Genomic DNA, 1,035,366 nt, shown 5'->3' with positions numbered 1-1,035,366 from the left:
GTTTCCGCATTTTCCTTCACTTTATCGAAATAAATATGGGTGGGAATAAGGAAAAGGCGCGACCACTTGTTTGGCTGGTATTATAGTGACATACGGACAGGAAAATAATTTAAGGCTTTATCTCAAATTCTTAATTTTCTTATAATTAATATTTTGATTGATTCTCTTATAATTTTAAAAGAGCAAACAATATCAATGACCGTAAAATAATATGTGTAATTTTTTTTATCTTTATTGGTATATAGCCTTCCAAAGAATTTTTACCTGAATTCCAAAACTACAACATGCATCAAAAAATACTAAGGCGCTAGATTTATTTTCTTTTAAATAATACAAAACAATAGAGCAAAAAAGTGTAGGAAATTCTAGATTATGAAATAAAACATGTTCAGAATATACAGTTACCATAAACGAGTTACATTACGTGAATAAATGATATGACTTTATTCGGTTTAAGTTAATTAGTGTTTAATTTACAATTACAGTTACATCTTACAATAGTCGATTTTATTTCATAAACTTCAAGTAAACTTTTGAGTTTCATTAGTATGTTTGATTATTAATTGCAAACCTAACCAATATATTTGTCTAGTATAAATACAAAAGAATGAACGCTGTCACGCACACGTTATACCTATTATTGTTATTTACTAGAAAATTCTACCTCTAGTATGTAATAAATTAATTAAAATATATCACATATAAGAAGATACTTTATAAACAAGACATTTAAACGCTGATAATATAGCAGTGAAAATAAGCTAATAGAATAAAGTTGAATTTTTTTATAAAGCAGGTGGTATAGTAAATCACTTTTATGATATTTATAACTAAACAGGTCAATTGTGATATCTCGCTCTGGTTGAACTAAATAAACTTTATCAATAAAAAGAATTATTATTGAACCTGCGATGTACAATAAGGGTGAATAAATCGAAATCCTCCAAAAGGCTTTTCACAAAAAGGACATTCGTATCCTTTTCCATAAGTTAATCTTTTTCTTTATAATAATCAAATAACACAGAAGTAATGCCTGAGAAGTTGTCAAGCGCCATCTATTGAATTTGATTACTAAAGATAAACTCAGTGTTCCTTAGTGCAATAAATATTCAAAGTTAAAAAGCTTTATGAACGAAAAATTCTCGAAGTTTGAACTTTTATTGGTAACTTGTATATGCTTATGTTGTTTCATATAATTACAGTATGAGTATATTCAAACACATATTAAAGCCGTATATATTTATTTCAACAATAACAATAATACAGTTAGTTTGAAAAATTAACATATTTTTTACAATATTGTAATAACATTTTATCTTATTATTCTAAAATATTGCACATCGAGCCACTCCGCAACTTTAAATAATCCCTTTTTTAGGAAATCTATTTCACCGAATAAATATTTACTTTTTATTATCAAAATTCAAATAACAAGCACATTATAATTATTTAAATATTATTTTCTGTATATCAGTTTAAAAATTTACATTATCTTTAAATAACCCTTATTGCTTAGCTACTAACTTATTCTACTAACAATATAGCAATAATAATGTACCCTTCACATAAACAAGAGTATTTTTAACCTTATTACTTTGACTGTTTTTTGATGTTTCGTTCATTTTGTTTTTTATCTGTCTTATTGGTGTCTGAAGCTTCTTGACTTTTTTCCTGCTTTACCATCCTCTTTGGATGAGAATGGACATTTCTAGAATATGAAGGTTGATTTGATATTGACGAAACGTATCGACCACTGTTGCCATAATCACTCTGCGCTCTAACATCAGTGTAATGACCGACTTGCGTGTAATGCATAGGCAATGAATGAGAGTTGACGTAGGACACCTTCTCGTCATTTGGATTTTTTAGTATGGTTTGCGGTACCATTATCCTATATTTAGATTGATATTTTGCTGATGGTACTGGGGTAACATAACTCACAGTTTGGATACTGGATTGTGTGGGCTGCTTAGCTGTTTTATAAGCGTAGGGTAGAACCGTAGCTATGGTATGATCTTTGCTTGGATAATTTTCCGATAAAACTAGGGTTTTGCTTGATTCTTTATTATTTTGGGTCTTATATTCATAATTCTGAGGTATGCTGGTTTGTTCTAGCTCTTCATATTGTTCTGTATGAATAAGTCTTGATGGAAATACAGAAACGGAGTTTCTCGGACTTTGTGCTGATTGGTAATACCCTTGAGAGCTATATCCACTGTCTGATTGAGATCCTTGTTCCGAGGCGACACTTTTTTTGTAGTGTTCATCACTTTCCTGATTCGCATAAATTGAAGCTTCTTGGTTAACCGGAGCATACTGTTCAACAGCAGATTCTGCATTACCTTGTGGTGCGTTTTGAGCTTCGTATCCTCCTTCTAACACTGGTTTAGAATCTTCGTTACTTGTTTGCGTTTGATAAGAAACAACAGGATATGATTCTTGATCATTTGTTTCAGGTTGTCCGTTTTGGTATCCCGTATCATCTTCGACCCGGGTACTTTGTTGATATTGTGGTTGAATATAATAAGATTGCATATTAACTTCTGTTTGAGGAATGTACTGGTATTCGTATTGTTGTTGTTGGACAGGACGTTGGTACAAGGATTGAGGTTTAGGGACCGAATATTGTTGGTCTTGGTATGTATTTGGATATTTTGCCATAACTGGTTTGACTCCAGAGTATTGTATACCGGAAAAGTCATCCTGAGTGTACGATGGTCTGACATGAGGGTTAGAATAATGTTGCGGTTCTACTTCAGGAGTTGATACTTCGGGCTTCTGATAAGACATTATTTGTGGAGCGGACGAATAGCCATGGTTTTTGAAATATTGATTTACCAAACCTTGGAGATTCACATGGTTTAAATATTGGGACAGGGGATAATTTTTGGGTAAATCGGCATATAGTTCAGCTCTAGGATTATTTAAATATGAACTGGGTATCCTTAACACTAAAACGGGTACAATAGGTTTATTTTGATTTAAATATGAGCTCTGAGAACGTAAATGGTCTTCTGTTAAGCCCGCACTCTGATACTGAGGATTATTTAAAAGTTGACTCGGATTTACAAAATAGTCAGACATCACAGAAGGAAATTGTCCACTCAGGCCAGAAAATTCTTGGCCATTATAAGTGGTATATAAAGTTTTTGCAGGTTTTGCGGAATGTGAATTTACAGTGGGTGAACCGAAATTCTGAACATTCTGATACCCTGTTTCAAAAGGTATGGCAGGTTTATTATATTGATACGAAGGTTGTTCATCCTTCACTGGGACAAGTTCATAGGCTTGGGACGGGGTTATTTCAACATTATATGTTTTAGACGATGAATATTTTCCACTTGATTGAGATGAATGCTCGGTATTATGTTGTAAGTTTTGGACCGCAGGAAGGTCTTCTTGCGAATAAGGATATATCATAAATTTTCCTTGGTCTAAGTTAGATTTTCCAAAATAAGTATAAGAATAACCATCATTTGTCCTATAGCCGTAACCTAAATTTGCATCGATTGTACGTTTGCCTTTTGACTTTTCGGTATCATTTACTATTTCTATAGCAATTACTGCAGGAAATGCTGCCTTTTGTTTAACATTCTCCATATGTGTCTTATTTTCTTTGTCAATACTTTTCTCTTCAACTTTATCTGAAACATTGGACTTTATTGCAAATTTTTCTTCAACTTCTCGTAAAAATTTCTTTTCGTCATCTGTCAAGGACTCCGATTTCTTAATTTTATCATTTGGTTCCTTCTTATATTTCTTAGGATCAGGGTCTCCGATTGTTGTCGATATTATCAAGCAAAAAAGAATCTGAAATTTGAAAAAAAAACTGGTTAATCTCCGAACATTGATATAAAAATTATTACGTTTGGGTAATTATAAAATAAAGCCTAATTAACTATATTTTAATTGTTCATTTAAATAAATATATAACTATGTTGGTGTTATAAATAACAGAAAGTAAATAAAACTAATATTGTTCGGATTTACTACGCGTATATTATTATTTTAAAAAACTACATACTCCCGTCGTTTCGGTTACTTTTCAGCAACCGTGATAAAGGGCAGACGAGGTGTGAATGTCTGTTAGTTGGCCCTGTTATTTATCATCAATCATCATCATTATCATTATCATCATCAGATGATAAATAGCAGGCAGCTTTCAATGGTTTTTACACTCTCCACAGCCCTCCCACGAGATAATTTATAAAAAGTATGATTTAATTTTGAATAATAGTAATTTAATAAAAAAAATTCTTTATGGAATTAAATATTTTTTTAAACTTAAAAAAGTACCTAAGCGATGTTATTTAATTGAACTCTATTGGGTAAATATATGCTTGTTATATGATGAGATTACTTTATTTTCATTTAATAAGTTGTGATCTATTGTTTTATTTTAGAATTTTTCATTGGATATGATTTCTTAGAACTTTATATTAGGAATTTATGATGTTAGTCCCTGATAGGCATGTTTTAAATTCTAAGCATATAGAAAATCCTCGACATTGTGACGTGTCAACTCCTTTTAATAACTTTAATTTTATTAATTCATATTCAACAAAATTTTGAATATAACTAATATTTCATGTTTCTAAAGAAAAATAATAATGATAAGGTAACATTCAATTAACCACTCTGTTTCTGTAAAATATATTATTTGCTATAGTTTTGAGAGGGTAATAGGAATCACGTTTACAAATTGATTTTACTACATCATTCCCTAAACAAACGGTTTTAGAATAAATTTACATGTATATGTATTTTTTGCATTAATGCAAATCTAAAATATCTGAATTATTTTCATTTTAAATATGTAAATTCTACTATTGGAGCTTTCGTCCCTGTAAAGCTTAAGTTGTCAGGTATGGCATCAATATCACTGCCATACACGTAGTATTATTTATTTCATCCGTTTGGTACGAAATTGCTTATATTGTAGGAACTACATTAAACATAAGTAATTATGATTTTTTTAAATTGGTCTCATAAGTTAGGTGAATACTTAAAATATATCCAGTAACAAAGTGCTTACATACAGTATTTGCTAAATAAAATATTAATAGGTCATTTGGCATTCAGTCCTCATCTGAATATTACATAGAGCATGATTTGAAAAAGTTAATTTAAAAAATAATTCAAACACTATTAATATATCGGCTTTATCCGACTGTTAATTTGTTCGACGTAATGTGATTCTATTCAACAAAATGTAGCAAACTTCATTTTTTATTTTATTTCGTTGGTCTTTTTATTTTTAACTTTAGGGGCACAAACAATTTTTATATAGAAGAAGAATTCAAGATTTCCTTATCAGATGATTGTATTAATATCAATATAATATATGAATGGAATTCGAAAATATAGTTTAAATTTAAATATTTCAGTAGACATTATAAACTACCATAAAAGGAAATTATATTTATGGAGGCAAATGTTACGTTGGGTTACACTAGAGAAAATGTTACAAGCCAAACACTAATTATTAAAAATTCATGATGTAACCAACACGTATGTGAGTTATGAAAATTTAAATTTATGGAAATTCCGTTATCTCATGAGTTACACAACATTGTAATTGGTTTGTAAATTTATATTCCTAATTTTTTTGCTCGCATAATAGTGTTTCTTTCTTAGTTGATTATTATTCATAAATTCTTTGCGGAAACTGTAACTTTTATATACCGAATTTGACAATACACAAATATATTAAAAACTAGATGGCGCTGAATGCAAGAGTGCTCAAAATTAAATTGAATTGTAATTTTATAAGTCATTACTCCAAGTGCATGCAAAGATGAAGCGTCTTACGTGTAGAGTAGTGCCAGACGAAAGCGAGATGCAGTCGATGCTATCGACATAAAAGAGAAAGTTTGTTCGTCCAGTGATATCCACAAACATTTTCCGGTCAATAATCCTCAAATGACCTTACTTAAATAATTTCATTCGAATATTATATTATAGTCATGAGATAATAATTACTATTTCATATTAAAATATGAATTCTCATCGGTTTTTTTGTAAGCATTTAATAATATAAATTTTCTGAAATTAATAATGGGTTGAATGTATTAACAATCTGTTAGAGTTTAATATTAATAGTCTTCAATGTTAAGACGCAATCATTATGACTGGCAGAATTGATTTGGGATCTGGGTCAAATAATTACTTGCGACCATATATTTGAGATTCTTGCAAGATCCGTATTGTGCAATGAGCCTTTTTACGCTGCTGTATAGAAGATGTTTTCGTTTTATGGTGAAATAGATTAATTGACATTATACGTAACCGTCACTGTGAACTACATCTGTCTGTCTAATGATAAAAATTCTTTCTTATTTATAATGATTATGTCAGAGGACATGTGTTTTATCAGGTCATATATATCTAGTTGTGTGTTCATTAAGACATATGCATATATATATATATATTATTTATAATGAAAATATATAGTTTATCACTATCATTATAATATAGTAATAGTGATTATCACAGGCTAATGAAAAAATCCATCATATTGATCACAGTTTGTATTTATTATTTTAAAATGTCCGTTTTATTTCATTTTTTTAGTAACCGTTTACCTTTATTTATCATTTAAATCATTATTAGATTGAGCGCGTAAATAATATTGCAATATTCTGGCACCCCTTAGCGGAGCTTCGCTTACACTGAAAAATCTCAAAACTTCTTTATTCACGTCTTGGTTAAATCATCCCAAATGAAACTATGATTTTCCTATTCACACTGGCCATTTTATTTTTACAACGTACATTATTTTATTAAAATGTAAATGAACGCAAGTCTTAGATTGAACCATTTGTAATTACACCACATTTTAAACTTATTTTTATTACTGTGAATTCAATATATGAGAATTTTTCAAATATTAATGTCTACAAATAATGAATTTTTTGAATTCTTTTCTCGTGAATCACGCCTTAAACCAAACAACACAAGGTAACGAATAAAAGGCTGATCCTCGTTCTTTTCATTCACGTAATACATTTTTAATACGTTACACTCCACTGTATATTGTACGGTCAATTTCATTAATTATTCACGTTTTTTCTAATATACTGGTTTTTGAAAAAAAATTCCGTTTTACATAAGCTTCATAACATGCGGTTTATACGCAACGAAATAAAAGATAAAAATCTCTACAAACTGCATTATACTTATTTATTTATTATCTTATCAAAAAGACGATAAGTATTTTTCAGTTTAGAGAAATTTAAAACAAATATATTTCCTAACTTCTAAATATATTAAGGCAAAAAAAAAATTTTTAAAAGAAACAGTTACTCGTTACATGTCTGGTTATAACTTTTGTTTTTAACTTAATAGTTTTGCATTATGTAATATACCTATTCTTTTTAAATAATTAATAATTATAATGTATTAATTTTCAAAAAAAAAGGAGCTCATAACATTAAAAAAATATGAATAATAAGATAGACATCGCATAATCGAAGACGCTAGGGAATTAAAGATTCAAATTTTAAAAATATCATAAAATCGGTATTTTGATAGATTTGATAATTTCTGTATGCATGAAATAAGAATCTGTCGCTATAAATATGTCTTATACCGTTATGACTTTGCGGTCCATCGCTTATAAACGATTTGATCAATTATAAGAGAATTATTTTGATACAACAACTATTAATATAATTAATAGACCAATATTTCATCTTAAAATGGAAAATAATGATTAATTTCGTCATTATTGGCAAATTGAATGAATGCACGAGTACTATTAAGGTTGTATATTTGATTGGTTACGCTATCTCCTGCTAAATCCGTATGAAGTTACCACGCTTCATCTGTTGTGATGAAGCATAAGATAAATGAAATGATTGATTTTACTATACATGATTTGAGGTAAAGAAGTGTAAGTAATATTTTGAAGAGTTTAGGAATCTACAAGAGATCTACTATTGATCAAAACAAGGCTAAAGCATTACAGCGCATACTAAAATCTAGGTAACCCAAGTATTGTCCAGAAACCGTTAAAATACCGTTATACATTGTTATAAATAAAATATACATCTGCATAATAGAATACAAAAATACATTTTTTTATATAATATCTTTTCAGTCTTAATTTTTTATAGGTATATTCTTATTTCTTATTACGTAAAAATTAAAATTAAGTACTTCTGCGATAACTACAAAGAGTTTTTTTATATTTAAAATTTAAAAATTTATATAAATAGGGATAAAGAAATGCAAATGCTAAAGCTACTTTGACTCTGATTGATAGTTCACGGTGAACATCGGTAAGAAAGTGGCTCCATAGATCTTAGTCGTAACAGCTGATAGTCGACGGACATCTTGAATCTATTTACACATAACATCAAAGTTTTCCTTTTATTTACAAACAAATAATATACGTTAACTGCTAGACACAATGTTCTATACTATAGTTCAAGAACATAATATGATGAATACATATTAATAATATATGCAATTTAGAGCTTAGTATATACAACTTAAACTTTCCAGTAAAAAAGAATTAAATGTTACTTAAAAATTATGACATTTACAGAATCATTCCTTTATATTTACGTGCATTTACGTGTATGTAGAATTTTTATTAATAATGATTTTTTTTTATTATAAATCAATTTTGTATATCAAATAAATTAACTTTTTGTATGACTCAAAATGGCTTCATGGAGATAGTATGCATAATAGTCGATAAAGTTACTTATAATATTGTACTACAAAATTCAAATAACTTCGACAAAGTTAATCTAACTGATGGTCCACCCAAAGATTGCATCTAACGCATTATCAAATAGTCAGCTTCCGAGAGTGTATTAAAATCTATTAGCAATAGCAAGAAAAGAATTTAAGCTCTGATCATAAAGATTAATAAATTTTAATGTTTATAGTTATCTTATATATTCTCTCTTTATTGTATAACATAAATAGAAAGTAAATTTAACGACATATTGCTTATTTTTTATACAAATACACCGATTTGTGTCTGATGCGCTTTTACTCGATTATATTATTATTATTATATGTTATCTTTATGACTGTCATTATATTTGAAATTCATTAGTTCTATAATAGAGACATAATTGAACGGATACAAATGTAAGAATTAATAACTTACAAATTTATTTTCATTTAATATTCCCGTAATAAGGGATAAAATTAAATTTAAAAGTTAATATATCAATTTTGGTATAATGACGATTGTTTGACATGTAACATTAGTGTCTTTTTTATGTACACGTTTTGTACAGCCTTGCCTTCTCTAAGAACATATTCATCGCTGTTATTATAAGTTGTATGACTAAAAATATTTGCTAATATTTTCTCCATAAACCATATTAAACTATTTAGCTACTTTGTCTAAATTTCTTAAAAACGTTCTTTAACTGTGGTGGTATTTTGAATAAACGATACATTTTAATGTGACTTAAATTTTTTTTGTTCTCTTTTGCAAGTTAACAACTATGAAGAGGATAAAGTTGTTAAGTGTTTGGAGTGCGTTAATGTTTCCATCTTGTCATTAATAACGTTTTCATATAACTATAATTGAGTAACATTAAACTAATAAATATATATTATTTTTTTTCATTTTTAATATATACGATTACGGAGTTATAAAAGAAATTCTGAATTTAGTATAAAATTAAAATCGCTATCAAAACACCATGATTATATAGAGATTTTCATATTTACCATCGAAAACCACCGCATTTTGCACTGGATACTGTTGGCGGTCTGTCAACAGAAAACAAACTTATCAATCACAACACTTCACAACACAACACTGTTATAATATTATTAACATACGCAGATATACCCCATATAGCTATATCATAAACACCAAAATCGTGTGATATCTTTGATCGTATGGGTGACCGTACCTGTTTTTGTGCTCCTATGGTCGGGTACCAAAGCAATGGGTCTGTGAATCACTATGTTACGTTCTTATATACCTCGGAAGAGTACGAGAGATGCGCGACTGCCGAAAGCACAGACGTTAAGGTCAACATGCATCGCACTTTCACGAACGTCCTGTACGTATTCTTTCATAAACACATTCATATTATATATACATATGAATAAATTTAATTGACTTATAATTTACTAAGTAATTACTCACTTCAATTCAAACTTCATTACATTGCCTAACCTTAAATGATACTCACTTATGTAATTTTGAGTCTTATTTCAACAGATTGAAATAATTTTTAGGAAAAAAAATGATGAACGTCAGACATGTTTCTACTGATATAATAATTGTACATAAGACGTTATATAAATTCGACTTTATGAGTTTCGTTTTATTTGAAAAGAACATTTGTCTGCAACATCGAACACATTAAGTCACTTGCACTTTCAAATCATTTGCATTTATTACAGTTAGGTCAACTAGTTTAACTTCCTTGTGATAATTTTTGTAAAAATTATGAAAGACAGACGATAAGTACCTAATATTATGAATATTGATGTCATGATCGCGTACCTTTGATATTCCTTGAAACTGTTTATTTTATTTAAATTAAGTTCTATATTTCCATTCGACATATCATTCAGTCAGATTTTAAAATTATTAAATTCTTTTTTAAGAGTTTTTAGCACATATTTGGCCTTATAATTTATGATAAATCAAAAAATATCAGTTCTTGTCATATAATACAAATTCTTTTACTTGAATGTTATTTCAGAAAGGAAATAATATTTTTTAAGTGCCGCTATTAGGATTTTTAAATCATAAAAACGTATGACTACAGACAAACGTACACAAAATAATGCCGGTATAAATTCATTACGCATGAAAAAAATATACGCACGCATAAAAATATATACTTAACGTAACGTATATAAATGGTAAATTTATTATAATTTTTTTTATAATTGTACTACTCAAGCACTTAGCAAATCATCATAAAATTAGTTTTAATTTTCTGGTGATTACGACGAAGATTTTGATTATTATGCCAATTATTTACCCTACTTCAAAATTTAACCTCCTTGGAATACCATCAATCTGTCTCACGTAAACTGTACCGCTATTTAAGTACAGTAAGGCTCTGTGTTTACGTTCACAAAGCACTGTCTCCTACTTAATCGACACAAAGCAAATGTGACAAAGCCCTATTCTTGAAACGTGCCCAGATTACGCAATGAGAAAAACACGAACAATATAAATGTAATTGTGTTCCATTAAACTTGAGAATTATTGTAAAATCTTTGAAAATCAATTATATATCCGCCTACGAAGGTATTTCGATTGTTAGCAATTAAGTTATTAAGAGTTCTATCTGAAAGCATTCTTTTATTTATGTGTTATAATTTATTTCTAATAATTCATTCAGAACAGAAACTGTGAAGTTGTTTCTGGTATGAAGAAAAATTTAGTAACAAAGATGGGAAAACGTCCGTTGTTCTAAGTCAAAGTGATTACATTATTGTATCAGGTAAAAGAGACAGTTTAATGCCACTACATTAGTGTTACGTAATCGTTTTTTAAATTAATTCGTATAATAATTGTTTGGGAAACGTTCTTGTACTTTCTCCAGTAGAATTTTCTCAAGCTTTATACATATATATTGTAACTATTGAGCGGTATATGTGAAACCTCTTTATAAATGATATGAACCCCGCTTTATTGTTGACATGTTTAATGCAATTGATGTTTACACAGTTATTATAAATCAAACATTTTTTTTTTTGTATTCTTTAATATTTCCTAACAAACAAAAATTGATAATAGAAAGTACATAACAAAAGAAAAATATAAACTTATCTGATATCTAAAACTGATAAGAAAATATATTTTTATTATAATTAAGAGGGTAAGGGATAAGAAACACAAAGGAAATGTAACATTGTACAATTGTAACATTCTATTATTATCTTAGAATATTCTCCTTATACCTGTACAATGGGTCATTAATAAAAAAATTGAACCAGATTGTAGTTTTGCATGTAACAGCTTTCATGAATACATTAGTAGGTACACATCTCCGGAACATCGCAATGTATTTAAGACATGTAGGTCACTAATATATCATCAATAAAAAATTTGTTAAACTGACAGACCGTATTAAGTAACACCGTCATTTTATTCTTAACGTACTGGTTGGTATAATTATGTTTATGACATTTTTTTCGTTACTTTTAAAAAAAATATTGTTTAAATAGAATGTAATTTAAACTTCGAAAGTTAGAAAATGATTTTAACAGAATATATAGAGCCAATAAAAATAATGAATCATAAATGTTTTAAATTTTTTATCTTTATTTATTCTCTTTTATTTCTAAATAATTTGAATCATTTATAACGATATTATTCAAATTAAATATACATATTTCTTAAAGAAAGTTATTATTTTAAATCAAGAATAAGAAACTATGACATTCAGAATGTATTTTCTTAGCTCTTTAATGGTGACAATTATACTGTTAATTAAATATTTTGTAATAATATTTACAAGTTACATAATTTTTAAATGATACGGATTTCCCTTAATTTAGAAAATTAGGTAACTTGGGTGACAGACAAGTGCAATATCCGGGTTGAAAAAAAAAAAGATAATGTTGCGCAATAAAATCTAATAAATATAAAAACGTGTGTGAGTAAAAAGTTTCTAACTTAAGGAAATATAACCCGATTAGGATACGCATTTAAATGTCGAAAACATCCGATAGGCTTGAAAATTATTGCGTAATGTTCGTGACTTTTTTGTATTCATAAACATATACAGCCTATAAATCATCATACATCAAATTATAAATTCATCGAATAATAACTATTTTTTAAATGATTGTATGTTATATAAATTTGCAGTACAATTGTATAACATTTTTAAATTTAAGATAACTTAAATCGCATTCTGTTTGTTTCTTAATAACCTACACGTTTATCAAATAATCAAGTTGTTAAAGTAGCTTTCACGTTATATGAATGAGTCCCTCGATTTCCTTTTTCCTTCTTCCAACTATCAGAACCCGTTCTCAAACTTCCACAGTCATACACAAACACGGGAAACAATTTCAAGTTTTCTTTGCTCATCACATTGACACTAATTAGTAATTCTCTGCGGATTTTGAAAACACTTCCTAGATTCCGTGTCAAAATTATAATAAATTGCAAAAGGTAATAAAAATGCAACTCTCAAATTTTAATTTTTTTTACTTCCTAAAGTTACTTAAGCTAAAGACTTCCTTTCGCTCTAATTAATGTGTATTCAAAATTCTAATTGTTATCTCGCTATCGTTGTCTTTCTCGTTATTTTTTATTTTCTTCAAATTCTGTAACCATATTTTATAAACATTTATTATTGTTATGTAAATTAATTACAATTTCGACAGTTGATTTTTCTTTAATCTTTCGCATGTCGCATTACACCCAATCGTAGAGGAGGGCAAAGCTAAAGGCGCTACAGCTAAAGAGCTTGGCTCAGCTCTAGTTAGTTCGCATCTGGTAACTTTGTAGGATTTGTGTTATATTTTGGACAGCTCGTTGTATTTTGTGTGTTTGGATCAGTTATTAAATTAAAAATTGTGTTAAAATTTTAAAATATGTATATCATTACATTGAATTATTTATAAGTATTCCGTATTCTAATACGCTCTTGATAATAAATTTTAATATCTTGGTTTTTCTTCTATTTCGATTGTTATTCCAATAATTAAGATGATTTATTATTTATTTAATTTTTTTTAAATTTTTTAATATATTTTTTTTTATAATCGTATATTTTATAAAGGATTTCAAAGGAAAGAAAAGGGCCCTTTGCTTTATCATTACATAAAACTTTATCATACTTGCAGAAAAAAAATACATTTAATATATTTTTTTCTTTCCAAGTTTCAAAAACCAGTTAAAGAATATAAAATTCAATTTATAATAATATAAAGGCGATCTGTTATGAAAATTTCAGGCCCGTATTGATGGATATAATTGGCTTTTGCATCGTGATAACGCCGCTGCTATCACGTAATTTCAGTGCACAAGGTTTTGCCAAAAAAAGAACACACTAGTAATGCCGCAATCACCGTATTGTCCAGATACAGCCCCATAAATTTTTTTCTTGTTCTCAAAATGAAAGAACAATGATTGATAAGATAGAAAAATCTTATGTGGCAGAAGTGAACAAGATTCCATTATTTTTTTTAGTAAATTTTAATTTTTGTTATTATCTTAAGATTACAGAAGTATTCTATTACAATTGCCGAGTTGTTTATATAAATTATATTAGTTTAAAAACGAAAAGTTAACTCGAAAGAACGCATTTTGCAGCAAACTTATTAACTATCGCTTTGATACGTAATTGGTAATTGGTCCTAATTTTATTGTAAGCAGTCAAATAAAAAAAAAATAACTTGTCACTAGGTAGCAAGGTAAATAAATGATATTTAAAATTTTGCTATCAATTGTGTATATACATTGATTTTTTTTTTTCTTTGGTACTGCTTTCAGCGTAAACAGCTTGTCGTAATTTTATGTGCATTGTTTCAACAGATTCTCTAAAATCCTTATTTTAAATATTATTAAATCTCAGTCTAAACAAAATTACAATATTTCTAATATAAAAGCAAATAAATCACATTACATTTCACATGAACAATATAAATACGAAGTTGGTATTTCAATCTAAGATGGCAGATACTCGTATTGATGGAGTCAGGGTTTATGTTTTTTATTCAACATACGGAACTTTAGTTTTAGTTACATTTCAGTTCCCTGTTTGAAGAGAGTCGTTTCCTTTTATTAAATATTACTTAAGCAATAAAAAAATATTACATCTACTACAACATATCAGCACTTTCTCGCTGAAACCTATCTACAATTCATTAAGAATGATTCTTGATTTAAAATAAATCCGGTCAAAGATGTATCGATTAATATTTTAAAATATAAAACAGCCTAGCTAAATGATCGTGCAAAATATTTGCATCAAATCTCCATTAAGCCAATATATGTTTAGTAAAGTGATTAAAATACAGGTTCGCTAATAATTTTATTTAATGTCAATGTCAACTGTCAATGTCAATTTAAACCTTTTAATTTTTATAGATGCATTGCATGCATGCAAGTGGAATACTAAAATAAAATAAAATATTATATATATATATATATATATATGGGGTTTTCCAATAGGGACGCTTGAACTTTGACAGCTGATTGCGGCCATGTTGTTTGAGTGACAGCTGTCAAATGCAGTGTGTTATATTCATTCCGTCCTCCCAAACCACCATGGCAGGTTACAGTGTCGAGCAGCACGTGCAAATCATAAAATTGTTTTATGAAAATGGGTCTTCAGTTCGAGCAACGTTCCGCGCACTTCACCCGTTTTACGGTCGCGATGATCGTCCTGCCGAGTCGACTATCCGTCGATTGGTGGACAAATTCGAGTCAACCGGGTCAGTTAACAATCAGCCGGTTCCCGTGCGTCAACGTAACGCGAGATCTGCCGAGAATATCGCCGCTGTGCGCGACAGTGTCCTCGAAAACCCGCGGCAGTCAATTCCGCGTCGCGCACAGGAACTCGGCCTTGGCGACGACGACAACTTGGCGAATTTTGCGTTGTGACTTGAGCCTGCACCCGTACAAGATCCAGCTGACCCAAGAGCTCAAGGTTAATGACCATAGACAGCGCCGTGTGTTCGCTGACTGGGCATTAGAGCAGTTGGAAGTTGACGCCGATTTTGGCAAAAAAATCATCTTCAGCGACGAGGCGCATTTTTGGATGAATGGCTATGTCAACAAGCAAAATTGCCGTATTTGGGACGAGACCAATCCACACGAGGTTCACCAAGTGGCAATGCACCCGCAGAAAGTGACTGTTTGGTGCGGATTTTGGGCCGGAGGCGTGATTGGTCCGTATTTTTTCGAAAACGATAATGGTGTGGCCGTCACCGTCAATGGTGAGCGATACCGGTCGATGATAACCAACTTCTTTTGGCCTGAAATCGAGAATATGGATCTGGACAACATGTGGTTTCAACAGGACGGCGCTACGTGCCACACAGCACACGCTACGATGGAAGTTCTGCACGAGCAATTTCTGGACATGGTCATCTCGCGCGGAGGCGATGTGAACTGGCCACCGAGATCGTGCGATTTGACCCCGCTGGACTTTTTCTTGTGGGGTTTTCTTAAGTCGCAGGTCTATGCCAACAAGCCGCAAACCACCGATGCCCTCAAAGTCAACATACGCCACGCCATCGATCAAATACAGCCCGATTTGTGCGCCAGAGTCATCGAAAATTGGACCTTTCGTGTGCGCGCCACCAACCGAAGCCGTGGCGGTCATTTGAATGATGTCATATTCCATACATAATGGGGTCAATAGACCTTCCAAATAAAAAAAAAATTTCGCAAATATCTTTCCTACATGTATTTTTTTTTGCATTTCAAAGATCAAGCGCCCTTAATGGAAAACCCTATATATATTTACAAATAAAAACCCTTCTGCAAGTAAAAGTTAAACTTTAACATTAGATGCTTGAAATTTACTAACTGGAATCGATATTTTTACCAGAAGTGAAGTTTTTTGTGCATATAGATACATATTTATTTTACAGGAGCTGCTATCCGACATTCTCTATAATGGGCTCAACCGTTTCCTAAACTGTTTAATCAAACAGATAGAGCGGACGAAACCTTTAATTACTAAGGTAAGTGCTTTTTGTGCTTATGTTAACATTATCTGGATTTACGAGTACATATTTACGAGTATATTATTTACGAGTATTTACCATGCTATCATCTGATTTTCTATTTTTTACAGTCGCAAAATTTTATGTTCTGATCGTAAATAATGTAGCTCTTAAATTTTCTCAACCAAATGTAAGATTTTTCTTTCTCTTAACAATTCTTTTTAATTTTTAAAATAAGAAACTAATTACTGGATAAAAAGATGACATTACTTTTTTTCGCTAATGATAGTTTAAAGGCTCAAGTAGGATTTATTGTACCATAAATTTCTTCAAATCTACTTTTGAAATATAAGAAGCTATAAAATCTTTGCTATATCTTTTATAGACTTTCTAGAGTTTGTTCCATAACATATTTTTAATGTAACATAACATAGTTTTATGAATGAAAATAAAATTAGTAAATCTCACAAATAGACTTGTGTAACTTTAAAAACCATTTTAATAGAAATTTCGCTGAAAGAATACGAACACATTCATTGCATCAGAAGCTAATGATATGATATTGCACAATAGCGATCATATTTATATACACATAAAAAAATAACTTTTTGTTCTAATTACATCAATGACACATGATTGCCCGCACGCCTTATAGTTTTCACTTTTTCTTTAAAACGAACCATCTCAGTGAACGCATTCGGGTGTAATAACCGACGAAAGATTGCATTATTCATGACATCGTTCGTTCTAATCTCACTAAGAGCAAACACACACAGCTATTAAGACAAATATGACGTTTTGTGTCTAGACTCCAGAGCATTAAAAAAAATATCATAAATTGATCCGAATTTAACTATTAATATAAACTTTCTTAAGCTTCTATAAATATTAAATTATTTATATTATTTTATTTCATTTTACGTTGTCTTTCGTTTATTCATTGCTATATTAGTGGCACTTCGTGTTAATAGATGCAAAATTTGAATTGTGTAACGCTCATTTAATGACCGTTATAATATAATGAACTTTTTATTATTCCGAATTACAATTTGTTGTTATATCAAAATTACAATTTGTTGTTATGTCAAAAACCTTTCAAAATAAACTAAGACTGTTTTTTTCAAAATCCTTAATAAATGTTTTATAATGAGCCATTAAATACACATTTGAAATTATGTTATCTATAGTATTATTAAAGGAATTATGATATTTGTTCAGAAGAAACTATGCATTTTTATTTTTATTTTTTGACCCAATAAGTGCCACCTATTTTCACAATGATGAATTAAATTAATGTAGAGTGCTGTAACCATTCGCTAAGAATTTAAAGAATGTTAATATTAGTTTCACAACTCCATTACAGATGTCGCTTATGATAAAATAAGAACATTTGTAATAGTTGTTTGGCATATAATTTTGATATCACTAATTTCATTCATAAACATTGCTTGCTATTAGAAGTCATTTTCTCCATAAATATGTATGTTCTTTTTACAGCCGGTTTGCCAATAAACTTAAAAATACATACATAGATTCGTTATTTAGTACTACCTTAACGTTATAATATATCTGCTTCTTCTTCTATGGATTATATTTGAGTATTTCTAATAAAAAGGAATTACTGTAAATTTTAACTAGACTATACGGCTTTTTTGGATATAAGGTAATTTATAGTAATAATCTTATTTCGTCTGGATATTGCCTTTTCGTTTCAACTTATAAACACTTTGCGGGCAATTCTTCAATTTTGGTCATTTAATTCGTATTATCTCTAATACATACAATTATTTATTTGAAACACTCAAAATTGATTAAATTGTGTTAGTAATATTAATGAATATAAATTAAATATAATACTAAAATGGACACATAATCTTAATTATTTAATAAAGTAATATTTAAATCTCAGTTTGAAATAAAAATAACTGACACGTAATTTAAAAATAAAAAGATTTAAACTATTCAATTAAAAACATAAAATATAATAGAATAAATAATATTGCTTTTATTAAGTATAAAAATTCAACAAAATGTAATTCAACAAGCTTTTCAGATTAAAAACACGGAGAAAATAACTTCATGGTATTTTGTTTTTGGTTTTTAGAAGGTGAGAAATATATTTTCTCTGAATAATGTTGTTATAGGAAATTGAATTATATAGGGTGGTAACCGGAGGTTCCAGGACAACTACGAAACTTACTTATATGTATATTATAATAAGAATAATATATTAAAACTTATATCCTATACCTCAAAATACATGATTGCCCCGATGTGAAAGTGTGAATGTATTTGCATTGCCATCCTAATAGCAATGCAATTCTATTGCTGTGTGGTATCAGGAATATTCTGGTTCCCTCGGCTTGGTACTCGTTCCGCGGCTTCAGAAACTTCAATCGTAATATGATATTTTATCCATACGACGATGTTGCCCCGGCGATGTTCATTTATTTTTTAATACGTTTCGCGTACGTATGTTTGTTTACAAGGAAGTTTATTTCATAAACACGAAAACAGGGAAATAGTTATATTACTATATTATTAGTTAACGTGTCATCTGACAGTATTACTATTAATTATTATATCTCTATTATAGGTCTTATTACTGCAGGTACAGGTTATTTTATGAAATACATCCGCAACACAGGAAGAAAGTATACTTGTAAAATAAACATAATTATTCGTAACAATTGTTTGAAACCTTCCAATTTAGCTCTGAATCAAAAATACATCATAATACACGCCTAGGATTTAATTAAGCTATCTTAGAATCTTAAAAATCTAACATTTTAATGAGTGTACTACCATTAATCGAATGAAAGCCAAATATTTTAAATTAAAAAACAAATGTTTTTATTTTCTTTGTTTGAGTAAGTCTTAAAGTTAAGCATTTATACAGACAATTTTAAATGAAATAATTTGGATATATTTTGCTCTTTAATTTAACCCATACTTACCTCACCTCCCTGTAGTACCTAGTACCGAGAAAATATGCTTACTTTCATTTTAATTTTCAGTAACCCATGATAATATAAAGAAGTGCTAAAATTTACGAATGAGAAACTAAAGTTGTGTTTTGTATGGAGTAGAGTTACTCAGACGATAGATGTCGCTACGAGTTGGTTCGCATACCTATCTATTTTTTTAAGTACACATTCATTTCTCTTCAATCACATTCCGAAGTTCAGGCGGAGCAAGTCACGTTAAAAACCTAGTCATAGCATATAAACTAATAAATTGCGAAATAACACTTTACACGTTATACCTATTATTTGAATTCTTATCAAAATGTTTATTTCGGTGTCACTGCTATTGTTGAAATATTAAATTTCTAATCATGTATTTGCAATAGTTTTATACTATGCTACTTTTAAACCTAAGAGTATTCACGTAACTACCAAATACAACGATAGTTTTCCGTCCTTGATCAAGATCATGGACAATAATAATTTAGTAAAACTGTTTCAAATCACATATTTATATAAAAGTTCACATTCATACGAAAAACTCCATTTTTAAAATAGTTATCATTTTTTATTGTCAAATTACTAATACAAATATTAGCAGATTTTTTTTGTAAAGCTATAAAGCTGACAAGTCCTCGATGTATATAAAATTTACGTGGTAGCGATATACTTCAAATATAATTTTGTGTAGCTTAGTAAAGATATAAAAAGACTTTTATCAAGGAAATTGTTTATTGATAACATACTTACAATACTGACCACTACAAGTATAATAAGAACTAGTATGACTTATGATAAGACTTATTTACCTCAAATTCGTACTAAATCTTATAAAGTATATATTAAAAATAAGTTATATTATTTACATTAATCGTTAACATTATGTTTCTTAGCCAAAACTTATAACTTAAAATATATATATCAAATACTTCACCAGATTATTACTCGACAAATTTTCACATCAAATAACAGAAAACATAGAAGGTAGGTGTTGTTTTGAAACTAAATAAAGGAGTGACGATATAAAAAAATATTATTTGCCTTTCCTACTTTGGCGCTCTTTTGTGATGTCCAAATGCTATTCCACCAGCAGCAGTGTGATAAATTTGATTTGGGAGGAAACCTCTTTCGTAATGCCTTGGGATAAACTGTGATTGCGCCAAATGTCTGCCGCTTGATAATGCCTCATAAGCTGATAAGGGATCCGCAGCTAATCCCCTTTTTAGGTATTCTATTTGCAAACTTGATGGTATGTACGAATCCAATAACGAAGTAGGCCGTCTGTTCAAACCGTGGGAGAAAACTTCAGATGGCTTAGAGGAGAATGAATTAGGTATGAATCCACGTCCACTCGTATAGACAGGTTTTGTTAAAGGACGATTGACTGGGAGAGTCTTAGGAATATGAGCTAAATGAGATGGTGTTGCCTTTAATATAAGTGGACCTGGCTGTGGAAGTTGGACGTGGTTAGAACGATATTCTTCTCTAATGGGAACCCTAGAATTATAATAACGAGGGAAATCTTGTCCTGAAGGTTTAGAAATTTCTTGATGTTTAAGATAATGTCTGTGACCCTCAATTTCATTTTCCAGATCCTGATCTGCTATATTAGATTGTTTATATTGTTGAACTTCATCAAAACCCTTCTGCGGAGGAGAAGAAATAGCATTTTGATAATGAATAAGCGGTGCTTGATAAGCAAATACTGGAGAAACAGTTGGTTGAACAGGAGCAATGGTAGGTTGAGAATAGCTTATGTAAGTTACTGGAGATGGGTATGGTTGAACGTATGGAGCTGCTGTGGGAGTTACATACGCAGGTATTTCTATATAATTTGATTGGTGTTGAACCTGTTGTTGAGATGGTTGTTGAACCTGTTGTTGTGTTGTTTGCTGAACTTGTTGAGGCTTTGAATACACTTGAGCTACAGTTGGTACTGGCGTATGAAGTCCAGATTGCCCTTCCTGCTCATTATGTTGATTATAGTATTGTGGTACTAGAATGAACTGCACTGGAAGATTTGATAAATATTCTACCATAGATGGAGGGGAAGGAGGTGGTCCATACTCTGGTTTAGGTGAAACTGAGATGCGTTCAGGTTGCTCAGACACGGCGTATTGTTGAACATATCGTTGTTGTTGTGATGCTGGAGATAATCCTTGGTAGTACTGAAGAAAACTGTTCTTCAAAATTTCCAGGGGAACACCAGAGTCACTTGGGCCATCCTGTTGAGATCTTCCTCCGGTTTTATCGTGATCACTTTTCTTCTCACTCTTCAGATTATCTTCTTCGATATCCTGCAACTCGATCTTTTTATCAGCTATCACCGTAACGGCGAGGATCAATACGATTCCAATCTGGAATAAAATGTTAAACATATAAATAAATTTCCGGTAGAAATGTATGTCCGTTGGTGGTCACTGCACTGACGCTTGCAAACGACGTGCGGGAGGAGATAACTAGTTCCTGTCTTTAAACAGGTGAATGGCAAAAAACAGAATGGTCATTATGTAACCGGTTATTGTAGCAGTGCAGGCACATGGAAAGAGGAGTGTGCCAGCTTTTACTCTCAGTTTATATAGTTATCTAATTGCGTTCCACACTCTACTAGATGTTTTACTTGCGGTTTCTTTGATTGCTATTCCTCAATACCTTAACTACTGTAATTTAATGCGTAATAAAAATAGACGTTGCTACGTACGTGTGTAATTTGGTAAAAAAAAAAAAACTTATCTGTATTCTAACACATGGAAGTTGTTTTTAATATGTGGATCGTTATGTGTAATATATAAGAGTTTAGAAATCGCACTTTTTGTTGTGAGCGAAAGTATTTAAAAAAAAGAAAACAAACCGTCTAGTTTGCTTCTGATTTAGGCATCGAAAATGTTATAGTATTATTTCTGTGTTCTATTTACCTCTAACTTCAATATATGCCTAATTTTATTTGAGAAGTAATTTAGTGCAACTAATTGTATATTATATTACGTATTGGTTAATACTAATAAATTGGTGACTTGACTATTTGATTTCGTTATTATCATGTTTCTATAGTAGATACCTACTTTTAATACAGACACTACAAGTATTGTCATAACTAAAAAACGTACTTGGGAACAAGTTGTACTAATAACGCTAAAATGTGTAATTGGCTTTACTTAACTCCATTAATATCTCCGATACAACCAAGTAACACATCTTAAAGAAAAAAATTACCTGTCATAACGCGAAAAGAAGAATATAGATTACTTAAATAAACAACTAGAAACTAGTAAATTATTAGATACATTTAAAAAGCTTAGCTGTAAATAATTAAAAATATTCACATTACTTACTATAAGCCTTAGTGGCACTTGTAAAGTTTTATGTATAAAAGCGTGATTGCCACGAGTTTGAAACGTCACACTAGACGAGCGTTTCCAGTTCTTCATTCATAAATCTTCGCAGTTTATAATATCAATGTATTTTATTGAATAAGAGTCAAGATACCTTTCGTATATAAATTGACTATTCAAACTTGTGGTAAGCAACGGCTTGTAACCTATCACAGTAAAATGCGTCTCTTATACAAAGAATCCAATGACAAAAATTACCTTCAATGGATGACACTACAAGAGATGTTTGCCTCATATAAAATATAAAGGGCAATCTGAATAAATTGTAGTTAATAAATTGTAAAGCTCAATAAAATGTTCACCTAGGACTGTTTCGACACATACATATGATATAACCACCATATATTCATTCTATTGGACAATTACTTAAACTATATATCGAAATAAAACCATAAATAAAATAAATAAAAATCTAACGCAACCTAATATAAGAGGACATTATGAAAATTTAGATTCGACACAAATTTGCGAGACGTTAACATAAATATTCAGTATTGCGAATTTGAGAATTAAGAATAAGTTGCGTAATTAATGTTTTGCATTCGGAAAGAGTTGGTTTTATGTTATTATTATGCTTTTTGGGCAATCTATAATCATTATTGTGTAACATTATTTTAAATATGATTATCATATAGGTGAGAAGACTTCGTTGAGAAGACAATTAAATACATATAAATACCCATAATGCAAATAAATTCATTAATGAGCTTAGTAACGTAACTAAGTTACAAATTTGAAATCTTTAGGAATATCAAATGCTGATATAAAAAAAAAGAAAAAGTATGAAATAAAATTCAATAAAACTATAAGACTAATTTGTGATTTACACTTTACTTACCATTTGTCATTTTACGCACTGGATATGTCACAACACGGACTGTTTAACGAGTTTGTACTATCAAACTAAGAATATATATTTTCCAGCTAATACTATAATGTGCAGAGATAAATAAATGAAAAATTAGAAGGTAATTTATTTAATTTCACGATGTTAACTCGTAGTTAGGTTACACGTATAGAATACAAAATAGCTTATCGAAAGTAATTGTGAGGAAATATAGTAAAATAGTTATTAGTAAAGGAAAGTCGTTAATGTACAGTTCGTATATAGGGCAAAGTAACGACTACGAATAACATAACACTGCAATCTATGATTTTCTATAGATAATTTTATATTTATTGATTTTGTTATATAAACAATATTATTCATTATTAAAAATGTATGTAGAAAATTATAACAGTCACAGATAACAAAGGTTATACAAAATTTCAAAAACTGTTTTTTATTATAACCGACATCACTATACTTATTTTTTTTTTCTGCTATTATATTCTATTTCATTTATCAATTATATATATATGGAATTAGAGAACCTGTTGAGAGCTGACGTTAAGATATTTATGACAAGAACCCTATCCTGGCATCAAATACAAAAAGGCTATAATAAATTTTCATACTGACTTCAAAAAAATCCTTTCCAAATTATAGTTATTATCTTAAGCATCAAAATTTCTTACATCGAAGTCCTCACTGTTAATTTCGATTTTTGGTTTATATCAATCACTTATCTGGATTAACATTAATAAAATTATAATATTAACAGATAATCTATAGTAATTTCAATTTGAATAGTGAAACTAACCTTCATAGAGACCATGTTTGTTTTTTCAATACACTTCACGATGTTACAACACTCCTAGGCACTGGTCGAGGTCACTGCATCATGAACTGTCGTTATAGAATGCACATCAAATCCGCCCGTCCGTACGAAGTCGATGGAAACCCTATAATTTTAACACACCAATGATTCCAGACTAACACTGGCTTTGTGACCATCAACCAAGGACAGGATTCATTACAAAAAAAAAACTTTCTTTTTTATCTATGACAGCTTTAAAAAATGTGGCAACTCAATATAAACTTATTGAAATCAATTAATGCTTTACTTTTTTTGTTAATAAGTTCAAGACGTATAACCAGCCTGTCGTTTGGTACCTAAATGGACGCGCCTATCAGTAGGCGGTCTGTTAAATACATTCTACAAGCAAGAGAGGCGTAAACTAGATACAGATACATTTATTGGTATGCAATCATATGTTGAAAATGATATCGAAATATTTTAAAACTTCAGCATAGATCTTGAATAATTAATCTTACGGCCGTAAATCACTTACGCCAATACTTAAATAATTATTTGAAAGACTTTTTGCTGTTACTTGTTGTAACTGAAATATTATTAACTTGTTTTAAAATTAATTTATTAATATCACAAATATATACTGTGGTTTCATACATTAAATTTCCTATTTCATTGAGAAAAATATCAATAAAATCCTTCGTATCACAACGTAACAATAGTTACGACAGCTAATTTCTATTAACTTTCGTGTTATGATATTTGAAATAAATGTCAAATTATTACGGACACAAAACAATGGGATTAACGGGTAATGTTTTTGGTAATATTAAACAACTGCCGCGTGATAATAAAAGCTCATAATAATTTGATCATTCGCAAATTATAAGCTCAAGAATCGATTCGCAACGATTCGACGTAATGTTAATCTTTTCGGGCGTAATGTCAAAATTATACTTTTATTGTTAGGTACTGTATTTCACAATCTGTGTCTTGAAGCTAATCAAAGGAATGCAAACATACTTCCAAATGTTTTATTTTTTTTTTTATTTCACAAAACAGCATTATTATATTTTTGTTTTAGTATAAATATATTTTAAAATAAAAACAGTTCTTAAAGAGAGTAATAAAATATTTAGAGTAACCTTTCATTTTTTTTTTTTTTTATAAAATATATCTTTTGTGATTTAGGTAATCCGTATAAGAAGCCGATGAACTAAACCATCATTCATTTAACGTTGTTATTTCTAACAGATAACATATATATACGTCAAAAAAAGTAAAAAAAACTAAAGTGAGTGACGTATGCTATAAATCCCAGAATAAATTAATTACGTCCTAACAAGGATCACCAGCTCTTACTGCAAATTTGTAACGTTACAGTACAAACGGACTTTTTCCAGTTTTTCCTTTGTAAAACTACCCTGATACAATCATGTGTTAATTTTCATAAACTGATAACTGAAAACGCTACGTATGTAGTCAGACGCTGTTTAATGCAGTTGTTATTTGTAAGAGTACCTACAACAGTTTTACTTTCCGTGTGATATTTTTTTCTTTTGCCCAATAAAAGTAACAAATATTAGAAAAATGAAATTGTTTAAAATTATTCGAGAAGTGATTAGAATAGAATGTTATTTTAAATTCTTGGTTTTGCAATCATGAAATGAAAATTATGTCGATTTTTAATCATTAATATACATTTTTTTTTCATTAATTTTTGTTGTCCGTCTTATGTTTTGTCAGATATTTGGTATATAATTAAAACAATGCGAGAGACATTGTGTTCATTATAATATTTTTATTATAAAATAAAAATTACTACCCTAATATTCTCATAACTTCATAAATATCGCCCCACATTCATACGTAACGTTGTAGAAAATCAATAAAATAGTTTAAAAAATACATATTTAAATATTATGTAACAGAGTGTGCGAAAATTGATACAAATTCAGCAGTTTGAATTTCGGATATCGATTATTAAAAATACATAATTAAGGTTTGCTATGTAAGTAAACCAGGTTGATATTACGTGTTAGGCCATTTAATGTTATCTTAATTTTATGGTAAAAAAAATCTAAAGATCGCTATATATAAAGTATGTATCTATGCGTAATATATTATTGATATATATATTTACCTTACATTTAAATTCATAAAACGTCTCCTACTACTGTATTTAATTATTAAAGTTATCGTCATTAAGGTAAAATACGTATATGTTTTTAAAGATGTCTCATGATAAATTTCTAGTGAGAATATTCAGTCTTTGCCTTCTCATAATTTTCACAGAAGTGTAAGTCTATTTAAAAATATGATTCATATCAATACAACCCAAATTTTATTTACTTATGTTAAGTACTGTTCATTAGTTTTTCATGAATAAATACTTTTATATGTTTAAAAACTTTTACAAATTGTTAGAGACATTCTAGATGTGAATGTAATACTTTTAAGTAAATAAAGACATTGCCCTGAATATCAGTTTCACCCGACACTTTCTAACCCAACTAAGCGAAGCCGATATCCTATAGCCTAGCGATCTCTCTTTGTAAAACCCTTTGTATCTAATACCTTTAATGTTATGTACGTAGTTATAACCCTATTGTTTAAAGAGGAAAGTAATTATTCCTACCTAACCTTTATTCTATTAAAGCATATTGTAAAGAAATTGGAAATTAAATCCTATTTCTTATAAATGTTTCCTTCCATCCTCCGACTTAAATACATATAAGAATATATAACTATGTAAATGTAATAATAATAAAAGAAAGATAAAGAAAGTTATCGCTATCAATATTTCTTTTACAATTTAATTATGAAAAACTTAAGAATATTTAGAAAATAATTATTGTACGTAACACGCCTTTCCTTGAAAAAAGCTTGTGTTTAAAATTAAAAGTGGGTTTTCAAAATATACAATTATAACTAAACTTATCGTACAGATGTCTTTCTTTATAAGCAATAACTATAAAGTAACTTATATATTTTTTTATACAATATCAAATATAATAACGATAAAAACTGATCCATTAAACGGTTATGAGTCCCAATTTAAAACGTCTTGGCCTGGAGGCTTGGACTTTTAAACCTATTGGTGTAAATGCAACATTTGGCTATCACTTGGAACTTATATAATCATTAGTTTAGATAAACGTCGATGGCATATTTAATGTTATAACGAAATAACTCAGATTCCGCCGGATAATATACATAAATATACGGATGCTCGATTTCTGTCTCACATTTTATTACATAAAATGTTATTACACATTATATTTATGCAACTGGCGTGTCTTGAAAGTTATAGAATTTTCACTAAATTATACTAACATAAGATACTTTCTTTATAAAAATATATAAAGATATTTTTATTATTTCAAATTACACTACACAGCGAAGAATGATTCAAAGTTGGTATGCTGTGAACTCACATCGCTAATTGCTTTGTTCTGTGTTGTGTGGATTCTTTATTAAGTGTTAATAAAACTTTCGAAACGCTCTTAGTTAACTACATTCACTTATATAATAAACAGAAGAAGGGCTTCAACAAATTATTTCAAACATATCTGAACACCAGAACGAGAACAGCTATTGACAATCCATCATAATAAATGAACAGTGTTATGCAACAACGCTCCAAACTGGACAAATTTTGAAATAAATTAACAATTTTTAAAAACATGCCTATTAGTAATTACATTTTTCTCTGCCTTCGAGGCGTCTTCAATTATAATTTATATATAACATTTTATTTATTATTCATGAGTAATTATAATATTGATAAATTGCTTGCGTGTGTAGGAAATAAGTACCTATGACATATTTCAAATCTGCGTTGCAATCGAAACCCGTCTCTTTCACTAAGACTTTATTGGTACATCATTTTATATGTATTGTGATACGATTCTCGTTAAGATTAAAAATAAAAATAAATCATAGAATTATTTTTTTGCAGCAATCCTTAAACATTCGCATTTAAAATCAATCAGTATTTAAATAAGTAAATTTAAATAAATAATCTATTGCTATTGTTCAAACAAACTAGTGTTGTAAAATGTAAAGATTCAAGCACTTTACTATATTAAAATTAATACAGAATCAACCAATGCTAGATAATTGTGTTTAAAAATTTTATTTAAAAATATGTTGTGATAAAAAATACTGGAATTATATCAAAATATTTATGTAATTTTCTTTTATGATCTCTTCGGTTTGTGGTAAAATTATGTGATATAACATTTTTTAATATACGTTGAACAATAAAAGTCTCGAACAAGATAAATGAATTAAATTTAATATCGATATTCTTCAAACTGATGATTATTGATTAGTTGATTTGATGCAATCAACGACCTAACAACATTTTTGTAAAGCAAAATGTGGGTGTGTTCGCAAAAAAATATGGCGGCCCCGTTCACCTTAATTACGTCATGTGGAAAAAAATATTTATCAATATATAAAAAGTATTTTAAGAATACTTATAAAATGAATTTATTGTAAGAGATATCAAAAGAAAAAGATCAAATGTTTTACCAAATTATTTATAATTATCAACAAAACAAAAAATCAACATTAAAATATTTATAACCGAAGTAATTCATGCAATAAATAAGTGGTTTAATATAAATGGCGTGTAGTGTACAATAAACAAAACATTATTTCTTTGGGTATGTACTGCGACTTGTAAATGTATGTTTGTATGAATTGGAGTCTGGTGAAAGGTACTCGCTATTCTGTGATGTACCATTATCGTCTTTCACCAAACCTTTTGAAATAGATTGCGCTTCATTGGAAGTTGAAGGAGCAAAAGGGGAATAACCGTATTTTGGCTGGGAAAGGGAAGGATTATAATTATATAAGTATTGGGCAGGGTACACCATGTTGTTATATAGACTGGTATGTGGTTGAGGCAAAACTATCATTGACGGTTGACTAATGATATGCCCAGCGGGGAGAGTTTGGAAGGAAGGCCCGAAACTAAGATGCCCTTGACTTAACAGACCTTGTGTTAAATGGTTTGTAGGATTGGAGAAAAAAGAGTGAGGATATTGCAGGATAGAAGGTTGGAGTGTAGGCTGCTGCATTATAGCTAATTGCACGTTTCCAATTTGTCTCTGAGGCACGAATTGATACTTTGATTGATAGCCCGTAGTCGGTGATAAAGTTATCGGAACAAACTGCGAATGAGTTGGTTGGTTAAGTGTTTGGGTATTTGACGGATTTGAAGCAGGTGGTTCATTGTTCGCTGGTGTGAAGTATTGACTGGGTGCTTGATTAGGATAAAATGAAGAAGGCTGGTACGTTTGACTAGGACTACTTGGTCCCGAACTTTGGGAATATAAGTTGTAAGGGTAATCAGGTTTTTGTGATCCAGTTGGAATAGCGTTGAGACCGCTAGCTTTCGATGCACCCCTTTTCTTTTGTTCACTATCTTCGCCTTCACTGGCCAATACAATAGCACAAAGCGTCAGAAGAATCTGTAAAACAAACATTTAAAAAGTAAAAGTTATTATTACGAAATAATTGTTTTAAAAAGAAGGAACTGAATAGAATATTAACAAAGTTTTAATACGATAAATACTTACAAAGAATTCTTTTTTCATCGTAATGTTCAATTACATTTGCTGGGAAAAGCGTTCTATACACCGGCCCTTTGATAAGTGTTAGTGAATATAAAGACCGGGCATTTATATCGGCAATGGTCAACTTTCCAGATGAAATGTTAGGGAAGTGAGTTGTTTGTCCTGCGACGTAACAGATCGAGTTTCTGTGATATTAGATCGCTTCCTGTGTACGGAAATATACAGCATTTGACACACCACACTCGAGAACATTATGGGAGCTGAAAGTTCTTCCTATATACGTCGACTAAATCATAAGAACTTCCGCATTATGGATAATTAATACTCATGCAGAATTCTATATCTGAATAATTGGCATTTAAGAAAGTTATTATACGAGTATATTATGTAAAGTAAATATCATTGACAGGTTAATTCGTTAACGCTTCCGTCCATTTTTGAACAGTTTCGTTAAAGAACGAATATTTAATTCAAAAAAACCGAATTTTAAAATTATTTACTAAATAATATTAACTAATTATCAAAATAATTATAATATTATGTGTATAAAACACTATCGCTTTATGCAGAAAAGAAAATCATTAACATTATTCATATAAAAGATATCGACGCGATACACAAAATAAATTTGGCATTTTTAGTGGTAGCCATCTGTGCTGAATTAAAAAAAAAGACAGACATTTTCTATTATAAAATAAAGTATAATATGTTGCAATTAATATATAAACGTTTATTATTTACCCCATCTATGTTAAAAATACGACATTAAGTTACATTATTTTTCATATAAGATATTAAGTACGGCAGTTACGGCTTACTATAACAGATGGCGCTTGTTACAATTTTATTATTTTAATAATTGAATTATTAATTTATTCCATTTTTACTCTAATACCTACTACTTTGGATAAGTTTTAATAAAAAAAAATATTTTTAATGAGTCTCTTTTACATTTTACAATTCTACAATAAAATAGCACTCTTTATAAATGTTTGTAAATAACGATTCGTTTCTTTTTATTTCATTTATTCTTATATAATATAATATGCCATTTTCATTTTTTTATCTGTAAAATACTACTACTACTACTACTCTAAGAATTGTTTCGAATTGTACATTTATTTACATCATATACAATTGAAAGAGAAACAAAGGTTGGTTGGAATATAAATTTACAATTGAGTATTTATAACGATATAATTTTAAGAGCTTCGAATATCCAAATTCAATCCTGTTAAATGAGTACATATGATATTTCCTGTAAACAAATTTATTAGGCTTTGAACGATTGACAAAGGAATAAACACATACACAGACTTTTGCTTACATGTTCTATACCAGAACTGGACAATACGCACTATAATAGGGCAATGAAATAACCTTACTTTACCGAAATCAATATTAATTAGATATAAAACTAATTTAATTAAGAACTCTAGAACTGTTTTATGTTTTTAAGTTTCCATGAAGTTTTGTGATAAATATGTAATGTTACATAACATAGTTCCGAAGTGAACGCACCTCTTGAGATACATAACAAACCAACCGTGAATGGCCGATACAAATAACTTACACAATACACTATTAAGTCTGAACAAATTAAAATACGCACACACATATTGTTATTATTTTTTGTTATTTAATCAATAACAATTATTAAACGAGACACTTGAAACATTAAAAAAACCTCGTACAAAAGGAATTTTTTATTTTATATAAATATTATCCCTTCTCGTTGTTATTATATGTTTTTTTATGCTTTTAAAATATACTTAATTGTCGGTTACGTCTTGACAGTGTTTTTATTCAGAGCTCTAATTTACATTTAAAATGTTACGTTAAAAATGAAATTGTAGTTTATTTCGGGAGCTCTAAGCTAAAATAAATACTAGCACTGTATGCTACGAAAATTTCGGAAATTTAAGAATCTTTTTTGACAGCTAATGATTTTATCTTGGAACGTTAAAAGAATTGTTTACCATTGGAGTTATTTATCTCAAGTTATACTTAAAAATAATACAGTAACTTCCTTTTTATGAAATATTAAGAAACCAATTATAAGTATGACTCCTTCCAAAAAACTAAATACAATTTCTTTACTTGGTAGTCAATAATTAAATATCTCTCAATTTAAAGAGACAATTATGCTACATAACACTGCTTACTACGTAATATTATTACAGATATTGATTTAAAACCAATTAAAATATATCAACAGCAAATGACATAACATTTTATTATCTCAGAATCAAGCGAACCCGTATATAACACCTAGTGTTTAATACCGCTGTTACAACGGATGCCATAGATTTAATATAACTACTGGTTATTGTGTTCAAATTAATTTGTTTACAATTTCCCTCGCTTTCATCCGAGTGAAACTATTCATGCATATCAGATGTCGATAGCGTCAGCATCATTTTCCTCGTGTTATTTGCGATATAATACAAATAAATGTATATATAACAATAAATCAACAGTTGTAATTTAAATTGTGTAGATTTATCTTAAGATTAATTATAAATTTTCGCGCTCTCAACACCAAAACAGTTTACGCACTTCGAGGAGGTTATTTTCAGCGATGGATGAAATAAAACTTTTATATATATAAACAACAAAGTTTTATTAATAACAAAAATAGTATAACAGCATTTATCAACAATAAATAAGCAATCCTAATATTAATATTATTTACAGAAATTCACGTCGTATTCAAATTCAAATTGTGTACATTTTTCGTATCATATGCATATTAATATTTTCAGATCAGGTGTTATAGCGGGTATCGTAAATGGAGGTATTATATAAAACATCATTATGTTAAAAAGAAAGCTGCCTCTCAATCTAATATGCGGTTGTTTCGAGAACAGTTTGCTGTCAGAGTGAGTCATTTCGGTAATTTTTGGTAATTAATTAGCGAAAACTTTAAATAGTATCCAGAGAAACTGTATCACTTTCGCTATATAAAATCACATACATTACTCTTTATGAAGCAAAAACATTCACACATAAGGCTAATATTTACAGTACACAATAATTTCATTGGTGACCTATTTAACTTTCTTTCAGTTATGGCGGGGCTTGAGCTCTTCGCTGTATTTTATTGTGTTATAAGTGTTTTCGCTGTATGATCCTTGAGCATCATGGGATGGAACGTAACGGGAGTTGCTGTGACCTCCAAAACTATATTTAGGGGATGAGGAATGAGAGCTGAATGAGCTGTGGCTTGCTAATGGACCTCTAAATGAACTTCCTGACCCAAAACTGGGAGAAGAATGTTTGGCAGAACTAACATAATAGGCGGGGCTTGGAACAGCGGCTGCATGGACATTGCTTGCAGAGTGTGAAGCTGACGGAATACCGTACGTGGTACGAGGTGGTGAAGATAATTGACCACTAGCAGAAAATGCAGAAGCTATAGACTCTATTGAACCGAAACCTTCTGACTTAGGAGGCAAGTATGAGTGTGCCAGTTTAGATGAACCACCATTATACCCAGACAAAGATCCAAAACTAGCTCCATGGTTGCCTGAAATCAATGAAGGACCGTGTCCTGAAGATGGCTGGTAGTTGGAAATTGATGATGCTGAAAGACCGGAGAAACCATGGCCTGAATCACCCTGAACTGATGCACCTAGAAATGCGGATGGCTTAAAGCTAGATTTTCCTGGAGCAGCATAGTTGCCACTGTAACCTTTCAAAGAACCACCAAATGAGTGTCCAGCACCAGCACTACCTAAGGAGTAAGCAGAACCTCCTAAGGAATTACCAGATCCTCCAAGAGAATGACCAGATCCAGACAAAGAATGCAAAGATGGCACAGATCCACTTAAAGAATACCCTGAACCTCCGAGACCTTGTCCAGATCCTCCAAAGGAATGACCAGAACCTCCTAAGGAAAGACCTGCGAAAGAGATTCCAGATCCACCATGAGCTAAGCCGGCGCCTTCATAAGAATGACCTCCACTTGGGGCTGCAAAACTATGAGATCCATGATTAGCACCTTCAGCTTGTGAAAATAGTACGGGACCGGTAGCAGAACTTAAAGATCCCAGACCTTTGGAACCAAAAGCATACGCTGGAGCTCCTCCCTGGTTTTGTTCACTTAGCGAGTATTGTTGTAAGTTAGGACTGCCGTAGGAAAGTTGAGGTAAAGATGCCTCTTGTCCACCATGAGAACTCTGACCTACAAACTGATATAATCCTTCGTGACCACCTTGTGGTATGGCGATAGCTCCACTGTTAAGACCGTGAGATAACTGACTCATAAGTTGAGACAGATCGTTAGAAACGAGACCGTGTCCTTGCCCTTCTTGCAAAGTTATGGGAGCTAGTTGAATTGTCGCATGACCGCTGGCTGGTAGACCTTCTGATTGTAGTTGGTATGAAGCACCAGATCCTTGCCCCTGACCAACGTAGCTGTAACTGGGTTTCGCGCCACCCACGCTGTAGCCAGCTCCAATACTAATAGCACTCGCTTCATCCTGGCCACCAGACGCTAATGGATAATTGTGAGAGGATCCTCCAGGTGGTAGGTAAGTGCCGCCAGCTTCCCTTTTATCCTTAGGCTCTTCTGGATACGTCTTGATACCACTCGTTGCCGAAATGATACATAGTGTTATGAATACAACCTGTAAATAAAATAAAACGCTCACTATCCGAAATCAAGTTATTCGAGTAAGAAATCCTCGTTTTATACGATTAGATTAGAACCTATTCAACATTTCACTTTCATTATTTAAATGCAGCTGCGGGAATCATAAAACTTGTTTTCTACTTCACAAGAGTGTGTGTAAAGTGACCCGCATGGCATAATTCAAGATTATAACCAGCATTATAAATTTAATTTCGCTTTTACAACTTTTACTGAATAAAAAGTTAAACTTTGTACACTTTGTGTACTAAGCTTTAATACTGAAAATAACCATAACGTTAGAAAGTCGATACGCGATGTCCAGATAACAAATATATAGAAGTTAATAAAACTTTAAAAATTTATTTAATAAATTTCTTTATCGTAAATCGATATTAATATCGATAACTATTTATATCAACTTTATTCAACAAAACACCTAATTCACTTATATCAGAATGTGTTCTATATTTTACAATTAAACACTCACCGTGAATTTCATGTTGATATATTTATAAGAACGCTGGACACGTTACAAAATAAAAACTAAATCACTATCACTAAGTACACTTATATTTAAATAAAACTTATCAGACGGCTGACTCGAACAGCCGCCGAATTTGTAATGTGATGTCGCAGTAATTTCACCTAATTTATAAGCGAACGTCCGCTGGCACCCGTTGAGCGAGCTGTCGGGAGGGTAAAAGTGTATCATAGGACCCTTTCACTGGACCGGCTGAAAGAATGGGAGCGAACCATCGAGCTTCCGAGCCTGACAATGAGGTAATATTAGATTCCGGAAAAGTTACGTCACGAACACGCTCAGATGAACTTATTGAATGTCGTTTGTTCTTTGTGATACTTAGGAATCGCACTACAAGTAAGAATCGCGCGACAGTACGCTGTTCAAATAATTGTTTCAAATTATACATATCGGATTTTGTTACTTTCGTACAATTAATTTGATCTTACGGAAATAAATATCAAAAACAACATAAAATAAAGACTTTCATACAAAACTGTATATAAACAAAATAAACTTGAGATCGTCCAAGGAATGTGCTCAGAATTTTTAGAATAAATGCACTTTCATTCTCGCATGTTGACATCATAACACGTGGACTGAACCGCAATGGATTTATATACAAACAAACATGTCTTAGGATATTCTATATTAACAACCTGAATAAAAATATATTTTATATAAAAAATCGTATTTCAAACTAAGAATAGAACTGTTTAAAAAAAACTGATATTTTTGTGTACATTTTGTTTTTCAATGACTTGCGAGCAACAACTTTTTGTTGAAATAAAAAATACCATTTTATAAGCCAAGTTTTATCTAAATCTTTTGTAAATTATCCGAAATAAATGTTGTGTAATTGTGTCTTAAACTAAAAGAAGGAAATTATCCCTTGTATTGTGGTATAATTATGTCGTATGCTTATCCATCTGTAGGATTACTCCTACTTACTAAGTACTCATATATATAATTTAAAATTAACATTCCATAATATTTGTTTTTTATACGTATTATATCCTTGATAATGGTATACCTTCAAAAATATATATCATTAAAGAAAAACGGCAATACGATATAAGATTACACATTGTATAAATGTAATATAATAAAGTGAGAAACCTTAACTTTATAGTAAGGTTATTACAAAAATTACGCAATGAGTTAACGCTTGAACAGGCAATGATAACTATCAGATGTTCGTAACCATTGTAATAATAAGTCGTATAGATATTATCACATATTAACGTATCTATAAAGATAGATAGATATAAATCTATATACACAAATATTGAGGCTATTAAACTGTATTCAAATATTTAGATAATAAAAAATATATACATGAAAACAATTAGCAAAACTTTTGACCTCCTTCCATTGTTCAATAAACTATTACAGGAACAATACATCTTATATAACTCTATTGTTTTCTGTCGATCAAACATAGTTTTGAAAAATTTGGACAAAACAAAAGACGTTCGTGATGGATTTACGGCAATAAAACATATTCAGATAATTGCATGGCGATTGATAGTTCTCCCAAACAACCTCAGTAACCAGAATTAGATCAGGTTTTATATTATTTATATTCATCAAACTATTTATTCGTGGTTTTTATTTAAAAAAACGTACTTAATAAAAAACGATGCTTAGTATTCTGACAGTTAACGCTCTACTAAACAGACCATATCATTCGAGAAGTGTCAATCGTGCTGAATTTTATTACGACGATATATTTTTTTTTTTAAATATAAATCAAGACAAAAAAAATATAATTTTAATTTAATTTTACGAAGGCATTATTTTATTAATTTATTTATAAAATAAAACATCAAATATATTCAATGAATTAGAATATAGCTTAGAAAAACGAAATCAAACGTGAATTAAAAGCTGTATATTTTTAAGCAATACAATAGATCCTATCGGTAAAAAAACAAACTAAGCAAGATAGGTAGAACTCCATTCGTAATTTAAGTTTTTACATATTCACGTACGCCATTCCATATAATGAAGTAAATATAAGACCTTTTTCATTAACAAGTAATTATTTCCCAAATAACAAAATATGAAAGTCTCTGAATACTTTTTGCATCACTTTTCTTTATTAAAGAAAAATCATTTCTAAATAGACGATTTTCGTTAAAATTCGTCCTTCTTAAAAATTTTTGATTAAAACATTGTTAGGTTAATTTTGATAGATGAAGGCTTATGATGATTAATATTTTCTTTAAAATAATTAATATATTCTCTTTATACCAATCACGTATTCCTGGACCCCTATACTGACGTACCTAGAGCTATAACTACAGAAGGTCATTAATTAAACCATTTATAAAAAAAATATCAACACCTAGTTACGCTTCGTAAATCTTTGCCGTAAAGCGTTACAACAATAATAAAAGGTGGCGTTTATGGTAATTCTACGAGACACCATAGTATAATAAAGAACATTTCTTACCAACCCGTCAACCTCTAACGAGTAATAAGTTGTCACAAATTAATTGAGTCACATGAAGTGCTTATAGTACTTAATATTATTACGATACAATATAATACAATATATATTTTTCCACTTATAATATGAATATTTATATGGAAAACGCTGTCATATATAAACATAACTTTGTCTCAGTAAAATTATCTTTACTAAGAATCTTCAATTTCTAACCTTAAACGATAAACTTCAGGTAGGTATACTTAGTCAGAAGCAATTGGACATTGCAAATTTCTACTTCTACTTCCTTTATAGTTTATAGTTGTAACTAATATATTTGAAAGGGACTATAGACCGCAGATTTTAATGGTTATCTAATAGTTATTAAGATTCTTATACTTTCATTACTTTTGAATCCATTGTTACAACTGGCTGAGAAGTAAATCCAGATCTATCTAGTAATCTGAGTAACTAATACTTGTAACTTCTAGATCATAGAAACTTCGGCAAAGCAACCGACAATAGTACATAATGTTGATCTTTGTTAACAAGCAGAAAACCTGGTATAACCTGCTTCTTTCATAATTTTAAAACAAATCACATAATACTTATTTTATTAACAAAAACATTCAAAAGTATAAATACTATTACGACTCTGATTTATATCATCCATTCGAAGCAGCACATAATCGACAAAACAGTTATAACTTTTAGTTTAATGAGAAGAACATTATTTAACACACTTTCTATAAATCATTTTAATCTCTTTAAAACACTTCCGTAACAAATTTATAGTGAACATATAAAAAAATGTTTGATTGTTATAGATTAAAAAAATTTAATGTCTTTAAGAAATAAATTAGTTAGCTGTTGTAGGCACAAACAATGGCAAATGTTACCGCTTTTTTACAACATATAGGAACAACTTATGTAAAGCAATTTAAGATAAGATTTTCTACAACTTTATTCATTAATAATACATCAGACAAACGTAGAAACTGATTTCTAACAAGTCTACAAAAACGAGCATTTTTATTAGTTTTGGCAAAAATTATTAAAATGTTAATTTCAATATTAGTGAAAGAATTTTATCTCGAAACTAGAAAAAAACAATTTCACTTTTACTTATACTTCATTCATAATTCTTTTAATTAGTTAAACAATGGATAGCTAAAGTTTATTACTCATGTGTTAAATGTTATTGGAGATTAAGAAACTTATTAAAAATTTTATTGTTACTTTTTTGTACAAGTACCAACAATGCGCTGAAAATATTATAAAGTAAGTAAAAACATTTGTTTTAAATTTTATACTTAACAAAAAAAGATTTCGCTAAACTTCTTTTTAGGTTTCCGGACGAATTGAGTCATCTCGCTTTAGTTGTGCAGGTTATTTTTACATTATTACGTAACTTAAGTTTCTCTTCTATAACATCGTCAAATTTTGGCCAATTTATCAAACATTATTTGATATTACGCTAATAAAATTTTATACTATAATTTGAAAAAACACAGTGAATGTTGTTGTTTATCCAAAAATTCTATCTGTGTAATTTAAACAAATAACAAATGATAACTTGTTTTATATAATTTTTTTTATCAATAAATCTATATTTTGTTCCAATAATTCGTTATCAACAAACGTTTCTAGAAACTACAAAGCTCTGACACTTACTTTTTACGATATATTATGTGAATATTTTAATAACATCATTACTTTTGTCGTGTGAACAACGTTACATGATTGGCTTAACTATTGTTTTATAGATGCTATGATTATACTATTTAAAATACACTATTTTTATTATATCACTAATTATTATAAGAAATTTGTTCATCTTGCTTTGTATGGCCTAAATCGTTAAAGTTAAACCTACTGTCTCAACTGTCAACTCTTTATGTCCAATACATTAAAATCACTTATTATTTAATAAGAGATCGAAAATTTCAGTAACAATAATAAATAAAATTTTATAAAATCATAACTATAATTTGAATAATTCATAATATGTCCAAACGAAAAGAATAAAGATTTATTATCACAAGTAAAACAAAATAACTAATGTAAGATTAAAAGCTAAAAACTCAGGGTCTGTTTTCTCCATATTGACTTTTGACATTGAAAAATAAAAAAATTACAGAATCTAAAACAATCGCAGCTATCTATTGCCAACTATAAATACGCATATCTTAAACAAAGTTACGTCTCGAATATGAAATACAAATGAAATTTTAATTTTAAAACATGAACAATGTGCAGAAATGAATCTAGCCATATTCATCGAAATATAGCTGCGTGCAAAGCTTATTTCGAAATGTGTTTACAAATATACCAACATAATTCATATAAGTAATACGGAAAAGGGACCTCAGCTCTGAGCCTTAGAAACATAAATGAAATGAACAAGATGTTCTGTTATCTAATATTAAATAGGCCATTTTCTAGCGCTTCGATGTGAAAGGGATCCTAATGTATTATCTAAGCAATTCCGGTCGACGCTCGCCGCCGAGGCTGCGGTGGCTGTGATGATTCGTTTTTTTTTATAGAATAACGCGCTTACACTCCAAAAACCCTGCAAATATTTTATTATGTAATGTTTAAAATAATCTATTTTTAATTTATAATGCTTTTTATTTACAAGGTTCTGTTTGTTGTTTTAAAATTATATACGCAACGCACTTTATAATATAAAATGAAAGGAGTCAAAATTATACTTGTGGAAAAATTTACACAAATAAATTTAAAGGAAGAGTAAAACTTTTTTTTCATTATTCTATACAGAACCTCTGACTTAATGACACAGAGGTTATTTTGCTCGCATTTTCCAGCGCTAACCACTTTTACTATCTCTCGGAATGGCACATTCTGAGTCATTATCGCTATCAGTTTAATATTTTCTTTGAAAAATACGCAGATTTATGAAATTAAATTGTTTTAAATTTATAATGATTATGTATTTTAATACACCAAAATGACTTGCTATAATTCATGTAGAACCTTTTTGTTGCGCAACATATATGAAATTTTTGTTAACATTATATCATATATTTTATTTATGTAAATTTTTATGTCGGTGGCTTAGCGATGAGACAATTTCTACTATAAAATACTTTCACGTGACTTCGCCCACGTAATTATTACAGAAGTGCGTCCGTTATGTTTCTTCTTTTTTTTCTTGTTCATTAATTTGATGACGATGTGTTTTGATAGTGGACTAGAACTGTCCATCAAGAAAAGCGGTAAAAGAATGTTATGAATGTTATTATAGAAAATGGACTGAGGTTACGCCATTCTTATGACAAGAGAAATGTGAATCGAGACAAACTATTTGTTAATCATCATAAAATATTCTAATTTATTTTCTGTAGTGTCCCAAAAAAGTCTCAAATCTAAACGAAACTATAGATTTAACGGGGAGATATACGGTATACCTACTAATAGTTTTAAAATAATATTAAACTTTAAAGCAAAATTTTTTTCCCGCGGTTGACTTATTTATATAAAGGTACAAATTTTATCTTATGTATATATCTATATATATAAGAAAATAAATAAAGTAATTGAAAGCCTCAAATACTTCTACTTCAATAGTGAATATATCGAAAGTATGGAGGATGAAACATTATATTTAATAAAACTACTAAATATGAGCGTATTTTTATTATGATCATATCAATTTAGACGAGCCAATGGGTGTTCGAGTAATGGATGTAATGTCATTTATAGGACTCCGACAAAGCCAGGGTAAGTGAAGCGACCGTCAAAACCGTTCACAACAGTAGGTCCAGCCACGACGGTCTGAAATTGAAGAGAAATATATTTTACATATTATATATACGCGTGGTGACATACAGCTTGATATATATGTGTAAGATATAAAATAAAATAATGCACGTTTCTAAGCTTAATAGTATTCTTATGTATATAATTTAATATTATATTAATAATGTAATTGACTGAATATTTTTTCATACACTCAGTTCAGTAAGTAAGGACTCAGTACACTAAGTAAGGACTCAGTAAGGAGACACTTAATAGTAATCCAAGCGGTTATAAAATCTTTGGTCAAATCATATGCCCAACAGGTTATTGAACAGTTTACAGTACATTAATCACTATGTAAAAAAATTACTGAGTAATTTTTGTATTTAGTGCAAGAAACAAGAAAAATATTTGCATATGTACGGAACAAGCATGTCCATATTATTCGAGTCGAACATGTACTATCATAAATATTTATTTTCTAAAAATGTATATCAAATATCATGTTTACAGCCCGTTAAGGAGATTTGAATTGATTTCAAGGTATATATGTATTCATAATATTGCTGATCAATTTAGAGCGAAAACCAATTTCTATTGATACTTATTGGTTAAATGTATTAAGCAATTAACATATTGTAATAAATATTGTATTTCTTACCCTGGAGACGGGAGCGGCGTAAGGCCAAGTGGTGATGAATTGAGGAGCGGCGGCAGACAGAGCCACGAAGCAAAGGAAGAAGAACACCTAGTAAACATTTATCATAATATACAAGAGATCTTGATTGGTGGTTTTATATGAATTATCTTCAAACATTATTAGTAATTAAGATTATCCATACACTTCTTACAGCTTATTTTCCCTATGATGATGAGGATACATATAGTAAAAGTATAATTTCAATTACTTATCAATTTTGTTCTAGTATTCGAAATATAATACTAATAATGACTTATAATTTTTATATTATTCAATTGTTATTATAGATAATGGTATACGTACGAGGAATTTCATTTTGATGGAGTTGTTGTTGGGTAGATCTCACTAGAACTGCTTTGATGCCTTCTGAGTGCAAACTATGCTTATCTGGGGAAGACGGACGCATTATATACTGATACAGAAGGTCACCTAGTCCTATGATAGAAATCCCTAAGCACAAGTACTAAGGTCAAGACATATCTGAATATCTAAATAAAACTTGTCTTGAAGAAAAAACTTCTCGTTAAACATTATTCCGATACAGATATGGTAAAACTATATTAATTTATTGGGTCAGTTCTATGAGATCGACATCTGTTGGTATTTGATATTTTAAAGTACCGTAAAATTATATAATGTTATGCGATTGACTTATAAATAAGCGTGCACATAACAAACGTGAGGGAACTTCTTGAAATTCTGGTTAAATAGCATTTTATGTTGATATGATCCATCAAGCAAAACACTTGTTTGATAATCTTCGCCCTAAAATGTGGTCGCGTAATCAAAAACTAGTCAAGATTGATAAATATCTATCAAAATTGTATGTATTCTTTGTGAACACAAATTTCGGCAATGCATAACATATGACGGGCATGCAACATTTAACTATTGCTATTATATTTAAAGTGTCCAAATCAAAGAAACTGGTATAAAATTTCAGAATATTGTGTTATTCATTGGAATATATATGTATATATATTAAATGTAATATCTAATGCAATTTAAGGAAACAAATACAAAATAAATTTCACGCAAAATATAACACTGGGTTCACCTACTTCCATGACGTTGCAAAACTTTTAACTGTTACCGAAATTCAGATCAGATTTGGGCAATTAAGTGTTTCAATTAGATTTGCTCCAATGTAAGCATTATATATTTCTATTTAAAAAATATATAAAAAATATTATTTTAATGTATGCACAACCAACTTGTATTGATGTTGAAGTAACTTGATGAGTACTACTTATAAATAATGATGCATTTTTGTTTTCTATTTTGTATTTTCTCCATTTGTTTTATTTATAATATTAAAAAAATCTTATTAAACATGTTTCCTGACAAAGAAAGAATCCAGAGAAAAATATTACTTTATTTTATAAGTGTAAAAAAAATAGTATTATAATCTTTGTTTTCTATGTAATACAAAAGAAACACTTTAGTATAAATTTAAATTTACATTCAAATTCCTTTACTTGATAAAATGGAAAGAGTTTATTCCTTTAAAAGCCTTGTAGCGTCTTCATCAAAGTCTCAAGTATATCTGTCTATAATCTGCTGTTAGATCTGGAGATAGCTAGATATCTACAGATTATTTAGATAAAAATAATATAAGAACTTTTTAACAAGTTATATTTATTAACACAGGCATTAACATTGACATGGTTAAAGACTTTGTTTGCGTGGCAACATAAACTATAGCAACATAAATATTCATTCTGAGCAAGATTAAAACGTTGGCGTTCTTTACAAGCTATTACCATAAGTAACTTGCTTGTTATAGATAATTACTAAATGCATTTCCCTATATTACCTCGTGAATGTAACGTTGTTATGCATTGTCTAGTCTTCGTAGTCTTTGTCCGACTTTATGCACATTTTTTTTTTATTACAATTAAATGAATTTTAAGCATGACTTTACTAATTAAATATGTATAATCACGAAGCATAGTTCATATTGTTTTTATTAAAGTAAATTACATACGGATAATATTATGTACGATTACGGTTTGTTTTAATTGTTTTGTATATACCGGTACTCAAAATCTAAAGGCGATCAAATATAGCCATTGCTTATTAAAAGGCTAGAGCGTCGGAAATTAATTTTAAAAAGCCAAATGGGTGTTCAAAACTCATCTGAATGTTTGTTAAGACATTAAAGCAAAAAGTACCTTATGTCTTAATTAATAAAATGTTTTTTCGGTATCAAGTCTCATGTGTTCGTCGCCGCCAGACTCCTTCGGCTCGAGGGCGTCCGCGCGGTAAACGGCGTTTTCTATCCAAACGGCAATACGATCGGATATAGCGACCATAAAACGAGCAAGTCTACCAGGGTGGGTACGGGAGGGTTTGGGTTCACCTACGTATAAAAAAAATATGATTATGGCTGTAATTAATAAAGCATGGACATAGTGGATGGAATGGTTTTGTTGATGTTTGCTAAGTTGATGTTCACAATCGGAGATTAAAATACCGATATTTGTCCTCTTTAGCAACCTTTAATTAGCTATTAACCAATAAATTAAAATTGTTACAGAATCCTACATTTTACGATACTAGGTCTTTTATGACCTTAATTGTCTATTTATTCTAATTCTTTATGATTATCTGTCAGGATGTCTCGGAGTCCTGTTTTATATGATTTTTCGATTTTATAATCTTAGTATAAGTCTATCTAGCCTGGATCTATGTAGTGAAATATCGATTTACTTACTTCTTAAGTTTATAATTAAAATAATTTAAGGAAGTTAGCTACTATTTAAAAGCATAAATTAAACACAACATCCGAATATTAAAATGCAAGGAATCTAACAAAAAAATTGATCATAAACCTAATATTTCGGCCACTCTCTCCAACACAACATCTGCTATGCTCCTTAATCTATTCGATACCAACATTTCCTTTTGTCCTTTAGCAATATAATCACAGAGACGGTAAGCCACCTAGGAAGAAATTAACATATGTATTTGATCTGGTATGCAGTAATAAATTTATTATATATTGAATTAATTGACAAGATGGAGGCTTTAACAGCATGAACTGTTGTTTATAATACATTTTATTATACCTTAAACATATCAATAGCATATAATTCTCTGCAACAAAGCGTTACGTATACTTTATTTTGAATACTAACCACTTAAATGTTAATCTTTTCTATACCAAAGAAATTTATTTCTAAATATAAATGATGCATTATATTAGGGACACTTAATTCATGAAGTACCGATTTTGTTACGTAACATTTAGTATAGGTCTCAATTAATTGGTGCTACCTGGGCACTAAAATTAATCAGCCACTTCTGACGCTGACGTAACTCTTTCACTCTCTCATTTTGCTCCCGTCGACTAACCATTCCGCCAGGACCTGACCATCTCTTAGATGATTCACTTAGCGCTTGAAAATATTGCTCTGTCTGTCTAAAAAAAGCAAATTCCTTATAGAAATAATATTCTCATAGCAAATTGTGTGGATTTATAAAAATAAAGAATCATTCATACTCCGGACTTAAAAAATAGTCCTCTTCTAAAGCGCTCTTTATTTTATCCCTGCGTTCTGGAGGCAATATAGCACATTTCTCATCCCATAGAGAACGAAGCCGACGAGAGTTTGGGCGAGCCAACATTTCTACCCTCTCCAAGTTGCGGCGAAGTCTTGATCCTATTTTCTTCATTGGCGGTTCTTATGAAATAAAATAAAGTAAATACATTCCTATTTCTATTTCTGGTTGAAATCAGAAATATCAACTACGTCTACTTTATGCGGTAATGGGGCATAACTGATAATCAGAATTCTTTTCACTATTATAAGAATAAAAAAATGTCCATATTATGAGTTTAAAATATTTTTTTTAAATGCAAGCACTTTATTGCGCCACTTTAAAATATTTTTGATACACTTAATTTTTAAATTTAAATCAGCATAAACCAGAAAAGTGTGAACAGTAAATAATAAAATTAGATATAATGCACATACACAGTTCATACAAACATACTAAATATTTAAATTACCGTTCTAAGAAGTGGTAATTAAATTAGAAATAAAATGAAAAAAAATCAAATAAGTACTTAACAACAGCTAGCTTTGAAATGAAGAAATATGAAATTGGAAATCTTCTCATAAACAGTAATTTTATATTCATGTATTAATAATTTATTTATAAGTACCTGGGACATCTTTAAGAACTTTAACATTTTGTTCGGACTTGGCAGAAATATTTGACTTAGATTTTTCCAGCTTCGGTGTTCCTGGTCCTCCTTCTTCCTCTTTCGATGATTTCCTGTTCTTAGGCATTATGGAAAAAGGTTCTGTACAGTAATTTTATTTATTAAAATACAAATAAGTCCATAAAAATAGTTATTTAATGACAGATACTATTTATTTTTTATTTTCTTTTTTTATTGGAAACCTCATTTTGTAAAAATCAACAGTTCGCTCATGTAAGTACGTATCTATCTTGCAAAATCGTAGACCAAATATTCTGTAAATGTGCTGGTTACCAGAGTCTTAAAATTAAACACCGGGTAACAGCAACATAAAAAAATTTAATTCAATAATTCAGCAAAATTTCCTTATGTAAACAAATGTTTTAATTGCGCTTAAAACGGTTTTTTTGTGAACAAATATCTATTGTTTTTACAGAAAACTAAGTTTTTATTGAGATACGCGTCAAGAAAATCGATGGAGCCATTTTAAAGTTATCTGCTTTTTTGGTTGGAAATATAGTGGAAATTTTTAGTCTTAAATTTAATTAGAACCTTCACTATGTGGTACTTTTAACCTCATATTGCATCCAAGACATATTCGTGACTATGAAACCCTACGAGCAATAATAGCAGAAGTTGTATCGCGTGATACTTCCAGGATGTTTATCTCTAGATTATGGCATTTGATCAAACGTGAGATAAGTGCTTCAGCTTAATTAGATTCCTAAAGAAAAGTACAATACCATATACCATTCTCCATTTGCTGTCATCATTTTACTCTGTACCCACACATTAATTTGTCGGCTAGTTTGTCACAGTTAGCAACGAATTATTTTCTTTTTTTTTTCATTTTGTTCTACTGTCTTTTGGATTATTTCTCCATCTACTAAGCTAGGATTTTAATAAGGTTCTATGTATGTACTTAGTTTAAAATAGCACTGTCAAAAGCGACTCGCCATGTTAGTTATTAAACTTATCACCTGACCAAACTGATGAACGCTGCGGATCTTAAAAAAATTGTAAAAAGCTTCACATTTTTTATTCCTTACGTTTTTTTACTTTCTAATTGGTTTGTAAACTTTTACATATAACATTTTAAGTTAATTATAATTTTTGTAAGATCAATTAGAAAAACTACAAGATATGAAGGTATTCAGTACATTTATAAGTGAAAGACTAATCTCAACAGTCGCCGAAAAATTTCAGATATTTTTTTTTTAATGATTATATAAGCACAAGATAGTTATTAATATTGATCACATCGCTTTTCACCAAAACTTATCTTGACGCCAACATCATTTGTTGCTTTACTTGTGGGATGTCTAACTAGAATCTGCAAAGAAAAGTCAGTTACCCAAAAAAGACGACCTAATACCCTTTATTTGCATTTAAGAGAGGTTTATTTCGATATATTTCTTTAGCTACCTCATATAATCTGTACGACGAAAGCGGTTATCCTAAACCGAATTAGCAATTTAACCACTTAAATAAATGTTATTCCTTCAGCGGGTTTATTACAAAAAATTAAAAAAAAAAACAAACATCAAATTGTTTATTTCACATTAATATATTTCTATACATTAGTTTCATTCATAACAAGTAAAAAATAGTCTTGAATTTAATTTTTAGCTCTTAAACAAAGCCAATTTGAACAATCAGGGGTGCCATCATTAAGATGTCCTGTATTCAGCATGTTTTCCGGTTGATATGGCAGATGCCAACTATTATCATGATTTTGTGCACAAGGTGTAAATGTCAGCGGGGCCTAGAAACAAATATAAATATTTGTTATTATTTAAAAAAAAAAATATCCAAACTATATTTATATGCAATGCAATAAAAGCATTGTTTATCATTGTTTTCAATTCAATAGGAATTAAAATTATTTTGTATACACAATAAGCTTTAAAAAAATGAATTAGGATACTGTCACCCATATTTATCTGTGTACAGACACAAAAGAAATATAGGTAATTAAGCATAGATTTTAAATAAAACTTCAAAATTAACAAAATATTATTATTACCTGTATGATGGCTTTATGTCTTGGAACGAATACCATCCATTGGTGCTGCCACTGCCACATTTGAAACAAACGTTGCAGGTTTTCATGCTGCAGAAGGAACCTATGACCCCTTAAAAGATCTCGCGATACAATATCTGTTTCCGGTCCACTGAGTATCGCCGCTGTTATAAAGTACGGATCATCCTGAGAACTAGAATTTTTTTAAACATATTTAGTAACTTGAAATTAACCAATCACAAGTCACAAAGTTAATGATAATTTTTAATAATGTATATCTGTTATATTTATTTGACGCGCACTAACATAAATACTAATTTTATTTGTAACCAGACTTCGGACCATTTAATAAGTAATAACTCTATTCTTATTTTAAAATATCTCATTGAATAAAATTATTTAATGATATCTAAGGTTTTCATATACATTTAAATGACCCCTAGTTTTTGGGATACTATGTGTTCTCTATTATTTTATTTGTACATGATATAGTGTAGGAGTGTCAGACAGACAACCCTTTCATTTCGTCGGGATCGTGTACATAGATATTAATAAAAAATACGTAGTTTCCGAAAAAATTTCATTAATTTAAGTTAAATTGTTGTTTAAGTCGTACTTACATATCATCTGTAAAAAAGCTATAGACTTTCTTTACAGTATGCATTAATGTACCCCTCTTCCAGTTCAACATGTGCTGCCTGCCCAGAAACAATATTTTCTTATTTTGATCTAGGAAGTGATTTACTACTAAGTTAAGTATTTTTATTCTTTCATTCACATCACCTTTTCCTATGCTGTAAGCTATGTTTAATGCGTCTAAAACGATATCATAAGGTGCTGTCTTTTCAACAAAACTTGTAAATCTTTTAAGCTCTTCAGGAGATGTCTTCAAAAAGAGGTCGTTCCCAAGTATTAACTTTTCCTTAACAACCCTCTGGAGAGTCGCAAATTCATCTTCAGACAACTTTATGCAGTCTAATTTTAAATTACAACATTCACAATGTCCACTAAAAAAAAAAACAAACAATAAATATTGTACACAACTTTTAAAAAAACATTAAATGTTATAATTTTCATTACCTTTGCTTTTTTATTTGTGTAAATCTACCAATAAAATTCAGCTCCTCAAAAGCTTCCTTCAGTCTTTTAGCTGTTGTTAAAGTTACAACTTCACAATTGTTTGATATGTGAAGACATATTTCATTTAAATATTTTAGCATAGTATTTTTATCTTTATATCTCCTGAAAATATATCTAATCCATTCATCATAGGCGGCATCCTGAAGAGGTCTTTTATCGTTCAAACTTAATTGTATAAATTTCATAGCCTCAGCTTTATTATTATTTTTAAATAGTGTACCTATCAGTGTACTATATGCTGAATGAGTTGGCACAGAACTTAAGTGGATATCACTTAAAAGTCTTTTACACTTTTTCGTTTCATTAATAGCACATAAAGCATGAAGCAGTTTTTCACAAGTAGTGTAGTCTAGCACTTTATATTTTTTATACAACTGGTCATAGGTATTTAAAATGAATTCTTTTTCATTCTTTGACAGATCATTTTCCTTAGAATATTCATAATAAAAGTTTAGTAGTCCATTTATTGCACCTAAAGATAAATCATCACTAGATAATTTCAGATAGCTAGCATAGGATAATGCTGCATCAAATTTTTTTTCCCCAACCATAACTTTTAACATAACAGCATCTATATTTTTTGGGTTCAAAGAACCTCTTTTTAGAAGAACATTTTCTTTAATCCCTTTCCAATCCATCTCTTTATTATCAATACTACTTTTTAAGTAACTAATTTGATCAATAGCATCAGTAGAAGGCTTATTTATGAACCTTTGACATAAGATCAACACTGAAATTAGAAAACATATTTATGAAATCATATACTTAATAGTTGATATACAAATAATGTATTATTTCAGGAAAACTAACTATTATTATTAACAGGCATAAGGCGTTTTCGAAAAACGCAAACGTTTTTGTAAATAATATTCATGGTTATAAAAATATTTTTACTACTTTTTACTAAAACTTTTATAAAACTATTCTGTTAACACATCCTTTTATTATATTTAAATTTCATTATTTTTCAAAGTTTTAATAAATGAAATATTTGAGTTTGACAACAAAAATTAGGTTATTAACAGACGTCAACTGATGTACACCAGAAATCAAAATACTTTAATTCACACTTTTCAGTTTTCAATCGTATGACTCCCACTTAAGAATAAACATAAAATATTTTATAATTTTATATTAGTTGAGAAATACGAACAACGTATTTAAATAATATTTAATTTATTTCATATGTATATTATATGTTCTAAACTAAAGTATAGTAAAAGCTAATAACATTTTGTTTTACTCCCAGAAATATACATAGGGTGTTTATTGATTTAATTTTTTGATATATTTTTTAAAAGCCTAACGTTCTCTTCTTTTGGGAGAAGCGTGTTATTTGTACTTAAATAAAATGCAAATCTAAATAAATTATATTTATTCCAAATAGGATTAAAAAAGTTTATATATCATTGACAAAATTACTTAAAGGTTTTATAATATAAAATTTTAGAGACATATACAAAATTAATATTATTATTTATAATATAGTGAATAGTGAATACCGTATTCAGGGTACATAGAAATAATTGTCTTTCCTACAAATCTTAAATGTCAGTTGTCATATTTCATTAATAATAAATTGGTACGCGTCTGAAGTTTGAAATGTCTATGTTGTAAGCTTAACATTGTTGGTTACTTTTTGTACATACTAGTCTTAACACTGTAAATTGTGTGGTAGCTTTAAAAGTGTGTAAAATCATATATAAAACCAATCTGTTTTATGTTTGTTAAATAATTTGTGCCCATGGATCCAAAAACCACAAAAATGCCGAAGGTAGCAAAAGTAAAAAACAAAGCTCCTGCAGAAATACAGATCACTGCCGAACAGCTCCTGCGAGAAGCCAAAGAACGTGATTTAGAAATATTACCACCTCCACCAAAACAAAAGATATCTGATCCAGAGGAATTAAGAGAATATCAACATCGTAAAAGAAAAGCGTTTGAGGATAACATCAGAAAGAACAGACTTGTGAGTTAAAATAATTATAGTCTAAACTTATTAAAACTTTTATCAGAGTTAACAGTGGATTTAAATTTCTTACTCTCACTTTCATACCCAATTAATTAAGTATAATTTTTATAGGTTATTGGTAATTGGCTCAAATATGCACAATGGGAGGAGTCACAGAAACAAGTACAAAGAGCTCGGTCTATCTATGAAAGGGCACTGGATGTGGATCACCGAAATGTCACCCTTTGGTAAAATAATTATTTAGGCATATTTTCAAATGACTATAATACATAAAACACTCCTTAATATATAACAAATTTGTTTATTTGTATTCCTTAGTCAAATATTTTTTACATACAGCTGTACTCCCATATTTACATTGGTAAATTTAGTTGATCTAAAAATTATGTGTAAATACCAATTTACTGACTGACTAACTGACAGTCATATATGAGTTACTTTATTTAGCCATAGAATAAAATATAATAATAAGTTAGATATACATATAACAACTCATCATAATTTGAAATTTTTGTATATATAGGTTGAAGTACACTGAAATGGAAATGCGTAACAGACAAGTGAACCATGCTCGTAACCTGTGGGACAGAGCAGTCACCATATTGCCGAGGGTTTCACAGTTTTGGTATAAATATACCTATATGGAAGAAATGTTAGAAAATGTAGCTGGAGCAAGACAGGTAATTTATTATTGATGATTAAATTATATCCTTGTAAAAATGATCTTATCACTTATTCAGAGATTGGTCTTACCTCATACTGTTTAAACTTTACATTGAGTTCCGAGGTACTAAGGAATATTATTATGTGTGGTAATGAACTGTCAAGTATAAAAACATATAATGAGTTCATAAAGTAAATACTTTTTAATGCAAGACACACTATATTTGTTTTATAATTTATCAAAGCTTTAAGGTATTTTGTTGTATATTAAAATAATTTCTAGCCTGTACTCAAATTATTATATTCATCAAATTGTGTATATGATACAAACAAATAAAAATTTTATTGTTATGGAATTTTGTTTTTAGGTTTTTGAACGATGGATGGAATGGCAACCGGATGAGCAAGCCTGGCAAACTTATATTAATTTTGAATTAAGATACAAAGAACTGGATAGGGCCAGACAAATATATGAAAGATTTGTAATGGTCCATCCAGATGTTAAACATTGGATCAAATATGCAAAATTTGAGGAAAACCATGGTTTCATAAATAGTGCAAGGAAAATTTTTGAAAGAGCTGTTGAATTTTTTGGTGATGAAGAATTAGATGAAAGACTTTTTATAGCTTTTGCTAAATTTGAAGAGAATCAGAAGGAACATGACAGGGCAAGGGTAATTTATAAATATGCATTGGACCATATTCCTAAAGACAGAAACAAGGAGCTGTATAAAGCTTACACAATACATGAAAAAAAGTATGGTGATAGATCTGGTATTGAAGATGTAATTGTCAATAAGAGAAAGTACATGTATGAACAGGAAGTCATTGAAAATCCCACCAACTATGATGCTTGGTTTGATTACATTAGGCTTGTTGAAAATGATGGCAATGTTGATGACATCAGGGACACTTATGAAAGAGCCATAGCTAATGTACCCCCTTCTAAGGAAAAGCAATTCTGGCGTAGATATATTTACTTATGGATTAACTATGCCCTTTATGAAGAGCTTGAGGTAGAAGACATAGAACGCGCGAGACAGGTTTATAAAACATGTTTAGAGTTGATCCCTCACAAAATATTTACATTTTCGAAAATATGGCTGATGTATGCACAATTGGAAGTAAGATGTAAAAATTTGAAACAGGCAAGAAAAACTCTAGGTATGGCCCTAGGAATATGTCCCAGGGATAAGTTATACAGAGGATATATTGACTTGGAAATACAATTAAGAGAATTTGATAGGTGTAGAATTTTATATCAGAAATTTCTAGAATACGGACCAGAGAACTGCGTAACTTGGATAAAATTTGCAGAACTTGAAACTCTGTTAGGGGATATTGATAGAGCAAGGGCAATATATGAGATAGCAGTCGGACAGCCCAGATTAGATATGCCTGAGTTGTTATGGAAGAGCTACATAGATTTTGAAGTTGCCCAAAGTGAAACCGACAAAGCCAGGCAGCTGTACGAAAGATTATTAGAAAGAACGGTCCATGTTAAGGTTTGGTTATCATACGCAAAATTCGAGTTGAATGCTGAAAATCCCGATAACATCAACACAGAATTAGCGCGCAGAGTCTATGAACGCGCTAATGAAAGTCTGAAAAGTGCGGGGGAGAAAGAATCTAGAGTATTGCTTTTAGAAGCTTGGAAGGAGTTTGAAACCGAAATTGATGACAAGGAAAAACTCGAGAAGGTTCTAGCGAAGATGCCAAGGAGGGTTAAAAAGAGACAGAAGATTATAAGTGAAGCTGGCATCGAAGAGGGGTGGGAAGAAGTATTTGATTACATATTCCCAGAAGACGAAATGGTTAGACCCAATCTTAAATTGCTTGCTGCTGCCAAAAATTGGCGTAAAAAACAAGTTGTACCAGATAATTCAGAAACTGAAAGTAATGATGAGCAAGACAAGAATTCCGGAGACACACAAGAAGAGGATCCAAGCAAAGAAAGTGCTAATGAAGAATCATGATATGATGTTATTACTTTTCTAACAATTACAAGTTTGACTGATTTTAATGTTTCATTCAGATTTAACTCTTATAAATTTATAAAGCAAAAGGTTTATTGTTTGCAGAAAAAAAACAAAATTATAAATATTGCCTCCATATTACTTAACTGGACTGAATCAAAAATTTTATTGTAGTGAATAGCAATACAGGCTAATGTGGCAACTTTTTACTATAAACCTTTGGTTAGTCCCTAATATTGCTTTTAGTGCAGAAAATTTGATTTGTATGACAACACCAGTAACAAGTTTTAAATATACTTTGCTATTTTTTCAATACTATTCCTTCATATTTTACATATAACATTTATTACCTCTTATGTATATTTTGTATATGGTATAATAATAAGAAATATAAGTTTGTGCACCAAATTTAGAATATGAACCATTGCAACTTCCACAGATTAAATTCTAGAAGTACATAAACCTCCATTGGTTTTGATAAATAATAATCCTGTTTATTCTGTGAACAGTAACTTTCAGAAGAATATTTATAATTTAAATATTTAGAAAAAAAATAATAGATTCTCAGGGTTTCTTAAAACTTAAAAGACAACTGATATTTCCAGAATATTTTGGATTTTATTTTATACCAATTATTATTATTACAAAACAATTTCTGTGCACATTACATATAGTACATAATAAAATATATCCTTACAAAATTTATAAGGAAAGGCAAAATGAAAACCATACTTAGTTGAATATTTTAATCGACATCTTCAGGTCTAACTGGATGGGCAAGTGGTATCACTGATTTCTTACTTATATCCCTCGAGCATGCTTTTCTCATATCTGAAAGAAAAAAATATGTTAACACTGTTACATTAATAGATTGTAATTTGTATGTGAATTGTCTTATAAGAACGGCTACTTTGTATAATTGTTTTTATATGAACGATACAGGTAGCACTTCTTAGGTCCTGTTCTCATATTCATTGTTTTTATTTTTTATTTCTAGATTGTCATATCAATATAAGGACATCATTGCTTAAAATCCTACTGTTTGGCATTTTTACACTATTTGGAGCCACAACTATATGACATGTAAGAAATAATAGGCACATTTATCAGATGGACCTATTTCTCTATAGATCTTCAAACTATTTTATAGGTGGAGTTGTTTCACTTACTCATATAATATTATTTCAAAGATGAATTAATAATATGTTAAATTGTAATCATGACTGCAATTATGTATAAATTTAATATATGTTAATATACTAAGAATGTAACTTTTAATAAAGGAATTCAGATATTCTTTTTATCTTCTAAATATTGTATGTGTTAGCTGCTTATCAAGTTATTTTTATATCATCATCATCCATGTTTTATTAATTCAAAAGTGTAAACCAATATGTATAGAAAATATTTAAAAATAATCTTTTAAATACATATTGTAAGTTATAAATAATTAACTATTATATATGTTCATTAGAATAATAGAAATATTACAAATACATATAAAATTGTTATAGTTAATTTTTGCAATACCATAAGCATCTTCATCGGGATCTCCTGAGTAATATTCTAAAACAGTCCTATACACAATATATCCAAGATTTTTATACATATTAATTGCCACTTTATTGCTAACTCTCACAAATAAGTCAACAAAGTATGCCTTTTTTCTGAAAAAGAAAAAAAATAATATAAAGTCGCTTTTAGGTTTACATTTTTTAAGTGGAATAATTAAATTCACAATTGTAACACTTTGATACAAATAATAAAAACTGTAGGTAAAGTGATCATTTTCTATTAAACAAAATATCACACATGTATTGGATAAATTAATTCTTCCAAGGTTCGAAATATATTATTAAAAGTAACAGTATGAGAACTCACTTTTCGGACACTTCTTCCAAAATGTTCATTAAGGTTGCAGCCAGACCCAAACGCCTGTAGTCTGGGCTAACAGTTAATGCTGTAACATGGCCATGCCAATTTTCACCATGACCCTCTGCTTTTCCCATAACTATAAAATTTATGGTGTGTTTTAAAATGATGAAGTTTGCTTTGAAAGATATTAATTTAGGATTTTTTTTTGACTTACTGTATCCCATAATTTCTCCACTCGGAGATTCGGCAACCTGAAAGTACTCCGGCCAGTGCGCTAAATATTGTGTGTAAAAAGACAAACCATAGGTCTCTGTCAACGGATCCAAATTTCTGAAAAAATAAAAATATAAGAATAGTTATAACGACAATTCACATTCAAGATAAAAATTATATAGAAATTAATTTACCGACACGTTGTTAAAGTATAGCATGTCTTCACATGTAAAAGGACGTATTGTTGTCATAATTAATTCTTATTAATTACACTTCTTATTTAACCTAAATCACAAAGTGTATTTTGTAATTAATTTAAATTTCACGTTGCTACGATACCTATCCTAATATAAAATTAGTCTTTTGTCAAGGCTGTGACAAATGTCATTAAATAATTCAAGCTGCGAACTTTAAAACAACCTATTTGTCTATGATGAATAAAAATGTATAAAAGCAATTTAATCAAACTTAAAAACAAAATTAGATTAATAAAGATAGGCTCCAAACGTGTTTACGAAAGAGTGTTATGAATAAATACATGACTATAATAGGAGTCTTGGAAACAAAAAAAGTTACCCATGTATAAACATTTATATAGTGTTTATGACATAATCTAGTAGAAATTACAGTCCAACAAATAGTTAATCATGGGCACATTTTGACAAATCAATGTTTTCAGTACTAGTAATTTTTCACATTTTTATGATTTAATTTTAAACATATATTTATCTACTTTCTATAATGTACTGAAATTACTTGAACTTGACTGATGCGCGTAAGCCTTGCAATAAACATTTTTTTTATATCTCAACACTTGAACACTTGATTAACTACTTTATTTATAATCTGGCCTTTAGAGCATAGTATAAAAAGAGATATATGAATTATTGCTTTTCAATTTGTGTAATTCTTAAAATATTTTTATTAGTAATATAAAAAAATATTTTCTATTCTTCATATAAATAATACCAATTCATTCTAATAAATTCTTAACACTTTTACCATTAAATTGTTGCCATTTAAAACTACGTTGTCTACTCTAAAGGAATTATTATCCTACTCGTTTTACCACATGTCGAAAGGCATATTTATTACTCTTTTTCAAGCTAAAAGCTCAAGTGGAGCAATCTATGGGCTTCATGCAGTTTACCAACACGACAATGGCCGAATTGTCCGTGTAAAATATTTTTTATTGGCTCATACATCTAAACCTGCCATGTCTTTGGTTTTAAAAATGGCGTATACAAGCTTTTTGTTTGCCGGTTTACGCTTCTAAATAATTAGTTTTCAAGACCCTGCGCGTATTTGAACGACACGTTAACGTTGTGAATATGAGAATAAAGTACATGTGTAGGTACATTTATCTGCACCATGGATCCGTGAACATATTTTTTTAGCGTTATGGTGAATTAGAATGGTGCCTGTGGTTTGTCAAGCTCGCACGTCGACAGGTTACCCGTTTGTAACGTAAATATCACCTAGCGGGCGTTTTATATTTCAGATATGACAGCGTCGCAAAACAGTAGATAATGGAGAGTTCAGAAGACGATGCGGGTGCCGCGGCGTACGCTTCCCGCCGTGCATCGGCGCGGGAAAAGGACATTGGACAGATTGAGGACGTCAATGCAACTAGTAGTTTTCAACAGGATTCTTCGAATCCCAGAACATCTTGTGAAACCCCCGCAATGTCGGAGGAAAACTTTGACGGCGACAGCGTCCCATCTCCGTCAACACAAGATGTCAACACAAGCACGGAAGCGATCTTGGATATGATTGACGAGATCGTTGACGGCCCAGGAGCCCCAAAACGTCTACCCTTAGCCTCTGAAAAGGATACTGACCATCGATTTGCTGGTGGCGGTGAACCTAATATCGTTGTTGACGAAAGTAAAGAAGACGAAAAATCGCTTCAGTCATTCAACACACTCTCTACCACAAGTGCCAAAATAGAAGATGTGCAAAATTGCGAGTTAAGTGTAGCCAGTGAACAGATATCACAAAACGATGTTTTGGTAGATGTGAAAGCGGTGTGTAATAAAGTACCCGAAACATGTTCATCTGTACTTGAAATAAATGACTTGACAGTATCAAAAGATACTAAAAGCGATTTAGCATCAAGTTGTGAGGAACCAAATAGTAGTTCTGTTCAAAATATTCCTTTTAATAGTGTTACACACGCAGTTCAAAATCAAACTGATACAGACACACATAGTGCACCATGTGAAAGAACAGTGAAAAGTGTGACATCTAGTGATATCCGGGACAATGTTATTGTAGAAAGTGCAGAATCAACTTCTAGTGATAATAGTATTAGTGAAGGGAAGTCTCCCTTAGTGGAGTCAGCAACAAGATCACCTTTGCGGCGTCGACTTGTGCGCCCAATAACAATTCGGCCAGATTCAACTGTCTCATCGACAGTAGATTCCACTCTTTGTATTGATACTACAGAACAGGCAAGTGAATGTGTTGTAAAAGATGTTTCAAGTTCATCAGATGCTGTGTCATCAGCCTGTGGGAATGTTAAACAAGAAACAATTAGAAATGAAAGTGACAGTAATCTCTGTAAACCAGAAACATCATCATCACCTGCTAAGAAAATTAAACTTATAAGACCTAAAATAATCCCACAAACTGTTAAAATCCAAGAAGAAACTAGGGATGAGATTCTGTTTGTACAGAGGGATACAGAACAATGTCAACCAACATCTTCAGAAGTAACAGCTGTTTCTGCAGAGCTGCAATCAGAATCATTAGAATCTACAAATATATCTAAGACAGATTCTGAAATAAACTTCTCAGAAAATACTCCAACAGGAGTAAAAGATAAAGCAACAGCTTTATCTTCAAAAATTACTGAATCTGATGTGCAAACTCTACAGACATTACCAAAAAAAGAAGAATCACAGACCGCTACAACCAGTTCTGATATTATTTTACCCGAGGAAGAGAATGTGCAGAAGCTTCCACCTTTAGTTATTAATCTTAATGCTTCAAATATTAATGAATCTGTTCAAAAAACTCAGGAGAATGAAACTAACTGTGATGATAATTCAGAAAATTCTGAAAAACAAGTACCTAAATTGATGATCAAATTAGGTAAGCATTCTGAGGAGATTAAGCCACCAGTACCAAAATTGACAATTAAACCAATTAGACCACCATCAGAGATAGATTGTAGTACTTCTGAGAAATTAAATGATGATGCTTTACATATACCTAAATTAAATATAAAACCTGTTACAAAAAAACCAGAAAAAATATATGAAATTCATAGGAAATCAAGTAGTAGTGAAATTTCAGAATCAGAATATTCAGAAAATGATGAAAGCGCCAGTACTTCTGATCAAGCATCAACGTCAGATCAGGGATCAACAGATGTTATCCCAAAGGTAACAATTAAGCTTGGGAAACCCGGTACAGAATCTGAGGGGCAGTTTTACACAGAACGAAATATTCCTAAAATCAGTGTGAAAACAATGCAAAATAATGACTATGAACATGAGCAAATGTCTCCTACAAAAATGAAGATATTTCTTAGCCAAAATCAAGATAAACAAAGTGAAAAGATTCCTAAGTTAACAATAAAAACTGTTGTAAAATGTGAAAATCAACCTTTAAGCCCGAAACTCACTATAAAGCCTTTAAAACCTCCTGATGATGCTAGCAAAGAAAATCCTATCGAACAATGTCAAGGTCATGAAGTATCTAAACTTAAAAAATCATCAGAAACAAACATAACAAGTTCAGATAGTAAGGATTTAGCTCATGTACCGAAAATAACCATTAAGCCAGTCACAAAGTCTGAAATTGAAACTGTTGGTAAGAGTAAAAAGCCAAATGAAAATTTTGAGCTAATTCCCGTTGTGACAAAATTAAATATTAAGCCGGTAATTAAGCCTTCAGATAGCATTGAATCTTCAGAGACCTTGGACAAAGATAAAGTTCCTGTAGTTTCAAAATTAAATATTAAACCCATTGTAAAGCCTAAGGATAGTGATTTAGATTCTAGTAAAGAAGTACCTAAGATTATGAAATTGAATATTAAACTCTTAAAAAATGCTGATACAAATTCTTCAGAAGAAAAAGACTGTGATGATAAAGCTGATTTAGATGAAAATAGTATACCTGTTATAACTAAACTTAATATTAAGCCTATTGTTAAGCCTCTAGATGAAGATAAATTAAAAGATAATGACAATCAATCCTCTGAAACAGGAAACTCTAGTGATGAAAACACTGATCACATACCTATTGTTACTAAAATTAATATTAAACCAATTTGTAAACCGAATGATATGGAGGAATCTGGACCAAGTTTAAAGAAAGAAGATAATATCCCAGTTGTAACAAAATTAAATATTAAACCATTAATTAAACCAGATGATACATTATCTCCTTTATCTCCAAAGAAGGAACTTTTAAAAAGTGCCCCATGTTCTCCGAAAAGGTCACCAACTATAACTAAACTGAACATAAAACCTATTGTAAAACCAGACGAACCGAAACAATGTGTTGATACTGAAAATGATGAAACAATAAGCAAAAATCCACCAATACTTATGAAAATAAATAGGAAAACAGGGGATACATACATAAATGATGACCAATACAGTGTTGGTGAAGTTGAAGATCACAAAATAAGCAACAGTATTCATGACAATTGTTCTGTTATATCAAAAGTGAACATTAAACCTATAAATAAATCCTCTGATGATATTTACACAAAAGTAACGGATTGCAATGAAGGCAGGTCAAGTGGAAATGATAGAAATGCAATGGGTTCAAATGAAATCAAGTTGAATCAAACTTTACAAAGAGGCGATTTAAGTCAAAATTGTATTACGCAATTTTCGACAAATGAGCGAAAATTAGCACCTAAAGAGGATTCATCAGTATCAGCTATAAAAGAAATGATAGCAGATTCATTAAAGAAGCAAAATCTGCAAGAAATGAACATGAATTCGTCCTTTGCACATTCATCCTTAGAGCCCAAAGAGGCTCCAGTAAAGAAAACAGATAGAGATGTATACAACATAAGTATGACTGATTCAAAAGTCGATGCTTATTCTGAACTTTTAGTTAAAATACCTAGTGACATGACCAAAAATATGCCGAGACAAAATTGTACACTTTTGAAAAAATTATTAGAAACACGTAAGGATAAGTTATTGGATGACGATAGTACCAAGAAACAAATGAATAAAAATTCGCCTACTATATCACATGATATGCAAAAATCACCTTCAAAGCATGTAAATATTACAAACGATTTTCATAAAGAAAAAGTATATTCGGAAATTAAATGTAATATATCTGAGAGGATTTCAGATGAATTTAGTAAAGCTAATGATGTAGGTTGCAGTATACCTCCACTGAGAGTTCGATTAATGCAAGAATTGTGTATAGAAACTAATGAAAATTTATCAAAATCATTACAAATAGATATTTCCGATAAAGTAACAAGTCACAGTCCCGATCAAGATTCTCCTAGGATAATATTAAAAATAAATAAAACTGATCAAGGAACATCTGCTGAAATCATAACTGAAGATATAAAAAAATCGGAACAACAACAATGTTCACCTGATAATACTCAAATATTGACAAACGATCTGTATCAAAAGAAGAAACTAGCAAACTGTAGGAGAAAACCTCATATAGACACGCCCATGCCAATGGGTAAGAGATTGAGAAGTTCGAGAGTCCTCCAGACGTCAGAAAAGACTTCTACACCTAAAAAAAGTATGGGCAAAAGGCCTTCTGCAATTGAGATAAGCCCTCCCCAGATTAAAGAACAAGAAATTTCGGTATTAGATTCAAAGAGATTAAAACTTGGGCAGCTTCTATCTAATAAGTCATTAACAATTACACCAATAGTTTCAAAAGCGTGTTCAGTGTCACCAACTAAGACATCTGAAAGCAAACAAGTTGCAAAAAATCATTCCTTACTGAATAACGAAAACTGTGCTAAAAATGGTAGTTCTAAGCTGCACAACATTTTATCAAACTTGCAAGCAAAGCAATTACAAGGAATGCCTTTTAGTGATATAAATCATGCTGAGAACAATCAAAATTCCAGTCCAGATTTGAAATCCAGTACGTCCACAGGCAGCCTTGAGTTGATATCTGATAATTCAGCAATGGAAAAATCTAGACCCGAGGTTCATGAAATGCTTTTCCACGACAATTCAGAATCTCACGATTTCAGTGTTGGGCCAGAGGAAGTTGCGCGTGATCCATTAGAAATGGACTCTTTGAAAATAACTTCTGACATATTTTTACATGAAAACATTCCCAAAACAGTAGAAATGACGCCTCAGCCTAAAAAACGTGGCCGTCCCCGTAAAATTCCAGTGTCGGAAGGTACTCGGGTAGTAACTCTGCCAGCTACAGCCTTGGAGGAGCGACCTCAACGATCGCTCCGGTTATCCAGGTAGAAATAGCGATAAATTCACTATTATACTTATCATTAATTATTTCTAAATACAAAGTCTCTAATGATTTTCAAAGCAGTTTAGTAGCAGAAAATTATTATTTGAAGGGTTTTCATTCTATCAAAAGTAGCGACTATCTACTTTTAAGAATTTAATAATAAAACACATTATTATATTCTTTTGCAGGGATCGTCCAGTGATTATTGTTAAACCAAGGGGCAGGGGTCGCGGGCGTGGACGTAGACTCGACACCGACTCGGACCAAACAAGCACCGAACCCGCGGTGGAAGCAGCCAACAAATATTTCATCGAACAGAAAGCAGAAGATATAGATCCTACCAGTTCTCGTATTAAGCTGCCTCGGATGACGGAAGCCCTGGATAAGATGCCATGTTCTACACCGCTTTCAAGTCGAAGGCGGACTTCATCTTCTGAATCGTTCACGGGCTTGGATACGACGCTACCAAAAATGGAAGACCCGTTTTTGAAGTCGCCTGAGTTAGTGGAAATGAGAGGACGTGGTTCTAGAGGAGGGCGAGGCAGTAGAGGAGGCCGGGGAAGAGTGGCGCGGTCCCCGAGAGGCAGAGGTCGTGGTCGCGGAGGAGGCAGGGGAGCCATGTACATGAAGGTATGTTTGTATATAAATATATTTCAAGCAATTTTCTATTATTAATTAAACTTATTAAGTCAACGTAATCGAAACGATGCGCGTAATGTAGAATGATAGAATAAAATAAATAAAACATGAAAATGTATAAGACATAATTTTATTTAAACATTTTCTCAGGAAAGTATTAAACATAACTAATGAGGAACATTGTAAAAATATTATGGATTTAGTGCTGGTTCATTAGGTTGGCTCTGGAACCAAAAAATGTCTCGCACTTGTTTCTCGCACCGCACCTTATTGATCACAGAATAAAAAACAGTAATCATAAACACTGCAAACGTTCTTAGAAAAAAGAATAGACTTATTGATAGAGCGATTAGCAAAAGTGAAGGTCTTAATCACGAATTATAAACAGATTAAAAACCTTATCCTGATCAATTATTAACAATACAATGATTGAATTTCTTCTTGTTGACTTTAAATTACAAAATATCTTAATTTTTAATTTTTTTTTATGTTATTTTAGTTTTTATTTTATCTTATAGAAAAGTTTAATCATATTAAAACTGGGTAAAAAACTATATTATTTTGGACAATTTTCTGATTGTTTTAACATAAAATATAATAGGGTATAAAGTTTCAATACTATTCCAACCTTGTCGAAATTGTAGTATATTCAGATACATTTGAACTTGCTAGTTGTTTATGCTTTAAAATTTCTGATAAGAAAATCATCTCTTTAGCTTCCTTTATAAGATCGGAAAACTATGACAATACCTTGAATGTAACTTGATCAAAGTACTGGTTCACTTCACTACTTTGTATATGATTATATTGTTTTATATGATTTTTAGGAAACTATGGGAATATATGGCAGAGTGTGTGGCCCAGCCACAACAACAGTTCAGTTGTTTGAAGAGGAAACTTGCATGATGGATGACAATGCAACCCCAGCCAAGTAAATTCTGATTATATTATATTGAACAAATTAATATGTACTCTCTGTTCTTAAATTAAATTAAAAAAAAAATAAATAACTTTTTCAGGCCCTCGCATTTATTGGACGAAGATTCTCAGAGTTCAGTTAAGAGTTTGACAAATGACAGTAGCAGAATGAGAAAATCCAAATTTGCAGATCTGTTTGACAGGTATCAAAAATTCTTTTATTATATCTATTGAGATTATTGTTATTATTCTCTATTTATCTTTATTTATATAAAAATTATGATTTTATATTATTATGATAAAATATTTTTTAAATTTCAGTAACAAAGTGTGGACGGCTGCTGATGTAAAGGAATACATGTGGCCACCTCCTGAGACAACAGATGGCGAACATCAGGTACTATATGACTTTATTTAGAATGGTTTTACTATTACATGATTACTGAAATTAAAAAAAAAAGCAAACCAGTTCTGTCCTATTTTAAAATAAGAACAATAAAATTCTATTATTCAAATTTAAAAAGATTATGTGTGAAGTGTTGTCACAGGTTTTTATAGCAAATGGTTCTAATAAACTTTGATATCATATAAAACAAAATAACGTTTTCTTTATATTGTGATAAGTTTCTCTATAAATCATTTTAGGTGATGATGATCCAAGAACAAGTAGCAATGTTCTTGGGGGTAAAAAGCTTTAAAAGGAGATATCCTGAACTGAAAAGACGAACAATTGTTGGAGAGGAAAGAGATTATGTACTCAGCAAAGGCTTGGTCACAGAAGCCCTTTGTGACCTCGGTAAGATATAGGAAAAAGTATAATTTATATTACTAAGATAGCAGAGGTTCTTATAATAATATCCATTCAGGTATAACTGCGGTGGATGCCAGTGAAGTTCTCGACATAATGCTGTCTGACTATCCTCATAAGTATGAGGAGTTCCGGAGTCATCAGAGAGAGAAACAGTTGGCTGAACCACCGGATGATGTGGACGATAAGACTGAACTTAAGGAGAAGGTTGAGATCAGAGAAACCAAACTCGACAGCAAACCTGAACCGCCTAAGATTGACCCGGAGAAGACCAGACAGGTGAGCTTATTCGAAATTACTGTGTATTCAATGAAGGTGATCGTAATGGTAATCCCTCAATTTTTTTATTTATGTTTATAAGAATCTTATTAAAATGTGTGTAAGTCTTACTAAACTTTAATTGCTTCAAGATAAACAGTTCCTTAAAACAAAATTTAAAAAAATAACTAGAAGTCATGCAACATTTTATTTATAACTTATTAGATAACAATCTTCTGAGATTAATTAAACATTTCTTATTAATCGACAACATGATAAGCGAAAGCAATTTTATGGTTTTCTACAAAAAGTATCTAATGAATTATTTAGAAAAATTAAATACATTAAAAATATTGATTGTTTAGATTTTGTACGTATTAAAGTAAATCCTACCATAGGACATGGCGGCGGCGGCTATTGCTTCTGCTAGCGAATTCAACGCCCGTATGAACGCTCTGCGGCGGCCGGCGTGTGCGGACTTGCAGTCGCTTAGCGTGTGTCGCCGTCGACCCGCGCCCCCGCCGCCCGTACTGCGAGTCGCGCCGCCGGGTGGATTCTACCCCCACGCCTTACTCCCGGGACAATATCAGCATACTTACAGGGTCTACACGCCCGAGGAGCTGAGGTAAAGTGGATGGGATTGCGACCATGCAAGTTGTAATGTATCATTATTAATACAATTTAAAAATTAATAATTCTTCAAAACTAATAATCGACAAAATGTACATATTTTTTAAGTTCCTCGAGATGTTTAGCTTAATGATATCTAAAACAACCTCTTGTCTTTCGTTTATATAATTGCTAGAATTATTGTTATTATCTGACAAAATAAATCAAAGCAGTATCAATACCTTACAATTATCCCGTAACCTATATTCGTTTTTATTTGTCCAAAATATTTTTAATGAAACTAATATTTTCGGAATACTAAGCGTTATTCTATTATTTTTAAAACTACATACTACCGACGTTTCGGTTACTTAGCAGCAACCGTGATCACGGTTAGTTAGCAGCAACTGTGATCACGGCCAGACGAGGACATCTCGAAAATAACACGTAGTAATCCGAAAATATTAGTTTAATTTAAATGAATGCTCGCGAAAATTTTACATCTCATTATCTTCTCATTTTAATATAACCTAATAAAAAATGTTAATACACCATGTAAACCTACATAACGTATTATCTAACTACAGATATTTCCCCCTGAACACGGCCCTGGCCGCGCCGCCGGCCCCCTGTAGCGACTCCAGCTCGGACTCGGAGGCCGATTGGGCCGATCGTTGTTCATCCTCGGAACAATCGGACGTAGCGCCCGCCAGCGCTAAGGTAAACCTAACATATTCCTCACTAGTTTTTGTCCGCGATTTCGTCCGCTTTGCCTTCATTATTGCTTTCGGAGATAATTTAATGTAATAGATACATATGTCAATCGACATAATTAATACAACTATTGTGATATGTGTCAATGCAAACTAAGAGTAGTAGTATTCGGAGGAATAATAGAATAAATCTTAGCCTTTGTTATTCTGATGTCTATTCATAATATTCTAAGTCTAATAAGTTAAGAAATATATTTGTCAATGTTATACACTCATAAGAATTGAAAGTACTGAAAACGAGAATTATAACGCGACTAGTGCTTTATTTATTTAGAATAAAAAACTAAGTTAGAGCCGACAATAAGGTGGTTAACTTACTAGTGTTTGTAAGCTTTGATTTAGAAAAAAAAACGAAATGCTCCCAAACATTATCGATAAAAAATATTAACTGTTTTTTAAAGAGAAGTATGAAGTATTTAAAGAATTTGCAGCTTGGGAAAAATGTAGTTCATATCTACATTCTTATGTCATACATCCGTTTGAACACGCTGATTGGAAGAGTAAAATAATCACGTGACAATGCTTGTATGTAATAGTTATCATAGCAAAACTAGAAATCAATTTCTTTATAAACTTTACAAAGACAGGATTATATCACGACACTGCTCATGGTTAATTATATTTTACATAAATACATATATTATTTTCGATTGGTAATACTACATCTAAAATATAATGTACATTTATATAGCACAGACACGATATATTGTGATTTATTTTAATTATGAATATAAAACATATTTCCAGCGGAAAAAGCTTACAAAAACGAAACGCGTGAGTCAAACGGAGACAGTCGTCCCCAAAGAAGAGGAAGTGGACACGTGTCGAGCTTGTAAGATGAGAATCGAAGCCAACCGCAAGTACACCCACGAGCGATTCCTTGTCTGCTCCAACTGTAACGCCAAACGTGAGTATTAAAGAAATAATCAAGTTATTTATCTGTCCGTCAAGCTTCATTACAACGACTATTAATGGAATATGAAAAAGTTTTCGAATGTTTGTATAGAAAATATTTAATAGTTTAGTTCATATGAAAAAAATATATGTCTTCATGTTATTTGGAGGAAGGAGGTACATTATAAAAAGTGTAAGTAATATATATATATTTACGTGTACATTTCAAGTAGCAGAATGATATATCTAATAAAATGATATAATTATAAGATTTTCGATGTAACTGAAACATAAATATATAAGATCAATTTAACTAAATATTTCTTTTAACGTTAATTAATCTTACCACTCTGTATCGCCATCTTTTTCGAGATGGTTGTACAAATTACAATCAAGGCTCATGACATTTTGTTTATAGACAGTGACAGCGCTAAGCGAAGCAAAATTCATATCAAACAAATATTAATTTATTTACATACATATAACCTAATGTTAAATAATTTAATTAACCCGCCAGTTCACCCGTCGTGCGTGGAGCTGGGTCCGGACACCATCCGCAAGTGTCGCGAGTACTCGTGGCAGTGCGCCGAGTGTAAGACGTGCTGCGCGTGTTCGCGACCCGCCGACGACGACAAGATGCTGTTCTGTGACCTGTGCGACCGCGGCTTCCACATCTACTGTGTCGGCCTGCACACCGTGCCCAATGGTACGGACATTTCTTTAAAAATATCTATTTATTTTATATTTTAGTAAGCCGAGATGTAAGCGATTTATTATAATATATATACGAATTGTGTTAATTATAAATATTGAACGTTTACAAGAGTTACAGATGATATATATGAATAGTCAAATATTACTTGTTTATTATATAGTATATGGTTCAGGCCCGTTTGTTCCCTCTTATTAGGCCGTCTTTATCCCCCAGGTCGCTGGCACTGCGTGGAGTGTTCGGTGTGTAAGTCGTGCGGGTCGCGGTCGGCGGGCGGGCCGGGCGGCGGGCCGGGCGACTGGCACCACCAGACAAGGCGCGGGCCCGGCGGACACAAGCTCTACTCACACTCACTGTGCACGCCCTGCGCCAGGTACACACACACACGCACACACACACACCGACACGCTGCGACTAGCTCACTGCGGTCTATGGTATCGTGTCTATTATGATGTTCATCTTCTAGGGTTGGCAGGGTATCGTTTATTCCCAGAGCTGTAATGGAATTGCTTTATCAAGGACTTTTTTTATCGTGTCTAATATGGTGATAATAGGGTTGTCATGAATTATTTTGCAGTCATAGTGCCGCCAGGGAATTGTTTTATTAGGGACTTTTTTATCGTGTCTCAAATGGGATAATACGGTTGTCATGAATTTTTTTCCGTCGCAGGGCTGCTAGGGAATTGTTTCATTAAGGACTTTTTTATCGTTTCTTATATGGTGGTAATAGGGTTGTCATTAATTGTTTTCATTCGTAGGGTTGCCAGTTAATTGATTATTCCACAATAAGATTTTATCAGATACACTAAACACACACTTGTGCGTCGTTCTTTTACGCAATTAATGTAGAATTAATTGACATTAATATGACACTTTGACCTTTAGAATTTAGACTTTGTGTTTCCTACACTCAACAAGCTTGCGTATGACTTTACACACCTGATTAAGCTTTTGCCCATACAACGAAGGTCCAGCCGATTGATTTTGTGTGTGTACTGCACATAGTCCAGATGGGTACAGCTCCATACTATGAAGAGTTGGCGAGTCGTATAGTTTCTTTCTGTAGGTTACGGGAATTTGGAGATTTTAAATCTTTTTGCGGCCGATGAGGTAACAGAAAACCGGTGGCAACGAAAACCCAGAAAGTGATTCTATTGAATATATTTTTTCGTCGATCTTTATGAAAGTTGTGTGCATAATTTCTTTTTATAAGGTTAATCGTTGTCTGTATTATTATTTTAAACAAAAAGTTGTTTAATTCGTAGGGTTGTCAGAGGATTGTTTTAGTAAGCATATCTCTTCATGATTGTCTACTAGGACGTAATAGGGCTGTCACGGAGCTATTTTATTCATAGGTTTGTCATGGAATTGCTTTATACGTAGTGCTTTCACGCCATTTTTTTTAAATTATGGATACAGACTGCTTCCTGATATCCTGAGGTTAGTCAAAAATGATGTGGTGTCTATTCTCCTGTGAGGGTTGTCATATAGTTTTTATTCTAAGGATTGTAAAGAATTCTGTAATATTTATTCCTATTCTAGGATCGTCAACTAAAATATTGCTCAAGGGCAGGGCTTATAATTTTTCCTTCACATAAAACACGACCTCGTCGTCCATAACACAGCAATTTGTATAAATTTAACAGAGAATAAGCGCAATAACCTACCGGCTAACTACACAGGCGAGAGGAATAAATGGGCTTAACATTATGTTAATAGTGGAAATTACAAACATTTAAATTGTGTATCAAAATAGACACCATAACATACTACCTAGGTTTAACTAGTCGCGACTAAGTGTGGAGTTGAATATATTTTTTATATTATATGTAAACGTATCATTTAATGATCTCTGAGAGGGGCGTGCATCATACTGACAGCTACATAAAATATACATCGAAAGATACACGCCACTTTTTTATATGAAATGTTAGTTTGCTGAAATATATTATTTATATGAAAAATTATAGAGAAGTGAAATAGTGTGAATTTAATATTAAATTTGATAGTTTTGACTATAAAAATATATTTCAGTTACTCCCTATATCAATGTGAGGCATTAGGCAAACAGATGCGGATATTAGCTCACGACTGTCAATGACTCGAGTCTCAGCCAAGATCCTCCGCTATGTATAGTATGAGACGTGTTTAAACCTTACTACTGTACACACACTTAGAACTCAAGACCAGATTTATACAATTATATCAGAACTCTCTCATATTATTCGACTTTATTGTACTTAGCACAAATTCTTTATATACAAGTGTCGAAGTGACTAATTTGATTGTACGATCTTATTATCAACTAGTAGAACCGGAATGTACTGTAATTATTACGATAGAAATGTTCATTAAACAAATAGCTGTATATATTCCTGGTTCTACTAAAAAAAAAATGATATAATATTTGTGCCACTAACCGTTTATTTAGATAGACTCAAATCTGGCTATTGTTTTTCAAGTAAGACCAAGCGGCGCAGGAACAAAACGTGAATGTTTAATGATGGATGGATATTTAAAGCTCGGGACGGACGATTATAAAAGTATTGATATATTTTTTTTGCAAAAGTTTCGATGATTCTATGTGTAATTATCTAACTGGTCTTGGTAGAACATTTTTTGTACTCACGTCATTTCATGCGTGTTCAATGTTGACTAACACAGCTGTATCATCCCCTGTATCCACTGTCGGCGTTCGCTTTTGACTACATCGTAGCATTTTGACCCCGCATTTATATACAGTGATACTTTAACCTCCTCCCCCCCCCCCAATTAGCACATGTACCCAGCTTGCTGATTTCTACTTCATTATAATGATGATGCCTTCAACAATACGTTAGGAACTGTAATAACTAACGACATTGGCAATTAAAAGGCATTGGCGATTGTAATAGATTTATTTTAATGATTAAGTAAATTTTATTATTCCGTTTAAAGCCACAGTCATTTTGATCTGTTTTTTTTTTTCTTTCTAATTTATAATTCTTCCAAATGCCTTACAAAATTTCGACATTTTTTTTCATATGTAATTTGTATTGAGTTAAATAATCGAATAAATTCATCGTAAGATAAAGTGAACCAATTGTAATGGCATCATTATTCCTAGTAGAATTTGGTAACAATCTGCATGCTCCACTTCTCTTTAAGTGTAAGTTATTTCTATTAAAAAAAATATATTATGAAGGTTGTTTGTTAACACTACCTGTACTGGTAACAGATACCGGAAAATGTGAATCGGTTATGACACAAGCAACCTTCTCAAAAGTATAGTAAAGCAGCTAGGATCTGTGCTAGAAGTTAAACTGATGTACAGAAATACCGTTTGTCAAAATTATTATAAAAGAGATTACACTATCTTTGTGATGCGTTCATTGCAATAATATAACATTAGTAATAAGTTACCGGTTAAATATACGTGTCAATATCTACTTTACTGTACATTTTTCATATATATATATATATCTCTCTATATATATTTTTTTCTGATTATTGGTAATTTGATTCCGTCCCCATACGCGATTGATGCAACATTTCGATTATACGAAGTATTTTCGAATGCTGCCTCAATCAAACAGGATCACTTGGATGTCGACATCACATTCGCAGTACCAACTAACATCATTCCATACTTTGTCAACTAACTCGGGCGCAATAATAAAAATATGTTGAAGCATCAACTAACAAACAGATTATAATAAACTTTGTTACTTGTTTTCTGGCTCTGTACACGTTTTTGTTTATATCTCTTGTATATTTTTTTATTTCTATTTCAACACTTTCCTTACTCAAATATAATAATCAATTACTTTGTATATATTCGTATATATGTATATATTGTTATATATATTATCACATCCAAGCACCTAAACGTATACACATACATATCTATATGTATTTATGTAGACTGATATATATACAAGGAGCCAATGGATAAGTAACAAAGCGTCTAGAGCTAGCCGGCCTGGTCACCATCTATACTAATGGCGTGTTTCTGTGTTCCGGTGCTTGTGTGTGTCGTACACAGGGCGTATCGCATCGGTCGCTACTGCCCGCTCTGCGATCGCTCCTTCATCGGGCCAAAGGGGACAATGCAGCTCGTCATTTGTAAGCTCTGCGATAGGCAACTGCATCAAGGTACGTCACCGCAGTAGATGCCTACCACAACCCCCACTCCCCCGTCAACCCACCACCGCCCTCCGGAACTATCCCCCCTCCGCCCCTCACACCCCACGTCCAGCACCACCGCCCGCGCCGGGTACATGAACGTGTACTTTGATATTCGCCATCAAGGAACATGTTCAAAGCTGTTGTACTCTATAGTGCTTTTCTATTTGACGTAACGATACTATTTTCTCACGTGACACGAAATATAAATACTATCGTTCCGTCCGATGCTTGAGCTTTCATTTTTATGCATTGAAACGCATGGTTTACATACTCTCATTTTGTTTTTCAAATTCCTATATATATATTTGTAATGTTCTGTTGTTGTTTTTTTTGTCCATGATCGCTTTTTAAATCTCGATGTTACAAAATCATTATAAATGTCACCGAAACTATACAAGACGGGCTCCGTTAACGATATAACACTTAAATACACTCTAGGAAGCTTGAAGTGATGTGTTAGATGTGATTAGTACAAACGTTTAGGCAACAGCATGATGTTTAAACACAGCCGGCATTGTATAATCTGCCTTGTTTAGAGGATAGCTCTGAAGTGAAATGCAAATAGACATTGAGGGAGTAGCGCCTTCAATAACATATTATACCTATTACGATATATATAATACAATAGAAATGCTGATTTTGTGTGCCCTGCCTTATTTATGTTATGAACAATAGCTATTAAGAGGGACGTACGTGAATTTTCACGCGGAGAGGATTCCAAACTGAATACGATCAATGTATGGTACGGAATCCGTGTGTCTGCCGCGGATGATGTGATGTGTTTGTGTTGTATGCCGCAGAGTGCGTTAAGCAGACAACGTCTCGCCTCAAAGTATTGGATTACACGTGCGGTGAGTGTCGGCGGGGCGGCATCACGTCGCGGGCGGCCGCTGTTCGTCTGGCGCCGCGCACTATCGCCACGCTGTTCATGGCGAAGCGTCGCTTCAACAAGTACGCACACCGACAGTACCTCGAGAGTCGAGCGCGGAACCCCCACCACAACCCCCACGACCCCCAGGACGACAACCCCGACGACCCCCTCGACGTGTCCGACCCACTTGTATAGCTGTAATATAGTGTATTGTAATATTATCTCGCTTCGGTACTACGGTTGTAAGCGTAAAGCGTAAATCTGATTAATATTAACCGTTAGGCTACGCGCCGTCGTCTCTGGTAAGACGCCGGTATAGTTATAATTCTTCGGCAGATCGTTCGACGTAATTGAGTGGTTACATAGCTGTAGTGAGTTCGCTAACGTATAAACTGTACAGTAATTTAATACTAACTTCACTATATGGGTAGCTGGGCAATCATACTATTTTTAATATTAATATGTTTTTTATAAATTAGCGTTACATATGAAGTCTGCATCCCCGTGTTATTTATGTTGAAGGAGTATAGGGTACGCGAGATCGAATAATGTGCTGTTTTTTGTTATGATGATTGACTTAGATCGACGCTGACATTGTTTAAGTGTGGTTTATATAAAGGGAAGTGTCTTAATTAGTATGTTTTCTGTGCAAATAATTTCCTCGTAAAACTGATAAATAAACTGTATATTGTAAAAATCTGCCTTTTAATGTATTTTTCATGTAATTTTTATTAAGAGAAAATGGTATATTGATCGGCAACGTCATTTATAAAATGATCTATTAAATGAAGACAGTGCGCATTTTCTTCGATGTTAGGTTAAATATTTTTTTTAGAGTATTGTTAATTTCGCTTAATAAGGTATTTATTTTAGTTATACTTTTATATGGATACAACTGTATACAACATATACCCCATTCGATGCATATATATTTATATACATGTATATTATATTCGGAAGAAACAAAACATACATTATGGTGAATATTCAGTTGCGGGTGACTGTGGTGTCCGAATGAATTTACTTATAATATATAAAAAAAAACTCACGCGACTCATCAGATTCCCGAAACGGAGAGACGATTATTGATATATTGTTGAACGTGTCTATTGGAACTCTATACATGTTTAGTTTAATTGAATGAGTGAAATTATCAGCAGCTCCGATACTGACAATTTATTTTACACGTTTAAGACGGAACGCTAGTTACTAACTGTACATAAGGATAGAGCTCGTGTTAAATCGTTGTATCTAAGACCGCTATTATGATAATGTATCATCCCTTACTACGTTAACTTACGATTATTATCGATACGTTTCCAACTAGCGTTCTTGCTTAATTTCAAAGTACAAAATATAGGCTACCTTCTAATTTATTAACAATTCGCCCTGGAAATTTAATAAGCCCATTGAATGAAGATTATCAAATATATTATATATAAGAATTATGGTATGATTATTTTCATTATCAAGAAATTATTTATAGTAATCATGGAAATAGTATTAGTGTAGACGAATTAGGTGTTTATTAATTTCTCGGGCGACGCTCAAGATATATCGATCCTATGAAACTATGGTTTCATAGCGTCCCTTAGACGGTACTGTGGTTGTAACCACTATATATAATTTACTATAATTATTAATTAGCGGTATGGTTTTTATTTTTCTGTTCTATGTTTTTTTTTTTTATAATGTTCATAGAAATATATGCTATAGTGTCGTATCATACAATTATTCGTTTAATTATAAGTATCGATTCTGTAACTTGTCATTAAATATAGAGATATATTAAAGAAAAATATATGCTGTATTATGCACACTTATGAACCCTTAAGAAATATGAAATAAAATAGTAACGGTTTGATCGTTACGATTGGACTGTCTCTTGAATCTCTTAGAACTTCACGTTTGATGTGTCATCGAAACTGACCTTCACCTTAACTATAAAATATCAGTATCCTTATCACAAGTTTGTATCGTCGCACTTCAAACTCAGCGTTACCAGTTTTCTAGTCATGAATGTTCGCACACGATAGTATCGACGTGGTTTATTGAATCGAAAACTGCTAACTCCGTGTGTGTCGTTACAATACAGACTTGTGATAAGGTTTATTGTATACTAGCGTCCCAGCGATAATAGCGATATTATTGCTTCTAATTTGATACAACACTAGGAGCTTTCACTAAAAGATAATTGGAAAGGTCACCATACGCTGAATTATTAAATATAGTATCATTGCGATTGTTTCAAAGAGTATGCGTTCTCTCTACTTATCATTCTGCGCGCTATTATCATTTGACCACTGTTGTGTGCAATCGACCCTATATGTTGTGTATTATATCTTATACTAGGATATGATCAGTGACTTCGACTAGTGCTGACTAAGTGTAATGTATCGAGTTTAGTTTGTAATTATGCTTTCTTTATTATTAATCATAATTTACTTTGTGACGATTTTTATGATAAAATTATGTCATTTTGGATAATTTCATCGAATCATGTAACATTTTTTAATGATATACAACAACTGGTTAAGGTGTGTCTACACACCAGAAAATCGCATTGCTTTATCGACACAGGTGAATAAGACTTACTTGTAAGAGAAATAATTATAACTTTTATGTCTACTTAATGCAAGTGTAACGTTCTAGAAATCTCGCACTGTTCGGTCAATTTTGTAAAAAAAAAATAAAGTAAATTTAATTTGATCATTTGTTTTTTTTTTTTTTTTTTGTTAAATGAAACTCAAATATGCAATAAAAATAATTTATATAATTTGACTTAAAATATGGTAAACTCGGTAGCATAATTAACAAAATATTATAAACACTGAGAAATATTCAGCAAATATATTTTTAAAACGGCAATAAAGCATCTGCATTATTTTTTTTCTATGGGTACCTGGGGACAAGATACGATACAATAAATATATTTTATCTATAAGTTATGTCGAAGTTTCAATTACATTAAAAAAACCCGACGTCCTGCAGACGAGATGTAGAAATGAGTCAAAGCATAAAATTAAAACGCTATAATAATATTCAAATAAATTCTGAAGAACACTAACTTGTAAACACTATTATGAAATGTAAATATTTATCAAATATTTTTATTATTTTCTTTATACCTAAAAGAAATTTCAACAATACTTCAGATAATGAACTGTAATCAAAAACAAAATATTAAATTAAAAAAATATATATCATTTACATTAATAAATATAATTAACAATATCAAAAGCTATACCATCTTCGTTCAATGTCATTCCTGTAGACGAAGTCCGCTGATAGAGAGGAAGGCGAAGGCGTTGTGTAGAGCCGGCACCGGAACTAGAGTGAGCGACACGCGAGCACGCGACCTACGAGCGGCCGCCTCGCACGCCGACGACATACGACTGGGAGACGGGGAACCCCACACCTGGATACAATAGACAATATTTACTAACAGATCATTAACGTTTCAAAAATCGAAACTTACGTGACATTGGCTGAATATATACGAACATAATAAAAATGTGATATATGTATGTCGATTACAGATAATACACAACATTCATATTTATTAAGTCAAATGTTAATCGATAGCGTGATTACTAAAGTGGATACATTCGTCTAACAAATAATACCGTTGACATTGGGACAATATCCTACGATTCCAGTACGAATGAAGCCATAACAAAAAAAAAGTAGATACAATCTATAAAAATATTACTGTTATGTGAAGTAAAAAAGCACGTTCATATATTATATTAATTTCTCATACGATATTGAACCTTTAAATATCTATAAAATTCATGCTTTTTTTTTATGCCATTAAAATTGTCTCTTCCAGGTCCACTAACTCCAAGCATAGGGCAGTCGGAACGTAGCTAATAAAAACAAAAATATAGTTCGCTGATATTTAAACGATATTTGGAACCACGTTCCTTCAAAGATAAGACATGAAATTAAGGAAATAAAGTGACACGAAACAATGACGTACCTGTTTGTATAAATACATTAATTTATAACTTTTATTATGAAATTATAGAGATATATTTTTTACAAGAAACCATAATATGTCTTACCTGATAAAATATCCTGACATATAGAGCTGGTTCATCATTGGTATCATCTTTATGACAGTCGTTGAGGAGTTTTCTCAGGACGTATTCCATGACGCCCTCTAGATCCTGTATCGTCATGTGTGTGGCGCTGGCTCGGTGACGGTCGCACGACGCCGCGTCCGGGAAAGACACCTGGCACGTCGACGGACTCGAACCTGGGGGTTATTAAAGATAAATACATGGAACTAGAGCATACTTATATGGCAGAAATTATGCCCGTCGCTATATGTATATATAAATGTGTGTGTGCGTGTGTGTTGTGTGTGTGTATGAGTGCGTTTGTATTCTTTTTTTAAATATACATCACATTTAGATTGTACATAAAAAGATATTGAAATGTATTGCAGAATTGTTCTTATGAATTGAACATAGAATTTCCTATAATCAGAACAGACTGTTTAAAACAATCTATTAATATTAATTATTCTTTTTAATTATATATTTAAGGTAAAATATACAGCCACTTGCATTTCGATGCATTTATTTTTTTTAATGCCAATTGGTTATCGAGCTTAAATATAAAGCGATTTAAAATTTTACAAATGCCTGTCTTTAATATAAATTAAATGGCTTACTTAATATATATTACACATTTATGTTTGCCTGATACCTTGATTCCACCATTACAATATCATAAAACACTTATTAAATTTTATAGTATAAGAATTAGCAGCAAATCAGTTTAGGAGAATCTTAATATTCATATACACATAAAGAATACTATGATTTCACAAAAAAATATATATGAAATTGTAAACCAGTTTTATATGACTGAGTACTATGACGTCATACTGACACCATTTTTTTATATACAATAATAATATAATTGTGAAGAGGTTTGCAATTAATTAAAATCTTAGGTTTTATTAAAAAATTACAACTGATTCACATAAAGAATATTTAGCAGATTAAATTAAATGAACTATATATATTGGCAACCGATTATTAAAATGATAGATTTTGAGTTATTTCTTATTATCAATAGCAAAACGTTTATCCCTTGATAATGGGAAAGTTAATAAGAAAAATATGTGTTATGTAAAAAGTATTGTGTACACTACTTTATAGAATATTAAGTAAATTTATTATTATATAAAAAAAAAACATATATGTATATAATAATTATTTACCGGTGGAAACATAGCAGACGATAGCAGCAACAGTGTTCTCATAGTTCCATCTCCTGTTAATGGCCACCTTGTAGTCGCCCACATTACACCCGGTCTCCTCGTCTACAATATATAACACAAAACCATTAAGGTACAAGTTTATAATAATTTAACATTAAATTTATGTTAAAAAGATTTTAAAAATTGTACATTGGATAAATATATCTCTGTCTCTCCACTTGAGAACCTATAGACAAATCATTAAATAACTCCTTGGACACTCATGAAAATGACGAAATTAATTTATACATAAGATTTGAGAATTTTCTATACAACTCGCTGCTATAAGGGCGACCCTCTTTTTGCTACTTGAAAATTATATTCTTAATAACACATTATATAATGAAGATAAATCTACCATCTCGTATGTACATTCACAAAATTAAGGTATTTTATCAATTGTATATGTAAAATTCCTTATAACTACACTACTTAAAGTACTACATTTATTATAAGCTCCGATCACCGGTGTGACAAAATAAAGTAGGTATGTAAGTACATTTTATAGAAATCAAGAAGAACGACACATTTTAGAATCAGGGCATTCATAAATAAAAGGTTTTTTGGATTATAACATATAAGCCATCATACAATCAAATCTATTATTATCAGCGTGAGCCCAAGCGTGCCACTCGACGGCAGCTCCTCGTGGCAGTGCGTCGACGACTGCACACTGCACTATGGCGCCGGCCGTACGACGCTCCAACTGACGCCGGGCCTCGCGAGCGGCGCCGCGTGATGTCACATAGCACACACTCTGCGGGCGGGAAAAGGCATGCTATAATCATTCCCAATAGGTATCAAATATGTTGCCTATGATTATAATTTTTTAGAGCAGACAGTCCACAGATATTTGAGTAGTCTTCCATAACCAGCTTTAAGATCTAATTGACTAAAACTTAGCTTGAAAAAAAAAATATAATTTCAATGAATATTTATCATCATCATCGAATTTCAAAAACTTTAATTCGAATTTGAATTTCGAACGTTATTCTTTGTACCTGTACAACGCTCCGTATGTGAGCGCGGGGGTGAGCCGCACGCAGTACTCGAGTCAGATGACGCAGGGCGAGCGCACACTGCGGACGTGCCCCGCCACGACACAGACGCATACAGCCCGCCACCAGTGCTATCTGACCACACGTGCCCACTAACTCGCCCACCTTTATGATAATACCATATTTTATAATGTATTATTAGTATTTGTATTGGCATTATACATCTGAATATTCAATGTATATATTATAAGTTATAACCAGATGAAACATTGTATGAATAGCTTCAAATATTCTTTATGACATCTATTCCAAGTTTTTAATAATAATAACTTCAAAATATAATAATATATATCAATTATTTATTTATATATGTATTTTTAAAAGGATTTTTTTCAAACCACTTTTTATTTATGCCATTATGACTAGTTTATTTCAAATTACCTACGTTTATTGTTCGATATCTGAATGTACCCATTGTCGTATAGTATAGTCACTCTTTATAATCATAAAATCTCACGCAAACAATATAATGACTTCACCTGTCATAAATACAACGAACTATTAATAGTCTTGAATGATTACATTATAACTTTGTAAGATATTTGTATAAGACTGTGATTAATGTAAGCAAAATCATATATTTCACTTTGTGACTTTGTTTGTAGTTAGATAATTCTATAACGATTGAATAAAATACGATATTATTATTCAATAATAGTTTTTCTCGACATTTAGGTACAGTCTAAAATCGTATAATTTACTAATTGTAAGTATTTTATATTACCTGGATAGATTTGAGATTTTGATTTTAAATTAAAGCGATATATACCTTAACAGCTTGACTATAAGGTCCAATATTAGCTGGAGCCCAATGTGATATTCCCTGTACGTGCATCGTTGTTCGTTCCTTCAGAATTCCATCGGTTTCTTGGACATATTCGTCGTTTTTTTTGTAGGCAACCTGGAAATATATTTAGAAATAACGCATTAAATTAACAGCTGTTAGAAACATGTGAGTACAGAAAATCCATTCAATGGTACAAAGATTATGAAGTACCAAATAAAGCTATTAATTTCGGCTTCTAATTGCACAAGTCTGAACACAGCCGATATCTTAGTCAAATAATATTTTTTGTTAGCTTCTCCCCTTTTTTTCTTATTTCCGAGAGTAAACGTGGCGAGAAACGGTAGTAATCCAAATATATTAAACTTTAATCAACAAATCAGTTTAAGGAGTCTTCTAACAATGTGTCTCCATCACCTAATTTTGTCCAAAAAACAGCATCGGTCTTTCTAAAGCCGTGCACAAATAAATCTACCCCACTTTTGTATTTATTATAGTTTTTTTTCTTCAGATCAAATATACCGCAATATTTTTTCAACAAAGAGCGATTTGAAAAATATATACTTTGCTTTCCCTTAACAACCGTGGAAACTACATGCCATCACTATATTAAAAATCCAATCTGGGGATAATTTTTTTTCTATAGATAATTGTTTATAAGACACCTTTTTTTATTATTATTTCTTTTTGACGAGTGGACATTCATAGCGCCCAATGCTATATTCGTCTTTCAAACCCCTTAACTAGCTTAAATTTTGCTATAATTTTTTTAAAGGTTCAATGTGAAAATGCCATATAATGACACTTTCTTGTGGTTCTTAATGACATTGTACATAGTTTACTAAATTTGTGAATATGAAGCGGGGTTGATCTATAAATGTTTTTTAAAAATATATTAAAGAAATATACGTAAGGTTTAAAAACTGTTAAAATGAACAGGTTAGAAAAAAAAGAATAGTGTGGATACAAATTTTAAATTTGATTTTATGATTCATTTGAAAATTACCAAGACATTTAACATATTAACTAAAATAAGTTTCTTTATGCCTTTTTCATAATCACAAGCAAGATTATACATCTTCACTCTCATATAATAGTAGGATTATTTGTAAGAATTTAATATAATAATACAAAAGTTTTGTGTCTAGATTATAGAGTATTTAATTTATGTGAATTAAATTTAGGAATCACAAAATGCTATCAACTAGTTTTGTTTTTGGATAACAAAATATATTAATCTAAACATTCCATAGTAATATATTCAATTGAAAATCAAGCTAGCGTAGTATATTAGTTATAATTTCTTTATCAGATAGTAATAAAACAATGTACATGTGACCTACCCTCGTTAATTATTTTTTATGTTATTTTGTAACAACTATATACAACAACAGTTAATTGTTATGCGTTGTATGTTTTTATTAATGTTATATATAAAAAAAATAATGTCACAGAAATACATAGCACCGAAATAGAAAATGTAATGAAGGACATGTTAAAATATTTGCTCAATAAAATGTTTGCCGTTTATGAAACTTGATGGAAGATAATTAATTATTCACGAACGTTTTCATCGACTACACAATAAAATATGTGAAATACTAACAAAGTTTGTGTTGTTAGGCCTCATACACACTGGATACAGTACATTAAATAGAATTAATTAGATAGAAATAAAACGTGTAGAAAATAAAAACTAAAATCTTCCTGTGTCCGCAACCAGGTTTGATTTAATTTATTTATTTTAAACGAACAGTTTGGGTGGTGAACAACAAAGCAGAGATACGTTTAATGTAAGGAAAAATATATATAAGAAAAAAATTTGCTACCAGTTAAAGCGGTAAATTCAATGCAATTTTAATACTGAAAATTTTTTCTATTTGGTTCTTTTATTTGACAGAAACTTAAAAGCTTTTCACATATAATTATGACAAAATTTATTGTGTTGCCATAATACAAAAACTCACCCGTGAAAAATATATTGTGTTGCCATAATACAAAAATAAAACTCACCGCGTCCATTATAAGTCCGACGTCTGCCGGAAGGGGGCATTGTACACAAACTCGTGTTGGAGGATTTGGAAACGAGAAAGTCTTAACGTAGACTTCGTTCAATTCGTTGTATTCCTCCATAGACCTCATGTAAATGTTCACAGAACATATGTGTTGCAGTTCAAGATTCACTGATGTTAGTAAACCTGAAATATTACAAATATATATAAGATTCAATACTACATAGGTTACTTTACATAATTGTCCTGTTTTTGAGGTTTTTTGACGAGGATAAAATTGAATATTTTGAAATATATAATGAATTTTTTTTTTAATATTACCTTTAGAAACAAACATCTCTTAATTTAAGGCGATAATCATTAAATGACATTAAAAAAATTCTTCCTACTATCATTTTGCTTCTGGGTTACAAAAATCCGTCCTAAAATAAAATTACTAGTTTTTGGGATATCACGGACAAACAAACGGAACAAACGCGTGCAAGATTTAATATTTAACATATTAATAGAATAAAACCCGAGATTATAGAAATGTCTAAATATATGTTATGAAACCTTTTTTATAATTCTAAGATGTATTAGATGTTAAGAAAAAACTTTTCGGTTTTAAAAATAATAAAATGTGAGATGGAGAACTTATAAATTGTCGTTCACTAGATCAAAATGCACAACAAAATGTGTGTACATACATTAGCAAATAAATAGCAATAAATTATGTAAACTGAGACGCAGACATTGCAACGAGATATCACAATTGATTTGTTAGTCACAGTGGCATCTTCGTAGTTTATATAAGCCTTGTCGCGTCATACATTATTTAATGAACTCGAAATTATCCCGTCAAAGATAAAAACAAATATTTTTTTATCTCTGATCGATCGTGATAACATGCCAGTAACTATCGTAAAACTTTAAACAAGTTTACCTACTAATGAGTTTTTTCATAGCGTCCTCCGTTGCTAAGGTCGTGTCTACACCGTCGCCGACAACACCACCGATAAAGTACCAGCCTTGTTTACCGCCATATATAGACCTATGGTCTTTTACGGGATGCATCTCGCTGGCGTCGTGTACTTCGTCGTAGTAGTAACCACCTTCTAAACTATCAGTGTAGTTTTGACTGTCGGTAGTATCCAAATCCACTTCGTTGTCACCAGCGTACGTTAGTAGGGGATTCTGATCGTTCTGCTTGATCTTCTCCTCCTGCTCTAGCATCTCTATAGATTCTATTTCCGTCTCGCTCAGTTCCACATCACTTATATCACTAAATACTGTATCGCTCAAATCTTTTACAAAATCTAATGAGTTTTTAACAATTGGAGGTAGTTTGATTTTCTCGTCGTAGTTCTCCTTAGTTTCTAGATGCAATTTTAAATTTAAATAACCGACAGAGGCCACAGGGTCCTCGCTATGTATCACCATTTGCTTTTCATCTCTGATGACAAACGAAATATATAATGTTATTGATAGATATTTTAATTCTAATACTTAAAGGTGTAAAATTCAATCGCTATAGCTTGTTACTTTGATATTAATTTAAAATATAATAATTTCGAGTTGATATAACTAAAATAATAACCAAAAAATACATATAAATAATTTCTATCACATTATGGTCATGGCTTCAGTTTTGGTGCCTTTCATCTTAAAGTTATCTCACTGAAAATAGATTAAAATAAGTGTCTTATTTGTAAGCAGGCTGAACATTAATAGTTCTGCCTTTTAACGAAATTATGTTATAAATATCTTATGTCATAACTAAATCGTACTCTAGAATATTTATTTCGCTGTATGTTTGAGAACAGGTTTATTATTTTTATCTAATTTATCATTCTAATTAACCAAGCATCCATAATGGTACACATGTTATAACGGTTTCAATGTAATTCAAATTTCATTCAAGACAAAGACTTGGCCAAGAGCGAGTATTACATGAAAATCACTTACATAACTAGTTTCTTCTTAAACAGAGGACAGTCGAGTGTAAATGTTTCGTATTCACCGCCCTCCCCGCAAACGTTCAGACCGTACTTCTCTTTCATGACTAGCAGATGAGGCTGAATGTCCTTGATGGTCATACCTAGATGTATTCTTGGATCCAGACCTAGGGCTGCCACCTACATTATCGTATAAATTTAATTAAACAATAATTATCGTTTTTTTTTTTTTTAATTTACATTTATAATGAAGTAAAGACAACTAGGCTCGAACAGATAATTTTTTTTTTAATTAGTTTATTGACGCGATTTTGGTCTATGGTTTGATGTTGCACACAAACACTATGTCTGCTATAGTATATAATATAAAAAGTTTTATCTAAAATATAAATTTCTCATTCCTGGTTATCAAAGCAAGTATCATATAAGAAACTAAGTCACTAAATCTCAAAAATAATTATGTATGTATTATATAACACATGTTAACATTAAGATAATAGATTAACACAACTGCCATTAACATATAAACAACATTTGACATTGTATGAACTTTACAAATTTCTTATCTGAGATATGTTCACAAATCAAATAATATTTTAAAACAATCGTTTTCAGTCTATAGTATAAATCTGTTTGAATCGTGAGAACATTAGTAATTCCGATATAAGTTCAATCAGAACGCTTAACTATAATTAGACAAACATATCATGTGTTTTTGTTTGTTACCTTAATAATGATGGCTTCCACTCCACAATTTATCATCTCTTGTAATAGTTCTTTCTGATTCCTTCTCCATAAATATGCTAGAGATATTAATCCGAGTCTTTGACATCTAAAATTAAATGTCGTAATGAAGCTTTGAGTTCATAAAATAATTTAACAGATTTTATTACAGTAATCTTAATATTAATGTGTAATATAAAATATAATATAGTTTCCCGTTCTTTAAACATATAACTATGTTGGTATGATGATATTGAATTCATATTTTATATAAAGGAATATTACAAATACACTTTTACATATAACGCTACATTAGTAATTAAATTTTGATTACTTATTATTATTTGTATTAACTTTATGGCATGTCACTTTTATTATTCTTTACAATGGCAAAAATAGTTGAAAGATTTATTCTTTACATTAATGTTATCAGAAGAAACCTCTCAGCATTCCATGGATTCACCGTGCGGGTGCCGGGTCCATTGCTTTGCAGGGAGAGGAGCTTCAACAGTGCCTGGGACTTGCGACCCAGGTGTAGGTTTAAAGGGCCCCTATCTAACGCACGTTAAACGCTCACCTCCACTGTCCAAGCTCCTCTCTCTACCTAACCAAATATGAAACGAACTTGCTAGGGTTGCCTTCGACGTACATTCCAAGAATGAACTAATGTTAGTTCTTGACAGGCCTAAGTCTTGTATTATAAACATAAAACTGTATTTCGCTCCTTAATAAAATATACTCACACATTCTCAACTCTGATTCTTTGGTAATCTGACAATATGGCACCACAAGCAACTGCCTCTATATCAAGTTCATTCTGAAACATAAATAACTTAAATACTATTCACAATTCAGAAAAATAATATAGTTATTAATTTTACCTTAATTCTAGAAAGTAATCTAAACAAATCTTCAACTTCATCATTATCAGTTGGTTTATAGTATCGGCCCTGATCTATAGCTACCCCTGATATAGCTTCCCTGTACAGTGGTAAGCCCATAGCTTCAGCATACAACTCTATACCTTGATGACCAACCGTCTGATACATATAGCTATCCAGTTCATCTACAATAAATGTTTACTTTAATACAATCATGAATATCAACAAATCAATTAATAATAGAAATATTATTTTTATCTCTATATAACAAGCAATTAATATAAACAAATCAATACAACAATAATGAAAAAGAAAAACAAAACATGTACTATATTTATGTAATTGAAATCCGAGATATCTAAATCAGTGTATAAGACAATAGTAACCTTTATGGGTCGGTTGGAGGTTGGCCAGGGCTACGATCGTGTGCCCGGCGTCGACACACTGCATCATGTTGTAGCAGCTGTCCTTTCCACCACTAATCAAGGCAACCGTCCTCATTTTTGTATAAAACGCAGTTAAACAAATAAAAAATTATATTAATTACATAACAATCATAATAGCTATATTGTGCGAAAACAATAATTTCACAATGCGGTATTCTTCACAACAGCACCATTATTTATATATTGTATGATTTGTCTTCCACTTTGGCTTACTTCATTTTAAGCTTGCGAAGACACTAACAAGCAACATAGTTAATATCAATATTAAGATAACATTATTTAATTAGAAGAAAATAAGAAAAATCTCCTACTCGGGTTTATCAGAATGACATTTTTGTCACTCATCATCATGAGCTTGTGTCATCGGTCATTGTCATGATGACATTTAAACATGTTCAAAAATATGTCAGGGTGAAAGTTATTTCCATTTTTTTAAAGGGTAACCAAGAATATAGTAAAAATAAATATATATTGTTTCAAAGTAGTCATGTCTAAGAATATAAACTGAAAAATTTCTTTTGTTTATTTACTTTGGCTTTTTAAAAAGCTAGCAGTCTTTTGCTTTTTAATTAATATAATTAAATTTTATCTTAAAATTCATCTTTAAACTTTTAGAACATACAACTACAATATAATCTTACATTTGTTTTTGAATACATTTTTTAACTTTCTATGTATCTCAAAACTATTTATCTTCTTAAATTCATTTAAAATAATACGACGAATATAGGCAGACAAGTTTTTCATACAACAATTTTACCATAGATTTTGAAAAATTCCTTAAAATAAAATTTTGCTAACTTATAGTTAGTTGTTTTTAATTAGTAATATGTTTCTAAATTGTATTAACTAATCTGAGTTCTTTATTTACTTGTGTAATTAATTCATTCTTTGTATCCTTATCAAACTAAAAGGGTGCCGCAGTATATAATATTATACTGGAAAAATACGAAGTGCGCCTTTTTGTGCGATTATAAATAACTTGGAAAAAGATATAAAATATAATAAGTACTTGAATTTTGTTGGAAATTATAGAATATAAATTAATCAGCGTTTGCTTGAAACTAATAAAAAGCGCAAAAAAATAAGTTTTTTTCAAATTCATATAATATGTTTGTCAAATCATCTTGTTGAGCCTGTACATAGAATGTTGCCGTCTATAAAAAAAAGAATAAACATATTTTTATTGATATATAAGACGATTAATAAGTATATAATTAATAAATTTACCATTTATAATATAATACTAAAGTACATATCTGTTTTTAAATGTCCAAACATAATTTTTACGTGGTTTAATGTACATATAAAATTTGTCAAAAGTGAATGCCTTAAGTACAGGCGCCATGAAATGAACTATTAAACCCATAGGTAGGTTTGTCAATTATTGATGCGGTGGTTTGAATCACGTTTGAATTGAAGTGCGAAGCTTCGTATATAGTTTAAGTAATCATTTATTGACGGTGTTAAATATAATTCATCAATGAACTAGTTATTTGTGTAAAATTGAGTGAAACAAGTGTGATTAAGTGCAAAACGTATAATCATGGTCTTGGCTGAAAGAAATAATGATGTTCGAAACGGCAAGCGTTCGAGAGGACCAAGCCCGAATGGCCATGGTAGCCCTGATTCTAGCTCCGAGGATGAGAATGGTATGATATGGTTTTCGATGGATCCGTTTTTATTTTGAGAATACACTGTGTTAAATATAACTTGTTCTTGACTACATCTTAATGTTTGGTGCCGTCTTATCGAGTGTATCTAAACATATTCAGAGTATAAAAATTTTCCTTTTAAATTGTGATTAACAACTAACTCGTCGATTTTACTGCCTCATATGTACAATTAACAAATCACACCATGCTTTATATTTATGCTTCCATTCATTTGCTTTCATGCTGCCTTCATCTCATCAAATCGTCATGTTACAACAAAACCAAGCAGTAGTGCCATTTGCAGCTGAAAAAATAAGGGTTGGTCGAGATTATCAGGCTGTGTGTCCAGAGTTGGAACCTCTGGAGCAAAGAAGACCTGATCAGATTTCGGATAGAGCTCTTTTAGTTTGGTCACCTACATGTGACATATCTGATACCAAATGTGAGTGTTTGGTACATATTTTGCATTAGATAATTATTACTTTATTTTACATTTGAAATCTTTCTGTGGTTTAATGGTTTTAGTGGATGAGTACATAACAACAGCTAAGGAAAAATATGGATACAATGGTGAACAAGCTCTTGGAATGTTGTTCTGGCACAAACATGATCTCAATAGGGCTTCAATGGACCTTGCAAACTTTACACCTTTTCCAGATGAATGGACAGTGGAAGACAAGGTGTTATTTGAGCAGGCTTTCCAGTTTCATGGCAAGAGCTTTCATAGAATAAGGCAAATGGTACAATAATACTCTTAAAATGTTATCAGTGTTAGTATTAGACGGTTATTAAAATATTCCTCTGATAGTTGCCAGATAAATCAATTGCATCATTAGTGAAGTATTACTACTCATGGAAAAAGACAAGAGCTCGTACATCGTTGATGGATGTTGTGAGTGAGGGCCGTAATGCTGCAGGATCAGGAAGTGGCAAAAGGGATTCCGGTGCTGGTTCTGAACCTGGTGGTTCAGATAAAGATTCTGACAATGATGAAAAGGTATGTTCCATTTTCTTCAATATTTCATTTGTTATGCTTTTGTACATTGACTCCTTTTTTTATGTATGCTATCATTGAGTATCAAAATTCAAACATTTGCTACTTATAGTGTATCTGGATTGTCCAATGATCATTGCCCTTTATCCTGGGTTGCAAAATAGGAATGCAGAGTAGATTATAACATAGTATAGAAACATTCAAGCATTCAAACAAAAACATTGTTAAGTTATTTGTATATTGCTCTGGCGCATTAATGCTGGTTATATAGTGATGTGGTTGGTGTTTGGTATGACAGAAGTGGACGTTACACCGTGGTGTAGTACGTGGTGGGAACTGTGGGATCTCGCGCGCCGGTTTAGAGGTAGGTCGGCTATATATATTGGTGTCCATCTTGATGTTATACAGCATTTTTTGTTTGTGGTATATCCTCGTCCTGAATACCCCGCAATGTTTGGTAGACCAGCAATTTTAATGAAGTCGTAATCATTTTGACCATTGGTGTGCATCCGTTTCTATATGTCGTAACTATTGTTGCTATTATCAGAACTTACAAACATTCTCGTTCATACAATGGCATTAAAAATGCCACACATCAAATTCAGCCTTTAAATATATTATTTGTATGTCTATAGTTATTTGAACTGCTTCTTCTAGTGGTGTGATATGTGAACTGGTTTTAATTCTCTTTAAATGTTTCTGTGGAATAGATAACATGGTTAGTCAATTCAACTTATTAATGTTAATTATATTCAAATAGCTACTTTTTTATTTTATTTTTGTCGCCTTCTTTATAGTTTTGCTTCTTCATAAAGTACAACTGCTCTGCATTTTTATTAAAAAATACCATTGACTGCACTCACACAATGTGATGAATTTATTTCTTCTCATATGAATATAATTATAGCATTTAAAAAAATTGTGCTTCATTAAAAAATATTACCTTTGTAAATGAATGCTTTTTGAGCTTACATTTTATGTGTAATTGTGTATAAGTATGTAAAGGCTCTATTTACTAAGGATAAGGATTCTGTTTTACAACAGTTAGCACTTCCTTGCCTATTCCCATATTCACCTCAATATTCCATGCATGCTTCCTTTAACAGCCCCTTTAATTTTTGTTGTAAATGTGTGCAGAATATATTTTTTATTTTCTAATTCATAACGGGTTTTTAAAAGAAGTGTGTGAGAAGTTGAGTCCTATTCGTGCTAGGCAAGGATTTTTACTGTAAGATATAACGAGTGTGGCCGATTAGGTGTAAACTATAGTGTAGGATCGGTCAGTTTAGTGTTAAACGGTCGATATAGCGGCCGATTATGAAATCGGTGATATCCGTCATCTAAAGTGTCTATTGGGGTTTAGGGTGACGGAGGCGATGGGGGCAAGTGGTGCACCGTGTGCGGCATTCTGTGCTCCCAGACCACGCCGCACAACTCGCACAAGTTGTGTCAGGCATGCCTCGTGCACGCCAGGTCGGTAAACAATTTGCGATCTTATATAACACATGCATTTATACGGGAATGACATAAATATAACAAAACTTTCCAGTAAAATAATAGCTTAATACGCGGTATGGCGTGAGTAGCTTTGATTTTCCGATGTAGTTGTCAGTGAATATAAGACGAAGTAGTGTACGAGGATGGTTCAGACGTGAATCATATGGGGGGGTTGTATCTGAAATGGGTGATGCAGACGGACGGGCAGTATGCGACCTCTGTGCGGGCCTTCTGGGAGACGAGGTGCGGGCAAACAGCAGCGTTACAAGCATCGCCTGCCTCGTGGCATTTACATCAACCACGACGATCTGGTTGCCATGGCGACGGGGCCGCAACCCGGCGACCGCAACCACAACCAGAACCAGAACCAGGGCGAGGCTGTGCTCAGAGCAATGGACAGAGAGATTATATCGCTGAAGAGACAAGTAAGATGCATCACAACCAGCCATGACGTAGAGCATTCACCCTTACACAGACGCTTTTAACGTATACTAATGTGTGATGTGATGTGGATGAGAATAATTATGTGATGACTGTAGTATTGATCTACATTTACAGTACACATGTTATTAGGAGATTAACGAATTTATTCTGCACACATTACATAGTTATTTTATTATTTTTTGTATATTTTTTTAGCTATCGAGAACGTTAAACACAGAAAGAGTCCTGCGGTTCTTGATTAGATTTATTTTGGATAATCCAGATATGCACCCTCCCATCCAGCCTAGCATATAGCTGTATTAAGGCCTAGTTGAGGAAACAGATTTAGCAGATTCTAATATAAATATTACACAGGTTCAACAAAACAAGCAGCAATTAAGTGCATTGAAGCGTAAAGTTGGTGATACCGGAGTAGAGGAGCTTAGACCTGGCGAACCACCCGCCAAGATTAACTCCAGGTGGACCAACGACGAACTACTAATGGCAGTGACGGCTGTTAGGAAGTATGGTATGATATTAAATTATCACTCTATCATTAATGTTTAATATTCTGTCGGAATCTTAAATTATACTCAAGCAATTTTAAACTAGCGTTTAGTTTATCACCTCGACTTAGCTATTATATGTTTTTTTTAAATACTTCTGTAAGAATTAATATGTATTATAGGCAAGGATTTCCAAGCGATTGCAGAAACACTCGGAACAAAGACGGAATCCCACATTCGTACATTTTTCATTTCTTACCGCCGTCGATACAACTTGGATGCCGTGCTCAGAGAGCATGAGGCAGACAGACAAAATGAAAATCATATACAACCAGGTAACTTATTCATATACTCAATAGTTTTACTTCGTAATTTTATCAAATGTTATCATTAAAGCAACATATATTGGATAATTCTATTTGCTTTGTAACCTTATGTAATAAACATTTCATAATATTTGCCTTAACTAATATACACATACAAATCTATCTAAATCTAAGTATGTATGTTATTTTGATGAGAATAACTTTTCTGTTAATGGTGAAATTATGGTAAAAGTTTTTTTACATATTCTACACTATACATCCTTCCCTGTTTACAAATGCATATGTATAAAGGTCTGCTTCTAAATAAAATGACTGCTTCTAAAAATAACACAAACAAGCCTATTGTGTCTGTTATTTTTCGTACAAACTATATATATAAAATACACTTATAAACTAACTGTTTGTTAGGCACAACAAGCACAGAGTCGAATGAAAATGATGTTGACAATAGTAATGCCAACAATGGAACCGGATCACCACAGACTAACGCTAAGGATGAAAAGGTAACCGATACAGTTTATTAATAATAATTATATGAAAAAATTTCGCGGGTACCTACGCATTTAAAATTACACTATGTTTTTCGGACGTACTGCGCGGTTTTATCATTTTACAGATAAAAAGACTAACTCACTGACACTTTATTAAAAATCGTTTAGTATACACGAAAAGACTTTCACATTTTAATCCATAATTTAATTGTATTAGTTGTAAAACAATCTGTTATTAAGAATTTATAAATTTGTAACTAATAATTAAAATTAAGAAAAATATAATTATACAATAACATTTACCAGACAGAGGTAGATAGTGAGGGAGTAGCAATCGGAGCGTCAGCTGAACAAGGCGGGCCGCCCACCACGCCGCCAAAACACAAGCATGCTAAGTGATTATCGCCCACCACGCCGCCTAAATACGGGCACGGAAAATGATTTGTCCATATGTATATAAGCACATTATATTCTATGAAGGAATATGGTTAATGTTTAAAATACATGATACTTGTATATATGAGAAATGCATTATAACTTCAATCTCATTGCTCTATGTTCACAGATCACACAAATAAATCTAGTAAATATCATTTATGTACAAGCTAGGCAGGCTGCCATGACATTAAATTTTAAAGCATATTTTTAATTTAAATTTAGTGTCAATAATGTATAAGTTATAAAGTTATGAAATTATTGAAATTATAAGAAAAAACCTTTGGTATTATTTTAATTAATGTTTTTAGTATAACATCTATTCGTCATTACGATTTAAATAATCTTAGTATGTACATAAATCGGAATATTGTGTAAGAAAAAAATATAATTATACTTTATCTTATTTATATAAACATCACAGTTCTGCTTCTTGTTTCATTTTCAATTATTTGTCATAACTTGTTACACTCGGAAAATAGAGAATTTTTTTTCATATTTTTTTTAAATCACAAAAAAAAATTCCATGTTTTTTTTTCTTTTACTAAAAATATAATAGATGAAGTATAATTATAAATATACAATAACAGTTGAAATGACAACAATATATAAGTTGACTGAGTATTTTGGGTGTAATTGATTTCTCTAGTTACGTTTCGTTAGCCCTGTAAGTATTAATGTTTTGATGTATCTGACATACATTCTAAGAACATGTATAGTATATTAAAATTTTGATCATTAAAGAAATTTTAACTTGGAGTCCTCGAACTCGCTGTATAAATGATTAAATTCAAATTCATATGATCGGAATAAAAGTCCGCCAGCGCGCCCCCGCAGAGACGGTGTTTACACTGTACGGGGAAACATGCCATTTGTATGAGATTTTCGGTTTTCAATTGGATTTATTTACATGTTTATATGCTTGTAAATTGCGTAGGTTTTATCGATGTAGATTTAAATTTATAAATAAAATATAATTATCCATAAATAATATTGATTGATGGTTAGATGACACATGTTAAGAGAGCTGGTGCGTAAGCAAACATGGTATACGCTTTAGGAGTGAAAGATACATATGAGTGTAAATAAAGTAACATTATTATTAAGGCTTCTATATGATAGATGTTTGAAATTATATAAGGTTGGTTGAATTATGCAATATTTTCCTATACTTAGATAGATATCAACAGTACGTCGAGATAAATTGTGCCTGATTCAATAAAAAGCAATACGCCTAAATAACCATTTGTAATGTCCTTTGCGATGTAAATATTTGAATAGGATTTATAGTTTGTGATAAATATATTATGTGATTACCATACTGAATAGATTTAGTGTGTAATTTTTTTTTTTATTGACTGATATTTTTGTTATGGCGGGAATTATGCGCTGTTCTGTGGCATATTCAAATAAACAGAATCGGAATATGCTGAGTGTGCTTAAAATTCAGTATCCAAAGCACTATTAATTTATTTGAAAAATTAAATAAAAATTTACTCCGATATCATTTATATAACTCGACTGGTTTACAAATCGGATTTGAAATTTTAATTGTATATATTGTGTAAGCTTCTTTAAAAAGATATGTATATAATTATGATGTACGATTTGTACTTGGTAATATATTTTGCTGTTTGTAAATCCAGTGTTTTTAATAATATCAATACGGATTTGTTTCTGGTGTGGGCTTAATTTAAGGTCTACTTTATTTACGATATGAATAATTGATAATTTCTAATTCGCCTTACACATACGTCACATATACTCGCATGCTATTATATATAACTAAATGATTTTATAAAACTTTTGACATACGACGTTATTTCTAAGGTAGAAATTGTAATGATAATGTCCAGTTGCTTTTAGCGAGACTAGCAAATAAGGGTTACAGAGCGACCGACTCGGAATTAACTTTACAAGACTCGTTTAAGACGAAGAAAAAAAAATGCAAAAATTAAAACCTATCAAGATGCAATGAAATAAATAAATACCTGACATAAATAATATATTTCATATAAATCAAGTTTAAAACACTTTCCATTACTTGGAAATCTTTTATGTGTTATGAACTTAATTTCTTTGACAACCAAATGATCATTAAATACATCTTATGGGTTTTGAATTTTGCAATTCTATTTGAAATAAACATGTTAGAATATGTCACAATAATTTCAATCAATTCGAACGTGCACGTTTAGGGGGAGTGTATTATGTGTACTTTAGTGTACTATAATTTATGATATATTTTTTTTATCAACACAAATTATAGATTAGATTGATTATATAGACGACATATATTGACGGTATTTTTCTACACTTAAAAGACATCTCGATGAATAAAGAACTTCAATCACTAGCATAGAAAGTTATTGTTAGAATTAAAATATATATATAGGTCTTAAGTTCCTTATTCACTTGTAATGGATCCTAATATAATTATTGCTAGTTTTAATATGTACATCACTGATAAGATGATCATGGTTATACAAAGATGTGGTTACCGATATTATAATCGTTTAGGAACTACTGTAGAATCAATCATGGTATCACTATTAAATTCTAAAATGGCAACATTGATTTCTATATTAAAAAAAAAAAAACAATCCGCCTAAATTTGCGTTAGCAATCTTTTAAAAATTATATGTATATTTGTAAGTTTTAATCTGTACTGTAGCAGTGACTACACTGTCCTTACATCTATTCTATATTTTTTAACTACCTATTTAGTTTATTATTATATTTTATTAAGATTGATATTAATCGTAAAATTCATGCTTCTGATTACAATTACTTAATATTATAGAAGCGTGCTATCAATGGCGACAATCGTATTATGGGATTTTAATTATAGATAATTTGGTGTTTCTCTTAAAAGTTAAATATGTTAATGAAGTATAAAATTACACAAAAAAAATAAATATAATAATAATATTATTATTTTAAGTATCGGTTGATGGGTTTTATTTAATTTAGTGTTTTTGTAAATATTGAATATTAATTCGCACGTCCAAGGCTAGACGACCGGCTCTAACGGACAACGGCTAGTTTAAATTAGTTTATTTGATGTGGCACACTTAAACCTAAATGCTCCAAAGAAATCCACACAATGAAGTCATCTTATTTATTGATGCTAATTAGAGCTAGTAGAAAAATTTGTTACAGAATTAAATTATTTTTATTAGTGTATTGTGTTCTGTATATTAAGCGTATTGATAATTTTAGTTAATGAAGTGTTCGTTTATCAATAAGTTAAGCTCAACCTGCTGCTTGGACATCTGGCAGTGCTTTTATAAATTTATTGTTCTCTGTATTTCCAACATTCGTAATGTTTGAATTAAGGATATTCAATAAACATAAGTATATATTATTATGATATTTTATTTGTAGTTGTTGACCTTGATTCTTCCATTGAAATTTGTTCTAGATTTGTCGATTGATTGGCTAGGATAAGGAGAGAGCATCACTTACTTCAAGTTTTATATCCTCACGATGCCTGACCTCTGGGCATATAAGTGTATAAAATAGGTTTTAAAGAAATTAATGTGGTTAAAAATGTTATAATGAAAACAACGCCATCTATACTCCGAATCGTGACGTCATACAAATTACAAGTCTGCCGCGTTCCCGCAGGAACAGTACGTGGTTTAAGTTAAATTTAATGTAGTTTTCCTCAAGTATGTATTTTGCGCTAAATATGGTTTTCGTTTTGATAATATTAGAATGTTTCTTTAAAAGGCATGTTTCGAGTTTATTCTTTTTTTAAAAGATTCTATGTCACATTCTTGACATTGAACTTGGCATAATTCTCTAAAATATATTGAATATTTACATTTATATAATAAACAGAAATTAGAATCGAAACATGACTTCTAGAATCGTAAGGACTCCACTGGGTCGGTTGCGTTTAGCTGAGATTGAAGATGCTCAATTTATTATGTCGCTGGTAAACGAGTCTATATCGTTAAATTTTCGAGTGTTTGAAGTTTCGGATGTAATCTATCTCATGTATGAATTTTAATACGCAATAACAAATATAATTTATTTATAATGAGATTTAGATTAGAAAACCAGCGACTTATTACAAGTTAAATTCCATTGATTATTTCAGAGAGAACTGTATACTGTCTATTTGTCAATTAGATACAAATGATACAATTGTTGGATTTTTGTCTCTGAAAGATTATCCGCTTGTGCCTTCAGTTGCACCAGCCGCTTGGGAAGATTTTGTGTGGACGAAGTTTAAGTAAAAGTCATACGTATCCATATTATAAGACTACAAAGGTTTATTTCAATATTTTCAATAATGATAAATGATATATTGTTTTAGAGCTATAGAACTAAATGCTAGAAACTCTCTCTTCATCCACATGCTGTGCTGGAATCCAATTTATGCTCGTGACGTCGTGGACAGCCTTTTAAAATCAGTATTTATGCATGATCCTTACTTGCAGTACATCGGTGTCATGAAATCCTTAGTTAACTATCAATGTGAGTTCACTTTATGTTTATTTTGCTATATTTTCCCAAAGCTGGAGGTGTGGACAACTATTTGCAATTTTTTTGACTAGTATGTTTAGAGGAAGCACATCAGTTTAAGATGTGCTTCATCCTACCCGAATATATTTGGTATTCGGATTTTTGAAAATGTTAAAAGCAATTTTTTTTATTTCTTAAATTTTTGGCTGGCATGGCATGAAAATTAGGGATTAAAGTCGATTTTACATAATTAGTATGATATTTACTGCAGATAATGTACATCGTTAATTTTTTTTATCAATTTCGACAATATCAATATCAATTTCGACATTAACACATTACCTACAATTATTATTTCACAAAAAAAGCTCATAAATTCATTTCATATTGTTAGTTTATATATTTGTTAGTATATCATTCTTGTTTATAGAAATGAACCGATCTAGCCTCTTCTAAGTTTATTATGTACCTACAGGCACCAGTTTTATTGATCAGGATAGTTTTTTATCGTAAGTTGTTGTCATTATGATGTCTTATCGTTGTCCAGCGATATATTGATGGTAGTATACTATTTTTATCGAGCTATAAATATTTATTGCTGTTTTCATCACAGTGTTGGTACCTGGACAGTCACGTTCTGAATCTTCATTCAAGCACTACCAGGCTCTAGAGCGAGGTGTCCCCGGCGATCAGTTACCTTCTCTTTGGATCGCTGAACGCAAAGAAGTCTGTCCCAGACTAAGAATACGAAGAGCTGTGTATGTGAATATACCTATTTTAGTTTTAAGCAGAGACCTTTTTGGTGTATTATGGCGTGTAACTAAGGGAGATCGGGTACAAAAGTAACATTTTGTACTTTTGTTTTGATATCTGGTTACGTGTGTTTATTTTACAGAAATTAATATATCCATTTAAAAATCGGTAACTCAATTTCGCTTTTTATTGTTCATTTGATAAGTTATCACAGAGACTCGAAAAAAATTTGAAGTTGTTACTTCTGACCCCGTAGACAGGACGAGAGTATCACACTGTGCGTCAAAAGGAACTGGCTAAAAGGGTTCGTAAAGAAAATTATGTGACATATTAAATCAACATATTATTTATTTTAAGACTTTCTAATCAAGAAGTTGCATTTAAAATGCTCCAAAACTTTAAAAAATATATTGGAAGAAAACAAAACAAATGATTATTTCTTTTCCTAGTAATGAGAGCAGTATTTTTGAAAGTTTAAGTTATCACTTTTATAATCAGCCTTATTTTATTCAGACTCACAATTGTGACATTAAACAATAATTAGCATCATCATGGACACATTCGGCATGTGACCACATTTTGCACGAGAAGCATTGAACCCACTGTTCCCTTGGCCGGTTATTGCCAAAGGTTTCTAAACAAACGAGACAAAAGCAATCTTCGTCGTCTGATTTGTTTTCCTTCTCTTCAGCTGCCTTCTTTGTCTTTTCCCTTCCCTTTTGTACATATCACCTGTTTCTTGCAATTTCCAGTAAAAACTTTTTCTTGGCTTTATTTATTAATAGATATTCTTTCTTAAATGAGTTTCTTTCGGGCGTGTCTGTCTGTCAAGAATAACAATAATAAGCAAAAATAGTTAGCAAATCATTCCGGGGACTAAAGTAACATGTTGCTTGTGTCCCCGACCACATTCCTGCTAAAATATAAAAGATAACTTTAAAATTAAACGCGCTCGACAAAAAATAATTAAAATGCTGTGTAATCAATCTAATCAAGAATTAACATGAAAATATTCAGATTGGTATCGTCTTTTATAAAACTACGAAAACACTAAATAAGAAAACTACACTAAATAAATAACTTATGTTTGGTTTGCGAAATCGCAAATCATCTTCTCACACAACTTAAAATTACGAGGCGTGCGTAGCGACTGAACGCAAGCGAGGGTAGTACCGCCCCGCTGTGAACTTAGGACAGCGATGCAGTGTTTGACCGTTGGATATATCTACAGATCATTTGTTGCTATCGAACCTTCGTTACTTTTGTACCAGGTGTCCTCTATGTCTTCGGCCAAAATAATTGCATGGAAAAGTGATAAAGTAACAAACGCCAAAAATATATTAATACAAACTTGAACAGGGGAATAGGTCATAAAGGAAAGGAAGTGTAACGTATTAAATATTAATTTGGAATCAATATAACAACATCAGAAGTGTGAATTATATCTAAGATAGGTTTTTAAAAGTTCCTTAATATGAGAGTAAATAATTTTAAAGAGGTTTTAGTAAACAATTTTTATTTTGTCCTCTATTGTTAGGATAAATAAAATAGTAAATTTCTCGTTTTGCCATTTCAATGGATTTTATTTCCAACGCTTGTTAGTTTTATTGTAATAATGCAATTGTAAAGAAAGATCACATGCCTTGAAATAGCTAATAATAATAAATAAAGAATATAAAAGCATATTTTAAGAAACAATAATGTGGGGAAGCTTTTAATAAAGGTTCGTAATAACATAACGAAGTATGAAATATTCATAGTCTAAAATCTACTTCAAACTATAGAATAAAATTCTGTAACCAACAGTACAATGAAATATTTTTTCCATAAATTATTTTTTTTGTTACAATCTAGGGAAGAAGATAATGACGATATAGTTCCTATAATCGAACGGCACTCGCCAAGATTAAAGGAGCTTTACGGTGAATTTTATATTAGTGAGCTTATATCCAGACATCCCGAGTCGGAACGAGTGTTGCTAGTTTGTGAGGTACCTTAAACATGTTGTATTTACTTAATACGTAGAGGTTGGATGTTTAATTTGTGCAAAACTAAAAAAAGGTTTTAATACATTGCGCGTCACAGCTTGTTAATATAGTATAAATGTTTATATTTACTTTGGTCTTGGAATTCTTTGTTTTGTAGTTCTAAAATAATTTGATGTAAAGATAAAGTTAAAAGATGCTTTATTTTCTAGCACAAAGAACTGGCTGTGGGTGTGATGTGCCTTAACACTCAGATTAATTATGAGGCTTTGGAGGAAAGCTTTGAACTCTCCCCTTTCGCTGGTCTCCGACACCTTGACAGGCCACCGCAACCCCGGGAACATGACTCTGCTACCAGGTTTCCTTGATATTCTACATATTAAAATATAATTCTTGATAATTTAATATTTTGCTCCAGTTTATATGCTACAGGGACGGTAAATAACTTCCTCGACTTGCATGTATCTGAATCGAATCCCGATATTCCAACAATGAAGGACCAAAAATCAAGAGTAAGTATCTTTATTTACATATACCTATAATATTTTTGTAAAAAAATCACTTTTTAAGATTGTTATGACTTGAATATGTTGAGGAATAAATATTAAATTTTGAATTTCGAACACAACTTTAGAAAGGACTAAGGATATGTATGATTTACTTAATTATTTATTACTAGATCCGTTAACTGACTTCAATAAACGCAAGGGACTTAATTAAGACGGTTATTTGTATGTTTGTTACGTGATCTTTCCATGAAATGGGACTTGTTTTGAAGATAATTTAGTGTCACCTTTTCTATAAAGTTCATAAGAAGTTCCTTAAGTAGCACATAATTGTAGGTCACCTGGATATTCGAAGAAGACGCTTTTAAATACATTAACAAAGATATAGAAACCCGTCCGAAGTGTCCTTTCACGACCAGCTCTCAACTGGACATTCTCAACTTACTTGAAGATGATGAAGACGAGTTTGAATATGACATCGTCAATATCGACACTGATTTACTGCGTCTGCCGCGACTGTTTACGAATGAAGGATTGATGTACAGGCGAAAGTATGAATATTTTATTAGAATAACGAAAATAAATTAATACTGGGGCTCTTTTTCACATAACCACATAAAGATATCAATTTAAATGGATAGTTGTTTGAAATTTATTACAAATTACGCTCAGCATAACTGATTTGAATGTTAGTAGTTTTGTTTTTATTACATAGTATCATTGAACAATGTCACACAGGTTTTCTGACGACAGCAAATTGTATCGCGTCGAGTCGGCGTATGACAATAAATATATAGATCAGGAGAAACCAAAGAAACTTTGTGAGTTCATATCATTAAACCCTTTTTGATGCGTTTGAATAAGCAGCTTCTGGGCGGGTTTAAGAATACTTTTTATCCCCGAATGATATTGACTCCCTGGGGCATAGTTTTCAATCAGAACTGTAATAGACGAAGTCGTATTTATGGCTAGTACTATTCTATATCTTTGTTTTGATAGATCTATTCGGAGTGTTTAATTTAGATTTTATTAAATTTACCGAAACATAGTAATTTAATTAATTTATAATTGAAATATCAATTGTCAAGTAATGATTGTAGTATTGGATGTGCTTTTTGATTGTTATTTTGTATTCAGCTACTGTCAGCAGCATATTCACGCCAACAAAGCCTCCAGAACCCACGCGTTACTCTGGCAAACCGAATGCCTTTCTTCTTGAATTATTCGCTATGCATCCTGATTATGATGAAAGGTATTTGTAAATTTTAAGTTTCATATTTATGGATACTTTCATATAATATTTCCATCGTAATAATAATGAAAAATATTATTGCCTCTTGCGACTTTTAATGTTACAACAGATATGGTTTTGATATGCTGGAAGTTGCTTATGAGCTTTTCCCGGACAGAGCTTATTGCGTCATGTGTTTGCCCTCAAGCCACACTTGCTTTCCTCTCCTTGAGCATTTTACGGTAGGTATATTTTTATACGATTATATCAGACTAATACCTATAAAATACAATACGTTATATGTAAATATTAGATGTATGTGTGTGGCATAAGTTTAAACTAATTGTAAATTATATTTTCCCAGTTGGTAACACCATTTAGCTTTCGTATGCGATTTATGAACCAAACATTGTACGTGGCACATATAAATTGTGTCCGTGGGTGAGTATTTACATATACTTTGGTCTGTTCTATTTCAAAATACAAAGATTGAAATTTGTCTCGTCTGAAAGTTGTAGCCAATGATGTAACCGGAAATATTTTTTTTTTTTTACAAATCAATTGCAACTGCAATCTAAACTCGTTTTATTTTAGTGACGTCAGCGTACGTCCAGCAGAGGCGTATGACTTTCCCAGTTTGAATAGAATTCTAGAACACGCACCAAGGAAACAAGACCTTCTGGAGTTGTTTGAGAACAGTTTGACATCAGGCTCGCTGTCATCTCACGTGTTGTTGAGTCAAAATCAGCCCATCGGCTTGGCTGTGCTAGGGTTTGCCTTAAAAATCTAATTAACATTATTTTTCTTCGTAACCAATACAATAATTACACAATTTTTACCGCGATTGGTTTATAAAATCTCTTTAGACTAGTTTTATTGAAAATGTATTTTTTTAGGATATAATTAGGGTGTTTTTATTTTGCTTCTTATACTTATTTTAGAACAAACTCAATCTTGATCGCTGTAAAGTAACCGAAATTTTGAATATAATGTAAATAAATAAAACGCGATTCTTATTCGAAAATATTTCTTTAATTACGTGTACTTGTAAAAACTTAGATATTAATAACTGTATATATTTCTCAAGAAAAATAAACGTAGTCTTAATAATATGTTTGAAGGATGAGTACTTAAAGCCTAAGATATATTAATAACGTTTGTTTTAGATTGATTTTTTGTTTGATCGTTATACATTTTTTTATTTAGACCACTGGAAGATGCGACTTCTGTCAGAACTCAATACGATTTGGACCCAGAAGCGACTAGATGTGGCACAGATGCGTCTGTGAGTTAAATTTTGTGTGTGAGGGTCGAATTCTGTTTATGGATACATTTTGAGAACTACTTTTAGATTCTAGCTTGCGTTATGTCGCCAATAATGGAGCCTCACGGAAGATGGTATTTACGCGATCTACTGAGGCAGACGCAATACTCGACTTTGTTTTGGGTCTGTCGTCTCTTTGCTAAAGGAGATGCGGTAATTTTAATTTCGTATAGCTATTATATATGACTGTTGTTATGGTTACAGGCGATGATTATGATTGTCTTATTAACATATGTATTTTTTTTGTATATAACACAATCATTCATGGCTTCATGGATGTGAAATTGTAGAGTCCATGGCGTAATTTAATGTCGTTGGCGAGTTTCATGATTCCGGTTCGTCCAAGACGTTTCCTTCCTAACATTGGTGGCATTAAAGAATTGGATAAAGTTGTAAAATATATGTGAGTTTGTTTCTTGTTAGTGTTTGGATATGTTTGTGAATTAAAACCTGTTTTATTTTCTAATGTTATAGAATCCTATAAAGTTAAAAATGATATGAAATCATTTAATAAAAAATTAGATGTTCTCAAATTATTATAATATAATAGTAGGTAAAAACAGACATGCGAATATTTCTATGGGGCGTGTATTACAATATTAATTTAGTCAGTTGTATAGTGTAGTTAACGTGTATTCCACGGCAGCCATAAACAATCTATGGTGAATATGTTTCAGTGCCACTCCATTTGCTTTATGGTCAATTAAACGTTCACTCACCAGTATGTCGAAGGTTTACGTGAATAACAGTATTGTTATAGTTGGTGCAAGTCGTACTGGTCTGGCGTTCCTGGAAACACTGCTTCTTGGGTAAACCTATTGCAGTAATTGTTAATTTTGTCATGATATTTAAATTATTATTGTGGATGGTAAGCAAATAAAAAAAAAATAATTCCCACAGTTGTGTTGTTCGTAATTTTTGGTTTTTGTTTTATTTAAATGTCATTGGAAATTATACATTTACTTATTCATATATCATTCAGGTTAACACTCAAAGCGATATACCTTCTTTGATTTATACCTTAGTTTCATATAAAATTTACCAGGCATTTTGATTTGTTCTATGACATTATGTAATTTTAAAAAAATTTTTTTTTTCTATTCGGAAATTTTCTGAACAAAATTTTTCCCATGGCCGATGTTTCTGTTAAGGTTGAGATAAATAATCGAAATTTTAGTAAATATATTACGAATATATTTAATGTGATTTAAATACCTTCTGTTTGTGTATCTAGAATAACTCATAGTGATGAATAAGTCAGAAGAATATGCTCTCTTGAACTGGTTATCTGCGTGTAAAAACTCGGGGCATAGCTAGTATATCGTGTTACGAAGTCATAATAAACAGTAACATTTCAGCCCAACCTCCCCATATCTAACATTCACCCACATAACTTTGGTTTCTCACCACGGCCTGCCGACTGTAGCCGACAGTGCTCATGCTGCGGAAATATGTGTCCCAAGAGAAGGAAGATATACCGACAGATATCTTAAAAGTGTGCCGTTTTATTACTACGTTGATGTCATGTCAGCTGTCATGACACAGATCGATAGGTGATCAGATTTATGATCGATATCATTATTCCTTAGAGTGGAAATTTATAGCTAACTTTCCAGGAAGAAAAAATGTATACATTTTAAAGGCGGTGGCGTTAAATTTTACGATGAACTGGTATTGACTTGCGGTCAACAGTTCCAACATCCAGAATATTTGAAAGACTCGATTACATTGGCTCAGGAAGTTGAGTGAGTTGATAAGTTCCTAATGTTACATGAACAAGCACTTGGATTTTTTTAAATATTATTATATTTAGTATTTTTAAACGTTATTAATAATAGTATAGTGATAATTTACTTCATAATATCTTTGGTGTATAGACAAGGCAAGCCATGCAATAGGATTCTCATGGACAATCCAAAATACGAGCCAGATCACGTACCACCTTCACCTGATATTCCTAACAATGTAATGCTTATCAATTCATTGTTCGAGGCCAACACTTGTTTGAGAAACTTAAAAAGACTGATATCTGAAACTAGTAAGTAATTGATTTGTTAAAATACATTTAATGGAAATAAAAATCAATGTATTGTATTTTAATCTTAGAAAATACATGCCAGTGTTTGAGTACGGAGAATCAAGTGGTTGTTTACGGGGACTGTATAGAAGCATACAGTTGTATTTCAGCGTTAATTGAATTCGGCATTTCGCCAAAAATGATAACATTCGTTGAGCCGTTTCCCCCGCAGGACAGGACTTCCTTAAGGGTCAACTGTTTCAATGATGAAACTGTGAGAAATTATATAATATACAGTTTTTAAAGTAATGAAGTGCTAAAATACCAAATGTGAGAATTTAAATTGTAAGAAAGTTTTCATACTTTTTTTTTTAATTTCATTTTTATATGTAACCTCTGAGGTGGATGAGCGAGTACAGGCCAGTATAGAGAAGCTGGGTATCCGTACATACCGTCAATGTCACTATGACGGCTGGTCCCAGCGAGGCCCTCGGGTTGAGTTTCTACGTCTTATGTCTCCACTACACGCTATACATTTACCATGCTTCGCACTCTTTTATTACGGAATTAAAGCCATCGATTTAAACGCCTTCAAAGGTTTTAATCATTAATGATCTATTAACAAATCATCTATATTGAGCTGTAACTTTTGTTGAATAATTATATGTATTTATTTGTACTTTTAAAATATAATCTTACTCTAAGTATCTCCAAAATAATTTAAAAAATTGTTTGTTTGTTTCCGGTTTACATGTCTTCTGTGTAAATATCAATACATGTTTAAGTTTGATCAAACTCGGTAGACATTTAGGGCAATTGAGGAAAAATTCCTTCCGCTTTTAAACTGCTATTATAATTTTGATTAGATTATTTTACATACAAATGGATCCCATTATTGTATGCAGCTATAAATGAGAGCGGTTTGGTATATGACGGGGGTCTGGTGGTTGGTCCGAAGTTCGACACAAACGACCCGTGCGTTTGGGCCGCCGGGCCGTGTGTGAGGTACTCAAGGAGATTGTACGCGCCCAAGGAACTACATAAATATTACTACTCTGAAGATGTAGGAGAAGAGGTTGGTTAAAATCATTGTGTGGTAAATGATGGTGAACTAAATAGTTCAAGGTTGATAAATAATAGGAGGGATCTTTTATGTTGTAATAAATACTAACTGTGGACTTGAAATAGTTAATCTTCAAATAGTATGAGCTTCACTGTTTATCAATGTAATTCATTAGTAGGCAAAATGAGTCCGAGACTTAGATTATAATATTTTTCTTAATTATTTGAATTTTGACAAACTTATCAAGTTCTTTGAAGTGTGGATTCCAAAGTTATCTTCTAAATTGAACTCATTTTCATTTATCCATTTAGATTCCATTCACAGAAAATGCTCTTACAAAGGTCAATCGGGATGGAACAGTTATTGTAGACTAACTTCGATATATAAAAAGCTTCTAAAACCATTAATCCTTTTAATTTCATATTTGTAAGACTTAATCATTCTACAATTGAACTACTTTCAACTCATCTACATTCATGCCAACAAACTCTCTGCGTTGATAAATTTTTTTATCGGGTTAGATGACTTTGATCTGGACATTTTTTCAATATTTGTAAATCTCATTATAAACGTTTTACCTATTTTTATTATCTTTATTCTTCTTAGTTCTATTTAAAACACCAATCCAGTGCGATAGGCATTAAATTTTAATCTCATCAGTTAACATCAGTATGAGAGACAGTAAATAGTGATTTAGAAGATATTTATTTCACAGCTAGCAAGACAATTTTTGAAGAAACTAAACCCATTCGAAGTTGCCAAATCACATATGGAAAGTATGTCCTCTGACACATTACACGCGCCAAGCTCTAGCCTGTTCAGGTATATACAAATATTGACGTAACTATACAATTTTAATTCTTATTTTCTATAAAGTTCAATTATGCTTTGATAGTAACTTTACATTTAATAAATGTAAAGACGTATAAGGTTAGGAATATTGTTAATTTAATAGTAGTTATGATGTTTTTTTTTTGTCACAGATTTCAGAGTTCTCATGCAAGCATCTCTAGTAGAACATCGTTCTGCAGCGCTAAGACGTTAGTCAAAAAGCTACTATTTAATAAATAATTTAACTAAATTACTCATACAGACAAGGACAAAATGTTAGACATAGGAGAAAATGCGCTGTCCTTAGACCCAGATAAGATTTCTAGATTCTTCGGAATTTTACAAAGACAAATGAAATATCATTTAGTTTGATGGTTAACTGGTACTGAATACAGTGGAACTTAAATATATATTTATATATTTATATATATTTAAGTGTGTGTGTATATATCTAGAAAGTGGCAGCCAGTAATGAAATTCGACTCCCCGATAGTGGTGACAGCTACATTACCAGGTGAGCTGCACTACATGAAGCTGAGAAAACCAGGCGAAGATGTACCAATGGCCGTGCAACTCACACTGCCTTCTCAGGTCTATAATTTTTAGTCGAGGACATAATTTTGTATGGAACTTTACTCTACTCTACTTTGAATACTATTGAGTTATGCTTGTCCGAAGATTCGACTTCCACCTAGGAATACCAGTCCGAAGAACCGTTCCGAATAGTTTTCTATAACTATACCAAAACTTTTAAATTTAGAAGAAAAAAATTATTTTGTACTAGAAAAAGGATTGCGTTTTAATTTTAACACAAAAACTAGATGTTGAAATAAGGATTTAACACCAATTATTTGAGATTACATTTTCAATTCAATACTAAACCCTCACATAAACATACAGATCTATTGAATATTTTTTTTTCCTTCTCTCACTTCACACATCTATCTGCTATCGAATGTTCTTAAATTTCATGTCAGATTTTTTTCTACGTAATCATATATACATGTATACAAATGTTTGTATATCAAACAAAATTTTTTTTTATTATCTGATATCTACGTATGTGTGACTTAACAATAATTCTCAGGGGCACACGCTAATAACGGACAAGCGACAGAATTATTTCAGGCTGCAAATGAACTCGTTACACTGCATCGAGTCCATCACTTGTCTGTCGAAGAGGCAGTTCAGTTGCGAGACGCTCGCACAGCTTTATGGAAGACACGAGGCCTTCTTTAACAATCTGCTTACCAGATTTAAGGTGTTGTCATCGCAAAAAATATGGTTTAAAACTGTATAGTAAGTAGATTGTTAAAATTAATTGAGTTTATTTCGGATAATATTGTACGTTTCAGATGAATCTAATCGATGATCTGTACTCGTATTTCTCTAAGACATGGACCGCGGCTTTATATCAGGAACCGTTCGTTAACTTGTTGCAAGATATTTACGATCACGGCGGTAACACAGTAAGTAGTGTTTATACAATTTATCTTGTATTAAAATCTTTTAGAAATTATCTATGAACTAGGTTTGTTAGAAGTCCCTTAAACGTTATATGCTTGTATTTGTATAAGAGGTTTTTTTGGTCGTTATTCAGAGCAATTATTTTTATGTCTGATTGTGTATTAGAAAACGTTTAGTTTACAAACAGTTTTATCATAAGGTCTACGACGTGGTACAGACGAAGTACAATGAAATAAACGATAAAGATGTGACTGAACCAATAAAGGATATTACTTACGAAGACGTGATGATGGCGATGGACTGTAAAGTAAGCGTTGTTGGAATTCTCTTAATTATAGAAGACATACTTTAATTTGAAATATAAAGTTTTTTAATGATTTTTAGAGAATTCCATTGCATATTATTGTACTTGTAAGCGTCTAATTTATTATATTATGACAGTGATTTTAAAATTCCCTTCCATAGGAATGCGGTCACAATAGAACCTTACGTCAGGAAACCAGAATCTTTTGGAACTCGATCGGTGGTGAAGACATTGTAAACACTCACCTCGCTCGATATCTTCACAAGAACATAATCACCAACCCACATTACGCTATGCCTGACCCTGAGTATCTTAAATAAACAAAAGAATTACTTACATTTATTTACTAAACCATCTCATTTTAAAAGTTCGAGACGAAAAGTAAAGAGGTTATGTTAAAAAAAAAGCACATTATGTAATGTGAGATAAATCTTAAGTAATGTTCTATTTAGAGTAATAGTGGTATTTCATATATTTCAAGTTCATTGGAATAAAGGATATTTCATTAATTTATTAAATTAAAGAACACTTTCATTTTTGTAATATATTTATCCTTATCTACGTATGTATATTGTTTAGGAAATTCTGCCTTCTTTCAGCATATTTAATTAGTGTATAGAATGAAATACTACGTTACCTTTTGACAATTTATTTAATTTTACACATGTTCATTATAAGACCTTAAAATAATATTTACATCAAAACGCTCAAGATGGCCGGCGGCTGTTGACAACGAATAAACTATAGATCATAAACTGTACAAGTTGAAATAAATACAATGAATTATTTTAATTATGGAAACTACGTTATTATTATTATTATTATAAACTGACTAGATTTAACATTTGGCGCGGGTTTAACTCAACGCATTGGCAATTTAAAATTTCAAAACCATTATAACAGAAATAAGTCTATGTTATTTTTTAAAGCATTTTTATAGTATATAGTAATAGTGCTAAAATATCAAAGTGAATACAAATACTTGGCTGTCAAATATCTGCAGAATGCGTTTTAGCTTCTTTATGAAAAGTCATGTGACACTCGCATTTGATATTTGAATTTTACAAAAATTGTGTCACGAGAGTTCAGTCCATATAAGCACTGAAAGTTATTACTTATTTAAGTTAGTTTATGATGTTAAAATTTACCAGTAACTTTGCCACGTTAGAGTGAATTTTAAATTAACTTACTGCCAACATAGCATTGTTTGTTCTTCACTTCGTTTGTTATAAATATTTAAATTGCCAATGTAAATGATTTTTTTTTATTATAATACACATAAGTGGCATCTTAATATAAAATTTTACTAAATAATAATTAATAAATGTTACAATATCGTTGAGCTGGTAACACCTTAATATAATGCAAAACTTTTCATATGTACACGGGCATTTAAATTTATTGCTATCACTAATTTATTTATATGTATTATTTTTGACAGTTCCTTAAAAACATTTCACATACTGTATAAATTATTTTGAGAATTTTATATTTATTTCAATCCATAGATTATAAATATTAGTAGTATTAATGAAATATCCGTAATAAAAACGTCACATTAAGGAAACTGTCAAAATATTAACTTACGTTATTAATACAACAATCAAGAAAATATTATACCTTACACTATCAATTCGAAATGGCTGTACAAGACTAGCATACACAAGTATTGGAAAACATTCCTCATATAATTAAAATTCTATTTTGTACCTATACATAAATCTAAATACTTACATCGTCCAAGCCTACTGTTTGATGGGCTTATAGGATTCATTCATTAATTATTTTTGGCTACAATGTGAATCGTGATTTGAGTAGAAAAAAATATATTAAATTAATGAATATTTGACTATACGGCTTTGGACAATTATTCGGAGGTGACGCTTAAGGACGAAAAATTTTTCAACATCGGATAATAAGTGAAAGCCAGGTAATATTAATTGTAATTCAGGATACAAATCTGTTATTGACTTAAAAAATAATCACTCAAGAGTTTTTCGTTATTTTCCACAAACTATACACTTCGATGATATAAATGTGATGTTAAGCCGCTAATACACTTTACTTCCAGTTGTATGCTTGTAACATGCCGGTAAATAAATAATTTTATTACCATGCATTCTTAATTAAACACTCATTGTTCGAGTGTTTCACGGCGTATAGTCGTGCGCCGACGGATAGTCGGCGTGCAGCAGCGATTAGGTTTGGTATTGTAACATTGGCGCGGGAAGGTTCGCGTGGCTGTTCACGCTGTTCATCCGGAGAGCGGACAGCGATTTGTTGTACCACTCATCCTCAGCTGTCATGCCTGAGGTGCGAGGGAGATGTTATACAATATATTCTATTACACGAAAGAAATATAACGACATTAAAGATTATTTGAATTTAGAATAAAGGTTAACAACAGTTTTGACACAGATGACAAAATAATTTTTAATTTGGAATGTAGGTTCATAAGTAATCAGATAATTTACTGAAAACTATAATTTATATTTAAAATGTAATACCAAACTCATTTTTGGATATTGGATAAATTAAATTTAAAAAAATAGACATGAAATTAATTTAATAAAAAGTAAAGTACCTAACGTTATAGAATATGTATTTGGTTTAATTTTGTTTTACATAAGAGAATTCAACACGGTTAATATACATTTGGGAGGGAAGCGAATACGGCGAAACCGTACCCTCACCGCATAGTGATAGACATAAATGTAGCTAGAAGTGTCTGAGGGGTTGACTAGTGAGGCTCGAGCGACCCTTGAGTTTTCTCAAGATGCAATCTCGCCGCAGGAAATAAGATATTTGCGAAGACGCCGCGGCTACGCCCGCCAAAGTAAATGTAGTGGAAATTTTCTTATTAGAATCTACGGTACGATGCCTCGCTTCCATTACCCGCTTTTTTCCTACGCAGGAATCCCGCTTGCGGCGGTTGAGTTACACGCTTTAACGCATTGGATAAGAAATTGGTATATAGTGTTCGTTACATACATACTCGAAAGATTATCGTTAAAACGACTATATAGGTATTGACTTGCCCCTAACACCAATTCAATAAACCCTTACTAACTCATATTTTTACATATTTTATACATATATCTAGACATCTGTACATATTTTATTACTTTTATTATTAAATAATTTTCTCGTGTGCTATAACATTATGTTGGCAGTATTACAATAACTTTTATCATTCCCGATAACTTAAAAAAAGTGTTTTAGCCTCGATCTCACTTAAAAGTAAATAGATGTATAGTAAAAAGCAATGAATAACTATTTCGAATTACAAGAACTAGGAAACTTTGCGACACAAGCAGTTAACTCACAATATAGTTTAGATGGGGACTAAGTAAGAAACATATCTTAAATTTATTCAGTACAAGTTATCGTCTTGAGTTAAGCAGCAAATTTATAATCTCCGGCCGCAAACTCAAGGATCATTGAATTAGTGAAACGTAGTGACGTCTTCGCGAACACGAATAAGTACATTTATTAAAGGAAACGTCACATATAAATTGATATAGAAAAAAAATAACTTATCTTAATTTTTTTTTAAGTTTATATCTTCTGAAACGGAGGACTGTTTAAGAATTATTATAATCATGCTTGTGTAGTCTTATTCGAAATTGTTATGTCACGCTACATACGGAGCGGTAAAAAAAATTTCATTCATAAATCTTAGCACATCACAGTATAGTAACCTTTTTACATTCAATAGCCTTCCAACGTGGGCTATTGAAAGATAAACGACAAACGCTTCGTATGTAGTATGAACGTGCGAACTTGAACTAAGCATATTCTTCTCTTAATTATAGTCGAATATTCTATTGATATTATATCACTGAAATTGCTATATTCAAATATTTTTTAAATTTAAATATTGCAATATTGGCATTTTTTTTTCTTATATAGAGATAATAAATAAAGTGATTAAGTTTAAGACGTTCTTAAGGGAAAGAAGGAATCGGACTTAAACTATGAACTTTATTAAATTCAAAACACATACTTTAAATTGGCACAAAGTAACGTTTTACCGACTTTTAACAGCGTTTAGTCTGCTTTGACGTTGCCATGACAACCAAAAAAAAAACAACTTCCTAGAACAAAGAACGAGCACTCGCGACTTTAACAAATTCTAATTAAGTTTTATTCTTTTTTAAATATCATCTGGCGGAACTTAGCCTCGACCAGCAGAGAGCAAGTTTTCTCATTATTATAAGGGATATTTGTGTAAAAACGTAGCTGCGATCATCCGGGACCCGCAACTTTATAATTGCCTTGACGGTTCTAATAGAAAGTTGATGAAAGCTGCCTCCGACCGACGTCTAGCTACTTGTTTTACTTCCAACTTACATCCCAGTTCGTTCTCGATCTAATTTCGCATTATTCAGTGTAAGGTGCGGCCGGAGTCACGAACTAATTTGATATTGTTAGTGTATTGTTTACATAGTGGCGATGATTTACGGGCGACAATGAAGTCTTAGGATATACGAGTAAATTTATATGTTGAAAAAGATGTATTGATTAGGATTATATGATACATAATGAGAGCATAGAAGGATTGGGAATTATTTTGCGTTAGTTAAGACGAATTGTTTACGAATCTATTGTAAGTTTTTTCAAACGAATGTTGCATCTATTTCCTTTAAAACAAATTCTAAAACATTATACAAATATCAATGCTGTATATTCTTACCCATGGTATCCTGTCTCATGCCTACGGCGCTCATATTGGCACCGTGTCCCATAGAAAAGCCTTGGGGCATCGGATACGACCCTCCCCCCATCTGAGATAACGAGAATATGTCCTTCTGCAGCTCCTCGTAACTGCCGTGGTGCTATAGGAATACAATATTTATTAGTAAACCAGAAATTGAAAGCAGAATTTTATAAAACGTTTCTTTGAATTAAATAAATTGCGTCATAAACAAATGAGCTAAAAGTATGAACTGTTTTTGAATGCAATATAGAGTTACTATTATTTTTTAATGTTTTAATTGTGCTCGTTAAAATTTTAAGTTTTTATATTAAACGGATGAATATGTCAAGAGCAAACTTTTGCGTAGACTATTTATCTCGAATATCAAAAATAAAGTTAATATATTTTGCCGTCTATCATTAAATAAGATTAAACTTGAATTTATTTAGATATACATAAATATATAAATGAAATACACGTATATTATCAGATTATATATTGTTTAATAATTAATATCTATATAATATAAATAATATATACTGTAATATAGTAAAAGCAATGTAATATAGTAATAAAAGTTTCTCATACCCTAAGCAGAAGTCGAGTTGAAGATATTTTTTTCTGGAACTATCTCTTTTAACTTTTACCGATATGTTGTTTTTCGTACGTCCAATGTTAATATGTAAATTATCTCCAACGTTCGCGGCTGTATTTTATCACGATCAACACTTCGCTAATGGCTATTACGATGCCTTTCAAACTATTCAAACCACTCCGATTACCACCGCCAGATTTATATTCATATTTAAAATGGATTAAAACGATTATAATATTGCAATATCCGACGAATTATAAACAAAATTATATCGAAATTCATAATTTAATACGTGTACTTTACACGTATTAATGTGACATAAATGTTATTTATGTGATATTTGTATGTTAAAAAATAATGCTATACAAAATCTTCGTGTCAGACAAAGTGAGTCGGAATATGAGGACGCATAACGAATTGTATTGTTCTGTATGTAGAACGCACAGCTATTTGCATTATTTTCGGCGGTCGCATGCAATCTCATTACTTTGTAATCAGAGCGACTGATTAGCGACGCGTAACGACGTGTTTGAATACATATGTACACTGTACATATGCTCTTCTTCAGATTTTGCAACTATGTGTACGATGTACCTATATGAAAGTTACATAAATTAAATTATTCGCTTCATTAAATTATACTTACTATACTTAATTAAATTAATTTGTTCGCTAACAACTTATTAACTTGATATGAATAAAAGAAAAAGATTTAACTTATGTTTTTCAATTTTCATTCACAAAAGTTTAGCGGTATGTAGTGTAAAATTTAGACTTTTGTTTTTTTTTTCTTTTAAAAAACTGGTCAGTTATAATGTCAAATAAATAATCCGCGAATATCTATTTTAAGTGGTTGTGGACGAAAATAGAAATATAAATTTTCGTTTTGTATAACTGACTCCAATGATTTCAAACAATTTAGCTTTTGATTAGGAATTCCAAATTTAAATATATGTATTTCGAATTTCGGCTTTTGTTTTAACTTTAATTATAATATTAATTTGAATCACGCTTTTTATTTTACTTTGTATTCTACTGTTAATAAAATGCAAAGATTACTTTTCTACGATGATGAACTTCTTTGTGGCATCAGCGATATAAGTGGGAAGGTCTTATAATATAATAATGATTACTGTTGAAGATGCTCTGTATATTTTTGGTTTTGGCGTGCCGTTGTATTACTTTTGGATTTCAAAAACGAATCAGGTGACAGTCGGCCAAATGTATGTGTTCGCAATAAAGGAAAATATAGAGCTTATAACAAATTAGAAATGATTTTACGAAAAAGAAAATTAGAAGATCACATAGATTGCAACAAATTTGCTTCGTCAGTATGTTCAATGAAAATAAATAATAACGAAATAAAAAACCCGTTTTGAAGATGACTTTTTCTGTAGAAATTATCTAAGTTACATAATTATTGGTACATTTTTTTTGTCCACTGCGACAAACCAGAACAAAAAAGACTTTAAAATGAGAGCTTAATGTTTGGCGACCTCTGCTTTAAAAATCTTCATGAAAATCCTGGACCACCGACGGTCATTGAAATAGTCAAGTCCTTTATTTTAACCAACCTGATTGAAAAGACTCTGACACCCGACATTTTCTTTGCTTCACGTCTAATTTTGATTACATCTTTTTTGGAATTAAGGATTTCCATTCAGAAGAAAATCTTCAATTCTAGTGAGAAGGTATAAATCATTTTCAAAGATTTCATGTATATGGCTTCCAAAATTTATTCGTACAAATATGAAACGCGACGTTTCGACTACCTTGCAGTAACCGTGATTACAGGAACAGAAGATGAAAGCACCTGTCAGTTGGTCTCGTTTTTTTTTGCTTTTAAGAAATCGTTGACGGTATCAGTACCAAGGTGAATTTATACTAAAAAACTGAGAGAATAGATCTTGCTTGACCCTTTTATGTAAAATACGTCAAAAATCTTGAAGTGTGTTTGGTGTACAAAGTAGAGTGTAATCCTCGAGTGTCTTATTTAGCCAACAGTTAAATAAATATATGACCTTATTTAAAACTTATTTGACCCTCTAATGTAATTTTTTTTAATATATAGAGGAGAGAGAGTAGTGTTTTAGAGTGGTAGTAGTAAAAGTGTTAAGTCGACTATTTAGCCGGCAGCTAAATATAAGTCTTACATATTTTATGTAAAATGTGTGGAATATCTAGAAATATTTGAGATAAGTTACGTGAAAAGCATAGAGTGTGTATTAGGTATAAGATGTCAAGATTAGATTTACTATTTAGACGATTTTGAAATATATCCGAATCTTCTAAATAAGACTAATCCATAAATGTTTTCTATAACTTAGTGTCCAAATGAAACTAATATTTTTGTTATTCGAATGTACTAGGCGTTTTAATTATTTTAAACTACATACTCCCGAAGTTTCCGTGATTACGGGCAGACGAAATAGCAATGACAATTTTATCTAACCGAAACGTCAGGAATATGTTGTTTTTGATTAATAAAAGAACACGTAGTACATTCGAAAATATTAGTTTTATTTAAATGAAAACTCACAAAAGTCATGGATATCATTTTCTGAAGGTTTTATCATGTCTTACCTGTGGATATCTATTGATGGTGTTAGGATGAGGGTACGGCTGATACCCTCTGTATCCTTGGATGTTCCGCATCATTCCATTGCAGCCTGGTAACACAGCCGGTGCTAACGCCTTCTGCAGTTGCTTCTCCTGTTTGCGGTACTTTGCGCGACGGTTTTGGAACCACACCTGATGAAGAATATGTTACGGCTTAATGTGTTGAATTTGCTTTTCGCTTAATACTTTCTTAAATCACAATGCTAATTACTAGAAGTATATGATGTCTCTTTAAGTGAATTTTTTAAATTATTTTAAAGCAAACATTAAATTCAACGCTCAAGTTCATTTGTAGGAGAGTAATCAGAGATCAGTTGAAATATATTATCATATAAAGACTTTTATTCAAGCATTTTCAACATTATAGATTTGTACTCATATAAAAAACTGTAACAACAAATTTCATAATTTCAATATTACCTTATTCCGTCAGTTAATTATTAAACAAGTATTTATATTACAACCGTTTTTATTTTCATCTACATAGGTACGTATTTTGGTAGGGTTTGTATAAATCCTGATTCAGGGTCGTTAAGGGCTACATAATTCATCTAACATAAAACAAAGTAAAATATAAAACACCGTGCCGTAATCTGTGTTGTCAACGGGAATGAGGCGTACTTTGATATGGTGATTACAGCTGATTAGAGGGAGAGGGTCTAAGAGCCGCCCTCCGACACACTCCCCATATAAATAAAACGATACCAACCCACCATTTGGAACTTCACTAATATGAACTCTATACTTAACGTAATAAGGACCATATCATATAGTATATGGTATATAAGATGGGGGGAATAGAACATAAATGGGATATTAGTTTTTTAGCAAAGCAATTCGACATCCGTCCCTCGCCGAGCGCGTTGTGATGAAAAACGAACCAATTTCCGAACGTATTTAGACCGATATGTTACAATATTTTATTTGATACAATTTTCTGTGAATTCATTCTTTGTTCTCTTTTTATATTTCTTAATATATAAAAATATTATCTAATTTAGGAGACATGAAACAATGTATACTATCACACAATAATTCTAAAGTTTATGTCATGCTGATAAGTTCCCCCATATACATTAGACATAGAAGATATTTTATCGTATTATATGTAACATGAGCGATATAAATAAAGCTTACTTATAAACGTTTAATGTATTCAAAGTTAAACTCAATAAGACATCTCAAAGACATTTCACCCTATAACAAAAGCAAAGATAAGTACCTACGTATTTATTAGAACGGCATGTTATCCGGAGAAAATGGTCGCTTTTAAACTGAAAAAGCACGGATCCAACAAAACATTTTCTTATTTCCAATTGTAGAATTCATTTGAGGGCAGAGACAATGTCGAGAGGCGCGCGGGGAGGATGAGCGTCTAACTTCGTTACGGATCCATTTGATGGGATTGCAATGCCTGAGGGGCAATCCCCCCGGCCCCCACACCCCCGACACCCCCTCTCGCCCTCAACGTTGTATTTTTATATCGAAATTCCCTCTTGAAAGAGGGCGCCCGACGTCGCTGTCGTCTTTAACGTTTACATTCTTATGTAGCGTCGCCCGAACGTTAATAGCCTTCTACGAAGCGCGCGTGAACGGGTGTACATACTGTAGCTACTTATATGTACCAAATACATTGTGTGCGTACATTTTACGAGCTTTTAGCGACAGAATGTATGCAAAAGTCTTCGTTGTAATGACATTTTACGATCCTTTCATATTTTAAGTACGACTTTGTCTTCGTGAAACAGTAATTTGTTGATTATGTGTAGGTATCTATGTAAATGTTATGTCATATAAGTAAATATTAAAATAAAAACATTCATCTACATTTTTTTCATAACCTTTGTATCCAGGTAATAAAATCATTATTTTTTTTTTAATTAATATCTAAGTGTAGTTTCAATATCGGTAATTGTTTTTTTTTATTATATTTTCTACAATTTTACACTTATACGAAATATTAAGTTTTGTTATGACAAATCGAATTTTTAGGTGAAACGATTTAAAAAACTTGTAAGAAAACAAAGTTCGGAATAAAATATCTAAAGCTCTGAATTAACGGAGCACTCCTGGGACAAATAAATAGCTTTTGCCCCGAGGGATGTAACAATTTTAAAACTGAGATAAGGATCGTCCGCGTTCGCGACTAACTGTAAGCATTTCGTATTCATATAGCCGAGGACGACAGATGGCGCTTTAATTCAATCTGCCTCCGGCCTACGCTCCAAATTATATTACCCACGTATTCGCGCATCATTGATATTTCGACAATTCCATATAAGAAAAAGTGCGACGAACCAACACATAACGTACATAGCTAAAATAAAAACAATAGTATATTTTATATCGAAGTTCGAAATTGGTCTCTTTTTCGTTCGTACGTGTTATATTATATGTCGCATCCTATTTTTATTTAGTCTAGTTTTCATGTGACAAAAATCTGACCGACCTGTATCCTCGCTTCGTTAAGTTTCGTCGTCCGCGCCAGTTCCTCTCTGCAATATATGTCAGGATAGTGTGATTTTGCGAAGGCTGCCTCCAATTCAGCTAATTGTTCCTATGAAAAGTATTACACATTTTAATATTATTGATCATATCCGCTCATTGCTGAACTCTTTAAAATAAATATAAACTGTATTAAAATATGTTTTGGTGACAATAAAATCTTAAGGCTTTTAATTACAAAAATAATGGCCACAATTTAAAAAGGAAAGTCATCTACAAATACAATTCCAAATTGGTAATTATTTCAAGGTAAGAAGGAGATGAAATACCTGTGTAAAAGTGGTTCTATGGCGTCGTCTAGCCGGTGTGGGGCACGAGGCAGTGGTTGGTGTGTGACCAGCGTGCTGAGGCCCTAGCGACGGTGACAATGCTGAAGTACCACCCGTTACTGCTCCACCTGGTTCAGGCTTCAATTTCTTGAACGCTCCTTCAGCTGTTAAAAATGATACTAAATGAATTTACAAACTCGTGCATTGATATTTTAAATATTATTTGACAAAAAAGCTTTAATAACACTTAAACTTAATACACGTCTGTTACTATAAGTTGCTTCACAAGATTTTGAGTTCGGTGTAAATTTTTTTCGTAAGGTCCGATGATTCTACCCCATTTAGATCGGTTCCAAGTCAAAGAAACGCCTTATTTGCATAGCGGGCCGAATCGATCCTTGCCGTAGGTCAAGTTCAGCTCGGCCGTAATTGTAATTGCGTTGCTTTAATACTGTTACAGTTAATGATTCGGCACCGACTTCGTGCACTCTCTGAACAGATTGTTCATCAATAGTTCACCGATGCGCTTAGCTGAGAAAGGCGTTTGTCTAGACATATGTCTAGGTAACACTTATTGCACGGTTTTTTAATTTCATTATGGGCTATACGTTTAAATTTAAGAATCCACCAAAGACTGAAGTTCGCATTGAAAGCAATGAATAACGATTTGAATAAAATTCCAATCTATAAACTTTATAAGGGTTATGAGCTTTCGAATCGCAGGCGGAAAGCATACCATAATCAGATTATTACTTCACCTGGTTCATCCACATGCTTTCACATATTCAAGTCTTTAAGCTCGTTTCTGTAAAAAATCGTATATTGGCGACATAATCAGTTTACCTTTGGTTTCTCTGAGCTTCGAAATTAAGAGGGGGAAATTTTAAAAGCACCGTCGGAGGTCGGTTTGGCAAGTATTCATGCATTCCCTTTGATGGCGTTCCAGCTACTTATTAATTAACATGGAGTTAAGTGTTTGCGTCCGCGGTAAACGGAGCCTTTTAACGTTTAAAAGGTTCTTTTTTATTTGCATCTATGTTTTTAGAGGCTTTGGCGGTACATATCGGTTTGGCTTTTTGCTTGACATTTTATGGTAATAGAATTATTTTAACGTGATTTCTTTTAAACATTTCAAAGGTTTTTTGTAACATGTAAATTTTTGGAGAACATCGTAAATATTGCTGTTTCTATTCCAGCTTGAGGGGATAAAAGGTGACAAAGTCACGAGTGACTTGCGACAAGTCAACGCACAATATTTAGTTGTAGCACAATGCAGTGAACATTTGTTCGGGGGCGTAACAAAGATTCAATGTAACATGTCATTAGGGGGCCCTAATCCCCTAATTATGACGATTGACATAAAAGCGCCATCTGTGGCCGGCGAGAGGTGTCGGGTGACTGAACCGGGAGAGGTGTGGATGTAAGCATTTTTAATTCTTTCAAGAGGATTTATCTAATAAAACTATGAAGTTCCAAATATACAGCTTTTCCTATTATTTTTATTATTTTATTATAACGCTTTCAAATACAAGTAAGAAATTGTAGCTACAATGTACCCCTTATCAAAAGACAAGTTGTAACTTTAATTTACCCCAAAAAAACTGTCCAGAACAATTACCAAATACAAATTCGAGAATACTTCAAAAAAAAAAATCACAATTTTTATTTCAAAAACATAAATCTATTACGTTCTGGCACCCCCCGGCTATCAGCGGGATGTCAACCCCCCCGGAGTCCATATGTTGTCAGGTCCTTAATAGATTCATAATCGGCGCAAATGCCGCAAATCCCTGTGATTGCGATCTTCCTACAGATCGTATCTCGCGATGATACCCTCTTGTTTGCTGTTGTATTCGTCATTTGAGAATATTTCGTTGTTGGGTGTGTATCCTTGTAAAGGATATTGTAAATATTGTTTATATTGTCTCATCCGGTAAAACGTTACTGATCATGTTTTTAAATGTTATTTATATTATTATATCAGATGACATTCAACTATAAAAACAATTTTAAATAGTTTTAAAAATATAAAAATAAATAAATTTAAAAAAATTCATTACATAATTTTTTTAAATTAATTTTGTACATGTCTCCAATAATTCTATATATTTTATAAATAGAAATCCTAAGCTACAGATTAACACGATTTTTTAGTATGTGTTAAGATATAGTATCATTCAGAAAGTAAATTTCTCGGATAAAAAAAGTGGAGCACTTTTCGGAATACTAGGTGAAATTCCAAGTGTTTTTCACCATTCTAATTTGAGAAGAATTTAAAGTATTTGAGAAAGTATTAAAAAGTAAACAAGATTCCTGCATCAGTTGTTGATAATTTTAACTTTTGAGTTGGAGTTGGAAGTAATTTGATTTGAAAGAAGTAACTTAAATGTGTATTTGCTTCCACAGCAAAAAAAAAAAATGTCCTCTAATATTAAAATAAAAGAAAAAAATATTTCACTTAACCCGTTGGACATTTGTGACTTTTTGTAGTGGCAGCTGATCGGGGTTCGTAATTACAATGGATTTATCGGATTTGGAGGGTTTTACTCGGCAGGCAGCGGCGCGTGCGCACCACTCTATTATGTCGAGTAGCCTCTTCACGAGTGATTTATTTATGCGCATATTGCTTCTCTATTAAGATATTTTGTTAGTCATATTACTTACCTTGACTCGAGCTATATAGCTTTACATGGAAAAAATATTTTTTATAATGCCAACCGATAAAAATATTCTTTTTATACCACGAAATAGTTATATTTTTGAACCTATGAATGACGAATTTTGTTAATGTGCTACGGTTTAAAAAAAATAGCTGCCCTTGAATACATACAGCGATAAATATACAGTTCTGTGTAAAGGCAGGTGTAAAATCCGGGTAACGATGACAAATAATGCGCCCGACCGCCACGCGCCCGCTATTATAATAAACCGCATAGCTTCTGACACCTCATGTGCACATCCCCATTCATACATACCCATGGACCGACCATTACAACACTCTTTTATACCGCCATAATAACATTGTTGACAATATTAAACTCTTACAAATTTATTGCTGTCAACTTAACAGCTGTATTGTTTTGTATTTCATCTTTTAAGTTCCTATGCATATTATCGGTATATTATTTTACTATAATTAAGGTTATATCTAGTTAGTTTAATTATCATGAATGGAAGATTCGTGCAGATATGAGGTTGGCTCTTGATGATTTTGTATATTCTAATTAGTAAATTAATTTAGCTGTAATCGTTTCGATAAGGCACGGAATTGTTGTCGGTATTGTATCAGTCTTGTTAAATTGCTTCGACGGTGATCGGTGTCTTGAAATGATATTTTTATATAAACTATCCGCTGCGCAGTTTCTTGTTAGTAAGTCGAAATAATGTGTAATAAATTTTATAAGTTATGATTAAATTTTCTAGTATATTTAATGATTTTTTTTAAATATCAACAGTTATGCTTGCACGCCATGTTATTGGTCAAGACAATGGTATTTTTGGTGCAATAATAAGAGGTGTAGACGATGGAATAAATATGTTCAGGAATAGCTTGGACGTCGGTATAAGATCTTTTATTAATGATGAACCGACAGAAAATAGCGACCTAAGCGCCTTGAATGGAGACGAGTCACAATTCAATCAGAACCAGGATAGTTATGAATGGGAAGAACCATATAGCAGTACTTCCGGACATCGTTACGAAGAAGACTATAACTCACAAGAAAATCACAAACAACAAGATCGAGGTTTAACACACAAAAAGAACCCTATCAATCATACGCATTTACCCGTTCATAAGCGAAAGCCTCAAAATATTAGGGCTAATAAACAAGCCGTTCCTAATAAACATACACTTCAGGGTAATGGTTATATAAGTAATGCTACACTTGTAAAAAAAGACGATTTCCTATCTGTAGAGAAAGCAAATGGAAGTTTGACAAAAAATAAAGACTATACAAACGCTAATATAACAACCATGCTCAATGATATATTAAATAAAACGTCGAAGCCTTTAATAATCGTAATGAACGGTACCGTCATAGAAAATACTGTACCTAATGTGTCGGTTGTGAGTAATTCAACAATAAATCTTAATTCCACACAAACCGCACTCAATGTCACCGTTAAGAATGATAATGGCAAACATATTATGAAGTCAATAACTAAGACGAAGTTTTTCTTTCAAGTGCGTCCTTTAAGACCGATGAATGAAATTAAAAGTGAAAACGAAACAGTTTATTACATAGAAAAATGATATGAAACACATACAAATATGTATGTATTTTGTTAAATGTACAAAAGTCTACTTTGATATAATTATGGATACACATATGTATGTACATTTATTTTTCCCATTGAGTTGAAAATTAAATAACTTGTTGAAGTAATGTCTTATTAATATTGTTATAATGACAGAAATATATGACAATGTTTTAAAATAAGCCTGTTAATTTTTAATCGTATTTAAAATGGTATTCATTTAATTGTCATATAAATTATTATACATCATTGTAACAATATCTTTATTTTTAATTTATCTTTTGTACTTTGGATGTTATTGTGTGTTTTAAAACTACCCTCCTGGAATTGAAATGTTACTCTGCTATAAATTAGGACTTGCAGTAAATATTATCCGGTTTAAAACTTGCACTCAATGTCACTATTTGTTTTATTGGAATATAAATGTAATATTTTTTTTAAATGAACGTAGATGAGATTAATCACTGAATTATGAATTAACCATTAAACATAAGTTTTTATTTCTTAGGATCTTAACGGCAACGAGTGCCAAGTTATTTTTAGTAATTGATTTTGGTATAGCAATCAAATGAAAAACAAAATAAACAAATTGAGTGTCGATTATCTGTTAAAATATTAAAGTTAATTAAAGTGTAGAGAATATATTTTAAATAGTTTAAAAAAAGCGATATATATTATAATTTCTTTTTAAATTGTGAAAATTTTTCTTGTATTAAAATATTATTTGTCTGGTGTAGTAAGACATTACATTCACGTTTCAAGCGGCCATTGTTAACGGCGTTGACTACGTGACTGTGTAAATTTTGTAAATACGTACATCTATTGTTTATATAAACGTATTAAAACATATATATGTACAATATATATATATATATATATAACATATATTATATATGTTTAAGTACGTTTATATAAACAATAGATGTACGTATTTACATAATTTACAGTCACGTAGTCAACGCCGTATATATATATATATATACATGTGTATGTATGTGTGTAGCAAAATATCGTGAAAGTCCCCTTATTCTAAATCCATTAATTCTGATAAGATCTTTATACTTAAAAATACTTTTACTACGCATATTAAAAAAGTACGATTTTATGTCACAAGTGAGACTGCTTCGTCACATCAAAATAGATAAAGACAATGAGAATAATTATCCTATGTTATTTTTATTATGTTTTGGTTAAATGTTTTTTACTGTCTATATTTAATAAAAAGGAGCACCACTTTTAAAACAAATTTTATTCGTATAAAACGCGAAGGTAAGTATTTACTGAATATCACTTTGTCCACTGTGGACCAATAAACGCGACACGAATACGCATACATACCTAAAGCTTCGCAATTCCGCTTCAAAATTCAGGCTTCGCCTGGGAGGGTGCGGCTGAGGGGGGAGCGGTCGTTAGTGACATTTCGTATTCATGACGTCAGCCTCGGGCCGATTGTTTGCAATATTACTCTAATTGAAATTGTAATACGTACATATTCTGGATAGTGTCGCAATACGTGTCCGAAATTCAAGAATTTGTCTTACGATAGTTATGTCTGAGACGGTACAGTATGTGAAGTAGCGTCATGTCTTGAAATTGTTTTGAACTGTCTTTACCACCTATGGTATTGGCGACCTAAATACGTAGTTTCTCGTTTTTTATTGATAAGTCTATGCACATGATAGCATAAACGCTGTTAATGTCCTGTCTAAAAACGCTCCGTATTAATTTGTACAATCTAAATTTCAGCTAAAGCTCTACCATACCCAATTCAAATCTATTGTGGCTTCTACTGGAATATTTAGTTAAGTACGTTTAGTTCTTTCATGTTGTAGTTCAAAATATATCTTAGTATTTTTGTTTTCTATCTATGTGAATACTAACATTATGATAGGTACTTTTTTATTCGTCTTATTTAGTTAAGTACGTTTGCTTCTTTCATGTTGTGGTTGAAAAGATATCTTAGTATTTTTATTATCTATCTATGTGAATACTAACATTATGATAGGTACTTTTTTATTCGTCTTATTTAGTTAAGTACGTTTGCTTCTTTCATGTTGTGGTTGAAAAGATATCTTAGTATTTTTATTATCTATCTATGTGAATACTAACATTATGATAGGTACTTTTTATTCGTATTATTCTTTGTACTTCGCTACATATATTCTTAATTGAGATATTAACTTTTTTGTCATTGTGTTAACAAGCTACTCATATCCTTAATAAAAAGGTATGTATCTTAAACAGAAATGCGTTGTTTGTTTAAACAATTTATACATAATATGGAAAAAGGAAATATTTAATTTTTTGTATAGTTTTTTTTTACAAAAATTTGTACTTTTTAAGACATGTAGCACAAGTGTAAATAAAATTATAAAATATTTATATACAAATGAAAATAATGAAAAAAAAAATTAAATAAATATTATGGTATAAATATGTTTAATAAAGACGGTCAAGATGAATTAAAATTTTTGCTGGTGTTATTCTGTGACAAATAATTAGAATTGAAATACTAAGTACTTGGAGTTTTTCTATTGTGTATGTTTAATAAATTATGTTAAACTTTACACAAATATGGCTATTAATAGAACGACTGACGTTCTGATGTTAGTGTTCACAAAGATCAGACGAAATAGTAAGAAAGACAAAGGATGCAGTAAACCCTTCAACATTGACTATTTAATCTATTAAAGAAATGCAAAATTTAAAAATTTTCTAAAGTCAAAAATATGAATGAATCCTATAAATTAGATGTGACTAGGTCCTTTTTTAAGGTTGTTATTTTAATAGTAAGCAGAAATTTGATATTTTACACAAAAATTACTTATAGATGGTTAGTAAAGTAGTAATACATTTGAGTATTCGCGTATTAAAATGTTTTGACGTTAAGTGTAGATTTTTCTTTAGAATGAAAAATTTTATCACTAGCATTTTTTTGTCAATGTATCCCCTTGTTCAACGTTATATTAATGTGGTTAAAAATGAAAAGAGTAAAATTATATATACTGTTATGTGTAAATAATTTTATAACAGTGACAGAAACTTTCCAGGTTACTCGATATTCAAATAAAATCTTCGGATTTTAATTGCTTACGATTTTGCCTGAAATGTAATTCTTATTGTAAAACAGTAAAAAAATCTGTATATAACTTTTTAAAGATAGTTTTTTGTGGCCAAGAAAAGGAATATTTTTAAAGTTTTGTTGAATTGGGTCACAATTTTAGTGACGATATCATAAAATATTTAAATACGTAGTTATAATGGATTTGTGTGAAATAATGATGTTCTTAAGATTAATTTTAATTTTATAACTCGTAATGAGGTGAATATTATAAACTTAAAATACAAAGCCATGATCAAAGTAATATTTATTAAACGGTAGATTTTTCTATAAACAATTCAATTTATGTGAAATTCGAGATAAGATAATTTTATATTAAGTCATTTTCTTACAAGTCACCAAAGTAATGAGATCCAAGACTTTCAACAAGAAACAAGAAATAGAACTAATATGTTCGGAGTTGTTACGCGGTTTTTTTTATTGTTTTAAACTACACATACCGACGTTTCGGTTACTTTGCAGCAACCGTGATCACGGGCAGACTAGATGAAAATGTTAATTTTAAACAAAAATTTTATTTATTTCATACAAAACTAACATATACCTTTACTACGAGAACATTTTATTTAAATATTCTGTATTTATAGTTGTAGTTGTCAACGTTATGTTTTATATTTGAAAGTTATCACGTTTGATTTATCAAAAATATTTTCATATTATATATAACAGAGATTCAACAGTAGTGAAATTTTGAAGAAAATAAAATGGTAGTTCTATTAAGCTTTTAAATTTCCACTCATAATAGAAATTTATCGAAATTTGTAAAAACGTAGTCAGCTAGATAAAAGATAGGATGAAAAGAGTATTTGCGATTGGCGCTTTGAAATATTTAACAACACAACACACGAGTATAAATATTAAATATTTTTCTAATACTAAAGCTTGGTCAGCATTAACTTATAAGTCATCGTCTTATTTCTTCTTTAGTATCTTATTTAAAATTCAATTAGTTAAATAACGTATGCCTGTATGCCATATTTATGACGACTACAAATTCTAACATAGAACTGAAAAGCAGGTAAAAATTTAAATGTAAAAACGGGTTGTGAATACACAACACATAATAATAATAGCAAGTTTTAATAAGGTGTAAGAGAAAAACATATTTTTGATTTTATCGAAATCATTAAGCCTTAGATCATGGGCAACTTATGAAGTAGAACGATAGTCTTTTTCTAAATGAAACTCGTAACAGATTTGAAGTAAATCTGTTTATGTATCTGTTGTTTTGTCCAGATAATAATTTAATTATCAATTCGTACGAACTCTCTTAGGTATAACGTGAAAGAGTAATAAATAACTATTGGAAGTCAAAGCTTAGTTAAGCTCACGTCAGACAAGTGCATACCGAGTCTTAAAAGTTTTTCAATTATGCAGCTACGCACACTGTAGTATTGACTTAGGTTATTTAATGAGTAACACTACAGAACTTCAGATGCAAACTCGTACTAAGCATAAAGTATAAATAACTGTTGTTGTCTTTTTTACCTGCATCTCAATTGTATCGAATGTGATTGACATTGAAAATAAATTACTAATTATTCTGATACAATTTCATGTTATGGGAAAACTAATCTGATTAATTTCTTTTACGTAGTAAAGTCGAAGTCGTTGTTGCCTGGAGGTTTTTCTCCCGCCTCTCATACGCGAGGGCGCGGGTTCGAAATCTAGCAAGTACCAATGTGACCTTTTCATATGTACTTTCTAAGAATATTTAGACACCACTGACGGATGGTAAATGAAAAGATCGTGAGGAAACCTGGTGTTATAATCTTGAAATTCTAAGACTGAAATCGCCAACCCGTCTTGAGCAAGCGTAGTGATTAATGGTCTAACCTTCTCCATGTGAGAAGAAGCCTTTGCTCAGCTGTGGGCTCCGATAGGCTGATGATGATGATGATATAGTAAATTTCTTTATTTCTTTAATCGATTTTTTGGACCCCTTCGTAGCAGTCATAATAAGTTATGTTTGAATATAAGTTTTTAACGATTATTTTTGAATATATAACTTTATTTTTACACCCAAATTATTTCCCGCATACAGATTTTCTAAAATTTCAGTCTCTATCAGTGTCACATTGAATAAATTATTATTAAAGTGTTTCTGGATTATATTTGCATACAATTTTTATTTTCATCTGAACCTTGGTTGTTGCTCAATTATCTTTATCTCTTTAAAATTCTTTAAAAATCATTTGTTTCTAAACTGACAAAGATGTATTCCTTTTCATTAGAGTTTCTCTTAAAAAATTTACCAAAATGAATTTTAAATAAAAATTATTTTATTATATTGGGCTTCAAATTTCACAGAATGATTTACACGTGCAAATTTTCTTTAATTTTATAACTGCTATCAGATGCATTGAGACATTCAATTCTGTTTCAGCAATTACAGCTCATATTTCGGAACGTAAATCTTAATTTAACTCAAATTTTTTATTTGCCGCTAAAATAACTTAAATTTGGTCTGTTTTTTATTTACTGATGTTTTTTTCAGTGCTAATTTAAAAAAAGCATCTCATTAACTTAAAGTTTAACTGTCTGGGAATATCATATAATTCAATCATAACATGAATTCTCGGGAGAAATTAGTCGCTAATAAATAAAATACTATTTAATTTGTTCATACAGCCTTACAGTCATAACACATTCGAACAAGTCATAATACAAGAAGGATTAAGTTTTTAGTACGTCCAATGTGTAATTTAATCGGTCATATAATTAAACAAAAGGTAATATTCTGAAATATTTTTTTTAAAATAAACCTAAGGACCATATGTGACGGTGAAAAACTTAATGAGGTTTTATTTCATTACTTTGTATTATTTAAAATTGCATAATATTATTTAGTCGAATGTTATTGGGACTTTTTAGTAATCATCACATAACCTATATAATATTCTTGAAAATAAATAATACATATGTATTCTACTATTAATCCTGTAATATCCTATTACAGTATATGAAATTGTGTAATCAATTAATCAATTAATGAAACAGAGCTAGCTGTTTTAAATCAATTTGTATTTTAAAATATCTCACTTATTTTATTTAATTCGTGTATGAAGCGAAAACTATGAGGCGAACGAGAAAAAAATATTTCTTGAGCTGTTTATAATACAATGTTATTAATTTATAGAGCTTTTAATTTAAAGACATTTCAAGCGACTTCAAGCGAAAACATGACAAGGGATTAGCTATTTTCTATGAGACCCGCTGAGTGTTATATGTCAAGTAATGGTCGACATACAATTTTATATATATCGAATGTATACCTTCTTGTTGTTTCCAGTACTAATACCAACATATATTAATTCACTCATTTTGTGACATTTTCTTTCGTATAATTACTTTAATATTACGCTCTTAATCGTAGTATTGGTAATCGCTCTTAATATGTAACTTCCATCACAAGTTATTCCTTTCTCTCCCATTTAAATCGATAACTTTAGGAAGAGTGTCTAAATAGGCAAAGAAAAAATCTTGATTCGGATATAAATTAAGTTAATATCGTTGTCTAAGGTACGTAAGTCATATTAAAATCTAATAAGATGTGTTATTTTTATCGATAGGTGCATTAAAGCACCACACAAGAAGTTGGAGATACGATACATAATTTTAAAGGCCGATTTCACTAGTCGCTTCAGGTATGTCCCATAGGTATAGCTGTTTAGCTAAGAAAATATGTCATTTTTATTCTGATAAGTCAACATTATTAGGTGACAGTTAAATTATGTAACTGAGTGTCATTAAATCCTTTTGAGAAGGGTTAATTCTTGTAGTTAAAAAATATACCTCAGACATTTGCTTGAACTTCTAATATATCAATATAAAAATAATAATTTTAAATATTAAATATATATCTACATCTACCTGTGTGATCTTGTAGGGATCGACTAAGAGGTGGTGCTGGAGGTGTCGCCGCGTGGTCGCCGCCATAAAGGCCACCGAACTCCTCCGCAGACGATGAGGAAGCGTTACTGCACTTCCTTCCCTTATCTGGTGTGTACTTGCTTTCACCACCCGAGGGTAGAAACTTGGCATCCGACTGATGTTCGTCCAGCAGCCCTGGCACGCCAAGCAATCCTCCCACTAGATTCGGCCGCAGTTCTTCCATGATCTTAGAACCTTGACCGCCGCCGCCGCTGAAGTTGAGCTGGCGGCTAAAGAAGGCCGGGAAAATGTTGAACTGCTGCGGATCTGGCAAGGTGGACAGTGGCGGCGCGGGTGGCTCAATAGCCCCCGCGCACGCCGTGTTCTTGAACTCCACCGTGCTGTGGCCGGTTCGCTGGCTGAGCGAGCAGCGCGGCTCTCCCGCGCTTCGTACCTCGTGTTCCTCGCTGCCGTCGGCTCGACCCCGACGCTCACTGACTAACCACATTATAGTGACGTGGTGTGCCGCCGACACGCCGCCCCGCGCGCTAATTGTTCGCGACTGCGCGAGAGGAACTCACGTCGCCGCCCTCGGGCTAGAGCGAAACGGCTCGCTCCTATCCCCGTAATCGATGTAAAATCTTTATATGGATGCTGTGTCTCATTCATCCCCGCGCGAACTACGCCGTAGCTTCGAATCCGACGTTGGGCGGTCCCGTTAGAGTTTAGCTGGTTTGTGATTGGTGAACGGAAGTCTGATGCGGGGGTTCGTCGCACTGCTCCGGGCCAGATACGCTTCTCTTTGTTTTATTGTTTCCATGGCTTCTCGTCGATCTTGCGTTGAAAGATTATGCATTGTACCATGTTTTGTTCTGCAAAACTCGAAATCACGTATGAACTTCTTAAGGTAAAAGTGAAAATGGAGATATTTTTTTTTGTGTGAGATCTATAAGTGATAATAAAATTTTAAATAACGTTTTAAATATCCTAGTGTCTATATTTTATATTACGATATTATTCTGTTTCAGAGATTATGTAAATGAAAGAAGCAAGTCCAGTTGAAAGCAAACGATCATCCTCATTGATTACACTTGAGTGTATGCCATTATTGTTACGAAGAGAATGAATATATTGTCACAAATTACTCTAAACATAACAATTTTTTTTTATCAATATTATTTAAATCTTAACAGCATTCGATATATTTCCTTGCTGTATTTAAATAAAATTGAGCATAAAAATATGATAATGACAATTCTGTTTGAATACATTTAATAATCGAATTATAAATAGTAAAAAATCATCGAGTTTCAAACCAACTGAATTAAATTAAGCTAACAGTTGAATAAATGGTATGGCAAGTGTATTCTTCCTTATCGTAACATCAACCCTTTATGCGGATGTTATGAATATCATTAGCGGTATCATATTATCGGGACAAATGCCACATTTTAAATCTCTTATTGTTTTGAGATCAAAGATAATGTAATATTGAATTTCTCTCCTCTTTGAAACTTTTGTTTGAGCGTTTATATTCATTGTCTTTGAGATTATTTTTTATAGATTCAATATTTTCATAAAGATATAAAGTATTTTGAATGTAAATATGTTTGTATATTATCTGTAAATTCTAATAAATCTAACCGCAAACTACTAGTTAAAACTACCAATTGAATTTAAGTATCCATTATATATTTTGAACTTGCCAAAATATAAATTTTCATACGAAAAACCAAGCGTTTGAATTAAAAAAGGATCCACGGTTAAAAGGATCTTTTTTAAATTTTTGAAAAAGAAACTAAGGAATCAATTGTTTTTCTTTTAGGGGAATAAATTTAATGAAATACTTATTTATTTTTGATGTTTTTTATTTATATATTTTATGTCCCTACCCTATAAAGTAATTTCGATCGGATCTAAGCGTATGTTAATTCTACTATTTTACTTATTCCAATACATATACTATGTTAGTGATATAAAAAAAATAAACAGAATTTTATCGTGAGATAGCAAGAAACGTCCCTAACTCTTTTTCATAAACTTTCATATTTATAATATGACCGTGGTTATGTGGATATAGTTTTAACACAGAAAGTTTTATTCAGTATGGTCGAAGTTTCATTGTCACTATCAAAGTTTTCAAATAAAATTACTGACGTTTGTTGTAATCAATACAGCTTGCTGATCAGATTCCAGTAAGGATTTTTGATACTGTTTTTACAAGTGGTAAAAATATTTATAATAAATGTTAAATTTAAAATAAATTATTTTAATACTAGTAAACCAATTCTAAATTTAATCAGTCTAAAAATAAATACACTACGACCCTGCCAGGATTCGAACCTGGAATCTTCTGATCCGTAGTCAGACGCGTTATCCGTTGCGCCACAGGGCCACACGTAGAATGTATGAATATTACTTAAAATCATTATTGCCTATTTAAAATATGTTACGTTAAAATCTATTCTATTAGATTTTATTAATTTTAATAAATAAAAGCTAAGTTTTTTTTTATTTAATAAGTAAATTAAAACGAGTCCATATTTCTTAGTAAAATTGTCACAAATTTGGGACATTTGTTTGTACATGTCGCCAGTACCGCCTTCTCCGCCCCTCTCTTTACGATATTTTGTATTACTAAAGGGAAAATTATACGTCTTTCATCTGTTATTTGAGCCACGTGGCCGTCGGATGTTCACTAAACTAGTTAATAAACTCGTATTCACATGCTTTGATACATTTGATTGTGAATATTTATATTATTATGAGACATTACAGTATATAGGTGCATAGTACCTAATACATAATAGTTAATGCTACATTTCTTATACTGTTCGCCCCAAAAATACTATACACTATAATATGCACATGTCTGTAATATTTAAATAGTGTTATATCAAGGTTAGTGTTCTAAGTTGTTAGTAGATAAATATATAAAGAGGTTTCACATTTAATACAGAAAGACTAAATATTATTTATATGATATTAAGGCGTCTGATGTCGACTGCTGGTTCCTGTGGGCGCCCGCTTCCGACGAGACCGGCCGTTCTAAGATGATTAAACAGATTTGTGAAAATTTTTAAATTGATTATTTTTTTAAATTGATTTTTTAAATTTATTCTTTTAAATTGTAATAATTGGTCGTTACTTGTTAGGTATTCTTCAAAATGAGGTTATAATATATTTTTATTCGTTTTTAATAAAATGTACATACATATATATTTATATGTAACATTTTGGTATTAAAATAATATAAATACTTAAAAGTTAAATGGGGCTTATAGGAAGAAAATTGTGTTATGATATATTTTAGGATTAGAATAAAAAATACTATCAAACATTTTTGATATGTTTATTTCAATATTTTTTAAGCGATGTTACCAAAACTAACGTACCTAGTACAAACGTCAGTGTACAAATTAATATTAAAAAAGCTGGTATAGATTGAAGTTTTAAAATTTAATATCTTTGAATCCTTTTCATGTTTAAAGTATAAAAATAATTACTATGTCAATCGCAGTAGAATATACGAAAATATATAGTAGTCTTATCACATGTTCGCATCGAGAAGGTATATACGAAGCGTTACCCGTTTGTCATTCGATGACAGACGTTAATGGTATTATGTGCCGACACTTACATATGTATGAAAAAATGAAAAACCGGAAAAGATATGTATGTAATACTTTGCGAACTTGGGTTAAGCGAACAGATGTTTCTTTCAATTAAAATTGAATTTCTTTTGATAAAATGTATATATATATATAATATTACCAATATTCTATATTGCAGAAATGTTGATACCGATATATATAACTATATATACATATATTTATTGCAATAATTATTCAAACGTCAATAATATATTGTTTTTATTAAAGTACTTCATTAAATTCGGTAACGATAAATCTTTTGTTTGATACAATTTTTGGATGTAGGAACCGATTTACTGTTTTAAAAACAGTATACTATATATAAAGCATTCGAATACCTGTTTACGGTTTTACTAATTGCAATAAAAAGTAAGCAAACAATATTTTATGTATGTTCTTATATAATAAGTTACGTAAAGATATATATTTTTTGTTTATTTTATGCTAAGGCTTCATTTGCACTGGTATCGTGGAATATTCTGCCAATGTCAACGTTTTTATTTGTTGGACAAATTATAATTTTAGTACTGTGTGTAGAAAACACGAAGGTGTTTATTAAAATCATGATTTCTTAGAGTTAATGTATGTATGTATGTATGAGTTAATGTATGCATTGTACATATGACATAAATTGTACTTATACACATATAGTATCAAAAGAATACTGAAACCTATTTTATCACGTTTTAACAAACAGTTTGCAGTTTTTCATTCTTATATCTAGTTTGATATTTTATATATATCTAGTTTGACATTTATAATTAAATAACGAGGTTCACATAATAACATAGAATAATATTACAAGTCTTACGTACAAACAACTAATTAAAAAATAAATGAACATCGCCGGGGAAACATAGTTGTATGGTTAAAATATGATATTACGAGTGACCAATAACTAGAAGATTTCTGATACCACCCAAGAAATGGAATCGCATTGCTCTCCTAACATCGGGGCAATCATGTAGTCTTAGGTATAGGATATAAGTTTTAATATGTAATTCTTATTATAATATACATATAAGTAAGTTTCGTAGTTTTCTTGGAACCTATATAAATCAAGCTTAATTACTAACTGATTCCGTGATCAGTGATCAGGGTTATAAATATGTATTTCGTAATATGGCTGTTTGACTAAAATTAAAAGTTGTATGTATTTTATAATGTCTAGTAAAGAAAAAATTATCAAAAATATAAAAATCGATCGGATCGATCAACAGTATACATAAAATTTTATTAAAATCTGTGAAGCCCTTTCGAGTATAACAAATGACACTGTGAAATGAGAGTTGTATATGTATGATAGTATAATGCTATTTCACATTGTGTACCCTATGACTTATATATAATACTAACCAACACGAACGTTTAAATCCATTTAGTAGATACATAATATATTTTTTATTGTATCTCTTTAAAGTTGTTCAAAGTGATATAAGATTTCTACACATTCTCATTTAAATTATTATTTTCGGATTCGAATTTTCATCTCACATCGTGTGCTTGTGATCACAGTTAGTGCAAAAGAAGTCGAAACAACGGTTACAATGAAAAAAAGTATATAACAGCGAAGTAAAATCAGAAAATCAGACTTAGTATAATTATTTTTCTTGATTGGAAGCTATCTTTATTATTAGTAGGACTAATTAAATTGTATAGTATTAAACGTATAAACAACTTCATATTTACTTCATATTACTCATGATGTCGGAGAGTAAAATGAAAAAGAATTAATTTAGAAATAATAATTAACTGTCATTATAATATAAATGTTTGATATTTGTAATTTTTTAGTTTCGTAAAGCAACGGTCCAATGTTATCCAGCCAATGTATTAAAGGAGTTAGTGGGAGGGGTAATTGCCTGAGATGATGTTTAATAAGTTTTTAATAGCTGCTACGGGGCGCGCCGTTTATCCGCACCCGAATATAACAGCTTCTTTAGACACACTTTAATACATTTCTATAGGTATATAATAAAATCGATATATTATAAAGATTTATTTTTCAGACTTTATTTTTTTTATCTATAATGGACATTGAATTGATTGACTGTGGTTTTAATTTAACTGCCTAATATATATGTAAGTTATTTTCAAATTTTAATCGATTTTTAATCTTTTTTATATATTTTTTTAGTTATATTAGCTGATTTTTAAAAGAACTTCGACGGGCTGATAGAGTGTATAATAGGCTGTGTTAATATATTTTTTTCTGAATTATAAAAAGTTTTATTTCTAAAATCACCTAAAATTTCTCAATAAAATCACTGTCTAGATAGTTACTAGGCATGACGTTTAGTTGGGTCATACATTTCGAGCAAATATGTTCTTAACATTAAAGAAATGTTGAGCTAATTTTAAACTAAAAAATACAAACTAAAATTCATTACGCAGTTGATATTCCAGAGGTCGCAGGTTCGAATCCTGTTCGAGTCGATGAGTTTTTATTTTATACTTTCAGCTTGAGACTAAAAATGGACTTAGTAAACACCATCAATATTAGTAAAAACCCGACCAACAGCTAGTATATACATTAAAATACTTACATGGGCACTTCACCCTCGTAAAAGACAAAATCTATTTGTAAATACATATACACATATATTTTTTATTTAACAAAAAAGGGCAAGTAAAATTACTTACGACTGGCCCTCAAGCCCCTAAAAGGGGTCAAGCACCTATCCTCGAGATTTAGCAGCGTAAAGGGACACGAAATATCCTATGATTTCGCACAAACCTACCCTTTCCATCCTTCGAAACGTTTCAGGGGTAATTTTATAATTCTTCCCTCTCAAACCATTTTCATTGATTAAATATTTATGTAAGTCCCCGATTTGTTAGGCAGGTTAATTGCCAGACGAAATTATCTTCCATTTCATCAATACCTTAACATCGGACCGCGTATAAATGTTGTTTAATGGAAATATCCGATTTTTAGGAGTCATATTTCGGATCCCAGCCATATACAGTGAAATAAATGATGAAGCGGCATGCAGTCCATTGTATAAAAAAGCATAGGATGTTATTGTTACAATAAAATTAGTACTGTAAGTAACCATTATGCTAATTGTGGTTTTGTTTTGTTAGCGCTAACTGGGCGGCGTCTGCTCAGCCGTTGAATAAAAGTAGCGATTGTTTGTAAAAATATTGTGACAAGAAAATTGATACTTACAGCGCCGTCGAAATTGCCGCCTAATTAGGTGCACGCGCCTCCCTTTGTAGATTTAAAATTAGAACGGTTAACTTTTTTATTGTTGTCACGTAACAGATTCTGGGATATTTTTATGGTATCCTTTCTAGAGTTCGTTATGATTCGAACGTAATTTGAAATATTATTTTTTATCACCATAAATAAAAATTAATTGCAATTTATGTAAACATTTTTAAGAAACTAAAACATATTATGTATGGCAACTACAACTTTGTGTTAACATTTTGAATTAATTTAATACGTCAGGAAATAATTACAATCTACATATGCCAAGACATAAATTAATTGAGAAGTTTTTTTAATTGTTTAGTTGTGTTAAAAATATTAAGTCCTTTATAGCATAATACTTTTGGAAATATAACTCTAGTCAATAGGATATGAATGCCTATTTTAAAGTTTCAAGGGAGTGTGAGATAAAATAATAAATAGATTTACATAAGTTTTTCAGTATATCTAATAAAAATAATAATAATAAAATTATCTAAAATTAAAAAATATCCTTTCTAAGCGGTACAATTCAGTTAGTTAGTTAGAAATTTTGTTAAATTAAAAAAAAAAACTGGTATAAAATACAGTTTTTACTTGCAATATCAAACCGTTACTAGTTGCCTATTTTAAATAATAAAATACCCCAATGAATAATAAATTACTTATTTTAACATTTATATTTTCCTTGTTATTCCCAAAGCTTTGATTTCGATGTTCGATACATTAACAAAGTTTTATTTTATACAAGGAAACACATAACACTGAACAGGTAGTGCGTATAATAACCGTTCGGTTCAGAACTTTAATTAATTTATATTAAATGAAAATATTCCAATATTCGTTGTTCAGATGAGGATAAAGTTTGTAAAAAGTGAAACATAAAATTTAATTGAAATCCATCCTGCAGTGATTGTAGACCTATATGTATATATATAAAATATTTGTTAACTTAACAGACACTCAAAAAATTTCTGACCCCAGTACCTGAAGAAGGTTCTGTCGTTTAGGTTGTATATGTTTTAAAATTGTAAGTAACGGATAAATATTTAAACAAATAATTACTATTCATTCTTGTAAAAGATAGCATGAAATCTCTCTATCATAAGTAATTAAATAAAATAACATTTATAATGGAATATTAGTTTTTAATTTCATATATAATTTACGTTACAGATAAAAAAAAGCTCATAAATTGTCAGTGGCGTGTGGTACGTCAAAAGAAGCCGTTGTAGTCTTAAAAGCTCACCAATTAGGAGCTAAAAGCACCGTCGGGCCTCGCGGACGCGGTTTCTCATCAATTTTGTACGATACACTCCGTAGCTCGAAAGTTTAGTGCAAAGAAACTTGCCTCTAAGGATAGCGGGATTCTTTTTACTTATTGGTTTATCCATTGTAACTTATATATCACAAAGAGTACTTACTTACCACTATAATAGTATGATTTAGTAGTTTACGTTTTAGAAGTCAATGGAGAAGTTATTTATTTATGAATAGTCTCTCTTACAATCATTATCTTTAAATAATAAATCTCACTTTTACTGTTTATCAGTTATTAAGAGAAATTCTTAGATTTTTTTTTGTTAGTTTTATAAGTATTAATTCGCAAAAGGTTATATTCTCTGTAATATAACATAGGAGATGTTAAATTTTAAATTATATTACGAGAAATATTATTGGTAATAGGTTAAGTTCTAGACATTGTGCTGAATACTAAACTTTGTATTTTTACGTATGCATATGCATATATATACCTTTCTTAGAAAAAGCAAACATAAACTATATAGTAATTATTAAGTACTAAATATGTATTGCAATGTTACATGCACAAGACATTATCAGCAGCTTCACTCACCTTTTTTTTACTTTATTAGCTCTTAAATTATGCTTAGCAAGAAACAAACGTATGTACATACTTAACTTGAGACATATAGATATGTTTATTAGAAAATTTTAAAGTGAAAATATTACATTGTTTTCATATAGGATTCAGATTAATTGTATCTATAAATTTTTGACAATCTATGTATGCATGTATAAAATCATATTAGTCCTGTTTTATTTTGTTCCTCGTAGAGTCAGGTAAGTTTTAGTTTTGCTATTAAAATACAAATAAATTTTAAAAATAGCTAAATTTGTTAATTCTTCGATTTTATAAGGAGCTAGTACACATATACAGATGTGTTTATTATTAAAATCGGAATCGTTTATTAAAGAGCATTCTTTAATGGAAGACTGAAAAAATTGTGAAACGACTGTATACAGCATAATAAAATTAATGATATTATAGTTTTTTTTCAACTATAAGTAAAAGAATGATGATTAAGTAAAAAAAATATAACTTTATTCCTTTGCATGTGCAGCTGACAGTTAATGTTTCTTAGTAGTTTTTAATATACTATTTCCTATCTAATATTTCTGTACAATTTTTAATTTTTGTTACTTTTATATGTTTATTTTGTATTTATACATGATAACATACGGCGGGACAACTCGTGTCTGTCCCCTAGTATAAAACATCAAAGAGTTTTATTTAAGATATTCCACCCAGTATTAACTGTTAGGGAAAGACAGATGTTAAGTAAAATAATTGAGTAAAAATAACATACAGTTAATTAGAAGTTCTTACGCACTTTCATTCAAATAATCCTTAGATATGTTCGAAGGGAAGCATAAACACCATTAAAAATTTACTATACTTGACCGATACATAATAACTGCAATCTATAGGAATATCTTATATTTGTTATAAGAAATTTTTAAAAATAACCTCCACATGAGTAATGAAAATACGACAGTTATAAATAAATTTTAGTAAAAAAAAAATCTATTATGTAAAGAAAAAATTTAATATCTTTTCTTCTTCGTACCAATATATTTTTATTAACTAATATCACATAATATTTTGCATTTAAATAATTAAAAAATAGCACCAAATTAATACGATATTAATTTAGAATCCATTACGACATTCGACACAAATAATTTCAGAAACCAATTTGTTTCGAAACAAAAACAATATAGAGGATACTGCATTTACATCGCCTTTTCCATTATAAAGAGACTTGAGACAAAAAGGCGACTCCGAGCCACAAGCAAACCTTAAAAACTTCCCGGCATGAAAGTTTAAAAGTGATCCGGGGAGGCAGGCGTTGCTAGGCGACGCCTCCTAGTAGACTTACGCCACAAATCTGGGTTACAGTGAGTAACGAATATTTATTGTTTCTTGCTTACATTTATGTTATATAATAAAATGAAACGCCTTTAACGGATTCCCTTCAATTTTGATGATATTATTTAAATGTTTTTTAAGCAGTGGTAACAATATAGAAAGATTTACAAGAAATGACTGCATTTAAAAGGATTCTTCATTTCTTTCCTTAGAAATTTACTTTGGAAGTATGAATAATAAGATTTTTAAACGCGCTCCACGAATGGAATAGTGTGATTTTTAAATGAAGAAAATGGGAACACATTCAAGACTCGCTCCAAGTATGTTTCAAACATAATTTATATCGCAAAAGTTTAATGAAAAATAGAATTTATATATTTTAAGTATTATTCCACACAAAAATTTTAAATTTAATATATTGTTATTTGTTGAAATCAATACTTTAAATAACTAAAATATCGAATTAAAATAGGTTAAGTTAAATAGTTTTAATAAGCAAATTTGATTCCTGTAATAATAATAATAATAATAATGAAAAAAAAAACTGTTAATAAAATAATGCAACGAAGTAAATATGTATTTAACTAAGTATAAAAAAAAATATCAAATATTATAGTTTGCAGCATGAACCCCGAGTTGATTCAAATCGCATTGACTTAAAATATAGAGAACATTTTAATTCAAGAGACAGAAAGCTGAAATGGAGAATTACTGAACTAAAATTCACTATAAAATCCAACTCGACGTTAATTTTCTACAATTTACACCACACATAACAAAAGGAATTCTAAGCGGTGGAGTCAATTAGCATGCAAATGTAAGAAAACGACGATTAAGAAGCCTTCGCACACCACGCAGACCCCGATGTATTGATCATGCGATTCTCACACGCTTACATACTACCATCTCTTTTTAACCTACCCACAACAGATCGCTATAAACATAAATACCGTGATACCACAACGTCGCTACTGTTGGCACGGTACCAGCGAATTTATATCATGATTCAACATATATAAAGATAATATTCGTCTGAAGGTATTAAGCGCTTGGCCTGTTGTTCGTTTTGCGAGGAAAACCCTTGTTGTGCCAGTAAATTCTGTTCCTATCTTTAAAGGAATAAAGATCTATTTCAGCGACGAGTTAAAAGAAAATGAGACGTTTATCAAAATTTCAGAGATTGTTATCGATGTTAAAATAATGAGGATTTTTAGTTATTTTCAATGATAATAGTCTGTTGGTTATTAATTTATTTATTTCTGAATTGCATTTTAAATTTCCCTTTTACCGCTAGTGCTGTAAAAGTTTTTGTTTCAAATTGTTTTTATAGATAGAAATCGGATATTTTACTCAAACAGAGTTTACCGTTAAATATGTTGATTATAATTTTTTTTATTCTGTGGCAAGTAAAGGTAAATATAACAATTTGTAAGTACTGCTATTGGGTCATACCAATAAACGTACATGATAACAGTAAAGGACGGTATTTTACAACAACTTTTACTTAGGGATCCATATTTAAACAAAATAACTTAGCAGTTTCTTGGTTAATAGCATTTTATATACAGCCAAGAAATATGTTTTCTATATGCTTTTAATAGACGATTAAAAACTCAAAAGTTTTACATTCTTCGTTTTACATTCTTTATTCAATTTTTTTTATTATGATTTTCAATAAAGAGAATACGAATTGTTTTGTTCTATATTTAAAATAATATGCTCATAATTGTTACACAGAAATATCTCTCGTTAAAACATCACGATCAATTACTTATTGACTGTTGCCAGGTTTATAAAAAAAAAATCTACTTCATATAAAAAATGCTAGAATTAAACCTTGTATTTTTTTAAGCCTTTTCAATATTTTTTTGCAGTTATAATATGTGAGATACATTGATATTTGAAGATATGCCGCGCGTATTACTCACGAGATGAACATACAAGATCAAATTATCCATCGTCATGCGAATTCAATATTTCGTCATCTCAAGCTTCAGAACTGTAATAATTCAAAGAGATATTTAATCAGAAAAAGCTAAACAGAATGCGAGTTCCTAATAACAAGGAAATATGTATTATGAGGGAAGGTTTTAAGTAAATTTAAATGTACGTAGACTTCAATACAATATGTATGTCGATTATATATTTAAATAGATACAGTAAATTATTTGTTACATTAAATGTTTATTGGACAAATCACTTTTATGAGATTATATTCGCTAATGATAACGATTCTAAATAATTTTAGTTTCGAAATGTGATGTTAAGTCATTGAGTAAAATATAGGCATTTTTTAAATAAAAATAAATTTTAAAATCTTTGGGGTTGATTAGGAATTATAGGACTTTACTTTCGAATATGTCAATATTAGAAGGATTATTTTAATGGCAAAATTCTGGTCTATCTTGTGATTGTTAAAATTTTACATTTGGTACAAAATATTTTCCTAATTAGAATACCTACTTTTACGGATTAAAAAATACATGGTTATACATAAAATATGAGAACATAATAATAATAACCACATAAAATATACAATAACATAATAATAATAACCACATAAAATATACAATAAAATATACATTTTTATGCTTTTGTCCAGTTAAAAGGTTAGCCAATAAAAGATAAATAGAAGTTTTCTGGGTATAAAGACAACACAAACAGAAATGGAGTCATTACTAATTTTTATGATTTAAAATTATACCACCAATGTCTATTTCAAAAAGACATTACAACTTATACCTGTTTAATAGTATGACTATATGAATTTTTTAAAGCATTGTGTAAGTTATATTATTTTAAATTTACATTAACTTCTCATATTGTTATTCTTTTTTACGAAACAAGTTTAGGAACATTAAAGTCATTTCTATATAATTTTTTTATTAAATTATCATCATAAATCTTATATCCTTTCATCACTATTAAAACTACATGGTCTTAATTTTCAACCGCTGACGACATATAATCTAATTTTTACAAACGTAACTCCATCTAGTAGGACATAATGGCAACATCCTGAAAGATGCAAAATACAGTAGACATGCGCGTAAAGAGAATTACCTACAGTCAATTTTCTACTTTCTACTTATGAAAATAAAGATTATTTTTGTTCTAATTGTTTGCGCGTGCGCTCTAACATTGATTGATTTCCAGTGACATATGACAGAAGCTGTTTTAATGAGTGCCGATGTGAGCAAAATAAAGCTTGATTATAGCAATAATAAACACAATTGTATAGAACCGAGTTATATAAGAGAAATGAATATTGAAGGTATGTTAATTTTTTTTTATTATTTTGCTTAGTTTGTTTTTATTTTTTTTACTTCTGTTAGGGACTGGTAGTTTATTTTCGATACTATTTGTAGATGTGTAACCAAAATCTGTAGAAGAATAAAGGAATTACTAACACGTATATTGTATTCTGTTGTATTGTAATATAGGATTAGGGTGCTATCTCGTGTTAATATGGAAGGTTGATGCCCGACTGTAGGGTTTGTCCTGCATCTGGGACACAGTGCTGGAAATTTAGAAAAGTAAAAATGTGTATTTATTTAAATGTAGTATTTATAATATTTACTGTTTAACGCTAAGTTAATATATTAAATAATACACTTGTATAACCGTATATACCACATAATAAAAATTATTCTGTTAGTTGTGATACATATTAAAATACAGAGATTCACAGTTATAACTTTTGACTGAAAATATCCAAGTATTATTTTACTATAAAATAAACTTGCTATTTTATTCTCTCGTTTCTTTTTATCCAGTTTTTATTATAATCCTACTGTTTCTTCCCTTGAATTCGTAAATTACTATTAGTTCTTAGAGTGTTTTCAAACCACATTCTAAACCTATAATTTCCCTTTGCGAGCGTCTACTATTTTATGTTTTTCATTATGATATACACTTAATACAATTTTGTTCATCTCACTAGTCGACCGTGTGTGTTAGACGCTTGTGACGGACACTATGACATACGGCTCGCGCACTTGTCACTACGAACGCATAATTTGTCCTCAATTACAAGACCATTTTATACACTGTACTCTGTAATAAAGTGGGGTCCGATTAAAGACTTCTCGTCTTTCGACAACTGTTCATAGTTGATGGAGGGGACAAATAAATTATTCATTCGAACTATTGAAACTGCATTATAATAGATTTTTATAAGAGTATACATTTGAATGCACCTGTTTTTGTTTTTTGACATGAATTATGTAATATGTTTTTCTATTATTCACTTTATAACATTAAATATCGAGTGTTAGATTAGTTTAGACGGCGTATATATACGAAATTCTTTAAGCCTCTGCAAACTTGCAAAATATTAATTGGTTTGTAAATTTTTACCCGACTACGGCGAAACCAAAATGCGGGGTGATGTTTTGTAAACTGTATGTATGTGTGTGAATGAGCCTCTTTACAGTTTTACATCTTAAGCTAGAACTTTTGACATTTGACTTCAGTGCCATTCTGTGCATTAACTATTACAAAATTATTAATTTCGTGCTATTTCGGTATCAAAATATGAAAATTGTTAAAAAAGTCTATGGCCTATGCCGAAAAAGCCCCTTCTATAAGTTTATAATAAGACTGTTCCTAGTTTTTCATTCATAAATTTTAGCTTGTGGTAGTATATTTGTAGAGATATGGATGACAGCAGTGAATTCATTCGTGTTTAGTGTAAGTGATGCAAACTAGTCGTAACTCGTAAGAGAACTGACAAGTATTAAACAGTAAGAGTATACATGCATTTATTTATACGTTAAAAAACAAATGATGTCTTCTTATACTAAGTACTTTCAATATTTTTAATTGGCTTGCTAATAGGTCGGCTTTTGAATTTTTTTATTGTTTTATTTCTCATAACAATGCAACAGCAGAAAAACTTGTAAACAGTACTTAATTTTTCTAGCACACTGATTCCGTTTCATGCCTTTATTTTAGTAGAGATCTTTAAAAAAATAAAAAATATATTACTATTAACGTCAACGTACATTTTTTAACAACAAACCTAATAGCTGGGGTACTTGTGAAATGAGGTGTGAATATTGCATCTCTACGGGATTCCACCCCATACTGGCCCCATGGGGGTGGGCATCTGGCTATCCCCTACCCCATACAATGTACATTTACAGGTATTCAATGAGCTCTGTGTTTTATTTTTGATATTGGCGATTGAAGTTTAAATTTGTCAATAATTGCATTATATCTAAAAGTGTTGAATTTTTTTTTATTTGTGGCGGTTTTTGTTTTAGTTTAGTTCATTATATTTACAATGAGTTCTTTACTTTCATAAATATTTAATATGTATGGTATTTTTGTTCTACTCAGTTATAAACCCTGTCGGCTTCCACGGCACATGTCTAGTATAGTATATATCGGATTTTATTACAAATTAATTATTTTAAAGACAGGACGCCAGCCTCGCTGACGTCACTAATGTCACTTGTTTCAGTACGTTCCAGATATTTTAAAATGAAACTTCAATTCTTCTAAATGTTCTTGTATTTCTCGAAGGTTCTTCATAATCACATTCTTTATGATCCGCACTCGCTGAACTCTGCAGTTCGCTGTCTTGCGTCCAGACGTCATGTTTTTACCAGAATTCAAACATAGTTCTATTCTCTTTGATTTCGTTTTACTTTTAACAATAGTAACGACGACCAATAAGTTGTTATAATAATTGATGCCAGTTATTTACATGTTGCATCCGTCATTGAAGCTGCTTGCGCCGATATATACATTTGAATAGAGGTTTTTTTCCAGCGTTCCTCATATTCTTCTTGCCTTGCCTATCCTGTATGCGTCGAGGTCCACATCATCCTCACGGACAGATGCCCCTCGACAGTCATAGCCACTACAAGCCAAAACATTCAGACTCCTTAACAAAGGACACACAATTACTTCATGATGCCAAGTAAGATTTTCATGTCCAATATAATTTGTTAATATTTTGCTAAGGTGTCAAATAAGATGCTTTGTTTTTTAATTCATAATTCATTAAATGTAACTAAAAATAGCGACTGTGGCTATCATTGGATTCTTTTGTATAAGGCTAAAAAGTATGTATAAGTGCTGTTATACTTATCAATAGTCTAAACTAGTAAAAGTGCTAAAAAACAATTAAATTTTTAATTTATCATTATTTTAAGACATTTAGAGGAAGACGTGAAAGTATTAACTGCTGAAGCAATAGCTAAGATGACACCAGAGGAATTGGAATTCCATTATTTCTCAGCGCACGATTACGACAGGAATTCTTTATTGGATGGTTTAGAAATGCTTAAGGTGACTGTAGAAAATATTTATATAAATCTACAGTGATTTAAAAATTCCGATATTAATGGCTAATGTCTTTTCCAGGCTGTCTATCATACGATAGAACACGCTGCGCCCGATCCTGAAGAAGATGAAGACATAGAACCTGAATCTGATAATCTGGAATTATATATTGGTAAGTATAACTATACCTTACGCTTATATTTAGAATGGTTTCAACAGTACTATTGTCCAACAGAAGGTTAAGGTAAGGTTAAGTTCACGGTTTCACAGAGAGCTGATAATTTTTGATGCCTGAAGCCCTTTCGATATTTATTTCTTACCCTATTTAGTATTTTTTTTCATTTCTTAACATCTCGCAAAATATTGACCCGTAGGGTTACAACTGCGATAGCTACAACTTTAAAGACACTCAATGTCATATGAATCGAAAATTCTAATGTGGATTTCTAGTGTAAAAAACGTCTAATTAAAACTGTGGCAATTAAGTTTGATAGCATTCTTTATAGCAAAAGAAAGTTCTAGCAAATCTTGATACATTTAGAGAATATTTTTTTTTTTTTTTTTTTACAACAGAAACTGACTAATAATATTCAATAAAAACAACTTTATTTCAAATTACAGCACTAGTGGATAAAACTCTAAAATCTGATGACACAAACAACGATGGCTACGTCTCGTACGCGGAGTACAGGGCAGCGAGAGGAAACACCACGGAGGATCGCTCACCAAGAGTGTTAGCGGGAAATGCTGGTTAGATTAGGTACTATTATTTTTTATTTTCCAATACAAGTATAAAATGAATTATAAATTATTGACTTCACGTATTTATTTCATAGCAATGCATTTTAATTTAGTTCACATGTAAAGAATTCTCTAAAATAATTTACATATAATTTGTCTTATTGACTTTATACGGTAAAATGTTGCTTAAAATAAAGTCTTGACAGAAGGTTCAAGCAAAACCTTTCTTTTTGTTTCAAAAACTAATTAAATATTTTAAAACTAATTCTCTTTCCGTCCAACAGGTTTTATTGACAGTGATATCTCTTCTGGCACGGTAAACCCCGCTCTCCCCACGAAACTGCATCTCTGATGCCATTCGATATATTTTCGTAAGGCTCTAAACTCACATTGCTGTAAAAGATGTACATACATAATATTACAGTGTTATTCTTAATACGATGGACAATAAAAATTCTTCTAACTATACAGTATTGCTAATAAATACCCTTGAAACAATTTGGTTCCTTGCAGTATAAGCTCAGCGCTGGAGGAATATAAAGCTGCTTGGTGAGGTTTTTGGCAGGAGAGTCGGTACAAACAGCCGTAGTCATTGTTTCTTTGCCCAACGAGATAGCTTAGGTATAGAAGAATCTCGTCTTCGGTTATGTATGAAGCGTTCTTGTTGTCTGTGATCGATAAACATAACATAAATGAAAATACGTATTTGTATTAACTCATTCAGAGATAGAAAATTGTTTCTGTGTTCAAAAATACAGAAAGCTTGCATCTCGACCACGATAATCGTTAATATAAGCATAGTAACATTTTCATTCATAAATCTTCGCATATGATAGTAAGTATGATGGTATCTAGTCATATGATTTAAAGACTGGAAACTGTTTCTTTTGTTTGACGTTACAAACTCTTGTTAAAGTGACTGATTATATTCGACGTAATTCACTTATACGCAGTATAGACTAGACTTCATACAATTAGCAATGAGTATTCAAAATGTACATCGGGATTGTATTTATTATTTCTTTGTGCTTTTATTCTAAACACGTTGGTCGCGTTGGTCATTTCGATGGAGTAATACACAGATGGACAGATAATCCTCTTGAAATAGGATTAAAATTAGGACGAACACGACAAACGCATCACGTACCGTAGGATTAGCGAGGTGGGCAATGGTCACTGGAATCGGTTATTTAGAAGGGCGACTAAGCTGTTTTGAACTTTATCTAAAGCAGATAAGGGCTTAAATAGAATGCATTCTCTAATTTTAAGTTCAAAGGTGCTTTTGCAGATGTTTATCTCTTTACTGGTCTCCCGTAAGTAGCTACTTCCCGAGCTTTGTGCTGTAATTGACTTAATGAATCGCAATTTTAAATATATAATAACAATAATATCTATATTCTTGAATATAAAAATTTATGTTTTGCCAAATATTAATGTATATATTAATTTAAAAGATGTGACAAAAACTCCTTGGTTTTTAATTAAAATAGCCTTTCAAGGAGGTTTTACATGTTTTTGGTTAATGTCACTTTATCATCAACCTATTGGTGCCCACTGCTAAGCAAAGAACTCTTCGCACATGGAAAAGGTTAGAGTATTAACCACCACGCTTGCTCAAGCCAGATTGGCGATTTTAAACTGATAATTTGAAATCATAAGTCCAGGCATCCTCACGGTGTTTTCCTTCACCGCCTGTCATTGGTGGCTAAATTCTCTTAGAAAGTACATATAACTCGGAAAAAATTAACATTACTACTTGCCAGGTTTCGAATACCCGTTCCCCTAAGGCCTTAACCTCCACTCCACCAATACCTTATTTTACTTACATGTATTATATTTTTGTTGACTCTTTACAAATAAAATATTTTTCTGTGACCATATTTGAACATTTAATATTTTATATCTCGTCGCAAAGCTTAATAGGAAAATATTAAAAAATATTAATGTGTGACAAGGAACGCTACCAAGATAGGAGGATTTTTTGTTCTTCGACAATTTATTTTGGAAATGGAAGCATCTTCACTAGCTCGTCATATATATTTTTACAAATTTAGGAACGAATTGATTCAATTACTTATTTTAGAATAATCGTTATTTAAAAAAAAATCTTTATAATCTTAAAAAGAATTACAATAAAAATTAATAGAAATATCCGAATATGAATTTACAATTCATTATAGATTAAAAATTATTTGGATTTTTTTTTATATTTCCTTTCTAGAATATTATTGTTTACCGTCTAAACTTCTTCCATAGTGATGTCCCTTCCACGCGCCAGCTCCGAAAAAGCCCGCAGCCAATATGAGAGCCTTCAGCACGATTAGTATGACCAGATTCGTCAGATTAAGACTGAGCACCTAACAATTTTATATTAAAATTAATAAAAAAGTCACCAATAACAAAAAATAACCTCAAGTTTAGAAAGATATCACTATTTTTAAACTTATCAATAGAACTTATCTATGTGTATAGATACAATCGTAATGTTAGCCTTACAAATTTCATGAGTCACCAAATGCTTAGATTATTTAAAGCCCACAGGAATGCGTGCATTTTTATAGATTACAGTGCGATACCAACCTGTGCCATACAGTCAAAACCAACCTGGCTACTCCCTGAGGACCTGGCGATGAAGTCCTTAGCCAGACTAGATACAACTTGAGCTCCGGTCCCACTTAGAAAGCTACCCGCTGTATCGAGTATCGAGGACCTTGCGTAGGTGGTTGTATTTATCGCACTGTCAAACCTATCACTGGCCTCTTCTTTGAAATTTGGAAAGTTTTCTTTAGGTAAAAATGCGCTCGGATCATAGTTCTTTGGATACATCTTCTTTGCGTATTGCGGTGATGAATAAGCTCCCGAGTGCTCGGCGCTAATGAACGGTAATAATAATATTAAGTAGACGACAACCATTATTGTTCGCAGACTATAGACGACTGGTGGAAGCAGGTAGCGTCGTAAGGATTTGCGTCTACAAACTTAACTTCGCTATTTTATCTCTTCGAGCTCTCTTTTGTTTATTGCACGCACGATGACATCCCTTAATGAAGGTATTGTTGTTGTTTTGTAGTGGCACTATCTGTTTTTTTAGGTGCGTCTGAGTTTTACTTCTGTACTTTTATGTATTTGACTTACCTATTCATTTAGATAAAACACGATGATATCATTATATGACAGCTAAAGGAAAATATTTTTTTTAACTGCAGGTAAAATGATTAACATTAACTGTAAGGAATATTATTTCTAAATAAAAAATGAAAAGGATTTTTTTTAAAGAAAAAGCAGCGACGGTCACAATTACAGGAAGGCGACAAAGATAAACCTAGCGGAACCGAATTGCTCATAGTCGTGTCGATGTAAGTTCCGTAATACTTATGAGTGAAAAAAAATAAAATTTTGGCCGCAATTTCAGATGTGATATAATATGTAATTCTAAATTGCTTAACCTTTAAGTAATCAAAACAATACGATCTATCTTTATTAACTTACTTAAAAGATTTTATCAATGTTTAAGGACTTATTTCATATTTATAAAATTTTTGTATATTCAATATTATTAAGGGAAAGTAAAGGGTATATGCACGTTTCACTTTAAATAAGGGAATTTATTCATTGTTTGTTTAAATTGACATAAACAATGAATTTTATTGAAGTATCAGAACCGATTTTGTGATCAGAACCTAGTGTTTGAAAGCAAAACAATGAAATTGATGCAATTGAATTTATACTGAAAAGTTGTGTATGAGATAGATTTAAAATTAAATTGTTTATTAAGCTGTTTTTATGTTATGGTTAATATTCAGCAATGTTATTGTTTGTTAAAACGAAAAAGTGTTTAAAGACAATCACCGTTTAATCTCGCTCTAACTAACATCTAGAACGAGTTATGTCACACGCGTTGAATTATTAAACTAAAATAACTTTGAGATGTTATTAAAATTATTTAACAAAATCAGAGGCCCTTTTAAATGTTACATACCTTATAAATAAATTTTAAAATTATTAATAAGTAATAAGCGTATATATAGTTTTGTTAGCTGGCCAGTTGATAGAGGCAAAATTCTTTTCAACATAATTATATTGATGAAGTTGGAGCGTTAATTACCTTGTAACTTACCTTGTAACTGATATATATTAAAGCTGGAAGCATGAATGTTTTTAGTTTAAAATTTATATAGTTATATATACGATCCTATATTATAAGATAATTATAAAAACTGTTATCAAAAGCGCCATCTAGCGACACTGGCTAACAGTAAAATGCCGACGTAAGAGAAATTTATATAGTTCTTGCATACAGCGCATTGCTTTAGAAAAACACACCAGATGGCATTATCTCTCTGAAACAACTTTATATTTGTATGTAATAAGTGAAAATATTTTATACTATAAAAATAAATTATTACATGTACAAATACTTCTTAGTTGATAGATTACCGATTTCATGTATAATTATAAAATATATCAGAATTCAGGAATAGATAAGAATTGTGAAAAAAGGAAAGTTCAAGATCCATACTTTTTGTATCCTTTATCTTTTGGGACCAGAAATGTTATGCATGAAATGAATTTACTGAAAATATAATTATATTAGTAAACAATTATTTAAATCCATTTTCTATTAAAAGATTCACTAAAAGTGATTCATATGTATATATTGAATAGTTACAAAAGAAATGAGAATAGTCACTTTAAAAATGCGAAAGTTTCTGAGAATGTTGTTGTTGTGTTGTTATTGTGTTGTAGTTGTGTTTAAACTTCTATCTCAAACGGATGGACCGATTATAATAAAATTAGGCACGCAGGAAGATGATTGCTGGTTTAACTTGTGTTACTATTTATTTAAATGAAACTAATATTTTTCGGATAAACTTCGCGTGAGTTATTTTTGTAAAAACTACATACTCCCGACGTTACGTTTGTGTTACTATTGATCCCAAAAATATCTACGTTGGAAGAGAAAGGAATACATATTAATAATATATATGCTTTCAAACTACGTTGTAACTGATGTCAATTACTCTGAGAAGTTTAAAACAAAAATCACCAATTATTATATATATCTATTACGGTTTTGTTAAAGAAATATATCTTATGTAAACTCCCTTCTGGTATAAATATCACGTATGACAATTGAATTTGTACAAAACAAGAAACGTATTAGACAATTAAAGGCGTTAACAGAAAAGTTATTAAATGATTAACTGTCATTAAAATGTGTTAAAGCGTGATCAGTATAAAATTTTTGTCGAATACTGTTATTTTATAGATTATAATATATATAAACAACACATAAACAGCATTGATGATATTTTTTATGACAAGTTCACCAGTCAGTTTAAATCATTCCTTTGTTATATTATTTACGGTTCTGGTACATTAAAACGTAACTATTTTCGTGTTCCGTCACATTTACCTCAATGAATTGCGTCACGTCCATGCTTTATGGTAAACGTCGAAAGCGTAATTGCCGCCATATTTTATAATAGCAACAAAGAACTTTCTTCCTAAATGTTTTTATACGGAACGCAGTCTATGGAGTTGTTTTGTATAACATAATATTTTTTTATTAAAATCTGTCTTTATGAATATTAAAGTTTACAATTATTATAAATTTTATTGTATATAATATTATTAGGAATCTATCTGACAAGTATTTAATAAATATATATATGAAGGGTAATAAAAACTAGATTATATTCATGCATGTAAATCATTATATAGATATATTTAATAAATATTTTTATAACATCAACTCCACGCATTTTTCATGACGGTCAAGGCCTGGTTTCACTTTCTTAAACCAAGACATTTTCACCACTCTCGCGGCGTCCGCGGCGTCGCTCGTTCGGTGCACGAGATTATTTCTCTTGAGATACATTAAATTACAATCACTGAGATAAGATTACGAATTATGTTGTAGTGCATAATTATGATGTGTAGTATGTAGTAGTATAGTATAGAATATAATGTTTCTTGTATTCTATTTCAGTAACAGACTTTCAAATTGTATAAGTTTAGTACATATGAATTTTATTTCCTTTCATATACATACATATAAACAGCAGTTATGGATTTTTAACATTTATTTTTCTCTTTTCTTTTAATCGATTTAGGTCCAAAGTTTAAGTCCAAAGATATACTTACCCATTTGAATATATAAAAAATATTGAATATATATAAAAAAGTATAGCTGTTTTTGTTGGTGTTGCAGAATTTTCTATAAATATGATGCTACAAAAGAATACATTTTCATTTAAATGTAGCGATTAGTTTTATTTAAACTTTAAGATCGGTGAATGTATTGAATATTGTGTTAAAATAAGAAAAGTATAGTAGTGAAATTATACTTTAATGTCATTGATTCCAATTTAGTGAGTTTTAGAAAGCATAAAGGAATCGTCGGGCGTTAAATAAGAGAATATGAATGGAATGCGCTAGAACCGTGACAAACCGCTCAGGGACAATTCAAACACAATAGTACCTTTGGTTTGCGAATGCCGGAGTGTCTCCGACTGGCGAGGATTCAAAATGAGATGAAGTCAATTATTTTTTTCTTAAAAATATAAAATTTATTTTATTTTATTGTCAACAATGCATATTTTTATAAAGAGATGAAAATATTATAGCAACCTTCACAATTTCCCATTGTAACTAATAATAACATTGCTCGTAATTTTGTATTCATGAAGTTAATTTAATTTTAATTGAAAATACCTACTTTATTTAATTCTAGTTCTTAAGATCTAATTTTTAAGACATTTAACATTAACGTAATGACATTCTAACATGTTATTTTATCACAAGAAAGCGTATTAAATTTTTTGATATCGGCCTAGTCTACATGGCACGATTGTTACTGGCATACAAAAAGTTTATTTATTGTTACTAAATAAATCTCATATATATGTATATATATTGGAGGAATATATAGCGCACATTAACAACGATAAAGGCCATAAATTCAAGAACTGATTTCGTACAAAATGCTTAAGATATTTGAACGACTATGAATGTTTCTCTATTCAAGAGTGATAAAGAATAAAGCTTTTTTTTAACACTACCTATGGACTGGAAAGTCTTATCTTGTTCTTGCATACCTATAACGATGAATCCAGTCTTCTTTGTCTCGTCATATCAATAATATTTCAGGCAATTAGAGGTAAATATCCTCAGTTTTACATACAGTAGTAATATAAACGTATTTTTCTTACGTAATCTTCATATAGATGTATAAAATTAAAATAAAATTTCAGTCATAAAATTACTTAATAATATTTTTTATGACAGTTACACGTACCCATCGGATGATATCGTGAAAGTAATTTTCTATTATATAGTAAATGTCAGTTGCGTAACCCATCATGAACATTAAAAGCGTTCAGATAAAAAGTAAAGTTGAAAATAGATTTGCATGCGTTCACGTCATTGGAAAGTTAGACCACACGATTCGGCTATCATCGATCATTCAAATGTGTTAAAGTGAACGTGTTTCTAATTATACAAGTCCATATATCTTATATTTTGGTGGAAATACGAAGTTGTTTTTCGATAATTGCACGAAATAATTCCAATAAATTGAATAATTTACTCAAATAGTTGACGTTATACTGGCGATCTATAAATAGGAACAAGATAAGATCTCTCCTTACGAAACTGTCCTTCCTGAAAAAGATATTATTTTTTTTATAAAATGTTCAGATTATTAAGATCAACGAATGAGTATTTAATGTTTTGTTTGTGTGTTGAAATATTGGCTGAAAGCGCAGGTCAAAATCTATTGAGTAATTTAATAGTATTTTGATTATAAAATTCACATTGTCCATGTGGAGATAAAGGATTTACTGAAGCAGAATCTAAATCGTTAAACTTAGGATATTTTTTGTTTGTAATATTGAATGTAACTGTAGTAATATTATTATTAAGTTATGAATCATATCTGAAGAAATATAGTATTTTCATTCGCAAATCTAAATATAATTACATATATTCATGTGAGAAAGCCCGATGAGAAACGAAATATCACAGCAGACACTCGCCGGGCATTAAAATTGCATAACTGCACAGATTATTTTTGCATCAGACGTCTTTTTTGTTTTTGAACAAATTGCCAGAGGCGAGATCGTTGGTAAAAGCACACAATTAGAGCGAAGTTGATCGAGTGATAGCGATAATAAGTGGTTTATTGTGGAGAGAGCTGCGGAAAATGTCATGAGAATGAAGTTTTAAAAATATATGATTAGAAAACAATGTCGCATCAGTATAACGATGAATTGTTCATAAATCGTTTTTGTAATGTGGTTAGTAGTACAATATCTACAATTTTATCTCATTGTAGAATCTGAAATTAGTCCTCTAAAGTTAAAAGCTACCGTATTTTTTATTTATAATATGAAATTTAAAGGATAACAATTTTTCTGTTTTACTTTATATCAAAAGCACACGTATGTACAATATTATTTAGGAACCAACAAATAATACAAGATTTTTTTTTGAAAAAGTATTTGATTGTTGCATTATATTTGGGAGATAAAATATATAGCTGATCTAGGTAATAAAGAGTATTTAGGTAATTTGTTCATTTAATGGTTTTTTTTAAACGAAATACTTAAAGGACAGATTGTAAGTACTTTAAAGTTATGAAGTGATCTGGAAACCTCATAAAACTTAAATTGTTCTCTAAGAAAAACTAAATTCTCACAGTGAAAAACTTTTCACTGCGATGCAGGTCAGGGTTTCGAGAGAGATGCGATAGTAAATTGAGATAAATCACTGGTAAACGACTGTCGCAGTGCAATTATGCCGCTCATTCGTCGTGACCGAACTGAAACTATCATTGCATTAGAGAGCAGGGAGGGCGGTTATTGTGCATCAAAAATGAAAACTATATCAGTGTGGTGTTGCAGACGCCAGCGCTCAGTTCATACACGCCTCGCCACCGCGCAAGCACGCGGTCCAAAGAAAGTGAAAACGTTAAAATGAAAACGACAGTGCTTCTTGTCGGTTGTTTACTGCATATTACTGTTGCTAACACCAAACATGAACTAAAAGTCGTTGATAATCATGAAAAATATAAAACTTATCAACTGGATGTGCCAGGAAAGGAACCTATTACGATTATCGAAAACAAATCACTGAAGGAGGACCCGCAAAGTAAGTGGGATATTGTGGAGACGCAAGAAAATGATGACGAGATTAAGAATTTAATGACTCATATAATCCATGATATACATAGTGACAAACCGCGGTGTTACGGACCATCTTGTCAGGAGGGATTCGTTGAAGACGAGGGACCTCAAGAACATGGAGACGATTATGTTTTGGATAATAAAGATAAATTAAAGGATTTCAATGATTATTCTAACGAACGCATGCAGGCTATTGCAGCCTTAGCTGCAAAGCTCAAGAAATTGAAGAATAAGTCAGATCGCTATTCTTCTGCCTCCAGCCAAGACTATGAGAACGATGATAAGGTATATACATCGTGGAATCGTCTTAAAGTTAAACAACATAAACATCCATATGACGATAAAGATGGGTGGGTAACTTTAGAACCTGTGGCTTGGTCAACTAGTAAGGTATCAAAATGGAAACCAAATGTAAAGAAACAAAAACCGAGCTATTGGAATGATAATGAAGACACAAAATATTCAAACGACGATCGGTTTCAAGATTCCGAAGATAGCTACGTTTATCCTCAAAAACGGCCAACTATGACTCGCCCTGGCTATATTAACAATAAGCTATACATGCCTCAAGAGTTTGAATCAGAGCTGCCTTCAAAACCGTCTTGGACAAAGGACAAACCTCAACATAACATGCAAAGTTTTCACTCATCCTGGTCTTCAGACGACAGTCGCCGACCCTATAAACCAAATTGTGATCATAGCGAAGACTATCCTAGCGAGGACTCAATATATTATGGAATTTCAGATTCAGTAGTCACTGATAACCGCCCTCCAAATTTCCCATTTGAATATGAAGCACTCCATCAAGCATCATCACAAAAACGACCTTTGCGTCGACCGACTCAAGTTGTATATGCTGATACTCCAGACTATCATAGTGATCATCACTCTAGACCGCCTTACGGTGACGGCCAATGGGTATTATTATCAACAACCAAAGGATACCGTAATAAAAAACGCCAAAGATCGCTTAGCTCATCCGAAGAAAACACAGATGTTCCATCGATAACTTCGCATCAATCAGTTTCATTGACTGTATTACCAGTGGATGAGAATTCACAAACGAATATGACGACGTCACATGGGGGTATGTTGGAAGTTGAAAAAACTTTTCAAACTGTAGAGGAGTCTAAACGGGATATGGATTTAAAGAATGAATTAGAATCATCAGCTAGTCAACTGCGGCCGGTTAGGAAAATTGTTAAGAAAAAACTTGTAGGGAACAAAAATTCTCCCGATAGCTCAACAGTGTTAGCGGCTGTTGGTGCTGGTATGGTGCCAGCAACGATGGCCATGGTTGTACCCATGATGCTTGGCAGACGTAGAAGGAGAGACTTGGACTTTACGCCTCAGATATTACATATAGATGATATCTTGCGATCGTAATTTATTTATATATATATTTAAATAACTTATTTATTTAATAGGTGTTCTGTGATTGTAAATAGATTGTAATATTTGGTTTTATTTTATTTATAAGTAACTGATAATACGATAAATTTTAATAAACTTTTTACTTTTTCAATCAGAGTTATTTCTTATTTGGAACTATTGTAGAAGGAAGAATTGACAAAAAAAAAACTATTTATTCGTTGTCATTCATATATTCATTGAATAAATAATTGACTCATTTAATTACAAATTCACGAAACTTGATGTGAGAACAAAACATAAGAATTTCATCCCATTGAAAAAAAAGTTATTTGATTTTTTCCAATAATAATATGAGAAAATTGTATAGTTTTTATAAATATTAATATTATTCAACTAATTTCTGCTTGTTATGTTTACTCCGAGTTGGTTTAAATTAATACTTTAAATTAAAAAAGTCTGTATATATTTTCTGTCTGTAGTCGAGTTGAACTAAGGATGTTTGTTACTTGTGTATTAAAATCTTATTTAAGAAAAATATTTTAGAACTGATTATTACGAAAAATATAAATTGTTATTAGACGAACAGTTTATTAGAATGAAAATATAAGTTGAATGGTTTTAATCATTTTCAATTGATATAAATTTTATATAAATACTTTTTTTTTGTTGAATTAACAAAAAAATTCGTTAAACAATAAATAAATTAAAACTTCTTATGTAATATATTATAAGATTATCTTAGTTTTTATCTTAAACGTAATAATAACTTATGTATAGTAAATTTTTAGTCTTAAGGTCATTATAGCATAGGGATAGTACGAGAAGGTACAATATTGCTACATAATTTTAGAGCGATCAACACTTTCAAGTAAAATTACTGTAGCAATCAATCAGTATTGATAAAGCACCTCTCCGGGCATACAGTAAATGTTTCCAGTTCGGATAGCTTCCATTAGATATTTGACACTGAACAAGCAAACTATCAGGAGCACTGCAAGAAATAAACATATGTCAATCATTATAACAATCTGACTGAATAGCAGTTTTGAAAAAAAATTTAGAGTTTTCCTTAGTATTTGATCCAAAGAATGATTTTAAAAATACTATAAATTATCTTCAACGTTCTTTCGTTTGTATTTCTATCTATTCAATATATTTTGAGAGTAAATATATTTATACGTAAAACAATATTAGTCTCCAAAATTATTACTCAAAGTACAGAGAATGTATGAAACGTTCACCTGGTATGTTTATTATGAAGAGTAAATTTCAATAAACATAACTAATAAGAGCTAAAATCACAAACTAGACTATTAGAGATGTATAAACCTTTATAAATATTAAAGGTGAAAAAAAAAACTACTAAAGATATTTTTATACATTTTGAACATAAACAATAAAAAACAGTTTGAGAAAGCAAGTAGACATTCTTAAGTCAACGAAGAAAGATTAATGATAAAATTATAAATCAGGGTTCTAAACTATGTATTATATGATTAAATAAAATGCATGATTCTTAACTTACCATCCGACAACACAATGAGACCAAGTTGAATCCAGCCCGCAGTGAGCCCTTCCCAAACTATTAAAGCTATAGTTAGGAATATGTGGACGAAGCTGTAGCAAAAAAATGTCGAAATCGCTCGGTAACTAACCTATAGGAGAATAAAGAACGTATCTTTAAGACTTGTTTTGCTCTAGTCTATCACTTTATAAAATTAAGTTAATTAAATATTATTATACATAATCATTACATCAACGATATCTTCAAATAACCATATACTAATTATTTAATAATTAAAAAACTTAATAAATATTTTATATTCAAGATACTTTTTGATAAAGGAGAAACGTTACCTTATGGACACCACTTGTAAATACGACACCAAAAATGAACATCAAAAGTCCGACGAAAACATAACACAGGTAATATATTAGTATTATAGTTTTCACTAATTCTTTCTTTTGTTCGCCGAATATAGTTTCTAGTTTTTGGAAATTGCCGAATCTTTCTTCGTCACGTTCGATCATTCTTTCGAATATTGAAAGGACTAATTGTTCTAGGCTTAATCCTGCTACAATCAGACTGATAATCTGTAAGAAATATTCAATAAAAAAAATATAATTATATTTTATATAAAATGTAATGAATATTAACTCAAAAACATATAGACTGAATTTGTATAAATTTTTCATTATAATTGATTGAAGGTGATAAGATGCTGGCTCTTTTAGAATACATTCTTTGAAATTAGTTTAGTTGTAGCGCCTTATATAAAAAAAATAGCAATTCGTCGTAACTACGTAACATCAAAGAAGATATTATGTAAGGGGAAAGTAGATTAAGGGCGAAACAGGTACTTACTATTACTATGTAGCCGAATACGAGATTTCCCAACCTCAGAGGAAAACAAAATAAGAATTTTCTTGTCATTTTCCTTCATTCGTTTCTGTGGAATGAAAAATTAATGTATTAACACCAACAAATGGCTTCCTTACATATAGTAGCACAATTGTGTTTCGCAGCACAGAATTAATTTATTTTGTAGTTAAGCACATTGAATCACTTCGTTTCTTACATCTTGTAGAAGGCCAATATATATAAATGTTTAAAATAAACAATTCGTTTCTGTTATCACAAATATTAATAAATATACTTTATCTTAGTAATAATCGCAATGCTATATTACTTTAAAAGTAAAATGCATACGTTTTAAGTCATGTCAAGTCATAAAGTATAGAATACAACCGACTTGTTCTAAAGCACTGTACATTGTGTTATTTTAGGGTTTATTGGTCGGATAGATGTTCAATGTTCGTTGAGTGGAAATATCCATTGAACATTATGTAAGGGTAACTTTACACTATATCTCAATTCATCCTATTAATATCTTGACTGTTAAAATTACTAAAAGTTACGTATTGACGTGTGAGATACTTTTTATTAATTACAAAAATACAATAGGATTTTTTTATTATCTTTTCAGTTATTTAGTTTAGATAAGTTACCAGTATGCTGCCTTACTCTAAGTTGACATCGTCACACCTCATACGGAGCGTTAAATGTTATTGAACGAGACACGGAAAACGCTTTATACGTAGTATCACAATGCCAACTTATACTAAGAATACTGGACACAAATATAAATTAAATTCAATGGGAAGTTTATCGGAAAACTATGAAAATTATAGTTCATTTGTCGACCATTGTTTGAAACATGTATGAGAATGTATTATATTTTCCTTGGTATATTAACTGAAAGACCTTGCGTAACGAAGCCGTCACCCATCAATAGACAAGCTGTTTCATTGCATTTATATAATAATAGATATTGCTCACGACTTCGTACGTGTTATTATTCAATTTTGGTTTGAAGGGATATGCTTAAAGTGTGTAAACAATTATAAGCTCATCAATCTGGAGCGACTTTCATAGTCTGCGTCACTTGATTTCTAGATTTTAGCCACAAGAAATATCGGTATAAACTACAGCCCACGTCTTATTTCGATGGTTAAAATGAATAATTTAGACTTTGTGTAAAGGAGCAACAAACATGCATACATATCATTTTATTCATATAAACTTTAGCATATACAATACAAGTGGGATATAATGTGACCTGGATACAATGTTTAATGTTATTTGCACCGTCCTTGTAAGCATATTGAATGAATAAAATTTATAATCAGTGTTTAAAAAAAGACGAATGAGCTCTTTGAAGTAACGGTCAGATCATTTCGTACCTAACTGTGCAGAGGCATAAAATCTGTATCATTCGCGCTGTGAGAGCCTGGCGGAGGTCAATGAATGATGGTTCATCGTTACGGGTCGCTGAGCAGTTTCATAAAGGTGAAAAGGGTCCCCTTAATACCTCACCAGGGTCAGTTAGGGAATATAAAAGGAGGAATGAATAAGTGGGCTAATTTATAATATATTACTTTTTTACGCAACAAATATGAGAATATTTTGTTGGCTTAGGATAATATAAAGCGGTTTTGGAAAGTATATTGGGAACCGGTTTGACTTCGGCCATGAATGAACATTTCTGCCTCGACCTTGACAAAGAGTGACTTTATGATCCGATATCAGTACATATGTTATTACTGTTTTCGTGTATGGACGTAATTAATAAACATAACATCGATGCTTTTGGCAATGATTCACTTATATTCCAAGATGTAATCATTGAAATATTAAATATTTTACGATTTGTGTGATATTATTAGATATTATTTTCAGTACAAACAAAGCTATTGGCCGTTTGCTGTGTAGTACAGTTTGAGTATTAATAGTAATGTTATGAAGTAATTAGTTTCATAGTTGTTATGCAAGGTGTGGTTCTAACACCCGCATAGAATTAATTAGAATATTAAATTGATGAGTGACATACTATTGGGTTCATTAAAGACATATAGTAAGATAGTTTTTGAATTTTTTTTTAATGTTTATCGCGGTTAGAGTAACATTTTATGACGTCATTCGGAATAAAAGTGAAAAGGAGGATAGAACCTTGTAGAAAGAATTATTATCATCGTTTATTCAAAAAATATCTTTTTGAATTTTAATTTCGTCTGTGGATTAAAATAAACGCGGTTTTAATTTTTTTCAAAAGATTGCTTAACTCACAGTTATTTTATATTTTTTTAAGAACTTGGTTTAAGTTGCATTACGAACAATATCTATATGTCATGAATTTAATATTGTATGTACGTAACAATCGCATGATGTAATGAAAAAAATATTACGCTAATAAATTCAGTGACGACGTTCTTAGCATTGTTTTTTTTTAACAATAACGGTTGTATTGTTTGTTTATAAAGATTTTTTAAGACAGAGAATAATACAAATTAACATATTACGAATTAATGAAATAAATTAATACATATACAGAATGTATGTGCATAAATAAATCAGTAAAATGTGTTTGTAAGCTCATAGAAAATACATTGATTATTAAACTTAAAGATTCTTGTGTATGACCGTATAAAACAATACACTTGTAAACATTATAATAGATTATTTTAAATATCTTTTGAATTATGTATATTTTTAGTACTTTTCTGAGAAGTAAATTTTGTTGTTGTTTGATAGTGGGATCGAAACAGACGGTAATAATAATATAGCATTCACTATATTATTTTGTGTAAATGTAATGTAAATGTAAATTCAACAGCTGGCTGTATAAGGTGTGCAATGAACGCACCTGACATCGGTCGGATACTTGTAATAACAAAATTTCTAAATTAAATACTAAGTACTTGTTTCTATACGTTAAATGTTCTCGTTATAAATTCTGACCTTAATGGCGTTATATATTAATGGAATGCATAAAAATAATCAACTAATCTATGTTCTATAAACGGGAAATACCATAAAAACTGTTTCATTACGTAATATTATTTTTTGTTATAAAAATAAAATTTTATGTTTCAGTTAGTCACGGTTTACAAAAAAAATGTATATCTTTGTTAGCATTACTATGAATCATTACAAAAAAAAAAGGTTTTCGTAAACAGAGTTGTCGACGAGATGTTTAAGGCATTGGTGATAAGAAGTACACACATGATACGTGCAGCATCCCATAAACAGATACTTGTTCGTCTAGCACCCGTATGGAATCCAATATCACATTTTTTGAATTACCTACTTTCTTTTCCACTAGAGCCCTACGGTCTTATCCTAATATGGGCTCACTATAAAAAAGAATACTAAGTATATTTAAAAACTATACATTGGTCAGTTTTGGGTCTTATATATACATAATATTTAAACACATTTTCCTACGCATCGCGACAGGTAATTTAAAACAGCACAGGTAGGTACAAATTGTTTTAGTCAATTATAAAGGGTAACGTTCCCTTTAAGGGCTAATAATAGTTGGTCATGTTTACTTGTAAAGCCGGTCACCTCGTCCCTGTTAATTTTTTATGAACAGTATTTAAAAATTGTTAATATTTTTAACAATTTTAACTCTTATTGCTTATGATCGAGATGTCGAATGCGATTAATAGAATAATAAATGATTTCTTTCAGTCTTTCATTAATCGTCTTAAATTCCATAAGATCAAATAAAACGTGACATGTTAACATTTGTTTGATTTAAACTAAAAGTTTCGTATTATATTAAATAACTTACGTCATACAAAAAAATCTAATCCATAAGAACAACAACACTTCACTGAGAAATCTAGATAAGAAATACAATTATAAATTGTGTCACAATTTAATCACATTAAAAAGCTATATATATTATTTAATGTTATCCGTAGACGCCTGCGCTGGCGCACGGTAGACGCGTTTCGTCGTTATGAACCAAACTCGAAGGCAGTTGCTTATGTGACGCCTAGCAAGAGGCAACCTATTGACTTTACTTGAATAAAACGCCAGCCAAGGACGTCCGCGGCCAAAGACATTTGTTTTAATTCGGGATCGCATTCTCGAAACGTATTTTATAGTAATTATTATTGATGCCGTGGGAATAAATTTCGGCTATGACATTGTAATTGACTGCCTTTTCTTGACATTATTGATGTTTAATTAAGTCATATTAAAAATAGTAAATCACTTTTTAATGAATAAGAAAATTAAGGTTCCTTTTAAATTAGGTTATAGAGGAATTAATTATTATATTATTATAATAGAAAATTGAATTTGATGTTATATTTGAAATTTTTATTATAAGTACATAATAGATATAAATAAAATATCTTTGTAATTTCCAATGTATTAAAGAAATGTTATTTAAGGACGCCATTTTAGAATAATTTATGATGTCATGGTGATATTTATTTGGATAAGAGCTTGTGTTAGACGTTTTAATTTACCTAACATAAAATATACAAAAAAAAAAACAGTATTTTTTAAAGAATCAGAAAAAGTTTTGTAGTTAAAAATAATTGCTTTTGATTATTATACACAATAGGAACTATCATTGATTCTAGACAATTGTCTCATGACACACAAGTCTATACTTAGCTATAACTTCTTCCTACTAACTATATTAACAATACGATTTATTGGCAGTAAGACGTAACAGTGGTGACTCAATTTGTTTGCACTGCTCTACTTCCGAGTGACGTCTCTGTTTAAATATACATTTGAAATAATTTTTGGCATAACTATATATATATATATATATATATAAATTACTTTATTACTCATCTTATTTATTGTTGAATGAATCAATCTTGTTTCATTACAGAACAGTAGCGAATGCTCCAGCTAAGTTTATAACTTAACAGGTAACCTTGTTCATATATTTCTGGAATCATAAAAAATATGAGTCTGTATTTGATATCTTTATAAAACAGGAATTATAAAACTGTAAAGGATTTACTAGGCAAAAGGAATCCAATAGTGAATATGGTGAAAAATCTCTTATTAAGATGAAGCAGGTTTCATTTAACACAGCAGATTGAGAGATCCTCAGACCGTCTAGTTAACGTGTCCTCCATTTTCATTATAGATAATGGTACTAAGCTCTATAATCTACGTTGCCTTCGCCTCACGGACGCTATAAAGATCGGCTGATGACGTCATACGCCATACTGATTATACCACGCGAAATAAAGTATAGGTAGGGAAAGTTCGGTGCCACTTCGTATAGAAAAAATGCTTAAAGAATACAAGATACATTAAAGTAGATTATAATTCTTTAGTCGCTAAAAAGTAATACATTTAATGAAATTATTTAATTTATTTTAATTGTTATTGTAATAAATGATTGTTAATAGTTTATAGGAATACATACAGTGATTGAAGGTTTGGTTGGGAGCCCTGTATTCTATTTGTGCGGGAAGATCGTGACCTAACAGTGTCCTTACCACAAGATTGCATATTAACTAAACACAGACTGTTTACAATTCATACTACGATACCTACGTTGATACTATCACTAACGAGGTTTTGTGAGTTCCAATCTGGAAACTATCTGCATATAGTTTAATGATGCTTATCATATTAAGGGCACAGAAAGTAGTATTAATATAACATATAACATAACAAATAAATATGCAAAAAAATTAGTTTAATTTACTGTTATCGAGATTGATTGTAATATATTTTTGCATTTTATTTTTATTAAAATGTGTACAGAAACGTCTCTACACAAGTATTTAAATATCTTTAAAGAGTTATTTCGTCATTCATAAGAATATCTTTGAAGTTCTTTGAATTAATATATTAGAATATCAATTAATCTTTTTCCGTTGTATCTATATCGATTCCCTAAAATGTCTCCTTGAATTCATCTTTATTTTTTCGCTATTTGAATGTATAATATTCCTTTATACATAAAGTGTAATTTATTTGACTTGATTATAAAAGAACTGTAGGTATACTTATTTATTTAGATACAAATAATTTTATAGAAGCATCATAAGGTGAAATGTTGCGTGTTAGTTGGAGGTTAGTAAGCCTTTTAAAAATATTGTTAAAATCGCATCAACTGTTCCAGTCTTCGGAAAATTTTAAAAGCTTAATATTTATACTTTTTTGTGGCTTATTAATTGATATTTGATAATATGTGCAAAGATTTTTTATGTGTCATTAAGTCATGAATAAAGTTCTAACCTATAAAAAATATAAATGTTTTGTGCTTATTTATTAAGCTCAAAAATTAGTAGCACTCGATAACAGAACTGAGCATACTTTGAAATTCAATGTATAGTGAACGAGTAGAATAAATATTCACTACAAAAGCATAAAAATATTTTTATATTTAAGGAGTTTTTTTATAAATAATCAAAGTCAAAAATTTTTACCTTAGTCACACAAAGTACATAATTTAATTTAAATATTTTTTTATGTTAATTTGCAGCTACAAATTATGAAAAAATATATGTACTATTGAATAAAATGATTAAGCTCAAATAGTTCATAATCAAGAAATGTACCTAATTGAATACACACAAGACAATAGCTGGTGTAACCAAAATTGTGGGCTCAGGATTGTATCCGGACCCTGTAGCCAGGTATTAGATGAGGGTGTAAAAGATGGCCACTTACCTTTTACCTTGTTAACTAATGGCTGTAATAAATCCTACCAAGATACATCCTTGAAAGTTTTATAATTTTAGCCCATCGTATTTTTTGTTGTAAAATAGGGAGGTACTTACTTTATGTAATTTAACACATGAATATAACGTTGATAATTTATCCATCACAGAACTTTTTGTGTTCATAATCAACTGGTCACCAGTTATATTACTTAGAATTTGAAAGTAAAGCAAACGAATTAAGATAAGTAAGTGTATTTATTTTGTCAGAAAATCATGAAAGGAATGAAGAATGTAATAACATTATTGCCTTTCAAAAAATTAGATAAAGCATCTACTATAGAACCGGGAAATTGGAAGACGTCTGCCTTTTAAGAATGATTTACATTATGGTGCAAGAACAAAATTACCTTTATTTGGGGACAATCTGTTACTTACGCCTTATTAAATTTTATAGCAAAAACTTTAATAATGGTCTCAACAAAAAAATATAAATGCATATTAGTCAAAAACTTTACTGCTACATAAAATAAAACATACGTATAAGCTTTTTACACTAAAAACGTTTTGTTATAAGTGCTGGATAGATCTTAATATAATTATAATCGACTACATTTCGTGTAAAAACATGTTATACATACAAAGGCACGTCATTCAAGACTTGGTCCACAACTAAAGGGAAATGGAATGTTTACCCCGCAACAAGATATTGAATCCCGCGGGCAGAATATTTCAACGTGAACGATTTCATTTTACGTTCCATTAGTTCCTGCTCATTTCACTTCACTACGCCCTTTGGTGTTCCTATAAAAATGTACATTATTCATACCTGTCATGTCATGTCAAAGCCCACTGGCCTAATTAATGAACCGTTATTAAATGCGGGGAATATAAGGCAATGATATCTCATGCATCTTATAGTTGACAGTACGGTAATGTATTGTATTTGTGTTTTCGAAAATAATATCACTGGATTTGAAACAAAAAAGTTTTGTGATGTGAAAAAAAAATCTGTGCTATAATAGAGTAATAGGACATTATTTGAATATCATAAAGAATAACTACTCAAAAGGTCTTTCTTGAATGTACCACATATTTTTCATTTAGGACTATTTTGGACTATATAGTCTGAAATTGATATTTTACTATCTTTATTTAAACAATATAAAAGATTTGATTCAAATTGTAATGATCTAAAAAAAATTTTATTCAAATAATCAATTTCCTATGAACAAATAAAACATTAATCTTTTTTACTACTCGTTGTTCGAAGTATAATCAAGTTAGATGTAAAAGCAATTAACCAGGAAAGTTTTAACATAATTCTGAATGTGGGAATCGCTCCCGCACATAGCCAAAGCCAACCAAACTATAGCCACAACTCTGACCATTGCATGTACTCCTAGTAATCAATAAACGGGGACATGTCCTTCGTGTATTGTAACAAATATATGAAACACAGACTTACCAATAACATATATGAGAATCCACAGTACATACAGTCTACAGACCTTGCTTTTTATATTATTTTGTACTTATTAAATTAATACTAATGTGATGGAATAGATTTGTTTGTTTTATGCGAAAGTTAAACTGCTAAAATTTTAATAACGATATTATATTTATCCCTTATAATCCACGCTAGTATGCCGCATCGCGTGAACTTTCCCCCGACCTTGCGCTTGATATTTTTGGCAGTAACAAGCCACGGTTTGTGCAGATTCACCCTTGAAACATAATTTATTCCTGTACTATGTTAATGTATTATTAAAATGTATATATTTTTTGTTATTGCCATAATACTAAGTCCTTGTTAGTTTTAACTAAATTTTATGAGGTATGTTTGTGTCTTGTTTATTTCTTAGTCGTAATAAGCAAGTCTTAAGCAAATCTTAATTCGTCAATAATATTTCTAAATTCTCTAGCCAAAATATTCAGATGTATATATAAATCACGTTATTTTAGACATACGTACATTATATTCGTACTTTGTGCATAAAAAAATAAAAATGAACTCGGCCTTATAAAACGTTATTAAATTTTAATTCACATTTTTTAAGCTCTAAAATTTAAAAAATAATCGTTAATTGCTCATACAAATTTAAGTTTGTATTCACATTATTCCATTATTATTTCAACGCTGCCTTAACCTTAACATTATAGTTTTGAATTCACTTTATACAGACGCGTATAAAATTGTCCTTGAAATCTAGTCCAAGTACTGTGGTCGGATAGATTGAGAAAGCTCCAGGATTATTTTGAAGACGCCGGTCTGTCGCGGCGTCGCGGCGCCTTGTCGTCCATATTACGCAGACGTTCCAGTAAACAATATGTGATACTTTATTGTTCTCAAGCTCGATATTGCCTTTTTATATGACGCTAGACTGTTTAAGGATGAGTAGTTTAAACGTACATTTTACGTTTTAAGACGTATTAGTTTACAAAGGAAAAAGTGTCGCGTTTAAGCGTAAAAAAAATACGTGTATTTTAATTTGATATATAAAATATTTTCATTTCAAGACTTCAAAAGGGGGTTCAGCTCGTATGATTTTTTAAAATAGCAAAATACAATATGCACAGAATATTAAGTTTATGTAAAGCTAAAAAAGAGGTAGAATCTAGTTAATAGAAGAAGAAAAAACCGCTTTAATTTAATTGCATCTGCAGTTATTGTTAACAGCTTATTGTCTTTGCGGTCATTAATAGTAAATGGGTAACATTTATCTAGTGCTTGAAATGAATAAAGCCTACTTCAACTTAGCGTCTGCCCCCGGGGTGATGACAAGCAATCTCCATTTTTACGAAAATGAAGGCTACATAATGAGGAGAGACGCTGTGGTCTTTTGTTACATTTTGTTTTTCATATTTAATGTCAAGACTACAGGGACTAAATTGAGTTAAATCTTTATAGACGTATAAATTATAGCGCAGAATATGTTATCAGTCTATGAATAGATAGTGATATTAATAGTACTATTGATATATTTTTCATATAAATCTGTAGAAAGTTGTAAAGTAAAAATAATCGTTAAAATTCTGTAAGCATTTCATCAGATTATTTTCTTTATTTTGTTAAGTTAAAAATCTCTGATATTTAGGATCTTGAGAACGACAGAAAAAGTTAAGCAGGGCTTAGTTTTTAGTGAAAGTAATTTTTAATTTTATACCAGGATCATTGAAGTTTTTTTCAGAGTAAAAATTTTATTCAGAGTAAAAAAATATGCTTGAACGTTTGTCAAATACGTGGCGTCGCGAATGGAATCGCTCCTATGTTATGTGAACATATAACCTTTCCACGTAGTGAAGTGTACTATTTGTGATCAGTCTTTATACAATAAGAAATACATTGAATTGTGAAATTTAATAAATAAATACACTTTTTTATTCGTTTTTTTATATTTTTCAAAAGTTTCTTTATTAAATAGTGTTGAGCTCGTGTGTTATATTGTTCTTTTTTGTCTACCGGTCTTTAAAATTTTGTTCTTTTAAAATCATTATCACAAGAAGATATTATGATTATGCAATCTCATGAAAGACTTCTACTTACTATTTATTTTATCAAAAGTCGCACTATTACTGCAAGTTACTTCTTATGCTATTCACAAACAATTCAAGATGACCAAAGTAATTTTCAAAAACGCGTGAAATTAAGCTAAATATAATAAAAATTTAATATACTATTTTATATACATACATTATTTATGTAACAGATAGAAAAAATCTATCCAAAAATAACATTACTTTCGTTCCCTTATATCTGTTATTCGATTTTGATATTTCACAACAATAAAGTATCCCGTTGTGAAACACGAAGACGGCCTAGATTCAAGAGAAATCGTTTTCGGCAGTTCATCCATTTTAATATAAAACGCCCTGCGGCTGACGAGACCGCCCAATACACCGACAACATTTCTCACATCGCTCAAAAGAGGTTTTGTTTCTGAGAACTTATTTATGAATTTTTTTTTAACGAGGCACCGAAAGAGTTTCGATTTATTCTTACTGTTTACTTATTTTTAATATTCATTGAAAAGGAAAAACAAAAGTAACATTGTTGTTATATTAACCAAATTGTAAATACACAACAACATTACGATAGAAGTTGCAACAGCTCCAAACAACATGGTGTCTGTAAAATTAACATAGAAACTCTTTACTGATATTTGTCTAATATATTTCCGTATACATTTCGTAAAAACATCTCTTGAATGATTTAACTTTCGTTAAATTCAACGATGGAAATTTATTTCTTTATCAGATTTTACTTTTGAATACATCAAAAGGGCTCCAGTAACGGAATTATAAACAGTCGAATAAATCCTTCAAACCACAAAGGGTGAATCACTTCTATGGAAACTTTGGACAGCTTCAGAGCGACATCTGTGTCTAGAGCCAGTCGTCGTATGAAAATAGTTAAGACATTTCCTTCCACGAAAGACTTAATTTTGGATCACTAAGTATTATTATTTTTTAATAAAATTTAATTACAAGTTCCAATAATTGGCAATTTTTTTTTAACATTATATGATTATAAGGCAAAATAGTTTTTGGAAAAGTATTGAAATCTCACATGTATAAAGTATCTGAAATTTGAAGAAAGCTATTTAGGTAAAGCCTAAAAAGCCTAACCCTAAAATAAACGCCACGTTTCTCGTTTACATATTCTATTTGAATTTCAATACAAAAAGACATAAAAATAAATGTGAAAATATTTTGATAAGACCTTTGTGTCTTGTGAAAGCTAAGTGGTAGAGATTAGACGATACGGTTGTTTGAGCATTAATGTTAGCGGTTTCAGCCTCGCTGAAGATAATTTGTTATTACGACGACTTCTACTCCCTTTTGCTTTGTTTACTTAACACAATCAGAATAAAATTACGAATAGGAAAATTATTATTCACTTTTCCTTCTTACAATTATATTTTATAATTTACGAGTTAATTATATAAAAAAGTATTTAATAAGCTCTTTGTATATACACATATAAATGTCGAAAAGAATATAAAAATGTTGTAATTTTAATTTATTCGAAATTAAGACCAATATTTATACTAACATATAACACTCATCTGATTGTATACAACGTTTATTTCTTAAGTTTCCAACTTATAATTTATATTGCGAAATATTTTTAAATTAATATAATAATATAATAAATCTGTTATTTTATATCAGTAATATTATTAAGCTTACGTGTAATGTAGTTAAATGTATGCAAAGCTCTTCAACTTCATTATTATCACGGTGTAACTTTTGTTTGACGAATGAATATTGTACAGAGTGTTCCGTAATATCTACGTTAAACGCTAAAATGTGTCAGCTGATGTTGATTTCACAACATTTACATATATTTCACCTGTTTACACAGTACAGTTAATAATATTAACATATAATTAGAATTAAATTTGAGATTTAGTCCTCAAAGAGTTTTCTTTAAAAAGGTTTTTGCTCGTACTACAATAATAATATAGTAAAAAGGACTTCTTAATAGTAAAACCGATGTTATTCGTAAACTTCAAAGTACTAATATTAATGTTTCATTCTTGCATATAGCCATGTATTCAAACAATCTTAGAACAGATTCAAAATTATTAAGGGGATTAACTCAAACAATGAAAATTCCAGGGTTACCAACCTTTTTTGAAGCGTGGCGAGATTTCGATAATTTTAAAACTTTTGTGAGAGAAATCAAACTTATTTAGAATATAGAAAAACCTATTCTATATATTTTATATACAAATTGGTTAACCGTGAGCCTGAAAGGGTCGAGATAATTACTGTATATAATTTAAAGTTCCCATTAAAGGTCCGTCAAAGTTGTGGGCGTGTAGTTTACATGTGATAAGTCATGATTTTGTTACATGACGTCAAAAAACTTAATATTCAAAAGAATCTGTTATAAATATATTCACAAGAACATTAAATACTCGTTTACAAGTTCTTGTACAAGGAAATACAATGCCTTGGGGTAGCTTTTAGTACGCGTAGCTATGGTTACAGGACGCCGCAGCAATTTTTGCCCGCCCTCCGCAGTAAGCTGCCGCACGTCGCTCCGGACGGATGTGTTCAAACACACCCTAAAATTATATCGAAGTTCTTTGTAATAGTAATAGAAAAATACTTAATACCATTTAGAATATAGTCTAGGACACGTTACCATGTTTCTAAGGAGTGTTAATTTTAATAAGCCAGTTTGGATGCAGTTTGTGTGTTTGTCCGTGAGGCAAAGTGAGTGTTGGTGAATCATGAAGGGTTTTTCTGTTCACGTAGTATTTATTAAGAAACCATGACGTCACAAGGGCCTGCCAATATATTACCTGAAGATGACGAGGATTTGGTAAGTTGAAGCTTGTTTTTGCGGAATGATTATGTAAGGTAACAAAAAAAAAATTTGGGTCTCATCCAAGATGTTACATAAATTTATCTGCAGTACTGAGTAGTCTATATTCTAATGAATTGTTATGATACTGCAACCTAATTTACATATTATAAAACATGTTCATATGTATTGCAACGTACGATAATAATTTTAAAAAGTTATATGCGAATTATTTGAGCCTTATTTAAAGTAAGTGTACGACAACTGAAATAATGACATGAACCACAGTGAAATTATTTCAATTCGTTGTCAAGGATTAATTGTTACGCGAAAAAATTTAAATTTAAAATATTAGAAAGATCCTGTTTCATCCTTTTCAATTGTTTTATTTATTTGTGCTGCAGAGTTAGGAGTGTGGGACAAGAGCTTAAGATCTCATTCATTTAAAAGCTACACAGGCGGATATAATTGTCGGCTATTATTAATTCGTTATTCCTTTCTAATTATATAAGTAATTTAAATAATAAAATAAAATTTATATTTAAGTTAAACTGGATGAAACGAGATAGATTTACAAGGTTCTTTCATATCTATAAGAAATTATATTTGAAAAACCTACGTATCTTTATGTTTAAAAGAATTATGAATTAGGAATAAAATATTGTCCTTTAATAATACATTTTATATGTAAATCGTACTTATATTCAATTTTCTAACCACTTAATTATCTGCAAGGCACTTAATTTTCTTAAGCATATCCGTCTAAAATTGTGATTGTAATTTATAATAGTAATATTTTAATTTTTGTAATTTGTTAGTCTTATAAAAAAATACCTCATTAATACATCTAATTATCCTTATTTTACGGACAAATATAGAAAATAGAATTGACTATAATGATGGATACGTACGAGCAACAATATAAAATCCTAGAGGATATTTGTGTATCGGCGTCCAGACCAGACATATTTCCGAATTTTAAAACGCGTTGCGTTAAAAGAGCTTACAGTTTCTTGGGAAACCAACATTCCCGAAGAACAATTATTACGAGCTCACTAACGAACTGACTAAGAATGGGTTCGTCGTAAATTTGTATGCGGTAGAAATGGAAGCGAGAGGTATAACAGCAAAATCTCGTCTAAGTACTTGGGCCTGTTAAGAACTAATTTCAATTCATTCCCGGAACGTCAGTCGAAGGTAATCCTTAGAGGTATTTTTTTTAAATTTCGTTAGGTAGAGAGAGGAGCTTGTACGGTGGAGGCAAGTCCCAGGCACTGTTGAAGCTCCTCTCCCTGCAACGTAATGGACCCGGCGCCTTCGCGGTGAGTCCATGGAATGCTGAGAAGTTTCGTCTAACAATTTCTTCATTTTTCTTTACCCGAAATTTGAAAACGGCTAAACTGATTATGTATGAACCTAAGTAACAATTACGGGCTATAAAATTTTGTAAGATATATAAAAAAACTAATAAAATTCCCAATTCCATGAACAATGTCTGACGTATTAAAAGTGTACTTAAAATTGATCAAGAGTTGAACAGAAAACTGCCAATTTTGGAGGTAAACTTATGTCTGTCTAAGTAGGAAGGATTTTTGTTCATCATGACTAACTTGACTAACTTCTTAACTTGATCCTTAAAAATTACAAGGAACTGATACAACCACGCAAAATAGAAGCTTCAAAGTTGAGTGTCCTTATCTTTACAAATGATAAATACGAGTATATGCGCGATGTACAAAAAATAAATATATTGTCCAGTTTAGAACATTTTGTTTTCTGAAATCCCTGCAAATTAGATTTTTGTAAACAAAATTTTTTAGTATGTGAGACATACTTATTACTTATTATTACTATAACAAGGGAAACGAAAGTCCGTCATCAACAGTTTTATAAATAATTACGATTTTCTTGTATTTTGAATATTTAAATTTGTAATTATTAAAATGTGTCAGTAGGCTAATATCTTATAAAGCCTTAATTTTATGATATTTATATTGTTGGATAGACAACAACATATACTCTATTAAATTACTTTTCGTACCGAATTATTTTTTTATGTGTATATACATATAGAATCAAAGATCCAAAAAGGAATAAACGTCATAACTTTTAAGGGAGACTAAATATTTTTCCCCTTACGTAATTTCGTATGATGGCTGAAAATATTTTCGTTCTTCGAGGAATTCAAATACAAAAAAATATATTCCGTTTCTAAGAAGGAACGGGAACAGGCAATAAAGAAATATAATATAAATGGAAACATTTTCTATAACGCTTTGATTTTGCGACAGCGACTCCATGAAAATAAATAATTATAAGACAACAGATACATATAAAAATAGTGTCTTTGTTACTTTTTTCACGTTCTTTGATTCTGATGTTCTCATATTCGGATTTAGATATAATAATATCTATTATTTAAATTAAAAGAAATTTAATAGAATAATATTTAAACCTTTGAAAACCTGTTTGTATTTTTAAACTGTTGTTTCTGGAGACATTTCGGTTGAATTAAAAAAAAAATATCAACCTCAAATTGTATAGTTTATAAACTATATCAGTAACAAATGTAGGTATATTTTTAAGAAAAAATATGTTTTTTTTTTGCTTAAGCAATAGGATTTCCAACCTATATTTCGATAGCTCCTAATTTTATTTTTTTTGCTTTCGAATTCATGGATGAAATAATATAGAAAAAAGTATTATATAACCAACGAATGATATAAAAGAAGAGTCATTTTTATGTAATTTTTGGTTCATTTTAAAGATAATTTCCTTGGGTAGAGTTGATTAATATGGGTTCAGAAATCTAAGACCTCTTTTCCAAAGTGGTGTTAGCGACATTTTGTCTAAGATCACTCTATTAAGTGTCGATGAATTTTTGATGCCATATTCTCTATTTAAATAACGATTTAATACATACATACATACGAATAATTATATGGACATATAAACATTTTACTATGAAAATCTACGGGACTAAAAAAGTTCACATCCTTTAGAAACCCATATAACTAGATTGCGTGTCAAGGTGTGATCAAGGAAAATACGTTGTATATTTATATTTACTAGATATATTCAGCCGATAAGTCAATAAATAGCAGGACTTTATAAAACTTCAGTGTAATTTCAGTTATACAAAAACCTGTATTTTTATCTAAATTTTGTTTTTTAATAAACCATTCTGTTTAAAACAATTATATTTTATTTGAATTTGACGTTATTTAATACGTTAAAATGAAAAGCGGTTAGACAATAAGGCGAGTTCACTTGCCCCTCTTCATAATTGTCTATGTTTTAATGAATTCTAATTGAAGAGTAATCATGATATGAAAGAAAAACGAACGGTAATAATAGAAACAGTTTTTCATATACGTTTTATTTATTTTAATTTAGAGAACAATAAATCTAAAAAGGTTTTTTCTAAGTTTTTATCGTAAGGCGCTATCGTCAAACATATTAGTATAGGGTTTTCCATTAAGGGCGCTTGATCTTTGAAATACAAAAAAAAATACATGTAGGAAAGATATTTGCAAAATTTTTTTTTTATTTGGAAGGTCTATCGACCCCATTATGTATGGAATATGACATCATTCAAATGACCGCCACGGCTTCGGTTGGTGGCGCGCACACGAAAGGTCCAATTTTCGATGACTCTGGCGCACAAATCGGGCTGTATTTGATCGATGGCGTGGCGTATGTTGACTTTGAGGGCATCGGTGGTTTGCGGCTTGTTGGCATAGACCTGCGACTTAAGAAAACCCCACAAGAAAAAGTCCAGCGGGGTCAAATCGCACGATCTCGGTGGCCAGTTCACGTCGCCTCCGCGCGAGATGACCATGTCCAGAAATTGCTCGTGCAGAACTTCCATCGTAGCGTGTGCTGTGTGGCACGTAGCGCCGTCCTGTTGAAACCACATGTTGTCCAGATCCATATTCTCGATTTCAGGCCAAAAGAAGTTGGTTATCATCGACCGGTATCGCTCACCATTGACGGTGACGGCCACACCATTATCGTTTTCGAAAAAATACGGACCAATCACGCCTCCGGCCCAAAATCCGCACCAAACAGTCACTTTCTGCGGGTGCATTGCCACTTGGTGAACCTCGTGTGGATTGGTCTCGTCCCAAATACGGCAATTTTGCTTGTTGACATAGCCATTCATCCAAAAGTGCGCCTCGTCGCTGAAGATGATTTTTTTGCCAAAATCGGCGTCAACTTCCAACTGCTCTAATGCCCAGTCAGCGAACACACGGCGCTGTCTATGGTCATTAACCTTGAGCTCTTGGGTCAGCTGGATCTTGTACGGGTGCAGGCTCAAGTTACAACGCAAAATTCGCCAAGTTGTCGTCTGCGAAAGGCCGAGTTCCTGTGCGCGACGCGGAATTGACTGCCGCGGGTTTTCGAGGACACTGTCGCGCACAGCGGCGATATTCTCGGCAGATCTCGCGTTACGTTGGCGCACGGGAACCGGCTGATTGTTAACTGACCCGGTTGACTCGAATTTGTCCACCAATCGACGGATAGTCGACTCGGCAGGACGATCATCGCGACCGTAAAACGGGCGAAGTGCGCGGAACGTTGCTCGAACTGAAGACCCATTTTCATAAAACAATTTTATGATTTGCACGTGCTGCTCGACACTGTAACCTGCCATGGTGGTTTGGGAGGACGGAATGAATATAACACACTGCATTTGACAGCTGTCACTCAAACAACATGGCCGCAATCAGCTGTCAAAGTTCAAGCGTCCCTATTGGAAAACCCCATACTATAACCATACAAACGTCAATGAAGTGTATTTAAAATACATTGATTGGTATAGTATAGTAATTTTGTTGTTAGTATAAACATACTAATTCAAAGAGGAAATTCAATTTGAAATTTTAATGAAGAATAGGTAGTGAAAATGAAAACAAAAGTTTTGAGAGCTCTTCCATCCCTTGTGGAGTGTACTTGTTTTAAAGGGTCTTGACTTTGTGTGAATTCCTTCATTTGAGTTACAGTATAATAATAGATATAAAAAATAATATAGATTTTGTACATATTTTTTTCAAGTTCTCATGGATTCCATAAAGTGTAAAATAGGGCAAAGTACAAAGTATTGTATTAGAGATGTAATCATAATGAAGTGAATTAATATAAAAGTTTTTTAGTGTCTTGTATCTTCAGTTTAATGTCAACTTTACAAATGAAAATTCTACAGTGTATTGGCAGGAATATTGCTCCGATAAGATATCAATTTATATAACTAATAAAAAAATCATTTAGATTCAAGAAGCTCGTCGTAAAATCTTACATCCGTGGATATCTGTGAAGTGAAAATATAACTTGGCCTTTAGTGACAACGTCGTTTCGTTTGTCCTTCGAAATGTTGAAATACAAAGCCGATACAAAGGTCATGTAATAACAGAAATAGATTTGTAGCAAGAATGTTTTATTATTTATGAGAAATATTTAATTGTATTTTTTTTGTCCTATTTACAACTTTTATAGGTGTAGTATTAAAAAAAAAATTAATATATAGATTTAAAGTTCACATAGTGTTAAAAACAAGACATCGTTTATCCATTACCCTTTTGGTACAAATACTTTTTTTCTCAAAAAAAGATAACTAAGACCACAATGATGTATTTTTATATACCTAATGTAGCGAAAAATGTTAACATAACAAGCTTGCTTATTAAAAATATAGACGTTGTCAAAATTTAATATAGAAAGTTTATGTATTATTTAAAAAATAACCAACGAAATTCGTCAGCATTATTAAACATAGCATATTATTTTAATGAAAACTAAAATATTGCCATGTTTGTAATCTCATTGACAAGTAAAGACACTGTTTTACAAGGTTTTACAGTATATTTTTCCTGAATTTAAACTTAACTTATGTGGAAGGGTTGGAAAATGTAATAATCTTAATAATTATTTAGTTGTTATCGTTCAGTGTTCGATTGTTTCTTGGAAGCTCTCTCAAAAGCTGTAGAAGCTTGCCATTTTTTTAGACCCACGCTTGTTTAGTATGACCTAATCCATTTGTTTCACTAGCTGTACATTTATACTTTCTTTATCTTAATCTAGATTTTATTTATATAATTTGGACCTATACACTTATTGTGGAAATTTTGCCTAATAGTATAGCCACGAAACACTTAAAAAAAATTAAAAAGGTTTGATATGGGTTATTTCAAACATTCAAAGGGCAATGTATAATTTCCACATGTAAAAGAGGCTGCAAACATATTATATTGATGTTATATGTTTACTTTTGGTAATACATAAATTTATTTTATAGAATTAATATAAATTATGATATCATTATGCTACCTTTTAGGATTATATTAATAAATATAGAAAAGGCTTAAACAAACTTGGGGGATATTTATATCCTGTATTTATATGATGAGAAGAAAATTCGATGTTTTCAGGCACAGAAAGAAGTAAAGGATTTCAACAAATATAAGTTTTTAAGTCGAAGAAAGCAGAGATAGGTACATTTTTTGTATGTTTTTAAATAAAATATATATACAATTTAATAACTAACTTCAGTAGTTCAGACCAAATGTATTAGGTTGATTTTGTAAAAATTTTAAAATATATATTGATTTGTTATGATCAGACACACTATACCAAGCATTTTATTCATTTCATACCTATGCAAATACATGTTGCTATACACTTATAAAGAATAGTAATACAGTGGCACCTCTTTATTTTAAGCTCCGTGAAGAAACGTGCAAAAAGGCTTATTAGTTATCTAATTAAAAATAATCTTTTGAGCTATAAGCACAGGCGGAAAGTAGCCGACTTCTTAGTATTTTATTGGATACACTTTAATATAATTCCTCTATCCGATTTTAAATATTTCAGGACCAAAGCCACAGTGCGTATCCATTCTCCTCGAATCCGGACTAAAATCAGTACCTAAGTCGTATCTTGCGATCAAAAAAGTTATAAAACAATTCGCTCGTCTGTGTTTCTTTCTACTAACAACTTGGGTATATTTTAGACAAGCGTGAAGAGCCTATAACTGGAACAGTGCATTGATGATCTTTCTGATTCCATTTCCAGTTGCAACTAAGTGGAATTGTTGCAAAGCAGTTAGTATTAAAAAATGTATTAATCGAAATTTTTGAGACTTCATATTATATTCTAGACATTGAATATCTAAATAAGAAAATATTTGTATTGTAGAAGTAAATTATGTAATAGCGTCAACTCATTTCCAACCATTGATACTTGCATACTTGCTGGACGAAGACGTATTATAAAAATATACATTTTACTTCACCAAATAAATGCGAAATTGAGAAGGAAGAGTATATTACTTTAAACGTTCAAAATATCAGCTTAATATCTATTTAATATTGGAATCCAACTGGATTCCAATATTAAATTTTATTTCTCTTATATTATTATAGTTGCGTAAACGATAAGGTTGTGTTTTATTATTGTTCAAACCGAACCTGAATAATTAATTTTAAAATGTAAATTTGTTTTTTTTTTATGTTTTGTGCTCGAATCACACATGCCTATCTTTAATTGGGACCTAAAACAAACAAACAATATGTAAAACAAGAACATGAAACAGTTGTTACAATCCTATTAACTATTTGTTTCATATATAGAAACTATTTAAAGATTGACATTGAAGTATCCTTGTTTCTCTAAATTTTTGCATCAATTATATATCAAAGTACTTCTTTTTTAAATAAATGTATAGGTTGTGAAAGTCACACATACAGTGATGTCTACGAATTTCGCCAATATTCATTTTAATATAAATTGTACTATTCGCAAAAAAATCTGGAAGTGTGTTGTTTTAAATAATAAAAAACGCCATATTAAACCATCCGAAAATATTAGTTTTACCCAAATCACATACACAATTTTATTCAATTTATAGTATTTAATAGAAATAATTTGACCAAGTCCATTATAATCTTATTTTTAAACGAAGGAAGCTTTTTTCAATTATCATATAAATCAATTGTTTTTCCATATCAAAGAGCTTAATTTCCTATTAATATGACTTTTCAAAATTTTATTTTACGTTTAAAAACGTGGGCTTATTGAGACTTAATGGTTAATATTTTTTTAAAAGTTTTATGTCTATTTTACTGGAAATTACCATATGTTTATATTTATGTATGCTTGGCTAAAGCTATAGGATTGATTTAAAAATCTGGATTTGGTCAAATTAGGGTTGAGCGAGGGCCATTAAACTGGGTTTTTCAATGGGACTTGTCAGTTCGCAATGTCTGGATTTTTAAAGCACAAAGAAGTCGATTTATTGTTTGAGGAAAACGAATTTATTGTTCGAGTTTCTATCCCTGAAGACTTTTTTTTATGGAATAATTTTTTTGATTCGTCGCTTGAAATTTTTAGATAAGTGAATTTTGTTTCAATAAATCGTATGGTGTGAACGAATAATATTTGCTTTATTTTTTTTCACAAAATAATTTTATTTTAAGTTTTAAATTGGCTTCCATATTACTTTTTGTTAATGTAATGTAAAGGTCGACCTCAAAATGAATATGAGACACTGCGTCTCGAATCATGACTGAATTAATCGATTCTCATTTGTTTCTTGTTTAAATAAATTTTGATCTAATCAATTGAAAACCTTTTATACTAGTATTTAGTCAAACATCGAAAGATCTGTAATATTTCAATATCTTTTCATCAATTATATCTCACAATATAAATATTAAGTATTAACAAACCTAACTTCAAACGTTATTTCACTGAGCCAAGATGTTAATAATATGTTTCGTGGTTTTAGTTTTAAACAGATTTTGATATCAAAGAAACTGACTTAAAGTTCATTTATTTATGATTTAATATTGTATCTGACAGTAGTGACTTTCGATACTACGATTTACTTATGAGTTAGGTAATACAAAATATTATAACTTGGTATTATTGATTTTTATTCGCAATATCAATTAGTACAAACATTTATTTAATAAAAATAAAAATTATGAGAAAATATTCCAAGTGACGTTATTATAATATTGTTGTTAATATTTTGCAAAGAAATATTTCTTCTTTGAGCCACGATTATTTTTAAGGCAATAGAGTCACCATTTGCACAAGTATCACAAAGTATAAATACAGCTTAACTAATAATAATACGTAAATATGAAAGTTTACAGTATATGAGGTAATAAATATGTAAAATTTAGACGTGTTTAAAATACTTGCTGTTATTTTTATATGAAAATAATACTCTTGACGAGTTTATCAAAGCTGCAACGGAAACACCAATACTCCATAATGGTAAATATTTAACAAATTAATCGCGGATGCATTAGAAATAGCTTGTATGTCGAAAACCATATACTATAAGCATAGCTGCATTACCAGCAACTAGCAAATTAATTGCTAATATTCATTAAAACCAGCGCTGGAAGTAAAGCAACAATCGTTATTTACTAATATTCCAAATTTGTTTTCGGATCAAATAATATCTTTTTGAATCTAAAATTCAATCTATCTTCAAAACTTTCAACGTTTTTCATTCCCAAATCGTCGGATATCCGTATAGATTCATCATTGAAAAACGATAAAAGTGTCAGTATTATGTCAACACTGTCGTTTTGTTCTAGAAGCACTTGTATTTATAGCTATACAGATGTTCTAGGTATATAAAATGTGAATGCTAAAAATCGTAGTTTAATTTAAAAAAAAAATCTTTTTGAAATGAAGTTATTCTATTGAATGATTGAACATGTAGTGTACATCAAAACTTCTCGGTTGCCGTTGAGTTCCTCGACATCTTAAATTGAAACAATTTTCCCATAATATTTGAAGTGTTATGTAACTTAATTTTGACAAGAGCTTTGAAGGTTTCAAGTGAATTAAAACTGGTTTGTTGATAATATAGAGCTCTGTTTTAAAAGCTTTGGTGTGTACACAAATGAACAAGATTTCGAATAAATTATTAGTTTTAAGTTATTATAAATGTTACATATTTACATACATATTTTATTGGGAACTGCTAAATACTTTTTCTAAAGCCAAAAGGACAATCTTATACTTCTTCCATCCTTGGATAAATTGTCTAAGGAGAGTCTTTTAAAAAGAGTCGCAACCGTGTAATTAATATAGATGAATGAATTTTATTATACATTTAGCATGTTACAATATGAAGTAATCTGATTCTGGAACGAATAAGAATATCATCAAAAAGTTTTAATGAGGGAGTCGTCAAAGAATAAATTATTTAATTATAAGGTAAAATAATATTGTATTATCAAATATACGATTAGTCGTGATATTTGTATGATATGAATGTCTCAATGTCGTTGATTTTTCTTTGTTTCATTTATAATTTTATAATGAAACATAGTATTATATATGCCGGAGTAGGAGCTTACTATGGTTTTTAAAAAGAGTGACGTCAGCATAACTGACGTCCCCAATGCCTATATTCTGGAATGTCGTCAACTATCGCCTCTAGTTATACCAACCGACACTCATTGTTGTGACTACACTTGCACAAGTGGTAGCCAGTGGTTGTGGCTGACACCTGATAATTTCAACTACCTTCAATTATTAGTTATTCAAATAATACGAATTGCGCCGAAATATATTTAAATAACATAAATAAGGTGAGCGTTTAACGTGTGTTAGATAGGGGCCCCTTAAACCTACACCTGGGTCGCAAGTCCCGGGCACTGATGAAGCTCCTCTCTCTGCAACGTTATGGACCCGGCACCCGCACGGTGAATCCATGGAATGCTGAGTGGTTTCGTTTCTATATTTTTACTAAATACTTATGTAAAAGCTATTAGTGTACACAATTTATATTAAAAATTAAGGTTTTATAATATGTAAGAGGTGCTTTTCAGGATAAGATTCTGAGTCTACGACCGTGGGCAGATAACACATTTTTTCCCCACAAACAACTTTAGTTGATATTTGCGTTTGACCACATTTCGTTAAGATTTTGAACTATTTTAGTTAATATTTTTTACTTTGTTATTCTTTATATTAACAGCATTTGTTATTTTTACATCACCATGTTTTTTTTGTATTACGTTCATCGAAATGTTGGTTTATTTAAAATACGTCTTTTTTAATTCTTAAACCTTTTCGTATGTTTAAGAAATGGAGTGTGTTGTTATGTTTTTAAGACACTGTTAAAATTTTGTTGGAAATTGTTAACTGGTTATTAAGATTAAAAGAAATGTACGCAACAAAGGTAGCAACGTACTCCACACAAACTTCGACAAAGAAACTATGAAACGTATATGGAGTGTAGAAAATAGACAAAATTCATCAAAAACATTCACAAGGCTTATATTTTCAAGAAATGTATATCTACTTTATTATTTGTTCCTTGTTTCATAACCAATTTGTCTTTATCAAGGAAAAGGCCATAAAAAGGAAAATCCTCAAGAAACGTATAAAGATGGATCATTTGTTATCACACCTACAAGATATAAATTTTTCCATTTCCTTTTATGCAAGATCTGAATATCTTTATTCTTAATTGAATAGTTAAAATAAAGTTTTTAGAATACTATATAGTCAATACATTTCAAATACAATGTACATTGTTAATATTTTAATAACGTTTCAAGATTGTTACAATCATGTAGAAACAATACTTAAAGCAAAGTTAAAAATATATATCAAATAACAAAGTGATTGTTTGCAAACCAAAATCATGACTAATATGAAGACTAAGTGAAATATTTTTGATCACTTACTCTTATGTTACAGTAAATGGATTATTCTCATGCATGTATAATTCTCTCTCTAAATAAAACAAATTGACATAAAACGTCTACTTATAACGTCATGCTGGGATCGTTGCCGTGATGTAATTACACTATGCTATAACAGAATATAACATACATATAAATAGTTCACTGATTTTTTTAACAAATGAACTAATTCTTCCAAATATTGCGATAAATTCAGTTAAAAACAATCTATTATGATAGCTATCGCTCAACGACGGTAAGATTTTTTTCAAACAAAATGTTAAAAGTAAATAAATAACAAATCTTTATAATGTGTTATTTAAGCATACTGATACCCCGTGAAGCAGTTTGCATGTGAGTTGTCACTTTAAGAAGATTTCTTTGAAATTGATTCTTTCTCCAAGAGGTATCGCAGATAAGGATATAGAGTTACCGAGGGCGATAGTTTTGTATGCTTATATAATATTCATTATGGTTATATAATGTCTAATAATACGGTTACGTTTAATCTCATTAAGTATAATCAGGTACATTAATATGAAGTGGTCTTTCTTTAGAACGTTAGGTTTATGAAAAAGTAATAATGATATATAAACACTGAGTTTACCGAAACATTCCAGCTATCGTTTTATGTAACGTGATTACGTGACACACTGAATATTGGACGTGAATTTAAACTGTTTGTTAAAAGGCTTCATCCTGAAAGCTTAAACACGTACAAACATTCATTTGTCTGTCGCATACTAATAACGACTATAGCTCGTGACCTTATTGAGGGATTGGATTTCGTTTCTTCTTTGGATCTATCGTACAAAATCATTTAGAAATTTCAGTGATAAAAATGTTTAATCAGTGATATTTTTATAACTATTGTATAATAATTATTGTATTAATCTGATTACAACATTGAATGAAATTATTGGTTTGGATATTATTGATTATTTGAGTACCGAATGTGGATTGCCATATTTTTTAGTAATATTGTCAAGAGCCGTATAATATAAACAGAAAATTTAGTTTAAAAGCAGTCCTATTTGAATCACTAGGTTTGCCCTGTGATTCCCTGAGTCCACCTTATATTTTAATATTCCATTTTTTGGAATATGTAAAATGATACAGTAATCGAAAAATCATATACTTTGAATTTTATTTTTATTTCAATAGTAATTTCATGTGATACAGTTTCTAACATGCATTATAATAGATTTCGTTGTTCACCATTAATATAGAGACATAAAAATATTAGGAAATATTCATTTCTTACTGTTATTTAATAAATCGTATATTAGCCAACAACCTTTTGTTGTTACAATATATTTTTAATTTAGAATTCTTCCGACCCTTACTCCCCACGTTAGACCATAATTTTGTCTTCTGTAAACATCATGAAACGTGTAATTATGTTTGAGGACAAAACATTCTGCTGTCTCACGCTGCGACGCACATAAATTATTATACTTAGACATAATTCGCCCTTTCGTATAAAACAGTGAATAGTTACAATACTTGTCAAAGCTTCTTTGAGCTTGTTTGAATGTTTTGAACAATATTCACAAATAATGATAATAATAAGTAATATAAATATTAACTATCCAAATACACGGCAGTGTGTCGAACAGTTAATTATAGAACCAACAAGATGGTTTTAATATAGAATACCATCCTAATACGTAACGCATTGCGGTTAGCTGAGTTTACAATTAGACGTTAATTAGGCTTTTAATGTAGCACTAATGTTTGTTTAGGAAAGCAGTATTCACGTGTGCGGATTTGCTGAGAGCCTTAAGCTATTTCATCGTATGTTATCAAAAAACTACGCCCATTTATAATGTCTAAAAAATATATACATCTATAATTTCATTCTACATACAAGCCTTACTATAATAATAATAATATTTTTATACCGTCTTTTAGTTTCTTTAAATATTCAAAGCGTGTGAATAGATTTTTATTGTTTTACGAGATAACAAAATAGCGTCTGAATAAAAACTTATTATGTAACAATTGACACAAAGTTAATTTGCAGTGGAAAATATAGTAAATATATATTAAGATATTCACGTATATTGTAATAAAAAAAATCATTACCAGTATGTTTATGAGGATAAGAAGAATATTTGTAGCATTTGGAAATATTCGGTTTGATACAACTTTTATAAATGAAGTCTTTTATTATTAATCTGAATCTATTTTAATTAAAGTGGATAACTCTCGATAACAACATTTTGTGAACTCTCGTTCATTAATTCTGATTAAATATTTATTGGATAATCTCATCCTAAGAGTTTCATAATTTTCTTAAACCTTATAATTATTTTGTGATAATGATTTTATATTTCATTTTGAAAATAATAGACATTCACCATAAACTTATTTTGTAAAAAAAAAACGATTTGAGTAAAATTTCAGAATAAAAAAATATTAAGGCTTTTTTATAGCACATATGTCAAATCAAATACAATAAATTTTTAGTCTTTTTTTATAACTCTCTTCTAAACATATTCCTCATATTGTCATACACATATTCAATTTTTTCTTTCTTTAAGTGATGAAGCCATCTTTCAGCAAACCCGCTACTTATTAATTAAACATTCTGAATAAAAAAAAAACGATTGTATATGTATAATTCCGTTAAGGAATATTTTTTTTCGTTATAACATTGAATTTAGAAATGGATTCGAAACTTTTTGAGAGATCATTTAAGTAACCTTGGTTTATTTTTGTTATAAATATGCATATAAAATTATTTCATTTTAACTTACAAAATTCATCATGTGCTAAAAATTCTCCTCTCATTTTGATAGGAATATTTTGTGATAAATATCAATAAATAGTAATGTTTATACTTCGAGTATTTTATTTTATATTATGGCGTACCGTTGGATGCACGAACAAACGTGATCTACACATGCGGCGTGTTAGTTCCTTTGGGTTGTTACATAATTTTTGAAACTATTTTTAGTAGAAGACCCGTAACTTTGAAGTCAATAATGTTAGTGTCTAAAACTTAGCAAAAAATGTCTTTATGAAAACACTTCTGTCTTGTAATATTTGATATTTTCCATTATTTTTATGGTTCATAAATAGAGATAATTGTAGATTTTATTCGATTCCTCTAAATGTCTATCACATAATGCGTATAAACTAATTCGAATTTGTTTTGTGATAAACATTAGAAAGATGGTGAACTTAAATTGTTTATCAATTTAAATTAGACCTTTATGCCATGTCTCTCTATTTTATTTTTCTACAGCGTCCTCGACAGCAGAGTATTGGTGGTGTACTGCGTCGTGAAGGCAACTGGAAATGCTTCCTTCTTACGCTGATGATCGTAGGCTGCCTCGCTTCCGTAACCTGGTGCAGTACTGCGGAAATAGACCGCGAGCTCATCGACCTGAACACGTGAGACCACACTCATTTGACAATTAGTTGACATTCTGCAAACGTTTATGTATGTAACTTTATTTAAGGGCACAAGATGCCGTGCATCCGATGGTTAGGGAAAGCGGTTCTTGCAGTTCATCAACACCAGGAAGAAAATATTGTCGGTGCGTTCATATAATCAAACGTTTGATGACACAACAACGTCATGAGACTTATAAAACATATTAATCTTCAATGGTTAAACTTAATTAAATACCGCATAAAATATGCAATGAAATGCTCGTTTCAAATAATGCAATTTTAAAGCCAGTAACTAGATAACGTTAATAAACTTCAGTAGAAAACAGGAGTGACTAAAGTAGGTCATAATGTAGAAGATAATAGGAGAAAATCTAATCTGTTTTTATAAAATGTTTAGAAAATATACTGATATTACTTTATAAATATCATTTAATTCTTATTAAGGCACGACTTTTTATTTTTTTTCTTATAAACCATGCACAATTTTTGACTTTTACTATCTCTTTATGTCATTCTTAAATTATACCGAATATTAAGTATCACAATACAAATCTACAATAAGTTTTTCTTAAGATTAAGGAATCGTTCACTTCAGCAGTCAACGGCCAGTGCTTCCTATTCGGTATATTTCTTTAACATTCTATTATTTAATTATGCACATAATAGAGATATTTTTTATTTTGCCATAAGTGTTGTTTATTCAATGATATATATAAATACATATTACTACTTATTTAACACAGGAATGAAATACTCCATTACTACATTATAATCTCCACCTTTTTAAAGCAAATCTTTTATTTTTTTGTTCAGATACCCCATCAAGAGGACGGTAAGGGAGTCGCCGTGTGATATCGGCTACGCGTACATACCTATAGCCTTTGTGTTACTTCTCTACTTGGTGTACTTGGTCGAATGTTATCACAGTACTGCAAGAATACAACTTGCTCGGAGAGTGGATGTAGCTGCTGTAAGCGCCCGAGTGCATACCATGAGGACCGCTATTCCAAGAGTTTGGTGAGATTAAATTTATAATAATTATAATAACAACGTTTTCATCACACCATAACTTAAACAAATACTAAGTAATTTTATTTCTGCGTCAATTTTCTGTTAATTTTAAAAAAGTTAAAAGCGAACAAAATTATAAATAGTTTTACCATAAGTGCTATTTTTCTTTATTTCGCTTGTATATAGACTCAAACGGATTGAAAAGGAAGTTTGCTATTCTAACAGAAATTAAATCGATCATGAGTCATCGTTTTTAGTAAAGTATTTAATAAAGGTTCTATTCGCAGGTGGAAAGCTATTTGCTACCACTACGTGCGTCGGAAACGCCAAGTCACGCGATATCGCAACGGCGACGCCTACACCACTACACAGGTTATTTTTAGTGTAGACATATATCTGAAAATGATTTCTTGCCTTGAATAAAGAACAGAATATTCTTACCTTGAGAAAAGAACAGAACCTTCACGAATAAAGTTCAAGGAATTGTATATGGCAAATACTGTTTTATAGAACAATATATTGTACATATTACTTTTAAGCATTGTTAACGTGATACTCAAAGATACAAAATAAAGGAGGTATTTAAATTTTGAACTTGTTGACGATTAAAAAAAAAAACTTAAAAAAAATACACCGTTTTATATTTTTGCTATTTTACATTACTTGTTAATTTTAAAGACTAAAAGCTGTTTTTCTATGGTTCACAATCCGTAGCTTCACAAATGACAAATGTAATATATTGTTCATGTAAAATAATTTTGTGTACCATATAGTATTGTAAACATTTTTTCTGCAGGTATACTACGAACGCGTTAATACTCATAGTGCAAGTACAGCGTTCGCTCACGCGTGCTGCGGTCAACGTGATGCATCCAGAAATTTAATTTTAGACACAAATACTCCTATTACAAAAGTACGATTTAGTAAGGGCTTTGCGTTTGCTAATATTGAAGCTGCTAGCGGTAAGTGGGAAAACAGTAAATAGGAAATATAGTCTTTACGCCATATTATATCTTAAACTAATACTTCTCAGAATTTGAAGACCAACGATCGAGATTTTTTGCTGAACATGAAAGATTCGATGATTTCATGGAAATGCGAGAAGGCTTGGATTTAATAGGAGTTAGTTCCTTTAAGGAGTATATGGTAGCTTACAGGTAATTAACATGAAAGAAGAATTAGGCCAAGAACTTCCTTAAATTGCATATTTCAATTTTTTTTTGTAGGGAAGCCGATCGGTGTCCTTGGTACTCATCTCAGATACTCTTCTGGACGCTTTCTTGTCTTCTTCTTTCATGGCCCCTTAGAATCGTTATAGAGTGCAATACAGCTTATGTTCACTATACGGTGAGTTGGATGTTTAAATTAATTTCATTTTGTTGAATTGAAAGATTTTCTTAATCGTTTATTTGTTACAGATAACAAAAATATTTGGTACAAATTATGAATTAGATCCTAGTAGACAGCTAGATTTAGATACACATTTATCAGACATCATGCCGCCGGTTCCATCGTCGAACTATTCCTGGGCTTTAGCTGATGAACAAAGTGCTGTTCTTTGCTCTGCGTCGAGACCACCACGAACGCTTCCTCTCTCCCATGCGTCGACTGTTGATAGTTTAGAATTGTTTGCTGCTATACGTGGCAATTGTGCTATTGTACCATCTTATTCAGAAGCTATGAGAATAGATGCGGCTCTTAGAGAAGATCCTGCAGAGAATGCATCAAATTCAGCAGTTTTGATAGATATGGAAGGCGAAAGACCAAGTAGGCCCGCTGTTAAAGCAGCTTCCTTCGACGAACCTCCAAGGAGGCCAAGAGTAATGATAGCTGAAACTCATTCAAGCCATAACATAGCCGCTAGCTCACGTTTAGCGGAGGCTAAACAACAGAACCGGCGATCATGGGCTGGTGTTTTAACGAACACTAGAAGTGCCAGACAAATAATAGAAGACCTGACAAACAATGCTGTTAGCTATGAACCAATACCAGAAACTAGTAGAGGTACTGGTGAAAATACTCTATATTTTTCAAAAGATTTGTCACCTACATGTTCTAGGGATCCTTTTGGGGGTCGAGCTCAAACAACACCTACAGATGAACCACCATCTTATGAAGAAGCTTTAAAACTTCCTGCTTTAAGGAAGTTAACTAGATCCATTACTGGAACGGATTTGGCTGGTCCAAGGAGAGCTTTCTTAAAAGATGTGTTGTCCAATAGACGATCTTGCTTAGAAGGCGTTGGTGTTTTATCAGGGGCTAAAGTGGTTAGACTTCCTTATTGTGAACCTGGCGAAGAAACACCTCTTTAACACTGATTCAGTAAAAAGTTCCCTAATTGAATATGGTGCAATAAAGTATTTAAATAGGTAAGCATTAATAAAAACTGATATAACCTGTAAGCGAGAATTAACAAATGCTTTGGAATTGCTATAGGATAATAAAGGCTTGCTCTGATAAATTAAGAATATAGTTTTTACATAAATTTCAAAGTATATGACTTCCTTTTATACAACTAATGATTTTTTTTTTCATATCTTTGATAATATTTATTTAGATGCAACAAAGATATTTAAAAATTTGTTTTTAATTCCACTGAACCAAATTGTCTATATTATATGTACTTAATTTCTTTGACTCCGACTCTTATGTATTTTAGGAGTAATATTTTTAAACGAATGTAATTGCTTGCAAGATGCTTTCTCATATTTTATCAAAAACCGTTGTAGTTATTCAACACAAGACATTATTTAAGGCAGTGCCTTGTTATTTCCGTTAGAATAAGTGAAATAGTTGCTCTTATTATTCTTACATGGGTTGTACATATAAAGTATGATGGTATAATCGTTTCGAAGGCCATTGACGATGATAGACACTTAACATCAGTACCATAAGTCTGTAATATGTTAAGATTTGTGATTGAAAAACTGGAAGCTCTTCATACGTAGCGTTGATGACAAAATTATGGTATTTTAAAAGTGAGCCGTGTCTTTATTCGTCAACTTTTACTTTCATAAAAAACATATATAGAACCTAAATTACCTATAATATATGACATTTATTTAAACGATGTGTTATTATTATTTAAAATATTTATGTAAAAGTACTAATTTGAATTTAAATACGCACTCCATACAAATACACGACCGTGTATTTTATCGAATATGTAAATATAAAGTTAATAGAACGATATGTTTTCAAAGTAATAAGTTATTAAATGTTCTTAAAACTGTAATGTAATGTTTGTAAATAGACCAAATAGATATAAGATGGTAAGTGCCAATATATATAGATACATATAATAATATTATATAGGGCTTAACAGCATTATAAATGTCAATTAAAAATATTATTAAATTTTATTGAAAAAAAGCAAATGCTATCTTCTAATTTTTAATAACTTCTAAGCTTATTTCGTTTGACTGAACATTTTTATTTTGCTGTTGTGCATATGCAATCCCTATTATGTTACATAATAGTTTTGTAACATAAAAAAAAAGATTAAATATATTTTTTAAATTATGATTGTAAAGATGTAAAAAGGTTTATTTTTATATGTGTATATAATTTTATAAGATGCGTCCGGAACATAAATAATGTACAAACGGATGGCAGCCTCCGAAAAAATCCTTATCTGTCTCATATAAATGACCTCGGGTTCATATATTCCAACGTTACACATAAACTGTGTGTATTTGATAAATTGGAGCGATTTACATAAATTGTTTGCATTATGTGCCTTTACAAAAAGAATGTATTAATAATGAAAAGGATTCATTAATTATGGCGTCTGGAGGCATCGTTTATGACAGTCTGTTGCGTATATTGTAAGTAAAGCTTTCTACGCATTATAATACTCCTTTACTAAGTAAGTAGTGAGCTAAAATATTTTCAAATGTAAATTACCAGCGGAGATGAGATGTATATTATTTTCAATAAACCTTACAAGTGAATTTTGTTTCTTTCTTTTCGGTTACCATGGTATAAGCAGTGCGTAATGAGACTGTCACCTATCGGTGTTGAGAAGTTACCTTGATTGTAATTTCAGAATTATAGCTTAGTAGTTATAGTCTTGAAATAACAAATTTTATATAAACAAATTGCGTTTAGGTATATGCAGAATTTCGTTTTTTATCAATTGGACGCTTCGTACATAATTTAGAAAGGACTGCATACCCACAAAAACACGACTGTAATAACCGAATGACGTGATAACTGTTCCTATTTGTTTGCAAACCGTACTCATATATATTCAAAAAACATTTACTTACAAGACTTAAAAAATATATAATTTTTTCATATGATATACATACCAGAAACAATTTTAATTTATGAAATAGATATTCAACTATTTTAATGTTAATTTTATAAGATTTTTCATAATTTTTATTGCCTTTTAATAGCTTCATACATTTTTTAATTAAATTAACAATAATTTCATGATAATAATAGATGATTTTATATAAAAGTAGGATTTAATAAGACAGTCGTAAATAAAATCATTACTGTATTATAATCATAAAAAGTTTGAAATATGATAAAATGATAGGTCCAATATTTGTCTCCAATACGTATAGCCTTTATACTGGTTCATGTATTATTTTAATAAATAATAAGACTGATGTTACTTTCTTAAGGTAATGGCTTATTACCGGTAACATTAACAGAAGCAAATAAAATATTTCTATTAACTTTTAAATCTCAGTTGTGAAGTTAAAATTCCCAAAGGAATTAAGGTCGTTCTTAAACCAAAATATACTCATTCGTTAATTCGTTATTTACTACTTCTTTTATGAATTAAAAAATAACAAAAATATTTGAACTATAGTAGGTGTAAACATTACAGATTTTGTATATTTAAATAATACAAAGGAGATCTTTATAGAAATATATTATTAATTACAAAAGAAGTATGAATTCATGTAATTATCATCAAGAAATATGATAATCTCACTGTACTTTCCCTTTCTTTCCATGTCGTAATGTAAACACTACTCCTTTGACCAGACAAAATTTTTCAAGAAAAAAAAACTCATATTAAAAAAGGTCTACGTATATACTTCCATCTATTCTTTAAAACCGAGCAAAGACATGATAGTAATTTGTTACGTGTCTTGTAATTAAATCTTGTAATACTAAGTTTTACGTATTAAATAATGACTTGTATGTGTTGACGTACAAGTATACGTATGAATTAATTTAAGTTACTCGAATTTATAACATTATCATATAAATAGCTTTTATTGTTTCCTATTACCACGAGACGAAGTTATTACAGTTAGACTTGTAGTAGTCTCACAAAATTTATACTTAGTAAATAGTTGTGTATTTATCAGATATAACTTTAGTCATTAATGCTAAACTAAGTCTTGATACATTGACGAGACATTTATTTTAATTAATTTAAGAAATTTTTCAGCAATAAAACGACTATATATATTTCTAATACAGTGAAAATATCACAATGAATGTTATTTTAATAGTGTAATGCAAAATATAGACCATATTCTTTATTCCACGCAAAGGTATTTTATTTATCTTTATATAGTATAATGGAATTTAATTTCATCGTACGAATATTGATAATACTCTGTGAATCAAATCACGTGTTATCACAAAGCTTTATCATTATTATTCAAGTCACGAATACAAATTTCCTATTCTATAATTCAGATTCAAATTCAGGTCCAAAATCTTCTTTAGTCTACCAACTTATGTAGTTGGAAGACTTAAAATGATTTTGAACTATATTAAATATCCTGAACCTATGTATGGAACTTGAGCAAAACACAGGTCGAGACGTAATTATTAAGAATTCTCATCGAAATACCTTGAGGTGAAGCTGGCGTAAAGAAATAATTATGATATATATATATGTTTGTGTGGGTGTGTGTAAGTTTGTGTGCGTGTGTTGGTGTGTATGTACAATAGAACAAAATAGGGTAAGCTTAATCACCTTCCAAAAAAATATACTTATAAATAAACGTGAATATATTTAGCAAATCAGTAAGAAGATTACAGGATTTATCATGTCAAATATAGAGGACGGCCTTATAAATGCACATAGCACATAAATCGACTCAAAACTCACCACACTATTAGGACTTAGGTATAGAGTATGGCAACGCAATGTCAAAATATATTGTTATTTTTTCACTTTACGCATCAAAAACAATGATGCGTAACTGATTATTATAAGGAAAACCGCAAACACAATTAACCATACATAAAGCATTATTCGTATCTATATTTTTTATAATTAAAGATATATATGTATATATTTTTAAATAAAATTATACTTGACAAAAGATTGGAAGTACATCTTTTCTTTTAGATGCAAAATCTTAAGTAACATAGTGCGGAGTAACTATCAATATATTATTGTATTACCCATTAAAACTGGAAGTATTACATTTCAGCTGAAGATCTTCAAAAGAAATGGCAATTTACGGCTCTACCACTACAGCTATAGGGTTGCGTTTAACAAAATATTTCTGTAAACAGCATGGTCAGAGATTCTTTAACCTATAAATGTTTTCATTCCATTATTTAGTATCCTGCTTCATGTCTCACTCACGACACTTGGTAAAAACACCTTAAAATTTTATATTGAAATAAATTTTCCATCTCTTTATATTAATCTTTATTGGGTGATAGTATCGTATGTGTTATGTGTATGTTATAAACGAGCTAATTGAAATCAAGAGAGCAGATTATATACAATGGCGTAACTGAATCTTCACCGGTAATTAAATTCTTGTAGCAAACGACACAGTTCCGAAGCTTGAGATAATCATCTCACGGGAGAGATGTATCAACTCTAGATTTTATCTCCATTCTATAAATAATTCCTATTTTTTGAAATCATGCTTTCGAAAAACTAAATTTTGTTTTATTTCAGTATAAAATTCATTTTGAAAAAAAAAATCAGTAATAAGTTCAGTTCAGTAATTATTGTGTAAATGTGTTAAAAGTCTAAATCAAGTTACAAAGAATTATATACAACAGATTTATATAGTCAAAAAAATAATTAAATCTAGAGAATAGTTTAGATAGGATTATGTTTAATAACATTTGTGATCTCCAATAGTTGATATTTTTTATATTCAAAGTATATATGTACAACTAGTCTGTATCTCAATGACTGTGTGTATTATTTAAAATCAAATATCTCATTTATTATACTGTACATATCTCATTATATGAAACTAAACTCTTTGTTAAAATATATATATTTAAATAAACACTACGAGTTAGTCTTATACGAAGCCAGATTGTAGCAACCCAATAACATCGTTTATTGAAATAAGGCTTTGTAACGTGAACGGATGAATGTACAATCATAACTTAGTAAAGTTTAAGCAATCCAGGTCTTCGTGTTGGATGTACGATAAAACGAATATATTATCTCTGTAGTTATCTAAGCTATTTATCACTGTATGGGTTACGTATTCCTTTACGAATATAACTAGCCTGTCTTGTTGAAACGCTATATATCATTAAACTACAGTGAGAGCTATGAAATATGATCACATTTAGAAATGTAATTCTGAGTTATACGTTGTTTTAAATTATATGTTGTATATATGTATAATAATAAAATTGTATAAATAAGAATGGTGGCAATTACTAGTGGATTTTGTTCAACTGCTTGCTCTATTCAGATAAACTTTTGAAGTCACACATAAAAGTATTTTATCTAACAGAATCACAAGATTATTATATTCTTATTTTGTGATCGTTCACGTAACTCTAAAGTGCTCTGTTTATAGTGTGTTTTAAACTAAATTTACGTTTATTATAAGTAGAATTTAGTATCGCTTTAGAATATCTCACAATGTCCCATTGCGGTAAGCTTCCATTATCCCCAGGTTACAGATACTTTTAAATACTTATTTGACTTGTTTATAAAGCTAGATTAAGTTAGGCTTGAAATAGTTTTATTGTGAGAGGTTTAATTACTATCTATTTAAACTTGCCATTTGGATTATTGCTAGATGTAAATATAATAAGATTGTTAATTTTAGTTTTACTCGAAATTACTTATATCGCTTGAATAAAAGTGAATGGAAAAAATTACTTAATAAATAATAAGTACATTTTCATGATCGCTGTGTTTTAATTTAAATATTTATAAAATTTTAAATTGATATAACTTACTAATTTTATTTAAAATTATCCTGTGATTGGGTGATAATAGAACAAATATATTTTTATTCTATGTCGAATAGGTAGAGTGTGATCAAAAACAAATATATAATTATCTAATTTAAAATTTTATTTTATTTAAAATTTAAAATTTATTTTTAAATATTTTGTTATTTTCATTTGTTTGAGAGGAGTTTTTTAGTTCACTTAACTGGAAGGATTTCCATTTCTGTGCCACAATTTTTTATCTTTTAAGATAGTTCACTTCATAATTCATTTAAAAGTTTTGTAAGACATATGTTCAAAAATCGCTTACATCGAAAATGAAAGACAAATAAAATTAAATCTAAAGCATTACTACATGAAACGAAAGCGGTTCAAATAAGTGGGAATTCGTTTGTATAAAAAAGAAGCTACAAAAATATGTTACATAAAACATGTATACTCTCTGTTATGTACAGTTCCGTGCATGTGTTGATGGGACCAGTGTAGATAAAAATTAATTATGGCTTAATATAGACTATTTTTTGAAGTAAATTTTCATGATCAGTAGGTTTAAAACAAAGCTTTATAACAATTAACATTTAAGTTTGTTATGAAAGAGACACTTTAGAATTTCTGTTGTGGGTAAACGTATTAAAGATACGTATTTGTGAAGACGTATATATTCTATTTGATTGTCCGAAACTGCTTTTACATTTAAAGTGTTTTCCACTTATACATATGTGATAATTAATGTTGACTTTTATTTAAAATCAGTCTAAAATACTGATCTGGTTTGAGCATTTCATTGTTGACTAATTAATTCCTTGTTATGCTTTTTTGTGTTAATATAATAACTAATGATTCTCCAAGACTAAATCAATTAATTGAATAACGCCACCCTCTTGCCTGTTTTCTCCACTTAGATTATTCAAAATTATATTGTTTTTTTTAAATCGTGACGGAATAGTGCTTAATTTTTATTCCACCATTAGAGAAAGCGGAGATAAATTTGTACGTGGTGAATTCACTGTCTCCGTAACAGCCTATTCTGTCTAGCTTTGAAGACAGCCACAACGTAATCCGAAAGAAATACGAACTCAAGCTAACTGTTCCAACCCTTTGTTGTGCTCATGAGGAAGAAATGAGAGAAGCTAGCGAGCGATCTATAATAATTCAGTGAAGAATACGTTAACAAAATATTTTATAATTTTACTGTGAATGAAGCGATTAAAACATATCCGGTGAATTAAAAATTGAAATTTTTTACTTCAAAATGTTTTATTAGGATTTTCCTATTCGTGCAAAGCATTCCCAAACATTTAACCTCAAATATTTAGTGAAGAACCCTCAACACGTCTGTGACGGCAATTCAATTATTTGAACAGCTTTCATAGTTTGAACTAGAAAACGTGTATTGAATGTGTACGAAAAAAGATCCAAAAATACAAAACTCGTGTGCATAAATAAAGATACGGAAAAAAATCCGATCTCTTCTAGTACTTATTTTTATGAATTTTATTCCTAAATGTATTTATTATAGATATTATAATATGACGCATAAACGTTCGAACCGAACGTGTATACAAGTGATTGCGTCCAGTGGGAATTCACAGATAAAAATTCATTATCCCGAAACGAGACTTCTATGTTTCACTCGGGGACTACAGATAACAAAATTGAACGTATTAAAAAATATATCACATTTGATATTAATTGACATTGGTTAGTAATTTAAGTATAAATGGCTTATTGTAATGATTTTATTTAAACTGATTTGGTAAGAATGACAAATTATTAAGCAACATTATATTAGGCTCTGGAAGAAGTTTTTTGATATGGACAAATCGTATTTAAAAAATAATTTATATCTCCATATTTACTCCTTAATGGAAAATAATCATAAAGAATAATAATACTTTTTTATATTTTTGTAAACCTGGTCATATAATTTCAAGTTATAAGATTGAAATCGCCAACACGTCTTGAGCAAGCGTGGTGATTAATGCTCTTACCTTCTCCTTTGCTCAGGAGTAGGCTCCGATAGGCTGATGATGATGATGATATTTTTGTACGCTTAGTTTGATGTAGGGATTAGAAAATTATAAAAAAGATAATTTACTCATGGAAAAGGGCTTTGTGAGTAAAACAAGTCTGACAATATGTCACAAATCTACTTATTAAGATAGATAAATCAAGGACTCTAAGAGGTTATAGCAGAAATTTTGCTCTCGTATATTTAAATTAAAAAGGAAATTAGCTTTTCACGAAACAAATTTATGACTGAAAAAAACACTTATTAATTCAAGCAGTGCCTTTAAAAGCCTCCATCGTTGTATTCAAATATGTGTCATAATTAATGAAACCTGGAAGATAGCTTAATAAAGAGCTAATAAATAAGCTGCAACTTAATGTTATGCAATCAGAAAATCTTCAAAATATTATTAGTTGGAGATGATATGTTTAAGGTTTCCCTTATGGTATGTTGAAACTGTATGGGAAGATTCAGTTACATAAATTCATAGATTCAGACCTAAGCAAAACAATTCGTTCCTTAAGCATCTTTCTTTCATAATTTTATTAGATTAGTATCACGGCATTATTTAAGTGGCAGTTCTCACGGCGCTGCTATTAAATCGAACTTTTTTAGTGCAAACTGCTTTAACTATAAAATATCGTCAATAAAGAGAAGGTTAGGGGAATTGTAAGTTTTCTAATTTGAGACAACAGAGCTCGTTTCTTAAAGATCAAAATTAAGGTATAGTTTCCTGATACTGTATTGCATTTTATTTTTATGTGTACATATGCAAGGTTTTCATTATTCAGGATCACGTTTGCTGTTCAAACATTACCTTTGTTTGTAAAAGAAGCGTTCAGGCTGTATTTACAAACGGTTCCCTTGTATATAAAAGCGACTTAATAAAATTCATACTCATTGAGTAAATTGAATTTTTTATTACATATTCAAATATATTTTACAACTTTAAATATATTATTTTAACGATAAACATAAATTAAAAATCTCTTCAAAAGAAATTCTATACAATAATACTTACATCAATAAAATTTTATATATTTTTTTCATTCATAGTATAAAGTGTACTTATCCTTTCTTTACGAGGACCCTTTAATACTATTCACGGAGTATGTTGACGTAGAGGATTTAATCGTGTAAGCAAACAAACCTTATTTTCTGCTTTATAAGCATATGTTTACCGAAAATCTAAAAAGAAAATAGACATAGGATTGTATGAAAATTATATTTATAAGGAATATTGAACTTTATTTAACTGCGTATTGAATATTGTCAAATAATTAAATATTTAAATAACAATAAATTAAAGTTTTAAATGACAATTTAAACCTATTAAATTGAAAAGTTTTAAAAACTTTACAATAATTTTCTTCAACAAATCCTTGAATATGTTATGCAAGGTTTCAAAATATTTTTAATACAATACAAACAGACAGACACACAATCAACTATCTCCTAAATCTATTTAAATAAATTTATTGAATAGATCCTTCATGTATGTTTATGTTCAATGATATCTTTAACAGAAAAAAACATATTGATATCTCTAATGAGTGCTTACTCACAATTAATTCTACTTAAAAGGGTGTATGATTTAGGAAATATATACGGATAGTTAATGATAAAGGTTCTGGTGCTTACAAGGACATAAGAAACGAAAGTTTTTCAACTTAGACTGTTTTGTAAATGCTGTACATTGTGCAATAAAAAATGTGAGTAAGATAGTAATTAAAGTTACCGACACGTCGGGAGTATGTAGTTTTTTACAAAAATAAATCACGCGTAGTTTATACGAAAAACATTGGTTTCATTTAAAATATGTTTTTAGTATATTAATCACTATATAAGTAAAGCAATGTCGAAAATGATGAACCATTTTAGTAGCTAATAAGCAAATATTCACACACAAAGGAAAAATGTTAGTTAACGGTTTTCTAAATCTTGATAAAAAAAATCCTTCTCAGTTATTTAGGAAAGAATTCAGAAATAATTAGAACATTCTCAGTCTTTTCAGGTTACTTCGTTATTAATATATGTAGATATTATAATGAAAATAACTTTTTAATTAAATCGGCTTTGAAATTACTGATTATTTTTCGTCGTATACAGAATACCCATATTAAATCTAATGAGTATGAAGGATATAGGTGTTTTTATTTATACAAATATAATTTTCGTCTTGTCTTTTATGATTGAAATTAAAAAAATATGTTGAAATCTTCTATGCCTTACATCAAATAACGTAAGAAATTAACATCCACTTATATAAGTGATTACAAGACTTTTATAATGGAAAAAATCTTTCATATAAATGTAAGATACATTTATACTTAAATAACCTTGTTTATTATTTCAATATTTTGTCTATTGTAAAGCATAAATCCTTGTTAACCAACTTACAAAAAAAAAAAAGAAATCTGACATTACTTAAATTAATCATTAAGAGTTTTTGATTTGTATTTGGTCAATTCATTGTCAAATTCTCTCATACCAGTATATAAGTTTGCTTCAAAAATTCTTTACAACACTAATTACCGTCATCATTGCTTTTGAATTTCAGTTAGGAATAAAAATCTTCACTTTCAATAACTTTAATAGAATGTTACAAACTGCTGTGACATATTATATAACATTTTGTAATGTCCATAACAAATTAGTTCAGTTCGACTCTATATAAATTCAAATCCGCCACAAATTGAAGTAGGTCGAGATAACGACGATTTGACTGAATAACGATGTTAATCATGAAATGATTATATTTCAACTACGTATCAAACAACCTTCATGAATCTGATAGTTTTCGTTAGTATTTTTGGTAAATTGGCTCGCTGTTGTCGAGTGAACAACCCTCTGCATTGGTGACGATTAAGAAAGCAATTTTACAACCTATCTCTACGATATATTATATGACAATTAATACACTCAAATTTGTAATTGAATAATGCCATGAACAAGCTAATTTTGAAATAGCTTTGAAGTTTCCATATAATAATTTTTTTTATAAAAAATATGTAATAATTTTTTTAATCTTCAGTAGCCAAAGGCAACATTCAGATTTTCCTAAGTTTATTTAGCGAAATAAGAATACCTTAATTCATTCTACGCACAACAATTACTCCGTTTCATATAAAAAAAAGAAATTTATTTATGCTAATAAAACAGGTTTTTCATTACAAAAGAATTATATCTTTACTTAATTTGCGAAACGAATAATGAACTGTGCTTTTAACAACAGAATAAATACGATTTTCAACTTCCAATTAGTAGTATCAAAGTAATGTATTTATTTAAATTGCACTCTTTAAAGTCGAAATTTTCAATTTAAAATTAATAAAGATCCTTTTAGTTCGGTCATTTAACTCCAAACGTTTAAACTAATGTTTATTGAACTCTCCTTTTACTTTTATTTTAACTTGTTAGTTGTTAAACAAAATTATACCTAATAGTGTTGGTTTCAGCTATGGAGTGTCAAATAAGCTGACGATATTTCTCTTACTGAATGACAACTTGTGGCCATGCACTCCTTAATGTGTAGCAAAAATTATTTTATCGTAATAGTGAATTTGGGATAGAAATAGATAGTTCACGTCGCTAACGATTAAAGTAAGACAAGGGAACAAAATTTTTAATTTTTTTTAACATAAAACTAATAATTTTTAAGATCTACTTTATGATGAGCTGCTGACAGATGGATTCACAAGTACCAATAATCTAAGGAGAGTCTGTTTTAAAACAGAAAATATGAAACAAATTGATATTAGACACCATATAAAAGATAAATTGGTCGATTTTACAGCCCTTATTAGTATGAGTATTAACTATTGGGCTCATAAATATTCATATGAATTTTTAAATGTTAAAACTCGTTGCTTTTGTATGGACACGTAGACAAGACTTTATTTATAAAAAAAAAAAGTAATATTACAATGACAGGAATGGATAAGAATATGTTAACTGAATCGTTTAAAAATAATATTAGCTTGTATTCAATTCAAAAGTTAATCTTAAAATCTAAGAAAATATATTTCTATTTCATTGATTTATTAATCAGCAAAATAATTCTGAGTTGATTATTTGAGAAAACGTATCAATTCTATAAATATATTCTGATATTATAAGTAAAGACTTCAAAGACACGGTAATTTGATTTTCTTTTCTTCCCTGAATTTCCACTTCAGATAAATTGAGTTTTGTGTCTTCTTCAAGGCGTGGAACTCATTGATATTTCGGTTAAATTAAGAACCTTTCAAGGACTCTTCTCTTATTATTTCCAAAAAATATTAGACAAGACAAAAAACTTTCTACATTTGTATTATAATCATAATTTTATTTTTTTGTTCTTATTAAATTCGTATTTTCTTTCGTTTAAATAGTTCACATTGTTTAATTTAAACATAAGCAACTTAAATGTAATATGTTTTTTATAATAAAATATATCTTTAAATCAACTTGGGCAAGAAAAAAATTACGTCTTTGTAAATATAAGATCCAGCTCGTTGTAAAGAAATTTTGTCTCTGTTTTTTTTTTACATAGCCCTATAAAATGTAAACGAGACAAAGTTAAGTATCATTAATCGACATTGTTGTTCGGCCACCTCTAAATAAATATCGGTCTTAAAAAGGGTAAGTAAAACCTTTTAAAAGTATCAAAAGTATTTATAGTACGAGTATATATACGAGTATGTATATAGGATAGAGTATATTTTATATTGGCTGGAACTAAATAATTATGAACAAACATCAGAAGTACAGAGATCAAATCCTTTTGGGTAAGCTAAACGGGAAAATTAAGTCTTTATTTTGCTCATTTCCTGTTATATAAGCACACATTAAATTTGAATTCTAAGACTTATTGAAAACGAACATAATTTTTTATCACGATGATTCCTAAAAAGTGTTAGATCCGGAAATTTCAAAAATTAAGGCAAAGGTATAAAGATAATATTACAAAAATTCCAAAAAATTTTAACATACTTTGTAAAATTAGATACAAAACGATAAAGTCGACAGAAACCTTATGTGTGCTTACTCTTAGTTGGCATTTTCATACTACATACGGAGAGTTAAACGTTTTTCATTAATAAAACTAGACATATTACATTAAGTTATGTTATTAAATGAAACACGGGCAAACTTCGTAAGTTGTGAGACGTATATCTTGCACTACACATACAAGTCAGATAACTTCATATGCTTCGGCATATGTTTTATAATAAAAGTATATTCATGATTACTATAGTTTATCAGTATTGAGATAACTAATAAAACAAAAAATAATTAAATGGAAGATTTGAGTGTAAAACAAAAGTCAGTAAACTTATAAACCCACCTAACCTAATGGCGTTATCGTAAAAAATTATCTCTGTAACGTATTATAGCAAACGTTACTTAACACACACATACAAACATTATAAAAAGGCCTGAACGTGAACATATAATATGACACAAATTTATTATCACTGAAAACTTGTATTAATGAAGTAATTAATTATTATAAATATGATTAGAACTACAATATTTTTTGCATTTACAATAAAAATCAATTACAGATAATAGAGATTTCGAGTCGGTCTCCGGAAACACAAAATTGTTATGTAGACTGGATACACAAATAAACTTTATTTAATATATTTTGCATTTTGTTTCATAATTGCCAGACAAATAGTAACACAATTTAAATAGCAAAGAATAAACTTAAAAGTCATAAGAATTACCATTAATTTTTATAAATTAACTTATAAATTTTTGTATAAATTTTTTTGTTATATTTTCGAAAAAACCCAAAATTTTATAGAGGCATAAAAATATGCCATATCAGTAGTGTTTAACCGTCTACCAAAACCCGGCCTGTTAAAATCGTTTATACTCAAATCAATACAAATAACTTTCATATATTGTAAGTGGAAAATAACAATTAAATGTCAAAGTTGCTTAAATTGATTAACATTTAAATTGACAAAATTAAACATGGACTATGTAATTACTGAAAGATTGCAAGTGTTGCCAAATATTTAAAATATTTTTTATCATTAAACATAATAAAATTTATTATATATGAAACTTCTTAACTATTTTCCATAAAACCTTACAAAGTATCGAAACGAAAAAGGACTCGATTTTTAAAAATGAATATATATGTATAATTCATGTCGTAAGATTGAGTACAACATTTTTTTACTATACTTTCATAAAAATCTGAACATAAATGTCTGCCAAAAGACTAAATAAATATAAATCAATACAAAAAACTCATACAAACAACCAAAAAAACATTCACATGAATATTATTATTTATTGTTAAATTTATAACAGTTTGTGCTTATCTCTTTTCATTCCATTAATCCAATGATATATGACCTCCATTTACCGTAGATAATCTATGGTGCGAATAAAGTATTAGGGATCTATATTTGCTTACATCAAAATTAAATCTATTGAATAACATATTTTTTCGATAACATTGATACTCGTAATGTAAGTTACACATTCTTTCCTTTATGAAATTTCACAATAATATAAAAATATATAGGAGTTTAAATTGTTTCCTCGACCCGTTAACTACAATAGAAATTGGTTTCTGTGGATTTAGTGTTACCATTGTATTAGCAGAAACCGTAAGGCTGTTTGTGAAATTATCGGCTGAAATAATAATAAAGCAATGGAAATAAACATGTTTATATTATATTCTATGGTACGACGTTTGAATTAGAACTTATATAGAATTAAAAAAAATATTTAGTTCACAGATATCTTTAAACAGCCTCATGATATGGTTCCAAAGTGGTAAATTTAGATTAAGGGAGCTGCGAATAAAGCCAGGCTTATAAGATATAGTCTAAAAAATTTTGCCTATTAAATAAATTTAAGTAGACAAAACGATTTCATTTAAAATGTATACTGAGAAGAAAAAATATAAAATTAAAAATAAACCTTAAACTCTTCATCTACATTATATCATTTCTATTATAAATTAAATAAAATAACAATGAAATAAGTAAATAATTCCATTTTTATTGGGAACGTACAAGAAATGTTTGTATTGACCGCAGGGAATATTGACGAGGCAACTGAAAATTAAATTACATGGACACAGTTTCCTCCTAATATAATATAACGTTACGAAATTCGTTTGACATACTTATATATAACTTTTCGGGTGTGTGGTTATATATACTTTAAATATTTTCATACAAAACACAATAAAATACATTGATTTCAAGTAATGTTTATTGAAAATTTATATAGTTAACTTCCATAAGTATCGCTATTAATCAAAGTTAATCACGAGAGACACGCTGTTTTCCAAAAGAAAAAAATCATGTTAATTAAATTCAAATATTATTATATCCAAAATAATATTCAATGATATTTGAATCCTAAAATTAATAATTTTAATTTAAATTAAAAATAAAATAAAAATTTTATGACTACGGTAAAAAATATTTTAATCAATAGATCAATTCGTACATTATTTAGCATACATATACACATATACATCACCAAACAAAGTCATTTTACATGTATAAATCTTGGAAACATATTTCAAGAACACTCTTTGAAAAATAAATTACAATGCCATTTTAAGATCTCATAGAGATAAATAATTTTAAAAATTAAAAAAATACAATTTGCATGCAAATCACCTTAACTAGATCGTCATATTTTCACATAGAAGTGAATTGATGAAGCCCTAAATTTCTAATCTCTTTGCATATTCATATCAGCCTCTGTGGCATCTGCTTATTGTCGAGGGAAATTAAAATTCGGGAACTATAAAGGCTGTGATAACACACTCGTCAATGTTGGCTAAAATAAAATCTACGTGTGGTATGTATTAGTGGCTGGCAGAATCCTAAATAATTTAAGAAAAAAAAAATAACCATTTTATGTTTCATTCTAATCCACCCGGATCTCCTTTAAATAATCAATTTACCATATTTCGTCCTTCACCAAACTAGCTGAAATGTTTAATGCATCCTAATTTATGTCCTTTATGCAAAAAGTATAATTTGATTTATCAAAATTAAAGTCATTTTTCATCTCTCACAAATTCAACTTACTTATGCAAAATGCAAATTTTGCTTAGCAAAATTAAAAATATATGAAAAAAAAACAAATATCTTCCTACAAACATAACCTGATGAGGGCTTATATTTCTAAAATAAATAACAATCGTTACTTATTATTACTTGTATTTAAAAAAAAAATTATTAAAGGAAAACTTAAAATTAAGAAATCTTATTATGTGATAAATTCAACATCGCCTCTAAAAAAATCATCTCTAATTGAGTCACAGAGCATTAACATTTATTTTATTTTAAAAGGACAATGTGGACTCACAACTCGACTTGGATTGTACCAACAATGGAATTATTTACACTCTTAACAATATTGACGTAGGCAGCGAAAACACAATTCTATACTTTCTTATATCCTTAAAATTACAAACATGTTTTTGGATTTCAATTAAGTTACATACATATATATTTATTTATATATATATATTTACAATATGACTCGTATAATTTAATTATGTTGGGTAATTTTAAAGGTACGAATAAATGATTACATAATGTAATAACCACGAAAAAAAAATTAAACAAACTTTGTGGTTTAAAAATAATAGAATTTTTTAAGGTTCCTATAAAAATCATACACTGAAATTTACACTAACTTATGATCATTGAAAACTGACAGAACAAACAACCACAGTTTAAGCTACATTTGGGAGAAATCCTAAACATTACTCATTGAAAACTTTATACATATAAGTACTTTGTAAAGCCAGATTGTACTGTGATGCATTCCTTTTTATATAAAGGGGCAAATGTGCTCAATAAAACTACGGCTTAAATAAAAGGAAAAGTCTTTTATTGTTAAGAATGTAATTAAAGAAAATCAGAATGTATGAAAAACTACTGACAATAGTCCCCACGAAATACGTTAATCAAAACTATGACCGTTTTTGCACACTAATAAAATTCAACACAAACTTTTCATAAAGAAGACATTATGATACGAATGAATATAAGACTACGTTTTTAATGTTTGTACATAGAAATAAATAATTGTGAACACAGAATTATAATGATATATCAGGACTAACAACTAATATTCTTATTACTTTAATCAAGATACATAAATTATTCAAGACAATTTAATCCTCATATAAGTCACATTAATTTTAATGAAAACTATGTTCCAATTATTTTAACATTTAACATTCCCATTCCCATATTTGATTAAAAATATGATATAAAATATTGATATCATATTTGTAAATTATTTATCTACATACCTTTTATATTATATATTTTTTATATTACAAACCATAGCTTAAGCCTTAAGGTGTTGTTTCAGATTTTTTGTTCAAAATTGGTTAAATGTATCATTCGGAATAATATGTTGAGCATCAATTGTCTAACTCGGTAAAAAAAAATTTGTATTCAGATATGACAAGGCCAGCTACGGATGGTACAATAGTATGAAAACAAAGGATATTATGGGTTATTAATTACTACAAGAATAAAGTGTTTATTCATTTGTTGAAACCGTTGAAATACAAATATATTTCATAATGTAAAATCATAATAAAAACATTTTCTCGTACTTATAAAATATTCAGCGGACTTTAACTTCACACGCCGTTGTAACACCTTTGTTTATTATGTTATATAAATCTGGGGTTACATATAGAGTTCTGGATTTAACGTACAATAAAACTTAAACCGCAAACCTTAACCCTTTGTCATGTTTCCGAGCTCAAGCTGTCACATACAGCCGGCGATCAACATTCTAGGTAGAGGAATTTAATTTAGATAAAACTTTGACTATTAACTATTAATTAAGTACCTAATATTTATTTTTTTTTATTTACTAATAATAGATTTATACTCAAAGATAACGAATAATAACATAGAATATTTTATAAAAATCGTATTTGTTTTATATTCATATTATTATTATCTATTACATGTTTTCTACTTGAGGGAACAATTTTAAAACCCTTTTAATTTCAGGTTACGAAATTGTTATTTTCATTGGTATTTGTAAAACTCGCTGAAATTATGCACAAATTAAAAAAAAAGTAATTAAAGTTCTGTCATCGGTATGACTAATGTTAATAATTTTGACATAGCAGCATAAAAGATTTCAAGCCTCTTATTTACACCTTTCACACAATTGTGACTGTGATAGTTATACGTCATGTAGTTCATAATCAACGTATGTTCATTTCACCGTATTTAATATCATTATTCGATAAACCTGGATGATTTACTTTGATGGTAAAGACGTTTGTACGATATATAAAAAAAAATATTTATTACAGAAATTAGAGTTAGTTATAATCATTTTGCTTATAATAACAAATTAAAAAAAGGATAAGAGAGTTATTGTTTAAGTATTCATAATAGACTTTCTCTTTTATTGTCTTTGTTGCCTATAATGTTTTTGGCTTCGTACTTTTTATGCTTCGTATTGTAAGAGACGTATTTATTGGATTTATTGTAATAATGAAAAACAGTTACTAAAACCATATAAATTTTCATTCCCTTTATACGAGAAACAAAGTTTTTTTGAGGGTAGTTTAACAGTATTTTATATTTATAGAACATGTTGATGTAAGAGATCTAGTTGTCTTCACAAACAACCCTTTTATGCTTTCTTAATAAATAATGTCTCCCCAGAAACTATAAGGAAACCAAAAAGAATTCGGTTAACATTACATCTATGTTGAAAGAAAAAAAAACGCTAGAGACTGTAGTTAGACAATTTCTAAATACATTTTCTATTAAATACATAATTTATTGTCTTTTTTTAATAAAATAAGGTTGTCTGGAAATCTAGATAACAATATATTTTATAACAAAACACACATTTTTTGTTAGTTAATTTAACAGGATGTATAAATCATTTATGTAACTAGATCTGTTTTTGGAATTAACTAAAATTAAGTGTTGAGGTATACTTTCATTGTCGTAAATTGTCTTTGAATATTGACTGATAAGTAATAATAATAATAATAATAATAATAATCATTATTATACACCCTTAAACTAACAACTATTAGGTTTACAGGAGATAAAAATGTACAACTCTGGCGGCATTATCGCTAAAGAGCGATCTCTACCAGACAAACAACAACGAAGGATAAAATATACATATTAGGTATTTAGTGGGCGTAACCATAAAAGAAATCGTAAAAATAAAGTAACGACTTATATGAAAATAATCTAAATATTTCACACCACATCTTAAACTAAATAATATATCCGTATCACATATACAATACATAATTTTAATTTTACACATTACATATTAACATTGATTGAGGTAGTGAATCTTTACAGTATTGCATGTTTAAAACTGTTGTTACAATAAGTTTGTTTGTACGCTTTCATAACAGTAGTGTATTAATTATCTGTCATCTATTGTATTCTGTATTGACAGACTATGATATAGGACGTAGCAATACAAGAAATCACTAGCTTCATTGCCATGCTGCAAACTGTAAATAATGAACTCTTAATTATTAATTACATAAAATTTTTACTATAATATTAAATAGTATCAACTCCACTTTACATTAAAATTAATTAAAATATGTCAAAATTACGAAAATTAGTGTTCGTTATTATGTATTCTTATCATGACATTGTGTTCGTCAAGATTCTAGGACTGACCTTTGATTATTTAATGATATGATTTAATAATTAGCTTCGTTGGAACATACAGGTCAATAAAATTAGTAATCAAATTCATCGGAGTATTTACTATATCCAACGAATGCAGAAATTCTTGCCCTTCAGACTAAAATTATCATAGACTAGTACCTTTTGCTAGCTGGTTTTATCTGAGCAAATGCTTTCTCTTTCGATAACTTAGAGGAGATATTTAAAAAATAAATAATATGGCCTTTAAAACTTGTGCATCTGAATATCTTCAGGCTCTGCTAGTAATATTTATTTTTCAACTTATGCGGGTCCTAATTCGGCTTCGACGAAAAATGAACATTCTGACCACGCTGTATAATCATATCATATACGTCGAACTGCATTTAAAACTCTGCTTTCCTAACTCAACTAGTAATCAAATTAATCTCCTGTGAGTTAAAAAAATCCCATGAATGTTTTAAAATTATTTATTACCTCAGACAACAATAGTTAATAATATTATTTATTATTAATTTTTAAGAAAATTTTAGTTATCAAATTCACCCTTTAAAATATAATTTCAAATAAGTATTCAATTTTCTAATGATTAAAAGTCGAGGTAACATTATTGTGCTGCCTTTTAACTTTATAAGCACCCATCGTAATCCTTCATTATGGTCAGTCTGGATCTCATAGTATTGTATTGTTTTGTTCTTGTAGAGCTTTATTTCTCTAAAACCAGTTAATGAGTACATTAACTCTTATCCAAAGCAATTACAAATAAATATTAGTTTTCCTGCACCGGGCTAACAACCAAAACTGTCGATTAATAAAACGCGCTGAAAACCCATATCTGTTCCGACTACATGAAAGTGATCCATTTAAAATTTTAATCCAATGAAACCGAGTACAAAATGTATTTTAAAATGCTTTGGTATCGCAATTTAATAAAACCTTCATAAAAAAATCATACCACATTTTTCAATATTATATTTTCTTTGATTTACTTAACGAGATACAAACAAATACATTTTAAATAACATAACGCAATTGTTACGTTGCATTTTAAACATAAACAAGCATAAATAAATAATCGTTTCAAAAGGGATTTCCTATTAGTTAGATTGATAGTTATTATATGTAACCAATAATAAATGTTCTTGTTATATAATTCTAAGAATATAGTCCTCTGAGACAGTAAATGTACAGAAATATATTTAAGGTCCTTTTAACCGTGACAAAAAAGTTTTCAATTCGTATTAAAAGTTAGTTAAGAACCACTAGAGTTTTTTTTAAAGTCAATTCACTTAGTCCTCAAGTAAAGCAATGCATATTTTTTTTAATTTAATTTATGGATAGAAATATAAGGAAAGTGTTGATTAGCTTTGAGTGAAGATAGGTTAAAGTGGGTCGTTGGATGATTGCCGTTACCAATACAACAATAGGATGATGATTATTAGAAAAAAACATAGACAACACATTCAACAAGTACAGAAGATAAAATATCTTTTGATTTCAATCATTTGTATTTATTTACTATTTTATCTTGATTGGGACTTATTTATCTGCAATTCAATCTGCAATTGAATGCCATTAAACAAAATTATACGTCCCGGGAATCGATTAAATAATGTCTAGCCAATATTACGCTAATAGTCTTTTGTTTTTTCTCTGTATCGTTCACTTTATAGTATAATTTTTCAATGGCAGGTCAAATTCATAAGAATATGTTTTATGTATTATAAGTAAATAGGGTTCAACATAGAACTAATCTACCTTCACTTTATTCACCCACAATATTTTAACTGACAGGATTTCATATAAATTTTCAATCATCTCTTTACATGGCTTAAAAATATAATCCAATAGAAATTGCATCCATTCACAATAAGTCTATTAAGAGGATAATATCTTAGGTAACATACATAACATCTTGGATTTACATATATATTTACATATATATAACATATATGTCGGCGTCAATGATAAATATGTAATAATTAAAATAATATTAATTATTACTCAATTGATTTGTCGGTTTCGTTAAATAACTTTTGATTGTAAATAATAATTTTAGTTTTATTTAGAAGTAAAACGACTCGCACTTCATCCACCAATCAGTGAATCAGGTGAGTTGTGAAGGGAGGGGACGGTTACTATATAAGCAGGGCTAATAGTCGACGAGCCAGTGTCTCTCGTTAGGGAACTCGGTCATTCTGGCCGGGGACCTAAATAGTAAGCATCCTCGCTGGAACTCCTGACAATCAAATATTAGAGGACGGGACCTAGACAAGTTAGTAGACAAACTCAACATAGAGGTCACCGCTCCTCTACACCCGACGCGATACCCCTTCCATGACGGCTCACAAGACAGACCTGACGTGCTCGACATAGCCCTCTTGAAGAACGTAACACTCCAGTTGCATTCGATAGAGGCGCTATCCGAGCTTGATTCAGACCACAGACCAGTACTAATCCAGCTAGGACCCCCCCAAATCGCGGCAATCCAAACAAAAAATATCACCGATTGGAAGCTGTTGGAACAGCGACTAAAATCAGACTCTTCGCAGCTATCCCAAATCCCTGACACCATAGACTCAGCAGAAGCTGCGAAGAGCGCCATGTCCCTAGTCACTAAACATATAACTCAAGCGTTAGACAATTCGACGAGACAGATCACGGTGTCCCACAGGGATCGTCGTGAACTGCCTCCCGAGATTAGGGATTTAATTAGAAGAAAAAATGCCGCCACTAGAGCCCATGACGCAGCACCGACAGACGATAACCGTAGAACGTTACGTAATCTCCAAAGGCAAGTGAGAGAAGCACTCGCTTCCTTTCGAGGGGACGGCTGGGACAGGAAACTCTCGTCGCTCTCTCCAACGCACCAGGCATTCTGGTCGTTGCAGAGAGCAATGAAGAGCGACACTGTCTCGGCAATGCCTCCTTTGGTTAGCCCAAACCGACCACCCGCTTTCGACGACAGAGAGAAGGCCGAATGTCTAGCAGACAGTTTTGAGAGTCAATGCTCCCCTAGCGACCAACCGAGTGACCCGGGTCACATAGATAAAGTCGAAGAGTACGTAGCTCAAAGACTTACGCAACCACCGGTAGACGCCGCGCTAAAAGAAACGTCACTTCCGGAAGTGACCGACATCATCCGTGCATTCCACGCTAAAAAAGCATCGGGGCCTGATCGCATCACGAATAAGGCCCTGAAAATCCTTCCGCCGCGACTAATTTACCTATTGGTACTCATCTTCAACGCACTACTGAACGGATGCGCGTTCCCCGACCAATGGAAAGAGGCCATAGTAATAGGTATTCCGAAACCAGGGAAACCGAAAAACCTACCAAGCAGCTACCGGCCGATTAGTCTGCTCAACACTCTCGGAAAAGTCTACGAAAGGATCGTCTTGAATCGGCTCAAACAGGAAGTGGAGAAATTAAAAATCCTTCCCAACGAACAGTTCGGCTTCAGAGCCAAGCACTCCAGCGTCCACCCGGTGCACCGCCTCACGGAGCACATTACCAAGGGTATTATAAGCAGACGTCCCCATAAAACGGGTGCAATCTTCTTCGATGTGGCGAAAGCATTCGACAAAGTCTGGCACAACGGCTTGATTTACAAGCTGTTCAAACTAAAGCTGCCAGACAGGCTCGTTCACATTATCCGAGCCTACTTGTAGAACCGCTCTTTCCGCTATCGAGTGGAGGGCACCCTATCCTCCCCCCGCTCAATAAGAGCAGGAGTCCCTCAGGGCTCCATCCTCTCTCTAATTCTTTACTCGTTATACACGAGCGATATCCCGGTTCCAAAAGGACCAACACATCTCGCCCTCTTCGCGGATGACACCGCAGTTTATACCTCATCAAGGTCTCTAGATTACATCATCTCTCGACTCCAGAAAGCAGCCAAAACCTTAGGGAAATGGTTTTGCCAATGGAGAATCGAGATTAATCCAGACAAAAGCACTGCAATTATTTTTTCCAGAAATAATCGAGTAGGCATCCCCTCCCGAAAAATTTCCTTGTACGACAGCCCCATTCCTTGGCAGAAAAGGGCCAAATATCTAGGGGTCACTCTGGATAGTTATTTCACTTTCAGACCCCACATTCAGTCAGTTAGAAATAGGGCAGCCTACATCCTAGGTCGCCTATATCCCCTGATCTGCAGTAAAAGTAAACTGTCCCTTAGAAATAAGGTCACACTTTACAAGACCTGCATACTTCCAATCATGTCGTACGCGAGCGCGTGCTTCGCCCACGCCCGTCCCTCAGCCATCAACAAACTGCAAGTGCTGCAAAATAGATTCATGCGCAAAGCCACAGGCGCACCCTGGTACATCAGGAATTCCGACCTCCATAGGAACCTCCGACTTCCTACGGTAGCTGCACAATTCAAGACGATCTAAAAGAGATTTTTCGAGACCGCGACGGTTCATCCCAACCCACTAGTAGTCAAAGCGTGTGACTCCCCGTCACCCAACTCCCCGTTAGGCAAGAGGCGTCCCAAAGACGTTCTCCTAGACCCTGACGACATAACGACAACAGACAACACAGGCGCAACGAGCCCCACGACACAAAATCACATTCACACACACCGTCTTCGCCGGCGAAGACGAGGTCCCGTGTCATACACGTCGCTCCGGCGTTCTGCCGTCGGGGGACGTCACGCAATCCAAAATCCAACTCCATCCTCCACAACAACGACGTCCTAAGCCGAGGTCCGGCCTCTTAGAGGCACCCTTGGGACGGGCGCATCCATCATTCGGGCCCTTCGGGCCCGAAGTAAACGGGTAGGTCCCATCGGGCCGCCCACCCCTCCCGGTGACGCTGTAAAATCCAATAGGGCTAACAGCTTCTGTCAATTCGAAACTAGAGAGACGAGCCAGTGGTGGTTCGGCAGCCGTCCTGTTCACAACTCATAATTGTGGTCAAGGGATCCGCCTGAATCATCTACTTATTTTAATAAGTACTATAAAATGGAGGATAATTCTCTCAACCGTGAGATTTCAGAGCCACCTAGCTCGCCCATACTCCAATCGCGAGCCGACATATATATATATATATTGTAGGAATATGAGAGGGTAGGAGAGAATCAATGTAGGAATATGAGAGGGTAGGAGAGACTCAAACGACATATAAGCAGTTGTCAGAGGACATCAGGGCTCTTTTTCGTTCGTAACGCGCGTTGGTGTGATAGTTTAGTCGTTAGTAGATTTTAGAAGTGTGTTTAAATCTTTCGATTGTGTTATATTCGGATTTCATTTAACGATTAGTTTAAATCAAGATAGTTGAAAGTTATTCATTTAGAATTGTTTTTATTTTTGTGTAAATTTAATAAATTAGCGGTGAAATTGTATCGAATGTTATTTTTTAAAGAGTCAATTCTTACCTTGTTTCTAAGAATATATATATATATATGTGTGTGTGTGTATGTGCTTTTGAAGATATTATTGAAATGATAATCACTCTACTCATATCTGTCAATAAAATATTTATAACTATTGACACCATGCACCCCACGCTTTTTTTGAAATAAAATACATTTTTTTATTCACACTATTATTAATTTATATTTATTGAAATTTTTAACACTATTTTCTTAATTTAAATTTATTTTTCCACAATACTTCAACTTGAATAGAAACTGCAGTGTAGTTGTTGGGTCAATTTATCAACAGAAATTGTAGGTAATGAAAGCTCTTTGTCAAAGTATTGGCTTGAAGAGGCGTTATATTTTTCAAACTTGGAAATGTATTGCTAATAATTACAATTTTAGAACTGGTAAAAAAATTATAATTAAAATTATATAAATTCATATTAGACACAGATTAAAAAAAAGACAGACACTATTAAAAAAAAAGGTCGAATAAAGCTATAAAGAATGCAAATTAATTTCGGATTATATATCTTTTTGACATTTTTTATATAAAATAATAAAATATGACCATTTAATTAATTATAATGAAAAAAAATAAGTAAAACCTAGTGCAGCATTACACATACGTCTTACCTACATATATACAAATAAATATGTATTTAAATAAAAATCGCCAGTGATTGATATACATGGGATAATTAGAATTAATAAATTTTAGAATAAAACAGAAACAAACTTATATTAAATAAATAAACTCATACATATTTAAAAGATAATCCCTAAGTTATATTTTAATTTATACTCTAATACTACATTTACACTCTCGCCTCGTAACTCCTCTTGTGCTTCGTCTCGTATCACAGCTCGCACCTCGCTCGCTCGCACCTCCGGACGCGAGCGTTGCGAGGCGCAAGACAAGACACGAGGCGATCCTCAAGCGACTATTTGAACTCTCACATTGTGCTTCAGCTCGTGCCTCGTCTCGCGACTCGTACGCTACTATAAAGGACAAGAATAAATTTTGTTTAAAACCCTTAAAAGATAATTATTAATGTACAATCTGCACGGAATTAAATCACTGAATTATAATTGATATATTGTGATATTTAAGATACATCACTGAAAAGTTACATCAAAATCTGTTGAGCATATTTAACGTAAAAGAGTGATTGTCAGTAAAAGGAACACTGTCATTAAAATTTTTTTTTATTCCATGTCATAACTCATACCTTCATTCACACTGGAATTATGGAATAATTTGCTAACGTTGACGTATTTTTATTTTTAATATTAATAGGACAGGAATATGAAGTACATTAAAATTATTACATTATATTTGTTAATGAAATTTCGGCAAAGGAGATTATGTAAGGAGGAAAACTGCGTCCGCATAGTTTAATTTCCGAGGTCTCGTCAATATGTGGACAATACAAACATACCTTGTATCCTTTTGATATCAGTGGAATCATTACTCGCAATGAAACAGAGCTCTTATGTGCTTTTTGAATCGTTGTGGATATGAGTGATAGATTTTATCTCAACAAAGGCTAAAGAATGACATAATATTTTACTGGTGACAGTTTTATGAAGACATCGTACTCGTTTATATTGGAACTGACGGTTTATGACCGAGGGTTGTATTTAGTTTTTAGTCAAGTGACAAAGACCATAGATGTCTTTGACGGTTGACTACCATCTACTATACTAAACACTCACTATTAAACTCACTCTCAACAAATACCGAACACAACGAGGAGAAAACCAAGTATATATTTCAAAATTACTTATATTTTATTTAAAATAAAACTAATTTTTTTCGGATTTAATACGCGAATTTTATTATTTTAACTACATTATCCCGATGTTTTGGTTACTTTCCAGCAACCGTGGTCACGGGCAGACGAGATAACCGAAAAATACTAGTTTTATTTTAATGAATACTCACGAAAGTCTTAGATCTCATTAATATTTTATTTATTTAATGGTATTTGTATACATATGATGATGAACATTAATATAAGGTCTTTTAAAATAAAGTATTGTTTAATTAATGTCTCATAATATGCTTTAAAATATTAACATGGTAACAGTGATCTTCATATTTTGATAGCATATCAATAAATATTTGTATTATAATCTTTTTATTATATAGCTGCTACCCACGACCCGTCCGCGTAAAAAAGAGTTGAAAAACGTCCCGCCAAAATCGATTCAGTTATTTCAGAGATCAGACGGAACAAACAACAAACAGACACAGAAAAAATTGTAAATAATGTTATTTTGGTGTATGTACCGTATGCGAATTCATATGCATGCAGTAAAAAACGGTTATTTCAATATTACAAACAGACACGACAAATTTATTTATATGTATGCATAGATATTATTTTAACATTCAAAAATATCCTGTTACCTGCATTTAAAGTAAACATCGTTTAGTTTTTATTCATGAAAACAATTAAAAATCTTTGAGATTATTGTAACTTATAAATACTCTTTATTTAACTCAACTCGTAACTTAACGTAACGTAACTTGTAATGTACTAAAGTTATAACTTCATTCTGGTTGAAATGTTTTGATCTGATCGACAAACAGTTTTATTAATTCCCTTTGTCACGTCTACTCACATCTTATTTTGTGTAAAATACTTAAGATAATATCATAATTTTAATATTATTTGATATAATTTTAGAAAGATGTCCTTGTAATTTCTTTTCCAACTGCTTTGAAATATGTTTAAACAGATAATGCGTACATATTTTGTATCAACAATCTACTAATTAAATGCTATAAATGTATGTATAAATTTTTTTGGCATATGTATTTGTTTTTAAAAGAACATCGTTTAGGAATAGTTTTTATTAAATGCTATTAGGTATAATAATTTTAAGGTATTAAGAACATTCCGACTTATGTTACAGTCCGGATTAGTTCAATGAAAACATTATAAAAATGTGTTTGTTTTAATAGCAGCAAATACATTATTGGATTTAAATTTATCAGTATTGTATCTCGCTGTAATTATTAATCGTGTGTCTCATATATTCCCTTATAACAAAATAATTCATTTTAAGTACATACTTGCATTTCGAAAAGTTAATTTAACAACTAAATAAAATAAAAAATGTAAATATTTAACTGAATGAATATTATTATCTCTTTGCATATTCGTAACAGCCTCCGAGGCGTCTGTTTACTGTCGAGGGAAATTAACATTTAATAACTGAGAAGGATACAAAGACAAATAAAAATTCTTTATAACAACTGATTGATTCCTAACGTTTATTACACAGAAGAAAAATATGTTTTTTCTTAATTTGTATTAAAGTTACAAAAATAGCGTTATTAAAAAAATGGATTGTAATCAATGAGATCTAAGACTTTCGCGCGTATTCATTTAAATGAAACTAATATTTTTCGGATTACTACATGTATTTTATTATTTTAAAAACTACATACAACCGACGTTTCGGTTACTTTGCAACAAGCGTGATCACGGACAGACGAGATGTGAATGTCTGTCAGTTAGTCTTGTTATTTATTATCTACCGCCAACGATTTCTTAATTTAATGAAGGGGTCCAGGTGCTAAAAATATAAAATCCCATGTCCGTGACCACACCGCAGGACCTCGTGACACCATAAGCGCATTCTGCCGGCATCCAGAGCGGTACGCCAGAAAATTAAGAACTCGTTAGCGGTAGACGATATATAACAAGACCAACTGACAGACATTCACATCTCGTCTGATGTGATCGCGGTTTCTGCAAAGTAGCGGAAACGTCAGGAGTATGTAGTTTTTAAAATAAAAAATACACGCAGTAATCCGAAAAATCTACTTTCATTTAAATGTTTATAATTTTATTATTTATTGAATCTATCTTAAGCAAATACATCCCATTTCTTATGTGGCCTGTTACTATTCCTCTGTGAAATCCGAGAAGTAAGACAGAGAAAGAGATTGCATGAAACATAAAAGATTTTATATTCAAAATCTCCTATTTACTTCTAACAGAAAAAAATATGGTGTAGCGTTCATATTGTATATTTTATACGATGTTTTAAATAAAATAAATGTGTTAATTCTGTAAAGTAAAAAATTCCTCTACTTATAGCTAACATCTATCTCGATTGAAACTCACCAAAAAAATTCCATTTCACTAACAATCGTGTTAAGTTAACTGACTTTATATTCTAAAATCTATCTCATGAAATTAAATTATAAATATTTTTTTATGACTTGCACTCTTGAATAGAATAATTGAATAAAGCTTATAGTAATTGATTACAAACCCGATTGTGTCATTCTGAAAACAGTTCGTTATTCGCTTAGTAAAATTATAAATTTGTAATGCACAATAATTATTTAGTCACGGTGCTAATAGATCTTCATGTAAATATTTCTGCATGAAGTCTGATGGAATGATTGTGTAAGTTTCGATCCGATATCACAATTATTTCAAATTTACGTTATCATTTATAGTAACCACGCTAAAGATATAGCAATGTCTTGGTATATGTTGAATGTAATTCAGGAATAAAATTACGGGGATACTCTTAGATGGCTAAAAACCTCAAATACCTACTGTAAAATATTTATTATATATTATATGTAAATATTAATTATATCTAATATATTTATTCTACATTTATATCTGTTCGTAATACATTAGTCTTGTAGTAATTTAGTGGTATCCCAACATCAAGTTCAAAATTATATGCAAAAAAATGTACGAAACACGCTATCTCTCACTAAATTAAGCGCTTACCCAACGCTTCATTAACTTTATCGGCCTGAAACGGAGCGTTTTAATATAAAACATTACTTACTCCTGCCTAAAATAATAAGGCAATTGTATAAAGTTAAACAAAAGTATTGTGATAACGTATTAAAGTACGTACGTGTTATGTTAAATCCCTTAGTAATTATAACTGTTTCATATATGAAATTATGTCCGGTATACTAAATGAACATTTACTGTGATTTATGTTGTGTACCAACAATTTTGTTCCTAATTAGATACTGCTATTTTATATCGTATTATGGATATCAATTTTCTATTAACAGCATATAATTGTAAGTTATTTTATAAACTATGTGTAAAGCAGGAGATGTACTAAAAAAAAAAGTCGTGGTGGCCTGGCGATTAAAGGCCCGCCTCTCACACGTGAGGGCGTGGGTTCGAAACCTGGCAAGTACCAATGTGATCTTTTCCGAGTCATATGTAGTTTCTAAGAGTATTTAGACACCACTGACGGACGGTGAAGGAAAAGTCATTGCAGCCGGCATTTACTTCTTCTATACAGTCTTCGTTGTTTTTCCTAAATTTTTTACACACAAATAAAAAAACTGATTTTGTTAATGAAATGTTCAAACTTTTATATTAATTCATAGTAAACATGAAACAAATTCTGAAACTATAATATTCAAGTAAAACTTATTCAGAATACTCGTATGTTATTTGTTAATACATTTATATAAAGAATCAGATGTCATGGATTAATGAAGGGATTTGAAACTTGAGAAATCATTAAAAGGGTAAATATTAATTATAATGTGCTAGACACAAAGTACAACCAACATTCATGTGGATACAACAGACTGTTTTGATAACTACATAAGATTCAAAGACTTATGTCGCAGACCGTACGGAAATTTAAATCAAATTTTGTATTGTGTCAACTAATATATGATATAAATTTAAATGAATGGAAATTACTTCTGTGTCAAAGATCTAATTTAAACTAGGGATCGTTTGATCTCGGCTCACGTTTACTTGAAAACTCGCTGATAAAGGTCTCGAAGTAAACTTGTGTCGAAACTGGAATATTTTAACAACCTCTTTGAAGCTACCGAGACACTAAACATAAAAAAGTGTTACTTAAAGCATAAAAATAAAAAAAATTTAGAATGAAAATATTGGGAAATTTTTAAAGTGTATATAAGTAATATAGAAGGAAGCATTGAAAAAAAAAATCATTATTTTCTAGTTATTATCATTTATTTATATACCGTCGAGTATTTAATTTTTAATTGTTAAAACAAGACATTTTATATAATGTATTTTAACTTTATGTATGTATATAAAAAAAATTTGCACGCTTCGTATATAGTAATGTCTAAGTAAGGGCGATATTTCTTAATAATATTATACTTTACATCTATTAATGTTAAAAATTCAAATCACATTGATTATTTTATTAATACGTAATAGAATAATCTAAAAAAATGTGCCACAATACCATTCATACGTATTCCATCCAGATAGCCGTTTTAAATTTCCTTTGAAACAAACGGAACAGCGTATTTCATAGAGAGTGCTGAATTGCAACTTGGAAATTGTATAGATTCAGTATTTTAATTTTCTTTACCATTTTATTGAACAGGCTTTCATCGAGCTGATAATTTGTAAGCTTTTTATTATTAAAAGTTATTTATAACATGTTTAGTCTTATTTTGATCTTTGACTTGACTGAAGCTAAACTAAATAAAATATAGTTTAAAATAAAACTAAAAAAACATACTTTTATAATTAACCCAACTAAAAAGTAAAAAATAATCTTTAACATTAACAATAACAGTGGGCGGAAAATATTAGTATTGTTATGAGAAAAGATTATTTTTTAATGAGATCTAAGATTTTCGCGAGTATTCATTTAAATGAAACTAGTGTTATTCGGATTTACTACGCGGATTTTATTATTTAAAAACTACATAATCCCGACGTTTCGGTTACTTTGCAGCAACCGTGATCACGGGCAGACGAGGTGCCCGTGATCACGGTTGCTGCAAAGTAACCGAAACGTCGGGATTATGTAGTTTTTAAAAAATAAAATCCGCGTAGTAAATCCGAATAACACTAGTTTCATTTAGATTATTTTCTACGTTATATATATATATATATATAGTTCGATTCAGGAACACATCTCCCTGGTATATCCTGCCAGTAGTCATATTTGTGACACGGCAAATTTTTTGTAATTATCAGGATTAAGTTAGTATCAGCTCGGTGACTTAGAAATTAAAAATAAAACTCTCCTTATCAAAAGTTTTTGATTTTTTGCTGTTGATAATGTAGCTTACCAACAAACGCTTGAGCGAGCATGCTCTATCTCTTTCACTCCCATGTAAAGGATCTATAATACGATATGATACGATGATCCTGGCAATCCTAATGATGAAATTGATATAGTTTCTACGAGATATTCATTTACCACCGGCCCTTGATAAGCCTACAAAATTCGGGCGAAATCGGTCCGTTTAAAATGGGTTAAAATCGGGTTGGAAGAAGTCAGTTACAAACATACATACATATATACACGTGAAACTAAATAAAATCATGTAACAAAATACGTAATCTTTGTTTGTCAGAAATATAAATGCAAAAAGCTTTATACTGCAATCCTTTTTACTATTCTATGACGTGGGAATTTGTATCGGCTTAACATAATGTTATTTTTTGTCATGTTCCATTCAGTAGATACAGGTATTCTGCAAAATAATTAGAAGTTTTAGTAAGTGCACTATGTATTTATAAATATGTTAAGTTATTAACTGAGTTAAGTAACGAAACGGCTCCCAAGAGCTTAGAGCATGCTGGAAGTAGACTATTTATTAGCTAATCCCAAGTTTTTGTTGTCATAAATTCTTGTCGTACAAATTTATTTAATGAAATTTAGTATTCCAAGTAATGTCTGATAAGTAAAGACCATGTATCGTAAGTTTGGATAAACGATGAATCAAGTCTCTGAAGGTCGTTTCAAATTTACTCTATAGAGACTTTTTCTAAAGGATACTCAATAGACTTTATGATTGCTAAAAGTTTTTGTGCCACCCGTTATCATAGAAATGCTATTTGTGGCTATAACTTTTTTCGGGCATATACGGCGTCAACTTAGTATAGGGTAAACAACAATAGTGCCTTAAAACTAACATGAACAGCAGATCTTAATATCCAGAGATATTAAGACCTATGAGATTTCTATCTCTGAAATAGTATAAATAAAATGTTTTTTTACTCATAAACTGAAGAATGTATGAGTAACAAGGATTTACAAAATAGGTTGAGAATAAAGCAAATAAGTGTTCTCCGGAAAGTTTTAAATTAAAAAGATTATTTATATACATTGCTAAATATGTTACATGGATATTACTTTAAATATAAATTTATATTTAGCTAAATTGTAAGAAATTGATAGACATACATGAATTTTCACACCGAAATATATATGCATATAGGGCTAAATATTTTTTTAAGAATTGAAATACTATTAATATATATATTTAAAATTTTCTTCACGATAAATAGAGATTAAAAAAAAATTTGCATTTTTTTTTATAAATTTCATTCGTTACACATAATCACAATCAAGTTTAATATTTTTTTAAAACAACAGGTTAAATCCTAAATATACGGTATTATTTATTTTTTAATGTATACAGATAATGACGTGGGGTTGTACTTTTTAAAAGCTCTCATTATTTTAATTCAAAGTTAGTATTGTCAAATACGCAGCGTTAACAGTCCTCATTCATAAATATTAAATAAAAATGGGCAACGCGTCGCATGTTGTGTGACAATGCATATTTAGACTAAGCATATAGATGTCTCAAAGATCGGTTAGATTTATGAGGCTAAATTGTTCTAAAAATCAAAAACTCCGATTAATTAGCACGTCGAATGATTATTTTAAAAATTTACACAAACCAATTCCCGATTCATTTCTGAAATCTCTTTAAAGTTTTTAATCAAGCTAATCTGTGGTCCGTCGAATGTCCAACTCTGCAAAAACTGTTTGCATTCTGAGAGAATAAAGTCAGCTCCTACTGATACTATTGTGTGACGTCATTGAAAGTCGTCACTTGAGGTCTATTTATTACTATGACGAAATTATTGATATTATTGCAAAAAAAGTTTGTTTTATTTTTATAGTCATGTTTTTAGCAAACCGCTAAAGTACAAAGTAACATCACATTTCAATGAATCAAAAGAATAACTTGTTAAATAATAATGTTTTATAATAATAATAATAATAATATTGTTTTAAAGAAAAAAATTATTAAATTTATTTTTTAATATTATTATACAAGAATTGTTCTTAATTAAACAAAATAAAGTAATTTAATTTCACTGTTTTATGTGTTGTTGCAAATAAAGAAATTATGTATTAGAGTCATTGTAATATAAAAAGTATGACTAGTAAATAAATTATTTATATTTATTGACGAGGTTTAGTTACTGTCTCTTCGACGAAACGTTAACCCTATTCACTAGATATGTTTGCGGAGAGGATTTAATTCTGAAAGCAAACAAACCTTTTTTGTTCCCAAACAATTAAAAGGGAAAATGGAGAATGGGTTCTGTTAATGTTATGTTTGTAATGAAATAGAAAATAGTTTTCATAGTCAGTAAATTATATTGTTATTTATAAGATAGATAAATATTCTGAATGCGAATTACTATTCATATCTACGAACTTATATGAAAAAAACATTATGTTAGCCAACAAAATTTAACGCTATGTATGTCACAAATACCAATACCAAGCAAGTTTAAGATGTAAGTGTGAATATATTAATGTATATATTAATAAGATAATAAATTTCATCTTAATATTAATACCCTTGGCGATAGACAGTTCAATTATTCGTTAAAATAAACGCCTTGAGCACAAAGTTGTACTTCAAAGGTCAATTATCTAAAATATTCTTTTATTTTATTAAAGTACACGATTCCCTTTGATATTGTATGTAAAAAAAATCAAATTTAAGATTTTCGCGACGACCAATATAAATGGAAGTTTGGTTTACTGAGAAACAATTAAGTATTAATATATGTGAGGTAATCTGTCCGTGATCACGATTTCTATAAAGTAATCGAAATGTAAGATAAAATTAAAAATACGCATAGCATATCCGAATATCATAGTTTAATTTCACAATCACATTAGTTATTGGTTACAGATACATGAATTAAAAAAAATCTGTAGCTTTATGTAGATCTATCTACACTCACACAAGATATTAAAATTACATGTTTGATAACGAAGATTGTTCTGAATTTAAGTAAAAAAACATACCATACTTTCTTATTAGTTTCGCTAACGAGTTTAATTCAGGCTTTTATCTAAACATGTTATTAGAACAACCAACATACCTCGTTAGTTCGTATTTTTATTTTTATAAAAATATTTAAGTATTGACTGGTAACATTGTTAATTTACTTTATAAAGTCGTTTAAATTGTACCGCAGCAACTTTATACGAAAATCATTAAACGTGTTGGGATATTATTCCTGAATTAGTTGACTGTGAGCACGAAACATATGAACATCAATGAATAAATGAAGCTTAGTTAGAGTGTGATGTGAGAGCTTAATTAGAAACTAGTCTGATTAAGTTCGTACATATTATATAACATTTTGTAATGTCCATAACAAATTAGTTCAGTTCGACTCTATATAAATTCAAATCCGCGACAAATTGAAGTAGGTCGAGATAACGACGATTTGACTGAATAACGATGTTAATCAGGACATTATTGGTTCACAACTGCGGTACAAACAACTATTGTAAATGATTTTGTATTTATTTGAAGCTCATTTTTGTTGGCGTGGATCAAATTATTACTTTTAAATCATCTCTCCATTTCCAATCATTAATATTTTTCGCTTTATGGATAATATGTAAGACCATATTTGTTGCAAAATATGAATAACGTGTTGCTTGTAACATCTCACAAAGACCGTCGTAGCCTATCTCTACATTCCAATTCATGAGAAATAACAAAAAGTGAGATATTATGAAACCAATCCCAACTTCTGTTTGGAATTCCATCGAAGTTTCTGTTATTAATAATTTAATACGTGTTCCTTTTTCATTATTAGCCATAGACGAAAAAAAAAACACATAATTTTTAACAAAATACGAGGAAGTACGAACACGTTTTTCTCTTCCGAACCTAAATAAAGTATTCATTTCAAACAATAAAGGGATTTTAATGTAAAGTAATAAATTATGTCAAGAAAGTTTTCCTTTTATATGAGAATATTGATTTGGTTGTTTTATGAGTAATAAATGCATGTTACAGGTAGTTGAAGTAAGGTATTATAAATCACTATACTATTTTAAGAGCGATCTTTGTAACAGTTACGTCGAGATGCTACATAAATATATACCGAATCCTAAATGAACACAGAAATTTTACCACTTCACTTTACCCATTTATAAAAAAAAAAAAAAAAAACAAGCGGGTAAAGGTCAAAAAATAAGCTCTAATGGTACAAACCGTGACGGAGATTCCGATAGTTTGATACAGGTCAAATAAAGTAGCTTGGTTTTCTTAAACATAAAAAAAAAATATTGGTTAATTTCGATGTTCATATACTTAAAACCTTCTTGAATTACCACACACGCGTTTTAAATTCAGAAAAACATTTGTATGATCCTTAATCTCTATGTAAGACTATATATGATAATTTTCAAAAACACCTTTCAAATTTAAAATTGTAGTAATGTTATACAAAGGCTTAAGGAGAACAATGTTTATTTAAAAATACGGAGATCAAATTAGTAATTGAACGGGGTCAGTTCATACAAAATATTACGCATAATATTAGAGAATATAATAATACCAGTTTTATTTGTTTATGATTTTTAACAAATTCGTTTTTCCATTATTTATTTTTATTGATTTATGTCTTATATATACTATTCTTTAGATCATCTACCGATATTGTAGTTAACGATTACAAATACACATTAATTTCGTTTCATTTCGTCACTGAATTTCTACTTGAAAGAAATTTAATTTTCTACAGGGCGTTGGGCACGTTGACGTTTCTATAAAATTAAGAACCCTTAAGAGCTATCCTCTTATCATTACTGATATTTTGAGAAAAGATCTGTTAATTTTCTTTTCATTTATATTTGATAAAATTGAAAACATATACATTTATTGATTATAATGAGAGATTCTATTACAGTGGCTGACCTATAAGGCATACATACTTATAAAATTTTAATGAGATGATATAAATATTTATTGAAAAGTTTCCTGTGGACGATAGATAACGTCGAATAAATGAAAACGAAATTATTAGAGTCCATTCACTTCTTTAGACCCGCAACAAAATAATATTTAAATTCTTTTCCTGAAAAGGATTTCAATCATTTGATAATGTTTTCTTAATGAAGTATATTCTACTTATTCTTTATAAATACAGTCCAATTGTATACATTTTAAAAACAGTATAGAAATGTCAATGTTTTATCAAATAGGTAGATTTGAAAGGGGTAATGGCGTTCCTCTCAAACCGATTTACTGATTTTATATAAAACTATACTTGAAAATAAAAGAAAATTTAGATTTTTGTAATCAATGACAGATAGCCGTGAAATCGTCTGAGTTATTGCTGAATTAACAAGAGTTACAGAGACGTATTTATCACAAAAAAAGCAAAGTGCTTATAGATTAGTTTGCTTCTCTAAACTATATAAAAATTATATTAAATAAAGTCATTTTAATATTATTTTCAATAGGAGACAAGTAACTTATGTACGAAAAATAGAAATTGTAATTGAAACCTTGGAGATTTTCTTTTTAAATAAAAAAGTAGACTAATATTATAAAAATATTGTACCATAACGTTTAATTGTCACATCACTATCATATCATTGATATTATCTATGGTTAATTATATTGAGTGTCTTAAGATATACTAAAACATCCCGTCGGCTCAACCGGCTATGTAATAAGCTGTTCCTTCATTTCAGTGACAAAATAATATAAGATTATAATAATATACTTAAATGATATGTTTCAGTGTGGGTTTTTTAAAGTATAAAAATGTATAATACATTTATTTCAAAAAATATTGGCAGGACTATATTTACGAAACAGATAAGAGCAAGAAAATATACACAAATAGATATATTTGTAGGTATAATTATACCTACAAGTCAATTAAATAGTTATAGAAGATAATTTGAAAACTTTCATCATCAGAAATTGGGGTTTACAACTCGTTAGTTTGATATTAATGGAAGAAACCTTAAGCACTTTATAGATTAAAAATTGTTTTTGGACATTTTAAAGTTTAAAATTTATCAGAAATTTAACAGTATTATAACCTGACAAACAAAATTAATACGCCACACTATGAGAACTTGATATAATTATGCAAAGACACTAGAGATATTTGTGACGTCATTTTCTCTACCATGAAAACCTTTTCTAAGTTTAATGAGCTTAAAGACTTAACCTATTAATAGTATCTTGTGTTAAATTATAATTAAATTATTGTGAGATCGGAAAAAATAGTCTTTAGAACTAGTTTTAGTATGTTGTATTTCATTTTTATTTTATTGTTGAGTGTCATAAATTTAAGGATTAATATAAGCAATACTGTCAAAATGTGCCGGACAGATGGTCGCCAGATGTAGGCAACTTAGTTGTAAGTGGTGAAATTACAATTTACTGTAGCCATCTAGAATATAAGAAAAAGATTGTAAGTGTGCGAGCGGGGTAATAAACCCAGGTTTAGGCGTACGTTGAGGGTGTACTTAGTTTTTAGTCTTTGACGAGAGCTGACCAACGTCGGTACTCTCTTCCATGTAATTCTTTCTGTTTTCAATAAATGCAGCTCATATTATTATAACTTAGTTCCTGTCCTGTGATTTCATTTAATCAAAACTATCTATATAATAATAAAACCTTATTATTTTCATACCAACATTAATCCGATATTACATTATGATATTTGTTATGCTGATATGTATAACAATCCTGCTTGACAAAAAAAAAAGTTCCGTAAATGAAAGCAATTGTTAGCGTACAAGGATACAATTCGTATAAATATAGTTATAATTCATGATTTGTTCCAATTTATAAACATTGTTCCTGACCTCATATTAGGTCCTTATATGAAATTGCCGTTTTGTCGTGCTGGCCACTTTGATCGCAAATATCTCGTCTTTGGTTAGGAGTTCCAATTTCAAATTTATACAACTATTTACTCATGCATTTGTTTATCGGAAACCGTAATCCATATTTTTTTACATCTTTGTTTTTTTTATTCTTTTAGAATTTCACACACACACACATAGACACAAACTAGTATTTTGTTTCATATTATACACTTTGAATCATTATAGTTATTTAAGTCAATTTTCTAAATAATACCTGTTGAAAAAATATTAACAAATTATAACTCTTTTTTCTATTTTAATTCAGAGATGAATACTAACGAATTAGTAATACATTATGTTAGTAGTAACATTATTGAAGAATATGTATACGAAATAGACCAAAAGACTTTAAATTATTTCAAACACAATCTGATTTTATTTATTATTATAGTTTAAACATAAGTTTAGTTTAATTAAGTGTCAAAACCTTCAAAGCATTATCGTTCAGTATGAAGTTTAATTGACAATATGAATTACAATTGTTAAACTTTTTAACTTTGATGTATTTTGCAGTTCATTGCGAGTCAGAGTTGATTAAAGGAATATAGTAATGGCGTCTGGATGAAAGTAAAAAATATATTATTTTAAATATGAAAAGAAAAATTTTGGAAGTTTTTGCAAAAGTTTTTATAAATACTTAATTATTAATAAAATAATTTAATCTTATTACAGTTTTACACTGGTACCAGTTTACAACTCTTTAAGTATAGGGGAAATTTTTGGAATAAGAAATGTCAACTAAATTAAATGGGAAATTAATAAAATAACAAATGCGATATTTTATACACTAAAGATATATAATTAAATTGGAAATTTAAAAAAATCATGGTATAAATTTTGGGGACACCAGTTTTAATGAGTAGAACAGCTTGGGTGTGAATAATAAAATGAAAATTTTTCGTAAAATTAACAAAAATTCTGATAACAATACTATGACAGTCACTTCAAGACTGATTTTTTTATTTTAATTTGAACATTAGCAACTACAACGGTATTCTACACAAACAACGTTTGTTCCATTGCTAGTATCATCCACTTTTACTATAAACCCATGAGAGATGTTTGTTTTGTTCAAAGCATATTGACGAAGCCTTTGATAATTAAATTATGCGGGAGCAGTTTTCCTCCTAACATAATCTAGTGTGCTGAAATTTTATTAACAAATGTTGTATATTTGGATATATATATACTTCCTATTTCTGTCCTATTAATATTATAAATGAAATAAGGTTGACAATAGTAAAATATATTTATAAATGAAATAAAAATAATCTAAAACGATTTCAAAAACAAAAATTTATAACAAAAAAAAACTAATATGAAATAGAACAGGAAATTATTCTAAAAATCCGGGCCATATTTTTTCCAGGTACTTTTCTTTATATTAAAAAACACACTAATTTATATTAAAAAAAAAATTTAATATATCTGTCGGCGCAATTCTTATTATTTGAATAATCAGTAATTGAGGGTATTTGAAATTATCAGGTGTCACCCGCATAACCACTTGCATAGCCTCCTGTGCAAGTGCAGTCAAAACAATGAGTGTCGATTGGTATAGATAGGGGCAAGAGTACAGATTAAATATGGTCCAAACCGACCACCCGCCTTCGATGACAGAGAGAAGGCCGAATCTCTAGCAGTAAGTCTAGACTCTAGAGAGCCAATGCTCTTCAACCCTGCAACAATGTGGCCCGGGTCTCATGTAGATAAAGTCGATGAGTGCGTAACTCAAAGACTAATACGATCACCCGTAAACATCGCGATAAAAGAAATGTCACTTACGGAAATCGCAGACACAGTCTGCGCATTTAACGCCAAAAAAGCATGAGCCCCGATCAAATCACGAACAAAGCCCTGAAATTCCTTCCGACGCGTATAATATAACATTAGGTCATCATCTTTAACGCTCTAGTCTACTTGTCGAACCGCTCTTTCTGCTATCGAGTGGAGAGCACCCTCCTCTCCCCCGCTCAATAAGAACAGGAATCCTTCAGAGCTCCATCCTCTTCCCATTTCTTTACTCGTTATACACGAGCGATATCCCGGTTCCAAAGGGACCAACACTACTTTCCAGCTTCGCGGATGACACCGTAGTTTGTACCTTATCCAGGTTAGGCGAATAAAGGTCAATCCCGAAAAAAGCAGTGCAGTCATCTTTAGTAGAAGCAGCCGAGAAGCATCCACCCATAGAATTTATATGTACGACAGCCCTATTCCTTGGCAAAATAGAGCTAAATATCTAGGGGTCACCCTGGATAGGTATTTCTCATTTAACCCTCATATTCAGATAGTTAGGAATAGGGCGGCCTACTTCTTAGGTCGCCTGCTATGTTAAAGGTGGCAAACGAGCAGACGGCCTACTTGGTGGACAGTAGCTATCGTCGACTATGGCCATGTGTCTACTAGTAGACAAACCAGGCCACTACATTCGGTTTGATAAACCACAAATCCTCGCTCGCGAAAAAACATACCAACTTCAACAGAGAAGATGGCTGGAATCTATCAAACACCTGGGACCCCCTTCTTAAAAATATAAAATCCTTTGTCCGTAACCAGACCGCAGGACCTCAAGACACCGTAAGCGCATTTTGCTGGCATCCAAAGCGGTACGCCAGAAAATTAAAAATCGTTGGTGGTAGATGATAAATAACAGGACCAACTGACAGACACTCATATCTCGTCTGCCCGTGATCACGTTTGCTGAAAAGTAACCGAAACGTCGGGAGTATGTAGTTTTTACAAAAATAAATCACGCGTAGTTTATCCGAAAAATATTAGTTTCATTAAAAAAAAAACTGTTACATGTTTAGTTAGTAATATTAAAGAATTAGGGCTTTTGTTTGCTTTCAAATAATATTTTGTTTTAATCAACCTCACTATCACAGGCAGTTTTCACCGTGTTCAGTACTGTGATTTTTTTTTAACGAGACGAAATTCGCGAAAATATCGGGATCCCGCGAGATTGAAATTTCTAATCCCGTGGGATCTCGACTTTACGATCTCAAGTCGGGATTGCATTCCCTAACTGTAATACGAAGTAGTTTTATTCTTACTTTAGCTATATTTAAACGTATCATATCATTTTGTAATAATTTTAACATTACAAATATAATAGAGTGTAGTAAATATTTCAAATAAAATTAAATGATATCGCTTTTAAATTTTTATAAGAGCCTCTGCGTTGTCTATTTAATTTTAACATTTATTCTACGTAATAATTAATGAGTTTTTCTTAAAAAAAAACTTATTTATAAAGTACATACATTTAATTTCTTTGTTTAAAATTATATAGAAAAAATCTGTTATGGTTTTAAGAATTCAGATACCTGCTTTAGACGACTTCTAGTAGCTTCTACATGAACTGTTTCAATCTAATTCCACATTCTCAGAAGTTCAGAAGCGTGTGAGGATGAGAGACTCTAATAGGTACCTTAATTTACCTAGTACTAGATAACATTTTCCTTTAGACCGACTGAAACCTCTTCAATTACAAAGTTCTATAGAGAAACATTATCTTATCACTTTAGAAATAGAAATTATTAAATATATCACTCGCATCGAGGTACATCCAAAATATTAGTTTTATGTAAACTAATGTATGTTACGCGACTATTTACTTCAATCCCGGTTAAACTTAAAGTTAATTAAAATATTATAAATTGCCCTCAGCAATTTTCATATATGTCAAAAAAATTATTTATCGGTGATTGATTTTTCACTTTGCTTTAGAAATGTCACCTTATTAATATTTCATATAAAATGTGCATTATACGCATTACAAATAATTTAAAGTAATGAGTTTATGTAGTATTATTAGTAATGTAAATTCATGTATTTTCCGCTTCATCAAGATAAATTATAATTAACCAGGCTTTAATTTTATACCATTTATACAATAATATGTACAATTTATCACAAAATATTATCGATTTCATTAATTAGTTTTGTTCAACAAATTCTGTTATTAAACAGATGCGACTAACATTTTATATTATAAAAATTTATTTCATTTAAAAAAATATATGGAAGGAAATCGTACATTTTAATAAAAATACAAATAAAATTGCAATTTAAATGTCAGTACATTATTTATAACCTATAAGTTTGTTTATACCGGCAGGTCTTCGAGACTTTTGTATAAAATTACAAACAAATGCAAAATTTGTTTTCATTGAACGGTATATAAGGACAGCGTTTGACTTGGTTCTGTCAATGTCGTATTGTAAACGTAATCTGATATTAAAGAGAAGTATATTATAGAGGGAATATATTAAAGAATAATAAAATTAAGAAATGGCATACAGGTATTAAGCATCTTTATATAATAATTACAAATCTACTAAATAAGCAACTTTAAAAAAAACTGTCGGCGTGAAAAGCGAACTTAAAAACATATAAAGTGCTTTAAAGTGCTTTCAAATTATTTAGTATGTTTTTTACGTACATATCTTTGTTTTAACTTTTAACTAACTCAAAGCTATTTCATTTTAACCCACAGTTACCCGTAATGTAAAAAATTATAATGACTCAAAAAAAAAATCTTTCAAGAGGCCATTATCGATACTTAAATTAATTCGAATATTTAAACAAGCACGTAAATATAAGGCTAGATATAAAATCTTAGCTGAAGTACTTTTTCATAATTCATTAACATACACTTTTCAATGTGTATATCAAATATTATTTTAAAATTCACTATTTATAATATATATATATAATAGTTTATACCTTTTATAACTACAAACATAAAGAACATTAATATATGTAGTTACACGATTCAGTAAATGATAGACATCCAAATGAATCCATTAATAATAACAGCTGATAGTTTTAGAGATATCGGGGTACATTAAACGTGTACAAAACTATTAAATCCCCTGAGTCCCGAACTTCATAAATGGAAATCGATTTGAACAAGTTAACATCTTATTTTATGTAACATCTCTCATCTCTGTTAACATTTCAAATATATAAACGGTTTAAATAATAATAAAAGCTTAATTAAGTGACGGTTGCTATTGTGTAATAAGTTACTTTGTTTTGGACCTTCATTGACAAAACCTACACTTTTATTTTAGACGCATATTATATATAGATCATTACTAACAACTAATTATTATATTATGATCTAGATATACGACATAAAATTTCCAATATTAAATTTCAATGATATCAGACTTAAAATTCCTAAAGTTTCGTCGCAGTTTAATTTCGTCGCAATTGGTTAATCGACAAAATAGTTTAAGCAAGCAGTTCACTGGTATATGAAGGCTTACATGGGCAAGAGAATACCATGGTATCGCAGGAAAATGACAAACATTTGCCGTCGTAATATAAAAAAAATCTCTCATTTTACACAACTTATGTGTCTTAAGCCTTTCATTATAAAAAGTGAACAGAGCTATTTTACAAGTAATATATTATAATTTCAAATTATAACATTGAAATCGCCAACCCGTCTTGAGCAAGCGTGGTGATTAATGCTCTGACCTTCTCCATGTGAGAAGAAGCCTTTGCTTAGCAGTGGGCTTCTATAGGCTGATGATGATGATGATGATCTTATACATTAAAGTTCCTTACAAAACATATTTTTTATAAAATTACTGAATACATTTTATTCTCTATTATTTATGAAGTGTATGAAAAACTTGCTTTATAAACCCCTTTTTTTTACACTCATAACTCAACTGTCCTCGTCTCTCATTTCACTCGAGCTCAATTTCATTCTTTCTATGTGTACAAACGTGCGTACAGTTCAGACGCGTTTTTATCGAATTTTCTCCTTTGTTATCTACCGCCATTTACTTTTTATTAAGAATTCTTTAGTGTGGCTCGAGAGAACGGAAATCGCTGAAATAAAGATGTAAATGCTTAAATCTTTTGTCACATTCATTATAAACACTAAAATTTTATGAAATACTAAAATGTTACTTATAAGGTAAATTGTTCAGAATCAATCTCGCTCATTAAGTAAATCATTATATGGCATAGTGATAGTTACACGGGATATTATAGAATGGGTTGTTTTAAATATAACACGCTTGCTATTTCACATAAAAGAAAGATTTTATCAAATCTCATTTGAACGTTTGATTGGTATTTATGTGAAAACCTGTGTTTTTTCAGCAGGTATATAAAATATAAATCATCTTAAATTAATGGAAATGATCAGTGAATATAAAGGACTTAATCAAATACGGATGGGCTGTACATTTATTTAGAGATATACTAAATAAAATGTCTTTTTAAAAGTTCTGTTAAATTATTTGACTTTCTGGTGTTATTGTGGTAGAAATTTACGTAAAATCGAAATAAGATTTTGTAACTGATGTATTATTTAATGGGAAAATCATAAAAAAATTACTTCGATGAAACGCGGAAGACTCCGCAACCAAGGGACGCGTAAAATGTAACGTGTCACATAGATAATTTTATTTTATTATCACACATAAAATCCAGCACACAATAAGGTGGGAACAACCAAATTATTTTTTATATAATTTGATTTAATAAATTGATTTTTTCGCTTCCTTTATGTTACTTATATACATTTTATATTGAAAAATTTGATATTAAAAAATCTCATACGGCGCATATCACTTATAATACAGTGTAATACCTAAATAAATAAAGGTGAGAAGAAAAGTACCGTTGAGACACAAAATACCATGTTTCAAAAAGTAGATAAGTGGTTTTCAATAATCAAATATTAAATTTTGAACCTTGAATTAAGATTTATACAAATTATTCGTTGTCTGGCACTCGGCAGCTAGCTTTGTTCATCTTTTTAGTCGGCGTCATGTAATTCGTACCGACAAATACACTACACTAACTTTTCGTGCTAAATACTATGAAATCTTTTTTCTGTGAAAAGTCATGTAAATAAATACAAAAATTAATTATGAATGCATGACTTTAAGGCATTTTAATAAAACAATATTTCACAATATTCAATATAACATTGAAATAGAGTAATCACTCCAGTTTTAATCTTAATGACCATCGTTTCTTGAAAAAAACATTACTAGCATTATATTATATATTAAATAAAAAGATCAATCTCTTTATGATATTGCATTTATTAACCGTTACCAATACGTATTTAATAGACATTAAACAGTACATAAGAAAGATCGAGTCCTCTTCATACACAATACACAAGAAATAAATTCGTTTCCATGCTGAACTAAAACTCACAGTTTACGCTCCTATGATATGTAACAACAAACAAACAAAATTATTGTCATAATAATAATATTTATTGATAAATTTTCGATTATAGATGTAAATAATAACAGTAAAACAACATTTTATGGAGAGAATAACTGTAATAAAACATTTATGTAATCAACAAAGATATACAACTGTTTACAAGTGGAATAAAAGCGTTAAGGAAAGTAACGTAAATTAACGTTTCTATTTTCATTTCGTTATACCTCAGAGCTGTGGCGATAAAATGTCACCTCGAAAGATGCGATAATTTTATTGAAGCCGAAAAATTTATTACATTATTTTCTGCTTGACTACCTCTTAACGTTCAGTTTTTTTAACACCTTCATATTATTATTATATTTAATAAAATTATAATATATTTTTAAACTGTATTCTGTTTTACCTATAATCCTGTATTTACACTACGCGTACGAGTCGCGAGACGAGGCACGAGACGAAGCACAAGACGAGGTACGAGGCGAAAGTGTGAATGTAGTGTAAGAGTTAAACTAAGGAAAAATTCAAAGGAATCCACAAGTAATGGATAACAATAAATAACGCTACATTATAATATTAAATTGATTTATTTGAGTTGCAAAAAAATATGTTAATTATAACAAACAATAAATTAAATATCAATATATAACAATACACCTTCTAAATAAGAAAACGTAAAAACAGAAATCAAGTTTTGTCTGACATGAGATTTATATTAGCAATTCCACCGCGCGAAATGACTTTACATACATTGAGAACAGTAAACCTTTTGTAGTTTCTAGTACGATGAGTTTGTTTGTAGTTTTGAATACGTTCACAGTTTCATTTGAGGATTGTTCAAACAGAACTGATTTAAATAAGTCGTAATGTGATGTAAACTTACCTTGAAGATTATTTAGAGACAGCAATAATTATGAAAGTCTAAATCACAGTTTTGTATTAAATTAATATTGAATTTTTTTTTTATCAATGCTTATTGCTTAGAAGAACGGAAGTATATTTAAGTATTTTTTAACATACTGTAAAATAAGCAGAGGTTCCAAATTTAAATATGTGTATCTTTTTTGTATGTTTAGATTTTAATACCATTTTTCTTTAAAAAACATACGTACGTGGTGGTACTATTTCTATCAAAATTTAACAAGTTTTTGAAAAATAAAAACAAAACATTAATTCCTTAAAAATGTCTTTATCGCTAAGTTAGCTGCAACAATTTTTTTTATGAGAAAGTTAAAAACTTCCAACTAAAAATAAAAAGTGAGAGCTTTAAATAAATAAAATAGAAAAAACAAATTTTATAACACTTTTATCTTTTAACATTTAGAAACAGTATCTTTTGTATCTTTAGATTTAGATAATCATCAACGCTGTCTACCCTCCTGTGGCACTCGTCTGAACCTGTTTGAAAGTTCAAAAACATGTTTATATAGCTCAATTACATTGGTTACAATTAGATTTATTTATTTTTCATAATTTATGTCCTATTGATATAAAGTATATCTTAGGTTAAAAGAAATAAAAATTAATTGAAATAGTTTTGTCCGATAGAACTGTAAGTCCTTCCATATAAATTAATCGCCTCCACTTAACTAACCGAGCAATTCCATTATAGGTTTGATTACATTGAGTGTAATAAAGTTATAAGAGGATTGTCGATTAATCAAATTAATTAAAATCGAGTTTTAATAAAAAATATTAAATTAAGTTACAATAAAATGTATGATTTAAATATTCCATTAAGAAGAAATGCTCAAAAATACATTGGTTTTATTGGTATTATTCTATGAAAGCCGATGAGGCGCCTTCATGACGCCGCAGAAGGTCGCGGTTTGACGCCGACAAGTCTGGGCAAAGATTTAGCGCAAATATATAAAAAGACGGACAAACGAAACTAAATCTTATATTTGTTCTACTTGGGTCGCACTCAGCAAAACACTGAATGTCTAAGCTGATTGCACACTGCGGTATTACAAGAGGTCAAGGTAAAATGGAATAACAATGTTGTTTTTGCAAGCAGCGAACTGGAGTTTATATAAACACAAATAAAATTAAAATGTTTACTATCTTTTAGCTATAAAAATTTTGTAATGTTAACGAGATAAATCTGATTACTAAATGTGCTTAAAATAAATAAGAAAGGTCAGAAAGTTGACATATATTTAAAATTTTGAATTTTGCTGGTGTCTTAATTTCCATCAAAATTTTAATAAAATTATTTTTTACAATTATGTCTAATTCTGTCTATTGAAAACAAGGCCCTGTGGCGCAACGGATAACGCGTCTGACTACGGATCAGAAGATTCCAGGTTCGAATCCTGGCAGGGTCGATAGTCTGTTTTTGAAGGTGTCCCTTAAAACTTTAGTTAGTAAATGTAGTTTCTTTTGCTCTAGAAAATAATTTCATAAATTAAAAAAAATGTTTTTACAGAAGATATGAAAATGACTATAGGATATCCGTAGAATACAAGATAATGCCAGTTGTAAATTTTAACTTCATTACGGGTAGTACGGGTTAAAAATAATTTAGACGATACAAATTATAAAGGCAAGTCAAATAGACAACGCTATATTCCTTTTAACTTTATGTGGACATAATTGGCCTTGGCTGGACTGCAGAGTTTCTTTCTCTTTATCTATAGTCCGCGCCCAAGTGTAATACGACACGCGATAGATAATCATTTTATGTAAAATAATAGTAATTTTAATGACATTATTGAATTTAATTTATCTCTTTTATAATATAACATTTGATTACTATACATTCACAAATGAACAAAGTTGTTTCATAGTCATAAATGTACATATTTCTTTACGAATTCAGTTTAATGAAAAAAAAAACAGATGTACCTAGAATAAATCTATATTAACGATTTTTATGAAGAAGAAGATTTTTCCTTACAAACTTTTCATTCTCACAAAATTATATAAAATATTCCTAGATGTCACTACGACTATTATTAGTCACAATTTTGATTTGAGAATACTATGTAGAAATTTAACCAGTCTGAATCCATTACGTTGATGTTCCTACAACTAGGATCAGAAATGTTGCCGTATATTTAGTGTTGTGCACCGAAAATGGAACGGAGCAGCTAGGGTAGAATTGTTTCTATTCCCACGAGACTGAAAAATAGGAAATAGAACAAATACATGCTATTCCATTCCCTAGTACCTTATATTTTAAAAATGTATAAAATAACATATATATTTTTTTTTATCTTTTATATTTAATCATCTTTGTATGTATTTAGATTAATTGAATTAACATTTAAAATTTTGCCTGTGTTGATATTTTTGTATAGCTCCTAATAAATTCTAACAAAGCATCATCATTACACAACTGTGTTTATTTTAATAATTAAGCCTAAACAATTTTTCATGAAGTTTCAGTATTATACAGACGGTCTTAAAGAAATCATGATTTCATTTAAATAAATTAAAAATCATAAGTCATGATACACTCTTATTTAATTTTTTAGATACAATCTCTGAGATCCCCAAAATTCACCTCAGGGAGCACAACGCCGTCGTTCTTGATAACCATCAAGATTAAGATCAAACTCAACGTAAAATTGCTATGAAAATAATATATTGTTTTTTTATGATTTCAAAGGTTCTAATGGAATTTTTGAAGGATAACTTTTTTATATGACTGCATATTTTATATGTTACTTAGCTGCAAAAAGTCTCAATAACTAAAAAACAACTCACCATTTGTCAAAATGCTTTGATTTCTATTTCCACACTTGACAAATAAAGCGTTTTCCGATTCAGCTTCACCAAAATACTTCAATTCCTGTTAAGTTGAAATTCGTTCAACTTAATAGACTTATTGAACGCATTGCTCAAGCGATACTTGAACAATTTTATTATCAGACCTACAGAAAGAAGTATCTTCAATATTATTTAGAAAAAATATAAGAGCCTGAATTTTATTTAAAAACATGAAGACAAATCATTTAATTTCTTTTTTCACGAAAGTTCAGTTAGAATTATTTTTTATGGAACATTTAGTTATTTTCGGCTTTACAGGGATAATATCGACAGCTTCGGGACTGAAAGAGGCTAACCTTATAGCAATAAAGTAATGTCAAAAAATATATTAATTATCATATAGGTGAATAGAACCACCTTTTGTTTGTGAATAGTAATTCCGTTGAGAGATATGGATTGGTCAAGTTCACCTATTCCACCCACTCCTTTATAATATTTTTCGGAATATCAAGGAATACCTACATCGACTCTTTCGCGTTTTATAAGACACCACCTCTTTAGGACGCCTAGTGGTTCAATTTTGGCGTGATTTATTATCATCGTACCATCTCTATTATATTTCCATCTAACCAGCAATAATTCATTTGTTTTGTTGAATCTACAGTCATATATTGAGGGGAAATTTCTTTTACCTGTTTTCACGACCTATGCCAGTTGCACAATAGTCAAGCTTTCGCAAAACAGGTAAGAGATCTAACTAGAAAAAAATTGTCTTAAAACTTAAAAACCAAAATAAAAAAATTTCATATATGGATGTTGCCGCTCTACTTGATCGAGTACAGCAATGTTTATTTCAACAAATTTCCACTAATACTTATTTAATGTGAATAGTTTTATACAATAATGATTACAAAATAGAAATATTGAAGTTGGATTAACTAGATATTATTTTTAGATATCGTGAATAATAATAAAGTAGATTTACCTACAGTGGAGGAATGTCTTGTCAATATACAATGTTCACCTTCACACAATTTTAAATCTACCCTTATGAAATCTCAATATTTCAAATAAATAATAAAGAAGGCATTGAATTACCTGTAGAAAATTATTTATTGTTCCAATGTTTACATTGGTTTCAAGCTAGCTTTAATAGCTTTGAAGCCAGGATACAAACATTAACTGTACTCAAACCAGTACGGCGGCGCTAAATGGGTTATGCGAAATAAAAGAAAACAACCTCGCTGTGGATGTAATATCACAACAATATGGTAAAAATATGTAATCCAAAAATCGTCGTTGACATTCCTGTTTCTGAATCTGTTTAAATTTTCCGAAAAGTTTCACATTTAGTCCTCTCCTAAATTCATTTTTGAATACAACAAAATTCAAGCAACATTTTTGTAAAGTTGAATAAGGTTTGGTCCTAACATTTTCATAACATTACATTTGAAAATTGTTCAAAAACTTTTATAGGTCATGCATAAAAAAAAATATCAGGGAAATTTTGACTTTTAAAACACCATCAGGGTTCGAAACTCCAGCCTCCGGAATAACGCGTAACATTAGCTTCACCAATTAAGATGTCCAGTTGCTATTTTTCTCAGGTGGCAGGTTCGAAACCTCCGCTTGTCTATGAATTTATTATCCTATTTTTTCTTATCTATATTTTATATCAAATAGTACTTCAACATTGTGTTAATATTAAAAACTTAATTCCACATATATATTATCTTTAAAAAGAAATGTTAAAAATCAATATAGCATAAAATTAAAACATAATTTTACTACATACTAACTCATAAAACTTAAACTACCTATCTTATTTTTAGTAACCAATTCTATATAAAAATAATTAATAAATAATAAGATTAATAAAATTATTCTAAACTTCTTAACGCCTCCAATCTTTTTAAATCGTTTTATTTCACAACATATTACTAACTTTCACATAACCGTAAATAAATATCATCAATTACTAAAGGTTCTTATCTTCACGAATCATATCAGTTACGCGGTCACTGAAGAGCTTGCACATAGAGCTTCTAATTAAAGCCTCAGAACTCAAGAGCACCACAAACTTTATGTGTAGCAATATTTTCAAATTTCATATTACATATTCAAGATACAAGCTTTTCATTAAACTACAATTACGAAACTGACACTCTTGAAAATTTATCACACTGTTTTTTTCGTTATTAGTAGAACATTTAAAAATTCCTTTGAAGAATGCAATTATTTGTGAAGTGAAAATTGTTAATTTATTAGTTGGAACTTTGTTTCATGTCTAGTAAAAAACTGAGAATGTATGTCTTTTTGTTCATAATTATGAAAAAAAGTACAAAATAATAACAGTCTCATCTGTTAACATTGTATTTCAAAAACATCATATTTTTAGACTGTGACTGTTTAAAAAATTGATTGTTGAAAAGCGTTCACAAGATAAGAGACATTAAGAGACGTCGCAAAATTAAGTAATAATAATATTAAATGACAGATTTAAAACAGTCGCTTCTAATTACTTTTCTATGTAATAGAGCGTTTAAAATTTCAACCAATCGCAATTATAAAAAATAACAGGTATAAATAACTCACACTAAAAAGCAATGTTTTGTAAGGTCCTGTTATGAGAATCCAAGAATGCAACTAAATTTACATATAAAGAAATAAATGAGATTGCTTTACTTTAACTAACGCAATTCAGAGTATACTTTTTGATAACTTACCCATAATTTTTCCTTCTAACTTTTGCTTATAACAAAAAATCAAGATTCCAGTGATTTAAGTTCACCAATTTTGTACCATGAATTTAAGTTTCTAGTAGCTCTTAAAGTCTCTTATTACTTTAGAAAATCTATAATTATTAAAAAAAATAATAATAAACTGTCATTACTTTGAAAAACAAAGCAGTAAGGTCTCTAAAACCAAAATTTATCATTTAAAAAATATTTTTTGAAGACTGTAGAAGGTATAAAGCATACAAAATTTTAGTTGAATACAAATTAAAAATTTCATATTCATAAATACTGCATGTTGTTTTTTAATATCCACTGAATAGTGCTCGACTGAGATTTCACCAGTGAGAAGAAAATGAAGTCGTAGGTGATTAACCGACTGTCTTAAGCCCACTGTATAATGACATGAAAAGGGTGTGGATCTAGTACAGGAACTAACACGGCCTACAACCTTTCATTTCATAATTATTTGACATTCTACTACAATTGTTTAAATTAATTCTATTGTTTTTAACAAAAGGACTCGCAACAGTATCCTGTAATAAACCTTTACCTTATGAATTGCAAAACCGGAATTTACAAAACAATTAGAATTCTATTGTAAGCATTCAAATATGAGGTTATGTTTAATTATAATACACAAACAAACATACCTTAACGCACACTGTAATGATATTTTTTTTATAATAGAATCTATCTTTACATTAATTTTAATATTTTTATTAACTTCTAAGTAACCAAGAACAAATGTTCTTAAGATTGCAAAGAAGTATACATATGTATCTGGCTTTGTGATAATGTTATAAAAATGTCAATTTATGGAGGTGTCAACTTTGTTACTACTTTTGAATCACGATTATTAGGAAACATTTAAACAAAATAAAACCATTACTCGGGCCGTTCAGCGGACAAACGAAACAAACACAGCATCAACATTGTAAAGAAAGAGGAAAGGCTACTTTATTTCATCGAAAGAATCAGTCCGTTATTTATTATAAAAATAAGTTTCCATAAAGCATGGATGCGTTTCTATTTAAATGACAATTTATACTGTGGAAGGCAATTAATTGAAATAAATATATATATTGACGCAATTCCTATTATTTGAATAATCAATAATTGAGGGTCGTTGAAATTATGAGGTGTCACCCGCATAACTACTTGCGTAGCCATCTGTGCACGTGTAGTTACAACAATGAGTGTCGGTTGGTATAAATAGCGAGAGGACAGATTACAAAGACTCCCGGTGACGCTGTCAAAGCCATTAGGGCTAACAGCTATAGTCAAGTCGAAACTAAAGATTCCAAAGAGCCGAGCTTTCAGATTTCAAAGAGCTCGAGCCGTTGCATGGGTCGGATCTCTTCGAAGCAAGGGGTTCGTCAAACGAGGTTACATTCAAGAGTCTGAGATCCTGACAACATGGAAGAATATAGGCATTGATGGTGTCAGTTATGCTGACGTCACTCTTTTTAATAAACCACGATTTGGACTCTACTCCGACATATATTATACTAGCGTCTGATGTCACAACAAAAATTCAAATAAAGCTTTTGTTGAAGGGGAATCGCTGAAAGGCTGAATATGCTCAGCAAACCATTTCCGACCTTATAAATGATAGGTTTGATTTGGAAATTGAAGATGAGTTCTACACGAATTAAGTCGTAAGATTCAGCATGTTCAAAAAAAATCGATGCCATCTTAAATCGCCCTGTAACTGGGAACTAAGATAGATCACGAATCAAAAGATCGTTAAGAAAGGAGGATATTTGCAATCCAAAAAACTAGGATTCTTACCTTTAAATAGTTTTTAACTGTCCAGAAAAGAACTTTTTGTATGGTTCGGGAAAGTCAACTATCATTAGAAACTTAAATATAAGAAGGATTTGTATTCTTAGTAACTTGAGCATTTAAAGTTAGCAATTCAAAGACAGGTCAATGAATAAAACAAAAAAATAGAGTATTTCAAAGAAAATTTATTTTATAATTTTGTGACTTTTATATCCTTCAATAGCTTTAGTAATAATTTCGTGTAATATTATCAATAAGTTGATGAATGCAAAATACCTACCCTTCCCATATGAATCATCATCATCATCAGTCTATCGGAGCCCACTGCTGAGCAAAGGCCTCTTCTCACATGGAGAAGGTTAGAGCATTAAACACCCCGTTTGCTCAAGGTGGATTGACGATTTCAAACTTAAATTTTGAAATTAAGTCAAGGCATCCTCACGATGTTTTCCTTCACCGTCCGTCAGTGGGGTCTAAATACTCTTAGAAACTACATATGACTCGGAAAAGATCACATTGGTACTTGCCAGGTTTCGAAACCGGACCCTCACGCATGAGAGGCGGCCCTTTAACCTCTAGGCCGCCACAACCTTAACCATATGAATACTGTTACAATTATAAAAAATTACATTTTAAGTAGTACGAATGGGAGGTCAAGGAAAAAATGTTTACGGATGAGGGGATTCCTACAAATTATACAATAACAACCGTTACGCGCCCGCTTCACGTCACATAAAATGTAGATAAATATAGATATTCATTGTCAACACCCACCTCCGCAATTATTATAGAAATGATTTATTAGCTGGCATATCTTAAAATTCTTAAAATATTTTTACATCACCTACAAAAAAAAATTGTATAAAAATTGTACCTTGTATTTAGTAGTATAAGTTGACCAATTAAATTTGTTTCTTTTTAACACCCAACACCGGAATCGTTATTTGGTATGAGTTATCATAAAATTCATTCATAGATAATTTATACATCACATATAGGAGATTCCTACCAAAGTGTGAGTATGTTGGGAAATAGCAAAACAAATGTTCCTGTTAAGTTTGAGGTTTTATGGTTCCAGAGATATCCTAGTAGGTCAATATATCGGTAGAATTTCTTTTATAAATTCATATATAGGCGATTGCTCAATATCTCAACTAATCAAATGACCTTATTTTTGCTAAAAGTACTGAATAAACTTCCCCATTGGTCAACCGAATGCAACGCAGGCATTATCCGACTTCACTAATAGTTTGTTACCCACGAAGGAGGACTGAGACATATTTTTATGAAATTGACATTAAGACATCGACACAGGATTATGTAGATACTATGCTTGAAAAAGTAATTAAGCCTTATAAGATCAAAGACATTCCGCGAGCATTCATTTAAGTGAAAAAAGTTTAGTGTATTTAATATCAGCATTGCACCCGTGTGAAGCCGGGACGGGTCGCTAGTTATCTTATAATCGAAAGTTCATTTAGTACCGCAGTTGTTTGAATGACAAGTTCTTAAATACAGCTTATTTAAATTTACAAAACGTAAGTGGTATCATGTGAAACTAATAGACAGGTATAATTAAATATAAGAAATCTTTGATCAAAGTTTTATGAGAATGAAAGTCTTTGTACAGGAAATATTCACTTTCACAAAACATCTTGCGTATATATATCCATTCTAGCTACTGTATAAAATAGCTAGAATTTATTTTATTATCCGATAATTGAACAGAAAAAAAAATACTGATATATATTGTGGAAGCAACATGAGCAGAATATTTGACGTTAGTGAAAGTTTTCCTTATTGCAGTCTCACTTTAAGGCTGTGCTGATCATCTCTGACAGCATAACCATAAATCTTTTATAATAATAATTATACTTACTAAGATTTAAATACGTATTTTGGTGTTACCTTATTAGAATGTTTTACATTACTTATGTATAACTATGTACTTAGTACCAATGGATTGTATAGGATACTCTAAAGTGTCATGGTGCTTGAAGCAAGCCTTTCTTTTTTCAACATACCATAACTCATTATCCAGTGAATAAAAATCTCGAACGTTCGTTTTTAATAAGTTTAGGTGGACCGATCTTTACGGCCCAGTGAAGAGTCTTGGTAAAGAAAACATTTTTGGCTATTGTTAAGAGGCTTAATTACTTAAATGAAACTAATATTTTTCGCATAAACTACGCGTGATTTATTTTTGTAAAAAACTACACACTCCCGAAGTTTCTGTTACTTTTCAGCAACCTTGAAAATAAATCACGCGTAGTTTATCCGAAAAATATTAGTTTCATTTAAATGAATACAACTCGCGAAAATCTTAGATCTCATTATAGATCAATATTAAATCAACAATGTTGTTAAGGTATTTAATTGGATAAGGAATAATGCTGTATTGGTTAAAGTCTCTTCGAAAATTAGCCATTATTTGTCTTAAAATTAGCCATTATTTATCGTAAAAGATATCCATAAAAGATACTCCGACATTACATTACACATACTAATACTAATAATACCGAGTATGTTGTCCTTGAACAATTTAATAACAGCCAATTCTAGTGTAAATGAACAAAAAAATTTATATGAATTATAAAGTTGAAAATAATAAACATCCTAAATAAACCTCAGAAAATATTTAAGCACTCTTCATATAGTTTAAGTAAATATACCTTGGTGTGGACGTTACATTTTACTTTTATCTTTTATTTACAATGAAATTATTGAAAATGTTGCCCTGAAGAAATACTCTCTACATTTTAGTAAAAAATATAATATTATTAATAACTTGACAATAGCTTTAAGGCTTATTAATTAATTAATTTAGGGAAATGTTCTTATGATATTTAATGTCAAGAAGAAGACAAGTCCGAAAAGAATAAGTTGTTATATCATTTCTTGCTAAGCCTAAATACTAGTAAAGACTAAAAAGAGGAGCTTTTACGGTGGAGGTGGCCGTTTACGCGCGTTACATTGGGGCCCCTTAAACCTACACCTGGGTCGCTAGTCCCAGGCACTGTTGAAGCTCCTCTCCCTGCAACGCGATGAACCCGCACCAATAATCCAAGGAATGCCGAGAAGTTATCGTCTTTTTATGATTAAACCAAATTATTCACTTTATTAAGGTGTACTATAATAAGCTTATTGGAATTGTGTGATACACGTACGTTTTACAATCACCTGTTTTGTGTAAGCACCTATCCAGCTTGCTGATAGAAAACCAAGATTGTAAATATACATATATCATGAAAATTATTTTTTGTTCTTTATTTTTAATTAAATGGTATAAATCCCCAAAGTCATAATTTTTTATTGCCTTAAATAATTTTTTACGTCTAATATCATAAAACTCATTGCCTTCTACATAACTCAGAATAAATCGCCTTAATTAGTGAAGGTCCTAAGCTCTCGGAATCCAAATTAGTTAATAGCAGTTACAAACTGAAATGTTTCACAGGAAAACTTTTTACAATACATCTCTATTTATGGCTCCAAGAAAACTATGAATCTGAGTAAAGTTGTGTTTCTCTTATCTGATAACAATTTCTAAAAAAAAATCACTTAGCTTGATTGTCTTAAAAGTTAAAATTGGTTAATCTTAACATAATTGTACCAATATACTTTCACTTAAATAATATAATGATTTAAAAAATATAAATATAAAAAAAACCTATCAGATAAGACTTCTTAAACTTTTGATGTATTGAATAGTAACAAAGAGGATGGGTCTGAACAGTTGCCTTGTGATATGAGCCAACTACGAGATGCCATGAGATTTATTGTGTTGGGTGCTTGGTCAAAGAGGAAGCAAGATCATAAGACGGAAGCTCCACTGACCTCACGCAAACAATAGGGCGCCCAATGGATGACTAGCCACTGTTGAAAAGCTCCTCCGATAATATTGTATAATCCCATGGTAGCACCTTATAGTTTTTGTTAGAAAACGACGACTCAGTTATCGACTGGTATCACTTCAGCCCCATGACCATTAAGTTCAATTAGAATGGGAAAGAAAGGGTACAGTAGAGCTTTTTAATTTAACACTTCATGTCTTCTCCGGATGGTACGATGCCAAACTTATGAATCTAAACGCCACTTAAAAGCAAGCGTGCCTTTAAACCAACAAAAAGAGTCCATTTACTCCGACTCCAACTTTTCAGAATATAAACTTCGAATACTATGACCGCCTTCAGCTATTAGTTTGTATTTGTGACCACAACTTGCTTAAAACCAAATAGTCAGTTTTGAACACAGACGAAAGTAGCCAGAACAAAGTTATTCTAAGGGATACACTTTTGAGAGTAGATTCAGGAATTGCATGATTTAATTCGTGCATCCCCTTTTTATGCTCATGCTCACGGCAACAGATTAGAAGAGTTTGCCTGATTCTGTGTTTCCTTCGAATTACAGTTTAGGTGTCTCCGACACTAGTGTGAATAGGCTATTACTAAGATGTTACATCGACTATCAACTGCTTACTTTCAACCTTCCACCACCAACAGGTGGAGTGAAAGTCAAGCACTATCCAGTCGAAATTAAAAATAATTTGAACTAAACAACTATCATGAACAACTTTGTAATTAAGATGTATTTTTTTAATTTAGAAAATTAGCATTGATATTTTATGAAATTGAACAAAATATGATTTTTGAGAATAAAATTATATTTAAAAAAAATTAAGAACTGTTGAATAAATATTAAATATCTACAAGCAACATTTTTGTATGGACAAACCATAATATAAAGTGTGACGTTTTTATCATATAGTGATATCGTAGTGTCATGATTTAGAGAACCAGAAGGTCTAAAGTACCTTACATATAAAAATATACATTGACTTTCTTCTACTAAATATTTTTTTATAGTAAATTTACATCCGACTTGTACCTGGTTTTTATCCCTAATATTTTTGTCATACATCAGGGCCCTGTGGCGCAACGGATAACGCGTCTGACTACGGATCAGAAGATTCCAGGTTCGAATCCTGGCAGGGTCGTTCCTTCATTTTACTATTGGACTATCCCAGCTACATAGGTGAATTATTAATCCACAAAATAAAGTCTACCCAAATTATTTTTTTTTTAAATTTTGATACACAATATGTCTTTGTATTTTCGTTTAGTGCCATAAAGATTATTTAAAAAAAAAATTGGTTTTATAATTTCCTTATAACATTTGCTGTTTATAGAACTTCGGTATTCTTCGGGCTTTGGTGAAGCAATCTTGAATCTTGAAGAAAATATGTCTCTTAATGACCATTAGTACTTTAGACGTGTTGAATTATAATTTGGCACAATGAATAAAAATGTATATATATAAAAAAATATAATAATTTTAAGTATAAAACTGTAACATCACTGACAGCAAAGTCAACGTCTAAGTATTAACATTTAAGAAATAGAAAGTATTTCATAGAAGTCATTAGACACAAGATTTTTCATCAATAAAAAATGCAACATACATAGCAAATATTATACGTATAAATACTGAATATCAGTACAGAAACTAACAAGGCTTACAACCTTCCATTTCATAACTATTTCACATTCTGCTACAATTGTTTACTCTAATCCTAGCGGTTTCAACAATAGAACTAACTACATCATCCTCTAACAGACTTATGAATTGCGAAATCGGAATCATTTCCAAAACATATCCGAAGCAATTGTAAGGCTTAAAGTTATATGAAAAATTTAAATTCATACTACAAACTTCGATATAGGCAAATGTGGACATGTTTAAGGTAACCTAATTTTTTTTATAAAAACAACGTAATTATCAAATATAGTTTTTTATATTTTTTTGAGTTTAAGCCTCAAAAACTTCTAAGTTAACATTTATTATTCTAATAATTTACAAATATCTATTCTGTAATATATAACTTTCCCTGCAAAGGAAATTTAAAATAATATTTCTTTAGACAGTATGCTTATGAGAAATAAAAAAAATTGCAAACCATTGAAGCAGTCATGACCAAATACCCTATTAGAAGTTACGTTTAAAAAAAACACTTAGTCTGTCTTATACACTAAAAAAACACTGTTTTTACATGTTTGCAGTATGTTTATTTCAACTCGGAAACAGACGATTTTAGCTAATATATCAAGTGGATACTTTAAAATTTAGCAAATGGATAAATTGATAAAAATTAAATAGAACATACATACATATACATATACATATGTACACTGTAAATATCCAAGTAAATTTAAGGACCAAATGAACTATCTAAGGCAATTGATTGAAAAAAGTTTTTGAATTCTTAGAGAACTAATTCTGTAATAACAACATTTTAAGGAAAATCTGTTTACTTAAGTTTTTTTTTTTCCCAAAGAAGAAATGATACAGAAGTATGAAGTATATTTTTTGGTAGAGTAAAGAAACAATTCTAACAGTCAGGTAAGACTTCACTTTATTTGTAACATATAATTTCGGACTGTATGACGAACAGCTTTCTGATTGACGACGGATGTTAGCGCATGTTGAACGGAGATCGCTGGAAGGTTTAATTCAGCTCAGCAAACCATTTCCGACCTTATCGGATGATGAGATTGGTGTGCAAATTGAAGATGAGTTGCCCATGAATGAAGTCTGAATAATTTTGTCGATATAGTGATAATATGCTTGCCTCTGGGTGATTATAACGAAAACAAGCATATCTTTAACTCGTTTGTAGCTGGAGACAAAAAGATCACAAATTATTGGAAGGAAGAGATAATATTCGTAAAACTAGAAAAGTTGGCTCTTGGATTCGACCAAATTGAACTGCCAATAAAGACCGTTTAATATAAAGTGGACAATTCAAGAACCAAAATACTATGAGCTTAAACGAATTGCATAAGAAATATTTTTTTTGGTAATATAAATGTTTAATATTAATAACATAAAATGGTAAAAAATCTAACTTCGATATGGTACAAGGCTAACCCATCACTACGCGCGGTACTGGGATAGTCTTACTTTCTCTTTAGATATTATTAAAGGAAAACAATATATTAGTAAAATAATACATTTGTATGTTTATTTAACTTAACGCGATGATATTAGAAATATGATATACACAATAGTTACTATGCAAAGTTATAAAAATAATTTGATTCATACATTTTATATTGCGATGATTTAATACAGGAAATTATTTGATTTTGATAAATAAAACTAATGATTAAAAATAATAATAATTTATGTGTTTTTATAAACAGTTCCTTTCAGTTCAAATTTATAATATTTTTAAGTCTTTGCCGGTTTCGGTACGACATTATAAATATTTAACAACTCTTAAGAAACATTATTTCTTGTCAACTAATTAAGAAGACTTATCGTGGATCTTTTAGTCACTAATTAAATTCGATTCTCTGTATTCATGTATAGTATTTTCAGAAAAAAATCTACACTTGGTAATTAGATCTTCTTTCTTATTTTTGTTTTTTTTTTCTATATTTGTGTAAAGAATAAGTTATACAAACAAAAACTACAAACAAAAAATACAAACAAAAACAAAAAACAAAAACTTAAATCAATAAGAAAAAACTATACCCACTTATAGTGAATTATTATTTAAATCTTTGAATATACAGGGGCTATTGAAAGATTCACAAATAAAACGTTCTACTGAGCTCATAAGTTAAACAGCCTGGAGAAAATCAGCTCAGCCCTAAAGTGAAGGAGCCACAAGGAAAAGTCTCACGAATATCAAGTTATCTGCATAAGTTTCTTCCATAATTTATATATAAAGTAACAAAAATCCTAAATCATATATTTTAGAATACCTTACAACTTATTCATAATGAGTTTATGCACATTCTAGGAGAAAGACCTAGAAACTATAGTCTATAGTAAATATTCAATTATGGTAAAATAAAATATTCAAACAAAAAAAAAAACGAAAAAAAATATATTTACTAAAAAGTAGATAATATTTTTTAATTACAAAGCGTTTATATTACAGCAGTTGAAGGTCGAAATATCAACAATTAAAGCAGTTGAAAATTTAAGTTATTAACAGTATAATTGAACTTAATACAAGCACGTGATGCATTTTACTTAGTACATTTTCATAACTCTCCTGTCATAGACAGTTGCCGATAGAATGATAACATTCAATAAACCAAACAACCCACATGGTTTAATTTGAATTGTTCTGTTCATAACTTAATTTTTACTACAACTTTGTTTTATCTCCACATATTCATATGACTCAAAAAGCAACTTGGAAATTTAAATTTGTTCCATAAATAATTTGCATGTTTCCTGTCGAATGAATTTAGGTAAAGAAATAAGATACAACGTTGGTTACGGTACAAATAAGAAAATTCAAATATTTTTTTTTTTTCTGAAAATTATCAAGTAACCCCTACTACTATAAAATAAAAATATATGTATTAAAATATCTTCTCAAATACTTTTCTTTGTTTGTTTTATTTAATTACCATAGAAACACAAAAAAACTGTGTTTAACAAAGAAATTAACGACCCTGCCAGGATTCGAACCTGGAATCTTCTGATCCGTAGTCAGACGCGTTATCCGTTGCGCCACAGGGCCATGGGTTATATGTAGGTATTACCAAAATGTTAGCTGATGTAGAGTTCTATTATTTTAAATAATTATAAATAAAATAAAAAGATTTTTACAGTTTTGGAAAAAAACAAAAACGAAATTTTCTGAACTAATGAAGTTTTAAGTTTAAAAATCGCATTTTAATATTTTAACACTGACACAATTTAGATCAATAATAGTGTTAAATTAACAACCATAAAATTTTACAAATTTATTTTAAAGTCAATTAAATTCAAACTATAGTACTAAAAATAACAAAGGAATCTGTCGGCATGCTGAAGAAATCACTTGGCAAGGGACCAAAAATCTTGACGCTCACGCAAACGTCAAGCACGGTTATAAAGTCAACGTTGTGCCACCACCCCGTCAGGCGTCGCGTCGTCTCAGGCCCTGACGCCAACAAATCACAAAAAAATTATATTCTACCAAACTTTATGTATAAAATTAAAGGTTTTATGAAATGATAAGAAATTTTAAAACTGAATTTTGATTAAATCAGAAAAACATTTTGAATTATTGCAACACTGCTCGATGGCAATACTCAATCTTCCTTCAAGTGAGTTCAGAAATGCTTAAAAGCATAAAAGCCAAATATTAAAACTGGTAAATTAGTTGTATGAAAATTAATGTCATATAAAAATGACTTCATTTCTTATAAGTTGATAATTTTAAATTTGTTATAATAATTATTGTGTACAAGATGAATAATTAGTTACGAACTTGTTCAGGGGCCCCTACGTCGAAATTTTCTTAATTCTCGTAAAACTTTACCACGAGTCTTGTAACTCCCTACTGAGTTATAAATTACTCTATTAACTTTTAAACTCTCTGCCGCAAAACTTTGTTACTTTAAATAACTATAGATGAAATGAATCAAAATATAGTAAAATATTCATGTTCATAAGTTATGTTTATCGTGAGTTCTTTGTTACTTTAAATAACTATAGATGAAATGAATCAAAATATAGTAAAATATTCATGTTCATAAGTTATGTTTATCGTGAGTTCTTTGTTACTTTAAATAACTATAGATGAAATGAATCAAAATATAGTAAAATATTCATGTTCATAAGTTATGTTTATCGTGAGTTCTTTGTTACTTTAAATAACTATAGATGAAATGAATCAAAATATAGTAAAATATTCATGTTCATAAGTTATGTTTATCGTGAGTTCTTTGTTACTTTAAATAACTATAGATGAAATGAATCAAAATATAGTAAAATATTCATGTTCATAAGTTATGTTTATCGTGAGTTCTTTGTTACTTTAAATAACTATAGATGAAATGAATCAAAATATAGTAAAATATTCATGTTCATAAGTTATGTTTATCGTGAGTTCTTTGTTACTTTAAATAACTATAGATGAAATGAATCAAAATATAGTAAAATATTCATGTTCATAAGTTATGTTTATCGTGAGTTCTTTGTTACTTTAAATAACTATAGATGAAATGAATCAAAATATAGTAAAATATTCATGTTCATAAGTTATGTTTATCGTGAGTTCTACGCCTTAATTTCTTTTTTTGTTTATAAAAATATGTCGCATATTTCATTAGTTATTTATTCATACTACTACTGGAAAAAAAAATATGAATATAATATTTTTTTAATAAAAAATAAATATAAAGCGCGATTTAATATATAATACATTTTTTTAAAGAATAATTTTAAAGGTATTTAACAGTATAATATGAAAAGTTTAATCTATAAATTAATTAAAATAAATAAAATTAAGGTAAAATATGAACAAATAATGATCTTTATTCCTATTTTGTTGTAATATGAATATTTATAAAATTTACTATTTTTAAAACAATATTTTTCCGTGTAGTTATGACGCGAAACCTTTTCAACAGCACCGCATCCCTCATGAATAATTGAAAAATAAATAAATATTTTAAATTTCGACTTAATTCTGCAAAATACACACTGTGACTGATAAATTTATTTCTTTGACCTACTTCAAATAAGGAGGAAGATACTTAATACGGCCGTAATTTTTTGTGCTCGCGGATAACTCGGTCCTTTCTAAATCGATTTGATGATTATTTTTTGTTGGAAACTTGATAAAGAAACTAGGATCTAATGGTGGCATCGCACCATAATCGTACGTTAGTATTAGATACTCCGAATTACGTCTTTATCTAGCATATTCTGAGGTTTCAATGGTATAAGTTTTTTTTTCTAAATGTATCTTTCTACCATTTTCCGTCTCTGGATACGATCGAGTCCTCATTCACACACAATATTACAGTTATATCAAAACAATTACAGTATTTAAAACATATGGATAAACATTAAACTTAAGTATTAAGTTATAAAACTCACTTTTTATATTATGTACGTAAGTACTGTTACAAACTTAGTCATAGAAAACAAAAAAATTAACTAACATATAATACAACTTGCCGTACTGTAACTGACAACTGTAACGTAACAAACGTACTTGATATGAATTATTTATTAAAACAAAAGAAAAATAATAATATCAAATATTCCATATTGAATTGAAATATACTTCATAAGTAATAAAATATAATAAGATACGTTTATTATCTGTTAATAAACTATTACCGACTTGAACTTTATTCCAAATTATTATTTAATAACGTGTTATATAAATAGAACTCAAAACTATTAAAGCAAAGTCAATATCAGACCATAGAACATTATCTCGTAGGTAGTCCACTACCAGTATGAGATCCAATTGTAAAGCAGGTGATAACTATATATACATAGTCATGTGTAATTCCGCAGTGATTTCAAAAATATAAAATAATAAGTAAATAAATATTTTTTTATTAACTAAATCAAAATACCTATAAAGTTGTGAGTAAATTTAAATTCTACTGTTTAATTTTCTTTTCGATGTCCTCTCGGATAGATTTCAATTGGATATAAAGGTATATTTAACTAAAGTATACGCGAGAGATTAACATAATTTGTTACTGGTCATTTGTTTTTTTTTTTTTTTCGTTAATGTAAACACTTTGTTACAAATGTTCTAGTCTATTTATTTATTTTTACATAACCTTATAGTTTTCATTTTTTCATCGTCGCAAGAGTCTTTGCAGACTCGTCGTGTTCAGCGCGTATCAGTGATCCGTGGACATGATGACTTCCTTGGAAAGATAGTTGCAGTCATTTCTCCTTGCCTTCTGCACCAGCACTTTTTTGAAGCTATTTAGACCCCAAGGCTAGCTGTAGCCTGTTCCAGCCAGTGGTGTCTAAATACTCTTAGAACCATAAAGTAAGCATTGTTAAATCCGCGCAGATGGTTGATACTTTTTCCAAATCACCACTACAAAAATATTTAAAATTAAACATTATTCAAAATAAGTTACGAAATCAGTTTTTTAATTATCCAATTTCCACTGTCTAATTAATAAGTAAATATTAATATTTGTTACTTATCTTCTAGTAATATAATTCCCACTTCAGATTAAATATAGATATAACTTCGAAACAGATATTCTAAATCGAAGATGTGCTAATATGTATCTTTCAAGTTTCAAGTCAATCAGACAACATTGTTCGCCGAAATTTCCTTTGTGAACCAACAAACCTGATCTCGAAGAGGATTTAAAGATTTCAGACAAGGCATGAAGATATGGTCATGAAAAAAGTTTTTATTTAAAAAATAAACGAAAGAGAACAAAGATGTACAAAGATGAAAAACTAAAAGAACACTATTCTTAAGAGGTGGATATAACATAGAAAATGTTTTTATTTTTGTTATTTACATTCGATTTCTTCGGGCTACCAATAATTTAATATTTATGAACTTAGAAACTAAACAAGTTGTAACTTCAAACAAATACAACATCCACCTTAAAACCACTTTATATGTACCTAATGATATTTCTGAAAGCTCATAAAACTCTTCATATTTTTCTTTTCCCGTAGTACATAAGCGGCTTATTAAGAATACACTTAATGGACATTAAAATGAAGTGAATATATAAACAAATAGAATATTTAAAAAGATTTTAAAAAATCTCAGACCATATATTTACTCAAAAAATAAAAAACTCGGCAAGTGTTAATCGGACTTATGCACAAAGGTTCTATAACTTCGTCTATAAAAACTTATAAAGAAGTAATATTTGTTGTGTGGAAGCCCTTTAATATTTATTTTATAAAATTTGTAACATTTTTTATTATAGTAGCAAAAGAAATACATCTGCTAAAAGTTTCAATTATCTAACTATCACGGTTCATGAAATACAGCTCGGTGACAGACGAACAAACGAACATACGAACTGACAGATAACTCTTGCTTTTAGGATCCCGTTTTGACCATTTATCTTTGAGCTCTAAAAGGCAACAACGATCATAACCCCTAATTTGAATTTAGATTTATTACAATTGAACGCGTATTTTATCGTTCGTTTTATAGACCTTTAACAATATTATTTTTTACCAACCAATCCTAATTGTCAAAAGATACTTATCATTAAAAATAATTCTCCTTGTAACTGAATCCCATTGCTTTATATTAATAAATAAAGTTATTATTTCTGATCCAAAACTTAAAAATAATAATCAAAATAACTCACTATGAATTATTATTTATTTTTACTTATTAAATTTTACATCAGAGAATGGTAAATAAGGGCTTGTGTAACGATATGTAAGCTACAAAGTTGTATAAGTATTAAGATGTTTCGGAAAAATACCTGTTTTGAAATTCATGAGGGATTTTGTATTACTAAAAGAGCTTTTAAGTCAATAGAATTATTGGAAAATTATTATTAGAAACGGTCTGAATTACATTTACTTAGTTAAAATATTGACTTACTAATAAACGAAGATATTAACAGAAAAAAACAAATTTCAAATAAATTTCAAATTACTAAATAACTTAAGTAATAATTATGCGAAATAAGTGCAAATAATATGCAAAGTTTTCCGCTCGTATTACTCACAATTTAAGATCTTACTTAACAAAATCCGCTAAGACGTGAAACCATCGATCTCTGTCAAGAAAAAATCACTAAAAAAGAGATAACACTCCCAGTCATAAAAAATGTTCAACTTACTAAATTTTTTGCTGCTATGTTAACATTTTGGACACTTCTTATAAAAGTTTCAAATAATTTATTAATTAGGCAAAAAAGGTTTAAAATTTTAGAAAATTAAATGTTCTTCAAGACATATTTATAAAATGAAGTGTCACATTTCATATCACAACCGCAAACCCTTAAGGAATACAATATCCGTCTTAAACATCTTTACAGCTGATAAAACACGTTCCCTCAACAATTGTATAAAAATGTACAGATTTAAATGTATTTACCTTTCTGTCAAATGTTAATTAAATTAAAAGTTAAATAATACCGAACAGTCACTTTATGCCTTTTCTGACAAAAGAAAAAATTTAAACTAAGAGACTTCCAATTTAGTCATTTGAAATAAAATAAACTCCAAACTATTCTTACACATTTAAATTATAACTTCTAAGGGATTCGTAGATTCTAAATTTTTAAAACTAAAATTAATTTTAAACGATTTAGTATGTAGAAGTTATAACATTATTTTAATAAAGGCATCTTCCGATGAAAGATAATAAAAATGGTCTAATTGTATATTGTTTGAAAATACATTTAAAATTAATACTTTTCCACCCGATGTAGTCAATGTCCCTCATAACCTTTTATTTTCCTCGTTAATATATCTAATATTGTTATATATTTAACATTGTATCTAAAATTTTACTACTAAAAATGTATACACAATTTGCCATGTGTTAAAATAATTTATTTAAAAATTTCAATTGTAGAATACAGTTTCTACGCATTTACTTGTATGTATGTATATGTATTTTGAAATCCAAGATATGTGTCACTAAAAGGGTCACTAGAGGGCTCTACCTGAATCATTGTTGTATCGAATCTGTAATTCCTAACATTTTAATAAATATAATAATTCACATTTATATCCAAAACTTTAAAATATAATATTCAAATAGAATTAAATTAAATATGAATAAAAATATATATACTATATCTCTTCACAAGTATGTTTTAGTTATCTGTGCCGTGTTGTCTATAACTAAATCACATGACCACTTTATTTTGTCCCCGTGATCAAGTTTAGAAAATTCAAAAATAATTACACGCAATGGCCAAAGTAGTAGTACTTGACGTCGATGAAAATTCTCTTGATAACAGGTAAAGGTGATCAGTGTTTCCTATTGGTCCTCATGTAGTAAATTGTATTACATAATTATTTAATTCTTGAGTGCCAAGGAAGGTCAAGTCACATATCAAATTGGCAATTGTTCTTTATTTTGATAGCACTTGATATCAAATAATAATGATTTTATATTCCACAACATGTACCAATTTTCAGTGCGGACAACGAATTACTAGGAATGGTAGATGAAGGATCTCTCGGTGAGTAGTAATAATTTCTAAAACATGATCTAACTTGAGACGTTTGTTTACCAATAGAAAAATATCAGAGCAATTCTAATAAGTTATAATTTATTGCTAGCTTTATTGAATTAACAACGAAACAGGTTAAATTTAATTATAATTAATTTCAGGAAGTGCAGATTGTGAGAGATCACAATTAGTGTCGCAATCGTTTCTGGATAATAACGAAGAAAATAGTACGTCCTACAATTTTAAAGATCTGTGTAAGTTTAAATTGTTTAAAACCTGATATTTCTTAAATTTAATTGATAGAAACTATGGTTCCTAAACTCAGTGCATCTTAAATGATTGTATTAGCCTTGCAAATAATGTATTTAAAAAATTAACCACTTTATCATCCATTGTTTATTTATAACAAAAGAATTTTTTTAACTTTTATCAAACAATATTTTTCGTATTTATATTAAAAGTTATTCATAAAGTAATTTAAAAAATGTTTATTAGCTAAAATTCTGCATTAAACATTATTTTCCTCATTTTAATTTCTTTTTATATTATATTTACTTGATTGTCACTTAGCAAGTAATGAGGGTGTGAATATTTTGTGAACCAATGACATGCATATTTCAGCTGGCACAGTGGCGTACAAACTTATACCGATGACAGGGAATCAAACTCCCAACAACATGGCTACCGAGTCTATAACATCTGGTGGTAAATATTTTTATAAAGCTATTTTTCATCTTGTCTTTCCACAGTAACAGTTACTGAAAATTAATCAAAACATTTGTTTTATTTTTATTAACTTACTCTATATGTTTATAGACTTTATGCTATGATTGGCTTTGAATCTGGAATCTCATATTTTGATGGTTGTCTTTTCTAAACTGGCTCATGCTGATGATTTTTTCATTTCATATTTTTTACTATTTTTAAATAAAATTAAATCAAAGTATGGTCCACCGTGACCAGCTTTAGTAATTTAATAAATACATACTGGTTTTTCTCAGTTAGATATTTTGTTTCTTTCACTGAATACACTAACTGGGGTATCATATAGTTAATGATATAAAATAAAGGTTCTTATAATCCCAATAAATCTTAAATTATATTTTTGATCATTTTTAACTAAAAAAATATTAATCCTATACAATGAGGTTTAAAAAAATATATTAATAGTCACACAATCTTTTATTACATAAAATACAACTGTTGTAAAGCATTCAATATTAAATGCCAAATTCAAGTAACATTTATTTACAGTACTACCCAGTGGAGAATTTTATGTGATTGGTAATCCTGTACAAGTTTTTGGAACGGAGGCCGGACAAAAAAAAGTTGTTAGAAGGAAGAGTGCTCTGCAGAATAAAGTTATCACCGCTAAGAAGGTGACAAACATTATATAGAATTTAATTGAAAATTTAAATCTATATATTTTTTCTTTTAAGATCTAAAAATTCTATATAAAGTCAATAAAGAAATATCAAAACTAATTATTTTAATAATTATGTTACAATATTATAAGTATTACAAAAATGTATGAATTTATCAAAGCAGTTCTTTTTTACTTAATGTCACTTGACTGTATAAATGTCGGCTGAATGCAATAAAATATCTACAAGATACATGTACATTTGAGACCACAGATAATATTTATAATTGATAAATTGTTTAAATAAAAATATAATTATATTTAATTAGTTAATTGAGATTTAGACTTATTACCTACATTATGTAGGACCTTGATTAATTATAATACATACAGAAAACCCAAATATGTTTTCCAAATTACTTCTACATATTTAATTTTCATTCCAAATTTAAAATTCATCCAATTCATCAATTCCAGCGTGATGACAAACGACGTGCTACTCACAACGAAGTTGAAAGACGTCGACGTGATAAAATTAACAGTTGGATTACAAAGTTGGCAGCATTGGTGCCAAACTCAGGTCTACAGGATACAGCCAGTAAGGGGGGAATTTTGGCGAAGGCGTGTGACCACATCACTGAACTCACAGAAAGACAGAAAAAGTATTAAAGATATCACTTAAAATGTTTATATAAATACAATTAATTCAATTTCAATCCAAAAAATATAAAATATATGATATGTTACCTTTAAGCAGTGACTTATAACTATTTTGTTCAATATGGTTGTATTAATTTTGTATCAGTAATAAATTTCTGTATTAATTTATTTTAAATTATTTTCCAGATTAGAAAAACTAGAAGTGGACAATGACAAACTAGTGTTAGAAGTCTTAAGATTGAACCAAGAGCTTGCCGATTTGAGAAAGGAGAACGCTTCAATGAGAAGTCAGTTGGCCGACAACTGTATAGTTACAATGCAGAACAGACGAGCCCGAGGACAGAAATCTTAGTTGGAAATATTTTATTATTAATATATGAACTGTTGGACTTCGGTCCGCTAAAGGTGCTGAGTATGTAACAGAAGATAAGTGTTGTTGTTGTTACTCGTCAACATCCATTATAATGTACCGGTAAGTTTTATAGCAATTTTGAGTATTAATTCAACTGTTGGGGACATAAAATCAAGTTTATATGTGACTTCATATAAACAGCATATAGATTAAATTAAAATTGAGATCACACACATCAAATAGCCTTTAGTCATTATCTGTTTTGTTTGTAAATAATTTGTTAATATTACATACTTTTTTTTTGTTATTTATTTGTAAAAATAAATAACAGTAGGTTATTTGTGTTATAAATAGTTGAAGCACATTTGTTGAACGACCACTCTTCAAATTTATAATCTATGGTAATTTGTTGTATGTAAATTTGTTTTATGAATATTTATCATAGTGATTAAATTATTAGTATTACATATATAAAAATGTTTGATCATAAAAATTAAGTATTGTTTTTGAGATTATTACTTCATTATAAAAAATATAATATCTCAAATGAGAGATAGTAATAGTTGAAAAAAAATTGTATCGCAGAATTTAAAGGCAAGTCACTGGAACATTTTGTTGTAATGTAGTTTAAGTTATATTGAACGAATCGTTAAATTTGATATTAATTACTTGAAGCGAGATAGTTTGAAAATTTGTCATATTTTGTGTCACAAGGTATAAAAAAGATTTAAGACACGAGTAGTTCTGACGGAAGTGTGATTTTTTTTTGAATTTTTCAATAAACAATATTGGTTATTGTTAAAATTTCCGATAAAAACCTAATGTTTTTTTAGTTGTGCCGAAAATGTTATTGAAAAATATATAAATATTGTACGCAAAGGTAAGATCGTAATGCTTATATCCAAACAATGTTTTCTTTATTTCTTGTGATACGTTTTAGGTTTTCGTTATTGATTGAGTTTATTTCATTAAAACATTTTAGGTTATATTTAATTATTATGGTTAATACTTTTATATATGAGATGATTTATTTTTAAATATCTTCCATCATGGTGTCCAAAAATAAAGACGCTATTTATCCAATGTAAGAATTTTGTACAGAGCAATAAAATATGGAAATTTATTTTAATTTTTTTCTTTGATCTTGTAACATTCTTTTTTATTAGTAATACAAACACTGGTGCCGCTTAAGTTACACACTGTAGTGATTTAGTTTAATGAAATAAGTATCTTTAAATGCGGCAACTCCATATGATAAAAAAAATAAAAAATGACAATAAAGCGTTTGAGTCTACCACTTTTGTAAGCGCTTAAATCGCTTTTATATAAAAACAACGGCAGTAATGGGTTTTTGAACACAAAATTATTACCTATTACTATTTGTCCTTTTTGTCAATATCAATATCCACCATCTTCTATATTTCAAAGAAAAAAATGTCACTGAAGTTATCAACTTCACATTTTAAAATATAATTAAAATGTATTCAAACCCAAGTTTATAAATTAAACAAAAAAGGAAGAAAAGACAAATGTTGAGATGCACAGTAAAAACTAAGTAACCTTGAAGTACTACAGAAATATGTTACAATTAAAATATCACATTATTATTATTAAAAGTTTGAATTTAACCTTGTACTTTATAAAGAATATTTTTTCAAAGGTAAAATAAAACAAATTTGCATCAGGTAACATTTGTTGTTAATACCATATCACTGGCAACATTACTCTTCTTCGCTAACAACATTTGAATTTTCAAACAAGACTTCGCATTTTCTTTGTGGTGTCTAAGATCGTAAGCGTTAGTGAAAGTTGATTTACAAAAGTTACATGGATACGGCCTTTCGTCTGGAACAAATAAAATATTATTTTATATATATATATATATGTATGTACCAATAGGTACATAGGCCAATAGGCTATGTAGCCAATAGCCAATATTATATATAACGTTTGTTGGGAAAGTCAAAATGTTTATTTTTTAATCTATGGTTTTTCTGTATAATTTTAATAGCAAATTCAAAAACAATGAAATCATCATAACATAATGGTATCTGTCATATTATTCTCAGTTAATGTGTTTCCAAAATGAAACAATTTCTTTTATAGGCTTTGTCTTATTTCATTTCAGCAAAATATGTAAAATCTATGGTAAAATGGTTAAACATATTATAACGTACCCGTGTGTCGCTTAATGTGCCTGTTGAGTGCGTCGTGTCTAGCGAAACTTCTAGAACAATACGAACATTTGAACGGACGCTCGCCTGTGTGACGTCTGTGAAAAAAAAAATTTTTAATCTATAAAATAAAAAAACGTATTCTTAAAAAATATAAAAGATGTTTACAAAGAAGGTTAAGGTTACATTCGTTCTAAATTAAAATAATCTAAAGTGATTAAATAAAATAAAAATAAATGCTGTACAGATTCTACGAAATAAAGATAAAAATAGAAATTTATCATATGGTAGTTATGAACAAATCTTATTTACCAAACACTATTTATTGTGCCTCTTAACAAAACAAAGACATAAAAAAAAATCTAAATTCTCCATCTTAATAACTTAAGTAATAACTACTATTAATATTACCTAATATGAGCATTCATATCACATTTCCTGTAGAAACCCTGTCCGCACTCCTCGCAAGTATGCATGTATATATTGAAATGTCTCTTTATATGTATGTTGTAATTCGATGAACTTGTGCACGCCCAGCCGCATATTGAACACACATGCTTCTGAAATAAAGCAATATATATATATATATATATATATATATAGTTTCTGTAATATTATTAAAGTATTTATATTAATATCTGAATAGTATAAAAAAGTTCAAAGACAATATGAACTAGCATTTTTCTAATAAAATTAACATTGGCTGTTTATATTATTTAAAACATGAAAATTAATATCATTCCATTCATATTGATGGGTGATAATATATCAGAAAACAAAATTAATTTTATTCCTTTGCTAAAAAAATTTGGAATACCACACAGACTATGTAATATGAAGACATCTTTAGCAGAGGACTATAAAAGCTTAGGTATAAAATACAAAAAAAGGTATACCATTAATTGTTAAATAATAATACTTTTAACTGTAATATACTTATTAAAAGTACATATATTTTTTCTGGAACATTAGCACCTATATAACTTAACATAGAAGAATATTTAGAATAGAAGACTATTTTAATTTTTAAGGTCCAGTACAAAGAGAGGCGTTTAATAAGTATGATGTTGAGATTAATGTTTGGATGTCTGTCTGTCTATGACATCGTTCCTCTCAAACGAATCGTCCGATTTTTTAAAATTTAATTTAGAAGCCATTGTTATAGCAGTTGTTAACTACAATTAGCAAATAGCTATTCCAGTACTAAAAGAGGTCTTTTCCAATATAATGAAATGCATATTTGGCCTATGATTACTTTGTTAAGTACCACACTTATGATGTTATGACAATTGAATATCTTTCAGGTACTGAGATCTAAGATTTTCGCGTGTATTCATTTAAATGAAACTAGTATTATTCGGATTTACGGGCAGATGAGATGTGTCGTCTGCCACCTCGTCTGCCCGTGATCACGGTTGCTGAAAAGTAACCGAAACTTCGGGATTATGTAGTTTTTAAATAATAAAATCCGCGTAGTAAATCCGAATAATACTAGTTTCATCTTTCAGGTACAGTTAAAATGAAATTATCAATAAAAAAAAAATGCCATGTAATATAATGAATACCTTTATAACATTATTGTTGTTGGCATTATGCTCGTGAGTGCCTTGATGAAGTCTCAACTTCGACTTTGTATCAAATTTCAGCGAACATCTTTTACATTCATATGACACAGGATTCTGGAAAATAATAAAAATTTCTTATAATACTGATATATATTGACTTTAATTTTTCCATCGATCGATTAAAAAAACATATATAACCTTATGATTTTCAATATGCTTGATTATACATCTTGGCGAATTAAATATTTTCCCGCAATAGTCACAAATCATTTTTTTTCTTATCCTGGCAACATTATCTTTTGGAATCTTAAGTTTGTGATATTTAGCACAGTGCACTTTCAAAGCGACCAAATTCTTAAATTTCCTATCACACATTTTACAATAAAAATTTGTTATGCAATATTTATTTTTTGCTGATGGTATATCTTCTAAATTTTTCCTTTTTATTTCTGGTTTAGTCAAATATCTCTCTATTTCGTTAATATCATTATAACCGTCTTCTGTATTTACATCATTTAATACATTTTTGTATAAAAATTCATCTATAACTTCAATATTTTCTTTGATTTCTGTCGTTCTTGTTAGTGGTTCATCATTATAACGTGATGTTTCTTCCATATCCCCAAACAGAATATTCTTTATAAGTGGAGTAGCCGGTGATGTCACGTTCGGTAAAACTGTAATTAAATAATACCAACATGAATATATCAAAACTAATTTTATTAAATTATTTACTTGTTGAATAATAAAATAAAATGTCTATATTGAGGGTAGCCAACATTTGTATAAAATTAATGACAATTTAAATAACTTGTTAGGTTATTATTGATGTTAAAAAACAAATAAATTTAAAGCTATAACATTCTAACCTGGAGGTGTTGATAGTAGATCGTCTAACATAACCTTCTCTGCTGTGTTTTTCAAAGCGTTCTCTATGTTAATATCAATCACACATACATTACTCCCAGCCTCGCAGTTAATTCTTTTGTCCAGTGATTCCAGATCAATGTCCATGCTCCTAGTTATAATATTATCTAAGCTGCATTCATGTGTTTTATTTATTTTGATTTCTTCATTATTATTCAATGTCTTTGAAGTCGAAATGTCATCGTCTTTGTCATTCTGAAGTGTCCTTGGGGTTGAAAACGGGCTGAAACTAAAAGTGAACATTATAAATGTATAATGTTGAGTAAATATAAAACAATCTTTTGAAGTTAACTTGACATTAAGCTAATGTCACATTAATTAATAAAAAAAGATATTTAGGGTGTTAAAGGAGTTTGGTAAACTAAAATTTTAAATTTGAGTTAAAAGAACATATCCAATCTTATATATTATTAAGGCCTTATAGCTTAATATTTTTCTAAACTTAGTTTCATTTAATAAAATTCATTCATTTATCCAATACACTGAGGACAGAAACCCAAAAACCTTTCTCAACTCGTCATCATGCAGCCATATTTAAAATTCCTTCATTAATTCAATAGCAACTGAATCAAAAACAACAAACCTGAAATCCATTCCGAGCTCATTATCCGACAGGTCTTCTAGCCAGTGTGAGTCGAGTGAATCTTCGAGTATGTCAGCCTCTTCTTCAATAACCTGTTTGATGATGTTAGCTTCGGAATCTGGCAGCTCTTGAAGGATGTCCGTCATGAAGTTCTGGATGCTTGTACATGTTGATTCTTAAAAAAATATATGTAAAAACTATTTAAAGCTAGATAAGTATGTGCAAAAAAAGTGTTTATTTTGTTACATATTACTTATAAGAAAAAACATAGATATTAGTTAATATTCAATTAGTAACAAGTACAAACGAGTAGACTAAAAGACTTAAAAGAGAAATAGTAATAAAGTATTATTTACAAGTGATATTTTTATAATTACATGATATTAAACTTTTTCATTGTCATCACCACCAGTCAGAATTTCAGTCAGCCACTATCTCAATGACATTTAAAAAAAAACTAAATAAATGAGCAACTTACCATTGTCTTCATCTCTTCTGTATGGTGATGGACTGTTACCCAAATTTAATGGTAGCCTGGAAATATTAAAAAATATCGTACACATCTACACTTGATACAACATTAAAAAGGAATTAAATAAGACGTAACCATTACCGTAATTTTATTGGATCGTCATTGTCTTTAAGAAAATCATAAATATCTATATAATGTCCACTTTCTTTGATGGCTGAATACTTTTTAATTTTTTTATCGGAATTTCTACAAGTCTTCTTAAAATGGCAAGCCACCTTCATGTTGATATAACAATCCTTGCACATTTGAAAAGCAAAAGCATCATTTCTTTTCACCTGAGTTGGAAATATATATATAATGAATAAAATTTAAGAAATGACTTAGTTTTCGTCTTGTGCTAACTTAAGCATAATAATGCTTTGAAACGTTAATTATATAATAGGAAAATAATTGAAATAAATTAGTAAGGATACTTAAACCAACCTGCAATCCTGTGCAATATACAAACAATCGTCTATTTTTCTCAGAATATTGTAAAAGATCCGTTTGTTCATGTTTGGATAGACAAGCTCTGCAAATGATTTCCATCTTTAGCTGCCAATAACAATATTACGAAAAAAAGTATTTTCAAAACTTGAGAAAAATTGGTATTTTTGTTTTTAAATAATTCTGTTTTCAATTTTTAGTGGAGTTTGAATAGACTACACAGACTATAAAACAGAATGTCAGATTTCAAAAGTACAGAATAAATATTGAAAAAATTAAAAAAATTTATGCTATGTATTCATTCACACTGGAAATATGGAAAATTTGCTAATCTCAACCTTTTATATTTGTCGGATGAAATTTACACTCAATATTTGGTAGGTAACTTCATATTAAATATAGGTATGACCCCGATAACGCTGTCAAAGTTGAAGAATTAACAATAATATAAATAATTAAAAAAAATTAGGTATGTATTTTTAAACATATCTTGTTGTTTAAATGGCAACAAGATTTGTTAGTAGATCTTAAACAGCACAGATATTATTGAATAATCAGTTGATTTTTAGAAATGTTAACATCTTGACTGTCATAATATGTCATATGACAAAACAATGACTGCTTATGACTCATGTTTATATTTTAATTTTTGTAAATATACAATAAAGTAGTAGCAAAATGGAATCAAAAAAAGAGCTGCATAATTCTCAAGTTGAGGTGAATTTGAGTCGACCGATAAAAGTAATTCATTTTAGTGATGGGATCGAGGAAATAATGGAAGAAAACCAAGTTACAGAATTAGATAGTGCTCCTAAGGACAATGAAGTCGTAGATCCAGTGAGTTAACGTTATAACTAAGATACAATTTAATAAACTTATGTTTTTCGGCTTTTTATCCTGTTTTAGGCAGGAGATCTGTAATTCTGGTCATTCTGGTCAGAGTGTAGGATAATGTTTTTTTTATAATATACATATATGAAAAACATAGTTTTAGATATAAGTTTTTTTAGTTTCAAGTTATTAAGTTGCAATCGAGTTTTTATTCCTTATAGAAAACATTGTCCTGGGGTCCTTGGTTCACATACCAGACATGGAAATCTGGTTCCAAAGTACTCGGGGCATTGGATTACGCCGGAGAGACATTGGCAAATTTTTTTGGTATAACAACACCGAAATACATAATAGAAATTGAAGAATATGAGAGAATGCAAATGGAAAAGAAAAAAATTGATGAGGAATCGGCCGGCTGGGTTCCGAAGAGTGTGGATATACCTCTAGTATTAAATGAACCAATCAAAACAGACAAAGAGGAAAACGTTTAGTTTATGCTTTAAAATAATAATATATAATATATTGTATGATTCAAACATTGAAATCACAACTGACATGTTTTCATTAATTTAACACATTATATGCACTTGGAATGTATGTTTAAGTTAATTTTATACACATTTCTATAGTAATAGTATTCTGATAAAACAATGATTTCATTTAACATAGATGTAATTTTTTTCATGAGTTTTCTGTATATATATAGAATATAGAATAAATTGTATTATTGGATGGTCATTGTGACAAATATTTATCTGTCTGTGAATTGATATAAGTTTATAGATTATATAATACTTACTAATTAAAAAAAATATATTATTATATTTTATTTATTATTATAAAAATTATAAAAATTTATAATTTTTTTTTTATTTAATAAAAAAAATATTTTTTATTATTATATTTTTTATTTTAGTCTATATCTCGAATAAGTTTCTACATGATTTAATTAAAATATATCAAAGCATTTCGTTTTGAGGTAGTAAATGTAGTCATATTATTATACTTTCTTACAATATCGGTATTAATTTTTTCCTCCTTATAAATTACTTGCAATTAATTTATTTAATTCATTTTTATCTCACAAGGATCTGAAAATTAGTACACTTGTATGTCCAGAGGAGGATTTAAGGTCATAAGGGTTAAAACTCCTTCACACCCAAATTAAAAAAAAATGTATGTTTTGTACATGTCCGTGTATTTAATAAAAAAAAAAAGGATATATCATAGGTTTCTGATGTGTGAAATCATTCTGTAAAATGTTGAATTAAGATAGGACATTAAGTATATGATGAATTTTAATCATTATTAGTTGAAAATTAATTGGAACTGATGACATTCCTCCCATATATTTTAGGATTTTTTTTTTGTAAGATATATTATCTATTATACCCAAAATCTATGTATGGAAAATCAATCAAATATAAGAATTTTATTTAATATTGGTTTTAACTTAAATCAAATTTATTCACTTCTACGTTGAACTTAAGTTAAATTTCAACTGGTTAGCCACTTTTAAAGATTAAAAATAATATTCTTATAAAGCAATGCCATAAGCACTGCCATCTAGCTGCAGTTTGAAAAATTTGAAGCGCCACCTATCGGGAGAGGATTACCACTATGACCAGAAAAAAACCACGGAGTTACGCATCTTACTCATATTAAGTGTACCTTACCTTACCTGTGGTTGCTACGATAGCAGTAAACGTTTTCGTACAAAGTGTTGCTTTATAACAGTTTTTTAAAATAAAAATTAAGCCTGTTTATGTTTTCAAGGTTTGTCTTGATCAGAGTTACAAGTAAAAGAATAAAATATTAATAATAACGGGAAAAGGGTTCTAAATATTTTTTAAAGAATAATAAAGGTTTTTCTTATTTAAGAATTATAAATAATGTATTTATATTTCAATACTTTTTTTCCACAAAACATTGCTTCACTGTTATACAACACACGTCGCCTGTTTAGAGTTTAGTGCCACCTACTGACTAATAGGACAACTGTTCGGTATTTGATACATCTAAATAAAAAAATAATTAAAGTACTATATTATAACATTAGATGTCACTAGTAATCATCAATTTAATTTCTTACATATCCACTCCATGTTTAATATTTATCTTAATTAATAATCGTAACACTTGTATAGACTTTAAAAAAAAATTATTTATTTTAGGAAAAGTCACTATTTATTTTATTTTTATTTCTTTGACACCTATTTAGATTCAAAATTGGTTAAAATTCTATAAATAGAGTTATTTTTTAATAGTTCCTCTATCTTTAACTTAATTTATCTTAATTTTTACAATAATTAAATGTCGAGTTTGAAATCTCAATTTTATTTCTCTCACACTAAGGACCAGTTTGAAATAGTTCAACAGAATAATAAATTATACTTTCTTCCAAGACAGAAATGGCGTAAGTTTTAACCTAGTATTCCTACAATATTGTACTTTATTATTATAAAGTTAAAGTTGTAATTAGGTTGAAGCAGTATCACATGTTATTGTTTGTCGGTGTTTAGCGTGTGATATGTCGAAATGTAAACGGTGTGTCCGCAGATCAATATGCGTCGGGGTGTTAGAGTGTCGCTATTGGCCGCAGTGTGTGGGGCGTGGCGTGTGTGTGAGGCGCGGTCTGCTCTCGGGACGGACGGATTTTGGCGCCAAATCGCGCGTTCCATTTTCAAATCACGATGCCACGTTTAGTATTTTAATTTTCTTAATGTTGGTACTGGCCGGTTTCTTTTATTTCGCTTATAGCTGGCAGGCATTGTTGTTATTTTTTTAATCCACTTCCATTTTCCTAAAAAAATATCTAACATGAACTACCTAAAGAGTAGAAATATATAATTTATGTAACATTACTAGTTTTTTTTAGATTTATCAGTTTACTAGGTATCCAATACGTATGTTTTGCTACTTAAATTATTTTGTAATATGCACTGAGGTACTTTCTTGATTCTCCTGTAGGTATAACGTGCCTGCCTAATAGGTATCCACCCATACGTGATACGTCCGGTACCTAGATCCCACTGAGATAGCTAAATATTGCCTACTGGGTGTTCCTATCCTTTTAAACCTAAACTGTCTAAATATCTACGTTTAATTTATTTTGTACCTACATGGAAATTCTCTAGGAAAATATACTTACATATATGTTAAATAATTTTTATTACCTACGTATTTTTGTTATTTATTAATTCATAAATATCAATAATATCTTTTTGAATAACGATATTCGCACGTTAATACTGACAACTAATTTTTTTTCTGTGCTTATAAAATATCACAAGATATCTACTAGATATTTAATTACTTACAAGTTTATTATTTAGTGACGTCACTTTAAGTTTGAATTTTGATGAATTTAATTTTTTTTACATCCAATACATACCTGGTATATTACTAGGTACCTATCTACATATATCGGGTTACAGGTAGGTACAAGGTAGGTAGGTATTCCCTTTAAAGAAGTTTTTAACCGAGTGTAGGTATGGAGATATGATAAAAAAACATTTTTAATTATTAAAATTTTATTATATATACCTACATAGTTATAAGTAGTACCTATACATAACTTAATCAAGATTACTAATCACATTACTTAAACTTCAGTCATACCCATATAACTAACTACCTACGGATTACAGATATGAAAAATAAGACATTCAAGTAATATCCTTAAGTAGTATATAATGAAAAATAACTTTAATTCTGGTTAAGGTGCTAAATAATTTGGTTAATACGCTTATTAGTTAAGTAGTTGTTAAGTTAGCATGAAGGTACCTACTTAGTACCTACCTATGTATAAATAGAAAACAAAGATATCAAATCTCAATGTCATATATTTTTTACATATATATATATATATATATATATATATATAGGGTAAGCATATACCTACTTATCTGGTATGCAAAAAAATTTATATATAAGTACATATTGTGGTCACATTAAAATACCTACCTACTTATAGTTATTTGATGCTAGTTTAATATTAATTTATTATAGAAACATTCCTATAAGAATTTAGCTACTTCCTGAGACATGATTTTAAGGAATTGCCTTTAACTTGGAAACTAGCAGGTAGGTAATAAATTATGCTATTTTAATTGTCTAACAATTAAACAATAATCAATAAAATATTAATACATCGTGTTCAATGATGACCAAGGTTTTTACAGATTATTGTTATTAAATAGTTTAAATACGTTTTAAAAATAATATTAAAAACTATAGAATTTATAGCGAATTATAAATTAAAAACCTGTCTTAAAGCGTGACACACAACAAGCGACACGCAACACGCATCGCGAATTAAAAAATAGTGTTATTATTTATTAACAATATAGCATAGTGAGTTATTAACAATGGCAACAAATTCGCGATACGTTCAGGAATCAAACTGGTTGTGTATAAAACTTGTTGGAACACGCGCCTTTAATGTTGTTTTTGGGGGGAAAAAATTTTTTCGGACATTGTCCGCCATGTTAGCGGATCGCTGAATTAGCTAATAATTACTGGATATTTGCTGCTGGAATTGATTTATTGATAGTGGTTTGTATTTTATTTGATTTATTTACTTCAATGGGTATTTATTTTTTGTTAATTTGCCCAGTTAGATACCTATATTTTTAATTTCATTAACTAAAACTATTTACATATATTGATACGTTGATTATTTAGGGCTGGTACGTTTTTTACGATAAATTCATTACATACATCCTTGATTGAATGTTACCACATACCAATAAGTATTGTACGTTAATTAAATATTATTAAAAAAATCACATAGATTAGTGAGTACCTACCTACTGATAAAAAAGTTAAAAGTAATCCTAACAAACATTTATAGTAAAAACTAAAAAGTTTATGTCGTTTATCAAATAAAAATTTTATGTACCTAAATTAAATTCTATTGGAAATTTAATATTTTTAAAATACATCGAAAAAAAAACCATAGAAAGTCGTTTTTCTATTCTCAACTGATTTCGAACATAATTTTATATGAAGCCAAGAGGTCTATATTTTAAAACGGAAGCAACTAAGTTATTTTAAAAATCATATGTTTATTTCTTATAATAATATCCTTAAAAACTGTTTATAAAAATACTTATACAAACTAAATTAACATCTGCCCATGATTCAATCCTACAAAGGTATTGTATCCGCATTAAAATATAAACGCGTTCGAAATTTAAATAATGCTAATGACACCTTCACCGATACAGTGTATTGATTGTATATTATTATTACAATACGGTTGGCAACATTGATGCAATATTCAAATTTCGATATTCAAATTTCGCCAATGCCAAGGGTACCGGCAGATGTTCTACTTTCAAATGTTGTTTATTAAAAAAAATCTTTTGTGGCCATTTTAAAAAGTAAAACTTCCCAACAATGCGCCATGCAAATTAGAAAGGAGTTTGCATTAGAAGGGAGTTAAGAATTTATTTGATTTGCGAATTTGACTGTTATTGTAACATAGCTTCGTTTATTTTCGTCTGATACGTAGTGACATGCAAATATTATTTTTATTATATGTTTGTATTTAATTTTAAGCTTTATTTAGTTTAAAATAGAGGATGTAATTGAATGGATTGATAAAAATTTGCATAAACGTAGCACACCTTTCGCTTGATCCTTTCTATGGCAGTTTGACTGACAGGGTTTAGCTTGAATGAAATTCGAATCACGGATAAAGCGTCATTTACTTTACTTATATATCAAGCGTATGTACAGACAGATAACCGATATAAAACGGAATAAATTAAAATAGTTATAAGTAATTTTTTCTTTACTTTGAAACACAATTTTATTGTTAAAAAAGCCGAACGCTTTACTAAAGAAACGTCGTATGCAAACGCGTATATGATATAATACTATTATATCACGAGAATGTTTATTGATATAATATTAAATTCTAATCTAAACAATAACAAAGACGCGGAAATCAATGATAAATCATCCGCTACCGTTTGTATGTATTCGCGACCGGTTATCAACTTGAAACTTTTCTAATGCTCGGACAATGGGTGGCGGGTTTGACCGACAATGGCCGTACCAGCCGATTAATTCGCTCCACAATGACCGAGGTCCGAGGGGTCATATTTAGGTAAGGGGTCAGGTCGGGGTCGGTAAATAGTGTAGGGAGTGATCGCGGCTAGCAGTTACCAAACATGACATGTTGAAATTTATGTTTTATATTCAATGGGCGTATATATAATATAAAAATTATTTATTTCTATAGTAATAAATATGTAGGTATTTGTAACGTTATTGATTATTTTATTTGATTTTAATCGTTTAATCTGTTTTTTTTTTAATTTTATACAAATACATAGTTGTAATTGTTTTGTAACCCTTATCATACTCCCATCGTATATTTCGTTTTTTAACTTAAGAATGACAAAATTTTTAAATAAATACATTAAAAATATATTACAAAATTTCAACATATGAATAGTAGATGTTACACCTATGAGAAATAATAATTAAATTATATATATTAAAATCACACTCATACGCGCCAAATCTGACAATTGATAATATCGGTGGTACCTACTCTAAATCATTGAGAAGTCAAAATGTTTCGTGCGATATTGATCTAAACAGAGCGCTCTCGTAAAGCATGAAGTGTGAAATTTATAGATTTATATCTCACAACCCTTTTGTTATCAGATGGATTCTAATATATAGAATTATAACATTAGAAAATTACGTTCGGAAACTTGATGATATTTTAAAAATATTAATAAATTATAAAAAATATATTATAGATATAATATAGTTTTAGTTAGTGGATAGTTAATAATGTTATTTTAAAAATGGTTTTAAAACGTAAACACTTAAATATCAACAGTGTTTGATTCCTAAACGGATAAACACCACATCGTTTATCCCATACCTAATATGTCTGACATTCAAAACATAAATTCGTTCGCCTTCATACATTCGGACCGCGGTAGCTGTTCTTTGTTACTAAAAAAAAACTATTCAATAACTGTCTAAACCATTCACTGTGCATAAAAAGACCAATTTTATATTCCCTACCGGTGTCTCGTTTCTATAATATAAAAAAAAGATAAAACCTTTTTACCCACGATACTTTGGGGTCATATTTTTTATGGGGTTGAATCCTTAATTTGCAACAAGGTGCAACGCAAAGCAGGGGTTTATGGGAGATTTAAATGAGCTAAAGGGTTGTGTTGGTCCATATTCCCACCATTGTCATCTGACAGTCGGATGCTGTATTGATGCAGACTTTATCAACGATCGGTTCCTTGTGATAGTCTTCACCTAGCTTTGTAACACCCCAAGGTATTTAGTTCTCAGGTCGATGACCCCGACAAAGGGGCGACGTAAGACGCGATACATTCAAGGATATACGTTATAAACTACAACTGTATCTGTATTTTGCAGCTACTCGTAGCTAGTTTATTATTAACGTTAGGGAGTTTGTATACATTTAGGTTTTACTCTAAATAGCACCAGATATTTATGGTGCTAACTAATATTATTATCAATCGCTGAGTAGGTACATTTACTTACATTAATAATTAAATTATTAGTATTTAAATATTAGAACTTTAACAACTATGTACTAACTTCAAGTAGGTATGGGAACTGAATATTTTAATATGTTCTATTTTCAAAAAATAATATATTCCATTTTTGAAAGCTTGAATAAAATATATACCTACATATTTTTAAATAATTGACTGTGAAATGTAATTTCAGATTGTGACATTACGTGTTATAAATCGATAAAGAAAGCAAAACCTAGAATGAAGCTATCAACAAAATTTAAAAAAAGTACAAACTTAAGAATATATTAAAAAAAAAGAATCTTATGAATGCTGTATTTTTTAATCAATGATGTTTTTTTTAATGTGTCTTGTCATTAGAGCTAGTGTCAAAGTAGTAGAGGTTACTATAAACACAGGCGTGTTTGCAATCAGTCAGTAATCAGGGATCGTGCGGTTTGTGTTATACATTGAACAGTCAGCAAAATAATATCTATAAATATACTATTAGTTCGAAAAACTTTCCATATTAATTTTTGCTTTATTTAAAAATTTTAAAAAAGAACTTGTATTACCCTGTACAAATTTATATATCAGTGATAGTATTTTGATATAAATTGTAATAAATAATTACATTACTAAATTTCTAGCACCTTCAGCTAGAAGAGAGAACATAAATATGCGTTATATATTACTATATACACAGATAATAATATATTATTTACACATGTTGGCTGTATACTTGCTGCCGTTACCTGTACGTACAAGCGGGCAATTTTAGAAGCTCTGTCCTGTATAGGATTTCCCTTTGCGACGTGTGCCTTCAAACAGGAAAATGTTACCCCCTTACCAACCCGGCTTGCTTAGTTGACGAACTAAGAGTGTGGTGTAAGTTATACGATGTAGCGACATTATGAAAAACCTATTTATTATTTTACAATAATTGTAATGTAAGTAATTTTAAAATGTTTTAGGGTTTGCATTATTGATAAAATTTTATTTGTAATTAACATTTTATTATTTATATAATTTTATTCTTCTTTTAAAGATATATATTAGAAGTTATTTTATCAAATTTTAGTTAATTATCATCATTAATGGTTTTACTTTATATATATTGGAATTGAAATATAATATTTATGGTTAAATGAACGTTTCTGTATGTATTACGTAATCCCGCTAAAACTTATGGATTGCGATAGTCTAAACACAAGCCACCCTGCTTAGGCGACCAAACAGGGAGGCTTCAGAGCATGTACTATACCATGATATATAGTGCCCCTTAAATTTAAACGGATTACCTTTGATATATTATATACGAAATTCAATCTCGGATAGTTGATGTAGCTATTTGATTGGTTCGCTCTTGATATAGGTACAGGATGTTCGCTTGCATAACATTATAACAGGAGTATCGTAAAAAACAATTACTCCCTACATATGTTCAACGTTTCAAGTACACTACACGCGTCTGAAGCTAGATTATGACGCTTTCAAATTGATAATAGTTTGTGCGCATCTAAACGCAATGGCGAACAAAAACTCTTAAGCATCTAGAAATTTCCATCAAACAATACAATAGAAATGTAATAGTCGTGAGTTATCTTGTGTAACATTACGGGCCAGGTAATGGCGTCGTAGGGTTTACTCAGACCACAATGGAAAACCCGCTGTACGCATCACACGTCCTTTCATCACTCGCTAAGAACCGAACTACATTCAGCCATAATATAATGGATATGACTGTTTTAAACACACATCAATAACTAGTCATTAAATTATTCGCAAATATTATTACCTTATCCAAAATTATAATTCGTTAATTAATGTTTAATTTAATTTTAGTTGTTATGTAATGCCGTATCTAAATTTAGTGTTGAATGATGTATAGAGGGCGTGTAGGAGGGTACGGGAGGTAGCGCGTGGACAGGCATTCGAAATGAAGAGTGCTCCACTAGTCTGACGGTCCTCTATATTAGTTTGTACGGGAACGGACTTTACAATATACCAATAAACTAATAAAATACCTAATTTAACATATCTTACGTATGAGATTAAAACAATATTTTATATTACATACCTATTTATGTAACTATATTTACTTAATAAACGGAACTCATCAGAAGTAACTCAATTGAATGTAGGTTATAGTAAAATTACATAAGTAACTTAAACTAGCGAGATTAATATGACGATAACAAACAGGATTGGGTTATGTAATATTTAAACTTATAAGTTTTATTTTATATAATAAACATAGAAACTCTTTAAAAAAAAATACTGTATGATTTCGAAAAAAGAAAAAGAGAAATTGGAATATAGAATATAATATTATTTATATAAGCCTTATAACAAACTCCATCTCCATACATCTGGTTGGGGTAGCACGGTCCTCATATCTCAGGATCGTGTCTAATGGCGGACAACGTTTATATTGAAATACTCCGCCGAATGCAGCGACAACAAAACTTTACCAATTTCACATTCTAGTACGTTTTACGTTCAGTGTTGATGTTATGTTAACAGCATCCTTATGGTTTGAGATGAATTAATGTGACGCTGAAATGTTGTCTAGGTAATGTGAGCATGGCTGAAGGAATTCAAATTAAGAAGGTTATTTTTAAAACCTGGAAAATAATTACAACTTTCGTCTAAATATAGTTACAAAAACAAATATGTAAATTAGAAACATCACTTAGCTATTACTTATTAACGTAATTTTTATTTGATTTATAGTACAAATTGACAACATTCTCATTTTCTTGTACGTAAATTGTTAGGTAACAGTTTAAAAAGATCATTATTTGTTGATAAATGAAACAAGAAGTCTTCTAAACGGAATTTTTAAATATCGAACTTACAATCATCACTTTTTTTTGTGCTGCATAAATATTTCAGCCAGTGTAGATTATTGTTAGACTGATTTATTATATAATAATCCTCTTTCATATTAATCAAACGGTTCATACATGTCAATATATTTCTGATATCAGATTGGTTCTTGAGTGTAGAGATCAAGCACGGTTCTCTCGATACCCTTGTTTGTCATCCGTTTAGAGATGAAATGTATTCGATCTCATTACCTTTTGATATTTACTTCAGAAATGAAAAATATACGGCGTTTTTTATATTAGTTTAGGTTTATTATAAAAAAAAACACTTTGATTTATTAGTCTTATATACAATCAAAAATATGAAATAGTTGAATTAAGGGTGGTAAAGAAAGAAATATTTTTATCCGCTACTTATATTTTGAAATTCGAAAAGCTTACATATCATACAGTGTACAAATTTGAGAACTATTTAGGATAAGATTTTTGTTATTTAAAATTCAGCTTTTTGCTATATGTTAAACCAAGTGATAAGCTTTTTGTACGCAATTCTAAGGATCCAAATGAAATTTTTTAAAGTGTCAAACTAAACAAAATCAGAAGCAATCTATATTAAAAAATGAACACAAACGCGTAGCTTAAATAAGACGTTCCACGGATACCAAAATCTTAATTCATTCGAAACCTATTTCGGATACAAGCGACGGCCGTAAACAACAAACGTTCAGCTATTTACATTCAGGTACAGACAATTCGCGGTCGGTTGCCATGGCAACGGCAACATGGCCGATGTCTGCGGCACAAACTTCCACCGGAGTTCCAAATTGTTAGGATATTTTAGAGATGTGTATGTAGGATGCATAATTACATTATGTACGAGCTATATACGTTCGCACTAATTACGAGTAACGATAGCAGATAAATGTAACTTAAATTTAATTATTGTTATTATATTAAACGATTCTCACATGATAATATAAAAAATAAATCTCAAACCATATTAACTTTTATGTGATTATTTTCTTAATACTTTCGTATTGATGAAAGTAATTTAATTTATTATTACAAAAATCATTATATTCGTAATATATAACGAATGTCTGAAGTAGTGTATATTTACAATTTTTTTAATTTAAAATTTCTTGTGCTAACAGTACATACACTAAAGGATTAGTTAAGGAGGGTTTAATAAGAGTTCCTTAGATAAGTGTAGCGGAGGCTCTATCTAATACTCTTCAATTTAAACCTCTTGGGTACCCTGTGAGTTATCTTGCCATAACACACTTATATTGACGTACTCAATATTACATGGATAAAAAAGATATATTATAAACAAAGATAACATAATTTAAACTCTATATAGTTTATTTGTTAGATAAGAGTTAATTTATTACGTAATCGAGTAAATTCATTTCATCTATATTAAGATTTAAGGATTTGGTTAACACTAACAAAAAAATTTATTTAAAAAAATAATTAATTACGAATTTTTCAATTTATATGAATTTAAACTTTCATAAAATCTAGTATCTTAATAAATAGTAATACAACTTAATTTAATACCACATATAGATATAGTATAACACTCACATTTTATAGTCTCTATATAATCCGATCTCAGTACTAAAACCCATATAAGTTTTATGACGAAAATCAAGTACACACTAACATTGTTGTGAAAGGTTAAAGTGAATTACATCATAAATATTTTATTATATACTAAGAAGTTTCGGAGACTTAAAAGAATTTGGCATAATATTTTACACCTTCGACTCATTCTATGATATAAAACCTCTTTCGATTGATTATATATTAATAATATGTAGCAGAGATATTTATTGATGTTAAGGATCAATTAAATTTTATCGTATGGTATATATATATTATGATATGTAATGAGTTTTCTATACAACACATACCACAAACAAAAGGCCCGGATATTGGAGACGGTGAGTGTGACAAGCCACGGATATAAGACGCACAGGAAGGATATTAAAAGTACTCTGTTCAGGTTATAGGAAATTTATGATCCGCATTTTTTTTTCGGTTACCTATAAACTTCAGTAAGCTAGAGATAATGCGATTGTCATTAAAAAGTATCTAATCTTTGTAGGTCCTATATATTAAATATAAAGTATATGATTCAATATTTAAATATGAATGATGATTATAAATACTTTATTACTTAATAAATATTAATAATAAATCAATATCCAAACACTGTTAGCGTACTTTACGTAATACATCGTTATATAACTAAATTCAACAATTATTCGTAAGCGCGAACGCCACAAAGGTTCACCTAAACGCCGAATTTACCCACACACCCCCCGGGAGGCCCCCAACCCTGACTCACGTCTATCCATTTGCCAGCTAGTTCCGAGCTAAATTAATTTCAAAGCTCCTTATGTTACGTGCCTTGCGGCTTTACTTCGTATGTGTGCGTTATATTGACGTATGTGTGTGTGAAGGCTTAACTGAATATATGTAGCCTAGTAAGGACGGTTAAGGTTGATTTAGAATATAAATTACTGTGAATTTCGTGTTTATTGGCGCCTGTTTCGGATAGTTTGAAATTACTCTTTGTGAACACACCCACTGATGTAGTCAAGGCTTTATTTATATATATTAGGTATAAAATATATCTTTGTATAGACTCTACAAATAATATGGGATTTTAATTAAATAAAAATTATTAAGGAAGAATTTTTATTAAAAAGAATATAGCAATAATATGTTTTCGAGTAATATAACAATATAAAGCCGTCACCACACGTGAAGTACATTCATGTTGTCAAATTATGAATTTAATTTACATATCCTTGGCTGTCAGGCGAGGGCTTTATCCAAACATCGAGATCAAAGAAGCAAAACTGAGATTAATTTTCGCCCTCCTAAAACAATGACATGTATAGAAAGGGTTAAATACAATAGATTTAGTCTAAAACTCTGCATGTGACTCAAAGGTATTGTTGGGAGCGATTGTGTCCCTAAAACAATAGGATTTAATTCAATGCTATTATATTCCAATTTTAAATCGTTATTTGATCGTTTCAGAATGTCACGTGATGTCAAAATCAACTGGACGGCTCGGTTGGGAGGTTTTATGTGAAATAAAACATTTTACTATTAATACAATAAACAATTAAATATAAAGAATTAAATTAAACAATTAAATATAAAATTATCACATTTAAAAAAATTTTCAATATATCTGATTTAATATTTTTGTTTAAAAAAAGAAAATTAAATGTAAATAGATTAAAAATATTTTTATAATCTATGTATATATGATGATCACTCTATATATGTATATATAGTCTGTGTATGAGAACATGTCTTCTTAATCAGGCGATAGGTATTATCGATGTAATATGTATCGTGAAATATTACCTTTGAATAGACCGTATGCTCAAAAGCTCCACCGGAGCGATTTAACTTCAAATGTTAATCAGAAGGCTTGCACGGTTCAAATATCAAAAGTATTGGAATACAAGGATACTCGATGTAAGAAAAAATAAATTGAACATTTATAATATTTATATATATTATCTGTGACCATCATTTTGACATATTTAAATCAATTAAAATCAGTATTGAAAAATAACACCACGTCTAATATAATAACAACTAGGTACTACAAAAAGATCTTTATAATATAATAAATGTAAACATTTGTTCAGTTGTAAATATTAAATAGTATTAAAACCCAAACGTATAAGACAAAGACTGATTGAAACTCAGCCATGATGTATGAAGTAGGTACATGGCTTAGATGTATTATATTATCTGTGACTTCCCTTGATGTAAATATAGAGTTATAACCAAATTGCTTAACATAATACGTGTTAAATCAATCATACGAAAATAGCCTTTATATGTATTAAAAAAATTCATTATATTCAAATGATTCTGTTGTGTACACTAAGGCTTATATTGTTATATCTCGTGTTACTGTATTATTGTCTTCCTTGTTGCGGTTAAGATAAATGGTTGTTCAGCACTCACAGGAATGTTTTTATTTCTTAAATATGTAATAAAGAAAATATATACATCAATATATGAAATTGAATAAAATAACTAAGTTGATTAAAAAAATATTATGAGTGGTTTAGAATTATAAGAAAATATATTAAATATTCAATAATTCATGTGTGTTTGTTCGTTTGTATTACAGTGCATACAGCGAAACACAATTGTATTCGTAGATCTTAGTAACACGTTTACCCTTTTAGGGTGTTACAACCATGTATCTTGTGTTCCATATATTATCAGAAGCAAATGGACTGAGAAATAGTTGGCGAATGGCGAGGGTTTGGAGTTATTTGGGACACTAAATTTATCTTAATTCACAACTGTTTGTATATTTACTGTATAGTTATTGTAATACAAAATTAACTTCAATATAATTAATGGCATACGTTCAAGTATGTTTTACGAGAGGCGTGTGTTATTTAAAAACATCATCTAATTTAAAGGCTCTGGAGCGTATAACATTTCAAAGTTGATATCAAATATATAAGAGCGAACGCCCAAAGTCACGTATGTCTTATTAACCAACACTTACGCGTGTGCGTATATAAGTGTGTGTATCTCGGGCATCCGGCCCATATAACCCCGGCCAAGGGACAAAGCGAAACGGGTTTGTCCCAAGGGAAATTCAATATTCGGGACTAAACCTTAACCCCCTAAGACACCCCGTCTGCCACCCCCCGGAATGCTTATATGGCCAGGGCTTGTATCGATTTTGTTGCCAAATGGAAAATTGGTGTCGAACCTTCCCACTGAACCTGAATGATGTATCGCTCTGACGATTGAACACTGAATATTTAATGTTTACTGAACGTATTATTATCAGGTCTATATATTAAGGGGATATAAATAGATTTAATATTTGAAAGATTCTATTGCGATAAAAAAATCTAATGAAATTTAAAAAATCACATATGAAATATATTTATATATATAAAATTGTATTATAAATATAATATAATAGTTACCTGTAAAGCTTTACGTTTATGAGTTCTAAAAATAAGTTGAAGGTACACCGAGCACTGAACATATGACCTAGTAAGTTATTCAAAAGCAAGCCGCTAACGTGGAATCTGCGCTTTAGTATCTAACAGGCCATAAAGAGGAGCCGTAAAATATATCGTAAAATAAACTCACTGAATTATTATTAATATTAATCTTAATATAACAAAATAATAAGAATTATATTATTAAATATAAGATCACTGATATAATAACATATATATTATTGTATATAAATAGTATGTTACAATATATTTCATTGTATTAGTATAAGTAAATTTCAAGTAAATCCAGATATATATGTACATATAAGCATTAATATTAGTGGGTTTGAGAAGCCCCTTAGATCGGGTGGAGGCGTGGGCGGGTTTTCAAAGATGGCCGCCAACCGGCCATAAGGGTAAAATATATGTACAATGGACAATGATTATTGATTTTTCTTGATTTATATTACTCTAATAACACCGATAAATACGGTATATTTAATTTTCATTAATACTTTATCCCTATAAAATAGTTTAATATCGTCAAAAAGTTGTAAATAGTGAGTAACCTTCGAGCTAACAACAAAGTTGAGGAATTCTTTGAAGACTATTTTCAAGCGAACTTTTTTTAGCCTCATTTAGTTTTTATGGAGTGATAATTGTTCTTTTTGGCTCTGTATCGATCTAATGAATCTGTGTATTTGTTATTTACATAATATCGAATAACATATAATAAAATATTTCCAAAATCTCTGTAACACTCATATAAAAGGGGTTCGCGCGTCATAAATTACGCCTGTTTGTAAGAGGGGGTGGTTTTGCAGTTTAACGTCCCTCTATGAGCCCTCCGGACGAAGGGTAGTGAATTAAGGTACCCTTGGCCAGCCGTTGCTAGGATACCGAAAATGGCGGACATTTCGAGATAACAGATTACTGGATTTATTTCGTTACTATAAATGACATTTTGAATTTATAACCTAAATACACAATTCATATAAATTGCTACATTTATATATATGTAGTGGAAATGAAATATCTAGAATATTTAGTTTTCTATAATAATTAAATTCGTGAACAAATTAATCTTTTAGATTAAAATGAGTATCAAGTTCCAAATTACATTTTACTTTTCATATGCGCGGTCAAGCGAATTATCATTACAGAGCTATTTATTGTATAGAAAAGACATTTTAACATATAATAGGAATAACTTATGTTATATTAATAATTCGCACCCCGAATGTTAAAATAAATAAATGTGGCCTAATTATTTGATTTTTGAAATGGTTAAGTGACAAGAATCAGAAAGTTTATTCTTTGAAAATAAAATACAAATATAGTTTTATATTTACATTTATAATGAGACATCTCAGAACGTATAAATTATTACACTCTAAGACATTCAATTCGAAGCTGATCGTAACAAAGGATTCCGTACCTTGGACACTCAAGCCAACTTACTCTGTGGTAGTTGACAATGTAGGTGGGGGCGTGCGGTCTGTGGGCCGCGGGGGGCGAAGGCCCGGGCCGGGGGTGAGGCAGGGTAGTGACACAGGCTACCGGTCACCACCGCTCGTATTGATTTGTTGTATCGCTCGTCCTGCAAACCCCATCCCTCTCACACTCGCAGCATTCCAAATAACGTCTTTCCTCTCTCACGTGTCCTCCACATACGTTAGCATGTGTGTGTGTGTGTTATGTGCTCACGTATGTGTGTGTTGGGGTCCGAGTACGCATTTTCGTGACTCCCAACTACGGAGACAGGTGATATGTGGAAACTTGACTGTAGCCTCTCGTTCTGCGAACCCTTTGTTTGATGTTACACTGAACGTACATATATTATAACATTTATTTTATTCCATACACTCATATAATATTAGTTGTTAGCGTTTTAAGTAAAACATTTATGAATTTTCTATTAAATCTGTATTTAAGAAATTTAAAAGCGATGCATGACTAATAAAAATTAACCAAGTATCATTTCTTTGCTATGGGTAAACATAATTTCTAAAGACTTTTATTCTTAATTTTTACATTAGCTATTCTCTGTATATATTTAAGATACAATCTTATATGTTAAAGATTTCATATCATATCCAGAATGGATGTACCTAGATATACCTAAACATAATAGAATTTTCTAAAATTACGTTTTTTATATGTTAAGAAATTATTACTCTCATTACGTAGTAAACTTTTTTTTTAAATATTTATATCAAACTCAGAGATAAAAAATATATAAAACAGATTATAAATTACAAATGCCAAAATTAATAAAAAATTGTGTCGTGACATCATGAAGAGTTTGGATTTCATTTCACGTTGGTTTTAAACAAATGATATTTAGTTAAAATAATTCGAATTTATGGTAATTAAGTAATAAATTAAAAATATTAACATGTATTGAGCATTCGAATTTGTAAAGAAAGAACTTTGTTTTTTTTTTTTTTTTAAGAAAAAATATCACGAACAATTAACACCTTTGTTAGGATTTTCGTACATTAATATATATAATATTTAGTACCTGTAGAGTTAGTTTCAATAGCTTCTTTTAGACATTTAACATCTCAGTTTATCCTAATTATCTGTGTATAAACCTCGTTATTCTAAATACATTCTTTGTATACATATCTTATAACTATTAAAAGAAACGTAATGATTGGTATTTTATCAAATTAACTTCGTTAAAAAAAATAACCAAGTAATGCAATTATTGTATTAAAGCTATTGTATTAATTAATCATTGATTTTTTTAAATATATAACACAAATTCTAAATAATAAAAACTATTTATGTTTATACAAATCTACTTTATATCTATATATATGTATATTAAATGTCTGTCTGTCAATTACTACGTCTTAAAGTAATCATCTTCTTACTTAATACTTACAAGCTTCCAATCAATAGGTAATCTCAAAAATTTTCTTTACCTCTTGTTTTTTACCAACTAGATGAGTAAAACAATTTTTAATTCAACTTTCACAAAAAATCGAAATTTGTAACATAAAGATGAAAATCTTAAAAAATAATAATTTAATAACAAATATACCTAGTATGCAAAAAATACATTTTTATATATTATAGGTTATACGTATATGAAGTTTAATTAACAAACTGTTCTCGCGAGAAAAGACACCGGCTAAAACTAGTTGTGTTTACAATAAACTATAACTCTGTATTGAGGTTTTTAATAATTCATTTTTTGTATGAAATAAATAAATGGAGTTGGTTTTTCTCAAAGAACTTCATTTATATGAATAAGAACGTTATACGTGACTCAATGGGGATTGTAGCGACCCCACATTTTTTTTTATATAACTAGTGTTAAAGTAAACACGCGACGGAGAGGGAAACTTTACTCATTTTTCATTCAGAGGGCACCTCGGGAGGGCCGTACCTCAAATATCCGACAAAATAATAGCGTTCGAAACGCTTTTCTCACTTAAACTATGCCCTATATATATCAGACTCCGCTTCTAATGCCCATACGAATTAATTTGTTTGTATTTAATTTATAAATAAAGTCTAAATTATTTTTATTGTGGCTTAGGTATTTTATTAACTGACGTCACAGAAGCTAGTTATCAGCGTCTTGAACCCTTTAGTCTGTTTCTAATGTCTTCTTAATAGTGTCTTGAACTTTCGACCCCGGGTTGACCTTAACTAGACACGCGTCCACAAATTCACAAATAATACGTAAAATTTCCTAGCACATAACCGGTTGGGGGCCAGCTTTATATAATGTAGCCGAGCGAGGGGTCATTCTGACCCTCGGACATCAGCGTTTAATGGAATTCAAAAAACCCAGCCAATAAACAAACCGTACATCATCCTTTCATAGTAAATAGTTGACCCGTGCGCCCATAGCCAAATATACAGTGGGCACATATGATTTATAACGGGCGTACGTTATAGAATGTTATAAAACAATTATTTATATTTATTTGTTTATTCTTAACTAATAATACATGTTTGACTAATACTCTATGTGATAATAGTGTTGGATGATAGAAAAAAAACTATACAAACTACCCATTAACTTTTTTTAACCTTATCGGTTTTTTTAGTTTAAATTCCTAAATAATACTGAAAGACTAAAAATACATATATACATACATATATTATATGAATAATTATTTAAAAAATAAACATCTAATTGTAATAAACAACTAATTATAAACATAAGACGCCTTATAAAAAGAGAAGAGCATTTATCGTTCATTAAGTGTTACCGCCCTAATTGTAGCGATCTTCTTTATTAATAAAATGACTTGTAATTAGTTCGGGGGTAAAAACGCGGGAAAATTATATTACATTGGCTTTTAACACGATTTAAACGCAATGTTTTCATCCCTCGCCCTCATAATTGTATTAATTGTTGTTTAGTGAATTTTTATGATTTACATTTTTATTTCGATATAACAGTATAATATTTTTCGAATTGTTTTGTGATTATGATAATATTGATTTTCTTATTTACACTTATTTATAGTGTATTGTAACAATTAAACTAAAAAGCTACGTTTCAGAACCGACAAACTTGAAGGCATAATAAAATTTATGACGCATTGAAATTCAAACATGGAACATAAATTTTGTATATTACCTATATTGAAACGGCCGGGATAGTGAAATTAAATTTTGCATGCAGAATGTCGCTTAGGGGACTTTTCTTTATTTGGTAGGCGTATATAATTTTATTGCGGGGACCAATGCATTGCTATGTCAGGCATTTATTTATAAAAATATATTCTTTGTAATTTTCTTTCAAATAATAACAACAGTTATTTCACGTTTAATATAAACTCGTTTCTGTTCCGATATTTCTTGTTTTTGTCGCGTTCAAAATAAAAGACTGAAAAATTTGAACGCATCAAGAGTCACGCGTGCCTAAAAATAATAACATATTATGTCCCTCCTAAGTGCTCGGGTGAGGTCTCCCAACCACCCACGGAACCCTAACCGTACAATAACTCTCCCCTCACATGGTCATAACAGATAAGGGTCTCGAAGGGCCCCAGCCTCCTCGTCTTGGGGACGCCACCCTTATGTACCCTCTATGTATCTACTTGGACATACTATCTTCAGATTTATCCAGTTTTGTGTTTTGTGTAGGAGTTACTTTACTACTGCCATCTACAATCTAAATCATACATTTAGGCATAAATTTAGAAAACGTCCTCATACTAATTATGTTTTTATTTAGTTATTATATTACATTAATTTAAAATCATACAAATATTTAGTATCGGGCGAGTGGCGAGTGTACATATATATATATATATATCAATGTGTATACAATATAGATATAAGTGTTATAAGTCACTAACATTACAGGTCCATATGTAAGGTTGAATGGTTTTATCGCTAAAATAAAAATCACAGTTGACGTGCCCTCCGCAGAACCTCTGGTGATACCTTCCCTCTTTAAGACTAATGTTTTTTTTATTTTCCTGCTCACCTTATTTATAGCGAGCGTGTGTGCCCTTTCAAACGTATAATTATCAATAAGACGTATAAAGCAAAGTAACAATATTAGTACGTCCCATGGATGGGACACCTATTATAAAATGATATGAAAAATATTTAAAAAAAGATAAGTCTTTAAATATTTCATATTCGTAAATGGAAACTTAATTTATTCCGACTAAAGTGTAAATTTTGTTCCATATAATTATTTAATAACTCCACCTGCTTTCTCTCGTTTAGTCGAATAGGAAAGAGACCGTTTTCTTTTATTCCATCAAGACGCCCTAATCCTTCAGAAAGCGAGGGTGTGATCGATTTGCTATGCGAGGCCGCCATAAAACTATGGTTATTAGATTTTTTTGGCTACATCACCTCACAGGGGAGATAACAGGATTCTTCTTTAAAAAAGAGCATTAAGTTTAAGGGAAAATCAATATCCGTACACAGAGAAAATCAATTCCTTTCAATAGCTAATGTTCGTTTCAGATGCAAGTGTAATATATTATGTAAGAGCTTCTATAGAGTAGGGAAGATTTATGTTAACAGGAAGTGCCCCGGCGAAATGGCGTCCTAAGCCTCAGATACGGCTCGTGTACAGCAAATATAGGATGGAATCGATACTGTTATATCATATTACTATAGAGTATACAGGTCAAAGAATATATACAAACTCACATGTAAGACAAAACTTTCTTGATAGATTTTCGCCTTGTATAAAGATAAATTAATAAAGAAGCTTTGTAAGTTACAAGTTGCAATAGTGTTCTATTTTTAAAACACAAAGTCAAACGAGAGAATATTGTTATATTGTTAAAAAAAATAGGTGAGGCTTTTAACATATTTGCTAAAATTGTTTTGTATTGAGAAATTTGGTGTTATTTCAAACTTTTCACGAAGTTAAAGTCGCGGAGGATGTGCGGATACATTCAATTGATATTGTAATGTGAAGGAATTTGTATGATCTATGTACAAAACAACTTTTGATGGAGAAAATTAATAAAAATATAAAGAATTTTACCGACGTTAGTATGGAATATGATAAAATATGATTATTCATTAATAGTATAATTAAAACTAAAATTAATAAACTCTGACAATTTCATTCATTTCTAAATCTGTTAAGAATATTCGTTATTTGAATTTATTATTAATTTCTTTAATCTCTGGCAACATTTAATTTATGTCATTAAAGACATTGTTCTTGACATTTTGAATAGTATCAATGAATTCTATATACAAAACATAAGCTAAATATAAAAATACAAATGTATACAACAGTTTAAAATAAAAAAAAAATCTAATAAAATACCTCAAACATGACATCACCGTAAAATCTATACACAAGTCATTAACACAAATCAATAACCTTAATACGATTTTACTAACACTTAACAGAGCGATGTATTCGTATCGAAACTTTAAAACGCACTAAGTATACGTGACGTGTTATTATGCAACTATTGTTGCTATGAATAAAAAAAAAACTTAACCCTTTGCGTACGCGCATGGAAATGAGATCACTAGGTAAGGACAGGGCTTCCCAAAGTTAGATAACATTATGTTATTTATAGGTAATATTTACTACATAATATAGTTATTGTATGCTGTTGGTTTTGTTTTTAATTATTTATGGAATACCTACTCATATTTTCTTAATATTATCGATCTCAAAGTATTATTATTATATCGAGTATTTTTTTTTTGGATGAACAAAATAAAAAAAAATAATGTTATTTGCACAGCTTCTTTTAAGATCATAATTTTTTTGTTATACCAAGATAGATTATAATAATGATAATTTGCATATATTCCTTATCGTTCATTAATTTGCATAGACAACGCCACCCCATCATACACCCGACCATCGTTCTATAACTTCAAATGACGTCATCATATTTTGTTTCACCTGTTTTTTTGCGCGTAATATTTTTTCCATTGCTTTCATTATAATATTTTCCATACATTCCGCACAGCGTCATCTGACCCTTTGAACCCAACAATGGCCCTAACCGGGTATCGACATGACCAATGATCCGTGAATGAGAAACAGTCAAAAAATAACTAAAACTGACATCTGCATATCACTAGAATAAATCAAATCACGTCTGAATACATCCGTTAAATATTTTAGTTAAGTTTTGAATGTAAGCCGTTGTTACTGTGATATTTTTACACCCATATATTATTACGCATCCCGATACTGATGGGGTATTATGCATTATATATATGAAGAGTATTTTTTTTCGCTCGCATTATAAATCAAAATGTATTATTTATCTAGAGATTCGGAATCTGCATCCCATTGTCATTCGGGATGTGCGGTGTGTCAAGGGTGTAAGGTTTTTTTGTTTGTGTTTTTATTATTATTATTATTATCATCTGTGTTCGATTACACAGTCATAAATTAAGAACTAAAATAATATAAAATCTATTTATATTGAAGTTCGGAATATAACGGATGAGATATAAAATTGGTGTTTCTTAGCTGTGGTAAAATGAAATGTATTTATAAATAAAGTTTGCCGTATTAAATGGAATTCACCCACAGATTTGGCGTAAAGCAGATTCTATCTATTCAATTGTTATCGGCCATTTTGAATATTTGTCGGAGGGTAGGGCAGTGATTATTTGATTGAAGTCAAGAGGCCGCATGCCGGGTTACGTTAAGTGTTAGATTTTTGGAGTGTCCATTGAATTTACAACAATTTTATATCTTAACATATTTTAAATTACATCTATATTTAACACGTAACACCACGTCCGTTGGCACCAGCTTGCGTATTGTGCTCGAAAGGTGACAGGAAAAGTAAAGAGTTACAAGCTATGGGGACCTTTAATCCTTTTTATTATGCATATAATTATTTCCGATATCAAAGACTTTTGCATATTGACGGAAGTGATGAAAAAAAAAACGTCACCCTCGATGGGGTTCGTTTTTTTTAAAGGGACCAAGACTTCATTCTCAGGAAGATTTAGGAACGCCCGAGGCGTGCGTTGAGAGTTTTATAGTGCGTTGAGAGTTTTATAGTGTTAACGGTCATTTATTGATTTATTTAATATATGTAATATTAGATTTACAATAAACCGATGTATTAGGAACGATTTAATTATGAATATTTATATAAAATTTATACATATTTTTATTAAAATCACATTAAAAACGAATAAAACAATATAGTATATAAAATTCGATATTTATATTTAATTATATTTAACCAACAAACGTCATAAAAAAGCTACACGCAAACGAGTTAAAAAAAAAAACTTCACCCGTGGGGTTGCCATTGTTATTATTTGTTTGCTTTTTCTATGAGTCTTAGTAAAGGTAATCTCGTGTCCTCTCACCGACATCAATAGACATTGACACATAAAAGGATTACCATCTAATATATTATTAATGATGCTGCGAGCTACTGTACTCAATTCATATAATTATATTTTCAACATTAAAATAGTATAACACGATAGTTTATTTGCGTAAGCAATTAGATAGTTGAGGAAGTTGCATATTCGAGTCCTTCCCATATCAAAGGTTTTATCATTCTATATTCTTTATTTAAATTTAAATTCTTCTTTTACTAAATACGCTATTGTATGAATCCTTTTTGAATGGAATTTTCAACTATCAATGAAATTAAAGAGATATAAACGAGTTTTCGAACTTGTATTAATTTAACAAAAAAGTTTTTATATAAACAAAAACGTTCGTCGACCTACGTCAACGCGATCGTAACTTTCATTCTTAAAGTGAAGTTTGTAACCTACTTTTCATTAATAAGGCGAGCTAAAAAAAATGCAAGAAAGTATCAAAGATTGAACGAAGCGAGAAACTTCGCAAGTTACGTTAGAACATGGATACGCCATCTTGGATTAATATTAATATTATTTTAATTACTACTTACCTACATTAAAAATTAAAAATAAGATAGTAGTGTTCATAATAATATTCGCTATTAACATCAGCTGTGTTAACTCTTTGATAGTATCACAGTATTCAATCAAAATGCACAGATAATTTTATGATTATGACAGATGTCAAATTAATTAATTGTTAAAATATTGTATGAATAAACAATAAATGGTCACATCCCTTCAATTTCGTACACGATTTTTCCGGGATCCCGCCAGACGCCGAGACGCTAAAAAAATAATTAAAACAGCGCGCGGGCGAGAGTGAAAGCGCGCCGTCTGCCGCGTAATTAGTACAATGGACTTTCCTGACTTTGAACTTCGAATAGTATTTTTTTTTAATTCTCCTTGTCTTTGCTCTTCATTCAAGATTCTTGAAATTTGTAGTTTCCATTCATTTCATCGAAAACAGCTCACTTTTTTGGTTTTGTTTTATTTGTTTTAAAATATAAAGTAAACTATTTTATTCTGAATATTATTTCGTTTAATTTATGGAAATATTTTTTTTCATTTAAAGAAACCGCTGCGTTACTGCACTGGTATGATTTTTTTTTTTCAATTGGACAGAACGATTGTTATTGTTGTTTGAAGTATTTATTATAATAGATTTTTTTATATCATAACCTGAGGTCTCTTATAGTGTGCCGTAAATAAAAATTTTAATTTTTATGTCGAATTATAAGTGGTAACTGTTAATTTACTTTACTTTAAAACACCACATTTGTATAAGATTTTTTAACTATCTTTAAGTAATTTTAGTAAAGATATTAAATCAACCGTTAATGTTTCTTAAAGCAACCAGTGAAGATTTGCTTAATTTTAACGGAACTTATTTTTTTTTTTAGTTTATGTCATTTATTTTTAATTCCTTCCTTTTCATGTTCTTGAACCCTTTAGTAAGCCAAAAATAATTCTATCACTGGCTTACACATACAACATTCAAACTAAAAAAAATATTTCTACCCTTATAATTGTCAGATGAGAGTTCTGAAATTTTCACTATGAATCAATAAAATAAGGTAACCGAATCTTAGTACTCATAAGGGCTACAAGATTATTAGTATATATACATCTTATATAATGATTCTTATATATATATATATATATTATATATATATATATATATATATATATTGTTATAATATTTTATCGTTATATATCATAGGAGCATAACATTTTGCATATCAGTTGCAAAGAAATTGAGAATTCCTTGTTTCATTTGATGTTAGTCAAATCGCCGCGAGCGCTGACTTGATCTCACTTACATTGAATTGCAATGCATTTGTGTAGCAATCAGTACCAACTAGATAAATAGTACTAGCTTTAATATAGTAATATTAATATAAAGTCGTATACGAGTATTAGTACACAATTTAGGATATATAAACATGTATATAGATATAAAACGTGATTTTCTCTCAACAAAGTATAACATGAGATCGCTGGAAGCCTCAAAGCGATGGTTTTAAAATTCCCTTTTGTTTGAAATGTGATGTAATGAAACTAAAGTGTATGTCAAACGATATATTTACCAAGTTTTTAAACGTCGCTAGAAGCATCGCGATTAAATATATTATAACATGCCTATATGGAACATTAAAAGAAAATATTTAATAAAAAGAAATAAAATATAAATTCTATTATAAATTCTATATGTCATTAATATAAAGCAGAAAACAAAACAATTTAATCACCGATGCCCTACATGTGTCGGTTATAATTTGTCTTGAGAGAATTTTTGCTCTCATATAGAAAGACGAAATTAATTCCACCACCTAATTTCCTTGTAACATGAGAGAGTCCACGCACACATGCGTGTAGATACCGTTATGTCGACATAGGGCTGCCGAAACTACATCCCCCGCTGAACACCCCCCACGATATAATACAATATATGTCTAACATTCGGACCAGCCCTGGGGAATGGGACATGTCGTCCTTGTTCGGCTTAGAGTAACCTCCGTGTTATAGAAAGGGACGGTTACGTGGGGGCGTCGAGTGCGAGGGTGTGAGGTGCTATTGAAATTGAAGCGGGGTTTAGGCGCGGATGACGCCTGGATGTAGAATGGATGGAAATTTCCTCAATTTAGCGTTCACGCCAACAAAGGAGGTTGTTTAATTTTTTTTTGGTCTTCGTCAGCGTTCAGGTGTATTGGAACGTATGAGGAATGTTTCTTGATAACATTTCTATCATTACGTATTGTTATTTAATGTTTGTTCGAAAATGAAAATTTTTAATATTTTTTTGTCAAGGAATTTTCACATACAGCCCCATATTATGATGTATTAATATAACACTATATTAGGCGTAAAAGTAATTTTAAAATATTTTATAAGTATAAATATCTTATTCAACTTAATTTTTATCAGTTGTATATATTGATTGTCACTACATATTTTAAAATCATTCCAAAACTTTATCTCATTATTGTATTGCACACATAATTTTCACATTCTACAAAAACGTAATTTCTTTTAATTTTTTTTATAATATATAAAACCTCATTTATATTTTACCTAACTGTTAAAGTTTGGTACATCTCTAACTGAGACATTATTAAAAATCGACATTATAAATAAATTGTTATTTTTATTATCATTATAAAGTCATTGTTAACACGTCTTTATATATTTTTTTCATATGGGAATATCAAATATACTATATAGAATATTTTATAACAGTTCACAGCAAATCTAAATAAAATAAAAACAGCTAAAAAATTTCATTACTATAACGATTCCATTCAAATAAATACTTTTTTTTTTATATTATAATCTAAATGATCTTACTACTATTATCAAAAATAACTATTTCTTGTTTTTGTTTTGTTTTATTTGTTTAAAATATGGCCTTCATGCGTGCAAAGACTTGCACAGTATATTCTGCCAGTGTCATGTATAATAACTACTTCTTCTTCTTTTTGGTTAGTGCCGTTTCCTTATAGATTTCGCCAATGTCAAGTGATAATAACTATTTCTTATATTGCGTCTAGATCAACTGTCACAATCATAATCATATTTTGACACATAATAAATGTTGCCGCAATAAAAAAACATCTTCATTACAGTCTGCTGTCATTTATATTTAAAAAAAAACCTAATATAAACGTTGTCAGATTAGACAATAGTTTAAATATATTCCGCTTTAATTATACGCTTTAATATAAAACCTCTGTTCTTAACCGTCGAATTACAGACTCAGTATCCGTAACAATAACGTCCACACGAGCCTTATCTCAGCCGTCAGCCGTCTTAAGCCTTGGGGTAACTTGAAATAGACGCATTAGGCCCCAAAATTACAGGCGACTCAGGCTTAAACACCTTGGGGGGATAACCCGCTCCTCTTATATATAAACGCATTGCAAATTAGACTTTATATTAAAGTATTACGATCGATTTTCGTATGTAAAAGTTATTCGGTCGAAACGTCTAAGTTAGCGTTTGACCCCACTTCCTATTTCGTGGGGGTTGGTTTAGTCATCAATAATGTTAGGAGGTTAGAATTAGTGTAGATGTGCTTTGTTTTAACATTGTATAAATATAATGTAAAAACAATAAAATATTTGAATAATAATTAAATTAATTATGTTATAATTATATATATGTACGTATATAAAATTATATTGTTCGAAATTTAAATTCGCTAAATATTAAGTATTTCATATAGTGGTTTATTATACCGCTATATAAATGTAATGTATGTTGATAGTGTTATATTTTTTGTCTTATCCTTGGTATGTTGTCAGTTTGTGGGACGGCTTATCAATCAACGGTGATGGAGAGCCTGTAGGGACTCAGATACACTTCTGACTGCTGTATATTGGTTACGTAATGTTTATTTGTCGGCTCTCCGTATTTAATGTAATTGAGTGTATACGTAAAATATATATAATGTTACATTCATTCGTTCTTCTTGTAATACATATAATTTTATTATTCACTATAGCTGAAAATATTTACAATAGTGAATTACATATAAATATATTTTAATAATAATACAGGTTAATTATTTTTAGTAGTAATTTGCCTACCATTCTTGAAATTGCCGTTTCTTCGAAATAAGCCCGTACATGATTTTTAGTTTCATATATTTACTAAAGAAAATTTTTTTAATATTTTTTTTTTTGTAATGACATCACAGTATAACCAGTGATTTTGTATTTAATTCATGTAATGAGAATTTACCAGTATACGGTATAATCAGTAAGGCATTTGGGTTCGGACTACGATACTTTTTGTATAGTGAAACTCTACTGTATACTCTACATATATATGTTTATGTATATATGTATGTGTAGTTTTTTTAGTATGATCAACATTTCAAAACGTATAAGATTTTTTTGGCACTTCCTTTGTGCTAGATATCGCTGGACTCTATCTACATAAAAATGTCCATGTCCAAATATTCCAGGAACATTTTTATCTTCATAATTTCATTAAAATTTGTCGAGTAATGTGGGCTCGGAAAAGTAACAAAAAGACATACATTTATAGTATAAATAAAGTGATATATTTGAAATATTATATTATTTAGGTCGTTGTATTACACACAGATTTAAATAAAATGGAAATGTCTTAATGTCAATGTAAGTGCCATCTAGGGAGCACGTTGCGAGTATTCAATCGATTCCCATTATGTTTAGCGAAACTATTCACTAATAGATGGCGCTCATTACATACAAATTGACTAAATTATTATGCAAACCATCTCATTTGTAGGTTTCAAAAATAAATCATTTACAGATTTCATATATTCGTCTTAGTCTGGTTTCAATTGTTAATATGAAACAATTATACTAAATTGTTTCCGCTATCCAATTCCAATAAGCCTAAGTGCTTGTACATTATACGCTGCCATAAAATAATGAATGGTATTTATACAGGTATATATTAACGGGTTAATTAATTATTCTTGCTAATTATAATACATTTATGTTTTATTAACTGAACGCATATAAAATATTAATCCAAGTTTCAATACCGGGATAAGTTAGAGGTAATCCGGATGAACGGCGGCGGATTCGGTTACACGGTTATCCGGTTTTATGTGATGTTCGAAATTCAAATTGTTGAGTTCGAGCTGTGTATGAGAGAATTTATATGCGAGTAATAAATGCACAGCAAAGTTAATTTTTTTTTGTTAATTATTCATATCAAGATATTTGTCTTACACTCAGTGCATTTCCGATTCAACGTTTTAAATATGTTACGTACATTTAAATATACTTCTTTTTTCATTTTTCAAATGTAAACAGCATATAATTTATATTCTCTTAGCTACAAACTGGCTTAATAATAATCAATGTTTTTGTATGTAAAACGTATTAAGTACGTCAAAGGCTTTGTTTTTGTACATCCGTAATTAGAGGAAGTTCCTTCATCAAGATACGGCGTTAGTTTCGACTTAGTTTAATGTATTCACATTATCTAAGCAAGTTCTCGTGTAACCCCCCGAAGCCTCCCCGACTTTATGTACGTCGTACACCGAGTTCTGAATCGTTAATTAATGTTAGCGTATATGCTTGATTTAGGATTTTAATGAAAATATTCTGCAAATCTATTTGTATTTATTTATTTTTATTAACAACAATAATTATTCCAGATCATTTTTAATGTTAGAATAGAAATAATGGATTTTTTTATAATATTTTCTTGTCTTTGACACGGAACTTCTAATGATTTAATTATTTGACTAGTGTTGATGAAATTGCAATTAATTCCTTCTGTGTGTGCGTGTATGTGTGTCCGTTTACGGGTCCGCTTGATTGTGTGTGTGATTGATATTGTAATAGATAAAAAAATAAAATAAAAAATTCATAACAAATAACATAAAAATAGAGTTTTAACAACGTTTAATAGAACATTAAATAAATATTTGTTTGAATATCAACTGAAGGGAAAATATAACTTTGTGTATGTACGTATATAGTGTCTGTTATATAAATCATTTATGTAAATACCAGAACTTATCCACAGTATATTCTAAGTCCTGGAATACATAATGTAAGAGAAACAATGCGTCTACATAATGCCCACCAAATCTAACCTCGCCTGTGGTCCAAGCCATGAGCTGTGAGATTTAAAAGTAACATTCACATAAAAGAGGTTTTACTTAAATAAAGTGACACCTATAGAACGAACAACGTTGGTGTAGCTTTAAAGCCTATGATAATAATACGATATATTTTAAATGATACGATGCAATTTAAAATTATATCAATTCGTTATCAGTTGTTATATATCATAAGGAGATCATATGAGAATATTGTAAATGAAAGTTTAATATAAAAATAATAATAATCTAATTATGTTTTATGAAATCGGACCAAACCACAGGGTGGAGTTGAGCTACAAAGGAGAATTTTCACTAGATCCATCCACCCACAAACAAACAACGTCTACATACCAACAGAAGACGGCATTAAATTGAACCTTCTGATCTCTTACATGTGTTGAACACCCTTTATATATCTTCACTACCAGTACAGGAGTGCTCACGACGCACCCTGTATATATGATGACGTAGTAAATAATGTACATCAAACATTCTATCGGTCTTATTGAATGAAATTCACGAAACATCCTGTATCTATCAAATAATATGAACACGTGCATTCACCTATTTAATTCCGTCTCTACTTAATGCGTGTACAGACTTTAAACGTCACATTTACGTCACGACGTCGTGTGTTCACGCCTTAACATATACGGATATTAAAAATCTCATGTAAGTAATATTCTTAGAAGTAATTCTAATTTTAAAATCATTTTAATTATTCATTTTTTTTAGTATTGATAAAATATTACTTACTTATTTATACTTATTAAGGTAAATATTAAATCTATATACTTGTATACTGTGGGTTAATTCAGTATATAAGTGTATATATCGGCGTATTTACTCAGCTCCGGGCGAAGCTGGTCCCGGACAAACGTTTGCTGTACAAACTGGATATCAAATAGTGATGGGATTTTACATATAGATATAAAATATTAATATTATTATATTATGAATTGATATTATTCTTGTCATTAAATAAATGTTTATTGATTGAATTTTACAAATACTATTTACTTCAAAGAATATTTTTTTTTATACCAACAACCATTAACACACTTTAATGCATTAAAATAGTTTTAAAAAATGTACTTCCCCTATATTAACTGTCATAAAAGTAGTACCTTTTCTAACAATTATCTATAATATTAGTGAACTAGGCTACTTAAATGACTACTTTAATGTTTTTATTATAAAATCCATATCAGTATAAATATTGTACTAATATATTAAACATAAGAAATAAAGTGTGGTTTTTGAAACTACGATGCTATAACAATTTTTTTTGGTTCTTAAATATATAAATTGATATTTTTTGAAAATCATTCAACTTTGCGTATGAAAAGGGAGTTTTAATATTAAGTCAATAACGAGCTAATGGATATTATATTGTATATATAACTAGTGATAGGCAAAATATTTACTATATTTTATAATTCCAGATATCTAATACCTATCTTATAGAAGTACGAAGTACATGTTATTAAATACATGTTGAAAGATCACTATACATAAACCGAAGCAAGTATTTCTTATTTAATACCCACTTCATCAGCCTATGTAATACAACATGCGATAGATAGACGAAATAATTTGAGGTGATGCAATAAAAGTTTAATAAATTATATCGATAATTAGTTCCCATCCCTAGACCCAGTAGCGTTGCCACAGTAAACCGAATTTCCGAAATGTCTAATAAGTTGTATGTTAACTCTGTCAGCATCAGTATGTTGCTGACAGCGCCACTGTTACGTGACCTCCCCCTTCCCCCCGCTCGAGTCTCCCCCTCCCCTATTAACCCTCTAGAGACATATCACTAACCATACATTACGAGTAGTCCTTTATGTATATAAAAATGTTAGTTTCCATTACTTTATGTTATCAGATTTTTAGTTTCAAACCGTAGAGTTCACCTTTTATTGGAAATGAAAATCTATTTGTGTACCTACCGCAAAAATAAAGATTTTTTTTTTAATTTAATCGTGTATTTGTTTATTCTTAACGTTTTAAAAAGCGAGGTGTTATAAGTATGACGTCGATGTATGTTTGTCTGTCTAGCATTATAGCTCTCAAAGCGATTGACAGATTTTGATGCCGTTTTTTTTTATTTAAATGCCATTTTCCCTGAAGTGGTCGTTTAGTTAGTTCTTGTTAAAATAGTTTAAAAGTATCATTTCTATTCTAAAATGATGTGAGACAATTGGGCGTGTGATAACTCGATAATGAGATCGCGTATTAGAATATAGGACGTTAATGAAAATCTTTATTTATAACAATAAAATCAAACTATATGTATATATAAGTTTTGTTTCAATATTTATCATTCTTATTGGGAATGAGATTTATTGGAAAATTAATTACGTATCCAATACTGTATTTTTCTAATCTTATTTGTGTATATTTATATTATATACGAAATAAATTACCTAACGATGAATATATGCGTAGTATAAGTTGACTTTAACACAAACCTAACGTTTACAGATGACGAGAAAGCTAAATATATTTCATGTACACTCTCATACTAGCGGTATCTAAGTCAACACTACGAAACTCATACTAGATAAACGAGTAGGTTCTATACTTGGTAGAAAAATTAATAACTTTATAAGCGATAAATTAGTTATAGCTACACTATATAAATTATAATAATCTTATTTCAAATAAAATAAAATTAACTCGAATTAATAAGTAATTCTACATAGTTGAGTTAAAATTATTAGTCATATGGGAATATTATCTTGTACGAACGATCGTTCGTATAAGATAAGGTGATTATAAATTAAAAAAAAAACGACTTTTTTCTTTTTTTTATAAAAAGGTTATACTTTGTTATCATTGAAGTACTTAAGTATTATTTTTTTCAGCCAGTCCTAAACAGCTATAATATTTGTAGAAAGTGAAAAGCATAAGATTATCAAAACTTTTTATACAAAATTAGACAAGAAAGATGATTGCGTAAGTTTTACTTAGATACAAAAAGGTTATATAATTGTTATAATGTTGCCAACTTTTAAGCCGGCTATTAATAGGTTAATTAGGATGCTAAAAGAATTCCAACTTCTATTCAGTCTACAGTGAGGTAGGTCGGGATTTCATTTTTACATCAGTTTTCGGGACATCTTATTGGATTATCAATAACTGGCCACTTAGAATTAAAAAAAGTGTAATTTTTTTTAATTTAAATTACTAATTATTCAGCCAAGGGATTGAAAGTTAAGTGTTTATTTAATTAGAGGATTCGTTGATAAAAATAAAATATATATGTTATTGTGATTGTCTTTCTAATAACAATTTTATTTCATTGGAGTCGAAGCAGAAGCAGAAGCAGAACTTTATAATAATTTGTATAATACTAAACATGTCGGAAACCATGCAACGACCAAGACTGAACAGAGTCATAATCGCGTACTCGCGAACATTGGCGTTGGAGCAATCATAATGAATATTTTATTTTATCACTCCCCCCCCCGTCCCTGACTCCCGTTCCCCTCCCCCCGCCGCCCTCTCCCTCCCTGGAACCATGAACTTGACACCGAGCGAAAAATTAGTTCACAAGGCGAAAGTGAACTTTGTACAGAGTTTGCACTTTTTCAATGAACCTAGTCTGAGATAAAAGACTTAGCGACGTCTCGGTTAGCGTCTTCAGAAATAAACTTCTCATGCTATAATAATATAAGAGGAATAATATGTCCGAAATGCCGCTCCGAACGCGCGGCTGAATTCAGCTGGTAATATTGTAGTCGTATATTATTAGTAATTCGCTGCTAATTAACTCCTCTATGGCGGTGAGTTACGCAGGAAAATCCCCCACGAAACAGCTCAAAAACATGAGGGCCGCTACTTGTGAATTAACATACTTTACTCAAAGCAACCAAACTAACCGCGCACGAGAGAAAAAAATCTAACGTATTTCACGCATTCAGCCAGTGTATGAGGCTAATTAAAAAAGTACAGAGGTTGATTCCGCGAGTGGCGTAGTTCCGCTACTCACCACTAGGCAGCGCTTTTCACTTTGACAAGTTGTGTTTTGTAGGCTGAGGCATGTTTGTAGGGTTTCATTTTTTAATGAGGTCGTGTATTCGGGTTTATGCGATGGGAATTGCGGGCGGGCCGCCTTTGTGAAGGTAGCTGGAGCCGGTAAGGCGTGAGCACGCAAAGGGCACATGCACACATGCACGCATGCACACTCCTACATGCAGTTTTATGGATGTGTGGATGCGTGAGTCTAGTGCTTAGATCTGCTCATCGCTTATTAATAGCGAAGCTTATGACGGACTTAGCTCAATGAAAAACCGGAATAAATTGACCCTTTGGGAATATTTCAAGTCTTGGTGGAAGGTGAGTATACATCTTAAATTTGTTAATAAATTCGACAATATCGTAAGGGCCTTGTATGAGCACTGGTTGACACGATTTTTCGACTATGTTCATTGAAGAATAGAAAGAAAAAAACAAATGAAATGAAAATACGTGATTTTGTTGAAAAAAAAAACTACTATTTTCGCATGACTATTAGACGAGTGAATTAAACAACGTGGGCCTAATAATGATTATATAAATTTCTTTCTACTGAATTATATGAAAACTATTATTGCCAATTTTATCGCTTTAAATATAGTGTGTAAATCTCAATATACAGCAATAGACTGTATTAGAGGTTTGTGTTAATTCATAATTACATTCTTCATTGTAACTAAAGAACAATTATATGTGACTTACATAAAAAACCTATTTATTACCAAAACAGATACTGTGGTAATTGCTTTAAAAATAGACGATTCTTTATCTTTAAATATCTTCTTCTTTCGGAACTGATTAGAAGCGCCTATAAAGGCTTACGTGTAATATTTTAAACAAACTATTCCTAATACTAATCAGGACTTGTTATATACATCTAAATAAAATTCAGTAAAAACCAACAAGATGTCTCCGTTTGAAATTAATATGAGCTCTTCTTATAATGGTCATTACTTTAATTCCTATAGAGTGTAAGGGATGTAAAAAATAATATATTATCGGAAGTACGTTACGAGAGAAATGTGATTTAAAGAAATAATAATTAAGTTATATTTTTGTAATCTTTAATTTTGTAATCGCAACAGTAACTACATCTTCCGATTCTATTAGAAATACATTAGAATTAACAAGTAATTTACAAACATTTATTTATCCATTGAGATCAATTTATACCTTCACTGAGGAAGCTTTTGTTTCACGATTCAGTTGATTTCTGCAAGAGCAGGTATTAAGAGTATTTCTTAAATGTTTAAAGTAATGTGACGATAGCAATATATTATAAAAAAAAAACAAGAGAATGTGTAATAAATTAATTTCAATGAAAGTCCAATTAGAAATTAAAGATCTTTTATGAATTATGCCTGTTTGACAAAATAATAATAATAATAACAATCACCTCGTGATCCACACAAGTAATTATATTATGATAGATAATTGTTTTGAGATAAATAAAGTACTTTCAACTCCTTTCAACAGCTTCTTAGGAATATAATCAGTATAAATACGCTTAAGTGATGTAACATTTTTCTGTTAAGTACATTTTAGTTCAGTAAATGTATGTCTTCACAAATACTATTTATTTGAATAAGTGTAAAAACGTTGATCAAATTCTTACCAGCTTTTACAGAGCTCTGGACAAAAATTATGAAAAGCGAGGAAACTTTTTATAAGAAAGTTAATATGAAAGTACATCACGTATATTTTTATAATTAGGTGTCACTTAGAAAATTCTTTTCTTTTAAGTAAATTGTTACAAATATTTCCGTGAAATGACGTAACACTCGATATGTCTTTTTATTATATTAATAGTATGTAACGTTCAGTTAAAGGAATAAAAAATATACGGCTTTAATAATTTCTGTTATAGTAATTTAACTACAAAACAAAGAGTATTTAATGTACCTATAGCACATGTAATAAGCAAACTCATTACTAACAAATATAAATTTTTGTTTTTTTATTATAATGTGTAGATTTAGAGTTATTAAGGGGACAATAACAATTACCTTTGCTTTTGACAAGTAATAAGAAATAAAGGAATTTTGCTTTAATTTTCTATGCGTACTCTCAAATCGGATGGAATTGATTTTTCACTTCTAGCAGTGGACAGAAGAGTTTTAGCTTCTTTAGGTAATTATGTTAAAGTTTAAAAGAAATCATGAGTGAAAGTTATAAACCGTTAGTGTAATTTTAATTGGAAACCATTTTAAAATATTTAAATCTTGTAGGGTATTGAGCTTAAATTGTGTAAAGTGCCATCTGTCAGCGAGTAGCCATTTTTATAATTCGTCACAAGATGTCACTTGTGTCTACTGAATTTCGGAATATTAAACACATTACGTTTTATTGTAACTTTTGCGTTATGTTTATAATAATAATAAAAATATACATAGCGTAAAGAAATACTACTTATGTTTGATATTTTTAAGGATATTTCACTTATAAACAAAAAAAAAATGAAACCTAAATTACAGCGGGTCTCCGAAAAGTTTAAGTGTATTCCAATCCTTAGGAGACCCAACAAAGAGATCTTATAATGAATGCCAGAAGAAAAGAAACAAAATATTCTAAACATAAATGTAATGAAAAGTAACGTCAAAAAAATCTTATTGAAGTACTGAGTGTATTGAGAACAATGTTGGAATTAAAATGACAAATTTACCGTGAATAGGAGAAAAAAATTATTCTAGTTTGGGAAGAAATGGTTCGGTGGCGGTACTGTCTTGTGCTCGCCGTACTGTTACTGTTGCCGACGAGAACTGGTTCAAAATTAGAGGATGAAGATGACGAGGAGTAAGTTGTCTTGTACAGAACCGTAATCACACAACTGTCAGAAGAACACCTTGATGACTAAAAAATTAATTTTTCTATGATTGTAAGATTGAGATTATTAATCGAATTTCTAGGAGAAATGAAGAGGAAGAAGAAGAAGAGGATGATGATGACGATGAAGAAGAACCTCCGGGAGACAAACACGAACACAATGCAGGGAGACGAGCCCCGGCGATACTACCACAGACAACTAAGATCATTTCAGTGACAAGGACTTCTAAAAGACGTCCCCTAGAATGTTATGTGTGTGCATTTAAATCGGATGCACCTTTGAAAGCGTGTCTGGATCCCACCAAGTACAGGTTTGTTCCTGAAGTGTAATTACAGATGATTGCCATTTTGATGACAAAGCAATACACGTACTTCAGGAAACTTAGACCATAACGTTAATTTATGAGAAGATAATGATGCATGATGAATATTTGTATTGAGGCTGTGGCAGATGATTTTTTATAAGCACTTATTACATGTATGTTATAAAACAAGTAAATTGTCTTACAATCCACGCGCATGTTTTGATATATTTCAGGGTACACACAATAAACTGTCACAGTGTGGATGACAAATGTTTTACATCTGTGATATCTAAAGGCAGTTCCTATGAGGCTGTGATTCGTGGTTGTCGCTCGGGATGTATCGGCTCACCAGATACCACGTGCTGTGAGGTGAAAGCACATCTACGTTATAATATGACATATATTTACAAGCAGTATTATATTCTTTATTCTTTTCAATGATTAGAAATCGCCTCTAAACATTTGTTGTTTAATAAATTAGGAAAGATCTATCTCAATAATACGTAATTACCTATTTTTTTTCCCCAGTTGAACCGTTGCAATAACCAGGCGTTTGCGATGCCGACGGTGGTCGCTCCCCGTACTCTGGTCCAAGAGAACAAAACCTCAAAGTCTTTCCCATCGTCCGTGGTGTTTTTTGTAACCGTACTGTTGGTGCTTCAAACTGTGGTTAAAGTAGCTTTCGTGTAAACAACTTGTAAGTGATGATAGAGTTTACATAAATGTATTTGTGAGCGTTTGGAAAAGTTATATCTTTTAAATGTTTTAATAAAATTTCTATTTCAAAAAGATTATATCTTTATATCATAATCTTCTTTTATATATGTAATTGAAATTGTGGGTTCAAAGTTAAATACGAGTGAATATACGTAATACAGCAACGCCGTTTCGTATATCAAAAGGTGCCCTTAAGCTTTGAATAATTGAAGGGACAAGGGAAGGGTCACTCGACACGGTCAAGTCTTCCGCCCAATTGATCCCACTTCCGGTGTGTGAAAGATGAATTATTCAGTATTGAAGTGGAGAAATTTTCACAACTTTTATAGTATAAAGAGTAATACTTTGATGATTAAATGAATATTTAGTGAACTATTCAAGTGTCTTTAACAAATTTAATTTTGTCACAATTCTTCTGAGTATTTTTATAATTTGTTCAGCTGTTTGAGGTTCCATGGAAGCATGTTATTTACAAGTTATTAAATAATAACACTATAACATTAGCATAACACATTCCGCGAATTCACCGACCATGAAATTCTGATTTTTATAGGAAAATATGTCGGGTTAAAGTGTGAGCATATCGAGCAATCCATATCAGTTACCCTGTAAGACCCTCGAGTTTGATACCCGCAGGAATTTCCTTTAACCACCATTTCCCCTCGTATAGTCAATTTAGGGTGTCCAGTTAAGAAGCCGGTTCACTTGTTCTGACATATGGACCAAATCTGTCGAAAGGGAAAGCGTTGCCCATCTCTGATTCGGATAATCCACTACTTTATTCCAACCCCATAAGGTTTAATATCGTGCTGTGAGTGGGAATAAATTGGCCTGGAAAAATTTCGAAGGGTGGGAAAATTTCTGATATCCGGACCGGACTTGTCAGTGATTTTTATTAGGCAACATGGGTTTAGCGTGTTAGCGGGAATGTGAGTTTGGACAAACAATGGGGTGCAAATATTTGATGTTTGAGGTCAGGAAGTTGAACGTTTTATTACGTGGTGATAGATTGCTGAACACACATTATATAATATGGACATTTAGCAAAAGGTGTGAACTAAATGAGTCTAATAAATATAAAACTGTTTACATTAACGTGTCGTCTTCGTCTTGTTAAATTTGTTAAGCACGTGCTTTATAATATTGTACATACATATATAATTAATAATAACACATTTGGTCCACACCTGGTCGTGAACCAAAGGTATGATCGATCACATCATTTGGCACGCACCGACGGACGACGGATTTATACGAGTGATGTGATTAAAGTGTCGATATTATCCTCAACAATACAATCGATTCCTATGTCATTTTGCGATAATATTTGGTACGTAAAATTCTAGAGAGTTTTGATTACATAACACTTACTATTTTAAATGTAAGAAATTCTGTTTCTAAAGTGAAGGATCTATTTAGTTTTTTACATTTCACGTATTCACTTTCTTATATAAAAATCTTGACAACAATCTCATGGCTCCTATTCCAATGGAATTTATCGATAGAATGTTTTCATACACACTAGCTAACGTCTTGACAACTTTAATTCGTATTATTGAGCCAATGATCAATGATCCACGGTTATTTAGATTAATAAAATTGTGCAAAATCATCATTCCCATTGTACGGAACGCAGCATTGACCATTTACTTTATCTATAATATTTCGAATTGTCCGCATGGCATTGAATTTGTCATTTGCATCGTCATTGCGTAAGCGGTTATGTTATTTGAGTTTACTATCGTGAATATTTTGCTTAGAAAAGTTATGAGCGTTTATTATATCCACAGTACAGTACTATAAATGTTCCATGTTTACTAAATATGTTAGCAAACATTAGCTGTTTAAACGTATTTAAAGTAATCTACTTTTCTAAGTTCTGTAAAGATATTAGTTTAATTATTTATTTGGGAAATGAGCGAGACTTAGTTTGTGATCGTGTAATAAAAAAAAGGGTTGGTGTAAATGTTTTAATTGTAGGTTAAAAATATCAATCAAAATATATTCACAGCAAAACGAAGTATTGGGTGCTATTGATTTGATCGTTTAAATTTTACATTAACCAAAACTCGATATAGTATAAGTTGTTATTCAGAACATTTATTAAGAAAACAAAGCTTACATTACCACAACAAACATCACTAAGTCAATTTGCTTTGCGCGAAATATTTTCGCAGACATTTAACACTTTCTAAATAAACGGATGCGCCTGCGCAGCGGTCATCTGGCTGGGAGCCAAAAAAATATATTAATAAACACCGTCCCCACCGCGGTCATCGTCGTCGGCTTTAAACGCATCAGTATGTCGTTCTGATTACTCATCTGATTGTTATGTATTGGAACCGTATACATTTATGATTGGAATAAACTAGACAGTATCCGCGACTCCGCTCGCATTATTGTTTTTTCTTTTAAAAGTATCTGTGAGGCAAAAAGTTCAAATGTAATTTTTTAGACAAGTAAATTCAAAATCTTATACTTATCGTTGAGATAGTTTTTTCTTGGTTAGTTATTAAGTTCTAGATTTTTGTATTTACGGTCTAAGTTCCTATTATAATTTGAGATATTATAATTATATACTTAAGAAGTTTTTTTTACTAGAAGTTAACTTGTAATTTTAATCAAAATTATTTTTCTACATTCTTTATAAGAACAATTTGTATCAAATAAATGAATATGTTAAAAGCAGCTTGAAATATAAAGATTTGCTGTAACGGGACAACTATCCCTTCGTTATACAGACAAAAATGTGAAGGAGTGACTTTAAAGAGAAAATTGAATGAAAAGAAAAATATCTATCGTAGTAGCTTAATCAATTCAGAAGCTACATATATAAGAATAAAGAAAAAATATACATTCAAATATATTTTTTAGGTTTTTCGGGAGGAATAAATATGTATACATAATCAGTTTTATACATAATCTTGATTACAGAAATTTGACGTTTTTGTATATTAATTTGCGAATTTATAGAAAATATTGAAAACCTAATAATTTGTTTCACTTAACGAGATGTTTCGCTAAATAATGTGTCTATTGAATGGCGTTTATATAAACGAGGTCAATAATTTCACTCGATTTTAGCACCGAAATACGAAAATACGCGACAATACCCGGTTACAGTGCATTTAACTTTTGAAGATATTTTCGGAATTGTGACACGAATAGATGGAATTTACTCGGATGTACTTTTTATTTGCGATACGTATTTGTTTTCATCCTCAATTTAATATAGTTTATAATACAAGAGTATTTTTTATGTATCGAAAATTATATAACAAAAACATTTACATTATAAGTTGTTAGTGGGATTTACGCTATAGAAATAATAAGGTTACCTTCTTAAAAGGCTAGTAATTAAAATTTTCTGAATATTTCATTATAAGTCGAGTATTCTATTAGTTGCTGCGTAAAATACCGCCTCACTGTCACGTCGCTGCAAGATGAAAAAACTCGTCAAATTATTAATAAAGAACATGCAAGGAAGATATCGGAAAACATTTCATAGACGTACTTTAAACTATTAACTAGCAAGTTATTTGAAATAACATTATAAACTCAAATCTGAAGATGGTTGAGATAGTGAAGATAATAAATTAACTTATCCCCGGACCCGACATCGTGTAAGACTGGTAAGTTTTTCGACTTACTTCTCGGGTTGAGATAAGTTTAGTGACTTATCTTAGGTTTGAACAAATTGTAGAGGAGGCTTTTGTCATACTTATGAAATTCTTCATATACATCATCATACTTTATGAAATTATATGTATCGCCTGTTAAAATATCAACGTATAAATATGATGAGTTAATTTATTTTATGTGTAACACATGTAATATACAGTAATATATAATATGCATACTACAAATAGTTTATTTTAAAATTGTATTAATACATAAAATATTTTTTGCAGAAAATAACATTAAAAATGTCACCGTTGCAATTATATTTTATTTATTTAATTTAATTTATTGCACAAGGTATAAACAAATGTAGAGAAGAAAAAAAAATTAATATTTTTTTTTTAAATTTAAGTAATAAAATAAAAAGAATCTATTTCCTCAAGGCCAAACCCATTTTAAGGGGCATCGAGAGGCCTCCCTTTAATTCTCCGCACACGGCCATAGGGGCTTGATTGAAAAGTTTGCTTCAACTTTAGTTTTCATTCTCGGGGTTACAGTCGTAATTTGACGAGTTCAGAACTTTGAAATTCCGTTTGTAGTTTGAATTGGTGGTGATGCTTTGTCATGTAGTTTGAACAGAATATCTTCTTAAGTGTTCTGAACCACTTCATACTTTTATTACTTATTCATATTAATTTAATACACATCTGCGCATTTCTCCCCAATTCAAACTGATTTTTTTCATATTGAAATACAATTTTTTTTTGTAAAAGTATTGTGTAATAAGTGATATTTATACTTTTTGACCGTGTTCATCTTTGTGCGGGTTTAAGTAATAAATTTAAAGGAAAAATTAGTCACCATTAAAATATATCCTATTTCTTTAATTGATTTTGCAAAAAAAATTTATCAGATACAATTACCAATTCTCTTTATATTGTGTTACTTTAAAAAGATAAATTTTGCAGCGCTTGTATGGAAGTTCGTATTTTGTTGGAAATATTTAAAAAATACTGGACAAGACATTAATATTCATACACACGCCCAGCACTATTTTAGTTTTGCTTTTTTCTTCTTGTATATATATAGCGTATAGTAAAGTGATCATCATTTTGGACGTTTTAAACAAGTGTGATGGTCAACACTTCGAGTCTACTACTTTATTGCTAGTGGCCATTTCATGTCAGGGTTTAGTATAAACAATGCCGAGGCTTCAATTTAGTTGGATTTAATTATCATCGATTTAGCTATCACCCTCCACTGCTGGATATAAGCTTGGCCAATCAAATAAGGACTTCCAGGTTTTCCTTCATCTGTTTTAATTAGATTTCTTCAACTTTGACCAAGTTTTCGGCTTGCCTCGTGGATTGTATATCCATCCACTCTTCGTTTTTTGATATATGGCCACTAGTGACATTATGACGTCTACCAACTGTGTGACGCGTTCAATGCATTTTAAAGATTTCAATAACTGGTTTGTGAGTTTGAAAAAACATTCTAATTAAACTTTAACTTTGATAATTCTTATGAGGCTTTAAAGAGCAACTTCTAAGGTTCAGGTTGGTTATAGTACTGGTAACAAAAATAGTTTAGGGTAGAAATATATCGTTATTCCTGAACGCTGCCAATCCCAGTTGTATCCGTCGACTGCTCTCTTACGGGAAGTTTTATGCAAATAGAGGGTTATGCCAAAGTATTTTACGGTTTTAGTCACTTACTTAGTTATGGAAGTCTTCTTATTTCCACCGTGTACAAATCAAATTAATCTACAGAACTAGGAATTAATTTTCTTTTTTTAGTTAAAATGGATTGAACATAAATTATCTATATTCGGTCGATATTATCCCGAAGGTACATGTATTCAATACTTATGTTTGATGAAACTATGTTGTTATCAGAACTATAGATAGATAACTAAAGTTTTCGTGGATTAAGCTGTGATTTTATAAAAATTAGTTCATTTTTATCGTAAAAGATAACGAACATTCATAAATCCACCTACGCTTAACGACTTTCCTATATAAATGTCCGATAATTGACAAATGTAATTCCTATATTAATGTCTGCATGGTCCACGCGCAAGACGTCTATCAAGGGTCGATGGGATCAATAAGTTAAATAGAACAGAGCTCACGATCATTGTTATTGTTGTAAGCTTTTTATCTGAGAAAGATTTTTATTAAAGGTCATTAGGAAATAACGGTAAACGATGTAACGAACGGAACATAGTGAAATGTTCGATCGTTTGTTTATACGTTACTCTTTCAGTTCGTTGTTATTTATGAATATAGAGAATAAACTTATCTTGAAAAGAAAAGATATATCAACTCATATTTTGCATTGAAATTTTTAAAGCCTATTATATTCTTATTTTTATTTAATTTTTCCTGCATTCCCATTAACGTGTTAAAGTATGACATTGAAATAGCATAATTGCAGCAGAACAAACAACTTTTTCGCTACCAGATAAAAAAAAATCTTTTACGATGATGCCAAGATTCTAAGAAGACATATTTTTATATACACTCTGGGGAATAAATCCGGATACGTTCATAAATTAAACAATATAGCTAAATATTATTCGGGAACACTCAACAAAGGTTTCGTTTATTGAAAACAAAAGGTTACAACAAAATGAACGTTTCTATTGACTTTAACGTTGCATTGCGATATTAGCATAATAAATGTTAATAAAGTCCACACATGATCATTAGCGAGTTATAAATTACGTTCGGCGTGTATTGGTTTAGACTTTAGAACGTCCCTTGGCTGTCCGACGGTCAAGTGTGGCCATCCCGCACGACTGGAAGGATACTCTACTTCTACTATAACTGTTCGTTACGATTAGATAGTTTAAACTTATCTTAATAGATAAGAACAAAGATAGGATGGGTAGTAGTTATATGAGATTTTATAAGTGCAAGATGTTTGGTGGTGGTGGTTTTATTTTAAAAGCTTTGTTAGCCTCAATTAATGACAATCTCAACTACTTTTGTTTTCATAAACGAATTTTTATTTTTTAAAATAATAACACCAATGGTTATTGTTTGTATTTTTTATCTTGTTACGTTGGACTGTATCTATTTATAGATACTGTAATTATTTTATACAGAGGAGCATAATACAGGCAAAGGTTTAGAATAGCGGGTGTGCATAATGTTGAGATTGGAGACGCCACCCACGTGCGATTGTCCCGAAGGGTCCGTGCCTTTTCAGTACCATGTATATTATTAGGCTGTTATTCATAACGCGGCTTAAGGCTGTAGTAATGTGATCTAATTAAGAAAATAAGTAATATGTTAAAATGAGCTACATGATTATATATATGAAATATTAAAAAAAAATTACGCTGCTCCATTAACTAATATTATAATATTATAATTGCTGTCCTGACTAGGATTTCGAAGTTGTCTCATAATTTGATATAAATCTTAATAAGGACTAGACTTAAGCAATACAGAATAAAACAGAATAGGTAAAATTTACTCAAATTCTATAGGTAATACATATTTATATTCCGTTTAAAAAAATAAAGTTCACCTTTAAGGATACAGTTTTAAATATTAATTAAGAAGTTTTCACTGAATTGTTTATTACGGTCAAGGAAATTTAACTCTACTCTACTCTCACATATATAGCTACACTAAAAAATAATAATTTCAATTAACATGTACTCTATAAATAAGTTATAGATTATAGTTATATATATTTATGCTTTTCGAAAGTTACCGAAGTAATTGTAAGAAATATTACTATTTTTATTAAACACTTCTATCAGATTTCTCTTCTAGATACATTTACTTGATCAATACTAGTATTACAAAGTATATTGACGGTGACCAATATGTTGGAAGTCTCAGGATATTTTGTTTCCTAAATATTTTATTTAATGTTTATCTCTCTATGCATAGAAATTGCTTGAGACTTCTTTATTCGTCTGGTTTTTTATCTGACTAGTTCATTGTAACCGATGTTCAGCTTTCAATTGATGTAGTGACTAAAGGATACTGTCATAACATACTTTCAAACTTACTTATTATCATTCAAAACCTTATCTAGAAGGATAATTATATATAAAATTTTATATAAATATATTTTTTGTTCTGTTTAAAAGATTTTATGTTTAATATAGTCTCGTCTTTAAACAACTCATATGAGATTTCTATTCAGTTTTTAAACAACATCAACAATTATATAAAATGTGTTGAAATTAAAAATTAAATTACGACAATTATAACACAAGTACTACATTGGACAAGACAGCATCTAACGTCTGAATTTTAGTAATGAATTCCGTGTTTTTATTTTGATTTTCTTTGACAACTTATTGTTGTGATATTATAAAGGACGGTGGGAGTGGTAACTAAGGCAATGGCCTGTATATTCGGGCCACAGAAGGCCGACATCGTTATCGGTCATGCTGCGACCTTTGGGAAGATGGGCGCATTGCATACAAAAATGTTCATTGCGGGTTCGGTTTGAGCAAGGGCTTTATGATATGTACTCATATATTTAATACTTTTTTGTCTGTAAAAATATTGTCTACATATTTTAATGCAATCAAAACTTAAGTGCTATTGATTTAAGTTTCCTTATTGTTTGAAGTAAAAAATGTCTATCGATAATAATTATTCTTATATTTGAGTAAAATTTTTCTTTTATACCTAATTTCTTACAATTAATTTGACTGTAATATGAGTAAATAATATTGTAGAAAACAGATTTGTTATAAAAAAGGAAGAGGACATGAATAAATACCAAGTACATTTTTATAAATAACTACCCCTTTTTGTTGTAATTTTTATGGACAAATACGACCTTAGTTCCTTATATGTTCCAGAGGACTATTTATATTAATTGTTTATTTACATACGTATGTACATTCTAAGTCCGGGACGATGACATTTTGGTACGCGCCCGTTGACCTATGCCTTCTCCTCATCCTTTAGAATTGAGATCTTAACATGAGATAGTATTTACTCTATCAATAAATTAATAATTGAAAACAAACACATACATTGCTGTAAAATTATTGCTTTCTTATAAATTTATATTAATTTTAATCAACTATTCGGCAATTCAGAGTAAAAATTATATTGTTTTTCCTTTTAGTAGTTTCTAATTATATCAATAGCATGTACTTAAAATAAATATCATCTTGAATATGATTTGTTTCTGAACGGCCTTTATACAGCATTAGAACAATAGAACTATTTGTAATATTAAATAAGCAAGTATGAACATAATCTTTGAGATTGCAATTCTTTAGTGGCCGCTGACATTTCAACTGACCCGTGATCCACTATAGTAATCGTTTGCACTAATATTATACTCCTATATAAAATTTTATATATATGACATTTACAAAATACATTAGTAATGAACAGAGAATAATTTAACCCTACCATTTGTTTGTATATTAAATTAGGAATAAGATATGAATGAATAAAAAATAATTAAAATTTAAGGAACAATTAGGGAATATTAAAACAAACATTTTTTTTAAATAAAATGATTGTATATATAAAACTCGCATTAATAAAGTAGAAAAAAACATATTTTATATAAAAAAAAATAACTTGTTCTGCCTTATGTTGGTCTGATAGGAACAAATTAGCAACCAATGTATAGGTATGTTTACTTCGAGTTTGTAGTATCACACTACATACGTAGAGTTAACAGTTTTTCAAGCATAAAACTTCGAACGTCATAGTATTAACATAAGTTATAAAATGAGATACGATTATAATCATACATACTACGACGAATACTCAGGACTTGCGACTTTAATGAGAAGACTAAATAATGTCGTTAGATTATTAACATAATTAATTTTGTTAATATAATATTCTACTTGTTCCTGTGATTTTAAGAAATTGATCTGCTTAAAGTCCATTTAAATCTTAAAGTAAAACATCAATACTTCACATAACTTCATGAGGTAATACAGTCAATGTATTCTGATCTGTGTTCACATAAGGCTAACTGTGATGATCATACGTTCCCACATACATTGGTATCTGAACTAATGAATTTGCTTTAAATCTAGAATTGTAAATTCTTGGACAATGGTACAATAATGACCATTAAAATTCAATAAGGTTTATAAGCAATAAATCTTCATAGAAGGCTATCTTAGGAGGAATAATCTATCTGAACCAGAGCTCGGGCCGGGAATATTGTCGTTGGCTTGTATTCAAATGTGTGCCCGTAGTCGGTCTGCAATTTGTGTTGTTGAGTGTTTTGACACCTTCATACATAAACATTTTACTATTTAAAAACGGCCCCAGTGATGTTGAATACATTAAGCGTCCCTTACTATTAAAACTCGTACGTATTTAGTCTGATTGATAAACTACTAGGATAGTCTTATAGTCTTTATACTAATATTATATTTTAGTGAATATTAGAAGAGGCATCAAGTTTGTTTGACGAAACATTCTCGTACGTTATTATTACAGTGATGAGTTTTAAAATGCTTTTAAGTTTGCTCCATATATATTTTTTATTTAAAGTCTATAAGGTCATACAAAATTTATTAATAATTTGACTATATTTCGTAGTTTCTTTAAATGGAACAACAACAACTTGGGTACAAGAATGTTATTAAAATATTTCTTTAACATATAATTAGTTCATATTAAATTATTTCTTACTTTCAGTTATTAAGATATTTATTATATTTATATATATATATATATCAGGGCATAATTGTTAGTATTGAGCATCTAAGAAATTTGGAATTATATTTTAAGATGATTATCGGTTTGGAAAATATTATGAGATTGGCACTAAGTTTTCATGGAAGGTGATTTTTTTTATATGTATAATAAATTAGATATAAAAATGTTCAACATTTAAATATAGCAAGATATCCCGTATCCCGTAAATATTTTCATGTAGTAATAAACTCAAATATTTCTCCTTTATTACCTAATATTTATAAAATAAGGAAATGTCTTGATGAATTGCCGGTTAGATTTATAGACACGCGGTCGACTTGTGGTTTCATTCTACTTACTTATATTGGTTAACACTTTATATAGTTTACTAAATTGCTTCGATTTTTTCAAACGTGATTTGTGTATAGTAATTATTAAAAGAAAATACTTATATTATATATAATAACAACAACAAGTATCTCTATATTTATATACTTTACAATTACTTTCCTGTGAATTAAATTCAAATAGGTTTTACGTCATAAATTGTGCTCATAGTTTAATATATTTGTATATAGTGAGTCATAAAACCATATACCTTAGACTTTCGCGTCGCAAAACGACTGTCAATATTGGAATGGCCGATTTTAGACGTGATGGGATTCCATACATCGTTTAACTTTACGATTTATTCTCATAAGTTATAACATATTTTATTCATATTATTCGAAGTTAGGATAGAGTAAGATCCGTGGGGATATATATATGAATATATTTACAAAGATGTATGTTAAAAATAATTTTATGTAGTACATTTAACTAAATAGCTTCGGAGACAAACTGAAATAAGTTATTTATGTAAATACAAATAATTAAGTTCACTCTCTCGAACCGGAGCCCTGACCTTCCGCAAACAGTCGTACACATAACATACATTATAATTTAATTCTAATACCGTTACGAGTTATAAACCATATCCCGTATAATACGCCGCAATGGTAATGAACAACAAACAGTGCGATGGTAACGTACGGCATAATTGTTCTATAGACTGACGCAAAGCTGGGGGCAAGGGCCAAGTGAAATACATAACTCATCTAGGAACGCAAATAATAGGACCACAGATGAGGAAAACGATGCACAGATACATGAAAATTACGCGGTTTCTGAATTTCTATTTGGGTTATATTATTTACGTATGCGCCTGAGGTCACACGTTCCAAAGAGACACGATAGATAGGGTTAAAGGCCAGCAGGGCACTAAGGTCAATGTTATGCTGACATGTTTTGTGACGTATGTTGGTTTTTTGTCCCGGCATTGTCCTTGCTACAAGACTACTGTAAAGGATAATGTTACACGTTTATGTAAATTGATAGATGTTAGCTTACACGATTCGATGAGTTATTTTGCAATTGTGAAACAGTATTCGGTTTCGGAAAATATATCCTATTAAAATGTCTATTAGGTGTATTTTATTATAAATATTATGTATTAATTATGTAATCATTAAGAACACCAAATATTAAGAAGTTAGTTACATAACATCAATAATCGTTGGTACATTAAAGCTTTTACGCTTTTCTTTGAGTGCTAAATTTCTAGAGCGAATAGTAAAATGAAATCACTACTGAAATTAACAAATACAGCTAACTAGATTGAAAAAGTAAGCATGCATATGTATGTAAAATTTATGTTTAAAATAGCAATCTAACTAAGGTGACTAATCATATTATTAATTTAGAATCGAAAAGTCAGATTTCGGTATTGAAAAGGGACTAAAAATTTCCAAATGTGTCGTACATCCTGGAGGAAATATCAATAGTTATAACGAAAGCCACATAATAATATATCGTTATGTTGGTAATATCACAAATTAATGTTTTTATTACAACCGCTGTCTGTAGCGTCACGTCTGACAATGAGAAAGTCTCGACTTGACAATATAATGATGTCTAACTAGAGTTGCATTGTGATTTTTTTTTTGCAATTTATGTCATAATCGGGTCCCAAGTATCGTAACATTCTTAAAGATTTTCTAGTTCTAATTGTTAATTTCATAATTTTTGCTTAGATATAACTTCGGACGGTTAGATTTAGTTGCCAGTAGAAAATTCAGTTATTAACTATCCTACAGGTGTATGAATGACACAAACTTACCATTTTCTAGCCGTCAGTTAAAACTGTATTAAGTTTTTTCGTTGTTTTGAATGAAACCAGGTCCATCTAGCATCACAGCCAGCTATCAGTCGGAAGTGCACGTCCCGCCATGAGAAAAGATGCTATCCAGTCGCACGTTACTGATGTATAAGATTGTTAATGTTTACAGGGTACAATTCATTTTTCCTTATTCGTCTTGCACAGTACTAAATGTGTCTTATTTTTTATTTTGTATACAATATTTTCCTGCCTTTAACATTTATGGCGTTAATGTACGCGGAGTTACACAAATTTATATAATTCCATTTAATCGATGTATGTATATTTTGGGCCTTTTTTAAGTATTCTAGTTAAGAGCTTTTATAATGAAGATTAGTATTTCAAAATATTCCCCATAAATACATACACACATACAAAAGTTTTGCACGTATGTATATTGTTCAGAAATTTGGATGACTTGTTAATTCGCAGAAATGACATACGATTCTAGATTGTGCTAAATTACTTAGAGAGCATACAAATTAGTTTTATCTCTCGCTAAGTTCCCTCGAAACATCGCTAAAAAGCTACAACTACGTACTTTCAAGGAGGAATTTGTTTAAAAAGTAATGATTTTTATGAAATATTTAGTATTTGATAAGTACCTGATCAAATAAAAAAGTTACTATTATATTTATGCATGGATTTAATTTGCAAGTAAACAACCCAAGGGGTTATAATGAGGTAACAGCTTCATCGACTGCAAAGAACAAACTAAACATTGAAATATTATTTTTAATTTCTAGCTATTAAATTATTTCTGTAAATATAAATCTTAATTAATAATTGTTGAACATGATCTTATCCAGAAATCTCAACTCGTCTTACCAAATCTTCCAAAGCTTGTAATTAAATTCAAATATATATATTTATGAGCCAAAAAACTATAGACCGTACATTTAGCAACAATTTTCATAGCTCTTTAAAGATATATTAAATGAAAAGCTTTCGCTATGTTATACCTAATACAGATGTCTATATATAATATAAAATGTAAGCAGTTCTGTGTGCGACTGTACCTCGTCCGTGATGACCATCTCGGAGGCCGTCGCTGACCCCGCGACGGTCATTTATAAACACGGCATGGGAACAACGCGATAGAGTATCGCACGTTCCTACCTGATTACAATAAGAACGTCTCTCAGCAATTAACATTACATTTTAATCAATAACTTACATACATTTGCTTCTCGATGACAATCGTTCATAGCTTATTCAAATACATCAAATAAACGACTCTTCGTCCTAAATTGTTGCAAAACATTTGATCGGAGATGGCAACACTACATGACATTCATTTATTATAAAATATTTTAATCAATATTATTAATATTAAGTGTATGCGTATGTTCATGTCATTCAACCAGATGTTTTTTTTTACGGAATAAGTTGTAAACAATGATTGAAATTAAATATACGGAACCGATTGTCATTTGTATGAATAAATGGAAAGTTGACACAATGATGCCACGATTTTTATAAATTAGCGTAGGTAAGTGTAATGCCAATTAATTCTCTTAAATTTAATTGGCTTTTAACTTTCTAGATTCTGCAAAAAAAATTATCTTTATTTATATCTCACTCAGTACTGTACCTTGTTTTTATTTTAGCGGCAAATATAATTTAGTACATTTGACTACAATAGACGCGTGGGCGGTTTCTGGTAATATATGAAAAATGTCATAAGTTGTAATGGTCATAAATTAGCACTTTGTAGATATAAAGAGTATTATTATAAAGTAATTATCCTTTGTTTTAGAGTTAACTTTAGAAAAAACATTACGTATTACGTATATAAGTGTATTAATTCAATCCCAGTCAATTTGTTTCTAAAATTATTAAATCAAAATTATTATGGGGATTGTGTATTGACCGCTGAACTTTTTTGTACATTTTTTTTTTGTATTATAATGCCTAATATTACATGTTCGTCTATTCAGTACTTCATATATGTACAAACATGATGGGCGCGACGCAAAGCGCCCACGCAACTCAGCTGAATCTATTAGCTCGTGATTAACTTGTAAGTGTAGGATGTAACTTGTAATTGTCTTTGTTAGATGTATATGTTATGGAAGTCTTAAATAAGTGTTCAAGAAATCAATTTTATTTCATTGAAATGATTCGCTTGGAGCATTTGTATTTGATGCACATGCTGTATAAGATATTTCATTAATAAATCATTTCGCTGTCTCAAATCAAATCAAAGCATACGATCTTAGCTTTCAAGCTCCAAGCTAGAAAGCGATAATTATATATTTTCAATTGCACTTGATTAATTTAATTTTACTCATATCATATATATTATATATATTATCTTAAAATACTTTAGTAATATTGTCACGTAATTGCCCACAAGAAATGTGATATGAAATTAATTATCGGCGTCCTCATTAACATTTTCATATTGATGGAAATAGCATAGGATTTTCGTCCTTCTCTCTGTATAGTATAGTACATAGAAATCGTTAAAAATGAATATATATAGACGTTATAAGACTGAATTCATTTTTCTTATAATAATTATAATTCTCTTAATATTTTTTAATGTAGTTGTATTACTCATATGAGCATATCTCATTTTGTAACGGTCAGGGGAAAGCGCTATATCACGAGTAAAAAACGGGACCGCCGGACTCGCCAGTTGATATTACAGTGACTGAATTACTAAATTAAACCAGCATTTAATTATTAATTAAATACTATAATATCAATAATTCAATAACTTTTTTTCTATTATATTCGATTTCTATTTTATTATGAATTTAATACTTATATTGATATTAAGTTTTTTATATACTTTCTTTGCTACGGGAATCCCCTTTTCCTTAAACGTAAATTATGTGCCTTTTGAAAAAAGTTTCATTATATTTTCACAAAAAAAAAAAACAGATATTTAAAATGGTTGATCTCCTACATTCATCATAAAATATAGAATAGAAATCGTATCAATACTTTCTTTAAATCACATCACTTAAACAACAAACCAAAGACATTAAATGTATAATTATGTTAAAATAATAGCAATTTTGCTTGAAATATTTAACTGTTAATTATCTTAAAGCAGAGCGCCGTGTGAAAAGTATGTAGCATCTAGTACATTGATAATGACCTGGGTCTTGTAGCGAGTGCTGGAGTAATGAATTAATACCGCGCTATCTCCTTTGCGGGACGTTGCTATGCCATGCTATATCGGACATGAAATTAATGATATGGAAGTTAAAAATCATAATAAGAAAATAAAATCTTGATAGTTCTTACAAAGATCTTGCTATGTAATAATCAGTAAACTCAATCATATTTTACACTAAACCATATTGTTTCAAATGTAATTTTCTTTTACGAAAAATGTTAATCCCATATTAGCATAGGCTTCGTATAATTGTTATTATTGTTGAATATCCCAGCAGCTCTATATTTATAAGAGTCGGACTATCCATTAGCTCCTAGCTACAATCCGTGATAGCCGATGAAATGCGCAGAGCAATTTTCGAGTTATAAATAAAATACATTTAATTACAGCGCCAAAGTGGCCACTGATATCACAGTATATTTAAATGCGTACGCGCATTTGCGGCTCATTAAACCATAGAATTGTTTTAGTGATTCTGTGTTAGGTTTTGTTTTCAAAGTAAGCAGTGTTTTCAATATATCTTGTTGTAATATGCGAGTTATTTATTTTGTCAATTGGGTTCGAATAATTTTTTGGTCGGCTCATTATAATCGCTAAATGTATTGATTTTCAGCCATGATAAAAGTTTTTCAACCAAAACCACGCGACTCTTGTCTCAATAAGAAATTATTTAGAGCAGTTGTTTATTTAGTTAGTTGTGTGTATTTATCGTTTACTGTATGTTAGGAGGTGTTAGGGTGTAAATATTATTATTATTTATCGTAGCATTATACTGCCGGTGTACTAACCATTTGTTGGAATCATTAGGCAAGGTGATGTGATGATATTTTGTTTGCGTCAGAAGATGACACGACTGTCGGGCCGGTAATATCTTCGTTGGTTATTTTAAAGTTTAATTTAACATTATCCTAATAATACATGGCAACCGATAATTTAAAATTAATTATCTTTAACTGTATAGAAATCACTGTTTAAAATTTGTGGTGATTTGTTTCATTATTTATGCTATTTAAAGTTTTTAGAATAGATGTGTGTGTAACTGTCCGTTAATATAATGTTATAAGTCGCCTCACAAGGTCCTAGACGACGCGTTCGTGTAGTCGTGCCCGCCACGCTACTTAGATCAAACTATTGCAACTAGACGCTTGGCTCGCTGTTCATCCAAACACGATTTGACATTTCATTTTTATATTATTATTAAAGAAGTTCTTAGAAAAAATAAAATTAATTATTTTATTAATCTACAAGAAAAAATTAAATAGAATTGTTATTAATATGTCCGTAAAAGTAAACAAATATTTGTACATGATTACTTACACGATGTCAGTAGGAAACAGTCTTGTTAGTTTGTTCCGAAACGTTTCTCGGTCCTATAAGGTGACCGTTACTTTACAGTGTAACTACGGCAGTCTGGAATGAATAAATTGTACACCATTTGCGTGTAACACTTACAAATCAATAGCGTTTAAGTCCCGGTAGTCGTGCTGGTACTTCCAATTAGCAATATTTTTCAAAATCTATATTCCCACGCACCGTTTTCTGCTCAATGAACATTCAATTTGCTTACACGCAGTTTATATTGGCGTTATCGTCTGTTAATAGTAATAATTAAGGTTACTTAAGGTTTGGTTACTTTAATTAATTCTTTTTTTTTTTAATTTATAATCTTCGATTTAGTAACGTTGTTTTGATTAAAGAAATAATTTAATATATTTAGTCGTGTTTTTTTATATTGAGTTTTTTATTTCTCATTCAACTAACTGTAATTATTTTTCATGGAAATGTTTAATTAAACAATGCTCTTTTCTTTGCTTTCCTCTTAAGATTATATTCGTCGTCTTGTCAAAGATTTCAACGTGCGCGTCTTATCTTAGAATTTGAATACTTTTCTTATTTTATTCAAATGATAAATATAAGTTTTCAAAATTCATATTACTTTCTTCTCGTTCAACATCATCAAGGTTTCCGTCGGCAATTATTAGAAATAAAAATTATCAGGGAAAGTTCCATTACAATTATTTAGTTTTAAATATTGCACTAAGAAAATGTATTTCTGACCATACAAAGTAAACGGTTCTCGTAATCACTTAACTAAGGGAACGAGGAAGATATGATAATGGTGTGTGCACAATAACTGTCCAGTCTTGGCTATGGTTTTCACATCTTCTTGTGTGGGCATTGTGTGCGCTTTTCCTAGTGAAAAACTTATGAGGGCGCCCAGCTTTACCGTGTGATCTGCAACTTCTGTTTAAAGTTAATCGATGGTTAAATAATCACAGATTCAATATTAATATAATTATTCTCAGATTATTAATATCATAATTAAAAAATCATTTTACTTTTGCAATATAATATGTATTATTTTTCTTTGTTATTTTTTCTTGTAAAGAAAATCAACAGATTTCAAAATAACGCTCATATGTGGCTTGAAATTTTTTATTTTATATCTATTTGAATGTTTAATCCATTAACTTTCACTTTGTACGGTGGAACCGACTTCTTTCATATCCCATATGAGTTGCGCGAATAATTACCTTCGACGTGCGCTCTTCCAACCGAAAAAAAAACCAGCCATCTCTCCCATTGTTCCAGCCGATTTTCCCACATTTCGACTTTTACAGTTGCACATGGCTTCCTGATTTTGTCGCAAAAAGTATTAATTACATTCTCCATGCATCTAGCTTTATGTCCGTTTTTGTTCTGAGCAGGAAGAGATCTTTGGTTAGCGTTACATAATAATTAGTTTGTATGATATTTCCTACCATATTTGTCATCCAAGAATTATTTTAACGTCAGAACAGACAACAAACCAATGTTTTTCTTTCAATAATTTTCAGATTTAAAAGGTCTTAGTACGAAAATATAGTTTTTAAAGTCTCATTTTAAGTAACTACGACATTCAAATGAAGGAAAATATAATTTTCTGTTAACATTAGCGGAGCTTATAACAAATTGTAAAAAGAAAATTGTAAATGACCACTATAATATTACATAAATTCCTAATAAATAACTATAATTACAATTTGTTGGTCTATGATCAAAAATCTGTTACGATACAATATCAAACTTAGCCAACTATTTGTTATTAAAAGGCGGCACCATTATGCAAGATCATTAAGCACTGTTGTGAAATGTCGGCGTGTATGATTATCCGGCTATTCTAAACGCTGAATACGGTCATAGCAAAACTTTCCAACTAATTTCCACATCGCGAATCGTGCAAGGCAGATTCGCATGAGACCACTGCATACACGTGAAACTATCAGTCAAACTACTACTTAAACATCAGCATAAGTCACGTCTCACGATCCTAGAAGAGGAACAGTTTAATAATGTCCGCGCGGTGACCCCCACCGACCTTAGTGAAATACGGTTGTGCGGACTTAGAGCCATATTTTCCCCATGCATCGTACTCAAGTCGTGTCTTCCTTGCTGGAAATAAAACGCGAGGTCCATCTTTGGGGCCATCGGTGCCTTAGATGCGCTACTTTGGGGCGAGCTTCCAAACATCCCATGCTTTATATTTGGACGTTACAATATAAACTTTAAGTCCTAAGAAGAAGATACTTTTTCGTTTGTTATATACGCAATTGTAAGGCGAACTTATATCGAGTGGTAGGATAATGTCATGGGAAGAGCTCAATGAACGAGCGGACAGCAAGGTCTGCTGGCCAGTGAGCTTGAAAATGTATTTAGCACTTTTATTTAGCAATTTTAACTTTATTACAATCAAGATAAGGCATAAAATGTGCGCAGTAAAATTAGAAATGGTCTAACTTACATTGACAGCCGTTGAAAGCTTTCGAAGTGCAAATCTCGGTTTTATCTATAATGCAGTAAAACAAATTAGATTCTTACAAGAAGTTGGGATAATAATATGTTAACAAACTGCAAAGTGTCTACTTTAATCCGGTTACAAAGTAACTGAAGATATTGCATAAATGAAACATATATAATTTGTTAAGAAAATATAATAACGATGAATTTAAAATCTAATATTTATAATAGTTTAGAACATTTATATAAACAAAAATCATTTATAAACAAAATTGTACGTAACTGCTAATAGTAATTAACAAATGCATCATGGTTTTGTAATAAAGGTTAATAAATTATTTACGAGTTTCCGCTATGAAATGTGTTTAAGTGTCCTGAATCCTGGATAAATAAAAAGACGGAGCGCTTGCACGCGTGTAACCTTTCCCGTAGGAGGCAGCTGACTCAGTGACCCAGTGGACAGGCAGTCATTGACCCAACTAACAGGAATAAACGTCATATAACACTTTACTATTACGGGACCATTTTATTACCTATGGTTTTTAGTCTCGTGCTATATAATACCATATATACATATAATTAAAAGTTAATACATATATATTCTACATATATTTAAAGGTCGCAGCAGCTTATAAAAGCATGTGCTGACCTTTCCCGCGGGACCAAAGAGGTTCATCACAGTGACCCACTCTAGTGCTATAGGTGCGTTTGAGAGTCATCGGAGTTATGTGTATATTCATTTTTGGATAGTTTTCTTAAAAAATATACGTACGTATGTGACAGAAGTAAAGTATAATATAATAGTACTAAAATATTAATGTAATATTTTTTCCAGTTTATGTATTATTGTCCCTGTATCGACGAACAAATTGTGGAACAAACAGTCATATGAACATAACAAAATTAATACCTTCAGCTTTATTTTTTCAATCTAATGATACGATTGCCATTGTTCTCATCAACAATTGCCAATTACCATATCATCAGATTCCTGCATAAATCATGGCCGGGAATGCCGAAAGGCATACCTTTAACCTTATTTTGGCATTTGGATGTCGTAAGCCGATGCTATCACCGGTACAATCGGATGTCCTCTACAATGTTCAGATAAGTCAAGGTCACTAAAGTAATAAACCTGTAAGGGGATGCATTGATTAGGTCCGATTGGTTGTTATCACGTAACTTAAGCATTCCATCGATGAAGTATCGAAGGTCGTTTGTATCAGTTTAGATTGGCCACTCGTATTTTATTGTTACAGAATATTTCAGTGTTTATCCCCAAAGTATTATAAATGTTTGTCAATGATGTAAGTGGCTATAGATCAGCACAATAGTTTTTATCTAACAATGGAATCAAAATAGAGTCAATAGTTTTGCGACCTTTGCTCCGTTTTAAATTTATTCAATATTGCGCGATCTAACCAATATAGAAATAATGCCAGAATAATTGTTTACCACGTATTGTATTGTGGCTGACTGTCAATCAATTCACTTTCTAACAGCGATCTACATGGCTAGGGATTTATTTATGCAATACTGTGACAGCCGATAGTGAAAAACATATTTTACATTCATAAAAAAACATCTTTCCTTAATACCAAACTGTCATAAATTTGCTAACAATTTTAAATTTATGATATAGCTGGATGGTTGGTGTAGTTAAATTCAGCAGTGACCCTTCTTCTACAGGACAGAGGAGCTCTTGTTGTCTTACATAATCAGTTAGTGAGAACTCATTATTGCAGTACTATAAGTCGGTAAAATATAATTCTATAATAAAATTATATTATAATATAAAAGGTTTATAATGTCTCGTTATTTTGTATCCAATTAAATCTTTTCGCTTTCTGTATAAAGTTGACAGCAGTCCGATATTTCTTCACGGGCGTAATATCAAAATCATTTCTCGAATTCGACTACTGTTTAATATTCAGACATAATATGTTTAAATTACAGCTTAAATGTAATTGATTTGTTATTGTAATACCGTATTGCAGGTTCTGTGAGAATTGGGTATTGAATGACAAGACTGCATACTTAACAAGGGTATCTGATTTAAATATTATATATAATTCTAATATCTAAGCTTATAAGATCGTTTATGACGTCACTAATCTGACGCGGTTAACAAAATATATGTACCTATCAGTTAAATATTTAAAGTTTGCTGATTTTTCTTTGATTCTAGTCCTGTGTGTGAAATCTTTGTAGCTTTATTACGTTTAATATTTCAAAAGCCATAGAATGTGTTCGAGCTCCTTGGGAAATCTACTTATATGAAGAGATTTATATGCCAATGGTATATTCGCCTTTATCAGTTGTTAAACAAAATTTTGTGCCAAATAAATTTGATTTTAAATAAAGAACACAATGTTAATAACATTACCGCTGTTATTTTCAATAAAATTACATTTAACAATAAAATTCTATATATATTCTGTATTAGCAAATTAAATCTATTTTATTAGCACGATAAAATAATTTCTCACGCCTGTTAGTAAACAATACAATAATGTATGCAGCTAGATATGGTATTTATCTTTTCATATTAGTAAATTTGAGGTATTGAGGGAAAATCTGGTCGCTCGTGTGTAGCGATCGTGACGACCCGGCCAGCTCCCACGGCGGGATTATGAAAAGTTAATTTAGTATAAATTTGATATAGATGACGTTTAAATGAACGTAATTTCTAAGATAGATAATTAATCTATAAAATTAAATAAATATTCGTATATCATTTTGTAATAAAATAACTACAAATCTACGAAAAACTAAGCTATCCAAATAATATCTAGCTATTAGTGTCTCAATGTATTTCAATTTAATCATAACACAATTATACCAATAATTATGTGAATATTTTCAAATGATTCTCATGATAGCTGTAATTAATGACCTTGGCTATATTAAAAATGTTCAAAGTAAGCAGTCAATCTCAAACCTAGAACAACAGCATTCATAAAGACAAACGCGTGAGAGCGTCCGATCGTCCGGCACGATTCCTACACGGCTTCATATTGCATACGGTCTTTGTTGTCTCTGGATACTTACTACGAGTTACCTTCATTAGAACTTTCTAGAAAAGATTATTAAGCTAACTTTATCCTGTACCTTTTTGCTAAAAAACAATATCCAGCTATGGCACTCGAACATCATTTATTCTGATTTAAAAAGCCATTTCAATTCAATCAATATATTGAACAAGATTGAACATAAATCCGACTACATTTGTTTTGCCAGCTCATAATATTAACAAGTTTTTTATCATAACTTTATGTTATAAGTAAGTACATACTTAAATTTGGTTCAGAGAATTTGAATTTGATAAAACTAGTTCTGGTGTTAACCATACAAATTTCAAGTTCTTCTCCGTTTTAATAAACGCAGATAAGTTCCCTGCTATAACCAAATCTAAATAACTAACCGCGAACTGTGTTAAGGGTATTTCACACACGAAGTAATTGCGTAGCCAAACAACTCGCTATAACCATTTGAACGGAGCGTTTTATGAGCGTTTTCGATTTCGTGCTATTAGCAATAAATCAACAACGCCATCTAGTGGGCGATGGTCTTTCGCTTGAGCGATTACGGACAGTAAATTTGAAGTTGGTATAAATTTTGGTATAAGTTATTTGTTAAACTATTATTATGAAAGTTTATCTAAAAGTAAACTTTTTCATTATCATGACGAGCTATAAAATCGCGGCGTTTGAACCGCACCATCGCCATGTAACGGTATTTCCTAAGCCAGCATCACTCTAGGCACTACTTCGTTTCCTATTTCGTTGTCAATACATGTAAACGTCTCAATTTAGTAGTGGATATAAATTTATCTGAAGCTGCTTTTATATAGAAAGCGCGAGAAAGCTTTTGTGGCGTAGAAGTTTTTGTAATATATATTCCAAGAAATGTAACAATTCAAACAAGAATATCCATGGTTCGAAATCTTATTGGAAAAAAGTACACTTGCAATTTCAACAATTAATTAGGTGCTATTAAAGTCATTTGTTATCGCATTAATGTTAAGCAATTTTGAATAACGAATTAGATAAAATAATTAGCCTCGAATACCATAGATATTTCATAATCAAAATATACCTAAATCGCAAGAACAAAACTGACAATGGTTGTAAATAAGAGGTTTCCAAGCCAATTTGCGTAGGGTCGCACCATAACAGGTTATCAAAGGGATTCAAAACGTCGTACATTTTCATTAAACTCAGTTAGAACGCATGTCCACGTTTAAGGTAAACTTCGTGGTAGCGAATTAAGTTAATGTTACAGATGAGTTCAGCTTGATCTAATTATATCTAGATACTAGATGATTCTAGATTAGAATGACGTTAGAGTAACGAGTTATTTAAATAAGTTTAGATTTATGTATACTCTTAATATAAATTAGACAAAAAAGTCCTAACATTTAATATAAAAGGATATTTCAATGCTTTATTACTTGAATGGTAAGGTAGTGATACCTTATTATTAGTTAAGTTTAATTTTATTTAATTTATTTTAAACGTTTATTATTTAGTACAGTTTTTGTTATATTCGCGTAATAATATGTAATCGTTATATAATTGAGATCGATTACCGGACAGCGATCGCGGAGATTACCCAGGGTTTAACGCGTCACTGGTTTTTGTTAATTGAATTATGGTATCATGTTGACCTAAGTCACTTCTATCCGATGATAATATAATTCTGTGAAGTACCCGGTTATTAGATCAGTTCGAAATTTTTTTGTTTATCACTGATTTTTTTTTTATTATTGTTCACATGATAAGAAATATATTTAAATTTCGAATGTTCCAGACACTCGAGACGAATACAGACCTAATTGGACAAAAAAGTATATGTATATAAATTAAGTCTACGTGACTTATGATCTATAAAGCTTAGGGTAGATACACAAATGTCTACAGGGTTGTAAGCTATTCGGACGCTCAGTGCTCACGTTTCCTAATACACTCTCAGAATTACTTGTAATATATTATGTTCCGTAATTATGTGGAGGAAATAATATCGCACCAGCGCAATATTCCTCTCTGTTTAATAAAAAAAATGTTTCGGTTTTAGGTAACTGTTCCAGAAAAACAGTTGTTCCATTTCTGTAATTTAATTTTCTCATATAATATAAATATTGTACTATTTTGATTATTAATTTTTTCCATAAAACAGTTATTACATTATTAAAATTCATTTGTTATATCTATCATTAAACGCTTTATATTCCAATTTTCTTGGAGATAGTTTTTACTTTTTTGTAAACAGCGTGTCCTACCAAAGAATTAATGTTTTAGTTTAAAATTATTCTAAATAACAGTTGAACAGAAATACATTAGTTTGTTTCATGAAATGGCTATTTAGATATGAAAAGGATGAGTGAAATTGATAAGCGGTCGGTGGACAAACGTCGCACAACAATTGCCTCCAATAGGGTAATTGGTGACCGTGCGCCAATGGTCGCACAGTTACACTATGCACTCAAGGAACAAATAATTATACGCAATACTGTTTTTTTTTATACATTGAAAACATAAAAAATATTGTTTTTTTGATATCCAAACCAAATGGAATTACTTTCCAATAGGATTTAATTGGCATTCGTTAGAATATAATACACATACAATAAAATTAACTCCAGTTATCTTACTAAATGTTCGCAGATACAGAAAATTGATTAGCCTAATATGACACACAGATTAAAACATTTTATATTATTTTGCTACATGTCCGTTACATACATTTTAAGTGTACAATACTTTTATACTTTACTTTTTTATATGTATTGATGTTGTGAATATTGTAATGTTTAATTGTGATATGTACTTATATTGAGCTTGCGGTGTATGGCCGCGGACACGCCGTGTTATCAGGATGTCCCGTCGGAACGACAACCTGCAATCGTGTCATCTCTTACAATCATTCACAACATTATACGTTATTAGATATTTATTTTAATACGATCAATATCGTGAAACTAAATAGTTTTCATTTAAAACATCAACATGAAATATCGAACTGACAATAAGAATACCCCTAACGAAAGGTTTAAATTAAAATTATAATTATGAACAAACAATGCATTTAATATATATGTAATATGAAAACAATTTATTACATAGTAATATTAGTAGTTAGTATTTTCTTTCGTACATGTCATAATGGTATATAAAATATGAGCAATAACTCTGTCTATGAGATAGTATTAATGTAATGCAAATGCAATAAGTTAGTAACGTGTCATTCCCATAACCTTTCTCAGCCAGTCAATATGAAAATCGGTCAAGGTGTTAGTCCAGGCGATGTTAACTATAATGAGTTAATCCTGCCCACGCCTATTATTGTTCTAACTGCCCATCCATGTCTAGAGTGCATTTGCATAATAATATGAATATTATTACCAATGCTCACTTTCTTTTATTACCATTCGTTGTCAAACAAATTGTTATTCTATGCTGTGGGAATAAGAGTTACGTGTTTTTATTGTTATGGTTATTTTAATTTTGTTTTATGGTTTAAATGGGCTCATTGTCAGTCGGACGAATTTGCATGAAATACGAGAGTAAAGGCGTTACAAGATGCGATTAATGACGTATTTTTTTATGATTATTTGTTCTTTGTCGTCGATTGAGATTCATTTTGCGACATTTGAGGATCAAATGTCATATAAATCTTTTGCCTCTTGAAGTCAACTCATATAACACAGGACCATAAGTAAAGAAAAATAATTCATAATACCATTCATGATACCAATGATTTTGACATTACAGTAACATTATCAAATTTTAATCACTTTATAGTCGTATAAATTAATTATAATAAAAATATTAATATTCAATAACTAAATATCTCTCGTTAAACAAAAGCTCATTCTCAGTAACACCTATTTGTATATGATTAATTATAATGCAAACCGTTCCTCCCACACGTTGTGCAATCTATTAAGATTTGATAGACCCGTGAGTCATTCGTAGGGTCAATGTTGTGATGCTGTTAGGAGCTTAATATTGTTTTATATAACTATCGTGGGATAGCATTAGGCGTAACACGACCAAAGGCTGGCAATGAAACATTGCAGACGAGTTTATTTTAATTTTATATTATAAGGCTACAGTTATTTTTTATTTGTTTTTCTATGTTTTGCAGTTTCATATGAAAAATCAATATTATTCATGGTATGTTTCAGAAACTCAAAAAATGTATAAACATTTATGTATATGTATTATATCCTTATGAATGCAGAATATTAAGTCAAAGTTGTTACTAATCTGGGTAATTTAAATACTATTGGAGTAAATAGTATCGGGGACTGGTTCAAGAAATGAACCTTAATAAATCTGAATCATGTATTAATTGCCACATTTGACCTCGTTTGCTTTTTGTTTTCTTAGGTTCAAAAATATAACATATCTTAAATAATAACCAAACATTTCCACTTGAAAGCTTATGACATCCAATTAAGAACATCCTGTTTATAGAGAGCCAGGCTGAGGAGAAAAATTTAGATTTTTCCGTCACTTATAGGTACTTCAGATTTTTATCTGTTATATTCAGATACTTCAATTTTATTTATATATAGATAATACACACCAATTACTAAATATATCCATAATGGGCCATCAATAACAGAATTATTCACATCGCATCTGTCATCAATTGATATATCGGCTGGATGTTTGGTAAAATAACGGAATTCCATTGAATGGAGCATAAAAAGTGGACAAAACATCTGCGTACGCGTTTATATGAAAATCTTTTATTTCTTAATGAATAGTAATGCGACTATAAGAGATCGTATGTCCCATTCAAGTGCTATGTAAAATATTAGTCATCCAACAAACTGTTTTGTATTTTGTATACGTATTCATTATGATTATTTTCATAAAGTTAACATAAATTAAATAGTAAATTGTTGTTAATATTGGCTATATTAAAATAAAAGCAGCAATTGTAATTCATTTTTTTAAGATTAAAAATATCCTGATATAGTGTTCAAAGGCACTAAAAAGTTAGTTTAATTTAAACATACATCGCTTATGAATTAATATATACATATACTTGAGTATGTTCCTCTTGTATTGTCCCAGATATCAGTATGTGGACAGAGGAGTTAAAAATACTAGTGGTTATTTTATAAAGCTGTCAGTAATGCACGGACGTTGTTCGCCCGCATTTTGCATTTCCTCGAATGTAAATAGGTAGCCGATAACAGATAAGTGTAATGGTTGAGTAACTCTAACATACACTGGCTACAATTTTTTGGGAACAAATACGTACAGTTTGAAAGGTTTTTTTTTTTAATTTTATATATGATTTTCTTAGTACAAACAAAAAATTGTACTATAGATATTTTCGTACATGAATTACTTAAAAAAATCCCTCTTTAAAGTTGAAATTTATGTACAGATAATGTGCATAAATCAACATAGTAATTATTTTTTCCGACAGCCGTGTTACGAGACTTTGTTTTCGCAAACAATAAAACTATGCAAAAAGCAGGAAAAAAAACCACCAGAATCAAACCCCAAAGAGTTCTTCTAATTGTAAAAATACTCGCAAGGTCGATTAAAAATAATAACATATAAAAGACTCATGTAATCCATAAGAAAACTTCCCTTTTTCATATCTGCTACAGATAGTAACAAATACTAACCAACCTAACAAATAAAGAAAACTCATTTAAAACAAACGAAATGATAACTTCTCATAAAAAGCAATTAAGATACGTCATAACTAAAAATAAAAAGAATCACCAATGAAGAATATCTTTTTAGTCATATGGATGCTGATAAATTATCTTATTATTTGTCTAAAAGCAGATGCAACCGTGTGAATTCTGACCGTAACTAATTTGCGATACTATGCATATTCCGCTTTTTACTGCCCTCGTCTTTAAAAAAATCACACGGACTCTGTCCGGGGCGAGGTTTTTGTGATCACCCCTCAGCGCAAAAAACTTATTCAAATCGGAAGGTAACTTTACTCCTAACTTTTTATTTCAAACAATGTTCTCTTTTCTTTGGCAGTGTATATTTTTTTAACGGTCCACAGTAAATGCCCTGGGGTCATAGGTGAGGATTAAAAATTCTCAGGGTGATATTTTTTTTTGTATCTTATCTTTATTTATTGACTGTTAGTTTGTGTGAGAATATTTTAGTTATTCATTAAAGTTTGCGAATATAAATTCGAATTCTTAAGAATATTCTTTGAAAGCAATAGCTTTGGTTTTTTTACTATTGAATAAATATGAATGTACCTCGCACGTAAATTTTAAAAAGGGCTTCTTTACATGATAAGCAGTGTTCTGGTCGGTAATCAGTACAAAAGCGCAATGTCCCATAACGTCACGATAACTCATTTCAAGCACAACCACATAATATGAGAACTTGATCTTTTAATATAACCTTATGCTTTGATGATAATTTTAGAATTTGTTTAACATTTTTGTTAATTTCATTACAAAAAGAATTATTTCGTATTTGTATTTTAGTTGACATTTAATATGTTTTAATGTGGAGTGAAAATATAATTATTTCAATGTTAGTAATGTTCATAGTAACAGTGAGCAGCCCGCATCGCATACACGACCAATATGATCAATAATGCTAAGCGGACACGTGTGGACTATTGTTTTGAGCGGAAAATCGTTCCACATTTTTGTTATACTTTCTCGTAATAACATTAATTAATGAAAATTCAAATAATATAAAAATATTATTTATTTGCATTTTAAGATAAAAAAAGTGAAAATATTTAAATTTTACTCGTGTAATAGAAAGTGAAAATTATTGCTAATGTTCTGTGCATCACACGCTACGACTGAAAGAATTTTTATGAAACATTTTATTATGTATCGATGTAATGAAAGATTTAGGTTTTTTTTCACAACTGGCTTCTAACAGGCTAAACCGTTTTTGAAAAGCTGGTAAAATTTTCGTTCCTATATACACTATCAACAATTTGTTATATTTAAATTAAATTTTATCTGTATTGCTACCTGTGTAAAAAAAGTAAATATAGTTTTTAGATGAAAAAATGCAACATTGTATTTCATTGAGATCGTACCAAATAAACACTGTCAGATATATTTTTTTCTTATAATTTCTGATCACAAATACAACTGATATAAAGTTTTACACAATGGCCAAGCAAGGATAATGGAATAATTTCTCAAAAAAGTATTAAAAGAACGGTCCAAGCATGGATTCGCCAAAAGGATTACACATTATAGTCCTATAAGGGTTCAGATTCGCCAGTCATTGTCTATTTTTTTTATTTTTTGCACCTGGTCGCTGTTTTTTCTACAAATATCTTGGATGACTTGAGATAGACGTTTGTGATGGATAAAAAAGTTTTTGTAATTCGCATGGACGTTAAAGCCCCGCGGTTATGTGGGTAGCCATCTTCTTTAAAATATATAAAATCAAATTTTGCTACAAAACTATTTCAGTATAAGCCGTCTAGCAATTTTGAACTGTCTTCTACAATGTTATTAAGTAATTCGTAGTTAATTAAAGATCGTTAGACCAAAAACCTGATATATTTCTATTGTTTAAAATGCTGAAATTAAGTAGAGTTTATAAGAGATGGTTTTTATATATAATAAAAAAAATAGCGATTTTAGAAATATGTCGCATATATAGTGTAGCTTAAAAAATAATTATTATTGCTCCTTGATCATAGAATTTATATAAATAGAATAGGCCGGTATACAAATGTGTAAATACATAGAGATTTATATAAATACATCTTTATTTCTATACAGAAATGATCGTGCGAAAAAACCTGTTTGATATTCAATAGTCCATTATTACCATAACGTCCCGAACGCTTCTGACCCTAAACAAAAAATATCACCCCCAGGATTTTTTCTAACCCTTTTATGCATATCCTGTGTCATACAGAATTACAAGTCAAATTTAAATAATTTATGTCCTTGCCCATACTTCGTTAGTGAGTTTGTTTTGCATCTGCGCCTGTATGCGTTTTTTGATAGGTTTATGTACAGATATTGATTACAGGGTGCTATATAAAAGTCTTTTACGAGACCCTAATTCACACTACTATGTAGGAAATAGCGAATATTACGAACAAAATGGTGATAGCTTGGTGGCGAATGAATTATTAATGAATATTAAGCAAGGAAATGCTTTTATGTTATAAAAATATCTCTTCCGTTATCTAGGACTATATATTATCTTGAAGATTACTCAACTTAGAACAATACAATTAAATTGGGCTGAAGCAATTGCTGGCGTTAGAAGTGAAAGGGATGTATCGGTGTGTCTAAAGACCGTGTCATTCTCACTGTTGAAATATGAATTGTGCAATCTTAAAAATATCAAGACTAACTGTCAAGGACTGCTCTTGTGTAATAATATTTATAATCCTAGGGTACTCCAATATAAGTCTGTCTGATATCGTTAAGAACATACTTATTATAATAAATCCCGACGTGATCACTTGGACAAGAATCAACCAAGACGGTATAAAATACAGTAGAAAATATATTGAACATCATTTATTGCTCTTTATTAATGTATACTTTGCAATATGTATTAATTTTTTTACGCTTAAATCCCAACTTTTAATTTTCATATAATGAATTAGATATTTTTATGCCATTCATCTTTAAGCATTGACTGAAGAACTTGGCTGAAATTCTGTACGATGATTGCCATTAATATTTTTATTACCGACACGTATATTAATGTTTATGATTAAAAAATGAGTTACAGTGATACAGTATCTGTAATAATTAGTATTTCTGCTACATAATCCAAGTCATAAATCCATTTTAACGAAATTAACCGCTTGTCCCAGAACCCAGTTATATTATATTAGGTCATTTTTTTAACATTGTTCTATTCACCCTTTTTAATTTTTTTTTCTAATTTCCAGTAGCTCACGACTGATGTTTTTTTGAATGTTTTTATACACATTAGCCGTATTCCTGTCGTTCCGTTTATATTAAATTACAGTTGTTTTTATTGTAATATTGAAATATGTATATATTTTTTTAATAATCTCTTCTATTGTTCCTATGATTAAATCTATATATATAAAAATGAATGTCATTTTTTAAACCAAAAGACAAACTGTTCAAATAATAAATTATGGTAATAAAGAAATGGTTTTAATATATACAATTTTAAATTATAATTTTAAAATATATATATCTATAGAAAATTATAACAGAAATCGAAGAGAGAACAATTACATCCACTCGAATTCGATCAACAATACAATCGGATGTATCTACCCACAGATCAGACTTTCAATGGATCGCTGCGTGAGAAAACTTAAAAAACTTACTCGCATATAAAAAATGCACTTAGAGAATTATTAAAAACCCTCCAAGATGTCCCTTGCACAATACACACACCTTGATAGGGATGCGATCTTAAAAAAATGTGCATATGTTTTTATAAACAGACACACACTACGGGACTTTTGATTGTAAAAAAAACTAGGGGACAATGGAACTGAGATCGCCAAACTTCATCTCATATAATGCTTTTGAAGCTGTACCTAAATTAAATCAATTATGCCTTTTATATAATTAGTAATGACTTAGAATTTTATGGTACAGAATAAAAAAAAAAATTGGCTGAATAGATAGTACAAATTATATTTTTGAAATAAAGTAAGGTTTGTTATTACAAGTTACAAGTCAATGGTATTAAAATTTTGGAAACGACTGGTCTCAACAAATTTGATAGTTCCGGTAGAATGTTTGGTGTAAACTTTCTTAACACACAGTAAATTTAGCTTTAATTTATTTCTATATAAACTAAATACAAAATGTAGGTTACATTTTTATATAAATAAGTAAGTTAAGTAACGTTTTCCTGAAAAGAACCAAAACCTCCGCCCATCAAAGTTAAGCGACAATTTTTTTTAAATAGAAACATTGAGTTTTTTTAAATTTTAATTATAATGGTCCTTTTATTTTTCATTTGGTCATTTAATTATATAAAGTAAGAATATTATGAGAAATATATTGAAGTATGAGGCAGTTTTAATAATATGTACGTGTACAAACATGAAAAAAGTGTTTTAAAATATATATATTTTTTATTATTTCTCGCTTTTATTAAGTTAGCCTGGACTTGATTAGTGATAAATCAATTTTAATATATTTTACCGTGTACTAAAAAAAACATAGGTCATTATAAAAACAGAGGACCCAGATATAAATCTTTCAAATAAATATCCGTCATAAAATTTCTATGTCAACTCTGATATTTACACTTACTGTACGCTTCCTGTCATAGTTTTTTAAGATGCCCTGTTCCCACAGACATCCGCGAGTTTTTTAAGAGTTTTTTTCATGTAGATTAGAATTAACGGTAAAATCTTCCCCTAAGGATAGTTTAATTTATTTCTTTCGCACAATAGGAGATGCGGTCTTCTTTTATTGAAGATAAAAATTTTGATAGACCTGTATCCGTTATATTTGTAATATTTGCAATATGATTTTTACAATATAGCAAATTTCAAAGTCGACATATATTTATAAATAGTATTTTATGATTCACATTTTTATTTTGAAAATTATAATAATACAAAACAAATAATATATTTAACACTACCTTTTTTAAATTTTATATAGGATTTTCTTACTACAAACAAAAAATTGTACTATAGATATTTTCGTACATGAATTACTTAAAAAAATCCCTCTTTAAAGTTGAAATTTATGTACAGATAATGTGCATTAATCAACATAGTAATTATTTTTTCCGACAGCCGTGTTACGAGACTTTGTTTTCGCAAACAATAAAACTATGCAAAAAGCAGGAAAAAAAAAACCACCAGAATCAAACCCCAAAGAGTTCTTCAAATTAAACCCTCATTAGGAATTTTCATAAAAAAATGCTAACGTGAGAATATTAAATATAATTGCAAAAACTGGTTGCAACAAACAATATCGCGACCGTTGCATTCTATTAGCATACGTTTTTTGCGTTCAAAATTTACATTTTTTTTTTTGTCATAATTCCAACACCGTATAATTAAGAAAAAAGTGCATCTACCTTCCCATTTTATAGTTCTTTATCCGTCGGTCAGGTAAAGTGCGTAAGTGTCGGATATAACAATAAACTCCGGATTTCCTCTTTCTAATATAAGGAGCGACCTTTGGCTCACGTGCAGATTTTGAATACAATCCGATTTTCCGTGGGCGTGATTGATTTTGGTGATAGACTTGATATGTTCTTGTGAAATCGATTATCATGAGTCATAGAATTGCTTCCGATATCTATTTCGTTGATCAAATTGTCTGTTAATGGTGTATAATATAATTAAATAAAGCGCTGGTAACAATCTAAAATGCTCACTCAAATCAAAAACAAGCATACATTTACTTTTCAAATATTTATTGAATATTAATGTAATTATGATATCGGTGAAGAGGCATAATAAGGCAGTAATAAAGTTAACAAAAGCAACAATAAATGCAGTGAGGATTATGCAACGGCACGGCTTATATCCTCTTTCTTACTTTAGGACTATAAATTTCAATTTTGCAGCAAGGTGGTCTGACAAATTTGCGGTTGCTACTAACGACAACCTGCCTCTATTACTATTACTACCACAGAGTAAAAACTCTTTTAAGATATTGCATATTGCGCCATAGTATACAAAGAAAAATATAGCTTAAATTGTTGGACTGTGGCAACACGAGCGGGTGTTTGTTGTAAAGGTATTAGAATTCTCTCACAAGCCGCCGCTGGTCCGAATTTTACAAAAAAGGACAATTGATTTGTGACATTTGTTTAGGTTTGTCCCCTTTTTTGTTGGCTCCCCGAGGAGTTTGTTTTAATGACTATGTAATTGTTTTCGATAAAGATAAGTTTGTTTTTGTTTTGACTTACGTAACAAAGAAACGGTAGTTGAGGTTTTCAAAAGAATTAAGTGCTATACTGGATACAATAATGATTTATTGCCTTAAAATCTTGTGTTAAAATAATCTAGTTAGCATGTTTAAAAGGTAATTAACTTATTATAAAATCCCTAACTTATGAGTTAACACAATTAGATATTATATTTTTTTACAATTATTTTTCTTAGAAGTAGTTTTTATGGGGCACTTTTGTTAATCATGATCGGCTGAGTTGTCGGTGTTGATGTGATAAAAAAATTCTTTTTTTTATAGTGATTTGTTTATTTTAATCTCTTATATACGATGTGGTTATATACATCCTTTTTAAAGATCCAAACTGAATTGCTTGTAAATGAAACAAAACGATTATGGGTGTTAAGAAATACAGCTCGTAATAGCATTTTCACGACACAGATTCGTTTGACTACAAATACAGCGTTGAATGATACCGGTTATATGACTTAATGCCTGGTAATGCCTGTTATCATATTAGTTTTCTTCATATTGAGTGATCTTTTCTCGTTATATTATAAAAAAAAATCTATGGAACGGTAAAAACCATGTCTACTTTTAAAAATTTAAAATATATGTAGAAAAAACATTTTTTTTTAACACCATCAATAACAATTGACGTATACGTAAGAAGATATTTTGCTTTTATGACCACAAAGGTAAAACACAGACTATACTTACCGATATACCGATCAAAGGGTATTCCGTAATCTATGGTAGATTTCCTCAAATCGTGAGAGGATCTCAGTTCGATGATGTTATCACGGTTTCCGGTGATAGCTGTTAAACGGGAAAAAATAATTACCCTGCTTTTTATACAGAATTAATGAAAAAGTTAATAAATATGTGGGTTTTCCTTTAAAGGTAATTTAAAGAATCCATCGATAGTAAAGGCTGAATGTGTCCGGCGTTTATAAAATTCGTTTGTATATTTTATATAAAAAAATACCAATGTGCTTTTATGTTGTTAATTGTAATTTATGAATTGGTTTTTAATAAAGTGATAGTTGTTATAAGATAAATGACAGAATGCTACTAATTTTAATTCATCTGTAAATTAATCATGAAGGAACCCAATTAATTCAACATGCTTTAATTAGGTCCCTCCGTTTCAACTTACAGTCGCTAAGCAAATTTATATTTATGATATCAATAGTATTATTTCACACCAAATTATTTGTATTATTTTTAACATACTTTTATAATAGGAGTTGCGGTTTTGGTTATTTTACTTAATTAATTATAAATATGTTTGTACAATTTTGAACTGTAAATTGTATAATTATTATCAATACATGTTAAAACTAATTCACTGTTCATATTTAACAATACTAAAATTATGACGTCAATATATTTAATATAACGACGTAATTGTGTGTGGTCTAAAAGTGTCAGTACCGTAAAGTTACTCATATTTGTAAAGCATTATGGCTATGGAAAATACCGTAAACTCGTTCACAGGCATAAGAGGAGCGGATTGACTTTAACAAGAAACATTGAAAGTGTTATATAGAAGAATTATTGAAGCAATAAATATGTATTTATATATAAGAATTACAGTATAATATAAAATAGACAGTTTTATAATATATCGTGACTGCTTTTAAGCTCTTTATGTATAGTAAAAAAACAACAAACATTTTAACATATCAACAAATCACTGCTTGTTTTAGTACAAAGTATATATTCTATCAAAATATAATAAAATCGCTCTCCCAAGTAATATGTTAGTATCTTAAGTATTTACATAATTTCCAGCTCCTCATCTGGCAACGAGATGTCCTCGTGTCGCGGTCACCGTATCCTTAATTAAATACCACTATCTGATTACACAGTCCGATGATAGCGATGTTTGCTCCTCAAATCTGTCGCTTGTTTTCCAAATGCTATGTGGACTCGTCATCTCAAAGAGATTGCTATGTTCTTATGTAATTGTAACGAATTTTTCTTCATTATAGGTCTTTCGCGTGCATGTATACGTCTTTGACCATAACTTTACTAATATATTTTTTTTATTTGAATTTGTTAGAAGAATTGACGTTTGTCGAGTGTCAGCACGAAGAAATAACAAACAAACGATCTTTAACATTTATTGTATATATATTATATATATATTTGAAATGTTTGCAGGAAAAAAATTAAGATTGTCTTATCTATTTGGCATTCGACTTTTCTAATAAAAATATTCATGAATAAGTCACTTGGCTTCTAATTACTTTGTTCTAATCTAGAGTGCGATATAAGCCAACAGAAACAATTTAGTCTATTAGTAATTTTAGTATTACGATAAATAATGATGTTCTATTGTACATTTGAATTTTCTTCATAATCATTCATCACCCTATTGATAGAACCTTATTGTTTTGTTAAATATCTGGAAATGTTGAAAACATAGTTGAGTTTAAAATTTGTACTCCAACAAATTGTTGTGACTTTATTATGATTCCTTTGGCTGATCTGGCTCACTTAATAAAACTATTAAGAAACGGTCCTCTGTAAAATTACAGTGTCGTCATAATAGCTGCCTCGAAGTTTACTTTTAATTTCAATTGCTCTGTCCACGATCATTCCTTAAGGACATTTTACACGGACTTCATTATATAATGGACACTGTTTTAAAAGGAATTGTAAGCAATTAAATAAATGTATACGTGTTTTTGTTATAACTAAATTAATATTTATTTTTCATAAATTTTTGAACATTTAAAAAAAAAATTAGATTAATTTAATTTATTTCATGAACAGACCATCTTAGAGCTTAATATCGAGTTTAGATGGACGCAATTAGCCTGCGGTTTCACTTACAAAACAAGGATTATCTCGTGCCCTTTTACTATTTCAACACCAAATTCCGTGTTAAATGCTGGTAAAACTTGTCTGTTTTACTGTGACTTTAACATTACCGTTGAAACAAAGGTTCTTTAAAGTTAGTTGGAATATAAATATTGTTATTGTCCGCAAGCTACAAGGTTAATGACGATTTCAATTTTATAATATTTCTAAATATAACACGCTATGGGCGCTTAATTTTCCTAAAACATCATAAAAAAATTTGTTTGTTTTTCTGATTTGACGAAATTATGTATGTAGTTATATGTGGTAATTAAGATAGCCTTTACTAAACTTAAATTAAAAGACAAAAAAAATATGTAATTAATATACGGTAACATATTTGGGAGTGTGATAAGGCTTCATGGTAGCCATAATGTATGCATTGAGCACACGGCGACCGAGTCGTGACAGTCTTGTATTGTGAATGCGGACACATTTGCACTGAACACTTCGTACTCAACGCCCGCCCTACCGAAGGATATGTTCATAAACGAAGGAAAATTTTCAAGAAAATATATTCAAAGAAAGTAAAAAAAAAAACATGATCGCACTTATATTTGTTGTGATTAAAGTTATGGAATGATATAAATTTTGGAATCTAAATCAAAATAAATTTTTTTTCGTTTTTCGGTTCAAACAAACAAAAAAAAAATGTTTTTACATTACGTGTTTAATATTTATGATTCAATGAAAATAATGAGATTGATATTACTTGTATATTTGCAATCCAGTCTTTATGATTTGTCCCCAAGCCAACAATTTGTCTAGACCGAATATATAATTTAGATGTTTATTATAATTTAAAAGGATTTATTGTATCAAGCTATTGTGACCTTTAATATCAGGCATCTGTACTGTAATTTGTAATGAAATAACAATTAATCACATACCTGTTTAAGTTACATTACCTGCTTATTGTTTTGACGGATGATTGCTATTGAAATCTCCATGTGTTTTAATTAATTATTAATGTTGGCAGACTGGAATTCAACCTTATTGTTAGTTGCGTGACAAGATTGTTTTTTGAACAAATTTTTTAACTGATTTTATATACTTAGTATAGATGAAATATTTATAGATGAAATATATATTGCTTTGATCGTTTTTGTAATGATATCAAATATTTATCCTATACAACATATGGGGTGTAATCGCCGACATCATTAATATTATTCGCTTCATGGTCCAATGCATTTATTGTATGTTTGACTTATGTGTGTTGTTAATTGTTCTTGTCCATATCTAAATGGAATAACTGTTTTATAAGGTACACGTAGGAGTATTTTTTTAAGAATAAACTAACTGTAACACGTTTGAATCTAAAACTATCATGTTCTTGCCTACTGTATTACATATTTAGAAAAAAAGATTCAATACATTTTTTGCAAAATTATTTATTTCCCTAATATGTATTTTTTTAGTAAAAACAATTTCAGAGTATAATTTTACACCTTGTTTTATTATTTATTAAATTTTTCTGATTTTATTTTGTAACGGATGGATATCCTTTCATTATATAAGTTTCGCTGTTACGAAACCTATGAAGCTTTTAATCAATGGATTAGATTGACAATTGCGACATGTGGGAACCTCTTTTTTTGAAGTAATTTTTGTTGCTGTCACTTTTAACCACAATTACAGAACTAATGGTTTATAATCCTTAGATCACAATACGTTACAAGCACTTAAGCCTCAAGTCATACAAATGTTGCCAAAAAAAAATCGATATAGACTTCCAAAAAGCCAAAAAATCACGAACGTCATTACATTCGCATTGAAAAGTACTATGCAAAAACTTTTGAGGTAGGTGGTCCTGATTTTATAGTGTAAAATAATAATGGCACCTATGCCCTATATAATGGGGGTATTTTCTGTGGCCAGCATAATAGGTACAATGTTCTGGGTGGTCGGATTATGACGCAAAGCCCTGGATTAAGGGACATCGACACGTGTGCTTTCATGCTCTCGAGACTTGAGACTGTACCCGATTGTACTAACCTTGATAAGACCATCACTATTGTTTGCTTGTCATTAATATTATATTTTTTTAATAGTCCATTTTTTTATTCCTTAATTAATAACAATTTAATCAATTGATGTGCCCAATATTCTTAGTTTTACTTATTGGTGATAGGAATAATGTTCCCGTTTCGAACACAATAATTTGCGTAAAGAATTACACCATCAGTAACAAATCTCTTGAAAAGTCCGGTAAATTGACTATACTAGGTACAACGTCTTACAGTCTTTATGTATGTTACAATGTGTGGAAGCTGAGGTATGGATAGTATAACCTTTTGTAGAAACCAGTATAAATTTTTTTCAAGTATTTTCGTCCTTACAATTTCTGATAAAATTCAGTTTGTTTAGGTGTATTAAATGATACGATTCTGACCTGTTATTGTTAAATATTAATTCAGCGTTCACTTTAAGCTATATCTGACTACAACTAAACAATTCACCTTATGTAAATTTCACAGATAAAATTTGTATGAAAAGAATAAAAAACCGCCAAAATAATTCGCTACTGTGTGGCTTTAAAGTAATTCTATTTGTTCAAACCTTTCTATGTTATTTGATTTTAAAAACCTTAAACGTATTAGTATAAGGCACATAATGCAATAGTAAAATATTTTAAGGATGAAATTATATATTTGCGTTATTTGTAAGGATCTATTCAAATGTCAAACGAACCGCGAAGAATTTTGCTCGAACCAACACCCGTGTTTACTCAGCGGACAGTGCTTATAGTTGATATACCATAATTTTCCATACGTTTGGATACCATTTTATTTATATACTTTAAATTTTATAAATAAAAGTTTGTATAGGTTACGGACAAACAGAGATTAAAAATATTAAAATCGTGCATCTGTAATTGTCTAATGTATTGCCATTATCACAAGACATATTCAGAAAAGAAAATAATTTTGCTCTACTTCTAATTTGAAATATAGTCCATGAGCAGAATGTGGTCACCCTACTAACAAAGTTTTTGGCCAATAATAGAATGAAATTTTGACCAGATCGAGACAGAATAATAGCGTTAAATTTCTTAGATATAACGAAATATGATGTATCTGTCGGCGGTTTCTTTGATAATGATATTTTTAACATCCAACCGCCAGAGGGATTATACGTGAGTGAATCTATTACAATTTTCCATGATTGTTGATGTTTGTTTAAATAATTCTACATATATGTACTGAGAATAATACTAGCGTCTTTAATCTTTATATTGCAGCTTAAAACGAAGAATCTTATTATATTGATATCAGCATAGTATATGTAATTGGTTGGACCACACTTGACACGTTTTTGCAATAATGACAGGTTAGGGTCAGACGAACATAGCCAGTGCGAGCCATTATAGTTTTGCTGTTGTAAAACCGTCCTTATGCTTAACGACTTAAGATTGATATGGTTTAATGCATGTTGCCTGATATGTTATGATATGACACATTAGCGCACAGCGTTGACAGCGAGCAATTTACAATTAGTTATGGAAATAATGTCGTCTAGATATGGGATTTCAAAATATCGATAGCCTTTTTAATAAATATATTGGCTTATAATCTAAATTATTTTATATACAAAATTTATGCTCCCCTATGAAAAAAATAAACAAAAAGTAAAATATATTTTAACCATTGCAATCAAAAGGTAAAAAACGTAAAAAGTTATTACATTGAGTACCTACTACAAAATTTATATTCACTTTAATACCATATTAAGTGATATAAATGAATAAGAACATAAGAAAGTTACTTATATATCGATTGTTTAAAAGATAGATAATTTGGTACATCACTAAAGTCCTTCAAAGTGGAGGTATAGGTACACGAAATGGCGATCATTATGTAATCTCGCCATGGCCTTTTGGTATCCTATTCGTTCCCAGAGCCCGGGTTAGCATATAGGAAGACATCAAATGTAGGATAATCTGTCTGTTTAAATTATGTCTATAATGTGGAGATTTGCATCTTTTGATAAGCGAAATTTTATACATCAAAGAAACTTTCGAAAAGCAATGTTTTCATATTTGGGATAGGTATTTAACTAAGAAGAACATTCGCTTTTTGTCTTTACTGACTTTTAAACTTACAATAAGCTTTAGAAATATGATTAATTTATACCTATATGCCAACATTAATCGAGTTGAGAATTGCGATCACAATTTTAATTAATAATAACATGTTCATATCCTCAAGCTCTGTATGCGATTCTGTGAATTTTTTCCTAATATTCAAGCTAACCACATAAATCTATGGCCAAATCAGTTGAACAAATTTAGTGACAGATAAATTAAAAGTGAGGGACGTAAAATATTTTATTTTCACATATATGAAAGGAAATTCACTGTCTCATAGCATGATGTTATTTTTATCAGTAAATTAATTACCGCCGCGGACCGACGCCGGTATCTCTGTCATTAGTGTATTGGTGTCGCTCTTTATTTTACGTGGCCTTTATCTAATCTAAAGAGGACGTGCGGGCGTATATAGGCTGGTACAATGTAAAAAATATACCTTCAAGGGAATATACGTCTTAATTACTTTAGGATAGGACCTAATTTGGAAGTTGTTTTTAGGATATTTTTCGTCGCTTTTCTCTGAATAAAAATTCGGTTAAAATTTACTCTACTATTAGAGGTATAAGGTTTATTTTAGATTGATTGATGGCGATTTTTTCAGTAGTTTTAGTATCCGAACAGTTTAAAACGACAATGGGCCACTTGTTATTGATAGGTATGTAAATAACTAGACGGCTGGTTGGTCACCCATCAATTGTTAGTTGTGTTTTCGATAAAGCAACGGGTTTTCAAAAAACCTGTAAGAATATATCGCTAAAGTATTCCGATAGTAGAGCGTTGACTTCAAGAATCAATTATAATAGGACAATGAACTTAAATTTTTAAACCATATTAAAAGATAAGCAAGATATTTGCTAATATACTGTAAAATAACAATGTGTTTGCACCTATACTTTTATAACAATCAGTTTATAAATTACTTTAACACTTTCTGTCTGTCATTGTCATATTATGAAAACAACATATCATTAATTTATTTAATTTCATGTGAAATTTAACGCAAGATTCATAAAATTAATTATAAGCCTAGATCCTTGATTGGATTTCGAAGTTACGCCGCGGACGTTGCTTCTGACGGTTTTGACTTTACTTCATAGAAATTTATCTCGAAATTATAAAATTAATGCCCGAACAAACATGGTTTACAGTCATTTTGTCTGTCAGTAATATAATATAATAATATTATCTTTCTATGGCCATTAGTTAGTGAAATACTCATATAATATATGTAGGACATAGATATAAATAGAAAAAAATTCAACTTACTTTATTTTCTCATGGAAAATATCTATTACTCATTTTATGTCGGGGCAAAGAACTAAATAGCGCTCACTTAACCCTGAAAGTAAGCTCTGTTTAGTTAGTGAATTTTGTATCTCGTCTGCTTTTTCGAACTGTATTTATTTTCATAAATATGACCGCTGATATTTAATATTGCTGGATTCATATTATATTTTTTTATATAGTAACAATACATTTATGGTTCCAGAAACACAAAGATCCTATAGATACGTATGGCCAAATATCTAATTACAAATAACGCAAGTATGAGGGCAACGAATTATAATCCTTATAGTTCAACGATAAAGTTCATTTTTGCTAAAATTTAAGTGTATAAAAACATTCTGTTATGATTCTCTACTTCAGTTATCTGCGTTTGTCCGTTAAAGTTGCATATCCAATGCTGTTTCCTACAACTATACTTCTATAGATGTTGTAATAAAACAGCAATGTAATGAGAGGTAACATAAAAACTTTGCTCGTATGACGATTGACGGGTCCCAGTCGGTACCATTAGCCACTGACCGTCGTGTGCCCTACGCGACCTTTCACCTTAGGGGACAAGGCTATAGAAATTGTAGAGTAGTGTTTGTGAAATAAAAAAATTATGTTAGTAAATTTTAATAAATTTACCTTTACATTGTCACTCGTTATTCATTATCAGTGTTTTGCATTCATTTACTGTATTATAATTCAATGTTAAATATATCGGTCGAAGCAAATGTATACAAGTGTTAAGCTAACATCAAACGCAATTTAGTTTTTGCTCAATCTAATAACAAACATTGACATATTGCATCATGCATAACTTTCTGCGAAAAGCAAACAGTGTTTTCTTATCGTATTCATAATTTTTAACTACTGTAAACATATTAAACAAACGCGACAGTAAATCTAGCATATGTTATTTGTTTAAAAAAATATATTTATTACATATCGACTCCACGGTTTCGTTGTTACCATTCAATAACATTCGTAGATTATGCTATTGATAAATGGTTGCATTCGCAGGGTGAAAGAAGTAACCATGAATAATAATTATATACTTTTATGGCAAAAATCACGGTCGACTGCTAATGGTCCTGACCATGGGGCTGGTTTATTACATTTTTTGGATAAACGATTAACGAAACTGGCCTCCGATTTCCGTAGGACAATAAAACGCATAAATTATGTCGTAGAAACGTAATGTATGAGACTCTAGCTTTGTAGTTATTATTCTTGTGAATAATTAAAATAATAACGAATTGTTGTCCTATAATGTGAAACAAACGTAGATAATTTTTATTTCTATGTTAATTAATATCTTAAATAAAAGATCTAAGGCAGTGTTAAATGTACTATAATTAATTTAAAAATAATTGTTACATCATGACTATATCTTTGTTAATACTCTTTAATTGCATATTAACTTTTATAAAATATTCATAACCGTGTTACGTAAAGATAGTGTTAAATTATGTATCGTCACACAAAATATTAATTTAGTGTATACAGAATTAAGGATAGTTATAGACATGACGAATATTGTTAAAAGTTTTTCAAAAATATATAATTTATATATTTTTTACACTCCAGCTAGATTGTTATAGTCATGATGTTAACTTATAACTGTCCTAAAGTAGATTTCACCTCAAAAACTCACAATCCAAAGGACGTACAAATTGTTAGGAAACCTCACGACCGCAGACGGTTATGTCGTGCGCTACGCAAATATGACGCATAAAGTTCTCTTCAACAAACAAATAACTGCTTTAACAGTATATGTATAATAAATGCCAGACGTTTTATGAACAGTTTGATTTATCATGTGAATAGATATATTGGGAATGAGACTATATTTAATGTTTAAATATACAGAATAGTAAATTCAACGACGAAACAATATCGTAATGGCTATATTGGCAAAACGATTATGACACAATATTGTAGAATTCACAGGTTTTAAAAATGATAGCATTGATACATTTTTACTTTCATTTATTTAAAATATAATTCATATTGAGACGAAACCTCTCAGCATTCCATGGATTCACCGTGCGGGTGCCGGGTCCATCGCGTTGCAGGGAGAGGAGCTTCAACAGTGCCTGGGACTTGCGACCCAGGTGTAGGTTTAAGTGGCCCCTATCTAACGCGCGTTAAACGCTCACCTCGACTGTCCAAGCTGCTCTGTCTACCAACCTAACCAAATATGAAAGGAATCTGCTAGGGCTGCCTTCGACGCATGTTCCAAGAATGAACTGATGTTAGTTCTTGGCAGGCCTGTCTTTTAGCAGGTTGTAGAGAGATTTGGCTGTTATATCTCTCGCTCCTACTTCTACCGCGTACAAATTTACAACGAACATATTCTTAGTGAGCTCGTAATACTTGTTGACCTTGATGGTATGGTCTTTGGGGATGTTGGTTTCCCAAGGAAAATTACTTTTTTTTATCCGTAATTCGTTCTTAAGAGAATTTCATACATGTCCCATACTCTATTCAAATTTAAACAAAAATCTTTACGCAAAAAATAATATGTGGCTATTTTGATAAATAAAATATACAAAAGGCTTTATATCTTTATGTATATGATCTAAATATTACTGTGTCATCGTCGTATTCATACCCTCACTGCACATTGAAGGTTAAATGTTACGCAAAATATAGGTATATAATACGATAATTATAACTCGTTTCAGTAAATAATAGTCTTAAGATCATAAAACGAAAGGCTTTACTAGCCTTCATAAATTACAGTGTTATCATCGTCTCAAACAACAACTCTAAAATAAATAAGACAATCTGTTATCAGAAAAGACATTTAAACGGACAGTCCCAGTTCAGATAGTAGGTACAATTATAATAATCATAAAACAATTGTTTGCATATTAATAAAACTACGATCTTGATGTGTTGAGATTTGTTCAGATACGGACTCAAATATCAAAGATAACTTCATAGGCTAAGACTGCAAATATAATTACAGCATATCACACTCTAAAAGCCTAAAGTGCTTTAAATGTTCTCACCCACCACATTTTTCAGAAAATTTAATACAGCCACTTTATCAACAATATTTGTTTAATTCATGATCAAAATCTGAATCGATTTTCAAAGATGACAATAAAAAATAGAAATCTGTTTAAAGGAACTCGAAATAGAATTTAAAACGAAAAGATTTCTATGTAAGATTTAATTTATAAGGAAATACATATAAAGTTACTTTAATTCTTGTTAGCAATCATAATATCTGATAAATATTTATAATATATGAAGAGTACAGTCGTCTGAGTATTTTACTGAACAATTTTATTGTATTTTCATATATCGTCAAACAAGGACGCAGCCACTAATTCTCTGGCAAACTGTATTTATTTACCTGTGAAATGATAACGAGATCTTACAACAATCGCTCGCTCAGATAGAGGACGATAAAACTATTAATGTGGTCAAAAGAAATGCCATTGTTTGTTTATCTTGTATCTTGATGTTTTCTTAGATTAGAATATCCCAACCTGCTATATTGATTTTATGAATCAGCTACTATAAAACATTATTGTTCCCACGGTTTAAGATTAGAATTATATTAATAGGTCGTAAATTAGGGAAGGTAAGCACACGTTTTCAATTGACCTATATATATTAGTAAGAAAAGTCAAAGATGTTATAAAAATTCCTCATAGATAGAGTACCATTCATAGATTCCTTTTCTACTCACTTGACAAATTTAATACAATGTTTACCCCCATTTCTCTTTCTTATTCTTCCCAGCTTCTCGAGTACAACATATGTTATGTAAACGCGGAAGCCTCGGACGTCTGTCATGTGCCAAAGAGCAGGGCAACGGTCTGAAGGCAATCTGGGGGCAGCAAAGCGTTAAGATTGTTAACATTATGGTTGTCATTTGAAGGCTGATGCGTAACATCATCTCGCCAGTGATAGGATCTTGCGCTTTGATAATTATGGTCATGTTGGCCATGTTCGTTGATTGCTAATAAATGACAGACAAGTTATGACATTTCACTGAATATTCTACTAGATGCCATTGTTCCTAATGCATAACTAGGTTCAAGACAACCACATTATAAATAAAGATTATGTTCGCAACAATTTCATAATCCATTAAAGTAATTAATAGAATCTAAAACAGACAGTACAACTCCTCAAAATATATTTTCCTTAATCAGTTTTGTACTGTTACCAAGCAGAAAACTGTTACAGATCTCGTTAAGATCCAGACTAGAGCATTAAGCTGTATATTTACGACACGTCAAATCAAAACAACGGGTTCACAATAGGTGGAGTGTATCGAGTCACATGTGTGACGGAGGACAAACGACTTCCTCCATGACCGTCGGGCACGCGCTGTTCAGGACCGTGACGATGAGCTTCTTTTTGGTCAATCTCGACTAAAATGCTGCCGAAGTTAAATTAAATGTGGAATCAATAACCTTCATACTTCTTTTACCATCAACTATTGTGTGTTTTAGTTTTGAGACGGGAAATCAAAAAAAATTCTAACAATTTTTGTTTGATAAAATAATTTTTTATCGCCGTTCCATAAATACGAGTGTGTGTTAAGAAAATTACATAAATCGATGATAAGTGTTGATGAAATTGGTCTTACTGGATTTATTAATATCTTACATTTTCGAAGTAGAAATATATTTAGGTTAGGTGTTATTCTATGTATTGGATATTGGGTACTTATAATCATGTTTATAAAAGTAGCATAGTAACATTTTAGGTACCCAGAATCAAGGCGTGGAACATGAATGGTGAATTGGAAGATTAGAAATTGCAGAACGGTATAGAAGATTACGTTGTCCAGCGAACTAGTGATCTTAAAGAGCTTTAAGATCATATTGTTACTAAGTATTGTTAGAAATTACTTATAACTACAAATTGCTATATAATTTGCTCCTAGTTATGATTTTTCAAATAAAAATTTCTGCGAAAGTATAAGGTAATTATCTTTATTGCACACAAATTTTATAAAGATATATATTCTGTCAGTCTTGTAATGAGACAAAGATTACTCAAAATCATAATTGTTTCTTATAACAGATGTTAATGTTATTAAGTGGATTTTTTATACTCAATGATTCAGGGATATTGTAAGATTAGTCAGTGAATTAAACGATGAAAATATAAATTCCATATGTCGTCCTTAACATCAATATATTATTAACATTATGCTTACTATGTTTTAATGTCTTTTATGTTTGATATATTGAATTGTTTTTGTTTACGTACTAAATAAATATCATATGTTACAAGAATAACGAATGGCATCTTGACAAACAAATGGTTGATCACGACATAAAAGCTACTTATATTATTATATATTAGTTTCTCAATAATGTTAACTGTATTAAAAGATTTCAGCTATCAGTTATTAACACCATTACAATTAAAAATTGTTTTCAAATATAGCTTTTAAGTCTATGTATCGAATAATACTCCCTACGTGATGTTTGTGGACAAGGGACGGGCGGATGGCCAGAGGGCAGAGTTCCGTACCATTCCCGCCCTGCGCCACCTCGCCTCATAATTAAAATACAGTATACAACCATATCACAATATAAACTAGATTTTTTTTTTTATTTATTTCAAGTGAAAAAATAACAAACCATTATTTATATATCTTTTTATCGTATTATGAAATAAAGAGCTTTGTTACTTTGAAATATGCACTTTCATATTCTATGACGTCATTATTTTAGGAATTGAATATATGTATTTTAAGAGTTTTCGGGTACTATAGATTCTAGTGGTGTATGTATATATGGCAGGCCAGGTCCGAGGGCGGGGCGGCGATGTCCGTGCCATGACCTGTGACCTGCGGCCTTTGCCCACCTTCGCACCCGTTCGATACATACCGGTGTATCCTTTTGATTATAAAGTATAATTTTATAGTATTACTTTTATGTTAGCATTAATTGGTTTTTGTATTAATTTATTTATGAGAAGATTTTTCAGTTTTATTACTGCTTTTTGTTTTTTTAAGAAATTTATTCGATTTAATTGTAATAAAAATATATGTGGTATTTTAATGTGACTGATAAAAATATCTAATATAATATGATTTCAATAGGTTTAAAGTTGATATTTTTCTGGACTAATTCTAGGCTGCGTCCATCCGCAGCGTGGGCTTTAAAGACTTTCATTAGACATTACATAATTGTTGCACATGTATTTATGGTATAAGCTAGATCCTCGTCTGCGGCGTGTCGCACGGAACGTATCGATAAATACAAAGCAAAATGGCTCAGGCAGTCACGGAGCCTAATAGGCGATGCTTGTCATGCAATGCTGTATCTGGTCGGATACATGTGCGATACTGAAATCTTATTGAAGGTTATTTGTTTTTGAATAGATCTGATTATTCCATAAGGGCCAAGCAGTTTTGAAAGAGAAAAAAATCCGAATTGCAAATCATTTTTTTCTCCATTGATTATATTTAATCCATTTATGTGCCAAAGTAAAGGGTTACGTCATTTAACTGTCATAATAGTTTTTGTAATCCTATTAATATCTCAATATTTAAGAATGAAATTGCTGTATAATGACTACACCCATTAAAAAAGTTAATAGGAACATTATCTTATACAATTCAATTTAAAACGAGCTATTGATTCGTAATGTAACCCCTCGAATTCCACTGCAAACTTCTATAAACTGCATTCCGCCCATTCAGCCCCCGCATGCATAGAAATCGCGATATTACCTATTGTGGAAAGTATTTAATACAATAAACAGAGAGATCCGCAGGCCGATATTTCATTCATTCATTCATCGTTCAGATCGTTCACTCACTCACACACTCGGTCGAGAACCGGGACGTTTTTTTTAATTTCAAGTACTTCGATTGGCGCATTACAGTCGGCTTGCTTTTGAACCTGAGGAGTTACGAATTTCTGCAGGCTGTCGTTTTGATTACGATGACAGATTACGGTCTCCGTTTAGTAATGCCTCACAAATAATTGAGTAGGAAATACTTTAATACAAATATTGGAAAACAAAATTAACGCAGGTGTATTTCTTCTGTACGTAAAGAATCTATAATAGTCGTTATTAATATTATATACATAAAAAAAATGTTATTCAATTCACAAGGACTCGAAATACAAAACCGTTATGGTACAATCCGTTAGTTCAATCAAAAATTTCATCAGGCCGATAAAATTTTACTAATACGCTAATTCAACATATTGTTAGGGTTCTACTTGGTTTCAAAAAACCGAGGGCTAACACAAAGGTAAGAAAGGGTCAGGCAAGTTTTTTGTGTATAAAAAATCCTAACCAGATGGCCTGGCGTTTAGCGACAAAAAAACGAAACGTGCCCAGAACCTTGTAGTGACGACAAATCAACTAGAAACATTCATATACTTCTATGTTGTTACATTTGTTGTAAATAAATGATTAATTTGCGCTGTTATTGAATGTATCAGAGTTCCTATGCTTTAAAAAATGGTTGTTTTAGACAAGAATGGCTGCAAAACCTAAAGATTATAAATTAAATATCATAGATTAATATTGTAGGAGCATTTCATATTTCTAATGTGTGTTGCTGACGGTACAGTGTCACTATTTCTTCTGAGTATAAATTTCTACAAATTAATGGATGTTAGGATGATTTTTGATATAACAGGATTTATTGTTGGATAACAGGTGGTCAGCTTATGGTATTCGGCTCGTCACGTCTACCACCATAACGACGGACGATAAGAATGTTTTATAGATTACCCACAACTAGCAAATTATTGCTACCCTTGTCAAAATATACGTTTTATGTGGACATGAATTTGTCCCTTCTTATCTAAGGATCAAGCGGTCATTCTTAGAAACAACAGTTTGTATTGTATATGAGTTGCGTTGCAGATCGTTTATTAAATAGTTGATTTTTTGGACAGAACTTTTATGATTATAACTACTGTTTTCCGACCTATTTCGCCTGAATTATTTAACAAAAAGTACAACTAAAAGGAGTAGAAAGTTAATTTTACTAAGCACTAAACCTTGACAAGCTTTTATTGTTACGTAAAACTTAATTATGACATATCACATGTCGTTAACAATTAAAACAAAGCTGATAAATCATAGCTGAAAAGCCTCGTGAATAGCCTTCGTATATTCTTTTGTGTGTTTTTGACTGTACGACTCTAATCAAATGGACCATTAAAAAGAATTATTACTGTATATAGTTGTCAGTGCGTGAATGGCGAATCCGAACTAGTTTAATATATTTAAGAACGTCCAAGTGTAAAGTGTTGTAAGTCAAATATAAAATATATTTTATTTAGATTTTTAAGTTTATACATACTATATATTTTTTTAAATTTTGCAGGTGATTTCAAGAAACGCAGATTTGTAACCTTTGTGACTCGCATATCCATGTTAAAAATGTGCAATTTATTTTTTTCCTACTGGTTATTTATTGGAATTACGTTTTGATGTTATTATATTATGATTTAATACTTACAACACTGTTGCCGATGTAGTAAAATGAAAGATTGTGAGAACGGGTCATTACAGTCGATATGAGCTGTTAATAGAGCCGTTAAAGCGAAGTATCTAGACGCGGCACCACTCCTTTCAATATATGCCCCGGTTTGACCATACATTTGCTTACTATTGCAACATTGAGGCCGTTGTATAGATTGCTTTTGTTTATAAATACACATACTTCTTTGATTTGGTATTAAACATATTAATTTATATTATTACCTGAGCGTTATGTTCAATTTTGTTGTAAGTGCTGAATGTCTATTGATGTTAATTGATCTTTACTCGACTTTGACTGGCTGAATTTGTGTTAATATTTTGCATTTTTGGGAAGTCACACCAAGTAACCTATGAAGTACGCATTTCTTTTAAGTTTGAACGGATTTTTGTTAATTCTTTTTGTATTTAATAAATAGCCTTTGGCTTGTTACATGGAAAGTACTTATCTTTGATTGTTGTCAGTTATTTTTATAATAAAATGTAGAAAAAAAAAGGTTTTGTATTGCATGGATTAATTTAGTATAAACGGGAGTCAGAATTTATATCTCTGATGATATCTTGCAGGTATTGTTTCGTGTGTCATGTTATAACACGTTCGGCTACCGAAAACAATAATTTTGTTGTGTATATTTTCCTTACTTTCATCCCGTGAGATAATGTTACAAGTGATAAGAGCTTGATGGACGATCGCGTTAAACTTTGTTCTCATGACGACTTTTTAAATTTTAGATACGGCACTATGAAATTTTTTCTGAAATTAATTTTGATTAGTTTTTTTTTTTACTTATTTTTTTATATTTTTTTATTGCATGCCTTGAATATTTCTGATTTTTTGCATGAAAAATATTTATAAACTGTATTTAAATTTCATTCATTTGCTTATAATCTAATAATTGTAAATAATCATTATTTACCGATATAATTTCTATTTTAGTATTAAGGAAAATTACGCACGAATCCGATTTCGTATCTAAAATAAAGCCAAGTCTACATATCTGTAGGCGGATACTGATAAAGTGTCGTCGCTTGATGGAGATTGATCGCAGTGTAAACACGCCTTTACGTGGCTGCTGGACCTGGTTACGTGACGCTCATACTAATGTAGAGGTTTTCATGCTGCAGTACTTCTAAGAATATGCTATGGTTCTTAAAAGTTTACATATGTATTGCAAAATAACAGGTAAAAACGATTATTTCACAAAGAGAAACCCTTAAAGTATCTAGTAAAAAGAATGGATTAATAAAATTAAATAATTTATTTTTAATTAGTTTATGAAATGAGAAGGCTTAATTATATATATTTTTATTAATAATATCACATAAAGATCGCGACATCAGTTCGTTACTTTCTACATTATATCATCAGAGTCACGTTTCGAAATTTAGAAGACGTGTCGCAGACGTGACCAAGACGGTTATACCTGCCCTTACAAGTTCAATGTATAAGATAAGTTAGAAAGTGGACACAATACGAGTACATATAAAAAATTAATACAAAAAAAAATCATTTAACATTGAAATTCTTTAAATTTCAGATACCGTTACGTTTACTCAATATTGTCTAATATATAAATTATTACTTATGAATAATTTATTATAAATATTATAAACTGACTGTGACGTTATAACCGACAGTTTCGGAAACGATTTGGAAACAAAATTTATTAATGTTCTACTGTGTCATTAGAGGATCTGATTGAAACGGCAATTCCCAACAAATAATAGTTTTTAAAATCTCCTAGTTTCACATAACGCCTTGAAATTGTAAACATTATGCTATCAATTTAGACTTGGTCAATATAACACGTATTTAATCAAACTAACGACACTCTAATACTTCTATATCACAAGTTAATTAATAGCCGAAAGCGATCAAACAGCCTCTTCAAACAAAAACAAAGCAAATACAGTCATTATAGAATAGATTTTATTTCGATCGCACAGGGTCGAAAATCGAATGTAGCTCATGATAGTACAAAAAACTTTTTTCATCCCCGGATAAATAGGTCGCAGGTTATTTACAGTCGCAAGGTGCAAGCCTAACGGTATTCAGTAAAACAAACGTATCCGTTGTTGTCACATTCACGTTACGGTGATAAAGGAAACGTTTGTTTTCCAATCTAAAGCTGTGTTTGATGTTTTTTAATACCTATGAGAACATAACTTCAACCTGCCTTATAACTTTATAAGGACTAATTATAAGTTCCGTCATTTTAATATGACACAAGAAATATGATTTTCTAATCTGTTAGAGTGATATTTGTAAAATTTCTATTTTCTAGTAATATACTATGTGCTTACTTTCATATAAATTTTTATTTACATAATTTTATTAAAGGATTTTTTCATCCCCTTATGGTGAGTGTTTAATGTTAATTATTTACCAACCCAAATTTTAGGAGACGTTCAAAAATTGTTTTGACCCATTTCCTTCACATGATAACCAACATGCGGAGACCAAGCAGCGGTTAAAAATAGTTTCAGAGGTGGACAAAAAACATAGCTCATATGGGTTTTACGCAATATGGGTTTTGACCCTTAAGCCAGCGGATATTTGTTTTATCTTTGGCTTATCCTGTGGTATTAGGCACAGGGTGTTCAAAGTTATGATATCATTATAACTGAAATGAGAATAGCATATAAAAATATCGGCAATAGAGACAGTAAAAAATACATATACATAATAAATATTATTGTAGCAATGTAAATTACAACAATTTATATCATTTATATATTTTTCGAAAAATGCAACCACAGTAACTAAAAACTCAACAATGGCGTAAAAAGTTTCTCGTATTCCCAAACAATTCAACGCGATACACGCAAGCGTAATTATTATACACATATAATTTCACAACAAAGCTGGAGCACCTACACTACACGTTTTTTTGCAGGTCAGAACTAACGGTGAGAGCGCAACGGCTTCCAGATGCGGCTAGCGGTACAACACGGATTTTTTTTTGTCCCGACTTTCCTATTTGATGCCAGCTCCATTGGAATGATTAGGGAATTCTTAATTTAAATTTATATGATTTTTGTATGCCTATAGCTTATTTAAATGTAAATACAAAAATATTTTAAATTCAATATTTGAATGACACCTTATCATGTCTATAGCTTTGTTTGCACTTTTGTCATATTTATGTTCAGTAAGTTTTAGTAGAAATAATCTAAAATACATTTATAATAAAACAAACAGTATATTTTTCGATTTTGTTGCTGGTTACAATGAGTCTAACAAACTAGGTCCTCTTTGGTTATTGAATGTTATGATTGTCTAATTGGCTAATTGATATTTGAATTCCTGAACAATTTTAGTATAAATTACTTTAACATATTATTTTTTATTTATTTACAACAAATAAAGACCTTCGGTGATAAGAAATATTATATTGCAATACATCTAACTCTATTACAAATTTAGTTCTTTATATTTTTGTTAATATATTTGATTATGAAATTTTGTTTACATTAATTACAATACTCTTCTTAACATTACCATAGACTTATAAATATTTTAAAATTACCAAATAAGTCAAACAACCGCCGTTATAATAGTTAAATATTCATATAAATATAATCTAAAATTTAAATATTATCGTTATAACAAACGGTGTTGACTATTAGTAACTACATGATATGATGAAACTACGTATGTCCACATGCGGCGATTTGTCTGGACCACTGTTCATCTGGGCCTCACGTGTGGACAATATGCTAGAAAGCTTTGGCCATAGTACAAGTAGGTGTATATATAATTCGGATATTTTGATATACGATTTACGATCTGTAAACTCATGAGTTTCAAACAGAGACTTGTATGTTTCTTATTTATTGACTTACTACTTCAATCCATTCATAATATAAATTTTTATAATAATTATTTAAGATAATTCTGCTAACATTAACAAGGATTTAAAGCAACAATGTAGTTTGTTCATAATTTTACTAATAAGTTAAATATAACGATATATTGTAGAACCCATCTCGTCCCATCGGTTTTAAAATGTAATTGAAAATTATTTTTATTAATAAAGAAAAAAAATCTTAAATTAAATACGAGTGCTATTGATTAGTTAATATCTTATTTATATATTTAATAACCTATACAAATATATGAAATAAAACTCAGAACATTTATTTTACAGGCGAGGGACCCATACCCTTTTTTTTTGTTTGATATTTTTTTTTGCCTAACTTGTGAGATCGGTCCGTTAGAGCTTGCATTAATCATACCAAGTGGCTTCTGGCGATCGTCTGTTTTAATTTAATGTGTGTGACTCGAATTTATTATTTTATTATAATTCTTAGATCATATAATGATCATATTCTCTTGAAATTCAAGTCTAACGTTATAAAACATATTTATCAGATCTAAAGTGATATTTTTAATAAATTTATTTTGGTTTAATATAATTTCGGAATATACTTTCTCTTTAAAATCATAAGTTGAGGAGCAGTAATAAAATGAAATACATTTCAAGTGTCCCGTTTCAGTTGTCGACATACAAATTAAAAAGTTTTTTACTCCGTCCTCAAATTCATTAGCGACGCAACATGTGTCTAAGATACCATCAGCCGTAAGAACACGGAAACTTGTATACATTTATTATTGCTACATAACAATACTTTCAAAACATTATAACTATCTTAAATATGTTATTATCAAATTTCTTAGTCCCATCAACAGCTTATTTTGCTCAGAATCTATTATAAATTGAGTTTGGATAGTATATAAATTATAGGCCTCTATAAAGCCATCCATCAACTCTTTCTAATTAAACATTTAACAATGGAATTCAAAAAATATTAAAAACAGTGGACAAAAGACCCGGGTCCATCTCACTAAAGGAGGTCTATCAAAAAGAGATCACGTCGATAGTCCCACACATGGGGGCGTATGAAAATACAATAAAAACGCTAAGAAACATGAAACGAGGAATTATTCGCATCGTTTCCTTTGAAATTTTTATAGAAACACCTTTTTTTATTCGCAAAAAATAATGATATGAGGGTGGTGTGTAAAAAATCAATGGACAAAGGTCGGCTCGCAAGGAGTTTCAATGCGTTTTTTCGAATGGTTCGTACCTGGTGTGCAGCAGAAATATATTAGGGAATTAAAACAGTGTATGATGACAGAGCAGCATGTATACAATACAGGGTGGGACTGAATGTTCGTCCGCTAATGACAGGCCGAAGGTACGTGTCCGGCCCAAGCATTCAATGCTAATATGAAGCGGTCCAACGAGTTACACGAGAACCTTAGTAATGTGTTATGAAATTATTAATTATTATCAGAATTAATATTCAAGTACTCGTGATTTTCAATTTCTTTATATATATTTTAAACGGGGAAAGTTTAAATTTAAGACCAATTTTAATTTAGGAATAAAATAAACTGCAAAAGAATAAGTATATGTTAGATGCTTAAAAATATATTAATAATTTTTATTAAACTATGCTGAATATATTCTATGTAATTCAAAAGTTTACAACAATGACCCCTGCGATGACAAGACGCCTGCCCACGCGCATGCTCATTCTAATCACCCCTCGTACTAATAAAATAAAAAGTGAAAATGTTGTAGACTGATTTATTTCGTTCTTAATACATTACTTTATTTATTACACTATACTCACATACCCCATGCTAAAACCAGCAATGTATGTTGGGAAGCGATGCAGTGTTTAACGATAAATTTATCTGTGGACATCAGTGATCACACCTCTCTTCTGCGTACACCGTTCGTCCATTCATGCATATTTGGTCGATTTTTTATAACTAGTAATTTAAACGCACGAGTGGGCAGAGGTTTTGTTTTATTGTCTGAACGAATTTGATAGCTAATCGCTTTATCATTGTAATTGAGGAGAATTGATTTGTATTGTTATGTATTATTCATTTTCTTAAACATACTAGACGCTTTCTGTTGCTTTCCTTGAATTTTGTCGCATAATTTGTGACTTATGACATACTTAGTTTATTGGTTATTAAAATATCCATTCTCGTTTGTTACGTTTGTTATTATATTAAATATATTAAAAGTTTATTAATTTACAAATATATATATATCGACGATTATCGATTATTATGAATAAACAAGAAAACATTTTTATAAATTATTTAATCTATGTATATGAAATTAAACATGATTTTAATTTTTCTCACAAACAGATAACAAAGATGACTTTTAAGAATCTGTTAGTCGGGTCCAATAGCCAGTATGCTAATTTCGACAAAACGAAATGTCAAACTCTTCAACTCCGTTAGTGATGATTGTACACTTTTACTGCACCTTGGACTGTCTTCGTATCATTCATAAGGTCAAACATATTTTTAATGTCAACTAAGTAAAGATAAAAGGGTATTTTTCTTTTAAATTTTTTTTTCTTATTTCCATTGTTTATAATTTTTCCAACAGAAGATAAGTACTTAAAGTTTCAGAGTATTCTATTCGTCAAAAATATGATGTATGTGTTTGACAATTCTTCTCTGCCTGTTTGTTTGTTCCGGCTATTCTAAAAAACGAATGCATACATTTTGACATTTACTTGTACCTATTTGGTATACAGAAGAACTTTGATTAGTTCGATTTCAGTTAAACAATTATTTTGTAAAGGTAATTTTGATACTTTAGAAAAATCTAACACTCATGTAACAGTTCATTATATAATTTTCTTGGCACATTTTGTATCTGTAAGACAAAAGAGGATCATACCTATGACCTGAACTCATTACAACTACTATTGTAATTGTATATGTCCAAATAAGATTCAGCTGTGGGCAGGAGTTAATCTCTCATCAGTGAGGCTCATTAATTACTAGCTATTATACGGAACCAATTACATCTTTCACAACGGACCATTGTTATGAGTGATTTATTTTAGTTTTTGTTTCGGGTGTATCTTTAGGTAACTTGCCTATTGTGACTTACATCAGTTAATCCATCAATATATGAGAAAATATCAATTTCACATTGATATCCCGTTTATATTGAAATTTATACTCTAGATAGTTGAAACATCGATTTTGCTTTCAAAACTTTTGATAATATATTATTAATATGTACACTTTAATAAAAAAAAAATTTTCATCTGTAATATTCTGTCTTTGAGTATAAGATACAAGCATATTACTTTTTTTATGTTTATATTACGCTTTACGTAAAATATATTACAAAATTATGCAAAAAAGAATCAACTAGATATTATTATTAAATTTATATATTAACATACGCCATAAAAAGTAATCGTATCCAAAAATATGCAATTGACTTCAATGCTAATTTCTAAGCCCCAATATTAGCCAACTGTCACAGACAGGTAAATCGACCGCCTAAATACTTAATGGCCCTTTAACCGCAAAGCTCATGAATTCACGTTCGAAGTCCAAAAATTTAAGTTGAATTCTGACCGCATGTGAGTCCGGCGATTTCTTACAAATAACATATTTTACTTGAGTTACCCTTTAAATTATTACTTGCTTTTTGTTTAGCTTCTTTTACTTTTACTTGTTTTTATTATATTTTATTAGGGTTTACTAGAATATTACATTATTAAAAATCATAGTGTAGTCTGGGTTCAATTGGATTAATGTAAGAAATATTCTGTGCTGAATCGATTTCGTTGGATCTGGTAATGTCTTAATTTTTATCTAAAATATACACATTTTAACGCAGCTTTTATTTGTATAGATCTAAAAATATATTTAAACAATTGAAGCCGAAAACATAAAAGATACTATACCAACCTGTTAAATTCCTAATAATTTGTATTATAATTATTGCTTTTATTATTAATATAAATAATATAATAACGTTGTTTGTATTATGCCATTATAGCAGCCTGCGGGTCGTGCGGTCGTCTGTCAAGGATACAGTATGAGCGGTAATCACTCTATTGACAACACAAAACGTATATGTCCGATAATACTTTAGTTTGAGGTGGCGTGGAGTCGATGCCGTAGAAAAATTATATTTAAATTTTAATACCATTTTGTACTGTAAGTATTATATCTGTATTTATTACATTGTTATTCGTACTATTATTATGGACTTAGCCAGTTAAAACCGAATAATTTTTTTTTAAATTAATAATGCTATCTCCATATCATTGTTAGTCTTAAGCAAAAGTAACATTTGGCAGAACCGCGAAAGTGGGACTCCATACATGTCATTATTGGAAGTATTCCTTTTCAATACTTTCTTGTTGCAGTAATATAATTTGCTTATTTATTTATATAAATAGTGACTTTTTATAATAACAAATGAGATCTGGATTCTATATTACTTGAGAGTTGAAGCTAATTTAATTTCGAATCCTTATATAGTTTAGTGAATTTTAATCTCCTAAATTACAATTTCGTTCTATAAATGTTTTTAATGTTTAGCTCTTCGTAACCTCCAGCCCACATGGCTGCCAGCCCACACTCATTCTGCATTCAGGCCGCGAAACCATTGTTTAACTTTTATTTCAATTCGGAATCACCGATGTTTCGTCAGTTTGAAGGCTCGTGTCACCGTGCACTGCCAATTAATCACGACCCCTCGGATGCAGATAGTATAAAATATTCAAAGGTCATATAACATTGGTAGCGTGTGGTCAGTTACTTTCCCTAATAACAGATTTTAGTGTTGTAAGCATTTTGGCGTCGGTTCAATGTTGATGTATGTATATTTGTGTCAACTTTCGTTGTCAGGTTAGATGTTCAATATATGATAGGAATATATTAAGGTTTTTCGAACATCCTTTATCTTCAACTCGATTTTATATCTAAATTAAAAATTAAGCATATTTTCCTGTAAAAATTATATTAAACGCATAACTTTCGCATATGTATCTGATTTATTAGTGTTATGTAACAAAAATCCACACATACATACATCCGTCACTCTACTTTCACAGTTTTTATTTGATAGTAGTTATATTGTTATCACATCTCAAGATAATTGTCTCTGTTAACAATTTAGAAGCGACATTTTAAACGACTAAGCCAATTGTCTATCCTAAACGTCTCTAAATCTTTTTTGTACTGTTACAGGAGCATTGTCCCTTAAGTAACTCAATACGCAACGGCTTTTATTGTCAAAACATTTACTTTGAGACGAATACACACAATGGTTCTTAACTAATAATGCCATTCAGATCATTCACAACTGGGTGTCACTATAATGGCTTCATCTTCGGATATATTGATGCTTTGACATTGGAGATTTGCGATAGATTTGCCTATATCTTAAGATAACATCAGTTTCGAGTTGCACGTTATAATGTGATACATTTTATATTGTAAACGATTTCCCGAAATATATATGTACACTGGATCTCAACTATTTTGTTGTAATTTTTACATTATAATATATAGTACATATGTAAAATAAAATAATATATAAAATAAGTAAAATCATTTAAAAGATGTCAAAACAAAAAGGTACTTTATAAGGCAATTTTCGTTATTTTAAAACAAGGAAACAAATATTACAGCCGTTGTTAACAAATATTTATTGATTTATAAGACAATCCAAAATGAACTTTACTGCTTTATGTTAAGAATCATGATTTAAACTTGTTAACACTGAGGTAAATTGTAAATAATTGCAAGACAACAAAAACTGTGACCCCTTCTTGACTGGACGGTCATTATTCAAGATGTCTCTTTGTGAGTGTCGTAGTTTAATTGCAATATCAGTATCCTTGTAATTATCCCATTGTACAACTATATAAGAAATAAGAATTCAAGGGACAAATAAAGTTTGTTAAGTATAGTTTTAGATTAAACAGCTACTCTTTATAATTCGATAACATTTCTTTTGATATGAATTAAATCTAAATTTAAAATATAAACTCAATTTATCGGTATTTTGTTTGAAGTGTTGTTGTAGTGCTCAGATGGAATGTTACAGTAATGCCATAGTTTTATTAATGCTGTGGCTTATGCAAATTCTATTCTCGTGCAACCTTGTACAGTGTCATCAGGAATGAATTAGGAATCGAACTTGACCACGGGGCAGGGTCAGGAGGTCGAATTTGATTGACATCGCGACAATAATGACTTAGGAAAAAAAACAAAGGTTTTTGTTCGTTGTTTATCACATTGATTTTGTTTTAATATGTATATATTTTAATATAATAATAATTGTATATTACATTTTTATTAATACTTACGTTGTAGGTACATATTTATCATTTATTAAGATATATGTAAATAAAAAATAAATGCGTTTTTTTTTATTTCAAGAATTCGTTCAATGGTTTGCGATAAGATGATGCTTATTTAAAAAAAAATGCACAAATATTGCACGAATATTGTGTAAGTAAAAATGTCAGTGAGTCATCGTTGACCTCAAGTTTATCCCTGACGGTAGCCGTCTCTTGGCTCAATAAATGGTACCACTCGCCGCCGTCACCCGAAATCTCGGTATTTTTACAGAGGGTGCTTTAAACATCGCCATAGAAACCTTTATGTCTAACATTTTGTAAATTACGTAACAGATCCAGCCGAGTGGAATTTTTTTTAATTAAAATATTTGAAATTTCTTGCCTATTCTTAGTATATAACGTCAGTATTTATATAGTATTTTCTGATACAAAAGAGCTTACTTGAGCAGTTTAAAAATAAAGGGTTGAAGAAGAATACTTTTAATTTATTACACATTAGTATTGGAACTAAATATGAATGTTATTGAAGTTATTTCATTATAATGTATGTTAAATGTGATATGTGAAATAATGCTATGAAAAATATTAGTCATATTCTGAACCAAATGACCTTAAGCTGGGGGATGGCCGGTCAATAGCCAGTGCCTGCTCGTACCAAGCGTTCATAAGGGTTACTGCTGCGACTACTTAATACTAATAGATAATAATACCATAGTGCAAGTATACCCTTACTATAATAAATGGTATATTAACGTAATTTACTTTATAAAGAATAAAGTTTTATGTTCTATGTTAGTTTAATATATGCAAGTAAAATTTTAAAGAGAAATTCATGCTAGATGCGTTTAGTAATCTAAACGGTTGTCTTACAAGAAAATTCATTGAAATTGTGAGCTCATTAAAAACATTGTCATAGACGTAGGATAACAATGTGGATCCAGAGGATTTATTCGCATGATGGAGTATTAACGAACGAATAATATTTTGCAACGATGATTCAGCCTGTGAGAAAACTGTGGGCGTCAAACGGATGCATGGCTAGAATCATTTAATATGCTAATCTGACATTTATATGTCATAGATCGGGAGGTCATGTGATTGATTTGTTATAAGTAATTAATGCTAAAAAAAAATAATGAGTTTATTTAAATTATTATTAAAAAAAAAATTGATTAGTTATCATCACGAGATAATATTATATTCTGGCATTTCATTCCTTTGCAATGTGTATGGGTGTCAATATTTAGCACAAAGAAGTTGTATGCATATGCATGTATATATTTATATTCAATCTCGTATAATACGGTATCCATAAATTACTTTGCTACATTAGTAACTGTGACAATTTCAATAATTTATAAAGCTTCTTATAATGCTAGTATATTTAAATTTAAAACTTATTTGTAACTTATAATGCGTTAAATATTATATAATGTTAAAATATAATTTAATTATTTTCATAGCCTGTCAGATTTCAATTCTTACGTACTGCTGTTTCGTGTTTGGCAATAGCTTTTAATGCGCGTTGGCGCGTTGACTCACAGCATTTAATACAAAATATACAAATCTTATAAAACTCATCTATAATTATTTATTACGAAGTGAAAATTTAATTCACATTATTTCTTCTTTATAGATTTATGGACTATATTACACTTTACCGAACTATGTGTTTTGAAATTATGACTATTAAATGTCGCTCGTGACGAGATTAAATACCTTTTTATGGAACATTTTATAGATCAAACTGAACGAACAACTACCTATATTAATAATAATAACATATTATAACTTTAACGTCTGTTCTTACGATAGTTTTCAATGTGCCTCCCAACACTTCACCCCAACATGTTCGTGTCGCTGTCAAGTCTAGAAGAAATACATATTTATTAAATAGGTTCAAATGAATTTGAACTACTGACACTATATTCAGGGTGAAAACTGAACAAAGGAAGAAAATGTGCCAATCACCAAATGATATCACAAAACGACATAGGATTTAGTCCTTGTTTAGTATTAGCAAGCATATTTAGGTAAAAATATTATATTTAGTATATTTAGGTAAAAATATCGTTACTATAATATAAAACATATTGATTAGTCCAAAACAGAAATAAATCATCAACAATTTCTGAGATAGTATACTTTTAAGCAACAAACATTAATTTTTAAATTTCAGCTCTTTGAATTCTAAATCTGCCCACCTTTGTAAATGGGTAGTATTTATTACGGTCCTGTGTGATGTATTCGTACTTTCGGACATGAGTATTAATATTCTATAAATAAACGAAATATTCTCAATAAATCTCTTTAACCATCCGACTAGCAGACCCCTACCTATTACGGCTAAATGTAACGAATCTACGAACTTTAAGGGGTGTGTTTATTTTTAAATATGAAAACAAAAAAATATTAAACTGCTATTGGGAATTCGCTTGAAAGTAAATCTTATAATATATGAATAGGGTCTAAATTACGTGTACGGGATCATGGTGGTAGGTGGTAATAGAAGTTGGCGACATTAGGTGACATGTGCCCTTGAAGAGAATCGCTTAAGTTATTTCAGCGCTCTGTGTTTTATCTTGCCAAGTTAGAGAGCATATTGTTTATTACATTATTAAATTAAGTTTATTTTTAATAAACAGAATTTTAGAATAATTTTGAGTTATTTCAAAATATTAATGATTTTTATTCATATATGTTATTAATTCTTTATATAGAGAATATTCTTAAAGTATAATATATCGCCTAATATATTATATTTTAAGAATTTGTATATGAAGTATTGCTTCCTTTATAACAAGGCAGTAGATATGATAGCTAGTATAATAAGAATATTACATCCTCTCATCGATTAATTCAGATATTTAAGATTAGAAAAATTGTTACATCCGATACTATTTCTCGTCTCATGTATCAAGCAATTTTGTGTATCCTGCGACACATCTGTCTCAAGCAAAAAAGTTCCCAAATGCAATTATAGATTTGACATGCAATTTGAGCAACCTACCTTGACTTTACCCGTTAAAATGTTGATAACCACTTATAACATAGTTGAAAAGATAAGTAAATCAACTACTTAGTACTTACGTCTCAATGAATTTTACCTTATTATATTTGTGTTTGAGTTTATCTTATTTAAATTAAAATTAAAATAATATTAAAGTCATAGGCAGGGTGCTTCAATATTTTTATATATACTATAAATGTATCTAAATGTAATTCTATTTGTCTATCTGTTTTTAATGCTTTTTAAATTGGACTATTGTACTAATGAATTAAATTTTCATGGTGGTGATGAAATTACCTAGTTTTCTTATGTCAATCTAACAGACAGAACATAGACAAGACAAAGGAAACCATTAAATAACAATATATTTGTCATGTTATTCTTTTATAAAAAATTTCGTTGTATAAACCCTAAATATATGTTTTTATTAAGGCCAAAGCTCATACAGAACAAATGAACATTTTAACTGAGAGGTTAAGACTATCGACTTATTTCACGTACTCAATCTAAACCTTCGACCAAGTAACAAACCTCGGAGAGGGTTCATTTTCAAGCTGATTTTCCACGCCGCCTAGCGTCGAGTAGCGCGTCAATAAATTGACCATCCCTTTCACATTTTCCTCATAAACCTACACATGAGAGGGATGAACATACATCATACATTATCCGAAGGTTTTCACATGAGAAAAGCGTTAACATACCCGTCTCTATTTTCATCTAACAGGTGAAACCTTTAGAAAGAGACAGCAATATATCGGTCACATCGGACACGAACTGACCATACAGCTTCTGTCCAGCCTACTTGAAGTGAATTTTACCTCTTTTTTTTGGCTGTGTCGGAATTCAAATTTTTCACTCTACTCCTCTATACATATACAACATAATTAGGACAGTCATAATTATATAATTAACATTAATGAATCCTACATAAAAACATCAATAAATTCATTTAAAATATATCAATAATTGACAAATGAAAGTGAATTTTTTTTATAACGAAAAGTTTAAAATCATTTCAATAATCGAACGTTTCACGTCTTAAAGTCAGTTCAGAAACAATTATGAAAAAGTTGCTTCCCAGTTTCGCGCCAGTCGGGCCGCTGTCATAAAACTTATTAAAGTCAAGGACCGCCGAGATAAGTTTCACGTCTTAAGTAAAATAACGCGGTAAAAAATGAGCTCACAAAGTTCTAAGAGTGAGAGTGAAATGTCTTGGATAACTACGTGTTGCTTTTGATGCAACTGTTTATGTTTTAGTTTCGTTTTGATATTTATAATATTTTTATTATATATTATAAAAATAAATATAACAATTTAATATTGATTTTTAGAAAGATTTAGGAACATAGTTTTGATTACCAAACAAGTCTACAAGGTCCGTAGAGTCGTAGCTGTGTGCTACGGTAGTGTTCAAATAATATTCTTTACAATTAATTCAAATTCATAAATGTTTAAATGTAAATGTTGTTAATAAAGACATTCGTTTTATTTTACTATAAAAGGAGCGTTTAAAAAAGCATTATAAAGTAAAATAATTGTTCCGATAAGCATTATGACAATTTTTTTTATAAAACCATATGAAATATAATCATCAATTACCAATATATATAATTTTAAAGCACAAAGCCTTTTAAAAATATAACCTACATCATAACTACTGTAATATTTATACGGAGACGCTAATAAACATTTCTGTAAATTGTCCTTAAAACCGTCGGCAGCACGACTGACCGTGCGACAACGTCCATTCAATTAAAAATTCCATCTCCTAATCGAGTCATGAAATATGCAAGCAAATATTATCCCATTTCTTTTGTATGCATCTCCGCCCCACCCGCGCACGCACACCGACTCGCTCTTGATAACCAACCGTCCCATTCACACCCGCTCTACATCAGTCGGGGGTGTGTAGAGTCGTCTCTATCATAGAGCCGAGTAGAGTCGACCGCGAGTAACCCCTGGCTAGTGAGTACGGACCCGCACGCGCCGTCGTCGGCCGTCCGAGTGAGACGGAGGCTCCGCTGGAGACCCGTGGAGCCCTAGCGAAGGGACACGGGACAGACGGTCTCGGACAGCGGACGAGCACGGACGGACCGGCATACACCTGACATCACCGCACGCGACTACATCGCGTTATAACCAGCATAACTCATACAAACTTAACGTTGAATAATGTAAAGTGTTTATTAAATTCAGTGTTTCAATTCTATAAGAAAGTGTCATGATTGTGAATAGATTAGATATTTGTATCGTGCGTTGATAACATATGAATTGTTTTTATTTTAAATATTATTTTTGTCTTATAAATATCGAATGTGATCGGTTAGAATGAAAAAGAAATATAAGAATAATTTATGCTAACAATATGAGTAGTATATTAATTCAGTAAAATGACTTTTATCCCGCTCGGTCACAGCCGTCGGACATTATTTGGATTATTTGTGACATATTTCTTATCACCAACGTTTTAAAATATATACAGTCGCCGGAGCGACGGCGGCATATGTGAAGTGTTACGCTGATAGCGAGATATTAAGATAATATTTCTTAGGATAAAGATATCATCGAAGAAATAAAAATAGGTGACCAAATCAAGATGAGAATCAAGATGCCAGCTGTACGCATCGCGCAAGGTGAGTTTCTAAATAAATAAACAAAATTTTTGTAAATCAAACTTTAAGAATACGAGAGAATTAGACGTAAAATCGTCACAATATAATGTTGAATTGATCTGAAATTGTAAAGAATGTAAGGCAGCCTCCTAAAGATAGTGATGATATGCAACACGCTCATCTCAACTCTATTCAGAGCCGAGCTACTTAAAGCGGTGCGTCAATGTTTGTAGACTTGGTCATCTGTCCGAAGTTAAAGGGAAGATAAAAACAACCCTCAGTCTTTAACTGCGGGATATTTTGTAATGAAAACTGTGATAACTATATTTTCATTTTTGTTTAAAGTAACCAAAATGAATCTTAGAAAAATAAATGGGCATGCAAAAAATTGCTGTGCTAGAGATTAAGAATTTTTTTTTAAATTAATTCTTTAAATTATTTAAACACTTGTTGGTCAACTCTAAATTGATAAAATTGATAAAAAAAAAATGTGAAAAGTTGTGATACACACGGAGTTTGTATATAATAAAATTATTTATATTTAATTTTAAGAGTCTACGAAAATTTATTATCCTAGTCTTGCTACTGAGCAAAAATTTTATCATTAAATAATTATCGTAAAAACTATTCAAATTTTACGTAAAAGGTGTATAATAATATATAATATATTTTACGTAAAAAGTATTATTAAAAGGTGTATAAAATATAAAGCAAAATACTTTATTGTCTTTATTCTATTCTACAAAAGAAATTATTATGAATGGTAGGCAAGAACCCAGTTAGAATATATGTATAGGTACGTAAGACGTCAAAGTCTCTAATAAATATTTATTATAAAATATTTTATAAAAATAATATTAGCAGTGAATTCTTATTAATTTAGCCGTACAATTAAGTTAGATCAATGAACTGTGTAACACCATTAACTATACAAACATAATCAAATCAGATCCTAGAGAAAATATTGAAATAAATACAATAATATTTTTTTGACATACTTCGAATTCGGAAAATAAAATTTTCATAAATATTAAATCAATTTATATACATATAAGTATAATTTTCTTAAAAAAAAACAAACGATATCTTCGCTTCAATAAAATTAAAGTTATCATCTGTACCGAGAGTATAGTAACAGATAAAAAAAAATAGTAACACAAATGAAATGTCTCACTCAACCATTGTTCTATCGGACTCTTCTCACTGGTCAGGCGTTATCTTAATTTAATTGCCTATTTTATTATAATTCACAATGTTCCCATGCTTTACTTACATGTTTAACCTACTTTGCACAGAATGGTCAAATATATTTCATATGAGAATTATTTTCTTTGTATCCAAATAAAGGTCAACATAACGAAATATCGTAACAAATTTCTAATATACGAGTATAACAAACACATGTAGGACCAATATTTATAATTTAATTAGTAATTAAGTTCCGTTGGATTTCTTATACGGATGCGTATGCGCACGAATTCTTCTCGTTTCTAGTGTTATCGCACACATGGGCAATTAGCGCATGTTGACCGGAGGCGAGAGGCTGTTCTGATTGGTCGGTTCTGGTGTGACGTCATCGACGACAGCCGCCTTCGCGCCCGATTGGTCGACACGCGTCATTTCGTCGATGACACGTTTTGTTCTTATTTTAAATGTATGGGGTTTGAGGTACTCATTGTTAGTACCAACAATGCTATCCCCTACAATTACGTTTGTGTGCTTGGTTTTGAAATATAAGTAACATATAAAATTTTATGAACCTATAGTCATTAACGTTTTATACACTTCGGCAAAAATTGTCATAAACCCTTTTTACTTAATCCCTAACCCTCCTCAAAAGTGTGAATCGTCAAATTACTTTATCAGGTGCGAGGCTAGACGGTAAGCGTCAGTTGAACTTTTAAAAAGTTTTAAAAATCCAAGTTAACTTTCCCACCGCTTCCACTCCGTGTCTAAATAAAATATAAATCTCGGACCTATTTGTTGTTTTCCGATTCAAGCAACTAATTGACATGGGTTTTCGTCGCGTTGTTGACTTTTTAATTACAAAGTAAAACGGGACATGTATAAAATGTCTCATCCTAATATACTTACTTTCTAATTTGTTTTAGTCCATTGTTTGTTTATTTTTGTATCCTTTAAGTATCCTGGATGAAAGAGCCGCACGTCAATTTAAAACACTGCCTATATCTTGTCTTTTGCCGCTTGGCGATTCAATATGTCTTCATTAAGCGAATATCGAAGCAACGCATTTACAAACGGAACGTTCCATCTTGATCCTTTCAGACTAGAAGTTATGAGCGCTTCACCGATCTTGATACTTTATATCTACATATATAGAGCATCCACATTAAAATAATAAATAAATGTCAATTGTAATGATACTTATCTTAAATACGTTAAGAGATTTATTGCTTTATATTTACAAATCAATAATGGTAAAGTAAAAGCATAAACATTATTATAATAATAGTAGAAACACATTTTATTGAAATAAACTCATCTGTACCATAGCGTGTTATTAATAATCAGAACTTGACCAGACTTTCATAATTATACTATTATTAAAAAAAAGACATTGCAATTGTTTATAGCCATTTTGATGGCACGCCCTGTATATTAATTTTAATTACACGGCACTCGTGAGAAACTAACAGAAACCGAACAATCGCCACCGAACGTTTCCAATGAGATGAATTCGTCAAAGGAATAAATAAATAAAAGGTATAAAATTCACCGATTGACATCGTTCATCCATTAGATATGGATGGAAATAAAAATATACGAACGTATTGGATAATTTATTCGGATGGTATTTAAATTATGGGAATGAAGTTAATTTAGTATTTAATAATGAGCCTGCAAATACCATCCGTTCCGAATTTAAAGCCGGACCAATCGTTTTATTCATTTTAGTCTTTTTGAATGTCCGTATCGGAAAGAGTTTTTTGCCATCGAAATAAATGTATGCATTTACATATGTTGTATCAGCGGAGGTCCAGGCGATATTTAAATTAGATTTATTAGATTGCTCATATCAAACAACGTTGGAGGTATTAAGACTGGCGATATACATTTAAAATTAGTATAGGACACACAATTCTATCGTGGACAACATCAGGCTTTCTTTCTGAAGATGCAAAGCAAACAATCCTTTCTGGGAGAAGAGGTTGGACAAAAGAATTATTTTTCCAACAATACAAGTCGCATTACAAACAATAGAAACAGTAGCCAAACATTCTTTTTTTGTCTTCAAGGTGTTGAGGTAAACATAATCTTTGTAAGATGAAAGATAATTACTCTTCAAATAGACTTATCGAGTGCGGGTAATCTATATTATTGGAAATATGTCGACGTTTACATTTCTATGGTATTCACATATAGCACCTTTGCATTCATTTATGTAATCTGAATAGAAAAATCGTTGACCGCATTTGTTAAATCGTTTTTATAAAACTTTTTTTTTTTCTGTAATAAAAACTTTAATGGAAAGTAAAACAAAAAGCTTTCAAACGATCTATTCAGAATTCGTTCAATTCAACGTTCATTGTGACCCAGATCTCTTTTGACCAATGTCCGCCCATTAGACTCCATAGCGGCTAGTAAAATAAACACTCTACTAAATACAAAAGAATAAAAAGTGTTCATAACATGAATTAATTTATTGTAAGCCGTGATCAATAGCCGAAGAGTGGGTGGACAGTTTGTGGAGTCCATCTTTGTCAGGCTTTGATGCTAATTTGTTAATGTCTACGGTTCAACGCAGACAATTTAAACTTTGGTTGCTGTAATTTGGCTCGATAAAGGGATTTAGGTAACACCGGTCGTTAATATATGGTTTATGTTTTATGTACACATTTTATATGATCTATATTTGATAGCGGTAAAAAAAATATAAAGATTCTATCAAAAGATCACATGGAACAGGTTGACAATGGCCTCAAACCTGCTATAGGCACCTGAATCTTTAATATTTTCCCATGGTCAACCTTCGATAAACACTTCGGCAAAAAATCATACCAGCCTTTGACAAACAATTGGTCAAAGGGATTTTTTTTTCGGCAAACAGACAGAAGTTCGCACCCACACCAGTATCGATAATATACCAACAATACAGAATAGGGTTGGCTTTCATAGTTAGGCAAAATATCTATTGTGTCATTGTAATAAATCCTTTCACCAATTCTCAAAGAAAGGGTTTACGAGTGTCACTTTCTTTTATGACATTTTACTATAAATTTTTATGAGATTCAAACAATTTTAAATCACCGGCTGAATATATTTTATGAAAAAAAAAAATTATTTCCGAACTCCATCGCGATACTTTTATATTGGAGAATTTAGAGAAATTAAAAATGGTACATAAAATTTTACCAGAATCGTTTCGAAATTTTGATTGACATAAAGATTGCAGTGTATCAAATTCTACCTGCTCCTTTATACAGAATCCTGGTTCCCGTGACCATTGTCCAATGCCTTTGATTCAAAACTTCAATTTTTTTTTTTTTTGATGCCCACATGTCAGAATGGACGCGGTATTTAATAGCGCTGTATTGTATTGAATTACAACCAGTTACCAGTGTTTTTTGCTAATGTTCAGTCCATCCATTTGCACAGGTTCTATCGAAACCATGATTAAAAAAAACTCAATAAACATTTTGCATATATAAAGATTATGATTTTATCCAGAAAAAACTGTTACAATCCGATTATGATTATGGTTTTAAAATTGAGCTTAGCATATGAGGAATAGCGAAAGTTGCAACGTCAAGGGGCTTATTGTTTTGTATTATATTAAGTGGGTGTTAAAAATCATGTTGTCGAAGGATTGAGAGATAGCGATGTACGTTTATGATTTATATTGTGCTGTTTTGTATTGTGTTTATTGTAGGCGTTCGATAGATTTATAATGGCTTGCCCTTCCCTATGTGTAAGTACTTTAAGTGTGACTCAATAAGATTAACACAGACCGATAGTTTAGAAAGAGTTATATAGATATGTATACGAATGATAGATAACTTTTCCTAATAGACGTCAAAAAATGTAGATAAAATAAAATTATTACGCTCATAGAAGAATTAAATTCGATTAAAATGAATCACAAGTTGTTTTAATTTCTAGATTAGTACCAAAAAAGTATAGATTTGTAGGCAATAAGCTATACTGTGACAACAAGTGTCACTTAATGTTTCCTTCAGATATAAACCATATGCATACAAGTCTGGGAGCTTTCCCATAGCGGGCAGTTCGTGACCGCTTGCCTTGTTAGAGATGACCCGACTCAAGATTGTGCACCAACATCCGTTCATATGATGACTGACTTAATTGAGGTCATGTGAAATGTCTACGTTTACTGTAAACAAAGCGTGATTTTTTCGCAATCCGTTGTAAATGTAAAAACAGATTATTAGACCATTTAATTTAATCTATATATTTTTTTTTACGGAATAGGACCCTATGCCCTTGTTGATATTTAAAGCTTTCCATAGATCATTAGTCATTACCATTTTTTTTATATTGATATCGTTATGCAATGATTAAATATGTCATAAACCTTTTCCGTAATTCTAAAGTGCACATGAAAACCAAAACAATTACACCAGAAATACGTTACTAAGATGTCAATAGCATACTCCGTTAAATAGTTTTAATATTAAAGCAGTAACATCCTTATGGAGTTTGAAATAAGGATTACTGTTCCACTTATCTATTTGTCTACCAAAGATCATCTCAGATGCACTGATATGGTGACTGGTGACCCGCGTCTATTGTCTGCTGTAACTAGAAACGATTAGTGAATTGAAAATAAAGTTCTACGTATTTATAAACTTAAAACCTTACATAGAAATACAAACTATTAACTATTTTTGTTTTATTTTAATTATTAATTCATCAGATTTGTGTAACATAAATTTTAATTACTATGAAATATGAAAATAATGAAACTGAGTATTACATTGCGTTTAAACACATTAAAAGCAATTATTATATCGTGAGACCGCTTTGTAAAACCTACTAGTAGAAATAAAATATTATTTACTACCCTGCAATAAATACATTATTACAGTACTCTAGCTTATGCATTCGATTTTTCTACGTTCATATTTGTTTTGCTCAAGTAATGTTAAAAAAAAAATGGCAAGTGTCCTTTTACTTTTCTCTCACGCTGTCCCAATTTTTTTGTTAGATTCGATGACATCCAACCCTTTGGAATCTTCACAATTGTGTGTATAATAGATTCCTTGACCAGAATTCGGGCACATGTTGGCTTTTGCAATACTATACATTTCCACCGCGTTTCCGGCACGTCGTTAACTGAACGGATCTACCGGTGAATTGTGACATTAAATTCTTATCATTAATTGTGCTTAATTTTTTCTCATAAGTAGTATTGACATCACGTCATTTAAGTTCTCATAAGTGTAAACCAGGATACTATTTTTATAGTTTTAAAGTCGTTGTAAAATAATGCTACAATTACATTAAATGTGTAATAGAGTATACATGACATGGCTTGTCTTGTATGTCGGTAGTACTCGTAAATATAATAATGTGGCAATTTTACAATTACGTTTAAATATTATAAAATGTATTTGAATAATTGATGTGAGAAAAATACTTCGTATCATAAAATTATCCAGCTATTTAACATCTTTTTGATGTTTATTTAAAATATTACTTTTATTCTAAACGAAAACACTAACATAATACTATATAAATAAACAGTTTAATCCAAACCGATTAAATCATTACTTGCTTTTTTTGTGTAATTAAGGAACGGACACTTAAAGATTCCTATTTGTATCATTAAGATTGAATTTTGACTAATTTTATCTTTAGCTTAATATTGCAATATATTTATGAGTAGTGATATTCTTATTCTTTTTATAACATTGCAACCAAAATAACTTTATGATTTTCATAAACACAAAGGCATAAAATCTCACAGAAGCGCCAAACCGCGAAGCGTCCACTCGCGCCACTTATTGTCCGATTCTATAATTACCGAACGGAAGAATCGACCGCAGCCACCTGTTCAGTTTTCACACGACCAGGTAAGAACGAATAACTGTATCCTTTTTTATTTTAAACGATTTCGTAATATAATGTCCCAATTGTCTTAATTTCCGGACGGATTCTGATTTATTTTAACTCGTTCAGAAACATTATAACATTGAGTAAAGACAAATAATACATTAATGCAAAAATTTATTAGTGAATTAAATGTATCGGATATAATTTTATTAGGACCGAAATACAAATTTCGGTAAAGGTGATGGCCAGAATTTCGTTATTTGTATTAAGGGCTGTATTAAAATAATCCCGTGATTGTATAACAAAACATCACACGCAATTTGTCGGACGAGCGTGGCGAAATCGAATTACTATATTGTTTATCCCCATATTTGTGCTTACCAGATGTACACTCAATGTCAATCTTTCGTGTATGTTTACCTAGAAATAGCAAACATTCTGCCGCTGGGGTCACTTCTACCACATTTTTGATAATATTCGATTATCATAATTCCGTTACGAGCAAGTATTGGAAATGTTCTCTAATTTCCTACATGCGCCGACTACCAAGGTGCTTGCATGAAATGTATACCACATAAATGTTATATCTGATATACTTTTATAAAAACATACTAATATTTGGTCGTAATTTTCCTAATACAGTATTTTATTATCAACAAACAAAAGTGCAGTTGGGTCAATCACAAAAACCGCGTCGAACCAATAATTCATGCTAAATATGCGGAGACACAATTAAAAGTCACCCATCTATACGAAATATTCATTTGCCAATACTATTCACAGTGACATGCACTTTTTGCTATTCAAATGGGTGACAGTTATGTTTTTCTGTATGAAACTTTCGCCTTGGTCTCCTCGGCTGGGTGCTGTACGCATATTTCAGCTCACACGTTATTAGGGGTGGCGTGTGTGAAAAAAATGTACTATTATAAATAAAAGGAACCTAACAAAGGGATGCAAGAGCGATCGGGGTCACTAGGAAACGACGGTTTTGATACGGGTTTTTTTTACCTGGCAGTCTGGGGGCTTTTTAATAACATTTTGGGACTAAAGTTTTATAGAGCTAGCCAGTCAGTCTGTGTTCATCCGTGAGGATGATCACATGCTTTGTGACTCAAAGAGTCTTAAGAGTGGGCAGCGGTCCTATGAGATTGTACTGTAGCTTCACGTGACTAGATATATAGTTGGAATTTTTGAGTTGTGCGTTCTCTTTTAAAATGGATTTGTCTTCGAGGAGTAAGTCAAGATTTTTCGACTCAGGAATCGACTTAAGACGAAAAGGTATTTACGATTACGTTTATTTAGCAAAAATAAAAATATATATATATAACACTATTGTTGAATGCTATTAAATCTGAATAGTTCTATTTATATACATAAGTCAATGAATAGAAGTTAGCGCGTAGGAGGGGTTGCCATAAATGAGGCAATAACCAATGTTGAAGACAAATTGGAAAGTAATAAGGCAGTGAAAATGATATCTGGATGGAAATATATCTCAATGTGAATCTGAACGTATCTGATGCCATTTACATTAACATATAAATGAGTAAGTAAGTGGACTCTTCCATAGCTTCTATTTCCTTTGATCGAAATTTTAGTACATTAGTCACAAATATGTCATCAATAGGGATTGTTTACATTCTATGTTATAGTTCATTTAAATGTTATAGTTTGCTAATATATAGTATATAGGTACTTAATAAAGAGGGAGTCTATCGATAAAAAATTTGAAAGCCTACATTTTGATTGTACAGTTTTCGAAACTAAATTTATACAAAATTTCGCTTTGAGCCAATAAAACTAGAGGAATTTTTCAGTAACATTAAGTAATGGCACGGTGGAGATGCCAAGAAACCTCAGCACTATATCAACATAAAGTATTTAAAATTGTACTTTAGATATGCGTTTCTCTGCATTGACCGCAAATATCTTGCGGAGGCTGTATGTCAAAATAATGTCCGTCTTGGAATAGAAATAGCTGCGGTCAGTCGCGTATTTATAATAATCACCCATCAAAATAAATGAAAACTATAGTAAACAGTTATTAAGGGAATATTACAAATTTTAAGCTATTGAATGCAAATATTTTGTTGCATTGGTAAACATAAATGGTTCATCAGAATCTATACCATAAATATACATGTCATTCAAATAACCTTAAAAGTACTTAAAAATAACAGCTTGCCAAGTCCACTATTTATTTGTGTTGGCGAAAATGTATCCATGCGGTAACATACCGTCTGCGCTCGCAATAAAACTCAAATTAGATTGTCGTTAAATCCATGTGTTGTCCACCGTACACACAAGGGTTGGTCTCTGGCAGAAGTCCCGACCGGACGTCGCTATATAACCCAACTTTTATTGCTTTCGGAAAAACTGTATCTCTTGTTTTCATACTTTCGGGAAATTGTGACCGTTATGAAAAATATAAAACGCGTCCCTCACGGTTATTTAAACTTGAAATAAAGAAATTCAACTGACGATTGAAAATCATTTCAGACATCGGCATTCAGAAACTTATCGTATAAGTTTTAGATATTATTTATTTAAGACTTAACATTATTATTGTAAGGGAGTTGGTTTGTTGAAATTGTAACGTTAGAAATTTAACTATACCTTTCTATATAAATGTATTTTATATCCTATAGGCACTTCACGTAATAGATACAGTTGGTGGCAATAATTAGAGGCGGGCAGTTAACGGCAGCCAGAATTAAGATTTTTGCCATAAATGCCTGCCCTGAGACTAAACTGCCAAGGATTAGGGGTTAAGTGTCGGCCTTAACGGCTGCATTAGTGATGTGTCGATATCGATGCTCCAAACAAAATAAAGTTTAAGAATTAATATGAAAAAATTATATACTCGTTTATATTATTATTCATTAGTAATATTATACGGCAAGTTTGTGTTACACCACATATTAATTATCATTTTATTGAATAAAACTAACATTAAACACAAAAGATTTTTTCCGATTTTATTGATTATTAAAGAAAAAAGATATTGTGAGGACATAACACAGTACGAATAATTCGAAACATGTGTTTTTGTTTGATTTATTATTAGAGACTTTAAAAAAAGAAATTTTTCCTTAATATTTAATTTAGTACAAGCTCATTGCGTATTTGTAAAATGTAAATAAGTAAACAGAAAAGTATGTCGAGAACAAATAATTTTTGTATTAAACTTAGATGCTCCCATCACTATGTCTATAGTAGTGTAGTAGCTAACAGTCCAGTGTGGCGTTTTTATTGACACTCGTGTAGTGACAAATAACTGAATTCGGGAAAAATTACATCTTTTCTTTTATATTATTTAAAAAGATCTTAAATACGCTCAATAATTTTCTTCGAGATATTTTTTTATAATACATATGCCTACAATTTTGGATAGCTATAAAATATTAAAATCTAAATATATATTTCACTTTAATCAGAAAGTCCATCAAAGTATTGCATTTGATCGTATCATATTTCTTAATTTATTTCGACCACTTCACAAAAAAGCCGTGAATTTTCAATTTTACGTCCAATATTTTTCTATTAAGGGCTGTCCATTTCCCCAGGCGAGGTATCGCGTAACACACCTACAGCGAAAAAGATAAAAAAATTCAAATATCTCTAACGAACGGCCAATTCACTAGAGGCCGCTATTTTCCTCTAGTTATTCCCAATATTGGATATCAGTAACACGATTACTGACCCGGGCCTTAATTCGATCATTGTGGCCGCCATTTTTTTTTCTTTCTTAGTTTACCTGTTCATAAAAACGCGGCAAACTCATAATTCATTTACATTGTTTGTAAAAGAATTTAGGAAAATCTAAATTTAATCCCCGTACCTAATAAATCTATTTGTCGCATTTAAAATGTGTATTTTTTTTAATAGTATAAAAGTATATACACCAAAAAATATATTAAATCTGCATATTTGTACATTTTATACTGGTTAATTTTATTCAGACAATGTTTAACGAATATTTTTGCAACTGGCTACCGATATCTTTAGCTCCCTTCGGACAAAAAAAAAAGATAATCAGGCGTTTTTGTCGCTTAGAATTACGTCGGATAATTTGATTAGCTATCGGTGGGCGAGAAGCGTACCCTTAAGAGGTAATCCTATTTTATAGGTACGCCTTTTAATTTGATAGTCTTTAGCTGGCTTTTTATGGCACCATCTGAATTGTTACGTATTTTATTTGTTGATTCTTATTAAGTGGTATCGGATTTGCATTGTCTATGCTGTATAGGAAAAAGGATTTTGAAGATATTTAAATATCTTGATTTCTTATGTATAAATATGAATTAAAGAAACTATAATTATATGTAGCTAGGGTTGTGATGACGTCATTGGCACTGTTGACATAGCCCGCCTTTCGCTTCAATGGCGTCGGGGCGGGGTGTTTGGCTGACCCTTTACTTATAATTATAATCTTGATTTAATACACCTATGCTAAATACATAAATGAACGCACCAACTACGAAACAGCTTAGGGTCACGTGAATTATTGTCATAAGAAATATTTCATCAGTAATATAGACTTTTTTTAGAATAAATGCATTTTCTATATCTTTAAAATATTTATAAATATAGTAAAACAGTTTGAACCTCATCAAATTAAGATTTAAGATTAATAAAGATAAAAGAAAAAGAAAGAATTTTGACCGGACAACTCGTTTTATTTTTGTCGAAGCTGTAATAAGCCAAAGATGGTGTGTAAACATACAAAAAGACAAGAAATAAATCCAAATAAATTATATCAAACAATTTAATAAGACTAAAACAACTTGAATGAAGCGAATCGGAATTTGCCGACAAGGCTTTATTTGAAAAGGCCTTTGAACTGAATGTCCATTTCCGACAACTGGAACCATTGAATAACGAGTTGTCAAAGAAGCTGATGTCAAAATTATGCTTTCAATATAAACAAAGCTTAAAAATACTCTTAATACATGTAAATCTCAAACAAGAATGGCTTTACTGATCTCGAATGATTCCAAAGTTACGCAGTACATGTACAAAATAAATAGGTCGATAGAATTAATTAATGCAATATTTTAGTTAGAATTTGTAATAAATTTATTCTAGAACGCAAGCAAATTACAAAAAGTAGCAACACTAACATTACACAAAGTAGCAACAATAACATTTGAATAGGACTCCATCGAGGATTGTAATAGTATATTGAAAGTGATGTTTGATCGAAACTTAGCTAACAGTCCGCCCCCGCTTTCCATATTATTATTTTTATTTGAGTTTATTGTGGTGAAAAACGTTTGATTTCTCCCACAATGGGGATCTGATCCCCTGCCAATTAATTTTATCCACGGTGGTCATAGTGTCAAAGTTGGACATATTTTTTGTTCTCCATAACGGATAGATCGATCAATCTTTTTCGAAAATAATATCTCTATGTATCTATAAATTTAATATATCTATATTTTTCCATTTCAATCGGATATGGGTTTTGTTGTATTACATAGAAACAAAATAAAAAACGTATATTAAAAAGTTTGAAGTTGACCATAGTTCAACTACTATAAATTTGGCAACACAAATTAACACGCCTTCACAATTTGAGAGGGACAAAATGTAATTAATAATTAATGCGACGACGGTCTACTCACAACTTCTAACACACAAGTTACTCGTGTGACACTTTCTCTTCCAAAAAAACAAAGCACAGATTTAACTGTGATGCGATGTTGTAACGAGCTAATTTAAACTTTTCGGTGAGTTACGAAGGGTGGCCCTCCCTCACCTGAGGCGTTCGACTAGACTAGACACGAGTTTTCAATAAATCACGCCTAGTAGGACTAAAAATGACGACCACGTCCACATGTGGTGTTTACTAAAAATAAAATCAACCCATCAATAGTTTTGGACGTACAAATACTATTTTGGTGATGATTATGTATTGATACAAGATTCCCTTTCAATGAAGCTGAACCCTTATTATATATTCGTCGCCTTAAATACCCAAAACTAGCATTTAGTGGGTGTCCGCGCATGACCAGTGTCCGGTTAGAGGAGGCGTGGCTACCTGCGGCTGGTTCGATTACTATTTACCCCAAACTTGAGTCGATAGGGTTCGATTTTATAGCCAATTGACGGCATTGTATATGCTATAGTGATTTCCGAATATAACTTAAATGAATTTGAGTCAAATTTTTTTTACATTTTTTTTTGTATCCCTTTTGATGTCAAGGTAATAGTATCTTCTCGCCTTAAATCAACGTATTACCAAAACGGAAATAAGGCAGAAGTTAAAAAAGGAAACGATCAAAAAACCAAAACCATTTGCCACGAGCCATCGCCTAAGTAAATCCCTGAAAAAAATCTACATCAATACACGACACATTTACATAATAAGCCCCCTAAACAAACCAGGTATGACATTGTAAACAAAACGATCGAATCATGTAGTTTTTTTCGCTATATTAATTTAGTGCTCCGGTTACAATCGACCCCTGTACATTATTCCCCAAGAAAGTACGTCCTACTTTCCTCACAAAGAGATTTAAGGAAAAATAATAATAAAAGCGAACGGAATGTAAGGGAGTCTGCATAGTACTTATGTAAAATTAGCTCGTACGTCTTTGATGTGCCGACCAATTGTGTGAGTCTTGAATATGAAAGTGCCTTTATAATACTCGGGCGTCGAAGCCGGTGTCGGCTTATTTATTAGGCAATTAAAGAGCTATGTGCTCTATATGAAATGGGTGGTTTCGTATATTAAGCATTTCTAATATTGTACAGCGTGGTGATTTGAATGGCGTCACGAAAAATAAATATGAGTTAATATCGGCCGGACAGCAAAAAGAAGCTTTTTGTCATCTTGCATAGCATGTCAGAATGTCAAAAACATCAAAATAATATTGAACTTTATAGTCGAACCAAATAAAATATTAATAAAAAAGCATTACAAAAACTTATTAATTATTATTTTATTTATGTCCAAATTTATAATTAAATATTATCAAAGAGAACTATAACAGATATGGACCCCATCTGTTGCACCAGCGATTAACTTACCTGTCTTAACAAAAGTGTAAAATAACCCTCCACAATACCGCAGGCCGAAACAGTTATTAACATTAAAGTGGTCAATACCACATCTGACACCTTAAGTTTGGAGACCGTGACAGACAAGACATAATTAAATATAATTCACCACTTGAAGGGTTGAAAGTGTCATTCTCCATATGTCGTTTAATATTTAGACTTGTGTAATTGGTCTTTAATTGAATGCCTTTTCATCTTACGTCTGTTACTTGTGCAATCAGTTGTTCAAACATTAATTTTGTCTGCCTGTATAGTACAAAAAAAATATACAATTATTGAGTAATGTTACTATATAAACTTTTATGATGTGCTGTGTCTATTTGCTTGAGTCATGATCGATTCCTTGAGCCACTATCGAATCTTGCAAAAAAATTATATAATTTAATATACAGAGCTAATAGAATTAAAATTTCTAGCGGATGCGGACAGCGCGGCAGAAGGCGGAGGTTCGTCGTGTTTGCCAGCGGATACGCTGACATGCGGGGCCTGCAGGAAGGCTTTCGCGCTAGCGGACATAGTGCGATTCATTCAGCACAAAGTCTCCTCTTGCGATAAAGACCTCACTTCATACCACTGCTATAGTGGAGGTAAGATACATATGACATTGTACACGAAAATGATAGATTTGTTATTGTAGTATGATTAATAGAAACCTTTAATTTGACAAGATTTTATAATTCTGTATTTAAATCTTTTTATCTATCTACTAACAACGGCGACAGTGCTACAAAATATCTTAATTGTTTTTGTTTGTTATAGGTCCAAACTCAGACCAAGAAGATGGAACCCGACCAGGACAAATTGCTTCTGGCAACACGAGTGGGCGAAGACCCTCACTCCTTACAGCAAGGCGACCTCCCAACAGTAGAGTGCATACTCCTCCTCTCGCAAGCCCTTCGATAGCTCCACCAGATTTACTTGAGGATGGCGGGGCATCAAGCACTCCTAAGCGGCTGTTGGATGGTAAGTAATCTTATTAAGACTATTTTTATAAAAAAAATACATCGAAATTTACTTAATACTTTTGTTTTTTATTTCATTTTTTCTAGATATAAGTCCCTAAAAAGATATTATAAATCACAATATTTTTATAGAAGCTGACGCAGGAGTATCGACTCCGAAACGAAGAGCATCTACTTCACCGATGCCTTCGAGTTCACCAGATGAAGATATCAAACCTAAAATTAAACAAGAGCACATGGACAGAACCAGCTCACCTGAAGATCATAAGAAGTCGAGAACCGAAATGGCTGACGCTGAATCAAATACCATGCATAGTGGTAAGTCAATTATTTTAATTTATATTAAAGTTAAATTTCAATAGTGTAAGTCAAGTTTTCTCGTAAATCCTAACTTAAAATCACGTTTGAAATAAAAAAAAAATGTTACGAATAAGATGACAATTTCCCGGTACAAAGCTGCATAGTGTCATGTTTAGATCACATTCTATTTAAAATGTTTGTGTCATCGCGTTCCCTTTGTCCAGTATTTAGGGTTTTATTAATGATTTGTGTCAAAGGATTCAGTCCTTTGAGACAATTTTATCGTTACGTTTAGCTTCTGTCCTTTATTGTGCAAGATGTTGCACAACAACAATGGCGTGTCACGAAAAATTGGCTTCGTCATCTTTCGGTCATACATTTTAGATTGGAGTCGGCTAATCCTGTCACATCACTAACACATTCGTAAAAGGTGTTCTAATATTGTCAAAAGCGCGGCATATGGACATATTACAGTTATGCATTTTATGTAGAAATATAAATATTTTTTCAAAACATTAAGTAATTGTATCTTATATTTACAAAGTACAAGTCGGTTTGGAAACATAAAATGCTATATCTATCGAGGATACTGAGTTATTCTTTTAAAGACGGTTCTTAAACCCTTTGACAGTTTATCAGTTCTGTAAATAAGAAAAGAATCAGAAATTGGGAACATCTGTATTAGTGAACAATCTTGCGGGGGTGGTTTGAAAAATAATCTATCCGAGAGTATAACCCTTTGTGCGAGCAGATGTGCCGTCATTTGACACTTTTGTATTAAACCGTTGCACAACAAAAGCTTTCTTAAACCCGAAAACTGTGCACCGTTCAAAATTTTCGACCCGCATTTTGTCAACTGCTTTGTAAACCACTACAACTTTAAGCGGTAACAGTTAATTTCGGTGAATCGTTTCACGAAATAATGCCTCAAAAAAAATATTTGCGCTCCGAACGTATGAAAAATCTAGAATTGGAATGAAATTCGAATACAGCCTCTATAAAGATTGCCGTTTCGCTATCATAGAAATGTCAATTGCAGGTTGCCTCAACACCAGTTGTTTCGGCTTATTGAGTTTATCCTAAACGTTCATATTAACCCCTTCGAAAGAGCTGTCAAACCAGCTATATCCAATAATGTATGAGGGTCCGTTTATAAATAATATTATATCATATTTATATCAGACTGATAACCAGAAACAAAACAATCACTCCCATAAATCTCAAACTTTTTGAATTATAGTCTCTGTAAGAATATAACTTTAATGATGACAGTTAAATCCTGACCTCGTGCCGGCTAAAAAAGGGATGTCGATTGAAATTGTATTATTTTGTACATATTAATTAACCCCATCGCTTTATGAACAGATATAGGGGATGCTTTAAAGAAAAAAATTATTTGCATGAACGCACGATTGACGTACGCTCATTGTTATCTAGTGCCTTTTGTGATGACCCTTATGTTAACCATGATACCATGATTACAAAACAGCCAAGGTTTCAAGACACTCGGTTGAATATTCAGCAGTTAGACTATGTGTTTATGGTTTAATGTTGCGAGGCAACAGCTGTGTATTAATAGATTTTCATATGACAAACTGTGATATTATAATTGTCAAAGATGCTACCGAGTCTCTATTGTGGGAAGCGGTCTTTTATAATTTTTTAAAAGATAAAAAATGTTTGGCGTGCTCCTGACACGTACACGCTCATGGGTTTACCGTGACCTACGGAACTTCTTTGACTGTGACACAATGGTTGAGGATATTTTTAGTTTTTGTACATAAGGTAGCTAAGTGGCGGGTTTTAATTTTAGATTTGACGTGTAGCTTTTCGGTTTAAAGGTAGGGGAAAGATTGTCTCGTGCCTAGCGCGTGTCCTTTGGATTCCGAGTTGAGATATGTATTACAAAATATCATGACGTTTGACATCATGTGTCTTGAATAATAATTCTATTATATTTTTGAAAAATATACATATTTTAACACAATTATTGTTTGGTTATGCTATGTCCACAGAATTTCTTTGCAGTCATTAACATCACAAAACACGCTAAAAACGGTGGCCGTCAGTATCGGTATCAAATTAAATATTGTAACAAGTGTTTATTGGGTCCGGTGTTTGCTTCACAAATTAGTGTATTGTTAGGCATGTATCGTGTCTGTACCATTATATATCGTTATAACCTCCCGTATTTTACATTGTCTTATTTTTTTCTATGTCATCTGGTTTAATTACAAAGCACCCCTTTTGTGACATTGCTGATAAAAATTATCCTTTTATACTTAAGCGTACGGTCGACCGCACCGTAAAGCATTCGGTCAACAGCGTCTAAACAACAAAGCTTTTTACGAATTCACTCGTGCGAAATAAATATTACCACAAAAGCGAAGCAACGGTTCCCCAATAAAGATAAATCTCTTGTATTTTGTATACTAATTACACATTCATATACCGTTTTCTTGATCGCTCCCGTAAATGATTTCTTACTAAGTCCTATCTTAGATATTTCCATATCAAGACATGTTTTCTTAAGGGTCGGCCACAAAGGGCCATCTCGACGCCCAATCTTTAATCCTATCTCGGAACCTTTGCGGGCAAATTTAAATTTCTTTAGAAATATCGTCCTTATTATGTATGTGCGGGTTTCTATTCCTTGTGACATTCGTGGGTGAGATAACGTAAGTTAAGTCCGAGAGGAGATTGTTAAGAAAAAACTACCGCTAACTTCCACCAGATCCTATCTTCAATTTTTCGGTTGTTGAAATTTGATCTTAAAGAAGTTGCTCTTAAAATTGTAAATTGCATACATTTTTTTGGATTAGTATAACCTTATTTTGTATATGAGGTGATAAGTCTTTATGAAGGGTCAACCTTTTCTATAGTAGACCTCACCCTTTTAGTGAAAAGAGTCCGTTGATAGCTGATTTAGGAATGGTGATAATGCATTCACTGTGTGTAAATATATCATACATCATAGATTTATTCTATGATAGATTGTTAAGTGAAGGCAATTTCTCAGTTTGAGTGGCTTTTGTGTAATCAATGATTAATGGCGATATAAGCATAGGTATTTCTGGATCCCCTAGGATTGGATTTTTTAGGTCATTGTTATTTGCACTAATTGCGCGTGTGTGGGTGAATTGAATAGTTGTCATAGTTGCTTTGAGGTCTGGACATGGGGTCCGAACTGTATTGACTGATCAGTGGAATTCCTTAATTAAATTTCGAATTCCTACTTATATTATATATGATAATTATTTCAATATTATTATTGCCTTATATTTATTCCTCCTATTCGTCCCTTTTCATATTATGAACAATATTAGTAAATACATTTGTTGTCTTCCATAAATCCAAACTCACATTTAGGAATCAATTTTAAACCGCGTCCACTTTGATGTCCCTCACTCCCCAGCGTTTTATTGTTTTTCCTTCATTTTTTGTAATATGTGGTAATGGTCGTTCCACACGTGTCGACAACGGTTATTACGAGTTTAAAATAGCCCCACACATCTGGGCAAAGACGCTTGCGGACCAATTTTGAGATTACATTTCAGTGTCTTGTAGATTTTTGTGATTGATTTTGTATTAAAAAGCGATGATTTGAGAACCCTACAAAGCTTTCCTAAAATTAATTATAATAAATATATTTTTAATAGAATTTAAAAGCCAAACATTGGTTATGTAATTTTAAATAATCGCGGCTTTTGATTTTATAATAATAACTTTTCATTAAACAAAAAATATATAATTCACATAAAATATTTTTTTAAATATTAATAAAATCGAAGAGTAATTTTCATAAAAAAATTAACATACCTATTACTGAAGGCGGAACTGATTCCGGCGAGGGAGGAAACAATTTGCGAAGTAACGCGATAGTTTACAGAAATCACGGCGGGCGTGCCGCTCCGTGTGACGTTGCCCTAATTGATTACAAATTACTCCAATGTTTGCTTAAACCTTAATTTGATAACTAAACTCTATACATTTATTATATGCTATGATATAAGGAATGTTATAATTTTTTATTACATAATTCATTGACTATTTTATATTATAAAATATATGTATTACAAAGTATCTGTCTCGGGTCATTTGGTAGATAGCTATTAACATATACCTACATTAATAACACTTGTGTACTCAACAGACGCTCGGTCGAATCGGTCATCTTATTATTTTAGCTGTTTGCTTACGCCTGGAGGACATTCGACTATGACATCAAATGCGTCATTAACCATGGCCACGCCTTTGTGGCTCTTAATCCGATAATTTTAAAGACTACACTAGTTTAAAATGTTACAGACTTTTGTATATTTATGATATAATTCACGAAACACATTGCTTCTTTAGAATAGTCAGGTTTCAAATATGAAGCATATTATAAGCGCATTTAAAACAAATTGATATATTAAAACACATCTTCATAACAAAGAATATCGCTAGCTATATTTATGTTTATGACATATAAAACGAAGGGCACTAAATATTTCATTAAAGTACTAAATTTGGGCGTAAACTGGAGAATTTGTTATATCTGAATTTTTATTTTCCACCGCAACATGTCACAATTCGCGAGGGCGGAAGGTGGTCATTCAGAGCGGGGCGACGGACGTCCGCGGCATAACAAGTCCCTTATAAATATCGTATAGCTTCAAAATAGGTTACCTTTATTATTTAAATTATCACCGCGTCATTTATTAAATAATATCGGGAATATTATTTAAATTTCTATTTTTATTAACGGATTTTTTAAAAAGATATTATAAAATATTTTTAAATTGTAATATATTCAGTTTTATAGCAATTTTCAAAGAAAATACCTTGGCACGTCTTTGAAGGAAAGTTGGCCATTAGTTCGCGCGATGGCCGCAAAGGCGCTGGCGTGCTAACAACTGTCGTCCGGAAACAGCGCGCCGGCTTCCGACTATACTATATACCGATATTTTTCGAAACCTCTTTTATCTCTTTCATGTACTCTCGATGATATTGTTTTAAAAATGATGCATTTTTGATGAAAAGTAGGTTACAGTTTTGGAAGTTTTTTTTCCTTCTAGTATATAATTTACAGAAAAACAATCTATTGTTAGGTAGTACTTAACGCACACATCAAATGTTAGATTAAATGTTTATTCTTATATGCTTAAAATGCTCTTACAGATAAGTTTAAAACCGCACGCCTCTCGCATTAAGATGTACATCGAAACAATAATACTTACAATACACATATCTATAATACACTAAAGAATAAATGGACCGTTATAATTTAAAAGAAATAATTTATATTTAAATTATAAGAAGACAATTATAACTAAACGGAGGCCGTGTTATCTACCTTACTTAGTATTACGGGACTTAACGGGAAAGAAAAAAGTAACTGCCCGTAGCTTAGGGGGATGAAGGGGGGTCCAGACGAGGGGGCGTTTAAAAATTTCACCCCCACTGATTCGACCACAATGGCCATAATAATCAACGATTGCCTTTTGAAATCGAAACGGTTGTTAAACTTGCTAAACTCCGCTTTAATTCAGTAATTCCGATTGCAACTTGAGCACGTCATAGATATTATATATGTAGTTGAAAACCAATGTTACCATAATTAATGATATATATAAATTTAATTATTTAATAGCTCTGTAGATATCGAGAAGCGGGATAGTTATTAAACAATATAATATCAATAACATGTAAACCACGACCGCTTTAAACGGATCTCGGCTTTGTGTAATTATCGTTATTATCACACACCATCTTATCTCTTAATGAAATAAAGCGCTTAAACCACTACACTAATGTACAGTCGGGTACAAAACCGTAATTTGATAATATGTTTAGATTGTTTGAATGTTTTAATTATATAGTATATTTTAGTTTTTTTTTTTAAATATTTACTTACTTATAACTTTATAATAATTTCTAGTTTTATTAACACTTTTGAAGGTAATTGTACCGTTTGGTTACGGAAACATATTTCGATAGTATAATGATAGTATTGTATGCCAGTGGCGACTAAGCATTCGATGGTTTTTGACAGTATCAAATAATTGATAGGGTATATATTTTATAAAATGGTTCCGTAGGTACCTATTGCAATAACAGATAAAAACATGGCTCAACAATCGTAATTTAACTTCAATGTTTTAAGCTTATGATGATTAATTAGTCTCCGAATTATTCAATTGTTTAAAATTTAAATAGAGTTTCATGAAACCGGAACTGATTGAAAAGCGCTATTTTTTTTTTCTTTTATATTAAAATGAATGAGAGAACCTAATTTCTTTGGTAATGATAATCGAAACGTACACAATACTCGGACATAAAGGTCATATATTGATGTGGTATATTTTAACAGATACAGCATGTTTACAAATATGTTAATTTACAAATATGGCTTTATGAAAAAAAGTATTGTAATTTTTTAAATATTGATAAGTCATAAATCGAACAGCCTGTAAAATATATTTGTTTATTGATATTATATATTATAGTGTATTATTATATTTGCTATTTGATGTACCTATATCTGTATAGAAACATTAATTTTAATTATTAATTAATTTAATATTAAACATACTGTGAATGTATTTTTTCCGACCGGTCACAATCTGACCGTTACATTTCAATAATCGTCTTAACATTCATGATTTTATCTCACCGCGCCCACCTCTAGTGATGATCCCAGACAACGGAGATCGATAAAAAATTGAATTCATAATGCTTGCTATAGTAATCCATGCTCTGAATATTGAATATAATATAAAAATAATCTTACAATCTAATGTTATTTTATATCTTGTGTTGCTGAATGACGATACGATGTCGATTATATTCATTCGATTTTGTCAAATGTCCATCACTACTTAACCTCGTTAAGACTAAATATTACAATGGCAGTCAATAAAAAGTACCGTGGCTTCACAATGAGCAATCAAATTACTGTCAAAACTGTAAATGGGCGCAGCTCTGCTACGCGTCTTTATCTTCAAACTTCTATTGATCATCTATTAATATTATTTTATTAAAATATACAAATTATATGTAAATATATTCAACAAAACATTAAAATCAACTAATACCTTGAAGGCGTATTGTTTATCAGCAGAGACATATTTCTTCCGTGTTGATAGTGTTACATATAGATTTCAATATCAACATTCTTAACCCGGACGAGTGTACGTGATTTCGGCACGCGTATATTTCATAAGATTTTAGAGGTGCATGAATCACCCGGGACACGGAGGGGCTATCAGTCACGGCTGCCGACATACCCGGTCCGTAGACCTTCTGTTTAACATGCGTACCACGAACCCACCCTAGGCCTACACTACGATATGTGAGAGCTATTACTAGACACTTTGCCCGCGTTAATATTCGCGTATATCACCCATCGGAAAGGCGCATCCATCTTTATATCAAGTAAATGTTTTTCTCCTTGTTACAGAACCGAGCAACTACGTCTGTTCTACCTGCAAAGCGCGAGTACACTCTGCTTGGAGACTGGTTCAGCACGTTCAGCACGTGCATGGCGTAAAAATTTACGTTGAGAGCATGCCTCAGCAATTACCGAATAAACAGAACCATTCATCATCGAGCACGTCATCATCAAGCTCTGGTTGTTCTTCTACTGGTGCTCCATTACCGCCACCATCGCTTCGACATCATCCTTTATTGCCACCACCAGACATGCACTCTCCTTTTGGAGTGGGAGGCTTATTGAGGATGCCTCTGCCGGGTAGCTTACCCCCACTAGCTCATCCTTCAGTACCACCGACACCTTTGTTTGCAAGACCAAATCATCACGATCATAGATTTAGAATGGAACAACTGGTGTCTGAGCAATTTCGCCATCACGGACTCAACTTGGCAGCAGCGGCCGCCGCTGTGGCAGCAAATTCTCTGCCACCACACCAGACATTTCCGTCACCAGCCGATAGACCACCTATCGTTCCAACATCTTTGACAGGACGTGATAGACCACCCGTATCACAACCACTTTCTCTAGAACCCCAGCTGGATTTTTACTCGCAGCGCTTGCGGCAACTGGCCGGTACGACCAGTCCAGGGGCGGCCACAGGCAATTCGAGCTCTCCTAGCCCCAGGAAGCATTCACCGCCGTTCGCTTCCCCGTCGCCCTCCCGAGTCGGCCAGACTCCTCCGGTGGGCGCCGGACCCGGAACGGTGGACACTCCTCGAGAAGCCATAAGAGCTCAGAGTTCCATATCCCCAGAAAGACGAAATGAACCTCAAACAGCTGACGCACCACCTTCGGATAGGCCGTCTTCAACACCACCTACAAAGAGAAACAATGATGAAGCCATTCATACATGTGAATTCTGTGGGAAGAAGTTCCGTTTTGAAAACAGTTTAATAGCTCACCGACGTATTCATACTGGAGAAAAACCCTTTAAATGTAATCAGTGCGATGAAACATTTGAAAAAAATTCAAAATTAAAAAAGCACATGAAAGCTCATCGAGCAGCTGAAGGTAATACTGAAGACTTAGAATCCGGGGGAGACACTGGTGAAGATGATTCTGAAGATGACTTAGATGATGAGGAATTAGAGGGTGAAGAGGAGGAAGAAAATGAAGATGGAGAAGAGGTTGAAGAAGCTGAAGATCTTACCGTATCTAATCATAGTGCTCCTTCAGCGCCCCCACGTAAGCAAACTCCAGCGATACCTGCACACCCACCTACCGCATCCGTGGTCGGTGAACTCATGGACAAATTTGGATTATCTAATATTGCACAATATAGTGAAGCTTTTAAACAAGCTTTGCAAGAATCTGGCAACTCTTTAAAATGGCAATTAGCTAAAGACCGTGACAACAACAATGGTCCTCCTTCTGAAAAACCTAACGGTATGCCACCAACAGCGGCTCTTCGTTTAAAAGAGGAGTTTGCCAAAATGCCACCTCAGCCACATCCATTATTTAACCCTTTTGAAAACCCTTTTGAAGCCTCTAAGAGGATGAAACTGGATATGGACAGGGGTGAAGGCTGGTGGCTCCCAACATTACATGCTCAGCGGCCACCAGATAATATTTTTGACGGTCTAAAGAATAGCAGTAATGGGTTACTACAGAATCCATTATTAAAATCTAAAGATGGCCGCCGTAATGATACGTGTGAATTCTGCGGAAAAGTTTTCAAAAACTGCTCTAATTTAACTGTTCATCGGAGATCGCATACCGGAGAAAAGCCATATAAATGTGAACTGTGTTCCTACGCATGTGCACAGAGTTCCAAACTGACAAGGCATATGAAAACTCACGGCCGGCTTGGGAAAGACGTGTACCGTTGCCGGTTCTGTGAGATGCCATTCTCCGTGCCATCTACCCTCGAGAAGCATATGCGAAAGTGTGTTGTGAATCAAAGTAATGGTGCTTCTCTTGCTTTATCCGATGATTCGAACGCATGTCGTGATGAGGCTTCGTGACTCTACCCGTGGGGTGGTCTCCGATTGCCACCACCCGCGCCGCCCAGCCAAATATTCTAGATTTCTTTTAAATTATCGTTGCTTTCTCACATCGTAGAACACGCTGCGGAATAACGTCGTAGGTGGTATATGTTCAATTTCTAGTCTTAAGGAATGATTTATTTGACGATATATTTAATAATATACTTAATATAATTGCAATATCAGCCCAAAAAATCCTAGTATCGAAGGGCATTACTTTAAATGATAGATACCTTAGTGACATATCCTTGTGTAAAGAAGTGTTGAGAGATCCGGTTTCGTTGTTGGTGTTAGTTCGTGAAAGTTTTTAGTTATTTCTTTCGGAGGCTGTATCTTTACGTTAGATATTTTTGATCTTGTTTTGACATGTTTTATTGATTGTAAAAAGGAAACCAATGCCAAAGTTAGCTACGTTGATTTATACATAAAAATAAATACACTTAGATTTAAGCTGTATAGTGTCAATTATGATAGGATTTTTTTCAGTATTTTCTAAGATCTTGTAGCTTCTTAATGTTAAGTTGTTTAGTTATAGTAGGATATTATGTAATATACTAAGCAAATGTTTCCTATTCTAGTTAAAACTGTAAATAATTGATGTAACTGTAACATGTATGTAAATCGAGTACCTACCTGTGGATGTTCATATTTATAGACAACAATATTTCACAAATTATAAAATTACATTTCGGCAAGAACGGTGAGTTTCCTGTAATCGATAATTAGCTTTGTAGAAAGCGAAATTTGGAATCGTTTGTAACGGTAGGTGTTATTACCAACAAGGTACTTCTATATTTAATTAGTGTTTAAATTTATTAAATTATAAATTATCTAATGAGACATTTCGATCTTTATCACCGTGCTTTTATTCTCGAAAGCCAGTTACTTTATTAAGACTGACAGGTGTATTCCAGATTTGTTTTGAGTGTATGTATGTGGATGACCTATTACATGTACCTTTAGTCCATGCGTGAAATCTTTCAGTATACGTACTTAATATAAATTATAATAGAATTTATATTAGATAAATGTAAGTAAATTATAATAGATTACTCCGTTTTGTCTCCTAAATCTGATCTCCGTATTGATCTTCACACACTTTCTATTTGGACCTCTTTACACGATAATAAATGCTAACGTTTATGTCATGTAGACAGATCCTTATTGTAAACACTTTTCACATTCAGATCAACGTTTTAATTTGATATAATATTCATATATATATACGTAACTATCAACTTAATATGAAATATTTCTTAGTATAACATAAGTGGTCTGTTTGTAAAAAGTTATTGTAGTTGGTACATATACCCTTTACTTGCCTTATTTGTTTTGTTAAATTTACTTAAATGTTAATTTATTGCTTGACTGTACCATAACTGTAATTATTAGATCCTCTCTACGTCCGGTAGTTGTAGTTTTATTAGTACAAATAACTTAAAATAATTCTTGTTTTAATAATAAATTCCGTAATTAAAAACACGTAGAGGGGATTCATGACTAGACTAAGGATGACAAAAGGAGACGAAATAGCGAAAAAAAAAGACAAATTTTATTGTGTAATAAAATATGAACTGTTTTTATTATTTTTCATTTTTATTATTTTTATTTCAATAAATATCCATGATTTGTTAATTAAACATGTTTTTTTTTATTCAACCACTTGGACTCGACAGTCACGGCAAATTAATGAACGCAGTTCGTCAAATTGTTTTAGGACTGTGCGAACTCAAATAATCAGAATAAACAACAAATAAAATATAAGCTTTTTTGTTAATACAACTCTCATACATGTCAATGAAATTTAGATCTGCAATTGAGAACAATTGAAATCATTATGAGATAAAAATATATATTTTTTTTACATATATAAAATTCTCGACTCACTTTAAAGTCTTTTACGAAAAAGCTCATGAACACATTCAGCTACATTAGTACGTTTATCTGAAAAAATCATTGGTAAATTAATTAAAACTCGTCAGGAAAATTTTATGATTGTTGGTAACTTTTTCTTTGGGTATCATAAATAGTTATTACGACGAAGGTACAATAGTTTTATACGGAGATGGGATATGTCGTTCGCTTGTTTTTTATACACGAGCTGACACTAAATTTACAGCCGTACGGCAAAATAAATACGTATTATGTTATTTTACTCTCAATTATAAAGAAAGTTTTTGAAAGCATTTTTTTTTTTTTCCATGCTAACCTTCGATGTGTATGTACACGGTTAAAATATTTTTAATTTTATTTTGAAATACTAAACAATATTGTCATGATTGATCTTTGAATACTCACGAAATTCTAAAAAAATACGTTTTAAAAAAAAACGTTACATATGGCTTAAAGTCATAAAAAGTTGTGACTTCTTTAAAACACGAGGTTTGCAAGAAACTAACCAGCGTTACATCCGATGCAAAAAATATTGTAAAATTTATAAAGGGTACCCGTTTATGAGAAATGAGATCTTAACTATAGTCAGAGATATTTTTTAATTTAGGGGTAAAAAATACTTTTATTAATATTTTCTATTTAAAATGATTAAATTATGTTATATGAAAAACAAATGTTATTGAAACAAACAGGATTCAAATATTTTACTCAATTTTGATGCTCCTAAAGCCTCTTTGGTATTAACTTCTTTTTAAATGAATGGAATGATTGACTATGATCTATGAAACCTATAAAGGACAAATATAATACCCCTCTTTATAAAAAAAATAAAATTTAATTTTAGGTAATAATTAATTATAACGGCTACTTTCCGAAACAGATATGAAAGGGTTATTTCAAACTTAATTAGAAAGTAAAAAACTTTTCATCTCCACGAGCGACGTGAAACAACTCAACGAACTCGTCGTTTGGTTATTACAACTAGCGCCACCTGTTAGCGAGTAGCACCAACAACTTAAAAGGAGTTATGTTTTATATTTTTAAATTTTCCTACAATAAATATATCTATAAAAATTTACTAAGAAATTTAAACGATAGTAGCAAAATAATTTAAATTAAAAATATAATTGCTGATCTTGCAGTGGTCAATCGAACATTATATGTTGACTTTAAAAATTTAATATTTCCATAAATTTGAAGAGAAGATTTTATTTTACTTCTTAAAAGAAAATTTTTGGTAATTGCATTGCACATTCCTATAAATTATTGATAATTTCCTCATATTTTTCTTCTAGCTGTTATTTTTTTATTTACTGATCCAATAAGATAATTAATATCGATTTTTAGTATCAAATGCATAAAAGTATCACAAGATGGCACCTCTCGACAAGTTTCTGTTTTCAAATATAGATGTCACTGACTAAAATCAATAATTAACTACGACAGTATCATTTTAAAGTACAATTAAAGAATGCATGTGAATGTTTGTTCTCACTTCTTTATATTGAAATATGGATAGATGTGTATGAAGTTTGCTACTAAAATAACCTTAAAAAAATAATGTTCATTCAGCTGTGATAACTTTAGGCGTAAATATGCTAATCTAAGTAAGAGTCTGCTCTATTCTATAACAATAAAAGATATCTGAAGTTCCAACAACAGCAAAACCATGATCTATTATCCAAGCGAGACCCATTGAGTTCAGCTAATTAGCTAAAGCAGCCTGTAATGTTTAAACTTTCATCCGTGACTCTCTTGCGGCTGACCAAGGAATTATTTAATAAAGTACAAATAAGAAATAACCCTTTTATTACGTATTAAACATTGCGCAGTGCAGATGTTTCTCTTCTATGAGACATAAATTTCTAGTTAGACCCACATTCTTATACCTTTATTGGATTAACAAAGACCATCACTATTATTTCAAATAATTATAATTTGTGTAATAAAGAATAGCATTCACCCACATAAGTTTGTACCATAAATACTTGATGGACATTTTAAGATAGATATGAAAATCCACCTTTAATGCAACGGATATAAGGATGATAAAGCCCTATTTTGGGTTTAATAAAAATCTTGTTGGAATGAATCGGACCCTCCATATTAACCCTTGAGTGTTCGGCCCTCTCATGTTGACCAATGGGCATTGTAGGCCCCACCCTATCGGACATTGGACAATTTAGGGTCGCTTGTAGTCTTTTAATTTCGAGATTTAGTTATACCGCACGTATCCTTTTTTAGTATTAATAAAATTTTACTGTCTTTCTTCGTTGTCTTCGTAGTCTATCACCAGGCTTAGTGTCGAGATATGACTGTATACTTGGAACTTTTTTCCAAATATTTTTTAGGACTTAAAATGAGCTTCTTTGTATAGAAAATTGTAAATTGTTTGTTACCTAAATTGCTGTGTCGCATGTTTTATGATCGTCGATAAAAAATTACTTGTCATACATTAAAGAAGCAACAAAAGACTTCTTAACTAGATAAAGACTCCTGGCATAACTTAGGAGTAATTGATTCTAGAAGACCACAGCTTTTTTCAATTCAAAAGAACTATCGATAAAAAAGTATGTTCTCGTTTTAAAAGAACTTTTTGCATTTGAACAAACAACTGTAAATTTTCGAAAACTATTCCATTCAGGGCATAAAAAAAATAATAGCTTAATAATTAGAAAATATGAATGTTTGTATGAAATCAATACTAGACAGGATAAATTTTTTTAATTGCATTTTTGTGAACTAAATTATTTAAAACACTACTCAAAACACGCAATTGCCAGGAATGACTAAGAATTAAAACGCTAAACATCATATCATAAGTAAGTCTTTGGTGTTGCTGACTTGGGTGCTCTGACAAATGCGTTCACATTTTTTGAAATTCCGATTTCTTCTATTTCATGAAATATATAGTCGATCAGAATAACACTAAATTTACATTATTGCTGATATCCTTTTAGAATTCATCTTAGTTTTAGTCGGAAGGAGTCTGAATATTTTTTTCCTGCATACGTTAGGTTCAACGACCTCATTCAACGTCTAAATTCATCTTGTGTTAAAATATTAATAATATAACCGTTGGTCGTTATATTTTACAACTGACCATCTGCTGTATTTGACAATGAATTTTTTTGCACATTATTTGCGACACGCGAAAACCCCTTCGAATAAAACGGAACTGGTTATCCCTTAACATCGATTCATTAATTCAAACATAGATTAAATGATGTATAGAGTATCTTAAAAATTTCATAAGAAAAATATTTATATACTTTAATTTATCTAACTTAGATATTATAAAATTGTAACAAATTTAACATCAATAATTCATCAACAATAATGAGTAACGACGCATGTTTGATGATAAATAAAAATAACATTACCGAAAGCATATTTTCACCCCGCAAAGAGCACGAGCAGGGTTATAATTTTGGTAGAAAATAGAAATGGGTCGAAAAGGTCATCCTATTTTAGGGTTGCATGGAAGGGTTGGAACGCCCTAATAACTGACCAAGGTCCGATATATTGTGCTCACAGAACCGGTATTTTAATTCAACACATGCATTATATATTGCACCTATGTAAGTGTCATTTAATTTATTTTTCTCTTGCCCCATTAAATACACCACCAAAAATCGACAACATTGATAAAGCAATAAAAGAAAAAATATGCCGTCAAGTTTTAAGGATCTTTTGCTTCCTTGTATTTAACAATAAAAATGAACCATACAATTTAAAGCTGTTCACAAAGAAATCATGCAATGTTATTAAAGCGACAAACATTACATGACCTCACAAGCTCTTAACGTCTTTAACAATGAGATTAAAAAATAAGTATCAAATAATTCAAGAGAGTTCTAATTTGAATGGACAAGATGTTCGCTACAATCCGAATCAAAATTCAAAACCGCGTTCTCTCTTAATCCATGTTGAGGATCACAATAAAAGGTAATACATTTTAACTCTGGCGCAGCCGCTGTCGTATTTTGAACTTTATTTAAATGGATGTGGGATTAAAATGCTTTGTATGTTTTAAAAATAAGATTATCCAAGCGAAAGTAGAAGGTGAAAGGGAGACATTTAGTTATAAAGCGCAATGTACACAGATCGAATTTTAATATGCAGACCAGAAAGCAACGCGTTTACACACAAACAGTTCAATGGTAGCCCAGGAGCGAAGTTAAATGTAAAACATCCAAATCATGAAGCAGAAATTAAAGTTTTATAAATATATATGTGTGAAATATATAAAGTTTGTCATGTATTGCATCTGTGCAAGTCGTTCTTTATTCTAGGTGGTGAGTAACCGCGTGCGTCTCATTTGCAATAGCAATTAACGTTGCCTCGTGATTAAAACGGTCCAGCCAGGTAGAGCCTAATTTTAGCGACATAGAATAACTTAACAATATATAAAATGATCTATATACATATTGTCCTTACATGTTAAAACTTAAAAACAAAAAAAAAAACAATATTAACATTATTTTAAACTGAATACTTAATTTATATATCGAAACGTAAGTAACGGTAGTAATTTTATCATTTATATCATTATCGTAGAATTATGTCATTAACGTCAATGTTTTGTACGGAGATCATTAATAATATCACAAAGGAGTATACATTTAATTAAACACAGGTATTTCGGAGTGCGAGGTAAATAACAAAGAAATATGTAACACAAAAGGCTCTCGGGGAGGGAGCGTGGACAATTTTACAGGAGTATTTACAACCTCGCTGTCCAACGGTCTCTAGAATGGTTTGATAGGGATGTACGAAGTTGCTATCGATAGAATTCATTTGGATATAAAATTAAGCATCTAAATTTGGTTGTCGCGTATAGGAATGTTGTAAAAAAGAAAAGTGTAGTTGAAGAAAAGTAGATTATTACTTAATACAGATATTATATACACATTTCTATTGCATTTTTTCATTATTATTCGTTAACAATTCTATAATTCTACGCCTTAAGGAAAAAAAAAATTTTTTTTAAATGCTACTAATCCTACATCCTTATATAAATTAAGAATAATAATTAATTTTAATTTATTTACAACAGCGAAAAAAGTTGAATACAAGTTGAAATATTAATGTATATTAAATATTTTTTAAAATTAAAAACAGCTTATACTAATTAAGTAGTACTTATATAATTTTAAATTAAAGTAACATAAAAAACATCCAATGGAAGTTATCGATGGAAAGTATCCAATCACTATACAGCCATCATCAACACCGCATTCGGAAAATCTACACTTAACCAGAAGAGCCAGCCCTCCCCATTTATCCTTACACTGTCCTATGGGAGGGCGAAGCGCCAGGAGAATGGGGGGGGCCGGGGTGTTGATTCGGGTGCAAAGGGCAATGGGCGCTCGCGCAACTTACCGCTTGTAGCGATTTGCTCTTTGACTAAGTTTTACGTTTTACTTTAGCGAGTTTTTGGTACAAACATATATTAATGGCCATTCGTTTGTAACATTGAGATTAAAGTGGAGGGTTCAATTGGAAATACGAGAGTGCGGCTAAAAGTTTTATAGGAGATAAAATTGTTGTTTTAATATTTTTCGTATATTGAGTTTTTATTTAGTAATATTAAATATACACATATAACAAGAGAGTTATGTTTTATCAATTGAGACGTTTGAAATCGTTAGTCAAAGGAGAAATAACATTTTGCATTTGAATTAAATAGGAAATTACAATCCGCAATTTAAAAAATCCATACGTAAATCGTGTGGGGGGTATTGCGGCCCCCTCCCACACCCCCTCCCCCCTCACACCCCGGGGGGTTCCAAGCCATCAGTCTGGCCACGGCAATTCGGATGATGAATTAATCCAACAAATGTGACGCTATCACTTAGCCGTAATGTAAGGGTATAATGTTACCGAGAAATTTTCGGGCCACGGTCTTGATATAAACGCTTGAACTCAGATATATAATGTTTTTTGTTTGATATTAAGTCTTTAACTCATCACGCACTACTTAAGAAAATAACGTTCTCAAATTTAAGGTGATAGCGTATTTACATCAAATGTAATGTTATATATGTATCTGTATAAAAAATGCAATTCTTTGATTAAAGTTAAAATTAAATTTTCCTTTAGAGCGTACGTAAAAACAATACTAGACAAACTTGCCTCCTCATCAAGCGTGACAGTTGAACATAATCAACACGAGAACCTCTGGAAACTCAGTTTGTGAGAAAATAATTCACCCAAATTTAACCATTATGTGATAGCACTAAGGTTGTGAATCGTCGGAATTATTTACGCAATATTGTGGCGAAGAAACATATCCACTTTTCTCCAAAGCCTATTATTTGAATGTCTTTCAGCTGAGAAGGGTCACCCCAACCTACTGCGTGTGTTCCTCTGATAATGTAATTAAAACAACACCTTTATTTGAGACAGTCACATTCTGTAACGAGTTCCAGTTTGATGTAGGTTGCTGGACTATAATGTTGGTTATATTGCTGTTTACATTTACAATAAATATTTCTTTTTTTACCACGTGAAAACTCACATACAGCTTATAAGAACACACAAGACAAAAGCTCAGAGACATGCTAACACATTCCAAATAATTAAAACATAGAAATAAGCAAATATAATCTTAATTCAGCATCACAAAACGTTTACAGATCTAAAATGAAAATTTCACTCACACACGAGAACGGAGGGGTTCGGTTTGACCAATAGCATGCATTTAACCCTTCACAAGGATTAGAGCATTGTTTCAAATCTCAGTTTGTTCGTTTGAATTCGGGACGCCATTTTGTTCATTTAAAATGGACGCACGAACAATAGGTCACCATTGTTCAGAGTGAGCGCTAGACGGACTGCGTCTGCAAAGTGAACGAATGTTGCCTATTGTTTTAGCGTTTTCTAATTTTGAATTTTTAATAAACTTCTGTTACTTATGTCGAGTTAACAAACTTAAAATATGTGGAATAATTTTATAGTAACGCTAATATTTTATAACTAAATATAAATGATCTAAAAATATTTTTATGTTTTACCTTTTAATAGTGCCCTGGCAGTTACGTAACAATCCATTTTAATATCTATATAAAATATTTAATTTTCTACCAGAATTAGTCATTAAATAAAAAAAAAGTATTGGGTATTAAATACAACTGTTGAAAGTATATTAATTATAAGTCGTCTGTAAACTAATAACGCAAACGTGTAAATCCAGTTTACATTGTATTTTCGACGCACGTTGGGTCAAAACTAGATCACCTTTCAAAACGGGTACACGTCCACAATAGGAGTTACGAGGTACAATATTGTCAAATTTTCGGTAATAAAGTTTTGTCAACAGGAGGCGCGATGCCGCATTTGAAGGGTTCTATGACAAATTATATGAAAAAAAATAATAGGTGTTGATATTTGAGTTACAGATACTATCTATCATGAATATATTTATAACAAATGCGTATTTAAAAACGATGTAAATCTTTTGTTGTTGATAATATTTTAAAGTAATACGTAATAAATAATATTTTGGTAATAATTTATATTTATATATTCAAAAGATTTTAATAGAATGCATAGTAGTGTCTGATACTCTTGTTATTTCCTGAAATAGATGATTTAATGTGTTTTCCGCCAGCTATAGGATAACAAATATTTTATTAGCTATCGGGTAAAACGGTGAAGATTAGTCGAGAACTCTTTAATAGTACTTAGTTAAGTTAAAACATGACTGAAATCAAAAGTACTTACAGTTGTGGAAACTAAACCAAACACTAAGTCACTGTGGCGAAGGCTTTGCCGGTATTATCATTAGCATACAAAGTACTCAGACTACCGGACATGTTACAGACTTTTTGTCTCGTGTTCTGTGAGATTATTTTATATATTTTAAACTACATACACTGCATACATTATTGTCGAATGGAAAACTCTTTTCACATATTTTTTTTATAATTTTTTTCAGTATTTTTATGTTTATGATAAAAATTCAAACTGTAGTATTATAAATTATTAATGATGATTTGTGAATAAAATGGTTTTTTTTTCTCGTTTAAGGTATTTATAAGACAAACACAAATATTTTTAAAGATTTTTTTAAAGGTTTAACGTATTTTGAACAGTATTTGGAACAGTTACTGTTCAGAACTAATTACTCGGTGAATTCCTAGAGCTTAATTTAAACCATATAATATCAGATCAGGATCCTTTGAGGACGAGTGAGTAAAGAAAAAGTGAACTGTTGGCTACCATAGAATATTATTAGGTAATGAAGCTATTGACATGCTCCGTAATAAAGTTATAATTTAGTGTGTTTAGTGTTTAATACAAGAATTTTATTATATCACAAAAATATAATGGCTCTGATGATCGGTATACATCCTCAAAGAATAAAAAGGTTATCCTTAATGTCACTCTTTATTGTTATATTTATTCATGATAGTTTTTTTTTAAATAATTTAATTGAACTAGTGATTATAAAGTTAAAAGAGAAATGCTCGACAGTATAAAATAACAGCAAATCGTATTTGAATAATTAAATAATATTGTGACAGCAATCAGTGGCTCGTAGTGTCTATGACGAGAGCGTTCTGCGACACTTCGCGTTATAACTGCAATTGTTTATAGGCGCCTGCGGCCACTTGAAGGCTCGATATAAAAATATTGGAAAAATAATACGGCATCGTGTGCTGAGTTAAAATAACATTGTAAGTATCCATAGTACCTTTCACTGGCAGTAAATTACCAATTAAAATTCTTTTCATTCGGTGCCAACAAAAAGTTACAGATTTCATTTGATGGATTTGGTTCAGTACGTTGTATTGATACAAATCAGAAACTCAATGAACAATATCGTTTGAGACTTCAACTACTCCTTTAATTAATAGTATCTATGGGAACCAACAAACAGTTCTTTTTATAATATTTTATTTACCAAGGAGTTTTTTTTTATATAAAACCTCTTCCGATATCATCAGGATGATGTACGGAACCCAGAACATCAATAGCACCTTAATTAGAGCAATGCAACAGAGTGCTTGGCAATTGCCATTTTTTTTCCGATTGTACATTCGCACGTGGGGCGCCGATGTGCCAATTAAAGTTGATTGTACCTTTTGAAGTTCCTTAGATCCTAATTAATTGTTGGCACTACCAACTAGACAGGGCTGAAGGCTGAAAAGAGTGCTTTACTCAAATAAATTTTGTAGAGTCTTTCGTACTTAATTAGCTGTAACTGAAAAAGTATCAATTACTTCAAATTTTCAAGTGTTTTACGTGTGTAATATTTTCTCTTATAAAATAACAAGCATGCATTATTTCATGTCTGATTTTCATAGACGTAGCAAGATATTAAATTAAAAAATTTATTCGATTTGAATTCATCTAATTCTATGAAAACTAATTAAATATAAATAAATGTCGTTATGCATTTCGTAATATGAATTGTATTTAAAAAAAAAATAGGGACAAAACGAATGCTATCTTCGTGCATATTTACCTATTACAATTTTATTTATGAGAAGAATATATTTTTTTACTATGAAATAAAACGCTGTTCTCTGTATGTACAGTTTAAGAACACATGTTCTATAATGTTCGATTTTATTGTTTGAGGATCAACCATCTATGGTTTTAAGAGAACAGCACTCAGCGGGACGGTTTAATGTAACAATATTGACATTTATTAGTTTTTGAATATCTTATTAATATTATATACATTTTACATTCGTGTAAAAATAATTTAAAATTTGTCTTTATTACATTAAAATGTATTTTATAATAATTAAATAATCTAAAATATATCTTAAGACCTGATCACTCGTAACTTTATTATTGTATTTTTATACATATTCACTTATAGGACCATTAAATTAATAAACCCTTACTACACAAATCATTAAAATACATAATGCAATATAAAAATATATGTGTATAGGTTAATTTAAAATTTTTATTCGCTAACAACATAAACTCTTGACTCCATTCCGGTTAACAACGTCAAAGCGAAGGCATCGTGGTTGTCATTAAAAGGCTTTTAATTCTTGATGCTTTCCCCGTTCGCAGCTTCGATACATGAATCTGAAAATAATACACGTCCATAAATATTGCGAGCTATTTAAATATGTAAAAACTGCCTCTCAGTTTTTAACGTAGCAATTAACCTTAAAACAAAAAAACATTTGGAATTACCGACATGCTGGTTGCCAGTGTATTTAAAACATGAATAAAAAAATTCCTAGCGCTGCAACAAGGATTTCAAAGGTATAATTAAAAAATTAAGTACACTCAAAAATTCATTATCAATACAATATTGATTACACAATTGATAGACGAAACATGTTACAAGAACCTCTTAATTATCTCTGATATCACAATGTTTTTTTCCATGCTGTTACGTACATTAAGCCTAACCCTGTATCATTTTCCCTTTGAAATACAGCATAATGCAGCCTTTGTTATCATATGCATGCATACTCGAATCAGCTCATTATAGTGTTTCCTTCACGTCATTTCCTTCAGACATCTTGTTTTGAATACGCATTTGAGCTTGTTAGCATAATTTTTTATAATGCCCGATCTTAGGATGTTCGTTGAGATTTTAATGGTTGCAAAAAGAAAATTATTTAATAGTTATGAAATAATGTCATAGCTCTGCAAATCTCTTTTATATACAAAAGTTTGTCTACTGTAAAAAAATGTATGCATTTTCAACAAAATTGAAAATCCGATAAGAGTCAATAACTTAATATGAATAAACCTAATTTTATTATGTTGTAATTAATATTTTTAGAGAGGGCATAATAAAATCTAGATTTTTTTCTCAATGATAAAATCTGTCGACCTTAAAGTCAAAGGCTGAACGGTAAGTTTGAACGGCGGTATTTTGCGGAATCCGCACAGGGGCTAATTCTCGGCCAAAGACATGCTAATTGGAAAAACGAGGAAAGAGAAAAAAAAAGGAGAAACGTCCGCAAATCTTTCAACGGTTTTAATTATGGTTTTGAAGATATTTTAACATTTTTATTTCTGTCTTGCAAAAGGTTATCCGATTTGCACCGAGTCTTTAGTGAATCCTAGTTTAAAAATGTTTGTTGATGGTAATATATGGAAGTGATGGTTCTATATTTTTAAGACAATCATTTTAAATTACCGCCGAGGCTATTCGAATTCTTATTTTTTTTAATACAGCGAAAAAAAAAAAACAATAATTACTTGAGCGAATTTTGTCTGTATTCATACGACGAATAAAATTTTAAAGCAATGAATTTCATTAAAATTAAACAACGCTAGCTAAACATTAAAGGATATACGAGAGATAAAGCGGCACAAGTCATTAAAATCGTCAACAGAACACGAAACGTGCCGGAAAAAGAACACTAGCTTTGTAATTTGTTAATGTAAAACCAGGGCAGCGCTTCTTTGCGACACATCACCGGCTAATTTGCGTGCCACAAAGAGATACGCTAATTAAAAAGTGACGACACAGAGTGTTGCGAACCCGCTGTATGTGTATTGATACGACTTTTAATACAAATGTGACGCGTTTCTCATACCAAACTAACCTTTGATGTCCCATGACGTTAAGGGACATGAGTTTTAATTTAAACCGTCATACAATATACATAGAAATTTTATCTTAATTTTTGTTCCACTTTGGATATATAAATGAATATATTACTTAATTATAATTCTAATATTCATAATGTTTTACATTTCTGTACGTGCGGACCAGTTTTAATGAGTGGGTAGAGCAAGTGAACAGGGATATCCGTATCAAAAGCCTTCCGCTTGGATACATCACCAACACCTATAATATGTGTATAATAAATTGTCCGCGCATTATTTACTACTTCCACATTTCCATCGAAAATAAGCAATGCAACACTAAATTCATTGTCATTAAATGAATGTGGATATAAATTTCTTGGCTCATTATTTCGGGGATTACGAAGAGAATAAATTTAATGTCTTATTATAACCACGAAAAAAAAAATACACACACGCATCATTAAAAGCTAAGCGTCAGACGCCATTCAGTTTCGAGGCTTTATGGAACTATGAAAACGTAATGACCATGACTCACGTCGTTAAATACCAAAAACAATGGGAGCTCGCGACAGAAATTAATATATCATTATGTCAGACCCATGTAGAGGCAACCCTAAAATCTTCGTCCCTTTCTGACTTTGGGCTTCCTGGATTCCGTCCCTCTCATGGGCGGCAAAGTTGCGAATACAATCTACACTGTGATTGGGATTACTTAATTCGCGGGCGACGTTAAAATTCTAATGTATAATGGCGCCTTTGAGGTTATATTTGTAACTAATGACAGGCGTAAGTAACAATATTGTCATTATTACTCCATTCGGTGCTGTTTGCTTGTAACAGAAGGCGTTTTCGCAATTTTATGGGACATTAAAATTTAAAGTTTTGCTTCAGAATATTACAACATATGAGCTATTTTCATACTGAATGAATCTTATTAAAACAATATAACAACAAAACAAATACATAGTTAATTTTACAATCAATATCTTCCCTAACCCTTCTAGTTTCATATTTCCAATAAAAACTAACAAGCAATTTAGAAACTTCAGGAATAATTAGCGACTCTAATCCCTCCATATGGCAGATGCAAGTCATCTTATAGGGGATTGTAACTTTATCATTAGTATTGTGTACACGTTATATACACATATGATATAATAAATATTTTGCTAATATAGCAAGGAAATATATTTATATGCGCCTTAATATATTCTAAACTAGGAGTTTTTTCTTTCAATGAATCGATTCGATAGTTTAAGGCAGGCATTATAAAACCGTGTAATGAATTTAGTTAATACAATTAGTACGCGATGAACACAACAATATCACCTCCACACATTAATTGGCTGCCATACCTAGCGAGGCTCGAATATTTCACCAGATATCCGACATTTCTTATCCAACCCACTTAAAACATCCGAAGGGCAATGGGTCCTTCGAGTGTCATTCATCAACAACTTGCTTCCAACTTTCTATGTACCCAAACCTCTTATTATTTGCCACCCCCGACTATAAAATTGGACCAAATGTATTTAAATTGGCGGAAAAATATTCAGTCTTATTGCAAAGATATTAAGATTCAAATTGCGTATTCAAAACTCGTCTCCATGGTCGTTTAAGGCATTAATTATCGCTTTCATCCCCAGTTTTAGGGTAACCCTTTAGGAAATTTTCGTCCCTCGCTGGTCACCCCTCGTCCGAGCGTGCCTTCAAGTCATTAGTGAATATACCAAGGTATGTTGAAAGGTTCCTCTTTAAGCGAATAGTGATCCATGGCTTGGAAAGCTATTAAAATGCCAATATTAAAGGATTCTTCCTTAAAGATTCAAGAAGTATCTATCAAAATAGTACTTATTTCATATTTAGAATGACATGGTTTTCGACAGATTCCTACCTTCAAAATCAGATGAAGACCCTGAGAAAATAATGAAATAAAATTAAACTAAATTAATGAGTGACTGACATTTTCCTTATGAATTAAATGTGTACCGATACTTTGCTCTGATTTTGTTTCGTTCCTATCTTAAAGCACTTTCCAGTTTACATATCAATATGTACCCAAAATTATGTTTTAGCTAAACCACGCACTAAATTGCTAGCCAGGACCATGTATTAGTTCAAAAACATAAATTTTGTCAACCATGTTCAATTAATATTAAATTTTATTTCACTACAATTCAGCTTATGTTAATAATTTATTTAAAATGTGTATAGACACGCGTAAATGCAAACATATTTATGCACATTTAGTTTTCCGATAGCATGCCCTGCCGTATGAGCTTATCTTTCCACTTCGCACGCCGTAAATTGGTCAAAATCTCGTTGCTCCTCGACTTTGCTATGTAGATGTAATTGGTAGGGCGTCCAGGTTTTTTATCAATCAAAAACCATACAATTAATTGGGAATAAAAAAAAAATTCAGTCACTTACGGCATATTTACTTCTATCTGAAGTAGAACAAAAAGAAATTAAAAAAATATAATATTTAAGTTAAAATATATTATATTTGTAGTTTATAAATATTTAATATTAAAATAAAAAATAAAAATATTTATACTAATACATACGTTTTAAATAAATTAGTTTTCTACGCCTAACTTTTCAATTGTCTCCCTACACGTCTATACTAAGAGCGTTCCAAGGGTTCGCTTATGCCCAATGAGTAGAAAGATAATATCATAGAGTGCTCAGTAATAATTATATCTTGATATTAACAGGTTAATTAAGAGATATCACAGTGTATTGGCGGTTGGTACTTGAGTATGTGGTAATGACGTCAATTTTATAATACGACTAAATATATAAACTGTTACTTAATGCCGAAAAGTAATCGAAACGTAAGGATAATGGAGTAATAAATGAATGAAAAACGCTAAGTTACCCTAAAAACTTAATTTAATTATAATACATAATGTTAAAATTGCAAGAAATATATAACTAAGGCAAGGAAGAAAAAACCGTCACTTGTTATAAGCACGTTTAGTTTTAATGAGTTTTTCGATTTGTGACTTCACCAGGCCTATTTTGATTGGAAAATCTTTTAGTATATAAAGGCATAATTAAGTTATTTCACGTAACTTCTCTTGCTATATTCGTTAACCAAATTGATTTAAATCCATGCAGCGGTGTTGGTTAGACGAGGTTATAAATACGTTTATATACGTATGTTTAGAAAATATATATTTATATAACAACTTAACATACATACAATATACATATATATGTAAAGGTAATCGTTAAGTTCTTAAACATTTTACCCCCAATATATACAAATAGTTGTAACTTTCTCCGCTTTAACATGCACATTCACACACGAAGTCACATAAAACTTAGAGCCAATTTAGGGTTATCAAAAAGCAGTGTCTAATACGAAAGTTAAAGATAAGGCGTTCCCTAAAGTAATCTTTCCACCCCTGAACCACCCGAAGTTGGAATAACTTTGGAAGACCATAGGCTGTTTGGAGAGGACCAAAAGGGCTTGAAATATTAATGTAGTTTCACAGAATCTTATATGAGATTGTATTTGATGATTGATGTAAATCGTCGATTTTAATGATTCTATAGCTTACACTACATCGATATACGCAGGATGAGCGTCACTATGAATTGATTTAATTAAAATCATACAATCAAACTGAATATTCAGAAAGTTGTAAACCTCAATCAACTTTAAATCGGAATGTGTTCAAGATTTAAAACGTTTTAATTTTACATATCACCAAAAGCATTCCCCAAAAACAATGGACGTAGCACAGTGGACGGAGTAATCAAGAGCTAAGAATGCACACACACAACGAACATCATATGCACATGTAATGAACACAACACAGACACAGGAACACACACAGGGACGTATTCCTGTCCTTTTGATTGCAATTAATTCGGAACGGGGTGGCACGGGGCCGCGCAGAGTTGAACTTCACAACTTTATATTATTGTTGGAACTTATGTAATGAATTGTGTGTTAAGAGATATTCCTATGAAATTATATTTCCATAAATCAAATTTGGAATTTTATTGTGATTTTAATTATATTAATCATTCGAATCAAAAGAGGTTGATTTACCTACTCATTTTTATGTAATTGGTTTATATTTTTTAACTACTTGTTGTTTTTAATATTACTTAAATTTTATATAAGCTTTTTACTTATTCTTAAATGTAATAATGAATTCTTTTATACAATCTATATGTTTACGAAAAGTATTAAAATATCGGAGACTTAATTCAACTCTGTAACTCAAACGGTCTCGCTGTTACTCTTTGAAAAATATCCGAACATTTTTATCTCGTACTTATGACCTGTTAGAGATTTTTTTCTTTTTGCTATTAGTGGCTCGGAAGCACGGTAAAGGTAAAGACAGTGCATCCTTAAAAAAATTCAGTTTGATCAATTTTATTTCATTTTATTTAATAAGAAATAACAAAGTTTTAAAAACTCCTCTGATATAATCTTTCGGTGTTCAAAACACTTATATTTCATTCTTTTTTCATTCAGTCATAGGTGCATTCATACAAACATTCATTTATTCAAAAACAGAAAAGTATAATAAAATGCGTATCGTATATGAAACCTTGGTTAATATATTCTGAAATGATCTCGCTTTTGACCTCAAGGTCTCATCCCCAACAATGCCGTAATGGTCCATACAGCATTTGATCTTTTGATCTCTTCACCTCAGGCTGTGACCCTTTACCTGAGATGACCGCGTGAATCATAGCTGGACCAGTTTGAATAAAATTATTTATTCCCGTCCAATTTTGTTAAGGGTAACCTTTGATCATAGTGTCATGTGTCATGTGTCATATAATAAGAAGAAAATTTCTGAAATATAGTTGATTACATATACATATTGAGAGAAAACTTAAATAATGCTATCCACTTTCATAGCCTTATTTAGTAATTCCAAAAATTATAAAATATTAACACCTTTAAGAATATTTCGAAATATCCCTTAGTAACGGCATATGTATTTACAAATTTCACAGTTTAAAAATGTAAATTACAACTTTAATAATGTAATTAAAACTTTTTTTTAAATAAAAAAAAAATACAACGAAATAGTTTAACGAACACGTCTTTACTCCAACACAAAGCCCTCATAAATTAATCTCCCAATATCTTAGATAGTTTTGAACGCCGAAGGCACGCGCCAAAACAAACTTCGCTACATTTGTTACTATTATTGCTTTTAGTTTCCAATGTCTTTTATCTGGTACGTGATACTGATTAACTGTGGCTTCTTCTCATTAACGCTGCCTTGGTTTTATTCACAAACATTCTTCAATGAAATCAATACCACAATTAAATCGATCGCTAAGTTAAAAATAATTTAACATCAGTCCTGTAGACTCTAGACTACATATTCTCAATGGTACTTTTATTTAGAATTCCTTACAAACGAGTCGTTTAATTTGTCATCCGCATCGCACTGTCCACTGCATCCCCAGACGGCGTATATAACTATAGTACATAACCCTTCCCTAACCGCAATGGCTAGAACATGCCATGAATATGCGCACTAACCCTTCAGGTCCACGCGGCAATTATTCAAACAGAATAGTTTAACAGAAAGGATTCTGAACACAGTCCTGGTATACAAAAGGACATAAGCCCAAATGCCTCAAACATAAAGTAAACTTTATTCCATTTTCATCAAGTTGAATTTGCGTTGATGGAATGAAAGAAGTTATTAAAGTAAGGTAATGACGTCGGGAAATTTCGGTGTATTTAGAATATTTATACATTCGTACGGACCATTCGGATGGTACATAGGTGATTTAGTATTGCGGTTCGCATGGGCGCGAGATTTCTGAGAAATTAGTACCGCCGCCATTTTGTTTACAGAGAACTGTCACAATTTATATGATGAATGAGTTCTAATGAATGAAAGAATGAATGATATACATTAAAATTATAATTTCAATTCAAATTTGACATCTTTGAATTGAAATATATTAATACAATATATAATTTATTATCTATAGCCTTGACACTTGTTTTGGTTTTAAAATGATAGGCAGTTAAATCTTGTGCATGCAAATGTTTGGCTCGTGACAATAAAAAAAAAACATATTTATTTTATTTGGTGTTAAATTAATCGAATACATTTTAGGATGTAATTATTTTATATGGCACTTAAGTTTTATAACTATTTGTGTATGAGTGGGGAACGTGTGTAATCGCAAAGTATAATTGTTGGTTTAATGTCTTACTGCTTCTAAAATGTGTCGCGTAAAATACCACTGAGTCGCATTGTACAGGATCTTAATTTAATATGGAGATGGTTTTTAAGAAATATTTATTGTCACTGAACTGACGCCTTCCATAATAATTACTTGGAAACATTTCATATCAATGGTCAATTAAGAACTTAGTATATGTAAAATTAATCATTCTTTCTTTATAAGTACAAATTCGTATTAAATTATATATAAAGCCATTTCCATACAAACCTAGCTACAGCAAGACTAGTCAGAAATTGTAGAAACGACAATGACCAAGCGATGTTATAAGCATTAAAATTCCATTCGCATAGAGTGAAAAGACGGAACATCTTCCACGTTCTACTATAGTTTCATTTTACTGTAAATATAAATAATAATTCTACTACTGTTTTAAGGTAATTTCGTTTATACGATTATAATGTAGTTAAGAATCTTTGAGTGTAAAGGTAACACTACTCCTAGCTAAAATTTTCAACAGGTAGTTCAATAATAAGCATTAAAAAAGTGAATATATTTCACAATTCTCAATATAAGCATTACACTGAATCATATTCTTTTTCATACGTAAATAATAAAATTTTATGTTACTGGTTTGTACAAACTTATACTATCGAAAGCTGTCGGTAATGTATATACTTTTTTTTTACAAACACAATGCACGGAATTAAACGCATAATAAAAAAAAAATTGTGTCTTTTTATGGATTAAATAATTTTATTCTAATGTATATCGTTTTGGCATTCTATAATTCTAGCATACAGGAATAACGTTTTAGTTTTAATGGAAAACTCGATATGTGGGATCAAAAACATTTATTACGTTACCGAAGTCGGCAAAACGTTCCACCACTTCTCAAACACCCACTATACCGTTTGTTTATTTTGTTCATTAATTTTTTTTATAAAGACTCTGGCAATTTAGGGAACGTCTTACTTGTTTCTTTATTTATTAAAAAATTTCAAATGCACACGAAAACAAAACTAATGTGAAGGCACCGTGATTAAAAAGCATAATTAAAATAAATACACAGCCGGAAAATAACCAAAAATATGCTTTTGAATTACAAAATATGGCATACAGGTTGAAACTAGGGTTGGAAGGAAAAACAACAACATTTTTCGTATAGAAATCTAGCGGCCCTAATTCGTGCACATGCCACAGGGGGTAAAGAGTGGCGCACAGAGTGGGGCATGGGGGTGTCACAATTTGGCAGAAATTCCGCCTGGTCATTCTCGGAGTCATAATTTTCTGGTGCGACGGAAGGGAAGGATGCTGTAATTGTTTTTGCTTGTAATTTCTCGGACGTATTGTTCGCATGCCTTTCCATTATTATTTTTATCTATTACATTTAAAATGAAATATTTGAATCTACGATTTCAGGTATTAAGTTTAAAGGTCTATAAATTAATATTTATGTTTGATGTAACAACAGTAACTTTTAATTTTATTACATATACAAAATCAAAAACACAAGAATATTTTTCAACTACTATTGAAAACCCAGAAGTACTTTAGCATAAAACCTTCATTATATCCCACCCAATACACATATCCGTAACACAACTGATGTACTGTATATAACACATAACCGCTTAACATATAAAGGGGTGCACGTATTAATCATGTACAGCCGGAATCCCAGCTCGTTAATCATTTGGCGGACGTTCGCCCGCAATCAGAACTTACATAGGCTTTTTGTTAATTAATCAAAGATTTACTTAATATTGTGAATGTGATATCTTTAATGTTTCATTTATTCAGTTCAAACTGAAATTATTAGTTTTAAGTTAAGTGATTTAATTTTTTCTTTTTCGTATGTAGAGAAGACTATATGCGTTTGGTATTAACTCCGTTAAATATTTTAGATTTTGTCAAAGTTAAGATATTAAAATCAACTTATAGTTAATATTTAAAACCAAGAATTAATACGTTGAACAAATAAATTAAATGTATACCTATTATAGCGCGGAAGCGAAATATAATTTCTAACTATAAACTTCAGACATCCATAATTTTTTTTTCAGACATTGTGATATTTCATAATAGTTTCTTGTCTGTTTTTTTTTTTGACAAAAAAAAGATGATGTATGTGTACCTTTTTATACGTGATCAGACTTAGGAACTTCACTAAAGGACGTAATTACTACATTAAATCTTCAAAATAGCGGCTAAATGCCACTGAATTAAAGCAGTAATTTAATGTTACTCATTTAATTTTTCTTAAGTTACATATAAATTTATTTATTTCATAGGTATATGAGTAATACTATTTACTTGGATTTTCGTTAAAAAATATGGAATACAAGGAGCTTGGACAGTGGAGGTGAGCGTTTAACGCGCGTTAGATAGGGGCCACTTAAACCTATACCTGGTCGCAAGTCCCAGGCACTGTTGAAGCTCCTCTCCCTGCAATGCGATGAACCCGGCACCCGCACGCTGAATCCATGGGATGCTGAGAAGTTTCGTCTCTCCAAAACATCAGTTTTTGATACACATGTGTGCTATCGTAATAACTATCATTAATATCAACACAAGCGCAATTATTTGTCAGAAACTTTAAAATATTTATAGTTAGAAAACGAAAGTTATCGTCTTTTCTTTTTAAGAAATAGATTCGTAAAATTTTATCGTTGCTTATATTCTCGTTGTCTGGGAATAGGTTAAGAACAATTTAAATTTTTATTCCTACCCTCATTTAGTTCAATTGTGTCTCTTTTATAAAAAAAAGTCATATAATATTTTACAGCACATTCACATCCGAATTTAAAACAAAAGGACAGTTGACTCACACATATTTAAATTTTAATAAGGTCGTTATGAGCCGCCATGTTTAATGTCCGCCATTGTCTTGCACCCTTGGACTGTTGTGTGTATTGAGAACAATGTGAATGTGTATAACGAACGTATGTGTGTAACATGATATATATAGTTTGGTTATTATGAGATATTATTATAACTACGACATGTACATAAACAGAATTATTAACTAAATTATATTAACCTCTTTGTAATATTGTTTTTATATAATATAAATAATAGCTATTTTTTACACAACATAAATAGTCCAAGGAAAAAATATAGTGAATATTAAGTTGCATCGATAATTATTTATACAATCCAATAACCTATTCTTGACCGATTTTAAAAACTTACAAAGGACTTAAAAGTGAGTTAGACACACGCGAGAAGACAGGAATAATGAACAAGGAAATTCAAAGGACAGTATTTCATAGTAGCTTTGTAGAATTCTCTGTGATATTGATGTAAATCAAATCTATGAATATTTAGCATTATGTAAGTATGTACACATACATAAGTATGTACAAATAGTGTGCACTGTTTCAGTTACGCTTAGTTTTATAGTTATAAATCCCTGTAGATCAATTTTATGCAGAAACTTAAAATTCGTAAAATGTAAAAAGCAGTCAATTACGTCTTTCTAATTTTGTTTATTTTCCAAAGTATGTTTTTAATAAAATTTTCATTACGTTGACGTTTTAGTGAATAATATAAGGAGAAAATGTTCAATCAAACAATAAGTTATTCGAATTTATTAAAAGTAGATTGTATTGACTATTTAATGGCTGTCGGAACATCTGTCTTCCCATAATTTAATAAATAACTTATCTTCGGACCCGACGCGAACGCCTCCTTATTGGGTTTCCGTACAAAGGGATGCAAGGGTTCAGTACGATCACTGATTAACTGTAAACTGTAAACTGTAAATATGTTTTAGTTATAGAGAGCACGCGGAGGATAAGACATCTTCATCTCAAATTAAGAAACTAATGTTAGAACTGACGCGGCTCTATATGATAAAAATGGTGTTTCATACTGACTCTATTATTTAAAAAAATCTATAAATTTACATAAAATTCCATACACGTTACATAACATACATCATCATCATACATCCATATATCAAATCATCAAGTTGATCAATCAATGAGCCAATCGCACTTCGGATATGCCCCAGCCGCTCAGCGCCGCCTATTTTAACAGGGCCTAAATGAGTTTTTGCTGGGAAATGAAGGAATATCTGGTACACCTCCAGGGTTGAATGATTTATAACTTCGTATTAGAGGAATGTTTTATTTGATTATAAACGTTTTCAGACTGGGTCTGGGTACATTATATATATATTGCATATTAAATTTAATGATGATGACGAGGTTTTCAAGTAGGTATGTGGTAAATTTATGTATTAATTAGCTTGAACGCATCTGTTTTTTAATATCAGTCAGAAGCAAAATTGTTTACGTTTTTTGTTTATTTTTTTCTTAACTTCGTTTAAATATTTGCAAGACTTCACCCTTTGTAACAAGTTAGTGTTGTAAAATGCACTTTTAAGATTATTATTAGTTCTACAAAAAAATCATTGGTGACATGGGGATAATATATATATATCTGTACATATGTTATAGGAAAAGTATAGTTACTGTACTTTATATGAATTATACTTATCATTAAATTATTATATTAACTATTGGGCTATGTACATGATATGTTTGAAATAGTTTTTTTATTTGAATATATGTATATCACTTTCATTATAATTGATTATTTATACTTATTATTTATTACTATTTCCATTATAGTTGTGAACTGTCAATATATAAAGTTTATTTTCCTGTGTTGTCGGAAATTTAGTTTATTATTGTGTAGATAAAATCTTATGTATAAAATGTATAAGTATAGTTTGTCCAACAAATAAAAACGTTGACATTGGCAAAACATTGCACGATTCAGGGCGAAAAAGCCGTAAATTAAAAAAATTATGTATAAGTATATAAAAATTCAATTTTTTTTTGTGGGAGGGTAAATAAAAAGTTACCCCTAAAACACTTTTATAGTAGTACCTACTTATAATTACGACAAACCAACCAATTATGTTGAAATGTCCAATGTCCTGATATAGAAGTATATTCAAATGTATGTATGTAGGTACGCAATACATGTACAAAAAATATGTAGATAGGCAGTTTTATATATAGTTGATTGGTTCTATAGTTGAATATATTTTTTATTTCGAACAAAACTGGACTATTGTGAGAAATCTTAAAAAAAAATTAAACATGTTCACGGAATAACGTTGTCAAGAACATTTTAATCGTTTGATATAGTGATAATTTGTGGGTTTTTTTTTGTTGGTATACAGCAATTAATTCCCTAAAAGACAGTTTTACAATTATGGTTTACTATTGCTTCTAATTAACATCACTGTAAAACAAGGGAGGATCTTAAGAGTTGAAAAAAATAAACATCAGCAGTGACACACCAAAGTCACTCATCAGTACATATATCTGGACAGACTTAATCTTATGTGCTTTACTTTTTATCAGAAGTATATAGATTCAATGTGAAAGTTAAGTAACGAACTCAATACGTAAAATTTTTTTGGTATGTTTGACTCAATTCATTCGCTGATTTTTCGGTTTTCGCTTTTCCGGTTTAAATGGTTTTTTTTAACCTCATGTTAAAGCCGGACTTCTATTTTGATATTGAATAAATCCACTGCCAAAACAATTTTTCACGGTTTTTGGTTAATCGTAGATTTTTATTGAACTAAATCTCCAAAATTTTTTTCTTATAATCAAAGACAAAAATAGTTTTCTAAACCTTCGATAGATGTCTACAGCGATTACAGTCATCCGAAAGGCTGACAAAGAAAAAACATATAAATCGCTTTATTCGGAACAAAAATATGTATAAGAGAAAAACTATATGAAAAATATAAAAAATTAAAAAATATTTTAGGTCCTTACGTATGAAATTGGCGTTTTGTAAGAGTAACCTGAAGTCGACTTTTTAATTTTTTTTTTTATTTAATCAAAGCATGTAACATTGCTATTTATGAATATTTGCCATTCCATAGGTAGTTAATTGATTCCTTTACCAAAAAAAAAAAACAGTTTTGACAGGAATCAATAAAATCTTTAAACGATGTTTGGAATGTCCATCGGGGTTGTTATTTTCCCTTGCAAGAAGTTATACAAAATTTCCAAAAAAAATTTTAATCTGTTAGAGCAAAGTCCGGGGAGTACGGTGAATGTTTTTGACATACCAATTGAAGCTCTTCTACTTTGGTAAGTATCTGGTGTGCAGTGTGTGGTCCAGTGTTGTTCTGATGCAGCAGTGACCTACGGCGATTGACCAACTTCGGTTATTAAGAAGGCTTTTCAATCATGGTTTGCAACTACTGATAAAATACTTCTGCCGTAATAGTCTGGACAGATTTAAGAACACTCAGGTGAAAAACACCGATACTAGTCCACCGAACGCTTATAAGTAACTGTTATGAGTAAATTTTCGCTTAAGGCAAGATTTGGCTGGTTGGGCCGGGTTCATACATAGCGGAAATGCTCACATTTCCGGCTTTCGTTCATGATCCACTTTTCATCCCTTCATTATTATGCCACTTGACTAATGAAACTCAATTCATGAGGGACCCACCTTAGAAGCTTTTTCACCTTTCTAATTCACTTCAAATGGATTAAAACAGTTTTTTCACAACACGGCTGCTTGAAGCTGACTCGTACGTATTTTAAGATTGATCAGCTTCCACAATAGTCTCAAAGTCTTGCTGGCCCCCCACGGTGTTTGTTTTTTGCAAGTCGAAATTTCCAGAACGAAAACGTTGGAACCGAAAATGCAATGTGTTTTCTTTTGAAACACCGCCACCATACACATCATTAATCCTTCGAGTCGTTTCTGCAACATTGGTGCCAACGCGGAACAAGTAATTAACGCGATATTTAGGTTCACCATTTTGTAAAATGACTGATGTAAAGAAAAAATCAAAAATGCTAAAAACACATGACTTACGGTTTACAGAAAACAAATGTATGAGTACAGTAAAGCTGTGTAAATTTGAAATTGGAATTCCTAACTAAAAATGAGATATTTGAGATCAAAGTGGCCAGTATGACAATACGCCAATTTCATATAAGGACCAAATATTAAATTAGTTTGCTCTGAAACAGTAGTAAATTATGATAGAACAAAGTGGTTAAACATTTTAAGGACTGTTATGTGATTACGAAAAAGAAAGTTCAAATATTACATATATACCTACATTTAACCTAAGTAGCTATACACTAGGTTACACTGTTATTTTTATTCAGTGTTTCTCGATTTTCTTAGCGTTTTCAATTAATAGGACTCCAACAGTTATACAACGATACCTTACAACATACAACATAAAAAATCTGTAAACCACACAACAAATAACTCAATAAAAAAGGGAAAATATAATAAACAAATGAAGTAATAATGATTACTTCTAAGTTCACCTAAGCTGATTTACAATTCGATGTATTTTATAGAAAATAAAGAGTGCCTAGATTATTGAGAATTTAAAAATATTTTCATAAATGATATGATTTATATAAATTTAATATGGCAATGATGTTTGTGTTAACTTAAAGTCGTGTGCAATTATTTTCGAAATACGATAAAAAAAAAACTGTTTAATAGTAAATTTTTAGGTAAAATGAAATTGAGTTGACGTTTTAAAATATTCATTGTATTTTTATATATTATTAAAAATATTATTTTCAAAAAAAATATATATATATATATATAGGTACTGTGTCTAGAACTATTTTTATTTACACAAAAAGCTTAGTAAAGTTTTTATGTAAATTAATAACATTTTCAGATAAAACAGCAGAAATTGTTCTTTATATTTTGTTTTTGATTGGTGATTGGCACAAACTAGAAATGTTATTTAGTCGTTGTTACCACTGTGGTGCAACGATGGGTAGGGCGAAGTTTCTTATTTAAGATATATAAATACATCCATGTATTCAGGGAATAATACGTGATAAATATAAAAAAATTGATTGTTTTTAAATATAACCTCAAAATATTATTTACACAAATTATAAGACATGAAAATAAAATGAGTAAAATAAAAATGTTTTATACTAGTATTTGAATTTATAAGCGACGGTTAAAAAAGATAAGTATTCCGTAATTTTTTTTTTAATGTTTGTTAAATTTGGTGATTTAGTTTCTTTATATATGACTGTCGCCAAAATGTTATAATTCCATATCACACTTGTTAGGAAGCAAATCAAAATAGAAAGCTTTTTATTCATTCTACGTTTCTATCTTCGTTATATTATAGATGTTACACTTAGAAAATAATTATCGAATATTTGAGCTTTAAAAAGAGCGGAAGTAATAAAATTATAAAAAATATGAACGAAAGGAAGAAACTTATTAGATTAGATGTATGATATCAAAATAAATCAGATCTATCTATCTTTCTCTTTTGAGATTTTCAAGACTAGCTCTTATAATAATAATAATTTGTAAAACAGACTACCTAACACTAATTATCTTTAAAAAAAATATTACAAAGAACGTGCTCCTTACTTCTCCCAGCTTTAAAAATGTTAACATAATTGTAAACTTAATTTTTACAAAACGTTATTTAAAACAGTATGTCTCTTTGTATTTTTTAAGAAATATTATTTGTTTAATAATTGCCGTGTAAAAATAACTACACATAGTATGAATTACGCAATAAACAATCTAAAATACATTAAAAACTAAAATGAAGAACGCTCCCGAAATCCATAAGTTTACAATAATCTATCGATACAATTTATTTCGAGAATCTAGTTCCTTGAAAGCAATTTTTCCTCGGTATGCAAATCACCGTTTAAAATAGAAGTATCCCAGCACTTTCCCTTTCGCCCAAGTTCGTTGCATTTTTCACTTCGTCCGTGGAAGCTTTCACTCGCTAACTTTAATAAACTTCACTCCTGTTTATTTAAAACTTTCACTTTGTTACAATTATATAGAACTTTATTGTTTTGTATAAGAAATGTCTCATGTAAAGCAACTAATAAGAACTTAGGGTTCCATTACAAGGTTTCCTATTGGAAAATATGAACATTTGCTCTCTATTCGCTTATTAGAATTAAAGTTTTTGGATATTTTTAATAATTTTTTTATTCACAATTGATTAAGAATATCGTTGCTGAATTATATTGTGGCAGAACAGAAATGTGTTCACAATTTCATCCCATACTTCTAACGCCCTCTATAAGACTCTTTTGGTTTAGTGCTACTCGTTCATAGATGGCGTTATTTGACAGCGATTATATTTTTATCCTATTTGAAATAATTCTAACTAGAGTTACGGAATATTTTTCAACTTCATATACTGAAAGTCTCATAGGACAAAGCACACTTTTTAAGACTTTTCAGTAATAACACAATACGCTGTCGAGATTAAAATATTTGCAATTTTTTGGAATACGGGCTCAATATTTGTAAGTTCAAACGAATTCGTTTTATTGTTTGTTTGAGTAAAATTTACGTTTGAAATAACTGTGGATGAAATTTATACTCACAAAATCACATCAATATTAAAAAGTACTAAGAACTTATTAAACTATTTACAACTTCATCAATATGAATTGATCCGGCTATAGTTCCAATTACAAGGTTTTAATGTAAATTGTAATAATATTTAGTATAAGAATTACAAAGAAGAGGTAGGTTCCAATACAACATTGTACGACAAACAAAAGTCGCGACAGTTGGCAATAGGTATATTTGTTTCGGACTGCTGGACCCATGTCACTATGACACGCATGCCCTAAGGGTGTGCCGCGAGTCATAAGCGACAGCGGTTTGCTTAGTAATATTGGGACTACCTCAAAAGTAATTTGAAACTTATAAATTTTCAAGAAATACACTTTTCATATTAATAAACAAGCTTTGTAATCTTGATCTTTTGTAAGATGAAATTTTGTAGTCACGTTGTTATTGCAAAACTAATTAGATTTTTTTTATTGGCTAACCTTAACCCCTTAGGGTGAAATAAATTATATAAAAAAAAATATATAATTATATTTAATAAAGAATTATAGTCGAATTCGTTGTTTTGATAAACATTTTCCTGTTAATTTAAAAATACTTTTTTATTTTCAATTAAAGTAAACAACACGACAGCATGTGAATATTAAGTATATTTTTTCATAAAAATATCGACAGCCAAATAGAAAAAAATAAAAAAATTGCATATTTATACATATATGTATTACGACACGATCTCCGCCTTTAATAACTCGCGCCTTGACAGGCCGCTAACTTTCTTTCAGTTGTGTCGACTACGTGTCCAAACAAACTATCATGTCGGAAAAACACAACACAGAGCATTTTGACAACACGTATGAATAAAATTTACCTTAATATTATTTCGACACGATTTGGGTTTAAAATAATGAGAATTAAATTCATGATTAAATAGATTTAAAATGTTTTAATAAAAATCTAATACATAGATTGTGAGGATATGAGCTGTTGTTGAATTTTATTATTTAAAAAAAGCGAAAAGTCCCTGGATTAAAATAACTGTTTTATTATAAATAGAGTGAAATTATCTTTAAAGTTAAATTAAGATCATCTCACAATATAATATTTCTATGTGTAATTGAAAACAAACTATTATATGGAATGAAATGAGATTGAACAGATATATTGTAAAAATCTTATTCGTTCAAGTATAATTTTGTTAACGTTAATTGTTGATAAAAAAATTCTAATAAGAATGCAGTATAAGGAAAATAACAGTGAAAATTTATACACTATTTATATATTATATATTTGACCAGAGCTTTGCTTCCTTTAATTATTTATTTGTCCTTTAATAATTCCTTCTTATTTTTGACCCAAAACAGCCTCATTTTTGAACAAACATATTTTAGTAAATATTCATTACCTATCATAATATAAGGATAAATATAGCAGGATTAAGATAATAATTAAATGCAATAAAGAAAATGAATTCTCATTAAAATGATTAAACAAAAAGAGAAAAATCCTTCGGAACAAATAATATTGAAATCAAAACCGTACAATCGCACTATAGTAGCCGAGGGTCGATCCAACGACCGTCCCCCTCTGCTGCCCATGGCGATCCCCTTCATGGGATTATGACCCATAACTTATAAACTATAGGGTATGTTTTAATGTGAATGTGATGGTTGTTATGTTTTTGATGGCTCAAGGTTGTGGGGGGGTGTACTGCCCACGGAGGGAGGACTGGCCGCAAAAGGGTCCGGTGAACGTGCCGCGTTTGATTTTAGATTATACTAACATAATATACAAAGAAGCAAAACTATTATTAATATAATAATATCATATATATAATTAATTTTTCTATTCAGAAGTTAAGAGGATATCGCAAAATGTAAGTGTTGAATTCTTTATACGTCTATATATTAAATTAAATCATGATTTTAAAAGAAGCAGTGATGTTACGTTTGCATTTATATTTTATAATTATATATTTATTTTCTTAATGATTGAATGGTAAGCATTTATTAACAAATCAAGCTATTATTTCTGCTCTTGAAGCGTAAGTATTTAGCTAGTAAATATTCGAGTGAATGTGCAAGTAAGCTCACCGTTTCAAACGCCGCACGGGGGGTCGAGATGTGCATGCATTAGGCACAGATATCGCAAGCTTTTTGGTGGAATTAAATTAGTAAGTTATTTGCAATTTTCTATCAGATCAATAGCTATGAAGCTAGAGTTGATCAAATGGTTTGCTTATAATACTTTCAACAATAAAAGTTAACTAATTAACAAAATGCAAACGTATTAAAATTTTAAGATAACAACGATAAATTTTGATGTAACGCTCATCAGGACATAGTTCACCTTGTATTGCATTATTATATTTAATATGGGTTCTTTATATGAAACTGTCCGTCCTGTTTCAATAAAAACAACATGTTTTGTGAGAAAATGAAACGTCGGTTTGGAACAAGACGTTTCTTTTTATTACAATTTGAAGGGCCGAGGGTCGCAATATTTGTATCTGCATGCCACCGAATACAACATATTAAATATTTTCATAATATAAATATGGAGTTTGTTTGCAATTATATTTGTTCATATTATAATGCGAGACGATTTTATACATAAACTTTCATTTAATTCCAAGCATCTATTATCAATTATGTAATACATATTAATTACTTAAATTTAACAACACGTCGTATCCTTAAATAACTTTTCTATATCACATTTAATAATATTAGGTACATTATTAAGTATATATAACAAAATATTTAAGATAAACAAACAATAGGCCCTGGACACCACAATTTATAAAGGCGGGTAAAGGGTTCAAGGAACGGTCGCTGTTATTGTATCAGAAGGTGGCCCCGTCTTAACGGCATTACTAGGGTAGATGTTTAAATCTATTAGAATAGACAAATATATATAAGTATATAATTTTTATTCCAGTAAAATAACTATAGTAGACTTGAATATTACACAATCTTGCAAAATAATTTTATGCCTAAGATCTTCCTTCTATTTTATTGTTTATAATGATTATTCGATATCGAATAATTAATATAAGTACGTTTTATGAAATAAGCAATAAATTACATATTTTCTATGTGACATGAAAATTAAATCGATGCCGTGTCTAGATCATTGTAACTCTAGCAAGTAACATTTACAAATACAACAGTTTTGAAAGTGTAAGTGTGTATTTACTGCTTGTCCCTTACCCACACTAACAGGGCCAAGGGTCACTCGCCACAGCCTTCTTATATTTGTTTAAGACGTGTATTGTACCCAAAAGTCGTATTTTATGTACATTTGCTCTGCGTTATGTTTGCCGAATTTAATAATGTAGCCAATGTTTCGCCCGCTTATAAGAACAGTTCGAAATAGTTTGAGAATTACATTTTTAAATATATGAAGCCTTAATTTATATCTAATTCAAAATCTTTGTAGTCAAACTTTTTAGTGGGATAAATTCTTAAAACTGAATAATATTCGTGCTCAATTTATGAAGGTAATTGTTTTATACAATACGGTTTGTATAATTTTAAATAGACCGCCCCGGGGAGTTTGATATTAATTAAAGTTAGACCTAGTAAACCTTTCATTTAGTTCGTTAGTTTGGGGTCATCCCGGGGGTCAAACCCAAATATACCACACTCAAGTATTAATTGCTAAACGTACGGCTTATATGTTAGGATTTTATATAAAATAGTGTTGGGTTTATATTATTCAATAATACGCTAAGAGCGATGAATTTTTTTTCTTATAATTTCGAATTTATTTTTATGGCACACAAAAGTTCCTACCGTTAGAAAATAAAAAATTGATGTATTGTATAAAACCATATGCATAAATGTGACATAGAAATTAAGCTTTTCATATAAATATAATTAACTGTTTTTTTACTAGACCATGCCTTCTATTAATAAAAAGAAATTAGCGAACATTTTAAACAAAACTAAATTAAATTGCTAGCTCCTTTAAGCCTTGCTATATTTATGTATAAAGAATAATATATATATTGAACTGTACATCGTTTAATTTATAACAATTATTGAAAGTAGGCAGTCGAGGTAAACATCGTTTCAAGTTGAGGTCATCCTGCGGGATCAAAACTCTGGAGAGTGAAGCGATACTGGATTAATTAGGAAATAGGGATGTAGCCGTTCAGATAAGTACATTCATAAACACAAGTTATCTAACATTAATTTAAAAATAACTCACACTCATGAGAAATTACTCTATTGATATTATGAATATTTAATTATGTCTATTGTAAAGCAATAATATCGTTTTTTTTTATATCCACCAAGAAAGATTTGATTTGAATAACATATACCTACATTATATAAATTATGTATTTTTTTTTTATATTTTTATTTATTATTTACTTATTTATATTTACTGCACTTTTATACCTAATTGTACATAGATGGTATTCGTCCAGCGGTTGTTTAACTGAATTAGGTAACTATCATTTTGATTGAACGTTTGAGAGTCTCGTGAGGACCTGTTAAGAGGATCCCTATTTACTAGAGTTTAATAATATGTTATATAAATACTTTTATATAAATTAACGAAGTTTTAATTACAAAAAAAATTACAATATTTTGAATAATTCATAGTTTTAAATATACTTACAGATATTTCAGAGATGGAATCTATGTATTATATTATATATATATATATATATATATATATATATGTATATATTAAATTAAAATCGAATAATATAATAAATTTAAAGTTTTCATTGTACAAGTCGAGTTTGTTATGTAAAAGCTTTTGTCAATTAGTGTGTCACAATAGTTTTGAATTTTATTGAGCGTTGGTCAAATGTATCATTAATAAATGATCAAAACTTCATCTCCAAGGAATACGGATTCTAGTAAACTTGGTAACCGATACGCCCTTAGGGCTTTCATATAAATTATAACAACCATCCATCACGGCCCTTTGCCAGAGATCGTACTTTATCAATACTGTTAGTTCGAGTTATTTGTTCTTTCGAGTTTCGGGATCGACTACTTCGAGTTATACGTACATGCGATTTTCTCATTCAATTTGTTGGATATGTTTATTTTCATTATTGGACTTTCTAAACGACTTTTACCACGGGAATTCACTTAAGCATCTCACTTTAAAATTAATCAATTGATCAACGATTTGTTGTATATCTTTACCTTCTGCAATGTGAAGAGACAAACTGACATATGGATTAAATTAGATTGTTGTTTATGGATTTATTATGTATGTAAATATACTTCAATAGTTTATTTAAATACAGCAGAAGCTCTCAACTCCTAAGATACGTAATGGGGGTCTTAAAAACAACATTTTTACGTTCCGACCTCACGTCAGTGCGCATATTTTATTGCGGGATCCTGGGATGACCCTTGGACTGTACAAACTTATGAACATATATAGGAGACATTTATTTTAAATTATATATCATGATTTATTCGATATATTTTATTATATATTATTTATCTTTAAATTTTAAAGTAAATAGGAATTTATGCTATTCTTTACATACATGTAGCTAAAACTGATTTGATAATTATATGTGGAATTAAATTTCTTTATTCTACCTGCAATTATATTTAGCAATTTATTATTATTTTTAATTTTATTATAATTTATATATAGTCACTTCTTATAGATTCATAAGCCGTGGTACCTGGCCGGTCCCCAGAGAGCTCTGATAGACGGACCTCGGGTTAACCTAAGCATATATAAATATTTGAGAACACCTTACTTTACTAGTTTTAAGTAATGTTCTACAGTTTTTTGGTATATCGTCGTGAATTTTACTCAAATACATTTGGTGAGGAATTAAAATATTGATTTTTAAATATTTTGGTTTTATAACTTACTTCAAGAACAGTATGTATACGTTTTACTTGGACATAAAAATTTGTTTAAAATTACAAAATAAGCACACAATTTGTATCGTATTTGTATTGATAAATAAATGAAGTTTTTATTTATGGGAAGTTTGAACAAAAATTGGTAACGAACTATGTCGTAGGTACCTAACTAATGGAGTAAAAAATACTATATTTTCTATCGGCCCATTATTAGATTATACTATTTACTAGTATATTTTATAATTTCAATTCAAAATCATTTACTCAATGTTATGTAACTTATATATCCAAAAATATTTGCTTTAATACTTAAATAGCATGAATCATTATAAAACATTATGGCTATTTGGTTATTTGAAAAACATTATCACATCAACGAAATACATTTATAAAATAAATTCAATTTATTCAGAACAGGACATCGGGTAGGTACGTGTGAATTACCCGCAGTTTTATCCCGTGCTGGAGTTTTCCCCTGGGTAACAGTCCGAAAACTTTACCCTGACCTCGCGTAATAAATATAAATTCTGAATAATAAACTTATGTCTCCATTTTTTATTATCCTTTTATTGTGTGTTATATTTATTTCATATATGTATGTGACTAAATTAAATGTAAATATTATAATTTATTTTTAAATATTTTATACAATTTGTAATGTCTTAATGAGTTTAAGAGGATTAATAGTGTAATAGGCGAATATAAGTATGGTAAAGAGTAGACAAAAACCGTTTTAAGATAACCGTTATCTTATCTTATCTTAATATACATATATACCTCTTATACAGACCAACGAGTCCCAAGAGACCTCCTTCTCTTTACGGCCTGTCAATGACTAGAAAATTTAGATCTTTCCAACCATTGATATAAATGTTTTTTGTTTTCCCAAAACGACACTTCAAATTGTAATTTAGTGAGGTGTTTTTTAAGAAATTGGTATACAACATTTTGGTAGCCCCGAAAACAAACACGTAAGTAAATTTAAAATGCATTTATTTATAAATATTTATTTTAAAAAGTAGATTAATTTAAAAGAAAAAATGATTTCTTCTTCCGCTAAATTTAATAGTATCAAAAATAAAATGTATAACATGTGTATAATATTACCAGCTGGATATTAAAACATTGACCAATAGCGAAAGGATATTCTTTGGGTCCAGTTAAATGTGAGGGTAGTTGACCAATGTCCAACCGGTTCCCAACGCGTGCGACCCTCACCCCACATCCGACACGCGCGATACTAGTTTGGTCTCATAGCGTATAAATTGTCGCTGGACCTCGGATGTTGGACAAACAGATATTTTATCTCTGTACAGGTATACAAAAGATTTGACACGAACCATTTAAACTACCGCTAAGTAGCCGCAACTTTTAGGGATGTTTGAATAGATTTTATCTCCGCTCACGATACTCGTTTGCTCGGTGTTAAAAATTGTCGCGTGCTACCACATTGTTAGTTAATGGTGTCTGAATGGTATAGTATTGTGGCTATAATGTATTCCTGTTTTTAAAAGTCGTTAATATTTTTTTTTTATATGGTATTGAGAGTAAGTACTCTTATATTGATGAGATGAAAAATAATATAAAAGAACGCAAATAGTTATTTATAGAAATGTTATAATACTAGCCTCATAACAGATATTTTGCGATAGTACTTCTCAAATTTATATTATAAGGACTATGAACTGATTTATTTTTATAAACTATCTTATTTCAATATAAAAAATATCTAGTTAAATTCTTGTTAAACTTGTAATGTGAAGTCAGCGTGAACTATTAGCAGCATTTCTAGAACGGGAATATAAAGGGATAGATTCCTCATAATCCCGCCCTAATGCCCTGTCCTCTGCAAGGGACATTTCCATTTATTATTGAGCACTTAATTTATGTGTTTTGTTATGGACCGACAACTTTCGATTGGATTCAACAAATGAGGTAAGTCGCTCCTATAGCTTGAATCTATTATGAATTTTATATCTATAAAAACAAAGTTCAATTTTAATGGCAGGACTTCTCAAACTATTGGATATTGCAAAGAAAATTTGGCTGACAGATTTTAAAGAATAACTTCGCAAGGTATTTTGATCCTTCCTTATTGGGAACAACGTTGGATTTCCTTAAGTAACATTGCGGCAGCTTACATCGTTTTAAACCGAAAAAATATGTAATTTGAAAGGCAAAAATATTTTACGCTTTGTAAAATTAAGATTAAGTTACAAAAAAATAGGGTTCATACTTGTCTGTATTGAATATTCTATAGGACTTTATATAATATATGTGGATTACTCAAGGATAGTTTAGACAATTGCGCCAATTATTTCAACTAGGTTTTTTTTAAGATAGGCTGAAACATTCGGGATAGCTTGGAGGCCGTGAGTATCCTCAATACACGATATAAATGAAGAAAAAAAAACATTTAATTTTATTAATTTTAAACGGTAAATTAAATCATTCAACTGAAGTGCTCTTCCGTATTATTTCATATGTAAGGAGAGCTCTCCAGACTCCGGCTACATAAGCCTATGAGAGCATGAAAAAAATCAAAAAAAATCCATGTGAACCAAAACATATGTAGAATAAACAGATGATGTAGGTAGATACTTACAAAAATATGAAATTCACCACAACATTTGTTAGGGTTGACGAATTTTGATATTACTAATAACTACTTTTGATTTTTTTATCATCCCATTACATTATAGCTGTTTCTGAATTATATTAATTACTTTGTTCTAGATACAAAACAAAACATATATATTTATATAAGGAATACTCGCTATAAGCAAAGATATAAGTATATACAGCAAGAGTTTAAAACGTTTATCAAAAACTATTAATGTTTTTTTTTCTTATAAATAAATACTAATATATAATTATATGTACAATTTGTCAGCCCTACCTGTCCGCCCGTCCATAATGCGAGTTGATAGGTAGATGTATTAAAAATACTATACATTAGACATGAATACGACATAGTACACGTTTATACATCGCGGGATTACACGACATGTTCAGTAAGCTTACCACATGTTCGTATAGTTACACTAAATACGCACAGTTGGCAGTTTTTGGCTCATATACTTACATCGGTATTAACACAAGAAATGATTTATGAATGAAAAATGTTACTGTCCTTATTTAGTTTGAAAATTCAATCTCATGGTAATGACACGGATGTGTTTTTAATATATTGTAACACATAATAAAGCTGAAAGCAACAATGAAATGATGTTAACACGAACAGCTCTCTAATAAATTATTATTATTCGTATGTCTTTAGTTATAAAAGTTTTAAAAATGGAATCCTTTCATGTTTAAAAAACAAATTTTGATCATTATTAACGTTTGGATATCATCTTTAGTTTAGTTTTCAGTAATCATTGAAGTATTTGTCATTTATAATGACATTACTGTTTAATTCATATTCTCTTTTAAGGACAGTATTTCAAAAAGAGAATACTCTTTTCTCACTTATATATTTTTTTATAAATTACAATTTATATTAAATCAGTTAAGATATTAAGGGATGTAACCTATAACTTATAATATGTACATAGAGAATTGAGTGAATTGCAAAATCCTAAAGACTATAAAGGTATTCGTTTTGCAAATGTTGCCAAATGTCTTCCACAGTTTGTGTACATTTTGCAAACATGACAAATGACTCAAGATAAAATTTATTCGTATTGGCTTAGACATTTCGACTGTTACTTGGTTAGTGGGTTGGTTGGTTTTGATCGTTTTTAAGTAAATTTCCATATTCGTTACCTTAATGTTCAAGGTTTTTTTATAATTTTGCAAACAAAAAATTTTTAATGGTCACAAATTTTTATCGGCCATTGTTAGTTAGGCGTTTATTGTGTATAGTTTTTATATATTTTTTAAATTTATATGAACTTAGAGTGGATTTAATGTTGAAAATACTAATTAGATTGATTGTGATATCTGCTTTACATAATATTTAAGGATAGTGAAGAACTAATTATTCGTGAAGCACAAATTTTTTATAGTAAAAAAAAAACAAATAGTTCAATCAGAAACCTAATCAATATAATGTGGAATATGTCGTCGTATTGAAAAAGTCAATATATTAGAAGGCGGTACAAGAATCATCTATAACCAGTGACACGCTGACAGTGAGATCACCAAAATGTAGTTAACTACTCTGGTAACAGTCCAACAGTATACAAAACCCGGAAAATTAAAACTCTTTTTCAAGCCCAAAAGCCATAACAAAACAATCAAATGACAAGAGTCCGTTTTAAATAAGAAAATTCTTTCTTATCCTTTAAAAGTAACAATGTGGGTAAAGGGAGACAACGATGTGATGTAAATAACGCAATTTTTAACCCGACATCACATACCAATGACAAAATACTATCATAAAGTTACCCAAAAAACTGGACCGGCGTAACTATCACACATTTATCTACAGTCGAGAACGTCTTCAGTTTAACCCAATACAGTCCTACGTAAACTTTAGGCAGACTTAAGCTCAGTCCCTTTTCGGCCACATTCTAAATAAATAACATCTAATGGGGAACATTCATCAGTTTCACGTTTTTAGGTGGATCCGACTCCCCTAACGGTCTGATGTTTTGGAAAACTTCTATGACTATTCGTTTGTCAGGCGAAAATGTGTTTAGTTCCGTTGCATCTGGGTTGTTTATGGTGTTGTGTGGACGCTGGACAAATTACGTTCGTGAAATTCGTAGATTAACGGTGGCGAGTGCAGATATATGAGGGGTGGTGGGCGTTGGGAGCTTCGCCCCCACTCTAGCTTATTTTTTGTTGCATTTTTTGCGTGAGCGCGCTCTGAATTTTCGTGCATAGGTAAAAATATTTTATAATATGAGGATTTCCCTTTTTATTTCTCCATTTTTGTTATAATGGAGGAAAAATTAATGCTGTTTTTATTTATACATTTATTCTCTCAGTGAAAATTTTATAATAATATAAATACATATTTCAATTCCTTTTGTCGAATATCCACAATCATACAAAGAAAAATACTTATGTTTTTACAGTGGTAAAATTATTACTCATGAATAAAATAAAGGTATATAAGAAATGTGACAAGAAGAAAATTATATCCGGCGTGCCCAAAGTTGTCAGTGTTAATGCCAACTTGAAAAGGGTCACTTTCAGACGTAAACATGGTATAAATAAACGATACTACTTAAGAATACAAAATTCTACAAATATCATAACACAATATGAATACATGTTCAGTTATATTTGTGGGACAGGTCATTTTCATTCACTCGTTCACTAGTTCACTCATTCAAACAATCGCTCCATAAATTCATCATGTCATTCCGTTTCGAAATTATGTTTTGTTTTATTTCACGTGAAGTGTATTTGAGTCTATTTGCTCTATTAATTTGATGTATATTTTTTTTTTAGCAATTTTTTTAATTTTTATGTTCTTTGTTTGTTAAGCATCATTTATATATTTTAATTAGTCATAAACCTTGTCGGTCACATGCGGCTAATGATATGAAATAATTATTGTAGATGAAAAAATGTATTTAAGAGCTTCATGAATATATTTTTAGATTAAGAAAAACTCTAATGTTATTTTAGAACATATAACTAAGATAATATAAGAATTTTAAAACTAAGAAATTGACACGATTAAAAAAATTACTCAATGAAATTCAAAAAGGACAGCTTGTTTAATTTTGAATTTAGAACATAATTTTTAATGTATTTGTGCTACTGTTTTTTTATATAATATAAGGATGAATGAAATAAAGTTTCATAGAATCGAGCGAATCCATTCGTACAATACACCGAAATTTCTCAAAGCATGAAGCTAGGAATTGTAATACTTGGAATTTGTAGTGAAACCTACCGGTAACAAGTTGCTCAGTATTTTACTAAGTTCTCAATAGTTCGGGTGACAATATTCCCTTAATATTAATTGAATTATTTGGTTGTGAGAATATTTGCTATATTTATTAAAATGTTATTACGATATACATTTTGAATTTATTTGTTTTTAGAGTTAAAAATTTGGGTTTTTCTTGATTTATGTATATAAAAAAAAAAAAATTCAAAACTGGTTAAACCATCTTAATTTTTTATTGTATTTATTGTAGAAAATATTTTTTATCTGGACTGATGGTTTGAAAAGCTATCTCTTTTGGACGTACAATGACGCTAAAGACGATCCAAGACCTTGGTTATTAATATTATTGTCTTAATAATAATCTTTGTTAACTGGTTACCTCACACAGACCAGCTGTTAAAGGCTAGAGAGGAAATGCTAAGTGAACTAAATTCTAGCGTTAGTGATGTTCTGTCGGACTGGCGTGAAATCGTTCATATCAATTAATTAGTAGAATTCAATGATCGTTACAGATTGATATATTAAATACCACATTACAGTTTATGTTATTTTCTTATAGAAAGAATTGTATTTTTTTTTTTCTTAAAAAAAATGATAGGGTATAAAAAAATCATTTAAATTTTGGAAACGAGTGAGATTTTTAAAAAAGGGACTAGGAAGCAACAAAAGAGATCCTAAATGGATTTAAGAAATTTGTTAGCAAATGGATTCTTTAAACAAGACTAATTTAACAATAATAAAATCAACATTCACAAGTCTCAATTTAAAACTAATAAATGCCCTCCAATATGTTTACTCTAGGCCTGTATCGTCACACTACACACCAAGTTTTCACCGTTTCCGATTCAATAACTTACGTTAATAATTTTGCGTGTGAAAATTAATAAATGCAAAATTGGTAATGTTCCGCATGAAGAATGACGAAATCAACTTATAATAATCCTCCAGTTCTCATGTGACTAATGTGACTAACATTCCGCCATTAACATAAAAATATCGCCAGCCATGAGATATAGGACACCGCCTTTTGTTTTCATTGTGTGTCTACCAATAACGAGATACACGCAACAAAAACAAAAGAAAATGGTTCTATTATGTGAAAACAACCCTGAGACTACTACGGTTATTTTCATCCGTGGGCTGAATTTATACGATATACTCAGTACTCAAAGGCCCAGCGTAATATGAACCCTCGCATGATTCAACACATCCCTTCGGAGCCTTTGAAATGTATATGAATGCGAGGGACGGCGTGGTTCACATAGGGATGGTCGCGAGACCATATTTCGGATATCCAAATGTATAAATTCGTTCGGTAAGCTATCGACTTACTTTTTATATTCAGCAGAATCGCGGTGTCGAAATGGCCCACTGTTTTCAAAACAAACACGCTTTATGTAAGGTAAAATATTTCCAAAACCCCAATATCATATTATCAATGATATTCTTTATTTGCCTAAAAAAATGTGCTCCCGAAAACAAACTTCCACTCATCTGTATAGACATCATTTGAATAGATATATTAAAAATATTTCTTGTATTATTCTTCGATCCTTTCTATAAACACTTTTGTTTTTGCACTTTTTTCTTTTCTTATGCATGACTATGATTTTAAGGTTGAAAAAATGTTTAAAACGCTATATTTTTTTCATCTATATAAAACTCTTAAAAATTATCTTACGCTATATAAACTCAGCTCCTTACAATGCACTAGTTACTTAGGTATTACGAAAAAAAAACAATTTCATAGAAACAGTCTCCGTATATTTTTAGAACAAGTTCTTATTTTAAAAATAACAAATCACGACTAAATAAAGCACCTAAAGACGTTAAACTAAAAACATTAAAGACACAAGCTGTGTATAGTCTGTAACAAGCATCAATGGAAGCGGTCTAATGCCCTGTTCCAGACCGTAATCTTTTTGTGCCTCTAATTAAATTAACAAAACCCAAGCGCGCGGAAATTGGACACCCACACATGCAAACTGGCAGCGTAGACATAATTTAAAATGCCGTCTTGATTTAATTAAAATTAAGTTAAATATAAATATATAGTAATACTGTCTATATTATTCCGACGCTCTAATACACTTTATGTCTACCCTTTGTTCTTGTTACTTAATGGGAAATATGTCTACCACAACGCTTTTTTATATTCATAGGTTTTGAAGGCAATAAGGAAATATATTCTTATTTTTGTGTTATATCAAACTAGTACACATGTATAGAAATAGTAATTTATCTAAATGTTTTTTATTTATTTATCTGTTGTCTGCACTGCCCCTCAAACCTCTGACGGTTACTCACTAATACATACAAATAGCACTCTAAAGTAAGTGTGCGTGTGTGTGTAAGATGGCCGTATGTGTATGTGTGTGTTTTAGTTAAGGGTCGTCATTTCTCTTGGACCCTCCCCGTAGTGTCCGCAGAAAGGTGAGTTAAGACTGAATTATATAGAGCTGTTAGTACAAACAATAATATGTGTCATATATATTTAATTAGAATTATAGAAGTTATAACAAAAAAAAGATTATAAATAAAAGAAAGTTTTATAAGTTTTTTTTTTGAGATTTTTTCACACTATTAATGATAATAAAAACTTTTGTAACAATAATCGTTTTATTAAACAGAATTAAATGATCCCAACCCACCATAGCCTATCATACATATTAAGAATCGTATAATCTAGTATTAACAGCTCTATATGATTCTTAGAGACAAACAGACATTCCCCCAGCATCCTCCTACTTTAATATTGATCAGTGTCCAGCCGCGGTCAGGTAGTCTCGGCCACCGGACGGCGCATGCGCCAATGCTGGCCCTACATTACATATCTATCACAGAGAATTAATAAGAGTATCTGTTTCAGGGAATAATCTACTCAAAACATTATAATTATATGTTATTTTTTATAATAATTCTACTTTAGACTTTGTTATAATCGTGAAAGTCAGTTTTATGTAATAAACGCCGATATTTAACCCGTAGTTTCGAAAAGTATTCGTACATTAATATGTATAAAATAGAATTTAACTGGGCATATAAAGATTTATTAATAAAATCAGTTCTTCTAGAATTTAAAAAGAACTACATAACCTACAGGAATATCACAGATTTTTTTTTTGTTTTCAGCCAAAAAGAAAACTAAATGGAAAGTTTAAAAACAGTAATATATTTCATAATATTCAACTTTACGATATATTTAATAAAAATAATATATTTTAGTGGAATTTCTTATGGACATATTAAATTTTTCCATATAAGCCTAGAGTTATTTACGGTCCGAACTTTCCTGGTAAACAAACCTATGACCTTATAAAGATTAAACATAAGGAAAACAAAAAAATACTACAAAAATTCTGTCATAACGTAAAAGCCTTCATAATATTATAATAGTGTATAATATAAATAAGATTAATGATCAGTAATTACGTAATAATTGTGACCGAGGCAATACTAACTTTGATATCTTCATTTTCTAACTGTTAGACTATATTTTGATATCAATACAAACAAGAATTTTATTAAAAACATCGATGTAAATACGCGGCAAAAGAACTATCTTGTGAAAAATCAGTTACAGGCCACTAATGTAACACAATAGCGAGATTTACCCCGATTTAATATTAGAAAGAAGTCCCTAAATTCCATATCATGTAAAAGAACACTTTCAATATTGAAATTGGTATCCCTTTGGCCGTAACAAGGTTTTATTAGATCTCACTGAAGGGCATCCGCACAAAGGTAGACTGAGAAACCCTTTCCACCTTTAATATATATCAAATATATTAACTGGCCGAATAGAACATGTTGTATTGTTATTATACATTTGTATATAATAATTTGAATTTACAATTAAAATAAAAAAAATGTTTCGTTAAAGTTGCTTGGCAACATTTTTTTTTATTATCTGTGGCTCACAACCTATAAATGATTCCTTGTTAAATATATTGGTATATTAAATTATAAAGAATTATATTATTGGAATATTTAAGTAATCTCTACGGATGTTTTATACTTGAACAGTTAGACGGAGTAATACCATGTTGCTTGGTTATGGTTGGGATGGTAACAGTCGCTCTAACGTAAAGGGTAAAAGATTCTTTTAAATCACGAAAGGTGGGTAGGATTTTTTTTTTGGTTAAGAATTTGAGCAATATAGCTAGAAACTAACTTTTTTGTATTAGTATTTCGTACTGTTTGGAACTAAAATTTTACTACCAACAGTTATGTTCCAATTACCATGAAATATATAAACGGGGAAAGGAAAAAATGTTAATATAAAAATAGGTTACAACAAATACAACCCTTATCTAATAACATAAGGGAAAAACATAATAAGAGAAGCGGCCGAATGTGATGTTAGCAGAAATAAATGCCCGACTGAACAGCAAACAAGCTAATGGCATCGTAAACTTAGCTATAACCAAACCGGGCCACCTTGACCCATGAAATCCCATTAATCTTATATAACATGTAGGAACATACCCCGAGGTAAAGGATCACGTTATATTTGATGACTATAGGAATGAGACATCGCGCCATTTGCCTTTATTGGCTATTCGGCCAGTTAGAAAGTCGAAGCTACGACTCTAATTGATTCGGCTGTTGTTCGATTTTCAAAACTTTAGCGTAAATGAAAAATAATATCACACGAAAATTCAAACGTGTATAAATTTACAGATTAATATTTAATCCATATTTTTATTACCGTAGTTTGTTTTACGGGTTAAAACAATTCGAATCAAAACTAATTTATTATGGTACTGTTCGTGACAGTAAAATATTTAGTTCCGTAGTCCAGTAACATATGCAAGTGGGTGGGGGTCGGTTTTGAAGGGGTTTGGTGGGGGTTGGTAGGGGTTGGTTTGACCGCGACATTTGTTGCCTGTCTGCCCCCCTACCAAGTTTTGCACACTATTACTGAGCTTTATTGACTGCAAATTGCGAAGTTGCTACCGAATAATGTATTGATTTGATGCATGCTCTATTTTCTGTCGTAATGTAGATAAAATGTAATTTTCCTAATATAGTTTTATAAACAAAATATTAGCAACTTATTAATAAATTTTTATGTCGTAATGTATCTTACTATAAATAACTTTTTTCTTGTCATAATATTAATGTATATCGTTGCTAGATTTAGGAAATCATTGGATTTAATTTATTTTCGCAAACATCATATATAGAGTATATATTAAACATAACAATAGTAACCCTAATCTTGTTCGGTGGGCGTTGCTGACCGGCTTATTTATTCTGAACATTAGCGACATGGCGGACATTTTTGGCCATATCTTTGTGAACTTTAGTTGACGAATAATTTTATACAAAATGTTTTTATAATATTGAAATAACTTTTTTAAGTTATTAAAAATACTTCGACACTGACATAAATTGTTGTGTTTGTTAAATAAATAGATTTAAATTTCACGTGCTATGAATCTTTTTATGTTAAATATTTTAAAAAAAAGTTTTCTTTGCCAGTGAACGCTATTATACAACGCAAATTAACGTTTAAAAAATATTTATTTTATTTTTATATAATTTAAAATTTTTCTGTTCCAGTAAACAATAGTATATAAACCATATATTACATATTTTCTCCGTATCGCAACATAATTACAATAAATTCATACAAAGAATATTATATTTTATTTGATAATTGTCTGTCGCAACAATACACGTCCTCCGTATGAAATAATGATGACGAAAACAAATAAAAAAAAATTACAGCATAGAAAATATTGTCTATTAATCAAAAAACAAATCTACAACGCTAACAGAGCTCAGTAAACGAGCGCTGAAAACATTCGCATGTTAAAAATAATTGGGAGCATCCGAGTGACTCAAGAAAAATATCCACTATCTAGCGAATATGTTACGATGGTATTGTCCTTTGAAAGAAAAAAATTGGTATATCATATAACGAAGTCGACTTTCGACTTTATATCAAATATCACGCATGACGCTCCCGCCTACGAGGGAGGGCAATAAAAAATAATATATTGGAATTTGTTGGATATAACAGTGTCGTACTGTGTGAGGCTACAGGACATTCGTGTTTTGGGTCCAGCGTTACATTTTAACATACTTCATATTTATTACACGCTCATAAAATTACATAGCTATCATTCTGCTTAAAATATACAGAAATAAATACAACTCGAATGTTTGGTTTTAATCTAAATAACGTTTCTTATTTAACGCCTTTGAATATACACGTTAGATAGTACGAAATCCTAGACACGACTTAATCGATTTTCACTGAACTTTCACTAGCAGATAGCTGATATAATCGATATTATTACTAGTCTGCTTAGGTTTATTTATTGGATTAATATAAAACTAATGCTTCTAGTCGAGGAAGAATTTGATGAGCTTGAGTATTGATTTAAACATTAATATTATTATCCTTAATATATGATTACCTTGAAATGTTATTTTAATCACAATTTATTAAACAATTCCAAACACTGGTACACAACACATTTGAAACACGAAATAATGTTTCGTATAATATCGATCGGAACGTTGAATCTGCGCACACGCACTCTCGAGACGGTTCTATAAAGGAATGGATGAGGAAGTCAGGCCGGGGTCAGGTAGGGTAAGAATTACCGCCGCGTCAAAGGGTTAACTGACAAAAGGTGTAATTATTATTAGAGTTTGTACAAAAGAGGTTGAGATGTCTCGGGTTACAATGTGCTTGTATGCCTGGTTACTTGAGTTTGATTAATTTCTTTTTATTCAAATCCTTTCTGAAGGAGTTAAAGCATTAAACTGATTTAAATGATTGAAAATAATATTGAACTTTATACTTCTTACTTATAATTTACATTGCTGACTTTATAAGAACTAATAACAACTCTATAAGATAATATTTACGTAATATACAAACCTTTAGGCAATGCAGTTAATTGCTAATTTGAAAAAAGAACATATTCCACAAAAGAGAATAGTACACAACACTAACTTCTTTCTAATCACTGATATGATCACAAACTGTCAATATTATCTCTACCTGACTTCACATTCGCGTGTGAATGTAGACTGTCATTTCTGCACGAAGCCCTTCCTTCACATGCTACTCAATGTACCTGAAATATCCCGACCCAATAATTCATTACACAACAATAGTTACACTAACTTATATTCTAGTAATAGTAATAATCAAACCCTTTACGAGGTGCCGTTGTCTGAGCGACCCTTGCGAAATTTTTTGACACAAATAAAACACCCGTTCTAAACACAAATATGATAAAAAAAATCGCTTTTAAACTTTGTCTCTGATCATAAATCAGTTTAAAAATAACAAGCCGTTGCGATACGATATATTTTAAGTGAAGCGTGATTGATTAATTTTTTTTATCATATAGAAACTTATTGGAAATATTTCACACTGAAACGCAGTCGATTGTTAATTGAAGTAACGTGTATATATCAATGGTAATTTGTTTAATTCTATAATTGTATAAAACACTCGACTTCTTCTGGTTCATGGTTCTTCGAGTTCTAAATAGCACTCGAGCTGATCAGATAAGATACAGTCATTACGACTTTGTACCCCGATCCTAGTACCCACTTACAAATCACTCACCCAATTTACTTTTATTGTATGCTAATTGTTGATTTTAAGATAAAGCAAGAGGTACTTCGAATTGTATACACCTTAGGTTAGTGATCCCAATGAAAGATAGTTTACATATTACTACATTAAAGCGAGTTGTTTTATATATATAATTTTTTTATAATAATAAACACAAAATACGTTATTATTGATGTATGTAAGGATCTTTGGTAGTTTATTATTAATTTAGAAAATTTACCTACGCAAAATACGGTATAGTAAGTTATTTTATATACATGAAAATTTCACTAATGAATAAAAAAAATGTGTATTTAAAATTAGCAATAATGTATCGTTGAGAGCAAAACTATGAAAACAAACTAGCTATGTAAAAATATTTATAGCTTTGTATATTAATAAAATATATGCATATAATATGATAATAATAATAATTGTTTAACTTACTGCCGACCGATTCGCATTCTAGTATTGTACCGTTACTTACCCTAGCTAATGCAAAATACTCTTCTATGTATTCCAACGCATCTGCCTATACTTTAAATACACCTATTAAAATAGACCCCTCTAAACCATTGTCGTGATCAGGTATACGCAAAATTGCAACATTCAAATTAATAAAATAATAAAACTGGTCCGCGAGAAAGGGTTAGTCCATTGTTAATAGAACTATCCAAGTATTATATACATTTTCGCATACATATATGAGAAGTTTGATGTAGGTATAATAGTAAAAAATGGTTAGTGAAATCTAATATTGAATTCTCGAAACCACAATACAAACTACTCGGAATTTAAGATACCAGCAATTATATATAAAAATACTACTACTAGTCTATTCCTGAGTAACATACATAAGGCAACTCATATCTTACGAAATCGGTAAAATATTGGTGATAGAAAAAATTATATAAAATATCTATAAACTTCGGCTGTTATTTGAAGTATTGATTAATAAAGAAGCCAATAGTTATTCTAAAAACAAATAAACGTCGTTAGGGTCATGAGGACACTCGAATATTTCCAAATATGTAACTATGATCACCTCTTGACACCATAAAACATTGTGATTCTGGCAATTGGGGTAAACGTACCCAAACAGGGAAACGGGGTTAAACGAGGTGTTTTGGCAAAAAAATTGATATATTGTGTGACACAACACTAATTATGTTTGTATGGGTTTTAGAGAAGAGGGTGATATTGTGCTTTTTGATCTGTTAAGTGATAGGGTGTTTAAGTGATATCTGTAATTAGGTTTGATATATTATTTTATTACATAAACAAAACTTTTTAACAATCTGTTTAATTAGCATCCTTCCGGTTCTATATTTTCTTGTTATTACATAGTTTAATATCAAATCGTAGTTATAGAATAGGCATAAAGAATATACAAATAAGTTTGAATTGTAAAATTGAAAGAGATTATTTATCCAAAGCATTACAACTAAAAAAAGACAATTGTATTTGGTATTTCGGTAGCTTACACTCGCAACACTTTTGATTTTTTTCCAGCGACCATTGTGTATTAAAGTCAACGAGTGCATTTTTTTTGTATTTTTTTTTTTAACAAAATCCTATTTCTCGGATTTAAAGGGATTTAGACACTTTGTTGTGGCAACAATGACGTTTGTGGAGATCGTTATTTGCTTTGATTTAGTACTAGTGATATTTTTCCCACAAGTTTGGTACTTTAATTTATTTTCAATACAAATCGTCTGTGTGTGTTTCATCCAGAAATAAACATTAAAAAGTTGAATTCAAAGTTTGGATCCACTCTATAGTTTGAGATTTATGATCTATTCCATTGCTGAAGACAAAAAGTTACTAACTTTATAACGACTACATGTCCCTTTATAGACCATGGACGTAGTTTGTAAAATAAGATATTTTTTAAACAGTAATCTAAGATTGTAATCTTAAAAGCTGTATGTTTGATATTTTTATGTTTTGCGAAACAGCATATCTTGACATGTTGCAAATAACTCAATAAATTTATTCTATCAAAGAATCACAGGACGATTTCTGTTACAATTCTAATCATACCATGCCTCCCCCATTGGCTTCCAATCTCGCAGCCCCAATGGCTTATCAACATTCGGACACCATAACGGGCCTTTTCTAGTCTCATACATATTTTAGGGGACCCACACCCCGTTTGGTCAACTCTCAGTAATGATTTGCTGCTTTTTCTCCCTAACGCCCCCACATATATCATAGCCAGCTACCGTTGACCCTTGTATTATTGGCGACCTTAGCATTTTTATTTGCGAATTTCATGTAGTAACAGATAGAGGTGGGTCACAAGAATCTTGTCGAGACGCCTGGGGGCGTTAGAAAAGTTTGATTATCTATTTTTTTGGACTTGCGGATGCTGGGGTGGATATGTAGAAAAATATGGCTTCCTTTTCACGCAATTTGAAAATTTTGTATATCTACATTTATAATTTAAAAATCCTATTTGGATAAAACAGTTAGACATTATCAAAACGAATATATATTTTTTTTTATTTAAAAAATATTAAGTCAGAATGCTTGTGTTTATCATTTAATGATACTCTTTTTCAAATCGTTCTAAAAGTATAGCAAAGCCGTAAATATTATAGCTTCCTTACAATAAACAAAAACAAAATATTGTGAATCTACTGCCGAGACATCAGAAATTCTCGTTGGAATGGTTTCTACAGCTTCAGACACAAAACAGTTTTAAATGATAGCAAAGAACTAAATATATAATAAACATATACTATTGGTGTAAACATCTAAATCTTATTTCTATAACCTTTCCATCTAGATATCTAAGTAAACATTATTACGATTTACCGCTAACCGTATACATCAAAAATTATCTCACTTCTCAAACATTACTATTTTATAAGTCTACTAAACTTACTAAAAGAGAATCTAGACGGAGTGCTAAACCTAAGCTCTGTATGTTATTAAGAATATGTGTAACATTAGCCTGGGTTAAGTTAATGAATTTAGAAAGAAATAGAGATATATAACTGTAGCTGGTGTGAATGAAATAGCTTAAAAGTACCTTATTTATGTATGTTTGATTAATCTAATTCACACCATTCCTTCAGTAAGATATTTATATAAATAAAATAATGAAATACTGCAATTGCAATAACACTAATGGATAGATTTGTATTAAAAAATTCATATATTATTTCTTTACGAACTAGTAAGTTGGCTTTAAAATAAAATATACTATATATTCATATAATATTATGTGATTAAAGATTTAAAAACCATGGATTTTTTTTCATGTACATGCAAAAAGTTTGATTATACAATAGACAATTCATCCAGAATTCGCAGGCTCTGTCTATTTTAATACAGATTCAGCATTAACTCGCGTAATAGTATAATATTTTTGTTATATTAAATTATTCCATGAATAAAGAAAATATATAAGAGATATGTAACGAGATACTCGCCGCAAGATGTTTGAGGACCTACAAATGCTATTTACCGTATGAATCCGCGGACCGAACGGTGTCACGTTGCTTTTGCCAAATAAACCTAAATGCTTGTTTACTGAACCTAAAACGTATCTGGTGGCGACGTCTCGAACGGATATGTTAATAGTCCTTCCATGTGCTATTGAAAATCTGCTTTTACTAACTTAAATCTGTCTCACTAATGCATTTTTAAACAAACGCTCAATTGTCGAGTGACATTGATCGAGCTTGCCGTTTCTAATATTCTTCGAAAGTTCATTCCTTCGATCTGAATGTATACATAAACCTTAGTTGTTCTATTTTACAGTATAATATCTTTTTGTATCCGTTTTTCATAGCTATCTAACTAATATTATAGATACTCGTATTAAGGTACATATATGATATGTACCTACGATACGATATCTAGATGTATCGTGTGAACTCAAAAATTTCTAAAAATATTCAAAATAAAATGTAAAATAACAATAATTATATATATGTATATACATATATATATATATATATATATATATATATATATATATATATATTGCATATATATAATATATATTTTACATATTACATATATATTTCAATGTATATATATATACACATTGAGATTAAAAATGATATACCTACTATTCATATATCAACTATTCAATTTTTTTTATATAAAAGTATATTCATCAAAACCGAAAACTATCGAGATATACGATATCAAATAAATTAATAAACAAATTGAAAAGAAAGCTATTAAAACTCACACCTCATTAACAGGCCTGAGATTAGTTCGAGATAAAAAAAATCTATAAAAGAAAAATAATTTCACGCGAATCAAGACACATCTGCTGCCACCTGCTAACTCCTAACCCTTGATTAGTTATAGCTTGTATCGGTAATAACTGATGGGTCTCAACGGATGCGAAAGGGTTCATTGTTTGAACTCGAACAGTTATATTACGGTCGCCAGGTGAGATGCATCTTCCGTATTCTCACGGCGACATCCTTAGGGTTAAGATGCAACTGTGTTTGCACAGCACGAAAGTTAAGGGGTCAATTGTACCATTATCGCAGATGCGCTGTCAAGAAACTAATGTACCGTACATTTTTACCATATAATTTTTATTTTATGATAACGATTCAATTAAAAAATGTAACTTTGAAAACATTTTATGTATTGTTAAACAATTACACAACAGTTTCTATTTAAAACCTTTAAAAAAATTCGTGGAATACAGTTTGAATGTCGACATAAAGAAAATTTTCACGATACCGAGACATAAAGCGAAATAATATTATTATAAAGGAATCGAAATATGCAGTAATAAATAAAATCTCTGAAGAACCACCTACGATTCACGTCAACCCACTCAGATACGAAATACCACTTCAAATAATTAATCCTTATTAAGAACATCGGTTAACCCTCGAAATGTCAAAAGAGGCCGGATATAAACTAACCGCCTTTTCTTTGCGCTTAAAAGAAAAAAACTACAACGCACAGGTAAAAAGGGTTGCCAGTACAAAAAATAAATAAAATACCACAGCAATGTTACGCCAATTTTGCTTCCAAGGAAATTAGATATCTTACAATGCGGAGTCTTTAACCCTTTTGTGGAAGTGTGGGAAAAACTGCGAAAGAATATCTAAAAAGCTTGTCTCATAACGCTTTTTAGATAAGCAGATGTTAATATGTGTTAAGATTAAGTCACGTGAAAAATTTCAATATTTATAACACACATAGATAGTGTAATAATGAGTTTGTAATATCAATAACAGAGTGTTTCTAAAGCGAACACGATGCTGTCTGCTACAACTAATCTATTTTGAATAGTCTGAACAGCGAACAAATATCCTCAACTAAAAATGTTTAAAAGTTGGTACAGCATCAGAAAATTCCGGTATGCGAATAACACTAGCGTTCCGACCCGTTAGTAATTTCCCACAGGATACCTTTCAACAAGGATGACTAATGCCCGCCGGACGTTTTACTACACTATTTTTGTCGAAAATTTATTATGTAATTACAATTTTAAAAAGATCATTTCTTTGTGTAACTGTTGTTTCTGTGATGTTTTGTGATTTCTATTCCAGAGTTATGACCAATTATACGTTATCGTCTCATGGAATATGAATGTTTCAACATCAAGTTTAACTTTTTTCGTTGTTCATGCATTTTTTGTTAATTGGTTTTATGTAGATGCTTCAGACAACTCAAGACGGGATTTCTTTACCAGATTATCGTATCGCAAAATGATTTTTCATCTTGTCTTTTGTTGTCAATATTGTATAATAGCTAATTATTGGAATTAGTTGCCAGATAAGAAACGGAAACATCAAACGGATGCAAACAATGTTGTTCTTAGCGAAGTGGGACTTGACTCAAAAGCTCTCGCCGCAACAAAATGTCGAGAGAAGTGCAACATAGAAATATATACAATTGAATGTATGTTGTAACTAATTCTACGAAGTAATATGGGACTATATTTTATAGGTGAGCGCTCAAAGTTGGGTCAATGAAACGTTATTGATATGATTTTAATCCCTATTCGGGAAGAAAATCGCGGTAACCTATTTATGTACCTTATTTGATTTAATCTGCCTGATCCGCTCCAAAAATGTAATGTAAATTCTATAGAAAAATTTCTATTTATAAAATCTTCGTGTTCGTTAACTTGTTGGTGTAAGATCTCATGGGATAGTAAACAGCCAATCTCGTAATCGAATTACTGATACATAATCGATACATCGAATGTTGGAATCGAGTGCTTGGACGTATCTGCGTAATGGTATATTGATGATTCTAGCATAGACTGATTAATGGTTTCGTGTTGTAGCATACAATGAAAACCGAGCCGCGGGCTCATAGGCTTAGCATTTTAACGACGCTGTTATAATGTTTTTGATACATTGAGCATTTTATTCCCAATAGGAATTTATGGAGCCATACGTAGTAGTTAATGTACAAGATATATTTATTGTATTTATATAATATTATGTTCATAGTACAGATATTAAATTTAGGGTTGTCGCCACTATGGTGACTTGTACTTTTTGTATATTATATTATACACAAAATTTTTATACTTCATATACTATAATGAACTTGATAGATTGACAAATTCCCAAAAAATAAATACATTACTAACTGATAGCGAGACGAATGATCTACTTTAAATGTAGTAAACAAATTAATTATTTTATTTTTATAAATAAAAAATTATAAAAATAAGGGAGTTTGTTTATCCTTTCCCATTATATAATACAATCACAGTAGGTGTCTATGGGACCCGCAGTGGCAAAAATTACCACCCAATGGGTGGCAAACACTTAGTTTAATTGTAATATGAGGGCACACAAGTATTTTAATAGAAACGGTCACACAAAACACAACTGCATACAGCTGCAATGTATATACATATGCATATAGATAGGAAAAACTTTCATAATAAGAATAAGTAGTACGACTCTTGATACAAAATATGTTTAAAAGTTATTAAGTTGTTTTTAATTTATGGAAGAAGATATGTCTATTACAATGTATTAAAGTAGCTATTCATTGCAACTAAAATACTTTAAAATTTTATAAAACTTAAGGTAAATATTATATGGAACATACATATTCATGAAGATCTGTTCCATTAGCCCAGATAAAGTGATGCTGTGCAAGCTGTCGCTGTAAAATCAATGAGTTCTTATTATTTATGGTTTACCCTTTGTCGTTCCCGATCGATTCCCGAACCCTCAATACAATGCACATTTTAAAATTTTAAAATCCGATATCTCCAATCCTTTTTTATGGCGCTACGATGCGTTTTTAACCCTTCACCGTATGTTGAATGCAGTGGCACTCAACATTATAAAATAAATTATTTGTTTCATTTCATTTTGCGTATTTCATATTTTAGATATGTTTATTCAAATTTCATAACTTATAATCGCAGATTCCCAACCTTACTGTAATATTATCATCGTTTGTTGCTGTGTTTTTTGCAGTTTTAGCTGCCAATGCAATTATTTTTTCTTTCTTTCTTTCACTCATATGTTATTAGATAAACGGCACACTCATTAACTTCATATTGGGAAGCGCTGTTATCGTATTGTGTGACGCGTCTGTACGTGACAATTTAAACAAATTCTTCGCCATTTGGCTTCTGGGGTGGCTTCTTTTTTAAGGATATATTTTGAATAAAAAATACCCCATTATAGTGGGTCGATGCGGGATGAGTGTGTGGTCGGTAAATGCGCCAATATGTACTTAGTATGTAGGTCGAGGTTGTTTTAAAATTAAAATGCAAGCTGCACTTATTATTTGGGTCTGAGTTTAAAGTACTTATTAATACAAAATTCGAGCAACAGTTTCAATGTTTTTTGCAGAGTTAAAAAAAGGTTGAACCTAATTGTATATAATCGACATGTATAAGAAAGTCTGAGTGAATTTAGGTTGTGTCACGGATCTTGATATTTTGAAGTGGTTTCAAGCACAGATAAAACAACCATTGAAACTGAAATGTATGCAACCAAAAACACAGATAATAAATGCACAGACAACGTCCTCACAAAGGATGGATCTAACCGAGGATTATTGGAAGCTGAGCTTTGATGGGCTCCACATTGTAAAGAGATCGGTGGGAAATATTAAATATTCAGTCACTGAATGGATTCACGCGACTTACTTTGCTTTGTGATCTGGATATGCTTTTGTAATACTTTAGGCTATGTATGTACATATGTATGTTAACAATTTATCATGTTAAGTATATGAAAAATATGACTAATCGTAACAAAGATTGATTTCTGTAGTGTGAGCAAATAAGTAAGTAAGATATAGACGAAATGCAAAAAGTTTTATTCAAGTGTACAACCAAATGCAGTAGAAAACAAACATCTAATAGACAATCAATTGCAAAACCCCACCATTACTAAACACCTCCCACAACGCGTTACTTCAAACATACGATTTATAAGAAAAAAAACATAAAAGAGGGAATAAAATTTGATCGAATGTAAAAAATGGCGCCCAACGTGGGGCGTATGTCGTTTTAATATTCAATGACCTTATCCAGACGGTGTTACTAATTTATTTTCGTCCCTCTGTTGTTAATAATGATTAAATAAGTAGAACTAATTTATGATTATGCAATGAACCTTAACTAGGTCTAAAAATAACCTACCGCTGAGTAAATTATAACAAAATTTTATCTTTAATATTGAACTAAGGCTTATAATTCTTTACATCCAATGCTTGTCATACTCTCGGCCAGTTTGCTCGGAAAATATCGTGTAGCCTTTGAACTGTGAATTGGTTCGGATGCCGTTATGCAAAATGCACGCATTTTAATATTCTCGAAAGTACGAAACGATACGTAACAGATCTGATATAAAAATGCTTTAGGTCGAGAATATTTGTGTAAACGTTATTGTATTTTATTAAAATTTTATAATGTCGAGTTGGCGAATTATTTTTCTTAACACGCCTAAATATATTTGGAGACAAAATGTTTTGTTAGATTTTTTTTTTTATTTTACTATCTTATTTGCGTATAATATCAAATATTTATTAAACAACGTAGTATGAAAGTATAAATAACAAATTAGTCGTAAATTAAAACTAATAGGTTCCTCTTTTTTACAAAATATGTTTATTATTAAATAGCGACAGGGAAATAGCAAAACCATAGTTTATTTTTGAAATGATTTGTTTCACTCGATCTGCGGCCCCTCTTTTCGGACAAGCCGAGTCAGGCCAGTTTATATCTCAAAGAATCCCATATCCCTAACAAAAATCACACGGTCGCCCGCACACGTAGACATATTGGGATATCGGAAAACTGGAAATACATATCATGAATCTCAGTTTTTTTTTTTTGAAATTTTGTCGTTTATTTAAAACAGTTTTAATAAATAATTCACTAAATAAAAAAAAACTCGATCTGAATATACATTCTTTAAAGTATTCCAAATTCAAACTATGACGCGTCAATTCAAGCTCTGCTCTGTCTCTGACGTTTACTGAAACAAGGAGTTTTGTATGTAATCTTTTTTTATTACCTCCTCCCAAATGAAGTTGCCTCATCCAGATCACAAACGTCTGTCAACTATATTCACAATACTGCTTTTTATATATTTTCTGATACATTTCTTTCCCAATGCATCGCGGGGAGATATTATTTGCGCGTGTCGTTGGAGCGTTATGAATATAGAGTATGCTTTAATAAAGTAGTTCGTATATCTGACGTTTGGATTGCATTTTTAGTAGATACTTTTTAGATCCTCACACGGCCTAGATACTTGAAGTAAATTATGATCACACAATAGAGAAATAACTTTGGGTTTTTTTAAAAAAACAGACATTATCCTAAATGTCTATTTTAATACATTAACTTTACTAAATAATTGAAATAATAAATTATACATGTATAGAAAAATTTTGATAAAAAAATTCCTTATAAAAGCACTATAAATGTAACAACGTAAGTTGACTATCAAATCACGTATCGAATACAGCTAAAGGCTCTTTATGTGTTATCATTGGGTTGAATTTTATATTCTGTGATTCGAATATTACGTGATGATCATGTTACATGATCACAGCCATTAGATGATGTTGAATGATCACAAATTTAGTGCTCGCATTCTGTTTTTTTCAAAGCTATCTCAAAAAATATATCGCAATCAATTCTGTTACATTTCTTGATACCTCATATTTTAGTTTTAATTTTTTGTATGAAATATATTTTTAATACTAATAAAGTGATTTATTAATGTATTGAAAATTGTAACTTTATAACAATCTTCTCATCTCGTCTGCCCTTGATCAAGGTTGCTGCAAAAAAACCGAAACGTCGGGAGCATTTAGTTAAAAATAATTACAAAAGCGTAGTAAATCCGAAAAATATTTGTTTTATTATAATGTTATTACTGTTTTTTTTATGTGTATTTTAAATGGAATAGAAATAACACAGCATCATAATCTTTGTTGATTTGACGAAGACATTGCTGTCACATCTCATGCCGTCTTATCGTAAATGGTATTAATTTAACGAAAACTATACAGAATTATTAGTTACAGCTACATAACTTATGTCATATTAGATTCTTCAAATATAATATGGACAAAGAAGTTTGGATATATCTAATTTGACAGCAATATAATGCCTGTAGCGGTGACGTCATAAAACAAAAGGTAAGCCAGTACATAAACTCCGGTCCCAGCGATCCGATGTCAGCTGAAAAAATAGCCATAGTAAAAACCTATCCGTACCTAATAACCCGAGAATATTATCAAGGAGTCGTCGGGTCATAACCCAAAATTGGTATCGGGGTCTGTAAGTCCCCAGTTTTATATGTCGCATTATGAGAACCGTCAAACGAATTCACGTAGAAAATCGAATCTATATACGGTGATACTACCGTCCTGGCTGGCTTCTGATAATAAAATTATATATACCTCTTTTTACGTTGTTTCCTTTACAGGTTGTGGGGTTACTTCGGCCACCCGGTCATATTGTTATCTATACATTTAAATGGTTCTCAATAAATTATAATATATAGCAATAAGCATGATTATGTTACGATAAAATATTTACTGATATAATATTCATGTACGATAAAATGACAAAGATTTAAGAACAAAAAGGTATGAAGTGCTATAAAGGAGCTTCTCTTTGTGGCGGAAAAATCTCTCGGATGGGAGTAATCGGGCATTTTACATAAGAAAATAATATATTATTCAAAATCCACGAACACGCAGCCCCATATACTTATCGGTTATAATGCCGACTCTCCATTGGGCCGGTTACTAAACGTACATAAACGTATTTCTTCATAAAATTATTAGTGAAATAAAATTTCTATGTTATTAAATTTTCACACTTTATTTAAATAAAACTTATGTTCGAAGTTAGCTTTTTATGACATAATATTATAAATATATCAACCAAAGATTGCCACATATATTTTTAAATGTAGGTGTAAAAAAAATCAAGAAGATGCAAGTATTTTGACATCAAAAATAGAATTAGATTTATTTTATACAACCGCATTATAAAAATAAACTTACTTACTCGTTTCTCTCACGCCCGCTCACCTCATGGTCTCAACTCGTCGCAAATAAAAATAGAGGCAAAGATGGGAGAGGCAAATCCACCGTTCAACCACCCCATTATGATATTTCATGATTCAAAACTCAGTTACCTGCTACATAAACATACATACATACTATTATGTTACCAAAGAATATTTATACATTTAAAATATTATGATTTAATAACTGTTTATGTACATGTATAACGAATTCCATATAAAAATACATTTAAAACAACATCCTCCTACAAACCTCAACACCGAATATCTGACGAGTTCATGAATCTTAAACTAGCGAGTAGCATATAAAAAATGTCGTCATGACCCCTCGCGTGAATTATGAAAACGAATAAATATTTATAAAGTCCTGTATCTTACATTTATAATATTATAAAGCTGTGATTTGATAGAATCACATCGAACTATGATATAATTACGATACATGTATATTCTAATATTATAAGTTCGGAAAAAAATTCAATCTTTCCAACTTAGAATCTCCTGAAACAAAGAGAAAGGAATAAAGTACTAAAGAAAACAAATATACAGCCCTCATTTGGGGATTAAATAAGTAATATAAGAAGTGAAATATATTTTAAGCTGTTAACACATTTAAATTCTAATTATAGTTATAAACTATATATGGTAACATTGTTATAATTAAAAACTTAAAAAAATATAACATTTTTGATTTATTTATTTCTATTTAACCTTCTTAACACGCTACCACGAAAGTGCATGCATGCCCGCCATTTTGATTTCGTTTGAAGAGAACACTAATTATCATGTAACTAATTCTCATTTATTTATATAAATGTACCAAATGACAGATATTTTAACAAACTATGTATAAATAAAAAGGATCACGTAACAATAATATGTAGGTAGGTAGGTAATAAAAATATAACGAATTAAATAATACAAAACACGAATAATTTGTGATTGATTATATCCATCATAGCATAACATGGCGGACGTATCCACAATATCCAGTAGGAGATTGCTAGAGCAATCTGTTTACATCTACGTTACAAATGTGTTACATCACAGCTTCCAAGAACCCGTTACTTATCTTGCCTAGCGAAGATTAGGGTTGTTAATCTTCACTTAATTTCAAACAAAATGCTTATTACATGTTTTTGCAATTACAGTGTTGTTTAAATCTCTCTAATTTAATGTAATAATCAAGTCTAGCTTGTATTTATGAGTTATAAGTAACTTATATTGCCAATAAATACAACAACATATAATTTTTTTTGTATATAAGTAGCTTTTAATATATATTATATAACAACAATATATATATTTATATATATATATTGTTATTGTTAAGTATTTTTGCTTTGTCAACACCTCAAAAGAGTATTCAAACCAATCGTGAGAGTTCACCTTAAATGACCCTTGTCCCTTGTCCGAATTACCCCAAAATATTTAAATAACATAATAGTTGTGTATCCTATTGATCTATTCACAGCATCGCTCGTTACATTTTTAATCTCAGCACGAGGACAAAACACGTCATGAACAGGTTACATCCCCATGATACACTTTTGATCTTAAATATAAAAGGACACTTGTATATTAATTCGAACCTTGACCTTTGCCATCAGCATCCCATACAAATAAACGCGTTTGAAATGAAACCAGAATTCATACAGTTCTTATCTTAAGCTGAAAAGGTTATATTAGGATATTTCGTTTGAACTCTGACCTTTATGTGTTATTATAAAAATATTGAGACAAATAATGTTATATAGACTGTTTGGGAATATAAGTTTTAATGCTTTTTTTGAAGTAATTCTGACGTATTTTAAGAATAATTGATTATTATAATAAAATAGCTGTTTTATTTTATTAATGTTACCAAGCTATCAAATGAAGGTTAGAAAGACAGAGAGGCCAACAAAAATTAATAATCAAAAGAGCTTATATTGCTCTGTTCAACAAAGCTGTTGTTTGATAAACATGAAGAATATTAAACAACAATGATACGTAAGTAAAGTCGGTCAAGCTACAAACCATTGCCAACCCTGTTTGTACGGTTAAAGACAGCATATAGACCCTACATCAGTCGCTGACCAAACACCGTCCTAAATTGAGAGATGTAGAATTTAATGAATAATATTATAAAATATAAAGAGACAATTTAATATATTTTGCACCGTCTTATACGTCTCTACTCTAGTCTTAATACTTACCTGTAAGAGATGGTTTTTAGACATAAAAAAATAACTAAGAAGATATAAACGAAATTTAGAAAATCAATACACGTTACACAGTTCTCTTAATGTGTAATAGGTCTTATCAGTACCGTTACTAGTTATTACAAGTTTGTATACTACGTGGTCTAACTTAACACGAATAAATAACATTTTCACTAACCTTTGTTGTGACGTGCGAAGATTATTAACGAAAAACTCGAATCTGTCAGTGTTTAGTGTGACGATAAGAACTCGTCGTAGACTAATTATTCTATTTCTTTATCTAAATGTAGTGATGTTTATCGTTAGCCCGCTACGTTAGTACCATATTGGCCGGTTTGTTACATATATTATATCCACAACAACACTTACGTTTGATTACTTTATATTTCTAAAGCGGATTCCAACATTATTTTTATGTCTTTCAATATGTTGACACCACCGTGTAGACCCGAGACTTGTCGAAATTCACGTGCATATTTCAAATATAATTTAACACTCATGTACTTAGAAAATCCAATAAAATGAATATGGAGGATCTCATGGTACACGAGATCCTCAGCATTGATATATATAACACAACGAACAAATACAGTGTAGAGAAGCCTTGTATCAATTAAAGCAGTCCCTAGACCCCAAAGTTTTGAGGAAGGATCCAACCCGAGATATTCTATATGAAGATATCACAATACTTACAGCCAATACTTTGAAGCCGGTTGAATTCTCCTTAATCTTCTATTACGTATAATACTAACTTTTACAGACGGATTCGTCAAATTTGTAACAACTATAGATAATAATATAAAAATACATATAAATCCATTCAAATATCAAGATTACATTTTAGTATTGAATTGTATCTATGTTAATTAAATATCATGTTATTTAAATGAGAATATAAATTTGGACCACATGAAAAATAAGCAAATAAAAATCTATACAGGAGTTATCTCCGCCCATACAAACACACACCTACATAACACGTAATGCTTAACTGGATGCTTATGTGTGTGTGTGTATTGTAGAGACGACCAATGGTCAACTGGTCACGCTGACAAGGACGGAATTATACGGAACCATAAGAATAAAAGAGATCCCTTTTTGAGGGTTGTGAACCCTTTCCCTGTTTAAATTTTTTAAACTTTAATTTAAATTACAGTTGCATTATATGGAGAAGTAGTTAGTTAAATAGTAAATTTTTAAATTTGTTTCAAAGTGATTTCCAAATAATTATTTCTTTTTAGTATTTTGATTTACTCATTTATTCACAATATTCATAGAATTTTGTGTTTTATTATTTACTGTTTTCTTTATCGTTATTTAAAATATATTTTCCTAAGCAAATATATTTTTTATCCATTTAATTCGGACGTTATTATTAAATAATTTTCTGTATCTAAGAGTTAAAAATCTGTATTATATAATACATATAATATTGTTTTAAAAAAGTATTTCTGAAAAGATTATAATCAGAGGAATTACTATTGATTTGAGAACGAAGCCGCTTGGCCGCCTTTCAAATGAGCAGACCGTCCGTATAAACATAGAGATGTTACAACCGTTCATATATTATTATATACGATCGGAAAATAACATCTTTAGTTAGTGAGTCCGCCATGTCTTTATATTATAGAGAATTAAATAAAATTTTAATACATAGTTATTATAAGTACATAATAAAAACGTATTTTGTTTTTTATTTACAATGCAGTGTCTCGTTTAATTTTCTTAATTAATACATGTATACTGAGCTTGCTGGATATTTAGATCGTATAGTCATAACTTATTTCATCACATATAATAGAACAGTATGGAATAACAACTCTATAGAGATCCGTAAGAAAGTTTGCAAACCCAACCTGAATTTATTAGGCTGGACCCTAGAAAGGTTTGCCGTATGCAGATAAGGGATTTATTTAGCGGAAAGGTCCGTCCCAGGGTTAGCTAAAACGCCTTTCGGGTCGCGATGACCAGGATTGGGACGAAATTTATTGTCGGCTTTCGGCTTTCCCTTGATTTATTCGGCTTCACCGAATGAAAACAGCGATAATGGATGGTTATTTTAGTTACGGGTATCTGGTTTTTAGATATCGGCCGAAAACAATATTAGGTATGTATTAAATTATGCGTCATATTAATTCAGTTTGAGTTTGTTGCTGGCTTAGATTATTTATTTTGATGACGATCGAAAAAAAAAATAAAAACATTATAAGATGAGCGTCTCATTCATACAAATAAGTTTAACTGAAATTTAATTCACATCTTTTCGGAACGCTCTCGAATAAATGTAGTTTTGGTTTCTGAAAAAAAAATTGAATTTGAGGAATGTTTAATTTAGATTATCGTTTAAAACAAACATCCAAAGGTGCTTTAATTAATTTATAGAGTATGGAACTAGTGACTGAAACAATTAAGGAAAATATAACAAAATATCACTGTTAAAACCCAAAAAAAATATGTTGTAGATATAGTTTTGTTCGAACAAAAGAAGTGAAATACCTACTTTACAAAACCATATCCTCTTAGTATGTTAAGTTTAAGGAACAAAATTGTCGTACTACCCGATGCTGAACTTGTAATGAATATCAAATTTATGGTATTCAAACATTACTAGAGCGTGCAGAGCTAATAATAACCAAAACAGACCTTCCACGCTGAATAGCTCAGTAAATCTAACCCTTGCAGAAATTCAGAACTAGATATTGGCTTGCAACGGACGTAGGAAAACGTGTAACGAAGCGGCGGACGGTAAATGGCGCCAATTACGAACCGGCCCGTACGTGACCCGATTCAAAATGGCGGTGTTTGCTTTAGTTGGTGTATTATGGATACGCGGACAAGTTATATTTGAATAATTACGGTTAATTACAGTAGGTACAATGCAGTCGAGTTAAAATAAACATAAATACAAATATAAAGGCCTAAGTAATAATAAGTGTAGCAGCTATTATTTTATAATGTCTGATGTTTATTGAAACTAGCAAAATTCTTCAACGCTTTATTTTAGTTACTTGTTTGTTAATTACTTATCGTTACTGTTGTTTTTGTTATTTAATTATTTTTCAGTTTAGTTATAGCCAGTGTGTCGTAATCCTTATCTTATTGGAAAATTAATCGACACTCATGCCATCTGTTGTGTGATGTAAAAGCTATTGACACTATACCACGCTTAAAACAGATTGTACTATTCGCCACTAGTTAGCGCTGCTGAGTTACCATATCTTACTGATGTATATATATGCACTGCTTTTTAATCTCACAAAAAGTAATAAGCCGATTTGGATATAAAAATATATTATTTTCAGTTATCTTATTGAAAGGTATTTTTCCGTCTCAATAAATCTGTACAAAAAAGGGTTTAGTTAAAGAAAAACTATCTCGTAATATCTTAAAATGGTTTATATTATAAAATAGCCTAAAATCTTATCCACTCTATCCAAAACTATCTTCGGACGGTCCTAACCCAAAACTTCGCCCTTACACATGTACGGACGAAACACGTGCGTTTTACGAGCGAGCACTATTGGATCGACCGTGAATAGCCCAATACTTTCCGTACAATTTTTTATCCGCAGTGAAATATAGCCGAGGCCTGTGACCGAACGTCGTTAGCGTGTTTGTTCCCAGCCTGATAATGTTTAGATTAATGTTGTATATACGTCAGGTCAACTTTCATTGTCAATATGTTGAACCAAAAAGGTTTTGTTGGTCGGGAAATGTTTTGTGAACGTGATCGATGGAGATGTTATACTTTCTATGAATACTAGTTCTACACTTATGAATTAACCAAGTGTTATTATATAGTTTTTTTTTAAATAAAATTTAATAATAATAAAATAAAATTTATTATTTTTCTTTGTATAAGTTTATAATAACATAAATGATATAATATATTGAAAATAGTATTTGTTGATTGCATTTAAAACATTATTTTTTATGAAATTTCGTTCAGTAAACTAAAAGCTGTGGAAAAAAAACACAGATAACAAAAATATATTTTATTAATTACATTAAACATTCTTGTAAAAGCTAACAAATGATTTTTCAAAAATGTTAAAAATATATTTTTTTAATATTCTTGGAGGGACAATATTACTTTGTATAACAAATGTAATATATTTTCACAATACTGAGTCACATAAGAATTATTATGAGGTCCATGTTATCTATTACATATAAAACCTCTTTTGTTTCTCTCCACATAAAATATTAATTAATCTTCAACATCGCATTAAATTCAGGAAATGAGTTAACATAAGGAAATGCAATTTTATAAAAAATACTTTGCCAATAAAAAAATTTTAAACCTTTTTTTTTGGGTGTATTTCATATAATTGTCTTTTTTATATAAATAACATTTAGTCTTTAGTAATTATTTGGACAATCGCTTTGATAATTCTGTTTCCTTTCTCGTGGTGCAGCAAATTTAACGATGGATCATTAATTTTCTCTTCCAGCAGGCTGATGAGTTCCGCTCGGATCGTTTTCAACATTTCAGCAACCTAAAACAATATATATTTACTAATCTAATTATTTAATTGTTGTTTTTCATAACATACCAAATTTAAACCATTTCTAAGCTTTCCTTATTAGCATTATGTTATTAATCTGATAGTCCTTTAATTTTAACTTATATATCTTAAAATCTATGTTGAGATTTAGAAAAAGAAATTAATAGACAAAATTTTAATGATTTATGTGATTAAGACTAAAAGTTTACGAATTTATAGGCTTTTATTATATCATCACCATCGGCTTATAAGAGCCCACTGCTGAACAAAGGCCTCTTCTCACATGGAGAAGGTCAGAGCATTAATCTCCACGCTGGCTCAAGACGGGTTGGCGATTTCAGTATATAATTTGAAATTATATGACCAAGTTTCCTAACGATGTTTTCCTTCAACGTCCGTCAGTGGTGTCTAAATACTCTTAGAAAGTCCATATGACTCGGAAAAGATCACATTGGTACTTGCCAGTATCGAACCCGCGCCCTCACGTGTGAGATCTGGCCTTTAACCTCCAGGCATTTATAAATAAATGTAGTATTACCTCGTGCTCCTCAACTTGAAACATGATCCATCCATCCTCCAAGGACACTATGAACGTCCCATTGTGAAGCTCCACTGACAAATTACAACCTGAAAAACAATTACAATACTGTTGTCGCAATTCATAATTTAAATAATACCAAGGATTAGTTATAATGCTCATACAATGTTCTGTTAATATTATATTTTTAACAATTAAATTAACACAATCGTTTTTAACAACAAATAAATCTAACATTGTTACGATTCATTATTTTATATTTGAATTACTGGTAAATGTATGCTTTAATAATCATTTAGAAACGTATTTGACATGTTCTTTGTAATCAAATATTATGTTATGTATAAAGGAATCTAGTGTGAATGTATACACACGCTAGTGTGTGCTCGCGACTCCGTCCGCGTAATCAGAGAGAATATATAAAGTGTATTGAAGCAATAATTATATTAAGTTTCAGCCTTTTAGTTTGAAATAACCTACACACTGACTACAGCGCCATCTGTCGGGCTAATTTATGAATTTAAATCATCAAAGGCGCCACTCAAATGCGTACAAAATAATTTATACAAACCGGCCAGCTGTTTAGGAGTTCAGTGACATATAAATATACAGTATATATAATAAATATAATATTAATTTCCAAACAAACCCGAAAATAGCACCAACGGCAACTGCGGCACCATAGAACATTCTCTGACAAAAACCCTCGTCGTTTTAACTTTTTCTTGGTAAACTAAGTAGGGGCTGGTGAAGTAACCGACGTTTGAGTTAACTGACGATGGATGGAGTACAACGTAGCCGTCAGACTTGGTTTTGAATTTCAGTTCATCGGGATTCGGCTGCCTCTGTATGGCGCCTCCTATTTGCATATGGAAAGATTTCTCCGGGGTCAAAACCTGGAAAATTCAGTAGTATGATTATTTGTTCACTTAATTGTTCAAATATTATAATTAAAAATCAATGTAATGTTCGCTGGAATTAGGTTGTGTTTGACAAACATACATATACTAGACGTATATGAAGCTTGGACGAAAAATGTATGCGAGACTTATAATTTATTAAGTCATTTGTATATAAAAACTTAAACACTAATCAGTCGTTTTCAAAAATAATTTAAAATTTAAATGAAACTAATATTTTTCTCGGGTTACTACGCGTATATTATTATCATTAAAAACGTTATATATTTCCATTTTAATGAATAAATCGAAAGTCTTAGATGTCATTAAATTAAAATTTGTAAAATTAGTGAATGTTTTTTTTTTTAATTATTTTAAAATAAAAATTATATTTTCTTATAAGACTACTATAAATCCTTTAAAATTATGAGATATAAAACTGGATCAAACTGGATCAAAGTGGTAACATACATACAGGCATGTTTCAATATATAATTATCTTTTTTATTTACCTTCACAACGTTAGGATACAACGCAGCACACAGTATAGCGGCCAGAAGTTTATCATTCGTTCCATTACAGTTTAGCTGAAAAACAAAAACTGGTTATTATATTTTGAGTTCAATTAAAATGTACATAAGGTATATATTTGCCTTTTCTTCATAATAAGTGCTTGATAATGCTTGCTTTTATTACCTCTTCACCTGTGAGAGCTTGGACGGAATCCTTATACATCTTCTTCCTCAAGCCCGGCATGTCTGGTACGAAGCCTATCGACGCGAGAAGACCAAGCAACTGATGCTTGATATCAGCTAACATTACAAGCGTCTTGTGCGACAAAAAGTTCTCGTTAGCGAATACCAGAGCTGAGTGTGAGCTTTGTTTCAGCGCTTGTTGCCATTTCTGAAAAATATGTTACAAAATTTGTACATATGTAGTATTGTAATAATTTTTGTTCTATAAAAAAATATATTTTATAGAACAAAAAATTATTACTATTATTTACTTGGACAAACAATTAGTTGTTCCAATCAAATATTAAAATTGATAAAATGAATCCCATCAGTCAATATATATATGTATATATATAATATTAATACATACTCTATAAGCCCTCAACGTCGTCAGCTGATCGCTGTTAGAACACGCGAATTCTCTCCTCTTTGCATCAGCCTCCGACTGCAGAAAAAAAAATCTTAACATATAGCATAGGTTAGTTAGATTCAGTGTTTCTCAAGCATTGCTTAATATCACTAAATCTAATTTCTATAGTCCCTTAGTAACATTTTAACAACAAAATATAAATTTGGTAACGAAAGTAAATTATTGAATATCGAACGTGAAGTGAAAAATCCATGTATAGTAGTTTTTGTCTATATAATAGAATATAGATGCTGTATTGAAAAAGATACCTACTTTTTTACCAAACGGCGCCAGGAATGGGCTTTTGTGACTCAAAAATGCTGCCATCGTCAAAGCTGAATCGACACAGCAGAATATAGCGCCAAATAACATGAGTTTGCCAATCCTGACATCCACTGGCAGAGCAGCCAGGTGCTTGCCAAGAGCCGTTAGAGCATACATTTTGTCCAGCGCCCCAACATCTTGCAATCTTATCAGCGCGCCATCTATGTTAGATTTCAAAGGGGGTTCGATTGTTTTACCTGGAAATCGAAATTTTCAACATTAATCATAAATTGCCCTTATCTTTGTTAACGATCTGTTTGAATTAAGAAACATCAATAAAGTTTTAAGTGTATTCAATATTTAGTACAATCCATGTAACCGAGCACTCACCGAGCACCTCATGCACGCCCATGTTCCGGAACAGCGGTAATATCTTCAGCTTCAGCACCAGCTGTTCCAGCGGCACTCTATGTATCTCCGGGACGGGCTGTTCTGAGAGATGGTAATTATATCTGTGCGATGTGAACAGGTGGATACAAACTCCGGCCATCACCCGACCGGCGCGACCTTTCCGCTGCTTAGCGTTGGCTCTAGACACCCACACCAGATCCAGAGATTCCATATTGCGGTTGGAATCGAAGCTGGAATTTAATGGAATTAAATGAGATTACTAAGACTTTTGTAGACAAAATTCTTTGTAACGTCCAAGTCGCTAGTAATTTGTATTTATTATTGATGTATTTCGTTTTTAAATTAAAATTTCGTTGCTACCGTTTCTCTTTCATTCTTCCACAGTCGACAACAAAGACACAGTCGTCTATGGTCACGGATGTCTCCGCTATGTTAGTTGATAGAACTATCTTCCTAGCGCCATCTCTCGGCTTCTGGAACACCATGGCCTGCTCCTCGCTCGTTAAGGTCGAGTGGAGGGGAATTATTTTGTATTTGCCCGTTCTGAAAATCATTATTAAAAGAAATAAACTTAATATAATTTTTGTTTAGTTGTTTACGAATTTTGAGATAATGCAAGTTAATTAGTCTTCAAATACATTACATATTAATAATAGACGTTATTTAAGTTTTTTTTATTTGTGACAGAGCCATCTTGTGGAATTCTTACATAACAATTCATAACATCAACTTAAATGTATCCCAAGTAATTTATGTGCGTGAAAATTTTCCTTATGTTTGATTCACATTTTTAAAGCTTTTTTGAAACTAAATCCTTAACTTATTCATTTAGCTGATAATATACTCACTTCGGGCTGAACGTATGACTGTCAATCAACTGATCGTATAACGACATTATTTCGCCTATACCAGGCAGAAATATTAAAATAGCGCCCTCTGTCGGCCACGAATGGTGTCCAGATACGATGTATGTCAGAACATGCTCTATGAGTTCCAAATTTATCTAAAATAAAGGTAAAAAAAAATCTTATCCCTATGATATAACGTCCGTTTATTGCAGTGCCTCAACGTAATTACACTTTTCAGAATATTTTTTTATTATTTTTTTGTATTGGTATAAGTTATTTCTAAAAACTATAAATTATAAGCAAGTAACCTAATTAATAGTTAGGAAAATATATTTTTATGTAATGTTATGTGAGTTATTTCTGTGCATTGCTTCTTTTGTTCTCGTGTACGTGTAGATTATTAGTCCTATAGCACTTTTTCTATCATACTGTACTAAACATAAAAAATAATTTTAAATAAAACCGTGTCATGTACTGAAGATTAAAATGAAACTAGTGTTATTCGGATTTACTACGCGGATTTTATTATTTAAAAACTACATAATCCCGACGTTTCGGTTACTTTGCAGCAACCGTGATCACGGGCAGACGAGGTGTGATCTGTGTGAAACGTCGGGATTATGTAGTTTTTAAATAATAAAATCCGCGTAGTAAATCCGAATAACACTAGTTTCATTTAAATGAATACTCGCGAAAATCTTAGATCTCATTACTGAAGATTATCTACCATCTTTCACGAATACATAGCAATATTCTTTAAATAGTTGATAAAACCCTATTTTCTCACCTTTTCAGTATCCATGAGGTATAGGTTTTTGCATGCTTTCTTACTAAGTTTGGGATATCTCGCTACTATTTGTGATATCGTTAGATTTTCGTCACGAATCACTATCTTCGGCGGCTCAGTGGATTCTGACTTGACATCGCAGGCTTCTAACTCGGTTTCGAAATCAAACTTTTTGTCCTTGTCACCTGGGCACGAGAATCATATTAGCATTTTTATTTAAAGTATTGCATAATAGAGAACCAGGAAAATATTATTTTGTAATACCTTTCTTAATTTTACGAGCAAAAGGTCCGTTCTCCTCCATTATATAATCTGTCATATCCAAAATGTCGTCCAAAAAGTATTGTTCCACCGGAAAAGTTCTGCCTAAAACAAAAATGTTTTTTATTCGTCGTTACCGGTAGTGTATAAAAAATATTATTATTCCCCAAGAATTTTGAAACGAAAGTCTGTTTCTTATACCATCTATACTATTATTACTCAGTAATTTCTCATAAAATTTAATTGTTCAATATAATATATAATCAAAAATATTATTAATAAAAAAATAATCTGATCATTATTCATTACCAGGAATCTCCAAGACTGGAACCTTGTCAAAATAATCCGAGAACAGCTCCGCATTCAGAGTCGCACTCATCAATATGACCCTCAAGTCCCTTCTAACTTTGATAAGGTCCCTCAATATTAGCAAGAGGAAATCGCTCTCTTCGGACCTCTCATGAACCTCGTCAACTATGATGTGGGTGATCGATTTCAACTGCGGATCGTATTCCAGTCGCCTCAGCAATATACCGGTAGTGCAGAACGTTAAACGGGTTTTCGACGAGATCTTATTTTCTAAACGTATCTAAAAAATTAAATATCAATACATTTCACTATATAAAATTCACTAACAGACTAACCTAATAGTTTATTCTAACCGTACAAGTTAAAAATATAATAAATTTTACTAAGCAAATATTATATTTGGCATACAATATTTTTTTCCACAACAATCTCTTGACTCTATTAACCAAATAATTTTAATGCGCACAGATTATGTTATTAAGCTGTTACTTATTGATATTCTCTGAACATAAAAAAAATATATAAACAAAAGGTGATAAATAAAATGCATTCTATTACATCTATCCTTAAAGCTCATATTTGAATATCATATCTACTGATATTTATAACCATATCAGTTTCTGATGAAAAAACTTCTCTAAATAGAACTATCACAATAGATTCATATTTGTAACGAATGAGGTCAACAAATAAACACCTACACATATTATAGGTATGACACTCAAAAAATTAATACTATCTCATATAAGTGTTACCAACAAGTGACCATTTTTATATTGAATGACTATAACGTTAGTAATAAAATCTCCATACTACTTCTCTTATACTGATTTAATATAGTCTCAACAAAGGGTCGGTGGAATTAATTCGATATGTACTTAGCTCTATTTAAGGTCACATGTTATGTTTTGGTAAGTGTTGGCTGGTAGATGAGTGTACATACCATAACTAAGTTGTTTTATATCAAAATGTAGTCAATAGATTGAAAAATACTCTACCTGATACCCAACAACTTGTCCAGTCTTTTCGACTCTCTCTTCAGCCACTCTGTCAGCAACACCTATAGCTGATATACGTCTGGGTTGCGTACACACTATCTCAACATGGTTTCCTATATAATTTTCTAGCCAATTGTCCAAAATATACTGCGGTACCTGAGTGCTTTTACCGCAACCCGTCTCACCGCTGATAACTATTACCTGTGATTCAAAACATGTATGTTGTAAATTTAAATAAAATTATACCTTAATAATGTTTGAGATTGTTTTATGTATATTTTTGTATATCGCAAGTTAATAGAAGTGAATAAAATTTTTTAAAGTAGTATGTATTACTAAATTTAAAATTCTATCACAAGGATATTATTTACACAAAGTTTCAAATCACTTAGAAAAACTGGTCTAATAACAATATATACATAAATATACATATATATAGTAAAGTAATAAAGTTATTAGAAAAACTTGTCTAATAACATATACATCAATATAGTAAAGTAATAAGATTAAGATATATAAATTACTTTGTATAGTACAAAAAACAGACCTGAGATTTTTCCATAGCCTGTAATATTTCTTTTCTTTTTTGCCAAGCAGGAAGTTTTCTTCTCGAAGACATCATTTTATTATATCTATTATTGTCACTTTTTTCCATATAACGTTTCGCTATTTCATTATTATCTTTGAGCAATTCATCGAAATTTACATTATGTCTATGATCCCTCGAATCACCTTTTTTATAATGTGTTGGTTTGGTTTGGCTATCGGCATTATTACTTTCTAACAATTGAGGGAACAACATGTCCGAAGCCTGAGGAAATTGTCTAGTGTCAAATTTAATAAAATTAACTATATCGTCTTCATTACTAAGTAATTCAACTAGTGAGTATATGCTGGGTATACCATCTAGGGCTAATGTTTTGGCTTCGTCGTACAACCTGGCAGCAATTTTTAGGCAAGTAATGGTCGGTATTAAATTTGAACTGCTATTGGCTTTGACAAACAACATCGGTGATTCATACGGGTAGTATGTATCTTCTGGGAAACGTATTTCTAATTCGTAGGTAACAGATTCCTTTTCTACTTCTTCTAGCTTTTCGTCGTCTTTCGTTTCATGTGTAAATTTACATTTCGCGCCAAATCTACAGTTACCGTTCAGGAACAGTCTGCATAGTTCTTTCTTTTTCGTTTTGAAATTTGTATTGTAATTTATATTTTCTTTCTTTTTCTTTACTTTGTCGGCCGCATACATTCTCGTTATGTAATCCAACTTGACATCAACTGTCCAAACATTTGTATCTCTAACTCTGAAACTATTCTCATATATAGATTCCAGTACAGCTCTCTCATCATTCCTCATATCCAACAACTCAGATTTCGGTGGATAATTCTCATTGTTTTCTAATGTTGTAAAATTATAATATTTTTTAAATAGAATTTCTAAAGCCTTTTCGACGTTTTCAGCTGCGTTTTCTAAAGCCTCTGCACAATGAGCCTTGTGGAAACAGTACCTATAAAATTTATTAGAAATATTACACCCAATACAGTGGCATTAAATCGAAATGAACTATTACTCCCAATATACCATACATACTTTTCCAACTTAGCCAAAGCAAATTCCCTCAACCTAACTTCAGAGGATTTCATATCTGGTTGAGATTGTATAGAATAGTCACAACCACCACGCACTATAAGGTTACCTCGCTCCAACCAATATTGTTTACTGAAATTCGTACCCTTATCCTAGAATTAAGTACAAATAAAAAAGCATTATTTTTAAACAACTTCAAAATCTAATGTTAACATTATTTCTTAATACTTTTAACAATAAACGAGTGTATAATATAATCAATACATTAGATTACACTAAAAAAGATTGTTCAAAGAAGGTTTAACAGACGACATATCATGATTAGAATAAGCAATTTTTATAAAGTAACTAATATTTAGTAAATTTTTTTTTTTCTTATTTTCTGTAATAAAATTAAAATGAAATAATCAATTAATTTTGTTGATAAAACAATCTCAGATATTATTGAACTGTAATAAGTACTCTAATTTTGAATTATATCCTCTTTGAAGGAAAATGTAACATTATTTATTTTCTATTGATTATATACTTAATATATATTTACCTTGTAAAGGCTGGCACTGTTCAGTTTGAAATCGGGACCGTGTATAAAGCGTAAAGTATCCAACACAAGCTTCTGTGAGTCAGGGTTCAACCGAATAGTTTGCATTTCAACTTTCAGTTTTGGATGATGTTCTTCTACTTCTTCTACGGGTTTTCTTAAGGTTTAGGAAATGTTAATATAACTTTAACTACATCATAACTAAGTTGTAATTATGATTGTGCATCATTTAAGGTTATAGTGAGTGATGTTCTTGCATCATAATTAAATTTAACTTGCATTAACCTATGATTTTAATAAAATATGTTATTTGAATAACATTATAATTCGCCCCATAACTAAGAGGAGGCGATATACAACACATCATTTTAAAACATATAGAAAATTTACATTTTGTAATTAGAAGAATAGAATTGCTAAAACATTTATACAATAAAATTAAACCTTATTCGAGCGTCTACTGGAACCCGAAGAAAGAGGTCTTCAGCCAATTGTTTGCTGTTGTAATCCATGTTTTTTTTTGCAGTAATAAAATTAAAAAATTAACAACGTGAATTTCCACCAGAAACCAAGTGACCAGCTGTGAAATGAATATTGAATACCCTTGAAATGTCACTGTCAAATATCAATTGACATACACAACTTGTATTTTTGTTACCTACTATCTATATCGACAATAAAAGGTAAAGAACAGTAGTCCATTCAGCCTAATTCTAAATAATAAATATATATTTTTTAATTTACTTTAAAAAATTATTGTATTTATTATATATATTTTAATTTAAGTAATAAATATCTTTAATATTTAATGTAATTTATAATTTTTACATTGTCTTAGCTTTATTTGAAAGACTTCAATTTGATTCTACAAGTGTTTAATGTCTACCTGTTCAAATATATGTTATGGACTAAATTAATAGTTTCATGATATAATAACTTCCACTTATTTCATAAATCTTCAAAAGTTCTTCAAATCAATCAAGTTTTCGTGCATTTATTGAAGTGTAAATTTTTAAAAGTTATATAATCTATATATTTTAAGAATTATCTCTTAATTAATCTCCGCTCACCAATATTCCTTTTTTATAAGTATCAAATATATAATTGTAATATTAATTTAGAAGACAGAAGAAAATAATTTTTATTGCTATGGTATCCAAGTCACCAGGAGCTGGGTAACAGTTATTTTGAACTTTGATGTATGTATGTTAATGCTATTATTAATAAAGATTTATATTAATCTGTTTTCTGAGAATTGTATGCTGAAAACGATAATGATGGTTGAGAATTCAACTGTAGTCAATTTTCTAGTAAAATGGATCAAAATGTAGCAAACAGTTACAAAGTCACATTTCATAAAAGACGTCACCTTTTTTTCTAATTACATCAATCTGCGCTACATAATGATTATTTGCTAAGGTTTAAGAATAGGTACTACTATACTCAGTAATAATTATATGGTTTTAAAAAGCTTTGAAAGAATAAGATAATTTTTTTTTCACATAGAACCCATTATCTTATATTTTATATTTCTTAACTCATAAATAAATGCGTGTATTTCAGATTCAAGTCAAAGATTTCATTAATGAGGTCCAATTTCACTGTTAAGTTTCTTGACCTACGGAATTATTGTCTGTGTATTATTAATTTGCAAAGTTTAATAGATAAGTCAAATAACTCCAACCTCCAAATTTTCTATTCTTCCTTGTAAACGTAAGTTTTGCACTGAAAAAAAAATGTTAGAAATTGCAAACACAAAAAAATATTACTACTAGTAAACAATTACATCTGACGTTACTGTTTAATCGTCAGTATTTGAAATAACTGAGTGCCTAACTTTTATTTATTGCAGAGTATAATCTAATGTCATATACATTATATGAGTTTCATCAAGCATACACCCTGCATAGTTTTCCATGAAAGTTGTAATCAATATTTAATATGTAAATTATATCTTAAAAATAATAATCTTGATTTTATTTTGATAAAGCGTTACAAGCAATTAAGGAAGAAAGACACTTAATGAATTTATAGTGTCAATATACCTTGACGGCCAGTTTTGTTATGATTGCCTAATGCCCCATAATTAAGGCCAAAATGGGATTTCGTTAATAATACAGCTAATCTCATTATGTTTATAGACTATTTGTTTTCATCAGTTTTTGCTCAGGTTGTCGCATCTAAGTACGAAATTCACACAACAATCAACAAAAGCATCTAAGTTTATATAGATATTAATATATGAAATATTTTTAAACCAAAAAATAAAACCTACTAAGACCGTCGTTTATTCTCTCTTAGCGATTGCAAAAAGGTTTTAACACAGCAGGCTCTACTATAAATGTTATTTGGTATAAAGTACTTTTACACATAGGCATCTGTTATTTAATCTATTCATGTAGCAATTTTCACTTTTATCATTTATAATATTCATCAATTTGGTTTCAAAATCATTCTTTTATATATTTCATATTTTATTATTATGATTATTTTCAAAAAAGAAATTCTCCTTATTTATAAATTTTTATTTAAAATATGAAAGGTTGCGATATTACTATTTTAAGGAAAAGGATTTTATAATCTTTCAATATATTATGTGACGTCATCAGGACAGTTTAATATAAACCTCCAGACGTGGTCATAAACGTATTAAAGGCATTTAAATGCTCTTGCCTATTATAAATACATGGATAAACGTGTTTTCGATTTCCTCTTTGTAAATCGGAAGCAATATGACAAAAATATTACCTTCAAAGGAAATTAGAATTCAAACGACATTTCGTCAAAACTTACAAATGAAATTCGCATGTAAAGAACAATGCAAGGAAGATATGTTTTGACTGTTAAAGATCTTAATATATGACAGGTTTATGTATTAGCCTTTCTTGGTTTCAGACATATCAGGCAAACTAGGTACATTAACCTTCAAAGATATATGCGAGTGACGTCCCATGGCTTGAAACGGGCTTTCTCGCTAATTCCTTAATCCAATTTATAGCGCAGATTAGATGGAAACTTGTAAATATTTGTAAATCGTGACAAATGACGAACGCATGAAAGGCGTCTCAAGGATTCAAGCGGAGCCTCTGAAATTCATTAACACGGGGAGGGTGCAAGATTGAATTATTGGTTAAAGAGATTACGACTTTGACATTTACAAGCCATCGAATTAAACGCAGCAAAACAAAAGGAAAACTAACCTATACCAATACACAAAGGTTGAGATTTTCCTAATAGAGACAGTACTGCCAGCATAGGCCCTTCCATCAGATAAAAAATTCTAAAAAAAATATGCTTATGTCAAACAGTTTCATATTAAAATATCAGATTTTTTATGTGGAACATAAGTCATACTGATTATCTTAATGCCTACCTTAACAGTCATGTAAAAAATATATGCAAAATAAATAAGGTCTTAAACAAGCGGCAGTATAAATATGTGTACTTTTATATCTTTAAAAAAACAGAGGTATTTTTCGTGAATAAAAAATACAGGCACAATAACAGATCTATGAATAAATTTATTTTTTGAGGGATTTCAAAATTCGAGACTGTCTAAATGTAAAATTATATACAAGTGTAAAACCCTTTTGGTGTTTTTTCTCTATTCAGTGGCAATAGAGAATGCTTTAAGGGTGTCCCTCACAGCCATTACATAGTTAATCAACATACAGGCTCAGGTTTTTAGTAAGTAAGTAAAATATCCTGAATAGATTAGACGGTACTTTTATACTAAGTAACTTGTTACTTATAGTGCCTATTATTAAAGGTATACGCATAGGTGTATCAATCTGTCTTTATGGACTTATTGTTCTGAGCAATATGAATATAAAGGGATGTAACTTTTTGTACTATACAATATAAATGTTATTTTATTCTGTACAATATTTTTTTAGGTTCCGTGTGAGGCGAGAGCTAGAATTTTTTTGTCTGTGACTAGAATTTTTTTGTCTGTGTCGAAAGAAACACGAAGATAATAAAGAAAATTTTATATACTTAATTATCAAATCCAGATTTAAGGGTTTTATTTTCCGTTTATGGAGCCTAATTTCAAAACTATAGATTTATAGTTAAATGGTTTGGAGCTAATTACGAATAAGCGATCAACAACAATCCACGGTAAAGGCAAGTCTATATTCACGCTTTAAAACAAAAATATGTGCGTACCAGCTAAACGCGATTAATTAGGTAATCCAATATCATGGGTCTATAGGTAAAAAGCATAATAAGGAAACAGCAATACCTTTCTTTCGTAAATTTTTTATGCTTTTTCTTATATCAGAAAAAAATATCATTAAATCTCTCGCCTTTGGTGGAACCATTGAACTGAATGCGGAATTAAGATATCCTTGGTACTTTACTTTTGGTGTCTAATTCACTATCAAAATTAACATTTATTAAAAGTAAACAGTAATCATTAAGATAAGATTCAAATCTTGCGTTTTGGCATTTTTACAGAAGCACTGACTTCCTTATAATTTCGAAACTTTTTTCTACTGGATTTTGTTTATGTGTAATTCTTAATATAAACTAATAATCCTTAATATATCTCTTATTAAGGAATTATTTATAGTCATTTGATTTGATCTTGTTAGTACTTTTTTTGTAGCATTAAACCTATCTGCTCACACCTTATACACCATGACACATATTTTGCTGTAACACCTTCATTATAGTAATGTGGTGTGAAAATATCCTTGGTTGTTTAAATTCTTTTCACCCGTATGTATCTTAAGTCAATATCTGTATAATCTTTTACCAATATTACAAGTATTGGAATCATGAGAAGAACCAGCGATCATTATTTTTTAGAATACTTATAAATATGTTAAAGTAGTAGACTAATCCATACTAATATTATAAAACTGCAGAGTTTGTTTATTTGTTTGTTTAAACGCACTAATCTCGGGAACTACTACTGGTCTGATTTGAAAAATTCTTTCAGTATGGATAGTCCATTTATCGAGGAAGGCTATAAGTTATATTTTGCTTTAAAAAAATTAGACATCCGTAGGAAAATTGCTAATTTGTGACCCAATGCGTAAGACGAAAATCTTATTTTGCCTGCACCGCAAAAACTATGGACAATACAAACAAATAATTAGCTTCGGGTTTTTAGGTCTTATTGAGATCTAGAAAAATGTCGGGAGAGCATATACCTGACTGCCATAGTTTAGTCACTATATCCGCTTTTGTATAAAAAAATAATATTAATTCTTATCCAAATGAAGCATTATGTTATTAAGGGCATAAATGTAAAGAAAAATACTTTTTGTTTCATCCCAATCGGACATTTCGCTTCGAAGTTATTACGAGTATAAGACGATTAGAATTTGTACCTATTAATAAATTATTTGGCAAAAAATTTTATCAACATAATTATACGTTAATTATATGTTAAGGTCTTAGAATAGTATTAGTCTGTTACGTTATCACGCCGTAACAGCTGAACCGATTTTGATGAATTTTGGTATAGAGATAGATGGAACGCTGGAAAATGACATAGGCCTTTTATCCTGATCCCGAATCCCGATTCCGATCCCAAAACTAGACGGGTGAAACCAAAGAGTGCAATTCGGGTTTAATGGCCGAAGTGGCAGAGTACAACCTTGATGGTTACGCGGACTGAGTTGCGGGCAAAAGCTAGTTACTTCTAAAACGAAATATAAGGACGTTGATATTGTTACATTTATAGCTGTTTTGATTTTTTTTAAGTACAGGCTAAAGATCAGAATAAATACATTCTGATACAAGACGAATCCCTGAGGAGGATATTCAATAATGCTTCATCATTGTGTGCTTAAGCACTACAGGATTATTCTATTAAATACGACACTAATAAAAAAATAAAACTAAAAATGAAAACAAAAAGAGATAAAAAGAAAATAGTGTGTTTTAATTAGTATGTTCAATTAAATTTTATCTTATCAACGGTGTAGATAAAAAATAATTTTATAACCTGATCTTAATTTTTATGTCATAATATATAGACAAATAGCGAAAAAAAACATTAAGAACTTAATATATTTATGGTTGCAACAATTTTTCCGAGACAGTGTTTCAAATAAAATAAATATTGCTATAATAATAATAATATTTTAGAACAATCTCAACAAACGTTTAATATCGCAAAACATTTGCAAATTATTAATATCACATTATACATATAATATTAATGATTACACTTAACTATTGAGCTAAAATGTGTTTTTTCATAAAAGATTTTTAATCACACATAAAAATAAATATTATATATTTATCTGAAATAATATATATAAATTAAAGATTCAACTTTCATATCAGGCTTCTACGTTAAGTGATAAGCAGACAAACGTTAATCACTTGAAATTATTTTAGTGTCTAATAAAAATATTCGAGTGCTGACGTCGATGTGTGTGTTGAATAAAAATGACAAAATAAAGTTTGTGCTACAAGTATTACATACAAATACATACATGGATTTAATTTGTTCTTAGAATATATTGTTGTATGTAGCTTAGATTTGGAATATTTACAGTAACATATAAGGATTTTATCTATATAAAGTATTTTTATTACTCATCCTGAAATCAGATACGATTCTTATGTAAATATAATAATACACATCTTAACACTATGTTTGTGTAACACAAAATCATATTTTCACTAAGGAAACGTGTCAGGAAAAATGTGCAATTATGTGAACGCATCTTGTTTAGAAAAACCTTTAAACACTTCCTTAAAATAAGAAGGACGACCGATAAATTTTAAAACATAAAGAGACGAACTAAACTACACAAAATTTTACTTCACTTTATTTGTGTTTTTGGTCAAAAAATTTTTGTTTTTTATAAATACAACAACAGAGTATAAATAAAGTTCATTTCTATTTAAACAATAATAATCTGGAGCTTAAAAACTAATCGCTTACACATTACGTAAAACGAGTTTAAACTTGGTAGATTTTGCTATCAGGAGAGGAATGATGTAACTCATCTTACATAGACGACCATTATCAGACACAGAATCCTTTTAATCTTCTATGGTAAACGGAAATCTTTCTCTCGCACGTTACTATTACCAAGGCGCTAGCAATATTCGTCTTTATAAGTGTAATATTGGCAATAACCTTACATATTATCCTTTACGAGTTATTGCGAGTTGCCAGTGAAACATTTAGAGCTGTTCGTATAAAAAACGACGTATTTGCAGCCGCACGCGACTCTCAGGCGCGCGCGCCGGGAAAATCATTTGATCGCATCTACCGTTCAAGTCGAACGTCAACCAATCGGGCAGGCTCATCTACGATTTGGGCTACTTTTCACCAATCGAACGGCATAATTTAAAAATGTTTGACATATGTGTTTGTGTAAATTAATTCGTCATCAATGTTCGCCTCAGGATCCGGTGCCGTACGTTATATCGAATCAAAATGTGGTCAGGTGTTAGAAAAATTTCACGGACACTTAACTAAGGAATAGAAAATGTTGATATATGTTAAAACGTTATGGACAATGCTGTGATCTGAAGAGTGATAGTCGTGTCTTGAACCTTAGCATTTTGATTTGAAAATATTTTCAAAATAATCAATCAAGATGATGTCCAAAAAACAATTGGCCTGCATGTTGGCGCTGCATATTGTGTATTTGCTGGTCGGTGCCAGTATATTTTACCACATAGAAAGCCCCTTGGAACTAGCACAGAGAGCGGAGGAGAAGTTAGAACGATTAGAGATACAAAGTTAGTATATTTACAAATTAAGAGCACGTAAGTAGAAAATGTCAAAGGGCTATTTTCATCTGGACCATTGAAATAATCCATTAAGCTATTTTCTTTACAAATATTACAGCCTAAATGAATTTAACAACAAACATATCTGTAATATATAAAATTAAAGTGTTGTAAATTTAAAACATATGCGAAATTATTAAATTAACAGTAATGGACTAACCTTGCATTCAGATAAGTGAATAAATGCAGTTTTCATTACTAACACTCCACTAGTGATTGAACGTTTATCGATCCACTTAAAGGATTGCCAACATAGTGATGTGACTATCATACCTGTCATGAAACTCTAAAAAAATTAATTACCGAACATAAATGACATAAAATAAAGAAATGCATATAACATATCCCGTAGAAATTTTGCATAGGGAGAGGAATCAGTTATTTAAAATCTTCGCCTATAAACTTTACCCCTTGCAATTACAATTCACTTGGACTATTCACTAAATTATACTTCACGATCTTAGATACGTTTGAGGGACAGAATTCGAACGTAATTTTATCTATTTTTTTTTTATTAATTAATGAAAATATTAGCCATTGAGTTAATTTCGAAATATTTAATCACAGTAAACGGTTTTACGTAAAATGTTTAATGTTTATTATAAATGAAGATAGCATCTGAATCCTGTTTCCAAAATTTTCTTTTAATTCCATGTCTAAATAATAAGAAACACTACCGTCTAATGTAGGAATTTCGCAACTCCTGTTAATATATATTTTAAAGTTCATGATATAAGTACGAATACAATAACAAAATACGCACACAAATATTTATTAAAATAAAATAAGATATAATAAAATAAAATGTATGCATAAATTTACGAAAATTTAAATAAAAGAAAGCCATATTATATACGCAAAACCTACAGTTCTTAATGTAACCTTTTAACAATACAGATTTCATATCAGAATCAATTAAATTTATAAAAATATTATAATATACCTATCACTAAGTTGTGAGAAGGAATCTGTTATTCGTTATACAATATAGTAAATAATAATTAATGTAGATTTATAATCGATTTGTATCAATAATGAAAAAATAATGAGACAATAGTATCTAAATAGTCTTCGATATCCTGAGGACTTTTCCTCGTCCACGATTCATGTTCTTATTGTGAAACGCATACTAATTGTTATAATTATGTTTGTCTTTCTTATAAAATGTCAATACTTATTGTTACTTGACATTTGTTTTGTTTTTATATTTATGACGTATGTGATTCGTGATTTGATTTTTCAGTCATCCGTCAATTTTATTGTCGAGAAATAGTGTCTAAGAAAGACTGAATAGTATATAAATGTTGTTAGTAGAAAATAGGACTTAAAAAATACTAAAAGGATTAATTTCAACAACGAACATTTAAGAAAGTGGATTAATCATAATACTTTAAATAATTCTTAGTGTACATTTACACCAAGCGTTATTAAAATTTATCTAAAGATTTTATTATGCATGGAAGTAAATTCAGATACACATAAGATGTACATTGTATATATAACGCAAATGCGCTATTTGTTTAGCCTCATAATATTAATTCGATATAATTTCACTATTGAACGTAATTCAATCACTCAATACATATTATTTACAAGAAATTTCAACTCGTCTTCATTGTATAGGACATCATGTTTTTCCACGGTCCTTGATAAAAAAATGTAATTGTCAATAGACGTCACTTAATCCTTAGTTATAAAATTATCTTCATATTAATTTATCTTAGTAACATCCGTATGACTGTTGAATATTAATACTTTCTCAAGAATATTATAATTGCTATAAAATTTATTTAAACCGTTCTAGTAAATTCCTGGCAGGAAACTTAATTTCTACTCTATTACGGACTTCCTAAAGATCAAATTCATTATAATATTATTACTTTCAAGTTTCAATTAATTAATAAGAAAGAAAAAAATTACAACATCAAATAAGACTGTTGCAATTAATGATGATTTAAACCTAAATCAATTTTGATTCTTGTTTCAAGATATCACTAAATCCAAACATTTTGATACTACCTAATAAACTAGTAGTTATGACTTACACAAAATTTATTTGTTGACAAAAATACATATTAAACTTTATACATAAATAATACTTCCTCTCGTTTCATATTTGTACTCATATCGAGTCATGTTTCTCTCGAACAAAATAATTGATTCGGGTCATTAAAATTTCGAAAGCGAGATACAGAATAATATCATCAATAAATCCCGTCGGAACATTACCATACAGTAATCTCGTAATAAAATATAATGAGTTTCACGCTCGTCTTTAAATAAAATATTTTTAATCACAAAACATAAGTTTTATAAACACATTCTCGATCTAGTTTCAAGTCCATGAGCTCAATTATACTTACGTGAAGTTTGAAAGCCATATGTTAATGTAAATCGAGTGTGTATTCTATCAATATACATTAATTAAAATGATAAATTATAATATGAACAACTGTAGAAACTGGAATCATTTAAATTGACATGAATACGGGTCTTACAGGATTAGATTTAAATTTTAACTTATAAATTTGGTACATATCTGTCCATTTTTCTATTTTAGTACAAGAATATTCACCATATAATATAATAACAAAAGTTTGTGTCTATTCGAATACAAGCATATATAAAATTGACATGTTTTAAATAATTAAACCAATAGTTAAACTAATGGCGACACATTCCATAACATCTAAACAACAGAATAACACCTAATTAGGTAATTACGGACGAATTGCACTTTAAATGGACAAAACATGAGCGAATATTATTGTTGGCAAGCAATAAATGTAGTGTAATATAGGAAATAGATATTTTAACTGTTTTCATGCCCTAACAATAAACATTAAGTTAAACGGCCCATCTTAAATACCTCATGTTTCAAAAGAAAATGCAAACGTCTTAAGCCATTCAACTCAAAAAATATTTGACAATAGACTTAAAACTAGTATAGTGAAAATTCAAAAAATAAAAAGTAATAAAATTTCATAGCTTAAAACATTATATTATCGCCATTGGAATTGGTCGAACACTTTTTATTGCAGCAAAGAAATAACTATGAAAAATAAAGTTATCATTAAATAATATAATATACAGAGAAGATCTTTCAATATTTATATATACATATTTTCGTAACAATATAAAAATATTCAAGGAAAATTATATTAAAAATGACGTCAATTTCTTGACCGTTGTAGCATCCAAACTGTACTGATATATTATAATTTGAAAATGGTCATGGAAGGTAAGAAACCAAATATATCGACGTGAGATTTTGTTTAAAATTATTTATTAGAGACGAGCTTTGTAATATTTAAATTTGTTATAAAACACACAACGCTTAAACAGAAAAAGTAAAGCAAAGTGTCAATGAAAAATCAGAGATCTAAAAGGTTTAAGTAAAATGAATTAAATTTATATAAGGTAGTTATGTACCTAGTTTTTTGACATATTCATCGTGAACTGCAAGTGCATTTAACGCCATTTCATTCTGAAAAGTTGTTGTCCTACATACTATGGATAATGTGTTCGTAAATATGGATAAGTTTAGCACATATATATATTTTCGCTAGAAACATATATTTTTTAAATATTCTGAATATTGAGTTATAAGTAAACTTTATTGACCGTTCTATATATATATCTCTAACTCATTTACATTGCGTGTAATCGGCGCCAACTTATTGCGTAAACTTGTAATGTCATCAGTGGTATGTTTTTATACATTGTATAAATGAAATTATTATAAGATAATAACAGACATTATTAGCCACAGATACTTTAAGTTTGTTTCCGAAGTAGATTTGAGATATATTTTTATGTAAAATATTACACTGTTAACTTAAGGACACTCCTTATAAAATTTAATAATGCGATGAAAAATAAAAATTTATTTAAACATATATGTGGAAAAAAAAGGGACATTGAATAATATACTATTCGGTGATTTTACAATGAATGATGTCATAATATTATAATAATACAATTTTATTAAATTTTCATAAAAGCCCCCATTTATTAATGGTCATCCAACAGTAATAAAAAAACTCCATAGATTCGATGTCACAGACAGACACACACCCACTCACAGACATCAGATTCAAACTTAAAACACCCCTTTTTGCGACGGGAATTAAAAAAGTGAGAATGGAGAAAAAAATTGGAATATAAATAAATATCGCCAAAGAAAAGATTTAATAATTAATCACAGTATTATAATAATAATATGAAATTATTATCCAAAGTGATTCTACTTGTATATAAACTTTGCCTTATTATCTCTTAATAAATTCCTGTTACATCGGTTGTTATTTTTAAAACCACATATACAGGTAAAATATAAAAATAGTAATGTTTAATTTAAACAAATTCTTTATTTGTTATTTCAGACTTAAATTCAATGTTATTTAATCTTTCTGTCATTGTGACACACATTAAGCTGGGGCGCCATCTTGTTAACAGAACACGGATGTCTCCTATCCGCCATTAGCATGCTACAATTGTCTATATATAAGGAAAAGTTTGAGGACGTAGAACAACCTCCTCACACTAAATGTTTGCTGAATGTTTGATTTATAAGCGGAAATAGAAAATTTCCTCATTATAAAACCATAATTAACAAGAATCGAGTAAACTCAATAGGAAATATAAGGACAGAGAAATACTAAAATACTTATTGTTTCACAACAGATTGCATAAAACAACAGCAAGCATTATAAAATATGGTTAGTTGGAAAGAAAAAAATCGTACAAATTTAGAATTTAATAATTTTCGCTTGTATCTTGTCTGCTCAATTAATCTGAACGGACATATTAGTGTAAAGAAACCGGTGTAATAATTTTTATTAAATAAAGTTGTGTGTTAAAATTTCTACTTAAGGTAATTTTTAATAAAAAAAAATTAAACAAGGTCCAAAATGTGTCCTAATAGAGTTATCAGGAAAATGTATTCGGATTTTGTTCATAAGAGCCGCATTTGAAGGTGTTTCCTTACAGATGTAAACGGTATGAAAAGAGCAATAAGTCTTATTATTCGGTTCCAAAAATCACAGAATGTTTAGAGTAAGTTATTTTTTCTGCCTCGCTCCTTAGGGATGAACACTAATCATTGAACGAAACATTATATTCTTTAAAATTCATCCATAACTCTATATTATTTATAGCAATTATGCAGATTACAATATAAATTATTACTGAATTACTTATATATATAAGCGATAACCAAAATTTGTATTAAAAACGCATATATCAGTGAAAAATTTAACTTCAATGACACAAGCAAACAGTACTGGCCTTAGGCGCGTCGTGATCGTGGACTTAGGAAATTAATTAGACTTGTGCTTGTCACTGAAAATAATATGTTATATATATTTTATATGTATGAATAGAATTATTTCATATTCATAATAATTTAAAATAAGGCAGTGTTACTGAATTTTAATATATTGACTAAATAGTTTGCATGGAGCTGAAATTATGTAGGAAGGTTACTTTAGGATCTTACTAAGTAGCATACATCTATGTATGTAAGTAAGTATGTATTTTTTTTTTATATACATAAGTTGTTTTGTCTCTATAAATCCTTTCCCATTCAATTTTAATATACTTCTCATGAGAAATTTGTATATAATGTGCTAATATGCAACAATATATGTTAATGTCATTGGAATCACGATCACACTAATGTATAAAACACACTGGGATCGCAAAATTCAAAGATTCGTTACAATGTATTTTTATTATTTAAATCATTATCGTTATGTCTAAAACAAATATACAATACATCAAAGCAGGTAAGTTCCAGTTAATTCGTGATGTTACTTTATATCTATAAAGGACATAATGTTGTTAAGCATCAAGAAATATCTCAATTGCATTCGCTATCTTGTACACGTTATCGGATGCCTGACGATCGAAATCCAAACACTTCATTATATCTATCGAAACCAATTACAGAAGCCACTTGAGATACGGAAAGGCTATTTGATTTGTAAGATTAATAATACTTAACAGAGTTATGCTATTTTATATAATTGAAATCTATGTCTCTGTATGGAAGAAAGCAAAAAAGTCTTTGTTCGCGAATATTTCGCTACCGTCCAGTCCTTAGCCGTGATTCCGACCTTGGTATTGTAAAGGTTCAATGGTGACGCTATTTTATATCTATTTGATGTAAATCAACCAACAATGATGGCACCGCACCTTCTTCAACGATACTATAAAATTTGTATGGTCGGTACCATGAAAACTAGTAATTGCTTCCGCGACGAAGACGAATACAAAAGTATTAGGATTGCTAAAATTGCAAATACTTTTTATGAATTATATTAATGTTAGATTATAATTCATGGTTTCTTTATTTGAAACCAAAAAAGAGATAATTCCCGGTCTTAAAATCATTAAAATTTATTTGTCAGATACAAGTGTATTATCGTAGTTATTTGTCTCAGTAACATATAGGACACCAATCAATAGAGCTCAATAGAACCTTTTTGATGTCATGTGTAAAATTAAGTAAGTAGTAAATAAAATTACGGTTTTCGGATATACTACGCGTTTTTAATTATTTTAACACTGTACAATCCCGACGTTTCGGTTCCTTTGTAGCAACCTTGATCACGGGCAGACGAGATGAAAATAAACATTTTCATATTTATATAGGGAGTATGTAGTTTTAAAATAATAAAATACTCGTAGTATATCCGAAACGTTAGTTTTATTTAAATGAACAAACGCGAGAATCGTAAATATCATTATGATTGATAAATACTCACATATATACAAGCAAGGCGTTTTTTACACCCAATGTTTAAAATACGTAATTTATCTACCAATTTTTATAAATTCTAGAACATTTTATCTTTTAACAACTCTATGTGTTAGAATAAGTTGTGCTCACAAATTGTTATATGCTCACTTTTATATTCTCATTCTGAATATTTATTTACTATTATTGAAAAACTAAAAATGAAAGTACAATTTGTTTTCAATATAAGGAAAAGCCTTATTTTCTTATATCATAACAATAGTATTTATATGTTTATTTAAATTCAAAAGGTATCCCTATTTATTATAACTACACCAACCAAATACCAGCCTTCATAGTGCTATGTCAAATTTTTTAATAATCTTACAAACTTTTTTTTTAAATATATTTTTGTTAAAAATATAAATATTTTCTTAAAATTCTTGTTACTAGTAGAGCTCTATTAGTTCTAAAGTTGTTTTCCATTTATATTTGATCATAAAATTATAACAAAATATTAAACAAATATTAAGAACCCTATTAACAGTCCGTTTGTCTTGTCAAGTCGTGATTTGGATATTATTTCTACTTTGTATAAGGAGATCGTTATTAAACATTACTTTGTGTAACCATTAGCTAATTGGAGCAAAGCTACTCGTTTGTTTTTGTATAATTGTAAAGTAAATTACGCTACTCCTGAATAACAGCTATCATATTAATAATTTAATTCGAAATAATCGAAGGATAAAATTTTGCATACACTTTCAGTTAGTATTTTTTACGATGACTTTAATAAACTCTATCTCTGTCATTCACTATTGTCAGAAAACGGATCAATGCCCTAAAAATCAATTATTTTCGATACATTTGATCCCAATATACAAAAAACATTATTAAGCATAGAATACTATTTCAGTGATATGAAAGCAACTTTAAGAATTTATGCACTTGCTACATTTAGACACGTCATAACATAACAGACGTGTGACAAGATATTTGAAGAGCCAAAGTTTCCTTTATAACAACACTAGTTTTTGGTTTTTGACAGCGACTTCGTCCGCGTAAATTTCTGAATTAGTTATATACAGCTTTTACCCGTGACGTCGTCCGCATTGGATAGTTTTTTGTATAGTATGAAAAAACCTGAGCCATACTTTTTTGTACGTATGTTTGAATTGTTCCGAGATGGGATGAGGCCATACTAAGTGTGATTGTCATAGGTTAGGTTAATACATTTTAAGAAGAAGATAGGTTACTGCAATACATTTTTATATACGATGTTTTTTGTTTTTCCTTCCTTGGCCAGAAAAGTAATTTCTCCCATGGGAATGCGTTGTTTTTCCGCGGTCAAAAGTAACTCATGTCCTTTCTTAAGTCTCAAACTATCTCCTTACCAAATTTCATTTAAATCTGTTCAGTAGTTTAGGCGCAAAAGCGATCGGCCCACCTGAATTTTCCCATGGGAATGCGTCATTTTCCCGGGGTAAAAAGTAGCCCATATCCTTTCTCGGGTATCAAAATATCTCCATACCAAATTTCGTGCAAATTGTTTCAGTAGTTTAGGCGTGATTGAGTAACAGACAGACAGACAGACAGAGTTACTTTCGCATTTATAATATTAGTATGGATTACTGATACAGAAATTCTAATACTCACTCTTGATTTGTAAAGCATTTATCGAGCCATATCGTGTTCTTTATTAAGATGAATTTTATATTAATAAAATAATAATATTTGTAAATAAAACTGTATTATACCAATCTTATCTAAATTTATGTTTATTTTATTCGTTTATAAGTTGACCATTAAAACATTGTTTAATGTTTGACATTATACAAGAGAATTGTTTTAAAAGTTAAAAGTCATTTATAAGATAGCGGATGTTTTAATAATTTCGTAATTAAATAAACGTGTATTAATTTTACATATGAAGGCACAAGATGTGTACGTTTTATACAGATTTTTCAATCGTTATAAGTGTCAACTTTGGAAGGATGCTTGGAATTTAGAGCCAATAGGATTTTATTGTCTTATCTGTTCCTAAACAATAAACGCGTCATACTTTATTTTATAGCTTAACGTTATATTATTAAACCGCAACGAACAATAATTCCAAAGGCTATTCCATAATTAATATCATCATAAAATACATTTATTTGTGACATCAAAAAACAGTATTTAGATATTAGTAATAAATAATTGGTATCATTTATTTTTTATATTATATTTTTTTTTTACATAAACGTAATAAATTTCCCATTTTTTAGTATAGGGGTAACTTTGCTACAATGGTTTTTTTTTTAAATATTGCTCGCCCATTGAATTTTTTTCCTTATTTCACTCGCAAGATATTTTTAGACTAAGCTATTAAAGTTTCAAATAATAAGTAATTCAATTATAATAGGTATGTATAGAAGAATTCGTACCAAGAAGGGATCATGCAAATGCGACGCACTTATTTTTCATAAACAATAACAGAATTTCACTTTAAATTCGCAAATTTATTTCCATCGAAACATAATTTATATACGATAATGTCATAAATGCAGCAACTGATTTATACATTTTTATTCTAATGAAAATATGTGCGTTTAATTCCAGATCTTCTTTACGAGAACTATATACCGAATGATCCCGGCAAGCAGGACAGTATACTCCGTAAGTTGTCGGACTACTGCGGCAAGTCCATGTTTAATTACACCACTGAAGATGCAGAACCACCTTTTAAATGGGATTTCTATCATTCTTTCTTCTTCTCTTACACCGTTGTCAGTACTATAGGTAAATTTATACGATCCGTATCAAATAAACAAATAAAAATCTTGAATAGTTATTACTAATGTTTTTTTAAAGGTTACGGTAATTTAGCACCTACGACTCACCTTTCAAGAATTCTTATGATATTCTATGGCTTGTTTGGAATTCCGATCAATGGTATCTTGCTCGCAAATTTGGGTGAATATTTCGGACTCCAGGTAAAACCACTATTATGTTAAAAAATATTTGCAAATTCATTTCGTATATATAAAATATAAACATAAAAAAATCATATTTTTTTTCAGTTAATTTCGGTTTATCGCAAATATAAGCGAAGAAATGAAAAACGTGCTGATAGATTTGATTACATTTTCCACAATTTGGGTATGCTGGGGCAAATCTTTCTTTATTTAGTTCCTGGTTTTTTATTCTTCATATTCCTGCCCGCCTGTATTTTTGTCGTGTTTGAAGGCTGGGATTACGTCGCTGGCATATATTATGCTTTTGTTACTCTAACCACTATAGGTTTTGGAGATTTAGTTGCAGGTACGACCATTTTATTGTATTCTTACCAACTTAACCGTAAGGTTCCATAATTATTACTAAGTCTGATTTTTTTATAATAATATATGTTTTTTAGGAACTGTCAATAATGGATTCAAATCAGGATACTTTTTCGCATATCAAATATTTTTGATTATTTGGATAACATTTGGGTTAGGGTACATAGTTATGCTCCTGGGATTCATCACAAGTGGCATGAGATCCGAACGAATTCATCGATTAGAACAGAAATTCGCATATCAAGTGAAATCAACTCAGAGCAAAATTTTGCAAGGTTTTACTAGAGACATAGCAGTTATTAGGAAAATAATAAATGAAGCTAATCTACTGAAATTTAAGGTAAGTCACCATTAATTTCTTTATACATATTTATTTTCTGAAATATATATTTTTGGATTGTTTCTATAAATAATAAAAAAAATATCTTTTTTGTAGCCCGTATACGTAGAGGCCGCACCACATATGTATAGAAGCAAGAGTTGCCCTATTTTAACGTTCGACATAGAGCCTAGGGATCCCATCGTTAAACGAAAGCGAGCAAATTCTGAAAACATCCAACTAACCGCAAAAGATATGCTTCGAATTCAATCAGACACTGATTTGCTTGGCATCGATAAAGAGAAAACTTTTACTGCTTCGGCTATTGTCAAGCCTGTAGAGTTACTGGCAAGGGTGGTTAATGTTCTTGGAGGATTTGAACAACAGCATCAAGATAAAGGAATCAATATATTTGATGACGAACATATTCTAGCTAGTGAACGACCTCCATTCTTTAGCATTGGACAAGATTTTATACCATCCAAGTCTATGAGAACACGCGCATTGAGTGTTGCTGTTCCAAATTATCGCAAAGAGTCAGTATCAAAGCTGGATCATGACTTTACCTGGACAAATGGTGATACTGCAGAAAAATATAGAAAAGAAGCCAACATCCGTAGTGGAAAGTTGTCATTACCAACAAATGTTCAACCTACTGATGGAAGATCGAATTCGAGAAGCTTATTTGCTAGACTTTTTAGAAAACCAAGCTCCAGTGAAAGTCCTGCTGAATATATCAAAGATACTATAAAGGGAAGATTAAGTAATGTTAAAGCTGAACCCGAAATTGCTAGAGAAAAAGAAAGACGAGGAAATGTATTTCCTAAAGACGATTATAAGAGTGACTCTGATGGATATAAAGAAAATCTTCGTGGTCATAGCATTTTCCCAATTTACGACTTTTCTGAAGATGAAAATAGGGCTGCAGCTGCGGCTTATCAACAAAAACCAAAAAGGCATAGCATTTTTCCGACATTTGATTTTAGTGAAGATGAAAACGCGTCTGCTGCTAAAGCATATAAAGAAAGAACTAGGTCGGGTAGGCATAGTATATTTCCTACTTTTGATTTCAGCGATCCAGAAGAGGACGCTAATCGGTATAAGGAAAAAACCAGGAAAGGACGTCATAGCATTTTTCCTACATTTGATTTTAATGATCATACTAGTAATGATGATGATACGGTAGACGAAGATGAAGCTAGTAATTATAAAAACCGAACTCGAAAAGGTCGCCTCAGTTTATTCCCCACTTTTGGTAAATCTCGTCAAAGTGATGATGATACTATGCCTGAAAGTTCTGATGAACTCGTTAATTATAAAGAAAAAACTCGTCATGGTCGAAGCAGTTTGTTTCCTTCCTTTGGCAAAAGCAGGAAAATTAGTACGCCAGAACGTGGCACGAGCGACCTCGAGTCTAGTATTAAGCAATATCAAAATCAAACTAAAAAGGGACGCAGTAGCTGTTTTGCTGGAGATATCCAAAACTACAGGCGATCTACTGAAGGAAGTAATAATGGTCTATTTTCAAGCGAACTAGATAATTATCGAAATAGGACCAGACGCGGTAGACCCAGTTTATTTGATCCAGATGTCAATTTAACAAATCTTCCAGAGTCAGAGCAAGTAGAGGTTCTCGAGAATACAAGTGTCGCAGACTTACTGCGTGCATTAGCAGTCTTAGACACAGTTAATAAGGCCGGTACATCTGACGTAGGACCAGACGAATTGCTCAATAATACGAGACGTATATCTACAAAGCCCGATTTTAATTCGTCTTCCATGCTGACAAAAGAACCTGAAGAAGCATCTGGTCCAAGAAGAAGAAGAATATCTGTTCGTGCCGCTGCTCCACAATTTACCCCTACGTTAGCTACTGTTGTAGCAGGAGCAGAGTTACAAATAACAGCAGCGGCACAAAGAGAGAATCGTATGACTATGTTGACACAGCCTCCACCGCCTTATACCGAAAGTGCTGAAGTTCAAATGCCACGAACAAGAAGGTTTTCTCCAGCACCCGTAGAAAATAGCAGGTCTGGTTTGGCGCCAGTGCCGAGACTATTCTCTCGTATACGTAAAGAAAGTAATGCCCCCTCCGAGGATAACTCTCGGCGAAATAGTCTCACTGACATAGTGATAGATAGTCCAAAGGAAAAACCTTGATAGTGCCTCATAAATTAGTGAAATTAATAGGTTAATGCATATAATTTATTCCATAAAAATAAGCCGTCCACCATTAAACATGATGTACAGTTATTTAGATATATACTTATAATCATTCCATTTTTAAAACACGTTAAAGTTATTTATTAACGTACTCGTATGTAACCTTAATGCCTGCATGGTAAATTAATCAATTTAATGTCAAATATATTTTTATGATGCCTGTTTATAGTAAATACAAGTGAGATTTTAGATTTATATTTATAATAGATTTTAAATACGTTATTTATGATTTTAATACTGCTATCGATATATGTGATATATGTTATTGAATTTATACATACATGATTTTGAGGTCAGATAAAAGTACAAACACGTCGATTGTGATACGTTTTATTTAGTATCATCTGAAACCTTACATCTAAACTACATATTGTCTAGTCTTTACACTAATATAGTGTACTTACATTAACAAATAAATATTTATAAAAAAATGTTTCGAATTCTTATTTTTAGATCCAAAACTTGAACTTCAAGAAAATAATTGTGTACGTTTCATAGTGTTCATTAAAACAGAAATGGTATTAACACTCTTGTTGGCCCGTGTAATAAGCCATGTTAATAATCTTCAGTAAATGATTTATCTGATAAAATTTATTCAATCAAAACTATTTGGATAAAACAGAATTATCGTCAAGATATTACATAAATACAGTGTCGTATAAAAAGAGATTTAAACATTAACATTTGTTCCTTTGTTATTCATAGAATGTGTATTTTATAGTTATATCTTATAAAAAATTACATCATTAGTCTCAAATGACTGCTTCGTGAGTATTTTCATCAACAGTAATACAAATTGGTTTAATACAATCATTATTTACAATGACATCGTCAGTATATACAAATGTACATCGTCTTAACATCCAGATGCAGAGCTGCAACGTTTATATCCATGTTACGGAGAAAAACTCCTTAATTATATCACTTTCAAGTGGCTAAGCTGTCTCTTCTTACGTTTTTATCTAAACTTAAATTCGAATAACACTGATCTATGTTACCGTTATCGTCCTTGATAAGGGATTCGAAGATTGATATTAAGTTATTGATGCCGATAAGGTAGCCGTCTTCATGGTTACCGACCTTCCAAGCGGAATCGTGGTCGATAGTTATATCCTCTGGCACAGGTACTGTTTTAGCGAAATCTATCATCCAAATAGAGGCTTTTCTTTTGTCGTGAACGAAGAGCAAGGAACTGCCTATAAGTTCGTGAGTTCTGAAGAAGTTTGATTCCATAAGAGTCGTCCGAATAGCCTTCAGCCGTTCGAGATATTTTGGCTGTAACAATACAAATTTCATTAAAAGAAGAGTTAAGAAGAGGACATTATTGAGAAGTTATTAATAATGATCGATCTAATACATAAATCCTTTTGAATGATAATTGTAACTAACCACGGCAGTGGAGGTGTTAGCGAAATCTTTAAAGGCTTCGACAATTTGATCTCTCGTTTTTGTGGTCTTGAAGTCTTTTGAGCTCGTTCCATCAGCCTTCTTCACTCCCTCTATCCTGAAACCCAAGGTCGAAGTAGAACTGATTGTTTCCCTCCAAATCATGTACCGTGGCTTTGTAACTCCTTTGCTTCTGTGCTCTTCCTCTGTTGGCGCCTTTGGATCTATTTGGATCATTTTCTCGTACATGTCCTGGAAAAAAAAAACAAATAATATTTAACAAAATATACAAAGATTTAAAGATCATCCCGTCAATATTAGTTCACCAAATTTATGTAAGCTTAATACTAAAGTTTTGTGATCTATTTCGTATAAAAGAGCCAGAATTGCACAAGAATTTTGTGTTTTTGCTTAAAAGAAATTAAATTAACTGTCATTGTTCATTTTAAAAATAATCTCATCATATAAAACGTTATCGTCTTTCACGCTTTGACGTTTTTAAGTTGATAAAGCTCTATATAAATAAATAATTTTCATTGTCATCAACAAACAATTTCTATATTAAGAACGGGGCTTAAACCTAAATACTAAAGGTCATTCGGATTGTAAGATAAGCTAAAAACGAGGCAAATGAAACTGTAGACATAATTAAATTATCTTTGCCCTTAAACACGACCCTTTGACGTTTGCTGGCGCTTCCTATAGAACACAGATAATACGCGTAATATAATCAATGTAGTATGTTGCGATACAAATGTTTGTTTCAAAGTTAAACAAATAATAAACTATACAACTATGATCTACAATTGATACTACAATTAAATCAGAAGTATTATTGGTACAACAACACGTGTAGGATTACAAAGAGTTTTTATGTAACCATCCGTAGTACCTATTTGGAGAAATATTACTTGATTAAAACTACCAACGTAACAACATAATATATGATTGTCACACTTCATAACTACCAACATTAATAGGTAAAACAGAAATAATCTCTTGTAATCTACTTACTTTTCTTAACTTGGTTTTCTCCTTAGCCTTAGCTAATTCCTCTTCCAGATAAGTCCGTACGCCAATCTTGCAATCCATAACGCAGGGACAGTCAAAATCGCTGAGGAGATCTTGGAGTTGTAAATATACTGATAGGTGGCCATTAAGAAAAATATTATTGGAAATATATATCATTGGGCACTCGGCCTATTGATACTTTTAACTAAAGACTTTATTATATGGAAATACATATATATTATTTATCATAAAACAGTAAAATAACTATAACTTTGTATGAGGTTTAATATAAAATAAAGTTGCAAAGTCAAAGACAAAATCTGTTTAAAATATTAATCTAGTACAGTGGAATGATTTAACCTCAGACTACCTTAGACTACTAAATAAAGGGTAAACAGGTAATAAAGGGGGTACTTTTCATTATAAATATTATTTCTATAGGACACTCTACTGAAATTTATTTGTTTGGTTTTAAAAAGGATACATTCGCCGTCTTCGCATGTGACCTGCCCTTTGTAACCAGGGACGAAAGGTCGTAACACATCCTTCATCAGCAACTGAAAGACAAAACATCATTATGTAACATTAACAATAAAAATTACAGAATAACGTGTTTGCTTATATAAAAAAAATTCACAACAAGTAAATTACTTTCATTGCGGTTAATAAGGTTACGATTACTCATAATTACTTCAATTCATTAGGACTTATGTAATTTCAAATAATTATAATATTTTATTCTTTTGTTTTATTCTATCGACTTTACATAGTGATATATGCACTAGACTGAAATACTAGACTACCTTTTCAATAGACATTTAGTGTCCATACCTGTTTACTTCTTAAGCTAAAATCGTAAAGATGCCCTCGAAAACAATACATAAATTTCAGTCTAGTAAATGTAGAATGTATGTTTTTTAGACTCATTTAAGATCGAATCACAGATAACATACGTTAATAGATCATAATATGTATTAGTTAATGTATTATCTTCAATCTGGACAATTGTTTTATTTTTAAATATTATGAATAATATATATGATTTTTGTTTAAATGTTCTCCTATTATGACCCGATCATTTGAACTCATTAATAATGAAAGCTTATTTGACAATGAGTGACGCAAACGATTCCAAAAAACTAATGACATCCGACGTCAACGAAAATAACGTTTAAATTACAAAATGGTGGCATTAGTGATAAGAAACTGGTTGGTAACATTTTGAAACCGCTGTTTACGTCATTGCAATAATTAAAAATATAATTTAATGACCAATTGTTGTTCCAATTTGATTTTCGTCTAGATTATTTAATATATGCATAAATTCCATCGAACTAAAAATTTATTACCTATTTAAAATAAGAAGAAATTTTCACCAACGACAATTATACTTGTCATTCGAAATGAGTATAAGTTGGACGACAAAATCGCACTTCGAACTAGAATGAGGAAAAGAATCTTGGTGTTATCAGTGTAAACAGTAAATATTTATTAGTATCACACAACTCGAGTAACCGGTAATTAATACGACAACTATCCCAAGACATCAATAATCAACATTTTATATTCAGATTTCTGACTCCTTTAAAATGAATCACGGTTAAGTGTATTAAGACAACGTCGAAATTAAGCCGAAATTAAACAATTAGAATGATGTTATGAAATTTTAATGAAGAAAAATAGCACTCTTGTTAAGATATCTGTCAAAATATAGGCGACTTGAAGTAACTTAAATCAAATCCCTAATTTACCTAAATGCGAATTTACGTACCTACCGAATAGTTGGGAAAATTAAATTTACTAGCGCATTTATGGACATGCTAATATTAATTTCTGAATGGTATGTTATTTATATTTATTTAACATTATGGTTAATATAATTATTTCCTTTAAATAAAACATAACCTGTCGACACTTAAGTATAGACAATTGAAATCGAAAGCGTGATATATTAAATCTCAAATCTTACTCTCCGACATACATCTAAAAAGGTTCTGGAATATATATATTAAAATTGTCGATAATAAACAATAAGGAAAAATACTTAAGGGGAAAAATTTTATTCCCATCAAAAAGATCCAATTCAGTCGGAGCAAAGGAAATATTTGTAGCGTGTGGTGGTAAATTGCTGCGGTGATTCTTGGAACCGAGAATGTTTATATCATGTTTGCACATACATATTTCATAGAAAAATGTACTAGTATCATTTGTTTAGTTTTTAATATCATTAATTTTTTTTATTAGAAGTTTTATATTATTAAATTAATTCTAAGCATCGTTTATACTAACGATATAACTACGTGATCATGAACCAAAATTCATAAAAATACGTGTAAGTATTGCCGTGTGACATAAATTAAACTCGTTCCACGTGTACACAATTTGTTATGTAACAATAACTATTATTCCTAAAGCAGATGCTATTATTTTATTATATATATATTTTATTTCATACTTTATTCCATAATATGAATTATTCATCACAGCATAATGTACGTTTCCATTGCATTAAATTAAAAAATATATATTATTACTTTGATATTTTATGACGTTTAAAATCAGAACATTTTATATTGTACTTAAATTTGCAATTTATAAATGACGCAATGTGCTATGTTAAAATAGGCAAATATAATCCAAAATCTATATTTTTTAAGGCTGTTTATTCAAATTACCTTAAAGCATCTCTCCTCTTGAGGGCTCAGCTTTTTTAATATGGTTCCTTGGTCAGGGCCGGCTTTGAAGTTCCCTTGGTGACCAGCCAGCTGTACCCAAGGGTACCTCTGCTTCTTGTATGTTTGAAAGAAGGGTGTCCATTGCACAATATTCCTCAGTTTCCTCCATCTTTCTGATTGCTGTAATGAAAAAAGAACTTGTGTAATATGATTATCAGGATAAACATGTCCACAAATACGTGGATTACATTCACGCGAATACTTTGTTAGTATTTTTTTTATCAATAAACATTTAAATTTCATTGATTAATATTAGTGTAAATTTAAATTTAAATCTCATCGAGTCTGTCTGTTATTTAACAAAGTAAATAACTTATTATATGCCAGTCGAAGTACATTAAAGACCTCTTACAATTTTAAAATCTGCCAAAAAAGTCCTATTTAATTTTTATTTCTACATTAATGAATTTATTAAAGTAAAAAAAAAAACTTTCCTGTTTGGAAAACTTATACAAATCTAAACATTTAGTCGCCGGTTATTGCACGTTACTATACTGATTTAAAAATCAATGCTTATGATTATATATTACAAGGTTGCTAATATCCAAAGCATCATATTTATAATGGAAACACAAAAACATCACGCCAAGTTTCAATGAAAACTCCTGGAAACAAACTCCTATTTCGCAACGAGGACAAAAAAGCGGAAAGTACTGAACTTGCATCAAATCGGTACCAGTACCTCGCGGACTATTAATTAAACATAAGTAATTAATTAATGATAACGCGTTTTTGATCAAAAAATATACGATACCTTAGAAGAATTAAAAATATAAGCACAGTACACGACATCCATAAAATCCTTAATGTTCAAACAGATGTCACCGGAGTACATAATGGTAGTTCACTGTCAACAAATTCACTCACTCAATTAAATGACTGTAAACTAAAATAGTCCGTAATAAAATTCAAATTTGGCGGCAATGTGCACTATATTCAGTCCTCTATGACACACTGAGTTCCATAGCGCTACGTCGCAAATATAAATGTATTAAATATTATCTGTGGCTGACTCAGTTAGGCGGTAAACGGGTGACGTCAGTATAACGCGACCTATGTAAAAACTTATAAATTTGTACGATTGGTGGAAATCCGGATCGGACCGTAATTCGCGAGAAAGGATTATTTTATACGTCACAGCCCACAATACCTTTGACTAATAAATAAGATTTCGTCACAGCTCTTCCGCGACTTTGATGTGAGTAACTTGGTTTTAAAGGAATCCAATTTAATGTTTTACATACATATCTTTATTATTCTTAAGGACGGGAACTAACACTATAATTATACTATCCTATTAGATTACTCAAATCAATTAAAACATTAACAATACGCTATGTACATAGCTTAAAAAATAAGTGTTCTTAATAAAAAAAGTGTCAAGTTTCGTTAAAAATATTGCCTTTTGCGACAACTTGCACTGCATATTTGATTGATATTAACCAATATAATTAATTTGACATATTTTTCTTAGAGCTTTAAAGATTTCTACGAATTACTATTCTCTATTAGACCTCCCTTGTCCTATAAAACTTAAAGCTGCTACAGTTATTAGGCTGAGTCGCTGAAATTTTCGTGTAGCCAAATAACTCAAACGATATCTAAAAGTTATATATTTTCGTTAATATCCCAATAAAATTATAAGCGGTTCATTATTTTTTTTACAAACCTCCATGTACGTATGTAATTAGTCCGATTCTAAACAATCCCACGACAATGGCTGATATTTGATAACATTCGACGCTGTTTACAACCGTAGGGAGATCATAAAACAAATTTGCGTCTTGTATTTCAGAGTGTATTTAAAGAAAATCAATCTTTGACACCATATAAGTTTATCGTAGTATAACAACGTGTAAATAAGTATTTTAATAAATATTATGATCAGGAAAAGTTGAATAAGGTTTTTTGAATCAAGTCTTAAGTACATTTTCTTAAACCTGTTCTAATAATCGTGAAAAACATGCAGAAGGTCGTGTCAAATTATCTTCACTGATTACCTCTGGATGACCTATAAACTTCATATCTTCATAGAAACCAGTTCGTTTTATACAATTTAAACATATCAATGATTATAAAAGTAATTATATAAACATCATTCGCTTTATATACCTTTTTATTTATAATAAAATTAATTATACAAAAAAAAAACACTATAAAAATACTGTTATATAATTTACTGTTAATGTACTTAAGCATTTAAGTGAATAAAATGATGCTATGAAATTAATTTCAATTATTTTTTTAAGGCGTTCTGAAAACCCGTAATTTTTCTAAGACATGCAAATTTAAGCAATAGTTCCTTTTTTATGAAGCCACAATAGTGAACAATTCCATCATCTACATAAACCAAAGTCTATTATCGTAGTGATATGTTTTACAATGTAGTGTTATCTTTGGTAGGTGATGGAGCTAACTGTAGTCATATAACTACAGATCGCACATGGGCTGGCTCGACCGGGGAAGTACCACCCTCTCACAGAAAGTCGGCATGAAGTACTCTTTAATGGCTGCGTTTCTTCCGATGAGTATGAGAGAGCCGGTTGCCCTTTCCTTATTCCCACATTTTGTCGTCATTTCCTTTTTCCCATCCCTCCCTATTCCTAAAAAAGCAAGGTTGGCAACGTATCAGCAACAGAGATGTTGCGGATGTCCATGGGCTATGGTGGCTACTGCCCATTAAGTAAGCTGTCTGCTCGTTTGCTACCTTTCACATTAAAAAAAGATAACGTTTATAATATTAAGCGTTAATTTCATAGTTCAGGTAACCCCAGACAATCCGTAAAATATAATTATATTTGGATTATACGTTGGTTTTTTATGATCGGTTTAGATCCAGATGTAACGCAAAAAACCCTAAGCACGTAATCAAGCAGGAAAAGTATCCATCGTCGTTATTTTTGAGAGTTGCTTGAAAATTTTGGCAGATTATGTTATGAATCATGTATTAACTTGGAATATAAAGTGATTCATCGTTAATAAGTTGCTACTAGCAAAAAAATTTGCGAACACTCAACTTCACATGTAGATGTTATTTAATATTCGTTTTAAGAAATTTCTTTTCAGCCGGGGTTTGTTCTAAATTTAAATTATCACTAAATTATGCATCGTCAAAAATCACATTATTAAAAAAAAATAAACCATTACGTTACAACTACATACGTAAAACGACTCCTATTACGTGTATTTATCAATAATTCCAGTTGTCATGTAAATATTTCCAGCAGCAATATATTGTATTACTAATTATGATTTCGACGGTCGGTGGATGCAATGAAACCAAAATTTAAATGACTTAATTTAATTTTAAATCTAAATTACAATTAATTGGTTCGACTATATTGTACGAAGGGTGAACAAATAGTGACACAATATTCTAAAATATTCGAAAAAGAAATATAAAACTAAAAAGTCTGTTCACACGGAACTGCTGAGTCAGACCCGTGTAGAATGAACAAGTTTACTTAGAAGCTTAGCGCGGCCTGCTATTACACAGTAATTCTTTTAATATCTAATTTAACTATCGCTATGACACCGTCACGTAACACCTCCCTCCTGAAGATCAGCGAGTATGGGCAACGTTAGTTGTGAATTGAGCTGGGGGTTGATTGAGATCGACCCTTCTGGTTGGTGTTGGGATGGTGTAAACTGCTTGCAATTCCATCTGGTTGACTTCAGGGTTGTCTCCGGAATGTAATGTCCGCTTGTAGAAATACTTGCGATATAATAGAGCGGTGGCTAGTGCGCCTACACTCATCAGTACCACGTAGAGAGGGATAGTGGTGTGATACAGTGTATAATTTCGGTTCTGGTCTAGGGTCAGCAAAGGTTGTAAGCCGACCTTGGTGTTTATTTCATGAAGACGCTTCAAATCGATAGAGTTCAGTTTAATTTTAGATGCTGAGGCTGGAGTGACGTTGTAGCTGGGCAGGTCCATTATTCTCACCGCTTGTCCTTTTAGCCGGTTATTGACGTTTGTTAATGTAAACTGCGGTGTTTCAATATAACATGCTTGAGGAATTGTAACGAGATAGCTGCCGTGTAGTGTGCGATAAGAATCTTGTCCACAGGATAAATGAGTTTTAGTCGGGGCTGGGAAACTGATGCTGTAGTGTAGATCGTCGAGTTTCTCAAAAGCTGCCTTCTTCAATGATACGGTGATAGGGTTGCACGACGAACCACGTTGCTGAGTTAAGATGAGATGCTGGATACAATCATTGGATTCCTGGCTTTGAAGATGGCGATTATCCTCGCAAAGATACCACTTACTGGACTTAGGGCATTCTGCCTCTATGTACATGAAATCTTTCTCATACAAGGTTAGGTAAGGGAACGGTGGAATAAGGATTTCTTGATTAAGGTTAGGTATAATAGATAGTTTATACATATCATAAGTATAAGGCAAAACTATGGGGATTTTATAAACTATAACTATTTTATTTCCTACGTAATAAGAACCTATCTTAACTATATCAAAGTAATCCCTAATATCTAAATCTAACACCTTCTGACTGCTATATAGGTTTCTAACATTACTTATCATTGAATTCATAGTTTCTAAATTCAAGACCGCATGATGCACGATGGACAGTTTAATAAAACCTAGTACGTTTTGAAGTTTATATAGCTCATGGGTAACGGAATCTACATTATCAGTTATAATTAAAAGTATCTGAGCTAAATGTGCATACTTAATTAAGTCGTTATCACTCGTAATAATGCTTTCACTTATTTCATTAATAAGGGTTTGCAAATGACTCTGATTTTCTATTATATTACTTATAATTTTTGAATACTGTGAGGACCATTCTTTAGAGAGACTGACATGACTATTGAATTCAGTGACTAATTTGTTTTCACTGGCCTGAAGGGATTTTATAGCTTCATCATAATGCTGAGCGTCCGTGTAATCGAGATTTCCCGTTATAGTTTTGATCACTGACCCGAGTCCATCTATGAGGCCTCTCTTTGCACGATCTGTCTCAAAAGACTTTAATTGGTTTAAAACATTATAAAGCTTATTTTCCAAGTAATTCATGTGAGGTTGATATAATGAGTTGGTTCTATTATGTAATTGAGGGCTAAAACTATCTAGCTGGTTTTTCACAGATTCGATTGTACTGCGTATCTCATGAAGGTCTATGTGTTGTATGAAAGAATGATAGTGAGATATAATCTTAGCTAAACCTAGTTTGAATGGTAAAATTCCGGGTCCATTTCCCAAACTCTCAAGTTTTATCTCTTGCGTTAGGGCTGGTATGAGGAAGAGATGAAGTACCAGGAGTTTCCTGCAACAATTGTGCACTTTTAGGTACTCTTTTTAATCTTGACTTGGAAATAAGGCCTTGTTTTCGTTTAGTGTAAATGTGAATTGGGAGATTAGCTGTCACCTCGTCACGTGTGTAACGCGGAGCCAACTTTTGACGCGAGGCAACTGGGTTTTTAATGAAAACGGGTTGATCAGGTGAATAAGTAACTTCAGGCTCGCGATCCTTATTATGTCCTGCCATTATATTAGTCCGTTCGTTGATACCTATCTCGTGAACCGTGTTATATACTATAGTCATTTTAGCTTTATGATCAATCATGTATTGTTGTAACAAGTGTGCGGAAATGTCTATATTAAAAGGATCACGAGGATCGAAATGTCCTGTAACAAGATCTAGAGGCTTACACTTAGTAAAACTATGAATACTACTGTTATAAGCTAAAATCGCGTAAGGCATAATATTAATTACTGAATCTGATTTTTGGCTCAATTTAAGAATACGTAAATGTTCTAGTATAGTAGAATGGAATCTTTCCACAATTCCATTTTCATTCGGTGTATGTGGAGCAACCCTATGATGGTGAATTTTATGAAATTTAACAAATTCTGCCATAAGCTGATTAGTAAATTCAGTTCCATTATCTGTAACAATAGTAATCGGTACGCCATGGTTAGTGCAGAAGTTAAGTAAACCCTGTAAGACGCTAACTGCAGTTCCATCTCTCAAATGATAAGCCTGACCAAATTTTGAAAATGCATCTACAATAGTTAAGAATTTTTCACTCTGTATAGTCAAGAGATCTAAATGTACTAATTCAAATGGCCTTGTGGCAGGTGTTAAAACTTGAAATTGCTGCCTGATAGGGTTGCGGTCATATTTTGCTTGACCACATATAATGCATTCGTTTATAAATTTTGATATATGCTCTTTCATCTTAGGCCAAAAATATCTGTGAGAGAGAGAAAGGTAGCATTCATTGATGCCTCGATGATTAGTTTTCCCATTGTGGTATTTATGAATGATGTCTTGTTGCTGGAGATACTCTCTTACATTTTCTACTTCCCTTTTTACTACAAATAATCGCATAGCAGAATTTTTGAAGTTATTTTGAATAATAGGTATTATTTGGTACATAGCCAAAGGTGGATTTATGAGTAAGCCAGTGTTAATTTTTGGAAGGACATGCTCTTTTATTGCATTTACAACATCTTCTTCTAAATTTGATTGTGAAACCTGTAAATTAATTCTAGTATAAGCATCGAAAGGTTTTGTTACACTTGGTCTAACCTTGATATCTCCAACTATATTGAAAACTATTTGTTTTGTGAACTTATTTAATGGGTAATCGGATATAGGTATTTCCAGTATGGGATTTTCAGCACTAGTATGAGCTGTAGCCGTTGATGAATTTTCATCAACATCTGGGGCTGTTAAAGTTCTAGAGTCATCTGAAGTAGATGGATTTGCAATGATAGATGAAAGTTCCTCATTATTAAGTTCAATACGAGAGAGGGCATCTGCATTGGTATTATATTTTCCTTGTTTGTATGTAACTGAAAAATCGTATTCGCTAAGTTTGAGACGCCATCTGGTTAATCGAGAATTGGGTTCTTTCAAGTTCATAACCCATTGTAAAGGCCTATGATCAGTAATGATTTTAAACTTCCGCCCAAATAAATAAGGTCTAAAATACTTTGTAGCCCAAACTATAGCTAAAAGCTCCTTTTCAATAGTACTATAGTTAGTCTCACTGTCATTAAGTGTACGGGATGCATATGCTATGGGTTTATCTGATCCTATGTTACCTTGAGATAGAACGGCACCTATGGCTACGTTAGACGCATCCGTTGTCAGTATAAAGTCTTTACTAAAATCAGGATATTGTAGGATCGGATCATTTGTTAGAAGAGTTTTACAGTGCTCGAAACAATTTTTGTAATTTTGATCTAATGTTATTTTGTTTCCCTTTTTAAGACAATTAGTTAGAGGTTTAGTCACACGTGCAAAGTTAGGTATGAATTTTCTGTAATAGCCTAGTAATCCGAGAAAACGTTTGATTTCGGTTGTAGTTTTAGGAAGGGGATAATTTTGAATAGCCTGGATTTTGTTAGGATTTGGTTTTACACCATCTCTACCTATTATATGACCTAAAAATTCAGTTTCCAATTTCAAAAACTCAGATTTATCCATCTGGATTTTGAAATTAGACTCTCTCAATTTTTTAAATACCTTCTCAAGGTTAATTACGTGCTCTTGCAATGATGTACTAAAGACTATTATGTCATCTAGGTAAACGAGGCAAACCTGATTTTGAAGATCTTTAAGGACATTGTCCATCACACGTTGGAATGTGGATGGAGAGTTTTTTAAACCCATTGGCATTCTCAAAAATTCGTAATGACCATTCTCAACATTGAATGCGGTTTTCTCAACATCCGCGGGGTCCATCTCTACTTGATAGAAACCACTAGCTAAATCCAGGGTTGTGAAGTATTGACATTTTCCAAGTTTATCTAATACATCTGTTATATTCGGAATTGGGTACTTATCATCAACTGTTTTCTCGTTTACCTTTCGAAAATCAACGACGAGACGCCATTTGATTTTATTGGATGCATCAGCCTTTTTCGGTACTATCCATATAGGAGAGCTCCAAGCAGACTCCGATGGTCGGATAATATTCTGCTCGAGCATTTTTTTGATTTGATCTCTAACTTCCTGTCTATGAACATGCGGATATCTATAGCTTTTAGTATGTACGGGGATTTCATCAGTAGTTTTTATTTTATGTTTTATTTTGTTGGTGAAGGTTAAAGGTTCACCCTCAAGATAAAACACGTCCGCGTAGCTGGCACAAAGATTAATCAGGTTAGCACGTTCTTCTGCGTTCATATGATCTGTTCGGAGACGAGATAAAACTTTTTTTATGCGGTCTGATAAAATCTCAGTATTAGTACATTCAAAATTAAAAAGCGAAGCTTCTACAGGTCGGTCCATGGAAAATACGATATCATTAGATGAAGGGTTAGTTATTTCTACCCAAGCGCGGTTATTAACTACTTTAGTTAGACATTCAGGAATTATACAATTACATATACATTGATTTTCCACTATTACATCACCATCCTGCGTATTAATAGGTAATCTAACTAGTTTAGAAGAATTAGCGGGGACAATCTCTTCATAAAGATTAACGTTTTTAGAGTCATACATGTGTATAGGAATATGTGTACTGCGGGTTTTTAGAATTCTGTTTTTAAGATCAATATTACAATCAAACGCACTCAATAAATCTAAACCTATAAGTCCGTCGAAGTAATTATGGAATTTATATATGAATAGTGTCATGTCGCCTTGCTCTTTAAATTCAGGGAAATATGGTAAAGTAATGGAATAATTATTTGTACTAGTGGCGTGCACATTAGTGACCTCAAATGGTTCATAATTAAGGGGTATATGATTAAAGTATTTTTCAACGGATTCCGGACTAATAAATGACTGGTTTGCGCCTGTGTCTATTAACAATTTAAGTGGAGGTTCTGAAATTTGAATATAACCTAATTGCCTCTGTATGTGGAAATTGAGCTCTATCTTGGCTTTTCTGGTTTTAAGACTTCCTGAAAATTTTCATCTTTACTATCCTTACAGGTGGAAATGGGTTCATCTACGTTATATACTGCTGAGGGTTCTTCGGAGGTATAATATGGCTCATAATGTTCATTATATTGATCATAATCATAGTAATACTGATCATAATCGGGATAATATTCATATTCATTATAGTTATAATCATCGTCAAATTCGTTGAAATTTAACTCACGGGTTTTGAAATAATTACTAGGAGGTGGATTGCCAAATTTACGCCAATCATGCCCTGTAGGGGGTAAATTCCTAGGTATAAAGTGACTCACACCACTCATCGGACGTGGTTTAAATGGTTGTTGGGGTTGCTGAGGACTATTAGGCAATCTAAAAAGATTACTTTGCGGATTATAATTCTGAGGCAGAGCGCGCATTACTTGTTGAGTTCGAGAGGGGCCACAGGGTGGTTGCATCTGTTGTGGTTGGCTCGGACGCCATCCTTGGTTATTTGGTGATGCGAATGACCTTGATGGACCAGGCATGTTCTGGTGCCTGAAGGGCATATTAAATGGTACGAAATTGTTAGACGGTAAATGGATCGCATTAGATTTCAAATGAGTTTGATGAAGATCTTTCCTAGAAACACCTTCATTTCTTTGTTGTAAATACAGAGTATTAAGTTCGTCTTGAACAAATTGAAGGGCCTTTTCAATAGACTCCGGTCGCATACAGCGGATCCTACAACCTATGGGGTCTTTTAAACCTCGCAAGTATGCTTGAAGAGTAAGCTTTTTATATAAATCTCGTTTAGCTTCTATGGTAGTTGGGACAGATTCATGTAAAGAGATATATGTCATAATGGTACTATATAAATTCTGGCACCTCTCATAAAATTCCTGAGGTGTGCTATTACCCTGTGTTTGTAATGAAAGATCACTATAAAGAGCGGTCTCGTCACGGTGATCTGCAAAATTGTTCACTAACGCACTCCTGATACCTAGCCAGTTTTCTGGAATTCCATTGGAATTAATTAGCCTAGCCGCGGGTCCAGAAATTTTATTTAAGATTCCGTTTATTAAAGCCAAATTAGACAACTCGTTTCCAGGACCCGGTTGGAAATATTGCAATACTAATTGATCGCATAAATTAATGAAACGGGTTAAAACATGAGTGTTCCCGTCGAAATCGGGTAGCAACCTTAGTGATTTGTAGATATTGTCAATGTCAGCCATTTTTACGTTTAAATCTCTATTTTCGTCTATTATATTAAACTTATTATTTTTATCTAACCTATTCTTTAATCTAGAGTTGCGATATTCGAGTGGATGAAAAATCTTGGTAGCTTAAAATGACACACACAATTTAAAATAATACACAATTAAAATTCAAAAAGTAAGTTTAAACAATCGAAAGAATCGAAAGAAACGAACATAAAATATAATAAAAATCACACTAATTGATTTGAAAGTCAGGTGAAAATGTAAGTTTATTCAAAACTATATTCTTTATGAAATAAATCGATTTTATTAAATAAAGATTAGAAAAAAAAATAAAATTGATTAACTACGTCTATAAAAGAAATTAATTAATTTTTTACTGAACCCTAATAAGGTATATGTGAGTAATTAATTAATAAAATAGTTATAGTCTTACTAAATTAAGGATATGAACTAGGAAAGTAAGGACTGAGATAGATTCAAAGTACTTACGCATATCTGAATTTTGGTATCAATTGCGGAATCGATTTTCAGATCTCCCCCGAACCGTTCGAACCGAATAGGTTTCGGATACTCGAAAACGGTGCTTAGCCACCCGGGTAGCTCGCGAACACGGTATCGAAGTTGGATATTATCACGAACTATCCGCGAGTATCCTACCGACTGCGCCAATTATGATTTCGACGGTCGGTGGATGCAATGAAACCAAAATTTAAATGACTTAATTTAATTTTAAATCTAAATTACAATTAATTGGTTCGACTATATTGTACGAAGGGTGAACAAATAGTGACACAATATTCTAAAATATTCGAAAAAGAAATATAAAACTAAAAAGTCTGTTCACACGGAACTGCTGAGTCAGACCCGTGTAGAATGAACAAGTTTACTTAGAAGCTTAGCGCGGCCTGCTATTACACAGTAATTCTTTTAATATCTAATTTAACTATCGCTATGACACCGTCACGTAACATACTAGTTTATATTTTCTTGTTTGTGTTTACATTCCTTTTATTTTAATTTCATTAATGTACGTCAATCAATGCCAGTTTAAACAAACATGTTACAAAATACGTAAACAAAGAAACGTGTTCAACTCGCCCGGCCTTTAGACAATAGTGTGAACGTCGTAATTTGACACTTGTTATGAAATAAAGGTTCTGTGCTTAATGCGGTGGTGTACTTGAAATTTTTTTTACGAACATTTTTGATATCTAAACGAAATGGACTTTTTTGTATTGAAATAAAGACGGTATAAATTTAAATTATCTATATCCATTTTTATAAGAATAAACCCCGATTCTTCCTGGTAACGCTGTAACTTGAGAAAGGCTATACCGATATTATTAGTCTTTTTGTATTTTCTAATACTTTGTAGTAAGCTTTTACATATAAAACAAAAACAAATTCAGAAATAGAAAAATTCAAAAGTTATCTTTATCAAAACTTTTTTGACGTACTCTTTGCTTGACACGTTTATTTAGCTGTCAGTTGTTTGACACTTGTCTGTCAGTTATTCCAACAGATCGCATAACGCTTATGTCGTGTAAAAAGATCGCATTTCTAACATAACGTTACGTTAATTGGTTGCTCGGAATAAATAAGTTATAATGGAAATCCATGGTAGATATGAAGAACGAATTATAATCCTTCAAAGCTTCCATATCGGAATATTTCTTTTTGACGTAAACCCACTCGTTTCTCTGTTCCGAAAGTTATAATTCCGAATTAATTGGCTATAGGTTCAAAGATGGAAATGCTTAAAAATGTTAGTGTTTATTTACAAAACGCGATAAATATATATTATAATGAATATTTATATCACTTATCGTTAAAGTAATTGAAGCAATTATAATTTTAAAATTTTATACTTTAATGGTTTTCATCATTTGCAATAAGTGTTTTTGGGTGTGTATAAGTGTTATTTTAATTATGATATTAATTTTGTTTTAAGTGGAAATTAATTTTCGTTATTTAAAGTTATCTTAAATATTATAAATAGATGAATATATACCAAATATTGAATTGTTAAATGGGACGCTACTTCTTGGATTTAATACTATCTTTAAAGTTGTTTAAACCTTAGTTATTTGCGATTTATACTGGAAATTTATATACTTATTTTTTTTTTTATTAAATCCTTTGGTATCGAAGTACCGATATAGAATATAAACCTAATTTCTCAACTTGAATAAGGACACGACGGCTTATTCAAGAAAGGGACTGAAAAGAAATACCGCCCTTTCAATTCGTGTTTCAATCGAGTTTGAATGCGACTATTCTATATAGATTAAAAGAAATTATGATTGAATCTTTTACTTCAATTAAATCTATTGAAGTATTAGACATAAAAATTGTCAGTCGCAACAAAGATATGTAAAAGCAACGAGCAATCTTTAACCAGAATTAATTACAACAGTACATTTAGAAATCTTATGGTGACGCAATTCTCTGCCTACGACACCACTTAGTACGTGTGTCACTACGAATATATACGAACGTATTAAATACTAACTCAAAAACCTGATTACTTGTAAACAACTTTACACATAACATTCATTTGCAACGAAGAAAACTTATTGCATTACATATCATTGAATTTCAATTCATACATTCAATGACGCAAGAATATAATTCAATCAACTTTTAAACAGGTGCAAAAGATATATTGCGTGATTATAGGCATTTTATTTTATATATTAAAACTATTCGAATCATAATTATGCCTACGCAGATGCTTTGTCCTTGTCCTGCAAATATGATTATAATGGGTGTAACAGAGATAAATTCGTGAACCTACGTAGGTCATTTACCCTTGTCTGTATTTTAGAGTATTATAAACTTTATGTATAAAACAATAAAGGTTAGATTGTTGCAGACATCGTGTCAAGAGCATCAATGACGCACAAAGTCTAGGTGAATCTGCAAATTAATAAACAGACCTTCCCTGGCATTGTTTATTATATTAATATAACTTTCAAGGATATCTGAAACGGCACAATCTTTGCTTAGCTCATACGTCGGAAGTTGACGTTTTGTAAATGCATTAAACAGTTAAAATCTTTTACTAATAAAAAATAACTTCATAGTTAAATCTCACACTGTTTATTAAGTTGATTACATATGTTTTTTTAATAGCCAATTTTAAAAGTCAATTTCATATAAATTTAACATTGAAATCGGTATTGTATTATTTGATTATTAGATGAGCACACTAAATTCTTAACCGTACAAAGTAAATATAAGTTATCGCGTATATACAAAGGGAAAGGTATTGATTTCAGGAACAATAATTTATAATGACATGGTTTATTGCTTACATACGTACCTATGTCTCATTTACGTTTTTTCTGCTAACAGAATCTATACAACAGAACTAAAGAAAAAACAGGAGATTTAAAAATACTATAGAAGTGGAGTAGGTCAAGATTAAATATAGATTAATGATCCTAGATTGATTTTCATGTGTTTTTCTCTCATAATAAATAAAAAAAAATAGTATTAAGTCAAAATTGTTTTGCTAAAATACATATTTCTGTAAGACAAACTTGAGAACAAAGTTTCATACACGAATAAACTCTGGAACATTCTTAGTCATTTTAAATCAATTGATTTAACACAATCAACGCATTTCCAGAAACAATTTGTTGAATGAAGTCATTGTCGTGATCACAAACATTTTAAAACCTTTTATTTAAAAGATACTAAAAACAAAGTCAAGTTTTAAGAGCTTGATACGTAATTATTGAACATAACAATATATTACAAGCTATTGTATTATGTACAATGTGAGTTTGCATTTACTATTTCGTTACAGAACGAAGCGAAAACGAAGAAATAATGATGTCAATTAATTAAGTGATCCTTAGAAGTAAAATTATAAAGATAACAACAAATTTTTTATATGTTTTAAATTTGTTGCTTTCTGTCAAAAAGGTAAAGTCAATAATATTTTTTTATGATTGAAATACAATCCTAATACCTTTTTAATGCCGTTCTCCTCTCTTATTTGTCTGATTAAATGACATTTGACAGAAATATGGATATAAAACTTTCACTAAAAAATGTAAATATTTTATTATACTCATAATTCATGAGCAATTCTGAACAGAACAACCATACATATTAGTGGTACATAATATAAGGATAACACCTCGAGATATAGAAACCCGAAAATATTAAGGTCGCGATGAGGTTGTTTTAAAGCGACTGTGGGCAATAGGAAAAAGCCTATCCATCAATTAAGTATTCACATCGAATTGTTTGAGCATCACAATCTCAAGATCGTATATAATTCCAATGTCTTTATTTGCGATGCAAAAAAAGACGGAAATTTTACTTCATATTCCATAACATTTCTCAATGAAGGCCCGATGTCAGATGTCAGACATATATACGTACAAAAAAATCGAATGTAAAAATCATTTATTGCAATAAAAAAAATTACCAAAAACAACCAAAATAATCGTAAAAGCCATTCAACAATATGCAAAATATTGTTAAATGGCTGATTCCGCGAGTTAAACCGGCAATACTAGTCTTAATAAGACAGTAGACCCTTCAATCAGACTTAAAGTCCTCTAGATCGGTTTGACATTTGAGAATACGACACATTTCTTTAAAATTTAATTTTTGTATGAAATAATATTTAAAATACCTTCCTTAATAATCTCTCTCAGTTATATTTTTATTTATTGAAATTAACACTCAATGTATTATAACGCTCCTCCTATTTTTGCTTCAACATGACCACTAAAAAGAAATACAAACATTTGTCTTAATCATTTAAAATGTAACAAATATATATTAAACTATTTCACAAAATTGGACTTAAATTAGTAAACGACAGTTTATATAAATGCATTAGATAAGCTTCATATATAATTTTTGAATAATGTTTTATTATACATACAAAAGAAGGATTCCAAAAAATATTGTTTGCTTTGAAACAAGTTATTAAACCGTTAAAATTACATGTTTATATTTCTGCATCTTAACCGAGATTTATGAAAAATCATTGAAATGTTTATTTTTTATATATTAATTACAGTAACGTGTAGGTACTGGAACATTAAAACTTAATGGCGAGGTGAACGAACTTACAAAGCATTACACTTACAAGTCATTCCGTGTAAGAAATACCCATTTGCGCTGCAACACTCCGCGTCAAATAAATATACATATGTATGCAATTAAAAGGAAAATTAAAGTTGAATATAATAGAGGATATATATAATACATACGTTAATTATTTGAAAGAGACTCTTTAGTCTATTATTTATTAACAATTAGCTTTTAAACTCGAGAGTTTGGCTAGTTTATCAAAAAACCTTCGTCTTTCTCCGACTTCTAATCTATTTCTAAATTTAATATTATAGAAATTAAAATTCAGTTCCTTTATAAAGCCCCTCCTAAGATCCTCCTAACATTAGAGGCTAATTAATTCATATATACAATATTTTATTCATATATAATAGAATCGTTCCATGTATCATATACGTTACACTCAACAAATGTTGGTCAAAACTTTTGCTGATATTATCAGATACTATAGACGGCGCCTTATAAGGAGCTGACTGAGAGACAGATCATGTAAGCTATCTTGATTTATCGATATGAAACTATTATAAGAATAACTAACATTTATTTTAATTAAGTCACAAATAACGGACATAAAATGACATTATAAATAACGAGATCTAAGACTTTTGCGATTATTCGTTTAAATGAAACTAGAATATTAAATTGAAATGAAAAAAATGAAACTAATAAAGCACGCGTAGTGTATCCGAATAATTTTAGTTTCATTTAGATGACAATATAAATATTTGGAGAAAGAATATTTAATTCTTTCGATTTTATTAAATTGTACTTTAAAAAAAAAAGAAAAAAGTGAATAGTAATAGTAATTTTAGTATAATTATTTGACTTAGTTTTAAAGTAAGATATAATCAAACATATTAGATACTACTTAACGAAATGTAGTCTCTTTTGAACGAGCGTGCTAGAAAATGTTTTGCTCTAACCTAAGCGTTCCACGAACATTGCACTACTAGAAAATATTACGTAATCTTGTCTCAAAATTTGGACCAAAAAATCATATACTAGATACAAATGATCTGGTATAACAAAGCGTAAAGAAAATCGATTGAAATCTTAATGTATTGAAAACATAAACATCAAGATGAAATGATACAAACGGGAGCTTTGTATAACTCATAATACAATGATTACTATCAAATGAATTGATGTGATTCAGATGACATCATTGATGGTAACTGGGGTCAACATGGGAACGTCGGGTGCAATAAAATTTTATTTAGGATCACCACAAGGTCGAACCGTGATCTGATTCCTTAGGAGTGAGCATCGTCATATTAAATAGCTGTAGAATTTTTTATATAGCTATGTTAATATTATTATTATTATAAACATAGTCTGTGTTTAGTTTGGTAAATTTATTGAATGTACCACTCGTTTATCTTTATATATTTACTGGTTTTTATCTCCCGGTCCCGAAAGATTTCTAGACCAAAAAATAAACTGTGTAATATTGTCTAGTATTGAAGTTATTTATGCACATTAAAAATTTAATTAGAGTCTATGGACTGTGTTTCTCTGCATTAAGTAAGAAACACCTACGCTATAGATAATGATAGTTCGCTTTCTTTTAGGTGCTTAGGTAAAATGTTACTTGTTGGCCTAAACGATTTTATGAACCTCTCGAAACAATTATCGGTTTCTTCATCGTGTTAAAAAAAATATAGAACAATTGAAAAACTACAAAAATAAAATACTTCCTTAAAGACACTGTTTTTTTTTTGTGATAATTAACTGCAGTTATTTAAAAAAAGTCTTGAAATAAAAAACATAAATAAAGAAATATATACCATGTCAAATTATATTGTTAAACTTATTTTAACTAATTCTATATGGTTATTTTAAGTCATAAAGTCAATCAGCTAAAAATATTCTAAAGTCAGTAATTTGCCTTAATGAAAACATTACGTGCTTTATTGTCATAACATCTCGTTCATATTATTGAAATTGTTGCATTTTTCAAAAACATAATATTCAAACTTAACATAACGCAAATGGGTAAGCGAGATTATTTCTCTTTAGTTACGATTGGTATATATTTTTCTTTGCTTTAAGAATAGTTCTCTTCATTAGTAAAGCTTTGATTCCAAAAATGATTACAATGGGTCTATGACAAACTCGACTCTACATCTATGATCCTAGAATGACGTTTCTTTCGTTGGTGCCCGTGAAAATTTATTTGGTTGCAGATTGAAAATATAATATAATGGCTTGACTTTACCGAATAATGAAACAAATATTTTTTTATAATCAGCAAGTTATTAGGAACAACAGTCCACAAACTTTTACTTCTAAAAACGCACATATTCCATATTAAGCAAAATACATGTGAGGACTAAAACAACAAAAAAAAACATATTTCGAACCAATTTTAACATTTTATAATAATTTCTTTTGGAAATAGTAGAAATACAAATGCAGGGTCCGTCTAAATCAATAAAATTCAGAAAATGCTCTATAAAAGAAATCAACTCGCGATGATGAGAATATTTTTACATTTGAGAAAAAAGGCTTCATAAATTTTAACAAAAAAAGTAATGTTAAACAGTTTGTAGCACATAAATAAAAAAAATTACAGTTGATCAATTTTCTGATCATATGAAGAAATTTTTTTTTTGTATGCCTTTGCAAATATTCTTCCGAAATTATTTGACAAAAAAGCAATTGCAAAATATTATGCAAAACTTAACACCATTAAACCAAAAAAAGTTAAAGATTAGCAAGAATTTTCTTACGCAAATATATTGAATGATTATTATGTTAAAGCTAGGTGAGCCGGTCGATTTAAATATTTTACCTAATTTAGACAAAATAAGCATAGCCGTTTGGCGTATCTTGTGACAATGATTTTGACATGTAGGTCATAAAGACTTTTTTATTTATTGATTTAATATTTCTCGATTGTGACACTAAGTAAATTCAATTTACGTTATTAGGCCCCAATATTAACTGGTTGTCATTTTGATAAAACGTTAATGGAATTAGGCTATTCTATATATTATACGGACAGATCACTGATTTATAAGGATTTTATAATTGGTATCCTTTTAAGACATTAATATTTTAATATCGTTTAAATAAAAAATATACAAAAAAAATATTAAACATTACGGAGTTGGTCTGATATATGATGCTATATCATGCAGAAACTTCTGAAGTTACATCGAGGAATTTTATTCAAACAACTAGTAAGAAATATTTATAAGGCATCATTGTTTCTAAATCACTGAGCCTTATTAATCATATCAGTACAAATATCGTTTTGTGCGATCGAAGAAATGAAAGTATTTAATAGATTTTAATGCGTGTTCCTTAATATATATATTAAAACCTTTTTCTTTCACACACCTCCAAAAATTGCTGATTAATCCAAATAAAATAATTATTATATCTCAAAAAAAAATTCTTACATACCTGCAAAATAAAAAACATACATGAATAATATTATAATAAATAATAATATTAAATATATTTTTGTTAATCATATTAATTATACGTTTGACGTAAATCTCGTACACACAGAGGTCCATTGAAACCGACTCGAGCGCATCGACCCATATCGAAAAGCAAAAAACTCAATAACGCTACTATAAAAAATCTCTGTTCGTAATTTCTTGTTCAATGTACCTCTAATTATTTATACTGGAGGTCGCCCTTCATACGATTCCGACCGTAATACAACGAATTCATCAATTTAAATGTTAATTGACATTGATAGAATAATTTTTTATAGTTACCAATTTCAAGCGTTCTATGTGATTTTTTTAGACATTGTTTCGTTAGATTATTATAACCATTTTATTACGTAAAATATATTTTCATTACTTGTACTGTTTAAAAGTATATTTTTTTAATATATAATTAATAGTGTTGTGTTTCCACTTTACGCGCTATTGTGGATTATACTGTGCACATTTTGAAACTTGTAAATACAGTAAAATACGAACTTGGAAGTACTTTTTTCGCATTAATTTCGCATTAATTTACTCAGACTGTAATTTTTTGGACGAATTTACAAATTAGAGCTTCATAAAGTATGCAATAAAATAAATTATAAACATTTTTTTTTTTTGCTTATACCATGAAGACTTATATTTTTTATGTTGTTTGAAACAAAAAAAAATAGCATAGAAATTTATTTATTTTGATGTTTACGTGACATTAAATCAATTACTTTAATACAGACTCACGTGATACAAGTAAAATTAACCAACTACTATTGGTTAGAGATCCTTGAACGACCAACATATTTTAGATATTTAGAAACATCTTTAAATATTTTTCATCAATATTTGCCTCTGTATTTACATTCAGCTCGTGGTAAGTATTGTTATCTCTGGTGCTGTGACGTCAATAGAATCATTTCAATGGCAGTGGAAATATTTTTGGTTTAAATAAAATTAGCCTTCACAAATTTTATTTAACAACATACTCGTAGCGGATAACTAAGTTATTGTAGCTATAAGTTACAAATAACTTTAAATAGTTGTATTCTCAAATTCGTTATAAATGCTGATGGTCGATCAATTGTTATCTTAACATTTTCAAAAATATGATCTATTTAATTTTGACGTATGACGATTATATCAAAATCGTTACTGCATATATTATTTTTATTCAAGATCAAATACAAAAAAAAATCTCAATTAAAATTTATTTATATTTTTTTTCCTTTATTCTTTTAGTTTTTCGTACTAAATTATAACACGGCTCTAAATCTACAATATCTGTATCTAAGCCCATCAAGATTGCATCAAAACGCTCACCCGGCGGTGATATTGTCAGACCGGTTTATCGTATTGATTAAGATTTTTTTTTTATTTTCTTTATTTTTAAAAGGTTTTATTCGACCTGTTAAGTCCATTTACATAATGTCCTTATATGTAAAAACAAAAACTTGGCAGTATAATTTTAGATTAAAATAGAAAGAAAAAATAGACTACGTACAGTTCTAGCTACTACAAGATTTTAAATACAAAATCTATTATACAACTTCAAAGGATTCAATTTAATTTAATGACTAACAAGGATTAATATCAACTTTTATATTGTATTTTTAATAGAAGGTTATTAGAGAGGCTTCCAAGTCATTTAAAAAAAGGATTCTCGATCAAAAATCTCTGTTTTGGTTAAATAACATAATTAACTCACATGTACAATACTCATTAAAATTTTATATAAATGGTGCGCTAGTTTTTGTGACTGATTGCCGTTTCAAGCTTAACGCCTTTTGCGTTAAATATTTTAAACTATCTCCTTTAAAGCTCTGCAACAAGTTATACAGAAAAGTAATTAGCCTTTTACTTCAGTTATACCATAAAAGTCGCTTAAACAATCCAGATAGACCCGTGTTTTCTGTCTATGTTGGATTTAAAATTTTGATGATTTATAAAATCGCATGTTTCAGATAATGAGATCTAAGATTTTCGCGAGTATTCATTTAAATGAAACTAGTATTATTCGGATTTACTACGCGGATTTCATTATTTAAAAACTACATAATCCCGACGTTTCGGTTACTTTGCAGCAACCGTGATCACGGGCAGACGAGGTGCCTCGTAAATAATAAAATCCGCGTAGTAAATCCGAATAATACTAGTTTCATTCGCATGTTTCAGAGTTGGAAATTATAATAAAATTGATTTTTTTAACGACGAAATTGTGTAATAAAATGTATATTGACTGTAAAATTGAAAATTAATCACTCAATGAACCTAAAAATAAAATTGAGAGGAATCTTGCAGAGAAATAAAATCTTTCTTGCAACGCAATATAAGCACTTATTACAATTTTAAAGTCAGACCAATTCAACCCACGTCGTTTGATAGGATATTTGGCCGGACGTTGATAGCATTATTTAATGACAATTTAAAATATATTTACAAAAACTTTATTGATATAAAATTATCATATTATTTTGTCTCATTTTTCAATATATTTGTGAGACCATATGTAGATATGTATTGAAGCTTTTAAAATCGGAAGAACGAATAAAATGACAGTGAATTTATTCACAGAACACTTTTTCTATAAAAATATGAATTCTGAAAGCAAGATTAACTGGACTTGTTTGTAAATAAAAAATAATCTTACCTATAGATTATACAGACCCTTATTTGCGAAATAATATTTCGGTTATATTAAACAAAAGCAAAGCTATAATAAATTTAAACCACAAGCTGCCTTAACAACGAGTTAGCCGGGCTACCAATTATAGGGTAATTGCACTTACCTGACCATCATTAGAGATAATACTATGATAGCTTACCTCATTGTTAGCGTCAGAAGGTTAGCTGTGACGTCATACGAACATTAATTTTAACTAGATATTCTTTTTTTATGTTATTTTATACTGTAACTTTATTTTGTATCGGACATTATATTTACTATAATAAATCTAAACCTTATGCCAACAAAGATTCTACCTCTAAGTAATCAGGAAGTGAAAATTTTCCAAATTGAAAAAAATATATATCACTCTAGAGTTTGTTTAAATAATCCAATAAAACATTTATATGAAAATAATTAAGTAATTATTATCAGATTTTAATATTTACTAGCTGGAAGAAATTTTCCTATATCTAAGAAACAGGAAAATAAATAAGTACTTGAGTTTTTTTGCTTTTTTTTGCTTTCTAAACTAAACTGCATAAAGAAATACAAACTCATGAGAAACCTTTTTAAAATAGTAACTAGAAACCTCACATGTATGACTATAAATTAAAATTTAAATTATAGCACTCATTTTATAAACTTGATATTTAATTAGTGATATGAACTTTTGAAAATTAAACGAGTTACTCGTTGGGAAACGCTCAATTTAATTTCACTTGAGCAACGCATATATAGTGTATATTAAATAAACATAAACATATATCAAAACATACAATTTTCTAAATTAATTAATACACAGCATTTATTTATGTATATTAATTACCTCTCTTAAAGATAATAGAGGTAATTAATTAAACTTAGTAATTTAAATCAATTTCAAAATGTAAATAAAATGTATTAGTTTAATTAGATAATATCAGAGACACGATTTTATTAACAATATTTCTATCGTCACTTATGTTTATTTTGAACCTGTCCTTCGACGAAGGTTTAAAATGTTACATTAATTAGCCGGTTGTTATTAATCTTAAATAAACTAAAATAATACTCTGCTGCTATAAAGTATTTAATAGCAACAAAAAGAGGTTTTACGTTAACAGTTTTAGCAATAATAATTTAAAAATAAATAATTTATATTAAAAAACATCGTATAAGGGGGTACGCATCAATCGGCTGGCCGCCGTATTAGTGTTTGTAACGCCGTCGGCAGCGTTTAATAAATAAATACATTAAAAAAAAAAACATATAATTAATAATCACTTCCAAATAAATTCAAGTATCTTGAAACACTACTCACATCCGAAAATACAGGAAATCTACGAGTAATCATGATATTAGCTATAGTAATTCGTAATAAAAAAAAATGATATAAAAATTCTGTTTTATGTGGAGTTATGATCTGAACGGTGCCAAATGGCAACTTACGTGACAAGATTTAAAATATACACAACAAATGAAGTGGTAACAATTATTTATATAAACCGGGCCTTAGAGCTGAGCACGAAACGGCAGTAAAAATATTTTTATGTGCGAATATACAATGTAAATTGTAATGAATAACAATATGTCAAAGATTCTAATAAAATAAAATATTATATATATTTAATAGAAATTATTTTAATCGTACTGAATATAGTATGTATTATAATCCAACCAAAATTGGTGGATTATAAAGAATTTTTTAAATGGCAACATTTTCAATATTTTTCAGGACAATGACATTTCTTGAATCGGATTATGTTTAAGTGTACACCAAGTAAAGCTACATATATTTGTAAAATCTATTTATTAGACGAAAACAGAAATTTATGTTAATGAAGTAAAAATTAAAAATGTTTACTTATATCAATAATGTTTCGAATGTCATATCTTATCTATAGATTACAATCTACCTATAGTAGAATCATTAATAGGTAGTAGGTATAGTTAGTAGGTAATATAATAGAAAATATTAAAAAAAATACGTCTGTTCCGACATTAAGCATTTTATGGTACAATGTTAGTCATTCAGCAAAGTAATGCTGATGTTCTAAATTAAGATCGGTTAACGTAGCGTGACTAACGTTACGAACAAACTCTCTGTATGCAGTGAAAAACAAAACATTTAACATCAGTTACCGATACAATAATAGGCGGTTATCAATCTTCAAAGCTTTTACGGTTATAACGTATACCCAAAAACTTAATTGAATGTATACGAAAAGTCATTGAGTTAAAAAACCTTTACTCTCTAAAGGGACCACGCAACTTAAAGAATTTAAATTAATTAAATGCAATATTAAGAAATTACTTTATTTTTTAATTACAAAGGTATTTTTAACAGAATACTGATAAAGAAGTAAAAAGCCCAACAATGGTAAATAAAAATTTAAACTGTATACAAAAAATATGTTATAGATGTTTTTCTAAGGAAACATTTTTGTCACTATATTATACGAAAATAATATAATTCAGGATAGTTCAAAGATAAACATATATAAAAATATAAAATCCACTACTCTGAACCCTAAAGCTTTCGTACGTTGTATATTACGTAAATAAAATATAAAGAAAACGTGACCCAGATATATTTTTTATTAAAAACTTGGACATCCCAACCGTCACATGTTAACTTTACATAAAGCGTATGATGCACTTGTCTTAATTCGCACTCCATAAAACATTAAAGTAATAAGTGATTATAGTAAAATTACATCCGAGAAGGTTAAGTCGTTTTTAATTCTAACAGAGAAACATGCACACAATCTTTGCCTGTGTAATATATTCTGAGTTTTTATTATTTATATACATAAGAAAGTTGTGTTAGTTACATTATTAAAAACTCAAGAACGTCTATTCGTATTTGGCTCAACATTAATGGGAAGCGAGAATAAAGCCAGGAGAAGGACATACATACGTATAGATTTAGGCTGGATCGATTTCGCCATTTTTTTTTATTGTTGTGTTGTTTGAAAATTTCTACGAAAGAAAATATAAGGAAATTGTATGGAAAATGTAAAAGATAAGAAATATTACAATTACCTTTAGTATAAACTCTTTTCATATCTTTTTAGATCAAATTATTTAAAATACGTAACTGTCATTTGTCCGACATCATTTATCTCTCAGTTGTCTATCAGTTATTCAATCAGATCGCAAGCCTTCAATAACGTTTATGAAGATCTCCTACTTCTAGAGTAACTTTGGATAATTTTTTTATTAAATTACTCTTATCTTAGTCGGAAATAGGGTATAGGGTACTATTGTAATCCGTGGTCTATGCCTTTAAAAACAAACTATATCCCTAAGGGATGGGTAAGCCCAGCCCCCTGCTCTCATATCCTTGACATGACAGGACAAGGTCTGTCGGGTCTACGAGTAAAAGTTCAAACACTGAGTTAAAGTTTTAAGAAAAGTAAATGGGACTTATCTTAATATTTCCAAGTTATCGGAGAATGGCCTGCGTCTTATCATTTGTTATCTTAAAGTATTGAATTTGTAATGAAAATAGTAATAAGAAATAAAAATTTTCAAGTAGTTCGTGTCCAATACTAATAGTTTATAGTATAGTAATAGAAATTATTCTCTGTGTTTATTTTTTTTAATTCTTTAGTAGAAAAAATATTATTTGATCGTGGGTAATCGATTGAAAGGCTAGACAATGATAACGTCTGCTTCTATAACGCTGCACTAATTAGCGGAGACACTTTATTAGGCCATCGTGACACCAAGACAGACGAGGGTTATCATTAGTGACGTTTTATCATACTTGAACCATGATTGTTTATATATAACTACTAACTAATATTTATCTTAGTAGTCTACAGACACAAAAAACTACAAAGTAAATCATTAGGTATTACTTATTTTCTATGAAAACTTGGAAAAGGTTTTTATTATGAAATTTTCATCATTAATTACCGTTGGCCCTTTCAGATTATTATCAGTAAAAAATATTTCTTGATGATTTATATACAATCAGGTATCAATTTAATGCAATCAATTAAGCTCGTATACCATCCCTCGCAAACGATTATTATACATTCGTCTTTATTACGAACAGATATATAATTTTACTTTGTAACTATAAAACGTTTGCCTTGTTCATTATTTATAATGTAACATTAAAATTGTTACATTGTTGTACTAATATATATATATATATATATATTGTCGATTTAAAAATCATATAAAAGCCAGATACGAACCTTTTAAATTATAATTCATATATATATATATATATATATATATATATATATATATATATATATATATATATATATATATATTGTGGTATATTAAGTATAGTTAATAAAACAAAAACATCACTTTTTGTAAAATCAGCTCTAGTACAAAGTACTAAATATGTTTAGTCTGTGTAATATAAAAAAACTATTCTACACCGACGTAGGAGGTTATGTTTTTTCATCTTATTTAATAATATCATTGACATCATATCGTTTGCTCACAGCAAACGTATCTTTTAAGTTGATAGATTTTTTTAAGATAAATAGAAAAAATTATGTTGGCAATACCTGAATAAACATTTGTCAACAAAATCTTTATGTGGCGGGTATGTGGGAGGTATTCAAATATTTTAAAAACGTAACCCACATCATGAGCAAATAACAAAAAATAAAAGGACATCTGTAAAACAATACAAGCATATAAAAAAATTTAGATTTCGTAGGAACGACAAGGTTTTCTGACTTATTAGTTGTAAAATTATCGAAATATGACGTCACAATGACATTAGTTTTTGCGGTAACGAAACGATTAACGTACCGTGACATAAATTATTAGAAATAATATAATGAGTACCCAGAATTGTATTAATTATTTCTTAGATCTAGTGTTCGTAAGCGAATAGGGAAATTTTGATATAACTTACTATACCTAAATACGTAATACACTGTTACTATGTATATATAACTTTATAAAAATTTATGTGAAAGCGATTAGAATCATTTAAAATGTTTTTTTTTTTAAATATGACTTATACCAAAGTAAAGTTTTTTATGCTACAACGTGGAGTGGAAATGTAATTTTTATTTAAGTTCGTAGCCCAGCTACAAGATCGCTTTCTTATTGATAACTCTATAAATATTTTGTAGTAAATAATGAAAAAAAAACATTCAATGATCCATAAAAGCCCCGATCTTATCATATACATTATTATTTGTCCAAGCACATAGTTTGAATGTTGAAAAACAAAATGTCATACAATATTTTTGTAATCTATTTCTAGAGTCCACTTTTAAATGGAATCATTTAAATCACTTGCACTTAGTTCTTTAACTTCAAACATACTATATATTCTATTGAAAGTTTTACGCAGATTTACCTATAAATAAATACAGCAATATTTTTTTATAATAATAATAATTCTACTAAGCAATATGTTACTAAATCATCAATTCATTTACCAAGGACATAAAACTGAACACAATATTAAGTTAAATCAGCTTTTAAATAAACTTCGTGACATTTAAATGTGAATTATGAAATAATCTACGCATACTAATGACAATAAAATATCGAAATACTATCTGTGAATATTTTTTTAAGCTATGGTCTCTCAATCGTTTCTTTATACATATAATAATAAAAGAAAATGTCTATGCTATAATATATATACATATATATTTATATATAAGTTCAGCATTCTTTCTCGAAACATTAATAAACGTTAATCCATATTCACAAACTCTTGTCAAATAAGTAGTATGTGTTCAAGTCCTTCTAATGTTATCAAAGCGAACGCTTATGAAGATGTATGGATTTATGGATGTTTGTTGCTCATTTAAGTAAAGAATTATTCAAGATACTTAAATGAAATTTACATAGTAATGTAGATCAGACATCAATATAAGTTATAGGTTATAATTTATTAATATATTCCATGTAGTTCCCACATGTGAAGTGAATGTAATTTCTTTTGAAAAGATTCCTTGTTTTTTTTTGTCAAGCTATAAAATACAGACATCACCATTATAATCAGCATAAATTAATAAACGTAATCGCATTACAATGTATATTGTTGTATAAGTATATAAATTGTAGTAATATCGAACAAAAACTAGATCAATGAGACAATGGGTGTGCGTAAATACTTTAACGAGGTTACTGGCGCGGTAACGGTAAAGTCAATGCAGTCGCAGTGAAAGCAATGTGATCGATGGAAGTCACACACAAAAACCTATACGTTTACTTATAATTACAGCATATTATATCAATCGAAGCAAATCTCTGACTCTCATATACAGGTACAAACGCATCACATATAGTAATTTCAAAACACCTGTATATGTATCACAAAGAATATGTCAAGGAAAGGCAAGGGAACAAACGAAAATAAATTTAACCTTCGTTCGGTACGTCATTATAAACTTAAATGCTAATCAAACACTTCAATAACTTGTATGACGTCCGAGTGAAAAAAACGCTCGATGGTATTAGCACTGCCATTGGAGATTGCATGCATTAAATTGGATACAGCACCGGTCTTGGCATAATTACATCATTCATTACGAATGAATTCAGTTAACTAGATCATTATTATCTTATTTAGTGCACAAATTATTCAAATTATCTCTCAAAGTACATAGATTAAAGCAAACGAGATAATGTTGTTCCATTATTTGTGCCCGTGTTCGTTTTATAGTTTAAACATTATCTGTATTTGATCTCTATGTGGTTACAGCGCCGTAGTCTGATTATACGGCAATAATATTTATTTTATCAATAATAAGTCGTCACGGATCACAACTAGAGTACACGAGCTGGTTTTTAATTATCGAACTACTTTTTCTTTTCGCCACCAATCACCACTCATTAAACCAGACGTTCACGTTTTTACACGCCATTCCATAATTATATTTAAACCCATTCACAATAAATGAAAATTACGCAGTCCGTTAAAACAGAAATTAATTTCAAAAACAAATAAAGGATTTTTTTTTTAAATTAAGATTTCCGTATTTTAAGTTATTTTTATTTAGTTCTATACGTTTTTCAACGAGTTTCGCGACATTTGCAATTCAAAATATATTAATGCTCATTTAATGGAAATTTTGCATATAATAGTAATATAGGCCACAAAATATGTCATTAGAGGATTTATATAACAGATAAGTTTTAAACAATAATTATGTCTGAACAATGAGTGAGTCGTCCATCACCAGAAACAACAGGGGTTATTGTTATGTTAATTACCTTTTGTGTGGGTCGTGGTGGTTCTGGTACATCGGAATCCCATTCAGAACTGAGATCATCACTCGATGCTTCGGTGTAATCCTCAGACCACGGCACTTCCAACAATGAACTTTGCATCTGATCATATCCAGGCGTTAACGTTTGCGGACCATACCCAGGGGGCAATGGACTTGAGGATCTGCAATCCTCACAGCTACATGGCTTCGGTCCAAAAGTCTCTTTGCACGGCGATTCGGTCTTCACTGACGATTTGGAATTTCTTCCTGTATCCCGTTTCCTTGCGCTCCTAGGTGATAACCTGTTGTTACATTGCGGTGGAATGTAATACCTGACTGGTTCAGACAGCCTCCTCCCACTATCCGGAGTTTCAATCTTAACCGGCGTCAACAACGACGTCTTCTTAATCTTTGGCAGCGGCCTCTCGGTATTACTAGTGTCATTGTCCGTTTCCATTGTATAGCTGATAATTGGTATCGTAAAGTTAAACGAATCGGGACACTCCGGCATTATTGTAACTTCCCAATAATCATCCCATTCGGTTTTAGTTCCAACGACATTTTCATTTCACAAAAATTTGCACATTCTGCACCTAGTCGGAGGCGCGGGCGTCAGTAGTGCGCGCGGCGTGAGCACTGCGCGGAGTGGCCTGTCGACCGCCGCATGCCTCGTAACTGAACATTCGTACAACTCGTTCAGATACGCAAATGATAGCAGACGTATTCGTAAGAGCATGCCCGTGACTTTGTATTCATACAAAAATGTACATAACATTGGATAGAAATTATTACAATGACACTATATAAAATATTCATAACATTCACTGACGAATCCACATACACAAGCAAAATTGTCAAAATTATTTTTTTTTTTTCACATACGATTTAGTATCTTTATAGCTGAAAAATATTTAATCCGTCGACGTGTCTACAATAAGATTGAATCTGAGAAAAAACTTACCTGCTATCAAATTATTCAGAACATAATATTCCAAACCACTTTACTGATAAAAAAAATATGGTCAAATGCTTTTAAGCAGTACATAATAAATAAAAACAACTCTACCATACTTGTACTCAAATTGTGATCATATGTACATTGGAATTTCAATTCATTAAATATGTTAAAGAAAAATATATTTACTAGCAACTGATATTAAATGTTGGAGCTATTTTTATAACTGTCCGACTTGTTTTTATTTTCTGTTTGAGATAAGTTTAATTGTGACGACGTCGGCTTGAAACTTTTTCTTATTATAATACTTTCGAAACAAAGATATTTTATATGAATTTTTATGTATGATTCGTTGGATAAATACGAGGTGATAATACGGAATTAGCTTTGCAGTACTTCTAACAGAACATGAAATTAGGCTTCTGTATTAATGAATAGGCCTCTCTCTAATTTTGTTTTATCTCATTGGGTTTTCCCCAAATAAAAAAATTCGTAAAATATAAGACGAAGAACATTTTCTTGTAACTTTTACCTTATATATATAATGAAAGTAGCAAGAAAAAATAACTGTACTTCATTTCTTTGAATATTTTTAGTAAGTATACATTATTTACTTAACTTTTAACAGACCAATTTTAAAATCTGATATCCGACTGATATGATTTAAAGACTACTTTCCACTTATCTTTTTTTGTTATGTTTTGTAATTAATCTATTGCTATTGGATTCAAAATCTTATGTAACAATTGTCGAACTGGACATTTTTTGAGCAGAAATTATATTTAATTCAGTCTAATAAATAAACATTTACATTATATATAAATAAAAATTAAACAAAACCTCTAATACGTAAGCGTATAAATACTCTTAACTGTAATATATATGTAGAGGTAAATTAATTAATAATTTTTTTATAATTAATTAAAATAAAAGATCAAATTTCATATATTGAAGAAGCTTCCTTAAGTTTTAATTTTATTAGAATTTCGTTTCATTACTCAAGACGATCACGAATTAACGAGCCTGTGATAATTTAAATAGTATTTTATTTGTCTAAATGAACCCCTTCATTGATCTGTTTAAAGAAATTGAATGATAATAATCTGAGTCGCTATAGTTAACATTTGAACATATGATTTCCATTTATTTGAATACTTACTTTCAAAAATTATATAATAATATTAGCAAAAGATACTTTATACATCTTCCATAAGCCTATAATTCAATAAAAATACACTATACTAAATATATAAAATATATTTAAAATTAAATTTGTATGTAAGTCTATCGATTGACTTTCTTGTATTAATAATTTAATTTATGAATAATACATTTTTCTTGTAATAGATTGAAATCAGTAAAACACAATATGGCTGTATAGATGTAATCAAGTTGCGCAAAATGTTTATGACCTAAAACATTACGTCATCACTTAGTTATTTGATATGTTTGGAAATGGAATTTAAATTTTCTATCAATCAGCATGTTCTAAATACATAAAATATTTAAATAAACTATGTTAATATGCTGCCAGTAACACCGTAAAAGCCGCTATCAGAAATAGTTTACAAGGAGTAAAAGAAAAAAATATATATGTATATTTAAAATAATTTTGTTGATCGTTAAAAAATTTTAAGAGCAAACACATTTCGAACACATTGCTACATTGCTTCAAATCTGTGTTTTGATATACAATCCAAATAGTTACACGCTTAATGCTTTTTTTATTTGTCATATCGAACTCATTCAATGAAATTATTACAAAATTTTATGACAAAGTCACATTTACATTGAATGTTTGAGAAAATCGTGAATCTAGATTCACAAAAAGGAAGCTTTGAGAGAATATACGAGAAAAAATGCCTTAAATTAAAAATATCCTTTTCCTTTTTTTTTCATGTTGGTTAAAAATATGTCTCACGCTTATTTTCATGTAAAATTTTCTCATCATACCCCTTTATAATGTTGAGAATAAAATGAAGTGAAGAGAATAAATTAAATATTTTTTTTTTATATTCTAATTATGTATTTTTTTATTACGATATCATTTAAATAAGCTTAAATATTACCTGTAATATAACTAAATTTCTCTAAACCCTGTACCTATATATATATCAATAAACTCAACATTTTGTGATTTCTGAAGTGGTTTCAACTGGAGGGAAAATGGGAGCATTAATACTACATAATTAAATTCATTAACAAATAAAACTCTGTGTTGTGGAAAAACCTATTACTATGGAAAAACATTATTAATATTAATAATTTTTATATAAACATTAAGGGGACATACAATTTACTTCAAGAACATATAATATGTTGATTTGTATTACGGAAAATTTGTAACTAGGTAAAAAAAATTGTTCTTGTTCCGAATACTCGATCACAGTTTAAATATACTCTGTGCTCGAGATAAAATATCTTCAAAAATTCAACTGTACTTCCATCGTTACAAATCTAAAATATCAGTAATGGAAGATTTGTCTCATAATTCCCTCGACAATATAAATCTAATCTCGAGATCTAGAAATCAAGCTAAAGTATTTAATTTATCACTTTTAACGAAAACTTTTGCCAAATAATCTATATAAGACCTTCGAAATCGGGTTAAACATAAATAAAGACGTAAATGTATGATTAGCAATGTTTTATTACTATATAAAAAAAATATTACAATCACCGCGACATGTATGTTATTCATGACTTAATTAAAAATTTCAAAGCAGAAAGGCAAATTTTAAGCTATTAACACATACGGGAAACATAATCGTTAAATATTTTACGGAACAACCAAATCAATTTAGTCAGGTGCCAAAAAATTTCGATGATTTAGGTGTATATCACAATCTTGAGGTATATCGCATCTGTGGACCACAATTCCATTCGCATTCACATAAAAAGTTGATTTATATCGTGCGGTATTTTAAAAAGACACGGAAATACTATACATACTCTCACATTGGCAGGATACATAAAATATATTAGGTGTCAATATCCTGACCAACTGTCTATATAGTAGTAAACCTTTTGACAACTATGCAGTTATTCACACCATGCCATAGCACTAAACGGCATAGAAAGTCGTCCGAAGGGATTTATGACGTCCAAGTGACGCACACACCTCTCTGGATATTCAGAACGTGTCTGGTGACGTCACACCGAACTCTTCGGCGACAATTAACATAAAACAAACATAAATGAATAGCGACCATAATTCAAAAGAGGTTAAGTCTAAAATATATTAGACCGGTATTCGAATAAACTCACGATATTTACTACGTCAATCCAACAAATATATCGCTATAGCATTATAAATGATAATGTATTAACATTGAATATAACTTATAAGAAACAGTTAACTCGTTTGAGAGTTGAAACGATTACCGAATGTCGAATAAACAAACAAACATTATTGTACATTTTTTTGTAGCATTCCATTAATATTTAAGTTAACAAGCTCGACAGCCACTACTGACACCGAGACCTCTACCCTGCTGTTTTATATAAGATATTTATATTTTGAAAAAATATATGGCACTTGTAAAATCGTAATTTGTAAATTTTTATTATTATGTCTCAACTTTGTTCAGAAAGTCACAAAGCACATTATGGTCAAATTAATATCACGAAGTAAATGAAAAAGGATTTTTTTTAAACTAACTTACATTATAAACTGTGGAAATAAAATAAAACTTCAATCATAAAAATATTATTTTATAACTTATAATTGAAATTAAATGTTAATTTTGGCACGTTTTCTGTCTCACAATGCATTTCGTATTATTTACGTAACAATTTTCGTGCACGAGTGAAAAAGTTGCGTAAATCTTGACGTAGGTTGATGGTTGGATACGTTTATGATAATTCTACGTGAGTAAACAATGAAAAATTTACATAAATATTGGAGACTTTGATCATAACATTGTTTACAGAGATAAAGGCGACTACAGCAATAGATTTCAGTGTTTTGCAATATTCGATTCAGTTATTTTTTACTTGTACAAGAAATAAACTCCCGCGCATTATTTTACTATGTGACCTAGCGCCATCTCTTGAAATATTATTAAACTGCTTCAAGAGACTCATTTGAAAGGTCTGCGTAAAGTTTCTTCACAATACCAGGGGGCGCTCCCCTCTTCTGCACTGGTAATCGATATAAATGTATTCCTCTTGTTATAGTTAAATTAATTATATTCTTGTAATATGTTAAATGCCAATTTTTGTGTGTTTGTGATTGAGAAAAACTGTCTGACCGATTATGATTAAAATTTTAAATCCAAGTATAGTTTAAGTTGAAAAATTATATTTAAATACCTAGTATAAAAAAATAGATAATAAAAAAAAATATATATATATTTTCGTTTTGAAAATTCTCTAATACATATACCAATATTATAAAATAAATATTAATAATTCTAATGTTTTAAATACACTTAATATATTATTTAATTTTATAATCCTTAAATCTAAAGCAACATATTGCTAGTTATTCGTTTCATACGCCGTCTAGTAAAGCTTGGAATTTAATTATCAAGCAGAAACTTGTTTTAATCTAAGCACCTAATATACTCATTGATCGCACCTGGCATTAAATTTCACTTGTCACATTATTATAATCCGCTAACGACGTGTACAGTCAGGTAAACAACTCAAATATATCTAAAATACAAACGTAATAAAACTGTTATTTGTTACGCGATTTAGGGTTACATTTGTGGTTCACAGAACATTCTGTATTTGGATCCGGACCAATTAATATGGTTAAATTAGTTTACTTAACTAAAATTAATATGATAATTCATTTTATATTAAATGTATTATTTTTAATAAGCAGATTATAATCCGGATTTGCCACAATCAGTGTCAATCAATAATTATCATTTCGTGACAAGTCGTATGTTATTATAGAAACGCGAACATGATTTGGGTCACTAAAATTGCATCGGATACGTATTATTTCAATTTGGGATCCGTCTTTTGGATAATTATTCTTCGACAGAAGATCATAGGGTGTAACATTAAGGTTGAAAACAAATTACGACATACCTTTCTAAGTGCCTTATTAGAATCTGGACTTGGAAGATAGAAGTCGACTATACCCAGGAGGCAGTCATCGCATCTGCATACATCACTGGGCAGTGATGACATCGATCCGAAACTACTGCAACTATCCAAAGAATCCGTCCGCACCAGCTTGCCAGTACTGAGAGCTTCCATTTTAGCAACAAGCAGCGTCTCCATTAAGGATCTCGGTCTTGCTGGTGATCGCGATCGACGAGGCAAATCAGGCGACAGAGTTAGATCCAATAAATCCGGGGACAAGGGTCTATGACGCGAGAAATCTAAAGACAGGTCCGGGGATAGATTGCGATGTCGTGCCAGGTCCGGCGACCGAGGCACCAGATCCGACGAGCTCGCCCGCGACAGTGGCGGCGTGACGCTCCTACATTGTGACGACGTCATTTTGGTCGCCCGCATCATTCACTTCCGCAACAACAGATCACTATATATCACTTTCTATGATTATGTATATTTGATGTGTCCGTGGATAAATCCGTACTTGTATCTGTATGTCAATAAGATTAAAATTACGACTAAATTGTAACTGAAATGAATATTGTCAGACAAAATGTTATGAGGACGGAACGAGAATAAATCGATCTATAAATATATACCAATAATGTTGTCATTTCAGAATGAGTATAAATTTATGTATCCAGTACGTTTTGCTTGAAGTAAACCTGCAACGCTTTAATTTAATTACATAATATTAAGAATTACGTACGTAAACAATATGAAAGAAAGTTGTGTTAGTTACATTATTCATATCTGAATAAAAGCTGGTGGGATATAGTTGAAAATTTATGGGGAGATAGCTTGGAACTAGGAGACGGACATAGGATATCTAATTCTATTCGATAGAAAAATAACAAAAACTTAGTAAATTCCAATATCTGGTTGTTTATGGCCTCAGGGGCGGATTAGAGTTCGCCCGGACAGCTATACATATATTACTAATCCCGAAATTAGCGCGGACGAAGTCGCGTGCAAAAACTAATTATAAATTAAATGTTTAACAGAAGGGAAACGAAAGCTTGTCATTCACGACGATGCTATTAATAAATTATTCATTACAATGTCGGACATAAAAAGTATAAAACCCTTCAAGGTTTTTGAACACATCGTTTATAAAAACTTAAATTTTCGCAGCTTAATTGTACCCGATATTTCTCTATATAAGTTATTCCGAACACGCGCGAGCGTAGCCTTCGCGAGCCTTAATACCGCTACCACGATATTATAATGCTGACATTCTAATTTATTGTTATTTATTTGTCAATAATATAAATAAATAAATAAGTTTTCGTTTTATAATATCCTTGGACGGCATGTTTCTGGTAATTTAAATTAAATGTTCCTTGTTTTGAACACATAAACAAATCTTTGAAGTTATCTCTCAATGGTTTTTGTATGAAGTAATAATACAATGTCCTTTAAGTCTATTATGATAAAGATGGATATTAGATTTTATCTAACACTCAAGCCAAAAGGTTGTCTAGTTAAATGTGAATAAACACACTTAATAAATATATAATAGTGTTGTTTGTATTCATAGCGAAACAAAACGCGGGTGGTCCATTGTATGTTTCACTCGTTAATTTTAACGTCCAAGAAAAATCTGATACTAGCCACGAGTCTTGTATATTCTTGAAACGTACGAAGATACAAGCTCATGAATTCATACTAAATATGGCTAATGTTAATATTATGTTGAATTGGATTTATGTACTTTATTTAAATTATATCGACAGGCATTGACAGAGTATCAGGTTACATGATTGTGTGTGTGTGTGTGTGTGTGTGTGTGTGAGTTTCATTAAAAGATAATATTTTATTTGGCTAATAGACTACATAATTTCTTTCAAACAATGTGCTTATATTTTACACGTAAACGTTAGTTAATGTAAGGAAAATTCTGTGATAACTATGTGGGTACATCCCGCTTCCGATTTAAAGAAAAATCGACTGTATTTCTGATAATATTTAAAAGACATAATATTAGAAAGCCATAATATGAATATAACTATTCTGTTTAGTAAAGAACAGAAATGCTAACCAGCTTAAGTGGGGCACATATTGTTAATCAATCTCCGCTAATCTAGATATATGAATAATTCATAGTGAAGTCAGCTCTGAGATATGGTGACTACGGAGTAGGTGATACCTACAACCACCCCACCTAGGCCACGCCCACTGAAACTTAGCCACTCCCTTTGGCTGTGTCGAAGGTTTATGCAAACAATAAAGCCTTAAAAAGCTCACTACACTCAAAACGTTATGTAAACTTTTGTTTCACGCTGTTTATGTTATAGGCCTAGAATGTGTTATTCTTGTACATTATATAGGTGTAAATATTGAAAAAACTCGGATGTAACTTTTAAAACGTTTTAATAACACAACCTAAAACGAAATTAAATATTTTAGCTTTATTTTATTTTCAATATTATCAATAGTTTTATAACTTAGGTTGCATACGCAAGAACGTAATCCGAGGGAACGACATACGATTAAAAAAATGATTAAAATATAACGAATAATAGTTCGTCAAAACATAGTTTTTGTAGATATCACTTCTAGAACAGATAGTTATTGTACACGTTAAGAAATGATCAGCTCAATATATATATTTAAACAGCGATGGCTTTTAAGTTATAACATATTTACATGTAAAATAGTGTAACAAAACAACGGACAATAACTTTAACCATGATTTTAAAGAGAGGATATTTTTTTGTAATAAAATATCAGCCACGATTATTATAAAAAAAACTCATATTTACTCACTTTTTGCACTAGCTACAATTATTTATCCAAGGCTTAACTATTAACTTACTTTCCGCAATCCATTATAAGATTTACTCACTAACCGCTCAGCGCGTTTACGTGGTAATTCATGGGAGATCTAAGTGATAAAATAAACGAGGTGCATTTAAATGGTAACTATCGCTCCCATTCCTATTCAGTGCCACTTGATTTACAGTGATTTTAAATGAACAAAATTACTTAAGATTAATTTATGTGACACGCTTGTTATATAAATGCAATGTAATATTTACATTTAAATATGCATACATTTTTATTGTTAAAATTCCTTTAAAAAAAACAACTAAACTGGACTACTATGTATCAGGCTAAAGAATTCCTCGTCTCTAGTAAATGTACATCGTAGATGAATACACCGAAGAGTACTGGCTTTATTAATTTCGTTACCCTTTAAAAAGATTTAGTTGTTAATAACTTTATTCGTATATTTATTAAAATTTTTGATATAATTTTATTCTGAAATAAAATAAAAGATAGCTTTGTATAGACGGAAAGCGGTAATATATGTTATAGCTGTGTCAATTTGGAAACTTTCCCTCCAAATTGAATTAATTTTTTAATCAATATCCATAAATACATTAAAACATGACCAAAAATTATTATAAATTTGGAAAAGGTTTATATATTACATACTTGTTGGAAAGAAAACGTGTCAAATCACTGCAGAGATTCAACTGAATTTATCTTGAAGTAAAAAAAAAACATTATTATGTATCCGAGTTATTATACTTAGAAAATTTATTAGATGACTAACTAAGAAGACTTTTTTTGTTATTCTAATATTGTCAACCTTAAACATTTGAATATAAAGATGAAAATTAAATAAAATTCTCAGCCAGGCCACAAATATAATTTGTTTTCTATTTGAAGAGAGATTATAGTAAACACTGAAGTGATTAATATTAAAAAATATATATTTTGAACTTAGAAATAATTTAACGGAAAGCATTATCGGCACTTAAGAAAAACGTGCAACATATTTTTGATGTGTGTGCTAATTTAATGTACTGGAGATGGATATATTTTGAAACAAGTAAAGAATAATTAATACCTTAAAAAGATATCAAAATACATACTATATATATATATATATATATATATATATATATATATATATATATATATATATATATATTGTAACGAAACTGAGAAAGTTCGGCTTCTTATACTTCTTAGTCGTTGCGTGCGTGATTTCAATTTAGGTAAGATCGTTAACACATTCCTCATCAAACAAAACAAGTTATTTGTCTTCGGTTAAAAGGCTTTAAAACGTATTTATATAATGAATCTGTTTTGTTTATGGTTTGTCTGTTTCGTGATATTTAATCATTATCTTAATACGTATTGTAAATGAGAAAAAATATCCTTCATACATCACTGTCCAACTAATAAATTAAATCACATATATAGATCATACGTCTGAATGTATCACGATTATTAGAAAATAAAATTTTATGTGATAAACTGAACTTGTGAGCTTATTTATTATTTGGATTTTCCGACACCACTGAATGCGACGTCGGGCGGAGCTATGAGGCGTTGATGGATTATGAGAACTCAATACAATACTGAAATTAACATTTACTTTAATATAAGATCAAAAACTTCCTATTTTTCATATAAACGATCTGCGCTTCACTCCTCCTGACTAATATTATCTTCTATGTGTGATACAAAACGGTACAAAATATGAATTAATAATTCTCGTAAAACATATTTGTGTGTGCAATGAAGTTACACCCAGAAAATGTAACTTTTTTGAGAGAAAAACCGAACACTATTAAGCACTTTAAGAAGTCAGCAAATATGGCTTTAATTGCGCAAAGAAAACTCAAAATTGTGTGTATCGTAAATTTTTACGACAATTCGCTGACATTTTAAGATAAGTCTGAATTCCTCTCAGATCGAGAGCGGGCGATTAAGGTTTAATCGCGATAAAAGGTGTCCGTAGCTTAAGGTTTTTACCGTGTAGTAATTCTGCTGGCTTTACGAAACATTTAATAAAGGAATTAAGGTTCAACATTCATAAATATAAGAATATCGTTAACATATATTTTGCCTTATTTTAAATTTTTATTTCTAATAGTAAAATAAAAATCAAAGTTGATTTATAATGAGATCTAAGACTTTAACGAGTATACATTTAAATTAAATTTATTTTCAACCATTATTTTTTTACTATCGCTACATGGTAATAAATTTATAAGTAATAAATGTATATAAGAAAAAAAAATATTAATATCAGTTTGTTTGATAACCCCTAAAATGTGACTTATAGAGCATAGAGCTTAAAATTTTTTTTTTATTCTTGCCGATGTTCCAAAAGTAAAAATATATAGATATAAAATTTTATGAATGAGATCGGAATATCTCATTAAATTCTTTTAAATTAAAACATAATAAATTACAATAAGATAAAACAAGTTTATTGATTTTTGAATTAATGTGGTCTCATTTTTAAAACGTGTATTCAATTAAAGCCGACGAAACAAACATTTATTTCTCTCATAAGATAATATTTACAATTCCATCACCTTTAAGTGTTTCGTGGACTTCGTTATATGAGAGTAATAGATATTGCATTATGCCGTTCATATAATTTGGACGTCGGATCGCTTTATGCCCTAATTACTCATTGTTAAACGTAGTTACTTATATAATGAGATCTAAGATTTTCGCGAGTATTCATTTAAATAAAACTAGTATTATTCGGATTTACTACGCGGATTTTATTATTTAAAAACGGGCAGACGAGGGACACACCTCGTCTGCCCGTGATCACGGTTGCTGCAAAGTAACCGAAACGTCGGGATTATGTAGTTACTTATAGTTAATTATGTAAAAAATAATATATATTAGCCAAGAACAAGTTATGTTTATGTCAAACAGAATAATTTAAGTTTCTCCGTTTTCTTTAACAAATTAATTTGTCATAGATAATAATGTGTTGAAAACTAATGCGCCTGAAACTGTCTGGAAGTCGCATACAAAAAAAATATTATTCATATTTTTCTGTTGAAGTAAAAGTTTTTTATCATTTATATAAGAAAATAAACGGATATAATAAGCAAACGGGAAAGTTAAAATAAAAATAAGCATGCTTTTTCAAATGACAGCGAGATAGATGTTTCGCCATTAGGACGTTCATACTAATTGACATTACGTCTTGTGATACAAGCGAAAGATAAAGACACACTTGCTACTTATTGATTAAGTTCCGCTACCGATTCTATTAGTATTGATAATTAAAAGCACTCGGTGTCAGATATGAATCTTCATTATATATATGTATATATATATATATATATATAAAAATATATATATATATATAAATATATATATATATATATATATATTCTCAGTTTTGCAACAGAAGAGTGACATACATTTGTATTATTTGTTGATAGGACTTAAATTTAACTGAAAATTTATTTTTTACATAGAAAAGTATTATTATAAACTTAAAACCTGTACAGGTTTATGTATAATATCTTTATTATTTTCTTTCTTTAGTTTTTGTCCGTTTAGTTTTTGCTACAACTAACTGACTATCTATCACAAAATATCATTTCCTACTACAAAGACTTATTTATAGTTAAATATACCTAGTATTTTTTTTAACTTGTTTTTTAGAAATTATATTATGCAGAAAATGGAACTATGTAAGAAAATGTTTATCATATGTATTATATTCTACAACTTAATGTAAATACATTTGAAACATTTTGAATTTAAAACAAATTTATCTTTCAACGAGGAAAAATGTTGAAATATTATTATAGTAGAATTCATTATTTATTTAATTGCGAAACAGATATGAATAAAATTTCCTACGCCACCAGATTTTACGGCTACGATACATTGAGTGGAAATATATTTTGCGATTACTAAACCATTTATTTACGATAAGTGAAGATTACATGGGAGATGTCATTACGATGCCCTCGTACTGAACTTTCGCTTTTAAAACACAACCGGTTCAAATAATTTGGGTCTACATTTTTTTTAAATGCCAAAAACGATTTGATTACGAATTTACAAAATATACACATTGCACCTACTCGATTACCAAACCTTTTAAACTACGTAATGGTCCCCAAAATCGATTTTTAATACGCAAAATCGATTTATAATTCATATATATTATAAAAAAACAAAAGCGGTGTAACTTTATGTAAGTAGGTCCTCAGAGATAAGAATCGTTATGACTGTTAATTAAAACTGCACTACTTCGGCGTTTCGTTTAAAATAAACCTTCAGATCTGATAAATTATCACAAATTTTTTTTTTAACAAGTTCCTTAATTGCGTTACATGAAAAACTTACACATTATTCTTATAAGAACACATTAAAAAAGGATACATCATTGTGACTTCTGTTCTAGACACTTAAAATATGTACCATCCTAGTCATAATATATATACCAACTGCTTTCAGTAAATATTTCAAATTTCATATGTGATGAAATGCAATAAAATTATACAAAAAAAAACCAGTATTAACGACACAGACAATACATGCAAATATGAATTTAGTACAAACACATCACGCCTAAAGGTGATTTAAAATTTTGCTAATTTATTTATATATTATCAGAGAAAAATAATAACGTCTTATGATTATCTTTAATCAAAATTTCAGTCGAGTTATCTTTTCTTTCTGTCTTATAACAATAGTCCAGTGATTTGAAACGAAGCACATTATACACATACATATAGGGGAGGTACGTCCAAAATGACATATCGTTTTATTAATCATCAATAACTTCAATATTATTCATAATAGGAACATATTTTTTTCATACAACTTTGCTTGCAATTCTCATATAATTGTCTTACCTATATAATCAATTTGAAAAACTAAGAAACAAACTAATCTATTTCATTCTACAGAATTAAATTTTATAAATACTATCACGCATAATCATTTATTAATGATTGATACTCTATTGACTATACTACACAAAATATTTGAGTTAAATAATTATACGTTATTCCGCTACAGCCGTCAATTGCTTATTTCTTGAAATAAGCACACACAAAACTCATGATATATACGTAGGACTCAATCCCAACTACCCAACTCAATCCCAATACGACAGACACGTCTCTAATTGCCGCTGTTTCATATCTGATTTGGATTAAACCATTTTAATTTATAACTAAATAAAGTGGGCGGTTGCTGCGGGCTAAGACGAAATCACCATCCTCGGATAATAGTTATTATCAGTGGGTTATATTTTTATTATAAAAGTATTAATTATAATGTTACTTCATAATATTAAGCTCCTTTGATGTATGACATTTATATTATAAAATATGAATTTCGTAAGCTTAATATATATATATATATGTATATGTTATTCATGTTATTGATGTTAAAGTTTGTGTAGGTCTGCACTTTTGTTACTCAAACACACAAAACTGCTGAACCGGTTTGCGTAAAACTTTAAGATAATAATAGCACTGAAATCTAATAGAAATACATATATTATTTTTCTATTTGTATTTCAGATTTCTTTCGCGAGTATTCATTTACATAAAACTAATATTATTCGTATTTCATTCAATCGTGATCACGGATGGTGAAAAGCAACCGAAACGTGAGGAGTATGTAGTTTTTTAAAATAATAAAATACGCGTAGAAAATCCGAAAAATATTAGTTTTATTCAGATTTCTTTACCGGGTACGTTAACATTTCATTTTGTCGTTATCGGTACTCATGTAATATTACTCAAATTCAATTAATTATTGATAATTTATATACAATATCATTCAAAAATAATTATAAAAAAAATATATAATAAAAAAACTTTAGTAATAATTCGTATGACAGAATCGTCTCTGAAGTGAGCCAAATATCAAGATCCGATATACCCTTATTTACAATATTTTTAGTAAAGAAAAAATATATTCATATTGAAAATATAATACTTACATATAAAAATAAATTGTTATTTATATATACATTCAATACGTTTGTTATTCGTCTCACATATCCCATGAACAATAACTTTTCTTATACGAGGGCTTACATAAATAAATCATGACATAATTTTTCTCACCTTTTTCATATTTTCGTTTTATACAGAGTTATAAGAAAAAATTTATAGCCTCTCGTATCTTTTATATCTGACCGGTTACTGTTTGAGTGTAGAACTTCAAACAATAACTTAATTATGTATATATATATATATTGTTCTATTTTAATTAAAACGAAACGTTGAAAGTTTAGGTAGGTATTCAAATACCTATATCCGTTTGACGTAAAACCTACCATAGATAAATAGCGGATATAAAGTTTTAGTTCCAAACACCTGGTGTAAATTCATATAATAACTTAATTCATACATTAACTCCCTGAGACATGAAGACACGACGAAAGAGAGAGAGAGATTTGTTTTTATGACAAAGATTTAAAAACATCATCTTTTAAAACCCAACCAGAATCATCAAAGTTATAACAATCCCAACGTAAGGTTACAGTGCTTTCAATGAGTACAAACTGCAAGTATGAAACAATTAAATTATATTTCTTTATTATTCGCTTCAATTAATTTAACTATCCGAGTGATTTTAAGAACATTATTAAACATATCAGTTCATACGCCATAAGTTCGGCATATCAATTCAAATGCCCATCAACCGGGAACGTACTGAATTTCTAATATATATTTTTTTTCTGACCATAAATTACTCATAATCTTTCTTGATATTTTTATATAATTTCTTTTTAATATAAATCTTTCACCATCAAACTAAGCAGTCTTATAGCTTTAGATATTACAAGCTAGCTTCTACCGTAATGTTATTCTGTGACTGAGTACAAAAATGAAAAAACTGCTAACGCCGTGTAGCGTAACGATACCGACTATAATTAGACAGAGAATACTTATTAATTATTGATCTTAATCAAGCAAACCGATCATTACAATTATTATTTATTCATATATTTTTTTTAATTTGAATACGTACTTTTACAACATCATTGGGTAACGAACAATATTATCCTCTATAAACAATTTATAAAGAAATATCTATTTAAACAACAAAACTACGTACTTATAAACTCTTGCAAGTTCTTAGCAACCCAATAGTTATCTAAATATGCCTTCAAGTATAACAAAAAAATGAATCAACGATACTAATCGTTCGAGAAATCCTCCGACATAAATTCTACAATGTCATAGTCTGTTAAGAAATTAAAAATTCTTGCTATTGTAACTCCTTATCAAATTCATCGCTACATATTTATTAGGTAAGCATTGTTATGTCCGTATATTTAGTATTTACATAGACTGTTATCTATGACTATATTAAATGTACCAACAAAACAAACATTTATCTTTTCTCTACACACAATATTCCTTGTACTTGTTATTCAAGTTAAATATTTCCCTCGTATCTATTAATCTTATATTCTAAATATATAAAAAAAATCACTGATATTGTTCTTATATAGTGTTTATTCGCTATATACATACAAATTACCAATTATTAGATTAATTCTCAGATATTATAAATTATATTTATAAATTTTTATAAAAGTGACCTCTGTTATTTCGAACGTAGTTAATAATCAGATTATTTAAAATATCTAAATCATTTATAACATAAAAATTGGGTTTTGAATTAAATACGAAGCCAAGATAACATACTTTACCCCCAGTGGGTACGGTTTGGTGTCAACAATTATAATAAATACAATATGTATATATATATATATACTAATTTCTGCTCACGGTCCGCATCAATTTTAAAATTAGAAATGGGCAGATAACGTGGCATATTCTATTCCGACTTAGAAGCCTTAAAAATGCAGATTCCGGATTTTACGAACTTATATGTTTTTATATTTACGATCGAACAGGATGAAAACTTTCCGAAATCCGTCTCCTACTTTTAAGCTTCGTTACCGCTAATTTTTTGTCAAATAGTTATAAATAGTGTAACTAACACGACTTTCCTCTTTCCTTTATAAAGACATATATATAATACTATACAAGTGAGTAGGTATTATTGATAAATAATTTTAAAAATGTCAATGAAAACTCATTGGTTGTCCGTATTAATTATTGGAATCTCTTCGTAGTTTTTGTATTTTTTCATAATATAAACTATTCATAATTTATACACTCCATGATATAATAGCCGTGGAAACTGTTATAAACTTAAGAGAAACTATATTGTATTATAATCTGAATGTTTACATTAAATAAATTAATAAATCTAATAGTAAGAGCGAATATTCAATGTTATTACTTATGTACAAAGAACTATATTTAACAGTCGACTCATATGTTAAAATTTTTATTTAATTTAAAGCACATTTTATTAATAGGATTGTTTACAATTTTAAATATAAAAAGGGATCAATATTCGTATCAAAAATAATAACAATTTAGAGAATACATTAAGGTATCAAAAGTAAAACTAGTAAGAAATTTGCATTCATAAACCTCCGCCTGAGGTAGAATCAATTTATTCAGTAAGCTAAGTCCCAGTTTTCATATCACACTACATACGAAGCGTGATCTGTTTCTAATCCAGTAAATCGGGTAACACTATAACGGGGGATGATTTATGAATGAAAAACTACAAACGGTCCGTATGTAGCGTAACCAAGCCAACTTGTACTAAGCACCTTTACAGATTAATTTCTATGATACCATCACGAAGCGTGTTAGACATCGCCCGTGTTTCACATATCATGGACACCTTTTATCAATACATCTAGTAACGATCAGATAACAATAAGTGACAGCGTCTTTTTAACTCAGTACAAATGGTACATGACAGTTTAAAACAACTACATTACGAAACTATATCTATTTTAACTTGTATTTCAAGAACAGCGTAAAATTAAACACAAAAATATATCAAGCTTTACTTTCAAATCGTTAGATTCCTTTCATCACAGTCTGTATGTGAAGATTAAAACTATTATTCCTGCTTTATAGCACTCGAATATGCAATCAAGTGACTTGATATAAATTAAGTTTACTAAGACGGTACGCATAACATCATCGGCTCCTACCTGCTGTTAGGACTAAGTTGGTTTATATCAAACCACTGCGCTGTTAACAGGAACAAGTAATATGAATAAGATTTGTTAATTTAAAGTTCAAATGAAAATAATAGATATAAAAATGTTTGCTTTATTTTGTTCCCATAGTCTACACTTTAAAATACATTTCGAAAATGTAATTATTATTGGCATGTTAACTGTATTTTTACCATTAGTTTAGTTTAAGTTTCTAACTATATACGACGCCTTTCCCGTTTTTATTTTATTATCTACGTATACTGTAATGTGGGAACATTTACGTATGAAAAACTGATAACTCTCTGCTCTGAATTTTTTGTTTTCTGACGTAACTTTTATTTCTGTTTTCTCTTCTAATAAAAGTGCTCCAAAAGTAAAAATAACCAAATATAAAAGAATGAATTGTATTTTATAAACGCTAAAGTTGTAAGCGCAAAAAGCGTTTACAACCAGAGTTGTTTTAACGTATTTTCTTTTATTTCGTTGTAACTTTTTGTACGTACAGACAGATCCTACTTCAGCTAAATCTCCAAATGGAAGTATCGTATAATATTATCCTCACATGTGCTGCGCAGATCGTTGGCGTGTTTATTTTTGTAATCAAAATTCCTGTAGCTATAGAGAGTCGTTGAGCCAAAAAAATATTTCTGAGTTCGGTTTACAATACACCTTGTTTTAAATAAATCTTTATCTAATCAAAATCAAATAAATATTTATATGAATTTGAAATTTCGATTTATTGCATTTACTATAACATTACTATTGTAAAAACAATGACAGCTTCATAGTATTTTTTGTCGCGACGTCGTCATAGTAAGCACATCACGTATTCGTGACTGATACAAAACAAAATTGAACTTAATATCGACATAGTAGTATAAAAATCCAATAATACTCCTTTATTAACACGTTATAAATACACATTATACGTTTGAACCATTGCCGCAATTAGCGTCAAAGCGACGTTGAGATCGACTTACAGATTACCTCAATCAAAACGATCTATCGAAATACGATGCGCATAACTATGGTCAATATTATATTTATATAACAAGTACGCCTATATATGTTATAAATTTAAGAATCAATAATAAATATATCAAAGTTCTTATTGACATACAGATAAAGTACCAACCGGAATAATGACATGTTGAGATTATATTGTAACTAATGGTCAAACTGCACACAAACACATGACTCGTTAACCTCTGTATCGATGGAATTCCTATCGAACGCAACTTCGGATCCTAAGTTACAATAAACACAACACAACATCGTCATCTATAATCTATCGATAAGCGAATTCGCATCACTATACATATGTATATTTAAAAAACCCGAAATGTTTTAACGGTTTTACAATCGCAGGCGTGCAAACCGCTCACGAGTTGTTACACTACTAAGTACTGGGTAAGTTCTTTCGATCAAAATGCCTCGAACCGTGTAGGCCGTCTAGGCAGCGGTGTATTAATCCATGATAAGTTTAAGCGTTCTGCAAACATGGTTACCGTAGCATCGACTCGTCTAGTTTTTTCGATTGATTTAAACAAGCCAGTCAGCCGCTCGTAGCTCATATGAATAAAGTGACGTCTACTATGACATCACTTTGAAGTATATTAAAAAATGCTAGAGTTTGAAATGAACTGATTATATTATCATCAATTACGTTATACGAAATAATAAAATTCTAAGCGGCTCTGAATAGATTGAATAGATTTGGAAAAATCTATTATACTTTATGTACCTTTTTATGAGCTTACATTATTATCTACCAAACCATAATAATTAATATAAAAATGAAAGTAAAAATATGTTCTTTTGTCTATGGTAGTGAAAATGGATCCATCGACAAGAAGAGATAGTGTAAGTGTTGCAAAAATGTTCCTTGACACAAAAAAATATTATATCGTAACAAAATTGGCGAAGTTTTTGAAAAGTCAACAACCACAGCGGGGTTCTTCGGAAACTCATTGAATACGTGTGTACATCAAAGACACCCGCTGATTTAAATTACTAGAGGAATCTCATTTAAAATTATAATTAGATAAAACCTTATATCTTTGCATGTAACACCTACATATATGGATAGTTGAAATTTAAATATTGATTATACTTTTGACTTCTATTTCGTGAAGCAACAATTATTCTATATCTTTTAACATTATAAAGAGCTAAAATTAAATCTTGAGCCATTATTAGAAAGATCTGATCAATGAACTAAATAAATTTACACAATTCTACGGTTCCGCCGATATAGTAATGATTGTAATCAAAACATATAAGGGAAAGGAGGAAAATATGTGACGAGAACTTAAATTTTATATGTACAGTGAACTAAAATAAAGCGAGTAATATAAATAATATTGAAACATTTAAAATCTGTATAACCTGTAAACGAGTCCACCATTCTCTAATGCTTTCGCGTCTTTATCTCACGTACGATCCAGTTTATACCTTTTGTTACTTTGTCAAAATGGCGACTATTGCTTTTATTACTGACCCTACCGGTTTGAAAAATGTTTCATGAACATTATTTGTTTAAAATTTTTTTGTCGTAAAACAGGAGACACATTTAAAAACATGCGTTCTGTGTTCGGCTGAATGGAATTTTAAACTGTCATTCGCGAACAATTCGAGTCGCGGCCGAGATAAATTAACCTTACCGAACAAAAAAGAATGAAGAGGCAACAATATCATAAACAATAAAAGTTTTTTTTTTATTTTCGAATTCTTTATTTAAATAAAACCGAATAAAAAGCTGGTATGTCGAATATGCTGCGCCTGAAGTCCCAAGAAAAGTGATGCAAACACAGACAATAGAACAAATAAAATAACTCACATTATCAATAAATTCCGCCGCCGAATGGATTTAAAGAGCCGGCACTGAAAACAAAATTCTGGATACTTATTATTTAATCTGTACATTATGAAACCACATAAAAAATATGTTGATATACGTAAGATAAATTTCATACCTATCGCACTAATGACGTAACAAATTAAGTTAAATAATAATTAAAATAAGATTGTAATATTACAAAAAGTATGTTCAACAAATATTTTAATATGATTTGAATGAACTTGAACCAACCCTTAAAATATCAGACCCGACCTTTATTAATATATCTACAAGAAATACTTACTACAAATAAATCCCTTGCATTTGAAATAGCGAAATATTCTTACTATAAAAATTCATATATATATTTACGTTACGGTGAATTATTATAGAGATATAAATTTTATGGCGCATTATATAAAATGTGCTTATTCTTTTTATAATCCAAGTAGCTTATGAGTGAAGTGAACTCGTTTGGGAGGTGGAAATGTACACATCTAAATTAATGACATCCCTCGCATCGGTACAAAATAACTTGAAATCCAAGCGTGTTCTAGAAATAGCGTATACCGTGCTAGCTTACATGGAATAGACTTCATATAAATGTTTTATATTTATTGCGATTTAATTATATTTATGTACTGTTTTATTTAATTCAAAGAATTTCTTCTTTTGATTTCATATTTTTAATTAGAGGCATAGAATGTTTATTTGAAAAATATGTTACCTTGTCCAAAACAGTGATATACATACTCATTGTTCACACACATTTTTCGTAATATATCAATAAATCTAACCGTCAAAATAACAAGAAGCATATAATCAATATAATAATTTATCCGTATCTATATATAATTAGCGAAACTCGGACATAGACACGCATATAAATCACGCAATGGCATGCAATATATCTCCCACCAATATTGTTTATATCGCCATATTCAACACCGACTCCAGTACGTTTATCACTTTTATACTCTTAAGATTTCCTAATAAGACCTGGATTTATCTATCCTTTTAAAATAAATATTAATACAATATATCTAAGTATAATTGGCTTATAAATATTTCATACTCAACATTATATTGTGTTCGCTTTGAAAATAAACGTCCGATGACATTACATGACATAACACGATAAGGGCTGAATGTGGCTCGTTCTTTGCTTCATGAAATTGAAATCTGACAATGACATCTCGTATTTCGTTCTTTGACAGATTGTTTATTTCTCTAATACATCCTTTAGATGATGAAGGCGGCATTTAAAACATACTTGTGAAGTATAAGTATTGTAATAAAATACTATACATGCGAAGATATAACAAAATAATATTTTACTGCTTATCGAAAATAATAAAAAAAAATGGAATAGATAGGTAATATGCGTGTAATATTTTAATTGAATGACATAAATTTATTTGAACTTTGGAAAATATTTAAAGTTTAAGCTCCGCTTTAAAAGGTACAAGATTTAATAACTCGATACATTGAATGATGTACTATTCACTTTATGTGTATTCACATATAAATAAATATTTATACACCTGCCCGATGCGTTCTAAGAAGAAGAATGTTATAGCTTTTCCCGTAGATAATAAATTAAAAATAAAACGACACTTTGGCGAAGGCACTTGTTAATCCCGACATATCTAGATGTCGATATTCAACTTAAAATAATGGCCATAAAATGTAAATAAAAATATAAAGCGTACTAAAAAAAATTGTTTATGGTTGATTTTATTTATTTAAAGTACATTATTAATATGATTAACAATAATACATTGCGAAAAAAATATTATTAGAATTATTTTTTCTATAGTCTATAAATTAACAAATGCGTACTTTAGAGTGGGTTAAAAAAATATATACTCGTACGTGAAACAAAAACCGTTTTTGACGCCTACTAAATTTACATAGCAATCAATTCGGTCCTACTAAAGGTATTACAAAATTAAGCAGGCTGAATGAAATATATATCTTTAACATATGTACTATGGATAAAACATAGAAATATAAATGCAAAACCTATGTGTATATTTATGTTCATATATGTAAATGAGGTTATTTACTAAAATAAGCAAAAACCGAACTATTAAAAAACAATAATTGATTCCGTTTATTTTTATACTTTTCCTGAATTGTGATATGAATAATAAATATAAGGATGTATATTTTTATAGTTTTTAGTTCATTCTAATTTTAAAAGGGAGGAGCTTCAATTGAAGCTCCTGTAATCATGCAAACGAAACGAAACCGCTCGAAAATAAGAAAGAAAGTGTATTGGATTAACATTAATAATCAATTAAAGGAAAAAGCTTAGATTGATATAATGTTTTTTTAATACTAACTTAAACAAAACAAATTACCTACACAACCAAATCGCAAATGCTCTTGAATATTAAGATATTTCAACTTAAAACCCTTTAGTTGGATAAAATGACCAACGAAGAATATATGCGAGAAAACTAAGACAATTTTCCTATAATTACCTCAAATTCCTTGCTGCTTAAATTATATTTCATAATAATGAGATCAAAGACTTTCGCGAGTTTTATTCATTTAAATTTTAAATGAAACTACTATTTTTCGGATATACTACGCGCACTTTATTTTTGGGAGTATGTAGTTTTAATAAAATAAAGCAGGCATAGTATATCCGAAAAATATTACTTTCATTTAAAAAAATATATATTTCATAATTTTCACAAATATTTTAAATAAGATGAGGAATATTTAAATGAAACTAATATATTTCGGATATACTACGCGAATTTTATTATTTTAAAACTATATAATCCCGAGGTTTCACATCTCGTCTGCCCGTGATCACGCTTGCTGAAAAGTAACCGAAACGTCGGGATTATGTAGTTTTAAAATAATAAAATTCGCGTAGTATATCCGAAATATATTATTTTCATTTAAATGAATAAAACTCGCGAAATTCTTAGATCTCACTAAGATGAAGAATAGAATCAACACTAATTTATTAGAACAACTTACGCAATGATAGGCAAAGACTACATATTAGGTTTTCATTTTATATCGAAATAAAAATAATACCTCAATTCTAATTTATTCCTGTGATAATTAATTGAAATTAAAATGTTAATAACATTTGATTATGACTGCATTGTCCCAAAAAAAATTAAGACACGTCCAGCAGTGGTGAAAAATATAAGGGATATTTTCTTGTTGCACGATTTTTTTTTTATATATTTTTGATACTTTTAAATACACATGTAGTTATTTTGGTTCAGCCCGGAAAGTTTAAGAACGTAATAATTTTCCCATTACATTAAGTAATACAGATTATAGTATGCTTATCCGAAGATTTATTTGTTTTCAAATATCTCGTGTGAGTAAAGTCACTAGCAAGACATTCGCATTCCCCCTTCTCTATGGATATATATGGATATATGTATATTCATACCTTAGAGCTTAGGGCTTAGGACTTAGGGGATAACGAACATTATCGCATTATCGCAAGGACTATGGGGACGGAGGGTTGCCCGTAGTTTTGATTACAATTTGTCAGGGTCAGCCCTAACAATTGTATCCGCCCCTAGCTAGTGATACTTTTGGATTTAATTCGTTGGAATACTTTTGGATTTAATTCGTTGGAATACTTTTGGATTTAATTCGTTGGAATACGTAAAATAATGCAATGTTGTAATATTAAATATTTTTCTCTAATCAAATATATAACGATCTGGAACTTAACTTCTAGTTGACATTCAAATCGTAAGATAATTGCCATAGCAAAATATTTTTTCTTTAGATTGGAAAAGATAGTTAAAGAAAAAAAAAACTGTTATGGAGATGTGAAGATTGCGCAAGTGGAGCCTTACATACTCTAAGTAACCCTTTGGGCTGGCTGTATTACCTATTTGTAGCAACCAATATCAATATAATTCATTAAATCTGGTTTGACTGCTCCGTCCGTGCTGCTAATATTTGTTATAGAAAAATTTAAGACAAAATTATTTTTTAAACTAATAATAAGATTAATAAAATATTTTAGATATTTAATTCAACAAGTCCGTGTAACAAAGAACGTTTCATAATAATTTTTAATCAATTTAAATTAAGCAAATGGTAGAAAAAGTCTAATCATATACGAGTATGTATGTACCGATATATATTTTTATTTGATGGGCCATTAAATATAATAAAGAATAAAAATAATTATTAAACAATCACTTTTATTACAAGTCATAGTTACGCTGAGGCTCATATTATAATACCAACAACTTATGTATAGAATACAATATAGTATAACTTATACAAAATAACTAAATTTCACTCTATGCAATAAATGAAAAGTATATCATAAGATAGTTTTACTTATATTAACTTTTTTATTTTATTATATTTTTGGGTTATTATTATTGTTTTTACAAACATCAAAGTAATTAAATGATAACCATGATATGTTTAAATTGTTATTCTTGGTTACTATTCTGGAATGCTCGTTTAAAACTTATGCGGTTATAAAGTTTTCCGACAAAATATAACAGTCTTATATAAATAACGGCATAGAATAAATAGAACGAATATATTGTTAATAATATTGCACAGATTATAAGTTACGAGAACTTATTTAAAAAAAAATATTAATTAATTAAAACATATTCATGCTGAATAAACATATTAACTTATCTGTAAATTTAATAAGATTAACATTTGTAAATATTATTTGGTTAATATCATTACGAGTAATATCTCGAGTACACAATTCAACGGAAACGCGTATATTAATAATTTATAATTTATTCGTAGATTTTTATATGAAAAACATTTTATTGTTCCAGGAAGGTTACTTCGAGATATTGAGTAAAGAAAGTATCATTAATTTGAATGAACTTGATAATTATAAGTAAAATTTGGAATCCTAATATATTTTTTAGAAATAACATTTTAACACAGACAGCTAATAAATTTAAATAAATGTAATTTTATGAGTGTTACACTAATAAAATATTAATTATGCAAGAATGTCATTGGAAACAAAATAAAGATATTTTGTTTGCAAATTTTTAAATGGATTTGCAAAATAGCTGACATTTCGATACACTCGTAACACATGGAACAACAAAAGTTCTTCAATGAAGGGGATCATAAGGATAAGGGGTAAGAAGTATTTATGCATAGCTATATGCTTACACCAAGTCTATTGTCACACCATATACTGAGAGTTTCCAACTTCTCATTGAATTACCGACGTCAATACAACACCTAAAGTACGAAGAATAATGTAACAAAAACAATTATCTATTCCTCAATTTTGTGCATTATTACATTGCAATAAATCTGTACGTTATTTAAAATTAACGTAATTATTGAATTACAGAAATAGATAACTCTTTAAGGAAACTTGTATTAAAATGTATAAGCGTCTTAAATATAAACATAAGAATCTTTGGAGGAAGTTATTAGCCGACGGGACACAAAAGAAAAATTGATAGCTACAAATATATAGGACGTAGACTCTATCACTCTTAATTTACATTAACATTTTACACTTAATACTGTAGTAATCTGAGATATATTGATTCTGTTATAATATAATTAAATATTCATAATAATTGTATTATAAACATATTTAAACAAAAAAATATTTATTTAAAAGTTGCCTTCGTATAAACAAGCTATAATTGAAAATATCTAAAAAGTAATATATCTTCGCATTTATTTTCATCTCACTAAAATGAAATGACGAAATATATCCGAAGATATATCTCAGGATATATTTTGGAAAATATAAAGATGTTTCTATATTAATAAATGAATAATATGTTAATAAAAGAAAACGGATGTAACTAAAATTAAAATACATAGAAGCCTTGTTCCCGATGAAGTGGTTCCAGGTCCAGCCATCGCCAGGTCGCTCAGGAGTCAACGCCCTCAATCAGCGTTTATTATCTGTAACAAGCAATACTCTTTATTTCTCAAATCTACGAATTGATTCCTGAGCGACCTGTACGAAAAACCGTTAAACATAACCTCCGTCTTCTCTGGCATCCATCTTCGGTTTTTCGTAACGTCGCTTTGGTCCGTAACTAAAATAACTTTAAGAAAACCGTAACATCAAAGGAGGTGGTATCATTGATCATTTTTATTTTGATTAAAATATAAAATCTTGAATAACTATCTATGTTTGTTTTGCTGGATTTGGAATACTCCGGATAAATATTTAGAATATAGGTATTGTCAACGTGGACACATCACAAAGATTAGTTTTCATAGTCTAAGCAAAAATTGTTTTGGAAATAAAAATCTATAGAAAAACAAAGATCAAAAATGAAATATTTATCGAGAAATAGCTCTCAAACATACAAACAGTCGGATCAGTTGTAACTTAGTTTTGAAGTCTGTAATAAAATCAGACCTAAAGTGGGTCGTGCGTCATACAACGACCTCAAAACAACATAGACGTAGCCTTCGGAGCGAGCGGTTTGACTTGGGGCTTGTTTACATACTTAGAACATTAATGCATGAACATCTACCTAAAACTACATTAAAATACAAACATAATCCTCACTAATATCACAAATGCGAGAGTGTTTGTTATGATCTTACAAATTAACGGATTTTAAACTCACTTCTGATACACATCATAAAGGGCAGGGGCCATATATAATGCCATATTTATAAATAAAGTTAAATTAATCATAACTTATCCATCTCCATGTGTAAAATTCTCGGTAGTCCCTCGACTTTCGGTTAAATATAGCAATGTAGGTTACATGCAGACTCATACATATACATATGAAATGCATGACGGATGTTGTTTCACATTTAAAAATCATGCTAAGCAGATTTTCATACAACTCTACAGTTAAGTAAGACATATCAAAATACACTGAAATTAGACGGAGAGATGTTAATAATATGTTAGCAAGTAAAACTGGAAGAAGAAGCTGAATCTTAAAATATATTACTAACCAATAACAGTGTCTGGACAAATTATTATTTAAGTAAAGCATTGTAGATTCAGAAATTTTTAAACGTATTTTACGTATAAAACATATAAATTTATTCTCATTATATATAATATCTTAGTTGACGTCTTTATAACCCGTTATGCAAAACTAAAAATTACATAAAAATCCAAAACAACAGGTCGTTAGGAACTATTAAATCTGTCATATAAATATTGATTTATTATTGAAAAGAACATCAACAATAGGTAGAAGCTATCGATTACGATCTAACGCATTATACAAACGACATAACGGATCATACAAAGAACATCTAACGCATTATACAAATGACATAACAGATTATACAAAGCACATACAACAGATTATATAAAGTCCCAAGGCATTATTCGAAGAACACAAACGTATGCGATCGTTCACACAGTAATTACGACAATTTAGTAAGCCAACGATGACACTGTTAGTTGGAAATTGAAATCAATTTTATGTTGGATGCCATCCTGTTTTATAACAAGCGACACGCTTGCAACGAGTGATTCGACACTTGCTCACACAATAGGGCTGGCGATTGGTTATACGAGTATATTAACTAAACAATTAAATAAAGAAATTTCACAAAAATCTAAAGGAAATTATAAAAACACTCATAAATTTTTTTCTATGACAATATTCCAAATGAAATCATATATGAATAGTATAATTTACACTTAAAAGTAAATTTGTAACCATTGTTATCATACTCGATACATACAGATTAAAAATTTTATTAAATGCTTAAATACATGTAGCAATTAAAGCTAGCTGCTGAATAAAAATAACAGAGAAACATATAATTTATCAATGTGTACTTGTCTTAGATATTTATAGAGACATATGGGTAACATAAATGACATTCAAATCTGCGAAACACAAGTCTCTTAGGTAACAAAAATAATAATATGAGGATTATTACATATGTCATTAGCTTGTGAACGTAACGATTAATTTCAAAGAAATTGTTTAATATAAATATGAACATATATTATCTCTGATTTCTAAATGATTGTAATACATGATTACCGTAACGCCGGCCCTACAAAACCACACATACGAACATATAAACACACATACATACATACACACACACATATAAAACCGGTCGATTGACGTCAATGGTGGGTGGGACAACTATAAAAAAAATATAAAACAACCTACTATAGAAAACAACAAAGCTATAACAAGCCATTGTGTACTTTTCATCATTAATGAAGCAATCGAGTCTTTTTTTTCTCTCAATACATTATAAATATTAAATTGAAATTTACGAGTACCTACATTAACTAACAGACTTCAATTCACGGAGCAGAACATTTTTTTTCCTTACCGCAAAATGACGTCAGTGGTATGATATACATACATATATAAGAATGTTTTAACAAACTCGCTTATTGTGTTACAATATATGCTACCCAACAAAGCTGATGTGAGAAAAATTATAGTAAACAATACACTCGTATTGAATTACAGGAATTGTTTATCATGATGCTCTTAGAATTAATAATTAGTTAAAATATATGAGCTTTCAATAATATTTTTATTTAATCTGTTAAGCAAACAAGGTAAAACAAATCAAATCTTATAACCAGAATATACCTACGACCCCGCAAAGAGCTTCATCAATCTCAATATAAAACTATTACAAAAATTTATTAACTAAATAAAAATTATGTTTAAAAAACGATAAAATTTAAAGGTCTAGTTCACATTTAATTAGTGTCCCGTTTGACATTAGCAATAACATGACGGCGGAAACGAACATCCGGCCTTAACAAAATGACAGGATTAAAACTGACAAATATATATATATATTATTTTATCTCGTTCTGTCATGGAAAAATACAATGTGAAGCTATTTAAACTTTAGCTGAATAAAAAAAAACTATTTATTAAGTTATGCAATCGATAAATAAAAAACATGAAAAAAAAATGGCAGTTGGTTAATTCAAAGCGAGTTTTTCTTGAGATCGTATATAAAACTTTAAATTTTTGTGATCATATCTTTTACTATTCAGCCACTGTCATAATACCACTCTTTAACACATTATCTGCGTAAAAAGGTTTTGCGTGTATATTTACGCTCAGTATTGATAGTAAACATACGAAAACGCTAAAAAGCTAAAATAATTTTTAAGAACAATCTGTCCTATTGTCCTTATCTTTCCAAATTTTAATAAATTAAAATAAAAACTATTCATTAATTACTTCTTTTTCCAAGTCGGTTAAACAGTGATAAACAAGATCAATTGTTATGAAATTTAGAATGCCGATAAACAATAATCTCATGCACTTAGACATTAGGTACGCAAAGAAAAGTGTAGCATTGCTTAGATTTAAAGTAAATTTTTAAAAATGGAATGTATTCATTTTTTTTCAATTCTTTTAATTAAATATCTCATCTATATTTTTGTTGACAGTCTATAACTATAAGAAGAATTATTGATATAAATAATTTAGAGTGTTACCAACATTAGAACAGCACATAATAGGTAATATTAATTTGAAAACTTTGTTATTGCAAGACAGAGAAAACAGAATTGTAGACTAATATATATCGGATTTACTACGCGTTTAAATTATTTTTAACAACGCATCCATATTCCCGACGTTTCGTTTACTTTGGAGCAACAGAGTTCACGGGCAGACGGGGTGAGAAACGTCGGGAGTATGTTGTCAAGTAATTATAATCGCGTAGTAAATCCGAAAAATATTAGTTTTATTACAGAAGCGTGGACATCAGACGAAGTTGGAATAAGGTCTGTAAGCTTCATAAGAAAAATATGACTTTAAAGTAAATTATCGATTCAAATGAAAACGATAAACTTGTGGATTTCGAGATTTTAATTTCGCTTGTTAATGAAAAATTAGAATTTTCCTGTGGAAAGATTTTCACCCATACTAAAAAGCTTCGTTATTACAGAATTTAATTTAAAGGTATGTTTATTACCTTCTACATTATTATATATAGATACGAAAATGATAGATATTTTTATATGATCAAGAAAATGTTACCAGTAATAACATCGGTAATCTAATCACATATTAAAACAGAACTACGAATTTAATTAATGTATACTTTAATTAACATATCTGCAATATTTTAATAAGCATTTTAATTGACAGTACAATACATTGACGTCAATAGGCGTGATAAAATAAAATCAGGAAAATAAATAATTCTAATGATCTCGGGGTGTTTGTTTGTGTGGTTAAAAATAATGGAAAACGATTAAAATCATACATCCGAAAATTATTCTCATTAATTTCGTGGTGTTTGTAATGGATAATATTTTTTATATTCGTCACGAAAACGTCAATAAAAATTACTCATTACGACATATAACAATAACAATTTATCTAGATCAATAACTTACTTGACATGCTTCATTATAACCGCCTTGTTTTAAAGAACAATGTATCGGTAAATTGTGGAATTGATGATGTCTTTATCAATTCTTCTCCAAATTTTAAAAACGTAAATAAATAATTTTGTTACAACAAGATTAACTCCCAACTCCCATCAAAAATTTTCTTTTCCCCTTCAAATTCGGACGCAATTAAAGACAATACTTTTTATACTAAATGTTTAGTAAAACTTTGTTACTTTGCATTTACGGATCATTCACTTATATATGTATCACTTATTTTAAACATATCAAAGAATTACTTGGATACTCATAGTATCTGCCACTTTATATGTATGTATATATGTACATAGAATGAATTATTGATTAAAAACATTGGCCACCCACAACCTTAAAATTATAAATTTATTAATTCTGTACTTACCTGTATTATTTCAGTGAACATTACAAATTTTCTAAAATAAATAACTTTATATGGTAAATCAATTGCAAAACACTCACCTTTTTAGGTAGTATAGGAGACTCGAACTCCTCGTCGTCCCGGCTGGAGAGAGTAGAACACGATGAACAGGCTGAGTCTGCTGAGAGGGATCTTGCCCGCAGCCAATCAACCTCTTCCTGAGTAGCGCCCACTGCTATTCCATCTGAATAGTCACTCACAACAACGCTAGGGGTCCTCACACATCTGCCTCTAGTCTCGCACCCTTCGCTACCCCTTCTTCCCAACTCCACCACATTAGCCTCAATCAGAGTCCTCTCTCTTCTCGGAGACATCGCGTCTGGTGGTGGAGTGATATCCCGTGGGTGTGAATGCCGTCTGCGCGGTTCCAGTTCAACAGCGGAGTCGTCGCTCAGATCTCTGCTGCGTCGTCTGACAGCAGCCCTGTCGTCATCATCAGATGAGGTGATGTCGTCGTGAGGGCTGGAGGATCGCGGCAGGCGCAGGTACTGCATCGGTCCTGGTTCAAAACGTCGCAATAACTCAGAAACTCTCGGCTGTGCATTTCTAAGGCGCGCGGTCGCCGGCGCACGCGCGTTGATACTGTCGCTCGCACGACGCGACTGGCTCTTCGCCCGTTCAGGGGCCACGCCGGCGCCTAGCTTGAGATAAAACAAGCTGTGGCTTAGAGCCTTCTCTCGCAGGACGCGACGAAAATCCTCCGGCGGCGGCTGCTCCAGACGAGGCATCCTGGAAACATTATAAATTAACAGCCATTTCTAAATACATCGACGATATGGTTATCGAGATCTTATCATATCTTTATTTTAAATGCAATTACAAAACGTATCCATTATGATTGATGACTGATTATGATAATGATATTCAAATACATTGATTAGTATGTTGTAACCGCAACTTGGTTAGGGTAATGCAATATTTACATGTAACTAACACACAAACACGCACAAGGCAAGACCTCGTAAGGTATTCTCTCCTGCAATTTGCGTCACATTATTGATCAAACTATGATATCTGGATGGATGTAAATAAATCAAATGTCACAAACCTAGATCAGTTGCTTGTTTTTGATAACAATATCCTTGCCATGCGATCTGAAACAACAAATTCTTAAATTTAGATTAAAAATATTTTTCATTTATAACTGTTTATATTTTTTAATAGAATTAATTAACGAGCAACAAACATAATCGGCGAATAAAATTCTGAGTAAATTACGTAACTGGTGATGATTTAAACTTTCAAGTATTTTGTTTGTCAACGAGACGAAACAATTGGACGTCATGCAAGACTAATGTTCTCATTATACCTTACATCACACACAATACATAAATAAAATCAGTTGAATGCATGTCACATGGTCGAAAAGTACTGCAATAAAACCAGTTAAATAAGCTTTAAGATATATGTATATACAGAATTATTTCTTTTGCTATATATTAATAGCTGAACTAGTTATTTTCCATTATAATAATAACAACGTTATATTATCTTTAAATAAAAAAATCGACACGGAAACGTTCTAGCCATTATCTTAGATGCGGTGGGAATGTCAATATGATATTTAAGTAGATTTCCACTGTGTTTAAATTTATTGTTTGACAAATGACTATACTTTAGAGTTTAGATAACCTCATTAGGAATTCAACAGGATTATTCTTGTTCAATTATATATGTATATATACTTATTTATTTATACTATTGTCAACAATATTAAAGTTAACTAACGAATTTTAGCTCACATTTGGAATGACCAGATCAGAATAATACCTTGAGCTGATCAGAGTGAAATTACTATTTAATGTTCCATAATAAAACTGAGACCCGCAAAACTTTCATACAATACAAAAGTATTGCTAATGTCACAGTATTGCACGTACATTTAAAATGTTAAAAATGTATACACTTAGAACTTTGCTGATAAAAACAAACGAAAATTGCAATTATTTCCAAAAAAAATATTAAGAAGCACTCACTGGATTCAGTGTCTAAACACAACTTCAATATTTAGCTTAATGTGATAAAAATGTAGTAAATTATATGCTTATATAACAAAACTAACATCGAATATAATCACAGATAGCTAATAGTAGAAATTAGTCAGTTAAACCATTCACCATTGTTTTATATCACCCACGAGAAATCCAGCGCTGACGTGATGACAGCTATTGTCTTTATTAATACATTGAAGTGCTCTTATAAAACGTGTCACACATCACATGAACAACTAACATCTTATACATATTTGATAATAACCACACCTCTTCATCAAACACTATACTGTATAAATTGAAACTAATACTTATATTTTTTCTATATTTTCTCAATATCTAGACTCCGATTACTATACATTTTGAAATTCTGATATATATTTCAAATTTTACGAAGATAAATCTTTTTTTTAATTATTATTATTTTTTTATTTTATGTACCTTATTTTATACAATGTAATAAGTCATTAATTAGTTTGAATACTAAAAAAATTCGAAGTGATAAAAAATCACTACCACGGTTTGCGTTAATTTGACGTTCCCGGGGTTATTTCAGGGCTATTTGATATAAAAAAATTTATGAATGGACTAATAGACCACAAAATTAAGATTGATTGATATATGTCACACTAAATAATGCTTAAAGACATGTAAATATTGTGTAAATACAAATGAATGAAATCTAAAATATAATTCAAAAATACAAAAAATTTTTCCTCAACAAAAATGAGGACGCATTGCAATTTACGTCACAGAATTAATTTTACATTATAAGATATTATATTACTGTATTTATTATCTTTAATAATATATATAAGTATCATTTATTTCTCATGTATTTAAATTGACGCAACACTAAGAGAATCTTTAAGTATAGATATTTCAAAATGGTCATCCAACGGCTATAATATAATAACACGTATAAGGCAATTATTATTTTTTTTATTAAAAACAACTTAATATAATTATAAATTCAGATACGGTTTTTGTTCACACCGTTACTATTTTTATTTCTATGTATTGTTTCACAGCTAAATTTTATTTAAAAAAAAAGAAGTACTATATCCTCAAAAATTATTATTGTTATTCTTTAAAGCACAAAATATGTCTAAGGCTTAATATATCATAACAAACATATTTAAATAATAATAATAGTTTCTTTAATTCTCATATTTACCCTTAAGTTTTTAATATTATTACGTACATACAAACATACAAGTCAAAACATTATTTTAGAAGTCATATATAAAATTGAACTCAATAAAAAAAACCCATAAAATTTTCTTCAACATGGAATCAAGGACCAGGAAGATATACATCCACTACATGACCTTCTTCAAAGATCCTATAGAACTGGGAACAGAGTAAAACGAACGTTATATTAATGTTATACGGTATACTTTAAATTACCGTCAATGCCATGTCCTCAAGCTCGAATGATCCTATATACATGAGCACATTGTAAATTGAAACTTATTACATATCCATAAGGTAAATTTCACATTGCGGGAAGGCCTCGAGCTGGTGACGTCAATGGCAGCCTTGCTGTAAGGGCATCTCATACTAAAATAGCTTTTTAGACAATTCCATATTATATTGTGATTGTCAATTCAACTCGTAATGCAGGTTTTTTATACCATTTCGTTACTACTCCTTATCGTATAGCAATTTATTAACATACACGTTTTTGTAGTGCTTATTAAAAGTACATTTTTCATTATATTTTTTTTTTATGTTTTTTGTTTAAATTTCAAAATAATTAAGATGATTTATTTCCAACAAATTATGATCTATGAATAAGAAGTTCGCGACTTGTTTAAACGTATTATCAAAGTTACATTTTAAGTTTTTCATGTAGTTATTTTGTCGCTTTTTTAAATACTATATTTTTATATTCTGACGTCATCCAGTAACGATATTCTAAACAGAATAAAATAATTTATTTGTAAATCAAAATGTAGTCATTAAAAATATCGCATTTCTAATTACAAATGAGGAAAAAAGTATACAATTAAGGATTGTGTATAGTTGTATTACACTTCTCAATGAAATCACGTCTAATAATTTAAATTGACGCCATTTTGCAAAAAAAAAGTGTCAAATTTATGACAGAATCTTTCTGCCATCTTGAAATATTAGACTATATAATATCAATTTAACGTCATAAATAAAGAGTGTTTAAGAAACAGTTAAATTACGTAAATCTACAATTTATTACAACACCATTAGTAATTGTTTACTCTTAGTAGAAATTTAGGTACACACTGAAAGTCAACACCGACTTTCTTAGTTCTAAACCACAGAAAATAAATCTCATTTATTTATTCATACATTACCGTCAAGTGAGATGACACTAATTAATACGGATAATGTCGTACCAAGAAAATATCTCAAAGGTTATATTAATGGCATATTTGATTATGTTTATACAAAAAACATAGAACATTTTAAGCCGCAGAAGCCTTTTTAAAGCTTACATTACCGTGTTCGTGCTTTAAATATGTGAGGAAATTTTGAGATTAGAAATTCAGCTCTGTTGATATGAGCTAAAAAGAAAGTCAATTATTTCTATTTTCGATTTAATCAGTTTAATTGTTTGCTTTATTTAATAATACTATTTCTATTTCAATAACTTTCAAATGGCATATATCTCGTATAATTCTGTCCACCTTTTGATGACTAATAAAATAGAATCAAGCAATCTAATCTATTTGTATCCTTGTTAATGTGTTTTTTTATTTTAGTATTATACCAAAATAGTTAACACTATGAAAATAGCTTAAAAAAGGTAAACGACCAAATTGTATTCACGTCGAATCTCTTACTTTTAAGATATTTTTTTCTAAATACCAAATAAAAGTAAGATTCGTTATGAAAACTTCTTTTAATATTTACTTCAAACTGCCATATAAAAGTGGTAATTGATTTTATTCAGATGAATGAGATGAAGAGTAATTAAAAATTGCATTTTTATAGATCATTATTAATAATAATGATATTAATATAATTTATTTTTAATGATCCTGAATAAGAAATAATATTTTACATCACAATTCATCTGGAGTTGGTCTTAATTAATGTCTTTGCAAGGACACCGTTGGCGTGCCGTTGATAGTAATACAGATAAGACTAATTTACTGATAGCACCATGACGAAATTGGGACAAGTGATAACCACATATAAGACCATCACTCATGAAGTTTACAAGATCTAGAGCTAGAAATAGTATTATATTGTAACATAGGCGCCAAATTTAAGCCGTGACGTAATCTTGCATTTGATTAATATTTTTTTTTATTTAACACAATGAGGTTTTATATTCTAAATGACTTCATTGTAAAGTAGATTCAGATTGTTACGTCTGTTTGTATGTGTGTAATATTTTAAACATTTTCTTTGTTTATTTAAATGTCTTCAAATATAAAATTGAATTAATTTAATTCTTATTCCACTCCCAAATGCAACAATAACTGCGATTGTTGATATATAAAAAAAAATGTAATTTCCTGTACTAATGGATATTGAAAGTATTTATAATATGTAGGTAATATACACGAAATTTTATATAATGCATACGGATAGAAAAAGTAGTCTAATACTTTGAGATTTTTTTAATTTAAGTCACAAAAAGAAAATCAGAGAATTTATGACGACAATCCTTTAACTGGAAAAAACTTCAATGTTAAAGTCGAAAATAAACGTTGTAGCCTACATAGTACAAAATAAATAAAAAAAAAAACAACAAAGGATAAAATTAATACAAATCTATAACAAGAGAGTTAACAGTTTGAGAGGAACATTTTACCGTCTCAGCTTGCTCGCTTCTGAGAAGGCTCTTTGAAAATCCTTTTTGCAATATCAAAAACAACAATATAAATTTAGAAGACAAATCCAGCAACTACATTAAGTATATTTCGATCAAACAATTTTGGCTATCGTCGATAAGCTCTAGTGAGTAGGGCGCTTTTTATTTAACATCTGGAATATAATATCGAATTAAATTATAAAAATCAACTACAACAAATGCTACATATTTCGATGTTTTTCATGAAGGAAAATGAAAAATTAGAGAAGTAAATAGTATTTTAAATTTTATTCTGCTACAAATGAATTTGCGTGTTGTTACTCATACCAACTGCTGATTTGACTTCACGCTGTTATTTATTGGACATATTTTTTTAAATGTACAAATATACTATCTTATAACACGACAGAATCATCGTATATAATTTAAGATATCGCTCAACTTGTCTGCGTTTATTGGTTAATTTTGAAGTAAGGTTTGATTTCTTCCGTATTTTTAATTAAGGCAGCCCAAATTATGATTCAATTTGAAGAAATCTCTCAAAAACTATACTAAAAGATTTATAAATATATTTTGATCTTTGTCTTTATACATGTTACTATTAAATAAAAGATTATTTTTATAATATATTAATAGCAAATATAACTATTACAGAACATTAATAACAATAAGGAACACAAATAAAATCCTTTTTAATCGGAATATTTTCCTAGAATAAATTGGAATATCAATAGAAACGTATGACTAGGCTTAAATTAAAGCGTTTATGACGTCTTTCGCATGCAAATGTGTCCTGCATTTTGCATTTGTAGTGTACAAAGATTTAAAATAGAAATACATTATAAAAAAATAATTACCTACATATATTAAACGTTGATAGGATAGTACAAAGTATATATTTTAACTGAAAACCAATCAAATAACACAGACTATAAAGAATTTTTTCAGAAAACTCCTTGCATTGAATGTTAAACCTGTCGGTTTTCCCGTTGTTCATTATTTGAGTAGTAATTAACCGTTGTGTGAAATATCAAATAAGTATTAAGTATTTGCATAAATTAAATATGATAAAAAATTATAATGAGATCCAAGACTTTCACGAGTCATTTAAATAAAACTAATACGCGAATTTTTTATTATTTTAAACTTCATAATCCCAATGTCTCAATTAATTTTCAGCGACCTTGATCACAGGCAGACGAGAATCGCGTTGTATATCCGAAAAGGTATTAGTTTTAAAGAAATTATAAGTTATGTAAGATTATTTTTGGAAGGAAAACGGCACTTTTATTTAAATCAACCAACAATTTCAGGTACCCGAGTTAATTAACCCTTGAGATAAAGTGGATTAATTTTAAATATTTTTGTGAATAACATGCGTATATTCAATTTTAAAAATTTTATTTTTAACCCAAGAACATTGAAAAAAGGAGATGTAAGTGTCTTCATTTACTTTATCTATCAAATATATTTTGCTAATGGCAATATTTTCAAATGACACGAGGTCATTACACTCAGATTTTATTTAAAACATATTCTTTTTAATACAAAAATTTCAACAACATTGAATACAAAAAATAAAAAAAGATGTTACTACCCGAATATACTGATTTACGAAAACAAAAGTAAACACGTAATACAAAAGTGTTACATATTTAAAAGTGTGTTTTCCGTAACGCAATATTTTAAATAAATAAACATGTGGAAGGGAATTTTCTGTTTTTGTCCTGTGATCCTACTAGGAATTGTCGCCTCGTAATCTTATATAGATACCTGTAAACTTATACAGCTGATTTCGTATAATAACGCACTGAGATATCACATTTAATTTACTGAATAGCTCAAGTATTATTTAAATGTGTGTGTTATAAATCTTTATTGTGATGTTAAAGAATAAAATTCTATACAATTGAGGGAATCATATCTCCGTTTGTCTCGGGATCATTTCCTGAATTGCTAATAACGTTTAAGCTCATATCGTCTCACACATTCACCTAATGTAAATATGTTTTTCAAAACACTCTTACAAGGTTTTCTTATTAGGAGAGAAAAGCGAGTTTCTTTTTAGTGAATTAAAATGAACTGAAATTATTTGAGAACATATAGATAGAGTAAGGAATGGGGACAGTCATTTTATTTACCATTACTCCTATATGTACCTAATATGTTAGTGAGTCAGATTAAATTCTAATTCGACCTGCTTGTATGAATAATCGTAGGAAAATATATACAATTTTGATTAGTTCTTTCTAGATAGATTCTTATAAGCTAAATTCTGTCCTAATCCTTATATTGCTTATTAGATTTTTAAGACAGTGCAATAATTACACTGTCTTTTCAAAACGTTCGCAACAACTGTGACTATTATTTATTTTATCATAAAAAAATAAACGACTCGAGCTTAGATTTATGGTTACTGCGAAAACAATACACTTATGTGACATAATTACAAAACAATCACAAAAGATAAAATTCAATGTCAACATTTCTTTGTACGCAGATAAGTTTCTAGCGGCCTGGATATAACATACGCGTTTCAAAATAAAAAATATTTATAAAAACAAACGGTTCCATTATTATAATTTCATAATTGGAACGTTATAAAACTTCTCATACTTTCTAAAACCTTCGAAAAGTGAATGCAAATATTGCACTCGCATATTCAAGATAATCTTTGGTCACGGTTTCTAACTCCTGTAATGTGTAAAAACTAAAAGATAGTATCTGTATTATATGTGTTAGTCGATTTCACTTATATTTTTATAATTACTTTTGTTATAAGAAAACATTTATTGAAGACATGTTGTCGAGAAACAGAATATAAAGAGATCTTTTTATGTGTTTCTAGAAAAAGAAAACAAATTAGTTTTGTACGCCGCAAAATATAGGTTTGATTCTTTAAAAATCTGCATTTCAAAAAGACATTGCTTGTTCCAGAAATATGTATATAAATAACATTTTTAACGCTAATCAAATTGCTCCGAGAAAGAGCAATGTTAAAAATTCATACTGTTTTAAAAATTTATTTGTAGCGTGTTTGATGCTATTTATTTATAAGTGTTTCTTTAAATCTTTTCAGCCATTCCTTAAAAAACAAGATTATAATATAACAATTCACTTATAAACCGGTTTTTCTTCATATAGCGGAGGAGCTCGTCAAGAATTAGACTACAAACGTACATTTTTCTAGTTAGTTAAGAAACTCTGTGACAGCGTTTACCACAACAGTGCTAATTGGATCCACTAAGAACTACGTTACAAAATATCTAATATAAAATATAAAACTTTTCCATCAACTGATTGATCAAATTTTCGAAACATTTTAGGCCCTGAAAAGTTGTGTTTGAAGTAATTTAATGTAATCAAGTATAAACTAAACATACATAAAGAACATATTAATGATAACTATTAAAATAATATTACTAATGAATTTTATGCAATAGCAAGGTAATTGCAAAACAGAAATGTTTCCTTTGGACAAAGCTGCAAATTAATGATCTCGCCATCTGTTGGGCAACAATGGAACTTTACTGGGACTATTATTCTGTTATATTGCCACTACCCATGTTGAAACCATCTCGAACATTATCCGTTTTGTAAACTAATTAAGTAATTAACTCCCAGATATAGGATATGAATCATGAATTTCAGCTTTATACCTACATTACGCGGTAATGAGGATGGAAAAATTAAAGTCTATCACATAACAATGTATTAAACACATTGTTAAACTTTCTCACCGTGAGAAAGAAAAGTTGTTTTGAGTTTGAAATTATAATACTTCCGATTCATGACTGTTTTGACCATCAACTTGAAAAACACCTAATGTTTGTTCGCTTATTATGCCATTTAGTAAACCGGTGTTATTTGTTAAGAGTTTGTAAATTAGGTGAATTCTTATATTTGAGAATTCACCTTCTTTAGAAATAGAAATACATATAGAAATAAAATGTATAGAAATACATATAAAAAAAAATGTATATATACATTGCTTAGTTTATCATAAACTAAACACAAACACAATTTCAAAAAGTGTCTGCTATCTACAATTTGATAATTAAATTGAAGAAAGAATTTAAGGAATGTATTATTATTAATAATATATAATTTATTACAAAAATAACGATTAACTTACAAAGGTTAAGGAGAATATATTTTTTTGGCAATAACTTAAGCGTTTTCCCACAGACACCGCGTTCTCTTAATTCGATTCCATTGTCCCATAGATAAGTTTTGCCCACAGTGACGTTATGAATATATTATTTCACAATTTCATCGAAAACGATTTAAACCCAAAGGGTTACAATTGACGAAAATCCATACATGCTTAGAAATTAGGCAAATATAATATCAGTAAAAAAAAAATCTTTTTATTTTATTAAGCCTCAATTTACACCACTGAAAACAAAATTGTGTACCTATTATTCTAATATCTGTTCCTTATTTACATGTAAGTATTATTTGTGTGATAAAAACTAAATTCCCACATAATACTAGAACAAACTAATTAAATCACGTGAACGTGATCTTATTACTGAGACAATATCACATGACAATAATATCTCTTATATAAAGCCTGTGAGAAGGTTGAACGGACTTATTGTACGTTTCTTTTTTTTAAGAATATAATAAAAAGATAACCAGTTATAAAGAATTTGAAAATAAAAAAACGAGAAAAGTTAAAAATAAAAAAGTTTTAAATAAAATTACAACACAAAATATTTACAAAAAAAAAAAGTTGTATAACGTCACCCTGATAGACGTAATGTCACAACTGTCAGATCATGAGGAAATCTGAAGTCACACTCTCACTTGACACATAAGAGCTTCCTTGAAGTGTTGCTAATTACAGAGTGATGTTCAATAAGTCGATATTTAATAAAATCACTTCCGAAACAAAAAACTTTACTAATTGACAGATCACTTAAAATGACGCACCTAGTTTGTTTAGCCAAAAAACTATATAGGTAATTATTAAAATGAATACAACTCTTACTTGCACATTGATTGCAATTTAATTTATATATAATTACACAAAATATAGGACCCTATTACTAATTTCAAAACACAATGTTATTAGTCAAGTTTTATAACATGAGAAATATGGTAATTTTTAAATTATTCTTTATATATTTTTTTCTCCGAAACGTTTGGATTTGATTAAGTAACTTATCTAAAATTATAAAAGAACTTTCACCTTTTGAAATACAGGATAGATATGATTTAATAAAAGTTTTTTATCTCCTACAAATCACGCCGAATTTTATAAATACATTTCTTATGATATAATATATATGTACTATGACTTCAATCTATTATTGAGGCTTTATACAGCTAAAAGATTTTGTTGAAGCCAATTTACAATGGAACAAATAAGTTCTTATAGGAAAGACAGTCAATAATAAAGGCTTTCATTACTTCATCACAACATCAACTCAATGACTGTTTGTTTACAGGAAGCAATCACGTCACAAAAACTCGGAAAGCAGATCTAGTCTATGGTCCAATTCTTCCGCAAAAAAAAACACGCAATGTTAGCAGCGACGAAAAATAAAATCGTATTAATCGCTTCCTTACATGAATATTATCTATAACAATTATATAGAAAGCGTGGTAAGAATGCAAGTTTTTTGTCGTTTAGCAATTAATGCCATTATCGTTTGTATTATAATTAACGTTCGTAATTGGATGTTTATTTATGTTTTTGCGAGTTGTCATGCGATTACAGCTTTTAAGGGAAAATTATTGTATCGAAATCGAACAAAATGTACTTATAGTGTAATAAAATATTATATTACAAAATTTGTTAAATATTTACACTAATATGTAAATAATGATCAATAACTATTAGTGGAGAATTTTTTGAGATGTTACAAGAGAATAAATATCAGCTCACCTCAATATTATAACTATTTAAATATTCAATAATTTTCATGAAAGTACATTTCAAAGTTAAGACAATTAAACAAATATGTTTCCCCTTTTGTTGCTTTCTCTATTGTATTTGTGGTAACTTTTAATGAATAATAAAGTTTCTCTTCAAATAAAGTTAAAGTAACTATTTTGACTCGGTAATTTATCCGAGTGCTTACAATTTGCCAGAAACATTTTGATGAATTTAAATTTAAAAATGCGACTTTTATAATTTTAATTATAATTTGTTTTTGTTTCAATATCGAGATACTTATTTCCATTAAAATATTTCTGATAGTCTTATGTCTTATAAGAAACTTAATTGCGAGAACTAACAGGAATCACCATTCATTTAAGACTACCGCCGCTTATAGGTACAGAAAAAAAAAAACAACAGACTTGATATAATATTTAAATAACGAATACTTTAGTATTCAACAATTATTTACAGAATATTGTTTAAAAGACATTAAACGAATCAGATTCAATTAAAATTAAGTAAAAAAAGTACGTTATATTTTAATTTTGCAAAAAATTAAAAATATTTTCAAGAGTTTTGTCATTCAATATTCGTAACTATATAAAATTATCATCTTCAATATTGTAATCAATGATTTTCCTTCAGTTTTGTTTGTTTTTCAGTTTTGTAATTATCTACCGACCTTTTTACCTGTCAACTGTTTTTATACACTGATTTATTTCATTTTGTTCAATGCTACACTATCTAAGTATTTCATATAAATTTCGACTCTCAATATTCTATTGTATATTACCGAAGAAAACTATTATGAGTGTAAGTACATAAATATAACAGGTTTTATTCTTAAATTAAATAAATATTTCATACACAATTTTATGAAAGGTTATCCCTTTCAACCTTAGCATTTAAAATTTGATACGCCCGTGAGTAATTCAACATTTGAACTATACGTTGAAAAGGAAACAAAGAGGTTGTTAATCTAAATATATTTTTCAGCGATGTGGGTAGTTGACTATATGATGAGCGTATAATGGCAATATGAGTGAGAATATTATTACGCTTTATTGGGTCAATATGGCTGAGATGAACAATGTTCAAGCAACGTACCTGACCGTCCCGCTAGCTTGGTACCGTTACTAACACACACAACAAACATTCACTAACCACCACCTACCACAGTTGGCGAACGACTAACGACTACAAGCGGGTATCTTAGATAACTGAGTCTAGATAAGCGCACTAGTAAAAGCAAATAGAGTACACTAAAGTCGCGCGTACACGGCGAAAGCGTCATATCAATATGACATAAATATATAACATAATGGAAATGTTGAAAAATAAACAAACCAAATAATTAATCAGTTAATCGAGTAGAACTAACATTAGGCATTAATATATTACTACGTTTATATTTCAAAATATATTAATAACCAAAAAACAAAATTATAATTCTTACCACTGTATCGAGTCTCCTTAAACAGTCGTTGAAATTAGTATTTTACCAATAGAATTACAGAAAGTGTTTTATTATAACAAGTAAATAAAACTTTCGCAACGCCGCGTCTGCACCGGAAGAGGTATTGTACGTAATTTAGGTTAAACTGCACACCAAGACTCGAAGAATCTTTTCTCCGGACTCTGAGCACGGTCGATGACTTGAGAGATGTCTCCACTATTGACATGGATTTTACGCCGCAAGGTTCATTACTAAATAATAAAACACTTCATTATATACCATTATATGATATTAAAGTATTATTACACATGTTAATCGGTGTAGACACGCCTTTAAATTGAAATGTTTTTGTTAAAACAGCGCAACGGCAATAACACCAATTTAAAGTTTTAAATAAAAAAAATTACTAATTATGAGTAAAGTAATCTTTATATCATCAAAGAGGTTAGAATGCAAACCTTTTTAATTTAGAAAAGGTACTTTTGAGAGTAAGAAATGCGTAAGAACGCGGTTATCAGGGATTGTAAACGATTATTTTAACATAGAGGAAGATACCCAAAAAACAATATCGATTTACACAAATAAGTGATGTTCCCTCATATGATCTATGGTACGGCTAAAATATTTTTTTAATGTACTAAATTCAAATATTTCACATTAAGTAACATAGTATGAATAATGAATATATAAAAAATTATATAATAAAAATATTAGTAGGTGCATACATTAAATAATTGAAAATTCTTTTCATAATTAACTTTAGATCCAGAGGAATCCTAAATCTCGTAAGTTTATACGATTATAAGATAATACGCATATTATTTTAATAATATTTTAACTATATGTGAACTACATTCGAAATTCTTAATCTTTATTTAAATGTAGAAACAGTTTTATTGACATTTGTCCAATAAAGGGGCAAAATCCCTCACACCTTATTATTGCCATTACATTTCGATTTTTTTACGAAATAAATAATATCAAATCCGATTTTTGCCATCACTATTATATATTTTTATTTACATAAATTACGAAGTCGACTGAAGACTTACTGGGTGTCGTTATTTATTTTCTTAAATATGATATGTGTATTCATAAAATTCAACAATGATGTAAATACTTTTGACATCATAATTTTTATTTAAAATATGGTATTTAAGAGGCGAGTGCGGCCCTAATTTGATATAAAGATTCACATATGAAAAAAACCTTGTTACGAACAATCTTCTTGTTGAAAATGCAAACTTATACCAAGCACTCCGTAAGGTTGAAGTTATTTACACTGTTACTCTTTTGTTTTGTAAATGAACAAAAAAATTAAACCCACATATATGTATTTATTTTAATGTCCTTATAAGGTTACCTAACCCGTTCGAGTTTTTTTATAAAGAATGTTACCCCCTCGTGAGCCTTTTAATAAAGTAAAAAATAGTCAACTTTGTTTATTCTATTGCAAAAATAGAATAGAATGTATTCTAAAGGCAAATTGATTATTACATAAATTGTTGTCATACTATAGGAGAGTTGAATATTTAAAACACGTTCTGAAACTATTTCTACTAAATATTTCCAATGTTATAAAACGCTTATTCCTTAAACACCTGTACATATTGATGAATGTTAAAAAAAAACAACAAAAATGTTAGAAATAACCGTCGTGAAGACAAAGATTACAAACAGTATAAGCAGTCTTAAAGCTTCTTAAGCGTTAAACATTGGTACAAAAATTATAGACCAATTACATACAAGACGTTTCTTCAAATTTTTCACTAACACAATTTCTAAGAAAAAGACATTTCCGAAACGTGATCTCCATAACGTTTCAAATATTTATGACGTAGTTAGAGCACCTGTCGCGTTTTTTAATGCGGTTTTCCTAGTATATCTAAGTTTACCCATTTTTTTATGATTTGCGCCACGAAAAAGGTCCCTGTGAAATATACTGTACATAGCTTCGTTGAAAGAAGAGACGTAGACAATTTATAGGAACCGATTAAATCATCGTCGTCAATATTTCTGAATTAATGTTGTTGCTGATTACAGAATATTAAATATCTGTCTATTTAATAAAAGCGTTTTCAATATGTTATTAATTAAACCAGGGCACAACGCATTCCAATCTTATATTTGAACTCCAGGGGAAGATGTATTGCATGTCAAGCACAGAGGAACAGCAATCGTGTTGATGGCGCACCAGAAACCAAATCATGTCAAGGTCAGTACGAGAAATAACAGTTTGGTCTGGTCTTCGTAATCATATTCCTCATTTAATACATAACAGTAAATTTCTATACAAGAAACAGTTAGAAGATGAAAAGTTGTTCACCCAAGCTTGATAATATGCGTATGCATGAAGACTTATTTTAGAAGCACCGGCGTGTTCATTTTGTTATTTCACTGAAGCGATAGCATTCCTTAGAAAGTAGTGATTGCGGTAACAGATTACAATTAGGATAACTTTTTAGAAGTATGGACCAATTTATTATCTTGCCAACATTAGTCCAATTAAATTATTCGTTTGACATGCCCTAATGTACTATTATAACAAGCTTATTGTATTGAAAAATATCTCTACGTACATATATTAAAAACTGGATACATTACAAACAATTTTTATGAATATATTATTTTATTGGGATCCTTGTATGACAGCAGCCAGCTTATACCTGTCAAATAGGTAAAAAAACTAACAGAGATTATTCAGGGCCACGTGGTAATATTACTCTAGGTCGGGATCCATTGAATGAAGTTCATCTTATTAGTAAGATTAATTTTATTCAATATTTATAGATTTTTGCCACAATGAAGATCGGTAAAGCATCCGCAACATTTCTCATGTTGCAGATGCCAATGGGCTAGGGTAACTCCCTTCCATTAAGTACACCGTCTGCTCGTTTAGAACCTTTAAAAAATTCTAAAAAAAAAGTATAAAGTCAAGCAGAATTATGTGTAGCCTTCAAAGCTATGCATATGAGAATAGATGCCATACATATAAAGAATACGTTACATTTACTTTTTATCGGAACGGCTGGATTTCCTGCAAAAAAAGACATTCTAAATATATTCGTGAACTGTGAATATATGCGCCAACTTATAAAAAGGAGTCAAACAGACAACGCCATATCCTTTTGAAAAGATTCCAAGGTACCGCGTAGATGTTTAGGTGTATAATATTCTACTTTTGTTTCTCAGTGGAGTTAAAGAACAATGTAGGTAAGTTCCAAAGTTCAAAGGTTTCTTAAAATATTAGTAGACAATTTTATAACAACTATTAAATAAGCTAATATGTTTCAAATAAAGAACTCCAAACATTTTCAATCCCTTACACTAGGTATTACACACGTCCGTAATGGCAGTGGTGTTTTAATCTCATTAAATTCATTAAATTTCCATTATCAACTATTTGGTTCTAGAAAACGCAAAGAAACGACTGAGGAGCAGTCTTAAATACCGAGATATTATTTATTTCTTCTAAATTACACTAATCTTTTTTCGGGACAAAAACAAAGTTTGCGGCTTGAATATGTTAATAGACAAGAAGCAAACATTGAACAGCTATAATATATTAATGGAAAAAATATTTACATTTCAAACATTTTAAATATTTGCCATTTGACATCGATAGGCCAACCCAATAGTGATTTTCATACAATAATATTAGCTAATAGTTAAATAATTTGTCTCTAGGATGTTTGTATGACTTATGACAGATGCATAGATTTTTTTAAATAGAATGTTTATTTGAAAAGAGTGTAAAATATTTCATCCAATTATTAAAGTTTTAATTATTATTTAAAACTTATTGTTTACTAAACCCCTCGGATTACATGTTAAGGAAAAAGCATAGCAAACGCAATCGTAATTAATAACACATAATATTCCATTGTACGTCTTACTGTAAATAAAGTTATCAATAGCAAATAGTAAACAAAGACAACGCGTGCGCATTTCGCGGAAGATTTGCATTTTGGACCAAAAGTTGATACAAAATAGAATGAATAAGTTACATAATTATGAATTTTAAATCTCATCGAAGCAAGATTCTAAGTTTGTCTTGATATTCAGTATTTTTGTTAGTCTACAATAAAAAATATGTCTCGAGACGTCGTCGATCGCTCTGCGTCACTACTACTATCTACTATCTACATAGGTACGTATTTTATAGTGTAACTAGAAATTTCTCTTCGTAAAGGATATGTTTTGTGAGACTTCCATAGTTTTTATATCTATATAGTTCTTGATAAAACACATTACCACGTATTCCATGATTATTATAATTTTTTATTTTTTTTGTATTTAAGTGGCAATACTGACAGAAAGGAGTACCTATTTGTGTTGGAATTATATAGAAAAGAAAGCTTAGTAAAAATGTTACTATCTTAACATGTTTCATTTTTAAAGAATAAGTATTAACATTGCAAGAAAAAACCTCGTTGTAATTTATTAGTTATTAGTCATGTTACAGGTATTTGATATTGATTTTTTCTGGTTTATAAGTCAACGGAACAAAAAACAACATCACCTAGTTAACAATGGCGGGATATAGAACAAAGAATTGTCGTTCCGAAAGCTAATATTTTTAATGTAAAAGACTCAAAAGATGGAGTTAGTACAATATCAATTTTATGATCCAACGCGTTACTATCCAAATATACCTAGAAGTCTGACACGCTATACATTAATGCCATGACATGACACTGATAATTTAATCTTCTTTACACAAGATGGGAGTATGAGACGTGCTATATATCAAGCCTGACGACGCTTAAAAATGTTATCAGTTAAACGGATTTAATGAGAACATTTTCTTGGTCATATATTTCAGCATAACAATCGAGTTCAAAACCGTGACCGACCGATTTCCCGGACTTTTACGATTGTCATTGTCTTGCTTTCCAACTGACGCAAGTCTTCGCTTTAACTGAATATTCAATTTCAATAACTTTTGTTTTTGTTTTCAAATATTCTCTCAATTAGATATTGGATAAAAGGAACTATTAGATTCAATACTAATAATCCAACACTAGTAACGTAAGAAAAAAAACAAAAATTGTCAAAAATATTTTTTATTATCTTAAATCTTAATCAAGGACAAATAACCCTAAGCACAGCCCAAAATGTCGCAGAGGGGAGTTCTCAAATCATAGCCAAGCAAAGTACCGTGACGACACCATGGCAACGCCATCGATCACACTAAACAGCTAGCCCACAAGTATCACCGAGGGGTTCCGCTGTTAATATTCAATGGGGCGTCACTCACACGCCATAAGAATACCATGAGGTCACTTTTATAACCCAGTGTCGAACTGTCAACGGACACATTTCATCGGCCACTTATGAGTTTCACCCAAATACTGCTCATTTCAAACCCACAACCCGGTAGCTAAAACTAAGTATATTTTTTGGAACGAAATAATTTTTCAATGTACTAGTAACATTTCAAGTTATTTGTTATTTACATGACAACATAGATTCAGTACAAAAGTACATTTACAGTCAAATACAATTCTCAAAGTACATATTAAACAACCGAGCTGACAATCATCGTAAACTAATTAACCATACGTACAACTACTATTTACATTAAATATAAAAACTCAACACAATGACAGACAAGTTCTACAACTGTATATAGATGAAATAGGAATTGTTAACAACTGTTTTCTTATAACAAAAACAACTTCATCTATATAGTTATTAACAACTCTTTAAGAACAAACATTCATAGACATTAGTTCTCTAAACAAAAATTTAATTCTAATATTATGACTATAATATTACAAAATAAAATGTCGTTTTTTTAAGCAACAACCAAAGTTATTACATGTAAATAGATTTTATGATATCAATTATTCAACATGATTTATCATTATGGAACAAGTAACAGAATATATATACATATATTGTCAGGATATATATATGTATATGTATCTTTACATTCATTTTATACATATTCTAAAACTCTTTGTTAAGGATATTGAAATCAATGTTCTCATTTCTATTTCTTTTTTTTTTAATTTTTTGTTTTACTTTTTACTGTCTGTTTTTTTTTTTTTTTTCTAAATCTGTTCATATCTGCTGAGTCTTCTTTCTTCTTGTAATAAACTTAAATTATATTATTTACAACCAGGCTCTGCCTTAACCGTTATTTCACTTAACAAAAGCGTCCGGTGGAATCTTGCCTTCCGACTGCAGTTGATTGAATATAAACAACGCTCTTTGATAGTCCCAACCAGTTTCTTGTAGACAGCTAAAAAACAATACATTTAATCAAAATAATTGATAACTAGACCCAATGTTGACTGATATATGACTATATAAATATTTGTAAGTGAAAAGTGAAACATACATTAAATGCTCCTGTTATTTGAATGAATACAACTTATGTGAGATAATATTAATAATATCTGTGACTATAGTTATAAATAATAAACCCTTACTTAACGCTCCAATGTTCGTTCATGCCGGTTTGTTGGCAGAGCATGTTAAGCATCATTCGTTGATTCTCATCATATGATGGGGTTGCAGCTAATGTTGCCACAGGAGGTGCTGAAGTTGAACTTGAAGGAGCTACTTCACCGCCAGAAAATGACTTATCCTCCTATAATTTATATTCATTACTTGTTTTATTTCAATCTATTTGATCTTACCTATATTAGTAGTTATGAAATAACAAATTTGATAACATTTATTTACTGAGATGATTAAAAATTTAAATAACCCACTCAATCAAGTTGATTTGAACTTGCTATCTCTAATATAATATTTTTTTTTATTCACTAAGAATAAAAACACATTTCTTTATAATAATGTTTTCTTTATAGTAATAAGAAAACTTTTAATTGAGAAGATAGCGGTGATTGACAAAAGTTTTCATAGTATAAACACAAAAATGATTCAAATAAATTTGTGCTAAACAAATATATTCCTAATTCATAGATAGAAAATATTTTAAATATAAATAACAAAGTTAAATCTAACCTGCTCCTTAGTAGTATTACTGACAAACAACATGTCATTAGTAATTGAAAATCCACCAGTGGCATTTGGTATAATAACAAAAGTCCTATGGAAAGACCGAGTCGGATTGCCGTATGCTGTTGTCTCTCTATAGACACCATTCATTGTTAGCACTATCATCGCTGGCTGTGGAAGTAAATATATTTTTATAAACAAACGTCACATATTTTCAATATCACATTTAAATCTAGATAATTCAAGACTGATTACAAATCATAGCTTTTTGAATGTATTAAGAGGGGGCAATTAATTTGTGAACTCTAATATTACAAGTCTCTTAAATTAACATATAATAATAAAAAATAAATAGGACCAATTTAATGTGGTCACAGATTGTTGTTCTGTTACAAAAAATATTGTTTGCATTTAATATGCTAAGAATGAAAGTTGTTGTAGAATAATAATAGGAATTTATGATCTTTGTACATGGGCACATTATTTTGCTTCAGGTAAAATTTTACATTTCAAAGCTATTTGCCTGAGCAGAGGGACCCCAACGCATTCCTGAGAAATGCCTATTGTATAAAAAAAGACTTAGGATAAGGCAGGTAGATACTGCCACAAAAAAAAAACTATTGGAAACAATTTGCCAAGTTTCATAGCAACAAATGAAATAGCTACATATCTACAAGAAAATATTGTGCTGTCTATACTTTTTTGTTTTAATGATTTTTCATGAAGTTATAATAATAAATTTATAAACTATTGAATTCTTACAGTGAATACAAGTAGATCAACAGCAAATCCCATCAGGTCATGATTGGTCTTGGGTAAGTCTGACAGAAACGAAACAACTTGTAGTCTTCCTGTACGGAGGTAACGTCGACGGGATTCCCTGTCGGTTATCCTCATAATATTACGACTGTTAGATATGTAGGCGTTTAATCTGAAATTAAAATATAAATTACGTAAAGCAAATAAGAAAATATCCTAAACGTAATTGAATTACGATGCAACAAAAAATATCTATTCAATGAAATGTATAATTACTTATTTCCTGGTACATTTCGTCCTTCATTACTTAAATAGCCGGCCGCCATTGACATAGTAGCTGTTTCGTGGTATGCCTCTAATAATGGCTGACGGGAATCGGAATCGTAGATTGCGAAGTACTGTGTAAGGAATTCTCTAACGAGATTCTGGCCGGCTGGGTCTATAAGGAAGGATTGTTGACGGGAAGGGAGGGATAAATCTTCAGATACGTCGAAGCCGATGGCTGGTGGCAGGTCTACGCCATCCTAGAAATTATATTTATTTATAAATAATCATCAAAGAATTCTAAGTAAAATATTTTATTATTAAATTAATTGTGTATCTTTACCAATCTGATGAGTTTGGGGAATTTTTTCCGCACGTCGCTGTACACACAAATATGGTAATAGATGTAAGGCTGTAACTCATACATATTAAGGAAATTCAGCACTGTAAAATATTACTAAAGAAATAAATTATTGTAAATAACTTGACCATGTTTAATTATTGAATTGAAATAAATATGGCCATGTTATTAATGTTATAATATCATTGGAATTTTCATGTTAATTACATTTATTTCCATTTAAAAAATAAAATGTACAATCAGAGAACAACCTAGAAAATATGTAATTCCAAATTCAAATACACATTTCTTATGATAAAATTATGTTAACAAAAATAGTTACAAGTGCTATAAACACATTGCACAAAAAAATTCCAAGAGAAAATATAATTATGATATTTTTGTTAACATGATTTTTATGTGTGAGACAAAAACATCAAGAAGTTTCTATTTAATAAATTAGGACTCATTACTTGTTTTGTTTTGTAGATTATGTATTTTAAAATATACCAAAGGAATTTTGACAGGATTTATAATATAATACCACAAAATACTAAGTGTACTTCGAAATTATAGCCTTTAAACATGATCAAAAGTTAAAAACTAAAGGTTAAAAGATTTTTTACAAATTTTAGTTAGTAATATTATTACAATAGTAAAAAATCTTTTAAATATATCTTAGATACAATTGTGTAAGAGATGGAACCTGTCAAGTTTAAATACATACATCCACAATCTAATGAGGTTGCTTAACTGTTAACATATTGCTGAATTTATAATAACCATTGGTAATAAAAAATATACAAACAATATAATTATATATTGATATATATGTGGTCATATATAATCATAATAGATTGATCTTTTAAACACCCCCCCTTAACAAAGTAACTATACCCCTTGCATTTCCAAGCATCATATAAAGACCTTGCTTATTAAATGTTATCACACTTTTCTGAACTCATCAGAATGTTTCAAAATCTAGCCTTTAGCCCTATAAAGGTACATCAATAGATTTATAAACAACATGTTTAATCAAAACGTATTACCTGACGTAAATATCATGATCGTTGAACCTAGAAACTAGTGGGTTTCCTTTAAGATAAAGTTCCACCAATGGCAAAGGTTTCAAAGGTTCTAGAGCAGCCAGAGTTGTAATCTGTGGATAAATGTCATCAATATTTTCATACTTTTAACAGTAATTTAAAATCATGTTAATATTCTATTTCTTTTACCCTGTTGTCTCCCAAATAAAGAATCTTCAAATTCTTCAACTTTGTACAAAGGACCTTCATGTGTTCCATTCCATGGATTTTGTTTTCATTTAAGTTGAGTGCTTCTAAATCCGGAATATTGTCTGCCATTATATCAATAGCAACAGACATTATGATGGGTCGGAAAAGTGCACAGAATATATCTGTTAAATCTGTAAACAATTTTAAAAAAATCAATATAATTTAACGCTTATCTTGTAAAGAGTTACTGTATTAAAATTATATTTACCTGGGTCGGCATGAAATTTGGTTAAGTCCAAGGCTTTAGTAGCTGCATTGTATCTTTTTGCCATGACGAGTTTCATTTTCTCTTTCATATCGGCATCAATATTTACATTTGGTACACTGTTCCTTACAAGTATAAGAAGTTTAAACCCATCGGACATAACAATTTTTCTATCAGCCTCATATAGTTTTTCAGCAATTTTAACATCATCAACATAGAAAACAGCTGTATTTCCATTTATTTTATAATAATGTGGTATGAACACTTCTGGCGATATAAAGCCTAATAGTGATCGTAAAATAACGTCTTTATCATGTTTAGCTCCGTATGGTATTACAATCTGATACCACGGCAAAGGTCCAGGTATAAATTTTCTTTTGGCGGTCCGGGGTGCTGGAGAGCTTAACCGACCTCTTTGATTTCTGAAGCCCTTCCTTATAGGGTAACCTCCAGATGCGCCCATGTCAATATCACCATCGAGCAACAGTTGAGACGCATCGTTCCAGGATCGAAATTTGCTTTTCCCCTTATATGAACCGGATTTGAAGCTGACACGTCTTGTATTGTTGCTGTGAGCTCGATCATCATGTTCTATATGAAAAAAGGAAATACTAATAACAAGGAACTTTTGATATCGCGTCACTCTTAAATGACCTTTAGAATTTACATAAACACTTAACAGTAATTCACTCGAAAACGAAGGGGAATTAGAAGCTATAATGAAGGAAATCTCACCAAAATGTTCATTGGGTTTCCAATTGCGAATTCTTCCTCCACGTTTCGGCATGTTGTTATAACAAAAGACACACGTTGTTAAAATATAGAGTAGAAATATATAGTAGAAAGCAATGGATTTAATAAAAGATAATCAATTGCTATGAAGTTATTTACAATGAAAAATTTAGTAATGAAACTTTATAACACAAAGTGGTTGTACGTAAACGTTCAGATTGTATTATTTTTCTATAATACAGAATTAGCTTTCTGTAATGGCGATAATGGCGTCACTTCACATAAGTTAAGTATTGCCAGTAAATAAATTTCAAAGGTACTATAAATCAATTATTATTGTAATTTCTTCATAATTTAATATTTCTATGTATTATAAATAATGTGTATAATTAATAAATAACATTACCATTATTTCATACTTTTTGCAATAACTATTAGAATGTTATAAGAAGTATGCGATAATACCCATAACATTATAATATATTTCATTTTAAAAGTTTCAATATCAGACCCAAACAAAATTTATGAGTTATTGTAAAGATAACAACATGAATATTAATTGAGTAGAGTAACTTTAAAATATTATATTTATCAATACTAACATTAATGGGCAACGAACAATTCATGTAAATTACCATTAACTCAATATTATCTACTATATGTTTCTCACAATTCTACCAAGAAGTTGGCTACATTTTTATAGATTATAATTTATTGTCTATGATGTCTTGTTCAAGTATTTAGGCTTGCAATATAACTTTCAAGTATTTTTGATCATGATATGGACTAAAAGAGTATTAAAATCACTTAATTTTTATAATAACATAATTTATACAAAATAACACAAATACTTCCTTAGGTTAGTTCTTTACTGTAAAGAAACATCCCAAGTATTTACAATTGACGTACTGGCAACTGTAGCATTTAAAAATAAAAGCGACCAAAGACAACATTCGTGTGCTTTTCGTCGAGTCTGCCATGTTATGTCCTACTTGTCGCGCTTGATCAACGCGTTCGCGATTTCTGTTGTAAACTATTATTTTACTGAATGTATCACGGGCTGTGTATTGTTTACAAATAGTGTAGTTAATGACTTTATAATTACGCGAATGAAACGTGTTATCAATCAATTACTTTTGATACTTGTGTATAATGGAGTAGTTCGCATTTCATCAAAATTTTAAATTGTTCACAAGCTTGCTATTGCACTTACGTCGTGAACACGGATACTGTCACGACTGTAATGTAATTATATTATAAATACTAAAGTGATAGTAAGTACTTCGATCCTGTGATTCAACCCACGTGCACATAATTTAACAAGCATCTCATGCACATTTGTTATTATTTTGTTCGCGACTCACGAGTTCGATTCGAGCCTGTTGGGATCGGATCGAAGAAGGGAAATCGTGTTCTCCGTCTTGCTCCCTCCCGTCGCGTTTCGTTCGGTTGCATCCATTCATTTTCATAAGCCGAAATAGATTTTTTGTCAAGTGTAATTGTTTTGGTGTATGAGGATCTAAGGAGCGGAGGATAGTGTTGGTGGTGTCGGTGCTGCACACGTGACGGGACGTGTGTTTGGTTGTCCCGTGTCAGTCTGGTAGGGTCCGCGGGCGGGCGCACGCTATACCGCCATAGTCCGCTGCAGTGCGGGCGGCCGGGTGAATCACCGCGCGTTGTCGTGTGCCGTGTTGCCGTGTTGATCGTGCTTGTTTACTCGCGAGTGCAAGTGCGTGGAGCGGAAGTGCAAAGGCATGTGCGGCGCGGTTTGGCGCCGATGACACCGCCGTCCTAGGCGACGGCGTTTTAAGCCAGTGTACGTGTGTTAATTATGCCTCTTGGGTTATGAGTGTGTGACAAAGTTGTAGTGTATTGAGGACACTGGAGCCCCTAGACGGAGTTGGGCCCGCTGGGGCGGCCCTGGTGCTTCTCGGGGCTCCGCACGAAGGCAAAATGGCAGCTTGGAACCGCCACCATCATTTTAACATGATCATGGATGAGAATGCCAAAAACAAATGTAAGTATTGGTTAATGCTTAATAGTTTTATAAAATATATATATTTTTACAAGTATTGGTTTAAGAAGATAAAATTAAAAACTGTTTTATATGTCCTACAATTGCAAACAAAACCTAACGAAAAAAAATCTAAATGTTTACAAATTTTTTATATAAATTCTGAAAATTATGTTTATCTTTATATATAAATTGTATTAAAAGCTTATTTTTAGATACTTTTGGATCTTGTGTATATTTTATTCTCCATTATTTTCAAAAAAAACCTATGAGTAAACAAATGCCACAACTGAATTTAAATTTTTTATACATAGTTTATCTTTTAATCATTAAGATTGAAAATTTTTAACATATTTGTTTGACCACTATATCCTCTGAGTCGATTATGTGATAGTGTTAATACCTTCAAATGTATCATATAGCAATAGTTATACCTAATCGATTCATTTTTTAAGTTCCACTATAACTATTGAAGTCAAATGTTATTGATAAATCATAATTGCAAATATTTTTTACCCAAACTACCTCCGTTGGATAGGTAACCATAAAGCTGTGGCAGGTATTTATAATATATGTGACTTGTTATGTAGTAGGATTTGTGAAAAATTATGAAATATAATATAATATAAATTTGTGGCAAACACACACTTTCATTTGTTTATCAAGCATTACCTACTGCAAGAGAACTGTATTCATCATGTACTACATGTAGGTGTTCTTGTAAGTGATTATTTACTGATACTCTATTGAGTAAGCCTTTTGATTGTCTGCCTTCACCCTACTGCACATATTAAACAAGAGTTATTAGTAAGTGACATACACCGAACCTAGTGAAGATAACATAATTTTCCATTTTCACATCATAGTAATATTAGCATAGACAGTTACCTGTACACAGGTGCCTATTGTTGAATGCACACAACCCTCTGTGACCTACCTGTGGGCACTGTTCTATATACCTTTGACCTGATTTTAGGATGTTGTTACAATTAAATTGTCTGCTTTGCTTGGTATACTATTATTGTGAGAGCATGTCCAGACTAAAAGTTGAAGTTATTTGATGCATTTAATATTATCTTGAAATTCGTGATTCCATGTGGATGATTTCGTTAAGTTTTTTTCTACCGCCAAATCTATCGTTGTTCCTACTATACAAGGAAAATTTTCTTTGAGGGAACTTAGTTGTGGTTTCGTATGTGCGCCATTGACGTATGAAAGCCGTCACCTGAGTACCACTGCTGATTTTGATGATATAACATGTGGTTTATTTTGTGTTAAATTGATCGCTCCATGTAGCCTCGACCCCAAAACTGCTTAACGCTCGTCGACCTCCCCAACCTTTAACCTAATTCTACGTTCAACCCTCGCAGATGGTTGCTTGCATTGATGCTTTTATTAGATAACAACTTTAATACTCCGAAGTAAGGCTAACAATATCGAATCGAAATACAATTACATATATTCACCACGGATACGGTACCCTTGGTAAATAATTTAATATTTGTTGATTATATACGATACGGGCTGTGGGGTGCCTTATCCGACGTTACATTGAGTTTTATTTAAAATTAACTTGGAATAATATATAATACGAACGGTAATATTTCTCAACATATATTGCTATTATATTATTATCCATAGACATTTTGTCGTAAAAATAATGTGCCAGTGTCACATAACCCCATTTATTTTACTATTGTGTCATATTATGAGTTAATCCGCGTTTTAATTTGATGCTAAGTCGGAATTTGCACCTCCCACGCTCTTGGCGGCACTCCATTCAAGATAGTTATGCCGGATCTACCTAAATAAAACAAAGATAATGCTCCCGAAACCCAGTTTCTCGGTAACTGACCGGTTACAACGATTTCGATCACGGATTTCGGAATAGAATGAGATAACTATGTCGGAAACAATTAAGGTTCGGTGACAATGAATGATGCTTTTGAGTAAAAAATTACTTAAAGACAATGTTTATTGCTTAAATCGTACCATCAAATGCTGCTTATGCAATGCTATATTTTTGCTTATTCTTTCTAGTGTCTTTTAGGTTACGTTATTTTCCACCAATCGCTATTCATTAGGATTCACTGAAAAAAAAATTTAATAAATTTGACAAACCCATCCTCGAAAAAGTATTAGTCCAAAATATAAATACATAATTTTTAACAATCATCATACATGTGTTATATACACTTGGTTTTTTAAATATTGAAAATTCTGTTCCATTGCTTCCAATATACATATAAATACTTAAAGTTCATTTAATGTCCCTTGTTTGTTTAGAAAACCCTTTCAATCCACAAATATTTAATATTAACTTATTCACAATTTACATTAAAATAGAAAGTTCTATGGTTTTTACTCTTAATATAAAATTCAGAATAATAAAGGTCTCGTAGATCGATAATCCTAAGTTAAACAATTGTAAAAAGTGAGTTTGGACCCTCGACGGTCCGACTGGCAGTTCACCGGTTTTCCTTCCAAAATAATTTTTTATCATTTTGAACAGATGTTTTCCTAAATTAAAGTAAATTTAAATTTAAATCGGGTAAGTTTTAACTTATTGTTATGTCGTAGTTTAAAAGTGAGGTTTGACTTTTTTTAAGAACACTGTTATTACGGAGTAAATACAGTAAAAGTATATTTTCACTAAACGAAGTAATTACTAATAAGTTTAGTTTCATATCAACTATCTTATTATTTTTGTTATTATTGCAATCTGTCGAATTAAGAAATATGTATTTGTACATGCTTAACTACTATTTATTTAACAGTAATATTTCTTCTTAAGCTTTGATTAATAATGTATATCATTAAAATTAATGGAAAATATTTTTAGGATAGAGCAATGTGTATCAATATATATGTTTAATATCCATAGTAATTAAACATGATAGTTTTAAAAATAATTGGATATCGATAAATTGTTTCTATGTCGGGATAAGAGTACCAAATATTTACGATGATCCCTGGAGCTGTTAACACCCGCGACCGACTTTCATTCACCATCTGAAAGTTGTTGCTATGCGGATGTTGGCGTTGCGCTGCTATTAAACCAAAACGCTCGTGCACCGGCCGTCATGTAGATGATATCGTGTTTCGAAAGTAACCTGCTATAGTTTACTTGTTTTAACGTTTTCTCATTTCCATTGGCCCCTTTATTTGTCTCCTTGTAAGCTCAAGATGTCTAGAGTATGTTGAAAAACGCATATTCCTTCTTATCTTATTTTATTGTGATGACATTAATGCCACTGTTTCAGTAGATGTCCATAGCTGTACTGATAATTTATATTGTTTCGTAATTTGTTATGTAACATACTTCTAATTATTTTTAATCCATCCACTTGACTGGAGATATGAATTCTATTTCGTCAATTTGTTTCTTATTTCTCATAACAGTAGAATACCGTGGTCCCTACGGATATATTCTTGCTGCACATGAGTGGAGCTAAATGTTTAACGGTAACCATTTAAGTGGGTATATCTCAGAGCTCAAGCGATGTAGTCAGGCGGTCTCCGCGGTGAATGGTCACCTTTCTCCGACACACAGTCTAGACGATTCGGCTTTAAACTGTGAATGAAATTTCACATTGGAATGCGGAACAAATTTATTGGGATGTGTGAATCTGCCTTTTTGTATTTCATTTAGCGATTCTTTTACTTTCTTTACGTCGGCAAGAGAGGTCCGGCTGATATATATAATAATTTTCTTATTTCCAATAAGATCGTTATTGTCTTCGTAAAACTAATAAGAAATCCTAATATTATCTACTAGTAACACGTTGTGGTACAGATCTTTTTGACTCGATGATTAGCAATTACGAAAGGGCATCTTGTTTAGAATATTGTTAATGTTATTATTAGCAAAGCTCAATAACAATTAGAGGTGAGCGAACGTGGACTAGCCCAGACCACCCGAATATTGTGTAGGTATTTGAGATTTTCAATGCGAATCGTAAAGATTTCTCTACCACTGTCGACGCTCCGCTCGCATTCGACCCATTATATTTTGCGGCCACGATTTCATTGCTCACCGACAACCATTTGCATTTTAATTAGATTTAGTCTCTGGTACATATCATACGACTTGTCGTTTCCGTCACCGCTTTATTTTAGGCGACGAAATTACAAATGCTATTGACGATTCATAACAACCTGACGAACATTACGTGTAGAGAGATCATTAAAAAAAACATTAATTCCCTACTAGTTCTAGGTATTTGAAATCTAATTGTCGTTGTAATATAGAGGTGAAATCATAAATTACGTCCTATTTTATATAACTTTTATTTTATTCACGAATTAGCAAGATTGATGGCTAGGTTAGTTCAATTTATTAATTATGGTTCAAATATAATATAGTTTCGTATTTTGTATTATAGCACTGTCGAAAATAAATACTTCATTAAGTATTATTATTAGGTTCGCTGTTGGCGGAGTGTGACGAGTCAGCCCTAAAGTGCCCCTCGGTGTCAACGACCGGCCGCGAAGGTTTTTGCGCGGCGAACGGTTGTTTATTTTAATTCATAATTGAATGAATATAGAAAGTTAAAATGGACGTTGTATGTGACACGATCACATCCATCGTTAACTTAACGGTTTAAAGGTATAAAATCGTTATGCACTTTTCACCGTCATCTGATCTCGTTCTGATCAAGTAACCTTTATAGCAATATATTGTGACATTTATTTGCGACCGTCAAATTGGAAGTGGTCGTTGCCCTATTGATATCGACGACATTTGTATGGCTAATGTATACCTGCTGCGTAATAACAGCCGTTTAATATCCAGATAATGGTCAACTCGGAGGGCCGTCCAGGATAATGGTTAATAGGTATTTCTTAAGCGTTGATTTGTTATAAACACTGTTGAAAATAAATGTGTTCGTGCTGTTATTGCTTCAATATTTAAATGTTTAATATAAATATTTAAGAAAATGTGTTTTGTTTTGTGTTAGTTCAGATTACTTTTGGTTAGATATTATAGCTATCATACATATTAAACATAAGTTTTTTCTAGTTTTAACTAACGAGTTGAAATCTAATTTGTTTTTACGGATGATCTAATTCGAACGTCTCAGTCCTCAATTTGGTTAGTTTTTATAACATTTGATGACAAGTGTGTTTCTAAAAATTCGTTTAATTTCTTTATAAAATGTATAACAAAATAAATTTATGTAGAAGAGCAGTATGATCTTAACAACTTCGCCATTGTTGTATAGTTCTAGTTAGAAAATGTTTATTTAGTCGAAGAATATAAAATATAAGAGTATCAATATAAGTCATTCTTTGTGCAGGATTGAAAGAATTATTGGAATTGAAAAATGTTACTGAAATGAATCATCCTAATCAACTCTGGGCGTCTGGAAGGGGGGTAGGAGGGGGGATTCAAGGTGGCTAACATTTATAATACCAAAAAAATACAATAAGGACTGTAACTATGTATGGCAACTTCAACAGACAGCATCCCATCGGGCCTCAGCGTCGTTGACCGATAGTTTTTGCGCGACCGCCTTCATAATCTAGAGCAGCCACCTATTGAATGCTGGACAATAGTAACTGTCTAAAGCCTTGACTTATCACTGATCGAGAATGTGCTGATTCTGTCTTCATTTTATGTACGGCATTAAGTACTCCAACGGAACGGACACCGTGCTATTTAACTAATTAAATTTTAAATAAAAAGGGGAATATTGGGGGGGTAGAGCGATTAAATATTAATGTTAATTTGACCAATTGCTTATTGATTCATAGTTGCCATTAATATCAAACAAAGTTATTGTGACATTCATTATTAACAGAAAAGTAAAAACGACATACAAATAAATAAACAAAATAAATTCGAATACTTCCATAAAATGTCATTTATTTCTCATCTCAGACACGAACGGTTGATGGTTTTGCATGCACGTGTCAAAAACCGCGCCAAAAAATGTTAGGAACCCATCCATCAATGATACGTTCCGTGATAACGGCGCGCGCGTTGTTTTCGCGCACCTCGCGGGCCCCGGGTTAACGGCCAGACACGCCGCGCCGGACGTTAAACCTGCCCCGGACCGGCTCGCCTCGGCTCGCTCACTTACACTCATCTAGCGATATTGTATCTACATTGCGATTTTGGAGATTCGATACATCCATCTTATTAGCATCACGGCCGGACCCATAGCTGTGTCACGGTACAGCTCTGTTGATTTTTATACAATAGATAAGTTTTATATATCTGGGTTTAGGTAATAATAACCTAGATTGTCGAAAAATATAATCAGGGTCATCAAAATGTGGATGTTTTTGATTTATTTGATGTTATCTTGACTGATGCCGACTAGCTAGTATAAGCGCTGTGTTACAGTTATAGTAATTTAATTTTCGTTCTTAAATATTTTTTCATATTTTTATTACTCACCTACTTGATTTTTGTTTAAAAAAGTTGCCATTATTTATTTTTTCGTAAATAATATTTTGCTTGCATTCATAAGTGCTTATTGCTAATTTGAAGTGGTATTTAAAAGTACGTCTAGTTTTTGATTTATTATGGACAGAACATTTATTCCTCATAAATATTAAACATTATTCGAAATGTAACATGTTTAAAGCAACAAGGGCGATCACACAAGTATACAAGGTCGAATACAATCTAAAATTTAATTCTTGGTATCCCATAAAGTATATTTACAACAAAAGTATATAGGTAGCGTGTTCTCGGAAGGTTTGACGGTTCATATCTCAAAGCTTTGTTCTAGGAGTCTTTGTTGATTAATAAGATTTGAAATAAGCTATTTGGGATATTCTCTCTCAGATATCAAAAGATCTAACCGACTATTTATATTCGCGAACATTAGTAAAACAAAAAAAAAAAACGTATTTTTTTGTAAGGAAATGTAAAAAAGTGTTTTAATATGTCTTAAGGTCACTACTCATAAGTTAATATTTTTATAATAAATGTATAATAATTCCGTCTGATAATATATTTATCAGATAGTAGTTTAAATAGTTTATAAATATTTTGATAAGGTCTTCGTTGTTTAACCTCAGCACAATGTACAAGACCTTGGATGTAATATTGTGTAATTTAAGGAAGTCTAGCTATTTACGTTATATTTTTTTTATATTAAATTGTTAATTGGGCATAGTAACAGACAACTTTGTTACACTGTGTTATGACTGATGTCAATGTAGGATAATATATAGCTAAGTGCTTGTTATAAGAAGTAGTTTATTATAATATGCATATTTATAATATTTTATTTTAGTATAATTGTCATAAGAATAAAGACGAAGATAAAATATTAGGTATATAGCTGCAGATGAATTATATATTTCTGTTTACAAGGGTCATATAATTAATAAAAGCGACGTGGACACACAAACTACAGCACCGGACATGTTAAGAGATGAGATCTATTCAAGAATAATAACTTAGATTACTTAGAGTTGTAGTGCTTTACTCAGCGGTCTCGTAATTTGACTGGTGGTTTGAGGGTGCGGGTGTACATAGTACAGTTGGAATGGAGGTATGGTTCCTACGTCTGAGTTGGTGCTTTTACATTCTTTGTTTGCTTCGAGGATTTGCATACGACCGGAGAAATTGCGTGGCTGGTTAGTGGCCAGGAAAAAAGGAATTTGTCTAGTTTAATAACTGAATATAAATACTCACTCTAGCGTACTTGTGGATGCTTTTAAAGTATAGTAAATGAAAACAATTTATTTTGAATAAACTTTGCTAAGTGAAGACGTTTGATTTTTTAATAATAATAAAAGAATTAAATTACAAATGTTTTGCAATCATTAAAACATTTACATGTCCGTTACCAGAATCACGTGTTTATTCAGTACGTAGTTAAAGCGGCCGCTACTCAGTGGTTAATAGAGGCAGCGCGTCAGTAGTGAGGGAGGGACCGCGTCGCGTTCCTTATCGCCGTTGATATTGACAAGTTATGCGTTCACAGCACAACAACGCCACGTGTATAAACATTGTTGCACAACAATAACACGGGGCCGTTAGTGACGCGCAAGGACGCGCCAGCAACGAACGTTGTGACCGATAGTTTAACAAACTGCCCACCCACGCTTTCGATACCGTCTAGAAGCGGCAAGATGGGACGCTGGCGCACCGTGATCTTCGATAGTGCCGTACTGATTGAAGTGTTTCTTTGTTTTTGTTCAGAGTTCTCAGAGCTCTTTGTTCCTAAAACAAATGATCGTGTTCAGTGATAAGTTCATTATCGTCCATTTATATAAAATAAGTTTCAGACACATCTAGTATTTTTAAGGATGTCTCAAGTAAATAAAATAATAGAAAGAGAAAGTGAGTTTTTATTATGTATTTAAATCTTTTAACACGGATTGTATTTAATTATAAAATAATCGTATCATAAATTTTATTAAGATACATGAAGAGTGATTAATTCGTAAAAGGTTTATCTAAAATACTCTTTTGTGTACTAGTAAATATTACATTTATACCGAAAGATATAAAACAATAATATATTGTAAACCTTATGATAGGCTGTAGTGATAGTAAACATCAAAGTCTATTCGTCTAACACCATCTAAGCTAATCCAATGCAAACTTGACGCATTCCACGCATATCTACCACAGGTTGCCGTCCGCTTGTCGTTCGCCGCGTCTACTTAAGTCAGCTATAGTGACGTAGCTAGCTTGAACACTCTGCACACACGTGACCGCACTCTAACAAAACAACGTGGAAAACCAGTAAACAGCAATATATAGTCATCATGGTTAATGCGTAGTTTATAGATGTCATCTTTACCGTCTTTACGTGAATGATGTAGGTACGTCCCGATTTACAATAAATAATCATGTTAAAGATAAATTTAAAATTACTCCTTGCCTTTGTATTTTGATTACAAGTCGTACAATGACTTGCAGAAACATGGTATTAATAAATATTAATGTATCTCTGGTGTCAACGGTCCGTGCGATGTGAGGACTTTAAAATAAGATCGAATAATTTGTTCTTTTGTCTTTAGTTTATATATTCGTATCTTAATATGAAATGACATATATTCATACATGTGAAGCGCGGTGTAATATAAAGAAACCGACTGTAGAACGTCACAGTGTGCTCTCGTACCGTTACGCGTTTCAACAATCTACGCAGTTGTTAAGATCACATGGTACAACATGCGGATGTCTGTGAATGCAACGTTTCAATTTGATAATTGAAAGGCTTGCTTAAAATGTTATTATGTTAAATATGGCGCACTTTATAACTGAATATATACAAAACATTTATTATAGTAGTAAATTTGAGCATTTTATGAAAAAGAAATCTGTTGTTCTGTTATTGGATTTTACTCATTTATTTTATTGTTTGGACTTAAACGCAAAGAGTGTTACAATCCAATCTAAGATATTATGAAAGAAGCTCGTCAACTGTAGGTACTTTTGCAACAAAATTAACTCTCAGTTTAAATGAGTACGTTAAGTAATACCAACTCAGGAGACGTCGAACAAAGTTTTCTTTGACTTGGAGTCTCCTTGTAGTAAACAACTGAATCAAAAGAGGTGTTATTATGAAATGTCGCGCCTTATCAAACACTACATAAACAAGGCTGAATTTCTGAAATATTATGAAGGCTTGACCTTCTATTCCCTATACAAAACTGTCAATGTTTTTCAGTTCATTCTATGTACCTTAATTTTCATATAACCCCAATTATTTAATTAAAAAAGCTTGTGGTATGTGTATATTTTTTTAATGGAGGCAATCGGTTTTACATTCAAAAGTGTGTATTATTTATTGCGTGACAAGCTAACGCTGTGAATTTTTACGGTCAAAATATTTAATGTTGTCATGCAATAAAGTAACGAAATTGAATTTGATGTTTCGATACGTGAGCAACAAGGCGATTTAACTAGATTTATCCAATTATATAGTAAAATGTGTTTTAAATGTAGTTACTGTTATATAACTTGGTTTGCCACATTAGCATGCGATATATTTATAGAAACATACATATATAAGTAAATACGTACATAGAAGTAACCTAATCTCTATAAAGAAAAATTTGAGTGTTGTATATCTATTGTCTTTTCGAAGTTTGTTTTAACATAAATAGAGATAGATGTATAATAAGTTTTTGTTTTGCTAGGTGCTAAATTCAAAAGTTACGCACTGGCTTGCTTGTCAAAGCAATTTTATTGGAAAGCCAACGAGAAATACTTAGTGACTTGTTGTTCATCGCTTGTCGCTTAATATGTGATAAAGTTTGAAAAGATTGATATGTATTTAGAAATTGACAAGGAGAAGTTTTCATGGGAATGGATTTTTAAAAATATTAAAATCATTCACTACGTACATTAAACCAACTTTTGAAATGAAACTGCGTAGTTTGGAAATCAAACAATAACTATCATGAAAGGCAGAAAATATTTCAATCTTATTGATCAAAAATGAATACAATATAACATTATCATATTGTATTAGAATACTCGCAAGCTTTAAAAATGATTGACAGTGTTTGAAAACGGTGGCGAGTGGGCGGTCATGTTCATACTGGTTTACATGGAAATTTGAACTATGGCATCGAGTTGATTGACACGCGCCACTATGTACATCAATCTAACTGTATCTAAACCGTAAATTATCTATTTGTATTTTAATTGGGACCGTTTGTGACTCAGTCTGCTGGGTATGTCTTATCTTTCATTTCGTACTTCTGTAACTATTTTATAATTGAATATTATTTACAGCTTTCGTAATATATAACATTAAAATTTGAATTTCATTAAAATATTTATGGCAATGATACATATTTTATCGATTATTACCATTTTATGCGTACATAGATTAGTATAGGAAAACCAAATTGAATATTGGGTACATTTTAACTAACCGTTTTTTTTTTGTAGTGGGCGTGGTCGGCGGCGGTATACCAGAGACCGCTAGCGGCGAGAGGCGGCACGGGCCCTTGTACGGGAGGCTGGTAGCCGAGGAACAGTTGGCCTCCATGAGCGCGCCCTCGGACATTCAGGTGAGCGCCCATGTGCGCAACCCAAGAGCTTTCTGGCGCTACCGTACCCCCGCTCAGGTAAATGCACGAGGCAGTTTGGGTGTACAACCCCTCCCCCATGTAAAGAAAGAACCATCGATAGACCGTTGACAACAACTTGCGATGAATAAGATGACAGGAAAAACAAGATGCGTATATAATAGATTCCACAAAGATATATAAAAGCCGCTCCTCTAAAATATTTACACGTTATTCTAATTAAAGAAAATAAGAATTCTCATTTAATTAATTACAAAAATGTTTGAGGGTATTTTCTTAACGGAAATTGCGTACGGCGAGATCTCATTGTTTTATTAAAAGCACCATTAACAACGCTGTCAGCCTAGACATTATGCACAAGTAAATAAATTATCCCTCAAACAAAGTGCCACTAATTATCTACAAGTTCCCTTTTGCTGAAGAACTCGTATTTGAGTGTTAAGTAGGAGCTGCAAACCATCCTATAGATACTTTTCTGTCTAGACTTAGCTAATTATTTAATGGGCTCCACTACAGTTTTCTCAGTAAAAGGTTTTTTCTTTGCAGTTAATGTTTTAGCAGATTTTGCGCCGTTTGCGTATAATGGCCAATTTTGTATATTTTTAAATTACGCAATTTTAACATTTGAGGATATTTAAAGTTTCTTGTTATTGTTTTTAATTTGAATCTTACTTACAAACTGTCTCGTGTAGGATGCTTTCCTAATCTGGTAAGAATGTTAACCGTAGATGTTCTTTCGCTTATTTTATTTTCTTATTAGATATAATTATAGGATTTTTGCTTTTGCAACAATATCTTCCATAGGCTGATTCACTGTTTTTTTTGTACATTCTCACTAAACAATAAACAGCTGATCTAGGTATATGTTGAATCACTGAACTGTGTTGCTATATGTTCTTTATCTATCTGCATGTAGAAAAAAATCAATTAGAATTCATGCTTCCTTTTACTCTGCTTTATTTGCTTTTAATTTCATTTTATAATATAAACATCACATTTATACAATACTTTCTCGATTTCCCAGGCTATGCAAGCCCGAATACCGCATAACTTTCGAGATCCTTCGACGGCGCCGTTAAGGAAACTCAGTGTCGACCTTATTAAAACCTACAAACACATAAATGAGGTAAGTTATTTAATTAAAAAATATTTTATCTCATCAAATGGAATTAATGAAAAGTTTCAAAATAATTTACGAGTGACCGTAATTAAAACACAAATAAACGTAATCTTAGTAACAGCGGTCGCTACAATGAAAATATGTTTCAATCATGGCATTCGACTAATTAATGCGGCATAATTATTTCTATTCATTGTTATATAGTTCAAAAGCCACGGTTTATCTAAACTATTGTGTATTATCAGAATCATGATAAGATTTGTTTTGGTTATATGCGACGTGAGTTCGATTTGTACACGTGTCGCAATATGTATGTTAATTGCTTATCTAAAAATAAACCAGGTCCAAATGAAGTATCTATAAATATATACTATAATATATATGAATATAAGATAATATAAAATGTTTTGATATACAAGTTAGGAATTAGAAACGACTTAACAACTTTAAAAGCAATTTGTTAAGCGGGAGTTATTTAAGTTGTGATTCCTGTTTATGACTCGGGTTTTTCCTCATACAGAATTCCTGTGTAGAGGAAATACAATCGACCAAAATGTTTGTTAATTGATAAAAATTTGGTAATTTGATTAGTTATCATATAATAATGTTTATTTGAACGTGTCGTATGGAACTAAACGTAAAGCTATCGATCACGCCCGAACATCATACAACCGGACTATTAATCCCGTAACATCAGGATTCATCGGTTATTAATTCACTTAACGTGAGCCGGTTACACACGGACGGACTGTTGTATTTAATAATTGTTTACATTGTCACTGTCGGATATTGTGCTTGGTAGTATCGACCTTGCCTCTAGAAGCCCTACTTCCCTTTGTGAATGCATGAGCAATTTTAAACTATTTTGCGTTGCGAAATTTATATATATTCATTCGTACCATTATGATTCTAAATACGATTATATATTTAGATTACCTACCTACCTAATGTCAGAGGCTATTTATGAATTTCAATACGACCGCGAAGTCAGCGGATATTTTCAGTAAAGAAGTAAAAAAACGTCTTGACCTTTTAGCATTCTAATAAATGAAATCTATTTCAGTAAAATTTATTATACGCTCGCCCTCTTATCTTGTATATGTCAATCTGAAAAACTGAAAGGAATAACGAAATGAATTTAATAAACATTGCATAATATTATAAATTATTGAGAAATAATAGTTCATGACAGTCGTCAAATTATATCCATGAATAACAATAGTTGTGAAATACTGAAATGTGAACACAACATCGGTTTCAGCGTCGACTGATATTGCGCATATAGTTTTAGCAAGTGTTTACGACTCAACACGTGTGACCTCCGACCTTTGAATTACGTGGGTGAGAATTTTCGCTGCAGCGTAGGACGATCGACATACGTTCTAACTGCTGCGTCATACAATTTTCCTTAAACTTCCCCAAAAATCTCATTGATAAATATTCATAAAGGTCAAATGTAAATTCTTTAGTAAATGTTTCGACTGTCACTCGTTTATTTTGACTGATAAGAACAATTCAATAAGGAAATTTTATCGTTCTAATTAGGGCACATCATGATTCTCTGGTTTTCCCATTATTTTTTTTCATATAGTTACGACAGTCACAAGTTTGTCTTTCTCATTAAGTATCTCAACCTTAATTGATATTTATGTGTATAATAAACATCATATAGATAAAATCCGACACGTCATAAATAACTGGACCGGTCAAACAAAATCTGTACTATTTATAACTACAATATTACATAACGTCTAAGACGAAAGAACTAAAGTGAGACCTGCAGTGACTTCAAACATTTCCTATTTCTATTTTACATTCAGAGTAATTAATCTTAAAGGCACGGGACTCTCTCTTCCCTTCCTAAGCGCTGTAATTATTTTTAACTTATTATTAATAGATAATATTCTATTTACGTTTTGGTGGTGGTCGTTGCCCTATTTGGTTGTTTACATGAGCCCTTTATGTAACAATGGGATGATGCACTTATAATGTATAAATTGTTAAGTCTTTATAGATGATAAGTATTACATGGTTTGTTTGTTAAATATACCTGTCCATTAGTTTTCAATTTAATAGCCTAGGTCGTAAATTGTCTGACAGTCATTAGTATGTAGGTATTATTTATCATAGCAAACATAACAGCGAATAAAACTTAGAAATTATGTTGAGCGATTATTATACACTTTTGTTAAATGCCTTTCATATAGGCTGTGTTCTGTATATATTAAAATTATGAAATGCCTTAACTGCCCTTTAGAGTTTGAGTCTCCCATTAAAACAGTTGTGTGGGTGGAGTATTGTTGTCTGGCTCTGGTGATATTACCTCTCGTGTAGGAGGAACAATTCCTTTTCAATGCGTTCGAACTCTCAGATATTGTACTTTACCCTTGTTTTTTTTTGTCTGACTTTCGTATTATAATATTTGATCAACCTCTCAATCTTCTTAAAGTCGCCTTTCATTTATGACGACGGACAGCCGTTTGTTTCCATTGTACGGACCTAATTTCATATTTCAACATTGAATAAACTTAACGCACGTTATTCACAATTAGCTTATGTTCCACGTTGTCTATAAAAGCATCTTCACCTGTACTCACCACATCCGTCATTAAAATACCCGATCTTTGTTGGATCGTGCAACGAATCTGACTTTCCAATTTTCTCCTTTTCTATAAGGACTTTATTACATTACTTGTGATAGATCCCTTTCTATTGATCCATTACTAATACTGCTTTGCGGTTTCCCCGACCAAACTATTGGTTTCAAATGACCTAATTACGTCACGCCTGACATTCCGACAATAGGTATGCAATGGTGAAACGTTATTAACATATAGACAGTTTTGTTCAATATATAAACTAATTTGTTATATTTAATATAAAAGAGCTTTGTACTGTAATAAGTATAAATTTAAACCGTCGTAAATATTGCTTATTAGGCTGATGCAGTGTTCCTTATATGAACCTTTAATATGGTACATAGAGATTTTCTTTTTATCTCGTGTACTATACAAACTTTTAAAGTTATATGATGTTGGTAAATAAAGTGAACATATTGAGCACATCGGGTGGTGTGAAGTAAGTTGTCTGCGCTGAATCCAATAGGCGACAATGACTAACACCAGTAGGCGAATTTCGCAAGCGGCCGGTTATTGCAATTCGAGTCAAGGAGAGCACAGATCAATATTTATAGATCGGTTACTGACTCGAGATTGACTGACCCCGTTCTACGGATATCGAAGAAGATTTATCTCATGCGTTGGACAAGTTTTATTTCATTATTTACTTACATACGTGCGGCTGTAAAGTAACGTTCTCGATTACATTACTTTTGTTTTATGTATTGGAAGTTATTTCTTATAGTTATTTAAGATTGTATTTTTTTGGATTATTCATGTAATAATATGTTATAACGAAATTCAAATTCACTCATAGTTTTTGTGCTAGACAATAACTGAATGTGGTGGGAATCAAGATGCGGTTTCCACAATTTAGTTCCCACAAGACCTAGCAGGAGCTGTATTATCAGATGTTAAGTAACAGTTTCGCATGTGAGACGTACGTTTTGTATTGTCACATCGCTTTCGCTTTAATATGGATCATCAGCTGGTGTGTTTGCTAATTGCGGCAACACTGATGACAAAAGAAAATATTCCTAAAGTGGGTACTGTGCGTAGGTACCGGCAACATGAAATTAATGTTTATACATGCATTTATATATTGAGTTTAGGATCATATACATAATTAAGTTAACTAACATTTGATTGTGAGACATTTGCACAAGCATGAATACGCCATAGTATGCCAAAAAATATTCATATGATTGTTTTAATGAGTAAAAATTTTCGAATTACAATTATTATTTGGTTGTCGTACAAAATTGTTATTTACAAGTATAATTTGCTTGCGATTTATTATTGTGACCTTAATTTACGCACGAACATTATTTACAAAAACTTGCTTACTCATATGTAAGTCATGGATATGCTGTATCTAGACACGTGTGTGTTATTGCAAAAAGCTTTAGTTGAAAACAAATACATAGTTGAAATGTTTCAAAACTATGTAGACAAGGCTAATATTTTAATAAAACAAATACTCTTTAAAGTAAATTAAAGAAAATATATATGTCTGGCAATTAAAAGACAATAAAGAATATTAATAATGATTACTTTTTTAATTCATAAAACATTCGGTGATAAGAACAATATAAACTTTTTTCTTTTTCACAAAACTAATCACATGTTCACTGCAAGTAATGTTGTGGACGAGATAAAGTGAGTCAAGGTAAACTGACGTTTGTATCGTACTGTTGCCACCCAGAGTGAGTGCGGTCAATTGCACACTGTTGCCGCTCTAGGTACAAGCCTATCCTATTATTAGAAGGCGGTTTATGTGTACCTAATTTGGGACGGTACGTCCGTCTCGACTCACCTAGAAACTAGATCTATATATAAAAATTATATGTTGAAATTGTTATCTGCCACCTTCAAACAATTATCGTGTAGAAGCATGACGGCCGTTGCATAATTTAGAATAATGTCAGCATGATAAGAGTTGTAAAGCCCACTGTACACACGGCGCCAGTCTGACGGTGTCTGACCTAGCAACTGGGAGTTGGGAACCTCATTTGCAAATCATGTAGGAAAATTATACCATTTTGTTGCTATTTTTGTTCATAATAAAAACGTAATGACTATTATTAAGCATCAACTATTTCCTCTTCATACTATTTTTTAGACAAAACTACGTAAAGTATTTTGAGCATTAACAATAGCTTTTCATTTGTGTGTTATTGAATGTAAATGTATATTTGGAATTGAATAATCATATACCAAAAATATTTAGGATCACTTTTTGGTCTCAAAGCCTAATATAATCGAATTAAGGTAGAGATGTATCCTAGTTATCTGTTACCATGTAGTGAGAATTGTGTGAAGCTATAAACCTTAAAAGTATTAATCATGTTCTTTGAGCGTATTGTTTCATACACGTGTAATGCAATCAGAGGTCATTCGAGGGGTGAATAATCTCTTCTCAAACGGACGGTGCTACTGTCCCTGAAACATCTAGACTATTGATGCCAAGGTATCAACTCGGTTGCGATTGCGTGTTAAATTTTACTTGACATCACACAACCTTGTTTCAGAATAATGACAAACATGATTATGTGTCCTAAAGAAGGCGGTAGATTTGATTTAAAATTTAACAGCTATTCATAAACGAGTCGAAACAGTTTTCCAGGTGGTATTCAATAGCCTTGTCACAGTTAACCCCAATGACGTTGTATCGAAAGTTCCGCGGGAATGAGGACAACGTCCGTCGTCGCTGGTTCATTGTTTAATTAATGAATTGGCTCCGATTTTCGTTGAAACTCTCTTCTTACAATTAGTATAATTTTTCATATGCATTCGGCGTTGTCGTCTCCATCACTAACGTTTATCATTCAATTTCCGTTTAAATGCCGTTGTTATAATAATAGCATGTCCTAGAAAATGCATTGCGGCAATCGAAGTAAATAAACGCGATTCATAAAAGAAATGTTTCTTGTATGGCTTCATAGTTACCTTGCTTTATTTTTATACCGCCGCTCGAGATTCCAATAGTTAAGAACCGGCGGCTGAGTGCACTCGCACCGATAACACGTGGGTGATCGCGGATATTACCAACCACTATGTTTTAACTGTACACTATACATTGCACTGGAAACGAACTACTTATTGCTTTAACTACCTTTCTATCTGGTTCGAGATTCGATTGAAACTCACATCGGTCACCTTAATTGGAAACTTTTGGTTATAGTTTATATTTTTTGTTTAAAAATAATTTATATTTTTCAATTTTCATTAATACCTTAAGATATTCGGCATTCGTGCTGTCTCAAGGAGCGCGTATATGTATAAATGATATATACATATTTTTTATAAATTACCTAAAGAACCGTTTAAGTCAATGGTTTTTGTCATGTATGTTTTTCATGTCATAACACGTTTGATAAGAAAGTGTTACAAGGAGACAATTAAGTAACCTTCTCTTGTAACCGGCTCGCTGATTTTGGTTTTAAAACCAATATATTAATTATTATACCGTGTTAATTGGTCATATAGAAAAAAAACTTAACGAAAGAACTTAACGCGAACCGAAATAAATGCGTTTTCTTATTGTAAATTGTCTTTTTACAAGTTGTTTTAGCGAGTCTTCACATAGATATGATATAGATATTAAATGAATGCGAAACACTTCTTAGTAATTTAAAAGCAATCGCTTTGGACAGATTTTTATTGTCTCCATTTGTATTGTTTTTAACGTTTTTATTAATACATATATAAGAGTAAGTAAACGCGCTGCAACTTATCCGATATAATGGTATTAGTAAAACAGAAATTCAAACCGAATTAACGGACTCGATTCATAGGTTATAATATTAATATTTAGTTGTGAACACAATAGCTGTCCTATAATTGGATGTCGTCGGGTTTCGATTGTGGTAGTGTTCCTACCGACTGGCTGGTTGTGTCGTGCCCGTCTTGTTCCCCCTTGATCCCCGCCAACACAACGGACTAGTAATCGAGTTTATACGGTTAGCTACAATTAAATGGAGTTCAAAAACGTGTGCATTTTACATTGGAGTTATCGGCGAGGTTGTTTGCGTAGTTTACGATAGGACCTATGTTTAAGAATAAATATGATATCTATCATTTATATTTAATTTTAGGACATATCTATCGTAGATTTTAGTTACATCAAAATTCAAAATAGTAATTATTTAGAGGATGGTAAACCATCTGTCATCTTTATCGCTATAAGGCGACAGCAGTTAGGGAAACTCAAAGTTTATTTTGTCTCTCGATACAGTTTGTCTTTTCTAGAGAGTTATTTTCGCTACTTTCATTACTTACTCAATAATTTAATAACAGAACTACTGCAAAAAAAGCGGATCGCTTATTCTAGTTTTCTATACGGATCACTTTCACTGCAAAACAAACTATGTATTATTTACACATTTATTTAATGAAATAAATTTTCGATGACGTCTTTCGAAATGTGTATGTATGTCATGTATGGTAAGTCTTAATTTACTATGAATAATGACAAGTTTCTACTGATTCATATTGATTGTTGTTTTTCAATATAATATCATCATATAATATATATTTCTTATTTCATAAAACATACCGTTTTCTCAGCGCCTCGTTTGCGGTTTGTAACATGACCGGGGGCTATTTTCTTACGTCTGCGATACAACGTCAGATATATTACCTTAGGTTGGACTTTTTCTATCTATTTGTTTTAATACAATAACGTATCATTGTAATATTTGATACAAATGATATGGTTTGAGAGAAATCAATCGTATACGGTCTTATTTTCATGGAATAGAAAAAATACATGACTATTTTTTTATCGAGATTTGTGTGACATCAGTTTTTAACCAGATGATAAAGTTATGAATAATATGTTACCTATTACAAGCTAACATTTAACAAGTTTGAAGGCATGAAGTGAAATCGATTTGTTTGATAATAAACAGCAAAAAATGAAAAAAGTATTTATACGAAACTTTTAGTTGCTTTTAAGGTTCTTTTGCGTGTTTTGTATCTTAATCTGTTTATATCAACAATTGAATTGTTTCAGTTTATTTTTAATTTACATTTTTATGGTCAATTTATATGTTGCCCGTTATTTCTGTCATAGACGTTAACAATAAAATTTTCAACTGTTAAAATTTCAAAATTAAAAATGCGAAAAAAGAAACGTTCTTTTAGATTAAACTCGTTTGGGTTGATTTAACCGTGTCTGTACTTAATTTAGATTTGACAATTTGGTCATGTCTTTCGTTAAACAATTAAATATTTTACAGTGATTATATACTTGTTTGTTATACAGCTTGTTTAATATATACTTTCACGGGTGAATAGAATTTTACAGTTAGGTATAATTAAAACAATATTACAGTAATCGTATAAGGTTTCTCAAGTATATTCAGAATATGTCACATGAATAACTTTCTGATCATCTTATTGATATTTATCAATTAATTTATACATTAGTGGTAGTGTTAAACTCATTTAAATATGTAGGTCTTTTAGACTATAATTTTATTTACAGAATGTCCTGACATTATTTCTCTATATCTTTGCTATCTCTATTTTATTACTGTGGATTTACTCGTACGGATTTAAAGACGAACATAATATTTTATTAAATTTATTAACACGTTTCTCAAGTAGAGCGTTCTGATGTTATACAACGGCCTTCGCTGTTTAATATGGTAGCAATGAATATTTTATTGACTGTATTTAGACTTAATAGAGATTTGACTTAGTTATTAATTTATGTCGTGTCCAATATTAGGGTATCGATATTGTGCCGAATTCGTCGAACGTCGCACCAAGCTGGGGTCACCTTCGGGTCACGGGAGTCACCTTGCTTCCTAAACTTGATAGACGACATTTTTATAATATGCAAAAAACTGATAGCGTTTTTCATTCATTAACCCTAACTTCTGTTGTCTTAATTAATTCTCATTTTATTATTCAAATGATTAGCTATCAAAATACAATGTCATTGTGTTTATTAACTGTACGATTTTTTTATTATGTATTCTGTAATTGTATTTTTATTGCTTTAAATTAAACGTTTTGTAAGAAACCAAGAACGATTTAATAGAAGCCCTGATTTAATTTATAGTTAACTATAACTACAGACTATAAGTGTTTAACTTAAAAATTTTATACGATACTTATATTCAATGGCAGTTTGCATTGCATGCAAGGCCGGCTGTCAGACGGATGAATCAGCTGATTGAGATTGCCCTGAGTCGCACGTTCATTCGCACCAAACACAGTCACCATTATTTACTTTAAGTATAGAAAAATTTCATTATTTACATTGAATTTTTGGTGACATTTATTTTTATTTTGAACGGTAGAAAGAACCCTTTTATTTTCTACATTGATGTTATATTTTTTTGCGTTACATCAACATCTTTATATTTAAGATCTCAATTGACATCTTTTTGTGCAGTATAACGTGTTTGTATACCAGTGACTGAGATCCAATGTCCATCATCCGCCAAACGGTAAACAATGACAGTGTATTTAGTGGTTGTTCCCATTAACTTAGCAGCGCTTTGACTAGTAATGAGATGGCTTCTAACATATTAACATCAAAACCAGCCAGCCGCTCCACCTGAGCCTAGATGTACACTCTGTAATTCATACCCGTTGCTAATTGAACGGCCAAAGTTAGGCATAAGACGTGAGTAATAATACCACATACATATATTAAATCATATAATTAATGTCTTAAATTTGTTGTTTAAGAAAACCTCATGTAATAATTCTTAATTTAACTTAAGCGAGTAATGATCCTCCGTAACCGGTGGGTTAGAAGGGTAATAAAAACATGAAAATATTTAAACAAAGCTACTGAATACTTAAACAGAACGCGTTTACTCACAGCACGTGTAACATATAAATAGTTTGAAACATTTTACTACTTGTTGTTAACCGACAGATAAATAATTTATGAAATAATCATATTTTATTTCGTGTTTCATATCTGTATAATAATAAAAAACGGTTTCTATTATTAAGATATTAAGGATTTTGAAATTGTAGTACACTATCTTGAAAAAGATTTTAAGAGAATTGTCAAATAAAATCAAAATGTCTTTATAAATACTTTGAAAACAATAGCTTTCCCATTCTATGGTGTAACCACTGTGTACTGACTCATCTAAGGCAAATGTCTGACTCACAGCTGATCTCATGCATGTGTGAAATAAGGATATGTTTTTATACCGACGGTCGGTAGCCAGACAAAGTAGACGTACTTGTATATAACAGCGACAATAACCTCAGGTAATAAATTGTGTTACTTTTAAAGTACTATTTGTATAGTATTTTGTTACTTTTTACAAAGTATAAAATAATCCTTCAAAATTTATTTACACGGTCCGATATATTATAAGTATCCTTTATAAAATGTTTAATTATTATTATTATTAATGAATGTAAATGACATCCAAGTTTTTTTATATTCCCCAGCAATATTCTTGTGTGTTGACGAGTCTATCGACCGTAACCCACGCACTCAGTTAGATCTCTTGTTTATGGCTAATGAATCAGCATCTTTGAACAAACACTGATAAGAAAGAATACACTTAGTTGATTGTAGTGACGGTGTGAGACGTGTTCTTTACATCTTTTACTGGCTTACGTACTGGATTTTAAGTTTACGATTGACTTGAGTTTATTGTGAACCCAATAATAACTACCTGTTCAAAATATTATTTACAAAGTTTTGATAATGTAACCGTTACGTTCATCACGTCTCCGCCACATGTTAGTGTTATAAATAGAATGACGTTGTTATATTAATATATTTATTTCCATCAAATAAAATGATCAATAAAAGCGGCGCCGTGACGTAGCGTGTGACGTTTTATGAAACACGTGTAACATAGAGTTAGCTAACTCGCGATTTAATATAATGTAACGTTCCTTTAATTAACGTACGTGCTATTAAAGAAATGTAAAAAATATTCAAACTTTTTTTTAGAAATATACTGTGATACTTGTTTACATGAACAGGTTTTATTTATTTTTCTCTATCTAAAACGTTTTCACATCTCCTATTCAGAAATCTAATCAATGATGGTATTGAAAAGGGAATATCGTATCTTTCATAAAAGCTTTTAACAACTGGATTACTTTTTTTTTCGCATGGAATTTATTTAATTGTACGATACGCAAGGGATTGTTTTTGCTTGAAATTTAATGGAATGGACTCGGTAACCTTTATTCTTTTTTAATTTGTACGTATCATTATTGTCACGCCCATACATGTCACAGTTAGAGGGTACCTTAACTTCAAATAAATATAAAATAAAATTTATTCCACACCATAAACGAGTAATTTTTTTTAAAGGGAAAAAGTTATTTACAAATAAACATAAGAATTTTAGAAATAAATTAATTCTTAATTTATTGTCTCAAGTTTTTAATAAACATAAATGTATTTTGAAAAGTAAATTACTAAACTTTCATGGTGTTGAGACTCCAAAATATTTTTTTAGAAACAATTTGATATATAATAAAATTCATATTTTGGTATCAAGAGGCCTGACCTGACTGACCGATCGTATCCTTAGTCGAGGATGTAAAGATGCTTAACGTTAGAACTGTGTTACAACAACAACAATATTATCAGTCCACAGCTGGGCATAGAATTTTATCTTTTATACACATCTGTTCAGATAAGATGGTACCATCTACGCAAAGATATCATACTAATGAGCAACTATGAATAGCAGATCCTGATTCTGTTAGAAAAAAAAATATATAACTTTAAAAAGTCGCCGTGATTGCGTCAACTTGTCCGAGTAACTTATAACATTGGTCAGATGTATGAATGATTGTGATTATAAATATTTAAACGATGATGACAAATTTATATTATATCAAACATTTAAACATCTCAAAAAATACTTTTAGAATTACTAACATGTTAATTCTAATCACCTTTTTTGATTTTATGAAATGAATGTTTAGAATAAGATACTTTTATTTTATGTCAACAGCTTTTTTAAGTCGTTTTGAATGATGCAGGATTGTTCAATATTTTGAGGTACAGTTGTATATTGAAATATTCATTTGACATTCTATAGAACATTCACATGCATTATAAACTATTATAAGCATAGAATAGAGAGTTACTGCTAGATAGACAAGTTGTTGTTTACCATTATGAAATATTAAATATGTCTTGGACGTATCGAGATCTATCCGGGAATAAAAAAATGTAGTGGCATAACATGAAGCGACCAATGTAAAGCTGATCATCAGGTCAATAAGTATTTATTACACGTGACTTATTCACATTGAAATGCGTCTTTGTGATGTTGATCAAATAGTTCAAAATCATTTTAATATAACCACTATCTCCTTGATGATTAGAAAATGTATTTATTACGATTCATCATTGGCATTAAGTTTTGATGATTTCACTAAATAGGCCATAAATTAGAGAATTGAATTAGTGAATTTTTCGGAAAATAAAAAAAAATATCATTAAAACAAACCTAGTTTGACTGACAAGGTATAGATTATTTGTTAGACAAGCAACAAGATAACTTAAGTAATTTATAGGTGTCATTATAAGTACTTAATAGGTCATATGAAATAAACCATTTTAAATATAAAATAAATTGTAATCACATTTAATGTTATTTGATAATTACAAATCACGGAACAGATATGTAAATAAGGAGATTTACCTGTGTCTAGATGGATATCGATCTACCAACGACATGTAGACATTACGGCAGAAAGCATTTTCGTATACAACTTAAATGTAGGGAAATATTTTAAATAATACTAGTGTTTAAGTGCATGTATATGTTGTTAAGGAATTCAAAACATAACATACAATGTGTAAAATAATACAAAAATAACATTGATTTCAATATATTCATTGCTTTCTCTTTTAAAAATGATATCAACTTTCCTCAGAGAATGGTTGCAGCACGTGTACAGTTAACTACATTGTTGCGTTTTATTAGATACTTGCTCCTTTTCCTCAAGGGTTGCTCTTAACTGATCTTGGCTGAAGGTCGTCATATTAACCAATTACTTGACTTGACATTTACACCTCAAGGATGAAGTAATTTTCTGATGTGTCATATTGTGAGTTACTTTGGAAATGAACGAATTATAACTCGTGACCTTGGGGAGGTTTTTACATAGAGTTATTGTCTAATAAATAATATGCGAAGTTATTGTCATCACAAGGAGTTAAAAAAATATCTGCATATACTTTGTAAACAATAGGTAATAAAAGTTAGCCAACAATCAATAGGTAGGTAGTACTAGCAATTCCTCACACGACAAAACATCCGGTGTGTTATCGTAAAACTTCGACGAAATAGACGATTAATCGCCATGAATGAGATGCTGACGTCTTAAACTTTTTTTTTTTGCCATACATCAAATGTAACGATTAAATATTCATCAGAAACTTTTGCTCGTAAGCGTAGTAACTATAAACAGTAAACATAAATTTGATATAAAACAAAATTAGCACTGTAAAATATGTACATTTTAATTGTGCTTTCTTAATTAAATCCATCGTTAGCTTCATTAGCAGCCGGAAACCCGTCGGAGGTGAATGTTAGAAGTAACCTTGTTACTCCAACCTAATAAGCATATTCTGCTCACACAGCGAGACGGAAACAGCTTTAGATGCCGTGAATCTAGACTGTTGCCAGCCAGTGTGGCCGGATGAATGGCAGTGAGTATGCGCGTGAGTCGATTGCGCAACAAACACAGCCGCTGTGACGCAATGTCGCGCGCTTGCGCACCGTTGTGCCTGTTAGTATGCAAAATAAGTGAAATATTCGTGCCGTCGTCGGCATGCGCTTACCGTTTCCTATACTAGATGCTTGTGAATTGTCAAGGGCTGTTCTAAGACATGTTCGGGTAGCGTAAGACTTTTTGCTACACCGTCTTTAGTCAAAATTAACAATTACGACCTGAACACTTACCAATATTACTTTCTCTATCATATTGTTGCCGCTAAAGAATACTTGTCATGGGTTGTTATAGACTGTAATAATATATATTTACACATAATTAATGTTATTGGTTTTGGAGAAAATTGGATTTATTTTTTTTATAGGTCTCCTATAAAAATATTATAATAAGTCGAATGCAAACAAGGTTTACAAACCGAATTGTGGACATGATAAAACTGAAAAAAGTTTTCGACTGACTTACCGTCCGAGTGACAATTTGCACACGCATCCCTGTGGGGTGCCAATAATATTTATTGATGAAAGGATGTTGCTTATGTTTCGATTACTTATTTATAAAAATAAGAGTGTCGGTCTTGTGGAGTTTTGACAGAACAACTGAATTCTTGATATTAATAAGTAAAGCAAAGCCTGTCAGTGCTTTTTGTTGACAATGGTTTAAAAAGACAGTTCTTAGACGGACTTGTAAGGCATTCAGCACTTTTTCCCATTCCTGACACTATTATTACTTGGTTTTATTATTATAGAAACGTCTTCATCAATTATAACTCGTAACTTAAATGACTCATTAATTAAATTAACTCGTAATTGATTTTTAAGTTGGTTATCTTTTGTCTACTTGAAATAAAATAGCGTTTACCTTAATTTGTAGCCCTTGATAATTTTATAACTAATCTAATAAATTTTCTTTAGCATTTTCTAACCCTGTCACCATTTTCATTATAAATTTCTTTGCTGAATGTCAATTAATTGCTCTCAGGGTAAATGCGCACCCATTGTGGAAATAACTTTTTTCTTATACTTTTTTACTTACTGAAATAATTCTTATATTATAATTACAATAATAGATAGACAATAAACATCACTCGTATCTTATCTCGTTTGATTTTTTTTACATTTCAATTTGTAACTAAGTAAAAGTACTCATGCACCTATTCTAGATATAAATATTGCGTAATAAAATACTCGCATTTTTTATCAGAAAATATACGACAGCACTTGTACATATATACAATCTTTCGATCTTTAAATTAAAAGAAATATTCCAAAACCTTATAAATTAAAATATAAAAAAGAATAATACAATAAATCAGTTGAAATTTCTGACCAAATTTAGCCATGTTAAAAATATCGCAAAGAGGACCGATGCATTCCAGGAACCACATTTACTCGGCCAGTATCTCGGAGTCAACAATCTTTTCCGCTATATTCTATTCTGAATCCCATTCAACTCTTATTAAAAGTTATTTTAGCTTGTGAAAGCAACCAGTGGAATGGAGCGTTGGCCTGTTAAGAATGTTCGCCGCTGACCTAAGTGGTCAATAATGATCTGTTATACACTTTATACAACTTACCAACCTACCTTCCTTACTGTTGTCTGCTGGAGAACAACGATTGCATATATTTTACCACCCACGTTACCTTTAAAACATGTATTTAGAAACTCGTCACACATTGTTCCTAAATTGATAATAATTTGTAATTAATTTTTCCGATCGAGATCATGCATCAGAAGTCATCTGCAAATTACTGACAATCCTTAATTAACGAGATTTTTAAATAAAAAGTTCACGGATTTTGTAGTTTTCTGTTACATCAGAAAATAAAGACTTCCCTATGTATAACATAATTGTCAAATATAGAACCTCCTTGGTTGAAATCGATTAGAAATTATCTACCTTATGCCTTTCTAAACACATCTATTTAATTTAATTCTTGAAATAATCATGCAAATTAATGTAAGTATATTAGAATAAATTTGTCCTTTCCTTAGATAACGGTCTGTTACAAAGAACGTTATTTCTTTTGGTTTGTTTAAGTAAGTTGTATGTAATTCGATGATAGCTAATTATAATATAATGAAGCCGTTGAGGTAACTACCGTCTCTGTAATTAAAACGGAACAAACTTCAATATGAGGCTGAGTGTGTTACGGTGAGTTTATTACATATAAATAGTATGTATTTGCAAGTTATTAAAAATCATATATTTCTTTCAATAATTCACTACGTAGTGAAAAAATGAATTGATATTAGTTTGAGACAATAAATTTCGAAAATGTACCGGGAGGATAAAATGTAACGAATACAACGTATTACATTTTAATATGTATAATTTTCAAGAAGGTCCGTAATTTGATTAAATTAGTGCATGTCAATGTCTTAGAGGGCTTGAAGTAGTGTCCGCTACATTGATTTATGGTCACGTAAACCAGGTCTGGTCTATTGTACTGTACACGGGAACCCTTATGATCGGTTAGTAGAAATGTAATAAATTCGCACTCACTATTCAATTGTCACATATTTGAACAAACATACAGTTATTTACCGGCGTCAGACGCTTGAATTAAACCAGTAGCAGTGATGTTTCATGACATAAATTGTGTTTATGAAATATTAAAAAGAAATAATTTAGGTTAAATAATGACTAAAACAGCCATATGTATAATTTTTTTTTACGATAAGATGAAATTATTCAGTTAAATCTGTTCTCCTTAGTCGGTTTTAGAAACTTTGCAATTAAGTCGAGATATTATTAAAATTGAGAACGCTGGGTCCGTCCCGGGGTAGGCTAAATTAGCGGTTACCCGTCGTTTACCTGGATACCGTTTTCTCTACATTATTTCCTCGATCATCGTAATTGAAGAGATTTTTATATATTTTTGATATTTTCAAACAATTCTGTAGAAAGTCAATATAATTTCGTTTACATATTAACTAACAGCCCTATAAAGTTTGTTTCGCATTACGCTTAATTAAAATCATAGTTAAGACTCCCTCGGCTTTGTGAAAACGCGGTTATGCCCTCGGGTACCGTACACCCTAAAGTTGAGACGTGAATCATTCACGGTTAAAATGTAAAGTTGGTATTTTCGACAGTCTCTCGTTGACGTTTTCTTGTCTTATACAAATTTAATATCTCCTCTGGCGACTGACTAACATTGCCGCTTTTGATGTCTTGTTTTTATTATTTAACACCAAGTTTTCTTGTTAAAACGAAATAAATAAATAATATTAAGAGTAAAGATCGCTGTTCATCGACCCATGAACTAGCATGTATCTAATTGATTGCCTCACATTAGCAAAGTATTCAATTACCTTAAGCTCTTTATGCATATTGCATATCTTATTTGTTTTAACCAGTCAACCGAAAATAATGTTAACAAAGCTATGATCAATTGCAATAATATCACAGACGTTGAACATACAAGTATATATTCATTCAAGTTCACACGTGATTATAATTCGTATATATTTAGATAAACACCAAAAAGAAAATTCAAGGGTAAGTTCTGTGATAAAAATAGACATAGATTGGAAATATAAAAATAAACTCAAGACGCGTTTAATGAATAGCGTGGGTGTTCCCATGGCTTACCGGTTTCCATCAGGTTTCTATTTATAGTTTGTAAACAGGAGTAGATGCACAGACATTCGGAGATGGTTTCGATGCCTTATATATATTATCGTCACTTCAGACTCTACGGACTTTATTCGGCCATAAAGAAGGATATGTGTTGCTGATCCCTTGCCCTTATGCCTATCTATTTATATAAAATAACTCATAACAAAAAGTAAAATAAATCAATAGTTGACTGATTTTAAATGTGAATAATCCGACGTATGTTATAATATGGATTAAAATGAAACACTAATGTAACTTAGTGTTTCATTTTCATATTTACATTTCCTTGCTAACAAATATAACGATTTGCACGTAAAAACATATTTGCTGTCATTAACGTCTAGAAAATTATAATAAAAGAACCGTTCAATTAATGGCATATTGCACTTTGCAGTATTATTTCCGTGAATAGGGTTGTTTCGATATAGCGTCGCCGACAGCAGGTTATCAGTTCCTATTATTGTTTACCTACCGGCACGTTAGCCAATAACACTGTACAGGATTATTCAACTTTGACTTCGATTAAATAATTTTACAACATAGTAATCATTCATTGGTATATGAATACAAAATTAATTTTTAGTTTAAACTTGTTGAAATTTAAGATTTTTGAAACTTTGTTAAAATTAAATTTTATATGGAAATCGTCTGAGTATGTATATTTAACTTCAGTCTACTTCAGATGACTGTAGGCACGTATAAATATGTGTTATATGATCTTAATGTTTTTTTTATATCTGCGAAACCCTCACAGACTATGTCAATATAGATAAAATCGAAAGCCATAATTCTCGCATGTACAATTTAATCCAATGTGGAAGCGAAGTGAGTTGTATGACTGATTCATTGCAGTTATCATAACACACGTTTTGTTTTTAAAATATGGTGTAAAGAGCGCATTGTGAAAACATACGATTGATTTTTTTTTTGTTTCACAGCACATTTCGCTGATTAATTTTAATGTACGGTGATTCTGGATGCGTATCGCGAAACCCGCCACTTTAATTATTTGTAACTGAAAATGACGTTATGCTGGATTGAATAAATTTATATTATTTACCGATATGTTTTTTATTGAAATATATTACAGAGTTAATCATAACAAATGTGTCTTTAAACCATTATGTATGTAGATATTCTTTACCGAAACAAACAAAATAATATTTAAACATTTTTTTATAAGTTAGTATACATGCATATCGGAATGTATTTTATTATTTTTAACATGTCTAGAGTCTAGACTATGATTAGAATTGTTTCAAAATGTAAATAGCTACTTTAAGTCAATGAACTTCTTAGTTTATTATTTGACTTTTGTACTTTTCGCTTCTAATATCTGTCAGTAATTGATTTTTTTAAAAGTTTATTGATGCATTTTATTTAGGAGGAAGGGTAGCGGAAAAAAGAGTAGTTATATTAAGTTTTTTCTGACACTGGTTCACTTCAACCACATATCGAGAATTCTCTTACAACAAATTCCCTTAACATTGCTATTAATAATCGTATTGTTATATTTAATTATTTTATTCCTCATTATCATTAGGCTCGAAGCTGATTAAATTTTGTGTAAATCATGTAAAATAACGTATTTATATAATGAGAAATACTTGTGATGTTAATATAAGTTTACCTATATCTGAACGTCTTCGTTCTACACAGATAAGGTTTCTATTGTGCATAAAATAACGGTCAGAATATCATGAAAAATATAACCTGGTTAAACCCGCCGTACGGTTAACCTCAGACGATGTATTATAAATGTCTTTTTATAAAACCGCCGCAGCCTACTAATCTAGACGGAATTTAAGCACGCCGGCGGAAGGGTTTCTGAATTTAATTTTTAGTTTGTAAGGATTTAATGCCATGAACAAATGTTTTCTTAATAAACAGAAATTATAATAACGACGACTAGTAATAGCGTTTGCGACATGTATTGTAATTTATTTATTTTTTGTTACAGGTAAGATTTCCAAGACAGCGGTCGTGATTAGTCGTACTTGTAAGTCCACAGAATTTTAATAAAAGTTTCGGCGACAGACGAGAGCTTATCGCAAATCGCTCAACGATAGCGATGTTTTTGATCATTATTTTTCGTTCGGTGTATGTGCTATCAATAGCGGATCTTATCGACATGGTAGTGACGTGACTCATAACGGTTCATCGGAACGCCACTCCTTTGTAATTGGAATAGTGATGTGCACTATGACGACACTCTTAATCATAGATGAAATCAGCATTAGTTGCAACGACTTAATAAATATGTAACATATATTATATTTATATGACATATTAGTCAATATAATGAAACGTGCCTCTATTTTATTATTTACGATAAACTCGATAGCGTACGGTCGTTAGTCAAGACGTCACAATTTACTTAAAAATGAGAACATTGTTCAAAGGTTACGAATATTAATATATTCTGTAATTAGCGTTACGTGTTTGATGTGTATATCGCATATTTTAACAAAGTTTTATTAGATAATATCATTATACCAGTGTTTGTACAGACATCTTCATAAACTTTAACTCATCACATTAAAGAAATTTCCCTAATTTTTATAGACCTTTTCTCGGGAATAGTTTTCATTTTACCAAAGATAAACCTACTTGCTATTGATATGAATGTGTAAATTTAAATCATTTAAATATGAAGGAATATGAATAAGTAGTAAATACTATATTTGTCCCTGCGAGTTATAAATAAATTCAATTTAAAATGTTTCACCACGAGACCGGATGATACGGATATTTAACATAGCCTACAAAAAACGTTACGCTAACAACAGGTGTTCTGCTGTAGATGTAGACCACGCATCCGGCTATACTTCATGAGCTCTTTTTTTTTTTGTATTCATCACTTTCATACACTCTCTAATGCAGCCAAAACCCTTATTTAATAGTTATAATTTTAGTTTATTTTTTGGTTTGACGATTTCTAAGGTATTTGTCTGCGTACAAGCTTAAACTTTACCTTGACTTCCAATTTAATCCAAATCCAATTTTAGCCTTCGTTATGAAATAGGTCACCTTAGCATTTATACTGTCAGCTTAATTTTATTATTATCAAAAAAAATTGCTATATCATACCCTCGTTCCCTAAATCCAATTAAATTATGGTACCTAATCGAAATGTAGATTTAATATGAAAGATTTGGTTAGAATATTCAATATTATAGAAAAATACTATTTTATTAAATTAGCAGTATACTATTAGTATTTCCAGGGGACGCTATCAATTCCCATATCTTCATACTTACGTACATAGAGATAATGTGACAGTTATCAAACAGTATCACTGTAAGGAATGTCGGACCTTACACGCTGGACGAAATGTGGCGCCAAAAAAGAATGTTATCTACCTTGGAAACTACTGTGTTCCGTCTACGTACCTAGTAATGATAACAGTATCATACAAAATATTTCATTGTTAATGCACTATTAGGTAAACAACACGTCCGACAGTAGGTATTGACTGCCAAATGAATTATAAGAGAGTACTCAATGGAGCTAAGTCGAAGCTTGGTATACTCGCTTGATAAGGATACTTTTCTTCATACATCATTGGTTGTTTTCGTTGTACCCACAAAACAAAAAATATAACAGCCGAGTACAATCTTACAGCTGTTGATGCACCTGCTAACTACTTCAATAGGACTTTTATCCTTATGGACATTCTTTATCGTTTGTATGCACGATAGTATTACTGTATTCGCCTCGCAAAATATTGCATTGAAATCTGCTAAGATTAATAACAGTAAATAATTATAACGCCCAAATGCAATTGAAATTAGGAAACTATTTAAAAATAAAATTGTCACATAAAGTATATATATATTCCGGCTTCTTTAGATATTTCACACGTCATATCTATAAAGGAGAAATTTCTTAGTGAACAGCTCTCATAGCATCGTAAAATATAATATATTTTTTATAATCAACGAGTGCACGTTATGTACAACAGATAATAGAAAACCCATTATTTTTTTAATTAGTAATTAAACGGCAACAGTATTCTTTAAGAGAAACCATTTTGGCTAAGGAATAGCTTTTCACTTCACAATTGCATTTGTGTAGCCGCGATCCACGCTACCCCGGGGAAATTATGTGACCAAGTAATAGCATTGACATTGCAAAATAATAAATGCAATCAATTTTTATTCGGGTAATAGCTTCGAAGATTTAACTAATATCATGAATGAAAAGTTTATAACTTATAACATAGAAAATAGTTATTTCAAAAAAAAAAATGAAGTGAGTTCGATGTCCCTTTGTATGTAGGTACTACAAAATTTAATTATTAAATCCTTAAATATGATACCTGCTGTTAATATAATTCATAATAATTATAGTCAGCACTGACTGTAATAATGCAGTCTGAAATCCCTAGAACCTGCTGTCAGCCGCATGCCTAAAGGTCGCCGTGATGCAAATAATAAAAATGAACGCCTTCGCTGGTTGCTATTGGAGAACTCGAATTATATTTAAAATAATGTAGAATTTTTATGTAGTAATTTTATTGGAGGAATAAGAAAGAAGGTTTTAAAAAAAATATTACAAAACGTTTTAATTTTAGATTTATTTCGTAGCCAAATTTATTACAATCGGAAGACAAAATATACAAATATGTTGTTATTTTTAAAAATTTTATTCCAGAATTTTAGTTTGCGCAATTGTCGTCTACTTTTATTTTGCTTCCGTGGAATCCCTTTGTGGACTTCCGAATTTCATCTCCCCTTGAGTTATATTCGGACGTACAATTTTTTTTGCACCAGAAAGTCATATCGGTATTCATCATTAGATTACCGTAATACCATTTTAACACAATTTTCCTCCTTTACACAATACGCCTGACAATACCGAGATGTCACATGATGATTTTAATTCACCAAATCTAACGACAGTCGTTGCTTTGTTGATGCGATGTTTGTTTTCATCACTACCTATGTATTGATTCAGTATATGATTTATCACTGATTCTTTCATGGCTTCTTCACATGATCATGGTTGCTGTGTAAGTAAGCAAAACAAACGGTTAGTAACAGTTAAAATGTAAAATAAAAACGCGTCACAAAGAACAGTTTTACTAACTTAGTAACTCGTGAAAATAATAAAAATTATTGTACTTCGTTATTAACGGCTTATATCATTATACTCTTTACATTTAATTTCGGCCCTTTCTTTAATCAAAACAACTATCACCTAATACATGTTTAATAAATATCTGTCATTGTATGTTCTTCATCAACTTGTTTCATTTAAGTTGATGTAAATATAAAATAGATATATTTTTATCCAATATCATATTGTATGATATATAAAACTGTTTTTGGTCACGGAACTCTATACCCAGTAATAGTGGCCACCTGTCTCCTCCGTGGAACTGGTTTCGTTCGCTGTGACCGTGTGAATGGACATGATTGATCTTCTCATACCAACAGCTAACCTGTTCTTTTTGTTAGTAGATATTGTATTTGTTTTAAAACGTATATTCTCTGAACTGATGCCGCCTTCTACAAAATTAATTAGTGCCATCTCAAGGATACGTATAGTTTTATTTCGATCTAGACGATTTTTTTTTAATATTTTTTGTTATATTCAACTCCAGGCTGATATATTTTAATGAGATGTTGTTATTATTTTGTTATTATAAAAAAGGAATTTTAATTAAAACAAAAATACCCATTGAAAAACGACACAGTTCAACAAAGTACATAATTCATGTATTTTTATAACATAGACGTATAAATTGTAGTTTTTTTTTATCCCTTTTCTTTAATAAACCACGTCTGTTGCATATATATTTTTAAATGGCATTTATTGTGTATTAAATGGCTTGTTATGCTAATAGTGTCGAGCTGAGCCTTGTGTTTCGTTTATTATTCAATTTCTTTTGAGTCGGGGATGTTTACGCTTTATTTATATATTATTAATAAGAAATGATTTATAGTTTTATGTTACAGAAACTTTTCTTTATATTTATTATTCAATGATTTAGAAAACGATACAAATATCTTGATCGTTAAATGTAATATATATTATTCATAAACGAATGTAACGTGTCTGAATTTAAATTATTATAAATAATATTAAAATTAAATAGGATTGGAATTTCTAGATTGATAGTTTGAAACACGAATTCATATTGCAACAGCGAATAGTGCATGACTCAGGATTATAATGATATTATAGAGGTAACGAAAATATTACTTCCCTCCTATAGTACATGCGATTTATATACGATCCGTGAAGCTATTTGATAATAATAATAATAATAATAAAAAATTATATAAAATATTTTTTATGGCTTACCAAACATTAAAAAAAACAGTACCTACATCTGTTGACCTGTCTTAAACATTATCTAACCGAGAATATTTAATAGCCTAATAATCATATAAAAATATTTTATTATAACGTAATATATACACAGAATGTTTATATTGTATACGTTCGATGTACTGTATAATAGTATACAGAGAATCGAGCTAACGCCACGTGTATCGATGGGAATACCCAGTTAGGTTAGCGTGACCTGTTATACAATCAAACACTGAACTTATAGGTTACATTTTGTATAGATGACAGTTTATAAACTAGGTGTCGGTCTGTGAGATTTGTTGATACTATTTGTGTCCTTTATTGTGATGATTCAATTAATCAGAATTTCCTTTATATATTTTTATGTTGCTCACTAACGATCAAAAAAAAATATATATTTTTAACTACTAAACAGTAAGGTTGCAACAATCAATAAATATAAATGTTAGCTAAATTTCACACTTGCGGTTCGTGAAATGTAATAATTTAATCAGTCTTGGACCGTTTCGAATGTGGGAACTGAGAGTCGAGACAACTGCAATTGGTTGTTCGTTCTGTCAACTCAATTCAGATATGATAAATGGTGACCATTTAATAAGCAGATCGTTTGGTTTAAATGCACAGCAACACTCGCTTTAACAACGTGTTTCTCTTACATCAACAACAATATAATTGAAGTAAAACGGTTATCTAAGAGAATAACCGTGAATGATATTTCATTTAATTATATTGGCTCCTAGATTATCAAATTGTCCAATAATCAAGATACACCCACTAACCTGTTGTCTTAAATTTTTTGTATGTGTATGTTTTTGTCTGTGTGTGTGAGGTAACCGAGCTTCATATTATTTACTTCCTTCTTACTACATAGAGTGATGTCGATAGATCGCTTGTTATGTATAAGTTATATTTCACCGCATCTCGTACCCTCGTTGTTTACCATCCCTTAGGCTATCGGGTTTCAAGTACCATATTGAGGCTTCACTATATACGGCACCAGCACGACAGAGCCGTTCAATTAATCGTGATGTACTTTATATATTTTGTACAATAGCGGAGTCATGTACGCTCTTAATGAATTATAACTGTACACTTTGAAAGTCTGAGTTATTTTTTTCTGTCTATATTTGGCAACAAACCGTCATTCGTTACAATAATGTAAGCTAAAGACGACGTTAACATGCTATAAATAAATCAATAGTGCCGAAATTTAAACTCAACTTCTGTCAGACACTCCGCGCATTCTGATGTTAACGGTTTTTAATTAACTGTATTACATTAAAAAATAACGTTTGTTTATTATTAATGTTGATATTATGAATTGTTTTCTTCTCGAAGCTAACTTTATTTATAAGTTGATAAAAACTTAATGAGATCTAAGACTTTCGCGAGTTTTATTCATTTAAATGAAACTAATATATTTCGGATATACTGCGCGGATTTTACGTAGATGGCATATCTCGTCTGCCCGTGATCACGGTTGCTGAAAAGTAACCGAAACGTCGGGTTTATGTAGTTTTAAGATAATAAAATCCGCGTAGTATATCCGAAATATATTAGTTTCATTTAATTGATAAAAACTTATTATTCGTTTTGTTACACTTTCAAAGGGTATTTGTATGTATTGACTGAAAGTGATATCAGCTCTCATGATTGTCGCGACGGAGTATGGTATGTCCACTGAGTAAACACTCGTCTTAGATTCGTTACCCACACTCCTTACTCTTATTGTATCTAGTGTCGTAGTAATTATGAAAAATACTTTATGCAAAAGAAATAATTTCAAAAAACAATTATATATGTACGTAGCAAGCAATACTGATATTGAAAATTCAATTATACTATGCGATTGCACGTTATCGGTCCTATTTTAATTATCTCTTACTTAACTGCATCTCTGGAGAGAAAAGTCGACATTAAAATTGTGTATTATATGTCTTTGATTTGATTCGCATAATTAATGGTCTTTTAAATATGAAATCATATGTCCAAATTCTTATATTATCTCTTTAAAAACGTTCTTTAATTTACGGCACCGTGATTTTAGTTAACTGTTGACTAGTTTAAAATGACCACGATATAAAGTGACTTTAACTTATTATCGAATGAGAGAGATACGAAATTTAAAATAAACTTAACAAGAAAGAAAAGAACAAACAAGGCTGTCGTTTTATATGAAGACGTTGCGGTGTCGTTACACCGTGCTCCGTATGTCGGAGCGTCCTTGACTCGCGCGGGTCGTTGACGCTACGTTGCGGGGGACATTCTTCCCTACATTATGCACACGCGGGGCTCGCCGGCTACCGGGCCCTTTGGAACGCGATGCCACGCGCCGATAGGACCCAGCACCGACAGGGGGGCGAAGAGGACTGAAGGGAGTCCGGAGAGGTTCGGCCTGGAGAAGAGGGGAGCGGGGTAGTGTTGCAGTCTGTCCATCACGATGTAATTTCGTTAGGGTCCAATACGTTATGATATGCTCTGTGCGATTAATCTTTTTTTAACGATATCTTTTAGTTCACTCCGGTTCTATTGCATTTAACATTTTTAAGAAATTCGTAGACGTAAAATAAATATTCTTTTTCTTCTACTACTATCGTTATTCTATGGAAGTTTTCAACAATGTTTATAAATTCGATTAAGTATTAGAAAGCGACAAAAATTTATTTAGCATTTGAATTCTAAACTTAAATCACCGTTATAAAATATTAAAATCTAGCTTAGCAAATAAAAAGAAATTAACAAAGAAACAGTGAAGGCGAATGAATCGTGCCCCTCCCCGATGTTATTAAATGATAAACAAATAAAAGAGACCGATGCTAATAGCATCTCAGACGCATACTATAGATAGGGATTTCCCTCAACGAACTTTATCCCAGAGGAAATTAGCTTCTTATATTTCACGCGTCTCTCTGGCCGCAGACAATTGAATCTTACTAATGTAAATTGATATATATATATATATATATATATATATATATATATATATATATATATTTAACACCAACAATTTCCTTTCAAATTTGATGTTCTATTAGATATGTTTCCTAAAATATAACCGTAAACAAAGTAAAAGATTATTTCTTTATATAGTCTTACACTCTTATAAGAAAACAAGTTGTATTATATCTTTTTAAAATAGGAGAAAAAGATGAAATAATATATGATGTCTTAGTTAAATTATTAATTAAGCTTATAAATTCACTTGTAGAAACGTAAATGTCTCTAAAGTGATAATTTTTTAGAATCTGGTGTGTCATATGTCTATCGCTATTTAAGTGTTCCTATTTTCACATTTAGTTTCATGACCCTTTAAGAAATATCAAAATAACTATACAGTAATCGATTCAGGGAGCATGTAACATGTTCTACGTAGTCAATGTTTCCGCACTGCGCCTATTATAACTGCTTTACGACTGCCGTCTAAGTATCCCGGGCACATGCACGTTATTTTACATGCAGGGTTTTTTTTTGTTAATGTATCCAATGTTTGATGTTAAACATGTAACGGTATAATCGTTCACGGTTTATGAGTAAATGGTGGGCTATTTTAGGGGTAATTTTGCCCCACCGCGATGATCACACGAAACGTTTACCAGCTATTACCATTGCAACATTGCAAAACGCTATAAAAGAACTAAATAGCATAGTACTAAATTATATGTAAAAGGATTTTGTTTCGTAAAATGTATGTGCATGAATGTAATGGAAATCAAAGTAAAGTTCCAATGAATTTATATAAATAGAAATCTTGAAGTACAAAGGAACCAGAAACATTAGGGAAGGGCTGCGGTTCACCACGACCCTGTCTCGTCGTCTAGTCGCCAGTCAAGTGATTGGACTCGGAACTACCCGATATTCTAATTGTCACAATCATATTTTATCTCCCCGCCTATCGTTATTCATAGAACTGCCTTCCTATTTCTATAGTTGGTAATTTGAAATAATGTTAAATCCAAGGGTGAAAAATGTATATATTTTTTTCAATTTAAGAATTCGAAACAATCTGTTGGAATTACGGATGTCAAATTACCATATAATTATTATTTTTATTTTGCTACTTTGGTTTATAGCCTGCCTGTTTCTTTTCATTAAAACGTGTGCAAAGTAGCGTCCATAGAATTAGGCTGTAGAAGTTTTTATTTATCGTTATCTTTATATATTTTATAAATATAGATCAACGAAGCGGTACGTCTAACATTTTCATTGAAAAAAAAAATGTTCTCAGGGTTCGCCAGCGTTGTCAAAAGTAAAATACTTATCTGGTCTCTTGTAGATCCGACTAAGTAAAGATTCTACTCTCTGCCATCTGGAATAATCGTGAGGGCTCTTGCGGTGTACTTGGTTCTACCCGAGAAAGAATTTCAATAAGTTGTTTTCATTTGCAAATTGTTCGCAGCGGCCGACACCTAATGGAATGGTAATCTAGGGGGCTGCGTGCCGGCCACCAGCGGTGATGCTTATTGGATTATAAAGTGCTCCTTTCACGTTTATACGACTTGTGACGCAAAAACTAAGCATCATGTTAATTTTGAAAAGGATTGTCTTGGTATAGATAAAGTTTTTAAATGTTTGAGATTCATTGGCCATTTTTAGCGTTTCTAATTAACGGTCATAAAGAAGGATCTGCTGTGGGTTGGCCTTTAAAAAATGCGAGTGACATTATTAGCATCTCAGGGATAAATTGGTATGCCGCAAGCGAGCGCCTTAGAATGCCATTATTCATTTATTCATCGAGCGCACGTACTTTTAGCTGAGACTTTACTATGGCATGACTACGATAAACACAATTTTATTCACCCGTAATATATTTTAATACTAATGATATGGATCAATAGCTTATAATACTGATTTATGATATTATTTGAGTACTATGTACTGAGGCAACATAAACTATTGAAAGTTAAATTTACTTGGTACCCTGCTTGGCGCTATTCTAGTTATTCATCATAATATTTAACTACACCTGGTAACGTAGTAAATAAAGGACATAACCTTATCCTTCAATTTACATTGCTACAGCAACAGGCGATTATGATGTTAATGTGTAACGGTGAGACACGTAGCAAAGAATGCGGAAGCATATTTTACAATAAACCGAGCAATAAACGTATTCGTGACCACTTCGGCTTCGGTTAATACCTTCTCAACATTCCTTTTACCAATTGCTAAGATCGTCTGTGAATCAACAGTCTCTGTATATTTTATACATAAGTACCCTTATCATATTGCCTGCTTTAAAGATATCCGCGTAAATTAATTAAACTATTTTAATGTTAGTTCCTATTACTGATATTAAAAATGAAATATAATTAACGGGCTTTTAATATAGAGCTTTATAATTTAAACTATTTGATTCAAAGCCATCTATATAATAACTTTATATCGCTGGTGACTAAGCCGTCAGTAGAAGATGACTATGTCAAATTTATTTATTACCTCGATGTTTTCTCAAGAAATTTGATTCTCACGCATCCTGCTTTCTGAGAATCATCATCATACCTCAACAGTGGACATTAAGATTTAAACGTAATCCGTTGCTTTGCAATAGAATAATTTAAGATTTCCTGGTTGCCAGCTTACCACAATAGATCCGTCTGTTCCGTCCCATATAACTGTTAAATCATTTCCCTTCAATCACAATTGCCCGGTGTTCATCTAACGAGCTTAACTCAACCGATATGTGGGTAGCTGTCTTATATACACGTATATATACGGTTGATTGACCAATAATCAGATGCGTAAACAATCATTATTAACTATAATAATACTACATATTACACTATTTGGACTTTTTAAAATATAGTTGAAAAGAGACTATATTAGACAAACAACATTTTCAATTATTCGCTTGTTTCGATCGTCCGTCCGTCCGTCCGACGCATTTATTTATGCCGTTTGCGGTGGAATGTTAGCCGAAAGCGGAAATAGACTCTGTACAGTCACACGGCAATTGACTCGTGAAAACGCCCATAGATGACGACCTTGCAGTTGTATGTTATATAGTGTTTATAATTTAAAATACTCAAGTAGTCAATTAATGTATTTACTTCGTTATGCAACTTATGATTTATTGAATCGCTTTTTCTTACCTTTACATCAGTTAAATAAAATGGTACTTGTTTAAAAACACTAATGATAGGACGAGATGTGTGTACTGACTAGATAAAATACTATTATGACAAAATCCGACACGTGACGTACCAAAAAATAAAACATATATAATATACATTATAGATATACAGTAGGCAACACCTTGAGTGTCGTCAATAACGCGTCAGTCGCGTGACATTCGCGTTTTGTGGTAATCGGTGGTGACTCGCTGTCGTTAGGCACCGGCTTGAAACGAGTGCCGTCGCGAGATTTCTCTGCAGCATCTGATTTGCGCCGATTCAACTTTCGCTCAGGTACAATCTCGTGTAGCGAACGTCGCGGCACCAACTGTTACTCTTTTTATCTTCGGTAACGTTCGCGTTTCAAACGTTTACTTTTTTATTTTTATTACCCTCTTACCTATAGACCGATGCTTTCAACTGTTCTGTTATAGAGGTATATTAAGTTAAGAAAATGTTTAGTCTATAATGATTGATTTTATTTTGAATAATTTAATTTTGATCGAAAGCATTATAAAGATTTTTTTATACAATTTTTTTCCACCATTGTCCAGTATCCCATTATGTCGAAAGTATTCGGATATTATAAAGGTTTTGTGTCATGTGTCTTAAAATATTAAGAAAGTTACCGCTGTTTATTAACAACTGGCCGAGAGTATATTTGAAAATTAGACCACACTAAAATTTTACATATACTGAAACTAAATATGTTAAAATTATTATTTGTTCAACTAAAATGTAAGTACAACAACTTTTTTAAAAACAGCTTTTACTCTCGAGTTATTCTCAGCGAGCCCTTTATTTGATACCCATTTTGTAGGAGTGCATTAAAAAAATGTAGTCCGCCATGTTGTATCTAGGATAACGTCACATAGCTAACCATGCATTGTCATCTAAACTAAATGTGTGTAAAAAATTCAGCTACATTTTTATAGATATGAGTTTCAAAATTTAGTGCCAGGATTCCACCTGCACAGACATACATGCATTTCAAGTTAAGTTTAAACTTGTTATTATGGTTATCTCATAAATACAATATACATACATACATTTCATACATAATTCAGTTGTCACACAAGTATGCTAAGTTGGATCCTGTGCGGAGTATCTATTTAAGGGGTAATGCACGGTTATAAATAGATCGTACTGTACGCCATCTGGAGCATAACAGGGGATGATGCTATTGATCATGATGCATCTATATTGTGTGACGAAATGCTATTATAACACAATGATAGTGCGAGATTATTGTTATCCAGATTTATATATAACAGAACACGGTGCATCTTAAAATATAAACACTGAATAACGCCTTTCAAAGAATAAGATTAAAAGTACTCCAGCTCTTATGTCTCGAATTCCTCTAGACAGATATCGGCGTTTACACTCGCTAAGAAATACCCCAGCCAGCACAGTTGTTTTGTATTTTTTTTTGTTCTTATTGCGCGTATTTCGGATCTCTGCGCTCTTTGTCTACTTATTGATATCTTTTTTGTACATGAAATGTTTCACTACCTACATGTTTTACTTACTGTTTCGTTTTCATTGTCCTTATACCAGAGTGATGTTGAGTTTTGATTATTTGAAAACCAATTGTAAGTAATCTTGAGTTTATTGTATTGTTTAGTTGCTAATTCATATATTTTCTTGAGTTACCTTCTGGCACCACTACTCAATTCGTCCCTTATCCCCTTTTTATGTCGGTTGATAAATTTTAACGATATTAATTTCCAAGAGACCCTGTAGGACGCTTTGTTTATCGAGCAATTTTTTACAATCACACCCTCTAGCTACGGATGTGTTCTGGTGAATATTGGCTGCGGGGTTCTAATTTTGGAAGTTCCTAATCATTTACGACGTCCGTAGTAATTGTTATGTTTTCCTATCTTATTAGTTAGAATTTCGTGTAATATCCGAACTGATCTAAGTCAGTTCTTGTTACTTATATGTCACACATATATTTTAATAGAAATAGGAAATATCGTATTAATTAAGTAACATAAACCAGTAGCAGCGCGTGACGTTCGACAGTTAGCGGTGGTATGAGAACCACTCATTCCGATTCGATGGGCCCCACCAAATTGCTTCGGCCACTCGATGCTTACATTCTTTACATAACTATATAATTGACATACTGTCATGTCTATATTAAATATATGGAATAAAACTAATCTTTCGAAGGTAAGCCATCGCAAAGAATACCGGCATGATATAACCTAATCATATTCACGAGCATTATATTATACATCTCGTTCACTTATATTAGAATTGTCGTAATGAAAATATTACACTGGCATGAAATTATACATAGATGGAAAATATTTTCGCTAAACTCACTAAAGTACCTATTGCAAAGGATAGAAACAATGATTAGTCTGCGACTGCTATGTAATAACTTTCCCATTGTTAAGGGTACTGACCACTGCTGAGCCTTTCATACTCCGTTGTATAACCCGTGGAGTTTTAAAAGTTTTTGAACGTGACAATAAAGGTCGTAATGCCGAACACGCGTCGGAATCACCAGTCTGAATTTACGTAGTTACTGTTTAGTAGAATATGAGAACAACTTGTATTGACTTTAGATATGATACTTGTTGACATTATTATAAAAGTTTTATTACATATATATTTTATGGGCACGTATATATATTGTATCCTTTAGAAAGTTTTTAATGAGTGAAGCGAAGACACTTTGAACTGTTATGTTGTAATTTCTATTTATTAATTATTTGCTCCAGAAGTATTACTGTTTGTTTTAATGTTACCAGTTATGGTTGCTCTGGCCGTCAATAAATCTCGTGGCAAGATAAATTGGGCAATCCATAAGATTGGGTGCACGCATGGACACGCACCCCCGTGACGGGCTTTGACCACGCTAAATGTTTCACATATGTAAAATAATTTTATTATTATGATAATGTATTAATAAAGAAAATACTTAAGTTAATATGTTTTTACTATCAAAAAATATTTTAATTAGCACTCCTTACCAAATAAATATTGTATTGAAAATCATACATGAAATGTATAAAAATGTGTAATAAATTTTCATAAAATTCAGAACAATAGACATATTGTTCTAATGGTTAGCTCTGTTCGCTAAAATTAATGGTGCTCTTAATGTTCGGCCGATGTATAAATTGACTAATTCATAATATACAATCCACACAGCAACCCTCGCGGTGTCGGGAATAGCTTCGCCCTATATTCGTACATAATTTTTCAATCTCTGAAAGCTTAAAATTAAGAATCATTTAAATTTATTAAAGCATGAATCTTTTCGGAAAAACAATATCCCTTGTTAAAAGAACGTATAAATCATAATGGCTAAATATCACACTTTTATATCTGACATATGGTATATGGTATCTATGTATGTGTGTAATATGGTATATGGTAATTTGTAAATTACAGTCACAGCACACTAAACCCATTAATGTTGCAGACATTCTTGAAAAATGTCTCTAAGAATTACGTAATTGTTTGTGACTCCAGTTTTATAGCACAGGTAGCGTTCGTGTTGTCGTGTGAGATGTTGTATTATATTATTTCGTTAGAATATTGCACATATTACTGATGACGACGAATGTCTACATCAGGTTTTCTAAACTATGATAATAGTTCATAACAATTTAAATGCTTATAACATCAATGGAAGCAACCACATCGTGTAGACGGGTTTATTTAAACGAAATTATAACGAAAGTAAAAAAAATTCTTCCCTAAAAGTTTGTTTTCCGCAGTGAAATCGTCTAGGTGACTCTGTCGTCATTATGTGTAGCGACTAGCGTCAAAACACAAAAGGCGGTGTTGACGACCCCGTGATGACTTGCATCATCCGCCACGGTCGCGTATTGATCCCGGACAGACGAACACATTCATAATAATAAATACTAACGTTATATTCACATTGTTTCAGGTTAGTGTACCGTGTGTATATAAATATATTATACAATTATACATGTGCGGGATTTACTTTCTTTTTTATATCAATCCTAGAAGCTTTGTATTACATTTAAAATAAACGTTAATTATGTGAAGATTCCTATAATTTGTTATATCGTATATTAAACGAAGATTTTTATGTAAATTTTATGTACGTATGTCCCAGTTGGATAGTTCTAGGTTACGTATGGATTGTTAATATTGTTTAAAGTCAATTTTATTATTGATTGTCATATAAAGGTATAAAAAGAAAGCACCCATCTGTTCCTCCAAATTTATTACCCAATCGTGATATAGACAGGATTTATAGTTTTAATATTATACTGACGCTGACATGATATCGTCTTATTTGAATTTTTATAAACTTGCATTCACTCGTATAAAACACGAAGCACCATAAGATTATAACATAAACTTCATATATTCCTTCATAGTTTTTTAATCTTCTAATCATATTCAGCATGTTCACACGTCAGCATAATCCATATAAAAAGTTAATAACGAGATTATATATTTCTTAATTTTAAATCATTCTAACGCATATCAAGTTTTATACGATATATTATGTTTTATTTTGGTCGATCACGTGGCGAGACCTCTGCTTAAATTAATATGGTTAAGGAACTAAATCTGCGCTGACCATTATCTTGTGTCGGAGATTGATGGCCCAATATAGGGATAGTATAAACATACCGCTGGTTTATGTGGTTTATATGGTTTGAGCTGAGGAAATGTAGTCTTTATCATGTTTAAGTGGAAAAATTTACCATTTCCATTATTAACTCTGAAGTTTTATAGTTTTCTTTATGTTTCGGTATTAAAAATTATAATAGTTTTTATAATAATACAATTCGTGTTTTCTTAAAAGTTATTTTAATAATGTTCATAGCTTATGCAATAAAAATATAACGTTACTTTATGGCGATATTAAATTAAGTTCTTGGAGTAATTTGATGAGTTCTTCCGTAAATAATGATAATATTAAATCAATCACTTATAATTAAATTTATGCAGGGCTGTGTAGTTAGCTAGCTACTATTCAGTTAGTAGCGATGTGCTAATATGAAAGATTCGTCCATTAGTGTAGCAACCATATGTAGAGGGCAATATCGTAATGTTAGCGGTGCTACCCCCGACCAATGGAGACGATATCGCACACCCGATCTATTTGATGTGCCGCGGTGCTTGCCGTCTGCCGTCTGCTGTACGCCGACACAGCGGTTGTAATACTCTAACTGTATAGTATACCGGACGTTAATAGCGAACAAGGATCAGATACGGTATAAAAACAGTAATACCGACACATTACTTTATTTTTATAGATTAATATTAGTAACGTTTTAATGGGATTATCGTCGAATAGTTAGCAAATAGACTACAGATGTTTATTATATGAGATGATTTTATTTATATTTATTTTTTTGCTGATGTTAAGCCATCGCCTTAACCTATATCAAGGGTATCATTTGAGCGTTTTCTACCCTTCAAATACCTGTTCACTCCTCTTAAAGAATCCCATATGATCTTACTTAGGTAAAACCGTATCAAAGAGTTTACATTCCATTACGCGAGAGTTCGTCAGAGGAAATTCTTCTGAAACTTCACTGTGAGCGGCCATGGGGGTGCTAAGGTGTGGGGATTGATTCCCAGCCGATGGCGAGCGTTGCAAAGATAAGAGGTATCTGATGTAACATGTTCAACAAAGTTAAAGTTCTTCGGAACATATCCCATTTATACACACAGAGGAAGTCAAGACCTCTTTAGAAACTTAAGATTCAATTCTTCCTGGTAATGGAGTTAGTATTGATCACGATGCACATATTGGATATAACAGTAACACAGTAATTTGAATTTCAAAATGTCTCGCAGTAAAGTTAGCGGTGATGTCGGCTGGGTAACAATGTAATAGCGCGTGCGCCGCCGGCGCCGCAACGCTCCAGTTGTCCGCGTCTGACCGCGCTCGGACAGACACACAGATATTTAACTTACAATATCATTATAAATATAATATAACTTACTATAACTAACATGTAAACTACCACTATATACTATGGATGCGAAACTCGAAGACATTAAAAATAGATTCTTTAAAGTAATAGTGCCTTTAAATAGCTAGATGCTATTATATACTACTATATAAATTGGTTTATTTTGAATTTCTTTTCTGTAGCGTATAATGTGTGTTTGTTCATATTTCGCGCTCTTTAATACTTAAATCGAACCAATCATCGATGGTAAGATTATACCAATGGCTGTCGTTAAGTTGTTGACATTAGGATTGCTGTGTAAAAATAGTCTTACAAATTATATAAAACTGTGAAAGGATTCAAAATAAATGTTACGTGTCAGAGAAATTTTCTTTGCCTTCCGTTTTTTCAATCGCATAAAAGTATACCATTACTTAATGTAATTTTCTATTTTTATTTTAAATTTATTGTGTTAAATTGTCGTGTTCAATTCTGCCTTATGTTTTGAATTATTTTTAGAAATTATCCATAACATTAAAAAAATATTTTTTTAAAGTTCATGTATCATTTCTTTTTACAATGGCACGCCTAAAAGTTTATATAGAATAGTTAAATTATTCTGTATAATATACAAAATGAATCCATGCAAGCCTGCTAGTTTGTAAGAAAGTTCCGTGAATGCGCTCCGAGAGTGCGACAATCCTCACACTGCACAATCGTTAGTTGAGTTTGCTAACATTTAACGCGCCCCCTCTAAGTTTCTTCCTCTTTACACTTTTTCGGCGTGGAACACCACACATGTACGGTTCTAAAATGTTTTCAATTGCGTCTACGTTTGTAAACTTTTGTAAAATGTTACATCGGAAACATGCTTAAAAGTTCAAATGATCTGAAGCCACAAGTCGATACATTACATGGCTATAATTTGTATTTAAATGCATTATATTTCAAAGATACACTCATTTGTCATGAAATGAAAATATCTCTATTTACCAGGAAATTGGAACGTGTTTTTGTTATAAAAATAGTAGTTGGCAATAGGTCATCCATCAAGCTTTCCAAGTTTACCTTTGACATTAAGAAATCGGACTTTAGCCATAGGGTCAGATGGATGTTAGCAACCTTGCTGGTATATTCTGGGCCGCCATGTTCACTATTTCGGCCTGTTGACATCGATCGCATGAAATTGGAGCAACATCTTTGGCACCAGTGATGCACCAGGCCGTTTCTGATTGCGCGACCGCTTCTAAAACTCGTACGTCAGCGACACTCCGTTTCGTACGCCTGTCTGAATATAAAACATTACATTGGATTATATATGAAAGTGCTATTAAATTTATTCACTATCACTTTCAATTGAAATGATATACTAGATACCGCGCTATTATTAATTAAACTACGTCAACGTTTGTCTTATCCAGACAAGTACGTAAATCGTGACGCGTGTGATATTAGAACGATGTAAACAATTTTATGTATGTTATGTGATAAATTATTAATAATTTACATTTGAAATGATCATATATATGTAGAAGAAATATATATACGCTTAATGTAGTTTGGGAATGTTAATAAGTAAATATATATGTGTGTGTGTATGTTATACATATATAGGTATAATTTTCCTCAAAACGTGTTGTGGGGGTAAATTTAAAAGGACATTTGTAAAGTAGCGGCTTTTCCACTTAGTGTGTCTTATTTACGAGCCCGTTCAAGTTGTATCGACCTTTCGATAAGATTGTATCACATTCGCAAAACCCTCGCCGCGATTGCGTCGCTCAAGGTGACCGGCCGGTGCGTTGACATTCAGACGATTTTATCTGATCAAGTGGATTCACGAATTGTGTTTATTACAGGCGCGGTTGCCATGGACGACACACTACAGAACTAGATCAAACCTGTTTCATAAAAAAATCTGACATAATACCGCGATAACATTCTTTTACACATTATAATTTATGTTATCAACAAGTTGAAACGATTATTGTTCTAAGCATTTTACTTATTATATTGCTATATTTATACGATTCTATAATTCTAATATTCTTATGATCATTAATATATTATTCAAAGTTTTCCCATCCGAACGTATAATTTGGTATTATGAACTATTTGTATTTTCACCTCGAGGCCATGTGTTGTGGAACCTGTGCTTTGTAGTGTGTAATTAATTATATATTTTAAACACGTTTAAGGAAATCGTTAAAAAATAGCAGATCGGTGTGAAAAAGTTTCCGATGCCGTAAATTGAAAAGGAATTGTATAAAATGTTGATAAATTCGATAATATTTTAATTCTATAGGAAATCACATTTTCATCTGTTAAAATGGTTTTGTTATTTTCGAATGCAATGTTGCTTTTTGATTTTTTTTTTAAACAGATCCACGAAAATCACACTGTAATTGTTTAAGGATTTTTCTTCGGTATATTGGACGTTTGTTTTTGTGTTTATATCAACACCAGCGCAATGGTATCCGCCTAAGTTGTAACCAGGACATATTTGGTTGGTTGGTTTGGTTGGGTTCTGTTTTGCTTCGATACCACTTAATTGTCATCAAATTACTGGGTGACTATGACTTACGTCAAAAATGACAGCAGCATTTAGATAAACATATATATATTTTGTCGAGATCTTAAACTATCATCTTGTCTGGATTTTGTTGTTACATTTTTTATTTTATTCATTATAAACATAACTGTGAGCACCGGCAGAGTTTAAGAAGAGTTTTAGCCTCGAAGATTCATGTATATTTAGCTTGTGTAGACGAAAAAAAGGTATTTTACGTTGTACATAGCTTCTTAGTACAATCACGATAATCGTTGTACATCTGTATCGGGCAGGGGCCGTGATTGGGTGCAGCGAAGAACTCTATTAAAACTGTGATCGTTATCAGGTTGATGTCACGTGTACACCACCCCCGCCGGCAAACCGAACACAGATCTCATTTCATACTATAGTGCACTAATTTCATTTAAATAACAATAAAAATTTAATATAAGATCAATAAAAACTTCACATAGTGCACCAGTCAAGTTTAAAATTTTTATTTCTGACCTGGTATTGGACTATAATTTATTGTTTGTCATTCTGTTTTAAACTTTCATAAATGTTTATTATTTATTAAACAAGGACCTAAGCAAATACTACGTACAAGTTCTTTTTATTTGCTGTGATATCACATTAAATATTACAAATGTATGTATTTTGCATGAAAGGTAATCGAACCAAAACTAAATACGTAGAAGTGATTATTATTATTATCACATTTATATCATATTGTTTATTAACTTAATGGAATCCGCCCGTCTTCGTCAACTCGGCAGGAGTCTGCGGGCCGAGAGAGCAAAGGAAATAATTGAAATAACTTATAGCTTCAAAACACGCCAGAGAATATTGATAGAAGCAATTTGCCAAATAAATGATCCGGGAATGGCGCCCAAACCGTTTAGTCAACCCCCGCGCGTGTCACCATTGTTGCAAAGGCTCTCGCGGTCAACTAGACATAAATGTTCCGTTAATGCCTTGAATTATTAAAACTCTAACATAAGACTTTAACAAAACCTAATGGTGTTTGTTTATTTATAAAACAAAAAACACATGTATATTTCCCGCATAACTAAGGTGTTTGAGTACAGTATGAGACGTCTAATAGGTCTCGCAATGAAAATTTAATTCCGTTTTAATCTGAAGCATTTAAAATTAAATTCTCTTTAACTGCGTGCTCTATCGGCGGATCTTTCGAATGCTTCGAGCGACTCTTCTTATGCATTTTCCACATTTATTGTGTTCTGCAACCGTTATTATACGTCAGCGGTGCATTAATTTATTTTTTATAATATAAATCGGTTCTTAGTTATTTAAATACGTTTAATATTAAGGTAATTTAATTTGATAAAACATCGTACTCGTATCGCCTAATTAGTGTAACGTGATATCTTTGGAACTCCACTATTTTCATCAAATATTCCTCATCAAATTCTCTAAATACCAGCTAACATTGTCAAATAAGCAAGATGGCGTACCTGTAATAAATATATTTTGTCTTACATATAACTTATCCATATAATATGACATAAACAGTGTGTATTAAGATTAAGTTACTTGCTTTCTTATGTTTAAATATTTCGTTCATCAATACATACATTTCTTTAACCTCGACGTTTCATTTTGATTATCGTTTGACGGTTTAATAATAGTCTCCGCCGCGATTAGTGTCCCAACCAAAGGCCACGAGTGCTTTACAGCGAATGTTTATTGATTCATACACATAATATCTAAACAATAAAAGCGTTTAAATCATACACTATGCAGAAAACCATCATAATTTTATGAATATATAACAAAACAAATAAATATCTTTACCTATAGGATTTTTTTTATATATAAATATTTTTTCTTAAATCTGCCGATACAGATAAATTAAAATTTTATCATAAGCTATTAGAAAGATGACTGTAAGTGATACGAAGTCAGGTTTATAATTCGTTCTTTGATTTTATTTATTACGGGTCAAGCGCACTTATCTGCAGTTAACATATTGACCTCGATAGATTCTATACAGCAAATATAACATAAACAGACCCATTAGTACAATGATTCATACATATTTATGCGACAGTGCATAGGGTATGTCAAAAATTTCACTCACCTTTAATTATTTCGAACTTCTTTGCCACGTTTCCCTATCTTAACGATGTCTAATAATTCATGTTACAGTTAAAGATATATCCGTAGGCATCCTTGACTTGTTATTTAAATTTCAATTCCCCAAGAATACGGAACAGTTGTAGTTCCGGAAAAAAAAAACACGTCCTGTCAATGACCGGACCAGATACAGCACGGGTCCGTTAACCGATTGAACGAACTGGACTACTGCCATGGACCCAAGCTAATTATAAACACACATTTGAAAACAACTCCAACACAGACACACACACGAAAATGTCTTCACCTCTCATTAATTAGGTAAACGTTACTCATCTCGTCCGTTATATAGAGAATAGTGTCTCGGTTGTAGCTCAGAACAAATTATTCCAATGAAAGATACTTTCATTACCATAAGTAATTTCGTAAGTGAGGACTGTAATGAGAATGATAATTAGCAGTTTCTGTATAAATATATTTATATATTATAATACATGTACGATATTTAAAATATTACATTTAAATAATAGCCAACAGAAACTAAGACGGAATTATTATGAAACTTTTTGTTGTTGTTGTTTATAGCAAATAAGTTCTGCCTTTCTTGATGTCGTACACGAATGATCTTCACATTAGATTATTGAAAGTAAAAATAAAATAATTCCCGAGAAGATTGTTTCTAGTTAGGTAATGTTATGTGTAAAGATGAATAGTTTGCAAAGGCGTATAAAGGTATGCGTCATTGTCTTCGCAACGGTCCCAAAATAAAAAATAAATATTTTGGTAGAGTACCAATAAAATAATAGCCGTTGATACGAGTGTTGTTTTTAGTTAGAGGACTAAAGAAAGATATTTCTAGCCTCCCGAATTCCTGAATGTTGACGTTTGAAAAGTTCCTGTCTGGGAGACATCTGGGTCCCGTGTCATTTGACCAAAACAAAGTGGTCGTGTCCATTCACGAAACAGTGTGTTATTAGTGTTAAATTTATAGGTGTCGTCGCGATAACGTGCCAGTCTCACGAACGCGTCCGCTTATTACGGTTCATAGTTGTAACAAACATCACTACGGAATATTGTAAAAGACGGTCTAATATTATATATGTATATATATATAAAAGAAGTGGCAGTGGTAGAGGACGGGTGAACGAAGGCATTGCCGAGTTGAGTTGTGATATGCGAGTCCAGTGACCCATCAGCGGTGCGTGAAGACGGGATGGATGGCGAGGGGGAGTCCACGGGCTCGCTCGGGCTCAGGACTTTGTTGTCTACGCTTCGCTGGCGTTCCCTTCGTGCCCTCACTATGGTCTGTTACGACATCAATGTTCAACTTTGTTCGGTTCAGCGGTGTACTATTTGTGTATCGTCAGTACATTTCCAACTTTAAAACCAACTTATTAGTTATAATAATAAAACTAATCATAGATCTGACCTACTTTCTGTTAGTTTCAGAACGTGCTATTCTATTATGTATGTCAGTGGACAGTTTGATCACATATGTGCGTCAACAGATTATTTATTATTAATTTGAGGCGCATAATATTTATATCTGTCTATTGAATTTAAGTAGCGTTGAAAATTCACGAAGTATTGTTATTTCTATAGCTTTTCAGATGGTAACTGAAACGTTCATTAAACTATAAACATTTATGTTAAAGTTTGACATTTCTTTGATTACTACAGCCAGGAGTACTAACCCATGTTCTCCTGGAGATGTAATATTTAATTATATTAAACTTTAAGATTTTATGCTTACTGTAACAGCCATCAATCACTATCTCTACAAATAATATAGAAAAATATACATATATAATTATTTTTGGTATTAAATTTTTAAATCGTCTTATCAAATGTATAGATAAATAATAAACATATATATATGTACTTGAATGCGTATTTCGACCGTAGTCATGATGCGTCTGAGTGCCAGTGCACGTGTCCGTAGGACAATCTAACCTCATCTCGAGAGCACGTAACATACATGATAACATTATCGAACGCAACATATGTTATGTTATTATCAATTTCATATCTTTCTCATACTATAATTATATAAGTTATACCGTCGATGTGTCCTCTCCTCCGGATCTCAAGTTGTCATATTTATTTGGTCTAGAATGGTTTTAATTTACGTAGAGTGTGCGGGCGACTCGTTATCACTAGACGTGGACAACTCCATACCGAATAGGGTTTATTCTTACAAACTTTAACAAAGGTTACGTTAAGAGTTAACAAGAGTTTCCTTAACAATGTTTTTGTAGTCTTTACAATGCTGTACTCAGACTCGAGGCAATATCTTGATTGTATCTATCGTTCTCTATGCCTAGCTTTTCAGACCAGAGGATTGTACATTACTTTATACTGCCGCCCTACGCTTCGTTAGATCTTGAAAAATGGTAAAAATCTTTTCTTAAAACTGAAGTATAATTCACATATCGGACTTGCTTCTGCTATATTCCTTGTCAGAAGTGAAGTACCTAAGGAACTTGTAACGAATAAAATAAACTAATAGAATAAATTTTAGCATAACTTTTAGATATTGTTTATAAGACTTATAAATGATAATATGAAATGTCAACTATCACACAATATTACAGATCTAAATAAATATAAAAGAGAAACAGCATCATTACGAAGTAAAGAACTCGTATTGACAATGAAACGTTTGAAAGGGGTCGAGAGTCTGACGCCATATTTCCCTACCAGCTGTATTAATGACGTATAGACGAGCTATTGCATTTCTGTCAGAGCTGTCACAAGATTCAGCTGTATTCGGGGCATCTCAAGCTATTATTACTGTTTTCGAGTACACGCTAAGGAAGAAACATTTTATGGGAGGGAAGCGTTTTCGATGTAATAACATTATTCGTATAAGAATGAGTGTTGATATCCAAAATGTATTTTCCAATATTTTAATTAATAATACATCTCTTCATACTGTCTTCAAGCATATGAAAAAGCAACATTAAAAAATTAAGTTTTAGGATACTCAAGTTCGTGTTCATTGTACATCGTACTGTATAAACAGCTTTATATACCATAGAAAATCTAGATTTGTTATTCTCAGCATGTTACTATGTGAGAATATATTGAAAATTGTAGTAGAGTTGCACGGTTTGATTGATTGGACATTGGGTTCGTTATCGTGTCGCAGAACAGTATATCGTGTCGGGTTCGTAGCATGGTGAAGGCGGAGGTGGCTTCGGCGGCGGCGGCATTCCGTATGTATCGCTAGAGCCGCCATCCGCAGAGATGACTATGTTCGCTCTCATTCATTAGAGGGGAGCGGGGAGGGTGGAAGACGTCGCGCGCCGCCCGACGGTATCGATTTTGTCCCATCCCCCTCCTCCCCCTCCCCCCTGCTCACAGCATCCGACCTCGAGTGCTCTCCTCTCGCGCCTACCGACACCTCCGAAAGAAAGTACGCCTTAACGACATGACGCCACAGCTCAAAATTACAAACCGCGATCGGAACACCACTTCGCCCAGACGAACCCCTATGAACCTTCAAGCCTGGAGTCACTCGGTCGAGATTGCAATACCCGCTCAGCGCTGCCGCCGTCCATGCCGGTGGAAAAAATAAGCATTTTTGTTACAATTAAAATGGTAAATCAAACCAATTTTAGTAATTGCGAGGTCAAACTTTGGAGTGGCAGCGCACGGTGAGGGCGGGCTTTTGAACACATAGGATTTTAATGGGCCGCTCTAGAGTTTAACGTACGACGTTCGGACGAAGTCGGAAGGCAGAGCTTCGATGATACATGCCGCATGTATTTTCTGATTTAATTATTAGTCTTTGGCTGCCGTTATACTCGAAGAAATTATCGACTTCTCTGTTTGTCTCCTCTCAACTTCCAATAGCGTAGCATTTATGTCGCTGGCAATTCGCTTACGCTTAAAATTTCAATGTAGTAATTAAAACTAATGCTATATAGTTTGATGTATGCGTTGAATAATGAAAAACAAGTGAACTATAAGTTGACATTCGGTAGATTAAAACACCCAAACAATATAGTCTCCTCACTTAAGTGTCGTTCGATGTCATTCACCTGACGTTCTGCTAGTAATGTCGTTTCATACATCTTTTATAAGTTCTGATCTCATAATTTGCGACTAGAAAACGTTGAATAATTTAGATAAATGTTTGCAATGACTCAATATCATGAACCACCGTTTATACTAATTAATATAATAACCGACAGTCAATTTTAACATTAAAACCAGCATAGAAGAAGCAAAGCATAACCCAAAAATCGATTCTGTATTTGAAATAATTATAAATCTCTCTGAACGACAAATATCTTCCAAAGTTAATGTTTTATTATTAAAAATAACATAATTTCATAAGGCTTTAATCCAAAAAGTGTAATGTGAGCTTATTTCTATATTTTTCCTTGAAAATTTAATTTAATTAAAGGGAGCAGAAATATCGTGGTCATAAATTAAAACAAATTTTTCGTATCCCTAAAACGTTTTTTTAAAGATTTTCTTTTCAAGTAATACTGTACGCAATTTACTTAAATAAATTACTTAATAAATATCTTAAGGTAAATTAAAATGATAAATGTATTACACCAGTAGTCGTTGCGATCTTCAAATTTATGTTTCAATACATGCACCATTAAGACGTTATTACATTCTTTGTATATGCATATATTAAAGTATTGCAGGTAGATATTTTTCCACCTGTACGCCAGGTGACCATGCTTCTGTATAAAAACAGAATCTTTTTAATCAGACTAATAGTGTAGTATTGGGTCTGCAAACGTCTGCCATCAACCGATCATCAATAAAGATGAAAAATATGTCTGAAAACTCGTAACTTTACACATTTGCTTTCATATTATCATCCGAATTCAATGTTTAATTTGGAATATTAAGTTGAATATGGTTTTTATGGATTGCAATGTATCAATAGATTAGGCTGAATATTAAGTATACTTATAAAAGTAAGTATAAATTATATCCACATTTGTCTATACAGTTTGTTTTAGTATCTCAATAGTTTTTATATTTCTATCTATTGTGAGAAACGTTACTATTGATTGAATCTATTGATGCGGTGAACTGATATTTATAGTTTAAAAATGGAATTCTAACTGACTAAGAAAAATGAAATTCTAACTCAGTAACTCATAAAATATTATGTAGCGAGTATGAAAATAATGATCCTGTATGTGGAAGAGGTTGTGTCACTCTGTACTTAGTTTGACGAGTGTCTAATTGAAGCAATAAAGTTTTATGTTTTAGCTGTGGAACCTTTGACACATGGAAAAATTCCCTAATGTAGACGTTGTTATTGTCGTTGAGTATCATAATTTAAATTTTAGTATAAAAATATTCAAAAATTTTGGATGGACACTTATCATATAACAATATTGTAAAAAATATTATAATTATTCCTCACTGCTACAAGAAGTTTTGAGGTTATATTTTTTGACACTGATTGAGTACAGACTGCACAATACGGCCTTACTGATATATGGATGGAAAATTTTAGTTAATCAAATACGTTATAAATAGCTACTTTAAGGAATATTAATAATAAAATTTTCTTTTTTGTAATACATACAATAAGTAACTTCTCTTTCGTGATGAAATACTATTAGCATTCAGCAACAACGATTTTCCTTTAGGAACAATTTGTTTAGTATTTACTTCGTGGAAATGTATAAACGTAAATATTTCATAAAATCTGTGAAGTACGCGAACGTGTACCTGAAGTTAATGTATAGTTAAAAAAAATATAAGTATGGATTTCATACTGACTATTTTGAAAATTAAATTATGTGAGATCGTAGTCTTTGCAAATGAGGGGCTTGATATCGATGATGTCTGTTATTGTTCAATTGATGGACTGAATTGAAGGATGACAAAATAAAATTTCTTGACTTCCTAATTTCTCTGTAAAGATTTTCGGTTTGTGGTCGTTTTTGGTCGCAGTCGTTACAATGTGTTAAAAGGCAGTGTCTGATACAAATTCTGATGGCAGAGTATACCAATGATTCACTGCACATGAAGTAATAAGATTACAATTAAAGTAGAATACAGAAATTATTTAAATAAATCTATCTAGGATTTAAAAAATCGACTTCATATTAGTAGTTATCAATTTGTAAATACTAGACGGCTGTTTATTATGTAAATGCCCTTCAAAAGCGTCTGCCCTGACCTGCCTCTGCGAGGGGAAAGCTTGGGGTAGGTTATGGCATTGCATCCGACCATTCGCCCACTGCAAGGGAGGTTTTGCATAAGTATACCCCGGTTTATACTTACAGCCATGAATGTGTCTGTCTACCTTAATCACTGGATTTATGAATGCTGCGGTATAATTATGACTCGCATGAGCATTAGCCATATACGTCTTAGTTATGAAATTGTAAAAATACATTTAATTGTATATTATATATTGTCCTTCGTTCCATTATAGAAAGAGAAAATTTGTAAGAATTACTCTGTGACAATGTTTCGTGTGTCATAAATGTATTCTTTTGATGGATATGTAATATGCGTCCAAAGTGATGCAACTAAAATGTAAACACAGGTTTAGTTTGTGATAAATTTTAAATGATGTATCCTCTGGAGCTGAGTTTGAAATAAACACGGGATCGATATGACTCCGACGGTCCAGTCGAGGAAGTACCGTTCAGTGTCTGTGCTGTTCTAAGTTCTCTCACATATCCAAAACGTATACTAGCGAACTAATCTAAGCCCTAAGCTATCAGTCAGATGATTAAAAAAGCGTGCGTGCCCACTTGAGGCTCAGTGTTAGCTTTTTGCATGGGTGTGCGGTGCGGTGGCAGTAATGAAACGGCGTGTGCGTCGCGGCCTACGTTTGGCTTGCATTGGGTCGGGTCAGTGAACCCGCCCGCCCACTATCGGGGTAAATATGCCGAATGCACACAGATGCGCGCGCTGCTTCCCCCCCCACACCTCCCCCAGACTCGCCGCCGTCGCCGCTGCACTCTGCACGCATCCAACCCCCCGACCCTCTTAAAACTCCTAATTGATTGCGCGAATTTTCTCGCAATAACTGTCTTTTTATGGTGTTAATGATGTAAACTTGCGCAGTTCCGGAGCTCTAATTGATGCTACGAGCTACGATCTCGTAGCTACGGATCGCATGTCTGCCGCGACGATAGTTTTGCTAACGCAAAACGACACTGGCTTGAAAGATTAATTAGCGTGTTGCTTGTATTAACTATTTGGGGATTCCTGCAACTAGACTGTGCTCCCTCACAGATTTGTTTTTAACAGATTATTATTAAATACTTGCAATGAATCAAAACTAGATTGTTCGGCTATGCAGCGATACATGTGAGAACATGCTGATAGGTTTTTCCATTCTTTGCATCAAATGAATGAAATACGAATATGCTAAATAATATGTTCAAAGAAATCACTGTATGCACTTCGTAAAAAATATATACTTAATAAACATTGAATAATGTTCAATAAAGCTGCACACAAACAAAGGCAAGCGAGCGGGGAACATTAATCGCAAGCTGTGCCAATCTGATGACGTAACCATTGCGTCATAGTGTGATGATGTCACGCAGAAGTCATGAGGACGTTACCATATTAAATGGTTGTGAGATGGAACGTTTCTCTTTCATTTGTTTATTTTATAGTGACACGTCGTACCTTAATAAACTATTTAAATGACTTACTAAATATATAAAACTGGTGATGTAAACGAAAAAGATTCTATCTAGTGTGTGAATCAAAATGACGATAATTTAATTAAATTTAACATTATAATTGGCAAGAAGTAAAATTATTACTAAAGTAAACGTCACATATTCTTTACTAGAATAGAATAAGATCTTGTGCGCCATAAGTATTTGAGTTTTAGAACGGAGTTTTATATATTTCTAAAAAACTTTTCACAACTTTACCTTGTCTGGATTTTGGAGAACACAGAATAGCTTTTACAGCAAGGGGCAATGTGTAAAGCCCTGACTAAAATCCAACGGCAATTTGTAACTAAGCCTTAACTAAAATATCAGTGAGACTTAAAAACTAAAACATATCTGTAAAAGTATAGATAATGACAATAATTCAAATTGGTGTGGTTTATAAAAATGTCCGTTATAGCAGCAGTCTTAAGATTTGTCGAACAATTAAAAATTCGGTAGAACTTAGGTAGATTTTTCTTGGCAATAGTAAAATTGCCAAGAAAGATAAAGAGAGAACTTGACACGAACGGGCAAAACTTAATGATTGTTATAAACATGACCGAGATGAAAGCTTTATTTATAAAAAATATATATTAAAGTGCATTGAGGAATACTACAATCTCGTTCTGTAGAATTCAAATAATAAAACTTCAAGATTAGATGAATTTAATGATTCGTCTCATTTATTTTGTCCTCATTTCTTTTAAAGAAAAGTTTTAATATAACTCATTAAGCTCATAAACTCATGTTACTTTCATATCATCGCATACAAGTGTTAAGCTATCCCATACCCTTGTACAGTGTAAATAAAAAACAAATTAATTATTATTTCACACTTTATTCAGTAGCTCTGAGATAAAGAAATTTGTGCATTTGTGATCGTTTCATTTTTATCGCAATCGAAAAAATAAATACAAGACCGCGCGACCTCAGCTGAGCGTGAGACATGTTTAAAAATATATGTGAATGTGCATATTTTCGTCATTCTTTCAATTGACATTGTAGCTAAGAAATGTTAATGTCCTTTGTACTGAACAAACAATATAAAAATAAATTTTTATATATCATTCTCAATCCACACAATTTATAACATAAGCATGACATATTTTGGAAAAAGTTCTAAGAACAATCTATAATTTCTCACAATTAGTAATATATACTAACTGTGAGAAATTATAGGTCGATTGTGTGCATTATAATATATATAATATATGTACATTATAATGCACACGCTCATCAATAATACCATCTTGACCAGCTACGCAACGTCTTTGAGTGCACCATCCACCGGCACTCTATAGCTATTTGGCATCGCATGTCGGTCGGATGTAAGGAATTGACCGAATTCATGTTACGTAACTGATAAATACCAATAATTTACAGCCAACGATATTGTAATACGTCTGTGATTGATTGATGAATGCACAAATCAAAATGCTCATTATGAAAACCTGTTTTATATACCTATTTGAAATTTCTGTTATGATTATGTGAGTTTGTTTACTGTCAATTTAATCTTTCGAGCTCATATTTATAAATTAGTATTCCTCCTCGTTATAACTTAAAGAGTGCGCGCGAGCTTTCAATGGCGAGTGTTTATAATAAATTCACAAAGTTTACGTAGTCGAACGGTTACGTCGCTATGTAGTTAGTAGATTCGAAATAAACTCCGTCCCGGACGACAACTGAGGCCGCTATGTATGTTGTTGGATACGTCGCCACATCCGGCATCGTTTATTATATATAGTTATCCCTCTATCGAATAAGAGGATCACTCGGTGCTATCAGGTGCGCTGCAAACAAAACGTTGAATAGAGGTCGGGTTAAACATGCACGACGGCTGTACGGGTATAATTAAAGTTTAGGAGACGCTCACGTCGCCCGTTAACCTCGTTATCGGGCGCTGGAAGTGGGTGAGACGCGGCGGGGGCAGGGAGGGGAGAGGGAAAGCCAGCCTCGGCCGGGGAGCGGCGGGGGTAGGGGGCGGAGGAGGACGGGGAAAATCAATGACAGCCGCCGCGCGCCCTCTCCCCGGCCCGACGCGCTCATCTCGCCACGTGCGGCGGTCACTGGCCTGCTCGCTACCGACTAACACTACCGCCACAAGTCGGTACCATTCCAAACCTGATGATTGATGAAGACCAAACGCAACCCTGACCGTCTACATGCTGTCTCTCCGTCTGTCCGTCAACACTCATAAGCCCACTCACTTACACACTGACCTTACCGAGATCAATACGAATCTTCTAATCTGTACTACCGTGCTTTGATAAATCACTCATCCCTAAAAAGACATCTTTACAGTAACTATACTCTGACAAATTAGCATAACATCAGTTTACACGCTATAGATAGGTAGCCGTGTCTCTCTTACCGTTGTCAGACCTCTCGGTCGCCAGTAAAATATGCACTGTATTGGGTATGTAGGTCGCAGTCAGAAATTTGGGTTATCGTTTGGCCGCGTCGATATGCGACACTTCCGCCACGCAGCGAATGGTATGCAGAATCCAAAATTATTAGAGCCTTCTCTGTGTAACTTACGTAACAGTGGTGACTATCAGATATTGTTGGTTATATATATAGTTTGCAGGCCGCATATTATAAATAACAGAATGCAGAACGCTGGAAAGTCCTTTTAATGGATCCAACTTAACAAAAAGCTATAATAATAAAATGTATGAATACAATTAGTTATTATAATTTCGACTAGACAAGACGGTGCCACAAAAAAACCGGTAGCAATGAACTGCCTAGTCCCGATTTCATGCGTTAACCGTTGCATGAATGTTTTATATTGCGTATTGAACATCGTCGATCAATGTCAACCGCATATTTAGGTCAACGTCCGCCCAAATTCCCGCGCTCTTCGCCTCTTCATTTCCCATAACATGAATACTTTTTATTTTTGATTATAAAATCCAGCTATAATTGCCGGAATTTTGTTATCGATCTACTTTTATGATGGAAAATATGTTTGTAACAAGTTCCTTTTCATTAAAGTTTTCATTTTAGACGAGAACACTAATGTCACTATTAAAAATAATGTAAATTGTTGACAAAGCAAAAATGTCAAGACGCCACGACTCTGTCATTTAAAAGGAAGTAAAATAAATAAAAACTGGGAAACAATAAATCAGCGTTCATACCAAACACGGTATATACATATATTGCTTTACTACGTTCACACTTAAATAATAAACTAGCGTTTAAGTTTTTGTTGACATCGAGTTTTTATTTATGATGTCACTATATATATCAGTACAGACATTCTTTTAGCCTCACAAAATTGTTTACTCTCTAAATGCTATGAAGGAAACATATTCTCTTTACATGGTATAAATTTTATTCTTGTTATGAATCTTCGTTGTAAACCTCATAACTTACACGAGGTCCCTTTGTGCCACATAAAGTGTTACAGTGACTCTTTCACCGTGCGAGCTGTAAAGCTATGAAATGCACTGCCTTGAGAAAAAACTTCGTCTTGTCATTTTTGAACATAATTTTATTATTCTGATGCATATAATATACATCAATCCCTTAATAGTCTCGTCTACTTTTAGTTTATTTCTTTATAAAAGTTATTTACGTTTATACACCAATTCACCAATTTCTGTTCTCTCAATAGAGTTTTTTTTATCATCAGATGGTTTTCTGTTGAATTCCGTTTTAAAGAATAATCCAGCCTTTATACATTTAAAATTATGTAAAAATTATTGTATTTTACCTTTTGATGTATGCCGTAATTGTTATAAAAACAAAGTCTATTAGTTATATGAAGAGGAAGTCAAACATCTTGCTAACATTATTTTTATAATCCGTCGTCTTCATATATTATGCACAATTTTACAATATACTTCCTAGTTTGTCCGGGGATTAGCGTAATATCGGAGAAGCATGTGCCTGTGGAATATCTTTGAAAATATAATATTAATTTTCTTGTTGTAAATATGTTTAGCTGCCTCTGGCAAGTTTTAAAGTTGCACATAAGTTTTCTTTCATCGTGAAGTTACTTTACCAGCGGGATTATTAAAATAGTTTACGAAATATAAGGACGTATTGCTCAAACATTGCTCTGGAAAACTTAACATACATTTACATTACGATTTTTCTTTTATGATAACAGGTATATTACGCCAAAAAGAAGCGGAGAGCGCAACAGTACTTGGGTGATGACGGCTCACACAAAAAGGAAAGGAAGCTGTACAACGACGGGTACGATGACGATAACCACGACTATATCATCAAACAGGGAGAGAAGTTCCTAGACAGATATGAGATCTCATCTCCGATAGGCAAGGGATCCTTTGGTCAGGTGAGATAAGTTACCCACGTGGATTTATTATAAATACATACATACGCACGTACATAGATCGCATTATATACATGGTAAATTTTATAAATGTCTATATTTACTGTAAGTAACACGATTTACTTGTCTCTGTGTTAAGGTATTATAAACATAAATACAACCATTATTCATCGCATTACTTCTAACTAATGACATCAACAATATTGATGGCATCTTAATTTATATAAAAATTCATTTAATACGAACTACCTTTCAGTCAACGAATTTATTTCTATGAAGATTTGAATTTGTCATTTGTTCATAGTAGTTATGAATGGTGTCTGAACAGCATTATTATAAAATTTATTGCAGGTTGTGAAAGCGTACGACCACGAGGAGCAGTGTCAAGTAGCGATAAAAATTATTAAGAATAAGAAACCTTTCCTAAACCAGGCACAAATAGAAGTCAAGTTACTAGAAATGATGAATAGGGCGGATGCCGAAAATAAGTATTATATAGGTGAGAATACTCGTAGCATACTTGTATTATATCCATATATTATTTAATGATATGACTAACGGTTACAATACAGTTAAGAAATACCGATGTTGAATATTATAAATAAATTGAATATAAATGAGATCTATTAGACACTTACATATAACGATTTTATTAATTCCACAGTAAAACTGAAGCGTCACTTTATGTGGCGGAATCACTTGTGCCTAGTGTTCGAGCTGTTGTCGTACAATCTGTACGATCTGTTGCGTAATACGAACTTCAGAGGTGTGTCGTTAAACCTGACGAGGAAGTTCGCACAGCAGCTGTGTACAGCCCTGCTGTTCCTTAGTCAACCTGGTAAGTAGGAGGCGAAGCCACCGAGAAACCCATTACACTACAAATAGACAATTGTTCATTGATTGGAAACTTTAATACCTTAGATCGGAGATTGCCATACTGTCTTATTTAAGTTAAATTTCATCAAGAGAGATTTCATAGTTTATGAGAAAACCGCTGACATATAAATAATCAACTTACTTTGTATCATAATCTGAACACACCCTGACTACAAGAACGTGTAATATATTGTGACGTATATTTATTTCAATAACAATAACATAAACGTTAGTAGCCATAGAGTGTCGTTGTAGTCACGAAAAGAACGGTTAGTGGTCTCAACAGACATCTTGTATGCTCTACTGTATCTGCTATTGTGTTAAAGATCAGGGAAGTCGTTTGCCCATATGGGTCCACAGGGACTAATACTGTCAAAAATAGTTTTAAACTTTTGATGCTGGAAATAAAGAGAATATTTTTACAATCCTTTTAAACGACAAAAAAAAAAATATCATTTTCATATATTTTTTTATGTTGATAATTAATATGTTTAGGTCCTTTCTGTTTAAAAAATTTTCTTACACGTTTGTATGGACTGAGTTGCGTGTATTCAAAACTATCTCACGACGTATATCCAATTTATTAGATCTGTTTCATGGGTTTTGATATTTATATTATGAATCATTGGGAACTAAATCCTAACACAACATTTTAAGTTATTTTTAGTCAGTCGTAGGATATTAATTAATCTTTATTTAAACTTGACCAAAACGACAGATGCATTTCTCTGTCGGCTCCTGTCCGTATCGGTCAGTAATTATGACGTGTTAATGAACACAGGTCACATTAAAGCCGCAGCGGCCATCACAAACGAATGTATTTGACTAATATTTACAAAACTTAACCCCCACACTAGTTCAATACGCGGCGCCGCACTGATACTATCGACAAATGATTTGTATACCCCCCCCCCCCCTCTGAATAGTTTATATGTAATGACATGCTCATATTATAATATAAATATTAATCCTATGAACTATGTATAGAGATTCTTGTATGTATTACTTTAATTAATCCATTTCCATCTATTACAGAACTTAATATAATTCACTGTGATCTTAAGCCTGAGAATATATTATTATGCAATCCGAAGAGATCGGCCATCAAAATTGTGGACTTTGGTAGTTCGTGTCAACTAGGTCAACGGGTAAGCTCGACATATTACATTTACTTGTACAAACTCCTTTGATATAATGTGTAGTGTATTCTTTATTGTATATAAATGTTTGATTGATATAAAACAAAACTTACAGTCCATTCATCAATTCACTAGGACTTATGACATGACGTATTTTATTTTATAATTTGCTTTTTTATCGAGTATAGTTTTTATTTATTTTAAAAATCAATATATATATATATATATATATATATATATATATATATATATATATATAATGCCATATTTCAAGTGATAAATTAGATACAAAGATTTTTTTTTTGTCTCCGAAATCATTCAAGGGCATTAAAGTTTGGAGATCGCAGTTATCATTCCATTCGTGTAATTAAAATAACCGTATTTCGATATATTTTTTTTTTGGTTGAACGGAAAAATTAAGTTATAATACTTATAAAGATTAATAGATGATTAAATATATATACTAGTATTTCTTTATTGATTAATGTTAACGTAATGCGATAGTAGTACGGATAGTGACGTTCCCGTAACGAAACATCACTAATTATTGTTATAAATGAGCCCGTGGTCTTACGATTCAGTGACGGTCGAAGGTTATCTTCAATTGCGCGTGAATATATTAATGTACCATTAATGTTATTGAAACGTATACAGGAAAACACAAAACACACGCCATAGCATCCGATAACTCCATATATTATATATGAACTAATTAATTTAAATGTGGTCTGTACTTTGATGGTTACGGTTTTCCCCGTTTCCGAATCCCTAGCGACAATTAGACGTTGTTGTTGTAATATATAATAAATAGATAATTATTTGGCTTTAATTTAAGACCTTTCGAGTACTAATCAATAGTATATCTAGAGTTTTGTTGAAACTTTCGCGAATATTTCATATGAGAACGGAATTTTAATTTTCTGTTTTACTGCTAGAAATCTGCACGAGTTAACACTTTTATTAATAAAGTTGATATATATTCCGTATTCTATATTCGAGATCTATTCTACATGTGTATATATAATTTTTGTATATATATATATATGAAAATGATTCAAAATTTCTAAACTCTATTCCAGATATACCAGTACATTCAGTCACGTTTCTACCGTTCGCCGGAGGTACTACTCGGCATACCATACGACCTGGCAATAGACATGTGGTCACTGGGTTGTATACTGGTCGAGATGCACACGGGCGAGCCACTGTTCAGTGGTGCCAACGAACTCGACCAGATGAACAAGATCGTCGAAGTGCTCGGGATGCCGCCGGACCAGCTCCTGGATCAGGTGAGTGGAACATAACCAGGGCTCAAATTAGGGTGGATGACAGATTAAAGGAATGATTTGTCTGAGCTTTCGGCTTTTGGGTTACTCCAGATGTTTTAAATATAGAGTTTGTTGCGGCTTAATACATTTTTTTCTAATTCTGCTGATGAATCTTTTTAAATGTAAATTGTATCATTTGCTTAGTTTTTCATTTAAGATCCTGTAGTTCAAACTGATGCCATTAGAGATAACTTGAAATATTTTCGTCCCTCTTAATTAACTAATAACTATAATTTTGAGCAACGTTTCCTTAACTTATTCCCTAATATATCATAGTTAGTAATTGCATTTATATGAAGTTAATACACGGAACCGTGTGTGTGTGGAGTGCACGCGACACTTTGTCGTTTTAATTGAAGACAGACGCTAACATAATAATTGCAATAGCGTCTATAAGTTATAACAGTATCGAAAATTGTTGGATCCGGATGAAGACGGCGACACTCTTAACTTGTTATAATTGTCTAACTTTGAACAATATGTAGCGGCGTTTAATTGTGTAACTACCCCCCGACCCACTTCTATTGTTAATTGGAAATGAGACAACTTTTCAAACACTCAGGAACTGTTGTAATGATGAAATCGCTGAAAACTGGCACCTCCACCTCACAGAGTCGACTTTATGCAATCACAACCAAGAAACGTTTTATGAGACGAATTCTTATTGTATTAACTCGTCCCCGAGTTGTTTGTCGTCACGTCAAGCTGTGTTATTCTTCCAGGCGCACAAGACAAGAAAGTTCTTCGACAAATTACCGCCTTCGGAGGGGGGCGGCTACGTCCTTAAGAAGGTTGCTGGGAAGGACGGGTGAGTTATCTTAATTTTATATTCACACATGTATGTCTGCACGCGTCGGTAATGTAAAAATGTTTGTATATTTTATGAGGTTACATAATACATGTCCAACAATAAGCCTGAATGAAACACGTTTTTAAAATATTTGTTAGTGATAAAAAAAAAAACATATTGATATGAATCACTTATGAGATGTTTTCGTATATTATGAATTTGGTACAAGAATTACAAGCTTGTACAAGATTTATTTTTGTTTCTTAAAAAAATACAGTATTTTTTTTATGTATAGAAAATCAAAGCAACAGTACTAGTGTGCAGTCTCGGGGATATGTTTCATTCTCATGATTTCTTTCACAAACGATTGTAATTTAAAATTCAGTGACATCGCTTTAATTTTCTTATTGTAAATAACATTATGCTTCCTATATGATCATAACTTAACAAATAAATATTATAACACTGGAAGTGTTGTATTTCTATAGTCATGTATTCATTTATGTTAAATTTCATATATTAATATTTAATATGTGTATATTTTATCAGCGGTTACCGTAAGTATCGCCCGGCCGGCACGCGGCGTCTTCACGACATACTCGGCGTGGAGGGGGGAGGACCCGCGGCCAGGAGGAGGGGAGAGCCGGGACACTCTGTATCAGACTACCTCAAGTTTAAGGTGAGATATGAGAAGATATATACAGAGATGGGAGATATATAGTGATAGAGATGGAGTGGTCCCAGAACTGTGCTTTGATTGTGTTAGTGAATAACAAGGCTCGCTTAACAGGCGAGTCTAAGTTACAGTAGAAATCTACTTAGTTGTAATAGTAACAAGTTCATTTGTATGGGAAGTATACTGTCTTGGCGGAGAATAATTGAGAAGACAAGAAATATTACTGTGTATTGTCTAGAATAACTTAATACTCGTATAACTAACAAGGTGATGATAGTATACTGCTATATAGGAAATAACATGTTAATATAACACAGGTTGAGATCTGTCAAGGATACATACTAATCTAGAGGAAGTTTTTAGTTAATTGCTATAAATAGGTGCTGGGAGTGTAATAAAACAAACTATAATATTTTGGGTTCGACAAAAACAATGCCGTAGGTCTTACTAAACTAATATAAAATTTCCAGGACCTAATCCTCCGCATGTTGGAGTACGATCCCAAACAACGTGTGACGCCGTACTACGCGCTGCAGCACAACTTCTTCAAGCGAACAGCTGACGAGGCGACAAACACGCAGCAGGCGCAGCATCACCAGCACGGTAAATGATGCGAAGAGAGAGAGATAGAGGGAGGACAGATAGAGATAGCAGATTATACATAAACAACATATAGGATAGCCTTACACTATTGTTCCAGTAAAGTAAATATGTGTGACTCAATGATAGACTTTTTTAAACTTTCATTGATAATAGTGTGCAGTGATTCATTAAATATACTGCAAGGGACCATGAAATGAAATGTATTTAAGTATAGATTAAAATGTAGCGATGGGGATTATTGTATCTGGATAATGTTTATACAACATCTGAGATAAGGATATACTTACAGATGACTACTTATTTATTGCAATGTCATCGTTGTTTCTACTTTTGTTCTGTTTGAGACATTCATCTTATATTCCATCAATAAAATTTTTGTTTCATCTGCTTAGATTGGCAAAACTTTTTCCTGGAAAATGACTTATGTTCTGGTGTTGTGTAGATAGGCATTGAAACAATAGGAGGACAAGGATTGTGAAAACAAATGTTTTTGGGCAAAATTAAAAATCATATGTTATGAATGTCTACAAACATAATTTCTTAAAGCTTACGGCTTCAGACATGTGAATGAATTGAATTCAAATTCTCGAGGTACTGCAGTGTTGAGCAAAATTTTTATATAAAATTAAATAAATGCAATATAATATCTGTGAAACATGTTTCTTTGGATTTATTTGAAGCACGCCATTAATCATATGTAGCTTTTATTGTCATTTTGATTGGTGTCTTTGGTTATTAAGATGTTTTTGATTTGTGTACATTATGTCGAAACTTATCATTTCGAGCTTGTGTCGTGTTCCCGCTAACACATGACGCTATCATCATACCATTTACTAATAGCTATGATACTCCCCCCTCCCCCGATTCTACTAATAACCATGGCGTTATAATAACAGTTTTAAATAATCCTTCAATAAATGTGTATGTGCTGTTGTAACCTTTCGACTGTAAAACAAGAAGTAAAGGAAGAACTCTAATGAGCTTATTAACGAAGAGGTTCTTTTTCAATGAATAATTTTCAATTTAGTATATTGTGTTACTTTGATTTAAATATTCAAAATCAACAAATCATTATCTTTTGCTATGGCTGAAAAATTCACATATCAAGAATTATAAATATGTAAAGTTATATCAGTCAAGGTAACACAAGTGTACATGTCTAACTAACCGCATGTACATACAGATGCGCCGGAGTCACGATGACTAGAGCGGCCCGCCGGCTCGCCCCCCACACACTAGCGCTCCGCCGAGCAGGTCGGACATTATATATATCTACCCCCACCCCTTTCCCCCACCACGCGGTCAAGATTCAATGCAAATCTTTAGTGACATTTTGCTTGTGTATGCCTTTTGCTTACATTATATATAAACATGCATTACTCCAAACATACTATATTCCCCCTCCCTCCAACATTTTCAATCCTTCTTGCTTCCTTATCACTTGCTCTTGTTTCTTGGACCTTTTCACATGTCATAATTATATTTATATGTGAAATGTGTTCTGTATCTTTCCACTATACAATACTAATATCTTTATAAAAAAATAATATTGTTATTATATATTCAATAAATTTTTACTCTGTAGGCTTGTGTTTCCATTAATGTATGACATTGTGAGCCAAAAAATCATCCAATAGAATAGATGAACGGGCACTGACTTTTCTAAATCACATTTGTTGACTGTATTCTATTGGAGATTTTTTTTTGTTATGCACATTTTGCTCCAGCTGCTTTTAACTTATTCCTATTTTATAATATTATTTAAATAATCACACATTATCATTACATTACTGTGCCATCTATCGCTGCTTGCTTGCTTTCTCTATGTAATTTTGTTTAGCTTTTACTGATTTGTCTTCAAATTATATATCGAAATATTTCCGATACAAACGAAATGTTTAATTCATCATTCAAATGTTATATTTTCTCATTTTAATTTTTTTTTTTTTACATTGCTGTAGATGTTGTTGTATTTTAATATTGTATCATCTGTGGTGCATGGCTTTGATTTATATATATGTAACTATTTTTATATCACCACTTGCTTCATGCACAATATGAGCTTATTAAAGACAAGTAGGTATAGATCCATACACATAATCATGCTTCAATTTATTTTTTTGCATACCATGCTGTAAATACAGTCTACCGCTCAAGGGAAATTAAAAGGATTTTCAAATCTATTGTTGTATTTTAAATTAAGAATTAAACTATTGACACAGAAAAATATCTTATTATTTATTAGCTATATTACAGACGTCGCTCTTTAGATTTTTAATGATTTTTATATGTATGTATGTATATGTATGTTGTTTGTATGTGTCACAGCGGGCGCGCGGCTGTGGGGTGGTGCCGAGCGTATGGAGGTCGAGGCGAGACGAGACGAGGACGTGCTGGCGGTCTGCTCGCTGGCTCACAGCCCCGTCGCCATACACTGACGCGGCGGGACGCGGCGTGACGTGACGCGACGCGACGTGACGTGACGTGACGCGAGTGCCGGGACGGTGACCATATTTATGACCGTGTATTTTTTTATTTAACGCGATAAGTCTGAGTGTTCTGCGCGGGGATGTGTTATGTTGTATCAGTCAGTGTATCATTGGTTCGTTCGTTCCGCTTCTATCGACCGTACTTATTGTTAGAGGGAGCCGCTCTGGGGTTCCGCCAACATCCGGACGCAACGATGTCGTGAAAGCTAGGTTTTTTTATTGTTACGCAATGCATATCAAGGACGCAATATGGTAGAAAATAAATATTGTACATATATAGGTGACCCACTTGTAATGGATACAGACTGCGAGTTAAACCGGTTATCATATATTAGTTTAGGTTACTACTGTGCTAGGTAAGCTTCGTTTCGGTTCATTATCGCAAGCTTTATATTTCCGAAGTGTCGGCAACTGATGACTGAATATCAAAGGGCCGAAACAGAATTTCGTTATTTGATACAACCGAATAATAATAAAAAAATAAATAAATAGATTAAAAACAATGAAAGTATTTTTTGACCGCACCACTTGATCGGATTCCTCCTTACATTGAAATCATTTTGTAACTTTGCCCTCGCATTTCAGAGTTGTTGTTTGTATATTGTAAATGTATTATTTCCGAACTCAAATGCATGAGATTTGAGATCTGTAAATCGGGACACGTGTACTGTGTTATAAATATAGGTTATTTTTGACCCATTGGAATATTCAAGACGATGTGTAAAACAAAGAATAGTGTGTAGGTAATACTATAAAAATAATTAAAAAAAAAACACAAAATGTACTTGTAGGTTACGGGATTGTTGAGACATATATAAAAAAAATTGGGTATTTCAGATAGGAGTTAATAAATTAAAATGACTTGAACCTTTTTTGGATTTGAATCTACAATAGACTAACCTCATTGCAACAGACTGGTCGTAACTTTGTAATGGAGATATTTTGTATAGCATACACTGAATCACTGCCTTATTGTGCCGGAAATTTATGAGCGAGGTCCGCTACCGACTCCTAGTGACGTGACTCGTACCATGTAGTACAAATGTATTGCACATATTGTTTTGTATTATATTATTGTATACTGTATCGTTATAAGAATGCTGGGACTCGTGGGTACAAAACGGAACTGGATCTATATAGTGTCTATAAGCGTATGTAATAAAATGGCTAAGAGGTTGTATATTAGACGTTGCTTGTATGGCAATTAAATATCGACACGTGTAAATTTTCAAATTAAAAAAAAAAAAGTACCCTAATATAGTTTTAGGGTCTTAATGATGGGTAGCTTTTTTATACTCTGTTATAGACACAGTACCTTAGTCGAATAAATATATATATTATATATATATATGAAGTCACGGTCGTCCTGTGGGTGAGTAGCGGGCCTTAGTAGGTGCGGCTGGCCCTGAATCGATGTGATTTAGCAAATTATATTTTTTTCAATTGTGTACAGTTGGTGGGTCGACTGTCTATCGCTTCAGGGTCCGGCCGCTGGTTATGACATTGCAACTGGAAGCAGATTTTTTTTGTGCTGCAGAATGTTGCCGTGATTTTTTATAAAATAAACCACCCAAAACCCCCTCCCCCTCCCAACCCCCAAAAATTATTTTAAATAACAAGTTTGTATGGTACAACTACATATTATCGTACATGAAGCATGAAAGTATTCTAATAATTGTTTTTTCTTAGCTCAGTAAGCGCTATGACTGTTTTTTGTCCATTATAATTTAATTGTAGATTTGAATCTATTTCTAATCTCTCTGGTTCTGAAATATAAATTTTTCTAATGTCTGTATAATATTTACTGTATAAATACTTTTTTGCTTCATGAGGTTATAGAATTGTTAGTTATATAAGAAATAGGTATGGGAAACACGTTTTGTTTGATTATAGGGAAGCGACAAATTATAGAGGCGGGTTTCCGAACCGAACCGTTTCTCGACGTTTCCTTCATTGTACTTTTATATAGAATAAACTTTTTCTTGTAATGAAAATAAATAACTTATTTTGGGATTTGTTTTAATTAAGGAATATAACTAAGACGAAACGCAATAAGTAAACAAACGTGACTATGAAACATTAATGAAATGATAAAAATTTAAAAAATTGTTTTGTACGACACTGTTCCATATAAACCAGACTGACACGTGAAATGTAAACGCTACTGATTTGTAATAATATATTGTGGATCTGTCATTTTAGATGTGATTTTTAGTGTTGGCGAGTCTGTGAGCCAGTTTGTAGGCCGGCCGGCGATTGTGTGCTCACATCGGGAACCTGCCAAATAATATTTTACATAAACGAGCCTCACATTACCGTTAACACCGACATATATCATAACGAACCGGAAACCGTAACTCGAGCATGGCCGCGGCCCTAGATGTTTGCGCTTGAGTATGTAATATACTATACTATTTATTTGTACTGTGACATTATAAGGAATGTATGGAATGTTTGGAATGTGAGAAAGCTAAATGTTTATTTCCTATCGAATTGTCAGTTCGCAGGCACTGTAACAATAAAAGGATAGAGCTTTATGTCACTAAGTTTTGTATTTTAAATCAATAAACGATAGCAATGACTCATGGCTTTTATATTATTACCTGTCGCATTAATGAGGTAGTGCTAGTAGCACTGCACGGAAATATATTGATGGAAAAATATATCACCAATGAACGAAATAAGGTGTTCCCTTATGGACTATATTACAAAAAAAAATTATATTAATAAAACATAAGTCGGTGATAAAAATAAAAATGAGATGTAAACTTAAATACAAAAAAAAATCATATCTTGAAGAAAGTTTCCATCAAGACTATAGAAACCACACCAGAAAGTGAGCAATTTCTTGACACCTATTAAGAGCACCGTCCCTTTAAAACAAGCGGGTGTATAAAAACTCGATTGTGACTGGCTTGTCATACATTGGACAGACAAAGAGGAGAATTGGTAGAAAGGTAAAAGAACATGTCCGGGAACTCCTTATAAAAAATCCCATGTCCGTGACCACACCGCAGGGTCTCGAGACACAGTGAGCGCATTCTGCAGGCATTCAGAGCAGTAGACTAGGAAATTAAAAAATCTTTGGCGGTAGATGGCAAATAACCAGATCTACCAACTGAGTACTGACAGACATTTTCATCTCGTCTGCCCGTGATCACGGTTGCTGCAAAGTAACCAAAACGGGAGTACGTACTTTAAAATAATAAAAAACGCGATAGTACATCTGCAAATATTTGTTTTATTTAAATGAATACTTGCCAAAGTCTTAGATATCATTATATAGAATGGTGGGAACTGAAATAAAAATAAAAACTCAAGCTGGTATAAACATTTAACGAGTGGAACCGTCACTACAGTAGGTGTACAGTCAAGCCTGGGTAAGTGAGAGCAATAGCCAGGACCCGTCATTTTAAGCTCTTAAAACCTTTATTTGGAAAAAGGTGACCTTAATTTGAAAAAAGTTGACAAACAAATGAAGATAAACCGAAAGAAAAATGTGCTTTTCATCAACTATGCTGCCCATACGGACTTGCCAACAGTTGCAAACATAAAAGCCATGTTGTACCTGCTAACACCACTAGTAAACTTCAACCATTATATCAAAGCATTATTCACACTTTTAAACTCTTTTCGCAAGGAAGTTGTTAAACATATTCTTACGAGTTTGGAATAAAACTTTGATAGAAATGCATGGTACTTATTCAGTGACATTACTGTAAAAAAATACTACAGAAAGCTGGGTTTTGCAAAAGGGCCCATGAACAAGACCTGTCAGAGGAAAACGATGTTGAACTTGGACCTAGCAACGAGGCATGGACTAAGTTTATTTCTCATGAATCCAATATGCTTATGCCTAGATTAGAAGATTTCACTCTAATTGACGACTACTTAACTACCGCTGAAGAACAAACTGACAACGATATCGTTAAGAATTGTGTGAACACCTGTATTGCTGGAAATGACAGAGACGAGGCACAGATTATGGAAACAGAGATAAAGATCATACCAATGAAGTTAGCTTTAAATGTGTTAGAGTCGGTCCATCAGTACCTACTTTGAAGACGCGGCAGTCGTTGATAAAGCAATATTAGACAAAATCTATGAATTAGAGATAAACATTCTGGATATAAAAACAGAAATCCAAACGAAATTGATAAATTTTTTAAGTGTATTTAAGTTATACATAAAATAATATTACGTAGTGCATCAATTTTCGTTTTGTTTTCGTAAAGTTGGTGTGACTTCTTATTGCTGCTCTGTAAGAGAGAAACGCTACCCATGTACCTACATTAGCGAGAAACTCGGGGTACTTTGTTTTCTTAATAATAAATATATATTGTTTGCTACAAAACTGGAGGGTGCATATTGAATAAAATGGTAATCCAGCTAAAAATCTATCACTATAAACAGAAAATCATTATAACAAAAATCTCGATATAATACATATTACAATATTTCCCACAAAATGTTGGATACTTAAAAAGAATCTGTGGAATAGCGGAGGTGCATTAACTAGCGCGTCTTGCTTATTTCTAACGTTATATAAATTCTTTTCGTCATTATCGTTAACATAATTAATAAGGATAGATATTTTAAATACATATTTTAAAAGACCTCTACTATTTGATACAAATTTCTGTAAGTATTTTAGTTTTCCTAAACTATCTCTACCCTCTCAACCACTTTAGCAAATAACTCGAATATTAATTTTTTACAGTTATATTTGACTAAATGTCTGGTATGTAATGATTAATCAAGGAACACATTAATATACGTTTGATCTTTAAGTTGGAAACTGTCCGTTTGCTTAATTCAATTATAAAAAGTGGAAATTTAAAATAAATTAAAAAGTTAAAAAGCAAGAAAAAGACTTAATATATTATGTTCAGTCGTTTTTGTATAGCGTGAAGGTGGTTTGTTAGAAATACAAAGAAATGTCATGTTTTGTTAATTGTAATGGTAACATCGAGTATACCTGTATTGGCGTTTTACCCATATTTTGATAATCCATTATAGATTTCTTAGTATGGTAATTTGTAAATAGAACTTAAGGTTATAACAGACCCTTCGTTGGGTGTCTATAACTGGGCTGGTCATTTATTATATAATTTTTAATTATTTAATAATTTACAAGAATAATTAAGCAGAACTAAACATTTGAAATCTAATGGCAAGGTTCCGGAGGTTCGATAATAATTTATATTAATAGTTTAGCTATCTATGGTTTTTGGTAAAAGTTCCTGAAGCTACTTCCCGAATATGAAAATGACACTGATGGCAAGAAATTCAAAAGTAAAAAAGGTTTAGCGTAGGTATACAAATCTTCGCATTAAAGTTAGCTATTGAATGAGAAATGGAAACGCCTAATGCGTAGCGTGACGATGCACACTTGACCTAAACATACTGATAACAGACGAATTAGGTTATTGCTGACAAATACTTAAAGTCGTTTTCACTTTTAACCGTGTAGAATGTGATCAACATTCTTCAAGTCCTTATAAACACACGTGTTAATTATAAACTGATAAGCCCTATTTAAAACGAGTTAGTACAAAATATGTTAGAAATAAACATTAAAGACCTAAGGTGAACTTGTCACGACTCACAAGGTGGCTTTTTTATTAATATATCCTTGTTAGTAATTATTGATCGTTTTATGACCTTAACATAATTCGTTTGACTTTACCTAATATTAGGTAAGAACACTGAAAAGAGGATCATAAAATATAAAATTTTACTTTCTTTACTTATTTAAAATCATATAAATATATTTCAAATAAAAATAATTGAATATTTTAATGTTATGTTTATTGTCATTAAGTTGTCATTGACTATTTCAGTAAGTCAGCCAGTTCTCCGATAGCCGTGATCGTCTAGTGGTTAGGACCCTACGTTGTGGCCGTAGTAACCCAGGTTCGAATCCTGGTCACGGCAGTGTATATAGCACTGTCATGGCGGAGATTATATTTTTGTTTTTTTTCTTTTTCTCTACTTTTAAGCAATGAGTTGTCTAAAGTATTTACAAAAAAAATATTCAAAACTGTAATAAAATATTTTTAAATAATTAATTTTTATTTCAGTATTAGTTATAAGAATGTATGATAACGTTTTTACTGTATAATGTTATAAAATGATAAACGTACTTTATATTGTTATTTCGTTGAAATTTGTTAGTGATTTTTGGATAAATTGTTAACCTTGTGTTTGATGCCAAAAACAACGCCATCTGTGGTAAATGTTAGTAATTTTTTAAACCAACAAGTACGGTATAGGATGTCGGACCGACTATTTTCCTGTTTCTCGTATAAAATATATTATATTTAAATGAAAATGATATTTTCGGATTACTACACGTGATTTAAATATTTAAAAAAGTACATACTTCCGACGTTTCAGTTACTTTGCAGCAACCGTGGCTACGGGTAGATGAATTATTTGATTTTCTTCACATCTACAGTCGTAATGAGTATCATCGATGCTTATAGTTCGATATAGGTATTTTTCTTTATAGTTCAGAGAGCGCCATCTATCGAAAGATGCTGTCTTAAGTGAAAAGTTATCGTTGTTTCTATTTTTATTGTTTAACATCCAGGCCGAGAGATGCCTCGAGTGGTATTTGTTTTGGTTGAACCACGCACCGCAGCTGTTCGCTATCATAGAAATCTGTGAGAGAAAAGGAGTGGTGATTAGGCTGTCTTTGGCAAAAATTTATGTTTTTTATATGGTTTAAGTTGATTTTGTAACTTGTGTTTCTCAATATTAACTCATAAAGTTGTTAACTGTGTCCTGTATTGGTGGCAATGGTTAAAAACTGTGTTAAATGCTTTAATTAACGTTGTTAACTCGGGTTATGACGTTTACTACGATTTTTGCATGTGTGCGTGTGTATTCATCGTGACAGCATTGCCGTTGATTGTTCAAGCGAATCTTGTAACGGTATATTCTATGAGAATGCTCGTTTGGGTAAGTTTAAATATTGTTTTGAATTATAAACCTAACCTCTGAGAGTCGTGACACTCACGCCTTCATTTGGAACCCTATAGTCATAGGCCTTTAGGGCTTTGTTACCCAACAGTAGATGATAACTTCTGGTAAAGTTGCACTGAAAGGACACTTATTTACTTATTTAATGATTAAGACGCTTTATTAAATATGGCTTTTAATTAGGTTGAGTCTTCAAAACATTTTATATTAAAGAAATGATATAGTTTCTAGTTTCTCATAATTTTAAATATTTTATACTTTTTTATTTCGATGTCCCACTGTGTCCAAGATATTGTCTCACATATTTAACTACTATTGTCTTACATAAATAACTTTCAATATAATATGTAAAATAAACAGAGGAAGTTTATTTATGGTTTTAACATGGTATTGGCAATTTAGGCCACAAAAATGTAATTTGTATTTCACGCATTAATATAAATTTATATAACCTGGTCAGATTGTGCAGTTAAATAAAACATTAACACGGGGGTATGAGGCAAAGCAGTGGACTTTTATAAATTTCGTACGATTTAAAATTAACATTAGCAACGTTATTTTTAAATTATTACGTCATAATATTGTTTATCGTGCTTTTTTTCTCGAGATAAAACTGGTTTCTAAAACTTCTATTAGGACCTTCGACTGCTTGATTCTACGCAAATGTCAATTGACAAGATTTGCATCAAGTCGTAATAATTATGAATAGCCCAAGAGATTATGTTTATATAAATTTAAAATAAGTTATTTGAACCTTTCTCAGTACAAAGTTCGATGTTTTAATTACTCTTTTTGTAGAATATGCATAATATAGGATGAAAATACTTGGCGCCTTCATAAGCATATTCATAATTCTTAAGTTAGAGGACGAAGCGTTCATAATGCTAGTATATAATAATAGGGAAAAGGTAAACAAATTATATTAAAAATTATTCGTTATAAGCAAAATAATTTTTTTGTTAATTATCAGTCGTGTTCCCTTTTTATAACATCAGTAGTAAATAAAATATATAAGACGTTATCAATAATATTTTAACTTTACAACTGTTCTTTTTCATACAATACGCTAAATTACATATTTCTTCACTTCTGTGCCTTGAATTTAATCAAATTTAAGTCGCCTTAACTTCCTGTTCGGAACAAAATATCACCAATTTTTGAAATTATCAATGTTCGATTTCTTTTAATTAAGCTAGGCAGTAGCCGCAGCTAGTAACTTTACCGACAACTTATGACTAGTTATAAAAATATTGGTAAAAAAATAACTTACCTGAAGGAGTAAAATTTCCAGAAACGTTCAGACTTTTTGTTGTAAGTATTTGTTAAAAAATATATTGACAACATCAATCAAAAATTGTTTATTATATTTTTGTTTGGAAATATCAAAATTTCTCGTACAAAATTATTCCGTGCCGAAAACCTAGTTAACAATGTTCTAAATTTGTTGAAGCGAGGATATAGAATGTTCAATAAAAAAAGTCCAATTAAGTCTGGACACGAGCCGGGCTCCTCTTCTCCGAGAGCAAAGGATGGGCTGCCCGAAGTGGCCGTTGCCGCTATCGCCTCCTACAAAAAGCAAAAGGAAGTTAGTGACTTTATGAGCTTTTTTCTCGAGGCCCTCGAACGTAATTCCGATTGGCTTAACGGGGTCGTTGTCAAGCAGTCTAACTTCAGATGCGCGCTGATGGTCGGAGCCGGGCCGAATCGATTTCAACTGCAGGAAATAATTTACCCGGCTGAAAAGGAGATCAAACTGCAAGTCGAGCAGAGAGATTCGGAAGATTACGACAAGATAGCTATCGCTGCGCTGTTCAAACTTCCAAATGCTGAGATTGATCATCTTTTGAAGTATATTAAAACTCGTCTATATGATAATCTGCTTTTAAAAGAAGATTTACTTAAAGGAAAAGCTATGGGTATAAGTTACGCGGTGTTGAGGCCTTTCTCTGAAAAGCAATATAGAGTTATGGAGAGAATAGTTATGGGAAGTTCTATGAAATGCGTGGTTCCCGTAAAGAAACGTAGACGAGATGAGAAATCGCTCGCAAGATCCCCCATAAAGAGGGCTAAACGCGTTTTTTAGTCATTAAAATTAACAAACGCCGTAGAGTAACTGAGGGTGCTCTTCCTCTGGTTACGGTCTACCATTATGTAGATCCCGTTATACAGGTTATAATGACAGCTATTTGGGGTGACTGTGAAATGAGTCGATCATGGAAAATTATAGTCATTTGTGCATCGATAGCTTCCGATTAACATTGATTTATACGTAAATATGTCTCGTATAATAATAATTCAAAATGATTGCGGTTAATTCTATATTAATTTTAAAGCCAAAATATAATAATTGGTCACATATCGCTGATGTATTAACAATTTATTCGAGTTGCAAAACGGCACCCCTTTTCAGACTGCTTCACAAATCAATGCTCTCAGTATAATAACTGTGTGTATGATGTAAGAACAAGCATTCGAATCACCGCTCTACTTGTCACATGCAAACAATAATGGCTTTGATTTGGTCCCTTTCCTATGAATTCTATTCATCTTTCATAGCGGGCTTCCTAAGATCAATATCAAGTAAACCAGGCCAGTCGTGCGCGTTATAACTTGTAGCAGAACGTATTATAGTTAATAAAGGAGGAGCACTTTCTTTTCGAGTGCCGACAAAAAGCATCAATAAAGTGTGTTTTGAACATACAATCTGATCTAGATCTAAAGGCATTCTCATAAAGTTCGCTTTGCTATGACAACGCCAGTTTATTTAAAATTTGATTAATGATGCGTTAGGGTTGAATATCATATTTTTTCAATCGCCATAGTGGGTGTTGAGTCTATGATTAGATAAATAAAGCTGTAACTATAAGTATTACGTAAGTGCTACTTACTTATCATATGTTAAATTTATATTAAAATATTGAAAAGGTAAACAATTTAGTGGATTACTACAATTAATCTAAGGTCGTACGTAACAAATACTTAATATTTGATCGAGATATCCTTTGGGAGCTTCTTAAAATCAGTCAAATCCTGTGGATATACTCGTCTATGGATGCTCAAACGTACTGTAAAATAGAAATAGTGACATAATTTTTCGCCAAAACAATCGCAGTATCTTAGCTAATGAAATAAAGACATAAGGAAACTGTTCTCAACTTTGCCATCAAGGACTTTAATGGTTCTGATTGTAACCGCGTCCATTCAATAAATTATTAGAAAATACTTGCTTAGAACTAATATTGGAACTAACTCTAAGGAACTGAGTTGGTCTTTATAATGGTACAGCAAAGTTTTGATATAAGGTTGGCCGTTGTTATATAATATTTTTGTTTTTATACAAATACATATTATATAACAAGTATATAAAACTGGGATATTATTCTATTGTTAATGTATCTATAGTTAAGACAATATGTTAGATAAATCTTACTTATATTTATTGGGAGATGTGACACATAGTGGAAATGTCTTTTTTTATGTCTCGTAATATGTCAAGAGATTCGCTACAGAAGCTGTTGGTAGCATATCTTAGATTTGCTTAATAATATATAAATCAATTTGAAATATAGTTCACAGTAAGGGTCACTCCTTGGCCCTATTTCTACCGACTTGGGCCAAGGATTAGGGGCCGCTGACCGCAGCGTAATTGGCGTAATAGTTATGTGATTTATTGTCCAGATTTATGGACTCCTTAGTAATAAGCTTCTGTTTTTGTTTGGCTTGAAATAATAGGTATAAATACAGGTCGCCATCTTTGTTAACAAGTATTGATATTCTTTTAAGAAATTTGTTAAATTATTTCAGGAAGTGTTTAAATAAATTAAACCGTCTTTTTATTCGTCGACACAAATTGTGTGCATGAAGCAAAATGACTTAAAACTTCATATACTATCCGATTGAGATTGCGTAAAATCGGATATCAACTGGTGGAAATGAACAAAGATCTGTTAACTTAAATTCACGACTTTTTAAATCGCCTGGGATTCTGACCACGGTCCAGATTTAATTTACATCATTTGATTCAAGCCGCCCCTCGTGGAGTTCTTTTATCGCAAAATGCTTCAAAGCTTCTTTCAAAATATATCGAATTGAGTAACCGAACTTGTAACAATTTTATAAAACGATTTTATACCAAGTATTCTCTGTATACTTGGTGATGAAACAAGGCTAATGAAATCTTTCGCAAATGCGATCCTTAATATACAAGTTTATATTAAAATTAACTCGCATTTCTCGCGGCTTAGCAATAAGTATTGCCATAAAGGGAAGTGCGGAAATGCGAAACCTGATTATGATTTTATAAAACGCGATAAATGCATCTATGGAGGTTATAAAAGAGAACATAAAATAACACCTTTCTTATGATAAAATTTTTATTTTAAACATAGAAAGGGATTTTGATGGCCCTCCCACGTCGCGGAGGACGTTATCTTTAGATTTAGAGTTTGTTGAATGTTACAAGCATTGGTAATTCAAGGGCCATCTTATGCGAATTTCTCAGGTGCTATTTTTCTGATTTATGTGTAATATAAGTGGTGAAGACAATTTTTTTTATGTTTTATATTTAGACGATGCTAACATTTATTATACTGTACCAATTTTTTTGTTAAATTTATTTTAGACATCTGGTATAGTTTTATTTTCTTTCACCATTATCAATGTGTATAATATAACTGTTGTCAGTTACTGAATTCTCATAATGACATATTTGAAAGGAGCTGTTTAAGTATTCATAATGTTCCCAGAGAGGCTTGCTTTTAATACAGTGTCCGCTCCGAACATTTTTTAATACTTTACAAAACTAGTGAACTAATTCACAAGTACATGTATTCAGCTCAAATAAAATAAATAGATTTAATGCAGCTAATGTTGTGCTTGTAAAACTTTAGAAAGGAGACAATAATGTGAGATAAATTATAAATATTTTCGCTTAAATAAATTGTTTGTGTTTTTGTTTTCTGTATTTATATTTTGGTAAGCTGCCGTTAACTTCGCAAACTCGGCCCCATAATTCCCACACGTAATCTTATATGGAACTGGGGCTGGCATTAAAAAGTCGTTGGTTGTGTCGCTCCGCATCTGTCCTCGAGGTAATTCATCGACCCTCAGCTGTCCACCTGCTTCCTGTCAGGTTGTTACGCTTAAACAGAACATTCACTGTTTGTATTCAATACACTTAAAACCTTGTCGAGAATTATCTGATAAAGTTCAGTGGCAATATTGGTTTCGTTATTTTCACTACAATAGGTTTAAAATTTATTTTAAAATATGTCTCATAAAATTCTAAAAAAAAACGAAACTGAAATACATTATTATGGAGTCAACTTAGTTCGATAAAAATATAGCGAAGGGCTTACCTTTTAAGGGCTCACATTTTACCCGGAATACCCTTTTCCATTTTTGATAAACGCGTCACTTGATCAAGAGGCATCGAGGGTTCTAGGTTTTCTGATAATATCTCGTCACGACAAATTTGTTTGTCGTCCGGGCTCAAGTGGATGAGGAGATAGACCCTTGTTAGTCCAGCGCATCAACATGCCAAATTTACAATAAATTTTGAATTGTTTTACATAACTTTCACACACTAAGCGAACTTTAAAGAGTAGAGTTATAGATTGGAAATAGTCCAGATATTTAAAACGGAATACTACCTCAGCTCTCTTAAAGCCGTAAATAAAAGGCACTGACAAGATAGTTATTGTTTTATTCATGGCTATCTCTGTTATCCATTCACGAGCCATTCGCCAATCGATTCACATAAAACATCCCAACTTTAAATATGGAAAGAAAGAAAATCGCGGCAGTTTTTTAGGTTGGCCATAAATATTGCTAGATAAATATGTATCATTGCCCTCTGTCACGCTCGTCTGATTTCGTGTGGGGGTTGTTTAAGGGAGAAATTCAAATACTTCCAAGTTTTGAACCACTTAGTGCTGCATCATAACACTATGAACTAAACTCTGAGATAAAACTTTTACTTTAACAAGTTTGGTGGCAATTAAATGTTATTTGAAGTTATATTTAAAAACGTATTTGTTTTTTTAATACCAAATCATATATGATATACCAAATCATATTTTCATAACTCTTGTTATTCGGGTGAAAAACATGAACAAATATAAATTATAAAAAAGAAATACAAATACCCACGTAAGTCACGAGATGAATGCGTATAACTTATATCTGGGACGGGATATATAATGCGTAAAATTATTGTCTTCGACTGCCTTCATATATAAAGTTCACACAATGTCTCAATTTATTTTTGGGTGTATTTGAAGTATCAAAACAATAAGTTGACTGTATAATCTTGGTCCAATTTAACTTTCTTAAAGTGACCTCAGAATCAATTTGCTTGAACTTGGGAATGTTGGAACGAAACTAGTAATTTTCTCGGTCTAAGATAGTGTCAAAGGATGGAGGGGGTTGGGTTGGTCACGTACAAACAACTTGAGTTTAATTTAGGGTGATTAAAGTTCTACAGTGGACCGAATGAAATCCGCCGCGAAGCCATGCTTTAGTTGGCGCCCAACGCGGGGCACATTAATTGTTGTATACTTTACTTGTTATAAAACGAGACTGGAAGGAGTACGGTTCAATGCGTGGTATTGATTCAATTGCGATCAAAACTTCTCTTAATATTCACGTGAGTATTTCAATAATAATATCCGTTAATAAATTTTCAAAGAACACACAAAGAATGTTATTAATATTGAATTCAATAAGTAATATCTTAATTTCTTTTATATTAAATTGATATTTTTGCACTCTATCAACTTATAGACTACAAAAATAAATTCTTTGAAATTTCGATAATATTTTAATACAATTTAATAACGTATAAGAGTTGTCTCAATTAGTTATTTTATTGATTCATTATAAATATTTTTAAGACTAAAATAGCTATTAACATCAAGATGGATTCTTTGAAACATTTAATTTAATAAGACTTTGTGCAGCCCTTCGTACATAATTGTAAATTAATTACCGTCTTACGAAATTCGGACTTGTAATGGCTTATTTGAATACATCTAAATTTAGGGTTAGTTGTAACCAATTTGATTTACATTTAGTATTATTAAAATTCATTATCTAAAATGATATTCGTTAAAACAATGGATTTCTTAATAACTATTTCATTGTTCGCGTGTGTTTTAAAAAATGTTTTAATATGCATTTCGCAAAGGTCATTGCGTGTTTAAGATAATGAAACTGTTGTGTTATAATTAATGTTAGTACTTGTAGCATATTTTGTATTAAATATAGTATTGTAAATTTAAGTCTGTTCTTTCTTTTGTATTTGTTTTGGCTGCAAGGAATTAGGTTTTACAGTCGGCTGTATATGCGTGAACTTGATCTCGAACTTAAGATCGGAAAAAATTGTTGCGGAACTGTTTTATGTAACTTAACTACTGAGCACCATTGCTACGTGAACTTATGGTATTTTTAGCACTACTTCGAAAACAACACGCAAATTCAAAAAAATGTTAAAACCAATTACGATAGGAACAAAAAATATATGCATACGTTTTACTCTGTTCCTATCTAGACCAGTTATAATATTTTTCTCTTTACAAATTTTTTTTACTTGTAGCTTTTTATTTGTACCGTTGTGTTGTTATAGCCTTAGGAAAGGAATTCAACTAAATTCTAAAGTAATTTGGTAGACAATGTAAAACGGATCGGGTAGAACGATCCAGGTATTTTCGATCCGAATGCTTTGTGCGAGCTATTGTTGTGAAATACATTAGTATTGAATAGGTTCAGCGGTGCAATGTATGGGGATGATTGATTCTGGTTGAAAAAATTTCAATAATATGTCTGGTCATAGACATCTGCGTTCAGTTTGAAATATCGTAGCAAGAATAGCGATTTTTGATCTTGTTTTTTCTTGGTGAATAATAAATATAATGTATTCCTATGTAGAAACACGTATTCCTTTCGAGCATTCCTATGTAAAAATATGGGAGGGATCCTATAAAGATAATATGGTACATATACCAGGTTTACGTTTTAGGTATTGCTATTTTGCAATAATATTCTCATTGATGTATTTAATTGTTGAGCCTTCTGTTACGTTGCTTGTTAATTAATTAAAAGTCGAATAAGGCACGTTTTAGATATCCCGGTCTATAAAATGACTTATTATTTATGTATTTACATATTGTTAATTAGAAAAATAGATTAAGAAAACATATGGGTAAAAAAAAGAAATGTGACAATAGCGTAATACTCTTTCCGCTAATGTAACGTGAAAGTCAGAATAATCCGCTTAGCCATATAACGGTCAAATCTAGCAGACTTGTAAGTCGGCAGATAAAAATAAATTATTCCTTGGGGACTAAAGGGCCGGACTAAATGATTTCAACCAGTACCATTTGAAAGTACACCTGAGCCACTTTTGAACTAGCCAGGGGACCGTTTTAATAGAGAATGGGAAGCTACTAACTGTTGATACAGAACTCGAAAGGAAGTTAAATTATTACAGTAAGCAGGGAGAAGTTTTATTTTTATCTTTTCAGATCTAAAATATATTTCTTTTTAATATATCTATTTATAAAATGTCTTTGTCCGCATGGTTTTCATTCATCATAAAGGAACAAACGGAATGTGATTAGTTTAATTTATGCTTACTGATGTTTCATTTCATATTTCCTAAGTTCTATTGCGATTTGTATTTAGCTGGAGGTAAATTAAACTGGCAGAAGATTCCCCCGAGCACCACACGCTAATCTAATTTGTGCTAAAAAACGCTCGCTTTGAAACCTTAACGGCAGGTGATTCTGTTTAATAAATAAAGTTTTATGAGGCATGCCCTAATAAGTATCGTCTTTTAGATGCAAATGATGTATGCAATTATTTGTATCAATTATAATCTAAAGCGAGATTTTATAATTTTTTACTTTTACAAATTCATGTTTTTGATAACACGATAGCACCGGCTAATTATTCAGGAAGACAATTTTCATAAAAATGTCTGATTATGCGGACCCTTGGATTTTTTGTTGGAAAATATTTTTGTAGCTTATTTACATTTTACGACGAGACGAGATCGTGAGGTGAAGATCTTAAATTTTTTTTTCTTAAGTATTTTTTCTGTCAAACTTAGATTTTAGTACATAACTTGAAATGAAAGTGTTGTTTTTATAATGACCTGAAAGGACTCGTATGTTAAACCTGACTTATTAATTTCCATAGAAAAACTATAGTTTTAACGTTATATATTTTTAAATTTACACTTTCGCTCGATTTGTTTTCGTCTATTAATATAAACTTAAAAATCTATTAATAAGTCCACACCTAAGTTCCACACGCTTTACAAAAATATATCAATAATATGTAAATTAAATCGAGCAAAGTAACCAGATATTCATTAAAAGGCTATGTGGGACGAGTGTAGTTTTCGAACGAAATCGTTACTTTGAAAGGTTTTAAATAATTGACTGTGAATGCTTGTTAAAATTTTTATTCAATGTAATCAGTTCGTTAAAGAAATAGATAACACGCTTTATAATTCTCTCATCACACTCAAAAAAAAAAAATTATAATCGCTGGAAAATGCAAAAAATTACCGGTGACGCGTTTGGCATCATATTATGTTGATGAATGTAAAATGTCATAATATTTATATAAGGCAAGTAATACGAATCTAGCTCTTTTAAAATTTCGTGTACAATAAAACGAAACTTACGATTACTTGAAACAATTTATAAATTAATTCCATAGCATTGGTTTCTCTTTCATGTTTTTGTTTTAAGGTGAAAATGGCATCCACTTCATCCAAGTGTTCGGAAGAGCTCGTCGACTGTACAAAATTAATAAATGTTTTATACACAAATGGAATTCTAAAAGCGTTTTTAATAACCAATTTAATAGTTTTTGTTACATACGTATTTGGGAGGTCATAATATTATTAAAATCTCTACTTTTCTTTGTATCTCTATTATTAATAACTACTTTAAAGATTTTAAAAAATATATTATTATTAAGTCCTTATTCACAGTATTATATTTACTTTGTTGAATTTTTATGTTATTTAAATTGATGGGATCAATTTCATTTAAAAAAAATTATAGGACGATATGAAATACAAAATAATAATGAAAATTTGGCAAGAAAAAGACGGTGTACCCGAACATACATATAAAAAAGGTTAAGTGTGAAATTAAGATGTCGTTCTGGCTATCTAAGTTATGTGATCACAAAAATATATTAAATTTATTGTTAAAAATCGATCAATTAGCCTGGAGGTATCATTTACTTGTCATCAATTACACGCTATGGATACAATCGTCGGGTCATTGACGGCTTTCATGTCAAGTGATAGACAATTGATTCTTGTTCCGTTTATAATTGAAGTATATGAACATTAAATTATTTGATTATATTCTGGTGATTTTATAACGTGATTTATATTTCTGATGGAAATTAATCTTATTTGTCACTTTCATCTTTTGAAGTAAAATGTGGACTTGTTACATACAATTGTACGTAAATTTATATGAAAATTTCTTTAGATAATGATTTCGAACTAATAATCCAGTGTGGAATTATTCTTGACGCACGATGGAAAGTCCTTATTTCAGACAATTTAATCTGATTTCATAACTTTGTACTGTTTTAAACATTAATATATTGGGTTTAAATTCGAAGCAGAATATAGTTCATAAAAAAAATATTAAATGAATTAAATAACTTCTTTTATATTTCTAAATTATTACCCTTTTCTATCTTATCAGTGCTATAAAGAACATCTAGCGCTTGCAGCATTCAAAGCCCTGACTGAAGCTCCATGAAGGCTCTTATCTCCGGAAATACTCTAGATGGAATCTAAGTAATTCTTCAATATTTCCTTCAGATATCTTTTATCAGAGAATATCAACTATTTCAGAATTTCTATAAAGAAGTTTTTAAATATAGAATATATTTATTATTTTTGTACATAAGTTTAAACTAGATTTTATTGTTTGTCCTGTTGACTTAATCACAAAAAATAATTTTATAATAATTTTTTTTTATGTTTTTATGATATTTTATTTCATACCAAAAAATAAGAAAGAACAATTGCAACTGAAGTAACTATTGGCATATATAAGTATACAAAAACAAATTTCAGTAAAGAAAGTCATTAAATCTGAAGCAACAGTACCGTTTGCCTCGTTCGCTTTAATCTTTAAAAATACATGAATTCGTTCAACATCGCGGGTACATTTAACGGACCATCTGAGCCCACTACTGTAATGTCTGATCTTATTTTACGGACTCAGTTCCTAGCGTATTTCTATTATTTGAAAGATCTTATTCTGACTGAGTTTATTAGGGTACTTAGTCTTGTTAAAATAAAAGGAAATCTGGAAGGTCTGAAAATTAAAAAAAGACATTTTATTGGTTCAAGAACCTTCGCAATACGTAAACATACTTCTATTATTCGACAGTCCACACTCAATCAACATTAGCTCTATAAATAGAAGTACCGAATCGTAAATTATCAGCAATGGGTTACCGAGGAGTAAGGTGACACATAAATCCTACTGACGCATATAGCGGCTGCTACTGACATTGTTTCCAAGATATTGAAAAGCTAGAAGTACTATTACACTTACAAAAAAAAAAGATAGATATATATATATATATATATACTCGTATATACGCAGTTTCAATGTAAAACAATCTAAGATAACGCTAAAATAAGTTCCAGTAAGTATGTTTGAATTGAAATAAACAAAGTGGGCTTACAGCAGTCACTCATAGATTTAAAGTGTTCTGCACAAATTTTTAAAATGTTATATAATACAAACTTTATATCGATAGAAAGGTTTCACATGTAATTAAGCAATGAAAAACTCTACTGTGATAATTCATATACTAACATTGATTAGACAAGATTAATAATCATCGCTCTTTATTTCAAATGGAGGTTCGAAGTTTTCGATCATAATATTATTTTCTGTTATGGGAATTTAACTTCCAGCAAAGCTTTACATCAACAATATTGGCACTAAGAAAGCACGGTGTGGATAAACAGCTAATTCCATTACGAGAATAGCTCGGCACAGGGTGGCAGTGGCTCGTGGACAGCCTTATTGGCCTTCTGAGATTACTTACCCCTTAAGGTCATGACGGTGCTTAGCTTAGGAGTACATTTGTAATAAGACTTACTCCGGAAAAGTTTGGTACACAAAGTTTACATTTAACTTAAAGTCGTATATTTATGATCACACATTTTAATGTGATAAAATTCGTAAAAATTCGTCGTAATGTATATATAATACTTTTCTTTCAATTTCAAAAGAAAGTTCTGGAAAGTTTTAACATAAGTTAACCAACTGGAAGGCAATTTCAGATGTTAGCCAACCAGTCCATACAGCCAAGAGTTTCGCTCATAAAGCGTATTAAGTATTGTTCCCTGGAGTGTCGTTATTTGTTTCAGGAAAACAAACCGCTTCATTTTGTAACATATGAATGTTTAATCTAAATTTGCATCTGGACCAAGACTTTGAGGTGAGGGATCTGGATAATAAATATTTTAATCTCGTTGATTAAACACCTAAGCTTATTTCGGCGAAAGCTACTCAAGGATATAAAATATTATGTCGCTAAATATTAAGACACGGGCAGAAGTGGGTGAGCTCATGAATGTTTGGGTAAAATTTAAATACACGTCAATATTTTTCATTACCAAGATAATAAAAAAAACTTTGAATTTTGATTTCTCTTGAGAGTATTTTTAATAATCATGACAACATTCTCTCAAATATATTTCTGGTACTAAATATACAACATCCTTAAATTTCATACAAATATTAAAATTTTCCTTATACATACTAAGTAGTAAATATATTATTACTTTCCTGTTTCACTTTACTAATTTAAATGTATTAAAAAGATATATAAATGCTTTATAGCTCTTCTTACAAATTGGTCATACTTCTTGTGTGTGTGGCGCATCTTCTTCTATATCTGAAAGTTTTTTTAAAATATACTCTAATTTCCAAAATTATCGAGTTAAAAAACCTTAAGCACAATCTGTGTCTTATAAACCCTTGTACAAATGTAAGTAACAGCAATGCTTATTTACTATAAAACATGAAATAACCCAAGCTATTCACTAGTATACGCTATAACACATTTACACTATAACAATTAATAATAATAGTCAACGAAAAAGTGACTAACATTTTTGGGACATCAAATTTTTTTTCACCACAACGTCTATCTGTCATAATATGACATAAGTCAGTATTAGTTATTCTTATTTCATGTCATGATGTTTTTACATTTTTATTTAGTTGGTAAAATACCATTTTGATATATATTTTTTTAATAATGACGGAAAATGAAGAGTTAAAATTAGGAACTGAACTTAATGGTAAAAAATGTGACCTAACGGAGGAGAAAGATGACCCTCATGCAAGTGGCGCATCAAATTTTCTAGATAAGACTGTTCACAATATCGACAATTTGAAATCTATTGATTTCAATTCAGCTGACGAAGTGAGGTAAGTTTTATGAAAAGATTAAACGTTTTAAAGGTTGGTTAATTTCACGCTTTTTTTAATTGTAGACAAAAAATGAAAGAAATTTTTGGACAAGGATTGAAGTTTGACGATACAGCTGAAGACAATATTAACATTAGAAATGCTGGAGATCACGAAACTGAGAAAAAAATATTACAAAAACATTTAATGACGAAGGATAAAGAAACGGACGATCCAAAACGGGACGATGATCACATGATCTCAGATTCAAATTATTTGCGTTGTTCAACAAAAAATCATATCGGAACATCTAGAAAGAGGCCAGGAAGACCACCCAAAGCTGGTCCCTCAAGAAAACTAAAGAAGCAAAGCGTATCGTCTATGTATTTAGGAAAACTAACCAACGTTGTGTTCCTAAAACGTATCGGATCAAGTAATGTTTCTGATATAGAGTCGTTAGATCTCTTATAATTTTTTTTGCGACTCAGAATTATTATTAAAAATATATTATGAAAAGTATTGTTAGCAGATTTATTTAAACGAACAAACGCGGTATAAATTTTATTAAATTATAGAAACAGTTTCTCGTAACCCAGATTCGTTTAGTGGAGTAAGAATCGGTTAAGTTGTATCGTGCGCTGGCGTATTTCAGCAATCTCTTAGCGGATCGTATCATATCGGAAATTGGATTTCCGATTGGCTCTCAAGCGCAGTCTGTCTGTAATGGATGGGTCGCGATCTTTGTTTCACTAACTTCGCGGGAATGATAGGTAGAAATGAAAGTCTACTTTAATTTTATTTAAACTACTTGGGATTTATGCTGTAATTAATTTGATAATTATTCTTCAAGTTATATTCTATATTGTTGAATTATTTAAATTTTCATATAACACAATTTTTATTACTGAATTCTAATGTTCGTAGCAAAATGTTCGTCAATGAATAATTTTAAAATCAAATTTCCTGTCTAGAGCTTAGCAAGTACCTAGCATATTAAGCCCATTTATATTCAGCTATTATACATATTTACATAATACTGAGGCACTGCCTGGATTCAAGGCTTTTAATAATAGAACAACGAATTCAGAAATCAGTACTTTGGGTATTAGTTTGCTCTTTTATTGCTGAATTATTTACGATAAACGGTAAAGATTTCTCGTTGTCTCTAGAGAGATATTTTGCATAAATAAATTGATACGATCGTAATGTATTCGTAAAGGCATCTTTCATGTAAATAACGATATGGTGATGCAACCAAAATGACGGATTTGGGAATAATGCATTACGGTAATCCGAATCTTAAAAGTTTACTATAAAAGAGAGGATTATATCCCATTTATATGAAAAGTTAGTTTGTTTCGTAAATAACCTCTATAAGACTCGACTGTTAATGCAACATGCGCTCTGAATGCACGTGATTCTGCTCTTGAAAGTTTAGTTTACGAATTTAAAAACAAACCTGCAACAAAGACACAATTTTTACTCGTTTTGAGCTAAAAAACTAATCCGAGTCAGCTGTCTGAGACGGACGTAGCGGTGTACGATATGAAAGAATTTCATTTTTGCTGCAGGTGAAAGGTTGCTTTTCAAAAATTTTTGTTCAATTTACTCCCGTTGTTAAGGTAGAAACTTTTGTTTAAAATAAAAGAAACATTTTCGCAACAAGGTCGTATCAGAAAAATTCTCTTACTACACTTGGTAACGTTAAATAAATGTTGGTAAAATAAGATATTCATAAAGTTACGTTTTTGACTTTAAAATCTTCTCACTATTTTAACCAGCCGTACATAGAAATTGAGACAGAGACATTAACAATAAACTTTGGGATAGGAAACATGGATGTCCCAATTTTGAATGCTAGTCCATTGTCCAGCGAGTCTAATAATGAGCTATGGCCCTTTCACCCCAAAACTTGTACGAGTTAAATTACACTATAGGATCGCCATATGAATGGACAATGCATGTTAATTAGAGGTTTTGATTAGCTAAATGATGATTGGGCCACCTTCGTTAGCCTTACGTAACTTCAAACATGTTTCATAAGCACGATATTTTATGTAAATCTACATTTTCCAGGACGATTTTTTAAAATCCAATAGCAAAACTGGACCTTATTTTTTAACTAGTGAAACTTCTTTTTCATGTTTTTTTTTGTGTATTATTTCATAATTCTTATAGATATATTAAGATTTCTGTCACTTTTATTAAATTTTTTATTTAAAACATGTATTAATAATTGAAATAACCACACGATAGCGACATCTAAGCGCAACTACCTCACATTTAATTCTCAAGTGGAACTTAGGATTGTATTTAAGATTAATACAGTATTCAGTTAATACTATGAATAAAAAATTATGTTATAGGAAATATATAATCAAAAAAAATTATCGACATGAGGTCGTAATGACTTCAATAGCTTTATAGGCAAGACAAGACAAACGAGATATTCCGGCGATTACCGTTTCGAAACCTACTCGTGTCGATGGATATTGTACTCTATATTTTCTATGTCTATTTTAAATCAAAGTCGCCATTTAATGAATCGTATTATGGACACTTAAGTCTCATGTTTTAGAAAATATAATAAACGAAGTAATAGAAAACTTTTAAACGAGCATCAGTTGCAGTTGGGAATGAATGAGTAATTTATAGTATCTAGCTCAGTTCTTAATGAAATTCTGTCTAGTGCATAGATAACTTAACGTTTCCGAGTTTAGACAGACTTAGTAGTATTAACGGAACGGATGGGTGACATATTCACCTACATTAAGGCGAAGTGCATATTATCTTTTATATATTGAGTCTTTTCTATATTGCTATATTAAGGTCAGCTACACTATTTATATAAATATTTTATTAAGTAAGATCCTTTTTTTACAGTGTGATAGAATTAGTCAATCGTAAGCGATGTTGTGCAGACTTCCTTATAAATTTAATTAACAATGTATTGTAAACTCAGCTTTATATTACTTCGTTGTAAATCCATATAATCCCGAGGAGACGAGCGTCTCAGTTAATAATGTATTAAATAATTAATCATCGTGCAGTTTCCTAGACGAACTTCCGAACTTGTAACCTTAAAGCTATCGTTTACCCTGCAAGTTGTTTGGCTTTGCATTTACATTAATTTGTGTTTTAAATTAAGATTGCGTTTATAAATTTAATTACAAATATACATTAAACTGTTTCTATTACTAATATTCCATGCAATAGAGACGTAATGCTCTGTGATACCCTAATGAGACGTAAAAATTATATCCGTGTATCCAATACAACAAATTATACTTTTTAAAATGATTAACAAAACCAACAATTTCATTCAATACAACATCACCTTGGTTATGGCTCATTGAGTATATCGGTATTAATATAAGTCAGTACTGAACAATGAAATAAAAACATCAAAACATTTCCACTGTGTTAAAAATGGTTTATAACGAAAGTACAGAGAGCGAGTTGCCGCCTAAAAAACCCTAATTTCCTGTACCCTTTCATTTATACCCGGGCAATCTGGAACCCTGTAGCTTATTTATAGGGGTCCTGCTCGTTTGATGGTCGGCTGTCAGAATGCGTAATGATAAAGGCTGTAAAAAACTACGCAGACATCAGGCGCTTCAGTGTTAGAGTAGTTCCATCGCAAAAGGCTTTCCAAAATAATTGTCAGGTATCAGTCAACCGGCTTCAAGATTATTATCTAATAACTATATGAGACGCTGAGGAATAAACTTCAATACATCGAAATATTAAACAGCAACTATTATTATTTATAAATTTAACAATTAACATATTTAATGTCACAAACTAAGTTACCTTGACTTTACTTAAAGTCTTGTATTTCGATTTTGTATTTGTTTTTGGGTTAAATCTGTTCTTTACTTAACCTATATAAGCTTTTTTATTTCACATTTAACTCAAATTTCGCCAAATTTAAATCGCAAGTCTACTTCACCGCAGTCACTAAGCGCACTACATCCTCATGTGTGACTTTACGACTGTTAGTTCGTCCGTCTATCTCAATGATATGTTATCATCGTTTCTATTTTTACTCACGACCTAATACATGGTCCCCTTTATCCGCGGTGTTTTATGACACTCGATTGCTACTTGGCTGGCGAGCTATGGATGTTAAAGGTTGAACTTAGAATAAACTGACTTATCGCTCTTTCAGTGTATATTTGAATGTTTTAGTACATCAAGGTTGACATATTGAATTGAACACGTATTGATTTCATCGCTTTTTAGTTGGTTTTGTTGCAGAATTTGTAATTTCTTAATTTAAATTCTCCTCGAATCCATTTGATAAACATCTTTTTCTCGGAGTAAATAAGAAAGCTAGCTAAATTAGAATTAAAATGTACGAAATAAACCCAAACCTTTTTCAATAAATTTAAACAAATTTTCCTTGAGCAATAAATTGCAGGGTTATATAACCCTTACATTTTTCTCGTTAAACATTAAAATCTTTTTAAAAATCGGTTCGAATTCACTTAATCTCGACTCTTGGACGGTCGGTTTGAATTAAAAAAAAAACTTAATCAAGCTTATCTCGGATTCAAACGGAAGGACATTGTTAAAAATAAATGGTTTCGGATTTTATTATTAAATCTATTGTTTGATATTCGAATAATGTTGTTTTTATTAATTCATTTTGTCTACCCTCTATTGCCAATATGATAATGAACTGCGAGTTAAATCTAGCTGTCATTAAGTATGATTTGGTCAGGACTTACAATACGAAAAATATTTGTCAACTTAAATAAAAATAATTTAATCAAAAACATTTTGTCTATTCAGGTTCATATGTTATCTAGCAGTAATAGGATTTTTCCCTTTTTAATCTCTTGATTGTCTCTCTTTGAATACTGTTTTGAAAACGCTCCGAGGTCTAACTGAAATTATAACAGCATTCAAAATGCTTTAACAGTATAGATGGAATGAGATCTAAGATTTTCGCGAGTATTCATTTAAATGAAACTAGTATTATTCGGATTTACTACGCGGATTTTATTATTTAAAAACTACATAATCCCGACGTTTCGGTTACTTTGCAGCAACCTAGTATAATACTAGTTTCATTTAAGTATAGATGAAAACTTAATAAAAATTTCAGTAAAATAAAAATTAACTTTAGTGGAAACATTTCATAGCGTTTTTATTTGTACATAAATCTTCATAATTAATTAATGATAAATAAACCACAAACTTGATTAGTTATAATTTATAGCTCAGTAAATATGTACACGTTATCGTTAATTTTATTGAATGTATACCAATGCGAAATGCAACACGAATTGAAATGTCATTTAAAATAAGTCAAGCACATTGCATTAGAGACCCATTACATCAACATACATTGTATTTCAAACTTTCTCGTCTGAAATATATTCGGAAAAAGATTTGTAAACATTCAGCATGATAAAAAAATAAATTTACTGGTTATCCATAATGGCTGGATCAATAAACTTTTATTTCATGATAAATCTATGGATTTGTAAATAAAATTCTTTGCTTTTGTTTAATTTTCTCATGGTCATGAAAGAATAACAATAAAAAAATAATAAGAATTATCTTTCGTAATACACAATATAGTATATAAATTATAGCCAGATGTTCTTTTTGAAGTGATTCCCGTTTAACGGTTCATCACATATGAAGTCGCTCTGAGTCTGACAGAGAACTCTCAAAGTATAAAACCATTCACTCCACGCCTGTCACGCTGCGCTGTTAGGTGTATGCGGAATGAGGGAATAAAGGAAATGGTCCTAAAATCGTCATGGATAGTACTTTAATTATGGAACACTTGAATTGTGTACTGCGTCAAGCGATTTTTTTCGGTTTATTGAGCTATGACCTAAAAATGTCTATAAATTGAAGATTTTGATTTTATTTATGTTATCATATATAAAATCGAAAGTACTTACGATGCTGGAAGAATATGCAATCTTTTAATAGACAACTTTATTACAAATTCATTATTTTAAAGACAGGACGCCAGCCTCGCTGACGTCTCTAATGTCACTTGTTTCAGTAAGTTCCAGATATTTTAAAATGAAACTTCAATTCTTCTAAATGTTCTTGTATTTCTCGAAGGTTCTTTATGCTCCGCACTCGCTGAACTCTGCAGTCCTCTGTCGTGCGTCCAGACGTCATATTTAAACCAGAATTCAAACATAGTTCTATTCTCTTTGATTTCGTTTTACTTTTAACAATAGTAACGACGACCAATAAGGTGTTATAATAATTGATGCCAGTTATTTTCATGTTGCATCCGTCATTGAACCTGCTTGCGCCGATATATATAATATCTATGTGTTTTTATCAGTCGATAAGTATCGTTTCCTTCACAACTTATTTCTTTCACCATTCGCTTGTGGTTATTTACTAGAAAATATTTCCCCTGCATCTGTGATCATGAATGCATGGAACAATAAAACCAATATTTTATAAATTGTTCAACTAACAGTTAATTAAAAGTCGAGTTTTAAACTTTGGACAGAAAATAAAAATGAGTTGTTAATTAGTTTGTTAGTAAATCCTCTTAAACATAAATATTAAAGAAATTAATGTTCTACAATTAGGCAACTTTTCTCCAGACATCTTTTACTTGTGAACATTATTATTTCATAGATAAAGTTTTGCATTTATATTATTTGATTTTATTAAAACATTGAAATGTTTGTTAAAATCGGTTTTTCAAATATATATTTGAATATGATATATGCATTAATTTAAGTTAATAATTTTACTTTGACAAAATCAGTCTCACATTACGTACTCATTATAATTTTCAATCCAACGCTTTGTTGTTTTACATTTAAACCCACGGGTATGTATATTATTTTGCTACAGATGTACAAATTGACGAAATCTGTGTATCCGTGTCCCTGTTATTGTGAAATATATAAACGTAATTTAAGTAGTCACATATTTATATGTATATAGATATTAATATTTACAATATAAATATATCTTTTTGGTTTTAATGCCCTTAATGAATATTACATTGATTTAACGATTTGTTTTTATTCCACATCATGTTACGTATTCAGTAAGGTGATTGTATCAGTCACGTGCGAGTCAACTCCAACACCACGTGGTCCTGCCATTGAAATGACGCTCATGCCAATTATTTAACAGCACGTGCCCATCTCACGTTCTGAAAACTTGAGGTTGGATAATAATATTTATATATACAACTGCGAGATATATCGCTATACATTCAATTATGTGCCAGCATAGAAAAATATTCTCATATTTCACCCGTGATGATCATAATTTGTTGTTGAAACGCTCGCAAATGTGGCTCGTTCGTACAAATGGCTTTAATCAAGTTCTTTACACTGCAAGCCGCTGATACCGAGTTAGTGCAAATTGTCTTCTTCATAAACATGAATCAGCTTCGTCTTCTTTTATGAAAATATTGAGCGAACTCTCCTGCCGCTAACACGAATATGAATGGACGAAAATTTTAAGCTCATTATTCGTCTCTTGGAATTGAACGTTTTATATATGTAGTTTCATTTACATTTTTTACTGATCATATAATAGTTTACACTGAATTAACCCTCCGACATTTGTTGTGTAATTGAAATTAATAATAAAAAATATTTTTTTTTATATTTTCTTTAATAATTTTTTCTTGTTGTGTCATTGTTTCATAAATAAGGAATATAATTTTAGCGACAGATGAAGAAACTATACGAATAACCGATTGTCGCAGTAACCAAGTGTCCTAGTTCTAACCAAATAGTTAGCATGGTGAAAGTTTCTTGATATATACTAGCCATTTGTCCCTTCGTTGCCAAAGAACCATTAACTTCCCACCGAAAGGTTTCTATAATGTACTTCAATAGCATTAGTGTACCCGCAATGCGTGTAAGAGGTTTCCATGCTTATACTCTCCCGTAGAGCGGTGACGTCACTTCCTTTTTGATTGATGTCCAAGAAAAATGTATATTTCGGCGGTCCGAGAAATTAATATTGGTCCCTCGAGGAAATCGCCATAAAATATATGTTAGTATTATTTATTGCAATCTACGAAATGTTAATCGGAATATTGAATTCTGATGTTATAATAAAAAAGTTTAAATAGGATTTATAACTCGGATGTATTTATCCTTTAAAGGTTTAAGCAATTATAATAATATCACCAATACAATAGCCGTTGCCACAAATATATCCAATTTATTCGGGATTTGCATTTGCATCGTCAATTTACTTAAGTGCACCGGAAGCGCTGGTATATTCCGTATTTTCCAAATTGCTGCCAATTTCACGAGATTTCTACCCAATTGGATTTTCTTATAAACATCTCTTTGTATTCGTTTACCCCTAAATTACAAATACACAGCCTAATATACAATTTAAATTGTGTCCCAAAATCCGAACGGAGCCCCGACTTATTGTATTTCTGTGACCCTTTGCATCAACGAGCCTCTTATTTTTGAAGTTAAAATATTCATGACGTCATATTTTCGGATCATTTCACATGTTGTATGAATATTAAGTGCTTGCTCTTTATCGCCTTTCAAATTGCTTAGAATAGACTTAAACACTTTGATTTTTCTAAGGTGATAGAACCCTTCTGTTCTAAATGTCCATCATCCCTATTCAACTATGAGATAAAATTTGTTCTTTAATTGTAAACGCAAAATGTATTTATGAGAAACTAGATTAGCTGTCGTTTTTTATAGCCGTTAAATTCATTCCTTTTTATCTTGACAATGTTATCTTTAATCGAGTGTAAACAACAATTACTTAATTCTTTGCCTTATTTGTGCCCGGTAGAAGTGGCAGCGAGAAGCATGACAGCTAAATCTCTCTACAAACCACTAAAAGACTTGGGCTATCCAGGACTAACATCAATTCATTCTTAGAACGTACTTCGGATTCAGCTCTAGTAGGCTTGCATCAAATTTGGTTAGGTAGAGAGACGCGCTTGGACGGTGGTGTGCGTTTAACGTGCGTTAGTTAGAGGACCCGTAAACCTACACCTGGGTCGTAAGTCGCAGGTACTGTTAAAGCTCCTCTTTTTGCAATGCGATGGAACCCGCAACCGCACAGTGAGTGCGTGTAATGCTGAACGGTTTTCGTCTCGTCGTCGTATCTTCTAAGCAATCTGCGGTTTCACCTTAACCTTCTTTATGTTCAGTTTATGATTTAAATATTAAAAAAGGTCAACATTCAAAAATATATTTTTTGTTTTGTGTAAGTTATGAAGGACAACATCTATCACTTTTTTCAAAAAAAACAACATGTCGATGAGTAATTCCTGTTAAGAACCCCAGATAGCTGTCTGATTTATTTTAAATCTCTTAATTGATACAAAACTTTTAATTTAATGTTATTATAGCTCAATTATGTAGTCCTCCATTATTGTTCTTGAAGTTTCTGATACTGTTAATAATGAATTTCACTTCTATTATATCAACACTGAGACCCGAGAACTAAATTAAATTATGTTTGATTAAAAAGAAGCCGGTACTAATGAATAAAATCTTTTAGCGGTGCTTGTAACTAAAATACAATACTGTATCTTTTCTATATAATCTCATGGTATTTATTTATATCAAGAATTGTCATTCTATATAAACGCTGACGGCTGCATAATAAAACTTGTACTAATTAATGATTTTTATGAAACACGTATATATAATACATATAATATCTCAAAAACTTCCCTTTCTGTACGTAATTCTGGCCCTTTCCTGAAGTTTCGTAACTGCTTCCCGGGGAGTGATAGCCGAGTTCAGTAATTTTAACTAATGACACTTTGTACTGAGACGGCAACACGGGTTCTGTGTCTGTGTTATAAATGTATTGCCTCTTAATATGTTTTTCAACTACACGTTAGCTTGGCCACTTTAGTTAAACATTACAAGACCACATAACAAACATAACAATGGAAAAATTAATGCTTTAATTAACAATTCATTGTGTTTATTAGCTACGTGTGTTAATCTTGACTGCATGTAGACTAACAAACTTTATGATTTCAAAATTTATTTCTATTTATATTCAGTATTCTAATATAAATACTTCCTTAACATTTTAATCAGTATTTGTATGTAAAACCCTGGTTTATTATATCTGAACTTTACGAGACGGATAAGATATTTTTAATCCCAAAATGGATATAAAATTTCTTTCCGATGCTAAGGTTATTGTGTTAAAGTGTCTTGTCTCAACTTTATACATTTCGTTTTTTATCTAACAGCTGTAATTTTTGTGAGAGGACATAACACTTTGGTTTATTAGTTTTGTATATTATATATTTAAATTATGGAATCGAGATACCTTGGAAACTTTGATAATACCTGATAGAAGGACGGACAGAACTTAAAGCGTTCCATTTACATATAAATAATTGTAACAGATTGGATCCTGTGAAGCGTTCTGCGGCAAATTGTATTCATTTGTATAATTTTGTCAGCGCTGTATTCAGTTACGACGATTTTGATGTAAAGCGCTTTATTAATATCTGTTAGCGTTTCAAATGAACGTAGCTACGGTTAGGGATAGCCCTTGTGAAAATTTATCAAAATTAATGAAATTGCCATAATTTAAGTTTTAGGAAGTAAGCAATTTTCACTAAATGGATTTTAAATAAAAATAAAAATTATGCAAAAGTATAACGTTTAAAATAATTAAATTCATATTTTTGAAACTTTGTAGTTGAACATTCTGAGAAACGATGTCCGGGAAGTTTGGGGTTTCTATAACATATATTACTTATAAAAATTTTAAGTCATAAACTTAAAATAGTAATAAATATAAAAAACCTTTTAAAACAAACCATTCGCAATATCTCAGTTTAAACGGTGGGAACAAAGAGCACTGCAATTAGCTCAACCGGACACGTCTTATAATTGTTTACGAGAGAGCTGAAATTTCTTCCCTCTAATGAAAAATGTGCAGGACTTTGTCTTAGCTTCTTTATAGCTTAAGTTTTGCGGGAATTTAAGTGCGGCCATTTGAGTGCCTTGTGGTAATCGTCGGTCCTGATTAATGTCCTGAGGTAACTTGCCTAACTATTATATGGAATTGGACGGTATTGTTGTGTCTGGTTTTTGTTTCTTAAATTTATGAATATTTCTGAACTTGTTTTGCTGAGTTCTTAGTTGATAAGAACAATTTAATGCGGAGGCCTCGGCTGATAGACGAAATTTATAATCTGAACAGGTCTTTCCTCATTGACATTTCTGGTTTGCATGTATGGGTAAATGTTAAAGAAAATATATATATTATAATAAATTATTTCCTATATTTATTTATTTGTTGGATCAAACATTCCTATTTAAATTTAATAATGCTAAAACATTAAATCTGTTACAATAATTTGTCAGTTGTTTTATGAAAAAAAGAACGTCTGTTAATGAAATTGTAATCAAGAGAGGTAAATATGTGCTTTTAAATTGATGAGGTAATTTCTGTAAAACAATCATAATTATTTCTTCTGAAAGCGGCGCAGTAAACAGTAGGTAATAAAAAAGCTTTATTCCAGAAGACCTTTTAAAACTCCCATGATATTTCCCTCGAATCTCAGCCCGGCGTTATCTGGAAACGGTTTTAATTAAATGTTTTAACTATCAGATGGAAATAAGATATTTTTTTTTCAAAACACCGACCGTAAATTTTCTTTTTTTTGTCATAAAAATGTATGAAATTCTTGATTTAAAAGAGACATAAATTACTGTCTTTATTTGTTTCGTCTAGATAAAAAATATAAAGGGAATTTTAAATTAAGTTTTCAATTGAATTTATATAAGTGAAAACGATTTCAAACTAAATAAATTATTTATTGAATACATACTTTGTTGTTGTGTTGATAAAATTTTTGTAACATGTTCAATTAAATTCTTTTTTGAATTATTCTCTTTGTTTTGTCACTTTGATTATTAACTATATGGTTTCTATCATTGAATCAAATTTTATTGCACTTTTGTTTACAAATAAATACAATAATAATCTTCCATATTACATTTTAAACCAATACCCTGTCCTCACTTTATCAAACAGATCCTCCATGGTAAGGTAATAAACTAATCTCGATACCACTGCCTTGTAAATATGAATGACCTCAACAAACACAGCATAATTTATAACAGCTAAATTCAATTATTAGCTATACTAAATCCGTAAAATCTGAATATTTTTAATTTGTTTTAGAATCTCCGATCGTAAAATCTACGTGTCCCGACTAAGCCTGATCGAATAAAATTTTATACGTCATGTAATGTGTACTGACTTAAAATGTAATTACAGAGGGTGGATGTAAAGTTTAAAGATAGCGGTATTTGTTCTGAATTTAAATTAATTGGGTTTCATGAAGCGTAGGGTCATTTTACGAGTATGTTTGTTTTATGTTCGGTGGTTTTTATTTGATTTATGTTTTATATTTATAATTTATAAAGTATGATATCAATGCAAATGACGTATATTGAAATATATATTTTTTATCGATGGAAATAACTGTTTATAGGATGTCAACGATAATACGTATATATTTGGGTATAGCGAAGCTATTCTGGATCGAATGATCCAAGTTTTATTGCCAGTGAAATCGGAGCATTTATTAGTTACGAGACATTTTATAAATATAAAAATTCTTCATTCTTTTTAACAGTGGCCTTTTCTGATAGAATAATACGTCACAAAAAACATTAAATTTTTGCTTTTATTATTGTTATAAATATTTTAGTGTAGAGTTGTATTTTTTGTTGCTCTAAATCCCCAGCCATACGTCTCGTGCACTCATGACAACCAACGACGTCCAAGTAATTTCAAAGCGAAAAAACTTCAAATATATGGGAGAAGTTGGTAACTTTTAAGGAGAATGATAAACAAAACATCCGAGTTAAGGAATAAATCAGAAAAACTAAAGGACGATACAATACAAATAATTGCTCGCGGAGTTCGTAAATCACAAACGCGATAAATGTTTAAGTTTTGTTACAACGTTAACGGCTTATAAAAGTTTTCGGTTACCTATTTATTACCTGAGTGTGAGAATACTTGTTTTCTTTACTATTAATATTTCACTGGTTTTTTCTTTTACCTTAATATTTAATTTAAGTACTCTTTTTACCCGAATAGGATTTATTGCTTAACAATAAAAGTTCACTTACACACAAACTTTATTATTTTTTCAATTTTTTTATTTGTGTTTGTAAACGTTTTTATTAAATACATTAAAAATATTTTAATAAAAAAGTTATTGTATTTTACCTGTAAATGTAGCGATAGTCTGTTATATTCCATGTCCCATGAGTATAAACCTGATTTTTAATGACTATTTTTTCATATAACATGGAAAACTTTACAAACATCTGATTTACGATACTGCAGGATCATGGAAGTAAAGTTAAAATGCGTATCACATATTATAATTTGTAGCAAGGTAATTACGATTAAAGAAACAGTGCCATTAGAATGACAATTTTAAAATTGTTTAAAAAAAGCTTTAGAATGATGTATCCGACATCAGTTTTGATGAATATCCAATATTGTTACAGCAGTCGGAGGCTGCGTACCGGAAATTCCCTCAAAATGCAACGGTGCTTTTCGCTCCAACAATTTGTAACAGCTGGATACTGTTGTATGTTTGTCTGTTATCTTTTTATGGTTAAATGTTAAACCTATTTTAGTGATCTTTTATTGTGAAGATAGATATATCTCGGATAATTTGTCGGTTCATGCGTATACTTATTGTCTGACAAGAAAATTATTGCGACACGTTTGATTTGTTAAAACTTTTTCCCTAATTTAAACTAAAACAAGCATTTTTTTTGAATAAATATTATATTTAAATCATATTTCATACTATTAAATAGATAGTGTACTCAGATAGGAACTGCTATGCAAATTCTAGGGAGTTCAAATTTACACAAGACCACTCTCGTATGCAGTGAGCGTTCTTATAATGCTTGATATGGGTGAAAAATATATAACCCTTTGTAGTTTTGAACTAAATTCACCTCCACTATTTAGAACGCTTATTTAGACATCTAAATGTTTTAAAGACGTGTTGTGTATAAATTTAATTTTAAACGCCTCTACTTGCACAAATTTCATTTATTTCCAAGATAAGCGTGTAGTTACTTTAGTCTTTAACTCCCGACACAAAACGAAAGGCGTTATAAGTTCGACGGCGATCTCTCTGCTTGTGTGTGTATGTATTTGTCTGTGCCATCGCAAATCATAAACGAATCGACCGATTGTGATGCTGTTTGTATGCCAGTTTCCATGTGATTTTCTTGTATATGTTTATTTAACATACATATTTACGAGTAGGTCCAGCAATGCCAGAGTGCCAGTTCTTTTCCAACATGATATAAGACATTTTTAACGTACGATAAATAGATCAAGTGGTACATGCATAACAGTAAAATCGTTAAATGACATTTGAATAAATTTTTATTATGAACCATTAAATTAAGGAATTGAATGTGACTGTAACATGTTTTGGAATTATTGAGACATGAACAATTTAAATACTTACTATTAGTATTTTAAAAGCATTTTAATAATGTACATGTTTCAAGTAGGTTAGTAAATATGTTTTATATTTAATATATATACAGACTCGCACATAAAAAAAGTAGAAACTACATATTCATCTCTATATTATAAGAAGCTGGGTTTTCCGTGAAAAGCAATAAAATAGCGACTTGTCACATTGTCTGCAAACATCACTCATTGTTATCAGAGGAAATGTTTCTGTTTTTCTCTTGAATTCACATATTTTCCTGTTCACGTAAAATTAGGGTTTAGTATGAATGTTAACCACGCAATAGATTTTTATCACATAACTTGGAATACAAAATATTCATTATTGTATTTAGAATATCATTTTTATTGAGTTATAATATAATTCCTCCGTCAATCTATGAAGAACACTTTTTTTACTAATTTTCTTTGACATAAATTGTTTTAGGTCAATTCTTCCCCAAACAAATTCCGTGTCGGACCATCTTACTGCTAACACAATTAAACTTTCAACTGAAACGTCCGCTTTTGTCTCTGTACAGTTTATTTTACAGCTTTGTTACAATCTTAATATCCAGACAAAGGGACTTCAGTAATTGCATTATATAAAGAGTATTTATACGTTTGTATTATTATAATAAATTGATTACATTATTTAATATCAGAAAGTTAGTTTCTTGTTATCTATATTGTATGTTATCTGGGACTTATTTCGTATTTGTCACTGTATTACTTTGCACGACATTTTTTCTCGTACCATTTGCCAACATCTCATAGAAACTGACTCGTCTTATTGTTTCAGACATATAACAATAACGAACAAGCATGCATTTGAATTTTTTGATATATGTCTACAAATAAAAAGGGGCAACGTATCACATATTGAGTTTAAATTTTCACACTTCATTAAATATGCTTTTTTTTTAAAATCTAAATCATAAAAACGAAATTGAGTGTAAGAGATAAAAGTGTTATATTTTTAAAATTATTATATAAAAAGTTTTATTGTATTGTAAAAATGATAAGCATATAATGAATTAAAAATTAATGTGATATTTATTCTTTGAAAAAAGGTTGTTTTTACATCACTTCGACGATTTTTTCTCGAGTCTCGTATAAAATACGAATACATTGTTTCGTTTGTTCCTGAAATTTTATATCTTCATAAACAACAGGCAACTATGATGTTATTGTGTACATACATAAATCACGATAGCACCGTGACGGTATAAGTTCTAGAACTTGGTTCTAGACTTCATTGTTAGTGATGAAACTTCAAACGATTATGTGCTAACTTTCAATGTATTCCGCATCTCGAATGAAGGGGAAGCGAACCCGTCTTAACAAACTGCAGTTGGCATACAAGTTTAATATTAACACTAAATATTTATATATTTTTTCTTATACGCCCTCGAATATCGCTTCGGATATGCTAATGAAAGAAATTGAGTTTGCGTTTAATTTTTTCCACCTTTATGCTTTCCTTCTCGGCTAATGATCTTATGCAAATTGAGAGTTTTATCCGGCTCTTAGTAACGTCTTAATTAAAAATGTAATTAACTCAGCAGTGATACCTTTATATTTTGTACTGTTTTTTTTATATTATTATTTAATAATGGACAATACGTCTAGCCGTTTGTTATCTCAGAGTTAGAATGCTCCGGTACCCTAACCCAGATTCAACGCTTGACTTCGATTTGGGGTAACGTTCTTGTGACCTATATTTGTGCTTTTGTTCGCTTTTCAAATAAGCTGATGTGAGGAAAAGCGATATTTTATGATTGTTCTAGTTTTAAAATGTATATTAATACATTTAGTTTTTGAAAATGACAATTGATTGACTTTTAAAGAAATTCTAAATAACACCTTTGTACAGATATGAGTACTATTTAGATACTGGAGCTAAAATATTTAAAGATTTACAGAAGATTTTGGCATCAGACGAGGTCTGAGGCTAAGCATGGAAAATATCAGTAACAATTTTAATTTCTAAAAAGACTCTCATAATAAAATTGCGATAATTTTTTGCCCATGAACACCTCTGCGGGTTGCTATAAATGTGCCTCGGCACTAATGACGGTTTTGATTTAAGAAAAAAAGGGGAGAAAACCTGGGATTGGAAAAGAATAAATGGGAGGGTCTATTAGGCTTTCGACACTAAAACTTATCGAGCGATTTTACTGTAAACTGTTTCTGTTATTAAGTACTTTTCGATCATCTATGAGAAAGTGAAACAGCCAGCTTGTATTACTTAGTCTGTGAAGTACATTGACACTTTAGAAGTGACATTGACACCTTTATATGTATGTCTATACGTATTTCAGCACTTAAAATCAGTTTTAGAAACTAGGGCATCGTATTCATAAAATGCTTATCGAAAGCTTAAAAGCTGAAACTCTGAATAGTGCTATTGAACCTTCAATAGAATACTTGTGAAAGAAAAGTGTGTTTAAGGTCACAGTAAATTTTTCTGTTGTTAATCTAATTTAAAACAATTAATTATTTTAGTATTGTCTTCTGAATGTAGTGTTTTGTTTGTTATTTACAGTTGCTTTGGTTTGTTTCATAGTTTTTTCTATTTAAGGTTGTTGAATTTCTGTTTCGTAACGTTCTAATAAAGCCACACTGGTTTTAAATAAAAATAAATGAACATATCATGTGTCACGCATGGTGAAATTATTTAATGACTGTTCATCAAGAGCCAAATTGCCGATAAAATGCGTTTATATCTTGATGTCAGGACAGAATTTTTTATAATATATTTTTTGTGTTAACCGTCCCATAACACGCTAGAATAACTCTGGTTTTATTTTTTTAATTAATTCATGGTATAATATTTATTTGATAGTTTATGCTTTAATTGCCGGCACAAATTTTAATTTAACTTATCTAACTATTGCGTACATTAATAAATTCAGTGTATTGTTTTAGTAAAATGATACGAAAATTTTGAATACTTTTACTAATAGAGACAAATATCCATAGATCCCTTATATGCAATGATAATATTATTAACATTTGAATGATTTTACGTACATATGTATTTCTATGTTGATTTTTGAGCGCATCACTATCTCAAACAATACTCCCCTAATCCTGAAATACACAGTTAAACCGCGCTTTGCTTCTCTGTCGTTGTTTAAGGCACGATTTGATTGTGTCTGTGATAAGATTAAATTGTTTCAGTTAAATATATAACCGGCAACCAAATCTGAACTTGTCCTTATTTGGTTTAGTCTATAAAAGGAGTATTTGAATAACATTTGTTAAATTTGCTTAGAAACAATAGCCTCTATATGTTATTGTGGCTGTTTGTGTACTTTGACGGGAACGGCGTATTATTACAAGGGCCTTACTTTGTTTAACCTTTGCCCTTTGGAGTAATACAGCCCATTAAATATACGTTGTATTACGTAACAGAACATATGATACACATGTATGATTTCGGTAATTTTAAATGTCCTATTTATAAAGCATCTGTAACAGTGAAATAATATGTAACAAAGGGTTGATATTTTTTCCCATTTTAAAACGATATTAGTGTACGTAATTTTTTAATGCCTAATTTCAGAAGTATCCTAACATTATATAAAAATATTTCTATATTATTGTTGGTTTCTTTCTTCTATGGAATTTTGATACAAAAAAAACTTTAATATTGGAGTGAAATATATTATGAGCCAATTTATTATAAAATTAAATTACATATTATGATATAAAACATGAAGTCGTCAACAAAGCGATAGCAAAATATATACTTATATTAAAAATACTTTTCCTTTATTTGTCCATACATTCGGACTTAAGTACGTTCTTTCAATCATTTTTATGAAGGTCTAAATGTCATGTTTAGAATTTGATAAATGAGGTCTTCATTATATTAATATTTTTTATATAAATGTATTTTTTCCTAAAGATCGAGTTGTCCGGATGAGGAAAATTTCAAGTCCCTTTGAATTGTACGTACCTACAGATTTAAAATAATTTATTTAAAACTTGAATATTATTTTATTCCTACTTTTACTATATTTCCTATTTTGTTTGAGGACATTTTTTTTTTACATAAAAGTATATTGTTACGTTGTCCGCACCTGTCTGTTGATTGATCGTTCCTGTTTCAGTATGATAAATGATGAAGTGCTAGGAAAATACTTAGAGAGGAGATATGAATATAATGTTATATTATCTTTTATAAAAATATTACCATATAATACTAATGTTTCATATAGCTGTTGACATTAAAATATATACACAAATTTTAGTTAGATCTCGACTCAATAAATATGTTACATTGTGGAACTCTGAAATAAGTTAATTTCAAGGTAAAAATTAAGAATTAATTGAATTCGTATTATACTTAAAGTTACAAGATAACTATATTATATCAAATATACATGTACCAAAAATGTTGTAAAGAAATTTGAAGTATTAAGGATATGAAAATAGGAAAAATATTTTGAGATTAATATGTTAGGTGTTTAAACGCATAACCCTGAAGTAGCCTCCTGCCACTTAATACATCCTCAATATATCATGCTAATGCACAGAACTCGGTCTTATCTGAAAAACTCAGCTATTTTCGGGTCTAAACGACCAATTTAATAAACCCGATCAGGGGTAATGGCTGTAATTTTACGTTGGGTGTGAGGGGGGTTAACAAGCGGCGTGCGAACAAATGCTATGCATTCGTCAGGCGCTCATTTCCAGGGTTTGGAGAGGACGCGCTCGTTTGTCATAGGTTTAGTTTTAGAATTTTGACCATGCATTCTACTACAAGTGTTACACATGACTTTGTTTACGTTTAATGTTTCCACGGAATAAAAAGAAAGAATAAAAATAGATTAGTGTTACAAAACTTATACTAGTGTTGCAATGCGCAAAATTTAAATTTTAATACATTTAACAGATTATATATTGGGCAAAATTCATATTAATAAAATAGGACTAGTCTATTATTTAAGTAATTAATAATTTTACTCCTCGTGTCTCGCCATAGTCCTTATAATTTCAAGTAGTTGGTTGCAATAAAAACACCTCTGCATTCATCATTTTACGCAAAACCAGTGATATTTTGAATTCAGTTTTATGTATAACAGAATCAATTGCAGTTCGTTAGTCTCACTGGGAGTCGAAAACTATTTGACAGATTCTTCTTTTTGGTAGAGAAACTTTGCTTCACAAAAGTTATGGATTATTATAAATCGGTTTTGTTTGACATTACTATTATTATAAGTGACACTTGTGATACTTTGTCTTTTTTGTATTGAAATAAATTTATACTTAGGTATATTCAAAAATATTTCAATGAATTGAATTTATTTTGTAAATAAATTTTGTATAACTATCTAAATGTTAATTATTAATTTGTTTAAGATTGTTTGTTTTTTATATATACATTCAGACGATCTTTTTTTCTCTTGTTAGTTTCTCATTTCGTTGTAATTCTCTATAAATATAATCATTTGTATTATACTTTTCCATTCAGCCTGAGTGCATGTTGTGAAAATCGATTTATATACATACATATACGAAGTATTATATATATGCTTGAAAAGAATCATTTTAATAATTATTTCTTCTCCTTTCTAGAGTGGATCAACGTTTTTCTTAGTAAACTCCTTGCGTTCTTCGTTCTATCAAAGGCTAATTAAAATTCCTACAGGGCAAGGAAACTATTTTCAGTTCACCATCGTATTTCCACTTGATAACATCTCGACATGATTATTTATGCCACATTGGGGGAGCTAACCCCATCGATATGCCTTTATATGCGTTTTGTACAGTTATGGTGACAAGTGATAGCCCTTTTTATATGTAAAATAATTCAATGGTTATCGTTTAACGCGGCTTTTTTTTCAATATCCGTTTTATTTTTTCTTTTTTGGAGTTTAGTTTTTTTCACGGAAAATACATACATTTTCATTATAATTTGCTTATGTGTAATTGTTTATATACCAGTTAAGAATCTGTTATTAAATAATTAAGAATTAATATTTTTTTTATTGTCTTATATGTCATTTCTTTGTAAATAAAATTTTTGTTTAAAGAAGAAGTGTAATTTTCTCTACGGTTTACGTTAAAAATATTCAAAACAATAATAATGTAACTAACTGTACGCAATACTACAGTTAGATAAGTTTTTCAGTTCCTTCGTTAAGTGGCCCGTGAAACAGCGATTTATAGAGCCTTAGAACAATTCCCTTTAAACATAAAAACTAAGAAGGTTTCCTTTGTTTACTTTCATTAAGTTTTTTTTTTTTTTACTTTAGTTCTGTTTTGTTTTGCTTTTATTTCACCTCGCACTTTGACAGTTCTTAATTCAAATTCGATCATAATTTTATAAATAAATTTTACCTGTCAAGTATTGAATTTAAATGTTTCTATAGTTCATATGTAATTATTAAATTATTATCATTTTTTACTACCCGCCATTAAAGCAATGAAAGCGGTCGTGTCCGTTCCCTCTTTATTGGACGCTAAGTAAATTATTCTATTTAACTTCAAAGGGAAAGTTCTCATTAAAATAATCACTAAAAAATTTATATCAAAAAGACATCTGATGGGTCTTTATCTCTTGGATTTTTTATTGAATAAAAAACTTATTCATTATGAAGAAATAGAATAGAAGTGATGTTTAGAGTAAGATATTTTATGTAGAAATTCTTTGTAAGTTTAGTTATAATTTATTCTTACAATTAGGGGAAATAAATTCTTCCGTTTCAAATAAAAGGTGAAAATAATATCTCCCGTGTATTCTATACTGCTGTCAAGACCATACAAAAACGACACTCAAATCATCTATTGTTAAATGTTAAAATTAAAAATTGAAATCATAATCGTTGTTCGATGAGCTTTTTTACTGTTATATTATCTAATCAGTCAAAGTTCTTTACTTAATTAACAACCTAATCGAAACGAAAAGCAGGTGAGTTGAACAACACTATCGAAATCAAAACGTATATTTATTGGTATCCTGAAGAAGGAAAGTGGTTTCAGACCATTAAAATCGTAAATGAATCTAAATCTTAACGGCTTCTATGTATTAATATCTCACATAATAATTAATTTTAGCAATAATAATGAGTTTTAAAATAATTATCCACTGACTATATCAAATTCATATAACATATATAAATCATGAACATCCGGCAATTAATTCCCATACAAATCTACTAGCATTCGAGCCATAACAATTAAAAAGGGTCATATAACTTTGATGTCCGTAGCAAAAACAACATTTAGAATTAATCTACTAAAACAAACACTATATATTTGTCCATAAAACTGTATTCAAACAGCTACGTGTCCATACGAAATTTGTTCACGAAACTCAGAACAGACAGTACAAAAGTTTTTCATTTGTCAATCGTTTGTTTCATACTAGTCTTAATTTTTCTTCAAGACGCATCTTGAAATACGTACATAGGTATATAACACATCTATTTGTTTTGCTTTAAAGCTCTCAGTATAGTTTCAGATAAAATAATTATTCATAAATATGACGGTTATTTTATCTACACAAAAAAAAACATTGAAGAAATTCAAGATAGGACATTCGACTTGTAGTTGTACCACTATGGTAGTAACGTAGATGATGCGTGCTGCACTGTTGACTGATGCAGTGCATAAAACAAAAATAATTTTATGTTAAAATTATAATATAAAGACTATTATTATTTACATCAGATAATGATATCCAAAAAAAAAACATACTAAGAAAATATTCTTTACCGAATATTAGGGATTTTCTTGATGAAACATTGACATAGATCATAAATTTTAAGGTTTCCTACAACCGCTGCGTTGTTGGAAAGAAACTGTAATATTCCATTAATATAATTTGCTGCTTCATAGCCTTTATGAATATCTGAAACATTTGAGTGCTTGATTTATTATTAATAGTAAATTCACTTTATAACTCTGTTTGAAATGCATCCCTTGACGATAGCTAACCGTCTTATTGAGACTTCACAACTAAGATATTTAAAGTGCTTTTAAAGTATCTTATATAACTTAAATTAACAGTCTAAAAGAGTTTATATAATGTAATGATTTTGTGCTACTAATTATTTCCACACGGTCTGCTCGTGGACGAGAACATAATACTTAATGTTTGGAATTTATTTTGATACATAAAAACTTAAATATGTTCCAAATGTTTTTTAAACATCTATCTACATAATCTTTTATTTTTACTCAAATCGTTTGGAGTGTTTTGTTCGCGTATTTAATATTAATAGACTGAATGTCATTGAACCTTAGATGTTCGTCGAATTTATTTAAAAACAATTAACAGGAACGAAATCCGTTCCACACATCCCGTTTCGATGGCAGTTCTTAGTCACAAATCACAAGATTTTGTAACCGCCGACATTACGGTCCCCTCGACCTAGTTCCGCTTCCTGTCTTTTATTTACCGGACTAATTTCAAGTAAACTATAATAAAATGCTCGTATAAGAATTTATACCGATGAGTTACGATCGCGTGTAACTAATGTGTGGCCGTTTAAGATATTCAAATTTTTTTATATATTGAAAGTAGATTTTAATGTCACTATTTACTTTTTGAAACGAATTCTTATTTTAAATCACAGATTGTTTTTTTTTTTTTATAATATCAGTAAGTAATAATTTCAACACAGAATATTTTTTTTATGGTACAAACCAAATATTTGAGATTCCTTTTTCTTTTTATATCTGCATTTATAAGGATTTGTATTATATGTCGGATGTCTTTCAAGGGGTTTCGTTCACCGCTTCCTTTTCTATACAAGTCAGAAATCATTACCTATTTCAAATTGATATAAAACCTAATTTTCAAGAGGTATTTATGCTATTTTTGTACGTACACATGTACATAAGTACATATGTAAAATTCACTATATTTGATTTAGAAAAAAAGTTATTGACAATGAAGATCAGACAAGTCCAGACAAGTCCATAATATTTCACATAACACATAATAAATATGCGTATAGTAGAACCACGTTCTCATCATTTTGGTTTAGTTACTTTCTTGTTACCAGAACTATTCAATGCTATGTGCACTCAACGTAGCCGAAGGGCTGTTTCAATATCGCTTCTACTCATATAGCCTCCATGTGACCAAACAACGTTCAGAATATCTGTCTGAATTGTTTCATACTAAGGGAATACTTATCAAAAGTTTCATAGAAATATTTTTAACCAGCTATTTGGAAAGAGGCAAAACAAATGTAAAATAATTCTATATAATATTCCAACATAAACCGATATCTTCACATACACATTACATTACGTATTTATACTTTATTTTTTGTATATATTATGTCCAAGTTAACTTTCATTTTTGACACTTCAGTAATTCATCCTTGACGCTTCGAAACATGCGCCAAATGATGTTAAGGTCTACGTACGTTCAGCTGTGAATTTGCTAAGTAACGTTGATCCAATCTGCTAATTGGATTGGTGAACGAATACTTTTAGTATATTTCTCTCCTTTTTTTCGTCCTTTTTAAAGATTAAAAGCGCTTCTTCCTTATTCTATTTTTCAGTTTTGCGACATATTTGTTTCTCTTTGTCTAATATATTTTCACTTTGAAAGCTGTTAAAGATAAAAGACTAAGAGCAATCCTCTTTTATGCTGTTGCTTATTTTATACTTTTCTTTATAATACAACCATAGACTCAATTAAAGTTCTCACTTGCATCACTCTATATCTAAATGGGATATAATCAAAGAACTTCAAAATAGAGGTTATTCGGTGGAATAGTTGGAAATACTATTGTTCCGTTTTCCAACGCTTCTGTTAATATTCGCCGGTTCCATTATTTGCATTGTATAAATTTGAGGTTTTCAACGAGCAGTTCTAAGAAGCAATTTGAACTTTTCCTTTTGATATTTTAAAACTGTTCATGAAATGGAAATTCACAGTTCGTTGAGTTTTTTTAGTGTCTCCCAAGATTTTCTATTGCATTTTATAATTTTTTAATGTCATGAGTTACATTTCAGATTTTTGGCTTTGCTTTAAAAATGTTGCCTTGAATTTTAATGTGAATAGAAGGTAAGTGATGCTCGGTTTTGGTCTTTTTGTTTGCAAACCTACCTATTTATATGGAGATGGGCATGAAACTCAAAATAGGCATAGTACAAAGGCACAATGAATAACGCAGCCTACAGGCGGCTCTCGTAATTAAAATCTGCCGTTTGGCTCGGCTATTGTCTGCGCGAGATAGAAGGCAGTGATGTGGAAAAAAATATCGATATTCATTTTTTTCGATACTTATTTTACTATATTATTAATATATTTTATGTTAAGATGCACTAATTCTGTTTATTATATCAATATTTTTGTCTATTAATATGGGGTAGAAGTGCTTAATCCTAAGTGCAGCTTATTTTTTTAATTGATCATAAAACTTTTGCTCTGACTGTGTTAAAATATGCAATCAATCACTTTAAAACTACGTCTCAGTTTGAATCTGATTGTGAGACAATTTCAAACCACAAGACCGCAGACTTTGAAACCAAAACAGTGGAATGCTATTCAAGCAATTTCCCACTGTTAAAATATATCTACTGAACATATATAGTTAAAGAAACATAAATGACATATAATTTTACATTTCATATACAGCATTAATATACAATATGTTTTAATAATATTTGACTACCGATTCAAATAAGATTCCGACTGAATTGTGTCATAAGACTACGTATCTAGCGGGCACAAAGCCAAATGGATTGGTTACCGCTTATCTTATAGTATTAGATGTCAATGTATTCAAATAGTCTCCTGTGATTACCTGCTCAGAAATTATAAAACATTGAGACTATTATATATAAAAATATTATAATCTCTCTTGATATTAATGTGTACTTAAGAACTTTATTCCGGAAACTTCAATCATAAATCAACACAATTTATTTATGTCCTTTATAGAATTGCAAATTATTTTTTAAATAAATAAAGGGCTGTCACATCACTAACATAATAAACATATGGGTGTTTCGATAACATTCAGAGTTCCGAAACCTTTTACTGAATTTACATTTGACATTGTAATTATAATTATTTAATTAAGTATTCATTAATTTGCTGACTTCTTACATTTTATTCAAACGAAAAACAATTACAGATAACAATTTCCATTTGATGTTTTGTAAAATTTAATAGCGTCTTTTGTTTACTGTTACGTTAAATTTATTTCTTTGTATTATCAAAATGTCTGAATGTTTTTTTTTTATTACAAACTTATAAGATGTTAGATTTATATTTTGTAGTGCTGCTAGTATTATCTATGTTTGTAACATTTTTATCACCATAAAAAATATATTTTATAAAATGCTTGTATTTATAAGGTCAATCACGTTATCGTGAAAATGCAGAAGGTAAAAGCCCCTTCCAAGATACGCCGAATAAATAAGCTTTATGCCACGAAATTAGGGTAATAGATCTTTAGAGTAAAATGAGGTCCCAATTTGAGTCTGATAGCCTTATCGGCTTTGATATTTAGGGTGATACTTTGGAATGTTCGCTGAAACATTGAGAGTTTCCGATGAAACCACTTCAGGCAATTAGCTAATCCTTTTTGACCTTTTTTTTTATACAAAATCAAAGTATTTTATTTTACCTGTCATATTTGTAGGTATAGAAAAGGATTTAGTTATGTCCCAATATATAAATGATTTTGACAACAAACAAGCTTGTAAATAAAGCGTCATATGTTCGAAATGACCGTATGTTGAAACCAACGGGGCCACTGCTCCTGAGCAAACTCATCGCTTACTCGTTACCACACTAATGAGTGCAAAAACCTTACTCGAACTCACATTCCTTATCTGTGTATGATGTATTTAGTAACATTTTGTACTGCCATCAAGAAAAATTATGCCATGAAAAGGGTAATGAAGTTGTTTAAAGATATTAGTTAACATTTTAACGTTGTGATATTTAGTTGCAACACTCTGTGTTAATTTTGTTTTAACAATAATATGCTGTAAAAACTTCTGTTTCACATACTAATTGCATTTTATAGTACTTAATTTAAAAGAATTGTAAATATGATATAGAATTCGGTGTGAAATGCTAACTGGCTTTTATGCGAGGTGCCTGTTACACTTGTTAGTGTGTTTGTCGAGAGCCACCTCACCATATGATCCTTACAAAGAGAATCGACTAGCAATGGATACGGTTGCCAAAGTGTATTTGAACATTTCTATAAAAAGTACTGGTGATAAAGCTTATGTTTATTTCATGTATTTTATGACTTTTCTTAAATTATCTTATTGGCATAATCTATATCTCTTAGTCTGCGTATATTAATCGATTTTGCTAAGATCCCACTGTCAGTTAATGGATGGGCGACGAAGGTCTAACAAGGCATTGCCGGTCATTAGCGCTGTTACTTGTGTCACTTGTAAAAATGCCTGCTTGCACCACGAGCTTTAGACATATCAACAATTTTAAAGAGTGACTTTATTACGTATAAAACAAATGTTACATGGTGAATTATAATTATAAATATGATTCAACTTATGTACAATATTTGAAATATTTAAAGTTGATTTTTCTAAGTCCAGGTTTGTTATAAAGGTTCTTCAGTATAAGTCGTTCTGTGCAACGTGCAACCAACCTCTGTCAATGTACTTGCAAATCCAGTTTAACCCTGAACAGCTGTGACACCATAAGTTCCCATTGGCACGAAGCCATAACAAGATCTTTGCCAAAACTATACGTTGTATATATAGTACTTCAGCTATCATTTTAAAGCCTTCAAATACTTTTCTTTTCTCTAAATAGAACAGAATTATTATTGATTAGTCCAGTAAGGAACAAACAATTAATTAACTTGTGGTATTTTTTTATGGGCAGGTTAAATAAAACCGCGAAAGTTTTTAGTGAACTCATAAAGAAGACTAAGCTTGTGGTTTGATATAAGCTGGAAACAAACAGTTTGTTAAATGTCAGAGATTGGAATATCCTTCTCTCTTAAACAAGCGACTGAATAATAATGAATAACTAAGAAATTATGAAATATATTTGTATAATGCGTATCAAAGATGCTCATTATGAGTACGTTATGCATAACATTCTTAATGGGACTTAAGTGTTGTTACTTCACACAATATCTTACGGAATTACAATTCTAACCTACTTTTAATGTTTTTTGAAAAGATTTTAATTTTTAAATTCGTTTGAATTTACCGATGTCTGTTACTTTGTTTCATTCAATCTACTTAACAATCAAAATGGAAACTTGTGCGAGGAACTTTATATTTGTGTGATAAATCTCAGTCCTTACACGAAATTGCAAATAATTTTCAACGGTCTTCAACATTTCGTAACAGATAAAAATAGCAACAAAAGGGTTGACCCCAATTTTAGCGGGTCCTTGATAACGGCCTGATAACATTAATCACAACGTATCTTCTCCGGTCCTTTGCCAATTTTCTGGTCAGTGACCTTTTAATTTGCCACCCCGTAAAGTAATTTTTCACTCTGGCTGTGATGTGATAAGCATTAAGTTGCTGTAATCAATGAACTTGATAATGATGGGATCAATCGCCTGCGTCTGGTAAGACCTCCATCACATTAATCCGTATCCTGTTAATTGAATTATTTTAATCCATACATATTACGTTACGTGTGATGAATATTAACAAGTAAATGTAAATACTATATATATATATATATTTCTTAACAAACAACAAACATCAAACTATTATAACAACTTCATTATGTTGAAAGTTTAACGATCGTAATACGATATTTATTTTAAATAAATTGTAAGAAGAAAACGTCAAATGAGTCTAAAGTTTCATCTTCGCTTTGAAAGTTTAAATTGTTCGTGAAACGTTAAGATTTGTTTAATGATTTAGATTCCGGAAATACATACATAATGAGCCGTAAATCAAACACGAACCGAGTTGAAAACTAAAATAGTTTTTATAGCTAGTTGCAATAAAAACTGACACGGTTATAACCGCATTAGACACTGTTTATTTTGTTTACGTAATGACATGCTAGCTTTTTAAATAATTATTTATAGTTCAAAACGTTTATTTAAAAGTTTTTAATGCCATTTATTTTATATAAATAGATTGTAAGTATAAAAATGTTATTAACGTTATAAGTATCTCATTTTATTTAATGTTTATGAACCAAAACTCCACAGGAAAATCAGTCGGAGTGGTATTTTGTCATCGCTCGCTACGATGACATTTAATTTCAACGCTCTCTCATAAACACGAACTAATTGAGCCACCTTGCCTAATTTCTCACCTGCCCACCTAACTTCTCTTTTTTCTTTTTCAGAATTCTATACATAGAATGCCACATTAAACTGTGAAAAAGATCAGAGGAATCAAGATGGCGTCCGAGATTGCGCGCCAAATCCCGCTTAGAATCCAGCGCCATCTGTCAACTTGCGATAAAAGCTTCCGTAGTTTAAATTGTTCGGACCGTTCGAAATAGTGCATTTGATACTCGTGATGTGATAGTGTTTTAGTTTAGTGTAGTTTAGTGTTGTGTTGTGACTATGTCGGAGGAGAGGTCGCGCCGTTTGTCACAGATATTCGACCCGTTGTCTAGGTTTATGGATCATAGCGGCGCGGGACAATCGGTTAGTACGCCGAACAGTCCCAGGTTGTTACCGAGGCGCGCTAGAGAACCCCCACCACCACCTCCTAGGTAAGAAATTTAAAACATCCTTCAAATAAGTGACTAAAACACATCTCACTCTTTTTAAATATAAAAACCCATTATAATATTCACTGAGCGAATCTTCTAGTATTATTTACACTAATTACATGTCACGCTATAGTAGCTACGTCATTAGCAGTACTTTTGAACGCTGCAAGTTAATTGAACCAAAGATCGTACAGAGATATCGCATTTTAGTATTGCGAGAAACTCTAGTAAAATTATGTCAGATAAAAATGTTATATTAAGAATAGTTCTGTCAATTTAGGTTTCCCGTATTTATTTTTCTGTCAATATAAATCTAAGCGATACTTATCAGAATATAATTATCATTAAAAGTAATCGATGTATTAATTGAAAAGCTTTTGAAATTATGTCCGTTTTAATTTTATATACACAATCGGTTAAAATGTTACTGGGACGTACGCAGAGTTATTAGTATTTACTTAATTTATTTTACGAGTGATATTTAACGAGTATATTTATAGAGAATTAATGATGTTGAAGCTTTTGTTTGCTGAATTGATTTGAGATAATTCGAACGATTTATTACTGAAATATATTTGCGACCATGATAGGAAATTTAACAGAATATTCTCTACAGACATAAAATGTGCCTCCGAGCAAATTTAAACAACTATTCTTTTTGTAATTGACTATGAGCCCGGTTATTGTCGTATAAAGTTATATCGTTGTTAAAAAAATGTGACGTGTTTTTTAAATAGGGGTTACTTAAATTGAATGAGCTTAATACTATATTGATGTGGTAATTTGTTTATGGTTTTAAGTGATGTAATAATAATGTGATCAGTGTTTGATTATAAAAAAAAAATATGTTACGACTAAATAGACGATAGTACAAAATATTCAGCCAACATGTTTCAAATATTCATTCTGAGAATTTCCGTGACAACGTTCACAAATTGAAGGATTAAGTCGCTTCCAATTTCCTAGTTACCAAATATCAAATTTTGGTTAAATCGGATCACTAATCCGGTGACTGTGAATGTTTGTCGAGAATATTATAATTCAGTATAATTTATGACGTCATGTATTTGAACTCCGTCCCAATAATTGGTTGAACCGAATATAGCTACATAACACAAATTATTATTGCACTATAAATTGCATTATGAGGAGGTCAATATCATCTAATCATCGAATACATAAACCTCGTTGGACTCACTGCATCAATATTTATTTAATAATTCGGTGTTGCCATATATAAATTTCACATATCCGTTAACAACTAAAATTCTGTATATACTGACTGTACACACAATATATACATTCACGTTTAAATATTTAACTATTTAATAAGACAATTGTTTAATGAGATATAAGACTTTCGCCAGTATTCATTGAAATAAAACTAATATTTTCGGATTTACTACGCGATTTTACTACGTTTCGGTTACTTTGCGGCATCCTTGATTACGGGCAAATCTGAAAAAAATGTCTTTTTTCAAGACTATTGTTCTCTTCTACATAAGAAGGCCATATATTAAATAGTTTAAGTTAAATAAAAACATTCAGTTGTTTTACCGTTTTGTAATCTTATTAGGCCTTTCGGACATTCGTCCCGGTTGGACGAGCTTGAGTATGAGCTGGCGGTCGCTGAGGCGGATGTCAATTGGCAGGAGAGATGCTTGGAACTTCAGCTGGAGTTGCATCGCAGCCGGCATCAGGCCACCAGGGTCAGAGACATGCTCAGAGATAAGGTGAGATTACTTTGATATTAAATACCATACAGTCGAAGTATGAGACGCGAGCTTTAAAAAATATTCAGTTCTATCTCAAGCGATATAGACTTTAGCATTATTGCACATATTTAATTTATTTGAATTTAATTTAAGCTTAATTTTGGAAGGAACTTAATCTTTGAGTCACAAATGTCTAACGAATTTTTTGACCAGAATTTACGCCATCTTAGTTCATAAAGTTTGTTTTGATGTAAAAAAATACGTAAATTGTATGTAATTGTGGACTTTATTTAAAAAAAAAAATTGCTTTAAAGTGTGGAATGGCTTTAAATTAGTTTTTAATAATATTAAACTTATCACGCTCAGCTAGGAAGTCATTTTGTACGTTACTTATTTGTTCGTCTATATGATAACGTTTTCTATAGAAGAAAATTTCAAAAAACAAAATTAATGTTATAATTCTTATAAACAGATTATTCGTATTTTTTGTTTTGGTTACTGTTATCAGATAACTATAATAAAATTGATTTTACAGTAAGTATAGAGATTTTTCTATATTTCTATTATGTACACGAGGTTTAAACCAAAGCAAGTTTTATTAAATTCAATTTAGTCTTTGATATCTGAAGTAAAATTCACCCTCACCTGTTGTATATTAGAGTTATTATCTTCTTTTTCTGCGAGTCTTTTTTAAATGATAATTAAGGAATTTTTATTACTATACATTAAATACTAGTTTAACTTTTTATTGTCAGTTTGAGAAAGGCTGTTCAAAATTGAAGTATTATTTTAATTGTTCATAACTGAAAGTACTAGTCACTTATGAACGTTATTTGAGCATTCAAAAACAACAAAAAAAAAATATTTTGAAAAAAAAATGCTGTTTGTTGTAATTATGACAATTTAATGACTTTTTAAATAGAAAGTAAAGAGTATATACAGTTTTATTACACGTATACTATTCAATTCAATTACAATAACACTATCTTTGTTTATATAGAATATAATCAGTATATAATAAAGGACATATAAAATCATTGAATCCCGTAATAGAAAGATGTCCTGTTTGATATCATATCAATTGATAGCGGGTTGATATCTTCCACTTAGTTTAGTTCGATGGCTAGATTACATTTTTATTATAAGACCCTAGAATCGAAAGAATAAAGTATAAAATAAATATCTATTGCTTCGAAATATTATGCACTAAATTAAGTTTTAATATAAATAACAATGAAAAGTCTTTTAATATTCTGTATATAGTATGTAAGACGAAATTTCAAAAAGTAAAGTTGTCGATTCAAATTCACAGTAGCTACCTAAAATGTAGAAGTTCTAACGTCATCTGTTCTTTATTGCTCTGGGATTTAATTTCGCTTGACATTATTCACGTTCTTGGTAAGTTTTTGCGTTTCTGGAAGTCGCGGGAAAGAGTTTATGATAGATGACTGATCCATTTTTCATTATTTTTTGGGGTGAGGACTGCGGGTTGTCTCGAGCTATGGCTGCACTAGCTTTTTAAATATTACAATTGTTAACTTCTTACTGTTCTGTATAATACCCTAGTGAGAATCAATATATTATATATTATATTTTCTAATTTTGAAAGCTATTAAAACATAAAAACGAATTATATCTATTTCAAAATATTTTTGAAATTACGATACTAACCGTGAAATACTCTAAGTAAATATGATCTTCACTGAATTTAACAACGTTTAAAACACCGAAGCGAAAGTAATCTCATAAACCCCTCCATTAGTGCGTATTCAGCGAGTCGTATCTAATCATACGTCAGACCCAAGATATACTATAAAAACCATCCTTCCAGAAGACGTAACAGATAAGACACTCCCTGTTCAATATGTTTTTGTTAATGACATAGAACCTCATTTATGTACACTTTGGACTAATGATTGAGGATTTTGTGTGGTATTTTATTAATATATATTGTAAAAAAAAAATGACCGTAGCAATAATTGATTGATAACTCGAATTCAAGAACCGTGAATCTCGATGGAGAAACTTTTAATTAAGCGAAGTAAAGTTGTAAGCGTCGTTTGGGCCAATTTATAAAGTTTAACGACTGTCAACAGCTGTGCTGTTTGCTTACAACTAATCGACTGGGAATCGGAATCATTATTGCTTCCACTGAATTGTCTAGCGGAAAGTAAGGGCTTCCATCTTGTGCAAGCCTAAAAGTATCGCTTTAAATTTCAGTTAAACCAGACTTTCAGCTGGAGAATGAGTTAGAATGTTTCATCTTAAATTGTTTTATGGTCATGAGGTTGTCTAAAAAATTCATATCAAATGTTCTATTTCAACTGAAACACGACTCCGTTTGAAATCCCGTCCGGGTAAGGGCAATTCATCTCATGAGTGCATATTTTATTTCCCGTTTATTGTTAAGAAGATACAATTCTGAAGATTTAAGGATACGTACTGTTTGCATTATGTATTAGACGATGATTTGCCTTGAATAGGTATATTAAATTACCGATCGCTTATTCATCAGCAAAATATTATGAGTGAAAACAAATAATTCTTGGGTAAAGAAAATCACTACTTCAATACTGAAATTGTTTTACTACAATCGTAAATTATAAAACTGGCATGACTGCATACGCATATGATCTAAGAAAGAGAAAAAAAACCAAAGTTTTCCAAATTCGAATTCATTTAAATTTCAGAGATAGCTTTCAACATAAAGGCGTTGCTTTTAACATGAAATGCAATACATATTAGTCAAATTTTCCCCGGCATCCTTTTGTTCCCGGGTGCATAGAGATTGTAGCGCTTGGCTTTTACAAATCGCACCTTTGCTACTTTCCACGTGTAGCACAGAGTAGGAAACTGTAACAGGTCTTCTGCAAACAAATAAATAATAAAAAAGCTATTCGAGATTTTTCATGTGTGGCTTATCCCATTTATTTTTAAGCTTAGTTAGAAGCTCATAATCGTCCCTTTGGCAAATACAGTAACAATTTATTTTTTCTTGATTACATAGCTACATATGACTTTTGACACTACATGAAATCTATTGTTATATTAATAATATTGTTTTGACAAATAATCATTATTCAATACGCCCTATTTATATTAAAAAATGTAAACGACTTGTATTAAAACGTGGAAGTATGTATATTATGTCGTAATAATAACTTTATTGCTATAATATTGGCAGCTTCTAAATATGTTTGTTCTATGCTAATCTCAAAAGGCCCATACATCACTAAAGTACAGGCATTTTGGTGGCGATAAATCAGCCGGTCCCAAATAGTGACTACAAATATTTTAATCTAAACTATACATAAAATATAGTTTCCGGTAATCATAAATCATAGAAATAAATAATTCTTGTCGATTCCTATTACCAAAAATTAACTCTGAAATTAATAAAATTTTATAACGCATAGAATAATATTATATTAAAGTAAATGCAACTGATTCGGTTTTATTCTGGGCTCTGTTAACCTCGGAGTGTGAAATCGCTGCCAATACAGTTAAAGATACTGCAAATGGGATAGCTATGCTGTCTGTCGTTTCATATAACTGCCTCATACCTCGCAAAACGCACACCCTGTACAAATAACGCTGGTTTAATTTACAATACCTCATATTGATTATTCCAGAATTATTAACAATTGATTTTTAAAGCATTCATATCATGCTTAAACAATTGAAAATATTTAAAATTTTAGTGTTTCTTTTCGTAGTTTTTATATACTTAGAGAGAATAAACATTTTGTTTCTATAAACGATAACAATAAAAGCAATCATTTCTTTTTATTTCATGTATTGGTCGTGTGCGTTAGCTCTTTATCCATTGGGTCGCACTATACAGTGAAATCGTCAGAAACGTTCCACACACGCTAAATGTAACAATACTGCATTTCTCTTTACATTATCGGCCATTTTGAATTTATATGTACTATCCTATATTCTACCTATAAAAATATATTATTATTTGAATATCAGTAAGCTAAAGGTTTCACTAAATGTGATTTGTTATGTATTTATATTTTTTGTTCTGTGATTTAGTTTTACTTAATAGTAAAATTTTATGTATCAAGTTATTTGGTTGCATGTATAATATGTGTTCAAATAATACAGATTATTTTCATACACCTAAAAAAATATCAGAACTAATGATATGTATAGAAAATATTCAAATAATCCCTGTTATTTTACGTTAAGTTATAAAAATGTTCGCATAATATAAAAAATGTAAAAACGGTGAGAGGGTTAAAATCAATATTCATAGATTATGTTCTGGCTATAACAATATGCAGTATTAAATTATGTTATGTCGAACACAGGCATGCCTGTGGCTTGCAGCCACTTAATTACTCTGTGATAATGATTTTCCGATGACCCTGTTGTTATTGAAATAATAATTTATTATATGACACAATACACAATTTTTTATAGTATTGTAATGTAGATTTTGCTACGGGTAAATATTTAAATAGTCTTTCATTTTGTTACTACTTCTTCAGTTCTCCCTCTCGTTGAGCTTCGACCGCTCCCGTGTATAATCAGCTTAACTCTAAGACCTAAATAACCTAGCTTAGAATTTATTTATCGGATTACTCATACTTTACTTCGCTTCCGACGCAACTTTTTCTTATACTTGTAAGTAGCTTAGCAGTAGAGTATCTCCTGTCCCCCTGCTCTTATTATAGATAGATAGAAAAATATTTTATATTCTATGGTAACCTACACGTCCCATTATTATTGTCTTTTTATTCGAAACAGAGGTTATATATATTATATATATATAACTCATCATCATTACGAGTCTACGTGTTCCCCTGCTGGGCAAAGGCTTCTTCTCACGTAGAGAAGGTTAGAGCAGTAATCACCACGCTTGCTCAAGGTGGATTGGCGAATTTAAACTTATAATTTGAAAATCCCGGTTTTTCCAACGATGTTTTCCTTTAACGCCTGTAAGTGGTATCTAAATACTCGTGAAAAGTACATATAAGTCGGAAATAATCACTTTGGTACTTGCCAGGTTTCGAACCAGCACTCTCGTGAACATGAAGCGAGCGGTTTCTCTTAAATATTTTGTCAAGATTTTATTAAAAATGTAACTATAAAGTTATATTGTACTGCGGCTACGGTTTGAGATTCTGACTGGCACAGATGTTTTTTTTTTCTGGAGTATAGTTATTATATATAACATTTATTCAACATATTAGCTATTCCACAACATTGGGAGTTTCGCGAGCGTGTGACGTTTTAGCACGAATCCTGTCACGAATGTCGTTTAATATTCCACGGATGCTCCCAACCCTTGAATACTAATTGTTGTTGAACTGAAGTTTTATTATTCTCTACGTTAAACTGATGTATGTGAAATGTTTTGATAATATAAACAAATTTCCTAAAAATTGGCGGTTTCGTTAAACATTTGATGTTTTAAGTTGTGAACGAATTTCAGTACCGTTTGGACAAATATGTGTGTTAACATTAAATGTATCCAGGTGTGATCGTTGAATGAAAACTAACTTAAAAGTAACTTTAATATTCTAGGAGAAGTTTTAAGTTCTGTACACACAAATCTTCACTAGAACGCAAATCTTAAGAAAACTAGAAGGAGGTGACCTTTAAGATACAAAAGAATCTTTTCTTAATTTAAATGAACAGATAATGTTCAGTGGGAAGAGATACCAAAAAAATGTTCCTTCAAATTTGCTAATTTCAAGGTTTCGATCCACGGCGAGGAACCAATCGGCCCACGTTAATGTAACTTAGTCACGGTATTTTTCGCAAATTGGAAGCTGTGATCTATTCACCTGTTATAAAATATTTTGAGGCGTTTATTTATCAGTCTATAAAGTAGTATTAAAGCAAATAAGTTTGAAAATTATTTACAACTAGTACTTTGCATTCATTTAAACAACAAAATCATTTAATAGCTTTCAAAAGATTAAAAAAATACATCAATTGCTTAGTTTCGGTGGAAATTATATTAACATATGCAAGAATTGTAGAAATTATATTGATAGTAAAAAAAATATGTTTTGCGATATAGACTTTATACATTATAAAAATAAAATTGAGCTTTTGGAATAGAATTCATTCTTGCATTGATTTTTCAAACGTATTGAGAATAAAAAATATACATGTATAATGAAAAAAGTTCAATAACTCTTGGAACTGTACATGTTGCACAACTCATAAAACATTCCGCAACATCATCCACTATTCATTGAACTTTAAAATGAAAGTTTCCCACACGATGGTAGAAGCCGAATTTCCATCATAGTAAAATATCGTAGACAGGCAATCTTGGTTGCATTACGTCGCCTTGTAAGTGATGGCGCGTGTTAGCTATTCTATACGGTCGACTGGACCATTACAAGTAAACCTCTTTTAAAATGACCTTCAACATTCGTAACGGGCCTTTTAAATAGGAGCTAAAAAAAACACGCTCACTCTTGATATATGGCGATATTGTAATGACGTCCAGTTAGAGAAACAAAGGTAAAGAACATCATTTTTATTTTTATTTTATATAGGTCAAAGAATAATGGAATAGACGAAGAACGTAAAGTTAAATAGGACGTAAAACGCCCTTTAAAGGAATGTCATTACTGGGGCACATTCATCTCAAAATATAGAAGCCTTTTGTTCGCGTCTCGTTTGCGTACCGAAGTTTTTTTTTACTTTGTTAATGTGCAAATTAACCGTCAGGAATAACGCACGGAACAATACCCATTTTTATTCAGACTGAGAAATATGTTTTTAATCTAAATTCTTTAATAGAAAAGAGGCAAGAACTCTTTTATTATTTAGAAAGTGAAAATTAAAGTAAATAAAATTATATTTGCAGCTTTATGTATCTCAAATTGATGTTCCGAATTCCGAGAAGGTTAGCGTAACAAAGATTTTGTTATGGCAAATAGGTTAAGATTTTCATGGGGGTTGCTATTAAGATAAAAGCATTTTAGACTCAGTGTATTGTTAAGCCTTAAGTTCAGAGAGGTTTCATAATTACCGATTAAAGTGAAGACGCCAATGTGTACAATGTTCTAGACTGAATGTTGTCATGAGTTCTTAATTATTAATAAGGTAAGAAATTTAAAGATATCACGATATAAATACACAAATAATAATTTTATTAAATTAAATTTTGTAAAATATATATATTTTTATACATAATATTTATTTTATATAACACTATCTTAAGTAAATTAATATTATATTGCATTTTTTGACAGTAAAAAAACAAGTACTGCCTTTTTGTAATTTTAAAAACTATTGGTAATATTTAAAAGAGGACAATGATGAAAAAATGGTCTTGATATGAATACGATAAAAGTATTGAATACATTAATGAATCCATTTGAGTTTGCGGTTTGAAATGACCGATGGTTAGAAAATTGTGTAAAAACGGAAATAAAATTTTTAACAGATTTCTGATAACATCGTTACATAAATCAGGCCCGTCATTAGAGGCTCTAACTTGGTCAAAAGCTGATCAGTGAAACGTGGATTTTATATTATTAAAAAAAAACCGTTCAGGATATTTCTCTTCATCAAATATAAGCCAGGCCGGCCGTTTGATTGAATTAACATGAAACTTTTTGGCCTCTCTGATAAATTTATCGCCATGAAATTTTTCCAACGATCCCACGTAAAAAGCAAGTTTTACTCCCAAATTTAATTTCGTTTATTGGGATTTCTCGCTCTTGTTGTTTTTTTTTTATTGTTAATCTGAACATGAATCGTGGCTGATTCTAAAAACATGTGTCTCAATTAACAACTTAATTGGCAATTGATATTTCACGTGTCATAATACACATTTTTATTTAATTATACAAAAAAAGACACACCCTAAGCTGATGCTGAAATAAATAAACAATTAGTTTCATACTTATATAAACAATGTTGGTTCAGTTACTTAAAATAAAGATTTAATTCTAATAGAAATAAACTTAAAAACAAAAACACGATGCCATGTTACAGAATCATTTAGCACAGGCCATAGCACAAGCGAGGGTGACATAAAACGTCCTACAAGAGACGGTCATTAAACAAGATTGCTATCATAATTGAATTAAAAATTCCAACGCGAGCCCTCTACAGGAAAACGTGCCCTGTCGGATAACTGTTGAAGACGTTTGACGTTTGAAGTCACCCTGTTACGTTTCCCCTAAAATATTGAGATGAATAAAGCGTAACGAATCATAGATCTGGTGTCGCTCCTCATATTACTTGATGTAACTATGTATATAACATAATCGACATGATGTTTGATGTTCATAGCATTTCGTATTGTTATCTGATTATAATTTTCCTAATCTAATACAGAAAAACAATCATTTAGCGAATATTATATAAAAATTAGTACTTAATGTATATTTATGTAAACAGTAGTTTTAATATTTTATTCCTTGGACGTAAGTAGTCGAATAATATAACACAACAATTTTATCAAGTCTAATTACATTAACAAATAATCAAAAATAATTTCATTTATAAGAAATATTAATAATTAATGAAATGAGGATTTTATTTTAACTCATGTAAAACCTTTTTACACCAAAATTACAAAGTTAATTAAAATAAAGTCTAATAATAATTAATTCTCAAATAAATTCTTTCATTGATACTAAAACTTGTAATCGTATACAGAAGTTTGACGCACAGACGGTATTTTGTATTTTTATTATGAAAAAAGCAATACCAGTTGCTTTTAAATAGATTGAACTAACTTACTCAATGAAAATGAAAAGTTAATTGAAATCTAACAAAGTTTCCTCTCAAACTTGTCCCCACGTCTCTTTAGTTTATACAATATTTCACCTTTAAATTAAATTAAACGAATTTCTTTGAAAATAAATACACATTTTATTTCAAGAAATATTTTAATTAATACGAGTGCCTTTTTATTAAACTCCTACATTCCTCAACTGTTTTATTTCTCTTAGCCAACTAAAATGTATTTAATACGTTATGTAATATTCATAATATATAATATTCTAACACCGCCTTCCTACTTGTTAAAATTTAAACCGTATTCTGCATTAATGCGAGATATAAAAAGACATGCCAAACGGTACAAATACAGCGGAGGAAACTTGAGTTTTCCAGTCGCTTCCAGCCATCGGATTGTCAAACCGCAGACGTAACCGCGGGCTAAAAGATAACGAACTTTCATTGTGAATATCAGCATCCACCTTAATACTTGCATCTGATGCTGGCGTTTTGAATACCGAGTGTCATGTTATACATAATTATACTACATAAAATATGACATTGTATTAGAATTTGTAGCTTATATAATCTGTTATATTTAAAATTTTCTTCTTATATTTAATAACACGTGTTTTAAGTTATGAAGCAAGTCTTTTAATTGATATTTTTGATTTTATGTAAAGTCTACAGGGCTGAGATAATTCTAAGTTTAAGAAAACCATCGGTACTAAGATTTAATTAGTTAAAAAAAAAAATCATACGATAAATTATTTTCTTAAAGTAATACAATTTGACACACCTATACCAAAAGTCTTGATCACTATAATTTCAACCCGCCGGATCCAATTAATGCAGATGTTAAAATTCAAAATGAATCTTCTCAATTTCAATTATTCAGAACACCTTGAGACGCTGGCTTCACGTAATAACAGTCCACCTTACTGAATACCTCAATGTATTTTACGTTTAATATAACATATTAGAATTAACAATTTTTTTATCGAGTCTTCGATATTTGAAGTCTGTAAATCGATAAAATGTTTTCCGTTTCCCAAAGAATTAAATTCGTCAGATAAAATAACTAGTGACGTCATAAGATTCACACACGGCTCAAGAAATTAATCAAAAGCTCTTTTGTTGATCCAGTAGTAATGAACCTTGAGCCAAGATGACATAAAAGGGGCAAAGAGCCCAATTAGTTCAGGATTAACATATTCTCTGCTCGAAATTTGAAAAGTTTTTTTTTCTCAATTTAATATAAATAAAGTACCGAATGTAAAATATTCAGTAGACGTTTCGGGAATGTTTTACGTTTTATAATTTCGGGATGATAAATTCGCAAGAATTTGATAAATATTAAATTCTTCTAGTTCTGATTTTATTTTCTACCTCATAGAATTTTATAATATTATTAAAAAAAAAAAATTAAAATTTCCTCACAGTTTATTATCACGAGGAGCAGAATATCTAGCGATTTTCGATTCAGCTTTTTAAAATATCGACATAATCGTAAGAGTACGTGCATATTTCGGAAATGGGGTTCACTTATAACAGCCATATTGTAAATAGTTTACGACGGGAACGCTTAGAATTCAATTTTGTATGATGAAATTGAATGGAGGTTCGGTTCTAGGAGACGTTAACGTTTAAAGATAATGCTGTTTATTATTACATATAGAGTTTTTATATGACTATGTTGACGATAGATTTAAGCTCGAAAGTTGAAGTGAAGTGACATCGGGTCAGAGATGACAGATATTTATTCCCTTTATAAGATGATACAAGGAGGTTATAACTCAAGTCATATTAGGTAGTAGTTTATAGTGTCCATAGCTAGCCGTCCCTCACTTAGATCGACATAGCACATAAAGCACAAACATTGAATACTAACTATAGCTATCATAGAATATGATATAACGATTTTAATTTTGACCACAGACATTAACAAATCTTTACTTGGCGTATCATATGTGTACATATCAAGAACAAAGTAATATGTGTAATACTTTAAACAGTCAGTAACTACAATTTACTTCATAAAAAGCAATATGTTTTAATTTTATTATTAATCAACGTATTTTATAAAAATTATATAATTTTTTTTAAGTAGGTTATATGTATGTTTATGCTCTCTAGAAAATACGACACTAAAAAAACCATCACTGACAATCTCTTTTAATTTATCAAGTTATCAAGTGCATACCGCGCCAATCACAAACTTAAATGAATTTCTCAAACTCAAATAAAACCCTGACGTCCCTTCAGATGCATGACCGTGCATTAATGAACTGGTAATCCCTTGATATTAAACAGGAGTCCCTTCGCCGTGAGAGCCCCTTGTTGTTACGTTACAAGTTTCAATAGCCCTGCGACGTGCAAACAAGTTTCAACCTTTTATAGTCTTTTAAACTTGGCTAATTAAAAACTGTAATTAACTCCTGGGGATGGGAGTACGGTGGGAGAGTAGTTTTATTCTCACTAATTTCAATCGTCTTTCACTGTAGTTGCTTATATTAATGTGAATACAACTATATTATATAATCAAAATAAATAAGAAGTCGTTGTTAATTTAAAGCAAAAATGCAATAAAAATATATATTCCTATCTCTTTATATTAGACGTGTTATTATATATCAGGAAAAAGTAAACATCTTTATTATAACCTTTATATAATAAATACATTTCCAATCGTTTTAACATGTAAAACATCCTCTCGTCTTAAACAGGGAAGTAATTGAACAGAATTAAATTAAAGTCAAATAATAAAGAAATTGATAATGAAATCTAACAAAAATGAATAATATCTCTAAACAGGTTCACTGTTATATATTAAAAATATCAACAGAATTATTTTAGATTAAAAGCAAAACGTTGTAAAAATTTTCCTACCATTCTGTATTTGAAGTATCGAGACCAATTAAATTAAAACAACATTATCCCTGAGGCCTCCCTAATAGACATGACAAAAACAGATCGCGAGCGATCAATTATGAATTAGCTGTTTTTCTCTCTTGTCCTCAGTATTTAAATATACATATATTATTCGCTGTAACCGAATTCAATTTTGACCTAATTAATTTCTTTAAAGATTTAAATATCTTCCGATAAGGATTTATTCGTGATTTTAAATCCTGTTTGAGTTTCTTTTGGGTTCCGTATAAAATTTTACATTAACTAGAGATTTTTGTTAGAAATTATTTTAAAGTTCAAGAGGGATTGCATTATAATAAGCTTGGGAGAGCATGCAGACGTGGTATTCCAAAAATGTTCATACCGGTCCCGAGACTCGGAATTCAATAAAGCATTGTACCTTTAAAATCAGGAATACACATTTAAATTCCGCTAGAAAAGATCATGTTTTTTTGCGCAGAGAATCGTATTAAATTGATTAGTTAAACCACAAAAAACTAACGTTAATTTTATGCCACATTACTTGGAGCCAACTTTCCCAGTGTTGTTCTGAAAATGTTGAAATTAATACAAAATGTGATAAAAAAATATATCATTACAAAAGTATGGAAATGATATTAAACAACGTATTAAAATTTGCAATTTTCGCTTTCCCCTAATCATAGAATTCCATAAATCTCATTAAAAATACTGTCCCAATAAATCAAGAGGGTATTTTCGGATGCAATCGAAAGTTCCAGACGATTTACGCGGTATGCCGTGACGAATGGGGCCTATTAGCGCTATCCATCTGGCTGAATCATTTAGTGTATGCACTTAGGTGCATTGGGTCATACCAATCACAAGGGAATTTGTAACATGCAAATTAGATACAAAATCGCAAATAATTGCAATAAATTAGCAATTACGATTGATTTATTGATATGGAAACCGGATGTCCGGCTTAACATCACTTAATTTTAATTATTTACGGAACTGTTAGTATATATCCAAGTATTCGGCTGTCAAACCAATCATGTAAGTAATAATTAATTATCCTAACAGCCCGGATGCACTTACATTTAAATCAAGTCATGCACCACTTCATTTTAAGGCCGGCAATAAAATGAATACGAGTTCCCATAGCGGGCACGTGTCAGAAATAAACTCGCTATAAAATTTGAGTACATCACTATCTCTCAGCATTTAACACTGGCTGCACATCACTGGGGTCCAATAACATCGAGTGAACAGGGTTTATTTCGTTTACTTAATTATATAATAACTAAAACTTAATTATATTGTACAGATTCATGATCCTTCTGTTTTCATTTTAGCTTGCTATTAAAGGATTGTAATTTGTAAGTTCATTGATATATTCTGAGCTCTTCGTTTATTTTTCTGTCTTAAATACCAACTTTAACTTCACTTGTATATTTTCTGCAAACTATCGTTATTGCAATCATACTCTGTCATGTTACAGACCCTCGCCCTTATCACATCGGTTTCATGCACTGCACTCAATAAAAAAACAATATAGCTTAAGTATTCATGACAAATCGTTGTCTAACGAAGAGAAATAACTACGTAAACATTGAGCGTTTTAACATGGGGAGAAATTTTGAGTGTGTGCTTATTGTTAGCGGGTTTATAAAAAGTACATTCCGTTTCCCACGTAAAATAGTAAGTGCTATTCGAAAGGTATATAATTTATTAGAATTCTAAAGATAATTATTTTTTTACTTCTGTAGGATAGTTTATATTATTTTATGAATATGCATAAGGTCATATTTATGATTTGACGATTTCACGTAACTGCATTACATTTGCATAAAAGCCCGCTAGCACTCAGCCCATACCTTACAACAAGCAACGTAGGGCTCCTAACTACGTAACGCCATTTAGATTGATGGTAGATGCAATTTGCGAACGACTCGGATTTATTGGCTATGATAAAGAAACATTTGTGGCGCATTTTCATAATGGAAACTTCAATCGAGTAAATAGCGCATAAAAAGAAGAGGTGTTCTAAATTCCCTCGTTGGTGTACATAATTTCTTTTTTACTTGATGTAGTAAAATAATGTGGACTCATTTGAACTGAGTTGTAATGAAAATGATTTATAATAGCTCAAAGTGGAAATAGGATTACACTAAATTAAAAATGATTTAGTTGGAAATCATTATAGAATTTCATTGTTGTAAATAAATTGTTATAGTTAACATAATAATTCAATAAAACTTTACTTTACATTCTTGCTCTTACCTTGAGTTTAGTCAGTTATTGTAAAAAGATAACATTTCGATCAGTTTTCTAGGCAGTTTAGTTCATTTTAAAAGCTTAACTTACACAAGGTGTTTGCTATTCAGTACATTTAGTCTTATTTATTTACAATAAATGATAGTATAATTTTATAAATAATTTAGGAATTTATTTTAACATGAATTAATATTTAAGAATTTGTATTGGCCGTGCTTATCAATAAATTAATCCATTAAAATAAATAAATTTCTAAATCTGTCTATATCATTCTGTGTACAAAGAGTAATCTATCATTTCATTAGGCACCCCAACCTCAATGTCTAGTTACATTATCGACCACAGGACGATTTCTTAATCGCAGTAGGGAAAGAAACAAATCGCGAACATTCACCGCACAGCGCCCAGGGGACACTCTTACATCCCCCTGAACTGCATTCTATTTGTGGACCAAGTTATAGGATAAATCTTTGCCCATAGATAATTAAATTAATTCATTATCTCAATTTTATTTTTATTTAGTTTTGTATAATTCTTAAACCATTAAAGTTAAGAAATATTGTGTAGTAATTAATGGTGTTATGAGAGTATTAGTTGTACATTATATTTAGCTGTACATACATATGTATGTTACATATTAAGTTTCTTTTAAAATCGGAAATTGTATTATGAGGGTCTCATATTTTATTTCGAGTACATATTGATAAATAACACAAGTTTATTTAAGCAAGTCATGGTTGCTAAAGCCAAACTTATATTATTTTACTCCTATATTTTTCTTAAACCGCACCCAAGAGACAACTGCAAACAGAGGTAAAATGGAACGTCACGCTCCCCATTGGAAGACTTTGACGGATCTATCTTCCCTTGCACACCTAATAAACTAATGCATTGAGGTATCCCTACTGAGTAGACATTGCCAATTGGCAAGGGATGTTTTGCAGCGTAATAGATTTCGAGGTGCCGAGGGTGAAAATCCTTTATCGGAAAAGATGGAATCTTGGTAAAGACAAAGGTAATCCATGATTATGGGAAATTGGAATTCCAAACATGGAAAAACAAAATAGACTACATTTTTTAATATTTAAAATTGCAGTCATTTAGAAGACATTGCAAAATTGAAATAACGTATTAACTAAGGTCCAAAGCTTTGTGTTGCTGTTCCGACCTCTAATTCACCTCTGAAATATGAAGCCTTCCACTGCTCTCTGTTCCACTGTTACCTCTGAGTGTAGCAAGTGTGACAACATATATTTCGTGGGTTAACACAGACGCCTGTTTTGGACAACATACGACTTGTTCGCGCAAGTGTTTCTAGACTAACACTGTAGTATTGTGACCATGCTAGAACAAATCTGATATTCATACAGAATACACTGTTGATAACGCAGATTACTTGTTTATTTTCCCTTAGGATTCATTTAAAGTCATTCCTGTCTTGTTTGTAATATACATAAATATTATACCGTCTTATATTATGATGTTGTCTACGTTTCGCTCGTTTGACGTATTACTCAAACAGACTTGTTGAAGATCAACCTTTTCCTGGAAAATAAAATTTAATAAAGCCTAGCAACTGCCGGATTGAAAGCTGCAGGTTTACTAAGGATAAGAATTCAATTTTCTATGAGCTTTCAGCAACGATGGGCGTTAGAATATGGGACTGTATGTTTGCGACTTGTGTCTCTAAATATAAAGTCTATAATGCCTAACGGGTGGCCTATGTCGACTGCTGTATACATTTTGTATTGAATACGTGCTGAAATCGCAATAAAGGCCCAATCACATGCTCTTCAAAGGATGAAAGCTTTTTGTGTGTCGCGTGGCTGCAATGCAGTGTGAATGCTTTTACTTCGTTACGAAGCGCCACCTTTAATACATTACACGGCACAAGGGAAATGAAGTAATTTTTTCATTCCAAACGATACTTATCTATAACATATAGAATTCTTTGTGGTAAGGACTCGCACTTTTATGTATAATCATTATTATATATAATTTGAAAAGACTAAGTAAAATCAAATTCTAAAGGTCAAGTCTTTCTTGTAGACGTACAATAAAATAAGCTTTATTTAAATCATACAACAAATTTTTATTTAAAAAAAATTGGTAATAATTTTAGATGGAAGTTTTAAAACATTCTAGAAGAACCGTTGGAATAAAAAAAACTCGGTTTCATACTTTAACATGGATATATTTTATAAATTCAAGTTTAACAAGTTTGAATAAAGTAGAAGGTCTGATTAAAAACTTTTAATATAAAACCTAGATGAGCTATTTATAGCAAAAAACACAATAAACACTTGTTTATTATTTATTAAAAGAAAAAGTCGCATAAAAACATAACGTACTCAATATTGTATAAGTTTTCCAACTGCTGCAATGATTTTACTTGAGATTTTTGAATCATTATAATAGATTAATAAAATTAATATTCCTACATAAATACGAGTTATAAATTTTATTTGTCAAATTTTGAACTTCCATTGCAAGCTACAGTCGTGAACGAACTTCACCCCTGTATTTCATCAAGCAAAACGACATATTGTGAAAATTATTGGCACCGACCGAGTTTAATTCGGAATTGCTTAAGGGGCGCCTATAGTTCCCTCGAGGATTCAAAACCTTGATTTTACGATTTATAAACGAAGCCTTAGTTAAGGTAAATTGTGTAATAAAAGTAATTTCAACTCGGCTATGTAGAAATTCAATTCGTCACTCGCTCTCGGATATTTTACAAGGAGTATTAATCAATGAAATTCTCAGATTTACAGGAGATTTACTACGTTAGAATATGTAGAATCCAAAATAGGACTGTTTTTCTGTTGTGAGAGTCTTAAATATTTATTACTCTGTTATACATTAGCAAATACAGGCTACGGAGAGTTGCGCAGTTTCCCACGAACGAACAAACAACTGCCCTTATTGAAAGCAAACAATATTAAAATATGCTTTGGGCTATTCTTTTAAGTAATTTTTTTATATAATGTAAAATAAACAGTCTCTTGTTTAAATTACGACTATGAAATTATTCATGAATACTTTTTTTTTTAATTTTATGTCTTAATGTATATAGTTATTTAAAAATTTATAAGAAGTACTAGCGGGCTTTAATATCACTCTATCTTTGAGGTCATTACTATTATACCTTATTTATTTATATGTATAAATATTTAATACCATTGACAATTTTATGTTTTCCTTTAGTATTTGTATATTTAATTTAAAAAGGAGATATATTTTCGATTTGAAAGAAAATAAAAGCAAAAAGATGTCTTAAATCAAATGAAATGAAAAACATAAAAGTTACTATAATGTAATTGAACAATATGGACAAAAGAAAATGAAACAAGAAATAAGACAGATATTAATAAAGTATATAATAAAGTAAGTTTAGACTATTAAATTGTATATTTACTGCGGCTTAGCCGCTAAGTATTTATACGTAAATATTTGCTGTTGGCCATTGTGGGCGGTGAGGAGAGCTTATCTGCTGTAAACGAGCGTTGCGTTTTACGAGTATGATACATATTTAAGATACCAAGTTCTGTTTGCAATATATTACAGTGAAATTTTATATATTTTTATTTCATTAACATTAATTTTTTTTTTAAATGTGGTGTCCTTTGATGGATTCGAAAATAACAATGTATACTTAATGTAACATAATAGATACCCTTAAGAAACTTTAGTGTGTCTTTTTGCCAATAGTTTAATATTTGAAATCCCTAAATATATTCGGATATGATATTCACTGGATGATAGAAAATATTTCAATGCAACCATCGTATTTCATTTTGTCCTCAGTGAATATTAATTTACTCCTTAATGCGTAATCCTCCTTAATTAATATTTTATATATAAAATAAATATAATAGCCCTATGAAGACTACAACCTTAACGTTAAAGATGCTAATGACGATTAAAATAAATTCTTTGTGTTATAATATTAGTGAGTTGAAAATTTTTATAATAACGACATTATTTACAAAATGTTCAAAGTACTTCAAATAATCATCGAGACCAACGATGCCTTGACTCCCAATAAACAAACTGAATTTTAACTCAGCTATCAGAAGCTATTGAAAAAAGAATTCTTTCAGCCCCCATCAAAGTTGTCAATACCGCCACCAATCAAACTTGTACAGTGCACTCGATCAAGGATGTAAAAATATGGAAGGAATGTTTAAAACTAGTACCATTAAATATATGTACTTCGCGCGTTATTAATAGAAGTATCTGAATAAAATCGAAAATAATTTTCACACAGCTCCCTCAGCAAGCCCCGATTCGTTTTATAAACGAAAACTAAGTTTATAAATGACTCAAATAATTCTGTTAACCCAAGGTCGTTTCCAGAACATTTAATGTGATGGTTTCGAACGTACTTCTTCTATAACGTCCGACTTTATTATAATCAGCTCTTATTTCTTTCCAACACCTGGCTCTTAGAAGTTGCTGGTTTATGGCTGTTACATTGTGTGAAAAGAAGAAAGTATATCATTATTTTAAAATTGCTAAGTTTTGAGGAAGTACAGAAGAGTATTTTTTGTTAATTTATCACCGTTTTTTGATCATAAATGTAAGTCATTGTATTTCATATAACATCTCTTGACGTTTATTTTATTAAGAGCTGGTTAATGTGACCTCCATTTAAGGAAGTTAATCTTTTCACTTTAGAGGTCATCAAGTAGAACTTAGAAATATTAAACACAGTTGCGTTACTCACAAAACATTTTAAAGAGCATATGTCCGAAAAGCTAAGACGTAGAATGAATCAAAAAGGACTTTGTTGGAACCATAAAACTATATACCTTCCACTCATTGTTCCCATCCCTTCAATTCCCTAATACAAAGTCTAAAGACACTTTATTTTATGACCGCTTAAAAGCCATTTCTTTTGTGCTCGTATGTCGTATATTTTATGATATTTGCGGCTTTGGCACACAATTGGAATTGTTTACTTTTTCAGATTTACGAGTTAGATTACTTTGGTATGGTCTAGACTGTTGGTAATGAGTCGATATGTATTCATGCGTCCGCTGACACACCATATATCAATGCTTGTATGAATTATTTCGTTGTCACTAATAAAGTTATTTCCTATATATCCTGAAATAAACCGAATATTTTCAGGCTTAAATTGTTGTTCAACTATTTAGTATACCGCAATTTGAGGAATTCACGCGAGCTTAATTTCAAGACGATATAAAGAATGTACACAGAATTTCTACCCTCACCAACAATTTTTACCACAATTTATTGTTCATTTATATAAAAGACTGTAATTATATGTAATTTATAATTTTGTTGAAGCTATTTTATTAAATAATTTTATATATTCTATTTTATTTACGAGATATATGTATTTAATGCCGTATACACTGTATCTTAAACATTTATCATTTATTCATATATGTAAGTACTATGGGATCGTTATAAATTTTTCTTTCTTGTGTAAACCACAACCATTTTAATAAAATATTCCAAGAACATTAGTTATCTTTGTATTAACTTTGGTTTATAAACTTGTTTGATAAAATATAATAGTGCTTTTGTTTCCCATCCGATCTTGTGAGATCGATTTTATAACATTTTCATGAATAATAGCTTTAAAAATGTTCCACAAATCGCTTAATTGATGTTTTAATTAGTGTTTTAAAGATAAACTCGTATCAAAATGTTCATATATCATATAACATTAGAATTTTACGCATTTTTAATTTCTATAAAACTTTTATGAACTTGATGACCGCGTTGTATATACTATCCTTCATGACATTTAAATCATTATAAAATTATTAGAAACTCCCTTCTAAATAAATATATTAGGAAGAGTCTGCAATTTTGTTATCTTATGTATGATATGAGGTAGATCGATAGTTTTTTTGCAACTCGAAGTTAATTAATTCCTATTTTATTAACACCAGTTCAATAATATCAGTAACTATTATATAATGCAATAATTCGGTGTGTTCTGCGTATGTTCTTTCAATTGTTCTAAAAATGTTTATTTTTCCTCACAATTCTTTATCGAACTTTTGGAATTTCGACTAGCTTTTTTCATTGAACAGTTCTGTATTCTTGAGGTATGTACCGACTTAAAGTATTACAATAAAAGAATGTTTATTTTATGTAAAGCTTGTTTATTTTCTAACGTCGTTAATGTAAAATCATATATCAGTGTTTATTACTAGTTGACTAAAAGAATGACCTTTGGATGTTTTCCATGTACTTGTAATAGCTTCTAAACAAATTAAAAGGAACATTCCAATGACAGACAAAGGAGAGGTCAGTCTCTCCCCCAAACGACCGACAGATAATAGCTTCTATATTAATTCAAAATAAATATCTAATAACTCAACTTAATCAATATTGTAATTTGTTCGTTATCTTTACAATATTTTAGAATATTATTCTGTATTTTATAATGTAATAAATAAATTATATTAGAAATTCAGTAATTCTTATATTACGATGTGGAAAATGAAGACGTATCCAAAAATACGTTTAGACAAATTAATGCTAATGCCATTTAACATTTGCCAATGCCAAAGGCTTTAGAAAATGTGCTTCAAATATAAATTATTATTTTTCATATAGTAAATGTATGAATAGCCCTCAACTATGATTATGTAGATCTCGTGTTTGAATTTTAAGTTTTGTTTTGCCATTTCATATCTGTATTTCTATGCTATTACAATCGAAATAAGCTTTGAACTTCAAACAATATGGATGCAGACGTTGCTTTAACTTCAATGCCATCGATATTCATTCAATTCATATAAAGCATTGCAAGAGAACTCTCAAAGCATTCATTGTTATTTGAAATTTCCGCTATATATCCTCAAAAGGCTCATAACATTTTATTCTATATTTACGGACAAGCCTTAAGAGGTGCTGCAGTTTTTAGGTTTAACAATTATTGTAAACAAGCAATATTTTTGTATAAAATAAGTTCCATGTACTATCTAAAACATTTCCCAGCATCTGCTTTGGTAATCCTTTCATCTATCTAAGGGATCAGAACGTCTATCTGTCTTTGTCACTCAAGTCTGCAGCTACAGCCTCTATTAATAAAGATTTTCTTAGCGACGGTGCCCATAAGCTTTCCCGTGGCTGCCCCTTATCTGATTGTCAGTGGCGTCATATTATTTACTACAGGGTTTAAAAGGTAGTTGGTCATTTTGTATGATATATCGCCTTCTTAAGAAACTAAAGTACTGATATTAGAAAAGAGCTTTTAGAATAAAAGTTAGCAAAAGTTTTTTCATTAACTGAGATTAATAATTACAGTGTTGCTTATGGAAAAAAATTATGTAACTTTGCCCTCGGAACAGCAGTATGCATTTTGCAATATATATATATATATATATATATATATATATCAATTAAAGAAACATTAAAAATATCTTTTAAGATCACTGCCATCATCATTAACAAGGTTTCGAATTGCCGTAATGTCTATTCCATTCGCATTAAAACGTAGTCCCTCTCCGTATTTAAAGAAATATAACTGTTAAAATTGATTTGCTTTGGATGACGTTTTGATTGTTATACATTATAATGGTATCTACGATTTTTTTGTTCATACTCATTTTAAATGAAGCTATGTTTTTTGGATTTGACTGCGTTTTTATTCTCATATTTCAATTTTTTCCAACGTTTCTATTACCTTGCAGTAACAATGATCACGTGCAGACGATATAAAAGTCACTTTACACACCATAAAACTGCGTAGTATACGTGAAAATCTAGTTTCATTTTAAATAGCTTTACAAAATTTTAGTTTTTAATCCAAGTTGGTGTAACTGATTTCTTTGGATAACAATATCTTTTAAAAAATTTCATTATTAGCAGACGTTTTGTTAAAACTAAAAAAATGGTATTCTGGCGTGAAGTCTAATTAGATTTTGTTAACACCTAAGCAATTGTTAAACGACTTCTATGCTTGCAACCACTGATTTTTTTACATTATATGTACACTACTAAATCCTTGCAAAAGTAAACGGACAAATAAATACAACCATTTTATCAAGATCTCCGCGGAGTTTCAAAGAAAGTTGTTTGTGAAGGCAAAGATAGATTTTAGTTTATTGGTAAGTCACTGTCCATATAACAGGCTGTGTATCTACTGGATTATACGTCAGGAGTTGAAAACAGAAAAATATGGTCTCTTGAAATACATTGAAAACTAAAAAGTCTGTAGAACCGTATAAAATGGTTTTGTATTTTTATATAGTATTCGTTTTTTTCATTCGTATTAGTATTTTTTTTCTTATAAATAAAAATCTGTCCCTTTTTATATTTAATACATTTAAAAGTATAGAAATTATCATTAGTTTCTGACTTCGGTGTTAGTTTCAAAAACATTACAATATGAAAATGATCTTTATACACCTTTTTGCTTTTCTTTACTTTTTTATAAGGTAAATGTATAGTTTTTTTTTGTATTGCAATAAAATAATTATTATATATTACGTATGAAAATATTGTTTTATTAAAGTATTTTTCAAAATTTTTAAAGGGTTTTTCAGCAAAGTTTTATTATTATATAAATTCTAGAATCATTTTTTAAATTTTTCTCAACAAAATTTTAGAATAAACTTGTAATATAAATGTAAGATTCACCATATTTTTATATAAGCCTCAATCTCTTTTTCAAGTTATTCTTTTTATTCTGAGTGTTTTTTCATTTGATTAAAACAGCGTTGTATCTTTTTTCTTTGTTACATATAAGTATTTTCGGTAAGGACACCTCTCGTTATTTCAAATATATAAAAGATTATTCCAACTTTATTTCTTAGAACTATTCGACTAATCAAAATGTATTTTTGATGCTAAGAAAGAGGGTAAAATTCAATATAATGGTTGCAACCATAGAAACGCTCGTAAAGCGCTCTTCCCTAAAGTGCCAGCGTAAAATGAACCTACAAGTTCAAAGTGACGTAGGAAACGTCTATCATCTGAGAGCATTTTAAGAGGTCAAATGTAAGGAGTGATAATGTATGTAGCTTTATCCTTTAGGGACATTTAGCAGGGAATGTGGGTCTTAACGCTTAGCCTTAGTAATTACTGGGGCTGTGTTTATTCCTATTTATTCGGGTTATATGTGAATGAAAGGGCTTAAAGGAACTTATTCATTTACACGAAAAGAACACGGGTATAAATTTTTGGGCCTTTAAGTTTGGGCCTTTACAGTTAGAACATAAAATAATTTTAAATAGTCAATGAGTTTATTTTGTACGTATCTATATAATTAATTTCTACATTTTCACAATATCAACTAAAATGTTTAATTCATAAAAACTATGTATTTTTTTCCACTTCTGTACAATATAAATTATTTGAAAAAAAATTGAAGTCTAGTCATAAATATTTTATTACTGCTTTAATTCAGGAAGTATAAGGTTATGATTTACCATAACTTACTATCGGAAAGATTAAAAAAAATAATTCTATTCTTCGAATACTCGATACAATAAATAAGTAACGTCGTATTCATTAAGTGTTTTATGTGCGGAGTATGTATATAAATATCAAATAGCTTGTATACTAACCCTAAAAGCAGTTGACCGCAGAGCAAGCACGTTCCGTCCAACGAAATCCTTTACACGTAGTTGAATTAAAATACCTCTTGACCCTTTTTCATTAATAAGATATCTTCGCACCGCACTGAATATTTATGTTCATAGATACGAGTTTGAGATCAGGAGCGTTATTTTAAAACACGTTCCTTTTTCAAATCGAAATTTAAAATCACAATGGCTGATGTTGGTTTTATTTATATTTAAACTGAATTTCTTAAAGGGAAACGATAGTTTTGTATCTATAAATATTTTTGTATTAATAAAATTAAAATGTATATATCGTAAACATACTAATAGCGAAAAATCTTTATATTCTTTATCAGATCTTTTATAACTTGGGCCTAAATCAGAAACGCGTGGCGGCACTTGATTTTTCTGATACATTTTCATGAGGTAACCGAGTATGGTCTTGGAGAGATTGGGGTGAACGTGTTACTTCCAGATTGTCTTAAGTAGGTAATACTTTCTCTTACATACATGAACATTGCTATATGCCATTAAATTTACAAAAAAAAAATCAAATTCTAATGAGTATCCCTTTATTTAGTATATATATATTATATTTTTCATTGTTTTGCTCACTTTCTGTAAATTTTCTTCAAATGCATTGTATAGCACAATACCTACTATTATAATCTCAATACTCTCATAAGATACATAAAATACAAAAGTGTTTAATGATTTAATAATAACTAGCTTCATTGAATCTGAGACGTTTATATTTCAGCATCCAATCAAGTTTACTTAATAGTTGTATAAACAGCAAATGAATTTCATTCAGACAGTTTGTTGTGAAAAGTCGAGATAGCGGAATAAATAGGTTACAGTTTAACAGTTGTTTCAAAGGCAAGCCGATTAACGGTGACGAGTCCGACTAAAACCGTACCATTGTTCGGAATTAAATTTCTAAAGCCTTAAATTTATAATGAAGTTTTAACGGATTTGGAATGAAAACTGTGATGACTTTATTCGAATTTAAATTCACATGCGGATACTTTTATTTAGTTGTCACAATTTAAATAAATGGTTATTTTTTAAATCTATAAAATTTTAATTAAAAATAATAATAAATGCCATTAATAAAGAAGCAAATCAATTTGAATATATATTTTTTTATATACATAAGTTTTTGTTCCAAGAACTCCGAACAAACGGAAGTGAGGCTGCTGTTGTCGACATTTTTTATGCAGTCAGATATTATAATCAAATCGCAACTTTCTTAACAGTTCGGACTATAAAAGAGTTCATATAATATTGGCTTAGTTACTCTGAAAATCGGTAAGCCCCTAAACAAAAATCAAATAGAATTAAGGTATCAATAAGTTTTCACCTTTAGCAAAGTAACTAACTCGAGTTTGCCTCCAGTTGCCGTACAAACTAGCAGTTAGATACATCTGTTTTGTATCCAATATCGCCGGAGGTCGGCGAACTTTTTACATTTCGGAACTATGTAGTGTTAATATTGCCAAACTTGTATGTAAGAACTTTGGGAGTGACTTGTGAATTTCGCGTATGGTAATCTGAGTACCCGACGTCTATAACAGTTAAGTTATGAACTGAGGTTTTGTTCCGCTTTAGTAAAACTGTTGGAGATCATCATGAATATTTTCGTAAATTTCTTGAACGAATGCAACCTCGATATCGATATGAAAGTTTTAATATTAGCGGAATATCAAATTTCATATAACCTAGATTCCGTAATATTTGCTAAAGAAATCGATGCTCAAATCTTCTACTGATGTGTAATATTATACTGAAAAAAAAATCAAGTTAAAAATGGGTAATAAACTTTTTTGGTTGTGAATTCTTATTATATCTGTAATCAAAATAAAAATGTACTTATTCAGTGTAAATAATTACAGTATTTTATAACTCAGAAAAGTAAAATTAAGTAGCTACTATACATTTTCTTTTATTTCGCGCATATCGAATCAAATGTTACATTTCACGTTGGTTATTTACCATCTCGGTCGCTGCAGATTTCTCTCACATTTTAAATGGACTAACTTTTCTCTCTTTTCTTCTTATTTTACCGTATTAATAACGTTCTTTTCACAGAAACATTTCGCATTTATTTATTTAAAAATCTTTGTTTTTCAATGTTATAGATTTTTTTGAAATTAAGAATTTGTTTTGACATATGATATAGATTTAATTCCAGTTCATATATATTTTCAGCCGATGGAACAAAAATTTAAGTTAAAGTAAAAAGTGTTATCAAAGTAAAAGCCGTCAGCTGATCTTTATGAGTCTCTGGACAAAGTTTAAAGAAGAAAATCTTATTCCTTGAAACTTACTCTTGCGCTAATCATACATCCTGGTCTTCCCTTAACCTCGAGTTTCTTTGAAGGATGAAGGAAGCCGAAAGGAAAAAGAAGGAAATAACATTAAGGCCCATTTTCAGTTATATTTAACAATCAATGAAAACCAATAATGACTATACCAGATTGATACACTTAAATTAAAAAAAAAAAATTGTCATCAACAATGTCGTCAATGTTATTTGAAAGTTTAAAGTAATTTATATGAGTATTAAATAAAAAGCAGACGACATAAAATGCTCCATCTTGCTGGATATGCTTTTAGCTGCTGTTTACTCAATTACGTGCCTCCTCTGTGCCTCAATTTACATGACAAACGCTGGACTTAAACCGCAAACTTATAGCTTCATGTGAAATGTATATGAAAAAATTACATAAAAATTTATAAAAAAAAAAATACGAAACTTATTTTCGTCGTAGTAGACTCCAGATTCGGAGACAAAATCATCATCAAGGGGCGACACCGTTAAGTTTCTATTTGGGGACAGGACATAAAATTATTCGCATCCCTACTCACTTACTGAACCTTAAAAACAAAAGACTTCATGAAAATTGACTTTCATAGGCTTACTAGATGGAGGATATGATAAAACGGGAGAGCAAATAAACAGGGAATGAGGTACATCGCATAAATATTCAAGAGAATCCACTTCGTAATGAAAAACCCAACGGCTTTATTTAAATTCGTGAGTGAAGGCGATGTGTCGACGTCTTAATGACGAGAAGGTTTAATGAATCGTGGGATTAGAGTTCTGTGTGTGCTTTAATATGTTGTTTTGTATGGGCAAAGTGAGAGCAATTAGCACCTATGTTGCTCCTCACGCCGCGCCGTCTTAGTATACATTATAGATATAGTATTGAAAATATGCGAAATATTTATGTACTTCACAGCTAAATTATTAAATTCTCTTGTCATTCATTGCAAAAGAAATGTCATTATATAAGAAACAAAGAATGTGTGGATGAATGGATTTATTTGATGGAAAATAAAAGATAATCTTAGATATAGAAGTATGCATAAGAATTTAAGAATGTACAAATATCATCGAAAATCCTATATTAAATATTAATTGGGATTTCATGTCAAAATACAACATTATAGAATATAATACAATCTTAAAGTTGTGACGATCTAACACGTAACATTTGCGAGGGAAGCGTCCTCCGGAAACTGCAAGCGCGAACTGTTCGCCGGAATTGTCGGCCATGTTGTATCGCAACTGGCGACTGGTGACTACATGTTACTATTGAAATTCACCAACTTTAATATGACGTCAAAATCTAAAATTATATTTTACAGCCTTAAAAAAACGAAAATATAGTATTGCCCGACGGTTCCTTTTACTACTCGGGAAAATTATAAAAATATTATATCACTCACTCTAAACAACTTCCAGTTTTATCTCCTTTTTTTCAGCAAGTTACATAGCAGAATTAATAAATGGTATAATAAATATCCTTTAGTTTTATTTAATCTTGTGGTATCGGGATAGGAAGATTAAAATGTGGTTATTAATAAATCAAAGCCTGCTGCTTCTGTAATATCTTTTATCTCAAATTATATTTGACCAGATATCTAAACAAATACACTTCGAGCGTAAATTCATTTCCCTCCCTCAGAATTCGTTACAAGTAATGCCCTGCAACTGTTTGCATTCCCGAGAAAAGCGTGTAATATTCTACATGAAAGAGGTTTGCGTATTTGAAAAAAAGTTATATTTGGAATACGGAAGCATATTAAACACACGAACCTGGGTTTACACTTTTATTTGACATTTCGACGTTAATTAATCATTTTGGCACTGAAGTAATTTCAATAGACAGACTTTATTAAAGCATTTTGAACTTTATTGTTATTATACACGTCACGGGTAACATATATTTCCGTGTGAGGAATGAAATTTCATTAAAAACTCATGTGAATAACACCCGCTAAGTTAAATTAAGCAGAAGGGATAGAATTGTTTTCAGGAATTGCAACCGAATTCAGTATTGAAGTAAGCAACTGCTATTGTTTGGAAGTCATTTGTTTTAATTTAAAAAGAAAAGTATCTTTTTAAATGGAACTTAACATTGACTTTAATATTTCGTTGTTTCGCTTGTCTAACATGATTTGCTTTAAGAACAGGACAGCAAACCAGGTGCTATGTCTATTCCAAGTTATTATATGTAGGTCTCAAACCATGCCTATTAATCCTATAGTGCCGCCACTTACTTCATAAATGCCTACATTCGTCTGCGATCAATGAAAGGCTCTCTACGAAACGCAACCATCGGCTAACCCCCAATGCACACACAATACAATATCATTTGGGGAAACAAAATTACCAATTACAACACAAATAGTTGCACAATGGTAAACGTTAATAACTGTAGTATAAAAAGAATGCCTACACAAAAGCTTCGCTCTGTCTGGTCTCATGATAATAATTGCCAAAATACCTTTCACATAACTTCTATAACAACAGACCTATTATTTATGATTCGATTTCGGGTGCACGCTCTGTGTTTGTGAACCTTTGTGTTATATGATTCAGTGAAAAGTATTCGTGTAGCTAGGTTGTTTTGTCTTTGCCCTTAGATAATAAGGTCGTGTTTTCTTTGAATTATCTTCATGCTTCTATCATTTCAGTAAGTGTATTGTACACACACTAATTGAATGCGCTGGGAGTCCATTCTGTCGAGTTGTCGATCAGATGATAAAGCACGTTGGTGGTTCTTGAAACCTCTGCTAACAATTAACTTTGAAGTCTCACTAAATAATGACTGTTTGGATAAGAAACAGCAGTAAATTTTAGAAGCAATGGATGTTATTAACAAAGTTATTAAACTATTATTAAATGAAATAAAATAAACGAAACTTATATGAATTACTTTGGATAAAAACTTTTCATTTTATCCGATATATTATTTAGTTTGTTTAAAAGTATATTTCTGTTTGCCACTGCAAACAAGTTAGGTTTCGCGGATAAAGAACAAAGAGTTAAAGTTATGTATCTTGTTTAGTTTAAACTGTTTTCCAACTATTTCGTAATGCAGCCCGTTCTTGTTTCAGGTGTGAAAATGTTCCATTAAAAGCTTCACTTCTTTCATTAATGAACAGCAAAATCCCATCTTATATGCGTTGAAGTGTACAAAAAATATATTTTCTATGAACGAAATGATTAATGTAATGAACAATTTTTTGTTAATATTCATCTGTGTTAAATTATCAGTTTTATTGATTATACCTTATTTCTATATACCTTACTAAAATCAGGTAAATCGCTGATGGTGTATTGTACGGTCGCAAAAGCTTATGCCTTAGCTTATCTCTCTTCCGACGTCTTGCCTTTAATTTCGTTCACAAAGGCACGTCGTCTCTGTTATTATACATCATGCTCCAATTATTGTCGTCTCGCAAGAATAAAGAGCAGCCCGTAGTTCACGTTGAGATTTCTACTCGTGTTGTTTCAGCGGGCTGTGTAAATATTTGTACGGTAAATTGTGTTTTACTTTAGTTTATACAATGTGGAATGTCAACTGCTTCAACCATTTAGACCTTTCTTTAGTTTTGTTTAAGTGTTTGTTATGTAGTGTTTCATTACTTTTGGATTACTTTAAAATATGTTTTATTTTCGTTCATTCAGAATGGAACGCAATATTCGTTATATATCCTTCATTTCGTATTAATATATTTTTATATTAATACTGAGGTAAATAAAAGACGAGATATCTTTAATATTAATCGTGACAGTTAATCGACATTAAAATTTAACCTTGATATTTAAGTTTAATCAATTGTAAATTGAACCTGTAGTTAAATGGTAATGGGTCGTATTATAATGTTTAAAAGTAGGAAACATGAAAAATGAAATTATTTAATATGACATAATTAATCCCGTTTTACAATTTAGTTGGAACTTAGTTCAAATTCGAATGGCGTGCTGCATGCAACGCGACGCGGGCTACAAACAGTCAGTAAATTATTTAACAAATAGAAAATCTAGGCATAAAAATGTCGTCTGACAGAACTTGGGCATTTTTACTTATACAGAACGTTAATAGATTTTGCTTGGCACAAGTCGTATAAATCAGGCTCTTTCGCAATTCGTTGTGTAGAATAGTTTATGTAAATACTATTTTAGCTTACAATTAATTTTCCTAAATTCAATAGCTGTGTAACATTGCAAAAAACCTTGTGATTATTTTGAAATACGATAAGATATTTTATGGTTCACATACATATAAACAATAATGTGAATAGGCTGTTGGTTTTAGGTTAGATGTAAAAAAAATAACGTTATACAATTCAACTTAAATAAATATATAAAATTGAACAAATGTTAGGTTATTTCTTAAATGATTAAAGAACAATTTTATTATTATCGACTTTTGTTGTTACGATTTAATAGAAAAGGCTGAAACAAATGCTTTACGAATTCATAAAATCTGTATGAACACTATCATATGCGTGTTATTTTTTTTTTCAACCAAATATTCATACTAATTAGCTTTGATTAATGTTATAAGTTATAACATAGATTATAATCTCATGACATCTCACGAAACCTGTTTATAATGAACTTTCTTAATTATTTATATCTTTAACAGGAACCTGATATGTTTTGCTTTCGGTAAAATGTAATATTAACAACTATTCGACAACTGTTTTGACGTCGGAAGTAATTACAAATTTTGATCACGTTTTCAATAAATAACAAGACGTTATTATCTTATAAATATATGCTTATTATTTATAATATAACATAATGGAAATTATATGAAAATATGCCTTCAATTTTAAGTTACCTTTTCATAGCCCGCAGATACACTTTCTCGCACAGTTTTTAATTATCCCAGCACTCTCCAACCTTAATGAATGCTTTTGCCTAGAAGATGCTAAAATATAAACACAGAGACTTATAATACCCAAGTTACTTTAAAAACATTGAATTATTAATTGAAAGTATTGATTAGAACTATCTCGTTTAAGAATTCGGAATCAATAAAGATATACTTTTAGAAAAAGAAATCTCCATCCAAAGACGATATGAATTATATAAAATAAATTAAAGATAAAAAACCTATTTATAAAACAAGCTTTAAAACTGAAAGCTGAAACAAAAAAGATATAACCATCGACATATAACGCCATTACGTTAATGATTTGATGTAAGAGCTTGTCGTGAGTTTTAAGGACTCAGATTTACCTTGTTTGAAAATTTTAATGGTTAAAATCAATCACATTACGTAATATAATTTATTTTTTACTACGCCCAAGTAAATCCCGCAACAAGCTTTATATCATATAAATTATGCTATGACGTCATATGTAGGTAGTGATAGTTTCGAAGTATCTGTTTTTTTTAGTTTATTGTTAATTCTTTTCTTATAGCTTGACAGGTTTCTCGGTAAGTTCATCGCATTTTTGTAAGAAACTTATTTGAAGAATAAGAAACCAAGAAGTATTAATAATTTTAGCCTACTTAAGGCTGTATGTTTGACTAACAGCGACGAGCTTTGACCCTAAGTATACCGGGGCTTGGTAAACTATATTACCCTGCATTTTGTATACTGGACGACCTAAAAATAATATAATTGGTATCATTCTTCGTTTCTTTCCATGTGTACAAAGATATGAATATCGTCTTTAAAATGTATATATTTTTAAATCTCTTTCCTATTCCCAGTACTACTTCCATTTGAAACCAATATTACTATATTAAAATATTATAAGAAAGAAAAAATAAAATATTCTATTTTGGATTTTATTTTACATGTTTTCCTTGGAGACCCATTTCATTCCTTACCCGCATTGTAGAAGTGCATTAAAATAACTAATATCTTGAATGGACATCTACAACAGATTTAGAGTAACGTAACGAAGCTAGCAATGAATTGTTCGCCACTTTGAGATTGTATATGATATTTAAGCTCAATTACTTGAAGATATCAGTTGAAAATAATGTTTCAAGTTTTACTTGACTTCATCTATATAGGTATGGATACATAACAAGATAAATAAAACTTGTTTGTCGTAAATATATTAACATACATTGCTAAGGAACTAATAAATAATAAATCGTCTTAAATTCATCACTTTCAAAGCTTTTAATTAATATATAAAAATCCTAGAATCTGTCTGTGTTTCGCTTTGGCTGCAAATTCAGAGCGTGCTGATTGGTTATAACAAAAAGCTAATGCGTTTACGGACCGGATTTTCAATTATGTTTATGCATTGACAATTATATTTGGATTAAATTAGTCCCATATAAGCGTGATTATACTTTTCAAACGCGCAACAAAAACAACAAACTTTAATAATATTTGGCAAACATGATATTAAAATGTTAGTATAAAATAAACAGAACCATATTCAGAGAGTTGGAAACGATCAGACAAACATAAACGTCTCAATTATATACATTTATTGCCTCCACGAGCCGTGTGGCCGTGTGGGATCGTAGAAATTCAAATTTTTGAAAACACTCGATTATTTTCTAAGTGTATGCGGTAATATATTCAATGGTCGAGGAAATTGCATTCTGCACTATTATTTGTATCTCATACGATAATGTTTTGCATTTCAGAGGTATTTTAAATAGTAAAAATATTCGAACTACCTGTGAATTTTACAGCTATTGAATTAAAAACATATTGAGTTCAAGTTAAGTTTGAATAATACCAGTGCCAAATTGAAGACCACGAGAGTTTATTGTGCTTTTAAAATAATATTTTTAAAGTAAATAACTTGAAATTTTAAATGAATACTATTATTATGACATATTTATACGCACAAGAAGTATTCGAACCCGAGAGGCTGGATCAAACATTAATATGACGATAAAATATAAAGAATACTGAATTCTCCGACTCCAGTAAAGACATGACAGCTCAAATAGCAGCTTTTCTGGGACGAAACATCCTGAAAGTTACAAGTTTGAATCCTGTCCTCGTTGACAACTTTTTTAATCCTTTTTAACTGGAATTTTATTTGATGTTTTAAGAACAAATATAGGAAGGGAATATTCGCATCATCCACTTGTTAAGAAAGAAGAAGAAATCTTAAGCACGCTTCAAGAATCTGTTCTTGACCGCTTTATGCATGATGCAAACGAGTCAGTCATCACGCACAGTACGCAAGTGGCCTCTCAGAAGCGACACCTCAAGATATTTTACGTAAGATGCTGTTAGAAGTCTGAAATGCTAGGAATTACATGGTCTACTACTGATAATTTAGTAACATTTAATTCGTAGTACAAGATGGATTGCTTTATATATGGAAAAGTTATTAATTAAAGTTTACTATATTATTAATAGTTATAAAATCAGATCTCTTTTTTATCTACTTTGATGATATAGAAAAATGAACAGATGTTCACATACTTGACTCAAAGTATTGTAACTCATACGGATTTTATTTAAGTGAGTTATTATTTTTTAAATATATAAATCTTATATGTTTGAGCATGTTCTGTATTAGTTTATCACGTAAAAGCTGACAAACCTATTTTGATCTCTATTAAATCATTTTACACTAAGACTTTCAAAGTTTTTTACGCGATGTGTGTGTAAGAGTTCTTAATGAAAATATTAATAGTTATTGAACATTAGAACCTTGTTTGTATGTGAGTAATGTTTGCATAATAATTACTTTGTTAAAACAAATGAAGTTCAGAATTTTGTAGAACATTGTATTTATATAAACAAATTAACCAGTCGACATTTGCCTCTCAGTACAAAGTTTTAATGGTCTAATCCTTCGGGTTTTGCATATTTACTGTCTGATACGAGGCCTTTACGGTATAACGCCTAAATTCCAGTAATATTATAAATACTAAAGTTTCATCGTTTTCATATATGATATGTATGAAATTTGTCAAATGATTTGAGTGTAGTTTAACTTTAAAAATAATCGTTATGAAGTAAAATGTTTCACAGTAACAAGTTAACCTCTCCTGTTCTAACAAATAAAACTCTTGCAGGTATTTATTAAGGGAATAACTCTAACGAAGTCTAAACATCAACAGTCACTGGCCTGCGAACCCAACTCAAAGTTAAATATGAAATCTAAGCGAACTTCCCAACATTCCCGACTTGCGTCAAAGAGTTCACATAAAATTAAGTAGGGTACTTGCATAATTTTAACATATAAAATGTTAAAATGTTCATATATCTAATTTAAAAAAACTACACTTGTTCAATATCTGACTAATTTTGCTTATTTTTATATTAAATAAATTTCTACACGGAGGTTATATTAGGTTTTTAGAAATGTTAGATATTCTGTTTAAAAGCAAAAAGATTATTTCCAACCACTTTAAATGATTTCAGAAAAAATCTAAGTTAAGGACGTTATAGTATAAACTGGTGCCCAAAACCAAAAAAATTATTGTAATAAAAAAAAATACTAAGTAAAAAATATATTGATGGCACACGTTGTCGACTGTCTGATAGTACAACTTGTAACATCATTTATCATAGCCTTAATATCAATATTTTAGAGGGCAGACAGTAACTAATGTTGCCTTTTCTCTGCTTGACCCTATTACCTAAATAATTCCATATAAATTTTAACCAATTTCACTTCTATTATATAAAGTTAAAGAATTATTAAATTAATGTTTATGAGAAATAAGCTTCCAGTCAAATTCAAATTTAACTTATTCTCATATCTCAGCTCTAAATTTCATTACAAATTTGATACACTCCTTAGCGACTTCATCACATCTGTATGAATAAATTGAGTTTTGATACATCCGCGAAACATCAAATCTAATTTTGATATCAAAATTGCCTCAGCCCTAGTACTCGGATACAGCTTACCAGTTCTCCGAGGTTTTGTTTTGACACTAGCGAGATGAAAACAGAAAGTGATTTATCTTAGTTTCGCTCCGGGCAACGGCTCTACAAACTTCGGTCTGTGCGTACGTTATCTTATGACGCAATATCAAAATTATTATATTTAATATATTAAGTATTATATTATAGCTTGGATTTATTAAAATTAATGAATGCGGATATTATTAAACATATCCTGATAATAAACTTTGTATAAATTAAAATTATGGTAATAATATTCGTTTGGTTAATTAAAATACTAATATACTCATAATTTATTGGGCATAGTCATTTAATATTCGGACCGCAATATTATTTGCTGCGCCAGAACGTGATGGCTCGCAACCGAGTTATTTAACTCAACAAAACTATATCCTGTTTAAAATTTGATTATACTATAATATTCAATATGAATTATTTTTTAATATATTTATTATAATTTTGTATTTAGTATAAAAATCATATAGGTCTAAATCATATGAAATTATATTAATGTTTAGGTATTAAACTGCCTCTAGCAACTTAAACTTAGTCACAGAAAGCAAATGAAATAACTTTGGTGACTTCGCAGTTGTCTAAAACATTAATGGGTCTATACGGGGCAGTTTTAATTTAAGATTTGAAGTAAACTCAACAATGGGGTAAGTCGTTAACCCCGTTCGCTAATGCGTCAGAGCATCCAATTAATCGGGGTTAATTAATTACTTTTTCTTAGTGTAAAAAATAGTGAGCGAGGAATAATCCTTTGTAGGAGTAATAATGGCTATAAATTAATAAATATTTATTATAAATACAAAAAGAAAACAATTTGAATTAATACTAGAAATAATCAGGATTCAAAAAACCAAAAAAAAAACTAGGTTAACGTTAAAAACGAACGGTACAATTTTATTTATGTACGTTAATACTGTGAGAAAAATTATGAAGGCAAAACTAAAAACTGTGTTTAGTTTGATAAAATAAACTAATGGTAGGTGTAGTGTTTGTAGGGACAGAGTCAAGTGTAAAGATATCTCATTACCAACTTTGTGTCCTCAGTGATAGTAGCAGTTGCTTGTTATAACTTAGTCCCTCTGAACTTGGGACAGGTTAAGTAAATAAAACTAAATATTAACAAAAGCGATTTGTTGCTTATGAACTTGTTGTCTGATAACTTATTTGTTGCTTAAACAAAAAATATTTTACTTATCACTAGTTATTTAACTTTTACATTTCCGTCACTCTTTTGAATCTGGATGTTCTTTTGTTGGTAACATAATAAAATATGCCGTTTCGTTTCACAGCTAATATATTTTTGTATTAAAAATAACGTTATATTCTGTGATTATATCAAAGTTTTTGTTATATTCATCGAGAAATGTAATGTTAATAAATAGCACTGTGAAACGGTCAGTTATTAAATTTACTTGGACAATAACCCTGTTTCTTGGAAATAAAAATTTCTCTGATGTTCAAATTTATAAAACTTTTGTAATTTCGCTAAAGCCTAGAGGCGAAACGTCACAAATTTAATTATTACCGTGACAGGAGGCATTTCGGAAAAGGGCTGTGACTTTGTCGCTGAAATTACATAAATTCAGTTATTAAGTATTTAAACACTTTTTAAAATTAAATTAGAATGTTTTTTATTATTAAATTTTAAAATCGTAATATTCGAATATAAGTACATTATCAGCATTGAACTCAAAATAGAATTGGATATATGACGTCATTAAAAAGTTGACGAAACAAATTGAAAACGCTGTAAGATTTGTATATAGGACGTACATATATTACATTGAATGCACTATGGCTTGTTTTCTTCACAATATCGGAGTAATGCGAAAAATATGTCGCAGCGGTCAAGGGAGAGACGGCGGAAAATTTTCCATAAATCACAGCCTATAGAATTCATTCACAAGTTGGAATGGCGAATTTTCAATCTTTACCAAACAAAACGACTACCAGAATCATACTCCTCTTTATGGAATTCTTGACAGCTGCGTTATCTCAGTAAACATTTCAGTCAAAGTCGAAAACATCGCCGGAATTAGGGTATTGTAGATTTTATAATTTTATAATTTTAATGCACAGCAAGCTACGTATTTTACATATTTTTTATGGCTTCAAGCATCGCGTACCTCTGTGTAGCGTGCTCGTACCGACATTATTTATTAATATTGCTTAAACTTTATAGCGCTGCTAGTTTTAAATTTAAATCGTGGCAGCGCAAAAAGTTCAACCGCTTCTTGAATGTTACAAATTCCGTAGGCACCGGCTATAAACATGAATCAAGATTTCGCTTACGATATTTCCCTCCGACATTATGTCAGCATATACAGGAACACGTGTAACTTTAACAAAACTCTTGTTTATAATACAGAAAAAAAAATTACTCGCGCAACACATATTTCCCAGCTTTTATTTGGCGTGGAATCCCCCAAAATATTAAGAACTGCCTTCCATCTATTACGTTGTATTTTACTAAGAAAATGGTAGACTTCGTTGCGAAGAAAAGAGATCAACATATACTGGTGGATTGTCAGCGAAACTGTATCATAACTAACCATCAAAGAACCTCGTACTTGGAATAAATTTTCAATATTTTTAAACGGAGATCGTTAGTTCTCTTCAAGGGTCTGTTGTGGGAAAAGGTTTATCCTTGAGACGTGTAGGGCGCACAATGCTGTTTGAGAGTTATATTGAACTTCCCTTAATGGGTTTTTAATACTTTAAATAGACTTTCATTGATCCCGATATGATTGATTGCGGATCGGGGTGTCGCGGACGTGTTGAAAATTAAATTCTATATACCAGATAAATCCGCATAGCTTTATGGTTTTGCGAATTGAATTAAATTACGTAAATTTTGTCCATTCCAAACTTTTTGTTGACATACATTTTTATAATGGATATGTGGTTGTATTTAATAATGAATGATATCAGAGAAAATTATATCCAATTATTGTATTTTCAGAACTGGTTATTTGAGATGAAATATTTTACACATAAAAATACGTCAACTTGTATTTAATATATTTGGGAGCTGAACAAACAGTCGGGTTGTAGCGATAATAATATATCTGAAGCAGGTGTCTTTACTTGTCTACATACCTTACTTGAACGTTGTTAACATGTATTCTAATCTGTACATATTTACTTCCATCCACATACATTTAAAGGTAACGCGTGAAGAGTTATTCAAACACATTTATATTGACCTTTGTATCAAGTCAACTCGCTTCACTTATCATTTTCGCTTAAAACTTGTAGTCTTTTTTTATATTTAAATGACAAACAAACAGAGCACGTCTCTATAATTATCATTGCCTAATAAAAATTTCAAACCAAAGCAAACATTATTTTAGTTCTCCCTTTGATTCAAACATTATATTGCGTTGGCTATAAATGAGTCTGCATTGAAAATTTTAATTTTAATAATTATTTAATATTCAGTTTTTTTTTTAATTATTTATTTATGAATACGCTATTGAGCGATCATAGTCCTATAATGTTAAGAGATAATACATTTGAATTATATAAAAAAAAGTAGAGACAATGCTGGCAAAACATCTATTTCGAATACAGGTGTTGATTTCGCTCACCACAAACGATATCTAACAAAGCACTGGGAACAATAAGTGAGAGAATTATATACGCTTATGGTACTAAAACATAGAATCCTGTACGTTCCAAACCACAAACTATACTATCAATTGAAATCTACCCACCCATGCTTCCTCGATAGTCCATTTATGTATAATATAACTCTATTTTACTACAGCAAAAGCAACCGTATTTATTAGATGATAAAGCCTATATCTGTGTTTGCTAGATAGAGACTAAAGCCGTTTAAATGAAAGTACCTAACTTTCATCGTACAATATTTGTTCACTTCGTTACCGTTTTGCGGTAATATTCATCAAAGCTTTTGTGAGGGGAAATATGTGGAATCGTCTTAAAGTTAGTCTATGGGAGCATTAAAATTTGGGAAATGAGAGTTATTGTCAACTTGAGCAATTCAAATCTATATTTTAATGCTTAAAACGAAATTGTTGAATGCTTTCCTGAGACAATCTAAGACTGGAAATATTTTCAAATTATATTATCATATTTTCTACAAGTATTTGCTCGCGACTTCGTCCGCATGGACTTTAAGATATGTTTGTGACTTTAAGATTAAGTTTTGATGTGTATTTTCCAACAGTTGTATTTCTTTATAAATTGTGTCCCATATATATAGTACCTTACGCGAGAAAGAACAACAAACATCCATACATACATTGTGTGAATATGCAACTTAACATTATTATAAGCATTTGGAACCTCTATACTGCCCCACTTATTTATTATTTAATCATAAATTAAAAAAGCTTCTTAAAATTGGTTCCTGGTAAAATACATAAGCAAAACTAAATCACAGTATTTGATCGTGACAGACGATAAGGCTGCAATTTGGAATGAACAGAATATCGCATCGTTAGGGACACGCAAAAACATTTGTGCAAACACTGCAGGAGCCGAGATACCAGACGGTTTTATTTATCACAGCGGCCATAACGAATGTTTGATTACTTTCATATTAAGCAGAACGAATATGCCACGAAATGAAATTTAATTTAAATTGCTATATAGATTTAACTATTTAAAAGCAGAGCGATTTATTTGTATTATTAATTCTGATTGTTTTATATTTTCAATGACACTAGATATATACCAGAGCTGTTAAAATATTTTTAAATTATTGTAAAGAATAAATTGATATTGAATTCGTTCTGGCATTAAAAGTAAATAGGCATCTTCAATGTTCTTTATTCGATGCGGAGGAAGCTATTGTGAGATCATTATATAATATTAATAAGTAACTTAATGTACTAAATAACATCTTCCAAATCAGATCGCTCAGTACATGTATTTGTTCATAATGATCGATCATTTTCATTGCAGTGGTCTTTTGTTCGTGTCCACTCAATGAAACCACGTAAACCAGAACATGCCCTTTGTATTCCGTACGACCCACGTGAGCCATAATTCAGTCTTCCAAATGCAGTAAGTGTGATAGGTGATAACATTCACTGAAATCGAAAGAATAATTCATAGTCAAACAAGCTTCACTAAAAAATTGTGATTCCGAAAAAAAACATGCCTTCCGTTTTAGGACAGCACTGAATTGAGTGCGAAAATTTTATTTTGTACAAAATTTACCATATTTTTTTAGTTTAATACAAGTATAGAAATTGTTCCGTCAAAAAAAAATGTGCTATAATATGCATAGTATGCAACCGAATTGAAAATACATACTTAGAATCCACTTGAAAGATATATTTCTGTGTAAAACTCATTAAAAATACAAAACCATATCGGATCTAATGTAAACGAAAAGGAGATGATAACAGAGAAGGTAACACGACACTTCCATTAGAGAGGCGACTTGTAATAGATGGCACTTAAAATGATACTGACGTCATAATGGTTAGTGCCTACGCCTTAAAAATCGCTACTGCAATTTGACGGAGAGCGCGGTTTACTAAAGGCATCAAAGTAAACTTTTGGATTATAGTAAAGGGTATGTGATGGATATTGGGCTTAGAGCGCACCTGAGGGCTGTGTTGTTAGAATTAATAATGTATGTTGGGAAAAAGACGATCAAATTTATATCCACGCTCGAGTTTAAGCACACGTACTTATTTCAATTACTCTTTTATTAATAGAATTTGTGAAAGAAGATGCATCGTTAGAGGTAACTTTTGTTTATTTGTATTTGTTTATAAATTCGTATGAATAGTAATTTATTTGTGAACGCGTATGAATCACTAGAAAACCAATTTACTGCGCTCTGGCCCTTTAATTCATAACTATTTATAGAGAATTTTTTTTTGGGAGTTGTCTGTGGAAAATCACTGGCCACGTTAGTCGTTCAGATCACTGCAAATCGGTTACTAGCACCGGTCATATCGAAACACGATGAGAAGCGAATATAATATGAATCATTTACACTCTGTTAATATGCTGAAGAAACTTATATCTAATCGCATCTCCTTTCCTGGAAAATCGGGATGTGTTCAGCTTAATCTACTCTGCTGCGGCTGCCTATCTTTAACATAACCGAAAAAGGCTCTACGTTATTCTTTGGATTTCTCATGCATGTCCTGACTGTGGAGGAAGGATTGCTTGGTATTTTAGTGGAAACACTTATGTACACTGCCGGGGTAGCCCCACATAATTCGAAAGTCTCTAACGGGTGGGTAACTGTAATGTATTTACCCACAAACAAAAAAGCGCCTTGAGTATTTGCCAGAATGTGTACCGACTACACAAACTGTGCACTGTGCAAAAACTAGTCTACTCTACCTTTCTACACACAAAACTCCCCAGATCGTGCTCTTCCAAATGTAATCGTAAATATGTTAGTTATCCTAATATATACTTATATATGTAAGCCTAATGACTTGTCAAAATAATAAAGAAAATGTATAATACAAAATTATTTACAGTAAATAGTACAACTTTATACCATATACTGTAAATTAAGAACTGTCCTTGCTATGTAAAATCTATAGATATATTGTCAATACCAGTTCGAGTCCAGTTGAACGTGGCTGTTTGTGCACAAGACAGTATCGGACAAGTCCGGACACGTCTGTAAACAATGAGTATGCTAATCCGGTTAATTCTCTCTCAGATTCTATATTTATTGTGAAACACAAATAGTGTTCATTATACCAATGATAGGGCGCATATTGTTTTAGCGACTTCAGTGTACCAATGGATATAGTACCAAAAAATATAGCACAAGTTTTTATCAGTAAACAGACATGACACCAAGAAGGTCGTATTACAAAAAATGTACTTATGACACTCGTCAATAAAAACACCTCGTACCTCCGTAACATGGACTGAGAGAAGATGATTAATATGAAACTTATCTCTAATCTCTAATGTCCAGAAGTTGTGACATAGGAAAGTCAAGTACTTCTTTCTCTACAAAATTTTTTGCTCGTCTGTACCTATTGAGACATATTTACAACATTTTTTCCAAACATTTCAATGTAAGATATAAAATGAAGACTGAAAGGTTAAGTTAATAATATTCTTTCAATGTATTGGCTTCTAAACTGAAGAATTAAATTAAAGTAATATTTCGTATGTTCATTTATTCAGTAAATCATCTATAATATAGTAGCCTAAGCCATTCAAGTGAGTAATAGGTGATAAGCTTGGGTGCTCTTTGTTTGGATTCAATCTATGTAAATGATATACATACATCCAATTTAATATATTATAACCAAATCTGGAAAATTTGCCTGTATATTTATGAATAACCTATAATTACAGCCCTATGATTGAAATTGATAACTTTATTTAATACAATATCTATATATATTAATCTTGTGAAATTTTGTATTGAAGATACACAGAACTTCTAGATAAAACGGAAAACCTACCTATTACAGAGCCTCACAAAACTATTATTCTAAGCCAGTATGCAGGAATGCAGATTTTAATTAAGTTTTAAATTAAAACTGTGGCCTTTTGCATAGTATTTCGTGTAATGGCCGTTTCAAAGAAACCTTATATCCAGCAAGATAAGACGATGTAGCTAAAAAAAGCTCGTAAGCATTTAAAAACAATCCCATTTAACCACTAGAGCGAGAATCGCTTGCACTAAATGATCTCCAGCGTTGCATGCTGCACGAAATTCCCCTTGGAACATTCAAGCGTATTTAGTCTTTTTGTATCTCAAACATACCAATGGATTTACATTAGTTAGTTCTAGAAAATAATTATGAAGAGAGTCATCTGAATGTGATTTATAATTCAGTAACATTATCATGAGTTTCCGAACCACTGACCGATGCGACCACTGCAACGTGACCTCCCGGGCTCGTTTTACTAGGAACGAAGTATATTTTCATTAGAGCTCTCATTCAGATGGTTGATTTCAGCAAGCTTTGTAAGAGCTCCTATCCGCCTCCCAACTATTAGTAAGCGGTTGAAAGGGAGGCTGCGAAAGATTAGCGAGAGTTCAAAGTTAAATGGACAGATTTCATTTATGGACTGTGATTGTAAATGACAAACGAAATGAAGCGCTATTGATAGCTATGGTGTTTTGAACAGTTGCATATGACGCGTAATTTTGTTGTTATTTATGACGTATGTATGAAATTTTAGTTCTGATAAGGGTGAAGTTTTATTTTAAGGGTAATAATTATACTATCATGTCTATCTTTGAATTGTATGTTGTAAAATACAAATACGTTAAACGGAAAATATATTGCATGTGCAAATCAGGGATCATTCACACGGCCCCCATACAGCAATTATCGACCATATTGTGAATTGTTTCTCGCAACATTAGCCGAAAACATACATGAAAATTTCGTGTAATAGGAGATAAATCTCCACACCATTATCCATGGCAGACACCTGTTCTACCCAGGAAATTGGACGGACACTTTAATTTTGGTTATATTAATGTATTACGTGCATGTTCCTAGAGATATGTGATGGTAACAAACTGGAACGATGTTAACATGAGTCATGCAACGAAGGTTAAAGAAAATAAATATTTTTATTTTAAGGATTGGTAAAAATTTCTCGTAATACAGTAGTTAAGACTTTTTCTTTACAACAGTAAAATATAATACGTAATTTCATCATGTATTATCAGAGCAGAGTGGCGCAGTGGAAGCGTGCTGGGCCCATAACCCAGAGGTCCGTGGATCGAAACCACGCTCTGCTATGATCATTTTTTTAAATATGTCTAGGATAACTTTCTTGAAAAATAACATTTATTTCCATATTTTATGCAAAATATAAGTTAGCATATTTTATGCAAAATATAACTATTTTAGTTTGTTATTTTAATAAAAAAAAAACTCATGTCTATTTCACACCAGTAAACGACCAGTTTTAAATATTATAGTATTACCAAATTTCCACTATTAAATAATGACACTTCAATTCTATATCCAATACCGTCCACCTTTTTATCAGCAGTTGATGACAAATTAAGAATAAAGCAATATATTGTTTTACATTAAAAAACATTGAAATTAATTATATGCATTCTCTATATTACAAAAAAAAGTGCTATTTGTATTTAATTCACCAGTATTATAGCTACGCTAATTAATAAGTGAATTCTATCACACTCTGTCAGGATCACAAACTACGTAATAAAAAAAAGTGTATAAAATTATTACGTGGAGTCTAATAATAATAATAATATATTTTTACACTTTTTAAAATGCCTATATAATATGTAAATTATATAGAAGACGCCTACTGTTGTGCTTAAATCCTCTCAGCGCTAGTTCTATATCTAATAGAAAGATTTTAATTCTTACTCCTTATAGGTGTTGCCTAAAAAGTCCTTTTACTTCATACAACCAAGATTTCTATAATACTTTTTAAGTGATATATATTTGCATTAATAAAACTTCTTTAATCTATCAAATACCTCGGACCGAGTAGCGGGTACCGGCTAGTTAATAATATGTATATGGAAGTATTAACGTCGGTATTATCAACTATAAACTCAAGGAAGTTTTAAATACGCTGATACTTCAAGATCTGAGCTCATTTAATACGTCTGGCCTCACGAAAGTTACTGGCTGAAGCACAAGTAACATATGACCCTTGACTTAACAATAACCGTAACGTTGAACGGCCGTTTTAAATTTAAACCCAGATCATGGCTCTCGTTTGACGCAGCGGATTCTGGAGCACGATCGCAATATGTTCTCTTTACATCAGCTCGAAGGTGTAAGAGACCAATTAACAAAGGCTCTGACTTTTAGAATGATACTCAAACTTAATAGCGGACGAAGTTGTATGTTCTCAATTTATTATCACTTTCTATATATAATGTAGACTTACTTATAATTTAATTATAATTAAACAACAATATTAATATATATTGTCTAAATATTACCTTATTATGAAGGGTGAATTTTAAAAGTCAATCGAGCGTGCCGTTGCTTAGGAACGTATTGAACCTTACCGGGAATATTTCCCGTTATATAAAGTATATTTGGAAGTTTGTGTGTTTTATAGTCAAACAGAATCTTAATTAGTTTTGATAGAATCTTCCTCTCATTATCCTAATCACATACTTTACGAACAAGCATTACATTAATTTATCACATTATATGTGGTCATTCTACACAGATTTATTTTTTTAATATGTTATTGAATACTATACATTATCAGAGTCAAAACCGATCTTTCAATATCTTTAGACTTTTAAAATTTATATAAACAAATGCTAACTGACACTATATTTTTTTAAATTAGTCTTTTTTTAAAATTGTATGACTGTTATAAAGGACTCGGTTTTATTAATATTCGTATCTCAAAACAAGATAACACTGAACAGTATATTCTCGTAAGAAAACAGTTCTATCTAGAAATTTTTATTATAATTATACATTTCTCTTACGATTTTTTTTTATTCACGTAAGTAACAAAAAGTGGTTATTGGTACGATTGACTGTTATTTCCGATAATGAGCATCTAACCTTCTGTATTATAACTAGAGTCTCCTTTAAAATTATTATTATGAATAATAATCAAACAAACGCCTTTATTCGCTTGGACAATCTCCGAGTTTTCTTCACACAATACTCTAGATTATAATTCGTCCAACAAATAAAAACGTTGACATTTTCAAAATATTCTACGGTTCCAGTGCGAATGAAGTCATAGTTTAAAAATCTTTCTGTTTTAATATATTGTTGACATTTTGATCTTTGGTTAATTTTTTCAAATTTTGCTTAAAGATCTTACCAGAGTATACAGTTTGCTAGTCATCAAAATACTATACTACTATTTTACCATCATATAAAGAATTAATAAAAAAACTAATTTACTATAAAGTAATAAAAAATAGAAACGGATCTTAAATAAATTATCTGTTATGCTGAACTTTAAAAAGCTTTTTTATTTTATCATAAAAAATCACTCATTATTTTTGCATCACTAAATATTAACTTTTTATTGAAGCATAATATCTGAAAATGCGAGAGAGGCATCTATTAAATTTAATATCCTTTTATAAATTTACCTTCCATCTGTTCATAGAAAATTTTCTTGTTTCTATTCTAAGTTACTTATTCGTCTTCCAGGAAATATTAACCACAAGTTTATAAGGGACATCTAATACGTTCAACGCCTTTGTTGATGAACAGAACAATATTGCTTATTGATTTTCAACTCTGTCTGCGGGTGGTAAAGTTGAAATTAAATCTTATTGTCCTTCGAGTCGAGATTGTAACGTCTTCTATTGAATAATAGCGCCTTGGGCCACGATGTTTAAGTAATTTTAAACACAACACTGACATTAAGCTTGTTTAAAGATATTTACATACGTATTTATATCGTGTGAATGTTTATTAAGTTTATGTAAATTTCATTATAAAACAGACATACAACATTGCAAATTTCTAAATAGGTAACCTTAGTTATCAATAATTTCGTGATTAAATAAGCATGTTTAATAGATACAATTCAATAGATGCAACATTAAGTTACAGTACTACGATATGTTACATGGTTTTGCGGTGTCAAATATCGAATAATTTTGCAGAGTATGTTTGTATGAAACGCAGCTGCCGCGGTTCCCAGTACAGAGTCCATTAATTTAATTAATACCCTTATTTTACATCATTGTATGAAACATACTGGTGGTAAGAGCAACTGATGTTATTTGATATAAATTCATAGAAATTTGACCTCTATGTTACAAACATAAGAATCATAATGGTTGAACAGATAATACTCCGCTGCGCAACAAATATAAGTGTATGGATTTTTTTGTGTAAAAGCAAAAAGCATCGGATAGTCTATGAGACAATTATATAATTTATGTATATTATATCGCATATGGCTCTTAGACTATATTATTATTCTTGTAAAAACACTCTGAACTCGTTGAAGAGCTTTGAATATACTAAATCAACATCATTACTAGTTACTTTCTTTGATCTTTCCTCAGCGAGCAAAAATAAGTTGTAATGAGGGAAAATAAGTATAAGTATTGCGTGTTCGAGATTAACTGTAATATAGCTACTTGAAAATATATATTAGATCTAAATTTGAATACTTCAAGTTTCCCTTAAATAAAAACGTAACTAGATGTTTTTTGCGATTTCGTTCAACATTTTCGTGTATATCATTTATTTCAGGACCTTTTTTCTGAAAATGCACTGAACACTTATCGGAATTCTTAATGACGCTTACACATAAAGAGTTAAAGGTTTGAACATAAATCAATAACAAAACTAATAAAAAGTCTCACATTGAAGAAAGATATTAAATTTGAGAATATTATATTAACAACAAAGATATCTGTACTAATGTTTACTGTTTTAAATGAAACTACTAAATATTATTTGAGATTCCGCTAACATGATATTCTCTTTAAGCGCTTCCATTTCAGTAATTATAGAACAGAAAAAACCTCTTATTATCACAGCGCTGCAGCCGCTTGATAACAAATTTTATCCAAACCAATCTATATTAGTTTTATACCATTGTCAGTTACAAGCTTAAGTTTCTAATATAAGTGAGATAGGATTGAGGTAACGCAATAATGGAACGAACAATGCAATTGGTATTCTAATGTAGTGTTGAATTCTAGAGCTTTGTCCTTTGAGGTAATGTGCGCTGTCGACGTATATTGAAATTTCAAAACGGAAACTTCACCTATTAATACGGCGCTGGCGACACGTAAGAGCAATTCCAGATGCTAATAAAATTATGATGTCGTATTGAATTCATGTTCATATGTTTTAGATTAATATTTTTATATCAGTTTTAAGGAATTATTTTTACATATTACATGTATAAACACTTACATTACTCACATTAGTGCGTGGCTCAGAGAAAAATGTATAAAGCGTCTATATTTGCCTACATTATCCCATTTTAGTTGTGTTCGGCTCTAGAAATATGTATATAGTGTTAAAATTAAAACACTCTGTGTCCCGGGACTTGACACATAATACAAATACTATGTCGGTATCCCACGGGCACTACACAGAATTCCGGGATAAATTATAGCCTTTGTCTTATTCCAATGTATAAGCTACGTTACTACAAAGTTCAATCATAATCTGTTAAGTGGTTTTTGTGTTAAAGAACAACAAACTCTCATACGTCCGTCCTTTCCCTTAATTTTTCCTATTCACAATATTAATAGGACACAACTAAAGGTTATCGATTTGTAATTTTTTCATTGCTTGATAAATGTCATGAAGAATTATCGAATTAATTCATAGCTCACAACCATATGGAGTGTTAAGGGTCTATTGTATTGGGAAAATTTAGGACACCTTTATTTTCCTACATTGATGGATTTTTTTTAGATTTAGATACAAATCTTAATTAAACAACAAAAGAAAAATAACATTTTAGTTATAGAATCCATAAACGAATGAAAACTAAAAGCCTTAAGAGACAAATAAAAAAGTATCTTCACAATTCTTTTCTTTGACTAAAAATAACATTAAAGGTGTGTGAAGTTAGCCTTATATTTAAATATACTTAATCCATTATACTAGCTTCAGTAAGGGATAAAACTAATCTCATTTGATAGACTTAAACTCCGGACTTATTTTAACGGTTTTCCAATATTGCAAATTTAAGTTTTATGAACTATCTAAAACTTCGATACGACTGAGAAAATGTCGAAGAAATCGTGAGAAAACCTTTTCCTATGTAGACTCTTGACTATCTTTTTGGCTTATAGAATGATGACATTGTATGAACAAAATTATAATTTACAAAGAATATGTGGTCATTTTAAAAAATAATTAGCATAAATATAAAATACTCAGTATAATTTATATAAATCACTCATATTTTTGAGTATCTCATATATTATATGAAGGGGATAATTTATAATTGGCATTGTCGACGCCGATTTGGAATAAGTTTTGTGGCAAGAGCGATGAAAGCCTTGGAATGGTTTAGTAATCACTATTAAGCATCATTAGTATATTATCCGGATTAATAGAACTCAGTCACCTGCCATGTAATACATATATAATTTAATGGTAATCACATTATATTACCAATTAATTGGCCACAAGCAAACAGGCAGTATGTATATAATGTTACCATACGAAAAAAATTGCAGTATAATACAATTTCTTTGATATAAATGTTACAAAACTATGAAAAATCGTTTTCAGTGATCCGTCTGTTGCATATAAATTTAAAAGCTTAACAGCCCCAACGTTTAAAGTAAACAATATAATATTACCTGACACGTACAATGATATAATATGAAACATATTGTTTATTTACACCGACGTCATAAATGGTTTGTAATGCGTTTTACAACATACGTAGAACAGCTACGGCGTAGCTGTCGGGTGCTATAGTAACGCTCAGTTGCCTCCGCGGGCTCGGACCGCGTAGACGTGTTCAATGTGCTACACCATTTCGTAACCCTTACGACAGCCGATATCTTAAAAGCCTGATTTTAATTAATGCGAATATAAAGATGGCTGACGTCGAATATCTATTGACACGCGTGTGGTTTGAGTGTTAGAGTTGATAGGAATATTTGTAGACGTGTGTGTTTATAACGTCCTGCGGTTATAGAGCGAGTGCCTAGATTAAGTTTTGACTTTGGTACATATAGTTTACACGTAATTTTAACACCTCTCTGTTGGCTGAAACTGTTTAGTTTTTATACTCCACTATGACACAAAAATTCACATATGGAATTTCAAAATAGTCATATGTGAGTGTATTGTACTGAAGGTTCAATGACAAAACTCCAAAGTATTAAAGGCTTTCAGGCATAACTTAAAACAATTATCTCGATCATTACCTTCGACTTATCTCATACGGTACTAATAATTAATTGAAGTATGTCACAATATGAATCATTCAGGATTTTTTTCTGATTATGTTATAGTATATTAATGTCTGTTTAATTTATACCAATAAATTATGTACAGGTTTTAACATAAAGACATATAAATGTACATTAATTATATAAAATTTAGTTATATGAATAATATCAAAACTAAATTGAGAATCAACATTTCTTGTAAATATTATTTCCGATATAAAGGTTAGATCTAATGCCAGCTTAAAGGATAAACAATTTTGTATCATAATTCTATATGAGACAAAAATATTATAGTATTACATAGAAATCCTTATATTAACTTGAATACAATAGTAGAAACAAAATAATTGATTGATACCGAGGCATTTTATGTGTTTAGGAAGCATTCAATTATTAACAATTCATATAGAAACAATTTAATGCTAACTAACTAGGTATAATAGTACAAAATGTATCCAAATGTATCGTATTATTTGATCATATACCAGTCTAGTTTGACTGCCTGAGGCTGTATCTCAAACTGTTGCCTTAATGAAACATACCTTATTAGGTACATATGGAAATCTGTGTTGCAAATTAAAAAAATATCCTCATATATATTGATTTTAAATTATGTACTCGTTATTATATTGAATAATAAATTTTAATAGAATTTAATTAAAAGTTTTTTCAAGTAGTGTTTGATGTCTCTTCTAATAAGAAAAACAGTGTTATTTTATAGTGACCAATATTAATTAAGAAATAACTTCATAGTATATATTTCATAGAACAGGCATGTGAAGTATGTTAAGTACTTGATTATTAAAATCAGAAGCCTTTGTTGTTATAACCTGACTGCGGAACATCGTCCACCAAAGAGGTTTTATTGAAATACATAAAATCAATATTATAGGAACAATATTTTCATTTTATCTAATTCATTTAAATGTATGTTCCTTAGAAGAATAAAAGTAACAAACAGTATATCAATTTTCAATAATAAATCTTCAGTGTGAATTATTTCTATGTTAAATGTAACGATAGAAAAGACTGAGAGAAAATCGTTCCTATCACAACTTCTAACTCGATAAACTTTATTCAGATCTATTACAGTAATTTTACGTTCATTTTATATAAATTTAAAAGTCCTTCCGAGGAACCTGATAAATTTCGAATACGGAAAATACGGTATTTTGTGTAAAAAAATATAGCTTTGTAAAGTAATCGAAAAGAATAAACCGCGAATGGACGTACGGACAAAGCTATTGAGTGTAGTTACACAAGCGAAAATCAAGCATCGGAGGGAACTTTCAAATAAATTCACTGTACATAAGTAGATGTCTCCAGAGTATGTCTTTGTAGTTGCGGAGAGCCTTACACGAAATTGCGACTCATTGTTGTAGGGGCCTTTTGTCTTAGTATAAGAAGCTTAATATGATTGGATTGGCCGGAGCTGGGTGATGCCATTATATTTAAATTCCGTTTGTATTACAATTTTCAAATTTATTTTGATCCAAACCAAGTATTCGAAAATGTACAAAGATTGTTTATGTTAGGGATTGTTTTTGTACTGTCTCCGTTATAGTCATTATATTGTATAAAATGAATCGTATTTATGTCATTAGCTGAGGACTAAATGGCGGTTAACACAAAATTTCAATGATACAGTATATTAAATGTAAATAATTCCGTCTGTAATGTTCTCGGGCGTTCGACAAAGAACTGAGTCTTCTTTGTTAGTTCTGCTCGTCTTAAAGTTAGTCGTTCTTTCAAACAAAGACTCCTATACCATATTTTTAAATATGAATAGCAGAATTAAAAGTCAGTTAGAATCTTTCGTTTGTATTTCAATGATACTTCTGACGTGAGATAGAAGCTCCTTTTGAAAATATTATGTATAAATGTGAGTTGTTAAAATTTTAGCGATGTACATGAGTTAGGGGAGTAAGCAAGTGTTAAGTTACGTTTACCGACAGGAATATCTAATTTTAAAGTAGGTAGGCAGGTGAAAAGGGGTGGGAAGCTTCACCTCTTTAGACCTGCTAACATTAATTGCTATGCAGAGAACTTTAAGTTGCATTCGAGTTTGTTTAGTATTTATTGCGCTGGTTTTTAAGTACATTACATCTTGAAGTTTGCTTCTAAATATTAAATGGATATACGGCTAAAACTTTAACGAGTTACGAATAAATTTTCAACTTTATTATACATTTTAATGTGTCTTTCATCAGATTATACTTCGATAACATCAAAGTATCACGTATAATTTTTCAAATGACACACAAATATAGATTCCTTATTTTCATTTACTAATCCAATCTTTATATTGACGCTGACAAGAAAGAAGTCTCTAAAAGATTTATCTCCACAGATTTCTTTCATTTTATTTGTTAATATAAATACTTTTATATTATAATAAACACAAAAATCGTCATAATAAATAGAATGTAAAATGTCCATTGTTATTGACATTATTATCTCTATTGTAACATAACATTTAATCCTAGACACGATAGCCAATTCGTATTGAACGTGGCTTGACAGAATTGTAGGACGCAGACATAAGAACAAGGCTTCTATAAATGTATAGCTATCAACCATTCACAATAGTGGGTGCTTATGAATGAAAGGCGAACTGCTCTGACGCATAGATTATGCATGCTGCGTGGTTGGGTTCCTTGACCCAAAACCGCCTTGAATGCAATAGTCTCATTCTGTATAAGGCAGTAACTACATCAAATTAATTACAACTATAGCATTAAAGAAATAATTAACGTTCACATTATATAATTATATCCAGGAATTTGTAATGATTTAAAAAAAATTATCTCATTACTTTATACGAATTGAAATAATTGGTATAAATTAAGCTGTATCTATAATAACAGTAACTGTAATATTAATCTAAAACTAAATCCTGTGATCTATAAAGGCAGTGATACACTATTGAATAAAGCCTTAATAAAGCAAATCTTGTACGTGACTGTTGTCCATTCGTTGTGATAGTAGGTTACATTAACGTCACGTCATTTCAAACATTTGACATTCGTTGGAAGTGAGACGATGGCTTTAAATGAATGTGTTTAATAAAACATGACCCCGTCCGATCATAAGTACAATTTACAAACGTTGGATATTCTATTTTAAGTTACTCCTTGTAATAACATATTGAGGATTGAAGCAATGTCTCTCGTAAGTGCGAAATTAAAGCAACAAAAAGTTACATATAATGTTTATTACGCGATTTTACTACAATGAACCGCAACTTTGAATGCATTATACTATTATTAATTCCAATATTGCATATTCTAATGAAAATAGATGAACTGACTATAATAGTAGTTAGTACGCACCGCAAATACATATATATGTTAGTTAGTTTTCTCAGTTACTTCAATGTCATTAGGAAAACATATCAAGCGTACAAATACTAGGTCAGAATAATAATCCGACACGTTTCCTTTTTAGTGTGACATTCAAATACAGTGGGAATGTGCGTGGGTCTGTTCGGTGGGTGTTAAATTGTACTCAGTTGTCGCAATTAGCTTTGAAAGGGAACTTATACTGTCTATAACAGTTTGTAAACATTAGGATATTAATAGAAATGTTATTTCAATCTATGTTATTTCAATATAAAATTAAGATATTTCTTTAAAACAAAAATAATATCGAAGGTGCTATTTTTTTATATTTCGTTTATATATTAAGTGAACTTTAAATTTCTTTAGATTTGAATTTGAGATCGTTTCGTTTTATGTCCTTCACAGAAACTTAGACAATATCACTGAGCTCAAGTCTAGATTGCTAATCTTGGAAACCTGGAATCCCTTTAAGCGAAGGGTACTCAAAATTTCCCAAATAACTCACAGCTGTCTGTCACTTACGAATTTACTTTTAACTCGCTAACTCTCTGAAATATTTACAAATTTGAAACTAACCATGTTATTATATAGATTTTAGTTTACATTATATACAATAAACAAACACGTCGTATGCACATTTCACCTCGCCATTGTAGTGCGGTCAATGACACTTGGCGGGATGCCGGGCGCTAGGCCTGAGAAATGAACAGCTCTGTTTTGTTGACATTTTTTCATGTATATTTTTTAAAATAAACATTTAACTAGATTGCATATAAAATTAACTGTAACAATGCCTTTAATTGCCGTCAATATCAAGGGAATTATTAAATATATATATCACATGGTTTTAAAACTTAATTTTGTTTGAGAATTCCTAAGCCAGAAAACTGAAATGGCTTAAAATGTTAAATAATATTTAAATAAACAAGGAGCTCTCCAGCCAATCAGTGTCAAGCCATGCTAGAACCACTGCAAACTTTCTGCGCTATTATACAAGCAACAGCTTATTTGCATTCGCAATTAGCTTTGTGTGAAAATTCCTATTACGTATTTAATTGTTATTTTTTATAACCGTCTGGTTATATTCTTAATAATGCAAAGTGGAATTAAACATTGTAATGATTGTACAGCTACATAATTTTTGTTCTGTAAATACAGATTAGTTAAACATTTTATTAATGTGTTATGGGTTTGAAGATCGTTCGGTACAGATGATTCTTTCGTGATACACACTGATAACATAATGAGATCTAAGACTTTCTCGAGTATTCATTTAAATGAAACTAATATTTTCGGACCGGCGACTAATAGACCAACTGACAGACATTCTCATCTCTTCTGCCCGTAATCACGGTTGCTGCAAATAACCGAAACTAGAAATCGAGTATGCAGTTTTTAAAAATAATAAAAATACGTGTAGTAATCCGCAAAATATTAGTTTCATTAACACCAATAACAATTATCAAATAAAAACCTCATCAATGAACGTCACTAAATTATTTGCTGAAATTTTAATTGAAATTCTCAATACATAGCGAGTAGTTTTAAACTCGCCCAACGAACAATGGCTGCTTTAAAACGTTATAATGTTTCACTGAACAAATGCGAAATTGTATTTTTAATTTACCCTATTTGTGTGTTTTTTCCAATTCGTTTATCTGAAGGTTAATACTGTATATAACGAAATACTTTTAAAGTCATGAATTTAGAGTATAATTCAAGATAAATCTCATCTAAGCCTTAATGTAGTGCAGAAAAAATCTGAAGACGTTACTGGTAATATAAATATTTTAATACATACATTAATTCAAATCGACTTCAGAGTAATGTTACTTAAGTAAAATCATAAAGTATTTAAATCCTTACAACCTATACTGAGTATTATGCCAGGTACCACCACATAGCTTTACCATTTAACTTATGCAAAGTCACATCGACTTTATCAATGTTTGTTCAGCTTAACCCTCCAACACTTCGCATTTTGTATCCATTTTGCATTACTGATGCATGAATGACTATAACTCTATATGCAATAAACCGTCCTTATATTATTTAAACAAAAAAAACTAAGGCTCACGCCTCGAATAAACATGAATAAATTTCATAGCATTGATTTGAATAATGTTTCTTCAATTACTTAAATATTTCCAACGAATTTCAAATTCATAGAAAAAGTGCGGTTTCTATACAGTGAATTGTAATCTAGTCTAAATTAAAATGGGAGTGAACAAGTACATTCTATATTCAAATATGGATGAGTGATCAAATGTGTGCGGCTCACCTATGACGAATAATAATAACGGGTACAACGGGAGCGCCGGCGGGCTTCCCTCTGCCGCAGACATGGACTCGCTCGAGGAAATGCTTCGGAAGGTAAATATATAGTACTTAATTAAAATACAAGAGCTTCTATCATCTAAGGGTTATCACTGACTTCATAGGTGTAGTACAATGAAAAATTTATAAAACTTTCCCCAGATTTCAGTTCATAAACAGAAAGATTATTTTTATTTAACGAATATATTACTTACTATATCATGATAGCTGTCACTGGGCAGTGAGAAATATGTTTTGCGTTGTATTCTATCAAACATATACTCGTATATACTTATAATTGTACATTGTCCGTACGTATATATTACACCTTAATAATTAATGTTTGTGACCGTTTGTCATGACAGTGACGTGTTGGCTGTGACATATTAATTAATTTCATTTATTTATGGATCATGACGTAGAAATTTACCTCGAACATTATATATATTTATGTATGTTTTCGAGTTTGTTGATATTTCATATATATCTACACTCTATTACAGACACAGATTCTAATAAAAATTCATCCACCCATCTATCGGAATAGATAATAAAAATAAAAAAAAAATCAAAAGGGATTACTGAGTTTATAATTCTGTTGGTATCCTTAAATCTTAAATACGTCGTTTAAATCTTTCTTTACCAGTGGAATATTATTTTATACAATATAAAATAAGTTATTTAATATAACAAAATACTATAAACAATATGGCTGAAACAGCACTAACATAAAATAATAATGGACACATAAATCATTTCTTATAGCTTATTTCCTATTATATCTCACTTAAGCTGCACACAGCGGGAGCTAAATGAATTATTTTCTAAGTACGAGCCGGTCTAAGTTAGAGCTAATTAAGTAAGTGTAAAGTGCACTATGACTTGTTGAAGCTTGCGAGCTCATCATTTTGAGCCGGCTGTTTTGTTTTACTAGTGTCAGTCTAAGAGACATAAACTTCATACAATTTCAATATTTTGTAAGACACGCTAGACAGTTTTATAACTTAAGAAACGTGTGATTTTATTTATATGATTTATGAATTTCCTCAGACATTTCACAATCGAGATCGTTAAAAGTTTTGAGCTTGTGTCAGAGTAATTTCAAAGTTTTGCTGCACCTTTACGCTTGAAGCGTTCGCTGTTTATTATATATCGATTTTTGTAAGACATATTAATATTTTAGAAATACGTTGCTTACAACTTAGCTTCATATAAAACTTGAATGTTCAGATAGATGTGTTGTTTGTATTTCATTGATGCGTAGACAAAAGATTTCAATTTAGAAAACGTCAATGTCAAAAAGGAGGTTTATCGTAATAAGTAAGTGATAAATGGTAGATAACAAGTAGTAGAATAAAATTTAAATACATTTATTTAGTACGCTAAAGACACGATAGTTTAATTGACAAACTAACTACGAACTGACATTACGAAAGAACCTGGTCCGAATCCAGTTCTTATCTATAAAAATTGTAATATGTGAACAGTAATTTGCGATTTTCTTCCCTTGTCATTTATTGACGAGTAAATAATTTGTTTAAATATTCCTATCTCCGAAATAATTACATTAAAATCGATCCAGCTTACTTTTAATACAAAATGGCTAGATATTACAAATAACATATGTATATTATAACATATTCTTAGAATTAATAAAGATGTAAGTTAATTTTATTGATTTACTTTTTTTATTTCACTGTACAAATCACATACAACAATGTCTCTACAAGCTGCTGTTTAAAATAAATCTTAAAAAAACCGTACGTACATATAACTTTCGTGTTGCTAACACGAAACGTTTGAACCAATTAAATGAAAGTATTTTGATCACGTTCCTGACTATGGAGGCTTAAAACCCTCGCCCTCTGCGAAGGTATTGAAAAAGAAATGCATTAAAAACATGGCACTGTCATTTTGTTTTACAAATCTTTAATGTTAATTTAAAATGCGCTTTGATTGGTTGTAGTAAAGTTCTATTTTATCACATGGAACCTAACAGCGTAGAATACGTTACTAATTATAAAACATATATCCAATCTATTCACAATCTTATTATATTAGTACCGAAATATCAGCCGACTTTATAATTTTAGCAAAAAACATTAAAATCGTCCATACCTTCGCAGGCACTATTTGAAAGAAAAATAAAAATATCGTGTCAATAAATACATATACATGTAACGGGTTAAATAAACATTCGTTTGTAAAGTAAATATTTCGCTACTCCATTTGCACCTGGAACGTTTAAATACAGAAATACGAAAGCTCACACATTCAGGCATATACAGTTGTATACAGTTGTATACAGTTATGATGTCGCACTCTACTTGCGTCTATAATTCGATTTAAAACCGACTGTATCGGCGCTTTATAAACGCCATTTTTACACATCATTATTTTAATATTTAAAAATCTTTATTCCTCCCTTCTGCACTACGATAAGAATTTTCTTAGTGAATGAAAATATATATGAGAGCTCTATTCGAAAACGTGTTTCTGGATGTTGTTAGCATATTTTCTACGCTTTATCTTTAGGTATGTTAGAATTCAATGGTTGGAATTTATTGTGTCTTAACTTAGATTATCTTTATTGCACATGTAAATTAATTTTGCTATTTATAGAGACTTTTCAATGTAATTATTTCTATACAGCAAGCGCATTAATTATTCTAATTTTAAATAAATTATAAAATAATTTTCGTTCATATCAATTATCCACGTAATATTCTGTGAGCAAATTCTGTTGATTTGACTATTTTAATATTAATTTATAAGTTATTTTATAGATCAATATTCTATATATGTTTCGTTGCTTGTTTACTGTTGGAGTATTTTTGGTTCTTCTAGTGTAGAATTGAATTCGATCCGGCTTTAATTGGAGCGTAAATTAAACTGTTGATTGACAAACGCTTTGTCCCATATCGTTTACAAGAATTGATGGAAACTAGGAACGTACTAACAGTTATAAAACAACTTTAAAACTTCAAGAGAACCCTAATTTATTTGGAGCCTTAGTTACATTTCAGAATATTTATCTCCTCATATTTAAATAGCACTCTTGACATTAGAAAAGTTTTCCATTCTGGTAATTACTAATTAGCTCCGCGAACGCAGCCCGCACATTTAGCTGATGAGCCATCTTTGTTTTTCTTTTTTTTTGTTTCCATATAAAATATAATGGATTGTGAAATACTCTATTGTTACCGCAACATGTGCTATAAAAACTTTTTGTATTCCTATTGAGACTCGAATAAAGCGGATATTAACGCATCAATCGCTTGCAATCTCATTTCACATTAAAATTTCTTTTATTTTATTGAACTGAACGGTTTTTAATTAAATTCTTCGCATACAAGAGTTGTATCCAGTCGTGATGAAAGCCTTAATAAACCGGTCAATTTGAATGAAGTACAAAATACTCGTAACAGCGAAATTAAAAATTAATAGCGGTGCGCTAACGTATGAGCGGGGCGTTGAGGGATAACGAAATATTTATGTAAATGAAGTTGTGTGAATCACCCTTTGAATTTTAATTGAAGGCAGTATCTGTTACGTGTTTGTATTGAGGGAAATTATATGTACTGAAAAATGTTACCGGTTCACATACAACACCCTTCATGGTTTAGTAAAATGTAGTTTTTTTTTGTATAAAATATGCATTTCTTAAATGTAATACATGTGTTCTCATTTACAGTACACAATATCAGTTTTGTTTGAGTGCATGAGAAACAAACATCCGTTCGTCCTAAAGATGCTTATATGACGGTTTAATTATTAAACTTTGTTTGAAATTTCTACTTCCAAACTTACTACAAAGTTTCTTATCGTCGTCTCTTAGACGAACCCACATTCGCAGCCTCCGAGAGGTTCTGTCTTTTTTTCACTAAGCTTGACTATTTCTAACAGTTGTAGGTATGGACTTTTATTTTTATATGTAATTTTCAGAATATCTTAATGAAATGTTTTCCTAAACATCCTACGCTGTAATCTGAAATATATATATAATATGAAATTAATCACAAAATTAGATTTGTTACCGTACAGAATTTTTCCATCGGAATTATATTTAAAATTAAATTAAGCTATTAAATTATCGCCCGATCTCTGAAATCATTGGGACGCAATAATCGATTATTATAATTGGTGCTTATGTAACTTTCATTATGAATATCTCATTTTGCATAAAAATAAAGATATTAAAAATGCATTGCTAATATTACGCTTGAATAACGAAAAAATATCTTTAGGATTATATTTTTATTAAAGTAAAGGCATTTCTTTTATAAATTCAGTGGTAAATATTTTTCAGGGCTTGAAGGTTCAGGTCTTGAATAATTCCGGTCAAATAAGTTACTAGATTTCGTAAAGAGGTTATTCCTCAGAAGCTCACTAACTATATATAACTCAATAATAGAAATATGAAAATTTGTTGTACAGACCTTAATATATTCGACTAATATCGCAAACCCCAAACAAATAAACACGTTCCACGGAGGCCGTCAACTACGTCCGTATTAAAAGTTCAAACCCTGAGGTCCCGCTTTATTATTTATTACCAACGTAACTTCCCGGCATTTATTTGTTCCAACTCGTTATGAAGATTTTGCCCCAAATTCGGAGTTTCGATTATTTATTCATTTAAATCGTGTGCCAGGTGGTTTTTGGTCAATCTGATTCAAAAATGTTTACGTCTCTTTATAGCTCACGGTTTTGTGTAAATATTTTTATGAGCCTTTCTACTCTTTATCGTAATATTTATGTAGAAACATTATATAATAAATATATTAATAAAAAAACCTTAAATATTTTCCTTCTTTGGACTATTTTATTTTTCAAGACGAAATAATTGAAAAATTACAATTTACCATAACAAGGAAATATCTCTATCTTGAAGCCGTATGTCTAATACTATTTCATACAAAGTGAATTTAATCTTGTCATTGCAGCACATATTATTGTAAATTAAACGGGATTTTAGTCGATATGTCATGGCAATAAAGAAGATAGTCCCTTGGTGGGTATTGTGGGTTATCTGCAATGCAGTTTAAAAGCTCACATATATCGGAGCGTTAATGCCGATTAATGAGCCGTTTACACGCAACTGTGCAATTAGGGGAAAAATGCTCCAGTTACCAAACTCTGTAACATTAATTCGATACGCGACTCGATGGGGGATGTAGTGATTCAGAATTTCTCTAAATACCTTATCACAGTATTTTATTTAAGCATTTACGTTCCAAACATCAAAATTTATGATTTTTTTCTTAATATTATCGACATAAATAAACCGGAAAGTTTGGTATGGTTTGTAAATATTAAATGTGTATTTATGTTACACAAAAAGACCATTAGAAAAACAAAATAATAAACATTTTGATGCTGGTCGTTATAGCTTATGTTGATTCTTAATAGGCCTTCTATAAAAACTTGGGAAGGTTTCGTGGTCTTAAAAGTAGTCTTGGCTTTGATGAGGGAAAAGTCCCCTTTCGACCTTGAATTGAAATCTTGAACCAACCAATCTTGATTTGATCTCAGTTCTTAATCTTAATGAATCTCTCCCTGTGTCTTCCCAGTTTCACATTCCTAACGAGCGTCGCGGCCTTGACATAATAGGTGACGATTAAGTGACACCTACTTTGGCGGTATCTTTTTATGGTGGCATAACCCGATACGTTTGAACATCGATCAGGGATCTGTTGAAGTCAATACTACCACTACCAGATTTCTGATCATGTAGGCAATACACTCGTTAAGTTGTATTCTGTACGTGACTAAATCTCCTGAAATGACATCCACTACTATAAAATCTATATCCAAATCTTGACCACAGACCAGATTTTGAACTTTGTCCATAATAATCATTCTGTCTCTCTAGCTCCACTTCCCACATATTTGTATATCTGTTAGGAAGCGCTACTGAAATATCTACGTCATATTTTATATCTATATATCTCCTTGCCACATTTATTTTATTTAAATAAACATCGAAAAAAACACAACAATGTTTTAACATTAAGAATATTATAACTTAACCGCTTTTCATGATTACAGTTTTAAATATATCCATATTCAAAGAGCATGAGATAAAATTATAAACAGTGAGTAAACTTAATTAACAAAGGAACGCAATCACAAGACAAAGTCATATATAAGATTATAACAGGCAACAAAGTTTAAAGTATGTGCAACTGACAGAGTGACATTAGTTGAATGCACAAACATGTCTGTTACAATGTGAAGTAATTAAGGAAACCCAGTCGGCCACATCGGAAAATACCGTAAGCTATTTGATATTTTGTTTAACTGCATAATATATTTTACAAGTAATTTATTTACTTAAATTTATTGATAATTGCACATAATATGGCCTACTTAATTGTATTCAACTTCCCTCTTTTTAAATCTGCAAGGGTCAAACGCATTAGGTTTAGATTAACCCGTATCAGTCAACCAGGCGGAATAATCTTTAGTTGTCTGTGGTATGCGATGTATATTATCCAAATTAGTCTTCTGTACACAAATATCCTATAACAAGTGAATCGCAGCAATTCCTTTTCGCCTTTATACAACCTCTCTGAAAGGTTACACGCTATAAAAAGTTAATAGACGTGGCGATTTATGTCTTCACGTTACGTTTTAGGGAAACAAATGCAATTCAAAAGCTAGAGGGCGCTAGGTACAATAGTCTTCCTTTTTTGAAATTTTATTACAATCGCTTTTGTGATCGAACAGAAGCTCTATAAAATACGTCCTGCGATTCTATGTGGTTTTAAATTTATTAATCCTATAAATATTTTCATTTCTTTCAAATGAATTCTTACGTCGAATAAAGAAACTACTTCTATCTTGTCATAGTGATGATGTTAAACAATATTCTTTCACCAAAATAAGGAAGGGGATAATAAGAAATTTTACTTATATATATACAATGTTTATAAAAAATAAACCAACATTCGTCTCATAGTAATTTGAAACAACGAAGTAATGATAAATTATAATTTAATTTGGACGAAAAACTTTTATATTGTACTTATGGTGTTAATACACGTAGAAAATGTAAGTGCAATAAAGAGACTTTTCATATAAACCACAATATAAAATGATCTTATAAAATGACTCAAATGTATCTTTCTCATTTTATAAATTGAAACTATTATGAAGTTCTTGGGCACGATTCGTCAATTACCGTACTGAGTGGATTACATTACTTAAGTACTTGATGCTTCTGCTTCTATTAGCTCACAACAATTTTATTCTTGGGACTGCAGAGCAAATAAATCGGACGATTTAAGATATTACGGTCCTGAGAACGAACCTTCAAGGCTTCAAGTGATAAAAGAGTAACGATTTCGACGAGATAGTTCTATTAAATTGATTTATTTGTAAGACTTGTAACAATTTAATAATATTTAAAATTTATTTATTAACTTTTGTATAGATAAGGAGCAATAAAACGTTTTAATGAACAACATTTATTTTGAAGTCTAAATAATTTTCTATATACAGTAAAGTTGTCATCTCATTGGAAGAATATTTAAGTACAAAAATGTTTTTATCGATCCATAAAATTAAATAGTAAACTTATAATTTCCTTATACCTGATAACATTATTCTTGATTTGAGTTGAGATTGATTTATTAAATTTTTTATTAAGAGCAAACTTAAGTGTAACTAAATTTTCATTGAATTATCTTCCTCCCGATCACTCCAGTACGTGAAAATTATAGGTTTGTTTTATTCGATGATGTAATTTAGTAAATAATCAGCATCTCCCTTACGTTTACTGAGGTTTAAGAGAAGTTTTAATTAATTTGAAAATTTAATCGCTTCAATACAACATAACATCATTTTACCACAGCAATGTCTATGTATATAGGAGAAAGTTTGTATATTGTCTTACCTGTAAACGCATCACAATATTTTCTATAGAGTAAGCGGATGAAGCAGTCGGATAGCGATCATTTAGATCGAATAATGGCTGGATTAAGACTTCGGCCTCTTAGACGGTAGCCTAAGCGTTTCCTCCATAAAATATCTCCGTTTACTAAACTACTTATTCGTCTTTTGTCTTAGAGCAATATAAGATTGAATTGGGTATAGTTTCAGTGTAATTTTAACAACTTTAATGTAATTTTTTTTAATGTGAATTTGTAAGGTCGCTTTAATGTTTTTTTATCTAAAGTCTATACAAATATATTTGATTATTTATATACTCTTAAATTGACATTTTATAGGTGAACTTAATCCCAAACTAACTGTATATATATTAAAGTCTCGCGAAGAGAAATAACAAACGCCATTTCTTAGGTTTTCTATAAAAATCTGTAATATACATATATATCAAGATAACCTATTTACTGATTACTGATTGATTATATACTGATTTGAAATTTGAGAAGCTTGTCAATAAATAACTTTGGTGATAGAATTGAATATTCTATAGCACTTTTTAAGTTAACAAGAAACACTTGGGAGAAATTTGTTAAAAAAAAAAAAAATTACGTAAACATTAACGTTACACTATGTAAATTGAAATAAAAGCATATGCAGGTGCATATGCAAAATTTTATAAAATGAAAATTTTACACGACACGGCTTTTACCGTCTTCACTATCGAGTTAGGAAAGTATTCTGACAACTTATTGTTCTGAAAAATGAATTTTAAATTGTGTAAAGTCGACGAAATATTTCTCTTAAACTTAAAACGAACACTAGTTACAATATGCTGTCTTTTACAGATTAAAGTAAAAAAAAAAAACATACAAAGATGTTTATAATTTTATCGTTAAATTTATATCATATACATTCAGACTTTAATGCATATGTCACTAAGAAGCCGACACGAAAGTATAACAGATGGCATTTTAAATTATATCAATGCCTATTAATAATTAATAATGTAAAATAAATTTCATTGATGGATTGTAATATAGCAATTAATGCTAAAAAAGTGATACAGAGAGTTTTAACAAGGGTAGATGAATGATGAATGAAAATGAAACAGTAGGTATATTATAAATTATTGTAACATTGGTACATTTTTCTTCTAGTACAGCTTCTCGAACACGGGAACCTGAAAAATACGTTTAATATCAATTCCTTAGAAAAATAAACTGTCCTGAATTATAGGCAGGCGATGGTCTCAAATTTAGAGCTTCTTACGTTTTTAATGTTTTTAAATTTTATCGTTAAATTATAAATGTATATAAATTCAAATCAGTCGACGTAGTCAGAAATATAAAATAATACTTTTAATCAAAACTATAAATAAAATTATTTTATTGCGATTGCATCTTGAAATTTTTTTTCTACCTAAAGGTGTATATATATGAAAACGGATAACTATGTTACAGGCAGAATTGTAGGATAAACTTAGTCATGCTATAGACTTCATTACAGTCTCTTTTTGAACAAACATTGATAGAATGTTGCTTCAAATACCATCCAAGTTGGTAGCAACGTAGTTATTTCACATACCACGTGTACAATTCAAACACTCGCAAGTGCGGCAGTATAGAACAGGCAACGCCAGCCGGCCGAGTTGCTCACATGCAAATCAATCGAATATCAAATGAATTGCTGCTGGCTATTTGCGAAATTGAAGATTTAATGCCCTCTCAAACAATGCGATGTTTACGATTCAAACCGCTTTTTTATTTCGTATTTGATGTTTGCTATTTAATTCATTAATATTTGCGGTTTGGCTGTGACTGACTGACTTGATTTTCACATTCAACGCTCGCATTAGTTTACCCAATATTGTTCCTATCACTAACTATATATAGACATATAACCCTTAGTTTTTTATTTTAATGAATCTTTTGCGGACAATAAATGCCATGGTTTATCCAATAGGAAACTTTTATTAAGGAAACTTTACAATTCTAAGTGGAATTAACGGTTAGCTGATTGAAATGTGAAAAAAAGAGACGTCATATCAATCACACTCGTAGCGCAAATTGAAAACAAAATATTTGAGACATAAACAGATTTTGTTACTTAAGGCAAGCAGCTTTTGAATTCTTCTTATTTTAGCTTAAAATATAACTCTGTTATGTTATATATATATATATATATATATATATATATATATATATATATATATATATATATATATATATATATATATATATATATATATAATTTTCATTAAAATTTATGTATAAATCGTCTGTATTAAGTCACCACAACTAAAACGTGATTCGTCAATTGAAACAACAGAATTACTTACCGCAAATTCTGTGTAAAATTTTCGCTTCAATTCTGATACATTAGTTAATGTATTCGCTGCGCGTTCAAAGACATCCGACAAAATCCGGTTAAGGTGAAGATATGCCCGGGTTAATCTCCAGCCTTTGATTTACGACCGTGACATTTGCGGTGGCGTAATTGTTCACTTTTAACTTTTAATTTCGGAAAAGCTGAGTAATCGAACAAATTGACGCTGGCATTAAAGCCATCAGAGATCGCTCGTCACTAATGGACCATAGATAATTTTAGAATAATAATAGTCATAGACTAAGTTTTTAAATTTTTTTAGATTGGAAAATCACGAAGTTGAAAAAAATTTCATTTTAAGTTCATTTTCATTCATAAATTATTTGAAGGCTATGAATTTAGAACGATTAATTAAATTTTATAAGTAATAACTAATCTGTTTTGAGATATCTGAAATATTGATGATTTTAATCATGTCAGAAGTAATTAAGAAACATGATAAAATCATAATTGAACCATTACTAATTCAGACAAGCTGTCTCCTTGAGTTCTGATACTAATGACATGTTATTTAATATCTGACGGATTATAAACCTTATCGCGTTTAATATACGTGAAGATATTGCGTGATTACTCGAGAAAATCTTCGACAGCGTAGAATACTAATCTATGTATTTTAATAACAGTAGTAAAGATATAAAGCATCCATTCCATAATAGAATGGACATAGAATAGTTAATATAAAATTACTATAAAGATACAAAAACATAAAAAAATTTACTCACAAATTTTTATCATTTAAGTTTCACATTTTACATTTGATTTATTCATTTATAAGGCAACGTATTTGATTTAAAATTTTTACAGCCCATTGGCATGCATTATATGAGCAATTTTGCAATTACCCTTCTTTAGTTATGCACAATTGGATGAAATGCATCTGTTAGAAAATTCTTTGAAACATTTGAATCCGGATGAAATAAAGATTCTCTAGTATAATATTATTAACAATAAATTGTATTTCCAGTAAAAATATATTTATATGCCTATTGTATTTTAAGAATATTTATATGTTATTGGAAATGTTTTGATTAGAATGGAACTTAGAATATGAAAATTTAAAATATCCACCTTGTTACACTGGCTATTCTAGTCGTTCTAATAATCGCATTTTCTCCGTCGAGGCTATTCCATTGTGAAATTTAATTTGGTCTGTTCTGTGTCAAAAACGATCGCGTTAAGCGCAGATAGTGCTAGCTTGGCAACCATAACGAAAAATTAAAGCGGGATACACACTATTCATAATGTTGCTAGTTTAAACCAAGGAGTTTAGAACTATTTAAGGCGCCAAAAAAAAATTATTGACAGTTCAAATATACGAAAGAGGTTTTCACCACTTTAATTTTGTATTAATGCCAGTTTCATTGAATTCATATGAATAAAGACGAGTTCCCTTTACCTGTCACATCTCAAACGCCAGTCGACGTTGGATATTGGTCCGGAAATTGAACATGTGACTTGACCGGATGTGACAGCATCGCACGATATGAACTGGGCAATCAGTGTTTATTTAATTAGCGACGTCAGTACGGAATGAAATAACGTGAATATTAGAAATGTTAAATGTACGAAATCTAAAATATCGCTAGATAATTTAAATATAAATAATATTGAACTTAAACTGAATAAAAACTTGCAATATTCTTATCATCAGTTCACTATTTATAAAACCTAATATTTAAATGCTCGGCTGCTTCAAATGTAACCAGTTTGAAAACTAACAAACTTTCATTTATCATATAAGGAAACCATTTTGTGTATTATTGAGAGTAAAAAAAAAGAAAGATGTTAGGTCTCAAGTACTATCAGACGTAGCGCTTTGTCTAGATTTTCTTAATGCTTTTAAATTAAAATAAGTACGTAATGTTTTATCTTAGTTGAAAAAATATTTTGATTTATTTATTTTTCTGTTTCAGGTATGCAGTTGTTGGTTGTTTAATGATATGAAATGCATTTGGTAAGAAAACTCCTTGCTACATATCGATTTATCCAAAGCTTATTTAAACATCTATTACCAAATTTTAAATAACATTTTTATCAGAGGACAAAAGAGTATGGTAACAAAAAACACGCATCAAAAGATTAAAAAGTAAAAAATATATTTAACATCTCTCTTTAACGAAGCTTTACAATTAATGTATGGAAAATGTTCCGTCAATTTCACTCACGGCCGTTCGTCGAGGGTAATTTAAGAAAATCGTTGAACGATCGTATTTGTCTTCTTCTTAGAGTTAGAGAAGAACGGGTGAAAATTTTCTAGTTCGCTTTGTGCGGTGAATTTTCAATGATTTTCATTGTTTATTGGCTAAGTTTGGTTGGGATGAACCTGAAGAGCTCGATTTGATAGATTGCTTCTCTTAAAATGTTGAAATATTTCCGATTGTATATTTAAAACATTCCTATAAACCTCATCCGAAGCTTTTTATTCACTTTGATGTTGCGGACGTATTTCTTTGACGGGTCACACAGAAAATATACGAAGTTGGAAACGGTCTCGGTTCATTCAGGTTGAATGGATTCAAATACGATTATTTTTAAATAACGTAATATTTCAAGCGATAATAATACATCTGCTATGAAACTATGAAGAACTAAATATTATTTAACTTGCTAAAAGTTGTAAAAATCATACGTTTACAAATTTTGTGCTATAATTTAGAGCTATGAGATGATGCAAAGTGATGTGAAATTTATTTCAAAATTAATAAGAAACATATAAAAACCAACATAAATAATATCCAAACGAATTTAGGATGTAATTTTTTCGACCGGCCTACTCAACTTGAATGTCTGTTTTGAATTTGAAGTGTTATAGATATTTTAAGTGATGTACCGCCTCTTCAACCTTTCACTGGCACGTCATATAGAGTTACTGGCGGTTTTTACGCTGGGCCGTTTATTATAAACTTTATGATGGCATAAAACATAAAATAATGGAGTATTTTTACAACCCGATGCCATAAAACACCTTTTATGGTTGTGATAACATCACATTTGATATTTGGCGCGTGTATTGCTTTTGGTATAGGAAAAGGTTTTTTAATTGCTAATATCTGAGTATGTAAAGTCAGGGTACGGCTTAACTATGTTATTTATTATTTATTATATATGTATAGACCGGCTAAAACTATAATATTCCTATCCTCATATGACCATGTTGGAAAGCTGGTTTCAAACATAGTCATGAACTTAAAAACCTTCTAAAAACAAAAAAATGCCATGTTTATATTAAACATTTTTGTCAATGTAAATCTTTATTACGATTTCCATAACCTTTGTACGCGATAGTACTTACGAGTTACAACAGCACGTAAAACATACATAATTCATTATTATTCTTTAATATAAACAACTTAATCATTCTCACTTAAGTATGCATGAATTTATATTTTTCTTTCCCATTAATCTAATATATTTCATTACAACAATTTCCTACTAAGTCCACTAATAATAGTTGTTGTGGCAAAGGAATAAGAAAGCTGAATTCACTATATAAAATAAATGCAATAAAGTATTGTCTGTGCATTAGACACGTCTGCTAGTCTCGAAATTGCCTTCTAATTGTGTTAGGTTCTGACTGAAAGGATTTATTGCTATTTGAAAATAGTTTTATTTTAATTCTATTGTCTCCAACACTTCAGTATATTGTTCATCGTCTATTTATTATTTTATAATTCAGTGACGTTGTTTATGTTACGTTTAGATGAGTTTATATTGTAATTCATTTTAATTTACATTAAAAACATTATATTAGATTGAGCGTTTGGTTTCATCTCTATAAATTTAGTTGTTTACGATTGTAAACATATATTTTTAAATTATAAAGAAAAAAAAACAAAAGACAATCAATATTTAAAAAAAAACCATGGACTGAAAACAGTGGTCATAAATTTGAACCTTACTTTAAGTTATTACTTTAGTTTTTAATTAAGAAAAGTCCAATTAATTTTCATAGATATTTAAAATACATGTATGTCAAAATATATTTCTGTTCTTATACATTAAATCTCAATATAAAATATGTATTTTTGTGTGGTTGCCATATTTTTGTAGCGAACAAACTGTTTTGCTCTGATATTATTTAAAACCAAACCAAAGCAAGTACATTTTCCGAACATCGCTTCAGTCGCGTCCTCAGATAAATCACTCCATACAATGTAAAATTCATCGAAAAATAACCTCAGATTCTGATCATGTACCGCTGTTTCCTTTTATACTGAATAAAGAAACCTTCAAACTTTATATTTTCATATTAAACAACATGTGTTTTACGGATGATTTTCTTAATTTATAATTTATGTCTTTGATACTTTTCAAGCACCTTTTTTATACACCTGACTCGGCTAACTCAAATATTTTACTATATTTTTAAGATATTTATCTGATATGAGCAAATAATTATAATAAATAATATATAAAACATATGATTTTATATCAGTTACGTAATCTTTCATCTTAACCCGTCGTTCCAAGAAGACAAAGCACGTAAGAAACATAAATTCGTATGGTTTTTCTTAACGTTTTCTCTAACGGGTACAGCTGTCAAGAATGAACCCAATCGGTAAAATCTAATGTGATCCTTATAACAGTTTCAATAAGAACTGCTTTATAAGTATTGTCTTTAAAACTGCGTTGCCCACTATACATTAATGTATTTTTTGAGGTTTGCTGAGGGAGGGATAAAATATTTTATTTAACTAGCCCTTGGCAAATACCATTAGTGTAAGCGCCATCTTGAACCAATTGCCTGTTATTCTTCTATTCTATTGGAAATTTCATCTATTTCCTGCTTTTAAAATAAACCATTTTATTATTTGTTATTGAGTTTTTGTAGCCCATGAACAGTAGACCAACGAGGTATAGGTATAGGGCCTTTTTTACTTCTTTAATGTAACAAAATATTCTTGACAATTACATAACATGTCCGTCGACATGAGTGCTTTTTCGTGCACATTTATTCATGCGTTTTAGTTTTTTTCCTTATACTGTAACAGGCGATATATATAAATAAAACAAAACAAAATAGGTATTATAAATGAAAATAGGTATTTATTAATTTTGTTAATCTATCAACAGTATTCTAGACATGATTTAGCTTTATAGTCATTACCATTTGCTGGGATAAAATTATATCGTTGAAATGAAAAGGCCAGAAATTATATCTTTTAACGGACGATATCCCAATAATAAAGTTCTTAGCAAATTTATATAACCTGGTTTCAAATTAAATAACAAAAAAATTTTTAAACAACAAAGAGATAAGTTTGTATTAAAATCTAAATTCACTTTCAAAAATTGCTATAAGCTGTTCCCTTGAGAATAAAATGAATATTTTTGTTGTCATTATACAGAATAAACTCAATCATAACATCAAAGAATTCAAGAACCACCCTCTTCAAGGAAATCGAGTTGGTTAAAAATTTATATCCCTTCATAACAAAATATATTGATGCAAAATTGATCCCTATTACATTTGACACAAAGCTTTATGTTGTATTCAGTAATATAGACATAGAAAAGTTGTTGATGATTTGGCTCCAAAAACTTGGTAGTTTAAAGATTATTCTAGTATTCTTTTAAATTTTAAGACAGTTATATGTAAAGACAAATTTCGATTTATCTTCAGATCTAAAATTTTGTAATGAGGTTTCATGTCACTTTAATAATTTTGGGTTAATGATGATTACAAATTATAATATTTGGGTGAAAATTATCAATATCTTGGAAGTTCTTTCAAATAAAATATAAGTATATTCAATAAAACACTATACGATAATATTGATTTTGTATAATACTGAAGAATATAGTTATAATTATATTCACATGTGCAAGATATAATCACATTTAAACTAGCTGTTATAGAATAATATTAATTCCTGGAGCAAAAACTTTGTATCCCTTTCAATGAATATATTAAACTTAGCTGACAATGAGTCAAATTTAACACAGAGAATAAATGTTTAAATATATATAATATGGCCTACAAAGAAGTGCACAGTATATTCTGCCAGTGTCGTGTAGAATTAAATATAATTATATTGGTATTCTAAAAAAAAACATTACACATACTGTCAGGATTTTGACACATCTGTAATACGTCAGTCTGTGAAGTCCTCAATGTGTGTATTCTCACTAAATGTCAAACATAACGTCTTTTCTATTCTACCATTGAACTTGAAATAATCAAATAATTACGATAGACCGTTTGATGATGTCTAACTCTTAAAAAATACTTTAAAACGTATTATTTTTAAAGTAGAAACCAAATATTTACAACAGTTCTAGTAATTTTATGATAGAGATGAAAAATACTTGAGAAGTTAAAGTTATTTATTACAGGACAAAGAAAATGTTTAACTCATTTTAATTTTGGTTATAAACAACGCCATTATTGATACAATTGTCATATATTATTTGATACCATTCAAAATAAAACACACTTACAAAGTTTAATTTACAAATAGTGAATTTATATGTAGTGGAGCGATTTCAGTTTAGTTTTTTTATTTGAATATGCATATAGAAATACAGAGATGTTTTAATTCGGTGTAAATATGTAGTCTCACGTGACATGTTACAAAGGTTTAACATAGCTCATTGTTTTGCAATTATAATGTTAAAAAAAGTTGTTTAATTCAGACAAACAATTAACAAACGTTAATGATTTTTAATTAATTCATTTTTTTGTAATAAATATTATAAGGAATATGTAATTATTATTTTTGAATATTTGTTTGCTGGACTAGGACATAAAACGGTCTTTATCAATACTGTCTTTTTCACTTAATTTAATTTGATTAGCCAACAATGTATCAGAATTTAGATTCGTTCCATTGACTCGATTAGGCAGCTTTTATAAGAATTTATAAACTCTCATGTACATGAAGCATTTCAAGAATGTTTAACACTTGTGGGTTTGAGTCCCACTCGCGAAACCCGTCATTGACTCCATCACCAATACAGTATCGATCCAAACAGTTGTATAGAAAATTGAAAGCTGCTGGCGGTTTGTAGGATTTGTTTTGGGAAATGTATTGTACATACAACATACCTATGATTCGCGGGTCGGTCTACACAGACGGACGTTATATGTTACATGCAAAATTTTTGAATTGTTCGGACGGTTTTATAAAACCACGCAAAAAGTATCAGCAGTAACATAACCCATATTGAATGGCACACGTGTTATATTTATCGCTTTTATCTATAAATATTGTTTTACTGACAAATGTTGCCATAACCAACATTCAAATGAACTGCTGACAATTTTTTTCTGTAATGCTTATTTTTCTTAGTATTTTTCTGATGAGCTTCGTTACTGTACGCATTTATAAGTATTATAAATAATTGGATAGGTATTTACTGAAACCTAAGAAATTTGAACTAACAATAAGCCTTAAAGACTTTCGCTTTTTTAATGTAATAGAATTTATTTCACGGAACACCTAATCACGAATATCATTAATAATTTTTTTTTAGTTTGCTTTAATATAAAATAAATTCTTGGAGTATTTTGTAGCATTTTTTATATGAATTTTGGAACAAATTGATTAAATTAAAAGTTTTATGATAATTTTTTTTCTATATATTTCTCTTAAAATAAAAATATACTTACCTATCTTATATATTCTTTCCTTTGATATTAATCATATTTTAAACAAAGGCCATTATCACGTTCAAACTGTTTTTATTTTTTTTTCTATAAAGATGTCTAAATTAGTTTACGGGCGATCTCTGTGCAGTGGTTAATCACCTAGACTGATGAGAATTAAATCTCATTTGATAGTTATCCTTCAGGTTTACATATATATATATATATATATATATATATATATATATATATATATGTGTTCGTAAAAAACTGAGGACATTTTTAAACATTATCAAGATATTCATTATACATTTCGTATCATAAAGCGTTAGTATGAATTTAGCTGCCAACCATTTCTTCTATGACTTGTCATAATTTAGCTTCACGTAAACTTAGACGTATGTATATTATTATATTACTATAATTTCAAACGTTTATTTTAAAAAAAGTAAGGTAAAATAAGAAGTAGTCGATAAAAAGGCAAAAGTAATTTAAAAAATCTTGAATATTAAATCGAAATCCAATACAGAGATTATGTATGTACGGCTTCTGAAGTATTCATCTCTCTCCGATTTCTTCATCTCGTTTTAAAACGAAAGATTCACTCTATTCTACCGCGACTCTCTTCGTCATTTTATATGTCACGAACAATACGACACGACCCTTGCGATTCCACTGCTGGACTTGGAAGTTTAAAATTTTATATATAAAAATATTTTTCGCTGCGATAATTATAATTTATTGATCGTACAGGTCAGTTTCTTCAAATATAGAAACACTTACCTTGAGGTGATGTTAAATGAAGTGGGATTTCTAATATTTAAAATGAAACCCTGTTTAACGCATTACTTTGGCATGTTACCCGACTTTGGAAGCTTGGTGTAAAGACTGAAGGCGTACAAAATTATTTAGAATTGAATATGCTAAACAGCAATAACTATAAGTTATAACAAATTAGAATTTACTTGAGATTTTTCAATCATTTGTATAATGAATTCGTTATGTTCACGGATTCCGAATTGTAACTAACACCACGCAAAAATTAAATCCGAAACACTAAACTAAAAATGTTAGCCGTCCATCGTCACTGTGTTTTTTTTTTTCCGCTGAATATAATACCGACACATGGAATGCGTGCGTACGGTGAACAAAATAATAAATAAAAACCTATCTGTATCGGAAAATGCTTAAAATAAAGTTGCAGCACAAATTGAATTGTCGTTTTTACAATTCGACTCGTACAGGACTTCAATACAACTAAATATTAATTCCAATATAACTGCTCATTCGTGATTTTTAATATGAGTGCCGAATATGTTATCATTATTGATTTAAATAGCTTATTATATTTCCTAGCTATACGTACATGTGTGAGTAAAGCAAAAAAAAATTGCAGCATTTTTAATCCTTGGCCTATTTATTTCTATCCCTGAAAGTTCATACAAACCTGACCTTATCTTCCATCGGCCATTATCCTCAATGACGACATCCCATTTGTCAAGGCCACGCCTCTTGTCTAGTTTTAGTATCAATGGCCTACTATATTATACGTAGACACACGTTTGAAGTCGGAAGGCAATGGTTTTATTTCGAAATGTAATTTTGTATAACAAAAGTTTTTATAAATAGTGAATTGAAACTGGAATGTGTATTTCGCTAAACCAGGCTAAATCATCTTGAATGTTCCGTCTTTGATGTATAGTTGCTATTCCTTCTATTCGTTTCCTATTCTATTATTCCTTTTTCCTTCTAAAGTCCCAAAACAAAAGATGAAAATACTTCAGAAGCGTCACACTCACTTGCTGTGTAAACTGCACTTTAATAATAAAATGCCGTATGTAAAGATTACTTACCAATATACAATTCCACAGATTTGTAACCTTTAAAAAACACTCTCCTAGGCTTGAACTCTAAATCTTTTTATCCATAAAGCGGACGCTAAATGGCATAAACTTATTAACACGGACTCCATAATAATCCGTCTGTTAAATTTTTAAAAAATTATCTTAGTGAACACATTATGCTAAAAATGTAGGGAGGTAAAAATTATCTGACCTACTTTTTAACAAATTCGCTTTGGCCCGGGGGTCCTTTAATTCGCTGAAAAATAACGTATTTTATGCTTTAATGCCACAATAACTTGCTTTATGTGTATCGGTGTTATAAAATGATAAAAATCTTGAAGTTATTGCTATGATAAAAATTGTGAACGTAATATTCTGCCGTAATTTCCTTTATGAGAAATCTTTAAAAGACATTACTAATTGTGTTATAATTTTCGTGACATATTTAACCATAGAAGCTTACTTTTATTGTAACATTTAACACTCAAACAGTATAACGAGTCGCGTCATATATTTTATTCTTAAAGTAACATCTCATTTTAAATAGAGTCAGGCTGTTATTTTTGTTTTTCAAATGGTTACTGACTGATATACGGAACGTGTTTAATATTCAAGTAAATGACAAACAAACTATCTAGACGGACGAACGGAGAATAAAAACGAAACAAAGGAGAAATGACAATTATTTAAGCACTGCTTCAGGGTAAAAAACCGAGGGCCGCTATCTGTCCGAGTAAATAAATTGTCGCTACACGCTACGGAGGGCCACAGACGGAAATATATACAACATATTATGACTTTTATTTATTATATAATAGAGGTTATGTTCCGGTGAATGATTTTCGTGAGCCAATATAAAAGCAATATGCAATGTGGTTTCGAATAATAGTGTTGCTAGTCTGTGGTTCCTCAACGTTGATGGAAAATGCTAGATTTTTTTTTATTGTATGAAAAACATAAACGTTTGAAAGTATGGAACGAAGATTAAATTACATGAAATTCATATTGAATTTCAGTTTTAAACATAGGAAATACATTTTTAGGCAGACCCGTCATTTTAGTCTATATTAGTTTGATTATATATGCGGGTTCGTGTTGGCAGAAAAATCATGGATTAATGGATATTAAAATATACTTATATAGACTACCTATATCAAAAACATCGATTCATATAAAACCTTATTATAATACAAAATAAAATATTTTTATTATAATCGAAAAGGAAACTCTTGTTGTTTAAAACAAATACTATAATTTATATCATAACAGATAAACGTCTTTTATAAGAGATACGATAAGTTTTTCTACTGAAAGTTTCACTTCAACGCTCTTCCCTAAAAGCATCTGAGACTTGATAATAGTACTGGACATTTTAAATGCAAAAATGATGCTAAGTAAAACAACAAAATAATAAAATATGTTATTTACTCTACAATCTTTTTTATCACAGATGCCTGTTCATCTTTTAAATACTAATTTTAATTAAACAAATGAAATTTAGTTACGAGTAAATAATAAAGTCTGGCGTACTAATTGAATTTAATTTTAAGTTATAGTTTCGGACCCTTGAGATTAAGTCGGTCCTATCTGTCTACAATTTGTATAAATTACAATTCCTCCCAATTGCTTAGAATTCCCTCTTGATGACACTCAACTCGACGATTCGATTCACTCTGAAAACTATTCAACATAAGAGATCTTACAATCCGAGTTAAACTCTGCTTTAATTTATATTCAAACCAATCTTTAAATTAAATAATAAAACTGATTTTATTTTTTCAAATGAAACTAATATTTTTCTGATATGCTACGCGTGCTTTAATTTTTGTTAAAACTACATACTCCCGACGTTTCCGTGATCACCGTGATCACGTTTGCTGAAATGTAACCGAAACGTGTATCAGAAAAATATTAGTTTCATTTATATGAATAAAACTCGCGAAAGTCTTAGATCTCATTATGATTTTATTTTTATAAATGTATTTAAGACATTTCCAGATAAAATTCTAGAAACAGAAAAATGAGTTTCCAATTGACATATTTAAATTTAACACAATAATAAAATACGATTCTTATTCAGGAATCATTAATTTCTATAACAATTATAAATGAACAAGGATTTTCGGTCACAATTTATAGAATAAAATAATCTATTCTAGAAACTTTGCGACATTCTTGGCTTCAGTCGGCAATTTAATATTCATTCTTGGTATACAGCTTGGTTATGATTTAGTGGTTGTTGTAAAATATCCTTTATTATCAAGTGCTCTGGATCTACGCCAGCTACCTGGGAACCGCTTATTAACGGATGTGGCAAGCATAATACCTCACGAGTAATGCCTGCGAAATAAGCCGAATGGTTAAAGCGGGATGGCTATTGTATTGAGGCTAAATTCTCGGCGCCATGCCAAAAACTAAAATGCTATCAACTTGGTTTCTTATCTCGTTTCATTAGAATAATGCTTTACGACTGAAATTTGTATTCAAATGTGACCTCGACTTTCATTCCACGAAAGCATAATTCTCTGACGTTTTCATAGAAATATTATCAAGAATGTTGTAGGCAGGTTAGATAAAAATGATAACATCTATTATATTAATAAAATTTTTGTGTGCTCTGAAATGTTAAAATTTTATAGTCATATTAAACGTACACGTACCATTGTGATACTAACATCAAGAACACCTTATTTCTTTTGTTTTATCTAGTCCTGGTTTTAACGCCCTTTTATTTGGAGCTATCTGAATAAAGAGTAAAAGTTTAATATCACTATTATATATTTCTATAATGAGCTTATAAAATACAGTGTGAAATAAGAATGTTTTTTTGCAATTCTGTCATACTTATTGTTTTGTCCTTCCTTATTTGTCGTGACATATCGCTGGTGCGTGCTCTAGGAGATGAAAACTTACCCGTGGCTGGCAACGTCACTTTGATGGATTGGAGCCACTCACTTGATTGGCAGCGGATTTTTTATCTGTATTTTTGCTTTCGGTAGGATCTGGTCAGATAATTTCCAGACGAATTTAAATCTTCCATATCTTTAGTTGGCTTGAAAACTCTCTGCATATTATAAGCGTTAGATTTTTTAACGTGTGGTTATTTTATATAGATCGTTGAAATTTAAACTTTATCAAATACCAAAATGTTATTAATGTCAGCGTTTAGAAGTTATCCAAGTCGTTTCAGTATCTTGTGGCAGGAACAAAAGCATGGTATTTCAGCGGTATTTATGACTTAAAATCCACCCTCTGATATGGCGTTGTACGGATCATTTTTTTGCCGAAGCTTGTCTGGAAGCTCTTTTTATTTACTCAACAACGGCGTATTCCATAAACGATAAATGGATTCTGTACATCATCGTTATCATACAAACATTACAAGCTTGTTCCCGTATAAAGGATTTAACAAATATACATTGAAATAGTCAAAAATTATTAATACACTCATGGCAAAAATTTACATTTACTCCGTTTATTCATATGGCAGCAGCCTCGATATAAAATGCACAATGAGACTAAAATGACCGACAGAAGTATAAGTCTTTAATTTTTAAATCCTGAGTAAAAATTGAGTAACAACTATTATTCAATCACAATAAATGTTATTAAATCATGAAAAAAATTGATTTTTCGGTATATTTTTGTTTACGGACTTTAAAAGAATGTTTCTAATTTCGCAGGTTTATAAATTAGATAGGAATCCTAGCTTCAATAAAGTTTGTTTTATTCATCAAGATACAAAAAAAATTCGATTTATATTGCTTTTTTATTTACATTCAAATGACCTTTCCATCAAAGAAAACTTTGAAAAACCGCTGAAATTTCTTTTTCGATCCCGTCACCTTTTTTTGGAGAGTAATTTAATAAAAAATTAAGTTTTATCTTTTCACTACTATTATAATAAACTCTATTTTACCTTAACATTTCTCATAAATGTCAATTATAAGCGATAGATTAACATATGAAAAGAAATGATTATCTATTCCTAAGTCGACTTTGGATCAGTTTTCTTTATTTTTATGTTATATTTAGATTTTATTGACCCAATTAATTATATGTATATTATTTTCGTTACTAATATTATATATTAAAAAGTAAACACGCGGTTTTTCATGGTTAACTGGATTTAATAAATCCGATGGCCTGAAAATTGTCGTGTAAACAAAGCCCCGTGATTTTCACTAAAATTTTGCAACGCAATGCGTTCGGGAATTTCGATGTTCAAAATTAGATTAGACCCACAATGTTCAACATTATATATGGGGGACCAGAAACTTTGAAATATATAATCTGTGGCTATATGTTGAAGAAGGTAGAGATATTGCGAAGATATAAAACATTAAAAAAATATACGTATTTGAATTAATTTTGATGAAATTTTTGAAGCCGTATATACATAACTAAATATATATATATATATATATAGATATATAATATTATATATTATAATATAAGCTACTGCCTACTACATCTCTTCTTTTACTAACTACATACTACTACTAGGTACTAAGGTAAGATAAGTACAACCTATTTAACATTATTAGCCACATCTCGCCTGCCCGTGATCACGGTTGCTGAAAAGTAACCGAAACGTCAGGATTATGTAGTTTTAAAATAATAAAAATTCGCGTAGTATATCCGAAATATATTAGTTTCATTTAGATTAATAAAACTCGCGAAAGTCTTAGATCTCATTATGTTGGAAGTTTTTATTTGTTCATTTCTTACCGGGAATTAACAGGTTTTGATCTATCATAACATATAAATATACCAACGTATAATGAATAATCGACACCCTTGGGGGCTTTTAGCTGACATGCTACAAGCGTGAAACGATAAAAAAAAACAATTCTGAACTAAGTTTAGATTACTGACAATGTACAACTACTATTTTTATGAAAATTACGGAAAAATACGTTCTTTGAAAGCAAAATTAAATACTATAATTCATACACAAAAGTGGTATTCAATGTGAATTCATCAAAACACTGAAAATGCCATCACTATATGGTTACAATCTATAGAAACTGCAGAAATAGAGCAACCATAACAAAAAAACAAATAAATACATTTAAAATGTATTATTTAAAAGAAATAATATATGAATAAAATTATTAAATACAAAACAATTTAAAGGTTGTAAGTTTGTTACAGACGTTGTCGTTTACCACAGATGTTGAGTTTCATACTTGAGTCATTTTCGCGGTTATATCAGTCTATAATGGTTCTAAGTTAATCCGCTAACTCGGTTAAGACCGTTAAGGGTTTAGACGATTATATAACATCTTTTCATACTTATAAATAATATTAAATATTTTTATTTCCTTGTCAATTATTATGATTATTTATAATTAAGATAAACACAATATAAATATACATAAATCATTGATATACCAAATATAAATTAGTTAAGAACTGTTTAAATTTATATACAATTTATCTCTAAACAAACCTTTTCTAAGCCTTAATCTAGTTATGAATTAAATCATCAGAAATAATACAATTCTTATATCATAAACACGTAATATTGAAGTGAGTTATTGTTCTCAGTGTTACAAACGAAGGGTAGTTTAATATTTGATAGCAGTAGTCCGTTTCACTGGAGAAGGTCATTTGTCGTTCTGACGCCAGCAAGGACGGACGTTCCCATGACCTGAAACGGTTTTCAAATCAAATTATATTACGTTAAAGTATAAAATTCTAATAACTAACATAATTTTTAATTACAATTACAGCTCAATATTAGATAAGGGATTTTTTTATAAATCTGATCTTGATAATAAAATCACTCCGTTTCTAAACCAAGTCCAATGACGAGATGTATCAATTTGGCTACAATAATATAATATATGTACATTATATATGGAGTAGAAAATAATTTCAGATTCGTTTACAGATTTCAAATTTATCGAGGAGCAATCAATTAATTGTTTCGCTAACTTTAAATCAATCGTTGTTAACGGATACCATGACATAATTGGTGTGTGGTATAAGGAATTATGATTGATCTTTTAATTGGATAGCAGAGTATAATTACTGTGTCGTGGATAGCTCGCAAGGGAAGCAATTATGTGGACTATCGTAGGACATGTTTGTATTATATGATAGTTGTAGGTAAAATATAATTTGTCTGTTTTAAGTGCAATTTATTTGTGCTCTGATTAGTCCATACAAATAAAAAGGCGGCATTATGTGCATGTTTCTATATTATATGAAAGCTTTGAAAATTGTGCGTCTAGGTTTATATTGAGCCATCAAAATAAAAGCATAGTTAACTCAACAGAATTTATATGGTCAGTAAATATTTGTGACCTATCAAGTGTACCAAAACAACGATCAAAGGAAATACAAACCCGAAATTTACTTCAGACGTTTTGAAGCTATTTAGTTCAGTTCACCGGTTCCCTTCAGCTGAGTGTCAAAGGCATGTCCGGCGAAAATTCAACCCCCATCCAACCCCCAGCACAACCCCCAAACAACCCCCAATTTCTCTGCTCTGATGCAGAAAATTGAACTGTTTTATGTTTAGTAACAACTTAGTTATGGAAATTTTATATATATTAGTCTTAAACAATATATTTTATAAATTTAGCTAACATCTTTTATAGCTTTAATGACTTAACTTTATCTACATAATGACATTTATAATTTTACTTTATAAACCCTTCACTTATACGATCCTATTCCAGTTAGTGATACATTAATGTTATTTCGCTTAGGATACGACATTATAAAATAGTAAATAAAAGTTCCTATTTGTCTATATATATTTATTACATCAGGACATCTCCGTTAAACGTATATTATTGCTTTGCGCCCATAAAACTATAATTCCCCATAAATTATATCCAATTAAGTTTGCTCCAACGTCCCCTTTTGCTGACTGCTTTTTCCTTATACATCTTCAACATAAAATATATACCTACAGAATCGTACCTACTATACGCTTGTGGTCAATTACAACAAGACCATAAATATATATGAAGGACTTTAGAGCGTTATGGTTAATATAAGCAAACTTAACATTTCCTTGAAACCAAACATTAAACATGACAATTTTAAAATGTGAATTTATGATATATTTTTTGTCAAACATACTCCTTAAGTGACATCTCTTACTCATAACCTGCACCTTCAAATGATTTTTTTTGCAATGTTGTTAGGCAACAATTGAATACAACAAGAATGACCACAATGAGCCCAAAAATTAGAAATTTTCCTTTCGAATAAATCTGTAGGTAGAAACAAAATAATTGTGAAAAATATCCATATATCGATGCTCATGGACAGATATTATTAGACTTCGTCCTTACATACATTTCAGCTATCGACAGCTCGAAATTGGATATATCAAAGACCAGTTCACGCTATTTAAACGGTGTAATGGCGATGTGTGACCCACAAGGAACGCTGTTATACAATATATTCACCCTATTCCAATACGTATCCTTTGAACAGTAAGGACATTAATCGCTTGGATAGTATCGTTAATTGTGCATTTGTTTGCTATGTCATAAACACATGTTGTCAATTTAGGATGTCTGCCGAAATGGTCGGCTGAATTAGTTTTGTAATTAAATTAAACTAGTTGAAATAAATTTTATTGGTTATATTCGGAAATCTTTTGTTGTAGAAAATATACCAGTTATGAATTTAAAAGTCTTTATGTAACAAAGTCTGACATATTATTCGAGACTTCATATTTAAAACTACAGATTTCATTTCATGCATGGATTTATTTGTGAATATTGCTGTTCGTTTCTCTGACGCATGTTGCATTTGAAATGTGTATTTTTATTTGTGAATTCGTTAACTGGAGATCTGAGAACGTATGTTACATCGTCCGGATAAATTCTTTTATTATTATAAGGATATCGTTTTCTCACGTCCTTATATTCACATGCAAAATGCAAGTTGTGGCGTTTATTTTTACACGTATGTTAGTAGTAATAATGAAAATTCAGGCAATCTTATCCACGTACTTACAAATTTTCAGTGAATGAAACCTACAAACACGTTCTAATTTCTTGCTTTACGTACATATATAAAAGCTTTGCTTCCACCCTCTCACACCCTTTACCTTAGAAACCGCACAAATATTCTCTTACATAACAATACCAACATTCAGGCTTCCATACAAATAAGTGTACATCTATAACTATAATTGTTACCCTTTAGCCACGTGGTTCAATAAAATATGCGCTGGGTACAACGCCATCTAGCGGGTGGTGATAAAATCGCTTAGTGAACACTCCAACTAAAATGGACCCTGCTAAGGTTAATACAAAAAAAAATATGATTGATAGCTAAGTTGAAACTAGATGGCAGCACACATAGCATAAATAGATATTAGAAAAGGGAAATGTTTCATCTTTTAATAAGTTTATGATGTTAACGATGATGCAACTTTTTTGAATAACAACCTATAACTTATAATGATTTTATCCGTATTAAAATTTTAATCAGCCTAAGGAGAAGAAAGTAATATTTTTCATTGTTTCAGCTCTCCGAGCTCGAACAACGGGTTTTGGAAGCTGAGGGCAGAGCGGAAGAAGCGGAGGATAAGGTATTTTATATATTTAATTTTATTAAAACTATGTCTGTAAAAAAAGTTTTGATAATGTAAATAATAAGTGTTTCATTTAAATTTCCGTTGTTAAAATTATAACCATAATATTTTGTCTCCTATTATTACATCGGAACTTTTAAAGAACCTTTCAATATTCTTCGCTTAAGGAGCAATGGATTCTGTCATTTTCGATAAAAAATCTCATCACAATTATTTGAAAGGGCCTGTTTTTATCCCGAGCTTAAAAGGGCTATAGAAAACCTTTATAGTAGTTGCAAGTCAGAAAGGTCAGCAAAAAACGATAGAACCCTTGTTTTTGTTGCAAACGTAATATACCTTCGTCATTACTGAAATTAAACAGGATATTTTTTTTATATTTTACAACTATCTTTGGCATTTTAATGAAAATCCCATTGTAAATTAAGCAAATAATTAACATACCCACGTTTTGTTATGGATTAATTACTGAATTTCAAATTTTATATATATTAATAATTCCCTTCTATAAAATTTACATATACTAATAATTAAATACTTTTAATTAATGACGAATTCGAGTACTTCAGTAATCTCGATATCAAACTCGAGTAACATTATAAATTTAATTTAAACTCCTGTTGATTAATTCCATAACACGCGTTCGATAAAAGCCTCTGCTTTAATTACGGGGTCAGAAAGTTTGATTTATTTATACCCTAATGCCACTTAAAACTTGGTTGTTACTTGTAGCCGCGTACCTATCCCCTTGAAAAGTCAATCAAAGAAACTGATAGTTATTATTTTGTCACAATAAAAGTACAAATTAGCTTAGTCTTTTTATTACAAAAAAAATTCATAAAACTATCGATTTTCTGAAAAAAAAAGTCTTTTTAAATAAAATATTAATATTAACGGTTTTATAATCGATTCCTAAATTTATTATTTGTCTATGGTTGTTAAAAAATTCATGAAACCACAATGATTTCTCAATTATGATTTGATCGTTACTCGTATTATTGATTCGATTCAAACTATAGTTTTGTTGATTCTTTCATTTCAAACTAAATAACACACGCAACTACGTCAATATCGTTGTTAATGGTCAATATTGTTGTTTATTAAAAAAATTACCTAATGTTGCTACATCAAAAATAAGAATAAAAAAAAACTTCGAATTAAATAATAAAATTATGAATCATAATAATAATGATAAAACAAATGTTTAAAGCTCAGCGAGTTGTCAAGCATAAGCACCCTTTTTAGAACAGTCAGTTGTTAAATCTGAGCGAGAACGCTCACGGATTATGAAGGGTGGATTTACATGTACTAATTGCATCTTACTTTTACATTTATATTATTAAAAAGTTAATAAACATAATTGTTACTTAAATATTATATAGTTTCAATAAAGTATTCATATTATATTTTAATAATTCATTACTTAAATTTATATCAAAATCCAAATTTAATTATTTTTTTTCTGCTGACGATACTCTAGCACACAATTGCTAAGCGCCGATCCTCCTAGAGTGTTATTGATTTTCTGCTGCATTCTGACTCATTCGGTTAGATGTTTTAACGGTTATTCCTTTGAAATTTTAGCTTTTTTTATATTTATATAATTTCGAAATGCATTAAACAATTTCTTTAATTTTATCGAAAAAACAATTAGATTGATAGAAACTACTCTTTTCATCCATTTGTATAAAACTTCTTGGAATTTTCAAGAATAACTCTAAATATTAAAAGCACCTTTATATCTTTGAATCATGATCTCTTTTCTCGTTGAACTTGTGTTTTGACTCGAGTAGTACTTGACACGGATTTTATTTTTATTTTCACTAAACAACTCTAGTAACCTAGACCTTCTTTAGTGTTCTATGCATCAAAACAGTCTAAATAAAGAATTTTTTCTTACAATTTCCTAGTTTTATATTAGTTAGACAATAACCATTTGTTTAGTGCCTAGTCGGATAAAAAAATCTAAAGATATCTTTGCAATTTTATCATTGCATTAAAAACATCGAGTGCGAGTTTTGAAAATGATGAAATCTAATGACCAGTTTTTTAGTCTAGCTAAAAAAATGTTACCGTATTATACGAAGCCTTCCATAGATAGTCAAATATATTAAATCAAAAATAAATGAAATACGTTACAGTTTCCTTCTTTAATTTTAAAAAACAATTCATTACTTTTAAACCTTTTTTAACCCCTACATTCGTAAATATTATCCTTATATCATTTTTGTATGTGATCGATAATTTTAAAGCCTTGCATACTCCTCTCATGCGTTTCTCTATTGAATGCATCAAGTTCACAACATTTCCGTTCATATTGTCATAGTCATAAAATATATTTCTCTATGATTTGCATTCTTTTTTATCAATCTGGCAATAATACGGAAGTCACCCTAACTGTTGAGGACCATTTGCGCATGCGCGAACCAACTTCAAGTTATACAATACCAAGCTTAAACAAGCAGCAACTTCACATTGTAAATACATAATATTCTTGTTATTTAAAACAAAAAGGTGCATCCATATATTCCGTGTCATAAAATATTAAGTCAAACAGTACATTTGTTAACTCTGTATATTATCGAATATACCATTTTCTTTTAGCAATAACGATAATCAATACAATTAATTATTTGTGTTCAACAAACGCTGCCGTGTTAATAATAAATAACAATTTCGGGCTCACAACTTATCTTGTACAATTGAGATGTCTAAACCAAATACATTGAAGGCTCACAGACTAAGTGCTGAATTCGCTGAAAAGAGAGCGCAGTCCATGAAAAAAGATCCGTCGAATTCATAGCAGTCACCCGTAAGTAATTTAACGATTATTTCTCTATACACGTGCTAAGAACACCAACATATATTCCTAGTGTTTTGTTAAATAAATCGATAATCATTGCAAGTTCTTAGATCGTTTCTTTCTTAAATAATCTCCTTTTTAATAAGCTACTTTTATAAAGCTAACACACTGCTCTAGGTGAGTTATAAATGAATTAGGGTAAATGTTCGTATTTGTTTGTAATATTATAAAGTTTATTGCTTCATTTATTAATTTTCCTTATATTTTTCTTTGTATACCATCCTCTTCACGTTGCTTACGTGAAGTATCCTTCATAATACCATATACTTCATAGCATAATAGTTTTCGCCTCTTAAAACAGAGTGGGTACAATAGGAGTATAATATGCAATGTGCATATCATACACAGTATAACTATACGATATGCCCGTTTGAATGTGAATTTTTACTATGATATTGATATAATATATTTACCTTTATACATCTATATTTATATCGCTACTTATAAAGATAAGACTTTCAACACTAAAAGCTTTATGTTCGTGTTAAGCAATAAGAGATTGAAATCTTGAAGTAGTTATGATAATTATAGAATATTGAGTACGAGTTTTTCTATATGTATATAACCTTCATGCTTAAAGGAGCATTTGTGGACGTAATAGTAAAACTCAAGCACATAAATCGTATAACAATATGGCTGTTCCAGCTGTTCTTACGCATGCGCGTTAAGTTCCCGCCATCGCCATTCTGAAAATATTGGATGTTTGATAATAACCTTATTAAAATACAAAACAAATATTATTCGTTATAACAGAATAAATCAATCATTTAACCACGAAACAAAATTAGTTCAAGATTACGATGAACGGAGGTTAGAAATTTTTCTTTGTATCGATGTTTTTGTATTTTTAAATGAACAGAGTGATGTCTGCCGATATCGATGAAAATAGATCGATTGAATTTTCATTAAATATATTTAACAATCTACATTTCTACAGTTTTATGCACGTGAAATTTATATATCGTATTGTGGTGTAACTCTTAATTTAATAAAAATATTCAATAATACATACCTTATTTTATCCTGAAATTAAGTAGAAAATGTCTTATTTTCACTCGTTAACTTCTATAGAATTTTTTTATTATTCTGGTTTATTTAATTATTGAATTCTCTATGACTTTATATATATTTCGTTGCGTTGTAATTTTATGAAACCATACTAGGTATTTGTTGATAGTTGTATTTACCGTCTTGGCGACGAACTTTACTATATCGAATTGCTGAATAAATACGAGACGCGAGATTAGAAAATAAAATCCTCGTTTACTACTAACAAACCAATGGGGGTTAGTTGAAAATAAAATTTAACTTGACTTGACAGATCTAATGGAAAATGTTCTATACGTAAAAGATTCTATTTCATTACAATTTAAAGATATAAATTTATTATATAATTAGAGACGAAACGTCTCAGCATACAATGGATTCACCCTGCGGATGCCGGTCTACCGCGTTGCAGGGAGAGGAGCTTCAACAGTGCCTGGGACTCGTGACCCAGGTGCAGGTCTAATAAGGGGTCTTACGTGTAGGTTTAAGGGGTCTTAAAAATATAATATTTATAAGAGTAGCATTTTTACTATTTATATAATATAAAACTACATATATCCAATCAGTGGGTTATTGTATATTGGATTATATAAAGGCATTCAGCCCATGATTTCAATGTCAAACGCCTGTATTCAATAACAACACTACACATCAATACGAATATTCTTCTCTTATTTCATCATACTAATTAATTTACAACTATTACTCAAAGAACTGTCAACTTTGATTTTTATTTGCTAAGCGGTACTGTAAGAACTGCAGTCCGGCCGCTCATAGTTTGCGTTTCTGACAGTTCGCTATCAGATGGGCGATGTAACTTTGGATTGGCGTACAACAGACGACAAAATATTTAATACATTTTATTGAATTTGTTAATTAGTGTCAACAATATAAACATTATAATGATGCCAATAAGAGATTTCTTTTCTCAATTTCTTTATATACCTTCCATTTTTCTACGACGTAATGTTATGTTAAAACAACTGTTAAAAACAATATTATTTAATTTAAAACCGAAGTGTAGAAAATATTTAATATTAATTGCATTTATTATCAATTTTATATTCAATAAAGAAATTAATTAAAATTAAAACAATGTTAAGTTAAACACGTAAGTAAAAGTAATATAATTAAAGACAAGCGGGATTTGAACCTGTTAGTTATACAATATCGCGTTCCACTTGCTTTCAATCAACCATAGTGTATAAGCGTTAATTATTCAGATATATGACATTAAAATTATTAAAACAAGAGATATCATCTTCGTGTCGTATAAAATAGTAATCAGTAAAGGCGAAATAATTTTACACATTACCATACCAAATGCACGTAAATAATTCATGAGACTGCATAGTGTGACGCAATGCGAATTTACATAGATTTCCGATGCGCCCAGCAATGTAACACAGCTGTTGGGGAATAAAAATTTAATATTACCTCTATTGTATCGAAAAATCGCCATTTTATATCCATTTTACAAATCCTTAATGCTCCTTGCTGGTTTCTTTGTGGTTGCAATCTCGGAATAAAACCGAACAATACCTACGATCCGAATGTTTTTTTTTTTTTTGATGCGGGATCACCCATTTCATGAAACTTTTTCTTGAAAATTTTCTATTTCTTCTCTTAGATTAGTTTGTGTTTTATTTACTCTAGACTAAATCTATCGAAAAAATCTATTATAGACTTAAAATATTTGATAAAATGTTTAATTATATTGCAATTTTTTATGTATTTTAGACCAAAACTAAATTGTGAGTTTCAGAAAATCGTAGATATTGCTACATATTATTCTGTAAAAACATAATAACCACCTACGTGGCCGACGCTGCGTGCAGTAACTAGTACTAATTCATAACCAATTCTCCTCGAGACGTGTCAGTTCACAGCGATTGTTTATCAAACATTTTACTGAACTAAGAAATTCCACGCAGGAAATCACGTCCAAAAATGTCACAGGAAGCTCCAACGTTCCGCAGCAATATTAAAAGCTTATCTATATTCGTTGAGTGTCGTCTGTCTGTCACGAGACTGTAATTGGCTAACAGATCCCTTATGAGATGTAAATAATTCAACCGAGTTAAACGATAATCTATTTTCTATACAAAAACAACGGATTCCAGGTATCAATCGACGTAGAGCATTATTGTCTATGTGTTATGAAAAATACGAGTACAATTGCTATTGTTATGTCTTCAATTATTTCATTTCGATTTCAAAAATGCGTCGCGTAGTTCTGCCGCAGATGTATCTTATTTTATAATATAAGAGACCATGGCCGGCAAAGATGTTCCTCTCCGTATAAGTGTTAAAGAAATGGTGACGTATCCGTCTTGTTTATTTCTTAGCAACGAATTCTTCTCTTCCGTCTTCGGTATTGTTTTGTCGTCTGTGAATACTCAAATAATTCTACATCACTATGTATCTTTTTAATTTTTTAATCCTTTATATTTTTCTATAACGAAGAATTCTTTGACTTCAATATTGACAAGTTACTAACCTTTGAATCCTTACCATTGCACCCATCAAATCAACTCGGCGTGTTATTGCTTGTACACTATGTGCGTACAGCTGACCATACACTCAAACATTTTAAATAAATAGTTCTATTTGAGACCTTATCCTTATAATAATAAGGATGCATTTCGTGCATACGTTTTTGGAGTATTGGGACAGGAATAATGTTCCAATTTTGGATTCGCGCCAGACCGAATCTCCGGTCTTTTTGCTCGATTTTTAGATAATCTGTTTAAGTGAAGAAATCAGATATTTGATAAACATTTATAATAAACGTTATCAGCTGATAACGTTAAAATTTATCGGATGAATTAAGTAATATTATATTTTAAAGCATCAGAGTAATTTAAGGAATATTTTTGCGAGAATCTCGAAAGCGCATTCTAAACTGTTTATATTTGGCGGTCTAGATAAGTAAAAAAATAGTTTGAACACAGCTGTAGCACTCTCCATACAATGCCCTAAGACTCGAGGAGTCTAAACTTAATAGAAGCACCTTTGTGACTGGATAAATTTAAAACACTCTAGACATAATCTTGTCATAAATTGATTTATTATAAAATTATTTAACGTATGTATGTTAATAATAAAAAAAAAAATTTTTTTTTGGTTAAAATAAAACACTTTCGTTTATATTTCTTCATTATACTTTCCTAATTTAAATAATTCATTTTTAATTACAATATATTTAACACTATGCTATAATAAAAATTAAATATCTATAGTACAATTAATTAGTATGATTTAAATCAGCAAATACAAATTTTCCATGTTTTTAAATCACCTTTGTCAGTCACATCATATGAACCTGACAAGTAGTGAGATTACATAAAGGGTGAATTTTCTAATACACATTTGTTCCTGTAGTTTGCCGATAACTACATATTCTTATAATTTATGTTCAAATATCACGCGAGGATATATGATTCAACAGTGAATTTGGCAGTGTAATGGATGATTCATGGTATAAAACGTAGTTACAATATTAATTAAATATCTTTACCTACTATAAAAACACCGTATTTTCGTCCATTATTAAATGTATATCAGTAACAACATACCAGTTAACTTCAGTGTAAACATTTAAATTGCCACAACAGACAATAAATCATGCTCTATATTAATTGTATGCGGACTCGTTTGTATTGTTCCAACCATATATGAAGGGATGATAAATTAACTTTCGATTGGAAGCAGATATGCAGATGCAACGAATTGATTTGCTACAGATAATTTTGCATGTAAATATTAAACAAACATTTGTCGGGAGTTCGTCTAATAATATAAAAAGTTTGTATATATCTCGCGATGTTGGCTGAATGATAATGGACTTGTACATTTTATTATATGCAATATTATTTTACAGATTAAAAAAGAATGTTAGGCACGTATATTTGTTATATGTTACTATAAGACAAACAAATATATTTTCTTTTAACAAAACCGATGGTCGATTATCATGTCGTCTGGTCGTAATATAGCGAAGGCAAATATCAATCAATCATTTATCGTGAACTTATTGTTATTGTAATTTATCCATAAAATTTAAGTCAACAATCTACGTTTCTTTCTCGTCCTATACAACAGCGGTGCTCAGCCACAGGACTGTTAAGTAATCTAAGGTAGGGGCATAATAGGTACGTTAATTTACCTACAAAAATATATAAGTACTTAAAGGTCATTGGGGAAGGCATAAAAACGTCGGGAACGTCGTTCGTGGAGTCTATGTGAAGGTATTTTATTGACATTTTATTTTATTAAATCAGAGGTTCCAGGGTTTAAGTCATCATGGAAATAGATCTATCCGCTCATTTCCATGATGACATAAATTTAAACGTAGTAGTCTTGTCGGTGTGATTCATAGCTTAATACAACCTTTAGATATCGGTTTCCACTTTCAAATACGAAAACCTATTGTAACTGAATATGCATATATATTTTTATTTTCAAACCAGATTTTTTTAAATATATATTTACATACATGTTTTATGTAATTATTTTAGGTAAATATTTTATTCTTACGATTAACTTTTTTCTATTCCTTTTCTCTCACAAAAATTAAGCTAAAATAGATGAGCTATGCTTAATGGTAAATATACATATGTAAACGTAAAACTTTCCACCGAAAAAATTATTCATATTAAAAAAATAAATAAATAAATAAACATCGGAATGGCAGAATTAATATTTTTTCTTGTACAAGCAATCCATATAAAGTAATTATAAAATTAAATTCCAAAAAATACGTATTACTTATCACTTAATATAAAGCTAAAGTACTGAATACACAGACGAATTCCAAACTGTGTAAAATAAAAAAAACAGTTTTTATTATCCTAATTTAATTACATAAAATTTTCATTAAAAATATGTTAAGCTCAATTCCTGTTTAAAGTATTCCATATCTTTAATCGTTTTCTTCTTTTAATATATAGTAATAAAGATTATATGCATTCTATAGACTATGACTCGCATATCGGCGAGCCGGCGCCAGGGAATAGCGTATAAGGGTATAGATAATGGACAAATACTATAAAAATATATTTAATGTATATTTAGAAATTTGCTTGGGAGAGTTGCCATAAATTCCTATTTTACTTAAAGTTTTCTGAAATACGACTATTGTTAGCAATTTTGTATGCGTGTGAATTTTTTTTTATCAGTTCCCGAATTTTAATATTGTAAACAAAACCGCGGGCTGATTCAGGCTATACATAAAAGGTTCAGTTTTCATCGAACGTTTACTGACACGTTTTTTAAATAACATTCCTTCCAGTGATGACAAAGGATTTGAACGTGGTTTGTAACTTAATTTTTATATTGAACTATGTCACGTGCTTGTTAAAGGATGAATTTCTATAAAACTGCTGTAATACATAATGCAGACGTCCCGTCCAACGAAGCGAACGGGGTCTGGCAGAACGCCCAAATAGTAACCGGAATCTAGCTTAGCTTTAGAATAAAATACATCTTCGTTTAGAAAACTATCTCATTAGTAAATGCTCATCAATAAGAGTAAGTATTAATTGCTATTACTACAATTATTCACAATCAATAAACGGAAATATAAAAGTAAGAAACTCTTATCGCGGAATAACTTATTGCTTCTACTTTGCATCTCGAAGAAAAAACCAGCAATTAAGGTTAAGGTATTGCCAAGGAATCTAGTTCGTATTCCGAGCAACTATCTGAGTGACTAAAACGATAGATTAGCACTTGGTGTATAGTCCGTGAGGATAATTCAAATTTTTAAAAGATGGCAACATGACTTCAAAGCGTTGATAAACAAATATTTGCGCGTGTTTCCCCTTTATTAAAATATATTTCAATGGCATAGGGTCAAAACTACCGCTTGTTGATACAGTTTCCCCTAAGTAAGTCAGTGAGACATCGAAGGGGTCCCTTGGCCCCTTTTAGGATCGATATTTTCACCCATTTACGTAATCAGATGTCCCAAACCTTTGGATTGGCTGTATAATATATGATTTGGATTAGATTCAGTAACTGCAACATTGACCTTGATAACAGATCTTTATTGGCGTCAAATTTATGTGTCTATTTGGCAACACTTTCATTTATGTCATCCACATTATAGAAAAAATAAACTGTTACAATCATAAACGGCAGTTATTATAAAATAGTAACTTAACTTTTCATTTCAGAGTACATATTAACTTGTAACCTCATAGAAAGTTACCAAACTGAAATTTAATTTAACATCACTATGTTTTTAACGGTTTAAATGTGTATTATTTATATCATTACTAATAGTATTTTAAAAAGTTTTTCAATAGTTGCGTCTACATCGTATATGACAGACCGAATGTTATTTATAAATGATATGAATTTAAAACGTGCCAGATGTCATAACTTCAAGGTATTCGTTAATTTCACATAATTACTCATATTAACATTATAGCTATATTAATTCTAGTACAATCTATATAAAAATATATACTATATTAATTTTACCAAAATGTTTGTTTATTAAGCTCCACAGTCCATGTCACGATTCAATTATTTTATATAAACACATTATAACATAAAGTATATAATATGAAACACGAAATAGTTCATACAACAATATATTTTTCTATTAATCCTTTGTTGAACTTTGAAAGTTCACTTTTGATTTAAATTTTATTTATTTTCTCTAACCAGTCCATTTCTCGGAGTGGACCAACAACTACTCCATTACTTTACTCACTAAGGATGCCTCGAGAGGTTTACTTGAAGACACTACCTTAAGCCTTCTGTAGTCTGGGGATTTTAGTTTAATTGTAGTGTCTGATATATTAATTCCCTTGTATTTAGATGAAACAAATAAAATTTATGTAGGAAATTATTCTATATTATATTTTATACCTAATTTTGTGAATAAATATGGATAGAGATGGCATGTTTTACACTTTCACAGTTTGACTGTGAAACGTCTACTAAACTTTCTGGCAAGTTTCCAAGGATTTACATTTTTGTTAAAATGTCCATATACACGAGATACGTCCATTTTTGTCTAAAAACTTTCTCGCACAGAAGAATAATGTTTTATTGACTATATGTAGCATTATCAAAAGTAACAAAAGTCATAACGACTCAATTCTATATTTTAATTCTTTTAAGTTTTGAGCGAAAAATATAATTACTTTTAATAACTATGATATATTCGTTGGTTATGAACTAATTCATTTATCCCATCTTGGTATATTATCTTTATGTCATAGATATTTATCTTTTTGTCATAGAAACTTAGTCAAATAAAAAAAATAACAATTCGACAACCACCAACAAAGGAGTTCACGAACTAATGCTTAAATGTTTTTTTTTGCCATAAATGTACCTGCAAAAAGTCCGTAAACCAGATTACCTTAATATTGCACACTACTGATTTTATCGCATTTTTATGTTATATGTACATGTATATTGTAACTATAGCAATTTAAAAATAGAAAAACATATTTTTACCTAGCAACATTCAACTTAATATTAAAAACAAACTGCCACAAGTGCAATCTGATTTTAAAAAGGTTTGTTATTTCTGCCGTTAGATGATGTCCAAACTCGACGCGACAGAGTGCAATAAAAGTGCATTTTTTATTGCTTTTTTAGGGAAACTTTGCTTTTCTTCCTTGATTTATTGGTCTGTTTTGTTTGGAGATATGCAGTGGGTTAATGCACGATGTTGCCATTCTCTCAACTGCAGTACTTTATTTTTGCCGCATTTTTTATTACCAAGAAGTATTAATGATATATATTTTCAATATAAACATAAATAATAATGTTAAAATTTATAATAAATAAATGTATGTAACTATCTGAATATTACAGTCAGCTAAAATATTGTGTAAATGGTTTTACAATCTGGGTACGAGCTTCATTCAACTCGAAATGAGTTCTCGGTCTATTTAACACTGAATTCAGTATGAGCTTAACTGAGCACGTAATACAATAAATTATTTATGAGCAATTATATATCAGGTATGTCACTAATACCAAATTATGAATTATAGGGTCCATCTTTTACATATACCTAACAATTCTCAATTTACCTTCTACCGATCTAGTATTAACAAAAAAAAAAAACATTTTTTTTTATTTACAACATATGTAGGAAAGTAAAAATAAAACATGGAATACTAATAACTTTTGTTACGACCCGAAATTAACATACAAAATAAGCGTAACTAGAATGTCGGGAACTGTAAAATATTTATGAATATTAACGAAACATTATACGTATGTAAATTTTATAGTGTTATGGTCTCAGAAATACTTAAAAGAAGTATACGAAAACAAATAAATAAAAATATCTGGAGAATCAACGAAGACGTATTGGAATGTTATCGATTAATTGAACTTGCTTTCTTTAATGAAAAGGCTGGAATACCGCTAGGAGTACTGTATGTGTTTTATACATTGGTAGTCGACATCTAATGAGGTTTTAATGAATTTTTTTCAACTTTTATTTCAACATTCAAATAAAGAACACTGAAAAAAAAGAAATACCACAACAACGAGTTGGTATGTCTTTAATTCAATTTATTTTAATTCAATGAGGTTTTAAAGAAACTGTAGATTGCCAGTGTTATTCCAGAATTTAAAAATAAAACAATGAAAAATCGAATCACATATAAGCAGTTAATTTAAACGTATTAAATAAATTATAAAGTCATTAATAGCAGCATCTTCGGCACTTAGACGCGTCTCATATCTCTCAAGCAATCTTAGCCATAAAGATAAAAATAAACAAGTCAACGTCGGAATATTAAAAGCACTATGTAAATATTGATCCATAGTACGTCCTGTAGGATATGGCCGGCGTTAGTTCGCTACCGCTCCGCGCCGAGCGCATACGTCGCACTCACGTTGTTGTGAGAAATTGTCCGATGTTACTGTGAAATAAATCGGTTCCCTGTATATAAGTGAATATTTGTGTTTGTATATAATAAAACCATTGTATTATTTAATTTTAATTAATAGGATTTTTTTTGTGAATGATAATGTTTAGTAATTTAAATTGAATACTTTGCGTGTCTTGGTATTCGATACAGAAACCTTAGCTTATTAAACTGTTAAATTGGTAACGTAATTCGTTTCTTTTAGGGAAACGATTAGGATTAATTTTCTTTTTTTGTTGTCATCTTTTAATAATGGTTTCTAATTGGAAAATAATACATTATATGTTACTTATACTAGTTTGATGTATAAAGAGTGCGATGTACTTCACTTTGGAATAGAGCTTTGTGTTATTCTTATCAGATCAGGGAAGTAATTAATTGGGTCGTTGTAGAATTAAAAAAAAAACTGTCTCCTTATCTAGAAATTCTAGGTTTTTTTACTAAGAAAATATTAATGTGGTTTTAAAGACTGAAAATCGGTGATTATGTACTTCAGTAATTATTTTTAAAATTATAATTGTAAAAAAAAATAGAACACGTGTTTTTATACACATATATATGAAAGGACAGTAATTGAAGTAAAATGATTAAATCATATGTAATATTATCAGAACCTTTGATAACTTTGTCAAGTTACAGTACTAACTTTTGTATACGAAGTGGGTGAAATAAACTCGGATTGTGATTGTTAGTTAGAAAGTTAGTTGTGGGGCGTGAACTTTAGTATGGATCGATCTAAAATACTTCACTCATTACTTTAATAAGTTTTCTGTTTTGAAAATATTTTAACACGTTTTGTTTTACATTAAGCAAAATACATCACTAGCACTAAATCTTTATAATTAATTTCGTAACTTAACACCGGTTTTCACATTCACGATTTATTTTCCGTTGAAATCCCTGCGGAAATCTCCAGTACCCTCTAATTAAAAGTTTATATGTTCGGTCTTGAATTCAGGGGGATGCAATGAGCTAACTATTTTATTAAGGTCCAATAACAATTAATATTCTTAAACCTCCTGTACGTTTTTTGCTGTTAGAAACTTTTCTCATTACAGTATTAGAGAAATTACGTCCGCAGTGTTGTAGGCTCATGTAATTATTAATAATAAAAATGTATGTATTATAAATAAAAATAATGAATGAACTCTATAAGAATCTTTAATATTTTTAGAAAAAAATCTAATTTATGAACTTCGTATGTTATTTTTGTCTGTGCGTGTGTGTCTCTGTTTGTATCGTCGTAGATCTTAAACGGATCGCCGATTTAGATTTTATATTGGAAAGTCGGATTCCTTGTGGTGGTTCGTAGTTATATTTGAACAATATCGATTCAGCGGTGTAAAAGTATCCAAATCATATCCATCCATACCAAGACCAAGATTTCCAAAATGATGTTAGGCATTTTGGCGTATGATTACTCGATTTTTTAATCGAGTTATAATTAGAGCCTTTGCTTCTCACATGTTATGACTATAGTTTGAATAAAAATGAATGAGTGGGGTTTTTATTATTTTATTTATAAAACTTATATTTTAACTTAGTTAACCCAATACATTTGTAGAACCTATAAGATTCTTAATTCAAATCTTTATACTTTGATTTCTTAAGTTGACTAACTCGTACATGTTTCTCTAAAATATTTACTGACAGTTTTCTGTAACTATATAGTTATATAATGTACCACAGATACGTATTTGGTATAGTGACGTCATGAAACCATAGATAATATTTGAACAGATAAATTCTATATCTTATTAAAGAGAAACAATGGACAATACAAATCTAGCGCCAAATAAGTTGCCCTATCTCAAAACCAGGAAACATCACGTCCGAGACTGGCCATCGCAGTTCATGTTTGATCTATTCCTGATGCCAAATGGAGCGTCTCTCTAACTAGATTGATACTGTAAACACTAGTAAAAAACACTTTAATTTGTAACCACGGCACACTGGGTGGCATTGCTATATTAAATCTTTGTTTCTGATAATAAAAAGAAAACAAGACAATATTTAAAATTTCGAACGTTAAAGTTGCATTTATTCATTCATACAAGTCTATGGTATTTTTGCGGGAAAACAAAACGACATCCGCAGTCCCGCCATCCGGTTTGACTTAATAATGCGTTCAATTGCAATTATTTCGCTTATTTACCTAAAAGCTTGCATTAAACTCTTTTGAATTTCGAATGATGCACATAATTTACGGTCTATTCTTGTACGTAATTATTGTTTTTATTATCTGTCTGAAATATAAACAAGTTATACTGACGCCTTCATTACTAAATTAACTGTCTGTTGCTGAGTAATAAGGAAGTTTAACTTAGCAACTAATGTTTGCAGTTAGATTGTGCAAGTTTGTAATGAACAAAGTTTGGTATATTTTATATTTGACCGCATCAACATCATGTTTAGTCTTAACATCTTCGATATTAACATTACTATATAATACTATTTTGCGGCCTCTATTCATACAACAATTATTATAGAAACTTTTTTCATAAATATTTAATTGAACATTTTACCTCAATTTCAAAACTTCAAACGTGTCTATGATTTGTTTTTCCAACTCCGTCTAAGTATACCCGATATAGAAATTTCTGGATACTTGTCGGCGTCCCCTCGTGCCGTGACTCAGGCAAATTACGACATTTGTGATTAATGCCATCTATTCCTGGGTATTACTTCTTCGTTGACATTTCATTGTTATTTTAAAATTTAAATAATTACAGTTAAAAATGAAACAATTTATTCTAAAGATATTTTTTCGGATCTCCACAATATTGTGGAGATCGAAAAAAAAAATACCTACATAGAATATGGCTGGCTTAATATATTAGGTATAAATATTATTTATTACAAATTATATGAATAAAATAGTACCACCGTCTCTATTATTGTTAATTTACATAATTATACGTTAAAGATAATACTGACAAACTTAAAATCCGTAGTACAAATAGGTTATGTTACATACGTCACGTTAATACTATATATGTGTGAGTGTTAAAATTTCGTGCAGTGTATGTCTTATTCAGTTTCATCCTGAAGTGTGTGTTATCAAAACTGTCAAGGATGTCGTACGTCATGAACATGGCTACATACAGTAAGTATTCAGTGTAGTAAGATAACCACTAGTTCGCATCGCCAAACTATATACGGACGTCTGAAGTAATTTCTACACAACACTTTGCTCATTATAATGTCTAAATTTGTATATACATAAATGACGGAATTACGCTTGTTTGATCAGTCCTTAGATAAAAACTCGTAGTATGGGTGCAGATGACGTAATAAAAAGTAAGATTATGATAAAATGACTTGAAAGTACGACTTGCATTAGTACCTTTCATGATGTAAATAATTCTATTATTTAAACAGGATTTTTCAATTATCTCATAGGGTTTTAATAAAATTACGCTGCGATATATCCAGCTGTACATATATGTTCATAAGTGACAATGAAATTGATTGTGCAGGATTCAGCTATAAAACCAATACACACTATTTGGTTTTATTATATTAGTGTTATAATATTTGAATTCTAGTATGATTCAAAAGAATATTCAAGGCGAGTGTACTCTAGACTGGAATATTATTCCTATCTATTCTAGTACAGTGTATTTATACTAACACTGTATACTTATACAAGGACCGTGTACCTAAATTACCACAGCAGTCCTCGAGTAGTGCAGTGCAGAAAAAATACTTATTTTTAGTTTAGTGTACTTTGAGTAGACAACTACATTATAATGAAATGTGTCTGATAAAGAATTTCTCATTTCTTCCAAAGATATTTTTATATAAACCTTAAGAAGTTGCATCATTTTCTGTTAAGTACATAGATGTGAGTTTACTGTTTAGCACGTTTTTTTTCTTCGAATGCTATTATTATAATGCGGTTTAAATTGAAATAAAACTATGGTCTTAATAAATTATGTTTTATATGTCAATGTCTGTATGCGGTTTTGAATGTATTAATAATGTGACCGCAATGAAGGTATGACAATTTACAATTATATTAAAAACTAATACAAAAAAATATACTACATGTACTGACTATACGTTATGTGTGTCAGTGTCATTGATTTATATACAAATATATTTGAAATACGTAGCAATATGATAATGTGATTTTTAGTATAAGTGAATATAATTTAGTATCATGATTCGTAAGACGTACAAATACGTATAAGCCCAGTCGTAGTACGAAAGTTGTTGGAGGCCTTTCTCCAGCTGTAGATCCCTATTAAGTCTCGTGATCAATTCATCTTATATTTGTTTCCAGGTCCGCGCCATGGAGCAGCGACTATGCGAGTGGCCGGCGGGCGCTGAGGGTGCTCCTAAAGCGATCTCGCGTCTAGAGGGCCAGATAGAAGAACAGGTTCATTATTATATACGCACATCAAATTGGCTTTTCATGAACACATTAAATATAAATATTATTTCAGATATTTCGATTAGTTTATAACCGGCATCACGGTGAATTTGATATTATAATAATTTTGTCTAATATTAGATCGTCTAAATGTACTCTTTACTAATATTATAAAGCTGGAGACTTTGTTTGGTTGTATGAACGCGCTAATCTCAGGAACTGCGGGTCCGATTTGAAAAATTCCTTCAGTGTTTAATAGTCCTTTTATCAAGGAACGCTATAAGCCACATATTATTTTCAAAAAAAATGAGATCCACTATAAAATTATTACTTTGTAACCCGAGGTGTAACATCGAAAATCTATCTAGTGTGCGCCGCAAAAATTATTGACAATACAACAAAATAATGAACTAAAGCTTTGTAGGTCTCATTAGGATCTAGATAAAGTCCGCAAGAGTATATATCTAACTATCATAGCTTAGTCACAATACCCTCTTTAGTGTTCAATAAATTATTAAGTCGTCTGAAGAAAGAAAGTACGTTAAATGTGTGTCGTAATATTAATCCTCATTCAAATAAAGCATTATGTTGTAAAGGGCATAAATGTAGGAGCAAAATACTTTTTGTTTCATCCCAATCGGACATTTCATTTGGAAGTTATCACGAGTATAAGACTAGAATTATTTACCAAATAATTTTATCAGCATAATATGTCTAATATTTGGCAGTCAATAGTATTTCGTTGTGAACGAGAATGTCATTGAAATCATCAAATCACTTAATTTCAATTAAGATCTAGTATATAGAATAGTGTCCCTACTAATGTTATAAATGCGAAAGTAACTCTGTTGTCTGTCTAAACCGCTTAAGTGGGCGTAGTGGAACAGTATTACTCTGATATTGACGCGGACGGAGTCGCGGGCAAAAGCTAGTATTAGAATAAACGGCTTTGAATTTAGAAAAAATAAAGATAACTTATTTTGAACGATTTTTAAATTGATCAAGTGCAATAAGTATTTGTTTAAAATATTTTATTTAAAATAAATAAAAATGGTTTGGTTTATATTTTTTTTAAGCCTACATTTGGATTTCTTTGCACTAATCGTGTTCATGTTTGTGATAGATGTATTAAATATCTCTATGAAAAGCAAAAATTTTTTACATATAAATTAATAGAAAATGCTTTAGATAAGTCGTAGTACATAACAAATAATCAGGAATTCAAAGCATCCGTTGTAACTATTAATAATGCTCCTGGGAGCATTCCGTCAACAAGATAGCTTTGTTCACAATTAATTTCAATAACGTCTAAACAAATTATACCAATAATCATTACCTATTAATGTATGAGAAAATAAAGTCACAATAAATACATTTTTTTTTGTAATAAAAGTATTTGTAATATTTATGAGATAGATTTCTATATTTCTAGACAATACAAATTGAAATAAACGATGTATGCATTTTCTCAAATGACGGCATCCATAAACAATTCTACGATGGACCTGTCTGTTTAATGCTAAGCTCTACGTCATTTCTACAGTAACGTCATTCAAACGTCACAATGACGTATGCTTTGTCCGTTAGCTTTGTGACGCGCTCGGTTTTGTTTTCGTTTGGTCGCATATTGTTTTTAATATTTATGAATGAAAATCTTATTAGTATGACATATGATATAATGCTTACATTAGCAAATATGCCAATGAAAAGAATATATAAAAGTCTCGAGAAAATAATATAAGAATGCAGGTAAATTTTTAGTGTGTATTAACATTAGAGTTTTTTTGTCAAGTAGGTTTTTATCGTAGTTATTGTTAAAAAAAATATTAAACTTAATTTAATAAGATCCAGAATACTGCTACTGCTTTTTTTCTTATATCAAACTTTGTATTTTTAATTCTAAATTGCTTCTAGAAGCATCTTCGGCTCCAAGACGCGAAGCAGGTCGAAGCGAAAGCGGCGCGGATCAAAGAGTGGGTGACAAACAAGCTGCGAGAATTGGAGCAGCAGAACCAGCAGCTGAGAGAACAGAACGACCGCTGTAATCAACAGCTGGAATTGTTAAGGAATCACATAGCAGCGCAGGGAAGCAGGAATTGTGCTGTCAGTGCTGTGAGTATGCTGTTAAATTATTTATACCTACTTACTATGTGACATTAACAACATTTAAATAACAAGTCTTTCATGATTGTTGTGCATAATTTAATGATAGTGCTTTTATCAAGCTTTCATTAAATACCTACATGCACATACATTCTATGAGCAGTGTTGCTATTATTAAATCATTATATGTTGCGGACTAAGCAAGAATATATATCTCGGTACTTCTATTATTCTATGGCGATCCACAAATAGCTTCAAAATTACAATTAATCACCAGTTCTTACCGTCACGTGGGAGTCTATCCCTCGAAGTGAGATCTGAGGAAGGCAGTCTGGCTAACAGACGGCGTTCTGAGAGCTTGGAAGGTCCACAGGTACAAATGGATGTTAGAGCACGTTTTTATTTACTAATATTCGTTTGCTATACTTATCATCCTGTTTTGCACACACTTTTTAATGTTATATTTTATGCTTGGTCTTTTCATACCTACTGGTTTACAAGGGATTGAATTCTATAAAAACATGGTACATCTTAGCTCATATGTGATTTGCATCATGCTAGAGGTGTATTAAAAATCTATTACGCTAACCTAATAATTTTTTTATTGTGTATCAATTACAAACATGAATTTCTTCACTGAGCAATAATTTAATATTTTCAACCTGTACACGTAATTAACTAATTTCCCTGACTGTAAATATTTTCTAGCACAGAATATTTTATTTTTGTATTCAACCTACTTAAATACTTTACTTTATTATGTATTTTATATTTTACTATGTTTAAATTAAAACTTGATGGTACAAGTGTAAATTCTTTAAAGCATTGTGTTGTCAAATTCTTTTAATATAATAAAATATTTACAACAGATTTGTATGTTATAATTAATACAATTAAATTGTTTTAAAAATACCTAAATTAGTACAATTTAAATTTAGTACAACCAAAAGTATCTACATAAAATATAATTCTATGACTTCCTTTACAATCTTCTGTACATATGTATGTATAGTACTGGAACAAAATCATTTGTCTAATATGAATTAACTTTTACAGCTGCCAATAAACTCTGAGCCCCACTACAGTACTCCGGTGAGACACAGACGGAATCTATCTATTGGTACAACAAATCTCACACAGACGAACACAACCACCCAATTGACCACCATGAATAGAACCATGGATGAAAGGACCACAGCCAGTCTACTGGCTGACGATTTGGCGGTAATTTATTAATTTTACGTACTTCTATATATAGTTATTAACTTTGCTGATAAACAAGTAGATAAGATATCTGAAAAAAAGTATTGACTTTGGAATTCTTTGAATTTCTATAACTTAGCTATTTTCCTATTATTAATAAATAACAGTAACAATTGCAAGGATTACAGTTCTATGGTTTAAAACTAATAAAACCCCCAAAATTAGTTTATTTCTATCGATGTCAAAGATCATGTTTATTTGCTTCAAATATAGTAATTTAACATCAATTGTCAGATCAGTACATTATATGTACAATAAAGTTTAAAAATATCAATCATATTTTTTAATAATTTCCATCTTATCATAACATCAGTTTATTGTAAGTAATAATATATTTTGGAACACATTTTCTTTAATTTCTAGGCTGCTGTTGAAAACTTAGTGGTGTTGCCAACCACACCAAACACCTCCACTGATGGGGATACCACACATGATTATGCTGAAATATACACACCAAGCAGAGGTGTGTAGCTTTACTATAAGGAGAGCATAGATTAAAAAAATATATTGAATAATTGTATAGCAATTACAGTATTCATTATAAATTATAAAGTGATATTTGCTTAATTAAATTTAATTTCCACAATAATAAATAAAGAACATTTTGTATTTATACAACAATAAATAAAATGACATGTTTGTTATATTTAATATAAGCCAAAAATATCACATTAATATATGTATATTAAAAAAATTTTCTCCAACAATATGCTTATAATTGTTGGTGTCTTAAAAATGCATGGATTTATCTTAAGACTGTCATTCATTTACAACCCTTATAATGAGTATAATAGTTAATGATATTGTCCAAGCCATTTTTGACATTATATATATTATTATAGGACATTAATTTTATGTTTCAGAACGTACTCCGGCATGGCAGGGCGTGAATGTGGTAGTTCAAGGCAATAGCCGTGGAGGGTCGTCTACTGGTGACAGTTCATCTTCAGAGCAACCTCGCCCGCCGACTCCGCCCCTACACAGATTTCCTAGCTGGGAAGCCAAGATATATCAGGTACATATAAAACTTATATATCAGGTGCATTTAAATACTTGACTATAAATATTATTGAGATCTAAGATTTTCGCGAGTATTCATTTATAAATATTATTTCTGTTCTGACAGTTTTCACATATACACTACTTTATGTATAATTTTTCTTCTCTGGTTTACTTCAATTTTCATAAATATATTTACACTATTAAAACACATAAGGATATTTGTCACAATAATGTATAGAAAATATGATATAATAATTATTCTATAACTAATTTAGTTGCAACTATGGCTATACAAGTTTCATTGCATACAAATGTGTTAACCATCATTTTACTTATTATTCACCCTTAGTGAGGTGTGTCAAACAGTATCTATATATTAGTATTATATATAAACCCTCTTTATACGTTTTCAGGTTGCTGATGATGGCCTCCAACAGTCTGTGGAAGAGGAACTCAGCCCCCCTCCCTGTACTCGAGCTGTGCATGAATCCACCAGCTATCAGGATATATCAGTTCCAGTTTATGCTACTGTCAAAGGGGTGAGCTTCAAATTTGCTGTTTCTATATCAATAAGTATATATATATATATATATATATATAAGTATGTATATATTTACATGCACATTTGTAGGGTTAAGTAGAATTATTTGTGCATACGATTTAAATGATACTTAATAAGATAGAAATCCCTATATTAAATGTGTATGTGAAAAACAGATATTATTAAAGTATATTTTGTTTTTAATTTCCAGCGCGCTAGTCAGATCCGTTCAATGCCGTTCACGGGAGATTCCTCCGATGATTCCAGTGACGGTGAAGAGTCTATGGGAGTCACAGTACACAACACGCCACATCACAATCCCGTTTATGGTACACTTGATATTCATGTACATCATCTGCAGTTCTATTAATATAGCATCTGAAGTTCGAGGTCCAAATCTAAAAAAAGACTTCTTTAATTTAGCTAGGTTTTATTGGGATATACTCGTTTATAAATAAATTATTATTCCAGGCCAGCCGTCTACTATTAACAATATCAATCTGACGAGTGTTCTGCCAGCGTCTATACAACAGACATCCGCTTTAAACAATGGCCAATGTAGTTCTTCGGACACGAGTCTAAGCGCTAGCAGTCCATCCAAAAGCGTCAAAACCAGCTCCAGTTTGAGTCCAGCCAAAAGATCTAGCAGCGGCTCACCCAGCAAGCAGAGCAAAACTAGAGGTAAGTTAATGTTAAGCTTTTAAGTTAAGTTTGTATGTTCTTTACTTGTGTATAATGTGTGATGAATTTTACTATTTACTTAACTAATTACGATCATAACGCAAACATGTTATGATTGTTATTATTGACATTAATACATTTTTTATCTTAATTTTATACTCTTATTGAGTTTCGATAAAAAAGCGCCTATCGATCTGTCAACGTCCATACCACGTTGAATACACCGGTTCTCGTCCGAGCATCATGTTAAACAACGTCGGGCGCGGTCAGTACTTGGATGGGTGACCGCCTGGGAACGCCGCGCGACTTCTCCCTCCCGGTGACGTTGTCAAAGCCATGAAGCCTAACAGCTACAGTTAAAAAAAAAACCTATCGCCCGTTCTCCGTCCCGCCCCGCAGGAGAAAACTCAGTTACGTGATTTTTTTTAAATCCCTATTCCACAGACACGTCATTCGAATCCGGTATGTCGGATGACTACGCGATCCCGCCTGATGCGGTGTCCTGCGAGGGGGCGAGCGGAGTCCCAGCGGGGAGCGGGGCAGCCCGGGACTCGCCACGGAGACATGACGCCCTGGAAAAGAGCGGACACCTCGCCAAGCTGGGGGGAAAGCTGAAGACTTGGAGAAAGAGATGGTAATGACACTCACGAGTGACCGGGACTCGCAACTGAACTCGGCCATATCATAAAGAGAAATACTTTATTAAGCTCTTATACTGATCACGTACAAGTGTTCACCTATGGTTGTATCTTATCCACCTCGTATATTAATTAAACCTGGCATTCGTTTATGTGAAACCGTTTTTGTCAGGCAGTGCCATATCAATAAAATAATTCTAGTGAAGATACAATACAGTGCATAATGAATATGCGAGTTTACCTAGATAGGTTATAATATATTTATATATATATAATGAGATTATCGGCTAAAGAAGATTTATCTGATTTATTATCATTATCAATTATTATCAATTATACTTTCTATCTCCCTAAGCTGATTCCACGGGTTAGTTAGGTTAAAAATTTAAAATATATTTAAATTTTCTTGACTAATATTAAATGGATGCCCAGTAGTGAATAGTACAAACTTAATTAAATCCTAAAATAAACTTATCAGTTACAAGGCTGTATTAAACGATACAGTAAACGATTTTTAGACGTTGAATAAAAACACTCTTCAACTATTTTAATGTACTCGCATCTCAATGTATGAATATCTAGTGCGTGCCAAAGGACACCCTATCTGATTTTTTTCCATCTCGTCCGCCCGCGGTCACTGTATCTGCAAAGTAACGGAAACGTCGAGAGTATTTAGATTTTAAAATAGTAAAAAACGCGTCGTGTTCCGAAAATATTAGTTTTATCTAAATGAATACTCCCATAAGTGCTGGATACATTATACCCTTTCTGCCTGATTAATAAAAATCTATCGCGTGGATAACTATCCTTACAAGCCTTTAATTTCACTTAATTTTTTTTGAAACATATTCTATAATGTTTGAGTAATATAATATTTCGATAACACACCACATTTCGATGTATATTTATATGGCTTTAACAATATAGTCTGCCGTATATTTCCCTAACACATCATTAACATCTACATGTGTGAAATAAAAACATGACAGGTTCGTCCTTAAGAACGGTACATTGTCCTACTGGAAGTCGGCCTCCGACGTGACTCGGAAGCCGCAGGGTCAGATCGGACTCGGCGAGGCCTGTAAGATATCAAGGAACGACGGTGGCGCAACCTTCGAGATATTCACCGGAAGTCGAACCTACTACCTCACGGCGGACAGCATCGCTACTATGGAGGATTGGATAAGGGTTCTACAGGTTAAAAAATTACATCTATAGGTCTATCATTGCTTGTAATTGGTTACAAAGAATACAATATAGTTAACACCATATGAGCACGCTATCAACAGAAATAATCTACAAAACATGTATTGTAACGAGATTGCTGATGAAAAACGTTAAGGAAAGAACTCATACGAGATAATTTACCCTTAATAATTAATAAATTAAATCTAAAAAGGATTTTTATGGATACTCAACTGAACTTTAAATTAAGAAATAAAAAATGTAAAAGAACTATTTTTATATAAAAAATATAAAATACGATTGTATTTTTACAAAATTAAATTTTCTGTTACAACAGAATGTCCAAAGACGCAATGCGACCAAGTTATTATTGAGCAAAGAAGACAATAAGCCGACCATACAAGGCTGGCTGACTAAAGTTAAGAACGGACACGCCAAGAAGAGTTGGTGCGTCCTGTTGGGGAAAATGTTCCTGTACTTTAAGTCACCAGGCGATCAGGTTAGCTATCAAATAGCTCATTACATTTGTCGAATTTATATGGAAAACAAATGAGAAATTAATGCCATATACTATATTAGGTTTCCAAAGAGTTCTAAAATTGAAAATTCCAAAAAGTTTTCTTTAGGAATATTTCTAACTGGCCCGTTCTAAATATGTTCAGTGTTACCCTCTAACCATAAAAGATTTGACTGTTACAACCATTGAGATTTATTAGCTATGTATTTTAAATAATATTTTTGATGTTAATATTTTTACTATATATATTTCCAGAATCCCACTGGCCAGATCAACATGCGGGACGCTCGTGTCGAGGACGTGGAACACGTGTCGGACTCCGACTCTGAAGAGAAGAATGATGACGGAAGGAATCTCACCGTGGCTATATACCCGCAGCATCAGCTGACTGGGGTTGGTACACACATACACGCACACGCACATAGGCACATGTATGAACCGTATAGAAACTTAAATTTAAAAATGGAATACATTTTAAAAGCGGATTAAGCTTGTTTGGGTCGTTGGTTTTCAAACAACTATAGTTTATAGAACTACTCAACATGTTAGCGTTACTATTGTCACACTAACTTACTAATATATGAACATTTTGCTTAGTTTATACATAAATAATATACTTTACCCATACGCCAGTTTCACGATTTAAAGTCAAGTTTTTGTATGTTTTCGTCACGTGGTCAGCGATTCATAAAAAAATCTTGTATAAGTATTTATCATTGACATTTACACACACATATATATTAATATATTATAATATCTATCAACATTTTTAACATATAGCAATGCAATAGTTTTATACTATGTTCAAAACATTCCAGGGCCCCACTTACCTGTTGTTTGAAAGCAAGTCAGACAAGGATTCGTGGTTATACCATCTGACGGTGGTGAGCGGCGGCGGCCTCAGTCAGGGGACGCACTTTGAACAGCTTATACAGAAACTGATGGAGACTGATGGAGATCCCAGTGTGTAGTTCTGTTTTGATAATTATATATTTAATGATATATTCAATATGACGTTTTTCGTAAACATACTAAAGGTTAAGGCAGGAAAAAATAGCGGGTTCTTTTTCTAAAAAAAATACTTATAAATGCAATTATACCAGTCAAAGTAATGTGCAAAACCTAGTCGAGGAAGAAGTTGACTGCAAAGACTATATCTATATAACAGTTATTTAGATGAAAATTTTAATAAATTTACCTCTAGGATAAATAATTACTTGCCTTCTATGGTTATGTTTGGACTTTGTGCTGCAATGATTCAAGTTTTATTAACTATTTTTCAAGATTGCGTTCTGTGGAGGCATCCGACGCTTTTATATTCCAAAGAAAACATTACATCGCCACTGACTTCACTAAATTCTGAGGCACTACAGGCTGAAGCATTAAAACTATTTAAAGTGAGTATTTTTTATAATTTAATTAATCCAATTTTAGTAACTTTCACTACTTGAAATTTTATTGAAATTTAAATATTGAAAATTTTAAAGCAGTTTTAACTCAAAACCTTTTTTTATATAAACTACCAACTGTTAAGTAAGAAATGCTTGCAAAAAAAATATAACAATATTATATACGTAGTTTTAATATCGTATATATATATTCGGAATTTTCTTACATTCGCCTAGAATATTCTAGATATCAGTCGCCATATTTAAAAAAAAAACAGCAAGCTATTTAATTTTCATAGAACCATCTAAAATGAGATATCTCTTATCGCCAACTTCAATAAGTAGTATAATGTATGTATTGTGTGACTTCAGTGCGTCCAATTATTCATGTCTGTGGCGGTGGAGCACGCGGGTATAGACTACCACGTGGTGCTGGCTCAGAACGCGTTGCAGCAATGCCTGGAGGTCGGCGAGCTCCAGGACGAGCTGGTCTCAGCGCTGTGCAAACAGAGCACTCGCACGCACACTAAGCACGGCGTGCAGGTAACCAGACGCCGCGTGAGTATCGGCCTTCGCTTCGCTTTGTATAACGGCTAGCAGTTTATAAAAAAACAAAAGAAACAAAAATGCACAGATGACATTTAAAAAAACTGTCATTTCTGCATATATCATTCGATTTTGAACAAATGATATTCATTGAATGTCTTGTAATTATCGTTTCTGTGAATTATTAAATTGTTTTTACTTCCTAAGGTGATTGACAGTATGATATCTACTATTGGGTAATCAATATGAGCTTCGTATCCGTAAGCTTCAATGCGATACGCTTTATGCTTTTCTCATATGTCCTATCACTTATCACTTATCTGTACACGGTTGTAGTTAAGCACCTAACGTAGACATAAGCTGTGCTCTAATTAGTCTGAATACAGTTGAAGCTTTTGGTGTTAGCATTTAAAAAAATATGTCACATTTAAGAGCACACATTTTAAATTTCGAACAAGCTTGGAATATTATTATTTTTTTGCCTTAATAAATATACACTAACAAGCCATAACTAAAGTGTACAGCTTTGTGTGTCGCTGTAAAGAGGCTTCATGTCACGTGGTTGATCAATTTGGAATTGTGTGTGTTAACATTTCTATTGGCTTCTTATTTCAAATTATGTGAATATATAAAAACAAAGGATGACCTTCACGGGATTTTATTCCAACTTGATCTTCAAGTTCTGGCAACATTGATGGCGAACAAATTAAAAACTGTGCAAAAGAAAATATTCTAAAATTGGAATCTTATTATGTATAAATAAATGTTGCCATGACGCAAAAATGCGGTTGTTTCCGTCGCAGTTTCAAATGGAATGTTGGTGTAAATTTTCCCTATTTTTTTATTTTTGAATTTTATATCCAGGAATGTTTTGCTCCCCATAGTTTTAGGGAATGAGTATATATCATTCATGACCTGTCATAGCTAGCTCCTCCGCACTATGATCTCCTTTGTATTAAAAGGTTGATGTTGCAAGTATTTTTACATATTATTTATATATTGGTGTTTAGTTTAATTTAAGGTAAGTGAAGACCTAGCAAGATATAGTTGAAAATGTATAACTGCCTAATGGTAGTATATATTACGGTTGTAGTATCCGATATGTTTCGTTTATATATTGATTATATATCTATGTATATAATGTATTTTATTTTAAAATAAACACGGTCATCATGTCTTGTTTCCACATTTAATCAATGAAAGTTTACCTCATCTTGCTTTGCTATAATTAGTATAAATTATTCATATGTATTATTAATATTTTTCTAATGGTGATATTTTTAAGCCAAAAAAAAATAATATTATATTTTTTCCTTTCTCTTATCGTGAGTGATTCTAAAAAATATGAAACCTGTACTTTATGTATTAACCCAGCAATCTTACCACGTGTTTGAAAACCAAATACGAAGCGTTTCGAGTGTTTCATTTTCAAAATCTTAGCACAACAGTATGAAAATAGGCTTATGAATCAAAAGCCAAGTAACCAATCCAATCTTTGGCACTTAATATCATTAAATTAATTAAATAAAAATTAGGTAATTTATATGTACTTATACTATATATTATGTATATTTACCATTATGCAGTTACGCATTATTTTACCGCCACATTGTACAATACACACATATAGTGGGCCAAGGTTTACACACATAGAAAATAGATCGGACATTTTGTAATAGTTTTATGTAAAATTCATAAAACATGAAACTTATACGCAAAAACATAAACTATATAAATATTATACTAATTATTTTAGGATATGTAAATAAATATTTAAAAATAGGTTTTATTTTTCTGGAAATTGTGTATAAAATTTATTTCCGTTTTAATTCATAAGAGTTTAAATCTTCTGACATAACATTTATATATTTTAACGACTCGCTAAGGTTACATAAAAAGGTCGTATTTATTTTACACTCTATTTCAAACTTATGTTAAATGAAAATTTTTAATACATTTTTATTTATTATAATTTTTTGTCGAATATTTCAAAGGGAGGATAAAAAAGAAGACTTATTTGAAATTAGTTTAGAAAGAAAAGGGTAGTGCTGTTTTATCATGTGTATTCCCCATATTCATTTCTAATATTAAATAATGATATTAATGTAAACCCACATTATAATTTATATGGATCGATATGAAAGTACTATATAACTTCATTACCTTAAACTTCATGCTCAAATAACACAAACACACGCGGATTTCCATACCGATGAATCAGCATATACAATCATAAAATCCCCACGAACGTGTCCCACCACCAACATTTCATTTGTACAGCAACTGCTGCTATGCGCCACGCAGTCGTTGTTCACTTGCGACACGGGCGCCTCAGTCGGCAGCGACAACAAAAGCGACCTGCCGCAGAACTCGGCGGGGTCGCCCAGTTCGATACAGGTAACGACAGGTCGGATCGGCGACAATAACGTCGAGTGTCTGTGACGTGCGGCACCAATCACGAACGTCTGTGACCTACGTCACTAAAATCCAGTGTCAAGTGTCAATTACAACGATATTACTGTCGAGTGTCTACGACATTTGAAACAGCAACTTAATACATGTGTGCATCACAGACGCTCTGCCACACATCACAAGGTCATCCATTGTCATATTAGGTAGTGCATCTATCGTAAGTAATGTTCACATCGAATACGCCAAATCCCTTTATCATGTTGTATGGACCTGAATGTATCGTAACAGCCCATCCAGAAGCCAATGAAATGTTCCCATAAACATCAATTCCATATTATCATATGAGAAAAGCAGACAATATATTCGAGGAACTATTTCTAACTGTAGTTCATTTCTACATTATAGAAACAGTTGTATGCTATATCTATAATATAGAGAGTTGTGGATTTTGCAGGCACCATTACTATCAGTGGATTGTAAGAGCAACCCGCCCACGTATAGCTTCGTCCAGGGTTGGCAGCTGTTAGCCCTGGCTGTCAGTTTGTTTGTTCCCAGAAATAACAGGCTATTGTGGTATCTGAAGCTACACCTGAGTAGACATTCAGATTCTAAGTGAGTATACGATGTTTTGAAATGTTTATATTTATTATACATGAACAAAGTCAGGTGAGATATATAAATGTTTTATATTAACATGCGTGTTCCAAACAATGTATAGGAACATATATATATACGTTTTTATTTTTTAAGTAACAATTTAATCTCTATGTATAACAAAATTTTGTTATTTGTTAAAATTAGAAGAAATATCTTCATGTAAACTGAAGAAACTTGTACTATATTGAAGTTAAATGTGTAAACATTAATTTCAGAACGGAGTGCGGTAAATACGCGGCGTATTGTTCACGTGCGTTGGAGAGGACTTTGAGAAACGGAGGACGAACAGACAAACCGTCGAGGATGGAGGTGCTGTCCATATTACTGAAGAATCCCTATCATCACTGTCTGCCTCACGCTATACCTGTTCATATGCTGAATAATACCTACCAGGTAGGGGATATACATATTTTCTTACATTATAATCTTTATCACATATGTATGTGTATATAGGTATATGTAAATATATTTAAGATATTGTAGGCGGTAGAGCCTAGCTGTGGTCAAATAATTACAGCTCAAACATGGGTTGGCTCGACCGGGGAAGTATCTCATAGAAGATCGGCGTGAAATAGTCATTAATGACTGCGTTTCGTCCGATGAGTGAGAGAGCCGGTTGCCCTTTCCTTGTCCCCACCTTTTCCTGTCATTTCCTTATTTCCACCATTCCCTTTTCCTAAATAACTAAGGTTAGCAACGCATCCGTAACATTTATGTTGCGGATGTCCATGGGCGACAATCACTGCTGCCCATCAAGTAGGCCGTCTGCTCGTTTACCAACTTAAAAAAAAATGATGTAATTAAATATTTATAGGTATCTTCCCATCTATAAAATATAACATACATATAACTACATATTTCTATATATGTATATGCCATCTGAATAATAAATAAGTATCGTTTCCATGCAACTGGGTTTTTCGTCTCATTAACATAATCACACACAACTTATCTGCATACCCTTAATAAGCCACATATTTCCATACTGCCTCCTTATATAAAATCTCTATGCAGGATATTTTGTTAGAAAATGTAATGAAGTCTTTTATTCTAAAATATATGATATATATGTTCTAGGTTATAAGTTTCGACGGTTCCACTACGGTAGAGGAGTTTCTATCGACCCTCAGTACCGAGCTCGGCTGCCGCGAGTCCTCCGCCTCGGGGTTCGCGTTATTCAGCGACGATCCCATAGAGAAAGATCTGGAGCATTACATACAACCCGATAAAAAGGTAAGTGACACTATAGACATCTAGCGACAGGAATTGTACAACTCTAACATGTATTTACTATTATGAAGTAAATTATTAGCTATTATTTTATAATAAATCAATTGATTCTGTATAATATCCATGCTATTAAAGAATTTTATGAATATTGTTTTGATACTGTCCTACTGATAATTTTTTTATTAAATATTGTTTCAGTTGTGTGACGTTATATCTAAATGGGAGACGGCTCTGAGGGAAAAGGGCTCGGGAAAGTTCGAGAACTCACGAGTTATTAGACTGACGTACCGCAACAGATTGTACTTTAAGAGTTCAGTACGAACTGAAACGGACAAAGAGAGACTGCTTCTATGCTATCAAGTGAACCAACAAGGTGAGTAAGGATATGTGTTGTGTATAAATCATGAAAAACGTTAACTAGGAGTAGATCTTGTTATAAGTAAGTGGTCCCACTTGTATAATGAATGAAAGAAGGGAGTTTCAAGATGTTTTTTACTATTTTTGTATTTAAAGACTACAAGCCCGCGCACATAGAGAGTGGTCAGGAGTTCAGAGATCCGCGTTCAGCGTTCATTAGAATATACCGAGTCTATAACAACAACGCACACAGAGGGCGGTCTGACCGCGGCGGTCAAAGCGGAATGTCGCTTTCCAAGAGTTCTTTTCCCGCCAAGACAGGGTGAGGGAACGCCGGAACGCCGCGATGTCTGAGTTTACAAACGCGGAAAAGTTGATTGAATTAGTTAGGGAAAGGAGTTTATTATACGATTTAGGTAGTACAGACTATAAAAACCGCGACAAAAACGCTGAATCTTATAATTATATTAATATAATAATAGGCTGCTGAGCTCTACAAGAACAATAATTCTTCATCGGATGACGAACTTTCTAGGGACATGTTGCATGTGCAAAGACCCAAACGAAACTAGAACGCGAGAATTGGCACGCAGCTTGTGTGCGTTGGAACTCTTGGATGGTCCACGGTCACTAGAACGCAGAACTCTGACCGCTCTCTGTGTGCGCGGGCTCTAATTCTTTAGTCAATTTCATCATTTTAATTTCGCCGATATTACATTCTAAAATATGGTTCGTTAATATTAATTGTATGTGGTGTGTTCTCAGTGGTAGCGGGTAGGTTCCCGGTGTCTCGCGAGCTGGCAGCTGAACTGGGAGCGTTGATGGCCCAGCTGGACGCTGGTGATCATCATCATCAGCATCACCAGCCGCTGGCACAGAGGTTCTACCCTTACCGGTACAGGGCTGGACTTAACAACGAGGAACTCAGGTATTAATATATTGTTATTATTGTAGAAATAAATAGTACTAATTATGATTTAGACGGGCGGCGGGTGCAATGAAACCAACATTAAAATGACTTAATTTAATTCTTAAAATACATTACAAATAATTGCTTCGATTATATTGAACAAGAAGTCACATATTCTAAAAAGAACCTAAAAACTCGTTCACACGGACCTGCCGAGTCGGATCAGTGTAGATTGAACAATTTTACTTAGAAGTTATAGAGCGACCTGCTATTACACCGTCGCGTAACGTACTAATAAATATGTTGATAGAAGATAAGAGAATTCGGTCCCTGGAAGGTGGTTTCTTTTGAAATAAAAAATACGTTATATTCTATATTTATTCATAAATAAACTTAATTACCGCTTTATTAATTTTATTAAATTATTTTTATTATAAAAATGTGCACTAACATATGTTTCATTATGTGTAATTATTCTTAATTTGAACTGAAACAAAGTGTCATTAGAGAGAAGGAGGAAATAACTTCCTACATGAAGCAATGTTTGATAATAAACTCAATAATCAATTAAATAGGATTTGTTTTCTGTCTGTTTTTTTTAGTGCACTTAAAAATTAAATGCAATCACTACTACGTGCAATAAGCTTGAACACATTTTGTACTATTAATTATTAAGATTTTTTCTAAAATATTTAAAAAAAAAAATTATTCACAGAGAGCTAGAAGAAAAACTCCGCTTGAAATGGGTCGCTTTAAAAGGTCGAAGTACAGCTGACTGTGTTCGTATCTATCTGAATTGTACCAGAAAATGGCCGTTCTTCGGAGCCACGCTGTTCCAAGCAAGGGTGAGTTTAGCTGATGCTATAAAATGTATGAATGTCCTTGAGTCACCTTTGTGTTTATACAAGTAGCTGCGTGATTATATGATATGAAATATGTATATTTGTTAGTGTAATTATTACTCCATAACTTACTCCTGAGATTTTCTTACCGACATCTATAATATATGGAAAAGGAAAATTACTGATCGAAATACATTAAGAAAAGGTCTTGTCATTGTCATGCCTTTAATATGTTATCAGTTTATGCGTAAATCGCGAGTTTTTACTTTACTGTTTGTGTATAAGTGGAGAGTTAGTAAGTTTTAGATTAATCTATTTTCTTGAATCGAATTATTTCACAATCGCTATACAATATGTAACAACAGTAATAATAATTTCCCCTTCAGATAAAGCAGCCCGAGCTCTCTCTATCGTGGCTCGTGGTGTCAGAGGAAGGAGTGTCTGTATTGGAGCTGTCCTCTATGGCGGTGTTGGGGAGATATCCGCTGGCTTCCATTGGACTGTTCGGGGGATTGCAGGTACATACACACACGCATACTCAACACACACACATACACAAGCCACACAGAAATTTATGTATGTATGCATATGCACTAAAATACAAGATAAGCACACATACATAAATGAAACATCTGTTTAACAGTGAATGTAGTTACTACGAAATACTCGTTATATAGGAAGGGAGGTGGGGGTAGTCTTAAACCTCACTATATATCACCAAGGGGGAGGGAGGGTGAAAAAAGCTAAATAAAACATCACGTGATTAATGGACGGCCCTTTATGTTTCCAGGACGACCTAATGATGTTGATAGACGGGGAAGACGCCAACACTCCAGTACATAAGATGGTGATCAGTCTCAATAAGCCCAAGGTTTGTGCTTTATATTTATTTGTTTATAATAATAAGCGATGTAATAATACTTCATACTTTTCACTTTAGTTTAAGTTATTTAAATTTGTCACAAAGCATTCGGAGAACTCGCCTCAAAATTTGTCTCAGAAATGTCACAGTTAACATTAATTTCATAATAACCTTTTATATTAAATTCATCGCATTAGAGAAGTTCTTATAGAAAAGAAATCAAAAAGAGATTTATAATATATTTTTTAATGTAATTTGTTCTAATAATTTCCAGATGGCGGAGCTAACGCATCTCATAGCTGATTACAAGAACGTCCGAACAACAATGCCAGGGACGCCGCAAATGAATTCTCTCACGCGCAACAACAGCCATCGCTCCATACGAAAGCCGGCGACGTTACCGCACCCTACACCCTCGCACCCCCAGCACCCTCATAACACCCTCAATTCACACGCAACCACTATGACGCTATCAGACAGGAATGCCACCCTAACTCTGAGCTCAGTGGACCGCGTCTCACACGGACAACCAGATATATTGAAATCAACTCCCGACCATAGAGATAAGAAGAGACATGTGGATGTTGCGTGATCTAGGATGTAAGTAATGCGGTCCTCATAAGGCGTCCTACAAACGGGCGTTTTTAGTTGCGTTTTTTTTAAACAACATTTTTGCATTCACACATAAATTACTTTCATACAAACATATATAAGAGGCGAACATCTTTAAAATTTACAATTCCATTGTACTACAAGATTTAAAAAAAAATATGTTAAGACAAACTGTAAGGGTTTATGATATAAAAACGCTTCTATACAAAAACAGCTATCTTTGAGATGCGCCTTTGAAATGACCGCATTACTTGTTAACATAGTTAAATACCTCATATTTTGTAGTGTTATTGAGTCATTTTAATGAGTCTCATAATATAATATTTTAGTACGAGGTCGCTATAACGCTTGACGTGCTTAGAGTGTGCGAATTACTCACTAAACGCAGTCTAGACGAAAGTTGATGTAGTTACACTTTAATTACGTGATATATTACAGTGTAAATGTAATTCATATCATATATCAACTGAAATTAACATTAATATATATGTATATATTTTAATGTTTCCAACTAATAAGCACATTGATTATTATTATTATTATTTTTTACAATTGATATTTATATTTTTTTCGATATAATCTGTTATTCAAATCATTTCGAGTGACCTGTAGTATATCACCTAATTATCTCCTTATACATATGTGCAGGGTATATTAAATGCTATGTAGAAACGACTAGCGATAGATTACGATAGATGAAGTAGTTATCCAAAGATACTGCATTAGTTATATATAACCGGTACCGAGATTCTTAGTGATTAATGATTAGATAATTATCAATATGTATTCGTAATAAAATAATGATATGATTATGATATGATGATGATATTCGATGTATTGTTATTGAATGATATATTATTATAGTACAATAATATAACGATGTATTTTTTTTTTTATACATATCTATTTTATTATTAATTTATCAAAATTTTTGGTACTCACACTTTATTATATTTTTTTTGGGCCTAAATTCCAATCGATAATATAAAGCATTGTACAATTATTATTATTTTTATCATTTAAAATTATTATATTACGTGTATTTAATAATAGTAATGATAATGTATTTCCAGATCTGACGAAATTAATAGTTTTATTGACTGAATGGAAACCACGAACAGCAACGAAGCTCGTTCAGTACCATTAGCAGCCGAATGTTATATAATAGGTGGTGTTTGTATATCATTAAGTATAACTACTAGCTGTTAGTGTAAATATACGTGGATATGTTAGTTCATAGCGAAACATTCTTCATGAATTTATTCAGTTACCTTGAACGGGATGTCATTTGGACGCTGTAGTCTCGCACCGATTAATACAACGGATGAGGCCCTCTAGATTGTTAATGCCAAATATTCTTATTTACTGTACAAATATAAAAAAAGTACTCTAAATATATTTTCGTTTTGTATATATTAATGCCTTCTTCGTTGTATTTCGTAGTAGACGGGCTGACTGTAAAGTTTTACTGGAACTGGCTAATAATTAGAGGTAGTTTTATATATTGTAGGTACAATTGTCCATAAATGATAAATATTTTGACCAATTTCGCTTCAGACGTGATTTTACGCGATTATGGCCTCTATAGCTACGAGTATTTGTATATTTTCTTTAAATTGCTAGGAGGTTTTTACATTAAGTACGTTACGGTCGAAAATCGCGTGATCATCATTATATAAGCAGGTGATATTTGATTGCACTTTTTGCATAACACAAAACAAAAATTAAACTGTTGATATTACTGTAATAAAAACTATTTTCTATGATTTCCTTTGTACTATGTATTGTAGTGTAAACGAAATTAGGTTGTATAGGATCTATAATAATTTATTACTAAGTATTTATTAAATAGTTTTTTTTTTTCATTTAGTTTGTTGTTAGATTACTAGGAATTGGTTTTTCTATGATGTTTTGGCCTAAAACTGAGCCTAATGTAATTAAGGCCTATTTTTGTATGATTGATTTTGGCTGTTTTTTTTTATGCAACAGTAAACTTGTACTATCGAAACATTATTATTTATTCATAATAATAATCTACTATGAAATAATTGTAACGTATTTTTTTATAAATATCCTTATTCCATTTTCAATCTGTTACTTTCTTCATTATTCAACATTTTATTATATATTCTTTATTATAAAACTGCTTAGTATCTCGCAGGTCTTAAATACCGTTTAAACGAAAATAGTTTTTATCACTAGATATTTATTTCATGTATATTTAACATTTGGGCTTTATATTTTGTTTAAAAAAAAGTTTATATAAGCACTTAATACCAATTACTAAAATGCACTCCGTGCATACCTACCTTTAAGCAAATGGTATATTAAAAAAAGTTTTTATCACAAAGGTCATTTCATCCAGGACCTCGTAAGGAAGAATTATAAAATAAATACCAAAAGAATTAAGAACATAATCTCACTTAATTTTAAGCGATATATTTATAAAATTTCAAATATTTATAAAATTATACTTACAGCCATAACCGCTGTCAATAACTACAAAAAAAGTTTCTGCTAGTGCGCTGAACACTATGGTCACCTTGTTTACTCAAAGCAGTCTAAGGCTATGATAGTTTGAAGAAACTGTTGCTTAGTAAAGTTAGCTTTGACAGTCTACAAGGTCTAGAATATAGTGGAACTACTATTGCGTGTCTAGATTGTTTAAATAAAATTGTCTGAATGATAGACTACCTCTTATGTGGGGCTCCTCAAGTAAGTTAAATTATCAGACGTATGCACCAATCCTTTCACTCACAGAAACGTTTACACAACTTTCTTCCCACGAAAATCAAAGTTTACTTTCCAGTCTTTTCTTTCAATTAAAATTTATGACATGGTAGATTACAGCGGCTCCTTATCCGCTTCCGTGCAACACGACGACAATGAAACACGCTCAACATCACAAAACAGACGTAGGCTGATGTAGGACAGAAGGTCATTGCAAACATCGACATCCCGAGATAGGAAAGAGTTGGAAAAAGGAAAGGGTAATTATAATTATCCGAGCTTCTTTTGGATGGTTTATTAATAAATGGTAAAAAATATACCGTTTGACGAAATTATTTTCTATATATTATGCAACGAGAACATAAACATCACATACAATAAAATAAATAAAAAAAAATAAAATAAAGATAAACAAAAGTCACAGAACTCAGGTTAAAACAAACAATTCTATGCAAAAAAGGGTATACTCATAATAATAAGATGGCAATGAGTCATTAAATATTTAGCTAAGAATAAATTCAGAAGGATTTACATCGAGGGCAGTGAGTATTGATTCTGTTGTAAGGGGAATATCTGAAAAAAAAAAGATACTTAATTGACATTAGAGAGACTTACCAAAATTCATGTGGTGTTAAGTATTTTATTTTTTTATTATTATGACCTACACTTCGTAACGGTGATTCTACGAAACAATGTCTCTATACGTTAAAAAAATACTGTGATTAACACGGGAAAACGTTAGCGTTATAATAAAAACTCTTTTTATTACTTACCAACGTTAATCCATTTTGAAATATCATAGCCCGAGTCCTTCCTAGAGTCCACAATACATTTCCTTAAAGCATATATGATGCTATGAGCAGTACATATACCCATTTCTCCGACAGCTGAAATAGTAGATTGGAAAATTTTAAAGACTAAGTCTTTTAGCTAATTAAGATGGATATGCACAAGGTCTTTTAAAATACTACAGTATGGTAAAAGAATGTAAATGATTACGATTACATTTCGATCCTAGTACGCCCTTAGGGTTCTTGGAGTTATATCTGAAATAAGTTCTTGTGTCTATTGCAATGTCTTTTGCAAGAAAGACTTCGTAGTGTAGGGCGTCATTGTTAAGTAATTTTCCGCTCGTTTTGTCGTATATAAACTTTTCTTTCGTAAAGTAACTGCAACCCTGGATAAAAGCCCCTTCCACCTAAAAGAAAAATGAACAAAATTCAAAAACAATTCTAGCAAATGAATTCATATATAAAAATCCATTATAATTTTACCTGTCCAACATCAATCTTAGGATTAGCACTTAACCCAACGTCTTCTAAAATATCTTGTCTGAGTATTTGGAAGCTTCCCGTTAGGACATCCATTTCAACTTCCAAGGCCACAACAGCATATGCGCTGTAACCTTTTAAATCAGGTTCCATATCAGTCATCATATATTTAGCTGACAGATCTATTTCCCTCTTTGCGGCCTCTTGTATAAGTTCTAACCAAGAAGCATTTTTTAGTTCATCATTCAGCGGTTTTAATCTTCCCTTAATTGTTTCACAAGCCTTAATTATTGCATAACAAACGCTTTCACTAGCAATACTGGAACCCGTAAAGACCTCATTGTTACATACAAAAGAGTAATTAGAGATCACTGAAACTTTTTCTAGTGGTATTCCTAGTGTATATGCGCAAACTTGTGCTGCCTTGGTGTTAAGGCCTTGCCCCATCTCTATACCACCGGAAGTGATAGTCACTGTTCCATCTCCTCTGTATATTGAAACCAGTGCTGAATAATTTCCATAATATTCAACTGGAAAGAGCATTATATTTAAGGTAATTCCCCTCTTTATCCATCGATTGTTTTTGTTGAATAAATTGATATTTTCTTCTCTGTTTTTGTAGTCGGCCATGGTTTTTAATTTTTCTATGAGAATAGGAAGGTCCGTGTCTGTCATGTTAACCAATCGAACATCCGTTGGATCTTTGTGGAGCTCATAAGCAATATGCTCCATTATGTTTTCCATTGAAGAAATACCTTCCATGGTCCCTAGAGACATAAAATTATCTATAGAATCTTTTATTACATTTCGTTTCAACTTGTTTATGACGTCACCTTACATGATTTAAAATTGAAGGAATAAGTTTGAAAAATAATTTTCTATTTTAATTTTTTTTTTGTATTTTTACTCACCAGGAGCTCTCGCAAAAGTATTTGATGGAGTATCAGTTCTAACGTTGAATGTTTTTACGTCGTAAAAATCCCTGTTGTAACATATGCCAAAACCACCCAAAGAGTAACTTAATATATTCTCATTTTGTGAGCAACCACAGTCTTCATTAATTACGGCTTTCAAATACTGGATCTTACCCTCGTCATTTACTCCCACCTGATTACGAACGAAAACAAAATAATATACAAGGAATACTTTAATAAACATACAATCAACGATAAATGACAGTAATAAAAATAATTAAACCTCATATATACACTGAGTCGGCAGTCTCCCTCCTGCTATGCTAATGTTGGTTTCGAATGGTAATATAAATCTGCATGGTAGATCTAGTTTGTGGGCGACAAGAGCGGAGGCGCAGGCGACTTGTACGTTGCGTGATATCTTCCCGCCGAAGCCCCCGCCAAGACGACGAACCATCACGAGCACCCTTGGATATAACCAAACAGTTTAAGAAGTCCATTCAGACGAATTGACTGTAGCGTTATTATCAAATTAGGTATTAGTTCTACATACTTGCTCTCGGGTATACACAACGACCGAGATATAGCAGACTGTGTTAGATCTATCCACTGACTCGAATCGTGTACTTCCAATCCTTTATCAACGGGTACTACCAAACAACTAAGAGTTTCCATATAGTAATGATATTGTCCTCCTATTTCATACGTGCCTTTAATAACTTTTGTCACATCTTCCCCTTTTCCTTTAGAGGTGAGAACATCACCGGTGACAACTCTAGTACTATCTTTCGTTGCCTGATCAATTGTTAAAACAGGGGGTATACTTTTTACATTCTTATAGGTTACTTTGACCCACTTTGCAGCTCTGACAGCCAAATCTTGTGTATCGGCTACAATTATTGCAATAGGCTGGCCATAAAATTTAATGTTTTTATCCGCTAAAATTTCCTCATCTTCAGTTTGTAACTGATATCCAGGATAGATGAACGAGTTTTTGCCTGGTATATCCTTTGCTGTGAATAAAGCTATGACGCCGTTTTTCTCCTGAAAAAAGTTTTCGCCTGAGAAAATGCTCATAGCATCAAATATTCAGATGTTTTTGCTGTTGTGTGTTGTTGTGCTGGGTGCTCCGACTGGGGCCTCCCTACCTTATAGCAGACTACAGTTTCTAGGGATCATTTTTTCTGGCACTGGAGATTCAGTGTTGACAATGTCCCAGCTATTTGTAGGTATAAGCGTGATGTGCGGACACGGCTATTTGGTAATTTCTTTTCTCGTGTTCTAACGCCTATATAATTGTTAGTGTTACTAGAAACTGTGTGAACTCCAACATACCAACGGCTACCATTTACCATCACTCAGTTTGTTTTGCTGCGCAGTTGTCGCACACAGTGCGGTTTCAAAATAATTTGCCACCGCGAACGTTCACGATATAGAATAAGTTCAAGTTTCCTCGTAGGCATAGAATGCTGTTGTTCAACAGTGTAGTGAACATGTATTTGAAGGTAGAAAAGCGCAAGTGATACCTCTGGCATTGCAGGTATCGATAATTTACGGTAACCGCTTAGCATCAGGCGGGCCGTACATATATTTCCCACCAACATAGTGTATAAAAGTAACACATTAAGCTCAAATACGTTTTTATTTTTTTCTTTATACTAAACTGAATTCATACATACCAAAGCATCGCTTGCATCAATAACGTCAACATCTCCATTGTGTACTGTAGAAAGCACGAAGGCAGCGAACACTTCATTGGGCATGGTAGGTATATCATTAACGAATTGCGCTTCACCAGATGCTTGAATAATCGCTTCCAACTTATCTACTGGTTGGTTAAGAGGGAAAAGAGAACTGTCTGTTTGAAAATGCTGCTCTCCCCTAGATACAGGTCGCGTTAAGTTTTGTCCTCCCGAATGGTATTTAGAATTCGTCAAATTAGCTGGGGTTATGCTGAGAATAAACTGAAAAACAATCGAGACATTTGAATTTAAACTTACAGTTGCTCACAAGACGGAAGAAATATGAACAATAAAGTTACTTTATAAAATAGTCCAACAGCTAATTTTCTTCGAACTTTAGGCGAAGGTTTGGAAGGATCATCATCAGGTGCGACTTCTCTATTTAAAATATTAATAGCATTTTGTAATGTTTCATTGCAATATATATTTTTCCTTTGTAAATACTTCTCAGTTTGTATGGCGTGAATAAAATGTCCCGAGATGTTTCCGTAAACGATGGTAGCTTTTTCAATTTTATTCGTTCCAGAATTCAATTTTATATTAAATACAGCATTCACTATGGCCAGTGCATTTTGATTTCTTGGCATAATCTAAAGTGTACATAAGCCGGATTAGTTATTATAAAAACAAAGGCCATTTTATAATATATTTAATAAATAAGACCTTGTAGCTTCTTATAATATGATTAGCTCCCAGGGGTGGCAATTCAAAGTTTACAATTAATTTTCCATTCATGTCAAATTCTAAGAATTCTTGCATAGTCAAGCTTGATTGTGTACCCGAATCAGAGCCTGAAAAATCAAAGAAACAATATTTTAAATACAACAAAAATTCTATATAAACATGAATTTCAAATATGAATTTTGGTACCATAATAGAAAAGTGTGTTATTTGAATTGCTTCAACAAATAAATATTTTTAAATGTATAATTTTTATTTACGTAATTAATAATTATGGATGATTAAAATTGCCAGGTGTCATCTGTGCAAGTGCAGTGACAACAATGAGTGTTGGTTGGTATAAATAGAGGCGAGGGTACAGACTAACAACTTTCTCACTCAAGTCGTTTGCCGGGATTGGACCTCTTCGAAATAAAGAATTTTTCAAATCGTTTACGAGGTTACCTCCAAAAGCTCGACAGACTGACCATAATCAAAAATAAGGTCATCTGTGACGTCAATAATGTTGATTTTGTTGTAAATCTGACATGTCTTATTGCGGTTTTTATTCTTGTTACTATATTTGTTATGTCTATCTGTCTGATGTCTGTGTGATTATGTATTTCTAGACTGTGTATGACAAAAAGTAAATAAATTTTAAACAAAATAAATCTTTTGCAGACTCCTTTTACCATATTAGTAAAGGGTAACAGGTAGTGTAAACATGAAATAGTTAATCATTTTCAATCTCGTGCGCTTTGTATTTATAAGTTTTAGTTTATTAACTCTTTATGGCACACCATAAACATAAATAACACAATACAAGCTTTCATTTATGTTATTACACAACGTAATGTGTAATGACTTTCACAAAAATAGACGTTCTTATCGCCTACTATTCATCTATATTTTTTAACAAAGAAAAAATCAGACGACGCGGCGTTTTGTTTTCATTTACATTGAAAGAACCAAACTGATATCATTAAAATTACAATTTTTTTTATAACTTAAATATAAAAATATAATAAAGACAATAAGCATTCTATGACTGTTGCAACCACGTTATAGTTACATTTAATAATACTAAGATTAAAAAATATTAACTTACGGATATTGACAATTGTACCGACGGATTCAAAAAGGAGGAACACGTCTGATTGATAAGATCTCATCATGTGTTTCAGCATTACATTGCCAGCTACTGAACCAATCTGGAAGAGATAAAATGTTTCCAAGATAATTTTATTAAAATAAAACGAAATTTAAAATGATTGCCCAAGGTAACTCGTTGCTTAAAAAAAGTATTAATCCCTAACGAAATAGTGACCTCTCTAACGGGAATATGCGCCACTAAATCTAAATGCTTCGCGAATACGTCTAAATAGCGGAACTCTTCTCTGTCCGCTGCAACGTTTCTAAACAGAATCAGACAGTCTTCGAGTGAAATGTTTGCTCCGAGTATCAAGTTCTGATCGATACTATGCTGTTTTAAAGCCACCACATTGCTGATGTCTATCAAAATTGGTGGATACTCAAAGTTCTTTATAGCAGCTGTAAGTAAAGCACCAATTATTTTATATCTGTCTGCTATGATATCAAACACGACAAATTGTTATGAATTCTGATAGGAAATACCTTTGCCAGTGTTACCGTCGATAATCATATAATGTTCACTGGAATAATTTCTGAAAAGGTCAAAGATCTGATCTATTTCAAATACTTTGTAGAAGATTTTATCGTCGTAACGAATAACTATAATTTCATTAGCGTTCTTTACATCCGAAACAATACTCCAGTCACTGTCGCTGGAGACAGAAGAACATTTTTGTCGACAAATTTTAGCCTTATCTTTCATGCAAACTGATAAGTCTTCGATGTCTTTTACGGCTTTGCATAGTTCGGGGGTAGGGTTAGAAGCGAAAGACTTCACTGTGTCCAAAATCGGCCTGAATCCTGTACACCTGCATGTGTTGCTACCGAATGAGTTTTCAAGTTCCAACATTGACAGGTTCTTGTCTTTCAAGCTGAAAAAAACAATATGTACCACATTACGAACTTAAAAATATCAAAATAAAAAAAATGCCTTTCTAATAGGTACATGAAATAAGAATATTAAGCCTAATATAAGAAACGATTAAAGATATAATTTAAAATTTACCTATTCCATAGAACAAATATCTATTTCATAATTATATGTTATATTTTAATAAAAATATTACTTTGACAAATTTTATTTGTACAGATGATGCGATGAAAATTATTCAAACGTTTACAATAACACGAAAAGTTACACCTGTATAAATATTTTGTTGATAATGATAGTACTTGATAATAAAAAAAAAATAATTATAAACTACCTCTGAAAATATTAAAAATTTGTGACGAGAACCCAAAAGAACTACTTAAAGTTACTGGTTTGGTGATTTTCCCAGACAAAATTAGGTTAATAGACACCCATTACAAAATATACAATAAATTAATTATTCTTAGAGAATAATCTCAACGACTTTGTTCATTTCCAAGTAATTTTTAAATTTTATTTCGTAGAATAATCAATAGTAACAGGAAAATGTAGTCGTAGTACATATAATATAACAAAGTCCCACCGCTCCGTCCGTCTGTCTGTCTGTTCGCGATAAACTCAAAAATTACTACACCGATTTTCAAGGGGGTTTCACCATTCGATAGCGTGATTTTTGAGGAAGGTTTTAGTATACAATTTGTTAAGTTTTTGTATTTTTTTGTGTGTTTATTAAGGTTATTTGTTGATGGTGAAGGAAACAAATGAGCCATAGGGCAGCTTTTAACGAAAACACTGTCTAAAGCCTTTGAGATATAACAAAATAGTGTAATGTCACATAAAGCGCGGGGTCAGATATTTCAAGTTGCGGAGGAAGACTTAAGCACACAGTGGTGTCACTATTGCTATTATTGTTGTATACAAAGAAATATATATATTTTTTATATACAACCTGTTTTTAAAATAAAAAATACAGAATAACTTCGTTTAAATTAAAAATGTGTTTAAAAACAAAATAATGAAATTTTTGTTTTTCTTGGTTTAACTGAAAAAGTATGCACTCAATCAATTTTAAGTAACATAGGCTATTTTTATATTTTGGTGAAGAAACCGTGGCAAGCCGGGGCAGGTACCCAGTCCTTAATAAAGCCTGGTCTTACAACGACACTAGAAGGTTATAGCTTGTTCTTTTTTGTTATTATCACCTCTGTCACTTCAAATTAGGACGTGTTGTTCTCAGTGAATAAATTATATAAATATTTTTGAAAGATATAGAAGTTATTTAAAAAATAGTAGCCCAACTGAGGCATAAATTTATGCTTTTAGTAATTGGTCAATAAATAAGAACCTCACATGAGAAAATTATCTGGGATAACAATCCATTTCTTATGATTATAAAGTTGTTGCTTAGAAGTCAACTAAATGATACTCACGATAGAGTTACCATGAATTGGCGTTTAACAAAATGGACGTTGTAATTTTATAAAATAAATAAAGCTTGATTTAGTGATTTTTAGAAAATCAGATAAAAAAATAACAGAAAAAAGCTTATGTTTTATACTACGAGTTTTAATTATTTTCAAAACTGCATAAATCCGACGTTTTGGTTACTATTGCAGTAACCGTGATCACGGTCAGACGAGATGAAAAAAGTATTGAAATAAAACAAATAAATAGATACTCATAGATGGGAGATAGTGTAATGCGCCTAGGCTCATTACACTATCTAGGCTCATTATCTATCTGTCTTTTAAATGGATAAGGATTTTTTTGACTATCTTATAAACTCCACGTAATTGGATTCCATTCGCATATTGTTGGGAAAATATATCCCAAAAACGATACAAGTTTAGACGTATTCACATATTATTTAAACTTAATATCAATTTTCGGACAAAAAAGTTAACCCACCTATGCAACTGCATCACCCAGCCGGGTGTACAGAACCCGCACTGAGTTCCATTGAATGCCGCGATCCGTGTCTGCTCCTCGCTGTACCCATCAAGACGGTTTCCTACAGCTTCAATGGTCGTTATGTCCCAGCCGTGACACGACAACACCAGCACCAGACACTGGACAAAAAATAATAAGATTACTTGGTCTTGACTGTTACTGTCAAGGCTGTCTTTATAAAACAAAGATTGTCGTGAACGGGTTCACAGCTTATAGCGCACTTTAATTATTCCACAGAAGTATATGCAAATATTTAATTAGTTCAAAATTCATTGCACATAAATTCATATCTAAACTGACATAATTGCTCAGAAGTATTAAAAGTGACTGTTGTTTAAAAACATAAAATTTGTAAAAGAAGCCCAGTGACATTAAGACTCCCAGTACGACTTGTTTTGCTTAGAGTAATATAATTTTTCTTGTTGTTTTAGCATTTATTGTTATAGCGGTAACAGAAATACATCTTTAAATTCAAATATAAAAGAAAAAAATACTTTATGTATATCGATATTTCTTGTTATAGCGAATAAACGTTATCTGTGAAAATATCAGGGTGGATGACTTACAGTCTGGTAACAGACGAATAGACGGACGTACAGAGCAGTCTTTGTCTCAGTATCATTTTACCATTTGGGTATGGAACCCAATTTTAATGACAATAACCGATATTCTGATATTTTTTATATTACATCTACTTGTTATATAAAAGTACACTATAACTAACAAAGAATTATGTTTTAATTTCCTTTATAGACTTAACGTTTATGTACCATGTATTCCTTTAATAATAAGTCTATTGTTAGTATAATAGTATATTTTATGCGATATACAATAAAAAAGTAATGTGTGTATTATTCAACATTTTCTATACGTATGAATATTAATAACATGTTTCTCTAAATGCAAATTTATTCCATGCTGCGTGCCCAATATAATTATCAATACTTTAACATTGATAATATATAAAAAAAATAAAATTATAAAAGTCAATGCTTGAAGGGACTGGTCGTTTAGTCACTCGAATAACCAATTTTATAACTTACAAACCGAATAAAAAAAATGATTATGGCGTATAGTTTATTGAACCCACAATAAGTAAGTGCACTGTACAAGTTAATGTATTGATTACTTTTAAAGCGGGGAAATAATAAAGGCAGTCGATTAGTATGTTAAATAATACAGGCAGATCGATAATATTGCCTAATGAACCGAAATTATGTTAAAAGTAATCATTACTAAAGATAGTACAGTTTGTATTAAGCAAATTGAATTTACATAAGAATGACATAATCGTGTTTAAAAAGGTAGTTAATCGATCTACGCAATATGGCACATAAACATGTAAAGTGTAAATTTTTTTAGTTTGTTTTAAATAATTTTATTTTATGTTATCAATATGATGATAATTACTTGTTTATGTTGTCATACCAGATAATTTGACATTAACATGTAATTCCTCTAAAATCCTTAATTTCAAAAATTAGTTCAGTACGGAATTAAAATATTAATTTATATTAAAAGATACTTATGTTTATTGAAGATGTAAGGTATATTAAAACAACGGGAACACTCACTGAATTGACGGAGAAGGTTTCTATGGTACCGGTGGTGGGTCGTTTGGCAGTGACGTTAACGATGCAGACACCGCAGACTCCTTGATAACACATAGCCTTCGTGCCTGGCAGTCCTAGGGTGTACCTCAGGAAGGCGAAGAGTGTTGTCTCGATCGGTACGGAACCGCTGACTATAAACAAAAGAACAATTCATCTTTCGAAATTTCATACATTTTTAAAGTATGACCTGACAAAGCCGGACTATGTTTAGTTCAGCCTTCACTCTGAAGTTTCCGAATTTAAAGAACTTATAATATCATAGGAAAATACTTTGAGTTTTTTGTTAGTGACAGCTAGACGTAATATTATTTATAATACAAGATTTTTTCCCTAATAAAGTATACAATACTTTATTATATTTACAATCTAGCCTATTGACTAATAAGTAAATAAATTTGACCTAAATTACTACATTAACATATGTTCTAAGAATGTGTCCAGTAACACGTACTTAGTCTTTGTTAAGTCGAAGACACTTTGTTCATGTGTTTTAAATACGCGGCACTTATCACTGAATTTATTTGACAATAAAAACACCAGTGGCGTAACTACACTGTTCGAGGCTCGTGGCAAAGTTCTTTGGATGCCCCCCCCCCCCCCCCCAGTTATAAAAAAGGTGAACGTTTAATAATAGTACTTTTTTTTTTTATAATACTTATTTATACACTTTTATACACACACACACACACATATATATTTAAAAACTATTACTACTAATAAAATTATTAATACTAACACAAATAAAAACTTTGTAAACAAATATTTTTCTCTCAGAAATAAAAGGAATTTACATATGAACAGTCATCCCCTCTTTTTACCCATTCTCCCCCATTTTTTGTGATAAAAAGTAGCCTATGTTCTTTCGTTTATCATAAAGTGTCTAAATACAAAGTTTCACTGTTACAGCTTTAAAAATGACGAATTTCCATATGAACATTTATCCCCTCTTTTTACCCATTCTCCCCTATTTTTTGCAATAAAAATTAGCCTATGTTGTTCCTCAGGGTCTATTCTATCTCTGTACCAAATTTCATCAAAATCGGTTCCCTGGTTTAGGCGTGAAAGCGTAACAGACAGACAGACAGAGTTACTTTCGCATTTACAATATTAGTATGGATGTGTTAATATAAATGTTGGGAATTTTCCTCTGACCTGGGGCCCCTTCCGGCTGGGGGTCCGTGGCATTTTGCAGACTTGCCACCCTATAGTTACGCCACTGAAAAACACTACCCTAGCTGAAACGGCTTTGTTCGATTCAGTCTTGTTACTATATTAGTGGTATGAAGGAACTGGATGGCTTCGACATTCACGTGATGATGAAGTCTCTTTTCATGGGCTTCGGCATATTTTTGTATGACTTGATCTACGGCGTCCATGTTCAGGTCTCGATGTAGATCACAGTTACGAATGTACCAGGGTGCATTGACAATATCCCTGAGCACTTTATTTTGGAAGCTTTATAATACTAGATGATATCACAAAAGAAAAGAAAATGTAACGATAAGTGATAAGCAACCTACATTGGTAATACTAAAATAAATACAAATATTAGTCAGTAAAATATTTTCCCCTAATTTTTTTGTATGCTGTTTTCTACAGTTTTCTTGTTTATATATAAGTTATAAATATAATTATTTTGATATCTCTCATATAGGGAGAATAAAAATGGAGTTGAGGTCTATTTTTCGAAAAATGAGCTCTCAAATCTATTTTAGAGCAGATGACGAAAATACATCTGTTGATTTGTTAAGATACTTTTTCAACCTTCATCCACCCTTCGGAAAACACAAAATAAATACAAGAAAATAGAAAAAAGAAAAAAAAATCGGTGAGATATTGATTTACGTTGGTAGAAATTGCACTCCTTTTTTACTAAAATGTTGATATTTAATAAAATCGTTGATAAGACAAGCCTCACCCAAACCATCACCGGCGTAGGATGGTACCTTTCCGATCATTTGAGCAGCTTCTTTAGAACTTTGCGACATACATTTCATCGTTTTGATTATTTTAGAGTTCTTCAATAAAAAAAAATTAATAAGTAAAAAGGATATTTCTGTGCATTTTACCTGTGTACCTGTGTTAACACAGAAAAGGTTTTGATCGATTCACTTTTTTTAATGTTAAGATTGATTTAGAGCATGTCCTCTCTATTGATAATAAGCAGCGACGCTAGGTCTTGTTTTATAGTATGCGACAAAGTCCTATCGGGAATAGTCCTTTCTAGCTATAAAATATTTTGTTTCCTAAAAGGGTTCCAGCTGACGTTATGATAAAAATATCAATTTTATGTCAGCCTGGAACCACGGCGGTAGGGACCAAGGTCTCTACGGCCACTCCAGTGGACCACCGTGCCCTAATCGCGACTTTAAAGAAGAATAATATCGAGTACCACATCTACGCCGTCCCGGAGGAGCGTAGGCTAACCGTAGTCAACAAAGGTCTCCCCGCACAGATACCCGATGAAATCATTTATGAGGACTATACAACCTCGACATAATTACAAAATCATGTAAATATACGCATCATCATTTTTGTTCCATTATAAAATCTCAAACTTATAATTTAAATCAGTTCGCATTCGGTCACCAAGCATACCGGGCGTTCTCATCAATCAATCAATCATATATTATATCAAATTAATCAATGTACAAAGCATTATCAATTTATATCATTTTACTAAGTGTATAAGCAAGCAAGTGTCCGTACAAGAACCTTCAGTCCCAAAACTTACCGATGTTGGATGTGCATCGCATGTACAGGCTAAACAAAAAACCATTCGACATGGTTTTAGTTCATTTGTCCCTTACCCCAGAAGGTAAGAGAGTCTATAATTTAGCATCCATTTGCCGTCTATCAGGCTTAAAAATAGAGCCCCGAGAAACCGCGACGCCCTTGGACAATGCCTCAGATGCCAATTGTACGGCCATTCGCAACGGTTCTACTACGCACGCCCGCCCTGCGTAAAGTGCCTTTTTTTTGGCACACTGGGAAAAATTGCGTAACGTATCCCCTTCCTAGGGACGGATACGGGTATGTGGGACTCCCCGGGAAATAGATTCCCGGTATACCTACTGTTGAGATAGTACGAAGTTACGTGAGTAGTGCCACCTGGCATATAATATGTGAAACGATTAATTCGTTTAGTTGTCAACATGCGTTCGCCTGAATATCATTGTAATAACTTTGTCTTATTAAAATATAATAATATTCGCATAAATATCACCTCATTATACATCATCCTACAGGTTATGGGCCCAGTGAGTGAAAAACAATCGATTTAGTGCATAAAAGACTAGATTTGAAGTGATTGGACGCTAAAGTATTTTGTCGTAAACAAAGTTATAAACGCGCCATTGTCGTGTTTATGCAAGTGAAGATAACTTAAGGCTTATGTTTCCTTTGTGCTAATTACTGTGCCGAACTATTTACTAAGATATTATTTATTGTTGAGGTGTTTATGTTTTTATTAAGTTGAAGAAGCTTATAATTATGGCTGCATCTATTAAAATCGATCAATTTACTGGTGATAATTATGATACATGGAAGATACATATGCGAGCTATTCTCAAAAAGAATGATCTATGGGAGTATGTATCAGGTGCGATCTTAAAACCGCCACCAAGTGACCCCAAGTATGCAGAATGGATAAAAATGGACGGCAAAGCTGAGTCAGACATTTTGTTAGCGGTCAGTTCAAGCGAGTTAGCTGCATTAGATGGCTTAGAAAGTTCCAGAGCCATTTGGGATAAACTGAAATCCATGTACCAGTCAAGCGGGCCTGCGAGAAAAGCCTCATTATTGAAGAAACTGGTATTGACGCGAATGCGAGAAGAAGATGACCTAAAGAAGCACATCGCAGATTTTTTCGATGCTGTTAAGTAGCTGAGAGAAATTGGTTTGATAGTTATAGACGAACTGCTAGCCATTTTATTGTTATACAGTTTGCCAGATTCGTTTGCTATGTTCCGGACGGCAATAGAATCACGCGACGATTTACCCTCAACTGAATCGTTAAAGGTGAAAATTATTGAAGACTTCGAAGGTCGTAAATCCCAAACGGTTGACCAGGGTGCTATGTTTGTAAAGCGTATCAATAAAAACGCCAATCTGAAGAAGAATTATGATAACCATGGCCGTAAAGCTTATGTTGAATGCTATCGGTGTGGTCGGCGTGGACATATAGCGAGAGATTGCAAGGTCAAGCTTACGGGCAAGCATAAGAAGAGTGCACAGCAATTAGAACGCGATGGCAATAATGAGCGAAAGACAACGATGTTATTGAGTTCTACAGAAGATGTATTACTTGATGAGCAAATAAATCCTATTTGGTGCATTGATAGCAGTTGCACGGGTCATATGTGCAATGAAAAGCAAATGATCGAGGATTTTACGCATCCGGCACGGGTAAAGAAAGCATTTCAGTAGATATGGGCAGTGAAGATCGACAAATTAATTTACAAAAAGTATTCTACGTATCGGATTTACGAACCAGTTTATTATCAGTAGCGAAAGTGACAGATCGCGGGTTCGAGGTTCATTTCAAGAAAAACGGTGCAACTGTACCTGACGGAAATGGGAAGATTCATTTGCGTGCAGATCGTGTTGGGAATTTATATCATGTGCGTATGAGTCAAAATACTGCGAATAAAGTTGAAAATATGAAAAAATCTATAGACATTTGGCATCAACGTCTTGGACATCTCAATGAGCGTGACTTGAAGGCTATGATGAAGAGTGGTCTAGTATATGGCTTAACATTTAATGATAATGAAAAATTGCCTGAATGTGATATATGTGCAAGTGAAAAACTGGCATGTGTACCTTTTCCAAAGTCGAGCGGACAGCGTACAACCGAGTTATTAGAAATCGTGCATAGCGACGTTTTTGGTCCAATGAAGACTCAGTCTTACGGAGGTAAAAAATATTTTGTCACATTCATCGATGACAAATCTAGATGGTGTGAAGTCTACTTTATAGCCAGTAAAAGTGATGTCTTCAATGTTTTTAAAACATTTAAGGCCTATGCAGAGAAATTAACGGGAAAGAAGATAAAGAATCTTCAGTCTGATAACGGCCGTGAATACGTGAACAACGAGTTCGATGACTTTTTGAGGCGAGAAGGTATTAGAAGGATAGTGACAGCGCCTTACAACAAGAAAAATTTTTATTACTCGTGATGTGAAGTTCTTGAATGAAGTGTTTTTTAGACATGAATACAAAGAAATACTTGATCAAGAAGAAAATATAGCTAGTGAACTAATAGATATAGAATTGAATGAGCCTGTTTCAGGTAATAGCACGAAGAGCGAATACCGAAAAATACTAAGAGTAAAGACAGATGGAGTTAGAACTAGAAGGTCACTTGACAGAGCAGACGAATCAGATTTTGATAGAAATTAATTAATATAAGACTCATGACTTCGAGGGGAGGTGTTGAGATAGTACGAAGTGACGTGAGTAGTGCCACCTGGCAGATAATATGTGAAACGATTAATTCGTTTAGTTGTCAACATGCGTTCGCCTGAATATCATTGTAATACCTTTGTCTTATTAAAATATAATAATATTCGCATAAATATCGCCTCATTATACATCATCCTACACCTACTAAAAAAACCCAGTGGCGCTCCGACCTTGCTTGACTGACCGGGGGCTGGGAATCCGGTTTACATCCAGCCCCCCGCCTGCGATTACCTGCTTTGCGGCAGACCCCTCACGCCCCCCCCCCCGAGTGGGGGAGGGCTATGTTGTGGCCGAAGCGCACGGCCATCTCTGGCCGTCGCTAGAGGTGTGCGTTGTGATGCTGGCGGTAGCACCCCCGCGCTAGCCGCTTGCCGCACACCCCCAGAGGCGGGTGAAGGTGGACGGTGTGTGCGCCGCCCTCCGCCCCTTCTTCTTCTGCGGAGCGCTGGTGCGATGGGATCGTCCTCGACTGTGTAAAGTGTCTGGGTGACCACGCCACGTCAGATTGTAGCAGGGTCTTGCCTATGGAGAAGCCGCCCAGCTGCGTCCTATGCGACTAGCAGGGTCATCCCGCGAATTTTCACGGAAGTCCCACGGCGCCGCACTGGGCGAAAGTTGGGCGACACCCCAACAAAGCCCAGGTGCCGGCTTCCATCTCTGCTGCCTCCCCTGAAACTAACGCCTGGCAAGGGCCCAGCGTTACACAAGAACCGACAGCCCCTCAGGCACTCCAGGCCCCTAAGGCATAAAGGGTACTCCAGACCCCTAAGGCACAATGGGTGCCCCAGGCCCCTAAGGCACCCCAGGCTCTTAAGGCTACACAGACCTATACACACACACTGCCTATGCCGGCGAAGACGAGGTCCCGTTTCATACACGTCGCTCCGGCGTTCTGCCGTCGGGGGCCGTCATGCATCCCATCACCCGATGCCATCCTCCCCTTCAACGACGGTTCAAGTTCTTATTAGAAGTACTTCTTTCAACCAACTTAGACTACCTTACCAGAGTTCCCCTGTTATTTTAAACTTAATACAAGACATATTTCAAAGAGTACGCACACGAAACTGACCAATACTTTTTGTTTTGTAAAAGTGGTATAAATAGATAAAGAAATTTATTTCCTTTAAGCGCGATCACTTCAACGATTGCGTTCCATTTTACTTTAGAAAGTATAGAGTTGTTTAGTGTCTTGTTTTTACTGACTCAATAATATAGATTACGAATGATAAAAACATTGTGTATTAGAATAATAAATACGAGTTTTCTAAACTTATAATTATAATTCGTTCTAAGATCCTGTTTTGTTCTAAATACATACAAGTAAGTACATATTAAAGTGAATGATGCATAAAATATTTCAAATAATCTCGGTTACTTTATTCTATAAAAAAGTAAATTGTTCTAAAAGACATGTCAAATTAATGTTATTGATGGTATTTTACGGTTGAAATATTCATTTCTTTTCTATATGTCATACTAAAATAATTTTTATATATGAAAATATACAGAGCAATATTTCTTTTCGTTACAAATTAATTGCTTTCAAACAATCAGAAAGAAATAGGGACTCGTTTCTGAATGCTGTTGAACCGCTATTATACATACGCAACTGTATAAAACGTTAAACAACACAGAATAATAATAAATAGAATAAAAAAGTGAATTTAAGTTTATTTTAAATTATAATAAAAACAAAAAAAAATTTCGTAAGAATAATATGACCTTTAATTTATTTTTGAAATTGTCGAGAACAAAAACTAATGGAAACAAAAAGCCTGGTTTAAAACAGGTAATAATTAAATTAATTTTGAGTGAATTTCATGAAGTAATAAGAACTCTATTTATATCTTTATGTAAGTAATTTTGTGAATGAGAAGTTAATTAGTGTCAAATAGATATGGACTATTCATTTAAATAAAATTAATATTTTGGATTATTTCAATTATTATTAAAAAAAACTAATATTTAATACGATGTAATAACAAAAAAATTAGTAGTAGGCCCGAAAATATTAGCTTTGTTTAAATGGAGATTAGTATTTAAATGTATAAATGAACGATGTTATTTTTAATGACAAGTAATTTTGCATAAGCAGATCTTAACCAGGCAAAATTCTTTACACGATTTTTTTTATTATCTTTTTAATGTATTTTTTTTTTAGTTTTTAGTTAATTTCATAGAAATATGTGCAGTCGAGGTTTTTGTTATTGGATAGTTCCGTAGAGCTATCATGTATTTTCTAGGTAGAAAATTAGTTTGCCCAATTGTAACCCTAAAGGTTAATTAAAAGAATTGATAGTAATAAATGAATATTTAATTTTGGATACTTCCGTAGAGTTATCGTGTATTTTTTAGGTAGTTAATTTGTTTGCCAAATTTTGACCGAAAAGGTTAATTAATTAACCCATTACAAGAAGTATAGTCAAACTACAAACGGGGAATTTCCGGTTTTTCATGCTAACCTCTCCGTAGCGATGTAAACTTGTAGTAGGGACACCGTTTTATTTACTCAACTATATACATAAATACGTAAGTGGAATGTTTTATAGGGAAATACTGTAATATTATATGGAAATACTGTAATATAGTTAAAATGTGATTGCTGCAATTTTATTCTTATAGCTTCTGTTATTTCCATCATTATTGTTGCGGAAGTAAGTAATTCTACGTAAATATTAAGAAACGACTGCAATATGTTTTTTTCACCGTAACAATCAAGAGAAATTCTTATACATTTGTGATACCTAGGATACTAAGAATTAATTGTCATTATACCTGTATAATTAATTAGTTATTTTTCAATACATTAGCTACTTTATGATATGTTAATACCCAAAATTATTCGAGACAGATAATTCTATGATTTGATTATAGTCAAATCATTATTCTTTTTGGTAAATCTATCAATTTTTTTTCTTTCAATTGTTTTAATATTTATCTGCAATACAATCTGCAGTTTACTCAGTATTATGTACGTACATAGTACGTATTTAATAATGTGAAAAAACTTGATTTAATAAAAACGAAATTTTATATCTTAGTCAAATTATTGGACATTTTAGGAACCAGATATCACAAATAATTTTTTATATTTCAATTACTTTTTTATGATACTGAATTTAACTAGAATTATATTATTTATATTATTTAACTAGAAATATGATATTGAATTTAATTAGTTTACGAGACTAAGAATGCTAAAAGTGCATATTAAATATTTTTTTACTATAGTAGAATAAAAAATATACCTGAACATAGTTTCCCGTTTATGGTGAACTCAACACAAGACATATCTCACAACGTTCTCACAACAAACTGAGCAGAAACACTTGCTATAACTGTAAAACCTTCATTAATTTATGTGATCAAAGAGCCGTCACGCACAACTCGCATATGAATTTTACGGCACAGTGATACCAAGTCTCTTATTATTAGTGACTCGCTGAAAAATAGTCGTGTTTTTGATAAACAAAACTAGCACGGTCAAGTTGTTTATTTAATTGGGTATCTAAAAAGCCTATTCATTTCATGAATATATAATAATTTGGAGTTTTTCAGCTTTCTTGTGGCTGTTTTAAAATTTAAGACTCACTTCTTGAGAATAGTGTGAGATCTTATTATTTGTTTGTATATGCATTCTAAGTAAATTAAAATTTTATTTAATGTTTTTTATAAATCGAGAGAGAGATTTTACATTTTAATTGAAAGGCAAAAAAAACATTTATGTTAAGCTTAAAGGAATATAAAAGAAATTACAAATGGATGGGAAAAAATAACATGTGTTAATAATGGTCAAAATAATAAGGAAAAAAAATAAAAAAAGTGCTCTTAATTTTAGTTCAGTTACAATCCAAAAAATGTATTATAATTTAGTAACATGAAGTGCAACCGAATAATTATTTTTATTGATTGATTGAATTGAAATAGATTTTTTTTTAAACCTAAACTTAACATTAACGTAAATTTTCGTATGACAACAATTAATCATCCGTTAAGACAAAGCTAGTTCTTGTACTATTCGTGTCATATAAATATAAGTTAGAATTTAGGTTAATGATATATTGAATGTTTGATATTATATATAAGTACATGGAAACATTTTATTTTACATAATGTAAAATTGCGTTGTTCACGTCTATGGTGTTATGACATATTATCATTAGTTATTTTCTAAGTATTCTCAGCGACGGATTTGGCTAAAAATTTTAAGTTTTATAAAAATATATGTTTTTTTACAAAAAAACTTTTTAATATCGCATTAGCAAACAAAACTTTATAAAAATCTTTTTGCACCCCGCACTGATAATCAAATTTAGAAGTGGTCTGAGATAAGGCTTAGGTCTGAATAATTAAAAAGTTGAAACTGGTTATACGAGTTTTTTGTTTTGGTAAGATCGTAAGTGGATTTTTTTTATAAAAAAATTTAAGTAGTAATTTTTTAGTAGTAGAAAAAAATGCAAAAGTAATATTATTTCTTAGCTTTCTTTCATTGTAAGTTTACTGTCTCCGTAGTAAACGTATAAGTTCTTTGACAGCTTTAAGTATATAAAGTTTATTTATAAGCATATCAAAAATAATTAAAAATCATAAATAATTGTCGTTAAACCATCATATAATGAACATAAAAAAATTAAACATATCCAATTCTGTTTCATAACTTTATTTTAACGCGTATATGTATTGATGTATTAATAATTTAAGGTTTGTACACTGTTAAGGTAACCATTTTAAAATTTTAAAAGTATTATTAGAGCTCTCACTCTGTAATAATTATTTGAATAAGCTGTTATTTATTTTAATGAACCGTTTCCCGCGACTCCGTCTGCGTAAAAAAAAACAAAGAGCAATGAAAAAACTTTTGAGAGTCGCATGCGTCCCGCCCCACCGCGCCTTAATTTCGGTTTCCGGATTCTGTGTTAAAAAGTAGCCTACAGTTACTTCTTGTTACATCAGCTACCTGTCAATAAAAGTCCCATCAAATTCGGTGCAGCCATTTCAAAGATTAGCTGGAACAGAAAGACAGGCAGATAAAAAGTGTAAAAAAGAATTGTTATTTTGGGGTATGTACCGTATATACGCTCATGTGCATGTAATAAAAAACGGTTATTTCAATATTACAAGCAGACACTCTGATTTTATTTTTATTATATATTTTTTTTTATTACTATTCAGACTTATTTAAATTCTGTGATAGTATGATTGAAAATTCGATTTTTTTCTAACAACATTTACGTTGCTTTGTTGCTGTCTTTTCTTTCAATGAGAATAGAAATTTTGCTTGAAGTATTTATAGGCATTATAAATATAAAGGTTCGGAATTATGAATCAATGTAATTAATTTTGAATGCCTTTAATACAACAATAATTGGTATATGGCTTAAGATAGAGTTGGTTTGGAGCAAGTATTGCTTGTATCGTATTTTCTAATAATAGTAATAAAGAATTTGTAACATTTTTACTGACAAGTTTCTTATATCATTCAAATCGTTAAATTTGTTTTGATTTGATCTGTCTTTAAGCCATCGTTAAGTAATTTTATCCAAGAGCAATCTTGATATTTCATGGCCCCAACGTAATTGTGTTTGCGTGTCACTATTTCAAGTCAACATACAGCTACTGCTGTTCACTAATCTTTGCCCATCGATGTTTTTTATCTTCTATAATTTTTACTAAATTTATTCAAGATTTGCTTTCTGTTTTTGTGTTTATCATAGCCATTATATATGTATAACTAACATTATTTGAACTATGAGTTGTAAAATATCACTTAAACTGTCATAGATTGATTTTAGTTACGGTAATTCTAGTCCAGTTTTGATTCGGTTTTTGTATGTCGATGAAACGCTGCTTTGTATTCTTCACGAGAGAGATTTTGGTTTAAAACTTAGGCTGTGGCTTCAATGTTAAAATATAATAAGCTTTCCTCCCCGGTAAACAAATAGGTTTGACTGTAAAAGCCAATAGGACTAACAATATATAAATCGAGAAAAAAGATCACTTTCAACCATTATTAATTCTTTTCTTATACTCGCGCTAGTTGAATTAAATTGTAACAACTTCTCTTCTTGCCTGTGGGTTTAATATAACTTTTTAATAATATTTGCTTTTAACTGCTTTCGCATTCAAGAAGTGACAATTAAATAGACCTGTTATAGATATTTTTAAATTATGAAGCAGAGTTATAACTCTGACATTAGCAGAGTTGTAACTCGAGACATGTATGTCTGCATATGTTTCACAATATATATATTCACTGAATAAAGGTTAAAACCTTGCTTGAAAACAGATAATATTCTATTATTGGGTTCCCAAATTTAAATAGAGATTTAAATGTTTATCAATTATAATATTGAGGTTATTAAAATTTTAAGTATTGTTGTAATTAGTATAAACGGATTACACGAACATGATTTATTTTACGACATCGATACTTCACAGTGGATTTCCAAATCGATCATTTATAATTCAATATCGATTATCTAAAAACTTTCCAAATTTTTATTATTATATGACGTATGTCAACGAATTATTAGATATTCAAAAGTATGTAGTTTAGTTGACATAATAAAAAAGCGTCGCTCTTATGTTAAATACTTTTGTGAAAAATATCTAGTACTTTATATCCTTTGAAGAAAACTAAGTAAACAATTCCAAGATATATGTAACAATTTGTTTTATTTCTTATATGGTCCTACTATGAAATGTAACAATGAAATTAAAGTAGAATAATTCATCAGTAACTAAATATGTAGAGTGTAGGTCTTGTACAAATAATTTAAACACCTGAGCTAATATAATTCTTTTCAAATATTTGACATTTTAAGAACCAGAGACCATCTGGAGTTCTTGAATTAAAATTAACGATATTTTACTCGAGAAATGAGCGTTCGTTAGTTGATAATAATAAATGAAAAAAGAGTTTTTTAAAATCAATCAACATATGGATAAACAATAATTAATTTATCTTTTAATCTAGGAATATATTCCAATACAATATTAAAAAATATTAAATAATTTGAAAATTATGTATACGGTTTTTGCAAATAACATATATGAATGCGAATTATTTTTTAAATATTTATACTTCACTCTATATTCCTCAGAAAAAAATGGGGTACAATGATTTATATTGATGTGCAATTAAGGCAATTCTTAGAGAAAAATTATACTAATGTATGTTATTACAAGTTAAAAAAAAATCAATTTAATACAACAGGGACAGGTTTTAAAAAGATATGTTATAAATTTTAAAATATTTTGTAACATCAATGAATTTTGAAAGGTTTTGACAAAGCTGAGTTCAGACAAGCTTTAAAAATGCACCTTCCAATTAATTCAGAAGCTTAAAAAATTTTAATCTGGTGCAATTAATGTCAGAACGTTCAGTACACGTATTAAATTTTAAGCGAATTCGTTCAAATTATTTGAGTAAAATAACTTTACATAATACAAAATTGCCTCAATTATGCCCATTTCGTACCTACATGTAACCAGTCTGTTTTGCTTAATATATTATTTGGTGATGTCATCCGTTGTTGTCCCTGATTTCATAAAGTTTTTTTGGTATTTTACGTACTAGTCGTTTGTTGATATAACAAACACAGCTAGGTTTTTATCTCTATTCATGATGTTGTCGCATTTCGAAATTGGAGCAACATTTAAGATGATACAACCTATACTTAAATGTATGAATCTATAGTTACAATACCGCGTACAATCAATACTCAGCATAAACTACTTTTTTAAGTCAGGAGAGTTTTGAAGAGATACCCGACAGATGACCTCAAAAACCTAATATATATTACGTTTAAAAATAGTTACATAACATAATGAGATCTAAGATTTTCGCGAGTTTTATTAATTTAAATAGTTACATAACACTTTACTTGTATTATTTAGTTACATCGTTTAGATATCATTATTATGGGAATTTATTAAGTAATAATGATACATGCAGTACATTTTTTTTACGATTAATGTTCTATATGTGAATCAGACTTAATTGAACAGCGATTGGAATTCAGTGAAGAAGTCGTTGGAAATCTTACTTTCTTAACTCTTCAGTTATCGGAAAACAAGTTTAAGATCTCTCTTGACAAGAGCTTCCTTATTTAAATCCTAAGACAAAGGAGAACAAGAGGAGAAAATAACTCGGCGATATTTTGCGATATTATACTTCAATGTTGACTTTGTCTTATGACCGGCTTATTTTAACGAGTTTTGCAGGGATCTTTGTTTTTGGTCAGAACGGGGAACTTTATTGAGGAGAAACCTACTTCAGCGTTCGACAGGCAGACAGGATATTCTTTGAAGATTGTATATGATAGTTGTTAGTGATCTTAAATTTTAAGAGGTAGGACATCTTCCCTAAGGTACAGAAGAAATACTTTCATAATGATAAAAAGGAGATTAAAAAGACGAAATTTTATAGACCCAAAGGAGAAATCGAGTTGTAATATAAAGATTAAGTTTTTTTTAAGGATTTCGCTAAATGTTTACCAACCTTAACATTCCGTATCATTTTTGTTGGAAATTTCTGTTCATTTTATTAGAATTCCTAACCCTCATAACTTATAATTTTGTTGTTGAGTATCGTAAGTACATAACATTAAAATTACAAATAGGCTTATATTTTAAACATCGTGGAATCTTTAATGTTTAAGATTTCATGTAATCTCTGTATCATTAAATAAAATTTTATTACAAATTAAATGTTGGTCGATTTTAAAAAACAAACTAAACAAACGCCTTTTGCTTGAATGCACAAACTAAGTGGTTAATTAGATGCAGTAAGTACATAGTTGGTCCTTATCAATATTTTCCAGACATATATATTGATCTGTTTAGTTCTGCTTTTTACAATATAATAGAAATTTAACCAAATCTAATTAAAGCAATTCGGTTCTTATAGACATATGCTTATTTTGAATACTGTTTCGGTGAGTCTATTCTAAATACTTCAGAAATACAAAGAAGATGCTGTATTTTTTTTTGTATTATAAATATAAGCAGCCGATTTGTTTCAAGTTCCTGACGATTATGAACTGAACGAATTTTGACATTCAGATTGTTTTAATAGAAACTTCGAAGATGACAACAAGTAATTTTAACGTTACTTATACATTAATAGTTTTAATATTACCCTATTCTTTGAGTAGCCATAACAAGATGCTATAAAATATTATTTATAAGAATTCAAAGATAGAAGTGTACTTATTTATTTAAAAATAGATAGTGCTTGGCTAACTCACAATATGTGAATATCTTAGCGTGAACGGTAACTCGGTAGAAGTCTGTTAATTCTCATATATCATATAGGGTAATTTTTTTTTAACAAATAACAATAATCTTTATATTGAGTGGCTATTGCGAATCAAGCAAAGGAATAAATAGAAATCATATATTCATTTTCAGTTTATTATTATTTCTATTAAACTCGTATATTTCGTAGAATAGTATTCGTAGAATTGGATATCAACTTTTACATACACGAGTGATGTCGACCGAGAAATTCTTTATGTTTTAAAAATTGAAAACAGTTGGAAATTATTTTTTTATTTAGTTTCTAAATTAGGAAATATATTTTTTATTTCTAATATCTTAACAATTTGACAAAAGGCCGAGATGGAGGATTTTTATATAATATTAATATTAATTACTAACAGTGTAAGTCACAGCAAATCTAAAGACGTTTTCAGATAAAATCTTGCCTTCCTTTCAGCTTCGATATGGATTTCAGGTGTTTTCACGACATTGTTCCACTTTTGGCGACTTAAAATTAGGTCCCACTTACATGTAATATTGGCGTTTTATGAAACTGGCTACAATGATTTTAAATATACAACGGAATACAACAAATATTTGAGAGATCTTATTCTACTTTTTACGTCTATGCACCAAATACAGAATATACACCTCAGTATTTTCTTTCAGGCATTACGAATTGCTAGTCTTAGCTGGCGAGCTTACGATACCTAAAGTAAAGTTTTGCCAACTATGTCGGATAGTGATCATTTGTAATACATATGCCCTAATGAATTTAAGAAATATATTATATTTCAAAATTGTTATCCATAATTTATAATAAATTGAACTGGTGTGAAATTTAGAATTGGTTTGAGAAGGTCAAGGATTGCAGTAATTTTATTTTAGGTCCTATTGTGAAAGTTTCTTTTTATAAATCATAGGTAGAGACAGAGCAGAATAAAGTGCACCACATAACAGTATCTTGTGCTTTCATCATTTAATTTAAAATTACTATCAGAGAGTTAGATTTTTTAAAGTCCATTAAATATTTTTTGACAATAAAGCATGGAGGGTTTTTTTTCCTTGAAAAGTTTTATACCTACTCCTCCGTTAACGGAGAAACGGAGGTAGTTATATAAGATTCACCAGCCCTAGTTGTCGAGACACCCATTTAAACCTAGCCATAGCTCTCATCATCTTAATGAAACGCCGTGGAATGGATCGCTTTCATATGTAATCGTAACGTTTCGACCAATTACCTAATGATCTTGAGAAAACACCGTCCACTCTTCAGTCAATCATCAATCAATCTACTTTTGAATGATAGATTTCATAAGAGACGATAAAATAATTACTCGGTACTATTTTAAGATTAAATTACGTCCCATATATGGTAATATAGTTAAGCATATGTGTATTTTTAATGAAACTTTTAAAATAATATGTTATTAAATACATATTTCTTTTTAGGAATAGGAACCCATATGGTGTCACAAAAAATGTTAGTCAATCGCCTTACCTATTTCGATAGCATTCGTATTGTGATAGCTATTAATATAGAAATATAAACAGGCTCTTTGTATCATAAATTGATCATTAATAAATTTGCTAAATATATAACGTGTCGTCGAACGAAATTGATTTTAACTAAAAAATTACCTGTCCTAATAGATAAGACTTCATTGTGTTAGACGAGAAATTTATAGTTTTTAAATTTCATAATAAAAAAAAATAAACATCTTCACAAAATAATAGTGGTATTAAAAAAGTCTGAATACAAACAGGAAATTATCAAATGCAGATAGTTGTTATCATTATTTCAAACTTTACATGTAAACTTTATTTGAACTATAGTAACCAAGTTTTTTTCTAATATAATGTCATTGTATGAGGTTTATAACAAATACATTACCTCATAAAATCTGGTAAACGACATACCTACGCTTTCGATAATTTTGTCAAGTCTTTTTTTTATCTGTGATAACATAAAATAAGTCGATTTTTAGTAGTTAAACTAATTACAGTGATCTTGAAAAACACGTAAATACATAAATTTTTGAATGTATATTGCATGTTATAATGAATCAGTATTTATTTTTCCAATTTCAATATGTCATTTTTTTTTGTTTAATGTTTAGTAAATTTGTCTTTTATTTGGGTAACTAGTACTTGAGTAAACTAGTATTCTTTGAAATTACATAAATTTTAACCGAAACTGTAGGTTTAAACAAGAATAAACAAGAATTTGTTAAATTGCAAAAATTAAAAAAAAATTAACAGGAAAGGCCAGCTGTTGTTGGACGTTTAAATTTTTACAATAAAGCACAATTTAAATAAATACATTTTTATAATGGTCCTTCTGAAAAGTATATATATACTTCTGAAAAGTCTTTGATTTATGATTATTTTAAAAATACATTAGCGAATGTGGCTGCATATAGTTAATATTTCATTTCTCACATATACCATTTTTTTTTATAATTATCCTTTAATATTTTGTGAAAGTTCCAACCGTTGAGACAAATTTTTATTCATTTTTATTAGCAGAGGTTCAGGTCCGATTTAGAGGAACAAGGAAAAAGATGTATTATACAGAGAAACCAGTTTGGTTTTGCTGTTAGTAATTTCCAAACCTAAACCCGTCCTCTACTTAAACCGTATACTAGAACGAGATAAAACAATCTGACCTCTCATTCCTGCAGTTGTCGAATCGAAATCAAAATAATGCATAATATTTTCCCTATATAAAAGTTATTTATTTTTTCTTTAAGCAATACGAAGCAATGACACTTCTTTTGTGTGTATTCTTAATGATGAAAGTTGACAAACTTTACGCGGTGACAAAATAATTCTAGTTAAAAAATCGTTGTTATTAGGTATAATTTTTTTTCTATTTAAGGATTACAGATGAATTCAATATTACACAAAGCAACAATGTACATGAAAATATTTAGATTGTTTTTAAGTCGGCATGTACCTATGTATAAAAAGGGAAGGATTGTTGAATGAACATTACATATTTGAGTTAGCTCTTGACTTTTACATCGGACCATAAAAAAATGTAGCAATAAATTAATTAATCAAATCTATGAAGCAGAAAGTTCCAACGTATCCTATGCAAAGAAAAAAAAACATTATAATAAATTTCATTATATATGTTATATAGAAGGAAAATTAATTAAAAATTCCACATAATTATAATAATATAATTATTGTAAATTATCGATAATAAACCTATTATGGATCATTAATTCTGGATAGTGATACATTTTCTAATTGAATCGTGTTACTGAGTAATAAAAAAAGCATTCACATTGAACAAATGCTTCGTTATATTTTAAAGTAAAATAAGATAGCTTTGAAATACATATTATTACTTCTCCAGATGTCATCAAGGAAGGTGCAATTTAAAGTTAATTTAAATAAATTATTATATAACATTAAAATATCTTGGGTTTTTTTAAAAATGGTACGGTAAATGGGTTAAATTTTCCTCATCCGAGCGCGTTTTTTAGAATCGTATAAATAAAACGCTATGTAATGAAAAACAAGTTGGATATCAGTTAAAACTCACAATACCTTAAGCCTGCTTTACACAATCCATCCATTGATCAATCAATCAATATTTTACAATATCTTCTAGCTCATACGCTTAACTCAGTCAGAACATTTTTTTATATGAATTGATGGAAAGTTTTATTTTCTCTACTTTACAGCAATATTGATAGTGTGTGACGGTCATTATGGCACGTATCATATATCGGTGAACATCATCAGTTTTGAAATCGACTCAGTTACACGAAGGGCGTTGCGAAGTGCGCAGTGTCATTGTGTTTGTTAAGTTACGTAAGTAAAACAATTTTTCTCTAATTACATAGGTTTTTGTTATATCATATTTTCTATATAAGAACGTAAAATAAAAGATCAATTGAATTTAATATCTCAGCTTAAAATACATGATATTCTAAGACCGGTTTTGATTGATAGATGTCGATTTTTACTATTGACCATAATAAATTTAATGTTTTATTTAAATTCATATAAAAAACTAATGTTTTATTAATGATTTTTATAGAAGTACAAATTATAAGGTGGTAGCCACTTATACCTTTGTAAAATGTCCACCAGTTTTTAAAGCAATTAAGAACAAAATTATTCATAAGAAACTAAACCAGCTTTGTCAGAGCTAAGTGTTACATAACATGGTAAAATCAATTCACAAAAAAAAATCTAATTGATAATAATTTTAAAGGCCTTATTCGCTTAAACACAAATTTCTTAACAATAAGCAATTTTTTATGTAAGGTGAATAATTATTCGATGTGAATCTATCTACAATTTAAAATATGCATACCCTCGCAAATCGGAAGTCATATTAAGAACAGGTTGGTCTCTTATTACTTATCTTATCGTGTTCCTGACTTACGATTCAACTTAGCAGAACTCTCAAGATTATTACAAAAACAATTAACATTAATAACATTAATATTAAAATATAAACAGAGGATCATATGACATATAACAACGGTTCTTATCTTCGTAAGTATATTAGATTTTATTTTTATATACAATAAAACAACATGGAACCGAAGGTCAACGGGTATTCCGAAATTAGCCTGCATGATATTAAAGTAACCGAAAATATTTGTTAGAAATATCAAAGGTGTTTATTTAATATTATATATGTTAATTAGTTAAGTCCATTATAATGAGACCCAGTAAAAAAAATCGTTGTCCAATAGGTTTTACAATGTAAGGACTATTTATTATCATATGTTCTAACGGAAATTGGCATCAGGATTGTGATAGAGAATATGTGATGAAACTCATATGCTATGAGCTATCTGTTTCTAGTATTATTTAACGTTATACGGTCTTAAAAGTTAAAACTCGCGTTGTACTTAGACGTATTTCTTACTCTTGCCTTCAGTAAGATTTGTGTGAAGTTCTGTCTTATACAAATGATCCTAAAATGTCATTACAACATTTATCATAAGCTGGGAATAAAACCTTATCATGCTTTTTAAAACATGAAACGTTGTCGAGGTCTTCCTGTGTCTAACAAACTCCAAAAATATGACAGGATTGACCTTGAAAACTACAAAATTTTGTGTTTTATGGTCGTTTTACTTTGAACATTATTCTTAAGTACATTATTAAAATACATAGCGACTGTCAATCATATAATCATTAATATCATTTGTCAATAATAAGTTTCACACACTAAATCGAATGAAATGCCTATTTTTTCCTTAGGTCTATATAATTTTATATAAAATTATATCAAAGAAAGCGTTTTGTTATTACGTTTATAAATATCATATATGACCAAATCTAGCACTGAAAATTTCCATCTAACACATACTCTTATATACTGTATATAAATATAAATATAGGGATTTGTGGTCAGAACGACAGTGGTGTCCGGTGACTAGGAATGTGTTTTGTAAATATTGCTATTGTTACATGTAACATCCTCTCCTTATCGAATATGAGTCGTTATGAATCGTAATTATAAACAATATCATAAGTGTAAACAGAAATATCCATCGTTGGAGTTCTGTTTGCGACAGAGCCTGAACAAAAGTACCTACAATTTTATGCACAAATATTATAACAATTATTACCAAAATTATTCTTTATTGAAATGTGAGAATTAAATTATTTATAACGATTGCATGACGGTTTTATATGTGGTGCTAACCGTTGTGTTCAAAACCGAATCATCAAAAGGAAAGTCAAATATCAATGCATTCTAAATATTTTTCATTAGAAAGCTCATATTTGTCTCAGAAAAACCAGGCCAAAAAAAGTAAAGATGTTTTATTGGATTTTACAATCCACTACTTATAATAACCTTTGCTTGTCACTAAGATAAACGGTAAATACTCTTGAAATAAATGAAAAAGTACAAAAATAATTAATAAATCTCATGGATACAAAGTGTACGTAGTATCAGTATATATTTATAAATAAATGTTTTTAAAATACTGAATTACGTAACAAAACGTAAATTTTGAGTTTAAATCGAAATAACAATACATACCTAATTATACATTTTGTTTTCAGATAAAATTTCTCAAAATGTTTTCTTGCATCCAAGTTGAGACTGGGTGCTTAGTTTTTGCTATAATAAGCCTGGTAAGATAGCTTAAAAGTGAAATAATTCCCTTTTATTGTAATTTAATTGAAATGTGTTTCTTTTTATTCACATAGTATATATTTGTATTACTTTCAGTTAGTCACGTCTGTGGGTTGTGTGGCAAGCGTCGTCCTAATGATCTACATAAATATCATTTCATATATCTATACAGAACGGATGGCTATGAACAATGAAAATGTTGTAACTTTTTATTCCAATGTACACATTATTATTTTCTTATCTGTGCTGTTTGGTATCATGGCTGTTTCTCTGGCCTTCTCCATAATTTTGACCAAAGGACTCATTTCGGTAATTATTATTTCAAAACATTTCTTTTAAGGTTTTAAACGCTTTGTTTTTTCATTATTATAATTACAAACAAAAGTTTTAACGTAAAACAGACAAATACGACGAGTTAGAGTATATCTAGAAAATAAATAAGCATCAGTCTTATTTCAAATGCTTATTAACATTTTAAAACAAATTATTTTCAGAGAAAACCTCATCTTGTAAATGCGTACTTTATATATGGCGTGACTAAAAGCATTCTTTGGGTTCTTGGAGTTCTCTCAACTCCGCTGATTTTTAATACTAGCTTCTGGATAATCACTTTCATTGGATGTTGTAAGTATATCTTTACATTGACGTAAGTCAGAAAAATCTGAACTAATGATATACTAGTCTATCCTGCCTTTGCAACTGAACTGTCCTATGCAAAGCTTACAGATAAATAATCTTAGACGATCCCCTAGAAACTGGGTAATACTGAAAATGTTTAGAACTGGAAAGTTAGAAACATCGTAAATGAAAACTTTTTTCAATTTGAATTTTAAAGCACTTGGGTAACTGAGTGTACATAGTATATTCGATTCACTTGCAATTGTTTTTTTTGAATTGGTGGCAAATTTTAAACTCTTGTTAGACGTGAAAATGAACTTGACGCGAGATAATTTTCGGGAAATGATTTATTATGACTTCCGTTGAGGGCTTATTCAACAACAAGGCTATGATAGGCTCCTATTAGCATTTTTAATGTAGTTCCATCTGGCTCCACTATTTACATTTGTTTTGACGAGTTTAAGCGTGGACTTAGCAATCTCAATGATGACCAGCGTGAGGGATGTCCTTTAACAGCGACTATTAATGATAACATCAGTGCTGTGCCACGCTTGATAGAGGAAAATAAGAGAGTAACCTATCAGCAGATCCGGGCAAGTCTAGGCATGGGTATGAGTCAAGTACAAAAAATATTACACTAACACATAGGCGTCAGAATTTGTACCAGATAGATATCCCAAACTTTAACCGACGACCAGAAACACCTGGACATGGACTGGTGTCGAAAAATGTTAGATAAGTTCAGCGGCGACTCAAACGCTGTATTTGAAATCGTCACAGGCGATGATTTACACGTATTATAATGCCATTGAAGAGACACCTAAGGAAGATTGGGCCGACTGCTTTTCGCAATACTTCCATCGAATGCGACGAGACGTAGAGAGGAACGAAGATTACTTTCAAAAACAATTAAAGTATTGGCAAGTTTCTACATTGAGCCGTTTTCCTTGTTTAAATATTTTCAGTGTTACCTATGCATTGGCGTGAACGACTTTATTGATTCACTTTTTTTGTTTAAGCACATTCCTGTTATTTAAAAGAGGTGCTATCGATCGTAAAACATTAAAATTTATAGGCACCAAAAACATAATTTATTCATTGACATGAAATTAGTTCTGAAAAAGGAAATTATTTTTTTTCTTTTCAGTAAAGAAGAACATAATAATAAAAAAATATAAAGCACAATATTTTAAATGGCGAGTTCTGTTTATGTTAAACAAGGAAACATTTTAGGAACAGTTCTGATCTCATGACATGACAAAAAACGAAATGTTATCATAGCTTCGCTATGTATATTTACTACAATTTCAACTAAAGTTATAAATGATTTGTCATATCTCATTCCCATAGTAATTAAATAATTTTTTTTACGAAACCACTATGGTTTGTAAGAAACAATAATTTTTCTCTTAATTTATTTCCATTTAATTTTAATATTTTTTTATAATAATCAAACAGAAAATATAACCAGAAGTAAAGATATAATACTTATGTGATCTCAATATAATCAATTCTTCATATTTTTTTCAGTTATCTATTCCGTAGTGTTAATAATGGTCAAAAAGACACACGTCAAGATGTCATCCACTAAATACGATGAGTTCTTTGACATAAAACAACTGCCAGAGAAAATAAACGCTTAACGTAGGTTTAGTAATGTTATTTAAATATAATACTCTTTTTGTAATTTTATGTAATAGTCTTTTAAAATCTTAAAATTGTTAACTTTTTTCAAATGTTCATCTGAATGTATTGGAATAACCAAAACTTATTTCATTAAAATCATATTGTAGAAAAAAAATACTTTCAAGATATAAAACTGTTCGAAAATATTTGAAATCAAATGTCATCATTAAATGATATAACGTAGGCTTTAATGTAATAAACAAAGAAGTGGTCACAACGTAAATGTCACTTTAAAATACAACGAAAAAATTTATTTGGAATGTAATCAATAAATATTATTTTATGTCAAAAAATATTGATATACACTTATACTGTTCAATTTTAAATTAAAAATTTATTAATAATATAAAACTTAAATATAATTTTGAGTTTCATTTCAGACTAGACTGAAAATAATCCTAGTTAGAAAATTATTTTCGCAAAATGCAAGCAACAAATATATGAATTAAAAAAAAGCTATTTAAGATAGAGGGTGGCTCTTTGAAATAAAATAACGTAGGTAAATCGGTGTAAGTGAAGCAATAAAATGATTATAAAAAAAATCCATACCGGGAGTCAAGATTTATATCCAGAAGGAATAGATATATAGCAAGTTTACAAGTATTTCATACTATCTGCATTGGAGAAGAAGTAAGAAGAACTAAGAAAAGATGTTTTACACTTAAAATACAGCAGGTTGTCCATCATTATAAATTATTTGATTGAACACTATTACAAATTCTCTATTAATTTTTGTTGTGTATATGAATGCTTATTTCGATATGTATTTTGGTACAATTCTCAAACTCGGAATATTTAAATTTATTGTGATAGATGTCATAGACAGGAAGATAAGGTCATTTCATACGAATATTACCACAAACCAGCTTCTCAAGGTAGGGTTTAGAAGCGTCTGTAAATTCAAACCAACGATAATAATTTGCAACGCAGTGGCAATTTTTTTCGGTAACAATTATTTTTCCGGAAACGAGAGCCTCTGTAATTAATTTCAACACTTGTCGTTTGTAAGAGTTTCGAAGTAATAATAGACATTTTTTTTGTATAACATGATATGTTAAAAAATATATAAAAAACTGTATCGATTAAAAATATATAAGGTTTTATATGGAATTCAATTAACCTGACGTCAGCATAGTAAAAAGTAGGTACAACGACTGCATGGTGTGTCATCATTACCCGATCTTAAATCGTAGCTGCTCTTTACCATTTCAATGACATTAAGTGCAAATCTGTGTTAATTTTGAAGAAAAAAAAAGTAGTATTAAGATGTTAATATAATACATAAATTACAGCAAAAAGTTTAACTTTTAGAATCTTATGAAGAGAAAAACCAAAAAAATATTAATTAACACTTATTTTTATCTTTTTGGAATTACAAATATGAGATCTTTAAGAAAGTATATGTAAGAATTATAAAAAATCCTAAAGCTATCATTATTATCACTGTCATCTACAAGCAAAAAACGCCATTGGGTCACTGTGATCACATTCTTCATGTAGCTGTTCTTGGTAAGCTCTTGACAGTCTGCTATCTTTACTCTGATTAATGAATTTGTATGTCTGAGAATAGCGTCCAACATTTCACTAACGATAAAAATGTTCCAGCACTCGTTTTCAGTTTAGCACATCGAACTCCAGTTGAACTGGCTCAAAAGTAATAATTATATTATTATTATTAGTATTAAATACATACTGATTGGATGTAAACATTTTGAAAATGAAACCTCATTATCCGCCGTTCCAACATCCGTTTTCCGAAGAATTTATACCTCTTTGGAGTCGCTTTTTTCTATTAGTGACAGAATTTGCTACCTTTCCCGTTCCTCGTTATCCATTATTCAAATATAACCTAAAAATAACATAATATGATTTAATATTGGCACGAAATAGCATCATCAAATTTATAACTCGGTCTTATTTACTTTTTGTTGTTTGACTGCTTATAGAGGCAAGAGGCTTCTTCCCGCCTGTCTAAGTTACCTATGTTACTAGTTTCTCTGTTTTAGTTCCACTGTCGAAGTTTACCTAAGAAACCAAGGAGTTGGGACACTTACTGCAGCTACCGGGAAGCGTGGTAACATTACACTATTGTTTTCTTAAATACCTGCGTTTAAAAGTATCACGAGTCATTATGACCCAACCAAGCTGACGCCGGGTTAATTACGTAGTTACTTTGGACGTTAATTCTTGGATTTGAAGTTTTAATTCTATACTATATTATAATGGGTTGTTTTAGTTTTGAATGTTCAAGAAATGAAACAGATTTATATACATACATATAATCCCGTTTTATTTTATGTATATATAAACATATATATGTTTAACTCCCCTCTCCAGATCTGTATATCTTTTAAACACAGATTTATACATCAAAACCTTAGAACAGTGACAAAGTTTACCTCCCTACTAGCCACATTGGATTCTTTTATATTCCGAGTAGAAAATTTTATTGAACTTATTTAGAAAAGTTTTGATATTACGTCCTTTGACTTTCAATTATTTGGATAAGTGTATATACAGTTTATTTTGTATTAAGGTAGTTATAGGATACCATAATGGTTACAGTTTTAAAGTTAGATATTAGTTTCAAAATGTACCAGGGGATTGGAGGTTACTGTGGAAAGTAATAACGTATACAAATCAAGCGTGTAAATAATATGGTATTTGCCACCTCAAGCTTTTGAGCGTGTACTAAACTTTGTTGGGTCATATTACAATATTTGATATACACCCCTTTTTAAGGAATAATTCCATGAAACTGATATATATATCAATATAGCAAATACATGAAAAAAAAACTTTTTCGTTAGTCTATATTTGTTGTTCTGTTATAAGTACATCCATGTTAACCTCAGATAAACAACCTGATCACTTAATAATAAGTATTGAGAACGATAATTAGCCAACTAGGATATTTTTAGCTATAATAATTAATAACTTATTTTGATCTCGATGATCAAATTATTTGGGTGAAAAGGTCAAGATTTCAATCAAAGGAGAAATCTTAATGGAATAAATGATTGGAATTAAAATACCATTCAATTAGAGTCTTATTTTGATATAACAAAATTATTATTTTTTGTCATCTCCACTTAACTCTGATATTAAATTAACTCTGATTTTAAATGTCTTACGTCAGGGCTATCCACCCAGCCACACACATAACTCAAAAACTCGGGGAATTCTTCGAACAGGTACACCTAGCTCCGTTCATTGGGCGTTGTGACTTGTGACTCACTTGTCATTGATCACGATGAAAGCTTTGATTCCGCTAGGTTGTTTATCAAGTTATTAAAGACTTTAATTATTTTGAACTTTGTTATTGCGTTGTTCGCTTTGTGTTTGAATACATATATTGAACTTTTAGTCTCATCATGTGTACAAAGAAGGAAAATAAAAAATTTTGCAGCCCCCAAATGTATTTAGACATATTTGTTAGTCCCCTCTAGTTTGGATAGGTGTGCCTCACGTCACGAAAGGGTAAATCAATATTTCCGTCATTACTCGAATGTGCATAAGAGAGGTTACTTCTGGGTATTAGTTTGTGATGTTTAATTTAACATGTTGTGACTTCAGTAAAATTATTGCTCAAAGTTTCCATTCCGTTCAAAACTTAAAAGTTTTCTGTCACTATGAAACAAGAAAAAACGGTACCAAAGTATTAAAGAGTAATTTAATCTTCTGTTTCTAAATTGCTTCAATGTTTTTTTCTGACAAGTAAATTTTTCCCACTCCAATTACCCTTGAATCTTTTCTTTTTCATTTAGTTTTTAGCTTAAAATCTGTTCTAATAATGATTTATTCTAATTTTTTTTAAGGGATTGCCTATTTAAGTGTTTTTTTTTTGACAGAAACAGATTTTGAAACATTGTAAATCGTGTTTGACCGTATATATGTATTTGATATTGTAAGTGTCATCAACTTAAATAATGGTCTTAAGTTGTATACATCATATTGATTAAATTCAGTGTTTGCACATCTATAACTGTAGGTATTTTGATAGACATTGACAAATCATATTAAGATTATTGCGCTACTGAAAAGATAATGTTTGAACATCTTATTAAATGTAGGGATGAAGTACTTAAATTTCCTGAAAGAATTTGTTTGATAATAGGTTATACTGTTTTGGCTTTATTATCATTTTCTCTTCGCAACCTACTCTAAGTCGTAAAAAAAGTAATTGAAATAAAAAAAAGACTAAAACATTAACAAGTAAAAATACAATTGCACATTAAGATTAAATTTTTGCTCAAATAAAGTTTATTGCCTAACCAAATTTTTTCTGAAACTTGGTAATATAAATTTGATACGTCAGTTAAGCAACGTGGAAATTTTGTTATTATCTGCAACACTAACATTTTGGCAGATTTCAATTTTAATATGAATTTTAGTACTTGCCTCATTTTTTTGCTATAATATAAAAATATGGCCTTATTTATAAACTACATTGTATTTGACACTGAAACAACTCCTTTTAGTCTTGCAATATAAACACAGATTTTCAATTAAGTGACTATGACCTCGATTGAATCGGTTACAATTTATTGATGGGCTGCAACCGACCTCTTCTTGTACTAAATGTTTCAAGTTAAGAATTTATATTGTTTCTTTAAAAAACCAATTTCTTTGCTAATTTGAGTTTTAATGGTATATATAAATAAACTGTGTTTGACATTCAGCAAATATTTAATTGTATATACTTTCTGTAGTTCCGGTATTTATAGGAAATTGTATATATTTTTTAAATTTTAACCAACAATATGGTCATACCCTGTATTAATAGATGACTTTTTTAAATAGGTATATAGATAGATAAGAATTGATATTTTCCTAATTATTCTGGCCAAAAGCTAACCGAATATATACACATGATTGCATCAATGCTTATTTGAGTTACTCTATTGTTACATAATATACATATTACGGGAGCTTCTTGCCTTAATATGGTCCTATAATCAAATAGATATATCCCACAAACCAAGAATTGTTAGAAATTAAACCGATTAACTAAACAATTTAATAGGTGGTATAGCCTAGCTGTAGTCATGTAACTTAATCGAACATGGGCTGGCTCGACCGGGGAAGTACCACCCTCTCACAGAAGATCGGCTTGAAGAAGCTTTTAATGGCTACGTTTCGTCCGATGAGTGAGAGAACCGGTTCCCCTTTCCCTATTTTCCCCTTTTTATGTCATTTCCTTTTTCCCACCCCTCCTTTTTCCTAAAAAACCAAGGTTGGCAACGCATCCACAACAGATATGTTGCGGATTTCTATGACGACTCTGGCTACTGCCCACCAAGTAGGCCGTCTGCTCGTTTGCCACCTTTCACATAAAAAAGGCAATAAGCTATTATGAACATTTTCACATTCGTTAAGTTCGTATTAACATTATGAAATGTAAATGTGACATCTATTAAAATCGGATCAATAATAATTATTATTTTTTCGTTAAAGCGTAAAAAACCTCTTTAGACAGATATCTCAATATCATGAAAACATAACATTTACAGTCGTTACAACAATGTTATTTCATCTAATGATTATTAAATTCGTTAGGTGGACTCCCGCCTCGCTTTAATGACCGAATAAAATACGACGCAACAACCTCTTTGTATTCACGAATCCGGAGCGAAATATAATTGTGGTCAAATGAAACTGAATAATTAAAGGATTATTTATGATACTTGGAATATATTTCATAAGTTTTTAATAACACATATTGCATATAATACAGTAACCCAAACCTGTTACATTTGTTTGTTATTGTAACTTTTACACAGTCATTATTTAATCAAGTAATGAAATAAACAGGCATAGCTTAAGTTGTGGTACATTTTCCACGTTCACAAGAGTAACCCAAGCCAGACCCAACAAAAAACCATTCGCCATGCTCTTAGTTTATTTGTCCCTTACCCCGGAAGGTAAGAAACTTTATAATTTAACATCCGTTTGCAGATTTTCGGGCTTGAAAATAGAGCCCCCAAGAAACCGCGGCGCCCCGGGGCAATGCCATCGGTGTCAATTATACGGTAGTCGCAGAGGTTCTGTTACGCACGCCCGCGCTGCGTAAAGTGCCTAGGCGACCACGCTACATCCGACTGCAGCAGGGTCTCACTTACGGATGAGCCGCCTAGCTGCATCTTGTTTGGCCAGCAGGGTCATCCCGCGAATTTTCGCGGATGTTCCGAAGCGCTGCACTGGGCGAAAGTTGAGCGGCACCCCAATAAAGCCCAGGAGCCGGCTCCCATCCCTGCTGCCCCCGCTGTAACTTACGCCTGACAAAAGCCTAGCGTTGCAATCGAACCGACAGCCCCTCAGGTACCAGAGGCCCCTAAGGCCACACCAGCCCCTCAGGCCACCGCGCAAACACCGGCAATCGGCCTCGCAGTTGACTTGCAGCTAGTGCGTGACGTCGTGGTGGCCTGGAGGTTAAAAGGCCGCCTCTCACACGTGAGGGCGCGGGTTCGAAACCTGGCAAGTACCAATGTGATCTTTTCCGAATCATATGTACTTTCTATGAGTATTTAGACACCAATGACGGACGGTGAAGGAAAACTTTGTGAGGAAACCTCGTCTTATAATTTCAAATTATGAGATTGAAATCGCCAACCCGTCTTGAGCAAGCGCGGTGATTAATGCTCTAACCTTCTCCATGTGAGAAGAGGCCTTTGCTCAGCAGTGGGCTCCTATAGGCTGACGATGACGATGATAGTGTGTGACTTCGCGAATCTCATAGATCCCGCGGAGGTGCAAGCATTCACCGCCAAGCTGAGGGCCTCCGATAGCCATCCTCAGGCCCGCATGCTGGCAATGTGATTAGGCGTCCCAGACACCCTTCCTAGACCCTGACAATAAACATATGACCGATAGTACAGACATAAATGTCCTCAAGATACACAAAGACAACATTTACACTAACACACCGCCTTAGCCGGCGAAGACGAGGTCCCGCTTCTTACACGTCGCTCCGGCGTTCTGCCATCGGGGGGCGTCATGCAATCCCATCTTCCGATGCCATCCTCCACTTCAACGACGTCCTAAGCCGAGGTCCGGCCTCTTAGAGGCACCCTTTGGACGGGCGCATCCGTCCGTCGGGCCCTTCGGGCCCGAGTTTAGCGGCTGGGTCCCTTGGGGCCCCCCACCCCTCCTGGTGATGCTGTAAAAGCCAATAGGGCTAACAGATACAGACAAGTCGAAAAAAAACTTAAAAGTGATAAACCACCTGATCTTCGAAAATGGCCAGCCGTATCCGTAGATATGGAGCATGCAGCAACTTTAAGAATCTAAAGTTTAAGATTCAAATTTGTGAAACTACCTCATTTACAGCAATTGATATGAAGAATATTGAATAATTTGTTCTCTGTCTTCAGCTTATTTTAAATAACATACTGTTTCAGATCATTGGTCCAGGGTGATGAGTAAAGTAGATTGGACATAAAAAAAATATACTTCGTACTTTACAAATTCATCTATTTTAAGCAGCATTTAGTTAACTATTTAAACTTTATTCCTATTTTAAATTAATAAAAAGTTTTTCATTCACTAGTAGTTAATGAATCTAATACAATATGACAGAGTAGAAAAATCGATTGATAGCCAAGTTTCTTGAAGGGTGTTCTTAATTTAGGTTGCATTAGAAGCCTCCTTTTTTTAATGAAGTTTGCAGTTATTTAACATAACTTGTATAGGGTGGCAACCACAGGTTCCAGGAAAACTATGAAACTTACTTATATGTATATTATAATATAGTATCAGGAATCAGTAATATCAGGTATCAGGTATCAGTAATATAGTATCAGGAATCTTCTGGTTCACACGGCTTAGTGTTCGTTCCGCGGAGTCAGCAACGTCACTCGTTTTATGATTTTTTATCCATACAAAGGTGATTCCCCGTCGATGTTGATTTATTTTTTAATATGTTGCGCCTACGTAACACACAATCAAACAAAACAACAAACATGTTCTACAAATATATATGTGAGAACCTTATTTTATTATTTTATCGGTAGTGACTTTTGTTCTTCAAGTTCTTTAATAATGTTAGGTGTTCTGAACAAAAATGTGTTCACTCTTAATTTTAGCCAATAAACGAATATAGTTAATTGATGATTACACTGATTGTGGCACTTGTTATTTATAAATATTGCTTTCACTTATACAGTCTACAAAGAAAGTGACTTCAAACGGATACATTTTAAATAATCTATCTTTAAGGTAAAGGCAAAGGATGGTATTTGTAGTCTCTCAAATATAGACGTTATAAATGATAAAAAATTTGCTAGTTTTGACGACATATTTTAGATAAATATTTTATTTTTATTATTAAATATTTTTTATCATCGAAAATATTTACTTCAAAACTTTACATCTTTAGTGATTCTGTAATACAAAGTCTAAAAATAAACAATATAGTTTAAATGTTGTAAGAATTGTGAAATATTGGACGATATATTAAATTTTCAATATATAATAGGTTAGATTTTAAAATTCCTTATTATCTTGTTAATGATAAAATTATTAATATAGTATAGTGGCATTGTTTCACATATTCATAAAATATGATTTTTTATCTATAACAAGCAAGAAAGGAATGGCCTTTACAAACAATTTCTTAATGCAGTCAGTCCCTTTTAAAAGAACAGCGAAGAAACATTCTTCGAATCTCAAGAAAGATAAAAGGGACGATCGAGTAAGTTAGTTTTCTATCAGGAACATGTACAAATTGAATTTCTAAATTCCCGCTCTTTTATCTTTATCTCTTCATTCCATGAAACAAAGTTCACTATAAATGCTAATTTGTAAATTTGCTTCTGAAAACATTATTTATGTTATTGTAGTTACACAGCTTTATGTTCATAACGCTTCGTTTAATCATAGAATTTTACTCGACGATTTTTTTAGATGTAGCAATCAATAAAGTTATGACTATTTTCAAAAAGAAACGTATGAAGGTTTCTTGCAATGTGTATTTGGAGTTATTCAGCACAAAATTTGCTCAGCACAAATTTTGCTTCGGCAGACTACAGAAAAAGTGTTTCTCGTTTCTCATTTAATAACCTACTTTAATCCTAAAGTGTGAGAAGATAATTAAATAAAAACTACTAACGCTCCATGCGTAGTTTGAGCCAAACTTAGGGTAGACATTTCTAATATTTTTATATTTAGAAGGTTACTGCAATACATTTTTATATACGATGTTTTTTGTTTCTCCTTCCTTGGCCAGAAAAGAATTTTTTCCCATGGGAATGCGCTGTTTTCCCGCGGTCAAAAGCAACTCATGTCCTTTTTTAAGTCTCAAACTATCTCCTTACCAAATTACATTTAAATCTGTTCAGTAGTTTAGGCGTAAAAGCGATCGGCCCACCTGAATTTTCCCATGAAAATCCGTCATTTTCTCGGAATAAAAAGTAGCCTATGTCCTTTCTCGGGTATCAAAATATCTCCATACCAAATTTCGTGCAAATTGTTTCAGTGGTTTAGGCGTGATTGAGTAAGGGATAGACAGACAGACAGAGTTACTTTCGCATTTATAATATTAGTATGGATGAATGTACTTTTTGCTTTGCTATTGTTTATAAATCTACAATCTTCAATAGTGAATATACGTGTATGAACTAAGTGGAGTAAGATAATAAGGAAATTAACTGTTTATGGATTTAAACTTTCCAAATATTACACGACAAACCTTTTGTTAACAAAAATCATGTCCCTACATTAACACCTATAGTGCATTCTGTTACACGAAATGTAGCTTTGAAAGCCAATAATTTTGAAAGTCAATTTAGTACATATTTTCGAATGAACTGGATTGAAGCATTAATTCGTTATAAAGTTTTACCCCTTTTGGAAATTAATTTCAATTACCTTATTTAATCTTCGGGTTTCTTGCTATTAAAGTAAATCGTATGTTTTAAGAACACCAAAATGCACATACATATTATACGTGTACGTAAAAAAAGGTTTAGTTTTTATTACTATAATATTCTGAAATATTTTTAATTTATAAAACTTTAAAATATAAAAAGTAAATTCAGTTAAATTAAAGTTATATATTGTGTTCGTGACTCGATCCGACAAAGCTTTGAAGTTTGAATACAGACTATGAGTGAAATTCTGGCGAGAGCTTAAAGCGATATTTTCCGGAATTAATTTAATATCCGTATTTCAATGGCAGACTTTGTGTGCCTACTCTTACATAATTCCACTTAACGCTGAATTAAATGCAATATGCAATTACGTTAACCACTGTACTATAGTACAGGAAATTTAAATTAATTTCAGTTTGAGAAATGTTCTCTATTAATAATTATCATTAATTATATAATAAGGATAGGGTTGTACATAAACAAATATATATCGATTATCGAACGCGACATTTATTATGAATTACAAAAAATATCTATTTATTAAATTATTATAAATATGACATAATTAAAACAAATTATCTATTTTAAGTTGGAAATATTATATAGTTATGTTGGTGTTTACATTTATAAAAATATACTTAACTTATCAGTTGGTGATACTTAAATATAAAATTTTATCATTGAAGTACTTTACTCTTCGTGGTTGCAAGTATTCATATATTTAGTTTAACAATAGTCCATAGAAATGTAAATTTTGTTTATCCTACATTTATAATATTTTTATATTAACAAAGCTATAAACATAGCAAAAGTACAACATTATATTAATAAATATTTGTATATATTAACGATCAGATATAAATAGTATAGAAACATTTTTGTTGTTCGTCTTGATATTCTATTACACTTCTGAATTAAAATTTTCAACGTCTTTGGCATTCTTATTTTGAACATTTTTAAATAAAAGTTAGATAATAACGTATCTTGATAGTAAGAGTTGTCTCGCACGGATTTCACGCCATAAAAGGAATTTCTGATACCATGAGGGTTTTATTTCTATAGGGATCCATCCAATTTCCACGAAACAGAAGGGAAAACCTATAAACCTATAACAGGTAAGCTAGGCTAACAGAAAAGAGCAATTTTAATCAGTTCATTTTCATTAATCAATAGTAACGAAATATATTCATTGAGATGAAGGAGTTTTTTTATATTAGTGACAGATAAACAAGTGAAGTTAATGCTAATAGTTCATGGACGAAAAACATGTCAAGTAATTATATTTGTAACAATTATATTTAAAATAAAATGTTCATAATTTGACATGAAAAATTCATTACGTAAATCTTTACGTATAGCGTTTAGGAAGAATATTTCTTTCCTTGTCCTCATAAGAAGATACGAAGATTTAAAGATACGAAGATTCATAATTTAAAAAAGAATATAACTTAACGATTTTTGTACGATAAACTTTGGTCGTTAAAAAATACCATTTTTACGTGTAGAGACAAGAGAAATTATTATGGTATTATTTTCGACTTTCCAATTAAAATCATTCTCTAATTCTTGAGAATTAAGTGAATCTCTTTGTTATATTCTGTACGGTTCGTAGTTACACAAGTTATCTCCGTATGAAGTTTAGAAAACTTTAATATATATAACGAATTCCAACGAATGAGACCAGAATAATTTGGAAATGTTATAAATATACTAATACTTGGTAAAAATTATTATAAACAAAGATATTTTATAAGTCTTAACTATAATATGTATAAAAAAATTAGTTTAAAAATTATCAGTATTATAAAGATATATTTTTTAAATTTCTTTCTTATTTACCGATAGAAATTACTGTTACATTAAATTGACCAGGTCACACCTCTTCTACTGTATATAGTTGAAAATTTTCTTTTCGTTTAATAATAAAATTTAACTGAACAGATAAATTGACTGTCACATGAGAAGAAGTATTAAGCAAAAGTGATTCTAAGTAGTGCGTAAATACTTTTAGTATTGACATTATAGGTTGGAGATACTTTTTAAATTAATTCTACCTTACCTAGTAATTCGTTCCCATTTAATTTAACTCGACCTAGCTTTCCCAAATATAATTTTTAGACCTATCTTTGGCACTGTCATCTTTATCACAGATCCTTGACGAGAATTTTTCTTCATGATATTTACATTTATATTAATAGTATAGAATTTAATACAGTATAATCCACTTTTTACTAAAATATATACTAACTACTAACTTACGGTAATAATTTTTACTTAGACGACAAGTGTTCCTCATGATTTTCACTATTATCTATTGTACATATATAACTAACATTATCTGTATCATCCGATTCAAAGAGTTTGTTCACTACGCCATCTTTTCTGAATAGTTTTGGAGGGTTAAATGTTTCTAGTTTAGTTTCAATAGAAAATTTTCTTCGTGTACCTTCATTAGAAACTCCTCCCAAATCCAACGAATAGCTGTGTCTTATTATTTTAGATCTTTTAGAACTTTGATTTAAATTACTTTCAATTAGACGCAAGTCGGCTTCATCTAAAATGTTCTTACTTTCAGTTATATGAATTTTGTTTTTGACTGCACCAGTTGTGACTCGTTCGTTATCAACAGTGGAGTCTTTAAATATTTTACAAGATTCACCAAAAACAAGTTCTAGGTTTTTGTTACTTGTGTTATCATCATCGCAAACAGTGTCTCCGGATCTCTCAGCATCCGATCCGGTTTTGTTCTCTTGGATAGTGCATAATTCATACACTTTTCCTGTCGGACGACTCGATTCATTCGTTACTGTGGATGCCAGATGACTTTCAGAATCTTCACTACTGAAAATCCGTTTATCAGAGTACCGTTTCGGAGTTGATATGACTGTGTCTGAAGAATTATAACGGACGGTAATGTCATTGTAAGCAGATCGTCGATGTGTTGGTGATAGTATCGAGTTATTATAGCACTTTTCAATTCTAGAACCCCTTCGTTTTTGTATTCCAAATATTCTTTTGATAGATTTTCGAAACTGTAATAAATAAATAAAATCCGCAATCATCTTCTATTTTTAAAAACATATTTTAAATGAAATGAAATATTTGAAGTAATAAAATACCTGTGTGTTCATCCCAACGTAAATTAAAGGATCGTAACAAATGGAACTTTTCGCTACTAGTGCTGGTATAACTCCCGCCCCCGGCGATACCTGTAATGTGTTGAACAATATGAAAATATTTTATTCAAAAGTATGCAAATGTCAAAATTACTTACTTATTAATGTTATTGCTAAAAATTTTAATTTTATATTTTGGTACAAAATTTTATATTTTTTTTTATTAAACGTCAATTCAAATGTTATTTGGGAAAATAAATAAGTGTGTATATTTAAATTTGAAAGATAATTTCTAAGTTAGTATCAAATAAGTTTAGATCTCTTTATTTCTTAGGTTACTGGCATGAAAGCTTTTATTTCTGTATATCTGTCTGGTTATGGAATAGCTTATGTGCTTACAATTCCCTCGGTCGCAAACTGCTCCATCAGTGCAAACAGTGAATATGGAGTCCAGGCGACCGTAAATGATATGATCATAATGAACACCATGGCTGTGGCCCGCGCCTCTGCTCGGCTCACACGACCCAGGCGTTGAGAATTCTGAAATATATATTATATATGATTTCTATTCACTTTTTTATACATGAATATGTACAAATGTATGTATGATCTTCGCTTATTATTTGATGCTAATGAATCTAATTAAACAGACACCCATGTTCTCTAATTACGTCAAGATTTTGAAGACAGTGCTATTTCTAACAATATGATGATTCGATTAAACTTGACCAGGAGCATGATAAAATTATATCTAAGTTTAATTTAATACATGAACAAATTCCTTTAAAAGCAAACTATGTTCAAAATGAAACACTAATATATAATTGAGTATCAAAGATATGATTGAAAACTATAAAATTTAAACGTTACATTGTGTGACCTAGTAAAATAATATTAACATATTGCTAGAGTGTTTTTCCTATCTTAACAAAATGTATAGAATATCTTCATTGAATATGTAATGAACGAACAAAATGCTAACTGCTAAAAAAATGACTTTAAAACCTATTTTATTATAGTGAAGATAACATTTATTACAACTTTATTTTATATAAAAACAATAAGTGTATTATGTAAATTATTCTATATTTTATTTTTATTAAATTTCTTGGATATAATAATAATGACTAAGTTACCCGCTTCATAGTCCTGATAATGTTGACATAGCTGAAGGTGATGACAGCCAGCGGCACAATCTGTCCCATCGCGAACAGGAATAAGATGTACGTGAGAGTATTTCTCGATTGTTCGTGCCAATTCACTGAGCAGCTAAACAAAAGGTAAATAAATACATTAGAACTTGCTTAAAAATAAAAACTTTATATATATATATATAGAAGGAATATTTACATAATAAGTGCAAAAAGTTTATTTATATATATATATGAAATATATTTATGAATTTTTACATATGAACATTTTTCCATCTATTTTAATCGTTAATAGTAGTTTTATACGACACAATGAAACAATGCGTAACACATTTTATGTATATCACTTAGTTATGCTTTTTTAGATCATCGGATGTCTTAAATAATTTTTATGTACACTTAATCTTACTTTAAATCCATTTATATACATAGTTTATTCGTTGGTTATAGATTATAAATTGCAATAGTTTTTTTTTGTAAAATAAAGATATGCTTATTTATGAAAGAATTGCTTAATTATTATTAATTATTTTCATTTATGTTGTAATAAAAAAACACTTAAAATTATGTAATTCACGTAGCACAATATTATTAACATTTCAATAAGATATTGGAAAAAAATATCTGAAATCAAATTGTACTACCATGATTATCACCTTATCACCTTATTTACTAAATTTTACTGTTACTCCAAACTAATATTATAAGTCTAGTTTTAATAGCTACTTGAGAAATTGCTAAGAAAAATAATACCCGTATAATGAAATGTTAAGAATTATCTTTAAAATCTTTTAAACACAAAAAAGGACAAATGAACTAGTTTTACATACTGACTTTATGTTTTCAACGACAAGCGCTTCAGGAATGATTTTTTCTGATATGGTTAAGTTACAACTAAATTAACTTACGAATTTCATACATCTCTGTGGAAATCTATGTTTTTGAAATTTCGGAGTACATCCCGTATAAGCATATTTTTTTGCTTGTGATTAAAGATTTACGCTTCTTCGCTGTCTTTGATATTCTAAGTAGCAGAGTGGGTTACTTAAGAAAAGCTCCTCATAGAAAAACTAAGATAGCTCATAATCTACAAGCAACAAACCATCCATTGAAGATTTTTGTACCTGCTCTATGTTGATAGTATATTTAAAATTACGTGTCACTGATAAGTTTTATTTACAGACCCATAATGGAGACATGAAGACCGTAAAGATGATAATTATCGCAAAATTTACATGGAATGAACATTTGCATTAATTGTAGTGGCCATGGAAGGGGCGTTAGGATTTTTTTTGTTGTAATCACCATAAGTTGACGTAAACGAGGGTTTTGGAAAATATCCAAAAAAGTTTTCTTTATTTGGCATATGTAGTAATAGTAAAAAAAAAGAAGCGAATGGTGATTTGTTGTGCTCATGCAATTATTTTATAATATAATTCGTAAAGAGACGCGTCTGAAGTCGGCAGGATTGGTAATTTTTAATTAATAATAACAATCTATTTAATTTCTAAGAAATTAAAAAAAACTTTGTTTTTCTCTGTTTGACAAAATAGACAAATATATTTTTATTCGTTATTTTTTAACTTTAAAAATGATGAAGATTTATAATACGCAAAAAAGGTTTTGAGATACTTCTAGGAACGATCTTCGGAAGCTATAACACAGCACATCCGTATTTTTGCCTGCTAAAAAATCTTTTTTTTTTTTTTGTTTATCTCTTTGAATAAAGACATTGTATGTATTCTCATCCCCATTACTAATCCTTTTTTCGAGAGTTTTGAAAGGAATTTTATATTACAAGCGGTTTTTCAAATCCAAAGTAATGAAATCTTTAATAATCATCATAATAGTGCTGGATAATAAATAAATAAATAGAATTTAATGCTGACATTTCTTGTATTATATAATAATTGTGTTTTCAATCAGAGTAACTATATTGCCCTTTATTACAATGATAATCGTATCGGGTATTCAAAAACAAAATCAATATATTTGATACGAAAAACCCTAACTGCAAATTGAAGTCGAAAATGTAACTATAACTTTTGGTATCTCGAATATAATTAACATAATAAAGTAATAAAAATACAAACATCCGGTTAAAAATGATACTGAAGAGAGATACGAAAATATTATATAGGAAATCTTAACACGATTTTGGCTACAATGAAACTCAGATAACTTTTAGATGTTGTTGAATTTCAATATGTTCTTGCTTTAATTTTATATCACAACAATGATTTTAAAATTATATAAATTTTAGCCTTAAATTAACTAGAAAACTGTTTACAAAGTATTTCAGGACAATGCAGTGCAATTGATTGCAGGACAGCTATGTATATACTTTAATGAGCCCTAGTTTCCAGCTAACGACCGTTCCATTGAGGTCAAACTATAGATACCTCATTCGTGTGCGAATATTTTACTACTGGCAAGTACAGAATTGAAAGTAGGGAGAGCAAAAAAATTACAACTAAGTTGTAAATATTGCTTTTTTCTAATAACTCGTGAATTTCAATTCTGTTTTTCTTCACGCATGTGTAGTTACGAAGGTTGCAGTTAATACCATAAAAAATATTGGGTAATTTTCTTTACTCTATATCCTAAAAAAATTTTTGTTCGCGGGTTCCTATAAATTGGGGTGAATTTGTATTTTTACGGTCTGGTAAAAAAATATTATAAGTTTAAATGAAACGAAAAATGGTATGCCAATGGAAATGAGGAAATTAACAGATTGACAATGCGGCGAAGCGTTAATCTGATTAAAGCATTAACTGAAATTTTATCGAGAGAGAAGGAGGCAATTTTATCGAATGTAAAAAGACTTAGACAATTTTAGAATTAAGTTTTATGTTATTTTTTTATATTCATTACGCCCATTAAAACTAATAAAATAGATTATTATAATAAAAAAATACGTATATCTGTGAAGATTAAATAACTTTGGGCATATTGCCAAAATAATGTCAGAAATACTTATATTAATTTTATATTTAAAATCCTTTCCTGTTCAAGGAATAGATTTCCGGCAATCGAACATCTCTGTCAATATTTGCGCAATACGTTAACCGTTATTGAGCTGCTTGTAAATATGGCGGAATAAATTTCCAAGATTATTATATGCAGAAAAAATATATACTTATTTATTTCATAAATTTTATAATTATCTATTTTTAAAATGTAAAGTTAAATAAAATCACATACATTAAAGGAAATTTAAATCTAATTGACGCTCTGCCCTAATTCCGTCTTAAAGAATTATTTCGGTTAATGAAATCGATGTCCATAACATTTTTTTTATATTATCTTATTATAATGCAATTTTTTTTTTATTACCATATCTTTTTATCGTACATTTTTAGTACGATGAAAGTTAATAGGAGATCTTCAAATAATACATATTAGGGTCAATGTTACATCTAATTATTTTTTTGTACTAAATCCGATATACCTAAGACCAAAGTGTGTGGCAATAAAATACATCTGGTCTTTGTGTAAAGTGTAATCTGGGCAAGTAAGTGGAATCTGGTACTGGAATCTGCGTCTCCGTGAATCAAAAGCCAATACGGGTCATTAATCTCTCGGTGGTGCTGGACTGGCAAAAGATTACAGTGCAGACCGAATGCAGATAACAGATATTAGTGAGGTGCAATTTAAACGAGAGGAAGTGTAACAATTGTAAAGACCTTCTTCTTTATGTTTATCTTTCATAAAAATGAATAGACGGAATAGATTTAAATGAGGAATTTTAAAGTTTTATATAACTAAACAAATCAAGTTATCACACAATAAAATGTCTAAAGCTCTTATAATCAATTAATGTAAAGTAATTTGTTGGGTTCGACCAAATATCCTACACTGGAAGTAATAATTGAAATTTGTTAGGTAAATTCAACATTTTTATAAATCAGTGAAAGTTTAGAACTAGGAAAAATTTTTGTTCAGTGTTATACTTAGTTCTGGAATTTTTGTTAGAGTAAATAAATTTATTTCTTAACTTTACTTATCAATTGAAAATTAGATTTTGTTTTACATTATCCACGCCAGAATTTTCTACGTAATTTTCCTAGGAGGGTTTCATTGTATTTATTTGAACCCTTTTCATTAAATTAACAGCTATTCTGTATGCTTAGCGCGAATCGAAATCACCATACTACAAACGAAGTATCCTTTTCTCATTCGGTAACTTACAAACTTAGACCTAAATTTGGGAAAAACTACAGTATCCTTTGAAAATGGAGATAAAACATTATATATATACATATATATTAGTAATGAATTATTTTGTTATTTTCTTTATTTTAATATTTAGTTTTAATATTTCACAATTAACCATTTAGCTTATTGATTTATACAAAAAAAATCTCAGTAATCTCATTGTTCAATATTGTTTAATTTGATATCCTTCTCCGGCAATGAAATATATTATGTTATTAATCGTTCATCCATCGCATAATATTTTATTATTAATATTTACAATTTAAAAATAAAAAATATATACTTCTCATAATTTATATAAACGTTATATATAAATAGTTTTAAATAAAATTTACAAATTTCTTCGCTTTGTTCAAAACAGAAAACATTTCTCGAAATTATATTCCATCTTTAAGAAAAATGTTTATTTTAATAGTAAATTTTATCTTCAATTATTTTGAAGTGGAACGATAGAAATGTTATGTATCAACCTAACTTATAAATATCTTTGATACATTTTCTACCGTGTCTTCTTGAGTCAATGAGATAAAGAGGTTTGTATTGTGTTCTTAATATGCTTATGCCAAAGTAATGTAATTAAATGTAGCGCTTTAAACTTTTAAGTCGTTCTATTTAAAGCTCGCAAGAAAACGTTTTCTCGTAAGAAAAGGAAAAGGAGATTATTTAATCAGTTTGAAAATGTAATACTAACATATCAGCTCTGCTGTTACGTTACGTGTGAAAATTGTAGTTACTATGCTTTCCGATATCTCAAGGTAATGCAGTAATAAATGTTCAAAAATTATACGATTTAAATGAATTTGCTTTTGCAAATATTTTCATAAAACGTACGGTATTTCTCTTAATAATATTTTCTAGTAATAATAAAGTTTACTGAACAAGAATACCTTAAGTGCTAATTAAGGCGGTTTAAATGTTACTTACCTGATATTAGCAGCCTCATTGACATAATTCCCCCAACCCAATAATGGCGGGGTTGTGAGAGCGAGTGAGTAAAGCCAGATGAATACCACCGATACAGTCGCTCCTTTGCAACTAAGATGACGTGAGCTGAGAGGTCTTGTTACCATGAGATAACGCTCGAACGATATCACGGTAAGTGTCGTTATAGATGTTATACCTGTAAGATAGAGTCCAAATAAAAATTCATTGGCATCTTCGAGTTTTCTTGAAACTTGAATAAATGTTTTCGAGTATTTAAATTTATTACAACATTTATTTATTTATATTGTTAGTTAATTTATGTTACTTTAATAAGTTATAAAAATATACTTAGAATATTTTAACTTGATTGATTTTTTTTTATCTACGAAACTTTAAAGGGTTTATTTACTACAATTTTATATATGACCCTAACACACCTCTTTTAAATTGGAACAATAATTCTGTATACATATTTATTCTATATCAAATCCATGATTTACTAGACAGCATTAATAAACTAAGAACATTAAAATTACTTATATTTTTTTAGTATTTAAAAGTTAATCAGCATAAATAAATAATAATACCCTAACAAAAATAATCCCACTGTTTACACTATCTACCTACTAGCCTAATAATTCTATAAATAATTTGTTTGCGAATGATAAATTGGGTCAGCTAAGGTACTCTCATTATGTTTTAAATTTATACGATGATTTGTTATCGGACTATAAGAGGCTGTTATTTTTATAAGTTAATTTAAAAAACAATCATATCTAAATATACTAAGATGATATTAAATAATATATTTTTAGCTAAACATTTGACATCATTATTGATAGCATGAACAAGACATTTTGAAAACAATATCTTGCTTATTAAAATATGTTTTTTCTTGTGCATTTATTTATATATGCATAACTTGATTAGTCATTATTTATGATCATAAATTTTTATACCCTTATCGAATTCCCTTACAATATCATCAAAATGCCATACTTTTATATTAGACAGACATAAATCGCTACAAGTAATGAATGTAGCAAATCCTTTCTAATCAATTTTCCCTCATTGATCATAAAATATTACCTGAGTGATATGTGATGGGTAATCAAATATTACTTAAGGAATAAATGTATTGAACAAACGGAAGGTAAATCGTTAAATATGATATCGTACTGGGAATTAGAAAATAATATTAATATGGTAAATGTGACTTACCTTTAATTTTCTAAATAACATTTTTTAATTATAGTTCTACATAATTTAATATACTTTAGAAGTATTTTAATTTGCTTCCAAGGATCTTTCTAGAGATTACAAGTTCATTTGGCCAACTATTTTCGTAAATTTTTTTCTATACAATTTAATTTCTAACAAAATATTTAAATAGCGCCTATTCAAATGTTTAGTGTCACAGAAATTGTGAACGGTTTGAATAATTTTGGTATAAAAGAGATTATAGCAGCACTCATAATTTCGTATACTTATATTTATATGAAAAGATTTTTTTTTTATGATTATCAACCGACTTAACAAAAATAAGTTTTTATTTCATTACTTACCTTACTTAGTCACATGGTATTTAATAGAGAATATGTTTATGTATATTATAACGAGTCAGGTTTATATGTAAAAAAATATTTTAAGTTTTGTCCTCCTAATACCTTGCATTTTCATTAAATATCAAGAATATTTATGTGAGATCTGTGCGATAAAACATTTTAGTGTCAAATGATATTCGGTAACGTGTTATAACATTTGTATAAAAATAATTACTTAACTATTTCAAGTCAAATTATTTTCATGTTGTTTTAAAACGTTCTGACAAAAGTTAAATTGTTATTTGACTTTCTTTATAAAGTGGTCAGTAAGCTGACAGTTTGTTTGTCATAACTTTTATGATCTTACTCGTCTCATTTAAATTTTGCTTTATCTTTCTCGGTTTGAGTATGGCTTTCTTTATAAATAATTAAAATTTTTAATACAGGAAAACAGAAAGTTAATAAAAGATATTATATAGCTACAAGTAACAAAAACTACATGTAAGTATATATTATGTGATTTCAGTAAGCTTATCTTGAACATTTTATTAACTTCTACTTCAATATCTTTAAAAAGAATGTTGTAAATATGTGTTAATAATGTCTGTAATAACTTACCAAGTAAAGCCATGAAGAACCCGTAAATGACACACATAGTGTGGCCGAAAATCCAACGATGGAATAGTGCGGAAATAAGGGTCAAGGGATTTCCCAATAGGGAAACGGAAAAGTCTGAGCACACCAAGTTGAACAATATTATGTTCAGAGGTGTCCATAACTGTAAAAGAAAACTATTTTTAATTTAGGGACAGACTTTAATTTGTATCTTACTTTTTAAATAAACTAATCTCTTTTCACTTTAATAATCAAAAAAAGAACATCGCAGAGATTTTCTTTATTTAGGATTACTTTTTTCTTGACGAATAAGCAAATAAAATACCAATTGTCTTGATTGTGTATATTAATATTTTTAAATATTTATATATCTTATTCATCATAAAAAAATATGTATAAGGAATAGAATACAAACGAATATTTTGTGAAGCCTAATATTGACGAAGTCGGAAAGAAAACATTTTTAATTTCGTGTGAATTTACAAATTTCATAGTTTGGAATATTATTGTTTTGCGGATGAACGAATTATTCATGCTACAAAGCCTATCTTCAATGGACCACATCTGCGTTTGGAAGTAATAACACTTCGGGATTATTTGCATTCTTTGTGTGGAAAATACTTTTTCGTGCCTGACTTGCTTCCTTATTAAGGTCTCGAACATAAAACTGCGAATTGACACGAGGCGAATTTGCAAAGCAAATAACGGCTGCACGTATTGCAGTAATGTGATTTCATGCGGCAAGACACATCGGGTGTCCATTCTCTAGACGGTAATCAACCGTACCTAACGTACATTGTTCTAAATAGTCATATACAGTACAAAGTAATCTTATAAATTAGAAGGTAGAACAATTTAAAAAAATATATATTTTAGAATCCCTTTATTAACATTAAAAACGCTTATGCAAATTACTGTTTAAAAATAAGAAGCTTAAAAAAAGAAAAATAATCGTCTTTTTTTTCTTGTATTATAAGATGAGGATATTTCATCTGGAGAACTTTTGAGTACATTATATGTTAAAAAAATCGTCTTCCAAATCGCCCGTCTTCCAAGTCTACGAGCGGAGTATGTCACTAAATTTGACATAACGTTGCATTATTGTATAATATGCATAAGTTGTATATATCGGCGCAAGCAGCTTCAATGACGGATGCAACATGAAAATAACTCAAGGCTGTCATCAATTATTATAACAACTTATTGGTCGTCGTTACTATTGTTAAAAGTAAACGAAATCAAAGAGAATAGAACTATGTTTGAATTCTGGTATAAATATGACGTCTGGACGCACGACAGCAGACTGCAGAGTTCAGCTAGTGCGGAGCATAAAGAATGTGATTATGAAAAACCTTCGAGAAATACAAGAACATTTAGAAGAATTGAAGTTTCATTTTAAAATATCTGGAACGTACTGAAACAAGTGACATTAGTGACGTCAGCGCGGCTGGCGTCCTCTCTTTAAAATAATGAATTTGTAATAAAATCGGATAAATAACTATTGACGTCCCTTATTAAGAAAGTAATATAAAGGAAAAACTTAATAAACTAACGAATAATATTTACCTATTTTAGACAGTTATCAATTAAAAATTACATTAAGCAAAGGAGTTGAGTGAAATGAGTGTAACATTTAAAAGCGCGATTAAATTCTTTAATTTCTTTGCTTCCATAAAATACTTAAGCGATTTCTCTAAGCTTATGTTTTTCTAAGATCTTGATGTTCGGTTATTTTTATGGATTACTCTTAAATATATATTAGAAAAACCGAACAGTAATGTTTCGAATTTACATTGAAAACATGTAACACAAATGTATAAATTGTTGTATTTTAAAAAGAAAATACAAAACTGTTATCAGCTGTATTTTTGCTAATATACAAAATTAGTGAAATCGGTCAAGTTATAATAATATCAAATCTTAATTTTCGTGAACGAAATTGTGGGCAAGTGTCTGGAAATATCTATCATAACGTGAAAGTTTTCAGATTTCTAGAAAGTTTTCACGGAATGGCTGCAGAGATTTATGAAATAATAAATAAGTTGAAGGTTATTGTATCCGCGCACAAAGTTTTTTATCATCATAAAGATTAAAGCTGAATTAGCAATAATATTACAATCAAATAAAGTTATAATACCTCACTTATGTTATTTAGAGTAATACATATAGAACCTAAGAACAAAGCTATAAATTTAAAGAAGAATCTTATAAAGATATTTATTATATCTTACCTGTCGATCTTTAAACATGAGGAGAATTACCATGAGATTCAAGAAGAACCCGAAGAAGCCAATTAAGAAGAGAACAAAGGCGGATACGACGTACCCCCAACGAGGCATCAACAAGGGGAATCCCTCGCCGTATGCTCTCACCACTGTGTCGTTAAAATCCACGGTGTAAGACATTATCACTTCACTGTAACTTCACTTCACTTTATCTCAAATAGCACTACATTTTCTGTTGTCAGTAGAAACGAATCTGGAAAAAAGGAGGTCTCATATGAGGTTTTGAAATTAATTAATCAAATCATTACATAATATTACATATGCGTATTTATCACACTCGAGTGGCACGTAATATCGGCTATGAAATTAAATTATGGAAACATTGTCCATGAACATGTGACATAAATAAAATCTTATGTAAGCTGGATTTGACACATTATATATTTTATTTCATTAAACTAGCACAATTTATTAATAAATGAAAAAAATCTGGAACACACATTTTAATATGCTTTCATATATATTAAAAAATTGTATATATTAATGGTTCATAAAAACTGAACAGAAATGATATTACAATTCATTGAATACATTGTTAACATTTTTTATACCAGTCCTTTATAGAATCCGTTTCATTGACTGCTTCTTTAATGATATTTCAAATATTTACTAGCATTTACCCGCAGCTCTGCTTTCCGTATGTAAAATTCAGCTCTGTCCAAGTTGAAGGACATTCGATAATACTATTACTACTTGAAAAATGATTTGAAAGTTTGTACGTGATTTTGTTTATTTAATCTCCAAAAACTATAGAAGTGATGATAATAAAATTTTGTTCCAGTAGTGCTGGAATAAGGTACTCTAGATTTTTGTGACCCATATTTTTATAGTAACTATAAGAGCAAAACTGGAGGAGAATTCTTGGTAATAATATGGAGTATCTATCAATCTCGTGTCTTCCTCATCTCATATTTATGAAATACGAAGCAAAGACATGAGATTTAATGGATAATTTTATTTGACCCCCATTAGACTTGGAACATCTTTATCCTTTGAGAACGGTTTAAATCTTATCGTTTTTTCTCTCAGAGTTTCGTTTTACATTTTCTGACACCTTAGGATTTTTTTTCGTCTGCGTCACTTTCATAATTTCAATGAAAAAGCCTGTGTTATCGTTATTCTCTAAAATTTTGGAAACATTTTTTTGTTGGTCAATGATAAAATAGAATAATTAAATAAAATAATTAAGTTAGCACTACTAGAGATGATATTTAAGATCATTATTTTTAGACTCACTAGAATATTAAGTTTAATAAAAAAGAATGTATGAAAGACTTGACCACACTGAAGCTGTTTAAATTACATATCCAAAATTTTATTAAAATATAATTTTGGTGGAAAAGTGTGTCTACAAATCAGCTGTAGATAAGCCGATGATATGTTCCCATTTAGCCTAAAAGTGTCATAATTTGTTGCTGTTTCATGAACATAACGTTGAAAACCTGATAACTTTGTTAGGAATAAAAGTGGTTGTCTTTATAATGTATTCGCTAAATGTAAAAACTTCGGCCATAATGGAGACTAAAAAATCAAAATTAACTTGTTACTAACCTTTGAGGATGCATTTTATTAAGAAACTATAGAACATAAAGAAAGTGATCGATAGGGATTTTCATTTTAGGAAACACTAATAGGTAATAATTGATATATAGGTAAATAGTAAATTAAAGATAATATTCTTTGAGGCCGACAATCACAATATTCTATACTAGCAAAATGTGGTCTAGCGTTGCAAAACGATAGCTTCAGACAATAATGGTTGGTAAAGCACAATGACTGTTTGAAATGCTATTTGGACTATCGCATTCTTGCAGGACTGCGTAACTCGTCAGTATTAAATTGATAGTAAATGTCTTTTGAAATGAGAAATAAAATGATATTTTAGATTTGCATAAAAGATCCAGAAATAAAACAGCAAAAAGAAATATGTCACGTGTTTTATTTTACTTCAAAATATTTTACAAGTTTAGTAAAATCACTCTAAACATTGAAACAATTATTTTTTACTGAGTATAGTCATGTAGACGTTTTGTATAAATTTCCAACTATTATGAAAAAAAAAATGTAAGGTTTAACAAAATTTTAAACTTATAATCATCGATTTTTATATATACCCGTATATTTGAATTGCTCTTGAATGTTGAAATTTATATCTCTTTCTTTGAAATTGGTTGAAGCAATATTACGAACAATATTAAAATACTTTCGAGTATAAATATCGGATAAACTCAATATTGACACAGCGTAATCTCCATTCAAGGCGTTTTTACCTACATTATGGCGATAAGCATGATTAACTCAGATAATGTAGTAAATTAAAATAATTTAAAAGCTTTGAAGGTTTTTTTTATAAAATTTAATTGATAAGTTACAGGATTTTGCAATCTGAACAATGACAAAACTAAATAAAACAACATCAACAGTAATGTATGAAGATAACAATTCTGAAATCTAAATATATTTTATTGGTAAAATATTGCCAATATACAAAACAAACACAGTCCCTTCGATTTAGAAAAAATGTAAAGTTTAGTCTCTGCAAAATTTTTGTTTCGTGATTCATTAAAACACACACTTCAGTGTTTTAATAAATTTCAGCTCATTTCCTGGTTTCCTGGTATATCGAAAACAACAAATTTTGCATATCGGGGATTTAAAAAAATTAAGGGTCACTTAATCATTTGGATCTTTAAAAATATATCCAAGAGTAATACATAATATTATATTTCAATGATTTAAAATATTATTTATTTTGTAGAATACTATACTCAACCATCTCCACATTAGAAACAGTCTTGGAGTCTAGTAAAAGCATAAATTGTCGGCTTTCAAATTTCTAACCAGGCAAGTAGAACGTCACTATTACTGCTTTAATTGCCAAAGTCATAAAAAATAAGTGTTCCGAATCCTTTAAACTTACGAGGTTTAAAATCAAATTACTATAAGCGGTCTTCAGCAAGCTTTACCTTTAGAGATTTTAAATAATTTTTCTCTCAAGGCTGTATTCGTTTCCTGGAATTTTGAACTTAAACTCATTATTGTTTATCATTTAATTTAGAAAAAAATCTAAGAGAGTTTTTTTTCGTAGAATACAAAGATACGCAGGCATACACCTGACACCAACACTTAATTACCGCAATGGTATAATTACGCAGTTTTAAATTACGGGCCGTGTGTAATTAAACTACAAATATAGTATAAAAACAGGGGGATTTAACGTAATTACGTTTTAGGTATGTACCTCGCTTAGCTTGCACTGGTCATAACCACAAGCTGGCTGAAACGACTGTAATAAAATTATTATATTGGCTCCTACAAACTCTTTTTTTTACTTACATATTTTTATATAACGCAACATAAAAAATTATGACACTGTGTCACAGTAACCTAATTGTACTATAAAGGCGGAGAAAATTGCATTTAGTCCTCTGAATTTTTTTTTTTTTTTGTAATGAAAATGTGATATTTAATAAAATATTACGCTGTAAAATATTACGGAACGCCTATTCCCTCAATTCCTAGTAGTAGTTTTTTAATTATTTTTCTTTCCATTGCTTTCTTTTTATAATGTAGCGGATAATGACTCTCGTTTTGTAATATACAATAATTATAGTATAGATTTTTCCTCAAAACACTATTAAATTAAAGTATCCCAAATTAACGATTGACGACAGGAAATAATTGAAATCATTTTCTTTCAACCTTCTAGACGAAGTTCGGACGAATTGACCTGATATCTTACGTCAAATAAATACATAGTATTCACTAATCACAAGCACCATTCCCATTTTATTGAACTTATAACATAAAGTATTTAAAATCATATAGGTTTCTAATACTCATTGCTTTATAGCTTATATTTTTTCAATTTTTAACCAATCAGAAGCTTTACGTTTCATAAGTGTTCAAAAATAAGTGAACCAATTTTTGTGTGGAAGAATTACATATTTCAGTCCATACAAGTCCAGATTAGAGTATAATAAATAGTTTAATTTTAATATTATTTATTATTTCACAGTGATAAAGTATAGATTGACTCTAGAGCACAGAAACGTCTTTAATATTTCGTTTAATTCGATGTGGAAAAGTTACAACACAACGTTATTAAACTATTTGCTAGCAATAATGTTACGATAGAAAACGTTACAATTGTTAATAAATACAATTGCTAATTAATAAAAGTCTACACTGCACTACAAGATCAAAAAATCAAATCATAAATATTTATACAACAAAAAAAATTTCCACTTGACGAGGATTCGATTGATCCTATCTGTTACTTTTCCGATTGCATAATGGTGTCCTTGTTTCAGTTTATTTGAATATTCCATGTGGATTTTAATCGTCATTTCATAAAATGTTTATAATATTTCTTAAATCAAATATTTAACTTTTCTTACTATCAATGTGAATGTACCAAAACCATAAAAGTCGCGTGTTGTTCATTATCTACAAAATATTTAAAAGAATATGGTTTCAAAATTTTATTTGGAAGTATATAGTTTTATAAGTTTTTTAGGCTTCACAAAATATGTTGATTCAAAACGAGAATTGAGTACAACACGTATTCAGTTTATAGATTAATAATAGAACTTCCTATTTACCTGTACACAGCCACTAGAATTGGGACAGAAAATCTAAAAATTAAGGCTGAAATTTATGTTCAACGTGGTGCGAAGTCCCGAAGATATGATAAGAAGGAGGGCCATTTAGAACGAGTTACCTCAATTCAATTTTGGTCCGGAGAGTCATGGTATTGATAGCCACATCCCAGTTACGTCCATTGGACTCTACGTTTGACGTACGCATGTGTCACGATCCGGGAACTGTTTACGTAAGCGATAAGTATTTGAAGTAAAAAAATCTATCAACAGATTTTAATACTCAACACCATAACACAACTCAATAAATTATAATGAAAATAGATGAAGCATGAAAAGATTGTTCATTTTTCTCTTTCAATTCATTTACGGATATTTCTTGAAAAAAAATATCGTTGCTGTAAAAATTTGAATAGGGTTAACCGTACGCCTGTATTCACGGCCGAACTGGTTCAATATATAAAAATAGATGTAAGGACAATGAAAGGAATAAATTAAACAAAAAAAGTCGAGAATTAAAATAATAAATTATGTGGAAATAAACGTTTTTCATATTTATCGTCAGACGACTTCTACATCCTCTGACCGTGATCATGAAACTATAAAATAATCGGAATCGTCGCTAATATAGTAATATACCAGAGTTATATTTTGTATATGCACTCCTGAATTCTGAGAAATCATTATATCATACAGTTTTATAAAATAAATTCGCAACAGATGACACAATAACTTATAACCTTAATAAAAAAGAAATAATAACTGGAATAAAGGCGGTCTTATCATATGTACATGATCTCTTTCAGACGGCCGTGGAGTTAAATATATAAACTTAGGTAAGAGCCAGGACAACTCAGTATTATCAAATAAAAGTATTACTTATTACAGAAATAATTAAAAATATTTCGAAAACATAAATTTATGATTATTAAAAATAAAAATGTATAAAAGTAAGTACATGAAAGGTAATTAAATTGTTCATAGAAGTATAGAAAGAAATATCTTGTAGGTTTCTTTCAGACGAAGTTGAAAGGTGCTTTCAACTTCGTCTAAGAAAAACATTTTACATTAGGAAAAAATGTTTAGTGACATCGTACTATAGAATCTCTCGATGTTCCGTGAATTGCAAAGTTTACTTAGAGGTAGAAGCCGTGTTTGCCGGAAGGAAAGACAAAAACCTGTACCAAAATCCTGGCCACATTGTATGGAAAGCCAATTGAGATTCTCGTGAAATTCCGAGATATGTCATATTTTAAAGCGTCTCGATTTCCATAAAGAGATCCGCGGTTAAATTAAGAAAGCTTAAAATGGAATAAGCAAAGATAGAAAATTGTAAATAATGTTTTAACAATATTTTAGTTGAAGTCCGAAATCACAAATTTTTTAAAGAATATATATATATATATATATATATATATATATATATATATATATATATATATATATATATATATATATATATATATATATATATATATATAAGAGACAATGTTGTGATTTGGATGAAACAACCAATTAAAAGATTAAAGAGTTTCCCTGTAAGAAAAGACTTCATTGTTAGGGTTCTACAAAGGTTACAATCTATATTAGGCTTACATTAAAAAGTTTACAAGACTAATTAACCTGTAAGAAAAGAAACGACATTTAAAGCTATTAATTTACAATTCTTTCTATTTCTTTACATATATATTTTAGATAGAAGTAGTTTATTGCCTAGAAAATTAACACATATTGCTGAAAGTAATCACATTAAACAACACAAGTACATCAAAAATATTAGAATCAGACGAAAATCAAACTCGCGACCGTTGCTTAAGTTGAGATTGAGAATCGAGGTTAAGTTTCTATGTTAAAAGGTCAGTGCCTAATATTATTTATTTATATATTTTCATTAAGCACTACGGAACCTATAGATTTTGTGAGCGCTTACAATTTTTATGAGTTATTACATATAACCCTTAGTGAATAATTTAGAGACTTCATAATTTAATGAGCTTGAATAATTGATTAGATAAATAATGGGATTGAATAAAAACAATTCAATGTCGTGCTCGCTGAGATTATGTACGTGCATTAAGCCAAGAAAACTAGGAAAACTTACATAAATATATTTTATAATATAATTTCATAATAAAAATATAATACAAGCCGTCTTAAATAAACCGACGTTCGGAACAGAATGAAATTACTATTGTGGACTGTATGTACAGATTATGATAATTTGGATTAGATAGTTTTTTCAATAGAATAAGTCCCATATAACTTTCTTGGGGTCGAATAAAGAAACTAGCGATGAGGAAGGAACAGAATAAAGTTATATATTCTTAAATTTTAATAAATCTTTGCATACATTATATATTTGTTAAAACCAATAAGATATATATATATATAACGAGATGGGTTTACTAAGTACTGGGCGAATATTAAAAAGTAAAGGGTAAATATTAAAAAGCAGACATGTGTATTTTTAAACCTAATAAACAATAAATTATAATATGAAAAAAATAATACAAATAAAACAATTTATGCTAATATCATAAATGTTTTGATGTTAACCACTCAAATGCACTGTTTTCGCATAATTTAATTTTATTTACGAAATCGCAAAAATTTTACCATTTGAAACAAAACATCAAGACATACATACATAAATGCATACGAACATATGTATGTATCTGCAGGGATTCATGATAAGTACTTATTACACTAAGAGAAATGTTATTGTTATCAGTATAATTGTACATGTTTCTTCGTCATTCTAAGGATAACTTTAAATTTACGCAGCGAATTAATATCTTTATTTGTAATAATAATAATCGTCGTTAATGGGAATGTTAAGCTTTGTACCTTATTAAAAAAACATACTTATAAATGACGGTCTTTTTTTATTTTTGTAGGGCTTACATGATAGAACTAATTTAAAAAAACATTCTAACCTGTTTTATTGTTTGAGCAGTTAAGACAAAAATATTATTTTATTGAATTTATATATACTAATTATATTAAATCATAAGTCAAAAATAATATTGTGTTACTACTAAGAAAGTGATCGAAAGCCGCTATTGCAATAGTGATTTCTTTTTCCGGGGACTTATTCTTCTTTACTAGTAAGGTCTTTTATTAAACTACAAAGATTAAAAAAGCAGAAACAATTAAAAATGTTGTGCTGATTAAAAGCTTATTTAGTGCTGAAGAGTCAAATTGTATGACCGAATAAAATAATCAAAAATGTTGGACTGCGTGAAAGTAGTTGTGATGATTCTGGAGAGAAGCTGAATTGAGTGTTAGCATTAATAATTTAGTGTTTATTGAGTGCTGTTAATATATGAAAGATAAAAACAACTGCAGGATAGTTTTCTGTTTAAAAATCCATTATACAAAACTCTAGCTAGTCTTGTCCTCTCTGGTCTATCACTCCGGTACGGTACGGCTATCACTTAAAGGATCTTTCTCCAGGCTATTAGTATAGCCTTCTAGTTCAAAGATAATATGATACCTGGCTCAAGGTATGGTGGCCAGACTAAAGTTTCACCGAGTATCTCGATTCCTGCCACCATACTCCTTACTTACGCTCACCGAATACCGTGTCACTATTAACGCTAGTCTGCCAACTGCCAGCAAACAAAATCCCCAGAAGAACTGGATACGATACTAATCGTGGTCCTCTGATGAATGAGGTGGATTTTATATGTGTATGTATAAGCATATAGCCATGAAGTATGCTGAGCTGGTAAACAAGGATGCTTCAATTTCAGCGAAATGAATCCTGCTGAGCCCTATATTCTCCCAAACCTGCTTGCTAACGGATTAGTAAAACCGTATATCAATTTAACTATCTTATATTATTAATGGAAATACATCTACCCTGAAACAAGATACTCTTGATACTGATGTTGTGTAACTTTGTAACTCCTGCGAATATAAATGAACAATTAGTAGTTTAATCACGTTTCCGTCTGAGAGGGATCGCTTAGATAATTCCATTTGTATAATACTTTCAACACATATTTTTTTAATTTCTAGTTTGCTTTAAAGTCGAGACTTAAACGAAGTTTAAAAATTGTACATGTAATTGAAATATGAAAAAAAAGCGGTGGCCATTCTATTTTTTTACTTTACTCAAGTTTGTGAAAAATCCCTTCCAAATCCTTCAAAATGTTAATAAAAATCAATGCTTTAGAAAAAACTCATATAACACGTGCTGTAAACTATAGAATTTTTTTAGGAATTCGCCTAAGTCCTACAAAAATAAAATATTAAAATATTTTTATACTCATCTAAACTACATATTAGTTAGTATTTTAAAGCAGCCACGGAGCTTTAAAATTATAGGTCCACTAAGAAATGTCGTCAACGTGTATGATATTTTTATTTATTTTGAGCTATAAGAATTAGTGTCTATTATTTAAAGGAAACTTGATATTTTTTCTTTTTGTTGTAATTATATTATAAAACACGTTATAACTAAATAAAGAATTCTTGAATTGAAATTGAAATTGAATGGTATAAAATCTATGAACGAAATGGTCTTGTTAGTTATTCTGTATTTTTTAAAATTTATTTAAATGTACCTATTTGTACGTTTTTAGGGCAACCTATCTCACCTCACAGGATTTCAAAATGTATACTAATCATTTGTGCTAGATACTTCACCCACGTAACTGATATGAACTAAATTTAAGTTCCTTAAACTTGAGAAATCAAGTTTTAAACTTAATAAAATCCCTTTTCTGGGCGTTGTAAAACCTAAAAGATTAACAGTTTAATATATCACTCTAAATGAGCTTTAGTAACGTATATTTGTACTTTTCCTAAGTTTCCTAGACTTTAAACGTGACTTTTTTAGAGAGGAAATTGAGATTAGAAAAAAATGTTTTATCTAATCTTGCCTTTATTACTTCTTATACATATGTCTAATATAATAAGGCGAAAATAAGGCGAAAAGGTAAGAATCGGTGGGGTTGTAAATACAGTAGGGCACTATCAGAAATAAAAACCATCAACATAATATTAACTATTTATATTTTGTTTGTACACACTTCTACTTAATTGAATCTTAACCTGTATACCTTTATGTTTCGTAAAGGAATATTTGATACTATTTTGGGCTTAATATCGTTTTTGATAAACAGACTCTTGAAAGACAGACAAAGTTACACAAATACTTTTAACAGACCTACAAAATGTTTCATAAAAAGTTGTATTAGAGAGACGAAATCTCTCAGAATTTTATGGATTCATCGTGCGGGTGCCAGTTCCATCGCGTTGTAGGCAGAGGACCTTCAACAGTGCCTGGGACTTGCGACCCAGGTGTAGGTTTAAGGGGCCCCTCTTTAACCCTCGTTAAACGCTCACCTCCACCGTCCAAGCTGGTTTCTCTATCTTACCAAATTTGAAACAAACCTACTAGGGCTGCCTTCGACGCACGACGATGTTAGTTCTTGACAGGCCCTAGTCTATTAGTAGGTTAAAGAGAGATTTGGTTGTTATACCTCTCGCTCCTACTTAAATCTCGCTCTCGTTAAAATTTACAACGAACCCATTCTGAGTGAGTTCGTTAGTGAGCTCGTAATACTTGTTGACCTTGAATTGAAGGCATGGTCTTTGGGAATGTTGGTTTCCCAAGGAATCGTGAGCTCTATTAGTACAACGCGCTTTAAAATTAGCGAATATAAAAATTTGTCTGGTTTGGGCGCACAAATATCCTCTGAGATTTTGTATTGTATCTCATACGTTTTCATCAATATAGACCAATCCGAAGCCGTTTTAATGATAGATGAAGGCTAAAGGAGAGACTTATTTAAAATATATGAATTAGTCATATAAGTGCCTGTTGTATACATTGTAATACATGTCAAAAGCAGATGAATAGTAAAATAAATAAAAAATAAAAATGCGTTAGATAAGTTAATTAAATAAATTTCGCTGTCGTTGACACTGTCAAAGTGTGTATTTGACGTTACGCGTTTATTACAGACAAGCAAATCAACACTGTATAACTTTTTGTTCACGAATAAAATAAAACCCTTTTAAATCCATCCAACTCTATATTTAGACGAATGATACAAAGAATATAATTTTATCTTGTCCAATTTTGAGTTTACGGCAATATTTTGTTTTAATTATAAAGGTCCCTGTTAACGATTGATTTAAAATTGATTGACAAATATGACGGCCGGCAATTAAATTGAGAGCGAACCAAGTTCATGTACTAATAAGCTATGGAAGGCGTAAATAATTATTCATTTATTCTTTTATTTGACTATTTTTTGTATAATGTTGATTTATTTAATACAACTCTGAAAATAAAACATTTCTATATATAATTCAGTTCCCATGAAATTAGTACGTGAAATGATTTTTATTCATTTTAATTACAAATATTGTCATGTGACAAATAAATTGCAACGCTATTGTGTTATTGTTGAAATATATTTCAGTATTTAAATATTTTGTTAATCGTAACTCGTGGCGATACTTGGATTTAAAAATAACAGCTTTGTTTCTAAAAGTACGTGTCCGTGGTAGTGTTATTATCGTGTGCAAAAAATAATTCCGTTTAATCTAAAACCATAAGCATTTTAAATTTAAAATTATTCTATTTAAATATCATACAAATCATTACAATTTTTTATGCTGAAGAAAAAGGCCAGTTCCAAAAACGTTCATGTATTTATTATTTTTTGGTATACAGCAGGTAGGTACCTCTTTTATACTGGTTTTTTTATTGGTTTTAATGATATTTTAATCACGAGAAAAGATGCGGTATGGACAAAGTATTTGATAACGACACGTTAATTTTATACTTCTGAGTATCATAAAATGAGATTTTGTTTATAAAATCTTTCACAAGTGTAACGCTTTCAAAGATAAATATTATTTTTTTTGCAAACGAATGAAACGTATTATTTTTAACTCAAGACTTTGTGATTATATAATTTGTAAAAAAAATATTATGCAATATTTAACGCTATGTTAAATATGAATGGGAATAAAATAGAGATGTTTCATACAACAAAAAAGAGAATGCTTACAAAACACGTGATGGAGAAGCAAGAAGACTGTAACATGAAAAAGGGAAATTATCTGGAAAGAATAATATTTGAGCATTCCATTAATATTCCATTCCATTAATATTCATGAATATCACTATCACAGGTTCTATAATCAATACCTTTGCTTCAGAATACTAAAATATATCTGGTCATTATAACGAAATAAGACTTGACTAAGCACAAATACCATGTAGATCATTCGCAAACTATTATCTTAAGTACCAAAGGAGGACTAAAGTGTATAAAAATGACTTACCTAATACTTTCAAGTCATTCTCATTAATATTTTAATATTTAACTCCAATGAAACAATAATTTAGTGAGTGCACAGAAATAAATATTTTTTAAATAAAGCACAGATACGTAAAATTATTTGACAATTCGTATCATGTTATTTATATAAGGAAGACCAAAACTATAAATCTCGAATTAATTGAGTGGTTAATTAGCAAGCGATCGAATGTCTTAAATGTAGGTTACGTTATGTACTAGTTTTGTGTGGGTCCCGTTAATAAGTGATTTAAAGGCCAGTACACATTAGCAAAACCAGAAGCTGTGCTGTGTATGATAATATTAAGAGTTCAATCTCATGATACCTGCGTCTTACGTGTTCAATTCTTTGCTTCAGATTTGTAAATGAAAAGACTTAATCCCACTTATTGTGCCAAAACAATTTTCAGCTTATTTTTCATGAGACAAATTTAATACCAGTGTCCGTTAATGAAATTCTTTTCTTCCTACTATTTTTTATATTACCTGACGTATTACCAGAGCTCGCACATATATAAATACACGATATCTAAAATAATTTGTTAATTAATTTAACTGATTGATTGAATTATCTACCTAATAATAACTTTAATTATCACTCAATAAAAAGTTATCGCTTAAATAAAGATCATAAAAAAGTTAACGGATATCTTATTATTGAGATGTTGGAATGAACTCTAAGAAGTTATTACACTCAATAAATTAACCTTTACTTTTCTATTAATAAAATTATATGACTGCGACAATTCTCTTTTATGGAAAATAATTGTTTAACGAAAAAAAACTGTTAGAGGAATTTCGTCTCTATTTATTTTAACCTGAAAAAAAACTTATAATCCAACTATGGAATTTAGGACATAATTTTCAAGAGCTAACTTCATAAGGTATAAAATAAAAACGACGAAGACTGAAAAGACGTAATAATTTTATTTTAAATACGAATTATAATCTAACAACATCCCAGCACGAATAATTCACGGACATATCAGTATATCAATAAGCACATTACTATGTATTGTTTTAAGAAAATATAAATAAATATGGAGGAATTGTTAACTTAAAGAGAACGAGAATATCAATAAAAACAGTCTCAATAATAAGTAATAGATACAATATCATATCATGTTTGCTCACGAAAACAGTATCTTTATACATAAAGGGGATCATTAAAAGTATCTCATACTTATTACAACCTCGTGTAGAACGATATCGACTCTTTTATAGTCAGCTTAGTTACAAATGCTGTCAGCTCTAATGCTTTAATAGAGTTACCGGAAGAATCTATGCTACGCATGTATCATGGAGTAACTTTGAACATGCCCCTGTACCTCTTCTGTAGGAATACATAGAGTTCTAGATTCCTATAAGCGAATGTTTCTGCAGCTTCGGACTATCGGATTTGGACTATTCAGATCTTATATGAGCTTTGTAATGTCAGTTCATAGTTTTGTCTTCGAACATCTTTCATATGGGTTGAAACTAACAATTGAGCGCCTAGTTTTAGACATATGTTCATATTTTTTTGTTTTCTTTATACTGTGTTATTATAACATAGTCTATGAAATTAATATAAAAAAATACATCCACTTTTTGTATAGCATGGATAATTTATATTGTGACGTAATTATAGATTGAAAACGCATGTATTTATGTTATATATATATATATATTGTTATAGACAATAAAAATTTCCTTAAACTATCCCTTAACACATATACGTGTACAACATTAATCTGTTGCAAATTAAATTGGCAATTGAAAACGAAGATCCTGTTTAAAATATGGATTAAAGTTGAGGTCTTAAAATTGTTTAATTAATGCCATTATACAAAATTTTATCATTTTATCATAATAACTTAAGACATCCATTGTGTCTAAGACGTTGAGTACATAATGATGTATATTCCACGAGGACAAAGTAAAGCTTTCAAACGTATCATCAAAGTGTTGCTTTTAGAAAATTTAATTAAAACAGTTGCCTTTTGTCATAAATATCGTTTTTCTTACTGTATGTGATTTGACAACACATACTATATAATACAGAGTGAAATATCAACGTATTGTGAACAAGAAAGAACTTCATTTATTTTTTAAAGTTTATTTTCTTTAAAAAAACCAGGTGATTATTCGATTAAAGCACTGAATAATTGTAATAATCAGAAGGAAACATCATATTTTTTTCACAATATGTACTTACCTAAATCCTTGCACATTTACACTGATATTATGAAAAATTACGTTTTAAGATTGTACGTATATTATTTAGCAGACCGACGAGGAACGTCGTCTCCTCACCGCTTCCTAAGCGACACTGACCCTCAAGGGGTGCAACTTTATATATATATGTTTTAGTCACCTGTTACGTTACGTTAGTATTTTTTTACTTTTTTCTCCAAAACTTTTTTTAAAGCCACAGTTTATATTATTTTGTTTCATGAAATAAATTGGAAGGATTTTTTTTTATATTTTTCCCAAAAAAATTTATTCCTTGGGGAGAAAAATTTTGTAATAACAAAAATTTCCGTTGACCTATTTGCCTCTTTTATTTTATAAAATATACTAATTGAATTTATTTAAAAAGTTCATTCATTTCATAAAATAATTAAATATTTATATTTTCTCGTAGCTTGCCAATTGGCTTTAGCAATAGAATAATACTTATATATGTATAATGATTTCGTAGATGTGAATGAATAGATATCCTACTAAAGTAAACGCAATAAAACTAAAATTATGAAAATAATAATGAAAATCCTTAAACTGAAATTAATTTATACGTCTTTTTTTGTGAATTCTTTGCCACTAAATGTGTAGGTACCATAACGATAATACCATAAAACTGGACGGTATATTTATTTGTTGGAACTCACAAAGCTCAAGAACCTTTTTAAATCCATTTTCTTAATGAACATGTACATTCAAAATGCAATTGATAAATTATTTTTAGTGTAATATGCGCACTCTCGAGTAAAAAAAATTGCATTTAAAAATTCGGTAAAAAACTTCATGGAATCGTTACATCCTTCGAAAGGCAGGTAATTAGATTATTTTATAAATAAATAAAATCTCTTTACCAACAACAAAATTAGTTTGCATGTGTAAATGATCTACTTTATCTCATGAGAGAACCCGCTTTTAATTAGACAGCTCTATCCACAGCGGAGGTTTCTATTATTACAAGACTAAAAATAAATTACTACCTTTGTAATTTTATTTTTTCTCTTTCTTAACTTCACAAGCAAGAACTCTACAGTAACATGTAACATACAAGTCTATTACATATATTTGGATTTATAACAATGTAATGTGGAATGATATCATTTCGAATAGTGTGAAAACGGAAACAATAACAATGAATTTTCTGCATAAAAAATTACATATATCTCATTTTGTTTATGTTTCGTCTGCAAACATTGGATTTCTTTTCTGCATTTGAAATCTAGATAAAAAAAATGAATATAATTTAAAAGTCCTGTTTCTGCTGTGTTTATCATAATTCAGAAATTAGTTATACCCGTTTACTTTTAAAAAGCTTCTTATTTCTAGGCTATATTTATTATTAATTTGATTAGTGATATTAAACTCAATAAAAAAATACTATCGTTTATATATAAATTATTGACATCTGTTAAATTGATTAAGGTTAATTCGTATATATATATTCTTTTTTAATAACCCAAAAAATAGATTAAAGAATAAGCTAAACAAAGAGATACACAATTTATTTGTCACCTACCGATGTCATTTAATAATCATTTAAGAATCCAAATATTTTTCAGTTTTATGAATTATCGAAACTGTCCCCACTGACACTTCCCAGATTAACAGATAAATTTCTATGATAAAATTAAGTGGACACTATCGGTATTCGCAATATAAAGTAACCAATCTGTTGCTAGTAAAATGCTTTCGTTGGCGCTTTTAATGATGTTGGAAATCTCTAAAATAATTTCATTACAATATTATCAAAATCTATGAAATCAAGCTAGTAATATATTAAAAATATAATATGATTACTAAATAAATTCTTGAATACTATAATGTAATATAACATAATCTAGCATGTTATATACCTAATATATTATATTTATTTTTAAATTCATTTGCATCTTTCTTGTTTGTTAGATGTCCAGACCATTAAAAATTTATTATATATTTAGGGTTCGGGCAAAATAATTAAAATATATTTGTCTTATAAACCTACAACTTTTAAATAACGACTCAAACCTTAACAGGAACAAATCCGTCTTAAACAGTTAATTCATTATTATTTAAAATCAAAACAACTTAAATTTAAAAGACACTAACAAATCGCGGCCATCATTACTTTCCCGCGCAAAAGTGATCAAACTAAATGTTATCTCTTCAATGGCGTTTCGGGTGCGTTTGTTCCAGAGTTTTTAAGGTTCGGTTCGAATCAAATGTGTGTTTACTAATTATATATAAAATCCTAGAATAGAAGTTAATCCAGAAAACAAGTCTGAGACATAAAACATAAACTTATACTTCTAGTGCTACGAAAATAATACGAATATCCCTTCTATTTTCTCTAAAATTAAAACATCTTTATTTTTACCTTTATTTCCTTACCTTTTAAGATCATGCTTGGAAATTAAGTTGAAGGTTTTACTCATACCATAAATAAGACATCGCAATTAGACAAATGTTACATTTTTCTTTGTGACTGGATACATAATAGTTTCAATATATTTTATCCAAAACAATAAACGACAGGCGAGTTCTTCTTTCTTAACAATCGTCGTCATAGGATAGAATTATCAAATTGCTGGTTATTTTAAATAGCGCTCAAGGTGCGCACACAACTCAAAATAGTTTGTATTTCACATATTTTTATTACGAGTAACATATAATCAATCAGAATTATTTGATGTTACATTTGCTGTCATATATTGACTGTGTTTTTCGTAATATATTTAGTCTGAAACAAGATCTATAAGCGAGGCTAATACAATAAAAAAAATAACTCAGATGATTATAATTTTATTTAAATTTTTCAACACTCTATAATATAAGTTTCAGTCTGAAGAACTTTACTCATCAATTACATTTTTAAATTTCTATAAGGCTTAATAATTAAAGGCTAAGGTAAAAAAATTTAGTTCCTACAACACATTGGCTTTTAGCAGCGTATCATTGTTTTGTTTCTGACACTAATTTATTCATTTAATATTCCATTTCAAATAATTTTATTTTACTATGTAAAATAATGTCATATTTTAATCTATTGTAAATTTAATCTAAGATAAAACAAAAATATAGAAAATTGATAAGAAATATTTTACATCGTGAAAAATCAGGACATTAATTTTGCTCAATTTCCCTTTGTATATTCCTCAGCCTTTATGTTTGCAAAGAGCAAAAGTATATACCCCTGAATTGAAAATCATAGCAACAAGTTTTTTCATGAAGCAAACGAGCACACGGCCCACCTGATGGGAAGTATTCACTGCCTCTTATGGACATCTGCAACATAAGGGGAATTGCGGATGCGTTAGTGGCCATTTTTGTCGTGGAACTTTGATCATATTTTTATTATCAGACTTCGATTAATAGATTTGAATGCCTCTTCCTCTAACAATAATAACTGAATTCTTTCTATACTTTTTTCTTATGTTTAATATATATAATGCATAAAAAATTATACTCCTATGCGCTCTACGTATTTTCTTAGGACAAAACCTATTAAACTTTTCACAATTGTATAAATTACTAGCAAATGAAACGCAGTCCGAAATAGTATGTTCAATATACGTGTCGTATATATTTTTCTAATTGCACTATTTGTATTCACTTAGGCTTAGCTCTTCTATAATAAATTGAAAAACTTACTTTTTTTATATTCTACCTGGGCACGAATCCTGAGAACTAGAATAAAGTCAATTTAAGTTTCCTATCAAGAGAAACCGGAGTTGGCTTCTTTAATATTCAGTAATTCCTTGTTTCTCATAATAATTTAATTTCAACTATCTTCAAACTGTTCAGATGTAAGTTTGCGTGTATGTTTATGTTATTACAAATTACATTTATTAAGATTTTAGATTGATTTACTAGAATCAGTACTGGTATGTCACAACTGCTATTTGGATTATTATCGTTATTAGTTATTCAGATCTGTTCCGTGAATAATAAAAGTCTAAAGAAAAAGTAAGGCGAAAAACAACTAAAATGGGGAATTCTTAAACCTTTTTCTTTTTATCCACATTGATTAAGAAAAAAATCTGTTATTTAACAAGCTAGGAAGTTTAGTGCTAATAACATTTAGGTAGCCGAATAAGGTTGCTGTTGGATAATTTTATTACATTGTATAGCACAATACTTATACGTCTCAATACAGAAATAATTAATTAATTAAATAATAATGAGCACTACAAAAAAGTTGAAAATTGTCGACGGTGATAAATAAATTACTACTGCAATGTCATATATAACAATAATTGATAAATGCCAATCACTTACATTATAAACAAATTACTAAACTAATTGCACAGTTTTGTTATCAGCGTCTAGCGATTAAAATGCCTTAATCAAGTCCCCAAATCAGAATATCTATCCGATTCATAAGAGCTTTATAAGTAATTTAAACTTAAAATATGACGTCATCTTTTAGTCACAAAAAAAATTATTGCAACTAAACTAAAAACTAACTGCGAAATCAGAATCAGATTATATAACAAAAAGCAATGATGAATAATTATTTATGAAAAATATAAAGAATTGTCTTAGTTTGAGACAGGAGAGCGAAAGCATATTCTGTATAAAAACATAACCATCCGAGAATCAGGCATCATTATATTACGAATGCAATTTAAATTCCTCATAAGTTTTAGAGCTGAAATATAAAATTGGTGGCTAAATCCTCTAAAACGTGACAACTATTGAACATGTTGACTGTGAGTTAAAAATGTTTTTATAATCTAGCTGTCAGAGCTTTCAGTACTCGTTATGACCTCTAGGAAAATCGTTGTTAGGTCGTTTTAATTGGATTATACCAGATTTAACTGACTGTGAGATTCACATTTTTGCTCCTCGTTGGCTGTTAACAAGGACGGCGACGCATGGAAAGCAGCTTATTGTTACGTAAAACGTTTTTCGAATACATTTCACATTTCATTTTTTGCCTTTCAAATTATAATCGCTTTAGGATTTTATTCATTTTAAAGTATAATACTCATTGTATATGTTCAATCGAAATGAAATAGTACTTGGTCTAAAAGCATCAGCAAGGCTCAAAAATAATTATAATGTAATTCTTTATTTAGAAATTTTGAATGTAAATTGACAAAAAAGATAAGTAATCTTTTTTGTATAAATCATACATTTTTGTACTGAGTTATTGTATTAGTGTTTGCTATCAAGGAGAATGAGCGTGAGTTATCAGCATAATCTATGTCTTTAGGGTTGTGTAGAAAATCTATGAAAAAAAAAACAATAAGAATTATGCTTTTAAATTATATTTTTGGACGATATGTTTATGTAGAGATATAAAAAAATATCTGGTGTTTATAAATTCAATGTTGCAAAATTTTATATCAAATTAATTTATTTGAGCTAAAAAGTAACGGGAATTGTTCATAATGACTAAGGTAGTGAAACTTTGTGTATGAATCACCAGAATGAACTTCGTTCCGTTTTTAAAACACAATTTAGCAGAATCATGGATCTTCAAAGCACTTTTCATCAAAGTGTGAAGCTTTAAGTACGCTTTTCTGGGTTCACTAAGTTCAAATGTAAATGTTAAATGATGTCTCAAAGTCTATGTTAGTCTTATATTATACGGGCATATATGACAAGGATTTATTTTAAATATTCTTGTAAATCGATTTTTGTAGGAACATACATATATTTCGAATTCAGTGGTGAATATAGCTTGCAGGTTCCGACGATTTTTTTGTTTGGTGGATATAGTTGGCACTTAATTCGTTCTCGTTTTTAATTCGTTCACGTAAATAACGCGATATTTTGGGTTTTCCATTTTGTAAACTTATTGACGCAGAGAAAAAATCAAAAATGGAATACATCTGAATTACGGTTTTTTAGAAACAAATACACGAGTAAATAGCTGTATAAATTTGAAATTGGAAGTCCGTACCAAAAAGGAAATATTTAAGATCACAGTGGCCAGTACGACAAAACGCCAATTTCATATGTGAGGATCTAATCTTTGAAGAAGTTTTACACATACATTCATACATCCATCTTAATATTTTTTTAATGTTTAGCTTCATAAAGATTTCATAACATCAAAATACTTTAAGGCTGCTATTATAAAATGTAAATGTTTTTATAAAGGAAATTTTACATTATAAATTAATTAGCGCCATGTTAATAAACAATAGGTATTAGAGTTATAAAATAGCAACCCTTTATTTTAACAACAACGAACAGTTCTGCTAAATTAATTTACATTTTATTAAGCTATCACTAATTAATGCCTTATTTATTATTTAAAAGAAGTGTAATGCTTTCTAATTTGTTAAAGTTTATTTCAATAATGAGGAATTGAAATAAATGCAAAGAAACTGTCATAATTTCTTTTAACTTAAGGCAAATATATACTTAAAAAATAAACAGATATTTTATACAGAATATATAGAGGTTTTATAGATTTTTCGTGAAGTAAATTTTTTTTTTTTTTTCAATTTTGTCAAAATTTACTAAATAGTATGATTAAGAGACAAGACTTATGTTGATATCTAAGAATGTGTAATCTGTCTCACTCTTACTATAAATCTGTCACAAATATTCACATTGACAAATCGAAAGTAAATAAATCCGAAGTGCTACAACATTAAGTTTATTTTCACAGTTCAATTTTTGGAACAATTATAAAAATGACTGCTTTAGATGACTTGCCTGACGTCACCTCTTTCTTCGGAATTGATCTTAAGACAGGTTCAATGATAATAGCAGCTCTCGGTGTGGTAAAAATCTTTTATATCTGATCACAAATTACTGAGACTTATGCTATATTTAATCGTCTGTTTATTCTAAGTGCTAAATTAATAGTTCAATATATAAATTTATTTATATCCCTTAAAATCTGTTTTACCTTATGAAAAGTACACATTTAATCTTCGTTATAGCAATAAAAAAATCATATTACTTAAAAATTCAATTCCGTTGACAAACTTATTGGTTCATAAGATATGAATACGAGTAGATTATTATGATTATTTATTTAGAGAGATAATATTTAAATATTTTAGACAAAATATATTTCTGGTTGTCACAAGGAATATGTCTATGTGACGTGAACCACAAGTCGAACTAGAGATTCTTAGATTCTTTTGATTATATATATATATATATATATATATATATATATATATTATGTATAATGAACAAAATATAGGATCACATTTCTTTTACATAACATATTTGACAGATTTAAATATTTTAAAACGTAGAATATAGAGAAGGAATAAGGACATAAATCTTGTTTTCTTATTAGACATTTTATATTTTAATTAGACCAATAGGTGGTACATGTCTTGAAAAGTACACACTCAATAAACTTTACTCTCGTAATGTCTTTGTAAAATATTTATATTCTTATAGTTCATTTCATACTAAATATAATGCTCATACATGTAACTTTCGTTATAAAATATTGACACAGAATATGAAATTATATTGTATAATTAATTGAGAACGAGATTTGTTACACTTCACATTGAAAACAACTCAAAAACTCGAGACGCGTGTTGGACAATATTTTACCAACAACATTTTAGAAACCAATAAAAGTCATTTAAACTTCTTGCTTTCACTGAAATATACTTAAGAGTTGACTGTTTTGCAATGAAGCAGAAAATTCAACAACACCAAGACACTCGTGAACAGTAGTCCAATATATAACGACAGTTTAACAGAATTATCAGAAATGTCAAATTGATTATAATATAACTATCAGTATCAATATCAAATGTGATCAGCTTACCAACATCTGATGGCATTAAAATTATATCTTCGTATTGCCAAATAAAACACCCATAATCGCCACTTAGGATTTGAGGAATGAAAATATGTTAAAATTCTATATGAAATTAAAGGAGCAAAGAATGTAGTATATTATTTTTAAATGCACGCAACTTCGTCTGTATAATCAAAGGAAACGCAAAGTTATCGACATAGTTAATATCTCATACATAATATTAATCCTTTATTTAATTTTCTAGGAAAGTCGTGAGAATATTAGAATTTAAATGAATTCACGATTAAAATTCCTTTCATTTCTACGCTCTTTCAGGTACATCCAATGGCCTACGGGTGCTCTTTTTTTATACCTTTGAGTTATCTTTTAGTCACAATATGGATTTTAGTAGCCTTATATTTTGCGGCTAGCGTTGTACTATTTTTTGGACTCGCAAAGGTTGTAATATTGACATCAATGGTATTGATTATCGATTTTTTTAAAGTATTTGGTTAAATATGTGGAGATATTTTGCAGGATTCGCCATCTCTATGTATTATTTGGATTTGGTACTCGGTTATCTTTGTGGCGGTTATGTTAATGATGATGATGCTATTGGCCATAGTCTTCACCTCAAGAAAACAAAGAAGCAGAGTGATCATTGTCCTACTTGGCATGCTCTGGTATATTTGTAAGTGCTCTATATGTGTACATACATATATTTTCTAATATCAAATTTTATTTACTACAAGGAATATCGCTAATTAAAAAGAATACCTAGAATAGAATTTTATGAAGAACCATCGATATTTTAAACGTACTTATACACTTATAACGCAAACAGTCTGTCTATGGTTTCAAAAATCATGTTTTGTAATTTTTCATCGTTATTTTTGAGATTTTCAAAATTTAACTTAAAACGCAAAAATCAATTGTACGTATCTAAACTGAATAATAAAGTAAGAAATACATTTTAAACATTCAAAAGCATGCAGTGATATTGTAAATATTTTTATTTTCGTAGCAAATCCGTAGGCAAAATTTATTCTATTACAAAACCCTACTAATTCAATATTCAAAATGAAGAAAATTTAAAACTCCCTTCAATATGCTAAAGCCTCTAAACAAAGCTGCGAGCGATATCTGAAACTTCATAGATCTGGTTTTGTTCCAATATTGAAGGCACATAAATAGAAAATAAACAAAAGCATTTTTACCAATGGTCGCTTCAAAATAATCCGCTTCCATTTGTTTTGACTGGAACTTTTGAAAGTAAATTCAATCTACAATTCCATGTAAAAAGAATTGATTTATAATATATGTACAGCCATCATTGAGTTCTTATAATACAATTTTAAACATTACTATTTACCCTCGTACTGTATCACTCGATTTTATTGTATGAATTGCAAATGAATCTGTATGAAAGTTAAATTTAAATTTATCTGTAACCAGTTTTTATTTTATGACAGACATGAAATAGCACACTAATTTATACTTTGGAGTTGTGGCTTAAACTAGACCAAAGAATCTCGCGTATGGTGCTAGTGAACAATAGTTATTGATTTTTTTTAACTTCAACAATTTTTTCAACTATTTATTAGCATAAACTTAAAATTTTAATCTGTCTTAACTTAAATCTTTTTATAAAATAAAATATTTCATTATTCGTAATGAGTTATGATAGTTTCAAATTAATCTTTGAATATTACAGTGACCATCTATTTCATCTTGGTGGTTAACAGTCATCGGAAACAATTGCTGGGTCCAGGCTGGGGAAGCCTTTCTACCTTCACAGAGAAGATAGGCTTCCGAAATTAATATTGAAAATATTAATAGATTATTCTAATAAATGTAATGTTATTTACAAACATCTGCTTTATTCTATACCTTTAGATAGATTATTCAATATTTACAGTGTCCACCAAAAAAAAAAGTAGCATATCATCATCCCATAGAAAATTAAAATTTAATTTATTTTCCTTCCTAAATCTGTTCTTATTTTCTTTCAACAAATATTTTCATAAAATTAAATTTTGTGAATTCTTAACTATGTTAAAGCAATTTTTAATAATCACGCCAATCTTCCTAAGTCTCTGATGGAACGATTTCTATAGATATGTATGTATTTAAAGAATTTCATGAAGCTAAAAGAGAACAGTATACCTCCGTACACGTATATGTACACGTATTTTTTCCTAGGGATTCTGCTGTATTATATTTAAATCAACACGTTATTCGTCACAGTAAAACAAAAAATCTCTTTGTATATATTTTATATTAATGAAATATTTTTTTGCAATGGTTACGATTAGAGATCATTGTTTTGAGCTGCCAAATTCCTATTCCTTTCCTCGGTTTTCAGTTCCAGCCAGAAACCATAAACCACCAACACGAAGTATGTCAATATACCTGAAATAAAATAAATGAAATTATTATATTCGTTTCGGTTTGCTTTTTTTTATTTTCTATACACGTATATAAACTATCGCTTAGGAAATACTAGTTATATTATTCTTATTTTTATTTTTTTATGACATCGTCACTATTGTACTGTTACTGAACGACCATGAGCACATCAGTCATCTTAGATAATAAACTTTAGAACAAATCTAGAATCTTCTAAATCTATTTTAAATAATATCTAATAATAGGACTTTCGCGAGTATTCATTTAAATAAAACTAATATTTTCGGATGTTGGAAACGAATATTCCGTATCGTCTGCCCGTAATTTAAAACATAAAAAACTCGTAATACATCCGAAAATATTAATTATATTCTCTGTTGTTTAATTTTGGAAGTTTTTGTTAGATTCTTTATACCATATTTAGAACAGAATTTGTTGAATTGGCTTTATCTCTTCAACCATTCTATAGTTAAAATGAACCTTTTTGCTGTATCGAGATTTTTTAACAATACTTTTAATATTATAATTTTTTATGTACAATAACTGTCTTATGTTTACATTAAGTAGTTACTTATACTGTAAATCTGAACGATAAGTTATTTTTAATAAGCAAAATTTTTTTTTTCCCAAAAAAAATGCATATTTGGATTTATTCTTGTTAAGATTGAAATATAAGCATATAATTCCTATATAAACTGATATTCACGACTTCACAAGTACTTTGTAGCTTTGGTATTCTAAATAAATATTATCAGCAAATAAATATTACATCAAAAATATCCTCACTATGTCTACAGAGTTCCTATATCCTTATCGTTACTTGGTAATAAAAAATATTCTAAAAATCCACATTAATTTAGTTGAAGTAAAACTCACAGAACACTTACCTATTGCTATTAAACCCAATATAAATGAAAGAACCCAAGCGACAAAATTAACATCTGTACTATAAATACATATTAATATTATAAGCAGAAAGAATGTTTGTGAGAGCCACATAGCTGTTATGACGAACCAGGATAATATTACAGATGCCTTTTTCTGAAAATAAGTTATACAGTGTAACTTATTACTTAAATAAGATAAAAATATTTTACTTTGTATGTGAAATTAAATGGAATATTGTTTCTGATATTTTTTTTAAATTAAAAACTTTGTTTTGGTCGAAGCTATGTCATGTGTAATTAATTGTTTTTGCTGATAAAAATAAGAGTTACGTCAGATCTTCATAAGTCTTAGAATTGAAAAAATTTCTGTTATCTGAAGATATAAACTAAATCGATTTTGTTTGAAATTTTATACTAATATTTTAAGAGTTAATCTTATAGATATCTTATAGATATTTTCATTTCCGGTCATATGGTTACGACTCGTCAATTGTTTTTTTTTTATTATAATAATATCATTTTTATAGATCGAATAAACTGAAAAATATAAAGTAAATCCAATAATAGTCAACCAATATTTACGAAATTTACCTCCTTTACTCCCCAAATCAGCCAAATATGCATGACGAGCATCACTACGGTGTAAATGACGCCAGTGATACTGAAGCTGTACGCATTCCTCCATACAAACCGTGACGAGCAATTGTCATTATTCATCAATATCACTTGGGTGATAAGCGCCAAGATACATACTACGGAGACGCACTGTTAATTAAAAATAGATTATTGTTTAATGATTAATTATATATTAATTAATTAATTTATTAATTATATGAGAAGCTTATTACAGAAAATATCAGAGCGTCATGAAAAGAAATATCTTATCAAGAATATTATATGGAAGAGAACAAAAATATTATTAATGTGTAATCGAAACTTGAGGAATTTTATATATATGTCACAGAGTTCAATGACCTATTATATTTTATTCAGCGAGACATTACTTACTATAAGAACTGTGGCACTGTATATAGCGCCTGTACTTAGTGGATAGCGGCAAAGGAAGGTCTTTGGAGCGATTCTTATTAACATATCTCTAAATAACATACCAATATAATTGAATGTCTCAAATTTTATACAACATTCAACCAACTAGATCTCCTTACTTTTATTGACATTATAAACTATTTATTAAACTTATAAGACAAAACAAACTCATTTAATATGCCTTTGTCTTATTGGTCTTTTTATTCTTAACAGATTTACTCACAAAATTATAAGATTACTAATTTTCATGCGATTATCACAGGATTTGAATTCAACGGTCTGTTGAATAATATTTTTTGATAATTTTTTTGTTAGCACAAAAACCTTTGCATTTCACCAATAAATACGTAGCAATTTTTTAAAATATTTAAAATGATTAATAATAAAATAATATTTACGCTCTTTTAAAATCAATACTAATACCAAAAATCAAATCAAATAAAAAACAACATAGAAAATCATTTAAAAATGTGTAAAAAAAACTTATTTACTGATTTTTTTTCTTATTAAGACTATTCATATATATATATATATACACATATATAATATTAGATAAGTTATTATTATTAAATTTGTATATCTTTTCATCTTTATAGCTGTAACATTTCACAACTAGTCAGAGCCTTAATTTCTAAGTAAATCCGCCGTCAGCGATATAACTCATACTCGCACAGCTTAGCTCCACAAACAATACAAAAAGGGTAAATATAATTGCTGAGTAATTAAATGTGGATTTAAGGAATATTTGTTTTGCAAAGCTCAAATGTTAATGATGTTATTCTATTCTAACAAAATCTACGCTAATTATTCTAATGAATGCTATGTTGGATATTATTTTTCTCCTTGCACAATATTATTATACATTGTTAATGATAACAGTATATAAATGTTTATTTTACCCTCCGACTACATGTTATTGTTGTCTTAAAAAAATTACTTTGAAGTTATTATTTATATGTAATAATGTTAAAGCGCTTCATTATTCATAGATTGCATGTGTGGTGAAGATGCCACGACACGCAAACACATCAAATGTCAAATTATTATTTGAAGGCTGATAGCCTTAAACTTAACTGCTGACATGATTATATGATATGTACATAAATGATAATGACTCTATATATATATGAGATTTAGAGCATACCACGATGAATAAAACTCATAGTTCTCAAATTATCTCGAAATTACGAGTTGCGAATCGAAATATAATTCATCTAAATATTAATAAAAATCGTACAATATCTTAATAAATTTGTATTTCATTGTCACAGTTTAGTCACATTGTGATGATTTATTTGAAGAAAGAATAAGCTTATGTTCAAAGCATCCTACATGACGTGGTATATATTAATAAAATCCAAAAAAAATTTTGACGTTCCGAACTGTTTTTATATCATTAAAATCTATTACAAACAAATGTTTCGGCCTATTAATGAGGTTGATACGCTAGGCGAACCGTACACCTCCAACACTTTCAGATCTGATACCACACGGATGGTGTGGGGTTTACAGATTTTTTTTTAATCATACTGTCCTTTAAAATTTTAGAGATAATGATTAATAATTTCATAAACGAAACGTTTAAAGTACAGTCAAAGTATACATGTGAATATGTTATTGAATTCAGGGATGTTTTTGAACACGATCCAAGTTGGAGAAAAACTGTAGTTGGGTGCTATGTTCTGCTTTTGCTCCAGGATATGCATAAATTCGGGTAAGTCATACATATATATGATAATTATAATGATTGTTCTTCAACTCTTACGAATAAAGAGCATTTCAATACATAAATTTACACTAAGTAAATCAATTCCTCCACATTGCATAACGATTGTACTCTCGTCTGTACGGACTTGGTAGTAAATTAATATTAATATGATAAATTGATACTTTTAATGGATTTAATATATTTTTTTCTAAGCATTATATATCAAGATGAGATGCCGGGAAGGGCAAATGAGTTTAATAACTCTGTAGACATTTATGTTCAACCCATGGAGTTGCGAGAGGAAGACCTGGGTGTTATTTATCCCATACAATGCATATTTATGTGGCGGTAATGTAATTTTTGTTGCATATATCGAAACTTGAATTGTCACTGTGAATTGTTTTCGGCATTCTTTGTGTGTTGCTGTAGAATGTACACCGAAGTACTTTACTGTATTATTGATAAAAAAAATATGTCTATTTATGAAATTAAATCAAATAGCAAGCAAATAAAACAAGCATTACCCGGATTATAACTATGTTATATTATTATTTGATGTGAAAGGTAATTAAGAACCACGATAATTTTAATCTTTTTACTTTAATTAAAAGGAATAAATTCATTTAGCAATATCTTTATAGTCTTAAAAAAAAGAAATATCAAACAAAAAATGACTATGCATTCATTTAAAATTCAAGAAAAGAGTTAGTAAGACCCCCAACCTACAAAAGTTTACAATGCTTTTGTAAGTTTTCCATTTAATATGTTTAGTATATTGTCATGAAAAGAAATAAGCAAGTTAAAGTACATTTGTAAAACTCGCTTTTTGTAACTTTCACAATGAAATCTTACAAACAAAACGAGTCCGTAAATACTATTTTTAGCTTCGTCACATCGCACGTGATGGTGTCAACATCAACCCGTCACGTGCTGAAGCCTCGCAAGATTTTGTTTTATTTAATACAAGCCAGAACCCGTGTATTTCTAAAAGAAATTCACATATTAAAAAATATATATCGTAAAAATTGTTATCGAAATATTCTAGTAAAAATAGAATGAGATAGAGATATTAGATTGCAATTTTGACCACCACAAAAGATTTTTATTTGAATATTTTTCAGGTTTGGTTTTTTACTCCGTCAAAGATACAATGCTTATCTGCGAACCTTCTACAGCGAGCCATTCACAAGTTTAGTATGGGTCTGCTTATTCATCATAGTTTTTATTAGCTCACTTGAATTCTACCTTCTCAGTTATTGGGATTCCATACAATTTGGAGGGGAGAGCAGTTTCGTTCACGAGCTTTTATTTGCATTTTCTGCTTGCTGTCAGCAAAGTAAGTAGCTGGTATGAAAGATTATTTATTGGAATTGCTTGGAATTAAGGAAAGCTCGCTACAAATTTTGAAGCCTTTTTTGAACATGTATGTCTTAATTCAACAATTCAATCCAAAAGTCTCTTATAGCTATGGATTGGGTTACCAAAGTATTGTTAGAGTGTCTTTTTGTTAAAATGAAATAAATTTAAATTAATATTTAATCATATTTTATGTAACCTCACACCATTACCAAAAAAAGGGCTTGAAATTCGTAATATAGAGTTCTCATACTATTTTTCATGCTGTGGCTTCATACACATTATAAAAGTGTAACATTTCGCCAATGCCAAAGCGTTTTTTTTTTTTTGTTGTTGAATACTTACTATTTTAGTACTTCCCATGCGAGGTGTGTCAGTCTCACGTCGCATCGCATATCTGACATTCATAATAGGTGTATACATCGTTCATACCTATTACACATCCAACTTACTGTCACATCTCGTAACTGAAAGGGAAACAACATTAAGTCTAGAATCTCTCGCTAAAAGTGACTACGCCTTTGAAACATATAAGGATCTGAATCTCATCACCGATAAAAAGGTTAGCTATAATTATGTTAATGTGATATTTGTGTAACAATAATGAAATAGACTATGTTTACAACATAAGTATTATTTTGTAAACTTCAAAATACTCGCAATATTTTTTATGATTTTACGCGTTAGAAATATTGGCCAACTAAATCAAAGTAATATCTAATTTACGTTAGATTAAGTGCATATTTCGTGAATTTGTTATAATTAAAATAGTTTATTACAGATATACGAATCGGCCATGGACAAAAATCTCAGTATTGTATGGAGTAAGCTGCAAAACCTTCAAGTTGTGAGCCTGTCAACGGCTCTAACTTCAATGATGAATCTCAGAGCAGCTGTCCTGACTGACTACATCACTTTGTACCCTATCGTAAAGAGAAGTACATCAAAAAATAAAAACAGTCCAATAGAATTACGCAAATACAAACGAATATAATTTTTTTATAATCAACTTATTTAATATTAATATAATTATTTAATTGTTCTTAAATTTATTCATATATAAATTCTCTCCTATAGTTATAAAAATAATTCGTTGAAACATTTGTACAATTTTATCAAATTTCTAATAATTGTACCTAATATCTAACAATAACAGATTTTTTTTTATTTCATACGTCCTTACAAGCTTCACGGATAGTTACAAAAATAAAATAGTCGAAACTTTGTTGACAGGTTACGAAATGGACGATATTTGTAACTTAATTGAAATCGATCTCTACTCAAACGTCAAGAAATATTTGTTTACCTCGAAAAACTTTTCTTACAAGGAACAATTTAAAATCGGGTAAATTCAAATTTGAATTATGTTTTTAGTTCGGTAATTACGTTCGACATATGATTATAAATACGGGATATTTAAAAAAATATATCTCATTGGCTAAAAAATTTAGCCACAAAAAAACTAATCTAAACTTAAAGGTCAAATTTGGAATCTAAATCATTTAAAATTCTGAATTAATGAGCCTAGGTTTGTTTACCTAGGTAACCATTATTCAAAGCAGAACTGTATGCCTTTTGTTTGTGTTGTATGCCTTTTGTTTGTGTTGTATGCCTTTTGGTATATTTTTCTGTTCCCCACTTTCATAAATCACATTTTTCAGGATTCTAAGATTAAAAGAAGCCGGTCTGATCAGGCGTCAAATCTCCCTGGAAAAATACTTACCAGTTAAATGCAAGGCTTCTGTCAACCATTACAGGTCGCAATTTGAACTTACAACAGCACTGCTAATTCTTGTACTAACAGCTTATGTTCTAGCATTCACTATCATGATCTTTGAGAGAATATATTACCAGAGGAATAAAGTGTGGCCTTATTTTAATTAAGCTATGCATATTATAATATATATTAATGATCTGTCTGTTTGTAATTCACAAGAAAAAAATTGTTTCATACAATTCATTGTATTTTTTATTATAATAATAATAAAAAGAAGATCTTTATTTACATGTTTTTCAAAACCTTCATCCAAAATGAAAAATATTTACTTTAAAGAATGCAGTAAAAATAAAGCAAATTCAGGTAAAAGTATAAACTTCATTTACTGCTTTTTATTCACTTAAGAAAAATAATTTAAAATGTTTATATTCAAATAAGGAAAATGCAACAATTAAAAACTACTCGTATTATTAGTACTTTATTCAAGTTAAGTGATGATAGAGTTTCCTCTACACCTTTGATTAATAGTGTTGTCGGTGAAAATTTTGAGAACTAAACACTATCTACTTGTACAGTTTTTATATACGATCTTAAGTTGATTAAACAAAATGTAACTCCAAGGAACTCATAAAATTTAAAGAAGGGGTAAAAAATTAAAATATTTGTAATAGCGTGATTATTAAATATTATTAAATAGTACCCTCTTAATATAACTGATTATTTCATAGAAATAATACAAACAAATACATTTAATATAGCAATGTGGTGTAGTCTAAAAAAACTTCGTGTACTTTTTCTTTTTAAATGTCAAGAACAGCGTGCTTTATCTCAGATATTCTATAATATTGAAAAGACGAGTATACTTCATGACATTGATCGCAGAGATAATATTTGCCCATCATACATCTAAATTATATGTACATGTATATGATTGTATGTTAGGAATAATATTGATAACACTTTTAGTTCAGGTTGAAAAGTTCCACCTACCTTAGTATTTAAAACATATGATGTTGTAAATCGGTGATAAATATATAATTAATTCAACATATTTTTGTGGAAAACTGTATTACGATACATATATATTTGTAATTACAACAATTATATTCACCTTAATCACATATGAGAATCATTCTAAATATTCTAATCGTCTATTAAGCCCCGCTTCTAAATATTTTACTCTACTGTTAATTTTCTAGGCATTGGTGTTAGAAGTACTCTCGTTGCAATCAAATTTGGTGAAATGTAAATGTATAATTTTTTAATGTACTCAAAAATATTTGTTTAATATTTTACAGAAAGGATTGTCGTAATTGTCTATCATAGGTTCGATTAGTGTCTGATTTGAGAGGCTTCTCTCAAAGACAAAAACATCAGAAAACAAAAATAAACGATAAATATTGTATTGTATTCAAAAGTAACAAATCTTGGGAGTCTTCTCGCACTTTTTTATCCTTATGAACTTTTTCCATTTCGTTAGGCCAAGAAACACCGACAATATTTTGTACCTCTTTTGTTGAACTTTTTAAATAGAAACTCAAACCATTGCTACGGTTTTGTTATGAAATTAAATTTTCTTTTACTATCAATGGATTTTCCCAGAATTTATTTCATTATATTCCCTCGGTAAAGCAATGTATACTGTAAAAATGTTCTCCTTTTTGTTCAATCTTGGTGATTTCTGGTTATCTATGAATTTTATTCCAAATATATTGAATATAACATTTTACGATACTTATTGTAAGGAAATACTGAAATACTAAGAAATCTTAATACTTTGAATTCTTAATCAAAAATTAAAAAATGCTAATTACTTGGAAATAAAACGTTTAATTTTCCTATCATTGAGCTTTCGAAGACTTACGTTTATACAATTTACTCGTATAAAAGTTCTATAAGTAAATAAATATATTATTTTATTTGTCTGATGATAATTTGTGTAGATTTCCTATTGCCCATACCTCTCTTTGAATATTTTAACAAGTAATTAAAAATGCTGCCATTAAATGTTAAGCCTTCAGAGAATCATATGTTTACTACTTAACTTATTTGCTTAACTTAACACGAAATATCGACGTCTAATAAACCATTATTAAGTTAATGAAAAGTCTTCTAAATTCGATAACGTTTACTAAAAATAACATAAACATTGAAAAACATCTCAATACTTATCACGTATATAACTTATATATAACATTTTTTCATCACCCGCTTCCAGATGCACCCAAACCAAACGGAGACGAGGATGCAGTTGATAAAAAATACGAACCTGGAGAGCCTGGTTCAGAGTTAAACCCCATATATGCTATCTCATTCTTCGTGCACATACCATTTTTAAATGCAGTCCAATTTTCGCATTTGCGTGCTAAAAAATATCAAAACGAATGTTAAAATCACCTTAACCCTAAAAATAATATTTTTCTAACCAATATTGATGAAACGAAAAGTGTGTAAAGATTCTGTAGAATAAGAAAGTACACAAAACTTAAAATATATATATTGTATTGAAAAATTTCAATACAATTTCTTTTATTTCTAATACTCTGACATATATACTATTCTTCATACTATATACAAAAAAATACTTGATAAAATTGCTGGAAAATGGCATAACAAATGGAAAATGGCAAACAAATAGAGATGAAAATCAATTTTAAAACAGTATATACCTGGGAAGTTGTCCGAATTGTTCATTGATTCGGCATACAATTCCCAAGCTCGGCTATGATCACAAGTAGACAAAAAACAACCGGGCTGGTACATGCCACTATTCGGATAAAAATCCTTGTGTCCTGAAATGCATATGCAAGTCTTGCTTACAATATAACTATCAGCACATATACCATCCGCTATTAAAAATGTAAATAATTAGTATACTAGAAAAAAATATAATTTTGCTCTTATTATCGTTACCTACAGGCAAATTTAACCCCAATAAACCAGCGTTAGTGTGAAGTACGTCAACGTATTCAGCGTCTTGTTTATCCAGTCTACCATCTAAATGCACGTTACTAAAACAAGGACCCGCTGGATCAAGACCTGTTATTCGACGTAGAAGCTTATTAGTATTTTGCTTGACTTTATTTCCCGCAACACCAGCTATATGGGCTCCCAGACTATGTCCAACAAGGGTAATTTTTGATGGATCAACTCCTTCTGCAATAAATCATTATTCAATAACACTTTGATTAGAAATAATCTTAAACACTTTACAGGTAACTCACTTCTAATCAATTCACTTAATAAATCACCAAGTTTGTCACCCAAGAAGCGTGCATAGGTAGAAGTCCGAAAATACTCGTAACTAAAAACATTACTACCATCCATCGCGAAGACGCCTACATACTTTTTCTTTAAAAATTCTGGAGCCACACGGTTCACCATTAGACCGTCGGAACTTTCCATATATCCATGAATAATAATTATGACATTCCTCGTATTTCTCATTATCTTCTTTAAGTTATTGGTGTTATTAAGATTATATTTTACTTTACCGTTTCTGGTTATGTGATCTAAGCTTATATCATCAAATTTTGTTGTATTCTTTTGTAATAACTGTTCATATGTTATTCCGAAATAGCTTTTTAAACCTTCACCTGCAAACATTTTAATAAAGTCAGATTATAATTATAATAATATACCCAGACAAGAAAACATCAGTAAAACGCAAAAAAAGCGGGAAATAATCATTTACATCTTATATGTTTGATGATTTCAAGAGTAAAAACAAAATTATCCGGGCAAGTGTGACCATTTTTGAAGCTATAATATTTACTTTTATTATAACTATAATGTATCAAGATAGACAATATAATTATTCGAAACCTCCCCATTAATCACGAGCATATAAAAATTTGAAGGAGGCCTGTAGTATACAAAAAGCAATTTTTTGAGATTTTCATGTTAAACCCTGCCCGAATCCACATATTTTTATAAACGTTTGATAGAACATCATCGCATTGCCGTTTAGGACACAAAGAAACTTAATTAAATTTTATCTCAGATATGAGGGTAATAAAACAAAAATATACATGCATCTATTGGATCCAGCTTGCACGATTGGCTGCAGAACAGGCAGAGAATCCAATAAAGAACCGACACTAAATCTACCTAGCTGTCTGGAGACACCGCTAGTGTAGACATTTATTGCTGCCGTGAAGTACAACACTTTTATAATACGCACTGAAATTAATTCGAATGATTATTGAATAAATATACACAAAATACATTTTTATAAGATCATTTTATTCTGTTTTAATAAATTTATTTAAATATCAAATAAATAATATAATAGAAATCTTTTTACTTAATTTTTAAACTGGTGAAATAAAATTGTTCTGTATAAAAATTACTTCTATATTACCTTTAAACATAATTGTTAGAGTTAAAATTTGAGAGATTTTAAAGTCTGTATAGTTGTGATCGGACGCTATATAACTATGGTGTAATTATCTACACTAATAAATTAAATTGAATTTGTTTTTAATTTAATATTAACTCCGTTGAATTAAATGCATATGAGAGTTACATTAAGAAAACCATATTATAACAACAAGTTTTTTTTCGTCCCTTTGTTTATAACGGCTACTCCCTGGAACGGCTGGAACACTTTTGACCGAAATTTCATTCGTATATGGCTATTTTTATAAGGATTAACTTAAGGTACATTTTAACCGACTTCTAAAAGGAAGAAGTACTCAAGTAATGTATGTTACACTATAATTGTATTAAATAAATATTTATTTACATTTAGTTTTTAAATTAAGTTATTACCATTTCAATTGAATGTCGATTTTTCTATATTTTTTTTATCTAAAGTTTATTATGCTGAATTGGTTTCATTCTCGTCAAGGATAAGATTAAAGGATCTTAAAGAAATCGAATTAAACCGCAACAATGATCACACATATCTTAAAGGGGGGTTTATATTATATATTATTATATATAGACAAAGCCGCAGGCAACATTTAGTAATTAATGGGAAGGAATGAAAGCAACATTTTTCTACAACACATCTTACAATACTAATTCTCAAAAATTACAAAAGTAACACTTATGTTTCGAGGGAATTACCAAATACAAGGTGAATTAATTGAAAACTTTTCTCCTACTTTGCAAGAAATAATTAAAATCTTTGTCATGTATTATCTGACTTCAACTGTATTTTTATATTTACTCAAAGTCTATGAATAGTTCAAATTTTATTTTTCACTCTGTTTATTCAATAAAAAGAAGAATCAGTGCTATTAAAACTAATAAAACATATTTAAATAAAAAAAAACTTACAACAAAAATGTAATATAATATTGATGAATAAATCGAGTAATACATACATTTTTTACGTAAAATTACTACAGTAACTTGAAATCTAAATAAACTTTGTTTTAAATAAAATAAATTATAAAAAAAACAAGAATACTTTTTAAACAAAATGTTGTGTCACTTAAATGATATATGAAACCAGTTTTTCATGATTGTATTAATACATATTATTAAATACCAACTTACGTGTCATTTCTCTGGTTAGTAGATATACATTTATGTAACTATACAAAATCACTAACCGTCACAAAGCTATGACGAAGCAAATGAGAGTACTAATTATATGAACATGAGCACAAAACGTTTTTTTCAAATATGAAATAAATACAAAGTTTTCTCAAAAAAAATCTTTAACCATCCCATAAAGTATAAATGATATTGCTTGTTAGTTAACGTGTGTAAATTTTTAATAGTCATAATGTCATTATAAATTATTTATAACTAATATTATGGATGTTAAAGTTACATATAACATTGTGATTACGTGAATAAAAAAAATTTAATCTCATAGTCTAAGGTCGATTGATGTATACGTAAATAATATTCACTAAAGCTGAGCATATCAGATGTCTCAGAACATGTCCTTACGAAGGATCTTTGAGTTAAGTTTTAATAAATAGGGCAGATTACGGACAGTATTGGTATTTAAAATAATACTTTAAATTAATACAATTTCATAATTCTGTGAACTTTTTTTAACGTAAACAAAAAAGGTTACCTTTTTAAAGTTACGGTTCTTTACAAGTTTCTTTATTCAAACAAAAACCTGACATGAATAGAAATATAAAGATTAATAAATGTGCATAAGGATTGACTAAAAGATGTAACAAAACTTAATTACAACGATACTAACACAAACATTTTGTTTTTTAACATTTTTGGGATATTATCTTAAATAAATTGTAATAAAAATACATTAACATTATTTTATTTCTAAATAACATGACGTTCATACTTTAGAATACCCATTTGTAAAGGCTATATTTAGTTCCACTAGCACTCGTTTTCTATGATTTAACTACAATACGCTTTTTATAATAGCATGGTGATGCAAAATACATACCACCTTTGTGCTACCAATTGTGTAATCTATAATATCAGCCAATAGGTAATTGTTGTAGAGTGTTGTACTGACTTAATTGTTACTTGTGTAATTCAAATACAGACTTAATGAATATTAAAAAATATAGACAAGCGCATATCTGTCTGTCAAGGCTTACTCAATCTATTTGAATAGCTCTGTTAAAGGCTGTGCACAGCGATTACACACCTAATTATGGTTGTGATAAACACTGCAATCATAGCGAGTTAAAAGCAATTTCCGTCATCACGAAATCATTTTGATTTGGTCATTATCAAATTATCCATAAATTGTGACAATCACAAACATCGGCTATCCTTGCACCGAAGTCATTACAACTTTTATTGTAACGATCTGCTTCCCGCTGCTTCATTCGCTTGGAAATTATAACGAAATATATTTCCAATCCATTTATTTTTAATATATAAAAGCTATAGTTTAATGTCATAATTAAAAATGAAAAAATGGCGTGAAATGATTTTTGTATGAAATAAAATTCACTTTTAGTCTGACATGTTGAATGTTATTGTGTAAGAGAACATACATTTTACATACATTTTAATGTCTTACAAGTCAATTTTTTTTAATTAATCATCATACTACTACAAGGAAATAAACACAATAATGTGTATTTTAAATCATTAAAGTATTAGACCATGGGTCTAAAATGAAAATAAAAAACAAATACATATACATACCAGACACGAAGACAACAATGGGAAATCAGAAAAATTTTTAGATACATTAAAACTAAAACTAGCATTAAAGGTACGCAGACTAAAAAGATACAAAAAAGCACAAGAACGCAAGGATCAAAACACACTTTTTGCCAAAAATGAAATACTGTTTTATGGAAAAATACGCAAACCACAAAAGGACACACCTACAACAAATAAAATACAACTACCCACACCACCAAATTTGGGAGAATTTTGTTGAGGAACCTCTGAAGAAGAAATAAAATACAGCGTTAGCGGAAATTGGATAGTAGAAGAAACTAACAAATTAAGTACAATAGAGAATATGGAATTTGAAGACATTACACAAACAGACATAACTAACATTACTGCTAAATTACACAATGGGAAATCACCGGCTAAAGACAAAATACATAATTACTGGTTTAGAAAACTAACAATCTTACACAAACACTTGGCAAAGAATTTCACACAAATCAATGTTGGGAATCAATAGATACTTGATTTCATCGTCACAGGAATAACCTACATGCTTCCAAAAACTACACACTCAACACAACCTTCATAATACAGACCTATCACATGCCTACAAGATTCTCACATCGGCAATAGCCCAAAAAATCAACACACATAAAACACAACAAAATTATAGCAAAGGAGCAGAAAGGATGTAGACGTGACCACATGGTCTGTAAAGAACAAGTCATCGTTGATTCCATTATAGACAAACTTGCAACATAAAAATTTGAAACCTATGTACATTGTATCCTGCAGGGCCTATAAAAAGCTTTCGACAATATTCTACATTCCAAGCTGTTAGAAATACTAGACATATATAAATTACATTCAAAAGTACGTAAAATTATTTTTACGTAAAATTATGCCTAGATTAAAAACCATTCTTCAAATAAATAACTCTACAAACACCATAAATACACGCCAAAGATTTATAAAAAAAGGTATTTATCAGGCAGACTCTTTGAGCCCAACGTGGTCCTGTCTTGCTCTGAATCCGCTGTTTCAAAAACTTCAGTATTGTCGGACTGGATATTGCCTTCACACACAATAAAGATAAAACCACTTTCAAGCATTTGTATCAAAAACATTCATTATAATAGATCGGACATAACACTCGTTGATAAAGGATATAAAGAATAAAATAGAACAAAAATTACACATAATACATTATATTATACTTAGGTAATACTGAAAATGTTTACAAATGAAAAATGGCTTAATGTAGAAAGCGGCCAATACTTTTATGTTTTTTCGAAGTGCCTCCGTTCTTCTCTACATATTCGATGGAACCACTAAGAAAAACAGTGGAGCTCAGGCTCTTAAACCGAATACATCGAATTTTATCTATAGTTCTTGGAAATAAATAAAAGTCGCAGGGCAACCGATCAGGACTGTATGGCGGATGACTCATTATCTCGACACCTGCCATAGACACACGTTTTACAGAGTGCGCTGAAGCTTTGCCGTGGTGAAGAAAGATCCTGCTTCGAGGAGCTGCTGTCGATTTTTTTCCAAGAAAACAAAAAAAAACAGCGATTGACATGTGAAGTTTTCTTAAATTTCTTTCATGTTAACAAAAGAACATTCTTAAATACATAGAGTTATATATATTTATATATATATATTTATTTAGGTCTGAATTTTAGATATTGCAATAAGTATCACCTACTGTCCATACAATAAACAAAAAAATAACTTTAAACAAAAGTTTGAAACTTTTTTGTTTCGATATCTGACTAAAATTTACGTGTAAAACAAGACCTACATTAAAAAAAGAACCTCACTCTGTATGTAAGCTTCGTTAATTAAATAGCAACTGCAATTCAATTAAAATTGCATACAATTTCCATTTAAAGCGTGTAACAAACGGCTACATTTTTCACAATCGGTAACCTACTCCTGTTGATAAGACGATTTTTAAAGAAATAAGTTTGAAAATCACAAAAATAATAATAATATGAATGAAATAATTTTTAAAATAAATGGAGAGATTCATAAAGGTAGGTAAATGTCACTTTCATGCAGATTAACTTCTGTAGGAAGCGTAGGCCATAATAACATTATGTGTGGTTTAATCGTGAGTATTACTTGCATGGCTGAGAAATTGAAGTAGATTCATACCACGGTATGCATTCTCCATCTGCAAGTTAATTGGCTTTGCTCTGCAATTTGTATATATATACATCTCAATCTAATTTCTATGATCAGAGATGCGTTGCTTTATCACCTTGTGGATGGAGAAATTATGTGAAAAAACATTTTGTTTTTCAGTTGATGGTAAATTTGGCCCTAATGTGACTCTTAATGAATACATAAGAAATGTAGCAAACCTGAAAGGGACTAAGTATATGTGTAATGAAGGCGGCTGCGGCGTCTGTGTCGTTTCCGTCCAAGCGGCGTTACCTCCCACACAAGAAAACAAAACGTTTGCTGTCAATTCTGTTAGTTTATACACATCGCGTTAATTATTATTAATAATATATTAAATTTAACATATAATATTTATGTAGTGTTTGGTGTCAATTCTATCCTGTCATGGATGGGAAATAACCACCATAGAAGGTATCGGAAATAAACACATTGGATATCATGAAATTCAAAAGCGATTAACAAAATTCAGCGGTACTCAATGTGGATATTGCTCACCAGGAATGGTCATGAACATGTACAGGTAGGTATAGAAGATCATAATACAAGTATATTAATTAATAAATCCCCAAAATAACCGAAATTATATTTTATTGATAACATTATAAAAAATAGTTTTATTATTTTGATAGGTTATAACTATGTTTATTCTCTTTTAATGTATATTTTACGATTCATTATACATAAGGTAATGTTTCCCTATTATTAACAACAATAAATAATATAATTGTCGAATGCTTTCGATAAATATATATATAACATACGGTACTTATTATATTAATATAATTGTTATTACAGTATTTATAAAGATAAAAATGGAAAATTAACATCTTCTGAAATAGAAAATTCCTTTGGAGGCAACATTTGTCGATGTACAGGATACCGTTCGATAGCTGATGCTTTTAAATCTTTTGCAACCGATGCTAACCATGAATATTTAAAACAAGTTGAAGATATTGAAGATTTAGGAGCAGCTAAATGCCCGAAAAATTGTATTCATAAGAAATGCAAAGTTATAGAGAGAACAAACAAAAATGAAATTTATGATAAATCTGGTGATACAAAAGAAAAGGAGCCGTGTAAATTTGAAGAAATAAAGACACAAACAGACATGCTTGTTATAGACTGTGGAGCATATACATGGTATAAGGTTTTTACCTTAAACGATGTATTCAAAATTATGCGGATGGTCAATGAATATAAGTTAATTGCGGGAAATACTGGTCAAGGCAAGCTTTTTACTTTATTTAATCAGAGCATATGAGAACAGATTCACTAAATGGTTCATAAATTTCAGGAGTTTTTAAAATTACTGATTATCAATCGAACATTATAGACATATTTAGCGTGTCTGAGCTAAAAGATTGTATTATTGATGTTAACCTGATACTGGGTTCCGGTATAACATTAACAAAAATGATGGAAATAATTCATACATTATCAGTTGACAACGAAGATTTTTCTTATTTAAAAGAACTCCATGGACACATGGATTTAATAGCTCATATACCAGTTCGCAACGTAAGATAAATAATTAGAAAATGATTCTAAATCTTATATTAATATTGTCAGAAATTATTTTTTACTATTTCTAGATCGGTACCATTGGTGGGAATTTAATGCTTAAACATTATGACAACAGTTTTCCTTCAGATTTATTTTTATTATTTGAAATGGTTGGTGGGATGATAACAATAGGTAAGTGTTGTACCTTACCCCGACAATTGGTAATAAATATTAATAGTTACTATAATATTTTTTACTGGTTTTGATTAGTAGGTAAATTTATTTTGTAATTATTAATTTTATTATCTTTCCAGCTGAAAGTAAAGAAAAAACACAGGTGATATCTTATCAGGAATTTTTGACAACCGACATGAATAAGAAGATTATTTTAAATGTAATAATTCCTCCTCTTTCTAAGTGGTGCTCTGTAAAAACATTCAAGGTTAAAGTATAAAAATTTTCTTAGCACATCACTTTATTCACAAAAGTCTTGGTTTACAATAATAAGAATTTTTATTTACAATTACGAAGTTTAGAATCATTTTGCTAAAAAGAACTCATATCAGTAGCATCACTTAGTAATACTATTCACATATTATTTTTAAAACCCTTTTCCTTGGATCATTGATAGTAATAAAATTTTTAAGACAACTAATTTTGATTAATTAATATAAAAATAAAACGTTAATCTTGCAGATAATGCCACGAGCACAAAATGCGCATGCTATAGTAAATGCTGGATTTCTATTTAAATCATATCCGAACTCAAGACTATTAGAAAGTGCCACTATAGTGTATGGAGGAATATCAAACACTTTTATACACGCGGAAATTACTGAAGGTATTTTAGCTGGCAAAGATCTATTTACTAACGAAACATTGCAATTGGCTTTAGGAACTTTGCTGGGTGAAATAAAACCTGAACATAATTCCCCAGACCCATCGGTAGACTTTAGGAAAATGTTGGCTGTATCTCTATTCTATAAGGTAATATAATTATAGATATATTAATGCCTTAAGTAATACCATGTCCCCCTGTAATGTGATTAATTTTGGCACATTGACACTTTTAGGCAATATTGTACTTGTGCCCAGGTGATGTGATAAATCCTATATACAGATCCGGAGGAGAAATATTGAAAAGAAGTATTTCAAATGGAACTCAAAGTTTTGAAACAGATAGAAACCTTTGGCCCCTTAACCAACCAGTGAATAAAATAGAAGCAATAGCCCAATGTAGCGGAGAAGCTATTTATTCCAATGATATAACCACAGAATCTGATGAAATTTTCGCCGCATTTGTTACAGCAGACGCGAACGTTGGAAGTATTGTTAGTGGTTTCGATGTCACTGAAGCTTTTGTACGCATTTTTTTTATCGATTGCTTTTACCAATCATAACTTAAATTTGAAAAGAAAAATCATTGTTTTTTAGAAACTTGCAGGAGTACTAAGTATTTATACCGCCAAAGATATTCCAGGAGATAACACATTTACTCCATCTAATATTCCACTAATGAACGCAAAAGAAGAAATTCTTTGCTCAGGAAAAGTCATGTTCTACGGTCAACCAGCAGCTATTATAGTTGCTAGTCGAGAAAAGACTGCTATCAAAGCAGCGAACTTGGTTAAAATAATGTACTCGCACGTAAGTACTCAGAAACCCTTACTCACAACAGATGAAGTTCTTGATTCTGTTGAAGTGAAAGAAAGAACAATGAATAATATATCAATAGCACCGACAGACGTCGGTAATGACGTAAAACATGTACTTAAAGGAGAATTCAAGTTGAAAAGTCAGTGTCACTTTTATATGGAACCTCAAACTTGCGTAGTGAAACCAGTTGAAGATTCTCTGGAAGTATATTCTTCTACTCAATGGCTAGATTTAACTAGCACGGCTATAGCACAATGTCTCAAAATACCTCTTAATAAGTAAGCATAATTCTTTTTCACATGAATTGTAATCATAATTATAGTGTACTTGCAAGTACCAGTTCAAACCTTTTGATCATAAAGTACATTTTTTTTATTTCAGAGTAAATGTTAAAGTGCGTCGGGTTGGTGGTGGTTACGGAGGAAAAATATCCCGATCGGCCCAAATAGCTTGCGCGACAGCTTTAGTATCATTCTTACAGGGAAAAACTTGCAGATTTATCCTACCTTTATTGACAAATATGAAATCTCTTGGTAAACGTCTTCCTGTGCAAAACAAGTTTGAAGTAAGTTGCTGACTGTAATCCCAATATGAAAACCGTAGAAATTAAAAAAAGTTTTTAAACAGGTGGGAGTCAATGATGATGGTAAAATACAATATCTTAAGAAAGAATTTTACCACGACTGTGGACATTCATTTAATGAAAACATTTCTGGTACTACTGTAATGCATATTACAAGCTCCTATGATACGAGGAGGTGGCAAATTGACGCCAATAGTGTAATCACCGATAATGCATCTAACACTTATTGCAGGTCTCCATGTGCGTAAATATAATAAAAAATATAAATATTTAATTTTATCACTATTTACTTTCAAATTAAAGTTTTTCAGATTAATGAACACAAGTTATAAATTATATATATATATGTATATTTTTTTTATTTTAGCATCTACTGAAGCAATTGCAATGGTAGAAAATATCATGGAATTCATTGCATACTCTATTGGAAAAGATCCAATAGAAGTCCGTCTTCAAAATATGTTACTAGATAAGAATCCCCTGCCAGAAATGATAATTCAACTAAAAAGTGATTCTGAATACGATTCTCGCCTTAATAATATAAAAATTTACAATGAACAAAATCATTGGAGGAAAAAATCTCTAAGAATAATGCCTATGACATTCGAAATATTTTATTTCGGAAACTTTAATTCCGTGATATCTATTTACCACGCTGACGGGTCAGTGGTCATTCACCATGGTGGTATAGAAATGGGCCAGGGATTAAATACGAAAGTGGCACAAGTGTGTGCTTATGTTTTGGGAGCTCCTTTAGCAAAAATAGAAGTACAACCTAGCACCAGTTTCATTTCTCCAAATGCTATGGTCACCGGAGCGAGTATAGGAAGTGAATGTGTTGCATTTGCTACTATAAAAGCATGTGAAATAATTCTCGAAAGATTAACGCCGATTAAAGAAACTGAGACCTTATCCTGGGAGGAACTTATTTCCACAGCCTATGCAAAAGGAATAGATCTACAAGCATCTTATATGTATTCAGGAAAGGATGATTTGCAACCTTACAACGTGTATGCTGTATGTGCTTTGGAAGTAGAAATTGATTTGTTGACGGGAAATCATGATGTAAAAAGAGTCGATTTACTGGAGGATACAGGAAGGAGTTTGAGTCCTATTATTGATATTACACAGGTATATTTTTTATTAAAAAAATATTAGGTAATGTAATATTCTGAGGGAACGTAATAATATTGATGTTTATTGCAAAATGCTATTATTTTTAAATAGAATGAGTAAGAATCCCAAAGACAAATAAAGATAAAATCATGGTATTTTATAATTTTTATACCAATTTCCTGTAAATGTTATTCTTATTACCAAGTTCTCTGAAAAAACCGAACAAAGTATACTTCTCCATTTATTCTTTCTGTGATAAATAATTTATTTTTGCATAAAAACCTTAGATAGAAGGTGCTTTTGCTATGGGCCTAGGATATTGGACATCGGAAAACCTTGTTTACGATGAACTTACGGGTAAATTGCTAACGGACACAACTTGGACATATAAACCTCCGGGATTTAAAGATATACCTGCCGACCTGAGGATATACTTTCGAAGAAATGCAGGAAATGAGTTTGGTGTCCTTCAATCCAAAGGTAATATATTGTTTTATTTCTATCGCACTGTGCTCAAGAAATAATTTTGACACCTAGCGGCCTTATCACTTAATAAAATCTCCTATACACAACCTCATAAATCAATATTGTTTATAAAAAAATATATAAATAACAATATCTTACAAATACAAAACGAAAATGCATCTTTTAATATTCAATCGTGTATCTTAAGTAAGTATATAAAATTTTATGTACAATGTGGACATCATAATCAAATATTCTTTAAATGAATTTAAAGTATCTTATTGATTATATAATTGACGTAATAAATTACATAATTCTACCATTTGAATAAAGTTATTATACTATACCAGACAAGCAATAGGACTCCCAAGTAAAATATGATTTTCAAAATTTTGAATTTTTTTGGTACTTCCTGTAATAAACCCACCAAAACTGTCAACATAACCACTGTCAGTTAATAAGTATTAAAAAAAAAGTCACGCGACATATTTGTCAAAATATGATTTACGCTCATTCTATTTTTTTTTAATGCTCTCGAGGGATATAAAAATGATATCTTTATAAGCATGCGATTTTTTTTACTATAAATATAAACTGACTATAATAATGTAAATCAAATATTAACCTTTCAGCAACCGGCGAACCAGCGTTTTGTTTGGCCACAATTTTAATTCATGCAATCCGTGAAGCATTGCAGTCGAGTAGGCACGACTCCGGGTATCCTGACGAATGGCTACACATTGGTTGGTCTCACTTATCAAAATTGTTGTTTTTCTTTATTTCTATTTCAAATTATTATTAATTTTGAATTTATATTTCAGATCCACCTTGTACTGTGGAAAAAATTTTCATGGCATTGGAACATAAAATAGAGCATTTTGTCCTTAAATAATAATTTTTATTTATCAGAAACGCTGAATATAGATATATGTAATTTTGAATAGAGAAATATGATGCAATTACTTACTTCTCTATTAAATAGACATAAAAACTTTGTCAGAGCATTATTTTTAAGTATGAAATGGTATTTATGATTAAATATTTAGTTATTTGATATATCAAAGATTGTGAGTCTATTGTGTTCTTATTATACAACGCCAGAGCACGAAGTTATGTATTCATTACTATTAAACTCGCAAGAACGTACTATATACATATGTATATGTTTATTATTATTATTAGAAAACACAGATTCTTATATTTTCTACACTACATATTACACTACTACACTACACGGGAAAGTAATATATGGATTGTTCTCTTGTTGTTTTCATAATCAGTAATATTATAAGGTCGATTTAGATCGATACCTTTGTTTATCGAACGGCTCATGAGATATTTATCAGTGTCTTGAGGTCTCCACTGCCTTCTACTGCCCGCTCCATTCACAGAGCACCTAACGTGGCGGTTTGGTATGTCTTATTTATCTTTTCTAAATGTATCCAGCGATGTTTGCACTGATATCGTTTGACTGGATTACTTCATAAATTATGAGACACTGCTCTATTTACGTCGTCGTATGGTGCTTATTTGTCACGTCAAGCACTTTTTCACATTCACATTTTCTTTGGGGTGGCACTTTATTGCATCGTTAGTAGCACCGTTTTCTTGTTTGGTGTGTTTATTTAATTCTACTCTGCCTTAAGTTGTATAATTCTTTCGTCGTGAATTAAGACTATCGAGTTTTATATCATAATTGTCCTCAATTCTAGAGAGATTCTTTCTAAAATACTTTGCTGCGGATAAATTTCTTGGCAAGAACTTCTTTCAACACTTATTTTATAGAGGCAACTATCTTATTCATAACAGACATCAATTATAAACATATGTATATATTATTTAAAATATAGGTTCCATATACATTTAATACATAATATATACTTACGTGTACGTAGTTTATTATCGTTACAAGGCTCTAACAAACCGTATGATATAATTGAAAAGCTTTTATAACAAATATTTGTTAACTAGTTATTAAATTAACGCACTACCGAACAAGATGATTGACTTAAACACATATATTTCCATGTCATGATATTCTGAAAATGTTCTATGTTAAACTAACTATAAAGTTCTTCTATGCTAAATGTGTAAGAATATTATAAAAAGTTATAATAGTACTACAAATGGTTTACTGATATTAAAATTATATTATATTCATGGAAATAAAAATATAATATATGTATATACAATTTTTACGCTCATCCATTCGAACCTTTTGTTACATAATAATTTTATATAATTCTCTACTAATTTAAAAAATATAGTTTGGTCAGTGGATGTTGATTCCTTACTGCATAAAAACATCCACCAGCATATTATAGGCGTCGACGTTATTATAAACAACACTTCACGAAATTGTGCATACATTTAGTAGTGTTAAAATTGTGTAGAGCGAACGATTGTATGAAAAGAGACTTAGAAAAAAAAATAAGTTACTTTTTAAATAAAATAATGCTGTGATAAAAAAAAACTAAGATCATCTAAGATAATAAATATGGCGACAATAATTTTTAAAATCAACGGAATTCAACACGAAGGTAAAAAAAAGGTTTTTTAAATAGTTTTTTTTTTTAAATATAATTATGAATATTATCTTACTTATGATATCAGTGGATGGAAGATTTGGGCCGGATGTATCTCTCAATGAATACATAAGAAATGTAGCTGATCTCCGTGGAACTAAGACGATGTGTCAGGAAGGCGGATGTGGAGCCTGCATAGTGGCAGTCAAGGCCGCCTTACCTCCAACACATGAAGTTAAAATCTTCTCAGTGAATTCTGTAAGTTTCACTCTCATAACAATAAAAAACGAGCAATAATCATTTCAAAAAGGGTATATATAATATAGAGGAATTTTTTTGTTGAAACAATTTTAAAAAATTAGGTATAAACCTTGTCTTAAAATATAAAAAGTCTTATTTCTTTTTCTATCTTTTGTTGTATAGTGTATACCTCTTCCATAATATAAACAAATGTATCAATTTGAATTTTATTACATTTTCTTAATAATTGCCCTTTAGGGGCTTTTTTAGTTATATTAAATGTTATGTTAAATAATCAAAAATTTTATTTTAGTGCCTCGTATCTGTATTATCATGTCACGGATGGGAGATAACAACGGTCGAAGGATTAGGAAATAGAAATGAAGGGTATCATGAAATACAAAGTAGATTGGCAAGTTTTAATGGGACTCAATGCGGTTACTGCACCCCGGGATGGGTTATGAACATGTATAGGTAGTACAAATATGCTTTTCAACTATTTATATTGCATTTAAGATATAAACAACGTAATCTAATGAATTAGTGGTTGATTAAAGTTTTAAAAAACTTCCCAAAAAATAAGAAATAAAACTGTATTATAAGCAATAATTTATGCCAACCAATTGATTTCAGTTTATACTTAGCTAAAAACAAAAAACTAAGTGCAGCTGAAGTTGAAAATTCATTTGCAAGTAATATTTGCCGATGCACAGGCTACAGGCCAATAGCTGATGCTTTCAAGAGTTTCGCTACTGACGCTGAGGGGAGATTAAAAAAAAAGATTATTGATATTGAAGACATGGCAACATTCACATGTGGATTTAAATGTAGCAAAGACTGCATACATAAGAGTGATTGTACAAAAAATACGAATGACGACGAATGGTGTCTCATCGAAAAAGCTACCATAAAAACGCTTACCATAAAAAACGATAAACACAAATGGTTCAAAGTTAATACGTTGACTGAAGTCTTTAAGGCTATATCTGATCACCATGATTATAAATTGATTGCCGGAAACACTGGACAAGGTGAGACCTTATCAGATACAGTAATTAGATATGATGGTTCTAAATAACTTGAGAAGTATGAATATTCTTAAAGACATAAAATTGTGTGTTAAATATTTCAGGAGTGTATCATATATCGGAATATCCTAAAAACATCATCGATATATTCAATGTCACAGAAATAAAAGGATATTCCTTGGATGTTAATTTAATTCTTGGATCTGGAATGGTTTTAACCGATATGATGGAAGTGTTTTTAAAATTGTCTTCAGAAAATAAAGATTTCGAATACTTGAAAGAATTCTATCAACACATGGATTTAGTAGCACATATTCCTGTGCGTAATGTAAGTACGCTGTTAAAATTTCCTTATTAATTAACTTTACTCGTTCACCAGAACAGTATTTTATATAAAGATATACTTGAAGCTAAAACAACATTTTTTTTCGTTCCTATAAGGTTTGTTAAAATACAATTTTTTTATGAAAACTTATGTTTCAATTATTCAATATTTTGCAGTCTATAAAAAAAAATACGAATTTTTTTCTGTCAAAATAAGCCACTGTTTTATTTTAGTAAAAGATACTATGTTATATTGGTAATGTTGGTAACATTGAAATAATAAGTGTTCTATTAAAATATGACGAATAGTAAATTATTCTTTCTTATATATAGATTGGCACTATTGGAGGTAATTTGTATATGAAGTACGCGAACAACGAATTCCCATCCGATATTTTTCTTCTTTTTGAAACAGTGGGAGCAATGATAACCATTGGTAATATATATATCAATATTTTTAATAAATATATGAATGTTATAGCACGCACTATTAAATTATAAAGAGTGCATTTTGTAAATCATTTCTTTTTATTTATCAAATTTATTGAAATATTTTATGATAACTATGTATGTATTTGGTCAAACCCCGGTATTAAGATAAAAAAATATAAACACCTAATGTAGTGAAAAATTACGTCTTAACAGCTAAGGAAATTAAAAGAAGAAGTCAATGTTTTATCAAATATGCTTTTTGAAATATCTCAAAACCTTTACATAAAAAAAAAATGTTTCATTATAATGTGTTAATATTTTTTTTTACAGCGGGATCAGTAAATAAAAAGAAAACGGTAACGTTAACAGAATTTCTGAAAATGAATATGAAAGATTCGATTATTTTAAATGTATTATTACCTCCATTATCAAGTTCTTGCCGTGTGAAAACATACAAGGTAAAATTTAACGTAAATACATAGATCTCGTTATCTAACATGATATTGCATAAAATTCCTTATGATTAAAAAACTAATTGTACATATATACATAACAAAGTTGTAAAAAATTAATCAAATAAACACTTTACTTCAAGATTATGCCTCGCTCACAAAACGCACACGCCATTGTGAACGCTGGGTTTTTAATAAAGTTCAAGAAAAATGATTTAATCGACAAAGTAAACATTGTGTATGGAAACATAACCCCGCAATTTATCCACGCCGAGAATACGGAGAAAGTTTTAATTGATAAGGATCCATTTACCGAGGACACATTGCAATTGGCTTTGAAGAACTTGTATGAAGAAATTCGTCCTGACTCGAGACCTCCCGAACCTTCGCCTGAATACAGAAAACTATTAGCAGTAACACTGTTTTATAAAGTAATTAACTTTTCTATTTATTCATAATTTAGTTTTTCTTTTTAATTTTTCTTATCTTATTTATAAAATGAAAACTCAAACTACAATTAATTGATTTGAGACAGAAAATAAAACGTTTTTTAACTTATTTATATAATTAAGAAAGCAACAATTATAGGCAATATTAAGTTTGTGCCCTGAAGGAAAACTAAATGAAACCTATCGTTCCGGTGGTGACGTAATCAAACGGCATTCATCAACTGGCACACAAACATACGATACAGATGAGAGTGTGTGGCCTCTAAATAAACCAGTAGCGAAATTGGAAGCACTGGTGCAATGTAGCGGTGAAGCCACCTTTGCAAATGATTTGCCGACGCAAACGAATGAAGTGTATGCCGCTTTCGTAACAGCTGACATAAAACCTGGCAGTGTTATCACAGGATTCGATACAACTAATGCATTTGTAAGTATTTTTAATAACTTCGGAAAAAAATAGGAGATGATCTACTCATTTGTATGCTGTCAACTCAGTTTATGAACATCTATTATAAAAATTAATTAGTTGTAATGGTTGTACTAGATCATTGTACAGTGTAATTATTTACTGCCAAATTTCAACCATTATTACAATTGCGTTTTACGAACATCATTATTATGTTTTCAGAAAATTCCAGGAGTATTGGCTTTTTACTCTGCCAGTGATATCCCAGGAGAAAATAATTTCACTCCTACCAATATCTCATTCATAAGTACCAAAGAAGAAATAATATGTTCAAAAGAAATTCAATATCACGGACAGGCAGTAGGCATCATAGTTGCTGATAGAGAGAGAACAGCAAATAACGCTGCTAAGTTTGTTGACATTAAATATAAACCTAGTGATGCACAACCATTATTATCCATATCGGATGTTCTAGCATCTAATAAGGATCAAAGAATCAACAAGATCAAAGACATAGAGGCCACTGATACAGGAAGTGACGTGAAAAATATTATTCACGGGGAAATTATTCTAGAATCACAATACCATTATTATATGGAACCTCAGACATGTGTTGTCCGACCGACAGAAGATGGATTTGAAGTTTATTCTTCAACTCAATATCTTGACTTAACGAATGTTGCTGTTGCCCAATGCTTAAATGTGCCTATTAATAGGTAAGAACTAGCAAAGTAAATCTGAAAATGTGATAGAACATTGTAGTAAAATTTGATCTTTAATAACTTTAAAACACAATTGTCTCATTGATTAAAAACCCTTAATTTTTTTCTTAAGCATAAATGTGATAGTTAGAAGAGTGGGGGGTGGTTATGGTGGTAAAATAACAAGGTCGTCCCAAGTCGCCTGTGGGGCTGCATTAGTATCGCATTTACAAGGAAAACTATGCAGATTTGTCCTACCTCTGGAAACAAACATGAAAACCGTAGGTAAACGGATTCCAACCTATTGTAAATTCGAGGTATGTATAATTTATCACATTTCAACTGCCCATGTTTTTACGCCAACTCCTTTTCTGTTCAAGCCACTCGCCTCTAGAATTCCTTACACTTTTCTATACATTCATATAAATCCATATCCATTTTAAAAACCAACATAGAACTCTGTTTTCTGTTTAGTTTAATTATTCCAAACATTTCGCATCTTCACATAAATATATCATCATATCTTATGTATGTATTTCTTTATCGTTTTATGCTATTTATTTCAATATTTACTTATACGTATTTGCACACATATTACACAACTAACAAATGTATGTACAGAGATCACCTTTTAACACTCATACACTGTTTTTTTTGGGTATTTATCTTATTTTAAGGTATTACAATTAAGAAAATATCTTTGAATTAATATTAAAAGTAAAATAAACTAGTGTTAATTTAAAAAAAATATGCTCATAAGGTTGGAGTAAATGAAAATGGTGAAATCCAATACCTAAAAATTAAATATTATCAGGACAACGGATGTTCAATAAACGAAACAATTGCTCTTATGACTTTAAACCACTTACCCAACTGTTATGATCCCAAACGATGGAGTATTGAGGCATATACAGTAATAACAGACACACCTTCAACTACATGGTGTAGAGCGCCGGGTAAGTTGTTTCAGAGTAAATAATTGAATATACGAATATGATGCTGTGTTGGCAAACATGTCTATGGCAAAGGCGATGCCAAAAAAAAATGTTTTAGTATCTCATATTATAAGCATCAGTTATTTTTTCTTTATGTTTATTAGAACATAAAATTATAATGTTTACTCTCTTTATATCCAGTGTTTTAATATATTTATTTAAGATAATTACAGTGCACGTTAAAATAAAATTTTGTGTAATCATATAAAGTTTATGACAGTTGTTGTGACAAATGTAATGGAGTAACGAAGATAGACTTAATTGATCTATAGAGGCACAAAGTTTTCAGAGCAAATGGAATTAAAATTATAAAAGAATTAAAGTTCCAATTCTATCTATGTAGATATATAGCAATAACTATAATTATTAGCAACGAAATGAACATCATGCCTTATATTCAATATCTTATTTTGTGCTTATATATTTATTTCATTTCTTTTAAGCATCAACTGAAGGTATCGCAATTATTGAATACATTATGGAGAAGATAGCTTACACCTTAAAGAAAGATCCCTTGGAAGTAAGGTTTTTAAATATAAAACAGGGTGACAACCCTATTCCTGAATTGATAGAGCAATTGAAAAAGGATTCAAATTTTGACGACAGACTTGAAGAGATAAAACAATTTAATGAAAAAAATCGTTGGAGAAAAAGATCACTCAAAATAATGCCTATGACTTACGAGATGTTTTACATAGGCCCATTTAATGCAACCGTTTCTATTTATCACGGGGATGGTTCCGTCGTTATAACTCATGGAGCCACTGAAATGGGGCAAGGCATCAATACCAAAACAGCTCAAGTTTGTGCTTATATGTTTGGCATACCATTAGAAAGGGTAAGTGTAAAACCCAGTACGAGTTTCACATCTCCGAATTGCATGGGCACTGGTGCTAGCGTTGGTAGTGAACTGGTGGCCTACGCTACCACAAAAGCATGTGAAATTTTGTTGGATAGATTGAAACCCATACGGGAAAAATTAGGTAATCCTTCTTGGGAAGACCTCATCGAAGGGGCGCATGAATCTGGAGTTTATTTACAAGCATCACACATGTATTCAACGTTTGAACCTGTAAAGCCCTACGATATTTATGGCATCATCGCTATGGAGATTGAACTAGACATTCTGACGGGAAATCATGACATAAGACGGGTGGATTTATTGGAAGATACAGGTAGAAGCTTGAATCCCGAAATAGATATTGGTCAGGTAAATATTTTCTATAATTTAATTAACGGTTACCTTTCGACACATGCCAACCAAATTTTTCAGAACTCACTACTACATTATTAAAATTTTCTCTCATTATTTTTGGAGTATATTTATGACGATGCACAACGTTATAATATTTTGATTAATTACAGATTGAAGGGGCATTTGTTATGGGTCTCGGTTACTGGACGTCAGAGAAATTAGTATACGATCGTGAAACTGGAAGATTATTGACAGATCGTACTTGGACATATAAACCACCCGGCATAAAAGATATTCCAGCCGATTTTAGGATATACTTCCGAAGAAATAGTGTCAATAACTTCGGGGTTTTACAATCTAAAGGTATACCTTTACGTATTACGTATCTTTATCTACAGACTAAAGCAATGAGATTCATTTTTTAATAATGATAATAAGGTCATACTTTCTTAAAGACTAAAATTATTGAATTATGTTTCTAAATTATTATGACGTAATTACGATTTCTACTTACAGTAATAGATTCTAAGTACTTTTGTTATAAAATTGTAAGAATATTTCTTGGAATTCTTTATCGCACCAACGTTGAATTACACATAAATTGCTCTGAGACAAACATTAATGGAGAATTGTATTTTGTTCGAAGCTTAATTTATTTTAATTAAATGTAACTAATACTATTAAGACCACAATTATTTTTAAATTTCAATATTATATTACCCAAGTATTTTTATAAAAAGCTTAAAATTTCATACACTTCAAATATTTTTTTCTTATTAATGTTTATTCGTATAGCCACAGGAGAGCCATCATTATGTTTGGCATCAGTTATAACACATGCATTTCGGGAAGCAGTATCTCAAGGTCGACGGGATGCTGGGTACGAAGATCAATGGATACATATAGGTATTACTTAAACATTTCGAAAACTTCCCTGGCTTGAATGAATAAATGAATATCATATCTATTCATTTATATAAAAATGCGCATTTATATTTATTAGTATTACTATAAAACATTTTTTTTTTCATCTTTCATTTTCCAGAATATCCGTGTACTTCGGAGAACATATTCATGGCAATGGACCATAAGTTGGAACATTTCAAATTAAAGTAATTTTATAAAATGTGTTTTATATAAAATAGTATATCTGTTATTAATAAATAAAATGTTGCCAAGTCTTAAAATATTCTTTCTACTATTTTATGTAATCCTTTTGAATTAGCCTTTTTTTGTTTTTATTAAGTATTAAATAATTTTCCAAAAATATATTACTTTTTAAATCTTTAAGACTGTAATGCCAATATATTTTATTGTTTTGTGAGCTGATCTTTTGCTTTTATACTTTTCAAGCTCTCTTTAAAAACGTACTTTGTAAAAACTAGTACTTTCTCACTAACAGCGTTCAATTTAGTTTTGTATATTGACCGGGATTATGTAAGAAAAAAAAAATATTTTAACATGAATAAATTAAATCATATATTAATTATTTTAACAATAAAATCTCTCTTTAAAGAATAAATGGAGATAATACCGCATGTATTGACCATAATTGATAGTCCCGACAAATAATTTAAAGAACACAATAGCTGGCAAAAGTTGACAATGAATTTTGTAAGCACCATATTAGGGATCATACTTATGATTTAAAAATTAACTCTAAAAATCAAACGTAATCTTTATTGCTATAGAATAGTAATAGTATCATGTTTTTATTATTGAATTTAAGGATTTCAAAGAGTTCGAAACACCTTCAATTTATACATGCACATACGATTCAGCCATCACATACCCTTAAGTATTTTAATAATACTTAATGATTTTGCTTTAATCACAATTTTTACGTAATGGAATATATTAAAATATGAATGCATACATGCATATATTTATAGAATATCTTAATTATTCAATAATTAATGAATATTTAAATGAAACTAATATTATTCGGATATATAACGAGTGCTTTATTTTTGTAAAAAACTACATACTCCCGACGTTTCGGTTACTTTTCAGCAACCGCGAGCATAAGTAACCGAAACGTCGGGTGTTTGTAGTTTTTTTTTTTTCAAAAATAAAGCACTCGTAGTTTATCCGAATACTATTAGTTTCATTTAAATGAATAAAACTCGCGAAAATCCTAGATCTCAATTAATGAATAGCTTCTATACATTTTTTGTTTTTAACGACATAAGATACTATATGAAAATAATCATATTTTTTTGCCACATTATAAGTTAATGATATTTTGATGTTTCCAAATGTTTGAGAATATACAGACAAAAAGTTCTTTATGGTAACACATAGGTAATAGATATAATAAAGTAGACTTTACAGCAGATTTTTTATTCGTTTACTTTGAAATTTGTTTCTGGGAGAAAGAAATAAAGTAATAGTTTGATCTAAGATTTTCGCGAGTATTCATTTAAATGATTCGGATTTACTACGCGGATTTTATTATTTAAAAACTACATAATCCCGACGTTTCGGTTACTTTGCAGCAACCGTGATCACGGGCAGACGAGGTGTGAATGTCTGTCAGTTGGTCCTTGTTATTTATCATCTACCGCCATCGATTTCTTAGTTTTTTTGACCCAACTGGCAGCAATACCTACGTTGGGGTTACGCGACATCGTACAGAATAAAACTATTGTGACATATCCTCGCAGGAATGACACGAAATACACAAACGTGTTACAACCTTTGGTTCATTAAAATCAATTCCGTGGGATTTGATTGGCAGAGTAACCAGCGTATACAAAATTTTTCTTATCTATAATATAATTGTGATGGCAGAACTTTTATTAAAACGAGATAAAAAAAATTTAACCATGTTTATACCCGTCCATAAATATAGGTCGCTAGAACTTCATAAAGTTATTTGTATCAAACATAGCATGAAGCGTGTCGTTTAAACTGAAAGTATTCAAACTACTTGCTTAAAAACACATGTAATTATTTAAAATACCGCCTCCACACCACATTTTCACCTAATAAATAAAATATTTCACTGTTTCTTTGGAAAATAAATATAACTTTAGGGTTCCTCGATATTATTAAAATAGTATTCTTATTTTATTATAGTAATACATTTAGTTTTAGAATAAGATTTGTTTTTATTATGCGAATTTTGTTATTAGGTTCCAATATGCTTTAGTCTTTCACAGAGCTTTCGATCGGATGAATTCAGGATAGGAAGCTGGCTGTAAAATCAATCGTTAGCCCAAAAAAATACCTTTAAATGTATGTTTTATAACATAATTTAATTTACTTTCTCTTGCTTAGAAACTTATTGTTAATTATGACTTATCAGATTAAATTTTAATTTTCTTCTACTCGTAATTTAAAAGATATACCCGTATAGGTCATGTTTATTTACACAAAAACTGAAGTGAATATTTCTATTTATATGTTTGAACACTGTTTAACTCCTTCAGATTGCTTCAATCCTGGTACATTTAAACGCAACAGATCCGAATAATACATTATATTATTATTCCATATTTCCTTACTATGCAATTTTACTTCAAGCATACAACGTTTTAAAAGAAATCCTTAAAATGTGCAACCCTATATAATCATAAATATCAGTTTTTTATGACGTGTGTCTAAAGATCCCTTTGTAGGGCGGAGACGTACAGTCAAGACATATCCACTTAATAGCTCAATTAAGTTTTTTTTAAATAAATAATTCTGAATATTGAAATTTTACAAGCAAGGCTTCGAATGAGAATAAATTCGTTCAGTAATTCCTGAACTGTGTTAGAAGCACATTAACTTATTAATTTTATATATGTATCTATCATTTAACAACCCATACATTATATACATTTTTTTTTTTATAATTGTAAACTCGATTTCATATATCATATAAATATATAAAGAAGATTATATCGATATTTTTTTTTCATATATAAAATATTTAAACACAAATGCTTTTCCATATCAGCGTACTGTTCACAGCGCTAGAAAGCATTGCATTGTCTTTAGCACAGCTGTCTCTGAACACACACCACGTATGTATTGAAATACTTTCTGTTAATCAATAATTGATTTGAATAATTGAGTTGGGATATATATCATATTTTTTTCATTATACAAATATAATTGTTTTTCAAAGTTTCTAATTAATTTATTAAAGTTACTCTGTCCTTGATCGACACGGACAAAAAATTTTAAATTGCACATTGCTCTTTTTGATTTCTCACGACCTTAGTATAAAATGAAATAAATTCATAAAATTTAAGTATTAAAATAAAAATCAAGAGATTTTTACCAGTCTACAACATAAAAGAAAATTATAAGACACTACAATTGTTCATATAAAAGCCATCGATCACTTCTTATCCTTTCCTAACACAGTTTTTTGTGTTTCCTCCTTATTTTATCTCACTCTATATTTCATATTTACAAATGATCCTCAAATTTTTAAGATCAAACATCTTCATACTATATTCCAGAAAAATGACATATTCCATATAAAGCATTATTTATTCAATATTCGAACTAGCGACACCATATTTTAGATAATCTTGACGGTAAAGCCATCCCTTTATCTAAAAACAGGGTTACAGCAGTAATATAGTAAGTATTGACTCTTTATTATTTTTTGAATGCTTTTTGTGTTTTGCTTAAACGATAAATTCAATTTAATCTGATGCCACCATTTTGCTATTATTTTTTCTAATAAAACATTAGTAATCTTCGTTTCCTTTGTATTTCACTTGGTTTATTGGTCTACAAACAAAAATTACAATAAACTAATAGATAACTAACTATCTCTTTGCATGATTTATCGCCTTCAACGACGTGGTAAATTAAGATTATTTGTTCAACATAATATGGAAATCCTAAAATAGTCTGGCGCCCATAAAACTTAATGCACTTTTTTGTAAGGTTACCAGCATGGTGCTTATTCCATATATATATAATAACTAGAATTGACTATCTATTTGCATGAGACTGTTCTCTGAACTGTTCTGTTTTGCAAAAATTAAAATTGTAAAAGCCAAAGTCCCTACTAACAATTTAAAAGTCTGCGCATATTTCTCTGAAACCAATACAAAGAGAATTAAAAACAACAAAAGGTTTAGATTTACATTAAAGTCGTTTTGACACATAATATATTTTATACTTAATAGTAAGTAACATTTATTTAACCTATCGTTGTGTACCAAAAAAAAAAACCGACGAAAAATAAACAAAATAGTTTTTTCCTTCGTATTTTATTTTTATGTGTGATTGCAATAAACTTAAACAATACTAAATTATATTAAACTAGTTCTTGCCCAGAACTTTCTCTTTGACAATGTACGATTATAGTGTGTTACCTGACTTCATTTAGAATACAACTTTTAGGTCTTGATCCTCCGGCAACATCGCTTAATTCTGTAAATTATAGCCTATATCCTATTCTTTTATCTAAGAAACATTTCTGTACAGTTCCGTAAAAATCATCTAGTAGCTTAGCGTAAAAGAACCGCCAACGTCTAAAATTCTAAACCATACATATATAGACATCCATACATCTTTACAAAGTTAACGTTTATAATATTAAAAGCTCTAAACGTTGCATTTGGTATAATATTTATATAGAAAGTCGATATTTCTTTCCGAGAAGGACATATCCTCCATTCTATTCTGAGAACGGCATATTACGTAGACAAAAATATTTTGTAAGTATAACAGAATTAACTCTTAAAAGCTACTAAACGGCTTTGTACATATTCCAATTTAGAAACAATTTCGGGAATAAATTATTTCAAAAGGATATTACGTCACGTGATTTTTTAAATCTTATAGAATTTTCTACAGAAACGCCACTTAATTTTATAAGACTCGATTAGGAAAAAATACTTCTTTGTAAAATATGCTGTACATGTATTTTGTAACGTTGTTGACTGTTAGAATTCGTGATAATCAACGTATGATCATGAAAATTAAAATAGTTTTGTGAACAAAAAAATTACTTGAAAAAAGACAGTACTATGAGAACCAACAGGCTGCAAGCTGCCCTTCTACCAAGCAATTATATTATTACTCTTTCCAATTACTGCGAAGGTCATTATAATGATTTAAAATAGCGGAATTACGAATAAACTTCAGATAATAGAATAGAATGATTAATATTCTATAAAGGTTATGTATAAGCACATATTTTAATTCAGATTTTAGTTAGGTATACGTATATACTAAAAAAAGCTGTGGTGAAATTGTAAGTCCAATGTAATGCTAGGTTTTGATTGAAAGAAGTTAAATGTATTAAGTTAAAATTATTGTATTGTAAGAAATTAAGTGTATTGTAATGTATTAAATGTATTGTATATAATTTTAGGTAAAATGCAATTACCAAAGCACTTGAAGATTGCAGGGGGTTGTTCAGCAGCCGCTATATTTGGAGTCCTCTTTGGTTGGGTGATTTTTCCAACCATTTTGAAAAGTCAACTTAAAAAGGTAAGATTTTTTTTTATTGAATGCATACGAGTTTAGACTATTTAAATAAAAAAAGTTTACCTTCACTTTGTTGTTTTACATTTATTATTTTTCATCATTTTTTTTGTACCCTAATAATTTTTTTGTAAAATGATATGAGATATTTTACTCAATAAATATATTTTCTATTTAAGAACAGAGCAAATGTAACTATAAAGACGAACATATCCATGCAAAAGTTTATGCGGTATTTATAGTTAGAAAGGAGAAATTGTGTATCGTTAAAATAAATGAAAATATTTCGATTCCGTGGACATTTCACTACATTTTATATAACTAATAGCATTAATTACTAAAAAGTAAACGTCACTAACCAAAAAGAAAATGAAGAATTTCTAAAAAAATATATATGCGGACTAAAGTAATGTTTAAAATTCATAATAAAAGCAAATTATAATAATAATCTTCTTATATGAATATTGAATAATACAAATGATAATGACTTCCCTTTAAACAGAGTTGTTACTTCTCTGTTATTTATTTATAAGATGAAAACAACAAATCATCAAGATAACAACAAAGGAAATTTTAGAATGTTACGGACATTTTGACATGTTGGCTGAAATATCTCAAGAATATTTTACATTAAACTAGTTGTTTTGTGAAGATAGATGAAATAGTTTATTAGCATTTTTTAAAATCACATTTTTGGATGAATTAATTAAATTTTTTACAATGCATTTTTTCAATTGTAACATAAGCGTAAGCATTGTAGCATGAGACTGTAATTTTTTTTTGTCTTTCAAACGCTTAAAGCCTTTTACATACAACGGTACTTTTACAATATAATAAAGCTTTACTATACAAAGATGATATAGTTTTAGTTTTTAATAAAGAAGTCGGTATAAAACTTTTTTTGATATACTAGATACGATACATATCAATATTTCATTTAGTTATTACTAAAAAATAAAGGCGATTGTACTACAATACAATTCATAATTTTAATATTTTTCTTTTACTTTCAATTCGATATTAGCAAACTAAATCATGTAAGGGCAAGAAATCTTATTTTTTAATTTCCTATTTCACTTCCGCGTCTAACTTATAATTGAGAACCTTTGATTTAAAATCTGGAATAATGTCACTTATCCGTGACAAAAATTCGTTTAGATTAATATATACCTTGTAACATACAACGAATACAATTTAATATTTATATCAAATTAAACACCTCCGGTGGAATCTGTCTGTGAACGTATAAATAAAAGCTACCGACTAAATATAATTTGAGGTTCAATAACGAATACTATTTTTAGGAAATGACTTTATCAAAGAAAACAGATGTAAGAAAAATGTGGGAGAAAATTCCTTTCGCGTTGGACTTCAAAGTGTACCTCTTCAATTACACCAACCCAGACGAAGTACATAAGGGCGCTTTACCAATCGTGAAGGAAATTGGTCCTTATCATTTTGAGTAAGTGTTTTTAATTTCTTAAATATAATCCAACTATATCTATCTATATATCACTTTTTAGTGAAGCCAGTAAATAACAAATGATCTAATAAAAATATAACTAGTTATTAATTTTCTATTAACATAGTTTATGAAGAGGAATTACTAGTTTAAACTACATTTTACAAACACATTTAATCTAGTTGGATTCTTAACTTAACTGACCAGATAGGTTTACTCTAAACGTCTGACATTATAAAGTTTTAAACCAAACAATGATACAGCGAAAACAATAGGACCTGTTTGTAAGAGCCTACAGATTAGGTGCCTATTACTTTATGTTTCCAATATTGAAGGTAAAATATTTCCAGATATGTATATTATGAATATGGTCTTATATAATGGCTATTCTAATACACCAGACTCCCCAAATATAACATTATTATATGTATAAGTTGGTGATGACCAAAATATCTCGACCCATACTTAAAATGTCTGGCCAAATTGTATATTATTTGTTATAACACTGCTTATTTATTCAGTGCATTACTGATAATTTAAAAGCGTTGTATTCCGCAACTAAACAGCAATACATTTATAGGTTAAAACTAAAGTAACATATTTCAATTACATAAATCGAGATATGTCGCGGTCCTACAAAGTGGTAATTACCGCTACCTTATAAGCGCCCCAACACCTTTATTATGAAGACTTTACGCCCATTTCTTTAGCCTAAGTACAGGGCTTTCACTCTGTAATTTTATTACAGCCGTTTAATACAAAAATCATGACGTCATTCGCCTCGCCACTATTTCATTAATCATATTATTTTTTACATACAATATAAGTATATTCAACATTATCATATTATTTTTTATACTTTTTCAATTCTCTGAACTGTTTTTATTTGGTAACTGTTTACGATACACTTAATCTTTTAGAGAATGGAAAGAAAAAGTGGAAGTTGAGGAACACGATGACACAGATACTATAGATTACAAGAGACGGGATACATTTATCTTCAACAAAATGCTGTCAGGACCTGGCCTGACTGGTGAAGAGGTCATTGTTCTACCTAACGTTTTTATGATGGTATGACAAAATGTTTAGAAATAAACCATAAAGCATCAATAATAGAGTATAAATAAACATTTCATGAAACTTTTTTTTCTTTATTTAACTTTTCGTATTTTTTACTATTTGTATTTTCAGGGAATTATCTCAAAAGTTTATATTGAGAAGCCGGCAATGCTCAATATGATAGGCAAAGCCATAAACAGCATTTACGATAACCCAACCAGCATATTCTCTTCCGTCAATGTTATGGATCTGCTTTTCAGAGGAACTATTATAAATTGCAATCAAAATGAATTTGCACCGAAAGCTGTGTGCACAGCTTTAAAAAAGGAAGGTGCAGATAAATTAATATATGAACCGAATAACCAGTATCGCTTCTCCCTGTTTGGAAAGGTTAGTTTAAATATTGCGTAAACTATTACATCTGAATTCCAATTCTTAACGCTAAAAGATGATTAAATGACATAATATAAAAAAAAAATGATTGTGGTTGAATGTGTAATATTTTGCCTTAACTACTTGATTTTTTTTAAGTAATAAAGAGGCATGAAAATTTTCACAACGAAAGGTTCTATAACAGAGCAAGAAAAATGTTTCCAAAATACGTTTTGAAATCTTGGAAACCTGTGAAATTAAATAACTTTTTTGTATTTTTTAATAAAACTTTATGTGAAGATAAACCAATTTTTAATTACCTCACAGCGCAATGGGACCGTGGATTCACAAGTTGTAACAGTTAAACGAGGAATGAAGAACGTCATGGATGTGGGCAAAGTGGTAGCTCTTGATGGAAAGACAGAACAGGACATCTGGAGAGATCAATGCAATGAACTCATCGGCACAGATGGTACCGTTTTCCCTCCATTTCTAACAGAATTCGATAGACTGGAATCCTTCTCTACTGAATTATGCAGGTAAACTACGACAACATTCTTCATATGAGAAACGTAAAATACATCAAGAGTAAAACTGAATTATTCCCAGAACTTTTAAGCCCTGGTACCAAAAGAAAACATCCTACAATGGAATAAAGACGAATCGATATATTGCCAACATTGGTGACTTAGCGAACGATCCCGAACTACAATGTTACTGTGACGAACCCAGCAGTTGCCCTCCCAAAGGTCTAATGAATATGGCTAAGTGCATGGGCGTGCAAATGTTCGCTTCATTGCCTCACTTTTACGGCTGTGAACAAAATATAATAAACAACGTCAAAGGTCTAAATCCAGATGTCAATGAACATGAAATAGTCATCGATTTCGAGCCAGTAAGTAACAAAATTAAGTTGACTAACAAAGCCACCAATTCGTAACAATTATAAATACCTAATAAATATTTAAGTTTATTGAGTTGTACGTACATATAATAACTATTAAACAAATTCTTTAAAAAATTTAAGCAACGTAGCTCATGATAATATGAAGCTAAGACAGACATATCGCTGAGCTATCGACAAAAAAAAAACTTCTTTTAGTTAAAAATAAAAACAAAGTGAAGTTTTAGTTAAAAATAAAAACAAAGTAATAACAAAACATATTTTTCAGATAACCGGTACACCAATGGTTGCTAAACAAAGAGTACAACTCAGCATGCAGCTTCTTAAGACTGATAAAATTGAACTTTGCAAAAATCTGCCAGATGTTATATCACCTCTTTTCTGGATAGAAGAGGTAATATTTATAAACACTTAGATAACCAATTTTTTACAGGCACTTTTAATCATTGTTCTGATGTATAAGGTTCCATTTTGCTGTAAATTTGAATTTGCAATCCTTAATCATATAAGAAAACGTTTAAAAGAACCTTAAACTGCTTAAAAAAAAATATGTATTTAAAAACTAACAACTTTATAAATTATTAAGATGGATGCGACTTGTGGGCTTAGCACAGTCTTTATATAATTGATTTGAGTAATTACTAAGCCTGTGAACTAAATCACCTGCATCAGATAAGTATAAGGGTAATTTTTGCATGATGACGAGTCAATAATATTGACAGGTAAATAACTACATAAATGGATAATTGTAAATAAAAGCCTCAATTTCTTAATTAACAACAATTAATAACAAGACGCTAATAATACGGCTACGTACAATATAAGTCATTTTGTCTTACGCTATTAGCAAGGTAAAAAATTCAATAAAAAAAAGTATTTAATTCTTTATTTTGCTGATATGAATCGTGTTTTTGTTTTTAGTTTATATCTTAGTTTTATTAAAGAGATATATAAATAGAATATTTAATTTATAAATCAGGGAATTGCCCTCAATAAGACCTTCGTAAACATGCTGAAGCATCAGCTTTTCCTACCGAAGAGGATCGTGGGTGTAGTGCGCTGGCTTCTAGTATCCTCAGGACTGTTGGGGCTTCTGGCTTGTCTGGTATTCCACTTCAAAGGTACTTTAAATATGGTGGGTTTTTTAGGCTACGTTGAGGATTAGAAATAGAAAAAAAACATTTGTTTTGCTTAAACAAAACAAAAAAAAAGTTACCCAAAACGCTGGTTAAACTAATCATATCATTAAATAAAATACTTACGAAAATTTTAAGTAAATAAAATTTTGTGCAAAAACATCGAACGAAAATATATATTAAAGCGGTCAAATGAATGAGAATAAATGTTTGTAGCTTTACAGTATGTGATTCAAATTTAATAAAAGAGGTTTAAGAAAATTCCTCGATACATATTTTCACCTCATTCTAAAAAGTTTTAAAACCACTATCACTCGTTTTACTCTTTACAGTCATAATATAAGGCCTACAGACTTTTAATTCTTCAAGAGTTCATCTATGACACGAAGAAAATGTATAACTGATCTTAACACCTTTCCTGAATAAGATTGTAAATAAAGTCATATTGTCGAAAGAAAGACAAAGCAAACTATCATTCAAACTATCAGCTTATTCTCTGACTATTATAAATTTGTTAAATTTATTTTTCAGACAACATAATGCGTTTCGCTGTCTCGGATCCAGTGGCAGCAACGAAAGTGAACCCAGAAGCGGAACAAAAAGATAATTCAATTTTAGAACCGGCCAAAATTGAAATATAAATTATTAAATATTTATATTACAATGTAATGCTTATATTACCATAACTTAAGGTTATAATACTACTTCACAGAATACTCTTAGTAGATGTAACTTCACTTTGTAGTTTGCACAATATTTTTAATTACTGATCAAATATTTTTTGTATAACTTTACATAAAGTTATACTGTTATTAATAAGGACAAATTGTTTTTATTTTATTTTAAATTATATTCATATATCTGTACGTTACAATCTGTAGAGCTGTGAAATTTAATTAATATATCTGGACACTTTAATTTTGGTCAAATGAGTGTTAGATTTTCACGTTTATTAGTTATAATAAAGCAATTCTTATCACATATTTTATTTGTACCTTAAAAAGGTATAGAAACTACCGTTAGAAATTGTTGTCGGTTATAATCATCAAAACTCTAAGGAAGTTTCAGAATGAAACTAATATTAGATAAAACACGATAATCTACGCGTGATTTATTTTTACAAAAATAAAGCACGCGTAGTTTATCCGAAAAAAAAATAGTTTCATTTAAATGAATAAAACTCGCGAAAATCTTAGATCTCATTAAGTTTCAGAATACTGTTGAAATAGGCATATAAAAAAAAGAACTATTTCCTATTGGCAACAAGACAGATAGAAAATAACAGAATGAACTAGTGTAGGTGGACCGAAATCAGATTGAAGTTTGAATGAAGTTCCGACATCAGATTGAAGTTCGGTCAGAAATTATTATTTAGAGGATTGTTATCAAATTTAAACGTACATTAAAATTAATAAAGTAAAAGAAAAGTATGAATTCATTTTAACAATTCAAACAAAAGAATTTGAAAACAGAAAAAGTCTTAGAGTCGGAAGTGAAATATTTAATTTAATATTTTGTTTAACTTCACGAAGTCGACTTAGTGAACATTTTTTTTTATCGCTATTATGCCCTTGTGATAATGAGATCTTAAATATCAATACTTTATTTATATACAACTTTATCTCGCGAATACAACGAAATTGACTTAGCTAGTTTTCTCTCTGCCTCTTATTTAAACTTTAATACAATGTGTTTCAGTTTAAATTTAAAAAAAAAAAGTCCACATGTAAAAGAATAGAAAATATCCGCATAATATTTATTTCACCTAATTAAATATTTACAATCTTAATACCCACTAATTTTTTGTAATCACATTTAAATAAATCTTAACAAATCTCCTATGGTAACTCTCGTGGTAACTAAAATAACACGTATTTGGAGCTTACAACCGTTTCTTCTTCATTGTGGCTTCACCTATTAATTTAGAGGATCTCTTTAACAAATCGCTAGACTTGTTGATCAACTTATCCATTCTCTTGTTGTGTAAATATTCGACGGCACGTTTAAAACCGAACCTTAAGACGATGGATATAAGACTAAAAATTATTATTATTGACAGGAAAAAAACTGCAGCTATATCGAACATGTAATATTGAATGAAATTTAGATCTTTAGCTGGAGATTGTAAGTGATAAGCTCCTTTGTGTCTTATTACGTACTCCGTCCAATAAATAGCCCGTTCCAAGGGTGATTCCTTTTGATCTCTCAGGAGTGTTTGTCTAATTTTGACTTGCTTCTTATATTTTGGGTCATTGATCACTTCTTTGATAGCTTTGTATAGTTTATCTGAGGTAAGCTGCTGAAGATCTAACTTTTTTGCAAACCCATCGAGTTCAGCCTTAGCTGCGTTTGCGTCGTGGTCGCAGAAAACTGGTATACTGATGATGGGGACTCCGTGGTACACCGTCTCGAACATACTGAGAAGACCTCCGTGAGTCACAAACGCCTTTATTTTCGGATGACCTAGAAAAATATTTATAAATATATATAAATGAAACTAATATTTTCGGATTACTACGTTTATTTTATTATTATTAAAAACTACATGCTCCCGACGTTTCGGTGACTTTCGGCAACCGTGATCAAGAGCAGACGTGATGTGATTTCGCAAATTGCTGCAAAGTAACCGAAACGTCGGGAGTCCGAAAATATTAGTTCCATTTTAATGAATACTCACGAAAGTCTTAGATCTCAATATATAAATAGTTATGATAAAGTGTTTGTGATACCAATAGCAAAGACAAATATAATCCAATAACCTCCGGATAGGAGCCGAATAATGTACCAGCGTCTTGAAATTTAATTACTTTCCAAAGCAACATGACGTATGGAATTATTCAAATTACTCCGGAAACATAATATATATAGGGTTTTGCATAACATGAGACGTAACACAGTATGAGATATTGACGATATTCTCGTCCGTTGTCATATCATATCACACTTATGGACTTTATAGCAACGATTTCTCTTTGTGATTTATTATTTGTCACGCCGCTGACCGTTTTTTATAGGAAGTATTACGTAAATATCTTACGAAAATACCTGATACCATATTCACACTGTCTACACTTAAAGATTCATTTCCTTGTATTCTAATATAAATCTAAAATCATATATTGCTTGGATTAAAACTTTAAATTTCTTACAAAATCTTCATAAATTTAATGTACTCTTATAGGAAATATTTACAAAAAACAAAATATTTATAAAACAATTGACCGTGACCGGATTTATTTTTCCATGTAAAAATTCTTACCTAATAAATCTTGCTGTGGTAGCCAGTTGTATATCCTGGTGTTGGTAGGTATGTCCGTCATGTTTTGCTCCCCGTCCTGTTTCCAAAGAACTCGCTGCGGCAGTCTTCCCAACGCCTTCACGAACAGACGGTGCGCTGATAATGGCATCTTGTTCGTTCGAACTGATGATCCCATAGATACGTACACAAAACCAGCTTCGCCAGCACCAGCTATCCACTCTTCTAAACCCTGAAAATAGGAAATTTGGTTAGGTAAAGAGAGGAGCTTGGACTTTGGAGGTGAGCGTTTAACGCGCGTCAGTTAGTTGAAACTTTTGAAACTCCCCTCCCTGCAACGTGATGGACCCGGCATCCGCACGGTGAAGCCATTGAATGAGAAGTTTCGTCTCATACTTCAAGTAAACCATTTCTTTTAATGAGTTTTATTTAAACAACTTTACAAAAACTGAAAAAGTTCGCCCCAATTGCAAAATGAGACTTTATTTATTATCCTTAACTTCGTTTATATATTCAATACCGTCTCTAAAGAGATGCTTAAAAAGGGGATTATAATTTAAAATAAACTACTATATGCACAAAAATTTTTGTTAATTTTGTATGTGGCGCATCTAATTAAATATTTATTTAATAGTATACATAAAGTTTTATGTTTGTTTTCAAGCTTCCGACTCAACTCTTAGCCCTTGGAGATTAAACATACAAAATAAAGAGTTTCATGACAGTTAATTTAAACAAAATAAAATTACTTACCGAACTTAAAACCTTGGGTTCCTTGCAGTGAATACAGGCTACTTCAGCAACATTTGGTAAAAACGGCCGCGGATACGAAACCGAATAATGTCCATTTTGGAGAATAAAACTGACATTTTTGCCCATATCATACACGTGAGGGATCTTTGAGCCAAAATGTCTCTTTAAAACTCCTTGCAAAATTGTAACACTTGCGATGTGCCCTAACATGGCTCCAATATTCCACATAGTATTGAGTGTTCTATCTATGAATCCCATATTATCCGTGAAAGCTTTGGCAAAAATCGGAGTGACAGAGTATGGTGCCGGACTACCGGAAATACTCGTTGGTCCTGCGTAAAATCCCACCGTATTAATATACATGAAAGGCACTTTCATTCGATAGACAAGGCCTAAAGCGCACTCAGGATATGCCCCGTCTAGAACAATAAGATCGTAATTCCTTCCTGATCTCAAAAAGGATTTTGTCTCGACGTCGCTTAGAAAAGCTTCGCATGCCTGGAAAAAAACATAAAACTTATTCCTTTTGTAATTAATTAGCTAAAACTGATTTTTCAGTTCTGTAAGGTCATACAAACAATAAAAAAAAATGTTTTTTTTTTAATAAGAACATAAACATTTTAATTCTGGTTCATACCTCATAACCATATCTTATAATATCCATATATGGCAATGGTTCTTCACCTCTCATCCTTGCACCCACCAGGTCAAAGGTCATATATCCTCTTACAAAGGACATCAAGCCTTCCGGAGTGATCTCCTCCAGACCCTCAATATGAAAATCAGGCGTGAAAGGACTTATTAAAGTAATATTGTGATTCCTGGAAATTTGTAAAGAAAACAGTCAATAGCTGTCATCATGCTCAATGTTAAATAGAAAAGTTTCTGCAAGTAATAATTTATAACACATAATAACAATTATAATATCCTTATTGATATTAAGTATCAATCGTTTCTTGTAAAGTTATCTTTAAGATTTCATAAAGTTATTTCAATAAAAAGTTATAGCATTTATAATTTAAAAAAGGGGTTTAAAGTTTATTTTAAAACAGTCCAATTTTTTTACAGTATTTTGTAAAATAATATTAAGATATCATAGAAACCTTCAACATAAATGGCCCTAGTTTTTGCTTACTTTTTCTTTAAAACTATCTTAGGATTGTAATAACATACCTTCTAAGCAGACCTCTGGCCAGTTCCAAGAATGGTATTTTATGAGATTTTGTACCTCCCATTGTTATCATGAGTATATCGCTGCCAGACACAGATGCCAATAAGATGGGCAAACATAATAACCATCTTGAACACCCCTGTAAACAAAAGATTCGTTTTAAAATAAATATTACGAAACAATGACAAAACAGTCCACCTAATACAAAACCGCCTTATGATATAATATGATTTCTGTATAAAGCTGATTAAAAAGGAAACAAAAGAAAATTATAGTCATATTGATCATCTAAAAAGAAGAGACGAAAAAACCATCATCCAGGAAAAAGAAAGACTGATGTTTCCGCTTTTCAAAAAAAAAATCGGTTAAAATACGTAAGATAGAAATATTGTAACAATAAATTAGTTTAGAACAATAAAACAATTTAGTTAAAAAATTAAGATCAGCATAATATGATTGAGTAGATATTAGGAATTAGCCAAATAATTCTATTATCTTCTATGACTAACTAATGCCCTCGAATTTCGGGCACAAAATCAATATGTATGAAATGTTTGGAACGTGCTGGAAATCGGCTGTTGTCTCCGGATAACAAACGGGCGGAAATATCAAATAAAATAGGTACCGTGTATTGCGATATTCATGCCTTAGATTTCCCACGGCATTACATTATTATTTCAAAACAATTCTATTCGTCAATAGATGTATGGGTTAAGCATATTTGATAATTTATTTACCGGATAAATAAGGAAAAATAGAGCTTTGTCTGCAATGCTTACGTTTGTTAGCGATGTCATTAAACAAGCAGAAACTTCGACAATCTTAAGGTTTTTTAAAAGAAATATTTGTTCAAGGCGACTTTCTGAGATTTGTAAAGTTTTTATTAAATCATTGATATTAAAATATCTGTCTCAAGAATCGACTTAACATGCGTGCACAAGATATTATATAAATGAAGTTTTACTTTTCAATTCACCAACTTTTTTTCAGCAACTTCAAAAAAATTAATACCGAATAGTACTTAGACATAAATAATTTCCCAAAAAAAAAAAATTTTTTTTTCGTCATACAAAATTATTTTTAGGGCTAAATATTTTTAACATATTTATGTATTTCTTATACTATTAGATAATGAAAAACATCTTTGCAATGTTACTGACACGAATAGTTACACGCACAAACGACAGTCTGTCGAAATAATCGCAGATAGCGATGGAGGCATAAAAACATGCATACAGATTGTAATAACGCAATGTTTGACTTCATCATTGCCTAGATACAACAAATCCTCAAGTATTTACAACTTTAAAGACATTTTGCACTCTCTTATTCTCCATAACCATGTTCACTTGACACATCACATAGAGTAATTATGGAATAAAAATCGAAAAATAACACTCTTTTTGTGTCAAGTTATTCTGTCATTTGATTGCTGTTCGTATCAGGACAGACTATCGATTTGGATTAGACAGTCTTCTCACAGAAGTCAGCGGAAATAGCGCTATAACCAGAAATTCCATTATTGAAATGTTCCTTGTCAAATTTAAATAATCTTTATGTTTAGTTGGACCTAGATATTTATCAAGCTGAACATGGACTAAGTAATTCTACAACCATCACATTGTCTGTTTATTAGTTTGAAACCTTTTATTGAAATAAAATGTTTAAACTAGAAAAACTACAGTCTCACCATATTAAATAAAAAAAGATCTTCAACCGAATACAATAAATGTTACTTTCCAACTAAGTCTAACTAAATTTCATTCAGACCAGTCTATAAAGTTTTTCTATCAAACTATAAAAGTATACAAATTCTTTTCCGTTTGCCTTTTTATATCTAATTCCTTCATGTAACCTTTCTTTTATAAGTAGTCAATATTCAGATAACTTTTTATTTAATAAAAACAGATGTGTTAATTGTTCAGTCGCCATCTTTAACCAGAATCCAATAACGCACGATTGTTATATAACATAGTAAAAACTAACATCATCTCCTACTTATTTTTACTCCTAGTTATTATAGTGATCGTAATGCATTACACTTTTTATTCCGGAAAACTTTTACTTACACGCGATAAATCTAGCTTCCTGCAAACTAACTCCAGTTATTAAAATCATTAAAATTTTTATGTCGTGTGTATGGTACAATGAACAAGAAGAGATTATAAAAAATGCTTTTAAAGTAATTTAAAATAAAACATAAATTATTAGTCATGCATTCATGCATTGAAATTAAAACCCGTCATACAATAGATGCTGTACCAATTCTAATTTGTCAATGTCTTTAACTCTTTGCATTGAATGCTTAAGTTGGTAATACCGCTTAAGGACATTTTATTATACCAACACAAAGATAATGACTTCTTTTCACAGTAGTATATTGTCAAGTTACAATATAACATTTGTTTAATCATGAGAACATTTAAATGGATCTGGTGGCAAGTTTAACTGAGGTCGAGATGCCCACGATCCTTTTAATGTGTGCAGTACCTATAGTTTTGAAGCACAACCTTAAAATTGACATCGTATAGGCTCATTAATATAATCGTAGAAATGATTAATATTTGAAAGATTGATTTTTTAAATGTTCTATTTATATACGACGTAAACTTGATATTAAAAACCCATTTTATAAAAATAAACTTAATAAATTTTATTCGATTAAAATTATTGTCTTTTTTGTTTCAGCCATTTAACTTTCGTTACGACTTGATTTCCTTAAACTTTAAGGCGACCTAAAAAATTAAAAATTATCAACCTTGCCCGGATCTCTTACGGAACCAATTATTCGTTATTTAATATCATCCGCATCAGTTACTTGGCTGGCCTTAAAATATTTTGGTGATAACATATTGCAAGTTAAAACTTAATTTTAAAACTAGTTACAAGAGAAGTTTATTTATCGTTAATAAAATGTATGTTAATTATTAATCAACATTTTAATGTATATTATTATAAGTTTTGGCTATTCATATATTCATAGTGTGAAATGTGACATATCTTCAAGGTCACGTGTCACGTCACGTGTGGAGGTTCTTAAAAATCCTGTTCAATGTGAACTGGCCTGTTTGATTTATTATTCATTATCCAACCTCGATTAAGATATAGTCGCGAAAAGTCATAGCCATTTTTGTATAGGTTTATTTAAGCACAAAATTAGTCTCTTTAAAATATTAATAGCTTCAAACAAAAAGTTATGTTAATAATTATATCTATATTCATAAAAAATGATTTTTTTTTTAAATTAAATACTCAAATACTGTTTTGGACAACTTACCTCTCAGCTACACTTCACGTGTGGCTATGTTACATAAATCGCAATCAAACAAGGAAAACTCCCGCAATTTAGTTTTAAATAATAATTCTATTAAAAAATATTCAGCCACTTAAGTATAAAAAATTTAAAAGGTTTGTCGACAAATTTCAAACTTAAACTAAATGATGAATGACCTTTCAAACTATAGCTTGCTTAAAATTCAAATATCTTTAGTGAAATAAAAGACATATGACATGAATATAATCCTACCAACAAAAATATTTCAGAATACTCAGTTTACGTGACTTCCGAATACAGTTTTAAAGATTTCCATTGATTTTTATTTAAAAGGGGTGAAGGCTTATACTGAGATAGTGTGTTAGTACCCACAATTTAATGTCCTCCTTCCAACAGGTTTAAATGATAGTCAGGCACTATCCAGTCGAATTAAAAAAAACTATAACTGATAGTAATTCACAAAATACGGATGTACTGAAGATAGACGATATATATTTTTCCCAAAAAAGTTTTACCAAAAAAAAAAAAAACATTAAAAAATTGTGGTACTATTTTTTTTTAAATCCATTCAATTGAAAATACTAACAGTGTAATTTTTCAATTTGCTGCAAGTCTTTTTTAATTCTAAACCTACATCGCTTAAGATAAATATAATCAACTGTATCTATATTATATTATAGTATTTATTATTTAAGTTTGAAATTCTTTCCTTAGGATGTTACATAAAAATAATATGACAAATAATGTCCAAATTAAGTGGTTATAAAAATAACAAATGTAGTGTAAAACTTCAACTTACAGGATATTGCGTCCCAGTACATACCTGTTGCTTGAACCTGATCGTAGCGTCAATAATAATTAAAAATGATAAAAAACCAATGACCAAGTTCTATGGTATTTATTAATGAAATAAACAATAAAATATTGCTCTAAAAATAATAATAATATGAAACATATTTATAAGAATCTCTTCTTCTCACACAATTAAACTAAAAATTAAAAAAAGGGTACAATATTTTTTTCTTTTATTTAATTTTCATTTATCTATTTGTATGGCTCAATTTATTAACAATATAAATAACATCACTGTACAAATATTATCGTTACATAAAACAATAATTAAAAAAATTAAAGTAGGGACTCGATAGCTCAATATTCAAATCGTCTGGACACCGATCATTTTACGGTCCCGGATACGACTACCGAAAAAAATTATATAATACGACAAAGCGTGGCATCTGGCTAATTAACTAACGAGTGCTAACTTTACTTAAACCTCGCAATTACGACGATGAAATCAAGACCGGTTTTAGCGATGAGATGAGCTTGTGATAAAAATAATTAAGGACTTTTAACTACTGGTTATTAAAATAGAAAGCTGATAAGCAAATATAACAAATTATGCCTCACATTTTATATAAAACATACTGATGTTTCAAACTAATTGTTCATTTTATTTATACTGCTTTAATATATATTGATTTGATTTCAAAGTATCCAACTCCTCCTAATATAAGAATTATAAACCTATGATATCTAATTTATTTAAATGTCTCTTTCAAACGATATAATTTAAAGTACAAAAGAATGAGACAGATAGATGGCGTGCTTACAGCTAAATTTAAAAAAATATATAATACACTTTTACTTAAAACATTTTGTTGATCCCGAATCAATAGTAAGAATTTGTATGCTTATTTAAAATTATAGATCAAAAACGCCGTCTCAATATTTGTTAAATGTCGGAACGAGAATTGGTAAAAAAAAACAAACGGCTTTAAAGTAAAAAAGCAAATAGTGAGTATATTTAAAAAAATATAATAAATAAGAACTCCTTATAGTAACAAGTTTAATAAGTTTACTTAAAAATCTAAAAAAAAACCAGTTCTTTTAAACATGAGCTAACGTCACGTAGTTATAGGACAGTGCTCAAATACTTCGTAATATATCGATAATATTATAAAAAACAAGTTTATCAACTCTATTAAGTAATAAAAGCGTTTGAACTTCCCATCTGTTCATTCGATTTCGATTCAAAAATCAAATTAAAACGAAATTAGGTACATACATTTGGGCTGTCAAGAACTTCAATAGAGAATTATTTAAATATGCGCAAATTACGAATCATATTGAATTATTTTAAATTAATAAATTCATATAAATCTTTTATATATTAATTCCTAATTACTTATATAACCTTTTTATACAAACTATGATCAATATCACATTATCCTTACGTGCGTTATTCTTAAAAAATACATTTCTCAGGTATGTGAGCAGAAAATGACGCTGCCCTCAGACGTTGTTTATTTAATCAAAACAGTAGTTTTTTATTCAGTCTCGAGTTTAAATTAGCATATAGTTGACAAAGGTATAACAACAAGAAAAACATTTAAAAACCCTTTAAAAGAAAGTAATAATTTCTGATTACTACGAGTATTTTATTATTTTTAAAAACTACATACTCCCGACGTTTCGGTCACTTTGCAGCAAACGTGATAACGGGCAGACAGATGAGAGATTAAAAAAAAAATACGCGTAGTAATCGGAAAATATTAGTTTCATTTAATACTCGCGGAATTCTTAGATCTGATTAACTAAAAACCCTGATTTCTATACATCGTAACTTACACCAATGATTCTTCTCGCAACTACTGTTGACATATATACATGGCATACGTACATACATATAAATGTATCAGTTTATAATCAATTCTTTGTTTCAGCCTAAACTTAAGGCTATAGCCTATACTTTTAAATAAAACTGACATTTTTGAACTTATGTCCCGTCTTTATTATATTAAGATTCCATACGACATTTCCTTCTGTTCGTTAAACATTATTATTATTTAGATATCTTGAAGGCTATACGTATTCAGTAATGTATTAAATTATTCCTATTTTATTTTTTTTTAATTTTATAGTGATTGAGGAAAATAGCAACATAAGAAGGTCGTATATATTCATAATTATCTCTTAAAAACTATTTAAGAAATAATTTTCTATATAAAAAAATCGTTTGCATTAGTCACAGTATAGCTATGGAGTCATCAGAAATGACACCATGAGCGAAAACGGGTTATTTTAAAGATATTTAAGTGTCAAGGTCTCGTAACAACTACAATAACTTTGTAACCAAAAGGTATTATTATGTTTAAATAATTAGTTCAGTTTAAATAACAGACAGTTAAATATAAATGCTTTAAATATTTTATTTTGTGAATTCCAATATAATAACTTGAAGACAAAGGCTTTCTGATCATATTTGAAATATAAATATTGGATTAAAAATAGAAAAATAAAAAGTTTCAAATCTCTATAACAATGAAACTGGTAGGCAATAATTGTTTTCCTTACCGTAATTTTAACATCCGGACAAATTGTCTTTTATGAATAATAGACAATTGCGGAAGGAGTTTATCAATTATAAATCTATTAGAAAGGTATACATTATCTCGTGAAATTTTATTACAATAACCGAGCGAAATGGTATGATTTAATTGACAGAAAACATACCATGTAGTTAAATCTACGAATTTTATTCAGTACATTACGAGATCTAAGACCTTAACGATATATATATATATATTGAAATAAGACTAATATTTCCGAATTGTTACACGTTTTTTTATTCTTCTGAACTACATACTCTCGACGTTGTGAAGATGACGAGGTGCCCGTGATCACGGTTGCTGCAAAGTAACCTAAACGTCGCGTCGGGAGTATGTAGTTGAAAACGCGTAGTAATCGAAAAATTCTTGTTTTATTTAGTACATCGTTTTTAATTAAACAATGCTTCGAGATTTGTCAGTGAAATCAAAATTCGAAACGTTGTAGTGAAATAACAAAAGTATTTATATAAATTTCGCAACATATTATACAATTTTATCATTTTTTTTTAACGTCGCTATCTGAAGGCTATATACGGATATCTTAATGTAGCTGGACACGTCTTGTGCGGCTCTTATTATTTATGAGTATTAATATTTTTTTAACAACAAAATTATTTCAATACCTCATTCCATATTAATTGATTGTCAGAGGCTTAAAAAAAATACTTTTTATAGTCCTACATCCCCGTCATAAAAATTGTTTATTTGTGTTATTTACGAGTGTAATTGTAAATTAGTTGTTTCGCTACTACTGATATATGTACTTCATGTTAATGATGAATAATTTGTGTGTTTTTTTATGTAAGTTTATGGAATGATCCGAAGTTTGTCACTTACTATTCGGATAGATTAAAATAAAGCATTTAAGTCTTTTTCAGTGTAAGATTACTTCTAAACTATGTACCTACAAATAAAATTTTGATTCTAGAATTTTTGTTTTGTTTATCATAAACAGATTCGCTGTAAAATACAGCATATATTTTATATTAGTATGTTTATAAAATAAATAATTTTCAACACTCATTCTCTTGACGGTAAGTTTAAATCGATGATACATTTTTATTTGTTTATATGTATATGTATGTGTGTGTGTGTCTGTGTGTGTACATTCAACTAAACTATATTCATGTGAACAATTTTAAACTCTAAACAATTTTAAACTATTAACGCTCCGTATAAACTTGCGATGGAAACTTTGTCAGTCTACACAAGTATTTTCATGAAACATTCGAGTTCACGCGGAATAAAGAGAGAAGGGTAAAATACACCCTTTCTTCCGTACAAAATTTTAATGTCACATTAATTTTTATTAATTTGTTTGGTAGTTTCTTACATACATGAAGTGATCTCTAATATTTATTTAGATGAACTTTTACGCGTCTGAGGATTTATTTATCACTTATAAAGAAACATCTTAAGAGCATTTCAAAAGACAATCAATTTATAAATGCAAGAAATTATACATGCATTTTATTTTTAAATCGGAACATTTATTTAATAGTATTCTTGTAAAACTCATTATTAATTACAAGTGTCGTAAAACAACTTCATAGCATACCGTAATAGTGGAATCACTTCCTTAAAACCAAAGTAAGAATTAAAGGGAAAGGTAGGTATTTACTGGTATCTATTACAAGTGCAGTACTATAGCCACGACTCACTTATGAAACTGTAATCACTGCTGATTGTTTTAACAAACGTATATATTTATGTGAAGAACAGCATTATTTCGGTTGAGCATTTACGAATTAAATGTTAGAAAAATGAGAAACTAACTAATAAATGGGATGTATCATCAATAACTGAGGGATACATACATACTACCGGACTTAGTACATACAAGTCGTTGTTAACAGCTACATATAGTTGGGGACATATAAAATTTTATTCCTCTTTGTGCTAACTCTGAATTTGAGCTTTGATTGTTTAATAAACTATTACGACTATTAAGACTATCATTTTAATAACATGTAATATGTTTGTTTCAATAAAGTATATTAGTGATATACAAGAAAATATCACATCCCTTTGTTTTAAAGCAATATTAATTAATGTAACTTAAATTTTAATGCACAAAATTTTATTAATTTATAATACAAAATAAAATCATGTTAATCTATAATCATACAATTACAGTGTATGCAGGTAAGCACGGGCACTTTGTCCTTCATTAAATAACTGGTAGTGTTTAAGCTAGAATGCAAATATTATGAAAACTTTATACTATTATATTCTTCTGATATTCTCAAAAGTAACACTAGTCTTCACACAACACTATTATTACTTCAGAATCGCGACCGTGACCGCAGTGAGAGTAACTTACTTTCGCTGCAGCTTCCGATTAATTTCAAATCTTTTCTAGACTCTATGTTTTGGACCATTGAGTTCCTTCTCCTGTGTACTGTAAGGTTATAGATAGACCAATTGAAATAATATCATAATCCCACCGTCCATGGTTTAGTTTTGTCTGATAACAATTTGCGTAATCAACAAATTATACAACATTATGCACAGCAAAGGTCACGTTACATTAATTGAGGCTTACGAGATTTAACTTTCGTTTCAACTACAAAATCTTATTGATACATGAATAAATTTTAACAGAAAACAATTTTTAGCAATGAAATCGCAGCGTAGAAAAAAAATATATAATTGCATTCCTTTATAATCCTATAACACAATGACCATCGAACCTAATAGGGGTTGAAGTACGCATTGTGATGGACTAATGAGCTATTAAAGTCATCATAAGGAAACGGCTGATTATAAGTCCGATACTATTTTATTTGGCCATAAGGCCGTAAGCGTTTTGTTTTGTCGCCTCCTTTTAGTTTAATGTCATATTGTTGGCTATGCTATAACGAATCTATATTTAATTGCTACGTCGCCATATTAACTCCACTAACATTCGGGCCTTTTTATTACACAAACGCACATGCACACATTTACGTCACTAATTTACAAAACTAGAATGAATGTTTGTTTTGTTGACATATTTTTGTTACGTCATTATATTACATGACTGTCACGAGGCCGATATTCACGAGAGTGTGTATCACACATTCTTATTTTAATCGCTATATTTAAACGTAATATTCTTATAAGACACTGTAATGACTTCTTTTTAAATTACTTATATAGAAATCACTTGTTAATACTATAACTGTCACGGAAATTGCAAGGTGTTGGACGCTACCGGCCTATTTAAGACCTATTAAAATTTTGGGAAAGATGTAAGGAATTGTTTTTGCAGAAATTCCCATTTTACATTTATTATTCCGCAAAACTTTATATAAATTTCGTTGGAAGCGTTTCGGAAACGAATTACAACGAATTCGAAATAAAAATGAATAAGTTCTGATTGAACATAAAATAAAAGAATCTCAATTTTGAAATTCGATTAATAAGGACCGGTTACACAGCGTGAAATAATATCCAAAGATTCGGTATAAAAATATTTTTTCTTTTAAAAAATTCAAATGAGAACTCACCATTATACAAAACAACCACTTAACACTTCAATCCAACTCACTGTAATACCAACATCGAGTGCACCAAACAGAGATCTGCAAAAAAATAATATAAAACTTAGTGAAAGTCAGCAGTTGCGAGATTTGACGACGCTTTTTTGATTATATTTTTTGTTGCGCATCGGAGAATGGCAGAATAAATTTAAATTATAACAGAATAATTACAATGAAAATCACAATTATGATACAATTGTAATAAAATCTATGTTATGTACATATGTGTAATCGTAATTAGTTTTCAAATTATAATCTGACACGTTGAACACCAAACATCGAGACCCACTTTCGATTTGTATGTTGCGTAACGAATATTGCTTAAATATTTTCTGATGCTTATTTTCCTTTTATTTTTATAGATAGTAAAATGTTAGCATATATTTTTTTCTGATAGAAATAAAATATTTATGTCTTGACACTTGAATGTTTATTACAGCTATTTGTTAAGATATTATATGTATAACGTATTACGGATGAATTATATTTACTGTCTAAATTATGAAAATAGGACATATTCATGCTGGCATCCTTTATTTTACTTGAAACGTTATATAGTAATGGTCAATTTTGTTTACATACTTAGAACCATATTAACTATTAACCTTATGAAATTTTAATGTAAATGAAATAAATGAAAAATATTTTTAATATAAAATAAGACACAAAAAAAAACTTCCGTTTGTTATAGGAGAATAAAATTAAATGTAGAATATAAAAGAAATAATAAGCTATAAGCTGTGCTTTTAAAGACTTCATTAGTTTTAATTGATAAAATATTTATGATATATAAAAATATCTAAAACACGAAAGAAACGACTACGATAATTACTCTCTACTGAATTAATAATCTAAAAATATATTACATATTATATCTTGACATAGTTTATTTACAACGGACACATACACACGGTGCGTATGTGTGTGTGTGTAAAAGAATTATGAACGCAAAATCAAACTGATTGTTACTTTTTAGATGTAACAATTTATAGGAAAACGATATTATCTTAAATAAACATCGGCCAGCGTTCGTTGAACCTCATTTAAATTAAATATTCAAACCGAAACTTTAGTTAAGAATTTATCATGTACTTGTTACATTACGCTTACATGATAACATACTTAATAAATAGAATGTAACTCACATTATATCTTATGTGCTTAGATTTAAAGTTAATAATAGATTAATAGATCGGAACAGTCAAGTCAGTACAGTCCTTAAACATCTTAAGTGAGACCTTAGCAATAAGCTTATACACAATTTCTTATTTTTTAACTCAATGAATATTATTTATTCTAAGTGTTTTTGTTTAGAATAATCTAAAAAAAAAACACATTTTAATATCTTAAGTTATTCTAATTTACAGTCTCTTGGTTACCCAGACTGTGAAATTTGAATTTTTACTGTTTATACAAACAAAACCAGAATAATTACCAGATGCCAGAAACTTTCTACCATCTGTTAATTCACTCCTAATCTGAGTTTATTAAAATCTTTAATAGTGAATGTTGCTTTTGCTTACATTTAACAAAAGTATAAAGAGAACACTCGTATATATTTTAAGTTGGTCAAAAATATGTATGTTACGTACTAAAACTGCCAAGAGTTCTGAAACTCGTTCTAAGATGTGACGAAATAAAAATTTATTCGCTACATTCCAGCCACATAACAAACGTAACCGCAAGATAATTTCACTATCTATATGCCTTTTTGTTAATATTTATTATATTTCAAGAAACTATATATTAATTAATAAGCCGTGAAAATAAATTTTGTATTGTCTATTATTATCACAACTAATAAGTCCAATCAATGTTATAAGTTATAAGTGAAATTAGTTTTATTCACAACTAAAATCACTGGATGGAAATGGATAAAAAATCCATAAAGTACTTGTCTGGAAAGCAGGCTACGACGGAAATTAGGCAAGCGAATTCGATTCCAGAATTCAAATCACAAAAGATACAATCTCAATAACTAAGAGATAACTAACAATAGATAAAAATATACTTTTAACAGTTTATAGGTATACTAAGATTAAACTAAGAAAAGAATAAATTTCTATTAATTCCTATCATGTCATAAAAACCAAGTAAACGACCAGAATTATAACAAGTTTTGTATCATACAAAAATCAAGCAAAACAAGAATCCATCTAGATAAACTTATTGCTTAATAAATTATATAACACTATAACAATACTTTATGATCGTTTAATAGAATGTACATCATAAGTTTTTCCTTTCTTGAGCAATAGAAATCTGAGACCTAACACAGCATAAACCTGTCAATGGATTTCCTGCTTTTTCCCCGGGTACTAGAGCGGTAAGCTTATGCAATGGCTTACTCAACACGGCTTCTATATGAAGAATCTGATGGATTTTATAGCTGGCCGTGAAATATGAATGTAATACTTTAAAGAAATTATACAATTTAATGGCGTCTAAGACTTTCGTGGGTATTCATTTAAATGAAACTAATATTTTCGGATAACTAGTTACGCGTACTTTGCATCAACCGTGATCACGGGCAGACGAGATGTAAATCAAAGTAACAGAAACGTCAGGAGTATGTAGTTTTTAAATATAATAAAATACGCGTAGTAATTCGAAAATATTATTTTCATTTACACAATTTTATTTTGCAAATAAATTTTAAATCACCTTCAAGTTCAATCACGATACTTAGTCGTCCTGCTGTTTAGGAATAGCCATTAAGTAAATTTATAAAATAAAATAACCACAGATAATACTGTAAATTTATTTAACATAATAAACAATTTATTTAAATTTAAAATTTATTTAACGTTATTTACCATATCGATAAATAAGAATTACGTGAATTATTTTTTTTATTTTAAACACAATATTACGGAGAAGATATTTTTAAACCCAAGTATTTATGGACAGGGCATTTAAAGTTGCGGTTGCGTTGTAATTAGTGTTTGACTTTGAACATTAAAGTTAATATTACAGTAAAAAAAAAAACAATAAATAAATATTCCTTTATAGTAACTTAAATTTTAAATGTAGCACTAAAGAGTGAGAATAAAATTCAAAATTTCCAAACGAATTTCGTTCAAACGAAAGCTAGGTACGAAATAATTAATCGTCTAACTTCGTTGCAGGACTCGAAACTTTTGATCCTCACTAAATAACTTATTTGCAACGAAAAATTTATGAGCCTTTAGCAGTAATTTATATAATTATTTAAAAAATCTGTTCTGTTTAATGTTCTTTAAAAAAATGCAGTGGTGTCATTTTAATGCTTAAGAAGATATTTTTCGATAATTGAGACAAAATATTATATAATACTCTAGTCTTATTTAAGTATACCCAATTATATATTTTATTATAACTTTGTAATATCACTAATTCATGTTATTATTTTCTATAACATTTACTTTATTAAAGGTTTTACATTTTAATACAAATTTAAATACTTTTTTAAGCAAATTAAATATTAAAAATTATCAAATAACTTACATGTATTTGAAGTGTATATAAATATATTACAATAAACAAACTATCACAAATCTGCGCGTGCGACCACTTCGCGCCTTCGCCACTAACAGAGCCTCTCGCCCCACGTAATATTGTTTTCAACCAAGTTTGACATTTTCCTAATTAATAAAAGCAAGTTCAAGTTTAATTGTACTTAAATTTTTATTAATTATTATAACTATAAAAACTAAACAATATACTCTTTGAATTCACTAACATTTTGAAGGTTATTTACATTTTAAATATTAATAGTATAAGAGTTATGTCATAACATATTAATTTATTTTCATAAATTTAGTTACATTTAGAAGAACTTTGAACAGTTCGTGTGATTTAATTCTTATAAAATATAGACTAAGTATAAATCATAATCAAGAAACAGAGTGAAATATAGTTTATTGTTTGTTTATTGAATAATAACAAACTTTTCTCGTCTGAAATCCATTTTTCCCGCAAAACTGTGACAAGGTCGGTGTGTGTATAATTGTTTCTTAGAATAATCTCTTATCATTAACTTTTTATAAATTATGTTGTAATTTTCAATATTATTCCCGCTCCAAATTGTTTTTTTTTTTATAACACAAAAACAAAGATCGTTTTCATTCAGCCATTCAAATATGGTTGACCTACGTGACATATTTTGATGTATGGTCGTTTTAATTATATATGATGATATTTTTAAAATATATTTTTTTAAACAAGCATCATAATAGATACTATATATGTATCTAAATTGAGAGTTACGAAGAACCCTTAAACACAAGTCTGATGGCATCGTTATGTTTCCACCTTTACATTAAAGAAAGTGAACTTAACAATTAATACACATACGTAAACATACAAACAGTTGGTACATAGTTTAAAAGAAAATGTTTCTTAAAGTAAATAAGATTCTTTTGGAATTATTAAATATTGTTAAAACTTTTGCAGACGTGTTCTGAATATTGATCAAACGTCAATTGGATTCAAATTAGGAATCCATTTTTAGCATAAATTGATCAACAAAATGGAAAGTGTATGGACACAAGCTTGCACCGTCATATATATAATGTGCATAGGTTTAGTTTGACAAAAAAAAATTAAGGTAAGCATGGTGTGTTGTTTGACAGTCGACATAAATATCGTTTACTTCAAAAATAAAATCAATTTCATTGTTTAAAATTTTATAAAAAAAAATATTTTCTTAATAGATCCAAACTTATCTTCTTAGGATTGTATACATTGATGCTGTAATATATAGAGTTATTTTGTATTCTAGAATGTTGAAAAGAATTTATAAAACATTATACTTGTAGGGATAGTTTTGAAACCATTTGCCTGACGACATATCAAACCTATTGTTAGATTTGTAATAATTTTATGCATTCTTTTTGAATGATAAATAAAAAAACAAGAAGCATGCCCTGTAACCTAATAAAAAGTTTGCATAATCAAACAACATCTTCAAAGATGTAAGCTATACGTACGATTCCACGTTTTTATATAAATACTTTAAATAATTACATAAAAATTAATAGCACAATCATAGACAGACCTATGCTGTAACATATGTCAACTAATATATTGTTATTTACTTTCAAATGCTTTCTAAAACAGTATCTACAACTAGTGTACAACATTAATTACGAACAGCAAAATAGAGAATTTACCCGTTTAAAGCATAGTGAAGTGAAACATTACAGCTTACGTCATTTGATTGTTTTTAAGTTCGACTTCAAGAAATAATACTAAGTCTTCTATACGAAATACGTACTCTGTGTATAAAAGTGCGTGTGTAAAATTGATTATCCAATCCCCATAAACCACTTTATATATGTATATATCACAATTTGACTCTAAATATTCAAATTGATGACCTTGTACTACCTACTTATTGTAATACCTATTCACTGATATAATTACACCTGGCTGGGTTACTCCATCTTAGTAGCAAGCGAAGTCACATGTGACAGTCAGTCGTTTATTTGCTTCTACTTTCACTGTACAGGTATTTTTTATGATTTTTGTTTTTATTGTGAATGGAAATGTATTTGCTAAGACGTGTTACGAATAAAAAAAAACTCATAACTTTCCGTTCTACAACATTGCATATATGTACAAGAACCAGAAAATAGCAATTAAATAGCAATTTAAATAATAAACTAAAACTAAAATGTGTTCTATAAAGGAATTATCAATAAAAAAATTTAGTTAGACTAGATATTATTTAAATGTTAAGTTATTTGAAATCACATCAGTATTAATTCTTGTCATTGTTTTTCTGCGAAAACTTTAACACTGTTAGTATTTAGTTTGACAGCCGTAACTCACACTAAAGATAAGAATAATAGTCTAGTGAATGTTTGCGTTGCAAACTTATCAAGGTTCTGCCCAACACTAGTCCTCAAGCAAGATTTTACATAATACAATAAAATAGTTTTATTCGATTTAATTATAAACGATATTTATTGGTAAGTAAATAAATGAATATAATAGCTAATTTGCTATCTTAATTCGTTAAGAGTTATTGTCATTGTGACAAGACATTTAATAGCAACTAAATGATTATAACAACAGAGTTTTAAGAAATAAGATAACTCCGTAATCCCGACGCTAATTGGATTTCACATCAATCGTGAGCCATTTGGCAATCTTGTTTTAGAGTAAATTAATATAATTTTTAATAAAGACAACGAATTGTATTCTATTATAACGCAATAATTTTTGCTCATTCTATAAGATTTAGTTTATTTCATCTAAGTATGAGAATCGCTTTTTTCTTGCCTATAATGTCTTTCTTTGCAAAAAAATGACAATGTTCTACTTAATTCATATTAAGAAAGTATTTGATGAAAATTTTACTTAAAAGAGCAGGAATAGAACTTAGTTCTTTTGGAATATTGTGTCCCATAAAAACTCTACTTTTTATGACTTCAAAATTAATTTCATACTTATAAAATTAAAGACTTATTTGGTAACTTATATACTAATTGAATTAAATGTAACTCAGTTTGTCTTTAATAATATAAATTAATATTTTGCATAAAAATTAAAAAAGGCATCATATATTTTAAATTTATATATGTAACAATAGCCAGTCCACGGATACCAGATAAAACTACCTACAGGTATATAACATTGCTGATAACTTTGTCTATATATAAAAATTTAATGTCTGTTTAGTAATTTGAAATTAACAGTTCTTTAAATTTGTATTAAAATATATATGATATCCAAATCAGAACTGCAACTTTAAAAATTTTAATTCTTTTGTCTGCCCATCTTTTTATATGTTTGTTCTAGCTAATCTCTGGAACGGCCAGATCGATTTTGACGGCAATTTCCTCGTAGGTAATGTCAAAAACAGTGATTTAGGCTATTTAAACAATTTCAAAAAAGAGAAACTTCTCAATCCGGTAAAGTGTTCCATTGAAGAATGTTTTGCTAAATTATTTTTATTATCAAAGGGACATTGTTCTAAGGTAGTTCCACTGGTACCAAGACTGGATTTGTTTAACGTATTTTGGAACATCGAATGAAGTCACAATGTTAAATAATCGGATCGCAAATAGGATATAATGTGATCAAAGCCGAAGACAACAGCTAGTCTTTAATAACACATTTGTGTTTAAATGTTGATATTGACATTAAATTTAACTTAACTTATATATTTATATAAATAAAGTATAGTAAAGCTTTGTGTTACTGTTTGTTGAATCAGACTACCGAAGTTAACAAAACTACAAAATATTTATTTATCTTTAGGTGTAAGTTACATAAATACAGAATAATCATGATAGTTAAATTTTTTGTACATTTTTTTTCAGGATTCCATTTAATAAGAGATCTTCAAAGTATACATAATAATTTAGATCACTTTAAGATCAGTTTTAAGTATTTAACTTTTTTTGGAGCAATATTTTCTAAAATCTTTAAAGATTATATAAAAAATTGTGATTTAAAGAAGCCATTTGGATAGATAATGACTATATATTTAAAAACAAGGTACAATGTATTCAATCAACATATATACTCCCGTTGTGTAAAATATACACCTTAAATAGCGAATAAATAGTGATAAAAATAAAAAAAAACTACTTAGGTAAATATAACCGTGTTATCTTTAATCATCACTGGAATACACCAACTTCCTTGATAACAATGATTGTTTTCGCAAACAATATTATATTTCAAATTTATATTAAATCTATAAGGTCCTCAAGAAAACGAATCGCGTTTTAGGAGTGCAATAGAGACTGTACTAACATATAGCTTGCCTAGGTAAAAATCAAAATGTCAAATTTTCTCCTTGACTTTTTTTTATATTATCCTACCAAGTACGTCGCGTAACTATCAAAAAACATCGTTAATTTCACGCTATAAAAAATCTAATATTTTAATGGTATTATTATATTAAGTTCATTTAATTCACGTCTACGCAATGTATAAATAGCCACATGTTTAATTTTTGTAATGGCCGAATACATAACCGCCTTGTATAGAAGTTGGTTTAAACACGAAACACAAATTAATAAATTTCCTAACTTAGATAACTAATTAAAGATAATTTAAAGTCGCTTTCACTTTGAAAACGAGCAATAAGATCATATTTAAGGTTATTTTTTAACTTAATTTACTAAGATTTAAACTGTGGTAGTAACAGATTTCAATAACTTTAAACTTTCAACAGAAATAAGATTGGTCAATAAAGAAAAATCTAGAAGTCAATCGAGCGAATAATATTGAGAAACTGCAATTGACATAGCACTGGGTTCATTGCATTTAAGCAATTTGAATTGCTACAAGTATATAAGTAATTACTTACCTTACCTTATTTCCTAAATATTAAAATATTATGTGGGGTTGAATATCCATATTATTTCAACTATTAAGGATTTTTCGTTATTTTTTTTGAGTCAAATCGAATCTATTTCAATATTATATAGTACAGATAATAAGAAGTTTAAAATTTAAAGGAAAATAATATAATAAAACGAGTGTACTTCATTCATTATTGTCATTTATTAATTTTAACATCAGCGCCATCTGTAATAGTAGCTGGAACCATCACGGAACTAGCGCCATCTATTGGTGGATTGTTGAATAGTTTTAAATTAATAAAATGCTCCGAAATATGTTGCTGTAATTCATATTTGAGGCGAAAACTTTGAGTACACTCCATGCATCTGAAAATAATCACAAAAATCTTAATATATTTAGTCGGCGGTTTATATTTTGGATGCAGATTTATCTTCTAATAAAATTAACATCGTCTTAGAAAATTTTTCTTGAAATTTCTTTTTATTCTCCACACAAATTTCGTTGGCCATGATAATCATGTCAATTCCATTATTATTATAAAAAATATTTATTTAACCAAGTAAAAAAAATGTTTTACAAACATTATCTATGCGAGATATTCTTAATTCGTTATAAATTATCTATAGCATACTTATAAGTTTTATCTCCTAAATGCACACGACGATGTTTGACGAGGTCGTTGCTTTGTGAGAAAGCTCTTTCGCACAGATCACATTTATAAGGCTTTTCACCCGTGTGACTTCTATAGTGCCGTTTCAAATGATCCTTGGTTGTGAATCTGGGAAACAAGGTTTAACTTAAAGTGGTTGTACTGAAATAAGTTGCGAATGTTGAAAATAGAAATATATAGCATAGATTTTGTATTGAAGGCTATGATAGTAGGTACAATACATCAAAATATATATATATATATATATATAATATATTTTGATGTCAATAATTATGTACATAGTTAAAATAAATGAATTAAATATCTAGTAAAATGGGAAATTTTTCTAAACTCACTTCATAGAACACTTATCACATTGATGAGGCTTCAATCCCAAATGCTTCAACTTGATATGTTTCGTCAAAGAACTGTTCTTGGTGAAGGACGATCCACACTGATCACACGTACAATTCCTCTCACCTGTATGTGTTATTGTATGGGATTTTAATTCACCTGTAACATATTGAAATACTTAAAAACATGTACCTTCAACCCAACCACGTAATACTGGTGTTATAATTTGTCTTAATAAAATAAAAATTTCCAATAATTTACAATATATAATATTTTTTCAGTACCTATTTGTTTTCATTGAAATGTAGGTAATATTTTGTAAACAAAGAAACATCCTGTTTACCTTTACTTATAAATATCTTTGGACACATTGCACATGCAAACGTCTTCAAGCCAGCATGCCTTTTCATATGCTGCTTAAAATTTGTGCTCGAATAGAAACTTTTTCCGCATGTCGGACACAAGAAGGCCTTGTCGATTGTGTGCACCCTTATATGTGCTTTCAGAGTAAATAAATGTGCAAACGACTTTGAACAATATGTGCATGTATGTGGTTTTACACCATTGTGTTTGTTTAAATGCTCTTTCAATATGTCCTCGCTAGGAAATGATTTAGAGCAGACAGCACATTTGTGTGGCCGATTGATTTCATGTATTTTTTCATGTCTTTTAACATGACTGACTTTTTTGAATTCCTTGCCGCATATACTACATGATAATATTCTGCCTTTCTTAGTATGCTTGATCATATGTGCGGAGAGGGATTTAATTGATTTGAATGTTCTACTACAGATCTCACACTTGAATTTAATATTATCTGTATCATGTGCTGCATCCTTGCTTTCAGTCTTTGATGCCGTCGGTAATAATCTTTTATTGACTTCACTTGACTGTGTTGTTGTTTCATTTGCCTTTATATTACATTTAATGTCTTTATTAGTGTTATTATTATAATTTGGTTCAGTCTCACTTCTATCCTCTACCTTTGGTTGAATATCGCCATCAATGTAATTAACATGCTCTATTTTTATTTCACCTAATTTATTATCCTCACTTGAACTGCTGTATAATCTGTTGTACAAAGCACTCTGAAGTTTCTCATCAATACTTTCTGCTAGTTTTCTAAACTTATAAAAACTTACAAGACAATTGTAGCAATGGAAACATATCTGCTTCGGTAACAAATCGTCTTTAGTGATCTGAAATTATTAAAAGTACATTACCATAACTTTAAAACAATAAATTGCTAATTTAAAAACTAGTGACACGTTTTACAAATATCGTGGTTTATTTATAAAAATCATACACACATTTATATTAGTGCAAGTAGCCAAAATATGTGCAGCACTGGTAGAATTAATTTCCATAAATATACCGAACATATTAGATCTCTCTTTCATACAAGTTCGACAACAATTATTATAACTTTTGAGATCATCGTCTCGCTCCATTTGATATAAAATACAAATTGTTTAACCCTTTAAATTTGATGGAATCAATAAAATTTATGCCATCAAATTCAGATATAAAAAGTTACAACTTAATAGTTTTCTATTGTAAATTTAATTTTATACTTAATTCAATCATATTTGTTTTAAGTTTGACAGTTTATACTTTGACGTTAGTATTGTAGTCTTCAAAAATATTTTTATCCTATTTATTTTATAATAAGCTAGTTGTTTCTAGTGTATCAAGAAAAAGAAATTATCGTATCATTTAAATTTTTTTTTAATATGTGTCATAATTAGATACAAAAATAACTTCGTAAATATGTAGAACAGATAAAACGTGCTAAGTTTTAACCGATGAATGTCAAAATGTCAAAACTTCTATCACAGTCAAAAGTCTATCACTATCAAATTGCGATCTACGAGCGAGTACCTGCCTAGTGCTTATTAACACTTTTTTTTATTACATATTATGACCTATTCTTAAAGTGAAAATCGTTTGCGGTATTGTAGGAAAATTCTATTCCAACAAAATATGTAAGTATCAGTTATCATTGTTTAAAATATTGTAGTTATTTATAATTTTTCAAGAACTTGAAAGGTACATATCACTATTCTACATTTGTATTTTTATTACGCAAATATATTTTTCTGTGATTAATTCCCTAAGTCACTAGCCTCATTTAAAATATTCTTTTTTAAAATATTCATAAATATATAATGATATTATTTTTTTATGTTTAACCCTAAGTAAAACAAATTCTAAATTAAAGATATTGCGATCACTTGCTCTACCCCTGTGGTTATAAAAAAAAAGTAGATATATTTTGAAAATATATTTGTTCATATTTTATTTATATATATATGTATTTTGAATATAAAAATAATGTTTAAATGGTATTTATTTTTATAGATCTGGATATGTTAGTAATAAAGATAATACAAGGTTTATTAAGACTACTTTAATATTACGCTTTTTCAATGCCAAGCTATATATTAGACACTTATATAAATCAATGCTATTGATTTATATAAGTGTCTAACGAAGATTTAACATCTATACATATAAACGAAAATATATTTGTTTTGTAATTATCAAAATAAAACCTCTTTGCTCATTCTTTGTGACGCAATGTCTATAAAAAAATCTATCTGTCTTTTTAAACATCCAAAAGAGTTTCGACGGTGTGTAAAATAATAAAAATTTGCGGCAAAAGTCGCTGATAATAAATAGTTATGAAATAAAATACAATGAGTCGTTACAAACACTCTATTACTATAGAAAATGCTTAAGGATAACCAATATATTAACTGGCTACATGAGTACGTTGTCGAAACTCCCAACAACATCAAGCTATAATTAGTTTCATAATCAATAGGAAGTCATTGCGCTCAAAAAAATAAGAAATAAAATATTTTTAGGTCTGGGAGATAAATCAGTTCTGAAATCGTAGCAAAACTGAATTGAAATGTCACTCTCTCTTCCTCTTCAATAAATAATGATTTCGTCGACTGACGAAATTTTCGAGGACACGATTTACAATGTACAGTGTGCACTTAAGGTACAAGGTTTCCTAGTTTTACTTCTAAAGATAAAAAAGTAAACATATATTTTTTTACATGAGATATAAATACTGCATATTACGTTTAAAACGCTTTTCAAAATTAATAAAATCACCGTAACAGCCAGTTTTTAGAACTTTATATAAAAATACTTTTCTAAATCATAAGTTGAATGAACTTTGAATAAAAATGAAACTATTTACACAATTCCAAACATTATAAGCGTAAGTCAGAAGCATTACTTTCTTGATATATATAATTATAAATAAGGCTACATAGTCTCAAGGCTGTGCCATGGTACAAATAAATTTGTAATCCAAGGTAAGCACGAATACATTAAATCTCTTTGCCCAGTTAATCTTGCTTTTTTACTATGACTTTTGAAGACTGTAAATTTATTATCTGTGTTACCGTTTAAACATGTTGGCTTTATCTAATTCCGATTTTACGCGTCGTCCTTGTTTTACATTTTTTTGCATAAAAAACGAAAAAAACATTTCGGTGACATTTAATACTTCTCCCTATATACATAATGAATATATGTAATAATTTAAAAGACATTTTGACTAATAAAAATATATTAGGTAATCCAAAATGAAATTACTAGCAAGAGAGTTAACTCTTTAATTAACCATTCCTCTCTGTACATTAAACTCACGACAGGCAAGTGATCATTTGCATGATCGAGATAAGATGGTGATCATTATATCTTGGTTACAAATATTATGTAAATTCTTCATTGTGACATAATTTATTAAGATTTTAATTACAGACATTGAATATTTTTTTGTGTATTATTTATCGTAATAAACAAACTACGTTACCGTAAAGATTCAAAATCCATTCTGTGCAAAAAGTTTTTAATCCAACAAAAAAAAAACGTAGGGATTTTATTTCGTCATATGACCTCCATGTTATTTGTATAAAAAAACTAGAATAAAAAGAGATCAATGCTGGCACACGACAAACACACTTATAAAACAATCCATAGATTTTTTTATAATTCAAATAATTATGAGCAGTGATTTTGAAAAGTTATAAAGTTACGAAAGCTATACACTTGCCATTGAACTCTTTGATAAGCGTCTTAGAGGTCACTGTGACCGGTTTAACTTCAAAACACAGGCAGTGTTGCATCGCTCGTTTAAGGGGACGGAGGTGTTGTGTTGTGAACGTGTCAAAAGGTATTATATTATTAGAATTATTATAAAGTAGAGCACATATTCTTCATATTTGTCTTTAATGACCTTCACGAGTAATTACTCGTCCTATCCTAGGTAATGTTATCTCCACGAGTCTTAATTAACATGTATGTAGGTACAAATAAAATTTATGTGTATCTGTGGTAAGAACTACGAGAATGGCATTGTGTTTTAAAAATGTTCATCAAATTTTATTACCAAAGAATTTTTAATTAAATTTCAGGAAATCATAAAATTTATAACAATTGTTATTAAAATTCCGGTGATGTAAAAACTATGATATAAATTCGGTTATGATGTAAATATTGGAATCGGTAACATAATTTTTATCAGACCTTCGTGGGGTTTATATTGAAATACATAATAAGGTTAAATTCAATAACGTGATATAATGCGTGGCTGTTTATCTAAGTTTGTAACGGTAAAATTAATTTAAAAAAAAAAACTGCCAGTTTATTCAAACTGGATTTTGAAGTAAAATTAAAAGAAATATTTGCTTGTTTTTTTCGTGATAGAAAATTTTATACCTAATGACAAATTTGAAATATTTTTATTTTCGTAGCTTATATACGTTGTTTCAAAGGTTCATTATAAAATCATTTTAATATTGTCGTCTCCACAGATTTAGGAACAAAAACATTGAAATTTTTCTTGTTTTGTTAACAAATTATAATCGTACTAAGAGTACACTATTGGGACCTACTAATCTTACAGATGTTATGAAGACAGTCTAATCCAAAATGTTAAGATCAAGTATCGCTTGAAGCTTTACAAGTACGTAAAAATATTCAATTTCAATTTAACTATTCATTAGATATAACTATTATCTGGGAAATAAAAAATGTTATTTGTGTGATTAAAAAGATTACTATGCAATTAAATTTAGTTCTTATCTAAACACAGCTAGCGTAATATTCACACACGTATTAAGGTATATGGATGGAATACTCAAAACTCTAAACATTTAGCTTGACGACGCCACCTGTGGTAAGGATACTGAACTAAAATAAATTCCTGATTACCCTCTTACAGGATTCGCGAATTTGTTAGACTTATCGACCTGGATGCGAATAACACATTTTTTTTCCAGAAATGAAGTTTTTATCAAACATAAAATCCCATGCAAATCTATTCAGACGTTCTTACTCAATATTCAATATTACACTATTATCCATAATAGATAAAGAGTTTTATAGTAACCTGTTATTACTGTTTAAATAATATTTAAAAATAAATATGAATGTAATGTTTGTGTGTGTCCCGTTTATAAATTCTAAACATTTTGGCTCTTGAGATAAAAATATCAACTGAAACTCATAAGTTACCAAACAAAACATCTGATAAAAAGGAGGCTAAAGTAAGTCGTAGGTCCTTACGCTCCTATAAAAAGAATATATGTATGTATATTACAACTATTATGTATGGATATACATTTTTTTATATTTCTTTAATGTAATAATACTCTTTGGTATACTCTTATTATTAAAATATTATATTTACTAACATTTATAAACAAGTAAAGCAGGTTTAATTTGGTTTTGCGGTCAACATTCGCTTTATGGTTGCCTGTAGCGGGTTCGATGCCCGGCATTGACATGTTTTCAAACTTGTCACGGCCATTTTCCTTAACTTAAGTGTAAACGTATTTTTGCTTATAACATAATTGAAATCCAAGTCTTACAAATGCTATCTAATATTAGGCTGCGTATTAAAATATAGGCAGTATATATAATTAGATTAAATTAGATAGGAAATGTAAAGATAAATCTTTAAACATATAAAAAGATATGCAAAGGAAACAATTGTGTGTAAAAGATAATGACTGCATGAATTATAGACATTGGTGTATCTGAATTTTTATTATGCGTGTGTGTGTGTCAGTGTGAGTTTGAGTGTGTGTGTGTGTGTGTGTGTGTGTGTGTGTGTATCTTCGTGCTGTCTTCATCTTTGATTGGATTAACAATTGAAGGAAACCTAACTGGTAACAAATGTAATCAAAACAATAAAATTGTTTCAATTCATCCAGTAGGGCTGTGCCACTACAATATGTATATATTAATTTTATATGTCTTCCACATTAATATATTATTAAATTACTTGTTCTTAGAAGATATACTCTAATAATAACGGTAAATAAAATTAAATAAAAAAAAATTACGATCATTTATGTTATTGTCATGTAAAAAGATAATGTTATAGTAAAATTAAACAATAATGTATTTAATATTATAAGATTTAATGTAATCGAAAAAAAATAATAATCGATTGTTTGTGAACCCTGTTCAAATGAATTCCGTCTATTATAAGTCTTCGTTTGAACTATGAACATTATACATTTATATATATTTTATTATCTCAGAGTTTCAAGCATTGATTTTAATTATTATAAATTATAGATAATTAACAAAAAAACTTGCAATAAAGCGAGAATAGCTACTTGATCATTTCACATTAACTGTCTTGTAGAAGTACCTTATTTTTTTTTTCACATATGTGAACATGTTCAGCACTAATTTGATAACTTGGCAAATATATTAATGTTTTTGAGCATTAAGTTAATGTCAAATTAAACTGAATATAAAACAATATTAAAGTCCATAATAAAAAAACACACACTAAAATTATACGGAACTTTAAAAAAAAAGCGAATTAACATTTCTTTGATATTATTAGTATCAATCAATGAGACCGTTTCTGTTTGTTATACTAAATCTTATCCGGTGCAAAGTACGCTGATATAATGACAATAGCGTTTATCATTAACATATATTGGAGACTACGTAATTATCTATGTTTTTAAATTAAATTCTTTTTTTATAGTTTATGTACACAAAGAATCTGTCCACACCCAGTTTGACTATGGACTCCGAAACCGCTAGGGATTTTTGAGGTCAGAACTTGAGTTATTCTAACACGAATGTCAAATATATATATAACATCCAAATCCCTTGGAAATGTTAGCACAATTACGTAACATATACAAACATACATTCATTTATAATGTATGTAATAAAAATGTATAAAATGCTAACAGCACATGTATCCGCTGATTATTCTTATATTATCTATTTAATTGACAGATTGTACAATTTTGAATACTTTCGAACTGACACTCAGACAGAAAGACGATAAAGATACTTTTCTCAGTCACTCTTCGTATTTGTAACACTTATTCAAACTAAGTTTATTAAAAAAATATTAGTTCAAAATAATATTCCCTATACAAAATTACAGGGACAACATTTTAAAGCTAGTTTTAAAAAATACAAGAAGCATTAACTCAATGAATGCATCTGAATACATTATACAAGTTAAAGTACAAAGGGTTAGTAACGTGTGTAAATGACTAAAATATACATTGATATAATTTATGCTCAAGAATATTATCATAATTAAATTTAATTTATAGTAATACATACGATATTCATATTAATTCTTAAATTGTTAAATTAAAATAAATAAAAAAAATATTCCATCAATACATATTATAAAACAAAGTCCCATGCCGCGTCTGTCTGTCTGTCTGTTCGCGATAAACGGAAAAACTACTGCACCGATTATCAAATAGTTATCACCACTCGTTAGCGTGATTCTCGAGGAAGGTTTTAGTATATAATTTGTTAAGTTTTTGTATTTACTTGAAGATTGTCGAAGATTGAAGAAGTTGAAGATGTCGGGAATAAGAGCCGTCTGAGAGCATTTAACGAAAACGCTAAAGTCTTTGAGATACAACAAAATAATATATGATGGATTTGTGTACTTTATATAGGTCTACAGAAAAGTCCGCGTAAGCCTATCTTAAGGATAACATACTATATTCATATTACAACTTTTAAAAATTGGCATTCCTTAAGAGTTTATTGGAAAGCTATCTACATAAAAACGGCATTAAGTCTTATCAAAATAAATTACTTCGTTTTCAAGCCTACGTCAGTATCGGTAAATTACTTTTCAAATCACTTAAATCAGGCGCACCATTTGAAAGTTAACATAAGTTTAATAATCCTCAAAATTAAATAGGCTATTTTACATTTATTGTAAAGAGCCTGTGCGAACCTGGGGCTGGTACCTAGTTAAATATATAATACTGTTAATTAATAATCATTACTTTAGTAGTATTGTAAAAACAAAAAACAATCATAAAATCTATTTAGTATAAGATCAATGGCATCACAATTTAAATATTACATTACGTTACGTTAATGAACGGACTTCAAAATGGAGGAGGTTTTATACAAGCATTAACGATTTTCGCGGGAACGCAAGTTGATAATGAATTTATATTTTATAACTAATTTATAAATATTTTTTTTAAAGAACATTTTTTATAATTATTTTAAATATATATATTTTTACCTTTTTGCGATGTATCTTAAAGTATGTCTGTCATGAAAAATCTTTATTCAATACCACGTAGTTACGTCAAAAAGTTCGCGGAATAGGAGTTATGATGGGGGAAAAGCGTCACTATCTTTTTGTTCTACTTATCACGCTCCCACCAAGTTCCATAAAAATCAGGTCATTATTCAGTAAAATATAGTTCAATAAACAAGTGAATTCGGAAAAAAATTTGAATCATGGAGAAAATTGAGTTTCAAGCACGGATTAAATTCCTTACCAAGCAAGGAAAACCACCTCAGATTATTTTAGAAGAGATAACTTATGTTTATGAAAACTTTTGCCCTGGCAAAACCATGGTTTACAAGCGGGACAACCTCTTCAAGAAAGGCAAAGATTCGATTGAAGATGATCCGAGGCGGGGCTAAAGAATGTTAAAAATCTTGAAAAACTCATATCCGAAGGTACCTGTTTAAAGAAGAAGCAGCTTGCAGAAATGATAGGATTGTCAACAACCAGTTTGAACATCCTACAAGGTCATCTTGGCATGTCAAAGGTGTGCGCAAGGTGGGTACCCAGAATGCTTACGGCATCACCAGAAACAGCGGTGAGTTGAGTGTTGACGCGAGTTTTTGTCTCTTTGCGGTGAGAACAAGAACAAAGTTTTATGCCGGATTGTGACTGGAGATAAAACTTGGGTTCATCATTATGAGCCTGAGTCCAAACGGGACTTCATGCAGTGGCACAAGAAGGGCACACATCCCCCAAAGAAATTCAAAGTGTCTCCATCGGCTCGAAAAGTCATGGCTACTTTTTGTCCAGATTTACATCAAAGTGATTATTATTTATTCCCAAAAATGAAAAAAGAGCTCCGAGGGAAGAAATTTTCCAGCGATGAAGAGACGAAGAGCGCAATTTCTGCCTATTTCGACGACAAAGACAAAAAATTTCTTTTTTCGAAGGTATAAATAATTTAATTGGTCGATCGATTGAGGTATAAATAAGTTAATCGAAGTTAATTGATATGATAGATTTATCGATCGTAGATTTTCGGAGTATGTTCAAATCTTTCGTTTGTGTTTTATTCATATTTGATTTCACGATAAGTTGAATGGATATCGTAGAAAGATATTAATTTAACATTGTTTTCAGTTTTGTGTTATTCAATGAATTTACATCGCAATTGTATCGAATATTTTTTTTAAAAATCAATTGCGATCTCGTTTCTGAGAATATTAAATAACTAAAACCATTACAAAATAGCCGTTATGTTTGACATTTCAATGCGCGGGAAGAATTGTAGAAGTGAAGAAACATAATTCACAAGTACAAATACATTTAGAACACAAAACAATAATAAACGTAATACTTCCTCTTATTTTTAATTTATTTTTCGAACAATAATCAATAACATTGTTTATCTTATACGTTTTGCTTATATTCCAAAATTGTTGTTTTAAAAATTCACTCATCCATCATAATTATAGGATAGCATTAAATAACATACAAAAAATTATCAGTCACGAATGTTTATTGTGTGTCATCGACCTTACAATTTATTTACCTTTTTCGTTATCAAGTTATGATATATTTTTGATAATCCAGAACACCTTTATATGTACACCACATTATCAAGATTTTATTGGTTGAGATAACAATTAATTGTAATATTTGATAATGTTTAACAAAAATTTTAAAAATAGAATATAACATAACTTGTGCACATATTGTTTTGATAAATTTTAGAATTCGTATGTACTGAGTTGCTTCGTTCATAATTTTTATGATTAATAATACCATTATTATTTATCCTCAAAAAATAAATGGTTTGTTCATAATTTTCCTCATTTAAGTTCAAATATATTTATTTATTATAGATGGCAACACAGAAATGATGTAAGAAACTTTTTTAATATTTAACTAATTAAACTTTTTGAGTATGTATTACAAATCATAAAAGTAATGAATAATTTATTAATTATTATTTCTATATAGGTATATTAAATGATTGTTACATAAATTTTAAATTTAAATTATTTGTATTCGATTGTTTCAGATATCGATCGAGGCTGAACGAAACGAAATCGAGAAATCTAGTCATTTTTATTACAATAAAATATACAGTAAACTATGATATAGAATTATATTAACATATAGCGTTTAAATAATATTGTACTTATATTCGTTAGTTAGCTTTATAAGTGTTAAAAATGCAGATACTTAAAGCAAGGTATGCCATAAGGGCGACAACCTCACACTTACAAGCATGGAATTCTGCGAGAAACAGGAATGCAACTACAGTAAGTTGAAAATTTTGTTCATTGTTATAAATACTATTAGATTGTTTTAAACTATGGCTTCATTCTCACTGGAATCGTGGAATATTTGACCAATGTTGCTTCTGAAACTGTCAGTGAACGTCAAAATTAATTGTGCTGTCAAAACATCAACATACATAGACTTCAAATATTTCGTTCAGAAATCTGTGGCAGTTAATAAACAGAACTTTGAATGTAATTTTTTGAGTTTTTAAACAGAAAATACGTTTGTTTATATTAACACAACAAAAACATTTGAAAGAATTCTAATGAGTAGTATAAAAACCTATTATTTTGGGCATTGTTAATTTATTCTAAAAGCAAAGTGACAGTTTTATATAATAGTTGCACTAATCCTTATTCTGTATTATAATTACTTGACCGATTTCAATGAAATTATATATAATGTATACCTAATGGTTATGAAAAGATCATACCACCAGTTAGTTCAATAAAACACCGATAGATGCTACGTTTTTTAATTCATAGCTTATCACCATTAAGATGTAAGGGGATATCTCCATTAGATACGTCTTTTTATTGTTTCGATGGACGAATTAAAACTCTTATTTGAATAGTACGATTTATTTTTTCTAACAACACTATATTACTCTGAAAATTTTGCAGAAATCCAATATTATACTTACATATTTAATTCCAGCAATCAAAAACCGTAGACTACAAGCCCATCCGTAGCGTGCTGGTTGCTAATAGAGGTGAAATAGCCATACGGGTGTTCAGAGCATGCACGGAGTTGGGGATTCGATCAGTCGCTATATACAGCGAACAGGATCGACTACAAATGCACAGGTAGATTTTATTTTAGTATAACATCTGTGCTTTAATTAATCTATACTGTAATAGTCTATTTTGTAAGTACTCTAAACTGTAATTGCTCTGACTGTAAGTACCTACTCTATATTGTAAATAATTGTTCAGAGATTTCTCTATTCTGTAAGTACTCTGTATCTAGTATAAATGCTCTTTGCTAGTACATTTACATTTAATGCTTGAACAAAAAATTTTACAAATTACAAGCTTATCGTAGATATAAACTAAAAATATATTTTACATCAGGATAATTATATCAAATAATTAAAAAAAACATATAATGAGTTTGTTAGCGGAACAGCTGAAATAGCTACCGGATCTCATTAAATTACGTCAGTTATTAGAACTCCTTGTTTCATGACTTTTATTCATCATATTCCTAACATATATCCTGTAATTCGACGAATATATAACTCCAGACAAAAAGCCGACGAATCCTACCTCGTTGGCAAAGGTCTGCCCCCGGTAGAAGCATACCTGAGCATACCCGAAATCATCAGGGTGGCCAAAGAAAACGACGTAGATGCTGTACATCCAGGATATGGTCTGCTCTCAGAGAGGTTCGTTTGTAAAACTTATATGTATACATTAAATAAAACTAATATGTTGGAAACGAAAATTCCTTCTCGTCTGTCCGTTGTTACGGTTAACGATTGTAAGACAGTGTTCGTCTCATTTCAAGAAACAATATGATTGAAAAACTAAAAAGACAGATTAACAGTATGACTATATTTTAATTAAGTTATTAAGAATGTATCATTATATGTATATTATGTATCTTTATATATAAATATTTTTTTGATATTTCCTCAACAAAAATATTTTTTTTGTATTTTAGTAACGTAAATGATACAATAGCGACATTGAAAGGCAAATAATAAATTTCTTATAAAATTTTGCCCATTTGGATATGGAACAAAATATGCAGTCATTATTAAGAATGTGGAGACAAAAAAAAAATCAAAAGATAAAGAAATTATTGGATATTTATCTTTGCCACACTTATATTTATAATAAATTAAATAACACATAAAAAAATTTCTAAATTACGTTTTTACATTGACGAACTAAATATTTAAGATGAAGTTCCAATAAATAATAGAGATTTGTTCTCAAACTCTTAAGAGATTATCATTTAGTTATATGAACTTTATATTTATTAGATTTTCATTTTCATTAAACTCTGTATATATGAATTTAATTTGAAATCGTTTTAAAATACATTAGTAACAATATCTCGAATACAAACATATTTGTTTTAAATGACCTTCGTAACGGCGATTAGAGCAAGACTATTCGATAGACAGCTCCCGTCTTAAAACAAGGTCGAGAAACTCCAACGTATCTAATTAGTTAAGGTTTTTGACTCGATTCTTTATTACGGTATTCGAATTTCAAAAAATATCTTCTTTTATTTGAAAACGTAGAATATTTTATATTACGAGAGTTTTTTTTTTTTTGTTGACACTGGCATTATTTTTTTTTGGCCTTTTCAGTAATGGCAACAGTTTTATTTAATAAGACAATATAACATTGAACGGTTATGACTTAATTGGTAGTAAAAATAAAGATTTTGTTGCTTAACATAGACTATACGTATATATGCGGTATTAGTGTTGCATTCAAAATGGCGGTTACAAACATTTTTTTGTGACTTGAATACAGATTAGTACAAACTTCAACTGGAACACTTTGGAATAAATTTGTTGCTATAAATATCTTAAAAGAATTATTTTACTAAAAAATATTCCATAATGATATCTAAGGTTTTCGCGTGGACTCGTTTAATTGAAACTATTTTTTCGGATACTACGCGTTTTTTATTATTTTGTATCCCGACGTTTCGGTTCCTTTACAGCAGTGGTTCCCAAATAGTGGTCCGCGGGATTCAAAATGTGGTCCCCGAACGAATTCAAAACTCTTTGAAATTTTATTAATGATTTAAAAACACATTTTTGTTGATACGAAATACATTAGTTTTTTATTAAAGTTTATTTTCTTAGTCATTCACTTTATCTTTCTTTTCGTCGTGGTCCCATGCGAACAACAAAGAATACAAAGTGGTCCCTAGTCAAGAAAAGATTGGGAACCACTGCTTTACAGCAACCGTGATCGCGGGGAGACGAGATGAAAGTGTCTGGTGAAAAACTCAGTTTCTTTTAAAATATATAATTGCCTTCTTAGTGTTATAAAAAGTAGGTATACTAAATAATACTTTGGGGTGTGCTAGCCAATTTTTATATTTGTCAATGATTTAACATTTATGTAGTGTTATTTATAACAGAGGTACTACTTTTATAAGATTTAAAAAAATATCCAGGTGGTTATTAAAAATCACAAATATTTCGTACAAATATGTTTATGTGTATATTAAGAAAAATAAAATAAGTCGAATAACGGTAATGTAGCTCAGGAACTTAAAACAAATATGTATGTATCTTACCTTATCGAAGAAAGTATTTAGTATGTGAGAATCAGAACTTCTGCATCACTGAACACGTGTCTACTTTTAATTTTAGTCACTCCGCGAACCCAGTTTATCCCATACAGTATAGAAAAAATATTTTAATATCATGAAAAGAATAAAATTCTCTGAAACCTTCAATTAAAAATTATTTTGAATTATTATATAATATACTAGTGTATACATAGTTTGCTTTTAGTTTGACAGCTATACACATTTTTATTCTTCATACAGATCAGACTTCGCGGAGGCCGTCATTAAGGCAGGGCTTCGTTTCATCGGGCCCTCGCCATTCGTTGTTCAGCAGATGGGGGATAAAGTTGCCGCTAGAAAGGCCGCCATTGAAGCCAGTGAGATTTAATATTTTGACAGTTGTCTTCTGAGACGTCATTTAAAAATTTAAATGTTTTCTTTGACATAGAATTAACAGAATTAAATTCAACAATCAAGTTATTGACAAATTGTTCCAAATTTAAATGTTTTGTTAATACTGAATTGTACAAAATAAAATTTTACAATTAGGTCATTAAAAAGTTGTTCCAAATTTAAATGTTTTGTTAATACCGAATATTACAAAATTAAAATTAACAATTAATAAATATCCCGCACTGTAGTGTTTTTCTTATAAATGTCTTATATGGTAACTTAATTTTTCTTTGTATATAAGTTTTATTTAAAAAGCTTTCTTGTATTTCAGAGGTCCCAATCGTTCCTGGTACCGACGGTCCCATTACGACGAAGGAAGAAGCTCTCGAATTTTGCAAACAACATGGTCTCCCTGTTATATTTAAGGTACATTTCACCAACTTTTTTTTAAAAAAGTACTTAACACATAAACCGGCTTTTATGAAAATTCATGATAATGATAAACAAGTACCTAGAACTAATGAGTAAAAGTAACTTAATGAGTTCCAGAATCAATCATAATAATTTTTACAACTAATCTCACAATGCAAGAAACTGTTTACACTTTAAGTGACGAGGCTAAATCGACGAGAGTAACCATTGAGGTTTCGTTGGTAATCCAGTAAAATCTATACCGGGAACATTCCTTTCAAAAAATAAAGCCCTTTACACACTAAAAAAAATATCAAGATTTACCGTGCAATGTATATTTCTGATCTGCAGGCGGCCTACGGTGGTGGCGGCCGTGGTATGCGAGTGGTCCGCGAGATGAGTGAGGTGGCGTCGTCTTTCGAGCGAGCCTCCTCTGAAGCCTTGGGGGCCTTCGGGAACGGATCCATGTTCATAGAAAGATTCATAGAGAGACCCAGACATATTGAAGTGCAGCTTTTGGGTAGGCTCTACCATATGCTGAAATACTACACAAAAACAAAATATTGCGCGCGGGGTCCCTCGAACAAGTGAAACTTAGTAATGTTGAAATAAAAACAGGAAGGGGTAGAAATTATTTTTTTTAAGGAATTTTTATGTTTCTTCCATACAACTTTGTTAACTTTACTTGTACACAATTGATTGCCCACATGCGTTCGAGCGCCACGAATCCCCTTTCGCTCTGTCTCTTTTTATCCCCCCTCCCAGGAGCGTTAAACGTTTAACGCAACCTTGTTGGAAGTCGCACAAGAAGTTTCACTTCAAAAAATAAAATCAGTATTTTGAATTAGAGTAACGAACTGACATTCTGCGTATTAAAACTTCTAAAAGGACTCAAATGTTTTTTCATCCTATTTCATGAGAAATCTTCACAGACTGTGACTTTGAGAATTTATTGCAAAATCGATTCTAGGCGACAAAGCCGGTAACGTAGTGCACTTGTACGAACGAGACTGCTCGGTACAACGGCGACATCAGAAGGTTGTTGAAATAGCGCCCGCCCCTGGACTAGACCCTGAGGTCAGTGAACTTTTTAGTGTAATAAATTCGAATAAATATTATTCATCGTTTCCAAGAACACTGAACACATCTCATAACAATTTCTAGCTTGTTATATCAATAAAAATAAACAAAACATTCTTGATATATTTTATATTAAATATACGTAAATTAAAAGTTGCGACGTTGCGGGGATTGGACGTTCACTTCCCGCTCATTATAATGAATTTTTTATCCTATATTTATGAAATAATTTTTCATTGTTATATTTACTTATAAAAATGATCTCTATTTAATATATAATATGTTGATATACAGATTCGTAATCGCATGACGGATTGTGCCGTGCATCTCGCACGCCACGTGGGCTACGAGAACGCTGGCACGGTGGAGTTCCTCTTAGACGAGAAAGGAAACTTCTACTTCATAGAAGTCAACGCTAGGTAAATATACCATCAACAATGTCCAACGTAACAAGATAATTATTGTAAATAGACTGTTTTGTATTGAGATATTATTATATAAAAAAATAAATAAATAAATGAATAAAGTTGCTTTAAATTACGTTGTGACCGGACGAAAAACTATTAAAAGAAATTTACTACTAACTACTAAAAGAAATTTATATATTAATTCTATAATTTCCAGATTGCAAGTAGAGCACACAATAACAGAGGAAGTTACCGGGATAGATCTCGTCCAATCCCAGATTAGAGTCGCCGAAGGTATGACTCTACCAGAGATGGGATTGACCCAAGATAACATTAAGGCTCAAGGATACGCCATACAATGCAGAGTCACTACCGAAGACCCCGCCAATAACTTCCAGCCTAGCACTGGCAGGATTGAAGTATTCAGGTATTAATAGGAACTATGTCTAGACATCTGAATTATGGCATATATTGATATGTACACACTGAATCACATTTTGCTGAATATTTTTTTAGACTATTTTATGAATAAAAAGAAAAAAATTAATTTGTAATGTTCTGTGACAAAAGGCATCAGTTGTTTTAATATTATTTTGAAAATCGTTTTGGTACGATTTATTTTATTTTTACTGTCAAGTAACTTGTAAGTGGAAACGAAGCCTTATATGATAAGGCAAAAGGCATTCCATAAGACATCCAAAATTTTATGTGAAAAAACCTGTTTTTACTTTAACCAGATCTGGAGAAGGTATGGGCATCCGCTTAGACTCAGCGTCGACCTACGCTGGCGCCATTATATCACCATACTACGACTCGCTTCTTGTTAAGGTCAGTTACACACATATATATTATAATTAAAATTAAAACTTAGAACACATTAACTTGCCTAGCTAGTGTTGCCCGATTATTTTTAATTAAAATTAATTTAAAAATGGCATACCAATAATATATTTGAAAACATTAATTTTTAATAATATTCAGGTCATCTCCCACGCCCAAGACCTGTCTTCATCAGCCGCTAAGATGAATCGAGCGTTACGAGAGTTCCGTATACGAGGGGTCAAGACAAACATACCGTTCCTACTGAATGTGCTCGAAAACCAAAAGTTCTTGAACGGTATATGCTGTTTGATGCTGGCTTAACAACTCATCATTTCCATCTCACCAATAAATTTCTGACAATGAAAGAATTCCTAAATATCAAACATGCAAATGTTAAAAAAAATAACTTTTAGTGATTAAAATAATAAGTATCAAAAATCTATATAAATCCTTCAACAGGAGGTATTCTGATATTCTTACAAATATATATAATCATATTTTTTATTATACCAATATGAACTAATTTCTTCAGACACTTACTTCCCTTCCATTTTTAAATCACGCATAAAATCTCTTGACTATAACAACTAAATCTCTCTCTAAACTACTAAAACACCTGGACTTGCTCAGAACCAACATCAATTGATTCTAAGAACGTACTTCGAAGGCAGCCCTAGTGGGTTCGTCTCAAATTTGGTTAGGTAGAGAGAGGAGCTTGGACGGTGGATGTGAGCGTTTAACGCATTATATAGGGACCCCTTAAACCTACACCTGGGTCGCAAGTCCCAAGCACAGTTGAAGCTCCTCTCGCTGCAACGATGGACCCGGCACCCGCACGGACAAACCATTCAATGCTGAGAAGTTTCGTGTCTTAAATGTACCAATCACACTTGTTTGCTGTTACAATCATACTAATTTTGTTTAACCAATCGCAGGTGATTTGGACACGTACTTCATAGACGAACACCCTCGCCTCTTCATGTTCAAGGCGTCACAGAACAGAGCTCAGAAGATATTGAACTACTTGGGATATGTCCTCGTTAACGGCCCGGCTACACCGCTCGCAACTAAGATACCACCATCGGACGTCAAGCCATACATACCACCGGTACCGTTGGGTGAGTTTTTTTTGGACGTAACTTACAAATACCCCCAGGGTAGGGGTTAAAAGATTCATGATTGGTGATTTCCATTTGTAACATTGAATATCTAATTTCTTGTTGGCCCATTTGAATCAAGTTAGATTTTTTTTTATGAAGAATTGCACATGTCTGAAATGAACCACATTAATATATTATCTGTGGCAATAATTATATGTGTTACACACTAACACTTATAAAATGACCTTGACATTTATACCTTATAAATTTTAATTTGCTATAATTAGGTATTCCTAAAATCGTGATAAAATTAATGTATTTTGTAAATAAATTGGAATTAAATATCTAACAGAAAAGAATCGGTAATTACGTAAATATTTAAATTGTATGAATTTTTTTTTCAGACGGCTCAGGGCGTGGTAGGTCAAAACTCTGTAAAGCATTTCGCGTACCTTTTGTATTAATTTCTTCTTATTTCTCAGCTTTTTAAGGCGCTAGGCCTCGCCACGGGCTGGTTTTCGTTTCAGGTCAAGGGTTGTGGCCGGTTTCAGATAACGATTCCATCTAAATATTTAACAAAATATTTATTTTTTATAATTATTAGTCTCGGAACCTGCCACACACCCGACAAACATATGTGGAATATTTACCATTTGTGTTGTCTCTATGTTCACTAACAGACATCGTCATATTTTATTACTTTCCGCCATGTTTTTTTTTTTGTTGCACATCTAACCTTTGCACACATTTTTTTTTTACTAATAATATTTTTCAGACCTTTCACCCGAGGCTATTAAAAAACAAGAATTGACCGGCGAGAACGTAGGTAAGACGAGAAATCACAGTTTTAGTTATTTTTCATTGGCTGCATGATGTTGTTTTTTTCAATGCATTCTTATAAATCGTTTATTTTATATTAAAATCTATACAGCCCACATAATTTGAAAATATAATAAATTTTATCGTACTTTACATATAGGTTTAAAACAGCCAGCCATTTAGGTGCAGGAACGAATAAAAATTATGTTTAATATAAAAAATATATAAGTATGGACTAATTATATATTTGCTATTTCAGCGGTCCAGCCCCCAAAGGGCTTTAAGGCGATCCTGAACGAAGGCGGTCCGGAAGCCTTCGCTAAAGCGGTTCGAGAGCACAAGGGTCTATTATTAATGGACACCACATACAGAGACGCTCATCAGTCCCTCTTGGCCACCAGAGTTAGATCCCACGATCTTCTTACAGTGTCGCCATATGTGGCCCATAACTTCAGCAATTTATACTCCCTTGAGAACTGGGGCGGCGCTACCTTCGATGTGGCTTTACGGTTAGTATGGGATCGCGACATCAATACCAAAGGTTCCTATGCACATAAAATACCTTGTGCCATTGCCAATTATTATTTACAAGTGATAACTACATTCTACGCCCATCAATTGTTCACGGGTTATGGAATAAAAAGGAGCAATATTCAAAGCTATAACAATAAAATGTTGTAGTAATCCATGATCCAGAACAAGGTATTCCCAAATTTTTAAACGTACAAAATATGTTTAACTATTTGGATATTAACAAACGCAATATTAAGGTGTGAATTATGAATATAGTCATATATTTATTTAATAAATCTTTCTTTTGTTTAACATCAGAACATATTTCAGAAACTTATCATATAACTATACAGAGCTTAAAGATACATAGAACATTTTTTATTCAGATTCCTTCATGAATGTCCTTGGGAACGTCTCGAAGACATGCGTCGGTTGATACCAAACATCCCCTTCCAAATGTTACTCCGCGGAGCCAACGCGGTCGGTTACACCAACTATCCAGATAATGTCGTCTTCAAGTTTTGTGAAATGGCTGTAAGTATGAAAGATTTTAAATAGGAACATTTAAAATTTAATAGGAAAAAATCTCAATCAAAACCTTTATCATTCAATTCATTCTTATACAACTCATTAGACATTTGCGACGAGTTTCTTAAAGAATTCTAAATTTTTTAGTAGCAGCGCGTATACAGAAACAAATATTTAACTTTTCGCACCTATCCTATTTGACTTTGGACTAATATTAAGGCGATTTTTTTGAGATTTTATTACTAGGTCCAGATTTTAAGAAATGAACATAAAATTTCAATTCCCACTCAATCCAGATGTTGATTGTATCAAAAAATAACGTCAATTACCCTACCGTTTCCATTTTATTGATATTTTTTGGTGTCAGATTCCAGTCAATTAAAAATCTTGAAAAAAAAATCCAATCCACAAAACAACTTCCAGGTGAAATCCGGAATGGACATCTTCCGTGTCTTTGACTCCTTGAACTATCTGCCGAATCTGATCCTGGGCATGGACGCGGCGGGCAAGGCCGGGGGGGTGGTGGAAGCTGCCATATCATACACCGGGGACGTCTCCGATCCGAACAAAACGAAATATAACCTGAAGTACTACTGCGATCTAGCTGACGAACTCGTCAAGGCGGGGACACACGTCCTCGGCATTAAAGATATGGCTGGACTTTTAAAACCGCAGGCTGCTAAGTGAGATTCATTTAATTTATTCTTATAAATGCAACAGTATGGGACTAGTTTTTCGTTCTTATATGTGTTCCGGATTCAATCCCAGTTGTGATTGGTCTTTGAGCACTGAGACAGTTTCGGCATCAACTTATCTTGAGAGAAATTATCAATCATTTAACTGAGCTCTAATAAAGCAAATGTGGACCGACGCTTTTTTATACAGCAAAAAGAAACTTTGCACTCAGCAGAGCGCGGTAATGCCGCTTCATGATCCCATTTAAGGAAGACACTTCAGCTAATTTTTCTTCACTATATGTGATCTAGTATCGATTAATTCCTATCTATAGTGATATATTTCCAGACTTCTGATAACCGCTATCCGTGATAAGCACCCATCCGTGCCGATCCACGTCCACACCCACGACACTTCCGGTGCGGGCGTCGCGGCCATGTTGGCGTGCGCTGAGGCCGGAGCTGACGTGGTCGACTGCGCCGTAGACTCAATGTCCGGCCTGACTAGCCAGCCCAGTATGGGCGCGCTTGTTGCGTCCCTACAAGGAACCAAATTGGATACAGGTGATAATCATAATAAAATCTTGGCAGTTTAAATGTGACGTCAAATAGAGGTGATGACGTCACATGTAAACGGTAATAGTTGATCCGTGACGTCATACGCTTCAACTATGTGACATAACACATTTATACCGTTCAACAAGGTTTAGCAGAGGCTATTGGTATTAGCAGACCTCATTACAAATGGTACATGTTACATATCGTTCGAAATAATATTAACTAGAGAAGTTTTTAAATCCATTTTTAAATGCCTTACATTGTAAATTTTGTTTTTTTTTTTTGCAATATAAATTTGACATAGAAACTTTTTTTGAAAAACAGATTATCTTGGAAAACATAATAAGGATAACTCATTAAGTAAAGGGAAGACGTTATTCAATAAGGCGCGTTATGAAGCCAACACCATCACCTATCGACCATTTTCCTATGACCACTGATCCTCCAAACACCCTGTATATATACACATTTCATAAAAAGACTTCATTTAGACACGGACAACAGGATAGCATTGAGATATAACCAAGACCGAATCTAGCAAATGTGTAACCCTAGTCATAAACATAGGCGATATGTTTCAGGTATACCTCTGCAGACCGTATCCGAATATTCAGCTTACTGGGAACAGGCTCGCACTCTGTACGGGCCGTTCGAGTGCACCGCTACCATGAAATCAGGGAATGCTGATGTTTACATAAACGAGATTCCCGGCGGTCAATACACGAACCTGCAGTTCCAGGCCTTCTCGTTGGGCCTGGGAAGTCAATTCGAGGAAGTGAAGAAGGCCTATAGGTAGACTTTTCCTGCTTATATATTGTTATACTTAGGTCGAAAAAAACTATAGTAGTTTTATAGGTCTTGCAAAAAATTTTGCTGAAATTCACTTAATGCTAAACTTCTTATTGTTTTCTCATTCAATTAAAAAATTGGACCGATTATATTTTGTTCTTTTTCAGGGAAGCGAATCTGCTCCTGGGGGACATTATTAAAGTGACTCCATCATCGAAGGTAGTGGGTGATCTGGCTCAATTCATGGTTCAGAACAAACTGACCGCTGACGACATCAGGGCGAGGGCTGAAGAATTATCCTTCCCCAAATCAGTGGTCGAGTTCTTCCAAGGAGCCATTGGCATCCCTTACGGAGGTTTCCCAGAACCCTTAAGGTACATATTACGTATAACTATGTTATTAAAATAATATATAAAGGCAATACTCATAGAAAATTCTAATACACTTAACGGTCTATACATTTGTAAGAATTCAATAATAATTATAAAGAAAAATAGTTAAATATTTAGATGTATTTTTATTCAAGATAATCATAAAAGTAATACAACACTGTACTCTTAAATTAATTCCCACTGCTGTAATATAACATAACGTATATGTTAAAAATCAGTCCATACAAAGATAACATATTTCAGGTCCAAAATCCTCAAGGACATGCCAAGGATAGAAGGCCGCCCGGGACAGGAACTGCCGCCGCTAGATTTTGACAAACTAAAGGAGGAGTTAAAGGAGTCTTACCCTGAGGTAATGAAAGTGATCACTTGATTAGTGAATTTTGAACGTGATGTTGCATTTAATGACGTCATCTTAACTGTGCCAAAAAACACTTAGACTCTCATATCCGAAATGCTATTGTATTAAAAACATATATTTATTAAGCGGGTATATTCAAATTAATTATGAAATAGTTCTCGTCGAATGTGAGTATATTTTTAAACAACTATTTTTTAGGTCACAATTAAAAATTTTAAAAGTTATTGATACATGGGACCTAAATATATATATATATATATATATATATATATATATATATATATATATATATATATATATATATATATATATATATGTGTGTGTGTGTGTGTGTGTGTGTGTGTGTGTGTGTGTGTGTGTGTGTGTGTGTGTGTGTGTGTGTGTGTGTGTGTGAGTGTGAGTGAATCGAAACTTATACAATAGTTTTTTATCACACGTCAAATTCACTCATAGAAAACAATTTTATAATCTCAGAACATGGCAATTAATATAGAAACAAGAACACAAGTCCCACAATACTAACTATATATAACACAACCAGATCACAGACCAGGACGTGATGTCATCGGCGATGTATCCTCAAGTGGCGTCAGACTTCTTCCGTATCCGGGATAAGTACGGCCCAGTCAAACACCTCGACACGAAGACTTTCCTCGTTGGTCCGGCGGTCAGTATGAGACATACCAATACAATATTAGTAACAATTAAATGTGAATTCCCATTGAATAGAATTTAATATCAAATATGTGAGTAATTTTTATGAAACCTATCTAGATGCTCTATCTCTGTTATCCATAGTTTTTTTGCTGACCATACCTAGATAAATATATCTTTGATGATTTTACTCCAAAATCTATTGTTCAGTCTAACGCTGCAATCGCTAGTCAAGACTCGAGTATAACCATTATTTTACCCCCAAAAAAATATCCTCTTTATATTTTCGTGATTATTATTTATATATAGCTTTTTGTGTAAAACAATTTTTCAGTCACCCAAATTTTCTTCACAACTAATTCAAAAGTTTTAAACAATGTCAAAGTATGAAAATATTGAAAATAATTCCCATAATTTGCTATGTACTTGGCTAGTATATTTTGTATACCAAAATAATATACACGTACATTGTAACACAATGTCTAAATATTATTTTATTGTAGACAATGTAAGCTCAATACACATTTTTTACCCCAACTCTTGATCACCAGAATATATACTAATGTATACACTCTTAACATTCTCTCAATAGGTCGGTGAAACCATTGAAGTTAAAATCGAGAGAGGCAAAACACTGGATATAAAAACATTAGCAGTATCCGAGGAAATGACAGCGGCCGGTGAGAGGGAAGTGTTCTTTGAACTCAACGGACAGCTGAGATCTGTGTTCATCAGAGATGACAACGCTAGCAAGGTATCATTGTATTTGTTAATACTAGCATAAGTACATTAAATACTTATTTATATGAGAATAAAAAATATACCTAAGATTATATTAAATAATAAGCTCTCATTCAGAAATAACCACAATGGCTTCCAAATTTTAAGGAAATATAAATTTATATAAAAAATATGCATATAAAGTTGGTGTCATAGAAACCTTGAATAGTAAAAAACCTTTTATTCACAGGAAATGAAAATACATCCGAAGGCTGTTAAAGGAGATAAGAACCAAGTCGGCGCGCCCATGCCGGGGACAGTGCTAAGTAAACAATTAATCGCTATATATATATATAATAATACATAGTAAATATATTGGGACTAATATCAGACAATTATCAAGGAATAATACCTGGAAATTCATTAATATGTATGTACAAAATAATCCTATTAACTATTATATATATTATTTTAATTATTTCCAGCTCTTAAAGTTAAAGAAGGCGACCACGTGGAGAAAGGCCAACCAATAGCCGTTCTGTCTGCCATGAAAATGGAGATGATAGTACAAGCGCCCCGCGCTGGCACTGTGGCCAATGTGGCCATCACTAACGGACAGAAACTGGAGGGCGATGACCTCATCTGCACCCTAGAGTAATGCCAGCATATAAAACCATAAAAAATGCCTTAATAATACGTCATTGTTTCTCATGTCTAAAATGTGTTAAATTATGTCTGCTTACATATGAAATTAGGTATGTAGATAATTTAAAAAAAATATTTAAATCACATTCAATACTCTAAACCATAAATAGCGTCCAAAAATCACAATTTTTTTATTTCTGTTAATTTATCTTTAATTCTTTCCGGAGTGATGAGGGTAAATGTGCAATTGAAATGTAGACTGTGATAAAAATGTTGCAGTAAAACTTGTTATGGCTGAATACGGTAGGGTGTGATAATAAAAGCACAAAATTTATTTCTTAAACTTTACAATGCTTTGTTCCTATACAATGGAATGATAGTGGAACGGTCTTATTATGATGTTTTAAACATTATAAAATGATATTATAAATTATATGAAAGCGTCATCAGAAAACATGTTTCCATATTAATGACTGTCAACTATTGTTATTAGAAAAGACATTTTTATACACTTATAGAATTAAGGATACAATATTCTCAAATATGTCGTTTATCATTTTGTTATCTCTGTGTAATATCGGTGTGCTTCCGTTTCTTGTTTTTTTTTTTTTTTATTTGTTATTTTTGCTAATTTTATAAAACTACTATTAAATAAAATTTATGAAATTGGTGTGTTCTCATTTTAAATTATTGCATTAATTTTATTATATACTGCCTGATCCTGCAGGTGACTATTTTTTTATGAAACTTCTTAAGCGCAGAGATGCTTTTACGCAGAGGAAGTGAGAAAAAAAGATACACAAATGTAGAAAGTAGGAGAGAGTCGCTAAATTGCTATGAAGTTAAGTAAACAGTGTGAGCGTCGTGAAATTAACTGAAATGTATACTTGTTGTTCTATATTAATTTATTAATAATATTCATTACTTTCGTTCAGTACGATGTTTTCAAATTTAGTGTATAAGAACTGTTTACAATTATGAATTTCACTTCCAAGCACTATTTTTTTTTTTATTGTTTGAACTTTTAAACTAAGAAATTCCTGTAAACTGTATAAGTGTCGCAGCTGATATGCTTTGGCCTTATTTGTCACTCGTAACAATGTATATCTCCTGTCTCGCTCTTCCACTTACCTGAAGCGGGGAGTCTTTCACAAAACAGCAACCCCTGTTTACAGCCATTTTGCACCTGGCAACTATAAATTCTCGTGTCCAATATACATAAAACTATAATTTTGCATCAAAATGAGAAAAAATATAAATGAGTTCAATTAACAGTAATATACCTGTTTACACCTGGCAACACTAACGCTGCGGCCGACTGAGAGCTGGCAACCATTTTTATTTTTTTTAGTTACATCATATTTTGCTTTACAATTATGTAAAATTTGTATCTGTATCATTATATTAATGATATTAAAATTAATTGCAGCTAAATGCAAAGCAAGCCAACCTAACCTAAATTCATTCATGAAATTTTCAAATGAAATAGGCAAGAACAGAACATTTAATTAATAATAATTAATTTAAAAACATATTTTCGCATCAAAATTGGGGTCAAGTTATTGAAGTTTATTTTATTAAAAAAATATATATATGTATAAGGCGAGTTATTCAGTTTGGGATTTAATAAAAACGCTGATGGGCAACAATTTAAAACATTTTGATTGGATTATATACAATATTTATTTTGCATTTTATGTTTTAACATCTCGTTACATATAAGAGATCAATTTAAGAAACTTAAGTATTTTTATTCATTAATTTTAAAAATTGTCACATCTGAAAAATTGGCATAAAATCATGATTCTCCAAGCAAGTTCAAAACTTACGATAACAATTAACTTTTACACTATAGGATTTTATTAATTTCAAAAAGAACTGTTCCGAATATATAAATTCTACAGGAATAATTCTCATATACGCTATACCTGGTCGGTACATGAATAGTTGTTAAGCACTAAATCAATCTAATTCTCCTGGATGCAGTAAGGATTTATCAACTTGGGCGTAATTGAATTGCTCCTCTAAATCCTGTGTGATATCACAGAGCTTGACCTCTGGTGTAGTATCGTCCAATTCATTGACTGAATTCACAGAATTCTGGTCGCTCAGACTTGAGTCCACTTCCTCCCCATAACAACGTCTTTTGTGATCTGACGGAAATATATGATGGGAATGGTGCTCCACTCTGATGGCTTGCATTGTATTACTGAAACAATACAATCATGAAACACTACTTACCCTTCATACTTTAAGTTAAGCTACAAAAGATCTCAAAAGGTACATATACATTTCTGTACCTATAGACTTATTATTTACATACCTACTGACAGTGTTGCTGATACATAGACAAAAAGAAGAGCAGTAATTAAAAGAACAAAAAGAAAAAAATATCCTTAACAATATATATTTATTATGTAAAAACAATTCAATAACATCAGTTATAAAATTTTAATTACCTAGTCTTCCTCAAGATTGGTTTTCCCATATCAACTTGAAGTTCTAGTGAGTATAATTTTGCCAGCGACTCCAATTTCCCTTTCTCCAGGGGGTCATTAAGACTGGCCAGCTTCAGTTCCGTTTGGCATGAATCCTGCAGGAACCTGGACAATTGCTCGTTTGCAGCACTCAGTATGAGGAAACCAGGTCTTTCTTCCCGTATTCGCCTGCAACCAGCCCTTATTTCCCTCACTTCAGCTACGTTTCCCATTGACTGCTCACTGTAATAATAATCACTCTGCGGAGACTTCTCGCTCAAGTTCAAATCGCTTGACGACGTTTTCTGTAGAGTGAAATTCGTAACCGCGGTCTGGTTGATGTCCTCCTTGCAAGTTTTCTCCTGGAACGCCTGAAAGGATTGAAGAAATTTCCCATCGGCGTTCTTGCCCGAAGCGCCGGCGTTGATAATATCGCTGAATGTGGAAAACGATGCATGCGGAAGTATTTCCTTGATTTCAACCTCGTCCTCCAGATCTATGACTGTTTTCGAATCGGACATCAAAGTGTCGTCGTCGTTACCGGAATCGACTTTGGCTCTTTTCTTTTTGAACCTATTCTTTGAACTGGACCATCCTATACCCTCTTTCTTCAGTCTTTTGGGCGGTGGCATAGTACTCACGGATTTAGTGCAATTATTGTTCACAGATTTTGATGATTTGAAGGTGAGGCTCTTGTTGAAGACCTTCAGCTCTTCTATTCCAGGCCAGTCTGTCAGTTCGTCGTCTCCCTCCCTGTCGCTATCGTTTGTCACAACACCATCAGAATCGCTACTGCTCAACGAACTGCTCTCATTACCAATATCCATTACAGCGGAGTCATCGAAATTCAACGGGTTCCGTAATGTGTTCGGTGGATGGGACTTATTCAGTATTTTAATCTTCCTGTAATATTTGCTATCAAAGCTATTTTTTCCTGTGCTGGTGGATGGACTGAAAAATGGCGGCAGGTCTGTGATTATTCTATAACCAGAGTGTTTGGATAGCGTGGGTGTACCGTTCTTTGATAGATTCTTGTATACAAAGTTGAAACTTGAACTGCCAGGTAGTGAGTGAGTGCTGGAGAATGATGGTTTCACTTCTTCGCTGTTTTGTGACTTGAGTATGATTTTCCCTGGTTGAAGGACAGATTCCTTTTTCTTTTTCTCTGTGTCATGTTTCTTTGATTTAATGTCGTTCTTGAAAAACGCCGATTTCGACGAACATCCCCCACTAAACGACCTCTCCCGCATCTCACAGCCGTCACCTTTGTCTCTGTGTGACCATTTTCGTTTACCACAAAAAGCGTTCCTGAAAAAAGCGTATAATGAGGGAATATTTAAAAATATATACATATTTTATTCATTGCGTAATGAAAAAAACAAAGATTTGTTCACAAACCTTTCCTGTTTTTTACAGTGACCAAGAGATGCTCCTTGTGACTGTAAAGTAATTGTCACTGGCAAGGCATTAGGCTGAAAATATTTAAAATTACATATTAAGCAATATTTTCGATTATAACTCTAAAACCAAAACAATAAAAATTTTCATAGAGAAATCGTAAATAAAAAAAAAATAAAACAAACAAAATATTCATATAATAAAAAAAATTTAAAAAGATTCTGTCAGAAGTGGGATTCGAACCCACGCCCTCATTGAGGACCAGAACAACTCAACCCGTGTTGTACGGGTAAGGGAACCTTGAGTCTGGCGCCTTAGACCGCTCGGCCATCCTGACATATGAACGCAACACCGAAATACAGTACAAATACTGTCACATTATAAATTATTTTCATTACTCTATAATGTGATTTTCTTATGCAGATTTATTTATTATTACAAAATACGTAATTTTTAATAAATATGTATAATAAAAATCTCTTTTTAAAAACTTATTTTGGTATATCTGCTTGTTTGGTCTTAAAATTTAATTATACAATGTTACACAAGAATAAAAAATATAGATTTTATTCATAGCTGGTCCATACACAATTTTAAGTTCTTGAATATGTTCACAAAACTTCAAAACATATTATTTGTCAACAAAAATTCTGAGGGCAAGCGTACTGTAAATAAAATATGAACTTTGAACCACAATAAGGAGATTGAATAACACATTTTAAATTTAAATTACTGTAATTCGATACTCTCACACATCATTTTAATTAATATCATGCATTGAGCCAAATTATTTATTCATTGTTGCAAATACTGGTGAATAAAAAAATATACAGTAAATGTTTTAATCCATAAAATAAAATTTACAGATAATGTATTAAATGTGTAAAGATATATACAGAAATAAAAATTATTTAACTTATATAATAATTAGGCCTTGATTACACATCGCCCCGTCCCTGTAAAGACAGATTCTTCCAAAAATATTTCTTTGTTTTGTCCTATTTCGATAATAGAAAAAAATTGTTTCAGTTTTAACTGACCTGACATTTATTTGAACTGTAAGCTTACCTCGGTAGCAATGCTTAATATTTCAATCGGTGGTGAGCATTTCCCATCGGTATATTCAACTGGCATTTTCTTATACTTCCGTTTCCTTCTGGCATTCGCTGGACGGGTCGGTGAGAAATTTTCATTGAATGAATCAGATTCAATGTTGCCAATCTGACAGTAGTGTCTACTCTTCAGGTTGGTAGACTTGTGTATGCTGAGATGTGGATCATCAGAGTCGGAGAGAGGTTGAGTGATGAGTGGAGCTTGTGGGGGACTGCTTGAACTGCCATCTTCGACCAGACTTACTGTTACAGCAGCTGCTGTGTAAAACAATGATTTTTTGGATGGTTCTCTAAGCACAATTCAGATTTTTAATAAAGAAATGTTCTATCGGGTGCAATAGTAGTTGTTGTTTTACTTACGAACTCAGGATAAAAATATTTAGTTTCCGTAACTTATAAGTAATACGTTCAATTATGGAAACACAAAAAAAGAAAGTAATGGAATTGTAACAAATTTTTATGTAATAATAATTATTTCGTGTTTATTATTTTTTTTTTTGTATTACGGTCATTTTATTAAGAAAACTAACGCAAGTTCCCAGCGGACCTCGTACGTCTTCGCAGTCCCAGTTTCCGTCTCTCCTGTCTGCCACAATTACTCTCTTCCAGCGCCAGGTTTAAGTCATGAGACAATCTTTCCATGATCTCAAACACTAATACCCATTATCGCTATGAGAAATATGCACGGGCATCTAGAACTTACTATATGACCGGCACTTTGTTTACACTTTTATTTGCCCTACTTCCTAGCGTCCTTTCACAAACTTTATAGAAGATTTTCTAGTGAATTATATTCTCTAGTTATGGTAAAGACTATATTTTTAAGATATTTTATAGTCACGGAACACTGTTCTTCAGTATACAACTTCGAAACTATTGTCCAAGATGAAAAACATTAAAGCAAGTACATACAATTAATAAACAAATAAACTTCTTATTTCTAAAAATTCAATACAATTTTAAATCTATGATGGTGAATGTGAATATATTATTTGTAAACTCGTTGCTTAGTTCTCAACACACACATACAAATTCCAAATAACAAGTTATGCTTATGTTTGCTACATGTAGTATGTGAATTGTGATCACAAAAAAATATTACCCTAAAATAAGGCAAGCACACACGAATGTCAAATGTACCTGTCACTTGTCACTTGAAATGTGAGATTTCATTATTAAAAAGAGAAATCACTATCCAGTTACAATAATTATGACAAATTATAGTTAAAAAATTCCCTTAAAATTTTTTGGTTCCCAAGCTTAGTGCTTGTAATATACAAAATTAATTAATTTCGTTTCTACAGCATAGATAATATACTCTGTAAAATACGTGTTCTTTGGTATATAAGACATTTCTATAATTATTATTTATAAACTAAATTTGAATTATAAACCTTAAAATGATTGTAATATTGACAAAAATAAAAAAAGAAAGTGATAAAGGTAAGTTTCATTACAATTTCTTGTATACAAAAATACAAAAAAGAGTTTGTCAGAAGTGGGATTCGAACCCACGCCCTCATTGAGGACCAGAACAACTCAACCCGTGTTGTACGGGTAAGGGAACCTTGAGTCTGGCGCCTTAGACCGCTCGGCCATCCTGACGATTGAACTACTGGTTGAATTACTGGATAAAAAGACCAGTTGCAAAATATATATCTGATCTTTGTGACGAAACTGTAAATATTAGTATGTACTCCTATAAACAAAATCGAATCAATTATTGAGAAATAATATATGATATAGATTAAATCACTTAAATATTTTATAACATTACTGGTCACTTAAATAAGCATTGTTAAATAAATGTATTTTAATTATATTTCTTCCTTCCATTTTAATCATAATAAACCATATAATTCAACATACGGTATCGGAAATTCTTCAGCATTTAAATTGTAAATCATTGTTTTTATTCCGTTGCGGACTGTAAATAAATACAGCCATAATTATATCTATGTATGTGGAACTGAATTTTTGATTGTGCGCTTTTCGAAAACTATATTATATGTATAAAAAACTGAACATTCCTGGAATTTGAAATCATGCAAATAATATCCGTATAGTTCACTAAATATTGAATTTAATTCGAAATACCATCTATATTAAAATCTTATTTTGTCCCACTTTTTATTTTGTCGATTATATTGAAGTTGCTATTTTAAATGTTAAAAAACTCATCGTAACTTCGGGACATTCAATATGTTCTTCCTAATTGGCCTTTTAAAATAACTTGAAGATAAACACTATCCATAGTTTATTATTAAACCATATAATAAAAAGGCACCGTAATTGAAAAATCCCAAAAAGTTACGACAAGCAGCCATGTAATAGTTGTAGACTTCGCTGGGTATAAAAGCATAATATAATCCGTAAGGCAGAGATAAATTATAATTTGTAAATTAAATAACGCCGTTCTGTTCAAAGTGAAGATTTGAAGAAAACTTAGGTCTCTTTATTTATTTAAACTAAATATGTTTTTCTATGTGTATTTGCTCAACTTCTGAGTGCTCGTATAATCAAAAAGAGTGTATTCTACCAAAAAGCACCGTTATAAAAATTCTGTAAATTAAACAATATTAATTTAAGACAAGAATTTTCATGATTAAAAGTAAATAATAAATCATCAGATATTAAAAGTCGTTATAATACGTTATGGAAAGAATGTAACTATTCCATTCTCAATAAAAAATAAGTATGATTAATGATTATAATAATATCTCTACCTCTCTTATAATAGAAATTATAAATACTAAAATTGTTAAAGGAATTTGTACTATAATTTATATGGTATTTAATATGTTGCGGCTATAATTTATTCTAATTTAGTCTAGAAAAACTTAAAAAATATATCTAATCCAGAATAACGTTATTAAAAAATACTATTTTATAATTATGGATGACAAGTAGATTATTTTTAACTATGACAAATTGTAAATTTCTTTGTAATATTAAATACAATAGTTTATGTTTTCTTTATTATTCTAATTTTTTTTTGGCAATCGTAAATTAATAATTATGTTATTATTTACTACTATTTCTATTAATTAAATAAATAGTAACACTGACGTAAAAAAATAACGGTGGAACTCGGAGGTCAGAATTTCTTCTTGTAGGTCTGTGTTTGTGGTGACCGTTGTTACAAATCTGTCAACTGTCAATTTGTGCGCCAATTTTCGTTAAAGTTAGAAGTTTTAAGTTTACAAATTATTCAGTGCTCTTGGTTCTTAATTGATATTTATAATAGGTACGTATTGTAATATTTAATTCTTTTCTCAAAATATTTTTTTAAAATAAGACATAAGATGAAATCATCTAGTCATAAACAAAATATTAACGGAATTTTATTATGCTTGCTGGTGTGAGCAAACAAAAATACTTTTTAGACATTGGGTATTTATTATTATATTTGAACTAGATTCCAGTTATACTTAAAGGATAAAGATTAATACAGTCAACTAACGATTCATACTATTTTATTTTCTCTTTGATCTGCTTAACTTATGTGGTCGTGTTGTAAGTCTGCCGCCAAACTTCGTGAGCATCTTAAGTTATAAACACAATTCAGGTCAGTTTGAAGTACATTACAATCGCTGATGGCACAAATCATTAATTAACATCCGTTTCACTTCTGCTTCTTATCACTAAATATTTTCGTCATTAGTATTGCTGCAATCAAATATTTGTACATAATTTTTTTGTAATTGATTTTTAATGGTTCTCAAAAGGGATTCTATAAAAACTAATGCACTTTTAACAAAATATTAAGGTTATCAAAATTTTATAATAATTTTAATATATATAAAAAATACATATAAATTGATTAAGATAAAATAAGTTATTTAAAACCATTAAAACTTTTATGTGCAATATATTCATATATGTATAAATATAATTATAACAATATAGCTATATTTTGCAATATAAAATAATTAATTTGGTATTGTTGTTAATTTAGTAACAGGAACTTAAACTTTCATCCGAGCTATCTTAGAAGTTTAAAAGACAATCAGAAACTTACTTTCTCTCTGTGCTGTTATTACTAATAGTACTTTATACTTTCCTCTAATCTAATAACATTTATTTAGCTATCTTGTCATATCCTAAATAACTTTGCCTTTCAGTTAGCTCAAGTAACAAATAAGTAGAGCTACATATTAAAATCATGTCATACCACAAATTTAATAAGTCCATAAATATATACCATACAAATATACATTCATTTAAGCTTATTTCACATTAACTATTATAATACCTCATAGTTTTATGCTTATATTAACAAATTTGGCCATCATTTTTTAAATATCAACCCTAACAAATCTTCAAAGCACTCTAGATGGAAGCTTCACCTGAAGTGCCGCGTCGCACACGCGCTGCTTTAGCCGAGATACCAGCGAGGCTTGATAGATTAAGAGTGACACCTCTCCGGCCTGTAACCAACACGAGAGAGGCTTCACCCTTGTTGCCTCCGGGTTATCTCAGCCCTGCACCATCACCTGATGAGTTCCTCATTCAGCAGAGAGGTATATATTGCATAATTTAAATTTTAATACAATTTTATTAATATTTTGTACATAATTTCGTGTGTTACATATAGACTATTTTATTGATAGTTTTCAATAGTATAAAAGTATTTAAGCTTATTTTTTATTGCTAATAATTTGTCTTAGTGATACGTGTTCATTTTATTACCAGGTCGTAAACGTCTCCCAGCGACATGGTCTCCAGATATTGATCTCAAGCGTAATTCAACTTTCCACTCAGTAGTACGCACTCCTCCTAAGAATACTGGTAGGAACACTCCTCCAAAACTTGGAGTAACATTGCGTTCAACACCAAGGAAACGTCTTTTATTGGGTGATAACGAACGAGTACCACTAACTCCTGAGAAAATTGATTTCAGCGACATCAGTACGCCACAGAAATTCAAAATTACAAGCCCCTTCAAAGATTCCCCTCCCATCAAAAGATCCCGTCTTGAAAGAACTTTTGACGGAGAGTTCAAAGGCCCTTTGGACACCGCATTGAAAGGCCTTAGCCCCACTCAACTGATACACATGATCAAAAGAATTACACACAAACATCCAGAAGTAGAGAAGGAGATTCGTTCAGATATGCCAATACCAGATCTCACACCATTGGAGGAGAAATTGAGTTATCTGAAATCAAATATCTTTAAAAGTCTACCAACATCTCGTTTGACATCCAAAACTGATTCACCGGCCTACTCTAGAGTTGCGACTCATTTGACAGCTTTCAAAAAATGCCTCGTTGATCAAGGGAAGGTCCTAGTTGAATCCCAACATTGGGAATCTGTCATTAAATATGTTTTCCTTGCTTGGAACTATGTACGTGCCACACCTTTGTGGGATAATCAGCCCCATAACGCACAGCGGAAACAGTGCTTTAAAACTCTTATTAATTTTTGTATGACTGCGCTGAAGAAAGGTACTTTTGATAAGGATTATATGATTGACATTCATGATAAGCTTCAAGGGATAGAATCTGACAGTGAAGATGTCCAATCGTGCCTTAAGTATGTCAACGGACAATTACAGGGTGTTCTTTAAGCTATGAAATATTTGTTTTTTTTAGTTCTTTAGTCATAATTAATGCATTTCATATAAGTCTATATAATTATAATGCTGTGTTAAGTAAATTAATTTTAAAATCAATGTTGTATTTTGAGCACCCTGTACAATTTCTGTACAAAGTCGTCTAATTGAACTTGAGTTTTTTTTTTATAAATAAATAAAAATGTATTGAGCTGTGAGTAACGCCAAATGTTAATGCTTTTTATTTATTGCTTTTTCTCAATTCATCGTGATTAAAATGAAAGTAGAAAATATTTCTATAGCTATGGAATTGTGTAGGTAATTTTTCTTTTATATGATTATTATAATATATTGTAATTTGTAGCAAATTTTTGTATGGTTTAAATTCAAATTTTGTAAGTAGATTTAAAGGAAATTAGTCCATGTTAAAAGACTAGTTAAGAGTTACTTTGGTGTAAGCTTTCGATTGTACGATTAATTATTATCACTTAGTAATTAGTATGAAATTGTCAATTCATGGATGTAACATCTTACTTCTACATGTGCCTTTTAGTGATAAGTTTAAATATTTTTTGACAAATATCCCTCGATATTATTGTACCCAGTTTTAATCATAAGTAATAATAATTTTGAAATAAATTGTGTTCCCAAAATTTTTTTGTTTTATTGACACTTTAGAACATTTAATATGGTTAAGTTATTCAGATGATTTGAAGCATGAACAATTTAAAGACGAGCTAAATATAACTTTCGTACTTAATTTGGATGTGGATAACGAAAGTTTGTCTACAAACACTATTATACAAAGGGTTCTGAAGTTTAAAGACTTGTGTATAAACATATTATATTATCAGTTTATTTAAGATTTAAAAAGTAAATGTTTCTACATATAATTTAATTGAATGGGTTTTTGAAATGGAATTCAGTTTAGGAATCAGTGAAGACGGTTTCTAGAATTGCTTTATAAATGGGAATAAATTCTTTATATTTTTAAAAACTAATTTTTCATTCTTTTTTTTTTTGACAAAATCCTATTTATGTATGTATTCTCGTTACAATATAATCTTAAAAGGAGTGAATTAAAGCCATCAGTCACTTTGTTTGTTTCGGCCAGTTATTGTAGGTCGTGATCAGCTCGTAAAGGGTAAACAATAATACCTCGTAAATCTTCGTGTTCGAATATCTTATTTGTTATTGAAAAATGAAACGATAATCTGACAAGATTACTTTTTTTTGACACTGTCACTTTTGACGTTATGATTTTAAATATTCATAATTCACTGACTCACTCAATAAGGCAGATAATTTTCGTTAGTTTATGTTTTTAGGGTAAAGAAATCGAATTTTATGATAAAAATGTTAATTTAATAACAGTAAATTCAATGAGATTATTAATATAATTGTTAATAAAATATACCTAAATAACTTGTCAACAATAGTAATATTACTTCTCTATAACACTTATAAGTAGATCAGGTACTCCTTAACAAAGAATCTTAATTTAGAAACATTGACATCTTTTCAGTCTTCTTCGATATCAAAAGTTAATTTCTTTGGCTGTATGATAACGGGCCTTCTAACGTAGCGTCTGTTTTGTGTCACTTCCGAAACTTTCGTGGTAGAGGAAAAACTTAAAGAGGAAACTGGTGACTCCATTATTGCATTAATTGGAGGTTCGACAGATGTCGCTTTACTCTTTGAAGAAGATAAATAAGAAGACAGCTCCATTTTCGAAGACATCAACTTCTTTCTAGAGCTGTATGAAATGCTCGTTTTTCTTTTCCTGCTGGCACTGTTGTATTGTTCAATGCGGTCACCTAACATAGCACAGATTTCAGATAGACTCATATCCATTTTGATAAAGTGTGATATACTAATAGGACACGAAAGGAGAATAATAAATATGCAATTATAACACTATTATTTATATTAAAGTCAATATAATTGGAAGGGGTAGCAATTAACTTAACAAGGTATTTATTGATGATTAACATAAATTGGCATCCAAATTGATGATTGTTATAACATGATAGTTATTAGATATAATTAGTTAACTATTTGGATGTCATTAAGGCAAACTATTTTGCAATAGATGTTTGTAATCGTTACTTTTCATAACAAATCTGTGGGAAAAACAAGGATGTTTAATTAAAATTACGTAACTAAGTTAATTTCTTTTTATTTATTACGAGTATATAATATTATATAGGAATATAAGGTTTTAACAGCATTTGCATAATAGAAAGAGATTGTTATGTCGTAATGGTTTTTTATTAAATCTGCTTAGATGTGTGAATAACAATAGGTACACAATTTGCTTGAGATTGCTTAAAGATATGTTTAATTAAATTCGCAATCGTTTAAGAGATTTAACAAGAAATAAATTCTGATGAAAATAGACGACATTCCAATCAAAGTATACATTTTTTTCACGTTCTGATTTCTTCGCAATAAGCACGTCCACGGCACGGGATGGAGGTGATACGAATTTTTAAATTATTATCTAATAATTCTAACTTTTATAAGATGAAGTTTAAGAAATTTTAGGATTTTTACGTTTAGATATACGAGTATGTCAGTTGAACTACTTTTTATTAAATATATGTCGGCTCGCGATTGGAGTATGGGCGAGCTAGGTGGCTCTGAAGTCTCACGGTTGACAGAATTATCCTCCATTTATAGTACTTATTAAAATAAGTAGATGATTCAGGCGGATCCCTTGACCACAATTATGAGTTGTGAACAGGACAGCTGCCAAACCACTACTGGCTCATCGACGATTAGCCCTGCTTATATAGGAGCCGTCCCCTCCCTTCACAACTCACCTGATTCACTGATTGGTGGATGAAGTCTGAGTCGTTTTACTTCTAAATAAAACTCAATTTATTATTTACAATCAAAAGTTATTTAACGAAACCAACAAATCAATTGAGTAATAATTAGTATTATTTTAATTATTACATATTTATCATTAACGCCGACATATATATGTATATTTCATAACACAAGGCATACAAATTATTTTGTTGCTTTTGTTGTTTTACTTCTAACGACATTATAGTCGTTAAATAATCGTTACGATTTAATTTACTCAATTTATCTAACAACAATATAAGTTGTATAAATAGTAGATAATAATTACTTATAAATCACTCTCTTTTTTTTCCTGTTATTATAATATAATAAATTACACGTACATAAAATGGACATGACTTTGTCTGAAATCTGTAATATGTTGGGAGACCGCATCGAGAAATATAACAGTGCTAGTAGGAAGAGAAAAACAAAAACTTCATACAATTCAAGGAAGAAGTTGATGTCCTCGAAGAATGAACTGTCTTCTTCTTTAACTTCTTCAAATTGTTATAAGACGTCAGTTGAAACAGAGGAATCTACTGTCTCATCAGTGAGTTTTTCTATATGAGGAAGGTTTCTTCAGAAATAGGACAGAATAGATGTTATGTGATCCATTCTACGTCCTTTATTGTTCAGTGGAATAAATTGTATTTTTTTATGAAGAAGTTATTATAAATGGTTCATAAAGAAATAGTTTTGTAAGAAAAACTAGCAAGAAAAGTACTTGTTATTAAGACATTTAAATTACGTCATCTAATGATTGTTGTCTTTGATGAGTTATTTATTTTTGATTTTATTTATTTTCCAGTCTCGCTCTGACGTTTAAATGAGAGAAGATTCGACGGAATTTAAACCATTTCTGTAAGCTGAAAAATGCTAAAAAATGTTTTGGATATTTTTAAGGTAAAAATGTAGACTTTCTCTATTTTGCTATTTATATATTTTACTAAAGGAAATACTGTCCTTTTTATCTCTCTTTGTCTAATTAGTGTCTAATTATTGGGTATCCGTATATTATTATAAGCAAAACTTTTCTTTGGGTTTAAATTAATAAAATTAATATATATGTATATGATAAAATATATTGAAATTGTTTATGTTTAAGTACACACACATTGGATTAATCGAAATAGAGTTACATTTGTTTGAGACGGTTAAAGAACAGTTTGTTTGCAAAAGCTTAATTTAACATATTACTTATCTTAATAATATTTTTCACAAAATTTTATTTCTACTTATTTAAACACTGAACCTTTGTGGGTTCTTGTTTAATTATAGCAAAATGAAATTACAACCAAATCGTTTTAAGCCGGGGCGAGACATATTGATGTATCTTTCTTTACCTTGTTGATAAACCGATGAGTCATGAGAGTTTTTATTAAACAGTTTGTATTTGGATCTGTCACTTGAATGAAATAAATCAAAAATGTAGGATAAAGGAAATTGTTATGCTTTGTCATATATATATGAAGATACGTAAGATTTTTATCAGGATATATTTAAGGATACCTAATTATAGGTATTGTAGGTTCTGGCATGGGTATGTACATATACATTTCTCTTTTAACCCAATTTTTCAATTACTTTTTAACAACGTACAGCAACAAACAAACTACAAACAACTTCATAACATTGTCTTTGGCAAAATGCGACTAGTGCTTAAGGATTTAGTAAGATGACGGACATAGAGTTCAATATTTTAAATTAAGGTGCCCTAGATAGATAATAATTGTCCATATTATCTATGGAAAATATTGGAGGGTATAGTCTATAGTTCTACACACTTTTTAGATAGGTACCTATATTAACATTAATATCGAAGGGGAACAAAATGGGTTACGCCCTAAAGTCCTCTACTTTAGAGGCTACACTCGTATCAAAGCCGATAAAAAATAATTTTTATTTTGGCATTTAAGTTCTTCCACATTTATTTTCTGGATAGAAACGTTGCTTGTGGTCCTTTTAAAAATTTCAATATGAAACCCCTAGGTGATGTACTTACATTTATATAAATAACATTTGCAGTTATCACGATCAAAGGCATTATTCATATTAAACAAAATACCAATAGCAACATAGAAGAACATAGAAGATTTCAAAATGTTACAAGAAACAATATAAAAAATGTCGTTTAACTACGTAACTTCTTAATATTTAAGTAAATGTAGAAATTATTGTTATGGGTATTTACTATACAGATAGAATCTGTCTGTGTCTTTATTTTTAATAGAAGCTTCACTTAGCAGTAGGAATATTCGAGAATTTGTCTACTATTTAATAAAACGTACCTACTTGATGGAATGCTAAACTAATTGTGTGGCGTATTGGAATAGCAGAAATCCAGCACAAAGTTATGCTCTGTTGAACTCGGATTGGTATGCATCGAGTCATATAAAAGGGTCGAGAGCATCGCTTGTAGTAGAATCTTGACTATCTTTCATATTTGTTTTGTGGGAGTAATAAAAACTGCTTCAATCTCAACTAAATATAGAGTTTATTGAGATAATTGCGAATAAATCTCAAACTACGACAATTAGGTGTTCCTAAAACTAAGATGAGCTTGAGGTAGAGAAATTTTTGTATTACACTATCCTAATAACAGTTATGTTAATTATATGGGTGCATGTGACATTTAAATCTTTGATAAGTTAAGAATTCTAAGCTGAAATTTCAATTCCTGAATCTACCTGGTTACGGCACTTTACGTCTTTCCTATCTACCCTTTTTTCTTACATATATGGTCATAATCCGTAAGCGATATTTTTTTGTCTTTTAACTTACTTGTCTTGTCTGGGACGCGTACATAGAATGTTTAAGTACAGTGATTCAATTGTCTCGGCGAAAAACGGTTATGCAAAATACAAAAGTATGGTAGAATTTTATACATGGACAGTTTGATTACATATATTACATAATATATGTAATCAAACTGTCCTGTAAATGTATTATATATATGTAATTTTTGTTAACAGGCCTGAGCTCAGGAAGAGGAAGGAGACGAGTTTCTAAACAATAAAACTGTATGGCGAAGTTGTAGATAATAAGAAAATTTACAACTTCTGTCATCACACCGTTTTTCATACAAACTCAATTTTTACAAAACTTTTAAAACAATTTTTGAACTTCATAAAACTATACCTAATTGTTCTTAACCTTCTTACACAGCCCTTAAAAATTTATTGTACATAATTTTATCCATGGTGGATTAAAGCACATAAGGTTCCGATAAAAATTGATGCAAATGGGATAAGAATTACTCATGGCGAAATTAAGTAAAGTATTATTGTTTATTGTATACCGTGATCTCGGTTGCTGCAAAGGAACCGAAGCGTCGGGATTATGTCGTCATAAAGTAATAAAAAAAAACTAATAGTATTGGAAAATTTTAATTTCTATTATTATATACTTATTAAGTATACAATTCTTGCTTTAATTAATTGTCATAACCATAATTAGGTTATTATTTTTTTATTAAAAGTGCTTTTTGAGAATATCGCTAGCATAACAATTTCTGTGGATAGCTAATAGTCGTTTACAAAATATTATCTTGTTTTTTAATTTGCATGAAGACGGCTAACAATTTATCCCAACAAAAGGCCAAAGCTATCCTTTTATAGCAATAAGCACCAATACCGATATTCTCACATTATTCTACTAGTTTTTTTTATGATTTTGTGTTATTTATACTGTTTTTGCAATTCATCCCATAGTTTGGGAAATACGGAACGTTTTGTTTCTGTATTTTTGATTAGAATAAGTTTTATATAACAAGTGATACAATGATCTGTTAAGAGCAACTAGTGACAATATTGTGTAGCGTCCGAAGATGTTTTAACTTTTAAGGCTTTATGGACTAGAATAATAAAAATCGCCCATAAATGGTAGTTACGTGTAAGGGGTAAATGATTTAAAAAAAATCACTCTACATTACCTTGAACATGAAAACGCTTACCAACATGTGGAAAAATTAAATCGTATTCATTTTTCAAAGTAAATAAATTTTTTGATCACTTCTTACAACATGATAGAAGACAAGATGAAGGTAGTCTATACTTATGTCATTACAGACACAATATATTTCTATATATGTACATTAATTTACTCATATTCTTAATCGTACGCTCTGTTTAATCCAAGATTTGTATGCACTGATTCTACCGTATACATCAGGATATCCGGATGCACTGGGGTTAACACCCCAGGACACGACGCCAATTTGCTGTCTATTATCTCGTAGGATTAACGGGCTACCCGAATCACCCTGAAACATAAACTTGTTTAAATACTTTTGGTTTCGACGAGAGTAAATAGTATTATAAAAATAGTAAACAGATTACTCAGGAGAGTTACTAGTATACTTACGGGACCAGCGCCATAGTTCTTCTGAGTAATAGTAGAAATTTGCAATGTCGAATTTAAAATAAAATTTGTTTTTCTTCGACGTAGACGTGACGTACACGCGCTGCCATCAAGAGTATATAGTTTAAGTTCTTTCAATCCATGTGACGGTCGTTTGCTTTCCTAAAATTTGAATGGTTATAAAAATCAATAAAATAATATGACCATTTTAAGACTTATTATTCATCTTTCATATTAAAGACCAGAGGAAGAACTTTGTATATATAAAATTAAACTCATAATTTATATAATACTAGCTGTTGCCCGCGGCTCCGCCCGCGTGTTGGTCGCTTTGCGCATAATCATTTATGTTATTATTTAATTTGATATATATATATAGATATATATATAACCAGAAAAGAGATTATAACAAATGACAGACAACCACAACCAACAAACAACAAAAAACTCTCGAACCGTATGGTAGTCATTACACAACGGAGAATCTTAACACCGCGATCTAGGTTGATGACGTATTTTATCAACGCCACCTACAGAGCACAGTGTTCAACACTTCAACCACGCTCGCGCGCACTGCGTTATTTATTATTTTTGTTACCTCTCATAAGTTTAACATTAAGATTAACATATATAAGAACATATTTTTTTAGTACCTAATATAACTAATTTATGATATACATATAACTAATCAATATTAAGTTGTAGTGTTTAAAAGTTTTAAATTAAATAAATTAAGTAAATTTTCAGTCGACCATAACTTCTTTTTCCCTTAACCGATTTTGACGAAACCAAATTTTGACAATGATCCTAATTAAATGTAATCCAACTGAAAAAACCACGTTTAAATCCATTGAGTAGTTTTGAAGTTATGACGTACCAGGGAGACAGACAGACGATAATTCCAAAAATTTTTTTTTTGGTTTCTATGACTCTTCTTTAATTGCCTCCTATCAGTTTTTTGGAAAAATATTTAATGTACAGACATTCGATTTTTACTGTCTTATTATACGAATATTGATTATAATGTAAAAAATAATTCTTGGTTTATATATTACAAAGGCAAAGACTTGTAAATAATACTAATTATATACCTTTTCAAATTGTCCCCAACCGTTGATAATAGCAGCGACGTTACCAGCAATAAATTGAAAATTAAGGGTAATGATCTGTACATATTTATTAAGTGTCACCGGTTGTGACGTGATAAGTATACCAATATCATTATTGACCATTTTTGAATCCCATTCAGGATGAGTAATGTTGCCAGAAAAGGTGTAATGAGTTCCGCCCTTGTTCCAATCATTTGTCCCAACAATTCCTGTAAGAGACCTGGCAAAAAATGTTCTATCTGTTGTAGTTATTTATTGTAATCAATAAAATTTACTATCGCTGGATTTTTTATAACTATTTTAATAGTAATTCAATTAAATCCAACATGGCGCTCATGCGCAATTATAAAAGTCAATACAAAAAATAGATTACTAAAGTAATTTAATTATTTTTGAACATAATTATACATGTTTTATATTATAGATTTAAATTTCAAATAGAATTAAACTAATAAAATTAAATTTCTGTTTGTAGACAGTTGAATTAAAGATGTAATTAGGAATAAAAAGTTACCTTTTCTTTAGAGATAAAGTGGTGCAAAAACTATTTACGAAATTGTATATATATATATTTAATGTTACATACATTACCTGCTCAATTTTCCTTTATCTATAAAAGCGTCAATGCAGTGAGCGGCTGTGAGTACATGGCGTTTAGTAATAAGGGAGGCACCACATACGAGGCTTTTACTTTGTTCACCGACAGTCAGAGCTACCATGTGAGGCACGGGACTTGCATCGTAACCATTGATGACCCGAGCTTTTATATCGCCGAAGTAACCGGATGTGTATCCACCACTTAAGGGCAAACCTGTATGTAAAATTGAAGGTATCATTTACAATTAAATACTTTCCAATAGACAAATGAAGGAGTTTTAATATAGGAATATATAATTTATCGAATATTGAAAAGTTTCTTGATACCGAAGGAAAAATATGGACAGAGTTATTTCATACACGTAAGGATACGTCTTTAACAAAATAAATTTTATTAGAATGTTTTCTGTTCTCGTTAAAATGTTATTTAAAAACTCACCTATGCTTCCCACTAAGAGCGATATAAACAAACACCCAGCCTGAAACATGTTTTTAATTTGTCTATCATCAAAAAACAGAAAGTTCCCTTTATATATTTATTTTTTTCAAATAGATAAAAACAATTTGAATTCCTCGAAAAATTTATAACATTGATAACATTGTTTAATATATTTTTTGTTTATTGGCCACAGTGTTAGGTCTAAGATATCATTTTTATAATTTTTTCAGTAGATTATCTAAAAAAAATTTAAATTCCTAGAAAAAAAGCTTAAACTCACTTGCATTTATCTATATTTATATAGATTAATTAGCCATGTAAAATAAAATACATTTTGTAATGATCTATGACCCAGAAGTAACATAATATAACAGTGACGTCAAAACACATTACTTCGTTAAGTGTTTTACGTCAACAGAAAACGAATTCCATGTAAAATATTCATAAATCAGGGCATAACCTGAGGGGATTGTGTATAGTTTATATTCAATATAATAGATGAAAAAAAGTATCTTTAGAATATTTAGAGAATTCTGAATTAATAAAGATAATCCAACTGGAAAGAGGAGACGCCGTTGTAACAGAATCCGTTGTGAACTTAGCTGTTACATGAGTACTGAGTAAAGCTACAACTTTACTCTCTAGTAAATTACTCACTAAGATATTTGTCCGTTTCGGCACACACAATTATCATTTATGTTGCTGAAAGATCGTTTAGTAAGTGCAATATCGAGAATACATTACAGTTTTTTCAGAAAATAAATGCGAAGACAGTTCCAACGTAGAAGACGTCAACAAATTTTTCGTAGTTGGTATTTGATATGTTTGTTTTTCTAGCCATTATGTAGAAAACGCATATTACCTTTTCAATCCATAAAAGTAGTAATTAAAATATAATACTTCAATAGTAGCGACGATTCAATATCACTCGCATATGTTAACATGAAGGGTTCAAATAAGGTTAGTTCGTTAGTCATGAATCCCAAAACGTAATGTTTATTAGTGATTATATTACTAAGACCCTAATAACGTTTTTCACCCATTTAATATTATAAAAAATATTAATTAACAATATATATTGATTTTAATATCTATAATTGATTGGTTTCAACACTGAATTTATATTTTAAGTTTACATTTCTTGTTCCTCCTACGATGCTGGTTTTCCTGTTACAAAATATCTTTTTTCAACGTCTCCAAATGATGGCTGTCTTAAGGTTGACGTCGAAGTGTGTCTGTATGTGTCTGCCTCTAGTATTGTAGGTTGTAAATGTCTTGATACATAGATTAAGACGCGTCTATTTCTTTCAGAGGACAGTTTCCTTACAGTGACTTTAAACCTTCCTTAGTTTCCTGAAGGCTAATATCGACTCAGCTGTGTAACAGTGTCAGCTTTTTCTCGAAATAATAAAATAAATTGTTAATGTATAATTGCCGGATTGAGTAATTCACGCGTGAAGGTCATAGTAAAATCATAAAAAAGACAATTAATAACTAGGGGATTTTAAATTAATGATAATTTTATTACATTATGTAAATCTATGTTATATAAATTGTACCTATTCATTTTCTTTATTGATTGAGATTTATTCTTAAACCAACCTAGATTTACAAAATGTACAAAAGTTTTGTTACCTCAAATCAAAGGTCCTGAACTAACACCTTAATTGTTACGGAGCATTTAAACCTATACTGTCTTTGAGTATAGGATCGAACAAATACAGAACGAATTTTCCTACAGGAACAAATGTAAAAAAATAATCAAAAGAAATACATTTGAGATTTAGTCTCGCAATCATATTTAAGGGCTCTAAATGAAAAATTTACACTAAAGTTATTTGCTAAATCATGAGTTTTACTCGTATAAGCTTAACTTTAAAATTCAAATTAATGAAACCAGAATTTGGATTCTCCTAAGCATTAATAGATACAACTTGGTATAGACGAAATTGGAACTTTATATTTTCTGTCCACGGGAAGTCCAAAACAGAGCCGACTCATAGTTTTGACCTACCAAATTATACCTATATATCTATATTTATACAAAAGAATAGTCAAATTTTAATTCTTAAATTAATTATTTCTTAAGGGTTATGTAATTTCTTAATAGATTAAGTTGTTTATAAATGTAAGATAATATATCACAGGGAATCTGTATTTTGAGTTTTACTCTTTTTTCCCAAATGCTCATATGCGTGTTGATGTATTACAAAAAAGTTTGTTAAATAGTCAGAGTATATGATTTTTAGAAACCCTTAACTTTTGTTTTTGGGACAATGAAGATTGTGTATAATAGTGTAATAACTGACACCAATGATTATTAATATTAACTTTGTACCATTTTTTCAATTTTGGATAGCATTTCTGCGAATTGTTTTAAGAAAAATGGCGATCAAGGTACAAAAAAGCTCATAAAGTCCTAGTCAAGCTAACGTCTTATCCTATAAAATATATGTATTATATACTTATATATAGGTTTATTTACTCTTAAGTATTGAAAAATATACAATAACTTAAAAATTAAACATTTTTATGATGATGGAGACTAAAGTTAATTTTAAATTAGCCTCAACAAAAAGAGGAAGTTGGGAATCAATATAGAGATATTTTAAAACTTCTAAATATTTGCCAGATTCAGAAAACTCATTGAAATATTACTTCTGGGAATATAATTTTTATTTTTCGTGACATCAATCATCAACAAGAAGTAGTAGATTTTAGAAATGTCGCTAAAGATTAAAACGAATTATAAAAAGAAGAAACTAAAAACAAAATTACGTGATTACAAATTTGAACATACCGTACATTATAAAAGCATACGTCAGCAATTCCTTTACTAAACAAAGACGTAAAAAAGTACAAGAGGCGACATTGAAGTAAGAAATGTTGTACATTTAAAGAACAGGGTTCGTGGAGTTTTGTTAATGCCGAAAGAATTAAGAAAACTCATCAGGAACAAATAATTTCTATATAAAAATAAAGTACAGGAAAGTTTAGCATACAAAGTAGGGAATCAAGGACCTGGAAATGATTTCATGATTAATAATTAGATAACGATTATAGTCATAGTAAACTTAGTTACTGTAGATGACGGTCCTTGTATCAAATAACCATTTCTTAATATAGGTATATATTAAGTAAAATAAAGTTTGTGAATTCGAAAAATGTTAGCTATTTAGATAAAATTGCGTACAGTAGTGATATTTTAAAAGGTTACAAGCCAGATTGTTTTGTAACTGATTCAAGGAAGCCTCAAAGATCACACTCAGTTCATTGTGTACTATTTTCCATAATGATATATTTATATAGCGTCAGTTTACGTACGCTGATTATTTGTCTTCAAAGACTAACTTGCTTGAACGATAAAGATTATTGACATAAAAATCCGGAAAAACTTGGTGATTGAACAAAAAACAGGCTCGGTGAATTTAAATAATAAAAAATGTAACAATCACTTCGTAAGCAACATTTTCGAAACCTAATAATAATTTTTCTTTCAATTATTTATTTCTTCTATTAAATATTCTTTGTGAGGTAATTTAAGATGAGGTAAACGAGCCAATCACATTACAAGGTTTTGTAAGCATCGACTTTTATTTATATAAACATTTGTGACTAACTAAAGCCGTATGATTTGTTGGATCCAATCTTTGTAGGCACTAACTCTCATATACAGGTCGGGATATCTGGAAGTAGTTCCTAAAAATCCCCTCGATACGACAGCAATTTGCTGCCTAGTATCTTGAAGTATTAATGGGCTGCCTGAATCACCCTGAAATAGAGATGAACCAATTTTTTTTGCTTCGATGTAATTAAGGGCTAAGGTTAAGTAGTGTTAAGTAGGTATACTCACAAAGAAAACGCCTGAGTACTTATCAAGAAAAGTACAAATTTCCCTATTTGGATCGAAACTGGTTGTACCATTTTGTCTATTCAATATACGTGATGCACACGAACTGCTATCAATGGTAAATGTTCTAAGTTCCTGAAGTGAAGGTGAAGATTCTTTGGCCTCCTGAAATTGAAGAGATATTCAATAAATCAAATGTAAATAATAAATAAATCACCAAGCATTTTCTTCACAACCTGGTATGTATTAACGAAAATAAGAATTAGTAGGTACGGGCTCGGGGATGGTCTATTGTAAAAGTTGTATTTTGTAAAGCTAAAACAAATCTTTACGAACTTGATAATGCTAATTTAATATCGATACTAGTATTAGAAACTTGAGAGTAACTACGTATCTGTATTATATCTAACTATAATAATTATTATATACCTTTTGAAGTCTACCCCATCCGTGGACAATTACAGGGACGTTTCCACCAATAAAATTAAAATTAAGACCAACGACCTGCACATATTTATTTAGTGTCACCGGTAGTGACGTGACAAGTATACCAATATCATTCCTTTTTCTTCTTGAGTCCCATTGAGGATGAGGAATGTTTGACAGTAAAAGTATAGTGAGTTCCGCCTTTGTTCCAATAATTTGTCCCAACAATTCCTTTGAGAGACCTGAAAAAAAATGTTCCATCCTTTGTAGTTATTTATTGCAAACAATTAAATTTACTATCGCTTGATTTTTTTATTTCTTAATAGTAATTGCACTAAATTTATATATATTTTTTTTTTTTGGTAACTCACAATTCTTTGGTATTCAGATAAATTAAGCACCTTCTGTTTTCTAAAACAAATTATAATTTAAGAAAGAAACTTAAAAGTATTTTGTCCTAGATATTCGACCAATAAGCGAAGGTACACTATGGTATAACAATCTATTATTAATGTCTTACCCAATCAGAGCACCGTTTTTCGTAACAGCATCGATACAGTGAGCGGCTGTGAGCACATGGCGTGTTGTAATAAGGGAGGCACCACATACGAAGGTTTTAGTGTGTGTACCGACGACCAAAGCTACCATATGAGGCACGGGACCAGCTTCATCACCATTGTAAATTCGACGTTGGGTAGAATCAAAGTAAGGTGATGTATCCTGTTCTCCGTTTAAGGGTAAACCTGTAATGTTATATAAAACTACAAGTTACAAATCTGCGTTTCTGGCGCCTTCCAAAATATATAAAAAAAAAAAAAATATTTGACTCCTGTTCACATACACTATATTTCCGAACACATTGTCAGTATCTTAAAGGACACTTAAATAATATATTATTAAAATTCTCATATAAATACTCACCTATAATTCCGGCCACAAGTGACAGCAACAAACAACCAGCCTGGAAAATCACTTTTAATTTTTGCTGTAAAAAAAAAACAGGAGTGCCCCTTTATATATTTCGTCCAAGGAGATTGACAATTTTATTAGCAAATATAAAAAACTGAAACTATTCTCATTCTTGTATATTATTATAGCAATGAAAACAGCATTTTATCATTAGACCATATATAATGTACTTCCAGTTGCTATAGAGCCTTATCCATAATTCTTGGTTGTTATTAGAATAATTTTCTGTCGTACTAATAAAGATTTTTTTATACGATCCAGTTATTCTTTGTTCTGGTGTGTTTTATAAAGAATTATGATAACAAATTTATTTTATAGATTAATGTCATAAATGGCAGGCCTATGGGCACTTTCATTCACCCTTGGTAGTAAGAATTTAAGTTGGAAAATTAGATGCTTTATTTAGGATAAACAGGTAAACAACAGGATATGTAGGTTAACTTATTAGGGCCAGATATTTTAAGCAGCCTATAATTGATAAATTTACTTATATTTTTTTCATAGTCCTATATTTATTTTAAAAACAGTTAGAAAAACAGCAAAGTCTATGTAAAGATTAAATATTAAGTGTAATAATATCGAATAATAAAATTTAATTGGTGCTGTAAATGTTGTTAAGAATGCAAAAAAAAAATATTTTATCTTTACAAATGATATGGTTTATCTATTGTAATAAAATATACAAAATTTGCATTTTTGTTTTAATTTCGACCATTCTAAAACGTTTAAAGAATGCTTCAGATTGGCTGCTCGGTTTAATCGGTGAGTATAGCGTTGGTGAGTTTGTATATGAGAATTTAAATGGACCTTTGGCTGAATAAATTATACAATACATGCATACATTACTCTTCTTGTAAAACATTTTCAATTGAAATTTACCATTACATGTTTTTATAAGTGTGGTAGCAAAATGGCGAATGATAATTTCAATTTTACATAAAAGGCTCATTGTTATGTGTTTTGATAGATCTTGATTAACTCGCTAACTCTGTAAATATATTTCGTTATCCACATAAGATACATCCACCCGCTATGATGACATGATGCCAGATATTCAATGGCAATGAACTTCCCTTATTATAAATCGTCACACACTCACAGTTTATTTCAAACCGGTCGTTGTGTTACCAAACTTATTAATCGAATTTACAGCCGAATATCGGTTACAAGGTTATAGTTAAATAAGGGTCAATTAAATGCATCGTACAAGAGAAGATATTTAATTCAACTGACGGATACAAATATTCAATGTTTTTAATAAAATATATTCATAATTGTTATCTTATTATAAAGTCGTATTTGCAATGTATTTTGTTGTTAAATCGGACTTCTTACAAGATGATTGGTTCCTAAATTTTTATTGGAAAAAAAAGAAATTCGTGTTGAACTTAATGAAATGGCTATGATATGAAATGAAGTAAAATATGAAAATGAATCGGACATTGAAAAAAAAAAGAGAGATAGGTACTTTACAAATAATACCGATAAAATTATAGCACACTTCAAATCTTAAGTGTAGGTATATTCAATCACAGTACCCTTATATCAGCCAATTACAAAAACACTCGCAAAAAATCCAACAATTTTATTCCCTTATATTTTAAAGTTCTTTCTTAAATTGACATAATGAGGAAGACCTTTGTGGTCAGTGTGTTCATTGCACCGTATGATTTGATCAAAAATAATAATCTAATTGCTTAACATAATGAGATCTAAGATTTTCGCGAGTATTCATTTAAATGAAACTAGTATTATTCGGATTTACTACGCGGATTTTATTATTTAAAAACTACATAATCCCGACGTTTCGGTTACTTTGCAGCAACCGTGATCACAGGCAGACGAGGTGTGAATGTCTGTCAGTTGGTCCTTGTTATTTATCATCTACCGCCATCGATTTCTTAATTTTCTGGCGTACCGCTCTGGATGCCGGCAGAATGCGCTCACAGTGTCTTGAGGTCCTGCGGTGTGGTTACGGACATGGGATTTTATATTTTTAAGAACGGGGTCCCAGGTGTTTGATAGATTCCAGCCATCTTCTCTATTGGAATTGGGATGTTTTTTAATTTCAATAGCCTCGCGAATTAATCTCGGTATATACTTGTCTTCCCAGGCGAGGATTTGAGGTTTATCAAACCGAATGTAGTGGCCTGGTTTGTCCATTGTGTGTTCACACACTGCTGACTTCGATGCGCGCCTGTTTTTGATGTCTGAGATGTGTTCCTTAACCCTTGTACCGATGCTCCTCTTCGTCTGTCCAATGTATGACAAGCCACAGTCACAATCGAGTTTGTATACACCCGCTTATTGCAAAGGAATGTTACTCTTGATTGGTCTCAAGAATTGGCTCACTTTCTTAAGTAGTTTGTAAATAGTTTTAATGGAAACCTTCTTCAAAATGTTGCCTATTCTGTCAGTAACTCCCTTCACATATGGTAGTATCGCAGGTTGTCGTTCAACTGTGGGTGGCTTCAGGTGGTTCTTGCGATGCTGGCGAGGCACGGGCAGGTTGCTGATGGTGAGAGCATGTTTTACATGCTGCAGCTCGGCCTCTAGGTGGTCAGCATCACAAAGTTGTTGGGCTCTCTGTAACAAAGATTTGCCAACGGTAGCTAACTGGATAGGGTGGTGGTGTGAGTTACCATTCAGGTACCTGTCCGTGTGTGTAAAACAAACTTTAGATAAAGAAACCATTGAGATCCTTAAAAAAGGATTGAATTTTGCACCAGTGCCATCAAAATTACCGTTCGAAGACATTATCTGTAACGTTGAGGAATGTCTTCATAAAAATCATGTCACGAAAGAAGAGTCTGAAGCAATCCGGCAGGATGTTTCGTATGTTCTGCGCCGGAGCAAATTGCCTCGACAAAATATCTCTCGTCAAAAATCGGTTGCACTCAAACAACTTCGCAACAATGAAGACCTGACTGTCCTCCGTGCAGATAAAGGGAACGCGACCGTAATAATGGATACGAGTGATTATGATAATAAAATAATCGAAATTCTTTCGGATAATTCTATTTATAAAAAAGTTAACAAAGACCCGACAACTAAAGTTTTAACAGAAACAAAACCATCGTGTGCAAAACCTCCAAAATTGTATGGGTTACCTAAAATCCATAAACAGGATGTTCCATTACGCCCAATAGTAAGCCAGATTGACTCACCCACTTACAAACTGGCTAAATTTCTTTCAAAGATATTATCACCTCTCCGGGGCCACACAAAGTCATTTGTTAAGGATTCCTACCAATTTGTCAAAGATTTAAAACACCTAAAATTGAGCGACAATTACAGTATGGTCAGTTTCGATGTACAGTCATTATTCACTAGTATACCTGTTCTTGACTGCATTGAGATTGTAAGAGGTAAGTTAAAGGATAACAATATGCCTATAGAATATGCAGAGCTATTAAAGCATTGCCTAACATCTGGCTACCTCATGTGGAAGGATGAATTCTACATACAAGTAGATGGAGTTGCAATGGGTTCGCCGGTTTCCCCCGTTGTCGCTGACATATTCATGGAGGACTTCGAGGTGCGAGCCCTTTGCTCTCCTCCTATAAAACCTTTAATATATAAACGGTATGTAGATGACACATTCACAATATTAAATAAAAATAAAACATCTGCTTTTCTGGACCATCTTAATTATATCAATAGTAAGATTCAGTTTACTATAGAATTGGAGGCAAATAATTCTTTAGCTTTCCTTGATATACTTGTCGTTAGGAATCCTGACAATACTTTGGGACATACTGTTTATAGGAAACCCACACACACGGACAGGTACCTGAATGGTAACTCACACCACCACCCTATCCAGTTAGCTACCGTTGGCAAATCTTTGTTACAGAGAGCCCAACAACTTTGTGATGCTGACCACCTAGAGGCCGAGCTGCAGCATGTAAAACATGCTCTCACCATCAGCAACCTGCCCGTGCCTCGCCAGCATCGCAAGAACCACCTGAAGCCACCCACAGTTGAACGACAACCTGCGATACTACCATATGTGAAGGGAGTTACTGACAGAATAGGCAACATTTTGAAGAAGGTTTCCATTAAAACTATTTACAAACTACTTAAGAAAGTGAGCCAATTCTTGAGACCAATCAAGAGTAACATTCCTTTGCAATAAGCGGGTGTATACAAACTCGATTGTGACTGTGGCTTGTCATACATTGGACAGACGAAGAGGAGCATCGGTACAAGGGTTAAGGAACACATCTCAGACATCAAAAATAGGCGCGCGTCGAAGTCAGCAGTGTGTGAACACACAATGGACAAACCAGGCCACTACATTCGGTTTGATAAACCTCAAATCCTCGCTCGGGAAGACAAGTATATACCGAGATTAATTCGCGAGGCTATTGAAATTAAAAAACATCCCAATTTCAATAGAGAAGATGGCTGGAATCTATCAAACACCTGGGATCCCGTTCTTAAAAATATAAAATCCCATGTCCGTAACCACACCGCAGGACCTCAAGACACCGTGAGCGCATTCTGCCGGCATCCAGAGCGGTACGCCAGAAAATTAAGAAATCGATGGCGGTAGATGATAAATAACAAGGACCAACTGACAGACATTCACACCTCGTCTGCCTGTGATCACGGTTGCTGCAAAGTAACCGAAACGTCGGGATTATGTAGTTTTTAAATAATAAAATCCGCGTAGTAAATCCGAATAATACTAGTTTCATTTAATTGCTTAACATTTAACTAATGATATTGGTATACTTGTGACGTCACAACCGGTGACACTAAATAAAGATGTCCAGATCGTTACTCTTAATTTTAATTTTATTGGTGGTAATGTTGCTACTGTTATCAACGGGTGGGGAGAATTTTAAAAGGTATATAATTATAATTATTTATTAGCTCAGCGTATGTAACATATAGGGTCAGTTACAGTTGCTTTAATAGCTACATCGATTGTAACGATTTATTTGAAGCATTGCTTACTATTACTCTTAGTTAGACTTAGTTAGGAAAACTTGATGTTCACGTACATTTTGATTCCGTGACTTTTACGACCCCTTGCTCACTATAATCTGATATACATACATTGTTGGTTTTTGTTCCTTAATATAAAAGATCACAACATTCGCTGCTTATCTCTGACTTACTATTTCTTTTACAAATATGAATCTACATTGAATTTTATAAATATTCCATCAATTTTAGGGGATTCAATAAATTTCCCCTCCGCTTATGTAACGTAGAACATTTACTCGTGACGGCAGTTCGAGTGTATCTCGTCTCGTTTGACTTTTGCAGAATTCAACATCCGTTGTTCCTTCCTATCTTGAAATATGTAGTATTTTTGCCGTATATTATGATACATGTCATGTGACTATTTGCTCTCACGTAATCATAACATAAATGTAAGGTTCAACACAAAAGATCAATGTAAAGGAGGTCGCACCCTGAACTGGTGATGGGACTATGTTTAAACACTTTATTTATCGCCTTTCGTTGATTTCTCTATAAAATTTGACTTTTCGACTCAAGTTATAAAGAAGTCCATCGAAGTTTTACAGATGCGTTATTGAGGTTATATTTCCTGGGTAACAAAAAAGTTTCCGTAATCTTTAAAGTACTATTTTTAAATATAGTACTAATTCAAACATTGTGAACAGTAAGAAAATCAAAAATTTGTTTCAAAGTTAATGTTTCATAAAGGTTATTTAATAATTACTTATAATTTCATTCTTAACCTGTCCAAATAAATTCACTTTTAAATAATCCCTCTTAGCGCATTTAATTCCTCTTATGATCTCTATGCGATTCTTTATCGAATTTTTAATAATCTTACTAATATTATAATATTTTTGTTGAGGATATATAAATGTCTCTTTTTTGAAACAAATGTTTTCATTTCTTTAGAGGTCGAAAGCCGACATGGTAATAGCAAATTCTTAGGTACGACTCGTGTAACATAAAAACTACTGCATAATATTTTTTCTGTCTGTATATATAATAT

The 1,035,366-nt window shown here is 30.5% G+C and overlaps 47 protein-coding genes, 3 long non-coding RNA genes, 8 other non-coding genes and 1 pseudogene across 101 annotated transcripts; 29 read left to right on the top strand and 30 right to left on the bottom strand.

The window, feature by feature from the left end:
* Positions 1-1,224: 1,224 nt before the first annotated feature.
* LOC116770990 (uncharacterized) lies at positions 1,225-9,976 on the bottom strand. Its single transcript, XM_032662670.2, has 3 exons — positions 9,891-9,976; positions 9,703-9,744; positions 1,225-3,810 (listed from the first exon to the last, which is right to left on the bottom strand). The coding sequence occupies exons 2-3, from the start codon at positions 9,718-9,720 to the stop codon at positions 1,591-1,593; spliced, it is 2,238 nt and encodes a 745-aa protein (XP_032518561.2). The 5' UTR covers positions 9,721-9,744; positions 9,891-9,976; the 3' UTR covers positions 1,225-1,590.
* A 10,377-nt stretch (positions 9,977-20,353) lies between these two features.
* Positions 20,354-25,032, bottom strand: LOC116770901 (uncharacterized). Its single transcript, XM_032662540.2, has 3 exons — positions 24,944-25,032; positions 24,640-24,781; positions 20,354-21,961 (listed from the first exon to the last, which is right to left on the bottom strand). The coding sequence occupies exons 2-3, from the start codon at positions 24,652-24,654 to the stop codon at positions 20,651-20,653; spliced, it is 1,326 nt and encodes a 441-aa protein (XP_032518431.2). The 5' UTR covers positions 24,655-24,781; positions 24,944-25,032; the 3' UTR covers positions 20,354-20,650.
* A 4,262-nt stretch (positions 25,033-29,294) lies between these two features.
* On the bottom strand, positions 29,295-30,131 carry LOC116770903 (uncharacterized). The gene has a single exon (XM_032662541.2). The coding sequence runs from the start codon at positions 30,129-30,131 to the stop codon at positions 29,295-29,297; it is 837 nt and encodes a 278-aa protein (XP_032518432.2).
* Positions 30,132-32,827: 2,696 nt separating this feature from the next.
* LOC116770904 (keratin, type I cytoskeletal 9-like) lies at positions 32,828-35,496 on the bottom strand. The gene is made up of 2 exons (XM_032662542.2): positions 35,345-35,496; positions 32,828-34,852 (listed from the first exon to the last, which is right to left on the bottom strand). Exons 1-2 carry the CDS (start codon positions 35,354-35,356, stop codon positions 33,287-33,289), a joined length of 1,578 nt encoding a protein of 525 aa, XP_032518433.2. The 5' UTR covers positions 35,357-35,496; the 3' UTR covers positions 32,828-33,286.
* A 7,080-nt stretch (positions 35,497-42,576) lies between these two features.
* LOC116770785 (uncharacterized) lies at positions 42,577-46,679 on the bottom strand. Its single transcript, XM_032662393.2, has 6 exons — positions 46,445-46,679; positions 45,779-45,959; positions 45,553-45,697; positions 45,108-45,219; positions 44,448-44,635; positions 42,577-42,660 (listed from the first exon to the last, which is right to left on the bottom strand). The coding sequence occupies exons 1-5, from the start codon at positions 46,569-46,571 to the stop codon at positions 44,460-44,462; spliced, it is 741 nt and encodes a 246-aa protein (XP_032518284.1). The 5' UTR covers positions 46,572-46,679; the 3' UTR covers positions 42,577-42,660; positions 44,448-44,459.
* A 1,341-nt stretch (positions 46,680-48,020) lies between these two features.
* On the bottom strand, positions 48,021-50,702 carry LOC116770784 (mitochondrial ribonuclease P catalytic subunit). Its single transcript, XM_032662392.2, has 5 exons — positions 50,457-50,702; positions 49,587-50,376; positions 49,127-49,513; positions 48,510-48,699; positions 48,021-48,248 (listed from the first exon to the last, which is right to left on the bottom strand). The coding sequence occupies exons 1-5, from the start codon at positions 50,518-50,520 to the stop codon at positions 48,102-48,104; spliced, it is 1,578 nt and encodes a 525-aa protein (XP_032518283.2). The 5' UTR covers positions 50,521-50,702; the 3' UTR covers positions 48,021-48,101.
* Positions 50,703-51,217: 515 nt separating this feature from the next.
* LOC116770668 (protein crooked neck) lies at positions 51,218-54,299 on the top strand. The gene is made up of 4 exons (XM_032662239.2): positions 51,218-51,615; positions 51,730-51,845; positions 52,142-52,298; positions 52,650-54,299. Exons 1-4 carry the CDS (start codon positions 51,391-51,393, stop codon positions 54,255-54,257), a joined length of 2,106 nt encoding a protein of 701 aa, XP_032518130.2. The 5' UTR covers positions 51,218-51,390; the 3' UTR covers positions 54,258-54,299.
* A 551-nt stretch (positions 54,300-54,850) lies between these two features.
* On the bottom strand, positions 54,851-56,745 carry LOC116770848 (N-alpha-acetyltransferase 20). The gene is made up of 5 exons (XM_032662480.2): positions 56,544-56,745; positions 56,347-56,462; positions 56,139-56,268; positions 55,788-55,924; positions 54,851-55,088 (listed from the first exon to the last, which is right to left on the bottom strand). The coding sequence occupies exons 1-5, from the start codon at positions 56,594-56,596 to the stop codon at positions 55,003-55,005; spliced, it is 522 nt and encodes a 173-aa protein (XP_032518371.1). The 5' UTR covers positions 56,597-56,745; the 3' UTR covers positions 54,851-55,002.
* A 646-nt stretch (positions 56,746-57,391) lies between these two features.
* LOC116770528 (uncharacterized) lies at positions 57,392-76,135 on the top strand. 5 transcript variants are annotated; one of them, XM_032662035.2, is made up of 15 exons: positions 57,392-57,695; positions 57,847-62,778; positions 62,966-63,407; positions 64,244-64,347; positions 64,436-64,537; positions 64,656-64,731; positions 64,980-65,130; positions 65,201-65,421; positions 65,799-66,025; positions 66,597-66,729; positions 67,530-67,689; positions 68,194-68,382; positions 68,605-68,761; positions 72,413-72,522; positions 73,356-76,135. In XM_032662035.2, exons 2-15 carry the CDS (start codon positions 57,875-57,877, stop codon positions 73,619-73,621), a joined length of 7,242 nt encoding a protein of 2,413 aa, XP_032517926.2. In that variant the 5' UTR covers positions 57,392-57,695; positions 57,847-57,874; the 3' UTR covers positions 73,622-76,135. The 5 variants fall into 5 exon arrangements, 4 of the variants coding, with proteins under 4 accessions (XP_032517926.2, XP_032517925.2, XP_032517928.2 ...); XR_004353535.2 differs by lacking the exon at positions 73,356-76,135 and adding an exon at positions 70,851-70,931 and having other exon boundaries at positions 57,392-62,778; XM_032662034.2 differs by having other exon boundaries at positions 57,392-62,778.
* Positions 76,136-76,179: 44 nt separating this feature from the next.
* Positions 76,180-86,880, bottom strand: LOC116770905 (uncharacterized). Its single transcript, XM_061520899.1, has 14 exons — positions 86,483-86,880; positions 86,097-86,281; positions 85,959-86,032; positions 85,219-85,324; positions 84,503-84,672; positions 83,485-83,990; positions 82,557-82,741; positions 80,529-80,660; positions 79,703-79,864; positions 79,293-79,458; positions 78,663-78,764; positions 77,494-77,687; positions 76,674-76,844; positions 76,180-76,328 (listed from the first exon to the last, which is right to left on the bottom strand). Exons 1-13 carry the CDS (start codon positions 86,595-86,597, stop codon positions 76,689-76,691), a joined length of 2,253 nt encoding a protein of 750 aa, XP_061376883.1. The 5' UTR covers positions 86,598-86,880; the 3' UTR covers positions 76,180-76,328; positions 76,674-76,688.
* Positions 86,881-87,885: 1,005 nt separating this feature from the next.
* Positions 87,886-96,236, top strand: LOC116770735 (REST corepressor 1). Of its 4 annotated transcripts, none has more exons than XM_032662329.2 (11): positions 87,886-88,194; positions 88,502-88,639; positions 88,723-88,937; positions 89,006-89,194; positions 89,490-89,555; positions 90,555-90,664; positions 90,885-91,113; positions 91,487-91,640; positions 91,800-91,952; positions 92,352-92,446; positions 92,741-96,236. In XM_032662329.2, exons 1-11 carry the CDS (start codon positions 88,089-88,091, stop codon positions 92,831-92,833), a joined length of 1,548 nt encoding a protein of 515 aa, XP_032518220.1. In that variant the 5' UTR covers positions 87,886-88,088; the 3' UTR covers positions 92,834-96,236. The 4 variants fall into 4 exon arrangements, with proteins under 4 accessions (XP_032518220.1, XP_032518222.1, XP_032518219.1 ...); XM_032662331.2 differs by having other exon boundaries at positions 88,487-88,639; positions 92,745-96,236; XM_032662328.2 differs by having other exon boundaries at positions 88,487-88,639.
* Positions 96,237-96,693: 457 nt separating this feature from the next.
* LOC116770906 (cilia- and flagella-associated protein 61-like) lies at positions 96,694-109,316 on the top strand. The gene is made up of 30 exons (XM_061521052.1): positions 96,694-96,874; positions 96,978-97,112; positions 97,197-97,357; positions 97,959-98,103; positions 99,953-100,088; positions 100,296-100,441; positions 100,502-100,595; positions 100,926-101,140; positions 101,328-101,410; positions 101,727-101,841; positions 101,951-102,062; positions 102,185-102,261; positions 102,415-102,591; positions 103,027-103,105; positions 103,172-103,297; positions 103,435-103,547; positions 103,822-103,953; positions 104,503-104,697; positions 104,761-104,889; positions 105,022-105,182; positions 105,251-105,435; positions 105,563-105,758; positions 106,067-106,236; positions 106,940-107,046; positions 107,208-107,264; positions 107,511-107,646; positions 108,143-108,316; positions 108,411-108,524; positions 108,722-108,829; positions 108,988-109,316. Exons 1-30 carry the CDS (start codon positions 96,732-96,734, stop codon positions 109,144-109,146), a joined length of 4,080 nt encoding a protein of 1,359 aa, XP_061377036.1. The 5' UTR covers positions 96,694-96,731; the 3' UTR covers positions 109,147-109,316.
* A 1,580-nt stretch (positions 109,317-110,896) lies between these two features.
* LOC116770633 (homeobox protein OTX2) lies at positions 110,897-131,275 on the bottom strand. The gene is made up of 7 exons (XM_061520957.1): positions 130,768-131,275; positions 119,514-119,677; positions 119,189-119,296; positions 116,704-116,871; positions 115,695-115,709; positions 113,523-113,664; positions 110,897-111,134 (listed from the first exon to the last, which is right to left on the bottom strand). Exons 1-7 carry the CDS (start codon positions 131,273-131,275, stop codon positions 111,025-111,027), a joined length of 1,215 nt encoding a protein of 404 aa, XP_061376941.1. The 3' UTR covers positions 110,897-111,024.
* A 1,814-nt stretch (positions 131,276-133,089) lies between these two features.
* On the bottom strand, positions 133,090-133,162 carry Trnar-acg (transfer RNA arginine (anticodon ACG)). Its single transcript has one exon. It is a non-coding gene; the product is annotated as a tRNA-Arg (tRNA).
* A 10,803-nt stretch (positions 133,163-143,965) lies between these two features.
* LOC116770907 (multiple coagulation factor deficiency protein 2 homolog) lies at positions 143,966-150,889 on the top strand. Of its 3 annotated transcripts, none has more exons than XM_061520906.1 (6): positions 143,966-144,062; positions 146,567-146,717; positions 146,953-147,088; positions 147,164-147,254; positions 147,704-147,842; positions 150,749-150,889. In XM_061520906.1, exons 1-5 carry the CDS (start codon positions 143,969-143,971, stop codon positions 147,835-147,837), a joined length of 606 nt encoding a protein of 201 aa, XP_061376890.1. In that variant the 5' UTR covers positions 143,966-143,968; the 3' UTR covers positions 147,838-147,842; positions 150,749-150,889. The 3 variants fall into 3 exon arrangements, with proteins under 3 accessions (XP_061376890.1, XP_032518437.2, XP_061376891.1); XM_032662546.2 differs by lacking the exon at positions 150,749-150,889 and adding an exon at positions 148,108-148,289; XM_061520907.1 differs by lacking the exons at positions 143,966-144,062; positions 150,749-150,889 and adding exons at positions 145,450-145,480; positions 148,108-148,289.
* Positions 148,095-150,751, bottom strand: LOC116770811 (uncharacterized). The gene is made up of 4 exons (XM_032662431.2): positions 150,428-150,751; positions 150,060-150,180; positions 148,311-148,491; positions 148,095-148,216 (listed from the first exon to the last, which is right to left on the bottom strand). Exons 1-4 carry the CDS (start codon positions 150,734-150,736, stop codon positions 148,111-148,113), a joined length of 717 nt encoding a protein of 238 aa, XP_032518322.2. The 5' UTR covers positions 150,737-150,751; the 3' UTR covers positions 148,095-148,110.
* A 5,827-nt stretch (positions 150,890-156,716) lies between the features above and the next one.
* On the top strand, positions 156,717-158,536 carry LOC116770908 (uncharacterized). The gene has a single exon (XM_032662547.2). The coding sequence runs from the start codon at positions 156,802-156,804 to the stop codon at positions 158,395-158,397; it is 1,596 nt and encodes a 531-aa protein (XP_032518438.2). The 5' UTR covers positions 156,717-156,801; the 3' UTR covers positions 158,398-158,536.
* Positions 158,537-158,595: 59 nt separating this feature from the next.
* On the bottom strand, positions 158,596-164,704 carry LOC116770580 (uncharacterized). Its single transcript, XM_032662114.2, has 5 exons — positions 164,523-164,704; positions 160,751-160,835; positions 160,243-160,479; positions 159,911-160,040; positions 158,596-159,376 (listed from the first exon to the last, which is right to left on the bottom strand). The coding sequence occupies exons 2-5, from the start codon at positions 160,817-160,819 to the stop codon at positions 159,276-159,278; spliced, it is 537 nt and encodes a 178-aa protein (XP_032518005.1). The 5' UTR covers positions 160,820-160,835; positions 164,523-164,704; the 3' UTR covers positions 158,596-159,275.
* Positions 164,705-173,431: 8,727 nt separating this feature from the next.
* On the top strand, positions 173,432-193,787 carry LOC116770766 (transmembrane protein 151B-like). Of its 2 annotated transcripts, XM_061521029.1 has the most exons (9): positions 173,432-173,719; positions 188,672-188,820; positions 188,889-188,966; positions 189,637-189,840; positions 190,122-190,206; positions 190,631-190,796; positions 190,868-190,991; positions 191,061-191,181; positions 191,253-193,787. In XM_061521029.1, exons 1-9 carry the CDS (start codon positions 173,669-173,671, stop codon positions 192,144-192,146), a joined length of 1,872 nt encoding a protein of 623 aa, XP_061377013.1. In that variant the 5' UTR covers positions 173,432-173,668; the 3' UTR covers positions 192,147-193,787. The 2 variants fall into 2 exon arrangements, with proteins under 2 accessions (XP_061377013.1, XP_032518259.1); XM_032662368.2 differs by lacking the exon at positions 188,889-188,966.
* A 46,686-nt stretch (positions 193,788-240,473) lies between these two features.
* Positions 240,474-240,546, top strand: Trnar-acg (transfer RNA arginine (anticodon ACG)). Its single transcript has one exon. It is a non-coding gene; the product is annotated as a tRNA-Arg (tRNA).
* Positions 240,547-251,379: 10,833 nt separating this feature from the next.
* Trnar-acg (transfer RNA arginine (anticodon ACG)) lies at positions 251,380-251,452 on the top strand. The gene has a single exon. It is a non-coding gene; the product is annotated as a tRNA-Arg (tRNA).
* A 3,473-nt stretch (positions 251,453-254,925) lies between these two features.
* On the bottom strand, positions 254,926-254,998 carry Trnar-acg (transfer RNA arginine (anticodon ACG)). Its single transcript has one exon. It is a non-coding gene; the product is annotated as a tRNA-Arg (tRNA).
* A 6,063-nt stretch (positions 254,999-261,061) lies between these two features.
* On the top strand, positions 261,062-264,908 carry LOC116770807 (upstream stimulatory factor 2). The gene is made up of 7 exons (XM_032662427.2): positions 261,062-261,194; positions 261,376-261,419; positions 261,572-261,664; positions 262,032-262,115; positions 262,665-262,789; positions 263,251-263,435; positions 263,620-264,908. The coding sequence occupies exons 1-7, from the start codon at positions 261,145-261,147 to the stop codon at positions 263,783-263,785; spliced, it is 747 nt and encodes a 248-aa protein (XP_032518318.2). The 5' UTR covers positions 261,062-261,144; the 3' UTR covers positions 263,786-264,908.
* A 552-nt stretch (positions 264,909-265,460) lies between these two features.
* On the bottom strand, positions 265,461-270,202 carry LOC116770808 (zinc finger protein 62 homolog). Its single transcript, XM_032662428.2, has 10 exons — positions 269,990-270,202; positions 269,648-269,841; positions 269,513-269,568; positions 269,035-269,209; positions 268,394-268,680; positions 267,723-268,201; positions 267,525-267,638; positions 266,371-266,519; positions 265,963-266,057; positions 265,461-265,630 (listed from the first exon to the last, which is right to left on the bottom strand). Exons 1-10 carry the CDS (start codon positions 270,092-270,094, stop codon positions 265,467-265,469), a joined length of 1,818 nt encoding a protein of 605 aa, XP_032518319.2. The 5' UTR covers positions 270,095-270,202; the 3' UTR covers positions 265,461-265,466.
* Positions 270,203-270,589: 387 nt separating this feature from the next.
* Positions 270,590-272,263, top strand: LOC116770573 (protein FAM177A1-like). Its single transcript, XM_032662109.2, has 2 exons — positions 270,590-270,829; positions 271,045-272,263. Exons 1-2 carry the CDS (start codon positions 270,671-270,673, stop codon positions 271,312-271,314), a joined length of 429 nt encoding a protein of 142 aa, XP_032518000.1. The 5' UTR covers positions 270,590-270,670; the 3' UTR covers positions 271,315-272,263.
* Positions 272,264-308,220: 35,957 nt separating this feature from the next.
* Positions 308,221-309,579, top strand: LOC116770723 (peroxisome proliferator-activated receptor gamma coactivator 1-beta-like). The gene is made up of 4 exons (XM_032662320.2): positions 308,221-308,453; positions 308,567-308,794; positions 309,022-309,157; positions 309,317-309,579. The coding sequence occupies exons 1-4, from the start codon at positions 308,362-308,364 to the stop codon at positions 309,476-309,478; spliced, it is 618 nt and encodes a 205-aa protein (XP_032518211.1). The 5' UTR covers positions 308,221-308,361; the 3' UTR covers positions 309,479-309,579.
* A 66,105-nt stretch (positions 309,580-375,684) lies between these two features.
* Positions 375,685-402,737, top strand: LOC116770575 (B-cell lymphoma/leukemia 11B). Its single transcript, XM_032662110.2, has 5 exons — positions 375,685-376,291; positions 390,790-390,960; positions 391,133-391,336; positions 391,468-391,653; positions 399,080-402,737. The coding sequence occupies exons 1-5, from the start codon at positions 376,255-376,257 to the stop codon at positions 401,074-401,076; spliced, it is 2,595 nt and encodes an 864-aa protein (XP_032518001.1). The 5' UTR covers positions 375,685-376,254; the 3' UTR covers positions 401,077-402,737.
* A 64,361-nt stretch (positions 402,738-467,098) lies between these two features.
* Positions 467,099-476,823, bottom strand: LOC116770550 (putative ATP-dependent RNA helicase DHX57). Of its 2 annotated transcripts, none has more exons than XM_061520885.1 (18): positions 476,661-476,823; positions 476,220-476,373; positions 475,679-475,827; positions 474,632-475,595; positions 474,085-474,285; positions 473,087-473,366; positions 472,781-472,882; positions 472,517-472,701; positions 471,730-471,884; positions 471,242-471,424; positions 470,861-471,111; positions 470,480-470,727; positions 470,168-470,242; positions 469,760-469,966; positions 469,576-469,650; positions 468,814-469,060; positions 468,165-468,253; positions 467,099-467,617 (listed from the first exon to the last, which is right to left on the bottom strand). In XM_061520885.1, exons 1-18 carry the CDS (start codon positions 476,726-476,728, stop codon positions 467,474-467,476), a joined length of 3,777 nt encoding a protein of 1,258 aa, XP_061376869.1. In that variant the 5' UTR covers positions 476,729-476,823; the 3' UTR covers positions 467,099-467,473. The 2 variants fall into 2 exon arrangements, with proteins under 2 accessions (XP_061376869.1, XP_061376870.1); XM_061520886.1 differs by having other exon boundaries at positions 476,220-476,362; positions 476,661-476,814.
* Positions 476,824-483,371: 6,548 nt separating this feature from the next.
* Positions 483,372-496,760, top strand: LOC116770507 (uncharacterized). Its single transcript, XM_032661996.2, has 6 exons — positions 483,372-483,935; positions 493,330-493,509; positions 493,582-493,703; positions 493,791-494,031; positions 494,126-494,388; positions 494,485-496,760. Exons 1-6 carry the CDS (start codon positions 483,791-483,793, stop codon positions 496,525-496,527), a joined length of 2,994 nt encoding a protein of 997 aa, XP_032517887.2. The 5' UTR covers positions 483,372-483,790; the 3' UTR covers positions 496,528-496,760.
* Positions 496,761-496,904: 144 nt separating this feature from the next.
* On the bottom strand, positions 496,905-574,643 carry LOC116770508 (inositol-trisphosphate 3-kinase A). Of its 2 annotated transcripts, XM_032661997.2 has the most exons (8): positions 574,518-574,643; positions 562,770-562,815; positions 561,763-562,450; positions 501,663-501,842; positions 499,472-499,544; positions 498,991-499,118; positions 497,980-498,228; positions 496,905-497,865 (listed from the first exon to the last, which is right to left on the bottom strand). In XM_032661997.2, exons 3-8 carry the CDS (start codon positions 562,447-562,449, stop codon positions 497,518-497,520), a joined length of 1,665 nt encoding a protein of 554 aa, XP_032517888.2. In that variant the 5' UTR covers position 562,450; positions 562,770-562,815; positions 574,518-574,643; the 3' UTR covers positions 496,905-497,517. The 2 variants fall into 2 exon arrangements, with proteins under 2 accessions (XP_032517888.2, XP_032517889.2); XM_032661998.2 differs by lacking the exons at positions 561,763-562,450; positions 562,770-562,815; positions 574,518-574,643 and adding an exon at positions 530,200-530,847.
* On the bottom strand, positions 555,105-561,750 carry LOC133318781 (uncharacterized). Its single transcript, XR_009752530.1, has 2 exons — positions 558,220-561,750; positions 555,105-556,841 (listed from the first exon to the last, which is right to left on the bottom strand). It is a non-coding gene; the product is annotated as an uncharacterized LOC133318781 (long non-coding RNA).
* Positions 574,644-579,916: 5,273 nt separating the features above from the next.
* LOC116770569 (nuclear RNA export factor 1) lies at positions 579,917-585,719 on the bottom strand. Its single transcript, XM_032662105.2, has 10 exons — positions 585,440-585,719; positions 584,708-585,295; positions 584,440-584,630; positions 584,254-584,363; positions 583,208-583,244; positions 582,877-583,124; positions 582,604-582,772; positions 581,848-582,012; positions 581,307-581,467; positions 579,917-581,116 (listed from the first exon to the last, which is right to left on the bottom strand). The coding sequence occupies exons 1-10, from the start codon at positions 585,489-585,491 to the stop codon at positions 581,017-581,019; spliced, it is 1,821 nt and encodes a 606-aa protein (XP_032517996.1). The 5' UTR covers positions 585,492-585,719; the 3' UTR covers positions 579,917-581,016.
* Positions 585,720-586,395: 676 nt separating this feature from the next.
* Positions 586,396-661,985, top strand: LOC116770820 (serine/threonine-protein kinase minibrain). 5 transcript variants are annotated; one of them, XR_004353564.2, is made up of 13 exons: positions 586,396-587,453; positions 598,330-598,508; positions 599,494-599,595; positions 651,318-651,506; positions 651,855-652,002; positions 652,168-652,341; positions 653,415-653,527; positions 654,598-654,807; positions 655,569-655,654; positions 656,186-656,315; positions 656,783-656,915; positions 658,099-658,169; positions 659,244-661,985. XR_004353564.2 is itself a non-coding variant. In XM_032662442.2 (12 exons), exons 1-12 carry the CDS (start codon positions 587,390-587,392, stop codon positions 659,351-659,353), a joined length of 1,581 nt encoding a protein of 526 aa, XP_032518333.1. In that variant the 5' UTR covers positions 586,397-587,389; the 3' UTR covers positions 659,354-661,985. The 5 variants fall into 5 exon arrangements, 4 of the variants coding, with proteins under 4 accessions (XP_032518333.1, XP_032518332.1, XP_061376816.1 ...); XM_032662442.2 differs by lacking the exon at positions 658,099-658,169 and having other exon boundaries at positions 586,397-587,453; positions 598,330-598,451; XM_032662441.2 differs by lacking the exon at positions 658,099-658,169 and having other exon boundaries at positions 586,397-587,453.
* A 3,284-nt stretch (positions 661,986-665,269) lies between these two features.
* On the top strand, positions 665,270-665,341 carry Trnah-gug (transfer RNA histidin (anticodon GUG)). The gene has a single exon. It is a non-coding gene; the product is annotated as a tRNA-His (tRNA).
* A 720-nt stretch (positions 665,342-666,061) lies between these two features.
* Positions 666,062-831,118, top strand: LOC116770994 (uncharacterized protein CG43867). Of its 11 annotated transcripts, XM_061520867.1 has the most exons (31): positions 666,062-666,370; positions 708,656-709,030; positions 710,607-710,763; positions 794,061-794,123; positions 811,234-811,329; positions 813,238-813,435; positions 813,704-813,799; positions 814,483-814,650; positions 815,053-815,152; positions 815,553-815,704; positions 816,105-816,230; positions 816,444-816,561; positions 816,704-816,913; positions 817,358-817,547; positions 818,541-818,748; positions 819,074-819,235; positions 819,509-819,646; positions 820,072-820,216; positions 820,538-820,650; positions 821,014-821,184; positions 823,468-823,584; positions 824,054-824,211; positions 824,472-824,649; positions 825,334-825,489; positions 825,685-825,859; positions 826,609-826,771; positions 827,469-827,598; positions 827,982-828,113; positions 828,386-828,466; positions 828,732-829,057; positions 830,143-831,118. In XM_061520867.1, the coding sequence occupies exons 2-30, from the start codon at positions 708,879-708,881 to the stop codon at positions 829,047-829,049; spliced, it is 4,371 nt and encodes a 1,456-aa protein (XP_061376851.1). In that variant the 5' UTR covers positions 666,062-666,370; positions 708,656-708,878; the 3' UTR covers positions 829,050-829,057; positions 830,143-831,118. The 11 variants fall into 11 exon arrangements, with proteins under 11 accessions (XP_061376851.1, XP_061376852.1, XP_032518578.1 ...); XM_061520868.1 differs by having other exon boundaries at positions 666,063-666,370; positions 813,241-813,435; positions 828,732-831,118; XM_032662687.2 differs by having other exon boundaries at positions 666,063-666,370; positions 828,732-831,118.
* LOC133318787 (uncharacterized) lies at positions 667,710-671,346 on the top strand. Its single transcript, XM_061521053.1, has one exon. It carries the CDS (start codon positions 667,854-667,856, stop codon positions 668,472-668,474), a length of 621 nt encoding a protein of 206 aa, XP_061377037.1. The 5' UTR covers positions 667,710-667,853; the 3' UTR covers positions 668,475-671,346.
* On the top strand, positions 679,622-680,418 carry LOC116770995 (uncharacterized). The gene is made up of 2 exons (XM_032662696.2): positions 679,622-679,890; positions 679,956-680,418. The coding sequence occupies exons 1-2, from the start codon at positions 679,718-679,720 to the stop codon at positions 680,338-680,340; spliced, it is 558 nt and encodes a 185-aa protein (XP_032518587.2). The 5' UTR covers positions 679,622-679,717; the 3' UTR covers positions 680,341-680,418.
* Trnam-cau (transfer RNA methionine (anticodon CAU)) lies at positions 753,987-754,058 on the top strand. Its single transcript has one exon. It is a non-coding gene; the product is annotated as a tRNA-Met (tRNA).
* LOC116771030 (5S ribosomal RNA) lies at positions 817,110-817,227 on the top strand (annotated as a pseudogene).
* Positions 831,119-832,121: 1,003 nt separating the features above from the next.
* Positions 832,122-850,813, bottom strand: LOC116770759 (uncharacterized). Its single transcript, XM_032662358.2, has 16 exons — positions 850,687-850,813; positions 841,934-842,103; positions 840,318-840,478; positions 838,022-838,410; positions 837,714-837,937; positions 837,495-837,597; positions 836,390-836,517; positions 836,026-836,316; positions 835,664-835,948; positions 834,538-835,028; positions 834,268-834,451; positions 833,982-834,177; positions 833,074-833,837; positions 832,805-832,997; positions 832,573-832,686; positions 832,122-832,372 (listed from the first exon to the last, which is right to left on the bottom strand). The coding sequence occupies exons 1-16, from the start codon at positions 850,727-850,729 to the stop codon at positions 832,302-832,304; spliced, it is 3,807 nt and encodes a 1,268-aa protein (XP_032518249.2). The 5' UTR covers positions 850,730-850,813; the 3' UTR covers positions 832,122-832,301.
* Positions 850,814-860,377: 9,564 nt separating this feature from the next.
* Positions 860,378-865,100, top strand: LOC116770806 (uncharacterized). 2 transcript variants are annotated; one of them, XM_032662426.2, is made up of 5 exons: positions 860,378-860,530; positions 862,754-862,825; positions 862,923-863,135; positions 863,321-863,450; positions 864,975-865,100. In XM_032662426.2, the coding sequence occupies exons 2-5, from the start codon at positions 862,769-862,771 to the stop codon at positions 865,085-865,087; spliced, it is 513 nt and encodes a 170-aa protein (XP_032518317.1). In that variant the 5' UTR covers positions 860,378-860,530; positions 862,754-862,768; the 3' UTR covers positions 865,088-865,100. The 2 variants fall into 2 exon arrangements, with proteins under 2 accessions (XP_032518317.1, XP_061376918.1); XM_061520934.1 differs by lacking the exon at positions 864,975-865,100 and adding an exon at positions 864,592-864,809.
* An 11,892-nt stretch (positions 865,101-876,992) lies between these two features.
* LOC116770643 (parapinopsin-like) lies at positions 876,993-888,972 on the bottom strand. The gene is made up of 7 exons (XM_032662199.2): positions 888,799-888,972; positions 886,571-886,730; positions 884,409-884,604; positions 879,252-879,384; positions 878,515-878,655; positions 878,119-878,208; positions 876,993-878,031 (listed from the first exon to the last, which is right to left on the bottom strand). Exons 1-7 carry the CDS (start codon positions 888,970-888,972, stop codon positions 877,270-877,272), a joined length of 1,656 nt encoding a protein of 551 aa, XP_032518090.2. The 3' UTR covers positions 876,993-877,269.
* A 20,552-nt stretch (positions 888,973-909,524) lies between these two features.
* On the top strand, positions 909,525-912,596 carry LOC116770769 (uncharacterized). Its single transcript, XM_032662374.2, has 4 exons — positions 909,525-909,720; positions 911,049-911,171; positions 911,250-911,403; positions 912,427-912,596. Exons 1-4 carry the CDS (start codon positions 909,631-909,633, stop codon positions 912,531-912,533), a joined length of 474 nt encoding a protein of 157 aa, XP_032518265.1. The 5' UTR covers positions 909,525-909,630; the 3' UTR covers positions 912,534-912,596.
* Positions 912,597-912,971: 375 nt separating this feature from the next.
* On the bottom strand, positions 912,972-915,165 carry LOC116770778 (uncharacterized). The gene is made up of 4 exons (XM_032662385.2): positions 915,017-915,165; positions 914,600-914,773; positions 914,009-914,162; positions 912,972-913,124 (listed from the first exon to the last, which is right to left on the bottom strand). Exons 1-4 carry the CDS (start codon positions 915,113-915,115, stop codon positions 913,024-913,026), a joined length of 528 nt encoding a protein of 175 aa, XP_032518276.1. The 5' UTR covers positions 915,116-915,165; the 3' UTR covers positions 912,972-913,023.
* A 1,487-nt stretch (positions 915,166-916,652) lies between these two features.
* On the top strand, positions 916,653-920,047 carry LOC116770911 (uncharacterized). The gene is made up of 7 exons (XM_061521004.1): positions 916,653-916,769; positions 916,977-917,111; positions 917,885-918,099; positions 918,473-918,681; positions 918,901-919,057; positions 919,353-919,464; positions 919,781-920,047. The coding sequence occupies exons 1-7, from the start codon at positions 916,756-916,758 to the stop codon at positions 920,001-920,003; spliced, it is 1,065 nt and encodes a 354-aa protein (XP_061376988.1). The 5' UTR covers positions 916,653-916,755; the 3' UTR covers positions 920,004-920,047.
* Positions 920,048-921,214: 1,167 nt separating this feature from the next.
* Positions 921,215-925,444, bottom strand: LOC116770989 (pancreatic lipase-related protein 3-like). 2 transcript variants are annotated; one of them, XM_032662667.2, is made up of 6 exons: positions 925,345-925,444; positions 923,872-924,018; positions 923,061-923,432; positions 922,750-922,992; positions 922,506-922,628; positions 921,215-922,201 (listed from the first exon to the last, which is right to left on the bottom strand). In XM_032662667.2, the coding sequence occupies exons 1-6, from the start codon at positions 925,349-925,351 to the stop codon at positions 922,041-922,043; spliced, it is 1,053 nt and encodes a 350-aa protein (XP_032518558.2). In that variant the 5' UTR covers positions 925,352-925,444; the 3' UTR covers positions 921,215-922,040. The 2 variants fall into 2 exon arrangements, with proteins under 2 accessions (XP_032518558.2, XP_032518560.2); XM_032662669.2 differs by having other exon boundaries at positions 922,061-922,201; positions 922,754-922,992.
* A 3,374-nt stretch (positions 925,445-928,818) lies between these two features.
* Positions 928,819-936,621, top strand: LOC116770988 (uncharacterized). Its single transcript, XM_061520844.1, has 16 exons — positions 928,819-928,955; positions 929,227-929,396; positions 929,466-929,626; positions 929,902-930,332; positions 930,401-930,624; positions 930,699-930,801; positions 930,924-931,051; positions 931,306-931,596; positions 931,683-931,970; positions 932,044-932,543; positions 932,647-932,830; positions 932,893-933,088; positions 933,216-933,979; positions 934,252-934,444; positions 935,062-935,172; positions 935,251-936,621. Exons 1-16 carry the CDS (start codon positions 928,913-928,915, stop codon positions 935,319-935,321), a joined length of 3,858 nt encoding a protein of 1,285 aa, XP_061376828.1. The 5' UTR covers positions 928,819-928,912; the 3' UTR covers positions 935,322-936,621.
* Positions 936,622-936,655: 34 nt separating this feature from the next.
* On the top strand, positions 936,656-944,363 carry LOC116770815 (uncharacterized). The gene is made up of 16 exons (XM_061520845.1): positions 936,656-936,969; positions 937,043-937,212; positions 937,508-937,668; positions 937,828-938,225; positions 938,327-938,550; positions 938,880-938,982; positions 939,309-939,436; positions 939,574-939,861; positions 940,019-940,306; positions 940,508-941,001; positions 941,120-941,303; positions 941,747-941,942; positions 942,425-943,191; positions 943,347-943,539; positions 943,972-944,082; positions 944,222-944,363. The coding sequence occupies exons 1-16, from the start codon at positions 936,927-936,929 to the stop codon at positions 944,290-944,292; spliced, it is 3,819 nt and encodes a 1,272-aa protein (XP_061376829.1). The 5' UTR covers positions 936,656-936,926; the 3' UTR covers positions 944,293-944,363.
* A 2,781-nt stretch (positions 944,364-947,144) lies between these two features.
* LOC116773385 (sensory neuron membrane protein 1-like) lies at positions 947,145-955,532 on the top strand. Of its 3 annotated transcripts, none has more exons than XM_061521025.1 (10): positions 947,145-947,189; positions 949,508-949,626; positions 950,925-951,082; positions 952,003-952,153; positions 952,274-952,531; positions 952,841-953,052; positions 953,123-953,408; positions 953,686-953,811; positions 954,397-954,552; positions 955,085-955,532. In XM_061521025.1, the coding sequence occupies exons 2-10, from the start codon at positions 949,513-949,515 to the stop codon at positions 955,091-955,093; spliced, it is 1,470 nt and encodes a 489-aa protein (XP_061377009.1). In that variant the 5' UTR covers positions 947,145-947,189; positions 949,508-949,512; the 3' UTR covers positions 955,094-955,532. The 3 variants fall into 3 exon arrangements, with proteins under 3 accessions (XP_061377009.1, XP_061377006.1, XP_061377008.1); XM_061521022.1 differs by having other exon boundaries at positions 947,147-947,189; positions 954,397-954,538; XM_061521024.1 differs by lacking the exon at positions 947,145-947,189 and adding an exon at positions 947,615-947,757 and having other exon boundaries at positions 954,397-954,538.
* Positions 955,533-956,280: 748 nt separating this feature from the next.
* LOC116770953 (UDP-glucosyltransferase 2) lies at positions 956,281-973,502 on the bottom strand. Its single transcript, XM_032662599.2, has 7 exons — positions 973,410-973,502; positions 969,891-969,965; positions 959,736-959,872; positions 959,200-959,383; positions 958,563-959,060; positions 957,813-958,041; positions 956,281-957,016 (listed from the first exon to the last, which is right to left on the bottom strand). Exons 2-7 carry the CDS (start codon positions 969,891-969,893, stop codon positions 956,436-956,438), a joined length of 1,632 nt encoding a protein of 543 aa, XP_032518490.2. The 5' UTR covers positions 969,894-969,965; positions 973,410-973,502; the 3' UTR covers positions 956,281-956,435.
* A 4,907-nt stretch (positions 973,503-978,409) lies between these two features.
* LOC116770831 (zinc finger protein 501-like) lies at positions 978,410-980,821 on the bottom strand. The gene is made up of 5 exons (XM_032662456.2): positions 980,541-980,821; positions 979,574-980,429; positions 979,233-979,389; positions 978,859-979,005; positions 978,410-978,592 (listed from the first exon to the last, which is right to left on the bottom strand). Exons 1-5 carry the CDS (start codon positions 980,679-980,681, stop codon positions 978,424-978,426), a joined length of 1,470 nt encoding a protein of 489 aa, XP_032518347.2. The 5' UTR covers positions 980,682-980,821; the 3' UTR covers positions 978,410-978,423.
* A 239-nt stretch (positions 980,822-981,060) lies between these two features.
* LOC116770509 (pyruvate carboxylase, mitochondrial) lies at positions 981,061-1,004,899 on the top strand. Of its 6 annotated transcripts, XM_061520818.1 has the most exons (27): positions 981,086-981,215; positions 986,264-986,333; positions 989,838-990,081; positions 990,761-990,909; positions 991,350-991,490; positions 993,629-993,744; positions 994,092-994,186; positions 994,523-994,691; positions 995,142-995,248; positions 995,546-995,670; positions 995,876-996,085; positions 996,396-996,486; positions 996,640-996,775; positions 997,416-997,598; positions 997,985-997,999; positions 998,356-998,406; positions 998,659-998,908; positions 999,299-999,446; positions 999,864-1,000,123; positions 1,000,464-1,000,678; positions 1,001,254-1,001,464; positions 1,001,629-1,001,835; positions 1,002,097-1,002,205; positions 1,002,756-1,002,881; positions 1,003,461-1,003,622; positions 1,003,839-1,003,914; positions 1,004,074-1,004,899. In XM_061520818.1, exons 3-27 carry the CDS (start codon positions 989,992-989,994, stop codon positions 1,004,244-1,004,246), a joined length of 3,615 nt encoding a protein of 1,204 aa, XP_061376802.1. In that variant the 5' UTR covers positions 981,086-981,215; positions 986,264-986,333; positions 989,838-989,991; the 3' UTR covers positions 1,004,247-1,004,899. The 6 variants fall into 6 exon arrangements, with proteins under 6 accessions (XP_032517893.2, XP_061376803.1, XP_061376804.1 ...); XM_032662002.2 differs by lacking the exon at positions 986,264-986,333 and having other exon boundaries at positions 981,061-981,215; XM_032662001.2 differs by lacking the exons at positions 981,086-981,215; positions 986,264-986,333 and adding an exon at positions 983,311-983,425.
* Positions 997,637-998,517, bottom strand: LOC133318745 (uncharacterized). The gene is made up of 3 exons (XR_009752515.1): positions 998,231-998,517; positions 998,033-998,144; positions 997,637-997,751 (listed from the first exon to the last, which is right to left on the bottom strand). It is a non-coding gene; the product is annotated as an uncharacterized LOC133318745 (long non-coding RNA).
* A 992-nt stretch (positions 1,004,900-1,005,891) lies between the features above and the next one.
* LOC116770916 (uncharacterized) lies at positions 1,005,892-1,010,318 on the bottom strand. 4 transcript variants are annotated; one of them, XM_061520919.1, is made up of 5 exons: positions 1,009,751-1,010,318; positions 1,009,177-1,009,478; positions 1,008,109-1,008,182; positions 1,006,693-1,008,018; positions 1,005,892-1,006,442 (listed from the first exon to the last, which is right to left on the bottom strand). In XM_061520919.1, the coding sequence occupies exons 1-5, from the start codon at positions 1,009,860-1,009,862 to the stop codon at positions 1,006,196-1,006,198; spliced, it is 2,061 nt and encodes a 686-aa protein (XP_061376903.1). In that variant the 5' UTR covers positions 1,009,863-1,010,318; the 3' UTR covers positions 1,005,892-1,006,195. The 4 variants fall into 4 exon arrangements, with proteins under 4 accessions (XP_061376903.1, XP_061376904.1, XP_061376907.1 ...); XM_061520920.1 differs by having other exon boundaries at positions 1,009,177-1,009,475; XM_061520923.1 differs by having other exon boundaries at positions 1,009,768-1,010,314.
* On the bottom strand, positions 1,008,331-1,008,445 carry Trnal-caa (transfer RNA leucine (anticodon CAA)). Its single transcript has 2 exons — positions 1,008,408-1,008,445; positions 1,008,331-1,008,375 (listed from the first exon to the last, which is right to left on the bottom strand). It is a non-coding gene; the product is annotated as a tRNA-Leu (tRNA).
* A 392-nt stretch (positions 1,010,319-1,010,710) lies between the features above and the next one.
* On the bottom strand, positions 1,010,711-1,010,825 carry Trnal-caa (transfer RNA leucine (anticodon CAA)). The gene is made up of 2 exons: positions 1,010,788-1,010,825; positions 1,010,711-1,010,755 (listed from the first exon to the last, which is right to left on the bottom strand). It is a non-coding gene; the product is annotated as a tRNA-Leu (tRNA).
* Positions 1,010,826-1,012,330: 1,505 nt separating this feature from the next.
* LOC116770767 (uncharacterized) lies at positions 1,012,331-1,015,428 on the top strand. Of its 6 annotated transcripts, XM_032662369.2 has the most exons (4): positions 1,012,342-1,012,467; positions 1,012,742-1,012,788; positions 1,013,549-1,013,743; positions 1,013,916-1,015,428. In XM_032662369.2, exons 3-4 carry the CDS (start codon positions 1,013,557-1,013,559, stop codon positions 1,014,788-1,014,790), a joined length of 1,062 nt encoding a protein of 353 aa, XP_032518260.1. In that variant the 5' UTR covers positions 1,012,342-1,012,467; positions 1,012,742-1,012,788; positions 1,013,549-1,013,556; the 3' UTR covers positions 1,014,791-1,015,428. The 6 variants fall into 6 exon arrangements, with proteins under 6 accessions (XP_032518261.1, XP_032518260.1, XP_061376931.1 ...); XM_032662370.2 differs by lacking the exon at positions 1,012,742-1,012,788 and having other exon boundaries at positions 1,012,331-1,012,467; XM_061520947.1 differs by having other exon boundaries at positions 1,012,742-1,013,743.
* Positions 1,015,429-1,021,733: 6,305 nt separating this feature from the next.
* LOC116770523 (chymotrypsin-1-like) lies at positions 1,021,734-1,024,184 on the bottom strand. The gene is made up of 5 exons (XM_061521003.1): positions 1,024,136-1,024,184; positions 1,023,691-1,023,910; positions 1,023,082-1,023,319; positions 1,021,994-1,022,152; positions 1,021,734-1,021,892 (listed from the first exon to the last, which is right to left on the bottom strand). Exons 1-5 carry the CDS (start codon positions 1,024,182-1,024,184, stop codon positions 1,021,734-1,021,736), a joined length of 825 nt encoding a protein of 274 aa, XP_061376987.1.
* A 3,580-nt stretch (positions 1,024,185-1,027,764) lies between these two features.
* Positions 1,027,765-1,029,911, bottom strand: LOC116770522 (uncharacterized). Its single transcript, XR_009752524.1, has 5 exons — positions 1,029,333-1,029,911; positions 1,028,932-1,029,154; positions 1,028,415-1,028,653; positions 1,027,989-1,028,150; positions 1,027,765-1,027,907 (listed from the first exon to the last, which is right to left on the bottom strand). It is a non-coding gene; the product is annotated as an uncharacterized LOC116770522 (long non-coding RNA).
* Between the last annotated feature and the right edge of the window lie 5,455 nt (positions 1,029,912-1,035,366).

The sequence above is a fragment of the Danaus plexippus genome, chromosome 7 (genome assembly GCF_018135715.1).
Source record: "Danaus plexippus chromosome 7, MEX_DaPlex, whole genome shotgun sequence".
NCBI lineage: Eukaryota > Metazoa > Arthropoda > Insecta > Lepidoptera > Nymphalidae > Danaus > Danaus plexippus.
This window is presented reverse-complemented; position numbering and strand designations above follow the sequence as displayed.

Excerpts from the sequence above, each read along its gene's own strand:
- LOC116770995 (XM_032662696.2), top strand. The coding sequence starts at position 679,718 with ATGACGGAAAATGAAGAGTTAAAATTAGGAACTGAACTTAATGGTAAA. Across the intron at positions 679,891-679,955 it reads AATTCAGCTGACGAAGTGAG|ACAAAAAATGAAAGAAATTT; the intron begins GTAAGTTTTATG and ends TTTTAATTGTAG.
- LOC116770811 (XM_032662431.2), bottom strand. The coding sequence starts at position 150,736 with ATGGTTGTCGTCTACTTAATATTATTATTACCGTTCATTAGCGCCGAG. Across the intron at positions 148,492-150,059 it reads CTATGGAAGAAGTTTAGACG|ACAACAAGAACGCTTCATAC; the intron begins GTAAACAATAAT and ends TATCGATCACAG. Across the intron at positions 148,217-148,310 it reads GGAACCAAATTGTTTCAAGG|CAATGTGAGTTTAGAGCCTT; the intron begins GTATTTATTAGC and ends CATCTTTTACAG.
- LOC116770988 (XM_061520844.1), top strand. The coding sequence starts at position 928,913 with ATGAATGAAATAATTTTTAAAATAAATGGAGAGATTCATAAAG. Across the intron at positions 930,802-930,923 it reads TGGTGGGATGATAACAATAG|CTGAAAGTAAAGAAAAAACA; the intron begins GTAAGTGTTGTA and ends TTATCTTTCCAG. Across the intron at positions 931,597-931,682 it reads CTGTATCTCTATTCTATAAG|GCAATATTGTACTTGTGCCC; the intron begins GTAATATAATTA and ends TGACACTTTTAG.
- LOC116770575 (XM_032662110.2), top strand. The coding sequence starts at position 376,255 with ATGAGAATCAAGATGCCAGCTGTACGCATCGCGCAAG. Across the intron at positions 376,292-390,789 it reads AGCTGTACGCATCGCGCAAG|CGGATGCGGACAGCGCGGCA; the intron begins GTGAGTTTCTAA and ends TAAAATTTCTAG. Across the intron at positions 390,961-391,132 it reads ATACCACTGCTATAGTGGAG|GTCCAAACTCAGACCAAGAA; the intron begins GTAAGATACATA and ends TGTTTGTTATAG.
- LOC116770633 (XM_061520957.1), bottom strand. The coding sequence starts at position 131,275 with ATGTGGTTAGTCAGTGAGCGTCGGGGTCGAGCCGACGGCAGCGAGGAA. Across the intron at positions 119,678-130,767 it reads ATCCCTACAAGATCACACAG|CTGAAGGAGCGTTCAAGAAA; the intron begins GTAGATGTAGAT and ends CATTTTTAACAG. Across the intron at positions 111,135-113,522 it reads CATGAGACAGGATACCATGG|GCATGACAGCTGAGGATGAG; the intron begins GTAAGAATATAC and ends CTCGCACCTCAG.
- LOC116770778 (XM_032662385.2), bottom strand. The coding sequence starts at position 915,115 with ATGTTATTTAGAGATATGTTAATAAGAATCGCTCCAAAGACCTTCCTT. Across the intron at positions 914,774-915,016 it reads ACAGTGCCACAGTTCTTATA|TGCGTCTCCGTAGTATGTAT; the intron begins GTAAGTAATGTC and ends TTTAATTAACAG. Across the intron at positions 913,125-914,008 it reads ATTGGGTTTAATAGCAATAG|GTATATTGACATACTTCGTG; the intron begins GTAAGTGTTCTG and ends ATTTTATTTCAG.
- LOC116770784 (XM_032662392.2), bottom strand. The coding sequence starts at position 50,520 with ATGAATATTATTTACAAAAACGTTTGCGTTTTTCGAAAACGCCTTATG. Across the intron at positions 48,700-49,126 it reads AGCTTTTTTACAGATGATAT|TTCTCAGGATGATCCGTACT; the intron begins GTAAGTACGACT and ends AAAAAATTCTAG. Across the intron at positions 48,249-48,509 it reads GACATAAAGCCATCATACAG|GCCCCGCTGACATTTACACC; the intron begins GTAATAATAATA and ends ATTTGTTTCTAG.
- LOC116770528 (XM_032662035.2), top strand. The coding sequence starts at position 57,875 with ATGGAGAGTTCAGAAGACGATGCGGGTGCCGCGGCGTACGCTTCCCGC. Across the intron at positions 65,131-65,200 it reads AGAAGCCCTTTGTGACCTCG|GTATAACTGCGGTGGATGCC; the intron begins GTAAGATATAGG and ends ATATCCATTCAG. Across the intron at positions 67,690-68,193 it reads CTCCAACTGTAACGCCAAAC|TTCACCCGTCGTGCGTGGAG; the intron begins GTGAGTATTAAA and ends TTAACCCGCCAG.
- LOC116770723 (XM_032662320.2), top strand. The coding sequence starts at position 308,362 with ATGGTTCGGTGGCGGTACTGTCTTGTGCTCGCCGTACTGTTACTGTTG. Across the intron at positions 308,454-308,566 it reads GAGGATGAAGATGACGAGGA|GAGAAATGAAGAGGAAGAAG; the intron begins GTAAGTTGTCTT and ends TCGAATTTCTAG. Across the intron at positions 308,795-309,021 it reads CTGGATCCCACCAAGTACAG|GGTACACACAATAAACTGTC; the intron begins GTTTGTTCCTGA and ends GATATATTTCAG.
- LOC116770908 (XM_032662547.2), top strand. The coding sequence starts at position 156,802 with ATGAAAACGACAGTGCTTCTTGTCGGTTGTTTACTGCATATTACTGTT.
- LOC116770831 (XM_032662456.2), bottom strand. The coding sequence starts at position 980,681 with ATGGAGCGAGACGATGATCTCAAAAGTTATAATAATTGTTGTCGAACT. Across the intron at positions 979,390-979,573 it reads AAAGATATTTATAAGTAAAG|GTGAATTAAAATCCCATACA; the intron begins GTAAACAGGATG and ends AATATGTTACAG. Across the intron at positions 978,593-978,858 it reads TTAGGAGATAAAACTTATAA|ATGCATGGAGTGTACTCAAA; the intron begins GTATGCTATAGA and ends GATTATTTTCAG.
- LOC116770907 (XM_061520906.1), top strand. The coding sequence starts at position 143,969 with ATGAGTGCCGATGTGAGCAAAATAAAGCTTGATTATAGCAATAATAAA. Across the intron at positions 147,089-147,163 it reads ATGGTTTAGAAATGCTTAAG|GCTGTCTATCATACGATAGA; the intron begins GTGACTGTAGAA and ends TGTCTTTTCCAG. Across the intron at positions 147,255-147,703 it reads TAATCTGGAATTATATATTG|CACTAGTGGATAAAACTCTA; the intron begins GTAAGTATAACT and ends TTCAAATTACAG.
- LOC116770769 (XM_032662374.2), top strand. The coding sequence starts at position 909,631 with ATGACTGCTTTAGATGACTTGCCTGACGTCACCTCTTTCTTCGGAATT. Across the intron at positions 909,721-911,048 it reads TAATAGCAGCTCTCGGTGTG|GTACATCCAATGGCCTACGG; the intron begins GTAAAAATCTTT and ends ACGCTCTTTCAG. Across the intron at positions 911,404-912,426 it reads TGGCATGCTCTGGTATATTT|TGACCATCTATTTCATCTTG; the intron begins GTAAGTGCTCTA and ends TGAATATTACAG.
- LOC116770643 (XM_032662199.2), bottom strand. The coding sequence starts at position 888,972 with ATGTCTTACACCGTGGATTTTAACGACACAGTGGTGAGAGCATACGGC. Across the intron at positions 878,656-879,251 it reads TTATCAGGACTATGAAGCGG|AATTCTCAACGCCTGGGTCG; the intron begins GTAACTTAGTCA and ends TATATATTTCAG. Across the intron at positions 878,209-878,514 it reads AGTTTGCGACCGAGGGAATT|GTATCGCCGGGGGCGGGAGT; the intron begins GTAAGCACATAA and ends AACACATTACAG.
- LOC116770820 (XM_032662441.2), top strand. The coding sequence starts at position 587,390 with ATGGCAGCTTGGAACCGCCACCATCATTTTAACATGATCATGGATGAG. Across the intron at positions 587,454-598,329 it reads TGAGAATGCCAAAAACAAAT|TGGGCGTGGTCGGCGGCGGT; the intron begins GTAAGTATTGGT and ends TTTTTTTTGTAG. Across the intron at positions 656,916-659,243 it reads GGCGCAGCATCACCAGCACG|CGGGCGCGCGGCTGTGGGGT; the intron begins GTAAATGATGCG and ends TATGTGTCACAG.
- LOC116770953 (XM_032662599.2), bottom strand. Across the intron at positions 958,042-958,562 it reads AACCCAAGGTTTTAAGTTCG|GGTTTAGAAGAGTGGATAGC; the intron begins GTAAGTAATTTT and ends TCCTATTTTCAG. Across the intron at positions 957,017-957,812 it reads ACCACAGCAAGATTTATTAG|GTCATCCGAAAATAAAGGCG; the intron begins GTAAGAATTTTT and ends ATATTTTTCTAG.
- LOC116770550 (XM_061520885.1), bottom strand. The coding sequence starts at position 476,728 with ATGGATTACAACAGCAAACAATTGGCTGAAGACCTCTTTCTTCGGGTT. Across the intron at positions 471,425-471,729 it reads AGTCATACGTTCAGCCCGAA|AACGGGCAAATACAAAATAA; the intron begins GTGAGTATATTA and ends AATGATTTTCAG. Across the intron at positions 470,243-470,479 it reads TGGCGCCGTTTGGTAAAAAA|TCGGAGGCTGATGCAAAGAG; the intron begins GTAGGTATCTTT and ends TTTTTTCTGCAG.
- LOC116770569 (XM_032662105.2), bottom strand. The coding sequence starts at position 585,491 with ATGCCGAAACGTGGAGGAAGAATTCGCAATTGGAAACCCAATGAACAT. Across the intron at positions 585,296-585,439 it reads GAAACCCAATGAACATTTTG|AACATGATGATCGAGCTCAC; the intron begins GTGAGATTTCCT and ends TTTTTCATATAG. Across the intron at positions 582,773-582,876 it reads CGAAATGTACCAGGAAATAA|ATTAAACGCCTACATATCTA; the intron begins GTAATTATACAT and ends TTTTAATTTCAG.
- LOC116770508 (XM_032661997.2), bottom strand. The coding sequence starts at position 562,449 with ATGCCTCGTCTGGAGCAGCCGCCGCCGGAGGATTTTCGTCGCGTCCTG. Across the intron at positions 501,843-561,762 it reads CTCCTATACTACCTAAAAAG|CAATCAGAAAGATGGAGGAA; the intron begins GTGAGTGTTTTG and ends TTTTCATTACAG. Across the intron at positions 497,866-497,979 it reads CTAACACCTCCACTGCCGTG|CCAAAATATCTCGAACGGCT; the intron begins GTTAGTTACAAT and ends GTATTGTTACAG.
- LOC116770509 (XM_032662002.2), top strand. The coding sequence starts at position 989,992 with ATGCAGATACTTAAAGCAAGGTATGCCATAAGGGCGACAACCTCACAC. Across the intron at positions 994,187-994,522 it reads GTCTCCCTGTTATATTTAAG|GCGGCCTACGGTGGTGGCGG; the intron begins GTACATTTCACC and ends TCTGATCTGCAG. Across the intron at positions 994,692-995,141 it reads TATTGAAGTGCAGCTTTTGG|GCGACAAAGCCGGTAACGTA; the intron begins GTAGGCTCTACC and ends AATCGATTCTAG.
- LOC116770806 (XM_032662426.2), top strand. The coding sequence starts at position 862,769 with ATGTTTTCTTGCATCCAAGTTGAGACTGGGTGCTTAGTTTTTGCTATA. Across the intron at positions 863,136-863,320 it reads TGACCAAAGGACTCATTTCG|AGAAAACCTCATCTTGTAAA; the intron begins GTAATTATTATT and ends AATTATTTTCAG. Across the intron at positions 863,451-864,974 it reads AATCACTTTCATTGGATGTT|TTATCTATTCCGTAGTGTTA; the intron begins GTAAGTATATCT and ends TATTTTTTTCAG.
- LOC116770668 (XM_032662239.2), top strand. The coding sequence starts at position 51,391 with ATGGATCCAAAAACCACAAAAATGCCGAAGGTAGCAAAAGTAAAAAAC. Across the intron at positions 51,846-52,141 it reads CACCGAAATGTCACCCTTTG|GTTGAAGTACACTGAAATGG; the intron begins GTAAAATAATTA and ends TTGTATATATAG. Across the intron at positions 52,299-52,649 it reads ATGTAGCTGGAGCAAGACAG|GTTTTTGAACGATGGATGGA; the intron begins GTAATTTATTAT and ends TTTTGTTTTTAG.
- LOC116770785 (XM_032662393.2), bottom strand. The coding sequence starts at position 46,571 with ATGCCTAAGAACAGGAAATCATCGAAAGAGGAAGAAGGAGGACCAGGA. Across the intron at positions 45,960-46,444 it reads AGTTCTTAAAGATGTCCCAG|AACCGCCAATGAAGAAAATA; the intron begins GTACTTATAAAT and ends TTATTTCATAAG. Across the intron at positions 44,636-45,107 it reads GAGAGTGGCCGAAATATTAG|GTGAACCCAAACCCTCCCGT; the intron begins GTTTATGATCAA and ends TTTTATACGTAG.
- LOC116770767 (XM_032662370.2), top strand. The coding sequence starts at position 1,013,557 with ATGGAAGCTTCACCTGAAGTGCCGCGTCGCACACGCGCTGCTTTAGCC. Across the intron at positions 1,013,744-1,013,915 it reads GTTCCTCATTCAGCAGAGAG|GTCGTAAACGTCTCCCAGCG; the intron begins GTATATATTGCA and ends TTTTATTACCAG.
- LOC116770903 (XM_032662541.2), bottom strand. The coding sequence starts at position 30,131 with ATGTTTGTTTTACAGATTCTTCTGACGCTTTGTGCTATTGTATTGGCC.
- LOC116770906 (XM_061521052.1), top strand. The coding sequence starts at position 96,732 with ATGACTTCTAGAATCGTAAGGACTCCACTGGGTCGGTTGCGTTTAGCT. Across the intron at positions 105,436-105,562 it reads ACTGTTTCAATGATGAAACT|GTGGATGAGCGAGTACAGGC; the intron begins GTGAGAAATTAT and ends GTAACCTCTGAG. Across the intron at positions 108,525-108,721 it reads ACGATCACGGCGGTAACACA|GTCTACGACGTGGTACAGAC; the intron begins GTAAGTAGTGTT and ends TTTTATCATAAG.
- LOC116770759 (XM_032662358.2), bottom strand. The coding sequence starts at position 850,729 with ATGTCTTGTGTTGAGTTCACCATAAACGGGAAACTATGTTCAG. Across the intron at positions 835,029-835,663 it reads TTGATGCAAGCGATGCTTTG|GAGAAAAACGGCGTCATAGC; the intron begins GTATGTATGAAT and ends AACTTTTTTCAG. Across the intron at positions 833,838-833,981 it reads TACTTTTGCGAGAGCTCCTG|GGACCATGGAAGGTATTTCT; the intron begins GTGAGTAAAAAT and ends TTATGTCTCTAG.
- LOC116770580 (XM_032662114.2), bottom strand. The coding sequence starts at position 160,819 with ATGACAAGAAAATTCTTATTTTGTTTTCCTCTGAGGTTGGGAAATCTC. Across the intron at positions 160,480-160,750 it reads TATTCGGCTACATAGTAATA|ATTATCAGTCTGATTGTAGC; the intron begins GTAAGTACCTGT and ends TATTTCTTACAG. Across the intron at positions 159,377-159,910 it reads TCTCATTGTGTTGTCGGATG|TGCTCCTGATAGTTTGCTTG; the intron begins GTAAGTTAAGAA and ends TATTTCTTGCAG.
- LOC116770848 (XM_032662480.2), bottom strand. The coding sequence starts at position 56,596 with ATGACAACAATACGTCCTTTTACATGTGAAGACATGCTATACTTTAAC. Across the intron at positions 56,269-56,346 it reads TGGAGAAATTATGGGATACA|TTATGGGAAAAGCAGAGGGT; the intron begins GTAAGTCAAAAA and ends TAAATTTTATAG. Across the intron at positions 55,925-56,138 it reads TTGGAAGAAGTGTCCGAAAA|AAAAAAGGCATACTTTGTTG; the intron begins GTGAGTTCTCAT and ends TTTCTTTTTCAG.
- LOC116770808 (XM_032662428.2), bottom strand. The coding sequence starts at position 270,094 with ATGGAAATCATTTGCAGAGCTTGTCTATCCAAACATGAACAAACGGAT. Across the intron at positions 268,202-268,393 it reads TCTACTATCAACACCTCCAG|TTTTACCGAACGTGACATCA; the intron begins GTTAGAATGTTA and ends ATTTAATTACAG. Across the intron at positions 266,520-267,524 it reads ACAACAATAATGTTATAAAG|AAGCATGTGTGTTCAATATG; the intron begins GTATTCATTATA and ends GCTTTATTTCAG.
- LOC116770994 (XM_061520867.1), top strand. The coding sequence starts at position 708,879 with ATGTCGGAGGAGAGGTCGCGCCGTTTGTCACAGATATTCGACCCGTTG. Across the intron at positions 815,153-815,552 it reads AATATACACACCAAGCAGAG|AACGTACTCCGGCATGGCAG; the intron begins GTGTGTAGCTTT and ends TTTATGTTTCAG. Across the intron at positions 823,585-824,053 it reads GGTCGCCCAGTTCGATACAG|GCACCATTACTATCAGTGGA; the intron begins GTAACGACAGGT and ends TGGATTTTGCAG.
- LOC116770807 (XM_032662427.2), top strand. The coding sequence starts at position 261,145 with ATGGCCAAAGTAGTAGTACTTGACGTCGATGAAAATTCTCTTGATAAC. Across the intron at positions 261,420-261,571 it reads GGTAGATGAAGGATCTCTCG|GAAGTGCAGATTGTGAGAGA; the intron begins GTGAGTAGTAAT and ends AATTAATTTCAG. Across the intron at positions 262,116-262,664 it reads CGAGTCTATAACATCTGGTG|TACTACCCAGTGGAGAATTT; the intron begins GTAAATATTTTT and ends ATTTATTTACAG.
- LOC116770573 (XM_032662109.2), top strand. The coding sequence starts at position 270,671 with ATGGAATCAAAAAAAGAGCTGCATAATTCTCAAGTTGAGGTGAATTTG. Across the intron at positions 270,830-271,044 it reads ACAATGAAGTCGTAGATCCA|AAAACATTGTCCTGGGGTCC; the intron begins GTGAGTTAACGT and ends TATTCCTTATAG.
- LOC116770523 (XM_061521003.1), bottom strand. The coding sequence starts at position 1,024,184 with ATGTTTCAGGCTGGGTGTTTGTTTATATCGCTCTTAGTGGGAAGCATA. Across the intron at positions 1,022,153-1,023,081 it reads GTTGGGGACAATTTGAAAAG|GAAAGCAAACGACCGTCACA; the intron begins GTATATAATTAG and ends TTCAAATTTTAG. Across the intron at positions 1,021,893-1,021,993 it reads AGAACTATGGCGCTGGTCCC|GGTGATTCGGGTAGCCCGTT; the intron begins GTAAGTATACTA and ends TTTATGTTTCAG.
- LOC116770766 (XM_061521029.1), top strand. The coding sequence starts at position 173,669 with ATGACGTCACAAGGGCCTGCCAATATATTACCTGAAGATGACGAGGAT. Across the intron at positions 189,841-190,121 it reads ACCGCTATTCCAAGAGTTTG|GTGGAAAGCTATTTGCTACC; the intron begins GTGAGATTAAAT and ends TTCTATTCGCAG. Across the intron at positions 190,207-190,630 it reads ACGCCTACACCACTACACAG|GTATACTACGAACGCGTTAA; the intron begins GTTATTTTTAGT and ends TTTTTTCTGCAG.
- LOC116770905 (XM_061520899.1), bottom strand. The coding sequence starts at position 86,597 with ATGAGGACGGTTGCCTTGATTAGTGGTGGAAAGGACAGCTGCTACAAC. Across the intron at positions 82,742-83,484 it reads CGCTATGAAAAAACTCATTA|GTTTACTAACATCAGTGAAT; the intron begins GTAGGTAAACTT and ends GTAATATTTCAG. Across the intron at positions 79,865-80,528 it reads CTTATAGTCAAGCTGTTAAG|GTGGGCGAGTTAGTGGGCAC; the intron begins GTATATATCGCT and ends ATTATCATAAAG.
- LOC116770916 (XM_061520919.1), bottom strand. The coding sequence starts at position 1,009,862 with ATGGAAAGATTGTCTCATGACTTAAACCTGGCGCTGGAAGAGAGTAAT. Across the intron at positions 1,008,183-1,009,176 it reads TATTAAGCATTGCTACCGAG|CCTAATGCCTTGCCAGTGAC; the intron begins GTAAGCTTACAG and ends AAATATTTTCAG. Across the intron at positions 1,006,443-1,006,692 it reads CCAATCTTGAGGAAGACTAG|TAATACAATGCAAGCCATCA; the intron begins GTAATTAAAATT and ends GTATTGTTTCAG.
- LOC116770507 (XM_032661996.2), top strand. The coding sequence starts at position 483,791 with ATGATGTCCAAAAAACAATTGGCCTGCATGTTGGCGCTGCATATTGTG. Across the intron at positions 493,510-493,581 it reads CACCGTTGTCAGTACTATAG|GTTACGGTAATTTAGCACCT; the intron begins GTAAATTTATAC and ends GTTTTTTTAAAG. Across the intron at positions 494,032-494,125 it reads TTTTGGAGATTTAGTTGCAG|GAACTGTCAATAATGGATTC; the intron begins GTACGACCATTT and ends TATGTTTTTTAG.
- LOC116770989 (XM_032662667.2), bottom strand. Across the intron at positions 923,433-923,871 it reads GCAAGCTGGATCCAATAGAT|GTGAAGGTTTAAAAAGCTAT; the intron begins GCATGTATATTT and ends AAATGTTTGCAG. Across the intron at positions 922,202-922,505 it reads CAATTCGGACAACTTCCCAG|CACGCAAATGCGAAAATTGG; the intron begins GTATATACTGTT and ends GATATTTTTTAG.
- LOC116770735 (XM_032662328.2), top strand. The coding sequence starts at position 88,089 with ATGGTCTTGGCTGAAAGAAATAATGATGTTCGAAACGGCAAGCGTTCG. Across the intron at positions 88,195-88,486 it reads TAGCTCCGAGGATGAGAATG|TAGTGCCATTTGCAGCTGAA; the intron begins GTATGATATGGT and ends AAAACCAAGCAG. Across the intron at positions 91,641-91,799 it reads GACGGCTGTTAGGAAGTATG|GCAAGGATTTCCAAGCGATT; the intron begins GTATGATATTAA and ends TATGTATTATAG.
- LOC116770815 (XM_061520845.1), top strand. The coding sequence starts at position 936,927 with ATGGCGACAATAATTTTTAAAATCAACGGAATTCAACACGAAG. Across the intron at positions 936,970-937,042 it reads CAACGGAATTCAACACGAAG|TGGATGGAAGATTTGGGCCG; the intron begins GTAAAAAAAAGG and ends TTATGATATCAG. Across the intron at positions 941,304-941,746 it reads CAACCTATTGTAAATTCGAG|GTTGGAGTAAATGAAAATGG; the intron begins GTATGTATAATT and ends TATGCTCATAAG.
- LOC133318787 (XM_061521053.1), top strand. The coding sequence starts at position 667,854 with ATGTTCAATAAAAAAAGTCCAATTAAGTCTGGACACGAGCCGGGCTCC.
- LOC116773385 (XM_061521022.1), top strand. The coding sequence starts at position 949,513 with ATGCAATTACCAAAGCACTTGAAGATTGCAGGGGGTTGTTCAGCAGCC. Across the intron at positions 952,154-952,273 it reads TACCTAACGTTTTTATGATG|GGAATTATCTCAAAAGTTTA; the intron begins GTATGACAAAAT and ends TTGTATTTTCAG. Across the intron at positions 953,053-953,122 it reads TTCTCTACTGAATTATGCAG|AACTTTTAAGCCCTGGTACC; the intron begins GTAAACTACGAC and ends AATTATTCCCAG.
- LOC116770911 (XM_061521004.1), top strand. Across the intron at positions 917,112-917,884 it reads CAATGCATATTTATGTGGCG|GTTTGGTTTTTTACTCCGTC; the intron begins GTAATGTAATTT and ends AATATTTTTCAG. Across the intron at positions 918,100-918,472 it reads TTCTGCTTGCTGTCAGCAAA|TACTTCCCATGCGAGGTGTG; the intron begins GTAAGTAGCTGG and ends TTACTATTTTAG.